General features: G+C 39.9%; 28 protein-coding genes, 2 long non-coding RNA genes and 1 pseudogene across 55 annotated transcripts; 16 read left to right on the top strand and 15 right to left on the bottom strand.

Annotated features, from left to right (window-relative positions):
- The first annotated feature begins 15769 nt into the window (after nt 1-15769).
- On the top strand, nt 15770-29898 carry HPS1 (HPS1 biogenesis of lysosomal organelles complex 3 subunit 1). Of its 4 annotated transcripts, none has more exons than XM_032225771.1 (19): nt 15774-16778; nt 17225-17341; nt 17973-18110; nt 19662-19804; nt 20848-20956; nt 21161-21321; nt 21521-21632; nt 22928-23020; nt 23266-23335; nt 24152-24216; nt 25134-25301; nt 25394-25573; nt 25814-25881; nt 26492-26617; nt 26768-26833; nt 27418-27562; nt 27685-27798; nt 28348-28430; nt 28870-29898. In XM_032225771.1, the coding sequence occupies exons 2-19, from the start codon at nt 17225-17227 to the stop codon at nt 29030-29032; spliced, it is 2121 nt and encodes a 706-aa protein (XP_032081662.1). In that variant the 5' UTR covers nt 15774-16778; the 3' UTR covers nt 29033-29898. The 4 variants fall into 4 exon arrangements, with proteins under 4 accessions (XP_032081664.1, XP_032081662.1, XP_032081663.1 ...); XM_032225772.1 differs by lacking the exon at nt 15774-16778 and adding an exon at nt 16809-16872; XM_032225773.1 differs by lacking the exons at nt 27418-27562; nt 27685-27798; nt 28348-28430; nt 28870-29898 and having other exon boundaries at nt 15770-16778; nt 26492-26662; nt 26768-26856.
- Nucleotides 29899-31973: 2075 nt separating this feature from the next.
- On the top strand, nt 31974-44320 carry PYROXD2 (pyridine nucleotide-disulphide oxidoreductase domain 2). Its single transcript, XM_032225115.1, has 16 exons — nt 31974-32154; nt 33160-33179; nt 33387-33480; nt 33567-33640; nt 35131-35286; nt 35467-35620; nt 36559-36620; nt 36840-36937; nt 37375-37516; nt 37818-37952; nt 39540-39612; nt 40278-40434; nt 42307-42461; nt 43085-43191; nt 43458-43578; nt 43846-44320. The coding sequence occupies exons 1-16, from the start codon at nt 32025-32027 to the stop codon at nt 43914-43916; spliced, it is 1749 nt and encodes a 582-aa protein (XP_032081006.1). The 5' UTR covers nt 31974-32024; the 3' UTR covers nt 43917-44320.
- Nucleotides 44321-59458: 15138 nt separating this feature from the next.
- Nucleotides 59459-68884, top strand: LOXL4 (lysyl oxidase like 4). Its single transcript, XM_032225638.1, has 14 exons — nt 59459-59726; nt 60758-60924; nt 61173-61378; nt 62672-62710; nt 63269-63485; nt 64458-64641; nt 65020-65174; nt 66160-66327; nt 66542-66704; nt 67201-67444; nt 67970-68085; nt 68220-68356; nt 68567-68678; nt 68814-68884. Exons 1-14 carry the CDS (start codon nt 59459-59461, stop codon nt 68882-68884), a joined length of 2247 nt encoding a protein of 748 aa, XP_032081529.1.
- A 14349-nt stretch (nt 68885-83233) lies between these two features.
- On the bottom strand, nt 83234-129952 carry R3HCC1L (R3H domain and coiled-coil containing 1 like). The gene is made up of 7 exons (XM_032225392.1): nt 129645-129952; nt 96593-98373; nt 88763-88938; nt 88098-88168; nt 87861-87956; nt 86776-86916; nt 83234-83775 (listed from the first exon to the last, which is right to left on the bottom strand). Exons 2-7 carry the CDS (start codon nt 98357-98359, stop codon nt 83720-83722), a joined length of 2307 nt encoding a protein of 768 aa, XP_032081283.1. The 5' UTR covers nt 98360-98373; nt 129645-129952; the 3' UTR covers nt 83234-83719.
- Nucleotides 129953-147376: 17424 nt separating this feature from the next.
- LOC116514472 lies at nt 147377-147514 on the top strand (annotated as a pseudogene).
- Nucleotides 147515-178784: 31270 nt separating this feature from the next.
- CRTAC1 (cartilage acidic protein 1) lies at nt 178785-212773 on the top strand. The gene is made up of 15 exons (XM_032225499.1): nt 178785-178958; nt 185262-185464; nt 196581-196777; nt 198982-199112; nt 199945-200101; nt 200916-201050; nt 201566-201711; nt 202167-202303; nt 202976-203058; nt 203865-203965; nt 204094-204262; nt 206150-206298; nt 207545-207587; nt 207787-207930; nt 212038-212773. The coding sequence occupies exons 1-15, from the start codon at nt 178905-178907 to the stop codon at nt 212043-212045; spliced, it is 1857 nt and encodes a 618-aa protein (XP_032081390.1). The 5' UTR covers nt 178785-178904; the 3' UTR covers nt 212046-212773.
- A 27511-nt stretch (nt 212774-240284) lies between these two features.
- GOLGA7B (golgin A7 family member B) lies at nt 240285-247453 on the bottom strand. The gene is made up of 5 exons (XM_032224769.1): nt 247442-247453; nt 243821-243946; nt 242635-242787; nt 241650-241751; nt 240285-240386 (listed from the first exon to the last, which is right to left on the bottom strand). Exons 1-5 carry the CDS (start codon nt 247451-247453, stop codon nt 240285-240287), a joined length of 495 nt encoding a protein of 164 aa, XP_032080660.1.
- Nucleotides 247454-274292: 26839 nt separating this feature from the next.
- On the top strand, nt 274293-285057 carry SFRP5 (secreted frizzled related protein 5). The gene is made up of 3 exons (XM_032225955.1): nt 274293-274815; nt 279975-280052; nt 282001-285057. Exons 1-3 carry the CDS (start codon nt 274293-274295, stop codon nt 282342-282344), a joined length of 945 nt encoding a protein of 314 aa, XP_032081846.1. The 3' UTR covers nt 282345-285057.
- Nucleotides 285058-285548: 491 nt separating this feature from the next.
- On the bottom strand, nt 285549-304314 carry ZFYVE27 (zinc finger FYVE-type containing 27). Of its 4 annotated transcripts, none has more exons than XM_032225394.1 (12): nt 304157-304314; nt 302806-303009; nt 302026-302096; nt 301551-301737; nt 297877-297972; nt 295914-296026; nt 293455-293597; nt 292475-292546; nt 291056-291200; nt 289142-289188; nt 288924-289005; nt 285549-288052 (listed from the first exon to the last, which is right to left on the bottom strand). In XM_032225394.1, the coding sequence occupies exons 2-12, from the start codon at nt 303006-303008 to the stop codon at nt 287988-287990; spliced, it is 1224 nt and encodes a 407-aa protein (XP_032081285.1). In that variant the 5' UTR covers nt 303009; nt 304157-304314; the 3' UTR covers nt 285549-287987. The 4 variants fall into 4 exon arrangements, with proteins under 4 accessions (XP_032081285.1, XP_032081284.1, XP_032081286.1 ...); XM_032225393.1 differs by having other exon boundaries at nt 304175-304314; XM_032225395.1 differs by having other exon boundaries at nt 304202-304314.
- A 14267-nt stretch (nt 304315-318581) lies between these two features.
- On the bottom strand, nt 318582-320143 carry MARVELD1 (MARVEL domain containing 1). The gene has a single exon (XM_032226064.1). It carries the CDS (start codon nt 319990-319992, stop codon nt 319465-319467), a length of 528 nt encoding a protein of 175 aa, XP_032081955.1. The 5' UTR covers nt 319993-320143; the 3' UTR covers nt 318582-319464.
- Nucleotides 320144-322927: 2784 nt separating this feature from the next.
- On the top strand, nt 322928-328893 carry AVPI1 (arginine vasopressin induced 1). 2 transcript variants are annotated; one of them, XM_032224953.1, is made up of 3 exons: nt 322928-323143; nt 325290-325650; nt 326766-328893. In XM_032224953.1, exons 2-3 carry the CDS (start codon nt 325328-325330, stop codon nt 326989-326991), a joined length of 549 nt encoding a protein of 182 aa, XP_032080844.1. In that variant the 5' UTR covers nt 322928-323143; nt 325290-325327; the 3' UTR covers nt 326992-328893. The 2 variants fall into 2 exon arrangements, with proteins under 2 accessions (XP_032080844.1, XP_032080843.1); XM_032224952.1 differs by having other exon boundaries at nt 322928-323237.
- Nucleotides 328894-329187: 294 nt separating this feature from the next.
- On the bottom strand, nt 329188-341946 carry PI4K2A (phosphatidylinositol 4-kinase type 2 alpha). The gene is made up of 9 exons (XM_032224950.1): nt 341371-341946; nt 335678-335878; nt 334170-334301; nt 333930-334083; nt 333477-333538; nt 331474-331573; nt 331123-331256; nt 330953-331012; nt 329188-330844 (listed from the first exon to the last, which is right to left on the bottom strand). Exons 1-9 carry the CDS (start codon nt 341869-341871, stop codon nt 330683-330685), a joined length of 1506 nt encoding a protein of 501 aa, XP_032080841.1. The 5' UTR covers nt 341872-341946; the 3' UTR covers nt 329188-330682.
- A 10408-nt stretch (nt 341947-352354) lies between these two features.
- On the top strand, nt 352355-356943 carry MORN4 (MORN repeat containing 4). The gene is made up of 4 exons (XM_032224954.1): nt 352355-352421; nt 355943-356057; nt 356461-356570; nt 356795-356943. Exons 1-4 carry the CDS (start codon nt 352355-352357, stop codon nt 356941-356943), a joined length of 441 nt encoding a protein of 146 aa, XP_032080845.1.
- A 3523-nt stretch (nt 356944-360466) lies between these two features.
- Nucleotides 360467-368336, bottom strand: HOGA1 (4-hydroxy-2-oxoglutarate aldolase 1). The gene is made up of 7 exons (XM_032224951.1): nt 367893-368336; nt 366365-366493; nt 366084-366211; nt 364637-364771; nt 363401-363497; nt 363014-363147; nt 360467-362048 (listed from the first exon to the last, which is right to left on the bottom strand). Exons 1-7 carry the CDS (start codon nt 368137-368139, stop codon nt 361899-361901), a joined length of 1020 nt encoding a protein of 339 aa, XP_032080842.1. The 5' UTR covers nt 368140-368336; the 3' UTR covers nt 360467-361898.
- A 2526-nt stretch (nt 368337-370862) lies between these two features.
- ANKRD2 (ankyrin repeat domain 2) lies at nt 370863-381888 on the bottom strand. The gene is made up of 9 exons (XM_032225870.1): nt 381811-381888; nt 381059-381166; nt 377479-377619; nt 375872-375979; nt 374157-374255; nt 373793-373891; nt 372212-372310; nt 371275-371373; nt 370863-371074 (listed from the first exon to the last, which is right to left on the bottom strand). Exons 1-9 carry the CDS (start codon nt 381886-381888, stop codon nt 370976-370978), a joined length of 930 nt encoding a protein of 309 aa, XP_032081761.1. The 3' UTR covers nt 370863-370975.
- A 2746-nt stretch (nt 381889-384634) lies between these two features.
- Nucleotides 384635-409115, bottom strand: UBTD1 (ubiquitin domain containing 1). 2 transcript variants are annotated; one of them, XM_032224804.1, is made up of 3 exons: nt 408714-409115; nt 387630-387857; nt 384635-385538 (listed from the first exon to the last, which is right to left on the bottom strand). In XM_032224804.1, the coding sequence occupies exons 1-3, from the start codon at nt 408781-408783 to the stop codon at nt 385153-385155; spliced, it is 684 nt and encodes a 227-aa protein (XP_032080695.1). In that variant the 5' UTR covers nt 408784-409115; the 3' UTR covers nt 384635-385152. The 2 variants fall into 2 exon arrangements, with proteins under 2 accessions (XP_032080695.1, XP_032080696.1); XM_032224805.1 differs by lacking the exon at nt 408714-409115 and adding an exon at nt 408535-408604.
- Nucleotides 409116-411793: 2678 nt separating this feature from the next.
- On the top strand, nt 411794-438661 carry MMS19 (MMS19 homolog, cytosolic iron-sulfur assembly component). Its single transcript, XM_032225840.1, has 31 exons — nt 411794-411905; nt 414784-414832; nt 418005-418105; nt 419951-420036; nt 420407-420481; nt 422657-422726; nt 422811-422939; nt 423628-423689; nt 423843-423929; nt 426137-426211; nt 426359-426436; nt 426725-426863; nt 427164-427318; nt 427535-427613; nt 429131-429256; nt 429505-429586; nt 430434-430531; nt 430731-430856; nt 433728-433883; nt 434218-434317; nt 434491-434593; nt 434889-434966; nt 435230-435356; nt 435505-435605; nt 435688-435744; nt 435834-436020; nt 436360-436442; nt 436556-436720; nt 436816-436875; nt 436990-437090; nt 437313-438661. The coding sequence occupies exons 1-31, from the start codon at nt 411812-411814 to the stop codon at nt 437338-437340; spliced, it is 3057 nt and encodes a 1018-aa protein (XP_032081731.1). The 5' UTR covers nt 411794-411811; the 3' UTR covers nt 437341-438661.
- A 680-nt stretch (nt 438662-439341) lies between these two features.
- On the bottom strand, nt 439342-449880 carry ZDHHC16 (zinc finger DHHC-type palmitoyltransferase 16). 2 transcript variants are annotated; one of them, XM_032225841.1, is made up of 11 exons: nt 449778-449880; nt 446927-447179; nt 445138-445332; nt 444514-444605; nt 442720-442748; nt 442277-442410; nt 442094-442141; nt 441531-441616; nt 441237-441360; nt 440492-440562; nt 439342-439892 (listed from the first exon to the last, which is right to left on the bottom strand). In XM_032225841.1, exons 2-11 carry the CDS (start codon nt 447161-447163, stop codon nt 439778-439780), a joined length of 1131 nt encoding a protein of 376 aa, XP_032081732.1. In that variant the 5' UTR covers nt 447164-447179; nt 449778-449880; the 3' UTR covers nt 439342-439777. The 2 variants fall into 2 exon arrangements, with proteins under 2 accessions (XP_032081732.1, XP_032081733.1); XM_032225842.1 differs by lacking the exon at nt 442094-442141.
- A 143-nt stretch (nt 449881-450023) lies between these two features.
- EXOSC1 (exosome component 1) lies at nt 450024-456920 on the top strand. Of its 2 annotated transcripts, XM_032225846.1 has the most exons (8): nt 450024-450146; nt 451644-451759; nt 452368-452442; nt 453477-453565; nt 454044-454077; nt 454850-454900; nt 454981-455065; nt 456069-456920. In XM_032225846.1, the coding sequence occupies exons 1-8, from the start codon at nt 450119-450121 to the stop codon at nt 456173-456175; spliced, it is 585 nt and encodes a 194-aa protein (XP_032081737.1). In that variant the 5' UTR covers nt 450024-450118; the 3' UTR covers nt 456176-456920. The 2 variants fall into 2 exon arrangements, with proteins under 2 accessions (XP_032081737.1, XP_032081738.1); XM_032225847.1 differs by lacking the exon at nt 454850-454900.
- Nucleotides 456921-457278: 358 nt separating this feature from the next.
- Nucleotides 457279-462420, bottom strand: PGAM1 (phosphoglycerate mutase 1). 2 transcript variants are annotated; one of them, XM_032225844.1, is made up of 4 exons: nt 462184-462420; nt 459393-459667; nt 458282-458462; nt 457279-458117 (listed from the first exon to the last, which is right to left on the bottom strand). In XM_032225844.1, the coding sequence occupies exons 1-4, from the start codon at nt 462323-462325 to the stop codon at nt 457948-457950; spliced, it is 768 nt and encodes a 255-aa protein (XP_032081735.1). In that variant the 5' UTR covers nt 462326-462420; the 3' UTR covers nt 457279-457947. The 2 variants fall into 2 exon arrangements, with proteins under 2 accessions (XP_032081735.1, XP_032081736.1); XM_032225845.1 differs by lacking the exon at nt 462184-462420 and adding an exon at nt 460180-460546 and having other exon boundaries at nt 459393-459685.
- A 2824-nt stretch (nt 462421-465244) lies between these two features.
- Nucleotides 465245-492106, top strand: RRP12 (ribosomal RNA processing 12 homolog). The gene is made up of 34 exons (XM_032225257.1): nt 465245-465456; nt 467054-467280; nt 471886-471969; nt 472434-472510; nt 473119-473224; nt 473587-473703; nt 473855-473993; nt 474597-474724; nt 475040-475135; nt 475219-475310; nt 475398-475509; nt 475711-475811; nt 475927-476041; nt 476648-476790; nt 479221-479342; nt 479944-480008; nt 480148-480310; nt 480535-480689; nt 480860-480927; nt 481382-481478; nt 482348-482506; nt 482624-482704; nt 483829-483934; nt 485297-485404; nt 485800-485957; nt 486290-486381; nt 487555-487713; nt 487866-488038; nt 488176-488277; nt 489019-489068; nt 489537-489615; nt 490117-490184; nt 490911-490993; nt 491220-492106. Exons 1-34 carry the CDS (start codon nt 465318-465320, stop codon nt 491320-491322), a joined length of 3867 nt encoding a protein of 1288 aa, XP_032081148.1. The 5' UTR covers nt 465245-465317; the 3' UTR covers nt 491323-492106.
- A 7750-nt stretch (nt 492107-499856) lies between these two features.
- On the top strand, nt 499857-524378 carry ARHGAP19 (Rho GTPase activating protein 19). Of its 2 annotated transcripts, none has more exons than XM_032224844.1 (12): nt 499857-499936; nt 505109-505374; nt 510736-510816; nt 511616-511825; nt 512589-512815; nt 512977-513063; nt 514748-514813; nt 517117-517308; nt 517841-517936; nt 518565-518675; nt 519815-519883; nt 520776-524378. In XM_032224844.1, the coding sequence occupies exons 1-12, from the start codon at nt 499860-499862 to the stop codon at nt 520779-520781; spliced, it is 1488 nt and encodes a 495-aa protein (XP_032080735.1). In that variant the 5' UTR covers nt 499857-499859; the 3' UTR covers nt 520782-524378. The 2 variants fall into 2 exon arrangements, with proteins under 2 accessions (XP_032080735.1, XP_032080733.1); XM_032224842.1 differs by having other exon boundaries at nt 520159-524378.
- A 37616-nt stretch (nt 524379-561994) lies between these two features.
- SLIT1 (slit guidance ligand 1) lies at nt 561995-679762 on the top strand. The gene is made up of 35 exons (XM_032225849.1): nt 561995-562066; nt 567584-567655; nt 629875-629946; nt 631447-631518; nt 633683-633754; nt 634995-635158; nt 636832-636979; nt 638461-638532; nt 639042-639113; nt 639826-639897; nt 640834-640977; nt 641720-641883; nt 642430-642453; nt 645111-645255; nt 645649-645723; nt 646282-646425; nt 646554-646697; nt 648484-648650; nt 649571-649703; nt 650644-650712; nt 652216-652287; nt 654543-654614; nt 664454-664525; nt 665467-665630; nt 667961-668085; nt 669417-669514; nt 670976-671112; nt 671954-672047; nt 672262-672399; nt 673548-673785; nt 673905-674035; nt 674322-674476; nt 675026-675314; nt 676552-676763; nt 677382-679762. The coding sequence occupies exons 1-35, from the start codon at nt 562002-562004 to the stop codon at nt 677618-677620; spliced, it is 4326 nt and encodes a 1441-aa protein (XP_032081740.1). The 5' UTR covers nt 561995-562001; the 3' UTR covers nt 677621-679762.
- Nucleotides 650918-672338, bottom strand: LOC116514316. The gene is made up of 3 exons (XR_004256090.1): nt 671550-672338; nt 668889-668973; nt 650918-651423 (listed from the first exon to the last, which is right to left on the bottom strand). It is a non-coding gene; the product is annotated as an uncharacterized LOC116514316 (long non-coding RNA).
- A 4372-nt stretch (nt 679763-684134) lies between the features above and the next one.
- On the bottom strand, nt 684135-779516 carry LCOR (ligand dependent nuclear receptor corepressor). Of its 5 annotated transcripts, none has more exons than XM_032225479.1 (7): nt 779090-779510; nt 746325-746390; nt 745840-745919; nt 736715-736847; nt 730411-730698; nt 723152-723245; nt 684135-695474 (listed from the first exon to the last, which is right to left on the bottom strand). In XM_032225479.1, exons 1-7 carry the CDS (start codon nt 779184-779186, stop codon nt 690803-690805), a joined length of 5430 nt encoding a protein of 1809 aa, XP_032081370.1. In that variant the 5' UTR covers nt 779187-779510; the 3' UTR covers nt 684135-690802. The 5 variants fall into 5 exon arrangements, with proteins under 5 accessions (XP_032081370.1, XP_032081371.1, XP_032081372.1 ...); XM_032225483.1 differs by lacking the exon at nt 684135-695474 and adding an exon at nt 713011-719748 and having other exon boundaries at nt 779090-779516; XM_032225480.1 differs by lacking the exon at nt 746325-746390.
- An 8286-nt stretch (nt 779517-787802) lies between these two features.
- On the bottom strand, nt 787803-807769 carry PPRC1 (PPARG related coactivator 1). 2 transcript variants are annotated; one of them, XM_032225738.1, is made up of 14 exons: nt 807656-807769; nt 802535-802675; nt 801455-801607; nt 799956-800057; nt 796676-799541; nt 796243-796296; nt 795650-795704; nt 794006-794073; nt 792665-793520; nt 790808-790951; nt 789811-789877; nt 789291-789412; nt 788951-789102; nt 787803-788575 (listed from the first exon to the last, which is right to left on the bottom strand). In XM_032225738.1, exons 1-14 carry the CDS (start codon nt 807734-807736, stop codon nt 788472-788474), a joined length of 4965 nt encoding a protein of 1654 aa, XP_032081629.1. In that variant the 5' UTR covers nt 807737-807769; the 3' UTR covers nt 787803-788471. The 2 variants fall into 2 exon arrangements, with proteins under 2 accessions (XP_032081629.1, XP_032081628.1); XM_032225737.1 differs by having other exon boundaries at nt 787804-788575; nt 807629-807769.
- Nucleotides 807770-825888: 18119 nt separating this feature from the next.
- On the top strand, nt 825889-898627 carry LDB1 (LIM domain binding 1). Of its 5 annotated transcripts, none has more exons than XM_032225051.1 (11): nt 825889-826384; nt 879331-879433; nt 881220-881264; nt 886464-886539; nt 887591-887693; nt 888556-888728; nt 890361-890495; nt 890771-890854; nt 893543-893666; nt 894073-894221; nt 895193-895300. In XM_032225051.1, exons 1-11 carry the CDS (start codon nt 826360-826362, stop codon nt 895229-895231), a joined length of 1056 nt encoding a protein of 351 aa, XP_032080942.1. In that variant the 5' UTR covers nt 825889-826359; the 3' UTR covers nt 895232-895300. The 5 variants fall into 5 exon arrangements, with proteins under 5 accessions (XP_032080942.1, XP_032080938.1, XP_032080937.1 ...); XM_032225047.1 differs by lacking the exon at nt 895193-895300 and adding an exon at nt 895307-898627 and having other exon boundaries at nt 825891-826384; nt 894073-894215; XM_032225046.1 differs by lacking the exon at nt 895193-895300 and adding an exon at nt 895307-898627 and having other exon boundaries at nt 825892-826384.
- A 10838-nt stretch (nt 898628-909465) lies between these two features.
- LOC116514070 lies at nt 909466-911334 on the bottom strand. Its single transcript, XR_004256071.1, has 2 exons — nt 911250-911334; nt 909466-909661 (listed from the first exon to the last, which is right to left on the bottom strand). It is a non-coding gene; the product is annotated as an uncharacterized LOC116514070 (long non-coding RNA).
- A 491-nt stretch (nt 911335-911825) lies between these two features.
- Nucleotides 911826-955551, top strand: LOC116514069 (prominin-1-A-like). The gene is made up of 25 exons (XM_032225501.1): nt 911826-911905; nt 914418-914718; nt 931494-931555; nt 931874-932079; nt 934136-934256; nt 936454-936517; nt 937036-937125; nt 937631-937821; nt 939340-939414; nt 939772-939835; nt 944330-944489; nt 945093-945251; nt 945668-945791; nt 946156-946247; nt 948024-948108; nt 948308-948457; nt 950366-950431; nt 950793-950891; nt 950977-951030; nt 951658-951738; nt 952592-952660; nt 953151-953240; nt 953657-953769; nt 954110-954136; nt 954636-955551. The coding sequence occupies exons 2-25, from the start codon at nt 914589-914591 to the stop codon at nt 954682-954684; spliced, it is 2421 nt and encodes an 806-aa protein (XP_032081392.1). The 5' UTR covers nt 911826-911905; nt 914418-914588; the 3' UTR covers nt 954685-955551.
- A 902-nt stretch (nt 955552-956453) lies between these two features.
- HPS6 (HPS6 biogenesis of lysosomal organelles complex 2 subunit 3) lies at nt 956454-963935 on the bottom strand. The gene has a single exon (XM_032225507.1). The coding sequence runs from the start codon at nt 963011-963013 to the stop codon at nt 960566-960568; it is 2448 nt and encodes an 815-aa protein (XP_032081398.1). The 5' UTR covers nt 963014-963935; the 3' UTR covers nt 956454-960565.
- Nucleotides 963936-965964: 2029 nt separating this feature from the next.
- Nucleotides 965965-1120164, top strand: ARMH3 (armadillo like helical domain containing 3). Of its 5 annotated transcripts, XM_032225546.1 has the most exons (28): nt 965965-966066; nt 967715-967794; nt 970037-970140; nt 972927-973038; nt 973262-973318; nt 973432-973578; nt 974267-974374; nt 975187-975279; nt 976231-976305; nt 976991-977077; nt 980074-980130; nt 980810-980853; nt 981894-981954; nt 982183-982229; nt 984967-985042; nt 989039-989132; nt 991105-991206; nt 994434-994492; nt 995712-995777; nt 997259-997328; nt 998978-999038; nt 1006337-1006425; nt 1021391-1021473; nt 1024149-1024275; nt 1027861-1027936; nt 1076606-1076684; nt 1115569-1115685; nt 1118758-1120164. In XM_032225546.1, the coding sequence occupies exons 4-28, from the start codon at nt 972937-972939 to the stop codon at nt 1118848-1118850; spliced, it is 2070 nt and encodes a 689-aa protein (XP_032081437.1). In that variant the 5' UTR covers nt 965965-966066; nt 967715-967794; nt 970037-970140; nt 972927-972936; the 3' UTR covers nt 1118851-1120164. The 5 variants fall into 5 exon arrangements, with proteins under 5 accessions (XP_032081437.1, XP_032081434.1, XP_032081438.1 ...); XM_032225543.1 differs by lacking the exon at nt 970037-970140; XM_032225544.1 differs by lacking the exons at nt 965965-966066; nt 970037-970140 and adding an exon at nt 966092-966120.
- The last annotated feature ends 14582 nt before the right edge of the window (nt 1120165-1134746 follow it).

Here is a 1134746-nt window from a genome sequence, read left to right as displayed (position 1 = left end):
AGCTGAAAAAAATACTTGTAAGAACTGAGAAATTGAGGCTTTTAAAAAGTTTGCTACTTCTTGGGGCACCAATAAAGTGTATCAGGTGGTGCGTGAAAGAATGACAGAAAGGCTTGTAAATATTTAAAAGCATTTATTATATTTCTGTTTCAATATTCTGAAGCCTCTGCATCATACTAAGCCTGGACTGCAAAACTCTGTATGGCAGCAAAGAGCTATAATCTTCTGTGTCTCTTTGCTTTCATTTAGTGGTCATTCAGATTTTTGCAAATTAAATCCAGTAGCTCTTATCCCTGCACTTTCTAAAAGTGATGTTTATATTAAGTTAGATGTTACAACTAATTATGAGCAACTAGACATCTGTTATGTTATTAATAACCCTGCATACTTTTCCAGCCTGAGGATCCAACCTATTGTTTACACTCACATGCACAATAGCCTTTTAGATACAATCCACCCCACATTATTTATCTCTATTCATTACACCTAACTGAAATGTTACTATAAGGAGCAAAGATGTATACAGTATTCTCCAAGATTAAATTAAGTTAGCCCGTGGGGGGGAGATAATTAAGATATAAAGTCTTGGATTTTTTGGTTGACAATTAAATGTAAATGATCAGGAGATTTAAAATAAAAAATGAAACTTCCACTATATTAATATATGCTTCTTGTCAAAAGAAAAAGAAGAAGAGAGATGAACTAGAAGGAATGCAAAAGAACTTTTCACAAGTGCCATCTAATAATAATAGTTGACTCTTTTATTGTTTTGTTATCAGTGTTTAAAGTACAGACCTCACCAAATAACTTGCCTAATTATTTAATGGCCTCTCAAGTTCAAAAATTGTTTTGATATAGACTTAAAGGTCCCTTATTTTATTACAGAATGAAAATTTCTAAACTGATTTTCTTGACCTTTTTAGCTCATAATTATTTGCTATGTGCATGATTGATTTAATTTCCCCTAGGACAGCAACCAATTACAGAAAGAAAGTGTGCCAATGTTGTCTTTAGGCATGCAAGACCAGGAATAAAGCAAACTAAGTCCGCATCATATTAGTTATGTAATGCTATAGAGTTTTCAATTACTTTAGGTATGCTATAATTATTGTTACTGTTATTATTAATCATTACAATAACTGCAGAAGATGGATCAGCATTTTTAGTTTTATATTGCAAATGAAGAATGGGTATAAAAGTTCTGAAGCAGTAACTTGCCTTGGAAAAACTGAGTAAATACACAGCAAAGGCAAGAACAAAGAATGTTTTGATTAACGGATTAGCTTATAAATGCTGTAGTAATGATTTACATATTAACAGGGTGAACGCAATGATCTTTGGAACATATTCCAAGTGTGATGCTATGATTCCAGCTCTTATGTTATACCAAAATCAGCACACGGTTCATCCCAGCATAAAACGAATAGCATGTATTGCAAAAACCTGACGACTGATTTGCCAAGAATTCCAGGACATTTTACTGGGATTGCCTGAGATACCATGGCTGCCTGTAGCTTGTGAAACAGTCTCTTGAGTTTCTGAAAATAACTACAGAAGCTGTATTCCCCTATTTGGAAATAGAAAGTCCATTACATTTCATTCTTCGGATTTCTGTCAGTTAAGAAGTGTTAACTAAAGTGATATTAGGTTGGTCAGTGATACGAAATAACAGCATCAGAATTCTTGTACATACAAGAGGTAGCAACAGGTAGCATGTACAACACGTATATGCAACAGCTAGCATATAGTGGTAGCGCAGTTGCAGTAGAATTTGAGCATATTTTCTTGGATTCAGCAGAAGGGGAATCAACTTCTATTTTAATAAGTCAATTGAAACCCATAGACCTCTTGCTCTCCAGGTTAACTTGAGTGAATTTCCACATCAGTATTTTAAGCCTGAGCTGCAAAACTTTATTTTAAAGCTTATACTTGTCTTAAATTGGTTCCTTGGGCAAATATGACAATCTCTTGAATAATTATTTTTTCAATCTCTATAAGAAAATTCCAGAGTTGGAATTGGTTAACCTCATAATATGCACATCTTTTGACACTACACAATATCCCTACTCTAATTAAACTGTACAAAAAGAGTTTGTGGAGAATTTAGGTTTTTTTTTAAAAAAAATAGAATTGTTGAACAGCAAAATGAAACAGCACTGTGTTGTGGCCTGTTCCTGGTCACATAAAGTCATAGCAATTTGGGAATGTTGGGCCAATATTTTCTATGGGATTCCTCCTGTGGCTCAGATCCTTTTCTGTACTGGCAGTAGTGCATCAAGGTAATTCTATCACTTGCTGCTCCATTTCTCAAGAGATTGTTTTTCTACAGGCATTTCCAGGTGGCTCTGTGGGAATCACCAGCAGCATCTGCTTGTTAATCCACAGTCCCCTGAAGATAAACAAGACTACTTTCTCCATGTAGGTTTTGTATCCAAAGTAGTGTCTCCTTGGTTATCACATCACTTTTGGATATTCAATTATTGTAAAAAAAAATATCCACTTCGTTTATCTCAATTTAAGATTGAATATGTTATAATTGGATTGAGCAATCTAAATGTTTAGGTGTGAGTTAAATATCACAACTGTGTCCTTAAATTGTTCAATGACAGAAACTTAAAATATGGAAAAACCCTTGTTTCTTTCTCTAAAGACAAAGTGTTCTTACCATTTCAGATCACTTAATATTGATATGCATTTTATAAAATGAAGAATGAGTTTAAACACTGTACTAATTTATAATGTGGTTTGTTGGTTCTTGGTTTAAAATATTATATGAATTTAGCCATTTTGCTGTATACAGTGAATTATAGTTAAACCATGTATGTGAACCAATCTAGAAGAGTCTAAAAAGTTTAGAAGTATCCAAGTAAAAGATGAAAATTCTTATTTTGATTATTTGACCATCGTGCATGGGCCCCAATTCAGTATGTATGAACACAAATATTTTCACTATTTTCCAGATTGTAACTGGGAGGATGCATTCTTTTTCAGAGGCTTCCATTATCTTGTACCAAAAAGCACAACTGCTTACAGTCCTAGCAATCCTAAGATTTTCCTAGGAAATCTTAGAAATGTGTATGTTATCCAGAATTGCTAGATGACATGGCGTAAAATGTAATTAAATACATTTCATATCTGAGGAATATGTCATGTGTGTCATCACAAAGTAGTTGTATGGAGATATAAATGCCATTCCCTGATAGTTAATGTGATGAGCATGGTCACATCCTTATGTCTGAAAAATGATGCTGGTAATATATATATATATATATATATATATATATATATATATGTGTGTGTGTGTGTGTGTGTGTGTGTGTGTGTGTGTGTGTGTGTTGGCAGTGAAGAGACAGAATCACAAACACACAATTCCTTGAACTACATTTCTTTCAAGAACATCTCTCAGATCTTCTCAGTCTAAGTACTCATAATACACAATCTATTACTCCCATAAATAATCCACTCACCCCTACAATAACGAAACCCATTCAGGTTCTGCTCAATCATTGCTCATTTTTTTTCTCACTTTTGTCCCTCTGCACTGTTTCCTCTTGCTGCTGATCGAATGACACTTCTATGTTCTTCTCCCTTTAACAAGACCAATGATGCTGGAGAGTGACTGTGACTGGAGAGTTATATTAGAACAAAAACGTGGCTTTCAGCTGCCACAGTATTTAGTTCATAAGGATATTTTGGGGTCCCAAAGGTGCTTTTTTGAGAGGCAACTGGACTTCCTGGTTTTTCTTTGAAGACATTTTGATTCTCATCCAAGAAGCTTCTTCAACTCTGACTGCCCGGTGGGGAATGGAAAGATTTATATAAACCAGAAAGTCCAGTTGCCTCTCAAAAAAGCACCTTTGGGATAAACATGACCTGGATGACTGAGAATCTCCATAGACAATATTTTGGGGTCTTTTGAAGCCTGGAGATATTCTCCAGTGTAAAAATAGCAGGTGGCTATAGGCTGACTCTTCAGGCTGAAGTACTTCTAACTACTGTAAAAAAGAAAGGGGATGGTCTGTTAGGAGCAGTGGGAGTTATCTGTTGATACAGCAGTGCCCGTGGGCATCATTTATATGTTCCTGTCTCAAGGAAGGGTACACAAATTATATTATTGCAGTCAAGAGGTCCTATTGGAACAATGGTGAACTAGAAGTAATTAATACCTTGTACATAGACATTACCTAAATACAGATGGAGAACCTCTGCACATCTAACTCTTCTTGATAATCAACTCCCATTATTTCTAATCTGTGATTGTGGTAGCTAGTCTGCTGAGAGCTGAAATTTAATAGACTCTGGATCAATGATTTCCAATCTTTAGTGTACAGCAGCTCCAATCTGCTGGAGATTTGGGCGGGGGGGCGGGGGGGATAGGTAGATTATAACATGGGTATATGTCTTAATATGGGTGCATTTTTAACTAGCAACAGAGAAAATACAATATAATGAGACAGTAATAATAGAAATAAAGAAAAAGCAGCAACAGTTTGAAAATAATGTAATAAATAAACAGTTCGAAAGTCGTGTTCATCTGCAAATGTTGACAAGTAGAATATACTACATATACAGGCATAGATTTCCTCTTTCTATGTTTAAAGTCTACATTTCTTATGTCTTGACAAATTCCAAATACCCTGGGAATATAGCCAAGAAGGAGAAAAGCATGCATACACAGTGATTGATGTGTCTCAACGATTTTGTGACTTTCATCCCAAAATGTGACAACAGAAGGTATATATTTATATAGATGACAATATTATGTGCATTAACATTTTAGTCCTTGAACTGCAAATCCAACAACTATGTGTGTGTGTGTGTGTGTATGTATATATATATATATATATATATATATATATATATATATATATATATATTTATATTTATATTTATATTTATATATTTATTTATTTAGAGCCACAACCCCTGGTAAGCCCCAATTATGGGAGGAAGCTAATTGCTTCCATCATCTGTCAATCGGCTCGTCACAAGAGTCCATCACGACAGAAACCCAATTTTTTTTTTTTACTGTTGCCTTTGTTATATTTGTGTTTTATTTGTGCTGGTTTTTATTTATTTATTTATCAACACAAATAAAACACACACACACACACACACACACACACACATATATATAGTCAGTCCTTAAACTTATAAACTTCAAATCAATAAATCAAATCAATCTGTTTTAAACTCTATAGAACTTTAAAACACCTTCCAAGAAACTTCATTTACACAAAAATGGATTTATCAACTGTTTGTTAACAGTTATTCCAGCATGCCATAATAATAGCAGCTTTATTTCATACTGATAATAATGTACATTTCAAGTTATACAAATAATAACCCATGCAAAATAAAATGCAATATACAATTAAAATTACATTATTTTAATTTAAAATTTGGGAAACTGAACTAAGGTCTTCCCTTTTAAAAAATATTTTATTGAAAAATGTAAAAAAACCAGCAAAAATAGTAAAAAAGAAATAGTGAAAAAAAGAAAACAAAGAAAGAAAAATACAGAATAGAAAGTGCAAAAAGGGAGAAAAAGCATTTAAAGAAATGATTTCTGAACTTCATCACAAGTACAAACTTAGTAATTCTTCACCTCTTATAAGAATGCATGGAAGTATCTTTTCTTCCCATAACCCATTTTTATTGATATGCAAATCAATAAGAAACTATTATTTCCAATATTTAATATTGCCATAAAACTTTTCATCATTAAAAGGGGTAACAATTATATCCGCAACACAATGTTTTTGATAGATAGACCCAGCCAGCTAAACTGATCCTGCATGATGAAACTCTATCATTATATCTGCCAGAATTTTAATTACGTAAAAAATCAACTACGGTATCAACTTAAATCCAAAGAGAAGATGAAAATGTATATTCTGTCTAGACAATAATGAAAACTAAAGTAAAGGTCAAATTATAAGCCTGAAATGTTGGCATAATAAAGCCACTTTTTTATTCAGTATCATTTATTCAGTATTAATATCTGGTTTAAAACATACTATCCCATTTGTACATTTGCCCCCTCATCTTCGTATGTATTTTTTTAAATATTACCAGAAATTCTATTATCAGAGACAAAAACTCATATTAAAAAGAACATAAATTAGAAGGCATCCTGGATATGTGCCATTTCATAAAGTTTGTTAATTTACAGGTCTAGTAAATCATATGAATCCAAACTATATAGCTGTGGAGAAGCCCCAGATTAATCAAAATCTGTCTCAAAAAATTCCCTCCTTCCCCCCTCTCCTTTTCTCAGTAACCAAAATCTGCCCATTTTGAGTTAGAGGAAAAACACCAGAACTGACAAAGGCTTGACAGTCTGGTATAAATCCAATCAAACCTGCATGCATAACAATTGGAAAAACAATGTACAAGACAAATTGCATTTAAAAACCTAGTATTCACATTCATCAAGAAAATATGTCTATAATTAGAGCACATGATATATACTTCCCTACTTGGAAATATCTGTATTATTTTACTCATTAAACCTATAGGAATTTATTTCAAAAAGTGTTACTATATACCTCCAAGAAAATAAAAGATATAAACTCGTATATTTTATATCGGTCAATGGGAAAACAATCAAGGCCAGTGGCCAGGAGCCTTTCCTGGTTTCAGATTTAACTGCAGTGACAATTTCTTGAAGTAAAAGAGATAAAGTAAAATTAATGACCTGGCCCTATAATAACTGCAGTAATCTCACATTGTATGCACTTTTAAAAAGAAATCTATTTCATCATTTGTTGATGAATGGGACCTAAACAATTTATAATTTTTAGAAGTGTTGATTGATCTAGAATATTTATTCCCATGTGAATAAATGTTACAATACTACATTGCTTAATTTCTGTCTAAAGGCCATTAACTTATAGATTTTTCTCCTTTCCCAATATTGTTGCCTGGTGCAATGTAATAAAAAATCTGTTTCAGAAGCATAAAGCTTGTGGGACTCCCATTTAGCAGACACCAAAGATTTACATTACGCAGGGTTGAATGAAATCCATAAAAAAAAAATCTTTCATTTTTTTCTGAGGGGATTTAACTTTAACTAATTGTTGCTCAATTTGTTAAGAACAATATGCAGTAATTCAGTTCAAATAAACGTTTTGGCAATGTCCCATATCAGAGACAGTGATGCAATCTAGTGCCTACCTATATTACTGGGGGGGGGGATCTTCTGTTCTACCTGCTCAATTAAACCTTAATGCTTTAACAAAGTTACACTTAAGGACCACCTAAAAGATATATCTTTTGTCAAATAAGGTTATAAATTTCACAAAAAACATAATCTGAAATTGTACATAGATTTTATCTGATGTGTATCTGAAATTGTACATCTTGGATTAACTTTAAATGCCAAGGAATGTCAAATAGGAAAAGGGCTAAGAACATCATCTGCTTATCATGTTGCAAAGAGGCCTCACATGCCATTTGTTGAAGATAGAGCCTCAGAAGGGAGTGTCTATCCTGTGGACAACCTGCTAGTGAAGGTTCAAGATGTACCAGCATGAAATCAATGCTTTCCCAACTCCTTCAGCAGAAGGCCTGCCAAGCGGATATTACAATGGTGTGGATCAGGGGAATAGTACCCTTGTGGGAAAGGAATGTAGGTCCTCCACAAAGTTAATATTCCCAGCAGAGCCTCATCAGATAATTTATGTCTCCAATTGGGTGGGGAGGTGGGGTGGGGGGAAAGCTGCAGAGTACAAATGCACCACCAAGCATTGTGCCCAGGAGCGGCTGTTCAATTTTTTTTTTTTTTTTTTTTTTTTTTTAGTTTTATTAAACATTTATAGGCCGCCCTTTTCCCTGAGGGGACTCAGGGCGGCTTACAATAATAGGGGAGGGGAGTGCAGGACAAAACACAAAAAGAAAATGTGAGTAAAAATAATTAGCGGTAAAAACACAACATTCATTCAACATTCGGGAGGGGCGAGAGTAAAGTCTTATCCCCAGGCCTGACGGGATAGCCAGATCTTGAGGGCTGTGCGGAAGGCCTGGACGGTGGTGAGGGTGCGGATCTCCACGGGGAGATTGTTCCATAGCGTCGGAGCTGCAACTGAGAAGGCTCTCCTCCGCGTAGTCGCCAGTCGGCACTGACTGGCGGATGGAATTCGGAGGAGGCCTACCCTATGCGATCTGATGGGACGGAGGGAGGTAATTGGCAGAAGGCGGTCTCTCAAATAGCCAGATCCACTACCATGGAGCGCTTTGTGAATGGTAAGTAGGACCTTGAAGTGCACCCGGAGATCAACAGGTAGCCAGCGCAGCTCACGGAGGATCGGTGTTATGTGGGCGAACCGTGGTGCGCCCACAATCACTCGCGCGGCTGCGTTCTGGACTAGCTGAAGTCGCCGGATGCTCTTCAAGGGCAGCCCCATGTAGAGCACATTGCAGTATTCCAGCCTAGAGATCACAAGGGCTCGAGTGACTGTTGTGAGGGCCTCCCGGTTCAGGTAGGGCCGCAACTGGCGCACCAGGCGAACCTGGGCAAATGCCCCCCTGGTCACAGCTGACAAGTGATGGTCGAAACTCAGCTGTGGGTCCAGGAGGACTCCCAAGTTGCGGACCCTGTCTGAGGGGTATAAATTGTACTCTGTGTGTATAGGTTTATGTGTGAGCCATGCAGGAGTTCTTGTGATCCTTCTTTTCCTTGTCAAGGGATCATGGGCCTGCCCTGTGGTATTTGATGTTGGGCTTTGCCTTTGTCATCTTCTGTTTCTAGCTCTTCCTGCCAATAAATATTTCATAAGGCACACAGAAATGCCCAGAGGAAAGCAGAATTGAAGCTTCACTACACTTAGGTAGATCTTGAGTAAACAGGCCATCTCTAGCGCACAAAAAACAGTTGAAGCACATGCAATTTTTCTTTGGCACAGACTTCTAGTCTTGGAAAAGGGAAATTTAAAGATACTTATTTCTATTTATCACATCACACATCTTGGCTCTTGTAGGTGTGATTTTTAGCAGAGTTTTTAATAGTATTTTAATTCATTTTAGTTCATTTTACTCTTTTAACTATTCATTTTACTCTTCATTTTACTCTTTTAACTATTTTTCACTTGTTTTTATAATTTGTAAGCCACTCACCTTGTAGGAAATGTAATCAACAGAAATTTAATAAACAAACAAACAATGTGCTGCTACTGTTCTAGGCTAAAAGATTCTAATGGCAGTCAAGCACGTTAACTGTATGTAAATGAATGTGCTTAGATGCAATTGTAGACTCAACTGTGCATCTATTGAGTACCTGGAAATGTGATCTGACTGCTGCTGCTGCTCCAACTTCCTTATGTAGTGTCATTGTAGAACAACCCTAGATGTAGCTTCCAGCACGGAGTAGGATGAAAAGGTCTTGCCAATTGGTGCCTTAAAATTACCAACACTGAGTTGTGTGACGACTGCAACGTTACTGGTCCCATTGCTCAGATATGCATAGTAAAATATAAGCTGAAGAAGAGCAGCAGTCTTTATATAAGTATATTTTCCTTTTTTTTCACAATAGCAACAATGCACTTTAAGGATTAAGGTTACACTCAACACAAAAAGTTCTAGGTACAGAGAAAACAGAAGCATATTCATGTTGAGAAGTATTAACAAAACTACAAATATCCACTAAAATTCTTACATAAATGCTGAAAAACATCTTACAAAACTAATGATATAATTGGGGATATATGCTTTTAAAAGGGTTAAGAAATTTTAATGTAATCAAAATTACAATTGGAAAACAGTATTATACAATACAATAGCAGAGTTGGAAACCTTGGAGGTCTTCTAGTCCAACCCCCGGCCTAGGCAGGAAACCCTATACCATTTCAGACAAATGGCTATCCAACATCTTCTTAAAGACTTCCAGTGTTGGGGCATTCACAACTTCTGGAGGCAAGCCGTTCCAATGATTAATTGTTCTGTCAGGAAATTTCTCCTCAGTTCTAAGTTGCTTCTCTCCTTGATTAGTTTCCACCCATTGCTTCTTGTTCTACCCTCAGGTGTCTTGGAAAATAGTTTGACTCCCTCTTCTTTGTGGCAACCCCTGATATATTGGAATACTGCTATCATGTCTCCCCTAGTCCTTCTTTTCATTAAACTAGACATATCCAGTTCCTGCAACTGTTCCTCATATGTTTTAGTCTCCAGTCCCCACATCTTTACATCTTTTTTACATCATGGCGACCAAAACTGAATGCAGTATTCCAAGTGTGGCCTTACCAAGGCATTATAAAGTGGTATTAACACTTCACGTGATCTTGATTCTATCCCTATGTTTATGCAGCCTAGAACTGTGTTGGCTTTTTTGGCAGCTGCTGCACGCTGCTGGCTCATATTTAAATGGTTGTCCACTAGGATTCCAAGATCCCTCTACCTTACTATTGAGCAAGGTACTACCTATACTGTACCTGTGCATTTTGTTTTTCTTGCCTAAACGTAATAATATACAATTTTCACCATTGAATTTCATTTTGTTAGAGAGTGCCCAATGTTCACGTTTGTCAAGATCCTTCTGTATCTTAAGCCTATCTTCTTGAGTGTTGGCTATTCCTGCCATCTTGGTGTCATCTGCAAATTTGATTTATCCGATGTTGAAGAGTACTGGGCCTAAAACAGAGCCTTGGGGTATTCCACTGCATACTTCCTCCATGTAGATGCAGTTCCATTGAGGACTACACGTTGAGTGCAGTTGGTCAGCCAGTTACAAATCCATCTGGTGGGGATGCTGTCCAACCCACATTTTTCTACTTAGATTATCTAATAGTAGGTTATGGTCTATTTTATCAAATGCCTTGCTGAAGTCCAAGTAAACTATATCGATGGCATTCCTCTGGTCCACTAATTTTGTCACTTTGTCAAAGAATGCTAAGCTGAATCTGGCTAATTAGGCGCGAAAGCAAAGAATATCATGTATAGTTCAATCCCCTCCCCTTGGCATCCCAGTCCATAGTCCAATTATAATTCACCCAACTGTCAGGTGGGAGATATCTTCAAAAAACATCACCAGGGTGGAATGTTGGACAGTTAACCTTGGCGGGAAACTCCCTTCCTCCACATGCGCAATGAGGTGGTCAAGCCAGCGTCTAGAATCTTCCTCCAGCACATAATGATTCTCCTCCCAAATACCATGCCCCCCTCCCCGTTTCAATGGCAGCCGAAGCAGCAGCAAAGCAGAGGCTGACATCATGTTTGCATAATGTTGAATTCCAATATTGCATGGTCACTTGTAGCTTGTAGGTTGTAGGTTCCTGTAGCTTCAACACCTTCTATCATTTCCTCTCAGTTAGTGAGAATCAAGTGCAATATGGCTGATCCCCTTGCTCCCTTTACCTTTTGGGAAACAAAGTTGTCTGCTAGGTTTGTTAGGAACTTGTTGGATCTTCCACTTGGTGCAGAGTTTGTTTCCCAGTTGATGTCAGGATAGGTAAAATCCCCCATTACTATTATGGTGTGCTTCCTACATTCCTTAGTTAGCTGACTAGCAAAAAGATCATCTACTTCCTCTGCTTGATTGGGTGGTCTGTAATATAGACATATGGCAACGTCATTTCCCCCCCTTTAATATTGTCCCAAATGCATTCAAGATAGTTCTCATCATTGTTGTGCTCTATTTCTGTAGAGATGTAATTATTTCTTATATATAGTGCAACTCCACCTCCTCTTTTATTTGGTCTATTTCTTTTAAATAATTTAAATCCTTCTAGCTGTATGTTCCAATTGTGGGTTTCATCCCACTAAGTTTCTGTAATGGCAACAATATCGTATCTGCCCTCATTTACTTGAATTTCTAATTCACCCTGTTTATTCCTCATACTCTGTGCATTGGTGTATAGACATTTGAGCCCATTTTGATTGACCCTGTGTTTACTGTCTACATAACCTGTGTTATGCCTGACTGCATCTATTTTCTTGCCACTTGTATGATTCGTGCACATGGTATGGCACTCACTATTAAATGCTTGGTTTTGCTTAACAGCAGGAGTGATAATCTTACCTGCACAAACATCTATGTTACATGCACTGATAATCCTACAAATTTTAGATTGCTGGGGACAGGAATGTTCTGTATCAATTAATTCTCTGTCCCCGCTGTTCAGTTTAAATGTTTATCCAGAAAATCTGTGAACATAATGCCAAGTAACTCAGTCCCTTTCTCGGATGGGTGCAAACCATCTCTTTTGTACAGTTTTTCATTGGACCAGTTGCAGGCATCATGACTAATAAAACCAAAGCCTTCCCTTTTACACCACTCCTTTAGCCACACATTAAACTCTGCTACACGCTGGCCGTTCCATTTTTGTTCCTTATATACTGGTAAAGCCTCTGAAAAGATAAGCCTACAACCTATACTTCTAAGTTCATACCCCAAGCTCTATCATTTACCTAGACCAGGGCTATCAAACTTGTGGCCTGGATGCATCACACGCTGCCCGCATCTGGTTTAACAAAAGGGGAAAAGTCCTGATACATCATGTGACGCCACCATAACGATGCCAGTTTGACACCGCTGACCTAGACTTTTCTTCTCAAGCCTTCTATTAGGAGTCTCCTGCAGAAAAGCATGTTCAGTCCACATCTGTTTTAACCTGGCAAACACTATTCTACTGTGTGCTTAATTGGGGGATCCAGCCCTTCAATGATCCTTGTTACAATAGTGAATTACTTAATATTATAGATATAACAAACTAGAGACACTTAAAATGATGAAATTAAAAATGAAATCTATATTAACTGAATACAGTTGTCAAGTTATTGTACAAAGTATCTCTGGTATTGCTTACAAGATATAACATAATTGTGGTAAATTATTGTTAATATTATATGAACCAATAAGTAGGAAAGAAGAGAAGTTTTATTTATTAGATGAAATACATACCGTATTTTTCAGAGTATAAGACGCACCGGAATACAAGACGCAGCAAGCCTCTGCACGTGCATTTTTGTGAAGGGGGAGGGGTTTGGTGAGGCCAAAAATGTATATGACAAACCCAGATCTTCTCCCTCTTTTTTGGGGGAAAAAGGTGCTTCTTATACTCTGAAAAATATGGTAGTTGTTAAAGAATTGGAAAAGAGTGAAAGTAGAAGACAGAAGAGAGCTGCAAATAAAACTTCGAGTTTAACTTTTCCTTGTAGGCAGACATGATTAAACAATTCTTTAAGTAGGATGAGATTGAAAAACAATCCTATAGATACAAGAATATTAGCAGAACCTGGAAAACATTTAAGATCTCCCTTCCCTCCACAAGAACGGGGCAGAAATTGACACTGATTCAGTCTGAAAGACAGTAAGTGACCCAAGTTCAACCAGCTGGTTTCTGTGCCAAAAGGATTATTAGAACCTAAGTCTCCGGGCTCCAACTCCAATAGCCCAACCACTGTACCATGCAGTAGTTTGGCCCCTGCATCATGCAACAGGTAAAACAAAATCATTTATAAAATAAACCAGTATCACAATAAAATAAGATAATAAAAAATAAGATAGCTCCTGGTCCAGTATAATAATCTACTTTTGCAATTTCAGTCACATATAAATTGGCCCAGTGAGAGTGGAATTCCAGCAATACTGTTTCACCCTGAAGGGTTTTATCAGCTTTCAATAAATCAGCTGCAGACACATCTAGACTTCCCACAGTCTTCTCATTTAGAGATTCTATTTTCAGCTGGAGATAATCTAGCACTTAAGTGTTTATAGTGTCTTCAATCTCTTTTATGTCATCTCCATAAGAGTGGCCATCACATTTTTTTCACTAGCTGCTGCAGTCTTGCCTTGAAGCTTAGCCATTGGGGAGAAGGATACTCAGCCTGGGGAAGGCAAGTTTATCTTATGTCCAACAGCTCTGTAGTCAAGCGTCAAACATGTAGCCAAGTATCACAAGGCTTCCCAGGACAAGGGAGGGAAGGACCCCCAAAAGAAAAGGGGAATTATTTTCGATTCGTGTTCTTGAAGCCTACCACTGGAGTTCTTCACTGAAAGTAATTGTCTGCACATCCTTCACTCTGTGTCATGGCATGCTGCTTACAGAGCAATTAGCAAATTTGCTGACTGCAGCAAGCTGGCTGGCAAGGCTTAAAATTAACATTATTTATATAGCACAATCAGTGGACATGACACTTGGTGGAACAATAACAAGTATAAAACAATATTCAGTTACACCCTTGAGTAGTCAGGCTGATGGGAAGTGATGGGAATTGTAAAATGAGATATCTAAAAGATGGGCATGAAAGAACTCAAATGGGAGGATTGATACAGAAGGTGGGAAAGAAGCCCAAAGAACACATGAGATGTAGGTTTAAGGGAGCAATTAGGGGCAGGGAAGGCAGAGAGAATAACATCAGTTTTGATATAAATAGAACAACGTGGTGCCCAAACTGGTCCCACATTTTTTCACCACCTGTATTCCTGCCCAACCCGAAATTTGGAGTAAAACACTTTCAAACAACATTAAAAAAGAAAAGTTGCCAGCATCTTTTTTTCTTTCTCTCTCTTTGGGGCATGGGGTGGGATGGGGGCTTCAAGTCAGCGTTGATTCCTGCCAACTGCCTAGATAAGTCCCTGCACTTTTCTTGGCAATGTTTATGGAAGCGATTCGCTACTGCTTCCTTCCTACAGCTGAGAGGCAGTGACTGACCCAAATTCACCCAACTGGCTTTGTTTCCAAGGTCGCCCAATTTCTAGCCTATTGCCTTAGCCACTACACCATTCTCCCTTACACAACACTCTTATCATCAGACAAAATTGTTATTCAAAATATGTCCACTTGTCTAGAAAAAAAGTAAACAAGATAGCAGAGAATACGCCTTAGGTTAGAAGCAGTGAGAAAGAGCATTTTTTCGGAAAATAGTTTACTACCTCATCCTGGCTACCATAGTAGAATTTCTAACAAGGCCCTGTCAATGGAAACTATTACAAATGAGCATGCACACAAAAATTTCAACATTTCAGTTGTGCCACTATCTAGGATCGGCAAAAAATGGTAATGGGAGATGTGTACCTGGAGAGCCAGGATATGTGCACACACAGTCACAGGTGGGACATTTTTCAGTGGAGGGTTGCTCAGAGTTGAAATGGGAGGGCCATTGGTGCTTTCTTGCTTATTTTCTTGCAGACATTTCATTATCTAAGCTAGGTAATGGCTGCAAGAAAAAAAAAGCTCAGAGAGCACCAAAGACATTTCCATTTCAACCCTGAATTATAAATATTCTCCTTTATTGGTACATTTTTCAATGAAAGGAATAATCACAGCCAAGTTAAATACTACACACCAGTATTTGAGCCAACAGAAAACTATACCAGGATAAACTTTACTTTTCCTACTCGTGATTTTTATGGTGCTCTCCTTGTTGCGCTGTACAGGGCACACTAAGGATAGAGATTAGATTCCCCTGACTTTTTATCCCTCCCTTCCCACTAAACTTTACCTGCCAGTGAGAAAACATGCATCAATATTCTTCCTACAGTGGACTGGGGCTGGAGTTTGGGAGGAGAAGAGGTTGACAAATGACTAAACCAGCAATTTTAGCTATGTGTCAAAATTCACTGGTTTTTGTGTGCAGGCATGGAAGCATGACTATCAGCTGATATTATCTTTTCGGATAGCATTAAACTCATGTCCAAACGGAGCTTTTTCAAATTTAGTGCTATTCCAGAAAAGTGCCAAACTTACTTTTGGAAGCATCCTGAACACCAGCTGATGTTAATTAAGGCTTAGTTGCCGCATAAAGCAGCAGAGACAGTTTGCTCTAGTTTCAATAAGCAGCCCACTCCCTAGCCCCATCTCTACTTCTGGTCAGATGCTGATCATTCCTGATGGATTTTCACTATTAAAAGCAGATACTTTGGGAGGCACTGGCTAGGACGCAGAGAGGAGAAAGTGGCTCCATGAGCCCAAAGTCATCACATCTCCTAGAATCCCCTTGACAGCATTTTGACCAGCGAAGTTTTGCTTTTCACTTCGGCCAGTAAAGCTTATCAGAGTGCGCATCCATGGCGAAATTTGGTGGGAGAAGAAGGGTAGGGGAAACACTGCTTTGACATCAGTACAGATTTAAGCGTGCCACGGATACTGGTTGGGGAGGAGAGGAAGTCCGCGACATCAGCTCACAACCGAAAAAGGACTTGCTGGGGGAGATCGGGAAGCAGCTGCCTGCAAGTGGAGAAAGAGTTCTGCCCCCCCTTCCCCAAGAAAAAGCAGCAGCTGGGCAAACGCCTTTGCGGCCCTGCTGGACCGAGGAGTCGCTCGGGGTGCCTGGCCCTCTTCACCGCGGATAACTAACTTCCATCTCGCCGGCACCTTGCCGAACAGCCCCGCCCTTTCGCCTCTCAAAGGCGGAGCGGTGCGATTCATTGAACCGGCCATGCAGCCAACGGAGTGGTGAGGAAACAGGCCAGGCAATGGCGCTTTCCTTCCGCTCCGCCATCTGCCTAACAGACTCGCCGCCGGTTTGATCCAAACAAAACCCCGAGCCCCTAAACAGCGACGCCCAAAGGGCGGCAACGGCAGGCGAGCGAGAGCGCCGAGCCTTCTCGGCCTTCAGGCGGAGCTGATTCCGCGCCTTCTACGTTTTCAGAAGGCAAAGTCACGCGCCCAGCGGCGCGCCGGGCTTGTCTTGTCTTCTACAAGTTGGCTTGGAGCGGATGAGACCCGCTTTGGGGAAGGGCCCTTCCTTCTGCCGAGCTTACGCACTTGAAAAGACCCCGCGGTTCCACCTCCGCAGCAGATCCCTGCCTCGCTTGGAGGCGTGTCCCCAGGACGGGAAAGGTAGGACAGTTCGGCGCAAACGGGCCCGTCTTGGCCTGAAAAAAGTTCTCCTCCTTCCGGGGAAATCGCCGTGACATCCTGGCGCTTATTCCCGGTGGGCTTCCAGCGGGGTGTTTGGGCGTCGCTTCTTCCCTTCCCTTCTTCCTCTGCCAACTGTAGAAACAAGTTTCGTTTCCGTATACGAAGCAGTGGAGAAGAGGCTCTTGGCTCTTCCTTCTTTCTACAGTTCCCTTTGGAGCACCGTCAGCCCATAGCCACATTATAGATGCTACTAAGTTTGTGCTCAGTTCTTCGGTGGTTACCATTGTAACTGCCCTTTTTGTTGATTGATATTTCTTGTTAGATCCAAAACTGGACGTTTTTCTTCTTCTTTGTTTTTCACCCGCTAAACGGGAACTAAATTTAGGTAACCACCTTGAAAGCTGAGTGCTTGTATTTCTTCACAGATGAAGTGTGTCCTCATTTCCAGTGAGGGTGCTGAAGTCCTTTTCTACTGGGCAGATCCAGACTTTTTGGCCATGCTACAGCAGCGATTTGGAATCCAGGATCAGAATGGTGATGAAGTAAGATCTGAAGAGAGAATTAGTACAAATGCCGGAGCAGGAGATTGATGCTCTTGGGTTCAGCTCCATTTAGAAATTGTAACTCTTGAAGCATTAGAGCAGTGTTTCTCAACCTTGGCAACTTGAAGATGTCTGGACTTCAACTCCCAGAATTCCCCAGCCAGCGAATGCTGGCTGGGGAATTCTGGGAGTTGAAGTCCAGACATCTTCAAGTTGCCAAAGTTGAGAAACACTGCATTAGAACAAGTGTACCTAAGGTTTCTTTGGAGGCCAAAATGGCAGTCTGCCAGCTTTTGCAGGCCCCAGAGGCCCATGCAAGTACATGGAGTCAAATGTTTTCAGGCCTGTTTTTACAGTGTATGTTTTGTCGTTCAGGGGATTAAAGAGCACAATGGGTCCTTTAAGCCTTGCCAAATCACTCAAGAAAGGAGTAGTGGCCCTGTAAACTTTTGATAGATTGCTTCTTGGTCGTCTGTGCAAGGCCTAATGTGGTTAGGTACATTAATAGTTACATGTTCCTGTTTAAGAGATCATGTTTAACTTTTTGGAAGGATATTGGGTTTCTGCTAGTCTAAGATACGTGTGCTAATTGGAAGACAGGAATATTTGCTGGTTTTCCTTCTTTTCACAGATACCTTCTGTGGAAGACAGCATCAACACATTGTTTGCCCCCATGATCATCTCCTGTGGAACTATGCTAGAAAAATTAGGAGACACATACACTTGCTTCTCTGCTGAAAATGGCAAGCATCTATATGTGCTGCATATGGTAATTATTCACTGCTTTGTAGTACAAGTAGTTGGTGAACTTCTAACAAAAAGAGGATAAATATCTTCTGGATGTGCGACTTGTTTTAGGACAGAAATGAACCGTCTAGTTTCGAAGTAATATTTTCTCTCTTCTCCCAAAAGAGTTTTGTTTCTATACAAAATAGAATCTTCTCTACAACTTTTACTTTAAAAAAAACCCCACAAATCAATTAACAAATAACAATAAAATGGTATTAAACAATATAACTTAAAACAGCAATAAGTAAAGATCACAATATGTTTCCCTGACATGGAGCCTTCTTACGTGAATTGCATTTTAGTTTTTATAACATTAGTTCACATATCATTTGGCCACAATTAGGGGAGTATTTCAGTCAAAAAAGAGAGCCAACCAGATTTTTTTCTGCAGTTTAGCTGGGGAGTCTCTCAATCTTCTCAGTTCTGAGTCTTTCAGTTGGAGGCAGATTTGTATCTGAGGATGTCCTAGCCTAATGACTGTGGCCTCAAGCCAAATTTGACTTTTTAATTGATAACTTAGGTGCCATGGAGATCTAAAGCACATGTATCCATTTATGTGCATATGAAGTCCCAAGAGAATCATCCTTCAGCTGGATTTGTATATAGTTCAACTCCTCTTAGATCCAAACTTGAAGGGAGGAGAGGGCTTTCCAAGAGGGATTTCTTGCCTGCAATGCCAGATAGGTAGATAATTGTTTGCAGAGCAAGGGAAAGGTCTGTGTGGAGGCACTTTAAATAACTTCATTCTAACATCCTCCTTGAAGATCTAATTGGTGTGGGAGGATGTTGAATACATGCTTTCTTAAAGTTGGCTGTCCAGGGCTATTTGCTATATTTGCTGTTGTTAGGCAAATCCTACATGATCACATGTAGTCAGATAATCACCATTTGCAACCTCCTGCTGGCTTTGCCAGAAGCCAGCAGTAAAGATAGGAAATGGCAATCACATGATCATGGGATGCAACTATCATAATGTGAGCTGGTTGCCAAGTGCTGGCATCAGTGCTGGCAACAAGTGCTGGCATCATGGTCTTGTGGTCTTCATATGACCATGGGACATTGCAATGGCTACACCTATGAGAAACAGTCCTCTCAATCCATGATGTAATAACTTTGAACAGTTGCTAAATGTGTGATCACTGAACTATCTGCATTCTTTTCCTTATCTTTGGGTTTCAATGTTTGAAACTAAACTTGGTTTTTATAAAAATAATGTATAAATGTCATTTTTTTGTCAACCACGAGCCAAATGCACCCTGGAAACAATATATTGTAGACTGGACACTTTTTGATGAGTGTCAAACAATGTTCTCTAAAGTGAGCTCAGTGACTTTAACCATCAATGAACTGCCTTTGATTTCAAACATGGTTCATTTAAAAATAAAAATGTGCTTGGAGTTTTAGAGCAGTAAAGGGGACTTTTAAGTAATATTAGTTTTATGGTAAATGTTACCAGTAGTATGTTGTTTATTTCATTTTCTTGTCCTTGTCGCTGTTGCAGTTCTGTAGGTGTGTCTTGTTTGTTTTTCAGTTTGGCGAGTGCCTGTACATTGCCATGAATGGAGATGGCCGTGAGAGTGAGGATGATTTGCGCCGTCAGCTCTATGTGCTCAGAAGATTAACCGAGGCTCACTTTGGCCTAGTCACACTGGACAGTCACCTCTTCCATCGGGAGTGAGTGACTGGGTGAAGATGGGATTTTTGTTTTGCTGGATTTTTCATTGTGGCCTTTTCTTGGCTGGAACATCCATTTCTTGGATGGAATATCAACATGCTTTTTATATGTTGTTCTTCAGCTCTACTAATATTAAGCTCCTCTTTTGTAATTGTGCTAAGTGACATGAGGGCAAGATCTTTTTCATTTTTCTCACTCTTGGAATTTAGACTTGTATAAATGTTGTACATTAGTAATCCTGGCCATACTGCTGTAATAAAATGTGTATCAATTTTAGCAACTTTAAGATGTTTGGACTTCAGCTCTGAAAATTCCCCACCAGGAGGCTGGCTAGAGAATTCTAGGAATTGAAGTCCATATGTCTTGATGTTGCCACAGTTGAGAATCATTGCTGTAATACCACTGTCTAGCCAATGGCAGGTCTAGGCATTGTAATTTTCAGGTACTTCGTGTTGGGAATAGCATCTTCTTGAAAGTCAATCTAATACATTCTCTAATGCGTATCACCTATGTGTTAGAAGTTGGTCATAAGGTTCTGAGACAGAAAAGTTGGCATTATTTATAATTGATAGGCAAAGACAGCAACATAAAGATTTGTATACTTATACCATGTTTCCCCAAAAATAAGACAGGGTCTTATTTTCTTTTGACCCCTGAAATAAGCACTTGGCCTTATTTTTGGGGAGGTCTTATTATATTTGAGGTACAGTTGATGATGAGCGTGGTCCCCTCATGTCTGCTGCTGCGCTGCAATATTTACAGGGAGGGCTTATTTTCAGGGGAGGGCTTATTTTAGCGCATGTACTTAAAGCCTGATTGGGCTTATTATCCAGGGTGGTCTTATTTTCAGGGAAACAGGGTAGTACTTATCAAGAACTGTGTTGTATTGCTTGATATATTAAGGAAGACTGAATAGTTGGGTTAAGGATGACTAGATGTAGATAGAAAGGGGGACCAATGGCAAAGTATTGAGGGAAAGGTGGTGAAAGGGAAAATTAGCGGTGGCTATACTCAGCTGATTGGCTGGGGTTTTTTTTTTTAGACTTCGCCCAGTAGAAACTGAACAACGAGCTCACATCTGGGGGCTTTTTCAGAGCTTGCTGCAGACTTATAACCAGCTGCATGAGGAAGACCAGAGTTTTGCTGTAGAGGTAATGTAGAGTGGGGTTGTTGAAATGCTTGTAAGATGCATCATTTTAAGAATGGGGATGGGATGAAGGCATTTATCCTACATTTGTTTAGAGGAATAGAAATGTACTTTATGTACTATAGGGGAATTCAAAGGCCCACAAGCTCCAGAGGTAGGATTGGAGAGGCTCTTGAAATATAAATGTCCCTCTGCTCATCTTTATCAGGCTGTAGAGCGGCTGATCCACCCACAACTGTGTGAACAGTGTATTGAATTCTTGGAGCGGCAAGTTGTACAGTACATCAATAGCAACACGGAACGTGCTGGACATGAAGTAGTGCATGCTTTCCTGCTCATACACACTAAACTACTTGCCTTTTACTCCAGGTAAAATCCTAGTTCTTGTCAGTCATCTTCTGTCTAATGCAGGTGCCACTTTTCCCAACAAAAGCCCACTACCTGGGCTTCCTCCTCTGATACTTCCCATTGTTTGGGCCTCCAATTTGCTTTCTCTGTCCCTTTGGGAAGTTAGTATATGGCTTCCCTAACAATTACATTCTTTTTCTCCGGGGTGCTTTGCTTCCAGCCGGAATGCCAGCTCTCTGCGACCAGCTGACTTGCTCACTCTGCTCCTGATTGTGCAGGATCTATATCCCAGCTCTTTTAAGGACCAGCCTGTTCCTGAAGTGTTTGCACAGGTAAAGAAATAACCATTCCATATAAAAGGAATAAGAATCTCTTGGTTTATCACCTTCTTCTTCCCTCCCGGTCTGAGAATCCCTTTGACAACTATTTTGGGATGGAATGCCAGAATAGAAATAGGTAGAAACAGAAATCTATGATAGGGATCTTGAATTAAGAACTTTTATTCATATAAATATTTATGTGCCAGATATAGAAATATATGCCACTTTTCCTTTGGAGGCTTAAGACAACATGCATAAGCACTCCTTTCTCCATTTTTTCTCTTAACAATAAAATGAATTAGGCTGCAAAATAGTGACTGATCAAAAGTCTTCTGGAGAGCTCTTTTGGTTGAGAATGAACTTAAATCAGCTTCTCTTCAGTTCTAGTATCTTAATTACTAAACAGCATTGGCTTTATGGGATTTGCACAAATGCCCGAATGTTTGAGTCTTTCTTGAATGACATTGTTAATTAATGATTAGACTGTCGCACTAGAATCCAGAAGATTAGTTCAAATCCTCATCAGCTGTAAATGTCATTGATATTCACTCCACCTATCTAAAAGGAAGTTGAAAGAGGTAGCGTATTTTTCGGACTATAAGACGCACCGGAGTATAAGAGCACCATGATTTTAAAGAGGTAAATTGTTTAAAAAAAATTTGCACTCTGCAGGCCTCCCAAACCCTCTGCATGCCTTGTTTTTTGCAAAAAAAAAAAGAAAAGAGGGGGGCATGCAGAACTTTGGGAGGCTCTTAGAGTGCTTCTGGGGCTGGGGGCAAAAACAAGCAAAAACAGCCCATTTTTTGCAAAGATGGCCCATTGGGGGGGGTATGCAGAGGCTTTGGGAGGCTTGTAGAGTACTCCTGGGGGCTGGGGGGGGGGCAAAAATGGCCCATTCTTTGCCCTCCCCAGCCCTCAGGAGCACTTTGCAAGCCTCCCAAACCCTCTGCACGTCCATTTTTGCCACAGGGATGGGGTTTCGGTAGGCCAAAAATGCTGTATTCATTGTATAAGATGCACCCAGATTTTCACTCTTTTGGGGGGGGAAGGTGCGTCTTGTACTCTGAAAAATACGGTAATCAATATATGTTATCTTAAGCTCTTTAAAAGAAGACTGGGATGAGTGTGACAATTTCTATTTCTAGTCTTAGCTCCTGTAAATGCTTCTTTTCCCATGTTTTTCTACTATTTTAATTTCCCACAGGGCTACAAAATTAAGTTATGATTAGGCATTGTGAGAAATTAAACACTGGAAAAATAGCTTTTTATAGTGGCACTGGATGCTGATGCCAAACCTGTCTGTTCAGCCTATAGAAGGAGAAATAAGTCTTCAGAGACCTCAAAGCAGTGAGAGTATTCCAGTGAACAGTCCCCTTTACCACAGCACTTCTGAAGAGCAGGTGAGCACTTGCTAGTCTTTTTAATGTGGCTTGGGATTTGGATGCTGGATGTGGACTGGGTTTCAAAAATTAGAATAGCTAGAACACAAGAAAGCTTCTCTAAGGTTTGGAACAAGCTGTGTGAGATCCATTCTTTGCCCAGATTGGTTAATCTCTGTTGCACACGATAAGGATTTCTTCAGGGGCATAGGGGAGGAAGCCATGTTGAGCTCTGGCTGAGTCAGTTCCCTTCCGCCTTCCCTCAGATAGCAGATGATCTCTCTATGCCTGAAGAGTTCTTCACCCCCAAGGCTTCCCCTAGCCAACAGAGCACGGGTGAGTTTGGGATCAATTGTGGAGAACATTGAGATGAGATTATGGAGAATGAGGGGCATTCTGTTATGAGTCTGAGTAGAACTCTTTCAGAAGAAATTGGTTGCATATTAACTGGCTGTAGTAAAATGGCAACTGCTATTATCTTGGCTTGCTTGCTTGCTTGCTTGCTAGGGACAGAGCTCTATTACTATTATGGCATTAGAAAAATAATGTCTTAAAGTTGAGAAAACCTTGGAAAAAGGGATAAGAATTGCTCCAGATGCTTGGATTAGATAGTGATGGTCAAAATCTCTTGTGCTACTGTGTTTTCCCAAAAATAAGACAGGGTCTTATTTTCTTTTGACCCCCGAAATAAGCACTTTGCTTTATTTTTGGGGAGATCTTATTATTTTTGAGGTGGAGGAGGCTGTGAACGTGGTCACCTCATGGCTGCTGCTGTGCTGCAATATTTTCAGGGAGGGCTTATTTTAGTGCATCTGCTCAAAAGCCCAATTAGGCTTATTATTCGGAGAGGTCTTATTTTTGGGGAAACAGGGTAGTTGCTGTCTTTTTTACTTCTTTCCCATTCTTGGAGGTAAGGGTATCTTGGGTGCTTATAAGGACCATCAATCAGTAGTTATTATGCAGCTATTCCACATTTATTTTTAATGGACTTTTGTGGAAAAAAGAAAACGTGTGAAAACACAGAGGCTCCAAGTGGAAGATGTTTGTGACTGAACATGTCAGTAAAAATTTGTATTTGAGGCAGGGACAAGAATATAAGAAGGCTCTGTTTGGAAGCACTCTTAGACACTCTCTTTTTTCTGCTATCTGAAGGAAGTGCCTGGACTGAGGGTGTGGATTCACAGAGCGATGGAGAGGTAAATTCTGCTGATTTCTTGGTAAGTACTTGGATCAGGGTTGGTAGTGTCATAATCCATTTTTGTACTTTCATCTTTTGGGGATTTACTCTTTCCTACACTTTTCTCTAACCTTCACTTATTTTATCAGCAAAGCAGAAATTATTTAGGGTACCATCCACCCACTGTCCTTTCTGTAAGCCAAGCCTTTAGCATAGGCTTACATTCCCCTTTTTGTCCCCATATGAAGAAAAGAATAAAATGAAATCTCTCAAACTCTATAAAACTCCACGAAAGATAAAATGTAGCCATAGAGAAACTCATCAGTAGAAGATGGAGAGAGGCTAGGGACTGTTCTATAATGAATCAAAGAGTTCGAGGCAAAAGAGATAACAAGGGGTTTTCTTTATAGTAGTTTTCCCAGGCTTTGTATCCCCCAGATAAATTAGGCTACAATCTCCATAATCTTCAACCAATATAGAAAATCCTCCTGCCTAGAGAATCTTAGGAGGCTTGTTCTGTGATACAATACACAACTTCCATTTTGCGTAATATAGATTGATAGTCTACCTACCCAGATAAGCATCCTCCAACCCAATTCTTTTTTGGTCCTGGAAGAATCATTTAAGCTTTGAACAATTTGCCTCATCCTAATTAAAAAACAAACAAACTCTGGGCAAGTGTTCAGGTGTGAGGGAGAAGTTCCCTAGAACTCAGTTCTGAAGAATATGTGCCTCCTTGTGATTTGCTCTCCACATATTCCCTGCCTGCTTCTTCAAATTGTCAGTAGTTGGAGCTATTGCTTTACATTGCCATCACAAATTCAAAGTAATAGCGGATTATCTTGGCACATCCTTAAATCATAATGAAACAAGAAGTTTTGGGACATTAATCTCAATATACGTATACTGCAGTTAATTTTATTTTAATTCCATGACACCTGTACATTTTCTTCCTAGCTGGCTGAGGATATGCTGCACATTGTAGAATCCCCAGCCTCAGAAGCTACAAACCCACGGAGAATATTTCTGGATGTCAACTTGAAAGAAGGCTATTGCCCCATGATGCCACACACAATGCACTGCCTCTCACTCTGGCCTGGCATCTTGCTGGTACTCCTCACAAAGGTGAACAGAGTCCACAGACATTCATATGATACCCTCCGAGTGGTGGTTCCTGAATGTCCACCCTTTAAATGTCCACCCTCTTTGCCTTCTAGAACCCCAGTTCCCAAGTGGCCCTTTCTCTCTACCAATTGCTGGATGGAATCCTGATGATAGAGAAGAAATTGAAAGAGGGACAGGAGAGCCGGCAACCTCTGCGTTCTCAGCCTTTATTTTTGGAGCTCCGACATAGAATGGACAAATTTGTCAAGAAGCTGGGTGGGCAAGAGTCACAGGTAAAAATTAAGTTCATCTACACAGAAAACAAGTAGTGTTAGTGGATGTTTTTGCTCAATATGAGGAGGGTGGGGCTAATTACTGATAAACCCTTCAGCATGGGATAGAATTGAGTAGACCTTTACCGTGGTTGAGATCCCACTTTGCTTTGGGACTGATAATGAGACCTATGTAAGAAAGGAGCTGAACTCTGTTGTGCAATGGATTCTGAATGCAACTTGTTTCTCAATGTCCCTCAGTTACAGAATACATGGCAAGAGTTAAAGAACAAAATTTCCTCTCGAAATGAGCCTGGGACTTCCTTGGAGTGAGTATAAATTATAATTATATAATTATCACACCTGCTGACTGATATGCACAAGTAAATTCATCCATTCAAGCATTATACATCTATGGGATCGTTTAAATTTTGCACCTGTGAGTATTGAGAATAGATAGCTTGTTTAAAAGAATTAACAAAGAAGAAACAAAGAGGTTTAAAATTATGTAAAGCATATAGCAAGAACTAAAATGTAAAAGATAGAATAAGCAGGAGTGGGCAATTTGTTGCTTTCAGAGCTCCAACTGATTAAGATTGTTAAAAACTGGAGGGACAGGAGACCATTTCCTGAGGTGAGAAGCAGATGAAAACTAGTTTAAAGCTTAAAATTGGAATGCTAAAATTTAAACAAAACAAGATATTTTTTGTCCAATTAAAGAGTGCAGTACCTCAACTAATACTTTTGTGTAGCAGAGAAAATATACAGAAAACATACTCAAATATTAGGAAAGGAAAGAAAAAGAATTCCATATGGCTAATTAGTTCTCCTGGGTTGCTGATATACAGCTCCTTATAAAAAGTAGTTGTAGAAAAAAAATGGCCTGACGTTTAGAGTGAGAGCTGTTCTAAGAACATACTGATATTTATTTTGTTTCAGGCTTTTGCAGGCATTTTGCAACGTCCGGCGACAGCTCTGTGCTGTGTACCGGCTTCTCTTCCTTGGATCTCCAGGGGCCCAAGGCCTGCCTCAGAACTTGCTGGAGCGGGTGCAGCAATTCACACAGTGAGTGAGAAGGAGCAGAAAGATGAAATTGCAGCTGAGAGTCTGGTGGGTTGCAGGATTTGTAGGTGCCAAACACTGTTGTTCATGACTTGTATGCATAAGCAACATTAATATTTTGTTTATTTATTTTTCTCCACCTTGTATTGTCAGGGACAAGCTCAAAGACTGGAAAGACTTCTTACTGGTGAAGAGCAAGCGTAATGTCACCATGGTGTCATATCCTTTGATGTTTACCCACCCGCCCACCCCCATCTTTTCTGTTTGGTGGGAGATGTTGGAAGACCTATAGAAAAATAGAGAGGCTCTAGAGAAGAGAGAGGGAAGCACTGGGCAAAATACTGTTTTGAAACAAATATGGAAGCAACATTGGCAGACAAGGAATTTCTTGGGAAAACAGCCTTGAGAACAAGAATTTCACATGCACAAAACCCATTTAGTGTTTCCCCTGCTATAGGCATGTGGCAGTACAGGAATAGAAGAGCACAGTTCTTAAGTTTCTCAGGTTTTGGAACAGAGCAAAAAAAAAATTGGTGTTTTTGAAGGATAACAGAAATACAGCAAGAAAATACCCATACTCCTATACAAACATTAAAGTCTAAAGAAATTAAATGATAGCTCTATTATTCATTCAATTCTGTGTTTTTAAAAAATAGGGATTGGGCTCTTGACTCCAAAAATTCTATGAAGTGCCTAAATATTGTTGTAGAGAGTGAACGTTTAAGTCTACTGTTTGAGCTGGTCACGGCCAAAATGGAAAAGATGCCTATCTTTAACCAAGTTCTTAACTTGCTTTCATCCACATATTTGGAAAATTTCCCAGGGCTTGTGCATTTCATCTATGTGGATCGTACAGTAGGACAAATGGTGGCTCCATCACTTGGCATATCAGAGGAATCTTCTTCAGAATTAGGCAAAGGACCTTTACTTCAATTTATAAAGAAGAAGGTAATGTTAGGTGATTGACAAGTGTCTGTATTGACATAATTTCAATGGGAGATTTTGAATTTGAGGTTTGGGCTGACTCTTAAGGAAACTTATACTTTCCTTTTTCTGCCTTTGGTTCACAGGTATGGTCACTGGTGGCTTTAGCGCGAAGCTTCTTGCAGAAGGGATACACTACACTGATGGTCCGGGATGGAGATTACTATTGTACCTACTTCCTCTGGTTTGAGAACGAGCTGGTAATTGTGGAGGAGCCTGGAGCTCAGAGGAGAAGGGAGGGGACTTACTATATAAAAAAAGTTGATACAGAAGCTGAAGACACTTTCTTCAGAGTGTGGTGCAAATGATATACTGAGATTTGCTTTGGTATACCCAAATCAAATTCATAATCCTTCCTCATTAAATCCACAACTGGCTACTCCTAGTTTCTTTATTTAATTGGTATAATTTATGGCCTGGGAGAGTTTGTTTTTCTCCTGCTGCTGCTTAAACAATTTGGAATCAGAAACCCTTCCTGATTTATTGCGGGTGTTTCAGATGCCTACCTATAAAGCCAAATTTACTCATCTTTGATGAGGTATTGGCCTTTCCCAGCTTTGGGGATGAACAACTAATATGGCAATTAAGTACTGACGACAGGAAGATAGTACAGACTGATGACTTTAGTCCAGGCTTTCTGGGGAGCACTAAGATAAGGATGCCTTCTTTAGCCATGAGCTAAAAATACATAACATCTGCTTTGGTTCAAAACATCTTTTCCCTGACAATTTCTTTCTGTTTCCATGTAGGGATATAAGCTGGAGGTTATGGAAGTGCCAGTGCTTTCTGATGATTCAGTTCCCATTGGGACACTGGCAGGTGATTATTACAGGTAAGCAAGGGTTTTGATTCCATAGATACTGATGGGTGCAGAAGGGATTTGATTCAAGCTCTGAAAAGGACAGTGTTTACAGCTTAATTAACTATCTCTTCCTCCTAGCAATGGTATAATTCACAACTTTGAAATGTGCGGCCCCCAACATCAGATCTAAACCTATACTGTGGTTATCTTTGTGTGATATGAAGTTGAAAGATGGTGTAACCATCAATATTCTTGCAACTTTATCTTTTACTTTGCATAACATTGGGAGAGATCTTTAAGTTGCCTAAAATTGTATGGCTATATTTTAATTTTTTCTAAGCCTCTTGATGGTTGAAGTGCAAGGCTTTTGTCTTTTGCTGGAAGGACCATTGAGGCTTTGTAGAACTTACTTGATTTCACTTTTTTCACCACCACCCACATTTACCCATTTTCTGACTCTCTCATACAGGAAACTGCTCCGTTATTTTGGCAGGAAACATGCCAATGAAGTGGTGAAGTGCTATGAGCTGCTGACCATCCATCTGGGCATCATGCCGAATGAAGTTATGATCCAGCAGGCACGCAGCTTGGCCCAGCAACTCTGGGAGCCAACACGTATCCCCTTGCTTTAGAGGGCTTAACTGATACTCAGTGCAATTTGGCTGTTTTCTTCTTTCTGGACTACGTTGCATCTCAGGTCTCTGCTGATTTTACTTCAGTGGGACAGGTCTAACTTGGGCAATGTTTTTACTTGACCTCCATTGGATTTTCAGAGCTAGGAGATCAACGTGTTCATTTGCTTTCCTTCACAACATCAAAGAGCTCTGTTTTGGATACCAAAAGTGATTCATGTCAGAGCACAGCTGCTGACATAGCATTGGCCGTTGGTGTGAACCTGTATTGGAGAACTTGCGGTACAGGACTTCCTTTCTTGTAACTGCACCTCAGAATTTCGACACAGAAGCCCATGGGGCACAGCTTGTAAACTTATATGTTTAGTATAGTGCCTCATTTTGTTAGGCACTTCATTATCATTAAATATTTATCCTATACTTGAGAAATGTAATATAGGATGTCTTAGAGCAGAAAAGATAACATTTTAGGCCTCTTATGAAATACAGAGAGTGCTGTCCGCCACCCTGGTTATATCCTAGCTCTCAGTCTCTTATCATTCCAATTCAGTTTTTAAAATCTTTTTTGTAAGTATCTACGTATCCAATGAGAGTCCTAAATTGCAACCATTCTGGTTTTTTAAGCATTTTAAAAGAATGCCTGTGGGGCCCAGACAGCCCTTGATTAATGCTTAAGCAAATTAAGTATATGCTCAGGGTCCCAATGGAAGGGGGCTGGGATACCACAGAGCCCCCTCCCCCAGCTATCACGCCCTTAATTCTTTCACTGCCACATTCATTTCAGTCTTTTTTGTTTTTGCAATTATCTTTACTTACCATGTTCAACTTTAATTGTATTATTAAAAATATTTCCTTTTGCATGGTGACTGACTAATGTTAAAAGTGTCAATCTTAAAGTAAGTTAAGCAATGGAAGGACTGTAATGCATGTTGGGCATCAGTTGGCCTTTATCCCTGAAGGCATAGATCCAGAGGGTTTTTATGGGTTTTTTGGTCTATATCTTGCTTTGCAGCATGCTAGCTTCCCATGTATTCATTTTATTCCTTTAAATACAATTTCAAAAAGGTGAGCAGGGAATCTTTCAGGTGTCACAAGAACACGTACACAAGCACCATATTCTCCCGCTTTGATTTACAAATGTTTGTAAAACTTTTATCCAAAAAGAGACATGAACATAATGATAAAGCAGGAGGAGCCGCTAGGAAGAAGTTGCACCCCACAACTGCCACCAATCAGCTGTCCTTGAGCAGGGCTGTAAGTATGTCCAGTACTTTCTGCCAGGAAATGGAACAAAGGAATGGTGGCAGAGGAGAAGACTGGAACCTGAAGGGTTACGCGGTGACCACTACACAAGCGTGGTGTTGCTAATGCGTGTTTGCTGCTTCATCCCTTACAATCACCTGACCTGCTGGCAGGATAGTCAGCAGAGCAAGTCAGATTTCATAAGTCTGGAAACTGCCATAAATTGAGCACCACTTAACACTGTCCCATACATAGGCTGACAATGAGATGAAGGCCATTTGATGGGGGCAGTGCAGAATAAATTGGTGTATGTTGGTACATGGTTAAGATGCAAATGAAGACAGCTGGGCTGTGTAACCAAATGAGTCCTGAGCGAAGTCTAGCAGTAGAGCAAAGGAAATCTGAGGAGGTGAATGCAATCTTTAGCCACAAGAAAGATCTCAAAAGAAACTGCCCTTCCCACCTAAAGAACCCAGGAAGGACTGAGCATGCTCAGCAGCCTCAACCTAGAACACTCTTGAAAGGCGATGGAAGGAAGAGAAAAAGGGATCTTATGTGGAGGGAGACATAACTGATTCTGAATGTGATGCAACATTTTGGTTTGGGTTTTCCTCTTGAAATAATGTCAATGTGCTGCAGTTAAAGGTTTGCAAGAATAAAGCAATGGGATATATTCTGCATTGGCATTCGCCGGTAAACAATCTGTTTTAAACACTGGGGAAAAAAGCCCTTTGTGGGCAGATTTTCATTAACGCTGGAAAGCTGAAATATTCTTCCAACCACTTAGAAGGAAGGGTGGGGACTGATAACACAGAAGCATGTGAATGATGGCCAGAGGCGAGTGGAGTGGAAGATGTAATTATACCAATAGATATCAGAAGTTAATTATTTCTTTAAACGCTTGACTGGAAGCCCTCTTAATCTCAGCTGCCTGCAATTGTTGGCAATGGCTGTGATTATCCAGCTTTATTTGAGGGGGAGGGCAGCGATCTGCATTGCTGAGAAACGTAAGAGAGTTGATACTTCAGTTCTGCCTGGATCAGGTCGTCCCCTGCTTGGTTGCAGGCAAAGGCTCTGAAGATTTTGATTTCATGTTAGTATGTGCATCATTGTACACCACCTTTTCTGCCACTTAATTAAGTTCACCCTTAGGGCTTTCTCTGTCCCTTGAAAACAGCCTTCCCTCAGGTTGTGTATGGTAGATGGAAAATCTGGAGCTGAATGGGGCCGAAAGAGAAGGGTCCCGCCCGGGTCAAGGAAAAACCCCTTTGTGTGGGTACCTAAAGCGCTTTTGAGAATAGAGTTTCCTGGTTAGTTCACATTTCCGAAGCGCGAAAGGTGATATGAGGTCTTGGAAAGAGACTCGTTAATTATCCATCCATGACCATTACTATGTAACGCTGGGAGGGGCGAAAGGTGTTTCTGAACTGCTCTGTATCGGGTACCAAGCTGATTTGGTGGACTTGATGTGAGTCTCGAGCTGGAAAGCAGCCTCTGCTTTGGATTATGTCACAAATAGCTTTCTCCCTGCTTTGCTGGAACACCGCGTTGTCACTGGTGAAGCATAACAACACGGAAAGGTTTAAGCAACATCTCTCCCCGCTCTCTGTACTACTGACTTGTGCCTTTGGGACGGTTTCCGGGTACTCCCCCCTCCCTCCTCTTCCCCGCCTCCCTGAAACGTCGTAGGACCTCCCCGGTTTCTTCCCCCGAAAGTGCGCTCCGAAATGCAAAGTTCAGTACGTGTAAAATGGCAAGCAGGCACTGTCGCCGCCTGGGCCCGACTGGCATTCGCCGGATTTTGGCAGGCTGCAGGGCAAACTATTCGCGGCCTGCAGCCTCATTGAAGCGGGAGTACGATGCTGTCGTGATCGGGGCAGGTGAGCGTCAGAGGAATGAAGCCCATTTAACACATAGGGGGGGGGAGGAGGCTCCCCACGGCCAGATATGAAGCTGGCCCTCTGCCCAGGTAGAATTGCCTTGGTTTGGAGGCGGTGACGATCTTGGCTTCAAAAGTCTTCCTTGACATGCAAAGATCAAGCATTGAAGTTTTAAACTAGAAAGTATTGGCCATGCAGTCCTGTAGCCCTTTAAAAAGTAAAGCTTCCTGGGAGCACCTTAGACTCCTGCAATTATCTTGACAACAGTATGAACTTAGTTTGCCAGTGTTGCCTTCTAGGATGTTTTTCTACTTCCCAGGTATTTTCTAATAGTATCCCAACCAAGTGTTGCTGCTTCCCAATATTGCATATTTATCTGGAGTTCTGTATTGTCCTTTAGGTATAGCATCTAAGCAACCTTGGCTGATCTCAATTAAGCAGAGTCACTTTTGGTCATTCAAAAGGTCAGGACTAGACTGGAATGTTAAAAAGCCACCTCATTACAGTTGCTAAGAAAACACTCTGAATGTAATCTTAAAAATCAAGCAAGGTTTGGAGACTTACTCTAATTCTGTGCCAAACATATTCAGGGATCGGTGACCTCTGGTCATTTAGATCAGTTTTTCTCCAGCATGCTGGCTGGAGATTTCTAGGAGTAAAATCCACTTGTGTTAAAATCGCCAAGATTGAGAAACGCTGGTTTAGATATTGCGAAATTATAATCTACAGCATTTTCATTCCTGACCTTGCTGGCTGCGGGTGGCTCAGGTGTGGCAATTCACTTGCACCTGTAGTCCTCAGTGCTGATTTTAAATGTTTTCATATAATCTGTTCTTAATTGTACTATAAATAATAACTTTTCAAATGAATCTTTTTTTCCCTTGAGGACCCTTTCAGGGTTGAGAAAGGTGACAAAATGCTTGTATAAATAAAATAAAAGAGCACCTATATAAGAAGAAGCATGTAATGATAAGTAGCTTTTCATTCTGGGATATCTCTTCACAGGACACAATGGACTGGTTGCTGTAAGTACTGAGGGTGATGAGAAGAGGTGACACTTTACATCTGGCATCAGCTAGAACGGCCCCCAGGTGCTTAATCTGTACTTGGGGAGAATCTGTTCTTCCGCTGGGGATATTTGGTCTTATAATTATGAGGTTCTGCAGCAGGGATTCTTGGAAGGCAGCAGGTGGGACTATTCAGGACCAAGTTAATACTCACTGCATCCTCAGGCTGCTTATCTACAAAAGGGAGGGTTGAAAACAGTAGTGCTGGAGAGAAGATACATTGTGGGAGGTGCTGCAGTCACTGAAGAAATTGTCCCAGGTAAGAGTTAAACCTATCCAATATTTCCCTTTCCCAAGCATATAAACTTCTGCTCCTTGGTATACCTGATCTCCACTATTCTGCAGGCTTTCACTTCTCCAGAGCCTCTTACCTACTCAGTCTGCTGAGGCCCCAGATTTACACTGAGCTGGAGCTAAAGGTATGGATTGTGCTTTGGATAGCTTGGTATTGTTTGGTATCTTTTTTCCAAATTGTCATCCCCCCCCCCCCCTGAAATCTGTTATATCCTGATCCCAGATCTGGCATGTTGTGGGTCCCATTAACTGGGGACCTTCATTTGGTGGATCCCAGGAAGTGTGCCTTTTCTGCTGTAGCACCTGCCTTCTGGCACATTCTTCTTCCCCCTGAATTTAGATTAGCTCCATCCTTTTTTTTTTTGTTTTTGACATTCATTGGTTTTATTTTCTATTTGTAAAATTTATTGGCTGCCCGTCCTACCTCAAGGTAACTGGGAGGTTTACAATCATAAAATAAAACTATATAAACTAAAAACATAAAAAGTTAATACAAAAAGCCAAACATTTTGGCCCAATTAAAAGATGGGGCGAGCAGGAGCAGTATTTTTTTTTGGGGGGGGGGGGTAGCATTTGCTGTTAATCTTATCAACCATCTCCATTGTGATACTGCCCCATTGGAGCCCCAAGCTAAGATCTTTAGGCTCTTATGGAAGGTCAGGAGGGTTGGAGTTAACCTCAGTGTTTGTGTGTGTGTGTGTGTGTGTCAGTGTTCCAGAGCAGTGGTCTCCAACCTTGGCAACTTTAAGACTTGTGGACTTCAACTCCCAGAGTTCAACTCTGGGAGTTGAAGTCCACAAGTCTTAAAGTTGCCAAGGTTGGAGACCATTGTTCCAGAGGGCAGGTGCAATGGCAGAGAAGGCCCTTTTTCTGGACCCCCTCCAGCCTGAATGCTCAGTCTGGCAGGGTCTGCAGCATGCCTCCTCAGTTGGCACGGGTGGGCAGGCCAATCCCAGTAGATGAGATGGTCATTCTAGAAGTCCCTCAAGTTTTGACTATGTTATCAGGCCTGGGACTCCTAGGCAACTGGAACTTGCTCAGATGACTCCATTATTGAAGTGGCCATTTTTTCTCTTCCTGCTCTTATTATTTGTGGTATTTGTTAATATTTGTTAATTTGTTTTTATATTGGACATTTTTGTTTTTATTTATTGTATTATCTGATTGTTGTTTGCTGCCCAGAGTTATACATATGCCCATTTCACTTCTGTGAAATGGGCATATGTATAATATATAATATATAATATATATAAAATAAATACGTTTGATTAACATTTCAATAATCAAGGAAGCAAATTGTTGAAATCCGAAACCAACAGATAATAGGTTTAAAAAAGGAACCTCTTCATGTTGAGGAGTTTAACAGGAATTAAGTCCCAATATGTTTGATGAGGTTTACTCCACATATAAATGTATTTAAAAGACTGCAGCCTAAATTAGCTGATGGCCATTTGTACAATTGTTAGTGGTGTAAAGCGATCATTCCTCCATTGTATGCCAGGAAAGGGTCATTCTGGGACCATTGTATAACATATGCTTTGGCATAGTCACCTATATGTCTGAGCGCTGTACACAAATCTCCCTACTGCATGTGTGTGATAATTCTATCTTGCAGAAACATGGCTTAAAAGTGCTTCTACGTGACCCATATGCCTTCACTCCAATCCTGGAGGACAGCCAGGGTGGGCAAGTTCCTCGCTCGCTGTTGCTGGGGAACAGCATGGCTGAGACACAGAAACAGATTGCCCAGTTCTCCCTAAAGGATGCCCAGGTATTTGAGGAGAACTGTTCTTGGAGGCAGAGGGGAAAGGAGCATAGAACATATCACAGCCACATGATATAAGAAATGCAAGAAGATACCTAAATATTTGTGGTGCTTGGGGTGTTGATCTGTAGGAAAAGGCTTGCTCTAGAAATCAGCTGAATAGTTTCTCTTCCTTCATTTTTGCAGGCTTTTCCCAAGTATGAGGCGTTCATGAACCGCTTGGTGACAGCCATTGACCCTCTACTTGATATCTGTCCAATGGATGTAGCTGCGCTCACCCGGGGCTCCTTGCGTCAGCGATTCAGGGCCTTGGTGGGGTTGAGAGCCCTGTTCCGTGCGGGTGAGAGACAGGTGGCCCAGGCCCCGACATTTGTGACACATACCCAGATTTCTCTTCAATGGCTGTTGTGTTGAATTACGTAGATGATTAGAATCTCACTCAACCACATAGACTTTGTACTTGAATTAACACTCTCTCCTCTTACCTTGCTGTAAGGTAAGAAGGAATAAATGGACTCTCAAGGCCAAATATATACCCTAGATTCCTTTTTTGCAGCCCTTAAAGAAATTCTGATCACATTTACTAAAATTTGGCACCCAGTTTCCAACAATTTCAAGAAGGAAATATGTGGACACTAGCATTGGCCTTCAAATAAAACCTAGCCTCGCCCACATGTGTAACCTTATCTAGCCCAAAAGCATTTTAACCAAAGATTCTATCTTGTTTCTATCTTGGAACAAAAAAACTACCATCTAGCCCTTGGAAACTACATTGGCTGATAAATTGAGGGCTGCACTCATTTGCACACTTAGTTGTACTAATACATGGGTGCACTAATGCCCAAAGAATGCACATACAAGAAGAAGACTATGCTGTATTAGTTAAGATTACTTTGCATATTCCCTAAATTTGATTGTTGAAAACAACATTTTCATAAATTGAAAATTGGCACTAACATAATAACCTCTGGAGGAGTTTGTGAAGATTTTAAGCAGCAGGCATGGCATATCACCTGTATATGAACAGCAGTGGAAGATGAGAGAGAGACAGAGGGAGGAGAGGAGTTTTCCTGGTATGATCTTTTACTGGAGATCTTCTGCAGCTATAAGTCTGTCTTTGTGTGGGATGCTAAATAAAGTAGTTTCCCTTTTTGTTCTATATTTGAAAGGCATGAATCACCTTATTTATTTGTTTATTTTCTATAGCTGTCCATCTCAAACAAGTGACTCTGGGGGAGGGGGACGATGACGAACAATAACCTTTTTTCTTCTTGCCAGGATTTGCTTTGGGAAAACAACTTCCACAGTATTATGAGGTTCTCACAGCTCCCATTTCCAAGGTGAGTGGCACTGGTCAACCTGAAATAGGAGAACTGTTTGCACCGCTTTTTAATTTTATAACTGTATTATCTCCTTCGTTCAGGTTTTAATTTCAACTGTGAAAGTGGCCTAAGATTAGCCTAGCACCTGTGGGTCAGAGGAAGGCAATGAGTAAATAGAATTTATACAGATTCCTTCAGGGGTTCCATACAAGCTTGTTTCTCATTCTCTTCTTGCAGATTTTGGATTTCTGGTTTGAATCAGAGCCCTTAAAAGCAACATTGGCCACAGATGCGGTGATCGGTGCCATGGCTGGTCCACACACACCAGGCAGTGGGTAATAATATTGTTCTTAATTCTTATTGCTGTTTTCCAACTTAACTTCTCCTTCCTATCTCTGCACATAACATTTCTTATATCCTTTCGTATTCATCCCCAGCCTTTATACCTTGTTGACAGTCAGCAGCACTCTATATACCAGCATTGCTGGACACACGGACAATAGCTAGTAAGTTATACCAAGCATCATTACATTTTATTTCTATAATACTCTACATTTTGGTAAGCCCTTGGGAAGTGAAGTGCTATTATTGTAATGCACACAATTACTTCAATGCATACAGTTATAAAGACTAAGCTGTATTTGAGGCAGAAGACTACAGAAGGCATACAGGAAAGACAAACCAAAGCTGCTGGCCAGCATCTACATTAAAAATAAAACTGCAGCCATCATAATATTACTTGGCAGTCCCTAATTTTTGTCCTTTCTCATAGGTATGTTTTGCTGCACCATGTCATGGGAGGATTAGAGGGGCGCAAGGGTGCCTGGGGTTATGTGTCTGGTGGCATGGGGGCACTTTCTGGATCCTTGGCTCGTGCTGCAACTGCACTTGGGGCTGAGATCTTTACTGATAAGGTGAGTAGATTGATCAAATCTTGTTCCGAGGAGTGCCGAAAAGGCCTCCAGGAAAGAGGACACTGACAAAGAACAATGAAACAAAAAAAAAGGCAGCAGAGGCAATTGTTGACTCTTACGTGGGGAACTGGGTTCTGTTTGATCCACAGGGCAAGACACAGTTATTCAGACTTGGGTTTCTTTATGGAGGGGGCAACCTGAAGTCAGGAATCCCTTCTACTACCAGATTAAGTGGACAGTTTTTACTAACCATTGTGAGAACCCATACTTACTTGCTGGTTATTTTCTTTTTCCTCCTCAGGCAGTTTCCCAGATTCTCCTGAGTGCTGATAAGAAGGTTCAAGGAGTTTGTCTCCAGGATGGAACTGAAGTGAAGAGCCACTTGGTGCTGTCCAATGCATCTCCACATCATACCTTTTTGGAGATGACTCCACAAGTATGTTTAATTTTCTGACAAAACATGGAAGACCTTGGGAGGACTTGTTAGAAAACCATCACCATCACCTTTATTTTTTCCCCCTTTCTCTTAAAAACCAAGGTGCCTAGAACTTGACCCAAATATTTGATGGATTTATTTGCATTCTAGTTCTGGATAAGCAATATGCATCTCTTGCAACAAGACCCAGAAGAAGGCAGTGACTACAATTTGCCTAGAAGGGAACTAGACTATGGATTCTCAGCCAAATAAGCTTGTTGAGAGTTCCTTCAATTGATATAAGAGAAAGGCTGATAATGTTTGGAAAGAGGAAGGCATTCCAAAAGGAAAGGGAGAGACGTCTGAGCCATGTGCTCCCAATATAATTTTCTCCATCTTCTTCCATTAGAATTCCAACTAATGCCTGGCAAATGTAAAGAGTGCCACAAGAATCTTAAGGAAGATTCTTGTAGTTCTATTAGTGTGTATTGATTAATACTTTTTTTCAGAGCAGTGGATTGCTTTCATATTAAACCCTGAACCTCTAATTGTATTGTATTCCAAAAATGGATACTGACTAGAGGCACCATTTTCTCTGCCATAAAGTCAATGAACTGCCCTATCTGAGGTGTCGGTATTAACTGAGATCCTCTTTAGTGTTTTTAATTCACTTACCATATTTTTCGGAGTATAAGATGCATCTTTTTCCCTCAAAAAAGATGCTGAAAATCTGGGTGCATCTTATACACTGAATACAGCATTTTTTGCCTCCCGAAACCCTACCCCCTTCACCAAAATGGCTGTGGATAGTCTTTAGGAGGCTTTCAGAGAGCTCCTGGGGGTTGGGGAGGGCAGAAATGAGTGAAAAACAGGCTGGTTTTTGCTCAATTTTGCCCCCCCCAGCCCCCAGGATCACTCTATAAGCCTCCTAAAGGCTATGCATGCCCCCCCCTTTTTTTACAGAAAGGGGCCAGTTTTTGCAAAAAAACGGTGTTTTTTGCTCATTTTGGGATGGGCACCCCTCCCAGGAGCACTTTACAAGCCTCCTAAAAGGCTATTCATGCCCTTTTTAAAAGGGGGGGAGTGTTTTCGTGAAAAACGGGCTGTTTTGGGGAGGTCTGCAGAGTGCAAAAACTTTTTTTTTAAATTTGCCTCTTCAAAACTTTGGTGCGTCTTATACTCTGGTGTGTCTTATACTCCAAAAAATACAGTATATCTGAAATAATGTTCCTGTACATAGAAAGTACAGGAACTTTTTTTTATGTTGTATGCCGCCCTGAATCTTTTGGGAGAAGGGCAGCATATAAATCCAATAAACGAAATGAAACAAAACGAAATGAAACGAAAGTATGTGATATGGCACTTTATCATGCTACTTGATCAACTGCTACCATTAGGACAATTGTCATACTGTATCTATCTAAATCTGAATTCTTGGCAACTGCATGCACAAAGGGGGTGAGTGGCTGTGAGTGCCAATCATATATGCATTCTTCATATAATAGAAATATACTGTATGAAAAATGAGAAAAGTGAGTTTGGGCAGTTAAACTCCAAACTATTTTCCAATTTGCTTCAAAACCAAGCATCTGTGTTTCTTCTTTCTAGGAGCATCTGCCCTTGGAGTTTGTACAAAGAATCTCACAGTTTGACACACGTTCTCCAGTCACCAAGATCAATGGTGAGGACTGTAAGGCAGTGAATAGGTGAGAAGCTTCCATGTAAAAGTTTTAGTGGTACAATAATTTCCATGGTCAACAGGCTGATTTCTCCCTATCTCCTGGGTACATTTAATAGGGCCAACTGAAACCTTACAGAACGGATAACAAATTTCTGTTCTTCAGGCTGGCTAGTACAAAAAACACATGAAGAATAGAAAAAGCAAAAAAAGGATAATCTTTTGTTCTTCCAACTCAATTTCTCAGATAATTGGAAGTCTATTTTTAACCCAACCCCACAACTTTAGGGGCTGGTGATTTAAAGAACAATGTTGACAAAGTGGGAACCAATGGCTTTCAAGCTAGACAGAACAGTTCGTAAACACTGATCAAATGTCCCAATCTCAAAGGAGAGAAGAAAGCAGCAAAAGTTTTGTAGAATTGAAAAGGTAGGACCAAAAGGCCTAGAATTTAAATTCTAAAAGGGAAATTACGTAGGACTTGATTTCTGTTGCAGTAGGTAGGTGTTCTATTTTATCTGCAATAAATGACTTATCTATCTATGTTCTGTTGTGAATTTCTGTTGTGAGTAAATTCCTGAATGTTGTGTTAAATATCTGGAGAACTGAAATTTATTGCATTGCCTAGTGTTGTTTATAACATCAACTTTTACTGCCCGTATCCTCAGTGGCTGTGGATCGGTTGCCCAATTTTTTAGCAGTCTCAAACACTACCAGCAATGAGCCCTTGCCTCACCATCAATGCTCCATCCATCTCAATTGTGAAAACACTCATGCCTTGCAACAGGCCTTTGAAGATGCTTGCAATGGGAGGCCCTCGAGAAGGTATGATCAGCAATTCTGAGTGGCTTCAATAGAGTTAGGGATGGAGAAACACCACCACCACCACCCCAAAAAACCCTGGATATTTCCAGTTATGTTAGATTTTAGTTCCTATAATTCCCAGCCAACACGGCAAAGAATGGTGATTGAGAATCATGTAAACTGAGGTCCTCTTAGCTTTGAGGGAGACAACTTTATAATCTACCTTTTCCTATCCTGTCGAGTAACGATAATAGCTACAGAAGAGAATGAAGTCAACTCAATTCAAATATATGAAATTATATATGCTAATATATGCTACTATTACTTAATACATATTTAAAACTTATGGTTGGACCTGCTCCCAGCTGTCCTTTTAGGTAGCCTTTCTAATAATCAGCCTGGAAGTGCCCTGCAGTTAAACTTACTATTTTCCTACACTTGAGAGCACAGATTTAAACTGTTAACACAGATTTCACCTCTCCAGAGTGTCTAATCTAAAACCCCTTATCATGCTCTAATCCAGGTCTAATGAGAGGAAGCTCATTTTGTAGAAAAACAAATATTGTCAGATTCTTTTCTGGTAAGTTATATGACTGTGAATTTCATATGCATCTACACAGTTTCATTAGCTATTTTAGGCACTGCAACATCTGTCAGGCTTTTGTTCCTGTTATGAATGTAGTGCAGAAATTGTAATTTAGATGCACATTCTGCATTGCTGGTTTGATCTTCCAGTGCCATCTCTTTGCAACAACAAAGAGTTTGCTGGTGTTTCCTGTTTTTCCCATCTCTCGGTATTATCATTTATTCAACAGTTTTAAGTGCACAATACCATTTAAAATCCAGAATAATAATTCACCTTGGCACTCAATCTGTGCTTTGTGTAGAAAGGAAATTAACAGCCCAATTATATGCTTGTTTACGCACTAGAATTAAGTTCATGAAATTACTGAGGCCAACTCCCAAATAAATTGTATGTAGAATTGCATTGTTCGGTTATCGTATACTATTTCAATCCCATAATAAATAAAATTGGAATATTAGGCCTTATGCTGGAAATCATATACTCCAGATAAGATGGTATCTATTACCGATAATGAAAACTGCCTTTTTCAAATTTGTATTTTCTTGGTTTTGTGAGAAGAGCAAATGGGACCCAGAACCAAAAAAAAGGTGGGTGGAGCTCTTGACCAGCTCTTGACTGTTTTATCTGCCATCTGTCCAATTTCCTTCTGGTTTCCTCTTCTATTGGTCAGAAGAGCTGAATTTGCTACTAGTATTTGCTAGGAATGGGTGATTTTTTTTCTCTCTATGTTGCTGAATTTCAATTCCCAGCACCCCCAACCGGTTTGATTAAAGATGATGCTGGAAGTTGACATTCTGCAAGAACTGGTGAACTACTTGTTCACCTCTGGATTTATGTGTATTGTTTTCCGTGAGTTTTTGCGAAGTCAGTATATATTATGAAACAAGTAGGACTTTGTCCTGTCACATTATCCTTCAGTAGACTTTAGGTCTTCTCAAAAGATTTGTCTCAAGGCTTGGGCTATCTCCTTGGCTTGGTGCCAAGTACCTCATTTAGTTCCCTCCTGTTAGAAGCTGCTGGCAGGACTGTATTAAGGCAAGTCCAGCGTGTTAGTATAAAACCAAGGCATAATCCGAGCAGCCACAGAAAGAGAACTATCAGCCAGTGACTCTGGGGATAATTTGATTTGATTTGATTTATTGCATTTCTATGCCGCCCTATTCCCAGAGGGACTCAGGGCGGCTCACAAACCAAAGTAAGGGGGGGGGGGGATACACACAGGAGGAAAAACAATGGACAAACAACTACAACAATTTAAAAAAAACACTCAATAAGAGTCACAGGTTGCCTTCTTCCTTCTTGTTTAGGCCCATGATTGAGATGTGCATTCCATCGGTCTTGGATCCTACCCTGGCTCCCCCAGGCTGCCATGTGATTTCACTTTTTACCCAATACACCCCCTATTTGCTTGCCGAAGAAAAACAGTGGGACCCCCATGACCGTGAGGACTATGCCAATCGAGGTACAGCCAATGGCTAAACACTGGCATGGGAGTAATCTTGGTATAAAGGGCAAGTCTTGCATTTACCTAAGGAGCATCTTCCATTTGGAAGAGTATCTCTCCTTTTCTACTCATGCATGCCTTCTCACTATATCCTTGACAAAATGTTAATTCCCTTACTCTTTTAGAAGGATTTATTGCTCTCAGTTGCTGTTTCAGTACACAGAGATAACCTCTGAGAACAGCCATGTGCATTTCCTGATGATGAACAGGGAAGTTCTTGGGATGAACAGGAGCCTAGCAGCAACTGAAGGGTGATTTAATCATCAGAGCATCCCTAGCTTTATGTTCTTGAAGGTTTGCATTCCAACCCGTCTAAAAGGTAGCTGTTGGGGGGCCACCTTGATAAATAATGATTGATTTGCCTTGAACCAAGAAACAAGGATTTTATGCTAGTCGGCCAATGAGAAGACTGCCTCATACTATATCAGACCATGGACCCAACTGTTTAAGTTTCTTCAACAGTAACCGGGAGGAGATTCCAAGATTAAAGATTAGAGGTTCTTCAGTACAACCTGGACATTCCAGAGATTATTGTTGGGAAGTGCTGTTTTACTCGTACCAGATGTCTTCTCTCTCTGTAGTATTTGACAGTGTTGAAGCCTATGCACCTGGGTTCAAGGCATCCATCATTGGCATAGACGTTTTAACACCTCCAGACCTTGAGCAGATCTTTGGTCTACCTGGTGGGGTATGTATTTCTTGAAAATCACTCCCATCAATTTAGGAGACTATATAGCTTGATTCTTACACAGTAACTTTGTTCAACCCACCCACCCACCCTCTTACAAATTACCATAAGGATTTTTTTATATATATCCTTTCTGCCTTTGACTATAAAATGGTTTTGGAAATCTATGTGCTATTCTTAGAATCTGAATGTGTAGAATCTCTACGCTGGGAAATGAACAAGGACAAGACTCTTCAGCAATGTCTGATACTGCCTCTGACTTTCAGAATATATTCCATGGAGCCATGTCTTTGGATCAGTTATATTTTGCCCGTCCAGTGCCAGCTTACTCCAGTTACCAGTCTCCAATCCAAGGCCTATACCTCTGTGGAAGCGGTGCTCATCCTGGTATGTCTGGGAGGGGCAGGGTGAGTGGTATATGCAAGGCTGCAATTAAAAAAAAAGATATAAAAGATGTTTGTCCATAGTGTCATTATCAGAAGCTTGATTTCTGCAATATAGTCCTGGAAAGGGCTGCTAATTGGGCTGAAAGAGTTGGGGGGTCATTTATTCAGGCCTGCCTGCCAATCACAAATATTTCTAAGAGTGCTGGCATTTTACTTTCTGTTGTAGTCAAGCCGCTTTCTACCTTCAATGCCTCACTTTTCTTCCTAGGAGGAGGTGTGATGGGAGCAGTGGGACGCAATGCTGCTAGAGTAGCCTTGGAGGATTTCAAGCATCTGTGAGCCAATAGGATGATTTACTGCATTGGCTCAAAAAGAGAGAAATCTGGGCATTCTCCAATCCAAGCCTTTGAAACGAACTCTCTTATCTTTAGCGTTTGGGGGCTGCTTTACTAGCGTCCTCTCATATTTTTTTCATCACAAATTACTCAATCTGCCACTATGACACATTTCTCCTGCAGTTACATGGTCACTAAGTAAGTAAGAGCCACTGCTGTTTCATGTGGGACACAAAAACGTGCTGTAAAAAGCACAACGGCTGAGCTTTCCTGGCAAACCTGTTTCGACTTTCTAATCAACTAACATGCTTTCTATGTTGTATTATTTAACCAGGAGTTTCTCCCTCTATCTCAGTGTTTCTCAATGTTGGCAACTTGAAGATGTCCGGACTTCAACTCCTAGAATTCCCCAGCCAGCATTCGCTGGCTGGGGAATTCTGGGAGTTGAAGTCCGGACATCTTCAAGTTGCCAACGTTGAGAAACACTGCTCTATCTTCTTCCACAACCTATTCATCTTCTTTGGATGATTGAAGGGATGCACACTGCTATAGTTCTCCTATACTTAGAGAGACGCCTAGAGCCATGCGGGAAGGAGAGCCCACGGGATAGCTTTCTCTCCGGCTGAATGAGCCAATTATACTGAGGTTCGTTTAGTTCAGATTGTCTTGGACTGCTCTTTAGCAATTTCTTTTCTTCCAAAACTCCCAGCTGTGCTATTTATCTTGCTTTTTGCTTCTTGACCTGTGAAAATGCAGCCATTCTGAAATGCTGCTCCTGAGAACCAGTTTATAGCGTAGATGATGCTTTCCAGAAGATCAAAACCAAGGCCAGGTTGTTACAAAATCGCCTCAGCAGAGGGTTAAGGAGAGTCTGCTGCCATTCATGTCGTCTAACCTTGTGCTCCCCATCCAAAGCCGGATATGCCTGACCGAGCCAGCGTCCCAGAGCGCCATATTTCTCACTAGCAAAGAGCAGCTGCTTGCAAACACCTCTCTGCAATCTGACTGCAAATCCAGTCAGGAAGTGGCCAGAAGCCAGCTGCCCTTGCTGATTCGGCCTCGCTTGGATTTTCTGCACCAGCTAATCTCAGTCACAAAGCATGGGAGCCAGGATACTTTCCATTCCATTGAAATCGGTGGGAATAAATCAGTTTAAATTTAATACCCAACCTCAGTTTTACACATGGATTGCAAGCAAAATGTGTTGACCCAATGAGGAGTGTCAGTCGCTCCCCTCCCTGTATGTGATGAATGAATATCGTATGAAGAACTGAGGATAAAATCACTGCCTACTAGAAAATATCCAGATATTAATAAAGAGTTTGAAAAACACCTTCCTTTCCCCAATCGTCTTTTGTAATACTGTAAAGTTTCTCTTGTTTTATGGGAGCACATCAGCCACTGGCTGCTGGATTCAAAGCAAGCACAGACAATGCTGGTTGTGGGGTTGCCCATTGGTTTCACGCTACTCTTTCTCAACTTATAAGAGCCGAGGTGGCGCAGTGGTTAGGGTGCAGTACTGCAGGCCACTTTAGCTGACTGTGATCTGCAGTTCAGCGGTTCAAATCTCACCGGCTCAAGGTCGACTCAGCCTTCCATCCTTCCGAGGTGGATGAAATGAGGACCCGGACTGTGGGGGCAAGTTGCTGACTCAATTTGCTAAAAAATTTGTAAACCGCTTAGAGAGGGCTGAAAGCCCTATGAAGCGGTATATAAGTCTAATAAATAAATAAATAAACTGCAATTTATGAGCAACAGCCATTCATCTCGATGTGGCTTCCTTAGGAAGTGGCACAAACATCGACTGACATAAATTGAAATTGTATGCGACAATAGCTGGTAGGTTTTCCCAAGGAAAAGAAAATTGTCAAAGGCTGACAAGATTGTTTGTTATGTAAAGTCACATAATTCCTGAGACATCATACGAAATGATGAAACACCAGCTTTATTCTTAGGAAACAGGAAGCATGTTACATAAAATAATAGAGCCTTCTACTTCCACAACACTGTCAACCCCAAATATCCGGTCTTGATTGTAATGCAACCCAGGGCAACTACTCCCTATGTTATCACCACTGCTGGTTCGCATTGGGAATATTGCCTTGTTAAATCTAAGTTTCCCCCACCGTCCTGTACCTCAGTGGTTTCCAAACTTGGCAACTTTAAGACTTGTGGACTTCAACTCCCAGAATTCTCCAGCCAGCTCTGCTGGCTGGAGAATTCTGGGAGTTGAAGTCCACAAGTCTTAAAGTTGCTAAGTTTGGAAACCACTGCTGTACATCGCAGTAGCTGCAGTTACAGGAATCTGCCTACAGGAACAATTAGCTTTTCTTGATGGCTCATAGTAATGTGACTTTGTAAATATTCATTTATATGAAGATTGCAAAGGGCCCCATTTTATATTGCATCCCATGGGAATCATCTTGTGTGGTATCTTGTCAAGAGTGGGTGCTTTAGCAGAGGAAATTTTCAGAACTGAATTGAACCCAGAACAAACAGCACAATGGAAAAAAATCAAAAGCTGGGCTTCATTTTTCTGCTAAGTCATGATTAATTTAACCACAGTTAACTGAATAAACTGAAAGTGGATGGATTCACACAATTTATATGGCACATCTTTTAAGGTCATTCAGCCTGAAAGCTCGTCACTGCTTCACACAACTTACTGTATTTCATCATAACCCAATAGACCACAGTCTGTGCAACTCCTTTCTTGGCTAGACCAAAGATGGCCACAAGAGGGAAGCATTGCTGCTTAAATTTAGGGGGTTTTAAAGAGCAAGGGCAAAGTAGCCCTATTCTAATGCAGTTCCATAGCCTTACTAAGGCAGCGGTGTTTTTCATTTGTTGGCGTCATGTTAATATTTTGCACAGCTATTTTGGTACTACTGGTAGTATCTGACAGTGCTATGTCCATAGCATTTAGCTTGCAACACGGTAATGATGGACATGTGGGATTTGGCCTAGCCTGAAGCTAAAGTTTAGTTTAGTTTAGTTTAGTTTTCCTTTATTTGTATGCCGCCCTTTTCCCTGGGGGGACTCAGGGCGGCTCACAATTCAGAAGGGTGGGGGGGCTAAAACATCTCTCATCACCCCCTTTCCACAAACAGAAAATGCTAATAATGGAAACATTTATAATAATAATAGTCGGTGCAAAATCCAGTTTTCAGTATATATTTTTTATTTATTTAGTTTGTCAAACATGTAAAAGATAACCAGTATAAGTATAAACAAATATGAACATGAATAAATGGAGACAGTGGGACAGGGACGGTAGGCACACTGGTGCGCTTATGCACGCCCCTTACAGACCTCTTAGGAATGGGGTGAGGTTGACAGTAGACAGTCTAAGGTTAAAATTATGGGGAAATAATTTCCCATGTTTCCCAGAAAATATGTGTTTACATAGACTGCTAAGCCATGAGTTAACTAATGATGGCTTAGTAATTACATAACTGGTTAGTGCAGAGTATGATAAATCCTGAGTCAGGATTTATAAAGCACAGCAATCTCTGAGTTCATTCTCTAAATATATTTTCCTTTTGCCTTCAGTGTCAGCCCATGAAGATGAAAATCTTAATATACCAAGGAAATATACACCAGGTTTAAGTGTCATCTTCCACATCTGGAAATAATTCTCTAGGGTTTCTGGCACAGAACATCTTTTTCATTATCTTTGACTTGATCCTTTTATCTTAGAGATATCAAGAGCTGAATCAACTTTGTTTTTGAGCTATGATCCCTCTCGCTGCCCTTGCTATAAATAGCGCTGGCATAAGAGAGGACTAGAACAGGCCTGTGCAAGTCAGTTTCATCCAGACATGGAGACAGACCTAAGTGCCTTATTAAGGTGTTTCATTTTGCCCTACCAGCCATTGGCATCCCAGGAGAGGGAGAGATGCTGTAATCACATAAACCAGTGGTTCCCAAACTTGGCAACTTTAAGACTTGTGGACTTCAACTCCCAGAATTCTCCAGCCAGCTCTGCACAAGTCCACAAGTCTTAAAGTTGCCAAGTTTGGGGCCACTGACATAAACCATGGAACTTTCTATTTGCATCAAGCATCCTGAGGCAAATATATGTCATATTTCTCTCACTGTGTTGCTATTTTGATGTCATATGGTTTGTTGCATATCCTTTTGTTAAACTGCATTTGCAGACGCTTCTTAGCTGACTGCTGGAAAGGCTGAGAAAGGCAGCAATGCGAAGAGCACACTGCAGGAGTTTTCCCTCCCTTTAGAAACAAAAAGGCCATGCTGTTTTCTGAAAAAGCTGCTTAAGAGGGTAGCTGACAGCAGCAATTATGTCCCTGCGCCTTCCCTTCCAAATCAGACTGGGTGATGGAACTCGCTGCTGTGTTTGTTCAACGTGCTTAACCAGGTCTGTTAAAGCTTTAAATAACTGCATTTGCACATCATGTAAAAGCTGGCAAATTTTTAACACTGGTTAGGCTTCCTTGCGGCTTAACATCCTGTGTAAATCCAGCCACTTTGGGTAGTTTATATATTGTGCCAACGTATAAAACGAATTCACCAATTTAAGTGAGTTTCATGAGTGCAGCCAGAATTCCAGCTGGTTGAAAACAGCAGGCTTTCCCTGGTTTTTCATCCCTTTGTGTATTTCTTGAGAGTTATTTGCAGGTGCTATTTGGGGGAGGGGGGGGCTGTCTCTTTCGTCAGTGGCAATGAATAAAAATAAAAAGCAGCACCAGTTTGTTTACTATACACACCAGAGATTATCCATATTGTTATCTGCCAGGTTTCTTCCATTCTCAAGAGCCTGTCCTGGCATTCTGCTTCAGGTTTAAGGTTTCCTCATGTGTTTGACCTCCTCTGATTGCAGTGATGGCAGCAGAGGAGAGTCACAGGGTTAGCACATAAACGTTTTAACATTATCCAGAAATGCTTCATGGGTAGATGGTTATGAATACAGATGGACTCTTATGCAGCATTTCCGGTTGAGAAATATGAAACAGGGGCTCAAAGGGTTAAAAGTTTTCTTACTCGCAGCTTCTGTTAGGAAGAAAATGATTATTCTGGAGGGAGGAACTGGAGCCATAATCTCTGACAAAAAGGAGGGTGAAACTGCAGCCTTTACACTAATGAAAAGTGCTGGAAAATTACGATATTACTTTGAGATAGGGTGTGGTTTCTAATGGAAGAGAACACTTTCCAAGCTACCTCTCACACTGCCAATCAAACAGCAGCCCAACCGGCTGCAAGAAAGGATGCAAAAGAAAAGTCAGATTAGCAATAACACTTAGATTTATATACTGCTTCACAGTGCTTTACAGCCGCCTCTAAGTGGTTTACAGATTTAGCAGATTAGAGGAATATATGCAGGAATTAATGTATAATAAGGGTTTTTTTATGCTCAATCATAATTTAGAAAGCAGGATCATGCCTTAAAAATAAATGCAGGAAGTCCATAACCAATAAATGAAAGGCCTCCTTTATGTAGAACAGAGGTCTTCAAATTTGGCAACTTTAATACTTGCGGACTTCAATTCCCAGAATTCTTCAGCCAGACGGCTGGAGAATTCTGGGAGTTGAAGCCCACAAGTATTAAAGTTGCCAAGTTTGGGGACCCCTGATGTAGCACAATATAACTGTGGAACTATATATATATATATATATATATATATATATATTAGATTTTTACAACCCCTGGTAAGCCCCAATTATGGGAGGAAGCTAACTGCTTCCATCATCTGTCCTTCGGCTTGTCACAAGAGACCATCCAGACAGAAACCCAATATTTTTACTGTTGCCTTTTTGTTACATTTGTTGTATTTGTGCTGATAAATAATTCTTCCTCCCATATTTGGGCATACGGGGGTTGTAACTCTAATAGATAACCTTTCACCCTGGCTTGGCTGATAAGGAGTCGAACTCTGTGGCTTAATGGCTAAGACGTCTGCCTAAGATGCAATACAGCACAGGTTTGATTCACAGTAAGGGTATGGCTAGCTGCTGAAAGCTTGAAATAGATCTATACTAGTCTCCCTTCATTTATTTATCAGCACAAATACAACATAGTATTGTGTTCAATGGGAACTGGACACATTCCCAGAGGACTGGGCTACTAATCCGAAAGGCCATCCCCCTCCCAGGCAGCACATTTTAACACATCCTTTCTGAAACGGGTGGTTGGGGAATTATGGGAGTTGAAGTCCACACTTCTTAAAAGTTGGCACGTCTGAGAAACGCTGCGTTAAAAAGGCCGCTTTAGAGAGCGGGCTGAGAAAGAGCGGTTGGCTATGAGCCCCTTCTTGGCTTCTGGCCCTGGGGCTCTCTCGGCCCCCATCGCGCCTCTCAGCCTCTGCCGATTTCCCCTTCGTCGCCTGCGCAAGCGGCCCACTTTCGCCCCCTCACTTTCCCTCGCTGCTGCGGCGGCCAAACAAGGGGCTCCCACGCTTGGGCTCGGCCTCGAAGCCACTTCCGCCGGGTGACGCTTGGGCCCGTCGCCCCCGCCGCTGGAACTCCCACCAGCCCTTAAATAAAAGCTTCCCTGGAGCGAGGTGCTGCACCTGAGACAGCTATATAAATATTGACGGGCTGAGAATAGCTCCCGCCTGAGCTGTTTTTAGCGCCGCCTGAGCTGCTCCCCAGGCTTAACCACAGGATGCATCCCGAGCCGAGGGGCTGACACGTGCTCGCCCTGGGCCTGGCGCTGCTCGGAAGGCGGAGGAGCGCCTGCTCCTCTCCGCGCTGCCACGTCGGCCGGGCGAATGGCCCTGGGTCCAGGCGATCGCTTCTGGGCAGCCTCCCGCCCCTGCGGGCACAAAGGGCCGCGGGGCTGCCGGGGACCGCGCAGAAGAACGGAGAGAAGCTACAAACTGGTGCCCGGGAGAAGGAAGAGCAGCTTCGCCCCTGTCGGCGTCTCCCGCCTGCCTGGAAGGACAAAAAAAACCCTTTGGCTCGACGTTTCCGATCGGAGGACCGTCCAGGGGCCGTCCTTTCTCCCCTGAAATGCTCGAGGGATGTCGCTATGCGAGGCATAATTGAGCCAGGGAAAGGCAGACGGCAAAATTTCGTTAAGCAGAAGGATCTCTTGAGCCTCCCAATAAGTCCTCCATGCAAGCGCCTGAGCTTGTTTGGAGGTTCTAGCTGGGGAGCGCAGCCGAATCCACCCTGGCGATCCGTGGGGGGAGGGATATTGCAGCCAGGTCGCCCATTTGACCAAAAGCCATGTGTGGAGGAAAGAGTCTCGTTTATATCCCTGCCTGAAAAATTAAGTGGACCAAGTCAGTGGGGTGGCAGAACTCCTCCATAGGTTACTTGGGCCCCCAAGGCATTTCTTTTTCATGGGCATTGGTACAGGCATGCCCACTCTTGATGAATGGAATCAGAGCCGCAAACCTGGCTTGTTGGGGAGGAAGCAAGATTTATTTTTCTTCGTAATGCTTTGATATTCCTCTTGACCAAATTAGAGACATTTTTCCCATTCTGTCCTACCTGTTAATGTTAGATTAATGCTGATGCGCTTCTTCTAAGAAACAAGAGAGACTGTTGATAGGAATTTATTATTTATTTATGTGATTAATACCTTTATCCCTAGGAGACTTCAAGACAGTTAACAACAAAAAGGAAAACAAAGGAAAAGAGTTAAAAATCATGACTCAGAGTATCTTAGAGCAGTGGTTCCCAAACTTGGCAACTTTAAGACTTGTGGACGTCAACTCCCAGAATTCTCCAGCCAGCTCCCAGAGAATTCTGGGAGTTGAAGTCCACAAGTCTTAAAGTTACCAAGTTTGGGAACCACTGTCTTAGAGGGAAGGGAACTGGTTGAAAAGGAGGGGGTTGATTATGGAAGATCTGGAGGCCTTTCTTGAAAGCAGAAGTGGGAAGGGTCTCAACATAACTCCCAGGGAAGGCTTGGGCATAGCAATGTATTGCACGATGAGTTTGCAAGTGGCTCCCTCATATTCTCAACTAGGACACCTGAGAGAAAGCAGAATGTCATCTTTTTTGTAGGGCAGTGGTTCCCAAACTTGGCAACTTTAAGACTTGTGGACTTCAACTCCCAGAATTCTCCAGCCAGCTCCCAGAAAATTCTGGGAGTTGAAGTCCACAAGTCTTAAAGTTGCCAAGTTTGGGAACCACTGTTGTAGGGGAAGATGAGGGATTCAGTTCTGATACTGAAACCAAGTTGCTGATCTGAGCCATATACTTGAAGCCACCCTGTTTCTTTATGATACTTGGTGCAGGTCTGTTCTTGGCGACCATTTAATCACAACCAATATTGTTTTAGAGTACACGACTAAAATGTACAGTATGTTGATACCAGCTCTTAACAAAGTCCAAAAAGTCATGATGTGAGTACCTTGATATCAAACTCCCATCCCATCTCTGGGTGAAAGTGATCTGGGGACAGGCTACAGATGATTCCCACTCCCACCCACAATTCCCATCCAGGCCTTATCTCTGGGCTCTTGGCTCTAAGAAGGGACAAAAGTAGGGCATGGTGAAAGTATCACAGGGATTGATGTTCCCCCAAACAAATAGCACGGGGGAGAGGAATTTGGAATAAGGCATCCACATGGGGAAAAAGATTAACCTCAGCCCCCTCCCCAGTTTCCTGCTGCTGCACCATAATTCTTATTTCTAATCGCCTCCCCCCACCCAATCAAATAGGTTTAGTTAAAAAACAAGGTACTATGAGATATGCATGGAACTCCAGGACATGAAAAAGAACCTTCCACTTTTTCAGAAAAGGTTGTCTTTTTATGTACAGCAAATACTCCTGAACCGAGAAATTATTTCTGTCCCTACTTGTACTTGATAGTCATTCCTTGACAATCACCATTCTCACTCATCCATACCATGTTGCCTTCATTTTGTTCCCCAGTCCACCAGTGAGACAGGTTTAAGTCCTCCTCAAGATGTGTTTTTTACAATTCTCCAGTTGCGACATGGACACAAAGGAAGGTGAATAGTAGGAAATCCACCACTATACCGTCGGAAGATGCTATAATTAAAAAGATCTACGAATGTGCAGAAATGGACAGAATGACGGGTTGGCTGAGGGACAAAGGAGAAAGAGAACATTATCTTAGCTGGAACCTATGGTATATGTGGGCGACTAGGAGAACAGCAGGGACTTAAAATGGGGAAAGTTAACATAGGTACCGTAATAGATCCCTGAATCTTGCAATGAGAAGATGTGGCTTAGAGACCTAATAATGAGGAAAGAAAGAAAAAACTGGGCTGTGAATGACTGTCACCGTGGGGGGGGGGGGAGGGGTGGTGGTATGTTTAAAACGGCATTTGTATCTGTATGTTTTACTTTATATTGTTATGTATGATTTGTCTTGCTTATGTCGTTGTATTTATGTCGTTGTATTTTTCTTCTTGTTTTTTAAAGGTAATAATGTTTAATAAAAATTATTTTTTTTAAAAAAAAAAAAGGAAGGTGAATAGTAGAATAACATCCACAGAAACAGTTTATTATCCGGATTGATGCAGGTGCATCTCTTTTCTGCTGGCTCATGGCCAATGTCTTCTGCCAATCGCTCCCTGGACACAAAACATGAAGCCTACTTGATATGTTGCTGATGCCCAAATAATATAACATGAAATAGTGCAACAGACTGAAATAGGAAGAGTGAAACGTGGCCCTCCATCTTTCTCCTTTCTGCATTTGCTTCCAGAACACAAAGGAACTATTACTATGTAAAAAAAAAAAAAAAGGAAAAAAGTGGGAGATAAATTTCAAATAAATGTGATATTCCCTTATAACCACTGCCAACAACGTGACTCCATTTGTGATACATGGTTTGGGGTTTTTTCGATTTTATGATGACAGAATGGAGCTTGGGAGGGAGCAACAGATGATGCCGTCTGGCAAAATCCTGGTGCTGGACCCAGCCAATTTCTGCTGCAAGGCCCTGGGTAGCAGATGTTTTTCCTGTGTGATGGCATATTGAAAAGGAGGACGGCAAAGCTGGAGGAGTCAGCCATCACTATTGCCCAGCCAGCATTACATTATATATATGGATTTATGCTGGATTTATGCTAGAAACTCAAGGATTGATGGAGAGCAATTTAACTCAGCAGTGGCCAAATTCCCCTCAATCATTCTAAGGGAAAAAATGCTATATAAACATGTCTTCTTGTAACATTGAATATAACCTTCTTTTGGCATTTTTTCCCTGTCTCTGAAATTAATTGTATGCACAAGTAAACTAAAGTATTTATAATTTTAGATTTTTTTTAAATATTCCCAAATAAACATCTTCCTTTATTTATATTATTCCCCTTATTTATTCAAAAAAATCTAACTTTTTGTACATAAGATCAGGAAAAATATGGCCAAGACTTGAAAGACTATGGATCAAATCTAAAATTACTGTCAAAGCTCTCAATGTAACATTGGACCAGTTAGTTTCACTTAGTGTAACTTGTCTCATAGGTTTTTGGGGACAGAGAGAGAATTGAGCTTTGAATTCCTTGAATTACAAAGCAATGGATACTGTTTGCATTCCTCAGTTTTTTTCCAGATTTAACTATAACTAAGTTACTAACTTAATTGCGTTAACTCAGCACAGGCATTCTGGGGACTGCAGTCCCATTTGAAAGATGCCAATTTGGATAAGGTTGTGTTAAACAAATTTTATTTGGATAAATAAGTGATGAAGTGAAAGCAGTTACAGTACATTAAAGTGTCATTTCGAACTTGATTAATCTGCTCTATTTTTTCCATGCTTCAAATCACACCTAGAGGTTGGGCCTTTGATTATAAGAAATGTGCTGGCTCAGTTCGATCAGGACAGGGAGCCATAATATTTACAAATCTCCATGCGCTGGTTTGCCCCGGCAAATCTCTCCAGAGTTGACTTTGTGGCCTGAAAACAAGTCGCCCTTCCAGGGTTCTTGGGAAGGTAACAGCTCTTCTCATGATTCAGTCTGCCCCTTCGTTCATAATTTGCCTGCTCTGGGTCCTAGCAATATATTTGGAAAAATCTGGTACTTTGGCAATTGCTAAGTCTCCTGACATCATTTATTCATGAGCCATGTGCTGGGGAGAGAAGCAGAGAGAGAGAGCGCTGTGTGGCCGGGCTCTGGCTTGGCAAGAGAAGCCCCCCCTCCCCGAGACTTCACCAGGAAAGAAGTCCAGACATTCCCTGGGTTCATCCTGTAAGGCATCTTCCCTCAGCTGGGCCCTGCAGATAGGTGGGGCTAACTCTGTTTGTGGGAGCTCGAATTGGAAGGCACAGTTTGGGACTGGTCAAAAATTATTCGTCCCAGATGGGTCTTTCCCTGAAAAAAGAGAGAAAAGGACTTGCCAGAATGATGAGCTCAGGGCTATTTTGAGGCTTCCCTCCCACCGTCCGGCTCTTCATGTCAGCAACCTACTCTTTAATTTCTAAGCAAACAGGCAGTTGCCACTAGCACATTTTTGCCTGGGATGCGGGCTACAGCCAAGGCAACAAGCTTCCTGTTTACTGCTCGTTGCTCCACTGGGCAGTGGGGAGGGAGCAGCTACTGCCAGGATGAGGCCACAGAATGTGAGCCAGTAGCAGGTGTCCAGGAGGTGCTGTGAATGTGTTGCTACTTGGAGGAGTCAGCAGTCCAACAAATCACAGCAAAGGTGGAACTGGATTACAGGCAGCTGTGGGATAAACTCCAGGTCAAGGAATGTGGAGCAAGACTGACTCATCTGGCAGGTTGCAGGTTGAGGGCTGCAGAGTGGCTACAGGCTGATCATTTCCCTGATCCTAAAAAGAGAGAGAGCCTTGAGAGAATAGGCAGCAATGCCATTAAAACAAAACTTCTGACCTGACATTTAGGGCTTCACTCAGCAGGATAACTAGAAAATCCCTCAATGCAAAAAGAACTTAAATGTATCCATGTTTACAGGACACGTTTGCCCAGGCTTAACATTAACTGAGAATAGCTCTCTGAGAATTTGAGAAGAGACTTGAATATGCCTACAAATTATTATAGAAACCAAACTTGGAATATTCTGCATCCAAAGTTTCCATGTTGCTACTGAACCACACATATTCTTAGCACATTAAAAATATTTGTTGCACCCAATAATACTACCATCCCCAAGAAACTGAAGATTGGGGAAATTAACCATGTTTTCCAGAGGCATATTTGCTGTGGGTGGGATAGATATTTTTTAATATACCAATTAAGGATAATTCCAGTCATCATAGGCAAATCAGTTTATCTTAGCAAAGCATTAAAAAAGCTCTGCTTAACGCTAGGATGCATTTGTGACATCTCAGTAACAACATGGAAATATCCAATTATTGGCCATGATACTAACCCAAACACAACCAAAATATCCTGATGGTTGCTGATGACTTTATCTCAGTAAGCCTGCCAAAAAAAATTGTTGGGTTGCTTGTTTTGCCTTGACATCTATTTCAGAGCTCTTTCCTGTTGGTACCATTGGAAATGATGGTACCATCAGTACACACACTAAAGCAGGATTGTCAAACCCGCAGCCCGCAGGCTGGATGCATCATGCACTGGCCATGTGCACTCCCGGTTTAATGAAGGGGCAAAAAGTCCCGATACATCACGAGATACCACCATCACAATGCGAGTTTGACACCCCTGCACTAAAGGAATGGTAGGCAATCTAAAAGCCTCCAGATGTTTTGGACCCTAACCCTAACCCTAACCCTAACCCATGTAATTCCTTGAACTGGCCTTTCTGGGTAAGGCTGAATGAATATGGGGGCTAAAATATTTGAATGATGGCCTCTTCTTATCCTAATAGGTTTTATTTAAGGCAAAACAGGCTCTGCCTGGATTGGAGATGACAGAGCTGTCTACATTTTTCTTTCTTCAAGTTTTTCTCAATGCATTTAAAAGGAAACAAGCTTCAACCTGAACAAATACAGAAGAGACGCCATGGATTATCTTGGCTGGTTTTGGTTGAGAAGTGCAAACCATGGTTTAAATGATAGCCACTCCTTTCTGTGGAATAATCATTCTTTTCAAGAATTATTCATATTATATATTATTTTCAGTGTAGTACAGATTGTGATTAATTTTTATTATTGTTGAAGATCAGTTGTTCATATTGAGCAACAACATAAAGAAGAAAGTTGCAAGCAAGAACTAAACGAAGAGTCACAGTGTTCTCAGATCCTTTTATTTAGTGGCTCTTAGCTACCTAGTGACCAATCTCCAGTTTCCCCAGAAATACAACTATCATTGCTATGCTACAGAGTCTGCACATGCGATGTTCAGGATCAACCAAAAACAAATCGATAAGATTTCACGCCTATTTCAAATGTATCTATTGTGTGTTAGTTGCGAGACTTCCTCAGTTACGGAGTAAGATATAATTTGAAAAGAAAAATCAGTAACAGATGACAGAACTCTTTCTTTGTTGAGGAGAAAAAGTATAGCTGTGTTTACATGAATTTGATGACAATGAATTTATCCAGAGAGCAATAATGTAACAAACAGGCTGAATATTGCACAACCTTGTAAGACACCAGAAAAGCAGGTGGTGGTGATGGTGATGGTGGGAACGGACAACTACAGGTAACGACTGCAAACTAAGGACTATAGCCATAGAGAAGACCATAGAGGAACAAGACATTCCCACAGGTTTTTCAAAAACAACTTTCACCCTCCATTATGGAGTTGCAGTTGGAGATGAAAGTGAAGCTTTTTTCAAACCATAATGTGAAGTGCTAGACATTCTTTGGGTGCAGGAGAGTCACTGAAAAGAACCACTTCACTGGGTCCACCAAATCACAGATGTAAGGATCCAGATTACCCCTAGGTGGCAGCAAAGAGGTACCAAATCAGAGATGTAAGGATCCAGATGACCCCTAGGTGGCAGCAAAGAGGTACAGAAACCTCTTCCCTAGTGCTTCATGTCCTCTGGTGATGATCTAGATTTCGGCAGTTCAGATCTGGTAGCTGCCTCTTGGAGAGCCATCTCTTCATCTTCTAACCTTGCAAATAGTCTTTCACAAAAATCCATTTTGTATTTCTGATGGCCTGATCAGTCCATGAGGTCCTAGATTTGAGGGGCACCCATCGGGGGGGCACCTGCATCCTGCAAATCTCCCATCCTTGAAACGTGACTCGTCCCTCCTTACCCACGTTGCTCCTACCCTTTTCCTCTTGCAAAATGCCACTTTGCCCTTCCTGCTGCTAACGTTTTTAAGTACTGCAGAAACCCAACAGGTGAAGACGCCTGAAAAATATACACACACACACACACACACACACACACACACACACACACACACACACGATATAATAGGATAGCTTTATTGTTGAGATTCTGCGGCTCCTTTGGGACATGATTGGGGGGGGGGGAAGCCTGTCCGGGAAGACCCAAAAGCACCTTTTTTCACCTCTCTGGGGGAGGCGTCCTTTTGGGTACTGTGAGGCGCTCGCCCGCCCTGCCCAGATCCGTGCAGGAGCCAGAGCCGAAGGGCGGATGCCGCGGATAAAAAGGGTGGGACGGGACGGGACGCTGGCAAAACTTGCGCCAGCCGCTTTCTTCGCCAGGGTCTCTTGTCAGCCAGAGGTTTTTGTAGCGGGCGACCAGCCTCCCCCTCCCCCGGAGGTCCAGCTTCTGACAAGAAGTTGTCGGGCTCCTGAGAGCATCTCTTCCCCACGTTCAGAGACTGCACGTGAGTAACTGGCTGACGAGCCTACAAGACCGACTCGGGATGCTGCTGTCTGGGGTGCAGGGAGGTGGAGTTGGGGAGTGGGGGCGTCTGCTTTCACACAATTTCACTTGGAAGGACTGAATCAAAAGTTGAAGATGGGCTAGAATCGTGAAATAGATACCCCCCCCCCCCAAAAAAAAACCCGTTAAAAAAGGCTGCTAATTGCTGATAAAATACTCTATACCTCTGACTTGCCCTGGTTAAGTGCCCCTGGAGCTCCTCTGGAACTGAATATAGGGGAAGAAGCCCAATTTGTCCTTTAGCCCAGTCCAAAGCAGCGTGGAATGGATAATTCAAAGCCCTCAGTGAAGTGTGTTAGATTGAGATCAATGGGCACAGTGAGATGGGGATGGACTTGTGTCTGCTGTGCTTTGCATGGAAAGGCATCCGTGTGTTCAGATAGGAATCGGACGTCCCCTGCAGCCTCTCAAAATCCTGGTCACAAATATAGAAAAGCAACCAATCATTTCACTCTACTGATGTGGCAGGATATTGGAGGAGATGGCGAGGCCCCATCCTGCTCTTGTGGGTGGTTGGGCTGCTGTGCTCTCCCTTTGGCAGGCTCATCAATGCCTGCTTCCCCCATTGTCATTCTCCTTCTGGTGAGGGAGCCGGGGGGGGGGGGGCATCTTAAAATGAGTCCACATTGCTAAGTGCTTAATGAATAATTTACAATGCATGATTATTTGCTACTCCTGATTTTTTTTAAAAAAAACAAAACACATTTCCTCCTGGTTATTTTTATATTGCTGCTATAAATTGTCTTGTCCATTTTAAAAAAGAGGAATCCTCTGATAAGAAGTGCCACTAACTCTTTCTTTTTCCATGCTCCTTTATCAATTTTCCTTGCCTCCCAGGGGTCTCAACCAGCACTGGACCAGAGATGCTCCCTCTGCAGGGGTATCTTCTTACCTTCCTCCTCCTATGTCTTCAAGTACCTAGCTGGGCAAACCATCCCAAAATTAAGCTGCGCTTGGTGGGGCCCAGGAGTCAAGCAGGTGAAGGGCGGCTGGAGGTGCTGTACAAAGGACAGTGGGGCACAGTGTGTGATGATGACTTCAACATCCATGTGGCAAATGTGGCCTGCAGAGAGCTGGGCTATGATCAGGCCATAAACTGGGCTCACAGCGCCAAATATGGCTCAGGAGATGGTAAGGACGGGAAAGGATGGAGAGTGTGGTTGATCTCAACTACTTTTTAATGCTTGGACCTGAATTGCGATACCCATTTTCAGTGCAAGTGCTGGAAACTCACTAATAAAGTTGGTATTTTGGTATGGAAGAATTCAAATTATTGGTCTAAATTTTTAAGCTCTATAGTAGTTTTCAAGTAAGTGGGCTACGTATTTTCCTGTTCTAAGTCCTGGGATTATGTTAACCAGCAAGATTTTACTTTTCCTTGGCTCAAATCCACCATTAATTGAAAGACAGGGGAGATTGCATCCCACACATTACACAATAATTCTTCTCTTTCAGCAAGAAATAGCAAAACAGTTCTGTATAACAAGTTGGCTCTTACAATACTGTGGGTACTTTGGGCTATGCTCACTTCAACTTCAGGTGAAAATCTGTAAGTGGCAAACATTGCCAAAAGAAGGCAGGGACAAAGTCTAATAAAAAAGTAACATGTTGGCAATAGTGTGCTCATCTTAAATTAATATAAATTAAATTAAATACATTTGTATTTAGGATGAGAATTTATGAAACCAGATTTCCCACATTCTCTGGGCTTTTTTGTCCACCAATCTAGCCTTCCTCAATGTATGCTCTTCAGATATACTGGAATGCGAATGTTATTAGCTGTTCTGATGGGGAATGACGGGGATTGTATTCCACCTGGAGGGTATTTACCATAGTTGGGGAAGACTGCTCTAGTCTGATCTCTATCCAGATGTTTCCCATTTTCCTACACTTCTCCTATGCCTCACCAAATATGTATTTAGCAAGAAGTTCTGTTGGATGATATAGAAATAAAATGATTGGTTCTGATGTAACAATATTTGCTTGATTTCTCGAAATGATCCATTACAAGTGATGTTTGAATTGAAAGACGGGCAAAGCTGTTAACTATAAACAGGGAATAGTACGGCTTTTCCAAGGAAAGGCACTGAGATCAGGCTGGGGAAAATGAAACATTGAGAAGAGTGACCAGGGCTTCTACTTCTGATGTTATGTATCTACAGGTCCCATCTGGCTGGACAACATGCGCTGCTCAGGTACTGAAAGCTCCCTGGTTGAATGTGCCTCCAATGGTTGGGGAGTAACTGATTGTAACCACAATGAAGATAGTGGTGTGGTGTGCACAGGGCCCCGTCGACTCAATTCTGCTGCTTCACATATCCAGCTGCAGGTGAGGACCTGATGAGAGACTGGGGTTGTTTCCTTTCTATAATGATAATTTGGAGCAAATCCCACGTGCGCACATTTGACAGTCCTGCTGAGATCAATGGCCATAGAAATGTAATCATGCGGTGAAATGAAGATCAGCTAGTTTTGTCCCCTGCCCCATGGCTGAGCATGTGCATTCGATGATTTATTTCACTTTTCATTAACAGCAAATCCCAAAGCAGAGTAATGTCCATTCTTTCTCTTGGGTAGGGATCAAAGGTAGAAGAGGTACGGATCAAGCCGATACTGGCCCGGGCCAAATTAAGTTCCCCGGTCACAGAAGGTGCGGTAGAAGTGAAGCTCCAGGGGCGCTGGCGTCAGGTGTGCGATGCTGGCTGGACTCGAAACAATACTCGTGTCCTGTGTGGGATGCTGGGATTCCCCTATGATGGACAGGTGGCCACAGGATTCTACAGGTACGAGTGAGAAGCACAAAGGGCGACATGTACAATGTTATATTTGCGATGAAGAAAGAGATAGGCATAAAACGGAGGGTCCTCCTTTTAATGGCAACATAAGGCGCAGCATAAGCATCAGGCGATTCTTTAGTACAGAAAACGGGGGTGTTTCTGTTTGTCTCGTCTAAAAAATTTCCTTTTGTTTCTCAAGAAGAGGCCTGTCCAATCCCTGTGATTTTGTGGCTTCTTTTTCTCCCCACACACTGGTTGTTCCAGGCGCTTGTTTCCTTCTGTCCATCTTCTACACTCCACCCACTATTCTCTTTCTAAATACAGTCCTGCAATAAGCAGTTGTGGATGCCAGGGCCGTTTCACCATGGGGTTCAGCCAAACCGCAGTGGGGTAATTATACAGTGAAGGCTGCGCTTCTCAGGGATTGAGCAGAACCTGCCCTTTCTGGCTCTGGCTTGTGCATCAATTCCGTGGGGACTAGCACCCCAGGGTCAACGTCTAGAACAGCATTTCTCAACCTTGGCGACTTTTAAGTCCTGTGGAATTCAACTTCCAGAATTCCCCAGCCAGCTGTGCTGGCTGTGGAATTTTGGGAGTTGAAGTCCACAGGATTTAAAGTCACCAAGGTTGAGAAACACTGGTCTAGACCAGGGGTCTTCAAACTTGGCAACTTTAAGACTTGTGGACTTCAACTCCCAGAATTTCTGGGAGTTGAAGTCCACAAGTCTTAAAGTTGCCAAGTTTGGGGACCCTGGTCTAGACCATCCTAACTTGGTGTGTCCTCCCAAAGTTAGATCCCATACACAGCCATGTTTGATGGGGCAGTGGCAGAGGAAGATGAGCGCGTTCTCTGAATGCCAACAGGATCTGTGGACACATTTTTTTTTCTTGACCACATAAGTAAAGATGTACTTAAAGCTCTGGTCTCCATCATCTTCAAGTACTCTCTTTTTTCTAGGATGATATCCATAGCTCTGCAGTTTATTTATGGGAATATTGGTGCAGATACTGGCTCAGGAGTGGCAGGGGCTTTAGGTAATTTAGTTGCTGCGGATAGTGCTGTCACCTTTCCTAAAAGAACAAATGAGAATACGAAGGACTATAACTTCAGCCTACTTGGTAATTCATGGAAATGAGAGTTCAGGGCGAGTTCTTTTAAAAAAACAACAGCCTAAAAACAGTCAACAAAAAATTGTCAACACACAGTGAAGAATCTGAGTTATGTATCCACTGCTTCTGCAATGGAATTTTTAATGCTCCTGCCAAAGCGCATTTATATTCGATCATCTAATCTTTCAGGAAACTCTGGAATCAGAAACTAAAGGATCCAAGGTCCAGGTAAGGAGTTGGCTCATTTTTTTTTATTACCTTGCATTAGTCAATATTTGGGAAAAGGAGATTCTGGAGCCTCTAGTATTTTTTTTTTTTTTTGGCATGATTGCTTCCTGGGCCTTTAAGCAGTTAATTCACCAAATTTCAATGCCTTTCCTCATTTGTGCCTAACGATGGCGCTTACTTGGCCCTTTTCTGCTGTGTTCCAATAATGCTGCCATCCTTTCTTTACCAGCCATGAATGGGACAGGTTGAAGTCATGTGTCAGTTACATTAGTTTCTTCCTTATGCTGACACCGATGAAGGACTGACTCAAGCCATATAAATTTTGTTAGACTTTGTCACCTTGGAGCAAAGTCAGGTGACTCCAGTGACTTGAAACAAAGGCAATAGAAACAGGATAGTAAGTGGGGACAGCAAATTTCATGCTGGTACAGTTTTCTGCGAACTCAAGGATGGGTGGATAACACTTCAATTCAGCCATGGAAAAAGCCTTCTGGAGGATGGCCAGAGGGATTATTATCTGACAAAAGGCAGTAATCTTTTCTTTCCCTTATTTTGCAGCCTAAAAAGCCTGAGCAAGAAGAATACCTTTTGGATCCATCAAATTAAATGCCTGGGCACTGAGGTTCACTTGGGTGAATGCAAACTACACGAGCTTCCAAAAGCTCAGAATCAAAGTGCCTGCCCACGTGGTATGCATGCCTTGGTCAGCTGTATAGCCGGTCCTGAATTCCAGCCCAAGAAAGCCAAGCTAACCAGCCATAGCAAGCCTAAGCAGGTAAAAAGAAGACCATTTCCCAAAGAATATTAATAAGAGTCTCATATATATCTTGACAGGTAGGCTCAAAATATTCACAGTGAAGAGCACTGATCATAGTGAAACCGTAGGTTCTACTAGGGCAAGGCCCAGTCTAATTCTAGGGGACGGGAGACTAAAACATATGAAGAACAGTTGCAGGAACTGGGTATGTCTAGTTTAAGAGAAAGAAGGACTAGGGGAGACATGATAGCAGTGTTCTAGTATCTCAGGGGTTGCCACAAAGAAGAGGGACTCAAACTATTTTCCAAGGAACCTGAGGGTAGAACAAGAAGCAATGGGTGGAAACTAATCAAGGAGAGAAGCAACTTAGAACTGAGGAGAAATTTCCTGACAATTAGAACAATTAATCAGTGGAACAGCTTGCCTCCAGAAGTTGTGAATGCCCCAACACTGGAAGTCTTTAAGAAGATGTTGGATAGCCATTTGTCTGAAACGGTATAGGGTTTCCTGCCTAGGCAGGGGGTTGGACTAGAAGACCTCCAAGGTCCCTTCCAACTCTGCTATTGTATTGTATAGGATGATTTCACTCAAAGGGTTTATAGTGCTTCATTTAATCGATCCAATATAGTTGCTCCATCCTAGAATGGCAGTTGAAAGACCAATGAGTTTCAGGAAGACATCTGGGTAGCCTTAGAACTTTCATAAAATGTGAAGAATGAAAGAGGAAAACTGCAAGTTAAAAACCTTAAAATGTGAAGAATGAAAGAGGAGAACTGCAAGTTAAAAACCTTAAAATGTGAAGAATGAAAGAGGAAAACTGCAAGTTAAAAACCTTAAAATGTGAAGAATGAAAGAGAACTGCAAGTTAAAAACCTTAGATGGAAGCCCACTGGTTTCACTCTTTGCTGTTGACCGAGAACAAAAGTCCATCTTTCATAAATACCACTCCTTCTATTTGTTAGTCCCTAATCTCTGTCTCCATTCCGGCAGGAACCCCAGGTGCGTCTCCGTGCAGGTGCACACATAGGTGAAGGGCGTGTGGAAGTGCTAATTGGTAACCAGTGGGGCACTGTGTGTGATGAAGGCTGGAATCTACCTGCTGCCAGTGTGGTGTGTCGGCAGTTAGGTTACGGCACTGCACGAGAAGCTCTTTCAGGAGCACAGTTGGGCCAAGGTGAGTGGAAGGGGAATCATAAAGTGAGGGGGTGGGTGGGTGTCCTAAGGCTCAAAGTAGGAAACTTGAATCCTTGACAAATATGGAAGAAGGAAAATTCTGGATAAGTTACTCCTAAGAAACATTTCATGGAGTTTCTCAGAAGCAAGTAAAATCCAGAAAGGGTTCTGCAATACTAGAGATAAATTTCAGGAATGGGAAGAAGAGGATGAATTTGGAGAAGACTGAGTTGTGGGGCGAAAGAAAAAGAATGGGGACTAGGAAGATCCATGTCTCTCTAGTGAGAATGAATCAGACTGATAATTGTGGAGGTGGGGAAGAATTTGGGGCATAGTGTGTATGACGCACAACTCCTATCAAGAATAATTCATGTTACAGGACTAGGTCCCATCCATTTAACAAGAGTGCGGTGCAGGGGACATGAACGATCCCTGATGGACTGCAGGTCCCAAAAAGCAGCTCAGACAGGATGCCAGCATGACAATGATGTTGCCGTCCGCTGTAATGTGCCCCAAACTGATGTCCGACGTCAAGTAAGATCCTGTTCTTTGGCTAAAAAAAAAACCGGGAGAGAAATGAATAATACAAGGAGAAGGGCTACTTTTGCTAAACACCTCAAAAGAGAAAGTATAGCTGACCTAAGAAAGAGTAAACTATGTTTGGAATGGATAAAGAGCTCTTGAGACCATGTCTTACTTGGATATGGGGTATATATAGGCTACCACACAGGGGTGGGTTCCTGCCAGTTCTAACCTCTTCTATAGAAGAAGTTCCACAAATCTACAGTGCCATTTAGAACTGGTTCCAGCTCCCTCCCCCCGCCCGTCCACACATCATCAAGATGAAGAGCGAGGGGAAGAATTCTGGGAGTTGAAGTCCACAAGTCTTAAAGCTGTCAAGTTTGAACACCCCTGGGTTTTTTTTTTCTAAAGGGTTAGGGGTGCAATGGTCTTGTAACTTGACAGCTTTAAGACTTGCGTGCTTCAAATGCCAGAGATCCTGAGCCAACATGACTGGAGGAGGAATTCTGGGAGTTGAAGTCCACAAGTCTTAAAGCTGTCAAGTTTGAACATCCCTGGGGTTTTTTTTTTCTAAAGGATTAGGGGTGCAACTTGACAGCTTTTAAGACTTGCGTGCTTCAAATGCCATCTGAGCCAACATTTTGGTTGCTAAGCAAGAGCTTTGTTACGTGAGTTTCACCACATTTCACAAGTTGGCCATGCCCACCCAGTCATATGGCTGGCAGGCTACTCCCACAAAGCAGGCCTCACCTACAGAAAAGGTTCTAAAAAAAATTGAAACCCACCACTGGTACCACAACTTGGCAGGCTGAAAAACAAGAGCCACTGCCACTTGACAAATATGAATGGCCTTCATACAATCCATTATGCATTATGCATAAGGAAACATGTATCCAAATTTTCAAAAACTCTTAAGGATGCTTTGGATTCACCTGTAACATGCATCTCGTTACATCACAATTATTCCATTCTATTAAGCCAGTTTTCATCCATTCAGATCCGTCTGGCTGGTGGGCGCACTTCAGAAGAAGGCATTGTAGAAATACTGGTGCCCAAAGGAAGTGCCTTCCGCTGGGGTGCTGTGTGTGGGGAACACTGGGGACTCAAGGAGGCCATGGTTGTTTGTCGACAGATGGGGCTGGGCTTTGCAAGCCATGCTCTCCAGGTAAGTGATTGCCTGCATTATTGACTCACAATGTTAAGTACTGAGTGCACCAGCACAATGCTGGCTTGCTTACTCAGGTGCAAATATGGTAACCGATGTTTCAAGCTTTCAAGTTAATCACACTTGGGCAAGGGCTTAAAGGAAGCCCCAAGACAAGGATTTCAAATCCAGAGCCTGTATTTACTTGGTTCCTACTCCTTTGTTCCTATTCCAGGAAACATGGTACTGGCAGGGGAATACAGATGCGTCTGAGGTGGTGTTGAGTGGTGTGCGCTGTAAAGGTACAGAACTGTCTATCCTTCAATGTGAGCACCATGGACCCGTGCATTGCCCAAATGGAGGAGGCCGTTTTGTTGCAGGAGTCACCTGCGCCCAGAGTAAGTGGGAAAAGGAATGGTCTGACCAGGCCTGGGGTGTTTAAAGCTAAGGCAGTAAGATCAGTGTAGTAGAGCAGCTCTCTTACGCATCAGAGCAGTTATGAGAGGCACCTTTTTGCCTAGGGCAAAGGCTGATCGATCGATTGATTGTTATATTGAGGTTGAAGAAAGAAATGTTGAGAGAGTGCAAAATATATAGTATGGTGTTTATGGAGATTGTCCATCATCCAGGTTGCCCCAAAGGTTCTTCTTGGATGAGAAATGAAACATCTTGACTGGATGGTAGGGAAGAAGCTTCTTGGATGAGAAATGAAACGTCTTTAAAGAAAAACCAGAAAGTCCAGTTACCTTTTGAAAAAGCACCTTTGGGATATAGTATGATGGACAAAGCTGGAGAATGTGGTGTAGTTGGACTGAGATATCAACTGCCTAACATTATGGGCCTAGAATTCTCACTGTATGGATTTAAGGCTTCATGCCCGACTTGTCTTCTTAGATGCTCCAGATCTCGTAATGAATGCCCAGCTGGTAGAGGAGACAGCTTATCTTGAGGACCGCCCATTGAACATGCTGTATTGTGCCCATGAGGAAGGCTGCCTTTCTGCCTCTGCTGACCGTATGAACTGGCCAGAGGGGTATCGACGTCTGCTGCGCTTCTCCTCTCAGATCCACAACCTGGGCCGGGCTGACTTCCTTCCCAAAATTGGCCGTCATGCATGGATATGGCATGAATGCCACAGGTAATGGACAGTTCTTGACACACCACGGCCAGTAATATGTGCTTCTTTGTCATAGGAAAGTGCTATTGCTATCCAATGCATGTGTGCAACCTGAGACTGAAATTGTTAATCCCTGTTTGGTATTTTTGTTTATTCATTTAAAAATAAACACGTCCAGACTTTTCCTTTTCTAAACCTAGCCTTTTCATCTTCCTGTAAGTTAAAGCTCCTGTGTCCCACTGAAAGATATCCACCCTAGCCAGCTCTTTTATGGTGAGAGCTCAGTTTGTTGCATCTGGGAAAATAGCAATGTTTATGCTCAAGCTATCATTATGGTTGAGCACGGATGAAGAGCTATAATAGCAACTGAGCCAAAAGCCCCACTTAATTCGTCTACTTTGCTTTGTTTCATGGCTCAGCAGATCTTTGCTTTTCGTGGCCACAAGTAGCAGGAAGGACTGTTTGGCTATTGCCTAGACAAGCCTGTTTCTTCCAAGCTATAGTTTTGTCCTGACCTTCTGATTCCTCATTTTCATCATCCCACAGACATTTCCACAGCATTGAAGTTTTCACACACTATGACTTACTGACACTCAATGGATCCAAAGTGGCTGAGGGACACAAGGCCAGTTTCTGTCTGGAGGACACCAACTGCCCAGAAGGTAAGAGAAAGTTCATGAGACACAAAAGTGAACAGTAACAAAGTTAGAACCAAATGCTACATGTGTACACCAGACGTCTATTGTGAGTGAGGAAAGGCTACACTCTCCCACTTAGTCTATTCTCTTCCATATAGGAATGCAGCGGCGTTTTGCCTGTGCTAATTTTGGAGAGCAGGGTGTCAGTGTAGGCTGCTGGGACACATACAGACATGATATTGACTGCCAGTGGATAGATATCACTGATGTGCCCCCTGGAAGTTACATATTCCAGGTAAGTCTGGGAAGGAATCTTGACTTGGTCTGAGCACAGAGGCATATTAGCATAAAGGCATAAATTTGGCCCTTGTCGTCAGTTGCTTTGTCGTGGATTAAAAAAAAAAAAAACTAAAACTGGGAAGGGGCACAGAGAAGATGAGAAGAGAGCAAGCAACCTGAACTACTAGCTATCTTTTCCCCTCCCCCACCCACTTTTTTTTGCCAGGTTATAGTGAACCCTAAGCACGAGGTAGCAGAGTCCGACTTTTCCAACAATGCCCTTCGCTGTCAGTGCCAGTATGAGGGACATCGCATTTGGCTGCATGGATGCCACACAGGTATAAACACCACAGAAAGCCTTAGCTATGGTCGGAAGCTAAACTGTGTCCCACAGCCTAGAGATAGTATATGCTGCCCTTGGGCATTGCCAGCTGGGCTAATAGCTTTCCTTTCTTCTTCTGCCTTGTTTGTAGGTGATGAGTATGGGGCCAGGATAGAGTGGGATGAGGAAGCACAACGGAGACTGAGCAGCAACTTTGTCTAAGGCAAATATTCCAGAATACTCCAGCTGGAATTCCCAAGGAACCTGGATCTAGATCTTCTCATGGCTCAAAGCAACCCAACGTGAGCTATGGAAGAATCCAAGCAGCCAGACTCTGCAGACAAGATTCTTTCAAGACCCTCTTCCCTCCCGGCCATTTGTCCAGGATTTTCACACGCAGCGGCACCACATACGGACTGGTTGGCCATACTGTGACTATCACTACTTTGCCTTCCATTACACAGTCCAGCTTGACTGGTCTGCTTTCTCTATTTATTCAGCTTGGCAACTATGGTCAAATGTGGGACTGAAATGACCTGATGGGAGACACTGCAGTCTTTCTCGTGTCCAGCTAAGAGAATAGTTCAAAGGCAAAGAGGGCCATGCTCTTGCCTTGCTGGCAAAAGGGGTGTGAGTAACACAGCCCAGAAAAAACTACCTCAGCCAGCACGATCTGCTGACAAGCTTTTATCTCAGGAGCTGGTTCATCTCAAGACATTCCCAGCCATCTCAAGACGTATCATTCTTTTCAGCCCCACATGCCCCCTTCGCCCCAAAGGCATATGGCATGCAGCATGCCAGTAGGCCCAAGCATGCATACCCACCTTACCTCTGATGCAGAAGAGCTTCATCCTGCCATGGATGCAAGTACCTCCAGATCCAAGAATTCAAGTCAGACCAAAGGATGCAGAAAAAGCACCTATGAGTCCTCCTGTAAGAAGGCACCAGTTGGGCCATGCTATTAGTTTAAATATTAAGAGATTAGGGAAGTGCAACAATATTATTAACTATGGAGTTAGTAATGTGTAATGAACCATGATGGCTAATAGGGAGCGTAAAATATTATTTGCGGATCACTTGCTCAGGGAAGAATCACAAGCCTCTCCCAAGAGAAACAAAAGGTGCCATTTTGTACCACATTTTATAGTTTTTTTGACCCTGCCAATGAAAGAGCCGAGGTGGCGCAGTGGTTAGGGTGCAGTACTGCAGGCCACTTCAGCTGACTGTTATCTGCAGTTCAGCGGTTCTAATCTCACCGGCTCAAGGTTGACTCAGCCTTCCATCCTTCCGAGGTGGGTGAAATGAGGACCCAGACTGTGGGGGCAATATGCTGACTCTGTAAACCGCTTAGAGAGGGCTGAAAGCCCTATGAAGCGGTATATAAGTCTAACTGCTATTGCTATAAAGGCTTTTTGAACCACATAATGATATTCATGGTTGAATGAGAGAAATCATAGGCAGAGATTCTTGTGCCATCCACTTTTTTGATGCGAGTTCGAAATGACAAAGACCAGCTGAGAAAGCATGGAAGCAGCCCACAGCCGGTCTGTTTGTCTGCCCACCTGTGTGGAGCAGGGAAGTATATTGCTTCAGAAGCAGCAACATTAGACTGGCTCAGGGTAGCAGAGGATAGTGCTAAGCAGAGAATGGTAGAGATGGGTGGAAGGAGTAATACCTCAAATCCAAAGGGAATACCTACAGATCTCCCAGTAGGAGTGAGGCAAGCCAATGTGCCTATGAGGGAGAAGTCGGGCAGAAAGAGTTGATCATAGCAAAGTGGCACCTGCCTCCCTCAGCAGCCCCACTGCAGTGTTCATCCAGGAAACAAATGAAGCCTAGCTATAGGCAGGAGCTTGCAATACATCAGGCACGTTGGAAGCGGGAGGGCACCTCTCAGGCTCATGTCAAGGAAAGAAGAGGAATGGATGGGAGTGATTTATGCCTGCCCCCAGGAAAGCCAAGACTCAACGGCCCCATTGATCTCCAGCACCACAGTGGAGTTGTACTATAACTGGAATCTCCCCCTCCCGAAAGCAAGCTTGCCTTTTCTCTTACAACGGAGCTCAGTTGGAGTGCTCACTTCATTGGTAATCCTGCAGTGGATTAACAAGCAACCAGAAATATGCTAATCTGTCTGGCCTTCTTGGTGATGGAGCTCATCTTATTTCATAATGAATCCAAGGAAACAGAGGCGCGCGCGGGGGGGGGGGGAGGCAGAGAAACATGCTCTCCTTCAGAAGTGGATGTGGGGTGCAGTGGGAGATGGGAACAGCTTAGCAGAGGCCAATCCCTTTTTACTCTAATGCCCCATCAGAGGTTCCACTCCTTGGGAAAAGAACCTGGTCCCCAAAATGCTGATACACAATTCTTCCAAATTCACAACTAGGAGAAGTGTATGTTAACTGAAACAGAGTTTTCACAATGGTGTGGCTCCTCCTCTGGAACAATTCCTTTAAAAATGTTACTGGGCTGGTGGTAATCTATTTTGGGTGAAGTAGGGAGGGTCAGGAGATTTTTAATTTCTCTGAGAACTGGGCAATTCAGGCAATGATTCTCATCATCTGAACTCTCAACCGGAGAGAGAACTGATTGGCTCGTGGGGCTTTCTGGGGTTCAAGGCCAATAGAAGTGGGGGGGAAAATTAAGATTGGCTTCAATTTAGGTGTGAAAATGGAGGGGAAAATTGTAATAAATTTATTAAATGTTACAATTAAAAAGATAAAAGCTAATACAAACTAAAAAAATAAAGATGTAAAAAATAGAAATGATTTTTAACCTTGACCAAATAAACCAACTTTATATTTATTCTCCTTATGTTTCACAATGTTGTTCTTTAATCTCTTCAAATATGTCCCAGAATTTATTTTCCTTTGTCTCATCTCATAAAATCCTTCAAAACTTCAAAGTCTCTTTTGTAAATCTAATATAGGAAAGTTATCCAAGCCCCTCTTCTGTTTTTTATTTATATGTCCCTTCTCATTATTAAGACATCAGCTGGTTTCATTTGTATACCAAAAATATCATATTTTTTCCAGATTATTCTTGTTATTTGTCATTTTTAAATCCATGTTGAAATCAATATTAGACTTATCTAGTAGAACCTGTTCGTCTTCCAAAAAATCATTTTACACGCAGTTTATCTAGACATTTTAGGCAGACATCCTGTTCACAAATATCCTTCAGTATGTCCAATGTTAAAAGTGTTTTGCTCCATTCTGTACTAGTAAGCCAAGTTTAAGTGGACATTTCCTTTAATTGTAACCTTTAGTTCCCCCAAGTTCCATTAAGTGTCCAACATTCAAGGTCCCATCCTATCATTTTTTTTCAGAATTCAAAACACCAGCGATTTTGTATAGGAAAGCTTCTTATAATTAATTCCAAAATCTTATTTCAATTTCATACAGACTTTCAGTCCATTTACAACATTAAAAAAGACAATACTCTAATCAACCTTTTGCCATTTATTCCCTCCAAAAAGAATTTTTCTAAATTCTTAATCTCCTCCTTAAACTTCTTTCATAAAGGGTTGAAGGAAAGTCACCAAGTGAATGCCATAAATCTTGCTGTTCTGAAGTTTCTTAATATTTGAAAAGCAATAAACATGTACAGAGTTTCCTTGAAAATAAGACAGGGTCTTATTTTCTTTTGACCCCTGAAATAAGCGCTTGGCCTTATTTTCAGGGAGGTCTTATTATTTTTGAGGTGCAGGAGGCAGTGAGTGTGGTCACCTCATGGCTGCTGCTGTGTTGTAATATTTTCGGGGAAGGCTTATTTTCAGGGGAGGGCTTATTTTAGCACATGCGCTCAAAAGCCTGATTGGGCTTATTATATGGGGAAGTCTTATTTTCAGGAAAACAGGGTAGGTACTTTTTAAAAAGGCAATTTAACTTTGTTTTTCCTTGAAGATGTTTCACTTCTCATCCAAGAAGTTTCTTCAGAGTTCTTCATAGACAGTAAAAAGGTAATCTCAAAAAAAATATGAAATTAATCTTGGCCAAGCTTTATGTTCATATAGGTTACATTATAACTGTGACATTATTTGGAATCCCTCAACTCCAACTTCAAAAACATGCAGTTCACTTGCAAGAAACAGCTGCCCAGAATACACAATCACAATCCCTCCTTTCTCCGGAGAGATTTCAGCATGATTCACTCTTTGCCCACCAATCTCTACCATCCTCACTCTAGGAAAGTTTAGCTCACCGTGTTCTCACCGGAAGTCCAAAATGGAGTGGAAATTGAACTATTTTGAAGTGCTATCCAAAATGGTTCAAGTACTGACATTCTGGATGTGAAATTCCATTTCATGAATAGGAGACAAGTGAAATTTGAAAAACACTGCCTCTTTTTCTCTCTCTCAGCTGATATAAGGTTTCAGGTTTAAGGTTTAATGGATTTGTATGCCGCCCAATCCTGAAGGACTCTGGGCGGCTTACATAAAAACAATTTAAAAATATTAAAAGAATTTAAAATACTAGACAAAGCGAATTAAGAACACAACATGCACTCAATCTTAGTGGGGCTGGAGCTCAATCAAAGATCAGCAGCCCCAGGCCTGCCAGAACAGCTAAGTCTTAATAGACTTTCGGAAGGCCGAGAGAATGGGGAGGGTCCGGATCTCAGGGGGTAGATTGTTCCATAGGGCCGGGGCAGCTACAGAGAAGGCTCTCCCCCGAGGAGCCGCCAGATGACATTGTGTCGTTGACGGCACCCGGAGAAGGCCCATCCTGTGAGATCTTATTGGGCGCTGGGAGGTATGTGGCAGGAGGCGGTCACGGAGATATCCAGGTCCTAGGCCATGTAGGGCTTTAAAAGTGATAACCAGCACCTTGAAGCGCGTTCGGAGATCAATAGGGAGCCAGTGCAGCTCACGGAGGATAGGTGTAACATGGGTGTATCTAGGTACACCCAGTATCGCTCGCGCGGCTGCATTTTGGACCAATTGTAGTCTCTGAACACTTTTCAAGGGCAGCCCCATGTAGAGCACAATTTTGACACTCAATAACAGATCGCTCAACTTGGACTTTAAAAATACCATTAGAGTGGGAAGGTGGTCTCAACAAAGTTACATATTTTTTAGAGATTTTTTTAGAGATTTTATTAACATTTGTAGGCCGCCCTTTTCCCTGAGGGGACTCAGGGCGGCTCACATAAAATCAGGGAGGGGAAGTACAAACAGTGACATAGACACATATAATAAAAGTAATAAGCAACATACATTCATCATTCGGGAGGGGCAACTATCCATGTCCCCAGGCCTGACGGGCTAGCCAGTTCTTGAGGGCTGTGCGGAAGGCCTGGACGGTGGTGAGGGTACGAATCTCCACGGGGAGTTCGTTCCAAAGGGTCGGGGCTACTACTGAGAAGGCCTTCCTCCTTGTGGTTGCCAGCCGGCACTGGCTGGCCGATGGAATACGGAGGAGGCCCAATCTGTGAGATCTAATTGGTCACAGGGAGGTGATTGGCAGGAGGCGGTCTCTCAAGTATCCAGATCCATTACCATGCAGGGCTTTATGAGTGACTAATAGCACCTTGAAGCGCATCCGGAGATCGACAGGTAGCCAGCGCAGCTCGCGGAGGATAGGTGTTATGTGGGTGAACCGCGGTGCACCCACAATCACTCGCGCGGCCGCGTTCTGTACCAGCTGAAGTCGCCGGATGCTCTTCAAGGGCAGCCCCATATGGTGAAGAAATTGCCTTGTCCCAGATTGAATACATGTAGTTCTTGATTTACGACCATACCTGAACCCCCAAGGAGGTTACTGTTTGATCAGACATCATAACTTCAAATACAGGTTAAGTGGTTTATGGAGTTTCTCTCATAACTTCGAATGATTGCTAAATGACTGAATTAAGAACTACCTGTAATTGGTTATCAAGATCAGGATTATCTGAATGGACAGGGGAACTGATTCTATTCCAGTAGTGTATCTGTAGAAACTGAATCTCATAATCCTCACAATTAACTAATAAATGATATTACACACATAAGGAGCCAAAATGTTCAGCCTCAAGCAGTATGAAGGCCAATCTTCTGTTGGGTAGAGGGAGAAATCCATTTCATGTACTTTGATAGGAAGCAGTGGTAAGATGCTATAGAACAGAAGTTATAGAAGTTGCTGTCACACTGAAGAAATACTTTGTGTATGGAATGGAGAAAAGGGTCATCACACTGTTCATCTCAAATAGACTCTAAAAAATGAGACCTCTTCCTGGAAAACACATATATCTTTCCTAGGTTTTTCATGGAGAAACTCCAGGAGTTTCTGGAAAGCAACTTCAACACTTTTGTACACATTATTTTAGCTGTGAATATAAGTTCAATATTTATTTGTGTGACCAACAGTGATTACATTCTTAGTAAGCTTCTTCAGCAAATTTTCTCACCAGCTCGCAATTCATGGGGAGAGTCATTTTTCATGAAATATCTTGTATGTACAACTACAGACCTCCATCTTGCAGCTCAGCGCTATGCTAACTCTGCAATATGAGACTGATTCTATTTTCTTAGTCTCCTCATCTCCTTTGATTTTTTTTCTCCTTGTCATCATTTGTATCAAGTAATTTATGTGATCTTCGCTCTGAAGATTAAATATCTCTGCTAGATGGACCAGACAGGCATAAGGGAAGCAGAAATAACTGAAACATGGGGAACAGGAAAAGCAAAAGAGAAATTGATTGCAATCTGCAGGATAATTTAACAGAGTGGAAGCTGAAAAGAACCTTCATGGTTTAATGGAGTGAAGAGGCAAGAAGGCAACCATATTTGAGGCTTACATGGAACAGAAAGGGCATGGAAGAACATAAGAGTTCATATTCATTATATGACATAAAGTCCTCATCTATTAATTTAATGCCATTTTTCATGTTGCTGTGTAAAAAATAAAGGCACCTCAAATCTTCACTTGCTCAATATGCTCCTTCCCTACATTTTCATATGCACCATAATCTCAATAAATTCTCTCTCTTCTACAGACATTTCTCCTTCACTTCCAAACTTCTTGCACAGCTTTTTCTTGGTAATATGCAGACTCACATTTACCTTACTCCTTTGATTCACCATTTTAAGGCATTAGAGTATGTAAACGGTTTCTAGTCTGAATTTGAGTTGAAACACCTCATTTCAGACTCAAAATGGCTGTCTCAATGGCTTCCCAAAAGTGTTTGATGCTGCTCTGATTCTTATTGAGGTGTTCAAAGATCGAAATTCTTGTTATAGAAGTACGCATTTGTGAGGCTTTTAGTGTCATTAACTTTACACTATGTCACACCTGTGCCTGTTTCCAGATAGGTCCCAACCTTACTAATCAAGAGATATCATACAGTTGTTCCGCCTTTATATATTTTCTGAGGACAAAAGCCCACAAGTAGTGGAAGACAAGATGTTATTATCCCATAAAATTTGGAATGTGTGGCAGGCTGATCAGGCAGAAAAGTCTCTTCAAGAGTTCCTATGTGCCTGGTACTTCTGCAAAGAACACTTAGACCAGTGTTTTCAACTTTGTCAGATAGAAAATATGTGGATTTCAGCTCCCAGAATTCTGGAAGTTAAAGTCCACACATCTTCAAGTTGCCAAGGTTGAGAAACACTGACCTAGACTGTTCTTGGGATGGTGAGGCAACTTCCATCCAACTTTCATGCCTCAAAAAGCAATTCCTACGACACTATATGTATATTTGGACAGGGAAGAATACTTAATTTTTCTAGGAAAGAAAGCACCACATTTTAAATTGTTGGAAAATGTACATGTTTTCCCAAGAGAAATGCAACCATGAAAAGACAAGTGAGGATTATATATACAACAGATGAGCAAGAAATGGAAATTTATCACGCAACAAACAGGGAGAAATGAAATACACTGGAACGGATTACAATGATTCCTTTAATAGAGGGCAAACATCCAAACTCTCATTCCAACTAAACTGAATTAAACTGAGGATTTAAGAAATGAAGAATGAATGAAACATATCGCTCCGGAGGATACTTATTTCATAGCCATTTGTGATACGGCTTCAATACTACTTTTCAGTATTAAATGTTTTCAAAATCCCAAAAGGGCTGAATTTAGCTAAAACATTATTTCCTGGTAAAGAGGTGCATGAGTCACGATAAGATCACTGCAGAGGAGAATGGGCATGATGCCCAAGCCAGAATTGGCCGGATCAGATTTTTCAAGTTTCTATCTTGAAATGTGCAGCAAATAAACTCAATAACTGTATTATGAAATCAACAATGACCAGGTTATTCCTTAGATTACTGCAGTTCTGATATGAAAACACCTAGAAACATTCTGCCATTTTAAAAATGATTCTTGCTTTGAACCAAATGACTAACTCTGTGTTAACCCATTTCTGCTCTCCCCCTCTCTACTTCAGGAGGGCTGCAGTGAGGGAATATTCAGAATGTGAAATCTAAATATGGTTACCAATGTTCAATGCCCAGAAAAAATAAATCAGCTGCTGGCACAGATTTAGGTCTGTGCCACTGAATCTTGCAAAGGATCCAGCAATGCTCAAGAATCAACATGGGCTTAAATTTGTGAGAATGAGCATGCAGTCAGAGGAAGGCCTTTGAGGGAGGTCGTATTAAACCGTCAGGAGAGATGGAGAGTCACAGCCCAGCAAGCTCCTCTGCTGCTTCAGAATGTCCAACTGACCAGCCCATAATTGATATCAGGGATCTCCAACCTATTTGAGTCAGAGCCAGGCTTGAGTTTTGTGAGGGCATCACAGGAACTCACACCACAGGTTGCCGTGAGTGGGAGAAGAGTGGGTGGACTTGACTTTTCCCCAAGTGGCTATTATAGCAAGCACAAACAGCCCATTACCAGAAGGCAATTCTATAAAATTGCTGATTGTTAATTCCTCCAGCTCCCATGATACTCCTACAATTCCCAGAGTGTCGGAGATTAGAGTGATTTACAAATATTGCAAAATAAATAAGTAGCTTTTAGCTAGCCTTTTCTCTGGCCAGATAGCAGCCTTTTAACAAAACACTGGGCTGCAGTAACCCACCCCTTGTATTTTCTAAGAAGGCCTATGAGGCCCAGAGGAATCATTGTAAATAAAGATGATGCTGGAGGCTGGTACTTTAGAGGGTTAAATGTCTCATATTTCTTTGTAGGCTGCCAATTACCCCCTCCTCCCCCATAAGTTTGGATTGTTGCTGTATTCATACATACTGTTACTCTAATAAGTGAGACCTTTGAATGACTTCTACATAATACTGTATATCTGTGCCATACTTATGTAACAGAGTTGCTGATTAATAAAAAGGGGCAGAACCTGTCTTAATTTATCTACCATTGGTCAGTATAATGGTCACTGACATGTGTTTGAATGTGCTGATCAATTTTTCTGGTTGGCAAAAGTTTTTGGGACACAGGATTGTATCAGTAGCAAAGGCAAAAAAAAGGACAAGAAACAACTCCATTTTCTTTTTACTATTTCCAATCCAATGGGAACATTAGAAAGAAATTATGCAGAGGGACCCAGGACTTTACTGCGTCTCCTCAGCACAATAATTATATGAAAACTAAACAGATGAGGGCCAAATCTGGTATGGGAAATAAAGCAAGCAAAATAATTTGGTGCTGGAAATAAAACATGCAAAGAAAAACTGCGTTCAAGAATGGCCCAGATCAAGCCAGGGAATATAAAAGAAAAAGTAATCGAGAGAAACCCACCCACCCCCCACCCCCAAACCCACTGTGGCGAGGCAATTGAGCTTGGAGTGTGTTGTGATCTTCATTTAAAGTCTCACTTTCTGGTCAAATGTCCCAGAGCAGAACTATTTTAATGAGATTAAAGGATCCAGGCATGTTCTGCATGCTTTCTCTGTCTTCTTCTAAAATTAAGAGAAACTAGAAAAAATTGAAAGCCAGACAAGGCAGGGAATCTGATAAGCCCTGATACAAGGGCACATATCCAGGAGCACATGAGCATTCACAGATGCTTTTAATGCCTTCTGAACTCAACTTACGCATGTATTTTCTTGAGTACAGAGTCAGGGATGAAATCAACTTATCTTCACTACTGGTTTGCAAATCTGAGCACACACATGCGCAGAGTGTCAAAAATGGGACGTGATGACATAGGTTGGGTGGGCGGAGCCTCCCGCTGCTGCCGCTACCGGTTCACCCACACCGGATAGAACAAGTCGAATTTCACTCCTGGATAGAGCTTATTATGAAAGGCTAGGAAATGGCCTTTCTTTTTAAGGAACTGCTGATGGGGAAGGTGGGGTGTCTATGCTAGATATGAAGCCTCTTTGCATAATTCAGATCTGAAACACTACACGCTTTTGGTGTTTAGGTTTTAAAGCAACATTGAGGAGACAAATCTTAAATCTGTTTCTGGAGATAATTAAAATACTTCTCAAATTCGATGGCATGTTTTGCAACAGTGCAATCCTAAGAGAAATGACAAGAGTACAGGAAATACCGTATATACTCGAGTATAGGCCGAGTTTTTCAGCCCACTTTTTGGGCTGAAAAAAGCTGCCTCGGCTTATACTCGAGTCAGTGAAAAATTTGCCCAAATGGAGGAGAAAAAGGGGCGCCCCTTTTTCTCCTCCATTTCGGGACCCAGTGGAAGTTCTCTGCGCGAGGTGAAATGGCTGGCAGCAGCCTCACTCTCCTGCCGTGGCTTCCGTTTCAGTCGCGCAGAGAACTTCCACTCGCTTCCCGGGCTTGTGTTCTGATGAGGGGGAAAGAGAGGACTTTCCTTACGCCCGCATGAGAGCTGGACGTAAAGACTTTACCCCATTGATGAGGCGGGCGGCGCGGATTGTAGCAAGGACGGCCGCCAATCGCAGCCCGATTGCGCCAGGGGGTTCCGCTGGTTGAAAGAAACTCCTTCTTTGCACCAAGCGCTTTTCCCTCCCAACTAATTATAACTAATTATATTAATTAGATAGATCAGTGTTTCTCCACCTTGAAGACTTGAAAATATGTGGACTTCAACTCCCAGAATTCTGGGAGTTGAAGTCCACACACTTTCAAGTCTCCAAGGTGGAGAAACACTGAGATAGATGATCCACTGTGTTTATTTTGGGAAAAAAGCGCCTCCTGCTCTGGACTGCCGGGAACGCGATCGCGTCTCTCTCTCTCTCTCTTCCCCCCACCCCCGGCTGTTCCCACCCGGGAATGTTCTGGCGGGCTAGGCGGAGGGTGCGTGTGCGTGCATGTGTGTCAAGGGTGGGGAGGCTAAGAGGGCGAGGTGAGATCCTGGCGGGGACCGCATTTCACCCGCCGAGCTTCCTTTTCCCCCGTCTTTTCCTCCGCTCGCCGACTTCCTTTCTCCCGTGGCTGACAGGTGGGTGGGTTTCCCTCCTCCTCCTCCCTGCTGGACGTGGATCTGCGGCGTGGGTGGCCGTCCTTGTTGCCCGCCGGCGGCAGGTCGCGGCAAAGAGAGGGAGAGGGAGAGAAATGCCGCCGCTCCCCGGCTCGCCTCTTTTTCCCGGGATCGCCGTGATGCTTTGAGTTTTCCTTCTGCGGAGGTGGGGTGGAAAGAAGAAGAAGTGGGGCCCTTCCCCGCTTCTTCTCGGACTACCTAAGCGTTGGGTGCGCTGTCCCCATCTGGGCAAGTAGTGCTGACTCATCAGGTGTCTGGGAACGGGTGGGGCTGAGGAGCGGCTGGGGGTGGGGGGTGTTTCACAGAGCGGCTGGGGGTGGGGGGTGTTTTACAAAGGGATGAGGTGGACTGAATTACCCCCTTGTATCTGCTGGCTGCAGCCTTCTGTGTGCAGAGTCCAGACACTGCTGACTCATCAACATGAGGTCACCCATAAGTATGCTCTGCACACACACAGACACACACACAAAAAAAGGAATGGGGGCTAACTAGGGTTAAGGGGAGGAAAGGAAAAAGGGGGACCCAAACAGATAATCTGCTGATTCATCATTTTGGGGGTAGTCAGACTTGACCTCGGATCCCCTTTCTTTCAGCTGTTTTGTCTATAAGCCCTTGTGACAGTTGCTGACCCTTAGCATTACTGTAGCACTGTGTGTATTTATAGGTAGGGAAGAGTGTGAACATGGTAAAAATGGTTTATGGGGTCATTGGGAATCCTTTGGGGAATGAATGGGAGAGCTGCTGGGATGTCCTTATACTCTGTGCACACCGATGCTGACACTCTTGTTTTGGATGGTAAAATTGTAGGTCCTGAAAACCTTAGCTTTATGGGAACACTCCTTCTGTTGCAGTGCATGTTGTCTCTTAGACCAGTGTTTTTCAACCACTGTGCCATGGCACACTAGTGTGCCGTGACATAGTGAATAGAGAGAGAGAGGATGTGTATAATTAAGGTGACCAGACGTCCCTAGCAAGGCCGTGGGCTGGCAGTAACCGCCGCGGCCAGCTCCCTCCCCCCCCCCCCGGTCAAAGGTGTCCCTCTTTACCAATCTGAAAATCTGGTCACCTTAATCATGAGGTGAGTGAAGTATTTCATTGAATACACCGGTATTGTGTGATAATAATTTGTTATCCAGAGCAAATTTTTACAATGGCTACTGTAGATTTAATGGGCACAGGCAGGCTGTATATGTTATTCAATGGGCAATGGCAGGCTGTAATTAATGGACACAGGGCAGGTTGTATATTCAATGGGCACAGGCAGGACACTGGTAGAATGTATATTATGAGCCTATGAGTTTTGAAGGATTTTAACTCTTGTGTTTTAGCTTGGTTGCTGAATGAGCTAAGGTTTTTGTACTTTTAAAGTTATTGTTGATACCATATTGTTTTTATTGACCCTCTTTTCCACTTACAGAGCTAGTTTACTGTTTTTCTTTGAAATAAATATTCAAAAACATTATTGGTATCTATTTTTATTTTTGAAATTTACCGGTAGCTGCTGCATTTCCCACCCTAGGCTTATACTCGAGTCAATAACTTTTCCAGTTTTTTGTGGTAAAATTAGGTGCCTCGGCTTATATTCGGATCGACCTATACTCGAGTATATACGGTAGGCCAATAACGGATTGAAAAGACAAATCCTGTCTGGAATAAGGCATGGGACCAGCTAAGCATAGGACCCGGGGTATGCCAACTTAAAGAATGATCTGCATATTTGCCTTAAAGAATCAAATACAATTCCTCAATACGCTTCAATGCAATTGTTCCTAAGTAGAAATGAAATTACTTGGATGGCTAGTCTACTCTGGTGCAAATGCTGCTGGCCTTTTGTGCAGGGAGGCTCTGCAAACAGCCAGAAACTATAAATGGGAATGAAACCCAATTTAGCCACTCTGGTGTATCAGATTGGAGAGTATTTACCTGGATCAAATAGACAGGGCTTGGTTCAGGTATCACTTGCTTGGCAGAGTAGGAAATTAGACTATTAGAACTGCCAGGAAAAGCAGTCACTACCCATCCGCTCCTATTCCAGAATACTGCCCACATCACAGGCAAGCACTCCACCCTGCTCAAATGGAGACACAACCGGTTGCTGTTCCAGATACGGAGATGGCTGTTAAGTCTGGCTGGCCAGCAACAGGCAGCTTGCCAGAGCATTCCAGCTCTAAGAGCTGCCTTGGCTTACTGTGTGCGATTTGACCCCGAGCAGTCTCAAGCGGAATGTCCCCCAGAGAGTATCTCCAGTCTCCCTCTGACTAGGTCAATGTGGCACGCCAGGCACACACACCTTAGTGAACTCTGCTCCCCCCTCTTCCAAAATGCCACCTCCAACATGACCTCTGATGGGCTGTCTTGACCCACAACTTGGACTGGGTCAGATGGTGTTGGTCTAGAGTTTGAGCAGCAATTGCTATCTACTGCTGTTGCGGTAGCAAGATCAGACTGATGTGTCTGGATCTTGATCTCTGCACCAAGCGGAGACAACCAAAATTCTTGGTCCAAGAATTAGAGGGCTTGACCCCAAGCACAGCTGGGAGTGTCTGACCACAGGAATCTCCGGCCCAGCCTGGCAAAGGTGTGTTGTTGATGTACATTTACAGGAAGCAGCCAATCCGCCTGCTTTTTGGGTGGTGGTAACGCAGCTGCTCAGAACAGAAAGGACCTTGTTTGCTGGTCTTTTGAGATGCATTCCTGGGGAGTGGGCGGCAGTGGGGGGGGGGGAGGGAATGCCTGTAAAGTGAAATCCAACAGGCCAGAGCTGGCTTGCTTTTTACTTGTGCCTGTTTTTACAGGGTGGGCGTGACATGCTGCAAGGACTGCTGCCAACATGTTCCTGCCACAAGGAGGGGAATCCCACACAAGTGCATAAAGGCTCTTAGGAATGGTTCTGCTAGGAGGTCCAGAGTCTGTTTGGGTAGCAGGGTCTCCCAGCTGGAGCCTGATGTCCCCATAGGGGAAGAGTTGCTTTCATTTCAGCTCTTCTGGTGAACCTACGAGGGTCCCATCAGGAATGGGTTTGTGAGAGAGAAGCCCCTTCCTTCTGGGCATCTTCTGTTGACCTCCATTCTAAAGGATCTGGAAGAGGAGGGTCTGAGTCAAGTCCAGCCATAGTAACTCATTGAGTTGCTGTCATACCTCTGCTTACTTTCCAGTGCTGAAGATTCATAGAGTTACTTGGAGGCAGTAAAGCTGCCTGCATCACACGACACCGTATAAAATCAAATCAACTTTAATAGCAAGCTCAGCATTGGGCACCTGGCCATCCTGGTGGGTCTGATCTAAAAGCTATCACAGTTCAGTCCCATCCCACTGAGCACAGTGACCCAGAGCACAGATAGGCCCTGCATCCAGGCTGCCTTAAACTAATGTGATGAGTGCATTTTGATTACATTCTATGGCGTTCGGAACAGCACTGGCAGGACTGTTAACAATACAGCAGCTCTTCCTGAGATACTGCCAGACTCCAGTCCCACTCTGTCACAGCCTTCCAGTCAGCCCAGTAGCTTGAGTTCACATGACTCACCCTGGCATGTCTGGATACTCCAATGCACTCCCAACTCCCCGTATCTTATTGCTTCCCCCAAAGGGGATGGTAGAGTCCCTCAATGCTGTAAGCACAAGCTGCCATTTGTCAGTTCCACTCTGTGAGGTTTTCAAGCAGGCCTGTTCAACTTCCTTCTTCTTGCACTGGGTGCTGACTCACTCACGACCTTCCCAGGCATCTTCCTTTTGCTTGGCCTCCAAGAGCTTCCGCTCTGCAAGAGAAAATGGGATCAGGGAAGTAGCGGCCACGTGAAATAGAGCTGATCAGAGCGGCAACTTCAAGGGCCTTGGTGACCCCTTAAGTGCAGCCTTGGTGTGCATGCATTCTCTCTTGATATCCTTCGTGACTTAGAAGGCTGTTGTCTCTGCTTAGGTGGTGCAGAGATCAAGAGCTGCCTAAGCAAACTGTGGACATGCTCACATCCTTGCACACTGGAAGTCTTCACTCAATTACCCTGCACAGCATGCCTGAATCTTATCCCTTCCTACAGATCCATGCAACGTATTATGGAGCTGCATTTCACCTGAGATCAGCCTAGAGAATTTGCTTGTAATCTACTTGAAAGCCTACTCAGCAGAGGAGAGTAGCAAATTACTGACTTGGTAGCTAGAATTAAAATAAATTAGCTATTCTTATGCAAGCCTTACTTTCACTACTTTGAAGCTCAGCCTGGCTCGGGGTTCTGTATTCCGGAGTAGTACTATTGTTCAGTACAGTAAACAGAACTGGAGCACCACCTAGCGTCTTTAGCTGAATATTGAAGACCTGACACAATCGCATTTCCCATATATCTTTTTTCCTAGAGGGACTGGATATACCACAGCTTTCTTCCCTCAAGGCACTTAATGAGAGCTATAAACTGATCTCGCTGCTGCTGGGGGGAATCCTTGTTCTCTTCCAATGCCCTTAAAAAAAAAGGACGAGAAAATAAGAATTCCTACTCCTTGCCTGGATTCAAAGAGGCACATCTTAGTAAGTACAATGAAGGCATTCGATTAACAAGGCTACATAAACCAATATTTAATGTTGATGCTTTCCCCTCTCTAAAATGTCTGTGATTATTGGATGCATATCCTAGTCAAAAAGCCAAACCAGTAGAAAAAAGCAATCTTTAACAGTTCGTTACAATAATAATGTCTAAAAACTTGAATAATCAATACTCATACTCCAATTTCAAAAGAACAATTGAAGAAGGTCAACAAATACTCTACAAAATAGCTGCTTCAGAATCTGCCATAGAAAAATGGGGGAGTGGAGGGACTGTAGGGAAAGGGAAAGATAGAGGGGTTGACTTTACCAGAATTATTAGAGAGAAGAGGCAAAACTAGAAAATGGAACCACCTGGAAATTTATCATTTGAACTGACAAAAAGTTGTCAGCTATTCCGGAAGTGTAAAGCGTGTTGTTAAAGAAAAATGCTACAAATAAAATACTTGCATTGTTAATGACCTCTATTTCTTATCTGATTTTCAATGCTGCCTGAATGATAAGGGAGCTGGAAATATAGCACTTTCATAAAAGATCATGGTGCCAGTAAAACTAACTTCTACCCTTTCTTTTCCAAGAGGGAATTCATAGCTTATATATTCAATTTTTTTTCATCCTCATTTTTTATCATTTCTGGCCCATCTGGACAAGATTCAGCTCTGCCTTCCATATCCACCAGCTCTGGCCAAAAAACAAAAACAATAAAAAAACCCATCTTTCTCAGTGGTTCTGTCTAGGACTGCAAAGATCTGGATTCAGCTCACCCAATCAAATTTAATTCTCAGCCCAATCTATCTTGCAGGATTTCTTTTAAAAAATATGGAAAAGATTTATCCACGAAAGCTACTTTGAGCCACAATGGAAAAGCTGGGCAGAAATCTAACAGATAAATAAAATAAATAATACATTTCTTCCAAAATCTCAGAAATTCTGGTTAAATTGAAAACAAGTGTACAGGTTGAATTTCTGGTTATGTGATTTTCTAGCCCACGTTTATGAGATGGGAACAGAGGCTGTTCAGAAGATTTATGGTTTCACAAGAGGAAATAGACTTCTAATAGCTTTTATAACTAATACATTTATTATGCTATATTTTCTAGTCGTTCAACATGACTTGTCCTTTACATCCCTAGGGGCAAAAAACTGCATTGTTGAACATGTGGGTTCAGTTTCAGTTTTAGGCCATCCAGGAGGGTGAGGAGTTGGAGATAAACTAGGTAGAATCCTTTGAAGACCACATGCATCCAGATGCCCACCATAAACAGAAGACTGGCAGTACCATAGACACGGGCATAAACTAAAGACTAAACTAACCTTTTACTCAAGAGATTACATTACTGCAGGACGGGGAGTTCATATCCACAAGCTATTCTGCAGCAAATGGCTGGTTCTCTTTCTTCTTTCTACTTCTACCACAGTAGGAATCTACAAATACTTTGTTGATTTCATTACAATTTGCCAGATAGGATGGAAAACTCTCCTTCCCCTGGCCAGGCCAATAGCTTTATCACCGCTCTCTGGTTGGTGCACATGAAGGCTAGGCAGAAAGTGACCTTAGTAACGTTAAAGAAAGGGGACTGAAGTCCAGTTGATTCTTCCTTGCTTATCCCTGCATATTTCAGGAGAGCAGAGTTAAGTTTCTCTGCTGAACCCAAGACAGGGAAATCACTGGCCATTCAGAAGTTCCCTACGGTACTCAGGCAGAGTGATAACAAAAATGTTTTGGCTCACTTACCATTCTGCACTGAAGCAGATACTTGGGCCAGATAGACTTCCTGAATGTGGATAGTAAATGAGAGCAGGGTAGCTTGAAACCGAGACACAGAGAAATGATGTAATTTCTCTCATTGCTACTGCAGATTGCATCTTTTTCATTTTAGACACTTGGTACTCCTAGAAGTACAATAGCCATTCCTGTCTCTCCCAACTTCTTCCATACATACAATGGTGGGCTGCTGCCAGTTTGGGCAAACCAGTAGTTGTGACCTGCCTCCTCTCCCATCCCCCGGTGCTATGCTGTCCTATTTCACCTTATGTCGCACACATATGTCCAAGGTGCATGCACTAAGCAAACGCATGGAAGGCTGGGTGCATGGGTGGATGGAATGTGCGTTCGCTCACATTTTCGGTGCTGGGCGAACTGGTTGTTAATTCATGTGCCACCCACCTCTGCATACAAACACACATCTCCAATACAGCAGTGTCTCTGCTCCTTCAAGCTTACCTCGAGCTGCTTGCAACTGCTTGCGTTCAGCTTCGCGTTCGGCCTTGCTCTGCTTGCTTCGCACACCAAGGGCACCTGTCACCAGTCTCCTGGCCAGAGCAGCTGAGGTTTCAGGACGCTCTTTGGCAGGTTGCAGGAATTCTAAGAGGAGGGAAAAGCAGATGTCTCAATATCTGGAGTTGTTGTTTCCACTGTTGGGGTGGGAAGACGAGCATTTTTAAATATTAACAGATGGCTCTCTTCCCCAGAACATAGGCATTCCTTTCTACTTCGAATATAACAAAACAGAGTGAAGGATTGGTAGCAATAGATCTTCCCATGAAACTAGGGGGGGGGGGGGAAGAATAATAAAGAGGACATGAACTTAAAGGCAATGAACTTAAAAAACCACTGGCCAAATATACAAATGCTAGCAGAACTGTAGGGTTGCTGTTTCTTCAGTTCCATTAATTCTATCGCCATTATACTGTGTTGAAAACAGACCACAATACACGGCAGTGTTAACATTGTGCTGCTCACTTTTCAGGCTCACAGATGTTTGACAACACAGGATTGGAAAACTAAAAAAAAAATATTTGCTGTGTTTACTACTTAAAACATGCAGCAGCACATCATATTTGCCTGAAAGGAGTCTTGGGAATTAGTTTAGCCAACCGCAACTCAAGAGGGGATGACCCAGCATTTCATAGGATTGATCCTTGTTAATGTTGCAATAGCTCCGTTCAATGCTAAGAGGACACCATCAACAGATGTTAGTGTAGCTCTTTCACCGAAGAAGCGTGCACAGGATTCTAAATTTAAGAGGAAATGATGGATATTTCCAATGGAACAGTTTTCTTGATCAGGAGGCATTTTTATCAGCACTGAGAACCAGAACTAATCAATCTATGACATGCTCTGAGCAAAGGTGGATCGGACATTTGAAGCCTGGTTTAAAATCAGATGGCCTCAGTTAATACCTACAGGGAGACAATATATATAACCCAGATCAAATACTTGGCCAACCCTATGTATATGTTACAGGTATGACTCAGCAGCTAGAAAAAGGTTAACCCGGGAGCTTCTCTGAATCTTTCTGGACTTACCCGCATAAGCTCTGGCTTTGGTCCTTGCAGCTGGTGTAGCCTGTGACAGGGGACGGGTTTTCACCATCAGATGTTTGGTACTGAGAGCATCCCGCGCTATGGTGGATAAAGGCAATGTCAGATGAGAAATGAGAGCGAGTGGACAGGAGCCCCGAGTCCCTCTACTCAACCAATGCTGTCATCTTTCATCCAAAGACACACCCAGCAGCTCTGGTTCTCAGAAGCAGCAGGTCATACCTGTGATGGGACTGGAGAAGATACCCAAAGCATGTGTGTCATCTATCCATTTAATGTCAAAGCCTTTTTTCCTGATGAAAGAAAAAAAAGAAAGAAAGAAAGCTGGAAAATTGGCAGTGATTAAAAAAAACCCAACAAAAAGCATCAAATTAGGTGCAGCTTCAAAGAAAATATACAGGTAGGAAACGGATGTGTGTTCACTTAAATTTCTCACTGCAGGACAGGAAGAATCCTCTAAGGCAGTGTTTCTCAACCTTGGCAACTTGAAGATGTCTGGACTTCAACTCCCAGAATTCCCCAGCCAGCGTTCGCTGGCTGGGGAATTCTGGGAGTTGAGGTCCAGACATCTTCAAGTTGCCATGGTTGAGAAACACTGCCTTAGAGGATGGGAGGAATATAATATTCCCCCAATGGGTGGCAATAACATACCAAACCTGAGCCTCATTAGAAAAAGCTGATAATGATGGCCCTGAGGCAGGGGGTGGCTGCAATAAAAGCAAGCGAGCAAGCAGCCTTTCAGTGACTCTTAAACAAGTCACTGAAAGGGTGCAGTTCCAACATGCTACATCCCAGCCACTGGGTGCAGTTCCAACATGCTACATCCCAGCTCAGAGGACAAGGCTACACTAGAAAACACAGGTGAGAAACAGAACCAAACTGCTTACTGGTAATGGCAGAAGACACACAGCAGATCCTCAGTGCGGAATTCTGGTGGGAAGTCATAGATTTCAATGACATGTGGCAGCTCAGAGTCACTCATGTCCTGATCAGCTGGAGAATAGTTGTAATAATCAAAATGCGGCTCCTGTAGCTTTGTGCCACGGAGAGTGCAGGCAGACAGCTGGAGGGACGGCAGAGACTAATTATAAGCATGAAGCGCAGGACACACAGCAAAACTGTCTTTTGTTTCGATCCTTTTTTTGTTTTTTAAAAGCAGCATTGGCCACAGGTAGATTCCAGGTGTTATTTCAGGGATCTATTCCATTGTCTAATTTCGTATCCCAACCCTGAAATGACAGCCTCGGTCTGGTCTCATCACAAACCTTTATGTCAGCCTGGGAATGGGTGCACTAGCTGATTGATGGGCCACAGACTCAGCCCTGGAAAAGGATTGATCATCCATGGGAGACTGGGAGTTATTGATTAGGTGCCTCCTGCTGCTTGCATGCTCTTTCCCCAGACCTAGGCGGATTTCTCCCTCACTGTTTCCAGAGGAGGAAGCTGGAATGAACATCTGCCTCAGTAAGCATCCATCCAGCAAGGCATTAGTTGCATCCAAAACAATACCTGAGATAGTTGCAAAACGCAGTTAGTAGAGCAACTATGGCAAGCCGCATGGTGACTGGATGTGGCTAGAATAGATAGGAGATAAAATGCTAAATGAAGATCGTGGCACAAGGAGATCTGAGCCCACGTATTCCTTGGAATGTGTCCTAGTAAACATCTTTAAATAGATGTGCCCAAATAAATTAACACATTAATGCAGAACAGTTAATGGCAATTACAGCCAGTAGTAATTAAATGTAACACGAGAAGGTATAGCTATTTCCCTTCCCCCCCCCCCCCCCCCAATTCTTGGACCTGCTTTTTTGAAAACATTGCCCTGTTCTTGTTTAAACTCCACTGACTTCTGATGGTTTCTGGTCTAATACAAACTGCTGATTATTATCTTCCAAGTCTAAAATGATTTGAGACCAGAACACTTTGTTATCCTTGCACTTGCTTGTCAAGTCCAGTTATTCTGCTGCCAAGAGAGGGCAAATGGTAGAGATGCATTACAAGGTTTTATCAGTGGCAGCACCTGGCTATGGAGCCCACGCCTCATGCAGGCTCTTTTTCAAAAAGAGAGTTAAGTTGTCTTTAGTGTTTTTAAAATCTTGCCTGCTGCTGTATTTGATCAGCTTTGCTTTAATTTTTTTATAGGCGCTCTAGTTTTGATTATAGCTCATTTTTGGCCTGGTGATCTTCTCAGGAATTCAACACAATGCAAAACAATGTTTTGTAAATACATTCATAAAATGGTTATATTTCACAAAGAAACTACGTGTTTGACGTGGTTTTCAACCCTAAATCAGGAAGGTCACCCAAGCCTGACTTTTACTTCTGCAGGGAAGGAAGCAGAGCCTCTACAAGCACCTCTGAATTGGCAGGGCTCTTCTTAGGAAATATTTGATATGGCCACCAAATCTGCCTCACGGTAACAGGACGGACATTGATCCTTGCACCAAATTGCCTTGTTCTGGCCATTCCATTCTGTTCCAAAGACGTGTCTCTTCCAATAAGGATGCCAAGCCATTTTGGCTGTGTTGTGATTGACAGATGGATGCTGATTACTATTGCTGCTGCTGCTGATCTGTTGGCAGAACTCTTGTCCTGGGTTTTTAATGGCATACATCAGCACATACCCTGTTGGCAAGGAAGTCTATAACTCAGGCAGATTTTTCTTTTTTCAAGCATCCGCACCAGGGCAAGCTATGGTTCCACCGGGAGACTACAAATTCACCTCTTGAGTCAATAAAAGACAATAATTCAGATCATTCTTCCTGGAAAGTGGATTTGCGGTAGGAGCAATCCAGAGAGGAAGAGGTGGAACGGTGGCAATAGGAACATAAAGAAGGATGCATCTTGCTGGGTTTAATAAAACTAAGGCATGAACCTCAGCAGCCAGAGTTCAAATGAACAACACTACGGCCCAGCAGGATCGGGCCTCAGACATGCTTGATGGAGCAGAGTGCTCATAATATCAAGTGGCATAGAAGATTATCTGAGATTGTGGAATGCATACTGCATGAGCACCCCTGCCCTTCACAAACCACTGGGTGCAAGGAGGATGACAAGTCAAAACAGGACAGTCCACAAAATGCAAAGATTAGAATTTGCCTCTAGGGACCACTGGAAATAGAGGACAAAGTTTCTTAAAACTTTCCACGTGTATAAATTGCAATTTTAATTGTGAACTATGAGCCAGACAGACAGCTGCTCATGCATATGTGCATCAGGTAATGTGGTGTGTATATAGCTTTGTATTGTTACAAGTATGTTTAAAAAGCTTCATACATAATGAGAGTGTGAGCCCATTAGTGTTGGCACTTCCCATCATGAATTGCATAAGGAGCTATGAACTTAACTGTGCATAAAGTCAGCCTCAGCTTTTGGTTGAAAGTCTCCTTTCCAAAGAATACTCATGCCTGTGGTGAGAAAGGTGGATGTTCAGGCAATGAAGGGGAGGGAGGGAGGGAGGAACAAAGGAAGGAAGGAAGAGTAGGGTAAAGAACCGAGTAGCAGAGGCTACAAAAACCTCACTCCCAATGGGAAATTAAAGATTTTGGTATCACTTAATATAAATGATCTTTCTTGAAGGAAAAAATGATTTTCTGGCAGCCAAAAAAAACAAGGTTAGATAAATTTTCAAATTCAGATTGTAGAATGATAATTTAAAAAATTCACCCAAAACTTTAGAGTTAAGAATCAAGTGGTCTAATATCAGAGCAAAATCCTAATTTTCCTTGCTAAATGAAAACATTTACCCAAATGCTAAATTAAGTGAATAAATCTTGTTGCTTTCACCAGACAGATGAGATCACAGCAGCGTTTAAACTCATATATGAGTCGTCCCCATTTTCAGCCCTTTCAATACAGCCACTAGGCATGCTGGCTTGAAATGATGAGAACTGTGATCCAAAACTATAGGAACGGCTAAGCTTTGGGAAGTACAGGGCACAAATCCTAATTTCACATATATCACCTACGTTTAGCTCCTCCCTCACTCCAAAGAAAAAACACACATATTTGTGTTCCTTCCTTTCACTTCAATACTCATACACAATACTCACACTTCAATACTCACAAAGATGAAGACTAAGCACGATGCTCCTATTTTCTTCATGTGTAAACATTAGAGCCCTAACATACAACCTTTAAGCACATTAGAAGCATTTTTTTTCTGGAAGATGCCGAAATTTCCTCACTTTTCTTTTTTTCCCATGTATAACCCTCTCTCCCTAACCTTGCTCTTATATAACAGAATGAGTTAGACTGACCTTAGAAAACTCACTGGGGCAAATAATAGCACAGATCCTGCTTTATTTAGATATGAGTTGTTTGTGAAGGATTGTTTTTTTTTCATCCTCTTTTTTATCTCACCTTATTCTTTCTTCAGCACAAACAGAGAGAGATGGATAAATGCACCTCTGCATTAACAAGGCTACAGCTGCTGCAGGAAAGCCAAATTCTACCTTTTATCCTTTTACATGAAATTTCCATGGGCGATTAAATGAATTGCATTTTAATGTGTGCAAAGATCGCATACAGTAACATATGCAAGCTTATTTGCATAGGGGTACGTCAGGGTGCATCTCACAGTGAACATAACACTAAGATAGTGCTTGCTTGCTAGTGTGAACTCTCCCTTTGTTCAATTAGGTTGCCCACTAAGAATTTTTGGAATGCTTGAATACTGATTTTTCCCAAGTGAACAAGGGCTACAGCTCACACACACAGCCCAAGATCTGTCACCGTGTGCATCTCAAGTCCTGTTTTATCCACATAAAATCTTGTACCTCATTAAAGTGATACTAGGGTAATTGGTCTCAACAGAAGTCTTACACGAATTCATTTTCCTGGCTATTGTCCCATATTCAATCTTTTTATTAACACAATATTTTTCTTCTTTAAGATAAATTTGTGGCATTGCACCCTTTTGTGAGACCCTCTTAAAAGAATCTTTGTAAATCCACCTGCTTCATGATCCTGGAGCTCTGTTATTTCATAAGCCTGATGAAAGGTCCTTTCTGGTAAGCAGAGGGGAGAGAAATCAAATCTAATAACGTGGATTGGGAAAGTGTCTTATTGATGCAATCACACACAGAGCTCCATGTTCATTAAAGAAAATATGAGAATCCCAAACTGCACACACACATACACACACCTATACCCTATTTGGTAAGCAAGCAATGGTGGTAGAGACTCTCAAAGGAGCAGTTCAGGCAAAGTGGAGCTTACTGCCATATGTAATCTGACAAAAATCTTGGTTTGGATGTGCTGCAAACTTGCAGCAACCAGATGTTTTGGGCTCTACTTCTTCCTCTGCCATTTTTGATGATTGGTCCTAGGAAGCTGCAATTCACAGTTTTGGGGGAAGCTGCCCTAAATCAGTGACTTCAAAGATTCGCCCATGAGATCTTCCTAACAAAGATCACTGGATTGTTTTCATTTGGATCCCACCTTCAAGGTTTAAAGATTATGTCCTTGTTTTGCTTTTCCTTCAAGTGTCTGTGGCACATGGAACTGCTGGCCCTTTTCTTTTCTGAGTGCAATGGCACAATTGCTAGAATTGAAGAAATCTGTGAGCCTATTGAAAAAGAGTCAAGAGCTTGCTTCCTTGACAAGCCATATCACCCAGTTTTTATGAAAGAATCAAAGAATTAAAATATTAAAGAATATTTTACCTCCACTTTCCCAGCTAGGGAAGATACACTTTCTGACAAGCAAAAAGAAAGATGTAGGGAAAAAAAGAAACTATCCCTAAGTTTAGGATTTAATGCAAAATGTGCATTGATATAAATTCTCTTATAAAAGCACAGACTTAGTTCAACCAAGCATAAATATTCTACAATGCTGAATTCATAGTAATGCAGAGCGATCACTGACTTTATGGTTGGAGCAAGAGATACCCTTACTGTTTCTGGTTAAGTGTAGACAACAATTTCCTCTGACAATACCAACAGAGTAGACCAAACCTTATAGAAAGCAAAGGACATAATCCGAGGAGAGATAATCTAAACTGTTTTCCTTTCCCGATGCCTACCAGCATGCAATATACTTTTTTAATTGTAAACTGTCCAGTCATTGATTGAGATGGGGTGGTGGTGGCTGTAGTAATTGAATGAATGAATGAATGAATGCAAATAATTCTTTTGCTCATTCTTCAGCCCAAAGGACCAAGCAAGCTATCATAGCTGCAGAAAAAATGTAAATGCGGTAAGATGCTCCCTTGCACAAGGATTCATTTGCATTTGCTGGGCATGGGTGAAGGATGCCCGGTGCCTCTGAGGCCTGCCTATATTGTGAAACAGACATCCAGTGCCCCCGATCCATACACAGCAATTGCATTCCTGCTGATCTTCCTGTTCTGAGAAAGAAAGACTATCCTGGGAGCTGTTGTGTCTGCGGAAAACACAGGAACGTAGAGAGCTCTTTTCGGCCCTAAATGCCACCTATGTGATCTGGTAGATTACCTGCTTAAGTAAGAGCGATTTAATTTCTAGACCGTAAAAAAAGTGGAATAAGCAGTAGTGAATCCACAGGCGTTTCCCGTCAAAGCGGGCCCTGTAGAGTTCCAGCAGATTCCATTACAGGGAATTTAGGACAGCGTATGAGCTAAGCCTTGGTAATGAGCCCGCTTAGTTAATTTCAGTGGTTTGCAGGGGCTATTAGCGAGCTGAATCAACTGAGATCAACCCTGACTCCTGAGCAGGCTATATGCCGTTTGCAGCGATATTAGGATACTTTGTTACTTTAGGTACCTTTGCGTCACTCTGTAAGAACAAGGCTGCAATATTGATTTAAGCTTTAATAAGGGTCCTCAGCCATCCAGCCAACATGGAGATTTCCTCGTAAACTGACGGCAAGGCAGCCCATTCCCTGGGCTGTGCTTCTCATCTCCACACGCTCAGCGCTACCCTTACAGGGCAATGTGCTAACAAGCCAAAGCCAATTAAAAAACTGCCATTTTCATGAAGCTTCACAGTCCATCTTTCCATGCCTGGTGTTCATCATGCTGAAGCTGCTCGATGGCAGCGCAGGCTCCGCGCACAGCACTTCCGCCTGCTTGATTACATGCATTTTATATACTGTCAATGGAGGATGTTTCTTTATTGCGTCCCAGGGCCTGGCCTTGTTGAGCTTTAGCCCACTGCAGGTGTTGGGATTTATAAATAATCATTCACGGGGCTTCTCTTTGTTTTATGATTTCATCGCCGATGTTTGTGCTACAAGCTAGCCATGCAGGAGGCAGAATTCTCTTCCAATTCCCACAGCAGACCATACATGATCTTCCCTGCAATTTATCAAAGAGAACAGGAAGCACGTAGCCCAAAAATATTATTTAATGCACATCCCTGATAAGAGGTTTTTTTTGGGTGAACTACTACCATATTTTTCAAAGTATAAGACGCCCCAGAGTATAAGACACAGCAAGATTTTGAAGAATTTTTTTAAAAACGTTTTTGCACTCTGCAAACCTCCCCAAAATGGTCCATTTTTCACAAAAACAGGCCTGTTTTTTTTAAAGGGGCATGAATAGCCCTTAGGAGGCATGTAGAGTGCTCCTGGGGGGTGGGGTGGGGGCCACAAATGAGCAAAAAGTGGTCCGTTTTTTGCAAAAACGAGCCCGTTCCCCCCCCCCAAAAGAAGGGGCATGGATAGCTTTTAGGAAGCTTATAGAGTGCTGCTGGGGGCTGGAACGGGCCGTTTTTTGCTCATTTCTGCACTCTGCAGCCCCCAGGAGCTCTCTGAAAGCCTTCTAAAAGCTATGCACGACCATTTTGGTGAAAGGGACAAGTTTTCAGGAGGCAAAAAATGCTGTATTCAATGTATAAGACACACCCAGATTTTCAGCCTCTTTTTTGAGGGAAAAGATTGCGTCTTATACTGCGAAAAATACAGTAACCCTCATGGGCAGCGGATGTGGGAAATAATACAAACCTCGACTAAACGTTCAAGCAATAGGGTACATTTTCACCAATAAGAGTTGGAGCTTTGCAGTTTTTATTACTTCTGGAATTTCCTTTTGCTTCTTGTAGGTACTGCAGCAGGAGAGTCATGTTAATATACGACAGCAAACAATCAGGAGTCACCTTTTCCAATTAACATATTTTATTACGAGGCATGAGTCTGTGCCTTTTAATAAAGTCTATCAGAAAAGAGGTTATTGGGCTCTGGTTGTTTTGGTTTTTTCCCCCTTCCTATGAAGGCAATTGCCAATTTTCCTACCCCTGTATAATCATTTTCCAATGGTATTGACTCTTCTTCACCTCCCAATAACATTCAGATAATGCAAGAATTTAAAAAAATGTTTTAGAAACAATACAAAACTACAAAACCATGTATATCTATTTGGAATGGTTCTCCAGTTTACTCTCAGCATCACTGTCTGAATTTTTCTGCAGAGAATTCTATGTGTGATGATTATTGGTTTGATCTTCCACTGAAAAGCTGGAAGTGACCAGACTGAGCTAGCTTTGATATAAGCCAGTGGTTCCCAAACTTGGCAACTTTAAGACTTGTGGACTTCAACTCCCAGAATTCTCCAGCCAGCTCTGCTGGCTGGAGAATTCTGGGAATTGAAGTCCACAAGTCTTAAAGTTGCCAAGTTTGGGAACCACTGATATAAACAAAGATTCTAGATTCGAGGTCGCCATGTCACATGCCTCTGACATGCGTGCAGTTCTTACCATTTTGCTTCAACTCTGGGGACAAAACCCCAGAATACTCACCTGCTCCAGTAATTGTGGATCCAAGCAATCCCCATCATCATTAAACAGGGCATCCCAGCTCTCATCTGCCATGTTGTCAGCCTCGCTGTGACTTACAGGATCAGTGCTGGTGTTAGTGGCCTCTTCCGAACTGGATAGCACACGATTTGCGGGTGGTTCTTCTCCTTTGCCTTCAGAGGGATACTGGAAGCTTGTATCAAGTTCCCCCAAAGCTGGCTTTTCCCCTTCTAAGGGTGCTCCTGTTCTCTCCAGGATGCTTACTGGACAACATGCCATCTTCTCAGAGGCAGATTGCAAAGGCCAGCATGCAGCCTCCTTCGAAGGACAAATTGGCTCCACATGACTTCTGCTCTCAGGGCTCTGGTCAACCAAGTCCAAAATGCTTTCCTCTGTTGTCAGTGCAGCTTTTGCCTCAAATGTATTAAATTCATACTGGCCTGCCTCACGACACAGGCTTTTCTCCTTATCATGTTCTCTCTCCCCTGCCTGTAACTTTTCATCACCTGCTACCCTAACGACACAATTGGGTAGATCATCTATCTTCTCAGAGGTCCTGTCTGAACAACTAAAACCTACAGACACATTTGAATTATCTGGAGGCTGCTCTGCATTCTCCATGAGGTTATGTGTCTCCGCCTGAATTGAAATGTTCTCATGACTATCAGCAGCCACTCCAACCTGATCAGAGATAAATCTAACTGGACTCTTGTTCTTGTTGCCATGCTCCCTTGCTTGAGCTGAAGCGGGAACACCTTCTTCTGCATCTTCAACTCTATTACATTCCTTTGGCTCTACCACAGCACATTCTAAGACGCTAGTGTCACTCATTGCCGTTCGACTGGAGTTGCTTTGCTCTGTACATTTGCATCTATTATACTTGGTTATCTCCGTAGGAAAGAGGTTGCTTTTATCAATGTGCTCCAGCAAATCACAGTTACTTATGTGTGCTGAATCAGAGTTTCCTTCCTCTGTGCAGATGGATGAACTATGTGTGTCTATGTTCTCCGGAATCCTCTGGCCTGCAGTTCCAGATATACTGTTCTCACTTATTCCAGTCAATTCTGAACCACCTTTACTTAAAGGCTTTGTTCTGTTGTTCTTGAAAAGCAACTTGCTATCTTTGCTTAGCATTTTCTGTTCCAAGGAATCCTGCATACCACTTTCACCCGTTCCTACTGCTTCTGAGACAACTACTGCACTCTTGGTACTGTCGGTGACCTGCCTTTCTGATGGGCAGATAGGCTCATTTTTCCATGAGATGTTAACACCACTAATCTCTGGCTGGAAATCTGCCATTCTTTCCCCCGAGGCAGCTGATTGTGCAGTACAGCACTCGTGTGTCTCTGTTTCATTCACTCCAGTAAGAGTTGAGTCCGGGAAGTTGGAAGAAGGGAACAAGTGATGTGATGTAGCCTTCTGACGGAACTTTGGACTCTTCTCTCCCTGAGCCTTTGTGTCTTGGTTCCTTTGGCAGAAAGCATCATTATGGCTTGAGTCCTGGGGAAAAGTTCTTCTCTCTTTCTGAGGAGACCTGGCATTTCCCTGGTCATTCTGAAGCAGCCCTTTCCTAGTTTTAGGGTTTGGTCCTGCCTCACAGGCTTTAACACTCTCCTTTTCTGTGGTGGAGCAGTGACTCTCCCTCCCACATTTGGTGGCCGCCGAAGGGCCACTTTTTGAGACTGCCATCTCACGTCTTGCTCTTGGGACATACAGAACCATGTCCGGTTTCCTAATTCGTACCCTGGTTTTGTCTGCATCTGGCTGCATGGTGTTATCAATATCTGTAAGAAAGAGAGAGAGACAATCAGTTCAACGCAGCAGCAGTTAAGTCCGTTAGCACAATGCACCAATTAAAATAGAATTCATCAGAGCAGGTTTGAGGTGATAGCACTTTAAAAAAAATTGTTCTGGAGTAAGGAAAACATAGAGGCAGAACCAGAGAGTAAAGCAGAGCTGGCTGTGCACAATACTGTACACAAAACAGCACCAGTAGCTGACATTCCTCTACCAAAAGCTCTGCTGCTTAAATACTTTGGCATTTTGATTATTCTTTTGATCAATGAACTACTTGAGCATTTCTTATAGGTCTTGCATCAGATTTTGAGGCCATCAGATCTGCTTTGTGGTTTCTTTCTCTACTGCTAAACATTTTCTGATATTGCTCTCAAGAAAGGAGGATAATCAAGCCTGAATAAACCACAGTAATTTTGCACTAGGCACAAAAAGAAAAAGAAAGATATAAATCATGTTCATCCGATGGAACCTAGTATAGCTTGTTATTTTTAAAAACTGGTATAAGTAAGCTTCAACCTGCTGTCTCCTGCATGTTGGTACCCTGATCCCAGCTGCTTCATACTCTAATCAAACTCCTCTCAGGGTTTTTATCAGCTTTGCCACGATCCTATAGAAAATCACAGTGGCGTTTGTCATAAGCTCAGCTATCCTTACCATGCCCCAAACTCTATCTAAAACCAAAAGTTTCTATGAATACTTTTGTTCAAAAAGATTTTGAGAATAAGACAGTTACAGAATAAGTATGTTTTAGGATGGGGAAACAGCAAGCACAATAGGTATGCAATTTTATTCTATATTATAATTCTAGTCTCTAGTCTCAAGGCTCAAGCAGCTGCAAATATCATTCATTGTCTCTGCTCTAGTGTGGGAGAAACAAAAATCTTTTCAAACATACCCAGATTTATTAACCTAAACTCTTCACAACTGGCAATTTGCTTTTCTCTTTATTTAAAGAATATGTGCAAATCTCCAGGATAAAAAATCAGTCGGGATTCTCTTCTATTAATTAACAAACCAATTATTTTTTAAAAATATATTTTTATTGTTTTTACATTTAAAACAAAGCAGTACCGCAAAGTCGAAGTGACCATACAATCACATTATATGCAATTAGTCTCATCCATTGACTATTAGCCTACTCAATACATTATCTATCCTTCTGTCCAAACACAGTATTACCAGTTTGTTCCAGTCTTGTCACCTTGTCTTATGCCAGTAATGGCGAACCTTTTTGGCACCAAGAGCCGAAACCAGAATGTGCGTGCATGCACATGCGCCAGAGCACCGGAAACCGAAAAACCAGCTGGCCAGTGCATGCATGCCTGTATTTTGGCCGTTTTTAGGCCATTTTCTGGTGCTCCGGCATACACAAAGACCAGTTGGCCAGCCAGCATGTGTACACGAGAAACCAGAAGAGCAGCTGGCAAAGGCACACGTGCCCACAGAGAGGGCTCTGTGTGACACCTCTGGCATGCATGCCATAGGTTTGCCATCACAGTCCTACACCAATCATAAAATCTGTTCCAGACTTCAATATATTCTGATTCCCCTTTGTTTTTAAGTTCAAGAGTGAGCCTATCTGCTTCTGCACAGGCCAACACTTTTCTGATTAGCTCTGATGGCGTATTTTCTTCTTTTTTCCAATACTGCACAAAAGTTATGCGCACCACAGGTAGTACATGTATAAGATAAAGTACATCTTTCTTAAACCCCTCAGGTATTATGCCTAGGAGAAAAATTTCTGGAACAAACCAATTCTTGATCACGTTTCTGTAAGGCACCCAATTTCTATTTACCCTATCACATTTTAAATGTGTTGTATATTAACTGACTGGCCAAACTAGCAGATTTGAAGAAATTTGCTTTTATAGATGTATAGAAAATTGTATACATTTTGGAGCAATTAATGAAAGGAAGCAGAACTATCTCTAGAGCAGTGTTTCTCAACCTTGGCAACTTGAAGATGTCCGGACTTCAACTCCCAGAATTCCCCAGCCAGCATTCGCTGCCTGGGGAATTCTGGGAGTTGAAGTCCGGACATCTTCAAGTTGCCAAGGTTGAGAAACACTGCTCTAGAGGGTGGTAAGATAATGGTTCTGCTCGGTCATTTACCAATTTCTGCATGACACACAGCACCCACAAAGTTCAGGAACAATAGAGAACCTGCCTTATTATAATTTTTGCTTATGTCCCTGCCCAAGAGACCAGGGAGCAGACCACAATTCAAGGATAAGACCAGGGGTGGGTTGCTACCGACGTTACTGCCGGTTTGCAACCTGTTCAATGTAAATTGTTCTTCGCGTATGCACACAACAATTTACAGTGAACTGTGCATGCGTAGTCACTAAAATTAATAATGGCAGCGCCCAAGTGGCAGTGAGGGAACCGGAACCAGCAGGCCTGGGTTGCTGCCGGTTCTATGACCCAGGTCTGAATTCCACTACTGGTTCGGCTGAACTGGGCCAAAATGGCAGTAACCCACCTCTGGGTAAGACTACATGTTTTGCATGCAGAAAGTGATAGGAAAGAGTTCTGCTATTCCGGTCAAAAGAATTACTTCAGTTTCAGTGGACAATACTGTCTGGATACAGCATAAAATGGCCAGGTACAGATTAAACTTCCTGTTTTCCTACTTCTGAAAAGGAAGCAATGGAGATTCCTTGCCCAAAGGTGTGTTGTTTTTTTAAATTGAATTCAGCATTCTTTGGGGAAAATAGGAAACAAGCTATGGAAGCAGGATAGTATTGTATAAAGAATGAAAAAGACATTTTGAGATGACATACGTATTTTGACATACGTTTTTGAGAAGAAGAAGGAGTTTTCCATGGCTCACTTACCTGTATCATCTGAAAAACCAAGTCTAGATGCTTTCAGATGCTGTGTGGGTCTAAAAAGAGCACATCTCTAACACATTCTGCCTCTACATAGAGATGAAATGGATACTTACTTAAATCTACTAAGCTTTACAAAGGAAAAAGGAATCAGAGTATTCCTCCTCCTCTCCCTCCTTCCCCTTCCTCCCCCTCCTCTCCAAATACCATGGAGGGGATTTTGCTGTGCCCTTTTCTCTTTTGCAATTGCATTCGCCTGGATATTTAAGAAGTACAGTATATATATTCTAAACTGACAGGTTCCTAAGGGAGAGATCTAAGCCCCTTAAGCAAAAGATCGACAGACTATAAAACGTCACATGTTCCAAAAATACATAGCATATATGGTATTAAATGATGGTTTACACATTAATAAGGCAAGAGCAAAGATACTGTATTGAACATACCACAGGTATATAAAGAGCTTGGTTTTATGCATTTATCTGTATCTCCTAACAACAGTTATTGAGCGAGACAGGATTTATGGCAGGATGGCGGTATTTACACAATGTGCTTTTCTGGTTCAACAATGGGGTAAGTGTACTGTGAGAATATTACAGCTCAGAAAGGAGTAGGGCAGGAGAAGATTCATTTTAATCTCCCAAACCCTGAGCTTGTTCAGGTTTAAGCAATTTAAGATGTTGGATAATCACCTATAAATCCCTATTTGCCATAGGGCCAAATATGTCAACACCATAAACCCAGTCAAAATGGGTAAGTTTTCTAACCCAACCCAGTCAGTCCTCCAAGAAAGAATTGGAGCTCTTTAGAGAATAGTGAAGAACTAATAAAATAAACGAAATCTTGCTTGATTAACTGCTGGAAAGATTAATGGATATCAATACAGCTATATTTGCTTCCTCTTTTCAATTCCCCTCTACCTGAAACCTAACCACTACCCCATGGCCCCAGGTACTTGCAACCCCCTTCTGCCAGGGGGATATTTGTTCTTTATAAAGCTTTGGCACAAACAGCCAAGGCCGCTCTCTGCCAGGTCCCAGGCCCCTATAAATATGCATCAGGTCACATTTATAGAGACAGATGGTTTCAGGGTCTGTCCTCTGGTAAAGGCAAAGAAAGAGTTGGAGAAGGGCGTGGCCACATGATTAATCACTGCCCACTTGGTTTAGGGGTATTCATCATGGCCCGCTGTCAGGTAAATCACTGGAAAAAACACCTCTCCAGTAATTAATGGGAAGTGACGGATGGACAGCCCCTGGGTCCATTAATCTGGACTATCAGCAGCACACCAAGATTATGAATGTCAGGATGTATAAACTGTTTACCAATCAATAGCACCAGAAATTCATCCAAGGTTCTCATTTCCGCAGCTCCTCCGGTACGTGAGGCTGCTTTTACTTTTTCCACCCAGCTCCTCTCTTTTCATTTCTCCCCATTCTTGATTTGCAATAAAATCACCACTCAATTCACCCAGGATAACCTGAAGGGTAACACGGGATCTGGAAGAAAAGGCCAGCAGCAAAGCAACTAAGAAAAGCCTTTCAGTGTCATCTAGGCACATAGATGCCCTCAAAGAGTATAGAACAGGAGTGTCAAACTCAAGACCTGTAGGCCGCAACTGGCCCGTTGCGGGGTGCTTAAATCTGGCCTGCAGGGCCGCCCTGGAAATGGCAAAGGACGGCCAGTGGGCTCTCTGCCAGCGAAAACCGGCTCCCAATCTCCATTTTTGGCTGGGACAGCCTCTTGCAACCCTTTGCCACGAGGCCCTCCCAAGCTCTGTTTTCACTGGCAGAGGGTTGCAGCTGAAAACGGAGATTGGGAGCCCGTTTTCACTGGCAGAGCACTTGGGCCACCACAAGCGCCCCTGACAAGACTGACGTCAAGCTGGCCACGCCCATCCTGGCTCCCTGAGATCAAACACAACCCTGATATGCCCCTCAATGAAATCGAGTTTGACACCCCTGGAATAGAAGGAAGGCTACTAGATCAACCATTATGCCTATTGAAACCTCATTGCAATCTACCACAGACAGGTAAGTGGTTAAATATCTAAGTAGTTAAAACATGAACCTGGATTGTGTTGTTGGAGAGGAGCCATGGTTAGAAAGAGCAGAAATATAGGGAAAAGAGTTCTACTCATGCTCTTCTTTATAGAGTCCAGCCAATCTTTTGAACTAGAAAAGCATCCTCATAATAAAATGTTTTATTTGAAGCTCTAAGAAACCATGGTACGCATGACAAATTCTATAAAGAGTCCATAGACTATTTCATGACCATGATACAGATAGAACCACTGGATTTTTTAAAATTCTCCAATAAGCTACTTTAACCAACAGAATGGTCCCCTTCATCATTATTGACTCAGTGAGAAGAAAAGGTATCATCGAGACAGCTTCGGCCCAAAGGAGTCATTTTTCAGCTCAAAGTATAATCCATTTCTTTCAGAATAGACACACCCACTGTGAAGGAAGAATTGTGTTCCACAAACTGGGTGCTCTCAAGGTATCTCATGGCAACAACACTAATGACAGCAAGCCAAAGCTCTGCTCATAATTACTTTTCAAATATCATATGTGTAACAAGTATAAAGTAGAGCAACACACCACAAATGCTACAATTAAAAAGAGGCTGTAAACTCAGAATTATGGTAAACAGCAATTTCCCAAGAAGGAAAGAGAATAACACAGACGTTAAATAGGGACTCCAAGGAGTACCACAAGAACAAGTAGGTTCTCCCATAGCATCTTTGATGACTCCACAAAAGAGCTTCCCATAACCTGGCAGCCTACACTTTGATAAGTCAGGTTACCACTTCCATCATTCACAGTCAGCACAGCTATGACAGGTAAGGAAGGAGGAGTTATAGTCCAATGCATCTGGGAGGTGCAAGGTTGGAGAAGACTGCAATAAGCAATTTACGAGAAAATTAGGAGGACTGTGAAGATAATTGGACTGATGTTAGGAAAGAGGAAAATATGCCCTTGCCAATGTGCCTGCAAAATGAATACATACAGTATGTTAGTCTTGCTGAATATCACATTATTAATTAACTGAAAGTCTTAACGCCAGAGAGTTCTAATTCTTCCACTCCAAACTTTTATCAGCTCTAGATCCCTGTTATTTCCTTCATATATTTTCTTGGCTTATCAGCCCACTGTGCTTTTCTTCATCCTATTTTCCATAAATAGTAGTCAGAGAATCAGAATAACCTAATTCTTCAGGTATCAATCTCTTGCAATTAGCAATCCTTTGAGAAGCTTACTATGCATGGAATATATATGTATGTATGTATGTATGTATGTATGTATGTATGTATGTATGTATATACACATACATACATACATACATACATACATACATATACACACACATACATACACACACACACACACACACACACAAACATGTTTTTGTAGATTTTCATGGGTGTAGGTATGCTGGTCTTGTTGTATTCTGGTCTTTTACCATGTAAGATTGAGATTGTCTTGGCAACATTTCGGTGAGGTCTCACTTGCCATCTTCAGGCTGGTGTTTTCAGCTTAAAGCGTGGTCGGAGCTGCCATCTTTCTATAAATCTTAGTGGGGTGTGTGTGGACTGCTGGCTTTGTTTCAGTAAGTGGATTGATTGGTTGTGTGGTTGTATCATGATTGGTAGATTGGTGCTGATTGGTGCTGGCTGTGTGTCCGTTGTCGTTTTGAGTTGTAATGGCCTGGGTGGTGGGTGTGGCTTGTTTGTTGACTTGGGCTGGTTTCCAGATGTTTAGTAGGTGGGAGGTATCGTCGTGTTTATTCATGTTGTGGAGGTGTTTCTCTATTTTGATAGCTTCCATAATTATTCTCTTGTTGAAATGTTCAGTTTTGGAGATTAATTTGGTTCCTTCAAAATTAATTTCCTTTCTTGTAGCTTTAAGGTGCTGGAAAAGGGAGGACGTTTTTTCTCTTTTTCTTACTGTGTTCTTGTGTTCTGTGATGCATGCATTTAGTCTCCTGTTCGTTTGTCCTATGTATGTTGCAGGGCCGATTTTGCATGGTATTTCGTAGACTCCTTGGTTTTCTAGCTGGATTTTATCTTTGGAGTTTCTTAAGATGTTGGCTATTTTTTGGTCAGTGTTGAAGGCTGTCTTGATATTGTGTTTGTGGAGAATTTTGCTGATTTTATCTGTGGTGCCTTTGATGTAAGGGAGGAGGGAGATGCCGTTGTCCTGTTCTGTGTCTCAGTTCTTGGGGGAGTCTCCCTTTGGATTAGGTTGGTAATTGTTTTTCTTTGGACTCCTTTGGAGATTAATACATTTGTGAGAGAGTGTAATTCAGTTTTCAGGTGGTCTTTGTCGACTAGGCATTTGGTTCTGGAGATGAAGGTCTTGGCTACAGAGTTGATCTGTGCAGGGTGGTGATGGGATTGTGCATTTAAGTAGCGGTTGGTGTGTGTTTTTTTTCCGGTAGATGGTGTTTCCTAGGGAGCCATTGGGTTTTTTGTAGATTAAGACGTCCAGAAAGGGAAGTTGTTTGTTTGCTTCTATTTCCATAGTGAATTGTATTTTGGGATGTAGGCTGTTGAGATGTGTGAGGAAGTTGTCCAGTTTTTCTTTCCCGTGTGGCCAAATCACGAAAGTGTCATCAACATATCTAAGTCATCTAAGGCGTTAGTTTCAAAATGTTCCATGTATAAGTTTGAGATGACGGGTGAGAGGGGTGATCCCATGGGTGCTCCTTCTATCTATCTATCTATCTATCTATCTATCTATCTATCTATCATTCATTCATTCATTCATTCATTCATTCATTCATTCATTCATTATTTTTTATTTGTTAAATTTCTAGGCTGCCCAATCCCGGAGGACTCCGGGCGGTTTACAAAAAAAGAAACAAAAAGGAAAAAAAGAGAAGCAAAATAAAAGAATAATTTAAAAATTCCCAACACGCATACATTTCTGATCGGGGCTGGACGTTAACAATAAGGTAAATAGCCCCAGGCCTGCCGGAACAGCCAGGTTTTAACAGCTTTTCTGAAGGCCATGAGAGTGGGTAAGGTCCGGATCTCTGGGGGTAGCTGGTTCCACAGGGTCGGAGCAGCCACAGAGAAGGCTCTCCTCCGGGGGCCCACCAGCTGACATTGTCCGGCTGACGACGTCCGAAGGAGGCCCACCCTGTGGGATCTTATTGGCTGTTGGGAGGTGTGTGGCAGTAGGCGGTCCCGCAGATACGCTGGTCATGAGCCATGTAGGGCTTTAAAGGTAATAACCAATACCTTGAATTGCATCCGGAGACCAATTGGCAGCCAGTGCAGCTCACGGAGGACAGGTGTAATATGGGTGTATCTTGGTACACTCAAAATCGCTCACGCGGCTGCATTCTGGACTAGCTGTAGTCTCCGAACGCTTTTCAAGGGTAGCCCCATGTAGAGCGCATTGCAATAATCCAGCCTTGAGGTGACAAGGGCGTGAGTGACCGTTTGAAGTGCCCCCGGTCCAAGTAGGGCTGCAATTGGTATACCAGGCGAACCTCACCAAAGGTCCCCCTGGGCACAGCCGACAGATGGTGTTCCAGTGTCAGCTGTGAATCCAGGAGGACCCCCAAATTGCGGGCCCTCTCTGAGGGGTGTAAGTCTTCACCCCCCAGGATCAAGGACGGACTGTCTGAACTGTCCTTCGGGGGTAACATCCAAAGCCACTCGGTCTTATCGGGATTGAGCATCTATTTGTTCATCCCCATCCAGATCCTGACAGCTTCCAGGCATCGGCACATCACGTCCGCCGCTACACTGAGCTGGCACGGAGCAGATAGATACAATTGTGTATCATCTGCATATTGATGGTATTTTATCCCATGCCGTTGTATGATCTCACCCAGCGGTTTCATGTAGATGTTAAATAGGAGGGGGGACAGGACCAAACCCTGCGGCACCCCACACTTGAGGGGCCTAGGGGTCGACCTCTGTCCCCCAACCAACACCAACTGCGACCTACCATAGAGGTAAGAGGAGAACCACTGTAAAACGGTGCCTCCCACTCCCACCTCCTCCAGACGTCGCAGAAGGATACCATGGTCAATGGTATCGAAAGTCGCTGAGAGGTCGAGAAGCACCAGGATAGAGGAATGACCTCTATCCCTGGCCCGCCAGAGATCATCGATCAGTGCGACCAAAGCGGTTTCTGTGCTGTACCCAGGCCTGAAACAAGACTGAAAGGAATCCAGATAATCCGCTTCATTCAAGGTCTGTCGGAGTTGAAGCGCCACCACCTTCTAAACAACCTTCCCCAAAAAAGGAAGGTTGGAGACAGGACGGTAGTTTTTCAAGACGGCTGGATCCAGGGAAGGCTTCTTGAGGAGGGGCCTGACCACCGCTTCCTTTAGTGGTTGCGGGAAAGACCCCTCCTGCAAAGAAGCGTTGGTAATCGCCTGGAGCCAGCCGCGTGTCACCTCCCTGCTGGTCGAAACCAGCCAGGAGGGGCACGGGTCCAGTAAACAGGTGGAGACGCTCATCACTCCCATGGCCTTGTCCACTTCCTCAGGGGTGACAAATTCGAACTCATCCCAGGAAATCCGACTGAGACTTACCCTCGGCATCTCGGCTGGTATTGCCCAAGCGGAATCAAGGTCTGTCCGAAGCTGAGTGATTTTATCCGACAGAAACTGAACAAATTCCTCAGCTCTTCCCTGCAGGGGTTCCCCCACCCCCTCACCTTTCAGGAGGGAGCGGGTCACCCTGAACAGGGCGGCTTGGCGGGATTCCGCGGACGCAATAAGAGCGGAAAAATGCCTGTATTTTGCCGCCCGTATCGCCACTAGATAAGTCCTAATGAAGGCTCTTAGTAGTGTTCGATCAGATTCAGAGTTACTAGTCCTCCAACGTCGCTCTAGCCGTCTCTTTTGGCACTTCAGCTCCCGGAGTTCCTCGGTGAACCAAGGTGCCCTCCTGGATCCACTGCCGCGGAGAGGCCTCAAAGGCGCAATCCGATCCTGTGCCTCAGTTGCCACAACATTCCAGGCAGTGACTAAGGATTCGGTCAGATTGCGGGCAAGGGAGTCATGTATCTCTCCAAGCTCCCTCTGAAATCCCATCGGCTCCATCAGGCGCCTGGGGCAGAACCACTTAATCGGTTCCACCTCCCTGCAGTGGGGGAGTAGTGTCCTGAAGTCAAGCCTCAGCAAGGAGTGATCTGACCATGACAAGGGCGAGGTCTCTATTCCCCTTAGTTCCAGATCATGTCTCCACTGCCCCGAGAGAAATACGAGGTCGAGTGTGTGTCCCGCTCTATGAGTTGGGCCCTGAACTACTTGGGTCAAGTCCATGGTTGTCATGGAGGCCATGAACTCCTGTGCCCCTTCAGAGTGTTCCCCAAGAGACGGTAGATTAAAGTCCCCCAGCACCATTAGCCTGGGGAACTCTACCGCCAACCCGGCTACTGCCTCTAGCAGCACAGGCAGGGCTGTTGTGACGCAGCTGGGAGGTAGGTACGTCAAGAACAAGCCCACTTGAAGCCCTAGGTCCAAATTCAAGAGAAGAGACTCACACCCCACAATCTCCGGGGCAGGGCTCCTGCGGGGAACTAACGACTCCCGGACAACCATTGCTACTCCCCCACCCCTTCTCTGGTGTCATGGTTGGTGGAGCACCTGGAACCCATCTGGGCACATTTCTGAGAGGGGGATTCCTCCCTCTTGGCCCAGACAGGTTTCAGTTATACATGCCAGGTCTGCCCCCTCGTCTAATATTTTGGTGAGTGTAGCTTCAACTCCGCATATAATGTCTTCAGTGGGGATGTGTTTAGGGGCGACTGCAAAATTGAATCCTCTGGAAAGGACATTGGTTTCAGCTGTGGTGAGGGTTCTGTCTAATATGTTATGTACTGTTTGTTTCATGAGTTGCTGTGGAGGGGGTTGGGCTTCTGTTATTTTTCTAGTCTGTGGAGTTTGTTGGTGTGTGTGTCTGTCTTGTAGGAGGTTTCTATTTCGGCTCTCCAGAGGGCTAGTTATATATATATAACTGAATATATATATATTCAGCCATCTCTTACAATCTCCAGAGAAGATTCTACAACTTCCTTTTTCTACAAGAAGCCTCCTTAAAGCACTACCCAATATGCAACTTACTTGTATTTTTCGGAGTATAAGACGCACTGGAGTATAAGATGCACCAAGGTTTTGAAGAGGCAAATTAAAAAAAAGTAGGTAGGTAGATAGAGGGAGAGAGAGGGAGAAAAAGAGAGAGAAATACAGTAGGTAGGTAGGTAAAGAGAGAGAGTAGTTTAGCCCTTAAAACCTGGCTGTTCCGACAGGCCTGGGGCTAAAGACTCGCTGCCCCACTTCGAATGGTATGATTGTTGTGCTTTTAACTATGTATGGTTTCTATGTTTTTGTAACTCTGTTTGTATTTCCCCTCCCTTTTTGAGTTGTGAGCCGCCCTGAGTCCCTTCAGGGAAAAGGGCGGCATACAAATAAATTAAACCTAACCTAACCTAGTTAGGTAGGTAGGTAGATAAAGGGAGAGAGAGAGAGAAAGAGAGAGGAGAGAGAGAAATACAGTAGGTAGCTAGGTTGGGAGAGAGAGAGAGAGAGAGAGGGTAGGTAGGTAGAAGGATAGAGAGAAAAAAATAGAAAGAGAGAGAGAAATACAGTAGACACAGTAGGTAGGGAGGGAGAGAGTAGGTAGGTAGGTAGGTAGGTAGGTAGGTAGAGTGTGTGTGTGAGAGAGAAATATAGTAGGTGGGTAAGTAGGGAGAGAGAGAGTAGGTAGGTTGGTAGATAGATGTTTCCAGGTGTATTTATCCATGTGCTAGAGAAGGAAATCACTGACAATCTGCAGCACCTAAGACTGTGTTTCTGCTCGCACAGCACTTGATCAATGTAATTCTCATCAATCAGTTAAAGAGCTTTCCAAAAGTAAAAAAAAAAAGTTTTTACACTCTGCAAACCTCCCAAAAAACGGCCCATTTTTTTCTAAAACGGGCCTGCTTGTTTTTTTAAAAAAAACATGAATAGCCTTAGGAGGCTTGCAGAATGCTCCTGGGGGGGACGGGGACAAAAATGGGTCTGTTTTTTGTCAAAAAAAATTGCATGCACGCTTATAGAGTGCTGCTGGGGACTGGGGAAGGGGTATAACGGTCTGTTTTTTGTTCATTTCCGCCCTCTCCAGCCCCCAGGAGCTCTCTGAAAGCCTCCATAATTGTAATTGTAATTGTAAGGTTTATTTATATGCCGCCCTTTTCCCTGGGGGGACTCAGGGCGGCTCACAATCCAAGGAAGGGGGAAAAAACAGACTTTTACATATAAGACAATACGTGATTAAAACACAACATTCATACCATTCGGGCGGGTTACAATCTTTAGCCCCAGGCCTGACGGGATAGCCAGATTCTAAGGGCTGTGCGGAAGGTCTGGAGGGTGGTGAGGGTACGAATCTCCACGGGGAGATCGTTCCATTGGGTCGGAGCTACCATCGAGAAGGCTCTCCTCTGCGTGGTTGCCAGTCGGCATTGGCCAGCGGATGGTATTCGGAGGAGGCCTAATCGATGAGATCTAATAGGTCGTGTGGAGGTGATCGGCAGTAGGCGGTCTCTCAAGTACCCAGATCCACTACCATGGAGGGCTTTATGGGTGGCAAGTAGCACCTTGAAGTGTATCCGGAGATCGACAGGTAGCCAGTGCAGCTCGCGGAGGATAGGTGTTACGTGGGTGAAGCGAGGTGCACCCACAATCGCTCGCACGGCCACATTCTGGACTAACTGAAGTCGCCGAATACTCCTCAAGGGCAGCCCCATGTAGAACACATTGCAATACTCCAGCCTAGAGGGTATGCATGGCCATTTTGGTGAAGGGAGCGGGGCTTCAGGAGACCAAAAATGCTGTATTCTATGTATAAGATGCACCCAGATTTTCAACCCCTTTTTTGAGGAAAAAGGTGCATCTTATACTCCAAAAATACGGTACATCTCTTCTTAAACCTATGATTTGTGTCTCTTCTGCAGTTCCAATGAAATCACTTCTTCTCTTTAGACAGAACAGGAATAGGCGACCTCCTGTCATTTCAGACTATAATGCAGCTCAATTCCAGCTAGTCAGGTTAATAGTAAGAAATTATGGGTGTTGTAATCTAAAAACACCTTGAGAAAACCAAGTTGCCTATCACTGCACACTTTGAATATTACAATTCAGATTTAGGCTTGCTGAATTAATGGTTGCCTTCCAGATAAAATTGTCCTTGTCCCACAATTGCCTTGATCCCTAAAAATGTATATTTGTCCTTAGAAATTAATAGCAGTTATACATTTAAATGATAATAAACTATAAACATGCCCTATTCACCCAGTTGTACTTGCTCATCAGATAATAAGGAATTTGCTGTTTGGTTAACCAAGCTTAGTATATATGGATATGCTCTAAAGAAACAGAACACAACCAGAATAACTAACAAGTTATATCTGTATGTTGTATCTGCTCACAAGATTTTGTCATCACATTCACTGCTCAGCCACCCTGCACTTAGTTTGATGTATAACTGGTTTTATGCAATTTGGCTTCTAAAAATATAATTGCAATTTTTAGAATTGGAAGTTTACTGAGCTTGATTTCAAGCCAATCAGAGTCCAAAAGCATGATGACAACAATAAATTTAGGGATATTTATTATTGTAAACCTGCTGACATTTGCAGGTTTCAGTACTTCCTTTCAACCACAGTTGCTGAAACAAAGAGGTTCTCAGATTCTGTTCAGTGCTTTTTAGCTCATGATCATATATATATATATATATATATATATATATATATATATATATATATATTCATTCATATATATATATATATATTCATTCATATATATATTCATATATATATATATATTCATATATATATATTCATATATATATATTCATATATATATTCATATATATATTCATATATATATATATATATATATATATATATATATATATATATATATATATATATATATATATATATATATATATATAATAGACAGACAGACAGAGAGAGAGAGCTTAAATGAATCTGAATGCTCAAAAATGAATACCAGGGAACCCTGGGAAAAAACCTCAAGTGAACATAAACAAAATATATATTCTACATCTCTGGTTCTGTGTCAGGATTTTAATTAATTTAGAGACAGTTTCTCTTGCCTAAATTGGAGTTAACCCACTGGCAGCCTGAACTGACCAAAAACAAACATTTATTTATTTGTTAGATTTATATAGCCACCAATCTCACAAAATGTTACTCTAGGTGGCATATAAACATATTAACATTTAAAACTAAAAAATGAACATACACACACACACACACATATATCACTAAGAATGCAGAAATACAAAAATCATTTGACATCATATAACCATCTTGAAGGGTCACAAAGGGATCCCAAGGTTGATGGAAAAAAATCAAGTTTTAAGGACCTTCTGGAAGCAGAGATGGAACCAGAATTTTTAAGACCCCAGGAACATTGTCAAAATGGTCTGATTTTTTTTTTAAATGAAAATGCAAAAACTTTCAGATGTACTGGTTTCACTGCCAATCTGTCACTCTTAAAATTATTGCATCGTCTGATGATGTGTGTGCCATGTTTGTGAAGCCCTCTCTGCCAGATGATGTTGATTTAATTGACCAGACATGAAGAGGCCAAGAAGCCAAATGAGTTAATCATTTGGAGTGGACTTCCCAGACTTACAGCCTTCCATTTGTGCAGAACTACAGTCTCCAAAGTTCCCAGCTAACATGACCAATCTTTACAGAAGATTATGAAAGCTGTATTCCAACTTGATTTGTACACATTATGTGAAGACTTAACTCCCTAGAGAAGGGCCGTAAGGCTGGAAAGATGGAAGGAAAGATAACAAGATGACCAGCAGGAGGTCATAACTGGAGGACTCAGTTATGCAGCAATGGGTGCACTGATGGAAGATCTGGAAGACCAATTTAGGGACAGATTGCCATAGAGAAAATCTATACATGTCACTAAGAGTCCTCATAGTGACTTGATGGTACATAATCAATCATAATCAATTCCGACCTGAATGAAGGGCGCTGGCTTGGAAAGGTGAGTCCAGAGAATATAGCCTTAAGGAAAAGAAGTTTCTAGACTCTTGAAGCAACAGGTCCTGTGCTGAGCAAGACTGGATTTGAAAATTATAAGTCTTCCTGAGAACAATTTGTGTGTCCACTCCACCACCTCCCCTGACAGCCATTCAGCCATCCTTCATCTATGCCGAGACAATCTTTCCACAATTTGTCATCATGAAGCAGCACAACTTGCACTGTGCCACGGTCTGAAAAGCCACAGCCAGTCACACTTTCTATTAAACCTCTCTTGCTGTCAGAATTTGCAGCCATTTCAACAACCTCTGATTCTCCTTGCCACCCTGAGAAGATTCATACTTTCTACAGCAAATGCAGTTGTGGCTAGGATGCTGGTGTTCCATGTAATGTGTGGTGGGGAAGGAATGGGGATTTTGCAGTATCCTTCCCCTGCCATGCTCACCAAGCCCCACCCACAGTTGGTAGTAAAAAAAAATGAATTTCATCACTGGTTAAGACTATACAGTATTTACAACACAATACAATACAAACAATACAATAGCAGAATTAGAAGGGACCTTGGAGGTCTTCTAGTCCTGTGTTTTTCAACCACTGTGCCGCGGCACACTAGTGTGCCGTGACATAGTGTAAGGTGTGCCGTGGGAAAAACACTTTATATATGGTCAATATAGGCACAGAGTTAAATTTTTTTAACATTTTCTAATGGTGGTGTGCCTCGTGATTTTTTTCATGAAAAAAGTGTGCCTTTGCACAAAAAAGGTTGAAAAACACTGTTCTAGTCCAACCCCCTGCCTAGGTAGGAAACCCTATACTGTTTCAGACAAATGGCTATCCAACATCTTCTTAAAGACTTCCAGTGTTGGGGCATTCACAACTTCTGGAGGCAAGCTGTTCCACTGATTAATTGTTCTAACTGTCAGGAAATTTCTCCTCAGTTCTAAGTTGCTTCCACCCATTACTTCTTGTTCTACCCTCAGGTGCCTTGGAGAATAGTTTGACTCCCTCTTCTTTGTGGCAACCCCTGAGATATTGGAACATTGCTATCATGTCTCCCCTAGTCCTTCTTTTCATTAAACTAAACATACCCAGTTCCTGCAACTGTTCTTCATATGTGTTAGTCTCCAGTTCCCTAATCATCCTTGTTGCTCTTCTCTGCACTCTTTCCAGAGTCTCCACATCTTTTCTACATCGTGGCGACCAAAACTGAATGCAGTATTCCAAGTGTGGCCTTACCAAGGCATTATAAAGTGGTATTAACACTTTATATAGTATTAACAATATAAAGTGTTAATTAAGTTAGTTAAGTGGTATTAACAATTTAAACAATATGAACCTAACTGTAAAACCTGCAGTATCTCTTATACAAGGATTCAAAGGCAACCCAGTTCACAGATGTTTAGCTGAGTTACATATAAAAAATGGTATTGCAGGAGTAAACAATTGCAGAACAGTAAAAAAAAAAACACACCCAAACAATAGCAACCCACTGATGAGACTTTTAATTTTGAAACAAAATGCTCAAGCAAGAAGCAATTAATGCTCAAATACTCAATTAAACAGTTTGAAAGTTGCAGAGATGAGGAAAGAATAGACAGACATATTTGATCATAATTAATTTAATTAGCTACAGGCTCAGAACAGGCTAAAGTTATTTATATCATGCCATTTTATTCATAGAATTCACTGTCACAAAATGCAGCATTAGTTGCTGGCTTTGAAAGACTAGAGCAGCCTTTCCCATATGGCTTCTAGATGTCTATGACTACAATTCCCATAATTCCCAAACAGCATAACTGGACCAATGGCTGTGGTGGCTAGAGATAATTTAACATAGCTCAGATCAAAGATACTAAAAGAGTTAAAAATATTGAAAAAGGCAATTTAGAAGATTCTGGTCAGTTGTAAGTTATAAATAGTGGAAACCTAATGTATCTTGGAGATTATGTCTGGGAACTGCAAACTACAGACAAGACTAGATGTGCCTTTAGTCTGATCCACTTCTGATATCCTTCAAAAGCTTTATTCTGTGATATTTTAAGTCTAACTAGACTCTAACTACTGCATCGACCTCTGCAGAGATTTTGGATTTTTCCCCCCAGAACAAGATGCAAAACAAAGAGAACAGGAGGAAGTACAGCTCACAAATTTTATTTCTCAAGATCTTGTATCTCCCTTGTATCCGCAGTCTATTACACACTCCATCAGATGCTCCCCCCCCCCGCCACGCCTCGGCACCAATCCATTTCATGCTTAGAGAATTGAATCAGTGTCCCTTGGCGTATCTCCTTTTCACACTATGCTGAACAACACAACTTCTAACTTGTTCTCTAACTTCTGTAGCAGGTCCTTTAATCTATACCACAAGACAAGAAAATTGAAAAACAACACAAGGAATTATTTAACTTCAAAACTAGGCAGGATGTCCAGCTAAAAACAAAAGTCTGGGATTAGAGTTCAGCAAACAGCTTCTAGAGTAGGGACCTGATATTCAGCTTATTCTGAAGAACACTTTCAATGATTTAATAATTCCAAAGTGCAACACAAAGATTTGATTTGAAGTTTAGCTATGTTTTGTGTACACTTGTCTATTGGCCCTTCTTCCTCTCTGCATTGGACAGCAGGATTTCTTCTTTCTTGGCATGTTTATATTTCTTAAACATCTGTTAGCTTTTCTTCTTCTTTTTCTGTTTCACAGCATGTTGCTCTTTTTGCAGTTTCCCCTCATAGCCTTGCTTTCTTTCCATCTCTTTCTCCATTTTTTTCTGCACCTGAAATAAAGTTCTAGTGCTCCATATTAATTTTCCCCAAGTCCACAGAATATTCTCTGTCCCCTCGTTATTCTTTTTTCTTCTCATTCCTTATCTGAAAGATGCTTCAGTGGATCCTTCTCTCCCCACCACTATCAAAAGTATGTCTGTTCCCCTCGCTCTATGTATCTTGATTTCATTGCTTTATTTTATTACAGTACCACTTTTCTAGCAACTGATACAATTGAAAAGCTGGGTTTGTACAAGATGGTTAAACCGTAAACCTGGCTCATTTGACAGCTGTATTTACATAATATGCTATGCCACCTCCCAAATTAAACTGTAGCATGGCTTAATGTGATATCGTTCAATGATATGTTAAGATAATACCTAGATTTGCACAAGACAAAGAACTGTAAGAAACTCAGCTCCAGTTTAGTCTAGTGTAGCATTTTCTGCAAACCTAGAGATGGTAACAACTCTTCCATATGTTGTTGAATCTACAAAGAAAAGCACAACTTAGATATTCTGCATGTTCAGCTCCCTCTTAAAGCCTTATTGTAGAGGTATCTACAAAAGGATGGGAAAGGACCTTAAGCAAATGAAATCCGAAATCCCTCAGTTAGTCACAAAGGGTCAAAGAGAAGATTGCAGTCAGTGCTCAGATCCAGATGTTGCTCTGCCTAATTCAAGAAAAAGTGCAAACAAGACCCAGAACAGTGGCATGATGGTAAAAGATGGGAGGGGAAAATATTCACAAATTGTGCTAAAAGAATCAACCCATCAAAATGTAACTTGCCTCTTTTTAAAAAAAACTATAATTGCAATTGGGCTCTTCCTACAGACAACTTTAGAATATATTCCTGTTGGAGCTCTAGTCTTGACAGCCCATGTCAAATGAAGTGTGTTCACAGGGAAAAGCTTCAGCAATTAATTTTGGGTAAAGTGTCCATTCCTTTAAGGAAAACAGAGTCAAGTGAGATGTCAGAGCATGAGCTCTAAAAGTTTGTGCCCTAAGAGCACAAAATCCTTCTCCAATAACTGCACAAACACAGCTGCTAGTAGTAAAGGCTGTAGTGGTACCCAGGAGCTTCTAGCGGCTGGTATTGCTTCCTGGCAGCAAACTGTATTTTTAGCTTTTTGAGGTTTCCGATTCCACTCAATCCATCAATAGCATATTTACCTTAGAACCTCGATCTTAGGAGAGAAATAACAGCCCGTTTGGCTTGACAAAAGCACTAGATCTTTGCCCCACAGTACTGCGTAGGTGGGACATATGTCAACTTTATTCCTGACCCCGGGGACTCAGCTTCCACCCTCCCTGGGGTTGGCAGTGACCAAAACCCATCTCTCCTTCCACCTGCTTTCACTCATTTTGCACAAAGGGAACAGCTCTCAATTGGTGCTCAGGGAGCAGCAAAGTGCCCTTGCATGACAGCACCATGTGTCATTTAGCACTCATACATACGCAATGTCACTCTTTATGGCCTACTGTAGAACTGGAACTTCTTATAAAATAACGGTATTAGTAACGAGAGAGAGGTGCAAGGAGACTCCTAACAACTTGAATTAGAAACCCCTTTGGAATGGTCTACTCATTTAGTCTCCAGGCACATGAAAACAGTGCCTCTCCCCACTCTGCAGAGCATCAATAGAAGACTTTGCCAACAGAGATCCAGAGTCCATCTGCACTCCCCCCACCCCCCACCCCAAGATACTAAACTGGTACAATATGACTGGGACTGCATCTCTCCCAAATGTCTCTGTTGTTATGTAGCTCAAAGTAGTAAGTCCTATAGCCCCCCACCCCTCCCCAGAGACAGATACATAATCCCTCACCTCCTGCAAATTAAGGACTTTTCTCCAAAGAGCTACACATCTGAAGTTGGGACAGTGAGCCAAGAGTAAGCAACTTATTATAATTAGGGTCTGAGGTTAAATCTTTTTGACCTCCCAGGGGCATTAGGCATGGGGTCTAGATGTTTAAGGAGTGGGCAGCACTATGTTCAATTATTTGAGATGGGATCTGTGAGTTGTTACGAGGGGAAAAAAGGTATCTTTTCACTCCTAAATCATCCCAAATAGTAAAATATGTCCCAGTTTAGGAGGTAGGGATATGGTTTTAACCCTGAGATGTAGAAACAAGGACAATTATATGCCGTTGTACCAGGACTTTGGTATCTACATGCATGGACAAAACTCCTGATGCTAAGAAAAATGAAAAAGAGATATACAGTATAAAGAAATGACTTTCCTTTTCATGACAAACATAAGCAATTTTAGTAACTTATCACTTTCTCTGATATTGCCATAAAAATTATCTTCTTCCCATATCTCTTATTGTCTATAAACAAATTTTTACAGCCTCATCATCCAGTCCTGGTCAATGAAAATCCAATAAAAGCTACCAGAAACAACAACATATATATTTTAATCTTGATCTAATAAATCAACTTTATATTCCTTCCCTTTGCTTTTAACAATCTTGATCTTTAATCTCTTTAAACACTACTCCAGAATTTGATTTCTTTTCATTTTCCGTCTCTTTTCAGAAGCTATTTCAAAACTTTAACACATCTCTTTATAAAACCAAAAGAAGAAATTGCACCTTAGGCATGCTTGTAACACTTGTCATAAGCCAGTAAATAGCTTTGAATCCAGCCAGGTGGATAGCAAGAAATCCATATCCCACCCTTGCCCTAATCCTCCTTCATCTTTTAGAACCATAGAAATTCACATCTATTTGACCAATGACCCCTTCTCCAGTTCAATATCTACCAGCTACCTAATTCTACAGCCCCTTCTGGAAAATAAAAAGAAACCCTCTCATTTTTCTCTCTAATAGAATACAAAGACCTACACAAAGAGCAAGGAATCAACTGCAGTTCACAAGGAAATTCTAAACATGCAAAGACAACACTTAAAAAATAAAAGAACACACAACAGAGGAAACAGTTCATTTTTCCCCATTTCAGTTTCCTTAGAATAAGCACAGCTACTAACACCAGTTCAATACCAGGAGGAAGCTTGGAGTCAATGATATTCATTTAAACTTGCCTAAAAAAAGACATGACAACAAAGAAAAAAAGTGAATTAATGTCTGACCAAAGGACTAAGGGAATTAGGTAGGATTGTATAGATATATCAAGGGCAGAAGCCCTGCTACAAAGCACATCAATAAATAACAAAAGAGATGAAATTAACAAGGAGTCCAATAGGAATAAGATTATTTAAAACTGTCTTGAAAACCAGGGGACAAAGAGGAGAGGAATGGCCTTGAGAAAATACATACATACATACATACATACATACATACATACATACATACATACATACATACATGTGTGTTTGTGTATGTGTATGTATATATATGCTACTAAAACTAGACACTTACAACTATAAGTATTACAGGCAAGTTTAACCAAACTAGGCAAGTTTAACTAATTAATATATAGATTCTGAATAATTAATGAATGTTTAAAAGACATTAGTGAGGAAAGCTTAGCAAAGGGTAGATTTGGTTGCTTTTGTGGCAGCTTATCCACAAATCTGGTCTGATTTCCAGCATTTGTAGCTTTGCAAGTTAGAAAGTTGCTCCTGCCAAACGTAGGATTGCTATAAAGAAAATGTATATCAGGGATATACTTTTATTCTGCCAACCTAGCAGTTCGAAAGCATGTAAAAATGCAAGTAGAAATATAGGAACCATCTTTGGTGGGAAGGTAACAGTATTTCATGCACCTTCGGCGTTTAGTGATGCCGGCCACATGATCACGGAGATGTCTTCGGACAGCGCTGGCTCTTCGGCTTTGAAATGGAATGAACATTGCCCCCTAGAGTCGGATAACGACTAGCACATATGTGCGAGGGGAACCTTTACCTTTACTTTTATATCGGGGAAAGTGAATATAAGACTGTAAGGCTGCATTCATTCTAGACAGCGAAGGAATCATCTATGATCAGGATTTTAAAATCATAAGCCTTTATCAAAAACTGCCATCAAATGATGCTGGGGAGAAAAGCACCATTATAATTCAATGCAATTGGTCTTTCAGGTTAGTTTCTCAAATTTTAATTTCCAAATGCCTGGCAATTATATTTGCAGATAATACTAAATTTGCATGAAGAACAAGAAAATGGAAACAAGAAAGAAAGTGAGTGAAGTTATATAAATAAAATACAATTCAGGCAAGCAAGACATAGCTTTTGGAGACAGGAAATGCAGACACTGAACAGGGACAGAAACCTGGAAAGGATGAGAGCAAAGTAGAGATGAGCTGACAATGATGAAAGAGCTGCTACTATTTCAGTCTGCAGAAATATCACGCCCCAAAGGAAGGGGGAATGGCAGACCGGACGCATCCATGATCAGGAAGATCAGTTGCCCAAAGCACCCTGGCTGGAGCTGAGAAAGAATGACATGACACTGGAGTAAAATTAAGTAGAAGCAAAAAGGAGCAGCATGATCTCTCCCAAAAAACTCTTCCTCTAGTCTAGGAAATAATAAACAACACTCTCTGATCGCCATTCCTTCCATTCAATCCAAAGTGGAATTCCACGATCTAAAAAAGAGAAATTTCCTACCAGTGAGAACAAACCAACCTTGCGTTGAGACATGATGGATGCTCCATCACTGGAGACTTTCAAAAAGAGACCGAACAATCATTTATCAGAAATAGTATAGAGTCTCCTGCTCAAGCAGGGGGTTGGATTAGACGACCTCCAAGGTCCCTTCCAACTCTATTATTCTATATTCAATCAAGGTGGTTCCTTGAGTGCACCCAGAAGAAACCTCCTTGTAAATAGGTCTGTATAAATTTCTCAAAACCACAAGCCAAAACTGCATCATATTAGGCCTCAAACTGGGCAAACAATACAATCAGCAGAAGAGCTTGTGGGGAAAAGAGCAGGCTTTAGAATAAGAGGTAGAATGACTGTATAGCTGTCCTCTCCTCAGTATTAACACTCATACAAATAATTTATATCCATAAAATGAAAAGTACCCTTTGCTTTCAATATGCCAAATCCTGATAGCACATCCTCTAAACTTTTCTCATTTACTGGCATTCAAAGATGTCTCTTTATATAAATGTAGCAGAAAACTGAAAATACAGATTTCTTAACTTCTGCCACTTCATTCTCCAAAATCTTCCTATGCTCCTATCTTTCTCTAATCATGTGATTTTCTCTACTGAAGACAGAATGGCTCTGTTTGCATGAACAATGCATATGGATGCATAGGATGGGACCTATGATTACACAGCTCAGTCAAGTGGCAAGGACAGGATTCATTTTAATCCCAAACCAACTGTCCCTTAGGTAACCTTGCTACCAATATGATGACAAAATGGTCCCACAAAAAAGCCTTCTCTAGAAAATCTGACTGTATACTTTTTACATTTCAAATCTTCCCTCCATAATTCTGTGCAGGATAGAAAAGTGGAGGAAAGGAGTGGAACTAGATAAGCCTCCTTCCCAAGAGGTGCCTGCTGTGGTATTGTCACCAATCTGGATTTTGCAGATTATTTTTTTTCCTTTTTCAGAGAAGAAATGTTTATACCCAGAAAATATTGTTCTCCATCTTCATCTGCAACAGCTAGAATGGCTTTAAAAAATGGTTACTACTTGGTTGACTGGATCAGCTGGATCATATGCGGCAAGATGGATAGTAAATTTAATAAAATAATAATAATAAACAATAAAAAATATGCTGTTGGTGCAAAAGGAGCAGAACATTTTTTCAAGTATAGCTATTATTTTGCTCCTAATCCTAACCCAAATCCCCTACCCTTCTAAATCCTAGGACAAATGTGACTCTTGTTCCAAAGCAAACGTCACACTACTGCTCACTAGCAGCAATATGCGCATAGGCAAGGAAACTGAAGCAACCATGATAAAGAATAGCAGTTATGGCATTTTTTGGCAGGAGATAGTGAAAAACATTGCCGGGAGGCTGGAAATGAAAGGATATATGTTTAATGAGGCGTCAAATGCCTGGGACTGCAAGTTTGCCAAGAGAGGAAGGAGATGCTGCACAGCACTAGCAAGGGACACCATATAACTTCCCCCCTTGCACGGATTCCGATAAATAGAATTTCTTTATAATTCAATAAAGTCCCAGCAGTTACTATGGTTCATCCATCGTACCCAGAAGACGACAACTGCTTCTCACATCAATTTTTCCAGACCAATATGCACAAGTAAAGGACTTATTGGATAGTAGGCACTAGTGATCCTCCCCAAAGGCAGCATCAGCTCCCAGATTCTGAAGGCAGCAATAAAGCATTACCAGAATTCAAAGAAAGCCCTCTACATTCTGCCAAACAGTCACAATTTGTTTTGTCCTACAAAAAATGTTCTATTAGATAGGTTTTGCTTGTCAGTTTTACAAAAAAAAAATTGTCATCTTTACCAAGTGTTGTATTCCATCATTTTGTTTTAATTGCTCTAGGCCACACCACATGATGGTCAAAGATGGGAATATAAATTATTTTTACATAACCGGTGGTAATAGTTTGATACTGTCCCAGACAAATTAAACTTGGGACCATGTCACCCCCTCTGAAATTTTTTGGTAACAAACCATTTGCTCCAAGTTATGCAAAAGGCATGTTACAGTGGCTAATTTGTTGGTATTAAGAACTATCAATTTGGCTTCAAGATATTCTTAAGCACAGACTTCACTTGTATATTATTTTTGCCTGTAATCAGTAATCAGTTCTGTCCACAAGCAGAGCCAGGACAATTTCACTGTCAGTGCCCATTGCGCAATCCCTTTCCGTTAAGGACTTTTAGCAGAGGACTAAGAGAACATTCAGTGCTTTACTTTTTATTGCTCTCTTTCTTAGGATGGCTGTATATGCCAAAGTAATTTCTTAACACAATTCCTTCTAAATATACCACTATTTTATTCATTCTGTGCGTATCACTTTGGAAGGATTCAATTTGGAATTTAAAAATTCCAAAGTACTTTATAAATAGAATAATTAATTCATGTAATCTTATACTAAACATTTTGTGTCCTTTTCCTCTAACAGTCACATAGGTATGGCTTGGAACCAATGAGAAAGTTTTCCTCTCTGTAATGGAATAACAATTCATATTGAGAACTGATTTATAAATGTTATGAAGAAAGAAAGAAAAAGAAACTTTCCAAATTACTATATTTCTAGGTTGTCTTAACCCTTTTCTCATTAAAACATGGGAGAATAATAATTTGTAAAATAGCACAAAGATTTTCAACACTAGTTCATTACATCTAATATATTACAAGAGCTGGTCATAGATATTTCTCTTTTCACATCCCACACAAAATGGAACATGAGGATGTGGAAATAGCACACTAAGCGAAGACTACTAAATGTGAAGAGAGAATCTTATTTATCTTTCTCATAGAAAATGCATTTATTCAGTGAATCCAAAGTGTGTATGCGTACTTAAATAGAATGAAGAAGTGATTGTTTCAACAAATATAATCAAATATCACTTGGCCAAAAGTAATGAAAACTAAGCTTGGCTCATATAGTGCATTATATTTTATTCCTGAAAACTGTTTAGAAGATTCAAGTAAAACTGAATTAAGTGATATTACATGTCTACCAGGTACAAATATTTTCCAGACTGATTTATGCTTATAAGGCCTTTAAAAATTGAGCCCAGATCTGCACCTATCTATGCATTGTTGCAAATTACCTGAATTTTTTAGTTATCTGTTATTGGAAGAAATGTCCATCTGGGTTCAGTTCCAAGTGGGAAGAAAGACACTGAAAACATGGAGGCTGCTTGGAAGGATGATTTAATGGTGAACAGGACCACATGGGTGTGAAGTCTGGTAGCTGACCACATGGAGAGTGAGTGTTATTTATAGCTTCTCTTGGGCTTTGAAATTGAGCTTCCTGTTCCTGTGGCAAGGGCATGTATCTTATTGATTGCAGACTCCCTTGTGGAGTCATGTTTGTCTGAATCAAGTTTGGTTGAATCCTGCTGGGTGATGTAATTAAGGGGTTTGGTTTTGCCATGTGGTAGGCTAGATAATCCTATTATGTCTTAATCCCATCACCTTGGCGCTGAGGTCTTTTGTTTTGTAGGTTGGCCCAGTTCACCAAATATCTGCTGGCAACAGGGAGATGCTCTGTCTTTAAAAAACTGTTTCTCCTTTTCTCATCCAGGGAAATACAATATTCTGCCTTCTTAATATTTCCCAGAATATTTCATTTTTCTAAGAGGGGTGGGTGCTAACTTTCTTCACTATCCATTAAGCAACACAACTAAAGGATGAGAAGACAATTTTGATCCTTTCATCATAACTACAGAATGCCTTTTCACTGGGGACATTTCAATGGTATCAAACTAGTGGTCTGCTAAATGCAAGAGAGAGAGGGGTAATTTTACCTGTTAACAGGGTATAATTATATTAAGACTATGTGCTGTTTATATAATAGGAAATGAACAAGAAGGGGATAATATTTAATACTAACAATAAACGCAGGCTGGTAGCAGTTTTTGAAGGAAATTCAAAGAATAGGGGCAGCAAATTAAGGATTTATCAATTCATAGGCTGTAAAAGAAATTGACAGTGGAAACAAATCACCATGAAGAAACAGCCAAACAGACGAATAACTTCAATGGATTAGAGCAATAGCAAGAGATGTAAAAGATGTACTATTTGCTGGAACTCAGTAACCATTTTCTAACTCTTACAGCTGAAAGAAACGCTGAAGAATGGAAGACAGGATGGAGGAAGTTAAAAGGTGGAGAGGATGCAACTGTATTCTATAAAAAGCCAAACAGAAGACTCAAGCACAATAAGTAACTGAAACATATATATGCCAACTGGACCCATCAATTGCCTTGAGTGAGAATCAGGAACTTCCAAGATCTATCAGGTCCAACCTGCCCTCCACCCCCCCAATTTTTTTCCTGCTAATATGCGAGGGGAGAAATAATACTGCAAAGAATGGCTTTGAAAACTTTGGAACAAAACTCAAAAGATTCTGGGAGATGAGATGGTATTATCTATTTTTGTAGTTCATGGAAAAAAGATTAAAAAGAGAAAGAAAGATACTTCAATTCAATAACTGGCTACACAAATTGGCTCAGTGGGAGAGATTTGGTCTCCAGGATGATGGTCTCAGTAATCTAGGTCAGTGTTTCTCAACCTTGGCGACTTTAAGTCCTGTGGACTTCAACTCCCAGAATCCCCCAGCCAGCACAGCTGGCTGGGGGATTCTGGGAGTTGAAGTCCACAGGACTTAAAGTCACCAAGGTTGAGAAACACTGAACTAGGTGATGAACCACTGTCACAAGACAAGTTTTATATCTCCAAAGAGTGTTTGACCAAAGCATGTGAAACTTGATTAGAAGGGTTTTAACTGCATCCTATGATGGGCAGAAGCAAAAGAATTGGAAAACTGCACTATAGAAAGTGGGAGTGTTTCTGTAATGGAGCCTCTTAAACCATTCAAATAAAAGTCAGCAAGATCACTGGTTCATGAAGCTCATGACCTTCACTGACTATACACTAATACTCAAAATATAAAATATAAGCAAGATGAATATGAACTATCGATACAGAAAAGCTAATATGCTTTATTAATTTTAATGGAGACATAGTGACTCCCAACTGAAGAAGAGCAGTAAAGGAAACAATTCAAAGGAATAGAAACCATAGAAAGGGGAGGAGTTCCACTATCTGTTAAAATATCAACTCCTGCTTAGAAATCTAAAGAAATCAATTTAACAATGCTGCAGAGAGCATCTAAATTAAAATAAGTAGTGGAAGAAATAAAAGCAATATTGTTGATGTCTGCCATGGGATCGGTCATCTAACCAATTAGGTGTGGATCCCTTTCAAAAGTTTTTAAAAACCTGCTTTTTTGAAGCAGCAAAGAATTCACAAAAAAACAGCAAACTACAGACTAGCTACTCTGACATTGATACTAGGAATGTTCTAAAAGATTATAAAGAGATTGCTTCCAAAGTTCTTATTAATCAATGTGATACTACACAGCTTTCCAGACTAATTTTATCTCATTTTTGAGTGGGTAAGTTTCTTAACAGATTGTGGGACATAATATATCTTGACATCTGAAATATATTTGATAAATACTGATTAACAACGTACTTAAGTGTGGGCTGGATAGCATCACAATTAAATGGGAATGTAGCTGTTTCAAAAATCATACTCAATAGCAGTGACATGCGGTGAGGTTTATGGCTGGTGAGGCACTGACACAGGGGTTTCAAATTTTTTTAGACTTGTGGACTTCAACTCCCAGAATTCCACAGCCAGGCATGCTCAGTTCCGATTTAAAGCAACAGCATTTGTTTTTCTCCTTTGCAAAAAAGTTTTCCATCATTTTCTTCTCCCTCTCCCTCCTTCCTCCCTCTCCCTCCCTCCCCCCTTTCTCAAACAGACATACGCACACAGAGAAGTTGGATCCCTCTCTCACTCACTCAATCTCAAACAAACACAAACACAGACATACGCACACAGAGAAGTTGGATCCCTCTCTCACTCACTCAATCTCAAACAAACACAAACACAGAAGTTGGATTGGATATATTTTCCAATGGCTTGAAAGCAGCTCCTCTGCCATACCCCCCTCCATTCCCCTACTGCCTTCCCATCCTAGCCTTTGATTGCAGATGGAGCCACGTTGCCTTTTCAAACTTGTAATCAGTGAAGCTGGGCTTATATACTTTTATCCAGGGGTCTGTGTGTGTGTGTGAAAAGGCACCGTAGCTCTGCATGCAATCACATACCCTTTCCAGCTGTTTCAGAGAGGATTTCAACTCTGCTCTTGCCTGCCATCATGAAAAGAAAAAAAATGTAAAAGGAAAAAGACAAGAGCTGAAGGCTGAGCTAGTTGCTGCCAGAGTCACTATGTGGATGACTCTGCTTAACTATTTAAAAAAGCCTCTAAAAAATGCCCTCTACAGGAGGCAGGAGAACCACGTGCCTCATTATGTCAGGAATTTTTCAGCTTTTAACCCTTGCTTAGCTCTGCTCGAGTGATCACAAAGTCAGACTAGATGAGGCACCTCGTTCTCCCACCTCCTCCTGTAGTTTTTTAGAGGCTTTTTTAAAAGTTAAGCACTAAGCAGAGTCATCCACTGTGACTCTGGCAGCAACTAGCTCAGCCTTTTTCCTTTTTCTTTTTTTTTTCTTTTCATGATGACCGTGGTGAGGCTCTGCCTCCCCTACCTCCCCTGACTGCACGTCCCTGCTCAATAGGATATTCAACAAACTGAAGAGAGGTATCAAATGGGATGTCATACTTATCTTGGGCTTTATACTCTTTCATATTTTTATTAACGACATGGAGATACAATATTTATTGAATTTAAAAAATGGGTGAGGTTGCTAATTCTTCAGAATGCAAATAAAATTGAAATTGAGATTAGGTTGGAGAAATTAGCTGAAATTAACTGAAAAAAGTTGAAGAAATGAGCAAAGTTTTTATTTAGAAAATAAAAAATGATATGGGGAACTTAATTTCATATTTATAAAAAAAATGAAATAGTAACTGATTGCAAAGAACATTTAAGTAAACAGTGTGATAAGAGTACAAAATGTTAAGTGCAATTTTAGGCTGTATTATGAATAATATATTATCCAAGTTATTGAAAGTAACAGTACTTAACTGGTCAGACCCCACCATGAAGCACTGTGTCTAGTTCTGAACAGTAATCTTTGACACAGAGAAAATCAGAAAAACTGGATTAGGTTCACAGAATGTCAGTGAAGATGGTCAGGGTAATAGAAATTAACCTATATAAAAGGTATTGAATGAATAGTTTACATTTAGTCCTTGGAAAAAGTTATGGAAATCTGATAGTACTTTCGAAATACCTGAATGGGTATCATATTAAATTTAAGGTGAAGGACCTAGAGTAATACATTTAAGTTGCAGGACCCTTACTAATGCATTAAGAAAGGACGTTTTTGACAATGTTAGATAATACATCCTCAAAATTTGATGCGGGAATCAGTTATCTGGGGAGGTTAAAGTTTTCCTGTCACTGAATATATTCAAACGGAGAGTGGATAACCATCTGTCTGAAAGTTTTTACCTTGAATATCTGCACTGAGTAAAGTTCTTTAATACTATTTTCTATTGAGAACACTGCAAAAAAACCCTATTTTTTAAAAAATGTACACTATTAGTTATTTGATCTATATCAAATAAAAAGTGTAATATAATTTTCTTAAATCTTTAACATTACATTTTCTTTCACTGCTTTTGAACTTATTAATTAAAAACTCAATAGCACTTGAATACCTGTAATCAATAAAAAGAATTGAAAGTTTTAAGCATTTTAGGCTTCTCATATTATTAGTGTTTTACTTGAATTTGAATTGCATATCTTTATTTTTATGTATACATTAAAATATGTCACCAAGCCTTCAAACCATGGAAAGTTCAACAAATTTTAAAAGTTGAAGTTTTATCCTTGAACCATAAGAAAAAGTACCCAGTTTCTCTCTAGCTCTTGTATAGATTGTATTTGTAAGGCTCTTTTAGCAACCAAAAGCACGGATTATGTAAAATAGCGCATTAATACTCTGAAAGCTTGCAAGTGGTATTAAATAATGGAATTAACAATATTTATAATTGTAAGTAAAGAGTTAATTTAGGCCAGATAATAGGCTTGAAATGAAATCAGAATGTCAGGATTCATTCCTTAAAAACTGAAAGCCTAAAAAAGATATTTAAGAGCCCTTTGTCTTTCAACATTTTCTCTCAAACATACATTTTTTTACTGCTCCATGCAGACTGAGAAGCAATGCAACATTTCATAAGTGGAAAGCAGATTTCCTCACAGGATCAAACCGTATTTGTTTTAGTTTACTCACATATAATCATAGTTTTAGTTTTACTTAAAGAGGGAAGAAAGGTAGTAATTTTTGATTGATGAATCAAAGCAATGTACATTTTATACATAATGTGGTTCAGCCAGGAATCCTTAAACAAGCATTTCTCAATCCTATGTCATCCTTCTTGAAGCTTGTCATAAAAATATGTATCAAAAATATTTAAGACTACCCTGTAAAGCAGCGTTAGTATTAGAGAAATGCACCCTATAGGAAAAGGATGAATGTTCACAAAGTCACAGAAAATGGAATATCCTCTCAACGACACAGTGTTAAGGATTCCAATTTTTTTTTAATTGTACCTTTATGGCACAGTATGCTGCATGTTTTCCCAAATACAACACATCCGCACCACGAATGTACTTTAGACTGAATTATAGACCAGGGTCGCGCGGAGTTCGAGAAAACTGAGGCTGATTTATGACATGATTATATAGCGTAATCTGATCATGAACTTTAATTTTCTATAATAGAAAATTATATAGCGTCTTTCTTTTCGAAGATCAATTGTTGCCCAACTGTTGCTTGAATGTGAACTACTGTAGCGGTAGTATCGGCAGTCCAAGAAGAGCAACCAGAATTGGTGGGGACCATCAACTATCACTTTGTGGTTATGGGGAACAAGCGAAAAGGAAGAGAACGGCATTAAGGACCCCGTACATCACCCAGAAAATGAGGGGACGAGGATGGAAAGCAAAGGAAGGGAGACACCTGCAAAGCCCAACACGGGAAGGGGAGAAAAGAAACAGTTATTACCGAGGACAAACAGGACCACTCCAACGCAGCTGCTTCCGCCTTCACTAGTTCCGTCCGGCCCTATCCTGTGTTTAATGCGTTCTCGTCGCAAGGGCCGCTGGGAAATGTAGTACCGAGAGTCACCTCTTAATTTAGCGTTCCTTCAAATATCTTTTTTCGATCTAGCCGTTCTAAGAAAAGTCATAATTAAGCGCCTTAAGAAATTCTTCTTTTGGATTTGCATAGTCTGTTACGTTCATCCGGTGAATATGGGACATTCTCTAACCTTGTTGAAGAATCGCGCCATGCGACGGCTTAAAGTTTACGGGCTGCTTCTCTCCTTGCATTTTACCAACGTTATGTACTTAGTGGTAGGAATAGAAGCTCTCTGCTCTGCACATGCGCAACAATGTTTCTCCCCCTGTACTTACTGAATTGGCAGGAAAAGATTCATTTCTTACTTGGCGCCGATAAAGTGCCACATTCTAAAATCGGCAGATACACTATATTGCCAAAAGTATTCGCTCACAACTGATTCTGATTATGTGGATGGGTGAGCGAATACTTTTGGCAATATAGCGTATATTTAATTTTTGAAAATCTGATAGCATGAATGCCACCATCAAACTCCGAAATAGCTCATCATATCTCCCCATCCATTGTATGACCCGTGTGAAATAGAAAATGCATGGAAAATACCTAGGAATTTTTTTTTTTTGCCTTCCATTCTGAAATGAGCATTACATGTTCTGTGCATTTTTCTCTTACTCCTAATAGCTGAACCCAAGCCAAAGTGTAGAATTCAGAATCACAAGTTGAGGAACTCAAGAAATGTATTAAAAATTATAAATTGAAAGTTATCAATTGCTCCTACCCCCTCTTATTCCCCTGCATTTTCTTTCTGTAAGAAACTCACATTATCTTCAGGATCAGTAAACCCTAGAACACGGATTCTTTGGGAAGGCAGTGGGAGATTGTTGATCTATCCAAACTTCAGTGACCTAACCAAGAAAGGCCAAATTACCAATGGATGAGAAACACTGGACCCATCCTCCACACTTCTATAGATGTCCCAAAACACACAAGCTTGATACATATCTCTCCATACAATTGTATCATTACCAAGGACCCCCTACCTACAATACAGGGGTGGGTTTCAAAAATTGTTTGAACCTACTCTGTGGGCGTGGCCTCCTTTGTGGGAGTAGCTTGCTGCCCATGTGACCGGATGGGAGTGGCCTGCCACCCATGTGACCCGGTGGGAGTGGCCAAGACGATGTTATTACTAGATATTACTAATTACTAGATATTATTAATATTACTAGATCATTATTAATGCATAGATAACTGTGGGACATTACACACCCACCCACACCCACAAACTATGACAGTGCTAGGAAAACACCAAAAAAATAAAAATCCCCCCCCCCCCCAAAAAAAAGACTGCCAATGAAACCAGTTTTTTTTTCCTAAGCCTAAGAACAGGAAAGACAAAATCACTGGAATAAAAACCATCAAGGCAATGTGGAAAATTATAAAGGACAGGCACTCACAGAACCATCAACCACCTCAGAATTACTTAATCAAGTAAGGTGACCAGATTTTCAGATTGGTAAAGAGGGACACCATTGACCGGGAGGGGGGGGGGGAGCTAGGCTGCGGCGGTTACTGCCAGCCCGCGACCTCGCTAGGGACGTCTGGTCACCTTAATTATAAACATCCTCTCTCTCTCTATCCATCCATCCATCTGTCTGTCTATCTGCCTGCCTATCTAGTTATGGTATCCCTCTCCCTCTTTCCCCTTCTCTTTCTCCATCCATCTATCTGCTTGCCTACCTATCTCTCTCTCTTTCTTTCTATCCATCCGTCTATCTGCCTGCCTATCTGTCTATCTAGTTATGGTCTCTCTCTCTCTCTCCCTCTCCCTCCCTCATCTCATTATCATCTATCTCAGTGTTTCTCCACATTTTTATAAAAATAATTTTTTTTATTTTTTTTGTTACATAGACGACACATACCCACAACAATCAAAACAAAACAAAACAAAAAGAAAAAAACCCACCATCACATATAGCATGTCGTTTGGTTACAAGTGTTTTAACATTTATCATTCTTATACATTTATTATTTCATTTAATAGGTTATAATATACAGTTTGGGTTGCTTTGTTTACCATCCCTCCTGTTATAACACCACCTTATTTTCCCTTTCTTTTCTCCCTTCCTCCCTTCTCTACTTTCTTCCTTCCTGCTCTCCTTTCCCTTCCTTCTTCCTGTACCTTTCTCCTACTCCTGCTCTTCCTCATCCCCTTCCTACCCTCTCTCCTCCTCTTTCTCTCCTTTCCATCCTCCTCTCCTTACCTCTTTCTTTTCACCCTCTCTCCCTTCTCTACTTTCTTCCTTCCTCCTCTCCTTCCTCTTCCTTCTTCCCTTACCTCTCCTTTGCTCCTGCTCTTCCTCTTTCCCTTCCTACCCTCTCTCCTTCCTTTTCTCTCCCTTCCATCCTCCTTTCCTTTCCCTTTCCTTTCTCCCTCCCTCCCTTCTCTACTTTCCTCCTTCCTCCTCTCCTTCCCCTTCCTTCTTCCCTTACCTTTCTCCTACTCCTGCTCTTCCTCTTCCCCTTTCTACCCTCTCTCCCCCTCTTTCTCTCCTTTCCATCCTCCTCTCCTTACCTCTTTCTTCTTTCCCCCATCTTCCTTTCATTCTCTCCTCCTTTCTCCCTTTCTCCCAACTCCCTTTCTGGGAGTTGAAGTCCACACACTTTCAAGTCTCCAAGGTGGAGAAAGACTGATCTATCTAATTAATATAATTATTTCTCCCTCTCTTTTTCACTCTCTCTCCAGCGCACACACGCAAATGCATAGGGCAGCCCACCTCACACACAGGTAACTCCGGGCGGCTTACGGGAAGAGGACAGCCGACCACTCACCCACGCAGGGGGGGGGGCAGGATTTTGCCAAGAAAAGTTAACTTTCCTGCGAAAGGGGCCGGCAGCCTCTCAGCTCTTCCTGGCCGGGGAGACCTCCCCCCACTTCCACTCCTGCGACCCTCCTCCCGCCTCCTCGGAGCTTCAAGCAAGCTAACTGGGAAGACCGGGGAAGAAGAAGAAGCAGCGGCGCGAGGTCAGCGGTCCTTGGGGGCGCGGCGGAAGCCCTGCCAAAGCGCACCTTTCCCGGCCCGGCTGCTGCTGCTGCTGCTCAGGGCAGAAGGGGAAGAGAAGGAGGAGGAAGATAAAGTGGCAGCGCGGTCCCTGCAGCAGCCGAGGCGGGAAAGGTGCGCTTTGACAGGGCTTCCACAGCGCGGTGGAAGCCCTGCCAAAGCGCACCTTTCCCGGCCCGGCTGCTGCTGCTGCTGCTCAGGGCGGAAGGGGAGGAGGAGGACGAGGAAGATAAAGTGGCGGCGTGGTCCCTGCAGCAGCCGAGGCGGGAAAGGTGCACTTTGACAGGGCTTCCACAGCGCTGTGGAAGCCCTGCCAAAGCGCACCTTTCCCGGCTCGGCTGCCGTTGCTGCTGCTGAGGGCGGAAGGGGAGGAGGAGGAGGAGGAAGATGAAGCGGCGGGGTGGTCCCTGCAGCCGCCAAGGCGGGAAAGGTGCGCTTTGACAGGGCTTCCACAGCCCTGCCAAAGCGCCCCTTTCCCGGCTCGGCTGCCACTGCTGCTGCTCAGGGCAGAAGGGGAGGAGGAGGAGAAGGAGGAAGATAAAGTGGTGGGGTGGTCCCTGCAGCCGCCGAGGCGGGAAAGGTCTTCTTGGGAGGGGGAATGGGCTGCGCTCCTGGTTCTGGGGATTCCCCCCCAAAAAAGACCAGCTGACCATCTCTCCAAATCCTTTTCAGGGGCTAGGAGCTAGGAACCCGGAAGTTAATTACTTCCGGGTTCACTGACGAACCGGATCGCAAGAACCGGTGCGAACCGAGAGGAACCCACCCCTGCTACAATATCACAAAAGAATTAACAAAAAAGCTCACAAGAGGAAGCAAACAGTCCATCGACTCCCCAGTACAGTGCCTTAAAACAATCAGAGAGATGATTATAGATGAGGACAAAATCATATTCTCATTTGATGTCCTAACCCAGTGGTGTCAAACTCATGTCCTCATGGTAGCATCACGTGATGTATTGGACTCCCCCCCCCATTTGTTAAACCAGGCGTGGCCATGACCAGCGTGTGATGCATCTGGCCCACAGGCCGGGAGTTTGACAACCCTGTCCTAACCCTTTCCCTAGATCCAAAACTAGCCCAGAGTTTATGACCACACTGTTTTACAGCACACCTGACTTAACCAAATACATGAACATTGAAACATCCAGGATTATGGATTTCATAAACCTTTGTCTAACCAGAGTTCCAATTTGACAGGCAAACCTATAGACAAAGGTACATCTATGAGATCACTACTTTTAAATCTTATTTATTTATTTATTTATTTATTTATTTATTTATTAATTAATTAAAGTTATATGCCGCCCATCTTACCTCAAGATAACTTATAGCGAGGTCATTATGCAACATTTAAAAGCGATAGTACTTCTACAAGTGCAGCCCAAAATACAGATCAGATATGTGGACAACACATTCACCATAATAAAAAGGACCAATTAGAGAACATCTTCAAAAACATCAACAACATCTTCAAAGGAATCCAGTTTATCAGAGAAGAAGAAAACAACAACTCACACCCTTCCTGGACATCCTGATCAGCAGAGACCACAAACTAGAAACACACGCATACTAAGAGGCACTGTGTAAGAACTTTATTTAAAGAGTATAAACTCACTGTAGCAACCCTGTACAGCAAGAAAAAGAACAGAGCATCTATACAACATCTTCCAACAAAATGGATATCCACACAATTTTATCAAAAGTGCCTGAGCACTCAACCCAACACAGCACAACCAATACAAGCTCTAAAAAGAATAACACTGCAATACATCAAGAATAGCTCAGAAACCAACAGACTATTGCAAACACATGGAATCAGCATATATAGCCACTGTAGGCAGAAGACTGGCATAACACCTCCATGAACACCGGTTAGAATGAGAGGACATGATGAAAAATCTAATTTCACAATATATGGACAGAGGTAACCATAGTTTCAACTGGGAAACTGTGACCAAGTCCAAAAATGCTAGGGAATTTCTAGAAGCCTGGCACTATGACAAATTAGCTATCCATAGACACACATATAATATCCAAATACTATTCAAAAATGACAATCAACAAACCAAAAAGGGAACAAAGCACCTCCCCACCAGCAATCAGCACCCTGATGAGCATACCTTAACTCCAAGATTAACATCAGACCAACAATCAGATAAAAAGTACCTCTATCAACAGGCAACAGAAAACAGCCCAACAAAACAACCTCTAAGACTACCCCCACCCACACTGACAGGCCAAGCCACTACAGTAGACTCTATAGATTGAGACAATCTGTGCTAATAAGTTCTCAATATATTCTTTTTTTTTGCCTCAATACTTTCAAATGAACGAAATGAATATGCTTTTCTGTGATATTTTTGCAATGACTCAAGTTACTGAAGGACATTTGGTTAATCCTCTCTACACTGAGATTGATGAATTCACATATGGCTCAACTTGATGATTTAGAGACATACCTTTGAATCCTCTTAATTTCAACAGGCATCTAGAACTATTTTTAGTGATATTGATAATTTTATATTCCACTCACAATATAAACCTTTAGTCCTTATTTTGTTTCCTCCTTATTGAAAAAATAAAATAAAATTCTAAATAATATTTTAAAATGTTAGAAAAACTTCACACTACATAGCAAGTCAACAGTGGAACAAATTTTCCACAGAAGGTATGAGCTTTTCTTGACTGGAAGTTCTGAAGCACAAATTAGACAGCCATCTGCTGATTTTTTTAAAAAATTATAAATATATGTACCCGCATATTCATACTCTGTCACTAAACCGAATTGGACTCAGTGACCAAAATAAACCATTTTGATTGTGTGATTCTAAGTGATGCATATCTGGCTGGAAAAAAAATTACATTCAGATATTAATCAATGAATCTTCAAACATAGTTCGGTCCTGCATCTTGTACTCTTCATCATTTTTAATGATGTGTTATTGAAGTTGTACAGTAGACAGATTGCTTATTACATTAGTGTTTGACCCAAATTGAGCAAGATGGCTAGTACCCTGTAAAGTAGAAATAAAATTCAAATTATCTTGATAGGTTAGGTTAGACTTTCAAACTTTCTGCAAGCCTTTACATTTTGTTGGCAAGCAAGATAATAATTATGGTTATATTTATGTATGGTTTCTCATTCACTGCATTTTAATGGCTTTTTAAAACTACATTTTATATCATTTTAAAAAATCAAGGATTAAGAATGTATTTCTCAGCTGAATAATTTTATGTACACAATTGTGTATTAACAATTCTTGGAAAAAAAACTTGCTGATCAAGAATATTCTTTAGTGGAATCTTTCAAAAGTGAAGAGCTGGAAATTAAAAGGAATGATATCCTACTGAAACTCCACTTTTGTTTATTATATTTTTATTATCACTTCTTGTTTGGATATTTGTTTGAGATATAAATATATATATATATTTATACACACACATATATATATATATATATGAGAAACATCATTTGTTGTAAATTTGCTGATGAACATGAATTGTAGAACATTTGCATAAAATATGTAGCTTAAAGTTGGTTGCTGAACATGATAAAGTTAATATAACATGGAAGTAAAGCATGCATCACATTACCTGGAATGATTAGTGAATGGTTGAACACTGAGTAAATGATAAGACAAGGTTGTTTCCCTTTGGTTGTTTAATGTATTTAGCAATAAATGTATAAGGAAAGTTTGTATAGTGTAAAGATATATTATTGGGGACATGAACATGTACATATTCTTGTATACAGATTATGCCATTCAAATGATGCCCTACAACAATCTGAATTATTTGTGGCAAAAATTGAATAGATTGTATAATGCAACAAAGAGTATGGATCTGAAAAATGCAATTGCAAGTTAATATGGATGGCAAAAAAACCCAATAAATAGATTAATTAATTACTAAGAATTAAAAAGTGAAAATGCTGATAGATAGATAGAGAGATAGACAGATAGATAGATGTGATAAAGATAGTTAGAGATAGTATTACATAGACAGATAGAGTACTACACAGTCTGTTGCAAGGAAATATATTGTTGAAAGAAAAATGGCTGGTATTAGAGTGTGCTTCCTCCCACTTCATTATATGAAGATAACAGTTGGTATATCAGAAAAAATATAAATATGAGATGGGTACACTAGGAATTGGATGATGAAGAAGTGTGTGTGATAGAATAAGAAAACATAGAATCAGAAATGGGTGTTGAATGCATGTGGATTAAATACAAAGGTACCTAACCAGGCCAAAAGTATGTTGAGGTAATTTGATCAAGCAATAGCAAATGAATTTCAGAAGAAATATAGGAAAAAGGGAAATGGGTTGAGAAAAAGGAAAAGACCAAAAAAGTCATTGTTGGAATCAGTTGATTAGATCCTCAAGAAATGTCAAGGTATGAGATAATGGACATGGTGGAAGGAACATAATACGCAAGTACAGGAATGGAGAGGGATAGCAAATATGAACACCATTATATTGGTGTAGTATGATAGCAATCCTCAGATAACTGAATGGATGGAATATAGAAGACAGAAATCTGTTCCACATTATTCCAGAATTCAGGATATGGAATAATGGAACAGTTAAAGGAAAGATAGAATAATAAGGGGAAAAAACCTCCTAATAATAAGAGCAATTTGACAATGAAACTATTTACACAAGGAAATGCTGCTTCTCCTTCACAGAAGTGTTCTCTTTTAATCAAGGCAGCCATATGTCAGAGATACTTTAATTTGGATGCTGGAATTGAGTAGTGACTTTGACTTTATATGTCAAAGACTGGTGGTTCTGTCTTTTGCAGGCAATCAGTCTAGATAGTTTCATGATAGTGCATGGGTGATAGAAACTAGGATATAAAAGATTGACCCAGCTAGGTTATTAAATCCCCAGGTATTCATGTTCAGAAGAGGAGCTCTGTCTGGACTCCTATTCTATCTGAATGTGTCTGTTTGATGCTGCTTATCTGATTGTGATGAGAGTATTCATGTGGTACTGAAGAATGGCAGTACCACATTGCAATGTCAGAAATACCAACCAGCAGGATCTCTTGAGAAATGCCAACGCTAGAAGGCTGGTGCTGATAACAAGACACTGACCGAATTGAAAATGCACATATTTTGAGTAAAGCTAGAGCTAATGGGGAGGACAGATAGAGAAATAACATCCAGTGAAAATTTGCTGTCACGCTCTTAGTGTAGTTAGGATTCTGGGTAGAAGATTTTTGTCATTAAGTCGGTAGAAAGTTGCCATATAATTTGCCCAGAAATTCTGGGAGTTATAAATAACAATGTTAAAACTGTTAATCTCACACTGTAATTTGTTTATATAGATGATTGGCTATTCTGAAAACTATGTAAATACATCTGATCAAATGTCCATAGACAGTTAATTGGTGAACACTTAATTTGGGAACACAAGTAGCAAAATCTTTTCCTGTAGAATTTGGGATAGTCCACATGAGCTTTTTCCTTCATTGCTATAACATGGCATGTATTTTGAATCTGAAGGATCAGATGATAGAATGTATGTCCAGGTGAGGCCCTGGGGATCAGAGGAAGGGTCATATGTGGCAATAAGACCCAGCTGTGGATGGAATGGACATAAGAGTGAGGAATATGAATTCTGATAAAACATTTTCTCTGTCTTCATTTCTTTGCCTTGACAATTAAGAACTTTGCTCCATTCCTGTCTCTCACTAAAGAGGGAGGGGGGTCGCAGGGTAGCTGCCTCAGAAAAAACTGTTTGTTCTTTTATTCTGCTCTCCAATAGGAAGGAAGGGGGCAACACATTAACATTGAAACAAAAGTTAGTACCTTAAAACCACTAGCCAGGATATTAGGAACAAGAATAGCTGCTTATAAGAAAAACCGTAAAACCCACATAGAGGTGGCACACTTTGCAAGATACCTGTGACCTGGGGTGAAAAACAAATGACGTGAAATCCAAATAACCAATCAATATTATCTGTTATGCATGCATTATTAGGGGAAGGGCAAAGGGTTGAACGCGACCATCCCTTGACTATAAAAACTGCTATAAGATTCTAGTCTTGGCCTTTGTTAGCTTTTCAAACCGGGGTCCTTATATCTTGGTACCAAAATAAAAGTACAATTCTATATCACATCTAATGTCCGGTGACTTATCGGCTTTGACACCAAGCAAGAGCCCAGTTTTGGGGACAACATATTCACACAGAGATAACTGTTGTGTTTCTGCAATATCCAAATACCGCACCATTCCTGGGTGTATCAATATACTACATGTTCCTCCCAGTTGATGAGATGTTCACAATACAGTATAACATAGTGTTTAGATTAAAGATATTAGTTTGAGTGGAATAATGTGAAGTTACTTAGCGTAAAACTGGACCTTAGTTGCATTTCTGCCCTATTAGCAAAACATTCCAGGATCTGATTGGGTATTATGGTCTAGACATGACAAAGCTGTAATTTTATTAACTTTTTACATAGCTTAATAAAAAGAATTATGTTAACATTTTAATTTACAAAAGGTAAATTATGATTGGTGGAAGTAGCCAAGATCTATGGGCTTATCTAGTGACAAGCATGATGTTTGGAAGATTATGACTTAAAATAGCAAATGATAAAAAGGAAAGGGAAGGGAATAGCTGTCTATGAAACTAAGAGGTCATTTTATAGAGGATTGTGTTGTGTTGAAGCATTGAAACAATTGTCTGTATGTATCTCCTTTCTGTACATTTGATATCCCTCATTATCATCTTCATTTTAAAAATCCCAGAATAAAATCCCATTATTTTCAAGTTCTGTATGAATGTTATTGACTTGGTTCATTCATTTAGGTCAGGGATAGTCAACCTTTTTATACGTACCGCCCACTTTTGTATCTCTGTTAGTAGTAAAATTTTCTAACCGCCCACCGGTTCCACAGTAATGGTGATTTTATGAAAACCTAATGAAATTTTTTAAATAATGCTATGACATTTTTTTAAAAAGTCAATTAAATTTAAAAAAAGGAAAGTGCTTCAGTATTGGACAAAACCCCTACCGCTCACCATGAAAGCTGGAACGCAGTAGGGACCAGGTTGACTACCACTGATTTAGGTAGTCTAGAAATTTCATTACCTCCCTTTTCTCATGTTGCCACATAATGAAAGTATCATCAATGTATCACAGTAAGCCAATAAAAGGGCTGTATATGGTTACATTCCAAAGCCAACTGCTCAAAATCTTCATAATGGCATTGGTACCCTGGTGAAAACAGCATTCCCACACCTTTTTCAGATTTTTGTTCATAACATTTTTCACATCCATGGCAAATGTGTTATTTTACTAGTGTGTGATATCTTTATTATGGGTATATCTGGTGGATGAGGGATACTAAATCTACTGATAAATAAGAATGTAAACCGCACCAGAATGTCATTCTCAGTTTTATAAAGACATCACTGAAATGCTTTGATGTTGGTTAGTTATTTTTTTTAACAAACAGTGCTATTTTCCAAATAAATATTAGAGATGTTTCTCAATATACAGTGATATCTATAGATGGGTGATTTGATGTTGCTGACAATGGGCACAATTGAGAAGGTAGATTTATGAATCTTAGGATTCATGTTGTCTTGGGTGGTGTAGAGGAGCTTATTGTTCATTTCTTGGAAATATGTGAGTGGTTGAAAATATCACCTGTTTGTTCCTCAGTTTTTGAAGTGGGTTGTAGGAATCCTTTGGGGAGGAGGGGTGATTATGTCATGCTTTAGAAGTAAGAGCCCTGGTGGCGCAGTGGTTAGAATACAGTATCGCAGGGTAAGTCTGCCCACAGTCAGAAATTTGATCCTGACCAGCTCAAGGTTGACTCAGCTTTCCATTCTTCTGAAGTTGGTAAAATGAGGACACAGATTGTTGGGGACAATATGCTGACTCTTTAAACCGCTTAGAGAGGGCTGTAAAGCACTGTGAAGTGGTATTGAAATCTAAGTGCTATTGCTATTGTTACTATGAATATTTTCATTGTAGTTGGCTCTATATATTATGAGTTGCATTTGAGAATAAGTGATGTAGCCATTAAACCAAAAGAAATTCAACACCTGTAATATGCCCTTATAAATAATGAATACACTTAAAAACATTATTAAAGCAAGAAAAATATCAGAACAGCCAAATAGGATTTGGGTTGATGGACAAGATATAACAACAGTTATCTCTAATAAGAATAAATTGTCATATAAGAACTGAGAGAGTATATAAAATAAATTGGTCAGTGTAGGAACACTTAAATTGGACAAATGAGACTCAAAGAGTTAAAGAACATGAAAGGACATTTGACTTAATGAGCAAGAGCCAAATCCAAAATAGATTTTGTGAATGTCAGCATCTTGGCATACTGTAACAAATCTGCATAATTATTAGAAAGGCAATAGAAACGCATAAAGAGCCAATAATTTAAATATGGAAAATAATTAGCAGCTATTATTTATATGGTGGTTAGCAGATGATTATTGATTGTGGACCATATATAACACTGCTAAGTTCAGTTTCAGATCTGCTTTTAAAATAGTAGCAGCATGGCTAGTAAGATTTCAGCACAATTTCATTATCTCACATGGTTTTACCTGAAAGTAATTTCACCAATATGGTGGAAGGCAGGAATTGATTTAAATATGCCTGAGAATGGCATGAGCCGCATCATTGAGCAAAGTTTGGGAAGTTCATTGTAGCTAAATGTGAGTATGGTTTACGGAGTCAGCCTATTGCCCCCAACAACCTGGATCCTTGTTTTACTGACCTTGGAAGGATGGAAGGCTGAGTCATCTTTGAGTCGGTGAGGACTGAACCCCTGGCAGTCACCAGAATTAGCCTTCAATGCAGCATTCTAATGACTGCACCACCATCACTCTTGCAAGCAGAAGGATGAATCTGAAAATTAACCTATCAAAGACCAAGGTAGCTTTGTTTTACTAGAAAATGCAAATAAAATTAAAGTTATAATAGTGCCAAAAAGAACAAGAGCAAATTGCTGAAATTGTGCACCAGGGTACAATATGAAATAAATATGGAAAAACTGACAAAGAAATTTTAAGATGTACAAATAGTGGTGGAATGGCAATTATAGAAGGTCATCTGTTGCAAGGATTTAGTTGAAGGAAGTAAAAAATCAGTGTCATTAAGAAACTCAGCTAATTGTACTGTATACCAGTGGAATGACAGCAAATCAAGGAATTTGATTAATTTAGCCCAGTACAAAGCAGAAACTATGTTGCACTTACTGCAAAAGAAGTGACTGCAACTGGTTGGTCTTGCCTGGGCTCAGAAGTTGGGGCCTGCCTGGTAGCAATTGAAGAAGAAAGTCCAAAATAATTCTAGGCCTGCAGCTAGATTTGAGAATTTTAAAAAATCCAGATGAAGGAAATGGAAATGCATTTTTGTATTGTTTGCAAGAAAACTGTCTGCTTGTTCCTAGCACCATTGGGTTGCTAGGAGTTAAGTTCTAAGAACAACTCCCTTTTGTCTGTGAAAAGATTTAACAGCATAACAAGCACTGGTCTTGAATTTTGCTTATTCACATGTATACATAACAATAATCCTGATTCTCATCATAGTATAAGAATCTCTATAAATTGTGGCAAAAAATGGTAATATGAAATCCTAAATCTCAAACTAATTGACATTTCCACTTAATAGTTAAGGTGAAAAGCTGAACAAAAATCTCTATGTTAGGATGTAGGTGAGCATAAATCAATTTATGGGCAATATTGCTTTGCCATTATTCTGAACCAGATCTATTTGATTGTGTTTTGTGTTGCCTCCTCCCATTTCTGTCTTATTGTCAGGGACCAGCCCTGTCTTAGGCATCTATTCTTGAATCACTGTCAGGCTGTTTGTTTCTGAAGAGATTGACTCTCTGGCATGTTCATCAAAAATATCACAAAGAAAAGGCAATAAAACTGTCATTATATCATAATTCATTAACTTTCTGGCAGGCAGCATCCTGGTCTAATGCCTACCTTAGCTGATGCCCTGATGGGATGTTTTCTTTTCCAGAGACTCAGATGCTTCTAGAAAGAAGCCAATATGCATTGGGATATCTTTTGAAACCTAAGCTTTTCTTGCCCTGACCTTTCTCCATCACAACCACTTCTAAAAGTTTATAAATATATTAATTGTCCTATTGCCAGTCTCCTGAGGCATCATGCAATAGCGACAGATTTTTATAATGTGCGGTTCCCTTTATCATAATGAGCATCACAAAAGCATATGCCTTTTAATAAATTGTGTTAATCGGAAAAGATGTTAACAAGCTTGTCCTAAATTCTTGCTTCAAAAAATAAAAGAGAGAGAGAGAGAGAGAGAGAGAGAGAGAGAGAGAGAGAGAGAGAGAGATTTTGCTTGTGCTGTATTCGTCTTGCCATTAGACAAAGCAAAACTATTGCTTCAGGCGGCCGATATTGGACGACAACAATGAAATCCACCGCGATGATTCTTCTGTGGCCTCTCTGTGGTCTTAGGCCATTTTCATCGCTTGGATCACCAAGCAGTATATGCCCCATGGTCTAGTCTTCATCCCCTAAAATCGCCTGCTGTCATTGTCAGATGTGGGGAATGATCCGTTTCCTTTGTTAGAGTTGAACTCTGATTGAGCTGCCAGCATCCTCGTCTTCTGGAAATGGATGGGAAGGACAGAATATCATCTTGTCCTTTCCTCTGGCAGCTGTGTCTTGGGTCAACCTTTGTTTGTGTCTCACAGAGTCTGGAGTCAGGCTAATGAATACTAAAGGAAGGTCAATAGTGACTTATTTGTGCTAGTCGAGGGAGCAATGAGACTCACCTGAAGCTAAGAAACGGAAGGCTGTATGATGGGTAACATTTACAAATCCAGGGATGATATTTCAATTGAAAACAAAAGCCTGGTTAAAAGCCCTGTATGCTTTCCAATGATGGAACAGAAGTGCAGTGAAGTAGGCATCTACAGCATGAGAAATCCTAGCTTTCACTGTTTTCTCTGTCAGCAGACCAGAAGATTTGCATACTTGTCCCATTCTGGATTTTTATTTCATTCTACATTGCAACTTAATGTTGGTTTTCTCCTATCCTATCCAATTACATTTTCTATCATCAGTAAACTAATTTTAAATTACCATAATTGGAAACAAGTGGTACATCATTCGAGGGTGAGGTGTAGATTTGGAATACAAATTATGCAGGGAAAGAAAAACTTGGCTCTCCAACCACCCCGCCACAACCCACCAACCCTTGCAGCTCAGATTGAAACAGGGCTGGGAAACTTGTGCCCTCCAACTATTGTTGCTCCATGATTCCCACAAACCTCAGCCTTTAGGGCCAATAATTAGGGCTTTAGAGGATTCATAGGTAGCCCACCTCTCAGCTAGAGCAATTAATAGAAACATAATAATATTAGGAACAGTGAGGGTAAATATGATGTGGAGCAATGAAGACTGTTAAGGCAATACAATGAGTGGCAGTAGCTATCATTCTACCCACCCTTTCTCCCCCTCTTGCATCTGCTTCTTTTTCTCTTTCTTTTCTACCCAAAATATGTTAATATTTCAGTCAGAAGGATTAAAAGCCAATAAACAGGGATTTAGTTCAGCTTTTCTTTATAATAAAATATCTAATTGTCATGATCTCCATCAGGGTTGACTCAGCCTTCCATCCTTCCGAGGTGGGTAAAATGAGGACCCAGATTGTTGGGGGCAATATGCTGACTCTCTGTAAACCGCTTAGAGAGGCCTGAAAGGCCTATGAAGCGGTATATAAGTCTACTGCTATTGCTATATCTGAACTGGAGATCAGGACACATTACAGTGCAACACAAATAACTTTATGGACAGCCCTAGAGGCAAATACAGGCTTAAAAAAAAGCGGACGGACAGTCCTTCTTTACAATTGTATGTAAATTAGAATATACATGTGATTGAGCAATAGAGCAATCTGGAATTTCATTGGGTAGCACGTATCATTTGAGGCATTTGGGGTATAACTGTGAGGTAATGGGACAAACTACAAAGACATTGCAGCTTTGAAAAAGCACAGAGCCAGTACGTATATATCATGAACAGAGTTTACTTCTGGGAAGTTTCTTCTGCTTTCCCAGAACTCTGCTCCCCTTCTAGGATCTTTTCCAAGTTTATCAGCATATTTTGGTCTTGCAGATATTCTATGACTGAATTAAGTTTCAGTTTCCTCTGAGAAATGTGTGTAGAGGTGGTAGTTGCAGAGGTGGGTTGCTTCTGATTTAGCCCTGTTCAGCTGAACTGGAAGTGGCAGTGGCGGGAGGCTCTGCCCACCTGCCCAGACGCTTCTGTGCATGCGCAGAAGTGTTGCACGCACATGTGAATGTGCACATGAGCATGAGCGAACCGATAGTAAACCAGTTGGGAATCCACCACTGGGTAGTTGCCTAACTTGACACTGCATAGCTGAAGTTATGCTTTCTTTTCCATGCCAAGGTGTATTTGAGCAAGAGGCTTTTAACTTGGCTCTATAAGATCTCATACACCTTTACAAGAAGAGCTTTGTGGAAAAGGTTTCAGATAAATTCTCAGTATTCAGCATCGTAATCTAGCCAACCCCAGTGTATGCCACTTTCATTAATTTGAAGGCAATCTTTAGCTCAATAGCTACGGAGAACCTATGGTTGAAATTGGCAGAAAGAACTGTAATGTTATATACTGTAAAGTACCGTAGTTTACATGCATGTTAGAAGCACCACCTTTGGCAGGTTTGGCAATACCGATTGGGAAAGTTATTAAGGATGTGCTTGGTCTCCTTTTTCAACTTTCTATGAATTCTATCCTTCAAGCTCTGTCTAAAACCAAGTTTCCCAATCTCTGACTCCTTTATCTGGAACTTCATTTCTCTACTCTATTGGTTTCTCAAAAAGTCACTAAGACCTTTTGGGGCTCTAGGAATCATTTTAGTCGTTCTTGTTACTTGGCATGGAAGTTGTTATTTATTATCCTGTTATATTATTAAATTGTTATGCTTATATTGCTAATTTTAATTGTAACTTTATCATTTTGGAAGACTGTAAGCTATCCAGAATCAGTCATGGCACACTACAGGCAATTAATGTTGTAAGCCACCTGGAGTCACCTATGTGTGAGTTGGGCAGCTTTATGAATTTGTTAAATAAATAAATGATAAATTTCACCCGAAGTCAGAAAATAAACCACTAACTCTCCTTCTCTAGGCTGATGATGTAGACATCTTATCTCTGACACACAAGAGTCTCAGCCAGAGCTTGCAACCTTGGCAACAATTTGCAATGAAGAAAAATTGGCCACCCACTTTCAGAAGAAGTTTTATTTACTAAGAGGCAAGCTAGCTGCTTTTACAAGTGCACATAATAGTATCTGTAACTGAACAAGTTAAACGATTTGTGGGATATCTAGATACCGTCATCTAAACATACTTAACTTTGAAGAGACCAAAATTGTATAGGTACACAATAGTTCAAGCCCCAAGATCTGGAATGCCATAATTCAGTTTGTTAGCTGTAGTGGGTATCATTCTGAAATAAAAATGCTCAGATGTAAGATGTTGAGGCTTATGCTTTGTGTAGTATAGTCCTGCTTTTATAATGATAATGACATGAGAGCCTTAGAGGTAATTCAATCCACAAGAACTGTGTCTCCCCATATGTGTTAAGTGCTCTTTTGCACTTGCAATTTGGCTTTTCCTCTGTGAACACTTATAAAACATCTTTCCCAGTTGGAGTAAACCTTTATAGAGGAATCTTTAGCCCAACTAGTTCTATCTGATAGATGTGTTTCTTCTTAGAAGCAAAGCATGACTATGGTATATAGCCTAATACTTGATGATGCTGAAGTTTGAGGGAGCTTGTTTAGATAAGAAGCAAGTCCTTGGCCTAGATTTACAGTGAAATAGGAGGAAAGTTCTTGCAATTGTAATGGCAGCTTATGGGGTAGATCTATCACATTGCCTGTTTACACTGATTACACATCAATGCTTGGGGAGATACTTAGCTGACAAGGGAAATACCATGAACAAGAAGGGGTTTTTTTTTTCTCCAGTTGGGACTCATTCATTACAATGTGGGTGTGCTGAACTGATGAAAGAAATGTCCTTCTGGGTTCGGCTCCAAGTGGGGAAAAAGACACTGGAGACATGGTTGCTGCTTGGAAAGATGTTTTATTGTTGGACAGGACCACATGGCTTGAGTCCTGAACAGAAAAGGTGATCACATGCTTCAATGTTGGTGGAGAAGAAGAGAAGGGCTGAGGAAGGGGCTTGCTAGGCTTTTTATAACCTGTTCAGTCCCACCTCTCTGTTTCTTGTTCCTGTGTAAGAAATGTATTCTGATTGGTTGTCAGACTCCCATGGGGCCATGCAGGGGCAACTCTCTGGGCTGTGTTTTGAATCCAGGTTTGGTTGAGTTCTCAGATGCCATATGGTCAGTTGGGGCCAATATTATCATGCTTTCCTATAGCTGAAGTGGAGAAGTCTTTATTATGTAAAGTGGACTAGCTTGGGCTTCTTAATGGCCCATTAACAAGGAAGCTACAGGCAGCTATTCTGTCTTTTAAAACATGTTTCTTTCTTTTCACATCCAGAGAAATATTCTGCCTTTTCAATATTTCCTAGGATATTCCATTTTTCTGGAAGAGGGCTGGGTGATAACTTCCTACAGAACCATGCAATTTCCCCAAATGTGGAAAAACTTGAGTACATAATTTGTGGTAATGGAGGACTGTGTTCTTGCCTTCTCCTGAAAAAAGAAAATAAAAATGGTTCGTGGAGGGAGTTATATAACATGCTATCTCAAGTTTGCCTATCTCCCTTTGCATTAAAGCAATTGATGCCATATATATGTTGTTCTCTGTATCAAGCCTAGTACTCTGAATTAATGACCTCTGTGCTAGTCAATCATTTAGTTGGTCAGAAAAAGCAAAATTTCTTCTTGTTAGTGGAGCCATCTTCAGAAACATGCAAGAGGGCTGCCAAGGTTTGTGGGATTGTAATAGCCACAAGAAAGTTCCAGGTTTAATACTGGAAATCATTAATTTATTCATTTTCTAAGTCTATTCATTTTACACATTGTTTGGCTCTTATTCTATTAACTTCTTGTTTGGTATTATACAATTGTGATTTTATTGATTTTAACTGTAAATTAATCACAACTATAGGACAGTAGTTAGCCTCAGTGAAATGGTGCCAACAAGATCACACTAGAACTAATAAGAAAAGGATGGTGGAGAAAGACATATTGTCTTGTCCTAAGCAAAATGTAAGGCTGCTACTATATAGTTATGTCTGACAGCCTCTAGTGCCCAGGACCCTACGAAGTCCTAATGCTCCTTGAAACCAGCATGAATCGGCTCCACTTATGCTTAATTACTGGACCTATTCCTGTGTTACAAGAATAATCTTGTATCATGTTGTTGATTCATCGACCAGAGGCAATTGCAAGACAGTAGCTAAGGTCAAAAATCATTAAATTGTAAAATGTTTCTCCCTGTGCCCCTTCCTCATCAGAGAGAAGAGACAAGTACAACTCCACACCTTTGTTATTACAAGTGCTTTAGTATTCTAATGTCAGGTCCCAAAACTGTTCAATCCAGTAACACAAAAATGTAAAAAAAAATGACCTGGATCGCTGAAATCTGAGGATCTATTGCTAAGACGATGTGTGCATATTAGTTTTCCTAGAGGCAGTAAAGTTAATTAATCTGTCTCTCAGGTAATGAAAGAGTAATTATCATAGTCCTGAGCATGCCACGTGTATCCAACCCTGTTCAATACTTTTCTGCAACTGTACTTCACCTCACTTTTCTATCAGGAACATTGCCAGTTATTTATTCTGGATTTGCAGATGGTGCAGCCTATATTATACAATATTTTTGGTTTGGTTTGGTTTGGTTTGGTTTGGTTTGGTTTGGTTTGGTTTTATTGGATTTATATGCCGCCCTTCTCCCAAAGGACTCAGGCCAGCGTACAACATAAAAACACACATGACAAAAGTTTTAAAAAGATTAAATAGGAAATCCAATAACTTTCAATTGACAATTTACATCAAATTTAGGATTAAATTAAAATTGACCATTTAATTCTATTCTATTTTATTCTATTCTATTCAGGCCAGGCCAGCTTGCTGAAAAAGCCAAATTTTTAATTTTATATGCTAGCAAAATAGTGCTTAGAATCATCCAACATAGGTTAGAGGAGGAAATGGGAATAGAGATGCCAGATGTTCAAGTTGGCTTTAGAAAAGCCTAAGGAACACTTTATGCATGGGGGATAATTGAAAAAGCCAAAGGATGCCAAAAAGAAGTCACCATGGGTTCCATTAATCATAGAAAGGCCCTTGATTGTGCCCGTCACAGAAAAATGGGAATCCCAGAACATCTCATTGTTTTCATGAGAAATGTATATATAGGTCAAGAAATTAGAATTCGGGGAAAACATGGTGAAATAGACTGGCTCCAGATTGGCAAAGAGGTGTGATAAGGCTGCAGACCTGCCATTATTTATTCAATCTCTATAATGATTATATATTAAGGAAAGCTGGATTGGAGGAGATGAGAAGAAAATTGGAGGAAGAAACATCAATAATCTGTGCTGTGCTGATGGTCCTGCCTTGATAGCCAAAAATTCAAAGGAACTGCAAGCTCTAGTAATAAAAATCAAGAAGCAAAGTGAAATAAATGGGATTTAAATTCAATATAAAGAAGACCAAGCTAATGGCAACAGGTAGAAGAACTAGTATTAGTATTGATAATGAAGATGCCAATGTGGTGTGTAGCCCAAAAGTGCTCTTCCAGGAGGCAACTGGACTTTCTTGTTTTTTGTTTGAAGATCTTTCACTTCTCATCCAAGAAGCTTCTTCAGTTCTGACTGGATGGTAGGGAAGAAGCTTCTTGGATGAGAAATGAAACGTCTTTAAAGAAAAAACAAGCAAGTCCAGTTGCCTCCTGGAAAAGCACTTTTGGGATAACCATGACCAGGATGACTGAGAATTGCTAGAGGCATGTGGTGCATAGCTTCTGCCTTTTAAAACCAACCACCAATAGGAAAAGAACAAACAGCCAAGAAATACACCACAGATTAGCACTTTGGTAAAGCAGTCATGAAGGCTTGGAAAAGACATTCAAATGTTGTGATATGTCTATACTTACAAAGATCAGAATTGGGCAAACTGTGGTGTTCCCTGAGATGCTCTATAGAAATGAATAAAGAAATAGGATAGGAACAATATTGACATTTTGAACTTTGGGATTGGAGAAGACTCCTGAGAATACAGTTGGACAGTCAAGAAAACAAACAAATGGATCATCAAACAAATCAACTCAGAGTTCTTAGACACATTATACAAGCACTTAACTCTCTGGGGAAGGCTCTAACGCTGGGAATGGGGAAAGGAAAGAGAAGAGAACGACCAGCAGCAAGCTGGACAGAGGTATTAGGTACACTGTTAGGAAGACCTAAAATCAGGGGTGAAATCCAGCAGATTCCAACGGGTTCTGGAGAACCAGTAGCGGACATTTTGAGTAGTTTAGAGAACAGGCAAATAACACCTCTGGCTAGCCCCAGGAGTGGGAAGGGAATGCGGATTTTACAGTATCCTTCCCCCAGGAGTGGGGAGGAAATGGGGATTTTGAAGTATCCTTCCCCCAGGAGTGGGGAGGGAATGGGGATTTTGCAATATCCTTCCCCCAGGAGTGGGGAGGAAATGGGGATTTTGAAGTATCCTTCCCCCAGGAGTACGGAGGGAATGGGGATTTTGCAGTATCCTTCCCCCAGGAGTAGGGAGGGAATGGGGATTTTGCAGTATCCTTCCCCCAGGAGTAGGGAGGGAATGGGGATTTTGAAGTATCCTTCCCCCAGGAGTGGGGAGGAAATGGGGATTTTGCAGTATCCTTCCCCCAGGAGTGGGGAGGGAATGGAGATTTTGCAATATCCTTCCCCCAGGAGTGGGGAGGGAATGGGGATTTTGCAATATCCTTCCCCCAGGAGTGGGGAGGGAATGGGGATTTTGCAGTATCCTTCCCCCAGGAGTAGGGAGGGAATGGGGATTTTGAAGTATCCTTCCCCCAGGAGTGGGGAGGAAATGGGGATTTTGCAGTATCCTTCCCCCAGGAGTGGGGAGGAAATAGGGATTTTGCAATATCCTTCCCCCAGGAGTGGGGAGGGAATGGGGATTTTGCAATATCCTTCCCCCAGGAGTTTGTTTGTTTGTTTGTTTATTAACATTTGTAGGCCGCCCTTTTCCCTGAGGGGACTCAGGGCGGCTCACATAAAATCAGGGAGGGGGAATACAAACAATGACGTAGACACATATAATAAAAGTAATAAGCAACATACATTCATCATTCGGGAGGGGCGGCTATCCTTGTCCCCAGGCCTGACGGGCTAGCCAGTTCTTAAGGGCTGTGCGGAAGGCCTGGACGGTGGTGAGGGTACGAATCTCCACGGGGAGTTCGTTCCAAAGGGTCGGGGCTACTACTGAGAAGGCCCTCCTCCTTGTAGTTGCCAGCCGGCACTGGCTGGCCGATGGAATGCGGAGGAGGCCCAATCTGTGAGATCTAATTGGTCGCAGGGAGGTAATTGGCAGATTGGTAATTCAGGAGTGGGGAGGGAATGGGGATTTTGCAGTATCCTTCCCCCAGGAGTGGGGAGGAAATGGGGATTTTGCAATATCCTTCCCCCAGGAGTACAGAGGGAATGGGGATTTTGCAGTATCCTTCCCCCAGGAGTGGGGAGGGAATGGGGATTTTGCAATATCCTTCCCCCAGGAGTGGGGATTTTGCAGTATCCTTTCCCCAGGAGTGGGGAAGGAATGGGGATTTTGCAGTATCCTTCCCCTGCCTTGCCCACCAAACCACACCCACAGAACCGGTAGTAAAAAAAATTGAATTTCACCATTGTCTAAAAGACCAGATTATGGACAGGTCATTATGAAGAGAATCTATCTAAATGGATGCTAAGAATTAACAATGACTTGATGGCACATAATCAATTTATCAAAGCTGGAGATATTCACCTGCCCCATTTTTTTTAATAGGGATAGGCAGAATGCCTCCAAGAAAATTTCGCTTTGGTGGGACAAACAAGTCTTAAGTAGGCGACTAGCTGAGACAACAAAGACAGTATTATTATGATATATTCACTTATTTCTTTTGAATTGCCAATCTAACGCTCCTTTATATTATTGGAGGATGTACAGAATATGCACAATAGGAGAAAAAAGCTTCACTCTGGGCACACAGCAGTAGGTACCAGGTGCTGTGCCTTGTATTTTGGCAGGAGCCAGCACAGGCGATACTAGCTGGTGCGTTGCTCTCTGCTGTGTTTAATTTACTAAGCAGGGAAGTTTTACTGATGCAGATGATAAGTGCCCACCTATTCTTCTAGGCCAGGGAAGATGTAATAACAGTAACAATTCCTGCTCTTCACCCCTGGAAATATGAATATACTTCCTACTCTTAGTAACTTTGCATTTTCAAATGCTTGTCAGGACGCAAGGATACATGGGTGCATTCCTACAAGGGGAAGAGGCGGACTGATGGAGGGAAAGAAAATATTCTAGTCACCCATGTTAATTTCAAAGTCATTTTTTTCATCCTGGCTTTCATTGTGGATAAATTCTGAACGAATTTGAATGAGTCTGAAACTGAACTGCTGAATATCTGATTTGCAGTTTCTGGTTCTCTGGGAAGAAATTGGCAAAAATTAATGGCCCACCTTCAGTCCATATCATTCTGCTAGTTGTTAAACAATAAACACTCTTAAGCACAGCTCCCAAACAACAGCAGTCAGACAGGCACCTTCTGTGCTCCAAAACCAGGCTAAGTTTATAAAGTGGGAGGCGGGCTGAGTAAAGAGAGCCCAGCTCCCTCCTTTGGCCAGGATTTGCAGAATTACCATCTAACCCTGCAATTGAAGCTTTGTGCCTCCAAAAAGGCAGAAACACCTGCTAGTGCTACCCCCTCAAATATACATCCCTGGGTGTAATTTAGGATGGCACCCACCATTTAACAGATGATGGTAAACAGGGAAAAAGTTGTATCTAAAATAATGATAAATGGGTACATGTTTTTCTGCTATGTACCTCATTGTTCACACTTTTGAAGGGGTGGCACTTTATGAACATCCAGCTAGTCATGGGATACGAAACTTGGCACAACTTGAAACACACAGCACCTGGCCCCTCTAGCTCCCTTGGCAGGGCCCAACGCACACTACCTGTGTCTTTGTTGCACTTGCAACGTAGGGAGCCTTGCTGTTGCTGGGATTGATTTTCCCATTACCTTTTAATGTTGCATATTAAAGGTGTAGAGATTCACTCGGTTACTCTCCTGCTTTATTAGTTTCCGGCAGGGCTGATGTGACATTGCTGCAACTTTCTAGGGCTCTGGACCTGGGCTGGAAGGGCAGGGGGGAGAGCCCTCTGCTAAGTAATGAAAGCATCTATGCATGGCTGCACTCAGAGGCACACAGACCAGGATGCTGGGACAAATAGGTTGAACACTGGGGCCACCACAAGAAAAATGTTGCAGCAGATGCTGCTGAATTTTCACAAAGCAGGAAGTGGAGGATTCAAAGCACAACATGAGCAGGTGTGTATGCCTGTAACCTCTCCACCCCCATAATCACATCTTTCTTTCTTTTCAATCTCCTTTTGAAATTATTTTAGCCATTAATGACTGAAAATAACTAGCTTCAGGAGAGAAAAAGCAATTTAAGGAAAAAGGCCCAGCTAGAACGCATACCTGCCCACCCATTCTCTGCTTTAAATCTCTCCCTTCCCACTTGTCCTTTTGCATAACCCTGTAGAGGACCAAATTAAATGGGATAAGGGTACTCATCTGCTTTAAAATTTATATAACTACTCCATTTGTGTTTATTTCTATGTTTTTCTATCTGCAACAACTTTTGCTTCAATACAATATTAGGTGTGTGTACGGGTGGGGATGGGGAATGAAGATTGCCTGCAACAACTAAGGAAACAGTGGTCGTATATATGCCTGACACTTTTATCCAATTAAGCCAAGAAATAAAAGAGGGACATCTCTAAATCCAAACTTTAGTCAATGTGAATGGATCCATTAAGACAGGCTAAAGTGGAATAAACAACGATAACCACAACAACAAAAGTGGGGGGCAGAATAGTTAAAAGCAGCATTACAGTACTACACATTTACACCAGTACTGTACCCTCTTCCTAAGAGTAATGACAGGGTGCATACAGCATTCTGTTAGCCTTCGGCATTTATGTCGGCCACATGACTACAGAGATGTCTTCGGACAGCGCTGGCTCTTCGGCTTTGAAGCACCACCCCCTAGAGTCGGGAAAGATTAGCACATATGTGCAAGGGAAAACTTTATGCGTAATGTGGATTGTTTCCTTCAAGACCACCAGAACACGTTTAGGGGCACTCGCAGAATAGGTTGGGATATTGTAGCTCCATAGGGAATATTTATTTGTTAATCTAAAGGATATGGAACAGAGAAGATTACCTGATCATCTCCTATGAAAATTCTAAAATTATGGTTAGTATATAATTGCCTGCTGAACCTGCAACTGTTGGATGCTGCAAAGGAAATAAGAAAATGTATTTTTTTAAAAAAAGGCAGAAACAGTCAATGAAGTAACTGTCCATGGCTGCTATCTTCTAAGCACACTTTGTGTGGGAGTACATTATAATGAGATCAATAGAATATGCCACTTGGTGTGCATTTTTCAAACAATTCTCACTTTCTCAAGGATCTTAATCCAAGCTTCTTGAAGCATGCATCTCTTGTATTTTGCTTTGTGCTTGTCTGGTGCTCATGCATGTGTGTGCACAAAGGATGAATTCTGCTGAGGAACCAACTTTAGACCGTATCTTTGCAGAAACTGTAAGCAAGTGGTTGCCCTGTTGATTTATTATAAAGATTCTGACACTTTAAGGTTAGCAAAGACTTTGGAATAAGACAGGGGCTGGAAATTCCTCTGCCATGCACTATCCTACCAGCCAGTAGTTTTTAATGAACAACCAATTCTCAACTTACTATTAAAGGAGAATAGGATCAGAGAGGTTTAAAATATGTGAGGTGAGATTGGGTTCTGTCCCGTTGTCCATTCTTACCACCAGGTCATATCATGTGAGGAACCGAAGTACAATAATAACCAATGATGCTATTGATTATGAACAGAATTATCTTTCTATCATGAATAAGAAGACAGACAGCCCTCAAGCACGTGGAATTAAAGGGCAAAGCAGGTGCTTATTTCCAAACAAAAGGAGGGCCTGATAGCACCCATTTCATAAGCCTCAAATTCAAGCTAAAGAAAAATCTGCAAAACAGCTTAATTTGAAAAGATTTCTGCAATAATTGTAGACTTCCAGCAAAGGATAGAAAGAAAAAGGGTGGTCACACGTATTTCAATCACAGCCTCTCCTACTCCTTATTATGGCCCCACAACATCCCATCCCAGCTCCCCATGGAAGGTTAAATATAAATTTAGGGCAAAGGCATCTCCTGGGACAAATATTTACCAAAATAAAGTGTTGGGAAAACCAAAAATGCAAGATCTTTTCTTGCCCAGTTCCCTTGGACACCCACTTTTTTTTCCTTACTGGAGAATCTTGTGACCTTAAACAGCACATGCCTAGAGAGTTGTAAGTGTGTTCCTGGTCTAGCAAGATCTGTCTCCTCTCTCTTCCCCACACATCAGCCAGAAGTACTGCAAGATGAGTAGTGGAACATGAATCGTGGGTAAGAACCCCTCTGCACAGGTAATCAATAGAGGGAGCCCCAATCACTCCAAGAGGGATTATTATTTTCTTATGCATGTGTGCATGGGAGATTTATCGCTGAGGCTGCTACGGCAAAATCAATTATTCATGTTATAAATTAGAAAATGATTTATGGAGGTTAAGGGAGTGGTTGGAAGCCTGGTCTTGTGCAAGATGCATGAAGTTTAGACACATTTGTGCTTCCATGCTCCTTCTGCTAGGAATTGTCCCCTGTCCTTTGCTTCATGCATGGCCTCTAACCTCTGGCCATTATGCCAGGAATAAACCCTTCCTGTCATTAAAAAGCAATAGCAATAGCAATAGCAATAGCAGTAGACTTATATACCGCTTCATAGGGCTTTCAGCCCTCTCTAAGCGGTTTACAGAGAGTCAGCATATTGCCCCCAATAATCTGGGTCCTCATTTTACCCACCTCGGAAGGATGGAAGGCTGAGTCAACCCTGAGCCGGTGGGATTTGAACCCCTGAACTGCTGATCTAGCAGTAGCCTGCAGTGCTGCATTTAACCACTGCGCCACCTCGGCTCTAGATGAAGTTGCCATTCCTTTTCTCTGTGAGACCTCATAATGGATGTCAGAGTTAGAAGAAATCTTATCTTAGTGGGACAGCATTCAAACAATATTTGTTTAAATCAGGTTGTATCACCTCTTCGTGTGATGTTAGCATAGTTTGGATGGTATGTATGCAGGTTATCAGAGAAGTGAAAGGGCTGGTCTTAAATGGATAATTAGTTTAATGGGCCTTCACATTTAAATCTGACTTGCCGTGTTTGAAGGTAGAAACATCAAAGAACGTATCCAGTGAGTTGAGGCAAAAGAGGCTTTCTTCTAACATCAGCATTGTCTCACATGTGAACAGAAATTTCAGCAGCGACTTCTGGTGGATTCCTTCATTTGGTCCTGTAGGGAAACACCACTTTTTCAATCATACTACCTTATCAAGATTGCCTGACTTCCTCTTCTATAATCACTTCTGTCCAGAATTGTTACTGTAGTTCTTACATTAGGAATATTGTGGAAGACTGCTGGGAAAAAAGTTAAAATTTTTGGTATTGATAGAGCCACACATCAACATTTTTGAAAGCAAATACCTGAGCAGGGCAGCGATGCGACAAAAGTGGATGTAAGTAGACAATGATTGAAGTTTTTTTCCCCCCTCTCTCCTTATAGTTGTGGGAGGGGGAATTTGGGAATTTTAACAATGTTATTTCTAAAACATTTCTACAGTATTTTATTTATTAATTTGTATCCCACCTTTATTATTTTTTTACAAACAGCCCAAGGTAGCTAATGTATCAAACACATCTTTCTCCTCCTATTTTCCCCATCCCCACAGCAACCTTGTGATGTGGATTGACCCAAAGTCACCCAGCTGGCTTTCGTGACTACGGCGGGACTTGAACACATGTCTCCTGCTTTCTAATCTGCTGCCTTAACCACTAGACCAAACTGCTTCCTTTAAGTCTTCTTTTAGGATTTGCTTTATGGCAGGAAACCGTGTTCTTGATTTTTAGCAATTGCCATTGCAAGTGGCTACAAAAGTGCAAGGGAAAAAAAGGATTTTGCAGCTGTAGGCCATCATTAGGCCTGCTCTAACACCAATATTGTATGTAGGGAGAGAACTTGATAAGTTGAAAAGAGGGAATATTAGGGTTTACTCTTAGCATCACCCTATTGCTATGCAGGACAACCTGGCGTGTTGGAGAAAAGCTTGAATTAATATTTACCAGAGCTCTCAAAGCCCTCAAAAGACCCGGGCAATTCAGCCTACACTGTGGGGTCTCCTGTCAGTCCAACTATGGACATTATTCTGATTTTAGCTGCTGTTTCCATAGCAGCAGTAGCAGAATAACTGTTTACTACCAAGTTTCTAATGCAGATTCTCCCCTCCCCTCCCTCACATTTCTGAATACCACTGTAGCATCCTGAGTGCTGAACAGCTAGAGAGGGGGGCAATTATACTGCTATTCAATCCTTCTTCAATCTACACAGGCCATTGTCCTCCTTCCATGATCCATGCACACTCACTGGAAACCTTTTGCTTCTAAAGAATTTCAAGGAAACTTAAAAATTCATTGGCATCCAGGCACAAAGGAGGGTGAGGAGCCTGAAGCATGAGAATTTTTTAAATAAAATGACCGCTTGGGTAAAGGATGATGCCGTAAATCTGACCACTTTTGGTACTTGATAGGAAAGGCCTATTAAGCAGAAGACACTGCAGAAGGGAAGGTTGATGCCAGTTTCAACTCTTTTTCTATCCTCATGGATCCTGGAGAAAACTCTGCTTGGATTTATGTAGCTATTTCAGCCCAGCAACAGAATCTCCTGCGGCAAGTAAGGTCTTGAATGAGGAAGGGGGAATGATATTCCCCATTCTATCAGCAGAGTTGCCAAATCCATCCACTAAGAAGACACCTATCCTTTTAGGAGTTGCACAGAAGTGAGAATTCGGTCTAATATAGCTTCCCTATCAGTGGACTGTCATCATGTTTCCGAGACAAGGACTTTCCTTTTTTTAAAGGCAAAAACTGATCCTAATATGCTTCCTCGGATTCAATGATTTCAAATATATTTCTATAAAACAGCCATCCAATTGTTCCAACTGCTTCTCCCAGAATCCCCAGCTGGATGCAGTCAAGAACATTTGGAGAGCATTAGACTGGAAAAGTATGCAACAAAGCATATTTAAAATAATAGTTTAGGAGACCTCTTGGCTTCTGCTCTTAGCAATCTAGTTTTCTGCCCCTGGAAATCTAGAGCTTATGCACTGGAGACAAATTCTTTGTGTGTCCAATTACACATCCAATAACAAAATCCTATTCTATTCTGTTCTGTTCTGTTCTATTCTATTCTATTCTTTCCTATTCCTATTCCTATTCCTATTCCTATTCCTATTCCTATTCCTATTCCTATTCCTATTCCTATTCCTATTCTATTAATAATTATCCATATCCATTGGCCACAGTACCTAATTTATAGAGTCCCATCTGTGGTGGTAGGAATGTTCCACGTCAGCCACTGCATGCCATCCTTTTTGAGTGTCTCTTACAGGGCTTGTGCGTTCTTCTCTAGAGTACCCTTGATTCAGTTTTGATGACTTTTCTGGGTCTGCTGGCTGTTATCTCTCTCATTATCTGCTGATCTGTAACTGCAGTTAGAAAGGCCTCAGGGACCTGGTGACTGAAAGGATGAGCACTCAGGAGGAAGGAGCTACACTATATTGCCAAAAGTATTCGCTCACCTGCCTTTACTCGCATATGAACTTATATTGGCTCCCAATAGATGTTCAAGTGCAATTCAAGTTTCCTGGTTATCGCCTTTAAAGCTTTAGATACCATAGAACTGAGCTACTTGCAGGACTACCTGCTCCCCTCAACCTCTCCTGCCCCATGCATTCCCATATGGACATGCCGCATGCATGCTCCAAATCTCTGCTGACTGATGTCTAATGGATGTTGTTACAAATTCTCTACCCAATACTCATATTAATACAGAACAGATAAATGAAAATCAGTCTGATAAAATCCAGACTAACTATAATTAGCACAAAGAATAATGAAAAAAGTCATCAATTTGGAGAAGTCACGTTATACGTAACTGATATGCATCTGTAGGATAATAAAAATGAATGAAGCATGGAGTAGACTAAGGAAATATCTAGCCACATTGGTTCCACCACAAAACCGCGTTCGACTAAAGCGTGCTCGTCAAAACCGCGTAGCTGACGTCATCACAGCGCGACAACAGCGCGGAGAAAAAAGCACGCTGTGAACGGTAAAGCTAAAATTAACCCCTAAACCTAAACCTAACCCCCCTAAACCTAATCCTAAACCTAACCCTAAACCTAACCCTTAATCTAACCCTAAACCTAACCCTAAACCTAACCCTTAACCTAACGCTAAACCTAATCCTAACCCTTAACCTAACCCTAAACCTAACCCTAACCCTTAACCTAACCCTAAACCTAACCTAAACCTAACCCTAAACCTAACCCTTACCTTAACTTGAATCGGCTTGCTTTTAAAGCGTTATTTAAAGCGCCCTTTTTTCTCCGCGGTCGCTGTTGTCGCCCTGCTGATGACGTCAGCGATGCAGTTTAATCGGGCGCGCTTTAGTGGAGCGCGGTTTTGTTGTGCCACGGCCACATTATGGGCACTAATGCAGTCAGTGACTCAACAATGAATCCAAAGCGGGGAAAAATACTAACAGCAATTCAGTCGGGAAGACATAATCACAGGTTAAATACTGTAAGTTCATATGCGAGTAAAGGGAGGTGAGCGAATACTTTTGGCAATATAGTGTTTCAGTCTTGCTACGCTGTTTGAGAAGGCCTTTTAGGGCCATCAACCATTGCCCCACAATACAACAGGAACCCCTGGTTTTTTTGGGAAAAGGGGCAGCCATCAGATAGCCAAATCAGAAGTGCTCTAAGTTGAGAACATTGTTCTCTAGCATTGTACAGGGCAGTTTCAATGAGGAGGAGGTGCCCTAAAATAAAATAAAAACTGTTTAAATAAAATGTAACAATAATTTTGTATGGCAAGAAAAGTGTCTTTTTTTTTTAAGGTACTATGGATAGTCCTCAATTTACAACCGTTTGTTTAGTGACTGTTCATGATCATAATTTGGCAACTGGTTCATATTTATGGGGGTTCCAATATCCCAATGTCATGTGATCACCTTTTGTGTCCTTCTGATGAACAAAGTCAATGGGGAAGCCAGAATGGCTTAACAACCATATTACTAACTTAACAACTGCAGTGATTCACTTAACAACTGTGGCCAGAAAGTTTGTAAAATGGGGCAAAACTCACTTAACCACTGTCTCACAGCCACAGAAATTTTGGGCTCAATTGTGGTCATACATTGAGGACTATCTGTATCTGGTGAAATTAAAGTCATTCCTTAAAATAGAAAACATCTCACAATTTCCATGTTTAGACTTAGGACATGTTTGACCTTCCACTGGTCTGATTGCTCGAAGCCTTTCTTCTCATCAGCTTGGAGAGTAAAAGAAGGAGAGAGAGAGACTAGTTTAAGTTATATTTTAGAAGCAGTATACAAAGATGCCTAGGACAGGCTGTGTAAAATTTACTTTTTTCATCTCTTGAAATAGATCTGGATTTTCTTATTTCAAAGCATCTCAGATTAGGCAGCTAAATTCCACCCCTTGATTCTGTAACATGATTGCACTCTTTTATTTTGTTTAAGCAAATGTTAATTTAAAAATATTACATTTCATCTGGAGCTAGCAAATTTAGACCACTTTCAACAAGGATAAAATAAAAGAACAACCAATTACGAGCAAGGTCTACAGGGATTAATCTGCCAAGATTTGTTGTAACACAAAGGCCTCCAATTAATGTTCATTGTTACATTGATGTTCTGATCATGGCTCTTGATAAAGCAATGTAAAGAAAGACAGATCCTTGTCTCGGGATGATTCCAACCTAACTTCCAAAGATAAAAGCAAAAGCGGAAGAGTAATTTCCCTAAGTAAATTGATAATACATCTAGAATGAAAAGCTGAACTTCCAGTTGCTAGGAATGATCCTAGTCATTTTGTTGTTGGTGACAAAAATAGTGCCGATTTCCCATCTCATATGAAGATATCGTCGAATCTGGTACCAGCAAAGGAGTGAAATTCACAATTGTGCTTGAAACAATGGTCTGGTTTAGAGGGCTCAGAGCAAGATGTATGGTTCAACAAAGGAAATATCATAGAAACAGCTAGGAGCCTGTCCTCTCTAGCATTCACTGGTCATCTCGTTTTGTTTAATAATTGTTTCTGGGTATATGGGAGGTGTCATGCCTTTAAACAGCACTATCACTTTATAATAAGGGATGCAGTGGCTCAGTAGCTAAGATGCTGAGCTTGTCGATCAGAAAGGTCGGCAGTTTGTCAGTCCCTAGTGCCATGTAAGGGAGTAAGCTTCCCTTACTTGTCCCAGCTTCTGCCAACCTAGCAATTTGAAAGCATGTAAAAATGCAAGTAAAAAAAAAAAGGAACCACCTTGGTGGGAAGGTGTGCATTCCTTCGGCATTTAGTCATGCTGGCCCCATGATCACAGAGACATCTTCGGACAGCGCTGGCTCTTCAGCTTTGAAACGGAGATGAGCACCTCCCCCCTAGAGTCGGGAACAACTAACACATATGTGCAAGGGGAACCTTTACCTTTATCACTTTATATTGCTTATAAAATACTTTTAAAAAAAAATGTCATAGAATGTTCTCAGACATAGTTGTTGCTGTTATTCACCGTGACTGTAAAGAGCCATTCATCCTTCTGTTAGTACAAACCATGACACTTAGTTCTTAGTTCTTCTTTAGCAAAGAGTTTCCCTTTTTGGACTCCTGGGGTAGGTACCAACTGGTGGAGCTTGAGCAGATTCTATGAGCAAGGCTAATTATCACTGTCTCCAAGTAACATCACGGCCAGTACATCCCTAGAGCATCTTGGTGGATACAGACATGATGCTGTCAAGCAAATTCAAATTGTGTTTGTGACCTTGCTGCAAAAAGGGTTAACTCCCAAGCTCCTAGCACATGAGGAGATGAGAGCAGCAGCTGTGTAGAATAACACAAAAGGATGTATTTAGCCTCTGAATTCAGGTTTCAAGTCTCAAAGCTGTTCTCATATGTGGATGGGCTGGGCCGTGATGGAGAAATAACAACAAGATCTTAAAATACACTAATAGTGACAAAGCAACTCTATTCGAAGGACTACACAGACCACAAGCATGAGAAATGCAGAACTTGTGGGCTTTCATCTAGGCAAGATCTAGAGCTAGGACCAGTAAATATATTTGCACTTGGAAACTGGGCTTTTGGAAATGTCTTCTCTACCTGTAAAAAATGATGTAGTCACACAAATTCAGATTGTGCTTGTGACCTTGCTGCAGAAAGGGTTAACAAGTGTGATTCGACTGGCATTACTGATGTAGCCCAGATCTATGGACTTTACTTTTGGGAGGGGATAGGTTAGATTGTTACAATGCATTATGTCTAGTATTTGGCTGCACTCATTTCAGTCCAGATAGTGGTAAAAAGATGCTCCTTATCAGTGTGCACCGGCCCTGACTGGGAGGGACGGTTATGTCAGGTAGCATCCATTTGAAACCCAAAAATTATTGGTAGACAAAAATTGGAAATGATTAATCAACATGATGTATTGTGTGGTAATCCATCTTTCAAGAGGATCAGTAAAGGGAAGCTCAGTGAGTAGGTCTTTTCTGTCCTGCTTTCATGGTAACTCATGTGTCTTCTAGCTATGCCATTTTCTAAAGGTTTTTGTAAGCACATGCAATTCAACTCAACTCCTGGATTTCTGTTTCATGCCACAAGCGATTCTGGCTTCTCCGTGGATAAAGAAATTATTGCTATTAGAAGTGGATCTCAGAAGCAACTGAAAACACAACTTTAGCCTGCTTTTTTTTAATAGTTTCTTCCTAGAAGTTATAATGAAAAGCAGATTTCAAAATACCAAGCTTAATTTGCAAAAGTCTATAATATGTTGATAAACATGACAAACACTGATGTTCTTCTTACTCCCAAAATCACATTTCTTTAGCCGTAGAGTACTAAGATACTGTATTGAATTTCATTTATTGAATGAAATGCCAAACATGAGAAGTGCTAGCCATCTTGCAGCATCACAGCACACATAACATGTATTTTGACGAAAATGTCCTTGTCAGCCCTCAGGCTGCCATCCAGGGGGAACCTGTCCATCACCATGCCCGCTCGGCCATGCTTATACGCCACTAATGCTGCCACGTTGAGGGCCGAGGTGGCTCAGTGGTTAGGGTGCAGTACTGCAGGCCACTTCAGCTGACTGCTATCTGCAGTTCAGCGGTTCAAATCTCACCGGCTCAAGGTTGACTCAGCCTTCCATCCTTCCGAGGTGGGTGAAATGAGGACCCAGACTGTGGGGGCGATATGCTGACTCTGTAAACCACTTAGAGAGGGCTGAAAGCCCTATGAAGCGGTATATAAGTCTACTGCTATTGCCTCTCATGATGTCGATTGAGCCTGTAGCTGCATGTGGCTCTTCTACTCGGGTGCAACTGCCTACTCTGATGTAACTCTTTTGCTCCGATGCGGTTAACCAGGAAAGAGGCTATGATGACACTGAGTGGGGGTGTGGCTGAGGGTGTGGGTGATGGTGGGTGGGTGTCATCTGGGTGGAGTTGTGGGTGGAGCTGGGTAGGGTAATTGTATATATATATATATGGGTGCTGGTGTTAACTTGGTTAGAACTGACTTGGATTTGATTACCTTTGTATCATTATCATTTAGTGCTGGTTATCATGTAGTTTCTTAGATAGAGATAAAAGTTTTTCACCAAACAAACTGAATCTCTGTTTGTATGCACCGTGAATGCTGGAACGTGAGAGTCCTGCAGTGGGCTCCAAATTCTCTGAAGCTTGATGGGATTATGAACACTGATCCAATGCTGATTCTCAAGCAACAGCTTGCCACTAGCTGCCCCTTATTCCTAGTGCCCTGGAATGAATTTGCTATCTCTGGCACCAACTCACCAACACACTCCCATAATTTCCTGATAAAAAGACTCTTGATGAAACAGTAAGTCTTCATCAGTTCATTTTCATTGCCTTTTGGGAGAATCCCATTTTAATCCCTTTAACCATTTAATACAGGTAAAGGTAAAGGTTCCCCTCACACATATGTGCTAATCGTTCCCGACTCTAGGGGGCAGTGCTCATCTCGGTTTCAAAGCCGAAGAACCAGCATTGTCCAAAGATGTCTCTGTGGTCATGTGGCTGGCATGACTAAATGCTGAAGGTGCACAGAACGCTGTTACCTTCCCACCAAAGGTGATCCCTATTTTTCTACTTGCATTTTTACATGCTTTCGAACTGCTAGATTGGCAGAAGCTGGGACAAGTAACGGGGCACTAGGGATTCGAACAGCTGAACTGCCGACCTTTGTGATCGACAAGCTCAGCATCTTAGCCATTGAGCCACCACATCCCCTTATTTAATATAGTAGAGCTCTAATATTTTTTTGGCATAGGAATCGGGCCATCACGTAGTATAGAGAGGTCAGTGGGCATTGAACTTTGTGACAAGATATGCATATCTGAAAAAGAAGTAAATGTACCACCTCTTCTAATATCTCCAATGGCAGTCCTTGCCCTTGTTCTGTTCACATGGAGAAAGGAGGGAATTCTTAAGGAGAAAATACACCCCTATTCTCAGAATATAAAAAATTAGAGTGAAAGGAGGGCAAAAAAAAAAAAAAAGAGAATATTTATCTAACTACAATATTACTTGTCCTGAATATGACATATAAAGGAATCATTATGTGTTTAGATATTACATTAATGTGTACATAACCCACATCTATTTGCTTGCTGCTTATTCATGCCAGGTGATTCTCATTCCTCATTACCTGTACATTCATTTATCATGCATTCAGTCCACATAACTGTACATGTTAACACTGCAGCAGAGATCGGGCTAAAGGAACCATTGAAGAAATGCTACAAAGTGCTAATCGCCAAACAATGCACAGCAAATAGACAAACGGCACTTCTTAAACAGCAACTTCATATAAAAATACCTCATTTTTAGCAGTTTCTATCACAGTGTGTATCACAGATGGGACAATCTATGGCCCCAAATGGACTCCAAACTTCTTTTGTGCACCTCTCTGGGCATAATTACTGAAACTAAGGGCATGGTTTCTGATATTCTGAGGAAGGAAACCGAAGAAAACTTCGATGTTTTTAATATGGTTTATAAAACAAAGACCCTGTCCCAAACACTATCCCAATATATGAGAAGGAAACAAAAGCCTGACCTCATTGCCTCAGCCAGGGTGGCCTTTAGTTCCTTTCCTCCTGCATATACTAACCCTCTAGCACAGTGGTTCCCAAACTTGGCAACTTTAAGACTTGTGGACTTCAACTCCCAGAATTCTGGCTGGAGAATTCTGGGAGTTGAAATCCACAAGTCTTAAAGTTGCCAAGTTTGGGAACCACTGCTCTAGTATGAATGGCAATGGAATGAGAAAGTGAACAGGTCCCCATATTTATTTGGACACTTCTTAAAAATTTGAGGCTTGGGCTTCAGCATAGCTGATTCTTAAGACCCTTTCCATGTACTTATGGATAGAATCTGCACAACGCTTGGCTCTGCCCGCTTTGGAAATACTGTATAGACCAGGAGTGTCAAACTGGCAGCCCATGGGCCGGATACACGCCCACCCCAGCTCCACAAAGGCAAAAAACGTTGTGCTATGTCACGATGTGTAACATGACACCCGTGATATAGGCCACAATATATTTAAAAGGCAGCTGCACAATGTTCCTTGGTTCTTCCCAATTTGCCTTATATTGCTTGCAACCACCTTTTTTTCAGTTAATATTATAATTGGCCTTTAGCAATACCCACTCCAGTGTGCTGCAGGAGAGAGGAAGAGCAGGGCTGTTTCATGCCATCTTCCCTCCTCAGTGCTACCAAGCAGCAATCTTTCCTTCTCTTGGTTAACTGACTCTATAACTTTTAAGCATATTGTGCATATTTCAGCTTGTTTTTGGTGATGAGAAAATAAGGTTTTACACTTAAGCAAGCTTGTTTTCTCGCTACTTACTCTGCATCCCTTTTTCATTGTGTGCCATGGCTTTTAGAGTAAAAGAGTAAAGGAAGAACTGACTATTGATCTGGGTAAGCGGTTCTAAAAATCTTTTTTGCACAAGTGTAGTAGGCACACACAAACAAATATAAGGTCCTTGGTGCTCTAAGCAAACTTTCTTAGTTTCGTAGGTGAAAATTTAGCATGTGCAGAAGATAACTTCTCATGTAGATAGAAGGAGATAACTTTGCATTTAGTGGCCCAAAACAACAACAACCTGGGAGTCCAGGAGCACCTTTTCCAAGTAGCATGATCTTTTGTGCATTTAAACCTTTTAATAAAGTTCATTAATTGGAAAAGGTGCTATCAAACTGCTGATCATATGCAGAAGTTTGACTATCTTAAGGTCATAATCCAGGCTGATTTTATCATGGTATGATAAGGTGATAGGAGCTGTTCAGAAGCAATAAAACAGAGTTGGAAAGGACATTGGAGGACTTCTAGTCTAACCCCTCCTGCTTAAGCATGAGACTTTATACCATTCCAGACAAATGGTTGTCCAATTTCTTCATAAAACCTCTAGGAATGGAGCACCCACAATTTTTGGAGGTAAGTCATTTCACTGGTTAATTGATCTCACGATCAGGAAATTTCCCCTTGGTTCTAGGTTGGATCTCGCTTTGATATGTTTCCAACTGTTATGTCTTATCCAGCCCTCAGGTGCTTTGGAGAATATGTCAACCTTCTCCTCTCTGTGGCAGCCCTTCAAATATTGGAAGACTGCTATCAAGTCACCCCTAGCCCTTCTCTTCATTAGACTAAGCATACCCAGGTCATGTAACCATTCTTCATGTTTCCATTCTTCAACCAGTCCCCTAATCATCTTTGTTGCACTTCTCTGTACTCTTTCTAGAGCCCCAACTTCTTTTTTGTATTGTGGTGATCAAAACTGGATGCAGTATACCAAGTATAGTTTTACAAATGCAGTATAATGTGGTACTAGCACTTCATGTAATCCTGCTCCTATCCCTCTGCAGACCAAGGACTGCATTGGTCTTTTTGGCATCTGTAGAACACTGCTGGCTCATACTTACATGGTTATCCACTAGGATTGTTAGAACCCTCTCAGTTACTCCTGTTGAACTAGGTACCACCTATTCTATACCTGTGCATTTGTTTTATCCTTGCCTAAGTGTAAAGCCTTATTTTCTCACCACTAAATTGCATTTTTATAGGGTCCAGTGCTCAAGTCTGTCAAGATCCTTCTGGATCTTGAGCCTATCTTCCAAAGTGTTGACTATTCCCCCCAGCTTGGTGTCATCTGCAAATCTGATGACTTCTCTTTCTCTCCCCTCGTATAAATTGTTTATGAAAATGTTGAAGAATACTGGGCCTAAGACAGAATCTTGGGACACCCCACTGCATGCTTCCCTCTATGTAAATGTAATTCTACTGAATAGAGCTGGTTAGCCAATTATGAATCCATCTATTGGTGAAGCAGTCTATCCCACTTTTTTCTATCTTGCCAGGAAGTACACTGTGGTCCATTTGTCAAATGCCTTATTAAGTATACAGATGTCTATAGCATTTCAGTGGTCCACTAATTTAGTCACTTTGTCAAAGAGTGCAATAATGTTTGTCTGGCATGATCTGTTTTTGACAAACCCATGTCAGCAGTTCTTTAGTAGTACTATTCTTCATTAGATCAACAAAAAGAAACACTTTGGAACTTTTGAGGAAAATCCAACATGATGGTGTCCATCATGGAAAAGGCATTCCATTTAATGACCCATGCCTTCCTGAGAGATAGGGTTTTTTATTGCTGTCTCTAAAATTCCTGGGAACTCCCAGCCCCCTCCTCATGACTGTTAGCTGGTGGGGAGGTGACCACAGAAAAAGGGACTGTATGGCAGTAGCTCCGGTTACACAGCAATAGCAAATACTCGAGAAAAGCAAGACAGCAAAAAGGGCTTTTAGTGAGAATGAATAATTCACATTTTGAGCAATGTCCTGGTGAGTGGCGACAGGAAGATTTCAAATAGCTCCCCAAGGCATAGCCCACCAAGGGAACAATGGGGAGACAAGTCATGAGGAATGGGCAGCATGGCGGGGAAAGCAGAAGAATAAGATGGAAGAGAAGCAAGCTAGGGTAGCATTAGTGGAGAGAGCAAGCCTATAATAGTTGCTAAAAAGAGATACATTTAGTGAACATGATTTCTCATTGTGCTGCAGACCTATCTAAGAAGCACCTATCCTGGATGATACCCTTTTAGCTGATTGGGGGGGAAATCCTGTACTGTGATAGAGCTGGTTACCTAAACCTTGGTCAAGGTGTGCCATGTCAACAGAACAAAAGCAGGAGAAATCGAAGAGTACTAGCAAAGTACCCAGCCTCCTATACACACAGCAAGGTTCTGGATTCGTTGAGAGGAAAGTCTCTTTGATAGCGATTTTGGGAAACTTCAGTTAGGTCTCTTTCTCCTCTTGATCATGAATGCTACTGGTATTAATGCAAACTATATGCATAACCTCCTTCCATGGGTTATATGTCTTTCTGAGTTGCTTTTCTTGTTCAAGAACATCTGTGCAATACAGTAACTGGAAAACATTAAAAATAAGACATTCTGGGAAGAGAGAAGAAAACATGTTATGCAGTTTAATATTAATGTGCATTATGGGGGAAATAGCAATAGGAAATAGGAAGTTATCACCCAGCCCTCTCCCAGAAAAATGAAATATCCTAGGAAATATTGAAAAGGCAGAATATTTCTCTGGATATGAAAAGGAAGAAACATGTTTTAAAAGACAGAATAGCTCCCTGTAGCTTCCTGCCCATCCCCACTTTGTCAATGGGCCATTAAGAAGGCCAAGCTAGTCCCTTTACATAATAAAGAGTTCTCCACTTCAGCTCCAGGGGGATGGGATTAAGGCATGATAATATTGGCACTTTACCCAACTCACCACATGGCATCTGAGAACTCAACCAAACCTGGATTCAAAACGCAGCCTAGAGAGTTGCCCCTGCATTGCCCCATGGGAGTCTGACAACCAATCAGAATACAAGCTCAAGATCAAAGGTCAGAGAGGGCATAAAACCAGGGATTCAGCATCTCAATCCTTCCTTCCCTTCTCTTCTTCTCCACCAACATTGAAGCATGTGATCACCTTTTCTTATCAGGATTCAAGCCATGTGGTCCTGCCCACCATTAAAACCATCTTTCCAAGTAGCCTCCATGTCTCCAGTGTCTTTTTCACCACTTGGAGCCGAACCCAGAAGGACATTTCTTTCAACAGTCCAATGCCTCTTTTGAATCTCTCACTATGAAGAACATCTGGACTATAGTGATACAATGCAGAAGTATATCATCTTGTTTAAAAAAAGGGGGAGGCAGGCAATGTAGCACCCTCCAGATGTTTTGGACTACAGCTCTTCTAGTCCCTTGCCATGGCCAATCAGCTGGGACTGATGGGAGTTGGTTCAGCACATTTGGAGTAGCCTGAAGCTTGGATTTCTAATATGTCTTTTGCATCTTGGGATAGAGAGATAAAATAACAAGCTAATCCAAAAGGGAACGTTTGTTTGCTCCTTTTCTGTTCAAGCTGAGATTTCTCTTGACTTGTGTCATTCTCTAGTACCCAAACCTTCAGTTTATTCAAAGTATGAAATGCAATATTTAGAACAGTGTTTCTCAACCTTGGCAACTTGAAGATGTCCGGACTTGCCTGGGGAATTCTGGGAGTTGAAGTCCGGACATCTTCAAGTTGCCAAAGTTGAGAAACACTGATTTTTAGAACAAGTGACTTTTTGGTTTGTTTTTTTTAAAAACCCAGCACAGAAATGATTATTAGGTCACTTTATTTTAAAATCATAAGATAAATTGGTAAGGTGAAGTCATTTTCAATTTTGGACAAATGGTCCTGTTTTGAGCAAAATAATGTCTGAAATATCACAAGCTTGGAATATTCATTGCACTAATTTGCACTTACAGAAAGAAAATAGCGGAGCAATTTAAATTGACAAACTATCGCCAACTTAATATTTATACTTTGAAGAATCTTTCCCACTGCCATAATGTGATGAAGTGAGAACGCGTTTAAGAGGAAACTGCAAGTCCCAGCTGCCATTCCACGGTGTTTTCATTTTTGAGTCACAATTAAATCATACAAAGCTCCTAACATCTCTACAGTTTTTACAATTTGTCAGTGTTGATGTACGCAGCCTTTCAATATACTTGCCATATTTGGTCTGACAGCACAACACAAAATACAAACCCTCACCCTCCCCACCACTCACACTACCTTTCCATCAGGCTCTACCAGGCCTTTCATGGCCATATCTGCCTGCCAGCTCAATTCTAATATCCTGTTCATTGTTCCCAGCTCCCTGGTCCGCACCTCCATTGTCTCAATGCCTTCACAAAAGTCACGCATTTCCATTTACTGCCCTCCGACATTTGCTACACTTTCTATCGTCACTCCTCTCTCTCTCTCTCTCCTTGCTGTACTCTCTGCTATTCTGACACCTCCCAATTTAGTATAAACTGCCAATATCATTAGCACTGTTTATTCTTCTACATTTTTAATGTGAATTTAGAACCCAAGCAAGATGCTTTTCAGGGCATCCTTCACCAGATCCCAGACCCTGTATCATTTGCTCAGCAATGCTCCTAATTCAGTAAAAATGTGTTTATAAGTCACTGGGCCCTACCTGAGAGCCAAGAACAATTTCTGTGGCCTCTTTTTGGTCCAAGTAGCTTTAAAATAAATACCTGCATGAGAGCAGTTTGCCAATTTCTGTATAGGGATACTGTAGCATTGGACATATTCCTTGACCAGTTTACAAGAGGATTCGGAATGTTATATTATACCTGAATTGGAGAAGAAATAGGAAATTATATTAGAACAATTTATAAAAGAAGCCATTTGTAAACATCCTGAAGACAATGCTTGATTCCCAAGAGTCAGCATGGATCTGTCATCCATCTCCTTCTTTTAAAAAAAGTACTTTAGTGAACTAGAGAAATGCTTTGCATGGGATGTTCCTCAATTTCAGCAAAACCTTTGACAGAATTCCACATGACATCCTCATTTACAAGTTGTTAAAGTGTGGTTGCGATGACTCTACAGTTGGTTGACTAACCACACTCAAATGGATTACATCAGGTTGGACAGCAATATCCAGTATGATCCTGCAAGGTTATGTCTTAGGTCCAGTATTAATCAATTTTTTTATTGACAACTTAGATAACAAAATTCATGGGCTGCTTATCCAATTTGTGGATGACACACAATTGGGAAATCTGGCCAATATCCAGGATGACAGATCAAGATGGCAATCTCATTTGGATAGGCTGGAAGTCTGAGATAAGAGGAATAAGATGTCCTTCAACAGGGAGACGTCTAAGCTATTACAATTAGCGAGGGCAAACTCTAACACACACATATAAAATGAAGATTCACGGCTTGGAAGCACTATTCTGAGAAGGATTTGGATATGGTTAAGGACAACAAAGTGAGCATGAATTGGAAGTGTGAGACAGCTGCTAGAAAGGCTAATACAATTCTAGGTTGAATTAGAAGATGATTTGTATCAAAGAAAGAGAAGCCCTCATTCTCCTCTATTCTGCATGGATGAGACCATGCCAAAATATTGTTTATGATTCTGGATACTACAATTCCAGAAGGATATTGATAAATAAAAGCAAGTTCAGAGGAAGGCAATGAAGATGATACAGGGACTTGATGACATACCCCATGACAGGGTGAAAGAACTTTCAGGCTATCCAGAACTTCAGATAGTCAATTACTAGAAAAGAAGATTTAGCGGACACATGGTATCACTGTCCAAGTATCTTTTAAAGTGCCATAGAGAACAAGGACAGGAAATCAGAGTAAGTCTGATGGATTAGGGGCTATACTGGACTTTATGTGTGAAATTAAGGGCCGCATTCCAGTGATGCAAATTTTGAATTTAACTTTAGTTTTTACTTATTTTACTTATTTGGAAGTGTTTTAAGAAATATGCCCCCTCCAATGCAGTTTTGTATTTCATTTATAGACAGCAAAATAACATGACTCCTTTTTTTTTTTCAAGGTCACAGATCTCACTGCTGATAAATTTAAAAAATAGCTTTTTTTAACAGAAGACCGAAGAAATTAGCAGAAGAAACTATGTATATAACACTGGAATCAATAGGGCTAAAATGCTCCTCCCACATTTGGGGCATATTTTGAAGATTTAAATATTTACTCTTGTTAGAATAATGACCTGAAGTTGAGGGATTCACCTAACTCCATGTCTACTAACCAAAGTTAGTGAAAGAAAATACACAATCTTTGATTTATTCTTTCTGTGATTTGACTGTGAGAAGAGTCATTCACGCCACAAAAGCTTGTGCACTTCCAGATTTGTGCTTGTGTCACATTTTTCTTTCTGCCCCATTCCATTATATTCAAGCCCTTTCTAAGTCTCCTTAAGTGTCCCCAAAATATCCATATATTGTAAGCCTCTCATCCACTGACCACATCCTTTGACTGAAAAGTAATAAGAGTCAATTGTAACATATAAGAAATACCCCTGTTCAATATACTCAAATGAAGTAGAGATGAAAATAGCAGAATATGAAAATGAGATTGATGAAAATCACAGTCTGTAGGGCTCTTCCGCACCACCAACTGCTTCTATTCCTCCACCCTCAGAAGATTTTCTATGAGTACCTTAAGCCAACCACAAAATGCTTGGAACAACTACAATAGCAACAAATGCTCTATCTTCTCTTGCCATCAGTTTGATAGCATCATAAATGCTTCTCCTATCCAACTCCACATAAAAGGAGAATGAAAATAATCATTTGTATATTATCTCAATAATACCCTTTCTTCATTTTTCAAACATTTATCTAGTAGTATACAACCTTCCCCAACCAAACAGCTATCTTTTAGCAATAGCCATAGCACTTAGACTTATATACCACTTCACAGTGCTTTACAGCTCTCTCTAAGCAGTTTACAGAGTCAGCATATTGCCCCCAACAATCTGGGTTCTCATTGTACCAACCTCAGAAGGATGGAAGGCTGAGTCAACCATGTGTCAGTGAGAATTGAACTGCTGAACTGCTGGCAACCAGCAGTCAGCAGAAGTAGCCTGCAGTGGTGCAGTGAATTGAATTGATTAAATTTCTATGCCACCCAATCCCGAAGGACTCCGGGCGGCTTACAGAAATAAAAAAGAAATTAAAGGAACTAAAAACAATAGGACACACGAAGTTAAAAAAGAACGCAACAAACACCCAATCAGAAGGCCTGCCGGAAAAGCCAGGTTTTAATGGCTTTGCGAAAGGCCATGAGAGTGGGGAGGGCCTGAATCTCAGGGGGCAGCTCATTTCATGTGGCCGGAGCAGCAACAGAGAAGGCCCTACTCCTAGGCGCCGCCAGCCGGCATTGTCCCGCCGAAGGCACCCGGAGAAAGTCCATCCTGTGCAATCTTATTGGTCTAAGGGAGGTATGTGGCAGAAGACGGTCTCGTAGGTACCCAGGTCCTAGGCCACATAGGGCTTTAAAGGTGATAACCAGCACCTTGAATCGTGTTCGGAGACCAATGGGCAGCCAGTGCAGCTCGCGGAGGATAGGTGTGATGTGGGTGTACCTTGGCACACCCAGTTTCGCTCGTGCGGCTGCATTCTGGACTAATTGCAGTCTCCGAACACTTTTCAGCGGCAGCCCCAAGTAGAGCGCATTACAGTAATCCAGTCTTGAAATGACAAGGGCATGAGTGACTGTCTGAAGTGCCTCCCGGTCCAAATAGGGCCGCAATTCGTGCACCAGGTGAACCTGGGCAAAGGCCCCCCTGGTCACAGCCGACAGTGGTTAGAGTGCAGAACTGTAGGCTACTTCTGCTGATCACCAGCTGCCAACATTTTCACACCAGGCTCAAGGTTGACTCAACCATCTATCCTTATGAGGTTGGTAAAATGAGGACCCAGATTGTTGGGGGCAATATGCTGACTCTGTAAACTGCTTAGAGTGGGCTTAAAGCACTGTGACACACTATATAAGTCTAAGTGCTATTGATAAGTGTTGTGACCCAGCAGGAGCCATTGGAGCTGCCGATGGACTCCGATAGTGAGGACCCCTATGAGTTTGCTATGGAAGATGTGGAGGACCCTGGGCAGGGTTCCGACTCAGAGCAGGGACCAGAGAGGCTGGTTAGCCACCAGGAGGCGCCTGTGGCATGGAGCAGTGGGGAAGATCAAAGGGAGTTTGTCCCTGATGCCAGGCAATGGAGGGTGGAGAAACGGAGGCAGCAATTACAGAGACTGACTCATAAGAGATAATCAAGCCCAGGTAGTTGTGGCTTGGCCCCTCCCAAGACAGTATATAAGAAGAGACTTTGGGAGGAGTCCTTTTGCAGGACACAACTGTAATAATCTGGAGAACTCCTTGTCTGGTCTGCCTTGTATTCCCATGTCTGTTGGAGTCTGGGTTGCTGCCAACGTCTTGCCAGTGAGTCATGTCTGGGCTTTCAGCCAACATGATTATAATTGCTGTGAATAAAGAGTGGCAAACAGCTAAGCCTGTGTCTGCGTTCATTAGGGGGGGGCAGAACAGATAAGTAATGCATTCTAACCACTGTACCACCATGGCTCCTCATGAGAAGACTTGGGAGGGTTCTAAGCCATTTTATTCTTGAAAGACCTGATCTGGGAGGTGTCTTGAGTCAGGGAAATGGGCTATACAGATATAGAGATGATGGTGATAATGGTGGCAGTGGTGGTGATGATAGTTTCAAATATACCATAACTGAGAGAGAAATAATTCAGCTCAGCTCTTGAACACAGTTGGCATTGATTAACAGAGATCTGGAGTTGCCTTTGAACTGATGTGTTATCCTTTGGGGAAAAAATAACCTAGGGCAAAACATTTATTGCTAATGCACTAGTTTTATTGTTCCTTTTTTAATTCCATTCAATCATGCCTGAGCAAGTCCCTGCAATTTTCTTGGCAAGGTTTTTCATAAGTGGTTTGCCATGGCCTTCTTCCTAGGGCTGAGAGAAAGACTAGCTCAAGGTCACCAAATTGGCTCTACTTAATGTGGGTTTAGAACTCATTGCTGCTTTTCAGCCTGTTGTCTTAACCACTACACCAAACTGACTTCCTACTTGCATTCAAATGTGGAGAATTGGGTGGAAATGATGTTCTGAACTTGTATAGTCAAGTCTTTCCCATCATAGATGAGTTCAATTATTCCTACAAGTTGTATATGGTGCCAGCTGTGTTCCATAAGGGTATTCTCTCAAGGCTTTAAACCAATCACCTTTTCTGCTTTCAAAGCAAATAAGGTGCTATGCGAACCACAACTTTTAACAAATGCATTTTTCTATTTGGAAATAATTATTAGGCAAGAGATGATAAAAATGCATCGGGCAGTTCAGCAGATATGCCTATTTGGCCAGTGTAAGTATGGCCTGTTCCCTTACAGGGGCATCTGTTTTCATATGTGCATGTATCCCATCTCTGTTTATTATCTTATTTATCTCAAACCCCTCTACATTTTTGTAAGAAATTCTACTTGGTATAAAACAGCCCAAAATTTCTGAAGAATCATCCCTGTGTTTGTATTCCAGTTAGCTGAGAGGAAGGAGTTCATAAATTTGCCCCGCAAAATCAGCTGTTTGACATACTAGAGAAAAATTCCATTCTCTAGTAGCTCTGCTCAAAGAGAGTAGTCCATTATGCTTGCAATTCAGCTTATAAGGACAGAAAACATGAGAAGCAAACATTTCCATTCCCATATCAACCATAGCTGAGTTTACGCAATTTTCAGGCTTTAATTTCCACAAACAGTTGTATTAATGGTTATTCTAATCCAGAGGTCTTCAAACTTGGCAACTTTAACACTTCTGGACTTCAACTCCCAGAACTGGGAGTTGAAGTCCAGAAGTCTTAAATTTGCTAAGTTTGGGGATCCCTGTTCTAATTCAACGAGATCATTAAAATCTTCCTGATTTTAGGAAAATTTGAAGGAGAAAACATTCCAGACAGATTTCATGCATATTGATAACAAGAAACCTTCTAACATTTTCAGGACTACCATACTACAACATAAGGTTTCTCATAATGTCTACTTTGTTAGACACATGTTATCAGAAATCTATTCTTAATTATTATGTCTCTGCATGTAACAGCATGACATACAGTTTTATTTCTCTAGAGTCGTGCATCTGATGAAGTGGACTATAGTCAATTAAATAAAGCTAACACTACAATACTATTGTTTTTGCTACAGCAGATTAATGAGCTAACCCCTTGGTAATCACATGTTTTTATCATAATATATAAGAGTGAAATGTCTGATGGCTAGATTAGAAGTGGGGGAAGATCAGTGACTCTGCATATGGTTAAAACTGCAGGGATATCTTTGAAAGGGCATATTATTATCTGGTGTTTATGATTGTAAATTTACATAGCATACTTGTAAGAGAAGCAAATTTGGGTAAATTAGCATTGGCAGCTGACTACTTGCAAATGGAACTGTATTACAAAAGAGATACTAGTTATATTTCACTCAAAGCTTCCAATATGATTGCTTCAGAAATGAATGATCTGTTACTATTTCCATTGCATATATTCAGCCACTGACATTTTACACATCTGGTCAATGTATTTCTAATGTAAAAAAGAAAAAGAATTCTTATGCTGTACTTGAATCATCCAAACATAAAAATGCTTTTTGTATGTTTATGTGGGAAATTATAATACATGAGGCATATAATAAGGTGTCTGATGGTTTATGTGATGGAAAAAAGCAGTAGTTAATTTTGCTATGCTATTGATATTAGAGATGTGGGGTGTTGTCCCTCATTAAACTCCATATTTGATTAAGAAGAAGCTGCAGTGTAATTAATGAGTTAGGTACCAAACCAAGCTCCTAAGGATCAGGGATCTGTTCTCCTGTTTTTATATCATGGCCATTTTCTTAATTGATTTGTTTCTGCTGTGAAGTCCACTGGTCTTCAAAAGAGACTTCACACCACACTGGTTGGACACATAATTCTGGAGAGGCATTCATTCTTCTCCCCAAAGTTCCTCTAGCAGCAGCAGTTGTAGTACAGCCAGCCAATGCCCACATCAACTGGAACTAAAGGCAGCCATAATTCAACACATCTAGTGATGCCAGGTTAGGAAGGTTTTTCAATAGTAGCCGCATATGTGGCCTCAAAGAATCCCTTCAAACACTCTTTTAATCCAATGTGGCCTCTGGGAATGCATGCTGTTTTTTGGCATCAGGAGACAATTTCAAAAACTCAAGATGAAAATGTTCCTATTCACTAGTTGCTTATCGGGAAGAGGAAAGTGTGTTTCCAGTAGTGACCATTTCTACTTTGTGAACAGCAAACTATGGAAATCATAGAAGAAGTGTGCTTCTAGCATCCTTCACCTAACCATGTCACAGTAGGATGCAGAGACATTGAATAATATACCCTCCAACACAGAGAATCAAAACTAATGTGCTTAGGCTGCCCAAACAGCAATGCCAAAAATAAAGGAACTGAATATTGCTTGGTTACTGGGCATGGTGGGCACAGTGCTGAGAACCTGGATATCAGGGTCTGCCAAAGGAAGCAAGGACTCGGGAAGAAGACAGGCATCTCCCCTTCTGGCCCTCGAGATGAAAATGTATACATTGCCTGTTGCTTAAGGGAACCTCGGAGTAGCTGGGACAGGAAGAATGGAAACTTCAGCGAACTCCAAGGTCCTGCCTTCCACCTTTTCCCCTTGTCTCTCCCTAACAGAGAAGAAGCCAGGTTTTCTCATCTTCCACCAAACTTGTGAGGCAGTGGAGACACACGGCAACAGGTCATGGGTGGTGAAGATAATCGGGGGGGGGCATCTAATAGGGGTGTTAGGATCAATGGGAAACAGGGGATGAGAGCGAATGTCCGGGGACTTTGGACAGAGCGGAGGGTCCTGCCTGGGAGTTGGGGAAGGGGAGGAGGGGGTTGTAACTGGACGAGGCGCCAGCATTGCTCCCTCCAAGGCCATAGCCCTCTTGTCTTGTCAAGCCCATCTCCCCTTCCATCCTTGGGATGCGAGGGTCCCCGGCTTTACTTCGTTCATCCTCGCACGCAGCCTCTCCACTTTCCAGCCAGGGCATTTTTCCTCTGATCATTTTCTTGACGTAAAAGAAACGGGATAGAAGATAGTCCGGTCAAAATTGGCTTCCAGAAGACGCAGGACAGATGGCCCCTGCGATACCCACGCCCACTCAATAGGCTGCTCTCCTTTGTGGCCAAGGGTGGTGTCGTCGGAGCAGTATTGCTCCCTTGTAAAGGTTACACGCCTGCTCTTGAAAGCTGCTCCCCCCCCCCCCATACCATGCATGCACGGCCGGACGGACGGATGGGGACACACACACACACATACACACAGACCCCAGCTTCACCGCCCGTCACAGTTTGGCTCCGTATTGATCGGCGCTGCCTGGCCGCGCTTCCCCTGCAATTCCAGGTAGTAAATCAGTGCCAGGCGACTCCACCTCCCGGCGTTGCCATTGGGTGCCTGCTGTGCTCGGGTCGCAGCGATTGGTCGCCTCGCGGGCACAAGCCTTTACTTAAGAAGGCGCTCGCTCCGCTGACTTGATAGAGCCGGAGAGATACACATTCGCGCACGCCGAAACCGAACGAGCGGTGTGGCCGGAGAGCGGACACTAACGCGACAAGCATCCGCACGTGAACAGGGCAGTTCGCCCGCCTGCCCGCTCCGGATGCTTTGCGGCCAGCTGGTAGGCATGGAGCTGCCCCAGCGATCCATTTGCCCGGTGAGTACAACTGTTTCCTGCCCTGCTGTGCCCAAGCCGACCGGAGCAAAGTTTTTCCAAATTCCCAAAGAGATGGAGACTTTGGGTGGGAAGAAAAGTTGCAGTTGGCGAATGATGCGGGACGGGAGGAGGCTATGTAAAGCATAGTCGAGAGCCACGTGAGACTGGCGGGCGGAATTTTGGGTTGAGGGGTGGGTTTCTGGGAGCGGGTAGTGGGGAGGGGCCGTGTCAAGAAGCTTCGGAAACCAGGAAGGAAGAAGTGGAAATGAAGGTTTGATAGATGTGATGGGGACCGGGAAGCACTTTTGTGCGTTGGAGATGCACCGAAGAGCCGCCGTGGAGACCGCTATCGGCTGTCCAATGGCACGCTGGATCTTCCTGAGCAGGGAGCCGTTTCTTGGAGTGCTCGCCTCCGGCAGCGAGCAAAAACTGAGTGCCAAGGTGACTGCTGCTCTCCAGATTGCACTAGTGCTGCTGGTGGCGGCAGCTGCTAGTAGTGGCAATGCCAGTGTTGAGGTTGGCTTGATACCCTGCAGTTTGACATGGCCGAGGAAAGGCATGGTTCCAACTCTGAAGTGTAACTCTATGGGCCCCGGAGTTCTGGCTGCTTCCTGAATATCTGATAGGTCTGGTTCCAAATTCTTTGATTTTGTGGGGGGAAAAGAATATCACTTGGCTGCAGTATTAATGCAGGATCTGGTCTGGGAATAGCAAACTCTGGAAAAACAGCAATGCAGACAAAGCCAGTAGCTTTTTCTTGTTAGTGGCTTCAGAAAGAAAACAACAACAACAACAACAACAACATTTGGAACCAGAAGCAATACTTGGTCATTACTGAAGCTCAAACCTGAATTTTATTATGTCAATGCTTTTGATTGGTTGAACCCTCCTGCACTTTGAACAAGAATCTGGTGGGTTGGCATCTTGTGACATTTCTTAACTAGGTTGATATCAGCACACGTCATTGGCTGAACAGACATGATGTCACTGAGAAAGATACAGGAATTGGATTTGGACAACAACTCTGTGAAGGAGTGATGTCACTAGTCTACAATGAGACAGAAAACCCTGTATCACTGTGTGGCTTTTGGAAAAGCATCTATATTATATTGGTGATGTGGTTCTGTAGGAGCTCAACTATCATTTAGGAAAACAGCAGACAGTATGGAGTAGAAACTGCTTGCTAACCCAGAACAGTGGTCCACTTAAATGTTTGGTTCTGCTATGGCCACTCATTTGAAAGTACAGGATTTGCCTGGCGAACGTGTCAACTGAGAAAATCACATGCAATTTCTTATCCCTTCCTCTGACCAATGGCAAGAAATCAAAGCATGCATTTATTAGCGGATTATTGCATAGTGTTAGAATGTTATGCAAATCCCAATTTCTTTCCGACAGAAGAAATCCGCTGTCACCAACCCTACTGCAAATATGGCTACAAATAGCAGTGTGATCAGCCACACCCTAGGAAATCATGAAAGTCATGGAAATATGCAATTGCAGACATGCCCTCTTGAAGCGCCTTCTCTCTAGTTTGAGAATACACATCCCTGCTCTAAACACTATTCTTTTAGAAGCTTTTCATCCAGTCAGCATTTGGAATCACATGACTAGAAAACTAGAAGACAACTACAAAAAGCGGATTATTATCACAGTCTTGTGTTTTGGGGCAAATTTGCTGCAGCACGGGGGGGGGGGGGGAGGGTGTTCAGAATGGGCATTTTGTCCACACGGCATTCTCTGTGTAAGAGCAGACCCCTGGTATAATAAAAGATCATAAGGTATAGGGCATGAAGTCATGCAGATGATTTCCATCAATGTCCAGAGCAAGAACAAAATGGCGCCCGCTATTTTTTTTTCAGCTGCCAAGGACATTGAAAACCATATCTGTCCCTTGTAATTCTAACAGACACCTAAGAGTGTTTCTGATCTTGGTTTGGTTCAAGAAGTAAGTGAATTCAATCTTGAATCCTCTTAACCTATCCATATCTTCCACTATCAGAGCCAACTTGAAGAGGCAAGGGAAGCGATCAAAAACAACGTAGGAGGCAGCACATGAACGCCTCGCTTTAGTCCATTGCTTTTCTATACAATCCTGTCTGAACATGGGGATGGAGAGTTTCTCCTTGATTTTCCTTTCTTGTGTCATGCTGCTCTCTTGATACTTGCAGCCTTTCCATGGGCATCCAATAGTGACTTTTGCAGGCATATCGGCGGTGTCTGCTGAATTGCCGCCCCCAACCCAGGAAGTAAACTCTTGAAACCTGAGAACAAAACAGGGATAGGCAACCTTTGGAGTCCAGTAGACACGTTGGGAATTTTGAGTCATGTCATGAACAATATTACAAAATGGCTGCCATAGTCACCAAATTGTCAATTTTAAAAAAGACAAATGTGAGATTGATCCCCACCACTTCCTTTGGCCTCCACTTCCAATCCAAAATACTCTGTTCTACGCCCAGCTTTACTTTTGCTTTGAGATTATTTTGGAGGTCCAGGAGGTCCTTCTCTAAACAAAGCCCTCAGCTGCTACCACCTAGCATTTTTGTTTACTAAGTAAGTTTGAAAATCGTAGGTGACAGAGGCGCTCATGGGAATGATGCTGGAGACTGTTCTCTTGCTTTGCTATATGCCAACTTTTTGGTTCAATATTTCACTTGAAAAAGAAATAGCAGTATCCACTGAGTCAGGGAACTCAGTAGCACTGAAGGAAGCATTCATTAGTTTGTTTGTGTACAGGTAGTCCTTGACTTACAACAGTTCATTTAGCAATCGTTCAAAGTTACTATGTCATTTTTAAAAAGTGTCTTATGACTGTTTTCACAACCGTTGCAGCATCCCCATGGTCATGGGGTCATGATCAAAATTCAGATGCTTGACAACTGACTCATACTTATGACGGTTGTAGAGTCTCAGGATCATGTGATCACCTTTTACAACCTTCTGACAAGAAAGTCAATGGGGACGTCAGATTCAGTTAACAGTCAGGTTACCAGCACAGCAGTGATTCACTTAACAACTGTGTCAAAAAGATCATAAAATGTCTCACTTAGCAACAGAAATTTTGGGTTCAATTGAGGTCGTAAATCAAGGACTACCTGTTCTTGGATGTCATTTTGTTCACCCAGAACTAGAAACATCACCAGCTGACTTGGGACTAGATCTTGGATTTAAATTGAGATAATAACAATTATGCTGATTTTTCCCTATCTGACATTCTTCTGATATATTGGCGTCCAAACTCCCGTCATCCCAATCTAGAGAGATATGGTGGCTAAGGTTAATGAGAATTATGCTCCAATATTTGGGAGGGGCTAAGCTATGCAAATATCATGCACAAAATTGAATAGGTTTGTATTAGAAAAGTAGACCAATGCAAAAATGAAATTTGGGGCTGGGGTTAAGATTAATTTTTAATCTGTATGTCTTTTCTTGTGAAATGCTTTATAGTAGCTATAGCATATGATGACATATAGGATCGTGGTTCCTAATCAGTTTTCTTCAATGGCTATGGGAAACTGTTCAAAATAAGCCTAAACGGAACTATTTTCCATATAAGGATTTTGCAATGTGTTCAGCAACTTTATCTGAAGCGCTAGGAGCATAAAAACCAGGTCTTCCAAGGTCCAAGGGGAAGGCTGAAATCCCAGAAGAGGAACAGCAGGGGTTACAAGGATCAAGTACATTTTCTTCACTGCCCGCGCACAGGTGCAAGCTCTGAGTGCATGTTTGTGCGTGTTTAGGAAGGCAACTTAATTAATGGCCATTTCCCTAATGATCTATCTAGAAATGCACACTGATGTATGAGTTTAATTAGCTCAAGCCAAATGCTGGGAGCGCGACAGAAGAACACGTTGTCTTTGTCACCAGGCGCCTGTTACCATCCTATGTTTATGGAAACTTATTTAATGAAGAGTTAATCTGTGCCTAAACTGGAGGCCAGGACCAGCTACCGGCCTCGTATGATGGATTGTTTTGCTGTGGAAGAACACAAGAAAGATGCATTTGCTCTTGAACTTCCTACCTGGTCATTTGACTTATAGATACCTATGAATGGCTCCTTAGTTGTTTCTGAAGTGAATAGGTAGAGTTTTTCCTGATGAGAGGACCAAACCTGATAGCTCCTGATATTATTACATCATAACTATTCATAGTAATCATTATTAATTGTAATTATATGCACCCAGGGCCTCCTCTCTTATATAAACAGGAATAACCAAGTTTATGGAGGCTTTTCTGTTTTTGTTTTGGGTAGGTTTCTTATATTTCAGGCCACATCCTGAATTCTGCAACCCTAAATTCTATTGCAAAGCATAATGAAATAGATAAATTTCATCCACTGCCTCTTCAGAGAATAATTTTGAGCATATGGTGATTTCAATGAAGTCATGGAAAGTCTTGGAGGCTTGCTGATCTTCCAGCAGGAGGAGGAAAAGCTTAGGACATGCCTATTTGTAGTACCTTCTGCCTATCAGTGTAGGTAGAGTGGATACTCACAATTGTTCAAGACCACCTCTGGGTTTGGAGCCAGCAAGAAGATTTGCAAGAGCTTACCTTGAGATCTGTTTTGTAGAAGTGTTAATACCACAGGGTACTGCGAAGAGAGGTTAAGATAGTCCCAAAAGGCCAATAATAGAGCTAATGAGTTATTATCTGTAGAAATGTTCACAAGACAGATTACCTATTCCATAATGCCTTTTGACAGCCTTCTTATTCACACAATCAGGATGGATAAAACATGATGAAACGGTGGGCTTCTCCCCCTTCACACTTTCATTCCAAGGGACTTTAAAAGGACTATTGATTCTAACCTACAATACTGATTATAAGAATACTCCAAACTGACAGCCCTGGCTGGGGGAGGAAAGATAGTTATTAACATAAACTATAAGAGTTTTCATATGTGGATACTGACAAAATGAAAAAGTGCCTGTTTTCTTGCTAAGCTTTAACTACCCTTGTTGTGTTTACAAATGAGGGGAAGAGATATTCATCTATTTTAAGGATTAACGAATCTCATTGCAAAATTGCCTTCTCATGAAGCAAAAGAGGCTATCATATCTCGGAGTCTATCTTGAACTGAAAGCTGATTTCTGGCACAAGATGCTTTATTTGCTGCCATCTTTTTTTTGCATGGACTGGTCCATAGGAGAGATCAACAGGCATTCTGTCCAAGTGCTTTAATGTTGAGAAGATCCTACCTCAGGAAAGAGACTGGATGGCCCTCAGGATTGTCTGATCTTCTGGAAAGTTATGAGCAGAGTGTGATCAACTTAAAACAGAAATGTGACGTTATTGAAATACTTGCTCACATCACTGCATTTGGGTTTAAATCACAATGTTGCCTGGTTCTTTTTGATAGATCCTTTCTCTCCCATCTTCTAGCTCAGGGTAACCACAAAATCAACTCCTACTCTTTGATGGAATCAAAGGAGAGAGATGGGACATTCTTCTTGAAGGAATGAACTAAGGTCCTTTCTCTTCCTTTTAATTCTGATGAATGAATGTGAGATCTAATGGTCTAACCTAGTATATTTTTGTTTCTCTTCAGCAGGGATGTGTAACTTTGAAGCTAATATGGTTTCACATCCCAGAGTGAATTCTGAGACAACTGAATTGACTGTCAGTCCTGAAACTAGATGTTTGGTACGAACAATAGTGTCAGCACATCCTGCTATTCATAACAGTTGAAATTTTCCATAGATCTAGCATTCCAATGCTTCCTCCCTAAAGCTCAGAAGATTAAGAAACAGAAGTTTCCTGCCCACAATAAAGCACAACATCTCTATTGGTACTTGAGCATTAGGCAACTGCTGACCAATTCAGAACCATACCAAAGTCTCCAAAACTGCTTGCCCGATTCTGTAAGGGTTGGTGGCAATGCTACCTCTAAGAATTTATCAAGATGGTTATATCAGATCCCTGCCAATGCTTATTTGCATGGGTAAGTAGCAGTGAAATGAAAGCTAGATTTGGAGCCCTGCTGGAACAGTGGTTAGAATGCTGTACTGCAGGCAAATTCTGCCCACAGCCTGGAGTTTGATACTGACCGGCTCAAGATTGATACATTCCATCCTTCTGAGGTTGGTAACATGAGAACCCAGATTGTTGGGAGCAATACGCCAACATTTGTAAACCGATCAGAGAGTGCTGTAAAGCAGTATGTATGGAGCAGTAAATTAAGTCTAAGTGCTATGGCTATTTTCCCTAGTTTTATAATCTGTTACAGAATTCCTGCATTAAGAAAAAAAAATCCCAGCTAGTAAGTGAATGGGTGATGTAGCCACATGCTTCTCTTTATAGGTGCCAAGGTTGCTGCTACTGCTGTTGTGGAGCCTGGTTCTTCCTTGGCCTGGTGAAGGATCCCAGCGCAGTAAACCCATGTTCACAGCAGTCACGGATCAAATCCTTCCCCCTGACTATGACAGCAACCCGACTCAGCTCAACTATGGTGTGGCTGTGACCGATGTAGACCAGGATGGAGACTTCGAGATTGTCGTGGCTGGGTGGGTACCAAGAAAAATGCTAAGTATTGCTAGATGTATGGGAAGTTGGGGGGAGGGGGGGCTGCTACCCCACAAGGAGCCATATTTAAGGAGAAAGAATAGCCTAGCGTTCACAGGATGCAAGGAAGATGGTTACATCCCAAAGGCTGGTCTCATACAAAAGGTAAAAAACACAGTGTAATTATTATTATTATTATTATTATTATTATTAGTAGTAGTAGTAGTAGTAGTAGTAGTAGTAGTAGTAGTAATTGCACTGTCAGCCAGATGTTCAGACTGGGTTTGGCATTTTTGTCTACCTATCAAGTCCTTACCAAGGACCTGGGATAGGCAAATCTGGATGTTTGACAGTGTTACAGATATTGACGCAGGATGGAAGCAGTTCCAAGTAAAGCCGCCTTCTGCAATTACTGATGGCAAATTTGTCAATGCCCATGGTGTTCAAATGGTGCTCCAATTGTTTGGGACTGCACCCAAGGCGCCTATTACTATTGGGACTGCCCTTGCCATATTTATATTTATATTTATATTTATATTTACACTTACACTTACACTTATACTTACACTTACACTTACACTTACACTTACACTTACATTTATATTATTTATATTTACATTTATATTATAATTTTGCCTTCCTCACAATCTCAAGCAACTCCGGGCAGGTTTGGCTAACTGCCAATATATGAATTAGTACGTGTACTGCCATACAGTAAGAATCAAATATATAGATTTGTTTGTAAGCCATGCCGAACTATTATTTATTTTCATCATGGTATATTGAACAAGCCATAATGGTCCAATTCACATGTAAGAAAAGGCCTAAATCACCTTATAATCACAATGGCTGGCTGCCTATATTGTATAAATTCAAAACTAAACAAATCACATTAAAGTTGAATACATTGGGTGAATTCAGACCCTGTTTCTCAGAAGAACTTGGACACGGCTATATTTGTGGGATTTTACAAATGTTCCAGATTAAAACTAACATTCCCAGTTAGTGCGATCTGGTTTTGCTGGTTGAGACCTATGGGAAATGTCTTTGAAAACCCCTGAAGGGCATTAAATTGGCGAAGGCTGTAAAAGGAAGGAAAAGTATACTCTACTTTGTTCTTAGGACATGTAAAGATTGATATGGATCCTCTGGAATAAGCCAAAAATAGCATCTGTGAAGTGATTCAATTCCAGATGTGTATGTGGGTTTTCAGTGGAACTACTGTACAGTTGCATCCCCAAAGCTTACAGCTTAACTGTGTCCACATGGTCACTTCCCTGATTAACTGCCTCTGCCAGTAGCCTTCTCAGCTCCCACCCCAGCTTCCCCAACCTGTCCAGGCTGCAATCATGACCTAGGAAGTAGGGGCCAGAGAGGATGGTCTCTTTATAGCTGGCCACTGCTTGTATAACTTGGACTGACATAAAACATGTCTCAGTTGCACTGAGCTGGAAAGAACATCTATCCACTGAAAAGCTCTTCTGTCTAGGATTCCCTAGAAAACAGGGAAATTGTTTCCATAACCACATTCATTTCACTGAGCCTTCTCATTTTTTCCTAACTCTTCCTAAGTTATTTTCCATGTATTCATACCATCCCTATAGCAGAAAGACAGGATAGCAAGCCTGCTTTAAACACATGGACTACTAGGATCGTTTTAGAGATCCACATTTTTCTCCTTCATCTCCACTGAGCTGCTAGGGACCTCAGTTGCCCTGAAGTTGCATTCAACCTCAGCGGTCTCCCAGGATCTTTCACTAACAGATTCACATCTCCATGGCTAGCAGTTTTCCATTTGGATTCATCTGTATGCCACCTCTTCAAAGGTTGCTCATATCCGTAAAACATTAAACTGCTCCACAAACTGTAGTCCACATGCTGCTACACAGGCTCTATGGAAGAACGGTCTTCAGCCTTACTGAATGATCACAGAGAAGAAGCCACCCAGACTAGATAGGCAAGCTTTTCCAGACCAGGGCACAGCATGCAAAAAAATTCATTTTTTCATGTCCTGGGGGAGGACACGCAGCATATAATTTAACAATTGCAGTGATTCACCTCACAATGGCAGCAAGAAAGATAATAAAATGGGGCAAAATTCACTTAACAAATGTTTCACTTAGCAGCAGAAATTTTTGGCTCCATTGAGGTTGTAATTCAAGGACTACCTGTAATTGGAACCTAGTTCTAGCCTCTAAGCACCAGGTCAAAGCTGTTCCTATATCTCCTTCTTGGCTGAAGTGGAGCCATACAACCATATTCGTACTGATAATACCCCACCCCAAACTAAAGAATGGTCTCTCTCTTGAGAGTTTCATATATATGTTAAAAGGAATGCAAGACAAGACTTGACCTCTCCTCCCCCATCAACACTTATTTTGGAGTGTTCAATCTCTGTAGATGTATGTACCCATATTTTTCAGAGTATAAGACGCACCTTCCCCCCCAAAAAAAGAAGGTGAAAATCTGGGTGCGTCTTATACACTGAATACAGCATTGTTGGCCTCCCGAAACCCCGCCCCTGTGCATCCTATTTCTCATAAAAATGGATGCACAGAGGGTTTGGGAGGCCTGCAAAGTGCTCTTGGGGGCTGGGGAGAACAATGGCCATTTTTTGCTCATTTTTGCTTCCCCAGCCTTCAGGAGCATTTTGCAGGCCTCTCAAACTCTCTGCATGTCCTGTTTTTCATGAAAAACAGGGCATGCAGAGGGTTTGGGAGGCCTGCAGAGTGCAAACACTTTTTTTTAATTTACTGCTTCAAAATCTTGGTGTGTCTTATACTCTGGTGCACACACACATATACATATGCACAATTTATTTACCACCAACCTTACACACACACACACACACACAAACCTTAATTAGCTAAGCTTTCAGTTTGGGAAGCTTTTTCCTCTCAATTCTTTATGCTCACCTTCCCCAACCTGATGGCCTTCAATTGTGTTGTAATGACAGCTTCTAGGATTTTCCTGCCTGGAAATCCTGGGAATTGTAATGCCAACGTAACTGGAAAACTTGGTTGGGGAATGCTGCTTTATACAAAGGCTGTGATCTTTGGAACTCAGATTATCTTATTAAGCCTAGAAAACTGTGGATAGACAGGTCTTTCTCATAGGTGAGGAAAAGTTTAGGCAAGTCAAGACATGTGGAAGAGCGCCCTGGTTTGACCTGAAGAAAAACAAACTTTCTCTCATTCTGAGGAGAGGCAACCTTCTCTCTCCCTCTTCTGACGGCCTCAGCGTGCACCTTGACATTGTGTTAATTGGCTGCAGTAGAGTGAGAGAGTGCTTCATCGCGTTATTGACAGTGTGCTTGGCTTGAGTTGGTGCACAGGAGTGAGCAGGCATTCAGCTGTGTGCTCCTTGCATCCCTAATCTGACAGTCCCTTGAAGAGGAAGGATAGAAGGAAATGGAAACCAGCCTGGCCAGCTGCTCAAAGAGAAACAGCATGTTTTGCCTTTAGGGTGATCATGCTGGGCATGCCTTGACAAATGTGGATATGGAGAAGTGGAAGTTTCCCATGAATGAACAATCAGGAATGTGTTCATAATTGCCAGGGCTACTTTAATGTATCATTAAGAAGAGGCAAGTTATCACATAGGAAACAATACCTTATGTATTTATCACTTGTTTAAACCTCACATCTCCCTCACAAAGGAACTCTATGTTAGAACGGTATGAGTCCAGCTCCTTCCTCATAACCTCTATCTAGGAATTCTATAATCCTGTCAAGAACATATTAAGTATCAGATAATGAACTGACTATTCTGACTAAGCTGTTGTCACAGGTAGACCAGCTCACTGGCTTCCTCAACTTGCTGCCCTTCCAATTGTTGGGCTGTAGTGCCTCACCCCTAACTCCACCTAGTAGTTAGGAATGATAAGGGCTCCAAATTTGGAGAAATCAATTCTAATTCTCAAACATTACAAAAAGAAATTAATGGTCCCTTTTGAATGATTGTAAGTGATGCATTAACACAAGGAGACTAAAAACTGGGCTGCACATTTCATATTTAATAATATTGCAATTACTTAAAATAATGATGATGGATAATCCTTGTAAATGATATGAAATTCTAAGTGTGGGAATAGGCATTTCTCCCAATCTTAATTACCACCAAGTCACGTTTCCTTAGATTTGCAGACTTCTTTACAGGATAGCTACCCTGCAGTTTTCCTTAATTTAGTCCCCTCTAGATATTTCAAATAACAAATCCATAAGACCCATTCAACGTATGATAGGAAAATATGGGGAAGATAATTCAAAACATCTTGAGAGTGCTCAAATGGGAAAGGTTGTAGCTTTCCCCCAAAAGATGGGGTTTAGGTGCAATGAGCTACAATCCTAGAATTGCTAACCAGAATGCTAATTCAACCAAATTTACTGGGAATGCTGGAAGTGATCATCCACTTGAAAGCGAGTGGGGGTGGGGTGGGGCTTTTACAGTAAGATATTCCTCTGGGTAAGAATAATATTCAACCTGTTCCTGATTAATCCCTGATTGCTTCAATTTCTTAGAAGGGAACTTTACCCAGCAAACTTAACTCATTAATCTATATGTTCACCTGAATCCATCCATCCTTTTTATTCCCCTCGTTCCTCTGACCTTCCTTCATGGATGTGCATTCCAGACGCGACATCTCCATCACTCTGTCCTAAAGTGTCACCACATTGTTAGTATTCTTACTAAAGTAGAAACATTGTACTAGTTCTTTAGTTGTGGTCTTAACAGGAGCAAGCAAAGCAATTGGAGCCTCCCTCTGAGATATGATTTATTTGCAGCCTTACTTCTGCTTTTACTACACTTCCTCACATTTGGTCTGAGATGCACTGTAATTGCCACCCCCCCCCCCAAAAAAAACATGCACACATACATCTTTAGAGCACAATGACTTCTTTGGTATTTAGGCTTAAAGCCCCTTGACAGAATTGGAACAGAATACAATAAAAGCAAAAGAGAACATCATAACATATTTAAAAGGCAATACATTAAAAAATAATAATAACAGTAATAAACAAGTCACCTAAATTTCTGAGATGGCAAAAAATGTAATCTGGTAGTGAAAAGATACAACAATGTCACTTTTGTGGAAGGGGCATTTGATCATAGAGGGGGAGATCTTACTACTGAATACTACCTGGGCAGGCCTGGCACACAGGAGGCCCTACAAGCTGTAGCAGCATATTCCCATGCCAGGGCACTCAAAACCCATACCTTGGATTTCCTAGTTTAAGAATGAGAAATATATTAGAACTGCTGCCACCAGAAGATGGTCTATGCAAAGTTTGCAAGTATCATTTGCAGATCTAATATACCTGGTATTTCTAATTTCCTTTTGATATTGCTCTTAATAAAGGATAGCAAAGCATCTCATTCAGCTGTGGGCTGCAGCTGCCCATATTTAGACAGCTTTGCATTGCAAAGTGCAATCTTTTGCAGGAAGATTCCCACCCTAGGATTGCCAGTGCTATGTTTTCTAATATCGCGCATTTCAAATCTTGCAATGATTAAATAAATTAAAGAATATTCTGAAAGAGATGCTGGAACAACCCAAAACAATTTTAATCCAGACATGTGGCTTTTATTACATGTAAGTTGTTTTTCCCACTGATCTTTCTAGAAGAAGAATATGGGAGATCTTGAAGTTAGTCAAGTAGTTGGAAGATTCCAAGAGGCAGATTATTTGTCATATTTCTATAGATATCGATCAGTTCCTGTAACCTTCTGACTTAATAATGACTGAAGTGCTCATCTATCTTCATCTTCCAATGTTAGAGATTCTTGTAAACAGGAATATCTTCTAAGGAATCTTAGATATTGACAGTTATATTGTGCAGAATTTCTGTAGTTTTTTTCTTCAATCTTTTCCCCACAGTCATTCTGCCAGGTAGTGGAGGGCAAACCAGTAATGGGAATTTGGTTCCCCAGTCACCCATGCCTGTTTTTTAGTCATTTTTAAATGTGTTGCGTATGCGCAGAACAGTTTACAGGCAACTGCGCATGCACAAGCAATGCACGGTATGTGCGAAGCGCACCAGCAGTAACACCAGCAGCAACCCACCCCTGGGCAGAGAGTATGGATTTATCTTCATCCAAGGATAAGATAAGAATCAGTGCATCGAAACTTAGCAGAGATAGATCCAGTACTGTAAGTAAGTAAGAATGCCCTGAATGTGAGAACTATTCCGCAGGAAAACAGACTGCCTTCTGACGGGGTGGGTGCTCCATCACTGGAGGTTTTAAAGAAAAGAGCGGAGAGATGTTTATCACAGAGGGTCTAAAGATTCCTGCATTGAGCAGTTGGTTGGACTAGATGATCTCCAAAATCCCTTCCAGCCCTATGATTCTGTGAAGCAGTATAGCAAAGGGGTCTTTGCAATACCCACACATAAATTAAATGTTTTTTACTTTAACTTCCGAAACAAAGAACAATTTGTTTCCTGTTCTTTTCCACACTTTTGCTATATGTATCATGTGGCTTATAACACACAACACATGCCACATTATTTCTCACAAAACTGGAGAAAATGGAAGCATGTGATCGCCTGTGGCTTTGTTGCTGTTCTTTTGGAATTGTAGCAGGTCCTTAGATTTTCCCAGATGTCTGGCACGCAAGAAACGAAATAACTGTTTTGTTATTTTCCTTTCTTGATTGGCAGTTAAAATGTTGAATGTAATGGGGCATGATCTCCAAGATTAATTAGATCTGCCTGAGCTGTGTGAAGTTTCACATATTTGAACACATTGCCAAAGTCTGTATTTTGGCTGATTATCAACACTAAATGAAATACGTATTTCTGGTTGTGCCCTGTTCTTTTAAGTTCATGGTGGATGGCCAACTTGGACTTGGACTCAGGCACAATAAAATAGGTCACTAGCTATGAATGTTAGATGGATCAGTTATTTTCACTGTTCTTTTATTTTTTATTCTTAAATCCAATTTAATTTGTAAGTATACCTTTAAGTCTGTGTTGACTCCTGATGACTTCCTGGACATGTCCTTGCAATCTTCTTGGCAAGATTTTGAGAGCAGTTTGCCTTTGCGTGCTTCCTAAGGCTAAGAAAGAATGACTGGCTCAAGATCGCCCAGCCATCTTCATGCCTAAGGGAGGACTAGAACACACAATCGCTTAGTACAGTAGTTCCCAAACTTGGCAACTTTAAGACTTGTGGACTTCTGCTGGCTGGAGAATTCTGGGAGTTGAAGTCCACAAGTCTTAAAGTTGCCAAGTTTGGGAACCACTGGCTTAGTATCTAGTCTGATGTTTTAAATCTCTATACCAAACTGGCTCTTTAAAAAAATGGTATCTGTACAATACTACAGCAACATAAATACAGATATTTATGTTGGGAATGTATTCCTCAAAAAAAATAAGAGCAGATTTTAATCATGGGAGAGCTAAATTCAGTTAAAACAGGTATGAAGAACCCTATATAGCACTGCCTGTATTAAAGTCTTATAGGTGAGAAGCCTTACAAATGTGTAACAGCACACCTATAACTGATAACAGAATTACAGAGTTGGACGGTACTCTGGAGGTCTTCTAGTCCAACCTCTGTAGGCCTTATACCATTCCAGACAAGTGGCCATCTAGTCTTCTTAAAACCTCCATTGATGGAGCACCACAACTTCTGAAAGGTGTCTCAAAGGTGTTTTTTCAAAAGGAAACTGGACTGCTTGTGAAACAAAACATTTCACTTCTCATCCAAGAAACTTCATCAGGCGGGGGGATGGAAGGATAGGTTCTGACTGAATGGGGGTAGTGGTGGTAGAAATGGAAGGATTATATTTCTTTGCATCATCTGGTTGTTAGCACTCTCCCTGAGAACTCTTGAGGCCACTTTCCCTCAGGGTCACTTGAATCAACTGGTTTGGGATCTTCTTGGAACTGTTGCAAAGGTTGCGTTGTTGACTGGAGATAGGTGGTGTCTTATCCCTCCCCCTCTGATGAGAGAAGGCATCAACTGTCAGTATTTATCCTTCCATCCTTCCATCCCCCATGCCATCACAAGTGATCAAGTTTCTTGGATGAGAAACAAAACATTTTTCTTCCTCTTCCTCAAAGAAAAACAAACAAACAGTCCAACTGCTTTTTGAAAAAGCACATTTGAGGAGACAACTATGACCTGGATGACTGAAAATTTCCACCGACATTGTTCTCATTGTACTTAGTTCTAGGCTGCTTCTCTCCTTGAATAGTTTCCATCCATAATTATTATATCAATATTTCAGCCATAATATAAATGACAGTGTTTTCTGAATCTACTTTTATTAAAGGGTGAAGAATATATATATATATATATACACATACACACACACATACACACACACACATACACACACACACATACACACACACACACATACACACACACATACATATACACATATACTGGTCTTGTTGTATTCGGGTCTTCTCCCATGTAAGATTGAGATTGTCTTAACAATGTTTCAGCGAGGTCTCACTCGCCATCTTCAGGCTGGGTTTTGGGATTAAAACGTGGTTGGAGCTGCTGTCTTTCTATAAATCTTGGTGGTGGTGTGTGGAGTGCTGGCTTTGTTTCAGTAAGTGGATTGATTGGTTGTGTGGTTGTATCATGATTGGTAGATTGGTGCTGATTGGTGCTGGCTGTATGTCCATTGTTGTTTCATGTTGTAACAGCCTGGGTGGTGGGTGGGGCTCGTTTGTTGATTAGGGCTGGTTTCCAGATGTCTGGTAGGCAGGAGGTATCGTCACGTTTATTCATGCTGTGGAGGTGTTTCTCTATTTCGATAGGTTCCATAATTATTCTTTTGTTGAAGTGTTCAGTTTTGGAGATTAACCTGGTTCCTTCAAAATTAATTTCCTTTCTTGTAGCTTTAAGGTGCTGGAAAAGGGAGGAAGTTTTTTCTTTTTTTTTTACTGTGTTCTTGTGTTCTGCGATGCGTGCATTTAGTCTCCTGTTCGTTTGTCCTATGTATGTTGCAGGGCAGATTTTGCATGGTATTTTGTAGACTCCTTAGTTTTCTAGCTGGATTTTATCTTTGGAGTTTCTTAAGATGTTGGCTATTTTTTGGTCAATGTTGAAGGCTGTCTTGATATTGTGTTTGTGGAGAATTTTGCTGATTTTATCTGTGGTGCCTTTGATGTAAGGGAGGAGGGTGATGCCGTTGTCCTGTTCTGTGTCTCCGTTTTTGGGGGAGTCTCCCTTTGGATTAGGTTGGTAATTGTTTTTCTTTGGAGTCCGTTGTAGATTAATATGTTTGTATTAATACGTTTAATAAACAAACGGTATGCTGGTCTGACCTCACTGAAATGTTGCCAAGACAATCTCAATCTTACACGGGAAAAGACCCGAAGACAACAAGACCGCACCAAATGGGAACAAGACACACAGCTTAAAATATCAGCATGTTTTCTGAAGGCAGTTTTCCTACTTCAGATTACAAAATCCTCACTTCAAAATACATTTGGAAGAGTAGCCAAAATGTGTTACTAAGGGCATTTCATAGACCCACTGACACATAAAATTCAGCTCTGATTGCAGGCTTGGCCCTTTGCATGAATTGGTTTCTTGAAAGGCTCCCCTCTTGATCTCCTTTGAGGACAAGATATTTTCCCCTGGGTTTTCAAATATTGCCCTCAAGGTTTTACCAAATTCTACATTTATTACTAGCTACTAGGGCTCCCCTCCCTGCCCTCCTCCTCTGTTGTATTTTCTCTCTGTGCTGTACATTTTCAGCCTTAGCAAACTCTATGCTAACCACATTAGAGTCACACATCATTAGCTGCCAGATGAAACCACTCAGGCGTTTCTGCAACTTTGCATTGTGTGATGTTAACATGGATGGATGTCTCAAAGAATTCAGAACTCTCCCTTAATCAAACAAGCAGAATTCTACACAACTAGAGGAAGGGTATACGTTGGCCAAATCCATTAATAAGACAGATAAGTACTCTATAAAAGCAGTCTTCTTGATCTGATACTGCAGTAATTTAGGGTTTTTTCAGTGCTGTATCAGAGATCTTCCCAGTGTCTCTTCCCGACAAGGGCTTTAGGTCAAAGTCCATGTAATATGCCTTTTATCAATACAGCCCCAGATAAATCCTGATTCCTGAATAGGAGGGGAAACCTCTATTTGCATCTTGCATACATTAGTTGTCTGAAATAAGAGAAGAAAGAAATTTCTTTTGGGCCTTTACCATTTGGTTTCCATTTTCCTGAGGAGCCCCAGTGGTGCCTGACTTAATCCCTAAATCCTTCAGCATGTCAGAAAAGATTTAGAAAAGGAACTCTGTCTCTATAAATATAGGAAACACAAAATCCAGCCCTCCTTCTTTAACCTATTTTTCCCAATGAATCTCACTGATCTGAAGAAGGGAACAGTATAAGCTATGTGGTAAAACAAAATGATTTAAACATGCATAACTATAAGTGGCATAACATTTTTGTGTGCCTTTGTCTTACATTGGATGAAAAAACAGGTTTTCCTGATATTTTTTAAAAACATAATCCCAAACTCCATAAGCATCACTCCTCCTGAACTTTGTCCTTTGTCCTATGAAGCGTTTTAATCAACTTTGGTGAATTATGTGTCTCGAAATCTTACCAGATTAATGTAATAAATCTCTACTTCAAAGCATTTTCATAAATGTGTGATGTGTTCAGCAGACATGAGGAAAACAATGACTCTGTTCCTTTTTCTCTGTTGACTTTTTCTCACAAAATAGGACAGTTTTTTGGAAAGGTAGCTGTGGCAGTTGCTGAGAGCCTTGTGACTCATTAAAATCTAACAAATCCATTATGGCAGAAAAGAGGCAGGGAGGTGATTAATCCAGTGTGCTAGAACTCAGGCTGAGTTACTGGCTTCTTAATAAGGCGGAGCGGTGCAAACGATGAGAAAATATGGAAAGCATATTGGTTCCCACCACTGTTCTCTTCATTAAAGTCCACTCCTTTTTCTTCTCCAAGAAGATATTGGGAATGCTTGGTTGCCTAATTGAGGAACTACATTAGTAACAATAGAAAACTTCACTTTGATGGGGGGGGGGAGAAAAAACTATTGAGAAGGTGCTAATATCTGAAACCACTCTTGCTCACTCTTGCTTCATTTCTTACTCTCTGCTCCTTTAGGTACAACGGACCCAACCTGGTGCTGAAGTATGACAAGGCACGGGGCCGGCTGTTAAATCTTGCAGTGGATGAACACAGCTCCCCCTACTATGGACTGAGGGATCGCCAGGGCAATGCAATTGGTGTGACAGCCTGTGACATTGATGGAGATGGATGGGAGGAAATTTACTTCCTAAACACCAATAATGCCTTTTCTGGTGTGTGTCAAAGTCATCCGTCCTTGACATTCACCTTACCATTGACAACCATATTAACGCATCAAACCTTTTTAATGTTGTTTGCCTTTCCCTTCATCTTCTGATATCCATCCAACTATGATATACAACATACTATATGTCTGGAAATCACCCCATTGTAGATCATGACCAGTGCTGACTAGTTTTGCTGACCCAAAAGAGGTGGCAGAAATGTAGAAGTGATTCTCAGAGGGGATACATAGTGATGTGGCTGGATGAAAACCAGGAGTCTGTTCAGCCATCTTTCTTTCTTGTTTCTGGTGTCCTGTAGGCTGCCCTCTGCATAGTTTACTCTGGGACCTCACCTGCTAGCCTTGTCCCACTGGCGTTCATTTCCTGACCTTCACTGGCCACCAGGGTGGGATGTTTCAAGCCTGGAGTTAATTTCCCAGCTGAGTGATTTTGTCGATTCCCTGGCAGCAGTGGGGCTGGCAGACGGGGTGGGTGGGGGAGGGGAGAGACTTGACTGCTGACTCAGGGTTCTGCCAGATCTCTAGTTGCCAGCAGTGACTGCAGCTCCGAGGGCTTAGAATTGCAGGGGATGAAGGGAGCGCCTCTGGGACAATGTTCCTTGAGGTGAATAGGACAGAGGGAAAATGGCAAACCTCTGACGCATCTAGGCCTCTGTGGCTCCACTGTCAATATATTGTTTTCCTTTGGGAGGATGAGTATCTGCCTGCTAGGCTGGCACTAGATTCCTTTACGATACGCTCTTGCCAAAGTCACATATGTAGCATTAGTCCGCGTCTGTACCCTGCCCGCGAAATCTTTATGGCCTAGCCCTTGCTTAATAGGAATTGCAGTGAGAATAACAGGACCCTTTTCTTTTCTGAGCTTCAGATGGGCTTGTGGGATTTTCTGGGAAATGCTGCTTGACCATTGGCTTTTCTGCTAAGATTCCATGCTGGATTTTGGCTGCTTCTAGATTCTTTCTGAATAGCTTGTGGGAGCCCTGGACAAATGATTGCTCCATAACCCCCACCCCCACTTGCTCAAAGCCCCTCTTTAGATTTCTGGGGCCCTTTCCCTAGAAAAAAACAACAACACCGTCAAGGCCCTGCTCCTTCCAGAGTTGGGCTGGGCCCTTTACCTGCCTCATTGATCTACTTTTGGTTCTGCTTATCTGTCTTCCTGACACACCTAATTATAGCTTTGCTGCTACCAAAAACTCCCACTCTTTAAATCAGCCAATCATATTACTCCCGGCGTCAGGGTCTGGCCATCGATTTTTTCTTTTCCCTTTTCCCTTTATGATGTACATGGCTCCGTGCTGCTTTGGCACATTTTTCCTTAATGAATGTATTCTTCTGGACCTCCCTTACCAACACTTAAGCTTTGTTGGAGTTGCTGCATTCACGACAGTGCAGTCCCAGTCACAGCCCTGCATACTAGCTAGCAGTTAGAGACTCACCAAGGGTGGGTGTTGAGGTGGCGAACCTGTGAAGGCTGACAGTCAGGAATTAGATGCTCAAAGCGGACAAGAAAAAAAAGTATTCAGTTTGTAGTGACAAGGTTGGACAGGGATTGTTTGACAGTCACATGCACAATCTGCACCTACATACAAATTTCACACCTGCATAGTGCAATTGTGTTGTTTCAGGAGGGGCTTATGCCAAATCTTTCCACCTCTGATCCCTGGAATCTTGGAGCCCTTTTCCCTAAGGACTCAGCTGAGGTTCTAGGTGATGGTGTACCTATGGCATGCATGCCTAAAGTGGCACATGGAGCCATGGGGCCTGGTATGCGCAGCGTCGCCTGTTCCTCTTCAGGGTTTCTGGCACGCATGCATGTGTGACAATCAGCTGGCCTTCGTGTGTGTGCGGCAGTACCAAAAACTGGAAGAGCTGGTCTTCCATTTTCTGGTGTGAGCATGGGGCCAGCTGATCATCATGCATGCATGCGCATTAGTAACCAAAAGACTAGCTGGCCAGAGCACATGCATGTGCCAGAAACCAGAAGTTTATTTTCTAGCACACACATGCCTCTTCCCAGTTGCAGCCCAGACAAGCGCGTGCCCACCTGCGCTTCCTTTTCAGCCCTTGGTGTCGAAAGGACCGCCGTCTCTGTTCTAGAGAAACACCCATGTTTGACAAGAGAAAGAATGTACTGAGATGGAGTACAGCCTGAAGCCATAAGATGCTTGATGTCTTCTCTCTCTTTCCCAGGCGTAGCCACCTATACAGATAAACTATTCAAGTTCCGCAACGGGCGCTGGGAGGACATCTTGAGTGATGAGGTGAACCGGGGTGTGGCAAGCCGGTTTGCTGGGCGTTCCGTGGCATGCGTAGACAGGCTGGTGAGTGCATGAGGTTGGCTCGCTGGGAGTATCATCTCAGAATCACTGGTCTCTGGCATATACGCAGGAGAAAGGAATTGGAACCAAAGAAGCGTAATCTAAGCTGTGTAAAGAGAAAAAAAATGTTTTTGGAGAGGCCTTGTTCTCCACCCAGCCTCCCTATGACCAGGCTCTGCCCCCTCCCCCACAGCTGTCAGGACTCCCATCAGGGGCTGCAGTGCCAGGCGAGTGCCGTGCTGCTGATAAACACAGCCTGTCTGGGTGATTTATGCCCCTGTCACCTGCATTTTCTTCTCTCTCTAACTTGCGTGGTTTGTTTTCCAATGATTATTGCTAAATCAGGGTGCCGCCATGGGAGAACAAAAGGGGGCAGATGGTGGCTGACAAAGAAGCCTGGGGCAAACATGGACATGTGAAGACCTGGCATGTTCCTTTTGGAAGCCCCCTAGCAAGGATAAGAAAACAACCATGTCTGAGTGGACTGTTTTTGCTTGTATGTTCAAGGGTCTGGCATGGTGTTTTCTTTGCCAGACTTATCCTTATCATGGCTGTGGAACTGCTATCCACTGGAGGCATCCAATATGCCAGACCGTGGCTGGAATATTTCGTGGCCTAATCTTGTTTTGGAAACTCAGCCGTTTCATGAATCAAATTATTGTGTTATACCATCACAGTTTACATTTGGGCATAATATTGGATTGTGTTTTGTTCCTCTGGTTTGGTGGGTTCCTATGTTATGTGAATCTAGCTATTGTATCCAATGTGGGGAATGGATGGGAATGCTTCATTGGAACGCCGGTTCTCAGTGATACTACTCCCTTCCTTCCTGCAGGGGTCTGGCCGCTATTCCATTTACATAGCTAACTATGCCAATGGAAGAGTTGGTCCTCATGCCCTCATTGAAATGGATACAGCTGCCAGTGACCTAGAACATGGCATTGTGGCACTGAATGATGTGGCTGCAGAAGCTGGAGTCAATAAATTCACAGGTATGAGGGAAGCAGAAAGTTGCTATATTGCTGAAGAAGACCTGAGGATATAAACTGGGGAGACCTTTTATCAGAATGAACTCAGGTTTGAAGGAACTCTTACAAAATGTCCTCCATGGGGTTTTCCTTTGTTGTGTTGCCCTAAGGTTTAGAATAAATTTATCTTTTAGTGCCATAGAATGTAATTTATGTTTTTTTCCATGTTAGCATTTCCTCTGAACAGCAGCCCATTTTTGTTTTTCCTGAAATTCTCCATTCCATAATGCATTGTTGAGAAAAAATAAAATGGCTTCCAGCAGGAAAGAAAGGAGAATTCTCCATGATGGAAACCATTTTGCTTCAGAATCTTCCATTGTTCCGTTCTTAAAATCCTACACTACCCAGGCATAACAGCATATCTGCTGCTTTAGGGAAACACAGTTGTAGCCACCAGCTGAGTTGTGGCTCCCAGAAACAAGCCTCTGAGATGGAGGGAAAACTTGCCTCACAGGATGCTGGGCTAGTCTCTGACTGGAATCCCATTTATCTTCAGAGGTCTTGGCTCAGCATTCAGTCTGAAAGGCCCTGAATTCTTACCATTTTTTGTGTGGGGGAATTATAGAGCTTCAGGGTAAAATAGGGAACCTCACAATGAATTTCAGTGTTTTATCAATTTGTAGGATTCACTGTAGACAGAGATGGGAAATAGGAGAATGAATCCATTGTTGGGGTTTTGGTCTTATAGTCAGGCTAGGATTTATTTCCAGTGCGGTTACTGCTTCACGGGGAACAGGTGATTGGAGTGCTCTGGAGCTTTCACTCCTCTTGTTCCCAGGGGGTCGGGGCATAGCGGTGGGTCCAATTCTCAGTGAAGCTGCGCCTGACATATTTTGTGATAATGAGAATGGAGCCAACTTCCTCTTTCAGAACCAGGGCGACGGTACCTTCATAGATGTAGCACCCAGCACTGGTGAGTATGCAGCCTGGCTGAGGGTGTTGGGGGCGGCATGTCTTATAAGATTAAAATGATTTATGTAGTTGCTGGACACTTGAAATCCTACTAGAGTTGAGATGTTTTTCCCCTATCCCAGCCTCCCTACTTCTGGGGAAGGAGGGGGTTATAAGTGCATCCAGGCTCAACCACCAGTTATTTAGCGTCTGGCTGATGATCACTGGAGTTTAACGAAATGTCAGCCTGGCATCCATCACCGCCGTGCTGCTGATGACAACTATTCTCTTTAGAAACATTCTTTCCATGTCATCAAGAGAATAGGAACACATTGGTGGGAAGGAGCTTGGGTGGGGGAGAAGGTGAAAAGCAGATTGCCAGCCCTTCACATGCTTACTCAACTAAACTAGCTGCCAAAAAACCCTCTTCTGTCCTCCGCCACCATGGAGCCTAAATTGTCCAAAACAGCATAAGATTCAGTTCAGTATAGCACATGGGAATGTTCATCCAGCTGACTTCCCTGTCATCCTCTGTAGGGTTGGATGATCCCTACCAACATGGTCGTGGAGTGGCCCTAGCTGACTTCAATCGTGATGGCAAAGTTGACCTAATCTATGGTAACTGGAATGGACCACACCGGCTCTATCTGCAGGTTAATGCAGGTGGGCGTATCCGCTTCCGAGTAAGTGTCGTCTGGAAAAGGGAAGTCCAACACCGGCATATGCCTGGAATGTCCTGGGCTCTGAGCAGGGAAAGGGGATGTGGGGACTCTGATAATAAAATAATGTAAGAAATAATGGAGTACGTAGATTAGGTCCAATCACCAAAGAGACTGATGTCTATATCCCAACTGGATGACCAGAAATTCCTTTTTTAAGGATTATCTCCCAGCTCAAGAATGTTCCTTATTCTTGCAATGTAGATTTGGCAGCATTTTCCTCATCTTGGTTTCTATCCATCAGCAGAACACTCCTTCATGAAACTATATAGACTTTTAATATTGCCTGCTACAATTAGCTTCCTACTTTTAGCCCAGCAACAAAGTCTCCAACCCCCTAAATCTATTCCTAATCATTACTTCCTCTTGGTCCTGCTCAAGCCCAAGCCCTGCCCCACTAATCCCCGTCCTTCCCCCAGGACATTGCCACGCCCAAACTGTCCATGCCATCACCTGTCCGCACCGTCATCGCTGCTGATTTTGACAATGACCAGGAATTGGAGGTCTTCTTCAACAACATCGCGTATCGTGGCTCGTCTGCCAACCGCCTTTTCCGGTGGGTGTGCGCCACATGACCACCAGAGGCTAGGGCAGTGGGCTCCCTATCTTGCTTGGCCCTGGATACTGCAAGAAAGGTTTCCCCGTAGAGTCTGGTGGAAATCACCCTGTCTTTAAAAAGCTGTGCATGCAAACTGAGAACATGAGAGGAGGCAGCTGGGAGGGGTAATTCTTGATCCATTGTACAATGGCATTTACTCTCCTGTGTCATAATCCACAGGAGTGAGATGGTTCCACCAGAACGGAAAAGATCCCATTTAGTTCCAGCCACTCTTTATACAGTTGACAATGTTGTGACTATCTCACTACTGATACAGCAGTCTGTTCTCCTAGACCAATCCCTGGAGATTCTAGCTTTCACTAATTAGCACTTATGCACAGTTCCCATTAATTGTAGGCAATCAATGGCTTGTTAAACAGAGTTGCTTACATTTCTCTGACTAATAAAGTGATAGCAGCAGCATATGGCAAGTCTAGGGAGTCCGTGCCAAATTTATCATTTTGCAAATGTGCAAGGTCTCTTCCAGAGAAAAGAACAGTGGCGAAAGCAGATACAGCCTAGAGATCGAGCCTGTAGATACAGGGTGGTGATCACCAGAAATAGACTTTCAAAATTAAGGTCCTGTTCAGGGAGGACAACATTCATTACTGCAGTCCTTTTCTGCTGCAGGGTTATCCGCCGAGAACATGCCGACCCAGCTATTGAAGAACTAAACCCTGGCGATGCTGTGGAACCAGAGGGGCGTGGCACAGGTGAATCATTGTCATGTCTTTTTGTGCAGCATGATTATCATGCATCACTTAGCAAGAATAAAGCAGATATAAAAGAGGTTGCTGTAACCTATTGGCAATGGTTGGGACAGACCTTCTGCCAGTGATGAATTGTGTACCAATGACCCCTCTCTGTGCCAGGAAAATCTAGATATCTGGGTTGTTGGCAGTGGGCACAGTTAGGAAATGTCAAATTGTGAGTGTAATGGTTTCAAAATAACAGTGTATTTATATGATCAGTTTGCATTAAATCTGTGTTTTGTAAACACTCAATGAACATATGCAAATAGTGCAGGTGTTTGAGGGAAAAAGGGAGAGACTGGCAAGTCTTCACCTGGGTTCCTGTGATGCATCGTAACAAGAGCATAATTATTTGTATTAGGCTCAGAGACAAAACATCCATGTGGCCTGACCCCATGGCCTATGGGTTGTTCCCATGATTGGCTGCCCTTAAAGCATATGAAGGAAGAGGAGAATGACCTTTGTGTGTGATTCCTATCAACAGTCAGGAGACTTAATTCTTAATTAATTCCTGAATATCAGGAGTGGAAAGGGCTCTTATTAATAGAGGAGTTGGCACTAGGGAAAATAGTATCTCCAGAGTAAAGAGTCACAGCAAATACCACTGCAGAGAAACTGAATGGAATCAAGCTCAGAGAAGAAGAAACTGTCTTCTGGTTTTCTCACGTCGGGCATTATATCATTCAATATTGCTGTTAAGTAATGTGGCACTTTCACAAAAGTGATGACCAAAGATACATTTCCTTACTGAGATTATATCATTTTAGGAGGAGTGGTGGTAGATTTTGATGGTGATGGGAAGTTGGATTTAATTCTTTCACATGGGGAATCCATGGCACAACCACTCTCAGTCTTCAAAGTCAATGAGGTAGGTTTAGAAAGTTTCCTCTCTTAACGTGTCTGAAGTCAAATCTATATGTCAACAAGCATGAAAGTCCTTCCTCAGTTCCATGACCACTTCATCCTTTGGCTGAGTCTGTCTGTCCATCTCCACAGGGCGCTGGCAACAACTGGCTGCGGGTGATTCCACGTACACGCTTTGGGGCATTTGCTCGTGGTGCTAAAGTTGTGCTGTTCACACGGCACAGTGGTGCCCATCTGCGCATCATTGATGGAGGGTCTGGGTACTTGTGTGAGATGGAGCCTGTTGCCCATTTCGGCTTGGGTGAGTGAGGAGGAGGAGGAGAGGCAGGGCTTGCAGAGTGGTGTGTGGCCCCAGGTCTCTTCTGCTCCAGCCATCTGCCTACTAGACCAATGCAGGTAGTCCTTGACTTACATCTCTTTGTTTAGTGACCATTCAAAATTGCAATGGCACTGGAAAAAATGATTTATGACTGTTTGCCACACTTAACGACCTGATCAAAATTTGGACGCTTGGCAAATGGTGTGTATTTATGATGGTTGCAGTGTCCCGGGGTCATGTGATCATCAGCAGAGTCACTGGGGAAAACCAGGTTCACTTAACGACCGTGTTCTTAACTGCAGTGATTCACTTAACAACTGTGGCAAGAAAGGTAGTAAAATGGGACTTAACAACGGTCTTGTTTTGCAACATAAATTGTGGACTCAGATGTGGTCGTAAGCTGAGGGTTACCTGTAATATATAGTACTAGTTATTACTTATTTCTTCTTCTAAATCAAATTTGAGAGAGAGAAACCTGGTGCAACCTAACACCACCTCTGAATTTGATAGGGTCATATGCAGACTGATAGTGCCATATGACCTGAAATTGTTGCAAACATGGGTCAATTATGAACAAACTTCAATTAATATTCCCCCACTCTGTTTCACCCTGCTTTTTTTATTCTTGGAAACTCAAAAGCTTGCATGCTATTTTCTAAACCCCAACTTAAGAAAAGTATTGCCTTAATATGGACTTCTATTTTATTTTCTTGTGACCAGATTAGGTTCTTTGGGGTTTTTTATGGATCTTCCTTGTCTCTCATCCTTCCTAATACTCACCAAACATCACCAGAAACACTGCAAACCAGAAGTCTGTAGAGATTCTTGGTCATCCAGGTCATGGTTGCTCCAAAGGTGGTTTGTCAGGAGGCAACTGGACTTTCTTGTTTTTTCTGTTGAAGACGTTTCGCTTCTCATCCAAGAAGCTTCTTCTTCGCCACTATCCTGCCAGAACTGAAAAAGCTTCTTGGATGAGGAAGTGAAACATCTTCAAAAGAAAAAAACAAGAAAGTCCAGTTTCCTTCTGAAAAAGCACCTTTGGGATTGCAAATTAGATAAAACATTAGGTCTGTCCTTTCACTAATTTATATTGTTATCTTTCTATTCCTTCAAAACCTTTCAGTTCAGAGCCTTGTCCCTACATTCCTTCAATACTACTAAGGTCGAGCAAACATACTGAAGAATCTTCATTACAATACATTTCATATTTTTAAATGTTTTCCCAAGTCTGCCAATTCAGCAGCAAGTTTTTTAAGAGCTCTAGCAGCTTCCTACTTTATGGGGGATCCACGGATACTAAATTACTGCTGCAATAAAGCCTATTACCCAATCATAATCCTTTTCTTTGAAAATATTTAGCAAGTTAATGTTATTATCTTATCTATTAATGATAGCTAATTCATCCTCAGGAGAATAAAGGGTGTTCACAGTAATTTGCATTCCCAGAGAGTAGACTATTTGTATTACAGCGAAGCCCTGGTTTGCTCCTTCAGCTGTTTTTTTGCCGAAGGCACTGCATTTCTTCACACCTCATTACTCTTCTGCATCCTTGAGGTGGCTTGGTTTAGTGGGGCATTGCCAGGTTAGATTGTGCTGTAAATGAAGCCAAGTGGCCCAGAAATTCAAGGAGACTATAATGCCCAAATATTCCACATCCCTGCTGATCTTGCATAGAGTAGTTGATGGAACAACACAACCCCATCTCATCTCAAGTTCTTTCATCTCTGTGGGGAACAGCTATTAAAATTTGGGAGGAGGAAAACTAAGCATGAATCTGAAGGAAGGAAAGTTTCTAACAACCATTCCTCTTTCTATGGGGGCTGCAGTTTTCTCCATTATTCAACAATTCCCTGTGCTTTTTCCTTGTAGGACAGGATGAACCCAAGAGCCTGGAAGTGACTTGGCCAGATGGCAAGTTTATCAGCAGAGCTGTAGTGAGCACTGAGATCAATTCTGTACTGCAGATTCTCTACCCCAAAGACACGCCAGGGTCACCCACCATTTTAGTTCCTCTTGAGGTAAGCTTCACAATTAAGCCAATTTAAGTTGGGTTTCAGTGTAACAAATGGAAGTAAGTTTCTCCATAATGAAAGCAATGAAACTAAAATGGGTTCCAAGAAACAAAATACCAATATCATGCTTGTTTACTGGAAGTATTACAATAATTTAAAAAAAAGATAAAAGGGGTGATTTTCCGTCCAATTTTACCTTCCAAAAATATTTCAATAAGATATCTAGCGATCCAGGATAGTGAAATATGGGCTTCTGGTGGGAAAAGAAAAAGACCCAGGAACATGGGGGCAGAAAAAGTGGGGGTGTTGTTTGGAGCAATTTATAGCCTGTGACAATACCTTTAATATTGTTGAAGAACATCATCTGCTATCGGAGGCATTTGGGAAGGCCTTGATAGGTAGACAAAAAGCCCAAACTGAGTCTACACATCTGGCTGAATGTACAACCAACCATAACAACACAACCTTCCCATTTGCAAATACTGGTTTGTGAGTTATCAACTACATTCACAATAAATAGTGAAGAGATTCAAATTTGCACTGACAGTGCAATGCATATTTGCCCAGTGCAGATTTTTTTTTCTCTTGCTACTCCTTTTTATCCAGAAAAACTGCTGTGTGCCCTGATTTCCATACAAAGTCTTTGCTGCTACATAGGAAGCACTGGCTTTTACATTTATTGTGCAAGTGGATCAGAAGGGATAACAAAAATACCCCTCAAGATTGGGTGCTGTATGCAAGTAGTCCTCAACTTATGACCGCAGTTGAACCCAACATTCCCATTGTTAAGCAAAACAGTCAAGTGTGTTTTGCCTCATTTACAACCTTTTGCTACAGTTGTTAAGAGAATCACTGCAGTTGTTAAGTGAATTGTGTGGTCATTAACTGAATCTAGCTTCCTGCTTTGATTTTGCTTGTTAAAAGCTGGCTGGGAAGGTTACAAATGGTGATCATCCTGGGTGATTGACAAATACATGCCAGTTACCAAGTGCCCAAATTTTGAGCATATGACCATGGGGATGCTGCAATGGTTGTAAGTATGAGTCACTTTTTTCTGTGCTGTTGTAACTTTGAACAGTCACTAAACGAATGGTTGTAAGTCGAGGACTTCCTGTATTAGATACTGTATGGTCTGAGGCAGAAACTGCAGCTACACAAATTCAGGAATAAATCCCTTAAAAAACCTATGACAAAAATGAGATTAAAGACCAATGGTCTCCTGATGATCTGTTTTTCCTTTTCCCCCTCTTAGTGTGGCCAAGGATTCTCTCAGCACAAGAATGGGCGCTGTGTTGGTGAGTCACCCACCAAGAGAAAAATCAGCAAATGCTCCTGGGATGACATTTCCTGGTTTCCCTGAAGTAGAATGATGCTCTTTGGTATCCAAGCCCACCAGTGTGGCTGATTTCTGAGACTGCTGGCTCTGAGTCTGTCTTTTATTATTTCCCATGCTTTCTCTCTCTCCCCCCCCCCTCTCACTTCCTTTCTTCACAGACATGGATGAGTGTGCAGAATTTCCTTTTGTGTGTCCAAGAGGCAGACCCATCTGCATCAACACATATGGTGGGTACCGTTGCCGTAGCAACAAGCGCTGTAACCGGGGCTTTGAACCCAATGAGGACGGCACTGCTTGTGTTGGTGAGTGATGACATGGGCAGAAGCGAATACCCTTTGGAGCTACTTCCCAAAGTCATCTAGAGAATTCATAAGAAGCTATCAGGCAATGAATTCTGAAATTCTTTGTTAGATGGGAAGGAATGCTTGGAGCAGGAAGCAAATTAACCAACAAGCTTTTAAATTCACCTTAACTGATAACAAATTATTGCAGAGGGTAATACTTCCTGCTCTGTACCCTTGTTAAGCTGAAGAGAAGAATGATAGATACTTTTCCCAGGCTAGGAAAATTTGGTATCAAACATTCTGGAAACTACTAATCATTGCTGAGCTGCTACTCACCAATTGTGGTTTGCCAGAGGGAAACGGCAGGTGGAGACAAGGGTGCTTGCTTTCCTTCTACCTATTGCTTCCCAGCTATCACCGGCAGTTCCATGGCTAGAAGATGGTGGCTGGGATTTTTGGACTTCTATGTGTGGCTCTGCATCCTTTCCCCTAAAGGCCGTCTCCTTGCTAAGTGCCACTAACAAGTGTTCTGTCCTTTCTGCTTCTTTTTCTCTTTTTCTCTCTTTGTAGCTCAAGTGGCCTTTTTCGGTGGATATCCTTCTTCAGGGAGCTGGCTGGGCTCGACCTTGCCATCAGCCCCTCTCCTTTCACTTTGCCTTGGACTCTGCTTTTACTCCTATGCACTTTAAGCCTTGCCAATAAAGGACAGAAGCAGCCTTTATGGATGACAGCCTTCCCTCTCCTCCTTCCCTCCATATCCTCTCATCCAGTTTTCTCATGGGGGGTCACTGGAAACATAAACTGAGGTGGGAGCATCAATTATCTAGCCCAGCTGATGACACTGGCACTACCAATATACCCTTTGCATGTTTTCTGGGAAAACAGAGAGGGCAGAGGCTCCACTAATGCTTGTCACCTCTGTATGGTGGCCATTTTCCTAGGAGCTTGCCTATAACCAAGAAGGTAGCTCTTGCTGGTAGTTGCTTGCTTGGTTAAATCAATAGAGTTACTCTGTGCCTGCTGGTTTGGCCTATAACACAACTGCTTCCCGTCCTTCCTTGTGCTCCTTCTTTCCCTCCTCTCTAGCCCAATACAAACCTGGATCTTGGTTTGTCTGCAATTGAAATAAACAATCTTTCAGCTGGAGAATTGCTCTCCCTTAACAGCCCCCCACCCCATCCCACCAATAAACTATACACTGTCGACAAGCATCTACTTGAAACTGTGCTTGGGATGTGGGTGAAATTGGGGGCAATAGCTGATATTCAGAAGAAAATAGGCCAGAAAATGAGATTAGTGTTAAGCTATGTGCCTGTTTCCTTTATGCCAGACAGAGCAGTTGCATAAGTTGCTTGGTTTTACTTCATTTTAAAACATGTAGCAGCAACCAGTCCTGCTGAATTCTGCTCTCCGGTGCCTGGCACATCTGACCAGAAGTCCTCTCCTGGTAGCATCTCTGACTGATGTTGCTTCCATTTTGTAGCAGCACATTCCCCACTTGACCTTTCAACATTCCTACTACTTCTTTACCACATTCTTCCCAACCAAAGTCCCTTCCAGATGTATAAATGACAAATCCTAAGATTCTTAGCAAAGGTAAACCTGGCTTAGAAATCTGGAATTTAAATCCATGCATTTGGAAGATTCCCAAGGTAGAAACTCTGCTTTACCGTAGGCTAGTGGATATGACCCAATCCTGTGTCAGTGTAATGGTGAAGGTATTGGACTAGGACCAGAGAGACCCCAGGAATCCACCCATTTTCGAACATGAAAGTTCACTGGGTGACTTTAGTCCAGACTTAATTTCTCAGCCCAGCCTGCTTCAGGAGGTTGAGAGTAGGGGGTAGAACTGGAGGAGGGATGCGATGCATGCGGCTTTGAGCTCCTGGAGGAAAGGCAGGATATAAATCTAATAAACAGATACAGGTAAACTATGGATCAGATGCAGCCTTTCATCCTTCTTCTGCAGCCAATAGAATTCCACTCACTTTGCTAGGCCACATATGGGAATAATCATTAGCTGAATGGCAAAGGGTGTGTGTGTGTGTGTGTGTGTGTGTGTGTGTCTGTGTCTGTGTCTGTGTCTGTGTCTGTGTGTGTATGTACGAATTGAAGGCTTGCCTCTGAGCAAGCTTGTTCCAGGTAGCTTTTTTTCCCATCTGCCGATGGCAGAAAATTATAACAGGTTGATGTTGGGAAAAGGGCTAAAACTTCTTTGGGGAATGAAGTTCACCAGTTGGAAAGTATATAACTGTTGTGTAAACATAAATGGAAAGGAGACAGCAGGAGTGACTATGCTCTCTACACGTGTGATATATCTCTATGTATTGTGATTCTACCTTCAAATTTTGTCCATTTGTGCAACTTAGATATGTGGGGGCCAAATCATTCTTCCTATCCATGATTTTATAAGTTTATTATATTGTTGAAAGCACAAACTAGATGTCAGCAGGACACTTTTTTTTTACTAAATATTGTGATTATGAGTAAAATGAGTCATGGTGGTGCAGTGGTTAGAATGCATTATTGCAGGCTAACTCTGCTCACTAACAGGAGTTCAATTGTGACCTGCTCAAGATTGACTCAGCCTTCCATCCTTCCAAGGTTGGTAAAATAAGGACCCAGATTGTTGGGGGCAATAGGCTGACATTGTAAACCACTCAGAGTACATAGAGTAAAGCACTATAGGGTGGTATATAACTCTAACTACTAATGGTAGCGCTAAAGAAGGAGATGTTCTGAGCATATCTTCTATTTATTGCACAGTAAACACTATCACTTTGTATGGGACCAGTGTTGAAACACACAAAGCACACATGCCAAGGGAGTTGCAACAGACCACAGATTGTGCTCTTTGTCTACAAGCGTGTATTCCATTTAGTAATTTTGCTCCTGACTTAGATCCACTGAAACCATGACTGCTAAGTAAAAGGTGAGGTGGAAAAAGGCCAGAAAGCAGACAATGCAGGTCAGAAGAAGAAGAGCAGAGAGGTAACCATTCTACAGATGTCAACCAATGTGAACAGATGTCTGGGAATTCCTTCCCAAATTCTGAAATAATCAGTTAGTCCAGAGGTCTCCAAACTTGGCAACTTTAAGACTTGTGGACATCAGCTCCCAGAATTCTCCATGCTGGCTGGAGAATTCTGGGAATTGAAGTCCACAAGTCTTAAAGTTGCCAAATTTGGGGACCCTGAGTTAGTGTCTACTGAAAGAAAAGACTGTAATTTATTTTTATAGGATAAAATTATTATTATTATTTAATTAATGAAATTAATAGTGAATCCAAACATTATATAACTTCAAGTTGAAACACAAATCCAGATGGATTCTTGTGCCTCATATTGTAATGACACAAATATCATATTCCGCCAGTTTTTCTCTGGCTTCAAATAAATAAGAAGCCAGAGAGAATATGAATTCTCTCCCCCGCACCCATCTCTCTTACAAGCCTTTATATCAGTATTTCTCAACCTTAGCAACTTTAAGCCAGAGGAGAATTCTAGGTCCAAACATCTTAAAGTTGCCGAAGTTGAGAAACACTCATCTGTATCCTCCAACCTCCCATCTGACATGCAGCCACAACAGCAGGGTAGGCAGTGGACAAGTCCTGTGAAGGAGACCTTTCTTTTCTAGGTACCTGCTGTTGATAAAGGACTAGTGATGCATTCAGATCGTGTTATGTTCCAAACCTCAGTTGCAACTGGGAGAAAGTTTTAATAGTGGATTGGGAATAATTGAGAGCGGGAGGGTTTGCTTCAGAATCTAACAGGAACAAGTTTCTCTATCCTTAGATAAAAGGATCTGTAAAAAGAGGAAGAGCTCAAAACTTCAAAGAAAGATGCCATTCTTTTCTGAGCAAATGTTGTGCCATTCTGGAAAACCCATTATTTAAATTTTATATACATGTATTTGGCGTTCTCTTTTTACCAGCTTTTAATACATCTGGAAAGTGTCATTTTGACTAATGTTACTTTTAACTCGCTTACCTATAGTGGGTGTTTTCATTTATATTTTCATTTCTTGAATTCACATAAATCTTCATTTTTCCTGTAGACTAAATAGGCTAGTGGGCAGTACAGATTAATTTGCTTTTTTATTCTTTTTGGAATTTTCTCTTCATAGCAATGTAAAAATGGATCAAAATATTTGAATATCCTTGGTGCAACTCTAGAAGATTTTATGTTAACCCATCTCCGCTTGCTGCCTTGAATAGGTGACACATTATTTGCACACCTCACATCACCTTGTTGGAAAAATCGAGTTAGTCTCACCCCTGCAGTGCAAGCTACATCCTAAGAATGAGAGGTGCTTCCTTTCTGTATATGTTTCTGTTGCACAAAATGTAAAGGATGGTTGTTAAAGGATCATGAAACAATGTTGAAGAAGCACATATTGCTACTACCAACTACACCAGTCACACGGTTGGAGGGCACCAGGTTGTGGAAGACTGGCTGGACCATTTCACTCTAATTTCTTATTCCTAAACATTCACATGACTGAATATGTACAATGAAGTCTGCATGACTGAAAAACTCTCACCTGAGGTCTGAAGAACCACTGCCATTCTGGGTAGACAATCTTGACGAAATGAGGTCCATGGCATACTGAAGAATCAGAAGTGACTAAATGACAGAATAAAAATGCGGAACTGAAGGAACCTCTGCTCAACTTTTATGTTAGGTAGCTTTCTAAGTTTCCTGGTCTGTGGGATGAACTTGCATGAACAATAACCAAACAGCCATTTGAAGTGTTAAGGTATCCCATTTCCTAGAATGCTAGCACTTTCTCAGGTTCCAAGGCGAAAGTACAGGGAACTGTGATACAAAAGTGCTTTTACAGCTGTTCTGTCACTTATAGTTGAATGACTTCATTCCTGCTATATGATTAAAAAGATCTGTTATTGCATAAATGATGAATCTGTCTTATCACACAGCTGACTCTTAATAACAGAAAAGACCTGAAACAGAGAGACACCATTGAAGAACCCAAGCTACACATCATTAAAAGGAAAATTTTAAAAGTTCTTCAGAGAAGTGTAAAGTATAGTAGTTAGAAAACCCCAAATATATTTTGAGCATGTAGAAGTGGTAGCCTGGAAAGAATCTTTGAGCAATGCTCTACAGGTAGGATGTTGTATGTTGAACTTAAAAGTTAGCTGAGAAGAGGCATGGGCATCCAATTTGTTCAAGATATTTTTGGCAGCTGAGTCAAGAGCCACAGAATCTTGACAGTGACATAATAATACGACTGAAGGCTACTGAGATGGGCTTTTCAGCCCTCTCATTCTGGTCTGTTGAGATAGGAAGTTAAAAAAATGGGTGCTTTAAATCTACCAGAGGCTAGTATTTACATTTTATTTGGCAAGTAAATTTATAAAAAATATGTTGCCATTATAAGGAGGTTTGTTGTTGATTTTAGAGGTTACAAGGGCCTGGCAGCTACATACTACCCCAAAAATCCAGGTTGTCCATCTCTGATTTAGAACCAGATGGTCATCTAGCAGCCAGTCTCTTCCTTTACTAAATAGAAAGGGGACTCATTCTAAATTCATAATTATCTCCCTTGGCATCTTAGTGATAACCCACCATTCTCTCATTTTAAAGAAAAAGGGTCTCTGGTAGAGTAGAAACAATGCAACCCACTCCCCTAGTTTTTTTAAAAGAGGTACTGTAGAATACAAAGGGTTAAGTTGCTGTTTCAAACCTGGCTAATGAAACTCCGAGCACAAAATGCTGCTTTTCAGGTAAACTCTCAGGGAGACGTTAGCAAAGCCATTCAAAGCCACAATGAAATAATCAAAGACGCTGGGCTCTGTGCAAAAGCTTCAGTAGAGAATATTGTTTCTTCTGAGGTTGAAACAATTGGCCTTTAGATGATCCATTGGCTGTCTATGATTCTGTGCTTCTGCTCAAAATTTAGTACATGGTAGGAGGACTGTGCTTTTATGTTTCATGAACGGAAAATAGCTGTGATATTTTATGGCAAAGAATTGGAAATTCACCAAATCACGCTAGCTAAAACAAAAGCAAACACACACCTGTCAAACACATTCATGGTAGTACACATAGTCCTCCACTTACAACAGTTCATTTCATGACTTTGAAGTTACAACAGCACTGAAAAAGTGACTTATGACCATTTTTCACAGTTACGACCATTACAGCGCCCCCATACTTATGTGATCAAAACCCAGAGGCTTGGCAACTGACCTTCTGACAAGCAAAAACAATGGGGAAGCCAGATTTAATTTAACAACTTCAGTGATTCACTTAACAACTGTGGCAAGAAAGGTCATAGAATGGGCAAAACTCACTTTTAAAATGTCTCACTTAGCTTAATTGTGATCGTACGTAGAGGACTACCTGTACTAAAGGGAAAGAATTAGGTACAAATAATTACAAATTTTAAGGAATGCTGGGTGAAAGAGGGAAGTGTCAAGTAAATCATAAACAACAAATCAGTTGTTACGGACAGCTTCCGTTTCCTCCTAGCCTGGTTTAGCCGTGGCTCTGTCTGCTGCTTCAGCTAATAGTGGCTGGATTCCTTGCCAGCCACATCATGTTGCTCAGCTGTGTAAGATGCCAGGCATGTGATTTCATCCAACTTCCATGAAAGGAAAATAAAGAGACAGGTTACATGGCCCACTAAGTCCAGAAGCTTAGAAATAATTACTGAGTATTTCCCCCTCCCAATGCATAACATCATTAGTGAGTTGTAACAACAGTTATGGAGCTCGTGCCCTCTAGAGGACAGAACCAAAATCAGAACAAGAAATGGTTTGAAGCTTCAGGCTGAAGAATGAGCAAAAAGCTTTCAGAAGGAGTGGCAGACTTGTCTTCCAAGTGTTAATTCATACCAGCCTGGCTAACAGAAGTGATAAAATGTAGGAGACAACAAATTCCCCATCCTTTCGCCACTAGTCTAGATTTTTGAAAACCAGAGAAAAATAGATGAAGTTCATTACAATGTGTTCCATTAGCCATCTTGAGCTGCTATGTAGTTATATAGCACTATAAGCCCATGCTAAGGCTGCCCTGAGGGAATGGCTGGGATTCAGTACTCCTTGCTCAAAGAATTGGGGTGTATGCTCATCCTGCTGCTAAACATTTTCCACTTAATTTATTTGTATATACTGTAATTACAGTCCTGTCCGAGTTTCCACTTCAGAAAGAGATTGTAGGTCTTTGCAACACATGCTTGTAAATACTGTAAAATACCTCTTGGTCCCCCTCCAAGTATTAATGATTTGGGATGAATAACCATGGGCACATCTGTGTCAAGACATAGTATGGGTACTCCTTTACTACTACTGTACCGGGTTGATGGCAATGATGTTCGTCAGGTATGTAAACAGCATTGGCTTAGCAAGAAATAACATTCACTGCTTTTAAACAAAAATGAGAGCTGTGGCCAGATGTGAAATTCAACAGGTTCTGACAGGTTCTGGAGAACCAGTAGCAGAAATTTTGAGTAGTTTGGAGAACTGGCAAATATTACCTCTGGCTGGCCCCAGAGTGGGATGGGAATGGAGATTTTCCAATATCCTTCCCCTGACACGCCGAGAAGCCATGCCTACAGAACCGATAGTAAAAAAAAATTGAATTTCACAACTGGTTGTGGCCCAGAATTTCCTTTCAATCATCCTGAGATGTCTCTTAACACAAATGTAAATAAAGGAGTGGTTTGAAAACAGTCCTTTACAGACTGGATTAGAATACTATTTTGCCCGAAAGGTGTGGAGAATCATTAAGAAGCTCATGATCTCTTCCACCATTAGACTGAGGACGTTGCCTCAAGCAATAAAGCAGATGATGCTTAATGAAGAACCTGTGCTACACGTCTCTGTTGAGTTTGTACAATGGAAGAGACGACCTCCTCGTCAGAGAAAATCAATTATGAATCTAGTTGGCATATGAATCAGAGGGGGTATGATCTTGTACTAATCTCAGATAGCAAAACTCTTGAAGCAGCCCTAATTAGATGTAACTTTTAATGTTTCATTTGTGTATGGTTATGACCAAGGAGATTATTTTCTTTGCCAAGGCACAGAAATCTTACTGCTCACAGTAGGTGACATTCCCATTGTTGTTATCCAAATGTGGGTGAGAGAGATCAGCCTATGTGGTTCTTGAACTGAACTGATACCTTTCCTTGTTGCTGCCTGCAAGGTCTCTCCTTGGAAACAGACTTCAGTGTCTGCAGAACTGATCAGTGCAATAAGCTTCCTTACTGAACACTGCCTTGTACTCTGCCCAAACTACATAGCATGCATTACCTCGTGTAACTGTAACCCCTTCATATGGCAGGTAAACTGTCCTCATTGTTAAGTGGTACAGGCAATCATTTCTCTCTCCCAATTCAAGATAGTCTTTCCTCTTCCATCAGTCGTACAGTTTAAATGAATGAGATATTCTCTTTTTACTTGAATCCAAAATAAATACTTGGTTACTCACTCCATGACCTTCATTGGGAATGTGGTAGTTTGCACCCCTCGGGTGTTGCCTGCTTCTTCTCTTTTTTCCTGGTAATGCAACAAGTTGAAGAAAGTCCTGTTACCCCAAAGAGGTATTTTTCTAGGCATGAACACCAAGCAAGATGATATCAACTTACCACTTTTCGGCTTATAATTTTTTAGTCGACAAATGCCACAGGACATGGGGTAGTATTGCAATATAAAATGTAAACAGGAAATCTAAGATCAATTATTAACAATATTTACAGTAGGTGGAAAATCCAGATCTATAGAAGAGCTGGGCAAGATCCTATCCTCAGCTGCATTGCTAACCTTGTGGTGTTTAATATATCACAACATCACTTTCAGGAAGATGATTTTCAAGCAGAAAGAGTGGTCCACATTTTACTTACGTTTTTATTTTGATTGCTTCTGTAATTTCATTCTGAATTACACAAAAGCTAATGGCTTTATTCCAAATCAACTTAAAATTAATGTTTATTTTATAATAAAATAGAAAATTATTTTAGCAGAACACATAACCTACTAGAATTTATAGGGTAAGAAATGTCTTCTTACATTTGAGCTAAGCCCCACTTTCTAATACAGTCGACTAGTACATTTAAGTTCATTTGGTTATATGGTAGGACAAAGTAAAAGTCAATGAAGTAAGAAATTGATTATTTAAGAATAAGCTAAAGGGGGGAAAATATTCCTTTACAAGGAGATCTATTTATAGGAATATTTTATAGGCCAGGGAAGGAAAGAAGAATCTACTTCTTAATTCTAAATTCTACCGGCAGCAGAATATTATCAAAACATTATTGTAGCACTCTCTGATGTAATCCTCACAAAGATTATCTCAGTAATCCTTCCTGTGTAATCATACATGGGAACCTGCAGGGTATATTTTCCTCTTCCCTAAAATGAGTCTCTTCAGAACTCCCATCAACATGAACAGGAGCCTAGCAGAATAGGCTGAATGGATGTTAGAGGTTTATCTAAGAGCAATGGATGAGGTTATTATCAAGGAGAGATTGGAACAGGGAGATTCCTAGGTTACCCTCACACTAAGAAGATTTAATTACCCCTAAAATTTAATTATCCATCTTTAAATTTCTCAGCCTAGCTTCTGGTACTTATCATTACAGTACCAATTCCCCCACCTACTGCTTGTTTTTTATTGGAGTGAGAAGAAAATCTCTAAGGAGTCTCTATTGAGCAAAAGCTATTTGGGAGGAAAAAGCAACCTGGCACTCTGTTGTTGCAAGGTTGTGTTTTAGGAGAAATTCAAAATATCAGCATAAGAGTCAGCAGAGATATGTATTCTGCTGTGAGGCTGACCCCATCTTTGCCTTACCCATAGTCTGCCTTGATTAATTATTGGCCTCTGATCTCTGCAAATTTGTTGACATTTTGCTCAACAGACTTCATTTCATCCAGCCAGGCATTTCCAAGTTCATCTGACCACTAGTTGCTAATTAGAAAACCTTTATATAATCTTTTCCATTCTCTTCCTTTATAATGACATTAGTGCTAAAAGCAGAGGAAGGAAGCAGTTGAAAAGACTGGTCATGGAACCTACCCTTCCCAATTCCACATGACCAGCAAATGGATTTGGGTAGCCAAGGAAGGAAGAAAACTGTATGTGTGTGTGTGTGTGTGTGTGTGTGTGTGTGTGTATATATATATATATATATATATATATATATATATATATATATATATATATATATATATATTTGTTATATTTATGCTGATAAATAAATAAAGGGAGACTAGTATAGATCTATTTCAAGCTATTTAGCTCTCATCAGCTAGCCACACCCTTATTGGGAATCGAACCTGTGCTCTATTGCCTCTTAGGCAGATGTGTTAACCATTGAGCTACACAGCTCGACTCCTTATCAGCCAGCCAGGGTGAGAGGTATATATTTAAAGTCACAACCCCTGGTATGCCCAAATATGGGAGGAAGGTCACACTTCCACTCTCTGTCTTCGGCTCGTCACAAGAGACCATCCAGACAGAAACCCAATATTTTTTACTGTTGCCTTTTTGTTATATTTGTTATATTTATGCTGATAAATAAATAAAGGGAGACTAGTATAGATCTATTTCAAGCTATATAAGATATATATATATATATATATATATATATATATATATATATATATATATATATATATATATATCAGTGCTAGAATAGGCAAGGGAGAATATCCATGTGCACTAACTTTCATTAGCACAGGTTTAAACTATAAAATACACAACATGTTTTTGAAAAAGTATGACTGGCTTTGAAAAAGTCTTTCATGTATTGTATCAGATTGCAGAAACATGATGACAAAAATGTAATGGTTATCACACATATCGAAGGCAAAAAGCTTGGATTTAATCTTGTGTCAATCATCACATAAAATCAGTTTGAAGCTGGTTTTGATCTAATTGGAATAAGTGATTTAATTCTCAACTCAGATCAGATCAATGCAAGCTTATAGTGCTTATATTTTTTTTTCAGGGATGCCACATAATCTTATAGCTTTAATTTAGTATCTTAGAGTTGGGAGCATTAAATATTGTACTGTGTTTACAAAATGACAGGGTCATTTGTTATCTTATGCTTGTCCAAGGTACCCATCTCATGTATTATATTTCATTTCATCAGTGTGAAATGTTGAAGGATGTATTGTATCACCAGAAAGGTTTTGATTATATATCAATTGCCTAAAACTTACATGTTGATGTTAGATGTGCTTCCTATCCTTACAGTTTCAAAAACACACTACTCCCACGATTCCCTGTGATCTTATCTGAAGGGCTTACTGAGGCCTGCTAGGTTATAGCTTTCTCTTATCCAACCAGCAGCAACCAAGGAATAGAGCAAACCCAAAGTATCTTCCAAACCAAAGGATATTACAATTCATATCAGTTAAGTCTAAAACATTGTCGTAAGCAGGGCCGGATTTAGATGAAAAGAGGCCCTAGGCTATTCCACTTATGAGGCCCTTTCACCTCCCATTTTTAAGTTTGTAAATTACATGAGAGACAATAAAATACATCATTACTGTGATATATATCAATATATATCAATATATATAGCTGGCCTCCCGACGCAGCAAAGGCAGCGAAGCCAGCCGCCTCCCCTGCTGTGCTCAGCTGCCCGGCTTGGCCCCCTCGCCCTCATTTGCCTGGCCGCTGGTGGGCTCCGCGTTGACGGGGCGGCTACTGGGAGCGGCCACACCTCTCGCCCAACCGCTGGTGCCGGGAACGTGGGCGGGCTCCCCAACTGCCGCGGCGCTGGAACGATCTTAACCAATACATTTTTATGTTTGTTTATTAGTCATATGCGTAGAATTTCTCCTTATTTTCAGTTCAGTGTTTTAGTGTTCACTGTTTTTAGAATAGTGTAATTTTAATTTTGCTAACAATTTGAATGTAGGCCACTCTTGATCTTGAGGCCCTAGGCTGAAGCCTAGTTAGCCTATAGGAAAATCCGGCCCTGGTCGTAAGATAATAAAAAAGCAGAATGCCAGCAAGCCCAACTTACAACTTGTAGATATTATTTCCAACACTAGCTTCTTTTGAAATCCCAGAAACTATAATCATCCACCCATCTGATCAGCATCTATTCCTTCCAACATGAAAGTCCACTCAATTATAGCTCCTTTTGATTCTCTACCTAGTGATGCTTTCACTCTTGTGGCCCAGTGGTTCTTCAGAGACTTTCTGTTCAAAATCTGGAGCAACAGATCCTGTACTCATGGGGACAACTCCTATCTGCCTTATGTGCTGGGCCCAGATTTCATTTAAAAGTTTGAAATTTTCTCATGTAGTGGCAGACGGAAGTTATTAGTAGACTGCCTGAATAAACATGCAAACGGAATTCAGTGAGTTTAAGAATTTGGCTAATTGCTTAATTCAAATAGGAGTCATGGATTCAAAACAAAAGGTCGGTTTAACAGGTCTCTGGGGGTACAGCAAAACAGACCCAAAGCAAAAATGCCCTCTATATGTACACTTTATGCACCAAGAAAAGCCCAGGTCAAAAAGATGCTTCTTTAGCTTCACCTGGTTGCTATGCAACTTGTAATGAGGACAGTTCAATTAGGTCTTCACTCTGCATCATTCTTGCCATGATGCAGAATCTAAATGCCTTTAAAAATAAAACCCAACACCACCTTTTTTCAGTTGTGCAGGTCTAATTTAAGAGGCAATCACATCATATTCAGCTCTATTGAGCTCCATTGAGCCTCTAAGGCATGAATGTCAAAGTGTGGCGTCACATTGCCATCACATGACGTTTTTCCCCTTTGCGGAGCTGGGATGGGTATGACCTGCTCATGATGCATCCAGTCTGTGGGCCACCAGTTTGACACCTCTGCTCAGTCTAAGGCTAAGCAAAGTTGCTGATGAAGTGGGCTATGGAAAGAAATGAAACAATAATAAAGAGAGTATTGCACAGATGCCTGCCTCTGTTACTCCAAACCTGGGAAAACACCTCCTCTTTGCATTGATTTTAAGTGGACCAGTCTCCCCTTTAGCTGATGCAGCTCCATGTTAGGCAAGAGCTCAATCAGGCTAATTGGAATTGATGGTAGCATGGAGATAAAAATGAAAGAGGAGAAAATAAAGAGGTCTTCAGGAAGGAAGGATTTTCTTACAGAAAATCTAACTTTTACAACACCAGCTTCCTATATTAACAAGAGAGGTACAAATAAAATGAACTTCACAAAAGAGAAGAATTTTGAGTTAGCAAATAATTAGCATGTATGGTTAGCATGTAAATTGAGAAAAGAAAGTGAGAAGAAAGAAATATTAAATTTATAAAATGAGAATGCTATGGTAAAAGATAATGCAAATATTCCACCAGTATTATACAAAGCTTTGTAAAGAAGAAGACATTTCCCCAGCAAAAATGGATATTTAAAAAAAATTACCAAAGGTAATGGATAAACAAAAGCAAATGATGAATGGAACTACAACAAGAAGAAGAGTCTGTGATGCTATAACAAAAGGAGTGAGATACAGTAGGAAAAGCTCTTGGGCAAGCCCGACTGCCAGTCCCCTAATGTGAATATTTTGAAGAAAAACTGTTACAACCTCTTCAAAAATGATTAATTTCATTCTGGATAATGAAGGATACCAGAAAGTTGGACAGATACAAATAAGGCATTAATTCCTAGTCAAGATTTAGGTCAAGATTTAACTTTGTCAAAAAAATTACTGACCAATGCCAATGATGGAATTAAACAATGTTATAAAATATTTAGAATGGTTTTAGATAAAAGAATGAAAAGTATTTTGCAAGAGTTTATACAATGTGACTTTTTCTCAAGACAATGAAGAAACAATAAAGGTAGTCCTAGATTTTGATCTGTAAAGGAGCCTACCCATTATGGTTGCAAATAATGATGGTTGTTAAGCAAGGTACCCATGTGATTATCTTGCTTAATGACCCCGATCCTTGCTCTCCTGTTGCAGTTGTTAAGTGATCATGCAGGTTGTTAAGCGGAGCATGAGGTGCCTCAAGAATGAGAGAGGCCTTCAGAGGCTTAGCATAGGCCCTGGCCTACAAGGCACCATCTATCCAATTCATATGTGGCACAGGGGCTCCCCCACACCCTGAAACATCTATTTTCTGCTTCCTCTTTTCCAGGGACGTGCAGTCACTAGAGGCAAGGGAGGTGGGGCCTCACCAGTCTCCTGAGGGAAAGGAAAGAATTTTAAAGAATTTTTTAAAAATAATTAAAGCCAGGGTAGTTGCTACCAGATTCAAAGTCACAGTGGCTTGGTGTCTGCTCTCAGTGTTAACTATAGGAGGAGGCCAGAGAACTCGGGGCCTCCTTTGCATAAGGAATTTTTCACCTTTTAAAAGTTAAGAAAGAGTTAAAAAGCAAAAAATTTCATATGCAAAGGAGGCACTGATTCTCCCGCCTCCTGACTTGGGAGCAGCGAATCATGTCTTGCACTTGAGCGACTGCGCAATCGAGGGTGATTCTGGAGAGGTTGCTCTGGGCCACCAGCCGCCATTTCTTCAGCAGCAATTTCTTCTCTGCTCGGCATTTTCTACTGGGCGGCTTGCCCCGGCCTGCAGCCAGCCCAGCCAAGCAGGCAGGAGGAGGAGGAGGAGGAGGAGGAGGAGGAGGAGGTGGTGAAGAGCGGTGAGTTCTTGTGCCGGCCAGCTGGCCAGGTGGGGAGCAGGTCGGGTGGGTGGTGGGTGGGCTGGCTGGCTGGCTGGCTGGGGAGGGGGTGATCATTGCCGTTCAGGTGGCCCCCACTGCCAGCAGCTTGGATGTCCTGGCTCCGTCCAAGCTGCTTGCCGTCACCCTCCACCGCCTTGCCCCCCCAGCGGCCATGATCCCCCCTCCCCAGCCAGCCAGCCCACCCACCCCCGCCCGACCTGCTCCCTGTCAGGCCGGCCGGCTGGCTGCACAAGGACTCACCGCTCTCCTCCTCCTCCTCCTCCTCCTCCTCCTCCTCTTCCTCCCCACTCGGTGCTGGGCTGGCTGCAGGCCGGGCAGCAGGATTGTTCGTCAGAGGAGGCAGAGGGGCAAGGCGGTGGAGCACGACAGCAAGCAGCTTGGACTGAGCCGGGACACCCAAGCTGCTGGCGGTGGGGGCCACCTGAGTAGCATTGATCCCGGCTCTGCTGCTCCTCGGCGGCATACTTTTGGAATGTCAGCGGGGACAGAGGAGGCAGGGGGCGAGGCGGCAGAGTGCGGCAGCGGCGAGAAGCAACGTCCCCGCCGCTGCTGCGCTCTTACCTCACCAACGGTAACCCTCACCGCACATCACTGCTCTTTTCCCAGTTTACCAGAGCTTTATAAAAACATGTCTTATTTTAGCCTTCATCAAACAAACCAAATTTTCCTTTATTTTACATCTAACATTCTTGATTTTTAATCCATTTACTGTAAATGTTGCCTTTCTTTTCCCCATCTTCTTCACGTCTTTAAAAAACCTCTTGTTAAATCCAGTGGAAAGTCATCATCCAGGTCATTGACTTGGTTTGTCTTTTGTCTTTTCCCTTTGATTTTCAAAACCTTAACCCACTTCTTTTTTTGTATCAGTAAAATGTCTGTATCAGGGTGGTTCTCCCGGCTTTTCTCTATCTTGTAGCCCACAGTTTTCCTTAAAACTGTATCTTCAATGTCTCTTCTACTTTGTAATCCACACTTTTTTATTCACTATTTCTGATTCCACTATTTCAGCATTAAATTTATTTCACATCTGTCATGCCTTCATTAACATACAGCCTATCCATAGAACCAGATTTTGTTAATGATATTGTTGATATAATTGCTACTAATTTCTGGCCCCATTCTTTGATATTTCACAAGTATTTTGTGTCATTTTGTAAATCAATAGCCTAAAGAATTTTTGCCTGGACTTTAGTTCCCTCTAGTGTCCAATTTTGACATCTTGACATCGTATGATAAATTTAATGTGGATTTCAAAATCATTATGTAAGAATATGGAACAAATATAATCCCAGGTTGTGTCCCAAAATACCTTTACTGGTTTTAGCACAAAAACTATTTTATAGAAAAGAAACATCAAGCAAAGAGAAATAATTAACATATTAAGACATTAATATAGGGATAGATTAAGATGAAGTCAAGAGAACAATTAACTGCAGAAATTTAATTTTCAATCTTTTTAATAGGCACAATTATGAGAAAGATTTAATAAATACAAAAAGATAATGGGAACTGAATAGCATAAGATGTAATTTGAAAATGAATTGTGTACAAATGATGAAGATGTGGTTGCAACAAAATGTATAAATATTTGTGGTTTTTTTTTTACAAGTTTTATTGCAATTTTTTCTTTTTTCCAACATACATACTTTACGGACAGAGTATTTACCAGGTCACATCTTATACATCACATTTATAATCATAGGTTCATTGTATTCTAATTTTCCCATTTTTATCCATCTCTTTTATATAATCCTTTGTCTTTTCCTATCAATTCATTTAGTCTTACATATCATTGCTAAACACCTTTTTTTGTCTTTAACTAATTTGTTAATTCATCTTAACAAATTAATTATTTATCACAATATCTTTGTTATTCCCACTTCAACAATAGAATTCAGAATTCTTTACATAATTCTTTATCTCTTCTTATTCAATTTTTACATAGTTAACATCACTATATGCCCTGTATTTCTTCTTTTTTCCCAGTTTTTCCAGTTGTTCAACCTATTTCTTCTTCCCAAAAAATATCTCACAATTTCCCCTTCCCCAATCATTAACCTTTTAAATTCCCAACATTAAATTACCTTCAAAATTAATAATATTGTTGAATTGTCTGTTTTCACATTCCCATCTACTGATCTACCTTATTAAATATATTTACTAATATTTACCCTATTATTATGCCTCTCTTCTATTGACCTTTTCATGATTATCCATCGTCTCTTACTCTTTTAAGTATCCCATTTTAGGTGATTTTTAAAAATCTGCCTTTTATCCTGCTCTCTTGAAGTCTTATTTCTCTTTTTTTTTTGTACGTGTTGTGCTTTCTCTCCTGTATCCCTTTTATCTTTTTTAGTTGTATTATTTGCACCCCCTCACCAAAATTTCCACTTGTCTCTGCAAAGTATTTTCCTTTTTATTTTTAACTGCTTTTTTTGGGGGGGGGTTCCCCCCTTTTCTCTCTACTCTTTCTACCTTTCTCTAAATTTCCATAATATTGTCCAATTGATTCTTGTTTTTCACTTCTTCCTCTTCTATACTTTAAACTTCTTGCGTTTCATTTAAACCCCCCCACTTCAAATTCTATTTCTATCTTCTTTTCTGTGTGAGTAAACAAACTTTGTATCTCTTTGTTATCTATCAAGGATTCATACACTTTTTTTAGCATCACAAATATTTCTCCATATATCTGAAACTCCATTTTATAACAATTTAAAAGGCTTTTACAATCTCCCCAATTCTCTTTTCACAATTGACCCGAATTTAAAGTCTCTTTAGTGTCCTTGTTTTTCTTCAATTATTCCTCTTCTCTTCAAAGGTAGGGTGTTCTACTGAGTTAGTATCATCCAATAGTAATCCAATTCCAAAAGTAGACAAATCCTGTTATAAATTAGCTTTCTTCAAAGAGAGCAGATGAGACCAAATAAAAACCACACAAGCACTCCTTAAATTTTTTCACAATGTCCAAATTGTCTTCTTCTGTATAGCCACAGTCAGATCTTCCAGCTGCTGCTTCTCTTGTTATGCCTATTAAAGTCTTAGTATATAATGGGCTCACCAAGTCTTCTATGCTTTGAATATTGTAATACTTTTTTCCACCAGTAGATGGCACTCTGAATTTCTGTTCCATATAAGATAGTCTAAGAAATACAGCAGATTTTCAAAATATCCAGGGAATTTAAAATACACATAAATAACACTATTTTCTCCCAAAAATCATTTTTCTAGAATGTTTTAGCTTTTCCCAGCTTTCCAAATGCAAGAATTTTTCTTTGGATTTTTATTTTACAGTCTCAGATTCTCCTTTTCTTTCCAAGTGCCAAATAGCCACTGTTCTAAGCTCCATAATTTCTTTTAAAACTCCAAATTTACAAAGAGTATCATTAAGTGAGAGTAGCAATTATCTCACCCAGTTCCAGCACTCCCTCCAAACACCACTCCAGTTCAGTTGTTAGGTTTGGTTGCCCCAGCTTCGAGACAACCATAGGAAAATGGCCACTGCCCCTGCTGTGGGGGATTGGGAGAATTGTTTCTGATCTAGTGAGGAAATTGCCCATTCCTTGTGGTCCATGAAATGCCTCTTTCTTCAGCATCCCCACAGGACAGCTGTGGCCCAAAGGCCTCCAGGCAGGGGGTACCGGCTGAATTTCATGGGGCTCATCAGAGCTCTGCTAATTTACAGTCCGCTTTCGCCGAAATGTCAACTGGAAATCAAAATGTATAAATATTTGTTGAGAGTTGAAACAGAAGAGGAATAAGTTAAAGATTGCATGAAAAAATGGACTTAGAATTTTGATTACAATATACAGAAGTCAATGGGAACAATGTGGATAAAAATGTGGACTGAAAGTCACAGTGTTACAATTTAAAGAACTTTTTTTACAGAATGAGCTACCATTGTCATATGAGATGACATCAGAGTAATTATCTAAGATGTATAAAGGTGTTTCTAATCAATATTGGAAAATATATCCACAAAGACAAATATTGAAATGCCCACAATGGAGGAAAATTGGAATCATCTAATGGACTTTTTGCTGAAAATGGAAAAATGTTAAATGATAATTTGTGGATTTGATGATTGAAAAAAGATTGATGGAGGGGCAGAAGGAGTTATTGTTATGTTAAAGAGGTAAGAGGGATGATGAGTTTGTAACTGCTGTACAATAAAGAAGAATAGAAATAGCTTTTCTAGCTATTCTTTTTTCTCTTTGTATTCTTCACTACATCTTTCCATTTCTCCTTTTCTCTTTTTTTCTTATATACTTTTAGCTATAGAATGTATAATTCTTTATTGGCTAAGTATGATTGGACATACTTAGGAATTTATCTCCGATGCATAAGCTCTCAGTATACATACAGGGAGCAAGTGATAAATCATGATTATAATAAGACTATTTAAAAAAATAAATTGGTGGCAGCTAAGATTTAGTCAATTTGAGATCAGCAAGGTCATAAGCAGGATTTTTACAAATCCAGTAGGTTTCTACTGGGTACATCTTTAATTTTAAGTTCAGTGTTCAGTGTATCATTTTAAATGTATCATTTTAACAATCCATTTGCAGGATTAATCTACATTTTGGACATGGAATGCTATAAACCCGGTGTTGCATTGTGTCCCCATCTCCTTAAACCAGAGTTGCTGCTATGTCTGTGTAAACATTGCCATCATTTTATACCCAGTCAATGATGAAAAAGACTTATGATGTAATACCTAGATCAGTGGATCCCAAACTTGGCAACTTTAAGACTTGTGGACTTCAACTCCCAGAATTCTCCAGCCAGCTCTGCAGAACCACTGACCTAGATGTATTGGTGTCAAAACTAAATGACACTACAGGGTCAGATGCAAGAACTACAAAATCTGATGTTCCACTCCAGCCATTAAACTGAAAGTCAAACAGAGGAAACAAAGAGACACAATGACTCTTTTAGGCCGAAGAAGGCACATCTCTTCTCTCCATCCCTGCTCAGTCTTTCCTGCCCCTTTTTCTGAAGCACTGGACCCAGGATAAAACAGGGAAAATATTACCTGTTGAAGCTTGAAATGTGTATCGGTGACAAGCCTGAAATCATGGCATAACAAGTTGAAATAACGTAAAACTGAAATGGTAACACTGAAACCCTTCCCTCCTGAGCAGAAGAATCTGGAATTCAGTGTTACCCACATAAAGAAAGGAAAGAAGGGGAAGGAAATCCTAAAGAAAACTGTCCTTTGTGACCTTGATCCTTTCATGATTCTGATTTGTTTTGGGTTTTAACTTTATTCAGCTTAAGTCATGAAAGTTTAAAAATGAGGTGAAAAAGGAGGAGCACAGGAAAGAGGTTTAGGGGTGACCCACCCTGGAATGTCGTATTGCTATCATCAGTTGACATTTATTTATTTTATTTATTTATTTAAGATACGTACATGGCTGGTGTGTACCAAGGACCTGTGGGTAGCCAGAAGAACTGAGGCGGAGACGGGAATAAAGGCTAACAAATTTTATTCCCTAACAAGTACAGGCTAACTTTTCAGAACTGGCTTCAGACAGGAACGCGCGCTGCTCGTTTGGACAGCTCCCTATTTATACAGGAGCTGTCAAACGATCAGCCAATCAGATATTGAGCGCTTCCCGCTTAAACTCTTTATTTTAGCGCATGCTCAGAACGTGACACTCCTCCCCCCTAAGCTCGCGCAAGCGTAGTCTTTTAAGTACGCTGGACGCCGCCTGATTCGGCCCGGAGGCCCGAGGCCCTTCTGCACTGCCTGGAGGCTCTGGTTGCTCGACCGAGGACTCTGCTTCGGATGATGGTGATCGCCTGGACCGCCACTGAGCGAAGGATGGTGCTGGCCCACCAAGTAAGTCGCCGCTTCGGTTTGGGGCACTGGCTGCTTGCTCTCTTGCGGCCTCCTCGTTTCTGGGCCCCGCGTCGCTCGTCGGAGTTGGAAGGTCGGTCGATGGCTGCTGGCCGGTTGGTGGTTGGCGTCTGCTCTGCAACTGGTCGCAGTGGCGTTTCCAAGTTCTGCCGTCGTGGAGCCTGACCCTGTAGGAGCAGGGCCCGGTCTGGTCAGTCACTATGCCCGGTAGCCACAAGGGATGCCCTCCATAATTCCGGGCATACACTGCCTCCCCCTGGACGAAGGAGCGGGTCCCGCCCTGGGAATCCAAAGGAGTTGGGGTGGAGTAGGCAGGGTGCAACCGGTCAAGGGTTTTCCGTAACCGCCGTCCCATGAGGAGCTCGGCTGGGCTCGTATTTGAGTCTGGCGAGGGAGTGGAGTGGTGGGCCAGCAAGAAGGCATCAATGCGTTCTTGCCAGGGTAGGTGATCCATTTTGGCGAGGGCTTCTTTGACGGACCGCACGGCGCGCTCCGCCAAGCCATTGCTAGAGGGGTGGAAAGGGGAGGTGAGGGCGTGTCAGATGCCTTGGGAAGCCAGAAACGTCTCAAACTTGGTAGCTGTCAGTTGTGGTCCGTTATCGGACACCAACACGTCGGGTAGGCCATGGGTGGCAAAAAGGTGGCGCAGGGTCGCGATGAGTGCGTCTGCTGTGGTGGAGGACATGTGGACGACCTCAACCCATCTCGAGAAGGCATCCACAGCAATGAATAGCATGCGGCCCTGAATAGGGCCCGCAAAGTCAACGTGGACCCGGGAGTGGATGGTGGTTCCCACGTACGGGGCTCAGCTTTGGGAGGCAAGGCCTGGGCGCCCTGGCATTGAGGGCACCCTGCGACATGGTCAGCTATGTCTTGGTCAAGCTTAGGCCACCAGACGTAGCTCCTGCCCAGGGCTTTCATCCAGACAATGCCGGGGTGTGCGTGATGCAGCTGCTGCAGGACGGTAGTCCTCAGTGAGGCAGGCACAACTACTCGGCCCCAAAGCAAACAGCCACGCTGGACGGACAGCTCCGCCAGGCGGGATTTGAAGGGAAGGAAAACTGGATCTACGGGGTCTTTTGGCCACCCTCGCCTAACCCAGTCTAGTACCCGGGATATTACCTGATCCCTTGTGGACAACCGGGCGATGTCGGTGGCAGAAGTTGGAAGATTGAGGTCGTCTATTAGGAAAACAGGGGCCACAGCAGCAGGGTCTTCAGGAGCCTCCGGCAGGGGGCAACAGCTGAGTGCGTCGGCATGAGCGATCTGCTTCCCCGGGCGGTGATGCAGCTGGTAGTCATAGGAGGCGAGGAAAACGAACCAGCGTGTCATTCGCGGAGATAGGACCTGCGGGGCAGGGCGATCGCTGGCCAGCAACCCGAGTAGGGGCTTGTGATCAGTGACAATTTGGAATGGCCGGCTGTACAAATAGTGGTGGAAACGCCGCACCCCGGCCACAATAGCAAGAGCCTCTTTGTCAATTTGGGTGTAGTTGCATTCTGCGGCAGAGAGTGTGCGGGAAAAATATGCGACAGGCACCTCTGCCCCACTGGGTAGCTGGTGGCAGAGAACGGCGCCCACCCCATAGGGGGAAGCGTCGCAAGCGAGCACGATAGGCAAGTATTCGCTGTATTGGACGAGGACGTCGTTGGAGATAAGTAGGTGCTTGACAGCTAGGAATGCGGAGGCCTCCCGGCGGCCCCAAACCCAGGCTGCGCCTGAGTCAAGGAGGCAGTGAAGTGGCTCAGCTACAGATGCCTTATGTGGCAGGAAAACAGCATAGAAATTGAGTAGGCCTAAAAAGGCCTGTAGTTCAGCTCTGTTAGTAGGTGCAGGGGCCTCCACGATGGCTTTGGTCTTGGCAGTCGTGGGGTGGATGCCGCTGCCATCAATGAGGAACCCAAGGAACTCTATCTGGGGAACCGCAATTTGGCACTTGTCTCTTTTGACTTTGAGTCCCACTTGTTGAAACTTCTGGAGAACCACCCGCAGGCGAGCCATGAGTTCTTCTAGGGAGGTTGCTGAGACGAGGACGTCGTCAAAATATGGGACGACGCCTCGGAGTCCTTGGAGCAGGCGCTCCATCAAACTTTGGAAAAGTCCTGGGGCGATGCTAACCCCAAACTGCAATCTGCGGCAGCGGAACACGCCCCGGTGTGTGATGATTGTCTGCGCTTCAGCTGCTTTGTCGTCCACCACCAGCTGTTGATACGCCTGGGCAAGGTCGAGCTTCGCGAAAACAGTCCCTTCGCCCAAGGTGTGTAGTAGGTGCTGAACCACTGGCACCGGGTATGCGTTGGATGGCAGAGCGCGGTTGATAGAGCAACGGTAGTCTGCACAAATCCTCATGCTGCCGTCTGGTTTGATTGGTAACACGATGGGTGTTTCCCATCGTGCATGGTCCACCGGCTCCAGGACGCCTTGAGCCACAAGCTTGTCCAGCTCGGCGTCCACTTTTGGTTTGAGAGCGATGGGGACTCGGCGTGGCTTCATTCGCACCAGCTGCACTGACGGGTCGAGGTTGAAAGACACAGGTGTGCCTGTGTATTTGCCTAAAGCGCCATCAAACACAGTAGGGAATTCGTTGACCAGGCAATCGAGGGCTGACGCGCTTAGATGGTGGATGCCGCTGATCTGCAGGCCCAGGGACTGGAACCAGTCGAGGCCGAGAAGACTGGGCAGCCGCCCCTCGACTATGATGAGGGGGAGCCGGCCGTCAAACCCCTTGAATTGCACTCTGACCTTGCGGGTGCCAATTACTGGAATCAGGTTGCCCTGATAGTCCCGTAATGTAAGGTTACAGTCTTGTAATTGGCGCTTTGACAGCTGCGGCAAAAGGCGCTTAATTGTGCTCCAAGACACTATAGAGGTTGCGGAACTGGTGTCTAGCTCCATCTCGCAGGGCTTCCCCTCCACAGTAACAGTTAGCTGGATCTTTTTCTGGAGATGGTGGCATGAGAGTCCCTGGTTGGAGTTGTGGAGGATGGCATGGCAGTCCATCCTAGCCTTCTTGGGGCCTTCCGTCCGGTTCCGAGGTTGCCGGGACCGATCGGCTTGGAATTCAAAGGAGGACATGGGCTGTGCGGCTCGGCACACCCGAGCGATGTGGCCCTTCCTGCCACACCGCTGGCAGAGGGCTTGCCTAATCTGCACTCAGCTCTCTCGTGGTTGCCTCCGCAACCACTACATGCAGATTTAGGGTCGCCCTTCCGCTGAGAGAAGCTCTTTTTGTTCGCCTCATGAAGGCGGTTAATGTCCTCCTCCGGGTTCTCGAGATCGGAATCATCGCTTTCAGTCTCCAGTAGACCGGTAGCTGTGTTAAACGTATTAGCAGGCTGCGCTGCTGTGGTAGACCGGCTCTTCGTGATGGTGGCTAGGGATGCCGCAGCCATTTCGGAAGCCCGAACCTCGTCAAAAGCGGTTTGGAAGGAGAGGTCTGCCTTGGTTAGCAATCGCTTCTGCAGTTTGAGGTCCCTGAGGCCACACACAAGGCAGTCGAGGAGAGCTTCATCGAGGTCTCGGAACTCACAGTGGAGGGCGGCCGATCGTAGGGCAGCAACGTAGGCGCTGACTGACTCTCCCTTGGCTTGGCTGCGTTGATGAAAAGCGTGCCGGCAGGCTATTTTGGACGGAGACGGGGCATAATGGCTCATCAGCTTCGCCATCAGAACGGGCCAAGGTACGGCCTTGATGGGTTCAGGAGCTGTGAGAGCTCTGGCAGTGTGGAAGACGTCCGTGCCGCAGAGGGACAAGAAAAAGGCGCATTTTCGTTCATCCGTCAGCTCGGTAAGATCGTGTGCGACCAAAAAACATTCAAAGCGAGCCGGGTAGGACTCCCATGTCTCAGAGCCATAGTTGAATGGCGCGAAGTTTAACGTGGCCATTCCTGTCAGGGACACAGCGATGTCTCGTCACGGCAGAATTAAAGTGCGGTTCTAGTGACTCAGCGAGTGACTTCAGCTGCTCGCACCTCAGTTTGGCAATCCCACCTTCGTTGCCAGTGGTGTGTACCAAGGACCTGTGGGTAGCCAGAAGAACTGAGGCGGAGACGGGAATAAAGGCTAACAAATTTTATTCCCTAACAAGTACAGGCTAACTTTTCAGAACCGGCTTCAGATAGGAACACGCGCTGATCGTTTGGACAGCTCCCTATTTATACAGGAGCTGTCAAATGATCAGCCAATCAGATATCGAGCGCTTCCCGCTTAAACTCTTTATTTTAGCGCATGCTCAGAACGTGACAATGGCTATCCAACTAGCAAAGCACTCTGGATAGCAAACAAATAAAAACACAATCCATAACAGTAAAAAAATGGCATAAAAATGAAGTAGCAAGAGCAGTTGAGGCCATTAAAACATTTTACAAAATAAAGCAGAGAGATCAAAGGTACATTAATACCATGACCACAGACCCTGGAGGAATAGCCAGATCTTTACAGCCCTGAGGAAGGACAGCAGGTGTACGACCATCCGTAACTCAAGATGAAGCCTGTTCCACAATACAAGTGCCCTGACCGAGAAGACACAGCTTTCAAGGAGCAACCACAAAGAATTGCTTCACTAACAGGCCTCAGACCATACCTATTTTGCTTGATTTACAGTTATGGGTAGACACATTTAGGGAGGTGGGCCCTGCAAGAAACCAAGCCCCATGCCATGTAGGGTTTTAAAGGTGGCAACCGCCACATTGTGGCTCAAAACCTACTGAGAGATCCATCAGCTCCTGAAGCCACAGAGATACATGAGGATGGTGTGGGAAATTGAGTACTTCCTGTGCTATTGCATTCTGGATCAGTTGAAGTGTCTGAATACTGTTCAAACATACAGCACATTGCAATAATCCACCAGAGGAATGACTAAGGCATTTGTGATCAAAATCAGTGCCTCCCAATCTAGGTATGAGTGCAACTGTTGCATAAGGTAAAATTGTACAAAGGGCCTCCTTGACATGTCCCAGACTTCATCAGTCATCTACAATGAACTGTTCAAATAGGTCTTTTAGCTTTGCAGTGGCATGGGGGGCAGTCCTCAAAAACTTCAAAGCTAACAGGAAGTTATCTATCGTAAGGACTGTTGACAACATCCCAAACTCCCATTCAGGTTGCCACTGTCCTGAGACAAAAAACAGATCTAATACATGACCCCAGTTGAGAATCATACCATCAGTGCAACAAAAGCAGAGTAAAGTCAAAAGAGACAACCAATTGTTTTACTTGTCATTCACATAATCAGAACTGCACCATTCAGCATACAGTAGAGTCAGAACAGAGACTATAAAGATATAATGGAAATTCAAAATGAGGGCAGCAAATTTAAGGTTGATGGAGTTTTCCATGATTCAGGGATGGGTGGATGGCACTTCATTACATCAGTGGGGAAAGGGGTAATACAGGTTAACTCTTAAATTCATGTTGGGTTTCCCGCCAGCATTCCAGCAAGCAAGCAAGCAAGCAAGCAAGCAAGCAAGCAAGCAAGCAAGCAAGCAAGCAAGCAAGCATGTATGTATGTAATTTGATTTGATTTGTTTGCCATCCTTCTTTTGTGACAGGTGTAATAAGTCCCAAACTCCAACTCCCACCCAATCCTTCCCTTTCTCTGCAAGGGATAATCGTGCAGACATCTGTTTTCTTCCATCTTCTAAATGTGCCATGGTATTCTTTAAATATCAAAATAACTTTCCTTAGCAGATGGCACTAAATATTGAATCTGAAGACAGAACCAAAGATTCCTTTAGATGTTCTTCTAGCTAATTAGGAAGGCTCTGCACTAGTCTCTGTTTGAAGTAAAGCCAGACTTCTGTAACACTGCAGGCATCACTGATGAGACTTCAAATCTGCTTGAAAAACAAATTAAGCTTCCAAGGATGTTGCTGGGCAATTTCCACCATGAGAAGTCTGGGGTTCTTCCTGCTACAGTAGCAAGGCTGTGTGAAAACAGAAGTTCTCCTTCATTCCATGCTACTAAAAATATTATTTAGATGTCTTCTTAGTTTCTGAGATTCTGAGAGGTAGATATGTTCCCATTGCAAATATGTGTGATTATGAGGGAACTGTATCCTATGCCCGTTACAGCAGACTTCAGAAATCTTGCATATTCCTACCATAATTCTGGTTATCAGTTATATTGACCATCAGGAAACACCACCTGGCCAGATTTTCTGGGATTCATCAGACATATGAAGCAAGTTGTTATTCTATTGAATTCAAACTGTGTTCAAAAGTGACCTTCACACTTCAGATGACTATACACAGTTTGATGCTGATGGAGCTTTGGGCATCACATAATGTAAATGATATAATATGATGGTCTGAACAATGAAACAATTGGTCCATTGCTGGGAGAAAGTGGCAAGAATGTGACAAGCAACAGGGAGAAAGCAGAACTACATAACTTCTTTTTTGCATCTGTCTTTACAAGAAGGGAAAAAACAGTCCAACCTATCAAAAACAGCACTACAAAAAAACAGATTCGGAACACAAGTTAAAATAGGGAAGAAAATGGTAAGTGAACACCTGTCTACCCTAGACAAGTTCAAATCACCAGGACTGGATAGATTACACCCCAAGGTTCTAAAGGAACTGGCAGATGAGATCTCAGAGCCACTGAATCTTTCAAAGATCCTGGCACACCGGGAAACTTCCAGAGGACTGGAAAAGAACTGATGTAGTTCCCATCTTAAAAAAAGGAAAAGAAATAGATTCAGGAACCTACAGACCTATCAGTCTGACCTCAATACCAGGGAAGATTCTGGAAAAGATAATCAAGAAATGAATCAGTGAACACCGAGAAGTAAACGAAGTAATAACCAAAAGCCAACATGGATTTGTCAAAAACAGATCATGCCAGACTAATATTATTGCATTCTTTGACAAAGTGACAAAATTAGTGGACCAAAAGAATACTGTTGATATAATTTACTTGGACTTCAGTAAGGCATTTGATAAAGTAGACCATAACCTACTACTAGATAAAGTAGAAAAATGTGGGTTAGACAGCATCATCACGATGGATTTGTAACTGGCTAACCAACCACACTCAACGTGTACTCCTCAATGGAACTGCATCTACATGAAGGGAAGTATGCAGTGGAGTTCCCCAAAGCTCTGTTTTAAGCCCAGTATTCTTCAACATCTTCATCATTGACTTGGACAAGGGGATAGATGGGAACTCATCAAATTTGCAGATGACACCAAACTGGCAGGAATAGCCAACACTCCAAAAGATTGGCTCAAGATACAGAAGGATCTTGACAGACTTGAACATTGGACACTATCTAATAAAATGAAATTCAATGGTGAAAAAAATAAGGTTCTACATTTAGGCAAGAAAAACAAAATGCACAGGTACAGTTTATGTGGTACCTTGCTCAATAGTAGTAACTGCGAGGGGGATCTTGGAGTCCTAGCGGACAACCATTTAAATAAGAGCCAGCAGTGTGCAGCAGTTGCCAGAGGAATAGAATCAAGATCACGTGAAGTGTTAATACCACTTTATAATGTCTTGGTAAGGCCACACTTGGAATACTGCATTAAGTTTTGGTCACCACGATGTAAAAAAGATGTGGAGACTCTAGAAAGAGTGCAGAGAAAAGCAACAAAGGCGATTAGAGGACTGGAGGCTAAAACATATGCAGAACGGTTGCAAGAACTAGGTATGTCTAGTTTGATGAAAAGAAGGACTAGGGGTGACATGATAGTAGTGTTCCAATATCTCAGGGGTTGCCACAAAGAAGAGGGAGTCAAACTATTCTCCAAAGGACCTGAGGGTACAACAAGAAGCAATGGGTGGAAACTGATCAAGGAGAGAAGCAACTTAGAACTAAGGAGAAATTTCCTGACAGAACAATTAATCAATGGAACAACTTGCCTCCAGAAGTTGTGAATGCTCCAACACTGAAAGTTTTTACGATGATGTTGGATAACCATTTGTCTGAAGTGGTATAGGGTTTCCTGCCTGAGCAAGGGGTTGGAGTAGAAGACCTCCAAGGTCCCTTCCAATTGTGTTAGTCTATTCTATTCTATTCTATTCTTGAAATATCTGGTTATATATGTTTGATGAATCCCCAAAGGATGAAATTGGTGCGTCCTAGTAGTTAATGTAAATGAAATCACTACACAGGATATATACACTGTGTAAAATTAGAGAAATGTCATACACATACACAGACCCCAAGAGGGAGAGTGGAAGGCCTTGTATGCAGGGGCATGACATAATCTAAAACTAGTTATCTGCTTTGAGAATTTAAGGGAAGGTAGACTACCTATTATTCCATTCTAATTATAGTTCTTTCATCACTTGAACATTTGGGAGTGCTATTTACACAATTATGAATCTTAAAAGATCATAGGGATTTATAATCACAGACATCTATTTTTGTTTGTTTTTACAGCAATGTTTAAACCTACCTTCGGATTGTTTCTACTTTGGTATAATCAATGTCTCATTAGAGAACTGATCCCCGTTTCGCATGTGTGTTATAGAGACTGGAAGGTTGCAACTCCATGAAGACTCTCTCCATAGTCAATGCTACCAGGTTTACTACTATTCATTTCTTTGAGCTTGGGGGGAAACAAAGCAGCTTAAATTCCTTCAGACGTGTCCCCATACAAGTAATCCATAATGCTCATGATATTAAATGCAATCTGCACAATCCTCTCCGTTAATTAAACTTCTCTTTCATAACTTTTGTGGTTCAATAAATTGTCACCAAATGTAAGAGGAGAAGGAGACAGCAGAAGGATCCACTTTCACGTTTTTGTTTTTGTTTTTTGCAGCTTCAAGAAAATTGAAGAAAGAAAATTGAGGGAAGCTGAGAGAATGGGAGGATAAAGCAGGAGTTGCAAATATTGGAGGGCAAAATAGACTAGCAGATTCCCCCCTCTTCCCTGAAGTTCTGATTGCCTCTGAAAAAAATTACCAAGTGTAATCTAAACTAATTTATAATTTTTAGATTAATCTGAAATGAGATTCAGATAAATACAAATGTGTGGTTCCGAGATAGGTTGCATCTTTTGTGTATTCACAAGTCACATTGTTGATAAAATTTCCACGTGGAAGATAATTTTCTTTCCTGGAATGATGACCTGGTTAGCTACATACCATCACAGGCAATTTGGACTGAAAGTTAAGAGAACATTGGATGATTAAGTTTTATGAAGCATTTTGTTCAAATGATTTACATAGCCCTGTATATCAACTAAACTATTTAAGTAGTCAGTCATGCACACATTTGAAATTATGATTCAGAATTATGATGCATGAAACAAGTAGCCATAGAGGTGGGAACTAATATGCTGTTTCTAAAGGTGATGGATAAAAAGAACAAAACACAGATAATTTCTTACTTGCCATTTATTGTTAGAAATCACCATGTAGAGACATATTGGGTTGAGTAATGACCAGATTCATGTGGCAAAAATGATACCCAACATATGGCATGAGGAGCAACTGCTCAAGGCATCTGGGTACATCTGGCCTAATGTCTATGCATCTGCCATAGCATCTGCAGTTCCAGTCCCAGAGAACAAGGTTTGCTCAATTTTCAATTCTTTTCTCACTTTCAGGGAAATCCAATTCTGAAATCAAGGTGATCTCCTGTTGTTAGTGAACCCTTAACATGGTTGCTGCTGAAGAGACCCTGTTTCATCTGGGAATCCAGTAGCCACATCTCCCATAATTTCTATTACCACAATCTCTGCAAGATGCCACACTGCTGGTTACTTATTGACCCTTCCAATCTCTTACGTCTCCTTCACTCTTGTGCCTCATGAGTACTTACAATAAGTATGAAAGTTAATGTGGCATCTTTCTGTCCCATCTGTAACTTGTATTTTTTTTTCTTATTTTTAAAGGTTCACATAAGCTATTATGTCCCTTTTTTTTGTTTTGTTTTCTCCCCCAACTTTTAGGAGAGGCTGTAGGCCTTGCCTTAATCATCATTCTACAGTGTATCCATAAGTGCCATGGATGAATGGCCAACAGCAATGACAGCAAGCAGGCGTAGTTGGCATGGCTCAGACTTTACTAGGAATGTGGGAAGCAGGTTCACCAAGCCAAGGAAGGGTGAGAGTCACAAGGGGAGCAATGGATAGAAACAGTGGGAAAACAGTTACTGATGCCGCAAGAACTATCCTACAGAAGCACCAGACAGGGGACTGATGCCGGCTATGGCATGATTGGCAATGTATCTTTATTAGCACCAGGGCTTTCAGCAGATGCCCCACCATGCCCCTGAGTAATGACAATGAGTTGCAGCAAAGTTTCTTAGGCCAGGCATTCAGTGAATAATAATGCCCTAGTGTGCACTCAACTTAAGACTCTCCCATCCTTAGATATGTGTACAATTTTATTCTTTGAGGCTTTCAGCATGCATATGCCTACCATATACAGAGACAGATGTGTAATAGGTGAAAAATTGGAAGTATTTAAGGATCTATTGTTTTTTGTTGGAGGTAGTGACAAACTTCATCCATGATTTGAATACTGATTCATTGGACAACCTGGCATCCTCTTCTTTTGATCTACCTTGTTTCACAAAGTGGCACCAAGAGACTCAAAGACGTGGCACTGAAGCACCAATACCTAGAGTTTCTTAAATATTTATAGGGCCCAAACAGCTATATACAGGATGAGAAAACATGCCACAAGGAACAACTTGTGCATACAAGTGATAAGGTGATGTTGCAAAACACCGGTGTTGGGGAGTAAGTTAAAAGCTATAGAGAAAAACACTTACTCTATTAGCTTTGGGGAAATAGTCTTTCTTGTGACTTTGTGTACCAACTTGGAGGCAGAGGCAGGATGAAGTCTGAATAGTTAGAGCTATAGTAGATATTTATATACATACTTAAAATATAGTTCTTGGGCTGGACTAAGTTAAGCAATAAATAAATCATTATCCCACCCCCCTCTACCCACAATGCACCTTTAAAGCTTAGAATATCTTTAGTGCTCTCCATAATTCCAGAATTGTACTGAAATCTTTTGGAGTTGGCCAGAATCAATGAGGTGCAGACTTCCAAATTTGGATGAAGTTATAGTCTTCAGTAGTATTCATGCTACTGTCCCAGACTAAGGAGCTGTTCCATTCTGTGGCTCTATATTCTTTTCTAGTGCCCTGAAAGAAATAGAGCATAAGGCAAGTTCTATGGTTTTCAAGAATAGAAGACATCCTAGCATCTGTGAAAAGACATGTTTTGGAAGTACCAGCACTGGAGGTATAGGAGAGAATACAGGCAACTGAAGTGGAAGCACTATGGACAACTGAATATTCAAAGCATATAGCATGCCTGAAGTTCAGGAAAGGAATATACATAGCACCCAAAGACAGGAGCTCAGGTAGCCTGTTAAAGAACTAGGCAGGAACTCTCAGTCATGGGCTTATAACTTGGTTTAAAAAAAATATCCTGTTTCTTCAGCCTACTCCATCCCAGCTCGCTATGCTGGGTTGCTATTTGCTGATCACTTGACTTCAGCTAGCAGTTGTAGCCGGTTCAGATAATAAGCCCATAGATTGAGGACAGAATTGGAGCAATAATCTATCTGGGAAAATCAGGTGCCATCATGTCTGCAGGAATTCCAATACAGGAAGTGCCAATATTTCAAGATATAAAGAATTCGGCCACAGAAATTGAACTCTTTCAGGGGTAACAGCCACTCAAGTCAAGGTCAGGAATCCTCTGGGATCCAGGATTTCACTGACCATTATAAATCCCAGGGGTGTCATGATACTCCTTGCTGGCATCCTGACCCCCCTGGGGGAGCTCAGAAACGGGTGCTCTGATAGCGCAGCCTGCGAATCTCAGAGACTCCATCGTCCCGGCAGTACAAGTCCCTGCCGGGACTTTGTGCCAGTCACCGGCCTCCTGCTCCCCCACCTCCCCCAGCACTGCTGGTGCTGCTGGTGCTGCCTGAGCTGGAACTGCTGCAACGATCTTCATAGATAGAAATCTCAATCTGAAAGCAAGAAGATAAGGACAACAAACAAATCCATGAAAATCCTGCTCCACCACACTCAGCTAAGGAGGCCCTCTCTCAAATATACTTTCTCTACTGCAGTGGTTCCCAAACTTGGCAACTTTAAGACTTGTGGAGCTGGCTGGAGAATTCTGGGAGTTGAAGTTCACAAGTCTTAAAGTTGCCAAGTTTGGGAACCACTGCTCTACTGGAACTCAGCAGGTCAGATTGTTGTTGGCTAAGCAGGTATGGAGACATTATGTCATTCATGCAACTGTACTGTTTTTACACACACACACACAAACATCTTTTTGGTTTTTGAGAGAGATGGGGAAGGTAGGGGGGAGAGAGATATGACCTTACCTCTTTTTTGTTCCCAAATCAAGCTACTGGTTGCTGTCTGTTCACATACATATCATAGCCAAATCCCAAGTTGGCAATCCAGTGCATAGTTAAGTCTTCAGTCAATATGGAGTCCATCTTCTTTTGCCCAGCTCTTCTGTAGGGCAGATAACCAGGAAGAGCTACGGTACTACTGTAGCCTGTCCACTTCCTAAGAACTCAACTTCTGAATTCCTATAACATATTTGGAATCTTAGCAGCTCCATGCACAGAGTATGCTAACCTTAGCTTTAATTTTGTTGCAAGCTCTGAAAACAGCTTAACTTCAACACCCAATTTAAATGCATTTTTCCTGGGAGAGATGAGCCATGTGGGATAACAATAATGAACTCAAAACAATGTAAAATTTACTTAATACTTCATTTCCCTTCATGGTAAAGTTAGGTGATAGCTACTCAGATCAAGTGTGCATTGTGCAAAAATGTACAGTGTATGTTTTATCTGACATCTATTGTTAAAGGTGGACTTGAATCAAGTTCTCCCCATTCCTAGACCATTACAGTACATCAGTGGTTCCCAAACTTGGCAACTTTAAGACTTGTGGACTTCAACTCCCAGAATTCTCCAGCCAGCAGAGCTTAAAGTTGCCAAGTTTGGGAACCACTGCAGTACATCATTGTTGCACTCATGAAGTCATGTATTGTATCCTGTTGTGAATGTGAGACCCTTTGGGAATCACTATCATTATCATTTAAAAAATTGAAAAATAAATAATATCCACATGATTCCAAATCTCAGTAGGGATAGGAAAATAATAGTGCAGGTTATAAGGTGTGTCTATAGCATAAATCAGAACTAGCTACCTAGTTTTGGGCAGTAATGTATTCTATTTTCATCCCTGGCATCAACCAAGAAGGATACAACTCTCATGCCCCGCTCCACCGGGTCAGTCAGCAGAAGTCCTCGTGGAGCATAAATCTTCTCATTCTGCTCCTGGATATACTTGGAAATTTTCTTCAGAACCTGAAGAAATAATTAGTGAACCAATCAGAACCAGATTAGTACCAGTTTCATGTTCCCAGATAACACATAGCACAAAGTTGAGAAGAAAGTTATTAAACAAGTTCCAAGTACTCTTAGAAATTGTGCATTATTATAAAAATGAACAAATAATAATAATCCTGGCTCACTGTTAATTGCACTTATTTATGGAAACATCTACTCCTGGAAACACCAAACCTGAAGTAGTCAGCAGCAGCCTGAAGATGACGAATGTGACTTCGTCGAAACGTCGCCAAGACATCTCCAATTCTACGCGGGAGAAAACCCGAACAACTAGAGACCTACATATATATATATATATATATATATATATATATATATATATATATATATATATATATATATATATATATATATATATATATATAAGCTTTCGGACTCATGCTGGAGCCCATCGTTAGGGAACTTTTTTCTGAGGAGAATATATATACATATTTCAATATTTGAATTGGACAAGTGTATATACAATTGTAATTGTGTATTGTTATAATCATGTATCATTTTAATATGTATTTCTTTCTTTTATTAGAGCACTATTTATCTATGTAACTCCATTAATTTTATCCTTGTTTTTGGCTCTTTTTTCCTCTTAATTAAAAAGCAATAAAAACATCAATTTTAAAAAAGCCTTGAAAAAGAACCCTGAGTTATATAATTAGAGAGAGATTACATGATATGCAGTGCAAATGAGGGCAAATTGCTTGGCCACTGCATGTTATTTCAGTAACTTGTAAAATTAAAATAGTTAGCTTGATATTGTTTTCCCTACTTTGGGAGCCCTTAATACAGTATAATAAACACTTATGATATGGACTATTGTAAATCTTCTCTTATGTCTCCAAACCTTCTCATAGTGGGTCTCCATGCAAAGGAAGATGAAATAGGCTGTTGCACAGGCCAGACATCCCTCCAGATAAGAGCTGCCCCCAATTTTCTCAGCCTCCGCATAGAAATTGTTCAGTGTCTTCACAGTTTCCTCAAAAAATTGCCGCTCAATCTTTGGGAGGGAAAGAGAAAGGAAACCACATAATAGTGATGTGCAGCATGTCATTTTTATGACTATGGCGTTCTCCTTTATGGAAATGCCAAAAGGCGGAACAGAGACATTGCCAAATCAAAATAAGATATGTTGTAAGAAATATCCATTTATGTGCGAACATTTTTTTTTAAAGAAATGACTCTGCTACTGTATAGTTAATGTGTGATTGGTCCAGTTAACAGGTTAGGAAAAATCCTTCAAAGTGTCAGATTTATTCACAACTCCTCAGATGCTCAATCCAACCCCTTCGCACTCTGTTACTAGCTAACAGTAGAACCTAAAGGACTCAATGCGGGTTAGGTAAGAACATTTTTACACACTCCGTCTGTGCAAAAGAACAGCTATGACAGAATGCAGAAATACAACCTTGTATGAATGGGTGGGTGAATATGCCCAGGAATTAAATCCTAAGACTCTTCTGTAGCAACAAACATTTTGTTGTTCTTTTTCTCAGACAGGAATGTGGAGGAGAACTGCATCCTCCTTACATAACAGTCCTGTCTAGTCTGAAATTCTTTGGTTCCTACTTTGCTACTTCAGCCCCTCCACAAAAAAGTACACCTACAGTAAATTCAGTGGGGCCTGGAAGTGTCTCTTTGTTGGAGCTGCTCCATTCCTTTGCAACAGCTTCCCAACTGAAATTGGGGGAGGGGAAGTAGCATCCTAGTAGCCTTCCAGAAGGCCCCAAAGAGATGACTCTTTCCCCAGGTATTGAGGTAGGGTGGAGTTGATTCAAGTGGTTTAATTTTATAGGTGATTATGGTCCCTTGGTGGGAAAAAATTTAATGTGCTTTAATAGGTTGAGTTGCCTAGGTGAAGTAGGCAGCATATAAGTTCTTTAAATAAATAAAATAAGGAAGTCACTGAAACATTCATAGAATGTTAATGGGACATCATAGCTTAATCTGAGCTCTAGTCTACTCATTGGTTTGATATAAAAGTTTGCGATAGTGTGTGAGCCAGGAGAACCATATGAAATAACAGATTGTACCCGACTGTCCAGTTCAGGAGGGAATTTGGTCTGGAATTGACAGATAGTCCCATCACTGTAGTCTCGCTGTATAAAAACTTTGGTAGCCAATGAAGCACTCCTCTGCAGTTCTTGGAGATTGTGGACCTGAAGAAAATTGAAATCAGGAAGTTACAACATGGGGAAATCTTCCTATACACTAGAGCTGATAGGAGCTCACATTGTATCCTGATACTTGCAGATCAAGCGCATGGACTTTTTTCATTCCTGGATTGCTCTATGCTTCACTTTGTACTTTTCTTCATTTTCATTCAGAGACAACACATAATTCTCTCTTAATCGCATTGCATGCTAAAGTTCTCCCCAAGATAAATTAGACACTGGTAGGTTGTTTTGTTTGCCGTCTTAGGGCGTAAATGTTAAAGAGTAAGTGTACAGGTCCAGGGGAAACATGCTGTTCTATAACATAGTAAGGGAGCAAATGCAATGCACTCAGCTTCACAAAAGAGTACAGGTGTTAAAGACATCTTAAAGCATTTAATCTTATACATTTCAATTGTTTAATTAACCATTTAAGAATCACCAGTTGTACTTGTAGCTACTGGAAAGCTATTTAATTATCAGGATTGTTTAAGAAAAAATATAAATGGCCTAAGTAGACTTAATGATTTCTGCTTCCGTGGAGATTCACACCATCAGCCCCACTAAGGATCATTCAACTATGTATGTACGTAGTTACTGATCATTGTATATATTGTAATAGGAACAATTGGAACTATCACCAATATCTGCATTAAAATGCATATTAATGAGATATGGATAGGATGCTGAAATTGTTTTTAGATAATGTTTCATGAGTCATTTTGGCACCATCTTCAAAGTGGAATTTATTTTCATATAAGCTTTCAGATGGTTATCTGCAGGTGCTTCTAAGTATACTGTACATTTCAGTTAAAAATTGAATTTGTGTATTTTAAATGAAAAATATTACCTTATTACCTAATTATTTAGATAAATATCTTCTTAATTAATCAAAGTATAATGAAAATAGTCAAACAGATTAATTATACATTTCCAGGCTACTCCCTCCCAAAACATTAAAGGATCTTTTATGAGGTAGAAATACAGAAAACCAATATTCCACTATTCCTTAATTTTAGTTCTCCAAGCCCACCCCATTCAAATAGAATGGTCCAATTTCAGTTCTGATTCAGTTCTAATCATAGAGCATGTCAAGCTGAAAGAAGATGTTTTCCTCAAGTCACCCAGTAAGCATCACGTTTAAATGGTGATATAACTGGATTTCAATCTCAATTATTTATATTTGAGTCCAATGTAAAAATCATGTTTTCACAACACACTGAAATATGCATTAGCTATCTACACTTAGACTAATATATGGTTATTAAGACGAGAGGGGGTTCTTTTGCTAACTAAGGTCACAAAATAGAAAATAATTTAAATTAGCAAGCTGAATGAAGATGTTCTAGCATGTTACCAAAGATGATATGTTATTGGATATTTCACATTTAAAAAAATATATTTTTGTCTCTGTAGTTGTACATCTAATAGCCTTCAAGTGATTACAACATGTTGAAATACATTCACAATTAAACAGGACAAGCCTAAATCAATAGGATTATTTCCTTTTCCCATCCATAGAGGGAAACCTCTGCATTGTAAGAGCTCACTTAATAAACATCTCCTTATAAGATTCAGTTTCTTAGCCTGTGGTTGCATTAAAAGCATTGAGTTGATTAAGGTTGTGGATGATATCAAACTTGGAGCAGTTGCAATATGATTTGAAAATAGGATGCATTGAATTTTATATGAATTTTATATAAAATGCATTAGCATTACCATGACATGATGGCTATTTAATCAATTCATGGTGGGCAGTTTAAGAAATATTAGTGTTGAAGACTCAGTGCTGCTGCCTTTAAGTTTATTTCTTACATTATATGGTGCTTGACTCTAAGAGTTGAAATGGTTCAAAATGAAATAGCAGGTTATGACATCATAATGTTAGACAAAAAATGGGCCAGGAAAGCTGTTTTTATATTCTTAAAGATCCAACAAGTTTTATTAGTTTAAATATGAGATCATCTAATTTGATAAAACTTCCTAAGTATTTAGAAAACTAATAGATGTACTGAACGTGAAGGTAACCCTTGGACCCAGTATTTATCTTATTCTGTGTTTAAATGGAAATCTTACAAGAACAGAAGTCCCAAAGGTGCTTTTTCAAGAGGCAGCTGGACTTTCTGGTGCCCAGTTGCCTCTTGAAAAAGCACCTTTGGGACAACCATGACCTGGATGACTGAGAATCTCCATAGACACCCAAGAGCAGAAATTGAAGATTGAAATTACTTTAGGAGTGGAAGAAATTTGAAGTTAGATAACTATAAAAACAAGTATCTACAGTATTATTTTGCCAATGTGTATGTGTGCGAGAGAGCGGGGGGAGGAGGAAGGGAGGGAGAATGAATTTATGTACTTATGTACTTTCTTTATTTCATGGTCTAAGGATATCTCACTGAGATATCCTTAGGACTTGTGAGATATCCTGAGATACCTCACAAGTCCTTTGTGCTTCCTGCCACCCGCCCTTCCATGCCCTCAGGAACTGCTACCCTTCCCCTAGCAACAAGCAAGCTTTTAGCTATTTGTGATCTGACTCAGATTAATTCTCCTGTTTAGGGACACATCTTTTATTGACAAACATGATTTTACTAGTTAAAATTGGAACATGGGAAATATGGGACAAGAGCAATAATGATTGTGAAAAAAATCACTGAAGGATGGGATTCTTGATAAGGGCTGACTTTGAAAGAGTTTTGAAACCAGAATATACCACCATTAGAGAAAACACTTCATAATTTATTTCCCTTCTACTCCTACTGCATTTTTAACCTTATCTTAACCCAAAAAATATTTCATATTATGGACTTGCCTCTGAGTCCATAATTGATTAATCTGAATAATGGAACATCCATTTATTCTAGAAAAGCATAGCTCTTGTATCTCTTTCTTCCCTGTTCACAAAAGGTATAACTGAAACTAAATCCAAAGCATCAGTCATAAGACAGGTCCAACCTTGTTCTCTCAAGATTCATAACACCACAATAACTATCATCCTACAAGCATGGCTATTGACTGGGCTGCTAGCACAGTCCAACTGAGGAGTCTCCCACGGGCTTCTGGTTTTCTGTCTATGGGTGTCTCCCATGTGTTCAGGGAAATCCATTGATTCACTGCTGAGCAAAGGACCACCTGCTCCTCTTAACAATTGTCTGCCTTGGGGGTGGTGGGGGTGGAAATCAGACAATTAACTTTGGAGTGAGTGATGGTATTCTTAGCCCTCAAAGACCATCGGGTATTTTTTTACTTCTTTTCTTTCTTTCCTGTACAATTGCTGCAAAAAAACAAACTCGGGAAATGCAAGCAATCTTCAGCACAACAAACCAAGGAACATGAGGCTACAACAACCAATAACAGCTAACATTAGGGTGCCTGGTTTAAAGCTTCCTGCAGCATCAGAGAAAACAAGCACAACCCAGGAAAATCTGACTGCAGCTCCAACGATTCGGCAGAGCCACAGCCTCCAGAAGATGTGTGTTCTACCTTGCCGGCGTTGCTCACCTCAGTTGCCATGTTTCACCAACGTGGCTCAGTGCTGTTCCTCCACAGGGGAGACAAGCTGTGACGATAGCAATTCGGTGAGGAAGAAGACTGCTTTCCCAGAAAAGGCGCTGTCCCTGGTGTTGTAGTCAGAGGAAGCGCTGCCAGCGGGGGCGAAATTCAGTCTGCTGCGCTGTGGTGGCGCCTGCGGTGGGAAATAGACGCAGAGCGGGTGGTTGCTATCCTTGGTCCTGAAACTTGCTATTTGAAAAACAGGAACTGGAGGCCAGCATCTCATCTAGCGTTGACGACCATTTCCCAAGCTGATCCCTCAGTTGGTAGCTCAGCTTCCTTGCACAGGCTGGCTCAGTTAGTGGCATCATAAGGGGAGGGGATCAACAGCTTTAAGTGGGAGCTGCACCCCCCCCTCCTCTGCATCCCCATGTTGGAAGGACAAGATCCAGCTCAAACTCAGGGGAGGGACTGTGAGAGGCGGAGCTGCCAGAGCTAGGAAAAGAACTCAGCTGACGTTCATTTCCTGCTTGTCTTTTGCAGGAGCTTGCAAGCAAACAAGCAAGCTGCTTGGCAGCACTTTTCACCCTTATATTTCTGAGGCTTTGAACTGCAGTGTTTCTCTGGAAAGTGCCGAGACTGCTCCCACTTCCAGAACTCTTTTTTGATCTGGTGAAAGCCCAACAGCAGCTGTCGCATAGCTGTCCTCAGGGCCAAAGAAGAACTGTTTTTTTTTTAAAAAAAAGTCAGATTGATTAATTTGCTGTGCTAATGTAAATCTAAGATATAGTTTCTTAAATTTTACAGAGAAACAGTAAAGAGACCAGCATTCCATAACACAAGGCAATTAATTCCATGGTCTATATTAATTAATCAAATTTAGTTATTTTAATGCCTTTGCTTAGTTTGCATAATTCTGCAGAGAGTGGATTGGAATAACAGTAGTGTGTGATAGTGTAGACTCTTTTCCTTAAACTTCATTATAACCTCCATATGGCTTTGGAATTCTCATCAGTTACGTATCTGATGTTTTCTAGGTCTTATTTTCACATGAAAAGGCTTCCCCCCACTCTTTGAACATGAAAACGGAGGTTCTCAGGAAATGGAAATCTGCATTCAATCTCATACTTATGCCCTGCAATTGTTTAGTATCAGAAGCTTTACATACTTCTTTCTGTCTATTTTCATCTTCTGTCTAGTTAAGCAATTCGTTTTGTTCCCTCACAGTCACTGAACTGTTTAAATTATTGTGACCTCTGTTATAAAAAGATAGGATGCTCTTGAAAGCTCTAAAATCTCATTGCTGTTTGACTAATCAGGGTTGGGCATCATTATTAATATATAAGCTAGACATGCATCTCATTAGGAGTTCTGCTTCCATCTTGTCTAGCAAGTGAATAGTGCCAAAGAAAAGCTTTAGAATTTTCTATGCCTGGAGGCTTCCTTCAACATTTGTGAAGAGGAGGAAGGGAGAACAACTGTAGGCAAGGCAAAGGGAGGCTTTACTGTACATGTCAATAAGGCTTCGGTTTTCTGTTTTTCTCTAGATGAAAAAGAAGCATTGCTTATTTTAAATCTGTTAAACTTAATTTAGAAGTATGCTATGTTTTTTATGCATTTCCTGCCTTAAAACAGCAAAAAATGGAGGCTCTGATTTGTAGCAATTATAGTCAAAGAACTCAAAATAGGGCATACTTCATTGCAGCTGCTATTATAGAATGTAGAGAAGCTGCTTATGACCCTGGGCCCACATGTTGCTTACAGTGACTATTATGTATTGGATTTGTTATTTTTAACTTTCTTTTTATTTGCTGTGCTGTGAACTTTGCTCTAAAACTGCTTTTCTATTTCTTTTGTTCTGTTGATCCTATTTTATAAAAGACTATCAAGTTATGGTAGACCTGCAGGCTAGTCTGGGAAGCAAAGGCAATGATCCTTGCTGTTGCCAAGAAAACAGCAGAAGAAATAAGTCTGGACTTTAAAAACATATTCAGATCACAATCTGGAAAGAAAGAGATAGGATGGTTGGGACTGCCTGAGCTAGGGAAGGTGGATAGTAGACATTACAATGGTGTCATATGCAGCATATGCACATTAGCATGAATAATGTCATTTATGCCAGTCATATCATGGTGCAAAGTGTCAGATGTAATTTCTGCCAATTGTATGGTGACATTATGATGCATGTTGCATCCCTCACACTCCTTATCCCTGTGAATGCTCTAAGAAAAAAGCAGGTCTGGGAACAGCACAGGGAAAGGATGTATGTTTTAATTATGAAGCAATGATTAAACACTTTGTTGCGATGGGCCCTGTGGACAGTGCACACTGAATAGGAATGTAGAATGAGAAAGGAAAATTCTTATATTAATTGTGATTTTTATATCTTAAATCACTGTGTTATAGTTCGGTAAGAAATAAATCTTTCTGCAGCTCAGATTACAAAGCTGAACACAGAGGACTTTTCTTTGGCGCTTACCATTTTCCTAAAGATGTGACTGTTTAAAAACAAGTTTCACTGTACAACGTAAGCTGCCTTTGGTAAGGAAATATGCCTCACAAATCAGTGGCCCCATGTGAAAAAGGAAATCTACCAGCAACAGTTTCTTATAGCACAAAGTTATGCCTACGTCCTGGGCTCAAGCCACACTATTTAGTTTATAGATGCTACTACAAGGCATACTTCATTGCAGCTGCTATTATAGAATGTAGAGAAGGAATCTTACATAGCTACAGAATAACCAATAATGCAGCAGACATTGGAACTCTATTAAAGAATAAGGGCAATGAGGGTTGCTACTTTGTAAAATGTGATTGGCTGGTATGTGCTTCCATGTGTTCCAGAAATTGAAATAATTGGGTTACTTTGGATAACCTGGTTTAATCAGCGTGTTGTGCCAATGCACCACCAAAAGCTACTTGGTCCCTCCTTTTCTCTTTCTGCAACTGTCTCATAGACCAACCCAGTACATCTATTCCTGTGCCACATGTCTGTCATTCCATTCATGTTGTTAACCACAAGTCTTCTCCAGCTGGCAGAAAGGGATATGGTGTGGTTTCTATAGCAACACTTCTGCCTTTGGATCCATGAATAAGATATTCCCATTAACAAATTCACCATGGTCTGCAACTCCTTTCTTGAAGCAGAAATTTTGTTCCATCATTTTATTTCTGAGATATTTTTTTCTACAGGAGGAAAAATAAATGATTTGTACACTATGCCCCAGGTATCTATACTTCCTAGCACCTTACTTGTTATAGTGAAACATCACTACATGGAGAAGAAAAAGGAACCTATTCATGATGGTTAAGGGCTGCACAGTATCTGGGACTGTATTGCTATCTCAGTGCTATCCTCTCCATCCAAACATAGCATTTGGCAAAGTGCCAAATGAAACATCTCATCAGCAAGATGGAATTTCTATAGCGTATGGTACGTCGCCTTTAAACTTTTCATTTTCAGCCTGTTATACTATAAAATAACTCAGAAGACAAATTTGGCAGAGCTGAACCTAACCTTTTCTTTCAAGCAGATATCTGAAATACACACCGGATCAGCACGATCACTCAGGATTAAATGTTGGACAAAGTATGTTTTATCAGCAACTGACCTGTTTTCTAAGTTGGAGAAGCCACAATCATTGCCACCTTGACTTCCTCGATTAGGCTATAACCTGAAAGGAAATGAAGCATAATCATCAATCTACTTCTCTTTTTTTTCATGGCCCAAGATGAATTTTCTTGTTTATTTAGAAACATATCTGTCCATTGTATACATGATTATCCTATTCAGCTCACAATAATAACCAATAAAAGCAGAATAAAACCAACCAGATCATATTTCTCCATCACAGTGCTGCAATATTCCATTAGCTCTACACAGAGTTATATTTGCTAGGTTCACTGCTGCCCTAGTTTCAATCCTGGACCAAAAACCAGGTCTTCACAGCCCTTTGGAAGGCTAATAAGGTGACTTCTCTGAATCTCAAGGACAGGGCTATTCCAAAGGGTAGGGGGAACCATGTAAAAGGACCAAATGGCAACATTTAAGGGAAGGGATCTGTAGTATGCTCAGTCCACCTAACCTGGTGGAATGGGCAGTCACCCTCAGAGAGAGGCTGTTCTACAAACCAGGCGCCAGGTCCTATCTCTCTCTGTCTCTGTCTCAATCTCTCTCTCTCTGTCTCTCTCTCTGTCTCTCTATGTATGTATGTATGTATGTATGTATGTATGTATGTATGTATGTATGTATGTATGTATGTATGTATGACAGTGACATGCGGTGAGCTTTATGGCTGGTGAGGCAGCAATTTTTTTAGACTTGTGGACTTCAACTCCCAGAATTCCACAGCCAGGCATGCTCAATTCCGATTTAAAGCGACAGCACTTTTCCCCTTGCAAAATAAGTTTTCCCATTCTTTTTCTTCTCCCTCCTTCCTCCCTTTCTCCCTCCCTCCCCCTCTCTCAAACAGACACACACACACACAGAAGTTGGATCCCTCTCTCACTCACTCACTCTCAAACAAACACAAACAACACAGAAGTTGGATTGGATATATTTTCCAAAGACTTGAAAGCAGCTCCTCTGCCATACCCCCCCCTTCCCCTGCTGCCTTCCGATCGGAGCCTTTGATTGCAGGTGAATCACGTTGCCTTTTCAAACTTGTAAAGTTGTATGTATGTATGTATGTATGTATGTATGTATGTATGTATGTATGTAATATACACAAACCCACGCCTACAATAATACAAAAAGGGATTCCTCCCCATTATGATTTATATTGTTTCCTGATTGCTTATTTGTATCCTATGACTATCATTACGTGTTGTACCTTATGATTCTTGACGAATGTATCTTGTCTTTTTATGTACTCTGAGAGTTTATGCAGCAAAGACAAATTCCTTGTGTGTCCAATCACACTTGGCCAATAAATGAGCCAAGGTGGCGCAGTGGTTAAATGCAGCACTGCAGGCTACTGCTAGATCAGCAGTTCAGCGGTTCAAATCTCACCGGCTCAGGGTTGACTCAGCCTTCCATCCTTCCGAGGTGGGTAAAATGAGGACCCAGATTGTTGGGGGCAATATGCTGACTCTCTGTAAACCGCTTAGAGAGGGCTGAAAGCCCTATGAAGCGGTATATAAGTCTACTGCTATTGCTAAAATAAAGAATTCTATTCTATTATTATGATTATTGTTGTTGTTTTGTTGTTGTTATTTTATTTTGCTCAGTTCTTTGTGAATGTGTATTCTATCTTTAACATTTAATGAAGGTTTTAACATTGATTTAACAAAGCACAAAAATTCAAAGTGGGATGCACTTAGTCCCAAGACCACCGAGAGGGGCAGTTTTTTTCTGGAGCAAAATTTTGGCAGGCAGCCCACCAGGGATGAGCTCCTGAGCTCAAGCAACTGATTCAATCCTGGGCAATCCTCTGCTGGAGGCCTCAGTGTGTGAGGAAACAGCTAGCAAACAGGGCAGGCAGATGGTAGAGTGCATTTTCACTCTCTCTCTCACCATCTAGTTGGGCCAAGTAATGATCTCAGCATCTACTGGGGAGACAGGCTAGAACTGCATCTGAGCTGATCAAGCTTACTGTGTCAAGTTCAGACTGCTAGGGTATTTAGACTAGTGTTATTTATTCAAAGACAGAGGTCTTCCTAGTTCTTTTGAAGGACAATTCAAGAAACCTTAGGGTGTTCTAAGTACAAGAATATGTGATATATGATATATGATCTTGCCATTATTTGGATTTCTCAGATAAGAAACAACTCACAATTCTTCCAAATAAAAAACTTGAGAATAAGGGTGTATGAGAACAGTAGCAAAACAATCACTGTTGCTTCCTAAAAGCTTCATCAGCATTTCCCCCTGCTCGCCCACCAAAAAAAAAAACCAACCTGGAAGTTGGACTGGTGGGAATCTATTTAGCCACACTGAATAATTAATTCTTCTCTAAAACAGATGCAATCTGTTGAGAGAGGATACTTTCTTGAAGCTATGAATCTAATTATGCATTGTGAAAAATAGAGAATATTTATCCATGAGTTCTAAGCTAAAAGCTCTTCTGGGAACTTTTGTATCCTAATCAGAGTTATTGTTCATTTCCTTATTCCATCCATCACTTATTACACATTAGCAACTACAAAGTAAGCGTAAGTTAAAGAGCTGTATAATTGTTTTGTATATGCGTGTACATATTTCACCATTAATTCCAATACTACTCCGATTATATAATCATTTTTCAAGTAGCAGAATTGGGTAGATTAATGTCACGCAGAGATGAACTATGTAGGCATAGCCAGGCTACCAGTGCATTATAAGAATCATTTATCAGGAACACAAAGAAATTACGGTAAGATCTCAAACAGCAGATGGATTTAAAGCATTTTGAATAATTATTTTGTCCACATCCATCTGCTGTTGTTAGACAAATGTGAACCCCAATACAAATATTGTTTTCATGTAATGTGCCTCTCACATCATGCTAATAATGCCCACCAACCTCCATTCAGTTGAACCTGACACAATATTCAGAAGAAATGAATGAATCAAATCCAAAGTATCACAGACATGCCAGGTAAAGGTAGAAGTCTAGGCCTTTCCTGGCTTGCATTTCACCATGAATGAGCATCTCCTGGCAACCTTTTGTTACTGTTATATCTTCACCTCATCCCGAGCCCATAGTTGAGGCAGCTTAAAACTATCTATTCCAGTGTTAAAGTAACATTTTCTCCTTTTAACAGATAAGCCATGTCAATGTTGCCATATTGTGCCATAATATATTGTATTCACTGATCTTTTAGTCCATTTCACAGTCAGGTGACTCATCATGATAGTGTTGGTCTAATTTAATCATCCAGAGGAAAAAGGTTGTCCAATAAAGCAGGATTACTTCGACTGCTTTCTCAGATCCGGATGGCACCTGCTCTTTGTGAATTTTACCCTAGATTCCAAAAATCCCTCATGTGTAAGGCTAAGTAGGAAATGGCCACTGCACCCAGAAGTCTCCCATGGAGTACCCAAAATAGCATTAAAACAGACAAATGGCACTGCCTTGCTGCATTTATGTGGAATATAGCCCTGTAAATTGAAGGCGGGGCTAAAAGATAAAAGCAACTATCACTTCATCTTCTTACACTCACTAAAATTCATGAGCTATTTGGAAATACACAAATGATCACCAATGATCCCTGGAAGCAGTATATTTATATTCCAAAATTCTGATATATTTATATAGCTAAAGCATCTAAGTAAGATCTAAAATATACCTCATAAACTGAAAGGGGTGGCATTATGGGAGACGTTCCTTTTGAAGGGCAGGCAGCTCACCAGCCCCAGATGAAATGGTCATGGAGGGCAATGATCAGTGATCAGAGGGGAGGAGGTATGTCCTCTACAACATCTATTAAGTAATTAAGGTGGTCTATTAAATAATTCATTGTCCACAATGAAATGAAGTTCCACAAGCATCACATGTACTGGTGGAAGACATTTTTGATGAGAAGCAAGAAAAGGCAAAAGGAAGTTGCCTTTGTGGAACACCAGGGGCAGGTTGAAGATAATGTCATCATGTTCATCTCTCCACAAATGGTTCCTGGGGCATCTTTGATCCTGAAGAAGCAGGATGTTCTGATGATCCTTTAGACACACATCTTGACACAGCTACCTAAAACCCTTTTATTCATATTGTTTTTAAGCCAATTAAAACAAGTGATGATCCTTTCTCAAAATGGGGAGCAGCCCTTTCTAACATCTATTGTGATTCAATTCAAGTGCTTCTTTTCCCTGTACTTTCCATGGTTTGAAAAAGTACAAGGCTATATATATATAGCCTGGGATTTGAATCTGTGCTGTATTACATATTAGGCAGTGGTGTTAGCAACTAAGCCACAGGTTCTCCTCCTTTATCAGCTGAGCCAGGGAAATAGGTATGTAATTTTGTGTCACAATCCCTGGTATGCCCAAATATGGGAGGAAGCATACTGCTTTCCTAACAAAGGCAACAGTAAAAATAATGGCTTTCTGTCTGGATGGTCTCTTGAGATGAGTCGATAGACAAAGAAAGGAAAGCAGTATGCTTCCTCCCATATTTGGGCATACCAGGTTCAAATCCCAGTAAGGATATGGCTAGCTGATGAGCTAAATAGCTTGAAATAGATCTATACTAGTCTCCCTTTATTTATCAGCACAAATGCAACACACACACAGACACACACAGACACAGACACAGACACACACACACACACATACACACACTCCTTGTACTTTTTCACTTCAAAACTAGGAATCTGTTGATTTTTTGGCAAAACTGACATCTTTACCCAGAAAGTCAGGTATCCGACTGAACTGCCAAATAATGATTTATGGTATAGCATGGTATAACTAAATGGGGGCTTACTCAATAAACCAGAGCTCAGTATAATATGTTGTCTCTTTTTGTAAGTGATAGACAATGCAGTGTTTTGTTAGAATTAGGGCAAATTTGGACTGCTTCCACAATCTCAGTAGTCTACTGTCAAGCAAATCATTACTCAAGAACAGATCATCCCAGTAACTGCTGTGCAGCTGTTCCTATCAGTGCCTAAATTGACAATATAAACCCTATAGGTAACCCCTGAAACCTGTGTGACTCCAACATGTTTCTCTCACCCGGTGTCTAAATAAGAGGGAAAAAATGATACGGAACTGCTGTTAGCACTGTAGAAATACTCTTCATCAAAATCAATTTCATTGGCTCCAACCAGAATGCCAATGGTTGAAGATATTGAATGGAAATTTTACTCTTGACATAGATGTTGACTTTTGGCCAATCACTTTATCTCAACCCAACTCACCTCACAGAGATGTTGAGGGGGGAAATAAGAGGAGTAGGGAGTATTGGTATGTTTGCTGCTTGACTTGAATATGAAAAAAGATGGGATAAAATCTATAAAAAAAAACAAAATAGAAAATTGGGAACTCTCAATATATACACCTTGCAAGGTGGGAGCTCCTAATTTCCTGGCTGTAGCACCCAGAGAAAAAAACCAAGTTCTTAATGCCTTCCTAAAAGCTAACAAGGTTGGAATCAATCAGGGAAGTGAGGGCTATCATTCCAGGGGGCAGTCATTGCAGGGGAAATGCTTGCCTTTTGAATCCCATTAAGTGATTTTGGTTTAAGGCAGGGGTTGGCAAACTTAAACACTCAAAGAGCCATTTGGACTCGCTTCTCACAGAAAAGAAAACACCGGGAGCCACAAAGGTCCTAATCGGAAGCCTCCTGTTCAATTCTGGAGCTGACTGGAAGTTCAGTTCCCCCACCATAGAGTCTCCCCCTAGCGCAGTGTACTTTTTTCTCTACCTGTCATAACTGAAAGCCCTATAATTTGTGGAGACAACTAGAAAATCCTCCCCTTTCCATAGAGTCTTCTCCTGGTGCACTGTGCTTCTCCCCCCCCCCCCCCCGAAGCTCCTCTCAAAATTGTGGCGCCGACCGGTGATGAAGCCGCAGCAGAGGGAGGAAAGAGCCATATGCGGCTCCAGAGCCTCAGTTTGTTGACCCGTGGTTTAAGGGACAATGGAAGGGTATGCGTAACCTATTAGAATGTGGAAAAGGCAGAAATGATTGGAAAAAGGTAGTCCTGTATGTGCAGTTTTATAGGAACAGTCTTGAGATGAACCAAGAAGTCTATTGGGAGCTACAGTAGCTCATGAATTCTCATACTAAAATCAGGGGTGGGTTTGTTCCGGCATTACTGCCGGTTCGGTGCGCACGCACACTCGCTTTGCTCACAAGCATGCCTGATGCGCGCTATGCGCATATGCGCAGTTGCCTATAATATAGATAGGTCTACGAATGCACAGAAGATTTAAAAAGGTGAAAAGAGATGTTGTAGTGACCAGGGAACCGGTTCGGGGGCATGACGAGCATGCCGTCCCTACCGGTTCGGAGACCCAGTTGCCATTCCCACCGAACCGGTGCAAACCAGTAGGAATGCACCTCTGACTTAAATCATATACATGTTTATATCTCACATAATTTGAGGGGGAAATACAGTGAGGAAAAAAACTTCAAATTTGTAAATACTGTATTAATTTGGGGCTTACTTCACTGAATACAATGAGACTTCCCTCTGAGAAATCAAGTAGATTTTCACTCTTAAACCTCCACACTAATCACATGCAATGAAGGAATAATACTTATATTTATCACCTTTGTATTTTCAGAGGAGAAAATGGGAGAAATTACAACTTCAGTTGTCCTAGAGGAACTAGGCTATAGGTGCTATATCACAAGTGAGGTGCTAGTTATGAACTCTGTCACATGCAAAAATTAATGACAGAGGTGATATATAAATGTCTGGCATACAGTTGGTATATGATGACTCACAGCTGAAATATGCATAGCTTTAGATGTTAATATCACTTCTCATTCTACACGGCATTTTCTAGATGTTGCTGTCATACAAAGAACTGGGGGGGGGGAGGTATCTGAGAGGGTATGTTTAGTTGTGCAGATTTCGAAGACAGGAGAAAAGGTGCAGCACAGGATAGAAAACATTTTACAGATTGTAGGCACATTTGAAGAAAAATGTGTATTAAGATTAAATCATCCGTCAACATAGATCAGTGTTTCTCAACCTTGGCAACTTGAAGATGTCCGGACTTCAACTCCCAGAATTCCCCAGCCAGCATTCGCTGGCTGGGGAATTCTGGGAGTTGAAGTCCAGACATCTTCAAGTTGCCAAGGTTGAGAAACACTGACATAGATCATGCAGTACCTAAGAGGTTGTCAAGATCTGGATAGCGAGGAATAATCTTAGGCTCACTCCTCAAAAGGCAGAGGCATATTCCAGGGTTATTCCAACTCTGGTGGTTTTGGATAAAGTTGTGTTCTCTCAAACTGAACTAGATTATCACTTGAGGCTCTTCCTAGACTCACAGCTCCTGATCAAAGAACAGGTAGCACCGGTGGCTGAGAAAATCTTTGCCCAGTTTACCTGGTATGCCAATTGTTTTTTCCTGGTGCAGCATGCTTTTTTGAAGGTATCTCCTGCTTCACTCTTCTCTCCTACTTGGAGTGTTACAATGGTCTCTCCATGGGATTGCCCTCAGAGATAATCCAAAAAGCTGCAGCTGCTCATGGGTGTGGTGTGTGTGTGTGTGTGTGTTGCAGTTCATCCATGTAAAACTGCACTGGTAAACAGCTGGTTTAGGGGAACTTACTAGTGCAGTTGTAAAAAAAGAGAACATTTTAGCACCTTCTCGAATACATCAGGGGAAATAGAATCCAACATCTTGTTGGTTCCTCCATAACTGATAATTTTTGTCCCCTTGAAACACCACTGTGGCTTCTCATCATCTCCTTTTAATCATCCTTTTGAAGCATCCAGACCTCAGGAGAGGGGAAGAATCCAGGAGAAATTCCCAACATTCCCATGAGAGTGTGGCAGAGATAATGCTGAAGGGACTTCCAGGCAGCAAACCTTCTGGGATTCCCTTTTGTAGCTTTTCCATTCATATTTCATATCTTCCTGCCAGCCAGCAAGCCCTGCTAGGCAGGGAGCACATTATAAATGTAATGAAGCAGGAAAGATATCAGAACAGTTTATACCCCTGAAGCACAGCAAAGACCTCCTGCTGCTCAAGGCTCTAGGGCTAGGCTAATCCAACATTTTCTAGGGAAAAGAATTCAGGCCATAGAGTGCAAAGGCAGCAAGCATATCCTTAGCCCACCTACCAACCAGGAAGGATGTATTAGTAGCTGAAGCTGCAGCACAACACAAGACTGAGCAATTCCCAGGTGCAGTTTACTGCTTCACAGCTGAGGTGAATTCTAATTAAAAACATAATTTGGAGCTTCAGAGACAAGAGTTTGCATATGCATCATAGAGATAAGACAGGTTAATAAGCCAAAAGTAATGTGAAGCCAGTAGAATTAGAATGTGGGCATCCCTAAAGGGTCCTGTGAAAAGCACCACTTCTCTATTATGTGCTTCACCAACATCTGGTGCTGCCATAGATTGGTTGGAAGAGCTTCAGCCGATGATTCCTTTCTATGTACCACAGAAATTGCCCAAGTCTGAAGGCCACATTCAGAATCTAAAGAAGGCAATTTCTTATCATCACACAGGTTTTTTAGAGTTTATCATCTAGGCTCCCAATACTTCTCTGTATGTATTCTTACCCTGCCTTACCATTATTTCATCATTTCCTTTACAATCATCAACAGACTTTTCCACCATTTCCTGTGATTTAAATAGCCAGTTATAACTAACAACTTCCTCAAGAACATGGAGCTGCTGGAGATACAGAACAAATCAAAAGAGACCTGTAACTGGACCAAGAATTCTTGGAACTAGCACAGTTCATCTAAGTCAGTGTTCTTCCAAGTATGGTCTGAGGAACTTTGAGGTTCCCCAAAATCTTTTTTGTGGGTGCGTGAAGTCAAATAAATAATATTTTAGCATTTCTAATTCAGTACAAACAGATAAGATAGATAGATAGATAGATAGATAGATAGATAGATAGATAGATAGATAGATAGATAGATAGATAGATAGATAGATAGATGAGAGAGAGAGAGAGAGAGAAAGAGAGAGGACCTGGGGCCTGGTTTGTAGAACAGCCTCCCTCTGAGGGTGACTGCCCATTCCACCAGGTTAGGTGGACTGAGCATACTACAGATCCCTTCCCTTAAATGTTGCCATTTGGTCCTTTTACATGGTTCCCCCTACCCTTTGGAATAGCCCTGTCCTTGAGATTGCCCTGTCCTTGAGATTCAGAGAAGTCACCTTATTAGCCTTCCAAAGGGCTGTGAAGACCTGGTTTTTGGTCCAGGATTGAAACTAGGGCAGCAGTAAACCTAGCAAATATAAGTCTGTGTAGAGCTAATGGAATATTGCAGCACTGTGATGGAGAAATATGATCTGGTTGGTTTTATTCTGCTTTTATTGGTTATTATTGTGAGCTGAATAGGATAATCATCTATACAATGGACAGATATGTTTCTAAATAAACAAGAAAATTCATCTTGGGCCATGAAAAAAAAAGAGAAGTAGATTGATGATTATGCTTCATTTCCTTTCAGGTTATAGCCTAATCGAGGAAGTCAAGGTGGCAATGATTGTGGCTTCTCCAACTTAGAAAACAGGTCAGTTGCTGATAAAACATACTTTGTCCAACATTTAATCCTGAGTGATCGTGCTGATCCAGTGTGTATTTCAGATATCTGCTTGAAAGAAAAGGTTAGGTTCAGCTCTGCCAGATTTGTCTTCTGAGTTATTTTATAGTATAACAGGCTGAAAATGAAAAGTTTAAAGGCGACGTACCATACGCTATAGAGAGAGAGAGAGAGAGAGAGACAGAGAGAGAGAGAGAGCAAAATCAAGGGTCATTGGGGCTTTCAATCATTTTTAAGAATGTAAAAGGATCCAGAGATAAAAATATTTGAGAACTACTGATTTAGGTGAACAGCCCACCAGGATTGCCTTGCAGTGAACATAACAATAAGAAGGATAAAGCCTGTTCCACAATAGCCTTAGATATGAAATCTTAGCCTTACAAAAAAAAGGACTTATAGTGTGGCAATTAAGAATTTTGTTGTGAGCAGCCTACTAATCAGAACAAATGTTATTACCATACCTGCAATGGAACTGTCTCCTGGTCCTAGATGAGGGTGTCAATGCATTTTCAGATAAACTTTGAGCCCTGTACAGATCTGCGGTAGACACAGGATTCTTCCTGTCTCCCACACTGCTCTGCTGAAAGGTTGGACTAACCCCAGCATGTCACTGACAGGCACAGGTGCACCACAGGCCCCGTGAATTTGCAAAGCAGTTATTCATGCTCCAAACCACTTCCTCCTCTACAAAGCCAGAGAAGCTATAACTGGAAAGCAGTAATAAAACAAGGAAAAAAAATGGTAGAGGGATTCTAATGCTTTTGGTTCCTCACTTACAATTTGATCAAAGTTTTAGCTCTGAAAATCCATGTCCACGGAAGTTTTTTTTTTGCGAAGTTGAGGAACTGAAAAGTCATAAGACACTGAACACTTATGTTTTCTACATAAAAAACGGGGGGGGGGATTATAGAATAGGGGGGGGGGGGTTAAAGCAGAAATTAAATGTGCAGAGTATAAATTAACTGGGCATAAGAAAGCAGCCCAATCCAGTCAGTCAGAGTCATGCAGCAGGAATTTGCTGCATTAATCTTTCTTCTTTTCCAAAGATCAATAGCAATGAAGTCCTCTAAGCTAGAAGATCAGAGAGGTAGTAATGAGGGTGTCTTGACAGACAGGAGTATCTAACCAGCTGGCTTTAAGCCTATCCTGCACAGGCCTTTCATCAACCCTTGAACAGAAAGGTAATTCTGTGGCCTTTTAAGTTTATTTTTACTAGACTCTGTGCTGACATCTGGGAAAAGGCCATCTCAAGACATTTCTGAAGGAAGAGATGGCACCTGGATTGGCAACTCTAGCACTAAGTTCAAATAGTGGACTACTGCACACTAATTTAGGAAGCCTTAAACAAACTAGAAACATCACTAGAAGTCAAAATCACAAGACTACCTCTGATTTACATTAGTCATGTCATGTGTGCAAATTCATTGGAGAAATCAACGATGCTAGGATTGCGCTCTACATGGGGCAGCCTTTGAAGAGTATTCGGAGACTTCAACTCGTCCAGAATGCAGCCGCGCGAGCGATTGTGGGTGCACTTCAGTACACCCACATTACACCTATCCTCCGCGAGCTGCACTGGCTACCTATCGGTCTCCGGATACGCTTCAAAGTGCTAGTCGTAACTTATAAAGCCCTTCATGGTATTGGACCTGGGTACTTGAGAGACCGCCTGCTGCCAATTACCTCCCAAAGACCCGTTAGATCACACAGGGTCGGCCTCCTCCGGGTTCCATCCACCAGCCAATGCCACCTGGCTACCACCAGGGCCTTCTCTGTAGCAGCTCCGGCCCTTTGGAATGAACTCCCCGCGGAGATTCGGACCCTTACCTCTCTCCAGGCCTTCCGGAAAGCTGTCAAAACCTGGCTGTGCCGGCAGGCCTGGCGTTGATGAGTTCCCCTCCCCTCTCGACTTGTATGACTGTATGATTCTTGTGTATTTTAATTATGTGTATTGTGTTTTATGTCCCCTTTCCCCCTTTTGAGTTGTTCGCCGCCCTGAGTCCCTCCCGGAGAAGGGCGGCATACAAATAAACTAAACCTGAACCTGAACCTGGTTAGTGAATAAAGAAGAAGGGGTAAGCAAAGAACTCACTGGCTTGATACCAGCATAGCTGATAGAAAGAATGAACATCCATCAGCTGACAGCATGGATAGGGTAGTATGGAGAACACTTGCCTATAAAGTCACCAAGGGTTGGGCACAACTGAACCGTTAAAACTAACTAAACAAACTGCATCACAGTCTAAGAGAGGATGAAAATTAGATGCTTGAAGGAAAAACAGGATGCTCTTCTAATTCTAGCATCCTAAGTTGGTCAACCAATCTAATTTGCATAAACGTAGGGCCAACAGAACCATGAAATCATGGGAATTTGTATAAGATGGTGGTAATACTTAGGGGCAGAATACAGGCCTTCCTATGACTAGGATTTAAGGTCTAGAATTCTGAGGTCAGGAATCTAAATACAGTAAGCAAAACCATATATGTCGCTTTGGGACTATGTGTCAAGTCGCTTAGGAAAAGTAGTACCTACCTCCCCCTGCAGACACTAAAATGGAAAAGAGATTTCTGTAGACATTACTCTGAGCTGAGCCTTCTCCTGATCGGTAATCTTTGTAAAAAATTAAGTACAATACCGAAAACCAGGCTGGAAACATAGCAAAGGGTTAATCATCAAGACTTGTTTTGGACTCTGTGGCAGTGTTTACACAACTGACAGCTGACACTGTCTGCTGCTACCTTAAACACTAATATCTATGACAGTGTTTCTCAACCTTGGCAACTTGAAGATGTCTGGACTTCAACTCCCAGAATTCCCCAACCAGCGAATGCTGGCTGGGGAATTCTGGGAGTTGAAGTCCGGACATCTTCAAGTTGCCAAGGTTGAGAAACACTGGTCTAAAAGGAAGTGATTTTCTTGACAGGAAAGCCAGCTACTCACTACAAAGAGAACCAAGTTAGTGTATTTGTATTTTATTTTTGTTTTAGCAACAAAAAGAAAGGGTTAATTCTGTTAGTCTTTTTCTTGTGTTTACATAATGCAGATATTTAGGGGAAATTAGTTTATCCCAAAACAAACCTGGGATTGTAATTAGGAAAACTCAATATCTCCTGTCACACTAGCTGTGTGATCTTTCACCAATACACAATCATTCTTACAAGAGGAAAATGATAGTGGTGGGGGGGATTTAGTTTTAGTAGAATCTTTTTTTTTTATGGGATTTTATTTTTAAACTGTTAAATTGTCATAGTTATTTCTCATCAACTCCATCAACTATTTCTTTACTGGAGCACCAAAGTTTGTAATATGTACCTAAATACTGTACACAGTAAAATTTGACAAGAGGCAAAATACCGTATAGAGTAAAATTTGACCAGAGCCAACTTGAAAATGTGGAACATCTTTGTGCCATCCAGACATCATCTGGATTCTTTTACATAAAAGAAAGTGAAAGCAGGAAATACTGTGTTTAGGATCAGACATTCTCAACTAGGTGCCTTCCACATGCATAGGACTGCAACTTCTGTAATCCTTGGCCAGCACAAAAATGGAATCTAAGGATTATGGGAATTGACGTTCAACATCTGGAGCATGAGGTTGGGGAAGATAAAGGTATTTAACATCTCAAAATGTAGGTAGAATGCTGGGGGGGGGGGGGAAATACGCCTAGTCTTTATGTATGCAGATGGTAACACTGGATCACTTCAACATATAAATTGAGAGAAGGCTAAGATAAAGCAAATCCTGGAGAAAGCAGTTACACTGAGTTATGCTGTTCACAGCCAATAATATTAATATGTTCTGGCTGGCTGTGATAAAGCACAAATGGTGTGTGTTGCTGTAGTTTTCCGAGGAGACAGCTTTTGCAGACACTCCAGGCATGGCTCAATTTTGATGGATAAGGGACAGATTGTAACAGGAGGCAGCAGGCAGGCTATGCTATAAAGGAGAAGAGAGAAAGCAATAAAGATACACTTAATGCCTGGACAAGCCTGCTCACATCATCAACATGGCAGACCAGGCAGCAAGGAGAGCTGTGATATTTTTATAGATGAACCATAATGTGTTTTTCTGCAAACCGCATTCAACAGATGGTCCATTTTCCCCAACAGAAGTATAGATGATCATCAGTACAGCTGAAAAAGGCAACAAAAGTCTGCTAAGAAAACAAAGAGCAATCTTGGAAGCAAAACAGGCTAAAAGATCTCCAAACCAGATGATTTTCCCAAAGTGAAACTGCTACAGCTTTTCAGAAAAGACTTTCAAATGCTTTTCCTAAAATGTATTGTGCCACAAATTACTTTTAAAAGTCCAGAGGAGCAGTTAGCCCTTTGCTCTAATGCTAATTGGATCCCTTTCTGTGTGTCTATATTCCATTATCCTGGTCCAATCAACCTCTGCGGTATCAGAAAATGGTATCATGCTATCAGTATTTTCTTATTTGTTTAGGTTGTCTAGCTCTTTTATATTTTTATGTCTAACACTCAAAACCAATCATCATCCCCACTCATTTTCCATTGAACTGTTCCCAACCATCAATGTCCTTATGAAAGGGAAAGACCACAGACCCACACTGGGAGCTTGAAGAATATATTTTCAGGATACAGTATGCATATTTTGTTAATATGCTCTTGGTTCTCAAGGTTCAGTAAAATTTGCAGGAGATCCTGAAATCTGCTACTCAACAGAAATTTAGAAATATTTGTAATTTTGTAATCCTGGAATAATTAGTCTCTGGGCTGATTTTCCCAGCTAAATTATTCTAAGCAGCTCTTGGTGAAATATAACTCCACCATTTGACCTGATTAGGTCCATGTTTACAAAAATATAGTATCCAAAGGCATCACTAATGTGCCTATACGTCAAAATGTAAAATGAAAAAAGACATTTACACTCTTGAGGTGCTGAGAGAAAATAGATTGCATCTGTCACAGATTGCAAAAGGAACTTCTTTCATTCCTTTTACTTAAGACAAAGGACACCAAAGAGACAGAGAAAATTCTGATCTTGGCAGCATTATAACCATATTAACAGAACTGCTTAAGATGTGCGTTATATGGTTATCTGTGCCCTACAGACACGCACATTAATGATTATAGTCTTGTGTCTTGTGTCTAAGTTCTCCAAATTTAGGGGAGTAGCTGGAACGTACCATTTAGCAAGAGAAAAAGATCTCAAGCCAGTTTCCCATGTGATTATAATTACTCTGCAAACAGCCATATTAGCTGGACAATGATGAAAGACCCAGGTCAAAGAAGGTGAAATCACACAGAAAATGCACATGGGGATTTCTTTATCACATATTTCAGTAACTATGCAAAATGTCCATCTGGACATTCCCTAGGTAATAACTTGTAGGAAGTTGTCAATCTACATGGTAAGCAAATCTACCTACTAATCTACAATCAGTAGAGGCTGCCACACCCTCCACCCTTATTATCAATACCTGGTATTCCCTCTGTTTTCCTTTCTACAGCAATACTTCAGCTCTCTCTACTCATTTTCAGGGTGGCGTCATGCTGTCTCACCATAATGTCTCTCAGTGAACAGAACAAACAAAAAGACCCCACAGGGAAATCGATTTGCCCCTCCCAACTGGCCTTTGAGGATAGCTGCCTATCCCCCAGTTAAAGGGTGGATTTAACCCCTCCTTTCCCACTATCCAACACTTTGATCATAATTAACTCCTTCCTTCCCTGATCTAACCATTTCTCTGGACACCAGCTGCCTGTATATCTCAATCACTAGGTTACAATAGTCAACCAATCTTCATTTTCAGATTTAGGACAAGTATCCCCATACATCTGGAGGCAAGCAGAACAAGAAATTATAAGTAGGTTGTACAGACTATAAAGAAGCAGTTAAAAAGTCTAAAAAGCCAATAATACCTCCTACACTTCCTTCATAAGATGAAAAATCCTCTTAGCACCATAGATGACACATGCTTAAATAATATTAGACATACTGATTGGGTTCATACAACCCACTTAACACAGATTAACAAAGCACTATTGCTATGTTTATATAAAATAATGCAGCAATAGAAATAAAACATTTTATGGCTCAATGAAATTACATTGTTTGCCCTACTTGCCAGAACAATGGCTGAATTTCTACAATAGGCAGAACCACAAGCTAACCTCATTTTAGGCTGAACTAGACTCTTGTATAAACATAGCCATAAACTCTTACCTGAATCTTCAAGGTTGTTGCCTCCAAGAGGAATAAAGTTGCAGGGGATAATAATCCAGAATTAAGTAAATCACCTTTTGGTTTGATTGGAGTTATTAAACCCTATATTTCCAAAGTGATCAGTCCAAAATAGTCATTTGTTATTAGGCTTTATATATTGATCTTAATATGTTTATATGTAATGTATACTGCCAAGCCTTATACAGTATTTTATCTCCTGCCTTTTTGTTTTACAACTTGAAAGAGTCTGGAAACCCAGCTACCTTAAGTAAAGAACCCACAAGCTATATTCCTAATCAAGTCACTCTCCCACAATATCCATCCCACCTGCTCTAGGCATTTATACAACACATCCATTTAGTGGTGGGATCCAGAAAATATGCTAGTTTGATTTGAATTGTGAGAACTCAATATGTTAAAATGTGATTGGCTAATTAATGGATGAATGTACTATGTGAATTCAGGCAATCAGTTTTACGATTCAATTAAGATTAACATGGCTCAATAAATCCCAAGTTACCTTGGTGTAACACAATAATACTTATACTTTTTTCTCTCTAGACCTCATAGTGATGGTGAATCCTCTAGTTTCAGTGATTGCATCTTGAATGTTCTATACATATTTAGGGCATTAGGAGAAGGAAATGTAAGACATGGCACATCTGAAGAACATGAGATCGAGGGGCTGGACAGCCAGAAATCATTTGCTTATTATTCTGTTTATAACCAAAAGCTGTGGAAACATTTGTCTTCAACTGAGTTGAATAACAATTCTCTCTTTCTCTATTGGTTGTGTAATCAGGGTAGTCAAGGGATTCCACCAGGGTTAATGCAACTGCATGTACAAGTGGGAAGGAGGCCTTAGATTGAGCATCTCCATGGCATACTTTAGCTGGAGTTTATTAAGCTGTGTTCCAAGAACCTGACCGGACAGCTAGTTTCTGGATCCTTTATCCTCCCCATTCTTGGCCCAGGCTTACTAGAACTTCTTTCCATTCCACCATTTGGGAATGATTATATCTAGAAAAAGAAATGGACCATATGAAGGAAGATGCCTGAAGAAGTGCATCTGTATATTTGGGGCACTTTCTGAACAAAAATGATATTGAGAATTTGGCAGGCAGTTGCCATTGCCATTCACAAAAAAAACATAAGTGGCCCTTCCATATTTTCTAAGTGGGTGTACAATCATTTCAGGCTAACAGTTCCTTCAAGCAAAAAAGAAATAAAATTCACTCATTTCTTAAAAATAACATAATGAATAGAAACAACCAGCAGTTGGCCCCAAATCACCCCAAACGGCTGATTCATACAGTTTTGTTTTCACACTGCTATAAATTCCCACATACAATCTCACCTTGTGATACTCACACTCCAAAGCCTGTCATTCTCTCCCTCCACATACTGTTCATTACCAACATCAAAACAGCACATTCATCAGAAGCCAGCGATTTTCTGTCAGTGCCAGAGAGCTTATCTTGTTCTTAGCTGGGATAACTGGGGCCCTGAAGCCATCCCCTTCACTCAAGTCAGTGGGTTTGATAAAGCCATGTCTTTATCTTATCTGAACTCCAGCGGCAGCCACCAATTAATATGCTTGAGAGAGGGTGTCTCTCCACTTCAACTTAAAAAAAAACAAAGCTGGATCCCACCTGAAATCTATGTCCCCCAAAAGTTATCGTTGCGCTAAATAGTATATGTGAAACCGGATGACAGCACCTGATGATGATCATATAATACTTACAAACTACCAGAAATAACAAGATTAGCAAAAAGATTTTATTTGAAATGCATTTTACAAATATTTCTGTCATGTTAAGCAGTTTCCAACTATAAAAATGCTAGTCTTCCAGCCATAAGCCTAGATCTATTTGCCTGGGAGGAAAGTTTACTGAACCTTGTTTTGGGGTGGATATATATTTCAGTTGTTATATCAAGTGTTGTGAAGGATACTAGGATGTTACTCACTGTCAGTCCTTTGAGGCATGCAAGGTCAAGAAACAGGAGCAAGGGGGGGGTATTGTTGTAGGATATAGTAAAGCTTGAAAGTTTCTAAGAGTTTCTCCTACTACTTCTTATACCAAACAATGTCACGGTGAGATTCTGTTGAATGTCCTTCTCATGCTTTCTTCTTTCCCAGAACTGAGTAATCTTTTTGAAACTCTTTCCCCTTGGGAATAGGGCGGCATACAAGTCTAATAAACTAACTAAACTAACTAACTTACTTTGTTCATACCTGCCCCATTTCCAGGGCCTAGTGGGTTCAAAAGTCCATTTGTGTTGTGTGTGACTCGATGCAGTGACTTAGTGGCCATATTTCATAGCTAGGCTCTCTTCATTGAGAATGGTTTCTGAGAATATCAAAGAAGGGTTTTTGACATATTGTCATATAATCAGGTAATTATTTAAACATTTTTTATTGTGCACTTTACCAAATTGCTCATTTACAACATTTTGCCACAATCAGGCAGGGATGCTTTTAATAGCTATTGATCAGAGATAATTTAATTAGATGTTCTACTGACTGATTAGATTCAGTGTTAGAGAAAGGTGTCTTGGTTGATTTGGTCTATTTAAAGCATATTTTTTTCACCTAAAATGAAAAGGTGATAAACCTAATAAATTGCTCATTTTAAACACTTCTAAATTTGCTAAAAGCAAAGGTAGATTCCCCTCGCGCATATGCCGTTCCTGACTCTAGGGGGTGGTACTTATCTCCGTTTCAAAGCCGAAGAGCCAGCGCTGTCCGAAGATGTCTCTGTGGTCATGTGGCCGGAATGACTAAACACCGAAGGTACACAGAACACTGTTACCTTCCCACCAAAGGTGGTCCCTATTTTTCTACTTGTATTTTTATATGCTTTCAAACTGCTAGGTTGGCAGAAGCTGGGACAAGTAATGGGAGCTCACTCCGTTATGCGGCACTAGGGATTCGAACCACCAAACTGCCCACCTTCTGACCGACAAGCTCAGCGTCTTAGCCACTGAGCCACCGCATCCCTTGCTAAAAGTACATCCATTCAATATTTGGAAGAAAATCTACATTAACTCTACACACATGTCACTGCAGAGTGGTAGCATATCTATTCTCCCAAATAATGTTATTTGGTGGTTTTCTGGCTTCATTCTGTTTTTATTCTGATCTTTGAAGTAATTCTCTAGTGCTGTTAGTTGCAACATAAATTCTTACAAGATTTATAAAACATTGTTATATTTAATAAGTAGCTAGGTTTTCCTCATTGTAATGGGCTCCAGTATCTATCCCAACTCCAACGTATTCAGGGCAGACTGTTTCTCATTAAAAATAAAGAGAATCTTTCTTTAACTTAGGGCTACGGTATGAGATTTGGACCACAAAAAAGTTAAATAACCACGAGACAGAAGCAAAGAGATGTTTGTGCATTAGCTAACATTTAGCTGTCATTCAGAACTTTGCAGTTCTTTTTCACAACCTTATTAATCACAAACATGGCTGACACTACTGTATCCACTTATCCACTTATTTAATGGAAATGGTCCTGTGAATTTAAAGTATTCAACAACAATCAAAGCATTCAACAGCAATGAAGAAAACTACACCGGCTGAATTTCTGCTGATCTCAAAATTCTTAGAACACAATGGCAATTTCAACATAATATAAAGCAGGTTTGCTTCCTCTTTTATTCTATTCACTGTATGTATATTTCTATCAAGGGCTACCAGATCTGGCTGGAAAAAATACAGATAGCCAGTAGATATAAGAAAACAACTACACCCCCCCCCTCAAAAAAAAAAACCCTACCTCCATCTGACTCTATGCTATCATTTCACAATTGGCCCAAGTAATGGAGACCAGGTGTGCTGGATATATTAGGAGACTCCAGGTAATAGCCAAATCTAGTTTTTTTCAGATGTTGGACTGCAACTCCCCTCATCCTCTATCTTACCTAAGGATGATGCTGGCTACAGATGTTGTGCATTGTAATCCTACATATCCAAAGACAGTGCAAGCAAATCTATGTTGCAGAAATCCAAACTACCACTAAATGGCAATATAGGGACACATAAATGTTGTGTCTTTGCTGCCATCTAGATTCAATGACACTTCCTAAAAAACAGGAGTGCTTTAACACATCCCATCAGAATGAATACATGCCACATTCAATAAGATTCAATTCTGCCTTCCAGCTGCATTAACAGTCAGCAGGGGCACATCCTTCTGCCCCTTAGCTCAAGTAGACGTTTGGTTTCAGTCTCAATTACAGAAGTGGCTCTGCATCAGTGGTGGGTTTCAAAAAATTTTCGAACCTACTCTGTGGGTGTGGCCTCCTTTGTGGGAGTGGCTTGCCGGCCATGTGACCTGGTGGGAGTGGCTTGCCGGCCATGTGTTTTCTTTCTTTCTCTCTCCCTCTCTCTCTCCTTCCTTTTGTCTCTCTGTCCCTTTTTCCTTTTTTTCTTTCATCTCTCTCTCACACTTTTTCCTTCTTTTTTCTTTTTTTCTTTATTTCTTTCTTCCTTTCTTTCTCTTTTTCTTTCTCTCTCTGTGTGAGTCTGTGTGTATGTGTGTGTGTGTCAGTGGTGGGTTTCAAAAAATTTTGGAACCTCTTCTGTAGGTGTGGCCTACTTTCTGGTGGAACCTCTTCTAACCGGTTCGGTAGATTTGACGAACCGGTTCTACCGAACTGGTGCGAACTGGTAGGAACCCACCTCTGCTCTGCATCATCACTTACATCACTTACAGCTAGAGACTTCTGGGAGTTGAAGTCTACACATCTTAAAGTGGCCAGGTTTAAGAAACACTGACCTACATGGAACTTACAAGAAGAGCAGACAGACATTCAAACCCATCTGTTGTTGTTTTTCCCCCCAACATGACCTAGCTGGAACACAGACTAGGTAAGGAACATATCAGGGTTTATCACAAGCCCTGTAGCGCTAACTTTATACATCACAGCTGTGAAATATTAGGTTAGAAACTATTAGAAATCTTAACAGACTTTATTCTAGTTATCTTGCCACAAAAGAATGATGATGGGTTTTAGCTATGACATGTTTTAAGCACAGTTTTCTGAATCAGAACTGACTGAGTTATTCATTAAGCCAAGGGGGGAGGGAATGGGGGTTATCAAAGCCTTTTCTCCCGAATTCTCCCTTCTCTGCTACAAAGCCATTAGTGTCAACTGCCCTGGGGAAGGGGTTTAGAAAATGTTTCTGTGTTTGTTTGTTTAAAAATGTTTTATTTTTAATTCAGAATTATCTATGTTACTTGAAAACTACTTGGATAGAATTAGAATTGGAAAAGGAGGATATAAATAGTAGTAATAAATGAATGCACAAATATTTGTGCTTTCATTTTTTTAAAGTTTTTATATTCTTTATAGTTGCCCTGACTCACTCCAAATAAAAAAATTAAATGGTTGTAAAAAGAAAAAAACATTATTTATTCCATATTTTACTGTCCATTAAATACTACACTGTAGTTATTGTTTTAACTGTAACACTAAATGTTTTTGCTAAGCGGAAAGGTGGCCTAGAGATTATCATCAATTATACTGGATAAATCTAGTCAGTGTGGTTAATTTAGAGTTTAATGTATTGTGCAAACTACAGCAATCAGGGTAATTCAGTTAATCATGGGTTTTCATGGTATAAAAGCACAACTAATATGTAATGCTGGTGATTTATTTTAGTGCCGGCTCTTTATATGGGAGCAGCTATATATCCCACTGACTCATTTGCTTGCCACCCAGAATTCTTTGGTGAATGGACAGTCATGTAAGTATATTACATAAAATATATGAGCATATACCTTTTGCAAAGAGTTTCCCAAAGAATAAGGTGCTTGCATCTGTAAGCAACTACTGTCTGTCTGTTCACATTCTGTCTAAGTCAGAGGTCCCCAAACTTGGCAACTTTAAGACTTGTAGACTTCAACCTGAGAGACTGCCTCCTGCCAATTACCTCCTAAAGACCGATTAGATCACACAGACTAGGCCTCCTCCGGATTCCATCTGCCGGCCAATGTCGGCTGGCGACTCCCCGGGGGAGGGCCTTCTCTGTTGCAGCTCTGGCCCTCTGAAATGATCTCCCCGTTGAGATCCGGACCCTCACTACCCTTCCGGCCTTCCGTAAAGCAACTAACAGCTGGCTGTTCCAGCAGGCCTGGGGCTGTTGAACTATCCAGCCCCACTTTAAGTTATGAATGTTGCTGTAATTTTAAATTGTTGTATTGTTTTATATATTCCCCCTCCCTTTTTTATTGTAAGCCGCCCAGAGTCTTCCGAGAGCGGGTGACATACAAAACTAATAAATAATAATAATAATAATAACTCCCAGAATTCTCCAGCCAGCTGGAGAGAATCTTGGGAGATGAAGTCCACAAGTCTTAAAGTTGCCAAGTTTGAAGACCTCTGGTCTAAGTGAATAACACTTTAGACATTTATTCATCTGATACAACAACAATGGTTCTTTCAAAAGTCTCCTATATGCCCCCCCATGTTAATTTCTGGTGGCCTACATGGTCCAAGTTCTTGTTCTCCAGGAAGCATACGTATCTATTTCCTTGTGTGATGTAGGGAGGAGGTGGAAGAAGATGCTATTCTACATTCTTAGTGATTGTCCTTCCATCCTGACAAGACATCCCACCTCCCCAATTGTTAACCTTGCTAAAACCAACACAAACTTGCTCTCCTTTGCCTCTCTCAAAAAATATTGTAAAAGGGATGACTGTATTTCTTTCCCCCATAACTAAAACCTTTATCTATAACCTCTACAGGAAAAAGTCAGAATGTGATTGTTTAACTAGTAGGCTAAATATTTGTCCCAATACATTAAAGACACTGCTAATCAAAACAGACAGGTTTTTCATGGGCTTATCAGGACTAACATATTTTGCACCTGAAATAGGAGGGGGAGAATGAAAGCCGCTTTATACTAATCTGCTCGTGTTTAATGCACTCCAGAAATGAAGCCTGGGGACAGAAAATCTGCTGCCTAACGATAGCTGCTTTGTAGCATTTCGGGGCCATGGCACCTGGAGCCTGATGCCATGTAAAAGAACAAGGCTGTTGTGCAAGGCATATGAACAACCCAGATGGTCCAGAGCAGGGGAGAAGGAGGGAGGGGGAGATGGAGGGTGGAGGAGCAGCCCAGAGTTAGAGGTAGAAACATCTTCATGGCTGGCACCCAAGTCAGACTTGGGAGGAGGGAAGCTTGCTAGTGAAGATTGGCTGCTACCTACCCCCAAGAGGCTCCTTTGCAAACTTAGAAGGGGTGGTGCTAAATAGCCTGGAGCAGAGGCTTTACGTGAATCCAGCTCCTTCCATCCCACTGATAGTGACAAATATAAAGAGCCACTTGGAGAGAAGAGGTTTGATTTCCTGGGCATACATACCTGGGTTCCATAGCAGGTACTGGCAGTTCAATTTGGCAAGGATTAGAACAGAGCAGTAAAGTTAGTTGCCAGTGGCACCTGCGGCAACTCACTTGCCTCTTTTCCAGCAGAAACAGCGTAATCTCTGGACCATGATCTTTTTCTGTCGGTGGAATGTCCTGGATGCACTACTACTAGTTCTGGTGCAAGGCTGGGTGCAGTCCATGAGTCAGGAGTATGATTACTACAGCTGGCCTTCAGATAACTTTCAGCATGGACACTTCTATACCAAGCAATCACAGTGTGTGGACATCCCAGCAGATCTGCAGCTCTGCCACAATGTGGGTTACAAACGAATGCGCTTACCTAATCTGCTGGAACATGAATCTATGCCTGAGGTCAAGCAACAAGCCAGCAGCTGGGTACCTCTCCTGGCCAAGAGATGCCACTCAGACACACAGGTTTTCCTCTGCTCTCTGTTTACGCCCGTCTGCCTGGATCAGCCCATCTATCCATGCCGTTCCTTATGTGAAGTTGTGCGTGATTCATGTGCGCCTGTCATGGAATCCTATGGCTTCCCCTGGCCTGATATGCTCAACTGCAACAAATTTCCTTTTGACAACGACCTCTGCATCACAGTGCAGTTTGGAAACAACCAAGTTACACAGCCACCAGGTAACAGTGTGGAGGGCAGGGGAGGTGGGATGAAAAATTAATACAGCTATTTCTTATACCATTCCTATAGAAGCCCCCTTTACAATTCTCCTTGGACTTTGGTTCCTAGTAACAAATCTCCTGCATGCTTCTGTCTATATTCTGTCTATGTTTCCTGGTGTCAGTGCTTCCAGATGTTTGGACTTCTATTATAGGTAGTCCTTGACTTATGAATTTTGATCACATGACCATCGGGATGCTGGCACAATTGTAAATGCAAGGACTGGTTATGACTTTTTTCAGTACTGTTGTAACTACAAATGGTTGTTAAATGAGTTGTTGTCATTCAAGGATTACCTGTACTAGAATTCCCAGCAGTCACCATGCTGGCTGGGAAGCTCTAGGCTTGAAGTCAACACACTTAGAAATTGTCTTACATTGGAAAACACTAGTCTGGACTTCCACTCTCTATCCTTTACAATTTCTACATATTAGGCAACTTGTGCAGACATTTGCCACACAACACTGTACCCGCATCAATGTTTTCTCTCTCTCTGTATTATAAGAGCAGGACATTACCTTCTGCTTCATTATCCTCCTACCTGCCTTAGGGACACTGGGGCTTTCATTCTCTCTTATTGTCTATATATCCCAGTACCTTGTAATTAACGCGTGTTACTATCAGTGCAAAATACAGTCTGTGAGTAGCCTCATATATAATTTGTTCCTTCTAATGATTTCAGGATTTTCTTTTATTCTGGAATATAACTTCCAAGCCCAATTACAAAAGCAGTAGCATTCATATAGGATGAAACATCCAACATAATGTAACTTTTTCTCTAGTATACATCTTTTAGGAGTGCAAGCTTCTCCACATAATGACCCTTGAAGGAACTCATCCTCTCAGGCATGCAATCTGGGAGAAGTGAATACAGAGAGAGTTTAGAAGTAAAACCAAAAAATGTTTGCCCACACATAGGCATGCATATCTGCTATCTACAAGCAATTGTTTGCAAATTCTTTGGCCCAGCAGCCAGCTGGAGGCACTGTCTGATCAAAAGAGAACCCAGGCTAATTTCAGAGGTATTCCGATTATAGAGCAAGCTGGAAAAAGAACACAGAAACTCTTTTTTTTTTACACCTAGACTTGGTGAGCACCAAATCTGGACCTGGTAAGAACCAGTCTATATCTGGGATCTAGGAAGCACCATTTTTCACAGAGGCTTCTGAATGTAATCAACAGTATTTATGGAGCTGAGAGCTGAAGAAGCTTCTTGGATGATATGTGAAACGTCTCTTTAAAAAAAATCCAGAAAGTCCAGTTCCCTCTTGAAAAATCATATTTGGGACAACCATGGCCTGGATAACTGAGAATCTCCATAGATAGATATGGAGGCGAAGCATATTATTTTCACCCCAAACACCATAGCATTCAGAGCAATTTTTATGAGAATGTTTTCCTCACACAAGAAGGAGATATAGCCAAGCTACTTCCATAACCCAGGCCTTAGAAGCCAAATCCCAGCAACCTCCAGCACATAATGTTTCTCAATCTTGACTATTCTGGGAGTTGAAGTCCACATCTCTTCAAGTTGCCACGGCTGAGAAATACTGCCAGCACAGCTTTTAGCTCCAGGTTCTTTCATTTCAGAATAGCTCTGCTGTACAACCCAGAGCAAGATAAAAAGAACAGCAGGAAAACAGAGGAATATTAAAATGGATGGTTTGGAAACATCAGCACTAATCTGTCTCTCATGCACATACATCAGTCATATTCACTCAACTTGCAAGACTGAATCAAGACATTAGCAAATACCTAAACCTTGTCATTGATACAAAACTATTTTTTCTCTCAGACAACCCTGAAGTAACTTCTACCTGAGCTCACCTCCCCCACTTACCCCAGTCCCCATCAGCTGTGTCCTCTAAAAAAAAGATTACAAAAATTATTTATCTGGCTTGAATAGGAAGAGACTCAAAATCATTGTCTCCAAATATTAAGTTTCCCTAGGTATACTGTTTGTTTTTTCATTTTCTGTCTCATACACCCACAAGATACCACAGCCATTCAGGAATGTTTGATTAAGCTCCTCCTCCCCAACTCGCTCTAAGGACACTAGTCACAATCAGTCATGTAGAATTTTAATAATCATCCACAAGAAGTAACTTCCCCCATGCCTATTTTGTGGTGGCTGAAAGATGTCTCTATAAAAGAAAATATTTGTAGCTCAGGGTTGAACTGTGGAATCCGTGGTGCTCTCTGAGCTTGGTTGTTTTCTTGTAGATACATTACACAATTACCGGTACATAACAAAGTCAGTATCACTATGTTGCCTAGTTGTGTGAAACATCTGCAAGAAAACAACCAAGCTTGGAGCTCCACTGGGGAAGTATCACACTGGAGGTGATTGATGGACCAATAGCTGATCTCACCTCTCCCCTCCTATGTACATTTTTGCTCCCTCCCCATCTTAGGTAAAGGTAAAGGTTTCCCTCACACATATGGGCTAGTCGTTCCCAATTCTATGGGGCAGTGCTTATCTCTGTTTTAAAGCTGAAGAGCCAGTGCTGTCAAAGATTTCTCCATAGTCATGTGGCCGGCATGACTAAATGCCAAAAGTGCACGGAACGCTGTTACCTTCCCACCAAAGGTGGTTCCTGTTTTTTCTACATGTATTTTACATGCTTTCAAACTGCTAGGTTGGCAGAAGCTGGGACAAGTAACAGGAACTCACTCCGTTACGCAGCACTAGGGATTCAGACAGCCAAACTCCTGACCTTTCTGATAGACAAGCTCAGCGTCTTAGCCACTGAGCCACTGCATCCTTTCCCCATCTTAATTACCATAATTTTAAGTATACATATTTTTATTGCTACCAGTTTTATTGCTTTTAACCTTGTAAGCCACCCAGAGTTACCTTGTGGATGGATGGATGGAATGGATGGATGGGTGAATGAACAGGCAGGCACTCACAGAGTAGCAAGGATTCCACAAAGTCACTATTCCCAGTTGGAATGGGGTAGAAGTGCTGTTAATGTAGGAGGGATTTGGCCAAAATCCAAAATTTCTCATGGGAACATAATCACTATGAAATGTATTTGGAGATAATCTCTACTGACTCCCATCCCATTGGATATTTAGGAACAGTTAATAATGTATTCTAATGGGGTTTCTCTCTGTATGCTTCAGAAGGGCAATGCAGATTTTATTCTGTCCTTACTACCATTTTTGGTCAATGACTTGATTAAGTATAATGTTTGGCAAACTGAAGAGGTTCTTGCTAGCAAAGTTCTTTATATGCCTCTGTATTAAGCAAGTCATGTGTAGTGCTTGATGGAGAGTCCAGGAAATAACAAAAAGGCTAAAGAAATAATCATGCAATGAATTTTATAGTACTTATCCAGGATCTATCTTTAATTCAAACTCACAGTATTGGTCCAAGTTTATGTCTTTCTTTATCTGAGTTAAAAAGAAAGATGTCACACTTCTTGTATTTTAATACTCATAGAACAGTAAGAGCCTTAGCCTATCCAGTTTAATAAGTTGGAAGAAAACTAGACCCACTGGTGGGGGGTTTTTTGTGGGTAAAAAAAACCCCTTTGTCCTTTATTGCCTTTTTTCATTTTCCTCTCCCTTTCTTCAAATGTATACTAATATAGTAATTATGCAAATCTTTCTAGATGTTGAGAGTGTGCAACCACCATGTAGGATCCAGAGTAACAACTAAAGAGCAATGCTCTAATAACGCATCCCATTAAGGCAACATACATTCATGAACAATATTCCCTTTCCTGCTGTCTTAGTCTCATTTGCCCACTGAGTAGAATGCTGGGGGCTGCAGTAGAAAGGAATGGGAGAGGCAGGTAAAAACTAAATTTGATTATGGTATATTAAACTTACATTTCATATAAACGTGATTATTCCTCATCTATTTAAGCATCCCCATTAACATGTTAAAAATAGAATTCAGTAGCTATACTGAGATGGTTCTTCAAAGGGGTGCATTCAAAGAGTTGAATATTGCATAATACTCTTTAGTAAAGATCTAAAGCTCTCATTATCCAGTGGCCAACATTTGGCAAGAATGTTTGCAGTTTATTCCTTGTATACCTAAGTAGCACCAAATTGAGAAAAATGTCGATCAATATTCTATATTCTAACAGCTAACACTTCATATATTTAGAGTTACATAGTTACATAGTTACATAACTCTAAATAGATACCTATCACCCTGGCTTAACTGATAAGGAGTTGAACTCTGTGGCTTAATGGTTAACACATCTGCCTAAGATGCAATACAGCACAGGTTCGAATCCCAGTAAGGGTATGGCTAGCTGATGAGAGCTAAATAACTTGAAATAGATCTATACTAGTCTCCCTTTATTTATTTATCAGCACAAATACAACACAAATGTAACAAAAAGGCAACAGTAAAAATATTGGGTTTCTGTCTGGATGGTCTCTTATGACGAGCCGATGGACAGAGAATGGAAGCAGTGAACTTCCTCCCATATTTGGGCATACCAGGGGTTGTGACTTTAAATATATACCTTTCTCTCTGGCTCAGCTGATAAGGAGAGGAACTCTGTGGCTTAATGGTTAACACATCTGCCTAAGATGCAATACAGCCCAGGTTCCAATCCCAGTAAGGGTATGGCTAGCTGATGAGAGCTAAATAGCTTGAAATAGATCTATACTAGTCTCCCTTTATTTATTTATCAGCACAAACACACACACACACACATATATATATATATATATATATATGAAGTTCCTTCAGAGACAATATATTTTGATTTTCCTAATATCTTTTGCAGGCTTCTAATTCAAAAAGTAGGAAAAATAAATGGAAAGCAACTTGGACAAAGTTGTTGCATAATAAAAGAAATGGGAAAAACACACAGGAATAGCTATATGGAAAAAAAGTTTCCCTGAAATATGTTCCTAACCCCACTTTTTTCAGTATGAAGTTCCTATTTGGATAGGGTGAATTCTGTATTTTTTTAATTTATTCGGGATATTTCAGGACAATTACAAAGTTCATAAGGCAAGGTAATTAGGAAATCACCATCATCACTTGAAGTCAATTGCTTATAAAAACAGAGACAGGAATATACAAGGCAGAACGCTAAATATGCCTAATTTTTCTCAGCTCACATTCATTTTTTGCATCTTACAGTGTCGAAGATTTGCACCCAGTGCGAGATGGAACACAAAGCAGATGGCATCATGGAGCAGATGTGTTCCAGTGACTTTGGTAAATCATACACACAAAGTATCAGCAGGAATCTGAGACCAGGAGCTGTTGGGAATATGTCAAATATTTGTTATTCTTACTTCCTTTTCCCTGCTTGAACTCCACTTATTTTCAACCAGATCCTTCAGCAGCTTCCAGATTATTTCTGGGATCAAATCAATATGATTTTTTTTGACTCACCGTAGTCCTAAATTCTGACTCCAGGAAAAAACCTTTGTCTGAACCCATCTCATCTCTTAATAGATTGAATTAGGATATTTTCTCACATTTCCAAGCAGCCTTGTCACTTAGGTCTGCCTGATTTGTTATCTTCCAACATCCTTGAATATTCTGATTTTTAAAAAACAAAGTTTTAATAACAGCCTGATCATATAATTCATATAATGGTGTTATATTCCCTTATAATTATTAGAATTTCCAGTACTTTTTATTTTTTCTTTTGTTGATGTTGTAGTGCTGCATTTAAAAGGGTATATCATTTATTTGTTGCCTTGAATAGTCCTTGTTGAAGAACCAGGGTCTACATTTTAAAAATAATCATAATAAAATATTTATGTAGTTATAGTTCAGTCCTTCAAAAGATGAGATCAGCTAGATACTTAGAATAATCAATCTAGGCCAGTGTTTCTCAACCTTGGCAACTTGAAGATGTCTGGACTTCAACTCCCAGAATTCCCTAGCCAGCAATGCTGGCTGGGGAATTCTGGGAGTTGAAGTCCGGACATCTTCAAGTTGCCAAGGTTGAGAAACACTGATCTAGGCGAACCGAAGATTGAAAATAACCGTGGTTAAAGATGGCCGATTTTTCCTTATTAAGGAACTAATGTATAGGAGACAAGATGATACCAGCAGCAGAACATGATACATTTTTCATGTACATTTTCACACCCTCAAGAGAAGCTAGGTCTACCCAGACTAAGGCAGCTGCTTCATGAAGGCAATTGTGTGCCATGAAAGGAAAGCAGTTTATTACCACAGGCGAAGGTGGAGATTAAGAGATGGGCTTGCAGGATATTCTACTTCTGGTGTCACATTAAGGTTGTCAGTCTTGACTTCCATTTAATTCAGGGATGAGCACCAGTTTCTTCCCCCCACCCCCAAATGAAATAGCTTTTTTTTTAATAGTTCAATTCAAAAACACAACTTGTAGCATTTCCTTAATTTTTTTCCCAGGGTTTCCCCCCAAAAGTTGTTATAAATCAATACCTGACCTTCCTTTATTTCCAGGCTGTACGTGGTAATATAATGCTCCTCCCAAAGTTGCACATTTCCACCCACATAACCAAATATAAATTTGTTCCTGCATTTTGGATGATCCAGTTCTTGTGCCTTTTGGAAGATCTGTTCATATGCGATATTCTATTCGAAACAATCTGTGCTAAGAGTCACCCAAAGCATTCCCTCACGTGGGAAAATCAAAAGATGAAATCAGTAGTATATCACTATACAAGTACAATAATTCCCCCAAATCCTATACCTGCATTCAATGCTGTTGTGCTCTATAAACTTTTTAACAATCCAAAAAAGCTCTGAATTCAGACTGTAAAAAAAATTGGATAAGCTATATCTTCTCCAGATACTCTCACTACTGAAACGGTGGTGGACTTCAGGGATGACCAATGGGACATAGCTAAAAATCTGGTAGCTGGGCCTTGAAACAAATAGACATCTGTCATATGCAAAAAAGTCGCCAGTAGGAAAATGTGGCAAGGGATGATTAAATCACTCCCATTGCAGCATTAACCACCATCTATCTATTGTCTTTGGTCTTCTGCTAGCATTTTAAAGGTCAAGTCTTAAAAAAATTCATAAAATCAAAGGAACTATAGTAAACTCCATAATTTGCATGCTTACAATTTTATCTACTTCTCTAATTCTACCTTCACTGACTTCCCTCCTTAAGTTGTAATGTCTTAAGGCAATTTATGATCTATCCTCTCTTCCACAGTGGTGAAGATGCGCATCAAGGAGATCAAAAAGGAAAATGGGGAGAGGCGATTAGTGGCCACTCAAAAGAAAAAAAAACTGCTCAAAGTGGGGCCACTGAAACGCAAGGACACCAAAAAGCTGGTACTGTATATGAAGAATGCAGGCACCTGTCCATGCCCTCAGCTTGATGACCTCAGTGGCAGCTTTCTGGTTATGGGCCGAAAAGTGGGTGGCAGATTGCTAGTCTTGGCCATTTACCGCTGGGAGAAGAAGAACAAGGAAATGAAATTTGCAGTTAAGTTCATGTTCTCTTATCCATGTTCCTTGCACTATCCATTCTTTTATGGATCAGACCCCCACTGAAAGCCCCACACACAAATATCCTTTTTCTGTGGGCGGGCTGACATCAAGATACAAGCTGTTAGAGCCCATTTTTCTGAGGATTCTGTTTTCCATAGGATAATTGGGTTTGATTTTAAAAATATTCTGAAGAATCCTGCACGTTGTTGATACTCATATGACTTCAGAGATCTTACAGAAATTCTTCCTTAGCCTTGAAATACCATCAGCTGCCAAATAAGAAAAGTCTATGTGGCTTTGAATAATAACATCATCACATCTCAGTGTATCTTCTTTTAATCTGAATTGCTCAGTGTTTTAATGGAAACATATAATTAAATGAACATTTGAAATAAATTCCTCCATTTTCATTTCATTCTAATAAAAAGTCTTAAATACATAAAGAGCAGGAAATCCATGTTTAATGAACCATTCATTTATACATTCTTTTAAACCTCTCTAAAGCGATTTATTACATTATTTTTTTAACAATAGTCCAGGAATCAGATTCCAAGTATGGCAGATCACCACATGTACTTGAAGAAATATATATTGCTCAAACTAGGATTCTACTAACCTGACCAGATTTTGGGCTTTCTTATCTTCAATTCAAACAAATAGAATTTCAAGCAAAGATTGAGCAATTTTTTGAGATGGTGCTAAAAGGCAGTCAATAGTTTTGAGCAAGGGATTCTTTACCCATAATTTCACTTACATACATCCCTGCCATTAGCATCTCTACCCTGAATCATGTGGGCATATTTTAAGGCCAAGTTACTGGATATGTTTTGAAACTATTTCTAATATTGTTCTGGAGGCTGGCAATGTGAGTATCAGTATTGCTGTGTTTGCCTTCAAGGAAGGATGCCAAACCAACCAGGCCTTCCAGGTGGCTATCCACCATACAGGATGCCAGACCACCAAGAGAATAGATGCCAGCCAGATGGCAAACAGGGTGAAGTTGCTTTCCTTGTCTCCTACAGCTGGGCACACAAATGCATGTATAGCATTTGCATGGCTGGGAGATAGGAGAACTGCCTAAAACAAAGAAAATGGAAAGGAATAATCCTTCTCGCACAAAGATACATTTTTCAGAGGGACTTATTCCGAGCCAAAACTTTCAGAGAAAAAAAGTGGATGAGAAGAAATATCTTTTCCAAATGGGATAAAAGCTTTTTTAGACACTCTTAACAGTGTATCTCAACCTGGCAAGTCTAAGATATGTGGAGTTTGCAAAATTCACATATTTAATTTTTTTATTTTTAATCCCACCTTTATTATTTTGTAAATAACTCAAGGTGGCAAATATATGTAATACTCCTTTGTCCTATTTTCCCACAATAATCATATGAGGCAGGTTGAGCCAGAGTGATTGGCCAAAGTCACATACCTAAGGTAGGACTAGAATTCTCACTCTCCTGGTTTCTAGCATTGTGCCTTAACTACTAGAGCAAACAGTCTTACGTGACACACACACACTGTGGATATCGAGATTGCTTCTGCCATCATTGTTGCCCCAACTCTTTTAAATATTTGTCTACAACAGGTAAGTTTTCATAGATGAAAAAATGGACATTTCTGAAGTTTTAGGACAAAAATGGGTGGCAGGGGGAAGTTGGGAGAAAAAAACCTGATAGGTAGGTGATTTGCACCAGATAGAATCTGAAAAAGGAACACTTTGAAAGTTGTGTCTTAAGAATCAGTTATGTAGGGAAAAAGCATTATATCGCACAGGCCCTAAATATTTTCTCATAGACTCTCTGAGTTTATATTTTAATTTGCTATCCATCTATGTCTTTTATTTTACCCCTAAAAGGTATCCTTCTTTGGGTTATATGATGACATTACAAGCAACAGAATAAATAGTACTGGTGGCTTAGTTTCAATTCTCTATCCTCCACTGTATTCCAGACCTTATGTTGTGCCAAAATATGTGGGATTGCCACCAAAGATACAATATTTTGGAGTAATGAGAACTTTTAGTTCCTAAATCTCCAGGTTTAATTACTTCTAGTGTAATCTATACTTTTCCTTGCAAGAAGATTGCCTATTTGCTAATTAAATAAAATGAAAATTGATTGTTAAAAACTGACAAAATACATTTCTCCAATTAAGCTTCACAACTATTGCATTGAGTGCCCCCTACAGACATAGATCAAGTCTTTTCCTCATAAAATCATCTCAAACACAAACACAAATACAGTTTTGAAAGTTGGAAGGATAGATGCGTTGCTGACACAAGGAAAATGACCAGTTCTGGGATTCCACTTATTCAACTTTCCCTATCAATTGCTAAAACATCCTCTTAAATTACTTTCATGACAGAACTTTTGTCTATTCTTATAAACAAAACCTCTTCATTCTGCTCTCAGACTAATGCAACTCAAACTCATTTGAAAGGTTAGGGTTCTCACTCCAAAGATAAGTTATAGAAAAAACATCCTACATGGGGGTTTTTTTCCACACAAACACCACCAACATTATCCTGAAGAACAACTTTAAAGCTGACCACCAGGAAACAGAACTTACAGTCAAGTGAAATCTGAGCATACCCATAAATTGTATGTTTTGATTTATAGTTCCTTTACATCATTTTATATCTATTAAATCTGCCAATGCGAGACCCACCTTTGCTTAAATACTTCCGGGGGGGGGGGGGGGGGAATCATTTGCAGTTACTCTATTTTCTTCTCAACTCTACCAATAATGAATATTTTTTTAATTCAAGCGAGAATAGCAATAGCAGTTAGACTTATATACCGCTTCATAGGGCTTTCAGCCCTCTCTAAGTGATTTACAGAGTCAGCATATTGCCCCCAACAATCCGGGTCCTCATTTTACCCACCTCGGAAGGATGGAAGGCTGAGTCAACCCTGAGTCGGTGAGATTTGAACAGCCGAACTGCAGTCAGCTGAAGTAGCCTGCAGTGCTGCATTTAACCACTGCGCCACCTCGGGCTTCATCAAGCTAATTTACTTTCCAAATGATCCTTCAGGTTTTTAACTAGAAAGCCATAAACAAAATGACACACATTTTTAATATAGAAAAGCAATTAAGCATAAACATAAAATGACCTGGGGCTGGCTGAGACCTCAGGGTCTCATTTTGTAACAGTCCTGACCTGACCCCGGCCCCATTCAGCCCCCAGCGTGACTAATTTTTTTGCAAGTCCTCTGACTCTGGGGAGGCCAACAGCAGCAGTGGCACTGTTTTCTGATATTTCCAATAAAATGGCAATTAATAAATACCGTAATAAAAGCTTTACATTATCTTAGCAAGAGAATTTAGCGACAACTATCAGGATAAATTGATCTATTCCAGTGCAATTGCCTATGTGCAGTTTGGGGATGGGGGACAGGAATTCCTCATTTGCTCAAGTTTTTAACAAAACATACTGGACCAGTCATAAGGGAAATTATTAGAAATATTGTATGAGTGGTGTACAAAATCTGAAGTAATATATTATTACTGCTGAATTGTTACTTACGTAGACCTCCTTTCCCCAGCAGCTGACTAGTTTTTAAATGCTTATGTGGGTGGGATGAATAGCTCTATTTACCTCTTCTGTGAATTAACAACTTTCAAGCCTAATTGAAGGTGTTGTTGGTGAGAGTATTATACAGTATGTGTTTCACAGACATAGAGGAGCCATTGATCGGACATGACTGAATGGTTGCTAATGACGTTTTATAGACACCAAAGTCTCCACTGTTTTTGACACTTAAAAAAACAGGAGGAAGTAAACAAGAAGTTTTATCTTTTTTTCTAATTTGTAAGTCATGTTTCTCATGGGACCTCCCATCTTTCCACAGAGACTCCTCTCATAGAAACTACTAGATTCCTGGTTTCACCACACATTACATATTAAAAAAATAATGCATTTCAACAATTGGGAAGCTGGCATAAAGAGAAATGCCAACCTTCAGCATCATCTTTATGATACTGTACTTCAAAACTTCACCTGGAAATAGCCACCTATCCAGAAAAAGGACAAAGCTTAGTAGAAGAAGCAGTGAACTAGGGGTGCTTGGAGAAATGGATGGTAGTTGTTGTTGGTAGTATTCTAATAGTCTGGAGCAAAGAATAGCAGTAGAAAATCCTTTCTCTGCCCCGACAATCATTTTATGAGCATCCACAACACATTCTCAAATGAAACAAGTAACTCAAAAATGTTATGGATGCCTGACATACTGTGAACATTTTATAAAAATGTCACTTCATATCTTTAAAGACTCCACCTAGTCCTGCAATATATTTTCAGCACTGGAAAACCAAATGCCTTTGATGACTTGTACAACTACAGTGAAAAATGCGGAGATTTAGTTCATCTATTAAGTCAAAAGCATAGTGTTCTGGTTCTATTTCCAGCCAGGCTTTGCATTTATGTTTCTAATGTCCCCAAAGCAAAAGACATTCACAGTTACATTCCCATCAGGCATAGCCAATATTTCATCATGGTTGAGTCTCAAAGGGACTGTCTGAGATGCTGCCAGCTCCACACACACAAAACATTTTCTTTTGACATTTAGGATTACATATATTATGCTCCATCTCATATCCCACATGTGTCAGCATGTTAAAGACGCAATATGTCTGTTCTGCAGAAACCCACCATATCCTGTATTGTCCCAAAGAACTGCTGCCATTCCCTTACTCCCTACCATGCATCCTATGTTCCATTGCTCTATCTGCCTAATGATGCTCTTCTTCCAGAAATATTTATCCATAGCAGGGACTCTCTGGTCCGCACAGCAATAAAAATTACCTCAGACTCTTGAAAATGTTGCCTTCACACCCAAGGATATTGTTTATTGGTAGGATATATATTATTCTGCAGTAGTCCAACAATGTCCCACTTCTGTAGACAGAAAGGAAGCTCCCTGACTTTCAGCTGGGCTTTGCTATTAGCAAAAAACCCAGTTAACTACAGCATCCTCTGCCTTCTAACAATGCAGGAATGAAAAACACACATTTTCCAGACCCTAGTCTGACCATGATAAAAGGGGCTTTAGATTAAAAAATAAAAAATAAAAGTCGGTGGCATGGAAGAGGAAAAGGAAGAGAAATACTATCCTCACCTGAAATAGGCAGAAAAAGTAGATCCAGCTACCCCACCGGTTGGACACAGTTGATCCTCTTGGCCCTGCAAAGCCTGCTCTCAGAGCCAACTATAACCATCATCTGAATGAAGGTCCACCCTTCATTTCAGAACACACAAACACAGAGAAAGAGTGGGGTGGCACCTCAGCAACAGTAAAACACTTTGAGAGGTTTGAGGAGTCCAAGTGCCAAGAGTGACCTTTCAAAAATGAGGACAGCCAACCTCCTGTCAGCCAAACTCCAGGAAAAAAAATGGGGCCACAGACTAGAAATGAAATAATATTTGCTCTTGGAACTGGAAGAAGGGAAGGAAGCCTACAGTAGTTTAGTGCATGAAGAATCCTCCACACAACTAGGATTGCAGGAATCTTCTCAGTTGCTTTCAAGAAAGAGAGCAGTAACACACAGAGCAGTCAGCAGGTTAGATGTGCTAGCCCTCCTTTTTTTTTACAAGTATAGGGAGGAAGCAAAGAAGCAGTGCTGTTGCTTGTCTCCCTTCAAGTAGCAGCTAGTGTAGTGTAAGATCCTCAGCAGAATCATCCGAAGATTGGATTCCATATGGGCTCCTCATTTGGTGAGCACTTGGTTACACTGCCCACATACAAAGACCGTCTCCCGCTGGGCATCTGGGGCTGCAATTAGAAACACCAATCAGGACTTCAGGACTAACCAAAGCTTATGCAGTATCCCACTCATGACAGGTAGTCCTCGATTTACAACAGTTCATTTAGTGACCGTTCAAAGTCCCAGGAGCCGAGGTGGCACAGTGGTTAGGGCGCAGTACTGCAGGCCACTTCAGCTGGCTGTTATCTGTAGCTCAGCGGTTCTAATCTCACCGGCTCAAGGTTGACTCAGCCTTCCATCCTTCTGAGGTGGGTGAAATGAGGACCCAGACTGTGGGGGCAATATGCTGACTCTAAACTGCTTAGAGAGGGCTGAAAGCCCTATGAAGCGGTATATAAGGCTAACTGCTATTGCTATTGCTATTGCTACAATGGCACGGAAAAAAAGTGACTTATGTGAACCGCTTCACACAACGGTTGCAGCATCTCTATGGTCACACAATCAAAATTCAAATGCTTGGCAACTGACCCATACTTATGACAGCTGCAGTGTCCCGGGGTCATGTAATCACCTTTTGGAAACCTCTTGCAAGCAAAGTCGATGGGAAAGCCAGGTTCACCTAACAACTGCAGTGATTCACTTAACAACTGTGGCAAGAAAGATTGTAAAATGGGGAAAAATTCACTTAACAACGTCTCAATTAGCAACAGAAGTTTTAGGCTCCATTGTGGTTGTACGTCGAGGACTACCGGTACCCCTTTCCAGGTATGTCACATCTTCAGAACACATCTTCCCACTATAGCAGTTCACTCTTTCCCCTGACCTCCAATGGGAAAGGAAAATACCCACCCACAGGACTTTTACCTAAACGATTCTCCCCCCTGTCCCATCTCCTTTTTGTTGTTGTTGTTGTTGTTGTTGTTGTTGTTATTCACTCACCTGTAGCCCCCATGTAGCTCTTGGGAATTTTGAAAGAACAGCACCTGGAGCAAAAACTGTTCCCACAGTTACTGCAGCTTCGCTAGAGAAGGAAAAGATGCAAGGAGGTAAGTGAGTGAGCAGGCTGCAGTGTTCAGTCTGAGATCCATAAGAAGATGATGGAGCAGGGAAAGAAGAAAATGGAACAAGCCAGGCAGGGAGTTGGAGAAAAGACTCACCCTCTTCTTCAAGACAGAGAAAGTGGCAGAACAACTTGCACAGTTTCCTGTAACAGAGCAGAAGGATACAAGTAACTATCACACCTAATCACGGCTTTTCTTATTTTAGTAAGCAAAACCAAAATCCTGGCCTTCCTTTCTTTTTCCAACCACTGAGCAAAGTCTTTGTTCATCTACAATTCCATCATGCCATTGATGGCTGGATTCAGACATAACTCACAAAAATCAAGTCTGGTTCACATTCAACCAGACTAGTCTGGAGTCAGTTGTACCAAGACGTTCGGAATGAGAATCCTAAGCAAGAATCTGAATATGATAAAATTTGGATTCAGCAAAAACAAAACACTGAACAAATATGTGCCTTCTTTGGAGAGAAACCAATTCTAAAACCTGAAATCTTGAATCAGCTGCAGAAATGTAAAAATCCTATATACACATGGAAATTACAATTGGGTGAAATACAACACACACACCCTCGTGCCTTAAAACAGTCAGGAGGAACCAAAGATGTAGTGGACATCAGATCTTAACAAATGAAATAAAGGAAAACTGGTAGAAAGCATCTCACCTTACTGAGTGATTCTTGTCAAATTGCTTTCACATAACACGATTACTGTATTTTTCAGAGTATAAGACACACTTTTTCCCCCCAAAAAAGAGGGTGAAAATCTAGGTGCGTCGTATGCACTAAACACAGCATTTTTAGCCTCCCGAAACCCCACCCCCTTTGCAAAAATGGCCGTGCATAGCCTTTAGGGGGTTTCCAGAGTGCTCCTGGGGGCTGGGGAAGGCACAAATGAGCGGAAAATGGTCCATTTTTTGCTCATTTTTGACCCCCCCTCCCCAGGAGCAGTCTATAAGCCTCCTAAAGGCTATGCATGCCATTTTTTTGACAAAAATGGGACCCGTTTTTGCAAAAAACAGGCTATTTTGGGGAGGGCTGCAGAGTGCAAAAAAAAATTTTTTTAATTTGCCTCTTCAAAATCTTGGTGTGTCTTATACTCCAAAAAATACTGTAAGTATAAATGAATTAAATATAATTAATTACTACTGATCTTGAATTAATTTAAAATTGATTAATTTAAAATCAAATTATGTTTGGATTTTAAAAATCAATTTTTAAGCCCTGATTCCCTTCATTAGTTTACATCACACATTTTTGGACCCAGGCTCTTTTTGTAGCCGAGGTGGCGCAGTGGTTAAATGCAGCACTGCAGGCTACTTCAGCTGACTGCAGTTCTGCAGTTCAGCTGTTAAAATCTCACCGGCTCAGGGTTGACTCAGCCTTCCATCCTTCCAAGGAGGGAAAAATGAGTACCTGGATTGTTGTTGGGGGCAATATGCTGACTCTGTAAACCGCTTAAAGAGGGCTGAAAGCCGTATGAAGCGGTATATAAGTCTAACTGCTATTGCTATTGCTATTGTACCCCAAGTTTCTAATATAGTGTTGGTGAAATTTAGTGGTACAACTTTTTTTAAAGAAATAACTAGTAAAACAGGTTAACTTAGAAGAGATTAAGTTAGATGCAGTGGAAACTGATAAATTAAAGTAGCTTTTGTGTTTTAAACATAACCGCACACATACTTTAAAGTAGGTAAAAACTAAACATATTTTCTTGTGGCAATTGGGAACTAATAAAACCAGGAAGAGGCAATAAAAGGTTGCCATCCCTACACCAAATAACATTGGAGATTATTTTTTTCTTGGCCCTGATATTTTTGTATACATCGCTGTGGTCAGGATAGCATTTTTCTATCATGACCCATGTAAAATTACTCCGTGCTAATTTCCTCTGCAGTAGTTTTTCGATCAAGCCTCCTCTTCTTCCAATATTCCTGAATAATCCTGCTTCATTCCCAACAATATGCACCTCTACAAATAACCCTCTACCACTTCCCCTTTCAGTCCAGTACCAAGGTTGTTGGTTGGGTAGCGTTTGCGCAGTCGTTCCGTCAACCGTGACACCTTGCTACGAATCACTTCATTCTTGCTCATAAAAGGACTGTCAGGAAGGCCAAGGTCAAACTCTCCTGAACCCTGAGAGATGTCATCTTCCTCCTAGACAGAAAGAGAAGTTATGAGGAATGTGGTATACATATTGTTTGGGAAAAACTTAAGGCATAAATATAAGGACATCCTGGAAAGTACAATCCAGAAGAATAGTTCGAAACACTAGGAAAAGCTGGGTCACGCCTGGAGAAGGGATGGGATGGCAGAAAAACTTTATAAAGGTAACCCTCAAATGAATGACAGCAAATATGTGTGTCCCAGGGTAATATTGCAGGATCCAATCTGGGTCGGTCACCAGGACAAGAGGTTTAGTCTTCTGAGCTTTTGGACTCATGTTGGAGCCCATTCTCAGGGAATTTCTCTCTCACCAGAACTTTCTCACACATTTGTGAAAGAGAAGTATTCTGAGGATGGGATTCAGAATAAGTCTGAAAGCTCAGAAGACTAAACTTCTGTCCTGGTAACCAACCCAGTTTGGATCCTGTATCCTTCAACTTGGAAGAGTGGATAAGGAGATGGGATATGATCCAGACAAAAAGTATAGGCATAGACTGATTCTTAAGATGTTAAGATTCACAAACAATAAAACAAAAAGGGAATTCAAGCTCAAGACAGAGCAGCCCAGTTCTTGCACTCACCATTACAAGCAGCTGCGTCTCCTGTTCTTGCAGCAAAGACAAAAAACAAGAGAAGATGGCCAAAAGACAGAAAACGGTATAGCCCAATCCCAGTATCATGTATTTAAAAATATTCCTTTCTATTTATAGGACAGTATATTATTTAAAGGTCCCTTTTATTTCTTGCACACATGTAGAAGTATTTACATCATAGGCAAAGACCTTGACCTAACTTTAACATCTCACTAACCTTAGAACAAAAATGTGAATTTATTTATTTTAGCACTTTTTATAGTGATTCATTTCTGTACCTCAGTTCTGGGCAACTAATGAGAAATTAAAACCAAAGCAACAAAGAACTCCAAATTAATTTGAAAAAGAAATTTCAACAATCAATTAATATGTGCCAAGGGTTCAAATGGATAATATCTTAATGAAGAAGCATCAACAAACGAACCAATAAGGTTCACCTAATACCCTGGTCCCAATGCCACTTTTAATCCACTGGCTTATCAATATTTCCTTATTCCAGTCTTCCCCAATCTGTTATTCTCCAGAGACATTAGACTATAATATCCACAATTTACATACAGCACAGCCAAGAACTTGGAGTTATAAAGTCCAACATCTCTGGAGAGCATTGGGCAGGGATAAACTGATTTATTTGTCTCAAGACAGACCAATCTAGATTCTCAAACTACAGACCTCAATTGCATCCTTGAATTCATCATCAGGTTCTGCTTCCTCTGCTTCCTCCACACTGCCAGGGGTTAGGTCCTATGAAAAACATTTGAAGTTATTGTTAAAGGAGCAGGAGTTCAGGAATAAACTTAGAAAATTAGTAAAGTAATAGGACTGAGATGAAAAAGTAGAGAAATTAACAACTCATTTAGATGTAAACCAGCTGTCAAGGCTGCTTCACTCAGTAACCAAGAAAGAAACCACTCAACTTCATTTTGCAGAATTAAGAATACTTTTACTGGTCACTAGTAGATAGTAGCTAAGCAAAGCGAGGTCGGAGGCAAAAGCGTGCGTAATCATACATATCAATATGTGACCCAACCCCCTCCCTCTGGTAACCTTAGTCCATAGTCCAATCAGTACACCCCACAGGTGTCATGTGGGAGACATCTTCAAAATGCATCATCAGGCTGGTATGCCGGACAGTTGGTCTGGGCGGCAAATCCTTTATCTGCAGCATGCACAGTAGATGGTGAGAACACCTCCCTTTATTCAGTCTCTCCAGTGCTGACACTTCCCCACCCACAAACAATGCCCCCCTCCCCGTTTCAATGGCAGCCGAAAGCAAGCAGCAAAACAGAGGCTGACACCAGCATTGCTTCTGCCTAATAACCAGCTGGGACTTAAAAAGTGCAGAAAGGAGAAGGAAAGAAAATGAGGGCAACTCTCCTAGAAGAATAATCCTACAGCAGGGGTGTCAAACTGGAAGTCCATGGGCCAGATGCGTCATGCGCAGGCCACACTCACCCCGGCTCCATTAAGTCAAAAAAGTCACGATACACCCCAATATGTCATGTGACATGATAAAGTTTGACACCCATGTCCTACAGGCAATCCTTAGGTCACCAGATTTTTATGCCAGGATAGATAAAATCTTACGAAGGGGATTTCAGAATGTACAGATTTAATTATTTCTCTGCTTTGCTCCTTCCACCAAGTCTTACCTCAGTCCCAGTCAGGGTAGGTGTCCAATCTGACAAGACAGTACCTTCCCCTTCTCCAAGATCCAGCTCTTCAGGCTCTGGAGCCACAGGGATGGATCTGAAACCCAAGCGCTGCTCTACAGCTGACTTTAGGTCCAGCATCACTGGAAAGAGAAAAAGAAATGGCTAGACATCCTCCAGAAGATCAAGAGAACTTCTCAACAGACCAGTTCCAGCTTCTGACACTGGCAGAGCAGCAGGTCATTCACTCCCATCACCAGTCCAAATGCCAAGAAATCAAGTACAGGCAGAAGAGCAACCACTGTCTCAGTTAATCACAAAAGATGAACTCACATGCTACAATAGGCCAGGACAGGGAGTCACTGTCCCCAACCACTGTGTTATTTAGAAATATTATTTTTGTTATATGTAACCCAAGTTATTATGATTTATTGAAGAAACCATGGGTAAAACAAAGCAAGACTGAAAGTGATGTGCGGATCCAGTCTATGTTTAGAACAAAGTAACACCATAGTCTAATGATCTGGGTCCTTGCTGATCATTACACTGCCTGCCACTACATAGAAAAAAATAATAAACCAGAAGAGCCAAATATGGCTATGAATGCATTTTCCAAAATGCACTTCCAGCACAAAACCTGAACACTGTAATGCCATCCAGTCAAGGTTTATTTTCCGCCACACTAATTTCCCGCTACCCACTAGTAAGAGGTCTAAATTAATTTCCCCCAGATTTTTGGTGCACAATTCACCTCAAGAAATTGCCCTAAGAACTCTGTTTGCTTTGTGAAGTGAAGAAACAAATATTTCTGGGAGGAGAGGGTTCCCTAAATTTTATATTGGACAAAGTACACAACAGAGCTTTCAGTCGATTACACACCAAAAATGGATCTCTGCAGTATATTTTCTCCTGAAAATCTATTCTATCAAGTTATAAAAGGAAATGCAATTGGAATGCTGAGACAGCATTACTTTCTCAATACAACCCACACCACAGGGCTTTCTTTCTGAAGATGGATATCCCCTTTGTGGCCTCATCACTAAAAAGGTGTATTCCACAAGAAAGAAACTGAAAACTGAGCTTCTTCAAATAGAAGGTCTTGCAATAGCAAGACTTCCAGTGTTATCAGAGGTACATTGCAGGAAATGGCATTGTCACCTGGCTGATATGAGCACCAAAGGATGTAACGTGGGACTGAGGAAGCAAAAAAGGAAAATGATTCTTGCTCTCTCTCTCTCTCTCTCTCTCTATCAGTTCCCTAACCTAAAATGTTTTATTAGTCCCACTTACATTGTCAGCAACAGAATATGATAAAATTGATTCCTTGCCTCGCACAGGTATCTAGCAAAAAAGGCCTCCACCTTTAAAATCATTTTCAGCAAGCTTCTTCAATTTTCTCTACCAAAGTCCCAATGCAATAGAGAAGTTCACAGGTGAAATGATTTGTTTACATTTTAATTATACAATCATTTACAGTTAACTCATTTCCCAAAGGAGTCGGTGCTATGTAATGAAATTACAATTTAAAAAATCCTCAACAATCTGACCAGAGAAGCCCAGGACCATCATTAGCACCCAAATGCTACACTTAATAAAAATGTTTTTAAGATCTTCCTAAAATCCAGGAGGTTGGTTTTTAGGAATAGTTTTGAGGGACTGGAGAAAGAACCACCATCAAGGCAACAATCAAATAATATTACGAGTCCGGAGCCAAAAAAGTAACATGAATAAATATCTCAGATAGCTCCTCCCCCCACCAGTTCTCACAAAGAAAAGAAAAAAAAGTGGGGGGGGGGGAGAGCAGATCCGGACCTGCAAAATTCTGTTGCTATAGCAGCTTTATAATAAAGTAGCATTGACCTACATGACACTGGTCACTTAATTTGGTCTACCATGAAGGGCTGACAGGGTCATTTCTTAGGGGACAAAATATTCTAAAAGGCATGGGATGAGAATTCTTAGTATTCTCCTCTTAAAAGAACCTGGGGGCTAAACCATGTGGAGTTTCAAAGTACCAGCCTCTACTTTCAACTGGATATAGACACCAACTGGCAGCCAGTTCACGATCTAATACAGGTGCTGTGCTGTTAAATCAACTGTGTCCGGTTCAGTGGTGAAATTCAAATTCTTTTCTTACTGGTTCTGTGGGCGTGTCTTGGTGGGCGTGGCAGGGGAACGATACTGCAGAATCCCCATTCCCTTCCCACTCCTGGGGAAAGGATATTGCAAAATCTCCATTCCCACCCCACTCTGGGGCCAGCCAGAGGTGGTATTTGCCAGTTCTCCGAACTTCTCAAAATTTCCGCTACCGGTTCTTCAGAACCTGTCAGAACCGGCTGAATTTTACCCCTGGTCCAGTTAATTGACAAATTAACACTTAATTGATACTTCGGTCTAGATGAAGCTTCCAAGTCAAAGGCTACCTTATAGAGAGTGTGTTATAATCTTAGATAACTTACCTTGATAAAATGCCACATTGCCCAAGAAAAGAGCACTATTAAGAAGAACAAGGATCCAGCAGATGGGCAGCAGGTAAAGGACACCAACTGAACCCATCAGCATCCCATAAAACCTAGGGAGGAGAAAAATGGAGCAGAAGACACATAACATACCTGAACACCAGGATGACCCTTACATACAAGTGACTGAGAAGTGGGGGAGGGTGTTTAGGAAGCAAGTTAAAAGCTCCCTAACTCAAATACAACTTCCCAGAGAAAACGAAAACACTGGCTCCACTGTGTGGTGTTAAACTGGACCACTTCCTCCTTACAAATATTTCTCTTTGCATTGTTTTCATCTGTTTTCCCTGATCTTGCTCATCCAGGGGATATACTAGCTCCACATTCCTAACTTTCCCTCTCTTTTGAATTAGCACACTAATAAAAAATTTTAAACTCCAATTTCTTTTAACAATATTGTTCAAGTGTAAACTACTGCTGCTTTTTTTTAGTCACTTTCCCCCCTCTTTTGTTGTTTTTTCTCACTCTTGATTTCAGAAGTTTTGCTAAAATGCATATATTTGCATATATTTCATGTTTAATGAAATAAACATAGGCAAAGGACATTTGTATGTGGGTGAGTTGAGTGTAACGGATAGATTTTTAACTATGGCTATAAAAACAAGGTTAGATATATTTTTTGTGTGTTTTAATTTTTTTATCATGTACTGACTTACAACCATAATTGAGATCATAATTCTGGTCATAAACAATCAAATAGAAGCAGCTACATGAACAAATATGATTCTACAACCATTTTTATGATAGTTGTTAAAGCAAATTACATGGTCGTTAAGCAAAATACAGTCGTAAGTACAAATTCATTCCTCCCAATAGGTATTCTTTGCAGAAAATTAGTAGAAAATGGTGGTAACTGGCAAAAAAACATTATAAATTATAAAAACATTATCAATTATAAAAACATAAATCACAGCCATGTGACCGCAGGATCTGGAGTTGTAAATGTGAGTTAGTTGCCAAGCACATGAAATGCGGTCAGATGACCTTGGAGGGGAGGGGGAGACAGTGTGACATCTTATCATGACTGGAAGTACTTTATGAGTTATAAAGCAGAGTTTGTGAGGCTCCAAATGGTCATTCCAAATGGTCATTAAATAATCAGTCGTAACTCAACAATTACCTTCGTTAAGTAATATTTATTAAATATTTTATTTATTACATTGTTTTATATAATGCTGAATTTAGATTTGTAACTTGCTTTTGAGCCTTTTTGCATAAATGAACTTGATTTTTAAATTATTATAATCAACGGTCAATATACAGGTTGCCAGTTAATTAGGAAGAGGTAATGCTTTTTAAAGACTGACTATGTTTATTTGTGTATACAAAGAACTTTAAAAGAAAACTAGTTTATGAGATGGAAGGGAATAGTTGAGTTATATATTTGAGAACATTTTGAATGCCAAAGAGTGCCAAATAGCTAGGAAAAGATCCTGGGAAGTGAACAGAGCTCCAGAAAAGCAGAAGTAATTTTCTGGAAGTAAGCTATGTTCATGAAAGACTGCCTCTTTGTCTTTAGAGTCCCGGCCCATTACTTCCTAATTACACCTAATGGCCTTGCAGACCTCAATAGGCAAATGATGTGTTATATCCAATGCAATGAAATGTTCTATCCAATTCTATCCAATCATATTCATATTCTAATTTGCCTGAGTCTATATCCAACTTCTAAGAAAGGCAAGACCAGCAGTGATGTATCAATTTTCAAGAAGAGCTCCCAACCTTTTCTTTCCCAATGCTTCAATCGCTAAACCGCAATTTGGTGAACTGCAAGATGTTGTGTTTAGACTGATGAAAAAAAGACTCAAGAAAAAACAAATTATCTAGAGAAGAAAAGTAAACAAAAGGACAGCTTGTTCTGAGCTGAAAGGGTCACCCACCATTGTTCTAAGTCAACACTTACTGGGAGGAGACAGTAGGGTTCTCCCAGAACAAGACACGGTAAGCTGCTTCACAGCCACCACAGAGCCTGTTCAGGAACACTTCTAATCGGATCAGGCTGAAAAGAAAGGACAACAATTTTAAATATAACTGTGCTTTCTAGCCAAATAGTGATTACAGTCACTGAAGTCAGTAACTGTAACATAGAGACTTCAACAACCTAACCTCACAGATGAAGTTTTCCCCAGCCCTTTATTTATTCCTGGGTAATCATAGAAAGCAACAACATTCAGAAAGAAGACCCCTTGTCCACACATAGAATAAGCTAGGCTTAATTTTGCCACCACTATTTAAATTTAGTCAGCTCTAATAAGTTTTTTTTAAAGCACAAGTTCCAAGCATTCCAGAAAAAGTTAATACTTTTGTAACTCAAACCAAGATGGGGTAAGTTAATACATACTTTTTCCACATGTGCATTTAGCATGCTTAGGTATCATATTTCTCCTACTTTTGCACATGCTTCAATGCCAGATGCTGTGAAAACAAGGCATGTGTTGTAACAGGATAGAAAAATGTTCTGTCACAAGACTTTATCTTGTGACCTGCTGGATGGGGATTGCACATGCCAGTGAAAAATAGATGCAGAAAGTTGCAGATTATTTATGTGTTGAGAACTTTTGTTCAAATCTGTAACACTGGATTAGTAATTGGGTGAGTAAAATATCAATTACAACATGCTAAGCTCACCCATCATGAGTTGGGAGAGACCTGCAGGAGCTTCTTATGCCAGCTAGCCCTAGATTGGCAGGCAGAGATGGAGGCAAAAAGCAACTGTATCAGTTTCCCAGACTAGATGAGAATCAGCATGATCCATTACAACATGTGATGTATTCCAAATATGGGAGATCTGGATTGCTGAATCCCTGCTGAACCATGAAACTTTATTGGTCAATGCTGAACAAGCATCTGCCATAAGCAGAAATTCCTTAGAGGTAACAATGGAAGCAACTTCGCAGAACCTCTTTGAAGCTAACAATTCCATTCTACACATGCCTACCCAAACATAAATCATTCAGACACTTGTAAATAAGTGTATGCGGTATTTCAGCATGATTAAACCATGCACTTAAAAGTTGCTTTATTCAAAGTAAGACACAAAATGATCAAACATAGGTTTTATCATTATAGAAGGTAAAAGGGGAATTGGTATTTAGAAAAGAAATGTGTATAAATAAAATATTCCATGCAAAGTACTTAAAAATACATTTTTATTGATTGCACAGCACAAATTATATATTTGGCAAAGTGATAATGGTGACACTTGGCCAAATTAGTTCTTTACTTAAGAAATGTCCTGACCAACTGCACCGGCAAAAGCATATTCCTTGCCAACCTCTACTATCCATCATGGCTACTAATTACTGCTCTCCTATCCTAATTATGAATTTCTCCCCAGTCATTGTGAGAACACAATATTGAGCATGGTCTTATTCTGATCCAGCACATGTCTTATACTATATTCTGAAGTGGGGGAGGGGTGAAAATAAGGATCATTAAAAGATAGTATAAACAAGCTCAAGAAAGACCAGATAAAAGCTAAAATCTCTAATGCAACTATACAATCATATGAAAGTCAATTGATGTGCTAAATCTATAGTAATTGCTGTATAGAGTTGTAAACATATCAAAAAGTTTATTAAAATCAATTATTTAAAAATGTATCTTCCTCTTTAGTAAATGAAATCAATCCACTATTCTAGACTATCATTGCATACTTTTGTGAAATGGACAATGAAATCATTTATATTCCCAATAACTCTCCATCCAATATAGAGTTACAGAGTCAAAGTAATGATATATGATATCCCCAGTGGGTGAAATGATGTAATGCATCTTACAAACAGCTAATCTATGGGGGGGAATCCTTAGAGCGGCAGTGCAAGTAACTATGTAATGATAGTCCAATGTTTCTTAAGAGAGAAATTCTCCACACATGCATCATTACTGGGTTATATTCAGTATTGCACAATTCTTGTTTACATCATATCACAAATAGTAAAGTGTGGGACCTACAGCAAGTTATGTGGTATTTGTGATGTCATATTAGTTTTCTTCAAACACAAGCAGTCCCTTCCCAAAAGCTTGGAAGACTGGAATAGCATATAAACCAGTCAACCAATCAATCAGTAACCTCTCAAATTTGATGCAAATGCAACTGTTGGCCTCTAAATTATGTCACTAAAAGAGTGAATTTATTGGAATAAAGGAGAGATTGGTGAGTGGAATACCAATGTGTCTTCTGCACTGCCTCCCTTAATAAATACAAACATACACATATAGGGCAGTTTATACTGTGGTTATTTTTTCTTTGAGAAGGCAGTTCCTCCACCTCTTCATGAAGTGCTGGTTCACCCTCTCCTCAAAAAACTGGATCCCACTATACTGGACAATGTTTATTGAATATCTAATCTCCCCTTTTGGAGAAAAGTGGCAGAGAAGGCAGTCATGCAGTCACTTTAGAAGAGCCTGGATGAAGTGGATTAACCAGATCTCTTTCAGGGAGGATGCAGACCTCAACATGGGATGGAGATGGCATTGGTCGCACTTTTAGATAATCTCTAGCGAAAGCAGAATGGGATTGTGCGTCTGTCCTAGCTGTATTTGACCCCTCAGTGGCTTTCAATATATGATATTCTCCTAGATACCTTCTGGGGATTGGGAATGGGCAACACTGTATTTTGGTGGTTCTCCTCCTTTCTTCAGGGTTGCTTCCAATCATGTTGATTGGAAGTGAGTGATCTCAACCTTTTCCTTGTGTGATGCTGTGTGTTTCAGCGCCTTATTTAACTTCTACATGAGGCTGTTGAGTGAGATCCACTGTCACCAAATGGTGAAGCATCATCAGTATGTTGACGATGCCCAATTTTACATCTCTGTCCATGATGAATTAAGAGATGTTACTGATGTCTTATCCCAGCTCTTGGGGGCTGGGGGAGGATGGGGGGGGGGGGAAGCACTAACTAAACCCTGGCAAGACTGAATGGTTTTGGAGCCTTCTGAGTCTACCACATTTGGTACTAGATGAGGTTGCACTACCACAAACAGACCCAATAAACAATCTCCTAGATTCGCAACTCCTCAAAAAACATTTTAAAAATTTAAAAGTTACTATAGTGGACTCAGCCTATAGCTGTGATGGCAAACCTATGGCAGGCGTGCCGGAAGTGGCATGCAGAACCATCTCTTGGGGCATGTGAGCTGTCACTCGTTGCTCTTTTGGGGTCCGGCATGCCGGGCAGCTGGTCTTCACATGTGCGGGAGTGCCAGAAATTGGAGGAGCCACCCAGCGCGGATGTACGTATTGGAAAGATGATCTTCTGGTTTACGGCACGCGCATGCACACTGGCCAGCTGGTCTGGTTTCTGGCGCACACGCATGCCGGGGGACTGCTCCTCCAGTTTCCGGCGTGCATGCGCTCCCATTTTGGCACTCAGTGACAAAAAGGTTCGCCAACACTGGCCTACAGCGTTTCCTAATTTTTCTGCCTTTCTACTACTAGGAGCTCAAGCCAATACAAAACATTCCCCTCTCCAGCCTTATTAGCTCAACAAGCAACTTATATCAAGCAACAGCCCTTCAATTCCATGCTCAAACAATGCCCAAGAACCCAACCCCGTCTCTCCCAAGCAGACTTACAAGCCCTTAACTTCAGCCACAGCCTCATTTCGAGAAAGTTGAACTTTTCTCACATCTTCTCGCCGCACACTGTGATACCTACGGCGTGCCAGCTGCTCTTCAGTAAGACGGATGCGGCATGTTTCCTGTAGATAGCCGAGCATGGCAGGCACTGAGATTAGCAGGGCACACAGCCCATACCAAGCAGCTACAATGCAAGATGGAATAGATGCAGAGTTTATTAAGCCACCCACAGCTTATCTAATCAGCATTGGTTTTATTGTCCCCCTAACATAGTGTCTCATCAAAGGAAATTTCAATACCAGCTGTCAGTGCAATTTTCCCACCATACATGATGATAAGCTCCTGCCAGCCTTCCTAAATGTTTCCTGAACAAAATCAGGTTCTACTCTCCTCCCATTAACTTAATCCATCTCATGATTTCTGAGAAAACAGGTCCTAGAATTGCCCAGCATATCCATCCAACACTTCTCACCTTCACTCAGAGTAAGCAGCAGAAAGTTGAGGCCCAAACAAGTAAGGAGAGAGCAGAAGGGCATCTGCCAGCTGTGGAGTAGAAGCAATCAAAAATTTACAATCTCAAAAGGATGCTATTTATTAGTTATTAATTAGGAAGAGCACTGGGGAAAAGTGAATAAAGAAGGCTGCATAAAGAATTAGAAAGGATCTAGTATCATATATTTTTTTCCTGGGATTTGAACCAATCCAAAATTCTTTTTTAAAGTATATGAGACCTATATAACACGTGACGTTAGAAATCCCTTCTGTTTCCAACATCAATAGGGCAGGAGTTGATTACCAACAACTGTTTCATCATAGTTTTAAAGCAATGTGAAAAGGACTCTAAGAACTAAGAAAAGGAGGTTCAGGAGCTCCATGCAATCTCAGAATCACAGCAACTATGATCCTTAACTATTGTATTTGCATAGAAGACTGGTATGGGAAAGAATGCCTCTTTATCGTCTAACAGCACTTCTTTCTATGGTCTTAAAATGAAATGAACTAACACCAGAACAATAAGACAAAGGAAAGGTAATGATCATAAGGTATTGTGCATCCTCTGATTTAAACATTTAGGCCAGAAAGGCTTCCCCTTTTCCCACTAGAAAAAGCAAATCTTACAAAAAGAATTTATTCCTCTATTCTCAAAAATGACAATAGGCATAGATTTTGCTGAACTATGATCTATGAACTATGATAGATCGATGATAGTTCTACGAACTATGAAAAAATAGCTATATAGAAAAGCACCAACCTGAGGAGGAACCACACAACTTCAGCAACATCCTGCAGTGGTTCTAGGTACAGCTCTAGTTGCTTATAGGATATCACCAGATTAAAGAGGTCCAAGGAAGGAGGCTTAGGGTGAGAGGGCGAAACTTGCTGGGCATCAGATGCTGTGGCATTGTCTAATCCATTCCCTGTGGACACTCCACCATCACGTTCTGATACCTGCATACTGTAAATATCCATTTGTGATTTAACTTAATTTTTATTTATTTCTCTGAAGGGAAAATTAAGGTGAACAAAGATAAACATTTCTGAAATAACACTGTTTTGAAACATAAAATTATCTATTAAAACCTATGATTCAAAGCCTGTTAAATAGTGGAAATTGTAAACACAAACATTAATGAGCAAACAGCAAAATAAACTAGCAATGCATTTCATTTCTGGGCCATTGAAGTGAAACATAAATTACCATTTATCCATGGGCTGCATACTTCTAAGCCTATAGAAAATTATATTTCCCATTCAGACAATAATGAACAAATTGAGATTGCATGAAGAAATTGCATGAAAATCCAGCGGAAAGTGCATTGCAAACAAAATAAATGCAGAAAATCATTATATTTACATTTACCCCAATTATCGTTTCTTTATGAACAAAATCTCTCTTCATAAATATTGATTACACAGAGGAGAAAGCTAGAAAGAAAATAACCCCCGTATATCATTATTAAACCAATATGCTGACAAGCGCTAACAAGTCCTTAACCTATGCTCTTTAATTTATCAAAAGTTGAGAGGTGCATCTATGGTAGAAAAAAAAAGACCAGATCATATTCTGCATTGTAGTCTAACTGGGCAATCCTATTACCTCAAACAGATGCTCGCACGCAGATGCTCTTTTTCATTATCTCAATACACATAACAAAAAGGACCCTAACTCCTTTTCCAGAAATGAAGGAAGTTTTCAATTTATTCACAGATGAAGAGAGCTGTGATTAATAATTATCAGATACAAAGAGATCCAGCACCTGCATTCTCTCCATCCCAGAGTCTGCAAGCCTCATCAACCGCATTTCCCCTTCCCGGCATTCAGGAAGGAAACCACAAAACCCCACTTAACTTAAGTCTTGGAGCTCTGAAAACAAGCATGCCGATAGGATGAAGTAAACGTTCCCTACATGGCGTATCTCTTCCCACCTGGGGCCGTCCAGATGCACTGAATTACAACTGCCAGCACCGCATCCAAACACCTCCTTGCCGCCCTTGGCTAGAACTATAGGAATTCATGGCATCCAGAGGGTTCAAGGTTGGAGAAGTTTGCTCCATGGGGGAAGGAAGGCACCAATTCCCTGGACCAGATCATGGAGACCTACCGGATACCAAAGCCTCACCTCGATCCTGATCCGCTCCACACTCACCCCAATCTCAAATCAGGAGAAGGGGCGGAGCCTCCGTTCAACTCGACCCTCCCGCAGCCGCCCGCACTTCCTAGCAAGAGAGACCCGGCTGTGCTTAAGGTTCGCTACTCAGCATAAGCATCGGGAAAGGGGCGGCCGTGCCCGCCTATCAGAGGCAGCAAGCCAATCAGAGACAGCGACACAATCCGAAGGGCGTGAAGGGTCACACCGGCGGATGCCCCCCCCTCCCGGAAAATCTCAACTCCTATTGGTTAAAAACCTCTAGTCCTCAGCCTGTAAGAGTTGGATTTCTTGCTCGCGGTACTGGCAAGCTGAGGCTAGAGTTCCTGGAAGCGGCTGCGGTGGTTTTGGCCTGAGCTTGCTCTGGCTGTTTCTCCCTGTGCCAAAGTTAGCCGTTGGTCATCAAGGTTTCTTGGGGAGCGTCTTTGCCCCAAAGCTGAAAAGCTCCAGTCATACAAGAGTAACATAAATGAAAGGTTGCGTTCTGGAAACTACCAGAGCATTTTTCAGTCAAGGTTCCTAAAATCGCCAAGATTGATTTCATGATAAGGTCGTTGACTATTAAAGATTTATTCAGCGTTAAGCAGAATTTTTTTAAATATTTTTTTTTCAAATTGTCTCATACTAAGCTTCTTCGGCTCCCCACTTGGAGCCGAACCCAGAAGGATATTTCTTCCAACAAAGGCAAAAGGGCAGTTGGCATTTTGAGAAAGACATTCAGGCTCCTCCTGACAACTGAAACCAGAAAGTGATCCTGGTTTCCAAGAACTTCTCCAAAAAGAATAACAAGAACAGAAGGAGTAGGTAGGAAGTGGCGGTGGCTTTAGTTGCAGGAGAGGAACCGCCTCCCACATTTTGTTGTTTGTTGAACTTACGCAAGTATTTTGGGTCGAGTGGGCAGCGCAGGAAGAGAAGTAACCCACAAAAACAGTTTTAAGTAACCAGGCTGTCATCAGAGTGCCTGGGTTTTCTGTCACTTATGGTGTGGACCGGACCTCCAGATGGAATGAAAGATAAGATTAAAAGAAAATATTTAGATTACTCCATTTATGCTCCCTGCGCCTTATGTAAAGCTGTTTCTTTGAAAGTAGGTATTTGCTATTAAAAACCGTTTTAAATATAATTCAAAATAAATGTGAGCTACAGTCATCTGGGCAAAACTTCTTTTTTTAAATTTAAGTCCTTCAGTGAATGTTATTAGAAATCAATTAGAATTGAAATTAAAGTTGACAGTGAAGATATCCAAGTAGTGGTTGATTTCTGGCTTTTCGGATCAACTATCAACAGTAAAAAAAAAGCAGTCAAGAAATATGCTGCAGTCTAGGACTCAGCAGCTACCATGAAGGCCTTGGAAAAGACTTTAAAGTGCTGTGATGTGGACTGTTTTTTCCTTGAGGAAGATGTTTCACTTATCATCCAAGAAGCTTCATCAGTTGTGGCAGGATGGTGGGAATGATAGAAGGATTAGTTCTGACAGGATGGGGGGTAAGGTTGGAAGGATCATATTTCTTTGGAGTCATCCGGTGGTTAGCACACTCTCTGAGAGCTCTTGAGGTCACTTGGGGGTTTATTGGAAAAGTATTGATCCATTTGAACATCAGTGGTTGGAGAAGATTCCTAAAAATACCATTGGCAGCCAAGGGGACAAACCAGATCAACCCAAAGTTCCCTCTCAAGACATAAATGACCAGACTCAATTTATCTTACTTCAGACACATTATGCAAAGACCCAGCTCTCTGGAAAAGACTCTAGTTCTGGGAAAGGTGGAGAAAGGACAACCAGCAGCAAGGGAGATGGACTTAGTGTGGCAATGAGTGTACCAGTGAGAGACTTGAAAAAACAGAGATAGATCATCATGGAGAAAATCTATGTGGTCGCTAGGAGCTAAAAACAACTTTTGGCACATAAATACTCTGAACAGTATATTGATACAACTTTTTTAAAAAAATGTTTTTCTTTGTACAAAAAAGCACTGCAATTCTGTTCATGAAAACAACTTGGTATAATAAAAATGCCTCCTAAATGTAATATCTATTTAATGAAGAACTGCAAAAAAATAAAGAGCTGCACCTGTAGACACATTTTCTTATATTATAATGCACAACTAGAATTTTGGTCAAGTGGACTACACTTCTTTAATTAGAAAATATATAATGAATTCTAATGTGGTCATACAAAGATTAAAGTTCCAGTTATAAATATATTTGCATCATTTGCCACATTTAAAAGCCACCATGGAAAAATGGTTATGTACTGATTACATATTGGTGTATTCTATTTGAGCTTCAGTTGAAGTTAAGATAATGCCCATAGTAGTCTTTAAATATAAGAACTGTAGTAACATTGTTGGCATATTGTGAAATTTCTACCATGTTATATGGAAAGGCTGTTGCTAAATTCAGTTCACAAATAATTGAAATGATTGGATTTTTGGCTAACAGCAGAAATAGTAACTTGTGGCATAAGAGCAGGAAATCAAAATATTTTCTACAGATTGAAAGAAGCAGGCTCTGAAAATGTTAATTTGAACATAATGTGCAAGGTTTGCATTTGCATTATTAATATTGATATGTTATCCCTTAAATTAGTCTTTTGTTATCAAGATTTACAATTGCTTCCATATTTATGCTGTTACAACCATAACTTTGAAATGTTATTTTATTTTATTAATTTGGAATGTCAGTTATATCTCAACAAAAGCAATGCTCATTGACTTTTTTTAATGTCTATTGTCTAGCATGTTATATGAATTCAGCTATTGTGTTTGTAAACCATAAGATAGGGCTTTGGCTATTTTACTCTCTTTTGCTCGCAGGTTTTGTGGACCTGAACACTCGTGTGTGTTAACCACATGTCACATTTTGGTTGTGTGTGCTGGCAGATAGTAAGTATCCAACATGCTGCTAATACTGTAGTCAACAGTCAAACTTAGCATTCACAAAGCCACCAGGTGGTGGTAGAAAACAGGCTTTAAATCTTGGAGGCTTTGGAAAGATAGGAAGATCAGCAGTTTCATCTCTCAGTAATTGTCTGGTTTTTTAAAAAAAACATTCAAAATCCATAATGAAAAGTTTACTGCAAGAACCAAAATGTCAAAAAATGTAGACAAACTTTTGCAAATATAAAAAAAAAACTCTCTACAGCTCTGAGATGAGACCTACAGAAACCTCTTATACAGATGCTTCAGACCCTTTCTTTACTTATCCCAGATTGTCACATGTACAATTTGAGCCAATTCATATGTATAAATGACACAAATAGAATTTGATTTTATAGATTTCAAGATTTTTAATATTTTAGTACTTGGGCCAGGCACTATTAATACCAATCATTATTAAAATTTATATCCTCCCAGCTCCAGAAAAACTGGGTGGCTGACATTCAGATAAAAACTCATTATATTTACCATTGTAAACAATAATATAAAACTAAACTAAACATATAATGGTTACAAACCAATCCATGCAGATGCTTTTAATCCCCAAGTGCTCATTCCAACAATAAGGATGTGAGTTACTTTTAATAAGACTTATCTGCTGTAGCTCGAGATATAATTTACAGTCAAAGCTGGGCAAAGCTCCCACCCTCTAGCAAGCTCTGGCCTCTTGAACATATATTTCAGGGAAGTGCAACTACACCCAGAGTTGGCACAAGTCGGAAAATTACTTGATGTCCAAATAAATAACCATTCTGTCTTCATATATTCCATTTCAGTCTGTTCTGTTCCATCCAGATGCATACAGCTTCCAGGTTTAGAATGTACACAGTATTTTCTGCCCAGCTACAGTAGAGATATGTAGTTGGCTAACAACAGCATATATTCGTATTCATTCCAAATCAGTAAATTGCCTTTCCCTGAGTTTCATATAAATGTTAAATAAACTGTAACAGAATACAAACCATGTGGCATCCATAAGGGAGCAGTGGCATGCTTAAATACTCTTCCTTTAATATAATTGTTTTAGCCTGCTTTGGAAGGAACAAAATCCCTGTAAAACAGTGCCTCTAGTCCCCACCTTGCAGGTTACCAGAAACTATGGCAATGGCATTGCATATTGAGATACTAGAATTAGGAGGGCTGCACTACTTCTAGATCCCATGGAAGTCATCTAAGTAAAAGATTGTGAGGAACAGGTGTGAGTTCATTTGGTATAAGGACAGGCAGCCCACCGCAGGTGAGGCACTAGGGGAAGGAAACATTTCAAAAAGTCTGGGTCTGAATTTATTTGCTGTAAGGCTGCCTGGAGATTATTACAGTGGTCAGGAATGTATTTCACTCCTGACTAGAATTAAATGTACCTTTCTGAATTCTATGAGTTCTTGCTTCTTGGGCTTGCCAGTTATATGGACCTGAGCTATTGCAAGAGTTAACAAGCAGTTTCTGTTTCATATTTAAACTTGAATACTAATTCTAGAAGATTCATTTTCTGTCCAAACTATCTCAGACATCACGCATTAGAGGCATGACTTGAATAGGCTATTCAGTAAAGAGGATCTTAGATTTTACAGAAAGTTATAGTAAGATTATTAAGCAGTTGGTATATGAGCCTTTAGGGGAAAAAACACAGCATGACAGCATGGATTTATCAAGAGTAAATTATGTCAAAACAACCTACATTTCTCTTTGATTCAGTGATCAATTACGAGTATGTATAATCTCCTATTTAGCAAAACATTTGATAAAGTATCAAATAGTATGAGATTTCTGTAGAAAATATGACAAAATATGAGTTGAACTATGCTATCATTAGATGGATAAATAGTTGGTTCAATTCATAATTCAAAAGCATGTTAATGCTCAGCATCAAGCTGGAACAAAGTGTTGAATGACAAACTTCTGTTTTAGGTCCTGAGCTATTCAACATGCAAAAAAATGACTTGCGGAAAGGAATTAGATAATACAATTATCAAATTTACAAAGATACAAAGATAAGTGAGAAAGCAAATAGCTCAAAAGACTAATTCAGAATAATTTTTGAAAACTGAAACGATGGATAGAAAGCAGCAAATTGCCTCTAGATCAGTGATGGCGAACCTATGACACGCGTGTCAGTGCTGACACGCGTAGCCATTTGGGGTGACACGCACAGGATTTCATGCGATTCATCCTCAGCTCCTGCACGGCCGCCGAGGATGAAAGAATCTGTGCTGGAGGAACGGGGGGGGGGGGACGTGTGATCTCCCCCGCCCACACTCACTTACTGTATCACCGCCGCCCCTTTCTGAGCGCAGGGGCTGCTGGTAAGGTGTGCGTGCCATGCGCACACACGTCATCAGCGCGGCGAGGGAGGACCCGCAGGAGAGGAGCGCGGGAACAGTGCGCTGTTTATTTATGAAAGGCTCTACAAATTTAAACTCTGCAAGTTTGAGCATTGCTCACTCCATAGCTCAGCATGCAAAAGCGCTTAATGAGGGAGAATTTATTAAAGAAACTCTCCTAAGATGTGCGCCAGTTCTATTTCACGATATGCAGAATAAATATGCAATTATTAAGAGAATATCTGAGTTCTCTTGGGGCGGGCTGGAGCGGCATGTTGATGAGGACGTGAAGCTGGAAGCAGCCAACTCCACAGCCCTGGTTCACGGCACCCCAAACAAGTTCAATAATATCAAGGACAACATACGAAATCGACTGATGAACAAAGAAGTTACTAAGCAGGTATGTTAAATAATTTGTTTTTGGTTTATTAAATACAATTATATATTGCAATTATACATTTTTGTAGTTTAAACTATAAATTGCGCAAAATTATGTTTTTGTCGAAGTGACACACAACGCGAGTTATGCTCGATTTTTTGCCGATTTTTGACACACCACGCCAAAAAGGTTGCCCATCACTGCTCTAGATGATGGATGACTCATAAATCTAATAAATAAATTTCAAGGGACAAATGCAAAGTCCTACATATGGGATGAAAAATCTAACACACAAGTATAGAATAAAGGAAGCATATTAGGCAGCACTACATCAAAAAGGATTGGGATATTTTGGTAGATCACAAGATGAATATGAACCAGTAGTGTAATAGAGCTGCAAAACAAACACCAAATTTAATATTAGCCTACATCAATATACTATAAAGAAACCAGATGAAAAATTGCCATTGTTCCTTTGTTTTGAATTAATCAGACTGCACCTAGAATATAACATAGAGTTCTGAGTATTGTGTTTTTGGAAGAACACTGGTGAACTATAGGAAGTCAATAATCTATCAAATGTAAGGGACCTGAAAGGAAAAAAAGAGGAATAGTAGGATGCAATGTTTATGTTTTGCTTTGAAAAACAGAGTAGCTCTCTTCAAGTTCTTGAAAGCTATCATGGAGAGACCGGGACACAGCTTAATTCCAAAAGACTGGACAAACAAAGTGTGTTAACATTACAAGGAAGGAGAGAGTTAACAGTATGAGTTTTTTTAACCAGACTGCTTTGGATGGTGACCTGTCCCTTGCTGGATGGCCATCTATCAAAAATGCTGTTGAAGTCAATGTCTGCATTGTATTAACTTTATAGAAGATTGGCCTAGATGATCTTTATAGCCCCTTCCAACCCATAATTACATAATGCATCCTCTCTTGCTATTTTTTTTACCAGTTACCAGTTATTTATCTGCAATAAATTAGGCCACCTGAATTAGAAACAAGCTAGGTGATTAAATTTATATCCCAGACTGGAAAGTTGATAAACATTTATCTATCAACTCAGAGGGGATCGGCATGATAAATTTTGATCAGTAACTTTCAATGTAGAGACCTTTACCCTATATAATGGATTAATTCAGAATGCTTTTCTTTTTCTGGCTGTAGGATCTTAACATATTATGCCCTGATCATTTACATTTAGCAAGGCATTCTGTTATTTATATGAGAACTAGCGATGAATTTGCTGTCCCCTACTTTATTGTGTGGTGTTATTGTTGCTGACAGAACCCTGAAAAGTAACTTATATGCCCTGCAATGAGTTTCAGCATTTCCTAATAATGGCTCAAGTACATTCTTCCCGTGGTGGTCTCTTCCACTGAGTTATTCCATGGTTCCTTTTCCCTTGCATAAAAGCTCTTCTTGTGCAAAAAAACAACTCTTTCAGCTTTGCCAGGATGCCTTGATGCTCTTTCATGCATGGTTTTCCTGCTTGAACCCTTCACTCTGCCCATAGAATCTCACTTCCCACTGACTGTCAGGAAGCGTTGCAGTCTGAGTCTCATTCCTTCCTTCGCTGTCTGGGCTTGTCTACTGATAAAAAACAATGGTTTGGACAGGCTGTTTCAGGTTTAAAATAATACTCTGAGGGAAGATCTGAAGCTTGAATAATTATGGCTGCCTTCACAATAACATAGTGTTATAATTTGGAGTGCTCTTATTATAGAATACTTCCATGAGTATGTACATAAAGCATAAATCTATGGAGATTCTTAATCATCCTGGTCATGGTTGTCCCAAATGTGCTTTTCAAAAGGCAGCTGGACTTCTTTAGTTTTTTCTTCTTCTTGAAAACGTTTTGCTTCTCATCCAAGAAGCTTTCTTTAGTTTTCAAAAAAAAACCTAAGAAAGTCCAGTTGCCTTTTGAAAAGCACTGATGGGACACAGAGCAATAGTACACTCACTCTGATCAATAAGACTGTAATTGCCTGATTCTCTCTGCATAAATTCATGTGGTAAAACATGAAGATTTAACAGCTAAAATGTGTTATTTTAATTAAAAACGTAAAAAATCTTACAAGTAGTGGTACATACAAAAACATTCTTCAGAAGGAAGAATGCACTCTGCTTGAATTTTTCCCTCATTCTCTGACTGCCCGTGTTATCTACTCACAATGATCACAATTGATCTTGCTATTACAACATAATCACTTCCTTGAGTAAAATGTAACCTTACCCTAGTGCTCCTAAAAATGATCTCACTTTAATTGCTCTGAAAAAGGCTTGAACTGTAAATTCCACTTTCTGTGACCATCTAACCATGATCTACAGTTTTATGAAAGTGGGGTTACCGTCATTTTATTCTTGCATTATTACATGTTAACTGGTTCCTGTCATAAATGAGGAGTGTAAATGTTCATCAGTATGCAGTGCTGTACTGGTGATGCTTACATACTGTGCAAGTATTAACGGATTTGCTTCAAATTTTTATGCTTTTGCTGCTCAAGTATTCATCCAAATTATTCATCCAATTTAAAGCAGATGCTATCCAGTATCATAGTCCAACATATTTATAATAATAGAAAATAACTTTCCATCTCTGCTATTCCTCATTACTGATGTCTACAATCTTTATAACTTAATTAATTTCTACAATTAGAACTGTTTTCAGCACCAAAACCTTTCCTTGAAAAAAAATCACGAATACCCTGAATGTTTAAAGTAATATTTATTGAGATTCATCTCTATCTAGCAGTCAACAATTTCATTTATATCCCACCTTTATTATTTTTATAATCAATGTGCCAAAAACATCTAATATTCCTCTCTCCTATTTCTCCACAACAACAACAACCCAGTTATCTGGCTGCAGACAGTTACATCTGTGACATGCGATGTTCTATTAAGTCAGTTTCTTGCTGACTTAATAGCAAAGTGAAGTAAATGGCAGGAAAAACCAATGTCTCTGAGTAAATAAGTAACGTGAAGGTTGTGAAATCTGTTGTGGCATTTGTCCAGTTTTGTCTGTGATGTTTCGAACAGCTTTGAGGCCAAAATCAATAAAAACTATAAATGTCAAGGATCTTTCTTTCCTAGTTATGAACAAGTGAAAATCAAAAGCAATTAAATTCCATCCACATCAATTATTTACACATTTTTCTTTCTAAAAAAATAAATGTTATGCATTGGCAGATGATCCGTTTATTAGTAACATCCAATCATCTTTTATTTCAAAAATAAAGTACTATCTGGAAGATAGTACTATAAGTGTTAATACTTAGTTGCAGGACATACTTGTGCAAGTAGGACTTAAGAGGTTAAGATAACAATTGATGACAATCATGCATACACAGAAGAAATTATCACATAACCATTAAGCTCATGAAAGAAAGATGTACAGTTCATGCTGTCTCCAAATCAGATTTCTTCCTTACCAGTATCTGGAACCACCCACCTTGCAGCAGGAGTGGGTTCCAGCAGGCACTACTGCCGGTTTGCTCATGTGCGCACTGCGTGTGCTTGATGGGTGCTGCATGTGCATGTGCAGTGCAATTAAAATTGTTCTGTGCATGCAGAGAACTGAAAAACAAGATGGTGGCGCTTATGGTGCCGCTTGGAGAACCAGTTCAGGGGCGTGGTAGGCCTGGGTCGCTGCCGGTTCCAGCAACCCAGGCTGCCAAACCACTACTTGTTCAGCTTAACTGGTCCGAACTGATAGGAACCCACCACTGCCTTGCAGGGATATGGCACAGGGCCAGTCCTAGCATTAAGTAAGTAAGGCAGAAATCTCAGGCAGTATATGTGGAGTTTAGCAAATTGTAAGTTATTTAATCTGTAATTACTATTTTTTACAGCCAAAGATGAATAAGTTGCTTCTTACCTATTATTACCCGTATTGCCCTCATCTCTCTGCAAGTTATATTTTCCTTGTTGTTTCTCCCCTTTTCTCTTTTCTGGCTGCATTTCAAGGAGAAAATGCTTATACGTTTAAAATATAGCGATTTAATAGATTATGCTTAGTATACCCCATTTTATTCAGAATCTGATATAATTACAGAATTAAAGATCTGGAATATAATCTTTGTCAAGACAGAACATATCTAGAATTTGATGCAGAAACAGAAATCTGTCTAATGACCAAAGTGGAATTTTTGGAAAGTAAGGGAAAATGATCCAAATGCCCCTAAATATTTAATCTATTTTATACTGCTTACTTTGCAACTCCTCCTACTGAGAAAGCCTTTTTCCAGATGTTATGTTCAAGAATATTCTAGAGTGGCCAATATGCTCCAAAGTTAATGGATGTTATAGCCATTCCCAGATATGTTACACATTAGAACATGTGAACAGTAGCTAAAAGTAGCAACAACACTTCGCCTTGCTCTTCCCATCTCTAGTAGGTAGGATGGCACAGCAATCCTCCCACTGATGGGCTGCCTTTAAAATAGAGCCAAATTGCCCTTGGATTCAGCATGCATGAAGATTTTTAATCTCCTTATATTTATCTCCTCCTCCTAGAAGACTTTCAGGCTGCCATGCCCTACTGAAACTCTTGGCTAAATTGTCTTGGCATGGGCATTTGGTTCTTTCCCAGTAGCTAATCAATTTCACCTTGTGTGAAGACAGGTAGTGTCCATTCTCCCTTTCTTCCCCCTCCATTGCTGCATAACAGCAAGATTATTATATGAAACTAATAGCCTATCCAAGGTCAAGGATGCCCTAAACAAATAGCTTTGGACAGAATTTTTCTTCTACAAAAACAATATAGGATAATGTTTAAGGTATTGAACTTAGATTGAGGAGACCCAGGTTCAAATTGAGACATAACCATATTAATTAATTAGATTACAGATAGTCCTTGACCTAACAGCTATTTGTTTAGTGACTGTTCAAAGTTACACAGCATTGAAAATAGTGACTTATGACCAGTTTTCACACCTACAGCCATTGCAGCATCCCCATGGTCATGTGATCAAAGTTTCGGAGCTTGGCAACTGGCATGTATTTATGATAGTTGAACTATCCTGGGGTCATGTGATCACTATTTGTAACTTTCCCAGCCAGTGTCTGACAAGTAAAGCCAATGTGGGAAGTCAGATTTGCTTAACGACCACATGATTCACTTAACAACTATGGCAAAAAAGTCACAAAATGAAACACAATTCACTTACAAATTGCCTTGCTTAGCAATGAAATTTTGGGCTTAATTGTGTTTGCACATAGAAGACTACCTGTATTGTCCAGTCAGATCACTCTACTTCATGGGCTAGTTAGTTGCTGTGTGGATAATGAAGCCATCTTGAGCTCTTGAAGGAATGATGGAAGATAAACCTAACAAATGTTTTATCCTCATATCAGCTGGGAGACAAACTCTGCAGCAAGTGGGAGATCAAATAGATTCCCAACCAAAGCTGACAACTTTGTCTTCTAAAAGATAGAGGAGAGACCGCCTGCTGCCAATTACCTCCCACAGACCCATTAGATCTCACAGGGTTGGCCTCCTCCGGGTTCCATCTACTAGCCAATGCCATCTGGCTACTACCCGGGGGAGGGCCTTCTCTGTGGCAGCTCTGGCCCTCTGGAATGAACTCCCCGCAGGGATTCGGACCCTCACCTCTCTCCAGGCCTTCCAAAAAGCCGTCAAAACCTGGCTTTGCCGGCAGGCCTGGGGGTGATGAGTTCCCTCCCCTCTCGACTTGTATGGTTGTGTGACTCTTGCTTATTTTAATTATCTGTATTTGTTTTATGTTCCCCTTTTTCCCCTTTTGAATTGTTCGCTGCCCTGAGTCCTCCCGGAGAAGGGTGGCATATAAATAATAAAATTCAATTCAATTCAATTCAATTCAACTAGAAGAAACTAGAGGAAAAATATACTGAACCTAATTCTTATTAATACATAAGTGATAGAGGAAGTTGAAGTTCTTACTAATTAAGTACTTACTAATTTTTACTAATAGAGAAGTGATAAAGGGAGTTTTGAAGTTACTGGAACTTTGGGCAAGAATGACATCATACTGGAATTCAATAGCTGATTTTAACAAACTAAGAGAGAGCCTAAGCAAAATTTCATGGATAAAAATGTTAAAGGGGAAAACAACTCAAGAAGCGTGGGAAACACTGAAAAATATGATCCAACACAATACCACTGGAAAAAAAAAAAACAAATCCAAGAGGAAACCAGCATGGTTGCACAAAGACCTCTCTGATAAACTGAAAGACAAAAGGGATAAGTATAAAAAATGGAAAAAGAGACACATAACTAAGGCAGAATATCAGCAGATATCCCGATTCTGCAAAGATGAAGTCAGGAAAGCAAAGGCTCAGAAGGAATAAAGACTTGCAACAAAAATCAAAGATATATTTAAAAAGTTTATTTCAACATATAAATAACAAGAAAAAAGTCAAGAAAACAGTTGGTCCACTAAAGAGAGAAGATGGCAAGGAAGTAACAGGCAGTAGAGAGAAAGCAGAGCTACTTAATTCATTCTTTGCATCAGTCTTCACACAAAAAGAAACCAAAGCCCAATCTAACAAAAACTTAACTCTAAAAGACAGACAAGAAATAAAAATTAAAATAAGCAAGGAAATGGTAAAAGAACACCTGTCTGACCTTGATAAATATAAATTACCAGATTTATATTTATGATGGATTACATCCCAGAGTTCTAAAGGAGCTGGCAGATGTTATCTCAGAACCATTGTATCACATCTTTAAAAAATCTTGGCACACCAGGGAAATTCCAGAGGATTGGAAAAGAGCTGATGTGGTACCCATCTTAAAAAAAGGGGTGGGGTAACAGACCCAGGAAACTACAGACAAATCAACCAACATCAATACCTAGGAAGATACTGGAAAAAATAATTTAAAAACAGATGTGAACATCTAGAAACAAATAAGCTGTACCTGTAATAGAAGACCTCCAAGGTCCCTTCCAGCTCTTTTCTGATTCTTTCATGTTCCAATATGGATGCACTCGGGTATGTTTCATTGAGCATGATAAAAGAGATGAAAATGGCTGGAAAAGCGTTTCAGTAAGTAGATGAGGTTGGTGTGCTGAGGTTCAAGTAGATCGGTTATTCTGAAACCCCTAAAGCCAGTCCTAGGACATCATTGAGTAAAGGGGCTATTAAGTTGGCTTCTCATTTGCTACTGCTAGAACAAAGTTCCTTTCTAATGAAGATTTTGTCAAGGGAGGGTCAGCTCCACCATTTGCACTATTGGTATAGAAGCACAATAGTTGTAGAGATTTGCCAGAGGCAACATTGTAGCTGCTCAGGAAGTTTGACAAAAAAACATAATATTCTGTGTCCAAGAAATCTGTATTTCAGAGGTATTTTCCTGAACTAGGACAGGCAGTGATCTTCCATGAGTATAGTGAAATATTATATGATGTAACTGTTGTTGGATCTGGTTACAAGATTTGAATGATTACAGGTATCGCTATAATACTGTCAGGTTTAATCACTTGATACGATGTAGCTACCCAACACCACCATTTCCCCATGAAATTCTGATTTAATCCATGCTGGATCTCAATACTTTCTGAATTATGTAAGTAGCTGTTTAAGAGTTCTTGTTGCTATGAAAATGATTTCTCACCCTCTTCCTTTTGACCAAATATTATATTCAGACTTTTAAAGCACTAAAATTCTACTTTCACTTGTCTCAAGTTGAACTGAGTATGTTTTATACAAAATAAATTGCAAATGCTTCCAGATTATAACAGAAGTCATAGTGCTCTATCATCAAAGGAGCTACACCACACTTATAACCTGGAAAATACCTCTATCCCTTGCTACATAGTTAGATACCTTCTTTATTGAGATCCAAATTCTCAGTATTTTTAGAAAGTCTGTATAAAACAGAGGCTTCAGGGGATAAACTTAGAAAGCTTTATTTCCAGATATCTGTCTTGAAAAAAAATGTCCTGCATAAACGTAAGGCCTACTGTAGAAATTGTTAACTAGAGAAAATTTATAATTCACCCTAATTCCAAATGTATCTTTAGCTAATTATCAGTAAATCCTTTCCATTTCTAGGTGAAGCTTCTAGGTGAAGCGTCTGCTCACTATCTTTTGTCCCATCACTGTGAACATTACCTCCTATTTATAATGATTGATTGCTGTAAAAGACCTACCAAATCTGGTACTCTCAAGAACATTGGACAAAAATATTTCTATAATTCTCTTCAGATCAGGGGTGGGTTCCTGCCAGTTCTAGCCTCTTCTATAGAAGAGGTTTCACAAATCTACAGTGCTGTTTAGAACCGGTTCCAGCTCCCTCCCCCCGCCCATCCGCACATCATCAAGATGAAGAGCGAGAGGAGGAATTCTGGGAGTTGAAGTCCACAAGTCTTAAAGCTATCAAGTTTGAACACCCCTGGGTTTTTTTTTTCTAAAGGGTTAGGGCTGCAAGGGTCTTGTAACTTGACAGCTTTAATACTTGCGTGCTTCAAATACCAGAGTTTCTGAGCCAACATTTTGGTTGCTAAGCAAGAGCGTTGTTAACTGAGTTTCACCACATTTTACAAGTTGGCCATGCCCACCCTGTCACATGGCTGGCAAGCCACTCCCACAAAGCAGGCCACACAAACAGAAGAGATTCTAAAAAAAATTGAAACCCACCACTGCTTCAGATGGTAAATAGAATCCCAAGCGTCTGACAGAAACAATTTTAGAGAGGGCTACAGGATATGGACTAAGATTTCATCGAAGTGAAATAATACAGCAACATTTATGGGCAAGATGATAGAAGGTTTTATTTGAGCAATTCTTTTGTGAATTGAAACTCATAAGATTGGAATTCATTCATGGAGGCAGAGCTTAGTTCTGGGATATATTAAACAATACTGTACCCATACAGAAAAATAATTTCTGAGCATATTCAACATGTACTATTTTTCTTAATTTAATTAGCATACATCTGGAATTAAAATCAGCTCTTTCAATTAGAGAGTGCAGTTTCAGATGGCAGGAACCTTTATCCCTCTGTTTTCTGAAAAACACATTACCATAATAATGCTACAAATACTATTGGGTGCATTCAAAAGTTTTAAAATTTACAGTAAATAATTATGTATAAATATGTTCAAAACAGAATATTCCTGGATTAAAAAAAAAACTCTCCAGAAGCCAATATGGTATAAAATCTGAACATTTCATTACTAAGATCCAAAACAGGATAGCATGAATAATAAAACCAATATTGTATACCAGAAGGTGATAATACCAAATCCTTCCTATAGCAATCAGATATATTGGAAGTACAGATCAGGCGAAAACTTCCCAGACCCATAGAAATCCTACTTCCAAAATGAAAGAAGACAAGAGAGAGATGGGGGTGGGGGGAAGAGAAATGAATCCACAATCTGGTTTCCAGGTGTTCCTCCTAAGATGCATCATTTTTAGCTTCTGGGTCATGACCGTATGGATCCATCTGTGGATGAAAAGATCTCATCTGGAGATAAGAGCATTCAAAACTGTCAGAAAAAATAGGGAATGCATCAGGTTTTCCTCAGGAAGGTGACGCCATCTGGAGCAAGGTATCTACAGGTAAATTGCATGCTAGATTTATCCATATATTTGAATAAGATCTGTTTGTACTTCTTGAACTTCTTGCATCTCTCAGATGATATCAAAATGCCCCTGGAAACGTCGTACCAAGCAGTAGAGTCCGGAGAGCAAGTACAGGAAGGCAGATTTACCAGCAAAGATAGCAGCCACTAAGTAGGCAGTGTAACTGCAGGGCTGGCTGTAACCTGGCAGGGTGCAATAGCTGATGCTCCGCGCCTTGTAGCCTATGATGGCCGCAGCAGCTGTGAAGAAAATAAGTCCAAGCAACAGGTCATGCAGAATGTTTGTTAGAAGCCAGCGGGTCCCCAGTACAGGAATCAGAGTCCATCGGCCCAATACACTGAGCCCAAAAAGAACCAAGGTAAGGAGCCACACCAGGACTGCTGCAAAGACTGCAAAGTAGGTTGCTCCTTCATACTTGTGTGCCGCTAAAGTTATCCAGCAGACAGCACCAAACAGCAGCTGTGCTATACGCAGCCCTCCTAACAGGCTTCGTAGGAAGGGCCTATTCAGGCTCAGAGATTCTCTAGATGCTGGACACGGGGGTGGCGGTGAGGAAGGGGGTGGTGGAAGAGGCATGTTATACCACTAGGTCCTCCGCAGCTCTTGTCTCCTCTAGTGCCTTCTTCAGCCCAGCAAATCTCACTCCCCTCTTAGGCACTTCCTCTGTCTGCAGTTGCCAAACATCTGCAGCTTAGCAGTTGTTCCTGCACTAGGGCCTCTCAATTTCCTGTTCTAGCCCTCCCTTTCCCACCCTTGCCCCTCCTTTTTTGGGAGTTTATTTCATTTCTCCTTCATCTTACTAACAACTCTCTCCCTCTCTCCATTGCCCCTGTAGCTCTAGCCAAGAACTTAAAATGCTGCCTTCTTTAGAATCATAGTTTCCTTAGTTCTGTTACTACTTGGGCCAACAAGGCTCTGCCAAACCCAAAAGATTGACTAAAGAAAATATGGACTCTGCAGACATCAAGTTCAGTCCCTCCCTTCTGCATGGAAAAGGGCCAAGTGATAGTCAGATAGTCACTCACTAAACTCCTTAAAAGGAAGAACTTGAAGATGTAAACATAAATGTACAAATAGTTTCTTCATTTGTTTCTCTAGCATTTAAATTCTGTTACATTCTTTAGATTGCAGAGAGGCAACCTTTGATTTTGGAGAAGCATAGTCTCTTTTAAACTTTCCCTTTTTGCTGCAAGTAAAACTTTTTATCAACCTCAAACTGAAGCTGATCTAATCACATCCGTAAATAATTTGAAAACCACACCCTCTGTATTAAATTAAGAAGCTGGAACATGAGGAACTTGGAGCTGTCCATCAAGGCCTAATGTAACTGCAATGAGTGGAGTAAATTTTGGAAGTTATTTTTGAGTGTGGAAAATAAATGTTCTGTATAGCAACTTTGAATTTTGGTCAATGAATTTCAGCTGGCAGGATTTAATTGATATATAGTATTTTTATTGAATAACTTTAAGCCACCTAGATACACTTTGGTGGGATGGATAGTAGAAGTTTAATAAATAAAATGAATCCCAGATGCATTCCAGTCCAATGGAACTCCTTTTTTCCTGTAAATTTCATAAGCTGTCTACTATGATGCATTTTAAGTTCTACTTCACTCTTTTAGTTCATCTCCACAACTGACTCTTTCAGAATTGTTGTTGTTCATTCTGTTGGAAGAAATGTCTTTCTGGGTTCAGCTCAAGTGGGAGAAAAGACACTGGAGACATGGGGGCTGCTTGGAAAGATGGTTTAAAGGTGGACAGGACCACATGGCTTGAGTCCTGAACAGAAAAGGGGATCACATGCTTCAATTTTGGGTGAAGAAGAAGAAAGAGGAAGGGGCTTGCTGGGTTTTTTATACTCTGTTCGGCCCCACCTCTCTGTTTCTTGTTCTTTCTGTAAGAAGTGTATTCTGATTGGTTGTCAGACTCCCATGGGGCCAAGTTTGAATTTCCAGATGCCATGTGGTGAGTTTCTGTGGAAGGCTAATACTATCATGCCTTAATCCCATCACCTTGGAGCTAAAGGGGAAAACACATTGTTATGTAGAATAGACTGGTTGGGGCATTTTAGTGGCTCATTAAGAAAGTGGGGGCTATTAAGAGTGAGTCTGTTTCCTGCCTAAAAACATGTTTCTCCATTTCTGATCCAGGGAAATGTAATATTCTGCTTTTTCAATATCTCCTAGGATATTTCATTTTTCTAGCAGAGGGGTGGGTTTTAACTTTCTACAATTCTTTGTGTCATTATAACTTAATTTTGGTTTTTATATGCTCTTGCAAACCAAAAAAAAATTATGTGCTGCATGTGTATTATAGGTCATGACTGAATATGTACCATCAAATCTGTTTTGACTCTTTTTTTTTTTTTTTTTTTTTTTTTTTTTTCGTAGGAAATATATTTTATTCAATTTTCACATTCCATTTGCAATCATTTATATACAAGATAAACAATGTGCATAGTTCTCAAAAGAGACAATCAAAAAGCCAAAAAGGAAAGAAAAACCCACCAAAACACTTTTCCAACCAGCAAACCACACCCATAAGAGCAGAGATTAACTTCAAAATTAACACCAGACCAACAGTCAAGGAGTAAACAATACCCCAATGAAGGAATTACAAATGCAGACAAGCAAGCTAATAGTAAACAGCCTAATCAAGGAACCAAAAGATTACTAACACTAACAGGACAAGCCACTAGCCTAGTATATAAAAATAAGAGCAAACCACACTCCCTATTAGCACTGACAATGTTACCTCATTTGGGTAATGAAACGTCTGTAAGGAAATCACCAAACTAGGAGAGCACAAAGTTGAACCCTGAGCTACAAATATTCTCTTCTGCCGGTATGGGGAAGAATCAAGCTATCATGGTGCTGGGTTAGCCAGACTTCGGCATACAAATTATTGCTTCTCTGACAGAGAGGCTGATGGCTTTCTACCAAGTAACCCTTTTGTGTGAAAAGGGCAGAAGGGCTTTAACGCAAAGCCAATGGACAGAAACCGCAAGGAAGTCGAGAAGCGGTGTGGAAGAAAAATGGTAAACTGTCCAAAGTTGCTTTCGATAGCGAGATGGGCGGCATATAAATTCAATAAATGAATGAATGAATAAAAATCGCCCATGACTATGACACTATACAGCAGAGGTCTTCAAACTTGGCAACTTTAAGACGTGCGGACTTCAACTCCCAGAATTCTCCGGCTGGAGAATTCTGGGAGTTGAAGTCCGCACGTCTTAAAGTTGCCAAGTTTGAAGATCTCTGCTATACAGCTACAGGGCAGCCGTCTGTTTATATTGGATGGCGGCCCGAGGTAAGTGTGTCTGTGCAGGAGCTGAGCACAAAAACACACGCCCTACCAAAACCGAACTTCTAGTCAACGACGTCCTCGCACCCTGCAGGCTAAAAAACTTCCTTCCTCCTGACGTCAATAATCCTGCCTGCCACGTGGTTGCAAAAGAGGCCTCGCCGTCCCTCCCTCGTCCACAATTGATTGGCTAGATCACGGCAGCCTCTTCGGCCTTTGGAGAAGAGGGCCGCGGAAGGGATTGGCTGAGACGCAAACGGTCGTTTCTCTTCATTGGCCAAACGTATTGCCGCAGGAGCCGAGTATGAATGGCCGGAGGTCGGTTTGAGAAGGGAGGTTAAAGCTTCCCTGAGCTCGGGCAACTCTGGCGGATCTTCGAGAGCCTTTGAGGGGCCGGCGACCCCCAGCAGAACGGCAGACGCCAGGTCCGTGAGTGCCTGCAGAGCTTGAAGGCCTCGCCCTTCAGCCTCGCCCGCCGTTCTAAAATTCTGGACGGGATGGAGAAGGGAGGGGAGAAAGGTGATTCCTTATGGCCGCCCAAAAGACGTCCGAAGGTTTTCTAGCAATAATTCAGACAAACCTGCTGAAATTTATTTTAGTTAGGCGGATTCCGGCTGCTGCGTATCTCCAAAGAATCCAGAGCGCTCGTGAGGGGTGGGGTTCTCTGAAGCGAGGGACTTGCCCTGTATTACTCAGTGGATTTAATGACTCGCAGAGAGTCCTACTTATATATTAATGGTTTGCTGACACTTGCGAATATCGGAGAGAATTCAGTGAAGGCCCATTCGACTGAGAGGCTACAGAATTGTATATTTCAAACTGAAGGAGAATAGTAATAAGGATACAAACTTGTTGGTTTTAGTAGAAACATTTGTTTTCTGTAACACACATATATTATGCCTTGTATTTGTAAGGTGTCTGGCAAATGTCAGATCCTTGCCATTTGAACTCTTACCAATCTGCAATCTATGGGCATAGAATTTATCCCGGAATGGAGCTGTAAAGAGCTGTAAAACTGACACCTTTGTTATGTCCCCCCTTCCACCTAAGAAGGTATCTCACCTTTGATCTGTGCCCTTCACAACAGGGGGCCAAATGGGAACAGAGGAAAGAGATAATGCTGATAAGGCTAATGAGGAGTATTGTAAAGCCAGGATGTTATTCTAGGATGTCTCTAACTGAATGAAAAGGAGCTTACACCTTCTCTGAAGGGTAATTCTTCCCTGCATATCCTTGGGGTACCTTGAGAACAACTGACCATCATGGCTTTAAACTTTGATCAAAGAGTAAACACTGATTGTTATTCAACCCCAAGTTTAAGTCTTATATATGGCTCATTGTGACTTGGATGTGTTCTCAAACTTCTCTGGGTCTCAATGTATTCTCAAACCTTAAAAAACCTATCTCCCTCTGGAATTCAGGACCCTTCTAAATACGAGTGTCCTCAAACTCTGATATTATAGAATAAATAACAGTGTTCGGCATTGTAAAAGGATGTGCTTTTACCCTCGTGAGAACGGAGACATTAGTAGTACCAATAAAGGAGAATATTTTTAGCTCAGGGATGAAATGTGGGGTCCCTGGTGCTTTCTGACTTTGCTTGTTTTCTTGCAGACCTTTCATCATCAGTGCTAGTAAGGAGACTTAGCAGCACTGATGATATTACCTAGTTAGGGTAATGAAATGTCTGCAAGAAAAGAAGCAAACTCAGAAAGCACCAAGGACCCCCCTGAGACATTAGTGTTAGCACACACACATACCCTTTCAGTCAGATTGGTGGATTAATTGAAGTGCCTCATTGATCTAATCTGCCAGTTTGGCAAATACTCCAGTTCAAATTGCTGTTGGTCCGTCATGTGTTGCTCACTTTTCTTACGTACTTTTTGGGCATCTGGATAGGTAAGGGTTTTCATAGGAAATTGTAGCTGTTGTTACTAGGCTTTGTCAAACACAAGGCATGTCAGAACCTGAAAGGCTGATGGAGAAAAAAAATGTCCTGTTGTTGACTAAGAAAACTTCCTACCCCAAATGGATCCACCCTGGTACTCATACCAGTTTAAGTGGAATAACCTGGAGCTCATGTTTCCTGCTAATTGAGTAAATGTGCAAGTCCTGACTTGACAATACATATTCTATCTACTACTATACATGAATTACCATACAGTTTTCACATTAAGCTGCAATATCTGAATGTCAGTGCCTTTAGTCTTAAACAATGAAAAGCTCTGAATTAACATTCTTGAAATATTGCATAACTGAATAACCACAATGGTAGAGAAAGGAGTCTGCCATGGATATTTTAATTTGGATTCTTGCATAGAGCAGAGAGTTAAGACTTAATGACTAAAATGATTCCTCTGTTCTGAGGAATCATCATCTGGGAGCAATTAGGATGAACTGTGTTATAAGGAAATTTAGTTCTGACCTGTGATCCCAAAATGTAGGTACCTCAGATTAAGGCTCTTAAACATCTATGCGTGCTTCCACAGACCCAGGTTATGATAGGAAAGAGGAACTGCTGTCAGGACCAGTTAACCAATCTGCTTCTTCCTGGTTTTGTCCTTTCTACAGAACCACCATTAGCTACAATATGGAGAGATCCTAGCACCATGGGAACTCCAGCCTCTATTACCCGTGATTTGCCACAGAATCAAATCGCTAAATCATGTGCTAGAAAGAGAGCATCTGCCAATATTTTCCAGGGGGTGGGCTTACTGCAGTTACGTCGTCTCTTCCGTAGCAGTGGGGATATGCAAGCAGAAGAACGAGCCCAGCTAATTTGGGAGCGTGCAGAAAGCCAATGCATTACTCGGGCCTTACAACAGCTCCACAGAAGACAGAGAAAACTGAAGCTGCAAGCCAATGGGAAGCCTCTATCTGGAAAGGGCAGTAGTACCAGATTGCTAGAGCTACAGCACTTCAATCACTTAAGGTATGATTTTGAAATTTGCTCTTATACCGCTTTTTAATTTTACTTAGATTGCTGGTACTGGAAACAGAATTTGTAGGCTCTATTCCCTTTCCCAGAAACTTCTTCAGTTGCTTTCAGCTAAGAGTGTGAACATATTTTTATTCCGTTCACAGTTGATTAATGTACTGTACATCTTTTTTTAGGAAGGAAGGTAAGAATTTATTTAGCTTGGGTTTTTTAAATTGAAACTGTTGTTCTGGCATGTATTTAGAGGTACCCTTAGTTAGCTGCTGAACTATTTAATTGTGAACTGTGAACCATTCAATTGTAATATATTTCTAATACAATTGGTATTGTATAATTATTAAACAGTAATAAAAGCATGTATTGGGAAGTTTCTTTAAAAGGTTTCCAGTCTTGAAGTACCTTTTGTTAAATGATATTCATGGATATTACAATATAACCAAATTTATGTAGAATTGATTTTTCTCGGGTTTTCAGAAATGGAAAACAGATTTTAGCTCATATAGCGAAATAGGTAGGTGAATAATTTATAATATTGCAGATCAGAAGAAACAAAGTTATAGGAAACTGCAGTGGGAGAGAAGATGAAATGATCAAATGTGTCATGATATTTCAAGATAACCTCTACCTTTTGGACGTGATGTGCAATTAATTATGTAAGGGACAGTGCTTGCATCATAATATTACAAACATTTCATTTTCTCATTTTGTTGCCATCTGGGCTCGCTATAGGCAACCCTGGGCAAATTCTTTATTCTCCCTTCCTATTGTTAAGGGTTGTTAAAGCACAGAATATATCCATCATGGCTAAATAACATACTGTAAATCAATAGTAGACTGACATTGAGAGATTATTTGGATTTTATTTTCCATCAGTTCTAAGCAGCATGATCCATGACAAATTATGGCTGTAGTCTAAAACATCTGGAGAATATATTCTTCTGCTAACATAGCAAGAGGATATTGAGTTGAAGAGCAGCTGTATAATTTTTTTGTTACATTAGCAAACTAGCATCACAATGCTTTGCTCCCTATTCCTTATTTCTTGATTGTCTGCTTCTAAGAAAAAGGAATATAATGCAATCCTTAATGAGACTTTTGTTGACCCACAGGATTGAAGATTGTGATACATCTACTGCTCTTGATGGTGACAGTAAGAAGAGACAGAAAGAGATAGCAGATGGAAGTGGCCACTACATTGCTTCCCAATCTAGGAAGAAGGAAAAAGAGATGGATGTGGCTACGTACACAATGAAAAATGATTGTGATCTTATGCCAATGGTTGTAGCCGAGTGTAATCAGACTAGCCTGGAGAAGCCTCAAAGGGAGAATGTCTGACAAATGATTGCAGGTAACAGCAGAAAAAAAATTGAAAAATTATTTTGCTCTAAAGCACTTTGGTTTGCTAATTTAGACTTGATCAGTTTATGTCAAAGCACAAACACTACGTATTTTGACTATTTATGGTTTATATTTAATAAAGCTTCCTGTCTAAAGATGTCTCTGAATAAAAGAGTCCAAATGTCTCTGTAGTACATAACTGTTTTCTCCCAAGAGATCTTTTGAAAAATTTACAATCAGAATGCCGAAGAAATTACTTTTCATTATTCCACATATGCAAACTTACCACTATTCAGAGGTGGTGTAGGTAAACACTGTTAATAACTGCTTCTGTATTTATCTTCCATCACCTGATCTACTTTTACAAATTGTTTCAGAGAAACCAATTTGGTGATTATGCATTGTGTGCATTTGTCCAGCCTATGAAAACATATTGGCCTTAGCGTAATAGCTTTATGATATCACGATGTAGGAGGCCACATTCCCTCACATCACCAGCTTCAACAGTTTTTGCTCAGCAGTGTGTCAGAGAAAAGAGTCTGCCCTACCAAAGGCCTGGAATCATTTGTTGGCAGTATGCCGTATATGAAAAGGACTACATCAATTTTAGAACTGCAAGCTGCTTACCTTTGCTTTGAACATTGAACTGGCAAGGTTTATTTAAATAAAAGGTTTTAGTAAGTACAGCAAGTTTCTGAACATGTTTGCTAACTCATTGCAGATAGAACTAAATGCTTTCCCACTGCCACAAATGCACACAAATATTCTAAAGGCAGGTACCTTTTCCCTACAATTGCAGAAAAAGCACCACAGAAATTCTATTAAATCCACATCTATATTCATAGGTTCATAATATGTATAAGATATATAAAAATGAGGTCTTTAGCATGAGAGAACCCATTGTTTCATTCAATCTTGTCTGTCAAGCTTGCCATCTTTTATCAATTTTACTGTAAGTTGTTTAATTGTGAGCCATCTGGCGTCATTGGGAGTCAGGCAACACTCACGTTTGATAAATTATTACCTTCTCCAACTAAGCCTTAGGGAATCATTTGACTTTGTATATAATTAGATTCAGTCAATATATTAACCCAGATTATCATACCCTTGATGCTATCTTCATATAGCCTACTATGCCTTTGCAAATAAACCATGATAACCTGGCACATAAAAAGATAATTCAGTTTCTGTAGCCTGCTTGAACTACCAAGGATCCAACTATATTCTAGCCTAGAGCAGTGCCCTCCTAATTTTTTTTCTTTCGTTACACAAAACTGTTTATCAGAGAATCTTTTTTATCCAACATAGGTAAATACTTTAATTTAAATGTCCCTGTTGTGATTAGGTAATAGGTTCGTGTGTCATTACCAAAGAAAAACCACATTTACCCAATTTGAGATAATTTGCTGTAGTCTGAAAAGCGCTGACCTGGCCCTAGAGTAATATGTGAACCAGTTATAAGCAGCTGCAGGACAGCATGATACACTTAGCTGCTTTTTCACTTCATGGACACGATTGACAGCTGCCAAGGAACAATTATGTCATATTGCCATTCAAGCACTGACAGGAAGGTCTGACTTCCAATGGGCAAAAAGTTACACTACTACTTACTTCACCTCTGCAATTGTTTCTGAACATTACTAAATCAACATTTGGAAGTGTGTCAAGGCCAAATTAAACAGCAGCATAGGAAAAAATAAGGCACAACAGTTCCCAGGAGACAATATACAATTTTGTATCACCCTAAGCCTAAATGTAATGGTTTCCCTACAACTCTGGAATATAATCCTGTAATCCCACTCCATATTTTAATATTGAATTTGAAAAATTGATTTTCAGTCATTGCACACATGCAATGCTTTCAGCATAGAACATGTAATAATTAAGTCAGTTCTAATCGGGCAACAATGATAAATGATTAAAATACGGGAAAGGAGGAAATTTATCCATGTTGTAGCAGCTCCAACATAAACCAGGTCCTGCAATCATACTTTACAAATAAAACAAGAACAATAAGGAGGGACTTTCTGACAATGCAGGCATTGTAGACGACAATAATCTGTATGGTAAATAAAAGTCCGTCATTATGTCAAGGCACAGTTGCAGCTCTACTGCATGGTTTGAGGTTAGTGAAGGGGGAAGAAGATCTAGTTCTTATTAACTCCAGAAGACAAACACACACAAGAGACTGACTCTGTAACAGCAGATCTGTTATGAAGAGAGTTGCATTGATTTAAATATATTACATACATTTCTGTAGTGCATAAGAACAATACATTTCAGTTCGGACTGGCAAAAATGTAAAGTATTTCCAAGTGCCAGCTTCTGCCTGCCACTTCTAGCAAAATGCAGGAAGCTGTCTCTTGAGCCAGCAACACCAGAGAAAAAGAGGTCCTACATTCAGCATATCAGGATTTTATTTAGAAGAGGCAGGAAGCTGGAATTAGTAAAAGGTCTCTTCTTGTCGGTCTGGGAAGCAGCCAAATAGCCAACTGGGAAACTTATATGGAAAATTTCAAATAAGTTCTTGTTGCCAGAAGTTCAGTACAGTAGCCTGTGAGAAGCAGCAATCACTCTATCGTTCCACTGTACATAGAACATCATCTTGATATGGTAGAAATTCTACCTTCCTCTTACAATTCTCTACAGCCCTGTAGAGGACATCTCCCCATGTCAGCATCCATAGAGAATTTCCCTCCCCACTTCCCTCCCCCTACAGATTGTCAATGCTCAAACCAGCCCAATGGAACTTCCACACCATTGCCTCTGGAATAGCCTCTCTTCTCTCCTAAATCAGCCAGCATTTCTAGAAATGAGAGACAGCTATTGCTTACTCTTGGGAATACTATAAATGTGTCCAAAATGCTAACCCAAGATAATAGTGGTAGGTATATAACCTCTTATTCGCTTGCTCTAGGACTATGTGGAGCATGAATGTACGAGCTTGGGATGGATAATTTAAAACCAAATTAAAAACTAGTATCTGAGGCCCTTGGTCCTAGCCACATATGAAGAATGGGAAGCACACTGCTTAATTTTTGCTCTATGGTTGTCTTGCAGAATCTGTCTGCTTACTATTTATCCTAAGTGGAATTGAAGCTGTTACGTTTGGCTTTGTTCCAATCCTCAATAAATTACTTTATATCAGATTAAATTCTGATTATAGCCACATTTCCTATTGAACAGCCCCAAGGCATACACCCTAGGAGCTTCTCCATAGGATAAGAGAAACAGCAAATCCAGTGGGGTAGGAAAACCTGCTTTCAACAGGAATAATAAATGTGCAACAAGGAAGGAAGGAACAAGGCTGGCAGTGATACACAGTGAAGTGCTTCCATCCAATTTGGATTATCCCCTCACCACCAGCCCTTCCTTGTAGGAGACCTTATGAGACGTCCATCCAAATAAACATTAGAAGGATATCTTGAGACAAAAGGGCATGGCATGCAGGCTCCTGCTAGGAAATGCTGTCATGCTTGGGCTGATGATAAGACATGTCCAGCCCAAAGAGGGCAGCAGCAATCAGACCAATGAACACCCCTTGTTTCTCACAGGGAACGTGCAAAGTTGAGATTGACCCTGCTTACATTCCCGACCATCTACAGCAGGTAACCTCAGTCTGGAGGGTTGGTTGCCTGCTCTCAAATGGTGCCCCCTGTAAGTTCTTCACTGAGAATAGAGGCAACTGCTACCACCAGGTAAAGAAGGGCCTGCGGCTCTGGAAGCTTTGTGTATATGATTCACTGGCAGAGCGTTGATGGGAGCGAGCAGTCTCTACAATAACAGGAGGCATCTGGACCAAGTTAAGAGGGCTCTTCCCATCTTTCAGGGCTTGCATCAAGTTCAGGATCTAGGAATAAAAGGAAAAAAAAACTGAATACCAAAGTAATGTATAAATGGTAAAAATTGCCCAATGCCCAACACAGTTTCCATCTCTCCAATGGGACTAAGTACATACCTGACCACGCATTACTGCAATCTGCTTATGAAATTGGCCTCGGTCGAAACCTGGATCTTTCTATAAAAGAAATAGTATATCTAATTAGGATAGGTGTGACATCTACTTCACTGCTCCTTAGAGAAAAATGGGTGCCTAACATTCCAATATTAAGTTGCTCTTGTGGTTACCTTGAAGAGTTCATAGAGATCTTCTTCTAGATCTTTGACAAAATTAGGGTCTGAAATCTTTGGCAGAATAAGATCCTTGATCTCTTGAGAGAATGGCACTTTGGCCTGTGGCAGCCATGCCCAATAGAAAGGATCTTGTGAAGGAAGAACAAACAGAAGGCAAAAATTAGGCTCATAAAGCCAGACTAGCAATAAGGGTAGCATAGATTCAAGTACAAAGGAAATACTTCAGGACTTAACACCTCGGACTTATTAAAGAAACATCAAGAAATTAGCCCTTCACAAACATCTATACTGAGAAAAAAAACATAGAAATAAACTTGTATGGCTTCTCTTATTTGGAGTACTTACATGCTCTCCAAGAGTCTGGATGCTTAAGAGGGAAAGCCAAACCATTGTCAATGGCTGCCAGTTTAATTATAGGCTCCTTGACTACAACCCATTCTGAGTCCTACAAGAAAACAGAAAATGTTGCATCAGGAAATGATACAAATCCCAGCAATCACTGCCCATTAGTTGAAGAGATAATGCATAATTCCAGAAGATTCATTGCCCCACAACCATCACAATGGAATACTAACCATAGCAATAGCACTTAGACCAGTGTTCCTCAACCTTGGCAACTTGAAGATGTCTGGACTTCAACTCCCAGAATTCCCCAGCCAGCGAATGCCTGGTCTGGATGGGAGTTAACAAGCTTGTACTCAATCCAGACAAGACCGAGCGGCTGTTGTGTTTCCCTCCCAAGAATTTGGCCAGTATTCCATCACTCAGGCTGGGGGGTGAAAATTTACGCCCCTCAGACAGGGCGCGCAACTTGGGAGTCCTCCTGGACCCACAGCTGACCTTAGAACATCACCTGTCGGCTGTGACCAGGGGGGCATTTGCCCAGGTTCGCCTGGTGCACCAGTTGCGCCCCTACCTGAACCGGGAGGCACTCGCGACAGTCACTCATGCCCTCGTGACCTCAAGACTGGACTACTGCAATGCGCTCTACATGGGGCAGCCTTTGAAGAGTATTCGGAGACTACAACTCGTCCAGAATGCAGCCGTACGAGCGATTGTGGGTGCACCTCGGTACACCCATGTTACACCTATCCTCCGCGAGCTGCACTGGTTACCGATCGGTCTCCGGATACGCTTCAAAGTGCTAGTCGTAACTTATAAAGCCCTTCATGGTATTGGACCTGGGTACTTGAGAGACCGCCTGCTGCCAATTACCTCCCACAGACCCGTTAGATCGCACAGGGTCGGCCTCCTCCGGGTTCCGTCTACCAGCCAATGCCATCTGGCTACCACCCGGGGGAGGGCCTTCTCTGTTGCAGCTCCGGCCCTTTGGAATGAACTCCCCGCGGAGATTCGGACCCTTACCCCTCTCCAGGCCTTCCGGAAAGCCGTCAAAACCTGGCTGTGCCGGCAGGCCTGGGGTTGATGAGTTCCCCTCCCCTCTCGACTTGTATGGCTGTATGACTCTTGTGTATTTTAATTACGTGTATTGTGTTTGTATCCCCTTTCCCCTTTTGAGTTGTTCGCCGCCCTGAGTCCCTCCCGGAGAAGGGCGGCATACAAATAAATTAAATCTTAAATCTTAAGTCCGGACATCTTCAAGTTGCCAAGGTTGAGAAACACTGACTTAGACTTATATATTGTTTCACAATGCTTTACAGAACTCTCTAAGCAGTTTACAGAGTCAGCATATTGCCCCCAACAATCTGGGTCCACATTTTACTGACCTAACAAGTATATGGATATAGAGATCTAGGATTTGCTAGACCTTTCTTTGGCAATTCAGCAATAGCACTTTGTGGCATCTTGGTTTTATAGGGGGCAACATAGGAAAGTGCATTAATAATGTCTGTAACACCATGGAGTCCATGCATAGCAGTGCCTGGCTCCCCTTTGCACCTTTGCAGTGGGGATATAAACTGATGAAAATTGAACTGCCAAACTGCTGGCAGTCAGCAGAAGTAGCCTGCAGTACTGCATTCTAACCACTGCACCATCATGGCTCTTAAACCATGTCAACATAATTTAACCTACCTCTGTTTTATATCCCCTCTGCAAGTATACTAGAGATGTATATATGATAAAAAATACTTAGATATGTCATGTGAACTGTATAGAAATATTAGAGTTAGCTTTAAGTATATTTCTATACAGTTCACATGACATATCTAAGTATTTTTTATCATATGTATATCTCTAGTATACTTGATTAATCTGGATCTCTGGTGTTTGAGCCACTTCCCTAGATCTGTTCCATACAACGTTATATGCAAGTCTCTGAGAGCCCCTTATTCTCTAAATGATTGATTCATATGGAGTTGTCAGAGCCCCAACTGGGCCCTACTCACCTGCATACTTGTACTGTCCAGGGGGCAATCACACTTGATCAGCCAGTTGTCATTACCCCTATCTGCAAAGAAATAGAAATGCACAGATGGAAAATAGAGAAGTATCTCACCACACATAACAAACCTCACATCCCAATATTATGGGATGAAAAAATTACTGGAATATGGCATGACTTGAATATGAAGTAGGAAGAAGGTCCTATGTTTTCCAGCCCAAAGAACCCAGTTCCAGACCTTAAGATCTTCAGAAATGGCTGGAAAAGAGTCCGGTTTGAAATTCTGGAAAGCTGTAGCTAGTTCATTTCAGCAATACTGAGATATATGGAACAATGCCTTGATTGGACAAAAAATTAAGTAGGCATACTGGAGAGTGTATACACTGAACAAGCATTTTCAATATGAATAACCTTAATCAGCATTCCATGTCAAGAGCAAGGAAAAGGCAGAACCTACCAGTATTGCGTATAATATAGTCCAGCACCACCAATCTCTCAAACTGTAGCAACAATTGATGGTTACTCTTTTCTGGAAGAGGCTCAGACTCAAAGCGCCGCAACCAGTAATCTGCATCCTTATAGCCTTCCACAAAAAGCTGGAAGGAACCCACCTGAGAATAAGAAGCAAATACCTTAAGAAGAGCAACATACCAAAGAACAATATCCAATGCTTTACTCCTTTATCAATATCCCCTACCTTTGGTGGCAGACCAATTCGATGAAATCTCTGCCCAACCTTTGGCACTTTTTCCAAGGCCAGACGCTTGCCCCGGGACTTCACTCTGTCAATGGCACTGTAGTTAAATGTTTCACTGGCCAAGTGCACCACCTTGAAGAAATTGTAAATTCATAATCAGTTTCTCATCTATACTAGCCATCCCCATTTAAAGAACAAAGTCATAATTGCATAAACCTAAGCATATCCAGGCCTGTCTGTCTAGAACCAGTTCTAATCATCTGGTTGAACCGTAGATGTTAAATGGTTTGAAAACAAATAATAACAACAATGGAGAATGAGAAATTAGAGATTGGTGTCAAGTGTACATACTATAACACATATGTCAGCTCTGTAAGGTAGACCAAATCAAGAAACCAATGCCATATGGGCCTAAATCTTAAAAGTCTGAATGCGCTTCTCCCCTCCCTCATTTGATTTTATGTGAACTAAGGAGTGGCCTGTTTGAGACATTTTCTCAAGCTGATTTCAGGAAAGGACTCAGGCCCCACTTTCCCAATTGTTACATGTGCTTAACTGTCAAAGTAAAACTATTTTTCTTTAAAAAAAACTTACCGTATTTTTCAGAGTATAAAACACACCTTTTTCCCTAAAAAAAAAAAGACTGAAAATCTGGGTGCGTCTTATACACTGAATACAGCATTTTTTGCCTCCCAAAACCCGGTCCCCTTCACCAAAATGGCCATGCATAGCCTTTAGGAGGCTTCCAGAGTGCTCCTGGGGACCGGGGAGGGCAGAAATGAGCGACAGATGGGCTGTTTTTTGCCCCAGGAGCACTCTGAGCATCCTAAAGGCTACGCATGCCCTTTTTAAAACAAAAAACAGGGCACTTTTTTGCAAAAAACTGGCTGCTTTTTGCTCGTTTTGGGAGGGAACCCACCTCCCAGGAGCACTCTACAAGCCTCCTAAAGGCTATTTATGCTCTTTTTTTGAAGAAAAATGGGCCGTTTTGGGGAGGTCAGCATTCAAAAAAAAATTTTTTAATTTGCCTCTTCAAAATCTTAATGCATCTTATACACCAGTGCATCTTATATTCCAAAAATATAGTAAGTATTGCATTACTACCAATTTTTTCCCATCTGCAATGTCTTTTTTCAAAAGAACAGATACTTTTTCAGATGTACCCTTTGTTTCTAGCCAAATATAATTGAGATTCATAAATATTCACTGGAGGAATAAGTGACATGAAATTTAAAAGGAGAGTGGGGGAAAGAATATCACTGTCTGAAGATGTGACACTGTCTGGTGATGTCGAATACAGTAATGGGAAATCAAACTTTCAGGTATTTTCAAATTGCAACTTCCATAAGTCTGAGTCACAGGTCCAATAGGAAAGCAAGGTAGGAGTTGGAAGTTGAATGCAATCCAAAAGCCACTGGGGTTTTCTGTACCTGGCATGGTCCTAATCCAAGCCTCATGAACCACAGTTTAATCCCATTTGATTATCTCTCTCCTATGAATGGGCTCACCATTGTGCGAGGTACAATGTTCAGTTCCAGCTTTTGGTCAACAAGACTTGCACCAGCTTCAGACAGATATCCTTGATTGAGAACTAAACAATCTCTTCCAAAACAGCAGGGACAGCAAAGTTTTTGGAGCCATTTTGTCCACTTTGGGTTCAGATGCCCATAGGGTTCTTCATTCTTCGGTTTGAACACACCGATGATTTTCTGAAAAGAAGAGAAGAGTGGATATTGCTAATATAGGCTGGATAAAGCAAAGGCAACACAGAAAATTAATTATCCCAGCTTGGCGATAACCCTGTAGCTCCAAAATGTGTGACTAGGGAATTTAATTCCTCTCTCCCTCTTCCTTTGTATGAGATAAGGTTTTTTTTAAAAAAGAGGCAAAGGCTTTATGTAGAATATGGAGGTTAAATAACATGGGATGTTGGGTATGGTTTAACCATAAATAAAATCACAATATTAAAGCACTGTTGAAAACCATGACTCCAATAAAAGACACAGTCACCATAATAAAGGGGGGGGATCTGAAAAGCACCTCCCATAGAAAAATACATAGGATATTAATATAAGGCTCTGAGCATATCACAAGACAGTTGATCTCAACTAATAAAGAAACAACTGTGGCATAAAGAATTGTCTAAAACATTGAGAGGCTGTATAGAGAAAATAGTCACTACAGGAAAAAACAAAAATCAAACAAACACACATAACCAGATTTAAAATAATCTTGTGCAATACATAGTTCTAACTAATGATTTTTAAATCTATCTTTCAAAGATAGCTCTTTTTACAGAAACAATATATTCTTCCTAGACTCTTGCCTGATATTTCAGAATTCTGCTCAATATATTCTGCTCCAGAATTGGAGAATCCCTTGTTTCCATTCCCTCCTGCTCTTTAACTCTGTGAAGTAGTAGACCAGTAACTCCAGTAGATAAACATAGATCAGGATAAAACCAATTTAGTCATCTCTCATCTCATGTCTCTTCCCAAATCTATGAAGTTTTCCAGAATGCTAATATAAAAAGAAGCAGTCTTGAGTGTGCTTGCCAGGGACAGGGGGAACCTAGACTTAAATAGTAAGTGATTTTATTTTCACAAAAGACTTCTGTTTTATACAAAGTTCACTGAGTCTCATGATTTGTTGAACCCCTGAAAAATGCAGATAATTTTGCTAAACCTTGGATATATAGAGCATAGTCATTAAGGCTTCAAGCCAGCAGCTCTACCTTCAGCCTTTTTATGCCCATTTCTATGAAACATTAGAAACAATTTACAAATAAAATGCAGGGGAGAAAATACAGGATAAGCTGTCTGATATACCAGACTTATATATACTAGTAAATGTTAGCACAACACATTTTGTCCATCAGATATAATCAATGCTTTTATTAAAACGAGAGCAAAAAATTGAAGATGGGAACATTACTATCACAAAACCTCTTTTGCCAAGAACCATATATTGAAGACTTCAGCATATTCAGATGGAATATTCTGAAAATATTTACCAAAATTAGTCCTTTCCTTGCGCTATCTGATCTGACTGCCTCTGAAATACAACTGACCCCCCCCCCCGGCCTGTGAATACACCAGAACACAGGCTTGGCTGTTTGCCACTGGTCAATTACTGAGGTAACGAATCCTTTGGCTGAGGGCCCAGGCAACTCACGTTCAATAGAGTAGCTCTGCAGCAACCCAGATAATTCAAACGAAGGAACGCAGATAGTCCAAATGAACACACACGACTAGAATACACAGATAGATTTTCTTAACTACTAATACGAACGGTTGTTTCCTGCAAATGTCCCCTCCCAACGCCTCATCTATAATCTCTCTTGGGAGGGGCCAATCAACAACCACCTGTGCTTAATCATCTTCTGTGAGTCTGCCTATGAAGTTGCTGCTTCCGTTTCTCAGCCCTTCTCAATCTAGCATCAAGGACAAACTGCCTTTGATCCTCCCCACCGCTCCATGCCTCAGGCGCCTCCTGGTGGCCAACCAGCTTCTCTGGTCCCTGCTCTGAGTCTGAACCCTGCCCAGGGTCCTCCACATCTTCCATGGCAGACTCATATGGTTCCTCGCTATCCGAGTCCATCAGCAGCTCAACCGGATCCTGCTGGGCCACAACAGATACCATACTAGCTAAGTCACTTCTAATCAAGTAGAAAAGCATATTCCTAAATCAATCTTTCCCAATCTAGCAAAGACCAGATATACTTAACTACTGTACAAGTAGTTTCTTCCAGCCAGCATAATTTACTGATCATTCTGTGGAGATTATGGTTGACTATAGTCCAGAATATTTGAGGACACTAGATTTGGAAGTCTGCCCTGAGCCAGATGGGAGAACCAGTTTGGTGTAGTGGTTAAAGTTGTGGCCTAGAAACCAGGAGACCTGAGTTCTAGATCTCCCTTAGGCATGAAAGCCAGCTGGATCACTTTAGGCCAGTCTCACTTTCTCAGCACAACCCACCGCACAGATTTTTTGTTATGAGGAAATAGGAGGCACTACTATTAGGCATGTTCACTGCCTTGAGTAATATATATATAAAAGGTGGGACAAAATATAATAATAATAGTTTAGGATAAAAATATTCACACAGATAAATCCATAGGGTATTACCCCTTTGGGGCAATAATTAGGTCAATCCAACTGAACCCACAGACTTTTCATTGTGAAGATAAAAGAGGAAAAGAAAATAATGTGTATGACATTCTAAGATTTGAGGGAATGAATAGAACACACAACTAATAAATAAGTAAATAAGTACAATAACATAGCTGTAGCCCCACACATGCAGCAAACATAAACGAATTCCACAGCATAATCTTACAGTTTTCACTGACCCAACTCTAATCTTGCAAGGCTAACTGGGAACAGATAACCGAGATACCAAGTCCTAAATTCAAAGACTTAATTCCTTTATAGTGATATAAAGTGAATCAACACAAAAGTTTCATTCATCTCGGCTGTATCTCACAAATCCAACAAGAAAGGACATTAATTTAAGCAGAACAGAAGAGCCTGGATTCCGAGCAATGAAAAAATTTGTAATGCTATATGATTTCATGCAGTTGGGTATGCAGAATAAAAGAGCCAAATTAATTTAGTTAGATATAATAGGTCACAAGGGGAACCATCAGGCTACAAACACAGTCAGTTCTATATAAGCATGAGGAATGTACTGCAGCTGATTGGAAACTTGTCATCCCATTCTCCATGTGATCAATTGTTCCTCTTATTTCAATACATTATGATACAGCATGTAAAACTGAACCATAGACTGAAATGCCCAGTTTCCTAAAAGTGGAGAAACAGAAACGCAAACAGCAGCAGCAACCACAACCAAAGCCTCAAAGATGTTCTAAACTAAAAAAACACTATGTGAGCTTCAATCTGAGAATTGGAGAACAAGAGTATTTAAAACCTCTTTCAGTTGCAAATACAGAAACACAAATAGAGACAAATCTTCTCTTTGTGTAATCTTTACCCAAATAGATTTTAAACTTTGAGTGATGCCAATTCCAGTGACGCCTTGGGGAATTATTCTCCTGCCAAGGACTCTCATAGCAGTAAAAATAACCAAAAATATGCTTATTGTCTTCTCCAATGCTTTTGATAGAATGTATGTATCATTGTCCATGTACCCAAAGTTTTATAGAACAGTAAGATGAGAAGCTGCCTGCCTCCAAAACAAGCTTACACTCTAAAATAGCTACAAAAGGATTGATGTATCATTTTCATAGAATTTTAACCCCTTTTCTAAAAAGCTGGGTTTCAAAAGGTGGGAAAAGATTGTAGTTTAATTGCCATCAATGACCAATGGGTGAAAAAACAAGAATAAATTGTGTTGGTTTTTGAAAGCTGGTTGAGTAAACAATGGCAAAAGTTGTTTGGAAAGCAAAGGGCAAATGGTAACCTGCTTCAGTTTAAAGCTGAAAAGGAGAACAATGAGCAATTCATACAACTGTTTCTACAAATCAAACTTGTCTGATTCTTTCAGCTTTCTTTTCCAAACGTACTCTGTATTGCCCAAAATATGAATGGCAGAGATTATTTTCAATACTGTATGCAGAATTAATCCAAATCAAATTTTGAAGATTTGATTTGCTTTGTTCAAAAGATTAGAAAACTTAGGAAAGAAGGGGTTGTTCTTACAGCTAGCAGTTATTTTCCTCCAGAGCAATGTTTTGCTATAAGGCAGCCATTAAATTTTTAAGAATCTAAAATAATTCAAAGGAATGTACCTGGACTGTATTCCTACTGACTAACATTAACATTGATCATCTTCATGTGTGACTTGTAAAATAGAACCAAAGGCTAGCAACAGTATTACTTGAATAAGACAGCATATAGTGCATTACAGGACTATTAGAAAGCTTCCACTTCCGATCCAACTTAAACACTTAATTATAAGAAATTAAATAATGCCACTTTATAATGCCTTGGTAAGACCACACTTGGAATATTGCATCCAATTTTGATCGCCACAATGTAAAAACATTTGTTGAGACTCTAGAAAGAATGCAGAGAAGAGCAACAAAGATGATTAGAGGACTGGAGGCTAAAACATAAAGAACGGTTGCTGGAATTGAGTATGTCTAGTTTAATGAAAAGGATGACATGATAGCAGTGTTCTAATATCTAGGGGGCTGCCACAAAAAGGAGGAAGTCAAGCTATTTTCCAAAGCACCTGAAGGCAGGATAAGAAGCAATGGGTGGAAACTAATCAAGGAGAGAAGCAACCTAGAACTAAGGAGAAATTTCCTGAGAGTTAGAACAATTAATCAGTGAACAACTTGCCTCCAGAAGTTGTGAATGCTCCAGCACTGGAAGTTTTTAAGAAGAGATTGACCAACCATTTGAAATGGTATTTATCTGAAATAGTTTTCCTGCCTGTGCAGGAGGTTGGACTAAAAGACCTCCTAAGTTCTTTCCAACTCTGTTGTTCTGTTAATTGATCATGTCAACCAAAAAATATGCATTAGCATCAAAATATCCTTTCTCCTAAATTAATTGTTTTATTAATTATACAATGTATATAATATATGTTGAATAAAGATGATAGTGAACTACAGTGGTGTTTATGCAATAAAAACTAGAAATTGTCAATAAAGTAAACTAACCCTTTAAAGATGAGGGGGAAAGTATATATCAATGTTAAATATAATTTCTAAATTGTTAATCAGCATAGGGCTCAAGACTGTTCAAAATACATTTCATCCTGATAACAAAAGAATTACAAACCAAACATTTAATATTATTGATTGCAAATTCATTGATACCTCAGCATAGTTCCCAAAGTTTCTGGGCCAAACAGAAAGGATGTCACTATGCAACAAAGTTGTTTCACTAAATATCATTATCTATGTTCCTAAATATGGTCTTATTAATTCAATAAAATCTTCCATAATGACAAAGGCATATGGGTGTGCCATTTTTTTAAGCATCAGAAGAAGCAATTCCAGTACTACAGCTCATTCTGAAGACCTAGCTTAGAAGGAAAAAAAGTGAGCAAAAGTCAATACGGAATTGGGGAGCAAGAGACTGACAAGGGTAGCAACTACAAATATCCCACAACCCTTGCACCCTCTCTCCAGCCCTTCGGTTATTTTAAAAATTCAACCAACCACGTCCTGTTCTTTTTCCCCTTGTCCCGTGATCTGAATATATTTCCCGAGCCCCGATCTCTCACCCCCTGCGGATCCTTGACGAAATAGCTGCCGCTAGAACCTTGGTAGATGCGCTCAGGGTAGATTCCGCGTTCGCTCGCCAGCTCTGCCAGTCGCACCACCTCGGCGAATTCTGGGTCATCGGGAAATTCATTCCGGTGCTCCCGTTCACCTCGACCCGCGGCGATCCCTACTCCGACCCCCACTTGAGCTTGAGTCTGGGTCGCCCCGGCTGTTGCTACAGTCCCCCGGGAGCCTCCACGCTCCGAACCACCAGCCCGATCCAACAGTGGCTGGCGCTCCCGGTCGCGGCCACCTGCGGGGGATCCCGGTGGGGAGGGACAGGGACACGGTCCAGCGGGAATAGTAGGGGCAGCGGAGCAGGGCGGGGAGCGCACGGCACCCCCAGGCAGCCCATATCCCGGGGCCGGACCGCGCTCTGGAGATACCAGCGGGCTCGTTTCATCCATAGGCCGAGCCGGTCCGAGGCGCTGATCTAACCCCGGATGGGCGCTTGCACGCATAAACCACGGCCCCGCGGTCTCAGACTCAACGCCGCTCAGTTCGGATCACCTGACGCCGGCCCGCGACCACTGCCGTTTCCGCCAGAGTAGCATCAGCGAATCACACTGCAGCCACGCCCCCTGTTTACAGAGTACCCGGAAGCCACGCCTATTGGAGAACCCATCGTCCATTCGCAAAGCTTGTCCCGCCTAGTACACGCCTCTTCGTTAGGTAGAGTTCCGCCTCCCACTTCTTAAGCTAAGTCATGCCTTTGAATGGAGCATAAATATAGATCCATTCCTTTCTTTTCAATCTGTGCCGTTTCCCCCCACTAGGCCCCTATTGCCACAATTCCGTTTCTTGATCAGAGCGCCGCCCGCATTCTGCATTACATGTACAGTTTACTGTATACTGTATCGCCTCCTGATTATGCTGAAGACATTTTATGTCATCTAGCGCTCCGTTGCTAAATCACACACCTACGTATTGTGCGCTGATTGCAATGACCATTTGTCAGTATGCTACACACAATTCTTTTCCCTAGGTAATGTACAGTGGTATACATCATGCACGTATAACACCGCTTTGGAATGTTCATACGATCTTATTGTAAATCTTTTCGAAAAAAATTATATATCCTACTGCCCGGGCTGCAGAAAGGCTGGCATTGCAAATGTGCTGGACGGACTTCGTGGATCTTAAGGGACTTAAAACTTGTAGCGGGAAATAAATTACCCCATAGCCTTTAATCGCAATAATCCTAAAGACTCCCTTTTCCTAGGAAATGGCTGCCTGTATCCTCTGGATATTTATGATCTTATTGGATTCCAATAATTTTCTACACTCCCGCCCCCACCTCATTCACTTTCATCATGGGAGCCAGGCAACACTGTCACTGAATGGTGGAGTCACTGGACAGTTTTCTTGATTTGTCTTCTTTCTACCCAAGAGGTGTAGTGCTGAAGAAACCAGGCCACTGTGAATTCTAGTTCCACTCTGTAAGGCATGAAAGTCTTACTGGGTGACTTTGGGACAGTCACACTCTCTCAACTTCTTGGGTTGTTGTTGTTGTTGGGATAATAGGGGGAAGTAGGAGTATTATGTATGCTTACTACCCTGAATTACTTATAAAGTATAAAAGTAGGATAAAAATCTAGTAAATAAATCCTGTTAGAACTCATCTGTTCTAATTATCTGCTTCCCTGGTTGTTTTATTTCAATTATTCTAATGTTGGGAAATTGACAGAATTGGTATTTCTGGCTGTTCTGAAATAAAAATGTTGGAGAACAATCGCAACTCCTACATCGCAATTCCACTTCAACTACTTTCAGCGTGGCATGCACACTTGGCAATCCCTGCCCTTCTCACTCCACCGCCAACGCTGTGTTGCAAATTCTGTACTTTTCCTCTCCAAAGTGACAGTTCCTATTTAAAGAGGGGGGAGGGGAGAATATTTTGCTTAAGCTATTAAAAACTTGAAAATTTAACCCCCTTCTTACTTCTTTAACAGCTTTAGTGTGCTTCTCAAAAATCATCAGCTAGTGGACATTATTATATGTTTTATTTCATTCTTTTCATTCAGAATTGCTTAGCATAAGGGTTGCATAATATATTGAATATAAGGAAACCTTTCTCTGGGAAAACAATTGTGTTTCTCAAGTGCTTGCATGTCACCAAAACTATTAATACTAATGTAATTCACAATCATATTTATTCCAATGCATGTTGGCTGTGTCATGTCTGAAATCTTTCAAGAAGAATCATAGGGATATTAGATATGTCTATTATTTAATGAAAAAAAATATTGAACGACTATTGTTGTACTCAAGTTTCCATTTTTAAAACTAGATTCTTCCATTTATCTGTTCATTAGGATGTCTTGATTCAAGCAATACATAGAGAATCATTTCATTTGTTTGCTTCTGCATTAGCATTAGCATACTCTAGTTTTTAAACTATAATTTATGGTTTAATGCATTGTATAAACCCAGTCAAATATGATTTATTTACTAAAGCATAGTTAAACAAATTATTATCCAATTAAATTTCACTTAAACTATCATAGAATAAGAATTTGAGTGATCTCATATAAAAAAAAAATTCACAGTGGAGAAAAATTAAACTGCCAGATCAGTTTATATTATAAACTGTTTTAATGAACCCTTACTAAAATATCAGTTAAGATACCTTATGTAGGACTCATGAGTAAGAAAGAGAAAAAGAAATATTGCAGTTATTGGTGTTTTTAATGAAAGTGTAGTTTGACCTGCGGGAATCTTATAGTGATTCAGTACTTTTTTTAATACTGTATATTCATAACATTTAGAATTAAGAATGAGAATTGATATGTTTATGTTTTCAGATGATTTTACATGATTTATATTAATCAAGAGTAATTTATTCCAAAAGTTTTTAGGTAACAGGAATATAATGCCTTTGAGGCTAGATTATTATTTATTATTACAGACAATGTTACTTCTCTTATTTAAATTTCTGTTACACGATCAATCACGCTTTCTAGCTCCCATCAGATGGCAATATTTTAGAGGAGGAATTAGGAGCATGCCACACTATCTGACCTAACAGGATGAGCCACGGTAGCGCAGTGATTAGAGTGCAGTACTACAGGCTACTTCTGCTGACTGCTGGCTGACTGCAATTTGGCAGTTTGAATCTCACCAGGCTCAAGGTTGACTCAGCCTTCCATCCTTCCGAGGTCAGTAAAATGAGGACCCAGATTGTTGGGGGCAATATGCTGACTCTGTAAACTGCTTAGAGAGGGCAGTGAAAGCACAGTGAAACAGTATATAAGTCTAAGTGCTATTGCTATGAGTAAATGTCGTTAGGGAAAAGCAGACTCACAGATAACCTGGGCATGGGCTAATTGTGATGACCACCAGCTCGAGTTGCACCTGCAAGGAAACTGGAAGCAGTTCACACAACAGGGGTGTTATATGAGAAAACCTAAGGACCCCATTACTGTGCATGCTCTGCATTCTGAACTAGTTGAAGTTTCCTGGTGGACTTTGAGAGCAGATTCATTTAAAGTGCATTGTAATAATCCAAACAGGCAGTGACCAAAGCATGAGTGATCATGAGCAAGGTCAGGAAAGAGAACAATTGGCATCTAGACAAATCTGTGCAAAGGTCCCCTAGCCATAACTGCCACCTGCTCCTTGAGAAGAAGTTGTGAGTTCAGGATGAGCACCCAATCCCACACCCCCAAATTGTGTACCAGCTCATTTTTGGTGGAGTTCCACCAGAGTCAAAGATGAAGTATCATTTAGGCCCGGAGAGGCGGGGGCAGAGATAGCAATAGCAGTTAAACTTATATACCGCTTCATAGGGCTTTCAGCCCTCTCTAAGCGGTTTACAGAGTCAGCATATTGCCCCCACAGTCTGGGTCCTCATTTCACCCACCTCGGAAGGATGGAAGGCTGAGTCAACCTTGAGCCGGTGAGATTAGAACCGCTGAACTGCAGATAACAGTCAGCTGAAGTGGCCTGCAGTAGTGCACACTAACCACTGCGCCACCTTGGCTCTAAAACCCATAGCCATGCATCTTGCCAGGATTGAGTTGAAGCCAATTCCTCCCCATCCAGAGATATATAATTAGATATTGTTAGCATACTGGTGATACTAAATTCCATACCAACAAATTCCAGAAGAAGACCTAGCAGCTTCATGCAGCTGTTAAAAGGGAGTGGCGAAAGGCTCCAGCATTGGGTCCCCACATTGCAGGGGCTAGGGCTTAACTTTTCAACTTCTACCAACCCTGATTGGAACAAGCCATGGAAGATGAAGAAGAACCACTAGAACACAGTGCCTCTCATTCATAAGCTTCAAAGCCAGTCCAGAAGGAGACTGTGGTTGATGGTATTGAATAGCCAGAGAGGCTCAGGGACACCAGAATGGTCACATCATCTCTATCCCATGTTGCAATAGCAATAGCAATAGCAGTAGACTTATATACCGCTTCATAGGCCTTTCAGGCCTCTCTAAGCGGTTTACAGAGAGTCAGCATATTGCCCCCAACAATCTGGGTCCTCATTTTACCCACCTCGGAAGGATGGAAGGCTGAGTCAACCCTGAGCCAGTGAGATTTGAACCGCTGACCTGCTGATCTAGCAGTAGCCTGCAGTGCTGCATTTAACCACTGCGCCACCTTGGCTCTTCAGAGGTAAGATCAAAACATAAATCTAAGTCAGTAAAGCAGAAGTCGTCTGATATTTGCCTAGTCTCTATGCTAAAATACCTTAGATTTTCCAGTCGTAATCTATATATTCTCATCTTTGGGTATAACCTTTAACCGAGTGAAACAATGCATCATTTTTTAAACCAAAATACCTCAAATGTGCTAACTTGCAGAACATGTCCAAAATCCAAAATCCAAAATCTGTGACACCCACAAAATTGAAATTTGACAAGTTTTATAAATATTTTGTAATATAAAAATTATCATAAAACATTTTATGATATAATACAAAATGTCATAAAACATTTCCTGCGGCCAACTCTTCATGTGTGATTATGCTATATAGAGTTCACCATGGCAGTTACATCTCTGAATATCTCGGTCCCTCCCTTTTCCAATGAAGGCATATATTGGAAGCTTGTTCATTGTTAAAGACATTGAGGGTAAGGAAATATCTCTGAAAATATGACCAAAGGAGTCACAGTTGTTTGGTATAACTCCTCTAATTTCATTTTATTTTGATCAAGTGGCTGTTGTGACCAGCTGTCAAGTCGTAAGTTAAAATAAGTCAGAACATCTTTTTGTTTTGTTATATCCAGATTCTGGGTAGATTGGTGGGCTTTTTTAAAAATTGGCTTTGTCTAAATCCCTTAACACGTAAAGGGATTTTGAAACTGCCCTAAGACTCAGGGCATTATACAAGCTTAATAAATTGTAGCTATTAGTATTAATGGAATTGCTTCAAACATATGTGTAGTTGAAATGAAATACTCATTTGCTATTTGTGAATTACTATCACTTTTGGGAGGAGGAGGTAAGATTTTAACAAACAGTTTAAAGAAAACTTCAATGCATAAATATCATTCAACAAAATTCAGCCACCCAGTAGCCATAAGGAAACATTCACTGCATTTCTTACTGAACAAAACAAAAGCAAGAGCCAGGCACTTAAAAACAGTTTTATTGTTTCATAAAAGCCCCCTTTTGATCATCTTCTTTAGAGGCACTGCCTATTTGATTCGGCATCCTTTCCCAAATTTTGTCTCTTGGGAGCCGCAGCAGGCATCTCTCCCCGCAATGAAAGGAGCTCTGGAAAGCCTCAGCATGGCAGCCTCTTACTTCTGTGGAGAGGAAAGCCTTGTCTTTTTGCCCCTCAGAAATATGGCCGGTCCGTGAAAATTTCCGTGCCCTTCACAAAGAAGGCCACGGAGGGAAGGGAAAATTAGCCGGAAGGCTGGGCAATAGAGGGGCGCGTTACTACCGGTTGTCTAGGAAACCACCAACAGCGTGAGCGGATAATACCTAGTGGGCGAGTGCCCTAAGAGATTGATGGGGGGAAGCCTGGCATAGCGGAGGGCGGGGGGAAGCGGTAGCCCATGGGGGAGAGCAAAGGGGCGTGCGGCTGGTGGCAGTTGCTACAAAGCTTGCATCCAGGTGAGGGGCGCGGTCATTGTTGGTGCAATGGATAGATAAAAGCCTAGGGATGACGTGGCCGGGAATGCTGCGTGGAATCCGGGCGGGTAGGAAGGCTTTTGGGGGCAGGAAATTGCAACGCGAAGAAAGGCTGAGTGGAAGGCAGCACCAGCAGCAGCGACCGGTAAAGCGGGGTGCAGAGCCGTTGTAGTCTACTAGATGGGCGTGGTTCCGGGCTGCAGGGCATGACTTAAGGATGCTGGGCTCAATCGCGGAGCTGTCAAAAGAGACTTTGCAGTGAGCAGTTTTGATTCCACTACTGAGGGATGCTGCCTGGGGGTAAGTGATGACTCAGGACCGTTAGCATTGCCTGAAAGGTTGTCGCTTAGGAAAAACTAAAACATGGGAGTATAGTAGGTCCTCTTTGATTGTTGGCTTTTTGTTCGTTGAATCAGATTCTGCTGATGTGTATGGAGATGTCCTCAGAAATTGGGAAACTGCTACCCGCATGGTTTGCTGCTGAGCAACTGCAGTTGCTCTGCTCCGTAAAACAGCTGTAATTATTTCCAGGGAAGCAGCAGTCATTGTACTATAAGATCCCTGAAAGGACAAGCAGGTCTCTGATTCTTTCTGTGTAGTCCTTTAGCAAGCTTTAATCATTCATTACAAATTTTTCTCTTCAGAAGAAAGCAAATGTGTTTTTTCACAGCAGCAAGTTTTTAACAACGTGGTTCTGATTGGCATTTGGGAAAAGACAGGCACAATGTATTTTGCTCCTTTGTACTAGCCTTATCCAACCTAGCATATTCTAGATATATTGAATGTTCAGTCTTACTTTCTTCAGCCTGCATAGACACACTGACTGAATGAATATGGAAGTTGTCATCCAACACATCTGGAGAAAATCACGTTAAGGAATATTCCTTTATACTTTCTCCTATGAGATGTATTGGTTTGTGTACAATGTTGTGTTGCTTGAATCTGAGATTAGTTTTGAAGTCTTGGTTCACTTCCCAGTTATTATGCTGCTAGTTTTCCCATTTAATATAACATAGTAAGTGAGCACTCCTCTTTTTATAATCTTGGCTTTATTACCTATGGATGAAAAAAGCTATTTTCCCCCTAAATTAACTTCTATAAATCAAAAAGCAATCTAAAATGAATTGGAGATGTTATAAAGAAAATAGAACATAACATCTTTTGTCGTTGCTTCATTGTACATGTGATTATTGCTCTGGAACCTCTTGGTTTTTACACTTGGAATTACTGTCTTTGTGTAATATATACCAGTATGAAAAATGATGCCCATGCTTAGCTTATCCAATGGTGTATGAGAATGACTCTAACAGAGGATTCGGGATAAGTGTATAACACAAGTATGCTGAATAGATAATCCACTAATAGGAGACGTTTGAGGAATATGGCCACCGCCGAGACTGAGAAGTGAGCATTTTTCCCATATACTATTACTGCTTACCAATCATTTGTGACTCATTCTTCCTCAAAGGATTACAGCCAGAACATATAGAGCAAAGCAACAGAAATGCAGGCAGAATATTAATGTGTTTCCTTATACTGGATGGATAAATATCTGAAAAATATTATTTTTATAGTTGATGTATCTCCAAATGTTGCCCCTGAAGAATTAACAATAAAGACAAGTTGGGCATGTAGGATGAAAGAAAGCTTAAGTAGTAATAGCTTTTTAAAAAAATGTAAATATGACTATTGTCGCTTCAAAAAACATTATTATTTTTGTAATCTTTAATGTTCCAGCAGTCTTTGGTTTCTCCACAAGCAATCATATAGCCATTCATTTCTTACAGAGGAAAGGATGGTTCTCACCATGTCAACCATAAGTAATTCCTATAGCAGCAACAATTATCAGTAAGGAATCAGTTTCCTTATGTAGTGTTGCCCACTTTTTCTTTCCTAGCCTTTAGTGACTTTCAGCATTTAATACATAGGAATCTAACAAATACAACAATACCCAACTCAGGCTATTGAAGCTGTGATGGACAAAGCAATTCAGAACTACAGAAGCCTTGTGAAGTCAGAGAAACTGATAGAATCTCAGAGACATGAGACTGTTAGAATCTATTCCACAGTTGATCCAATTCAATAAACCATGTAAATGTTTCAACTATTTGAAAGAAAGACAGTAACTCTACTACACTTCACTGCTATTAGTATTCAATTCAAATTATTTCCTTCTGATTACCTGCTATGGAAGGGTGGTCTGCATCTTTGAATTGATCCAACTGCACTCTTTTTTGATGGAGATCACCCAGGTTGTGCCCACAGTTATTACAGATAAATTGCAGTCATGAATGTTTCATAAGTGGAGCCCTTTTGCTCAGGCTACATTTAAATCTAGTCCAGTGAAATAAAACTAATAAATTGTAGCAACCTAAGATGTAAGACTTAAATTTATTGTGTAAGGATTGGATATGCTTTCTAGTGAAAGTATGAAGTTGCTATATATACAACTGGCATTGGGAAATACCTGTAGAATGAAAGTCAGTCTGGTGTGTGAGAACTCTTATTACTATATCAATATTATTTGAGGGAGGATTCCATAAGAGTAGCATATCACAATCTATGTTTAAGAAGGTTATTGTTATATGTTTAGGATATAAGAATGGTTGAACTGGAAGTGATTTAGTTCAATATTGCACTGAAGTTCATCTGAATAAAATTGCAGAATATTAATGGAAACAGTAGTTTCCATTTATTATGACTCAACTCTGAAATACAATGGATAGCATTGTCCATTCATATTCTTTTAATTTAAGGTATCATGGTATACTATACCATATCATGGTACAGCACATATTATAAGTGATGCTTGAGCAGAATCTGCAGCATTGTCTGGGACACTACACACCCTCTTCATTACCTGTTTTCCTTGTTACCTTCTGGGAGGAGACTTCATGGTGTACAAAGCAAAACTTCTACATTCAATAACAGTTTGTTCCATATAGCATCAACCTCCTGAACTCTCAGGTTTTCCCCTACATATTCAAAACGGACAGTGATTAATATATATGTATGGTGTAATGTCTGTCTATGGTGCCAGTATATATTTATGTATGTATATAGTATGCCTATATTTGTGTTATATATGTGGGTAGATATACACTTTCTCTTAAGAGCAGGCAACAGAATTTCATTTTTAATGTGGACCGATATGCTCGCAGTAAAAAAAATGACAATAAAGTTATCTTATGTGTGCAGAAGAGGGGAGGTAAGGAAAGATGGGATTAAAATTTACTTTTATCACTCTGAGGGGAACTGTCTGATTTGAGGCCACTATCGGCAGTATGCTACTATTAGTATTTTAGAAGTAATTCTCACATCAAAAATCACTACATTGTTTTAGAACAGGGCTGTCAAGCTCCCAGCCCATGGGCCAGATGCGTCACATGCTGGCCATGCCCAATTTAGCGAAGGGGTGGGAACTCCCAATATGTCACATGACGACACCGTGACGACATGAGTTTGACAGCCCTGTTTTAAAAAGATCTTAAGTGGCATCAATATGAAAGTACAAAGATTGGCATTTTGTTAATGTTTCAAAGTAAATTTTCACATGCCATTTTAAGCAATATACATTAGAATAACCTGAACCATAGGGTGATATCTGGCTAGCTGGAATCTGGACAGCAGCACTCTCCAGTGCTATATTTTGTTTCAGCCTTAAATACATTATTGTAGTATTTCACTAACCCATTCTTATTTTGTCAGAAGAACATTTGGAAGTAATGAGCCAGTCATCAAAATAATGTGCCTGTATCCATATAACATATACCCGTGATGGTGAACCTATGACATGCATGCTGGAGATGGCACACAGAGCTCTCTCTGTGGGCACGCGCCGTTGCCAGCTGCTCTTCTGGTTTCTGGCCAGCTGGTTTTTGCGGGCACCGGAGTGCCGGAAAATGGCCTGAAAAATGTCCAAAAATAGCCATTTTCTGGGCCATTTTCAGGCCATTTGTGGCCTGAAAAACGGTCCAAAATGGTCTGGTTGTTGGCCATTTTTCGGGCTGTTTTCCGGTGCTCTGGCACCAATGAAGACCAGCTGGCAAGCGTGCATGCAGACGTGTTTTGGTTTGGGCACTTGGTGCCAAAAAGTTTTGCCATCACTGACATATGCTGTCAATTTGGTCATTAAAATTCTTAGTCTTCAATACCATAAAATATTAATAGTATTAATGCACAGTTATTTCATAATTTAATGAGAAAATACATAGCCCTTTCTTGGTTTGGGATTAAATTACTTCCTATATAAGCTAATTAGGCACTTCAAGCTATGAATGTATGTACTAACTACGTAACTGCAATACTTTCTAAAATATATTGTGATGTTTGCTAATATCATCCATGAAATGTATACTATGATTTTGTGATGTTTGTGCAGCACCAGAAACGTTGTTTGGCTTACTATCAAGCTCAGACATGGCTATTTCTTATGTGTGGAACCAAACCTAATAATGCTCTAATGCTCTGATTTTAGTGATAGTTAGATGACTTTGGACAAAGGACTTATAGGAGGCCCTTTTAGATGGTAATTACTTGCTTATTTCAAAATGGGGCAAGCTAAGTCTGCTGTAGGAAGAAACAGTGTGCCCCACCCTTTTTCTTGACAGTACTCACCTTTCTCATTCGTAGTGCCACAGTTTTGTAAACATAAACTCCATTCCCTCCTAGCAGTGATGAAGTTACCTAGTTTGGTAATAAAACATCTACAAGAAAACCATGAAGCTCAGAGAGCACCAAGGATCCCACAGTTTTGCCAGTGTTTCTTCTCCCCTTTCATTCTTGTCTTATGCTGTTTTCATTTTCCTGAACCTTCTGTTGCAGCTGCTATCCTGTCTTCCTGAAAGTTAGTATCATGACCTTGACTAAAGGCTCATTCACTTACTCCAGTGGAGAGGAATACTGTGGAGAATGGAAGGAAGGTAAGTGAATTTTTCATCAGTTTTACTTGTAGGACCCTACTTGGGAATGATACATACTATTTTTATTACTATGAAGAATTAAGCCAGATAATTTTTTCTATTGTCATTATGAAATAGAATAAATTGTTTTGAAATTGGTTAGATCAGGAACTCTATTAAGATGAAGTTATGAAAATGACCATAGAACAAGTAAAGAGTGTCAAAGTGTAAAAGAAGGGGAACATTCTCAATATTTGTCTCAACAGAGCAAAATGAAAGAGCTTATTTATTTTAAACATATATTAGATGCGCAAGTATAAAGGAAAGATACTTCAAATCTGTACGCATCTGTAAACAGAAATTTGGACTGAAAACAAAGCAATTGGAACCTACAATTGCAATACTATTAGTCATTAACAATAAATAGTATTTATACTACTTTTTTCAGAAACAAGAAATACAATATGTACCCTGTGTTCATACTGTATTTCTAAAATTGGAGAATTACGCTGTGCTTAAAAACAATTGCTATCATAGTTATAGCTGGTGAAAGGAATCCATGCTCTTGCCAGAATACCTCTGATATCTTTCATAAAAGGAGCTTGCAATAATAAGGAACTACAGGTGACTAGAAGTGATTCAACACATTTAACAAAGAAGATGCTTGCATAGCTTTTAGAAAAGGATGGCTATAAACTCTTTATTTCAACTTTGCAGTAGCTTCCGCAAGAAACTATCTTGACTATTGCAAAGAATGGCTCTATTAGGATAGGCAACAAAGAACATACTGTAAGCTTCATCCTGGTGAGAGAAGAGCTTCTAAATCTAGTTTTGCAAATAGGTTTTCTTTGAAAAGATGTCTAAGAATAATATGTTCCTCACCCAGATATATTTATTAGGAGATGGAGATGACCCCCTTCATGATCCCTATACAGTTTACTATTGGTTACTAATGATGGACCGGAGTACATCAATATACTTAATAGTATCATGTGAGATTTGCACGTCATACAATATATAAATCTAGGCAGCAATGTGATTATTGCTTGGAGTTAAACTGATGTTCTCCAGTCACTTGTGTTATCTGACAAGATATAGGACAGTTAACAAAGGTAAGCCTTTCCCTAATGCCAGCAATGAACAAAATCCTAAAGTGGAGCAACTTTAGGAATTTTGATTCAATGTAACTTTTACTCTTACCTTATGACTATATGAAGAGCAAAGCCTTGAAGTAAAGGATTGAGGTATATAAACCTCAGTGACGTGCGGTGAGGTTTATGGCTGGTGAGGCCCTGCACAGTGGAGGGTTTCAATTTTTTTTAGACTTGTGGACTTCAACTCCCAGAATTCCACAGCCAGGCATGCTCAGTTCCGATTTAAAGCGACAGCATTTGTTTTTCTCCTTTGCAAAAGAAGTTTCCTTCTTTCTTTTTCTTTTTCTTCTCCCTTCCCCTCCTTCCTCCCTCTCTCCCTCCCTCCCCCCTCTCTCAAACACACACACACACACACAGAAGTTAGATTGGACTATCTCTCCTACCCCCTTCCCTCTCTCACTCAAACAAACTCTCTCTCAAACACACACACACACACACACACACACACAAAGTTGGATTGGAGGGAAGAGCACCAGCGAGGAGACCACAGGAGGAGGCAGGAAGCCAATCAAAGAGCCATACTGGAGCACACACACTTTCCCCCAGCCCCGAAGGATCCAGCCCAGCTTTACTGATTACAGGTTTGAAAAGGCAATGTGGCTCTGCCTGCAATCAAACTACACTTGGGGAGGGAAAGCACTTCCCTCCAGCCTTTGCCCAAAGCCCTGCACCAGGAGGATGAAGTTTGAATTCCTCCCCTTCCCTCCGACCCACATGTACCTTTTCCAGCTGTTTCAGAGAGGATTTCAACTCTGCTCCTGCCTCGGGTCCTCTGAAGAAGCCCCACCCAAATGAGCACCCTCTACTATGAGGCAGGAGAACTGCATGCCTCACCTACATCAGGAATTTTTAGGCATTTATCCTTGCTTAACTCTGCTCGAGTGATCATAAAATGTCTAAAGTCAGACTAGATGAGGTATGCAGTTCTCCTGCCTCATAGTAGAAGGTGCTTTTTTAGAGGCTTTTTTAAACAGTTAAGCAGAATCATCCACGGTGAGGCAGCAACTAGCTCAGCATGACCTCAGCTCTCGCCTTTTTCCTTTTACATTTTTTTTTCTTTTCATGATGACAGTGGTGAGCTTGTGCCTCCCCTGCCTCACCTGACTGCACGTCACTGATAAACCTATTCAGTGTTGTCAACAGTGGTAATGACCAGCTATATAGTTCTCTGTTGCACTTTTATTTTATGTATACAATATCTATTCTTCGGTATTTCCAATGTATAGAGCTACTGACATATTTTCTCTCATCTAGCACTGATCACTGCTCTCCACACTTATTTTGGGGGTGGGTGGGTGAGGAACTAAATACTGACACTTCTAGTACTTTGAGAAGTACAATAGTTTATGGACATTGCTCTCTTTGATAAGTGGTGATCTGAAGCACCCCTTCACTCATTCCTACATATATACATCTACAATTGACATACCAAAAATATGAAGGACAAACAACAGCTGGTCACTAAACTTTTTCACCTCTTTTTCCATCAGTACATTGGTAATATGCTGGGCTATTTTTTATTTTTTTTATCTTTGCTTTTAAGTTTCCTGCAGAAGTGATGAATTGGGGAAACCGTTTCTTTCATTTTTAAAAACTTAATTGTAATTCACAAGAGTTCTGCTGGTTTCTCTTTCTAGTTCAAATGACAGAGGGAAGGGTGTTTTCTTCCCACCATTTGCCCAGAAAAAGTGCATCAGATAGATTTTGTTATTTATCAAATTTCATCTTATTTTTAGCTTACCAAATTATAAGCAAGAGTCAACTGAGTGTTTTATGTGAAATTCCAAAGATCTATCAATGAAAATCACATGCCCTCAAAGACTTACCTCAAGAAAATTAAGCAATTAATGCTTGTTTTTAGTAACCAGAACACTTGGCCAACATCATTATCAAAGCTGAAAAATGGATTGAAAACTGGAAAGCAATTTCTTAAGCCCACTTCATTTCTAGCCAGGTTCAACGTAGGGTCCAGCTGGGAAAAAAAGTTGTTCTTTAGATATACATTTGAATCAGTGTGTTATATGAGAATCTTTATGGTAGTATCTGTACAGTCAAATCTAGAAAACTACCGTAGTCCTGTTCCTTGAGACCCACATATCTTTTTTAAAAGAGTGCTGTGAACCTATGCATGATATAATATAATGCATGGAATAATGCAGCCCACATGCTTTATAAATAATGATTGGTAAAAGGAACAAACAAGAGGTTCCTTCTTGATTTGCCTACCAGATTATCTGGCATGGACTCTGTTATTGTTTCCTTTTCATTTTGAAATGAATATAAAGTAAGATGTCCATACAGTGATTGATAAAATATGGCCTACAAGCAACAGTGTCTACCTTTTTGGCCACCGATAGAAAAGTAATGCTGCTCATTTTCTTCCATTAGGACGTCGACATGGTATTGGACAATTGACTTTTGCTGATGGCAGCATTTACATAGGACATTTTGAAAATGGTCTCTTCAATGGATATGGAGTACTCAATTTTGCAGATGGTTCCAGGTGAGTGCTGGATTGTGAGTTCAGTAGCACTGTGCTAGCTAGTTCAGAGAGAGGATCCACATGTATGATCTGAGTCATTTTCAGAAAATAAGAAATATGTAGTACATATTGCCCATGGTATAATAAAGAATTTTATAGAATGACTGTGTTGCTTCTTTTTGCCTTCATGGGTTTTCTTTTAATACAAGTCTGCAACAAAAATATCCCATATTTCTTGTCATATACTTTTTCAGTGTAGATCTTTGGTAGGCTGTAGAATGGCCACTGAACGTTTTAAGATATTCCATTAATACTTCTATGGCCCCCTTCCTTTCATTTAGTATTGATGTTTTAAGAACTTTATTAAAGTGATTGCAAATGAGATAGCAGTGTCCAATCAGACACACTCTTGTTATTGTTGCAGATATGAAGGGGAATTTGTGCAAGGAAAATTCAACGGTGTTGGAGTCTTCACACGCTATGACAACATGATCTTCGAGGGAGAATTCAAGGGTGGAAGGGTTGATGGTTTTGGTGAGTGATAAGGATACATCCTGTGGGTGTAACTAAGCAGCAAAGCTAATAATCTTGGATTAAATCTATTTTGGGAACTCTGCTGCAGCATGGAACAGGGCATAAGTGAGAGTTTGCTTAAAAATACCCTCCTCTGAGATACATGCAGATATACTGTATTTCACAGCACTGCATGCACAAATCAACTTTCCTACTGAACAATGATGTTCTATTTTCTCCCACAGGACTTTTGACTTTTCCTGATGGCTCTCATGGGATACCCCGTAATGAAGGCTTTTTTGAAAACAACAAACTCTTGCGACGGGAAAAGTGCCAGACAGTGGTCCAACGTGCACAGAGTGCCTCCAAGATGGCACACAGCTTGACAGCATAAGGGGTATATATTCTACCATAACACAGGGCTTTCTTATGACTGGCAGCCTAACCCAGAGGTTGGTAAGAGTGTGGAGTGCAAGATTCACAGAGGCAAATACCATCTCTAGGATGCAAACTATTATAATTGAACCCTGCTTGCCTTTATCATTTCCTTAAGCAGCTTGGCCCCTATAATGTGAACTGGTGCCAAAACTCAGCTATGAAGCCTATGTCTCCTGCCAGTATCACATCCAAGATCATAGCAATTCCTTTGTCAGAAGCATTTTCCATTAGACAGATTGCTAATCCTATAACCCCACAATTGAGTTGGGCACAATGGGTATCCCAATTACTGGGGCTCGTTAATATACAATCTATCTTTCTTGCCACATACCTAACACAGCTGGAATGTTATCATTATATGATCAGTTGAGTTGGTTTTCAGTGGTCAAAGGAGGATTAAAGAATTTGCATTTAGTTTAATTTTCTATCTTCTTATATGTCCCTAAAGCTCTAGTTGATTCCTCACTGCTCAGTCTTCCTTTCTTTATAAAAATTAAATGAATAAATATAAATGAATAAGTAGAAAAAGCAAAAAGAATTAACATATTGAGTGGCATTAAGAATTCTAGACTTTCTGAATGTGACTTTTAACAATTTTGCAGATCAGCCTAAGAAGAATGTCTGAGTTCTGCTACACTTTTTGCTTTAGGCTCCAGAATAGATCCAGGATCTCTTTCCACTCTTTATTCTAGCCTTGTGTTTTACACAATTTGTTAAGGCCGTTTTCACTGTGAGCTTCTTGTGTGAGACAGCATTTCACAATTATTCCTTCCTTACATGAGATGCAGGTCACTTAACTAAGGGCCCTAGTAGGAAGAGATTCACTAAGCTCCAGAGATGTTACATGGTTTTCATCTACCATAGTGCCATATATATATATACAGCTGTATCATTTTACAAATGTTAAAAAGGGAGTATCATTACTTTTTAAAGCCTTGCCTCTGCTAGTCATAGGACAAAGCAAAGGTTTGCAAATTTCTTCCTACTTCAAAACTGGAAGTTCTTTGCACACAAATACTCCTAGTCTCCACCCACACTTCCCTCTTTTGGCTTCTGAAATTTTACCACACATTCCATTAATATTTCAAGCCTGACTTTGCTGCCTTAATGGCTAGACATTTGCTTTAAACTAAAAATGAATCTCAGGATGCTGATCACTAGTCCAATATATTATAATATCATAGAATAATGGCATGTATAGCCCTATATGTATCCAAAATAAGCAACAGCATCTTTTATACAGTGCTGTAAAGCTAAAAGAGACAGCTGTTCCCAGATAATGCCATACTGTATATCTTTATAGAACAGTGTTTCTCTACCTTGGCAACTTTACAATGTGTGGACTTCAACTCCCAAAAGTCGTCAGAAAGGTGCCAAGGTTGAGAAACACCATTGTAGAAAATGCATTAAGTAACATTGGAACCTAGCACAACAGCTTATAACTTATAAATGTGGAGATTGCAGGGCATTCTTAATATATAGTACAAATAGTGGGCAATGATATGGAAGGGATAACTGGTTCCTTGCTAGAGATGCAGGCTGAATGAAAATACCAGGCTGGCGGAATAGAAGCTAAATTTTCTAGAGATGATAGCAAATCCCTCAGTGGGGTAACAATTTAGTTAAAATGGGTCAATAAAGAGTAACTCTATATCTGTTAACTCTTTTTATGTTTCTGTGCACTAAAATTAAACATGGGATTGTTTAAAATTGGGGGGTGTTCTTAGTCAAGCATTGACCCACGTAATGTGTGTTCCTAAGTGCCATGCTGGAGCCCTTGTAACCAGCCTATCTCCACACTGAATGTCTGTGTGTCAATGCTACCCTTGTGCCTTTGTGTCTTTGCCCATCTAAGGGCCTTGGCCAAATAAAGAGTTGCTGAAGCTCGACTTTGGTGTATTATTTTCCTCTGGTATCGAGGCAGGTGGATTAGCCTTATTCAATTATGCAGATTCAGAATGGATCTTCTGTTTATTCTAGTCTAATATGCAGTAGTGCCAAGCATCTGAATTTTGATCACATGACTATGGGGATGCTGCAATGGTAGTAAGTGTGAAAAATGTTCATAAATCACTTTTTTCAGTGCTGTTGTAACTTTGAACAGTCTGTTGTAAATTGAGAATTACCTGTATGTAGGTTTTGAATTTTTTCTTTAAATCAATGTATTTTGTTACATACAGTAAACTATATTTTATTCATTTGTTTAATTGGGTTCTCTTTATCTAGTTTTAGAACGTTTAGAAAACTAGTCACATTTTAGATCATATGGAAAATGTAAAAGGGTTCACAAATTTTTCAGCACTACTGTATAGACCCCACTCACTCGTTCCATCATTCACTCATTCAGTCCTTGAGAGATTCAATGGGAACTAATCTGAAAAGCTTCCCCATCACTGCAATGCGAATGGTGCATTATAGGGCAACAACCTTTGAATCAAGATACCTCAGATCAGCTAACTTATGGAATGTGTACAAAATCTGGGATCCATGACTCTCATAGGATTGAAATTTGGGGGTGTTGTGGCAACTGATGCAGTCATGTGATCATTAATACTCCCTGCCAGCTTCCTACAAAAAAACCCAATAAAGTTGCTCCTGCTCCCAGTGCTTTTTTCCTCCTGCGGTCATTCAGTTCAGTTTAATAAGAAATATATCTGAAATGTTGACCCAATGGGTTATGGATTGTCTAGTTATCTTAAAAGGTGTTCTTCCAACACTTTTAATAGACTCTGAATATATGAATTTGCTTTAAATGGTAGATTCAAACAATACTTAGCTGTTCTGACCCCCCCTCCCTGTGAATAAACCAGAACACAGGCTTGGCTGTTTGCCACTGGTCAATTACTGAGATAACGAATCCTTTGGCTGAGGGCCCAGGCAACTCACGTTCAATAGAGTAGCTCTGCAGCAACCCAGATAGTTCAAACGAAGCAACACAGATAGGCCAAACGAACAGACACGGCTAGAATAGATAGATTTTCTTAACTACTAATTCGAATGGTTGTTTCCTGCAAATGTTCCCTCCCAACACCTCACCTATAATCTCTCTTGGGAGGGGCCAATCAACAACCACCTTCTGCTTAGTCTGCCTACGGAGTTGCTGCTTCTGTTTCTCAGCCTTTCTCAATCTAGCATCAGGGACAAACTGCCTTTGATCCTCCCCACTGCTCCATGCTTCAGGTGCCTCCTGGTGGTCAACTAGCCTCTCTGGTCCCTGCTCTGAGTCTGAACCCTGCCTAGGGTCCTCCACATCGTCCAGGGCAGACTCATATAGTTCCTCGCTATCCAAGTCCATCAGCCCCTCAACCGGATCCTGCTGGGCCACAACACTTAGCCAAGACGCCATTTTGTTTGCTTGTGACTGAGCAATTGTATGAATTCCGCTGCTGTAATTTATCCAACAATTAAGATTAAATCATAGCTTAGCAGAATGCGTTGAATGCAGACAATGAGTTTTAGATAATTATAAGCTACTCCAATATTTTCTGATGTTATTTTATTATATTCCTTTCCATTTTTCCTTTGCTCCTTTGACTTACAACTGTCAAAATTGCCCCCTTGAGCAATCTTCATCTGATGCCGGTCTTTGTATTTGCAACTGCCTACCATGCTGGCAAAATGTTAAGTCCTTTACTTTTTCATATCTATGTTTTTTTAAAGAAAATTTTGACACAATTAGTTAGCTTCCATTAATGGTTCAACTAAACTTAAGTACTTGTAAAGAAACAATGCATTTTCTAATTTACAACTTCAATTTCCCCCCAACTTTTTCCACTTAAAGAAGAGATTTTCCATAACAATTTTGTTTCCATGCCTACTGCTGGAATTGTATAAAATACTATATGAAATAGCTTGATTAAATCTGATGCTCCAGTCTCACTGACCTCCAGCCATACAGTTATTGGGGTTGGGGCTGTGACTATATAGGTACAATTATCCACTTCTAGTCATTTTGGATCTGGGTGTACCGCAAGAAGTTGTACCATCAATTAGCCTTAGTGCGTTTATGCTTTAGCTAAAAATATAGTCATCAGCAAAACTATTGAATGGTTCTCCATTTCTTTTTCCAAATATAACATACCATTATTAGACAGCAGAAAAAGGACAATAACAGAAGCATAATTATCTTGAAGAATGTATTTTTATGCCACTTCTGCCCTTGAGGACTGTGAGCAAGACTCAAGACCTAAGTAGCAGTGTTTTATGAAATAATTTTTTTAAAAAAACTTAAATTGTGCTGATCTAGCGTCAGTGAATACCATAAATATATACTGTAGATAACAGGTTAGTGATAGATTGTAATGGAGAAAATCTGTGTAGTCAATAAAAGTCAAAAATGACTTCATGGCACATAATCATTCACTAATTACATATTCTTATACCATCTCAATAATGTTCAATTTTTCAGTGGATCATACAACTCAATTTACTGTGCATAAGGTAGCAGTGCAAATGGTATTTTGACCTAGCAAATCATAAAAATGAATGAAATATCTTTTACATAGGACATTAAGATTACACACACCTGATTTCTGAACCCAGAGAATTAGCCTTTCACCATTCTATGATTCCAGAACTAATCAGGGTATAGAAGAATGCTGAAAAGATTAGAACATAGATATGACCATATCCTAGACATAGGTGTGTTATGTAGAATTGAGAAATTTTAAGTGGCAAAGGAATGTTGGGCTTCTAATCAACCATGAGATGCAGATACAGCATTTTCTCATCTAAAGCTCCATTCTGAAGATTTTACTCCATTGTTTTGTTGCCATAGCAATGCTCCAATAAGTACACTATGAGTTGAGTGAGCTGCATGCATTTAAGTAAATTGCAAGACATGTGAGCCTTTCCCAATTACAGTAATTGGCTGCAGCAAGATTCTAGGCATTGCTAGAACTCCTTTGTCCTTCAGAGCCAGCCATTGGAGGTGAAATCATGGCGTAATTCCATTAATTGTATCTCAGTTAATGGGAGCAAAGGGGCACGGCAAAAGCCTCCTTTGTAGCCAAACCACTCCATCGCCTGCTTGAGACCCGGGACCCCGAATTTCCGGGTGACCTGTTGGAACACAAACGATATAAAATTCTAAAAGCTACTATCAGACTAATATTACAGAATAACTGTTTACAAATTTCTTTTCATGCAAACATGCAAGCACTCTGATAACATAAAGTGGCACAGATTGAAGACTTGTACTATCTAAGGATTGGTATCGTAATGATAGACAATTATTTCTCTGCAATTTTTCCGAAACCTAAGTAAGGAATTCAGGTCTGCATCATTTCAGCATTTTGAGACTCCTTGAAACAATGTACATTATTATTTTGGGGGGAAATTATTATTTTTTACTTAGATAACATAAGATCTGGAGTTAGTATAAATCTACTACTAATTCAGGTCAATGGTTTACATTTACACTTTATTCTACTTTAACTGACAGATGCAAGGTTTATTCCCAATATTTCTGTCAAATATCTTTTAACAAGAGATGCCACAAAGAGATGCCACAACAGAAAGACTTGGACAATTAATAAAGGTTAATTAAAATTAAAATAGCCAGGTTATTTTTTTTTAAAAAAATGTGCCTAAAATTAATCTGAAAGTAGTATTTCAAAATTCATAACTGTAAAAAAAATTTTTTGGGGGAGAGACACATCTTGGAAACACACCATGTGAATGAACCACAGGTTTTTCAAATGTTGTGATCTCTCTCTCGAAATATATGGGGTTTTTTTTTTAAGCAAATAGAAATTTTAAATGTGGTAAGTTCAAACTATTGGAATGAAAGGAGAAGATCAGTAGCAGAACTGTTGTATTTATCAGTATGGGGCACACAGCCTCCAGGTCAAAGAAGTTTGTTTTGACAAGTGGATAGGATTGGACATCAGGCTGATTCCTGGCTGTGGGAATGCCACACAAATATTGGATTCTAAAAATTATTCTAACCTTCTTTCCCAAAACTTGCCAAAAAGGATAGTCCCACTTCAGAATGTTTAAGTTCCCCCAGATTTAAGGGTTCTTACTGCAATGTTTGGCTCAATCAATCGGTGCTGCAGTTCACGGGCTTCATCCCAGTTTCCACCCCGGCAAAGATCATCAAGCTGACAGACAGGACTACCTAATACATTGGCAAGGGCACAGACTCCTCCTGTAGCACCTACAGTAGAGCTCAGAGTCAACAGAAATAACTTATAAACTATTCACCTTCCCATCGATACTTCATCCACCCCCAACAGCTTTTCCCCCCCATTATTCTAGACTAGAGCATGCTAGCTTAATAATGCTTCTTGGCAATCATGTACATTATAATACAACCATATTTTAATAGGTATTTTTAAAAATATTACAATAGCTGCTTTCCTATTCTGCATTGCTTCCCCATATCCTGAAACATTTATCCTACAACCTACCTACAATATAGCTGGCTAGCAAAAAACCAGCTGATCCTGCCAGTACCTGGAAGTCTTCATTCTGTGTTTTGTGGACAAGCAGCCCCAGGCGTGTAATCTGGTAAAAGATAAGGTTGGTTTCATAGCAGGAGATAGCACTCATCACTGAAATGCCAAAAGGTGTCATTAGCAAAAACACAGGATGCTCATGGTGATACTGCACTCATAAGTACACATGCCAAGGAAGTCATAAATACAAGGAACCTTAATAAACATTTTAAAATTGTCAGTTCATGTTGCTTGTTTTTGCTAAAGCAACCTTTTCCAATATGGATCTCTCCAGATGGTTTATCCTAAAAATCCCAGCAGCACCAGTCTGCATATCCAAAATGGTAATGGGAATTAGAATCAAAACACCTGGAGAAGGCCAGTCTAAAGTTTGTTATCTTTTTAAAGTTTCGTATTTTTCCACTTTGTTTTACAAAGGTCTTGATATTTAAAAGACAGCTAAGGACTACACAGTCTCAAGCATCATGCATCTAGACAGGTCTGTTGAAAAAAGGTAATACAATTTTAGATTGCAGAAGCTTGTTAGCAAAATTTCCCCTATGTTTAGAATGATGTTTGGAAAATGAAAATTTAAATGCTTCTATACAGCTGTGCTTGAAAACAAATAGATGTTTTCCTAGGGTAGACCAGAACATACATAGTTGGGATTTCATCCTATACTGGTTCTTCAGAAATAATTATAATTACCACAGAAATATTAGCTTTTTTTGTCTTTCACATTTATATTACATCCTATTCTTCAATATACTCAGCCTAGGAATTACCATGTTTATTCTTACCCATAAGTAAAATAAACTTTGTTATCACCCAGTGAGCTTTTGGGTGAAAACAGAGATCTGAACTTGAATTGTCAATCTAGATATGGGATAGTGCCCTCTATAAAACAGTAATGTGAACTTTAATAAAGTACCTGTTAGTTTAATGTTCAAGTGATAATGAAATATATGGGAAACTGCCATCTGGCTGTGCTAAAATGTTTTTAAAGTATTTTCTTCAACAGCTTAAACATTAATTTTTCATAGGAAGAAAGAACAATTCACAGATCTCCAGGTCTCTTAAGAGAAAATGTGTGCAACAGCTTAACATCCAAAGATACCCAACATATAGAATCTCATATCACCAAGAAGGAATAAGAATCCCCTGAGGGGATCACATTAGTGCAGCACCTGGTTGTCATATTTCACTCACGTTGCCATCACTGTCCTTGATCCCCACTATGTTAGGATGTTGTGCGAGGCTGACCACTGCCTCATTGGGCAGTTCCAAACCTGTGTTGGCTGGAACACTGTACAGTATCACAGGGATTGGAGATGCATCAGCCACCTGGGAATATAAAGTAGTAAAGCATGTGGGCCCACAGGGAAACAATCTACCAGTGAACTACAAACTGCTTTTTCAATATCAATCTTCAGCAAGGTCCTCTCACCTACGTCCAGGCAATACAAGGCAATCTCCAATTATTGCAGAGCCAGGATAATGGATGGGTGCCATATTCTTTCTTTTCAAAGAGAAGGTTACACTTAGTGTTTGGTTGCTATGCTAAGGGCTGTATTTAAATAGTTGGCATGGCCAAAATAAAAGCTACATTGAATTTAATTGACTAAATATAATTAAATTAACTAATTAATAGTATTTATCTCAACTGTCAAAATAAACACTACACTTTGATGCCAACTTCTGGAGGATATCTGAGGCTTTCAGAGGAACATTCATTCTGGGGGTCACAAATTATGTACCTCTGCTGCATGGATATTGCAATTTTATCTGTCTTGAATTTTACTCAGCTTGTTATTGCACTTTAGTATTTAGAATCTGGACAACTGAACTGTTACATGCATTTCCTGCTCAGTAGAATGTGGATCATCCGAATATAATATTTTAGTGAATTGTGATACATCCATTCTTTCATCACAGCACATTTCAGAATTGTGGTCCTTCTATGGCAATTAGCATGACTTCAAGAATGGCTTGTGATTCACCAATTGTTTAACTCAGCCTGTTCTAAACTGGCATCTTTCAAATATGTTGGAATTATAATTCCCAGGATTCCCAGCCAACATGGCCAAATCTTATATACAGCAATTCCAACAAATGTGGAGGACACAGATATAGAAAAGCTTTTTCAACTGCTTGTGAAATTCTCAATGTCTTGAGAATGAGTAATGAGAAATTAATCTCAATTCTATAATGAAAATGCAAATTGCAAAAATTGCAAATTCCCATTATTCACTTTCTGTTCAACTCTCAGTTTTCAAATAAAAGAATTCAAGACAAAATACTTCTATCTGTAATCAGCCACTAAATAATGTAAGAAATTTCACCTGAATCAAGGACACTTTATTTAAAAAAAAAAAGCTGAATTTCTATTATGTTTGAATTCTAACAGCACTTTGAAGTTCAAACAACATGTAATAGATAAGGGCTACATAACCTTTCCATCACTGTTCCTAGCATCATCTTACCACATCTTCAAAAACTTTCTTTACTACCAATCATCTGATCTGGTTTATACATAATACTAAGCCATAATGTCAGCTTTACTTTTTTGGCTTATGGTGTAATGTGATACCTTTGAGACCACTTTAGTCATCTCTAATAAAGATAAATCAGAGATTATCCTGACCCTTTTCTTTACCTGGGTGTAATGGTGGATCAAGGCAGCACTGGTCATACTTCCACGGAAGTAGCAAGGAGTCACCACAAGAGCAGCATCAGCACCCTTGTCAGCCATTTGTTTTGTTTTCTCAATGGTGCAGTGAGTTGCTAAGAGAAGAAATATAAGTGACTTAAAGGACAGCTCTTGGGACCCTACGTAGGAGCTTCTTGAGGGTCAAATAAGATACCAGACATAGAATCCTTATATAAGGTATGGTCAGCTAGAGGCCCATTCCTCTAGTCTACCTTTTTATTGCTCACATTCACATCCTGACCCAACCAGAAAAAGCTTTTCCTTAGGCACAGCTTGGTGCACCCGCATCACTACTTCCAGGCATTCCTCCTGTGTCAAGTAGGGAGCTTCCCCATTGGAACCATGTACTACAAAACCTAGAAAAACAAGAAGATAACATTGAGTAGCTATTTATTTTTCCCATCAAGCAAAATATCCTACAGATACAAAGGTTTTACTTTAAGTATACTAGATTGTGCAGAAATTGATAGATTGACATTGAAAATTAAACAGAAAGAGGATGTAGAATATTATCAAACATGGAATTTATTTTACCAATGGTTGGGAAAAAGGGATGGAGATTAAAAATGTAATTTGTATTGTTAAGCAAATTAAATGCCCAGACAACACGATGTTTATTAAGCACTAAGAAATGTATTTAATAGAAAAGCAATTAAAATAAAAAAAGAAGTACATAAGCTGTTATTGATATAATCTGCTAGTTAATGTTAGTAGAGCATTACTCAGGGATAGGAAAAATCTGCTATCCATTGCATGTCCCTCCATTTTCCATTTACAGCAGACTAGGTCCAAAGTCTGGGTGGGCAACTATGCGTGTCCTTGAAAAGAAAATAATTTAGCTGTGCTTCGCCTTCCTATACTTTTGAAAGTACTAATAAAGACAGAAGGGTTGGTTTCTTTTTTCCCTAATCTTTCTTAAACTAACACCACTAGAAAAAATGGGGCAAAAGGAGAAGGGTAAGGAAGAGATGGTTAGATAATGTCATCAATAAAATGAACATGAATTTGGATAAACTCCTGGAAGCAGTGGGAGGCAGTAGAACCCTGGTGTGCATGCTGTTGCAAAGAGTTAGACACAACTTAGCAACTGAACAACAACAACAAATTCTGGATAATATTCATTCATATGCCTTCCTGCTACAATTTACCGGTGGCACTTTCTTCACAGTGAAACATGTTGGTTTCTTGCCCAAAACTGAACATTTTGCATGCCAGAAAGGTGCTTTTAACAGAAGTCTGTCCAGATGGCCCAAGTTCACCATTTATGAACAAGTTAATATACCATGCTTTTACTTAACTATAATTTATTGAATAAACTGTAACTAGTTGGGCTCATAACCACAATGTCTGGGATCACACAACCTGTTATATACAGTGACCCAGAGGCTTAATGTGCTAATAACTCTGTTCATAGACACACCATTAGCTGTAAAAAAGAAAAGAAAAGAAAAGAAAAGAAAAGAAAAGAAAAGAAAAGAAAAGAAGCAAGGTGTTTGGTGGCTTTTAGAGGGGGAAAAGCAAGCATACTGGAAACACTACGATTTTCCTCCTCTTTCCGCAGGGTTCATAGGACGCATTGCCACAAAAGCTAGATAAGTAACAAATTCAACAGAATTTGGCCAAGTAAAGTAAGGCAGAGTGGCACCCAAGCCAGGATCGCCCCAGGTGGCTCTCGCCTCCCTCCCGACAGACGCCTTACCCAAAAAGGACCCCACGTGTCCTTCTCCCCTCAAGACTCAAGAGTCTCAACCCTACCTCGGAAGGGGATTTCGGCGTAGAGGCGCAGATTCTCCTGCAACCGGGCGTAATCTACACGGCCTTGAGACGTGAAAGGGGTGACGAGGGGCGGATAGATACCCCGCAGGTCTAGGCGGCGGGCAGGTGCCGCTGCAGCCAAGAACCTTCGGAGCACACCTCCTGCAGCCACCAGCGCGGGGCTCGCGCAAGGGGTCCGCGGCCAGAAGGGGCACAGAAAGCGCGGGGTTAGGGTCGCCCTGGCCATCCCGCTGTTGACCGATTTGAATGCTGTGCCGCCCCGGGTCACCGGATCCCTTGAAGAAGGCGGGGGGAAAGTCCCCCGAGACCGCCCGCGGGGCGGGAAGTCAGACCACACCAGCTCCGACACGGTTGGCTGAACTCCCTTTAGGAGACCTGAAAGCAAAAAAGCAAGCGCTGCTTTCCCTTCCCTTCGTTTCTTTTACAACTTTCAGGCTGGGACTATACGGAAGTAGGCCAAACTCCCTCCGAGTCTTAGGTTTTCCTTATCTATTTATGAGTTTGTAAACCGCTTCACTCGGTGCTATTCTAAGCAGTGTACAAAAGGCTTGACTTTGCTACAATCCATGAACAAGCAGGAGGAAGAGGGGAAAGCCAGAGGTTAGGGTGAAAAAACAAGAAAGAGCCTTTCATGACACACCGCCAGCATAAAAGACCTTGGCAGGCAAAAAGACATTGCGCTATATAAGTCATAATATGGTTTATTTGATTCTTAGACAAATGTGGCTTATTCAATAATCCACAGGTAAGCAAAGAGGTTGCTGAGCAAATGGGTCTATTTGCTTTGATATAAATTAGGCTTTTATGGCCTTTTTTCACCACAAAGTAGAAACATCTGCCTATCCCTTGAGCTTGTTTATAGCTGTTCCAATCTACACTGGCATCTGTTGGCTGTTTCAGATCAATTTAGTCATTCAAATTCCCCACTAGCCACCCACCCTACTCTACAGTGACAAACCCTAACATTTTATAAATTTTGAGGTTGCTCTTGGGGATTACAGGTTTTTCCCCATTTTTCACTTAAACCATGACACAAATATGTCCTGCCAACATTTTTGGCGGGCATTTAATGATACTGTCTTCAGCATGCCCTTAGCTCTTAAGAGACACGCTTAAGTGTCTTAGCTGTACCAGTACTTTCCCTCCTTATCATGACACCATCCAAGTTCAGGCAATGCAATTATCCATAGAAAAACTGCATCAGAGTGCTGCTGACTAGAAAGGGAGAGTGGCAACATGTCAGTGTTTTCATTCTCTTTGTTCAGTTTAATGTATCTTGTTCACATCCTTTTCTGCTGAAGGGTGTTAGTGCTTTTAATGGGCACAAAATAGTGACAGTGTTGTTTTGCATGCTGAAAAACAGATCTGATCTCCATTTGTTAAGCCAATTTGGCCTTGGCTGCCCTGCAATATTGGAAAGGACATTTCTGCCAAAGAAGTAAAGGTTGGCCTATGTCCTCAAGTGAATTGTTCTTAAGTGAATATGCAATTTGCAAAGTAAGGCCAGCAGACAAGCGCATGGCAACCATCCAACTACTGCTTAGGTTCACACTCTAGAAAGAATGTAATAGGTTCTCCAGGTTGCCAGACTTTGCAGGACTGTGTGGATGTATGCATAGACACCCTCTGCTGCAGTGTTTCTCAACCTTGGCAACTTGAAGATGTCTGGACTTCAACTCCCAGAATTCCCCAGCCAGCATTTGCTGGCTGGGGAATTCTGGGAGTTGAAGTCCAGACATCTTCAAGTTGCCAAGGTTAAGAAACACTGCTCTGCTGCACATGAATTAAACAAATTAATATTTAGGGTGTGCATTGCTGTGATTGGCAGATAATTTTAACAGATGGCTAGATCCATATTACATTTTTCTGGCACTCGGTTTTAAATGTTATGTGGTCTTTTTGTTCACCTTTTAGCCTATGTTTATGTCTTTTCAACTTTAGTGTTCTGTGTCTAAATTGATTGTAGGATGGAGTATTGTGTTTTTACATGACATTTTACATTTCCTGTATGGAATGGCTTTTGAATAGCTGGTCTTATATTTTTTCTGGAAGCTTGAAAGCAGATTGCTCTGCACTCAGAAAGGCTGTTGTTTCTCAAGATGTGAGTCCCTTCTGCCATTCACTACTTGGTCAGTTATAGAAGATTGGAGTTTGGAGTTTATTCAATTTGTAGGCCGCCCTATTCCCCGAAGGGACTCAGGGTGGCTGAACAAAAGCCAAGGGAGGGGAAATTACAAAAAGTAAGACAAAAACAATCAGGCAATACGAACAATTTAAAAGCACAACAGACACAGCAAATTCGAGTAGGGGCGGGGAACTCAACCCCAGGCTTGCTGGGACAGCCAGGTCTTCACGGCCATCCAGAAGGCCTGAAGGGTAGAGAGGGTCCGAATCTCCACGGGGAGCTCGTTCCAAAGGGCTGGAGCAGCCACAGAGAAGGCCCTCCTCCGAGTAGTCGCCAGCCGACATTGGCCGGCAGATGGAATACGGAGGAAGCCTAATCTGTGGGATCGAATGGGTCTGTGGGAGGTAATCGGCAGAAGGCGGTCTCTCAAGTACCCAGGTCCAATACCATGTAGGGCTTTATAAGTAATAACTAGCACCCTGAAGATGTTCATGTCCTTAGTTATCTGCACCTGCAAGCAGTCCCACAGCTATCACATTTGAAACTGTGTCATATCTGATTACTTATCATGCAGCTGTTTGAAACTTGTGGGGATTATCAATAATAGCTTAGTGCAATTTGACTCAGTGGATATCAGAATTGCGGTTGTTTATCAGACCTTTAACAACTGTATGACAAGCAGAAATTTCACAATGCCTGTTTGAGAAAAATGGAAAGTTCTCAGCTATTAAATTTAATCTCATCATGCAACTGCCAACAATAAAATAGCATTATGGTTGACTAAACAAAACATTCGAAATAGCTGTTTTTTCACTGTTTTTTGGCTTTGTTTTGCTTTGATAGCATCTTTATTGGGGTTTTGTGACAATTTTTGTTTAAATCTCAAACCATTCTTGCTTCAAATTGCAGGTATCCGATTTGTTCATCCAACTACAGCTCATGTTGGCATTTCTGTTGTGTTTGGCTTTTTCTTTTCCAGCACTTCCCGTGTATCTGCCTGCCATAACTGCACCAGATCTGCAGGAGTTTTGCCAGCCTGTGTAGGAGAAACAAAGATAAGGAGGTTTGGTAAACCCCAAACTGACATGAAAGCATGGATATGCGTTTACTGATTTATTAAATACTAGTGGACAGCATCTGAAAAAGAAAGCACATTTCTTTTGCTGTTATTTTTGTTACTATTGAATTTTTTGCAGATGTTACCCACCATATAGGCCACAGTGAGTAAAAACTTACCAAATTTTTGGCCAACATATCTCCCCCATGCAAAATCAACATCTTAATTATCTTGTAGCGATTGAGGCGAACAGCATCGTGCAGGGCACTGTCTCCCTCCTGCAGTAGAGAGATGATAATACCACACTGCCTAAGTTCACATATAATGCTAATATTTTTAACCAGTTTGTTGAATAACTCTAATGACTTGTTCATAGATAAGGCTAGTCAACTGTAGTAAAATCCATAAATTACATTGCCAAAAATAAACAAACTACACAATAATAATGTGGGAATTAGATGTATATGTAAGATTGGTAGTCAAAATAAGTTTGCTTATAATACCAAAACAGGAGAAATAACAGCAAATAAACAGCTAGATTTTTTAAAAATGCATTAAAAATTAGCCTGGATCAACTGAAAATAGCTTTCTGAGTCAACTATAACAAGAAATAGGCAAATACTGTCAGCTAAATAATGTCTGCCATAGATAAGATTGCAGGTTTGCCATTATTATAGGTGAAAAATATTAGCACTAGAAATCAGAAAGTAGAATTAGAGTATTTCATTTTGTGCTTTATAGGCTGAAAATAACTAAGGTGATATGAAACAGTTACAATAGAGAATTGCTTGACTACCTTGAAAAAAAGAAGCATATTAAGATTGAGAATTTGAAATTAAACTTCAAAAGGAAGATGTTTAAATCCTAAAACCGTAGCACATCTTTCTCAAGCTTAGTTTTCTGTTCATTTTGTTTCATTTTTGAGTTTGAATGCAAATATTTGCATGAACTTCATATTATGTTTATACGTATTTCACCAGTACAAAAAAATCTGGCTAGTATGATTCTTACAAAATCCTCTGCACATATATAATTGTGGTCCTTTACCTTAAAAAGTGGATTAAGATGCTAGTTACATGTTAAGTAGACAAGCAGTCAGAAAAAGGTATTTCTTACACGGTCACGGGAATTGACATCCACACCATTGTTTATCAGATGCTCCACAACTTCTGCTACACCAGTGCGAGTGGCCACATGTAAAGGCGTACTGAGAAGCTGAGTTCAAACAGACAGTGAAGAAATGTAAAAAACAAAAGCAGAAAAGGATAAATATGATTCCTTGTTGACTATTCTTTTTCTGGAAAGGGATGAAGGTAGTTAATTTAAGTGAGTATATTTGGTGTCATAGTGAATGTTGAGACTAAAAACAAGGTGACTCAGGTCTTTTTTTCCCAGCCATGGATAAATCAGGTGGGCCAGTCATTCTCTCAGCCCAACCTATTGCAATGAGGGTAAGAGAAGGCAGGCTTTATATTTCAGGTGCTGGCTTAGAAACCAGGAGTTTGTGAGTTCTGGGCCTCTCTTAGACATGAAAAGCAGCTGAGTGACTTTGGGTCAGTTGCTCTCTTAGCCCAATTCATCTCAAAAGGTTGCTGTGGGGGGGGGGGGTAAGGAAAGAGTATTAGCTAGGTTCACCACTTTGAATTATTTCTATATTTTAAAAAGACAGTGTAGAGAGCTAATAATAATAAAGTGCTCTGGGACTTTAGAATTCAAAAAGCCAAGCACCTGCCACATAACACCCCAGACTTAACCATTGTCAATAAGAAAGACAAAAAAAATCTGTATAGTGGAAATGGCAGAACCTGCAGACAGCAGAATTAGAAGAGAAAGATCTGGAGAAAATCACAAAATACAAGGACCTGCAAATAAAAGTAGACTAACTGCCACAAAAGAAAGCAAAAATAGTAGTATCAATAGCAATAGGCACCTTCGGTGCAATCCCAAAACATCTGGATACCACTTGAACATCATTGGTATTAACAACAGTTCTTTTCAGGCCATCAGATAATATCTATCAGTGATGGGTTTCTATTTTTTTTTTACTACTGGTTTGCTTGCATGCACGCATGTGCACACACGATGCTTCTGTGTGTGTGCAGAAGCATCCTGGCAGGTGGGCAGAGCCTCCCGCTGCCGCCCCTATCAGTTCGCCTGATCTGGGCCAAACTGAGAGCAACCCACCTCTGCTGTCTATCCCAGGTCCTTGTGAAGGACTCAATAGGTGGATAAAAATGGCAAATCCAGTGTTAACATCTAGCTGACTGTATAACCAACAATAATACTAGAGGTTTAGATGTTAAGTGCAGTCCAAATAAAATACTAACAGAAAACCTTGTTTTTCAGTTCTTCTAGAAAGCCCAGTTATATTCCCAAATGTTGAAAGTAGGAAGATGAAGGTTTGTATCTTCACTTGTGACTAATGTACTTGGATTGGATTAATGTACTTGGAAAGTGGGCATTCTAGACATAACTAATTTAATTTCATTAATTGCAGTCATGTATTTGATAAATTTCTTCTTTTGTCACATGAAATATAGTTGGGTTTTGGAGACAATCTACTGTATCACCTAAGATTTGAGATAAGTGCAAGTTGTGTACTCTGCCTTAACATTAGAATCTTCCTATTTCCATAAAGCTTTTTTCAAATTTCCTGTGCGACACTGATCTCTTTCCTTGAATCAGCTCTCAACTCACCTTGTCCTTCAACTTTAGATTAGCCCCTTTTTCCTGCAAGAGCTTCACAACAGCCAGGTGTCCACCACGACAGGCCCAGTGCATAGCTGTGCAATCCAACTGTGAACAAAAACCATGACTTGTCAGGAGACAACTGTTCCAGTCTCCTTCCAAGGCTATTCTTTGGGGTTCCCTTTTCGATTCCAAATAATTATAACTCTCAGCCCAAGACAAACAAATAAATAGATCTGAGCACAATATTGTACCCAGAATGTTCCATATACTGAATATTTCCACTGTGCTTTAGAGGAATTTGGTGGCAATAATGCATAAGTAGCCCATGCAGAAAAAAGGTGGCAATCTCAGCAGACACGAAGTATCTTACGCGATCTCTGAAGTCAATAGTGGCACCTTGGTCCAAAAGCTTCTCTACAATTTCTGTGTATCCTTCCAGGGAGGCACGGTGCAAAGCCGTCCTGTGGAACTAAGTGAGGAACAGAATTAGTCTTCTGTAAATGGTAGACTAAAAAGAGAAAAGGCCATGTCCAAAGGTTATTTTCTAACATTCATGGGTCCTTTCCTTTTTAAAAATCCTTGCCAACACCAGATTTCCCATAGTTGCTCATAACAAATCAATATGCGTGACTCCTCCATATGCTGTTTAGAACCACATTTCACCACCACCACTCCCATTTTTGTAGGAAAATATTGAAAAGAGCAGATGTGCTATTGGAATGATGTAATTAAAGGAGAATGTTTGTAGCTCAAGGTTGAAATGAGGAGTCCTTGGTGCTCTTTGAGCTTGCTTGTTTTCTTGTGGACATTTCCTTACCCAAACTAGGTAACATCACCAGTGGTCTATTTCTATTTTCCACTTCAATTTTCAAAACATTTTTATTCTTGAGGTGGACATGAGCAAGCATACAGATAGTCCTCACCTTATAATAGTTCATTTAGTGACCATTTGAAATTACAATGGTTGAGAAAAGTGACATGATTATTTTTCACACTTATGATGACCATTGCAGAATCCCCATGGCCGGATAATCAAAATTTAGACACTTGGCAACTGATTCATACATATGATAGTTGCAGGGTTCTATAGTCATATGATCCCCTTTGGCAACTTTCTGACAAGCAAAGTCAATGGGGGAGCTAGATTCACTTAATGGAGAAGCTAGATTCACTATGTTACAAACTTGACAAAATGGGATAACAATCACTTAACAACTGTCTTGTTTAGGAGCATATATTTTGGTTCAATTGTGGTTGTATGTCAAGAACTACCTGTACTTGAAATCAAAGATTTTAAATCCAGGAGCAATCTATAAGCTGGTACTCATCTGCTCCGCTCCTCTCCTTTATGGATATTTTTGGATATGCTTTTTTCAAAAGAAAGAAAATAACAAATTTGGGGCAGCTTATTCCAATAACATTACTTTTATTGGTGAACAAGAGCCTTTTCTCCCATTTGTATCAATTTATTGTAGCAATTGTGTTCAAAAAATATCCCCTTGATGAGAAGTTTACATATTGGATTCTACTTGCAGTAACAGAAGCAGCAAAGAACACCTCATGATGCCCATGATGGCGAACCTCTGGGCATCTGCCCAAAGTGGCACGCCGAGCCATGTCGCCTGGCACGTGCGGCATTGCCCGTTCCTCTTCCGGGTTTTTGTCACGCATGCACGTGTGACAATCAGCTGTCCTTCGGGCATGCGGCAGTGCCGGAAACTGGAAGAGCTTGTCTTCCATTTTCCAGTGTGAGCATACGTGCTGGGCAGCTGATCGTCGTGCGCGCATGTGTTCCAGTAACCGGAAGACTAGCTGGCCGGCGTGCATGCAGGCCCCAGAAACCAGAAGTACATTTTCCAGCACAAGCATGCCCCCTAGGCAGCTCCTTTTCCGGGTTGTGTCCCAGACGAGGGTCTGTGTGCGCACACTCCCTTTTTGGCACTCGGTGCTGAAAATGTTCGCCATCACTGCCCTATGCCAAGCATTGGGCTTAACATTATCCTGCTCAATCAACAAATATTTGAATATATATCTTTATGGAAAGTGAAAAATAGTCCTGAGGAAAATACACTTCGGTGATCTTACTTCATCGCAGACGTTTGGGGAGCCTCCATCTGCCAGGAACTTCTCCACTACTTGTATCCTGCCCTGTACAGCAGCTTTCAAAAAATCCTCCACCAACACAGGTCCCGTCTGTAAGCATTTTTTTAAAAGAAGGGTGACAATATTTTAACTTTTATATGAAAAATTATATGAAAAGTATTTTACAGGAAAAAGTAAATATGAATCCCACCAAGACATGGTGCATTGGATAAAAAAACCTCACTCATTCTCCTAGATTCTAGCATGAATCTTTAATCACTACCCCAAACAGGCTCTTGGAAGATACTATTGGACTTTTTTTAAAATCCTCAATAATAGTTGTGTTGGCTTTGGAATTCGGGGAGCTGAAATTCATATCCATGTATTGTCTTGAACCCTGGCAAACAAATTTGTTAATTTTCTCTCTTTCTCAACAGCCAATCTGTAGAAGATTGTGCTCTGCCATTTTGCTCTGCTTCTCAAGATCTATTGGGGATAAAATACCACCAATATGCGGACGATACACAGTTGTATCTGTCCGCCCCGTGCCAACTCAATGAAGCGGTGGACGTGATGAACCGGGGTCTTGAGGCCGTTAAAGACTGGATGAGAGCAAACAAGCTGATACTCAACCCAGACAAGACCGAGTGGCTGTTGTGTTTTCCTCCCAAAAATTTGACCAACATACCATCACTCAGACTGGGGGGACAAAACTTACACCTCTCAGAAAGGGCCCGCAACTTGGGAGTCCTCCTGGACCCACAGCTGACTTTTGACCACCATCTTTCAGCTGTGACCAGGGGGGCATTTGCCCAGGTTTGCCTGGTGCGCCAGTTGCGGCCCTACCTGAATCGGGAGGCCCTCACAACAGTCACTCGAGCCCTTGTGATCTCCAGGCTGGAATACTGCAATGTGCTCTACATGGGGCTGCCCTTGAAGAGCATCCGGAGACTTCAGCTAGTCCAGAATGCGGCCGCGCGAGTGATCGTGGGCGCACCACGGTTCGCCCACATAACACCGATCCTCCGTGAGCTGCACTGGCTACCTGTTGATCTCCAGGTGCACTTCAAGGTCCTACTTACCACCTATAAAGCGCTCCATGGTAGAGGATCTGGCTATTTGAGAGACCGCCTTCTGCCAATTACCTCCCTGCGTTCCATCAGATCGCATAGAGTGGGCCTCCTCCGTATTCCATCCGCCAGTCAGTGCCGACTGGCGACTACTCGGAGGAGAGCCTTCTCTGTTGCGGCTCCGACACTATGGAACAATCTCCCCGTGGAGATTCGTACCCTCACCACCGTCCAGGCCTTCCGCACAGCCCTCAAGAACTGGCTAGCCCGTCAGGCCTGGGGATAAGTTTACTTTCGCCCCTCCCGAATGCCGAGTGAATGTTGAGTTTTACTGTTTAATTTACCTTTGTTCACATCTTTTTTTTGTATTGTCCTACACTCCCCTTCCCTTTTGATTGTAAGCTGCCCTGAGTCCCCTCAGGGAAAAGGGCGGCCTATAAATGTGCAATAAATACAAAATACAAAAAATACAAATCTGCTCAGAATAAATATTGATCTTTTCCCCTTTTTCTCCAATATTTTATTTTTCTCTTCTCTTACAATTTCCTCTGATTCAGGCTCTGGTTTCTCCTCTTCCTTCTTTTTTGCTTTTTTGTGTAGTTTGAAGAGGTATTCGGTGCCACCAACTTCAAGGATCTCCTTTCTTAAGTCTAGCGAACTCTTCCGCACCTTTTCTTGTCCCTGTAGGAAGAGAAACATATACAAAAACCCTTATGATTTTCAGAAATTGTTTAGGATATATTAGTTGTCTGATTTTCTAAGTAATATCACAGAACAGTCTTTGGCCTGTTACATCAGCCTTTCCTTCCCGGTCAGACAGGGAAGGTAGACCATAACCTACTACTAGATAAAGTAGAAGAATGTGGGTTAGACAGCATCACCACCAGATGGATTAGTAACTGGCTGACCAACCACACTCAACATGTAGTTCTCAATGGAACTGCATCTACATGGAGGGACGTATGCAGTAGAGTACCCCAAGGCTCTGTTTTAGGCCCAGTACTCTTCAACATCGGATAAATCAAATTTGCAGATGACACCAAGCTGGCAGGAATAGCCAACACTCAAGAAGATAGCCTTAAGATACAGAAGGATCTTGACAAACTTGAACATTGGGCACTATCTAATAAAATTAAGTTCAGTGGTGAAAAGAGTAAGGTTCTACATTTAGGCAAGAAAAATTAAATGCACAGGTACAGTATAGGTGGTACCTTGCTCAATAGTAGTAACTGTGAGAAGGATCTTGGAGTCCTAGTGGACAACCATTTAAATATGAGCCAGCAATGTGCAGCAGCTGCCAAAAAAGCCAACACAGTTCTAAGCTACATAAACAGAGGGATAGAATCAAGATCACATGAAGTGTTAATACCACTTTATAATGCCTTGGTAAGGCCACACTTGGAATACTGCATTCAGTTCTGGTCACCACGATGTAGAAAAGATGTGGAGACTCTAGAAAGAATGCAGAGAAGAGCAACAAAGATGATTAGGGGACTGGAGACTAAAACATATGAAGAACAGTTGCAGGGTATGTCTGCAGGAGGTGGGTATGTCTAGTTTAATAGAAAGAAGGACATGGGGAGACATGATAACAGTGTTCCAATATCTCAGGGGTTGCCACAAAGAAGAGGGAGTCAAACTATTCTCTAAGGCACCTGAGTGTAGAACAACAAGAAGCAATGGGTGGAAACTAATCAAGGAGAGAAGCAACTTAGAACTGAGGAGAAATTTCCTGACAGTTAGAACAATTAATCAGTGGAACAGAAATTGCCTCCAGAAGTTGTGAATGCCCCAACACTGGAAGTCTTTAAGAAGATGTTGGATATCCATTTGTCTGAAACAGTATAGGGTTTCCTGCCTAGGCAGGGGGTTGGACTAGAAGACCTCCAAGGTCCCTTCCAACTCTGCTATTGTATTGTATTTGTGGATCCTGTCAACCAAAGAATTCCAACAGATATGGTCCAGGAAGAGAGTCTTAACAGATTAACAGAGTTGGAAGGGACCTTGTAGTTCATCTAGTCCAATCCCCATCCAAGCAGGAGACCTCACACCATTTTTGACAGATGGAAGTCCAATCTCTTCTTGAAAGCTTCCAGTGATGAAGCTGCCACAACTTCCAAAGGCAATCTCTTCCATTGGTTGATTGCTCTCACTGTCAAAAAAATTCTCCTTATTTCCAGATTGAATCTCTCCATGTTCAGTTTCCGTTCATTACTCCTTGTCTAATCTGGTTCTTTGGAAAATAGTTTGATCCCCTCCTCTCTGTGGCAGCCCCTCAAATATTGAAACACTGCTATCATGTCCCCCCTGGTCCTTCTCTTCACTAGACTAGCCATGCCCAGTTCTTGCAACTGTTCATCCAGAGGTGGGTTTCTACCAGTTCGCACCGGTTTGGGCGAACCGGTAGTGGTAATTTGGCCTGGCTCGCAGAACCGGCAGCGACCCAGGCTGGCCATGCCCCTGAACTGGGTCCCCTGTCTCCGTTGCTGGCATGTTTTTTTGTTAGCTTTTCATGGTCTTCACGCATGTGCAGACCAATTTACAGTGAACTGCGCATGTGTTTCACATGAGTGAAGCGAACCGGTGCCGGTAGAAACCACCCTTGCATTCATCATATGTTTTAGCCTACTCTTATCCTATGAAACATTCTGCTCCAGAATGAGGTGGACCATCTTTCTCCTGGCCTTCAGGAAAGGCATAAAGCATGGCTCTGTCCCCTTGCTTGGGACACACCAAAAAGCCTGAAGGCATGAGGCTGATTAGTGCTCTGAAACCCTTCCTCTGCCTTTTAATTAATTTTAACAATTCTTACCTCTTTTAAATATTATATACTGTTTTTATGCTTTTAATATTTTATTATTTTATTTTATGAGACTGCCCAGAGTCTCTTAGTGAGAGAGATGGGTGGTTCTTAAATATAACAAATGAAAATAAATATATAAATATAGCAACCTTTCATTCTTTATTCCTCCAATTTCTTAGCATCTTATTTTATAACAAATATCTATAGAAACTAACAATAAACGTTTAATTCCAAAGGATTTAACAAGTTATACCAGGGGTATAGAGGTTTCAGAAGGTGAAACTGCTGCTGATCCAACTTTGTTAACTAGTGTTGTAACTATAAATATAGTGATTGAGTTACACCGCTATAGGATATTTGTCTTTTAGCACAAAGTATGTTAAGTTGATCCAAAGTCAATGATCACTATTTCCATTCAATTTTTCTGTATCATCATCCTTTTCCTAATTTTTAAAGTTGAGTTTCCCAATATAGCATGGGGGAAAGGATCAAATAGGTTTTTTTTAAACATTCCATTCCATTTTTAATTGACTTAATTGTTTCCAGGTTTACTGGAGTTTTAGTATATTTAGCATATAAGTTGTCCAGATGAAAAATTAATACCATCTTTTGGCTTTCAGCACTTAATATCTGACAATAGGCATGATGATATAACTCCAGATTCAGAAAGCCAATTCCTCTCTTATTAATTGGTAATTGCATTTTCTGTGGGCAAGCGTGCCATTGCCAGCTCCTCTTCTAGGTTCCGGCGTGCACATGCATGCCGTCCAGCTGGTCTTTGCGCAAAGATCAGCTGGCTGGCGCACATGTGGGTGCTGGAACCTGGAACAGCAGCTGGCTGCCATCTGCATGCGCACTGGCCAGCTGCTCTCTTCCAGGTTGCGGCGCTCTGGAGCGCATGCCATGCACGCTCCAGTTTCGGCCAAAAGGTTAACCATCACTGCTCTATTGTATTTACATTACATATTACATACAAGTTATATCCTTTGATACAGACATACCTGGATATTTAATGGATTCAGCACAAATATAGAATTGGTATTCCTTAAATAAATGGGTGACCGAATGAAGTATTCTGCTATTTTACTAAAGACATCCATTGGTGCATCCTTTCTGAGATAGCTGGTAGTTTAGAAATAAACAAAATAATTTCATTTGCAAATGAAATCAATTTGTATTCAACTGAGATGTTACCACTCCTGGAATCATGAAAAACTAGTGACCAATAAACAGAGAACGTTTTACGCAATGAAATATGTTCTGGGTGTGGGTTTTGTTGGTAGAATAGGTAAAATAGGATCTAAGAGTCCCACTCACCTTAAGACTTGCAATGTCCTTGTTAACAGGTCCATGTTTTTTCTCCTCCTCCAGATGTGGGATATCCAACTGGACCACTTCTGGTGGCATTGCAGAGGAGTGTTTTTTCTGGGTTAAAAAAATGGAGAAAGTGTCCAATCCTGAGGCTTCTGCTCTCTGCTTTCCCCCCCCTTTTTCTAATTTATGGTCCATTCTACTTTTGAGGGTTTTGTTAGATTCATCGAAATTCTTTTCCTTCTAAATAATTTTATTAAAGTTTACAAATACAAGGCTAAAAAATAGTATCAATTAAGAAAAATATAAAAAGTAAAAAAATGATAATCTCTTGCTGCTCCCAGGGTAACCTATAGTTATCTTGAAACCTGATTTTTACCACCAAGCTATCCAGATCCAATACAAGAATGAGGCTTTCTCTCTTAATAATTAGAGTTTGGGATTATTTTGGGTTTTTGGGGGGTGGGTGGGGTGACCTTGGTATACTATACTCTAATAAAAGTAGCAACATACTTCATTCCCACTTTTTAAATCATAAAATTAAAACTCAAGGTCAAAACATGACTTCCTCTTTAAATCTGCTTTCTGAACCAATTAACAAAACTCTGATAAAACTAGCAAGAATATTTTGCCTGACTTATGCCAACATCTTCAATCTCCAGTTTAGTATTCCAGTAAGCTTCCAGGTCCCATCTTTTGTATCTTCATTTACTGCCTGAGTCCCAAGTAACCAGCCTTATTTGGCTTTCGATACTCACTTTCTGCTTTTCATCTTCCAGTTTCAGCTTCTCTTCAATCAGCTCCGTTGCCCATTTTATCTTGTTGTCCATATCCATATCTATCTTTGTTTGTCCTGGAAATGTGAATATTCTCACCTACTCCTCAGATCCTGACTCAATTTCCCAGTCTTTTATACTGTGTACTCTCTTCTCTGATATCTCCTCTTGCAGTCACTGATATTAAGAGGTATGTCCTGCCCCCGGGGTGCCTTTGTCATGAGCTCAGTCTGCCAAACTCTCTTCCTTTTAGCAAATCATATATCTAGTGATCCTTTAATAGTCACATATCTCTGGCCAATCAGGAAGTGAACACAGAATTCCCTGAACTACAGAGGGATATGAGATTTTGGCAGAATTCCTTCAGTCCCATATAAGTGATTGGGCTTCCCTGGTTAGATTGTGGGTGGAGTTTGTAGCTCCATGTCTGGATAGAATTGACCGTAACTACTTATGGATTATTATGATGCTTCTTAGTATAATCTAATATATAATTATAGAAGTGATCCCAAATTGGTGCCCTCCAGATGTGTTGGGTTACATAGCCTGATCACACTAGTTGACAACAGTAGATTTATAATACAACACTTCTGAAGAGTACCAAATTAGGAAGCTCTCTATTTATTTTAAAATGCTACCTGCTAAGGGAAAGTGCTACATACCAGCCTACGGGATTTGCCAGAAAGGTTTGCCAACCTGCCAGGCATCTAACTTAGTCACAAAGCCTGGAATAGTGAGCATGGAGTACTATGAATAATGGGTGAACCAGGGGCAGATGAGATGACATTAGGAAGAATTGAGATGAGAACTATTTATAGCGGACACAGTCTCTGTGCCCCTCCCTACCTTTAAATTATGACAGCAATGTTGCTCAATTAATGGGACGTTCCTGCATGCACAAAATGTAAATCCTTTCCCTAATAATCATCCAGAATTTTTTGGCCAACTTTCTTTCCAACAATCCTTAGATAGGGATGCAGGACAGAATGGAACTACTAGGAACAGGCTGATTGACAAAACATATCTTGGCCCATTTTACAACAAGGCTTGAATTTGCTTAGCATCCTTTTTCCTACTATTCTTGTTTCCGGAGACAAAAGGATGGTTCTAACCACAGCCAGCCTATATTTTTCCAATTCCTACATGCCTGCTAAAAACAAGACCATATACTCTGTATGTTTTGTGTGTGTGTGTGTGTGTGTGTGTGTGTGTGTGTGTGTGTGTATAAGGGATTATAAGTTCATTCTCTGGAACTGAAAGAGTTATCACATGTTTAATTATATATATATATACACACACACATACACACATACATATAGATACATATACATACATGTTGTATTTGTGCTGCTAAATAAATAAAGGGAGACTAGTATAGATCTATTTCAAGCTATTTAGCTCTCATCAGCTAGCCATACCGTTACTGGGATTCAAACCTGGGCTGTGTTACATATTAGGCAGATGTGTTAACCACTAAGCCACAGGCTCTCCTCCTTTATCAGCTGAGCCAGGGAAATAGGTATGTAATTAGTGTCACAACCCCTGGTATGCATACCAGGGGTTGTGACACTAATTACATACTATTTCCCTGGCTCAGCTGATAAAGGAGGAGAGCCTGTGGCTTAGTGGTTAACACATCTGCCTAATATGTAACACAGCCCAGGTTGTGTTACATATTAGTAAGGGTATGGCTAGTTGATGAGAGCTAAATAGCTTGAAATAGATCTATACTAGTCTCCCTTTATTTATTTAGCAGCACAAATACAACACAAATGTAACAAAGGCAACAGTAAAAATATTGGGTTTCTGTCTGGATAGTCTCTTGTGACGAGCCGATAGACAGAGAATGGAAGCAGTGAGCTTCCTCCCATATTTGGGCATACCGGGGGTTGTGACACTAATTACATATACATACATATATATACATATATATACACATATATATATACATATATATACACATATATATATATACATATATATACATACATACATACACATATACATATATATGATTAAACATGTATGTATGTATGTATGTATGTATGTATGTATGATTAAACATGTGGTAACTCTTTCAGTTCCAGAGAATGAACTTATCATCCCTTAAATTCTTTATAACTTGTAATCTTGCATTCCAAGTATTTTTTTTAAAAAGTTGAAAATGTTGAAAATGTAACTTTTAAAGTCAATATGAACCGTAGGTAAAGCAACCCTGCTACTAATTATGTTGACAATTCATGGCCACAAGTTTTGCAAAAGTACAAAATGTCTGTACAAGTTTTGACACACCCAAATATTAACAACTGAGGTGAGTTTCTAGGGTCCAGCAGGTATAGTCTATATAAAATTGCCATATTAAGAATGCTGGGTAGCATCAGGTAAGTTGGTACATGTTTGATTGCTCATCCATCAGCTAATTTGATCTATGAAAAATGAACAAGTTGATTGTAATTCAGAGTTCATTCTTTGTTATCCCTCCTTATTTGTACTTAGCAGATGAGCAATGTAAATATGTGTACTGTACAAAATGAGTCATTAACTTACATTATTAATTCTGACATAAAAAAAATGTAATTAAATCTTCACTGAAACAGGCACATGGATAGTTGGAAAAAGATTTTATTGATAAATTACACAGGGACCCATATACACAATCCAGTCTCCACATACCACACCTTATCTGGATGAGGGGCTGTCCATAGAACTGACTTGTAGTACAGTCATCCTTGATGCCAACCTCAGAATAAGCAACAGTCTAGATATGGAAGAATTAGCCCTGGCCATTGATTTATTTATTTTGGGCCTAAGGCAGTAGTCTCTTATGTGAGGGACACTTTGGTCTCATGCTTTGTCTAAAAGCTTTTCAGTTCTCAAATGATAGCTACACTGAGTCCCTGAAAAGGACTAGACCCACAATCCATCATTTCAGGCTTACAGTCCCAATGTGGGCAATTCCAACTGGACTAGAATTGAAGGGAAAGGAAGGAGGCATTGTTTCGGTGCCAGCCGAGCCTAGAAATGGGTGAGGTAACTAATTCTTTGGAGTTTGGGGAAGGTAAAAATCTAGCCCAGATAGTCATGAGAAGCAAACCATTGGGAGAAACAGAAACCACTTTGAACATTGCACATCCATACTACTGCCCAGCTTGCTAACTGTGCCCTGCAGGGAGACACGATGTGCAACTCTTCAAAGGCTTTGGCTTTGATTCTGCCAGTCTTTTAAGTGCACTGTTTCTCTAGATGCATAGAACAGGCACCTGTTCACACAGGCTTCTGTTCAGTCTCTGGGTTAAACTGGGAGTCACACCAACTATCTCTAGCTCAGTTCCTTGGTGCAGAGGGCTGATTGACAATTACTTGAATTACAAAGTCTTTCTGGATTTTAGTCTCTTGCAGGCGGGTCCTATCTGTCAACAACTTGCCAGAAAAAAACCAACGTTGCCATGCAGGCTCCAGTTCTTCCTGGGCATAGAGTTGCTTCTTAAGTTGTCCAATTGTATCTGTCATGCTGGCATTCAGACGTAGATCCTTGCCAGATGAGAGGCGCACTTTCAGTGGGAATTCACGGCGGGTATTGGGTGCTGGCTCTGGAGGTTCTGCACCCTCCTCTTCACTCCACTCCATAATCAAGTTAATAGGTGGTGCCAGGCAGTATACAGGAAGTTGGTATCGGTTACCCAATTCATCATAGCACTCAGTAAGTGAGCCTGTAGAGGAATAAATAGACCATTAGAGGGCGTGAGAAGCTTAAGGAAAAAGAAATCACAAAATTATTTTGAGATCATCTTAATTCTAAAAGAAAAACTTTCAAGTGTAAGCTTCCAGTTTTCCTCGCGATAACTTGGCTTCTTTCTGGATATTATTCAAACCTAACCATGGACTCCTGTGCCAGTCTTCCAGTTCTATAGTATGTTCCAGTTTTATCACAAAGTTCTAATATCTCCTAAGTCTTGAAACTAGATGTGCAGCCATCTGTGGACACAAAGTCCACTTTCATTTAAAGTTACTATCCTATGGTATATATGAGGTTGACTAATCTCTAGTTTGAAAGATCACCTCTTGTTTTAGAAGCAAGTACAAAAACACCAGCCTCATGGACCATTGATGAAACGTCTCCATTACAAATGAAAGATCTGCATCATCACCCAAGATATAAACATTCTTAGGAATCCTATACGACATGTGAAAGGAAATGGGGGGGGGGGGGAGGAAAAAAGCAACTCCAACATTCTGCAGAAGTCAGTCTAACAATGACTGTCCAATGAAGATAGACTGAGACGTAACAGTTGTCTTTGCTGTTAAAGCTAATGTGACAAATAAAAATGTACCTATGTATTCAGGTTCTAGTACCAGTGAACTATTATCCTTGTATCAGAAGTAATTGTAATGCAGAGCATTATAAAAGAATAAAATATCGCTAAACTCTCAAAAATAACAATTTTGTATCAGCTAGCCAGTATGTATGTATGTATTTTTCACACCTTTGAATTGCCCATTTCCTTCAGAGAGGAACTCTGGGCAGTGTACATCAAAGTATTAAAATATAAGAACAATATATATATGTTTAAACATATATATATATGTTTAAAAATTTAAAAATATGATAAAATACTGTTAAAATTAATTAAAAGGCATAGGGAAGACTTTCAGGGTATTGCCAGCCCCGTGGCTGCATGCTTCTCTGGGCTTCCCATTTAAGGCTACAGAATCATGTTTTGATTCTTTTTTTGGAAGGCTGGGAGGAGGGTTGGGGCCTGCCACACCTCTGGGTGGTAAATATTCCACAGGGAGTGGGTAATGGCATAGAAGGCTCTTTTACTGGACCCCACCAAAGTTCTTTAACTTCCTTGCCTGACTGGGTGGGATGGATTGATGTAAGGGAAGAAAGACAGTTCCATAAGTAGTCTTGCCCCATGCTGTGCACGGCTTTATCAGTCATAACCAACAATGTGAAGCAAACTGGCACACACAGTGCAGTTTTCAGAGCAAAGCCCTTCACTGGACACCCAAAATTGCTCATGTGGCCACATTCTGAACCAGCTTCCAGATACTTTTCAAGGGTTGTCCCAGGCACAGTGCATGGCAACAATCCAAATGAGATAGCCAGGGCATGAGACCCTCCCTATTCAGGAAAGGGGGTAACGGGTATACAACACAAAATTGAGCAAATTGAGCAGTCATGGCTGTCACCTGCTTTTGTAACAGGAGCTGTGAATCCTGGAGAATGTCCAGACTATGCACCCGCTTCACCTGGGGTAGTGCAATCCTCTCTAGGACCAAAGATGATAAGGATCCTGGATACAGAGAGGCCATTCACAGCCATTTCTGCTTACCAGGTTCAGTTGGAGTCTGTTGTTCCCCATTCAGGCCCACACAGCCTCCAGGCACCACAAAAGAACATCTATTGCATCACTCTCTTTACCCAGGATGGAGATATTTAACTGGCTATCATCAGCATATTGGCAGTACTTCACCTTATGAGGGCAGATGATCTCACCCAGTGGTTTCAGGAAGATGTGGAGACAGTACTGAACTCTATGGCACTGTGCAAATCAGGGGCTGTGAGCTGGACCTTCCACTCCCTATATGCAACTTATAGCAAAGAGAAAGCCAATCCTGCTTACTCCTATAAGCCCAGTTAAGAGCATGGATTTGCTCCAAAGACACGTTATGGTTGTAAATGCAAGTTTTTATTTTATTTTATTTTAGTAGAATGAAAGAGAGTTGGTCTGAGGAGCAGCATCCTTCAAGTTCTAACAAGTTAGCACACCATTTCTATTCTGCACTGAGGGACATACCATGAGGCAAGGTAACTCCAGCACCATCAATAATGGCTTGTGCTAGCCCATGATCATTTGCCTCCACAGCATACGCAGCAGCCTTGAGTGCATCCCAAATCTCCTTGCGTCCCTCAAAGGCAGGGGCTGTATCCCAAAATTCATCCCGCTTGCTTCTTAGTTGTCCATCTGTCATTGGGTAGTCACTCTTCCATTTGGGGCGATCCTTTTTTAGAGGTTCATTACGACCTGCAAAGAGATAGGGACATTTTAAAGTAGGAAACTTCAAAACCTCTAACTACATCTTCTTAGAACCACTGCTTCATCTTTTTTGATTTGATTTTTGATTTTTTGATTTAAAGTTTATTTATATGCCGCCCTTTTCCCTGGGGGGACTCAGGGTGGCTTACAACTTAAAAAGGGGGAGGGGGAGACAAACTTTTAACATATAAGACAAATACATAATTAAGAACACAACATTCATACTATTCGGGCGGGTTGTAGTCTTAACCCCAGGCCTGACGGGATAGCCAAGTTCTGAGGGCTGTGCGGAAGGTCTGGAGGGTGGTGAGGGTACGAATTTCCACGGGGAGATCGTTCCACAGGGTCGGAGCTGCCACCGAGAAGGCTCTCCTTTTTACATCAAATACTGGCAAGTTGCACTACTCCTTGAGCTTGTGACAGCTTTTCCTAGTTAATTTATCACTACTTTATCAGAGATAGGATTAATTAAACCCTGACTGAGATTTTTTATATATATGTAATCACAAGCTCCTTTTATGAACAAAGAGAGCCTTAATATTTTTTTAAGACTTTCCATGTTTTGATCTGAACATACCAATACTCCACTCGCATCTCTATATAAATCCTACAAACTTCATCTGACATTTTTAAAATTCTGCTTAAAAACTGTTTCTGCTTTTTTCCCCTTTAGTTGCGTCAACGAAAAACTGCTGAACGGTTTAATAGAGGAACAACTAATAGAAAACAGAATGCTACACATTCTGAGGAAGATGAGATCATCACTGAACTGAGAAGCATTATGAGTGACAATATTTGCCTTTGTTGCTTAAAGCAATGAATGCAGCATACATCAATTTTGTAGCGATTATAGCATCTGACATTACTAAAAACACTGTAAAGGAAAAATTAAATCAGCCTTCTCCTATCCTGTACTTTCCACGTCTCCTGGATATTTTTCTCCCATAATTCTCATCAAATATTATGGGGCTTACAGTAGTTAAAATCCAACACATGTGAAAGACGTCAAGTTGAAGAAAACAGGACTAAATTTTCTGTAAAATTCTGTTAAAAAGGAGAGCTGTGATAAGAACAAAGTCAATGACATTTAAATAGGACATGAAAGCCTCCAATCTAGATCATCCAAACAGATTTGAGGGGGGGAGGCAATCTGGATATTGTAATCCAACTCATCTAAAAGACTAATTTAAGTAAGACTACATAAAATGTTTATCTCAGGAAAGACTGAATAATGTGAACATGGATATGAACAAAATAATTAAGACAGATGCGGACACACTTCAGAATTACAACATCATTTTTTTAAAGAAAACAAAACAAAACACCAGAACACTGAAATCTACTAGCTACAGGCATACAAAAAAACTCCAGGAGCTCCTAAATAGAATCAGTTATTTATTACAGTGCAACCATGTAATGGTGTGTGTGTGAGGGGGGGGGGGGAATTAATATTTTCAGGAATGAGAATTATTTTAATATTACACAAAATCCTGGTCAAAAGCAATAAATAAAATATCCTATTTCAGAGATCGAGATTGCTTAGACTGAAGTAAAAAATAAATGCCAGGGTCAACAGGATTTAAAAAAAGAATGCTGTGTGTTAAAAAAAGAAGGTGCTACTCACATTCCTTGCTTTGCAAGAGAGAAATAGATGCTGAAAACTAACAGTTCAGGTATGAAAAGCACAATTACTGAGAAAGGGATAAAAAATTCACTGCTATGTACAGAATACTGAAAGACGGAGCTTTAAAAAGCCAAATCATGTGACAGTATCACTCAGGACAAGTCACAAAAACACTCCTTAAGTCAACCCAAGCCTGGAATTTTTAAAAAAATTATTTTAAAGTTAAAATTAGATTAAAATTAATTTAAAATTAAATCTTTTAATTTTTTTTATCAAAATAATTCCAAGTTGGCTCTTTCGGAACAATTCTACTTTAGCAGCAATTTCCTTGTCGATGGTAATTGCCCGAACGTTTAAGATTTTAGCTGACAGAATTTCTAGCCAGTGGATGTTTCAAGGGTGTTATTTTTTTTCCCCCCTGTTCAATCGTGCAATTTTCCCAGACTACCCAGACACGTCCCTGAAGTTTTCTCGGCAAGGTTTTTCACAAGTGATTTGCCATTGCCTCTGCTCACCAAGGCTGAGGGAATGTAACTGCCCCACGGCTGGTTTTGTGCCTAAGGCAGAATTAGAACTCCTGGTTCTAGCTTGATGACACACACACAAAAAAAATCTAATTTAGCCAAACATATATGGAGGGCATTAGACTGGAGAAGTCCAGTTTATAAGGGTAAAAGGGTTTATAAGCAAAAATGGGTACAGAAGGGATTGCTCCAGCAACTCGGCTGTAATTTATAATTGGCAAACTTAATTAAAGGAGCACCATGGGTACAGCAGGATTGCTACAGGGGGAGCGAGTTTCTGCCACTGTCTTTGCTTGCCATCCCCTCTCTCCCCTGCCATCCCATTTCCTTACTGGCTGCCCCAGGCTGCTGTCCCTGTGATAAGAGAGAGGTTAAGTGAATGGATTCAAGAACAGGACATGTGATGCATATCTTCCTTGACCTCGGTCTCCTCCTCCTCCTCTCACACAGGGCTCTTGTTCTTCCATGGCTGCTGCCGTGGAGGAAGGGCCCCTGGTACAGTAATTGCTCTGAAGATTGCTAGCTAAAGAGACCAGGGCAGAGGTCCTCAAACTTGGCAACTTTAAGACTTGTGGACTTCAACTCCCAGAATTCTGGGAGTTGGAGTCCACAAGTCTTAAGTTGCCAAGTTTGAAGACCTCTGGACCAGGAGATGCAATGACAGCCTGCTGCAAACAGAGGGGAAACCCAAAGGTTGCCTATTGCCTGCATTTTAAAATGCCTTTTGAAACAAACATGCCTATTATCTACAGAGGGTGTGTGTGTGTGTGTGTGTGTGTGTGTGTGCGCGCGCGCGCGCATGTGTGTGGAAAAAAAAGAGGCACTAGGATCAAATATCTGTCAGTCTATGGAGCCCATCTGAGCGGAGATGCCTGGCATATTCTTCACAATTTTTCATTCTCAACTGGAACAGCCTGAGAACAGTCCTCAAGAAGCTAGTCTTTTCCCACTTGTTCTTTTATATAATTTCTTATTACATATTTTTTTTTAAAGAAAGGGAGAGCCAAAGTAATGTAAAGCATAAAAAGATAAAGAAAAATATAAAGTAAGATAAAGATAAAGAAAAGAAAAATCAAGGTGAAAGCTGAAAAGGTTAAATATGACCTCTTAGTTCGGACAATCAATCTCCTTTGCCAGCCAAGGGAGGCATGAAACCTGAAAGGCCTCGGAATCCAATGGGAACCTTTTCTTTTAAGGCTAGGAAGAACAAGAGAGGGACTATTTTTTATAGGATTTATGCTGGAGCAGAAACAGTTAAGGTTCCTTGAAGTGCAGCTCCAATGAAAATTGGGCCTTGGCATGTTTGCTAATAGATTCACAAAAAACAAAGAAACAAACCTGATGAGTTTCCAAGTCATGTGCTTATGATCCATGTCATTTGGCGGGTAAGCTGGGAAGGGGGAGGCATGTAGAAAATACTAAATTATGGGGGCAATGGCTTGGTTCACTCTAAGGCATCACCACCAATATCCCCAGCTGTCATCATCAACATATTCCTACTTGCCAAGTACCTTACTGTACTTTTTATCATCTTGCAATGCTCACTCTCTAAGATAGGATCAAATGTTAAAGAGATAGTGCAGGAAGACACTGATCTGATCTGATTAATCCTGATCTGATCAACCCCCACTAACTGCAGTCAGTGGAAATTCTGCAAGGATATAAATAATTAGTAATGGCTTCTGTTTCATGGAAGCCATGAGAGAACTATGTTCTCCCTCCTTTACAATATCCACAAATCCCAAACAGTCTACAGTTAAAAGCTTTGCTTACAAACATCAGGCCAGTAAAATCACATGATGTTGGATGAATAATTGCACTTCATCGCCACAAAACAGAGAGTCATCACCCTGACTCAGGGAATTAGGGTGTAGTGCTGACCACTAAGCTCCTGGGACCACTTAGCTTTTCTGACCTGGATGTACACATACAAAAAAGAGCCTGAGGCAAGAATACCGGAGAGCAAAATTCAAAGGCATCAACTGTTGCATAGAGCTCATCAGAACAGACACTAACCTGCACTTCCAATAAGAGTACCTGCCCACTCACTTCCATGAAGGACACTACATAGCAGAATCGATCACCTTGTGCTCTATTTATCAGGCACTGCATTTCACAGGGGAGATCCACAAGGGCTATGAAGGCACCATCTCCTTCAAAAGAGATTACACCCACTCAATTGTATCAGAGAATCAACACTATTTGATAGCAACAACCTCTTTGGCACTCACAGATCAAAAACATGAACGTGCATATCCCTGCAGCAAGGTGATCCAAAGTTAGCGGCACAAATAAATTAAGGAAATCATTCGAATTTCCCATTCTTTGTTTTGAAAAAGACTATAGTATTAACAATAGTTGTGAGGAACAGATGGACAGAACCTAAGACATAGTGTATATAAAGGATGGCCAGAAGGCTCTTCTTGCCCCATTAGATGGATTTCATGCGATCATCTAGGACATAATTGGCCTTGCATTTCAGCTTTTGTTCTAGCTATGGCAGCTAGAAAAACATTATTTTAAAATAAAAACAGAAGAATTGTGGATGCCAAATTCCATGATTATTAAACTCCAGACAAAAAATAAACATATTCCTGCTCCATCGTCATTCAGTCTTTTGCCCAGCAAGACTATCTCCTTCAAGGCAGGGTGGGGTTTTCCCAGTGGTCCTCCCTACCGGCATATTCCCTCTGGAAAGGAGGCAAGAAAGAATCAGATTCCTCAACTGATCCTATCTGGACTGCCTATGCAAGGAGACTGAATTCCAAGCCAGCTGTATAAGAAGTCTGTGTTGCAGATTAAGTCTAAACAGGATGGTAAATTGAGGTAAAGCTAAAAGTAAAGCATATTCTCAAGACAGGACAAAGCTGTAATGGCAAAATAAATAATCTCAGGCTCAAGCTCAGTCTGCTTTTACCTAAGCCTCCAAAGTGATAATTTCATTATGGATGATGACTGCAGCTCTTGTGGGTTTTATGCCTGTCCTGGCAGGGAGAGAAGAAATACTGTCCTGAATAGGGTATTATTTACTGCCTACTATTAAAGCTGACCTATAAATAAAAAATAAATCCTGAACTAATGGTAAAAAGCGCCCAGGCCAGTTTAAATCAGATAAGGAACAATTTTAGGTGAAACTTCTGAATCGAGAGATGGGAATGTCAGCAAGCAACTAAAATTAATTAAATTCCAAATTCTAACTCCCTATTGGCTAAGCTTCAATGCCAAAGTGTGCCTGCCTGACAAACAGGGAGAACTCGGATTATTCTCTCTACTACTTCAAGACCCTGGAGAAAGAAATTATATGGACATGTTTTCTTACCATAGCTGGATACTCTAGCGAGCTCCCCAGCCCAGTGACTGCAGAATTACAACTTCCAACATGTGCAACCATTGTCAGCTAAGTCACTAGGCAGAATCGAGTACTATTTATTGGAATGCTACCTCCACCTTTCATGACCAGATTCTCAGATCTGGGCCAGAAGCAACTACAGGTAATCCTCAACTTACAACAGTTCATTTAGTGACCATTCAAAGTTACAATGGCAGAGTGGTGGGTTCTGGATCCCGTTGCAACCGGTACGATGCAACAGGGCCCGGCGTCCACCACATGGACAAGTGCAGCCCGCACACGCGCTGTGTGCACATGTGTACTTACCATCTGCGACGCTCCATAATGCCTTCGTAACATTCCAGCTGCTCGGCGGAGCATCACGCAGGTGCCGTATGCTCCATGTGCAGAATCCCAAAGAGCTTAAATACAGGTAAGGACCAGTGGTGGGTTTCAAATTTTTTTAGAACGTCTTCTGTAGGTGTGGCCTGCTCATGTGACCAGGTGGGAATGGCTTGCCAGCCATGTGACTGAATGGGAGTGGCTTGGCAGTCATGTGACTGGATGGGCATGGCCAACTTGTAAAATGTGGTGAAACTCACTTAACAACACTGTTGCTTAGCAACCAAAATGTTGGCTCAGGAACTCTGGCATTTGAAGCATGCAAGTCTTAAAGCTGTCAAGTTGCAAGACCCTTGCACCCCTAACCCTTTAGAAAAAAACCCCAGGGGTGTTCAAACTTGACAGCTTTAAGACTTGTGGACTTCAACTCCCAGAATTCCTCCTCTCGCTCTTCATCTTGATGATGTGTGGACAGGTGGGGGGGGGAGCTGGAACTGGTTCTAAACGGCACTGTAGATTTGTGGAACCTCTTCTATAGAAGAGGTTAGAACTGGCAGGAATCCACCCCTGGTAAGGACGGCGGGCGGGCCCTCCAGAGCATCGGAACGGAACGGTACCCAGTGCTCTCAGCAGGCACCGGTACACTCGTACCGGGGTGTACCAATCAGAACCTACCATTGCACTGGCACCAAAAAAGTGACTTATGACCATTGAGGCATTCCATGGTCACATAATCAAAATTCAGATGCTTGGCAACAGACTCATATTTATGATGGCCGAATGGCCTAGGATCATGAGATCCCCTTTTGTGACCTTCTGACAAGCAAAATCAATGGGGAAGCCAGTCTCACTTAACAACACTGTTGCTAACTTAACCACTGTAGTGATTCACTTAACAACTGTGGCAAGAAAAAAGTTCATAAAATTGGGCACAACTCCATTAACAATCGCTTTATTTAGAACTGTAAATTCTGGTCCCAATTGTGATTGTTAAATCAAGAACTACCAGTATCTCACCTGAAGTGGATCATCTGCAAAGAGAAAGAAATACAAGCAGCTCCCTCAGGCCAAAAGTAAGTAAATATTATGTATTTTAAGTATTATGAGATTTCTCGAGCTTTGAGACAGATAACCTTCCTACAATGGCCCAGGTCACATAAGGCAGAAGTTATATCAACAAAGTGCTAATGAATCAACAATAGCTGAATATTTCACTGTAATTACAGTGTCACTATCAATGCCAGAGTCACTCTCACGTCATTAGATGTTTAATAACACCCTGGAGATGCATTATCCCAACCATCCTTCTTCAAAGCTAAATAACCTTTATAATTTTATTTAAAGAGTATGTATGTCCAGTATCAACTTAATCATGTGAAAATCCCAGCAAAAGGTTAGTTTATTTATATTGTAACTAAGTACTCTCTATAAAGTGACCTTTTATTTAATGGATGGAAATCTTCATCCTAAGGTTCAAAGGTGAGCTGCTAGCCTTCTCCATCTAGTCCTTTGAGGTCTCTGAAAGCCTAAAATCCCTGACTTCTGAAAAGTAAGGAGGATAAAGAAAAATGGCTAATAACCAAAGCAAATTATCCTTCTATACTGAAGTAGAAAATATATATTGTGTCATGTTCACCCTATGTAGACAAGCCTGCTGCTTCAGTCCAAACTTCAGGAAGGCCTAAATATCATTCCTATATCATGTTATACAGTTCCGCTGCCCTTCCAGAAAACAGTCATGCTTCCACTTTTCTATTAACTTTAATGTTAATGTTAGCGTTTTTGCCTTTACTCCTCAGAAGCATAAGTCTGGATTGTGTCCAATAGCTAAGGCTATAGCTGCGTTACAGTATATGTAGCATCATCATTTACAAATCACAATGACTGGATTCATACAACATGATAGAGATAGATAGATAGATAGATAGATAGATAGATAGATAGATAGATAGATAGATAGATAGAAAGATAATAGATAGATAGATAGATAGATAGATAGATAGATAGATAGATAGATAGATAGATAGATTAATGCAAGTGTGATATAAGGGTCTATAGCCATAGCATAATTGTTTGGATGCCACATATAAAATATTTAGAGCATTCTAAAAAAGAATAGGCCAATACCCCAAGGCTGATATTTTTCAAAATGTGAAACATAGCAACAGCACCCCATAATGCTTTACAGCAATTTACTTAATAACTAAAATATTTTATTTCCATCTAGCTCAATCATCTCTGTGGCAAGCAAGATCTAAATAATAATTGCGTATATATGATAAAGGAAAAGGTTGAGTATATGGTACATGTGATTATAGTGGTATATGTATTGTAGTGCAAAAACAAATAATGGCATCTCTTACAGCAGGGGTCTCCAACCTTGGCAGCTTTAAGCCTGCCGGACTTGACAAAGCTGGCTGGGGAAATCTGGGAGTTGAAGTCCGCCAGGTTTAAAGTTGCCAAGGTTGTCTTACAGCACTCGAAGTTTGAGAAATGTAAAAAACAAAAGCTGCAGCAAGGAAATAAAAGCTAACATTTATATAGATTAAATACCAAGTATGTCATAGAATTTAACAGAATAAATGTAAAACATATAAAATCATAGAATTTAAAGAATAAAATATTTTAAAAATAGGATAAATATCTACTGGTAATATTAAATATCTAATTTCCAATGAATAAGGAAACACAACATAACACAGGTAAACTACATAAGCAAAATTTTAACCTGTGTGTGAGAAGAAGACGGGTTTCATTTCAAGTTGCTAGACTGGTTTAACCATAACATTACAAAAATACGTCAGATGCTTTTTTGAAACAAGAAGAATTACAGTAGCTCATTATCTGATAAGGTGCACTTTGTGAGGTTTTCAAAGAATTAAACAATTTGATTGTGCATTGTTATAGCAGCCATTGAATTGGATATTTGGAATTGCTTCATAAAGTTAACATGCAAGCAAAAATAAAAGGTGCAATAAAGATTATTGGCATAAGAGATGCTTTTAAAGGTGAAGAAAAGCCAAGACTAAGGAGTGATAAGAGAATTACGAGAGAAGAAATAATTCCCTATGGTGTCTTGAAATGTTATAATTTCAAATAAGAATTATTTAAATAAATTTGTACCTATTGTTGTCAACAATAGAATCTGCAGAAAAGAAAATTACATAAGGGGACTACAGTAATGACATCTGTGGAGCACCTTTCCTGAGTCTATCCAATCTCCATTTCTTCACTTATAAGGATAGAGCAGAGCAGAGCTCCCAACCACTTTGGATCTAGACATATTTGGAAAGTTGAAAGGCTGTTATGGTCTCTCCCATAGGATATTTTGATGTTAGCCAAGGCTAATTACAAATACCCATTTCCCAGAATGCAAACTGATACACTCGTTCCATAACATCTTCTAACTAGGACAGTGTTTCTCAATCTTGGTCACCTGAAGATGCGTGGACTTCAACTCCTAGAATCCCCCAGCCAGCTCTGCTGGCTGGGGAATTCTGGAAGTTGAAGTCCACGCATCTTCAGGTAGGCCAAGATTGAGAAGCACTGAACTAGGATGTACTCTAAATTCTCAACAGGCCTCTACCTTTTGTCTGGGAGGTGGGACTACTTTTTAACCTAAGCACTGGGATCTGTTCCCCTTTTTATCTTATCTTCTAAAATGTTTTCAGTACATACACAACATAAATAACAATCAAGATAAAGGTTCAAGCTCACCCTTTACTCTGCATCATCCTACATCCTAATTTTAAAACATAAAATGAGGTGGGGAATGAATGTAGAAAATAGGTAGAAATGGGGAAATCTTAAGTTCATGGACCTAAATGGAGCATTAGAGATTTTTTTTAAAAAAATATTGAAAACATTTTTATTCTTTGAACTACCGTACACAGACTGAATTTCACAAATGGAGAACCAGTTGATATGAACCTACTACCTTTAAGTCCTGCTTCTAGACTTCCTGTACGCATCATAGACTCCAAAACAAAATACAGGTAGTCCTCAACTGATGACCACAATTGAGTCCAAACTTTCTATTGTTAATGAGATGTCTGTTAAGTGAGTTTTGCCGCATTTTATGATTTTTCTTGCCACTGATGTTAAGTGAATCACTGCAGTTGTTAAGATAGAAACATGGTGGTTTAGTGACTCTGGTTTGCCAATAGTCTTGACTTGTCAGACGTTCACAAAAGGAAATCACATGACCTGGGACACAGCAATTGTCATAAATATGAGTCAGTGGCCAAGTGTCTGAATTTTGATCATGTGACCATGGAGAGGCTGCAATGGTCATAAGTGTGAAAAACATTCATGAATCACTTTTTTCATCGCCATTGTAACTTGAAGAGACACTAAATGAACTTTTGTAAGTTGAGGTCTACTTGTACTGCACCAGAGAGGCTTTTCTTCTCATTAACATAGCTTTTCATTATGTTCTTACAATACTGATTGGGTAAAAATGAATATGAAGTTAAATTTATAAAATGTGCAGATATGCTGGCTTGCATATTTGAAGCTCATGAATATATCAGTCAAAGCCAGTAGAAAGACAAAGACATAAGGAGGAAACAAAGAGCATTTTTTCCACCCAAAAAACAGGGAAAGGGAGAAAACCTAAGGAAGGGTGCGGGGGCATGTAAATTCACAAACTGTCCATTCAACTTCCCTAAGCAGGTTTCCCTGAAAAATATGACCACAAAAGGACAGTTTAGGAACTTGGTGAAGCCACGTCTCATGTGATGTACGTAACCAACAGAAGGGTTATGTGTTCAAGAGTTCCAAATCCTAAAGATATTTTTGTTTTAAGATCGGCAAACCATAACAATTGCCCTTCTTCCGGAAACTGATTACATAAGTATAGCAACAAATATTCTTAAATATTAAAAAGGTAATTGTGATACTATATACAGGTAGTCAGCTTACAACAGTTCATTCCATGACCATTTGAAGTTACAATAGCACTGGGGAAAAGTGGCTTATGACAGTTTTTCACACTTATGGCCATGGCAGTATCCCCAAGGTCATGTGATCAAAACTCAGGTGCTTGGCAACTCGTTCATAATGTTCCAGCATCATGTGATCCCTTTTTGCAACCATCTGACAAACAAAATCAATGGAGGAGCCAGTCATTTCATAATTGTCTTACTAATTTAACAACTGCGGTGATTCACTTAACAACTGTGGCAAGAAAGGATGTAAAATGGAGCAAAACTCACTCAACAAATGTCTCACTTAGCAACAGAAATTTTCAGCTCAATTTTGGTCATAAATTAAGACCTGCCTGTACAGAACTAAAGAAGAGTCATTGTGCTATCCCATCCACTCACACACACATGTAACAGTGGGCTAGTGGGTTTATTAAAATTCCCCAGCAATTCTCTTTACTAAAAACCCAGAACTGTCCCAATCAAGTTCAGCCAAAAGCAGGCCAAGGCTAGTCCACTTGAAAGTTACCAAACCAGACAAATCCACTAGGCAAAATTAAATCCATAATACAAGAGGGTGCATAAGGCAAGAAAAGTCCAGAGTTCACAAGGCACTATCCAAGGCAAGTTTGGAATCACAACGATCAGCTAGGAAATGTACATATTATTCACAGCATCATCTCCACCTGTCTGCTGTGCTAAATAGCTTCTGGTGCAGCTCATCAAGAAGGACAAAGCTGCCCCCTCGTGAGTAATCAGACTGACCTTCACCTACTCCTGCTTTTTCTCTGCCCTGCGAGTTCTCAGATCAGGAGCAGAAGGCAGTTCCTCATCATCATCACTAACTGGCTGCAGCTTAATGCTTTCTCCAACTGAAGCCTCAGGGCTGTCCTGCTGCAGCTATGCTTCAGCCAAATCACTCTCAGGTGGCTACTCAGAGCCACTGACCAACTACTCTCCTGAAGTGCCCGCAACTAGTTTATCTTCCTCTGAACTAACATCTAGAGAGGCATCTGGGGTGGCGTCACAAGGAATCATCACAGTCATACTATAGTATAAATGCAACCTCTTTGGTATGGAAAGGGAGAATGCATACTACATTCTACTTGTCTTGCTTGAAACAAGATGCTGTGTGTGCTATATAAATTCTATTCCACAGCTTCTTGCCCAGGCATGTTCTTTGCAGACAGCTGTGCCCACTTTCTCCTTCCTCCTGCCCTGTATGAGTCCTTGGAAGACAAATTACTTTGCATAAAAGAGACATTCTGCAAGAAAATAGACAGATCAGCTTTTTTTTTTTTGAAAGAGCACTTCTAAGAGCCGTAAATGATTGATGATTTAGCTAAGAACTACCCTGTCCATTAAATGATTGTAGCTATACAGTGTTGGGAACTGTCAGGTCTACCTGCGTGACAATCTACGCTGTGCTGTACTACGTCCTACAGAATATTCCTTCTCTTCAGCTCCAATTAACTTTTGGCTTAACTGAGTAAAACTGGAGCAGACCAGGCACAACACTGCCAAACAGATTTAGCATTAAGCAGCATGAGAATAAAAATACTCTGATGAAAAAGGTTCATCAACCTAGGCCTTGCCACCATTGCTTCTCCTATGATGCTTGGCTCTGACTTTGAAGAAAACCACATGGGTTCATTCAGCACAGAAGAGATAGGCGCAAATGCCATCATATTTTGCCATCCAGGATGGAATTCCTATTCTACCATTTCATACAGTAGGACAGAAAATGTTCATCAGTGCTATTTCTCGACTTGGCTGAATGATGACATGACCAGCTGCAATTGAAAAAAAAATGACTTATCGAAGATGCACAACATTCATCTAAATTTGCTCCTGACAGTTCAGAGTGACAGTTATAGGTAATTCTATTCCACAAAAAGATCAAGAATATGGCAAAATAACAACACTGGATTAAAGAGTTCTTCACTGGACACTGGAATAAGATACACTTAACCTGATCCTTGTGGTTGCTAAACTAAGAACATAAATTCTCCTCTACTGAATTTGTGAGCCATGTCTTCAAGTAGCACAATCTAAATTTAGGGTCCCAGGTGAGACTGCTACCTTGGATCCCATATGGGAAGACAGCTGGGTAAGTCCATCTGAGCAAAACAAACAATAGGCCTGGGACCTGGGGATTAATTGATGACTGTTATAGATGAGCTAACACCCTGCCAACAAAAGTGCGTATAGTCAAGGCTATGGTTTTCCCAGTTGCAATGCATGGCTGTGAAAGTTAGACCATAAGAAAGGCTGAGCATCAAAGAATTGAGGCCTTTGAACTATGGTACTGGAGAAGACTCCTGTGAGTCCCTTGGACTGCAAGGTGATCAAATCTGTCAGTCATAGAGAATTAACCCTCTGCTCTTTAGAAGGCCAGCTCCCGAAGATGAAACTCAAATACTTTGGCCACCAAATGAGAATGAAGGATTCACTGGAGAAGAGCCTAATCCTGGGAAAGATTGAGGGCAAAAGAAGAAGGGGGACGACTGAAAATGAGGTGGCTAGATGGAGTCACTGAAGCAGTAGGCATGAGTTTAAATGGACTCCAGAGGATGGTAGAGGACAGGAAAGCTTGGAGGAATGTTGTCCATGGGGTCGCAATGGGTGGGACACGACTTTGCAACTAACAATAACAACATAGGTGAGAAGAAGTAGATTCTCATCATTACTTCTAAGTTGGCTTATGAAGAAGTAGATCCAGCCTAATGAAGTTTATATGGCATTCAAAAAGGAGACAGACCAGTCTTACTATGCCATGAAAGCTATTTCCACTCTAACTTCATAGTAAAATCAGGATTAGCCAAAGCATACATATAAAAGAATATACATGTGCAGAAAAAGAAACTAGGAGAGGAAACTTGAGCAACATTAATGCAAGTGTCAAATGAGATATTTTAGAAACTGAATACAAACTACTTTCAAAAATTGACATTAATTTCTAATTTATATGCATATCCATATAATTTTGTTACCAGTATTAATAGAGTCTCTCTAGTGCCTAGATTGAAATAATAAAAAATAAAGGTGCTAAGACAAACTGAAAAATTCTACTTTTCCTGTCATTTTTATGAATTTAACCCAGGCCCACTATTCCTATGTCTTCCTGATTTATTTCATTCAGAGTTCTTTGACTATTCATGATGCGTGCTTTTCAATTTTCAAAATCAATTATGTATTTTTCCAGTTTAATGCGCTTTACATCAAAGGTTGCACATTTTAAAATATATTAACAGCCTTGTGAATGTTTCGTCACAAGATGGGGATCTGAATGTGAAAAGGTTCTTACCGCCTAACTCACTGGACCTGTATAGTTGAGACAGAAGCAGTACACCAGGAGAGGGAATATTGGAGTTAGGAGAGAGAATGTAGGAGCCAGAAAACAGGGTAAATGAAAGGATCTGAGAAGCTGGAGAAGAAACATCACCGGTACACAAGGAAATTTGTTGCACATGTTGCAATTTAAATGTCTTTATATTAAGGCCAATGAAAACTCCATGTGGGCAAGACAGCATGAGTTTACACTTATGATATGGCTAATAAAACCAGTAAAGTTAATTTAAGCAATAGTAAGCTATAGGCATACAAGACCACTTATCCCAACTGGCACTACTCATATTGCCTGTATGCCTGCAAAAATAAATCTGATGCTGAAACCACAATTCTTGGACAGGAAGCCTGGATCAATTATGCATGGGTTTCCTGCCCCTAGAGATTAGAGCATCTTCTACCAGGAACTAAAGACACTTACTTTCAAATAAGCATTTGATTCTATTGTTATGTTAGTTATTGATTCTGGCTCAGCTGTTTTTATCTTTATTGTTATTTTTGGCTTTTTGCAACTGTGTTTTAATGATTTGCCATTGCTGTTATGTTTTTATATTTGTAAATTGCTGCAGTGACTATTTTTTGAAAAGATAAAAGATCCATCTAAATTGAGCTTAACTCTATTAATGGTAACTACCCAGTCTAGCCAGCCTCTCTGATATTCCCAGATAATCACCAGTCAAGTACCAACATAGACAAATGTTTCCTTAGCTTCCAAATTGGCTAATGTTGTTACATACTGCTTACTTTATGTTGCTGTCTGTGACTACTTTCTGGAAATCAAATGCAGGGCATACATTTCTTAAATATTCATTAAACATTACCAACATTGGAAGGATCTACTTAAGTTGATTTTGCTGCTTTTAGTTCTACCAGACAAGAACAATATTCTAATATGGAAGAATAATATGGGAGAATGAGAAATCTTAGTTAAGAAATGCCTCCCTCCCCACATACATTATATACAAGTATCTGATGAGAGGTAGTCAGCCTCCGTTTTGGAAAAAATATAGCTTACAAGGGTTTCTCTTAACCCATTTACTCACCCCTCCTACTTCCTGTTTCTCATTTTTGTCTCCTACAAAATAGTAATTATTACTGGAAGCAAGAGACATGCAATTGCTATCAGTGGCTATATGAGCAAAGCAAAGGCATGAGTCAGTTCCACAGTCCTTTGGTGGGGCCAGTTTCTTGTTTTAACAGGGTGTACTCCAGAATCACACTGTTCAAAGAGAATAAACATATCAATCATATCATATAGCACCCAAATTAGATAACAAACTACTTTTAGAGGGGGTATGTATTCTTTGCTTGTAGCATTCTAGAACTTTATAGGAGTTTATGGATCATGATATGTAAATTAGTAACAGATGCAGCTGACTCATCAACAGATGCAGCTGAATTCTGGATCTATGAAATCCAGAATTCCCAGTCAGGGAATTTCACAATCCTATCAGTACATCAAATCCATATGTTAACCATTTGCACATTAGGTTTACCCATCTATGTAGACACAAGAATGGTTTGTTTGTTTATTCCAAATTATTATAGCCAATGGATTCTGAATTTGTAGGAATGTTGTCAAAATAGTTTGGGTCCAAACAATTCTATTGGATAGAAAATGAATTATCATTCCACCCATAACACTAATGCAGTCATCTCTGGGGTGGAGCACATGATAATAACAATGGACCCATAATTTAGGACCGGAAAGCAGAATAATAGCCTTTGACACTTGGATAATTAGAGGGTTAAAATGTTTTAGCTCTAAATTCCACAGAACTTCAGTGTTCTTAAATAATTAGAATATTTTATTTCATACTTACTGGAAAAAAAAGATAAGAATTATCCTGCCACTCTCTGAAATTTCACTATAAACCATACTCCACAGTATTTTAAATATCTTTTTCTTAGTCCAAAAATGTCATTTTACTGAGTAGTTTCTACCTAACATTTTTTAAACGTTACTAGGGATGTACTTGTGCTGTGTGTTTGATATTCATCCGATCTCATATTTGCAAAATGCCAGCAATACATACTTGAAGTGCCATCCTGTAAGAAGCCAAAGCTATTCAGCTTTCTATGACAGCCAGTGTATTATTTAGCATCACAATCTTAACTTTTTACTTCACAATAAGACTCATCTCATTAGGATCAATGATACTAATACTGCAGCCTAAAGCAAATAAATTGAAATGCTGATGAAATTAATGCATAAAAGGATTAATTCTTCAAGCCAATAATACCGTATATACTCGAGTATAGGCCGACCCGAATATAAGCCGAGGCACCTAATTTTACCACAAAAAAACTGGAAAAGTTATTGACTCGAGTATAAGCCTAGGGTGGGAAATGCAGCAGCTACCGGTAAATTTCAAAAATAAAAATAGATACCAATAATGTTTTTGAATATTTATTTCAAAGAAAAACAGTAAACTAGCGGTGTATTCAATGAAATACTTCACTCACCTCATGATGCTGATGTCCCGCTGTGATGATGATGTCCCGTGCAGCCGCGGGAGCGATGTCCCGCCTCCTATGACACACGGCACAGTGATTCCTATCATTGGATCACTGTACCAGAGGAGGTGGGACATCGCTATGTGGCTGCTTGCCATAACAAGGAGGAGGTGGGACATCGTTGCAGAGCGGCAGGAGGGGGAGGAAGGGGAATCGTAAGACAGCCCTGCATTACATTAGAACGTGAGGAGGGGGGATGGTGCGGTGCGCGCTGCGCGGCAAACTGACACAGAGGGAGGGGAAACTCACAGGGGCACTGGGCCATTCACGAGTGTCACCCAGCGGCATGGCCCCGCCCCTTTTTCTCCTCCATTTTGGGCAAATTTTTCACTGACTCGAGTATAAGCCGAGGCGGCTTTTTTCAGCCCAAAAAGTGGGCTGAAAAACTAGGCTTATACTCGAGTATATACAGTAATACATTTTTCTTCTGGAAAAGTGTAACTTCTCACAATACTTCCTTCTTGTATCAGAAAATAATTAGATACTCTCTAATTAACAGTAAAAAATTCTTACACTGGAAGGAAATATATTAAGGAATACAAAAAAACCCACCACAGATTATTGGAACCATCTAAGTTCAATATAAACTATACAACTGCAACTTGTCAGACTTTGAATCTTGAAAAATTGCATTAAAAATACTTGGGACCTTGTACACTGAAAGCCTACATCTATGACCAAGCTACAGACTTTCCTATTTCTCACAACCTAGTTGTTAGTGATAGATATTTCAGTGATCCCCATTAAGAAAATTAGATGTTCTTGCCCAAGATTTGCAAACTATGACAAGAAGTTTACTTTTCATTTTAAAGTGCACACTCAGATCTTCCAAAAAATAAAATTAAGAAGGAATATAATTAAATTTAGTTTTTTGCTATCATCATTCACTACATTTCTCCACATCTTCCTACCCTTATATTTTTGCTTCTGACATGACTTTAAATTGCTTCATACATTGTTGTGCCATCTGCTTTTTAAACATCTCACTTCTCTTTTTTGAGGATCACATCAACTCGAGCCAACTATGAATTGCCCAGTTTCCCTTTCCTCTTGGCCCATTCATTTTTTTCTGATATATCAATGTTGCAATTTGATGTTCATTATCTCCAATATAATTGCTTTGTACTGATCACCATTTTTGTATTCCTACTCCCGTTCAGCACTCATTCATTCTTGATCCTATCTCTTATGTGACCACACACATTTCTTAAGTACCCCATTCCCAGGGCATTCAATTTATTTTTATGTTTCTTATAATGAAGCTAAGTCTCACAAGCATATAACTAACTAGATAGAAGCATGCTTTTATACGTAACAATTTTCACTTCATTCAACATCCATTCTTTGTAAGAGTTCACATAGTATCTAGTACTATTCTACCAGCATTTGCATCATTATAACATTTCTTCATCTATGTTTGCTTGCTTAATATTCTAGCAAGGTACAATTGATTTGCTCTAGTTCACTATTTGGGTATAGAATATGTCAAGAAAAGCTACTTTGGTCTTTGGTACATCACTTCTCACTTCAATACTCCCTTTTACATCATACAGTGTGAATCAGTCAGATTCTCATAACACTGTCTGCCTAAAAGTATACACCATTTCACACCCAATCCAGATATGTCTTAATGTTACCACAAGCATGCCTTAAACATTTACATTACACCTTTACATTAAACAACCAAGGAAATATCACACACATTTGTAATGTTTCCTGCTCAATGTTGAACACTACGCATTCCATTTATCATATCATTTATTACTCCCATCATATACCATTCATATCATTTTCAGCAATCCAACTCCCTATTCACCAAGTTCATAATTTAGACCTTTTTATTGAAAATTTTCTACACAAAATTCTATATTGCATGTCAACGAACATGCAATATAGTTTATTTTTCACATTCATATATATCTCAATGACTTGTGGAACTACAAATTCTGGTCTACATAGCTCTTGTCCAGCATAAAGCAATTCTAGATTTTTGGCCATACCCTTTCAGTCAAAATAATGTTAAGTATTTTCCCACAAAACTGTAGTTTTTGCATTTACTCATGCTATCTTTCCCTATGTATATTGGAACAACACATTCTTCTAATTGTCTGGCAGAGAAGCAGTTTTCATACACAATTTACACAAGTCATGTAATCACTCAATATTTAAATCACATCTATAAATTAGTATTTCTCCGGTTACACTATCTACAGTTACAGACTTATTTTTCAATGTTCCAATATGATTTTTTTTCTTAGATATTACTGTTTATAGCATTTGTTTCAATTCTACTGTTTGATAAGTCGCAATCTTTCATACTTCTCTAAGCTTTTGGTCACTTTAGTTTCATCCCAAATCACAATATCAGATCTATTTTTAGTTCTATTCATTCTGCTTGAGGCTGTTTGTTCATTTCCTTTCTCCATCAAAAATGCTCTGCATTTTCTCTGTCTTTTTAAAGAATAACTGTTCCCTGTTCTCTTTGACTACATCCTCTGCAATTACGGTATCTTTTTTTCTCTTTAATTATACAATATTTTTACATTCTCATTTTTTAAACAATCATTCTCTTATATGTATTTTTCTTATCCACAATCTTTCACTTCATCATTTTTTATACTCCCTGTTAGCATAATTCCACATTTGTTTGTGACAGTCTGTATCATTATTCTTTTCACTCTGTTCCAAGTAGCTACAAACAAGCCTTAGCCCTCCAGAGATTGGTTCTTCTGTTTTACAAGATCGGTCTTGTAAAAAAAAAAAAGAGAGGCAGAAATAGCAGGAATCAGAGTAGAGTACTGTATGTGACCAATGGTATCAGTCTCCCCACAACTCTCAACCAAGTCTGAGGTCTTACTCTATCTTGGAGAGGCATCTTAGGACAAGCTGTAATGAAAGCAGGATAGCAGCTGTAAATCTCCTGGTCTGAAACCCAAAAATAATCCTTCTCACAATAGAGTTCCCTGAAGCAGAAAATAGCAAGGGTTCATTGGTCATTCCCCCCCTTTTTATCTGCTGTTTAAAAGCATACGGAGAGATTAATCTGTAGGTTTAAAAACAAAATTTAATCTTGAACAGTGAAGCATGGAAACTAAATTTTCCATCCTCCTCTGATTATTTAATTACCGAGGCTTCTCTTTTGCTGAAGTCAGGACTGTTCCATCCTCAAAAATACTTTATCAGTATTTATGTGCCATAATGTTTGGAGTATCAAATACTGCTGATGAGATTGTTAGGTTAGAATTGTTTCTGCTATTGATCCAACTAATGCAACTATAGCAGAGTGAGGCAGATCTTAGCAGTCTAGAAAGGGAATAATAATGCTATTGACTGACATGGACTAAAGAATCAGGGCAGGACTTATGTACATGGCTTTACATCACAAAGGATCACATGCATGCATTCAAACAGGACAGATTCTGTGTCCCAACTTGCAAGATTTACACAGGAACTTTGAACATGGAAACAGACAAGAATATCTGATCCAAATATTGGTGAAGGCCATACTCCTTTAGTGTACTGTAGTTACTGTAGCAAATACTGTAGTTCTCTAGGATGTCTTTTATGGGTTCCCATATTCTGGGGTGCATAAAAATCAGACAGCAAAGCCAAATCTGTATTTCTGGCAGGATGAAACCACAAATCATTCTGATTTGTCTCTTAGGAGTACATTTTGATCGAGCATGTCTGCTGAAACCCTGCTAGCCATAAAACAGTCCTTAACCCAGCTAGTAGGTCTGCATTAGTGAGAAGAAAAGGCACAGCAGTTTCCACTTCAACCTGGTGAGACGGGCTGGACTGGCTCTTACATAAAGTGAGTAGGCAAGTTTCCAGATCATCCCAAATTCCTAGACAAGGAATTCAAGGGACCTGTTAAAACTGGGATTGCTCCAAAAGCTTTGCACTGGTGGGAAATAACAGCCCCCACCCCAACACAGACACCTTTCTGTAGAATCTACAGAACTGTATAACCCCTGAGGATAACTTCTCTATTTCCAGCAAGAGAGTATAGAGAGAGATATGCCCGCTTCACTGCACGCTCATCAGAGCCACACACCTGGGCAGGAAGAGGGCGCGGAGGCACCCTTTCTCAGGCTTGGGACGGGTGGCGCTCGGTGCCCGCTTAGAGCCAGGATCGTTGTTCCCCCTTTAGGCCTTAAGGAGAGGCGCTCAGCGTTTGCAGAGTCTGAGCTACCTTCCCCGCGGTCGCCTGGTCGGTTTAGTTCGGGAGCTCACCTGCTCGCTTGCGCGGGTTTCCCGGGGTGATCGGCCCCTCTCTGCGCTGTCTTCCCACGCAGCTGCCCATGGCAGAAGTCCCAGGGTGCAACTTCAAAAGACCGACGTGCCTGAGCCCGGCTCAGGGCTCTCTCGCTCCGCATGAGGCAAGATCCCAGTTCGCCCTCCGGACGCACAAACTTTGTGAGACGCGGTGCGGGTTTTTTCCTCCTCCTCCGCACTTCAGATCCTCGGGTTTTCCTTGCAAAAAAAAAGAGGAAGCCCGCAAGCAGGCTCCGTCCCTCACGAAGCGAGATCCGCACCAGGCAGGCCCAGGGATCGGTCGTTACAGCACTACAACCGCCACCCTGCTAGAGACCCGGAGCTCTGAGCCGGGATGAGTCCCGCGGCCCTGGGAGACACTTCTGGGCTCCTCCCACTCCAGGTGAGCATGTGACTCGGCGGCCGGAGCTCAAGCCCCGCCCCGCCGCCTCCTCTCCGCCAGGAAGCGGATAGTCCGTGACCCTGGCCTTAATTCCAGCGGGCGAGACGGGGCCGCGGAGAGAGGATGGCAACGGAGGAGGCTTACGGTAGTTCCAAAGCAGGGTGACTAGTTATCAACTGCATCCTTCCAAACTCCTCCTAAGAGGACTTTTTAACCCCCGAACGAGAATACAGGCGAGTTAAGGTGAAATCGGCATTTCCCTCCCAAATGCCAAAATACTGAAACGGGATTTCCCGGAGCTACGAGACGCACCGAATCACCAGCCTCATTTTAGCTTATACAATGATGTTACAGTCGGCCTATATGGTTATTCAATGTGTCGTGTAAATCAATAGCATCGCTTTGAATAAACAATTCTCAGCAGGGGGCAGCAGCTGACTGATTTGTTTGAATTGGGGAAGCTAAACCAAACCCAATCTGGTTAGTGCTTGGCTAGGAGATTACCGGAGAATTCCAGGTTGGTAGGTCAGCGTCCTGAGAGAAAACAACAACAAACCACTTCCATACACTTGCTAAGAAAATCACATAACTGTGTGAGTTCACTTATGGTTCAGCTAATAATGTATAAATACATACATGATAGTGAAAGGGCTCCAACTACCTCCTTGGTACCTGTCCCTTTTGTGCATGGAATTTCATTTGGTAACTGTTTCTCAACCTTTACAACTTTAAAATATGTGGATATTCCATTGACTGGGGAATTCTAGAAGCTGAAGTCCACACATCTTAGTTGTGAAAGTTGACAAAGGGTGATCTAATTGATGCCACAGTTCTTTCATCTTTCAAATCTTTTTTTAAAAAGAAAAATGTTTTATGAGATATTTAACTGTTTAGTTGATTCCCTTCCTATGTTTACAATGAACAGCAAACACTGTCCGTGGAAGCCTAGGCACACCTAATTCAATACTATTGGTGCTACCAATTTCCATTGTGTCTCCTGAATTTCAGAATTTTTGCCCATTGTTTTATGTTTCCAAAACAAAACACATGCATGCATAGTTCTATTTAAGCAATTAACTGAGAATAAATTTAAAAACAATATTCTGGTAGAAGACACTCATCGGAGCCACTCTTTCGTATTGCATCCAAGACAACTGCATGAATATATTCATGAAATCACCAGGAATTAAGCACAATTCAAAGGCAGTGCTTTCTTTTTCTTGCCTTTTTAAAAATGTTCAGCTATCTCCATCTCAATTTACTCTATAGTTAAGAGTTTTCTTTCCTACCTATGATAATTCACTGATCTCATTTCTATCTTATACACCCATTCAGAATTGATACACAGAAACGCTGAATTAAAACAGTTGCTTGCATTTGCACAGCTCATTGCTCAGACAAAAGTTGGCCCTAAATTGTGGCTCAACATATCATGGGAACTAGCTCATATAGTTAGCTTATAGTTCTGTGGGTTTTGCAAGCTCAGTTAGATTTGATAAAATATTATTCAAGAACCATATCTTAGAATAATGTAGAAACAGCGTCACTGAACCATAAAGAAACAAATTCAGCTACTTTCTTAAAATACACTTAGCTAGATTGTGACTTGCTACTTTGCTTTCAACATGTCCTGTGAACACAGAGAAAAAAATAAGTTCCTTGGCTTCTGTGCAAAATTTATGGCTGCAATGCTTAACTCTGTTCCTGGTAGAAATGAGAGACCTGGTTCCTTAAAAAAAGATTCAAGTCAAACTCCATTCCAGATCACTGCATAAAAATGACCAAGCACTTTTTTGGGGGTGTAAGTCTTAATAGTATGGAAGTAATTTGATCTTTGGGGATATTTTTTCAGCTTCTCTAATTAGCTTACAGCCCCCAGATTTCCTGGTGAATTCCCAAGAACAAGGCTATTCCTACCGAGCTTCAGAGGCTAAAGTTGATCCAATGTTACCAGATGCTGAGGAATCATGGCTTCCTCACTTTCATTGGTTTGCATGATACGCTGAAGCCAAAGGGTACGGTACCTGATGCTAAAATGTGGTTGGCAAGTTCTTCAAGAATAGCCAAATGTTGTTTGAGCTGGATCAGTGATCCAAGTTTTGGGGGACTATCAAAAGCAATTTAGTCTGTTTCCCAGCTTTGATTAAAACACAGGCTTGCCTGACATTTTGAGCTATTCAACATGAAAAACATAAAAAATATAGTCACTATTTCTTAGGCCTGTACAACCACTTCTAATAACAAAATCATATAAAGCATATTTCTTGTTTATATTTTAGATTGGCAAGCGAATAAAGAGACGCGGGTCGTCTGGGTATTCTGAAATGACTTCTGATTTTTCTTACACAGCTTCCCATCTTGTTCCAAAATTAGTATCGTAGGAAATAAAATATCTATGATTTGCACATTATTTGCATTCTCTTTAAGCAAGAGGATGAGCTTCTTACCCTCCATAACCTTAACCTTAACGCCTATTCTGCCCTTCGGCTTCGTTGGCACAACCTCGGCCGGCAGACCCGCCTAGAAACTCGCGCCGCTATTTTTGCCAATCGCTGGAGGGAGTTCTTTTAACGTGATAGAAGTTTACCTCGGTACACGTGACAGGGAGACGCGCACGCGCGGTTGCTGCTTCTTGCCTCCCCCCCCCTTATTTTTTTCTTCTTCTCAGGTTATCATGGCGGACGGAGGGGCTCACGTTGCCATAGGAAAACCTGCCTCCCTGTTACAGGAGTGGGAATGGGAAAACGCGGCCAGGCAGGCGGCGGAAGGTATGGTCAGGGAATGGGTGTGAATAGAAATGGCATGGAAATGAGCACGCGTGTTTCTGCAGTGCATGCAGAAAACGAGATTTGTAGGGCAAGAAGCTTTGAAATAAATGGTGAATAACGTGGAAAGGAAGGCAAGATGATCGGGGTTAGATCCGGAGAAAAGGGAGAAATGCTGAAGTTAGGTCTGTGGGTGAAGAGCCGCCTTGGGGAATTATGGTCAGTAGTGTAGTTCAATGGTACCCTTAGGAATAAATTAATCCTGGGGTTTATAAAGTGGCTTTCTGCCATCTCTAGTAATTGCGTTTTATTCGCCTCTATATGGGACCCCAGCAGTTATAATCGGTTGAAGTTAGGCACAAGCAAGGTGTTCGTTTATAAGGTGGAGCAATTAGTCTTGCAGGGTATGGCACGTGTTGTTTTTGGTAAAGGAAAAAAAAAACAACCGAATAAAGAGTTTTTCGTTTATTCCCCGACTTGATTTTCTTTGGAACTATACATGAACGGGGGAGATGAGGTTTGAAAAAAAGGATAAAGAAGACTCACGTAAATATTATTGACATATTATCATAAAGCTGTTCGTTAGGAAAAATGGTTTCATTTTCATGTGGTGTAGCATTCTCTGAAATACATAATGGAAAGGAGATTGCATGAAGGATTCCTTTTAGCGTTTGGCCAAGTGGACAGATGCATTCTACTGTGTATTTTATTGTTTAGATAAGGCTGGAAGAATAGTTTTCGTAGCTGCCCAGCCATTTATAGTAACCAGTCATTTTAGGGTAAACCCTATGATGTTCTAACATTAACTTGGTTATTCTTTAAATTTACAAGCAGTTATTTGATCTCACTTTTTATTTACTAAAGTGACTGTATCGGTGGATAATTAGCTTTCCAATTCATGAAGAGTAAGATAGTAAGATAGTAAGATAACGCAGTAAAGATTGTGGATACTCTGACTTTTTGGGTATCAATATATATATTTTCTGATTTTAATTTGAAGCCCTAGGGCTCAAATATACTATAAACAAGTCACGGCACAAAGATAACAAGCATATATTGATTGTAAAAATAATTATACTGCAGGCCTAAGTTCCAATCTTCCTTTTGCCTGAAATGTAAATCTGTATAACCATTACAAAATAGGCTTCATAGTGAATTTTCAAGTCTAATTCTAAAGTACTGGTGCTGTGACTTAACTCCGTATTTCATGAGGAGCTGAAAGCCAAGCCCTTCTATTATTACTAACATTATAGAAGCACAATAATACATTCGGATATATGATCTTCTGGGAATGAAAGAGTTAAGGATATTTATTAGAGGAACTGTTTTGAACTTGGCTAATTAGAAAATGTAATTTTTTTTCTTTCTGCCCTTTTTGTATCTACTGTATACAACAAAATATATTGTCATGAAAATGTCACATTTAATTAAGAAAAGTGCTAGGCAATGCTTTCCTTAAAATATTCAATTTTATAAATATATAATACTTTTAGTATTATAATACTTTTTCATCCTAGATGAAAAGCTGAAGAAATTTAGTGAACTTTGTCCATTATAAGAATTGCTGATGTTTTGGTTTACTATCATCATGGCTTCTGTAAATCTTGTTTAATATGTTTTTAAAGAGGCAATATAAGTACCTAATTGGTTTGTTAACGTCTTAATGGTGTGCATGGTTTCTCAGACTATGCATGATTTCTCAGATCATACATATAGACTGAAAATGCCAAACTGTGTAGTTTATTCTTACAATCTGGCCACATAAAGATAGGGGGGAATATATACAGTACTATATACCAATATATTCATCTATTTGGTTCTTGTTACTGTTAAATGATTTCTGCAAAGACAGTTTTGTTTTGTGCTGCTGAACTGACAGTATTTTTAGCAATATACAATAGTTAATCTTGGTGGCTTGAAAGCATTTTGGAGATATCCCTGGATTCTTTCTAGTGTCAAATGATATAAAATACATTATAGTGATTGCTTTTACCTGAGGTAATGCATTATTGCAAAAAATAAGAATTAGTTTTGTGTTAAGCATTAGTGTAATCCTCGATAGCGTAGCATTTAGATTTATATACTGCTTCATAGTGTTTTACAGCCCTCTCTAGGCGGTTTACAGAGTCAGCATATTGCCCCTAACAATCTGGGTCCTGGTCAGGAATTGTACAGAGAAGGTGATAGACCTGGTACAGAGATGTGAGATTTTTTTCTCTCTTCTATATGCTCAGCACAGAAAAGAAGCTAAAAGCATAGAAAAGTGCATCTCTTAGGAAAAACCTACATGCTTAGCATATAAGCTTGGGTATAAGGGTATAATCCCACAACCAGAATGATCCATTTTTTGTCTCCTATAGTCACCTGACTCATCTTTGAATGTCAATGACATATAACCCCAGCAAGTCATTGATTCCCTAGTACAAGAGTGTCTTGCATTGTCACGTTTTCACGTGACACATCGCAACTCCCCCCCTCCTTGCTAAAATGAGATGGGCATGGCCAGTGTGTGACACATCCAGTCTGCGGGCTGCAAGTTTGGCCTAGTAGTTAGTTTACAGATATAAGACAAGTTAGGTTAACTCAAAGCAAGATTGAGTTAGTTGGGTGCAAAATCTAAGCCCATCTTGATTAATTAAGTGGAATATTTATGCAGGAGAGAGATAGTATAACCTGCCTGTCTTTTTGCATGTCCCAGTTAAACATATGGGAATTGGACCAGTAAGACAGACTATGCTTCATGAGACGTAGTGTCTTAATTGTTAATTGAACAAGCACTGAGTGACAAGTTAACATTGGGATTTAAAGTACATATATTCCCATTTTTCCCTGTGTAAAAATTGAACTAGAAATTAACAATTTCAATAACTTTTTCTTTTAGGAGTGAAGACTGGAACATGCTCCATTTTAGATGTTGTAGAAATCTTGGGGTAAGTAGATCATTGCAACAATCTTTGTTCTACATAGTACATCTTCTGATGTCCAGCATGTCTGTGTACTATTGGAGCAATGAAGAAACATAAAGAAGGATATTAATATTTTACTAAAATTTTAAGGCATCTAAGGCATTTTAAGGTGTCTGATTGAATGAAGTTACTGAATGTTGACCAGTAACAGGTGTGTTTGAATCAGAAGTAGCTCTAAGGATAACCATAACAAAAAAGTCAACATTGCCCATTTCCTTTTGTATTTAAATCGTTAACTTGTTTTTAATTTCATATTGTAATTTTTCCTTTCAATTTCTTCTGCAGTCTTTTTACCACTAGTGTATGCTATGCTAACCAAACTAAGGGAGTATGAAGGATGCATAAATCTTCACCAGATTTAATTCATGTAATATGTGCAACGAGATTAGATATAATAATCTCTTTGTATATATACATTCTGTAGTAAAGAACTAGTTGTAGTAGAACTAAAAGGATTGTGATTTTAAGGTTGAATAAAGGACAAGTGGGGGTGGGGAGGAAGATGGAGGGAAGATTAGATGGGTATTCTGCAGTTGAATTCAAGTGTAAAAATTATTGGAAGATTTGGCTGATGGACTGACACACATCTCATACTGAGTGTGCCTCTTAAGACCGCTCTACATTTGTTGTCAAAAGCCAGCTCACTCTAAATGACTTGATCATGACCTGCTGGAATGTATTTGGCCAAATCTCACAGATACAGTGTGTTTAGTCTATTTAAAATGCATTTTCTTTATGAGAACTGTTAATGATAAATATATTTCATAAGGTTATTCTTATTGAATGGCTAGTTTCTGGTTTTTAAATATGTCAGGGCCTTGAGCCTCTCAGAACCGGGCCATGGAAGTGGCGAGCGTGGATGCGTGTGCAATCCCTATCATGCGAGTGGCAGGGGTGTCTGCCTGCTGCTCGACCTTCCCCATGTGCGTGGGAAGCCATCCCCTCTTCCCCTGCCCCTGGTCCGCAAAGCCAAAAAGATTGGGGAACTCTGCTTTATGTGATACCCTTGTCTTTTCATTAATAGAAATGATTTTTGTCTTTTCTGCATTATTTGGAAAAGGTAGGCTCATATAGATATTTCTTCATTTCTGAATGAGACACAGAGGTGTATTTAGTGGCATATCCTTTACTTTTTTTCATATTATCACCTGTGAGTGCTATTATGTGGCACATGGATTTTTTTGGAAATTCTACAAAGTGTACTCATTGTATATCAGTCTGAAAACTGTCTTCTATTCTGCTCCAGGTGCCTAAAAATAATTACTCTAACTTCATAGGATTACTTTTATAACAAATATGCATAAAATTACTGTTCTTGTCTAAACTTAGCACACACGAAAACTGTAGAGAGTATATATAAAGAAAACAATGTAATGGCATAGAATTTGATCATGCTAACTAATGTAATTTCTTAGGGGGAAGAAGAATATATAATTATGAAACGTCTAAAACTCCGAGATTGAGGTTGGACTGGATTCTGACTATACAAAAATATTTTAAAATCCTGTTTAACACAGTTATTTGTCATACATTTTGTCACACAGAAATCTCTCTATTCTGGGAGCAGAAAATGTCAATTCTTTAAATCTGAGACAAAACATGACAAGGGAATTGACATAATTGTTTCTGAGCCAATGTTAAAGAGAGGGAGGATTATTATAGCATTATTCTCTCAGACCGTAAGATTAAAGTTAGAATTTTCAGATAAAAGAAGCAGGGAATAAATGCTTTAAGAAAAAAATGGTTATTTTGTTCTTTTTTTAATGGATACACATCTGAGCCAGCATTTTCTTTAAGTGTTCCTTTATTTTTATTCTGGGTAGTGTTCACAGCTAATTGTGGTTTTTTAAATTTATCATTTTTCTGTGTAAGTTATGAATTCTGCATAATTTCAGCCTTCAGGCTGAGCATGAAGATATTTGTATGTATAATATTATGAGTTGCAATAAATTGAACTCCCTGCAGCATTTATTTTTGAGATTCTGCCAAGAAATTCCTATTTTGTAGCAGATCAGCACCATCTTGTGATCTCCCTGAAAGTTTCATTTTGCATTGTCTTGTAGCTTTTTAGTTCAGTTACTGAACCTGAACAAGACAATTGTGTAAATCCTTTTCTACAACAATGAATGTATGCATTTTAAGGTGCAATGTAAAAATGCAATTTTATATTTGTCTTCTTCTTTTTAAAAAATTTGAGAGAGAAAGACATGACTCTGCTCTTCATATACTTCTATACTACACTGCTGGGAGGGATTGAAGTTATTTTCATTTAGGGTAAAGGGATAACAGCAGCTGAGATGCCCCAAAAAGATGAATGGTGTCAACAGAAATTACCAAACTGCTACCTCAAAGCAGAAAGTCCAGAGGGCTTCTGGTAGGAGGAGTTTGAGAGTTCCAACTTTCCAGCCTATGGGCTCAATTACTCTAGTGCACCTTAGTAGAAAGAAACAGTAGCTGACTATTAAACCAGCATAATATTTGTCAGCAGCCAAATAAAAGGGAAGGAATTGGAAACTTAATTAGTTAACCACTTTGGGGTAAAGGTAAAGAGTCCCTGCAGATTTTACTCCCCTAGTTGTTGCCAATTATAGGGGCAATGTTTATCTCGGTTTCAAGGCCATTGAGCCAGCGCTGTCTGAAGGCATTTCGGTGATCATGTGATCAGCATGACATCACGGAGCACTGTTACGTTCCCACCAAAGTGGGAACTCGCACTCGTTTATCTACTCGCATTTGCATGCTTTCGAACTGCTAGGTTGGCAGGAGTTGGGACGAGGATGGGAGCATCCCCTGTTTTTTGGTGCTGGCTTTCCAGCTGACAAGCCCAGCGCCCCACCCTACCTTTGGGTGGGCCCCAGAAATACTCTGAATTAGTCAAAGAATGTAATAAGGATATCTCAAAGAACATTTCATACCTCAAAAGAATAAAAAAAAGAATGGGAATTTGGAGGTTCCAAAAAATATATGCATATGTTAACGATAATTTTTCAGAGCAATTTCTGATGCAATATAATTTAAATTGTGATTGAGCAAGTAAGAGAAATCTCACTCCAACTCCTTCCTGGTAATACAATATTTTTCTCTTTACTTGCATGATTCTTAAACATTTCCTCTGTTTTTTTTCTTTCTAATATAGAACTCCTCTAAAGAATGAAGATTCTCAAGTGCGGGCACAGGGCATTCAAGTGCTCTCTGAGGTCCTCTTACAGTGTTATTCCCTCCTCCAAGAGCAGGAAGGTGGGACAAAATATAATTCTCACAGTGAGCTAAATTTCCTCACCAGGCACAAAACTGCCCTCAGTTTTTATTCAGTGTTATTCAGTGATCAGGAGCATATGTGTAGGCAAATATAATTCAATGACTTGGTAGCCTTTGATATTCGCATCCGTGTATGACAAAACTAAACTGTAGGATCACAAATACAACTATTTTATATTTTGCAATACAGATAGTCCTCAACAGGGAATCCCAGCCTAGCCACCCCTCATTGCCTTGCATTCTGCCACACCAGCTGACTTTCAGTGTCTTCATCCTGGGTTTGCACAAAACTGCTTGCCATACCAGACCATCTTTGCAAGGGCCCTCATGCCATTTTCCAAATAGTGCGCAGACCTGTCCAAATAGCATCTGTCCTCACAAGGACTTGGAAGGCTTCAAAATCTCACAAGAAAGCCACACACAATTTGGACAAGGCTGCATGCATCCTCTGGCCAGCCGCTGCCTTGTAAAAGTCCAACCCTGTCCTGCTTGGTCAGCAGCAGGCATAAGAAAATAGCAAAGGGTAGCAAGGGCTGCAAAGCACAGAGGCCCAGAAGAACAAGGAATAGAGATAGGCAGGTGGAGGGAGCTGAAACATCCCTCCAATCATAAATGCAGGCTGGCTGCTACATGGCCATATTTTGATCAACTGGCCATGTATGCACTGCAGTGGCTATAACTTTGGTCATGGATTATATCGTAATTTTGAATGGTCACAAAACAAATGGTCATAAATTGAGCACTACCAGACTCTGTGTGAGTGTGTGTGTGTGTAAAATTTAGAATTTTAGAATTTAGTTTTGTGTGTTTCTTCCTCTTCTTTACAAATATTTAAACTACAGTGTGATTTATGTTTTAATTTATCTTACCTTTGGCAGTTTTGAGTGCCTGAAGGCATTTAATTGTACCGTGCCACTATTAACTAGTGCATATGTGACAATTATGTTTATTTGGAGAAGATGGAAGCATCTTAATATTAAACAATGTCTCATATGTTCAGCCAAAGAGTAGACTATGCAACTTTTTGGATTTGAAGGCAAAAAGATACTTTGGAGTGAGAGCAGAGCACTATTGTGTGATAGTTACTATAGGCTGCTGCACAATTCCTGAAAAAAATTGTATAGTAGTTTGTACACTTGCCTACATCTTTTTGCCTGGAAATTTGAAGCATTGCATGCTCCTAGTAAAAGAGTGAGGTGAATAATTTGTAAATTTAACAGGGAAGCGACCTGTACCAATAGTGACACAAAAAGAAGAGGGAATGATTGAATTGTTTGGCTGTTCCTGGATTGAGAATCCATTTTGAATTTTGGGATATTTGATTTTATTTGCAAAGATATAATACTATCCATAACTTCACATCATCCCTGATAGTGCTCATCCCTGAGTATTTTCTCAAGGCCCGCACTTCTTAATGTGGCTTACAGCTGTCTCAAGAAAACATTCCTTCCAGTGTTTGCCATGCTAAGAACAAATGATTGGAACATGGTTCTGTACTGAGAGGTGTGCTTTGTGATAAGTGGCTGGTTATGTGCAGTTTGCCTTCTGGAGTTTTTTCTTGTTATAGGAACTCTAGATTTATCATCAACAAATGTTTCGGTGAATTGGGGACTACCTAAGGGAAGACAAGTCTTAACTCATAAAGAAATCTGTGATTCTTCTTTATTACCCATTTTTGTCCTGTAATTCCAAGCCTAACCAAGATATCACTTTGTTACATTTAATTTCTAATGTGTGATTTGAAAACTTGCTGACTAATATAGGGTAGTGACTAATAATGCTTTTTATTGTTAATTATAGTAATATTAATGTTTTTTATTCCAGTGACCCACCTTGTCTTATTCTACGAGAACCGTCTAAAAGACAATCACCTTGTCATTCCTTCTGTGCTGCAGGGACTGAATGCTCTGGTGAGAATTTACTATCAGTGATACATATGTAATTCGTTTTGTAAACTTTCCAGGATCTAAATGACAGTGGCAATATTTTGGTGTGTTTCTGTATTCCCCCCCTCCCCCCTATTTTCCTTTTCTCTGGACTTTGATTTTTTTTTCTGTTTTCCTTAGTTGATATTAGTTTTTTATCTTTGTAAAATTATTAGTAAAAATATGTACACCTTTTCTATAAAAATAAATAGTAGAATCTTCCTAACAGAGATGAATGACATAACCATGATTTGAATTAAATCTACTGTGCTGAGATTCTGATTCTATTCATGGAAGCTACTGCAGATAGCCATCTCTTAATGCAGATGGACATTTATCATATTTTTTTTTCTAGAGCAAATGTATAGTGTTAGCTCCAGGATTGGCAGTGTCTGTTCTCAAAGCTATCTTCCAGGAAGTTCACGTTCAGGTGAGCATGGAAGTCCTTTACATTCTGAACATATGATTCAACATTCTTTCCAACAGTCATTATTATTGTACTGGTTATACTGTGTAGCATCTTAGGCCTGCAGTGACTCAACATTAATACATAGCTAGAGCCTTTCCTTTGGTGTCATAGACTAAATATGTCACATTCTGCTAAAGAATCTTTATAATCCTATACTTTTCAAGTTGAAATCATGTTCTGATTCACTGATACTGTTATTATAGAAAGAATGGTCTCTGTGGTCTTGTCAATGTGGTATATATATAACTAATTAGATACTACATTAAATGTCTTGACTTATTATGGTAGATACTACATTAAATGTTAATTCCAATCAGTTTTTTCTATAAACATTCTTAGTTGCTTCTTTCTTTACATTCTATTTTTTTAAATGATGTCCTTATGTGATACTTGGTAATGCCACATTTGGAATACTGCATTCAGTTTTGGTCACCATGATGTAGAAAAGATGTGGAGACTCTAGAAAGAGTGCAGAGAAGAGCAACAAAGATGATTAGGGGACTGGAGACTAAAACATATGAAGAACGGTTGCAGGAACTGGGTGTGTCTAGTTTAATAGAAAGAAGGACTAGGGAAGTCATGATAGCAGTGTTCCAATTTCTCAGGGGCTGCCACAAAGAAGAGGGAGTCCAACTATTCTCCAAAGCACCTGAGGGTAGAACAAGAAGCAATGGGTAGAAACTAATCAAGGAGAGAAGCAACATAGAACTGAGGAGAAATTTCCTGACAGTTAGAACAATTAATCAGTGGAACAGCTTGCCTCCAGAAGTTGTGAATGCCCCATCACTGGAAGTCTTTAAGAAGATGTTGGATAGCCATTTGTCTGAAACGGTATAGGTATTCCTGCCTAGGCAGGGGGTTGGATTAGAAGACCCCCAAGGTCCCTTCCAACACTGCTATTGTATTGTATTGTATTGTATTGTATTGATACTATAATTAAAGCAGGGACAAAGTGAGGCTGAATAACTGACCCTTGAGATTAAATCTAAAATTATTAGTATTATAGGTCTTACTCTTGTATATACAGATATGGCCACAATTGAGCCCAAAAATTCTGTTGCTAGGAGAGACAGTTGTTAAGTGAATGTTGCCCCATTTTATGATCTTTCTTGCCACAATTATTAAGGTGAATCACTGTGATTGTTAAGTTAGAAACATAGTTGTGAAGTGTCTTTGGTTTCCCCATTGGCTTTGCTTGTCAGAAGGTCGCAAAAGGTGATCCCATGAACCTGGGACACTGCAGCCATCATAAATATGCACTGCAACCAGTTGCCGAGCATCCCAATTTTAATTAGGTACAATATGGGATGCTGCAATGGTTGTAAGTGTGAAAACCGTCACACATACCGTATTTTTTGGAGTATAAAACGCACCATAGTATAAGATGCACCAAGATTGCATTGAAAACGGCCCTGTTCTTTGTAAAAAAAAAAAAAAAAAAGTGGGGGGCATGAATAGCTTTTAGGAGGCTTGTAGAGTGCTCTTGGAGGCGGAGGGGGGGGGGCAAACACAAGCAAAAAATGATCTGTTTTTCGCTCATTTTTGCCCTTCCCAGCCCCCAGGAACACCCTACAAGCCTCCTAAAGGCTATGCACAACCATTTTTGCAAAGGGGGCGGGGTTTTGGGATGCCAAAAATGCTGTATTTGGTGTATAAGATGCACCCAGATTTTCACCCTCTTTTGAGGGAAAAAGGTGTGTCTTATACTCCAAAAAATACGGCAAGTTACTTCTTTCAGTGACATTGTAACTTTTCATGGTCGCTAAATGAATTGTTGTAAGTTGAAAACTATCTGTAATGTATGAATGGAAGTTCTTATGTGCATTACACTTATATTAGAACTAAAATATATTGGGGTTCACAATAAGCAGCAAAGTATATGTAGCTTCCTTGGGACTAAAAATGAGACAAAAAATGCAATAAAGAAAAGTTTGACCATTTCCGCACTAATACAGATCGTAGGCATAAGCTTTGATTTATTTGCATTTAATTAATCTGAGTTGTCCTCTGTAACAATAGATAAAGTACAAATAAATTTATCTTAGAAGAAATGGAAATAATAAGAGTAATAAAATATGATTTTAAGAATATGTGAACAATAATTATTTTAACAGCCATGCTTTTCTTTTCTTTTAGTCTATGCTACAATTAAATCGTCATACTGTCTATAGTATCATCACTAATTTTATGAGCAACCGAGAGGCAGGTGAGAAGAGTATTTTTGGAAGTAATTGAGTCACATGTCCAACTTGAAAACCGTGGAATCTTATTTGCTGCTTTTTTTCCACAGAGCTAAAAAGTTTAGGTGCTGATTTCACCTTGGGCTTTATTCAGGTGATGGATGGAGAGAAAGACCCACGCAACCTGTTAATAGCTTTCCAGATTGTTCGAGACATCATTGTAAAGGGCTATACACTAGGTAATTTTGATTCAAAGTGAAGTTAATCATCCAAGGAAAAGCTTGTGTTACCATTATAGCAAGTGCAAAATTTATCGATCCAAGGAATGAACTGATTGGAGAACTCCATATTCAGTTTCTTTCCAGATCATCCCACTGGAGATGAACAAGAGGATCTGTTTACTGGTTTCTAGAAGCATGTCCTTCAAACCAGAAGCAGTTTTGAGGTGTTCAAAATGAAATGAGGGTATTTCAACCAGTTTACCCCTCAAAACATCTCAAGCAACTTCCAGTTTGGATTATTTGTTTGTAAAAACTGTCAATCAACCCTCTGGAATGGCCTAGCGCAAATGGAAACAGAACATTCTGGAACTATCTGACAAAAGCTATGTCCAGATTGGAAGATTTTAGAAGCCTGTAGTACTACCCTCATAGTTATAGAATTTATTTTAGTAAGGAGAGATATTGAACATGGAAAATAGCTAAAATATACTTAAAGTAAAAACCATTGAATTAAAAGTTGTAGATTGTCTTGTGTCAAGCTCTAAGACAAATCTCCTGAGTTGTGGATGATCACAGTTATGTCACCAGGTGAACTTCAAGTATATGTCGTGTCTAGAATTTGAGTTTCTGTAATTGCAATGGCTTAATATGACATTGTGACTATGTATATACTCAGATGCCATACTGTTATGTTTATAATTTTCAGGGCCATTTGCAGAAGAGCTGTTTGAGGTGACTTCCTGCTACTTCCCTATTGACTTTACTCCTGTGAGTGAATTGTTCAGTGACAAGTTTGTCTTATAACTAGTTCCCAAACTGAAATATGGGTGCTGAAACGGAACACTTTATGTTATGAAGGATATTTTTTATGAAGTTTATTCAGCATAACCAGGGTGTTTTCAATCTTTGATTTTGTTCCAGCCCTCCAATGATCCTCACGGAATCCAGAGAGAAGACCTGATTTTCAGTCTGCGGGCAGTGCTGACCTCTACCCCCATTTTTGCTGAAGTATGACAGTTTTATTCAGCAATTGGTGCAGTATTGGATAACATGAAAAGGGACATGAATTTTCATGACACTGTTTTTCACTCACAGTTAAAATTATTCTTACAGTGCTTTTCAAGTAAATTGTAATTGTTGTCTCTCCCTGATTCATACAGGTGTTCCTTATTACAGTTTTGATACACTCATACTAGTAGACAGCTTTTTGTTTATTGGACTTGTTTTTACATTAGAAAGGAAGAAAGAGACAAAATTACTCTTTAGGAATTCCAGCACATTAGTGAGGCTGTTTCTTTCCTAATACAGCAGCCTTTTTCACCAATTAGTTTTGTCCTGCAGATCTTTCTGAACTTGCTTACTCCTGCTGGGGGTTCAGCTTCAGATTCTTCCTTCAACTTCTATATGCTTGGATTCATAGAATATAAATACAGCACCTTCCAAGAGTCTCTACTATTGCCTAATAGCTCTGCCCTTCTCCTGAGCGCTGCTTGGAGAGTCCAAGCATGGGTTAACACAGTCTATCTGCCCTAGGACTGAGACAAGGGCTTGGCCCCCAACACCCTATGCCGCCAGGTAGCGGTTCTGTCCACCATCCTCTCCAGGGGTTCCTCCCGTACCTTGAGCCAACACCCTCAAGTTAAAAGCTTTCTGAAAGGCGCATCGAACATCAGGCCTCCAACGGTGCACTGATATCCATCATGGAACCTGCCGTTCGTCCTTCGAGCATTAACGGGGACTCCATTCGAGCCGCTCTGGACTGCGTCTCTCCGACATCTAACCATTAAGACAGCCTTCCTGGTCACTATCATTTTGGCTAGGAGGATATCCGAGTTAGCAGCTCTCTCGGTCAGGGAGGACTTTTGTATTATTCATCTGGATAGGGTCATATTACAGCTTGACCCTACCTTTATTCCTAAAGTCAACACGCTCTTTCATCGCAGGAAGTGATCCTTCCCAACTTCTGTCACAAACCATCGCATCCCAAGGAAAGGGATTGGCATAAGTTGGACGTAAGACGTGCAGTACGCATCTATGTGAGAAGAAGCAAAGAATTCAGACGTTCTGAGGCGTTCTTTGTCTCTCCATCCTGGGTCGCAAGGGCGAAAAGCAGCGTCGCATACCATCGGACGTTGGCTGCGGGCTGGCATCAAGCTGGCGTACAAACATCAGGGCAAGTCCATGCCGGGTCGTGTGACTGCTCACTCGACAAGAAGTGTGGCCACGTCCGCTGCATGGGTGACCCCAGCGTCAATCATTGACATTTGTAGGGCAGCCACGTGGGCTTTCCCCACAGCCTTCATTCATAACTACAAGATAGACACCTTTGCCTTGGCCAAAACCTCCTTGGGGAGAAGAATCTTGCAAAAGGTTGCAGAGGCTCCGGACTCTGCTAACTCTTCCCGCCCTGGACATCATCGCTTGGGTATGTCCCATGCTTGGACTCTCCAAGCAGCGCTCAGGAGAAAGACCGTTGGCTTACCTGAACGGTCATTCTCTGGGCACTGCAGGAGAGTCCAAACCCGCCCAGGGTTTTGATTGCCTCCAGTGAGGTCTTCGAGGAACTGTGGAGGCGATCCTGAACGGAGTGTTCTTCGTTTTTAAACTGAGATTGTAAAGGCAAAGGGAGGCGTGGTCAAAGAAAAAAGATACTCAGTCCTAGGGCAGATAGACTGTGTTAACCCATGCTTGGACTCTCCCGCAGCACGCAGAGAACGACTGTTCAGGTAAGCCAATGGTCTTTTTATATATTGTTCACAAGTGCCCAAATTAGGCAAGAAGCTTCTCAGTGTTTACCTATTACTTTACACACAGAAAAAGGCCCTCAGCCTTGGGACCAATCTATAATATATAGATTATAACATTCAGATCATATCATCCTGCCATAAGAGGTTGAAAATAAATCCATCAACACTGATATTTGGGAAAGATTTCTGAATTGTTAATAGTAAGGGAAATTATTCCCAGTACATTCACCTTCAAGCCTAATTTCTGGTGACTTCCCTGGATGCATCCATGCATGATGCATTCCCTGGATGCATCCTGGCATGATACAAAAGTGGTTTAACATTGTGTTCTAGAAGGTGAGTGAGTGAGGAGTGTGTGTGTGTGTGTGTGTGTGTGTGTGTGTGAGAGAGAGAGATATTTTTCCTGAAAGCGTGCTTTTTAATATTTTTTCTCCAAATTGTGCTCTTTATTACTTTTTCTTTCTACAGTTCCTACTTCCATTGCTCATTGAGAAAATAGACTCAGATGTACAAAGTGCTAAACTGGATTCCTTGCAAACCCTGGTGAGAACACTCAATAATGATAATTAAATTTGCCTGAGCCACAGGAATTAGTTTTACTTTATGTCCAAATGGTACAATGTATTGGCTATGGGGCTACTTGTAGCAATTAAGACACACAGCTAATTATTTCTGTGTATCTCCTTACAGGTTGCTGCATGCAAAATCTATGGGCATAAAGAACTGAAAGAATTCCTCCCTAGCCTTTGGTCATCCTTGCGCACAGAAGTAAGAGGAAGTAGTGTATTTGTGTGTGGCGGGGGGGGGGGGGGAGATAGATTGAGCTTCTGGGGATCCATGCATTCTGAACTTCCCACTCTGCCTTTCTGAGGTTCTACTGTCCCTGAGACTTTATACAATTTCACAGTGAATAGTTATGAATGGTATAATGTTTAAAGAAGTTACAGAGAGAAATGGAAGAAATAGATTAAGCTTGCTTTTTAAAGACGTCTGTAATACTAGCTAAATATACTCACTGTAGTAAAAACAAGAAGATCTGACTCCATCTTTTTATAGGTATTCCAAACAGCAAGTGAGAAGATAGAAGCAGAATGCTTGTCTGCTTTGCGAGCTCTGTCAGCATGTCTGTCCCGTTTGGTGCTTGGAGCTGATGATGAGGATCTTCTGGATTCCTTTCTTAGAGGAGTCCTGCAAGGTAGGCCCTGAAGAGCTCTTATGTTGGGTTTTTTGGTCCTATGATAGGTATTCTGTTGTTCTTCCTTGATGTGCTATTGAAAGAAGTAAACACCTTGAAGAGAAGATAGTTCATTTTAATGTTACAGTCATGATTTGGCTCTCAGCACTCAAGGAGAAGGTCTCAGGAAATAAGATGCAGAGAATATTTTTTAATTAAACTTTAATGCTGTTGGCAATCATCACCCTAGTGGAATAAATACAATATTGCTGCTGCTTTGTAAGGCATGCTATTACTCTTAAGCAATCTTGTTTATTTTAGATTGCAGACACCATCTATGTGAGCCTGACATGAAACTGGTGTGGCCAAGCGCTAAGCTCTTGCAGGCAGCTGCAGGAGCTTCTTTGCGGGCTTATTACCAGATCACAAGTAGTGTACTTCCTTTGCTGTTGGAGCAGTATGCCAAGCATGAGCAGGTGAGAAAAAAATGGGGCAGAAAACATTCTATTGAAGAGCAGGTTTAAAAGGTCATGTAACCCCCATCTCAATATATTTTGTGGCAGTTCTGCCACATGCCCTAGGCTTATAGTTGGGTTGGACTCTAATTTAGAGCAAAAGTCTGCATTTCTTGTCTTTTCCTCTGTCTAGGGAAGTTTCTCCAATCCATCCTGTGTCCTCTTGATCTCTTGTAGAGTAGTCAGCACAGGACAGTCTTGGAGGTGTTGCTTGGTTTCTTGGAGTTGCGGCAAATTTGGGGTCCCGAGGAGGAAGGTGAGTTGTTGCTTAATTACGTTCCAGGGCAGAATTTTCTTTTGCTAGCAAGGCTGTTGTTAACTATTTCTTTATATTTATTGTGTTTCTGTGTTATCCAAAGGTATGTTCTGCAGAGATAAATGATTTTCATCCATAGGGACAGAGCAGTAGTCTGAGAGGGAAAGAGGAGAGACATAAGGAAATTTTCATTCTTTGTAATGATTGAGGTCAATTCTGGAAAACTTTTTCTTAAAAACCGAATTCTAAATTTCCAAGTCTGCCTTGCTGTGTGATTTATCATGCATAAAGGAACCATTCCTGCTTGAATTTAGCTAAACTTTTCTTATAAATATATGTAATCATTTTTGCCAAAGCTGCATATTCCCTAATTTGGGTTTTTCATTGTTACGTTGTTGACAGGAGTTCATTTTTCCAGTACTGTATCAAACTGGTTTTTGCCAATGTCAGCATTTGTCTTAATAGATTGGAGTATTTTTATTTATGCTCTCTGAAATTATTCTTAATAAAATATATATGGACTCAGTTCAAATTTTATTTTAAATATTTTTAAAAATGTTTCGTATATTTTTTCCAATACTTTTTTTAGGGGTGGGGGGGGGTGTTACATTACCATTCCATAAGCAGAAGGTCGCTTTTTATTGCAGCATTGCTAGCATTAGTTACAGATAGTTACAACCACAATTGGGATCAGAGTGTCTGTTGCTAAGCAAGGCAGTTGTGAAGTGAATCATGTGGTTGTTAAGTGAATCCAGCTTCTTTCATTGACTTTGCTTGTCTGAAGCCATCAGGGAAGGTTGCAAATGGTGATTATATGACCCCAGGACTCTGCAACTATTATAAATTCATGCTGGTTGCCAAGTGCCCAAATTTTGATCATTTGACCCTGGGGACACCGCAATGGTTGTAAGTGTGAGGACTGCTCATAAATCACTTTTTCAGTGCTGTTGTAACTTTGAATGGTCCCTAAACAAATGGTTATAGGCTGAGGACCATCTATATTGTATGGTTTATCCATCTTGTTAATCACTGACAAGGATATACTATAAAATTCTTCTAACAATTTCCCCTCAAATTGCAGCTTGGAATTAATGTTATAGCTATAGCTCATTCCATTGTTGCACTATAATTATTTCTTTGAATTTTGCATCCATTTTATCCTGCATTTTTAAAATTTGTCACTATATTTCATTGATCTATAAATGTGTCTCAGGTGTTCTTGATCCTGCATAAGTTTCATATTCTGTTATCTTTCTCAAGATGCCTCCTCCTTTCTGGAGATCATTTTTTTTATTCTTCCAGGAATTTGTAGGTAAGGTGGTATTGTTGTATCACCTAGAGCTTTAGATGATTTTTACTTCTTTAAAATTTAATTTTTTTCTACAACCCTCACAGACCTCTAGTTTGACACTGAAAGTTACCATTATAGTAACAATGCTAGAAAAAACTTGTTTCTAGGTTTGAATATACTCAAGATTATTTCATTACACGTAACTCTCTTTCTGCCTCCTTTACAGACAAAAGTCCACTGCTTTCTTGCAAAGACTCTTTGTGCTCTGTAGTATTCTCTGCCTTAGCTGAGCCCAATATTCAACTTCAATTGGTTGGGATCCAGATTCTGACATTTCTAGGATCTCATAAAGGTGTGTGTTATTATTTGGTTTGAAATGGCATTCCTTGAAGGTAGAGGAAAGATCATATATTCCCCCCCCCCCTCAAGTGCATTTTTAGATGCTAGTGAGTATACATGGGTCTGGTTTGCTGGTTAGCATGATTCCTAGTCTTAACAGCTGAGCATCCAAAAAAAATGATCATTTGAATGGAATTTGTATATGTTGTGATTACTTCACAAGAATTAGAATATAATATAGGATTATTTTTTCTGTTTTAGAGCTTCTGGATCTTGCAGATGTGGAAAAGCTTGCAGATCACTTTGCACAGTCCATCCTGAATGAAAAGGATTCCCAGATCAGGTCAGAACAATCCTCCTGATCAAACAAACAAACCATTGAGAATTTCTAAAAAAGCATTTTTCCTTTTTGTGATATTGGGTATTATTACAAATTTGTTTGCAAATAGTAAAAAGAATTCTACCAGTTAATACCTAATGGTAAATTCTTCAATTTCAGATTTCCATATCTTGATCTAAGATTTTTACACAAGTTAATTAACAGAAAGAGGCATTTCTAATAGTGTTGTTGTAATCCCATTTGATTCCTCATATTTGAGTTTGTACGGTCATTATTTGATATTAATTTGTGTCCAAATACTCACATAACAAGATAATGTTATGAATAGGTTCACATAACAAGATAATGCCCAAAGAAATAAGCTATGTTATGGCTTAGTATGAAGTCCTGGATCTCATATCATGCTAAAATAAAGTTAAAAGAAAAAGTAAAAAGAAAAAGTCTAATCACAGACCTACTTTCACCTAGATTAGCATTTCCAGGTTAATATTTTATGGGACTTGGCCAGTAGTGTTGATAATTTTTCCATAGAAGTACCAGTTAATTCAGTTAAGTTTTTAATTGCTCAAGCCACCATCTAACCACAGTTCAAAGCCTGTCAGATTATTTGATAATATGTCTAGTGAGAATCCCTGTCCTCTACTACCAGTTTTTAGCCTAACACTTCGGGATGGAATTTAGCAAAATCTAGGCATTTGGCATCACTCTGGTTCAGTGTGTTTATAAAGTAACATTTATTAAACCTCACACATAGAGTATATGGTATTGCAATTTCAAAAATTGATTCCCACAAAAAGATCTGTTTGATTCATTACAGCAGTTCATTCTTACTTTTTCTATATCTTCTTAGTTTGGCAGCTATGGATGCTGCTGGCACCCTTGCGCCTGTCTACCCAGAAATCTTCAGCAAGTATTTGGTTCAGAAGTTTTCAAAAGGACTGGAGTCAGGTAGAATCATTCCAGAGGATACCTTTCTTAATAGTTGCACAGAAGTACTAATTCCCTGTCTGAATTTCTCAATAGTCGTGAATGCGTTGTAAATATATTTATTGTAAATAAACTTAACCTACATATGGAAGATTGCTATGCTATCTTCAGAAAGTCAAATACTTGTGACCAAACTAATTATGTGATTGATATATTTCAGAACTTCAGGACAGTATTTCTTCCCATCAGAAACATCTACAAGCTCTGGCAGCAGTGTCCACCCATCCTAGTATTATAAGGCAAACTGTTCCTATCCTCTTGCAACATCTTCAGCAGATTCAGAAAGGTAATGTTTTAAATGACAGTACTGGAATTTTGAGAAAGGGAACACTATCTGATGTTTGATATTGTATTAGAAAGACCAAGATTTATGCAACAATGATGCTGTAAAAGATGGAAAGACTTAGTAGAATCTGTTTGCTTGAATAGCCTCTTTCCATGGGAAAAACACTGAACTCTAAATTTTTAGTATCTTCTACATACAGTAAATCATTGTTCTATAATTACATATAGCAGGACTTTAAAATTTGGACTAATTCCAGACTTCCTATGATTTTATTATTATTTATTTGATTTGTATGGCCACCTATCTCATCTAACCCGTCTGGGCGGCTCAAAACAGACAAAAATGTTAAATATTTGTTAAATAAATAAGAAAAACAGTAAATATTCTGATTTTCCACAATATGCAAACATGTTCTTTGTTCATCAACAAAGTATAACTGCAGCCTGGGAAAATAAGAGATAACAAACTTTTCGCACCAAAAGAATATTTTTTATGGGAAATGGAGAAACGAAACCACGTAGTGAGGGAGATGTGCTGTCTGGATATTTGTTACAGCCTATTGTAACTCATTTATTAAATCTCACATCTTGATATATTTAAGCTGAGAAATCATTTTTAAGATTGTGTGCACCATAGGCTTGACTTTGAAATATTCCAGCTTCCTATTTAAAACTAAAGTCAATGCAAGACAGCAAGGAGAGGGGAGGCTTAGCATTACCAAATTGGGATTTATATGCATCAGCAGTAACAATAAGATTGGTGAAGGATTGGCTAGAGCTAAAGAATAAAAGAATTTTGACCTTAGAAGGCCATGATCTGCAAGCAGGCTGGCATACATTCCTGTTCTGACCCCCCTTCTCCATCCAGAAATGAAAGCCACAAGCAAACGTAAATAAGAATACTTTTAATTAGTCCAGACTCTTGTTGGCTGTAAGCCCAAAATAAACAAAGAGATAAGCACTCTGGCAGTAAGTCTCACAAACCTAGGCAATGCAAACAAACTCTCACAGCAAACCACTTCTCCAAGTTTGTTTCTCTGAATCGTGAACGTTGACTCCTGCAAACAGGGTGTGGCACAAACAGTATCTTTTATAATCAGGAGAGGATCTTAATCAGCATCAGCTAAGCGCAATCATCTACAATTATGCAGTTGTTCCTTCGACGACATGCATCCTGAAACAACTCACAAGTGTTTTCCTGAACACTCCCTCTGATCCAAGCCTCCGCCGCCACCTGATGGCCAACCAGTCTCTCCTCGCCCTGCTTGGAGTCGGCACCCTGTTCAGGGTCCTCCACCTCCTCCAGGGCCGACTCATAAGACCCCTCGCTGTCAGAGTCTGGTGGCAGCTCCAACAGCTCCTGCTGGGCCACAACACATTCCTATGGGATGATAAAAATAAAACACACAAATACTTTCAAAATCATTTAATTAGAAGAGCATTATTGCAAAAATGGCTCAAAATCAAAAAAATCCACTATGTGAAAATCCCGAATTGGCTATCACTGACAGAAAGGACAACTCACCCAAATTTTATAGATTTGAACAAAATGCTAAGATACAAAGACTTAATTGATGGACAGGGAAATTTAAAAACAAATGAAGAATTGGCAGATCAGAACATGAAAGTTGATTGGCTAACTTACCTCCAAATCAAAACTAAATACAATAAAGATACTAAATTATATGACATCGAAACAGAACCACACGAATTGGATAAAATTATTCAAAACTCAGAAAGATGATAGGGAGAATATATAAATTCCTCCTGAAGTATAAAATGGAAGAGGAAATTGTGAAAGAACAAATGATAAAATGGGTGCAGAACTTTGACTATAATATTGAATTAGACAAATGGGAAAAAATTTTGGGAATAAACTTAAAAATGACACTACCAGTCACATACAAGGAAAAGCAGTACAAAATGTTTTACAGATGGCACCTGGCACCAAAAAGGTTAGCTAAAATCTTAACAAACACCTCCCCAAAATGTTGGAAATGCGAATCAATATACGGAACATATTACCATTTATGGTGGACCTGTGAGGAGGCTAAAATTTTTTTGGAAAAGGATCAAAAACTGGCTGGAGGCAATAACAGGGGTTAAAATAGAATGGAAACCTGTTTTATTATGAATAATGTCTGTGAAATACAAAAAAGAAATCCAGTATTTAATACTACATATAATTACAGCGGCAAGGATTGCCTTTGCCCGGAAATGGAAAAACAAATTAATCCCAAGCGAAGATGAAATAATAAGAAAGGTTATGGACTGTGCCGAAATGGACAAACTAACAAAAGAAATCCAGAGAAAAGAAGAATCAGAATTCTACCAGATATGGGATAAATGGTATAGGTGGATGGAGGAAAGAAACAAAAATCAATGAAGGAAGATAAAACTCAAAAAATAATAGTCATGAGTAAAATAAGAGGATTAAGAATGATGAAATCCAAATGAAATACAATAGAGGGGAAATAAAATATGAAAAAGAAAAAGAAAAAAAGAAAAGAAAATGAAATATTCCAGCCTCCAAATGGTAGTATAACAATGGAAGTATGAAATAAAACAAATCTGTTTTGAAAGTTTGGTTTTGAGGTCAGTACAAATTTAGAATCTACTGTTTTGAGCAGATTCATTTTATAGAAATTATAGGCTTTCTGGTTTGGTTGCTCACTTGCAATGGACAGGAGCAAAATGATTGCATGTGGAATCACTTTGCAAATAATGTACTTTTAATAATTATGCCACAGTGTGATAATTCAACCACAGACAATGTAGTGATCATTTTTCAAATACATGAATTATCAATAAGTACTAGTTCTTTTAATAATACTATGAGTTGTGGGTTTTAAAATTGCTCTTGTTTTTGCAGGTAAAAGGCCAGCAAATAATAATTCAGTGGTATCTGTGTGCCACAGCTTGCAACAGGTCGCCCTTCAGTGCCAACAAAATGCTCAGACATACTGGTATTTCCATCAGGCGGTGGTGCCCTGTTTGCTAGGCTTAGCAGTACAAGCTGCTTTGGAAGGTAGGATGGCAGAAATACTCACTCTTTTACACCCTCTCAACTAAATTTTAGCAGTACCTGTAGTTAAGGTTGGACTGTTCTTTTTTCCAGTCCTAGATTGACTAATGATATTATATGTCTTCGTACTTCTGAGTTCTGAGCAAGAAGAGAGATAAAGTTTTGTGTGTTTAAATTTATATGTTGGCTGGCTTTTATTCCTCCTTCATCTGTTTAGAGCTGCTTCTTGTGTTACAATTTCTTCTCTGTGAAAGAGCCATTAATAGGCAATACATTGGAAGGACCCCTGAAAAGAACTAATAAGAACTAACATCTCAATTTCTATTACCACTTTCAGAAAATTCTCAAACAACACTTGACAAAGTTCTGCTAACAGAAGAAGCTTTATCATCCATAGTGTTAGTCATCAGTGCAGCCTGCATGCACTTAAGCCCAGAGTGAGTAACAGGTTCCTTCCTGCGGTTTCTAGTGCTGTACAATTTAATATTTGAATAAGACTGGGTTTCTGCTTGACGTAAATCCAAGATTAGGAGAGGTGTTGGTAATCTCTTTCACTATTCTCTTGACATTTCTCTGTATTAATATAATGTCAATTGTTATATCATGGCAGGTTGGCTGCCCAGAGTGTGTCCAAAGTGGTACCTCTCTTCCTGGATGGAGAACTTTCCTTCTTGCCTGGAAACAACTATCCTAGCCCTTTTCATCCCTTTCAGGTATTTGAGCAATCTCTGCCAGCTATTTATTTGATGCAATTCAAGGTGGTGTACTTAGGACTTCCTCCTTCTATTTTCCCCATATCACCAATTCCTTGAAGTGAGTTGAGCTGAGAGCAAGTGACAGTCTCAGAATCACCCAACCAACTTCTGTGCCTAAGGGAGGACTAGAACTCATGATCTCCTGGTTTCTAGTCACCTTAAGCACTGCACCAAAATGGCTCGCTGTGTATGGAAAAGCATTCTTAGAAAGTTCTGGATAGCCTGCATAGTAAAAATGTTGTCTTTTCTATAGGATGGACCATGTCCGGTGGCAGCCCCAAGAAGACTGGTTGCTCTCCTTATGGCCTTTGTATGTTCACTGCCAAGAACAGTGAGTCCTGGGGAGAATTTTCAGTGGAGTTTTAGAGAATGGGATGGGATGATTTATGGTCTTTCAAAAACATCCACACATCAACTTCCATCATTCTAATTAACATTGCTGGTGGTGAGGATTGTGGATATCGTAGGTCAGAAATATTTGGAAATTTACTTGAGAGTAGATCTGCACTATGTGATGCCAAGGTGAGAAGCCAGTGTGCCAGTGGGAAGTTTTCTGTTACCTTCCTTCTTCTTCAGTGTCTGCTTTCCTTGCAGGTGGCAATTCCTCAGCAGGATCGGTTGCTGCGTGAGCTACTAGCTCTTAGCTGTTCCTGTGACTGCCCATTCACTGCTACTGCCGCTGCCAAATGCTTTGCAGGACTGATTAACAAATACCCAGAAGGTAATAAATGAAAGCCATAGAATTAGAGTAATATTCTCATGCTACTGAAACCGTAAGACTGGATTGTGCTACATATTACTCAGTTTAACTGTTAGAAAAAATGTAATACAGGTGTAACAGTTGCTCATTATGTTTCTACTCTTTACAGGGCCATACTTAGATCAGCTCTTGGAAATGGCCATGAAAATGTTGGAACAAGGCTTGAATGAAGGTCCCTATCAACGCCAGGCCCTTACTCTGCTGTTGTGGGTAAGTTTGCATAATGTTGTATGCACACTCATCCTTCCTCCATGCTAATTTCAGAGTTTATTGTATTTTTTTGTCCTTGCAGGTGAGTAAAGCGTTGTTGCTACGCTACCACCCATTAATCACACAACTGACTGACAAGGTGAGCTCTAGAGAAAAGCTGGGATTCTCATAAAGGCCTAATACTTTGACTTCTTCCTTAAACATGTCCTGCCGTTATTTGCTCTACAGCTACTCCAGCTTTTGGGGGACACTGTTCTTGGCCCTGCAGTGGGCGATGGCTTTGCTTTGCTCATGGCTGATTCTACTGATGTATTGGGCAAGAGCTGTCATGCTGAGGTGCGTCTCATGTTCCGCCAGCATTTCTTCACAGATTGTGTGCCCCAGTTGGTGCAACGTTTCCACACATCTACTCCTGGTAAGAAATCTTACGTTTCATTAAAGAGCCTTTCCTGGGCAGTATATTCTCTCCATAGGAGAAAAAGAACGTTATGCTCTTTATTTATTTCTTGCAAGGTTTGGACTTTCTATTATTGCTTGAGGGCCAGACAGGAGAATTTTCAGCCTTAATTGTCCAGCTCCATGATTAAAGAAAGTATTGAGAAATAGAAGAATGACTTGGCTTTCTCTTCACTGCCCACAAGTGTTTTCACTATGGGCCTCGGTCTGTGGCTGTTGGACTCTATTGCAAATGGATGTTGCGATGATATTTTTCTAGAAAAAAAAAACCTTAACTGGGCTGCCTTTTTTCTCCCAGATGTGAAACCAAATTACCTGAAGGGCCTGTCTCACATATTAAATCACTTGCCCAAGCCAGTGCTAGTAACAGAGCTGCCTACAGTGAGTATGAAACGTGGGCCACGGTTCTCTACCTGTTGGGGGTTCCTTAAATCCACTTGTATAATAATAAAGGAAATGTGGCCCTTTTTTTTCTTCTTTGCCCATTTCCACAGTTGCTGCCTCTGTTACTAGAGTCTCTGTCATGTTCTGACCATGTGGTGCAGCTTTCAACTTTACGCTGCGTACAGCCATTGCTACTTGATGCACCTCATGTTATGCATCTCCACATCGACACCCTTGTGGGCAAGTTTCTTAACCTAACAGACAATTCTGCCATGGTGAGGAGAGTGGTATTTCCTTTCTCAGATTATTTTCTCCTTTTCTATCTGGAAGAAGCTTAGGTGGTTAATTTCCTGCCTTTTATGTGTTGCAGGCAATCCGTATTGCTGCACTTCAGTGCCTCCATGCACTTGCCTCCTTACCTACCCCAGTGGTAAGTAGTGAAAGCACTTGTGGCTGGTAATTTGGCAGTTCATTTCCCTCATTGGTTTATAAGCGGGGCTTTAGTTGAGTCCTCATTAAAGGGGTGCTTTCCAATTCTTGACAGGTGATCCCATTCAAGCCACGAGTCATTCGAGCATTGGCCAAGCCTTTGGATGACAAGAAGCGCCTTGTACGTAAAGAAGCTGTCATAGCACGAGGAGAATGGTAAGAAGGTTTACATAGTACTGTTTCTTTAATTTTTAATAGCAGCCCTGATCAACTAGATCTCCTTGATATCAGCTGTTTAAAAAGCTTCTGTAAGAAACTAGTCATACAATCCTTAAATGGCCCTGAATAATTTGACTTTGATAATAAGCTTTGGAAAGCATGGTTTGCAGTGTGTATCCTTTCCTTTTCTCATCTAAATCTGTCATCTATTTATTACAGGTTTCTGCTTGGGACACCTGGCAGGTGAAATGTCTCACTGTGAATCCTGACTGACAATCTTTTGTCCGTTTGCCTTGGACCACTTTTATTAGAAGTTCAGCAAAGCTTTGGACAAAAACGGAGGAGTTTCCTTCCTTTTTAGGGGTGGACTGCATTTTCTATAGGCTGCTGGAATCCTAACCACAGTGGATGCAACCCTCAAGCCTCACTTTTTACTGCAGTGCAGTATGGCAGTGGTAGCAGAATCTCCTGCGTGCAATAGATGGGGTTAGATAAATAACCCATTTGTTGAAAGCTTCTGGAGAAGATGCTTCTTAAGAGAAAAACATTGAACTGAGCATAGCAAGTTCAGTTCTGCTAGTCTTCATCATGTTGTTGGAGTACTACATTCTTATATTCCTCATTTAGCGGTATAAAAATTAACCACTATAAACCATAGCTAATGTCTGCTAGAGGAATTCAAACAATTTCCATTTATAATAATTTTGCACACATGAAACGTGTAGTCATCAGCAAAATAAATTATTACAATTTGGGATAATTATAAAATTCAGAATCACTCTAAATACAAATGACACGAACTATGGAGAGGGTTATTTAGACAGTTGTTTAGCTATCTTGGGTATACATATATATGTTTGAGAAAATATAAACTGGTGAAAACAGAAGCAAGGCTCATTTAGAGTGCTGTGAGTATGTTATAATATGGTTGACAACAGGAATGTGATATTCTATAAAACACCAATTTACCAGCTATAGGTTGCCACTTGCTGTCTCTGCTTATCTTTGAAGGGGGCGGGGAAGAAGTTGGATACTTCGGGAAACAAAAGTGCTGGGCTGAAACTACTCATTGTTTTTATTCTCTAAGAATACTTTTGGAGCTGAAAAATGATATTGGAAATAAAAATAGTGAAGGCTGGTTCTTTGCTGTAAACTAGTCTCGCATTTATTTTAATAAAACTTTCCTAAAATAATTGAAATGAAGCAGAGATGATGGTAAGAGAGATGTGAGCATAATATCATCCACCACGCTGATTAGAACAGTTTGAAGCTAGTTAAGTGTTTAGAATGTCAGGATGAAACTGTTGTTTAGATGTAAATTTGGCAACATCTAATCCCTTATATTCTTTATTAGTGCTGCTTTTAGAATAGTACTAAAATACTATTTTAGAATAGTATTCCACCTAGATTTTTATGAAGCATTTCCTATTCAATCTAATTTTGAAAAGCTTTAACAGTGGGATGCTCCTCTGATGTAAAAGACACTGTAAAAAAACAAGGTTTCCTTGATTTAGTAATGTCAAAGGAAATATCATTAATGAATATAGCAGAATTGCAACAGAAAGTGGGTAAGAATAGATCACTGCACAGTAATCATGGTAGTTTATACTACTGTGAATATTAGGAAAAAGCTACACTTTACAAGAATAAAAGTTGTTGGAATATAAGGCAGGGAAGGACTGCTGAAAAGTTCTGTTTAAAGGCCACACCATTTCACCTTTTTGTTTACATAAAATAAATTTCGGATGTTCTGTTCATTGAACATAGAACATTTAATAAACTGTGGGGTTCCAGGCTTAAATGCTTGACTATTTGGTTTCAATACTCTGCATAACAGCTTATCTGGTGCTTTATTGATAAATAGATGGCGAAAGGCAAGGCCACTCTGGCTAACCGAGGGGGGGGGATTTTTGCTATAAAAAGAGTTACTAGCCAATCATGCCATGTTCTCATTATTAGTGTATTATATCGGTGAAGGTTTAACTAGGTCAAACCCAGTACAGATTTCTGCCTGTTGGGGAAGGGATAACTCTAGACTTCTGTCTCTTTAAATAACCTTGTTAAGTGTGTTATAGAAATAAACCATATATGTTCTAGAGCTGCAGCTGAATTGTAGCTGTTGAAACATTAATTTGTCCCATCGACTGGAAAAATAACTTGTTGAATATAGCCTGGATAGAGATTGGTAATGGACATGTTGCTTAGTTTCAATACTGCTTGTTGCTTGAAATAACCATTGAATCAGAAATCAGTATTAAAAGTAAATAATTACTATATTTTTTTAAAAAAAACAGTCTACTGCTGTTTGTTATGAATCAACAGTTTGTATTCAATCTTTTCACTGCTCCTTTTCCCACTAAAGAGGAGATGGTTGTTTTTTATATTTATTTTTATGGTAAAAAATCTGTCCTTACAGGAAAGAACTACTTGCTCCCTCCTCAAAACTGACAATACTTTGCTCCAGCCCCATTGGACTGTGTGCAAAACAAAACAGACACAGGCAATAAATCCCCGACTGCAGCTGGATGTTCTCCAGTCTCCTGTGGGATGAGCAGTTCATTGCAGATGCCACTGTGATGTTAGCCTGCCAGTTTAGGGACCATGTATTCTGTTATGCTTTCCAATGAAAGAAGCCTGTGGTTTCAGGTCTTCCACCGGCTGGGACACTTTGTTCTTCATCCAACTCAAATCGCCAAAAGTGGCATCTTCTGTTGAGCAACATAAGGAGGAGTTTCCCAACTCAAGCCAGATCCATAAGGGGGATGTGGGGAAGGTAGTAGAACTCGAGTGAGCCAGTGTCTGGGAAAAAGAACAAGGCTTCAGTAAGAAATGTGTACAAGTAGTCCTCAATGTATGACTGGTTAATGACCATTTGAAGTTATAATACATTCAAAAGGTACTGTACTCATGACCCATTCTTGAAGTTATGGTTGCCATCCCACCCCTGTAGTCACATGATCACATTTTGATTGCTTGGCAACCAGCTCACATTTATACTGGGTTGTGGCATCCCCTATCATGTGATCATTAGCAACTTTTTTTCCATTTTCCAGCAAAAAGCACCCAGTAAATAAAATGGGTTCACACTTAATGACCACATGGTTTGCTTAAGGAATGTGGCGACTTGCTTGACCATCATAAAAATAATCATAAAATAAACTGGAAACATGACATCTTGACTTTTGACCAAAATTTTGGTGCCAATTGTGGTTGTAAATCAAGAACTTCCTGTAGTGCAGGAAGACATGGAAGTCTGTTTTAATAGTGCTTCTGTTAGCATTTTCTAATTGCCAGGTACTTAGAATAGTCATATATTATGAGTCTAAATAATTCCAGTTATGATAATTTGTTTCCTCATCTGGAGCATCCATGCTATGTAGTACATGCATATCTGTTACCTCTGTCTTTCGACACCCAGGAAAACCTTCCAGTTGCCCAGTGGACCAAAGCTGTATGGATTTCGAAATACCTAGAGCCAAGAGAAAAGGGGAATGAAATGCAATTCACTTATTTTAATTCTAACTCAAGCATTCTTCCTCTATAGAGGAGAAAAGGTTTGCATGTATTTCAGTATGATTGGCAAGGACTTCAGATATTTAACAACAAAACTGCATACAAGGCATCTTTAAAATATACAATAAAGCAAGCTCATGGTAATTGGCATTGAATTTTTCTGTTAGAAGTGTCAACCATAGTAAAAGAAAATGCTCTTGAAAAGTTTGTCCTCAAAATTCCCTCTATCTGAGTTACTTGATAAATTCTAAATTGCTAGTAAAGAAAGGCCTATAGTTTATCTGTGATACACAGACCTTATAGGGGAGACCATCAAAAATCACAGAAACAATCAACTGAGGGAAAAAACAGTTAAACCCTTTACTAGATGATGATGATGCGTATATAGACTTCTAAATGTGTTAAAATAACCCAAATAAAGTAGCATAAAATTTAAAGCTATGATGAACTGCAGTGTAAAAAATGCCTTGTGTTTCTAAAAGACAGAAAAGTTAAAAACAGGCAAATTTAAAAGATTTGTAGGTTTTAAGAGACATGCTAGGCATGCTAAAAATAACTTTTGGTCTACAGCTGAGTGGGTCTGTCCCCCTTTTTCTTTCTCCCTTTTGGAAATTCAGCCTCTTCCTTTACCTTGCTCTTTTTCTGTAGCCTCTTTTTTTCTTTGCGATTGATGTGTCGTTCGATGCTGGTCTCGCCACGGGTGATGAGGGCTGAATGCCAGAGCATGAGGGCACCCAATGCCAAGGCTACTGAACTGAGAGAAACAGTTTAAAAAACAAGGATGTTGAACTGTGCTGAGAGGAATACCTCTGGAGCACCATGCAAACTGGGATACTCCAAGATTGACTTGGAAGCACTCTGAAAGTTTCTTGAAGTAGCTTTTTTCCCTCCCACCTCTTTCCACCAAAGAACTAGATCAGTTACCTGCAGAGGACCCAGGCGTACACTATGCTCTTGTGGAAAGCTCGCTGGCGGAAGGAAAAGGTGGGTGGTGGTGTCTGGGAGTAAGTCTGCAAGTAAGAGCAGATGTTGCCACAATTGGAAGTAAGAACGCAGGGAAGAGAAAGCAGTGGCCCAAGCCAGAAGCTGCCAAGGGCTTTCTAGGATGAACAAATGAAATGGAAAGCACAACAAGCAAGCCTGGTATATTTTTAAGACACAAAGACTATGGTCATGAGAGAGATGGGCAGAGCACTGGGACCCTGGACACAGTTTCCTTATTCCCCATTATCATTTGTCTTTCAAAAGCAGACAAAACATCTGGTTTGGGAAATATTCCCTCCATGTGTAGGGACAAAATGCCAGTTGAATGGTGTTCCATAGCTCCCTTGTGAGGAAGAATGGAAGGTGTGTCTGCCCAGGAAATTAAAAGTGAATTGTTGTGTCAATCACTTTTGTAAAATCGGAATGGAACTAAAATGAAACTAAACTCCCATTATATGCCCTGTCCTGCTTTGACTTCAGCAGCTGATGAGCAGATACCCCACCTGATTGGCTGTCACGTGCAGTTTCTCCTTGTCAAGTAGTTTCATTTTCTATCGGATGGAAAAAAGGCCACCAGTTACCCTCGTTTAATTCTTGGCCTATACGCACCCCTGCTGCATAGGGCAGCACCTCTGCAGGTTTCAAGGCCTTTCCCCTAAAGAAAACAGTCTGCCTCCTGTGCTCACCTCAATGGCAGCATAAGCTTCCCAGAACATGTCCCAGCCACTGATACTGCTGTAGATGCAGCCCATGGTCATGAAAAGCATGAAGGAGAAGAAATAGCGATGATTGTAGTGTCCCACACAGTTGTTAAGCCATGCTGTCTCTTTAGGTTAAAGATCTTTAACTCCAGGGAGAAAGCCAACCTTTTCCCATTTACAACAGCCCAGCCTACAAACGCTGCTCACACCTAATTCCCACAGCATTCTTTTGTACCTTCAATGTGAACCACTTGTGTTAAACAGAGAAGCCGTCAAACGTTTTCCTGATGCATGCCATAAATCACTTGCTTTGGACAATTATTTTCTTTCTGTTTATGGGAACAGAATCACTTAGATTTCTTCAACAAACAATCCATCTGAACCTGATCTTTTACCCTTAGTCCTATTATAGACCTGCAAAAGGATACGGCAGTGATGGTCCATCTTCAACACACACCTGTGAGAGGGAAATGGCATTAATTTTAATCATAGAAGGGTTATTGATATGCAGCATAACTATTAACAAAGGAACAGTTCAACCATAGAGGTCAAAAACAAAATAAACCAGCGGCTGAGTTGCATATTACCTTTAATATGAGACCTAATGGACTATGAACATTATTTCCCAGTCTTGGGAATAATAATGTATTAAGCTTGTGTGCTATCCTACTCTCAATACCCTTGATTAGCTTGTAACAATCACAGAAATTATAATAAAATCAAGAAAATGAAGAAAAAAAAGATTTTAAAAAATGGCAAGTGTGGTGGTCAGAACTCTCACTCTGCCTGGGTAAAGAACCAGATCTTCATGGCTCTTCTAAACAGCAGAATTGGGGTCATCCAAATCTTGGGGGGAACCTCTTCCAGAGTGCAGTTGCTGCTATTGAAAAGTCTTCCTTCTCAGGCCCTGAGAAACAATCTCAAGGAAACTAGGAACACGCCAACTTCAGGATTGAACTAACCAGGCAGCAGTGGTAGAACACAGCCAGTCCTTCAAGTAACCCTGCCCTGTGCCATACAGGCTTTATAGATAACAGCCAGCACCTTAAATTGCACCCAGAAGCAAATTGGAAATCAGTGCAGCTGGCATATTATGATTAAAAACAAAGTATGTATTTTTATTGATTACTTCATAATTATTAATATTAAAGAAGCTAATGTTGTGTGCCCAAAGATAAGACTGTGTACTCTACAGATGCATAATCACAATAAAATGTACAGTGTTAGCTATTTGAAAAGGCTAACTTTCATTTCTAAAAACTGAAAGCAAATGTTTGGTCTTTATTGCTTTAGGTGATGAAATTAAATATTTTTTAATTACTGAAGAGTGCAAAAAATTCAAATTCACCAAGAGGAAGAGAAGTAGATTTAGATTTATAGCTAGAATCTATTTGTAATCCCAGCAGTAACAGACCTTATACAAGATCAATACATAGGAACCTATCAGGTTTGTGCAATTTTTTCCCTTCTTACAAACAACCCTGCTTTATGTGTCAGTCCAAATTTCCCTTTGGAAAAAAATTATCTGAAACTTTTATAATGCAGCTGAAACACAATACAGGGAACATTAGACTGTGCTTATGATGTGACTTAGCTGGATAATGAAACGTCTGCAAGAAAACACTCAAGCTCAGTGAACAGTCAGGACTCCACAATTCAACCCTGAGCTACAAATACTATCTTCTAAAATTAGACTTGTACAACAGAACAAAAGCCCACAGCTTAAGCCAGTCAGTCCTACTGCTGAGGCAATTATGAGATTAAAAAATGCCACCATTAACACTTCGCGTCTACCTCAGAGAAACTTTGCACCATATAAATGCATGCATTGGTGCTCACGTATTATTCTAAGTCAACTATCTGAGCAGTTTATTAAAATATAACAAGCAGGAATATACTGAAGGAAAATTAGCAATCAGAATGAAGACTAACAGATTCCTAAGAACTGCTAGACGAGAGTTGTATGCCTCATATTTCATGTTCACAGATTTGCAGAAATAAATCTAATTAATAATTTCCATACGTTGAGAGGAAACAGCAAGAAATGAAACTTGCAGAACCTCATATGGGGTCGCTGTGTGCCTTGCAACAAAAGAGGCCAAGAGTAGAGTTTTTTCCAAGGTTCTCAAAAAACAAGGATGGCACCCCCCCACAAAAAAAAGGACAGATGGCAGGGAAGAATGAAAGAAATGAAATGCAGATTTGACACAATGATGGCTCACCTGTTGCAGATGCTACAGTGGTGGGTCCGGGCAGGTTTGGGGGCAATACATTTTCTGCATATTGACACAGCAGCAAGATCATTCTTTGGGTGCTGTAGGAAGGGAAAAGCAGCATTTCTGAGCATGGTGGAGCATAGCTTCTTAGACTTTTGGCTAAAAATACTTGGGTAAGTATTGTTGAGTAGAAAAGGTATTGCCTTTTCATTCTTACCAAAGCTAACGATCAGAAGCTCTGGGGCAGTGCTTCTGAACTTTGGCATACTCTTTTTTTTTGGGGGGGGGGGGGTTGTTGTTCACAGCATGTAAACAACTCCAGCTGATTTTGGTCCATGATATTTCATAGTAAAATGACTAGTGGTCAGATTTTCACAATATATTTACCCATAGTTAACTGAGCCCAATGTTCTGGATTTACACAACACACTGAATCATAAATTAACCATATGGTTTGCAGAGCACCTAAGGCTGAAATGTGGTTGGCTGGAGGATAGTTCAGTAAGTTGTGTGAACCCAGGTAGGCAGAAAAAAGGCTGGAAACCGTGCTGAGCAGTCCTGCTTATGAATCTAAAGAAAGATTAAATAATAAAATAAGTCCAAATATAAATATTAAAGCCTCAGTCCTACCTGTGGTGGATAACCAGGCTGAGTAGTTATAGCCATGTAGTAATGGAAAACAATCATGACAAGGTTCCAATGGCCATAGACAATATGCCAGAAGATCCAGGGAATGGGATAGGTCTGGAGAATCATTGGAAGGAGGCAAATGTACACTATGCCCACCACAGAAGTGGTCAGTGTTATCACCAGAGCCACAAACACCTGTTGAAGGTATAAAGGAATTTGCGCTAGCAAGACACTATATTCCAAGTCAGCCCTTCTGAAGAGAAAGGGTGTATGGCAGATACATCCCCTTATTAAGCCCTTTTTGTTTTCTGGGAAGCCAAAAGAGATAATAGTTAGCAGATTCTATGAAGTCCTAATGCCACTTCCTCCTGCAATTTCAGTCCTTTTTTTAATCTCCTGGCTTTACTTACCATGTTTCCCCAAAAATAAGACACGGTCTTATTTTCTTTTTACCCACAAAATATGGCTTGGGCCTTATTATCAGGGGAGGGTTTGTTGTTTTGGGGTTGCCGGGCAGCTGCTCTCTTGCGAATGGGCTCCCAAAGAGCCGGGCACAGCCTCAGGGGCGAACGGCTGTGTTGTGCTGTCGCAGCAGCGCAGCACAACAGCCATGAGGTGACCACACTCACAAGCAGCCGCTCAGCAAATCCCCTTTCCAGCCAGGCACAGCACCATTCACTGGCCTAGGGGTATCTCCAAGCTGCGTGAGCGCCTGTTCGTTGCCGCCCGGCTCCCGCAGCTTGGCGCCTTCGAAATGCCAGTGAATGGCACTCTGCATGGCTGTAGGGGGGTTGCGCAAGCAGCTGTTCCGCTTTCGCTCAAGCACCTCCCAGCCTCACGATGCCCTCGCCCAGCTCTCCCCACAGAGCCAGATCACCTCTGCTGCTGCCATCCCAGCATGGCTTTTTCAGCAGCTTCCAAACTGAGGCTTCTGGCAATGGCCGCTCTGGGCGTACGCTCTATGGTTGTGAGTCAGCTGCCGGTAGAGCATACTCCCAGAGCGTACAACCATAGAGCGTACGCCCAGAGCGGCCACTGCGGGACACTCAGTTTGGAAGCCACCAAAAAAGCCACGCTGGAATGGTGGCGGCAGCGGAGATGCTCTGGCTCTGCAGGGAAAGCTGGGCCAGGGCATCATGAGGCTGGGAGGCGCGCGAGCTAAAGCGGAACAGCCGCTTGTGCAACTCCCCTCTCCAGCTGTGCAGAGCACCATTCACTGACCTAGAGGCATTTCGAAGGTGCCAAGCCACAGGAGCCAGGCGGCGGTGAACTCACGCGGCTTGGCGATACCCCTAGGTCAGTGAATGGTGCTGTGCCTGGCTGGAAAGGCGGTTTGCCGGGTGGCTGCTGTGCCCAGCTCTTTGGGAGCCCGCTCATAAGAGAGCAGCCGCCTGGCAACCCCCCTCTTCAGCTGGGCATAGCACTGCTCACCAACCTAGTGGTAAACCGAAGGTGCCAAGCAACGCAATCACCTTTGCCTTCCCCCCAGTTCCCGCGGCTTGGCAACTTCGGGATACCCCTAGGTTGATGAGTGGCACTCTGCCTGGCCGGAGGTGGGGGGTTGTCCAGGGGGATTATTTGTGGGGGAGGGCTTATATTTTTGCCCACCAGAAAAATGTGGCATGGCCTTATTATCAGGACATGTCATATTTTCGGGGAAACACGGAATGAGGTTGAAATATCTATGCATGTAGCTTGAAAACTAGAGCGGCAACTTTATTAATACAGAAAATATCTCTCCTTAACCCCACCCCCACCCCAATTTTTGTTTGTCTTTGTAAGTACTCACCACTCCAAACCAACGAGTGACATGATCTACCAGCCAATATATAGGCTCAAAGAGGGCATCAAGAGCTGTGTCGCCATCAGCAAAAGAGTTGTAAAACAGAGAGCGCAAACAGAGATGTCCATATAGCCACAGTTGTTCCACTTGCTGGGTCAGCCAGAACCGACGCCGCTGACCTATCCGCAAACACTTCAGGAAGAGACGCATGACAGCGGAGTACATCCGCCGGCGACTCCTCATCCCTGCAGCTCAGAACCTGGGAAGAAAGGAGGAAGTGTCAGAAAGTATATGACAGGGCTTGGTGAGAAAAATGTTTGCACCAAACATTCAGAGCAGTGCTCTGGGTACTGCTCCATTGTCATCTTGTTAGGTAATGCCCAACTGCGCGTAGGTGAAGAATCTTTGCAACAAAATCTTTCCCCATTGTGGCTGGGGAATCACTCATGTCTCCAATGCAGCATTAATGGAAGAGTTATGCCCTCTTCCATAATACCAATGGGGATAATAACACAGCAATAAAGGTTTTGACTTTACTGATGCTTCTGTTTACTTTCCTAGGCTGAACAGCAAGATACCTGTGTGCCTGTATGCATATAGTATTCAGAATGCAGGCTGTGCTCAGAACTTGGTCTACAATTGCCTGAAGAGCATATCTTTTATGATTACCGGTATGTTTGGGTTTCTTTTTCCCCTGCATAACTGCAGAAAATCATAATAAAGGGAGAAAAAGGACTAAATCAGAGGAAGCCAAAAATATATCAAATGGTAAGGATATTAGAACTGATGAAACTGGCATGGTCTGGAATTGTAATCCAGGATTAGGCACCTCTCTGAGATATTGGACATCGGTTCTCCATAATCTCTAGTCAACACGAACATCATTTAAACAGCGAAGGAATAACTAGAATTTAGCCCAATACTCTTGAATAGGATACACTTTATACAACACTCTTAGATTTAAGAATAAGTAATGTAGCTAGAAATTATTCTAAAAAAATCATTGCTTTCATTTCTCATTCATGCTTTTTTCTCTATCTTTTCTAAATACCAACGTATTCCATAATCACTAATCCCTCTCAAAACTAATCTCTTCCTTGGCATCTCTGCCTCACTTGAGCCAATCATCCCACTTGGACTAGTCTATGGCCAGCAAGGAAGGCCAAATGTTTAAAATATGACTTTTACCTGTTTGTAGAACTCCAGCGTCAAGCAGCTGCTAATCAAAAAACAAGAAGGAACTTGAGCTGGATGAGCTCTGGAGAAAACTGATCTTGGCCAATTAATATTAAGTGAGAATGACTCTGAGAAGTCCTCTGTGGGAGCCAAAAGCACCCTGGTAAGGTGATGCTGTGGCAGATCAAATTAAATTTTAGTCAATGTAAAATTAGACCTACATGGTTCTGTCTAAAACTGCAACAACTGTTACTGGTTTTATGCCAACAAAATATTAATATCTCTCTCCTCCCAGTTCTTATTTCAAATAAGAGTTCTGCTATAGTCAATAGAAAACATATTATTTATTCTTAATGTTATCTCGGCATACAAAGTGGAATTCTTTCTTTGATATTGAGGAACTTCATTCTGAAGTTTGATGATAATTCACCAAGTGCAGGAGTGTGGTTTCCTGTTAAGTTCCAGAAGAAACCAACAAATCATGTGGAAAGCTTTGTAAAATCAACCTGAAAATTATAAACAATAATACTACTATCCTGAAAAATCTAAATCAGTCTTGCTTGCATCCCATCATTGCCTCAAATTCTCTGGCCTTCCACTACCTATTTTAAATACAATAATGCCCTCCTCCATGTATTAAGAGTCCCCACCATTTGTAAAGAGACAATATGACTATACAGATTATGACCACATAGGTTAAGCAGGGTGATCAGTTTCTCATACGCAAATATTTCATGGTGAGTCAAGAATTACCTGAATCCACTTCATTTGGCAGCTGTGGGAAGTGCAATACTTTAGCACAGGTCTTGTTGTCCAAAGAATTATGCACTAAAAACCAATGTTGTCAAATCATTGTATAATCGCTGTATAATATTCACAAAGAACAGATCTCAATTACCAGTAATTTTCATGGGGTAGGATATTTAGAGGGAAGATCAGAAGATCCTGGTTATTCTTGCAGGACAAAATGCTTACATTAATTCATTAAGCACGAGTAGGCTACAGAAAAAAATAATGTAAGCATGTACTGAATATTTAGTAACACACAAGTATTTTGTCTTCCTGTCATTGCCTTTTGCCAACCAAATTTACACCGACACCCACGACATAACGGAACCCGGGAAGCAGAGCCAATGAACCGCTTTCTAAAGGTTGTAATACTTTCTGACTCTCGAAGTTGAAAAAGGTGTGCCCGGGTTGTAACTCCGCCTTTGTGCAAAGCTCAGCTACTTAGGCACACATATGGCTTTGGCAATAAAAAATCAATCGCAGACGGGGAAGGAGAAAGAAAGCAATTGTCGCATCTATTCATCGGAATCTTTGGAGAAGGCCAAGGCTTAAAGAAGGAGAAGCACGTCTGCTTCGGCCAATCGTCCTTTTAAGACGCGAGAAACCAAAGCATCCTAAAAGAGGTCTTGCCCGCACGCATTTCAAGCAGGAGGCTAGGCAATTCTTCGGCCAGCGAAGGAAGCTTCATCCCAGATTCGTTTCACAGCAACAAGCAACATCAACGCCCAGAGCACGGGGACCATCAGAGTCTTCAGCAAGAAGGCTAAGCCCTAAACAGCAATGCAGGAACTTCTGGAGGCGCAAGCCGGGGAAACCCAAAGACGCGGAAAAAGGCCGTTCACCAATAGACATCACTGTCAAATCGGTTTCCTTCCAACTCTTCCCCGCTTACCTGGAGCTGCCATTTGGGGGGCTCAATCAACCCCGTTCTACAGACCTCTCCTCGACAATTGCAGCCTTCCCGGCATCATTTTTTTCCCTCCCCCCCCCCTTATCCTTATTCGCACATGCGCGACTACACGTTGGCTAAGCTACATGAAACTACACTTCCCGTCATGCAATGCGCTTCAAAGCCCATTCTTTTCCGCCGGCCTCCTAGTTACAGTTGCTCTGCTGCTGTTCGGAAGAACGCGTGCGTGGAGGAAGTCACGTGAGCCTGGAATCGGCCAATGGAAATTCCAGCCACCCGCGGGGAAGAGGCGGCCTAGCGCGAAGTCCTTTCCGTAGCCCGGCATGGCTCCTGTGCGCTACTGTGTTCCTGGTGGGTGACTGGGAGAGGGAAGGATGGGAGCCGTTGTAAGAGGGACCATTCCCGGGTTGAGTGCTAATTTCCTGGGCTCAGCTCCAGAGAGCTTTGTGGGGCTGAATTGGGGACTCTGTGAATTGGTTTGTAGGAACCGGATTGGATTTGTTAGGCGTCGGTTTTAGTTCATATATATCTACGAATGTAACTGGAAGGGATCTGGTAGATCATCCAGATCAACCCTCTGTTCACTTGAGGAATCCTCTACTTTCCACAACAAATGGTCATTCGACCCTGTCTAGCAAAGGAACATTTCACGGTTCTAGGTGGAATATTATACATTTTATAAGTCTTCACCATCTATTCTAGCAGCCTCTCCAGTGGTTTAGATAGATGCTTTGGAGAAGCTTTCAACCAGAGCACTTTGTGTACTTGGATTGTGTACTTGGATTTTCAGAAAACCTTTACAGTTCTTCTTCAAGGGCTGTTGAGTAAAATTAGCAGCCATGGAACATTCCTACAGGGTTGCAAATTAATTAAAAAATCAAAAGCAGAAATTAAAAATAAATTGGATTTTTTCTGTGAAGTAAGAAGTGAATTCTACAAGATCCCATGCGAGGACCAATGCTTTTAAGCTTAATCGTTAATCATCTTAAACATAAGTATGGAGCTGCCCAAGTTTACAGATGATACTAAAATACTTAGGATAGTCAAAACCAAAAGTGATTATAAAAACCTCCAGAAGAATATGTTTTAAATGGATGAATATCTAATTAAGTGTGATTCAATTTAAATCACTTTTAGGCAAAATACCATAACTGTACAGATACACAAAAGAAATTCCAGTTGACACTAATCTTGGAATCTTAGTGGATACCTCTATGAAGATGTTAACTCTTTAGAATTGATAAAATACAGCATTTTTCTATATAGTGCAAAATTATTTTGTGGAATTTATTTCAGGATGTGACAAAAATAATTTATTTGGATGTTTTAATGGCGGGATTAGATAAATTCATGGATGACATCAGTCAAAGGCTTCCAGTCTTGAGATGTATTGTCATCTCCCAATTAGGGACTACATGCCTATAGGTATAATACCATCTGTTTGAAAACACTTCAGAGATTTTTCCTTGGTCATGGTGAGAAACAAACTGTTGGATTAACCTTTGGCCTGATCCAGTTGGTTTATTCTTGTGTTCTTATGTTTTTCTTTACTCATTTATTCTATCTATGGTATCTATTTTTTGTTGCACACAAACTTATGCACGTGTCACAGAGGAAGTAATTTCTAGTGAGAGCAATCAGACATGAGTGTTTAGAACAGGGGTGTCAAAGTCGCATCATGGTGTCACGTGACATATTGTGACTTTTCCCTTTGCTAAAATGGGGGGGGCATGACCAGCACATGATGCATCTGGCTTGCAGGCCGCAAATTTGACACCCTTGATTTAGAACATGAGAAGATGTGGCAGTCGGAAAATAAAATGTTTGGGCTTGTGTTCTGTTTCACAGGAGAGCGACTCTGCAGTTTAGAGGAAGGAACCCCTGGGAATGGTACCTACACACGCCATGGTTCCATCTTTGCCTCTTTGGCTGGTTGTTTCATAAAGAAAAGTGAGAATGGCATGGTGAGAATTAAGTATTTCTGCATAGAAATAACTTCTTAACCTCAGTTGCGTCTGGGATTTCAGTTGTAAGTTGTGCACCCATGTCAGTGGACCTGATTTTATTACCATTTTTACAACTGTCATTAAGCTAAACATGTAATCATTGTAACTCTAAATCATATGTTCATTAAATGAATCATATAATTATAAGTTTGATTACAGAAACAGCAAAAGATGCTGGAAACCAGTAAAAATAACATAGCAAATTGTGGCCACATGATTGCAGGACACTGCAACCAGTTGTAAATTTGAGCCTGTTGCCAAGTGCGCAAAATCCAGTCATATAACGGAGAAGGGGGAGAATGCAATATTTTACAATAGCCAGAAGTCTTTTATTGCCTGTAAAGCACCCTTTCCAAGAACATTATAATTTGTGAAACATCATTAAACAAGGACTGCATGTAGTGGTGTGCTGTGGATGATAGTGGGGTGGGGGATAATGATAATGATTTCATGCTTTGAATGACTTGACATACTGGTAATCCAGAAGGGGTTGGACTTCAACTTATCTTTTGGTGGTAGCTCAATACTCAATGCTGAATCATGCTGGTTTTTCACACTCCCTACAGCTCCCGGTAATCTCTGTGATGAGAGATGTGGAATCTCAGCTACTGCCTGATGTGGGAGCCACAGTGACTTGCAAGGTAGCATATTTATCTAAAAATTTCCTTGTTATTTTTAATCCAGGTATTAGTGTCAAGAATATAAAAGGTAATATAAATAGATAGAATGCCATATTTACCCATAAGTGAAGAGTAGGGTTTTTTCCCCCTACAGATCATTCATCTTTGGAAGCTCACCTTAAATTTGCTAACAGTGTGATGAATGAAACAAATTGCCATATTTTTCAGCGTATAAGACACACCTTTTTTCCTCAAAAAAGAGGCTGGAAATCTGGGGGCGTCTTAGACACTGAATACAGCATATTTTGCCTCCCACCCCCCCTTCACCAAAGTCACCGTGCATAGCCCTTAGGAGCCTTGCAGAGTGCTCCTGGGGGCTGGGGAGAGCAGAAATGAGTGAAAAACAGGACGTTTTTTGCTCAAATTTGCCCCTCCCCCAAAAGCACTCTATAAGCCTCCTAAAGGCTATGCATGCCCTTTTTTTTTTGACAAGAACAAGCCTGTTTTTGTGAAAAACGGGCCATTTTTTTGCTCATTTTTGGTCCCACCCCACCTCCCAGGAGCACTCTACAAGCCTTCTAAAAGCTATTCGTGCCCTTTTTTTTTTTTTTTTTGTAAAAAAAGCAGGGAGGTCTGCAGTGCAAAAACCTTTTTTTTAAATTTGCCTCTTCAAAATCTTGGTGCGTCTTATACTCTGAAAAATACGGTAGGTTTTTGTCTAATCTTTCTGTGGTATTGGTTAAATGTGAGATCATTTTCCCTACAATAAAATGAGTATGTAAAACCTAGATCCCAATTATAATCATAATATATTGCCAGTGTTGCTGTCTGCATTTATTTTTACATGTTTTTTAGTTGGTTAGTCCCCGCATTCAATATTTAGTAGGCCCACTGTGATGTTGCAGAAAGAAAAGGCTTATATATCCTAGTTTGGAGGTTAGCTTGGTTATTTTCACTATGTGGAACTGAAGCATTATTGATTACAGTCCTTAAGTTATAAGAGAGAACAGATAGTTGCTAAAAGTTGCTTTCTCTCTTCCTCTTTTCCTCTTCAGGTTTGCAGTATTAATTCTCGTTTTGCCAAGGTGCATATTTTGTATGTTGGTTCTACACCATTAAAATCCCCATTCCGTGGAACAATACGGTATGAAGAAAACTTGTTTGTGGACATCTTTTGAAGGTGGCATTAGAATAAGCCAACTACATTATGTTAATAGTCCATATGGTTCTCGTTATTGATATTTGATAATGAAAAATGGAAATATTGTTGACTCTAAAGCTCTGCTGATTATAATCTGTTCATATAATTAGCTAATTCCTCTTTCTAAATTACATTATTACACAATATACATGTTTTATTTTACTTATTTATTAAATTTATTGATGGTTTTATTGATGCTCACTTTACCAGAAGGGTAACTCTGGGTGGTTTACAATATTAGAAAATAAAATATAATAAGCCCATATGCAGTAAAAATATAAACAATCCACTGTAACTGAAAGATGGGATGGGAGGGAGTAGGATGGGGAGGGAAGATAAAGTCACTTGTTTTGTAAGATTAGTTGAAGAGGTAAGAGAGGAAAATGGCAAAATTATGGTTTCATCTTCTCTTCCATTATAGGAGAGAAGATATCCGAGCTACAGAGAAGGACAAGGTCAGGTGGCTTTATATTTGGTTATATCAAATGAAGAAAATATGGCAGAAAAATATTTTACATTAATGTGTATGAACATACAGAAATGTTCAATCATTTTATTTCACATGTATTGGTATAGTTTTCAGGTGATGGCTAAAACTTGCTAGGAACAAAAATGAATGCAGTTGCCTATTTGGGGTAGTGATTTGATTCCTGGTGTAAGAATACAAATGGTTAACAGCCACTCATTCAGCAACCACCTGACCTTATAGTGGCACTGAACAAGCGATACTTTATGACCAGTCCTCAAAGTTCCATCTATTGCAGCTCCCCCTCCCCCCTGCTTATATAATCATGATCACTTGGCAAATTGCCTGGGTTTTGGACCATTGGTTGTGATTTGCAAACATCCCTGCTGGTTTCCTCTAAGCAAAGTCAATGAGGAAGCTGGCAGGAAGTCTGGATCACATGAGGTCCTGCCTTAACTACCCACAATAATTCGTATAATGGCAATAACTGGAGACTGCTGCGAATGCCATAGACCATGCTCAAGAATATGGTCATATGACATTACGTTTACATCAGTGATAGAAATTCCAGTCTCAATTATTGTGGTTAAGCGAGGGCCACCTGTATCTTACTTCAGAATTTTTTTTAAATGTCATAATTATTTCAAACCTTTCTTAATCCAAGCTTTATTGCTCTATTTGCCAGAGACATTTGTCCCTTGAAATTGTCCTCACATTTTGACATTTGCTTTCTTCTTTCCTCCTACTTTATATGCTGATAGATAGAGGTTTACAAGAGTTTCCGTCCAGGAGATATTGTTTTGGCCAAAGTTGTATCCTTTTTCTGTTGTTATCTTTATGCCTACATTTCTATGGAAATTTTCAAACATTTTTCCATAACGTGTGGGATTAGATCTCTTTAGGGGATGCACAATCAAATTATTTGCTGACCACAGCAGAAAATGAGCTCGGGGTAGTGGTGGCTCATAGTGAAGCAGGTAAGAACAATTATCTTCTGAATAAATTGAAAAAGCATAGCTTAAATGTACACTCTGGTACCTTTTTAAGTTTCAACACTCTGCAGATGTGATTTTGTAGGAAATATCATTTATGCTGTGTCACTATATATAAATGGGAAAATCTAGAATAATACCGTGTTTCCCCAAAAATAAGACATGGTCTTATTTTCTTTTGATCCCCGAAATAAGTGTGTGGCCTTATTTTCGGTGAGGTCTTATTATTTTTGAGGTGCAGGAGGCGGCAAGCGTGGTCACCTCATGGCCGCTGCTGTGTTCCAATATTTTTGGGAAGGGTTTATTTTCAGGGGCGAGGGTCATTTTAGCAGATGCGCTCAAAAGCCCAATTTGGCTTATTATCCAGGGAGGTCTTATTTTCGGGAAAACGGTATTGTCCACATAAATAGCTGCTTTTCAGTGTTCAGATGAAAGCTATTCATGAGAGTCTCGTTTTGAACTGGAATTACAGGTAGTCTTCAACTTACGACCACAATTGAACCCAAGTTATGTGAAGTGAGAAATTTCTTAAGTGAGTTTTCTCCATTTTACGTCTTATTTTCATCACATTTGTTAAGTAAATCACTGCAGTTCTTAAATTAATAACAAAATTGTTTAAATGAATCTGGTTTCCTCATTGACTTTGCTCGTCAGAAGGGTGCAAAAGGGATTACATGGCTGCGATGCTGCAACCATCATAAATCTGAGTCAGTTGTCAAGCATCCGAATGTAAATCACGTGATCATATGGATGCTGCAATGATGATGTGTGGAACATGGTCATAAGTCATTTTTTTCAGTGCCGTTGTAACTGAAGAGTCACTAAATGAACGGTTGTAAGTCAAGGACTATCTTTCCTGAATTTAAAGATAGGCAGGTTGTGACAATATCAGAAATTAATTGCAGGGTAATTTTCAAAGGGAAGTGACTTTTTTTCCCCCCAAGAGGGTGGTATGTCTATATAAATATTGACTTTCTTTAAATTTCAGGTTTACAGATGGTGCCAATCAGCTGGTGTGAAATGCAGTGTCCCAGTACGCATGGCAAGGAACTGCGCAAAGTAGCCCGTGTTCAGCCTCAATTTCTGCAGACATAGTGAAAAATGCATACACCAAAACATACGACTAGTAGCAGAAAACATTAATCCTAGAAGAACCAGAGGAAGTTGAAAGAAAAAGAAAGCAACTTCAAAAATGCAGCAGAGCTTTTTAGTGAAGGACATTGTGATTAGAACTTTTATTTTGTAACCTAATTTTATTGTTTTATAATTCAGAAAACTTTCTACTCTGATTTCTGCCTTCAATTGAAGCAGCTAAACTCTGATTTAGAAAAGCAAAAGGACAAGAAAACAATCCATAAAGGCTGACTTTTTCTCTTGTATATTACAAGTCACTGGCCTGCCCAGGAAGTAAGCCTAAATCAATATCCATTTCTCTTCAAATATACTTTAATTGAAAGGCCTTTTGAGTCTCAAGTTGTCTCAGTGTCGCAAGGAAAGATGGGATAAAAACTAGGAACTTGATGAAAAAAATGTTAAAATTATATTTTGGCTTATGGAAAAATTAGATTTACATAAAACGTAATATTTTGGGAAGAAGTAGGCTTTCATGCCAAACTACTGAGGCAGTCTATAAAGTGGCAGTCAGTCAGTCTCTGGCACATAAAATTTTGCAACTCTGCATCTTTTGACAATATTTGATAGCAAGATATGCAGTCCCAAATAATGCACATTTCAATATCCTTCCAGTGCTCAAACTTTGGAATTGTTTCCAGGAGTGAATACAAAACGTATTTTTGACCAGAATTTCCCCTCCCCCCAATAAAATCCCACATCAAAAATGTTTTCTTCCACCTGTCCATGTCCGTGTATTTCCTGTACACATTTTATCTTATTTTTGACATCACCTGTGATGCACAATGTTTTTCAGTCAAAGTATTGTTCACAGCATTGGAGTGGCATTTGAGGAAGCACACAAATGAGTCACCCCCCCCCCCAATATATTTATTCTGATCCAGCGTTTTGGGAGTGTGGCCCCAGACAGGTCATGTATCTGTACTCCTGGTTTGAATATCTCCCTCTCATACAAACATTTGTTTCACCTACAATTGGCAACTCGGGTGATGTTCTTCATTGGAATAGTTCAATTTCTTAATGGTATATTATTAAGCCACTTTTACAAGTAATACAGACACAGCAGCTATTGCACATAATTCCTTTATTTTACCGAGACTAGGGCAAATTCAGCCATTGTACAGTGAAATTAGCTCTAGTGTAAATCTGCCATCCAAAAGGCAGAGACAACACACAGACTATGGGGTAGAAAAGCAACATGATACACAGTATCAGGGTTTACTGGCACTACACAAAGTTATTGGATCACAGGTGGAAATTCCAGAGTGGGAGCTAGTCCTAGTCTCACCCTTCCTACATTCAGAAGGCAATGAAATAAGAATTGGCTTTTCATCTAGCTTAAGTGAAATGGCATGCTGCTTATGCAAAATAAAAAAAAAACTAAAAAATGGTCCTTGCAACCATCCTGAATGGCAAAACGAAGTGAAGCAATACTTGACTAACTGGAGTTCTCACATAAAAGACAGCAAAGGTTCCCTTGAGAAAACCTTGGTCTCCCCTTCATTTCAGCAGCACTGAATTTCATTGCTTTGGGATTTGTTTCTGTCAGTAACCCTGCTGATCTATGGTCCGCATCTCTCAAATATCTAGCCAGATCCTGCTGGAGAAATGTAAATGTTGAAGGATAAGCCATGGCTCTCATAAGCTTCACCATCTCTGGCTCTTCAGCCCTGTCCCTTGAGGCATGTGCTAGGAAAGGGAAAGAGGGGTTATACTACTGATTATTTTGCCTGCCCTCATTTCTTAACTTTGCCCTGAGCTGCCACAGCTTCCATAGCTTTACGGACAGTCTCCTCATCTCCCAGGAACTGCATTGGCTTGATAGGCTTCAAATTTTTGTCCAGCTCATAGACTATTGGTATTCCAGTGGGCAGATTGAGTTCCATGATTGCTGCCTCAGACATTCCTGCAAAGAATAACATATATACATGAAAATATATGACAAGGTAAAAAGCTTTATTGTATTATCCCATTCAGGACCAGTTACCAGAGAACTTTGGTTCAACTAACTTTCTAGACTGAGTCAGGCTTAATTAGTTTTTGTTCCCAAGTTACAAACAGAATACTCACCTTCTAGATGTTTCACAATGCCTCGGAGACTGTTACCATGGGCTGCAATGAGTACTCGCTTGCCTTCCTTGATCTGAGGAACAATTTCTTCATTCCAGAAAGGCAGTGCCCGGGCAATAGTATCTTTCAAACTCTCACATGTAGGTAGCTGATCTTCAGTAAGATCAGCATAGCGGCGATCCTGGAGAAGGAAAGAAAGGCAGCGGCAACTTAATCACAGTGATTGATTCGTGTTTTCTCAAGACTTGTTATAAACTGCTGTACTTCAAAAAAATGCTTTAGAAAAATTGTGCCTGAAGCTACCTGCTCACTTGACACGTTAGGCACTTAAGAACTTGCATAGGCTATTGTAATTTTTTTGTAATTCCTGCTCAATGATATTTTTAGATCTGTGCTACTGTGACTTAATATTTCCAGCCATGTTAGGCAATAAATAATTTTAAGGTGTCTAATGAAGTTGTATAACATTAAGTAACGCCTTAACTTTTTACCATCTTCAATCACTGAAAAATTGTTTTCAATATCACTCATTATTGGATTCATACCTTATCTGGATTGGTTGCCTCTTTAGTAGCCCTATTCACAGTTTAATTGTACTATGTAGCTTCCTGGTGAACTAGTCTTTAAATATTTAAATTAGTATCCTACATTTAATTATATTACCAAAGTACATGAAAATGTATTACAGTTTACAACAGCATGTGAGGTCAATGCTCTAGCTATTTCTTAATTCATTAACAAATATTGCATAGGTGGAAAATTTTGCCAGTTTAAGAATACCCTTGACTGTTCCCATCCATTAAAAACAAACATTCATGAAAGGCCAATGTCAATGATTAATTGCATGAGAGCAATCTATTCTAAAATTCTGCTAAAAAAAACAGTATATAATCATATCCCACATGGGCCAGTAAGAATATTGTATGAATAGAGGTATTAAATGAGATAAAAGTGAACTACAATGGAACTATTGTTTGAGTCAGAAATAATAAAACAAAAAGCAATTGAAATTACAGTAATTATATCCTAATCCCAGCATGACAATTACTTTAAAATAACCTCAAAGAAACAACTATCTTCATCAGATTACTGGATTAGAACTTCATTTTACCTTGCTAATGGTGCTATAGAAAGGGTGATCAGGCTCCATTGGAGGTGGAGGGATGTCAAAGGAACGCCTCCATATCTTGACTTGGGCTTCACCGTGTTTAGCAGCTGTCTCAGCCTTGTTAAGGCCTGTTAGACCACCATAATGCCTTTCATTAAGACGCCAGGTCCTCACTACAGGTAACCACATTTGGTCAAGAATATCCAGCACAGTCCAGAGGGTCCGGATGGCCCTCTTCTGCACAGATGTGAAGCAGATGTCAAACTCATATTTAGCATCTAGAAGAGCCCAGAAAGTCATTTTTTAGTCATTTAGTCATTTATTAAGATTTATAGGCCGCCCTTTTCCCTGAGGGGACTCAGGGCGGCTTACAATCACGGGGAAGGGGGTGCAATATCAAAAAACAAACAAAATGTGAACAAAAGAAAAATAATAAAACACAACTTTCATTCAACAGTCAACACTCGGGCGGGTAAATTGGGAACCTATCCCCAGGCCTGATGGGAGAGCCAGGTCTTGAGGGCTGCGCGAAAGGTCTGGATGGTGGTGAGGGTGCGGATCTCGACGGGGAGATCGTTCCACAGGGTCGGAGCTGCAACAGAAAAGGCTCTCCTCCGTATAGTCGCCAGTCGACATTGACTGGCGGATGGGATTCGGAGGAGGCCCAGTCTGTGCGATCTAATCGGTCGGAGGGAGGTAATCGGCAGAAGGCGGTCTCTCAAGTACCCAGATCCACTACCATGGAGTGCTTTAAAGGTGGTCATCAGTACCCTGAAGCGCACCCGGAGAGAATACTGTAACTCATTTATCTTTACCACAATTATTACTGACATACAATTAATCATCCTGACTCATTTAATCTTTAGTTCTGAAGTGCTCCAAACATTGTAAAATAGCATATTAGTATGGAATCCTGATATATTTACATTTGTTCGTTAATCATTTGCCATTATATCTAAAATGAGCACTGATAAATTATTTCAGTGCAGGAGATGAATGGGCACAGGGATAGAGGATTAAAATTTCCTCTTTTAGAAGTACTCTGGAGCCTCATGCCCTTCCTCATTCCTGCCACCAGCTCTTTGAAAGGACATCCATCTGGTGTTCTCCCAGTCCTAGTCTGTGATGAAAGGGTTTTCACAATCTGAACTGCCCTTCCAGCAAAGAAAAAAAAGTGTGTATGTTTGTATGTGTGCTTCGCTACTTGCCAGAATCTGCTAAAATGAAAGGTGTAATTTTTAAAAAATAACTTATTTATACAGTGCAACATGCACACATCAATATTAGAACTGTTGACCTTTTTATTCCTTGGATACTATAACACTGAATTGAAATAATCTTGCTTTAAATAGTATTCCCAGGAAAGGCCAAATTTACAATTTACATTCTATTCAGATTGGCTTTCAAGTGCATCAACAAATTAAAAATATAATTTTAATATTCATATTTTAATGCATTAACAAAAACTTTCCACAGATTTTATAATTTGCTGGAGAAATCCGATGAAACTTTGGGGAGATTCCACAGCTTCATCCTGAGAGGACTGGGGTTCTCTTTCAGGCTTTGAGATTAGTAAACTAAAGAGCGGGATTAGGCTGTTTCTTAAACCTGCAAGGGTGCAGGTCTTAAATATTTCCTGGCCCTCCCCCACTTCCTGCATTGGGCACAAAGTCGCCTTTCTCTGTTGCAGCACCGAATGACTCAGCTTCTACTACATTTCCTTAACAAATTATCACCCAATTGCCAATGCATCTAGATTCTAGATAGTCTCACTGCTGGATGCTTTCCTTGGAAATCAGTAAGATACTATTGTGCCCTCAGGGGCAGATGGAAAAATAACGCAACTCAAGGAGACTGCCAAACATGGACAGTTGGGAAGTAGGGAGGCTCTTAAAAAAATAGCAGCCACCATCTACTTAAATTAAAACGACCCTTTAAAAAAAAATACCGAATAGGGCTTTTTTTTTAACAATCAGAACGTTTTCTTCTGTTATCCTGGAGTTGAATGTCAGGTAGCCCTAGCAAAACCACCAAAGGGTTCGTCGAGGCTTGGCAAAGGGCTTGCCGGAATCACTGAACTCCGAAAGGGAACAGGACCGGGATCCGGCTATTGGGAGACTCCTCCTTTTCGCCTCCGGCAGGAAGGCCCCCTTCTCGCCTTTCTCCGCCGACAGAGACGAGGCTGATCGCACGTGCCCAGGCAAAAATCTCTCTTGTCTTTTGTTCTCTAAGCAAGTTCCGGCGGTCGCGACAGAACCTGCGGGCGCCCCGGGACCATTTTCTCTAAAACGCCCAGCTCTCTCTCCCTCCCCCCCCCCCCAAAGCTACTTCGGTCCCCCATTGCCCACGCTTAGCGTGGGGAAATGGAGCATTTTTGCATCCGCGAGCCAATTTTCCCCAAATCCCCCCCCCATCTGCATCTAATTCAATGACACCGGGGACACACGGATGTGAGTATGAATTACTTTTCAAGGCAAAAGCTTGGCCCGAAACACTAAGCCCCCTGGAGAGGGATTTTTTTTTTAAAGCCCACATCAGGTGGTTAAAGTCAACAGAATTCTCCCTCCCCCGTTATTACAGGCTGCATTTATGACCTTTATATACAATCCAAAATTATCCACCCCCCACCCCACCCCCCCCAATTTCAGAATAATCCAGTCCCCCCGTTACACCCCCCCCTGCCCTCCCGCCCCAATTTTCTCGGGGTGAAAAATGAGCAGAGGCGGCCCTGGCAGTCGAGCATCAACGTCCCCGTCGCTCCCTCCATCCTGCCCGCTCCCTCCCGCATCTTCACCTCTCAGTGCTTCGCCGCCGCGCCGCGCTTCTTCCTGCCCGGCTGGGCTCAAATCCGCATCGTACCAGCCACTGAACCGATTCTCTAGGTTCCAGGCGCTCTCGCCGTGCCGAACCAAGACGAGCCTGTAGGCAGCCGCCATGCTCTCAATCGAAGAGACTGAACCGGAGCGCGACGCAAGAGAATCAAGGTTCCTCTCACTCTCCCAAGTAAGGAGACTCTTTAGCGGCTAGGGCGCATGTGCCGAAAGGGGAGCCTCCTATGACTGTAGGAGGCAGGCGTTCCCGTAATCTTCCAATCTGTAGACTCGCAGTGAGATTGCGGGTTAATTTGGGTGACTCCCACTCAATAAGGGAGGGGAAGAAGGTTCTTCGTTAAATTTACTCTCGATGCAGTGTTTGTGGGCCACGCACGGAAAGAGCTGTTTGCATTATTGCCATTAAGACTACAAAAATGCGCTTAGAAGGTATAGCGTCATGAAGCGCATGTAAAAAATGGCGTGGCGTCAGCTGATGAGTCGCGATTCTCATTTTGCTCTGAAAATTTCCTAAGGGATCGGAATGTAGCACACAGGCAGAAATAATAAAAGATAGAAGCAACAGAGCATCCTATAGCGTGGTGAGTGTCAGCTACATAAAATCCATAAATTGCACACAAAAATAGCCACTAGCCATTAAAGGTTATCAGAGACAACAGATCTGCTTTAACTTCGATCAAATAAACCAAGTTTATATTCCTTTTATGTCTAACAATTTTGGTCTGTAGTATCCTCAAATAATATGCTAGAACTTGATTTCTTTTTATTTTTAATTCGTCCCTCCTCACAAGATTCTTTAAAGCCTTATCAAGAAGCCTCTTTTGTAAATTCAAATGGGAAAATTATCCAAATCACTTTCTGGATAATCAAATATAATCAGCGATTGGACTTCTGTAACACACTCTATATGGGACTGCCCTGAAGACCATTCTGAAGGTCCAACTGGTGCAGAATGCAGTTGGCAAATAGTACAGATACCCTTGACTGCGTTTGTTTAATGACCATTTAAACTAGGCATTGAAAATGTGACTTATGACCATTTTTCACACTTTCATCTGTTGCAGCATACCATAGTCGTGATTAAAACTCAGACACTTGTCAACTGGCTCATATTTATGACATTTGCAGTGTTCCAGGTCATGATCCCCTTTTGTGACCTTCTGACTAGCAAAGTCAATGGGAAAGCCAGGTTCACTTAACAATCATATTACTAACTTAACTGCAGTAATTCACTTACTAATTGTACCAAGTAGAACTCACTTAACAACTGTCTCACGCAAACATATTTTGGGCCCAATTGTGGTCATAAGTTGAGGACTACTACTTCCAGATATATAGCACGCATAACTACTCCTGCATGAGCTGCACAGTTTAGCATTGTGTTGTTAGGTGCAAGTCAAGGTGCTGGTTGTTACTTATAAATTTCTACATAGCTTGGAACTGGGGTACCTCAGGGTTACCCTTTTTTCAAGAGTCTGTACCTGTCCAACTAGGTCAAGCAGAAAGGGCATGCTGCAGATCTTATCAGCCAAAGAATGTCAACTGGGGGACTTAGGTGAGCTTTTTCTAAGTGGCCCCTGCTCTATGGAACATCCCCAGGAGATCAGAATGGGCCCAACCCTGCTAATCTTTCATAAGGCCCTAAAACCCTGGCTATGCTCCCAAGGCTGGACTGCTGAATGTGCCAAGAGCACTATATCCTGGCTAAATTGCTAACTTGCCAAATATCTTGGTCTTGTGTATGCTAAATTGGATGTTTTTAATGTTTTTTTGTTGGCTATACTATTTTTATTGTTTAAAATGTTGTTTAACATTTTAATTATAAGCAGCCCAGTCACTGACTGAAGTAGGTGGCCGTAGAAATTGAACAAATTAATAAATAATTCAGATCACTGCACTGATGACATCTGCATATATATTTCAATGTAGTCACTAGGAATCAAGGTTCATGTGACAGCATCATTAACTTTTTAGTATTATCACTGTCTGCAGGGAATGGCAAGCATTCAAATTTAATGGAATAGAAATAGGACTTTTTGTAATAATTGTCTGGAAAGGTGGTTGTTTTTTTAAAAAAAATGATTATATCAGATTATATTTGGACTAACCCAGAAAAACAGGGTTAGTCCAAATAAGAGTGAAGATGATCGTCTTATATATTCATACTGGGTAATAGAACTCAGTTATTGCTGTTATTATTATGCTTAGTCAGCCAGATGTTTAGACTGGATTTGACGTTTTTATCCACTTATCTACTCCTTCCCAAGGACCTGGGATAAGCAGATGTTGTTTGATTAAAGTGTTAAAGGTTATTATTAATATTACCATCAGGGAGAAGTGTTTTGGGGATTCTCTTGAATGTCAAAATAAATTATCTGCCTGACTTTAAGTACAGTACTGTGTCCCTTTATGTTTTCTCCCCAAAACCCTTTGGGAGAAAAATCTTAGTTCCCCCCCCCCCCACTTTCAACCACCTTTCCAGACAATTATTATAAGCTTGCATATCCTTCAGAACTTCACATTTGCATAATAGCAATGCTGCATTGGTTGTGCTCTTAAGACAAATTCTATTCGGAACAGCCAAGTAGATGTAGAATCAATCAGAAAACTTCAGAATTCTGCTGCGTTAAGATTTCAAAAAAATGAGGGGGAAAAATAAGCTGCTTTCCCTGCCTGTTTTATTTACACCAGTGTGGACTTCATCTCCCAGAATCACTTAAATTACTTTAAGATGTGTGGACTTCAACTTCCAGAATTCCCTAGCAACAATGCTGGCTAGAGAATTCTGGGAGTTGAAGTCCACAATCTTAAAATTGCTAAAAACATTGATCTACATGAACGTGCAGGCCACAGTTAGAAGGATGTGCAGGGCCAAGAAGGAATTGTAATCCAAGTCGCAAAAGAATAAGGAGGTCGGAGCTCCCGTCTTTGCCTTCTGCTTTTTTTTTTTTAACTAGCTCGCAAAATGGAAGAATCGGAAGTTGGTGTTCGGTACGGAAGTGGATAACCGGAATTACTTAAAATAGAGTAAAAGTAGACGCGGCACGTGGTTTGGGTCTTTTGCTTTGGCGAGCCGTGGCGAGAACCGAGCGATATTATGGGTCGCTCGGGCAAGTTGCGGTCCGGTACAGCCGGTAAACTTAAGCGTTGGCGCAAAGGGCACAGCAGCGATAGCAATCCGGAGGGACGGCGTTACCGCCTGGCCGCCCGTGGTCGTCTACTCGCCCCCCGGTCAGGTACGTAAAGGAAAGAGCAGCAGCCGCCAGAGCCACGGAAGCGATGGCTTTAATTCAGTTGTGGTAGCCGATTCTTTTCAGATGAAATGCTGATCAGCGACAACTGCAACTCCTTCAGCGTTAATGAGAAATTACTATTCCGCGCAGGAATGTTCTATGAATGTTGAGTAAAAATAGATCAGCCATGTCTATTTGCGAATGAAACACATACATCTTGAAGCTATAATAACTTCATCATCATAGAATCATAGAGTTAGAAAGTACCTAGGAGAGCATGTAACCTCAGTGGCCTGTTAACTCAAGGATCCGCTAAAAGCCGGGGTCACCATCCTTTCGGACCTCAGGGACCACTAAATTGATAATTTTAAATCCCGCGGACTACTAATATGATTTTTTTTAAAAAAAGATAAATAGTATTTAGTACAATATAAAACATGCAAATAATGTTTCTGTGGACCACCGAAATTTTCTCATGGATCACCACTTGGTGACCACTGTGCTAAAGTATTTGGACAAATGGCTGTCCCATCTGTGTGAAGGTCTCCCATGAAGGGGAACATACCACTTTTTGAGGAAATCTGTTCCACTATAGTTGAGAATTATTGCTGTTTAATATCTCTTTTCCCTTAAGATCTATGGTGAACTTTCTTTTCAGTCCTATTTAGACTACAGGGCTCACTCAGAATTCTGGATTCTAAGTCTGACCAAACCAAGCAAAATAGATGGGACTGTACAGCCTTTGACCTGGACTTTCTATTCTTACAAATAGGTCCCCCAAAAGTGCCTGCCTGTTTAGTAGTTTTACTGCCATATCAAACCATGTTCAGCTTGGAATCTGCTTGGGCTTGTAAATACCAAATTCTTCCATGGATACTTAAGCCCCTATCCTATACTTTTGCCCTTTATCTCCCCCCCCCCCCAATAAGTGTGACTTTATATTTCTTCCTGTAAAGGTTTGTCCTGTTTCAGCCCAAGCTAGATCTTTTTTAATCTTATCTTTATGTCCAAATCTGATAAAAATGTATCCTCAAACCATTCATGTCATTAATAAAATTATGTAATCATTTAGCCAGTTTTGAATCCATTTAATAGTTTTTTTCATCTATCACATATTTTAATCATTTTTAAATGTATCATGAAAGATTTTATCAACTGCTAAGATCAAGAGTGTTATCTGTCAAAATCTTCAATAGATCACACATCCTTCTCAATGTCATTCCCCCAATCTATTCAGTTCTGTTAATAAAAGTGAAAATTATTTTGTGGTATTTATTTTATTTCACCTTTATAAATAACTTAAGGCAGTGCACATTCAAGTACTCCTTTCTCCTATTTTCCCCACAATTATGTTAGGTGAGTTGGACTGGGCTGAGAGAGTGACTGGCCCAAAATGCTGGTTTTTGTTAATTGCATTCCTATTCAAATGCTTACAAATATACTATTTAATCTTATATTAGGGTATGGTTTTGAAAAGCCATGTGTAACTTTCTATTTTGTATGTCTTTAGGCAGCTTGGCTTATTATTCATGAATTTCTTTGCATGGATTATCTGATAGTGATGCTTCAAGAGTTAGCTCAATGTTTACCTTTCTCACAGAAAACAGTAACCTGACTGTAGATGCCCTGAAACTACATAATGAACTGCAATCATCAGGACCTGTGCCTAGAGAGAATGCAGGGCCTTTCGTTGGGGAAGATAACAGTGAATCTGCTAAGACTCACAAATCATCTGCAACATTCCTGAGTGGCTTGACTGACTGTACTAATCTCACCTTCAGCGGAGTGCAGCGTCTTTGGGAATCCAATTCTGCTGCCCATAAGGAGGTATGCGGCTGCCAATTTTTATGAAAACCAACAAATGTTGTAATTAACAAGATTTTCATTATGATTTTTCCGCAAAGGGCTAACTTGATTACATCTCTGAAAAGAGTATAGAATGTATAGAAGGGGGATAGAATATTAGGAAAGATCAAGAGGAAGTCTTAATGCTTGATAAAAGCTTATATTCTTAATACTTCCAAAGGCCTAATTTTGTGACATTCTGACTATGTAAGTAAGAAAGTAAGTATTCTGAACAAAATATACAAATGTGTGAGTTTCAAAATTCAAATTCTTGATTAGATAATAAAAATTATCAGGAGGACCGCAATCTATATTTTTATATAGATTATGCCAATGACTTCAGCTCTCCAGTCATTTCCCTCAGATTTCAAGACCTATTATCATGTTTGCTGAAGAGATAATGTACTGATCAGCTTGGAAGGTGGAGAAACATGCCACTATTCACGTTGCAGAGCATATCAGGCAGCAATATATATGATGGTTTTGAACCTCTGTTTCCTGACAAGTGTTAAAATGCATCTTAAAAACTAGAAATCTGGAGGGATAATCCTAACTGATCTTGTTACTCTTTATCAGTAAGTAATGCAATGATGTGAGAAGTCTGTTGTGGTGCACTGAAATCTGAGAAATTGAGTTCAAGAACATTCTTGGAAAAGAGACAAATACTATTAATAGAAAAAAAGGGGTATATAACTTACAATGTCACAGAAAGATGCATGTGGTGGGAGGGGTATGAAATGATGGAAAGGGCAAGGAAAAATATAGTTGGTTACAGGAGCAGGTGCAAAGGTTATGAGAAAAAACCTAAAGAAAGATAAGATCATAACCAAAAGTTTTTAAGGGTGTCATATTGCCATCACGTGATGTATCACGATGTTTTTTCCCTTTGCGAAGCTAGGGTGGGTGTGGCCTACATGTGATGCATCCAGCCCACAGGCTGCCAGTTGGACACCCCTGGAATAGACTATTGGGATAGTGAAGTGCAATAGTCCTAATAGGCGGGAGTTGTTGAACCAGAAAGGCTTAGCTGATAAGGTTGTATTTCTAATGGATTGGACCATTTGTTTTTTGCTGTTTCTTCATTGGTTATAATAACTGCCAAAGGTACTGTATATAGTTAATATTTCTTTCATAGATCTCCAGAGATAGTATCCATCTACCATTCATTAAGTAAATAGATTAGATTAATAAGACTGCCTCTTCGATTCAGTCTTCGATTTGCCTTCGCTCGGTGAACACTCTGATGGAGCGCAGGAGTTCATGGCCTCCATGACAGCCATGGGCTTGACCCAGGTAATTCGAGGCCCAACCCACTCAGCGGGTCACACACTCGACCTCGTATTCCTCTCGGAGCAGTGGATTTGTGATCTTGGTCTGAGGGGTAATGAGATCATACCCCTGTCGTGGTCAGACCACTGCCTACTGAGGCTAGACTTCCGGAGGCCAAACCCCCACCGTAGGGAGGAGGAACCGACCAGGTGGTTCCGCCCCAGGCGACTTATGGACCCCCTAAGGTTCCAGACGGAGCTTGGGGATATTCCTGATACTCTCGCCCACAGTTCGGCGGAGACTCTTGTTGCTGCCTGGCACTCGGCAGCATCGGAGTCTCTTGACCGGATTGCGCCACTACGGCCCCTCCGGGTCGGCGGATCCCGGAGGCCTCCTTGGTTCACCGAGGAGCTCCGGGAGATGAAGCGCTGGAGGAGACGCCTAGAGCACGTGTGGAGGTCCGATAGGTCCGAATCGAACCGAGCACTTTTGACAGCATGCACCAAGGAATACATCCGGGCACTAAGGACAACTAAAAGAACACACATTGCCACCTTGGTTGCGTCCGCCGAGTCCCGCCCAGCCGCCCTGTTTAGGATAACCCGCTCCCTTGCGCTCCCTAGGAGGGAGGCAGGGGACCCCTTGCAGGGTAAGGCTGAGGATTATGTCCAGTTCTTGGCGGACAAAGTTGCTTGGTTTCGGTCGGACTTGGACTCCACCCCTGCAGATCCAGCCGAGACACAGGGGAATAACTTGGCAGACCATCTCTGGGTTGAGTTTCAGGATGTTGCCTCCGGGGATGTGGACAAGGCTATGCGAGCTGTGAGCGCCTCCACCTGTATACTGGACCCGTGTCCCTCCTGGCTGGTTGCCAACAGCAGTGAGGTGACACGAGGCTGGATCCAGGCGGTTGTTACCGCCTCCCTTCGGGAGGGGCACTTCCCCGCCGCACTTAAAACGGCGGTGGTGAGACCCCTCCTGAAGAAACCATCCTTGGATCCAGCCGTTCTTAATAACTATCGTCCAGTCTCCAACCTTCCCTTTGTTGGGAAGGTTGTTGAGAAGGTGGTGGCCTTCCAGCTTCAGCGTACCTTGGAGGAAGCTAGCTATCTTGACCCCTTCCAGTCCGGCTTCAGGCCCGGTTACAGCACAGAAACCGCTTTGGTCGCATTGACCGATGATCTCTGGAGAGCCAGAGATGGAGACCATGCGTCCATCCTAGTTCTCCTCGACCTCTCAGCGGCTTTCGATACCATCGACCATGGTATCCTTCTGCGACGACTGCGGGAGGTGGGAGTGGGAGGCACTGTCTTGCAGTGGTTCTCCTCCTATCTCTCGGACAGGTCGCAGTCGGTGTTGGTGGGGGGGCAGAGATCGTCCCCGAGGCCCCTAACTTATGGGGTGCTGCAGGGTTCGGTCTTATCCCCCCTACTATTCAACATATACATGAAACAGCTGGGTGAGATCATTCGGAGGCACGGGATAAAATACCATCAATATGCGGACGATACACAGTTGTATCTGTCCGCCCCGTGCCAACTCAATGAAGCGGTGGACGTGATGAACCGGGGTCTTGAGGCCGTTAAGGACTGGATGAGAGCTAACAAACTGGTACTCAACCCAGACAAGACCGAGTGGCTGTTGTGCTTCCCTCCCAACAATTTGGCCAATATTCCATCACTCAGGCTGGGGCGTCAAAATTTATACCCCTCAGACAGGGTCCGCAACTTGGGAGTCCTCCTGGACCCACAGCTGACTTTTGACCACCATTTGTCAGCTGTGACCAGGGGGGCATTTGCCCAGGTTCGCCTGGTACGCCAGTTGCGGCCCTACCTGAATCGGGAGGCCCTCACAACAGTCACTCGAGCCCTTGTGATCTCTAGGCTGGAATACTGCAATGTGCTCTACATGGGGCTGCCCTTGAAGAGCATCCGGCGACTTCAGCTAGTCCAGAATGCGGCCGCGCGAGTGATCGTGGGCGCACCACGGTTCGCCCACATAACACCGATCCTCCGTGAGCTGCGCTGGCTACCTGTTGATCTCCGGGTGCGCTTCAAGGTGCTACTTACCATTCACAAAGCCCTCCATGGTAGTGGATCTGACTATCTGAGAGACTGCCTTCTGCCAATTGCCTCCCTCCGTCCCATCAGATCGCATAGAGTAGGCCTCCTCCGAATTCCATCCGCCAGTCAGTGCCGACTGGCGACTACGCGGAGGAGAGCCTTCTCAGTTGCAGCTCCGACGCTTTGGAACGATCTCCCCGTGGAGATTCGTACCCTCACCACCGTCCAGACCTTCCGCACAGCCCTCAAGATCTGGCTATCCCGTCAGGCCTGGGGATAAGATCCGAACCTCGCCCCACCCGAATGCTGAATGAATGTTGTGTTTTATCGGTTTATTTTTTTTATTCACATTTTTTTTCTTTCTTGTGTTTTGTCTTACACTCCCTTCCCATTGATTGTAAGCCGCCCTGAGTCCCCACAGGGAAAAGGGCGGCCTATAAATGTCAATAAAACTACAAACTACAGTCAGCCTGGTAAGGGAGGGGAGGAAGCAGGTGTTCTTGGTAGCATCTCTGCTTCTCCTGAACAGTTTATCCCTTGAGTCCTAATAGTTCTATTATTTGGGGAATGATTAAAAACTTGCTTTACCATCAACCATTTGGGGTTTGAGATTTCTGTTATTTTTTAACTGTGTTTGAACAAAGTTTCATAGGCTGGGTTAATTTATTTTGAACCTAATGTTTTTATATATATTTTAATTAGTGCTACCCAGAATCAATATTGATATGGGTGGAGTACAAATTACAGAAATAAATGTTTATTAAGTAATAGCTGTACATTTTCCACTATTCTTCTATTACCATGGAAGAAAGGAATAAGATGGAGGATACCCAAGGTTTGAATTTTCTTTGGTGTCTCATCTTTGATACACTGTCTGGGTAATAAATGCTGCTTTGTTCACAGCAGCTGTACCTTGTTTCCCTGAAAATAAGACCACCCCGGATAATAAGCCCAATCAGGCTTTTGAGCACATGCGCTAAAATAAGCCCTCCCCAAAATATTGCAACACAGCAGCAGCCATGAGGTGACCACGCTCACCGCCTCCTGCACTTCAAAAATAACAAGACCTCCCCAAAAATAAGGCCAAGCACTTATTTTGGGAGTCAAAATAAGACCCTGTCTTATTTTGGGGAAAACATGGTAAGAGCTTGATGAAAGGATCAGCAAGTTTTGTGTATAACTTGAGGAGTATTTTACAAGCAGTTTTAAATTGGATGAATAGAGTTTTTGACTCTTTAATTTGGATTTCTTATAGATATGTGCAGTATTGGCTGCAGTCACAGAGGTAATTCGAACACAGGGTGGCACAGAAAGTGAGACAGAGTATTTTGGTGTATTGGTAAGTATCAAAGGAAATACATCCAAATAATAGCCTGGCAATTCCAGAACATAGAAGTATAAAAAGTAATATGTTTACTAAAAACAGAATAATGAGAATCTAAAAATATCTGAAAAGCTACGAATTCCCTCTTTATGCTGCAGGTTTTCATTTTGCTCCCTTGAATATTCTGTAATCAGCTTGTTTTTTTAAAAAAGTACCCTTCCCTCTCCACATTTTGATCTCAGAGATTTTCATTGGGCATTATAAATGTCCGTGATCTGATCACTGATTTGAAGCTGGAGAGAAAATATCTCCATGTTTTTGACTGCAAGGGGCAGTGGGGCAAGGTGAGGCATGGAGAACCAGCAAGTATCAGAAAAACAGTGTATAGATAGGCTAATGTAGAGATCAGTTTCTTTCCGGATAAAGACACATGCAGCCACCATTTCTCTGCTTTCCTGAGTTGTGTTATGTCTCCTTAGATGACTACTCTGGAAGCTGTGGAATCTCCTGAATCCTTGGCTGCTGTTGCTTATCTCTTAAGTTTAGTGTTGAAGCGGTGAGTTCTAGGAACACAACAAGCATTTTTGATGAATTTGGGGATGCACTTTAGGATAATTCAGAGAAGAAATTAAAAGGAATCAAGGAGAACACTATAAAATTCTGTGCAACAAAGTTGGTTTCTTGGGCAAAGATACTACTATAAATTAGACTCTAGATCTTGCAAGGAGTCAGTGATAGATAATCCTTTTAAAATTTACTTAAAGGAAATGTTTTAGACTTATATATTCTTTTTTGTGTAAAACATATTGAAACTATTAGTCATTTCTTCTACTATGTTCCGTTACCACTGTAACGGTGTCCAGTTTGCTTCCCCCTTGAATTTGTTCTTGCAGTAGGTAGATGAGGGATGATTAAAAGAGCACTATATGCTGTCTCTGTACGTGTCCTTATTTTATATTTAACAACGGGCATACTAATGATGCCTTACAAGAAGGTAGTCTGTGTCATCATTGCCTGTGCATCTTATAAGTGGGATTGCAGGTGTAGAAATGCAGAGTGCCAAAAGCGAGTTTAGTTGCATGAAATCACTGAATGCAAAAAACAGTGGAATGCTTCTTACTAATTCCTCTTATTGATTCCTCTCATATTCTGAATTTTCCCCAGGGTACCCAGCCCTGTGCTGGTCAAAAAGTTTTCTGATACTTCCAAGGTTTTTATGGGAATTCTGGGCTCACAAGCTTGTGGAGACTCTAATTTGGCTCTACGATGGGTAAGTACATCAAAGAGGCCATCTGTGTGTTATCTAAATATTATATATAGGATGCTCTTGTTAATAATAGAATGTTTCCTGCAATGTTCCCTATATTTTAAGACAGAACAAATCTGTTAGAAGCCCCTTTCCTCAGCATTTTGAACTGTACTGTAACAAGTATGTGAAGAAATGCTGGATTGAATTAAGCCTACTATTGCACTTAAAAGAACTTGCTGTTGCTTAATACCTGTTGTCAGGTACATTGAATTTAAAACTGAACTCAAGGCTTAAGTGTTTTACAGACATGTCAGGAAACATGCTTCTTGTGTTCTAGTGTTCTTAGGACAATGCCTCATTTCTATCCTTTATCTCTTTATCAGATCCTCTCTTGCCTAGCTATATTGCTACGAAGACAAAATTTGATAACATGGAATTACCCTGTGACAATGCAAGTTTTCCATGGTCTTCTCAGCTTCACTGTCCATGTCAAGCCCAAGGTGAGTTCATATATTTCATATATATTTTATACGGTTCATGGTTCACAATTTTTAAAATCTGATTGTTAAATGGCCAGTATAATATGGCTTGAAGCTGGGCAAACATTCTAGCCTAGTTTGCAGCCTCTCCCATTTTTCTTGTCTCCTTCAGGTCCGCAAAGCCGCTCAGCATGGTGTTTGCTCTATCCTCAGGGGTAGTGATTTCCTATTTGGAGATGGAGCTCCTTTACACCACCCAGCTGCAATTTCCACTGCTAAGTTTTGCGTTCAAGAAATTGAGAAATCTGGAGGTATTTAATTCATGTGATAAGCTTTTCCATTTATCTTTGTTTGTCCCTAATTGTGATCCCTACATTGTTCCTCTGAATTCCCCCTGAAACTATATATTCTGGTTTCAAAAACAGAAACAGAAACTTTTTAGCAGGAGAGTTGTGGCTATGATTCAGAAACTGGATGAAAGGGCAAGAAGCAGGAGAATTGCAGGTATTCTGCAGTAGGACAACTCTGCAACCCCATGCAGAACTCCTGGATAAGTGATTTGAAACTAGAGAATTCCTCTTTTTTATCTTCTAAAGCAAATTTGCTGAAAGGTCAACTGTTTTTCCTAGAAATATGTTTCCATTTTTATTTATGTCTAATCATCCTTTTCCAAGGAAGGATCATTTTAATTTAATCTTTTCAAGTAAATGTAATACTTGTTCCTAAAAAACATTCTTATGTTGATTTTGTTTATTACAGGATTTTAATATTATATATTTATTCCACAACTTTGCACAATCCCAAGATGTTTGTAAAATTAGCTTGAAGACTGGAATGCAAACTTTGCAAGGAGCAATAGAAAATACGTTATGTGTTGAGAGAAAAGTAGGACTAATATTTGTTTGACTCCTCAGGTGCTAAGGAGGCCACAACAACTTTGCATATGCTGACTTTGCTGCGTGATTTATTGCCCTGTTTTCCTGCTCCAGCTGTCAAATCTTGCTGTGAAACCTTGCTTCGAGTTATGACCCTCAGCCATGTAGTAAGTGTTCCTCCTCTTTTTGGTCAACTTTGTGCTGCCTTTTGAATGCAGTATAGTCACAAATGTGTAAGCCAGTTGGAGGACCAGCGAGCTTCAGTGGGAGTGAACAACAAAGATGTATTATCTCTATCTACTCCCCTTAATACCTTGGCTTAGCCTAGTTGCAAACCCAAATGCCTCTCTTGTCGGAAATGGATGGGTTGCATCATACTTGATTTCCTAGTTAGCGGGATGGGAAAAGAGAAAAAGGAAGAGCAATGATTTTCCTATTAAGCTTAATTGTTATTCATTTTTCTTCTCCCCATCACTGCCCAGCTAGTGACAGCATGTGCTATGAAAGCTTTTCATAGCCTCTTTGCTGCCCAGTCTCCAGTGGGTCTGCCAGCTGAACTTAATGCCCAGATTATTATGGTAAGTAGTGCATTAATTGGGTGAAAGCGGCACAGCCAGCCATGAATGTTCGATTAACCCTTTCTGTTGTTCTGCACCACCAGGCTCTTTATGACTATGTACCCAATGAGAATGACTTGCAGCCTCTGTTGGCCTGGCTGGCTGTCATGGAACGTGCACATGTTAATCTAGCAAAGTAAGGATGAGATAGTAATGGCACAGATTTATGTGGGAATTAAGAAATGCTGTTCAGATAGTCAGAAATAACTTCTTTTGATCTTAGGTTGCAGTGGGATCTGTGCTGGGCTCATCTTCCTCGTCTCTTCAGCGCAGCTATGAACTGTTTCCTGTCTCCTCACAGCCAGGTGGTGGATGCTGCTGCCCAGACTCTAATGGTATTACATTGCCCTTACTTCTAGATGTAGAGTGCAAGGAGCTATATTTTAGTAACTTTGTTTAATGTAAGAATGGTGGGGCATTTCCACATGCAGTTTTGTGATGAAGCATTTCCTGCATTGTCATTGTTGGCTTGTGTGCTCTTGATCTGTAGAGAACGTGGGTTGATGCAAATACAAATGTGAATTTGCACGATTCAGGTTTTGCTCAATGAATGTGTGGCCCCTCATGTGACAGAACAAGGACTTGTTTCATCTGCAACTCCCTCTGGATCCGCTGCTCACATTTGCAAGATGTTCAGGTACGTGAAATAGCTTGGTTGGTTGCAGCAGTTTAACAACCTCCTATTTATGGTTTATTACAAACCTAGAATGTTGAAGCCTCTTTTTTGATTTGCCAATGGATGTTCTTTTCAGAGCAGTGGAAGAAGGTCTGACATACCAGTACCACGCAGCTTGGGCCTCGGTGTTGCAAGTGCTGAGGGTTTTCTTTGAAGCATGTGGGCAGCAGTATCATCCTATAATGCAAAAGGTAAAGGAATGCTGTAGGTCATTAACATTTATGACACATGAAACAAGCAAGACTTTCCCAAGTATCCAGATTAAGAATCTGTAGAGAGTAAAGCCTTTGGATTATTGGCTGCTGTTATCTGGATTTAAGAGCCTAAATAGGGAGATAAAATGTGAGTTTATACTATTAGTATTGGAAGGCTAAGGATTTGAACCAGTACAGGGAGAGATTTTTTAGAATGATTTTCCCCCACTGGATATGAAGGTGCTGCAGCTGGAATTTCTGCAGGCACCCAGCTGAAAGAATTGAGTGCCTCCAGAGCCAGGTACAATTCATGTTTTCCAGGGGAGAAGACTCCAACAAACAAGACAATGTATGAATAAACAGGCTTTGGACTTCTCTTGTTAATCTTTTGTTCTTAATTTTGTTAAGCATCTTCCAAATTTACATTATTTTAGTGTGCTGCTTTTTTTCAAAAGAAAAAAAAAGATTTATCTTTGGGAATTGTACTGCTGAAATTCAGCTAAGAGACTCTAAAACCCATTGGTTGCCAGCTATGCTTAGAGGATATGAAAAATTGTGATGCTTTTTCCTGTGTGATCCTTTCTTATTTCCCTTTTGCTGCAGTGCCTACAGTCGTTAGCTGATCTGCGCAGCTCCTCACATTTTCCCCACACTGTGTTGCTTGATCAGACTCTGGGAGCCGCAGTAGCCACAATGGGCCCTCAAGTGGTGCTGGAGGCTGTTCCCCTAGATATTGATGGCACAGAGTGAGTACAGTTTCCATCTTCGTGTTTGCAAGGCCAGTGCATGTGATGTTTCTGTATTATTGTTCTGCCTTCTGGACTAATTTCAGAATTGCCCCAAGCTTTTAAATTATAGAGGAAGGAGCAATATGACTTGTAATTCCATTGATTTTGCAAAGATTCTGAATGCCACTCGGTTCTTCAAAGCAATACCCCCATTTACCCTTATTTATAGAGGGTTTTCTTTGCAGTTGCACAAGGCATTAAGACAGCATCTGCTGATTAATGTAGGCATAGAGCAAAGCCTGCCGATTACTTAATCAAAAATCAAAAATCAAAATTAATGAATTTAACAAAGCAAAAAGAAAAATCCCTTTCATATTATTTTAGTGATCATTCTTATCTGGTTCGTAAGTTTTGATTGTGCTTTTAAGTTGCTTTTAAAGACTGTAGCACTGAAAAAGAGAAATATGCATTGAAATGAGTACATAGATTGAAGGGACAAATAAGAAACACACATAAATGTATTTATTTAGAAATTATTTATTAAATTAATAAATAATATACAAATACATTTATTTGTAAAGTGGTTTTGTTTTGTATGGTTGTTTTGGTTTTCTTAACAACTGAGCTTTTCTTTCAATTGTATATTCTATGATGACTATTTTTTTATAAGGAATATCAGATGTTATCCTTTCTAGACTCAGATTTCTGATCCAGCTATAATAGTTTAATATTATTGGCATGGACTGGCAGCAATTTTAGGGAGAGGTTTTATTAGACATATACAGTAGAACTTTTACATGGTAAGCATGTCTTTTACATTGAGCTATGGCTATAAATTGTAGCTTATTCCTTTATCAGTTGATTTTTATACAGTTACTTTGGTATTACTGGCATATAACGGGGACAAAAATGTGGCACTCAGAATAAACATCTCATGCTTTATGTAGAATTTTTGAAATCCTACCATCAAATAAAGCAAAGATAGGTGGAATGGTTTTGTTAAGCAACCCTTGACACTTGCCATGTTTTATGCTGCACAACTTAATTTTTGTATTCTTAATTTAAGTTTAATAGAACAGGCTGCCAATCACTAGAGGTATTTGAGGGGTCATTGGATTGAGAAGGAGTCTTCTTGTGGTTTGAGTATATGAGTGCAGATTTGAAAGAGCTTACTACTGACCCTTGCCTGTTTTGGATCTCAGCAGCTGAAATCTGCATTGGTGGAAGGAGAAGAAGCACACGTTTTTTGTACGCGTGAACTTCACTTGCCAAAATTCAAGCAGCCTCAGAGGTCTAAATCCCCCTCTCCCCTCCTTTGAGGAGTTCTCTGCAGAGGTGGGAAGAGAAGGATTCAAAGCTATGTCTGTGCTTAAATTTCTTATTTATTTATAAATTCATAGCCTCCTCCCCGCCCCCCAATCTTACCTCAAGGTAACTCTGGACAGTTTACAATCATAAATCTGAAATCTCAGATCAGGGGTGGGTTCCTGCCAGTTCTAACCTTTTCTATAGAAGAGGTTCCACAAGTCTACAGTGCCGTTTAGAACCGGTTCCAGCTCCCTCCCCCCACCCGTCCGCACATCATCAAGATGAAGATTGAGAGGAGGGATTCTGGGAGTTAACATCCACAAGTCTTAAGGCTTTCAAGTTTGAACATCCCTGGGGTTTTTTTCTAAAGGGTTAGGGGTGCAAGGGTCTTGTAACTTGACAGCTTTAAGACTTGCGTGCTTCAAATGCCAGAGTTTCTGAGCCAACATTTTGGTTACTAAGCAAGAGCATTGTTAAGTGAGTTTCACCACATTTTACAAGTTGGCCACACCCACCCAGTCACATGGCTGGCAAGCCACTCCTACAAAGCAGGCCACACCTACAAAGCAGGCCACACCTACAGGAGAGGTTCTAAAAAAAGTTGAAACCCACCACTGTCTCAGATCCATTTTGGACTTCTGAAATTCAAGCATGCATGGAGCCCAAAATGCATCTCTCCCTATCTCCTTGCCCTTTCCTTGCTTTGCCTCCCTGCCTGAGAGGGTATGTGTAGGGAGGATCTGAGGTTCACACTGAGCTGAGATTTCCTCTGGTCAGATAGTCTTTTCACTTCATTGACTTAACAACCCAGGAGATTGCTTAATGCCACAACCAGGAGTGCCAAGATTGCAGTCATTGAATGAAGTGGCCATGTGGGCATTTTGCTTAACAGGCTCTTCGTCAATGACTACTATTCTCCTCCCAATTTTGGTCATAATTTGAGGATTATCTGTATGTTCAAGAGAAACTAGGGAACCGTCTGACCATGCTAAATTGTCCCTTTGGATTTTATAGTTCTGTGACATTGTTGTGGCTAGAAACAGAAAGCATTGAGAAAAGCATATTAGGACTCAAATCAAACATATTCACTGGTGGTATTTCCCATGTCCTCTTAATTGTGTACCATTATATTATCTACAGGGAGACACTGGATTTTCCTCACAGTTGGCTCCTTCCTGTGTTCCGAGACCACATCCAAAGTGCACCACTTGCCTTTTTCTCCAGTCATTTCCTGCCACTTGCTGCTGCTTTAAAAAACAGAGGTAATTAGACATCCAAGTAGGACAAGCCATATTACTTCCAAGTTTTGGACATCAAAAATCATGTGACAAAATAAACCTGGAGAATCCCATCATCTTTAAAATGGAGCTTCCCAAAAATAAAACTTAGCTTCTCAAAGGTGATTTTTTCTTCCCTAGGAGATTACAATTTGGACTACTTGGTATATATAATTTTATAAAAATCGAGATTTAAAATAGTAGGTTAATTGGATTTTTTCTCTTCTCTCTACATTGTGAAAAGTTTTGGAAGGTATTCAATATACAATTGATTACCAACCATATTTAAACAAATATGTGTTAAGTATCTCGTGATAATTTCCTGATCCTCTGTGATATTGCAGTGGCATGTAAATTTAGGATATTTTGCAGAACCAACGTTGTCAGTTATTTTTCTAGATTAACTGTCATGCAAGGATGGAGGTGTGTTGCGGAATTAGCTTCCAGCAATACAGCTATTATAGTCATGAACAATGAAGAAATTGGGAGATAATAGTTCAGTTGCATCTGGAGAGCCTTTTGTTCCTCATTCCTACCCCTGTGCGTATTAAAACACAATTACAAATAGATCTCTCTCTTTTTGCAGCTACCGAACTTGGCCAGGCGGGTCAGGAGTTAGAAGCTAAGATCTACAATACGCTCCAGTGGCAAGTGAGGACTTTTGTTTTGGGGTGGGTGGGTTTCTTTTCTTTTCTTTTGTTTGATAGCTGGCATAAATCATATTATGATTTTGGCATAGGAAATATCAATGAAGGTAAAAGGTGTTGACTTTGTCTTTTTTGTCTTTCAGATCTGGACCATGCTGCCCAGTTTCTGCAACCATGCTACAGATGTGGTACTCTCATTTAAAGGGCTGGCTCGCACTCTAGGCACAGCCATTAATGATTCTTCTGAACTGCGGCAGATAGTGTGCCAAGCTTTGCGCAGACTAATTAATAAGGGCTGCCAAACAGGTAAAGATGACTTGTTAATTGCCGTATTGGCAACATCTTCATCTCATTTCCATTTGTTCCTAGATGGGGGAAATAAAGGATTATGATGTAATCTTCCCAAGATTTGTCTGGGGTTGAAGCTTCTGTGGTGGAAAGGCCTGGCAAGAGTCCTTGTTAAACTGCCTGAAGATCTTTGCACTCACAATAACACTTTCTTCGTTCCATTTCTCTGCTTCCATTTGCAGAGGCTGAGCGTGCTGAGGTTGGACGCTTTGCAAAGAACTTTCTGCCCATCATGTTCAATGTATACAGCCAAGAGGATAATGATAGTGCGAGCTCAGTGCACCGGCGCTCTTTGCTGGACACCATCCGATCTTACTTGACAGTTACTGACGCAGGGGTGAGCAGCAATCTTTGGGGGAAAAATATGGGTCTCAGAATTCACCGTTTGCTAGAATACTAAAACAGGAAGATTGCCTGAAGCTAAACTGATTTATGGTGGTATGTGCTGCTGGTACTGGAAAAACAACCCTCTATATAGATTTTTCCCCCTTTTATCTTTCACTGCAGCTGGTGAATTCCTTCCTGGAGAAATCTTGTGAGAAACTGACCAGTTCTGATAGTTCAGAATTCACTAGGTAAAGTTTATTTATTTATTAGATTTGTGTGCCTCCCATCCTGCCTAGGTGTAAAGTTACTAGAGAGATAGACCTTTCCTTGTGGTGTTTTCTTCTACACTTCAAGTGGATATGCTCAGCATCTACCTTATATATGCTCCAGAAGATAGGACATAAACCAGAGTTACCTATATCAATCTCTGAAACATTTCCAAGCATCTTTTATTTTTAATCCTGTTGTCTTCTGTAAAACATGGGGAGATTTTCTCCCATTCCATTAGATAAGGTGAGAAGGAAATGAGGGATAAAATAAATGTCAGGGTGAGCTACATAGCTTTTCCATTGCTAATTCTAGTCTACACCTGGTAGCTTTATGCCATTAGGAGAAGAGTTAGTCATCTTCTATTCTGAAAGAGTTCAAATTCATAAAGATTATTGGGATTGTGTTTTTTTAACTGTATCCTCCTTGCCATAGGCTTTCCATTTTGGATTTAGTGGTGGCTATGGCTCCCTATGCTGACGAATCATCTCTGCATGCTCTGTATGGCAGTATACTCCACTCCTCCCTGCAAGTGAGTTACTGTTCAGTTGTTGGGTTCTATGTTGTGACGCTTCACACAGCGACCCTGCTGCTTTTGATCAGTGAGGCCATCAAACTGAAGGAAGACCTCTAGATAACATACATGTAATCCATTTTCATGGGGCTAGTGAGAATATGTTTTATTAACTGAGGCAGCCATTTATTTTTAATTTGTTGTACTGATAGGAAAGACATTTATTAGATTATTATTAAATGTATTAATACATTTTTATTTAAACATCCTCTCAGCCACTTGAAATTGCTCATTTGTAAGCTTTTTCCACATAGCTTAGGCCAGGCCAAAACAGCATGGCAATGGCATTTATTTGATTGTTGGGTTGTCTTGAATTTATTTGTCTTGTGTGCTGCTAAATCCTTCAAGACTCCAGAGACCTTGTAAGAATAGATATTGAACAATTTATATATCCAAAATAATAGCTTGAGAACACTTCACTCACCCCAAACAATAATATACAAGATAAATAAATTAAAAGCATTTCCCAAATTCAAAGGCCCACTAAGATTGCATTATTTTTGTCCATTTGGCATCCCCTGGGCAACACTGTTATCACCAGCAAATCCTTTCAACCCAGAAGCCCCCTACAATTAGCTCTGTTAAACCTAGTTGCTACTCCACAGCCTTACAAAATATTCTCAAAGTAGCAAGCACCAGCCAAATAGCAGATCACTGATTATGAACCAACTGCACTTTCCAGATGGTCTTTAGAAGAAGTGCCCAAAATACATCTGGGGTGAGGGTCGTCAGGATATGGTGTCTCCCTTTCAAGGTTATGAGGATTGAGTCCCTGTGCTTTTTATATATGCACATTATATATTTTCAATTTGATCTGATTATCCTAGAACAAAGATCATAGAATACAGAAAAAGATTTATCGGGTGCTAGAGGAAGTGTGTGCCTCTGACCAACCTGCGTGTCATAATTTTGTGAAAAGTCATTTGGAGGAACTGAAGAGTGCTCTGTTGGACTCCTTAACCAGTGCAACTTCACCTGCCAAGAGAGTAAGGAAAAAACTTTATACCATCCAAAGTAGATAAGATGCAAACTATGAAGGGTATCAATAGTGATGGCTGGGAATGTTGTGTACATTTCCATATCACTTTTTTTTTTGTTCTTAGCCCCGGCTGAAGTGCCTCTTCCATATTATCAAACAGCTGACAGTGGAACATGAAGATTTTGTCACAGCTCTGGTGCCAGAGGTGAGAGAGCACACAGTAAAAGAAGGGCTAGCACAGCCCCGAAGAAACTGGAAATTTGAGTGTAGAATTATGTTGGCAGAAGATGGAGAAAAATTAAGGGCGTGGAATGAAGTATTTATTATTTTATTCATTTATAAAATCTCAAATCTGCTTTTCATTATAAAACCATCCCTGATCTTTGACCATGCTATTTAAGTACGCTTAAAACAACTTCAATTTTGAAATGCAACAATTTCACAGTAAAAGATCTCTGAAAATATTGTAAAATTATTAAACTATTTACATCAAATAGAATAGAATACTTTATTGGCCAGGTGTCATTAGACACATAAGGAATTTGTTTTTAGTTCAAAAGGGGTAGTAAAGAAGATGGAAAGGATAATAAAAAACATTTTGCAATGTGAGTAATATGCTTAGACATAAGACATAAAACATCAGTAACAAATATAAGATGCAATATAAATTTGTATGAATCCAGTTGACTCTGAAAGCTTGTAAGGTTCTTAGCAAACTTGTAAAAGAGGCTTCTACATTGCTTTCTGTTTATTGCAAACTTTAGGTCTTTCTCTAAGCAGGGTCGTATTTCTGTTCTCTTGTAATGGAGTTAGCATCAGAGTATCCTGGAATGTGTCACTACTACCTTTTGCAGGGGTTATGCAAATCAAAGATAACAACTTTGTCCTTGATTGAAGAGTAACTCCATTCAGTGTTCAGTCTGCTTATTTTGCAATAAATGTTGCTGAGGAGTTAAGGGATCTGTGTTTAGGTTTAAATAACACTTCAGCAATAATTAAAATATTTTCTCATTAATTAGTCATATTAGTAAGGAATTATACATTCCTCAAAGTTAAGGAAATCACCTACACTACTGAAAACACTTTATAGCCATCCAGTTCAGTCTTTCTTGAACAATAATTACTGCGGTAGGAACTTTCTAAATTAGTTTTGTTTTGTTATTGTTATTGTAATTGTAATTGTAAGCTTTAGAATAATGGTTGGAATTCTAGCCTCTTAGTTTTTCTCCCCTCTCTTTTTAAACGAATGATAACTAATGCAGATATTAAACTTAGGATGGAGGCAATGGGTAAGTGATAGACTGTTGACCATCTCTTTGCTCTCTCCAGGTGATCCTCTGCACCAAAGAAGTTTCTGTGGGTGCCCGCAAAAATGCTTACAATCTGCTGGTAGAAATTGGCCACACCTTTATACGCTTTGGTCTCACTCCAAATGGTGAGTCCCCAGTTTGCTTATGTGGGGTTTTGCATTAAAAGGTTGGTTTTCTTTGTCCTTCGTTTCCAAGCTTGGTCTTCTCTGTCTCCTTTCTCATTTAGATAATGCATCCTTTTTCATCTTGAGTACTTCATTTTTTCCATGTTTACCACTGAACTTCGTCTTATTGCTAGTCTGTACAGGTAGTCCTCGACTTCCAGCCATTTGTTTAGTGACCATTCGAAGTTACAACAGACTGAAAACTGTGACTTTTCACTGTTTTTCACACTTATGACAGTTGCCACATCCCCAGAGTCACGTGATCAAAATCCGATGCTTGGCAACTGGCATGTATTTAGGATGGTTGCAGTGTCCCAGGATCATGTGATCACCTTTGGTGACCTTCTAGACAAGCAAAGTCAATGGGAAAGCCAGATTCACTTCACAACTGTGTTACTAGCTTAACAATTGTAGTGATTCACTTAAAAACAGTGGCAAGAAAGATCATAAAATAGGGTAACTGTCTTGCTTAACAGCAGAAATTTTGGGCTCAATTGTGGTTGTAAGTCAAGGACTACCCATATAACAAAGTGTTCCTCATTAAACCACAATGCAGTGTTTCTTTTAATTTCAGTGTCTGTGAATCATGCTAATTATAATTCCTTCAAAAGCCCTGCTTAAAACAAGTCTGCTCCAGTATAATCTTTGTATACATTTAATGTTCCTATTTAAAGAATTAAATTAAGCAGAATTAAGCACTGGATTGCAGAATTCTAAAATGTTGATTAATTTTTGCAAATGAATAAATCCAGATTTGTCTGGTTATTGTGCACAATGTTGTAAGGCCTGAATTCCAGCCTAAAAGTATGTCATCCCTTTTCTGCAACTCTGGTCTTCATTGGCATTATCTCTTCATTTCCTAGATTTTCCCCACTTCCTTAAGGGCATCAAATTCTGTGTCTGAGATTTATAACCATGACTAAAACTCTGCACTTATCATCTCAGTCTCCGATATGCATTGCTTCCCATCATTTTCCCTTTGTTGCCTGTCTGTTGTTCTCATCTTAGAATGCTGTCTTTCATTAGGTCAGATCATGATCCATCCATCTTAGTGGCTCCTCAGGGTTTCATTTTGTATTTTTAAAATATGACAAAGTTCAGTTGAGCTCTGACCATTATCATTTAGAGGTGGGTGAACGCTGATATCCCGAGTTAACCTGCTTTAAGGTTTTAACATGGTCTCCGCAAGTTTTTTTTTTCTTGTACAAATTTATGTTCAATTATTGGTGTTCTTGTGAGGCTTTTCATTAGTCTTGTTATAAGTTGTTTTCTTGAGTACCTGATGTATAATTACAATACAAATTCTCGTATGTGTCCTTTCAGAGGGAATGCAGCGTTATCTCCTCCTGATCTATGCTGGTTTAACTGGCTCTGTCACTATGATCAGCTGCACTGTGCTTGCTCTTACCCGTCTACTCTATGAGTTCAAAGGTGAGAAAATAAAGGCTGTCAATTGGTTTAAGTAAGAGTTTATACCACCAACAGTTCAAAGCAGAATCTCTTCCTTATACTGGTAATTGCTTCAAGATAAAAAAGGCTAATTATATTTTGGGGGCTGCTTTTAAACTGAGCTGGGTTGAACATTTGTACTGATATATCTAAGATGGTGTTTCTGGTATACTGACTGTCTTGAACAAAGAACTGTAAACCTGAAGTTTCCCAGCACAGTATCTGTTGTTGGCACTACGGGTCCTGGCAGTTTACTACTTAGCTGCAGAATTACTTGTGTCTGGTAGCAACTCAAATGATGCTATTGTTTCCCTATGGCTTGAAAAAAATCTGATCAATTGAAGTTTATACGTCTAATATAACCCATTTGATTGCAGAATATATTGGGTCAGATGCTCTGGAGCAGCTGGTGAAACATGTCTGCCTCATGGTAGGCTCACGGACTCGGGATGTTGTCAAATCAGCTCTGGGGTTCCTTAAGGTGACAGTGCTGCTCTTGGACACAACATTGCTGGGTCGGCACTTGGAGACTATGGTGAGAATGGGGAAGTACACTGAGGGTCAGTACCTTAGGAATGAAGAGGGGCCTAGTTTACATAATAAAAAAAGAGAAATATGGAAATGTATTTAAATCCTTAGAACTTGTCTTGTCATAAGGCATTCTGAGTTTCTTGTTGTCTGTTGAAATCCATTAATTCATCTTTTGTCCAGCTCTGCGTGGTATTCTTTCCTTCCTATTGCAGTTGGGAAGTAGCAAGATACTAGTCCAAGGTGTCAGTGTATGTCAGGGCAGATTGACAGGAATGGCTTATGGGGAGGGGAGGTGTAGAGAGTGCCCAAATTTTAAAAGTTTGTGTTTTTCTACAGTTAGAAGCCATTGGAGGATTGACAGATGACATGAGGCGCCACTTCCGTATGAAGCTACGAAATCTTCTTTCCAAATTGATCCGGAAATTTGGGTTAGTGCTGACTTTAAAAGGGGATAATATTGTGGTGATCAGAGAGATAAAAAATCCACCTCATTACATTCTAGAAATATAGCTCAAACAGAGCCTTGTTATCTTGGTTGGCTGGACTTGACACAGCCCATTTTAGATACAAGGGTATGTGCATGTGTATAAATAAATGAACATACACAAATAGAAGTTTGCAGTGGAAAATGAGGCACCGAGGTCTGCATGTATTTCATGGGGATCTGCTCATTTTTGTCTAGCATTCCTCCTCCTTCCCCTGAAAGTACTTTTAGTCTAATCCCAGATAAGATAATAACTCTTTTTTGGCCCTTTCCATGCAGAGAAATAGCAGGGAGGTTGGTGTGGTGCCGATCAGGGGTGAGGATTGCCGCTGTGCAATCCTCTAGGTGGTGAGGTTTGCCGCCGTGCCTATCACTGCCGCCCATTCGCCACCATTCGTACCGATTGGTGGCGAACGAGCCACATTGATTCCCGCCGCCTACAACAGCAGATCAGCAGTATTCTGGGAGCTAATCCAACCGCCAATCAGCTACCCAGCAGCGAAGACTCCAGCATTCCCTGTTGGAGGCAGCATAGACGGAGGAGGCAGGCTGTTTGCTACAAGGACACTAGCCAGATGAATACTGGATGGATGCTGGGAGGCAGAGGCAGATTTTTCCCCCCTTATTTTCCTCCTCTGAAGCTATGTGTGTCTTATAGTCCGGAGCATCTCATAGTGCGAAAAATATGGTAGATTATCCACATTCTTAGAATGTATGCTAAACGTGTTTACAAAGATTCAGTGCATGTGATTAATTAATTTATTGTTTGTTTTATAACTCAATTATGATATTCAGACAAATAGAACCACAAGTGTTTTTCATCTCAGTCACTTCATCTCCATTCATGTTCAGAGAGTTAAGGGGAAGAGTAGCAAACTTGTTTGTGGAAACCTGCATTTAATTGGCATTTTAAACCTGGTTTTGTAGAAATCAGTTTACGTTCAGTCTCTTTTTGACCAGTATTTGCACAGTTGAAAGATTATTGAATTTGGCTGAAAATTTACAAGCTAAATGAAATTATGTGAGTTTGGATATTTGACTAAATTCTATGATTGGGGGTGATGTTTATGAAAGAAATTGATTTCCATGATTTTGGATTATTATTTTGACTTCCTAGGTTCGAGCCCTTGCAGGCTCTGCTTCCTGAATCATATCGCAAAGTATTGCTTAATATCCGTAAGGCAGAATCAAGGAACCGCAAGCGACAAGCTGTGAAAAGGGCTGCAGCCACTTCTGCAGAAGAAGAAGGAACATTAGCACCACCTAAGGGAGGCAGGTACGAATGAGGTGCATGCTCAGAATCTTAATGTCACACTAGAAGGGAGATTAAGAATATTTTTAAGGCTGATTCCAAGTGCTTTGGAACATGAAATGATCTATGGACTCTCCATTAATGAGCCTGTGTTGTTTCTATGCTCTTGTTTGTAGCATTGAGGATATCTTGGCAGACTCAGATTCTGATCTAGAAGGTGAGACAGACAAACAAAAAGGAAGAGCAACTAGGAAAGTGTTACGGCAACAAAGCCAAGCTTGGCTTAAGGAGGGAGAAAGTGATGAGCCTCTCAACTTCTTGGATCCAAATGTGGCACACAGGGTTTTAGGTAAGATGAATTTTGAAGATGGCCCATTCTAAGTTCATAGTATTTAATTCTTCAGTTTGATGAGGAAGATGATCGATCAGTATCTCCAGAATCAGACGTATTTTTTCATAAGTCTCTTGTGCTGTTCTATTATGTAGCTACCAGGCCAGGCACTGCCCAAACTGGAAAAGTTAAACATGATTTCAACTTATCAGCTGATGGTCGCTTAATCATATGCGAAGAGGAAGAAGAACCTACAGGTACAAAAATTCAGCAGTTGATTAAATGCACATCAAATAACTATCCAGTGATCATTGATTACAGAAATAACTAAAGCTATTTAAACAGAAGGAGCTATACAAGGAAGCATTTTAGATGTATATATCCAGAATGTCTTTAATGTAATATCTTGGTGCTTATGGGATATAGAACCTCGGAACTTCTCAGTACAGAATTTAGATGATTTCTAACACTGGCATTAAAAAAATACTGAAAAGTGCAGAGAAAAGCAACAAAAATGATAAAGGGCCTAAAGGCTAAATTGTATGATGAATGGTTGAGGGAGCCTATCTAGCCAATCGAAGAGAAAGATTAGGGGACACAAGATAGCTGTTTTCCAGTACGTGAAGGGCTGTCACAAAGAAGAGGGGATTCAGTTATTTTCTAGGACACCAGAAGGCAGGACAAGAAGCAATTTGTGAAAGATTGTTAAAAGAGAGATCCAACTTAGAAATAAGGAAAAATTTTCTGACAGTGAAAACAATTAATCAATGAGTGCTCCTGGGGTCACTGGACATTTTCAAAAATAGACCAGACAATCATTTGACTAGGATAAATCTCCTGACTTGAGCAGGAGGTTGGACTAGAAGACATCCAAGTTGCTTCCAGCCCTTCTACTCTTTCGCTTATCCCTAAGTTTTATGAGAAGGATTTGGCTTTAAAAACTATGTTTTAAACATATTTTGTGTTGTCTCTGATCTCTGTTATGCTGTCTACCACAGGGCTGAATGAGGAGTCAGCAGATATAATGCAGGAAGTTGGAATCAAGAATGTAAGTAAAGAAGGGGAGGAACAAGAATTATTGGCATTCCCTTTAAATATTAAGAAGTGTTTATACCAATACTATGTAATTTGTTTAAGAGTTGAGTGGCATGTTGGGGACCATCTGAACCAACTCAAAAGAACTAAATTTGATTTCATTAAAATTAAATGACATTGAAATGATCGTTGCAGTCACATATTTTTCCCCCTTATGTTACATTCCTGGTAGGTTTGGCAACATCTTTGGTAGATGTCAGGACTGAATACAACTGTGGGTTCGCAAGTTGTGTGTCTCTACTTTGCCCATTAGGGTTGTGATGGCTGGATCTCAGATATTTGGAGACAATTATATTTGACTTATCATGATAGATTCCCTGTTGCCATTAAATAATGCAGGAAAGAAGAAGGCACAGAAATCTATAAAGAAGATGGTGGATCCTATCAAGGGCTGCTTTGATGCATGATCTCTCTCTTGCAGAAGAAAGCTCGGAAACGTCGATTTCGGGAAGAGGCAGATGATGAAGGGCTTCCTGCTGATACACAACCACAATACAAAGGTTAGGATGTTCCATGAGGTCTGTTATGGAGTGAGCCACCATTGCATGGATTCTGATATACTTTGGCATGGGGAGGTCGGGTAAAATAATTATCTAGAAATAAGGCCTTGATTAAAATCAGTTGTGTAGGTACATATATATGATGAAAGAACCTCAGTGTGGCATCCCTCTGCTTCCTTTCTAATCTTGATGCTTTGAGCCAAAGCTTAAGTAAAAGGTACTGGTTATTTTGTCAGGATATTGATTTTTAATTGATTTTTAAATGTATAGTTTTTATTTATTGTTCTAAGGTTTTATATTGTATTTTAATTATATGACTATGATCCACATAGAGTCACCACAGTGAGAAGGTGGCATAGAAGTTTAATAATAAATAAATAATTTCCAAGGAGTGAACAAGGTGGTTCTCTTTTTTCAAGCCTGAAATTCTTTGTAAGAATTATAATCCAATTTGTACTTGAGCGTTTAGTTATCCTGGTCCTGTTCATTTATTCTTCATAGCGGGGGGCAAAGGAATTCATCGGCCTGTTAGCAAGAAGGCAGCACCTGGGGCAGAATACAAAGCAAAGGTAAGATCATAAGGTGATTGATTGGGGCCCAAACCTGATGTAGGTATAGGAAGTTACTTGCTTTCCTATTATAGAATTATCTGTTATAATCTTGTCAATTGAACCATTAATTATGATAACCTCATATGATTTGTAACAGAAATGGAAACAAAATTTATCTCTATTTGGAGCATATTCTTTAGGCATAATTTAAAATAGGAGTAGGGAATTCCACCTTAAGAATTGAGGTCTGAGATGACTTTTCCTTCATACTATTTCTCGCCTACTCCTCTACATTGTTAAAGCAACTTCCAACGTTTCTTCTTCAACAATTCCTCAAAGTATTCATATCTTTTTAGCAATCTAAAAAGATACTGGGGGGGGGGGGAAATAGGCCCAAGCCCTAAGAAGTGACAGACCATACCTCTTGCACTCTTTCTAGGGAAGTTGAGTGGAGTAGATTAAACAGGAAAGACCATATCCTATATCTAGAATCAATTCATTTTCATATTGGTAAAAACAGGATTATATTGGTAATCCAATATAACAACATTATATTGATAACAACAGGACTGGCTTTTAAAAAAAGTTCTCATGTTCAGATGAGATTTGGTATCAAGATAGTTCTGAATAACTGACGTATTAATAAATGTCAAATCTTTTGGAAAGTTAGTGGAGAAATGGGCTGCTACCATGCACTTTACTAGATTGCCTATCACTGAGCACAGATTCTATTGTTTCTTATAGAAAGGCAAAGGTGACATCAAGAAAAAGGGCGGGCTGGATCCTTATGCATACATCCCACTGAACAGAGCAAAACTAAACAGGAGGTAAGAATGGTGAAGAAGAGTGGAAAAGGTTGCTAGAAACCCAGCAACCAGTGATAACGTCCAAGTACAGGAAAATCCCAACTCAAAAGAGTATTGTTTGCTATAATCCATGTATTTTATCTCCAAATATATAAATTCCTTTTTTACTCCCTTAAACATTTACCTGATCAAATGTAGGCAATACTGATTAGCCTCAGTAGTGATTATCATCTATTCTCTCTGGTAGGAAAAAAGCCAAACTTCAAGGACAGTACACGAATCTGATGAAGGGGGCTCAGCGTGGTGCCCAAGCAGGCAAGAGACTCTTCAAAAAGCAGACACATACCTGAAGGAGAAAAGGCGACGCAGAAATGGACTGTGGGTCTTGTTGCTGCTATTCCACTCACTGAGTTATTTCTAAAAAATGGAATGTGCTCATTATTCCTGCGTATTGGCAATACCTATTGTTTTCAGCAGAAAGAATAGTAAAAAATGTATACATCCTCCCTTTTGTTATTTATCGATCCTCGTAATAGGGGTTTTCTTGCCAGTTGTTACTTTAGTTTCTTCCACAGCTATGAGCAGTATGAGCAGAACTAGAACTTTGGGGAAAGAGACTGATTATTGCTTCCTAGTGAACACTTGAGCAATACATAATATAATAAATTCTGTTTTTTCAGTATAATATAGGCACTGGTCCCGTGAAACCGTTTTTTCTGTCTATTTCCTTTCTCTATTTGAAACAACTTGCTATTTTCATTTTGTAACTACTACATTTTCATTCTCCAAGAAGTCTAGATTTATTTGGTAGTAGGTAAGAACAGAGGTAAAGGTAATAAAAACAAAAGAATTATTATTTCTAAGGAGAACTTGTGATCTTAGCTTCTGAATAAAATGGTACTTTTATTGCTACTATCAGACTAGACTAGATTAGATTAGAGTAATTGGAACACTCTGATCATAACTCCAGATCTGAGAATAAGTACTGTTATGTGGAAAAGCTAATTTCTGCAACCAAATGTGTGGTTTAGGTTTTGCACACATTTTCTGATTTGCTCTAGGCAAGAATTTTAAAAAAGCCTGCCTCCCAAATGTGAAAACAGTGATCAGTGGCAATAATTTTGTTCTATTCTATTGAAGAAAAAAAGGAAATGTAAAATTCCATGATTGATTTTCCATTTTCATTTAAAGGCATCTAGGATGACTCTGAAGTTCTTCACTGGCAGATTTAAACACTTCTCCAGCTATTTCACTGATCTAAGATGCCTTCTTGTAGACACAAGACCTAGGAAAAATATGGACCACAGCATATCTTAGTTGCATTATTGCAAGAGACAAGAATCGGAGCCTAGAAATTCTCCCACTAGAGGCTGTTACATTGCTACATTGAATGTAGAACTGTATTTCTTCTGAGAAAAGCATACCTGGATATAGGATGGTGCTTTCAATGTTTTGGATACTATTAAAGAAGATGGATGAGCTAATTTTCTGGTTACTTCCTCTATGCTTCACAGCTGAGGTATCAAGGAGGAATTTAACCCCTTTACCCATACTTTTTACCAAATCTCTGGTTAGTTTCAGATACATATATGTCCACAGGTAGCTTATTAGTTACAGAGAAAGGTATAGGCATCTGTGTTGAGCCTATATATTTTTCCTCTGTGTTGAACTATAGAAGAACGATGGTTCAGGATCAAAACCATTATGCTGTATAAAAGGGGCAGATTTACAATAGTCCTCTAATTTGTGGGAACAATAAAGAGGTTAAAAGATACCTCCACACATAGGAAGGATTTCAACTGTTGTTTGGAGGTGCTTGGAATTATTTGAACAGCTGCTTCTGTTTTACTCTCTGCTTGCTATGGAAATCTTACCTTCTCTGAGAGGATATTTTTCGTTGGTTAAAAGGCTTAATATAAAACTGAATAACAGCTTGCGTGGCAGCTGTGCATTTGTTATTTTCAGATTGAGTTAGTTGGCACTGATTTCACAGGGAGAAGGCCATTGAAAGGTGGAATAGCAAAGAAATTGCCTGTTATCAGAGAACATAAAGTAACAAGAACATAATGACTGGAAATTATGTTTTCTGTTCCTCTAATTCCTTGATACTAAGATATATATATATATAAGAAATGTCTTTCTACTGAGATCACAAACATTGAAAAGATTTTTTAAGAGGCAGAACTAATTTAAAAAATGATAAAGTTACAACATTTTGACATTCAGGATTTTTGGAGTGATACAGAATGAGTAATGGATTGGAGATGAGTACCACTGCTGGTATTGATGCCACCAGCCAAACAAGAATAGGAATGGAACTCTGCAAACCATTCATATCTTCTAAAATTGACACTTGCCTCTTTAGACTTTTGACAAAATAATTATCCCCATTTATGGAACAAAGAAACTTGGCAAAAGTCGATGAAACATTAAGGGCTCAATGAAATGTAGTATGTCTTGCTGTTCTGAGCAGTTACCATAATAAAATGTTCAGTTCATGAAAATGCTATGTAGATTATGTTCTTTAAATCTTCTGCAACTGTTTTCAAAGAAACAAAAGTTAGAATGCAAGGGTACATATTTTGCAATTTTGAATTATCTGAAGTTTTGGGCGGCAGCACTTTGCTTCCCCCATAAGAGTAAAATCTGCACGTTTATCCATCTGCTTGTGTTTTTCTTAATTAAGGTTGGAAGCAATCAAGCTTTTTATTTTCTTAATTGAGTCTGACTATACTCCAAACAGAAGCTGCTTCCAATTTTGTTTAAAGCAAAAACTTGCTGGAATAGAGCCTAGAAGTTTCCATTCCCCTATAGAGGAAATTATTTGATAATTGTGAATCCTGCATATGAATAAAACTGCAATTTAAACTTGTAAGCATTCTTTATTCCCCTGATGGCGAACCTATGGCACCTGTGCCATAGGTGGCACACGGAGCCATATTTGCCGGCACAGCAGCCCTCAGCTCCGGCGCACATCTGTGCACCGGCCAGCTTATTTTTGGCCTTCCGGAGGGCCGGGATAGACCATTTTCCCCCTCCCCAGGCTTCAGGAAAACCTCAAGTCTGGGGAGGGCAAAAAACAGGCCCAATGGGACAACCAGAAGCTCGTTCTCAAACTTCTGGTTGGGCTGTTTTTCACCCGCCCCAGGCTCCGGAGACTTTCCTGAAGCCTGGGGAGGGCAAAAAAAGGCCCACATGTGTGTGTGTGTCACACACACATATTCACAATTTTGGCACATCTTTAGAAAAAGGTTAGCCATCACTATTCTGTTCCATCCCTCATATAAGGTATTTACTAGATCTGTTTATGTGCTTATAAAAACTAGACACTCCAAGCTCGTGCCATTCCTCTTCCTATCTGGACTTCTAAGTCATCTCTTTCCACTATGATTAATTTTAGGGAAGTTTACAAGAAAGTTCAGAAGTAAGGGTGACTAAGGAAGGGCCAATCCTTTTCAGCTGATTTTTAGATTTTATGTTCTGCAAGGCTTTGCAAACTTTCAGTTCAAACTTTTAGCTCAGTCAGATTTTGGTGAATATATTGTACATCTTTCTTTCTCACTTTCCAAAGAAATCCCTCTGCAGGTATCTAGTTTAATAAGTGGCACTTTAATATACATCCCTTTTTGATGTATTTCAGTTGTTTGGGACAAAAATGTTAATTAGTAGCATCTATTACTACAACTCTTATGATCCCTCACTATTAGCCATGCTTCTTAAGCTTGTTAGGTTTTGTAATGCCACAATTGAATAAATGAGCACATAGAAGACCACAGGTTCTCCATTCTGTCTTAGAAATACATTTAGTGTAGAAAGAGTGCTACAGATAGCAGCCAAATACTCAGGTTCAATTTTATAGCAATAGCAGTTAGCCTTATATACCGCTTCATAGGGCTTTCAGCCCTCTCTAAGCGGTTTACAGAGTCAGCATATTGCCCCCACAGTCTGGGTCCTCATTTCACCAACCTCGGAAAGATGGAAGGCTGAGTCAACCTTGAGCCGGTGAGATTTGAACCGCCGAACTGTAGATAGCAGTCAGCTGAAGTGGCCTGCAGTACTGCACTCTAACCACTGCGCCACCTTGGCTCCTAATTTTATTATACAGTAGTTACTGAACAATTCTCCAGTTCATGCTTGCAATAGGCAACACAACTCTGGATAGCCCCCTCCCACCTTAAATTTTCCAATGTAATTACAGTCACACCGTTCCAACATGTGTTTAGCTCAAATTGTTGTGGATACTCCTCATACACAGTAATGTAATGTTTTGATTTTGGTGCTATTCATATTTTGCTTTGTAATTCACAATCCAGAGTGGCCAGGGTGGCCTGTAATCATTGCATAAATAAATACAATTAAAACATTCAAATAAAGTAACATAACCCTTAGTAAGTGCACATTCTGTTAACAATCCAGTGCACTGTTTGGGGGCAATTTAAAAGCTCTATAATATTACAATATATTATAAGGAAGCAGCCCCAGGGACCAGTTCCATGGAGAGGGGCTTTTCTATGGACCAGAGGGGGCGTGGTTTCATCTACTGCCTGCATCCCACAGATGGGATGTTTCCCTGGCCCAGTTTCTGTCATGCCACAAACCGCTGCTGGTACACTGATTGGGGGTTGGGGATCCCTGCTATAAGGGATACTCTATGTCAGGTTTGTACATCCAGTTTTCAATAGTTACATTTGCAGAGTCTTATCAGTATTATTTTCTGTTTTAGCATTGCCTACACTTTCTCATTTCAATGCATAAGGACATTTAATAAACCAGCCAGAATCCATACCCCTGAATCTTGAAAGTGATCTAAAAGGGGACTAGGTCTTATGGCCAGAAGCTTAAATTAAGCCAGTAATTAATTCTTAATCATATTTTGGAGTCCAGCTTTATCACTCGTTTCTGAAAATTAAAGTGCTACATTCAAGAAGCAATTTGACACCTGAAAATTTTCTTTTACGGACTAGGATTGTGTAGTCTTTATTGCTTCTTAAAGCAATATATCTATATCTATCTACCTACCTACCTATATCTCTTAAAGCAATATAGCTTAAAATATATATTAGGAAAATTAATTGAGGTATCAGTATAGTTAGAGGGAGAGAGATTTATTTATGTTGGTCACTTAACTCCAGTGTTAATTTTTGCAGCAGAAAAAAGTTATCTGAAACATTGGAGTATAGGAATTTAACAAATCTATTCTGGCAAATTGAAGATACCCCTTCCCCCAAAAGCCAGAAAGAAATGCTAGTCATTAATTAACATACCAAAACCTCAAAAACAATTATCAGTATAAAATTACCATCTGCTAAGCAGGCAAACGTGCCCATGGAAGTTTGATTTCTCAAATTGACTTCTTGTACTGTCAGTTAAAAATGATTTTCAAATGGAATGTTCAATGGTTTTCTTAAGCAGTTTTTTAAAAAGATGCAAAATGAAATAATGTGAACATGCTCCTAAATTGCTGCCTAGTTTAAAATTTACTTCTCACTGAGATTTACTTCTGGCCTCACTAAAGGCTTGGAAACAATCTATATTTTTCCTTGAAATATTTTCATTTTTTTCTCTGAAAAATTAAAGGTTATGAGAATTTCCCAATATATTATTTTTAAATAATGTGAAATGTTTAAGATGTGAAAAAAGGTCTAGAAATAATGTTGTAAAAGGCAAATTGGTACTGAAACAAAACTCCAGTTTACAGAGTCCCTGAAAACTACCAGAAGTGAAGCTGCTGATGGCAAGCTGGGCAAATCAATGCAAAATATATTCAGCTTTATTCTGAAAAGTAGTGCTTTCTATAGGTATGTTTGATGTATTGGTGGAAAAATCTAGAATACATAGTTTTCTTTGTTTTACTACAGAGTTGATGATTTTATATTGTTTTTTGCCCACATTCCTACAAAGCAGGTAAACCTGAGATGTTACGTTCTTGGGGTTCAACAGTTCCATCTCTCAGGCTGGGGGGCGAAATTATACACCCCTCAGAGAGGGTTCGCAATTTGGGTGTCCTCCTGGACCCACAGCTGACTCTAGAACACAATCTGTCAGTTGTGACCAGGGGGACCTTTGCCCAGGTTCGCCTGGTGCACCAATTGCGACCCTACCTGGATCGGGAGGCCCTTCAGACACTCATGCCCTCATGACCTCAAGACTGGATTATTGTAATGCGCTCTACATGGGGCTGCCCTTGAAGAGTGTTCGAAGACTCCAATTAGTCCAGAATGCAGCCGCGCGAGCGATTGTGGGTGCACCAAGGTACACCCACGTTACACCTATCCTCCGCGAGCTGCACTGGCTACCTATTAGTCTCCGAATCCGCTTCAAGGTGCTGGTTGCTACCTATAAAGCCCTACATGGCATCGGACCTGGGTACCTAAGAGACCGCCTCCTGCCGATTACCTCTCTCAGACCAATTAGATCGCACAGGTTGGGTCTCCTCCGGATTCCATCTGCCAGCCAATGTCGGCTGGCGACTCCCCGGGGGAGAGCCTTCTCTGTTGCAGCTCCGGCCCTCTGGAATGAGCTCCCTGTTGAGATCCGGATCCTTACTACCCTCCCGGCCTTCCGCAAAGCCACCAAGTCCTGGCTGTTCCAGCAGGCTGGGGGAGCTGAGAAGCATCTACCTCCATAGAAATTGTGAATGTTGGTTTTGTTTTTAATATGTTGTCTTTGTCTTGTTCCCCCCTTTCCCTTGTCTTTTGTGAGCCGCCCGGAGTCCTCCGGGAGTGGGCGGCATACAAGACAAATAAATAAATAAATAAATAAATAATAATAATAATAATAATAATAATAATAATAGTTTGTAATTCCATTTTTAAAAAATCAAACATTTTATTAAATACATTATTAGTTTATAATTGCCTGAACAAAGTATGCTTTTCAGTTTCATATACTTATCCTTTTATAAAGCAACCAAATAATAAATAATACATTTTATAAATTAATGCATTTGATAAAGAGTGTTAAACTGCACATATTTAATTTTTCTACATTTACATTTTCACTTTTCAATTTTTCTTGTTCCTTTAAAATTGCTAAAAAGGTTACATTTCTAATTAGTCAAGTTACACCATACCATAAAACTCATATGCTAAGCCACACCTAGTTTTCAGTTTATTTACCCAGAATGTCATAATTTTTGCCATACTGTACTCTTATCAAAATAATGTTCATTATGGTACATTAAAAAGTTCTGTAATCTGCATAATTCTTCTGCCACATTGTTTACTTTGTTTTAAACTTGCAGCTGGATCTGTAGGCCTTTCATTCTTTATGGAGTATGTTCTGCAGATTGAACTATGATCTGTGCTATTTTAAATTTAAAGCACTGACTTAACCAACCAGGTAGTTGATTTTTTGAAATTATACGCCCCTCAGAGAGGGTCCGCAATTTGGGAGTCGTCCTGGATCCTCAGCTGACTTTAGAACATCACTTGTCGGCTGTGACTAGGGGGACCTTTGCCCAAGTTTGCCTGGTGCACCAATTGCGACCCTACCTGGATCGGGAGGCTCTTCAGACAGTCACTCACGCCCTTGTGACCTCAAGACTGGATTATTGTAACGCGCTCTACATGGGGCTGCCCTTAAAGAGTGTTCAGAGACTTCAGTTAGTCCAGAATGCAGCCGCGCGAGTGATTGTGGGTGCACCTAGGTACACCCACGTCACACCTATCCTCCGCGAGCTGCACTGGCTCCCCATTAGTCTCTGGATCCGCTTCAAGGTACTGGTCGTAACCTATAAAGCCCTACATGGCATCGGACCTGGGTACCTGAGAGACCGCCTCCTGCCGATTACCTCCCTCAGACCGATTAGATCTCACAGGTTAGGTCTCCTCCGGATTCCATCTGCCAGCCAATGTCGGCTGGCGACTCCCCGGGGGAGAGCCTTCTCTGTTGCAGCTCCAGCTCTCTGGAATGATCTCCCCGTGGAGATCCGGACCCTTACTACCCTCCCGGCCTTCCGCAAAGCCACCAAGTCCTGGCTGCTCCAGCAGGCCGGGGGGGCTTATGAAACATCCAGCCCCACGGAAATTGTGAATGTCGTGTTTTTTAAAGTGTTGTCTTTGTCTTTGTCTATTTATCCCCTTTCCCTGTCTATTGTGAGCCGCCCGGAGTCCTTCGGGAGTGGGCGGCATACAAGACAAATCAAATCAAATCAAATCAAATTCAATCAATTTATGTTCTTGTTACTTCATTTCCATTCCATATAAAATTGCCAATTGTTTTGCATGAATTATTTCTTCTTTCTGTTTCCATTGCCAAATCAATAAAGGCTCATTGCAGGTGAATAGTAAAATTCATGGTTTATGGTAAAAGTTAAGAAATTAATAATTGCGTAAAGTAAAATATATACTAATCAACAGGCACAATTACACAAGTAGAATAACAAAAACCCAACAAATCAATTAAGTTAATTTATTCAGTCTTAAGTAATTTCTGAAATATTAAAAGAGATGGGCAATCCTTAATTTCAACTAGACATTGCTCCATAACTTTTGTAATGGTTTGTGGGCAATACAAATCCTATATCCTAACTTTAGGGATAGGGTGCTCCTATGTCCTAAATATTTCTAGTGACCTAAATTCAGCATATAAAACTTTCACGTGAGTCCTGTCATCGCAGATGTCCACCTCATTAAAAAACGCAACCGCCACCTCTATCGATTCCAAGCTCGGGGTTTTTTTTCTGATCACATAAACGTCGCCTCAAAACTACAAATCCCAGAAACCTTAGCGCAATACCTCTCCTTTCTTATCAGTCTTCCTATTAGCCGCAACAAATCGTAAAGCGGTTGCCACGTTCGAACAGACCAATGGGTGCATGAAGAAAAGGTGGGGGCGAACAAGCTGCTCTGGAAATAGCCAATTGTCTCTTGCGATTGAACGGCCTATGGGAAAGCAAAGCGGCAGATATGAAATGGCGACGGAATCGTCTGGGAGGAAAAGTGCAGCTCGGCAAACCTATAGGTACAAGTCAGCGGCCATCGCAGATAAGGCGGCGTCCGGGAAAGTGCTGGGGGCGCTGAAGGTTGACGAGAAAGCTGTTTGGTAGGGTTTGATGTGGGAGCACGGTAGGGCAGCTGAAAAGGATGTTGAGAGTCGGGTTCCGAATGGACGAATAGACGTGGCCTGCGCGGTTGTTTTAGCGGTGTAGTAAAGCAGAAGTACATTTTCTTCTTCGTCCCTGCCAGTAATCCCAAAGGTGCTTTTTCAAGAGGCAACTGGACTTTCTGATTTTTCTTTTCGTCCAAGAAGCTTCTTCTGCAGCTCTGAAGAAGCTTCTTGGATGAGAAGTGAAACATCTTCAAGTCCAGTTGCCTCTTGAAAAAGCACCTTTGGGGCAACCATGACCTGGATGACTGAGAATCTCCATAGACACATATTTCAGAAATAAACTAAATGAGTTGTGTGCAAAAAGTGCTAGGTGATCCCTGGGGTCCTCAGATAAGGTTAAAATATTCTTTAATCAGAGAACTGCTAGTCAATGTCTGTGGTAGTACCAGTACAATTCTAGACTAAAATGCATGTGAGTAGGTTATGGCTCAGTGCATTGCATGAGCCCACCCAGTGTGGTTACTTTATGATTCAGTATGTTCAACAATTATACCACACTTTCATTAGAGTCCTGTATGATTTTATTCTCCCCAATAAGATGGACTGTAGCAGTGGCTGCACAATCCACTACAGTGCAAGCTTCCCTATTATCCAGTAGGAACCCAGGTGATGTGTTAGTTTGTCTTTACTTGTGTCATAGAAATCCAGAACACAGAGATAAATGGGTAAATCATAATTTGATGGATTGATAAGATGTGCATTGTTAGCTAGTTTTTTTTCAAGGAAATGAGATTAGCTGATTTGCCAATGCAATTTTTTTAAATAAAACAACTTCCCGTGTGGCAGTTGAATTATTACTTATAAAATTCTGTTTTATAACTATGCTCCCTGAGTGTAGATCCATTTTTCTGAGACACAAACTTGCTGTATCAAAGGGGACGGGGAAGAAGGTGGAAGTATTTTCTTCTATTGTTTTGATCACCCTTTCCTAGCCAGTTACCCTCAAAATATGCTACATGATCTTTAAACTCAGCCAATGTGATGCTTGAGTATAATAAGAATCATATATGAATAGGACAGAAAAGGAGAAAACTATTTTGGTACCTGAAGAGAAAAATAGCTAGGGTTTGAGATAATTTTGGGTGACCAGTAGATTTGGGAGTTAGAGAGAAAGATTCTGAGTGGTTCAAGATAGCAATATCACTAGCACTTAGATTCATATGCCACTTCATAGTGTTTTACAGCTCTTTTTAAGCAGTTTACAGAGTCAGCATATTGCCCCCAACAATCTGAACCCTCATTTTACCAACCTTGGTAGGATGGAAGGCTGAATCAGCCTTGAGCTGGTGAAAATCAAACTCTGGCAGTTGGCAGAATTAGCTTGCAATATTACATTCTAAACGTTGTGCCACCATGGATTATAGTTCTTCTAGCAGAGCAAATACAAAATGCAAGTATAAAGATGTTAATTGTACTTAAAAAGTCAACATAGTCAAATTATATTGCTATTATAAGAAACTTATTTAGATAAGTTTTATTTGTGTAGCTTTGAGAACCCCTCAAAATGATAAAACAAAAAAATAAAAAGGTATGAGTTAGCTTATATTTAGTTGTCTCATTAACCATGGCACAAAAACTTGCTAGTGCCATAGCCATTTTTAAAAGACATATTCTTATGACTGTCTTGTTTTTATTATCACATTGTTTATTGTTTGTTTATTAGTATCAGAAGCATCACAATTAAAATAAGGATACTATATGACATAAAATTTAAAATATAAAATACAAGATTAAAATATATACAAATTCAACAGATCTTGCCCAGAAACTAGCAATATTAATTCCCGGATGGATTACTGTAGCGTAGGATTGCCTTTAAAGAGCATTTAGAAGCTCCACCTGGTCCAAAATACAGCAGTTATAGGCATTTTTGTATATTTTTTATAAATACATAATAATGTCTGTTTGTGAGCTGCACTGGCTCCCAGTGCAATTTTTGGTGCATTTCAAGGTGCTGGCTGTCATCTATAAAGCCTTACATGGCATTGGGTCACCATATTTGCAGGACCATCTGTCACCTATCATTTCTGCTCAGCTTATCAGAACTGGTAGGTTTGGCATGTTCCAGGTCTCTTCTATTAGGAAATGTCATCTTCTGGGATTTGGGAATTGTGCCTTCTCTGTCAAAGTTTGCTCTTTGGAACAGCATCCAACCAGAGATCAGGAAGGCCCCAACCCTTCATAAGGCATTAAAAACCTAGATATTCTCTTAGGTTCTGGGACCAGGCAGTTAAACCAGCCCTATATAGAACATTTCAGGTGTTTGTGGGCTACTTTTTAAAACACATTTTGCATTCTTTCAGAAGAATGCTAGCTACATTTTAAACAGTTCTACAAAATAAAATTATATTTAATTTCTATAAAATTATAAATTGTAAGATAGTGGGAATGAGCTGATGTCATCTGATACCTTGGCTCCCTTTGAATGCACCAATGGAAAATGCTCCATAAAACCAGAACAAAGTTTGCCGCCTCCTCAACATTGCTCTGTGTTAAAGAGAATGATTGGTTATAGCTTGCTGCATAAATTATTAAAAGACATCTAGTTATGAAGCCAATCTAATCTGGTTTTTGTTCATTTGTCCTTGAACTTGGCTTCCTTTCTCTATCGGATAGGATCCTATATCCTCGAGGATTTTACTCAAGGGCCATCCTCTTCTTGATAACTTGAGCAAATCCTTAGCTTGCTAACTCTTTAGTCAAACATGTCTATGAAAGCAAATATACAGTTGTTTATCTTTCTTCCGCTTCTCATTTCTTTCTTTTTAGTATGCAAATGGAAATGGACAGCTCACATTCTTCCTTACCTTTAGATAGTGTATGACTGAATTGTTGGAAAAGAGTTCTGACTTTCATTAGTGTTAGTAATAATAACTAAGCATATTTTTGTGCGAGGGAGTGTTGCTGATAAAGTGACCTTTCAAAATTACAAAGTCTAGTAATGTTTAGCATGGAATTTAGTAGAGAGTTAGGGGCTGCTCATATTATGAAATTGTTCACCATAAAACAGGAATGAGATTATAAAAGCAGACGGCAATGCACCACAATCCAGTTTATTATACGTGATTGACATTTTCAAACAAAACATACCGCACTCTGAAGATTAATTAGGCTGAAGACATATAAGAGGTAAAAAAGAGGTGAAAACTTACAACTCACTTTCATACATCAAGAAAAATTAGAAATAATAAGGAAATATTTTTATAGAAAAGCCTTATAAGAGTTGGCTTCATAATCTAGATATCAAATGAGGAAGTCATGAAATAATTTTTTAAAAAGAGAAGATAAAATCAAGGGAATATATAGAAATCTTGTGTTAAGCTTAATACTAGATTCTCCCCCCAAAAATGGACAATTGAAATGGTAAGCTCTTCAAGGATGCGGTCTACTCTCTAGTATTCTGTAAAGTTGGTTGATCTGAGTTCTGTTCTGATGCTAACGAAAGTTTATTTGTTAGAAGGGGGCCAACAAATGAGTCTTTGTCTTGTTTATTGTGTGTGGAATTTGCATAGGCTGCGTTGGAGCAGGCAGTTCTATTTCTGAAAACAAGGAATGAGTTCTTCTCATTACATCTCTGCTTCCCAATGCCGCGCCAGAAACTTTCAGCACTTGTGTAAGAGATTTGTCTTTTCTATTGTTTCAGAAATAGTGGCTTTAAGATTTTCTGGAAATTAAGAATTGAAAGTCCTCAAATAGGCAGGCATAAGCTAGCTATTAACTATGCCTTGAAAATTGGTTAGGGTTTCTTTAAATTCTAGAACATGAGGAATGAGAGTTTGAATAGGTGACACAGATGTTATGCAGACTTAGCAGTTTTATTGGGGCAAGACATTAACATCACATTGGTCTTCCTTAAAGGACATGTTGGGTCTATGATTAGCTTATAAGTCATATTTATGTTGTCCTGCCTGGCTAGCACATGTTAAAACAGTGCAATGGAGAAAAGTATGAGGTCAATTAACATTCATTCCCCAGCTGCTTAAACTGAAGGGCTCCATCTTGTTTTCAGCTTGTTAAACATATCAAACGGCAGGGTTTCTTATGAAGCAGTGCTAGAATTACATTATTCTTGGCAGCTTACTTGTTCAGGGATGAAGAGAACTGTTCTTTTCTGTGGCTTACTGTTTTTGGAGTGATTTTGACAACGTCACTGCTTGGATGATTTCAGATTTAATTAGCCCCTTAAATCCCAGGCTGGGACTGCAAAAGGATATCTATTGCGATTTTTCACAGTGGCAAATATTGTCTCTCTAGGATAGTTCTGAATAATTTTGATAAAAAATATTCTACTATGTTTGACTATTGGAATTCTCAAAAAAGGGGTAAATTCAATTGACAGTTTTTACTTTATGCATTGTATATTTCAGAAACTCTTTGATTTTTATACAGCATATAACCTAACAAATGATACTTAATTTTCCTCTAAGAAAAGAACTGAATTATATTTCTATTACATGCTTCCCTAATATTACACCCATTAAGAGCAGGAAGTACCATTTGATATCCACCGGATGATATTGTACTTTGGATGTTACTCTGTTCCACGCTAACTCTGTTCTGAATAATTTCCAAATGTTTGTACTGTTTTAGAACATTATTTTTGTTAAAAATGTTTCTATGCTTGCATCATTTTTTATTAAAAGCTGAATGAAAGCCTTTTTAAAGAATAAATCATAAATTTAATTGTCTCTATATCAGTTAACATATGACCTATAATTGCCCAAGATGATCAATTGCACAGTTTGTTGTTTATCTTGAACAGAGATTGTGTATTTCTTTGGAGTAGTATAACATGCAAATCACTGTAGTTTCTCTCTCATGCAGCCAGCATGATTAGTATTCTGATTTGTTGCATACTGCAGAAATGGGCAGAATGGTGTCCTTAAAAGATGTGCAGATTATTTTGAAACATCTCTACAGTTTAAACTGTAAACCATTTTAATTTGAATGCCTGCATGGCTAAAGATTATTGCTATATTGTATACAGGTGTCTCTCATAAAGTAATGCTTAACTGTCTTCCACAGTGATGCCATTTGCAGTTTTGTTATCTGCAATGAGTCTTCCCTTCAGCGGCATCAAATCATCTTTAATCCAGACTTCTTTGTGGAGAAGCTGAGACATGAGAAGCCTGAAGCATTCACAGAACTTGTGGTCAGCAACATTACCCGATTGATTGACTTGCCTGGAGCAGAGCTTGCTCAATTGATGGGTGAGGAAGAGCCCACGTTGCCTGGTGGGCCTAGCATTTCCTCAGGTTTTTTCCGTTCCTTGATGTCTCTGAAACGCAAAGGTAAATATGATGTGTTTGCTAGTGCTTTCTATTGGCCTTCAATGATAATATGATATCATGGACTCACTTCTTTATAATTGGCAGTGTTTCCAAAGTAATGAATACTATTACTAGAGTTGTATCAGGAGTGCTGAAGTGCTTCCAGATTGAAAGGATTGAACGGTGACATCACAGTTGCCTAAGGGATGCCCAGTTGGGGACTCCTTTCACATCCTTGTTAAATTGCCCACCAATGTGGTATCTATTTATAGCAATAGCAGTTAGACTTATATACCGCTTCATAGGGCTTTCAGCCCTCTCTAAGCGGTTTACAAAGTCAGCATATCGCCCCCACAGTCTGGGTCCTCATTTCACCCACCTCGGAAGGATGGAAGGCTGAGTCAACCTTGAGCCGGTGAGATTAGAACTGCTGAACTGCAGATAACAGTCAGCTGAAGTGGCCTGCAGTACTGCACCCTAACCACTGCGCCACCTCGGCTCCTATCTACTCGTGATTACCTGTTTTCAAACAGGTTTTGTTTTCAAACAGTTTTTCAAACTCCTGAGTTGGCAGGAACTGAAATGTGTGACGGGAGCTCACCCCATCCTGCGACAGCAACTGGGTCTCAAACAACAATCATCAGCCCAGTATCCTAACCTCGTGAGCCACTACAGTCAAAGAAATTGATGAAATAATACCTTCCCAGATATTCATACAGCTACTACTCTGATTTAAGACTGGCTCTTCTGTTACAGCAAAACCTACTTTATTAATAAACTTCCAAATTAAAAATTAGGGAAGTAGTGTTACAAAGATATCTATTACAGTCAATCCTTAGTTTTCGTTATGGAAATTAAAGAATGGTAATATTTCTTTTTAATATCAAATGATACAATTAAGAAAAAATAGTCAATATTGAAGGCGCTTCTAGGAGAAAAACCATCCTGTTCCTTATGTTCTTAGAACAGGAGATCTCTAGTTCAGTGATACAACAGCTATTTTAAATACCGTATTTTTCGGAGTATAAGATGCACCTTTCCCCCCTTAAAAAGCATGGAAATGTTGGTGTATCTTATACACAGCATACAGCCATTTTTGGTCTTGTGAAGCCCTTTGCAAAAAATGGGCCGTTTTTTACAAAAATGGAGGCACTTTCCCCTTCCTTCAGCCCCCAGGAACACTCTGCAGGCTTCAGTAGGGCTGGGGGAAGGGGAAATGCCCCTGTTTTCTGCTCATTTTTCACAAAAACGGGGGCATTTTCCCCTTACCCCAGCCCTACTGAAGCCTGCAGAGTGCTCCTGGGGGCTGGGGACAACAAAAACTTTTTTCTTACTTACCTCTTCGAAATCTTGGTGTGCATCTTATAGTCTGAAAAATACGGTATATAAAAGTTCAAAGAAGATAATCGGCTAGATGGAGAAAATTACAACCCAACAGCTATCTAATATTTTCTAATACTAATCTAATAGGTACACATGTTCATTCTACCTGCTATCCCATCAGTCTGCTTAAGAATCTCAGATGTTTACTGAGTTACTAAGTTTGGAAAAATGTCCAGATCTCAGATAGAGTTGTAAAACATTTTTGCATCTTGGACAAAGTAGCATTCTATATCTTTGGAGCTGAGCACTAATTGCTAACTTCTTGTACCGTTTCTTATAGATTCTTTTTAGTTTAGTATCTTAGAGAAATGTTTCTGTGACTTTAGAAAATGGGTTCTGCATTTTTATCCTCCATTCTTATCCTGTCTTATGGTTTGCTATGTTTATGGAATCATTGTCATCTAATTAGACTTCTTTCCAAACTGAATTCAAATATGCATCAATCTCTACTTGCAGTGTAATTAGAAGTTCCATTCTGTTCTCTCATAATATAATGACAGTCACATTTAAGAAATGACATTTTAGATTGCTTAAGTGATTTTTGAGTAGTCACAATATGCCTACAAATACTAACTAGAAAAAAAATAATTTAGTTTTATATTGTAACAGTCGTTTCTTAGACTAAACTACTTTACATGGGAATATTATTAAAGACCATCCAATAAGTGGTAGAAAATGCAGTGCCCTAGTTACTGATAATATTACCAGTATAATATTATGCATGTGTTTCTTACCCACCTCTGGTTATTGACAGGTTTTCGGTCTAATTCAGAGTACTGACTTTGACAGACACCAAGTCATAAAGTACTTTATTAGTACCTACAGGACTAGTTTCTGCTATTTTTTATCAGCCTGTCTGTATGTTCTGTCTTGGATAAGCTTTGCTCATCACTCACTTTCTTGAAGAAATGGGGAATGGAGGTCTGGAACTGCAGTTTGTTCATTGTTGTTCTGGGCTTGTAGAATAGACTTCCCTGAGAATTAAGATTTGTTCCTTCCATTCTAATGTTCCAAAAGTGATTGAAAGAGGAAGTTTTCTGATTAAAGAGCTTGTAATTACTATGTTTTATTTTTTTAAAAACATTTTTATCAGGAATTGAACTCAACTGGAGTACATGTGTATGTAGTTTCAGCAGCAGGTGGCAGCACCTGCTCAACCTTCTCCAGAATCCAAGCTAAATAGCTCAGGCAGAGTTAGACAATCAGAAGGTGAAAACTGGCTGTGAAGTTGAAAAACATCCCAGAAAAGGGCAGTGACAACCATTCCATACTGATGCTAAGGAAATTGCATATGTCTATGAAGTCATCAGAAGTTACTGTTGATTGGAAGATGGTAGTACAAATTTATTTTCATGCGACAAAATGGTAGGCTGGAATATATCTCAGTAACAGGAACTGATATTACTACTGGAACTAGCATGGATACAAACTGTGAAGTATTTGGGGATAATGAAATGACTTAGAGGGAGAAGTAAATGGAATATTCAGGAAAAGAGCGCTGAAAAGAAGAGAATATACGTAGCGGAGGGTTGAAATGTATAAACTGCACAGATGGATGGAAAACCCCAACTCGTCCACCAACAGGGCAAGTTATTGTAAATAAACAGAGGACAAATCCATAGCCTTCTAACACTGAAGTTGTTGGTTAGTCTGGTAATGAAATGACTGCAAGCAAATAATCAAGCTGAAAGACCATCCAGAGCTCACCTAAAATACATTTGTAACTATAAGTTATTGTGAATAGTAACATATAATTGAATCATGGCTAATATGTACCAAAGATAAAATATGTGAGATCAGAGGTGAAAGTAAATAATATGGCAAAGAAGAATTGAATGAGAAATCATTTGTCTAGTTAGCTCAAGTATTTATTGTACTTAGCAGCTTGGCATATATTTATATTTCAACAATGTGATTCTCCCAGGATCTTTGAAGTATATAATAATGATTATACTTACTTTTATTAGATAATTCAGTGTGCTAACATTTGAAATAGTTTTTTTTAATCAAGGTAGATTCTATCATATTTACACACACACACACACACACACACACACAAACATATCTTGAAGGCTCAAAATGACTTCAAAATTCTCCTAACATCTGTAGGAGAGCCATATCATCTGCATGTGCATGCTTGTTTAGGTTTATTTACATAATCATTGTACATACATACAAGAGCCATGGTGGCGCAGAGGTTAGAGTGCAGTCCCAAAGGTGCTTTTTCAAGAGGCAACTGGACTTTCTGGTTTTTGTTTGAAGACGTTTCGCTTCTCATCCAAGATGCTGAAGCATCTTTGGGACAACCATGACCTGGATGACTGAGAATCTCCATAGACAGTTAGAATGCAGTATTGCAGGCTAGTTCTGCTGACTGCCATGAGTTTGATTCTGACCAGCTCAAGGGTGACTCAGCTTTCCATTCTTCCGAAGTCGGTATCCAGGACCCAGGTTGTTGGAGGCAATATACTTTTCTCTGTAAACAGCTTAGGGCTGTAAAACACAATGAAGTGGCATATAAGTGCTAGTGCTATACTTGTTTGGTACCGGTAGCAATCTCTGCCAAAAAAAAAACATTTTTTATGTTTTATAGAAAAAATAAAATAAAAACTAAAATAAAAAGCTTAAACCTCACCATCTTTTTAATTGCTTTGCTTCCTATAATTTCAGTACTTCACAATACAGCCAAAAATTGATTAGATTTAGTTTTGTTTAATAGCAGCAAAGTATTCCTATAATATTTATTGGTTGAAGTAAGAAGAATATAAGTTTTATAATCAGAGCTATAAAGCACTGTTGTGGTACATTAAATATAGTAGCAAAATATTATGACAAGTTGTTTTGCTTTTCTGTGGTATCAGCACATACCCTTATGTAGTGAATGTTGGTTTCTACTGATATTATTTTAAGATGGTTCTTGTTCAAACTAATAAGTTGTTTGGATGCAGGGAACTTATGGTATATGAGATTGCCAGAGCATTTTCTATTTTCTATATATATATCAGGATACTCTCTTCTTCTTCATCAGTTTCAAAATATTCCATGTGATCTAATCGTTAAGATTTTGGCCTAATGGATAGGCCTAATCTTGACTCTGTCTCTGAACATGCAGAAGCTGTTGGGGTAATAAATCTTGTGGACCATTTCAAATAATCTAGACTAGAGTAAGTTAATTTACTTTATTGTCATTGCACCTCGTACAATGAAATTAAATGCCATCTTCAGTGTACATTATACATAAAAATAAAACAAAAACACACATCCTTCACATTCTGTACAATTGAATTGAAAACCCCTGTTATTGCATTATGACTATACAGTAGAATTCAGTATAGTTACTGCTCTGGGATAGAAGCTGGGGTGGTGAAAATGATATAGATTAAAATTCACATGTGGGTAACCAAAGTATTATTCCTAGCTATGATGCCTTTAGCAGATGACTAAGAATCAAGACCTGACCAAAGGTAAACAAGATAGCATTTTTTCAAGTATACAGCAATTTCAATTAGTTAAAATACTGAAAGTTGACCTAGAATGGCAAAGCATCTCTTATACACAGATGCAGCGTTTCTATGAATCCCAGATGCTGTGAACTAATATTCTATATATCAGTACACAGAAATACCAAATATTAGAAGTTGAATGTTAGATAGATGTTTATCTTGATTAGAAAAAAATATCTTGCTGATATTCTTTCATAAACTACACAGTGTGAACAAGACCCAGGCATAAATACAGACAAAAAGTATCTATTTTGTGACATAGCTTCCTTTATAGAAAACTAACAATATCTCTTTTCCAAACTGATGCCTTTTGCACAAATAATAAGAGTAAGGTTTTATTTATTTATTTATTTTGAAAATGGATACTGAATGAACATATATTCTGCCCCAAGTTTTACTTCTGACATTTTGAGATAGTGAATAAACTGATCTGCGTTTCAATAAAACAGTTAATATTCCCTTTAATCATTTCCTCGTTGCTTTTTTGAATTTATAGAGAAAGGGGTGGTATTTGGAGCACCACTGACTGAAGAAGGCATTGCTCAAATATCTCAACTCATTGAGTATTTGCATAAGAGTAAGTAATTTTGAAAGTCCTTCTATATTTCTTAAGTTAGCAGTTATTAATCTTGATTTATAAAAATTTCCTACATATGCTTCTAAATCTGAACATTTTCTTCTCTCCTTGTGCAAATAGTTTCTATTTTATGTTTCTTTTGTTCTGGTAAACTAATAGTCCTAACTAGAAAATAAGAAAATCAATTTAAATGACCATTCTGTGATATAACATGAGAACACATCAGCTCAGCCACAAAAATGTATATACCGTAAATGAGATATGACAAAAGTATATAAAAGATAAATTAATAAAACTATGATTCTGTATTGGCTAATAAAAGTTGGAGGGAGTAAATATTTAAAAACAGCTTTTCATAATTTTCAGGACTGCTGCTTTCAAGTGCCATTGGAATAATAGGATTCAAGTGGACTCTCTCCAAATATTTGCACTCAAGAAAGACAATCTTGCTTTGTGAATCAAGTCTTGAACTTGAATTTAAAAATTTCCCTTCACTGCATTCAATAGTTCCTGTTGCTCTCTGTCCTTGGTAATCTTGAAGGCCCAAATATAACCAGATTATTTCTATTTGATTTTGTACAGTTCATTGACTCTTCTATTAGGACTCTGAAGAGATTTAAACAGAAGGAGAAAGATGTGAAAAGGGACATCATATCTTAGACTGCAAAAAGCCAGACAATCACTTGACCTAGAATCTAGATCAAGATCTAGATTCAAAATTAGATCTAGATTCAAAAATAAGAATGGTAGCAATTACTGTATCTGGCATATGTTTAATACCTCTCCTATCTTGGTGCAGATTTACGGACAGAAGGCTTGTTCCGAGTGCCCGGAAACAGTACTAGGCAACAGAACCTGAAAGAAGCATTGAATAGTGGAACAGAAATTGACCTGGATTCAGGCGAATTTCATTCCAATGATGTGGCTACTTTGTTGAAGATGTTCCTAGGAGAATTACCAGAGCCTTTGCTGACTCACAAACATTTCCATGCACACCTTAAAATTTCAGGTAATCAACATTAACTAGGCAATTTTATCAGTTATATATTCTTTCCTGCAGGCACTTTTGAAAGAGCTCCATCTTTCAAAATATCCATCTTTCTAATTCATCTGGTTGTTGGAGGCACAATATCTCAGTGGCTTAATGACACTGGAAATGGTCTCAGCTCCAAGCAATATGTGGCGGGACAGCTCCTACCACTCACCTCAGCTTCTGTCCATCTCGCAGTTCGAAAGCATGTTCTATGCAACTAGATAGATAGGTATAACTTCGGTAGTGAGATGGCCTGGTGCTCTATTCAGGCAGTCAGATTCCTGATGGCTCTGAACCTTCCCGTTTGCAGTACCTGTTTGCGGGGCAGTTCCAGGAAGGGAGAGGGCCTTGGGTAACACTGCAGGAAGAGCCTCTCGCCTTTCTCTCTGGCGCAAAGCCTCCTGTGGCGCACCTTAGGAAATGTGCAAGCATCTCCTATAACAGGGTTGGTACTTTTGAGAGCCAAACTACCACTCTGCAATATAATTGTGATTTCCTGGCCACTGTAACAATGCCATATACTACTAATAATAAGCTGGTGCTTTAAAAAGTTTGGAGACCTTGATATTTCCCTGTTCAAACCAATGACAAGGATATTTAAATATGAAGTTTTGGGGATTCTTAATAATCAGATTTTGAACATAAATAGTTTTAAGAATTGGATAGAATTATTGATGCCGCTGAAATTTCTTTTAGTCAGCCACACTTAACAGACATTTCCCTGATTCCTGGATTACAGACTTGATGCAGTTTGATGACAAGGGCAACAAGACCAACAATCCAGATAAAGTGCGTCAGATTGAAGCACTGCAATTGCTCTTCTTGATCTTACCACCTGCCAATCGTAATCTGCTGAAATTGCTGTTGGATCTGCTCTATCAAACAGCCAAGAAACAGGACAAGAATAAGATGTCAGCACATAACCTTGCTCTTATGTTTTCACCTCATATTTTGTGGCCCCGAAATGTAAGTATTCTGTTTCATATAACAGCAAAAAGGGAATTGTGGGGCAGGCTAGGAAGGATGGAATTGCTCAATAGTTTGACTGATGTAATTCAACATTAAAATAAACTTGCCTGTGATTTTACAACTCGCTTAACCTGTCCTCATTCTGCATCTGTTACTAGGTGACTACCAGCGATCTGCAAGAAAACATTAACAAACTAAATAATGGAATGGCTTTCATGATCAAGCACTCACAAAAACTCTTCAAAGTAAGGTTACATAGAGAGAGGAACTAATCTCCAACTCTGTTGTCCTATTGCCATGATGGCGAACCTATGGCATACATGCCAGAGGTAGCACGCGGTGCCCTCTCTGTGGGCACACGAGCCATCGCCCCAGCTCAGCAGCACCGCGCATGCGCACCTCCCACTCGCCAGCTGGTCTTTGGGTCTCTGCCGTGCAAGTGTGGGGTTGAACATGCACGGGACACATGTGGGCATGGGCAGGGTGCATGCAGTGGCATGGCATGTGCGCATGCACAGGAGCCACGTACAGATTGTATTTTGGGGCTTTGGGTGTGCACGCATGCATGTGCGCTTTGGGCACTCGGTCCTGAAAAGGTTTGCCATTGCTGCCCTATTGTCTGAGGATATTACTCATTGGGAGAAAGTGTGTGCTATGAACAAACTATGAGATGATCTGCTTTTTTAGAGGTGCTGCTTTAGAGGAGTTACTTATTTCTGTTGCTGGGCTCTCTGGCGTTTACCTATTTTTACAACATTATCTTTCACATGTGGAATTTTAAAAAAATATTTACTACATGTGGATGCAGAATATACAGTAGGTGATATTCATTGTTATGGGTTTTTGATGAACCTCAACTCTGTATTTACTAAGCAGTTCTAAACCTAATGGTAGCAAGCAGTTATGGCAGTGTGAAGGGTGAAGAAAATATTAATTGTAACTGCCAACCATTTGGCAGTTTAAGTTCTGATTTGCAATTAGGAAGACAGGCCACTTTTTCTATGCCCAATTGCTATACTAGCAGAAATAAAGTGAAGGAGAGAAGGTTGCAGATGAGCTGCAAAGGCATTGTGTGTGACCTATGGGTCAAAGAATTCCTTTCTTGACCATACTGGAATTATGTGAAAACTGATCTTCTCTTTGTGAAGAACTACCGTATTTTTTGGAGTATAAGACGCACCTTTCCCTCCCGAAAAGAGCATGGAAATGTTGGTGCATCTTATACACCAAATACAATCATTTTTGGCCTCCTGAAGCCCCGCCCGCCGCATCCTATTTTTCCAAAAACCGACATGTTTTTGCCTTGCCCCTGCTCCCGGAGCGCTCTGCAGGCTTCAGCAGGGCTGAGGAAAGGCAAAAAAGCCTCCATTTTTTGAAAAAAATGGCCCTTTTCCACCCATTTTTTCAGAAAAACAGGAGCATTTTTTGCCTTCTCCCAGCCCTGCTGAAGCCCGCAGAGTGCTCCTGGGGGCAAGGAAGGACAAAAATGTTTTTCCTTTTCAAAATCTTGGTGCGTCTTATACACCGGTGAGTCTTACACACTGAAAAATACAGTAATTGGAACCACTTCTGATATCTTTTACAAGGAAGGATCCTTGGCAATCCCTGATCAGTTCCTGTAAACCAGTGGTAGTCAACCTGGTCCCTACTGCCCACTAGTGGGCATTCCAGCTTTCATGGTGGGCGGTAGGGGTTTGCTGTAACTCTGCTTTATAAATTTTATAAAGAAAAGTTACTTCCCTACTTTATAAATCACCATTACTGTGGAACTGGTGGGCGGTTAGAAAATTTTACTACTAACAGAGATACAAAAGTGGGCAGTAGGTATAAAAAGGTTGACTACCCCTGTTGTAAACCTATGTGTCTCTCTTGAGTATCAAGTGCATTTTGATTCATCTTTCTACTTTTTATCCCCATTTTCACTGTAAGGCTCCAGTATATATCCGGGAATATGCCAGGATACATTATTTGGACTCCAGAACTCATGCTTCAAAGGTAAGAAGTTGTGCCATCTTCCACAGAAGGAAGGAAAGAACTTAGACATAGTCTGGACAGAAAACTGCAATCTGAAACAGGCTTCTTAATGATAATGGGAAATAGTGAGATTGGAGTGTTCTGGAGATCTATGTTTGGGGAAAAAAGGAACGGCAGAATTAAATTTTAGATTAAGCCTTTAGTTTATTATATAGTCTTACAAATTATGATATGATGGGTGACCTTTTTTTTAATGGGTGACCTATCTGCATTTGGTGCTAGATTAAATATGAGAGACCTAATATACACATGACTGCCATCAATCATGTATGTATGGCGGCTTAGACAGTCTTTATAGGTTTGAGCCAATTTGGTGTAATGATTAAGGAGCTTCACTAAAAACCAGGATAGCATATTTTGTATAATCTAGTCACAGAGGCAGGCTGTGTGATTTTAGGCTAGTCATAAATCCTGCGCCCAACCATCTCACAGAGCAGTGATGGCGAACCTATGGCACGCATGCCACAGGTGGCACACGAGGCACTGCCCTGTCAGCTGGCCAGCACGCTGGTCAGCTGAGTTCACCCTTTTTTAAAGCCATTTTTCGCCCTCCCCAGGCTCCAGAGGTCTTTATAGGAGCCTGGGGAGGGCGAAAAGAGCCTCCCCCCCCCCCGAGGCCCTCCGGAGGCTTCATGAGCTTCCCTAAAGCCTCCGGAGCGCAAAATACCGGCCCTATGGGCAAACCAGAAGTTCGGGAACGGACTTCTGGTTTGCTCGGAGTGTCGTTTTGACTGCTCCGGAGGCTTCAGGGAATGCTCCTGAAGGTCCCTGAAGCCTCCGGAGGGCTTCCGGGGGGCGGGGGAGTCTGTTTTCGCCCTCCCCAGGTTCCTATAAAGCATGTGCACTGCGGGGGTATCACACATTGCACGCCCGCACACAACCCCCCCCCTGCGTTCCCCCCACTTATGGCATGCGAGGCAAAAAAGGTTCGCCATCACTGTCATAGAGCCATTGTGAGAAAAGAGGAGGAGGGAGTATTATGTACAGTGCCTAGAGTTGTATAAAATAAAGGCAAGATAAATCTAATAAATATAAACATTTGGATTCCTCATTGGGAAGTAATTAGACCTTGATGGCCTAAATAACCAATGGCAGCTCTATGATAGGCATGCTGGAGTTATGGAGTGGGTGAGGGATTGCATCTGCTGAAAACCATTCTGGAGATTTTGGAGCGTTCACTATCCATGGACTGGAGAATAATGCACATCTTTTTATTCAACTGTCAATCAAATAAGCCCATTTTAGAGAGTTTGGTTAAAATGCACAATATTTGAACAGAGGAGAAGGGAAGATCAGGACCCAGACAGGACAGGCAGATATTGTTCTATTACTGGATCTAAGGTTCAAATTGGAAATATTCTCATGGAAGACTTTCACTGGAATAATAACCAGCTTTATAGAATCAAGCTACTGTATTATTCGGAGTATAAGACTCACTGGAGTATAAGAAGCACCAAGGTTTTGAAGAGGATTTTTTTTAAAAAAAGTAGGTAGGTAGGTAGGTAGGGGGGAGGGTAGAGAGAGAGAGAGAGAAATACAGTCGGTAGGTAGGGAGAGAGAGGGGGGGTGTAGGTAAGTAGGTAGACGGATAGAGAGAGAGAAATAGAGAGAGAGAGAAATAAGTAGATAGGGAGGGAGAGGGAGAGTAGGTAGGTTGGTAGGTAGAGGGATAGAGAAAGAAATAGAGAGAGAGAAATACAGTAGATAGGTAGGTAGAGAGAAAAAGGATAGGTAGGTAGGTAGGTAGTTAAAGGGATAGAGAGAGGGGGGGGAGGGAGAGAAATACAGTAGGTAGGTTGGGAGAGAGAGAGAGTAGGTAGTAGGTAGATGTTTCCAGGTGTATTTATCCATGTGCTGGAGAAGGAAATCACTGACAATATGCAGCACCTAGGACTTTGTCAAAGGGGGGGGGGGGGTGCACTCTGCAAACCTCCCAAAACGGACTATTTTTTGTCAAAAAATGCATGCATAGCCTTAGGGAGGCTTATAGAGTGCTGCTGGGGGCTGGGGAGGGGGAAAAGTGCCCTTTGTTTGCTCATTTTTGCCCTCCCCAGCCCCCAGAAACTCTGAAAGCCTCCATAAGGCTATGCACTGCCATTTTGGTGAAGGGGGCGGGGCTTTGGGAGGCAAAAAAATGCTGTATTCGGTGTATAAGACGCACCCAGATTTTCAGCCTGTTTTTGGAGGAAAAAAGGTGCGTCTTATACTCCGAAAAATATGGTAGTTTGAACCAACAGCTTAATGGTCTGTTTGAATTTCTAAAGGATGACCTGGATTTGCCAATGGTCCAGAATTTCAAAGACATTCAGCTTCTGAAATTCAAGAAACGAGGCCTCTTAGATCCTTCTGCCCATTTGGAAGACACACAGCACCATACAGAAGAAGCATTGAAAGAGCTTTTCTGCCATGTTCATAATATGCCAGACTCCGCCAAGAAAAAGAAGCTTATTCAGCAGGTATGATTATGGCTCACCTGACAAAATAAGGATGATGGTAAAGCACCATATCATGAAAGAGCAAATGCAATGGAAAAGCTCCCAGGAAAGAAAGAGAGCCATCAAAGCAGTTTTGAAATAGCAATAGGCCATATTGTATGGTGGTTCCAAATAACAAAATTCACAACTTTATTAAAAGACCTGAAGGCATCACCTAAAATCAAATTGATCATATAGGATGAGCCTCCCAAGAAAGGCATTTCACAGCAACTTTTACATCCATCCAGTAAGCCATTTGGAAGTTATTTATCTTGGTCTTCTTGACAGCAGATTTCAAAAGGAATAGTTTAGGCTCAAGTCAGGTAGATAACCATGTGTGGGAGAAAGCAATCTTTAGATATCCTTGTCTCAGTGAGATAGATTAAAGCATGGGGATCTCTGTAAAATTAGGTGTTGGGGCAAAAGGGCATGAGTGGAAAGTAGAACTGGACTTTGGCATGGACACTGTACAACATCATGGAATTAACTCTGCTATTAAGTTTTGTTCTCCTAGTTTCAGAAGCACCCTGAAGCCCTTACTCCTCAGACAGCTATGTCCACACAGATTCAGAAACGTGCCAGAACTCGTTCCTTCAGTGGCCTAATCAAGGTAAAATCCATTCTACTGTCACCAAAATTTTCTGATGTAAAGGAAGGCATTGCATGAGATGTGTCTAAGATACCTTAGGGTGTCCAACATTTTGGGGCTTGCTTGGCCCATATTGAGTGAAAGAGGAACTGCATTGGGCCATATATAATATATAATAAATGTATATAAAGAACAAACTTCCTTTAAAATTTTACGATCTTGTAGGGTCGTATTACAAGCTCTCCAAGGTTGCATGCACAGCTTGTGGGGCACAACTTGGACACACCTGCCTTAGATGCTGCTCCATTAAAGCCACTTATGAAAGTTGAAAATATTTTCTTCCATCTCATTTTATTATGTATTTTCCTACGTCTTCTACGTCTTCATCAGAAATTATAGGATGTAATTTTAATAAGCTTTTCGTGGTGTAAGAGAGGCAGAATAAGATTGTTCATGCTTGGTCAAATGTGGGATCCATAGTCAAAACATCTCTGCAGAAAATATAGAGAAAGTATAGGGGAAAACTCACTGGCTTTTCACCCAGAGAAACATACCTCTTATTATACTGGAAATTTCCAGGAATAAATATTATTCCATTACTTTCCTGCTCTCTATCACAGCTCAAAATAATTTTCTTTTCCAAATGCAGCGTAAAGTGTTGGGAAATCAGGTGATTTTAGACAAAAAGAAAAATGATACTGTTACAGAACCTGCAGGCACTAAGGATTCAAAGCATGGCAGCAAGGAGAATATCAGCATGGTAAGGTTTGCTGGAAGAAGGGTTTCTTCTATATTAACCAATGGAATTTATTTGGCAAGGGGAAATTTGTTTAAAAGAACTACAGGAGGTCCTCATTTAGTGACCACAATTGAGATTGGCAACTCCGTCATTAAGCAAAACAGTCACTAAGCAAAACAGCAGTTGTGCTCATGATTGTACCTCAGCTTTTCTTCTTGTTTTACAAACCTATGAAAGTCATAAATGTGACAATTAGTTACAAAGTTACCTTTTCATCACAGTTGCAATATAAGGGAAAAAACAGACCCAATCCACTAAATTCCATTGAACAAAAACAAAAAGTGTTGTAGTTGTAGTTTTAAAGGGAACTTGCATTATGATACAAGAGTTGCCAAGTTCTTTAACTAGTTGACCACAGAGCAATTTTAAGTGAAATTTTGTGCATCAGATATGGTGGTACCTATGAATTGAATGGGGAGAATAATAATGCCTCAACTACAGTGTCTTCAATGGAAATTGTCCAATTGCTTTGTATTTGTGGTGTTCAGCCCCATATCAGTCATCATATTAATATATCTGGTGTTTTACCAACCTTATAGGGCTGTTCCTTAATTATGTACCTCATCATTTAATGAAGGAACATTAGATTCATTTGTTCTGTCCTCTTCTGCTCTGCCCTCCTGGATTCTGTTTTTCTCTCTCGTAGTTAAGACCTGTTTTCACTATTCCTAAATTATTAGATTTTAAATTTCTATATTATTTTATTAATATATTTAGAATTAGATATTTTTTTTCACAATAAAACAATTCCTAGAGTTATCCGCCAACACAGAAGTTTCTGGTTATGGTTTAATGTACTTCAAGATGCAAGTTTGGGGGATGTTACCATAGAATAAACTTCATGGTGCTTCCTCAGATGTTTTAATATCCCAGATGCTTGTTGGATTGATATAACCATAATTTGTTATGTTAAGCAATGCAATAACTAAATTAATGTCAAAAGCTTAGAACTGCTTTGACAACTGAGGGAACTAATAAATTGATTAAATAAGTTAATTTACATTAAGGTCAGGATAATTGAGGAGACTCTAAAACTCTTTTAGTTTTAAAGGTCATAGTGAAGTTCAAAGAGTTTCAGTTTGCATCTTGTTTAATTGCAGACACCAGCTTCCTCTCCAGCAATTAATTTGATAAGAGCTAAGCTGAAATCTCTTGAACACAGGAAAGAGGTGAGAATTTTAATATATGTAAAGGAGCTGTATATTTATAACAATATTGATCTTTTATAATGGCATGTTTTCTTCTTTGTCCTGAAGTCTGTGAACTTGTACCATACAACTAAAAGTTAAATGTTTATTATTACATTGGTGCTGCTGCCCCCCCCCCCCACCCCGGTGTATTTACAATAGGAAGTAAAAGCTAACTCATCAGTGTATTTTTATTATGTGTGTCTGTGGTCTCTTGAACCATGGGACAGATGATTAATTTTTTTCTTCTGATTTAGGATGCCTCTAAAAATACTTGATTTCATGGAACTTCAAGAATATTTCCCTTGAGCTGATGGTGTACAGTATATGTCTAACTTCACTTACTGCAGCTTACAGCTATGTGCCTTCCAGAATAACAAGATTTCCTCTTTCATAAGGACATTTCTGTCTGTTCCTTTGTTGATGCACTGGATGATATTATTTAGTTTTATTTTTGTTCCCAAATGTTCACTATTTTGACCACCGTTGAGGTTTGCTTTGCATCCTCTGTCTATGCTCATGTATACAAGGTTGTGTCTTTTTTTTTAACCTGGCAGTTGCCATTAACATCCACCACAGTTAATTCTTGTTTGCAGCTACGCTCCTCTTGTTATCTTTGGAAATGGCAGTTATGTGATGACCAGGATGGGAGGAGGAGTATTACATTTAACTATCTCCCACAGGTTGCTGGGGCCACTCTCACACCAATTTTTCAATCCCTGAACTATCTTGACACATATTTAGATCAAGAGTGTAGAGAAATTGTGCTGTGCACACAATCTCCAGAAAATGTCTCACTAACAAAATGTAACAGGGCTCTTTATTTAAATTCTACTCAGTGTTCTGAATCAATTACATCTTTCTCCTTTCACAGGACTAGTGATTCCATTGTTAAATGTAATTGTCCTGGGAATGCCATTCTTATTTTCTCCTCAGTGCTGTGAAAACATTTTGGATGAAGCTCTCCAGCACCACCGTTACATTTCCATTGTTTGCAATCCAGGCTCTGACTCACATTTTTCAGGCAGGGCCAAGGAGCTGACAGTTTAATGACTAACAATCTACTGGAAGAATACTAAAAGGCAGAAGAGCTCGTTAATGTGGAAGGCGGCTGACTTGCTCATTGGGAAGGCGGGAAGGTTGTCAAATTACTAAAAGAAATGTTTCCTTTTTCTTTTGTCAATAACAGACAAACACATGTGGGAGGAGGGTGCACTGATACAGCAGTATTGCTGTTTGAGGGGAAAAAAGACTACAGCAATATTGCAACTGCTTGAAACTGCTAAGTTTCTCCCTGCTCTTGAAGACTCAGAAATCAACACTGAGTTAGGTGAACATTTCTGCCATCTTTCCAGAAAACATTGCTGTCTGAAAGATTTGTAACATGAGTTTCATTCCCCGCCTCCAAAGAGAAGTCTATATGTTGTCTTTTGTTTCATGCTGAGGTTTTATTTTGTTTTTAAATTTCAGGCATTTTGTTTAAAAAAAACTGAAGTAATATGGAACAAAACCTGGTTTGATTTTTTTTAAGGATTGGGAGGCTATTTGGGGTCCTTAAATATAAGGACTGATCTTCCTCTTTTAAAGGAGTAGACTTCTAAATGAGATATATACAATATTATATAATATGTTCTCTAGCAGGATGCATATACCCACAAATCTACTTGTCAATAACTTGTCACGATGGTTGCTAACATTGTGAAGTCATAGGTTAGGCTGAGAGTATGCCAAGAGAACTGAGATAGGGAAAACAGTAGAGAGAAACACTCTTTAAGTTCTCATTCTTACCTTGATTTGGTCAGGTTTAACTACACTGAGAAGAATCTGACAGGAATATGTCCAAACTCCCATTCAAATCTTGAAAGTAAAGCTTTCTTCTGCACCATAGACAAATCACTCTCATATTTTATGTAATACCAAGCCATTATTTGGTATTGTGTTCTTGTACTTAACTATAATCCTTCTTATGAATTCTTTCCAAATGAGTGATTTACATTGTGGCAAACCATTTTTTTTAACTGCCATTCAAACTGACAAAGTCTAGTTGGTAGCTTCCCCTCCATTTCAGAATTGCAAACTTTTGGAGGGAAAAATGCAAACTGTTATCTCATTCGTTCAGATATAATTGTAAAGTGTAGTCCTGTACAAGCCATGAAATAAGTAAGCATGCTGTGCAGGAGGAATAAACGTGCAGTTTATTAGTTAGTGTGATATGTGAACTGCTCTACCACACGCAAGGAACTCACTATTTGAGATTGCCCCAAAAAGCATTGCCTAAATGCTTAAAATATTAAGCTCATTAGTAATTCAGATCTTTGATTTTAAAGTTGGCAATTCTAGACCAAATCTAGAATAATTGCCTGCAAGAACTGTTACGTTTTATTCTAAACTTCATCTGTGCTGTGGAGAGCTTCCATTTACCAATGCAATGTAATATTGTAAATATTTTTGTAATGTTGCCCTATCTGTTAATGTGAAATTTCTACATTAAATAATTCTTGGTGTTGGATCCTTGTTAACAAATTTCTCCATTTTTGTTTCTTCAATTCTGGTTTGTAGCACCAAATGGGTGTCTGGGAGGTTTATAACATATTTACATTGAGTTTTAAAAGACTGTGTCTCTGGCACTGAATTCCAAACAGAAGATTTCTAAGTATAAAAAAGCCATTGTTTTTCCAGTGTAAAGTATGTTCAAGTTTCAGGAAAGATATATTCCAATGGAAGATAATATCTGTAACTGAGGCTTGAACTATGGAATTCTTAGTGCTCTGTGAGCTTGATTGTTTGTCTGGAGATATTTAATTACCTAACTAGGTAACATCAGTGCCACTCAAAGAGCAACTGAGAGTAACTTTGGGATTGTATATTACCTTATTTATGGATAGTTGTTTGTCAAATTGTACTATAGATTGCATTCATGTTCTTGAGAGTGCCCTGTCTCAATTGAGTTTCAGAACTATGTTTAAAAAAATCTAATCAATTTTAGGTTAAAAAATTGGGTTGACTTTTTCTATTTGTTAATTGGCTCAAGAAAAAAAGGTGCAGTGTGTATGCCTCAGAAATGTGTTCGCTTCTTAAATATTTCATTGTGTTATCCTGATCTAATAAAATAATAATTTTTTTTTTACAAATGGTGAAATGAGAGGAAGAGAATAACATAGACTCCATCGATATCTAATTTTTAATTAGAATGATCAGGATACCATTCCAGAAGAAAAAGACATTTTAAGAAGGAATTCATGAAGGATTTATGGCTAGTTTGACCAGCAAGAAACTATTCAAAGTGTCATGAAATACCTGAAATGCTTTCCCCCCCCAATGTTTGTAAAAAAGAAAGAACTTTTGAGTAAATAAAGCATGAAAGAGAAGGCAAGAGCCCTTTGGGGGTCATAAAATTCAAAGCAGTAGAGAAAGGTATGCCAAAAATCATTCACCTTTTCCAAGCAGAATGTTACTTGCAGTGCTTCAGATATGTTTTTGTTCACATGCATGTTTCTGATGTGGATCTGGAACAGAGGGGTAATAATTTCCTTTCTTCATTATTCGTGTAAATCCCAGCCTGAAATTTAACCGTGGCAATGAGAGTACGGGGTAGACATAAAGAAATGAAGTTGGCCAGCAACTCTGAAATAACTCCTTTAATTTTAAGAGTTAAAACATTTCCAAAAGTTTAAACAAAATTGCTCATCTAATTAATTAACATGTTCACTGCTCTTGGTTTTTTAAAATAAGTTTATGGGTTCTGTGGAGAAATACTTTTGCTGATGTTTTGGAGAGAAATGATATATTCACAACTTTACTCTTAAAGAATATTTTATTACTAAATGAAGGGCCCATGATTATCATTATTTGATGATTTATTGAAGTGAAATAGTATTTTATGATTGTATCTTAATGTACCTTTTGCAAAAGGTGAATGGAAGCAAAGCTTCCTTTAACGATTTGTAAAATATAGGAATGCTGTCAGCTGAAAAAATGAAAAGTGAACAAAGGCAAAGAAAGTGAAAGAAAATTAAAAAGCAAAACATTCAAAAGCTGGTATAACAACATTAAATCCAAAGAACTGGATGATTTATAGAATGAGATCAGTGATAGGGAAGAGGAGATGATATAAATTTTAAGGACTGAAAATAAATAGTTATTAGTTAAATAACCATTTATATAAATGGCTGTTAGTTAAGCAAATAGATATTGTTGAAAAGTTTGACTCCTTAGCTTAATCATGACTATAGGGTTTTGAGGTAAGGAAATATTAGGTTTCTTTTGCAGAGTTGACTTGTTTTTCTTGGGAAGATATATTCTTTTGGTCATAGGAAATGATTGTAGATCAAATGTCTTCCTTTTCCTAGAAAAAAAAGATGACTTCTCCATAACTACCTTTTGCAGTCTGAATTCTGATTACTTTACCATGCAAGCCACCATTCTGTATACTGTTTTACTTGATGTTTAGACTGTCTATAAAGCAGTTTGAATTACCCAAAATGGGCCATTTGCTGATTTCATATATAAAACTACAATAAAATTATCTTTGGAACCACAAGGGGGAGTTAGTTGTACATCCTTGTTTTAAACCATGTGCTTATATGCCCCAGACTCCTGTTTTCATGCACTTGGCAAGCAAAGAGGAATTGTGAGAGTGACTACTGTCTCTTGAAAAATTATTGCAAGAAATATTAACCTATTCTGGTTTTGATAAGAGCCAATCTGTCCCTGTACAGGGTGAGTCCTGAGATTTAAAAACTTTACTGTCTTCAGTTATTCATTTTTATAAACTGAATAGGCCCAAATTCTTTACCTAAATAAAAACTATTCCACAAATCAACATTGTCACAGGCTATATACAGAAACTAGTAAGTGGCAAATCAGGATCAGAACTCACTTCATTCTAAATATAAAAAGACAACTTCTTGGCACTTCCTTGAATTAAGAAAGATGGAGCTATTGTATCTCCACCACTTCTTTAGCTAAAAGAAGAATTTGATGGTCTATGCAAAAGAAAGTTAAATAGAATGAAGAATCGTAGTGAATAGTTCTTCCTGGTGCACATCTTTAGAAATCTTTTTAGCTATTCTAGAAGCTAAAGCAGTCAGGAGAAGCCCTTGGGAATCTAAATACTCTTTAACTAGGATGTGTTCATTGTAGTAAAACTGCAGTGCTTGACACTGGAGAATTATGTGAGGAATACTTGGCAATAGCAATGGAAAGTTAGCCTAGTAAGCAGTAAATTATCCTCGCTTCTTAGCAAAGGTTAATGATTTTCACAAAATGAGAATGAAAGAAAGAATTGTTAATATGATCAATGCTATCGAGAAGAATAACCAAATGTTCACAAATTTGTCAAATGTCTAGATGTAACCTGACCTATTTTTGTACATACCACGCCTTGAGGGTGGGCTCATCTTGCAGTCTGTGTAGGAACCGTAGAACTTTAAACAATAATCTCAAGTTGGTACACCTGCCAACAAATATTTGTGTGGTAAAAATCATTTTTCTGATTCTAAAGAACAAACAGTAAGAAGAACTGTTTCTCTGATACATTCTGAAAGCTGGCCTCAATTAATTATCAAAATAACCCATGAAAATCTCTGGTCAGATGACATAAAATATGGAAGAAGGCAAGCTATGATAAAAGTGGCCCTACATTGTAGTAGATATGTTTGGTATTGTGTATTTTAAAATCTGAAACTTATAGTTAGAGGGAAGAAGTGTATGCATTATCATTAAATACACTACCAAGCTAAAAATGGTGGGCATGTAAATAAGTAGCAAATTGAGCAAGTCAAACCGTTCTTGACTAATATTCTCAGGCAATTCATTTCTGGTTCAATTATCACAATTCTCTTCCTCTTTACAAGGAATGTCTGAAACAATCTCGACAGCATTCAGGACAGCTCTTACAGTTTTACAAACAAGTAAACATAGCCCCTACTATACACAGAATTAGCCATCTTTTTCTTCTTATAGAAGACAAAGAAACAATTAATTGCTCACAAATTGCTCTGCAGTTTCCAAGCTTGTTCAATAAACATTGTTCTGATTCCTTCAGCTTTAAAAATAAAAAACGTTGGCTATAATTATCACCTGTTTCAATATAAAAAAAAAATTGAGAACTAAATCCGAATATAATTTGGATAAGAAAATTTGATCTGAGCATATGAAGAGTTTAGGAATAATAATAATATGGGAAATAAAGGATAAATAAAATAATATAAGTGTAAATGTAAATATCTGTCTAAAATCTGGAGATGGGAAGGGATAATTGCTGTTATTGAAATATGAGGTAAGGTACAACAGAAGCTGTGATACATATACATCCATCACAAGCTGGGCATATACAAAAAAAGATGGGAGAATCTCTACTCAGGCTATGTGCTCTGCCATAGAATTCCAGGTGAAGACTAAGCCACATAAACATGGTGCACTGTTGCATACCTGGAAATGCTCAGCTTTTCCCTTCTCCAATCACCACCTTTCTTCAAGAAGAGGGTCCTGTAGTACCAAAGCATATTATAGAAACATCCCCATGGTCAGGAAGGCATTACTACAGTATTGCTTCAAGCAAGACTTTGTTGAGATACTCTTCATTGAACACAGTAATTCATCATTTAGTAAAACTGTTAAGAACATGGATAAGTACCTTGTCTACCATCCCACAGGTTGGAGAAGGAAGGCATGTTAGGTGCCTTCACCACGGATGTGATAACGTTTAGAAATCCTTTTGCTCTAGTTGCATGCCGGAAACAAAATACATCAATATTATTATTGTAAATGGGGTTCAAAGGGGGATGTACATGTTGAAGGGTATGCAGCAGGGAAGATGGAAATTACATTCCCCAGTTTGCAGGACTTGAGATGATTTCCTTGGAAAGTAGAATTTTGACAGTCCAAACAGCATAAATCAGAAATGTATGTTCAGAAAGTGATATAATTTAAAGACTTTGATTCTAGAATTTTGGTAGGTGGTCCTAGGGGCCAAAGTAAAGACTTCCAGATGTAGCTTTGTTGTGATAATTATATTACTTAGTATCCAAATATTTTTTTCTCCTGGAGACTCACTGCAGTATCAGTCATGAAAAGCCTAGGACATCCATTTTTCACACACTTTTTCTTCCAAAGTCTGCTCCTTGTTTGTCCCTTAGGAATTGAGGAAAATTCATGCTAGTTGAGCAAATGTGTGTGGAGATAGACTGCCTTGTTTTTTACTGGTTGCTCAGTGGAAATTACTATTACTATACATCTCCATCCACTGATACATTTGAAATATTTCAATGAAAATAACAGCTTATCTTAATAACTTCTACAGTAAAATTTCATTTCTTTGGCGTAGCTTGTTCAATATTATGAGAACTATATGATATCTATATTTTGAACTTGTACTAATTAATTCCAATTAATTGACCGTTGCATTAATAACTGAAGCTATATGTAAGAACAAAAGACACCCGGCTCATCACAAGAAGCCTGTTGGTCTTAGCTCTGGCAGAGAATGATATGTATGCAAACACATTTTTCTAATATGCAAAAAATGTAGCTTTTTAAAAAAAGAATTAAGTCTTAAAAAGTAGAACAAACATTCGTTCTTTGACAATTTCATATCATTACATCAGTGAACGGATTATCCTGGGTAGCAATCATTGAGCCTTTTTTACAGGTGAGAAAGTGAAGAAATCTTTTAATTTCCCCATCTCCTGTTTCTGAAATGTTCTTACAATGTTGTCAGGCCATACTTACGTCTTCTGAAGTCTGGCAATCAGTACCACATTTTTTCCAAAGGCGACTGGAAGTATCGTAGCTGAAGTTAAGACTTTATGAACAAAACACAAATTGTTAACTAAAAACTGATTTTCTCTATGTGCTATTTTTGTACAATTGCCATATATTTTTCTCTTTTATCCTTTCAATTCTGATTAAACTGCTAACTCATGTTTATATCTATACACCAGATGATAATTGTTTTGTTCCTCTCATGTGACTTTCCCCTTTTTAATGCCTGTAGCAGGGGTGAAATTCAGCAGGTTCCGACAGGTTCTGGAGAACTGGTAGCAATACCACTTCTGGCTGGCCCCAGGATGGGGAAAGAATGGTGATTTTGCAGTATCCTTCCTCTGCCACACCCATCAAGCCGCGCCCACAAAACCGGTAGTAAAAAAAAATTGAATTTCACCATCGGCCTATAAGCCCCTATTGTATCAAATCACCTTGACTGAATAATGATGGGAATTGTAGCTTAATGTGTCTGGAGTAGAATGCCATAGAACTTCATTGTGGACCATGGAATTAATATCTCCTTGAAAATTCCAGAAATCAATAAAGTCATATTCTGTGCCACAGTATACTTCTGAAACTTCAGAAAGGATCATAACAGTGCGCACCCCTGCCACGCACACTTTCTTTCTCATATTTGGCAAATTGAACTGATTTAAGACTCTTTGACCCAGTTTATTGTCTTGTCTTCAAGGTGAAATGATTTTGTGATCCTAAGAAAGCTTCTCATCAACTTCCCAACAAGTCTGCAGGCTTCCAAGATCTATTCCATAAAAGCATCCAATCTTATTCCAATATGATTTAGTGTGGGAAGCTTTCAAAACTCATGAGTTATATTTAGCAACCAAGATTAAGACAGATTGGTGTTTACTGTTTCACGTCAAATGCTGAATGGATAAGCAGCTCTATCAGTATTAGTTCAATACTAGTTACAGGATAGCATCCCCATATATATAGGTTCTCTGGTACCCACAGTTCTCTGTTTCACTACCTTATTGCCACTGCATATCATCCAACATCTGCTACCTAAGGTAGCTGCTTGATTCCCTTAGTTATACAGCTAGTTATACAGCAATTGTGAAAATGTGCTTTTAATTCTTGAATATATATACAACTTTTCAGCATACAACACTGCAGAGTACTGTACAGTTTAAGCAATTGTTTTAATTGGATGTATGTTTATTTGTAGAAATCCATAATTAGAACATTGCAAATATACAGATGGAGCAACAGTGGTTTGAAGCCCACACAAGACTGATGGTGGCCTTCTGCCTGATCTGCAGTGTTTTGTCTATTTGCTGACTATTACTGCTGATTCACATATCACATTTTTGTTTTCCCCCACCCTCCCCTTAGCAGATCCTAAAAATATTGTCTCCATTTTGATGGATTCCTAAAATACAGAAGCTTGCAATTGATTACCATTTTTAAAATTCAGACTACCTTGTTCCCCCCCTGCCCAAATAAGACCTCCTTTGAAAATAAGACCTCCCCGAAAATACTGGAACACAGCAGCAGCCATGAGGTGACCATGCTCACCGCCTCCTCAAAAATAAGACCTCCCTGAAAATAAGGCCAACCCTTTCTTATTTTTGGGGAAATATGGGAGTACCACCAAATTTGACCTCAATTCTTTCTTTTCACTTTTCTGTGTGTGCCCAGAAACTTGGCATTACTGAAGAAAACAATAGAAAATGGGTGTTGGTATCTTGCTTGTGTCTGAGATATAGCTGATTAATTTATGTTGGATTATGAGAACTTGGCTTTTTGTCTATCCTTGGGAACATGGTAAGTACTGGTGATATATTTCTGCAATGATAACTACCCAGCAAACCATGATATCTCTACAAGAGATTACAGCATGGATTATGATTCTCAGGCTATAGACAGATTAAATAAAACAACCCAAACGTGTAGATGTCAAATGTTTATTTAACAGTAGAATAACTATTGTTGAATAGAAATTCATCTAAGTAATCATTAGAAGATAGCTTTGACCCTAAACAAATGATTACATGATGTCTTAAATACAGCATAGAACCCCTTCTTATGCAATTGTCACCCACCTACAGTTATTAATATATTTAGTACCAATACATGAAGCTTGGGCAAATACGGTATCTTTTTTTAAAGATGTGATTTCTGGCAGGAAATCTATCAATATTTAATTATGGAATTTTTTTGCTTTAAATTCATTATTTCAGAATACATATCCATACATTACATCAGTATATTTTGCCCAAAGTCTGGTATCTTACAAGACCAGCAAAATGAACAGACTTGATGAAAGAATCTGGAAATAATAAATAAATGATGAGGCTTAGCAAAACCTATATTACATCTCCTTTTTCAGACTGTACAGTCTTGAGATTAAAAATACATGTGGTTTTATCCTAAAGAATTTTTATCATGGTAATCAGTAATCAGTTTATTCTAAAAAAGATGCAGAGGTTCACCACTAAATTTAACAGAGACTTTTTAATTTGACCTGACTGATAATATAATCAAAATAAATTAAGATAATGGTTAAAATGAACTAAAATTGAAGAGAAAAAGTAGCCATATGATATTAATAAAGTACTAAATAAATTCTTTAACATATTGCATCTAAACCATATGTATTTTGTAAACATTGTGTACGTATGTATGTGTGTATGTATGTATGACTATATACATACATATATATATATATGGGTTCAGAAAGATTATTAGATGTTACCTGCAATGTAGCCACCTCAACTAAATCCCTTTTTCTGTGACAATTCCAAGCCAGGTGATAGGGGACTTTCGGAAGGACTTTAAAGGTGGGGTGGTGTCAATCTCATCTCAGGAGGGATGATATTCCACATGGCAGGTGTCACAGAAGAAAAGCCTTCTCTTGGATCCCACAGAATGTAGTTCCTTAGCAGATGGAACATAGAGCATATTTCTTCTGTCAGACCTGATGGGACTGGGAGATGTATTAAGGTAGTTCCTCAAATATCCCATACCATACCATGAAAGACTTTAAAGATCAAAACTGGCCCCTTGAATTGGCACCAAAAGCAAACTAGCAACCAACACAAGTTGCAGAGGAGACATGTAAAGTGTGCCATTCTAAGAGGACACCTAATTAACCATGAGTAACCATGACCAGAGCCTTCTCATCCAGGAATGGGTGCAATTGTTGTACAACACGAAGTTATGCAAAAGCCCTCCTAGTCATTACTGCCACATACTTTTTGATCAGGAGTCACAAGTCTAGGAGGACCTCCAAGTTGCTTACAGGGTTGCTTGGAGCAGTGCAACCTATTCAGTACCAGAGATAGTGCAGTTCTAGAATTAGAAGCCCTCCAAACCCAGAGCCCCCCCCCCTGGTATTATAAGTTTCAACTGAAGCCTGTTGTTTGCAAACCAGATCCCGATAGCCTCCAAGCACCTGGATAGAACATCAACAGTGGGTTTAATTTGCTAGGAGCAGAGATTGTATAATTGGGTATCATCCACATATTGATCATATCTCACTTGTAGTGACAAATAAAGTTACCCAGTGGCTTCATGTTGATGTTAAAAAGGAATGGAAAAAGCACTGAACCCTGAGGCACTCTCCCCCTCAATTGCCACTGACTGGAAATGACTCTGAAGACAGGAGCAAATCTGCCCAATTCCTGGAGCTGGTCCAGTATGGTCATGGTCAATGTTATCAAAGGCCATTGAGAAGTCAAACAGAGCGAGGATGGATGCCCAACACCCAAAACCAGCACCCCAAAAGTAGCCACCCAAGGTTACTTTATTCCTCCTTATTTTTCACAATAAAAAAATCATCGTGCTCTTTATTCTCCACAATAAAATAATGTTTTGAAGTTGGATCCACTTTGAAGTTCATCATTTAGATTTGAGGTTTTTAAAATGTTATTGTCTTCTTGTTTCTTTCTCTACATGTTGCTGCTTCTTCTGCTAGAATGTCTCCCACAAGGAAGCCTTGCACACAGTTATTTCACTGATTAATAGCCTGAATTTCGACTAGTGGCTGCCAAAATTGCCTGCTGCATTTCTTCATACTGTCACTTTCTATGTTGCCTTCAGAATAAAAATGATTGCAGCCTGCACCTACTGAACTTATGCAGTGTGAGTGACAACTGTGATTAACGTCTGAATCACAAGATTAGGGTGAAAAGCTGTGTACATCTTCATCAATTTTATGGAAGAAAGATGGTGTGGCAATTTGGCCCCCTTGTTTCCTGAATCTGACATAGTAGCTCTAAAATGGTCCAGAGTGCTCCTTTGTGTCATGGAAATCCTGCCAGAAATAAATCCATTGGGATTGCAGGGTGGGATAGGGTATATGTCCATATAAATTGTTCTTTGTAAGTTCACAACTTCCAGACTTGTGTAATTCACAGCAAGGGCATAATACTTGTGTAATTTTCACATAATAAAAACATAGGATTCATCTCTGTACAAAAACATCTGTTCATTTTTATAAGGGGCTCAGTTTATAGCCCTGATTCAAAGGAACTCATCCTAATTGTTTTCACTGAAACTGCATGGACAATATTCAAGGCCAAACTTTTATCCTCTGTAATCATGTAATGTCTTTAAGAGTTTTATCTTTCTTGACTTCTGGTTGCAACTGGACAGTTCTACTTCTCTCATCCAATCCATCTCATAATTGGGGAAAGAACTGATTCCCCCAGGACTGTATGACCTACAGTGAGATGAGTAATGAGGAAAGAAAGATGCCTGTACTTTTCAGTTTTTATCTTTTTGAACTTTTTCTTTTAAAAAATAGTGTTTGCTCCCAATGCAGCAATGATTCTGCATTGGGAGTCACTAGGTGAAATCGGGGCCATAATAAAGGAATGAATGAATGAATGAATGAATGAATCTAACTAACTAAATAAATAAATAAAATAAGATCATGTATTGCACTTACTTATTTAATTTACTTTTAGGCTGTAGAGAAGGAAACGTATGGGGTTTTGAATCTTTCGGATCCTGAACCCCTCTCTTTCAGCACATCCTGTGGGAATTTTTGAGGTTGATATTTCTGAACACTAGAAAGAAAGTAACAATTGTAGGGGGTAATTGAAGGTATTTTTCTTCTAAGTATACCTTTTCCTATATTATAGCAAAAATCTAATAGTTTTATGTTCTTGGATCTAATCTTAAGAAGCACAGAATGTATCTTTCATCTGTTACCCAGATCTACTTATTTAATCATCATTAGCAGTCTCCAATTAAAACAATACTACACCACTCTGTGTTACAAGAAAATGCATTAATTTTAACTTCAGCTTGAAGACCCAGATATTAAGGTATTTTCTAAAATAGCATATAACTTAATGTTGCATGAACCTATAGTGCAAATGTAATACTTTTAAAGAAAGTTTTTGTTAAAATGAATTACTTTGAAATGAAACAAGCATGAATGTATTGCAGTGCAAAGAATTACTTAGGCTGATCCGTTTTTTTCTGCTTGAACCATGTTCAAATTTTACAGATACTGTTGCCCATAATTTAAGAAATAAAAATCCAAACAGGATTTGCTATTTAATTTTATTTATTAAATAATATTATTTAATACCAAATAATTGGAATTTTTACAGTCAAACAATATGTCCGATATAAAGGCATCAAGATAAAATCAAATTATATGTCAGATACAAAGGCACAAAAATTAAATAAGACAATCATATAGTACTTCCAAATGACTACTTGTCCTTAATGGGACTATCCACATATTTATTGGTACTTGTTCATATAAGCATAGCCATGTTTAATTTGAGTAATAGGTTCATTATGAAATCACATTTGATTGACTGATACTGACATCAAGTTAATGTTAATTCTTAGTGGCCACGTTGATAGGATGATCTCTAGGATGATCTGTCCACTTCAGGCCTACCAATGGTGCAGCTATTGCTTCTGAAATCAAGTACAGATAGTTCTCAACTGACTTAAACTGAGCCCCAAATCTATGTTGCTAAGTGAGAAATTTGTTAAGCAGGTTTTGTCTCATTTTATGACTTTTCTTGCCACATTTGTTAAGTGAATCATTGCAGTTGTTAAATTAGTAACATGGTTGTAAAGTGAATCTGGTTTTCCCATTGACTTTGCTTGTCAGAAGGTTGCAAAAGGTGATCACATGACCCCGGGACACTGCAACCGTCATAAATGTGAGTCAGTTGTCAAGGATCTGAATGTAAATCATATAACCATGGGGATACTGCAATGGTCATAAGTCTGAAAAAATGGTCATAAATAACTTTTCAGTACCGTTGTAAAGTCACATGGTCACTAAGTGAACTGTTGTAAGTTGAGGACTGCCTGTACATTCACCTTGATGCTGGTTGTCTGTGCACCATTTCTACATCTTCTCTTACCTTCTACCTCTCCCAGCATTGTGGATTTCACAAGGGAGGCAAATTTAAATCTGGTCATTTGTGCCTGAGAACTCAGATCAATTCAACTGATTTGATTTACAATTTATTTGGTTGTTTTGGGTCTAACCCTGGTATTTTTAGGAGTCTTCTCCAATACCAAAGTTTAGAACTGCCAATTCTCTTTTTATTTTGCTTCTTCAACTTTCACTTCCATGAAGCATCATAGGGGGAAAATTGTCTCCACAGTTCTGATCATTTATAGGTTTAACCCATCATAGCATCTGAATATCTTTCCCAAGACGTTCACTGCTACACTGCCAAATGCTGCTCTCCCGTGTATCAAAACAGGGAAAATACACAAGGGGGGGGGGAATGTTGATGCAGAGAAAATAAAGGTAAACAAAAGAAGTTACCAAAATTATAACTATTAGTGCTCAGGATATTATTTCTCCTCTGGAAGGAAACTGGTACTGTGGTTATTCTGTCTGGATGCCTACACCAGCGCTCACTCCTTTACAGGTCTGCCTCGTGTTTGCAGTCTGCAAGAGTTTTAAGCCTCTGCTTCCCTGCGCATCCCTTTTCCTGGTCCCGTTCTCCTCACTGTTTGTTGGGGGGGGAGTGTTGCATCTCTGCGCCCGAGGCGAGTGCAGAGAGTGAGCTAAGGGGGGGGGGGGAGAGGTGGAGCCAAGGCTGCTCCTGCCATCTGGGATTGATGGATGAGTGCTCCTTCTCTCTGTGTGTGCGCGTGTGTGTATTTGAGCGAAAGAGGGGAAGGGAGAGCCCGTTCGCCCGTGCCCCGAGTTCCGCGTTCCGGACGCGCAAAGGCGCGACAGAACCTGGCATCCTTCGCTTGCGTCAGACACAACGAGCTGCTTCCACGCCGCGCCAGCCAAACGCGCCGCTGCGAGATAATGTGCGGGGCAGCTCCTCGCTAGCGGGTTAGCCCAGGCAGGCGGCATGGCTCCGAAGCGGCGAGCGGGGTCAGGCGGCGTGTGGCTGCGGGCGGGAGCCTGCCTCTTGGCCTGGGCGGCCGTTTGTCGCGTCCGGGCGAGCGCTTGCCCCACACCGTGCGCCTGCAGCGGCACCACGGTAGACTGTCACGGGCTGGGGCTCCGCGCTATTCCCAAGAACATCCCGAGGAGCGCAGAGAGGCTGTAAGTGTCGCCGGACCGAGGGGACGCGCCGCCGCACCGGGAAGGCTCTCGGCTCTCGGGGCCCCCCAAAGGGCCACTTGGGAGGCGTTTGATTGCCGCGTTTTGCCGGCGCCTGCGGGGTCTCCGCAAATGCTGCCCGTCGCGCTTCCCCTGCCGCCCCTGACAAAGGAGCCCAGCCGCCCTCGACGCTTAGAATGCCTCGCTCCGGGACGCGCTCGCACGGTCCCGGAGGCGGCCGAGACAAAGGTCCCCCTGGGGAAGTCGGAATGCGGGGAGGAAGTTGGGCTAGACTCGGGCAGCGTCCGATTCCGAGCGTTCCTGTGGGGCTTCGGGAACAATCCCTCCGTTGCCTTTGTTAGGCAGCCGTGGCGCGCTCCCGTGCGGCTCTGCCCCCATCTCAAACCCCCGGGTCTGCACGAAGCAGGAGCCTCCCACCCTCCCCTTCTGCATACGCGGGGCAGCGGGTCGGGTCGGATGAAGAGCAGCGGCTCCCGCTGGGCGCAGACTCAGGATCGCGTTTCCCTCCGCGGCGAATAGCGCAGAGATTCCCCCCCCTCCCCCGCTAGGCAACTTTCTTGTCCCTCCAGCTTCGTTGTTCGGGGATATGTTGTGTGTGTTTGTGTGTCGGAGGGGGCGTGTGCGTGCGTGTGTTTGGTTGTGCGTTGGCAAGGCGGGTGTGAATCTTCTGGGGGCTGGCTGGGGCTGGTTATTTCCCACAGCTTCCCACGAAAACTGTTGTCTGGCGCTACCTCAGATGCGTGGAGCTCCAATGGGGATAACGGGAGTTTTCACCCAAGGCATCCAAAGGGGGCACCAGGATTGGGGTGGGGACGGAGCTACATAGATACCTGCTTTGGGAGGGGGAGTGATAGGGAGGAGATTTGATGGAAATGGGAGAGGAAGAGGAGGAGGAGGAATTGAGACCGGCGTTTACATCGCTGGAACTGGCTGGCGTCATCATATCGCTCTCTAAATTTCCTTTCTGAGTTGGTCGAAAAAGCCTCTTCGCCTGGCAAACGTATCGCTAGAATGTATCTGGGTTGTGTGGAGGCTGCAGCAAATACTCCAGGGCTCAAAACTAAATGGTGCTTGTGGGACGACTCTTTTTCTCCCTAAGGAGCCTACAAGGCTAAGGGCGCTACCCTCTACACAGTCCCAGTGAGCTCCCTTCCCCCTCCATTCAGCAGTTTAACTAGGGCTGTAGGAAAGCAAGAGGAAACTACTTGGGGAGATAACTAATCCTGTGGCTCAGTTAAACCCATTTGGGCTTCCTAACTAGTTGCCTGAAGCATTTGCAACTAAAGGAGAATCAAGCATCTTTGATCTCTCTTGTTTGTGAAATTCTTCAGAATAAGTTAGTGATGGTAGAACTATTGAGGCTCATTCATAGCAGCCTCCTTTGCTCTGCTGATTAGAATGACCCCAATGTTTCTTCAGCTTGAAGGGGGTGGCTACTTTGGAGGGGGTGCAAAGGAAAGTAAAGGTGGAAGGCATACTAAACAATTCATTAGAAAGTGCAACGCTGGATAGTGCAATTTAAGCAGGGGAGGAGAACAAGTGGGCAAGGTGGTGTAGCTGCTACTGAGCAGAATGTTGCCTCTCATACTTGGGTTTCTTTTGGTTTCTCTTTGAGAACTAGTTGAAACTCTATGGACAGTTAATGGTTAAAGTCTGGTAGAAAGAACTGATACCCTGGTCAGCCACCCAAGCCCCATGTTGTCCGTTCTTCACTTCCTGCCAGTTCTGCATCCACCCTTGGATCTCAAAGCTTTCAATCCACCACTCTTCCAAAGTCTCCTTCTTCCCCTCTCACCCCCATGGATTGCATGTCCTGAAGCCAGATAGAGGGTATGCCACTTGGTGCAGTGCATGCATAGCTTGTATAGATTTAAGCACAAGGTAACCTGGCAGAGAATGAAAATGGGCAAGGTTTGTATGAGCAAAAGGCGAAGCAGAAGCAAAGGGGAGATACTCCCCTTGTTGGGCAGGGCGATGCTACACCTGACTTGAATGATACAAACAGCAGCGCAATGAACATTTCATTTGATATGGTAGCATTGTGGCATTCTGGTGAGATTTATACTTTGGAAAGTGACTAAGGGTGACTTTCCTCCCTTTGGCTGCCCCCTTCCTAGCTTGAGTTTTGTTCCCTCTGTGCTCATCAAAGCCAGATGTGGGGGTATAATCCATCCTTCTGGAGACTGCAATGAGACAGTCCAGTGACAGTTACAGCCTCCCCTGCCAGGACTTACAGCTGCTTTGGACTGGAAGTAGCCATATTCTAGGATGCCTGGCCTGTTGTGCATCTGGAGGATCATGCACAGAGCAACCCACCCCTCCTATTGTTGTTCCTCCTACAAACCAATTAATGCTCTCAGATTAAGCCTAATTAGGTCATCCGCCTGTGGACACCTCTGTGCACAACAAAGCAGCCTTGGTGAACTCTCCTAGCAGCCCTGCATGATGTCTTCTTTAATGGCATTTCCTTCTTTGGCACCTTAATTGCCCTCACTGAAGTCATTATTATGCCTCAGCCATAAGGAGCTGCTTGGGGAGCATAGATGAATGGAGTCTGCCCATCACTTGGTATGTGCGGGATCCACACATACAAGATTCTGCTCTTAAATGGCATAATACCAAGAATGGGTACCATGCTGTGCTGACAAGAGGCATCTAGTTTGTTATTTATAGTTGCAATGCTGTCATTTCTTGTAACTCTTTTTTTGTTCACGTCAAAAAAAGAGGAAGCAGAGGGGAAATCAATGGTTTCAGGAATACCTAGTGAATTTATGGATAATATGAACACATAACTCCCCCTCCTCCGTATCCTGAGACATACAGGGATTGCTAGCACATGCTATATAGATCTCCTTCTTTAAAGGGGAATTGTGTTAGGGAAAAATTACTCCTCCTCCTATATCTACTCCTACTATTATAGAAAGTACTGTACAGGTTTTAAAAAGCTCCCATCATCGGACCAATTAAAGTCCAAGCACTTGCTTGGCTAACCAGGGTACTATTCATTCTGTTGGTCCAACAACTGAAATATGTAAGAGAGAGGAAAATAATCTATTTTAGCTGTTTATTATGCTGCATTCTTTATTTTAGATTTCCAAAGAACCTTTAGTACAGTGCAGTTCATGGAGTGGTACACAGCTATCTGTACAGATATGTTTTACTTTATTATTTTAAGCAAAAGCAAATGTAAGAAGGAGTCAGGTTACTAGACTGCTAATTCAGTTTGGACTGTTTCACATTTTATATATGGAAATGGGATGGCTGATGTAAATTATGAATTTGGTGATCATACATATAGCCAGAAGCAATTCCTGGGATGATAGTGACACTTTCCTGGCTGCAGTAATTGATGCTGGTTGTATCTGCAAATGCTTGCTTGGAAAGTTATAACTTCTACATAAATTCATACGGTACTTGGGAAGAATACAGATGTTCATGCATAGCAGAAAATGCGCTATGAAAATTGCCTTTGCTCTGATGCTTAATGCCTTGCTAAGAATAAAATAATGCTTCAATTCAGAGTTTATGCTTAATGAAAACCAAGGCTTAGACTGACACCCAAACTATGGAATCCTTGATGCTCTCTGAGCTTGGTTGTGTGCTTGGAGACATTTCATTACTGAAGTAGGTAACATCATCAGTGTGAGTGAGTGTGGTGTTTACTCTCTGTTTATATAGAGGTACTTGTCCTGCCTGTTTTAGAGGGATGTGGTTTTCTCCTTGGTAATTTGTTGATTAATTTAATTTAATTTATTTTAATTTATTAGATTTATCGGCCGCCCAATCCTGGAGAACTCCGGGCGGCTTACACAGAACAAGAAAAGAAAAACAAACAAAAAATAAAAATAAAAAATTTCTCCAACACGCATACGTTCAAATTGGGGCTGGACCCTACATAATAGGTCAACAGCCCCAGGCCTGCCGGAACAGCCAAGTTTTAACAGCTTTTCTGAAGGCCATGAGGGTGGGCGAGGTCCGGACCTCTGGGGGTAGCTGATTCCACAGGGTCGGAGCGGCCACAGAGAAGGCCCTCCTCCGAGGCCCTGCCAGCCGACACTGTCCGGCTGACGGAGTCCTAAGGAGGCCCACCCTGTGGGATCTTATCTGCCGTTGGGAGTTATGTGGCAGTAGGTGGTCTCGCAAATATGCTGGTCCTGAGCCATATAGGGCTTTAAAGGTAATGACCAACACCTTGAATTGCGTTCGGAGACCAATTGGCAGCCAGTGCAGCTCACGGAGGGTTTTATTTGCTGCCTGATTGTTTGCTTGATGTTAATCCTTGCTTATCTGGGTATTGGCTACTGGAGGGGATGTATTCTAGTCTTTTTGGGTTTTTTTCTGAGCATTTATATTGTCTGTTTTGAATTGTATACAAATACAGTTTATTTCTGTATGTCCGTTGTTGGCTGATTTGTTTGAATACCAAACTTCCAGGAATTCCCCAGCATTTAAATTTATTTAGCTTGGTCTAGGATGCTCACCATTTTCCAGTTGAAATTAAGGTTGAGTCTGTTTATCTATTATGAGACTAAAGAGTTTTCATTGTGTCTTCTGATTGTTAGCTGGTGTTCATGGATGCATTCTACTAGTCTTCTGCCTGTTATTGGATGTCTTCTTTTCTAGTCTTTTCTTCTATTAGAGGTTCAAACTGAAAACCATTTATTTTTAATTGTCTACCAAGGCACAAGAAGAAATAATGTACTAATAGAATTTGATAGGATATCCAAATAAGCAAATCATACTTAAATGATATTTGTATGCTACTCTATGTAGACAAGAGTGAGTCGGGAATTTATGAAGCAATCATTGTTAAAACAGAAAAAAAAAACATATTTACTCTTCCTGCATGTTTGATATCCTAAACAGTGATTTGATTTCTAAATGATAGCACGAGCTATGGTTTGTGTAATACCTGAATTGATCCAACAAATATGTCTCTAACTCTGCGATAAGGTTAGGGTTAGGGTAAGCTGCAAGTAGGACCAACTTGAGATATTTTACGTGAAGCAAACAGCAAATGATAAGCATTTTGAAGCCAAGTACAGAGTATCTAGCTCAGGTTAAATTAGTATGAAACCTTTAGCAGTAAATTCTACAAATATCTCTTTACCTCTCTAGCATTTCTTCTTCTTTTAGTGTTTTTCCTGAGAGTGCAGGGTTCACATTTTTTTGTAGAAAGGTATGAAATCAACCATGTGTTCATCCATTGGTTGCCCCAGGAATTGACTGATTGGCTTGTCACCAAGCCTGACATTGTGTGCTGAGACAGAGTGATTAGCCCAAAGACATCCAGCTGGCTTTTATGCTTAAGGCAGGACTAGTGCTAACAGTCTTCCAGTTTCTAGTTTGATGCCTTAACTACTAGACCATACTGGCTCACATTCCCTCTCTAATAATAGAAAGCAATAATACAGTAACTAAAAAAACAGTTTTCATTATCTCCAAAAATCAGCTTTTCATGCCTAAAGGTAGACCAGCACTGTATTCTCATAAGCTGAGAAGATCTAATAAAAGGAGTATATAATATCCTTAAGGTAACTGCATCTTGCTCTAAAATGTGCACTGAACCTTTTGCAAAGACTTTCCAAAGTTTAATAGCTCCCCTCCCTGCCCCTGCTTCACACTTCTCCTGTATTTGCATGGTTCAGGGTACCACAATTCTATGGTTCTTTGAGCAGATGCTGTTCTTGTTTCCTTTAGTATCACTAAGGAAGTTAGCTAGCCAAGTAAACTTTGTTTATAGATTTGAGCTTTGTTTTTCTTTGGCAAATCTGGGGGAGGCAGTATGTTAGGAGATAGAGCAAGAGCTGTTCTGATGCTTTTTTGACTGCCTTTCACCAAATATATGGGCCTCTTTCTTTAACAAATAGGTCCCCTGGTGTCCTAGCTTCAGAAATAAATACCAAGCTGAAACAGTTGATGGATAGTTCTTTCTAAAGAAAGGCACCGAGAGAGCATTTGGTGAGCAACTAACATTGCAGACAGATTGCTAGATACCACTCGCTATTCTTAATGGCATTCTGCAAGATACTAAAATAAAAATGTAACTGTTAAAACAAAATCATGTGAATGCATCTGAAATAAATGCTAACTTGGTCTCAGCGATTGCTAATCAGCATAAAGTCAAGGCAGCAATTACTACTATAAGAACACAGGGAAGTGGGGGAATCAATCTATAAATTCTAGGTAGAAATACAGCTAACATCATGTGGCTGGTCTTCAACAGATGACATATGGTCAGCTGACAATCAACCCAAAGACAGGCATTTGTTGCAAAGACAACAACATCTCTTGTATGAAAGAGTTGGGTGACCTCATAGGTCTTACTATGAATGGGTAGGAGCTCTTGCATTGTGGCTGTTTCCCATGCTGCTTTGGTAAGACTGAAAAAGAAGCAATCAGGCCAACCGGCATGGTGATTTTTCATTGCAATGTCACCAGCAAAGCAGTGCTGGGATAGGAAGCGGCCATTTCAGTCATATTCAGTCTGCGCATTTCCTTTTCTTTATACAGTGCTAGATAGATATGGGGAGAAGCCATGTTACAGTGGGTCCCTACCTTATTGTTAAGATAGCATATCAATTGAGTCATAGCTTCTTCCAGAATGACCAGTTACATCTCTTTTTTTTTTAATAAAGTTTCTGAGTTACAGAAACTATATCAGCTGTATTACCATGGTATTCATCTGGCAGGTAGCCCTGCGTTCTAATGATGTATTTTTTTTTTCAAAAAAAGAAACTTTTCACACTCGCTTATTTTTATGACATGGAAGAACCTGATTCAGATTACTTAAGTGGTGTCTTTTCTTGATTCTTCTTAAGACTATTCTATTCTGTAGATTAGGGATGTGCAAAATGTTTTGAATCTAAAATGTTTTCAGTTGCAAATGAGTTGCTCCTTTTGGTTTTAAAATACAGTACCTTGAACTTAAAGTAATCCTGGGCTGCACTTAAACTTTGGAACAACCATTTTAAACTTGAAACAAATCTCCCAAGTGCCAATATTTCAAATTCAAAAAGGTTTTCCATAACCCTGCTGTACTTCTTTGTGGGGGATTTGTGTGTTCCAGTATGTGAAGATCCAAATATTTTTTTTATAATGGTAAATTACACGTTTATCTTTAAGAAATTAAGTTAGTTTTCAACATATAGAACAAAGAACAAAATATATCATTATAAACCAAGTAGGTATCAAATGCGTACAAAAACATTTGCGGGGGTGGGGGGGAGAATACCAAAATAGGTATATTCAAGGTGAACGGAACAAATCTTCTATTGCCTTTATGTCACAATCCATTAAAGAAAGAGAAGATCCTACTGAAATCCAGTTTTGTCAGGTCCAGATAATTGTTCACTGTGATAGAGGTTGAAAAACCCCCAGGATGAGAGCCACAAGCATGCAATCATCAGGAAAAAGGGTGGGGCTTTGATCCCATGCTTATAGCTGTCATCTTGACTTTTTTGACTTCTTCCCTGTGGATGCATCGGTTCTGTTACATTTTACCAAATGCCATTGTGAACCAATCCTTCTAGGAAAGAAAAAGATAGCTCCAGTTAATCATCTTCCAATTATTTATTTATTTGTAAAATTTATTGGCTGCTCATCTTAACTCAATGTAACTCTGGACGGTTTACAATTGTAAAAGATAAAAAAACCTATATAAATTAAAAACATAAATAAGTTAACACAAAAAGGCAAACACTGTGGCTCAATTAAAAGATGTGGAGGGCAGGAGCAGGATGGTGCGGAGGTGGGATCTGTTGTTAATCCAGTGCTCAATTTGTGGCTGGGTTGAACCATAGCACCTCTAGACTCCATTGCTCTATCTTCACATGAGTCTGCTTTGCAATTTCATTGTCCTTTATGCCTTTTCTTTTTAAAACCCAAGTTCGTAGATAGTATATTGTTTCCATGGTTTAGTCAACACAGTAGAATTATTGAGCTGTATAGCAATTACAACAGAAATACAGATGAGACTAATGTGTATTCTAGCCATGCAGAAGTCATATGCTTTCTCCAAAGGAACATCTAAACCTCAGGTGTCAAACTCAATCACGTCACATGACATATCGTGATGTATTGCAATGTTTTTTGCCTTTGCAGAGCCAGGGTGGGCGTGGCCTGTGTGTGACGCATCTGGCCTGCAGCCTGCCAGTTTGACAGGCCTGACCTAGACTGCGCTGAGGTTCCTGATTGCTCTTAAAATAATAGAAGCTCTTTCTGTTGATTCTCCTAAAACTGCTCTTTGACCCTGATTTTCTTTTAATGGGTCTCAACACACCCATAAGTTGGAATATGTCTCCACCTAGGCTACATTATGTTGAGTTGGTTTATGATTTTGCTCCTCCTGTTATAATAATCCTTTCCTTTTCTGCTTTATTGTATTGCAGTTTTGTTTGGGTGTTACTACAACCACTGCTGAACTGGATGATTTTATAAATTTAAATGGCAACTAAATAAATTATATGTAATTTTGAATCCCAGAATGAATCACATAATTCATTCATCACAGAACAATTCTGAGAGAAACTTTAGTGTTTCTTTTTAGTCAGTAGACAGAAGTGCATCCTTTCAATTTCAAGAGCTAGATATGTGGTTCCTGAAAGGCTTGGGTACAGCACACTCCCATCCCCCGGAGATTTTCACCATTATTATCCAGTTGGGAAATCGTTAAATAGATGAATGTAATCACTCACTACTTTTTGAAATGTAGTACTAGGCAAATCACTCAAAACCTTTTGCCTAGAAAAGTTGTCATACTGTATGTGCTTTGTGAAAATATGGATATACGTCAGATCTTATTTTGAAATAAATAGGAACTGGTAAAGTCAATTTATTCACTTTTAATAGCCAGATGTTGTAAGGGACAAACGAGTTAATAATTCTAGATGGAATATGCATATATCTATTTTGGAAGTTTTAGATACATTTAGCTAATATGAAAGTTAAGTTGCTACTGGAGACGAGATGTTCACTGTTCTGGCACAAGACACAATTCCTTATGGAAGTAGCATTATAGGCTTGTGATAGATCACAATGGCAGTCATGTTTCATTTCATTTCCTTCAGATCCTTGCCTGGGTGGTGGGGAATTTGCAATTCTATTCCAATTTCTCCCTTCAGCTACTTCCCAAGCAGATGCTGTCAGTGTATTGCCATGGAAACAATGAGTTCGTCTCTCCATGGAATTGTGTGCTGAAAAAATATTAGTTTAAAAACTCTGCAGTGTTTGTATTGATGGAGCTGAGGTTGTTAACCAGGATGGATTGCCCGAGGGATGAAAAAAAGCCCACTAATAGGCAGTAAGGCTGCAGAATTTGCCTTCAGAGAGCATTTTTCAATAAAATACAACAGATTTCCTACAAATTCCCATTGCCTTGTGTTTATTATGCCTTATATACACTTGCTTTTAATCTATTACAGGGGCCTCTGTAATGTGCAGATAGTTTGAGGAAAGCTATAAGTTTATATCTCTGGGAAACCAGAACAAAATTTTAGCTTCACAGCAGACCTTTAAGGTAGACAAGTTTGATAGAAATTTGACAATAGACTATGACCCATTTGGCTGCCTGTTAGTCTTAGAAGGTTGGCAGAGCAACATTTAAGTAGTCTGGTAATGGTGACTAGACATGGTGACTAGGTCTAAGTGGACCATATCTATGGAAGAAGAACTGTCCACATTTGGATGGAATATAAATAAGTCAACAACAACATATGATAACCAAAGAACTCAAAGGACAATAGGAAGAAAACGCAAATGCCGCAGACAGGGCCTGGTCCTGGTACAGTGGCCTTTTTCTTACTTCTTTTGTGCTTAGAATTTTTAGACCTAGTGTTAACAGTAATCACTATTTTGCACTTTGCTTATGATGCTTCAGTGCTTTTGAAAAGCCTTTGCCCTTTTAAAATATGCTTTTTATACTTCAGTTCATCATAAATAAAAGGCTTTTGATCCAAGAGTGGAAAGTGGATAGGATTCTTCCTCTAGTTTGAATTATGTCTTCTTTTTAGAGTGAGAATGGCCTCTATATTATGAAGGATTATTAAAGTAGTGTCAATCAAAACAGTTGATGGTAGATTGGATGCAGATGATACTAACTTTGAATGGAGTGTCATAATCTATATAATTATTATATATTATATAATTAATAATAATATGGTATAGGGTTTCCTGCCTAGTCGGGGTTGGACTAGAAGACCTCCAAGGTCCCTTCCAACTCTGCTATTGTATTGTATTGTATTGTAATCTGTATTTGTGTTGTGCATTTGTATGTACAATTCATATAATGATTGGAGTGATTGAAGGTAAAAAAGCAGTAGGGTTGATATCAGTTCCGATGATTATAGGCATTTAATTTTCTTGGCAGCGCAACAAAACGAATTTGCCATCATCTTCTTTCAGGATGCCTTTTTCATTAATAATAAACCTTGCATTTATAATACAATCTATGTTATTATACCTGTGGCTCAATTGAACCTTTCCTTTATTCAAATAAGCTCTTGCTTATAATCTGCTGCTCTCCCCACAAAGATCCGGGTCCTGTGATCTTCAGGCACAGCAGTCATGATTCTGCTGCAGGGAAGGAAAGCAACATATCTTAAGAAGAGATGCTCTATTTCTCTAATGATTTTGAGCTTTAAGAGGAATAGATTCCAGCTGATGCTTGCAATGTAAATGCTAAATTGCAGAACAGTCACAACAGTTTCTTCACTATGCCTCCAGGTATTGTATACTTCCTTGAAAAACACCAACTGTGCATCGACTGAGTTTACTTCAAAAGTTGGAAGAGAGACTTGGTTGGAGCCCATTGAATTATAGCATCACTGCATCTTCCTTCAACTTGATATATATCCTCTCAAAGTGATGTGTTTCTTATTGGCCACTAAAGGCAATTCAATGCATGTGTTAAACTGAGAGGGCGCATAAATCCCATATTAAAAGTAATAACCAGAATGGCCTTACATTCCTTATTCTCCCAAATTGGGATCAGATCCATTTCCCTTCTTTCTCATCTGCTGATTACTCCTGCTGCTATCTAGCTTGTCTTTCCTATTGTGTTACACTTTGGTTTTTCCTTTTCTACTATGAACTTTGATGAAACTTCTCTTGATAAAGATTTCATTGTTGGTTTTAATAGCTGTAGGTTACTGCGGTCTTGCAGACAAAGTTAGGAAACTTGGTAATGTTGACTCAGACGAAACATAAAAAGTCAGTGGCAGATTAATAGGAATCTGATTCTAGTAGGGTGACAAACAGCACTGTAACATCTTAAGGTTCTTTGTTGTTGAATTGAAAAGCTGAACAGAACCCTGTTTCCCTGGGCAACACATATGAAGGGACCTTACCCAATTTATGTTTCAGTATTTGAAAGACTCTGATAGAAAAATATGTTAAACCAGTGCAATGACAGAAATATATTAAACGAAAACAAGTTATACCCATATTTACTTTAAAAGACAATTTGCATTACCATACCAAGAGAGACAGGCAGACAGACAGAGAAGAAAAATTCATTAACGTGGGATGCAGTGGAATGAAAATCCTCTCCATTTGTGCTGGGGCAAGAGAGTACAAGGGACATTGTCCCCCTGGTCTCTTCAAGTCTTCAAAAGACCTGACCTTGATCTGATATACCCCGTAGCCTAGAGAACGGTATTTGGTTTAAATAAAAGCATCCTGCCTGCGTCCTCACTTGTGATTTATTCAAATAACCTGTGTGTCACAGTGTAAAAATATTCCCTCTCCATAAGCTCTCACTACTCCACCACAGCTTTAGGGTACATAAAATCCGACAGTGTATATTGTGAGCATGACCAGTGGTGTGTTTGGGGAGTATTAGAAGACATGGGTCACCCTCACCTCTTGTCTCTAACTTGCTTCCACCTCTGCTTGCTCTCCCAGCATAGTCCTCTTTGTTACTACTATTTCCTGAGTTGCTTGCATGCCCAGTCATCTCCACCAGCTTTTCTCCAGCTGTCAACATGAATGAAGACAGGACTCCGTGGGGAAGGGACATATTTGGAAACTGTTTTAACAATACTCTGAATGGCCAGTGTCTCCCCAAAAATTTTTTTGAGAAGGAGAGGGGAAATATTTGTGTCATTCTGCTTAATGTGGCATGGTTTTTAAGGTGTTGGACTGAAAAAGGGAGACCCAGTTGTAATCCATTCTTAGCCACAGCAGCCATTGAGTGACTTCTTCCCAGTCATTCTATCCTCACATGGAGGTTGTTGTGGGGGAAAAAATAGGGCAAAGAAAACATCTCCTTAAGTCCCTGAATGAAACACAGTGTATTTAATTAGTTATTTGCATCCTCCCATCTCATCTTCAAGTAATTGAAAACTATTCAACCAGGAATGTGAGCTTTTGTTGCTTATTTCATAATTTCCCTATATTTGTCAGTTTCAGTCACTTCCTCCACCTCCTAAGAGAACAGTTGGCTAGCATCAGTTGCTTGTATGTTGTCCTGCAGGATCTGACTAATTGCTACAGTCATGGCAGTATCGGCCTCCTTCCTCCCTGGGAAATTCAATTATTTAGTATCTATACATTTCTTTTTTTCATATTATTTTCACTTGGGAGGCTCAAATGGTATGTGCAGAAGTGGTAGGCAAACCAGTCTAGAGTACCTGAGGCAGACCTAAGGCAGATCCACCCCATTCCTTCTGCAGTGCTTTCCCCTAGTAGTATTTGAGGGGCTGAAGTAGGGAGGGGGGGGTGTAAAGCCAGAGGAAGAAACCAGCCTCTGCCTATAACAAGGGGCAGATCCCCAATTCATTTAGCAATGGCAGAGAACAATATAGGGGCTGCCAATGTGGATAATGAACAAATGTTATGCTGGCATTTGCTGATCAAAGAGGAATCGGTAGCAGGGAAAGGAAAAAGGCTCACAATTATGTGTCAAAAAAAGAGAACAATTACATTAGTTTTGTAAGAGGCAGTAAATAGAAGTAGTGCACATAAGCAAGAAGGCAAATATATTTTCAGATGCCTTCGCACAATCTTTTTCTGGACATAGCAAAATGATCTCCATATTATAATTTTTAGCTCTTCAGAAGATTAGCTTCTGTAGCCATTTGTATCAGAAGCCTGGATAAATCTGAATCATATAAATTTGAAGTTGAAAAGGACCTTTTTTCAGGCAATCAGAAAGAAGTCAAGTTTCATTTAACAGATGAGGAAGTGAAAAATGTTTCTAAGCTTTGTGAGTGGAGAACTGGGGAGAGCAACAGAAGTCGAATTTACTGAATTCTAATCACCACAAAATTTCCAGAGGGGAACAGTATATATTTTAAAGAGAAGATACAATTGAGGGTCCTTTGGACCTTATAGCAAGAATTGATGACATTCTGATGCTGGAAAAGTAGCAATTCTATTTTGAAGGAAGAGCTACTGGAGCTTTTCTTGTGTCTCTGAGACAGAAGAGGGAGGAAGTCAGATTCCAGATCAGATCTCTTACATACAGTAAATCTGCAAGGACTAAGGATTAAGAAATGGGATAATGAGAATGGGATAATCTGTGATTGCTATATTGGAGAAAACATACAAGTATCATACAAAGCTTTTCTCCACAGGACTTCATATTCTATGAATAGAATAAAACCACTTTCAAGAGACAGAGTAGAACTGCTATTAATTTCCCAAACTAAAATCTAATTCCAAATGATGCATCATGTTCATTGGCATCATTATATATGTAAAGGTTAAGGTATTAGACATTCCTTCTTGATTCAAATGGCTTCATAGGGTTGTTGCTATGGTAAAATGAGGGGAGAGCTTCATATCCATCCTGAATTAACCATTAAGCAAAAATAAGTATGTACTTAGGCCATCAAGAGAAGGAGGATAGCACAGAGGGTTCCGTCCCCACCGCAGCTATCATGCCCTTTAATCTTTCACTGATACACTCAGTTCTAGTTTTCAACACTTATTAAGTCTTAATATATATTCAGTTAAGCAATGGGAAGGCCAAGGGGCACCATTCTGATCTGTGTTTATCGTATGAGTTGGCTCTAATCCAATCCTGACACTGCCTTTAACCACTTGGAAAAAATGTGGGATATAAATAAATAAACAAGATGGATGCACTTTATAATGCTTCACAGATTCTGCTCCTGGAAAAAAAAACCTTTTATCTTATGCTTAATATTTGTTCAGGCATTTTCAGTTACTCCCTAATGATGAGATCGAGAAGACAACACATTAGGATATACTCTTGTTTAATCTACTTGACTTGATTGAGTTTTCCTGGTGATGGAGGAGGTAACAATAGCTTTTGTTAACACCTTTTGTCTACTCTCTGGACTTGTTAAGGAAAAACACAAAAAGACTTAAGAGAAAGAAAAGGTGTTGCGTTTTAAAACAACACCTAACTCTTTTAGTGTGCATTCCTTGCCTTGTACAGTTGGATGAGTTGTATGTGTGCACATATGTGTGTAAGAGGGGAAGAAGGGTAGGAAGGGTTATACTGATTTTATTGTAGAGAATAAATACCTCTATTAACACCTTGTCCAGAATATTTAGGTACTTGGAATTAGATGTGATTTAGCAGGATTGTTTTTTGGTTTCACGGGCACTGACAGTATGTACCACTTAGTAAGTTTATGGCTCTCCACTTTGCTATTTGTCTAGATCTGTCTCATAGCCTTTTCTCCAACTAGCAGAACTCTCTCTGTTTCATGGCTACAGACAAGTGGTGAAATTCATTTTTTTTACTACCAGTTCTGTGGGCGTGGCTTGGTGGGCGTGGCAGGGGAAGGATACTGCAAAATCCCCATTCCCTCCCCACTCTTGGACGAAGGATATTGCAAAATCTCTATTCCCACCCCACTCTGGGGCCAGACAGAGGTCGTATTTGCTGGTTCTCTGAACTACTCAAAATTTCTGCTACCAATTCTCCAGAACCTGTTGAATTTCACCCCTGCTACAGGCAAAGGCACTATCCTGGTACATTTTTTGAGCCTTTTTTGAGATAAAGTCTGTTGACCACTACAACCTCTTCTGTTGCATTGGATTGAAATTATCTGTTAACATAATCTTAGTTCTTTTTTAAAACATTGAGCAGCATTCAATTTTTACACTTTTTCACCTCAGCAAGAAACTTCTTAAGTCTTCCTCATTTCTACCAAAATGATTTCAGCAACATATCTGAGGCTGTTGATATTTCTTTCAACAAATTTAATTCCAGTATCTATTTTTCCTAGTTTTGCATTTTTCTCTAATATTTTGCTTTTCATTTATCAAATAAATATGGTGATAATATAACATTCCCTATTCTGAACCTTTAGTTGCTCCATATTCTGTTTAAATTCTTGCCTCTTGTCATCACATATATTTTACAATATTTAGAGCGAGTGGTACATTATCCCTATTTTTTCTAATTTTTTATGTCTAGACATTAAAAGAAATGGTATAAATAATGCAGCAAAATATTTTTAAAATTCTCGTTTCTTTTGGATGTTAGCAATGCGATCTTGAGGGTCCCTATTTCTTCGATTCATCTGTTGTATGTAATGTTGATATCTGGATTGAAATATTTTGAGCATTATCTTACCAGTATGTAAAATAATTACAATTATTCAATATTTTGGATATTCTGTAGCACTGCCTTGTTTCGTCCTGGAATATAAAAGTCTCTAGGTCTGTGTTTTGTTTCCATGTCTATTTAAAAACTCCATGTAGTATTGTTACTGCTTCATTGTGTAAGATTTTAAAAAGTTCTGCCTGGCATGTCACATTCTGCATCTTTATTATTAGTAATACTTTTGAGGATATATATAATTTATTTTTAAACAAGCACAGACAAACATAAAATAAAACCATTTTCCAGTTTCGTACAGTGTGTCAATTGGTTACAAAACTTTTGTACATCCTCACCATAGTCTTCACGTACAATTTATATAGAATCTCGTATTATCAATCTAGTATATATGTATACAATTATTATCATTGTTAAACATTTATTTGACTATAACTATTATTGTATTCTAATTGCTTTTTTAGTAAATCTTATATGGACATCTCTTGGCAACATGTATTATCTAACCATTTCATTTTTTTGTCTAACCATTAATAAGATAGGTCCCATATTTTATAAAATTGTTTATCTTTGGTTACAAAACATTTGTGCATCCTCTCCATAGCCCTCACTTACAAATATATATATATATATATAAAATCTCGTATTATCAATCTAGTATATATGTATGCATTATTATCATTGTTAATCATTTATTTGACTATAACTATTATTACTTCATTTTATGCAAAATATTCTAAATTTAAATTCAAATTAATTTTTGTTATAGTATTTCATTACATCATCCTGTATCCATATCCATCCAATAGTAGTACAATCTTTTATCTCTTGCCATTTGTAGTATTTGTATTCTAATTGCTTTTTTAGTAAATCTTATATGGACATCTGCTCTGACCCCCCTTCTCTTGTTTCCTAGACAGGGCATCTGCCCTTTGATTCCACACACCAAGGATGCACATTACCTTGGACAAGTGGGGTACCAGAGCCGCACAAACGTGCCGGTTTCCCGACACGATAGTTCGTTGCTGAGGGAAGGCTGGCGGCCGTGCAACCCTCCTACTCTTCTTGGGGCAACTCCTAGCCAGGTGTCCAGGATCCCCACAGTAAAAACACAACCTCTCAGCACGTCGTCTGTCCATCTCTGTGTATGACACTCGAGGTCTGACAGCACCCAACTCCATGGGCTCCTCCCATTCAACTGCAGTCTCTTGAGGAACTGGCACGCTAGTGGTCTCCTGAGATGCATGGCAAGGCCTCCGCCTCTGCAGCTGGGCATCTATCCGGAGGCACAAGTGAACCAACGCGTCGAACATCGGTGGCCTGTCCACCCTCGCCAGTTCATCCTGTAAGGCATCGGACAGCCCGTCCTGAAAAATGTCCATGAGAGCTGGTTCGTTCCACGCTGAATCTGGCTATGCAGCCGAAATTCACTCACATAGTCTTGTAATGAACCACTCCCCTGCTGCAGTGACTTAAGATGTCTGGTTGCTGTTTCCCCCTTAATGGGATCCTTAAACATCAGCCTGAAATGCTGACAAAAGCCCTGGAAGTCATCCAGCAAAGGGCTAGGCTGAGTTAGCAAGGGTGTAGCTCAACAGGCAGCTGTGCCTGAGAGCAAACTAATAATAAATCCCACCTTCATCTGGTCAGTGGGAAAGTCCTCCGCTCTCAAACTCAGGAACAGCTGGCATTGTCCCAGAAACACTGCAAACATGGCTTGGTTTCCATCAAACTTATCCGGCATAGCCACTGGACACTTCCTCCGTGGCTGGGGGGAGGGGTTTGCAGGTCTATGCAGCTGAGAAACTTGACCAGCCAATACTGCAATCTACTGAGCCAGCTGGGCATTCTCAGCACGGAGTTGCTCCATTGTAAACAGAATGGAGGTTTGTCTTGGCAGAAGTCAATCTGTTCTGACCCCCCCCCCCTTCTCTATCTAGGAATGAAAGCCAAAAGCCACGTAACTAAAAAGGTTTCTTTTAATCAGTCAAAGTTTTTGTTGGCTGCAAGCCCAAATAAACAAAGATAATTAGCTCTGGCAGAAAGTCCTATAACTCACACCAAAATGCAAACCCGGCTTCTCTTATCTCAAACCACTTATCCAAGTTGGCTTCTCTCGGTTTGTGAACACGAACAAGAACAATCACTAGAACGGAAACGGAACGTTGACTTCTGCCACCAGGGCGTGGCATCAGCAGTCTCTTTTATCAGCAGGAGGGGATCTTGATCAGCCTCAGCTGTTTGCAGTCACCTCCTGTAGTTACTCCTTTGTCCTTTACGCTGAGTAGACCTGCACCTGCATGCATCCTGATACAACTCCCAAATGCTTTCATGAACATTCCCTTTGATCCAATGCTTGGCTGCCACCTGGTGGCCAACCAGTCTCTCCTTGCCCTGCTCAGAGTCGACACTCTGTCCAGGGTCCTCCACCTCCTCCAAGGCCGACTCATAAGACCCCTTACTGTCGGAGTCTGGCAACAGCTCTAACGGCTCCTGCCAGACCACAACAGACATCTCTTGGCAACTTATATTTCATTGCATATCTTGTAAAGGCTCAAAACCCCTCATCTGTTCCTTCCATCATCTTCCTCTTGGTTATCACCAATGCTTCTGCCAGAATCTCTATCATTACTTCTGCCAAATTTTTTCCCTTTTCTTCTTCTATATTCTGGAATCTGAGGTAAAATTCTAGTCTGTTGATCTCCCATTCCAATATTCCACTCTTGTCTTTTTCAATCACGCTCAATCTACTGTCAATATCTCCAATTTTCTTATCTCTTTGTCATCTTTTTCTTCAATTTTTTGAAATCTCATATTTCATCCTCGTAATATTCTCTAATTTCTTTTCAATGTTCTCTGTTCTTACTTGTATTTTTTGAATTTCTTGCATAATCATCTGCAATATCACTTCTTTTTCTTTTTCCTGTTGCAATATCATCTGTATTGATCTTTTCCTTCAGATAATAAACACTGCCACTATATAGAATCTAAAGCTCTTTTCCAAACGAAGTTAACAGTTCTCTTTCTAAGTTCACTGCAATCTTTCAACTTCAAGCTTTTCACTCCAGTCCAACTACTGATAGTACCCAGAGGAGCACTTGTATAAACAATCCGTGCTCATCCCACCATCATTTTCAATAAACAAGCTCAAAGACCTTGAAGTGTCTTATTTTTTACAAAATTATCAAATGTTCAAACAAAGAAAAGAAAAAAAACAATATTTCTAAGCCTCCAAACCTCTAAGTGGCAGTGTTACTTCTTTTCATCTACTTTCATTTCCTCTTTATTTTCCAGGAAAGAAAAAAAATTAAAAAGAAAATACTATAGGACGTTGGGAAAAAAAGAAAGTCTTAAAAAAAAGAAAAATAAAATCAATCCAGTTTAAAAAATAAGAAGCGTTTGTAGACATTCCAGCAGTAAAAGGATTAAAGAAAAATAACACACTAAGTTAGAGTCAGGCTTAATCTCGCCACAATCTCTTCTGTCTTCAATTTTAACTTTACTTTTAATCTTTTGGGGTGTTCTCTCATCTAATAATAAAAATTATCTCACCAATCCGACATACTTTTCCTCCAGCTTGCCTTCCATTTCTGGAGCTGTCCCAACTTTCAGCAGCTTCAATGGCTGCTTCTCTGTTGTCGGAAAAAAAGGCTTCTCCTGGATCTACCAGGGACTTTGCGATGTCCCTTGGATCAACAGAATGTGCCCTTCTCTATCACCGTCTCTACAGGACAATTTAGGTCCAAAAAGACCGTCCAGCGGCAGAGATATCGACAGTGATCTTGGAGCTTCAAGATTGCACGTCGTACCATCGCGATATCCTCCCCGCCTCTCAGCCTCCTTTATATTTTCTTACTCCCATAGATTTGTCTCATCTTTAATCATGCTTACTTCTGTGTAAATTGTTTTTGTTAATTTCTTAATGCTTGCTATTTTTCTTTTCTATTTGATTGATATCCTTAATTTCCTTGCACTGCCTATTTAAATATAACTCTTCATATTTTCTTGGTCTTTTCTGAAACTTAGTATTGTCTTGGGTAATTTTTTTTCTCCTGTCTGTTGCTTTCTGCTTTTCTTCAGCTGTTTTCAACATGACAGCAGGCAACCATTTCACTTTGTTTTGTTTCTTGTTAGTCTGATGGTTTTGTTGTCTTCAAGCTGTAATTTTGCAAGGAGTTTATTGTCTCTGCAGCAATCAGTACAAGTTCTATTTGTGTGACCAATTAGGGCTTATAAGTGCCGTTGCTTGTAGAATATAGAGAATCTGATGTACTAACACTGATAACCTTTTAACAACAGAGGCTACTTTTATCTTATCTTGTTCATAATGGAAGATATTCCTCATATTCCCATTCCAGTACATTTCAATTTGTTGATTCCTAGAACAGGAGCATTAGGTCTTGACATTTCATAATCTGACAACATTACATTCTCCTTGAGCAAGATTCCAACATACGGTAACCATGTACCAAGGGCAATACATTTCTGAGCACATCAATATCTAGTTATCCTATTGGTTTTAATCCAGCCACAGGGAAAGCACCGGTGTTATTCAGACCCTCTGCTTTCCTCTAATAGTTCAATGGATATCTTTCTACTCGGGGAGTCATCTTCCATTATTACTGTTTGTGAATATACATTTGTTTCTTGACAAAAAATATTGGAGTGGTTGTCATTTCCTTTTTCACACTTCGTCTGACTCCATATAGTAAACCATCTTTCCAGGAATTGCCACATATTGGAAATATTCAGTTTTACTCAGTGGTTACTGATTAGCATTTGCTGACCTATTGTCACTAACAGAAAAGGTAAATTTTTCACAATGTACAGAAATAGTCAGGTATTATATTTAGGGATTCCTTGCAGTCAAATGGTGACTGCAAGCAAATTCCTGATGTGAAACACCAAAACCTCTTGCATGTGGCAGATTTTTCACAGCCTCATACATGCATGTCTGATTCTCATCAGCATAGTATTAATTACAGCTTGCACTCTTCCAAGTTCCAGTTTTAGGATATATTTTTGTTTTTTATTTAATTAAACATTGCTGGGTGCAGGAACAATTTGGGGATGTGACAGTTTTAACTAGTGAGGCATGATTAATATGATTTTATTCTGAAAGAATATATCCTCTTGTGTCCTGTATAATTTATTTTACTTTTTAAAGACACACCTGCAACCTTCTCATTTATTTAATTAATGTTTTGCTCAGTGTGTAGTTGATTTCTCCGCCTATATTTAAAATACTTGAAGTAATGTTAAACAGCAAATGAGCTCTATTATTATACCTGATTGAAATAAGCCGGAAATGGAACTTGAGCTCCATCAGAAAGAATCAGGCTTTTCTGCAGAATGAGTAGGTGGGAACGATCCTAGCAGCACAGAAAGGATAACTTTCCCAAAATGACTATTGTTACTTTATTTTCTTGAGCAGTACGAAGAATATCACTATTGATTTTTCACACATCATCCTTACAGCCATATCAGCAAGGCTTTGAGCTGAGAATAATACTACATTAAAAAAAAACAGTATGAGATTTGCCTTGGATAGAATTCATAGAACTCATGGGGTAAATTTCTGTTGCACACTGGACCTCCATTACAACTGTCCAGACTGCTGATTTTCATCTGAGCCAAATTAGATAAGGTTCAATAGAATTCAAGAGGGGTTGGACTTTGCCCACTTGTGGCTATGCAGAGATTCCATACTAATTCCCTGCTTGATTCCTCCCCCTGGATCAGTCGTGGGTTCTAAATTTTTTTACTACCGGTTCTGTGGGTGTGGCTAGCAGGGCATGTGACTGAGTGGGCATGGCCAACTTGATGTCACTCAAACCCACGCCCACTCAGTCACATGCCTCCCACCTAGCCATGCCCACCAAACCGGTGAAAATTTCTGTTTTGCCAGCTGGGAGACCTTCCCTCCCCCTCCAAAGAGCCCATGCTCTTTGGAGGGGAGGCGGGATGGTTTGAATGCGGGTGGGCAGTTTGTGGCTGGTGTCTCCTTCATTTGTTGGGGTGGGTACAGCAAGACACATATCATACCAGTGCTTGCACCGCCTGCCTGGGTGAAGACAGTGCGTCGGTGGGTGAGTTTTTCTTCTCTCTCTCTTTCTCTCTCTCTTCGCCCACCTGCCTGCCTCCTCCTGCTTTTCCTCCCATTCCTCCCCTGTGTTGCCTGGTCACAAAGGCTGAAGAAATGATGGGGGGCGGTTAAGCAGAGACAAGAGGACACCCAGAGGGGCGCTCTGCTTCGCCCTTGGTGGCGAGGGCTTCTTTATCACATGCCTCCTTTCTTTCTCTGGTCCCTCTCCTTCCCTCAGTTCCCCTGGCAGTATCTGGCAGTATCCGGCAGTAGCAATCAAGGGAAGGAGAGGACCCAGAAAATGAAGCAGGTGTGGCGCAACTGTTGCGAAGAAGATGCGGCTTTGGGTATGCCACACCTACTTCATTCTCTTTGAAAGCCACTTTACACCTTGCAAACCTGCTGCTTGGAATTCACCACTGCTGTCCCCCCCCCCCGCCGCCACTTGGAGCTCCAGGTGACTGGTGAAAGGTGAGTGAAGATCTTCCTCAGCGTTTTTCCCGCCAGTGGAAAAAGTGCTAAGAGCTCACCCCTGCTACCCCGCCCACTGCTTGGAACTCCAAGGGGGGGCTGCAAAGCTGGCGGTGGGGAGGGGGGCCTAGGCTAGTGCGAATGCTTACCTGTGTGTAGGCAGAAGGAGGCAGTTCTTTTTTTAAAATATTTTTTTTATTATATAAACAACACATACACACAATAATAAAAGAAAAACAAAAACAAAACAAAAAAAAAGCACACACAAAAAAAACCCATCATCACATATAGCATGTCGTTTGGTTACAAGTGTTTTAACATTTATCATTCTTATACATTTATTATTTCATTTAATAGGTTATAATATACTGTTTGGGTTGCTTTGTTTACCATCCCTTCCTCCTGTTGTAACACCACCTTATTTTCCCTTTCTTTTCTCCCTCCCTCCCTTCTCTACTTTCTTCCTTCCTCCTCTCCTTTCCCTTCCGTCTTCCTTTACCTTTCTCCTACTCCTGCTCTTCCTCTTCCCCTTCCTACTCTTTCTCCTCCTCTTTCTCTCCTGTCCATCCTCCTCTCCTTACCTCTTTCTTTTCACCCTCTCTCCTGGAGGAGGCAGTTCTGTGGATGCACGTGGCAAAGGCGAGGCAGGGGGAGTGTTGGAGCGGGCCTGTTCGGGGGCATGGCCAGCCAGCCATCACTACTGGTTTGGTGACCCAGGCCCAATTACCACTACCATTTTGCCTGAACCAGTCCGAACCAGGAGCAACCCACCTCTGCCCTGGGTCTGCTAGTCTCTTTCTGACATATGTTATATAGATGAAGTTTCTGGCTCTATAACTTAACCAGTTAAGTTTTTTACGTGATAACTGCCTTTGTCCTTCATTGTATATAGACAGAATGGATGAATTTTTTTCCCAATCATTGAGATGCTGATGATTTTCAGAGTCCAGATATCTATTTTAAAAATTTCTATTTTTATCCAGAATGTTTTTTGCTATTTAAAATTTACCTCCCATATATGCTAGTATTATTAAGAACAGTGTTATCATCATTCTGTCTTTGTTAACTTTAGGGCAAATTGATTACAAGCCTGAGTCAGTAAGATAATATGTTCTAGTAGCAGAGAGGAAATAATGTGAAATGTACATATCGATCTCTATTTGTTAAGCAATACCTTGATGAAGAAACCATAGTAACTTGGTTCACACATAATGCAAATTCCCAAATGCAAGCCATAATAGCTAGGTTCACAAATCACCTTATGCCACAACGAGACAAGGAATGAAGACACAATTTAAGCCTGGTTTTGGTAGATCAGTTTTGGCGGACAAATATTAATACTTGGAGGATGGATGGAGACTTGGAAGTGGAAGGATTACAATAGAGTCAAGTAGATTCACTGCTAATAATTTTTCACCAGCTGTTGTTTCCATTCTTGCTAATCATTATTCTTCTGAACACAGAGGCAGTAGCTTTCCTATGGCCATGGCACAAATGATGGACTAAAGGGTATGAGCAAAAAAAGGAAAAATGTTGATCATTTGGATTAAATCAAAATATCCATACTCCTACAGATTTATGCAGAGGGATTTTGGCCCCCAAAATCCAGTCTATCAGCAACATTTCCCTTGGTTTCCCCAGTTCATTGCTTTATTTGATTTTTTTTTTTTTAAATTTAATTTTCAAAAATGAAAGGACAGTTACTGTACTGCAGTGCAAAATGCTGGCATTCAGAATGTCACTGGATAACCTACAGATCCCAGAGGTGTAATTAGGAACACCTCAGTGATTCATTTGGAAAGTATCCAAAATTTTGAACTTGTAAAGTGCTAGAAAGTATAGTGGGGTATAGTCTCATCAATTTACTTTTAGGTTACTTGTGATTATGACTGATTACTCATTTCAGGACAATCTATCATATAGTGGTTGGGACAGTAATATATACTATGTACTCTTAATGAATATCTAGTCTGCATATATAGTTGTGGTAATACTGATACCCATTTGATCATTTTCTCCTGGCTAAAGTAATGGAAGTAATGGAACAATCAAAGCCCTACTCTTCTAATATATTTCAGGAAACATGATTTTAAAAGGGTGTGTGTGTCTTGATCACTCTGTCATAGCCAACTTTCCCCACTCCCAGCAGATGCCTTTGGTTGGGAGAGCAATTTTCTTTCATTTGTTCCACGCAACACCCAGGGTGACTCTCTAGATATGATCATAGTTGCTAGCACCAGGAAAATCTTGGCCAATGCCGCCAAGCTGTTCATTTTAAAGTGCACAAAAAAGCAGCAAGCAAAACATTCCCTCTTGGAGTACAGGGTGACTTTTTTCTCCATTGTCATGCTAAAAATCAGGAATGCCACTGTGTTTACTTGGCAGGGTGACTAACTGATAGCCAGGTGCTTTTCAGAGAGATGCACTCTAGTTACTAGAGTGCGTGTGTGTATCCGTCAAGCCTTCACAACATTTCCACTATTTTAGGAATTTATCAGTCTCCTTCTAACAAAAATTGTGTCAGAGTTCCAAGTAACAAACCCAAAGCAATCAAAACTCTGAGGCCTAGAGTTTCCTCAAGGCGTAAAGCCCAGAGCCCAATGATTGTACTTCCGTAATTGAATATGTAAATTCCTGTGGTGCTGGGGCATTTGAGTGACAGTGCTTTTGCTTCACACTGGTACCCAAGACAATAGCCCGATCTCCAAGATGGCCTCTAGATACCATAAGCAATATAAATGGCAATTTGCTGAGGAAGTCATTTTCTTGAAGCTGACAGAGTTATACCCCAAAAAGCCCTTAAACACATCATGAGCCTGAGCTGGCAGTGGCAGCGGCTGCTGCTTCTCCTCCTCTGTGCAGTTTGCCAACACCTGCTGAGGTACATAAATGTTGAAACAGTGTTAGCAGCTGTGACAAACTCTTTCCAGCAGTTGTCTTTACAGAACTCTGATGACATTCTCTCAAAGGTCCTTGTCAATTCTCATTCTCTAGAGGTTCCGAACTTGTTGGCAGGGCTTAAATTTCCCTTCACAACATGCCAGTAAAGAGAGAATCACTATTATAATGATTGTATCCGGCTGAGGATAAAATTACTTTGGCAGTTTTTCCTGCCTTACAATTTTATCCAGGGGCTTTGCTGTTCTTTTTTAAATGTCATTAAATGAGTGGCTGTGTTCCTTTCTTTGCTAACTAATTGCCTCTAACTTGCTATTATCATTCACAGCAAATGTAGCTCAATTTCTCAAAGAGTTAGGAGATATGATCCATTCCTAGTATTGGTGTGAGCATTTAGCAGGTATGGCTTACTATCACTGCTTTGCAAGGTTGAGAAAAGTTGCATGCCTCTTACTAGTTTGCATCTGAACGAGTAGAAAAGCAGTTGCTGCATTATTATCCAATCTATGAGTGGGTTAGTTGATTTTAAAATCAGAAACTATCAGTAGCACAGTTTTTCTTGTGCAAATTTCTGTTCATCTCAGGATACAAAATCATTTTGCACACTTCCTTCAGGAATGCAAATAATTAGCAGTATAGACCAAACTTCAAACCTGTTCCTTTTCTAGTCATTGGACTTCAGCTGTGATTATCAGCAAGTATTGCCAAAAGAGCTGAAATCCAACATGTAGACAGCCCCTGGTTGGGAAAAGCTGATATAGGCATTCTTTCTAGTGGGAAAGAATGTCCCATTCTATCACATTCCTTTTCATTCTCTTGTGAATGTTAATCATCCCAAATTCAAGCATGCACAAAAATATTCATCACTGCTACATTCTGAATAGCACACCTAAATTTGCATATATTCAAATTTTTGTATTAATTTCAATTCCCATCTGCCTCGGATATATGTAGACCTAAATTCTTTGTTTTTCTTGGTGAACTTTACTCACCCTTCGACTTTTTACTAATTTCTTAATTATGATCATTTGAACCTGTACAGTGGTAGCAGTCTTCATAGAAGAGAAATTCTGAAAGGTGCCCTTTTTAAAAATACCTCTTGATTATTAAATCCATTTCATAAGGGACTAATACAGGCCACTGACTGGCAAGAGAATGAGATAAACAATTTCATGAAGAAACGGAGCAGAGTGGGTGGCTTCCAAAAATGTCATAGTCCAAGAAGAACCTTAGGTTTATGAACTAACTCAATAAATAATCTATACAAAAACTGGAATGACTTAATGCTTATTGGATGAACTCCTATATAATAGTTTCCCCCAGCTTGGTGCCTTCAGTTTCTATAGCTAACCTTCAACCTATATGTAGCCAATACATTTGAGAACATCAGGCGGGGAGTTTCTTCTGGGGAGTGTGGTTCTGAGACTTGCATATCTTTTCATTGTTGATGTTTCCTTTTTTTCACAGGGAACTGAATGGAAACAATATCACTCGGATCAGTAAACATGACTTTGCTGGGCTGAAGCAGCTGAGAGTTCTGTGAGTGATTTTTCATAATAAAACATAATCGCCTTGCTCCTTGCTCTGTCTCAATATCACTCAAATTTATGCCAGGTATTCCTTTTAGTTGACAGTGGCCCTAGTCCCATAAAAGGATGGGTCCCTGCTTGAAGGAAGATGCATGCTCCTAGGCAAAGACAAGAAACATGACTTCCACTTACTAGGGTAATAAGTGTGCCCTTTGTCCCCCTGTTTGTCCCTTTAGGTATCCAAGTTCTGATTCTTGTGTCATTCTTATAGGCAGCTGATGGAAAACCAGATCAATGTGGTGGAACGAGGAGCGTTTGACGACATGAAAGAACTAGAGCGACTGTGAGTGTCTCAGGGCTCTGGATGTGCTATGAAAGTTGGTGGTGGGAAAAATACCAGAGAATGAAAAAGAGATGCAATTTCCTAATAGATATCTCCACTTTTTCCTCTCAACCAAACCATGCATTCACAAGCATGAGTTAGGGTTCCCATTGGACTTCCCGTTCCTTGATAAATTAAAAGTGGAATTAAGCAGGGATAGGAAGAACACACCTTATGGTTCAAAGGCAATCGATTCTATTACCTAGATCAAGCATAATTTCTCTCTGCCCCCACCCTCCTGCTCATATGAGCAGATGGTGCAAGATCTATGTGATTTTACACTCATCTTGAACAGCTTGGCTGGCATTTATACCCAGATGCTTTTCAATCTGTTTGCCATTCTTTTCAGGTCCAAAATAATTTTCAGCAAGAAGCATCAAGTCAGGGACAGTGCATAGACCTGTCTCAGCAACATCTGCATGTTTTCTTCTTAGCAACTGTAAAAAAGACCACTTAAACGCTTGCTGCTTCTCTCCTTAAACAGTTACTTAACTGTGCCATGCTCAGAAAGATAGAATAGTCCCAGTGCAATGTTGACTGATGTCCAATATCCTTAGACCCTGTCAACATTTAAGTTGGCATTTCTTGTAATAGAGATATGCCATCTATAAACTGGCACGCACCATGAAAGCTTTCTGTTTACTTTTGGGTGGATTTTCTGTGTCATATTAGCCTTTCTCCTTATTTCTGTACTCTTCCATCATCATCACCATCCGCTAGAACAGAGGTATCAAACTTGCATCGTCACGTTGTCATCATGTGGTGTATCGTGACTCCTCCCCCCTTCGTTAAATCAGGGTAGGCATGGCCAGCTTGTGATGCATCTGGCCCACGGGCTGCAAGTTTAACACCCCTACTTTAGAAAAAAAAATCTGCCTCCATGGTGCTATTCTATGACTCAGTAGAATTGCTGTTGCAGCATTAATATTTTCTGCTCTTCCGCGGTGGCTCTTATCCAGGATGACAATGAAGATGCTTATAGGGAAGAGGTGAAGGCTCTGGTGGACTGTGAATAAAACTAACCAGGTTCTAAATGTTAATAAAACAAAGGAGATTATCATAGATTTTAGAAAGAGCCAGCATGGTCACACTTATTCTGACCGAGGCTTACCAAATCACGAAAGAGATTCCTTGTCCTGAAAAAAACCCTTTTTATTTGGCTAATGTGAATTCCTAGCATTCAAATCCAGCAAAGTCCCAGCAAACAGTCTTTCAAGGGTGAATTGCAAACACAGACCTTATCAGTCCTTGGATAGTTGCCAGGCTGATACTTCCAGACTCAATGCTATACAAGAAAATACTTGGCAAGGAGTCTCTCATTTAAGCAAATCTTCACACTAACGAACTAATTGTCTCCCCTTTTGCTTCTATTTATTTCCTATGGGAGGGACTATTCAGCATCCCCTTGTTCCTTTACTCTCAAGTCAACTCGTGTTCCTTAATTGTTCCCTTCTCCTGACAGCTCTGTGCATGCACATTGGCAACAGGCTCCAGTTATTCTTCAACCCTACTTATCTCCAACACTGAAGGTAGCTGATAACTGCCGGATAGCCCTGGCCCCATCTCTGCCTCTGACACAGAGCACTCCCCAGACTCCAGGATTGGCCCATGTTCCTCCCCAGCCTCCTCACTGTCTGAGTCTGCCACCAGCTCTGCTGGTCGCTGGCGGGCCACAACAATACTTCACTCAGTATCAAGGATGCAGCTGTAGAGGTGGTCAACAATATTAAGTATCTGGGGGTGCAGATAACTAACAATCTGAACTGCTCTCTCCACACGTCATCCTTAGTGAAGCGTGCATTTCCTGCGTCGGATGAGGAGAGCACATCTTTCTCCTTCTGTCCTGACCACTTTTTATAGAGGCACGATTAAGAGTGTTTTAACCAACTGTTTGGTTTGGTGGCTGCAATGCCTCAGAGAGCGAGTCCATACATTGATTGGTGAGGACAGCCAAGAGGATTATAGGAATCTCGCTTCCTGTCATTCAGGATACTTCTATAAGTGCTATGTGCTTAGAGCTCAAAGCATTGTAGAGATCCCACACACCTACTTTACGGTCTGTTTCTTTTTTTTTTTAATAAATGTTTTTTAATTTTAGTTTAAGACAGGTACACATCTTTCTTTACATCTGTACAGAATGTATCAATCAATTACAGATAAGTTTTGGTACATCTCCTCCACAGTCAACCAACATAACTCATAATCTTGAACAATCCCTGCCCACACCGGTGGGAGAGGAAAAAAAAAAAAAAGAAAAAAAGGACAAATAAAAAATAAAAATTAAAATAAAAAATAAAAGATAAAAATAATACAAAAAAAGACAAAAACGACAAGAGACAAGGCAGGAAAACAAAACAAAACACAGGTGTCTATCATGAAAAAAAAAGAAGTATATCAACTGGTTACAACATGCTTTGGTGCTTCTCTTCCATTAACTCATATTAATTCAAATATCTTAACTCTAATATTTACCATATCAACATCATTATACCTCCAGTTTTAATTACCTATGGTTATTTAAACATCCTTCATCCTTAGCTATGCATTACATAATTAATCCATAACACATGCTGACAATTCATTTACTTATTTGTAGAATCCTCTATTATCATCAAATCCTCATATCCTATTTTAGCTGGACATCCATAATATTTAATTATATCATATATCATAACATTTTCCCAGTATTGATTAACATTTGATTGTATGTATTTTATTTAGTTTTTTAATAGTAATAATTATTGTAGTTAATACTCTTTATGTATAATCTTCCAATTGTTAGTTATCATATCAACTCCACATTATATACATTACTATCAATATCAATTATTATTCAACTATATCTGTTACAAGAAAAGGCAGTTAGGTTTAACTAGTTTTCAATTGTATTCTTCACTCTATCAGCCAGTTCCAAATTATATATATTACTATCTATATCAGTCATTATTCAGCTATATCTATTACACATTAAGGTAATCAGATTTAGCTAGATTTTAAATTACGTTCTTCCATCTATCAGCCAGTGTCTCTCCAATAGCAAGATCTTCTCCAGCCAGTTGCCACGCGTTGGATAAATTTACCAAATGTTTTCATAAGCAAATCCAGACAAAGATATTTTGGCACCTTTGGACTCTGAATGTCAGTGATGAAATAATAATGTTGTCCTGGGCTTGTAAAATTTTCCAAATTAACTTTAATTCTCAGGGGTGGATTTTCCATTCCTCCTGCACTCTGTCTTTTTAAATGAGTCTTCTTTATAGCTCCCCCCCTCCTTTCTTCCTCTGAGATAGACCAGACACCATTTCTCACATTTTCCGTTTGTATTTCAGGAGCATTTAAACATTCAACGATCTCAGTTTTTACTTCATATTTTAAAATCAGATGATCCAATTTTCTTTCCAGCCTTTGATAAGAGTCAAAGAGTCCTCTGCATGCGGAAAAAAGAATCTGAAATGAAATCTTAGAGGTATTTTGGGACGCCATGATGTGTCGCAGTTTAAAAATTGCAAGCTCTTTTTTTTTTCCCCACAGACTTCTTAGTCTCTTACAGACTGTGCAATCTTATCTGATCGTAAACAAAGCCAAGTAATAAAGTAATAAAAGTGTCGAATCATGACGGGCTAATTAGTAGAAAATAAATTTTACGATCCACTTAGGGAGATTCAGAGGGGGGAGGATGTCGAGGAGTTTCTTGAAGCATTTAAGAAGTGAAGTAACCACCAGCCATAAATCCATTAAAAAAAGCCAATTCGCCGCTAAATTTCCCTGTTCTTTGGTTTCAGTTATCTTAAGTTTTTAACGCGAACAGTCTCTCTTGGATGATAAAATCAGCTTACCAGATGACATCACTTCTACCATTCTTAGGGGCAACCTGCAGTTTCAGTTAGCACGCAGCTAATCCAAAAAGGAATTGGCACGAGGAGTTAATACCCCCCCCCCAGAGACTTGCGGGTGTCTCTGAGGTCCTGGGTCTCTCCTCACCTTCACTGTCGTCTACGGGACAGCTAGAGTTCAAAGAACCCGTCCAAAAATCCTTCGGTATAGAGGAATTTCAGGAGTAGCCTGAAACTCCATCTTCTCACTGCTAAGCCCCGCCTTCTTCCCTTTACGGTCTGTTTCTGTTGCTCCCCTCTGTGAGGAGGTTTCAAAGTATTTCTAGCAGGACTTCCAGATTCTGTAACCGCTTTGATCCCTATGCCAACCATCTGGTAAACTCACAAGATTCATTTTTCTTGCCATGTACATGTATACATCTGAACCGTTTCTCTGTGTCATATAATATATGTGGTATATGCATAGTTTTGTATTTATTTATTTTGTCATGTTTATGTGGTGTATATTGGAGGTGGTGACCCTTTGAGAGCTGTATACAACGAAATTTCATTTCAACATATGCCGATTAGGGTACATTCAAAGTGACCATAAAGTTTTTCTAATCTAAGTCAGTCTTGATAATAGTCCAAAAGTATATATTTAAAATACACATACTTTGTAATCTGAGTAATAAAACTAAAACTATGCATGTGCATACTGTAGTTATGTTATGGTGTTTATATTCAGAATTTCTATTTACAATATTTGGTGATTAAGTTTTTCATCATTTATTATCTTCTAAATCTGCAAATACATGTCGACGCTAAATAGGAGTAATTTGCTGAACAGTATGTCCAAACCAGAAAGCTATGAGACATTGACATTGTGAAACATGAATAGAAAACCGATACGATGTATTGGAATTTAAATCTGAATCTAGCACTGTTTTACAGCATAAAATATACACAGGACAAATACTAATTATTGTCAAGAAGGCTTTGGAGTCGTCTTTGCAAATATAGTAGGATTTTCTCCCAACAGCACTGATGGGTAAGGATGGGGCTGTCTAAAGAAGCAAGACAGCAGATACAGTTTCATAACCCAAACCTTGCCCCTTTTGTAAAACTTAGATTGTAAGCCTACATTCACCAATTGGGCTATGTAGGTTATGCCACTGGTATCTAATTTAGAGACACTATGGAATCAATGCTTGGAAAAAGAAAATCTTGACTTTCATGATGGCTATTCCCTCAAATAATTGGAGTATTCAGTGGAAACCATTACCAGTAGCTTTGACAACATGAGATACATTGAAGGATATACTGCATCACTGATAAATTAGGATATTTCACTGTAGACATTTTACAGGGTTTGTGTTGGTAATCCTTGCCTAATGTTCATGTTTTATTGCACATATCTCTGTCCATTTGCATAGAGAGATTAATAAATATGGACTAGGAAAATTATTTTTTAAGACCAGGGAAGCATTATTCCATTCTAGCCATAACATTTTGAAGATATCTTGCAGAAAACTGACAAAAATAATTGAATTGCCGCATGTAGTAGTCAGTACTATAATATCTTTGGGTTGAGGAAGTCCCACTGCTTCTAAATGTATCCAAGAATGCTTATGATGATTTCTTTCTCCACCTTCCATTTCTCTAGACGGCTAAATAGGAACCAGCTACACACTATGCCAGAGCTCATTTTCCAGAATAACCAAGCATTGTCACGACTGTAAGTAACGTACTGCATTTTGTTCATTGCTGATTATGTAATATTTTGCAACTTGCTCTCCTGAAAAATGATGGTGAATTGGTGCTGCCGTTCATTCAGGCATTTAAAAGCATTTAAAGTGCTTGGCATGGGTGTCAGTGCCATGATTCAGATGAATTATGCAAACAAGTATACCAGGGGTGTCAGACTGGCGGCCCATGGGCCGTATGCATCACGCGTAGGCCACACCCACCCCAGCTCCGCGAAGGGGGAAACGTCGCGGAACATCACATGACGGCAACATGATGCTGCAAGTTTGACACCCGTGAAGTATACTAATGCAGCATGAATCCTTGGATGTGTTTGTGTTTTGTAGTTGTTGAATAAGAAATAGATAAGGTTTGTCCAGTCTTTACCTATAGATGTTGTACTACCTTAATATCATAGGTACCAGATCAATACGAACCAATGTTTTTGCTTCCCTGGGCTCCTAAGATCCTTCTTCTAAGGAAGTCAAAGGCTATTTTCTATATTGTGTATATAGCACTGTATATGCTGTATATTAGCACTGTATATGCTAAGGTGAACATACCTTAGGGGTATGTATGTTCAGGGGTGTCAAACTTGATTTCATTGAGGACCACATCAGGGTTGTGATTGACCAGGGTGGGGCATGGCCAGGGTGGATTTGGCTAGCTTGACATCACTCGTATCAGAGGTGCCTGTGGTAGCCCGAGTCCTCTGCCAGCAAAAACGGGCTCCTGATCAAGCTCCGTTTTTGACTGGGAAGGTCTCCTGCAACCCTCTGCCAGTGAAAACAGAGCTCAGGATGGGGCTGGCAGACAGGCTCGTTGGCCAGTCCTTTGTTTTTTTCAGGGTGGTCACATGGGCCATATCTAAGCACCTCGCGGGCCGCATTCGGCCCCCAGGCCTTGAGTTTGACACCCCTGCTGCAGTTTATATTTAAATACTAGATGTGCTGAATTCTACCAAATGACATTTTAGGATAATAGCTGAGATATGAAAGCTGATTGGTAATCAGGTACTCATTGTACTGATTGTTCAGTTGGCTGTACTTCTACAGGAATTTTTGAAGCAATCTTGACTTGTGGTTGGTCTGCAAGTTAGGCATAGGGTAAGTATGAAAATTGGGGCAGGCAGAATGGTAGTTACAAAGGAGCTGCATTGCATATCCATATCCGAATACTCAAGTAGTAAAAAGTACAAAGAAAGGAATAACTTCACATGCTGCACAGATGTACCTGGGTTGAAAGGATGTTACAGTTATGCCTCTTGCTAAATTGATATTGATACATTTTAGTAGCATAGTATACATGTATAACTATTTGTGTACATTCATGTGAAGTATTCTCCAAATTGTTTCAGATGAGAAATTCATGAATGAGAACTGGATTTCTAACTTACAGAATTAAATGCTAATTTAAATATTTTATATTTCTCATTAAGCAGATATGTAATTATTTGCTTTCATTTTTTAATTGCCAGGAGCTAAAAAAAAGATAAAAAGTGGATTGTACCTTTAAAAACAAACCAACCTGTAAATAGATTAAAGGCAAAATGTACAAATGTAAAAAAAAAAAAGACCCTGTACATTTCTTTCCCAAATTGCTTGTCATAAAACATTTAAACTTCAATTTGTTGGTAAAGCATCTTTATAATTATTGTTTCTGTACAGCTTTTCTAAATGCAAATGCAGCAATAAGTTATATAATATGTTTCCTTCTATGATTGTTAACTATTAGCAAAACATAACATCATGTGAGGGGGGAGCACCTGCTGAGGCTCATTATCACATATTGGAAGGATGTGAAAAGAGCTTCTGGAAAAGCGTTTGAATCAGAAAATCCACTTATATAATTAGCGAGTGCATGCTTCTCCAGTTAATGAAGGTAAGAGCACAAGTAGAAATTTTACTAAGTCGTATTGAATCCAAAGCGGACTCCAAAAGATGACATCAGCTTTGGATTTTTGAGAATTTGAAGAGTGACTGACTGCAGTGGCTGTGTTGGCTAGACTTATCTGGGGATCCACCAGCAAATCATCAGTGGATCTCAGCTGCATTTTTTAAACATGTTAATGAAAAACTGAAAATCCCACAGTGATCTTCTTGTGGTCTGAATCATCACAGAGAGATAGCAGGGTGATTTAGTTTCCAGGTTCTTTTTGATTCATTTTTTTTTTGGTTGGATTTGCATCAAAGAACTCAAGGAACTTCATACACTCCTCCATTCCTCATAACAATTTAGAGGGGTACATGGTCTGCAATGGGAGAAACTGACAGGTTGAAAATGAATTCCTATGCCTGAGGGAAGGGGATCAAAAATAAACTCACTAGAGATGGTGTCCTCAGGGTTGATTTTGGCTTGCATGTCAGTGAAGACAGGCAGAAGTATCTCAAGTAAACTAGGATTACCATGGTTAGGCTGCAGCAATCTCGATCACCACAGAAAAAAAGTATGGAGAAAGCTCTTTGCTGTTATTTTATGGTTGTCCAGATTTCTACAGGCTACATATGGTAACCCAAATTTAACTCCAAACAATTTTGTGTCCTGCTTGGGTTAAAATCCTGCTACATTGTTGACTGGGTTTTCATGCTTGTATAATACAGTAGCCCTAGTTTGAACTAAATCAACACATCATTTGAATCCTAGAAGTTTTTATAAGTAAAACTGATACTTTAAATGATTTGTAACTTGCCCAATTACATGTTTATAACAGAGGTGGGCTGCTCCCGGTTCGGCCGAACTAGTAGTGGTATTTTGGCCTGGGTCATAGAATTGGCAGCGTCCCAAGATGGCCACCCACCCCCCAAATCGGTTTCCTGGTAACCATTGCCGCTCTTTAGTAGTGCACGCACATGCGCAGTTCACTGTAAATTGTTCTGTGCATGCAAGCACAAAGTGATCCAGTAGTAAAACCGGGAGCAACCCACCCCTGGTTTATAATGTTTCCAAGGCCATATTTAAGAATTATCAGAGAAAGAAATTATTGAAATCAGAAGTGACTATTGATAATTTTTATTTTCAATAGATTTTTATTATCTGAACATGTTTATAAAAATTGAATATCAGAGTTGTTTACACACCATTTATGGTGATACAGTGCTCATAAATACTTACCTGGTTTTTACAAATGTAATTATTAAAAAAGAAAGAATGGGATATGAATATTTTACAAGTGCATAATATTCAGTTCTGATATTACCTCTGAAGCTCACAACATAACAGAGACATTTTTAGGAAATAAAAATCCTGCATCCCAGGACTTGAGTCTAAATGTGGTCATCCTTTCAGCAAAATAGAAAAACTTTGGCTGGGGTAATAGAAATCATATGGGGTAGGAGGAGTAGCGCAGTGGTTCCCAAACTTGGCAACTTTAAGACTTGTGGACTTCAACTCCCAGAATTCTCCAGCCAGCAGCTGGCTGGAGAATTCTGGGAGTTGACATCCACAAGTCTTAAAGTTGCCAAGTTTGGGAACCACTGGAGTAGAGGATCCAACCTGATTAGTTTGCCTTCTAAGAAATGGTTATGACTGGGTTTGTCCATCCTGGTAATATTTTTGTAGCCATGGCAGGATCTCCCAATTCCAAATATACATAAAGCCCACCTTCCCCTCCAGTTTGTTTTTGAAATTATGAGCTAATACAAATTAAGATACATTCGGGACTTGCATTTTGTGTCTTGCCTACCTGAACTGTACAGTTCTGAGCACTGTGAATATGTGACAAATTTTCTATTAGTGTCTAAAACCCATTCAAAGCTAAGAAAGATAAATTGGTAGCCCAACATAATATGGTAATTTTATAGTTTATCTACACAAGCCACATTTTGTAGTCTATAGTGGAAAGAGGCAGGAAGGCCAGTTTTTTTTAATCATGCATTTTTGAGTACCTAATAGTAGTCTAATAATGAAGGAATCCAGCAGCCTCAACCAGTGGGTGGCATTCTCCCAGCAAGGAAGGGCAGAGCTGAAGAAAGCCAAGCTTATCAAGGAGAGATTTGCTCTCCCCTCTCTCTCCCCTACCTTTTAAGAAGCACCAAGTTGATTCCTATGGAATGCCAATTTGGCTTGGTAATAGGGGCTTCAGTCTCAGGGACAACTGGGGGACGGGGTGGGTGGGTGGAGATGTGCAATCGTTTCCCACTGCAGTCCAGGACTTGCTTCTCATCTAGATGGAAGATCTTAGGAATGAGAATGAAAGGAAGTACCAAGGAGATGGTTTCCTCTGTTTTGTAAGGAATAATATAAAAGGACAAGAGCAAGGGTAGGTCTGTGCTAGCTCTCTAACAAGCATGGTTTCTGAGGCAGCCGTTGCCAAGGTAGCTGATTACTTGATCTGGCTCACTGCCATTGGCCAATGACTTTCCTCCTTCAAGTTTTTAGACAGTTGCCCACTGTTGTTGGACAGTATCCCTCTCATAAATAAAACCGTAGCCGTTTTCTAGATTTATGAGGGATCAGTACATGTACATGTTGTGAATGGATTAAGCCCTTCCACGCAAATCTATGTGTTCAATCCCCCTTTCTGTTCTAGCTGGAGCTAGGTGGCCTTCAGCTCCCCCCTCCCTGTTAGAATACATCTTTCAAACTAGATTATATGTTACATTGTACTTTATGTTTCTAAACTTCATTATGTCTTCAAGGATTTCTGGAGAATACAAAATGTAAATCAAAGTTACAAAGGATTATATTGTATTTAAGTGGATTTTTCTGTCTTCTGTTTATTGTAATGGTGCATATGTTTGCTGTGAACCTAAAGTTTAGGGGAATACAAATGGCTATACGAGCTAAGAACATGCATGCATTATTTCTGGTAGTGCAGTGTATTTTTAAATGCCATGGACTTTGCATACCTTAAATTTCTTTTCAATGCATTGAAGTACATTATTTTGTTTGTTTATAGGTTACCCATTTCATTTTGAAAATGAGCAGCATGGAGCCACTGAGGTTTAGCATGATAGGCAATTATACTACTTATTGCTATAGAACAATTGTAAATGTCAATGGTCTTTATGTTCAATTTATTTATAATAAGACACAGAAATTAGATCAGAAACATCAAATTGCTATAGATCCAAGATACCTCTCCTGTCTGGAATTCTGAAAAACAGCTGGATGTTTCAATTATTTGTGGTTATATTTGTGGATATAACTGTGTTAGCAGTTATATCAAAAGTTTTGTGGATTTTCTACTCCCTTTTATTTTAGCTTTAACTTGAATTAAAAATTTATTTTGATGAAGACTGTCAAATAAGAATAATATTGTATAAACTTCTAATTTTAAGGAATTTATAGAACAGCAGACTCACTGAGTTGCTTGGATGAGTTGTCTTAGTTTTGTACTCTAATGAAAATATTGTTATAGTCAATTTATTTCTATTTCATTTCAAAGCAGAGGAAGGGGTAAGGCAGTCTAAACTATCAAGTAATCTATGATGTCAATTAGCACACAAATATTTTTTTTTCTCGGTTTATCCTAAATATTTTTGTGTACTTTTTGGTTATTAAATTTCTCTGCACTAACAAATTAATGAAATAGAAACAAGTTCTGAAGGCAGAAAATTCTATTTTTAGGCACTTTTGTTAAGGACTTAAGTCTATTTGTGAACAAGCACTTTTTAAGCACATTCTCATTTTTCTTTACATTGCTGTCCTATAATAAGTCTATGTGGTCGCTAAGAGTTGACACCAACTTGACAGCATGTAATCAATCAACCTAAAATAAGAAAGACAGGCAAAGCTTTCAGAATGTGGACGAGATATGTGGGCTTAAGACCTTTTACAGTGTGGCCTTTGTCATTTATTTTGCAACAGAAATAGTCATTATTAAAAACTTCCTCTTTCCTCTTTCTTATCTATGGTCAATAGATAATTAAACAACTAATTGATGCTGCGTAGACTCCAACAATTGTTTGTCATTTACATTGTTTGAAACCATGGATATTTTTCACATTTTTACTGAAGAGTTTGAAAGGTTTTGTTTCTAATATGGAAATTATCTATGGGCAAGGTGACCAGATGTCCCGCTTTTGGCGGGACAGTCCTGATTATTAATAATTTGTCCCGCGTCCCGCAGCATTTCAAAAAAGTCCCGCTTTTCACCCGCTCTCCTTTTTTCAAAGCACACATAAAGTAATTAGCAAAGGGTGCAGGACGTTTTTCCCTGTTGCACAACGGAACGATCCTTCCCCTCGCTGGAGAGCCAGATGGATGCTTTTAAAGGGCGGATGCCGTGTTTCTGGAGTGAGGGTGGTGGTGGCTCCAGTGGCAAATTTAGTAAGAAGATTCTCGCCATAGATGACCAAGGTTGCCCCTGGTGCAAGACCACCAAATACAGGAACCCTTCCATCAAGCTGATGGTCAACGTTTGCGGGCATACTCTGTAAGTGTTTCTGGCTTGCAGAGGAGTGGTGGGAGAAAGGCAGGAGGCTCCGCTGTTAGGGCTTGGAGTCTCCGCAGAAACTGAGGATGGGAAAGCCTGTTTCAAAAGTTAACATAGCTCTGGAATAGAGGTCTTCAACCTTGGCAACTTTAAGACTTGTGGACTTCAACTCCCAGAATTCTCCAGCTCATCTGGAGAATTCTGGGAGTTGAAGTCCACAAGTTTTAAAGTTGCCAAGTTTGGGGACCTTTGCTCTAGAAGTTACACACTGAGCATCTCCTTTATTATCTAGAGATGATGGAGATAGACTGCAGTGAGAGAAATGCAATTTTGCAGATGTTTAAAGGTGCCCTTGTTTACATGCTAGGAGACGAGGTCATAAGCCCTAGAGGAGTTTTAAACAATACAGAGGATTTCAGAGGATCTCTGCAATAAAAACATTGAAAGGTGAAGCCGCCAAGCTCCCACCGGCGCCCCCGACCATGGCAGTGGTGCCTCCCCCTTTCTCAGGGGAGCACCTGAGCTGGGCTCAGAGCACCTGAGCTGGGCACTGCATTACCCCTGGCCCCTCCTCCGCCGCCATGCTTTTGAGGAGCCATGAGGCCGCGGGAGCCAGTAGGAAGGCGTCGGAGGGGGTGGGAGCAGGAAAAAAAGGCCCCATGGCTTCTCAAAAGCACGGCGGAGGAGGAGGCGGTGGCGGCAGGGGTAACGAGCTCAGGTGCTCTGAGTGGAGGGGGAGGTGGTGCTGCCGCTGCTGCAGGCAGGGGCCCCAGTGGGAGCTTTGGCGGCTTCACCTCAGCCGCAGCGCTGGGTGGCAGAATTTTTAATCAAGAACATACCGCCCCCCCCCCCCCGCCCCCCCGGTCAATGGTGTCCCGCTTTACCAATTTTAAAATCTGGTCACCTTATTATGGGACATATCTTTATAACCGGGCGGGGAGGAACCAGTTACTTGTGTTGACAGTAGTAAATAGGATGAGGTTAGCCATGATTTTGATGAAGTATTTGCAGTTATATTGCAGCTTCATCAGTAATCTGATATAAAACAATATAATATTTCTGCACTTCAGGATTATTATAATATTTGCCAAGGATAGGGAAACTACTAAAACAGGCAAATTATTACTGTTTCTACTAATAATAGTAATAACAACAACACAAAAATTATAATACACAATTGATGGAAAATATGTTGCATTAATAGACTCATACAGTATATATGAGGGGCATTGTTGAGCTCAAAACCTAGAACTGACTTTTTAAAACTTTCCAGATTTGGGAATAGCACAGTCCTCTGCTTCTACTTCTGCCTTTTTTTTTTAATGGAGCACATAAGCCTTAATATCCAATTCTGACCAAAATCACCTCGAACTCTGAGATGGGAGACAAACAAATGAACAAACAAACAAGCAAGGAAAGGAAGAATACTCAACATAATGAAATATTGACGTTCTGTCATTGTGTTCTGCCATTTTCATGATGGAATGGAGTACGGCAAAGTCCAGTCTAAGCACAAAGAGGAACTGCAGCCAAATCACTGCCACCCTTAACTTGGCTGTGTGTAAAACACTGTGAGGGCAGTTAAACCCTGTGTCATTCTAACAACTAGCTGTCACTGTGCCCTTTATTAGACTCATTTTAACCCTCTGCAAAGCTGACTTGGAAACTTCTCAAGTCAGTTCAAAGAACAAGCAGATACTGGTTTAACTGTTAGCCGTTTCTGCCAAGAAACCTCTCAGATGGGTGGGAAGGGATTCCTAGCATCTCTGTGCCATTACTTTTCATAGATGTAACCATGACAACCTGGTTTGCAACTTGTTTCATTATGTAGCCCCAGTAATTCTTTTGCGTATCAATGTGCAACACATACAGAGAGAATTCCCATTAACCGATGTCTATTTCATTCTGCTGTATGACTTTTTGTTGCAGACAGGTGAAGGAGAAAAGTAAGGAATTTATTTCCCCTCTGTCATGAAGGCTATTTAATAAAATGACTAAAGGAAAAGTGGACTAGTTGTCAAGACAAAAATATATAGATTATGAAAACCACCTACATTTCAGAGCATCTATTTTGTGAGAGAGTTTGTGGATAAACAGACCTTTCCTTTACAAAATATATTGCTTTGCTAAATAAAGTTGTGTTTCAAAGCACTGTGGCCATTTTTGTTTCTCTTCATGTAAGCAATTTAAAAAACACAGCTGTGTGCTTCTAACTGCTGCAGCATTCCTGAGTTACAGTATTTTCATGGTGTATATGTGGTATGGGTATTCTTAGGTATATACATTTTTTATGGAATGCAAATTAGTAAAGAACTCTATTCGCTTTTAGCTTCTTAGTTGATCTGCATGGAATGTGGGAAGCTCTGATTTGCTGAACGTCACCCGGTCAGCTCCTCTAAACAGACCTCTCTGTTGTCCCATACTACAATTTGTCTCTACAATGGGTGCACACTCAAGAGGTCTTATGGTGTATGCAGTTTCCAGAGTCCCTCCAAAAATTGCCATAAGCATGTTATTTTTAATGTGGCAATGGCAGATTATTAAATAAGCTGGAAGTAATCATATTCTGTTTAATGTAATTTAATTTGAGAATGTTCAATCAAATTAAATCCATTTTTGAAGTGTGCTCCTGGCGTGCCATTGAAAAGCCAAATGTGGCATTCAGCTTCCCCAGAGGTTGCACATCTCTGCACTATATAGAGGATCAAATGCAGTGTTGTGTATGTTCCCTGGATGGGAATAATTGAGAGACAATTATATTGGGATGGAGAAATACATGTCCTTAAATCTTTCTTCTCATTAATGAGCGTTCAGAGCCAGGAAATGGTGCTTGTCTGATAGTTTGCTGGGGAAGACCCAACCTGCTGACCTTATTTCAAATGGGGTTCAATTAAATTGTCAGCCTTGGACAGATGAACAAAAGGCCAGGCCTTTCCTGCTCCTTTCCTGCATCTCGCATTTGCAAGAGGACCAGTCTCACTGTGAAAATGAAGAACTGTTCAGTTGTCAAGGTCACCTTTTTACTTTGGTATATCATGACTAAATACATTTCCATCATTCTTCCCTTGCTAGAAGTATAGCTTCATGACCCACATGGACAGTGACCTTTGTTATTATCTAAGAAAACATATGGCAGGGGACTGCAGTGAGGGAGAGAGCAAATGTTCCCTTTTTTCAGAGCAACTAGCATTAAATTAAAGCATAAATAATTGCTCTCTTTCTTTCTACGTGTTTGTGATTGCATCCATGTTTGGCTATGATGCAGATTCTATATTATTTCTGTTTTTTTTTTTGTAAATGCGAATATATTTTACTTGAGATTGATTTCATCCCCACCCCACCCCAAGGAAAAATGACAGCAGTGGGAAACTAAGGACTTTTTCTCATTGCTGAGTAAAATCACTCTACTCTGTGCTCAATATACACATTTTAACTATTTCAGATTCTTTGAGTTAGTGAAATATATACTGGCCTAATATCTGTTGCCCCATTGTCAAAGTTTGTGCTGCTTCTATTGTGACTCACTACAGAATGACACTGCCTTAAGTACACCAAAACAGTCCTCAGAGCAAAGGTGGGTGCATACGCTGTCCCAATCGTCCCTTAATTTAAAAAAGTTGCAACTTTTTCTTGGTTGCATAATAGCCTCTTATAATCACAGGAAAATATTATTTTAATACGTAGTGCATGAAAGCAAAAGCATGTGATTGGGGCCTATAGGTTTCCAGCAATCTTCCATGGGGCCATTTTCATCCTACATCCATTTAGTCATAAATCAAGTTGAAGATAACCTATGACAAGACTGAGATGGGATGCTGTGTTCATTCTGGCCTACCTTGATCTCTTAGTGCCCTTTAATATCATCAGTCTTGATCTCTGTCTGCCTGTCTGTCTGTCTCTCTCTGTCTGTCTCTGTCTCTCTGCCTGCCTCTCTCTCTCTCATTATATAAATAAAAAAATTAAAAGGACATAAAAAACTAATAACATAAGAAACTACATAATATAAAATAAAGAGAACAAAGAGAGAAAGAGATAAGGAAAAACAGACATGCAGAAAGAAAGAAGCTTCTATTTTCCTTTATAGCACATTCAAGTACAAAATTATCCTTATGATAACAATTTGTAATTATTCTTATGAATACAAAAAAGCTCACTTTTTTCAGTTATCCATGACATCAAAACTACATAAGTGGTCTTTTTCTGTTTCATACAAAAAGTTTATAAGGAGTTTCCAGTCATACATATACATATACATATACATATATATATACATATACATATACATATACATATACATATACATATACATATACATACATGTACACACACACACACATACATACATACATACATACATATATAATTTAACCAACCAACCGTTACTTTATTACACCAACCATTCCTTTATTGTGGGTACTGTTGAACCTTTCCATTTTTGAGCATATAATAATTTTGCTGGGGTAGACAGACACACACACACACACACACACACACACACACACACACACACACAGAGCTCTTTTTTTTGTTACTTGTCCATTAGTGCTAAAAAAAAGAGAAGCCATGGGATTTGAGAGTATTTGCTCACTTCAGCCTGTAATACAACACTCTGATCCCCTTGATGTGTCCTTGACTTTGTCATGGGTTGAAAAGTGCAACAGATTTTGCACTTTTATTCTCCTTGTAGCTGTTATTGCATGCTTTTCCTTAGGACAAAAACATTATTTAATGTTGGTACAACTAAGGACAACTTAAGTCTATTTCACTCAGGACAAAGTTAAAATATTAACATAACATAGCAAATATCTCAAGGTGGGTAAAATATCTAACACTTTTTTCTCCTCCTATTTTCCCACAACACCTTATGAGGTGGGTTGGGCTGAGAAAGAGTGACTGACCCAAAATCATCCAGCCAGCTTTCATGCCTAAATTGGGACCACCATCTCCTGGTTTCTAGCCGGGGATGTCTGTGCTGTGATTAGATGCAAAGCACAATTTTCATTCTCTATTACAGGTAGTCCTCAGCTTACAGCCATTTGTTTAGTGACCATTCAAAGTTACAATGGCATTGAAAAAGGGATGTCATGACTGTTTTTCACACTTACAAACATTGCAATATCCCCATGGTCATGTGATCAAAATTTCAGGTGCTTGGCAACTGGCATGTATTTATGACAGTTGCACTGTCCCAGGTTGCTCTTCTTGCTCTTTGAGACACAGTGTGCACTCACGGTAGTGTTGCGCATACTCGAAGCCTTTCTGCAGCCACTTCGGATTAACTCTCTTCCTACATTCTCTATTTCTTATTCTTATCACTGTGACATTATTTAATTCCAGGCAAATTGGGAAAATAATCATTTACTTCATCACCTGAATGCAAATGTAATGCTTTGTTTTTAAGTAACTAGATTGCTTATAAATGTTCCATGCATTTATACCATTACAACCAGAACAATATTAGAGGTTCCAGTATCACAAGTTTAGTACAAAATCTCTTTTGCAGTCAACATTCAGATTAGGGAAGTGCTTCCTTGGAAAAGGATCAAAAAGTGGCTAGAGGTAATAACAGGTGTTAAAATAGAATGGTTTTTTATTAGAAATAATGACTGTGAAATATGAAAAAGAAATTCAGTATTTAATATTACATATAATTACGGTGGCGATTGCCTTTGCCCAGAAATGGAAAATTAATTAATTCCAAGCAAAGGTGAAATAATAAGAAAGGTTATGGACTGCGCTGAAATGGACAAATTAACAAAAGAAATCCAGGGAAAAGAAGAAACAGAATACTACCAGATATGGGTGGATGGAGGAAAGAAACAAGGATTAATGAAGGAAGACAACAAAGCCCCAAAATAGTAGTTAAGGAGAATTAACACACATATATGTATCCAAGTGGTTTAAATTTACTCGAGGTAATCAGCGAATATAGCAGACAGAGGAATAAGATAAGAGGGTTAAGAATGATGAAATGCAAATGAAATATAATAGTAGGGGAAACAATATAAGGTGAGCGATATTGATTGGCAATTGCTATTAGAAAGAATAGGAAGCTCCTGTCCGTATTGTATTTTGTAAATGTGGTGTAAGTCTAAGTTTTGTGTATATGTATTTTATATAATTGTAAATAAATTTAAAAAAAAAAAATTAGAGGTTCCAGTATCACAAGTTTAGTACAAAATATCTTTTTCAGGCAACATTCAGATTAGGGAAGTGCTTCCTTAGAAGTTTCCTAGCATAAATACAAAGTTGAGATAATGTCAGATGACATGAAATAAATAACCCCACTTCTCTATAATCACTTACATTGACCACTAGGAGGCACTGCATCACCAGTTTCAGCTTTAGGAGGACTCCTTAGATATGAGTAGTTCTGTAGTCAGGTGTTATTGTATGAAGTTTAAACCTTATGCCAGGAATTGATCTCACAGATTTTCATATTTTAGATGACTACATAGAGTGCATTAGCTTTAGAAACTATCCAGCTTCTGTTACTCAGTGATTGCATTTCAGGGATATCTAGGGATGTCTAGAAGCTATCAGAAAGATAAATACACACCACCTTCCCTGAAGTTCTGAGAGCAGAGAGATACCAATGTTATCAATTATATCATGTCCCCATGTATGAAATTGCTTCTACAGCCACTTAGTTCTCCTGTTAAGATGTTGAAGAACGTTTTTCTGTTTTAGCCAGTTCCCTCTATGAATTAGAAATACTACCTTCTTCTCATGCTCATCAACCCTTTTAATGACCAAATATAATGGGTAACATCTGAAAAGTAAAACTATTAATATAGAGTGGTGAATTAAAATGAACTGTACATTAAAATTGGATGCCAGTAAGACATGCAATATTTGATTCATGTAGTGCCCACCTTTTCCAGGGTACCAGTTTTATTATTATTCATTTCCATATTTTGTGTTTGAAATTCGCTTCTTATTCTGCATTCAGAATTTGCCAAAATATTCATTTTGAATAGACTTTCTAACTATTGAAAATTTGTCATTTGTTTCACCTTTTAAAGTTACACCCTTTCATGTTGATCCAAAATACAAGCCCAGACTAAGATGTCATCTGCAACATGTTATGTGTACTTAGATGAGATAGTGCCACAGACAAAGCACCTAATTATGTCATACACAACAAATAATGTTACAAATAGCCATTGTTCAATGCAATGTTCAAATCAAGAAATATGTTTTAGAAGGTCAATCTAGTAAGTAAAAGGAGAACTATGCGGTGTGTTAAGTATCCCAATCACTAACTGAGGTGTTCAATTATTAATAAAGAATGTAACAACTTATTCATTCATACTAAGGCAGTGTTTCTCAACCTTGGCAACTTGAAGATGTCTGGACTTCAACTCCCAGAATTCCCCAGCCAGCGTTCGCTGGTTGGGGAATTCTGGGAGTTGAAGTCCGGACATCTTCAAGTTGCCAAGGTTGAGAAACACTGTACTAAGGGTTTTTTTTTAAATGAGAACCACTGTGTTCTCAAATTGGGCCAAAGTCTGAATTAAAACATGATGCAGATTTCCAGCTGTCTAGTTGTGTGTGGAAGGAAGTCATGTATCAACAGTGGGCTGAAAAAGAGACCCTAAAGGCAGAACAGGAATCCTTTTAATAGGGCATGCAAATTTCATGGTGATACCAGTGGTGGGTTCCTACTGGTTCAGACCAGTTTGGCGGAAGTAGTAGTGGTTTGGCTACCTGGGTCGCTGGAACTGGCATAGACCCAGGCCTGCCATGCCCCCAAATTGGTTCTGCAGGTGGCGCCATAGGCGCCACCATCTTGTTTTTGGCTTCTGTGCATGTGCAAAACAATTTTAATTGTACTGGGCATCAAGCGCGCAAAGCACATGTGCGGCATGCCCATGAGCAAACTGGCAGTAGTGCCTGCCAGAACCCACCCCTGGGTGATACCATTTTCTACTGGCATAAATCAGCAGACCAGGAAAAACCCTTACTTTGGTTTGCATTGAAACCTGCACTGTTTGTTAGGAAGCACGCTATGGTCAATGTTTTACACGGCAACTGGAAGAATAAAATAGAATAATATTTATGTGTCAGATTAAATTTCTTGAAGAAAAGCAGGATATTTACTTCATAACAACATTGTGATGCTAGTGCCTCCTTGGTGCTTCTCAGAGGCTCTGAAACTGCCAGAAAAGGGATCTCTTGATTTAGTCTCTAGACAGACACCGTCTAGAGAAGATTCAAATCATTTCTGATTTAAACAGGATGTTGCTAGAGCTCAGGGCCTTAAAGTAATAAGAAGTTTTTGTATCACAATCCATCTCTGCAAATAAGAAACATTTGTCTATATTCCAGCACCAATTGATGAATTAAAAAGGCAAGCTTCATACAATTCCTGTCTAGCATGCACAGTAAGGCACCTTTCTATTCTAGCAATATAGCACAAACAGAATTTTTCCCCTTGATGTTTGGCCTATAGTCGTGGCTTAAATTATTTCAGTGCACCTGGCCATTGATTCATGTTGCAACTCTTCAAGTGTCAACTTACTGAATTATTTAAATGCTGCTTCTGTTGGGTAAACTGGCAGGAAACTTATGCACATTTAGAATTGTAACATTTCTCTTAAATGAACACTGTATTTAAAACAATGAAAAGTTAATAAAATAATATCGTTTTGTGTGGGAACAAAAGGAGAACAGACTACCTCTCTCTCCTTAAGAATAGTTTGTATTCCAAAATTAATGTTCTCTATATAAACAAGAAACTAGTCAAATGATAAACTTAATTTTATAGAAGGATGCGCAGAGAATTGCCCTTTTTAGGACTTAGATGCTATTAGCAGAAAGAAAACACCATCTTCCTAATGCAGTTTAGTTCAATCAATATCATAAGAATAACTCAAAGTAGTTATCAAAAGTAAAGAACCTTATCATCTGTTTACCAAGCAGGTCGGTCTAGGATAATTTGATTTGTGGAAAAGAAAAAGGTTAAAAAATATTACCCAATGCCTTAAATTGGGATTATTGAAAGTGACTAGAGATATGAACATACTGGAGTTGACAGACTGCCCTATTATAGAGTAATGTAATTGCATTTACTGGGGACATTTGCCTTATTTTGGTTTTCCTTCCAGTCCATTGGTTTCTTTTTTCTGCATTTCTCTGCTGAACAAAACATATGACTCCTTTTGTTCTGTAATTGCCTGAATAACAATTCCTATTTAAATTCCCTTTTGCTTGCATTTTGTCTTTTTCTGTATTTCTTGTTGCTGACATGTTTCCATACTGTTTGGAAATGGAAAGACAAATTTACTGGCAAAATGGATTTGTTTAGACATGAGCTCATCGCAAATGGTTATGTAGCTAATTTGAGCCCCAGAAAGTGAGAGCTGGACAGAATTGAATATAAGATCTTTTAAAAGATATATAAAACAATATATTTAGTTTATGCTGACACTGTCCTTCTTGTGAAATATGTTAATAAGCTGAATGTCAGAAAATATTAGAGATAGTTGTTTGGATTTGGTTATATATCCAGGATACTCACATAATATCCTAAATCTGTGGTAATAAAACGCTTCCAAGAAATATGATGACATCTGAATTAGTTCACACAGTGTGCTAAGACAATGGCTAAATTGCCAAGCCATATTAAATCTTCATCTTGTGAGTGTGAAGCTGGATGTTGCTCTTTCTAGAATTTGGATTCTAATTCTGCTGCCTCTCCATATATAGCTGTAAATATTGTTGCCATCAAAGTTCCCCAAAAGTTATTTTTATTTTGTGGATGATACTTTTCTTCTCTTTAGATGGGAATCATAACATGTCTGCCTTTTCTATTGTCATTGCACCTTGTCACCAAGCTGGCAGGTTGCCCACTGTAGTACCTTAGATGGACTTGGTTCCAACTTGCCTTGTCTTTCTTCCTTTCCCAAAAGATTTTCTTTCATATATAGGCAATACACAAAGACATGACATGAAGTTTTAGTGATTTACACTTGTTGAAGTCAATGGCAGTTATATCTGTCTGTCTGTCCGTCCATCCGTCTGTCTGTCCGTCCATCCATCCATCCATCCATCCATCTATCTATCTATCTAATCTATCGTCTATCTTGCTATGGGGCTATTCCAGATGGCTTGAAACAGTAAAAGCAGAGAAATTAAAACAAATGTAAACATAACAGTAGCAAAATAATGAAACAATAAAATAAACAATGAAAATGCAGTAATATGAGATTAAAAGATGGGCGAAGGAAAACAGGGAATGCGGGAGGGGGAGGGGGAGTTTGCTATCAATCTGCCAATAGTAGCCACCAGCAGTGTGGGACTCCTCCAATGGACCCCCAGGCCAATTGGCAGAGCCAGCTCTTCAGGCTCTCATGGGAGGATAGGAGGGTGGGGGCAGATCTTATTTGGGGAGATGCAGGACGTTCCAAAGGGTGGGTGCTACAGCAGAGAGGGATCATGACAGCTGGAGTCCTTTAACTGATGGGATCTGAGGAAGGCCCTCTCTGCCAGCACGAGTGACCTAGGCGGTCACAAGATGCTTTATCAGGTAGCCTGGACCCATGCCATTAAGAGTGCCATAACCAACATCTTGAACTGCACTCAGAAGCAGACCAGCAGCCAGTGCAATTCGCAGAGCAGAGGTGTAACATAGGCCATTCTAGGGGCCCCAAAAACTGCTCACGCTGCTGTATTTTATACCAGCTGATACATCCTAATGGATTTTAGGAGTAGCCCCATGTAGAGTGCATCGCAGGAGCCCAGACGAGAGATGACTAGGGCTTGAATGACTGAGGGCAGGGAGTCCAGATCCAGGAAAGTTCACAGCTGTTGCATGTACCAAAGCTGTGCAAAGCTCTCCTAGTCACACCTATCACCTGCTCTTTGAGCAGGAGTCATGCGACTAGGAGAACCTCTAAGTTGCAAACTGGATCTGAATGGGAAAGTGAAACCCCAATCAGAACTAAAGATGACAAAAATTCAGATCTTGAGATTCCATGCATCCAAAACCACTTGGTCTTGCTAGGGTTCAGTCAAAGCCTGTTGCTCCCTATCCAGACCCTTATAGCTTCTAAACACCATGAAGGGTATTGACTGCATCTTATGTACACAGGCATAAACTCATCCTATCTTTCCTAACATCCTAAATTCATCTGATTTGGAAAAATAGGATTCATATATCTTGTCTGTTAAACTAATTACAATTCCAGACTAACCTGCTGTTAGGTACCTAACCTGACATGACCCTTTCTAAACTGGCCTAAAGCACTTGAGCAATTAAACAGGCTTCGCATTAACATCCCTCAATGTTTGCCTTCTTCTCCAACCCAAATCCCTTGGAGGCTCCAATCTCATTTTACACACATGTTTTTCCTAAAGACAAGGAAAGCTGGATTAATTTTTACTGTCCCCAGGGGATCTATTTGCAATTAAAGATGTCTCACTGACTGTGACCGGGTGGTAGGGAATAACACTAAAGAAAGTTTGTAGGATATTTCTCATCTACTTCAACATCTGGTCCAGAAAAAATTGAGAAACAAAATCAATATTTCACTTATGAAATAAGGAGTAAACCCCAATTCTGCTATGGCATGTTTCATCCTAATTCCAGGAGTATTTATCAGTTTTGAAATTTCTTCCCTTGTGCTGTAAAATAGGCTTTTCCAACATAGTACACCCAGGTGTGTTAAAAGTCCACCATAGAAAATCAAGTTGCATTGGAATAGGTTTTATAAATCTCTTGTATGGGATACTTGTCAAATTATATTATATGGAGTGAGATGTATATTGCATTCAATTCATTTAGAAAAAAACCTACCTGTCTAGCAGCTGTTTCTGGCTCCACAAACCAGCAGCAGTGGCGGTAGCAGTGGTGGTGGGGAGAGGGGATGGTTTTGTGCATGCGCCCACTGCTTGCACAAATGGAGCTTTCTGCAGAGGTGGGTTTCTGCTGGATCGGCCCAGATCGGGCGAACTGGTAGTGGCAGTGGTGGGAGGCTCCACCCACCTCTCCAGTGGGTTTCTGCCGGTTTGGCTCAGATCGGGCAACCCAATAGTGGCGGCGGCAGGAGGCTCCACCCACCTGCCCAGTGGGTTTCTGCCAGTGGGTTTCTGCTGGTTTGGCTTGGATTGGGCTAACCAGTAGTGGTGGCGATGGGAGGCTCCACCCATCTGCCCGGGCACTTCTGTGCATGCACAGAAGTGTTACGCATGCGAGAGCAAATCAGTAGTAAAAAATATTGAAACCCACCACTGGCTTCATGCACTCGTGCACTCACCCGCTGCTTGCACAGACTGGTTCCCAGCAAGCCACAGCCCGGTACTGGGTTGCAGACTCGAGATTGGGGACCCCTGCTGTATGGCATTAAATGTATTTCAGTTTATGGTTTCATTTAGGAATGTGTCATTTTGCATGAACATCCTAGATTCACTTTAGTTGATTATGCCTTGTTCAAACCTGACATCATTTATATAAATTATGTCTATTTTTAATATTTCATTCTCGAGTCTTTTCCATAAACTTAAAATAGAAGTCACAGATGATGAACAGAAAGTTGGAAAGGGAGTTTAATGTTTCTCTTACCCTGCTGTGCCAAAAAACTGAGCTGTTATTTTATATGAGAGAGTGGCTGTCACTAGTGACAACTATTTTCTTCGCGAAATCCTGAAGAATATACCATTCTAAATTTTATGTTACTGTATCAATACAATTCAGCCAAATGCTAATGGGAAAATAAATAATGTTAAGAGGGACTGGAAGCTTCTGCACATCTTGACAAATAACTAAATAATGATTATGGTGGCAAAATCTATTACTTAAAACAAGAATATGCAGAGTCCATGATGCACTCTGAGGTTGGTTGTTGCTTGCAGCATCTCTCAGGTCACATGTTCGTAATCTGAGTGCTTGGGAAATTGCTCAGCTTGCAATTATGGTCACAGCATCCTGCAGGCACATTTTAACCATTTGCTATATTCACTGCCAGCTTCCAACAGGCAGTCAATGGAGAGACAGGTAGAAGGTCACGAATTGTGATCACATGACCACAGGACACTGCAACTGTCTAACAATGGCCACTGGAGCTGTTGAAATTGCTGTTGTAATTTGGTCCAGTCGCATGATGTCATGCTTTATGACAGCTTTGTTGAGGGACAGAGTTGTTGGTCCTAATTACTATAGTTAAGTAAGACAAACCTTTAGGGTATAAAAAAAAACAGGATGCTGAATGAATTATTAATGAATGTAGATTGAATACAAAAGTCAAGTCATACCAATCAACCAATAGGAAGGTACCACATAAATACAACTTACAGAGTAACTCAAAGCACCAATTCCAGAGACAGACGGTCCCTGAAGATGGGCTCCAGCACAAATCTGAAAGCTCGGAAGAGTTAAACCTCTTCTCCCGGTGACCAACCCTGATTCAATTTTGCAACAAAAGTCAGTGACTGGTATAAAAGAAGAATGTTGAGTATTTGAAAATGAATAAGAAAAAAAAATGATTAAGGATAAAATTGCAAAAACCAATATATGAAAAAGGAACAAATGGACCAAGAGGAAGCCTGAGGAAACCATAGTTGGATGGAGTTGTTGAAATCTTCCAAAAAAGGAAAGGTGATAAGTTTAAAGAACAAAAGGCAAATAAATTATAGTGGAAGCAAAAATTAATTTTGAAAGGATAGAGTGATGGGGATTACACATTCCATTTCCAATTAATACAACCTTTAGTTGTGTTTCCTTTCCTTTTTTATCGTTCCTTTCCTTAATTTTGTTTATTATTTTATATCTTCTTGGTGCTTTCTATATTATTTAAAAGGGGATAGTATGGTGTTTTGTTACGGCTGAAATGTCCAAGTGATGTTTGCAAAAGGCTTCAGTATAGTAATTTGGCAGACAAGAGTCTATCCTTCCCTCACTAACCTCCAGGATATTTCTATAGCCCTCTTGCTTAAATAGACTTCCCCTTCACTATAATTCTGTTGTAAGTGCTTTTGCTTCTTGGACTGTAAGAAGATAGAGAATGGTGACAGAGTCCAGGTTGGTAACAATGCCATTTCCACTCTACCCTCCCCCCTTTTCTACTTATGTTACAGCTGGGATTTTATGAAAAGAAAAATTCTTACAAAGTGGCTGAGCGTGTGCAGTGGTTTGCTCTGCTAGCTTTTTTAAAGGTGCAAGAAATAGAGGATCTGATGCCTCCACCTGACTCCTTCTCCAACCCCTTAATCAGAAATAGTATTAACTCATTGTTTTCCCTTTCCAAATTTAGGGAAAGTAGAAAACTTGGCGCTCTGCCTGCAATTGCTAAGAGACAGCGCTGCAGATGCATTGTACGGTTTACCCAGCAATACGTTCATTCAGCCCGCAGAGACCTGGCATTTGGCTGCTAGATAAATGAAAGAACACATTTGACTCTCTAGGCCCCTCAAGAGGGGATTAGCTTTTCCAACTGGAGCTGAATTGGGAAGGGAGGAGGAACGGAAGACTTATGGAATAACATTCCTAGGAACAGCCTAAAGATCGGTTAGGGAACTGCTCCTGGTTTATTCAGCACAGGACAGTGCCAGGCCCTCAGGATCCCATTATTTGCCAGCAGGGATTCTGAGCCAGTTCAGGACCCAGCTGCATGTGTTTTTCCCAGGGGCTATTGTTCCAGGTTGCTAGGAAACATGGCCCTTCAGGTGTCGCTAGGGAGACAAGGGCCTGGGTATTTGGTTTTAGGTCAGCCACAATAAAAGCTGCAGAACTGCCTGGGCGTCCTGGGCCCTCCTCTGTCATTTGTCAGCTGCTTCTCCTTCCCTTTGGTGTGTGTGTGTGTGTGTGTGTAGAAAGAGTGGGAGTGTAAGCTACTGAGCAACATGGAGATCCACCTGACATCTTTGTAACAATGTAGTACTTTGGGGAGATACTCCAGGCCCATGGCTGATGCCTTCTTGGGAATCCATTCCCTTGGTCTTCTGCATGTTGAAAAACATTTAAATCATCAATTCTGGCAGTTGTCAATTCCTTTCTCCACTACCATGGCTTTCCTGGTTTGGAAGGACAAATCCTTTCCTCTGCCTCTAAGTCCTTTCTTTGGAACAGATGGTGGCAGGAGTGGGGTAGGGGTTGGGAGTTCATCCTCCATCAAAGGACTGGTGCTTTCTGCCTCCTGTAGAGGTGTCAGTCCATTGCTATTGTGTGGCTCCCTGTATGAGGGGAATCAGTCATTCAAGACAAATGGAAGCAATCCCTCCCCCCCCTCACTTCACTGTCTTTGAAATACAAGTTCAAGAGCTATGAAATTGGTTCCAGTGGCTGTATGAGAAGGAAGCATATACTTCAACCTTGCTGGTTTTTCTAACTGTAATCATCCACATGCCATTTTTCTCTGTCCTCCAAATCTTCCTCCAGATGGCACAGATCAAATGCATATACAATATGCTTGAAATTAGATTTGTCCGTGGATGAATAAGGGATGCGAGTATATTTAGATGTTTATTCCATTGCAATACATATTATACAGTGCATTGTGTGATTTAAGGATTTGGTACTAATAAGATAAATGCACTCATTTTAGATTTATAGACCAAACTACCTTCTCTCTCAGTGAGGATTATGTGGATATGGTCTCCCTAAATTCTTACCCTTGAATGTGGAGCCCTGAGACATTCCAGCTCCCACACAGTCTAGTGGAATTTGGTGCTTTCGTTTCCCATTACTATGCATGTGATTTTCTGCTGCATGTTTGTTTAGCCATTTGCTTAATGGCTGCATGTTAATGTAAGTGGAGCAGGTGTAAGTGCAGACACTGGCCATTTAAAATGGAGATTTAAAAGAGTTAATCAGTTCCAGTTTTGCCTCTCTACTAAAGTCAATAACTGATTTTGGTACAAAGAAGGGTCGTGTCTACAGGAAATTAACTTTTGCTTCATATACATCTGAGATAAAAAAATATTCTACCCTGCAGAGTATCAGTTTTAGAATATTGTTTATTGATAAGCTGTTCGCATGAATCTGTACTTTCATGAGACTTCTCTTTGCTTTGCCCTTCTGTCCTTTGTTTCCTTGCTACATATAGTTGTCTTTCTGCTCACCAAGTTACAAATTCCTTTCATGTTCCAGTGGCTGTTCTATATTGATTTATTTTTTAAGTGCTCAGTGAAACAGTCATCTTCCTCCAGATGGCACAGATCAAATGAATATACAATATTAGCTATGAGTATGCTTTTGACAAGGGAAATGGTGGCTCAGTGGCTAAGACGCTGAGCTTGTTGATCAGAAAGGTCAGCAGTTTGATGGTTCGAATCCCTAGTGCCGTGAAATGGAGTGAGCTCCTATTACTTGTCCCAGCTTCTGCCAACCTAGCAGTTCGAAAGCATGTAAAAATGCAAGTAGAAAAATAGGAACCACTTTTGGTGGGAAGGTATCACCGTTCTGTGCCCCTTCGGCATTTAGCCATGCCTGCCACATGACCACAGAGATGTCTTCGGATAGTGCTGGCTCTTCAGCTTTGAAACGAAGATGAGTACCGCCCCCTAGAGTTGGGAATGACTAGCACATATGTGCAACGGGAACTTTGACCTTTACGTTTAGGCTCTTGACTGCTCTGGTACCTTCTGGTAAGATAAGGTTCAACTCTCAGAAAAGCCATGATGTTATATACCTACCATACTAAGAGCACCCACTTGGGTAAAAAGACTCTTGTTAACCAGCTACCATAATGAGAAAGAAGTCTTTCTTTTTCCTATTCCTGAAATCAATCAGTTTTTTATAAGATCAGACTAGTAGTGGCCATTGTCATTGTAAATATTCTTTTAGAGTTGGACTTTCATAACTCAAGACACATCATAACCTACATAGAAAAAGTAAAATCTCGCATAAATGTTTTTCATTATTCTCATTTTTAAGAAAAATGTTGGTGCCTAAGATACAATTTAGGGTAGTGTATGGGACAAAATTTAATGTGAATGTGACAAAATTAAATTTAAAATTTTAATTTAATTTAAAATTTTGATCAGACAGGCCAATAATTAAGGGGATTCCCAAGTTTAGCTTAACATTTTGAGCACTGGGTTTCTTTCTAGGGACCTGGATTGTTATTTGAATTTGGTTGGGCACTGCATATTATGAGTGCCTTCCTATTTGATTTTGACCCATCGGGAGTTGCTGCCTTCCTCCTCATTCTTGGAGATTGGAAGGCCAGATGCATACTTCTTTCCTTTAAAATCAAGATGCACAATCTTTTTTCAGGTCAAGAGTTGGAAGTTATGTTGCTCTGTTCCTATCCCAGCAGGATTGGGTCACAGATTCTACAAATTCTTTTGGATTTGGGAGCAATGACCCCATCAATATGAACTTTTATCCCAAGCCAATATTAAAAAATTGAATGAAAGAATCAGAGACAGAAATCAAAGAATATACAGGAATACTGAAACTGTAATGTTATCCAATATATTAAGAAATATCAATTCAAGACAGCAAGTAAAAGCATTCAAGATTACAACATGACAAGAAAGAAAAACTCTACACCCTTTCTGCTAGCTAGGAATGCCAGAAAGTTGGTGATAGTTACACTCTTTCAAAGTCAGCAAATATGCAGCAGCACTCAGGTAGGTCAGCATTGAAGTTCCATTCTATGAGATTTTTTAAAATTAACTTATATAAGCCCTGAACCCTAATTAAGCACACCTGCTTTTCAATTGGCTCATCTCACTGGATTTTAACAAGGACAAAGAGTAAAAGGTGACTTTATCTTGGAACGTTTTGTCCCTTTGCCAAGAGTGGAACCATCACAATTTAAAACTAAGCAGTCCTGCCAAGAATAAGACCATCGAAGAGGCTAAGGAGACTTTGTTTATAACAGGTGGTGATGAGAACATCTCAAAATTAAAAAGTATCTGTTTCTCAGGGTTTATTGGAATGAAGATGAGAAACATCATAGGTTTACATAGATTTCTCACCAAGGACAGGGCAGAACAAAACAAGACCCAAGTATGACCCATTACTGAATAGGCTTAATTCTGCATTATATGGAAATACAAAATCACATCAACGTCTATTGGTGAGCGGTTAGGAATAATGAGTAGTGGCATGTGTCATGCACATAAAGAAAAGAGGTATATACCAGTATTCAATTCCTCCCAACCAGGGGTGGGTTCCGGCAGAGACTACTGCCAGTTCGCTTAGGGATGCCCTGTGCATGCATGCACAATGCAACTAAAATTGCTCTGCGCATGCGCAAACACAGAAAACAAGATCCCGGGAGAACCGGTTAAGGGGCGTGGCAGGCCTGGGTTGCTGCCTGTTCCAGCAACCCAGGCCACCAAGCTACTGCTGTTTTGGTTGAACCGGTAGGAACCCAGCACTGCTCCCAACCAATTATCCTGTGGAACTACCAGCACTACAAATGTAGGTTCCTACTTTAAATAAAATTGCCTTTAGAATGTTTCGTATTGAATAAGGTGGAGTATGGAGATCCTATGTTCACAGATGAGTAAGGGGAAGAAAACCTAGTTTGAGAAAAGTACATTAAAATGGATCATTTTGATGAGATATTCTTTCTCAGTTTTAGTGTCACCGAGACTGAGGGAGGCCCACCTGTTGGCCTTTTCCAGACATTCTGTCTCTGAGCTGCCTCCTTATTGCTTGGATTCATGTTTCTTCCTTCTCTCATTTCCTTCCACAAATAATGAAAAAAGTAAATAGGGCAGAATTCAAGAGCAGGGATTCAGGGGACTGGGGAGAAGACTGATGTTCAGGATAGATTGCCAGTCTCCTGTAGAGCATTTTTCTCTCCTTTTCCACAGGTGCTGACCCTTGACATTCCACAGCAGCCTGGGTCACTAATTTGAGATAAAGCAAACATTAGCCTTCCCCCCGAGTCTTAGTTGTGGGGTCTAGACTTCTTGCCTGCATTTACATTGCACTTGTGGCTGCAGAATGTGTGGTCTCCATAAAAATTAGTCATCCTATTCTTAACTATAGGCAAGCTTCTCTAATCAGCCCTGTCCTTGTAATGGCAAATAGTAATCTGTTCTGAGGATGTAGTCAAATGCTGGATTCAATAGAGAGTTGAAATTTTAGATAGGACATCATAGAAATGCACTTAAACTTTGATTTAAAGCTCTTTAAAGCTGTTCTATATGTGCTTTCCCTAGCCTTTTAATAGATTTGCAAGTTCTCTATTTTGTTCTATTGATTGATAGCTTTATTGATACAGGAAATATTGTAGAAGTAGCTATGAATTCCTCTTATAAGAAACTGGACAATGACAGCTTGATTGATGGTTAAGTTGTTTTTTCTGTATCATTGTGTTCCTGTATGTAAATCTTTTTTTCAATGAAAAGTATAGGTTTTCACTAGGTGGATAAATGGGTCTTTTTACATGCTAAGAAAGTAACCAGATAAGTTATTTCACTCCTACTCAGTTTTAGAGTATATTTTTAACTATCTATTAGCTTTCAAATTATATTGTATAACAGATATAGAATTTACTTAGCAGCTACTGGTGCAAGTCTGATGGATGAAGATCTCACCTATTTTGTAGCAAAGCTCCATAAATCGTAACATCTGTAACTAATACAAGATTTAGACATGAAACAAATCTCCAGTTCAATAAATTCTTTCTTTCCCCCTACTGCAGTCCTTCATAAAGACATTTATGAAAGCTAGATTTATTACAATAAAATACAGTAATAATATGCCCATCTTCAAATTCCTATAATCTTCCTTTGAGTCCACAACTTACATTAACTATCTTTGCTTATACAACTTATATTAGCTGCTTTTGTTTTTGTGTGTGTTTTTCCTAGCACACCACTCAACAAATCAGCATGTAAGGGTTAAGTTCATAATACTTAATCAACAGCACATTCGGAATAAGAAGAAATGAAAAAAAATGTTCACATAAATTAGGGGGTTAAATGAGTACGTGGACAGTTAAAGAGAACTGTAATCTCTGCTTATTAAACTTGTTAAGTTAGTAACATGGTTGTTAAGTGAATTTAGTTTCCCCACTGACTGGGCTTGTCAGAAGGTTGCAAAAGGTGATCACATGACCCCTGCAACCATCATAAGTAGGAGTCAGTGGCCAAGGGGCTGAATTTTGATCACGTGATCGTGGGGATGCTGCAAAGGTCGTAAGCATGAAAAATGGTCATGTCCATTTTTTCAGGCCTTCAAATGGTCCCCAAACAAACTCTAGTAAGTTGAGGACTATTGTTAATGTGTTACGTCCTTTCCCTACCTAATGATAGAGTTGGCCTTGCCTAGTGCCTACATATTTGCATCACTGCATATTTTTGTGTGAGTGTACACACACGTCTTCATAGTCTCTCTCTCCACTGGTAGCTTTCGGATTTGATGACAGGCATTTTCTTTAGGTTTCCATTAACAAATACCCCTGTTTTCTTACCCGGAATAAGAAATGTATACGGAAAGCCTCGTCTTTTCACTCTAAGAAGAATTAGCCCTTACTCTGTGTGCAAGAAGGTCACAGGAACTGGAGCATGCAACTTTATTATGTGCCTTTTGTACTGTAAATCTTTGTTGGAATAAACTGTCCCTGGCCGCCTACCCCAGTTAAAGGGCATAGGCTTTGGTGACAGGAGTAGTCTGTCATTATCAGCATTCTCTTTCTGAAAGCTCTTTTGCTACCCAGGTCGCTTACAACTCTCTCTCTCTCATCCTGCAGATGATTACAGATATTGGGAGAGAATGCCAACTATTAGTCTTGCTTTCTTTCAAAGTCGACATTAGCTTGTGGCAATCTTTGCCTTAGAACCTATTTCTATGACCTCTGGACATCAAGTAGGCTGTGATGAATTGTTATCAGCCTTGGATGCCCATGTGTGCACTCACCAATAAGGACTCGACAAAGTACAAATTTAAGCTATGGAAATTGCAACCATTCCCCCCCACCCCCAGATTATGAATGCCTAGGATATTTATGGAAGTTCTTATAACATGGTTACAGCATGAACACGGATCCAGTCTGTCAGTTTAACTGTATATAAGTATAAACACAGCAATGTTAAGAAGATATGAAAAATGTAAGGGTTCATGATTTGAATGAGATCTATTATAGCCTTTGTTTTGAATAATAGTATTCTCTTCTCATAGAATAATAGCCTTCTATGTTGTCATGGAATTTCTCACAGATATTTAGGTGATTTCGTGTTTTTGTGGCATCATATAATTTTGTGAAGTTGGAAAAAAGTTGCAAATTGTTTTGTGTATTTTCCTTCCTGCAAATTTAACGCAATGACTAAAATGTGGCACATTGATGGTAAACTCTTCATTGGGAAAGAATTCAAGCTACACAAGGAAACTTTCTCTTTATCCAGTGATAGTTTTTTTTTCCAATCTGAGATGGCTGCAAATCATTTTACAGTGTGATCTCTTATGGCATATTTAAAATGGTTAGGCAGAGGGCTTTTTGCCACACCTGACTGTTAGCATCTATTGTTGTATATCAAGAAATTGGCTATGCTAGTACCCAAAACAGAATGGCTTTCATTATAGTAGCACACAAGAGCATTATTTCAAGTAAAATCAATCTGCTTATATTTGGTATTTTCTCAAAAGCATGCCAGGTGTCCTTTCATATAATATATAGCAATTTGCTTTCATGCCCCAGATGGATTTCAACAATAAACTAATTCAATCCTGTTTTTCTCTCCTGAGAATCTCCCTATTGTAGTAATAGTGGATGACTGATTAATGAAATGTAAAAGAGAAATTAAGGTTTGTATCATATTAAGAAAGGACAGCTGTCTAAATGGAAGCATAGTAATAGAGTATTCTACTTAATGCAGCCAAAATCCATGCAATTATTTGAAGGTAAGGGGATGAATTAAATGCCTTTATTTCCTAGTTTTATGCTATCATGTGAATTTTAAAAAGCATTGGTTGGTTAATGAATGACATAACATATATAATTATAAATGTATTGTTTTGATGTTATTTCTTTTATTGCATTATCCCTATAAAAAGACCATTGAAATTAATAAAGGATGCCTATTTTTTTAAAAAAAATGGATGACCATATACAGTATCTTAACATTAAACTTCATGCAACTATTTGCAACTAAATAAAATATGCTAATAAGACACATAGACCAAAGAACTCTTTTGTCTCTCTGGTGCTACTACAAATCTGACTATCTGAAAAACTGTTCCCATTATTGCTCACACTGATGACTCTTCAGAAGCTATATTGCCTCAATGTCGTGTTCATGTTCAAAATGAAATTATGGACATTTACTAGGTGGCATGTTGTTGAATGTTTCCCCCTAGGGTTGAACTTGCTCACCTTCCCAAATTCATTCCACAGATAATTTTTTAAAGAATCTCCTCTGGGCAGCAGTCCCGAGACAGTAGTTAAAGTTTTTATTTCTACCTGTAAATTATTGATAAGTTACCAGGCAATAGTTTGTCATGTGTGATGAAACCACCAGCTGCCCCTCGGCTGACAGGTGAAGAGCAATGGTGAAGGGCAGAGGTGAAGGGCCCAAATAGCCTTCTCTCTTCACCTTTACAATTAGATCATACCAAACCATTGAGTGCCATATTTTAGCATTCAAAAATGAAGACAATTGGAAAAGAAGAATTAGTTGTTTGTATCGCATGCCACACATATCACATAATGTTAAAGATATTTATATATGTAATTTTATTTTATAGAATGTTTTCTTCATTTTTGCTTCATTGTGAAATTGCAAATGACTCATAAAATCAGTTAAAATCCCTTTGGTTGCTCCCACCTAAACTAATTACACCATGGACATTTCTTTTGAAAAGTTGACTTTTAACCCACTATCTGTTAGTGACAATAAGAAATCTCTGTCATTTATATATTGTGGTTTGTGGTATGAAATGAAATGAAATTTCTGACATTTGAGGTGATGCTTGCATAACCTCCCTGAAACAACCATCCTAATTATCCAAACCTCAGACGGAACCTTCTGGGACCTGCAGTAATACTTCTGTTAACATGCTTACAGCCTCTCTTTTACATATCAGGAGGCAGCAAGAGCAAAGCATCTGTCCAAGAGACTATAAACGAGAAGTACCACCCCTGAGTGACTATTGTGAGTGATGCTACCATCTGCCTTAATTGCTCCAGTTGTAGACATTTTGGGACAGGTTCTTTTCCCCAGTCAGATGGAGGAGAACAGTTGTGGAAACTAGATGGGTCCAATGAGATCTGAATGTAGGGAAATCTCAACTGAAATCTCCCTTTGTTAGAATCAAATATGATAATTGGCTGGATTCAAATTCTCATTAAATCAAGAAGTTCTCTGGAAAGCCTTTTGAGGATTATCAATTGTATGATGAATTTATTTCAGAAGGATATTGTAAAGATAAACAAGATGTGGAGGAGGATAAAGCTCTATGAATTTAAATAAAAAAGCAGGCCTCTATAGATAGATACGGAGGTTCATAAAAATCAGATATAAGTATCTGTAGGATGATTAAGTCTTATGGATAAGTTGTGGTGGAGGTGGAGGGCAGAATGAATCTGACACAAGAACAAGGATAAATTCTGCCCAGCCTCCTCAGACAGTGTGTGGGCATAAACAATTCAAGTAGATAAGGAAGGACATTTTAGATGCTACTCACTGAAAGATCTTGATAATATTCTTTTGGGTCATTTCTCATAAGGTAACCAAAGTAGAGTTATTGGTTGCAAGTGCTGATGAGTAGAAGAGGCTTACTTGAAGCCTTATAAGTGGTGTTAGTTGATGGATGAGCCACATTAGATTAATGGATGTTGGGTTACTCATCATGGTTTTAACAGTCTGATTTGAACGTATATACCCCAAACTCAGGTCTCAGATGAGATAAAAGGATTTTTATGCAAAGATTCTAAACTAGTAAAAAGTAGCTCCAAATTTTTGCATTCCCATGGCACCAAAAGTATTGTAGAATTGAGCTGACTTATTTCTGAGAAAGCTACAAAGAAGATTAAAGGATGTGAAATCAAAGATTTTTTCAGTGGGTTTAAAAACTACAGTTGTGCTTCCATGTTAGAGACAACTTCTTGCCTTATACCTTCAGCTCCTGAATTTCAAGGTTTTTGTCATGGCATGTTCATTACTCTTAACAATCAGCTCATGAAAAAAGATAAGCAGACATTAACAGACATCTAAACATTTCTCAAGTTGTCTGGAAAACGGACAGCCAGCCACTCTTTTAGAAATGGAATGTCAAAAAGAAATGGAAGATATTCCATCCTAATGATGATCAACTGTGTCCTAGAATGAAAGCAACACAGTTGTTATAAATTCTGTACTGTAACCTATTTTCCAGTTAGTAAATCTTGAAGCAGTCTCAGTGGGAAACTTGTTTTCAATGAAGCAGATTGCCAAAAGTCTTACAGCTTCAAAATCTCAGCAGTTTCCAAAGCCAGGAGTGAAAGTGACAAGAATGTGATCATTCTGCCACTTCTTCAATATACCCAGCTGGACTTTAAAGCCTTTGGCTGCATATCTTTTCTTCTTCCCTTTGCGTGGAGGAGCTATGAGAGATCTTCATTGCTACAGGTCCTGTATCAACGTGGGGCCTGGCAATGATTTTTGTTCTCAGCATTTCAAGTCATCCAATTTTTTAAAAAATTATCTGTTCTCCTGTAGTGCTCACAATGCAGTAGGCATTTCACTTATCTGATCGTGGGTCAGTCCATATGTGCTTACTTTAATTGATTAGGAGTCAATGGAAAGGTAGTGCGTCTTACCTCTCTGCTTTAAGGCCTCAAGCTTCATACGGGTTGTTTTTGCCCAGATTTTTACCAAATAATTCAACTTCTATAAAAGTTAAATATTGCTAGTTCCATGAAGTAACTGGCTATTGCATAACTCAAGCAAGCAACTGAGAATTCAAGACTGTAATTGAAACTATTTGAACATTATCATATATATCATGCTACACCGGATACCGTTCCGGTACAGTGCTCTGGAGGACCCACCTGCCTTACTGGTCTTTTAAGTCTTCTGCGCTTCTGCGCATGTGCACACTGCATACAGTGCCTGCTGAGGGTCACTGTGGCTTGTGGAGGCGCTAAGATGCATGCGCGTGCTGTGCGTGTGTGCACGCGTGCTGTGCGCATCCATGTGGATGCTGCCATGCCCGTTCCAACTGTAATGGTTGGAACAGGATCCGGAACCCACCACTGATGTATATATATGTATATATATATATATATATATATATATATATATATATATATATATATATATATATATATGTGCGTATGTGTATGTATGCATGTATGCATATGTGTATATATATATGTGTGTGTGTGTGTGTGCGTGTTTGTGTGTATGTATGTATGTGTGTGTGTATATATATATGTGTGTGTGTGTGTGTGTGTGTATCACAACCCCTGGTATGCCCAAATATGGGAGGAAGCATACTGCTTCCTTCCTCTGTCTATCGGCTCATCACAAGAGATTTATTATTTATTTCCCAGCACAAATGCAACAGAAATATGTGTGTGTGTGTGTGTGTGTGTATATGTATATATGTGTATGTATGTGTGTGTATCCCTTTATTTATTTATCAGCACAAATGCAACACAAATTTAACAAGGCAACATTAAAAAATGGCTTTCTGCCTGGATGGCTCCCAGAGTGAGCTGATAGACAGAAAAGGGAAGCAGTATGCTCCCTCCCATATTTGGGATGTATATATATTACATTACATTATTATATATATATTATTGATACTCAAACTGTAGCTACTAGCTCTAACTACAGTATGAAAACAGAAAGGTCAAGTATAGATTCATGCTCATAAAAACACCTATCTTTTCATCTTTCTAGAAAATATTCCTGAAATATTCCAAAATCCATCTGAAATTGCCAGCTTATAGATAGATCAGATACTACATTTTCTATGAATGGTGTAGCAGCCCTGTTTTGTGGTGACATTTTCTAAAGGATGGACTTGGAAAAGTTAGTCGAATGCGTAAGAGAAAAGAGCTAGACCTGTTTTAGTGCTTGTTTATGCTGAGCCTGTTTCCGCAGAAGAACCAATTTCATGTGCTGAAAGTCCCGTTCTGTAGAGACGAATCTCAGAATCTAAACCATTTTATGTAGTTTTTGAAAATCTAAAATTATGTGCAAATGTTATAACTCTTAAATAATGCAAGAGATCCTAAATATTTAAATATATAACATCTCTTGTGCACTGAAGTATATAAAAACTCAACACTAACAGCATCTCTACCACCCTAGACTCAGTGAGCTACAAAAAGACATTACATGAAGAAGAATATACATTTTGAAGGCAGCACGGAGCTCTGAATGTTTGTTAAAATGCTAATTCTAAAGGGTTATATGCAGACCCATTTGAAGTAGGGTATGTGCGTTCCTCAAAAAAAAAAAAATGCTAGTCACTAACACTGTTGCAGACAGCCATAGCTCAGTGATAATAGCACAAACTGCACACACAGTAGTGGTCTAGTTTGCCCTCGCCCTCCCCCAGCATGGAAAAGCTGCCTGAACCCATAGATAGACACTGCTAATATGTGTTGACAATATTGGATTCTGCTAATCAATACAAAACAGTAGCCCTTATTTATATGGTTTCCTTTTAGTGAACATTATAACACTAAAACTCCAATCATTCCTGATCACTGGCAACGTGGACTGTGGCTGATATGATATATGGAGAGTCACACATTCCCCACTTCTGCTTTAATTATATGATGCTTACTGACTGAGATGGTATGGATGAGCTTTATGTGCATTACTTGGAGTAAAGTTATGAAAACAAAAGAATGAATTCATTTTTTCCCCATGCCTTCAAGTTGGTGTTGATTCCTAGTGGCTGGACAAGTTCTTACATTTTCTTGCCAGGATTTTAGAAGTGGTTTGCCATTGCCTACTTCTTAGGGCTGAGAAAGGGTGACTTGCCTAATATCATGCAGTTGGCCTTGTGCTTAAGGCAGGACTAGAACTCATTATCTCCTAGTTTCTAGTCTGGTGCCACTAATCACTGTATCAAACTGGTGCTCTCAACTCAAATTTCAGCATTGTGAAATCTTAGATAACTCAGTGTTTGTTGAAATCAGTGAAACTTAAATGTATGTCTACACATTATAAGCAGCAAGTCAATTAACAGATAGGCTATCTTTTCCTAGTGACCAACATAGATTGTACTATTGAATAATTTTTTGCCATCAGCTAACAAAAATGGTACCAGCTTGGTTAGCAGAGACTCTTACATGTATTTTGTTCTCCTACATACATCAACATATAAATGCATTACTATTTTGAACTGGATATCGAGATTCCAACCCAGGCAGTGAACAGAATATATTTACTAACACACTTAGGGTTTCTGAACAGGGTACTAGCCAGCATACAGAATAAATGAACCACAGATGGACCCCTTGTACCCTGTGTGAAAAATGAATGAAGATTGCTCATCAAGTAAAAAGAAAATTCCTTGCTACTTTATGGCCAGAAACATTCATTGGACAGCTTGCCTTAGCTAATGAAGTATGAAAAATAATTTAAAAATTACAATAATAACATTAAATAACACAGTAGAATAAACCCTGTAATGAGCCTCAGACGCCCTTGAGGAATCAACAATGTACAGTATCTGAAGGCAACAGGTTCCATGGATATGCAATGCTATACTAGGTCCCAAATTAGAGATTTTAATAGCTCATCACCTATGGAATAATTCTATAGTCTTACAACTTGGAAAATCAGGCACCTAATGACACAAAGGGGTTCTCTAGTAGAGTAGCCCTATTGCAACCACTTTTTATATAGAAAGGGCAAAACATTGGAGATTAATATTATGTTTTTGCCATTCTTCCTGCTTTTTTCTGGTTTTCCTGGTTTTCTGTGGAATGTTGAGTTTGAAAGTCACAGAATTTTTCCATAATGGATGGAAATACTGGAAGTTGCAGTTTCAAACACCTGGGGAGGGGCAGCTTGTAGAAGGCAGCTCAAAGAAGGCTATTGTGCATTTGAGATTATTTTGTATTTCTTTTATTGCTCTGTCCGGGGCCACTTGAAAAACAAAATAGGAGGAAGAAAGCTTTATGGGCTACTTTTTGTAATAAAGGCAAATGGGTTTTGTGATTATTTTAGTGCAGCAAAATGATGTATGTCTCACAGTGGGGGAGGAATTATCCAGAAATGTTTCAATCATTATGTGACTAAAGGTTTGAGGAGGCAGCTGCCTGGCTGCGACTGGGAACTAATAGGACATGCTAATACCAAGATCTGAACTATTGCCAGCTAGTCAATGTCAGGAGACTGTGGTGTCAGACTCAAAGAAAAGATGCTGGTCTTGCCAATTGCTGTATGCTTGGCAAAAAGGCAGTGCCAACTCTTGTTCAATTGCCAAGTGCTGCCAAGTTCAGCAGGGAGACAAAGTCGGGGTCCTGGTCTTTATCTGGGAAGCTAGTCATGTTCCACTAAGATGTCTTTGGAAGAGTGCGGTTTTGTGGCAGAAACACTAAGGCAGGCCTTCGTAACCTTTCTTGTGCCATGGAGACCTTTGAAAGTCTACTGAAACCAAGGGGGGGCCCTTTCAGAAAAAGAATGCAAATGCATAAAATAAATAAAATAAAATATAGATTGTATTATGAAAGCAACTACAGACGTCACTTCAAAAGCACCTTTCAGAGTTCCAAAAAATGGGGGGGGGGGAATAAAATGGAAGGTTGTTTCCATAGGACAATATCTTCTTTTGTCCCCTATCTTCATTCAAATTTTAGATGTCTTCCAAGCTGGTTCTTTGGAAATGTCAAACAAACACAGAGCAACTTCGTAGTATATTTGCTTGTCAGGTAAGCATCTGAAAGCATGTTGGCTTGACCCGTTTAATATTACATTTTGCAAGCCAAACCTAGAAATCCTATCATTTATGATAAGCTTGGTGGAGGTAGATTAATGGGAAAGGAATATAAATGTCAAGGAAAGAAAAGTGAGAGGGAGGGGGGAGGCGGGGAAAGCTCATTTGCTTTTCCTTTCTCAGGGTATTCAGACTGAACACGTGTCTCTTCTTTGTCCCCACTGACAATCCCAGTGACATTTCTGCTGGGGTGTGTTTTTGCAAACGGTGAATTGTGAGAATCTCCACCCTATTGCTTCCCAAAGCTGTCCCTATTTGCAGGGCGGCAGGGGCTTCCCATTTTGACACCCCACCCAACTCACTTCCCATCCGGTGTGGACCCGTCCATCACCACCTTCGTCTGACAGCCCGCCCGCCGGCCCAGCTCTCCACCCAGCGCCCGCAGCGAGTTACCCCCGCAGAGAATTTACGGTGTTAAGATGTCCTGCAAAGAGATGGTGGCAACGAGTTGGCATTAAGGAGTCAGCGGTGGCGTGAAGGCCGCCCCCTGCTGGCTGCGTCGAGTTAGCGGTGTCGACTCGTCATACATAGACACTTCTTTATATGCTGCCTTTCCTTAAGCACTATGAGATGGCTGAAATGTATACCAATCATCACAGGGTCATTTATGCAATAATTATAGTGGCTTAATCAGAGGAAAATATGAGAAAAGCATTATGGAAGGCTGCAACTTTCTGTATTGATAAAAACAATATTTTGGTAATATTTTGGCATTGTCATGTTGTAGCTGAAGTGCGCTACTTGGGCTTTGGGGTAACTCAGATATCCTCCAGTTTAAAACTGTAGAGTTTATTTGATTGACTGATTGAGAGGTTGATTTTTATCTTACCTGTACAAGTAACTCAAGGTAGCAAACATACATAATATGCCTTTCTCCTCCTATTTTCCCAACAATGCTGTGAGATGGATTATCTGAGTTATCTGACTTTATAATGATTAACACTGACCTTTAATCTAAAAGAAGTAATTATACTGTATATTTAACGATGATACGCAACACATAGTGCTGTTGAATATCTACTTATTTGACAAATATTTCCCAGTCTTACCACACAGCACTTTCTGTGTAGTGATTATGGTGGATTACTTATGAGAAAATGTAAATTGCAAGGGACCAAATACATAAATTGTCAATAATCTAACTGCACCATCATATTATTAGAAATTTCAGTATAGTTTTCTTCTATGTGATCTATCAATTAGCAAGAGGAATGCCTAGTCCAATGAGGTAGTACTATTTATCCTTCCATTTCCCAATCCAAAGATGAGAATCAAAACCAGTCCTAGCAACTATTTTTCTTTTCACAAATCTCTGTTGTGTCCAATTTATTCATGATATCTTTTTATAATTGTATGAGGGTTCTTACAACCATTGCCTTCTAACAATCCTATCTAGTCTATCACATTCCCAGTGTTTATATTTAAACTAATAAATCTGTATACGTTTTTGTTGAAATCTCATTAGTTCTTTTTATTTGACTTTTCATCACCTTCAAAACACAGAATAAATTAGTATTTTAATACAAATATATCTTAACACACTGACTAGACTATTTCAAAGTCAGTGATTGAGGTTTGTGGTCTGAATTGTAACTTTATACAATTGGAACTTGCTTTTGAGTTTTCTCTGCTTCATCTTTTCCCTTCTCAGATCTGGGTAGGTGAGAATATCTAGTTCACACTTATTAGTGAAGTAAAATCACAGCAGGAAATAATAGGAACTCTAAGCACATCATCATGCAGTGTCCTTGGCAGCACAGCCCTCGGTAGAAATAAGTAACAATTTGAAAGAGAGAGAGTGTGTGTGTGTCCCCCCTCATTTTCACTTTGGATAAATGTCTAGAAGGAAGAGGGCATCTTATGCTGATAGGGCATGGATAGAGGGATCAGCTAGTGATAGATATCCCATTAGCTGAATAGAGAAGTGTAATTATTATATGACTTATAACAGGCACAGAATGATTTTTGGATTTTCTTGTGACCGAATGCCTCCTAGAGTCTATCCTTGCAGCAGAACAGCTTATTATCTCCTCATCACTCTTGGGGGATGGCCAGCCGCTTCAAAGATATCTTATATGATCCATAGCCCAGAGTCTTACTTTATATTTGAATAAGGGCAAGAATTTATTAAGCCAAATTAAAAGAAAGAGAGAGAAGAGGCAGCTTTGAAATGTCCTACAGTTTATATTCAACCAGTGAGATGGCGTACTATTAATAATCACTCATGACTTAGAGGCAGGGGTGGGTTGCTAATATTTTTACTACTGGTTTCAGGCGCATTCCTGCGTGCATGCGCAGAAGCATCTGGACAGATGGCGGAGCCTCCTGCCACCACTACTACCGGTTCGGCCGAACCAGCAGCAACCCACCTCTGCTTAGAGGGTTTAAATGTACCCATTAAACTTTGGGGAAATCCAAAGTAAATTAAAAACATTTATAAGGAATCATCATAAGAAAATTATGTCATATAAATTCTATCTCTTTTGAATTAAAACAGGAACACTGTGCGTGAAAGAGAAAAGGTCTGAGCAGGCATGAGGTCTTATCTCTCTTCTGCAAGGCCTCTGATACCCTCCAACATTTTGATCCCTGCTTTCCTGCCATGGCACAACTGCATGGTACTACTTCCACTGCCACCACCTATCTTGGAGGGAGGCAATTATTTGAAAAGATTCCTCAGCTGTAACAGGCGTGGATTTTAAAATAATAAATAATAACTTTTTAACTCTTGAGAGAGGGTTGGTTAAATTGCAGGCACAAACGTTTTCAGAAACTTTATGGTTCCACATAAATCGAACTTGAGCTGGGTCTACAGTAGTGAGAAGACCAAGCTATAACCGTCTGTCGAAGGAAGCTAAATTGAAATCTTAGTAAACAGTTAGCAAGGGGGAAAATTACAATAATACCACAAAACAAAAATGTAATCTACTTCATTACATTTATTTGAAAAGGGTATTTATCAAATAATTTCTTTAAAAAAAACTATTTAAATTTTTGTTAAATATGATTTTATATTTTTCCTTTAACATGTAAACAAATGTGTGTGTTAAGTAATTTATAATACAGACTTCAATATGAAGCAATCAGCTCAAGGCTGACACCTACGTTCTTTAACAAACATTTTGAGATAATCTGCAGCAGTTTCTTCAATTGTTTTTTTATTTTTTATTTTAAAAAGATTTGAACCCAGGTTCAAATCCCAGGAGGGTATGTCTAGCTGACGAAAGCTAAATAGCTTGAAATAGATCTATACTAGTCTCACTTTATTTCTTTGTCAGTAAATAAAGATTTAACATTTTTTTAATGTTAGTTTTGTATGAAAAAGTCTAATTTATGCTTGTAATATCAATATTCTAAATTGTTACTAATATTGATAGGCTATTTTGTACAACATATTGAGGGAAGTTGAAAAAAACACATTATGGCTTAATGCAATGTGTAAACGTAATTTAACTGGACAAAGAATAAATCATAAATATCAAACCTTCCTATTTTTATTTGAGTAATGTGGTCTGTTCTTTGGCCATATGCTCCATTTCTCCTGGTTTTGCCAATATTAACAGTGTGCAAATATTATTTAATTCTGAGCAGTGAGAGAAGGATGTAGTCAGATCTACATATGCAGAAATATGTGGTAGAAATAAGGAGAAAGTTGTAAAGCAATAAAGAAATTATGCTAAGTGGGTGATACCTTTTAAAAACCTATATATGTGTATGTATATACTCTTTATAAGGGATGTGGTGGCTCAGTGGCTAAGATGCTGAGCTTGTCAATCAGAAAGGTTGGCAGTTTGGCGATTCGAATCCCTAGCACCGCATAACACTTCCGTTACTTGTCCCAGCTTCTGCCAGCCTAGCAGTTAGAAACCATGTAAAAATGCAAGTAGAAAAATATGGACCACCTTTGGTGGGAAGATAACAGCATTCCATGTGCCTTCGGCAGTTAGTGATGCCTGCTATATGACCATGGAGACATCTTTGGACAGTGCTGGCTCTTCAGCTTTGAAACTGAGATGAGCACTTCTCCCTAGAGTCGGGAACGACTAGCACATATGTGCAAGGGGAACCTTTATCTTTTTATACATGGTAATCTTTGCTTACGAAAACCTCTCATAGCAAAAATAATAAAGTGAAAATCTTTTATCAGTATACCCTTTTTTTGTTCCTCAAATGCACTGCGGGGATTTTTTCCCCTACCTTGGAGAGCAAAATGATATCCCTACTTGTAACTTTGAATGACAGGATTCTTACATTTATACAGTACTGCCTTCTTATATTAAGCTCTTCTGAATGTGGTTTTTACACCTAAGAACAAAGAGGCTGAAAGATATGTAGGAAGTTAGCCATTTTCAAATAGTGCAAGAGAGACCATGTTATCTAAGCTGATTCAGAACAGTTAAATAGCAGTTCCTAAGATATTTAGAGGAAGGGATAATTAGTTAATTAGCAGCAACACCAATCAGAGGCAGAAAGCACAACAGCTTTGGGAATTACCCAACCACTTTTTCTGTAACAAGCACAGCTCAGAGTGAAAATCTTCTCTAGCCATTCCATAATGATGATGTTATCCTTTCTAAAACCTCATCCCAAGTATATCTTCATCATTGGCATAATGTGTGGCATGAAGTCTACGAATCCTGGATGGCCCTCGCTGCTTTCATCTGATTTTTCTCCCCCAATTTGTATCTCTAATGGGGAAAAAGCTCAGATGAGTCAGCAGCTGTCAATGCTTGGTGCTGGGAGCCAAATTGTCACAGCCCAATGCAAGCTGCCAGGGCTGCAGAGTCAGGGGTGTAATGAGACCTTAATAGTGCAATTACCACCCATTGATTTACCCAGCACATAATTGGCAGTGGCAGGAGCTGCCTTGTAATAGATGGCTGTGATTATTGGCAACGCGGAGCCTGGTATAGGCAGCCCTGAATTTTTGTGGGCGCAAAGCTCAAATGCATGTCTTGCATACGGAAAGTCATACACTCACTCTTTTGGCACTTCGGTAAAAATATTGGAGGTTAGACATTTTGGTGTAGGGATTAAGGAGTCAGGCTAGAAAGTAGAAGACCAGGAGTTCTAGTCTTGCCCTGGGCACGAAGCCAGTTGACTGACTTTGGGCCAGTCACTTGATCTCAACCCTAGGAAGGAGACAATGGCAAACCACTGCTAAAAATCCTTGCCAATAAAATTGCAAGAACTTGTCCAGACAGTCTCTGGGAATTGAACACAATTGACTGGAAGAAAACAAAAGGATTTCAGAAAGTGGTTGTTTCAACTGGTACTCTACAAAAAAGTAAGGCAGGTGAAGGTGCATTTGTAGAGGCAGAACCTGTCTTAAGAAATACAGTGAGGGGAGCAAGAGATGGAAAGGAAGAAAGAGGAATAATTACTTTGTTGCAGCCTGCATTGCTCAACATTTAAAATGTTATTCTACCATTGAGTGGCCAACTAAGAATATTTCTAGCCACAAAACCATGGAGTTGGAAGGGATCACAAAGATAATCTAGACCAAACCCTCTGCAATGTATAGGAAAAGCAATGAAACATCCTTGAAAGTTGACTGTCTTCTCAAAAAACTTCACAGATGGGGACTCACAATCTGTCACTTTCTCTTCATATTTCACGGATCAGCCAGATTACTGAAAATATCACTGAGGACAATATGAAAAATGTCCTTCACACATTTAAGGGATTTATCTGGTTCCCTTAGATATCAGGAACAGATCATTTTCACTGACTCATGGTTTCAAAAGTCAGCTTTCTGTCAAAAGTGATCTGTCCATGATAATAGAGTGAAGTTCTTCCACCTTCTAATTTCCATGTTTTGAAAATCAGCTAAAATCACCTCAGGTAGCTAAGAAAGTTTATTAGAAATTGATGTGAGCAAAACTTCAGTACCATCCTACACACTTTAACAACATCTACTGTATTCGGAGGGACGTGGTGGCTCAGTGGCTAAGGCACTGAGCTTGTCGATCAGAAAGGTTGGCAGTTTGACGGTTTGAATCCCTAGTGCCACGTAACAGAGTGAGCTCCCATTACTTGTCCCAGCTTCTGCCAACCTAGCAGTTCGAAAGCATGTAAAAATGCAAGTAGAAAAAATAGGAACCACCTTTGGTGAGAAGGTAACAGCATTCTGTGTGCCTTTGGTGTTTAGTCATGCCAACCACATGACCACGGAGAAGTTCTTTGGACAGTGCTGGCTCTTCGGCTTTGAAACGGAGATGAGCACTGCCCCTTAGAGTTGGGAAGGACTAGCACATATGTGCGAGGGGAACCTTTATCTTACTGTATTCAGATCTGTCAGACAGAGTACTTAATCAGCAGGATGGAATTTTTAAAGTTACTCTGATCTTAGTCAGCTGCATCATGAAAACCCAGCAGAGGGAGGTGGAAGGTTTTTTTATTATCCTATTTTTCATGACAGTATGTTACTTCAGCTCTATAAAATAAGATTCACATTGGGATAATATATGTTTTATCAGCAATTGATCTGGCATTCAAGAACAGGATGTTTAAATTGGAAGAACCACCATACTGCTATTGATTTCCTTGGCTGCATCCTTGAAGGGTAGCCAAAAGATGCACCTTCCCACCATATCTCCTCTAGACATTTATTACTTAATGTTTCTGGCCAGACTAATATTTATTTCTCACTCATCTATATTCTCCAACTGCCTGACTTAATTCCAGGCCACCACTAATCATCAGCCCACATTCATTCCCTGACCTTGGTGTTCACATAAGCATTCAGAAATAAAAACAGAGCAACTTTGGCCTCCCTAATGGGCTCTTGCTAGAATACAGAAGCTGATCTCAATCCAGTTTCTCAGGGATATATTCACTTAGGGAGTTTGTAAATGAAAAATACATAGGCTTTTCATGTTGTTTCTTGAATTATTTATGATATAGCATTGGTAATAACCCCTTTAGCTTTAACAAAATGATGTTGCTTGACTTGAACAATTCCATGACTAAATCAGTCATTTCATTAGAAGCAATGTTCCACATCCTTCTCTCAGTTGCCACATTTTACTACTGTCTTATTAAATCTACATTTAGAGCCCCTGTATATGGACCTTTTATTTTCACACTAGCAAGCCACCTTACATTAAGTCTGTTGTGTATCTTTATTACACAGAGTCAAGAATAGAAGTTTTGGAAAGGACCATTAATAGCATTGAGTCCAATTCTCTGCATAGTCTTGAGATCCAAATGAAACCAGAACCAGACAGAGGGCTATTTATCATCCATATCCAATGAAAAAAACCATATCACCTCTCTTAGCAATTGGTTCTAAGCAGCTCCTACTGCGAGGAAGGTGTTCTTTTTTTATAACATTGAATTGGAATCTGTGATTTAATTCATGATTGTATGTCTTGCCCTTTGGAATAAGATATAGTTTCTAGTATTTGAAAAGCACTATTATATCCTCCCCACTTGGTTGTCTTTTCTCAAAGTTAAAAATATCCATCTCCTCCAATCTGTTTAGAAGTGCTAACAGCCCAACTTTCTAATACTATATGTTTGCTTTCCTGTTTATTTAGCAAATTTATTTAGCAAAGAACTGTTCCTGTTCTTCTAGATCATTGGACATAATACTTGAACAAGGTCTGGTCAAAACAAAATGGAATGAAATAGTGCCTGTCATTTGTTAGTTACCATTCTGATGATACAACCTAAAATTGCATTTACCTTCTTTGCAGTCATGTCAGACTGCTCATTCATCCTCAAATTATAATTACCTAGTTTTCCAAGATCTGTTGCTCAAGTACTATTGCCTTGTCAGTCCCATCCTATGTCTATGTATGTAATTTCTACAATGTTTATGGATTAATGTTAATCTCATAACTAAACAACTTAACATTTGTGAGCAAATCATAAATGTCATTCAATGTTAAAGATATGCTTGTTTCTGATATTAATATGAAATCAATCCCATTTCAAAAGTTCACTCACTCAAACGTTACAATATTTCAAATTTCTTTCAAGCAGACAAGATAAGTGGTTCATTTTGAACTACCAAGAAAATCAATGGCCAGTGATATTTTTTTGAAAGTCTCGTAAAATCAGTCAATCAGTCTCAGTATAACCAGTGAAATTCCTGGTAATTTGTTTCCCGTATATGCATTTTCCCAATAAACTGCCTGAGTAAAATATTTGTGTGGAATTAGCAGTCTGGAAAGGAACCTTTTGGGAAAAGTAGTGCAGCATCTTTGTTGCATACATCATCATGAATAAGAATGTTTGAAACAGGAGTAAATCACTGTTCTTTGACAACACCTTTCATTTGCACAATTCATATATTAGCAAAAAACCCACACAAAATATATTGCACTTTTGTTGTTTTTTGAAGTTCTGTGCCAAGATTGTAGGCTTTCTTCTCCTTTTCTCTCTTTTTAAAGAAACAGTTCAGTTCTGACTGTTTGGCATGAAGCCATGCTACTATTAGGACTTTTAGTCTATTGGCTCTGCTCAGTGAGAATTGAAATCTCTCACTGGGTTCAGCAACTTGTAGTGCAGCTTCCTCCAATTTTGCCATCATTCATGTATGTTGGAATTCATGTATCCCAGAATTCCTAGACACAATATTGCGATATGTGGCAAAATGTCCCCAAGAAACAGTCAAAATTGTCCAGGAGAAAAAGATCAGTGATTTATACTTTTATCTGAACATAAATAGAATCAAAATATTTTCTTAAGAGAAAACATATTCTCTCCTCTTTTGCAAGCTACTCATAAAGTAAATGGAAAAATCGAAGTTTGCATTGAAAGTATTGTGGGCGCAAGAATGTCCACTCAAAAAAAGCAGCAATTTCTGCTGTTTCCAGTTTAAGTTTTTATCTGTCAAACATTTATTTTCTAAATTATTATTTTAATTTTCAACTTTGAAGACAAATCAAATTTATAAAAAAAAATCCAGTGTATTTCATTGTCCCTATGTTGCATGTTAAGAATTACAAAGAACAAGAATAATATTATATAAGATTTTAGCCTCCTATTTATAGTGGATAAAAGGTTCAAACATCATTCTTCATAATCAGCAGTTGTCATAATTATTGCATGTACACAGCCCAGAAAAATCTTATGATAGTCACATCCACAATTTTAGCTTCATGGATTTGGTGGCAACATATCCTATGTCACATATACTTTGCAAACTGTGAACATCTGAAAATCCCTGTTGAAATTTTACAAATGCACAGGAAAAAAAGCAACCCACTGGAAGATATCCTTAGTGTATAGAGCTTTCTTGAAGCTCTTCATCTATAATGCAAGCCTGGATGCACTATTGATTTCCTTCACCAAAGGCACTCTTTTTTATCCTTAGATTTTATTTTTTTAAATAATTTCATGTCCTGGGTAATATAACTGAATGTTGATGAATGGAATTCATGCATTAAAGATAAAGGAGATAAGTAAAATTCCTGTAAAATATTTTTATGCATTTTTAGGTTGCATTTATAAGAGATATAAAACATTTTGCTGCCTTAGGCAAAAGTAAGATGGCTGCCAGTTATTATTACATATAACAAAGGCAGTTGGACTGGCAGTTGGATAATGTCGTCTGTGCAGCACCTGAGTCAGTAGACAACTAGGTTCAAGACAATATTGTCCTCTAATACACTGTCTGGAACAGCTCCCATCACATGCAATGGGCACTACTTAGACCTGGTTGAGTAGTATGGATTGCATATTATTGTGGTACCTGTGCATATGATTCAAGGGCTTAAAGTGGCCTTCTTGGGGTTACTGACATTGGTTCTTTCTTGCATTCATAGAAGCAGTTACCACTTGATCAGCTTCTCAGAGTTGCAAGATGAAGCTGCTGTGTATCATCTGGCATGATGCTATCCAGTAACCAGCTAGCTGCAGGGGTTTTTATTTTGTTAATGAATTAATACTTTGAATAGACCTTTTTAAAGAAAGACTATAGCTTGAAGACAAAGCCATTTAGGAATCCTAGTCCTTTTGCTCTGGCAACTAAAATGATCAAATCAGAAATGCAGTTTGAGAGTGCTGGGTGTCAATTGCAGCCCTATGTGGAGGGGATATACTTTGTGATTGACAGTTAAGGTGGATTACTATAATATGCCCTACATCAGGGGTGTCAAATTCAATTTCATTGAGGGCAGCATCAGGGTTGTGTTTGACCTCTGGGGGCCGTGGTGGGTGTGGCAAGCTCAATGTCACTCGTTTGGGGGTTCCTGTGGTGGCCTCCCAAGCTCCGTTTTCACTGGCAGAGAGTTGCAGGAGGCCGTGGCAGCCAAAAACAGAGCTCAGGAGCCTGTTTTTGCTGGCAGAAGCACCACAGGCTGATCCTTCGCTGTTTCCAGGGCAGCCCCCCCACCCGGTCAGATCTAAGGTACCCCGGCCATTGAGCCTTGAGCTTGACACCCATGCCCTAAATGAAGCTCCTCTTGAAGACAAAAACTTCAATGGATGCAGAATTCAACTGTCTGAACATTAGTGGAAATAAGGAAGTTTTGTCTCACCTCTCAATATTCAGTGAGAGTTAATTATCCTGTGATTTTGTCGACCAATAATAAAGTGGTGCTCATTCATTTCAAATGATAAAAAATATAAAATAGATGTAATTTGATATGTAGATTTGATCAAAGCTATTTATAACATTAAAATTCTTTGCAGTATCCTGGCTGCCCAGAGATTCTGAACTGATTAGGATCATGGCCAAAGGCAAATAGTGAATCTCCTGCTGTAGGCATTCCAGAGGAATTCTTCGTTATTCTTAGTTTGTGCATGGCAAAACCTTTCCAGTACTTCAAGATGTGATTATCCTATTATCAAAAATAATTTCAGATTAAGATATAAAACATTCATTTTTACACAATTTATTTGCAGAATCTGCTGTCCTAAATTACAAAATTCAAAGGGTTTCCCCCATCATCCTTCTAACAAAGACAATTTCCTCTTGTTAACAGTGTCTCTTCCCTTCAGTCTCTGTCTATATGTGGCTTCTGCTAAGAAAGCCCCCTGACTTTGTTTGCAGATTAGAAGTAATGGCAAATGCAGTTCTTTGCAGCTTATTCCAGTGCTTAAATTAATTCATTCATACTCATTGTTGTTCCATAGTGGAATGTGTCATGCTTCACCTCCCAGCTGTCAGTTCATGTTGTGTCTCTTTTGCTCTTTAGTGCTCAATTTCTTCTCCCTGGGAAGGTATCTGTCACTGCACCAATTCCATTGTACCTTTCTTTTTAAAAGATGAAACAGATGCGAGGCAGATACCTCCCATCGACTTTCTTGGATTTGAACATATGCTTGTATATGTGCAGGGACATATAAGATATATATGGATGGAGGACTAAGGAGCTTTTTATAATATGCCCCTCTCCAAGCACTGAATTGGCCCAAGCATCTCATTTACATGCAGGGGTCTAAATACTCTTCAGCTTTGTGGTCACAGCAGGAGAGGCAGGAAGCCACTGCTCCTGCAGTAAATTACATTTGAATTTGCAAGTGCCTAACTGCTAATTGGACAGTTTTAAATTTGTTTTGGGAGCCGGAGAGAAATGGATTTTTGGAGAGCTGATCAGAATACTATAAACCCTGGAGGCTTTTGATCAGAGATGGCTTTAAATGTTGCCATGACAATTCCAGAGCCTTGTCTGTTGCCTCCTGCCCAGCACAGTGGATGGTGCCATCCTTTTCCTTCTCTCCAGAAGTGGTAGCATTTTATAATCTGCTACCATAAATGTATTAACGTTGATTCTGTTACTTCTTATATTTTAATACTAACCAAACAAGAGCTGTAATTATAACTTTAGGATGTGGCCCTTTGCTGCGGGAACAGAAAGCTTTTGTTAAACAAAGCTGCAAAATATGCTTCCTTTGGAGACAGTACAAATATCGCTTGAGGAAACATCTTTTACCCTGGCTAATTCTACCTGTCTGCTGTCTGTTGTCTGCGTGCTTCCAGCAGACAAGAGCCAAACCAGCAGCTGTGAAAGCATCAGTCCCAGGGGCTGAATCAGAGGCGACTTTTGTGCTAATTACTATGTCCATCATGCGGGGAGAGATGAGATGGAAGGTTTCAAGGCTGCCTGCTGTTTTGGTGGTGCTAGTGACCAGCTGGATGGGAGGGGTTGTGAAACCTCTTAAAATTTGGACTCCATGGGGATTTCTTCATTCCTGTCCCCGACAGTGACAGTAGAATGCATTGCATTATAGGGTGTTATGAGTTTTCCAGAGCAGGAGGTGGGATACTGGCAGATCTTGGGGGGGGGGGGGGGACTTGAGCGGAATGGTAGCAGGTGCTTTAGCAGCTTTCAAGCAGGCCTAATGTCCCATAGGAATGGAAGTCATGTGCTTAGTACCAGGAAACATCTATTTTCTAAGATTAGCATTACACTAGCAATATATACAGTACTTTAACCAGCCAATATACCAAGGCTTTTCTGGCAAGACAGAACACAAACAAAGATACTGTGAGATGAAAGCCTTTAATAGTCTTAGTCCCACTTGCATTACTCATTCATGCCTTGACATGATTTCCTTCCTTGCCTCCATGATTTAGCCTTTATCTCATCCCTTCTCATGAAAGAGATAGGCTTAAGCAGGGGTGGGTTCCGGCAGGCACTACTTCCGGTTTCCTCGTGTGTGCACTCACCCAGAGAAATGGTTTGGGGGTGAGGCAGGCCGGGGTTGCTGGCAGTTTCAGCAACTCAGGCCGCCAAACTACTTACCGGTTCACCCAAATCGATCTGAACCGGTAGGAACCCACCACTGGGCTTAAGTCATCCTCAGCCCTATTAGTCTTAGATCTCATTCATGTACTCTAGTATCATCCAAAGGTGAGCATGAAGATGTGGAAAATCAGTTGCATTTTACCATCCATTATTGCGGAGGCAAAGTCAGATCAACAGTAGGAAGCATGATTAGAAGCATGTTTTGGGAGTGTTGAGAGGCACAAACTGTTGAATACTAGCGCGGGAAATACAAGCGCGCGAACAAGGACTCTTCCTGATTGGCTCCCGGGCAGAGCCGGCTCAATCCTCGCCCTGATTGGTCGAGCTACAAAGGACTCTTCCTGATTGGTTCCCGGGCAGAGCCGGTCCAATCCTCGCCCTGATTGGTCGAGCTACTCGACGCCCCATTGGTCCCTCACTCAAACCTGGGGGTATAAATGTAGGGCGCGAAATACGCCTCGTTGAATCGTTTCCACTATGAGCTGAATAAAAGTCACTTTCCTCATACTTCTTGTCGCGTCCTTTCCCTTCGCCCCAAGATCTAAAACTGGCGACGAAGGTGGGATTCCGATTCCCGCGACCACGAAGAAGAACAGCCAGCTGCCACCGCGTCTGAACCAGCCAGAACGCTATCGTCAGACCGAGAACTCCGGCAGCGAACGCGAATTTTTCTTCGTCCTTCCTCTCCCCTCTCCGGCCCCACACCACGATGGCGTCATCGCTTCCTCCTTTCGCGCCATTCGGCGGAGCCACCGGAGAATCATGGGACGGATTCATGGAGCGGTTCGAGTGTTACCTGATCGCTTCGAAAAACCAGGCTCAGACCGATGAGGAGAAATGCAGCTTCTTCCTGTCCTGCTGTGAGCCGTCCATGTTCGCCTCTGCGAGAGCCCTGGCCGCCCCGAGGCCAGCATACAAACTTGGGTGGGCCGAGCTGATGTCCAGGCTGAGGAACCACTACGCTCCCTCACCCTCTTTATTTGCACGCCGTTTCGCTTTCCGCCGCCGAGTACAAAGGGCTAATGAATCCATTAGCCAATTCCTGGAGGCCTTGCGCACTGTGGCCGCCCAGTGCGATTTTGCAGACCTGGAGGAAAACCTTGCGGAGCAATTTGTGTGCGGGGTCCGCGACGCACACTTACGCGGCCGATTGCTCCGGAATCACAAGATTACCCTGATGCAAGCCGTGGAAATAGCGCGAGCCGCCGAACTCTCCGAGCAATCCACGGCCGACATGGAACGCCTCCAGCTAAACCCCCCCGCACAAACCGTCGCGGGGCCGCTCGCCCAGACGAACCTCGTCGACGACCTCTCCCCTGCCGAAAACGAGGAGGAGGAGGAGGAGGAAATCGTCGGCCAGATGAGGCTGCAGCCCAAACGGAGGCCACCCCAGCAACCACCGGCACCCGTTCAGCCGGCCTCAAACGCACCTTGCCGCGGATGCGGCGGCCGCCACAGCCGCACAGCCTGCCCGTACCGTTCTGCCGTCTGCCGCCGTTGCCAAGGAGAAGGACACCTCGCCAGAGTATGCCGGGCTCCCCTGCCAGCCCCGTCGTTTATGCAGCCCAGCGACCAGCGCCCGGCACCACCACGCCGCCAGCAGCCACGTCCCGCGAGGCGCACGGAGGACTGCCACTCAACCTACCAGCCCCCCAGCGCCGACTGCGTGGTCTACCAGGCATCCCCCGTTCCCGCCGGCCACCGGAAAATAAGCACCGCCGTCCGTCTCGAAGGTCAGCTTTGCCAAATGGAGGTGGACTCCGGTTCATCCCGTTCTCTCCTATCTTGGGCTTTGTTCTCCCGCCTTTGCCCCGGGGTCCCCCAGAGAAAGCTGCGCCCCGCCAGGGTCTCCCTCCTAGATTACCAGGGAAATGGGATTCCCACAGCTGGGTTATACCACATCCGGGTGGAATATGGAAATTTTAAAGGGAAACTCCCAGTTTTAGTCGTAAGGAACAACCTGCCCGCTCTCCTGGGGTTAGAATGGTTCTCCGCTTTGGGCCTCACCATAGAAGGGGTGCACAGGGTAGTTTCCCTCCCCGTAGATAGCGTCCTAGACGAGTTCTCAGATGTGTTCGACGGGAAATTGGGTTGTTACAAGGGTACCCCCATTTCTCTCTGCCTCGATCCTCAGGTCGCCCCGGTTAGGCTAAAAGCACGCAGGGTCCCTTTCGCATTGAGAGCAAAGGTAGATGCGGAACTCGATAAGTTAATTGAACAAGGGGTACTCGAGCCCGTAGATCACGCCCGCTGGGAAACCCCCATAGTCCTCCCGGTCAAACCCGACGGATCGGTGAGAATATGTGCCGACTACAAGTCGACCATCAATTTGGCCCTACAGGCAAACCCGTATCCGGTTCCCGTAGTACAGCACCTACTCCACTCCTTAGGACAGGGCCGCATTTTCGCTAAGCTAGACATGGCACAGGCCTACCAGCAGCTCCCCGTAGACGACGATGCGGCTACAGCCCAGACTATCGTCACCCACCGCGGAGCTTTCCGTTGCCGCCGTCTGCAATTCGGCGTCTCGGTCGCCCCTGGGATTTTCCAGAGCCTCATGGAGCGGTTGCTCCACGGGCTCCCAGGCGTCGTTCCCTACTTCGACGACGTCCTGGTCGCAGCCCCCAGCCACTCGGAGCTCCTGAAAACGCTGCGGGAGGTCCTCACACGTTTCAGGGAGGCGGGACTGAAATTAAAGCGCAGCAAATGCGAAATTGCAGTTCCCAAAGTTGAATTCCTGGGGTTCCTCATTGATGCCCAAGGCATCCACCCCACTCCTTCCAAAGTTGCCGCCATCAAAAATGCACCCGCACCCACCTCTAGGGCGGAGTTACAAGCATTCCTGGGGCTCTTAAATTTCTACGCCCCTTTTATCCCCCACAAGGCGTCACTAGCTGAGCCGCTACACCGTCTACTTGACCGGTCAGCAGCCTGGAAATGGGGTAGCCGTGAAGCGCACGCGTTCGCGGCTATAAAGGATATTTTAACTTCATCGGCAGTCCTAATCCAGTACAGCGATAGGATGCCTCTAATTCTGACTTGCGATGCCTCCCCCTATGGCGTAGGGGCGGTGCTGAGCCACGTCCTCCCAAACGGCTCAGAAGCCCCCATAGCCTTCTATTCCCGGACACTCTCCTCCACGGAGCGGAACTACAGCCAAATCGATAAAGAAGCCCTGGCTGCAGTGTCCGGCATTAAGCGGTTCCATGACTACCTTTATGGTAGAAAGTTCACCCTAGTCACGGATCACAAGCCCCTCCTGGGGCTACTGGCGGGTGACAAGCCGACTCCCCCCATCTTGTCCCCCCGCATGACACGCTGGACAGAGTTCCTAACGGCGTACTCGTATACGCTGTTATACCGTCCGGGCAAACAGCTAGGACACGCAGACGCCCTGAGCCGCTGCCCCCTGCCAGAGACGGACACAGCCCACGTGCCCGCGCTCTCTGTTCTGTCCATTGCCGAATCTGACCTCCCCGTTTCTGCCACGGACGTGGCAGCCTGCACAAAGGCTGACCCCGTCCTATCTCAGGTCGCTTCATGGGTTTTGAGGGGGTGGCCCACGGAAAGGGTAGCGGAACACTTCCGCCCATTCAAAGTGCGACAGGCTGAACTCGCCCTTCACGGGGGTTGCCTTGTCTGGGGGGATAGGGTAGTGATCCCTACAGCCCTACGAGCACGAATCCTGCCCGCACTCCACAAAAACCACCCAGGCATAGCACGAATGAAAGCCTTAGCCCGTAGCTACGTATGGTGGCCCTTGTTAGACACAGAAATCGCAGACTACGTAGGCCGATGCAGGATCTGCCAAAACTCTAGGCCGAATCCCCCCATAGCCGCCCCTCGAGAGTGGGAGATCCCTAGAGGCCCATGGTCCCGTTTACACATCGACTTTGCCGGCCCCTTCCACGGCCGGAACTTCATGATAGTAGTCGATGCTTACTCCAAGTGGGTGGAGCTAGTAATCATGACCTCCACCACAGCAGAGAGTACAGTAAGGGCCCTCCGTAAGATGTTCGCTACCCATGGGTTACCGGATGTGATAGTCTCCGATAACGGGCCCCAGTTTACCTCCACCACGTTCCAAGAATTCCTGGCCGAACAGGGGATCAGACACGCGGCCACAGCCCCCTATCACCCAGCTAGCAACGGCCGGGCGGAGCGCGCAGTTCGCTCAGCAAAAGAAGCCTTGGGCCGCATGGACCAGGGCGACTGGCAAGAAAGAGTAGCGGCCTATCTCTTGAGCCAGCACTCCATACCCTGCCCAACGACCAACAAAAGTCCCGCGGAGCTCTTGATGGGTAGGAGATTGCGAACCCCCCTAGACAGGCTCCATCCACTTTACGCAGGAGATCCGCCAAGCAACCTGGGGGCCCTTCCGTCCCACGCGTTTAAGTTAGGGAATCCTGTATGGGCCCGTTCCTTTTCCGGGGATCCACGGTGGGTTCCCGCAACCATCATAGCTCTGACCGGCCCCTGTTCCTTCAGGGTCGGCCTGGCCGACGGGACACAATGGAGGCGACACGTGGACCAGTTAAGGCGTCGCCTTCCTGCGGAAAGAGACGGCCCCAGCTTCCCAGAAATCTGCTCTCAACAGGAGCCACCCCCATTGACTCCTTTCCCCACGGACCGTTTCCACCCGGCGAACGGGGGTCAAGCCGTCGCGAACCTTCCGGGCAGGCGCACCCCAGCTGGTTACTCCTTTCCGCGGAGCCCTTCTCGAGACTCTGAACCTACACCCCTACCAGACACCCCGTTGGCCACAGAGACGCCACCCCAGGCGGACGGACATCGGGCACGGGACCCGGAGCCAGTGCCCTCTCGCGGGGCCGCGCCGTCGGCTCAAGCCCCCACCACGGACACGCCTCCGCCAGCGGCCCCCCCCCCCCGTCGACGACCGCCGGGGAACCACGGAGATCGGGACGAGAACGCCACCGTCCCGCCTACCTACAAGACTATGTTTGCCCCTCCTAAAGGAACTCTATGACTGGGGGGGGAGGGGTGTTGAATACTAGCGCGGGAAATACAAGCGCGCGAACAAGGACTCTTCCTGATTGGCTCCCGGGCAGAGCCGGCTCAATCCTCGCCCTGATTGGTCGAGCTACAAAGGACTCTTCCTGATTGGTTCCCGGGCAGAGCCGGTCCAATCCTCGCCCTGATTGGTCGAGCTACTCGACGCCCCATTGGTCCCTCACTCAAACCTGGGGGTATAAATGTAGGGCGCGAAATACGCCTCGTTGAATCGTTTCCACTATGAGCTGAATAAAAGTCACTTTCCTCATACTTCTTGTCGCGTCCTTTCCCTTCGCCCCAAGATCTAAAACAAACATGTCCCTTTTCTCATTGCTAGCAATTCTTCACTTATTTGTTCTCTCCATCACAATATTTTCTGAGTTCCTTCAGATCTGTCAACTCCCTCGTTGGCCTCATCTTCTCTCAACAGGCTTCCAATAAGGTTGGAACAAACCTCCATTATTTCATCTGAGGAAGCAGAGGAATACGTTTTTGCTTATTTGTTATTTTCCCATACTGCATCTGTCTGGATTTCTTTTATTTCTTATTATTTTAAACTTGAAAGATGTTTAACTGAGGGTTGACGAACCATTTACTTAAAAAAGCATTGGCAGGCCTCTAGATCTATCCTTCCCCCTTCCTGCTACAGTGCCCTGCTTAGGAGGATGTTTTCTCCACTGGCTAATAACAAGCTGCAGAAGAACAGCAAAGCTGGTAGAAAAAAACATTGCCTTTGGCATATTCACCACACAAGACACTGTTTTGCAATGGCTTGGAGTAGATCAGTGGTTCCCAAATTTGGCAACTTTAAGACTTGTGGACTTCAACTCTCAGAATTCTCCAGCCAGCTCTGCCGGGAGAATTCTGGGAGTTGAAGTCCACAAGTCTTAAAGTTGCCAAGTTTGGGAACCACTGGAGTAGATGAATCAAAAGTGGAGATTGGCTATTTAATTTTATAATAGGTAAAAAGGGTCTCGGTTGCACCATCTAGTTAGGTGGAAAGATAGCTCGGCATAAGCTAAGTCATGCCCAGTATGGAAAAGAGAAATAAGAAGCTAATAGATTAGAAGACCCCTTCAGTGCAGGAATCCAACGAATGTGGTGAGTCCTCTGAGTATTTGACTGTACTCTTGAACTGCTTTTATTGTTAGGAAGCTTTTCCTAACCATTTGAATCCCCTTCCTGTAACTGAAATCCATTACTCAATTTCTCTAACTCTGGAATGATAGCAAGCATCACTGGAGCTACTTCTGTGTGACAGCTTTTCAAGTATTTGAAGGTAATTCTCCTCAGTGTTCTCAAGGTTAACATGCCAGCTCTTACAGATTCTCTTCAGTACTTACCGTAGTTTCCAGTCCCTTAATCATCCTCATTGCTTTAGTCGAATCATTTAGTTTCCCTGAATTCTTGGAGTCTGATGGCCAGAACAGGAGACAGTGTTGAAGACTGGTTCTGACAAAAATAAGCTGAAGCATTTCCTCCCATGATTTTGAAACAGTTTAAAATTGCATTCCTTGTTTTGAAGTCAGTTATACTTCTGATCCATATTTAGTTTGCAGTGAAGAATTATTCCATTGAGAAAAAGATAATGTTACTTCTTTTGACACCCACCATGCTATACCTATACATCTGATGTTTGTTTTCAGAATAAAGAACTTATTTTTGGTTTCTATTACATTTTATTCTATCACTTTTAGCCTTTCTCTGTAACCCAGAAACATTGCTTTGAAATCTATTTCTTTCTAAGGCATTAACTCAGCTTCATGTAAGGTGCAGATTTGGTAAGTATTCGTTTTGCATCTTCATTCAAATCATGAATAGAAGGCCCAAATATGTTTTTCTGACTGAATGAGAAAGCATTTATAAACAGTTTGAAATGCAGTTTTGAAGAAAACTATGTGTCAATTTAATTGTCATGCCATCCAGCTGATTCTTCAGCATTTTCACCAAAATGTTAAACTGTAGTTTGTCAGATACTTAACTGATGTCCAGGTTTATTTTGTCTATATCATTTTCATAATCTGTGGAGGAAGTTACCCAGTCAAAACATAAAGTAATTTTAATTTGTCTAGATTTGTTCTTTACAAGTCCATTCAGATTGCTGGTAAGCACTGCATTGTTTTCAAATTGCATACAGATCTTTTTGTATAGAAGATTTTTTTTAATGATCTTCTCAAGAATCTTCCCAGGTTTCAGGTTCAGACAAACTGAACTGAGTTTGCACTATTTTCCTTTTTCTCCATTTGAAGATAGGGGCATACCAGTGAGTTAGTACTTCATCAGTGCTCCAAGATTTCTTGGATGTGATATATAAGGATTTATTTTCTTAGGATGAAATTCATCTGGTCTTGGAGATTCAAAATAAATAGGTCTTCCATTACCACATTTCTATCAATGCTCCAGCCTTGCCTTTTTCATCTTGCTTTTCATAATTAATTCATGGAGCACAACTTAGTTTTTTTGTGGGGGGGGGATTAAATCAAAATAATAGGTGAATTGTTGTTGTTGTTGTTGTTGTTACCTGATAGCCTTTTATCAGGCTAACCATTGAGCAATTGTGCAACTGTCGTAATGATTATTTTATTTTTGCTAACTTTTTGTTATTTTACATCCTTTGGCAAATTTGAGAAGGGAACACCACAACTGCAAGTTGATTGTTTCACTGATAGCGACTGTGAATTGGAAATAGAATGGTTGATCTGAGGCCGTAAGAAGCAATTATCATCCTGCTGTGTCCAGCCCTAATCCTCTCAGCACGAGGAACTGGCAAGCCAAACATGCTTCAATCAGGTTAAAGTGTGAAGTTGGGATTAGCCAAGAGAATGAAAGGCACATAATACCATTGCATCCCCTTATTGCATCAGGCCCAGCCAGGCCTGTAGGGCAGGAGATTAAATGCTTGGCTTGCTTGTCTGAGTGAGCACCCCACTGAGAAAGCTGTGCCCTACGGATGTCAGATAGTTTGGCTTCAGTTCCTTGCTGAATGCTGGACAGCACATTGGGAGGCCTTGCTTTCAGTCAAAACACCCATCCCAGATAGGGTTTATAGATGACATATCCAGAACATATACGGCATGATGTAGAAGATAAAGACAACAGGCATTGGCTGCTGAGGCAGACACATGTTCCTATGCAATTCTCTGTGTGCCATGAATTTGTGGTAGGATGGGATAACAACTAAATTAGAAATTTTGTTAGATTGGTCTTAAAGTCATGGTCATTCCATCAGAGTGGAGTTTTAGTTTCCAGGCATTAAACCATATGGTCACGTGCTAAGTATAATATACGGCATTTCTTGATACAGTCACTATTACATGTTTGACAGAATCCTGATGGTTTGTGAAGATTGATTGGAATCTGCAAATGTCAGTTCTGGAAAATTTGATACTATGTTGGATGAAAGCTGCTGAGGTCAAGTCACCCAAGAAGTGATTGGAGATTTGCATTATTTTCAATTCATAGACACCTGTCCCTTGATTATCGATGCTTTTCATCAGAGCAAGGAAATCATGGAGCCCCTCCTGCCTTTCTCCTCTCTTGAATAGTTGTCAGGAGATGCAAGAGGAGGAAAAGAGGATGGAAAAGCTGAGTCATGAATTGTATGTATGAGGACAAGGAACCTGTGCCTAATAGTTGTATTAAATTGTAGTGTAATTTCATGCTTTTATTTATTGTAAATCTCTTATCTTATTAAACACATTTTGCCCCATTTTTGCATCAGTTTGTGATTTTTTTAAAAGTCTGCATAAACATTTATATGTATTTTCATAATTCTAATGTGCATTTTATTTATTTATTTATTTATTTATTTATTCAATCAATCAATCAATCAATCAATCAATTGTTATAGTCACCCAACTCAGCTAAGTGACTCTGGGCTTTATTTCTTTCTCTAAAGTTACAATACGAGTCTCTTCTTTCTACGCACTCTTTTTATTTATCCTGTCTAATCTTTTCAAACCATAAATCTTTTTTTTTTGTTTACAATAAAAAAGTGTATACAAGTGGTGTTTGACTTACAGCCATAATTGGGCTTTCAATTTCAGACATAAGTTGTGAAAGTCATAAAGCAATTTACCCAGCGATGGGATTCACTTACCTTCCCTACCAGTTTGCAAATATGAGGGTACGTGCCACCTTCTGCACATGCGCACTGCTTCTGTGTATGCGCAGAAAGTCACACATTATGTGGGGAGTGTGGGCGAAGCCTCCGGAAGCTGCCACTACCAGTTCGCCCAAACTGGAGACAACTGGCTGAATACCACCTTTGAATTCACCACATGACTGTGCCTGATTTTATGATGTTTTTGCAATGGTTGTTAAGCAAACACTGTTGGGAGGGCAAGTGCATTCAGAGAAGCGTTGTGAGAGTTGTGTTGGAGAACACACAAGCCAGCATACAGAGACACTGTAGTTTAAATAGGCTTTTACTTTCGTGGAAATAGAGGCATCAGAGTCCATCAAACCGTCCAAATCATACACGGATAAGACAGTCAGTCATCAATTTCTTTCAGTTAAGGAATAATCCAAATAACACAGTCCAGTATCATATTATCAGTTCAGTACTCAAAGTTTGCTAGCAGTTGCAAAACTTACAATAGCTCACGGCACTTTCTAACAGCCAGCTTCCAAAAACACTCAGATCAGATCAGCCCAGCATCTAAGAAACCAAGAGCTAACAATCATTCTGGCTCCCTCTTATGGCCGATTGAGGAAAACAGCAACCAATCATATTTTACACTATGATTTAAAGAAACAGGTACAACATTGTTACATGATTTATATATTGCCAACCCAACCGTTAGATTATATTCCTAACAATTGAGTGATTTCCACAATTGTCAAGCAAACATCATGGTTGTTAAGCAAACCCAATGTAAGCTATGTGGTGGATTTTTTGGGAAAACTGAAGTAAATGCCAGCTTTTAACAAAAATGCCATAAATCATGGCCACATGGCCATAGGATGCTTCAAATGGCCATAAATGCAGTCCAGTTGCCAAGCGCCTGAAATGTGGTTACAAGACTGCCAAGGAGGGCAGAGACTTCAGAACATGGAATACTGGGTTGTATGTAGCTTTTTTGGGATCTGTTGGAAGGGTGGGTTCCAGCCTCTGTTACTGCCGGTTCGCTGAGGGACATGCGCATGCACAGGAGCAAAAAAATAAGATGTTCAGGGGCGTGGCAGGCTGTTCAGGGGCATGGCAGGCTGAGTTATTACCTACTCGGCCGAACCAGTCTAAAGCGGTAGGAATCCACCTCTGGTCTGCTAGTGATTGACCGTGAATCAAAAACTACCTCTAAGGGATTTCCAGTCAGCAATAATTGCAGATATTATCTTTTCACTAATGAAAGAAGTCAATTTGAAAATCTCAGTGAGTTTCATCATCTTCAACAAACATTCCTCCCTTGTATGTTGTGCTGAATTGTTCCATCTTTTGTGCATAAATAATTTTGCTGCAGTTGTCATATAAATCACATGAATCATTTTATATATTTTAATCCATAATTTTCTAGCTTTTTTACATGTCCACCAAACATGATCAAATATACCTTCTTGTTTGCATTTCCTACATTAATTTGAGGCACCATTTATACATCCTTGGCAATGTCTCTGACGACAATTTTATAAAAATTATCTTTATTATACCATAGTATAACTTTTGACCCTTCAATCACATGTTTTCCAACTGCTCTAACTGTATATTATAACTAGAAAATTTAGCCCGCTTTATCATAGATTCTTTCATTTGTTCTGTTTCAAATTTCGAACAACAAATTTTGAAATTCATCAATTTTTGCAATTACATACTCATCATTTACACACAATTCTGTTTTCAAATCCAGTTTTACAGTGTTCAAAATCATAAATCTTTTTGTCTAAATTTTTATACTGTGATATTCTCTGATTAAATATATAGAGAAGGGGAGAGAAGGAGTACTAGAAATTGAAACTTTAAATTAATGATACATAATCATATAGAATTAAAGAGAATATATGATTTTGTGTAATCTCTTTAGAGTTTTATTAATCCACTCTTCTGCCCCCCATTTACATGGAGTCATTTTTTAATCAGAATTTTATCACAAGACTTAAAGAATTGTGAAAAAATTAAAAAGAAGTAATTCCCGGCTACAGCATTAAAGAATTCAAATTAGATCAGTTCATATTAAAATCCAAACCAAAAAACCCTTGGTTAAATAACAAATAGTAAAGGAGCATAAAATTGGAGATGAATAGAATAGGGCCTCAAAATGATTCAGCTGGGTAGAACAGTATTTTCATTGCTAGGAATATGCTTGGTGATACAGATGGTTCTAACCACATGCTCAGCTAGTTTCCCACTCATTGCTTTGTAGTGATCTCTTATTCTGTAATAAAGCTGCTTGTCTTTGGATATCCATTTATCTGACCCAGCATGAATGGATAGCTGGATGGGGGAAATAGTGGCCAGGTTATTCTTCTAAAGTCAGACAGAGTTCTTGCTCCAAACTGTTATTCATCAACATCGGAGCAGTACATGTCTGGGAAAGTGGCAGCTTAATGTTCCTCGGAAAAGCCATGAAACTGAAATCAGAGTTGTACAAAGGAAGCCCTTCCTTTCCTTCAGGGAAAAGATCCTGAAGGAAGCTGTCTCTGGAAGAGAAGATCTCTAAAGGTCAGACGCTTCATCTTTATTCCAAGCCCTGCAATCCCACAGTTCTGTGGCAGTTTTACAGAGGTCTTGACTAATGACAGAAGAGAGGCAACAATCCAAAAGTGAATAAAAATGCTCCATAGGAAGGAGTGGATGAGCTGAGCTGATACGTCTTCAGAGATCTATTAAATCTATCAACGTTGTCCCATTTTTATAATAAAGCAATTTATATAGTTCAAGAAATTGGAATAAAATACTTAAATGGTGGGGAAAACAGTACTCCTGAAGATTGTCCCGACAGAGAATTTTATTCTTTCATGCTTTCATGTTTGTGTTCCTACTGAAAAGCACAGGTTGATGGAACAGAACTGACAGAAACTCCTTGGTTTTTTGACAGAACAATGATCCCTATGAAAAACCTTTGTTTTGGTCACCAGGGTATTCAATAGTAATACTCAGTGGATTCGTATATACTGCTATAATAGTGGACTAGATGTGTGCACTACTAATCATTGCCTGGAGCAACATTCTAAACTGGAAGAAGAAAGAGGCAAAATAATTTCTGCCTCTTGTAAAGCAGTCCTGATGAAATGAAGGCAGCTGTTTTCAAGGCAATACTTTCTCTCCATGAGCAGAAAATGCACAATGTAATTTGTGCAGCAAGATGTGAAACTAGTACTGTCTTTCCTAAGGTGAACAGATCTGTTTTGCAAAAATCCAGACACCCACTAGATGTCAGAGTTGCTTGGATTTTTACAAACCAGATCTGATAGCTTAGCTTTCATCAGCACACATGTTCTAGTTAACAAAGCATTGCATATCTATTATAAAAGAAATGTTTCTATTATGGCACGAATCACTTATGATTGGTTACTTGGCACAAAATGTGCAGTAATCAGGACTTCCCCAACTTACATGTCAAATCCAGATGTTCTATTTCAAAGGTCTTAGAAACAAGACACTAAACAGAATGGATATGTCCAATGTCAATTAAAAGCCTATTCTGCCCCCTGCTGGAATCTAGTTCAACATATTGTCTTTCAATTATTTGCAAACTGTTGAACAATGTAGTGTGTGTGTGTGTGTGTGTGTGAGAGAGAGGGGGGGGGGTTATAAATTGGAACCCACTAATATATAATGAATTACCCATTCTTATTTTGGTAGCTTTTATTTATGCTGTGAAATACACGGTGCATCAACTTCAAACAAACTAGCCATATAGCAACAAAAGAACTACTGTACAAAAGAAAGAACTCTGAGAGATATAACTGAATTCAACATCTATTGAACATCCTTAGGCACAGTTTTAAATTATTAGTAAAGTATGATTCAGAATGTGAAAAAGTTAAAAGTTGTATATCAAATGGATGAAGAATTTGAATATTTAGGATAGAGGTACAAAGTGGGAATTTGAATAGAAGAGTATCAAATATTTTGAAAATTATACTTAGAATTGTTTTATCTTTGGTATGATGTTCCAGTTTTGATTTCTAAAATTAATATTTAACATTTTTCTCAAAAATGTTGGGGGGAAAAGGTTTTAGAGGTTGGATCATTTTTCTTTTTTAAAGTGTGATAGCAATGTTGCAAAATACAACAATACTGGAAATGTTTAAAAGTAGAATGGAAAAAAATTGGAAAGTTGTAATTCCTTTACAGCCTGAATAGTGTTATTAAATTGTGCAAAACCATATAGCCCTTCAACACATCCTATGTGATTTTTACTGGAAATGTTCTTTGATTTATTCTTAGGAAGAGTGTTCTTAAATAATATTCTAATTGAAAAATAAATCTGATTTAAAATTTAATTGGAAAATTTAATTGTTCTTGAACTATAATGTTCTATAAGAGCCATCTAAATAGCTTGATTTGAGGATGTTTCAAATTATACTTATACTGTCAGTATAACTTATAGTATTGATTTTATACTATTATTTATGGACTTACTGATTTCTGCTGTGTTAACCATTTAGATTTAAGCCCCACGGGAATATTTGGATGCTGTTGAAACATCATCAATTTTATAAGTCTTTAGTGACATATTGGAAGATGTTACTTTATTATCTTAGATTTTTTTTGTTTGCTCCGCTGTTATTAGTGTCTTATTGCTTGTTCATACATATTTTTCTATATTTATCTATAGTGAAATTATTCATTTAGTATTTCAAAAATATGAACTAAATGAAGAAAAAAGTGCACAAGGCAAGCTGAAAGAAAAGGACAGAGCACATGTTTTATATCTGTGAATCAGGATTTCAATGTGGCTTTTTCTTTTTTTTAAAAAAAAGTTAAAATACAAACACATAAGATTTTTCAAAAAATGCAAGAAGACTTCCTTGAACTTTGTAAAACCAAATCATTAGTTATGGAAATAGGCCACAAAACATCTTGCTTTTGCAAAGTTATTCAACGTAACAATTATTGAAAAGAGCAGACAATGTGAAGTCTGTATTTCCAGAGCTCATTCTTGATTAGGTGCCATCAAATCAATGTTGCCTTATAATTCTGGTGTGTGTAACAATAGTGAAGGTGACCATGCCTCTGGGCTACACCAGTCCTTGTTTTCTATTGCCTTATCAGCCCCCTTCCTCTTAATTGATAAATTCTTTTTCCTCCCCAAATTTCTCTTTTGCAGAGACCTGAGTGAGAACCTTCTTCAGGCTGTGCCCAGAAAGGCATTCCGTGGAGCCACTGATCTCAAGAATTTGTGAGTGACCATGGTAGATAGGATAGTGTGCCACTGCATTATACTGTTGATTTTATCATTGATTATGTGCCATCAAATCACTTTTGCCTCTTAGTGCCCACCCAGGGAGATCTTTTTTGTTTTAAATAACAGTATAACAGAGTTTGAAAAGACCTTGGAGGTCTTCTAGTCCAATCCCCTACTCAAGCGGGAAACCCTATAACATTTCAGACAAATGGTTGTCCAATCTCTTCTTAAAAACCTCCAGTGTTGGAGCATCCACAACTTCTAGACGCAAGTAGTTCCATTGATTAGTTGTTCTAACTGCAAGAAATTTCTCCTTAGTTTCAGGTTGCTTCTCTCTTTGATAAGTTTTCACCCCTTGCTTCTTATCCTGTCTTCAGGTGTTTTGGAGAATATGGATTGACCTCCTAAAAATTATAAAATATTTTTTTTAATGTTTAATTAAAGATTACACATAGAAAGAATAAAAACTATATAATCTAAAAAATATAAGAATGAAAAGAAAAAGAGAAAAAAAGGGGTAACTTCCCCATTCATCCCAATAAGTACAATGTAAATAATTTACCACTATACAGTATATACTCTACTCTACTCTCCTCATATCTCAACTCTTAACTAAAATCAAAACCCAAATTATTGTCATTTGTTCTTTATCAGAAAAAAATCAATAAGGGGTGCCAAATATAACTAATTATCTATGTTAAAGTTGATCAAATAAGCCAATCTTATATTTCTTGTGTTTGCAGCTTCGGATTTTTTTTCCTGCATGGAAACAGCAACAACTAGACATCCCAAAGAGTTTAATCTAGCCACTTCATCAACACATAATTAGTACTCTGAAAGATCCCCAGTTCTTCTTTAATAACATGTCAAGTGCTATCAAACCTGAAGGATTCATCATCTGATACTATATTCTCAATCCGTTTTCATTACCTATTCATGTGGTTTTCTTGGTAAAATAGAGAAGTGGCTTATTGCCTTTCTCATATAGTATGAAAGGTTGGCTTTGCCATCCTTAGTAACCTTTCCAACTCTTCTTATATTACTGCTGCTCAACATAAATACTTAACTTGCTTTAAATGGGCAGCAAAGTGACCTTCATGACGTGGGTACCCTTGTGGGAGTATGTACTCTTGGTATACGTATTGTTTACTTGCTCCTCCTAGAAATCTACCACTGAAATGAGGCAGCATAACAAGATGAGGCAGATGATGATTTCAGAAGCCTATGCAAAGGAAGATAAATAGGTTAAAAACAATGTCCGCCACTTATTATGCAATATTTGTGGATATTATGCAATATTTCTGTTCCACCCCAAATCATAATCTCTCCAATCAAACTTGGTTCTTGCAGTTCTCTAATGCTCCTTATTTCTGATCACAGTTTTCTTGTGTTGCTTCACTTCTCATATACTATAGCTATGCTGATGTATAGAACATTTTATTGTACAATATATCTCGAATAGATAGCACTTTTATCCTATCTTTCTTCAAACAGGCAGCTGGACAAGAACCATATAAGTTGCATTGAAGAAGGGGCCTTTCGTGCTCTCCGTGGGCTGGAAGTATTGTAAGTATCTCTCTTAAGGAAGTATACCAGAGTTTTCTTTGTAATCTTCCCCAATCTCAGGATCTTCTAAATCTGTGGATTCCAAATCCCCGAATTATTAGTAGTAGTTATGCTGTTTGCAGAATTTTGGAGTTGAATTCCACATGTGGGCACTAAGATGAAAAAAGTGTTCTTATCTTTTGCATCGCAGATTGAGCTTCAGACTTAGAAGCCACGGGCAATGTCCTCTCAGATCACACACCCATCCTTTGAAAGTGGATTTTGTAAGAGAATTCATAGAACCCATGACTTCCCCTCCATTTGTGGAGAGTCGTTTGGTAGATAAATAAATGGTTATCAAACAAAGAAGGGGTCCACATATGTGACTAATAGGAATTTGTGTTTCTATTGAACACTTAATGTGATAGTCTAAAGGGTGCCCAGCTTCCCCTTCCAGGTGTGGCTGTTAAGGACAGCAGTTGCTTCCTAGTGTTCTGACCTAGACTTCCTGAGACAGTAAAAATCACATGCTTAGTTCCCCAAATCCCCCCAAATTTTAATGACTGTGAATTATGTTCGTTCTCAGCCCGTAATGAGTCACAAACAGTTTGTGAATAGTCCGACAGAAGTCTGCCACAGTATTTCGGGATAAGACTGATAAGCACCTACCTTTATCTTCCTTGAAATGCTGCCAAAGACCTAGTTGCCAATTAGTTTTGCAAGGCCACATGGAGCACAGTCAAAACGGAGCTTCAGAGTTTAAACCAATCAGAACGAACAAAGTTGCTTCCTGCAAAAGCTCACATCTATTTGCTCCTCTTTTATGTCTGATTGGGGCCAATCATCTCCAAGTCTTACTCCCAAGTCGCCCCTTTTGTCTTAACTGCTCTTGCCTTTTGGCATCTCTGTGTATGTGCACACTGGGAACAGGCTCCCCCTGTTCCTCTGCCTCGCTGATGTCAGACTTCGTAGGCTTTGGAGGCAGCACATAACTCCCAGATGGCCCTGGCCCTCTCTCTGCCTCAGATGCAGACTCCAGGACTGGCCCAGGTTCCTCCCCAACCTCTTCACTCTGCTGCCAGCTACGCAGGCTGCTGGCGGACCACAACACTTAGTTTGGGGAACTGACAGGCTTAGATACAGGATGGGGCTGCTGTTGGGGGAATGAGAAAGTAATCTGGTGGTGATGGGCATGGGGGAATATGGTGAGAGTCAGAGAGTGGGTTATTTCCAGGGATCAGGAGACTGATGTTTGCTACTGGTCTCGTGGTCAGCTCCTCAATCTAAGCCCTGGTATCCTGTCAGCAAATTTCCAGAGGCTTTTAGTTGCTTCTTCTGAATGCAAATTTGGTTTGTAAGAAAGCCTCCCTTATGAGTAATTTAGTACTGATGAAAGGGCTGACTGGGCATGTATCACTTCCGGAGCTATATCCAGTTAGATTTTGAGTCTGGCATTAGCTGAGATCCTGGGGCAGGGTGGAGCAAAGGTGGTATTTTGCCAGTTCACCCTGGTTCAGGTGAACTAGTAATGGTGGAGGCAGGAGGCTCCGCCCACCCACCCAGACGTCATCACGGATGCTCTGTGCATGTACAGAAGCACCACACACGCTCCCAGTTCCAAACCGGTAGCAAAAATAAAAGGATTTCATGCCTAGGGTGGAGGTGTGGTAATTGTCATGTGGGATGTCATATGGCTTTCAGAGCACTGCACCACATGCCACTGGATATGAGGCCTTGCTTATTAAGATGAGCTGTAGGGATCAGTTGAGTTTGCTGCTCTTGTACCATTCTCCCTGCTGCACAGCAGTCTCTTTGCCTGAACTCCTTCACACCATTTCTGGATTGAGAAGACGTGCTGTAGGTTCTGTCTGCCAGGGAATTGCATTTAGTGGGTCCCAGGATATGGACCTTCTCTGCCATGGTGCCCACCTTGTGGAATCTTCTTCCCCAATATATTTTTTATTTTTTTAAAATTGTGACTGTTTTAATGTATTTATTTTTACCTAAGTTTAAATTGAGAAACTGCTCCGAGTCACCTTTTTGTCAGATAGACTACGATACAAACATAGTAAATAATAGATGATAATTAGAAATAGATTGATGATAGACAGACAGACAGACAGAATAAGACAGTGCATGTATTTCAAGTATTAAGTGATGCGTTTCCTTTTTCTCATTCTTGCAGGACTTTGAACAACAACAATATCAGCTCCATCCCCATCTCCAGCTTCAACCATATGCCCAAACTGCGTACTTTGTGAGCACATAAGGAAATGGCTCCTGGGTGTGATAGGGTGGGGGAGGCAGAAGATAATTAACTGGGTATCATACAGTGGCAGGATTCAAATAATTTAACAACCAGTTCTCTGCCCTAATGATTTCTTCTAACAACCAGTTCACCAAACTGCTCAGAAAGTTAAGAACCAGTTCTCCCGAAGTGGTGCGAACTGGCTGAATCCCACTACTGGTATCATATGTATCACGATGAACCAGAAATTAATAAATATTACCTTTAGGATTAATGTTTTCACAGCATGAAATGCTCCCAACATGCTGGGACTTGTATAATAATAGGAGACTCATAACAGATGTTAACATGTAGCCGAACTAGGGTACTTAAGAAAACCTAAACAGGGACAATACTGTAGTTCTTGGATCAAAGAACACCAGAAAATCTCAGTGCTATAGGCTGGACTGGAAAAGCTAAAAACAAATCCAGGTAGACACTAAAGTTTGATTTGTGAGACACCATAATAACATGGGAAGATCTTCAAAAGTTTAGTTGTGTGCTCAAGGACATCTAATTCAGTTAATCACAAAGTCAGTGAAATCTCTTCATTTGGATGTTCAGGCAACATACAGTAAAAAAAAATTACCATTTCGGAAACATAGAATCCCACCCAATTTCAAAAAGTATATGGTATTTCACAAGATCTAGCAAGACATCTATCATCAATAGCCTCTCCCCCGTTGGCTTGGCCACTGTTGCCAATCAATGCTTGAGAGATGTGTTCTGTGATGCTCAGCTATTGTGGTAACATATCTAATGAAGATATTTGGTTCTTTGGCTACTTTTTCTCCAGTTCTTTTTCTTTAGAGACTTGATATACAACATTGGACAATTGATTGGGGTTATTATTCTTACCATACAACAGACTAAATGAAATTAATTAACCTGGACATGATCAGTCTGAGGTTGGTAAGTGGATTAGTCGACTGTCTCAAATGGCCCTGTTTTGAGTTCCTTCCAGGAACAGTGTGGCTGGGTGAATGCCAGAATTGAAGAGGCAAACAGGAATCTGGTTGACCATCTCAATCCTTAATGCAGGATTCATTCCTAACCCTAATCAGAATCTCCTTTCCAGAAAATGTCCCCAAGTTATCAGTCAAATTCGTTAGCTTTGTCCTATTCTTTAGAACTGCTTTGTAAATTAGAAGTATCAAGCAAAAGGTGCTTTTCCCCCCTTTCTTCCCACAACTTTACTTTGTCTCTGCAGCCGCTTGCACTCCAATCAGCTGATCTGTGATTGTCATTTGGGTTGGCTTTCCCAGTGGCTCCGCCAGCGACCTACTATTGGGCTCTTCACACAATGTGCTGGTCCTCCATCCCTCCGTGGTCTAAATGTTGCAGAAATCCAAAAGAATGAATTCAGCTGCTCAGGTCAGTGGCATCAGCAAAGTGCTAGGAGCTTTCTCTGTGGGGGCAAAAAGAATGAGTTTTCCTCCAAGCTTTGGAAGAAAATCTTCTTAGGATTCCCCCCCCCCTCCCCAAACAAACAGAGGGAGGGTCTTGCCTGCTTTCAAGTTTAAGGCAGACTAGCTAGCAGTTGAACCGAAGAGTCAGTGGTTAAGCCTGTCAATTTCCCTTCTACATAACTACTCTTTCTTTTACGATAATAGGATCTCAGCATTCCTATTTCTATTTTTAGTTAATGCACAGCAGAAATTGTTTCATGCTGCAACAATTACCTGTGATTTTGAAGAGAATTCTGTTTGTCATGGGTTCTCTGGATTGATCAAATAACATATAGCATACAAGGATCTTCATGTGAACCTAGTCCATTTAAAAATATTATTATTGTTTGAGGCATACCAAGGATAGAAATACATTTATTTCTCTGTAATTTTTACTCCTTCAGCCAGATAATTATCCAAGTGGCATTCAACTAAAGCATGCATCAGAGCTTCATAACTACTTGTCCCTCCCCCTACCTTCTGGCATCTGCCTTCAAAGAAGGAGAGAATGTAGCAAATTGTTTTATGACCTAATTACTCTACCATTCTAATATGAAATATCTTCCTGCCTTCAATAATAATGCTTCTGTTAATATGGTAGCATGCCGGTCCTAAACTGCAGCAGGGCGTAGCGCTATTACTAAATTCTCCAAAGAGTTAAGCAAAAGATTCAGGTAAAATCTTAACTGGCAACCTCTTGCAGGTAACACAGTGTTAATGTTTTTGAATGGTTTCCTCCCTTTGGGTGTTTGCACCAGACAGACAGATCTCATGTCATGCTGTCTTTCGTCTTCCAGCGAAATTTTTATTCTACTTCCTCTTCAGTGATTTTCGATCACACTGTAACTTGCATCTCTTCAGGAGACAGCATAATATCTTCACTCGCTAGCTATTCATTTTTCTTTAAAACATCTCCAATATTACTACTAGCTTCCTGCCAGCTCCAATTTCAACTTCTTCTTTCTGTAAAAGATGTTTGTGTGTGTGTGTGTGTGTGTGAGAGAGAGAGAGAGAGAGAGAGAGATCTTTTCTCATTTCCCCCTTCTTTTTTTCCAGTCTATCCCTACCAATACAGCTTTTTTGTCTGTGAGATCCTAAAAGTATTTAAGGTGTTTTACATTCTCTGTTCTGTCACATTGCTAACCTGCTTTTTCCATTCTCTCTGGTTTCTTTACTCGTTGGACACTCAGCCTTCTTAAAGTCATATTTGCCCCTTTCTTTTTATAGTTGCTATACTTGCTGCCCTCAACATTTGAACTCAGTATTAGTTCTGGTTGACCAAAATGAATAGGAGAGGCAGCAGTTCCAGGAGGCAATGTTTTCTTGCAGTCTCAAATCAAACATGGACTTACTATACTTAGAAATTTACCTATTTCTAGTCCATACTCTCTCCAGCTTGCAGAGGGAAAAGCTTAAAAGTGGTACAACAATTATATTTTTATTTTGCATTTGAAGAGTTTACACACATTTAACTATTATCTATATACTGCGACCCTGTGATGAAAGATGTCGCTCAAAAGCTTCAATCAGTTAATTGAGCATTCATCTTTGCTCCTCTAGTGTAGAGACTCCAATAACTTTCTCCTTTTCTTTCTCCAGGCCAAGATGATGCCACCAGAACTCATATCTGCAGTTTTTCATCTGGGTCCTGTCCTGCCATGTGTACTTGTAGCAATGGCATTGTAGATTGTCGTGGCAAAGGTCTAACAGCCATCCCTGCCAACTTACCAGAAACCATGACAGAGATGTGAGTAGGAACATGTTGGGTAGGGAATAATTATGTGACCTAGTAGCAGTTGGAGTTGGAGGCAATTTTATCTAGGAGGGTTTTTAAAAAAAAGTTTTGGCTCTAAAGGAGGCTGCATTGCCCAGATCAGACTTGAACGCAATCTGATGGTCCTTGTGCACTTACAGCTTTCGCTTGAGAAGCAGTTAAGGACTGTTGATTGGAAGGGACCTATTTCTGAACCCCTATCTGGATTGGACCCTATTCATGGTCACTAATGACTAGGTAACCTCTAAAATGGATTACTGGCACATGCTCTACATGGGTTTGCCTTTGAAGAGCACTTAAAAGCTACAGCTGATCCAGAATAGAGTGTTGTGAGGAGCTATGGGTGCACCTCAAGTAACACTGCTACTTCATGAGCTGCACTGGCTGCCAGTGGGCTTCTAAATGCAATTCAAGGTGCTAGTTGTCCCCTATGGAGCCATTCACAGCATAGAGCTGATAGGACCCACCTATCTTTGACTATGTCTCCCCATTGCAAGCATTGATGGGACACGAGATAACGCCTTCTCCGTCACCACATCTACCCTATAAATAGCATTGTCGCTGAAGATCCAGATGTTCTCTAGCCTGTCTGCCTTGCAAAATTTTCAAAAATTTGGTTCTCCCCAAGGGAGTGTTAGGCCAGGCAGCTTTAGAAACTTCTTTTAATAGTTCTGGTTATTTGAATCACTTATTGTTTTTAGTTCATTTTATTTTGTCAAATGTTACTTCTTGCTTTTAATTTGGTATATAGCACATTAAGTTTTGTATGGTATGGACAGCCATATAAATTGCACAAATGAATCAATGAATGGTTGTCTGATCCAACTTTTGTTTAAGTGAAGAAAGTGGAATATTAATGTATTCAAATATATGAACTTTTTAAAGTGCTTCCTTCATTTATCAAATCAGCCTTGTAGTTCTATTAAGGAGACAAAATATGAGAACTACCCTAAGTAATACGTTTTAAATAGTCATTTCATGGATATTTTATCTAGGCTTAAATATAATTTGTAACTAATTCATGCATTATGTCCAAGTAAATATACTAGGAAAATGAATTATGTAGATTTGCAGTTTGAGATAATTGAGAAATTGTTTACTGTGTGATTATGTGATTATATCCACATAAGTAGCTTTCAAATGAATGCATACTGTACTGAATAGCAAAGTGTGTATATAATTATACCACTTCACTAAATGTAAAACTCTGCATGGATTTCCAAAACATACACTACATCAATTTAATTGTATAAAAATATTATTAATTAATCTGCAAGCTCAGCTGAAAGTTATGCTAGTTTGATTCATGTACAGCTAGGGCAGAACTTTACTTTCTCTTACACATATGATTCTGTTTGCTCTCTAAAGTGCCCCTACTGAATAATATAGCATTTCATCTATTTTTATTGATATACCCCAGTTGTTTTCTTTCTAATGCTTGGCTTATAACACAGACGTCTGGAACTCAATGGCATCAAGTCCATCCCCCCTGGAGCCTTCTCATCATACAAGAAACTACGTAGGATGTGAGTGTCTTGATACAGATCATTTCCATCCAATCATTCAGCTTCTATCGCCTTTGGTTTAGTCTAGGCTTCTTTGTTCTTCATTATTGATGTCTGTCTATAATCCAGCGAGGAAAGGATAAATGGAATGGAAAATTAGGTTGATGAGACCTAGATCAGAGACAAGGCATTTGAAATCCACAGGTGTGGCTGGCTATCCTTAAAAAGAAAGAATGACTCCAACTCTGAATCTCAAGAGGGTAGTGCAAGAATATATTCTGCTATGTGGGTAAGGAATGGAAGAAACGAATAGGCCAAGGGTTATATATTTCTTTAGCTTTCCAAGGTTGTCAAGTGATTCCTTGGCTGTTCATCACTGTCACAGAAAATATCTACTTATGATTATCTATAATTCAAGATTTTGAAGCTTGAAAGGGCAAATAGACTCTTTGGGAGAAGCGTTTACAGGGAAGAAAAGTAGCAAGAGATTTGAGTGTTTGGGAATGTTGATTTTGTCCTATATGTTCTAGAGACCTCAGCAACAATCAGATATCAGAAATTGCACCTGATGCCTTCCAAGGTCTTCGTTCACTCAACTCTCTGTGAGTAGTCAGGGGGGGAAATCATATGAAATATATTATTATAGTTATGGATGCAAAATCCTGCTTGCATGCTAAGAAAGAATATTCTTCTTTCACGACTCCACTTGCACAACTTAACTGATGCCAGCCAGAGTAATGTTTACAATATCCTGCAAATACCTAGCTGGAACTCCCTGAAGATGCCAGTCTCTGTTCCCTGTTTCTTTGATCAATATTTTCTATAACTATTTCACTTTCTATATACTGCCAAATCTCCATCCTTAGAAATTCATTTGGCTCATCTCCGAAGTACAATGCGTAGAATAGTCACCTCATAATTCATTTTCAAAGTTAGTTAGTTAGTTAGTTTCGGAGAGAAAATATGTCTGTGAATCAGGTTTTCATGCCATTATGCTGATTAATTACAATACAGTATTGCAATTCTTCCCTTCAGGGGTTTTGCAGTGGAATGTTTGAAAACTGCTGCTTTATAGAGTTTTAGCTATTCATCTGATTTAAGCAGCTTCATATTTTGGGTGTATTGGATACAGTACGTATGGGAACTCAGATTTTAATTTTTTAAAATGCTAAAACATTGCTGTTGTGTGTGACATTAGGAAACTGTGTATTAAAAAGTGAGTCTAAGATTGAATAATACATGATAATAGCCTCTTCTCTCAATACACTTTATAGGGCATCACTAATCCAAGGACTGATTTTATTTCTTTTCCAGAGTCTTGTATGGGAACAAGATCACAGAGTTGCCCAAAGGAGTATTTGGGGGTCTCTATGCACTACAACTACTGTAAGCACCAATAAGAAAGATAGCTAAATTGCTTTCTGGATATCAGCATAGTAGGAGACCCCTAGATACCTCTGTTACCATCATCTAGAACTTCATTTCCAGCGACATAGTTATTATTTATTTTCAGAAACTAACAGCCTCCCCAGTTGCTTAAAAACTGAGGATACCGTACTCTATTTTCCTCATTGCCTGCCTTACTCATTTATAGTTTTTCCACGTTTTCACCCCTAGTTGCTATCATTTCATTTCCAGCATCAGCTTCTGCATCTCTTCCTAGCCTACCTTTAGTCCCCTTCCATCTGCATTATTCCAGATGGAAACATTGATAGTTTTTAGCCCTATAAATCTTCTCTGTGTTCTCTCTATCCCTTTACTTGGTTTGAATTAGGGCTGGATCAATAGCGGTATAACTTTTTATCATTTTTTTCCAAACCTTAAATGAATGGTATCTCATTTTTGCATCAGTTCACCATACAAGTAACTACATGGCAAGTCATACAGATTATCCTGTGCATTTCATTACTCTTACTTCTAATCTACAGTTTTGCAAGCAGTTTCCATGACTCAATTAAATGTGGTACATTATTCCTACTGAGATGTGCATTTTTATGTGAATATAGCTAATCATACCATTTGAAAGATGCAAATATTCATTCATTTATTTATTTACTTATTTACAAAATTTATTGGATGCTTGAAAGATGTAAATACTAAAGATTAACTTTGCTTAATTTTTATATTGACTTGGAAGTATGCATTAGATGACTTTAGATTAAAAGGCAGGTTTAATTTATTTCTTCGCCTGAGCTTTGCTAGTAACTTGGTGGGGTGGGTAGGTCCTTTGCATAATGAGCAAATAATTTTGTCTAGTATCCAGTATACTGTTATCACAGCATGTGCACACATTACTATAGTATGATTGCTCCATCACTCCAGGCTACTGAATGCCAACAAGATTAACTGCATTCGAGCAGATGCCTTTGCTGACCTGCAGAACCTCTCACTGCTCTCTCTTTATGACAACAAGATCCAGACCCTGGCCAAAGGCACTTTTGCCACCCTGCGTGCCATCCAGACACTGTGAGTCTCGGCTTCTGTACATATTTGTCCAGTGATGATAGGGGGTGGTAGGAGGATGGTAGAAGATTTGAATTCTGGAGTGCTGAGGGGAAAGCAGGCCAGAGTCTGAGGGGAAAGAACCAGGAGATTACAACAGAAATGTCATCTAAAAAGAAGTCCTGCTCTCATTGGAAGATACTGACTCAATACTCATTGAGCCAATGTAGTGTTTTGATTAATGTATTGGGCTATAATTGGGCAGACTCAGATTCATGCCCATCTTCAGTCTCAGAAGCTCATTAGGCAACTTTGCATCATCTCTCAGCAAAACCCACCCCACGGGGTTGGTGAGAGGAAAAAGAAATGGAGGACAATGTGCTCCATATACTGCCTTGAGCTCCTGTAAGAAAGGCAGGTTTTAAACCTAATGAATAGATAAATTATGAATAAGTAAAATAAAATAAATTCCTAGAGCAGCTCTGCTGGCTGGGGGGTTCTGGGAGTTGAAGTCCACAGGACTTAAAGTCGCCAAGGTTGAGAAACACTGTCCTAGAGGATGTGTTCCAGAGCCATTGGCATGCCTCCATGATCTTTGATAGAAAGATTTCTGCCATAGAAAGGGACTACTGAAAAGGTATTCAGCTTTGCACTGGTTAGAAGCATCATCTTAGCAGCCACACATGGCTCTCAGATCAACCACCTGAGCTGCCCACAGATTCTTGAATGGTTATGCTCAGTTGTTCCTTTTTCTTTCCCACTGCAGCCATCTGGCCCAGAACCCCTTTATTTGCGACTGCAACCTGAAGTGGCTGGCAGACTTCTTGCGTGCCAATCCTATTGAGACAAGTGGTGCTCGTTGTGCCAGTCCCCGGCGTTTGGCCAACAAGCGCATTGGACAGATCAAGAGCAAGAAATTCCGCTGTTCCCGTATGAGCTGCTTTCCTGCTATAGGGTTGCTTTGGAATTTGGGTCCAGGAGAGGATTGATGTGCTAGCACACCTTTTAAGAGATTTTTTCTCAACACAGAATAGACTATAAAGAACATGTAGAAATGTTCTCCCATCCTTCCCTCCCTCCCTCCCTCCCTCCCTCCCTTTCTTTCTTTCTTTCTTTCTTTCTTTCTTCACATAATGCCTCCTTTGCATTTTAGTACCCTCCCATTTTTAAATTTTCTTGTGCCCAGAGGTCTAAGGAATCAGGTTACATATAAACCATAAGCCATCTTACATTCTGAAAGTGAGTAACAGGAATGGCTTGGTTGAAATGATCAACTAGTCCACAATTCATCTCTTATTTAATGTCTAGAACACAGAAATAGATCTGTTTGCTATAAATTAGTCAACTAAGTTTTCTAACCTCTTAATTTGAAAAAAAAATATTGTTACAGAACATATGTACAGGCTTGCTCTAATGTGCCTGAAAGAGATGTGTTTGCTGCATTTACATTAATACTTTGCCCATCTTTCTTTACAGCTAAGGAACAATACTTCATTCCAGGTAAAGGAAAAATATTATAATGGGATATAATGGGATTAAGGTATTGATTGAATGCATATACCTTTGTTTGCTGGGTAGAAATTTCAGTATTTTCCTTTAACATGAATGGTTTCCAAGTGCCATTGAATGGCTTATGATTAAATAACTTACCGTATTTTTCGGAGTATAAGACACACCTTTTTCCCCCCAAAAAGAGGGTGAAAATCTGGGTGCATCTTATACACTGAATAAAGCATTTTTTGCCTCCTGAAACCCCACCCCCTTCACAAAAATGAAGGTACAGAGGGTTTGGGATAGCTGCAAAGTGCTCCTGGGGGCTGGGGGAGGGCAAAAACGAGCGAAAAATGGGCCGTTTATTACTCATTTTTGCCTCCCTCCAGCCCCCAGGAGCTCTGTACAAGCCTCTTAATGGCTATGCATGCCCTTTTTTGGGCAAAAAATGGGCTGGTTTTTTGCTCGTTTTGTTTATTAGTTTTTGTTGTTTATTAGTTTTGTATGACGCCCACTCCCAAAGGACTCCGGGCGGCTCACAATAAACAGGGAAAGGGAAATAAATAAGACAATACAAAGAATTTAAAAATGCACAACATTCACAATTGAGCGGGACTGGATATTTCAACAGCAGTTTCCCCCCCTCAGCCCCTAGGAGCACTTTGCAGGCCTCTCAAACTCTCTGTATGCCCCATTTTTCACAAAAAATGAGGTGTGCAGAGGGTTACGGAGGTCTGCAAACTGCAAAAACTTTTTTTAAAAAAATTACCTCTTCAAAATCTTGATGCGTCTTATACTCCGGTGCATCTTATACTCCGAAAAATATGGTATGTTAAAACTTCCAGCTCAAACTACTGGTTGCTACCTATAGAACCTTTCCTGACATAAGTTTGTTATCTAAGGGAGCATCAGCCTTCTGTAGTTTTTGCCTGTCATGTGTGATTGTCCAAAGTTGGTTTGCTCTAGGATCCATCTATTAAGCAGTATCATCTGATGAGATCCAGAAAATGTGCCTTCACTGTTCAGGTGCCCCCTGGGACAACATTCCCCAACCATGTTTAAAACAATCCTTAAAATGTAGCCTTTCCTTGGTTTAGAATGGATCATATGTGGGACAATACAGGTAGTCCTTGACTTACAACAGTTTGTTTAATGACCATTTAAAGTTACAACAGTACTGAAAAAAGTGGCTTATAACCATTTTTTCAGCGACAACCATTGCAGCATTCCATGCTCACATGATCAAAATTCAGACGTTTGGCAACTGACTCATATTTATGACCATTGCAGTGTCCCACGGTCATGTGGTCAGCTTTTGGGACCTTCTGACAAGCAAAGCCAATGGGAAAGCCAGATTCCCTTAACAACAGTGTTACTAATTTAACAACTGCAGTGATTCAGTTGACAAGTGTGACAAGAAAGGTCCTAAAATGGAGCAAAAGTCACTTAACAAATGTCGAACCTAGCAACATAAGTTTTGGCCGCAGTTGTGGTTGTAAGTTAAGGACTACCTGTAATTGTGCAACCATGTACTTTCTCCCAACAACAGTGTCCATGGTTGTATGTTGCTACAGTACAGTGGTAAGTTTCAAAAATTGTTCGAACCTACTCTGTGGGTGTGGCCTCCTTTGTGGGAGTGGCTTGCTGCCCATGTGACTGGATGGGAGTGGCTTGCCACCCATGTGACCAGATATGAAGATGCCGACGACACTTGTCAGAACCACCTTAAATTACCTCTCACACAGCACTGGTATGGATGTTTTTTAAAAGGCATCTTTGGTTTGCGTTAAAACAACACACGCAATGTTCTGATTGCACCACAAACGCAGTAGTCATCCTTACCTTTCACAGAGGCACTGAGTTTTATAAATATGAGCATGATAGTGTAGAATAATCATATCCAAGGACCAGTGGTGAGTTTCAAAAAAATTTGGAACCTCTTCTGTAGGTGTGGCCTGCTTTCCGGGTCCACTGGTGGAACCTCTTCTAACCAGTTCGGTAGATTTGACGAACCGGTTCTACCGAATAAGTGCGAACTGGTAGGAACCCACCTCTGCTACAGTAGCCTCAAAAACAGAACCCCCACTTCTGAGGCAGATGGAGAGAGCAATGGGTAGTCTGAGTTAGTTAGAAGATGAACTGGAAATCCCTATGGGAAAATTGATTTTCAGATCAGAATTATAACTAGAGCAGTGTTTCTCAACCTTGGCAACTTGAAGATGTCTGGACTTCAACTCCTAGAATTCTGGGAGTTGAAGTCCGGACATCTTCAAGTTGCCAAGGTTGAGAAACACTGAACTAGAGTTAATGTTTAAGCATCATGAGATCAATCCAGATTCCAATCTGATGAAGTGACATAAAACACATATGTGGAAGGGCCTTTATTCCTGAATATCAAATGCAAGAGTAGAGTTGGAAGGCTAATCAATGGAAAATTTAGCTTGATAATCTTGCAGGCTGATCTATCAAGCTCTTTTTATAGAGAGCACAGGGGTAGAGAAAGGGTTTTTTTGTTTTTTTGTTTTTGTAGATGATCCCTGCTCTCCTGTGCAGTGACAATGATTATACCCAAGTGTAGAGAGTAGTAAGGGGCATTTTCTTGTCTTCTATGAGAAGGTTCCCTAGCAGTACAGCTATCTTTAACTCACACTTTGTTTTTCTGGCAGGTACGGAGAATTATCATTTGAACAGTGAATGCCATAGTGATGTGGTTTGCCCGGCCAAGTGTCGTTGTGAAGCCAATGTGGTGGAGTGTTCCAATCTGAGGCTGACAAAGATCCCAGAGCGCCTCCCACAGGCTACTGCTGAATTGTAAGATCTGAACTTGCCCTGCCCATTATTGAGCATCCATTCATATCTTTTCACAATCCAAACAGAATGCTCTTTCCTTCTTTGTCTTCCCTATGGCTCCTTCACATAATGAATTGCAAAGTCTCATTATTTTTAGGATGTGTTCTGCCACCATTCCTTAATAAGGTAAAGTGAGATGCAATACCTATTCCACGTGCAGCCTCTTCAGAGAACTCTGTATCAATGCGCATGCCCTTCTCAGGAAATCCCCACGCTTTCCACTGCGCCATTCCCTTCATTTTTTCCTTATTCTGGATGATTTTTGTATAAGAAATCATGGGTATTATATTGTTCATGCAGCATAAGCCTTTGCTCTCAGTCTTGCATGTTTATTTTACTTTCTTCCCTGTGCAGACGCCTGAATAACAATGAAATCACGGTGGTGGAGGCGACAGGTATCTTCAAGAAACTTCCACACTTAAAGAAAATGTGAGTTATATGGATGAGAGCTTCTAAGAATACATTCCTCCTTATATAGGACTTTACAGCATAGCAATATTTTAAAAAGATGTGGCAGAGAAAGAGCTGTCAAAGTTCCTACAGGCATTAGTATAAATGGATATAAAGAATTATGCTGGATCCATCAGCTATCTACTTGAAGTCCACAAGAAGGGCGATGTATAACAGCATCCTCCTGCTCACATTGCCTACCAATTTTTGGAGCCATATTCTTTCTGATAGTGGAAGTAATACACAGCTATTTTAACTATTGTTATTCTTCAGGAAACAGATGCAAAGATGCCTAGACTCCAATCAATCTCTCACCAATCTGCTTGAGGTTACAAAATTAGGCCTAAAATTATGACAGATGTTCAAGTAGGTGCAGAAGTAATCTAGGGGGAGAATTGAAATGAATGAAACACACTTCCAGCATTGGATCTATCGGATCTAGTCTTCTTTTGTTAGTGTTGAAGTGACAGAGCCTGGCAGACTGTGAACTAAGATGCAGCCCTTCCTATATTGACTTCCTGCTCTGTGCTTTCCTAGAAATTTGAGCAACAACAAAGTCTCAGAGATTGAAGATGGGGCCTTTGAGGGGGCATCTTCAGTGAGCGAGTTACATTTTACTGCTAACCAGCTAGAGTCAGTGCGCAGCTCCATGTTCCGGGGCTTGGATGGGCTGCGGACACTGTAAGTCACCCCTAACTGGGAATGTAGGGGGGAGGAGCACCATTTTGCAGAATATTGATGCTTCTTGCTGACAACGAAATAATTGTTACTGCAAAATGGCTTCTTCCCATCTTCTCTTTTCTCCCCAGGATGCTGAGGAACAATCGCATCAACTGTATTCACAATGACAGCTTCACTGGGCTGCGCAATGTGCGCCTTCTCTCCTTATATGACAATCAGATCAGCATTATTTCACCAGGGGCTTTTGATACATTGCAGTCACTCTCTACTCTGTGAGTTGTGAGGAAGGGAAATTTTAGTTTAATATAACGCATACCGTATCTTTCGGAGTATAAGACTCACGGGAGTATAAAATGCAGCAAGATTTTGAAGAAGTAAATTAAAGAAAAAAGTTTTTGCACTCTGCAGACCTCCCAAAAATGGCCCATTTTTCATGAAAATGGGCCCATTTTTTTCAAAAAAGGGCATGAATAGTCTTTAAAAGACTTGTAGAGTGCTCCTGGGGGGTGCCCCCCCAAAATGAGCAAAAAATGGCCCAATTTTGTCAAAAAAGGGCATGCAGAGCCTTTAGGAGGCTTATATAGTGCTCCTGGCAGCTGGGGGAGGCAAAAACAAGCAAAAAAATGACCTGTTGTTCACTCATTTCTGCCCTCCCCAGCCCCCAGGAACACTCTATAAGTCTCCTAAAGGCTCTGCACGGCCATTTTGGTGAAGGGGAGGGGTTTCAGTAGGCAAAAAATGCTGTATTCAGTATATAACACGCTCCCAGATTTTCAGAATTTTTTTGAGGGAAAAAAGTGTATCTTATACTCTGAAAAATACGGTAGGACTTTTTCCCTGTATTGTTATTTTATTTTTCCTTTCCAAATTATTCTCTGATCTCAGAAATGTGCTTCCATCATGAACTGATCCAGCTTCTGGGGTGTTCCCATTTAAAACTTAGTAGAGTTATCAGAGAACTGTTTGCAAAGAGCCACATCTCTGGAGTCAAGGCTAGACAAGAGGAAATTTTCGTTCGCGGGAATGGCCCTCTTCACTTTCAGCTAGAGTCCATGGTTGAAATGCTGCAGTTGCTGACATAGGCATTTGTCACTGTTTCAAAACATGGGACGTTGCTAAGAAACTATTTTGCACATTGCTAATATTTGATTTTATCTCACAATTTTGTAAGTCTATTTATGGGGGAGTAAAGCTATTAAAATACACACATGGTAACAAGTGAATATTTATATCCTTTGCTTGGGTCAAACAGAGTTTCATCTTACCTTCTAACCTTGCTCTTGCTGTTTACAATTACAGAGGGAGCATTGAGGGACAAGGGTAACAATTTTCCTAGGGCAATTTAATGAGTTTATATTTCAGAGGAAAGACTTGTGCAAGGTTTCTTAACTCAGAACTCCTTGATTCAGTTCCTGATCTCCGCAAATGAAAGATGCTCCTCTGAGTAGGGTTGGGAAAGACATGAGAGAACAGAACAGTTCTGCTGAATTGGGCCAAAGCTCTTCTGTTTACCAGCATTCTGTTCTCACAATGGCTAACCAGAAGCTAACAAGAAGTTCACAGGCAGAACACCAGTATGGCTACTTGTGTTCTCAATGTAGGAGGAGAACTATGCTAGAAGCCTTTTAGGATTTTATTTTTAAAGCCAGATAGGTTGGTAGCCCATCTGAATGGTCTGCAGTTGGTTTGTTCTTGAAACTTTGAAGAATTCATGGCAATCAATGAAAACCAATCTTAATTACCAGCAGCTCTCCAATCCTCTTGGAGGGCTGCTGGTAATTCCTACAGACTGTAATTATAAAATGATGGTGTAACATTGTCTTAAGATCCATGTTTGGGAAATGGCAACATAAACAATGCTAGACTAGGTGGCTAATAGCTCAACTCAACAACATGTAAAGTAGGTTTATATTATCAAAATATAATTAGGTGTTTACCAGATATGAGAAAGGTGATTGGATTTAAAAGAGGTCAGGAATCTTCATTCCAACTGCGGGAAGTTAAAACTTCCATCAACAGTGGTATTATTTATCTTCTTTACATAACCTTTGAACCCAGGAACCTACTGGCTAACCCCTTCAATTGCAATTGCCATCTGGCCTGGCTGGGTGATTGGCTTCGCAAGAGGAAGATTGTGACTGGGAATCCACGCTGCCACAATCCAGATTTTCTGCGCCAAATCCCACTGCAGGATGTTGCCTTCCCCGACTTCAGGTGTGAGGAAGGTAACTTATGGGCTCTCAGAGTTTGGGTAATAGCAAGGACAACAAAGCAAATATGGAAGCTTTACACAGTGAGGTTTCTTATATATGTGTGCCAAATCATTTCGTGTCTTCTAAAAGAGCAGCGTAATCCAGATTAATAAAGAAATGCTTAAACATGATGTAAAGCTCTAATTGACTTTTTCATACCATTTCTCTGACTGAATTGAAAACAATTCAACATTGTTTTGTTGTAAATCTAAAATAGCATAGGGCACTCACATAAACAGACACTGCAAAATAATGTACAGTCTTATTCTATATTTCAATTTATTTGGCTTAGATTTTTAGTTGTGAATCATAGTTCAGTTCCATATATATATATATTGATTTTAAGCATTCTTTTTTAAGCTTGAAAAAGTTGGTTAAAGGCAATGCAATTTAATTTTAATTTTAACCATCCAGATTAAATAAGTGAAATATCTTGATGCAAAAAATAGTTTACGACAACACTGATTCACTAAAAGAATAAATCATGTGAATTTGGCAAGCACGTGTATGTCATTGGCTTTGATCCAATGCAGTAGCTGCTTTCAACATAGCCTTTGTGTGGAGAATAGGTAGGGATGGCTATGACCCAGAAAAAAATTAATCACAGTAACTTTTTAAGTGTACTTCTCTGCCTTGCAACCTTCTTGTAAATCAATACAAAGGCACCATTTCAAAAGGGACCTTTCCATCACTTCCCATAAAAACCTATATTGTTATTTCTAATGAATTAATCACATCAGTTGATTAACATCCCACATTCAAATTGTTCCTGATATTTCTGACTCTTGAAGACCTATGTACTAATAGAAAACCCAGAATTTCTTGCAAAGATATGAGACAATATTTATATCTGGAGCATCATATTGCATTCTTCTTGGCTTGTTCCTTGGTAGGTCAGGAGGAGACCATCTGTTTCCCACGTTCTCAGTGCCCCCAGGAGTGCACCTGCCTAGACACAGTAGTTCGCTGCAGCAATAAGCACCTGAAAAGCCTTCCAAAAGGAATACCCAAGAATGTTACTGAGCTGTGAGTATAGACACATAGCGCCAGTGGTTCTGTGAGCATGGCTTGGTGAGCGTGGCAGGGGAAGGATACTGCAAAATCTCCATTCCCACCCCACTCCAAGAGAAAGATATTGCAAAATCTCCATTCCCACCCCACTCTGGGACAGTTCTTGCCGGTTCTCCGAACTACTCAAAATTTCCGCTACTGGTTCTTCAGAACCTGTTAGAACCTGCTGAATTTCATCCCTGGTATCGGCTGGAAGGAGCATTATGAGAACTTTGTATCCATGGATGAAATGGTTAGCACAGCTTTTTGGGGCTAACAACCACACTTGGTTTTGAGGTGGTGTTAGGGACTGGAGTCCCCAAAAGTAGAACAAAAATATAGGTGGAATCAATACAGAAACTAATTTCTTTTAGAAGACATTATATTAATTAAATTCAGTTACTGGTAATATGATTGTTTTCCATGTATTTAATAGTGTTTCTTCAATCACATTAACAATGACACACGTGACTAGCAAATTTTGGAAGAGCTACCCACATTTTTAGGGGCTGGCTGGGTCTCAGGCTGTACTCTCTGGATTTGGAGCAGCAAACTGACTAAGGCATCCAGTCTCTTGAGTTGCATAATATTTGCAATTTTGCTGCCATTTATATGAAGAAAGATTTTAAAAATATATTTTTAGATATTTTGAACTATTATTTTTGTGTGGCAAATGTATTTATTAGGGTTTTAAGTTTGTCATTCTGCTTATCATCCACAAATAGTGAATCTGTGACATGCAGAAGGGGCCACAGTTATCAATTTGTTGCTTTGTAATGTTAATGAACCATCTGCATAGCAATAAGAAGACAAGGTGATATACCCATATTATACATTTTGCACACAGAGATCTTGAACTTTGCTCTTTTAACAGTTCAGTTGTAATATCTGACACATATTTTTACTATTCTTGCAGCTACTTGGATGGCAACCAATTCATCCTTATTCCAGGACAACTCTCCACCTTCCGTTACTTGCAGCTGGTGTAAGTGTCCGAGAAGCTCTAAGAAGTTACTCATTTGATGAAACCTACAGTGGTCTTTCCTGGAGATGGTAGATTAAATATAAGGATCATAACAACCTCTAGGATGTTCTGAAAACTGCTAAGATCTTCACCATAATCTAGATCAGTGTTTCTCAACCTTGTCAACTTGAAGATGTCTGGACTTCAACTCCCAGAATTCCCCAGCCAGCAATTCTGGTAGTTGAGGTCCAGACATCTTCAAGTTGACAAGGTTGAGAAACACTGATCTAGATCCATTTTCTCCAACTTGCTGACTCGAGATGAGTATGTGTGACCTGGATTCCTTTGCTACATATCTAATTGGACAAGGAGTAAATAGGAAGAGATATCAATGAGTTCTTAATTGATGTAGTGCTACAAATTAAAGCTGGTGCAGAAGATAAGGGGGTCTATAGCATCTCTTAATAGAAGCAGGTGGCCATGATGTTACTAATATGCAGTGAAGCTTCACATAGTTATAAACAAAAGTAGAACATAAGGCCAGAATGCCCTGTATAACCCAGTGTATCTTTCATATTCTTTTTTCAGTAACTAGCAAAAAGCAACATTTCATTAAAAGAATAGAATGTCATAGAATTATGTATATTGAAACAGAAGGGGATCAGAGAAGACCAAGAAATAGTCAAGAGAGGTAGCGTCCTCTTATCTTCTGTGCTCTCCATAAGAAAACATCTGAGGAGAGAAATAGAAACATTTGCATTATACAAAATGATGCTTAAAGCAGAAAATGGAAAAATCTTAAGAAAAAAAATACTATTATTAGGAAACATTTTTAGATAGTCGTCTTATTAGTCTTCTTAATTTAGTCTTCTTAATTGTGACACCCATTTAAAGCAAATAAAGTTGCAGGGTTCTTACAAGAAAAATTCAGCCATTTTGAATAGGATACAGCTAATTCAAGGTTAGGGATGTAAGGGACGTGGTGGCTCAGTGGCTAAGATTCTGAGTCTGTCGATCGAAAGGTTGGCAGTTCAGTGGTTCGAATCCCTAGTGCCGTGTAACAGAATGAGCTCCCGTTACTTGTCCCAGCTTCTGCCAATCTAGCATTTCGAAAGCATGTAAAAATGCAAGTAAAAAAATAGGAACAACCTTTGGTAGGAAGGTAACAGCGTACCATGCACCTTTGGCGTTTAGTCATGCCAGCCACATGACCACAGAGACATCTTCGGACAGCGCTGGCTCTTCAGCTTTGAAACAGAGATGAGCACTGCCTCATGACTAGCACATATATGCGAGGGGAACCTTTACCTTTACTAATTCAAGGTATAATAATGGATTGCATCATGCAATTGTCATGCAGATAGTTACATAAAAGTGCTGATAAACCATAAAGCGGATTTATCAGTATATATACTGGCACTGCAATTGCAAAGGATTATAGATTTTTCCTTGAGAAATGAGAGGAAGGAAGGAAGATTGAGTTAAAAGTGATATTAGAACCTGACCTGTGCTTCTGTTTTGCAGAGACCTGAGCAACAATAAGATCAGCTTCCTCAGCAACAATTCCTTCACCAATATGAGCCAACTGACTACTTTGTGAGTGTTTTCTAACAGAGTTGAATCTAAAAGAGTTGTGCTGCTTCAGATTTCAGGGACAGATATCATTGGGTTCCTGTGGTGAAAACCTGGGCAAAGGCCACACTCACTCAGCTCTTTTTCTATGTCCTCCCTTCTACCCTAAAGCTAACAGTAAATCCAAATTTTTGCTGCCTCTGTAGCACTTTCTTACCGGGTACCTGGAACAGGCCCAAGTTGAGCTGCTTTTTATCCAGCTTTAGCACAAAACACCCCAAAGCCTGTGATTTGACTATAATTCCAGCCCTGCCCATCATCATCTAGCACATTGATGGCTAACCTTTTTCTAAAGGTATGGCAAGCTTGTGCACCCACAATGGAATGCGCTCCACCCACCTGCGCATGCGTTCGCAACCCACTCATCCCCACTTGGGGGCGAGTTTTTGCCTTCCCCAGGCTCTTAAGACTTTCCTGAAGCCTGGGAGGGTGAAAACAGCCCCTCCCAGCCCTCCTGGAGGCCCTCCGGAAGGTGGAAATGGAGAGGCTGTTTTCACCCTCTTCAGGCTTCCGGTTGGGCCGTTGGGCCTGTTTTTCACCCACCTCTAGGCTCCAGAGGCTTTCCTAAAGCCTGGGGAGGGTGAAAATGGCCTCCTCCTCTGGCTCTCCAGAAAGCCGAAAGTGCACCAGAGCTGAGGGCTGCCGTGCTGGCAAATATGGCTCCGCATGCCACCTGTGGTGAGACTGTCACAGGTTCGCCATCACGGATCTAGCATTTGAAAAGTCTGTTACATTTAATGCTCTAATTACTCCATGCACATTTTTCTTTTCCCAGTAACCTATTTTTTTAAAAAAAAATGTGGTTGTGTTAGGTAAGTTCCCCGTTGGGAGAGCGAGTACGTTCAGAGAAGCGTTGTGAGAGTTGTGTTGGAGAACACACAAGTCAGCATATAGAGACACTTCAGTTTAAGTAGGCTTTTACCTTCGTGGAAATAGAGGTATCAGAGTCCATCAAATAGTCCAAGTCATACACGGATAAGACAGTCAGTCATCAATGTCTTACAGTTAAGGGATAATCCAAATAACATAGTCCAGTATCATATAATCAGTTCAGTACACAAAGTTTGCTAACAGTTGCAAAACTTATAATAGCTCAAGGCACTTTCTAACAGCCAGCTTCCAAAAACACTCAGATCAGATCAGCCCAGCATCTAACGAACAGAGAGCTAACAGTCATTCTGGCTCCCTCTTATGGCCGATTGAGGAAAACAGCAACCAATCACATTTTACAGTATGATTTAAAGAAACAGGTATAGCATTGTTACATGATTTATATATTGCCAACCCAACCGTTAGATTACATTCCTAACAGGTTGGCTGACCAGTATATGGCAGAAAAGAGTATCAAGTGAGGCATGTCAGTTTCAAGGCTTCTTCCTATCTAGCTGGGCCAGTCCAGCCACCAATTTTCCAAAAAATAAAAACAAAAAAGTGGCAAAAACTGGAATTCCAGTTTCCCTTACAACCGAAAGAGTGGTCAAAGAGATCAGGGACAGAACAGATTGGTCCCACAGGAAACCAGCAGCGGTAATTGAAGTCACAAAGCATGTCAGGCCACCTCCTGAATGCCCATTAATGCACTCTACATTGCCAGCATACAGTGTCCTAAGTGGGATATTAGGGTAAGCACAGCATCTTAAAGAATCCTTAAGCCCGCTGTGGGAGTCACTGAGATGCAGGCAAACACATAAGGTTATGTTGTCAAGAAAGTGTTAGTGTGCCTTCCTTGTGCCAGAGCAAAAAGGTTGTGTGGATTTACTTAAGAGATTTTACAATTAGAGATTTTATTTACTTAGCGATTTTATAATTAGAGTTTTAATTACTTAGAGCAGTGTTTCTCAACCTTGGCAACTTGAAGATGTCCGGATTTCAACTCCCAGAATTCCCCAGCCAGCATTCGCTGGCTGGGGAATTCTGGGAGTTGAAGTCCAGACATCTTCAAGTTGCTAAGGTTGAGAAACACTGACTTAGAGATTTTATCTGCTATATGGCTTTATACTGTTCAAAGCAGGTTTCCTTTACAGTGGCAATTTATATCCTGTGCAAAATGGGGTTGATTGAGAGAGAGATTCTGATTCAAATATTTAAGATTTTTGTGTGAGTTACCTATTAGTGCATCTTACAAAATACTGGGGACAGGAATACAGTTAATGTATGGGATGTAATTACACAACATGTGATTGTTTAAATTGTTTCTGCCTCTCTCTAATTTCACCTAGGATCCTCAGCTACAATGCACTGCAGTGTATTCCCTCACTAGCCTTTGAAGGTCTGCATTCACTACGGCTGCTGTATGTATCTTGTGTTTTGCCCCCAATTCACATCACCTCCTTATTCATTTCTCTGTGGAATCGCCTGTTAATTTTTAGTTTACTGGAGAATGAATTTTGCCTGATCATTATTTTGTTTTAATGGATAGCAGCTGGGCAAAGAATATTGCAAAATGAGACAATATTCTGGGGCTGATAGGCACATTTGGAATTTGAGGGGCAGGTTGGGGAAAGTTTGAGAAAATGACTTCCATTTTAAATGACCAATTATAAACCACACATTTACTATAAGGCACATTTATGATACATCTCTCCATCATTACCCTAGCCTAGCCTCCCGAATACTTTCTACTACCTCAAAATTAACTTAAAATGAGGCAAAACTCACTTAACAAATGTTTCACTTGGCAACAGAAATTTTGGGCTCAATTGTGGTCATAATAAGTTGAGGACTATCTGTAATTTAATTATTCTGTAGTGTAAATACGAGTAGTCCTCGAGTTATGACCATAATTAAACTCTGCAATTATAATAAGTTTTGATGGTTGCAAAGCAGCCATCACATAATCAGACCCGCTTTTATTACCCTATTCAGAGCAGTCATTAAGTGAATACAACGGTCATAAAGCAAGTGCAGCTGATTGTTCATTATGGGGTATTATTTTTCTCACAGGACACTGCAAATAGGACATGCAGTTGTCAAGTGCCCAAAATGTGGTCATGTGACCATGTAGGAGGGGCTCAGATATTGTTTTGGTTTGGTTTGATTTTATTGGACTTATATGCCGCCCTTCTCCCAAAAGACTCAGGGCGGCGTACAACATAAAAACACATATAACAAAAGATTAAGATTAAATAGGCAATCCAATAACCTTCCATTGACAATTTAAATCAAATTAAAATTAACAATTTAAAATTAATAATTTAATTTATTCTATTCAGGCCAGGCCAGTTTGCTGAAAAAGCCAACTTTTTAGGGCGCCCCTGAAGGACCAGAGGTCGGGGATTATGCGAAGCTCCGGGGGCAGCTCATTCCAAAGGGAAAGCGCTCCCACAGAGAAGGGTCTCCCCCTGGGGGTTGCCAATCAACACTGCCTGGCTAATGGCACCCTGAGGAGGCCAACTCTGTGGGATCGTACTGGACAGTGGGAAGCTACCGGTGACAGTAGGCGGTCTCGCAAGTATCCTGGGCCTAAGCCATGGAGCGCTTTAAAGATCATAATTAACACTTTGAATCACACCCGGAAAACAATCAGCAACCAGTGCAGGCTGCCTAAAAGGGCTGTAACATGGGAGCACCTAGGTACCCCCATGACAACCCACGCGGCCGCATTCTGGACCAGCTGGAGCCTCTGGGTGCTCTTCAAGGGCAGCTCCATGTAGAGAGCATTACAGTAGTCCAGGAGGGAAAGGACGAGGGCGTTAGTGACTGTGCACAGGGCATCCTGATCCAGGAAGGGGTGCAACTGGTGTACCAGACAAACCTGGTAGAAGACACACACACCCCCGGTCACGGCTGTAAGATGTTCTTCTAAACTATGCTGCGTATCAAGGAGGACTCCCAGATTGCAGGCCCTCTCTGAGGGAGCTAAAATTTCTCCCCTTATCATCAAAGATGGTACATGATGCACAAATTGGGCTGATGGGAACCACAGCCACTCAGTCTTGAAGGGATTAAGCTTGAGCCTGTTCGTCCCCACCCAGGTCCACACAGCCTCCAGGCACCAGAACATCACGTCGAGGCCATCGTTGGGGTGGTTTGGGGTAGAGATGAAAAGTTGGGTATCATCAGCGTATTGATGATACCGTACCCCGAAACCATGGATGATCTCGCCCAGTGGTTTCATATATATGTTGAACAGGAGGGCTGAGAGAACCAACCCCTGGGGCACCCCACAAGTGAGGCGCCTTGGGGTCTATCTCTGCCCTCCAGTCAACATGAACTGTAATCGATCCAAGAGGTAGAAGGAGAACCACTGCAAAACGGTGCCCCCCACTCCCAACCCTACAAGTCGTCACAATCAGATACCATGGTCAATGGTATCGAAAGCCACCGAGAGGTCTAATAAGACCAGGACAGAGGAGCAACTCCTGTCCCGGGCCCACCAGAGATCATCCACCAACGCGACCAATATCGTCTCCATGCTGTACCCAGGCCTGAAACCCGACTGAAATGGATCCAGGTAGGCAGCTTCATCCAGGTACTGGGGAAGTTGACGTGCTAGTACACTCTCAACAACCTTCGTTACAAATGGGAGGTTGGAGACCAGACGATAGTTGGTTAAAATAGCTGGGTCCAGGGAAGGATTCTTAAGGAGGGGTCTCACCATTGCCTCCTTCAAGGTGGTGGGACAGAACCCATCTCTCAATGAAGCATTGGTAATCGCCTGGAGCCAGCCTTGTGTCACCTCCCAGGAAGCCGAAACTAACCAGGAGGGACATGGGTCCAGCACACAAGTGGCAGCACTAAGTCTCCCCATAATCCTGTCCACACCCTCGGGAGTCACAGGATCAAACCCATCCCAGATAGTCTCCACAAGATTAATCCCCGTCAACTCGCCCAAATCTACCCAGTCAGAGTCCAAGCCTGTCCGAATCTGAGCGATTTTAGCAATAGCAATAGCAATAGCAGTTAGACTTATATACCGATTCATAGGGCTTTCAGCCCTCTCTAAGCGGTTTACAGAGTCAGCATATTGCCCCCAACAACAATCCGGGTCCTGATTTTACCACCTCGGAAGGATGGAAGGCTGAGTGAACCCTGAGCCAGTGAGATTTGAACAGCCGAACTGCAGAACTGCAGTCAGCTGAAGTAGTCTGCAGTGCTGCATTTAACCACTGCGCCACCTCGGCTCTTTTGTCCTGCAGATACTCGACTAATTCCTCAGCCCTGCCCTGAAAGGGGTCTTCCCCAGTTCCTTGATTAAGTAAGGAACGGGTCACCCTAAACAAGGCGACTGGGTAGTTATCTGCAGATGCGATAAGAGCGGAAAAATGTTCCCATTTTGCCGCTTTTATTGCCACTAAGTAGGACTTAATATGAGTTCTTACTAGTGTCCGGTCAGATTCAGACCGGCTGGCCCTCCAACCACTCTCTAGGCATCTTCTCCGGCGCTTCATCTCCCAGAGCTCCTTGGTAAAGCAAGGAGCTACCCGGGACCAGCACCGCGTCAGAGGCCGCAAAGGCACAACGTGGTCCAAGGCCCCAGGGGCCGCCCTATCCCAGGCTTCCACTAGGGCCTCGGTTGAGCTGTGAGCAAGGGATTCAGGAAAAGTCCCAAGCTCCATCAGGAACCTTTCAGGGTCCCTCAGGCACCTGGGGCACAACCATCTAATCGGTTCTGCCTCCCTGCGGTGGGGGGTAGCAGTATGGAAGTCACGCCTGAGGAGGAAATGATCAGACCATGACAAGGGTTGAATAACAATATCCCCTAAAACTAGATCATTCATCCACTGTCCAGAGACAAAAATCAGGTCGAGCATGTGTCCCTTCTTATTAGTGGGGTCTCGAATTAACTGAGTTAGGTCCATAGCCGTCATGGAAGCCATGAACTCCCAAGCTGAATCGGATGTCTCGCCAATGGAAGGCAGATTGAAATCCCCCAGGACCATAAGCCTGAAGAAATCAATCATCAGTCCGGCTAACACATCCAGCAGCTCAGGCAGGGCTGATGAAACGCAGCAGGGAGACAGGTACGTGACAAAAAGGCCCACCTGAGCTCCAAGGCCCCACTTCACAAAAAGGGACTCACACCCACCTATCTGAGGCGCAGTGACCTCCCGAGGTCCAAGACTTTCCCTAATAACCACCGCCACCCCCCTCCGCCCCTGCCCTGGGCTCTCGGCTGGTGGAACGCCCGGAATACTGGTGGGCATAATTCCATGAGGGAAACACCCCCCCCCACTTGGCCAAACCAGGTCTCTGTAATACATGCCAGGTCCGCTCTCCCCTCTTGTATGAGATCGTAAATGAGGGGAGCCTTATGTACCACGGACCTGGCATTAAGTGACACCAGCCGGAGACCGGGGTCCTGTAGTCCCGCGCACCCAGGTGTGCGAGAGGAGCAATGAGGGTCGGAACGTGCAATCGCTCTTAAACAGCGAACCCGTGTCCCCCGGGCATAATTTGGCCCTTGGCCTCCACCTTATCTGCCCCTCCCACCTATAGTAGAGATGGTAAACCGCCCAATGGAAAGGCTTAATGTCCCCCCCAGAATTCCAACCTTTCCCAGCACTCCCGACCCGCATCCACTGATTAGCCCTGGCCTGTGCCCTGGTAGACTCCCCCCCCCAAGCCTGTCTGAGCCATCCGAATCGACCCCCCCGCCCACCCCTTAAGATTTGATTTTTAAAACCCTGTAAAAAAACTCCTAAGAAGCCTCTTCTTCGCATGCCATTGGAACTTTGGAACCAGGGCAAAAGTAGTTTTTTGGGGGAGAGAGGTCCATCGTAACTTCAAACTGTTGCTAAGCAACTGATTGTAAATTGAGGACTATTAGTATTGTCTATATTTTCCAGTTGTCCATTAGATTGTGAATGATGAGAGGATGCCAAATGAATATGAATCCCCACTAAGTAGAAAAGGGACATTGGTGTAAACTGAGTATTATAACCTGAGGTTACACGATTATGTTCTGCACTAAAAAAAACATACTCTGAAAAGAGTTATACTATCTCCTAAATTCAGTGACTTAACTTATCTTAATAAACAGATTCATTAGCACCAAAAAGGTCATGTCACTTTTTTTACAGTACAAAAATCAATAATAAAATCTAGGGAAACTATATCCCAATGTGTAGGATGGAAGAGGAGCGGTTGGAACAAACTAGCTGACTTATTCAGCCCAGTCTTAGCCCAGCCGTAGGCATGGCAGGATGAAGCATTGACTTCGACATCAGGCGTCACTCTTTCGTTCACATTCTGAGCATTGCTTTGAATACACACTACACGTCCCACAGCTTTATTATCATGGCAAAGTTGCAATATTTATTCGCTGAGAGGAAGAGGAAGATACAAAAGAGCATTATGAAAGAGTGTCCGTCAGTCATGAGAAGAAGAATTGGTTGGTGGGGCTCCCTGGCATCTTGGTCTCCTACATATGGGTCTTGTTGTTGCAAACCAATCCAATCCAACACATCTATTGCCTGTTTCTCTGTGTGACTCTTTTGTGGGGAGCTGTTGGGAGGAGGGAGCTTCAAGATCATGGTGGAGGAGATGGCCAGGGAATATAATGTTTAATCTTGCATGAGAGTGCATGCAACAGCTTTTTATATAGTTATAAAACATAGTTGACACAAAAAACGTGGAGAACATGTATGTGCCTGATCTGACATGGGGGGGGGGAGTGTCTGAGCCGTCTGCAGGTGCTCCACATTCTTGGTGGGTTGCTCCCTCCAAGAAATACCTCGACTGTTAGAATATGGCTTTTACAGCCCACAGATCTTTACTTGAAAATATCATAGTTTCTTTCAGTCAGGAAGAATAAGGTGAAAGGCCAAAAAATCCTCCCCTCCCTTTGTCAAAACCTGCAAGAGAACAGCTCTCAAAGCCAATTCTAGGGCATCAGTTTCCACAGCAAAGATACAGGTGGGTTCTGGATCCCTGAATAGCACTCAAATAGGTACTAATACCACTCTATAAAGTCTTAGTAAGACCATACCTAGAGTACTGCATCCAGTTCTGGTCACCCACTATAAAAAAGATGTTGAGACACTAGAAAAAGTGGAGAAGAGCAACCAGGATAATTAGGGGACTGGAGACTAAAATATATGAAGACCAATTACAGGAACTGGGCATGGCTAGTCTAGTGAAGAGAAGGACCATGAGATACATGATAGCAGTGTTTCAATATTTGAGGGGCTGCCACAGAGAGGAGGGGGTCAAGCTATTCTCCAAAGCACCCGAAGGCCAGACAAGGAATAATGGATGGAAACTGAACAAGGAGAGATTCAACCTGAAAATAAGGAGGAATTTTCTGACAGTGAGAACAATCAACCAATGGAACAGAAGTTGCCTTTGGAAGTTGTGGAGCTTCATCACTTGAGACTTTCAAGAAGAGATTGGACTGCCATTTGTCAGAAATGGTGTAGGGTCTCCTGCTTGAGTGGGGGGGGTTGGACTAGATGACCGATAAGGTCCTTTCCAACTCTCTTAATCTGTTCATTTTTCAGGGCGGTTTCCTCTTGAGTACAGCATTTAAATCTCTTTCTTCAAAAGTTGTTAGTGTCAGGGTGGGTCTTCTGAAAAAGATCAGGATGTCATCTGAATTTTAACAGGAAAGCGGCTGTTAAATTTCCATGGCCCTCTTCCATTCAGATCAAATCGTAATCTCCTCTTAAATCCAATTTAGTGAAAATGCCTGCCTTCCGAGAGTGATTCGGCAGATCTGAAATAAGAGGCATTGCATAGTGGTTGCTAATGGTTACAGAATTCAGAAGTCTGTAATTGAGTATAATTCTCAAGGAATTATCTTGCTTTTTTTACAAGAAACATTGGCAGATGCTGGATATGTCGAAGGGTAAACAAATCCTTTCTTCAGATTTTCATCCAGAGACTGTTCTGAAGAGATTAACTCTTTCATAGACAGAGACTACATCTTTTGTGGGGCATCTGGCTTTAGGTTTTAAATTGACACTACAGTCACACACCCAATGAGGAGGTAAGGCAGCTACTGCCTCTTTCCCAAAAACAACAAGAAAAGCAGGTACTTTCCTGGCAAGGGAGGCAATTCAGGCTGGCATAGGAGGAAGAGAAGGAAAAAGAGTAGCATGTTTGTAAATGGGACTGTTGATGCTTGTGAGAGAGGGGAGAAATTGCTTCCTGCATCTAATGGAGAGTTAGATTTTGAATTATAGCCGGTCTATTCTGAGTATAGGAACGTGTAAGGAAAATATGATATAGAGTTGCAAAAATTCTGTATTATAACTTATTTTCAATTTGAGAATGCTACACCTAAAAGAAATTGTCCTTCGATTGTCTCAACTAAAAGGGCTTTAGTACAACTCAGCAGAGCCAGCTCGGTGCAGCCAGCTCACCGCTGTCAGCTCAGAATCACCAAGTCACCTCTGCCAATTCACCACTGCCAAGTCACCATAGGACAACAACAGAGGTGAACCATTTTCACACACACACCCCGGCCTGTCTTGGCCACAGTCACTGTTATTCCTGGTCTCATTGGCCAGGAATTCAGCATTGTTGCAGCAGCAGGAAAGAGGGGTGTATGTGAAAATTGGACCCACCCAGTTGCCATGACATTCCTGTCACCCCTGTCCCCGTCCTCTTTGGGACAGACCGTTGGGTTTGGTGGCAGTGGTGGTGACGGTGAGGGGTGTGTGTGTGTGTGTGTGTGAAATTGGAAGCCTCCAGCCACCACTGCCATTCTGCACTCTGACCACCAACTTGTTCTCATTCTGGCCAGCCATGGTGAATTGTCCCCACAGCAAGTTGGCCGTGTGGAGTTGTCCTGCAGTGAATTGCTGGTGGCAAACTGATGCTGGTGAGTTGGCCACATCAAGCTGACCATTCAGAGTTGTCCTATTCTGTCTAACAAAGGTTCTGTAATGACTACATGGGAAACACAAACTAACACACTGCAGTTTCATCTATGAAGTTAGTTGTTATGCCAAAGTCTTTGTGCAGGAAATTGTATTTCTGCATCAGCAAAAAAACAACAGGACTAATATCTGCTGTTATTTGCCATGTGAACTCAATTTTTTTTTCAGGGGTCTTGTTAAGCATCTGTCTTTCTGATGAGAGAGAAAGACTTTCAAGATATTTTTCAGACCTTTAAGAGGACAAGATCAATTAATTGAGCACAGAAGATATTCCAGCAATTTGTATAATACTGTAATAGGGTAAAATAGCAGACTCTTGAAAGCCTCTCGGTTTCTCTGTGCCCCATCTTACACAAACAAGATCAAGTGCAGCTATTTTGAGAGTGGGGTTATTTATGCTCTCCTATTTTCTCAGGACTTTTCTGAAAGTTCCTTAGTGGTTTAGTCATTATTTCTCCATTCTCAAGGCCAAGTTTACATTTCTTCTTAATAGAAACTCAATATTATGAGTTTTCAGAGCAGGTATCATTTAAAGAAATTTCCCACATTGAGGATATATCCAGAAATTAGCTCTCAGCTAGGGTCATACAGGAATAAGTAACACAAACTCACAATTCTCCTTCCATCTTGGGGTAATGCTTCGTATATGTGCTTTCTGCAAATAAGGAGTCTAGGTGTGCATATGTGTAAAGTCAGTACTAACATCCTAGTGGTATAAACAGACATAGCTCCATTACCGATTGCAGTAAAACAAAGCAATACATGAATTCTCCAAGGATCAAGAGGGCAGAATGGTATCCCAACAACACCCTAGCTAGGAGGCAAGTCCATCAATTAAGCTAGTAATCTAATACACCTGTTTGTACTGTGCAAAATGAGACAGAATTCTTGAGAAAAAATCTTGGCAGCCTTGGGACGTGTCAGAGGCTCTGAATTCAATGCAGAAAGTGTCATTCAGAGGAGAGGAATGAAGGATATACATCTTATTTTCACCTACATTGGCTTGATCATTTTCCCAGTGAGGGTTGTGTACACCCTTCACATTTCATACTTTATGATCCTAAGAGTTGTTATAGGGAGGGGGGAGGGGCTGTTAGTACCTGGAAAGAACTAGCTCTGGGTAGTTATTTTCTCTGAGATTCATGGATGGTGGATGTGATCTCCAGGTTTCAGTAAATGGGCAAGCGACTCCAATGTTGCCTTAGCCTAGGTAAAAGTGGCCTAACATTCTTGGATTAAAGATAATGTGGGCCCATCTTCCAGATACAACTAGAGGCCATTCCATGCCAGAGACACAAACCTCTCTTGGAATATGACTGACTGAGGGTCATGGGAAAATAATCAGGGTGATATCAAAGCTCAGAGGTATCTAAAAATTATGAAAGAACATGGCAAGCTTTAACTATAAATTAAATACAATTAACAGAAAGAAAGAAGGATAGGCTCCTCTTTCCTTTGAACAGTCCCTAAAAGGACATTGAGCATAGGAGAAATGGGTCATACACCTTGATTAAAATCCCAAGCAGCGTGTTAAAAGAAGCTGGGGAAGTAGTTAGCAATTTGGGGCTATTGCAGGAAGTGAGAGTAGCAGCAAGAAGCAAATGCCCAAGGAGAAATGGCAAGCAATGGCATTGGGAGACTTGTGTGAGACATGGTGAGGTTGCAATTGGAATGAGGGAGGGCTTTGGACTGAGCAACTGCCAGCTGGAGTGGCAGAGCTGGTCACAGCTGGGATATCTGAGGCCAGTGAGCAGGACACTGTGGGAACTGAATGAATGGGGATCCCATGTGGGGATAATTCGACCCAAGAGACCCATTGCTGTAGCAGGGTTGGTCTTCCTCTGATAAGGGAGCTGGTGGAGGATGGACCTGGTTGTAGAAGAAGAAGAGGAGAGGAGAAGATAATCCTATTCTCCTCCTCCCTCCCTCCCTCTCTTCTTTCTTTCTTTCCTTGAGGTTTACAGAGTTAGCACATTGCCCACAACTATGTGTGTCCTTATTTTACTGACCTCAAAAGCATGGAAGGCTGAATCAACTTGAGCCGGTCAGGATCGAACTCCTGGCAATGAACAGAACCAGCCTGCAGTATTGCATTCTAATCACTGCACCACCACGGCTCATGTGGTTAGGAATCCTGAATTCCTAACATCTCATTACTTTTACAAAGATTACTAATTGCTCCAAATGTAATCGTCTAAAGATAGTAGACAATGGGAAATCACATGAAAAATTAGGATTCTGTTTCTTCCTCTCCGTAATTGGACTCTTGTTTGAGCATAAGAACAATTGTCTGTATTTGCATTCAGGTCTCTTCATGGAAATGATATCTCCACGCTCCCTGAAGGTATCTTTGCTGATGTTACCTCCCTATCTCATCTGTGAGTATCTGTATCATTAATGTAAGCATTTGTTCCTTTTATTCCAAATAGGGTTTTTTAGCATTTTTTGTAGGATGGTGCTTGGTGATACAAAGAAGAAAACACCATTTGTTTACTTTTGTTTGTTCAGCTGTGCAAAGATGCTTAGCACATGTCTTAGGTAATAACTGCCCTGGACAAAGTGCTTCCAGAAATTTTGTAGGTAGCAGTGTTCTTGCTAGTTCTGTAGTGATAAGAATAGATGCATTGCGGCTTGCGGAAATGTGTTGGAAGTTCCTTCTGGCATCTGATATAATCCGTTAGCAGCTTAACTTAATACTCCATTGTGTGCTTACAAGGAAAATTAGCTCTTGAACCCTCTGACTTTCCTCCCAAGAAATTGGAACGTGTGTGAAGTCTTCTGCTGCAATGCAGAAGAATAAAAGACAAAGACTTCTAGACTGAGGCTGGGTTAACACATGACTTAGCAAACTGCAATTTATAAATTAGAACTTAGTGTGTGGAGTTCATGAGTTTTTTTCTGGGTTTTTTCCTGGTAATTGGCTAGGATACTTTTCCTGGCTCAGCTCTAAGAATGTATATATCTTTTTAGACATGCTTATAAACACTATCTTTGGAAAATTCTACACACACACACTCAATTTACATTCATTGCATAGTATCTGTAACCTCAGAGTAGGAATGATATGAGCACGCTGCATTTCATTTGAGTCATTTAGCAGATTTAGCATCAAGTATTAAGACATCAAATAAAAAGCTGAAAATAGAGGCTCTTCAAAATGCAACAACGTTGCATTTAAAAACAAATGGAAGTAAAAAAAAACATGTTATTAATTAGTTCTAGGACCTCTAGAGGCATTTCTGTAGAGTGACCAGGTAAAAGGAAGAGATCTTGTACTTTGAATAATTATTTAGATGTTATTATTCTTTCCGCTGTGCAGAGCAATTGGTGCCAATCCCCTGCATTGTGATTGCCACATACGCTGGCTCTCAAGCTGGGTCAAAACTGGCTACAAAGAACCTGGCATTGCCCGTTGTGCTGGTCCTGCGGATATGGAAGGCAAACTTCTGCTCACAACTCCAGCTAAGAAATTTGAATGCCAGGGTAAGCTACAGAAGCAACAAGGGAAATAAAAGGGCTCCCTAAGTATTTTCAGAAAAATTAGTAGGAAGAACTACTTCTGAAAATTCTGAAGAACAGCACTGCCTATCACTAAAGAGATTTTGGCTATGTGAACTACAGTTTGTTCTGGCCAGCTGAGTTGCCTGTGGCATGAATGTTACAAATCTAAGACTGTTGAAGTTAATATTGGGCATATGGGGGAAAAGTGAGTCATGGAATTTATTAATATGCACACAGATGTGATGAAGATGCAATGCAGGAAGTAGATTCTTGTCAGAGAAGCCAATAAAACGAACCCAATAGCCTTCAAGGAATCCCCCACATATGCCCATTTATTTGGCAATGGTTCAAAATTATGACGACACTGAAAAAATGACTTCTGACCTTTCTTTGCACTTAAAACTGGCACAGCAGCCACACAGTCACATGATTGCCATTTGCAAGCGTCTCAGATGGCTTCTGACAAACTATGTCATTGCCGAAGCTGGCAGGTTGCATGTCGTAATTACATCGTGTCTCACTTAAGAACCATGCAAAAGATGTAATATAATCAGGTACGGTCATGTGATGCTTCACTTAATGACTGCACACTTAACAACAAATTTTCCGGTCCCTATTGTGGTTGTAAATCGAGAATTCCACGGTTCTGAAGATTATGAAAGACAGATTCTGATGAAAGACCTAAAGCACGGGTGTCAAACTTGTGGCCTCATGCTGCCGTCACGTGATATTTTACAATGTTTTCCCCCTTCACAGAGCTGGGGTGGGCGTGGCCTGCACGTGACACAACTGGCCCAGGGACCACTAGTTTGACACTCCTGATCTAAAGGATGGGCACAGGCATAATAACATTAGCTACATCAAACCTGGTGCCTTATTGATATAATGAGATTCTAATTTCCAGAATCCCTAATTAGCCTCATAACAGGCCTTGAGTCTGAGCCCTTTCCTCTGTGTATGTCACACCACTGTAGAATTCTTTGAAAAGTTTTTTCTTTTACTTTTTCCTGTGAAAGAAATTGGGAGGGGGGGGGGACCCTGCTTGCTTTTGCAGAAAATTAAGACTATTAATTTTAACTTTGGCTATGAGATTGAAATGGGCAAATGGTGGGATCTATGTAGTAAGACTATTAAACTTACAATATCTACAGCATTTAAAGAAAACATATACAATATGGTTTATAGATGGCACTTCCCCCCAACGAGGTTAGCCAAAATGTTTCCTGGGTTATCTCCACTGTGTTGGAAATGTGGAAGAAGGGATGGCACATTCTACCATATTTGGTGGTCTTGTACTGAGGCCATGAAATACTGGAGAAGGATTCAAAAATGGAGGTTACTGGGGCAAGCATGGAATGGAAACCCGAGAATTTTTTATTAAGCATAAAACCAGAAAACATGAGTAAATCAATATGGCGTTTGAGCCTACATATAATTGTGGCCGCAAGAATAACTTATGCACAATTTTGGAAATCTACTACCATACCGTCAGAAGATGCCATAATTAAAAAGATCTATGAATGTGCAGAAATGGACAGAATGACGGGTTGGCTGAGGGACAAAGGAGAAACGGAACATTATCTTAGCCGGAACTTATGGTATATGTGAGCGACAAGGAGAACAGCAGGGGCTTAAAACGGGGAAAGTCAAATAGCAGTTGTTAACAATGGGAACTAAAAGTGAACATGGGTATTGTAATAGATCCCTGAATTTTGTAATGAGAAGATGCGGCTTAGAGACTAAACAATGAGGAAGGAAAAAAAAGTTGGGCTGTGAATGACTGTCACCGTGGGGGGGGTGAGGGGGGGGGGTTATATGTTTAAAATTGTATTTCTATTTGTATGTTTTGCTCTTTAAAAAAATTGTATAACCAATAAAGATTACTTTAAAAAAAAAGGCTATTTTAACATTAGGGCTCAGTATTATGCCTAGGAATAGGTGAATGGGTGTTCTTTTCAGCTATTATCCATTTTTTAATGTATATATCAGAGATAGGTTGCTCCTGGTTTGGCCCGGTTCGGCCGAACCAGTAGTGGCGATGCCGGGAGGCTCCACCCACCCACCCGGACCACAAGCGAACTGGTAGTAAACCGGTTAGCAACCCACCACTGGTATATATATATATATGCACAAATCACAAATTTGTCAGAGAGCCCCATGGTTTCAGCTGATGGGAAAAGGGCAATTCCTTGGAAGAGATTCCAATCAGGAAGCACCCAATCTTTACAATCAGATATAAGAAATGTGTCTTTAGTTATTTCAGGTATATTTCCTTAATCTTATTCATGCAATGTATTTTTCTGTCTATGTAGGGCCTCCCCTACCCACCATCCAGGCCAAGTGTAACCCCTGTATCTCCAATCCCTGCCAAAACAGGGGCAGTTGTCAAAGAGATCCTCTGGGCTCCTATCACTGTGTCTGTCCCAGTGGTTATAAGGTAAGTAGAGTGAAAGGCAGGGTGGTAAACGTCTACATGGGAAATGCTATGTTGTCACAAGTTAATGAAAGATATAAATCCATTCATACAAAATGCTGAGGTTTGCCTTTTTGTGGCTTTGAATGTTGTGCAATACTCTGGATTGTTTTATGTTTCAGTGTAGATAGTCCTTGACTTACAGCAGTTTGTTTGGGGACTGTTCGAAGTTACAACAGCACTGAAAGGGGTGACTTATGATCATTTTTCAGACCTACAGCTCAGGGGTGGGTTGCTGCTGGTTTTAGTACCGGTTCTCAACACACGCACACACTGACTTAAAAATAATTCAATGTCTTTGCGCATGCTCAGAACAATTTACAGTGAACCGTTCAGGTGTAGTCACTAAAATCCAAAATAGCGGCGGCCGAGCAGCGGTGAGGGAACCGGTTCGGGGATGTGGCAGGCCAGGGTTGCTGCCAGTTTCACGACCCAGGCCTGAATTCCACTACCAGTTTGGCCGAACTGGGCCGAACCGGCAGCAACCCACCTCTGCTACAGCTGTTGCAGCATGCCCCATATTCATGTGATCAGAATTCAGATCTTGGCAACTGACTCATATTTATGACGGTTAGGGTATTCCGGGGTATGTATAATCTTTTATGACCCAACAAGAAAAGGCAATAAGGAAACCAGATTCACTCAAAAGCCATGCTACCAACAATGGCAGTGACTCACTTAACAACTGGGGCAATAAAGATTGCAAAATGGGGCAAATTTCACTTAACAATTTGGGGGTCAATTGTGGTCGTAGGTCGAGGCCTTACCTGTATTGTACAAACCCAGAAAGTGAGTCAGTTCGGTAGTGAAGTTAAATACGTTCTGTGAACACAACCAATTGCTCCTTTGACACTGAGGAGGAGAAAAAAAAGAAATGGGGAGAGCTATTTCTGGTAACAAAAGTCAGGAAAATTTATATGTAACAAGTTAGTCTTGTTTCACTATACATCAGTGTTTCTCAACCTTGGCGACTTTAAGTCCTGTGGACTTCAACTCCCAGAATCCCCCAGCCTGGGGGGATTCTGGGAGTTGAAGTCCACAGGACTTAAAGTCGCCAAGGTTGAGAAACACTGCTATACATAGATGGCTGGTGAGCAAGTAATTGGTTTTCAAAACTTGTATTGGCCAGAAATTTTCTATTTAAAGCAAGGGCCTCCAACCTTGGCAACGTTAAGACTTGTGGACTTCAACTCCCAGAGATCCTCTGAGGGTTGAAGCCCACAAGTCTTAATGTTGCCAAAGTTGGAGGCCCCTGATTTAAAGTGGGATGGTTTCATTTTATTTCCTTATCCCAGGGCAAACACTGTCACCTATCTGTTGATGGCTGCTCTGAGAGACCCTGTGAGAATGGTGGGACCTGCTTGTCTCAAGAAGGAGATGGAGCCAGCTTTAAGTGAGTGGCAGTTCAAGATTTCGGAGTCTCCGCCCTAAAATGGGCGGTGGGGGGGGGAATCTTGGTTAGTTGCAATATCTGCCAAGAACCCGGGCAGAAACCTATTACAAAATTGCCAGATGTCAAACTAAAATAAATCCAGCTGCATTTTCTCCCTTAAGCCAGAAATAGACCCTGAAAAGTATGGCAAGTGTTTATTCAGTGTTTAATCGTATATACCTGCATGACTTAGAGGACAGGAGAGGTTTTTGGTACATGGTCTGATTCTGCAGGCAATTTATTTTTGTAACTATGGTTTGGGATTTGGGGGACAAGCCACTGGAATACATGCATCCCAATGGATTGCCAACTGTTTTATTCTTTTGATACACTGAACCTCGGATGTGTGCCCTCCTACTCTCCCTCCTCAGAATACAGTGTGGGCGGCTTTCTGGGAAACATACCATAATTAGTAGCTTGAAATAAACTGCAGGTAGCAGAGAAAAAATGGGGCCCTACCTGATCTGTACATCCAATTTGCTAAACCGCTAAATGGCTTTTCATCATATCACCATATCAACATAGCGTCTTTAAAAGCCAGCACATAATGTCCCTTGGGAATAACAAAGATATTTCCTACACATGCCGTTCGGTATTATCTCTTTGTAGAAAGATAGCAAGAAGGGACATGGATGTTTTGATCAAGGGCATCAGAGCTGACAACTCCCTGCCTTTGTTAGACAAGGTCACCATTTTTTTCCTGTCTTTGCTTCTTCCTCTAAAGTCCATGCAAAAGAAATGCAAATGCCACCATATTATGCAACTCGCAATATACACTCCTTTATCTACAATATTCTCCTCTGTTTTACGTGAATGTGCATCTGTTTTCAGGTGTGTCATATATAAATTAGTATATTCTATGAATCTCTATTATTACACGTGTGGTTCAAATGGGATTGCCTCAAAAAGTACCACATATAGTCCTGAAACACAGCTATGGAGGTTGCTTTGAAAACTTAAGAAATAGTTAAAATAATTATCTACAACTTCCCCTTCATTGAAATAGATTTAAGAAAGTTAACTGAAAAAATAACTCGGGATCAGGATTCTCCCATTTTTGCTTTTCTCTAGTCCTTCCGAAAGGCCCTGCTTTTTCTTTTGGGGGTTAACATCAAAGACCACACTAGGATGCCATTCCATCTGTCCCAGTACTTAAAGCAGCTTTAGCTCCTTCTCAGTTCAGGGCCTTCTAGAGTGATCCAACTAGCTCCTGCAGTTGGAGGCCAAAATGCTTGGTCTATAAGATGGATAATAAGATGAAACACTTGAGAGTTATGGAGATACTGAACCCAGTTTCAAAAAAGAAGTAACATCCCTATTTTTCACCTTTCTTGAAATTTAGATAAGGGTATAAATTCCAGAAAAGCCTAAAAAAGAAAATGTTTCAAAGTATCAAATAGCTCTTGTTTTCTTTGTTAATAGATGTACTTGTGCGGATGGATTTGAAGGTCCAAGATGTAATCTGAAGACAAATAGTTGCAACAACAGTTGCAAGAATGGGGGTACATGTGTTAATGGGTCCACTAACCACACATGCTTGTGCCTACCCTTCTATACAGGTATGGCTTCAATTGTAAATTACTGCTTATAATGGGGGGGGGGGTTGCAGAGCTTCTGCTTTTATTTCTGAAGAGAGCAAAATTGTCACAGTATCTAAAGTGATCTTATATGGTGTTAGGAATGGGGAAGTCCATGTCCAGACTACTAATATGATTTTATTATCCATCCCATCTTATAAATTGTCTGTATTATGTTGGATAATTATAATGTTAAATGTATCCTTTTTTTTGGCAAATGTTTGTTTTTAGCTTTTCTTAAGTGCAGAAAACAGTTAGTGAAAAGATAAGCTACTTCATCCTCTTCATGATTAATTCTTCAGAATTGCTATAGACATTGGAGATATTTTCTGTTGGCTAGTATCTTGCTAAATTTGACATTTGGAAGAGGAAGGGAAAGGAGTGAGGAGACTTTCTGGCCTAATAGTCAAAATACTTACGTATGATGTGTAGCTCCTTGTCCTTCTGTATGAGTTCAAGAAGTTGAACGGTTTCTGCATAATAGAAAAAAAAACCCATCTGTTTATTTTAATGTCACAGAATTTACTTATTCTGCATAGCTATTCTGGAACAAAACAGTGAAAAAAAATGCAAGTCAACCACTTGAATTGGCCAACCTAAAAAGGGATCAGGGATATTTCGAATGACTGAATGTTTCCTTCTTATAGGTCCAAAAGGTGAACAATTCAGGAATATGTATTTTTGTTCGCTAATGCTATAATGCAAACAGGAATTCTTGGGGTAAAATATGGGCTTTCCTCCTTTCTTTGGGGCAAAATGAGGCAAATTCAAGGAGAGACGCTATTTGTTATGCTTCTGCCTTATCACTGTATTTTTCCCACAGGGACATATTGTGAACAGTCGGTGGATGTATGTTCCCCTGAGCTCAGCCCCTGCCAGCATAATGCCATATGTAGAGTCTCTCTTGATGGACCCAAGTGAGTGAAGGAAAGAGTGGAGTTTGGGGAGAAGAAAAAGATTTAAAACCAAGTGGAGGACATGAATGTGTACCAAATAATGTGTAGTGGAGTTAGAAAAAAGACAGTTATATTCATTGCTTCAGCCATTTCCTGGTTGGTGCAGCTTGCTGCTCTTTTGAGCACTAGCCAGGCCACCTCAGTGACTGGATCTCATTCCTGTTCCTGCCTCCAGGTGTGAATGTATGCCTGGCTATGTGGGAGATAATTGCAGTGTGGACTACAATGACTGCCTAGACCACCAATGCCAGAACAATGCCAAGTGTTTTGATGAACTGAATGGTTATTCCTGCCTTTGTACTGGTGGTTTCAGGTAAGGATGTTAGATGGAGATATTGTCAGAATTCACATAATGTCTAGAAAAATACCAAGTGTTCTGCAAAGCTCAAGGCCAAGGTTTGCCCTTTTCCCGATTGGCCGAAATATAGTCAGGAGAAAGAAATGTAACAAAAGGAGTAGTGTTTGCAAAAACATATAAAAGTAGTGACTACTAGATTTATTATTAATTAGCTGTTTCCAGGGTGGCTTCACTACCCTTGCAAGACAGAGATCCTGCCGCATCTTTCAGGTGCTTTCAACAACGGGTTGATCACAATGCCACTGTCACGTTCTGGCGTTCACGTTGCATAAAAACAGAGATTCAGTTTGTTTGGTGAAAAACGTTTATCTCTATCTAAGAAACTACGTGATAACCAGCATTAAATGACAATGATACAAAGGTAATCAAATCCAACTCAGTTCTAACCAAGTTAACACCATCACCCATATATATATATATACCATTACCCTACCCAGCTCCACCCACAACTCCACCCAGATGACACCCACCCACCATCACCAATCACCATGACCCCCACCCTCAGTCACACCCCCACTCAGTGTCATCATAGCCTCTTTCCTGGTTAGCAGCATCCCAGCAAAAGAGTTGCATCAGAGTAGGCAGTTGCACCCGAGTAGAAGAGCCACATGCAGCTACAGGCTCAATTGACATCAGAGAGGCAACATCAATGTGGCAGCGTTAGTGGCTGGCATGGTGATGGACAGGTTCCCCCTGGATGGAAGCTTGAGAGCTGACAGCCACCTGTGTAGATGTTTGTTTGAAATCTTATCCAACTTGTTTCAAGTAGCAATGTGCAAAAATAGATGCATGTCATAGCATTCTCCTTCCACTATTGGTTGGACCATATTTTTATTTACTAAGGAAATAGCAGACAGCAAGTTGAACAACAAATCTGAGTTCCTGGGATGCAAAGTATATGATTACTTGAATTATGAGAAAATATTAATTGCATTTATACACCTGGGTGATGTCAACAGTGGTTTATGAGATGCCAAAAATGAGGGACCCATTTAGAACATTGGAATGATAAGGGAACACAGCCTCCTTCCAAGAATATATCAATTTCAATAGCTCATTCTGGCAATAAACTTATGTCCTATTGTATGCTTGCTTCATTCTAGTGGTCAGCTCTGTGAGATCCCACCTCATGGCTCCTTTCAGTCCAGTCCCTGTGAGAGAGTGGAGTGCCAGAATGATGCCAACTGTGTGGAGTTAGGCAATCGTGCCTTATGCCAGTGCCTTCCCGGCTTTGGAGGGCTCAAATGCGAGAAGCTACTGAGTGTCAATTTTGTGGATAGGGATACATACCTACAATTCACGGACTTACAGAATTGGCCCACTGCCAATATTACTCTGCAGGTAAAAGAGTTTTAAGTCTATGCCCCAACCCTCCAAGAAGAGGCATTATCTACTTTCCTGTACAATGTTGGTTTTCCTATCTGTCCTCCCCCCCCACCCCACTCTCTTGTTCTCTGCAGGTCTCCACAGCTGAAGATAATGGGATTCTCTTGTATAATGGGGACACTGATCACATGGCGGTGGAGCTTTATCATGGCCATGTGCGTGTCAGCTATGATCCAGGCAGTTACCCTAGCTCAGCTCTTTATAGGTAGCTCTATCTTTGTTTTCTCATTCAAACTATGGGAAGTTTGATAGAATGTGAGCAAATTTGTCTGTATGACCCTACAATCTGCACACTGATTTTTGGGGGTGAAGGGGAGATGCTAAGGTTTAGATCAGGGTCCAACAACGAATGTCAAGCATTGATGTAGAAAGCAGAGTGATCTTAAGAGAGTGTTGAATGAATGTTGGTGATCAAGATTGTAGATGTTAAGATGTTGTGAATAGGATATGTACAAGAGCCTTTCTCATCCCATCTCTCTCTTTTCTCCCAGTGCAGAGACCATCAATGATGGACAGTTCCATACAGTGGAACTGGTAACATTTGAGCGGATGGTAAACCTATCTATCGATGGAGGTGATCCCATGACCATGGATAGCTTTGGCAAGGCCCACACTCTGAATTCTGAGGCTCCACTCTATGTGGGGGGTAGGACAGCAATCTCTGTTGGGGAACAGGGAAGCAATATCCTGCTGAAACCAGAGAGAGCATCAGTTCTTTCCAACACTTCCACACTTTTACAAGGAGGCTACCATATGGACTAGGAGGTTCTAATAATTCTTAGTTTGGACCATTTATACACTATCAATTGGGAGAAGGAGGAAGAGAAGGAATTCTTTCTTTCTCCTTTTCACAACAGAGGCCAATATGTAGAGAGTCAAAGAGATAAGAGGCCCACTGGCAGGTGGAACGAAATAGTATAATTGTCTGGGCTCAGTATTCCCTAAGTATCCCTGGCTTTAACATTTTTCTACAATATACTAGGCCAGCCTTCTCCAACTTGTTGTGCTCCAAATAATTTATGAAGTTTATGAAATTGCAGTCCCAGCATATTTAAAGTATATCAGTTTGGGAAAAGCGGAGGCTGAGACTTTCAAAGTTTATTTCCTTCCATCAGTCATGTTCTTACTCACCAGCACTCTAATCTTCTTTTCTTCTTCCCTGCCTGATGTTGTTCCTATGGCCCTCTCTCATCAGGCATGCCAGTGGATGTGAATTCTGCTGCCTTCCGAGTTTGGCAAATCTTGAATGGTTCCAGCTTCCATGGATGTATCCGCAATTTATATATCAACAATGAATTACAAGACTTTACTAAGACTCAGATGAAACCAGGAGTTGTTCCTGGTTGTGAACCTTGCCGCAAGCTCTATTGCATGCATGGCATTTGCCAACCCAACACTGCTCATGGACCAATTTGTTACTGTGAGTCAGGCTGGACTGGGCCCCATTGTGACCAGCCCATTACCAATCCTTGCCAGGGACACAAGTAAGTACAAGTGTTACAATTCTTTTCTGCTACATCTGGGGAATTCCAACTTTTTTTGGGGGGCACATGTGGAAGAGCAAATGTGGAACAATGAGAACACTCATAGGACATCTGCCATAGGAACCGTGCCTATTCGTAGCTGCTATGACATACGTGGCCAGTCACAAAATGTCCAGGACAGAAAAGAATCCTGGATATGCTTTATCTTCCCAGTGGGGCCTTTAATAATAGACTTTATGTGTGTGAAAAGAAAATGTGCTTGTTTCAGCCATCACATACCAGTTCAGCCAACAAAACCTGGAACATTTTGGTTCTGAGTTTTAAAAGAATAGATGCTACAGGTAGCTCCATTATCTTGTGGTATTTTAACTTCTAATTTCATTTGGTTTTAATTAGAAGAATTTATAAAGAAAATCAGGTGATCAAAAAATGTAGTTAGCACTAAGTGAAGTGTACAAGGGCATATTAGAGCCAGTTTGCTCTAATGGTTATAGGACCAGGCTAGAAAGCAGGAGACCATGAGTTCTAGTCCCACCTTAGCCATGAAAGCCAGCTGGATGATCTTGGGCCAGTCACTCTGTCTCAGTCCAACTCACCTCACAGGGCTGTGCTGTGAGAAAAAATTAGGAGGAAGGTGTGGTTTTTTTTGTGTGTGTAAATATGTTTTATTTTCATTTCATTTCGTAGAATCACATATATACTGTGCATAACTGGGGCATATAACATTGAACAATAAACACAGCCCGCCCTCTTGTCAACAATACCCCCCAAAATACAGACCCAATACACCACTTCGACCCACCATACACCCTTTCTTTCGCCCCCCTCCAACTTTCGTTCTTCCCTCCAACGTTCCCCTCTATCCTACTTCCCTTCCCCCTCTATCACTCCTCTCTCCCAATACACTCCCTCCCTGAGGAAGGTGTGTTTAATAGGTTTGCTGCCTTGAGTTATTTGTAAAAATAATAAAGGTGGGATACAAATATATACGGTAGATAAATATTACTGTTCATTGCTTACCTTGGCTTGAAACCATCCATGCAAATCAGGTATCTCATTACAATGCTGTGAGCAAAAACCATGTATTTAGAGTGTGTTTTCTCAAAGATTTATGTCATACATGGATCCCTAAGCTAATTGTCTCAGATTCAAGATAGTAGGGAAGAGTTGAAAAGAGATACTGGCTTATGTGCAATTACATGTATCTACCTAGCTTTATATCTCACTTTATCTTCAGGTGTGAACATGGAATCTGTATGCCTCTTGATGCACTTTCCTATAGTTGCCAGTGCCAAGATGGTTACAAAGGAGCCTTGTGCAACCAAGAAGTTGAACTACGTAACCCATGCAAGAGCTTGGAGTGTGTTCATGGTCAGTGCCAGATCTCAGATGCAGGAGAGGCCTATTGTGAATGCAACTCGGGATTTGATGGGGATCTCTGTGATCAAGGTCAGAAACATTTCTGTTTCCATATGTGTTGACCATTAATTACTAATGACACTAAGGGAATTTTCCTTCTATGCAAAAAGTTAGGTTCATAATGTTTGCTGGCAAGTCATATTATCCCAGTATTCTGTGAATGATAGAAACCTTATTCAGGAATCAACTTCCTCCTGGGAGTGAACATTCTAGCAAGTAAAATATTGCTTCTCTGAGACTATAGGAAAGCTTCTTGGCACATCAGCTGCAGCATAGGAGGTCCCTGTAAGCAGCTTCTTCCAACGATGGTGGTTATAAGTGTCTTGAATAATGAAGGAACATGAGCAATGCAGCCACAATTGAAAGGTTTAAAATCGAAAATAATTCTTTACTGTCAACAAAATTATATTTTCTATTTCCATTAGAGAACACAGAGGCATTTCCACACATCAACATTTTTTAATAGTAAACAATGCTTTTCTCTAAACTACTGGAAGGCATAACAAAACAAGTATGACAACAGATAGTAGAACATTATTTTAGCTGCCTTTCACTAGAACTCCCCATTTCATGATGACAATAAAAATGTCTGTTATATGATGACATTCTTAAAGTCATCCTTTTGTCTGACCTTTCTGTTTTCCCCAGAATCAGAGTGTCGGGGAGAGGCTGTGCGAGATTTCCATCAAGTCCAGCGAGGTTATGCCATTTGCCAGACGACACGCCCAGTCTCCTGGATGGATTGCCAGGGATCATGCCCAGGACTAGGCTGCTGTGGAGGACTGCGTCTTAAGCGCAAGAAATATACCTTTGAGTGCAGCGATGGCTCATCCTTCGTGGAGGAAGTGGAAAAACCTAGCAAATGTGGCTGTTCCCATTGCATGTAGTCTCCGGTGAGGGGCAGGCCATAGCCAGAGACCTAGGGGTGAGACCTGCCCTAGCAGAAGCCTTGGGAACAGTCTGGAATCTGAGCAGTTCCCTTATTATGGTCATGGTGGTTATTCAGGAAAGAAGAGACAAAGTTGTAGATAAAAGCGGTTTGTTTGTTGTTTTTTTTGCTGGCAAATCCAGCTGAACAGATGTATTTATATCCAGCACGGATTCTACCTGGGGCCACTGATTGGGCACACCATGGATTCTTATTGAAGATCTCTACAATTGTTTTTGCTGCCCAATGTAATGTCCTAAGTACCATGCCCATCCATGGGTCATGCCTGGCCTCAGGAACCAGTCATTTTGTATCTTTTGTATCTTAACTGGAATCTCCTAGCTGCCCCATGCCTTTTTTTCCTTCTGTTGGCCTGTTCTACTTTTTCTCTTATCAAGTAGCTTCTCTTATTCTCACTCTTAGTACCTGCTCATGGTAACTTCATCTTCTGTTTATGGGGCTAAATTGCAAGCAGTACAGTGACCAGGAGCAAAGGGAATATTATTACAAGACTAGAAAAGAAAAGAAAAATACTTAAGAAATTGAGGAAGGAATTGTTGCTGCCTACATCTTAATGGTTATAAGACACCGAGGAATAAAAACAGCTTAGACATGCAATTGCATTGTAGTCATTACTTGAAAGCTGCCTTCATTTATTAATAATTAAAAAAAACAGAATGACTGAATCACTGGCATTACTCTTGCTGTACTGTACTGTTGCAATTTGATGCTAACTTATTCAGAAGTAAAACCTACTAAATTTCATAGAATTTAATTTCTAAATAAGATTGTGATTACAAGAAGGCTAAAGAACCTGGGCTACAATCTGCAGGTCTGCTGACAGGAAGGAAAAGGACTACATCCAATTCTTGTTGCAAATTCTCCCAATTGCCACAATCATTTCTTTGAGTTTTTACTCTTATCAGTCTTCTATACCATAACATTATTTTTACTACATATCACTTGATTATTGTAACTAATAAGTTTGCACTGATGGAAGATGTCAGTTCTACTGCTGTCACCTATAGAATAACCTTGTTCACACCAATCATTATTCATGGAAGAAAGATGAACGGCATGTATCTCTTGCACTCAGATTATTGTATTATTTTTCAGCCCTGTAATAGGATGCAGCAGGCCTTCTCATAAAATAGAACACTTGTCCTTCTGTAAATGAGAGAGGAATGAGATTGGGACTTTGCTACATTCACTGGGAATAAGATAAGAGCGAGGATTTAAAATAAAATAAGATCCCTGCTTGAGAGAAGGCTTTTGTGGAGTACCTTAACTGCAGGAACAATTTGCTCAAGGTTTCCTATCAGTAAATGAATTCTGTTTGTACTACTTACAATTAGTTGACACATACAAGTAATACTAGTAGCTTTAAATTACGAAAACAAAGCAGATTTTCTGCATTACTAAAGACCCAAATTTTACAAAAATTGCCCCCCTCTCTCTTGCTCCTACACATACACCGATTAAACAATACACTTGCAGTTTATTTGCATAATTTATTTTGCTGCTGGTTGGGAAAAGCAAGGATATCTATTAGACATCATGGCTGCTAGTTCCAGATTATGTTGTGATTATTTTCTTTCATGTTGTAGCTAACTTTAGGGGATTCTAGAGCCAACAGCTTTCTAAGCTGATTTGTTTCTTGGCACATCGGTGGGCAAAATGACAGTTGAACTTTTCTCCGTTCATATTGTTGATGTATCTAGAGGCGTAGTTTGCCATTGCTTTTATTCTCAGGATGCCAGAATCAAGAGAGTTGCTGCAACCTTGCTGGTGGTTACCTGGTCATAAGACAGATGGCTTGGACTTTTAAAGCAGTCCCTATTCACCTTATCACAGTGCCAATTTTCTGTTGCATTAGCATTTTGTACAACTGTGTTCACCCCCAGTTCCCCATATCATCCTGACCTTGCCATTCATGATTGTTGACTCCTTTTTTATCATACTATAGCCCACTTATATTGGAGCTAACCAGTATATCTGCAGGCTATCTCACTGTTCGCCCTTGTAGGTGCATCCTTGTCTTTCCATGTAGGAATTCTACTGATAGAAAATATTTACCCTTTTCCAGCTTTTGAAACCTCATCAGATAGCAGACATAAAAAATAACCCTGCTGAATTGAGAAATGGCCCCCTTTAATGCAGCATTTGTTTCTCATGGGGGCCACCCAAAGGCAACTAGATGCTTGGAAGTAGGAAATGGAGATACTGGATGCACCCTTCAGGCCATTGTTCCCTTGCAACATATATCTTAAAGGCCTGCTCCTGGTGCCCTGGAAGTAACCTTGGGATCTGACACTAATTCCCCGATACCTTTATAGCAGTGATGTTAAATTCTTTTAAGTCACCTTGAAGGCTTATTCAAATATTAAATAAGCTCATGGTAGGTATTATCCTGCAGCAGCCTCGCAAGAATGCAGTTATTAAGCAATCACAGTCTGATGCAAGTTTTGAGGCCTTAAACTCTACCAATGTTCTTGTTTCCAAGACAACCTCAGCCAGGTGTCTGTTGTTTGAAACTTACCACTTTTTTTTTTTTTTACAAAAGGTTCTGCTGGAAAGGTAACTCCTTGGCACTAGCTTGAGAGCATGTGACACGTGCGATCTCAAGGTAACCGTTTCTAAAACATCAGATTTTATTGTACAGCAATTTCAGTAAGATACTCCCGGAGGTGAAATAGATTACTAGAAGTGTATGCATGGTGTTCCATTAAACTGGCAGTAATAAAGAAATAGCAGTAATAAAGCCATCTTCTACTTCCTGTGGGGATATGCAGGAAGCTAGGGAGTAATTACTCAGAGAGTTCTTGCAGAAGCTCCTTTTCAGGGTATATAAAGAGTTATCTCTCTGTATGAGCTTGTGCCTACATTCCCTGGCTTGCTTTGGGACCTGTGCTATTGCTTGGGTAACTGGAATAAAACTGAGGTTTATTCTGTTATGGCTGTAGAGACTTGCTAAAATTTAAATGACAACCAATTTCAGATTTGAATACATGATTTACAGAGGCATTTTAATTACTACCCTGCTTCCTAATATTTTTCATTTTTATTCTAGAAACCCTGCAAAAAGTTAATTGTATTTTTTTCTTACTGAGAAAGTGAAACTTTTGAACTTTTAGGATGACACAAAATATATATCTAGGGCTCTTGACTTTTTTAACGACTTCCTATTTCTAATGGTAACCATTAGAATCTACAGAATATCATGTCTGAATTTGTACACCCTGTCTGCCAATGCAATACATAAGACATATGTTTGAATAAACAAAGTGAAATTTGATCATGCTTACATGCTTAAATTTAGCTGATTATGGCCAATTCACCCTCCACCCTGTATATAGACTTAGCAATGTAGGCTTCAACTCTCAAAATTTTCATCTAAAATATCTTTTGGTCATAATATGAGTCAAAGCCTAGAATGGATTTATTTGAAATCAACAAAAAATATTCTTTTGTCTTCTTCCCTAAGGATTCCCATGACATTTGGCACTTATAAGACTGTCAAAAGGACAATTCCTTAATTCAGATTTAGTACTGACTTTTTAAACTCGTGAAGCAATGGTGTCTCACTAACCTCTGCACTTGAAAATTGTACTAAGCTTTGTATTAACATTATTGAAAACCATACTTTTGGTGTCCCAACAGTCTAATCAATGCCACACCCAAATGATCATGTGAACTACCTTGCATATGTAAGCTAACACTGCTTCATACAGAGTATACCTTCTTTAGAGCAGCAATCTTGTTATAGATTTTGAAAAAGTAGTTTGTGATTTTTCACATGGGAAGATAACATTAATTCAACCAGAGACATGAAACTAACCATCTGTCGGTAACAAAATACATGTCATCTTCCAACTCCTATAATGGTTGTCCAAGTAAAAAATGCTGTGTTCTGTTTTCTAAGAAAAATATCAAAATTATATGATGAATACTTTTTTGTCACCCAATCCCTGCTGCTTTTTAATAGGAAATAAAGAGAAATGGATTCGGTGGATTAAACATATTTACTTCAATAAGACTCTCTCTCTCCTTTCTACCCAAAATAGGAAACAATAGACTGAAAATTCCAGTCAATAAAATCAAATTTGTTTTTCCTCTGCCTTCTAGTTATACAGCTTCTATTATATGTGTGTAGGCATGCATGTACGCATACCAAGTTGATGTAGCAGTTAAGGTACCAGGCTGGAAGTCATCTGTACCAATCTTTCTCCACCCTTCGAAGATGACAGTGGCAAACAACTTCTAAAGATGTAGCCAAAAAAACCAATGTGTGGACTCATCCGAGCAGTTTCACGAGTCAGGAATGACTTGAAGCCACTATATACACAGGTGTATCATTGCAGCACCTTTCACAAATCATCTTTGCAATAGGTTTTCATACATTCCTGCTTTTGTTGTTTGATCTATGCATGCAATAGATTTGCTCTTTTTAAAAAAAGTTTTTAAATATAATTTAGGCAACATTTATTTTTCTACTTGGCTTTGGTCTCATAAGCTGAAAAGATCTTGGAAAACTGTTACAAATATATTTGGGGAAACAACTACTTCTACATTATTCTTACAAAAGGAAAAAAAGGAAAAATAATGTGCCCTTTTTGAAACGTGAAAACAATAGGAAAATATTTGCATCATTTGGACATAAATTGCAAAAATTAGCATACTGAATATTCAATATGGGAGGATTTTATTACATTCTGCTCTCATTTTAGACCAAAGTGAAACATCAGCATGAGAATTATGAGAGAGGCCATTTCTGGCTTAGTTTTTCTACTACCACTTAGCCTTCTGACTTAACTATTGACATATATTATATTGCCAAAAGTATTCGCTCCCCTGCCTTTACTCGCATATGAACTTACTATGACATCCCATTCCTAATCCATAGGGTTCAATATGATGTTGGTCCACCCTTCGCAGCTATAACAGCTTCAACTCTTCTGGGAAGGCTGTCCACAAGGTTTAGGAGTGTGTTTATGGGAATTATTGACCATTCTTCCAGAAAGCATTTGTGAGGTCACACACTGATGTTGGATGAGTTTACGTGGCCTACCACTTCGTGGCTGAGTTGCTGTCATTCCCAAACACTTCCACGTTCTTATAATACAGCTGACAGTTGACTGTGGAATATTTAGGAGCGAGGAAATGTCACGACTGGATTTGTTGCACAGGTGGCATCCTATCACAGTTCCACGCTGGAATTCACTGAGCTCCTGAGAGCGACCCATTCTTTCACAAATGTTTGTAAACACAGTCTGCATGCCTAGGTACTTGATTTTATACACCTGTGGCCATGGAAGTGATTGGAACACCTGATTCTGATTATATGGATGGGTGAGCAAATACTTTTGGCAATATAGTGTAACTCTGAAGGGAGAGGGAGAGGTGGTTTACTCAGGAGCAATGAGCTGTAAGAAGTTAGCAATTCTCTCTTAACTCTTGACCAATGTTCAGTATGGAGATAGGAGTAGTGACATATAAGACGCTTCATATAGGCAGCAGTGCCAAGGCGTGGGGGGGGGAGAGATATCATCTACATAGAGGTAGTCTTCAACTTACAATTCATTTAATGACTGTTTGAAGTTACAACAGCACTGAAAAAGTATGTTATGACCCTTTTTTACATTTACAAGTGTTGTAGCATCCTTGTAATCACGTGATCAAAAATCAGATGCTTGGCAACTAATGTTTATGATGGTTGCAGTGTCCCGCAGGGGTCATGTGATCACTTTTTGCGACCTTCTGACAAGCAGAGTCAGGTTCACTAACAACTATGTTACTAACTCAACTGCTAAACACTCAGTACTAGATCATACAATGGGGCAGAGCTCACTTAACAACTGCCTCACTTAGCAACAGAAATTGTGAGCTCAATTGTGGTCGTAAGTCAAGGACTACCTGTAGTTGCACCTTCTAGAATTAACCTAATGAAGTGGTGGATCAAATAGGAAAGCACACTCAAGTTTAAAAAAAAAGCAGAGGAAAAAAGGTGACATTGAGACAGGTCTTGAGTAAGCATACTTTGAGCCAGTCTTCCTTGATCTAGTATAGTCAAAACATTTTGACTATAACTTCCAGAATGTCCAAGCAGCAGAGTCAAAAGCTCTGCTTATATTCAGCTTTCCTCAGGATTTTGATAGCTATTTCTTCACTACTACAATTGTCTCGATAATCTCCACCAATAAAATGAAGCCAGGTGAGAGATGGGGCTGTTTTAATTTCATATATTAAATTGGGGACTACAATTAACAAAAAATATTATCAAGCACTTCTGATTTTTCAAAGATTCAATATCTGGTGTATTCACTGCAACTGGTATCTCAAAATAGCCACTGAAATTGATAAATCAGCTCAGTCTTTCATCAATCGGCTGGAAAAAAAAACTTGTGAAACCCTAGTGAATTGTGGACCAGGGCTTAAAAATCTTTATATTAAATTTCATCACACCACACCAATGCTGACATTTTAAAAAGTTTAATAAGCTGCAATAAAATAAGGACCTATAGAGTACATAGAGTCCGTCACAATGCATAAAAGAAAGCAAGCACAGAAAAAGGATAAAAGGATTAAATCACTTTCCATTGGTTAGTCAAGGAAATAACAGACACACACAAGTATGAAGCTGTCACAATTGATACAATTTCAATGGTAAAATAGCCCTAGCCATTACAGGTTTATGAATTACTGGAAAGCAACTGAGTATTACCTTTTATATACATTTAAAATGTTCTTCAGATGAGGTATATAACCATTATCTAATGACACATTTTAACCAACAATACACAACACACACATTCTTCTCCTAACATCACAGCATTTTCCAGTGCCCTGAAGAGAAGAAAAGGATATACAACCAAACCCTTCCAAAAATGCTACTTATCGTATGTAGGGTCTGGATGACAATATCAGGCTGGTCAAACATGGGGAGGAGAAATCCCCATACATGATTCTTGACATGGGATAGAAAGGACTGCTTTGGATAAAGAAATGAAAGGAATATAAATTAATGCATAGAATATAAAATTGCCAAATACAATTGTTCACTTGTTGAGTGCAAGACATTGATGAGGGCTCATTGAACTTTCCCCCCAAGTTTTCAGGTATGCTATTGGAAACTAAAATGATTGCAGAAGGTTAGAAGCCTGCTCCCTATACTAAACCTCCTGTAGCAACTTTGTAAGAGAAGTGAAGACATTAACAACAAATACAGACAGGAGTTAAATTTTTGGACAGCAGAAAGTAGATGCAAGAATTAGCAAAAAGGAGCTACCTATAGGATTATGCCTTAAGGCAGGCAACATATAGGATTATGCTTTAAGACAGACAACTAATAAATTTCCAGAAAGAAGAATGGAGCAAGCATTTTCAACAGCCAAAAGCACATGAAAACCACACATTTAGGAATATCCACACAATCCCATCAAAATAATTATCAAATAAAAGAGAATGCTATCCTAATAGCATAGTTTGACCTAAGGAGTGTTAAGAGAGAGGAACTAGGGAAGATAAAAGTATGATCCAAAGAAATAAAATAAAAACAATTTCTAGAGACCCCAGAAAAATGGGACCTAGCTCAAAGCAGCAGCTGAAGATTTGGAGTAAGAATAAGAATTGACAAGAATCAGCTGCAAAATAATAGAAAGCACCCAACATTCCCCTTATGTGCCACTGCCACCCTGTTGCCCCCCCCCCCCCAACGCCCCGGCTTCTAGTAAAAATCTCCTTTTATTCACTATCCCTGAGTCCATATCCCCAATCAATACATTTCTTCTGGATTGCCAGTTATTCCCTGTGATGATGCCCAAACATGGAGTAAGAATGAAACATAAGATGTTTCTTTCTTTAGGTGGCAAGACCACTGAAGAGAATCAGGCTTTACTGAGACATGCATACACAGGCACACGGCCACCCATATGCCCTTTTTTTCCCACAAGAAACTTTATTACTAGAATTCTTATTGCTTTCAAGTGCTGTGCCTAAAAGTGCACGTGACCAAACAGTTTTCAAAGAACTGTGCTCAACAGTTGAATTTTCAAGTCACTTCCACAGAAGCAAAAAAAGAGGAAAAAAGCAACCATGTCTTGCTTTGAATGCATTTGATGTAGCTTTTACAGAGATGGCCAGTCTGTGTCTGTGCTATTCTCACTTCAGCCTGAAGGTTTTAAGAATTTTAATTCCTGTCTACTATAACACAGCACTTGTTCTAATGCAGAATGTAGTCTATAATGGTTTTATAATGCTTGATATCAAGATTTCTGTATTAAAGGTGTTGGTTTTAACATAAAGGAATATTTAATGATGAGTGTGAAATATTTAGCCCATGCACAGGCTTACATCTCAGTAAGATCTAGGATTTTGATTTTGTAGCATAAATTCCAGACCAGATGACAGTTCTTCTGTTTAATGCTATTTGCAGTAGGAAATATGCTTTAAAAAAAAACCACTACCACCTTTCTATAATATTGCAAACCAACAGAACTCCTGAGACTTGCCAGCACAAAATACAGGAAATAAATATTTTAAAACTATTTATATTTACATTATTATTCTTCCATTTTGTGACTACCTAGGGAGAAAAGGCAGAATTTATCCTGCACCTAGGAAAGCATTTTAATCTCTAGCCAAGATGCTATGAAAACACAGCATCATGTCCATGTGTCTGTACTACACATACATACGTATATATTCACATTGCATTGGAATGTAATGCATACACACATTATGAAACTTTTGATAGCAATGTAAAGACTTATTTATGCAAATTATTACATACGTTAGAAAAATCATTCAGACTCCATCCATTTTAATTATTTAGGAAGCCTGCTTAAAAAACAAGCTTTACTTTCAATGGAAATGTGAAACTCCTGAGATTATACTAAGATAAATATTCTGCAGTCCCTTGGGTAAATGCAAAAAACAACCACCACCACCCTTTTGTTCACCTATTCAGTTCTTCCCAAAGACTGAGATGGGCAAATATTGTTTAATATTATTAAGAGGAACTGTTACAGGATGTAAGCTGTCCCTTAACTTATGAGTGGTCACTTAACAGTTTGAAGTTATGACAATTTTTTAAAAAAGGGCTACTTATGTGTCCCAATAATTACAATTGATGCAAAACCCCTTGCAGTCATGTGATCACATTTCAGGGACTTGGCATATGCCTTGACATTTATAACCAGTTGCCGTTTCCCATGTTCACATGATCATGTTTTGCAATTCTTTTGCCATCTTCAGGCAAAAAACACTTATCAGATAAAATGAGTTCACACTTATGGCTATGTAGTTTGCTGAATAGCCACATAACAACCTTTGTGACTCACTTAATGACCTGGCAGAAATGGTTGTAAAATCAATTCTGGTCACACAGTGCCTCACTTTATGACAATGGCTTACAGCCAAAGATCCAGCCCACTGTGGTTGTAAGTCAAGGACTACCTGTACAACTAACTTTTGCAATTCATACTTGGTGATTTTATGAATATCAACGGTCCTCAAATGGCTCTCTGATTGTTTTGGATTTGTACCCAAGGAGCTTATTACTATTAGTACTATCAATGATTTCTTTTGCTAGAATTGTTCTACTTCTTTTTGCAGGTCTTTATATTTTATTATTTTCTCCAGTTCATCAACATCATTATTATTATTTCAAAGTAAAAGCATATTCATGTTGAGAATATGTGTTTGACAGGATGAAAAAAAAGCCATTAACAGAGAAAAGTGAGTGCTCCAATCGTTATAGAGGTTACTGTTATGCAGAGAGGTGTGAAGGTGCAATTCTTCACTTTATAAACGACATGAGTTTAAGGTGTTCCATATAGCCATTGCTAGGAACTACTGAATGCAACAGCAAGCCCAACCGCAAAGCATCAAGCATTTGGCTAAGAGTAGGATTACTAAGAGAGAATGAAAGCATGCCATTTGGAAGAATTAGGGACAGTAAGAGGGATAAGATACAAATATGATAAAAGCCAAACAACAGGACAGGTTTAGGGGATTTTTCTTAGGGTAATCAGAACATGAAACTGCACCTTACATACCAAATATCTATTAGATGAGGGAAAGGTAAAATGCTCACAATAAAATGCAAGGCACATAATTAAGTCCTGTAGTTTCTAAAAGAAAAGCCTAACCCAGCAATAGTACAAACCAAGTTTCAAAGTTCATTTTAATGAAGAGACTTGAGTGTCAAAAAAGAAGTGTTTTGAAAGACATCCCAAGGTACTCTTTAAAAAAGGTATTTGAATATTAGAGGCTCAACATCTCTGCCATGTATGAACCGAGTGTCACTGGGATTAAAGCACAGAGCAGTCTTTCAATTAGATAATACTTTGTTTTCTTTTATCTCAAGACTTGTTAGCTCTCTACACCAAATTGCATATATATATTTAAACTACCTAAACTGTTTTGAACTGCTTGGTTAATCTCTTGCTTCCTAATATTTTGATTGTATACATAGAAAAGGTATGTCCAGCTGGCAGCCAAGAGTGCTTAAGTGTAGGATGGCGTGGCCTTCTCCAAAAAATAGTAAGAAACTGGACTAAAACTATCAGCAACTCTGGGCCTGGCAACCGATTGATTTCTCAGAATTATGCAACTTTGCATGGACATATTAGAGCAAAACAGGGTGGAATTGAAGCTGAAGCATGTTGCATAATGCTTACACAAGGAACATTTAGACTCTAGATCACACAAGAAATTGGAACGCACGAGTTGTAGAAAGATTTTATTAGCAGAGATCTAAATCAGAATCACTTAGCTTAGTGATGTACCACAAGAAGCCCCAACTACCCAGCAGTTTGTTAGGAAGCAGCCCTGGGCAGAAGGAGCAGGAAGTTGTATGCATATCTGAATGTAATCATGTAAAGTTGGAGAAAAAAATATTTTTGCAACCCCTTGCCATCACCACACACATGCATGTGCTCACACATTTCCTTAAATATTTTTAATACTCCTGATGGAATGTCTAGCACATTTGATATTTACAATTAAAATAGCAACCGACAAATTCATATGAATCTTTACAGAGAACATTAAGCCTAACCTGATGCTTACAACAATTTTATACATCGTGATTTAAATGAAAACAGAAGTTAAAAATCAAATGATTTTAAAATATTATATAAAAATGGGTCCACCCTGGTATGTCTTGTAGCTTTAGGGCACCCTCTCAAGTCACAGACTTGAGTAAGCGGGTGAGCAACAGGGCTTTACATTTTTAGATGTCAAATTCCAATTTCCTTGATCAATGAGAAACTTCACAATAGGTATGGTAGTTATGAATTTTCTGCCTGCAGTATAATGAGCTTTGGTATAAGAATAGAAATGCTCTCTATCCTTTAAAAAAATCAATTTCCTCACACTTTCATTCTCCCCCAACTTTATCTTATATTCAATAACCCCCTCACCACCTGGAAAGACTGGTTCAGGCTAGTTAATACAATAATGCATAAAGATGTTTGAGTTTGTTGATCTCATCTGGTATCCATGGCAAGCTATTCTGAAAGGTCAAACTATATGAAGGCCTTCACAGGAAGCTCTCAGGAGTCAAACATGGCAAACATGAGGAGGTCTGCACAAGTTTCTAAGCAATTATCTAGGCCTTTGTTGTGGCTTAGCGAGAGCTAGAAAAATAAAATAAAACTCTGGTCCTTACCTTTCTTCTCCAGCCTCAGAGCAAAAGGAGCCACTGTTACTCCCCCAAAATGAGCAGCACAAGACAGGATGTTTTCTTTTGAGAAAACATTGCTTCCCTTCTTATTCGATCCAAAACAAATGTCTGAACTGGAAAAGTGACTATTGCAATTGAAGTACATTGTATTCTCGTAGGAATGACTTCTTTAAAGAAAGATGACACCTTTATTTTTCTTAATACACAAACTAAACTTTGAAGGTAAAGCCAGGTAACTTGCATATAAAATTAATGAATAATCGGTGAACTTATACGCTTCTTGGGGGAAGGCAGAAAGAAATTTACTTCATGTTAAGTTGCAACCCATACATTTGTGAAAGTACCAGAAAGTTCCAGCTGCTACTTCATTCACAACCAGCATTGTCATGATTTTACTTTTTAAAAAGCCTTCAGATACCTGAAGATGTCTATGGAAAAGAAACTTGCAGCAACTTCATTGTAAAGAAATTTAAAAATTCTTCAACAATGAAAGATCTCTCACAAGGAGCACCTTCCAATACTTTCTCTTTACAGATATTTTTCTCTGAGATCCATACTTAATTTTAGCATCATAATGTGCCTACAAATTCAGGAGTATTTTAAACAGGGATCCCCAAGAATTTGGGGGTAAATACAGTTCAGAACTTCTCCAACAGAAATTGAGGCAGCATTTTAAACAATAGCCTTTAAGGTGTTTAAGGTTTACAGCAATGTTAAACGAGGCAAGGAATCTCTATTTAGGGTAACATTTTCCATTCATCCAACAGGACTAGTTTCTTGGGTAGGCCAAGCATGGCTGAACTGTCACTGAAAACATAAAAGTTTTTTTTTTACACAAAACCTGGCTAGCTTATAGCCAAACCCTAAAGCCCAAAGTTACATCACATCGGTAATTATTAATAACTTAATAATAAAATCCATCATTATAACCTGCTAGTAAAGATTATAATTAGAGGAGGAAACAACTTTGGGTTTTGGCTTCATAATGCCCTGCACAAATTAAACAGTGTCAGTATGCTACAATGCACAAAAGGAAGGAAACGCTCTGTGTGATCCTTAGCAGACATGCCACCAAACTCTTGTGGGATGGCAATGACAGGTGGTTCTTTTTCCATTACAGTACAAGTGCATGTGCATTAACCCATAAACTGCTCACTTCAAATCAAGCAGACTAATTCATGTGTTTCCTAACATGATAAATAAGGCACTGTACTTTGAACTGAAACCGCCACGCTTCCAGTTCAACTCCAGGAACTTTCAACTTTTCTTTCTCCGTGATATAGAAAAATGGTGTTCCTCTCCGGATGCAACACAAATTGAAAGCTCCTTAAAAAGCAAGAGGGAGATGGCCTTTAGCCAGACCCAAGCGCCTCTCCCTTCTTCCCTGTTCAGCAGTGGAACTACTTGAAAGAAAGAGGAAGAGTTTCTATGACACACTTCCTACCCAAGATGTTGCTACTTTGCGTCCAGCCGCCTGCGCTTGCTGGGAGAAGATTCTTTCTTTGCCCTCAGCTTCCTCTTGCTCCGGGTTTTGTTCTCCTGAATTCGTTTCACCGATCTGGTGAGAGCTTTCTCACTGCTTGCCTTTTTAAGAGGCTGACTGGGGGGATCTCGCACCATTTTCTCCTTCAGAGCCTTTATAAGCCCTTGCTGCTTAGAAAGCAGGCTAGCCTTTTGACTGGTACTGGCTTTCCCTATATGGGCGGGAGCCTTTTTTTTCCCAGGTCGCGAGTCAATAAGTTTCTTTGACTTCTCATTCTGAGAGGTGTGCTTATTATTTCTTCCCGCTGATGTCTGCTTTCTAGTAGCTGGAGCTCCCGCTTGCTTCACTTTACTGGCTTTCTTGAGAGAGATTCTTTCCTTGCTTGAAGGACTCAACTGCCGCATGGCCAGTGTCCTGACATTCTCATTCGGTGTCTTTTTTTTGCTTTGCTGAGGGTTGCCTTTGCCGGAGGTGTCCTCCTGTAACTTTCCTTTCCCTTTCCTCCCCTTTCCTCCTTTTTCAATCGGAGTAGATTTAGTAGGAAGTTGGATGTCTTTCACTTGCTGGGCCAACTTGGGGGACATCAAGGGTTTAATGCACATGCTCTTGTTGCTTGAAGTGTTTTCGGCCAAGTGCTGCTTGGACACACAGTCATGCCTCTCCTGTTTCACCACCCTATGGAATCCATGAAGTTTGCCTCTCAAGTTGGAATATTTCCTCAGGATCCGTGAGGTTGTCTGCACTGGCATGCTAGGGGAAGGCGGGATACTCTTGGGTCCAATACATTGAGCCAAGCTGACTTCAGAGGGAGATGTCTGCTTTGGACCAACAGTCTGCTCTGACTCAGTCTGGTCACCATTCTCTCGAGGTCTGTTCCACAGCTTTGGGATCTTTATAGTATTTTTTGCTGGGGTCATAGCAGCAAACTTCTTCAAGTGTTTCTTTAGACGCTCTGCTTGGACAGAACTGGGATAGATGCCAGAAGAACAACCTTTCTGGAGTGGAAGCTTCATGAGAGGAATGTCTCCTGGGATACGTGTGTTCAGCTTCTTCACAATGACCAGAGATTTGGTTTCAGTTGTCTCCATAAACCATTTGCAGATATTGGAAATATCAAAACCCTTCATGAAAAGCATCTGAACAGGGGACAGTTTCTGGACTTCAGTGGATCCTTTAAATTTTCGAGTCCTCTTCTTGCTTTTCCAAATCTCTTTCAACTTGTCAGATTTATTCTTGACCTTTGGAGCAGGCTGAGTCTCCTTCTCCAGCTGAATCCAGCCTTTCTGGATCTTCATATACTGAGTGCTAAAGTTAGTGATGAGTTCTTGGTTGTCTTCCTCAGCACACCATTCCACAAATCTGGGCTTGTCAGAAAGTACTTTCATGCTGTTAAAACCAAGAGAGTTTTCATTTCTTGCATTTGGTTCATCTGTGACAACAGGATCTGCTGATGTGGTCATGATGTCAGAGTTTGCTTGTCCAATTGCTTTTTCTGATGTATTTTTCGTGGCAGTGGCCACATGAGCTGTAGTAGGGGTATGCCTCAAATTATAGAACTGTAGGGCTGGTTTCTTGCATTTCATTGTCTTCTCTGGCTGTGCATGCTTGCTACCAGGACATATAAAACTACTTGTTTCATGCTGGTTGGACAATACTTCAATAATATTTATAGGACCGTCAGAATTCTCTAAACTTTTTGGCTTTAAATCTACTTGTTTTTCAGTTTTATCAGACATCTCTGTTGGAACATGAACACTTCTCTTGTCAGAATTGGCTTCTAAGCAAATTTCAAGCATTGCCGCTGGCTTATCTTTGTTATCTTCTCCATTCTGGCTTTCCTCTATTCCTCTATTAACTGATTCCTTTGCCATCAGTTTCTTATAGGTCTGGCTTATTGTGATGTCATTTCCCTCATCTGGCTGCTGTTCAGTAGATTTGCTACTCTCATTTATCAGTGTTTGATTGTGTCTGTCGTTAGGAAGGCACACAGATGTTGCCCCATCAAGTTGTACCTCTCTCTTAAAACGCTTAGCACCAGGACTTTTAGAAAGCTTTATCTGTAGCTGAGGACGCTGAAGAGAATTGGAAGAACAGGGTTGTTCAGAACTGTCTTCTGTAGGCACCAGGGACTGCTGGCTTCGAAGACAGCGATCCGAAACAATGTGGGTTTTTTTCTCTCGCCTTCGTTTTTTGTCTATGTTTGTTTTGGAAGAAGTCTCTTTCTTGTCCTTTTCTGATGTTTTGGGCTCTACTGGAGTTTTACTATTAACCTCCATTTCCTCATCAGATTTGGTGGTCTCACTGATGTTTATTGTGTCATTTATATTTTTCTCTCCCTTATCTTCATTGTCAGCCACAATGGGCAGCACATTTTTACATTCAACAAGCAGTCCTTCCAAATTCTGGGAATTTTCAGTAGTGGTTTTGTCTGTGTTAGTACAATCCAAACTGAGAGGCAGCTTTGCTGCTTCTAAATTGGGAAGCAGCTGGGGAAGCTCCACATCCATTTTGATAGTTGCTACTACTGAAGATTCTGCAGAAAGAGTCTCTGGAGGTTCTCGGTCAATATCAGTAGGAAGTTCAGGAACCCCACTGGTAGGATCAATTACAGGAGACATGCTCCTTGGGCTGGCAACAAGCTGCACAGGTGAGACACTGTTGGGAATATAGGGAATCTCTGAAGGAAAGGTCATACAAGGGTCCAGAACATCAAGAGTGGATGGTACTACTGAGGGTTCGGCCAAGTCTATAGGGGAAAGTAGTGGGGGTTCTATAGATGGTGATACATCTATTACAGAAGCAGGCTCATCTAGTGGAGGCAACAAGTCCACACTATTGGCTGATACTTCAGGCATCAGCAGATCCATGCTAGCATGGGGTTCTGGCGCTACCAAGATAGGAGGTTCTGGGATAGCCATTTTATCATTAGCAGCTTCTGAGACAGAATGTACAACAGAGTCTGCTATACTGTCACTATTTTCTTTAGATCTATTACAGTTATAAGAATCAGAGCCAGAGCTATTTGCCTCCAGTACATCAGTACTGTCTTGCAAGACCCCTTCATTCTCTCGAGGAAAAGAGACAGTCATGGTCTGGAGTGAAGACACAAACAAGCTGTCTTTATCTGAATGAAAAACAGGGCAAGGAAATAGAGAAACAGGCACGGTAGCTTCTTCAGCAAGACTAGCTTCCCTCTGCTTCGGGACACTGACCTTAGAAGAGATGCTTTCATAAGAGCATTGCTCAGCTCTTATTTCATTGAAGGAATCTTCTTGAGTAGGGGCCACTGTGGAAGATCTTTGATCATCATTGCTACCCACAGGGTCAGTTGCAGCCAAATAGCTGTCACTTGGAAGAGAAATGCCCTGGATTGGACTTGTTAGCACCTCAGGCCTTGTTGCCAGGATGTTCCCATTCTCCTGTGAATGCGGAGTCTTGGCCAAGGTGCGAATAGTAGGAAGCTCACAACATTCACCGTTGTAGTAATATCCACGAGTGCTCTTCCTTGCTGTCTTTCTTGCTGATACTGTCTTTTTGCTCTCATAGTGACATTCTGTAATTGGTTGGCTAATATAGACAACATCATATTGATTATCATAGTCATTTATTCTTAATCCTGAAGACTTCTTGCTTTTACGTGTACTTTTAGTAGAAGCTGAAATGTTCTTAACCCGGGAGTGCCCATTGGTGGTTTTGTTGTGCACTGCTGGCATGGAATTAATAGGCAGCCAAATGTCTTTGGCATTCTCTACGTGAGTCTTGTCACCAGGATGCATGTGGCAGACTCCCTTGCTTTTCCCTGAAGCCAGATAGTGATTCTCTACCTTTGATCTTGTTTCTTGGTCATTGATTTCCGTATCCTGGTGCATAGAGGCTTTGGAGCTGCACTGCAAGGCATTCTCTTTGTCTGCTCTCCGTGGAGAGCTAGTGGTGAAAGCCGTCTCTCGAGTTTCCTCTGGGAAAGCTTTGAAAGGGTTCTTCAAAGAACCTACCCTATTCTCTAAATTCTCCTCATTAATGTTCACATTTGTTGCTTTCGCAGCTACATAGCCTCCCAGTAAACCTCTACTTTGCACCTGATCTTTGTCATCTTCACCTTTTCTAGCCCCCGTCTCTTGCTCAGTAGCAGAGGTCTGACCTTCCAGATTCTTAATAGAGTGATGAGTATTGGAGGCAGTGAGGTACCCTTGAGTGGGACTGTCTCTGGGACTTATAGAAGTTGTTCTAATAGTTGGAAGCTCAGGGAAATCTCTTCTGACAATAGAACTGCAATTGTCTCTTCTGTCTGCAGATTTCAGTTCTACAGCATGTTTCAGCTTATGGCATAGTATTCGCAAAGAGCCACGGGCCTCTGATTGTTCTGTACCCAGCAATATAGGGGTTTTTGACTCAGAGCAAGAAGTTCCATGCTCCTGGTTCTCAATATGATATTGGCTGCATCCTAAACTACAAGTAGACACATCCATGTTTTCAGGTCCAGATAACTGCTGGCCTTCATAGCCTGTTTGTACTTCAGAGCAGATGTCATTCAGGACACGGACAAAGTGTTTCTGGTGGTATGTGCAGAGTCTGACCATAATTTTTTCCAGTGGAGATTTCGGCTGGCCAAGAGAATCTATTGCTACTGCCTCCGCTGTCTCCTCACTAAAGAGAGAGAAAGAGAAAGAGAGAGAAATAGTCAGTATAGCACAAAATTCACAGCGTAAATTGTCACAATTCTCTTCACAACTGAATTCTTTGGAAAGACCATATCCTTATATTCTACTGTAAGCAAGTAGATAACACAAAATTCCAAACAATATTAACATTATCCCTGGATTTCTTTTCTGGTTTCTGTCTATTTATGTATAACTCAAGCACTACAACCTGAATATCACCCTTTTTACAACATAATCCTTAACTGGAGGGAATCTAATGAGGTGGGAGAAACAACCTGAACAAATTAGTATGCAATGACAAGTTATACAAACAGACCCAGTGTGGTATAAAAGGTTGGATTGGGAAAATCCAGGATCAAATATACCCACAGATGTTTACTAGAAAGCTTCTGATCAGCAATTGCTTTTTAGTCTCTCTCAGGCCAACCTATTTCAGGGTGATTTCTATGAGTAAAAATTGAAGGAAGGGGTGTGACTTGGTAGAGGAAACCTTTACTTTTTTAATGTCATGCATAATACCTTGAACTCCTGAGAGAAAGGTGTGGTAGAAATCTAATGAGCAAAATGTAATAATCTAAAAACAGGCTTGGATAATATTTACTAAGTATATAACACCAGCTAAGCTATTTTCATTACTGTTGATGCTGAACAAACAGGCAGTACAATATATCATTCTAAACATGTGGTTAACAATCTCTTCAAAACATGCTGCAAGATTTAACTAAAACCTTAAGAAATTATAAGTTCCTTCATGTGTTCAAAGTCTCCAGAAGACTTCAACTAAAATCTTACCATTTTTTAAAAAATAGTATGGAGGCATATTTCTAGGTTTATGGTTGAGAGAATGGCTTATGGGTGTTACAACTTAATGAATTCAGAAGAGCACAAATTTCTGGCCAGAATATTGGACCAAGTCTCTTCTGCCTAAAGAAGGCAGCAGCCATAACTACAGTACTTACAACAACTGAATAATAAAATAGCTTTTCATCTTTGGAAGATCCATTGAAAATATGATTTCACCTTTCATTTATTTTTTAAAGATACATTTAATTTTCTAAAGAAAGGAAAGGAGTCCCTGTGGATTTTATTCCACTAGTCATTGCCAACTATAAGGGACGACGCTCATCTACATTACAAGGCCCTCCCGAATGATGAATGTATGTTGTTTATTATTTTATTATATGTCTTATCTTAATGTCTGTATCTCCCCTTCCCCGATTTTATGTGAGCCGCCCTGAGTCCCCTCAGGGAAAAGGGCGGCCTACAAATATTAATAAATCTCTAAATCTCTAAGGCCATTGAGCCAGTGCTGTCTGAAGATGTTTACATGGTATGTGGCCAGAATGACATCATGGAGTGCTGTTTCCTCCCCACTGAGGTGGTCCTTATTTATCTACTTGCATTTGCATCCTTTCGAACTGCTGGGCGGGGAGGGTGCAGGAGCAAGGAAAGATGGGCATTCACCCTGTTGTGTATGGTCGGGTCTTGAACCTGGGCTGTCAGCTTTCCAGCCGATAAGCCCAGCATCTTAACTACTGAGATATTGTGCTTCTCATTTTCTAAGAGAGAGTATTTATTGATCTCATATAAAAAGCATTTCATATTCAGATTATTCAGGTTTCATTCTTACAAATAGTAGAATAAGTGATATAGGAAGAATGTTTCTGGGCTACACCACTTCTCATTGAAAGTAAGGGAACAAAGTAATGTGTTCAACATTACAAAACTATAAACTGCTTATACATAATTAAATACCACAGAGTTTTTTCTAAATTACAAATTCCCTATGTTGCTTTTGCATGACGGTCAATCACACTGAATGAGCCCCCAGCTGCATTCAGAAGGGGCATAGTTCAGAGACAGGATTACCATTTGAGAGAACTAGATCTCATGATTACCTGGAAACAGAACATGGTAGTTTTATACTGTAAATTTCCCCTTACTGAAACAATGTGTTTTTAAATTTATTTTTCAGTCCATAGAACTTTCTTTCTGTTTGTCACTGTAGAGAGACATAGAAATTATATTGGAGAAACTATATGGTCTGTTTCCCTATATGCACATCACGAAGTGACATTATTTATAAAATTATTTATAAATAATTTGGATTCAGCGTAGTATTTGGAATTTCAGGTAAGCATAATTATTTAGTCTAATGTCTATTCAAATGTACATAAACCCTGAAATAGCCCTCCCCTGAAAATAAGCCCTCCCTGAAAATATTGCAACACAGCAGCAGCCATGAGGGGACCATGCTCCTGCACCTAAAAAAGAATAAGACCTCCCTGAAAATAAGGCCACGTGCTTACTTCGGCAGTCAAAAGAAAATAAGACCCTGTCTTATTTTTGGGAAAATACAGTAGCATATTGCTTTAGAAAGCAAAAAGACAAATGAAATGTAGCACTTTTAATGTTAAACAATATTTAGAAACTGAAGAAAGGGATAATGTATAATTGAATGAGTATTGCTTTATCAGTAGAAGGCAGAATAATAAATAGGTCTGTGTAGTGTTTTGGACTTCAAGGTAAATGAGTGTTCCAGCATGGAGGGAAATGTTTGTATAATATTTGAGATGGACTGTTTTGCTTTAGAAAGTTGCAGGTAGGGGCTATAACAGCTTCCCTACATACCCTAAAAAAATCTAATTGGATGTACAAGCCTTAGATTTGTTTACCTGTAATAAGTAACATTAGTAACATTTACTAAGCTTTCCATTTGGGGATTTAACCTAATCTGTCCAGGTCAAAGGTAATATAATAAGTAACAAATTTAATACAGTAAATTGATGAGATAAATAATGTGATAGTTATGCTTACTAAACTAAAAGAAAGGGAGGAAGGAGAAAAAAAGAAAAAGAGCAGCCTAATTAGAACCTTGTAGTGCCCTAAAATAATTTAGTGTTCTTAAACATAGACTAATTAAGGAAAATTAAGATAAGATTAACCATAAAACTTGCTGGTGTACAATCTGATGAAGTAGATGAGTGTAGTTAAAAATGGAATGTGTGCCCTATATATACACAGATACAAAGAAGCTATTATTGTGAAACCTTAGTTTGCTCAAAGAATCAAAGGTCAAAGAATACGATCAGCACACAATTCCATCATCATTTTAACTTGTGTGTGTGTGTGCAATCTTGATAATTAATTTTCATTAGCACACACCATTCCCCACAACTTGTAGCTTTCTTGTTTTACAAACTCTTATGTACAATTCTTAAAAATAAAGAAATTATGACTAGCTAGAAGTTTATCTACCTTGTTTATTTGTTCTTTATTTTGTTATTTTCATTTGCAACCTTTTTTTGTATAAATCTTACAAAACAATTATGACTACAGGCCTTAAAATCACATGTATGGTATAGCTTTATATTTCTATTGAGTGACTGCAATCAACAATACCTCATGAATACAAAAACCATGGGGGGGGGGAAGAATCCTAAGGCAGAATTTAAATACCGTACTGTAAATATAATTTCATTTATTTGAAGGGTTCAATCACAAGCACACTGGGAAATGCTAGACTCTTTAGCTTGAACTTTAATTTTAAGTAAGTTTATTCTAAGGCTAGTTCATGGACCAATTACCAGTAGCGTCATGTTTTTGGCAGCTGATAGTGCTTCTTTAGATAACAAAAAGCTTGAAAGCTCCATGACAGAACGGAAGTGGTTCTGGACTCCAAGCTACACTTTTTATTGTTTCATAAATGTAATATAATTTGCCATACAATTTGTAGCCCTAATTTCCACCAACCCCTTTAAGAAAAAAAAAAACCTATGTTACTATAACAAAGGTACTGTCTCAGTGTTTTCACAAACAAGTGGATGCCTTTTTTCAGATTGAAGCTGCAAAGGTTATGCCAAGAATTCAGTAAAATATAATCTTGATTTAACATGCTCCAGCCCATTTGGAGGTAAAGATTTGCATTATGTTAATTTTAAAGAAGAAAAAAATAATAAGGAATAGACATCAAGAACAAGGAGGCTATGCACCAAGTACTCCGAATGGAATTAAAGTATATGAATGAGATATGGCTTCTTGTGAGGAGTCATTTGGATTTGTTCAAAACATTCTTTTATTTTCACATCACTTTTGTGAAGTAAAGGGAATGGAAATCAAGTCAGAAGCAGCTACTTTTTGGGTGGTGCCCTATGCCTCTAGAGTAAAATTAAATTAAAATTAAACTTCACTCTCTCCCTTTTAATATTCTGGAAACTCTTCCAAAAAGTGTTCCATGAATAGTTTGTTATGATTATCTTTACTTTACCTTTAATTTATTTATTATGTTTATGTTACTTTAATATTTGAGGCAGCTTGTTGTAGCAATAGCAATAGCAATAACAGTAGTTTAGTTTAGTTTAGTTTTATTAGAATTTGTAGGCCGCCCTTTTCCCTGAGGGGACTCAGGGCGGCTCACATAAAACTAGGAAGGGGGGATAGAGACAACAAAATAGAGACATATACTAAAAATAGTAGGCAACATCCATACAACATTCGGGAGGGGCAATTATCCTTATCCCCAGGCCTGACGGGCGAGCCAGTTCTTCAGGGCTGTGCGGAAGGCTTGGACGGTGGAGAGGGTACGAATCTCCACAGGGAGCTCGTTCCAAAGGGCCGGGGCTACTGCTGAGAAGGCCCTCCTCCTTGTGGTTGCCAGCCGACACTGGCTGGCCGATGGAATACGGAGGAGGCCTAATCTATGTGATCTTATTGGTCGTAGGGAGGTAATTGGCAGAAGGCGGTCTCTCAAGTATCCAGATCCACTGCCATGTAGGGCTTTATGGGTGATTAATAGCACCTTGAAGCGCATCCGGAGATCGACAGGTAGCCAGCGCAGCTCGCGGAGGATAGGTGTTATGCGGGTGAATCGAGGTACACCCGCAATCACTCGCGCGGCTGCGTTCTGCACTAGCTGAAGTCGCCGGATGCTCTTCAAGGGCAGCCCCATGTAGAGCACATTGCAGTATTCCAGCCTGGAGATCACTAGGGCCCGAGTGACTGTTGTGAGCGCCTCCCGATTCAGGTAGGGTCGCAACTGGCGCACCAGGCGAACCTGGGCGAATGCCCCCCTGGTCACAGCCGTTAGGTGGTGGTCAAATGACAGCTGCGGATCCAGGAGGACTCCCAAGTTGCGAACCCTCTCTGAGGGGTATACAATTTGACCCCCCAGCCTGAGTGATGGTATACTAGTCAGATCTTTGGGAGGGAAACACAACAGCCACTCGGTCTTTTCTGGGTTGAGCACAAGCTTGTTAGCCCTCATCCAGCCCATAACGGCCTCAAGACCCCGGCTCATCACATCTACCGCTTCATTGAGTTGGCACGGGGCGGACAGATACAATTGAGTATCGTCCGCATATTGATGGTATCTAATCCCGTGCCTGCGGATGATCTCTCCCAGCGGTTTCATGTAGATGTTGAATAGTAGGGGGGATAAGACCGAACCCTGAGGCACCCCATAATTTAGGGGCCTAGGGGACGATCTCTGCCCCCCCACTAACACCGACTGCGACCTGTCCGAGAGGTAGGAGGAGAACCACCGTAGCACGGTGCCTCCCACTCCCACCTCCCGCAGTCGTCGCAGAAGGATACCAGTAGACTTATATACCGCTTCATAGGGCTTTCAGCCCTCTCTAAGCGGTTTACAGAGTCAGCATATTGCCCCCAACAACAATCCGGGTCCTTGTTGTAGTGAGTAAGGTACCACCAGGCTAGTAACTACAAGACCAGGGATTCTAGTTCTGCTTTAGGCCCAAAGGCCCAAACTCAGTGACCTTGGGACAATCACTCTCTATCAGTGCTAGGAAGCAAAAAAAGGCAAACCACTTCAGAAAACTTGACAAGGGACTTGTTTAGGTAGTTGCCAGGAGCCAACTCTAACTCAAAGGCATCCCAGTTGCTCCCCCCCTTCCCCAATAGCATTTAGTTTTGTAAGATTTTGTTTCATTAGTATTAGAATCAATTTAATATTCATGTAATTTTAATTAATAATTGATTGTTTTTAATTTATTTATAGTTAATGTGTATGTTTTACTGTTATAGATGCTTTTTTTTACTGTTTTGAAAAACCACCATGAATCTGTATTGATTTGACGGTCTACAAGGTGAACAAATAAATAAAGAAATAATCTATTTTTGTCAACGAGCATACGAAAGAATATCAAGAGCGAAGCTATGATTTCTACAAACAGAACTGTTGCCATGCAACAGTCATAGTGCTACAATTAATGCGCTTCAGAATTTGCTGTTCTGTGAAACTGTCTACATAGTAAGATGTTGAAACATGGGTGGAAAAACAGAGCTGCTACAGATTGATTTTATGTTTTCAATTAGAATGGGAGTACAAATACCTACATCTACACTTCATTTTTTTTTCTGATTCCGATCTGAAAGATGCACACAGATTATAATAAGGAGCACTGCAAAAAATCCATACTCTGACAAAATGTTTTAGGATGGAAACCAAAGATATAGCTGAAGTTAGAAAGAATAGCAAGTTTCACTTCAGATGTTTTGGAGGGTTTATTTATTGGAATAGAATTTTTAAGGTTAAATATAGTAAATTTAGCTCATGGTTACAGAATCACCAAAAACATTTTCATTTGGTACACACTTATTTTTTTGTCTTGCTTAATAAAACATAGCAGTAAGATTATATACCAGTTACAGGTAGAGAAAGGAGATAAGTAAAGGTTCCTTACCAGAATAGCAGAACTGCTGTATATCTACATACACAAAAGCCCACTTTATTACCCACTCCAACCAAAGTTTTTCACTTTTCAATTTATCTAACCTTTCCCTTTGTTTATTTCACTGGAAAATCAGTTTCAGATTATAAGTTTACAGGTATGTAAGAAGCAGCAGTAGAACAAAAGTTCAAGGCTAAGTGTTTCTGTTCCTTTCAAATCATTTTAAGCATCACAATTATAGATCTATTTAAAAAATGAGATAGAGCTATAAGCTTGCATCTCCCACCCCTAGATTTGTATATATCATCACAGTTTTCTTTCTTTACCTTCTGTCTTATGCTTTTCAGAATTCTGACTGATTAGCAGAAGCAGCTCCAGCACCCTGCTAGAGTTACAGCTTCCTCCTATTCAAACTTATGGGGCAACAAAAATCAAGTTTTAGGTCATTATTTGAGGAGGTTACAGTTCAAGATTATTACAAATAAAGGGAAGAAATAAAAAGTTGCTTTATTTGATCAAAATTAAAATCGATATGTGGTTATTTCTGCTAACCCTTAATGGACTTTTGCTGGTTAGGACTGTACCATGAAGGATTTGTTTATAGGTAAGAGATGAGATGTGGGAAAAAATAACTTGCTATATTTTAAGAGAAGATGATTAGTTATAATTGTGTATACTTATTGTGATGAAGGGAAAGTAATTTCTTTATATATCTATTTTCTTTTTCTTTACTATATTCTTTTTTCACATTCTATTTTTAATTTTTATTCTTTTATATTTTTAATTTATATTAGCTTTTCTCTTTCAAATTGTAATGTTTAATAAAACTATTAAAAAAGAACTGCATATATTAATTCTGTAAGTTATTTTTATTTTACTTTTTAAGAAGGCTGATCAATGTATCAAAACTATATTCCTTGGCTGTAGCTCGATATATGGCTCATCTTCCTTAATGGATTGATTGCCAAACAGTGGAACTGAAAAAGACTTCTAAGTAAAGCAACAGCACTTAGACTTCTATACCACTTCACAGAGCTTTACAGCCCTCTCTAAGCAGTTTACAGAGTCAGATATTGCCCACAACAATCTGGGTCCTCATTTTACTGATCTCAGAAGGATGAAAGACTGCCAGCAGTCAGCAGAAGTAGCTTGCAGTACTGCATTCTAACCACTGCGTCACCACGGCTCATTATGTATGCTATGGAAACAAGGGAACACATAAGAAAAAGGGATAAGTCATCTATCCATTGCCAAATGTAAGCAGGGATGGTTTTCCAGGATTGGAAGGGAAGAGATCAAACATATTTTTGTTTACTGTAAAGCAGGGGTAGTCAACCTTTTTATACCTACGGCCCACTTTTATATCTCTGTTAGTAGTAACATTTTCTAACCGCCCACCGGTTCCACAGTAATGGTGATTTATAAAGTAGGGAAGTAACTTTACTTTATAAAATTTATAAAGCAGAGTTACAGCAACCCCTACTGCCCACCATGAAAGCTGGAATGCCCACTAGTGGGCGGTAGGGACCAGGTTGACTACCACTGCTGTAAAGATTCAGATATTTCTTTAAGAAGTTGCTGACTTTATTTTTATAGTCACAGCTAATTATTATTTTACCATGCCTGCAAGTTAGAGGTTTTAAGATTTTTTATTTTTTATTTTTTTTAAAATAGTCTTCTTATATTCTGCCTGCATCTAACCCAAGTCAAATGGGTAATTCTCTCTCACCTAAATCCACATACACCTGAGTAAACATTCATTCTAGAGTGTTCTGTTCTCCCACTTTTCCCATACAACATTTGAATCACCAGCTGTGACGCATCTAACAGCCTTCTTGTGGCTAATTGAAAAACATTATCATTCAGTCCATCCCTTTAAAACTAGAGGAGTTTTATCATGCTGAAACATTAACCCACGTACTGCTTCCTTTTCAAGGGCTTTGAACAATGGTCCAACTAATTTTCATGTTCATCAAGGACACTAGGAGCTTTCCTATTTTCTCCCCTTAGGATAGTACAAACACCACTCACTGCCTTACAAGCTGGCTCCATGGATAAAACCATAACAGCATATAGCTTCTACATAAACAAATCATAAATAAGAGTCTACAAGTGGATAAATTCATAAAAAGCTTTTAAGTAACAAAAAAAAATCCTGCTTGTAAAATCTTCAACATTACTGCAGGATAACAATTTAAGCCTAGAGAGACTAAACATCTTGTGCTGCAAAAGTGCATATATTAAAGCAATTATGGTTAATATTTTGATTGATTACATTCCATAAAGTTGGTGTTGGCTCTTAGCAGCCGTAGGTAGATTTTCGCCAGGATGATCTGCCTCCTCCAAGTCTTTCAATAAGGCAACCTTCATTGTTGTAATTGAGCCCATCCACCCTGTTGCTGGTTGTCCTTTTTTTCTCATTCCTTCTACCTTTCCCAGACTTAAGTCCAGAAATAATAATTGCAAAAGGTAGTTTTACTTGGAATAGCTTCCATCCTGCAATGATACATTTAACACCATCATATACATATACCTATCCCAGGTCAATAGGTGGATAAAAATACCAAATCCAGTCTGAATATCTGGGTGACGTAACCCATAATTAACAACACATGTTCAGAGCATGATTAATTTGATCCTGATCAATTGTTCTTCAGATGAGAACTCTGGATCAATTTGTTCTATGATCCAGGTGTTTGTTTTCTTGGCAACCTATGGTATTTTCAGGAGTCTTCTTTAAACAGCTAGTTCAAATAATAAATGTTCTTTCTATCTTTTTTTCGAAGTCCAACTTTCAGAGTAATAGTAAAAACTATTGCCTGCATAATTCTTTTTGGTTTTTAAATTTTTTAATAAAGTTGTCAATTGAATCTCTTTGAACATTATGAGACACATAATACATTATATTATTTTGATATAGTGACATTCGTGGGTTGGTTTCCAAATATTTTGTTACCAGGCTAGATAACATCTTCAGCGAAGTTTAGGGGATGTCAGTATCAGTGTTCTTTTGTTTATAAAGGCTTCAGGTGTGGGTGTGTCAAGTGAGGGTCTTATGCTGGGTCAGCTGTGAGTCATCAGTGAGTTTTGTGATGGGTCTTGAGATGGGTCATGATAAGGAGATTACATCAGGTCAGGGTCATTGGGAGGTGAACTGGTATGGGGGTTACAGGGGTTGTTTGAGGGTCGGTGCTGTTTCTGGTTGGCTGTGCAGCTGATTTGGATTCTGAGGGGTTCATAAGCTGGTTGTAGGCCAATGAGTCTATTGATGGAATTGCTGGAGTCCGTTGGTGGAGTGCCAGGCTTCAATGAACTCACGAGCGTGGTGGGTAGTACCGTAGCCTATTATTTTTGTGTTGCTCCAATTGAACTGTGGTTTGGTGTCAATGTGGGATTTAAGGATTTAGGATTGTGGTGTTAATTCACATGATGTTTGTCCCATGTAGAATTAGTTGCAATGGTTATAGTTGATTTTGTAGATTACATTGTTTCTTTCATCCTTCTGTATTTTGTCTTTGGTTCTGGATAATTCCTGGCGGAGTATGGCTATGGGTTTGTGGCAAGGTGGGTTGCTGCTGGTTTGGCCCGGATCGGCCAAACTAGTAGTAGTGGCTCCATCCACCCGCCCAGATGCTTCTGCGCATGCACATAAGTGTTGCACACATGCGTGCGCGTGCAAGTACACCTGCACTGGCAGTAAAAAAATTGGCAATCCACCTCTGGTTTGTGGGCTATTGTTATTCTCATATTGTTATTGTAAATTCGCATGGAACATCCCCTCTCTCCCCCATCTGCCAGACCGCAAAGCCAGAAATGTTGGGGAACTCTGTTCTATAATTTCAACCTGACTTGTAGGGTCAGGCAGAGATGACATGGTTCAGATCCCATTTATAAGCAATGCCACTGAAGGGATGTAGGAAAACTTTTGATCACAGGACCTGTCCTCTGGAACACTATCCCACTTTGATCCCAGACCTGACTGTATTCAAAAGCGTTCTGAAAACCTAGTTCTTTCCTTAGGCAACAGGGGTGTGTGACAGGTCTGGCAGGTTTGTTTGTCTTTTAAAATGGCTCTTTTTCTTGGTATTTTGGGGGGTGTGTGTTATTTCTGCTTTAATTGTTTTTACCATATGCCATCCAGAGTTATAAATTTCTAAAGCAAATAAAAATATATAACTGCAACTAGAGTGTAAAGATTACATTTTCAAAATTCACAGCCAAAATTCTGAAAATCATAGCTTTAACATATTGAGGACACCAGATTGAGAAGAGTTGATGTATGAACACTTAATCTAGACTGATGTATTCATTTAAAATACCCCTGTATCAACTACAACAGCTAACAGTGCAACTGATCCACTTATGAAGTTAAAACAGCAACAAAATAGGAGTCAATGCCATCTTTGCGCCAATTCTTGGTTTTTCTAAATTATTTCAGAAAATGCACAATGTAAGTATTGTTTTGAGAAGCAGTGTCATTTGGTACTAATTAAATTCAATGATAATATTTATTTGCAGTAATTAAACTTAACACTTGTTAAAAAATAACATCTTAGTATATAATTGAAATAAAGCTCCAGGAGGCACCACAAGTACAACGCTCCTTATTCAACTGATAGCGCATAACTGAAGAGTTATTCCTTCAGAAGAAGCCTTGACTTAACACCTATATTATGTTGGGAGAAATATGCAGAGATCCCACTGCAATGCAGTTCATAAAAGCAAGTGATTCTATAAGTAGCACATTAGAGTTTGGAGGAGGGAAAATGAAGTTGTATCTTTAATAACTGCATCTTCTATTACCTATCTTTTTTCCTCTTTCTCTCACTCTCTCTCTCATGAAGACTAAGGAGATATATCAGTGAAATATACATCAACTATTGTTAAATTGCAGTGCATTTAGTAGAAAAATATCTGGAATAGTTAGACGTAACAGTTGGAGTTTGTCAATACATCAAACTGTCTCAAAGGTATGAGCTATTGTGCAAAAAGTAAGAGGTGTAAAAACTTCCAATAATTACATTATTTCGCTTTACTCTTCAGGGAAACTACATTTGCTAACAAGTTAGCTAATACCAATATTAATATTGCATTCAATAGCATATAAATCATAAAAGAAAATGGCTACTATCCCTATTATGCTTCTAATAGTACTACTACTCTTACTCAGAATTTATTTCTCATATGGAGCAGGAAATTAAATCCTTTTAAAATTCAGTGGGAGTATGTATCTAAGTAAAAAGTGTTCAGAATTAAAAACATGAAGAGTTTTAACAGCACCTGAAAAAAACATGAAAAATGATGTGCTGAAAGGAACTAAAAATAAAAGAAAATCCTTTGGGGAAAGAAACTAATCCAAAACTCTATTTCATTTGGGGGGGGGAGTAGTTCCAATATTTAGTGATCCACAGAGTGGTCAAAAATATGTTTCTACACAGACTGATAAATATAATAGAAAGGGTGAGGGTTATGAAAATTATGAAGAGGGGAGGTGGCGCAGTGGTTAGGGTGTAGTACTGCAGGCCACTTCAGCTTACTGTTATCTGCAGTTCAGCGGTTCTAATCTCACCGGCTCAAGGTTGACTCAGCCTTCCATCCTTCCAAGGTGGGTGAAATGAGGACCCAGACTGTGGGGGCGATTTGCTGACTCTGTAAACCGCTTAGAGAGGGCTGAAAGCCCTATGAAGCGGTATATAAGTCTAACTGCTATTGCTATTGTTATTCATCCTTTTAATTTAGTCCTTGCTGCATATGTGTTCTTTTGATTCTATGTTTGAACACAAGCAGCATAACAAACACACCCTAATTATTATTTCAACAAGTAATCTCTACCAGGGATTGGGGGACTGTATCTGGTTCATTAAGGTTTTGAGTAGTTTGCCGCAGCACAGGATTACACTTTTAATCTTTATTCTATGAACAGGCATCTAGGAAATCCTGGCTTTTCTCTAATGGATGTACACATTTATTCCAAGATGTAAGCATATTGTTCTGCTAAGATTTATATTTCTTCTGAAGTAGAATTTGATATGTCAAAAACTCCATACATTGTCACGATATAATAGGCCTCAAAACTTTAGTTAAGATTAATTATCCAGAGTGTTCCAGAAGCAAGAGATTGAGCAGAAAAGTGGTACATGATGTTTCCATAAAATACTAAGCAGAAACATTCTTGGTTATGTAAGACAGTTCCTAATTCGAACTGAACTTTCTATGTATCATCCCCTAATGTAATTTTGTGATGTTCCTGGTTCCTAAAAGTTTCTAAATCATTCCCAAAGAGTTCTATTAATATGGTTTCACCTTCTGGACTGCTTACAAACCATACAAGCTTTATATATAGCCACTTCCAAGCATAGAAAATGAACTGTGAAATCTTTATATCTAGATTAGAATATGTACAATCAAGATGCCCTTAGTAAAGTATGTGGGATAAAATAAAAGATTATTGAAGAAATACCATATACACATTTATCTATGGATAATTTTAGCTCAATGTTAGTTTTTTTTTTAAAAAAAACTACCTAACAGAAAATCATTCTTGATTAATGCTCACTAGAGCTCACTTTTAAACAAGAATTCAAATTTAAGGAAATATGTCTACGTTCCACTTTATTTTATCACTTGAACAGTAAGTTCTATTAAATATTGTAATGGTCTGTTTAAAGAAATAAGGCAGAACACAGTCTGAAAAAGCTATTATTTTCAGCAAAGGATGGGTACTATGAAGAGAATTGATGTTGTAGTAAATATATTAAACATAAATATGGAAGAGACCAGTGATGTATACCTCAGTTTATCTGCTATTGCATTAAATATTTGATTTCAAAATCTCTTAAAAAGCATCTACCTGAAGTTGCAAAGCTCTGTGGCATCCTAATGATGCTAAGGTCTGGATATTTTACTAGAATAAATTGTAGTTTAATTCTCTAAAAATCCTATTGAATTCCTTATTTGGCAGGGATGTTATTTAGCTGGTTCAGCCCGATTCCTGTGAACCAGTTATAGGGCATTTGGAAGGTAGCAATTCTGGTAGTAATCCTGCATCCAAGGAAATGGCATGGAAAGAAAAACTGGTTGCATTTAAATAGAGTGCAGATCATGTACCTTTGTAAATGGCATGTGCTTAATTAGAATAAAAAGAAAGCAAGACAATCCTGCCAAAGGCACCTGGCAACACGCGTCCTAAAATGCAAGGTCCAGGCCAGCTTTCTGCTGTAGTTTGACCCATTCCTTTCTTGAACAGGAACTGCTTGTTGACTAATGTAGACTATATCTCTGTTTTATGGGATACACCCCCCTAAAGTGGGGGAGGGGTTTCATTTTACCAATGTTCTTGATCATACTCTTTTACCATTAAAAATATAGGAAAATATAATCATTTTTGTGATTTTCTGTTGCTATATTATAATATTATATTATTCATAAAATAAATGAAAATTAAACATTGTGTTAAAAACTCTATACCAGAGATAAATAAAGCTAGAATAAAAAAGTGATATATACGTAACTTGAGAACTGTGCAAGCTGCCAAAATGAGACAGGTATGATTATAGAAATAATATGACATTTTTGGGAAAATACAGTGAATCACCCCATGAGAACAGAGTAAAAAAGTTATTTTAGAAAGAGCAGGAATTTCAATTTTTAAATGTACTTTATATACTGTACTGTATGTACTGTATATACTATACAAAAATATACTTTATTCTTGTCTTGCATATAAACACAAGATTGTTGCAAATATAATTCTAATACTGAGCACAATGATTAGCAAATATTCAATTTGATTTCAGGGGCATATTTCTGATACAATGAGACTGATATAAATTCATCCATTATTTTCATGTAGTGATAATTCCTTCTGAACATAGCTGGATATCATAAGGTCTGAGATTTATGACATCTAGAGATCCTGGAAAAGCTCACAGTATTGCAGTATATTCTAATATTTTACTGCCCTAAAGGAATATTCAGAAGAAATACTATAAATGAATATGATAGGCAATCTTGTTGTGACATTCCTCATCAAATATAATTTATAATCCAAATTCTTCACTGAGGGAAGAATTATATTCAGTCAATTCATGTAAGACCCCTTTTCTAAAACTGATATAAACGTTTTGTTGCAAGAGCAGATATTTGCATTCATAGGCATCTGTTTGATTTTTCAAATACATTTGTGGCTTCAGCTCATTGAAGCACATCAATCTACTTCAATATTCCATTAGACAAATACATCATGAAAAGCATTACCATTATTATTTTAAAAGACACTTTAGAAAGCAGAGCTTTAAAACATTTAGGTTTTCACAACAAAATTTATTAGAAGAATAGTGGTTCTGAAAAGTCTAGCATCCAGTGAAAACTACCATACATATTACAGCTGGGAATGTGTTTCCAAAATGACATGGCCAAATACAAGAGGGTTGTTTAACCCTTATACATGCACAATAGAATCAGCATTTTGACATACAATGAAAAGAGAGAGAGAGAGAGAGAGAGAGAGAGAACCACATGAATTAAAATTTTATAAGTACTTATCACATATATTAAGACACAGCTTATTAAGTCCAGTCAAAAAATCAGAACTGCATTAAAAATTAAATGTAGTGCAATCAAACCAAAAACCTTAATTTGTGATCATAAGTGCTCTACTACATAAAATGTTGATCATAGCAAGGAACAAAAAAAGTTCAAATCACACAGTACAAAAAATCTGTAAATAAATACAAGCTACAGTACAAGAGAAATATTAACTTATACAATTCCGTCAAACTGTAAACAGTATATTGAAATGAGGTCCATAGATTAAAAAGGGGGTTCCTGCTTTATTTTTCCATGACACTTATACTTTTAGAGGTCTGTAAAAATGCCATTTTCCCATATTTTACATGCAGAGAACTTTCTAAAGTGTAAAAGCATCAAATAATAATACAGAAGCATCATTAGTGTTTAGTTACAGTGAAACTGATGCCAGTACAAGCAGTTGTAGTTATTCTAATATGTTACTCACACCAACTTTAATGTTCACCAACAGACCCATTATTAGAGCTGTGAAATCCCAATTCAGTCATTATCAATGTACGGCAACTAGAGGTGAAACACCTGAAAAGGGCTACAATTTGGAAATGATCATACTGTTTCCACAATATATGTGCTCCTGCTGATTATTTGAAAAATTTACACACTTGCCATATTACATCAACTTTGGCAGAAGGGTTACTAATAAACTCGAGCCCATCTGACCCATTGGCTTCCATCACAGTGGCCAGTGCACAGAATTCCTAGAGACATTGCATAACTAGAATGTAGAGGTCAGACATCCAAGGGCCAGTGCTCAAGCTTAGAAGTACCTAGGATGAAGGAGAAACCACAGCTAGACTGAGAAGCTGCCCCTGCTCTATTTACAGAGGCAAGTAGGAATGTATTTGACATTAGCTGTGCTGGCTTGGTAGTGGCATTTTTAAATATTTAAGATTACATATATAATATATATGTATATATCATAATACACATACTATATATAGAAATTTCTTACAATACATAATTATCAGGAACCCCCCCTGCGATCTTGCTCAGTAGTAATAACTGAATATACAGAATGCCACTACGTGTCTGAGGCACTGCGTGCTGGAGAGTAATATGCAGCTTTAAAATCCGTTTGGCTGAGTTATACCTGGATACCTGAACTGAGTTTAAATTGACATTCATCAAGGATGCGCTATTAGCACATTAAAAAAAGCAAAAACAAAAAAAACCCCACGAGTCACTGCTAGGTTTAAGAATAGTGTACAAGTACCTGAATTGAATGAGGGTAGTGTGTAAACTGTCCCTGAGGGTTTTCAAACAGTGTGTGTACAAGCTGGAATCCTAAGCACATTAGTTTAAAACTTACACTGTGGACTGATAAAATACCAACATTTGACGATTGAGTGGAGGTTAGAAAGTTATGAGCAAACACTCAAAACATATTTATACATGTTTAAGCAGTAGTTAGCTACTGTAAACAAAGGTCCCATAGATCGCTACCCCAAATAGGACTCAAGAGAAGTTGCCATCTGTCAGGTTTTTTTCTTTGAGGCTAGGGCACACGACAGCCGCCACGGACCCTCTTTCCAACAACTTAAATATAGGATGCACCTAATTACAGACTAGCAATTCAAGGTTAGATTTTAATGTATTTTCTCTATAACATATTATAAAATCCCTTAAGATCACTAATGCTGGTATGCTACTCTAGTTTGTTTTTTAAAATTCTCCCTTCATTTAAGAAATATACCATTCAACAAGTTAATGGCATAACAAATATATCATCCAACTACTTAAACATTAAGATCCATTTTCAGTCCTCTGATGGAAAAGCTTGTCAGTAAATTTATATTAAAATTTACACGGTAAAAAGGCTTGAATTTCAATCAAAGATTCTAAATACTGCTCATTCCCTGAAGATAAAAAGGAGAAAAATCCCTACCCATTTCCCTAGTGATATATTCTCAAACCAAATTCCACACAATGTTCTACAATTATTCTTCATTTAGGAAACTTAACTTAGCCTCCCACATTTATACCCCAAAATTTAAAGCCCTAAACTTTAAAATAGTCTATTGAAATGTAAAGTATCAGACATGTATGCCTACAAGTTTCCTGAACATTATATAACTGAGTTATTTATTATCAATAGAAATCATCTGACCTAAAAGCAATAAATCTTTTGTGGACTGAAACTTTTAACAGTACCTTAGACTTGAAGACCAGATAAATTAAGACTAGAGTTGCAATAATAAAAGTGCTGAAGGTCCTTCTCCTGCTTTTCTTTTTGTTGTTTTTAAAAATCTGATTAGACAGGTATATTAATGGACTGTAAAGATTAATAGGTGTTTTTACAAAAACTGTGACGTTCTGGTAAATGTAGCACCAAATGTGAGGTACATTAAAGACTGAGGCGGCACACCCATAACTGCAGAATGGGAGAAGAAATAACTCCATCAATTTTTTATAAACCTGTTACCCTTGGTTAGTTTTTTCTTATTAAGGATTCTTAGTATATGTTGTACTAATATAAGAGAAAGATCTTGGAATTTTAGAAAAATAATTAATGGGAGTGTTATAAGTAGGATGGTAATTTTTTGAAGAAAATATAATGAGTACTTTCAGGACATTATCCAATTAGAATACTTCTGTCCTATCAAGAATGCTACTGATATACAAAAGGTACAAAATCCAGTTATCCATCAGAGAAAGCATGCAATGGCTAATATTTTCTTACTATAGTATCTTGAGTATGGATCTTCTGCCTACATAATATCATCTGCAAATGAAAGGAAGTAAAAGTTTGTCTATTACTTCTGTTTAAATTATAATTGCATAATTCTACATTTAGCAGAAAACCTATTCATTTGTTAAATTTTAACTCATGGCTAGATATTCTATGATGTATTATCTAAAAAATAACCAAAAGATCTATATTCAAGAGCTGCATAATCAACTCTTTTAATTCCATTCCTTTTAGCTCCATAGATCACTTCTGATTTAGTGATGATTCCTGATCAACTTGTTCCACATTCTTTCCTATGAAGAATTATCAAAATTCATAGGATAATTATGATAATATCCAATTATCAAGTAGTCAAATGTAAGGTGTTATAATAATTGATACTGCTACTGCATTGTCCTCTTTTGTGATGGAAAGAAGCTAAAATTTGTTGGTAGGGTGAATGATGGAAAATAATTATCATGTCTCAAGTGAACCAGAATCTCAGCTACTAAACTAATTTCTTTTCATTTCTTAAACTGCTTAGAAACTACCTGTATTTCACAAGTTAATTTGGGAAACCAATGACAAAATAATTTACCAATTATTCACCTATCATAGTCAGCAATTTTGTCCTATTAAGCAAATACTTCTGTAAAGAGATCCTTACTGTTAAAATACATGTAAATTATTAACCTGTTGCTTATTTACTGAGAAGTAAAACAGTAAGTGTGGATCGAAACTATATGACTATCTCTACCAAATATAAAATATGAAGAAGCATAGTAGTGTTTCTAAACAAAGTCTGACAATAAGTAGACAAATGATTAAAAACACCAAATGCAAGTATCAAAATATGCAGTCAGCAAATTCAAGTTATCAAAAGGAGAGGGAGGGAGAGGGAGAGAACATAATTTTTTTGAAACTACAAGGAAGAAAGCAAAAGAGGTCTTATCTCAATTGTTTACATTACAAACTGTTCTTTTGAAGGCTGCCTAAATCTTTCAGGCAATCTCGTTTCGCACATTAATCTTTCCACCTTTGGACTGAAGGAGATGACTTAAATTTCTAGAGCTCTAGCAAAGTGCTTTGAATAGGAGAAGAGAATGGTAAATGTGCTTCCCCATCTGCCCAAGTGCCATAACTCTTTTCACCTCTAAAAAAACTCACAATATTTATAAGCATTTAATCCAAAATGTATATTGAATTAGAATTGACTAAATATTGTATCTACGTAAAATCAAGTTCCCTCAACTGCCTATACTTGACAATATTCAAAATCAACTATTACAAAGAAAACAGTTCCAAACTGGTCTCCTCTTTAAAAGACAAATTGTATTCTTAAAACAATATTTAGTTATTTAGATTTATTTCAAAACATAGTTAAGAATACATACAACCTAGGCTTTTCTTTAGGCAGATGGGTGCAGCCTTGGAATTCGCAAGAAATATTGATTTATTCTTGGTGCATTTGGAGGGATGCAAGTGTAGGATCTTTAAATGCTTCTAATTAATCAATCTGGGGATTATTTCATTTGGATAATTAAAAGTAAGACTATAGCCCAAATCCTATAACCTGAATTCTTTATAACTACAGTATGGTGAAGAGGCCTGGGGCACTGGAAATGAGGTCCTAAAATAGCTGATAGAGAGGTAATTGTTCATCAGATCTCCAGATTGTTCAGGAAATAACTTTTATATTTTACAGATCCAAGTAAAAAACTGGTACATTTTCTACACACGGGGCTTGTTCCACAGAACTGTACAATAATTAACTCCACACTTGTACCCCTACAACACTAAGCCTTAGTCATCTGTATAACCTGCTGCAGCAAAAGTTCACCAACCAACATCTAAATTCCAATACAATAGAAAACTTGATTTTAAACATTTTTTTACACACACACACATACTCACATTCTCTCTCTCTCTCAAATCCACACACACACAGTCATTAGTCTTCTGGGCTGGGAGTAAAGGGAGAACTCACCCTTCATATACTGTCTCTAAAAGCAAAGGCTGCCATAAATGATGTTCACAGTTTATTTCTGTTGTGCAGGTGCAAACAACACCATCAACAGATATGCCATATCTCTACAAAAATTCTGGTTCTAGGTTTAACATACATGATAAAAATGCCCCAACTTTCCTCCTACAGACTTAACTTCTGAAACATTGCACTTGGTTATTCCTTAACCTGCCATGGAAATCAGCAAGGAAAACAAGGCAAACATTTCTAGCAAAATTTTGCAAGAATGTCCAGAAATGGGAGGAAACAAAGATTTTCTTAAAAAGACAGTAGCAAACCACATTTTCCCACTTCAACCTATGATCAGTTGGGATTTTGGTCATGCAAATGTCTGTTCAGCAGAATATTGAACATGCTAATGGGTAAACACTGAATCCATTTTTTCTACAGGCGAAATGCTCCCAAATACTACTCAAAGCTACACCAAAGGCGCCTATTAGAGCAGTCTGACTTTAATGGACCACTTAGGGATCTAAAGCAAGATACAGCCACAGGATGAGCCACATTGGAAAAAACAAGTAAGATGAAATCTTATAACAAAAGTTTAACATTAAAAAGGTGCACCTGAATATTACGACTAAGTTTACAAAACCTACAATAAGATAAAATATAGATATATTTATATCTTTTGAATATTCAGCAGCGTTTTGTTTATTTTTGAGAGGCTTCTGAAATTTTAAAAAGGGACAACTAATTTTAAACATGCTTCACAAAACAATAATGGCTATTTTATATTGCAATTACCAAAGTAATGCAATTAGTGCTTTAAAAATAACCTACTTTTTCTTTTCTTTTTAAAAACAGAGACCTTTTGAGGAAATATGGTTGTTCCAAAGCTTCTGGGTTTTTTTTTTACCTGAATAGAAAGTGATCACAGATAATAAGTGTTACATTTCAAAGCTTTGTAGATAAGAATCTTACAATCTTCAGGTCCCAGGACTTAAATCTGAGAAAATTGTTTGGTTGTTTAATTCATTTTCTAACCAAAGCAATAAGAATACACAACTATCACTATCTATTTACAGTTCTCAACCTATGGTCTGAAATGACATACAATTAGTTCTCTTCTAAACTGCAGCATTAAAGGGTAGGCACACCATTTTTCTGCTGCACGATTGTCATCCACTTAATGATACAAATTGAAAATATTAAGTAAGCACAATGAGCACACCAAATATAATAACAGATTTTTACGGAACTCAATTCATACATCACTTAAATAAAAACAGTCACAAAAGGTTAAACCTCAGACAGCTAAAGTCTATGCAAGTGTTACACTTCTAGCTTGCAGCAAACCCTCTCCCCACACTTTCAATAGCAGATGAAACCACAAATTCAAAACAGTGCATTTTTATTGCAATCTCCAGTGAAACTGGATTATATTGCAGAGTTTCTATACTACTACAGGGCTTTAAACAGATGTCTGTACTGAGATGGCATATAGGACAGGCTAAGGAACTCTGCTTTTTGAGTATGGAAATACATTAAGCAATTTAAAAAAAGTACATTAACAGTAGTACAAAGCATATATGGGCTAGAAGCCCAATCTCTCTCAAGAATGAGAAGTGCATATTTAACATGACAGCAATGGTGTGCCTAACCTCTGCTTCCCAGCAATCCACTGTATTCAGTCAAGAAATCAAGAAGACCCACAATTAATTGCCCCAAATTCAAGCAGCAGTCTTGGGGTTACTTAGGCCATCTTCCTATGAATCATAGCATCCACTTTCAGTCATCAGGACAAAAACTAACCATGAACAGTGCTTAACGTCGTCTTACATACAAATCCCATTGCCTCTTTTGGTTGTGCAAATTAGAATGGAGTCCTATCAATCTTTTGCACAGCTATGATCAAATTGTCTCTCTACCTGAAGAACCATTAAGTCTAATTCAGTGAAAATGCAGATCCAGAAAGCTTTACTTAAAGCTTAAAATATAAGAATGAAAAGATGTTAACTAAAAAGGCTGAATTGTGGATTAGGAGTGCTTCAGATGATCTACTTATGTGTGTGCTACTCCACTATTAAATCAATAGTGGATAAAACAAAAACAAAATGTCAGGAGATGCAAGAACATTTCCTGTTACTGGCAACTTTAGTATTTAAAAAGGAAACACCCATTGGGTGTTCAACCCTGACAGCTATAGCTCGATAAGATGCTCAGCCTAAACCAGACCAGAATGATCTGATTATAGGTTTTATTAAAATTTGTAAAAATTTCTTCCCTGAACATTATAACATAGATCCTTCATTTATACAACTATTTAGTCAGACTACTGAGGTTGTAATATTTAGAAATTAGTGAATTTACGAAGGTTTTTGTTTGTTTGCCCAAGAATATAGTAAAATGTTATATGTATTTCTGACCCCCAGAAAGGTATGTTTTAACTAATTGTTGGAAACACACAGTCTAGTGAACTCAGGATCAAATCTACAAAAAGCATATTGGTCACAAAAAACCATATTCTTGTTAAAATGAGGAATACCCTAGTGTATCATTCAGTGTACCCTGATTCTCCTAGAATACAAGGAGTTTCTTGAGATAAGGCTACATCCTCAAACAGGCAAGTCTAACCCTCACCTTTATAAAAGAATGAAGAAAATTACAATGAAAATAGTGTTCCAAAGAAATTAACCAAAGCATTTTGCAGGTAGTGTACGTATGTAAAGATTCCCCCCCATCCCATTCCCACCCGCCTCACCAGGTGAGCATTAAGCAGATTGCAAACCATTTAAAAAAACCCTCCCGAATTGAAAACAAAATGGCTCCTATTAGATCCAATGACAAACCAGCCCCAAATCTCTGAATTCCAACAGACCAATTATTATTTTAAAAAATTCTTTCCAACCAACTGGAAATCTAAGTATAATCCAATCATCCACTTTTGTTTTCAAAGTCTGGTATTAAGAGCTCAAGAAAGGGATTATTATTATTATTAAAAGGCCATATGAAAAAAGCAAACCCAGTAAAATAACTGAAAGTCCATGCAGGCTCAAGAGGCAAGCAGTCCACTTCCATGTCTGCATTTTTTGTGAGGTAACTCAATTCTCTATAAAATATTAGAGAAACATGCAAAAGGCCAAAAAACAAAACAAAACAAAACACAAAAAGGCTCTAAGCCATACTGAGCCAGAAAATTTACAAATATGCAACATTCAGAGCACCCTTTTCCCCTGTGCCCTCACAAGTCTCTGCTGAATTGCAATGGAACATGTTCTGCACCCGGTGATTGAAGAGGAGTTAGGTACACACAGCTGGAGTTGAACAATGCCATAGTGTTCACTCAGTTTATTATGTAATTGGCACTCTACAACATCCCTAATCATCTTTTGACTCATTTGCACTGTGTGCTGCCTCTCTCTGGGGATCTATCTCAAGCTTTACAGAGACATCCTGTCCCTCCGAACGCATTAATTTCATTTTTTTCTTTGGAGGGTTTTTCAAAGTGCCCAGCCTCTCTTTCACTTTATACTCCAGGGTGCTGTGGGGAATCCCATAAATACTCTGAGCTTTGGAAACGCTCATTTTCCCATTCATCACCACAGAAATCGCTTCCTCCAATATCTCACTGTTGTATTGTCTGTATCTGCCTCTTTTCTTCCGAGGTTGCTTAGAGCCGGGATCACCCTCCTGATCAGAGGTGGAATATGGCTGTCCAGAGGTAGATTGCTCAGCATCTGAGCCCCAGGAATCTGGTCCAGGATCCAGCAAGCTCCTCCTATTTTGTTTCGGAAGGATAGCCCTTAACTTTTTACTAAGCGCGCTCTCCGTTTGTGAACCCATCACCAAAGAGCTATAGCTATACTGGTCACCAGAACGGGATTCCCATGAAAGGTCCATGCCTCGAACTTGTGGTATCTTTAAATCCACAGGAGTTGAATGGCTCATGTCCTTTTTCCCATCCTGTTTAGTTTGAAGTGCCATTTTTTGAAAAGCAGAGTTTTCTGTAAGAAAAGGAAGGTCACTGATGTTGTGGAGTGCACCATTTCCCCTGAATTTCATTCGGGTAAAGTTGAATTCGTAGTGTGGTTTTGCCCAAGAAGCCTCCCTGGATAATATCATGTGCTGTCCGTGATTCTGCAACCCAGATGGCCCATGGCTGGCAGCGGTAGCATGCTGGTTTCTGCTCAGCAGTTCTTCACTTATCTGCAGTGATCGAGCCAATGGAACTTTGAGAGATGTGGAGTGGCCAGACCCTTCCCTCGTTCCATCCTGCCAGCTTCTTGGGGGTACCCCATCACCACTCCGAAGTCCCTCTGCATGGTGCTGGCTGGGTCTCCCAGGTCGCCTAATTGGATGGAAGGAAACTGATGTGAGCAGGACTTGCACAGGTAGGGAGGAATGGGTGAGGGGCCACTCCTTTATTAGAAGGCCTTGCTTGGGTAACATCACTTTTGTGGTTTTATAATTTTTTTAAAAGTCTCAGCAGTCAGTTTTTTAAAATGTTCAAAAAACAAAGAGAAGCTTTTTGGGCAAAGAAAAATGAAACCTGTCAGCTGGTCTTCGGTTGGGTTCACAAAATCTTGGAGCAGAAAAGACTTCGCGCAAGTGTCTGAAAATAGCATCTTAATTATAGATTAGAAAGGAATAATCATCAGAGTCTATTCACGACTGTATTACTAGTGTGACGTTACCACTAAACAAGTACAGTAATAAAAGAGTAAGCCAAGTGACAAATTGCAGAAAATTCAACACACACTCATACACACCAGCCATCTGCACTTTTTATAAAAAGTGAAAACGATATGGATTCACACTATAAATGCTTGTTGCTGCTGCAGCATCAAAATTGTTCAGCAGAACTCAAATCATTTTTCTCTCCATTAAACACAAAAACAAAAATAATGAAGAGTTCACAAATTTAGTACTAATATCCAGACTTCATTTATTTTTAAAAAATGACATCATGAGTTACAAAACCTTAACCTCATTTTTTCTTTATGTCAAGTCATGAAGAAACAGTTTCTATTTCAAAACTACAGTACTCAGCAGTCTGTGCACCTTCCAACTTTACTAATTCAACAGATTAGGAATTAATCTATTTTAATTTTATCCAGTTTAATCAGACTATTAAAAACCCATAAATTATTTACAGTGTATCCTAATAAATAATACCCCAAAACACATGTAACACATTTCTCTTTGTTGTTTCCATTAGGACAATCATAATGCAAGTTTTCCAATTTTACAACTAGAAATATCTGAGAGCACGGAATGGACAAAGAACATATTTTAAAAGTTTTTAGGGATTCTAATCCTTCAGGAATCTCTTTTCAATATTACAATCCAAATTTAACATTTTGTTTTGATAACAGGTGTTATTAATTGTTTCTGAACAAAACAGCCCTATGGTTTATATTTCTGATAAGACATTTAAGGCATGCTGAATATTTCTATTAGTCTGATAACAGTGAACCATTGTCCAGGGAACGTTAATTAAGAAGACAAATGTTCAGTGGCATTAAATTTAACAGTACAAACATAAACATAGACAAACAGTACTGTTTGACACTTAATGCCAACTTCTTTACATGACACAGCAAAATATGCTGATCTTTTGAAGATGATCTTCAACTTTTCATATGGTATGCAATGTTTAAAACAAATTTCAGAAATTTATGCTAATTTGTTCAGAAAATGAACAGATATAGTCAGATATTCCTCTTTAAGAAACTTCAGGATTTTAGGAGCCTAGAGACCACGGGGCTAAATAAAGAATCCATGTAATGAGCGGTTTAAATAAATACTTCATTTTACAATTAAAATCAGTGGCTGCAAACAATGCTATTTTATATAGAAGTCCAACTAATTATAACATATTTACATGGCTAAATTAAGCCTGAAGAAAATATTTTTACGTAGTCTATCCTTACTCTTATATCTACTGTAGCCCTTACAATGCCATTCTGTATCTCTTTACATCTAAATGATTTATATCAACAGAGCAGACATACCTAAGAATTCAGAACCGACAGGATTCTACAAGCTTTTTCGAGAGAAGCCTTTCCCGGTATAGAGTTAGAAGAGTATAGTAAGTGCTTTTATTCAGTATCTTATTTTGAAAACATCCCCAATACAAGTAATTACAAATCTGCCTTTGACCTAATGAATCGTAAGAAACTAGTGCGATGACAATACTATGTTATAATAAAGGTTTATTTCTCCTCTTTGCCTATATCTTTAACAAATTTTGTACAATTCTTCACCCACTAGTTTGCTTTGGCACCCTTGTCAAAACACTGTGTTCATTAATACTAAGCATTCTTGATTGGTTTGTGTTAAATTACTAAAACTATCAGCTATTAATATTTCAATCTATTAAAAAATGAGACCTGGCTCAGCTATTCAGCCAACCTCATGTGGTCTGTTACAGGAGTCTGCAGAGATTTTAGAAGCCTAATAACCCAAACTGACAGAACCATCAACAACATGGTTGTAGATAGCTGCTGAAGATCAAAAGTCTAACCTTCATTTCAGACTCAAAAGAATTGTAGAATTGAAAGGGACTACAAGAATCACTTCTCTGCAGTGTGCAGTAAAACCAATTAAACCTCCTATGACAGGCAATTTAAGCTCACTGACATGTTTCCTCTCAACAAGTTTTTCGATGACAGATAAACTAAGTTATGTATTGTCCTTGTACCCGGGATAATGTATTATGATAATGGTTGCTACATTCTGTCTTCAATCTATATCACTGTTTTCCACATGAAAACTTTGTAGTAGCCATATTAATTGTGAAAAGCAGAATCCGCTACTCCAAAGATGATAGCAGGAAACTTATCTGAAGATCCTCTAAAAATTGCAACAGGCCCTCTACAAAGTTCATATGTAGGAATAATAGTATCTCTATAAATGATCTATACAGGAAGTTCTTGCCTTAAAACCACAATTAGGACCAGAATTTCTGTTGCTAAGCAAAGCAATTGTTAAATGAGTCATGTCAGATTTTACAACCTAAAAAAGCCATGATTATTAACTGAAATTGCAGTTGTTAAGTAAATCAGATTATTCTTAAGTGAATCATGCAGTTGTTATATTAATCTGGCTTCTGCTATTGATGTTGCTTGTTAGAAGCTATCTGGGAAGGTCGCAAATGGTGATCATGTGACCTTATGACAACAATCATTGCCAAGCATCTGAATTTTGGTCACACGACTGGGGGATGCTGCAACAGTCATAAGTCTGAGGAGCAGCCATAAGTCTCTTTATTCAGTGCCATTGTAATTTCAAACAGTCATTTGGTAGTAAGTTGACTACTTGTATTTAGGAATGCTGTTACTGCAATAATAACATAAACTTTATAGAATTGCTATGATAATATAAATGTACATAGTTTTTAAATGGAACCTAAGTAATTTATACAGCTTCAAGTCAAAGTTCACACAACTAGTGCCTCACACAATTCTTGGTAGGTTTTTAAGCATAATAATGGCATAAGTGCTTTTGCATCAAGTCTATGGGTGTTAATCATTGGATATAAATTTAGACTTTAAAAGCTAAAAAAACCAATGTCTATATTCAACAGAAAGACTGATTATTTCCCTTGGATTTATAGTTGAACATTGGAAATAAGAAATTAAATTAATTAATAATCAAAAAAAATAAAAACTCAACCTATCACAAGCAGTTGACTTCAATTATACCCCCAAACATTAGGTGTGAGCAAAAATATTAAGAATTTCTCTTACCCATTCCCAGGAGTAGCAGAGCAGCCAGGTGAATGGCTCAAGGAGGCGTTGCCTGCACATGGACTTTTCTTAGTGGACAGATCAAGTACTCCGTCTGTAACATCATGAGTGTAATTTGAGAATGGGAAAGAATGGGAAAACCAAACACATATTTGAAAACCTATTAAGGTCGTAACTTGTTAATCTAGGTTCAATTCAATGACTCTTCCTGACCTTCGCACTAAAGTATCGTAGCACATCAATAAGTATTTTTATTTATATTGTTTGTAACATATGCTAAAGTTTAGCCAAAAAAATCCAAAAGCTAAGTCTTCCAATATTTTTGCTAGCAAAGATGAAAAGCTTTTCAATTAGTATAAATATTTCTAGCCAAAAATGTTAATTGTGCAAGGTCTACATGAGCAGGCTACATCCTAGAAAGATATGGAAAATATTTTGAGATTTTAGACATGGAGATTGGCTAATCATTCTTCCCCATATGATTTTCAATTAAAATTACTTAGAAGCATAGAATCATAGGTTTAAAAGAACCTTGGAGAAGTTCTAGTCCGACTTGCCAAGTGCAGGAATCCTTGGACCATCTTAGACAAATGGCTGTCAAACCAGCAATGGAGCACCCATTTTAAAAAAATGTTTTTGCCCTCCCCGGCTCCCAGAAACACTCTGCAGGCATCCCAAACCCTCTGCAGGCCCCGTTTTTCGTGAAAAATGGGGCATGCAGAGGGTTTGGGAGGCCTGCAAAGTGCTTCTGGGGGCCGGGGAGGGCACAAATGTGACGCGTGGGGCTTGATCTTCTTAAGAGTAAGGCTTTTATTGATCTCAAATCCACTTTTCTCTACCCCTCCATGGCAGGGCAGGACTAAACATCTCTCTCCGCGCTTTATTTTTCCCTCCCTGCCCTCAGACTGGCAATGACAGTGAGCCACTTGGCCCAAGGAGCGGCAGTCGGTTCACTTCTTCTCTTCAGTGAGGAGAGAAAGACATGTGGGGGTTGCTGAATGGCTGCTGCTGTGCTTGACTGGGAATGGCCCATTGGATGAGGAGGGGTGGTGATCCCTTCAATTTGGATTAATGGTTCCTCGCAGCGGCGCCTGAGCAGCAAAAGGGAAGCATAAAGGAAATGACCCTGCAAGGCTGCCTCCTTGAACAACCAGGCTTTTTCACAACCCTCTTCGTAACCCCGCTTCCTTAGTCTTGGGGCAAAGCAGGTGCCAGGCTCCAGGGAGACTCCCGAACCAGGGCACCTGCATTTCAAAGTTTCCTTTCCATCCCACACTTCTTCCACTAGCCAAATCTGCACGGATCTGTCATGCAGCAAAGAGATATGGTAGGGGGCACAATAGCAGTGGTAGCATAAGCACTGCATGACAGATTTGGGGGGATTGGGGTGGGAGGTGCAGTGAGGGAAGAGGACCAATCTCCTTTGCATGAAGACTTTTCTCAGGATGCTAGATCTCCACTTTCTCTCCGGAAAAAGCTATTGGCATTGTTGGGATTTTGGCTAATGGAAGAAGTGCAGGATGGAAAGGAAACTTCGGAATGCAGAAGCACCGGGTCGGGAGTCTCCCTGGAGCCTGGCACTTGCCGCATTCCAAAAGTTTCCTTTCCATCCTGCGCTTCTTTCAGTAGCCAAGATTCCGACGATGTCAATAGCTTTTTCCAGAGACAAAGTGGAGATCTAGCATCCCGAGAAAAGCCTTCATGCAGAGGAAATTGGTCCTCTTCCCTTGCTCCATCCCCCACCCCAATCCCTCCGGAACTGTCATGCAGTGCTTATTGCTACTGCTGCTATTGAGCCCAGCTACCGTATCTCTTTTCTGCGTAACAGATCCAGGGGGATTGGGGTGGGGAGTGCAGCAAAGGAAGGGGACCAATCTCCTCTGCACGAAAACTTTTCTCAGGACGCTGGATCTCCACTTTCTCTCCAGAAAAAGCTATTAGCATCGTTGGGATTTTGGCTAGTGAAAGAAATGTGGAATGAAAAGGAAACTTCAGAATGTGGGAGCGCCAGGTTGGGAGTCTCCCTGGAGCCTGGCACCTATCGGATTCCAGTTTCCTTTCCATCCTGTGCTTCTTTCAGTAGCCCAAATCCCAACGATGCCAATAGCTTTTTCCACAGAGAAAGTGGAGATCTAGCGTCCTGAGAAAAGCCTTCATGGAGAGGAGATTGGTCCTCTTCCATCCACCCCTTCCCCCAAATCTGCCCGGATTTGTCATGCAGCAGAGATACAGTAGCTGGGCGCAATAGCAACAATAGTAATAGCACTGCATGACAAATAACGCAATAACAGCGTTTTCAGGTGGCAGCGTGATCTCGGCTTCCTGGAACCATCTGAGAAGGGACAGGTGAAGCGGGCGCTGTGTAAGAGGTGTAAGGCAAGGTGGCTTGCTGCTCAGCCTCCTCCTTCTCCAGACAACCAGTCAGAGGGCAGTCAGCTTCTACTCCTGGCCCGGGAGATGGATCTGGCCAGGAGCAATGCAAGTCCCATTTTTGCAATTGGGGAGGAAAAAGAGCGTTTCAGGTGGCGGGTGGTTCCAGGCTGCAGGGATGGCCCGGTGCCTGAAATTCTTTATTTCCTCCCTGATTGTAAAAATGGGGCTTGTATTCCTCCTGGCCAGATCCATCTCCTGGGCCAGGAGCAGAAGCCGACTGCCCTCCGACTGGGTTGCCTGGAGAAGCGGGAGTCCAAGTGGCGAGCCACCTTGTCTTATGCCTCACCTCCTGTGCAGTGCCCGCTTCACCTCCCCCTTCTCCAGACAACCCAGGCGGCTACATTCGGACGCACCCAGATTTTCACCCTCTCTTGGGGGGGGGGTGCATCTTATACTACGAAAAATAGGGAATGTTGATACAGCCTAAAATTGAATTCACTCTTGGTAGCTGTAGCAGTTCATATTTAATGCAGTCCTTCTCACAGGTACAACTACTGAGCCAGGTACCATTTATCTTGTATCTCTATATTTTGCATTTTCTATATAATTTCAGAACAGTACATTTCTTACCACTGAACTGCATTTTGTTGGTTCAATGTTCAAGTCTATCAAGATCCTTTTGAATTCTGAGTTTGTCTTTTGAGGCATTGGCAATCCTTTGCTGACCCCAAATTTGTAATATCTGTAAATTTACTCAGCATCACTACTTCTAAGTAATTTATAAATATCTTAAAGAGCACTTGATCCATTATAAATCCTGAATTATCTTATTGCATTCCTTACTCCACTTAGATGTATATCAATTAAGGGCCACACATCAGGTACAGTTGTTCAATCAATTGCAAATTCATTTAGTAGTGGGACCACCCATCCCACATTGTTCTATTTTATTCAGAAGGTGGCTCTGATCAACTTCACTGAATGTCCTACTGACGTCTAGATACATTACATCCATAGCATTCTCTTGATCTATGGATTTAATCACTTTGTCAAAAGGGAAAAACCCATTATGATTTGTTTACTATAACCTTTATTTAAATGAAATGATGGTTATAGAAATCATATAGCTCCTTCCTAAGTGCTTGCAAATCCACTGCTTGATTCTTTTTTCTAGGATTTTCACAAGTAGTGAAACACACTTCTCTAAACTAAGTCCATGGAAAATCTCCTGGGAATGCTAAGTTAGGAATAATAACTTTTAAGAAATGCATAACTTTGTTTAAAAAAAACCTATTACAAACTAAAGAAGCAATAAGAGGGAATAATAATTATCTGAGTAATGAATCTCTACATCCACTCAAAATGCACCCTTCTATTACTGTAGTTATAAATGTCCACATCTAAGATTATGTTTGCAAGTTTTGCTTTGTGAAATAGAGTAAAAATTCAAGCTTTTCATTTTCTAACCAATTCAGATCAAAATTGTTGCTATGCTAAGTGACATCCACTCAAACCAACCACTATCTTTAGCACACTAATGAAGAAGCTTATTGCAGATTTTTTCTTACATAGCTAAGTAACACTCACAAACTTTTATACTGTCAATGTGTTCTGATCTAATAATTACTCAAACAATTGGTAGTTAAAAGAAACTCACATCATCTTAGCAATACATACTTTGCCTCTGACATCTGCAAATGGTGGGGGTGATTACTAAGTAGGCAATGACTTTTCAAGGGGTTTCATTCCAGCCTATCCATAGATAGCAAAACAATGGATAACAAAACCTTGAAAAACAATCTCTGTGCATGCACAAAAGCCCATCCTCAATTTTGTACATGTGAAAAGCACACAAAAATACTCAAAAACAGGTACATAAAGGTACATGAAATGTTTTTAGTGAATGTTTTTTTAATCAGTCACGTAACTGCAAGAAGTGAAAGAATGGATAATGATTTATTTATATAAATATATAATTTGTTAATATCACCAGATGGTCAATTAAAATCTTCAGTTTCTCTCTCAAGGAAGAGCAACAGTACATTGCTCTTAACATTCTTTCCTATCACTTTTCCTGGATCAGGTGGCCCTACTTATAGTCACTCATGTCCTTCTCGTCACTCAGCTGTATTCTTCTAATGTGCTCTACATTGAGCTGCCATTTCAAGTCTACCTGGAAGATTCAGCATGAAAGCTGAGGGCGGAGCAGGCGCTTGCGCAACCCCTCTCCAGCCAGGCAGAGCTCCATGCACTGACCTAGGGGGTATCCTGTATGTGCCAAATTGCAGGAGCTGGGGGGTGGGCAGAGTGCCACATGACTTGGTGCCTTAGGGATACTCCCTAGGTCAGTGAATGGTGCTCTGCCTGGCTGGAGAGGGGTTTGCTGGGTGGCTGCTCATGAGCATGGTCACCTCATGGCTGTTTCGCCCCTGAGGTTGTGCCCGGCTCTTTGGGAGCCCGGTCGCAAGGGAGGAGCCGCCCGGCAACCCCAAAACAATAAGCCCTCTCCCTCTAATAAGCCCAAAGCCATATTTTGTGGGTCAAAAAATAGAAGACCCTGTTGTGTTTTCAGGGAAAAACAGTAGGAAAAGTATTTGTGGAGGATCCCATCATTGCAGGAGAGCCAACTTCAGGGACTGGAGATTCACCCCCTTCTCAGTAATGGCTTTGGAACACTGTATCACCAGATATGCAACCATCCACACCGTCCAGCATTTTCAGAGAGCTTTAAAAATGCAGGTCTTCAGGAAAGCATTTGGGAATGTGTATGACCAAGCTATTTCCAAACTGTTTCACATCGGATTAAGTAAAAAAGTAAATTGATACAATTTATAAGTTTACTATGGTATATTTCTACTGTAAGCTACTCAGATTTTCTGAGAATTGGGTGAATATACTGTAAATTGTAACACAAACACAAAGTCTGCTTCTCTGACTCTCTCCCTCAGCCTAAACTCAGCCTAAAAACTGAAGATTTTCATTATGTCCTTTCTCAAGTTCAATGTACATTCACTTGCATTTTGCTCTCAATCTAACCCAATACTCAGGAAATAAAACTTGTCTTTATCTTTATCAGTCTCCACAATATGGCATTATAACACTTGTTCTTCACATGTCTCTACCCTTGCTGCTTCTGCTTCTTCCTTGTGTTTTATTCAGCCATTTCTGGAATGTTAAAAATAGTATTCCTTAACTAGACTAGGAGTAGGAAACCATAAGTAAGGAAACATCTTACTTATGAAATCTCAAGCAAGGGTTTTCTCAATCTAAATATTCTGAAAGAAAAACATTGCTTCAACTACCTTGCACCTTTTGCCCAAAGTAAAAATAGAGAACAAAGTGATTGTCGGCTTTCTTGTTTTCATTAGCATACTTGCTGGCAAGACTATGCCTTGAAGGAATGATATTGAACCATCGTCTCTGACATTCAGACTGTCACAGGACTTAATCTCTGACCCTTCTTTAATATCAGTGTGAGACCAGTGGAAGAGATCAAGGTGCCTAGAGGCTGGAGGTATGGACGGGGAGAAACAGATTCAGGCGGAGTCCTAGAAAGACCAAGCAACTGTGGGTATTTGAATCAATGGAACAGGAGACTTTCCATCTTTAGTTCTGAATGGCATTGCACTTTGCTAGTCAAGCAATTCAAACATCTTTCTAGACTCAGAGCTCCTACTTGGAAAAGCAATTGATAACTGTGATCAGGAAAGTGTTTACACAGATTCATCTTGTACATCAATTGCACCAGTTTCTGGATCAAGAGGGCCTTGTAACAATTATTCAAACTCTGATCACTTGACATGTGGACTATTTTAATGCACTCTATGGGGAGCTGCCACTAAAGACCAAATTGGAAGTTGCAGATGGTTCAGAATGTGATAGCATGGGGAACTATGGGCATGCCACTGTATGTCCATGTAACCGCTTTGCTTTCTGAGCTATCCTGGTTACAAGTAAGCCTCAGAATACAATTCAAGGTGCTGGTTATTATCTATAAAGCTATTCAGTGGCATAGTGTCTATCATCTGTCTTCTGTTGATGTCTGCCAATTGTATTCAATTTGATAATGTTGGCATGCATTGGATTCCATTGATTAAACAATGTCATTATAGGATCTAGGAAGTGAGCCTTTTCTGTTGCAGTGCATACCATCTGGAATAGCATCTCTCCAGAGATCTATGGCCTCTAAGATATGTACTCTTTCAAACTGTTTCACAGCGAAGAGGTGTTATGAATTTGGGCACCATACAAAATTCATCAATAAACAAATACATTTTAAAAAATTGTTTACATGCCCACATTTGTCATAAAAATGAAGTTTTACTTCATTCACAATTTTAAAAAACTGTTTACAAGCCCAATTTGTCATAAAAATGAAGTTTTACTTCATTCACAATTTAAAAAAATTGTTTACATGCGCAATTTGTCATAAAAATGAAGTTTTACTTTTAAAAGGAGTATAGGCAAAGCTACAGAAAAATATTAATCGGGGCCAGCTACTGCATAAATACAACTATTACCATCAACATGAAAAGAAAACTATTGGATTGCAGAAGCATATGGAATGGAAAAAAAACCATTATTTCTAAAGTTCAGCAGAGGTTCTGGTATTTTGAAATGTGGTTTCATCTCTGACATTACATAGATCTTCAATGCTTTCAACATTGAATGACAAGGCAGAAACAGCTTTCCCAATATAGCCATCTCACTCAAAGATTTGGGGGAAGAGAGCAGAATTTGAGATCTCATGTACCATGGGCCAATCTGCTGGGGCAACCATTTCCCAAATCTCACAATCATAACTTATTCTTCCATTCATTTAACAATTCATGATTAACATATTGTAACTACCTGCAAAAAACAAGGCAGAAATGTGGCATGCATACCTTGTTCACTAGGGTCCAACTGTGACTTTCTGACAGTGAGGTCCAAGGGTGAGTCCTGGTCAGCCATGAGAAGTTTGCTGAGCACGGGATTTTGAGCTCTTGCACCTGCAGTGGATGAGGCAACCGGAGATGCTTTCAGCAGGCTTTGGTTCTTTGTGCTATTGGGCGAACTGGAGTCCTGAGTAGAGCTAGTTTTTGAGGTATATTCAGCAGCAAATTGCCGGATCATCCGCTGCATGATCTCGCGGGCCACTAAGGGAATGTTAGGGTCTGAGACCCTGGGACTACCTAAAACACATAAAATTTGAAATAGTAATACTGAGGAAAAAAAATTAAAATCTGGATTCTACATTTATAATCTACCTCCAAATATTTTTAGATTCATGTTTAATGATTTTAAAATGCCAGCTTAAGACTGACATATTTTTTATTGTTCACTTGATCTGGACACTCCCTGATATCCGTTGATTGTAGGTGGCTCACAGAGTAAAAACAAACAATAATATGCAATCCAGATAAAAACAATGAACAACATGGCAAATCTGGCCAACCCTGCAAAGGGTTGCAACTACCCTAGCTTAAAGTCTGAATGAAGAGCCAGGTCTTCAAAACACCCTGAAATGACAACAGAGGGGGGGGGGCACCTGGATTGGAGGAGGAATCTCATTCCACAAGGTCAGGCACATTTCTGGGATCCCAATAGATGATACTGTTTAATCAAAAGGACTGAAAACTTCTATAACTCATGAGGCAATTTTACAAATATCTGACAATGTAAAGGATTTAACTGTAACTTTGGAATTTAACTAACTTTGGAATCTTTGTTATGATGATGGTTTAAATACTACCCTCTTAGCACAACTGAAACAAGATAAAGGTTTCCCTGTCCAGTCATGTCCAACTCTAGGGGGCACAGTGCTCATCTTCGTTTCTTGGCCAAGAGAAACAGCATTGTCCAAAGAAATTTTCTGTGGTCATGTGGTCATATCGCTATATGCCAAAGGCTCATGGGATAATGTCTCAAGCAAATCCAAAACTCTCAAGAGGGCAAATTTGGAGCGTTTTCTTCATGGATATTAACAAAGTTGAGAACTCCTTGAGAAAAAGAGACTTGATAAGACACTTCAGAGAAGAAAGATTTATAAGGATAAGCTGGAGGGAGTGACTTACATTTAATGAGTTAATTGGACTTAAGATGAATTTTTACAAGTCTGATATATGTAATTGAAAAAAAGTTCTGATGCAGTTTTGTGCTCATAAAGAGGGTCTGAAAATGTTTTTTATATATAAAATGCTTCAGTAATTCCTAAAGTTTGTAAAATATTATTGAATTTGAAAGTATGAATGTTAGGAAGAAATAAAAAAATATGCATTAGAAATTATTGATTTTAGAAATATTTTTAAATAAAAGTTTAACACTTGAAAATTGATGTTAAAAAGGTGTTTCCCCTTTACGTTTAAACAAGCTGAGACAGTATAGAAAATTTTAATATAATTGATGATAGTTTATAAAAACTAATAAGTGTAAACAGAAATATATATCATCTCCCATAGGAAAAAAAGTAGAGATGGTTAAATTGATTGCTTTATTCAAAGAAAAGAACATATCTAATTTTGTTTCCATTTGAAAATTGCTTCTGGATTTTGTGCTTGTGATGAAAAAAAATGAGACTTTGATTTTGGTTTTGCTGATTAGATATATTTGTTGTTATAGAAATGGCTAATATACAGTACTGTGCAAAAGTTTTAGGCTGTAAACAAAGAATGCTTTCAGACATATAAATAATGATTGTTTATTTTTGTCAATTTTCAAAATGCAAAGTGAGCGAACAAAAGAAAAATCTAAATCAAATCAATACTTGGTGTAATCTCCCTTTGCCTTCAAACCAGCATCAATTCTCATAGGTACACTTGCACAAAGTCAGGGATTTTGCAGGATTATAGTCAGGTGTATGATCAACCAATTATACCAAACAGGTGCTAATGATCATCAATGTCACACGTAGGTTGAAACCCAGTCATGAACTGAAACAGAAACAGCTGTGTAAGAGGCGTAAAACAGGGTGAGGAACAGCCAAACTCTGCTACCAAGGTGAGGTTGTGAAAGACCGTTTCATGTCATGGCAAGATTGAACACAGCAACAAGACACAAGGTAGTTATACTGCATCAACAAGGTCTCTCCCAGACGGATTTCAAAGCAGACTTGGGTTTCAAGATGTGTTGTTCAAGCTCTTTTGAAGAAGCACAAAGAAACTGGCAACGTTGAGGATCGTAGACGCAGTGGTCGGCCAAGGAAACTTAGTGCAGCAGATGAAAGACACATCAAGCTTATTACCCTTCGAAATCGGAAGATGTCCAGCAGTGCCATCAGCTCAGAATTGGCAGAAACCGGTGGGACCCAGGTACACCCATCTACTTGTCCGGAGAAGTCTGGCCAGAAGTGGTCTTCATGGAAGAGTTGCAGCCAAAAAGCCATACCTCCAACATGGGAACAAGGCCAAGCGACTAAAGTATGCACGAAAACATAGGAACTGGAGTGCAGAAAAATGGCAGCAGGTGTTCTGGACTGATGAGTCCAAATTTGAAATATTTGGCTGTAGCAGAAGGCAGTTTGTTTGTTGAAGGGCTGGAGAGCGGTACAATAATGAGTGTCTGCAGGCAACAGTGAAGCATGGTGGAGGTACCTTGAACGTTTGGGGCTGCATTTCTGCAAATGGAGTTGGAGATTTGGCCAGGATTAATGGTGTTCTCAATGCTGAGAAATACAGGCAGATACTTATCCATCATGCAATACCATCAGGGAGGTGTATGATTGGCCCCAAATTTATTCTGCAGCAGGACGACCCCAAACATACGGCCAAAGTCATTAAGAACTATCTTCAGCGTAAAGAAGAACAAGAAGTACTGGAAGTGATGGCATGGCCCTCACAGAACCCTGATCTCAACATCATCTGGGATTACATGAAGAGACAGAAGGATGTGAGAAAGCCTACATCCACAGAAGATCTGTGGTAGTTCTCCAAGATGTTTGGAACAACCTACCAGCCGAGTTCCTTCAAAAACTGTGTGCAAGTGTACCTAGCAGAATTGCTGCTGTTTTGAAAGCAAAGGGTGGTCACACCAAATATTGATTTTAGATTTTTCTTTTGTTTGCTCACTTTGCATTTTGAAAATTGACAAAAATAAACAATTATTATTTATGTTTCTGAAAGCATTCTTTGTTTATAGCATTTTTTCACACCTGCCTACAACATTTGCACAGTACTGTATATTGTGTAAAAGTAAAAGGTTGAAGCTGAAAAGTTATTTTCTTCTACTGTGCTAAAAAGAGTCGGAAATCAACGCCTTTTTTCTTCTTCTCCTTCTTCCTTCTCCCTCCCTTAGTCTCCCAATATTTTCACTTTCTTTGTATTTTATATTCTGATAAATTAATAAAATTTTAAATAAAAAAAAGAATCTGGAAATGATTGGTGGATTGAACCCTGCTGGATTGAATTAGCCAGACTTGCCCACTTAATGAGCTGTCATAAGGATAACTGACATAATATATAAGCTGTGAATACTTGAAATGTGCTAAGTAAAAGCTATTGTTATTAGTACTGGTAGTCCTCGACTTACAACCAGTCGCTTCGCAGCCATTCAAACATAAGGTACTTATGTTTGAATGGCTGCGAAAGGTACTCCAAAAGGTACTTATAATCCGCATTCGAAGTTCCAACAGGCACATGGCTGCATTTTGGGTTCTCGGCAAATGGGTTGCATTTATAGCCATTTGCAATTCCCATGGTCAAGTGACCAAAATTTACAATGCTGTTTGATAGAAATGGGCATTTACTTGCAGTTTACAGCATAAAATACCCATTGCAAACTATGGGTTTTCTTTACAAATTTCACATTCACTTAATGACTTCTGTAAAAAATGTCAGAAAATTGGGTGATTTACAAAGTGCCTCGACTTATGACTTTCATGATATATGACAGAAATGTTGGGCTCTATTATACTCATAAGTCAAGGACTACTTGTAATCCTACATATTATTTTTATTTCTTATTAACATTTAAGAGGGACATTCATTAGTGCTGCTACCTCGTAGTCAAGTTAACGTCACAATTTTGCCAAATCAATCATTTAACAATCCCATTATTTTCAGTATTTTATTTTTTACTGTTTTTTAATATACATTTATAAATTTCAACTCTGTACAACAAAATTACAGTTAAATAAACAAACATATATGTGATAAAAACATAGCAGCAATACCAGCAACAAAAACAAGTTTCATTGTATCTTGTTAAAGGCTTGAAAATACTACTAGGAATTTATCAGAAAACAAGTAAGGTGGGTCTTAAATAAGTATATATTTCAACCTCTCACATTATTATAAGCAGAACTTGGAAATACAAGTAATCCTTGCTAACTAATGGCAATTGTGACCAGAAACTGTCTCACTAAGCAACACAGTCATAAGATGCAATGTCATATGACTGTGCCAACTTATGATGGTAGCTGCAGCAGTTCTAGTTGCTGTCCTTAGGCAATCCTAACGAGGATCCCGCAGTCACAACATTGCCATTTGGAACCTCCTGACAATTTCCCCATTGACTATGCTTGTTGGAAGACAGCAGTAGAGGTTGCAAATGGAAATCATGTGAAAGTGGGATGCTGTAATGTTGTACTTACAAGCCGTTTACTGAACACCTGAATCACAATCATGTGACCATGGGAATGCTGCAACAGCTGTAACTATGAGGACCCATAACTCCTCTTTGTTGAGTGCTGTTATAACTCTGATTGGTCACTGCATGAGTGGACATTAACCAAGAATTACTTTACTTCTTTTTCAGAAAACAAAGCAGATTAAGCATTTTGGTATGCAAAATAGGAAATGCCATTTTTCCCCCCTAGTATTTTTTCCCGAAGTGTAGGAAAAATGCATGCACTTTTTTCAGAATTGAATCTTGATCCGTTGGTTGAGATGGAATTGCCTGATTCTGATGCCATAAGTTGAGAAAGAGACTGGCCCAAAGTTATCCAGCTAGTTTTTAGGAATAAGAACTTGCAGTTTCATACTTTCTAGTCTGGTGCCTTAACTATTAAACCAAACTGGCTCTATGTAATACCACAAATAGACCCAAACAAATATTCAGTTTATAGTGTATTTCTATTTTGTTAAAAAAAATTGCACCAGGAATTCTATGGAGTGTTTGGATGAGTAAGACCAAATCAGTTTGTGCAATATTTATTAATTTGTGAATCTGCATGCTAAAACCTCACATAATGCTATCAACTAAAACAAGGCACTTGTGGACGGATGAGGGAGGAAAGCAGGCTGTGATAAATAAGGGTCATAAATAAGAAAAGAATTTCAGTGATGGAATAACATAGGTCAGTGATAATGGAAGACAGACATAAACAATACTCAACTTTCTCTTCATCCTAGACAGGATAGATTGGGAAATTTCGGCAACTCACACATGTTCAACAGTCCATAAAAATATATGCACATTTTCATACTCCTCCACACACTAATTCAACATTCAATCAGAAAACCTTTATCCATTTCTTTATTCCTGCTCCCAAATGGCTGCTTATGCCTTGCTTTTAATTAACGAACTGGGCAATGTGCAAAAATGAACAGAAATGCAGTAACTATATTCAAGTGTTGCAAATATCCTGTGGGTTATCTATATATGCTTTATCATAAGTGAAACACAAAGGAAGTAATTTGAAGAACAAAGAAAAAGCAAAACTACTGTAGTACTTTGGTTCAGTCAAAAAATTATGTGTTCCCCGAAGACATTGTGAAGGATAAGATGAAGGGCAGCGTTGAAGGTTGAGACAGACAGAAACATGGTCAGGAACTACCAATTTATTCAGACATTAAATCTCTGTGATCAAATAACTTTATCCAAAAGAATTGGTGAAATACGCCATACTAGGACATTGCAGAAGCTGAGAGGACAGATAAATGGGAAGAAAATGGGAAGATGAGGGACAAAGATATGTCACCACATTAACACTAAGTAGTAGATGAGAGAGCAGAGGAAAGGAAGGCACTTGGAAGATCGGGGAATGTGCAGGCCAATAAAATATGCTACATTGGGTCAGAGAAAGCAGAGGAAAGAAAGAGGGGAAGGGAAGCATAGAGATTGAAAAAGTTGGAGACCAGGAAGACTATTGGGATAGCACTGGCAATTGATAAGCAGAGGGGAGGCACCAAATATTTTACTATTGCAAAATAAATATTAAAAATTAATGAATTGAACCAATACATTAAATATTTCTTTTTTATTAAGTCCAACCTTTTCGATAAAAGACTTCATGGAGGAATTCTTCTGCTTGCCTCTCAAACCAAGTGATCTTTGTTTGCTCTTGTTTAAGCAGAGCGTGATGCCCAACTTCCAATGCTGGATCATCCAGACTGACGAAATGTTCCTGTGAAAACATTTAACAAAAGAATAAAAACAAAATACTGCTTCTCATTGTTAAATTTAATAAGACAACCACAATACTATTCCCATAGTCAAGCATTTATTATGCAAGTATACATATCAGTTTCACTGTTTGAGTTGCTATGTTACTACACAACTTCTATCAACTTACTAAAATCATTTCTAGATGAAGGTGTTCTATCTCTAATATCTAGGATGGACAACCTGTGCCACTAAGGCAGAATGCAAACCAGATCATAACATCATTAATTCAATTCCCATTCCCTATGCTAGGCTAGGCTATATACTATACTATACTATTGGTAGTCCTAGACAAATGACTACAATTTCTGTTGTTAAGCAAGACAGATTTTAAGGGAATTTTGCCCCATTTTATGATCCTTCTTGCCACAGTTAAGTCATGCCACAGTTAAGTCAAGAGTAAGGTTCTACATTTAGGCAACAAAAACGAAATGCACAGGTACAGTATAGGTGGTACCTTGCTCAACAGTAGTAACTGTGAAAGGGATCTTGGAGTCCTAGTGGACAACCATTTAAATATGGGCCAGCAGTGTGCAGCAGCTGCCAAAAAAGCCAACACAGTTCTAGGCTGCATAAACAGAGGGATAGAATCAAGATCGTGTGAAGTGTTAATGCCACTTTATAATGCCTTGGTAAGGCCATGCTTGGAATACTGCATTCAGTTTTGGTCACCACGATGTAGCAAAGATGTGGAGACTCTAGAAAGAGTGCAGAAAACGGCAACAAAGATGATTAGGGGACTGGAGACTAAAACATATGAAGAACGGTTGCAGGAATTGGGTATGTCTAGTTTAATAGAAAGAAGGACTACGGGAGACATGATAGCAATCTTCCAATATCAGGGGTTGCCACAAAGAAGAGGGAGTCAAGCTATTCTCCAAGGCACCTAAGGGTAGAACAAGAAGAAATGGGTGGAAACTAATCAAGGAGAGAAGCAACTTAGAACTGAAGAGAAATTTCCTGACAGAACAATAAATCAGTGCAACAGCTTGCCTCCAGAAGTTGTGAATGCCTCAACACTGGAAGTCTTTAAGAAGATGTTGGATAGCCATTTGTCTGAAACGGTATAGGGTTTCCTGCCTAGGCAGGGGGTTGGACTAGAAGACCTCCAAGGTCTCTTCCAACTCTGCTATTGTATTTATGTGATCAACATTTGGGACGTTCTGAAAACCAAAGCCATTGGTTGCTAAGTAAATCTGGCTTCCCCATTGACTTTGCTTTTCAGAAGGTCCCAAAAGGTGATCATATGACACTGCAATAACAGTTCTTATTGTCAGGAAATTTCTTATTTCCAGGTAATTTCCCACTAATTGCTTCTTGTCCTAAAGAGAAGCACCTCCTCCTATTTCTAAACTACTGAATTAAAACATTACTTTGATTTTAAAAAGTTGTTTGATCATCACAAGATAGTACCAAAAAAAAAAAAAAAAAAAGCCAGGGAGGGGAATTTGGCAGAGAGCAAAAAGGCATTGCAGACTGCACCGGACATCCTCTCAGGCTGCATTTCTTGTAATCATGATCTAGAGAAAACAAATAATCTAGGCACATTTCAAGATGTGTTCACATTACATGTTTGTTATGCATGTAAATGTTCTGATACCTTCAGTCAAGGGTGAAATTACCCAATAGTCCAGATTTTATGGCAACTGTGGCAAAATTATCATCTGAAAATCCAACCTTAAGTGCACAACGAGATTCAGTGTATTACTATTCTTGTTCTTAATTTACATTTGGATTTAATAAAATCTTTTTGTTAAATTTACTGCAGCTTTCTATCTACCAAATCTCTAGTGATGGACAGAACATTTGAAAGGGCCAATTTGTGCAGATAACATAAACCTTTAGCCATAGTTAATGCCTGATTTTCAAGGAAGAATAAAAAGAATGAAGAGAGCCAATCTAATGCAGTGGTTCAGGGGCTGCCCTAAAAACCAGGAGACTGTGAGTTTTAGTCCTATTTTAGGCATGAAAGCCAGCTGGATTTCTTTGGGTCAGATGTGCTCTTTCAGCCCAACCTACTTCAAAGAGTTGTTGTGGGGAAAATAGGAGGAGGAAATAGTATTATGAATGTTTGCTCCCCTGAGTTATTTTTTAAATAAAGGTGGGATAAAAATCAAATGATTAAATAAATTAATTTAGATTTGAGATATTGCAAATGACAAATCTGCTCCTTTAAAGAAATGACCGTATCCGACATACCCTTTCTCTCCATTAATCAGCAGTGAATTAATCTATTAAAATGAAAAAAAAATGTAAATATTTACTGGACCAAAACAAAACAATTGAAATATAATGTAATGATTCAACTTAATTCAAATATATCATTCCTCACATTATATTTCTGAAGTTTACAAGAGAACTATTAAAGGTACAAGAACTACTGTAAATATCATGTAAAGTATAGAGAATATTAAACGCCTGGAAGATTAATAATGGAATAGTGCTGGGAATCAAATTTAAAGAAAATGAACAATGCTAAAACAGGCAGGGATTTATAAATGTATTAAATACTAGGGCTAGATATAAAAAAAAAAGTGCGCTATAGAGGGAGGACACATAAATAAAGATTTTTTTGGACAAGTAGTCCAAGGAAGCTTGCATAGATCATTAAAAATGGGTAATTATAGTAGCCTGTCAACTGCAGACAGTCTGGAAGAAGCATATCATTCTGACCCATTTCAAAGTAGAATACAGAATTGAAATTCCTTTGTCAGTTTGACAGATCATTGTCTGGAAAACAAAGAGAAAACATGGTTCCTCTGCTGGTTCTTTTTAATTTCTAAATGTGTTTTCATACCAACAACTCTGGTATCCTTCAGACTTGCTGTGAGATTTGGGAATATAGAATAGAATAACAGAGTTGGAAGGGACCTTGGAGGTCTTCTAGTCTAACCACCTGTCTAGGCAGGAAACCCTACACCACTTCAGACAAATGGTTATCCAATATCTTCTTAAAAACTTCCAGTGTTGGAGCATTCACAACTTCTGGAGGCAAGTTGCTCCACTTATTAATTGTTCTAAGTGTCAGGAAATTTCTCCTTAGTTCTAGGTTGCTTCTCCTCTTGATTAGTTTCTACCCATTGCTTCTTGTCCTACCCTCAGGTGCTTTGGAGAATAGCTTGACTCCCTCTTCTTTGTGGCAGCCCCTGAGATATTGGAACACTTCTATCATGTCTCTCCCAGTCCTTCTTTTCATTAAATTAGACATACACAGTTGGTGCATCCGTTCTTCATGTTTTAGCCTCCAGTTCCCTAACCATCTTTGTTGCTCTTCTCTGCACTCCTTCTAAAGTCTCAACATCTTTTTTACATCGTGGAGACTAAAACTGGATGCAGTATTCCAAGCGTGGCCTTACCAAGACATTATAAAGTGGTATTAACACTTCACGTGATCTTGATTCTATCCCTCTGTTTATGCAGCCTAGAACTGTGTTGGCTTTTTTGGCAGCTGCTGCACACTGCTGACTCATATTTAAATGGTTGTCCACTAGCACTCCAAAATCCCTCACACAGTTACTACTATTGAGCAAGGTACCACCTATACTGTACCTATGCATTTTGTTTTTCTTACCTAAATGTAGAACCTTACTTTTTTCACCATTGAATTTCATTTTGTTAGATAGCACCCAAGGTCAAGTCTGTCAAGTCTTGACAGTCGCGCTGACTGATGATTTCTGGAGAGCCAGGGATGGGGGTCATGCCTCCGTCCTAGTGCTCCTTGACCTCTCAGCGGCCTTCGATACCATCGACCATGGTATCCTTCTGCGACGACTGCAGGAGGTGGGGGTGGGAGGCACTGTCCTACGGTGGTTCTCCTCTTACCTCTCGGACAGGTCGCAGTCGGTGTTGGTCGGAGGGCAGAGATCGACCCCTAGGCCCCTGAATTATGGGGTGCCGCAGGATTCGGTCCTGTCCCCCCTCCTGTTTAATATCTACATGAAGCCGCTGGGTGAGATCATTCGACGGCACGGGATAAAATACCATCAGTATGCGGACGATACACAGTTGTATCTGTCCGCCCCGTGCCAACTCAGTGAAGCGGTTGACGTGATGTGTCAGTGCCTCGAGGCTGTTAGGGTCTGGATGGGGAGTAACAAGCTTGCTCTCAATCCGGATAAGACCGAGTGGCTGGTGTGTTTCCCTCCCACTAATTGGCCAAGTTTTCCATCTCTCAGGCTGGGGGGGTCAAACAGTACGCCCCTCAGACAGGGTTCGCAATTTGGGAGTCCTCCTGGACTCACAGTTGACTTTTGAACACCACTTGTCGGCTGTGACCAGGGGGGCATTTGCCCAGGTTCACCTGGTGCACCAGTTGTGTCCCTACCTGAACCAGGAGGCTCTCACAACAGTCACTCGTGCCCTTGTGACCTCAAGACTGGATTACTGCAACGTGCTCTACATGGGGCAGCCCTTGAAGAGCATTCGGAGACTTCAGCTTGTCCAGAATGCAGCCGCGCGAGCGATTGTGGGTGTACCTCGGTACACCCACGTTACACCTATCCTCTGCGAGCTGCACTGGCTGCCTATTGGTCTTCGGATACGCTTCAAGGCGCTAGTCGTCACTTATAAAGCCCTTTATGGTATTGGACCTGGGTACTTGAGAGACCACCTGCTCCCAATTACCTCCAATAGACCGATTAGATCCCACAGATTAGGCCTCCTCCGAATTCCATCCGCTGGCCAATGTCGGCTGGCGACCACCCGGAGGAGGGTCTTCTCTGTGGCTGCTCCGGCCCTTTGGAACAAGCTCCCCATGGAGATTCGAACCCTCACCACCCTCCAGGCCTTCCGCAAAGCCCTTAAAACCTGGCTGTTCCAACAGGCCTGGGGCTAATTGAGCTTTTGTCCCCCTCTCGAATGGTATGGTTGCTGTGTGCTTTTTAAATTATGGTATTGTCTTGTTCGTCTTTTTATTCCTTATTTGTATCCACCCCCCTTGACTTGAGTTGTGAGCCGCCCTGAGTCCCCTTCGGGGAAAAGGGCGGCATAGAAATCTAATAAATCCAATCCAATCCAATCCTTCTGTATCATAAGCCTATCTTCCGGAGTGTTGGCTATTCCTGCTAGTTTTGTGTCATCTGCAAATTTGATGAGTGCTTTTTATCTTTTCCAGAATCTTCCCTGGTATTGAGGGCAGGCTGATAGGTCTGTAGTTTCTTGGATCTATTTTTTTCCCTTTTTGAAGATGGGAACTATATCAGCTCTTTTCCAGTCCTCTGGCAGTTCCCCGGTGTTCCAGGATCTTTGAAAGATATAGTTCAGTGGTTCTGAGTTCTCGTCTGCCACTTCAGAATTTTGGGATGTAATCTATCTGGTCCTGGTGATTTGAACTCATCTAGGGTAGACAGATGCTCACTTCCCATTTCCCCCCCTAGTTTAACTTTCATTCCTAATCTGTTTTTTCTGGTGCTGTTTTTGATAGGTTGGGCTGTTTTTTCCTTTTGTGTAAAGAGAGTTGCAAAAAAATGAGTTAATTGGTTCTACTTTCTTCCTGTTGCTTGTCACCTTCTATAAGAAGTATGGCTTTGCAGCGGTTCCTTTCCCATCTCTCAAACTGATTTCAGGTGTCTTCAATTGAAGATAGTTGCTCCTCAATATAAAAGCTAATACTCCTTAATTTCACAGCATATGGACAGACTTAACCATTGTTTCAACTGGGAAATTGGGAGACCTAGACCAAATCAAGTCCAAAAATGCTAGAGAATTCCTGAAAGCCTAGCATTCAGCTAAACTGGCCATCAACAGGCAAAGATAAACAACATCTACACAATATTCAAAAAGCCAAAAAGGAAACAAAATGACCCATCAGCATCAATACCAAGATGAGCAGAGATTAACACATCAACAATCAAGAAGTAAACAATATTCCAATCATGGTATCACCAATTTAGGCGAAGAAGCTAACAGTGAACAATAGCCTAATCAAGCAATCACCAAAACCACTTCCACCAACATTGACAGGACAAGCCACTAACATCTAAAATGAGAGCAAACCCCATCCCGTCTAGCACTGATAATGTTACCTAATTTGGTAATGAAACACCTACATGATAACAGCCAAACTCGCAGAGCACCAAGGACCACACAAATCTATGTCTATGACCTCTCCAAGAAATGATGCGGCTACAACTACAACTGCAACTACTCCTGCAATCAGTAATCGTCTGGGTTAGGGAAAATAAATTGAAACTGAAACCAGAAAGACAAAGGTGCTTTTTATGATGTATTATTTTACTGTGGTGTGAAATGTATGTGGGATGACAGGAAAAAATTCTGCCCAAGGAATGATCAGACAAGAGGAAGAGAAGCCAAGAGTTGTTTAACAATCAGAGAAAGAAACTTAGGAAGGACCCATATAATTGGCTCGGCTGGTAAAAAGACACAGTGGAAGATTTGTACTTTCAGACTTGCAAGGTTCCTTTGATGTTGCCTTACAATAAAGTAGAATTATCTCATCTGATCATGTGTCCCATCTGGTTTAACTGGAAGGGTTGATAGGTGGTTTATCTGCCTGTCCAGAATAGAATTATATTCTGCCAAAAGCAGTAGATCTCTTTTTGATCCAAATCTCTTTCTGATTTCACAGCAATGTGTTTTATCTGCTTTGGTTGATATGCCAGCTACATTGCTATCTAAAAGATAATTAAACTGTGGTACACAAGTTGGTAAAATCAAGGCTTGACTACAATAATATCCTCTACATGTAGATGCCTTTGAGTTGGAAACTTAGTTGGTATAAAACTCAGCAATTATGTTGGTATAGAGAAAAATGTGAATATTTGTGCTTAAAGCACCATACCAGGCACCAACTTGTTTTAAACAAAATGCAAAGTTCTCATTATCTTTCAAGCCCTATATAGTGTAGATGATGAAGTAATGAAGCAGTGAATAAGACTGATACCAAAATTTGGAAAACCTTTCAGTCAGTATTTTGCTTTGGCAGATCTTTAGGATTTCTGTAGCCAACTAATCTATTCTTCCTCTTACAATTTTTTCCTTATTTCTTTATAGAACTCATCTAGCTCAACAATAATTACATCTTCCTGAATGTATTGCTCATCTCACATCTCTGCACACATTTTTAATAATATTCAAGTCTAGGGATCCTAACCCTAATCCACTTTTGCTATATTCTTATTCTGAATCTGTAAACCAGTGGTTCTCAATCTTCCCAATGTCGCGACACTTTAATACAGTTCCACATGTTGTGGTGACCCCCAACCATAAAATTGGTGTCAGTTCCTAAGACCATCGAAAATATGTATTTTCCAATGGTCTTAGGCGACCCCTGTGAAAGGGTCATTCGACCCACAAAGAGGTCCCAACTCACAGGTTGAGAACCACTACAAACAGATGGACATGAATAGCACATGTGCATTCAGATTTACAAAAAGATGTGAGGTTTCAGTTTGTAACCGAGATTATATCAGCTTCTGTTTACTCAGAATTCATTGAAACATTCATTTGCTCTGGGATGCCCAAAACTTTTGCATAGAATTATATTCCCTATTTGGGTTTTTTTTGTTTCACCTACATTCAAACAAAAGTAGCTGCTTTTCTATTAATACAGCCCCTATTCCTCCTAAATATTGTATTTTTAAAAAGTCTAATTAGCTCTTATCCCAGTGCAACATGTTATGGCTGTAAACAAAGTTTTAAAAATTACCCAAAAAGTCTGAGGAATTATGTATTGAGGTGGGTCATTTACATTATGCTATTTAGCATAAATTTAAAAATACAAAACATATCCTTATTTTGGAATTAAGGTAATATATAGATCTAGTGATCAAATAAAACAAAACTCAGTGATTTCAGTAAGAACAAAACTCAGTGATTTCAGTAAGATCAAAACTAATAGTCCTTGACATATTATTGAAATATGTCCTAGCAATCTTAGTCAATGGAAAGGGATAGTAGGAATTGTATTTCAGCAACATCAAAAATAAGAAGACAATGCTGGTTCAAATCTGCAGATGTGCTAAACATCTCCCATATTCAGTATCAACTACTCTGAAGTGACAAATTTAAAACACATAAAAAATACAAACAACAGAATAATAATATGTCAAAATCTAACCGATTCCTACATTTAAAATCAGTTTTACTGATATTTCTTGCATCATTTACCATGAAATTCTTGTTGACCTTTATAGCTCTACTCCCTACTGTAATTATGATTTAAAAAAACAAGTAGAGGCATTTACATTGTATGAATGAAATACATCAGAAATGCAACAATCATTCCAATAAATGTAGTATCTCATAGCTTACTTACAAGAGCATAATATATAAAGATAATGAGAATAAAATAAAAACGTAGTACACCAGTCAATACATTAAGAAAACACAGAGCAGAACTATAAATAATTTTATATGTATTAGGCAGTCTGGCTTTAAGTAGCTATAGCTACTATTTTCTTATCTAAGGAAATACTAGAACAGAGAATTATAATACTGCAGGACAGGGAAAAAAAGGCTGCATCTATTGGGGGAGACCAATACATGCAGCCTTCTCTTTAAGCCATGAAATAACTGCATGGCATATATGGTTAAAAGGTACCACCATGGAAAAAGAATCTCCACAAAGTGCGAGCACAGGTAGAATTATTTGTATAATAATTGCCGTGAGAGCTGCATGCTTCATCTGTACTTTACATATTGCACCTCACAGCTAGTAGCCACAAAACATTTAGTGTCATCTGCAGTCTCAGGTACAATAAGAATACAATTGTCTTGTATTACTACAGATAATTTTTAAAATGAAAGCAAATGGGGAAAAACCCACTTTGAGAAAACACTTCACCTAGTCAATATTGCTTACTTTGTTCAATATTCTCCTGCTTTGAAGAGGTGAATAAGGAGCAGCAGAACCACCTTCCGATTATGTTTTGCCAAAAACAAAGCTAAATGTAATCCCAAATCTTTGCCAAAGTTTATCTTTATTGCATTGTTACCTTCACTTTTTCTCTTCTCAAACAGCAGAAAAGACAATTTTCATCAAAAGACCAATCAGAGACACCTTCAGGTTCAAAGTCTGTGAATAAGAAGAAAAAGTTATTTCACATCTATAAAGATGCAACTTTTGAATGGTTAAAATTCATTCCTAATTCCCTACCCGTTTTATAAGACGCTTGATGCTATATGAGCAATGCTAGTTTGAATGCTACCATGCTTTTCTTTTCCACAACGTTACAAAAGTATAATTTTCGCCTACACACAAAGCTAATTTTCCTAAGCAACACCAAAACCACTGCCAGTTATGCTCATTAGTAATTTTAGCCAATATGAAACTAACTGTGAGCACTGCCTGGGGGAGGGGAAAAAAGCACAAATCACCAAGGTAACATACATTTTCTAGAGACAGAGCAGAGGTTGAGTTTGTCATTAAAGATGCAGATCAAGGCAATATATATATATAAATATACTTTATATATAATACCTTTAAGCAAATTCAGATCTTTTAATAATTCAGCTCCAAACAGCCCTTCTAGAATACTTTCAAATCCTAAAATTAAAGAAAGAATGTTTAATTTCCTCAAATTATATATATATATATATATATATATATATATATATATATATATATATATATATATATATATATATATATATATATATATATATATCAGTGCCAGAATATTGACAATTCTACATGTATCTGTTATTAGAATAAATCTGAATGTGCTTTTATTATGTATTCTATATTTTTTGGTCAATCTTATCAAAATCAGTTAAAACATGTACAAAGAGACACATAATTATATAAATGCCGCATAGTGAAAATGAAGCAAAACAGTTTAAAAATGGGAAAAAGTTCTATTTAAATATAATTCAATTAAATGATTCCAACATTAAAAATAAGTACCGTATTTATCGGCGTATAACACGCAGTTTTAAAACTAAAATTGCAAGCTTAAACCCTGCCTGCGTGTTATACGCCGATACTCCGGGTGGCAGAAGCCCGGGACCCAGTCAAATTCGCTGCGCAAGGTGAAACGGCCGGCAGCAGCCCTGCTCTCCTGCTGCGGCTTCTGTTTCAATAGGGAAGAAAACTTCCTTTCGCTTCCCGGGCTTCTGCCGCCCGGCAGAAGCCCCGGGACCCAGTCAAATTCGGGAAGCGAAAGGAAGTTTTCTTCCCTACTGAAACAGAAGCCGCAGCAGGAGAGCGAGGCCAGCGTCCGTTTCAGTCGCTTCCCTTCTCCGTCTTGATTGCTGGAAGCAGTAACAAACGGCGCGTCCGCTCCGCATCGCCCTGACAACCACCCCAGCCGGCGGCTGCCAGGCCTCGCTGGAGTCAATTGCAAAGCTGCGTTCAGCGCTTTGAGGACCTGAGGCATCTTGGGAAATGTAGTTCCCTATCAGAAAGAATGGAGTAGCTGCGAATTTGTAACAACATAATATAACTTGGTGCTTCGCAGGTTACGAAAATCTCGTTTGATTTGCACACTGTTTTTTAAAAGTTAGATAAAGAAATTATGCTGTGAAAGCGACTAGATAGCCCCCCTCCCCTTCCTGTGTGTGAGAAAGGGAAGGAGAGGAAGGAAGGAGGGAGGGGGGAGGAAAAGAAGAAGGGAGGGGGGGAGAAGATGGAAGGAGAAAAGATGGATGGAAGGAGAAAGAATGGAAGGAGAAGGAGGAAGATGGAAGAAGAAAGGAAGAAAAAGAAGAAGGGAGGGAGAAGGAAGGAGGTAGGAAGAAAAGGGGAAGAGAGGGAAAGAGCAGAAAGACAAAGAGGATGAAGTTGATAGGCAAGAGGAAGGGGGAAGGAAGGGAAAAAAGAGGGAGAGAGTGAAGATGAGGAAGAGGTTTTTGGTTTTCCAAAAAGCAGTGATTCTGATTAAGTTTTTTTGCTCAAAGAGGTGTTTTTTCATTTCATATTTGCCTTTTAAGAGGAGTTAATGTTATAATTCATGTTCTAATGTTATAAATTTTAATCCAACATTAAGTTCCGAGCTTCCAAGTCATTTATTTTTAATGAAAAAAATTTTTACTCAAATTTTTGTGTTAAAATGGGGGGTGCGTGTTATACGCCGGTGCGTGTTATACGCCGATAAATACGGTACTCACTTAAGATTATGAATTCAAAAATGTATTTATCTTCCAGAGTCTACTTTTAAGCTTTGTAACTAATTTGACAAGGAAAGCCACTAAGGTTAATCTGAAGCCAAATATGGAATGTGTTTACTCTGTAGATGCTTAATTATTACTTAGGTATTTACAGTTTTTTCACAATTCCTATTTCAAATATTACACCTCTCCCTCCCCCCAAATTAGTGCCATATTTGTGAATATAATTAGTGTACTTTTGGCTTGCAGCTAAAGAAACAGCATACCTATTTATCAGCTTCTCAGAATATAAGGGATATAGAAAATATACTGCATTGTAACAAGCACAAATTCCACTGAAGTAATCTATTTACCATTTATATGTAAAGATATTTCACATAAACACTTCTGCTGTACAATATCTGTACTGAACAGTAGAGATATCACATTTTATTTCAAAATAATTCAAGGAATAAATTATTTCTTTACCCATACTATCGTATTTTTTGGAGTTTAGGAAGCACCTTTCCCCTCCCGCCCCAAAAAAGACGGTGAAAATCTGGGTGCGTCTTATATATGGAATACAGTATTTTTGACCTCCTGAAACCTCGCCCCGCGCATCCAGTTTTTCACAAAAATGGACGCAGAGGGTTTGGAGACCTGCAAAGTGCTCCTGGGGGCTGGGTAGGGCAAAAAGAAGCAAAAAATGGGGCCGTTTTTCACAAAACAGGGCCGTTTTTGTCCTCCCCAGCCTCCAGGAGCACTCTACAGGCCTCCCACACTCTCTGCATGCCCCGTTTTTGCGAAAAATTGGTCTGTTTTTTGCCTCCCAAACCCCCATGTCGTGATTTTGCCTTCCCGGGCCTCCAGGAGCACTTTGCAGGCCTCTCAAACTCTCCGCATTTCCCTTTTTAACAAAAAGGGGCCAGGGAGGGAAAAAATGTTTTTTTTTAATTTACCTCTTCAAAATCTTGGTGCATCTTATAGTCCATAAAATACGGTACATAATGAGTGATGGACTATTTAACTCTGGAAGAGAAAATTACTTCTGGTATGCAGAAGTAGTCCAATGCTCATTTAATAATAAATATTTAATAAATATTATCAAGAGTCATAGTGGAAATTTTGAGGCGTAATAATTAAGTAGATCCAGAAAGTGCAAGAGCACATAAAACCACATGTATAGTTGGAAGGCAAAACCACAAAATTCCACCTTACTTATTTTAACTATATCAAGCAATCAAACCCACTGGAAAAGGCTTATGCTTGGAATTGTCAACACTAAAAGGAGGCCACTCAAAAAACATGGTGCCTAGATATTAAAGCCAACACCAGTCAGAGCATAAAATATAAATTATAACTGAAATATTGGAAACAGCTAATCCATAAAACCTTCAAGACTCAAGCATGATTGAATGGACAGCATCATCATCATAATATCTTAAAGTATTTACTAAGATAGTCAAAAAACTATGCTGGAATAAAGTTGACATTTTAATCTATAGTGTAATGACAAAATTACGAAGAAATGGCAAAAGTATAGGAGAGATAAAATACAAATTAAACAATAGAAAAATAAGGAATTGAAAAGAACACTTATACACACAGTTAATAAACCCAAATTTTGGAATGCAGATGGTGTCTTAGCCTTGTTTTATTTAATCTTAAAAGAGCTCTATCTTTTAAATGAAACTGACACATCTCTAATTCACAATAGAAATGTCCAGAAACATGGATGCTTTGTATATTACTTATTAGTATAAATTACATTTTAAAAAATGTTTTTAGAAAAGTAAAAGCTGACAGAATTTAGACTACCGAAAAAGAAATAAAATTTAAGAAATCACAACACTTTAATTATTTCCTATTAAAAATGCAGGTAAATGCAGCTAAAATGTGATATGTTAAAAACTTGTTCATTTTAACTTATACAGGATGGTCTCTAAAAAGAAATCTTTTAAATAATGGTCATTAATTGCTATCACACAGAATCTTTATGCAAGTAAATAAGCATTCACAGTGCTTCTGAAATGGATTATATAAAGTATACAATCTGGCTTGCTTTGTTCACTGTTCTAGCAATGGTAATGACGCTTGGTGTATATTAATATTAAATATTAGATTTAACAGTTGCATAGCAACAGCAGAAAAGCTTATATGCAATACTTGTCACAGAAAATGCCAAACAAGCAAGGATGAACTTATTCAAAAAATATTTTAAAGACCTAGCAGTATTATAATTTATTAGATTTAGTTATACAGCCCAACCCAATACACCAGAAATAGCAACAAATTAATCAAATAATCTGATTTGCTATGTTTAATACAGAAAGAATCAAAGTAAAAAACAAGGGTACATGGAACAATTAAATAGATCCATTTTAGAGTTGAGATAATGAGAAATTGCTAATATTTACTAAGATTTATCTATCACCATTTTAGGAATTAAAAGAAATATGATTTTATCCACTGATAATATTTTACGCATTTGCATTGAGATGTAATATATTCCTATTAATTTCAAGAGGAAACAATATGGCTGCCTTTGTTTGACTCTTTTATTCATTCCTATGAATGTTCGATCATTTCCATTTCTGAATAGAACAGTATTAAAAGTCTCAAGAATTTTTCATTTTATTATTTCCACTTCACATTGAATTTGGATTTTCTGTACTTGGTGGTGATGGTGTTTTCAAGGAAATACAGTTATATAATCCTTCTGTTAAAAAAAAACCTACCACAATTAACAATACTTGACTTTTTCAGTAAAATAGTTCCACTGCAAGAGGTAGTTAATTCACTGAAGACTCATTAAGACATAAAAAAAATCAAGGATTAATGCCAATCAAATCAAATATTTATTATAATTATAAACCAGCATAACAGATGAATGCAAAACAGAACTGGATTCTTAAGACACATGTATTTAGAATCCTACTTTAAAAAGTTAGCATGTATTATTTTGGTTATTATTTCTGCAAGCACTTCCAGCAAACATTTTTTTAACTGGGGTATCTTAAATTAAATACGAAAATCTTATTGTAATATGTATATATTTACATGTTTATTTTTACTTCTCTTAATACTTATTACCTATTCTCATCCTACTCTATTCCTTGTTTCTTTTAGCTTTTTCAACTACAAAGTCATATATAGAAGCCAAGGAAGTTTTTTTCATTCTCTTTGGAATTTCATACGGTGGAGCACAAATGGCCCAGTTCAGGCAAAGCCTGTATGAAGACTCTTTCTATAGCAATAGCATAATGGCTGGCTATTATGGTTTATGGTTTTATGGTTTTATTATTTATAGGCCGCCCTTTTCCCTGAGGGGACTCAGGGCGGCTTACAATATATAGGGAGGGGAGTACAAGACAGTAAGACATAAAACAATACATAAGTAAAAATAGTACACAACATTCATCATTCGGGTGGGGACGGATTACGATCTTTATCCCCAGGCCTGACGGGATAGCCAGGTCTTGAGGGCTGTGCGGAAGGTCTGGACGGTGGTGAGGGTACGAATCTCCACGGGGAGATCGTTCCAAAGGGTCGGAGCTACTACTGAAAAGGCTCTCCTCCATGTAGTTGCCAGTCGACACTGACTGGCGGATGGAACTCGGAGGAGGCCTAATCTGTGCGATCTAATAGGTCGCAAGGAGGTAATTGGCAGGAGGCGGTCTCTCAAGTACGCAGATCCACTACCATGAAGGGCTTTATGGGTGGTAAGTAGCACCTTGAAGCGCACCCGGAGATCAACAGGTAGCCAGCGCAGCTCGCGGAGGATAGGTGTTATGTGGGCGAACCGAGGTGCACCCACGATCACTCGCGCGGCCGCATTCTGGACTAGCTGAAGTCGCCGGGTGCTCTTCAAGGGCAGCCCCATGTAGAGCACGTTGCAGTATTCCAGCCTAGAGGTCACAAGGGCCCAAGTGACTGTTGTGAGGGCCTCCCGGTTCAGGTAGGGTCGCAACTGGCGCACCAGGCGAACCTGGGCAAATGCCCCCCTGGTCACAGCCGTCAGATGGTGATCGAAGGTCAGCAGTGGGTCCAGGAGGACTCCCAAGTTGCGAACCCTGTCTGAGGGGTATAAAGTTTGGCCCCCCAGCCTGAGTGATGGAACACTAGCCAAATTATTGGGAGGGAAACACAACAGCCACTCGGTCTTCTCCGGGTTGAGTACAAGCTTGTTAGCCCTCATCCAGTCCCTAACGGCTTCAAGACCCCGGTTCATCACGTCCACCGCTTCATTGAGTTGGCACGGGGCGGACAGATACAACTGGGTATCGTCCGCCTATTGGTGGTATCTTATCCCGTGCCTCCGAATGATCTCGCCCAGCGGTTTCATGTAGATGTTAAATAGTAGGGGGGATAAGACCGAACCCTGTGGCACCCCATATGTTAGGGGCCTAGGGGTCGATCTCTGCCCTCCAACTAACACCGACTGCGACCTGTCCGAGAGGTAGGAGGAGAACCACTGCAAAACAGTGCCTCCCACCCCCACCTCCCGCAGTCTTCGCAGAAGGATACCATGGTCGATGGTATCGAAAGCCGCCGAGAGGTCAAGGAGAACCAGGATGGAGGCATGGCCTCCATCCCTGGCTCTCCAGAGATCATCGGTCAATGCGACCAAAGCGGTTTCTGTGCTGCAACCAGGTCTGAAGCCGGACTGGAAGGGGTCTAGGTAACTGGCTTCCTCCAAGGACCGTTGAAGCTGGAAGGCCACCACCTTCTCAACAACCTTCCCTACAAAGGGGAGGTTGGAGACTGGACGATAGTTGTTGAGAACAGCTGGATCCAAAGATGGTTTCTTCAGGAGGGGTCTCACCACCGCCGCTTTAAGTGCGGAGGGGAAGTGCCCCTCCCGAAGGGAGGCGGTAACAACCGCCTGGATCCAGCCTCGTGTCACCTCACTGCTGTTGGCGACCAACCAGGAGGGACACGGGTCCAGTACACAGGTGGAGGCACTCACAGCTCTCATGGCCTTGTCCACATCCCCAGGGGCAACATCCTAAAACTCAACCCAGGGATGGTCTACCAATTTATCCTCTTGTGCCTCGGCTGGATCTGCAGAGGTGGAGTCCAAATCCGACCGAAACCAAGCAACTTTGTCCGCTAAGAACTGGACATAATCCTCAGCCCTACCCTGCAAGGGGTCCCCCGTATCCCTCCTATGTAGGAGGGAGCGGGTTATCCTAAACAGGGCGGCTGGGCGGGACTCAGCGGACGCAACCAAGGTGGAAATATACGATCTTTTTGCTGTCCTAAGTGCCCTGATGTACTCCTTGGTGCAAGTTGTTAAGAGTGCTCGGTTCGATTCGGACTTATCGGACCTCCATAGGTGCTCTAGGCGTCTCCTCCGGCGCTTCCTCTCCCGGAGCTCCTCGGTGAACCAAGGAGGCCTCCGGGATCCGCCGCCTCGGAGGGGCCGTAGTGGCGCAATCCGGTCAAGGGTCTCCGATGCTGCCGAATGCCAGGCAGCAACCAGAGTCTCCACCGGACTGTGGGCTATTCCCTGAACTAAGGGAAAGTCAGTGAATTTAAGGTTAGAGTTGCTTTCTGAGATGAGCCTATCCTATGCTTTCAGGAAGATTTGGTAGCATCAGTTGCTGACTGGGCAAAATATCTTGCCACTATCAAGTTAACTTAAATTACAGAGAAGATTCAGCTGTTCAGACCAACCAGGGATACATACAGTATCACAGCCTTTGTGTAACACAGTCTCTAATTATTCTTTCTTCCTGTTTGCCCCAGTTTCCTCACCTTTTGTATGGAAAACTATTTTTTTGTTTAAAAATACAAACTACTGAAGCTAGAAAAGCTTAGAACACATTCAAAACTGGATATCAGTCAGGAAAAGAAATTTGGATTAATCTCAGTATTTTCAGTGAATCTATCATCCATTGCCCTTCTCAATAACCTGATATGCCTGATAAAAACAGGAGGATGAATAATTGGGGTGGAGGAAAAAAACAATGCATTAAGAAAACTTAATTTTGGGAAGACAAGCTTCAAATGATTGCTCACTGATCTCTCAAGACAGGAAGCAAAAGCAAAGTGAAGTAAGACTTTTAAGACTTTTTCATACTGCAGAACAATGAAGGAGAGAGCTCATTCAAACTGAATTAGGTAACAATAAAGAATTATTTTATAATACTTCCTAGAGCAATGGTCCCCAACTGCTGGTCTGTGGACCTGCACTGGTCCGTAGCATGCCAGAAACCGGGGCATGTAAACAATCCCCCATCTGCAGGATGCAGGCAGCATATGAAACCACGCCCCTTCCAGTCCACAGAAAAATTCTCTCCACGGAACCGTTTCCTGGTGCCCAGAAGGTTGCAGACGACGGTCCTAGAGAAATTCTTGTAATCATATATGTGGTGCCAAGTTCATTGAAACAAGGACATAACAACAATGGTGATTTCTCAGAGTATCGGCAATCCCTATGTATCTCTAATGGATTTAATTTAAGATCAGATTAATTTACAGTTGAAATATATGAAAAACTTTACAACAGATTATCTAGATCAGGGGTGTCAAACTCAAGGCCTGTGGGGTGCTTAGATCTGGCCCACAGGGCCGCCCTGGAAACAGTGAAGGAGCGGCCCACAGTGCCTCTGCCAGCGAAAACAGAGCTCAGGAGAGCTGCACACAGGTCCTCCTGAGCTCTGTTTTCACTGGCAGAGGGTTGCAGGAGGCTGTCGCAGCTGAAAATGGAGCTCAGGAGCCTGTTTTCTCTGGCAGAGCACTTGGGCTACCATAGGCGCTTTCGACATGAATGACATTAAGCTGGCCATGGCCACGCCCACTCTACCCCCCTCAAGGTCAAACACAACCTTGATGCGGCCCCCAATGAAATCAAGTTTGACACCCGTGATCTAGATATATTGCCATTTTTAGTTAAAACAATCTTGCAAGTTCCAGTTATATTCCATAAGGATATTTTGAGTATTTTGATTAACAGCTGCTCTTTTCTTTAACTTGAAAATATAAAGGGTTTTTTTACTCCAGTTTTTACTTGCCATGGTTAATCAAGAAAGGTTTGCATTCTTAGATTATCTCAGCATACAGTACAATTAGAGTTGGAAGCATCATAGACAGAAACCTTGAAGATTATGGGGCAACATCCTGTAAAGTACATCTGGTTCAAAATTCAGCTAGCAGTCATAGCCAGATTAGCAGAATAACTTACTATGCAGAATTTCAATTAGTTGCCAATAGGTAGGATCAAAATTATGGCAATTACCTACAGTATATAAAGGCCTTTATGGTTCAGATCTTCATTAATCACAGTACCCTTTTCTCCAATCAGTCTCTCCATCTAATATGTCCTTTCTGGAGACACTGCTTGTAACTCTGTCAATTCCCAAGGGAAATACTCTGAAATAGGCTTTCCTGTAGGTACTACAAGCCTACATAATATGTTGTTGTTTTTAACCATTTAGTCATGTCTGACTCTTCGTAACTTATACAGAATATATAGGTGTATACGAAATATATACTTCCCTAGAATCAAAATAGTTCTCTGTCTGATATTGTTTTGGAAAGAGATAAACACTATCCTTTTCATCAAATGTATGGAACTAAGTTGATTGAGGATGCTGTTACACATTATGACCAATAGATCTATCTATACCTGTCCTCTCCATTCATTTTAGCAATGCTTGCCGTATTTTTCAGAGTATAAGATGCTCCAAAATATAAGACGCACATAGCTTTTTGGGAGGAAAACAAGGGAAAAAAATCTGCCTCCCAGCAATTTGACTCCTTGCAGCAAACAGCAAACAGTACAGACGATATATACTGTTTGTCGTGTATTTCTGTGAATGTGTGCCTGACCCATAGAAATAGAAAAGAATTGGAAAAATGTACATTATGGCAGTATATTAATGCCAGAAAGCTTTCTTAAATGTAATCACACTAACTCCTCCCAATTATTTAAATAAATCTACTCTAAACATGACTAAGTAAGGGTCTAGCTCAGCTGCCTTAATACTACAACAGGACATTGTTACATTTCAGACTATACTTGTACAGATGCTGTTAAAATTGATGTGGCTTTCTGGAAGTATATGTTATTCTCTGCTATTTAAAAGAAGATACAATAGCACTGGGCCTCTTCAGATCAAGCATTTATTTTAAAAAGCTTCTGTTATGGTCTGCTGGCAACCTGTGGAGTTGGCAGCAGAGTTGGACAATGAGTCTGGGAAAAGTTCGGACAAGGGCTCTGCGTCAGAGGCAGAGACGGGGCCAGGGCCATAATTCTGGGAATTATGTGCTGCCTCCGGAGCCTTCAGAGTTGGACATCAACGAGGCAGAGGAACAGGGGGAGTCTGTTCCCAGTGCGCACATGCACAGAGCTGCCGAGAGGCAAGAACAGTTAAGACAAAGGGGGCAACTCGGGAGTAGGGCTTGGAGATTACTGCCCCCTCCCATAAGACATAAAGGAGGAGCAAACAGACGTGAGCCTTTGCAGGAAGCAACTTTGTTCGTTCTGGTCGGTTTACATTCTGAAGCTCCGTTTTGACTCTGTGCTCCGTGAAGCCTGGCAAAGTTAATCAGCAATTAGGTCTTTGGCATCGTTCCAAGAGAGATAAAGGTGGGTGCTTATCAGCCTTATCCTGAAAGACTTTGACAGACTTCTGTCGGACTCTTTACAAACTATTTGTGACTCATTATGGGCTGTGAATGAACATAATTCACAACCATTGAAATAAAAAGAGTTTTTGGCACTGTCTCAGGAAGCCTAGATCAGAACAGCTTCTTCATTTTGTTAAGTTGTCTAGAACAATAATAAAGCAGTCTTAAAAAAATAAGTTTAATAATTTGAACATTGTATAGGCATTTATAGTTATTGACTTACCTCCTTGAAGCAAACAGCAAACAGCCTGTTTCAGTTTCAATTTCAGCACAGGCCTCCCAATGATCAACTGTTTTATGCTGCAGGGATTGCCATAGACTATTACCGGCTCTGCAAGCCCCATTCTCAGCCTCCACAAGCCCCATTTTCTGCCTGTTCTGTGCGGTGGGGATAGGAATAGGCGGAAAATGGGGCGTGCAGGACAAAAATGGAATGCAGATGCCAAAAATGGGGTGTGCGGAGGCGGCAGTAGACAATGACAATCCCTGCAGCCTGAAACAGCTGGTGGTTGGGATCCAACCGACAATCAGCTGCTTGTGCTAATTAGGCTGTGCTGAAGCTGAAACTGGCTGTTGGCTGTTTGCTGCAAGGAGGCAAATTGCTAGGAGGCAGAGGCCAAAGGGTGGGGGCCAGAGGGTGGACGGGGGCTACATTTGATGTATAAGACACACCCACATTTCTACCTTCTTTTAGAGGGGAAAAGTCGACCTGAGTGCTTCGGGATTGGGCGGCATATAAATTTTAATAATAAATAAATAAATAAATAAAGTACATCTTATATTCCGAAAAATACAATAAGTTCTTTCTGTTTAAATGGATGAAGAGGAAGACAACATTCTTTTGTTCATTTCCCTTAAAATATCCTCCAGATGTTGTTAGCATCTGCATTACACACAGACACACAATAAGTTTAAAAACATTACATTGGACTATTATAATTTTGAAGAATTGTATGTTGATTTTCTGGTTAATTTTCTACCACCACAATCATGGACAGTTCTTTTATATTGACCTTTGTGAACTATCAATACTCTGTGATTTGGATGGCATAATTTTTTGAAGTTTTATAAAACTAGATGAATTACATAGATACACAAAGCAGAATGGTAATAGATTGAAAGCACTATGGTCAGAATGAAATCTGAAACATCAGTTAATTGATTAATGATGACTATTCACAAGTAGCACTGGCATAAGCATCACGATTAGGAAAACAAACAAATCTTAATTGATTGAAAAAAGTCTCCCTCCTATGTTTGTTATTTGTCACAAGTGACTATTTTATAAACTTGCTTAAAATAATAACATTTTGTACTCTAGAAATACAATACAAATGTAAGAAAAGAGAGTGAGTTGGGAGGGAAACCTGTCTCAAGGCAAGGAAGCTTTCTACAAGTAGAATCTTCAATTCTTATATTCTATCTAATAATGCTTTGAAACACCAAAAATTTGTTATTCATCAGTAGGCGAAGTACTATAATCAAAATGTGGTTTTTGCGGGCTGATATATGGTTGTACTATAATGTACTTAAGCATTACTTCTTGTAGAGTTTTATTCTTTTATTCAGTTGTGTCCCATTCCATTCCAAGATATTTCCTGGACGAGTCCCTGCAGTTTTCTAGGCAAGGTTTTTCAGAGGTGGTTTGCCGCAGCCTCCTTCCTAAGGCTGAGAGAAACCGAGCCTAGCTGGCTTCATGCCTAGACAGAACTAGAATGCACGGTCTCTTAGTTTCTAGTCTGATGCCTTAACCACTACACCAAACTGGCTTTCACTTCTTGTACAGTATTTGTAAATACAGTGTAATATGATAAATGCTATATGTAATGCTAGATAAATTATAGTATGTAAAATGCTATAAAATCTCAAATCAAAGCTCCTGCAAAGAGTTACAATCAAAACTTTTAATATCTAAGTATCTGCAGTCAGCATCAGGACCATATATTATGAACATGCTTCGTATGTATTTCATCTAGACAGGAAAGTTCATGCCCACATGTGCCAAGTGGTCACAGTTCAATTACATGATTAACTTATATTAAACAAGTACAATTACAATTACAAATTGTAGAAACAAAATTACAAAATAAAATTAAAAAATACTTCCAACATTTATTGTTGCTAAAATAGATTTGGAAATTTGAAGATTTCTAATAAATTAGAGAAGCAGTAAAGCAGAAAACTTGAGAAGGAAATAGGACACACAACTTTTAACTTTTTTATTGTTAAAAAATAAATAAAAAGGATGCAAAAAAAACCCTTAAAGAATCGTGTTTATAAAGAAAATAATGAAAAGTTTGGTCAATTTTCTGTAGTTACAAATTTTTTTGTAACTACAATTTTTACTGTTGCCTCATTTTGATACTCCGTTTGAGTATTATTTGGGTACACAGTATATATAGTCAAATCTATTTATCCCTATGGTTGAAGAGACCCCAGAGGAAATTAAATGGGGTGGAAAGAGTATGCTTGATTTTACTTTTCTCTGAGGTATCTTCCTGGAGGATTTAAAAACATATTAATCTCTGAAACTTCTAATACTCCATAGAGAAGTGCTCAAAAAGAGTGCAAGCATATTTTTTGGTAAAACCTAGGAACAGCACTGAGAATACAATTTTGTAGACAGAAAAAAATGCAGCTTTCTAAAACCATTCTTTCTATTCACAGAATTTAATTGATATGGATGAAATAAATCTGTATCCCAGATAAACAATGCCATCACCTTCAAGTGAAGTGTTAATTGCCCTGACAGACTATGTCTTCATCTTCTAGATGATTTGGACAGGAAAAGCAACACACCTTTTCACTTTAATTGATTAGCCAAGTAATTGAAAATGCTTTTCTCTCACAGAATATGCTTTAAATAGTACATGCTTCTGGTCAGCAAACTGTTTCATTCAACATGCAAAACAACTTCAGACCCTGATCCTAGAAATAGATTTACCAATTTTCCATAGGAATATTATATACATAAAATAAAGTTAAACTCAATTTCTTTAATTTTTTGACAATACTACAGCAATTTGTTTTTCTTTTTTCCATACTTCCATAGTGTCTACTCCCAATTTGTCATTTGGAACTATTTTGCTGACATTCACATGGATAGTAAAAATATGTGCAAATTAAAAACTGAGAACATAGAATAACTTTAGCAGGTACAAAGAAATCATACAAACACAATATTGTTTGTTAATCCACTGAAGCTGCTCATGCACTAAAAACAGCAGTCACCAACCTTTTTGGCACTAAGGACCAGTTTCAAGGAAGACAATTTTTCCACGTATTGGGGTGGGTGGGTTGGTTTTGGTTCCACTCACTCGCCTGCCACTCACCTTCACCTGTCTGGCCTTGTTTCTAACAAGCTACAGACCAATACCAATCTGTGGCCTGAGGGTTGGGAATCCCTGGGCTGAAATAACACAAAAGAAACTCTGACCTGAACAAGGTTCAAAAAAATCAAAACTATTGCGACCCATCCTGCAGGCAAAAAAACGACATCTGAGAAAAATGTCACACATTATAGTCCCCACTGTCTCCTTGGTCATTTCCCCCATCATTCCCAAAAGTATGTAATAAACTCTCCTCTGTCTATTCACCAGAAAGAAATAGGAAAACAAGCAGAAATAAATTCATTTAATGCAACCTTTGCTCTGAAAGTTAGTAATAAACAGTGTGACAACAGGATAAATGGAATCCATTACTCAAAATGGTTTAAACTGAGGACCTCCTCTCACCTTGATTCCTGAAGGAAAGATGTAAAGAAAGAAAGGGCTGAGAACTCTGTACTCAGTCACTCAAGCCCTAGTCATCTCATGCTATGAGATGATTACTGCTATGTGCTCCACATGGGACTACTCTTGAAGAGAATCTAAAGCTTCAGCTGATGTAGAACACAGCTGTTCAGACAGTCTTAGGACCTCTAGGGCGGCCCATATTATACACTACCGTACTGTGGGTTGCATGGCTACTACAATCATTTCCTTCCAAGTCCAATTCAAGGTGTTGGTTATTATCACATTTAAAGCCCTTCATGGCTTGTTTCCAGGCTATCTGAGGAACCTGCTTACCTTAATGGGACTAGCCATCCCATTTACGCCAGGATAAGGGGCCTTTGGCTAAGAATTTTTGGCTGGCAGGGTACAAAAGAGAAGTGTTTTCTGCCATGGTTCCCGATGTCTAGAACATTATGCTCCCCCAAGGTGACATCCACATGCATCCTTTTGGATTCCTTAAAGACTTTGAAAACATGGCTGTGCCAATTAGTCTAGGCCCCAATGTGGGATGTAACATTTTGGAGGGGGATTTTGGATGGAATAGATAACATCCCATGTTCCCCCTGTGCACATTTGGGTCCCTCCCTCTCCATTTTTATTTTAACCATATTTTAAATTTAAGAACTTTATTGTTTCAATATTTTACAGCGCATTTTAATTGTATATTTGTAATCTACCTAGAGTCAACACTGGGGGAGATGGGCGGTATGCAAGTTTAATAAATAAATAAATCCAATGATCCCTAGCTGACAACTGGAAGAAAGGAAATTTGGAATTTTGCCTGGAAGAATGTGACAAAGTGAAGCTCAGACTCTTTACTCAAATATATTTTCCAGCAAACAGAATTATTGATTTAAATAACAATATCTTCAGTAAAAGATGGTTAGCTATTTCAGCTAAAGAGAAAAAGCAGAATAATCCAAAACGGTTAAAATACTGGGAGCCAAACAGTTCAGCTAGGAGAAGAAATAACTTTTAAGTAAATCTGATCTTAACAAATGTTCTTTTGAATAATTTTTGTTAAAGTATTTTACAAGACAATTTGATACTTCTGAGTCAAAATCTATATCCAAGCCAAAACATTATTTTATTGATAGTTTGTTACTTATTCCACATATAGAAATGCTACTTTCAGTTGACCTTTTAAATATGAAGTCTGGTTTCTGTACTGTAAGCTACATAATTAACTAAACTTCAGATTTTCCTAACATTCCTCTAAGTCATGCTTAGAGAAAAGTGGTAGTATGATTTAATCTAATATGATTCCCTGGAGGTACATATTTCCTATTACATCTTGAGAAATATATTACCGGTTCCCAAAAATCGAATGTAGAACATGATGCAAAATAGTTCCTCTAACAGTATTTGCAAAATAGTTTAACTAGCCAGTCACACCCTCTGGATATAATTGCATGCATCAGCCACACTGCTCATTTCCAGGAGCAGAAATAAAAATATTGAGATATAGATCTATCCATGGTCAAGAATTCAGGTCAATTTATGTTTCTGATCTTCAAATACAAAAAATTACCATCATATCCTCCACTTTCTAACTTACATTCTACAATTCCTCAAAATCTTAAAAAAAATTCTTTCAGAGGATTTTCTCAGGAAATTAGAAGTGGCTTCAGAAAACGTACATCAAGCTACCTTTGTAATTACTTTTTGTAAAGATGTATAAATGAAAGTCACCTGTTTAATTCTTCTCCCTAAATTGTTGCTTCATTTGGGTTAGTGATCTGCTGTATTGCCAATATTTTCTGATAATATATTATACACAGCGTTCAGCTTCTACTAATTTTAGAATTATTTGCAGTTCTGGAAGTTTCTCCACAGGGATAAAGGAACTTTACAGAATGCTCTTTGTCAGGGGTGTCAAACTGGCAGCCCGCAGGCCGGATGCGTCATGTACAGGCCATGCCTACCCTACCACTGCAAAGGAAAAAAACACCATGAAACGTCACGTCATGGCAACGTGACACCACAAGATTCACATCTCTGCCCTATGTGATCATATACAGTGGGGCAAAAAAGTATTTAGTCAGCCACCAATTGTGCCAGTTCTCCCACTTAAAAAGATGAGAGAGGCCTATAATTAACATCATAGGTAGACCTCAACTATGAGAGACAAAATGAGAAAACAAATCCAGACAATCACATTGTCTGATTTGGAAAGAATTTTTTTGTAAATTATGGTGGAAAATAAGTATTTGGTCACCTACAAACAAGCAAGATTTTGGCTCTCACAGACCTGTAACTTCTTCAAGAGGCTCTTCTGTACTCCACTCATTACCTGTATTAATGGCACCTGTTTGAACTTGTTAGCAGTATAAAAGACACCTGTCCACAACCTCAAACAGTCACACTCCAAACTCCACTATGGTGAAGACCAAAGAGCTGTCGAAGGACACCAGAAACAAAATTGTAGACCTGCACCAGACTGGGAAGACTGAATCTGCAATAGGCAAGCAGCTTGGTGTGAAGAAATCAACTGTGGGAGCAATCATTAGAAAATGGAAGACATACAAGACCACTGATAATCTCCCTCGATCTGGGGCTCCACGCAAGATCTCACCCCGTGGGGTCAAAATGATCACAAGAACAGTGAGCAAAAATCCCAGAACCACACGGGGGGACCTACTGAATGACCTGCAGAGAGCTGGGACCAACGTAACAAAGGCTACCATCAGTAACACACTACGCCGCCAGGGACTCAGATCCTGCAGTGCCAGACGTGTCCCCCTGCTTAAGCCAGTACCTGTCCGGGCCCGTCTGAAGTTTGCTAGAGAGCATTTGGATGATCCAGAAGAGGATTGGAAGAATGTCATATGGTCAGATGAAACCAAAGTAGAACTGTTTGGTAGAAACACAACTCGTCGTGTTTGGAGGAGAGAGAATGCTGAGTTGCATCCAAAGAACACCATACCTACTGTGAAGCACTGGGGTGGCAACATCATGCTTTGGGGCTGTTTCTCTGCAAAGGGACCAGGACGACTGATCTGAGTACAGGAAAGAATGAATGGGGCCATGTATCGTGAGATTTTGAGTGCAAACCTCCTTCCATCAGCAAGGGCATTGAAGATAAAACTTGGGTGGGTCTTTCAGCATGACAATGATCCCAAACATACTGCCCGGGCAACGAAGGAGTGGCTTCGTAAGAAGCATTTCAAGGTCCTGGAGTGGCCTAGCCAGTCTCCAGATCTCAACCCCATAGAAAAACTTTGGAGGGAGTTGAAAGTCCGTGTTGCCCAACGACAGCCCCAAAACATCACTGCTCTAGAGGAGATCTGCATGGAGGAATGGGCGAACATATCAGCAACAGTGTGTGCCAACCTTGTGAAGACTTACAGAAAATGTTTGACCTCTGTCATTGCCAACAAAGGATATATAACAAAGTATTGAGATGAACTTTTGATATTGACCAAATACTTATTTTCCATCCATAATTTGCAAAAAAATTCTTTCCAAATCAGACAATGTGATTGTCTGGATTTGTTTTATCATTTTGTCTTGCATAGTTGAGGTCTACCTATGATGTCAACTACAGGCCTCTCTCATCTTTTTAAGTGGGAGAACTTGCACAATTGGTGGCTGACTAAATACTTTTTTGCCCCACTGTATATGATCACATAGGGCAGAGATGTCAATCTTGTGGCGTCATGTTGCCATGACGTGACGTTTCATGGTGTTTTTTTCCTTTGCGGTGGTAGGGTAGATTTTGAGGAATTATAGAATATAAGTTAGAAAGTGGAGGATATGATGGTAATTTTTTGTATTTGAAGGGACTCTGAGGGGGTGGGGGGTGTAGGCTGTTTTCATCCTCTCCAGGCTCCTATAAAGCATCTGGAGCCTGGGGAGGATGAAAAATGGCTTTTAAAAAGGCTGAACTCAGCTGACAGGGCAACGCCTCACTTGCCCTGACAAATGGCTCCACGTGCCACCTGTGGCACGTGTGTGATAGGTTTGTCATCCCAGTTCAATACCATACCACAAATAGTGGTCAATCTCTTATTAAAAACCTCTAGTGATGAAGCAGCTACAATTTCTGAAAGCAAGCGTTCATTCCAGTAATTGTTTTCATTCTCAGGAAAGTTCTCCTTAATTCTAGATTGAATTTCTCCTTAATTCTAGATTGAATCTCTCCTTAATAAGTTTCCATCCATTATTTCTTGTCCTGCCTTCAGGTGCTTTGGAGAAAAGCTTGAGCCCCTTTTTTGTGACATCTTTTTGATCATTTGAGACATCTTAATATTACAGGTGGTTTAATTTTTCAAAAGTCTTATCTCCAAACACTGCTACTAGAGAGGGCATAAATGTCCTTGAAGGACAATGGAAAGATCAGTTACCAAGACAACTGTCACAGAAGCATCACTTAAATCTATTCCAAAAACTAACTTGAGAAAATTTCACAATTTTCACAAAGATAAAGTGAAGAAGGAGGAAAGATATTACTACCTGCAATATTCTGCAACAATATCCATTTCAATAAAAAAATTAGACTTATATGACATTAGTTTGTTAGTCTGATCTGCTCTTTAGGGATGACAACTACAGATGTTACCTTGCTTCATGCCTCAACCAAATTTTATAAAGTAATTGGCCCTTCTTTTATGATCCTACTTAGGCAGGTTAGCTCTTCTTTGATAAAACACATTTGCAGAGTACCAGGGACAGAATACACTAGTTCAGCAAATATAATACCTAAAAAAAAACTCCTATTCATTACAAGTTACACACTGGATTTTATCTCAAAGAAAGAGGTTTTTAAAGTTTAAAAACTGTATTTGGTACTCAGAAATCAGAAGGCATGATTATCACAGTGCATTTATTATCATAATTTATTACCACAATTCAGAATTCTAGAAATGTTGGGTTTCTAGCAATAAATATTGCACTAATTCATAGTACTTAATTGCTCGTGCTTGGCATTAAATGCCAGCAGAAGCATCTAAGCCTCAAAAACTCTTCAAAGGTATGACACGCAAACCAGGATCTTGGGTTGATGCACTGCCAATAAGAACGAGTTGGAACCCATCATTTGTTCTTGGCTTTTGATTCCTGACTTCTTAAGAAAAAAAAGTCAAGAAAGTAAGTTTACACATCATGATAAACAAATTATGAAAGAAATTTTAACTCTTTCTACTGAGAAGCTCACCATTACATACTAATAGAGCAATACATGGAAGAGTCTATTTTCAAGTCTTCTAGAACAGTGGCCCCCAACGTTTTGGGCAGCAGGAACTGTTCCATGGGGAAAAAAATTCCACAAGCTACGGGGGGGGGGGCATATTTTTTGTGTGCTACCTAGATCCCGCACATGTGCAGATGGTTCCTAACAGACTGCGGACCAGTACTAGTCCGCGAACTGAGGATTGGGAACCCATTCTAGAAGGCATCTTACTAAATAGACTGCATATAATATTCTGTAACAGAAATCTCATTCTGAATATTTCTCTCTTTTGTTTAAATATCCCTTATTTCTACCTCCTCCTATTATTGTCATCATCTACTGCTTCAATACTATGCATCAGTCACACTTTAGGTACCACTTTTTCCTTCACTCATTCATTTTGTTTCTTTCAACTACTGTACAAATGTGTTTTGTTCTCTATTTTCCCCCATCATATTTTCATTTTTATCTTGAACTTATCTCTTTATTCATTTGCCATTTTTACAGTATAATTATATACTTGCTCTAATCTACAGGACACTTGCAAAATACACAAGATCTCTAATGCTGAATATTTGAAAACACTTTTAAAAAGCTTCAGCCTGTATATTTGAATAACCACATCAAGGAACAGAAACAAAAAGTAGTCCACACCTGCCATCAAAAACAAATTCAACAAAGTCCCATAGTAATCTGTAACATCTTCAGAAAAAAAAGTACAAATGCTGGCTAACACAGAAATACCTGTCAAAGTTGTGAAAACTGCATCAGTCGCCTTTCAAAGTTTAAGCCAGTTCATAAGGGGCAAAAGGCAATAGAGAAAATTTTTTGCCCTCACTATAATTCCTACCTTCTTCTGTTTCTATTTAGTGTCATACAAATTACCACAGCTTTTCTATATAGTAATTTTCACTTTACACCTTCTTCGACTTTCAACTACCATTGAGCCCAAAATGTATGTTGCTAAGTGATAATTTTGTTAAATGAGTTTTGCCCTATTTTACAACTTTCCTTGCTACATTTGTTAAATGAATCGGGCTTCCCTATTGACTTTGCTTGTCAGAAGGTTGCAAAAGGTGATCACATGAACCTAGGACACTACAACTGTCATAAATGTGAATTAGTTGCCAAGCATCCATATTTTGATCATGTGACCATGCAGGTTTTGCAATGGACATAAGTCACATTTTCAGTGCTGCTGTAACTTTGAATAGACACTAAATGAACTGTTGTACGTCAAGGATTATCTGTAGTTAAGATGAAATTATCTATGAAAGCATTAAAGAACCTATTTTTTTCCAAATTGCTTAGCAATTAAGTAGATGCCAAATATTTAAAATATGGGAAAAGATACACTACCAAACATTGGACTGATTTAAAATGCCTATCCAATTGTTAGGTTTCTCAATCAATCCTTATTACAGAATATACAGATAATTGTCTACATCCAACAGTTCATTTAGTGACCAAAGTTATAACCACTCTATTGTTAAATATCTATACCGTGTACGGGTTCTGGGAAGTCGGGTGGGGGTAGGTTGTGGGGGCTCGGGGGCTCGGGTGGGGGGGGGGGAGTATACTAAGCTTGATTTTAAAGCAATATGATTGCACATGTATATTGTCTTCTCTTACAACATGATATTGTCTATGTAATAATATACATGTGATTATATGTTATAAAAATGGAAAATAAAATTTTTTGGCAGAAAAAACAAAAGTTATAACGACTCTGAAAAAAGTGACTTACGACCAAAAGTTGATGGACGTAGCAGAGATGGCTAAATTGACTGCTTTGATTAAAGAAAAAATACAATTACTTTTGTTTCTACTTGGAAACTGCTGCTTCTGGACTTTTTGCTTGAGATGCAAAAAAATAAAAGAAACTTTAATTTGGGGTTTTGATTAAATAGGTTTGTTATTATAGAAATGAGCAATATATATTACCATGTAAAAGTAAAACGTTGAGGCTTAATACTATTATCTTATTCTACTGCACCAAAAGGAGTCAAAGTTTAACAGCTTTTGTTTCTTTTTTCCTTCTGCCCTACACTTTTCCTTTCCCTTCTCCCTCCCTTACTTTCCCACTATTTTCTTTTGTATTTAGTATTATCAACTAGTAAAAATTTGACTTATGACTGTTTTTCACACATATGACCATTGCAACATCCCCGTGGTCACATGATCAAAATTCTGATGCTTGGCAACCGGTTTGTGTTTATGATAGTTGCGGTGTTTTCGGGTCATGTGATCCCCCTTTTGCAACCTTCTAACAAGCAAAGTCAATAGGGAAGCCAGATTCACTTAACAACCTGGTTACTAAGTTAATAGCTACAATGATTCTCGTAACAACTATGGCAAGAAAAGTCATTAAATGAGGCAAAACTCACTTAACAAATGTCTCACATAGCAAGATAAAGTTTGGGCTCAATTGTGGTCGTAAGTGGAGGACTATCTGTATATGGATATATAACAATATAAACCAGCTAAGAAATCACATTTTTCAAGCAATCTACCTACTCAACATGGAATCTCAGTTAAAATTATGAATACTCAACTATCGGACATAGTTGCAGATTTTAAAATAAAATCGAAGTGGAACAAACAATCTCATTATTTTGATAACTATTTGATCAGTATCTAAAGTACAGTACTAGTCCAATTTACCAACTTATCTAAAACTAGTTAAAGATAATATAATGCAAGCCACATTACATATTATTAGTAACCATTTTTTAAACCTGTTTAAAATGAGATTTCCAGGTCCATTTAAAATTATTTAAAACAATTTTCTTAGTTTTCCTGACAAAGAGAACAGACCTTAATTTATGCTTCCCCAAAACTATCATATATAGATTAATTAGGAGCCCAGCTTTTGCCAGACAATTTGGACATGTTGGCCAAGTTTACAGAGGCTAACTTTCTTTTGCATTCACAACACTATTCTAGCCAAACAACCAATGTGCATACATTGGCAAGACAATATAGTAACGAAAATAGTTTAAACATACTAACATCCTAGTCTTGGGGCATCCAGTCAAGCTACGCAAAGAGGTGTTTTTGTCCCTTGCATACTCCCAAATGTGGAAGTAGGATCAGAAACTGGATCTGGAAAAAAAGGGTAAACAGCATGTTAGTTAAATTCACAGGTGGCACTTCTTGGGTACGGCTACAAACATTAGCAAGAACAAAAATACAAATGGATTTTGGAAGACATGAAGAAAATGCATATTTCACAAACATGACAATGATATGCAATCAGAGTTCAACAGACAGTGAAAACACTACCAAAAAATCCCAATACGCGAAGAGCAATGAGAGATAAGAAAACTGTAGGAGTAGAAATGTTTTATTTCTGAGCCACAATAAAATAACTGTTGCCTCACTACACTGAGTAAAATTAACTATGGACACTTTCTATAGAAACCTTCATTCACTTTCATACACATGGTCCTTGTACTATAGTTACAGAGTCTTTAGAAGGGGGAAACTACATTTCCTCTCAGAAAGATGCAGTAAGCATGGTTAGGAAGCAAAAGGTGCACATTCCTATTAAGGTACTGTATTTTTCAGAGTATAAGACGCACATTTTTCCCTAAAAAAAAGAGGCTGAAAATGTGGGTGTGTCTTATACACTGAATACAGCATTTTTTGCCTCCCGAAGCCCCGCTCCCTTCACCAAAATGGCCATGCGTACCCTTATGGAGGCTTCCAGAGAGCTCTTGGGGGCTGGGGAGGGCAGAAATGAGCAGAAACCGGGCCATTTTTGCCCCCCCCCCCCCCAGCAGCACTCTATAAGCCACCCTAAGGCTATGCGTGCAATTTTTTTCATTTTCATTTTCACAAAAACGGGCCATTTTTTGCTTTTTGGGGGGGGCACCCCCAGGAGCACTCTGCAAGCCCCCCCCCAAGGATATTCATGCCTTTTTTTAAAAAAATGGGCCATTTTTGGGAGGTTTGCAGAGTGCAAAAACTTTTGTTTTTCCTTTTGGAAAGCTCTTTAACATTGACGAGAATTACATTGATCAAGTGCTGTGCCAGCAAAAACAAAGTCTTAGATGCTGCAGATTGTCAGCGATTTCCTTCTCCAGCACATGGATAAATACACCTGGAAACATCTACCTACCTACCTACCTAGTCTCTCTCTCCATACCTATCTACTGTATTTCTCTCTATTCCTCTACCTACCACCTACCTACTCTCTCTCTCTCTCCATACCTATCTACTCTATTTCTCTCTCTTTCTCTCCCTCTCTATCCCTCTATCTACCTACCTACTTTTAAATACCTATTTTTAAATTTGCCTCTTCAAAACCTTGGTGTGTCTTATACTCCGGTGCTTCTTATACTCCGAAAAATACAGTATTTAGTTTTCTATCTAGCTTTAGCTATTTCCAGCTATATGGTAAAGACAATTTTTTTTCTACACTGTTTTTATTTCTATCAAGTGTAAAAAAATAGGCTCAGAGTTTACAAAAGAAAAACACATTTTAGCCTTTTTTGTCAGAAACTATTGTTTGAATGGGAATAGTTTAACAATAAATATTTCCGAAAAAAAGACTGGAGGTTCACTTGACTTTCCAATAAAAACCTAACTGAAAAATTATGAAAAATACTCTCACAATTCCTTTTTGCCTGTTTTGGCAGAAAATACCCTCTGGCTACCTTGGTTTCAAACAAATAGTACAATGCAATTATATGGATTTGAATCAATGGCAGCGGTTTACATATTATTCTGGTTAACACATATGGTTCATTTCATCACAAAATACAATACAGCACTATAGCATAAATGGCTTTATTTATTTATCTTCATACTGTTTTCAGCACACTATTAAAAAACAACCTGGGAAAATAATGTGCAACAGATAGCAAGCTTCAACAACTGTACTCAGTCTCAAAAATAAATGTTTCTTGATCAACAGACCAATTACTTCTGATAGATCTATTCTCTTATTTTGTAAATCCATTTCTATTCAGAATTTATTGAGAATTATTAGTTTGGAATTTTGTCTGAGATTTTTACAGTTTGCTTATACCACATAACCCCTCCCCCTCACAAATAACCTTATATCATACAATTCAGAAGGACTGGAATTCAAACCTTCAGCACTAAAATTTCTTATCTGTGTTCGGGGCTTTCCTGATTTATCTTAATGATATGTTAAGAATGTTATGATCATACACACACACACACACACACACACACACAAACACAATTCCTCAAAAAAACTGGTAAAATCCATGTAACGTAACAATATACTGCAAAGTAAAATTTTAGAATATAAATACTGAGATCTGACAACATATTGATTATATGCCATCAAGGAATTGATTCATACTGACCACATACATAGAAATGCTGCAACTACTTGATATAGCATGGGCCAACTTCAAGGCTTAAAAGATATTGTATTACTGCATATCATCTGACAGAATATTTGTTTAAACAAAGAAACATCTAACCATACAAAGGGGAAAAAGAGAAAAGGCAATATTGTCTATTTTTAGTAGAGGGATTTGTAAGATGGGATTTTCTTTCATTATCTATAGAAAATCCTGCACGACATTAAAATATTCAAGCAAGCTATTTATTCAAAACCATCTTTAATCTAAGGGTAACTTTATGAGATACTTTATTATGTTTAGCAGAATGTCCGCGTGTCACTTATAAAAGGCACATTCATGTACACACTATAGTTTTTCCCTTTGAAACACATGCATGGTGGAACCCAACCCTTTTTCCAATTACCATCTTTGTGTCTGCTAGAGACAAAGACACTTTTAAATACATTTGATGAAATGACAATGTATTTTTACATATATGTTGTTTCCTTAACTACAGTCTGTCCCTGAGTGCTTAAAAAATATAACTGCATATTTTATAAAATTTAAATTGCTTTAACATTATTCACTGCTTTACAAAAACCATGAATATACTTGCAAGTTTGATGTTAAGAAAATAAGGGAACTCTGCAAATAGGAGTTCATGAAAATAACCGTTACTGAAGATAACAATTAAGTAAACACAATTGTTTTACATTTGAAAAAGAATAGGTTATCACCGGTCACATACTTTACATACTGAGGAGTTCTTGGTTAATAAATATGCATCAACAGCAATACCACTTTCACTTTTTAGCTTCCTCTAAGCCAGCGGTTTTCAACCTGTGGGTTGCGACCTCTTTGGGGGTTGAACGACCTTTTCACAGGGGTCGCTGAGGAGCCTCCCACGGAGAGGCTGGTGAGAAGCTGGCCCAAAGGGAAGGAGCAGCTTGGGTTCCCTGCACGGTGGAAGGAGAAGTGCCAGAAGACTCACAGGCTTCCCAACAGGCAGTCCAGCCAGCCTCCCATGCGGCGACTGTTCCTGTCCGGGAGCTCCTACAGGGCGCACACCTTCGCCGGGGTTGAGCTGCATCAAAGGGGGAGGCTTGGGCAGTGAGAAGGGCAATGTCTGAGGAGGCTGCGGCAGCCGCCAAGTCTCCACCTGACATCGCTTTCTCCCCTCCCCCCAGGCACAGGCCTGGCTCCACTGAGCCAGCTCTCCTTAGTTCCGCCGGGATCCGAGGGGGAGACTGTTAGCTGGAAACTGAACAGAGAAGAAGGGAAGGGAGACCAGACTGTGGACGCGGAAGGGGGAGGTTACTGGTGAACAGAGGACGCTGGGAAAGCAGCTCGCTCCAAGTGATGGAGGTTGATGGGCAGAGCTATGGAAGCCAAGAGGTACCATTTCTGAGGCGTAAAACAAGGCGGGGAAAATAAAGGAACGTGGGATGCACGTACACTGATTCCCTATTAACACTGTTACCCATGCTATAGTGTACACATGCAGCTCTTTGACCCCTCTCCTGTAGCGCCCTGCTGACCAAATTGCACAATCTGCTCTCCGCTCCAAGAAAGCGCGAGCCTCTAGCCTGCTTTTGCGATTCCGCGTCCTTCGCAGGCAACTCAGTGTTGGGAAGAGCTCCAGCCCTTTTCTTGTGCTTATTTCTTGCATGCACACAAGCAAAATACCGTCCTGGGCCAGGATCACGGCAGAGGGGTCAACGACTCTCCTCCCACTGTCGCTACTGTACAATGAGGTGAGTAACTGAGTATGCAGCACCGGGGAGCCACACTGCGGAGACTCCTCAGCGCCAGACTTAGGTCAGCGCAAACCGCGGTCCCCTTCGTGTTGGCTCAGGAAGGAGGGGAATGGGGAGCAGCAGCAGTAGCTGGTTGGGTGCAGGGAGGGAAGAGCTCCAGTTCTCCTGCACTGCACAGGGCTCTCCTTGCGCAGGGCTCTGGAGCTCTTCCCTCTCTGCATCCGGAGACAGCTGCTGCGGCTTCTTCCTGAGCCAACACCAAGGGGACCACGGCTGGTGCTGACCTGAGTCTGGAGCTGAGGAGTCTCCGGTGCAGTGTGGCTCTCCTGTGCAGCACAGCCATCTACTCACTTCTCAGTGGTGGCAGCGGAAGGAGTCGCTGTCCCCCCGCCATGATCCCGGCCTAGGAGGGTATTTTGCTTGCATGTGCAAGAAAGAGATGAAAGAGAAAGGGGAGAAAGAGTGAGAGAGAGAAATGAAAGAGAGCAGAAGGAGAGAATGGGAGAGAGAGAAAATAGAGAGAAACAAATTAGAGGGAGAAGGGGTAGAGGGAGAAAGAAATGAAAGAGAGCTAAAGGGAGAGAATGAGAGAGAGGGAAAAGAGAGGGAAACAAATCAAGGGGTAAGAAAGGAAAAGAAAGAAATTTTCTCAGACCTATGACGAAAACAATGGCAAGCTAGATGTCTTGCCAAGAAAACTGCAGTTTGCCAGAAGGCACAAATTGGAAGCAAGTCTGATTTTTTAAAAAGAAGATAACAGAGATGGCCAAAAAAATGCATCTGAAAATAAGATTATTTATAATTTGGGATAACGTATTATATTGTCAAACTCAAAAGAAATCAAAATATATATCCTATTGCTGTCAGTACAATCTTACCAGCTTCTATCAACTTAGAGTTCACTATGAAAAGATTACAGAGAAGCAATTTCCTACAATTAATAACTTTATTTTGGATTTGCTATCGTATTCAATGAGAAAGAAAGAAAAAGAAAGAGGGAAAGGGAAGGAAAGGAAGGAAGAAGAGAAAGGGAGAGGAAAAATAGAAAAAAACAGAAATGAGAGGGAGGGGGAGGGAAGAGAGACCCTATTCCCACAGAAAACACTGAGCACTGAAACCTGGGTAGGCATGTTTGGGGGGGTGTCATGTGACTGGGTGGGAATGATGTTGGGTTGGTCACACCCACCCAGGTTTTGTGGCTCCTGGTGTTTTATTTTCTGTGGGAAATGGATCCAAATGGCTCTTTGAGTGTTTAACATTGCCGACCCCTGTGCTACACCAAGCTTCAAGAAAAAATTTCATTCATTTGTAACTAAAAATAAATATTTCACAATATATACATATTTTTGTGATTAATCACTATGCTTTATGTTCAATTTATAACAATAAAAATACATCCTGTATATCAGATATTTACATTACGATTCATAACAGTAGCAAAATTACAGTTACATAGTAGCAACAAAAATAATTTTATGGTTGGGGGTCACCACAAAATGAGGAACTGTATTAAAGGGTCGCGGCATTGGGAAGGTTGAGAACCACTGCTCTAAGCTATTTATTATTTAAAAAAACTCAGAATATAGCTTTTGTAAGTCATTTCCTTCTCAGTTATAAGACATATTTAATGTTTCTAAAGTCCACAGTCAACTCTCTGAAATATCTCTCTTGAGGTCTTAGAGTCACCATATAGTGTTTTTCTGTAAATTATTCCAGGTGAAAAAGACTTTTTTTTTTTTACTAAGACATGTCTCCCATTAGAACAGGCTACAATAAAAATTTAAAAATTACAAAGTAGATCAGCACAACAGTCTTTTATAATCAAATCTTAATACAGTTCTACCACAAGGTTTATAAAATTGCTTACCAGATGTAAAAGAGGAAATGACTTTCATTCTTAAATAGCTGAAACAGTTTCTGCAAAAATTACATTTTTTCCTAATCTAATTATTTGCCTAATGTCTCATTTTTAATAAATAATCATGGAGATACAACCATGGATAATTGCAATAAAATACTCTTTTGTCAAATACGTTTATCAGTGTATGCAATCTTGAGGGAGTCTAATGTAAACATACATTTATGCTCAATTTCTGAGATTTTGCTGCACTTCCTTTATTCTATTTTTACGACTTTCAGAGATTTGCTAGCTAAACAATGCACAACAAATTAATAACTTTGACATTTTTATGTACCTTCCTAGTTGTGTGTTTACCAACACAGTACTACCAGATGCCTGGCAAAGGAACATAGGGCGCTTAACATTAACCTCATTGTCACTCTTTTGCCAGAGGCCTTTCCTGAACTTCATCTGTCCTGTATAATACTGAATACTTTTCTCTGAAGACAGGATTTGTTTCATCAGTATTCTTTTCCAAATCAGAAAGTGCCAGCTCTTTCAACTTCTGCTACATTACCTATAAATATGATAAAATTATACTTATAAGCAAAAGACTAAAATATTCAGTTACAAATTCAATTATGTTTCTGAGATTATACATTTAATCTATATAACAAGATACATTATCACAATTATGGATTTTCAACTTGTGGTTTCAAAGTCTGAAACTCAAATCTGGTAAACTGCTTTATGTACATTAAAAAACATATACACAATATCAGGCATTTTTCTTCACTTGACAAAAATGACTACATGTTTGAACAGTAGAGCTGCAAGAGATGAAAAAAAGCTCAAGATGAGCTCCAATATCTGAAAACAGGATAATCAGAAAAATTAAGTATTAAATGTACAATAATGGGTATTTATTAAGGATTCAGAAAGAGATGGCCACTAAGTGCCAAATGACTGAATGAAAATATTCATTAGAAATATTTAGAAAATATTTCTAAATATAATATTTACCCTAGAAAGTTATCTCAAATAAATTCTAAAATTCTCCTGGTAGAATAGCTATTATAAGTTAGCATACTAACTATAATGGGTTTTTTTCCATGAAAAAGAACTTATGAAAGTTCATGAAAAAGTTTATGAAAATTTATTCCCTGCATTCCAATGTGTATAAATGGCATATTTTATCTGAAACTAAATAATTATTTTCTCATTTGTTATAATATTCATGCCAACATTTTAAAATTAACAAAAATCTGAGTTATTCCATTGCAATAGTTCTTATTTCACCTGATCAGGTGAAGTCAGTATGCAACATGCAAATCAAAAACAATAACATACAATCTTATTGGTACCAATCATATTCCTTTCATTATATTATAAAAGATAGATTTTGATAACTTGTTTTTTATTTGCAAATCCTCATTTCTATTTGAAGTCCTGACATACAGACAAATATTAAGGAAATGATAATACTTATTTCTAGTTTCTAAACAGCAAACAGTTTTTACTCCAAATGTATCTTGATAAAAGTAGAATAACTCATTTCTAAACAAGTAATATCTTATTTAAGAGCTATATCTGTATCTCAAATCAAAGCATACAAGTAATGTTTAAAATGTGTAGGTATACCTTTATATATTTCAGAGCACACAAGATTAATCATCTTATTTTAATGATTTTATATCACTTCAATTTAAACATGCCATCTTCCTTCTATTTCCCCTACTTGTTACCTTAAAAAGGCTAAATTACCTGCCTTGTACAATATGTAAACTAATTGTGTGGTACCTAGCCTCTGAAGTAACAAGATTTCTTTTTCAGTTCTGCTACCTAAGATCAACTATGCAAACAGAACAGATAGTATTCTATACTATCAAGCTTTCCTTTCTCAGAAATGAAAATGAAATGATATATACTACTGTTTCACTTTTATGAAATAAGGATCAGAAAATACCCTAATATATTCAAGTAATTTTATGAGAGCAGATACATGAAGTAAACACCACCTCATAAAATGGATCAATGTGAAGTTCAAACTATTAGGTACAATACTATCAAGATAAAATATCACTAACATAATTATACTTTGGACTGTCTAAAATGTTTTTGTACTTTACCTCCAAAAATAATCTGGATGACTAGGTGATTAACCTTCACAGTTTAGTCATTTCCTTCATATCTTTTGTTTACACAAGAGGGGGAAAGTACACCCAAATGGAAACTGGGGCTGCAAAGAAGGCAAGAGGAAAAGGAGTGAAGCATTTAGCATAGATAATATTTTTCCCCAGAGTACATTAGGTTCCTAAAAGAAAAATAATAATAATCTCCAAGTCAAGTTCAGCTTCTGGAGACTTCATGGATACCATCCATGTAATTTTCGTGGCAGCAATATGGAGCTGCCAATCTGGGGTAGTGTTTTGATTTCCAAGTCTAGCCTACAGTCTGGAAATCCCTGGTGGTCAGCTTCTGAGCCTAAATAAGGTCAGCTAGATGTTACCATCTGCTCAGAAATTGACTGGTAAAATTACCCAAACTGCTTTATAGCTGTCCTTCCTTTGATCCTACAACTGACTTTAATAATTCTATTTGAATAAGAGACTATTATCAATACATCCAGAAAGTCAGTTTAAACCTTTCAACTATTTGCCCTACAAATGTGCTGGATTACAAAACAAGGGCAATACAGGCTGAAGATAAGATCTATATTCAGTACATCTGGAGAAAATCACAATGAGGAACCCCAAAGAATTTGCGAAAATAGATGAAATAAGAGAATAAAGTGAGTGTTAAATCAAGTGATATAGATAGCAGCAAAATGATTAATCTCCTAGTAAGATCCTAGTAATCAGAGACTAACCTGTATAAAATCTGAGTTTCCTTAAAAGAAATGTGTTAAATACATTACATTCTTCAGTTTTTTTTAAAAGCAGCACTAAAATATATACATAAAATATTTTTACATTAAAAAATAACTCTAAATTACTTTTATGACATAATCTTAGTCAGATACGCTCACAGCTGACAATATATTCTTACAAACCATGGACTATTTTTGGTAAATTAACCAAAATAGTTTACTGAGCAATATGCTAGTGGAACAAAAAGCAATTATTTCATGTTTTGAATTCAGATAATCAATATTTTGTTTTTTAAAAGTACATGGTTAAGGATTAATAAATATATCACAACTGAAGATAAAGATCATGATTATTAAACTGAATTATGCTTGTGCTAAAATTTGGGGGTTTCAAAGTAAAACAGCAGTAAAAAATTTTATGATCACAGTAAACATATTCCAGCATGCTTCCTTTGCTATTTAAGAAACAAGATCTTAGTTTTACTACTCCTGCTCATTAAACAATATACCAGTATGCTTGAATTCTAAGATACACTTACTTGGCAATAATGTCTCTAAAACAGTGAATGTACTTCCAATAAGCATGCAAAAGATTACATTGTAAACTTAGAACTCAGAAGTTAAGTACTGAGTTAATAACAGTATTGTCTTAACCTGAAGAAAAACACATTCCTCTTCAAGAAAATGAAGAGAATATATGCAGCATGAATTAAAAAAAGATGTTTAGGATATAATCCTGTACTAATTTACCTTGGAAAAAGACACACTGAACTCAGCCTGGCTTAGTGCTGAACGGACTTGTACAGGATTGGAGGCATTGTTAATTACTGAAAGGCGCCTATATTGTTGATACATTTTGAAATTCAATCAGATAGTAAGCCTTGTTTCCTAAATTAGCGCATCCTTCACCTTCATCTTTGTTTTATCTCTAACAGCTAATTATGATTGCAATAACAGCCACCTTTGGGGGGGGGGAGGAAAGCCATGTACAGTACCAACTTTCAAATCAGTATTTCCTTTAAAAATAGCTTAAGCCGCAGTATCTATTTTTTGACCAAAATCTAATTTAGATATTCGAAATGTGAGTTAAGGACCATTATCTTTCGACCCTACCACCCCCCAAAATAAGTTAGCGCGCGTGTCTAAACTAGTGCTAAAACCAGGCTACTCCTCAATAACGGATTACAATTCGACTGTCAAAAGGGTAGGAGCAAGCGGGATGGGGGGGGGGAGAAGGGGGTGGCCATGGCGACCCGCTCGTTAAAATCTGGGGAATAGGAGAGGGGCGTGGTCACCCGGAACGATTCGTCTCCACGATCATCCCCCACCAAGGGCAACTTTCTCTAAGTCGCTCAGCTTCTCATCGCGGATGTGCCTCGCTCGGCGAGGGCTAATCTAAACACTTCCTTCCTTCACCCGTTCCGGCGGATACAGACCGGCCTAACCCCTTCCCCCAAACAAAGGGCCCTCTTCCTCTCCCCCAAAGGGGCGGGAGGCCAGGCCGGAGTGGGCGGGGCGGAGCCTAGGCCGCGGTTGCTCCGTGAGGCGCAAATGGGGGGAGGGGTGGAGAGAGAGCGCGAGAAGCGACCGATCCGCGCGGGCGGATGGGCGCGTGCAGGGCCATCCGGAGAGCGGCTGAGCAGGTGGGAGGGAGTGGGGGGGGGGAAAGGGTGCGGCGCGCTGTCCCCTCGCTGCAAGGGAAGGGAAAGGGGGAGGGGGAGGGTCAAACAGCGGTCAGCCTCCCCTCCTCCCAGAGAGTCTCCTCGCCTCCCCCCCTCGGTCCCTCACCCACACAGCGCAGCAGCCGGTGTCGCCACGAGTCGAGCTGGTGGCGGAAGCCGCGCCTCTCGATGGAGCACTTCTGCCGCCTGCACGGACTCGCCATCTTCTGGGGGAGGGGCCCCAAGTCACCGCCGGCACGCCTGCCATCTGCGTCACGCGCGCGTCAACGCGCACGAGCCGCGCGGGGGCGGGGCGCAACTCTGCCTGCGACCGCCCGAACCAAAGTGGGCGGGCTTTGGTTTACATGGCAATCATAGCTGGGATAAAAGCCTCCGTTGTTGGCAGGTGGGGACTCTCTTCCCTCCTTCCACCACCTCCCGCCCCCTTCTCCCCGAGTCTCGCGCTTGAGAGGTCCGCCGAATTCGGGCAGTGATGCGTTCCGGCCAGGCTCGGGCCGCTAGTGGGAGAGTTTAAACTAGGAGCGAACTCGTGCGATAAAATTGATGTCTAATCTACACGAATGTGACCTCCAACTAGCCTGCAGGCCATTGGACGCGGAAGCCCTTTCAAATAAACCAAATAAAGTTATACTGCAAGAGAAAAGAGTTAAATTTGACATGAAAATAAGAGTCATTCTTTTCCAATCTTTTAAATAACAACACGTATTTCTAATAGAATAGCATGCATTAAAAATATTAGAACCGCATGTGATCTTTAGGTATGGTTGGTATAGTACAATTTCATGAGGCTCAACAACATTGCCTTTCATTTCTTCACATTTCTTCACATTTCTTACCACAAGAATGTTAAAAATGTAAAGTATTAAGGATATAAAGAATGACTTTCTGAACCTGAATGTTCTGTATTCAAATTTGATACAATTATATTATGAAGAATGCTGCTTCAGGAAAAACTATATGAAACTACATTTTGAATATTCCACCACAACTTTTATATATTTGTAGGATATCCCAAAATCTGTTCTTCCCCTATCCAGAAGAGTGAGATATTTCACTGTATTGCCATATTACATGGCATTTTGGATGAGAAACAATTGGAAATGTACATTACTTCCATAATAGTACAATATTTATATACTAAAAAAACTGGTGAAAGAAGAAAAATGATTATGCATAACAGAAACAATCTGCCAGAAGGCAACTAAGGCAGCAACTCCATTCCAACTCAAAGCTACATTTTTTGCTGCATCTTTCTCCCATGAAATGTTCTCTGCCTCAGATACTAAAAGATAATTCATTCAAAATAATATAGTTCACAGCTATTAAGAAACTCCCTGGATTAATTGTAAAAGAAAACTGAGCCACCAAGTATATAATTACAATGAAAATACTAGAAATATTCTAAAATCTTTCAGCTTTTGTAAAAAAAAATACAACATCCTTTTACTGTAGGTTATATTAGGCAAGGGTTTATCCACTTTTTCATTGATGAATAACCATAATCCTTCATGGATTTTGCTTTAGTTCATTTCTTATCATTTATTTTCTAGATAATCTAAACTTCTCTGTCACATTGAACATTTATAGACTGCTACCTTTATCATGGCCAAAGACAACAGATGTATTACTTCACCCACTTATAATATGAAGGAACAAACTGTGATGAGCAACATCGTCTGCCATATACTTTCAGCACAATTAATATTTTGTCTCCTAACAGATCTCACAGATATTGGTCAGATTTGGCACAGTGTCATGAAAAGAGCCAGTCTCATTTGTCACTGCATAATTCTGAAACCATGTGGTGTGATGCAGCAATTTCTGTATAAGCTTCTTCAATGAATCTTGACAGATTTATTATGGGACAGAGGACCTGGCTACAGTGCTTCATGCCTTTATTGTAAACAGTTAGATTATTGCAACTCCTATATGAGGCTGCCTTTAAAGACTACCAGGAAACTTCAGTTGGTGCACAAAGCAGTGGAACAGGGTATTCTTGGCTAAGGACTGTTGGGCACATATTATACCCATTATCTAGCCCTGCAATGGCTGCTTATTAGCTCCTGAGTGCAATTTTAAAAGCTGGTCTAAAACTATAAAACTCTTTATGGTTTAGATTAGAACCTGGTTTTCTGCATCTCCCCATTAGAATTAGCAATAGCAATAGCAATAGCAGTTAGACTTATATACCGCTTCATAGGACTTTCAGCCCTCTCTAAGCGGTTTACAGAGTCAGCATATTGCCCCCAACAACAATCCGGGTCCTCATTTTATCCACCTCGGAAGGATGGAAGGCTGAGTCAACCCTGAGCCGGTGAGATTTGAACAGCCGAACCGCAGAACTGCAGTCAGCTGAAGTAGCCTGCAGTGCTGCATTTAACCACTGCGCCACCTCGGCCTTTATTGGCCTGATTATTTTTGATCCTGCTGGAATTGTGCCCCAATTCCAGATCATGAGGGGCACTATTTTTTGTTAAGGCACCTGGCCTCTGGAATGACTTCCTGTTGGAGGTTCATTTGTTTGTTTTCCAGAAAAAGACTACACTGTTTCCAGAAGATTGCCAGGGCTCATTCTGTATTGTGCTGGGCTTTGTTTGCCTTATTTATAAGTTGCTTTATTATTTTTAAATATTTTCCCCATTTTTAGGATTTGTATAAATTACTAAAAGTAGCAAAGATACTAATGCTCCTTCCTCCTCCTCCTATTTTCCCTATGACAATCCTGTGGGGTGAGTTGGGCTAAGAGAGAATGACTGGTCCAGTCACCCAGCTGACTTTCTTACCTAAAATGGGACTAGAATTCATAGCCTGGTTTCTGGTGCCTTAATCACTAATTCAAATGGGCTATTTTGTATTTTTATTATATTTCTTTTGTCTCATGAGCCACCAAGTCTTGTGATGTTGGCAGTATACAGATTTAATAAATACATACATTTCTGAAAAGAAACATTGTTTCCATTTAAGATCCTACCTAAGGCTAGGAAAATTATATTGGATAATTGTGAAGATGCTAAGCTGGTCAATTAGTTTGCCAAAATTATATTTTATCATTGCCCAAAAATTGATAACCATTGTTTAATAGGTAGTCAACTTAAAATCAGAATTGGGACCAGAATTTATTTGTGCTTTCAGGCCATTCACTGGTACTTTGTGTGTGTTGTGTGTGTGTTTCTAAAGGACCCAGGATTGAAGATACAGACCACCCATAAGGGTAAAACGAGAAAATTTTAATGTATCAATGCTTGATTATAAGTTGAGTGAAATCATTAGTTTCACTCATGAATTTACAGAAATTTATGATTTGGTAGGGAACACGGCACTGCATATTAGTGGAGTTTGGCTGAAAATACTGAATTTTGAGCAGAACTCAGACTGGTACATAATCCGTATGAAGTACAAAGACTATGAAGAACTTGCATATTATCTTCAGAAACATAGCAGAAAACCTGGAGATTTTCTTTCAAAGCTTTCATTTGGTGTATGCCACCTTTAATTTTCTCTTTGGTATTCATTATGAACTTTATTGAAGGAATAAGAAACAAATATAATGAAGGAGAAATTCATTATAAGGAGAAAATATGAATGAGCTGCTGAATAATACACAAGGGAATTCCTGGTTTTTTTAAATAGTTAAATTAGCAATCAAATCACATCATTCCAATTAGCATCAAAACTAAGAACAAGCTACAGGTAGTCCTTGACTTAAGACCATAATTAAGCCCAAAATTTATGTTTTTAAGTGAGAAATTTGTTAAGTGAGTTTGCCTCAATTTACAACTTTTCTTGCCACAGTTAAGTGAATTACTGCAGGTGTTCAGTTAGTAACACGGTTGTTAAGTGAATGTGACTTCCCCATTGACTTGGCAGTTCACAAAAGGTGATCATGTGACCCAGGACACTGCATGGTTAACTTTTTAAAAATTGGATCTAGTTTCCTAGAAATGTGGATAATTGTAAAATTAACTATGGGTCTGAAGGGGTGCCATGTTATATTGATGATTAGATATCACTTATATCTATTTGAAATCTCTGGAATATCTTCTAAGTATGAAGTCACCTGCACATAATTTCAGTAGATTTCATAATACTTCTATCTTGTGACAAAGCATACATCCAACCCAGCCATTTTATAGTAGTACTCAAATGTAACTTACTAGCCCAAACAGGTCAACATTTGCATCTAATGATTTTCCATCTCATGAAAAAAATGAAATTTCAAATCAGATTATTTCAGTTGACAGTGGTTGAACAAAGTCTTTGCCTGTTTTAGATACCTGCATGCTAGTAGTGAAAGATAACCCCTTACAATATATCTTTACTGGTTTCAAATTAAAACCTCTATCATATGCCTCAACATGTAGAAAAGTAACTGAAGTTTTGTTACTCAAAGAATCCATCCAAGCCATAACTTTTTGGCAGCGAAGAACTGAACCTAGCAGTTCATGTTACTTCAACATTGAAGAACTCCCCCCTCCCCCAAATAACTTCTTAACTCTTAAGAATTCTGTACACACGTGAAATGTAGACCAGAAATACTATTTGGATCTTTTCCCTCAATATATAAACAAGCACCACATTTTTACTTGTATCTAATTTTTACAGACTTCTGTGGAAAACAGATTGTTTTAAGTTATATTTATACAAAAATGTTGACAATTCAAGTGTGTTCCAACTTCCAAGAGTCACTGTATATTTGAAATGATTTTATTCATGTCTATCCAATAGCTTTGAACTGAAGTGAAAACCTCAACACAATCCATTTGTTTTCTATCTCCATTTGCAAATTCTGTACCGGGTTACTTGAGCCTTTTCCAGCCACAGCTATATTACTCATTAACTGCTCCTTGTCACTCCCTTCATACATACTAGAATTTTTAAGCAACTCCTTGGACCTTTGGAAGTGACAAAGTTCACACTATTATCCTGAAAAGAGAACGAAAGTTGGCATAAACTCATTAGCAATTCTAAATCCCTTTGTGAAAATCCCACAATTGGTAACCAAGAAATTTGAATTCTGTGTCAAGACTTTATCTTTTATTTTTAAACAGGAAATACTATTCCTCACCTATCTGTGCCTTCTATACAAAGACAGTTTACTGTGAAAAATATATAAGAAGAAACAGCAAAAAGGAATTCAAAGCTAAATGGGTTAGATTGAGGAAGATTACAGAACTTTAAGCACTTAATACAGCCTTATTTTCTTAGGATTGTTATGGCTGTACATCAAGAAAGTGAAACAAAACTCAAAGATTGCTATGGACTTGAATTCAAATTGACATATCTATTTCATCTCATTCTGTGAATAGTACACTAATAAGAATCACTTAATTTAGTCCAAATTAAAATTTTAAAAATATGTAAACCTTTTTTCTCTCAAAGTCTCCACCCATCTTTGCTCAACTTTGTTACTCAGCTTTCCCTACCAATTGGAAAAGAAATGTGAAGCTCTGCTGCTTAGCTTCCAGACTCAGATTTGGTAAGAACCCAACCCAAACATAATGAGAAGTTAGTGGATGAAGAGAAAAACCTGTTTTTCTGTTATCGGCCTGTTAGGGAAGAGCAGACAAGCAGCTTTAAGAGAAGTTATGCATAGAAATGCTCAATGGGCTAATTTGGTTTCTACACCTGGTATAATTAAAAAAAAATTGGGAATTCCAGTTTCAATTCAACAGTGCACACAATAAATGTCAAGGAATCTTTCCAAATCTTACACCCCTCAAATATATTGGTTATAAGACAATTATTGACTACACTACTTGGGAATTGAAGAAAATATTAGGCTAGAGGAAAGGAAAACTAAAAAGTATGCTGCATATTGTAGTACTGCAGATTTTAATTTTACTTGTGGCTTCTTGTGTGTTCAAAAGAAACTGTTACTGTGGAGATTCTCAGACCTCAGGATTGAAGTACCACAATAATATAGCCAAAAAGAACCAGTGTTTTATAAAACTACCCTGCAATAGGTAAAAATGTACAAATAAAAAGAATGTCATATTATTAGAAAGTCTCAGAAATGGCCTCTTCTATAGGGCCAAGTTGCAATTTCTATCCCAGGCCTATCAAACTGGCAGCCCTGTGGGCCAGATGTGCAGGCCACACCCACCCCGGTTTCCCAAAAGCAAAAAACATGTCACATGACATGATTGAGTTTGACACCCTTGATTCTAGATTATTTGAAGGCAATGTTGATCTGGTGGGTTGTATAAGATAGTCATATTCCTATTTATTCCCTTTGTTTGTATATCTGAAGCCTGTCCAAATCTGGGTCTCAACAGTAACACATTATCTAGTACAAAAGTTCCAGTTATCCAGCAACTGAAGGAGATGGATTATGCAAAGAACTTCATTAGCTGTTAAATTCATTTATGGAGCTGGCTAAAACAACTGCTTCACATACATTAAAGTGTCCAATTCTTTTCTATTATTCACACATATAGTATTTATTGTTTCTGCTGTTAAATGTAATTTAATTATATAGAAACAGCATGCATCATAGTGAAATCCTGTCATCAACCCACACATGCAGAGAGCTGCATTCTCGAAGGACAGTGAAATGTAGTAAAAAAAACAGCAGCCACATGCTATCAGAGCAGTTTGACAAGTGCCGGGTGGTGGGCATGGAAAACTTGGCAAAGAGTGGAGGGGAGAGGAAGCATCCTGGCAAGGAGTAGATTTATAGGCCCCCAAACCCTGGCACTTGGTCAAAAGAAGGAGAGCAAAGAAAATGGTGTGAAGAATAATGAAATATTGAATAATGACTAAATTGGGAGTAAATGTACCGAACAAGAATGCATTTACAAAAGACTGAGGATTTTTTATTTCTACATTCAGGCACTAGATGGCACCATGAATTTCTAGACATTTATATATTTTCTGGGTAACCAAGGTGATTATCACAAGGAACTTTCTCAAAGCAATCCAGGATCCGAATTGCTCTGAAATGACATGCCATGATTGAACTTTTGGCTTATCATCTGTTTCAATCAATTAAATAGTACTTCTATAAACATCTGCTGTTGGGAGTCACTAGCGATATAGTTGCATACCATAGCTTTATGTCTTTATGTTTGCGATAGGTGGATGGGACTGCTGAATTTAATCCACCATAATCCTGAAATTATGCTAGGTATAACATGCTTCAATTCTGTATTTCTCTTACTGGAAAAATGCAATAAAATATTGTGGAATGAATATTGTAATATGAAACCATATTCTATTCATACTATAAAATCCAAGCCTTGCAAGCAGTCACTTCAAAACAAAGTGGTGTGCAATTCCATATACATAGCCAAAAAAAGAGGTAGGTAGAGACCTTCATTAGTTGAGAATATTGTCTTTCCGTGGTGGTGGTGGTGGTGATAGTAGTAGTAGTAGTAGTAGTAGTAGTAGTAATAGTAAATAATAAATTGATTTTTTTCTTGCTTCAGTTTTTATTTATTTATTCCTAATGCCATCAAGTGGCAAACAGCAACACTGCTATTTGTTCTCATGCATCAAGGTAAAATATCTCCCATAGAAACAACATCTCTGAAAACCTGCTGAGTATCCAAGTAGAACTGTCATCACTTTGCCTGAGCTTTTACAAACAGCTAAGGCAAAACAGGTTCTGAGTAAATTATCAAGTTGTGTGTTGCTGTTCTGTCCTTTGCTGTTATCTCCCTTCCCCCACCCTGCACAAATCCTAATGTTGAACTATTGTTTCTAGCAGACAACACATTTTCTTTAACATTTTCAAATCTGTTTTATAGATGATTTTAGGATGGAATACATAGGATAGTACAAGCCCGTTAATGGAAATCTGTGCACAGACATGTTGAGCCCTGGTCTGAGGTCTAGTGGATGGAATAAGGGTCATGGGCAAGCACTGCTTCATGTAAGTATTCCTCAATTTTTGGACCATGAGATTAGAATTTCTGTTGCAAGTAGAGTCATCACATGAATGGACCCAATTTTGCAATCATTTCAGAATGATAATTGACTCATAGGTTCACCAAGTGAATTTAACTCATCCAGTTGATGTCCTCCCCCCTCTCGAAACCAGCTGAGAAGCTATCAAATTGGGATCATGTGACCACAGGATGCTGCAACCAATTGTAAAGGTGAGCTAGTTGCCAAGCACCAAAATTGCAATCGCATGACTGTGTAGGTGGTGAAATGGCTGTAATTGTGAAAACAGGTTGTAAATAACTTTTTCCAGCCATCTTAACTTTGAACCATTGTTAAAGTTAAATTGAGGACTACCTGTAAAATTAATTCATGTTTCAGTTCAGAAGTATGTGGAACAATGTTTTACTGGATAGAATCTAGTTTATGTGTCAGAATTTAGCAAATTAGCAAACCTTTATTTGTCATTGCATAGTTTCACTGGAACTTTCAGCCAGCTAAACCAAGTGAGGTTTCAGACAGCACAGTCAACCAGGTTAAGATGCTCAGGATAAGGGCTCAGTGGCATGAATAATTTTTTGTTTTTGCAAATAACTATGAAAACCAGAATATGCAATTATCTTTTTGCATAAAATGGGAATAACATTGAGTTCACATCTTTATCCACATCTTTAACCATAACCTTTTTGTAGAATTTGTTAATCAAGGTAAAAGGAGAATTTTCATTGTTTGCTATAAAGTGTCAAACTCAAATTTAATTGAGGGCCGCATCAGGATTGTTTTTGACCTTGGGGGGCTGGGTGGGCATAGCCAGCTTCACATCACTCATATCGGGGGCGCCTGTGGTGGCCTGAGTCTCTGCCAGAGAAAACAGAGCAGCTCTCCCGAGCTCCATTTTCACTGGCAGAGCACCTTTGCTGTTTCCAGGGCAGCCCAGATCTAAGCACCCCGTGGGCCGGATCCGGCCCCTGGGCCTTGAGTTTGATTCCCCTGCTACAGAAATTCATAGAGATGAAAGACAGAATAAACTGAAAGATAAGAATAGGCAGGGATTCATAGTAAGAGAACAAAGCAGCTAGGCTATCCAAGAAACACAAAATGTTCTCTGCAGCGTTTTACTCCCATGTAAAACCTACGATCCTTTAAATAATGAAGGCAGCTTATAATTGCTTCATTGGTGCCCACCATTTCCCTCTACCCCACCTCCTGAGTATTGGCACCCATTGTCTGCTTTTTGGGGGGGAGGGGAGGTTGTGATAAACTGAAAAACAATTATTAAAATTAACCCTTGTAGTGATAGAGTGAGAAATAGCCATAGATCTGTTAAGTCTATAATTGGAATTTTATTGTCTGCATAGCAATTAAGTGGACTAGAAATTGTCAATGTATTTCCATTCCTATCCCACTTGTAAAGAAAGGTCCTTCCCTTAAATAGCTGTTAGGAAAAACCAAGAATAATTTTTTTTAATGTTTTATATTTCATTACAAAATCATGCCGGACATGGAGTTGGGCCAGAAGGGGGCTGTTTGCCCCTGCAACCAATCTGAGGTAAGGCTGACGTAGGCAAATGCCTACTGGGCAACTGAGCCCAAGAAAACTAGCGCTACCTCCGCAGACTTCGCTGAGCCTGCTTCAATAAGGTGTCAAAGTCAAGAGAATCATATTTATTCTTCAGATGGGCAGGTTGAAAGTCATCTTGGCTGGAATCTGAAACCACAAGAACAATAATTCATCAAAATTAACAATCAGTTATGCATATTATGACATATTGTGGTCTGGTTTTTATTTAATGAGCTACATGAAGCCATAAAAAGTATTATTTGTAACTCATGATTTATGGGTCAAAGCAATGTGACTTACCACAATATCTAAACCAGTGCACAGGCAGGCCTTACAAGACAAAATGCAATGCAAATCAAACACTACTTAGCCTATAACTCCAATACTTAAGGCTAAACTTTTTTATGTTTTCAAATAGGAGCACTTTCCTGGCGTATTTCAGATTTTTGTTCCAACCTTCTGCACAAAAATGTATCATTTGGATGCCCAACATTTCAACTCATCAGTCTCCACCAGACTCACCTAAGTCAGAATAGCTTCTTTTACAGAACTGTCGACGTCCTCCAAAGCCCAGATCAAAGGGCTGTTCATCAGGACGAAGCAATGCATGTCCACCTTCTATAGCAGCAAAGGCATCTTCAGCGTATCGATAAGTCACAAAGCCAAAGTTATCCCTACCAAACAGGAGTTATGTATTAAAGGACTCTGCAGTCATAATATACATAATGCAGGATAAGCAGGGAAGAAAAGAGAATTGCTGCTTTTTCTGAATACCCCATTCCTTTCTCTCCCTTTTTCCATTACCTCAATATTACCCAGTAGGTAATCCTTTGCCCGAAGGAAAGTCAGAGCTACCCCTTACCCATGCTCTCGGAAGTGCAGTGTGCAGTCTTCAATGTCCCCAAAAACAGAGAAACGATGTCGCAACTCTGCTCGTGTCATCCTGTTGTGGATCTTACCAATGAAGACAACGCGGCGTTCCTCCTATGCACACAATTCAGGGCCAGTAGTCAGTCACAGCTCTATTATTTGGACACTTTTCTCTTGCCAGCAAATTCAACCCACTTTCTTAGTAAACCATGATCTGAACTAAACCTTCCTAGGGTGTGGATCACAATGGAACAGAAGTTATGATTGAATCTGAATTATTAAAAGTGAATTGTAGTTAGATAATATTATTGGATTTAGCAAGCAATATGGATTCTTCTCAATCCATGTCTGGTTTATTTGAAATGTTTCTGTAAAGCTTTATATCCTGCAATTCTTTTCAATAGAAGAAAATTCTATATACAATGGACTTTTTTAAAAAAGTAACTAAAAAAAAAGGCCTACATGGAGGTTGTATTCTTCCCACAATATTATTGTACAATACATATACTCACGATTGCACGTTCTTTATATTTGTTTTTCTGCCTTTGGTAACGTTCATAGGAACTGCTGGAATTGTAGCTTTAAGAAAAACCAGAGCATCAGAAATACAAAATTACTGTTTTATTCAGTGTTCATTAATAATCTTTCCTATCCTATGGGGAAAAAAATGTCAGGAAACAGAAAAGAATATCTTGATTCTTTGATTAGGAAATGCAATCAAGGTAGAATATCTCCATTTGGTCTTTGAACACAAATAAGACAAATACAGGCCCCAAATAACTTGCAAGAAAAACTCTGAGCAATGATTCTAAGTATCTAGATGAAAAAATTGATACTACAAGAATTGCTCATAGAGAAAAGAAATCAGAGATTTTCCTATTGTATGTATTTGAGCTTAAACACAGTATTCTGGGTTCTTTGAGGGGAAAAAACCAATTTAATATGAAAAAAAGTACTTCTAGGAAGAAATATCACTGCGAAAAACCTCACTGTTTAAAAACAACTTATTACTTTGCATTAGATGGAATCTTTATATAATGTTCACGGGGTTATATTTTGCCAAATATTTCAAGCAGAAGTGAGAAATTTATGTTTCCAGACATTGCTGGACTACCAGCATTAATTAGCATGGCAAATGCTAACAAATGCTAAGAACTGCAGTTCAATATCATATGAAAAGGCAAATTTTCTCTAGGCATGCTTAGAAACCTTATAAACCAATGGGGGAAAAGACCCCCCCAAAAAATCCCAAGAGAGAAAATGTGTGTAATGTGACCTGATTTTTTACACATTACTTCAGCTTGTAATTATAATGTACTGTAGATTCTAGACCAATCTGTTTGACTCACTATATGTCATCTCATCCCCAAATAATAATTTGGGTTTGGATTTGGAGGTGAAAAGCTATAAAATAACAAGGGTGTTCCAAAAACAGAAACTTTGGTAAGACGTTTCAATGCCTCAAAAAACTAGGGATCAGGGAGAGAAAGAACAATTCCATTTCCTCACCTTTTCTTGCAACTATTCCTTCTGTGCTGAGAAGGGGACCTGGAAGATGATCTTGATCTATAAGAGGAATTGGAGGGAGAGCGGGACCTGCCCCTTGAATGGCTCCATTTAGCAGAAGAAGAGCTGGAATTGCGTGAGCGACATCTAGGAAAAGAAGGAAACCCGAATATGTTCACAAGTGAGATCAGAATCTAGTATCTAGCCACCATTGGGTTTGGGGGGGGGGGAGGTTTTGATTGTGGCTTGCATGTTTGTGTGAGAATTCAATATTTTTCAAAAATATTTTCAAAAAAGAACAAAAAAAATTAGGTTAGGAGGAATATTTGTTATAGGACAGATAAAGATGTATGCCAGCATTTGCTGAGAATGACTGTCTGTCCAAATGTTTTCAAAAATATTTAAATCTTTTAATCAAGTTCTAAAAAGTAATCGTAGCTCAGGAGTTAGGCCTCTGCTTTGTACTTAGAAGATCCCGAGTTCCATTCCAGGAATCTCCAGTTAAAAAGATTAGTAGCAGATCAGGGGTGTCAAACTCACTTTGTCATAGCGCAGTCACATGACGTATCATGACTTCCCCCCCACTTTGCTTAACTGGGCATGGGTGTGGCTAGCATGTGACGCATCTGGCCCAGGGGGTGGGAGTTTGACAGCCCTGTAGTAGATGATGCAAAAATACCTCAATCTCTAGTTAGTTTAAGCACTACAGAGCTAAATAAACCAATAGTGTGACTCTGTACAAAAACAGATTATGTTGCAAGAAATAAACACATTGCTGACTGCACTTCCAACATATGTGCACCAGCTTTAAGCTATTCTATACTTAAAGTAGATGAAATACTGTTAAGTGCCACATATGGTCAGGCACTATATTCTATTGCAAACTGGGAAATCAAGCTTTTTAAGTAGAAAGTATGAATTTATTTGCTTGATATATATTGAGTAAGTCAAGTCTTTTGCATTTATTTATATATTTATAAATATATATATTTATTTATATAGGGGAAAAAAAGGTGATAATTCAGAAGGATTAGCAAGTCTGATAAGACTGATCTAGAAGCTGCCAATACTGGAACAGTTTCCCACTATTTTCTCATGCTATAATAGCGGGATCACATATTAATTCATCACAATATGAGTCACTTAGTTTGTAACTTACCATATTGTGATGAACCAGTTGTTGATGGTTGCAAATAACAGTATATGGTTCAGCATATTATTTACTAAACTAAAGTAGGAAAACCTTCAAACAAACAAACAAATCCAATGAAAGGGAATATCAAACCTAATTGTGGTTTTCAGGAGAAAACAAAATTTAGACAATTAAAATAAGAACAAAAAAACTAGAGACAAATTGAACAGTTTACACATTATCTCCAGGAGGAACTAAGTTAAACTGCTGAGATAAAAATCAGCATGAGGATATTTATTCAATAGAACATATACACACATACAGTCATTCCTAAAATATACATAGTCATCCATTCCTGAAACATACAGCCATTCCTAAAACAGCAACCAGTTAACAAAAGCTGTAAAGAATTTATGACATCCTTTAAATGTAATAAGTGGAGTCTATCAGAGATTCTCCCAAAGGTGCTTTTCAAACGGCAACAAGACTTTTGAAAAGCACCATTGGGACAACTATGACCTGGATGATTGAGAATCTTCTAGACATCTGTCAGAGATCATATTTGTGCCAACCATTCACAACCAAAATTTTGTTACATTAATTTTGTTCAAACAGAATCCCTTCCTGAGCATGGCACTTCATGATATAAAGCAATTGCTTCAGCAAAAATTACATCTAATTCTTGAAATACTGAATCTATGTAATGGGGAAGAGAAAGTATTGCTCACCTTCGCCAGTGTTTGGATGGTGGAGACCGAGAACGTGATTGTGACGAAGAAGAGGATGACGACAACGAAGACGACGATGAAGATGATGAAGTATCACTGTCACCATCAGAGCTTGAACTGAAGGACCGGCTAGTATGGTTTCGTCGGCTTCTCCCCCTTTGGCTTTTTGGACTAACTGACCTCTGTCTGCTCCGGTAGCATCTTAATGAGCGTTTCGAAGCGAGTGGTTTCTGCTGAATCTCCTGAAGTTGCTGTAATGTTGATTCTCCTGAATCTTGGCAAGGGGATGCAGCTGGTGACAGCAGTACAGAGCATGGCTCATCACTGCTCCTAGTCATAGACCTTGGAATAGTAGTCCGGTGGTCCAATGCCTCTTTGCATGGATGTATAAGACTGGTCTCCAACAATGTTGAATTTAGGGTAGTAGGTTTCAAGTCAGCTGTAACTGTCCTGGAATCTTTGGTTTGGCCCTTGTTGGAATTAACATGGTTGGTAATTTCTCTAGGATTCTGGCAAGTAGGAACTACAGGCTTCAGTCTAACAGTAGCAGGGGGCCTCTTTATATCAGCAGAGGTGTGACCTAGCACTTGTCTTGTTAAAGTCTTAATTGGTTTTATGGTGATATCCAAGTTCTGTTTGACATTCCATCTGGCACCTCCCTTTGGCTGTGCAGCAGTTAATTGACAATAGTCATGCTCACCAGCGCCTACGTGGACAGGAGTTACAGATTTCCAGTGAGATTTACTTAGGGATTTCAAAAGCTTGGTATCTTTTGTGGACCCATTCTGTCCCAGCAATGAGACAGGTACCAAAGGTTTCCACAGCTGATGGGGTGGAGTGGCTGGTGGAGTCAAACCTGCATAAAAATGGAAAGAAGAAAATGGAGCATCAATTAAAACACAAAACTATGAGCTGAGCAAATTGATTATTTTCATTAGACCTACTTAGTAAAGACTCATGCCATCCCCAGCAAACCACCTACTATGGAAAGCAGTATAAAAGTATTTAAACCAATTTCTATACCTGTGTAGTATTCTCAAAACCTATACGAATACCCACATTTTATACCTTCATCTCATCTCATCTCCCTCCAGTCACAACAGAACAGGCCTTCTGTGGATAAACTCTTCAAGTAAGTCCCATCGGGTACTTCAGCAACTGCTCAGTAGGATATTTTACAACTATACACAGGTGCTTAAGGAAGTCTGTTATGCCAAAGAAAATGTCAAACATCACAAATCCTTTGTCATTCTCTCACCGACAAAAAGACTGAATCCTGGAAAAGTGATTTCTTGGTTTTTCCATTTCAGAACTATTCTGAATTCCACAAAGGAATTTTACCTGCAACATTGATGAGCTCAGGTGCATGAAGTCGGTCCACCATTTTCTTTTCCCATTGTATCTCAGACCTAAAAGAAGGAAAAAAAATTCCATTACAGACATCTCAACAATATTATTCGTAGTTTCCTACCTAGCATATAAAGCACCAAAACAAAGAGCACTAGCACAACACAATAACACAATGAATTACAACCATTCTTTTAGGGACTATTTGAAGTTACAAAAAGCTTAAAAAGTGACTTACCACAGGTCCTTTCACTTACAACCACCATAGCCTCTCCATAGTCATGTGATCAAAATTTGGGTGCTTGGCAAGTAGCACATATAGACAATCAATAAAGGACAATAGTTCAGGGTTAAAATGAGAGGTCCTTGGTGCTCTTTTACCTTGATTGTATTCTTACAGACATTTCATTACCCAAACTAGGTAACATCAGTGCTAGTAAGGAGTGGGGTTTCTTTTAAATTTATATTCTAGTGCAGTGTTGGCGAACCTTTTTGGCACCATGCCAAAACAGGAGCGCACGCACAGGGTGGGGGCAGTTCCTCGGAGCATGTGTGCGCTGGGAAGCTGAGCTTCCAGTTTCCAGCGTGCACATGCACAATGGTCACCTGGTCTTCCGGTTTCTGGCGTGCATGCATGTGTGAAGACCAGTCTGCCAGTGTGCTGGAATCCAGAAGAGTGATGGGTGACCGTTAGGGCGCCCACGCTCTGTGTACCACTTCCGGCAAGCGTGCCATAGTTCACCATCACGGTTCTAGTGGCTTGCCCTTCCATATTGGTGGGCGTGGTCTTAGAGGTTCTTTGATTGGTCTGTCTATTGTTGGCAGGTTCTTGATTGAGGTATTGTTTACTTGATTGTTGCTCTGATGTTAATCTATGCTCATCTGGGTGCCGATTCCTGGTGGGGAGGTATTTTGCTTTTTTGTTCCCGTTTTGGCTTGTTGATCAACTCTTTTTGCATAGTATGTAGATATTGTTTATGTATTATTGATGGTTAGTTTGCCTGAGTGCCAGATTTCTAGAAATTCCCTGGCATTTTTGGACTTGGCTTGTCCAGGATGGTCCCAGTTGAAACTATGGTGAAGTCTGATGAAAACTCTTTAATTTCAACTGTGGCAAAAGCAGAGGTAGTTCTTGATTTACAATCATCATTGAGTCCAAACTTTATGCTGCTAAGTGTAAATTCATTAAGTAAGTTTTGCCCTTTTCATTTTATGACTTTTCTTGCCACATTTGTTGAGTGAATCACTGCAGTTGTTAAATGAATCTGGTTTTCCCACTGACTCTGCTTGTCAGAAGGTTGCAAAAGGGGGTCACATGATCACAGGACACTGTGATCTGTCATAAATATGAGTCGGTGTCAAGCATTCATATATAAATCACATGACCATGGGGGATGCTGCAATGGTCATAACTGCGAAAAATGGTCATGTCACTTTTTTCAGTGCCGTTGTAACTTTGAACGGTCACTAAATGAACTGTTAAGTCGAGGACTACCTGTATCGTAATACTGGCTATGACTCATTTAACAGCCACCTTGCTTAACAACAGAATTCTGATCCCAATTGTGGTTTATGTTGAGGACTACCTGTACTAAGAAACAGGATAAAGACTAGGCTTAGGATCGGGTCTATGCTTACCCATTATTCCCTGTAGATTTATTTTTCTTTAATGCAGCAGATACTTCTGTTTTGGCTGAAAAACAGTGAAAACAAACGTCAAATATATTATAGCAATAGCCATTAAGGCAACATCAGATTCTAAAACAGTGTTTAGTCAAGACGATGGTAGTCTAATACTGTAGGAATAGATCTGTTATATATCTAAGCTTTAATTCTTTAAAAATGCTTCAAATTCATCATGAGCACAAAACACTTTGAAAATATAAAACAAAAGTATTGCTGGAACAAGAAAAGCAGGGAGGTGTCTGAAGAGGAAAGCAGAAAAAAGTATAATTCTGCATCCTGAACAATGTGTAAGCATGTTGTGGTTTGTAAATCAGTTTATGGCTTGCTTAGCATATGGTACAAATCCAAGCAACTCTCTCTAGGGTTAAATAAATCAGACCTCAGTATTATTCTGAAACTTAGCCATAAATTAATGAAAATTCCTTTGAAGTTGGAAGGTATTCCTTGATCCTTTGGATAACTTTAGGCAAAAAAGTTAAAAAAAAATTAATGGTACCAAACATAAAGTCAATATCTTGGTCAACTTGTCCTATTTAATTCCTCACCTTCAGTCTTTTCAAATTGCTCCAGCAGGCTAGATAGGTCAGAGGCCTCAATTCCTAAGGGAGGGGAAGAGACATTAATTTTACACACTCATTGGTACTCTGTAATTTCACATACAGAAGTTTCATTGGCTCAAGTCATACACAGATTCTGCTCACTGCTCCTCTTTTCCCAATCAGGTCAGCAACGAGTCAGTATGTGTATTGAAACACAAAACACTGAACAGCAGCAGTTTTAAAAAAAATTAGCAAATCCCGGACAAAGAGGGAATAGAAGAATATTGCTTTCACATTTGAAAGAAAGCATAACCCACCAGGGCTTGACCCAGAGTGTTCAAATGGAATGATTTGTGACTTAAATTTTAACCCCATGGATTGTTGCCAACTATCCTAAGCCATGTTCAGTAAAGTCACTTTCCATAACACAAATACTCACCAATCTCATTGATAAATGAGTGAACAAGATCTTTATCGTGCTTATGCTGTGCAGAGCTGATGAAAGGCTGGTTTTTCCACATAGGGGATGATGTTTTCTTGGAAAGATGGCAATTTTTCTGACCTTTCTGGAGCCCTGATAATGGTGAAGGACTGGGAGCCACTAGGGCTTGTTCTATGTCATCTGACTGGGTTTCAGCTGGCTCCTTTTGTTTTCCAGGTGCCAAGGAAGCTGAAAGGGAAGAATGTTCCTCTGCTGGTGGCTTCGTGTTGTTCTGAGCCACAGCAACAGCCGTAGTTTCTCCAGAGTCAGAGAGTTCAGGATTCTTTTCTACAAGCTGAGAGTCTTCTTTTGAGAACGTCAATTTACCAGCAGGTTCTCCCACTATTTGATGGGAAGGAGGCACAGGGAGGGGCACCCCTGAGGACTGCAGGGCAGAACTTTTGCTCCCATGCTGAGTCAATGCTGTTTCTTTTGAAGACTTCTCAGCTGATGCCAACAAAGGCAGTTTCTCCAATGACTGAGAACTGCTTGAAGTTACTTCAGTTTGGGATTGAACTGTGGAGAGCTGTGTTTGTCTCCTTGGGTCAGATATTTTTCTGGGAGCTACCTTTACTGCTGAGGGAGCTTCTACTTGGCATATCTGGACAGGCGGGCTCCGACTTTCACTGACCACATTTTGAAATCCAATGCAGGAGGACTCCGGTGTTAAAGCTGTACTTTGCTGGCCGGGAAATCCATCAAAAAGAGATGAGACAGGTAAAGTGCCAACCTGAGGACTTTGCCTGAGACCTCCTTGATCTCCGTAGGGGACGGGCAACACTGGAGGTGGCACCGGTATTCCAGACCAGTAGGAAGACTGTGGCAGTGGAGCCCACTCAACAGAGCCATAAGGCAGGGCTGGAACAAAAGGCAAAGGAACAGGTGGGGGAGGCCACGTTGGAGGGGGTAAGGGGGGAACTGTATGGAAGACAGGAGGACAAGCTTCAGTAGCAGGTGGTGGCAGTGGTGGTGGTAGTGGTGGTGGTGGTAAGCTTTGGTAATTAGCTGGTAGAAGAGCAAAGTGAGGCCATGAAGATCCTACTGGTTGGGATGAGCCCAAATTGTAGTGATTAGGAGGAGCTGGTAGGAAAGTCTCTGGAGCTGGTGGTACATGAGGTATGGACAATGGTGGAGACACTTGTGGCCCAATGTGAGAAAAAGCACATACTTTACTAGTAGGCACAACAGGAATAAGTGTAGGTGAAGGAGAAGGAAGCTGTGAAGATGGAGGATCTCTTGGTTTCAGAGTTGCAATGGAAGATGGCACGGAAAGGGTCGTGGCACTTGCTTTGTCCTCAGGGACAAGAGTAATGGAGTCGGCAGGTTTTTCAGGCTCCTTTGCAAGTTTAGGTTCTGTGGCTTTGGTGGATGGCAGAGGAGCTTTCAGGCAAGGAAGGTCAGCCAACTCTGTTGGGAGCTTGGGAACACTGGGCCACTTGCTGGCACTCTGATTCTCTCTGGTGTTCTGGATACTGTCATTATTAGATTGGTGCTGCCGCCGGCGCTGCCTGTATTCACTCAAGCTGAGAGGTCGAGGTTTAGCTTCCCTTGGATGACAGGTGACGTCTTTATTTTCAGAGCAAGGTGTATCCTTGGTCAGCTGCTCTGTAAGATCTGTAGTGCAACCAGGGAGCATTTGGGAAGTTTCTGAGCTAGACAACTCAATCATTGGTAGGAGGAACTGGTTTTTTTCATGGGGTTCTCCTGGGACCTCCCTCTGGACTATAGGCACAAGGTCAGATTTCCCTAGATTTTGTGTGGGCTCCTCTGCATATGGCAAATCCCTTGCACTTACTAAGCTTGACAGATTTTTGGACCCTTTCTCTCTCACACATTTTGACCATTCTATTTGAGTTTCGGGTGTTTCCTTTGTCTGAGATACTTGATTTAGGGTCAATTCTTTCCCACCGGTTTTCTCTGGTTCTTTTTTTGGAAAACTAGAATCTGACACAGATTTCCTTGCCTCAATCCTGGTCTGCATTCGAGGACAGGCAGACACTTGTTGGCAGTTTTTGGTCTTGTGATACTTTGTTTCCTCTCTGGATTTCTTCCTCTTCTTCTTCTTAATATTTGTAGATACACAACCCTTCTTTGAAGCAAAGAACTTGACATTTTTTGGAGCCACTGAGGCAGGCTCAGGTGTATTATTTTGATTTCCTGTTGATTTCTGAGTGTCGTCCTCTATCTGTGGATGACCATCTTTTGTGTTTGGAAGGGCAGCATTAACTACCTTCCCATCTTGTTTGTGTGAGTCAAGCTCTCGGTCAGGACCTACGTATCTCATCATGTGTTCAGGCAATTCTTTTCCCAGGGCAGGGGACAAAAGTTCTGCTTCAGTATTCATAAGGCCAGTTGTGTAATTGCTTTCCATTATAGGTGAGAGCTTGATCTCCAGGAGCTCTCCACCATCAGGCATTATTTCTAAGACAAGTGGGCCTGTGAGATTCTTCTCTGCAGGGGACTGATTATCAGAATTCAGGCACAGAGTGAGGGTGGGCTGGCAGTAAGAGTGCACTGATCTCACTAGCTCATCAAGGGAAATATTTTCCGCGGCAATAATATAGGGGTCATCGCATTCATCAAGGTCTCTCTCAGGTTCCAACTCTTTCACAGCTGCTGTAAGATTCTCCTTGCACCCTTGTGCAACCTCCTTTTCCTCTTCCTCTCCATCGCTGCCCTGTAGCACAGGAGATTCTTGTTCTCTAGTCTTGAAGAGCTTCTGTTCCCCCCAGAATGCTTTGCTACTTGCATTGTTTGAAAAAGCCGAAAGTTTGGCACAACTTGAAGATAATGAGAAGGGAATGCCAGCAGTATTGGCTTCAACCTAGGGAAAGATGAATCAAATCAGAAATTATGCAACAAAGTAAAAACAACTGAAAGTAACCAAAATACTATTGGGAAGAAAGTATTTCTGGCAACCCTGCACTTTTATTAAAGGGTGCTTAAGCTATATCTATGAAACAGCCCACAAAGACTGAAACAGAGAGTATAATCACTACTATCATTCTACTGGTTTGCATGCCAGTTAAAACATGGGGATATGTAGCATAAAGATTACATTTGGGCAACCCTTTTCTACCCAAACTAGAAGTATTAGTATAGCTTTTAATCCAGCAGGACACATACAAAACAGAGCATACAACAAATCATGATCAGGGTTGGTTTTTTCTGGGCAGAAATTGAAGGTGGCAGAATCAATTAGAGTGACCTATGACTTAGTTTTCACAAAATATATCACCTTCTTTGACATAATGGTGCACAGTCCTGGCTCCTGGAAATCCTCAATATTGTGTAAGTCTTGTTCATTGGGTGTCACAGAAAAACTAAGAAATCTCTGAAACTGATGGGGAAAAAAAAGTTTAGAAATAACACAAATTACAGTAATGACCCACCTTCATTACATCAAAATACAAGAAATGTCATGCTTGTCTGTGATACTGAGACTAGGAAATACCAAAAATAATAACTCAAAGACACATGAAACATCTTTCCTTATCTTTAATCATCTGCAAGGTAGTCCTTTAACATCCCCTGTGTATCTTGTAAACACCATAACAATGTTAAATAGATACATTTGAGCAATAGAGGGCACTCTTGCTCTGCAGAGCTCTCAATACAGTATGTTAAATTTGACGAATCTGGATGCCAATTCAATGGAAAATTAAACTGCAGATACCTCTGACAAGTGGAGATGCCTCTGTGATTTTAAACAATGTTGGTAAATTTTACCCTGCAGTTGAGATTTTGCCGAAAGCTGCTGAGAATAAAACACATTAACTCAGTGCTTTCATCCTGTTAGTAAAGTTGAATACAAGCAAAAAATACATAAATGGTGCAGTACATATTTCAGGCTAAAGAAAGAACATATGAGGATCATTTATATTCCACTCAAGAGAAAAACATGCAAATTAATTAAATATGAATCAGTTATTATCAAATTTATTTACTGCCCAACTCGCGATTCAAGGAGACTTTGAGCAGCCTATATCAAGAGGTGCGTAGACCAGATAAAGCAACAATTCCAAATATTTACAAGGGCAAAGTTAATGCTATATTAGATTACATCAAATTGATTTTTGTTTGGTTTGAATTACTTTTAAATATTATAGGCTTATAACATCTAATTGAAGAACTATAGGAGATATTAAGAAAAATAACTACCATATTTTTTGGAGTATAAGATGCACTGGAGTATAAGATGCAGCAAGGTTTTGAAGAGGAAAATTAAAAAAAAGTTTTTTCATTCTGCAAACCTTCCAAAACCAGCCCGTTTTTCACACAAACGGGCCCATCCCCCCCCAAAAAGGCATGAATAGCCTTTAGGGAGCTTGCAGAGTGCTCGGGGGGGGGGGGGAAACGAGCAAAAAACAGACCATTTTTGGTAAAAAAAAGTATGGATAGCCTTTAAAAAGCTTATAGTGTGCTCCTGGAGGCTGGGGTACAATTGAGCAAAAAAGGGCCATTTTTTGCTCATTTCTGCCCTTCCAGCCCACAGGAGGTCTCTAAAAGCTTCCTAGAGGCTCTGCACGGCCATTTTGGTGGAGGGGGGGGGCAGGGTTTCGGGAAGCAAAAAATGCTGCATTCAGTATAGAAGACGCACCCAGATTTTCAGCCTGTTTTTTGAGTGAAAAAGTTGTGTCTTATAGTCCGAAAAATATGGTATTTTTAATTAACTTTCCAGAGATGAAATACAATAACTGTTAGGATGACTTTACATTTATTTAAATAGCATCATACCGAAGAATTTTCTATCTCTCTGGGTGATGTGAGCAATTCAGATTCAGGGATAGGATCAAAGGGAGACAGTGTCTCATCATCCGTGCTATCAAGAATATCTGTTATTGCCGTCAACAGGGAAAGTTCATTCTCTGCATCCATGTGGTTTTTTACCTGTTATTAGAAGAACAAACCACAGTAGAAATGTTATTTATTGTTCAACTCCAATAATATGAGCTCTTCCAATAAATCACCCTGCCCTGCCCTAGTCCTCTTCATATGTGTTGACTGTAGCCATCTGATTGAACCAGGGGGATGGAAGATTGACCATCCTGGCTGTCCATCACATCTGATAGGTAAAACTGATTTAAATTTACATAGTAAAGAAATCAGATACATGGACTCTGAAGTCAAATTCCAAGACTTTTTCACACCAAACAATCAATGACTGGAACATAAAAGCCTGAAATGTATAGATATAAAAACCTTTAATACCTACATCTATTCTAACCTGTTCCACAAATACAGAAATTGAAGTGTGATATCAAAAACTAATACTTTTAAAACTATTATTCTGCTTCTCCAGGCCCCCAGTTTTATACTAATAATTTACCAAAAGCAAATTGAGAGCATCAGAAAAATAGCAACTCTTGACTTTCATTCCAGGAAAATGTGAGCCGAATTCTGAACATTTAGCAGCTCAATTTCAGGATTCTGGCACAAGAAGAGTGTTAAGAGACCAACTTCTGAGCTTCTTTCATTTTTAAAACCATGTCCTCTCATATTTTGCTGAGAAACTACACAGGTGAATATGAGGAATTCAATATAAAACTATTATCTGTTTAAGATAAAACCACTTCTTAGGCTGAAGTAGTCCTATTTCATCACAGAACTCCCCCCACTCCATTTATTGTCCACAAAAGCATACAATGTAATGAAAGCAGAGAATTGCAGTTTCACTATATTTAAGGCAAGAAGAAAGGCTACGACATTTGTTTTCTTCATTTAGGGCTTTACAGCAGTCTACCCTAGTTCATGATACCATGCAAAAAGCAATGCAAAAGTCAGTCATCTCTTCTAAGCACACATAATATACTGCACCTCAGTCAAACTGCTGAAATCTTCAATGATGGAAATGACAGAAGAGTCTAAGTAGTCCTGCATTGTTTCCAGGAATTCCCCAGCTTCAAGGATGGTTTCTGCTTCCAAAGATGCCAAGTGCAAATCCTCTGCCAGTAAACACTGGATGGAGAAGATACAGGAGAAGGGCGGGGCAGTAAAAATAAATCACAGAAGAAAGTAAGTAGCTGAATGTGAATTAAGTATTACCTTCTAGGGCCCAGAATAATTCCCTCTAGTACCCAGGTTAAATGGGGAACTGAATGTTAATAATGCTTAACAGAAGTAGAGAAAAGCAAAGGACTTCTTGCAACTACCAAATATGATCTTGTAGTATGCATATCTCAGTTTCTAGAATTTGGGAACTTTACAAGTTTCATCCATCAAAAATCAAAGCATTAGTTAAGAAAACTGCCATGTTTTCTTAACAAATGCTTTGATTTTCATTATTATCAAAATACCTGATGTTTTGGAGTACAGTATTATGTTTTGTTTCCAAGCTGCCCAAAAGCTTAGATTTAGAGGCTGGGCATTTAAAATAAAACCTTACATTTCTGAGACCCAAATTTACTATTCTGCAAAAATGGTTTTCTCCTAGTTCAGTGATGGCTAACCTTTTTGTCCTTGTGCGCTGAAAACGTGTGCATGCGCATAACAGCATGCCCACACCCATAATGAAATGCACATGCAACACCCCCATGCCCTGCCCCCTGCGCATGCATGCACAACCCCCTCTCCCCATGGCCCGTTCTGGGCCTAGCAGGCCTCCCTGAAGCCTCCTGGGACAAAAAACAGACTGTGGGGGGCACACCCCCTACCATCCTCCACACCCCCACATATGTGACCCCCCCGCCCCATCGCGTATGTGTGTGCGTCTCCTGCATGCACAGCCGTGACCCAAAAATGATCTGGCTGGTGGGAGGCGTGCACGTATGCAGTTAAGCTGTACTGAGCAATGGCTCGTGTGCCCACATTTCCAATTACTGCAAATCTTTTCAACCAAGACTATCTACAATCCTGCATCTATGTAACCAAGCACAATGTGAAACAAACTACTCACTGAAGAAGCTCACTTAAGTTTTTAATCAGATAAGCAGGATGCTTTAATTGCAGAAAGTTGGGAGGACCAAGACATGATTGCGTCTCTTCCCATACTCTTCTGCTGATTAACCTGTAATAGTCTCTCTCATCCTGCTGCATTTTAGATGAGATAGAACAGCTCCCAGTTATCCCAATTAACAAGAAGGTTTCCAAAAAAGAACCAAGCTTTGAAAAATATGCATACAAATGTTTAAACAGCATCAATTTTAATGCAGTTTTCAACATCTACTTCTGTAATTCTGAAGATTAATTTACGGTTAAATATTGGCATGCTGACAGTAGGAAATTAGGTGCAGAAGGCAAATGTAATAATAAATCACTTTTTTTTAAACCATAACAGAGAAAACATGTTCACATTGTCACCAGACCTTTTGTACCTATGGCATACCGAATTTTGACTGGCTTCAGAGGGCTAGAATTGTGAGACGAAACATCAAGGTGTTGCACAGAAACAGACCCTGCAAGGAGTTTGCTTTAAATCAAAAATCAACAGCTACTGGAAATGTTTTATTGCAGTCATTGCTACCTATGGGGTGGGGTGGGGGTTACCAGTTACTGAAAGCAAAGGTTTACATATTTGCCACAAATACATGTGACCTTAGATCATTCTTTTCCATAAATAAACAATGTTTTGGCAGTTTGTTTAATTGGGTTCCCTTGTTGTGGGTTATATTTATGCAGAAATGTTGAAAATTCAAAGGGATTCAAAAACTTTTAAACATCACTGTACATCCTCCAATGTTTCTTGAGTATGCTCAGCCATATTTGTAGAGTTGCACTTTGAGGGGTCCTTGGTGCTCTCTGAGCTTGGTTGTTTTCTGGCAGATATTACACTAACATTACTAGTTTATGTAATGAAACTTCTGCAAGAAAACAACCAAGGACCCCTCATTTCAACTCTAAACTACAAATATTCTCCTTTATTGGAGCTGCATATTGAACATCCATGCTGATAGAACTAAAAATAGTTTCCCACTATTCCTTCATACCTCAAAGACAGTGGTCATCTCTAGAATAAGAGATGTGTTCTTAAAGAATACTATCTGAACATTACTATTTTGTTGTGAAATAAATAAGTACCACAGTTATACTTCTGGCATAAAAATAATGCAGTGTAGAAAATGGAAAAACCGAAGAAGCCTTGATACTGGTTATCAATGAATTTACCTAAAGTTGAAATTAATATGGTCACTACATATCTTTCTCTGAAAATACCGACTACCCTGCTTCCCTGAAAATAAGCCCTCCCCAGATAATAAACCTTATCTGGCTTTTGAGTGCATGCGCTAAAATACCCCTTCCCTGAAAATAAGCCCTTCCCCCAAAATATTGCAACACAGCAGCAACTATGAGGTGGCCACACTCGCCGCCTCCTGCAACTCACAAATATAATAATAAGACCTCCCCGAAGATAAGGCCAAGTGCTTATTTCAGGGGTCAAAAGAAAATAAGACCCTGTCTTATTTTCGGGAAAACATGGTAGTACAAAAGTTTAATATTCCTTTTAATTCTGTCAACTGAATGTGAAATTAATCAAAAGAATTTCTTTCAACTCTTACAATGTGATGCTTCAGTTTCTTTGCCACAAGCTAATGAGATTAGTTAAAGCACTCTCTAATGATGACTGAAGTAAAATTATAAATAAAATTACCAGGAGACTCAAGTCCATCATTTGGTTTGCTTTCTTGGCTGATTGCCAATGTAATATTAGACACAAAATTAAAGGGTTATCATTTCACATCTTTGGCATCCACATTTGTGAGTGTACCCAAAGTTTCCAGTTCTCTAATTTCCAATGCTAGTTGTTAGTCTGTGACCCATTAAAGGAAGGCCAATATCTCTGAAAGGCACCATGCTAGGGGCAGTGTTTCTCAACCTTGGCAACTTGAAGATGTCCGGACTTCAACTCGAATGCTGGCTGGGGAATTCTGGGAGTTGAAGTCCGGACATCTTCAAGTTGCCAAAGTTGAGAAACACTGCTAGGGGGAAGGCAGTCCCAAGCAAACAAATAGGAGAAGCAATACTTGTTTAGTTTTATAAACTTTGGAGGCACTTCACTATGTTACTCATCATGCCATATTCAACAAGCCCCAAAAAGGTACAAATAGACATATCAAACAAATTTATATAGTGATGGTATGGTTTACAATGTGTTTAGACATAAACATAAAGAATTATGTTTAAGTTGTGTGATCAGGGAAAATTCAGTTTTAAATCTATTCAAACAAAACTTATGAAGAGTTTAAAGCTTTAAATCACCCATCTTCCTGCTGCATAACACAATATGTATGCTTTGTTTTAAAGCCCATATTTTTTGGGTTTCTTTTCCCACTTCCAAGTCTTTTTTATTGCAATTAATTCTCTGTCCTCCTCTCCCTCTTCTCCACTTTCTCTTGTCTCCTGATTAGGTCCTACAGAATTGGGAAGGTGTCAGTCAGAAAACCCGATGATTGTGCTTGGGTAGAATTTTTTAAAAAGTGTCCTTACCATTGTGCAAAACATATTAAGACTTACAAAGAAAATTTTAACTTCCAAAGATAAAGTCTTAAGCTAAAAAAAAAGTTGATTCAAAGCAAAACTAAAATATTGCTCCAATCTTATTAAGAATGTGAATCAAACAGCCTCAGTATTTTGTATAGTAAGGGAATGAATTACATCTTATTTTAACTACAAAAGACTAGTAACTTAGCATTTAAATGTAACTATTATTTAACACAGCAACATAAAATGTTATCTTTTTTTCTTATGGCTATGGCACAATCTCTCATCACATTCATAATGTGTAGCAGGAAAAAGCATAGAGTAGGCGTTTCAGCAGAGTTTTCAAATGAACAGCTCATTATTTCTATTTGTCATTTAGTACAATTGTATAGTAAGTTCCCATAAATGGCTTCTCTTAAAACTGCTTTCTAAAGTGAAATGATTTGCTGCAAATTACTTTTTTTTTATTTAAAGGGGACAAGGCATTCAGGATTCTGCTAACATCAAAACTCAGAGAACAGGAGAAGCAAGAATACTTAAAAGTAGACGCACAAAAAATGATTTTTACATACAAGAATTTAAAAAGAACTGCTGAGAGAGAGCATCAAATGGGGCTGAACAGGATCAGCAAGTGGGAGGATATGAACACACCCAGGAACGAAGAGGGGAGAACAGAGCAAGGAAAAGCACTGGAATTCATTTTTACATAAGGGAATACTTTCTAGTTGGTGCTCCCCCATCAGCCTACTAGGTATACCCTGGTCTCCACTTCCTTAAATTCTTTTAAGGGATTTTTTTTTTTTTTTGGCACATTGGGGGAAAGGGACAAAGCAAACGAAAGTTTTAGAGTCGATTGAAAAATTAAAGCCACAAAGAGCAACATTTCGATAAGTAATTCAAAACAACGACGGAAACGCAGGAAAGAAGTACTCTAATATTACAGACGAGTTTTCTTTTTGCATATTTTCCCAAGGCCGAAATGCTCCACAAACTCAAATAAAGTGTGACTCTACGCCAAAAATTCACTGGGTCAGGACGCCTTGCCACACCTAGCGAGTCCAGGATTTGCCTTTGCCTTAAAAGCTCTCGACTTTCATTGTTCCTGCATCACGAGGGGCAGATGGTCTTCAGAAATACCCCAAATTCCTGAACTGTTCGTCCTGGACATTTGCTCCACTAGGCTAATTTTGCCGCACACCGTCCGCCCATTCCACCATTACCAACTGCATGGAAGCTCAAGCGAAATGGCCACCGACTAGGACCGTGCAACCCAAACATCGCTTTGAGATTCTCACAAGCTCCTCTCCCTGGGCGGCTTTTCTACCGCCCATGCTTCCCGGTGCCTCCATTCCAAAGCCCCCACTGCCCGCGTTCCCGCTGCCGCTGCCACCTCCCTATGCCAGACACACCGCTTCCACGTGTCCATCTAGCGTTAGCCGACGCGGCTCAATGAAACTCTCAAGCTCAGTTCCGAGGAACCAGACCGGCCGGTACCTGAGTAGAAGAAAAGGTATTGCCCACCAAAGGCTCCGAGGCAGCCCGCATGGGGAGGGTTCCGCCAGCCCCAGCGTGTCCCGCACCGCCGCCCCACAGGGCCGCCATCTTGGCACCTCCTCACAAATAGCTTCAGAAGCCCGGCCGGCACCGTAGAACTATATTTCCCAGGAAGCAACGCAACTGAAAGCAGAGCGGGCGAGGGGGTTTTTTGTGAAGCAAAGCATGCTGGGAAATATTCTCCTAAGCGTCGTGGGCATTTTTTTTTCTTTTAGACACTAATGAATTGTGTTGAGGTTTACAGTAAGAGGCAATACAAAAAACATTTTTAAAATATTGGTAGTTGGTGTAGTGATGCAAAAAAAAAGGAGGGGAGAAGAAGCGTAAACGGTAGCTTATAATTTAGATTTGATGTTTAGTATTCCTCTAGTTCGCACACTATTTCTCCGGAAAATAATTGCGGGTTATAATTTATTAAATATACTCAATTTGTTAAGTTAAAATTATCCTTTGATTAGGAGAGATGAGGATCTTTGAATGCCAGCAGAACGGAAGCACATTTTTCTGCAATTCTCTTAACCTAAGTTATCAGTAAGGGATACAAATGTAAAACTGAAGGATGCGGGAGTCAGCAGCGTTCCTATAATAGACAATTCCGAGTGAAGTAAGCGTGCCCCGAGTTACGTGCGGAGCATATTACTTAACACGTTAAATTACCCACTTGTTCATTTAGATTTGATGGGGCACAGCTCATTGGTTTGTTCCTGATTTTGACACAGATGTAGCTGTTAAGAGGTTCCTAGCTACATTCTCTAACGTATCTGCTGTGCCTTAAAATCTTCTCGCCTTTTCGCGCAAAACGCTGCAGGCGACCTCTAAATAATAAAACCAGGACCGCAAAGCGATTGCGGTTCAGCTTTGCTTAAGACGGAAGCCATTTTGCACCGCCTGATGTTTCAGCTTCGTCTCAGCCGTGGACATCCCACCGTCCAATTCAAAGGGCGGCTGACAACATCGTCGCCACCCCTTCGTAGCCTGATTTTCCCGCGGTTAGCAGCCGGAAGTTAACACCCTCCCGTTTGGCTTCCACGAGGGCAGCTGCTGTGCGACGGCAGCGTGGTGTTGATTGCAACTTCCTTGTAACTTTGCCAGGAAGGATGCGGCGGTAGGTCGGCAGAACACCAGACATCAAGGTGCTTTGTTTAGCATTGCGCATTTGGAGTTCACCCTGTCAGCGGCCGCTTGCTTGTTTCAGTGCCAGGATTACCCCGGGCAGCAGTTTGCGCTATTCTGGCTTGTTATGCCTCGGGATTTCAAACAGCAACAAGTGCTACAAGATCCATGCTAAATCATGTTCTGCTTAATCGCAGTTTACTGACAAAACCATAGTGAACGTCATTTGTACAACATACTAAACCACCTGTCTCCTGATCATGATGAAAAAGTACGATATGCTTTTAAGTTTCTCCACTGGCATGTATCAAGTTCTGTGCCTCTGTTATATATTTTTTTTGTTTCTTTTAATAGCAATAAAAAAATAAAATAAGCATGCTGCAAGGCAAAGAGTGCAATTATAAGTGAAGTCTCTTATTTCCAAAAATCCCACACAGATATCAGAGACATATAAATATTAGCAGTGCTGAGAAAATATAGTCTGGAGTCATATTGCAAATACTCTTCTTCACCCAAAGACCATGATAAACTGAGATGGTAGAACTGCAGTGGCCAAATGGAGGACTATGGATAAGCTTCCAAGTTTGCCCTCTGTGATGAAGCTTTTGTAACAGCATATATTTTTTGTGGTAGAGAGCCAGGTCAGGGCAGCAGTTAAGGCATCAGATTACAAACCTGGAGACCTTAAATTCTAATCCTGCTTTAGGCACAAAGCCAGCTGGGTGGCCTTGAGCCATTCATGCTCTCTCAGGTCTGGAAAGGAGACAATGGCAAGCAATTTCTGAAATCTTGCCAAGAAAGGTGCAGGAACTTGTCCAGTCAGTCTCCCAAGAATTAGACACAACTGAACAAAAACAACAAAAAAGCTCTTTGTAGCAACCATGAATAAGTAAGGAGTGTTCTTAAAATTCCACATTTTCCCAATGATTCAGAAGTATTGGGGATCCCTGTGCAGAGAAACTATAGTTTGGTTTACTATGTGTGAATGCAATTTCTTTGAAGTTTGTGTAGCAACAGATTAGCAGCACTTCCCAAGGTGAGCAAAGGGACAACCTGCACTTGGCCCTCAGCGAGAAGCCTCCCTCTCGCCCTTCAGAACTCATTTCCAGAGTTTCTAAGTTTGTATGTCCCAGACTCCTAGAGCAGTGGTTCCCAAACTTGGCAACTTTAAGATTGTGGACTTCAACTCCCAGAATTCTCCAGCCAGCTCTGGAGATTGAATTCTGGGAGTTGAAGTCCACAAGTCTTAAAGTTGCCAAGTTTGGGAACCACTGTCCTAGAGAATATTGGAGGCTTGGTAACTGGGAATGTTGCCAGACTGAGTTGTGATAAGAAGGAAGAGGAGACTTGGGGGAGTGGACAAGTCATTTTCAAGTTATTGACAATAGAAAGATCTTGCAAATGTCCTTGAATATATAAACCACTTCTTCAAAAGCACCTGCAATCAGAGAAGGAGAAATGTTGCAGGGCTTTGATTCTGTCAGGCAACAAAATTTCTCTTTCTAGGAATCACATTCCAAGGATGAAATTAGTAGACCGGCATGATGATTATGGGCTGTTCATTTCCATCATAAAATTGATTAGTTTTACCTTGAATCTGTTATGAAGTTTCAAATTGAAATTTTGAAATTTAAAAATTTGAAGAGACAGTGAATGGAAAGCTTATTGCAGATAGTGCTTGACTTACAACCATTTATTTAGTGACAAGTCTGTTACAATGGCTCTGGAAAAGGTCATGACCATTTTTCACTTACAACCATTGCAGCATGTCCATAGTCACGTGATCAAAATTTGAGCATTTGGCAACTGGCTTGTATTTATGACAGTTGCATTGCCCTGCAGTCATGTGATCACCATTTGTAACCTTCCCAGATGGCTTTCAACAAGCAAAGTCAATGGGAGAAGCCAGATTCTCTTAAGAACTGCATGATTCACTTAACCTTTTATAGGTTGGATTGCAAAGAATGGATTACCGTATTTTTCAGAGTATAAGACGCACCGGAGTATAAGATGCACCAAGGTTTTGAAGAGGAAAATAAAAAAAAGTTTTTGGACTCTGCAAATCTCTCAGAAATGGCCCGTTTTTCGCGAAAACAGGCCCGTTCCCCCCCCCCCAAAAAGGCATGAATAGCCTTTAGGGAGCTTGCACAGTGCTCCTACGAGCAGTTGGGGGGCCAAAAATGAGCAAAAAAAGGCCCATTTTTCATGTAAACAGGCCCATTTTTTGTTTTTTAAAAAGGGCATCGATAGCCTTTAGGAAGCTTATAGAGTGCTCCTGGGGGCGGGGCAAAATTGAACAAAAAATTGGGACTGTTTTGCCCATTTCTGTCCTCCCTGTTGTGTTCCATCGGATGTGGCCAGAAGATGGCGCTGTGTGAAATGCCTCTGATTAGCCAAGACGTGCCTGCTTGCCGGCGGGAGAAATACAGAGCTCCCATTGTTTCCCCGTCTGACAGCTATAAGTATAACGTGGCCCGACAAAACCGTGCTCGTCAAAATAGCGGCGATAAAACCACGTCGCTAAAGTCGCGACATCACCGCGACGTCATCACCTCGGCGACAACAGCGCGGCGACAGAAGGGCTCTTTAAAACAGCACGGCGGCAGAAAGCCAATTTGAATTAAGGTAAGGGTTAAGATTAGGTTTAGGGGTTTGGTTTAAGGGCTCTTTAAAACAGCGCGGTGGCAGAAAGCCGATTTAAATTAAGGTAAGGGTTAGGATTAGGTTTAGGGGTTTGGTTTAGGGTTAGGGTGCTGAGTGCTTCGGAAGCCGCAGATTTGCCCTCTGAGGTTATGTCGTCGCGCTAGGGTCGCCTTTTTCCTTAGCGCTTTGGATGGCGCGGATTTGCCGTTAGCGCTTATGTCAGCGCGGATAAGGGCTTCGCGGTTTTGTCAGTGAACCAAGTATAAATAGCTGTCAGACAGGTTCTGCTGTTGTTGTTGCCTGTCAGTTCTTGTTGTTAATAAACCGGTTAATGTTCCTGGCGCCTCCTCAGTTATTGCCGCCTCAAACTTAAAACTGGCGACGAGGACGGGTGACACGGATCCACACCAAGTGCCTCCTATGGCTACTGCTTCTGTTTTTTCGCCCTTCCGGCCTGAGGCTGAATCATGGGACGTGTTCCTTGAACGCTTTGAATGTTTTCTCTTAGCCCATGATCTTACCAGCCTTTCTATCGACCGGAAGCAAGGCATCTTTTTGAATTACTGTGGATCAGAGATGTTCGCTACTGCTAGGGCACTATCTCTACCTACTCTGGTCCATGATATCCCTTGGGAGTTACTACTAACTAAGCTCAAAACTCACTACGAGCCTGCTCCCTCCTGATCCGCATGGCGTCAATTTTTCCGCTGTTGTGTACAGACTGAAGGACAATCTATCAGTCACTATGTGGCTGCACTGCGGGCAGCTGCCATTAACTGTGAATTTGTTGATCTCGATGAGGCACTGCTCGAACAGTTTATCTATGGCCTCAGGGATATCAACCTTTGCCGCTGCATTCTATCTAGGTCTAAACTAATCCTCAAGATCGTAGTGGACGAAGCCCGTGCATCTGAGATGGCTGACCAGTCCACGCCAGATCTCCGCCGTTTCTCTCCGCCTTTGGCTCCTATGTTTCCTACCTCAACTGTTCACCGCCAGCAGGTCTCTAACACTTTCCAGTCAGAGCAGGACCTGGCCATCGACCGCTTGCAGTCCCTGTCACACAAGGACAGTCGCCCCTGCCTGAGCTGCGGAGGCCGGCACCAACGTTCTTCCTGCCGCTTCCGCTCCACTGTATGCCGCAAATGCGGCAAGAAGGATCACTTGGGGTCCATCTGCCGTTCGGCCACCACCGACCTGCGCCCGGCCAACCTGCCTGCTGCCGTCTACCACCCACCTGCACCTCCTATGGCTCGCTGCCAGAACAACCTCTCCATTGGGGATGCTGACGAGGCGTGCCCCGAATGGGTCATCGACTTGGCCTCTTCTTCTATAGGGGGTCGGGGTAAGCTCCACATCCTAATCCTCCTGGAAGACTGCCCCTGCTCCATGGAACTGGACACAGGATCCACACAATCCATCATGTCCTGGGACACCTTACAGTCGCTGCTGCCCCGTCTCCGCATGCGCTCGCGGCTGTCAAACGCTCCTTGACGCCCCCCCCCATTTTGGTACAATACAACAAGCGCCTGCCCCTGCTTCTTGCCTGTGACGCTTCTCCCTTTGGCATCAGGGCCGTCCTGAGCCATGCCTTCTCTGACGGTCGGAGGCTCCGACTGCATTTTATACCTGCACCTTATCCAAGGCTGATGTCAGCCTCCGCTTTGCTACTGCTTCATTTATAATTAGTAAAAGTACACTTGATTTCAACAAATGGAATCCAGTGGTTTTCTTTCCTGATTACTGAATGAAGAAATGCTGACAGCTGAGCAGCTAGTTGGATAAGGAAGCGCTGGCCACCGTTGCAGGGGTAAAACGCTTTCATCACTATACGGCTGCCCTTTTACTATTCTGACTGATCACAAACCCCTCCTAGGGATCCTTGCCGGGGATCGACCTACCCCGACTATTATTTCCCCAAGGATGTCCAGGTGGGCAGAGTTCCTGGCTGCTTACACTTACTCCCTCATTTACCAGCCTGGCCACCATATGGGCCATGCTGATGCCTTAAGCTGCTGCCCCCTGCCCACCATACTCTCCGATCCTGCCCCAACTGACTCTATTTGCCTCATTGAGGACTTATGCCTGCCTATGTCCGCATCGGACATTGCTCAGTCCTCTATCACTGACCCCGTCATCTCCAATGTCATGGACGCTGTCCGCAGGGGCTGGCCCTTCTGTTCCCGGGAGCCTCAATTCCTCCCCTTCTTCCGTTGCCGCACTGAACTGTCAGTCCTACAGGACTGCCTTCTATGGAGTGCCCGCGTTGTCATTCCCACGTTTCTTTGCTATGCGGTACTGACACGCCTCCACGAAGGACACCCAGGCATTGTCTGGATGAAAAGTCTGAGCCGTGGCTATGTCTGGTGGCCCTCCATGGATGCTGACATCGCTGCCTGGGTGCAGCACTGCATGTCTTGCCAAAGTGTGCGGCCGGCGCCTCCCACTGTTCCGCACAGGGACTGGGAACAGCCCATGGCCCCATGGAGTCGACTACATGTCGACCTCATGGGTCCCATGGCTGGCTTCACCTTCCTAATTGTTGTCGACGCCTAGTCCAAATAGGTCGAACTTTTCCTATGAAAAGCACTACTTCTGCGGCCACTATCCGCATACTAGACTTCCTGTTCACCACCCATGGCCTCCCTGATGTGCTAGTCGGACATTGGCCCCCAGTTTACTTCTGAGGAGTTCCAGCTCTACTTAATGGGCTTAGGCATTCACCATGCGCCAGTGGCTCCGTTCCACCTTGCTGGGAACGGTTTGACGGAACGCGCTGTCTGCTCCACCAAAGAGGCTCAAACTTAAAACTCCCCAGCCCCCAGGAGCTCTCTAAAAGCTTCCTAGAGCAGTGTTTTTCAACCACTGTGCCGCAGCACACTAGTGTGCCGTGACATAGTGTAAGGTGTGCCGTGGGAGAATTACTTTATATATAGTCAATATAGGCACAGAGTTAAATTTTTTTAACATTTTCTAATGGTGGTGTGCCTCGTGATTTTTTTCATGAAAAAAGTGTGCCTTTGCACAAAAAAGGTTGAAAAACACTGTCCTAGAGGCTATGCATGGCCATTTTGGTGAAAGGGGCGGGGTTTCGTGAGGCAAAAAAGGATGTATTCAGTGTATAAGACGCACCCAGATTTTCAGCCTCTTTTTTGAGGGAAAAGTGTGCATCTTATACTCTGAAAAATACGGTAAACAGTTCCACTTTATCCATGCTATCTGTCACCTCCTTGCCATCTTTTCCCATTAGTGGACCAATAGTTTTCTTTCACATGTTGACATTTAAAAAACAAACAAACTATTTTTGGCATTTATTGCAAGTCTTAGTTCATTCTGAGCCCCTTTCCGAGATGGCGCAGTGGCTAAATGCAGCACTGCAGGCTACTTCAGCTGACTTCAGTTCTGCAGTTCGGCTGTTCAAATCTCACCGGCTCAGGGTTGACTCAGCCTTCCATCCTTCCGAGGTGGGTAAAATGAGGACCCGGATTGTTGTTGAGGGCAATATGCTGACTCTGTAAACCACTAAGAGAGGGCTGAAAGCCCTATGAAGCGGTATATAAGTCTAACTGCTATTGCTATTGCTATTCTTTTCTTTCTTTTCTCTCTCTCTGTCTCCCTCCTTTCCTTCATATTTCTGAACCATCCGTCTCCCTCAGAAAGGCACCTTTCATGTAAGTTCAATAGGCTGTGGTCTAGGAATCCAAAGTTCACTTGATAGCACCATTCTTTAATGGTTTACTTCTAAAATCTGTTCCCTCATTGAGTATTGACCTTTTGTTGAAAACACCAAATAAAAATGTAACATGTTCCCAACATTTTGGGCTTTCATGCCTAGCTGTTTATAGTTTCTTGGTATTGTTTTCAGGTCCTTTGATTATCACTCATCCACACATGAAAGAGGAGAAAGGGATGAGAATTTGTGGGCTTCTTTATTTTAGTAAGCCTCTCATTCACCAACAGACACCTTTTTTTCCTTGGGAAATTCTGGTCTACTTTTCTTTCTGTTTTAATTTTATTGTTTTTATTGTGACATTCTAAGCATCAAGAGTCACCAGATTGTGTCAGGATAACAAACTAGTAAGCAAAGAAACAAATAAAACATAGTTGCATATGTATGTTTTGAGAATTTTCTTAAGATATATGTAGATAAATGTTTAAATATTTTTCTAAATAAAGATTATTTTCTCTAGTTCAGTAGATTTATGATAAGTATTTTTATTATCTTTATGCCTTTGATTCTTTGTATCTTTTATTGTTTTATATACCAATATTTTTATATGCCTAATAAGATGTATCTGACTGTTTTGAAATCCTTATTTTCCATAACCCACTTGAGTGAAATAAAATTATAGTAAGAATAAACTCCTTTCTGATGACAGAAATGGGTGTAGCTTTTTACACATTCTGTCTTTTTATTCCTGCTGTCTATGTGTAGGGTATAGATTGTCATCTACTTTTGCCAAGTCTAAGAAAAGTGCATGCTAGATCAATCTAAAGACCTTTTAAAGCCAATATTCTATTTCCACAAAAACCAGTCAGATACCAGTGGAAAATCTGTTAAGAAGACATGAGTATTATAACATTTTCCTACTAAATTTCCTAGCAATAGACATTAATATACATTGGTTGCAAAAGCGGAGATAATATGTAGCCCTTGATACCTTTATCATCCATTTATTTGCTTATTATCCTTTTCAATTTGTCAATTTCTAATAAATATATTGCCAATGTATGATACAATATAGTGATCAAAACAATAGTAAATTGTAGTATACAGGTTTGATATACTCATAGTGATTTGCCATTGTTAGCTAAGAAAAATGGGGACTTCCAGAAAGAAGTGCAGGTCTAGCAAAGAACCAATTTGGTGTAGTGGTTAAGGTGCCAAACTAGAAGCCAGAAGACTGTGAGTTTTAGTCCCACCTTAAGCCTGAAAGCCAGCTATGTGATTTTGGGCCAGTTACACTTTCTCAGCCCAACAGCAACATGGGGAACATGCTGTTATGGGGACAATAGGAAGAGAAAGAAACATTAGGTATGTTAGCCACCTTGAGTTATTAACTACAAAATAACAAAGGTGAGGAATAAATAAAACAAATAAATTATGACCTTTAATTAGAGCACATCATGCCCATAACAGGAGACTTAAGAAAGTGAGAAACATCATGCTGTGCATATTTTCCTGGTTCGTTCTCTAGGTGGCACTTCTGTGCTTCCTGCCCTGTTTATAGAGAGCTGCGGACAGTAGCAGGACACTTTGAATATGCCAAAGCCTCTGTAAGGATTGGAGTACCCTGTAGCAAAAAGGTATGACTGAAACACCGTGTTTCCACGAAAATAAGACAGGGCCTTATTTTCTCTTGACCCCCAAAATAAGCACTTGGCTTTATTTTCAGGGAGGTCTTATTATTTTTGAGGTGCAGGAGGCTGTGAGGGTGGTCACCTCATGACTGCTCCTCTGTTGCAATATTTTCGGGGAGAGCTTATTTTGAGGGGAGGGCTTATTTTAGCCCATGCGTTCAAAAGCTCAATTGTGCTTATTAGCCGGGAAGGTCTTATTTTCAGGGAAACAGAGTATTAAGAAAAGTGCCAAAGTGAACCAGAAATGAAAATCTCACTATGGTAGTCCAGCAGTGTTTGGTGGTCTATTCCAGGGTTGTTATTATTGATGACACATCCAAAGCTTTTGTGGATTTTTGATAAGTTTAGAAATTCATTCTGGAGCACATAATGTGGATTATTTAACCACATGAATTTTTCCTGTTTAAAAAAGTTGTACTACAGCAATTAGTGCATGCTTCATAAATGCATGCCAGTTGCCAAACCTATGAATTTTGACGATGTTGCTATGGAGGTGCTGCAACAGTTGTAAGTGTGAAAAATTGTAATGAGTCACTTTTTTCAGGGCTGTTGTAACCTTGAAAGGTCACTAAACAAATGGTTGCAATTTCCTGTACTGGAAATTCACCTTGAATAATTAAGTTATCCATTGGGAATTAATGTGTGCATATATGGGGGTGGAGTGGCAATGGAACTGAGTACCTCCCACCTAAATTTTCTTCTTCCTGAGTCATTAATAAAAATTAATTTAGGCATTTGAGTCATTAATAAAAGGATGTTATTGAACACCAAGTTTGGCCTGCACAACCTGTACAGTTACTTGGTAGTTAGACTAAAATTTTTGAACCCAGATCATGGATTATATTGTGGTTAGGGAATAGCATATTTAACCTTAATTTATAATCAACAGTGGTCATAGATTTTTGCTCACCAAACCCAAGGTCTGGTCTGGTCTTCTGGCTTTTTTACTTGTGAGCCAAGCGGTTAAACTCAGTTATAATGCAACCTATTTGGACACAAAATTTGTCCAAGTCTCATTTCTTAAATCACTTTTTGAATTACTTTTTTACTGCTTTCAAATATTAAGAACCTTTGAAATTGCAAGTTTTATGGCATTCATTAAGAGAGTTTCCTTCAGTTCTTAATGAAGTGTCAGGTAATGAGGACTTAATAGCTGCCAGCTGATATAAGGTTGTAAACTGTAAGCTGATGCAATGAGGATGATTCAGCAATACATGCCTATATATAGGTGGCCATTAGAGGGCGTTTTTCTCTCCCTTGACTTACAACAGTTAGTGACCAGTCAAGGTTGCAACAGCACTGAAAAACTGACTTATGACCAGTTTTCATATGACTGTTGTAGCATCCACATGGTCACGATCAAAGTTCACATTCTTGGCAACCGACTCATATTTATGACAGTTGCAGTGTCCCAGGGTCATGGGATCATCTTTTGCAACCTGACAAGCAAAGTCAATGGGCAAGTAGGATTCACTTAACAAGTGTGTTATAAACTTAAGAACTGCAGCAATTCACTTAACAATTGTGGCAAAAAGAGTGGTAAAACAGGGAAAAATGCACTTAACAACTATTGTATTTTTCGGAGTATAAGATGCAACCTTTTCCCTCAAAAATGAGGCTGAAAATCTGGGTGCGTCTTATACACTGAATACAGTATTTTTTTGCCTCCTGAAACCTCATCACTTCACCAAAATGGCCATGCATAGCTTTTAGAAGCCTTGCAGAGTGCTCCTGGGAGCTGGGGAGGGTAGAAATGAGCGAAAAACGGGCTGTTTTTTGCTCAATTTTGCTCTCCCCCCCAGGAGCACTCTATAAGCTTCCTAAAGGCTATGCATGCTCTTTTTTTTTTACAAGAATGGGCCCATTTTTTGCTCATTTGGGGGGGCACCCCCCAGGAGCACTGTACAAGCCTCCTAAAGGCTATTCATGCCCTTTTGGGGGGGGGGACCAGGCCAATTTTTGTGAAAAACCAGCTGTTTTGGGGAGGTCTACAGAGTGCAAAAACTTTTTTTTAATTTTCCTCTTCAAAACCTTTGTGTGTCTTATACTCCAGTGCGTCTTATACTCCGAAAAATACGGTATCTCACTTAACAACAGATAGCTCAAATATGGTCATAAGTCAAGAACTAATTATAGTTCACAATATATTGTAGATACAGTTAATAGAGTATTCAGTCTGGAAAGATTTTGTTACAGGTATGAAACAATAAAGAAAACAGAGAGTCAACATGTCTTATTCGTGGTTTTGGGCCTGACAACCTTTCTACCATAAAGCCTATTATTGGAAATTTCTGGATTCTTGTCCACTATTTAATTGGTTCCAGGTTAACCTGATGAAAAAAGTCGAACAATAGCTTCAGAAGTGAGGAATCAGTCACCATTGTTTCCATTACCTACTCCTCTTCATACAATTTTAATTTAGACATTACTGTGTGGAAGAAGAAAACTGAAGTCTGCATAACTTAACCCTAATATAAATAACTGAGGGAGAATTACAGTGGCCATCATTGTGTTTAAATTACTAGTCTTTCTACTACTGTACATGAAAAATAAAAGAGCATAATTTTATAGAGAAATATGGTTATCTCTTCTCCAGCATATTAACTAACCTGAAAATACAAAATCTGTTTACAAGAGAAAATCACAGTTGTCTCTCTTTTGGGATACACCAATTTCTTTTATTCTTTTATTGGAATCCTCTAGTCGCCTGGATGATTACAAAACTGGAGCCAGTTTATGGTCCTCTCAGTGGGGTTTTTGATACCTTCCCCAATCTTACATGTTTAACATCCCTCCAAAGCATGAAAGTACAACTCTCAGAGTTCAAACAATTCCTTTTATTTTGCCTTCTTAATCTGTATGAGGTATAGACAAGCATCCACATTACCCAAATCTAGTTATCAGAAAGACCAACCAACTAATGTTTATGTGGATACATCATTTTCTATTTATTAATTAAACAAATCAATAAATTATTTTTACTTCAAAGTCAGATGGCATGCATTCAGTGGGATGTCTGCAAACTTTTTAACACTCAGCTCCCCTCCTCTTGATATTACAGTTATTATCAAAACTCCTGTGGAACTCCATGCCACAGAAGTCAAAAGTCCAGGCAGCTCTCAACACAGAAGAGTTAGCTGCTTATCTCAGCATCTGTAGAGCTCCCTGTAACAACAGTCAGATCTGAGTAAGTGTGGTCACTCAGGGAATAGTTACAAATTAGAGCTGTCTTTTTGCTGCCATCTAGTGGTTATCCGGATTTCTTCAGCCCAGACTGGAGCCTACACCTTCCAAGATTGGGCAAGTACCAGTACCTGAATTTCAGCATGCTTAAGGTAAGGACAGCAGCTTTTTAAAAAACAACTGTAAAGAAACTGACAAGCCTTCAAAAGGAACAGAAATCTCTGTAATCTCTGGATGAATAAATACTGCACATGTCTTTGGATAAATAAATCCTCTACCTAAGACTATATTGGAAAAAGTCAATGCAAACTCTAATATAACAATTGAAAAAATAAGAATTATTCTTAGATCTCTGCTGAAATAGAAGGCTAAGCAGATACTGATTCACAATATTTTAATGAAATGATTTTAACTACATACTATTTTACTGTGTTTTATATTATGCATTTTAAATTGTTGTAAGCTGTTGAGTGTTTATACAACAGAAAGATGGAAGATACATTTAATATTAAATAAACATAAGGGAAATGAAGAATGTCTCTGGATTAAATTCTAAGCTGACTGCCACTATAACCTATCTTCAAACTATGTATAGCTCTTTACTGCCATCAATACTGAACAAAGCGTCACTTTGGAAAGGCTGAAACTAACACAACATTTCAGATATGAGTTGTTTTTAAAGTATATTAGAATTGAGAACTCAGCAACTGCAGATTTATCCTATCCTTTCTTCCCAGATGCCAGTTTCTCAAGTTCTTTTTCCTGGTTTAAAGAAGCCTTTGAAAACTGTATCTGAAAAGGGAAAAATAATTTAGCATAAAGCTTTCAAGAGCTAAATAACTGTGTTGTGCAATGCATCAGAGGCTAAGCTATGAGTGCATGTTGATAGACTTGTGCTGACCTCCTGATTACTTCAGATCTAATCAAGGCTGCCAAAATCTATGACACACCCAGACCTTTTTGATGTAGATCAGCAATGTTGCTTTCCATTTATTCCTCTTTGTAGGAATGCAAAGAGAACAAAGACATGTGTTATTCTATAGCTTGCTATAGTATCACCTATGAGCTGGAGATACCCAGGAAATTCATCTAAATAGTTTATCAGTAGACCATGTTCTTTTTAGACTTTAAAGAAAAATCAAAATCATTACATTTTCACAGGAAATCCATGTTCAAAAATCCCACACTGTAAATTCTACTCTGTGATTTGAATTCAGAATGGAGCTAAAATGACTATATGCAAGCAGCTTGATGATAACCACATTTTTTCCTGTTGACCCAGCCATGCTGTTTGCATTTCCAAAATTATGGACAGATTGTCCTGGAGAATATCTTTGTGTTCAGTCAGAGTTGACAACAACTTGATGGCACATAATCAGTCAATCAGTTGGATCAGATTAGCCAGTGAAATGTAACTCACTTAAAGGTAGCTTCTTCTCCTATAGCTTAAATAAGTTGTATCTTTGGAAACACTGTTTTACTTTCTCCAGTGTGTCTTTTGTAAACTATTTTATCTTGTGTCATTTTTCTTTATAGCTGTGTTGACTTAATTCTGCTAAGAAGTTGGTTTTTCTAATCTTGAATTTCTATAAAACATGTGACTTTGTCCTCAGTGTGAGGCTTCTTAACATCTAATCAAAAAGCAAGTGTCATTCTTCTTTCATCTTTATAGATATTGTGTATACTCTGAAGCAGGAGTATACACAAGCAGATAATTTGGACATTATTTCATTGGGAACTGTGTATGAAAGATAATTAATTTCCATTGTTTTCCTATTTTTCCTCTCCTTTTATATCTGAGCAGCCCCATTTTTAATAATACAATCCTTATAAGGAATACATTTTGTTTTACAGTATCCTTGAAGTGGCATTTTTTCTTGTATTTCCAATTCAACTTACATATTCTCTAAGTACTTCCTGCTGGGTAAATTCATTATAGAAATGCACCATATAATGAGAGTAATTTTTTCCACTATTAATGAATATAAATAGCATCCTATCTTGTAAAGGAGAATTACTTCAATGTTTATTACTTGGCCAAACGATAATATAGTAAAACAATTTTGAAGTTATGTGCAATTTCTTCTGAAAAGTTAAGAATATTTTCTAGCTTTCCTTTTCCCATTCTGTAAACATAAAGCTGGATTTTAACAGTAAAGTACTACTTTCTATCTGGTTTGCCAAAATGAGCTCATGCTTGGAAATCTCTTTCATACCACCAATTCCTGCTGAAGGATCTGGCTCCAGTCAGCAGGAACCTTGTGTTCCCTATAGGGCCTCCTTTTTATGTTTTTATTACAGCAACTCCTCCCATGACATCTCCTCTGTGATTTCTTTGTCCTTTGCTAAAACTGCTGGAAAATTCCCAACCGGTTTCTTCACCAGACATAGGCACTATGAGACCTTAGCTAATGACATCATCTTTGCCTCTGTGCATTTTCTATAGGATTACAACCATCTAGAATGGTTTTTCTAATTGAGTTGAAGAAGACAGTTTCCTGGTTCCAGAGAAGGTGTAAGACTATGAAAAAAATTCCAGGTTATCTTAAGTATGCTTTACTTGTGTTTAGCCATTATTCCCATAATATATTAGCCTATTATGTCATTCATTCATAGAGAGGGTGCTTGCCTAGCTCTGGAATTATTATATCCATGTAAGAATCTGCTCTGGTCAGCCATTTAAAAATACATTTGATAACGAATAGCATATCCAAGGCAAAAGAGGCATACAATTGACAAAATACTCTAAAAGAAAGAATAAATAAATAAAAATATCCTATGCTGCAGTCTAATTCTTAAAAGAATGGTATAATTCTAACTTTAACTCTAGTTTATCAAGTCTCTGGATTTTTTTTTAAGTAAAGGTAAAAGATTGGTCAAATAGGCATATTATATCAAAGCACTCATTCCCCCCCCCTCTTATACAGAAGCCTAAAGAGTTGGGTATATTTTTTTAAACAAATGAAATTTTTATATTGACCAATCCTTTTCTTGAAATATGATACATATTCCTTCTCATGATTTATGTAGTCCAGGGAGGTATTAATCTGAAAAGAGGTGTATTGGCAAAATTGTGGTGAATAATAATAGAAAACATTACTCTTTAATAACAGTATAAAATGTATGTCCCTCCATTATTTGTTTAGGGAAACATAAACCAAACCCATTAATACTCAACCCCTTTGGTTCAACAATTACATTGGCTGCAGGACATGCTGCTAAGTAAGAAATCTGCCCTGAAGGAATCTACCATCACACAGGTTTACCCTCAGTTGGACTAAATAATTAATCAAAGCCTATCTATTCATTTTTATGTAAAGTTAAAGATATGAACCAGAACATCTATAAAAAGGCTTTCTACAAGGCCTCTACTGAAATTATGAAGAAATAGAATATTTGGTGATTACTGTTAAGGAAGTATCAATCATTTTTCTGATGACAATATCAAAATAATAATTCCTTACATGTAGTTTATGATTTATTATGAATACAGGGGAAAAGTTCTTACATGTACAATATAAGTGTATACGTATGATAATTAACAAGTGTTCGTTTAATTTTGCCACTTTTAATACCAGCATTATATTAACAGTTTTTAATCATTTCATGTTTTGTTTTTGTTTCAAATCAGAGTTGAAATATCTTAAATAGGTTTCTTAGATATATTATGAATATATTCAGTTATTTGTTGATTTTCTGCTTTCTATTTAACAAGTAATTGTAGGATGTTTCTCTTAGGAAAGATTTAATCTCAGCAAAAGGAAATCTGGAAGATGTACTAAATTTTGAAAGCAAAAAAGAAAACAGATTAAAAAAGGTGAATCAGAACCCAGAAAGATAGATGGAAAAAATGTGAAAGAGTAGCATACAATGATCCTATAGAGCAGGGGTCACCAACCTTTTGGTTTTAAATTTTAAATCTCGTGGACTACTAATATGAATTCGTGACGGGATGGGGTCCTTCAAGCACTTAGCTTGGCCACCTGTTAGAAGAGAGAAGAGTCCAGGGGTCAACCCTAGGTTTGCTGTCCATTGCAGCTAGGAATCTCAAATACGGCCAAGTATGAATGTTTCTCTTGTAGCCAGCCCTGGCGCTAAATTGGCCTCCTGCAAACTCTGTCATTTGAGAAGCCCAGTTGAAGTTTCGCGCACTGCTCACAGAAGCACCTGGACTCCTAGGGAGGAAAGTGCTGGAGCTATTCAACAGGCAGCCAAGTTAAGTGCCTGAAGGACACCATTCTGTCAGCGAGTGGAAGTAATTGCTTTAGCGGACCATATCTGGCCAAGGGACCATAGTTTGAGAGTTCCTGATTTAGTGCAATATAAAAAAAATGCAAAAATGCAAAGATTTTTCTGTGGACCACCAAAATTTTCTTGCAGACCAGTGGTCCACAGACCACCAGTTGGTGACCGATGTTATAGAGCACAGATTTAAGGACTCATCAGTCACAATTAAAGTGATGGTGAACCTATGCCACGTGTGCCATAATGGTGTTGGAAGAAATGTCCTTCTGGGTTCGGCTCCAAGTGGGGAAAAAGACACTGGAGACATGGAGGCTGCTTGGAAAAATGGTTTTAATGGTGGACAGGAACACATGGCTTGAGCCCTGAACAGAAAAGGTGATCACATACTTCAATGTTGGTGGAGAAAAGAGAAGGGAGGACTGAGTTGCTGAGTCCCTGGTTTTATGCCCTCTCTGGCCTTTGATCTTGATCTTGTATTCTGATTGGTTGTCAGACTCCCATGGGCCCATGCAGGGGCAACTCTCTAGGCTGCGTTTTGAATCCAGGTTTGGTTGAGTTCTCAGATGCCATGTGGCGAGTTGGGTAAAGGGCCAATATTATCATGCCTTAATCCCATCACTCTGGAGCTGAAAGGAAAAACTCTTTATTATGTAAAGTGGACTAGCTCAGGCTTTAATGGCTCATTGACAAAGGGGGATGGGCAGGAAGCTGCAGGCAGCTATTCTGTCTTTTAATAATGTTTCTTTCTTTTCACATCCAGAGAAATATTCTGCCTTTTCAATATTTCCTAGGATATTTCATTTTTCTGGGAGAGGGCTGGATGATAACTTCCTACACAAGGATACAGCTTTTTCCTAGAAAAAAAAGTTGATTAAATGAGAGACAGATTTAAGGGACATTTGGATTTACAGATCTCAGAATGATTTGCAATAGATTGAATATTTCCTAATCACTGCACACTTTTCACCTACAAACCAATAACCCCATTCCCACTGTGAATGAAGTATCAGTTTTTTTGTGGAAGAGCACTGTGAGCCTTAATCACTTCTGGAGTGCCTATTTGCCCACCTATGTATGTCTTATCTTTTTGTACCTGGCTTCACCTAGTAAATCTATGGATTCTAGTTCCTAACAAAGCAGAGCCTACTAACCAAAAATCCGCTCATCCTTGGAAAGCAGGCTTTGCAGGCAATCTGGAAGAACCTTCACTTTGTCCTTTCCAGAAATATTCCCGCGAAGCCCAGTGCATAGGGAGAGCCTGAACTCGTCGGAATATGGGACAGAAAATTTCTAATTAAAGCGGAAATTCGGATTTTTAAAAAGTACTGCCTCGGTGAAAGGGAAATGAGAGGATTTTTTTGCTCTTTTTCTTTTTACTTAATCTAAATCACAATTCGCGCCCCCCCCCCCAAACCCCAACCTGCGCACAAGTGAAGCCTATATGGTGCCTCTGACTGCAAACATGCCTGCACGCCTGCAAACGTGTCAGCACATGTCTTTTTCTGAGCGCGCCGCTCGCTCGCGCGCGCGCGCACTCTCACACACACACACACACACACACACACGGAAGCGCGCATCTTGCCTTGCGTTCCCTCCCTTCCCTTCCGTCCCCTCCCCTTTCCTCTCCTTGCGCGAGCCCGCCTAGGGTGGCTACTGTGGCAGAGATTGGTGTGTTTTTCTCCATCTGCGTCACATGGCTGCCCCTCCCCCCTTCTCTCTCCTCGCCCTTCCCTTCCCTATCGCGGCTCGCCACTCTACTCAGGTCACTTTGACAAGCTCGCGCTCTCCTCCTCCTCTTCTTCTTCCTCCTCCTCCTCCTTCGCCGCGCAATTAGCATATTAATCAGCCCAGCGGTCGGATTCCGAGTCGGTCGGAGCGCAGGGTCGTCTCGCGCACAGCCAGGCCAACGCAAGCTCAGCCCTGCCCAGCCCTGGACTCGCCGACGAGCGGAGGGAGAGAGGCATCGGGCTGCCCCACTTACTGCGGTTGCTGTGCTTCCCGGCGGGGAGGCCCCACAATCGGGGGCGGCCTTGCCTAGCGGTTGGGGTCTCTCTCAGAGCGGCGGATGCCAGGACCCGCCGAGCGGGCACGTCGCACCTTTGCTGCGCCAGGCCGGGCATGTGAAGATGTCAGTAGGCTGTGCATGCCCAGGTGAGTCTCGGCGCGCGGAGAAAGAGAAGGGCTGGGGCGTACATCCTTTTTGCGAGTCCAGGGACTCTCCTTCCTCCTGCCCCTGCCCGGGCCCCTCTGCAGTTGGGAACAGTCGGTGGGAAAACAACCTCGGAGCAATCTTCCTTCTTCCATGAAAAGACAAGGGAGAAAGAAAAATGGCATTTGGGAATTTAGGTTTCCCCAACAAGCACGGGCGCAGGAATTCGGTTTTTTGGCAGTGGGGGGGAACCTGGTATCGGTTTGGGATTGGGGCGCGCAGTGTCTATGCTATGCACCGTTTTGCTTGCCGCTAACTGTTGGTATCAGTTGGGAAAGAAGTCTGGGGTTCCTGAGGGGTGGTAAATATCCGTGGAAGTTACTATGGAAGGGGAATATCCCTGGAAGGGGCGGCAATCTCCGGGGGAAGGAAAGGAGGACTGGGGGACTAGAAGTATGTTGCAGGTAATCTGAAGAGATGCTAAATTATAGATACCTATACCCAAATTACAGAAATAGTTAAGAGGGGGACCTGTCCTCAGTTGGTCCTATTCTCTAGGGCTTCTCTGCATGGGCAGAGCATTGGCCAGGAGTGTTTGTGTTGATAGCAGAAGGATGCAGCTGTGCTGAGTTGCTGAGTTTTATGTGATCTGGCCTCTCCTTCAAGGTGGACTTTAACATCTGAAACATCTCTTCAGTTGAGGATCATGAATGCCCATTATGGAAGGCATGCCAATTCTCAAGGATGTGGTTATTGAGTTTGCTCTGTTTGTGTCAGGGCAAAGCTTTGCTCCCCAATGGAGGAGGAGCTGCCTGAAGGGATAGCTCTTTGCATTGCTAAGTTGGCCTTTGTGGCCTGGGGGGAAGATGATGATAACATCTGTTTATGTGGAGGATGGACAAGCATCTTCCACCTTTAAGAAATGGAATCTGCATAGCTTTTAAACATGGTTGGCATAGATACAAATTCATCATTGCTGAATAGATTATAATGTACTCTATAATGGCTCTTTCACATGAAACTTAAGGAAATGCTACACTGTTAGCTTAAAAAAAGCTAGCATTTATCTTGAGTCAAGCTTGACTCCTAGTGACTTTATGGACAGGTCTTGATTGTTTGCTTGGCAACAGCATGGAAGCATTCTGTTGTTGTCTTCTCAATTGATGCAACCTTGCAATTTCATGGTCATTTCCCATCCAAGTGTCAACCAAGGCTAGCCTTGCTTACTTTCCGACATCATCCATGACAGTTGGATACAGACATTATGTGTTTCTTCCACTGCCCCACAACTTTGCTCCTGGAGCTTTTGGATTATTTTAAGCTTCCTGGAGTACCTTAAGCCTCCCACAGTGAAATAGGTGGGAAATAAATTTAATGAATAATAAATAGTACTAGAGTTTACTAGAGGACATATAAATATAGAGAAGATTGAATTTAGGATGAGATATTTTCCAAAATTGGGAAATGCAATTCAGGTATTAGTCTTCTTTAGAAACAGGATTATTTCAGCTTCTCTGCTTGAAATAAATGAACTATGCATTGTACAAGGATAGATTAGGCCCTTTTCAACAGGCAAGTCTGACATATTTAGACGCCTTTCACTCCAGGTATGAGGGATGATCTCCTCTACTGTAGGTTGACAGAGATATGGTTTCTTTCTGTAAGAATTCCTGCAGTTCTTGAAGAGCATTCGGCTCCATGCTGAGATTCTGCCAGCTGTGTAACATCCAGGTAGTACTTCCCAAGTTGTCTGTCTCAGTGCATCATGTTCCTTGCTCCAGATATAGGTAAATTCCTATAGAGCAGCACAACCATTCCTCCCTACCAGAAAGCCAGAACCGCATGCCTGCTCTGATGCTGGATATTTGAGTGGCTCACCTCTCTGATTCCGCCATTGCCCCCTACCTGTTGTCTGGCTGAATCTATTTCCTTAGCTTGCAGCAATCCCTGCTTTAAACAAGTCCTTTCCTTTCCTGTTTCCCTTCCCCCACCACCACTGCCACTACTACCTCCTTGTCCTCCTCCTCCATCTCCCACTGGAAGCTGCCAGAGCTGCTGCTGCTTCCTCAAGCAGAAAGTCACGTGTTCTCCCTCCAAAGCCAGGCCAAACATTTAAAGCACCAGACACAGCATGGGCTTCTCCCCCTTCCCCCACCCAACTTCCTTTCACACTTTTCCAGGATTTCACCTCTCTCTCTCCCCCTCCCTCCTTGCCCATTGACTGAAATGGGGGATAGCAGGATAGCTCATGGAACCAGCATCCTGCTCCCAGGCTGCAGCTTGGACATACTTGATTTCGCTGAGGGAATTTCACATTTATACTTGCTCTGTGAGCTTGAGGTTAATTCTTGCTGCATCTGTAGCTAAATGCTCACAAATGTCTGTACAGGAAAATGCCATTATTGCTATGTTGCTTTTTAGCTGAGCCTTGGGGAGGGTGAAGGGGCTGCGATGCAGCAAGGATTTGATTAAATCTCACCTTCCTACATCATTGCATTTGAAACAAACGCTGTGTTGTTACTATGCCATGCCCCACATTATGATGTAATCATGTTTATAGATAAGGTATTATAATTGTCCTGGGATTCAGAGGGCCTCCTATCAAATCAGCCTGCCAGTTGAATGTGGCCTTTTTTTAAAAAAAATGCAAATAAGAACCAAACTTCTGGGTTTATATTTTTGTGTATGATTTTCCTTCTCAAATTGAAGCTTTCCTTGTGATTTTGCTCTGGAGTTCATGACAGACTGTTTATTGGAACGAAGAACAAACAAGCTCCGGTTCTGGCTTTCTGCCAGCTAGAAACATTTAATGAACCTCTCATGTGGCTGCTCTTCTGGGGAGGGGGTGCATTAACTTGGAGGAGTTTCCAGCTGTGGGTGTCTGCCTTTAAAGAGGAAGCAGTGGCATTTGTAAGTTATAACAAAAGGGCTGCCTCCATTGGTCATTTCTACATATAGTGTAGCTCTTCTCCAAAGGATAAGGCAAAGCAAGTTCCTCATCGTCATTCTTTAGAGTGGAGGAAAATGTTTGATTCCAGAATTTGACCTGTTCATTTGCTTTTTGCTTTACAATTCTCCAGTTTCCTAAATTCAGATTAAAAAAAAAAACTTTTCCATTTTTAAAGGGAAAAGAATGGCAAAAGTCTAAAATGCAGAAGGAGGGTATAACTGATTGAAGCTGGTACTGGACAAGCTATCCCTTTGTCACTGTTCACTCAGGGAAGCTGCTCTGTAGAGTGCATGATGATTTCCATGCAGTGAGGGAGGACTGTAAGAATTTCTACAATTGAACACAATTGAGCAGGAGTAACTTCAGTTCAAAGGGATTGCCATGGCTAGTTTTCTCTAAAACCATTTTGATGGATTGCAGTGAGTCAGGCAAAAAAAGTCTGCTTGGAAAATAATCAAAATGTTTAGATTTGTGAATGGTTTTTTTCATGTTTCTAATATGAAAAATTGACTGACAATTTTGAATTCATTGTATATCACATGGTTATGTGCTGAATCTATTTTCTAAATGCATTCATTGATCTACAAGTATCTGTACTATAATATTGGTAGCTTGATTATCTGCTTCTCTAAACATTAATCTACAAGATATAAGCTTGTCCTCTGGGAATAGTAAAATATAGGAATGTCTACCTTGATGGAAAAGTATAAAGATAATGCTTCCAAACTCAGTACCGTATATACTCGAGTATAGGCCGACCCGAATATAAGCCGAGGCACCTAATTTTACCACAAAAAAACTGGAAAAGTTATTGACTCGAGTATAAGCCTAGGGTGGGAAATGCAGCAGCTACCGGTAAATTTCAAAAATAAAAATAGATACCAATAATGTTTTTGAATATTTATTTCAAAGAAAAACAGTAAACTAGCGGTGTATTCAATGAAATACTTCACTCACCTCATGATGCTGACGTCCCGCTGTGATGATGATGTCCCGTGCAGCCGCGGGAGCGATGTCCCGCCTCCTATGACACACGGCACAGTGATTCCTATCATTGGATCACTGTACCAGAGGAGGTGGGACATCGCTATGTGGCTGCTTGCCATAACAAGGAGGAGGTGGGACATCGTTGCAGAGCGGCAGGAGGGGGAGGAAGGGGAATCGTAAGACAGCCCTGCATTACATTAGAACGTGAGGAGGGGGGATGGTGCGGTGCGCGCTGCGCGGCAAACTGACACAGAGGGAGGGGAAACTCACAGGGGCACTGGGCCATTCACGAGTGTCACCCAGCGGCATGGCCCCGCCCCTTTTCTCCTCCATTTCGGGCAAATTTTTCACTGACTCGAGTATAAGCCGAGGCGGCTTTTTTCAGCCCAAAAAGTGGGCTGAAAAACTAGGCTTATACTCGAGTATATACAGTAAATCTGCATACCTCTAAAGATTTTGATAGGCATGTTTTTCAAAGTGCCTTTGAATTTCTTCCTCAAAATTTCCCTCTTAGGCATAATCAAGGGTTGGTTAGATCCTGTAACTCTGGCCATTGTTGACAGGATACTTTTTTTTTAACCTTGAGGTAAAACTTACTCTAGCTTTTTGTTTGTGTGCTGCTGAGGATTTCCAAGTTAGGATTGGGCTACAAGAACTTTTCTCTTTTAATGTAAAAGTGTCATATATTCCTGAGAATTCAGATAACCTTCCTCACAAAACTTTTCTTATATTTTCATATTCCTCTATGTTTTTATGAATTAGCATGAATTAATTAACATTCTCTATGAAGTGGAGTGGGTGGATTATAATGCATTTCGAAATAAAAATCTTTAAAGGGTGAAATGGTAAAGAAATATCATATTACCTTATTTCACATCACACACAAAAAAACCTTTATGGTATTATGAAACCATTCCTTCTTGCTTGCATTTTCTTCATTGGCAGAGTATGTAATGCTGTTTACTTGTGCTATTCTACATTACTATTAACTATGTGGTTGTTTACTTGTGATATTTTTATTTCTCTTCATGCATTTACTCAAATTTGCTGTTAATAATGCATTTAAAATATATTTTAGAGCTCACATTTGCCTGGCTTTGTTAAAATTGATGGGTACAAATAACTGAAGCTGCTTACCTGTCATGTATCTCTCATTTCCACTATTCATCTGATATGGATTGTAAGATTGCAGGATTAGTGCTCAATGTTAAGTTCAGTGTGAAATCACAATGATAAATACATTTTCAATTTACGAAGGAAGAGTAGTGCCTGCATTGCAGTATTGTGTCCTAATGTGGAGGCATTCTAGATTATTTTAGTCTTTTATCCTGACTTTATAATCTCAGACAGAAAATATGACTTGGAGGCATTACATTTTAAAACTGAATTGCCAGCAGCCATACTGGAAATTATAGCTGAAACTCCTTTCTTTGCAAGTCCCACCATCACTTTCATAAGCAGAAAATAAAGACCTGCTCCAGTGGTTGTACTGTATTCTTTGAAAGGAATACCAATTCTAAATTATTTTAATATCTCTGAATTGCTTTTTGTTCTGAGTTGTCAAGATGGGTTAGGAGAGAGATCATGGAAATAAAAGTGATCCATCCTTTGTTCCTTTTCTTATAGTATTTTTAAAATATATTTGAGCAAGCGAGAGAGCTTGAGTAAGTTTCTGCGTAAGTAGAAATTCTTACTGAGCAGTGATAGGCAAATAGCAGCTCTCTAGTTTTGGGGGACTACAATTTAGCGCTTACAATTGTTTACCATCATTCATGCTAACTAGAGAAGCTGTAGCTCAAGTCCAGAATACTTGGAGGCCCACCACATTGCTCACTCCTCTCCAGAAATGTATTTAAGATATTCTTTGGTTTCCAAATTTTCAGCAAATTCCCCTCCCTTTTTTTAAGGACCAGAAGCTAAAGTTTGTTTTAAAAGAAAATGAGATTCCCAATCTGAATACAATGCACAATAAATAAGAACTTTCTCCTCCAGTAAGGAACATACTGAGATATAATTTTATTTCCTTTTGAATCAGAAACTAGTCTTAAAAAGAAATACTAGCTTTGTTTATTAAGCTCTTTAAAGGTTGAAATACCGGAGTGACTTACATAAGTCTATATCCCAATGTTCTGAGTGTTACTTCTTGAAACTAGTATAAACTACATGATAATTTCTGCTGATAGCACTAGGCATGTTCAAAATAAGAACGAGGCAATGTTAACCTACTTTTGACTTTGGCAGGCATTCTAGCAAATAAAAGATACTGTGCAGTTTAACATAGTCTCCATTATTGCAATAAATGGGTTAGGAAATCACTTTTCCATTTGGAGCTACTAATCACTGTTACAGAAATGCCAAATAGAAATGAGGGAAGCACACAGACAGCTCCCGACTTGTAAATGACAAAAAATTTAAAATAGAAAGTATGAGGAGAGAATTTAAGTAGATTAATGTTGTTCAATGGATAGCTGTACAAACACAAACTTGACTTAGGTTGTTTGACAAGAAAAGATCAGACAATATATTTCCCAATGAAGTAAGCCATGACCTAGCTAACTTTTCATGTTGCGCAGCTAAAATTGTCCACTAATTCTAATAAATTCCTAAAATTGCATATTTTATACAGCACATTGAATAATAAACTTATCTCATTGGCTTAATTTACACAGCATTCTGAAACACAACTAGCCTATCATGTTTTAGCTTACTATGTTGCATAAACTTCATCAACATCAGTGTGCTTATATGATTTGTAAGAGAAGCACATGAATTAAATTCAAACTTTGTGGAAAACACATATAGAAACCGCGGAAATCTGCACTGCTTATGGATTTGAAAGAATTCAGAGTATGTGGGAAAGAGGTACCTGAAAAAACTCTGTAAATGAAATATTGACTGAGCAGTGTTGGGCTGTAGGGTTTAAATACTGCCTGTAATTTCACTAAGAGAGACAAATAATACAGCAAATGCTGATGTCCAATTTCTCCTAGCAGCGGACATTTAAAAGAGTGCTTGGCAAACCAAAAGGAAGGAGGTTTTTTTTATTATTATCCAAGCCACAGGATGGCAGTAGTTGCTGACAGGAATTTTCCCCCCCTTCCTACTGTCTCCCTCCCCCCTCTGCGAGTGCAGGGTCTGTCAACTGAATGTTGATCTGTTGGTTGTGACAGGAATTGACTGATCAACTTCTTGCCTGAGCCTGATATCCGGACTGAGAGAATGAGTAGCCCAAAGTCACCCAGCCAACAACTTGCATGCCTAAGGCAATATTAGAACTCAGAGTTTGCTGGTTTCTAGCCTGGTGCCTTTACCACTAGACCAAACTAGCTCTCAGATGCTGATAGGAATTGTTGCCCAGGAAAAGAGAATTGGAGATAGGACTTTGCTGCCTGCGATGGCCAGATTAGAAAAACAGTAGAATGAGGATGGAGACAGTAGGTGGTAAATGGAGGCAGGAGCAGTAAATATCCATCGGTGATGGTTGGTGGGAGATGAGAGAGCTAGATTGTCCATGTGTGTGGCTTTTCCTGCGTATGTTCAGAATTGGAGCAGTAGTTAATTGGGAACTGTCACATGCTGGGTGCATGTGAGACCCTGCCAGCCAGACTGCAGCAACTCGTTATACTCTGCTGCTTGGCTGCCTAGGGGATTCACCAGCCAATCACCTCCAAGAGAAATACAAAAGAGCCTCCTTGCTGCCAGCCTGGGGCTCACTCAACACCGCCTGGGTATGCACTAGTCTTGGGAATAGAGAGGGGATGGGCAAGGCTGGGGGAGGGGGGACTGCAGGAGGCAGGAAGTGCTTCCTATTGGGACAGGCTAAAGCTGCAGCAAACTGGAATTCCCCTTTACCATCCAGCTACTTCTCTTGCAATCACTCAGATTGTTTTCTGCTGAAAGAAGCTGATTCTAAACAAACTCCCAGGTCCCTTCGCGACTTGACCATCTGTCTTTCATAATTGAGAAGAACTTTCCTAAGCTGGCCTCCCTTCTCAAGAGTCATATCTGCAAAGATAAACTGACCTCTGAAAACCTATGCTGGAGCAGCTGGAAGAAGCAATTGCAATAGAAAAAATGGCAAGGGATGAAAGAGACTAAAACCCTCTTCTTTCTCACTACTCTCTTCTTTCTCACTACTCTCAATTTCCTACCCTCCAATGGAGCTTTGCTAGCTCAGGATTTAAGTTTACTTCTTAGTGGAGGTTGGAGGGCTAAGGAAGACATGCAAGCAATAATGGGAAGCTAAATCAGTTTTGGGTTTAAAAATCTGGCATAACACTAGATACAATGAAAAGACAACTGCATGAAAACAAAATAAACTATTTTTTATCATTATTTTATTTGTGATACAACAGTTGGTTCACATATGGCGTAAAGCCATACAATTAAGCTAAGTGGGCAGCTTTCCCAGGATTGGAAGCTGCAATTTGCATCTCCAATCAGCATGAAGGTCAAAGTTGATGTCACTGGTGAGAAAGGTGCCCCATTTTTAGCCTTGGAGGAATTAAGGGTAGGAATAGAGGCAGGAATCACTGGGAGACAAATTGTTCTCACTCCTACATTTAAAAAAAAACTTTCTTAGATGTTAGGGTATGGTCCAAATCACTGCTAGATTTCTGCGATTCCATTTTGGATTCTTTGGGAGGATATATGAGTGGAAATTGAAACAGTTTGCCTCCTGGTGGCTTTTTGTTCCCAATATCTTTTTAAGAAATAAAAAATGTGCTGCTGAAATCAGCCATTTTGCCACCTCTATTCTGACCCCTTTCTAAGCTTGTGAACCTCTCTCTTGAATGTGATTCCCAGGACAATTTCCTTCATCTGAATTCTTTTCCCTCTGGTATCCACACTTTTCTTGTGTTTTTTAGATTTCCTGACCAGGAATTTTTAATTTCCTCTAACTGCCGATCTACAACAATGAAAGACATTTTTAAATTTTGTTTTCATGTATCCTGCACTTTTCTCTATATTTTGTGTTCTTTGTCACCTAATCCTTTCTGATTGTACAGTGTTTACATACTTTCTAAAACTGCCACAAAGTCCCCTGTGTAATTATATTTTAGGGAAGCACATGAAATACCATAATACAAGGTAAATCAGGTTTCCACTGCAATATCACCAAGCAATACAAGGTGTTGATTAAGATATTGCTACCCCCAAAAATAAGACCTCCCTGGATAATAAGCCCAATTGGGTTTTTGGGCACATGCCCTAAAATAAGCCCTCCCCGAAAATATTACAACACAGTAGCAGCCATGAGGTAACCATATTCGCCGCCACCTGCACCTAAAAAATAACAAGACCTCCCCGAAAATAAGGCCTCTTAGTTCAGGGGTCAAAAGAAAATAAGACTCTTATTTTCGGGAAAACACAATAGTTATTTAGCTGATTAGAACAATGCAATGATAAGGTTGAAAGCAGAATAAATTTAGGATGTTTGACCCTTTCTGATCTAGGACCTTCCTAATGAACTTTAACATAGAGGTGAGAGAAAATCTCGTCTTGCAGAATTGATTACAATAATATTCTAAATGTTGTTCCTTACCTACTATAATATTTTCAAATATCCCAGATATGAATCCCAGATAGGTATTGCAGAACTTCGTTCACTACTGTATACAACTTTTTCATTGACTGAAATTTTTCATCATGCATGGTTAAGAGAAAATAAGATTCTTGTTTTATGTCATTCTTTAGCTATTAGCAGTCTTAAGGATGTTGTTACAACAGTAGTGTAGGTTTCTGTTTCTTTGCAAAATATGCTTTGAAGTTATAGTTCTATTAAGCTTTTGTCATGCAGTAATTATGACTAAAGTGTTATCACAAACTATTGGTCCTGATTTTTAGGTAGGATATGCCAGACAACAGAATTTCAAAAATCAGTTACAGTTGGTATGTTGCAAATGTATGGGGACAATGTGGACTGAGTTTCATTTTAACAAAATAAATAAGCTGACCGAAAAATTAAGGACATTTAGTTATGTATGACTAAAGAAAAGGGGGGAATCTGCACTTGGTATAAAATCTAGAATTTAGTGCTAATCTGATACCCTGCTGCATCCATATTTACACTGTGAAACTGGAAGGTTATTTAACTCATCCTCTGTGGTTTTTTTTTTTACAAATAATTTATGTAAAAAATCATGTTTAAGCCATGATCATTATCTCTGCACTGCATAGATATTCTTTCATTCTAATAACTGACTATAACTTGCAAATAAAATGATCTACTTATCAGAAATGTATTGTCCTACACCAAAATATTACATAGAAATAAGAATAGTGAGAGTTGTTCTGCCTCTTTTTGTAGCAGTTAAGCACTCCCAAAAAGCAACAATATTTTGCCTTTTTCTAGCTGAACAATGAACAAGAAATTTCTTTTCAGATGTTTATTCTGTGAGGAAGAGAATGCTATTTTAATATTGCCAGCCTACAAAGAAGTCTCTAACAGATTTTTAAAACGTTCTCATTTTTCCATGAATGGATCTCAAATAGTGGAAGTTACATTTCAATGATGTTGGTGTCCCATGAAGGTATTTCTATGGACCTTTTCCATTTTGTGAGAATCACATACACATATAAAGGACACAACAGTCACACATTCACCTCCTGCTATGGGAAAATGTGTATAGTGTTTCGATACATATGGTAATATTGAGCATAGAAACTGTATTGGTTTGAACTACAACTATTACATTAAGCAGTCCAGAACAGTCCAGAAGATTCTCAGCAACTATAAAAGTATAATTCCATCTTTAGAATATTTCTTTGCTGGATTTTTCCACTTCACCTTAAAATATTTGGTATAGTAGTTGGTGGGAAAATGATCAGAATAGAGCTGGAAGGGATCTTGGAGGTCTTCTAATTCAAACTTCTGCTCAAGCAGGAGACCCCATACAATTTGAGACAAGTGACTGTCCAGTCTCTTCTTAAAAACCTCCTGTGATGAAGCACCCAAAAAGTTTGAAGGCAAGCTGTTCCACTGGTTAATTATTCCATCAGGAAATTTATCTTTAGTTCTAGGTTGGTTCTTTCCTTGATTAGTTTCCCTCTATTGCTGCTTGTCTTGCTTTCAGGTGCTTTGAAGAATAGGTTGATTCCCTCTTCTTTATGGCAACCCCTTAGATATTGGAATATTATGCCACCCCTAGTCTATCTTTCCATTCAACTAGACTTTACCAATTCCTGCAACTGTTCTTCATATGTTCTCCATAGTGAGGGGGGAGGAGTATCCAGAATGGGTTGACCTTGTCCTCTCCTGATTGGATGAGTCAGATAAACTCTTTGGGCAACGCCCCCTGGCCACCAGGTATTCCCCATTATTTGACTCATCCACTCACTGGAAAGGTGCACCATTCTTCCAGTAATTTACAAAGGATTAAGGAAAATAAGCTTGGACTTGGTGAATCCTGCCTTCCTATATCGCGCACAGCCTCCTCCTGCAAGGACTGGACTGCCACAAGCCCCCTGGGGTGGCATGCTGTCCTGGCCACTGTGTGAGACGGAGTCACTCAGTGGGGACCTTTGCCGGGCAAGCAGGAGGAGAGGGCACAAGCCTCCTGAAGGCAAGCCCTTGCCACAGAGGTTCACAGGCACAGGAGCGCTCCCCCGCTCCCCTCAGGGGTTGAGCCACGAACCGCGGCTTGTTAAAACGCCCAGGAGGGCCTGCGCTGGCAGCAATCACCAGAGAACAAGGTGAGAGCCGGAGAGGTTCAGAAAGAGCTGTGGGAGGCAGGGGGAGACGAGAGAGAGAGCCTCCAGCGGCAGCGGCAGCTGCATGGCAGCCTGCAAAGGCACAAGCCATTTCCATGTGCTCCAGCAAAGAGGAGCTTTTTGAATTTGGAGCCGGGGGCCATCTTGAAACTACATAGTCCAAGATGGCGGCCCCCAGCAGCTCAGAGGAGGCCGGCAGGAGCCGAGCTCTCAGCCCTGCAGCAACAACATCGGAGGCTCTGAGGAGCCCTTAAAAAGGTTAGAGACCATTGCAGAGGCATTAGCCAAGGGCGGGGGGAAGCAGGCAAAGGCCAAAAGGAGGCATATCACCATCAAGGGGGTTAAAGAGGCAGGCGGTGGATCAACCCCTCCCCTCCAAGCCTACCTCCAAGATGAATCACAGAGGCAGCTGCCACAAGCCCGCAGCAGGAAGAACCCCCCTCCCCCCAAACCTGAGGAAAGATTGCCACTAGGGCAGGGTGGAAGAAAGGAACCCCTCCCCCCAGGTGAGGATTCCCTTCGGCTTTGTCATCTGGTGTTCCAGCAACCTTGCTGTCACGATTTATGCAAGCCCTATTCTGTCCTTTTCTGATTGCTTGAGTAGCCTCTTCCCTTTAAGGAAAAACTTCCCCTTTAAGGAACAGAAAGGGGGGGGGCGAGAAGCCTCTCAGCAGAAGGCCGGCAGCTCTTAGTAGCACAAGCTGTGTTTTTTTGTTGCTAATTCTTGAGGGCGGGGCTATGGTATTTGCCCCCCAGAGCCATTTGGGAAGAAGGGGGAGGAGAGGCCCCACGTGGCCCAAGATGGCAGCCCCCTGCAGCTGGGAGGACAAGCAGGAATCAAGTCCTTGCTGCTAAAGGCTGCAGCTCCATTGGAGGGACAAAAGAGCCTCCAATCAGATAGAGATTACCCCTGAAGGCCCATCCAAGGGTGGGGGCGACTAGGCAAAGAGCAAAATACAATGCAGTGCAATACTATACAATACAATAGCAGAGTTGGAAGGGACCTTGGAGGTCTTCTAGCCCAACCTTCTGCCTAGGCAGGAAACCCTATACCGTTTCAGACAAATGGCTATCCAACATCTTCTTAAAGATTTCCAGGGTTGAGGCATTCACAAGTTCTGGAGGCAAGTTGTTCCACTGATTAATTGTTCTAACTGTCAGGAAATTTCTCCTCAGTTCTAAGTTGCTTCTCTCCTTGATTAGTTTCCACCCATTGCTTCTTGTTCTGCACTCAGGTGCCTTGGAGGATAGTGGGACTGCCTCTTCTTTGTGGCAACCCCTGAGATATTGGAACACTGCTATCACGTCTCCCCTAGTCCTTCCTTCCATTAAACTAGACATATCCAGTTCCTGCAACCGTTCTTCATAGGCTTTAGCCTCCAGTCCCCTAATCCCCTTTTTTGCTCTTCTCTGCACTCTTTCTAGTCTCCACATTCTTTCTACATCATGGTGACCAAAACGAATGCAGAATTCCAAGTGTGGTCTTACCAAGGCCTTATAAAGTGGTATTAACACTTCACGTGAGCTTGATTCCATTCCTCTGTTTATGCAGCCTAAAACTGTGTTGGCCTTTTTGGCAGCTGCTGCACGCTGCTGGCTCATATTTAAATAGTTGTCCACTAGCACTCCAATATCCCTCTCACAGTTACTATTGTGGAGCAAGGTATACTGTACCTGTGCATTTTGTTTCTGTTGCCTAAATGTAGAACCTTACTTCATCGAATTTCATTTTATTAGATTGTGCTCAATGTTCAGTGTATCAAGATCCTTCTGTATCTTTAGCCTGCATTCTGGAGTGTTGGCTATTCCTGCCAGCTTGGGGTCATCTGCAAATTTGATGAGTCCCCCCACCGATCAGCATTTAACAAACAGAGAGCTAACAGTCATTCTGGCTCCTTCTTATGACCGCTCGAGGTAACAGCATCCAACCACATTTGCAGCAGTACTTAAAGAAACAGTACTACGATCATGGCATATACATTGCTAACCCAGCTTACATACCTAACACCCTCATCCAAATCACTGATAAAGATGTTGAAGAGTACTGGGCCCAACACAGAGCCTTGGGGTACTCCACTGCATACTTCCCTCCATGAAGAATGTCCGACTATGAGAAATCGCAGAAGCACCTCAGATAGCCTATGATCTTAGACAGCATTCACTGAGGGCAGAACATATATCGGGTGGAGAACATCAGAGCCGACTGGCTCAGCCAGACTGAGATGGACAATTTGGAGCAGAAGCTGCAGCCAGCAATCTTCGAGGAGCTGGCGGAGTGCTTCGAACGCCCGGAGGTCAACTTATTTGCCACGTCCCTCAACGCTTAGCTCCCGAGGTTCTTCTCCAGGTACCAGACACGGGGGGCAGAAGGGGTGGATGCTCTGCAAAGCCCCTAGCCCAGTGGTCATATGCCTTTCCGCCCTTACCCCTGATCCCCAGGGTCATATGGAAAATCCTTTGGGAGGGGGAGGAAGTGGTTCTGTTGGCTCCTCACTGGCCCCAGAGGCCGTGGTTTGCAGATCTCCAGTCACTTTCAGGGGAGAAGCCCTGGAGAATCCCCCAGGAGAGGATATCCCTCAACCAGGGGTCGCTGGAGCACCCAGACCCTCAATGGCTCCAGCTGACCACTTGGCACTTGAGCGGAACATCCTGGGGAAAGACCTCTTCTCCCCCAGGGTGATACAGACTATCCAGACTGCCTGCACACCCTCCGCGGAGCGTATCTATGGCTCCATGTGGCAGGCCTTTGCCTCATGGCATAACTCCCTGGAGTACTATCCTATCCAGGCCACAGTGCCACAGGTTCTGGACTTCCTCCAGGCAGCCCTGGACAGAGGGTTAGCTCCTAACATGATTAGGAGACAGGTTTCAGCCATCTCGTCAGTTCTCCTGCCTGGCAGGAACCAGAGTTTGACTCACCATCCTATGGTCAGGCAATTCCTCAAGGAGGCTTCCAATCCCAAACCACCCACGGTGTTCAGGTACCCTTCCTGGGACTTACACAGGATAGGGGACGCTCTAACAGGCGCTCCATTTGACCCTTTATGAACAGTTTCCCTTGTGCCTGTCTCTTAAGGTGGCTTTCCTGGTGGCCATCACCTCCGTCAGGCGGATATCCGAGCTGCAAGCTCTGTCCACCAGGGAGGATCTCTGCGTCTTCCATCAAGATAGGGTGGGGTTACAACTGGATCCGTCCTTCATCCCCAAGGTGTGCTCCTGCTTCCATCGAGCCCAGGAACTGATTTGCCCAACTTCTGTCCAGACCCTTCTCACCATTGGAGAAGAAGTGGCACACTCTGGACGTAAGGAGAACTCTGAGGATTTACCTCAGGAGAACCAGGCCAAACAGGAAATCCGAAGCTCTGTTTGTCTTCTTCCAACCAGGGTCCTGGGTAACAAAGTAACTTCCACCACAATAGGCAGGTGGTTGCGAACCTGCATTGCCACTGTATACCAATTGCAGGGCTTATAGACACCAATCATATCACAGCTCTCTCCACGCAGAGCACAGCCACATCCACGGCCTGGGCCACGCAGGCATCCCTGGCCGAAATCTGCAGGGCAGCCACGTGGGCTTCCCCCTCTCCCTTTGTTAGGAAATATAAACTGTGTTCTTTTGCCTCGGCAGAAGCCTCTTTGGCCACAGGATGTTGCAGACGGTTCACAGAACGGGGCCCACGCCTCAACTGGCATGAGTGGGGGACATGGGGCCTCAGGGGTCTCCCTCCCTAGGGACATGCAGGCTTTGGTACGTCCCATTCTGGATACTCCTCCCCCCTCACTATGGAGAAAGGGCGTTGGTACTTACCTGATATGGCTCTTCTCATAGTGGGGGGAGGAGTATCCAGTCCCACCCTGACTATGTTTGTACGACTAAGTTTTATGTTCATTGTTTTATGAAGTTATATAAATATTGATGTTGAAGACGATAAAAGCTAAGAACTGAATTAAGAGTCTGGAGTGAATGATGCAACGAGTCGGATGGAGCTCTTCATCAAATATGGGAAGTCCTGCTGGCCAGGGGGGTTGCCCAAAGAGCTTATCTGACTCATCCAATCATGAGAGGACAAGGTCAACCCATTCTGGATACTCCTCCCCCCACTATGAGAAGAGGCGTATCAGGTAAGTACCAACACCCTTTTTAGTCTCCAGTACCCTAATTATCTTCTTTGTTCTTTTCTGCACGCTTTCTCAACATCCTTTTTATATCCTGGTGACCAAAACTGGATGCAATGTTCCAAGTGTGGTCTTACCAAGGCATTATAAGGTAGTATTATATTTGATGTGATCTTGATTCCATCCCTCTGTTAATGCAGCCTAAAACTGCATTGATTTTTTTTGGGCAGCTGCAACACATTTCTGGCTCATATTGATTGTCCACTAGGACTCCAAGGTCCCTCTCACAGTTATTACTATTGAACCAGGTGCCACCTATTCTATCCATGTACATTTGTTTTTTCTTGTCTAAATGTAGAATCTTACTTTTCTCACCATTGAATTTCATTTTGTTAGACAGAGCACATTGTTTAAGTCTGTCAAAATTCTTCTCTATCTTGAGCCTATTTTCTGGAGTGTTGGCTATTCCGGCCAGCTTGATGTCATTTGAAATGTGATGAGTTCCTTTCTATCCCCTCATCTAAATGATTTATGAAGATATTGAAGAGCACTGGGGAAGAGGATGCTGTTATAAATTTGCTTCAATTCTTATGATTTGAGAGACTGACTTGAGATTTTTTTTTTAAAGTCCTATAATACTGATACAATATAGATCAGGACTCTAACCCCTACCCTCATCCTAACCCTCACCCTAACCGTAACCGTAACCCTAATCCTCACCCTAACCCTCATCCTAACCCTCACCCTAACCCTAACACTAACCTGGCAATTTTAAGACTTGTGGACTTCAACTCCCTGAATTCCAAAACCAAACATGTTGCCAAGTTTGAAGATTCCTAATGTAGATATTAATAGTACTGTATATTGTATTGTCAATATAATGTTAGAAAAGTGACTCCTGATTTTAACAATAACACTTTAGTAGTGACCGGATGAGAGATGTAAAGAGTTTAGCAATTCTTTTTTGTTGTTGTTGTTGTTTCCTTCTTAAAACAAGAACAAGTATTGGTCTCCTGTTTATACAGTATTGTACTGTTTGGATATTAACATCATCTTATTATCTGATGGGAATTTGGGAAATGGGCTAGTAAGGTCATTTTCACAGACCTGACAGTAGTGCAAACTGAGGATTTTATATGTATGCATGTAATCTTGGGCAAAGACAGAAATTGGAGAAATAATGGCAAGAAGAAAATCAAGCCTGCTCCTCAAATTTTTTGCATAAAGAAAATGGGACTTACAGGAAAGGTTCTTATCAGGCAGCAGCAGGAGAATTTGTGGTTTCCTTCAGTTGATGGGACACTGGGAGAGCTTGAATAGCCCCTTATTTATCTTCTTGGGAGAAAAAAACTTACTCGTTTATGGCTCATGTGACATAGATATTTTATTGATGTAATTGATTTATATCCTGCTTATCATTTAGGAAGTAAAGATGGACTACATAGTATTCTCTCCTCCTATTTCCCCCCACAACATTAACTCCATGAAGTAGGTTGGACTGAAAATGTGACTGGCACTCAGTGAGCCTCTGTGGCTGAAGATGGACTAGAATCAGGGTCTCCTTGCTCCAACATCAATACATTATCCTGGTTTTCTAAAAGTCAGAAGATGGGTGGGGGCAAAGTTAGATCATTAAGGTGTCCTCAGTGAAACAAACCTACTTCAAGTGAATTTGTTAATGAAAAGTGTCTTACATTTGGTGTGCCATGGTAGTGTTATTAGGGAAAAAAGCAGTCTTCCCTGGTCAGATGTTTTCTAAATAGGTTGAATGGCAACTCCTATAATGTTAGGCCAACATGACTAGTGGCTATGAGTGCTAATAATAATGAAGGTTCTTTAGCTATTACAATTGTGTCGGAGACACCCAATATAGGAAAAAAATTAGGAGAACTGTCTACCTCCTGCTGCCCAAAGGATGTATTGAGGGACTAATTTTATGCATCAGTATGCATTCTTTGGGAAATGACTACTGAACCTGGATAATATCTTGAAATCTAGATTCAAATATATATGCTTAGGAAACCGGTTACCTTTACAAATATAAAAAATAAAAATATGAAAAAGTAACTGCAGATCCTGTAGATGAAAAATATCTCAGACCCCAGATGCTCAAACATGTAGATTGAAGCACAGATCACAAACGTTCATACTCAGGAGATACAAATTGCTCTATTATTTGCAGAATGCCTAGTGTTTATGAATGCCTACATTTAGTATATAACACCTATATATTTGCACAAATACCCAAATGCAAATGTTTATTAACACATACACAATAGCTCAAACACATTCATTGCCTCATATCCTCCATTAGCTCTAGCATCTGGGTTCCTAAGGGAATGTTGAATGCACTAGGAAGACAGTTTCTCCTGCCAGCTCTGTCCCAGGAGGACAGTATAGTCCAATCCAGATCGGTTTACAGTCCCTTTTGGGATCCTGCCTAGTTAAATAGAGAGTTCCCTACTGAGTAGGTATTCTTCCTTTTTTCTCTTGTTTAATCCCCCAGCCCTGTGTCCAAGCAAGAAGGAACACTTTGCAAGTTCTAATCTTAGTGCTGCAGATGCTGCTACTCCCTGTTGAGTTTTGTGTTGTTGTCTGATAACATTTTCTGACTAACTTGGAATTTACAAACTGCCTGCCCTGTAGGACTCTACAGCAGATACAAGGTTCTTATCCATTGTGTCATAGGGATCTAGTTAAGGTTTCCTATTGCAAACATACTACTATGTTTTCACTTTCTGTTTTCAAGGTAGAGTTAATTAGAAATGCATCAAAATTGATTAGTTGAAATGTTTATTCTCAGCAGAGAAACTGTATCAGCTGAAAGCCTGAAAACCATTGTGATGTATCTTTAGAAAGTGACCTTAGAAAGCAGTATAACAAGCAGCAAAGATTGGAAGATTTTGGAATAGACATCACACAGTACACCGAGGCAAATTGCTGATGTCACCAGTTCTGCATATATGCACACTATGCAACTTCTGTCATCCCATCAAGCAACGATGGTACTTAGATATACAGTACAAAAAGAATTCTCATAGCTTCCTGTCCAGCATCAACAAGTATACAGACCAGTGGTTTTCCTTCACATTGTGGGCGGATTAAGCTGAGCTACTACCATTACCATATATACCTCCTCGTAACTAGCTAACTACTGTGGTCTTTTGGTTCTCAGATCATTACTCTATCTGTGATATATAGCAAGAGTAGCTACAGTTTTCTATGATTATAAAACTAGCAATCTTGGTCATAGTTTTGCAGTTATCTGTGACTTTGTTGCCCTTCCCATGTAATCTCCTGATCCTTCTAGTGGCCCTTTTGTGATTCGGCTCTAACTTAATCTGAAACTTTTTAAAATGCATACAGATCTGGGTACAGTATTCAAATGAAGTATGATGAATAGAGAGTAACATTATAGTCTTCCTGCCCATGATTTGGAAGTTATACTTCTACTAATGTAGCAGAAATATTGTTTTTTCATAATGTTTATTTATTTAAAATATTTATATGACCAATCATCTTAAGCAACTTTGGAAAACCTACAAACATCAAATAAATAAATAAATACATAAAGCATATAATAAACAATAAAATAATAAACAAAAACCCTCTACCATATCAATTCCCCTTGGGATACCTCGCAAAAAGGCTCAGTTCCCTCCTTCCATGTCTTCTACCTACATTACCCAGAACCTCCCTCGAAAGCCAGTCCTTAATGGCCTTCTAAAAGGCTAGAAGGGCAGGGACCTGTCAAATTGCTTCCACAAGATAGGGCAGCTACGGAAAAGGTACACTTCTAAGGTCCTGCTAGATGGCAAGATTTGAGGGAGGAGACCTGGAGCATGTCCATCGTATCTGATTTGGTGGGAAGGGAGAATATTCTTAGGGCAAGGCAGTCCTGCAAATAACCAAGTCCTGTCTCAGGTATGCCATTAAAAGTGATAACCAGCACCTTGAATTGCCCCCAGAAGAAAACTGGAAGCCAGTGTAGCTCATGCAACAAAGGTGTAGCATGGATAGATAACCAATACTGTATCTGCTGCTGTGTTCTGCACCAGTTGTAACTTCTTCAAGGGCAGCACCCTGTCAAGTGCATTGCAGTAATCCAGCCTGAAGGTGACTAAATTGTAATTGATGGTGAGCAAGGCTTCCTGGCTCAAGAAAGAGCGCAAATTGGTGCACAAGATGAATCCCTAGCTATGGCTGCCATTTGCTCATCAAGTAGGAGCCCTGAGTCCAGAAGGACCAAGCCTTTCACACGTGCAAGTTTTGTTAACATAGACTTACAGTAAAATAGAATTAGTCCATCATCTTGTTGTGTTTCCTGACTAATTTACCTGGGACGGCTGACAACAGTTTTGCAAATCTGAAAGTACAAACTTCCCGACACCACTTTTAACTGAGTGATCTATTAGGGTGGATTCTTAAGTTTCTTTTCCAGATAATTAAACCTCTGGGGGCTCCTGCCTCTCTTTCTGATTGTTTCCCAGGCAGCATCTTTATGCGTTTTACAACTCTCTGTACTGATGTGCTGTTATAATTAATATGTTGAAGTTGGACTTGGGAGACCCAGCTTCAAGTCCAAACTTGATCAGATCTCACAGGGTGATTTTGGGGTGAGTCATTTTCTTGGCTCAATCTATTTCACAGGAATGCTATGAAGATAAAATTAGAGAGGAACCCTTTTCCCTTCCAAAGCTACTTTGAGTTTTCAGAGAAAAGGTGGGATATAAATATAATAAGAAATGTTAAATTCAGCAAAGCACAGAAATTGCAAAGACGTATTTTGATAATATTTCTAAAATTAGCTGATAGCTATTAATAACTATCAATTTAAATGTGACAGGAAATCTCAGAATTCAGAGTAGATTTTAATTAGTGGGTTTAGGGAGCAAAGAAATAAAAATTAAGACTTCCACGTCTTTAGGTGGGACATGGTTTGGCACTTGATGCTTGGCCATTCTTGTGGTTGAAAAAAATAGAGAGAGTAAAATAATCAAAATCACATAATATTATTGAGGCTGGATACTTGTCATTCAATTTTGAGAAAATATAGTTCTGACATTTTGCTTTAGGAAAGAAACAAAAGAGATCAGAACTACTTCAGTTCTTTTAGTTAAGCATGCCCTCCATAACAATACAAATGTTTGGATAAATCCACCTGGAGATAAAGCTGTTTGTGAATATGATCCTTCACTGAGTCCCTGCTTAAAAACAGAAAAGAAAAAATAAACCATACATTCTCTTATGGCAATGGTAATCAAATTTGCAGCATCTGCAGCACATGTTCTTGGAATCTGAGAGTTGCAGAACAGACAAGGCCTGATACAAAAGTCTCCCAGAAGCTTCATTGAGCAGAGCACACTATGAGCAAATCAGAATATTTGGCTCCAGAACTTGCTCTGAAGGAGGAAAATCAAGGGTTCAGAAGGTCTGAAGAAAGCACTTAACTTTCTGAAAACAACTGACAGGAAGCAGCTGCTCATCAGTGGCCTCTACACCTGCAGAGTTTACCCGGCTTCCAGTTTATTATTCTAGTAAGTCACAGAGCAGACCTGCGTGTTTCACAGACAATAACGTTCTCCCTCATGCACAACAGAATGATAAGAAATCCTTGATAGAAAGGGTAAGGATTTGCTATCAGACTAATACTCTGTTTTGTTGTTTTCTGTAGAAATTAGGTTCCAGAAAAGATTTACCTTGCATTCCCGATGCCTTCAAGCCTGAATTCTGTGCATGTGGTTTGCAAATTTATTTTTTTCTGCATTCTTCATATTTCCCAATGTATTGTAACCATTGCTGTTCCAATCTTAGCAAGTGGAGGCACCTGAGTTTCTGAACAGCTGTGTCTCTTATAATAAGAGGAAATGCTGCTTGTCTGAGAGTGGCATCCACTGCTACGTGGTTGGATCAATGGCCATAAAGCTGTGTCCATGTGATTTATGCCTCCCAGAGCAGCAGTGCTAGCTGCACAGTGTGCAGTAAAAAGCCTGATGAACCAGGGCATACAATAGAACTGAAAAAAAAGCTGCAGGTATAAAAAGGGGTGGGCTGGGGAAGATGGTACTGTAGGACTTCTAAATACAGAGTTTGGGGGAAGAATACCTCAATGCTTCCTGCTGGGGACTAAATGGGACTTTTGCCAACTGCATCCCAATCCATCTCAACATTCATCCAGTGCATCTTAAATTATTAACTTGACCATGGCCAGAATCAGCTGGAGTTGCTGCATCTCAGTGGGTCTGCATCTAAGTCACATAGCTTCAAGACTGCTAGGATGCCTTAACAAAGCTTTCCTCAGTTTGCTAACTGGTTGCTTTAGGCTCAACTTTCAGAATTCTCATCCAGAATGGCTTTATTTTTGTAGGCTTAAAATACTAGGAGTTGAAAACGGCCATCTAGAGGGCACCATATTGAAGAAAGGGTAGATAGTAAGATCTATCCTGGTGCTTATACAGTACATATTTTCCAGTTCCCGTGTTGCTTCTAGGATTAAAAAGAAAAGGAATAACTGATTAAGTTTATTTAAATAAACTACAACTACAATAGTTGACCAAATTCTGCCAGGTCTGGCCCATCCAGAGGTTTTTGTTTTTTTTTCATTTTCCCAAACACCTCCAGAAGAATTTCTGGACATTTTTAGTTTTAGTTATGCTGAAAAGGTGAAAGCAATTCTCTTTTACACAATGCCAAATTAATGTGAATCACTTTATTTCTAGTTTTGTGTTCTGCCAGAGAAGCTATTTGTTTCATTTATTTTCTAGAGACATGGATACACAAACAAATATGCACATATACAAAAACATTTTGTATGTATTAGAGGTGGGTTCCTACTGGTTTGCAGCGGTTCGGGTGAACTGGTAGTGGAAATTGGGCCTGGATCACTGAATGAGTACGGAGGGCAGGCTGGCCACGCCCCCGAATTGGCTCAGACGCTCACCCTGCCTCGCCTTCACCACGTGCATCCACAGAACTGCCTCCTCCTGCCTACACATAGGTAAGCATTCGTGCTAGCTTACCCGCCCTTCCTCACCAGCCAGCATCTTCCGAAGCTGCCAACATTGCAGCTACGGTGGGGACGGGACAGCCTGGCAAGCTTCACAGCCATGTGGCTATGAAGCTTGCCAGGCCAGGTGGCTCTCTCCCCGCTGGGACGAAGCTGCTGCTGTTGCAGCTCCTGGAGAGCCACGCTCATGTTGGCAATCCAGAGGGCAATAGCAACTCGCCACTGCTTCCTAGCTTATGAGCCAGCCAGGGGTGAGCCGGGCAGGGGCGATGGCAATGGCGAAGTCCAGCACTTGGGGAGGACAAGGTTACCACACTCCCAGCCACGACCTGTGGCCGGTTTAGGGCAGTAGGCTCAGCTGCAGCCTAGATGAGCTGAGGCTGCAGGGAGCCCCCTGCGTGTTGCACCCCCTCCCAGCCTTCGCCCGTGCCTGCATGGCATTTTTGGGCTCCCAGCTTGCCTGGCTGCCCTTGTCCCATCCCCACCATGGCTGCAACGGTGGCAGCTTTGGGAGACACTAGTCTGGTGGGGAGGGGGTCACCTGGCCCGGCAAACGTCGTAGCCACGTAGCTGCAAAACTTGCCGGCTGCCCCCTCCCCATTGGGCTAGTATCTCCCGAAGCAGCCGGTGTTGGGTTAGGGTTATGGGACAGGGGCAGCCTGGAAAGCTGCATGCCCCAAAATGGCATGGAGGCACAGGCAAAGATTCGGAGAGGGGTGCAACACACGGGGGGCTCCCTGAAGCCTCGGCTCATCTGGCTGCAGGCAATTAACAACTTCTCGCACTAGCAAGAAGTTTTTCTTCACTGTGCAAGTTGCTCCAAGGCTGCAAGCTCTGAGGCTCTGAGGCTGCAGGTGCCCAGTGAAGGGGGCAAAATGCTGGCCGACTTCCCCCTCCTGAAGAAACCTCGGAAGTTTTCAAGCTCATCTGGAGAGGCTTTAAAAAAAAAAAAACTACAAAGCTACAAGATCCGGAGCTGCCAGTCTCTGGTAAGATGTGCATCTTGTGGCCTGCCCCACCCCATTTCCTGCCCCACCTTCCACCCACAAATTGCACCCCACTGCAAGTGTCTCTCAGCCGTTGTGTGCAGGGAAAAATCTTGCACAGTATAGAAAAACTTCAAAAATTTTCCTACCTTTTCCTTTGGGTGTGGCTTGGTGGGGGATGGTCATGTGACTGAGTGGGCATGAGTGATGTCCGGTTGGTCACACCCCACTCAGTCACATGCCCCCCTAACCATGCCTACTGAACTGGTAGTGAAAATTTTTGAAACCCACTACTGGTATGTATATATGTTGTTCCAACACTACTTCATGTGGCATCTAGAATAGAACCAAATGTTGATTCATCCCATCTCTGCCACAAAATCATTTATCAGAAATACTCAAGTTTAGTTCTATTGGGGTAAAATTAATATGTTTCATAGGGTTATTTTCTTAGCAAATTCAATAAAGCCTATAACATAGTTTGAAAATTAGAAATGCCATCGTAACTATAACTTGTTTCTACCATTGAGGTGGGTGTTGTAATTTGTTTTAATATTTCATTTTCTAGTAAATCAGTTCTAGAAAATCAACTTTGGTGTTTAGGTTAACTTGAATATCCTTCTCAGTATGATAGTAACATAAATGTGGAAAGGGGAGAGAGAAAGGGTTTGTAACAGGATAGTTTTTGTAGTAATCTGCAATATATACAGTATCAAATTTCTAATATCTTTACAACAAAGAACTGTTAATGTTCACTTTAATTAGGAAGCATGAATTTTGAAAAGATACTAGATTAGAAATACTCATCATCAATACCTCTATGCTGACAGGTATTTTGTTTCCCTTAATTATCTCATTGGCACCTATCACTATGTAAAATTAGGACGACATCAGCTAATTCATGAGGGAGGGAGGATTTCCTTCAGAAAAATTATTGTAAAGATTTGTGTTGTCATTGTCATCAGGGAACTTTAGGTATATCTGAAAACCTGGATTGTAACTAGTCCTTTTGAGTTTTCCATGGCTATTTAGCATTCTGTCACAATGTGCCTCTCAGCATTTGGGGAATAATGACTCATGTATCTGCTATAATAGTGAACCATAATTGGACCAAAACACTTCCCAGTCATCATCACTGCAGCTATAGCAGCTAGTTATGCCAAATGACAGACCCACAATCTCTTTGTTGCTGCCAGAAGGAACCGTTTATACATCCACTTGTAACAAGTATTTTCTGCAAATCTAAATTGGTAGAAAGACTGTTCCTAGCCTTTTAAATTTGGGTCAGCTTAATTTACTGTTTTGCATTTCATTTAATAGCATAGGAGCAATTGGAGGAATGTCTAATACTGCTTTTGTTTACTATGCTAAAATTCTATGTTGCACTTGATCTGAGAATATGGTAGTAGCTAAGGCTTTTCATCCCAGCTACTGTATATGACCTCAATTATTTCCCTAGTCTTCTCTCTTGAGTTTAACTAGCTCTATAGTTAGTTATCTGCAATATCTGGGTGTTATGCACAAATATTTAGTTTAGTTTTATATTCCACCATATTAGATGATCAGCTAGTAGAATTAAGATAAACATATTTGAAAACATTTTTTTCATAAGATTATAAACCAATGTTATTTTTGTTAAGCAATAGGCTTGATGTTTTGGACTCAAATTCCATGGTGACCATTGGTCATCCAGGAAAGAACTGTAATCCATATCACTTGGCATCAGGTTGCCTATTTCTGGTGTAATTAATTTCAAATAAGGTGTAGAATGTTGGGTTTGGGGGAGGGATTGGAAAAAAAGGATTCAACAGTCATTAAGCAAGATCATTTCAATAGTTTGTTTAGAATGATGGGTTCTCACAACATGCTAAACTAAAATGTGGTTACATAGTTTGTGGCTCAATCTACTTTGCAAACCCAGGGAAATAACAAACAATGATTAACTATGAATTAGCATAGTTGATGTCTGAGGTTGAGAGGACCAGATTTTTAAAATGAATATAGACGGGATAGATATTTGAATGCAATGTTTTAGATTTTCCTTAAGGTTGATGTGCTTTTGGGAGGTGCAGTGCAGAGACTGTAGAAACTCAATTGCATCACATGACATATTATCATGACTTTTTTGCTTTTGCGGAGCCAGGAGAGGGCGTGGCCTGTGTGTGATGCACCCAGCCCGTGACCCACCAGTTTGACACCCCTGCTGTAGAGTGTGCAGGATAATGACACAAAGTAGGCGGTCTATAGTATGTTTTGATATTTTCTCTCCTTTTTTCACCTATGCAGATGTTCTGAATGATATGCTTTGTTTTTAAAGCCGTTCTAGGGATTTATACAATTGTTTCATTATCTCTCCAAAATAAACGACACTGACTTTTGGCACTATACCAGAAAAATCTGATTCATACTTGGAGAGGACTCCAGAGGGAGGCAGAAAAATGGAATTTGCCTCTTCTTAACATGATGCTTCTGAGACTGGTACTTGTCACGGAATATTAAGCTAAACATCTGACCACATAAGACTATTTTTATATATTACAGACCCAAATTTGGTGATTACTCACAAACCAACTGAGTCTTGGAAAAAAATGTGATCTGAGTTCTGAAGCTTAGATCTGATAATTAGAACCATGCTTGTTGTTCTATTCTTCCAAAGTGTGGTCCTATTTGTCCCAGTGGTAGTTTGACATGTGGTACTCTCGCCAAATTGTGTTTTTGTGCATGTGTGTATGATACAGTATTTCAGAACATAAACTCCAAGCTCCAAATCCTTTCATAAAAAAGAAAACAAACATGCAGACATTTAGTTTTAATCAAATGTGATTGCTCAGAATACATGGAGTAAATTTTCCTGCAGCATTATGTTTTTGTCATTTGTTTTGTTGCTTTTTGTGCTAGCATTTAAAATTGCATGTTTGCTAACTTCTAAACAGAGCACTGGATGAGAATATGATAGCTGTTTGGTCTCCATTACATTTAAGCTAATCAAGGACTTGTTGCTGTCCATAGTTTAAAGATTTGTCTCATAGGTGTACTTTGGGGGGGGGGGGGGCGGGCAGCGAGGACAAACAACAAAATTCTCCATAGTGAGGGGAGGAGTATCCAGGATGGGTTGACCTTATCCTCTCGTTGATTGGACTGAGTCAGATAAGCTCTTGGGATACGCCCCTGGTCCACCAGGCACCACCCAGTTATCGACTCAGTCTCTCAACTGGACAGTTTGCCATTGTGGATCTCCGATAATTTTGATGAATTTTAAAATAAGAAAAGGATAATCATCTCCCTATAGCAGCAGCCTCAAGCGAGATGGACAGCTCCCTGAGTGGAATAAGAGTCTGCCAAAAGCCCCCTTGGGGGAGGCACGCTGCCCAGGCATCTGAGTGAGACAAGTATCACTCAGAAAAGGAAATCTGCCGGGCAAGCAGGAAACAAAGGGCACAAGCCTTCCAAAGGCAAGCCCTCCCACAGGGTCGAGCAGCGAGCCGCGGCTTCCTCAAGCGCTGCAGGGTGCGAATCGGGCCACCGGCAAGCGAGGGCAGCATTGGACCCCCACCCAGAAAGTGAGCCTCGCTGCGGGAACTCTGCCAGGTGCTGGAGCGCTCCGCTGCTCCCTGCTGGGTTGAGCAGCGAACTGCGGCTTCCCAAATGCTGTGGAGCACTCATGCCATTATCCATGTGGCCCACCTCATTGGAGGGGGTCCACAGGCAGAGCCAAGCCTCTAGTGGTGCCAGGAAGAGGCAGAAGAAGGAAAAACTGGTGGCACAAGCCACTAGAACAGAAGATTTAAAAGAGGCGCCCTTTGTCTCCTGGCACGGGTGCCAACTTGAAGCCGGGAGGAGCCACGTGTTCCAAAATGACGGCGCCCAACGGCAATGAGGAGACCGGCAGGACTGAAGTACCTGTAGCAACAGCCAGCAGCCCCACCAGAGGGGCAGAGGATCAACCAAGTTTAGTGACCACCACAGAGGCGGCCCAGAAGGAAAGAAACAAAGGCTAGAGACAAGAAAAAGCACCTTTCCCCCAGGGCAGAGCTGGAGGCAGAGGGTGGCCACAAGCCTTCCAAACCCTCTAAGTATGAAAGGCGCAGGCACAGGAAGCTGGAGCAGCTCTACAAAAAGGCAAGTGGCCTTAAGTCCATCCCAGGCCTGGGACAGAAGGGGAAGGCCCTGGAGTTCCTGCAACAGGCGGGGCTACAGGGGAGGCACCACATTGCAAGCAAGGATCCCTATTGACGCATCAGGTCTTTGGAGTCTTCCTCAGGGGTGGCAATCCCCCCCACGTACGGCTTCCCTGGGTTCAACCCTGCCCATGGGGCTGCCACCTCTGGGTTTCCCCCACCAACGGAAACCACGAATGCCAGCCTGTTCGTATGGGGTGCCCACCTGCAGGATCAGATAGCACAGGGACAATGGAGCCAGGCGGAACTAACTCACAGCATCAACTGGTTGGAACTCAGGGAGGTCTGCCTAGTCCTGGTACAATTCCACCGCTCTGTCAAGGACAGGCACATTCTAGTTCTCACAGACAACATCGCAACCAAGGCTCACTTAAACTGGCAGGGGGGGACCAAATCGAGGGCCCTTATGCAGGAGGCCAAAAGGCTGGGACAGTGGGCCGAAAGGAATGTTATCTCCTTAAAGGCAGAACATATAGTGGGGGTTGACAACATCAGAGCCGATTGGCTCAGCCGGGCAGAAGTGGACAACTCAGAGTGGAGACTGTATCCAGACATCTTCAGAGAGGTGAGGGACTGCTTTGGTCGCCCAGAAATCGACTTATTCGCCACCCCCCGCAACACCCAACTCCCGAAGTTCTACTCCAGGTACCAAACACAGGAGGCGGACATTCTCCGATGCCCGTGGTCCCGGGGACTTCTCTATGCATATCCACCCTTGCCCCTGATTCCCAGGGTCATTCAAAAAGTGTGTTCTTATCTTGCCTTGATGTCTTCAGGATATTTAACGGGAAAAAGTAATCTGTCTATGCTCACATACAGACATATATAAACAGGTTGACATATGTCCACAATTGAGACTAAAGTTGAAGTTATTAAGTCAGTTGTGCCTTATTTTACAACCTCGTTTTGCCACAGTTAAGTGAATCACTGTAGTTATTAAGTGAATCACACTGTTTTTAAGCAAATCTTTCCCCATTGACTTTGCTTGTCTCAGCTGTAGACTAAGTTTGTAATTTGCTTATTGAATGGCCTTACCTTATTGGCATCTATATTAAAGATTCAAAAGCAGAAGCTTTAACCATTGTAGTAATCCCATATTTCACCTGTTGTATTTCTGTATCATTATAGGTTGAATAGGAAGCCTACAAATTGTAGCCTAAAAATAATCTGAGGACACCATCTTGGGAAAGGCAGTTGTTGGAGTGTCCTATTAGTGATATGTATGAAAATTGGCACCTCAGCTTCTAGCTCTAAAAGTCAACTGCAAAGTTGAGTATAGTGGAGGGCAAACCCTACCACTAAATAACGTACAACAATAATCTCAGGATACATACCAGATTTGGGGGAAATAGCAAATATCTTATCCTTTGAGATAGTTTCTTCATATTCCTTGCCCTTTATTGGAAGACAGAGCTATATAAGACCTCACATATAAGAACTCATAAGATCCTATATATGAGACTCCTGCTATGGAACCAAATGATCCTAAAATGCCTTAGCATATTAATATCCAATCTGTATAACTGGTTAAAATTATGGCTTTCTGTTGCTGTTATGCAAGTTTCTGGCCCATTCTAAACCTCAAACATCTACACATACAGGATCTGAGGAGATCAAATACGAGATTGCCACTATTCTCTCCAACCCCCCCCCCCCCCGTTTTTACAGAATTAGCTTTTTATTTTTATATTAGTAATGACCATACCAATTTCAGATAGGCTTTCCTTATATTTACTTAGAAGCAATTCCCATTAAATTCAGAGGGATTTGCTTGCTTAGTACATATTCTTCTGATTGCGGTGGGTTTTTTTCCTAATACAAATGTGATCTTGAACAAATACATCTCACTCCTCCACACCCTTGAAACTGAGTCAATACTGGCTTTACTTCGTGCAGATATGTAGGACCAGAGAGCATCCAGATATGGCAAAGTTCTGTTTCCTTCCTCACATTTTCAGATTCCCAAAATATAACAAGCGCTCGGAAGCCTTCCTATCCTTCTTGGATCGTGGTTTTTTGGGGGTGGGGGTTGGGAAGAGAGGAAACAGCCCGAAAGTTTCTTGCAAGGTGGAGGGCTCCTGTAGTTGCCAGATCTCTTTTGCAAGGCGGCTGTGCCTACTTTTACAACAGGAAGCTTTTCCCCTTTCAAGGGCTACTGGCATCACCTCCTGCCTTCTTTCCTCTGGTCTTTCCGCTGCGTTGTCTCCCTTCCGCCTTGGGGATTTACCTCTTTCTGCCGGACTCTGTCTCTCTCTTTTGTTTTTCTCTCAGCCTTGGCATAGCAGATCCCTCCCTCGTTCTTGCGATCAGAGCAGCCCCTGGAGCGAGGGAGAGAAATGGGAGGAGGGAGGGAGATCCCCCTCCTTGGATAGCTTCTGGGCCTCTTTCTGAGAAGCACTGGGAGGTGTGTGTGTGTGTGTGCGTGCGTGCGCGCGTGTACGCGAGATCGAGCGAGCGAGTGTGCAATAGCAGAGCCTCCTCCATACCCCAACAGAGGGCCTGAGACAGCAGCAGCAGCAGCAGCAGCAGCCATTGTTCAGGGAAAACCTGGCAAACAAAGGACGGGCTTCCTCCTTTCCACCGAAGCCTTCCTGTTTCCTCCGGCTGCCATTCGCACAGCTAGGCCTCTCGGCAGTCCCCTCGCTCCGCTCCTGCCTCGTCCGGTTGCAACTCGGCTTTTCTCTTTATTATTTTCATTTTGAACTTTTCTCTCCCCCCCTCCCCCCGGTCCCCATGGCTGGGTTGGAGTAAGGCGCCCGCGGAACAGAGATGTTCTGAGTTTCTGTCCTGCGTTCTCCCACCTTTTCCCTGCCCCGCCACATCTGTCCCGCTCCTTCAGTTCTCTTCAGGTAAGCCTCTGGGTTGGGATGGATGCGGAGTCCAGGGGTGCTTGGAATTGGACGGTGGTGGTGGTGGCACTTTCCAATGGCTTCTCTCCAGCAATGGATCTTTTGCTGCTGTAGTAGTTGGTCCCAGATCCATGTGAGGATTTGTAACTAGCTATGCAAGAGAGAAAGACAAGAGCCAATGCTGAAAGATTTCAGATTAATGTGTTTGGATTGGATATAGATATATGTGGGTGTTCTGTACTGTGCTGTCCGTGTGTTTGTGTGTGTGTGTGTGTGTGTGTGAGAGAGAGAGAGAGAGAGACAGACAGACAGACAGACAGAGAGAGAGAGAGATCTTTTAGTGAAGAACTTGCTGTTTCCCACCTTCTGCATTTTAGATTTTCATCCTCTTGAATTGATGGGTAGAGATGTAAGTTCTGCTCTCAGAAGATAGTTGTAAGTTGGATTGTGGAGAGGGAAGTGAAATACAGGAAGTGCAGAGAATATAACTTCGTATGGGAGGCTTTTGGATGTGGGTACTCTGTTTTGGAGGAATGGGACTGGAAAAATTTTAAAAGTTCCAAGTCGAGGTGTGCAGTTCATCAGTGGGCTGAATGAAATGGCTGTCCAATAGACAATAAGGTAGGGTTTGACCCTGCAACTTCTAGAGATTTTGATGACTTCCAAATAGGACAGGCAGGTTCCTGGTATCCTAAAAAGAAAACCACCTCAGAAGTGTGCAGTATAGAAATCACAAAGTGTAGTGAGGTAGCACGGTTCGTCTGGAAAGAGCTCTATTTCATGTTGTCAATCTATTGCAACCATTTCTGTAAGTCTCAGGCCCTTTCCCCTCACTTCCCTCTTGTTTTTTCCCTTGTAAATAAGAGTAACATCCCTGTACTTGGCTGAGGTTGCAGGTTTTTCCAGTTCCCAGACTATTTCACTCAAGTAGAAGAACAGGATTGGTTGGTGATAAAATGGAGTTTGTATCTTAAATAAGTCTGTGTTGGCATTGCTGTCAGATTATACAGAGGGGCCTTCTTAACCAAGCCTCATGCTTTGCTGAATTTGCTACACCATTTCTAGATTTGAAATAAATGGCCCCATATTTTTATGGTTTTAATAGATGCAGCTCTTGGGGAAAATAAGAGCATTGTCAGCAATTCTGTTTAATATCCTTGAATCTGAACATAGTTTTTAACACTGAAGAAATTACTTAATTGGTGAAATGTATATTGAGTATGGTTGGAAGGCAGCTCCTTGTATCTTGATTTATTCATTTAGAGAAACCTTGTCATATTAGAAATATGCTTTCCTAGAGATTATTATATATTAACTAATTTTGAGCATTAGAGACTACTGGTTACTCAGGCCATGGTATTGAGTATTGATATAGTATTAAAATGAGATTACAATGATAGTATTATCAAGGGTTAAATAAAAGTTGCATATTGAATTGATAGTATCAAAATTCTAACATAGATGGTCTTGGGGCTGACATAATATTGCTATCCTTTATTGTAGTGTGTATGGTGCTTGCACTAAACTTTGAAATAATATGGAATCTGCATATTCACGTTTTACCTGAAAGAAGCTTAGATGCTGATGTTTACTTGTTGAGCATAGGCAGGCAAAAACAGAAATGTTCCTACTCTAGCACTATTATATATTCCTTGCAAATCTTCTGGCAGTTAGGAGAAAAGATAATTTAAACAAATAGGATTTAAGACATGGCAGAGTGGAATGAAATTTCTGCATGACTTTCAGCTTGATGTTAAGGAAACAGCAAGAAGGCTGATAAAATCCTTAGACTTTACATGCAATACATACCCATTATGAAAAATTGCGGAATATATATTTTTAGAGGATTTGGTGACTTGTTGCAATTATCTAAGGAGTCCTTTTCTCATACGAACTGTTAGACTCACTATATGGTGAGAGATGCAGTATTGAAAAGCAATAATATCTCAGAGGCAGGGTGTCAATATTCATTCTAATGCAGAGTCAACATTGGGCCCAACAGAGTTTTCTAATAGGTTAATTAAAGTCAATTTGGCATTTAGCAAAGTAGGGTGTCCACTATATAATAGTAGAACTTTGGGATCATCCAGTGAAACTGAATTGGGAGAAAATCTAGTCAAATGAAGGACGTAGTGCTTCAAACAGCACATGATAGAAGTAGAATTTGCTATTACAAATGTAAGGTATAGCTTCTCATAAAAAGTTTGAAAAACTTAAGGTAAACTTCCAACCTAGTATGAGGAATAGATATTTTATTTTCAGTACTAGAGAGATTGAAATGGGAATAATGTTGTTGGTAGCATGTTCTATTTGTGGGCTCTTCCAGAGCATTTTGTGAATATAGAATGCTGGGCAACATAAATCTTTGAATTTTCAGTGTAATTTATTTTTTGGTAGGGCAACAATATTTAGCTCCTTTATTGGAAGAATCATTTCTAGTTGTTGTCCTACTTATGACTGCTTAATTCTTTTATATTATTAGGCAAATATGTTTAGGAAAAGCAACAGAGAGACATGCATTATTGTATATAATTTCTTTTCTAGGGGTAACAGTGCAGGAGCTGACACTGGCTTTATTAATAAATCTAGCCCTTTGGGTAGTTATAATGTTAAAGAGTCAAGATTGTAAAGATAAGAGGGAGGGAAGGAAGAAGAAATGTAATATATTTTAAGGTTGGAAATATTGTTCATTTTTTAAAGGTAAGAATCACAGGTTAGGCTGCTTATTTCTAAGATAATTACAAGTTGCTTCAGCATCTCCCTACAATGGAAACGTCCTTTATTTGAGTGTTGGTGGAGAATGAAGAGTAGTTGAGTTTATTAACATCATTACAGTGGTCCTGTGGATATTTACTAGAAATAAACCTTGTGGTATTCAGTCCAACATTGGCTGCAACTTTAAATGTAGTTATAAGGCATTACATTTTCCCAGAGAAACTTAGAATGAAAGCTTTAGGACATCACAACAGGTAATGAGTATTTAAAATGGAACATATTATTTAGAGGAAGGTTAGTCTTGTAGTTTGATTTGATCTTGATTCGGATGTGAATTCAGATTTTGTCTCTGTATACCCATATACAGAGTGTATATGGTATATATTTTGTCTCTGTATACCCATATAATCAAGGAGAGAAGCAACCTGGAATTAAGGAGAAATTTCCTAATAATGAGAACAACCAGTGGAACAACTTGCACTCAGAAATTGTGGGTGCTTCATCATTGGAGGTTTTTAAGAAGGGATCCTATCTGAAATGGTACAGAGTAGGGGATTGGACTAGAAGACCTCTAAGGTCCCTTCCAGCTCTATTCTGATTAATATCTATCTGAATAAAGCTTAGTGAAAAGGAGGCAAAAACAGAATAATTTATTAGGTTTGAGGCAATAGGTTTTCAAGAAAAGTCTTTTTCAGGAAATCTTTTGCCCTGCTTAAAGCAGATTTGTTTGGTAGCTTTTGGAAACTATTCTAACGGATATATAGTTTTCCATTGGGTTTATTTAGATTTAGAGTTCCAAAGTAGCAAGTCTTATTCCAGTCTCTTCAGGCCTTTGACATTAAATTTAAGTATCTCACTTTCTTTTTTAAAAAAACACAGTGGTAGTACCAACCTGTGGGGCTGGTGATTACACAACAATCTGGTGGTCAAACCAACCAGTATCACTCAAAGAATACACAGTGAAAGAATTATCTAATGAAAAACCTGAGTTTTCAACTATATAGAAAAAAGTGCTCCATTAATTAAATCTCACATTTCCTTCAGTGATACTTAAAGGCAGATTGCTTAAGGGTTAATTTATTTGGAAGACTTTTGGAAAGAATGAAAAAAAACATGATGGCAGATGAATAATTGAATTTGGAAATTAGATAGTAGCTATGCACTGTCTAAATGGAGCTGCTCTATCCCTCTGTGGCTGAATATGTAACCTTTCGTGTTTTACTGTGCTGGCAGGAAAGAAGCCTCCTTCAGGTTTCATATTGGAAGGCTAAAAACCACCAGCATTTTTCTTTTGTGGTTATTCTTTTTTATGCCTAATTTTAAAATGATAAGGACATACAGAACTAGAACTTTGAGAGATTAGGCTAGAGTACCTTGACAACAACCCAAATTCTGAGCATGAATTCAAGAACAGATCATAAGTCAATTTTTCAGTGCTGTAGTAACTTCAAATAATCATTAAACAAATGATCGTAACACTAGCTGTAGAAATTTATAGCCTTAGACTATAATAGTATGAATCTTTACATGAGTGAACGTTCAATTGAATTTAATGGTTTTACTGTGGTGGGATATATAAACCAACAGACAACTTTCCCCCATCACAATCTTGCCTTATTGCATAATGCAGTGTTGTAATTAGAATGTAGTATCAAATCTAAAATAACACAAATTATTTTAAGAATTGTGTAATAGAAACTTTGGGATACACACACACACACATACACACACACTACCATGCATTTTATAGAACTCATAGTTCAATATAAGACACCAATACTTGCTGATTATTATTCTTGAATACCTAAATTCCATTTATGGGTAGCAGAAGGCATAAATATCCTAATGCTAGACAAAGGGTTGGGATTCCAAAATGTAGTCAGTCAAACACATGACAAGAAGACTCTGCCTAATTACATCTTTGCAAACGGAGAATTCTGAAAGACCTCAGTGGCAGTTTAGTGATCATAGAAATGTTGATTACATTCTGGTTTCCATCTGTTTCTTTTACAATTACTTAAATAAATATTACCATATCCTAGACTCTTAAATTCAGAACTGTTACTTTATTAAACAAAAAAAGGTTGATAAGAAATAGTGACATAACAGAAGGATTGTTAGGTAGGTAATGTTTGTCTTTTTGCTGGTGCCACAAAGGTGTGTAATAAACTTGATGTTCCTGGGGATATTTGTAACATGGAAAATGATTTGGCATTGATGGAAAATTGGTTAAAAATGTGGAGTGCATTTAATTGTTTCTAAATGTAAGATTATGCATGTGGGGAAAAATAATCGTCTGGCAGGCTACAGTATTAGGGCTCCAGTGTTAGAACAACAGACGAAAAGGATTTAGGTGTGCTCACAACAGATGACTGCAAAATAAGTAAACAGTGTGGCCAGGCAGCTGTGAAGGGAAACAAAATTCTGGGATGCATCACTAGAAGGATCAGCAAGAAAAAAGAGGTCTTAATCCTGCTATATAGTCAGATCCCACTTGGAATACTGTTTCCATTTCTGGAGACCTCACATAAAAAAGATATTGATAAGATTGACCAAGTCCAAAGACAGGTAACAAAAATGGTGCAAGTTCAGAGGACGGAATATATCAGGAGAGACTGGAGATATGTACAGCCTGGCAGACAGAAGGGAAGGAGGAGGGACATGATTGAAACCTTTGAACCTGTAAATAAAGTTCTAGAAGGCAGTATTCTCAATATTAAGCAAAAATAAAAAACATGGAAGTCATAACCTCAAACTGACAGGAGGGAAGTTCAAAAGTAATGTTAGAAAGTTTTCCAAAGGTGCTTTTTTCAAGAGGCAACTGGACTTTTTGGTTTTTCTTTGAAGATGTTTCGCTTCTCATCCAAGAAGCTCCTTCAGCTCTGACTGAACCGCATTTTTTAATAATACAAATATTTGAATTGTCTCAATAGCCTGTAATAAAGCAAAAATAGTAACATCCTGTTTTTGTGGTTCTATCCACTTTCATTCTGAGTTGAGTTGTATAAAAATATAGTTGTGGGAAGTTACTACCGGTAGTTAGTAAATTAGAAAATTGAGGGAGGGAGAAGGGAAGAATAAATGGATTAAGGGATTGTTGTAGTCAATGATATACATTCCAAAAAAATTATATTATACCTTATATAATAATATTATATAAAGTATAATATTAAGTGATTTGACATTGGAATCTCCTAGCAATACAGTTTAAAGTAACTGCCAAAGTATTGGATTTATTATTGCAGTTGCTTACTAATAATGAAAACATCACTGCATGTTGTGCATTGATGCTAAAGACTCATTGTAATGAAAATTAATCATATTTCAACATCTTTTAAAAACTCACACTAGATGTTAACTAATACTAACTTTTATCTTTTCATATATCTTTCATTATGCGGCGTGTCTCTGATTTAAAGTTGGTACATTTTTCTTTCGGTACCTCAATAATCTCTCTGGATCTTGTATCGTATGTCAGACCTTGTACCTCTAAATATGAGAAGACTGCCAGGATATGAAAGGCTTAATATTGGTTCAAATTTGTATTTATTTCATTTCATTTTACCATTTTTATTTTTTATTCATTTGTACCATCTTATACCAAACTTTGGGTAATCAAGAATTAATAATAATAGAACAACATAAAACTATATTAAAAGTATTAGAACCATAAACATTAAAAAGAAAAAAAATAGCACCTTTAAGCTTCCAGTAGGTAGTCGTGTCATCCTATCCCAGTGCTTGGGAGGAAAGTCAAGTCTCAAGACTTTTCAAAAGGCTGTCAAGATAGATGTCTGCAGAATTCAAAGGGAAAGTGTCCCATAGAGCAGGAGCTGCCGTAGAAAAAACACACTTCCTAGTTCTCCTAAGGTGGCATAATGGTCCCATAACATTTAAGGGAAGGGACTACTGGTAGGTGTATACTCATACTAATATGGTAGGACAGGTAGATTTCTTTAGGGAAAGTGGCTTTCATTGATAACTTGGCCCTATGCCATATAGAGCTTTAAAGATAATAATTGGCACCTTGAATTGCAGCCAGAAGTAGACCAGAAGCCTATGCAGCTACTTGCTTATAATTCTTATTCTTAAATGGACTTTCCCTAAAATACCACAAGTTAAATGCTACAGATAAGGACACACGATCTTATAATTGCCTTTCAGAGCAAGCAGGAATGGTAAGTGAAGTGCACCAAAGTGAATAGGTGAATAACTACAGTTCTGTTGATTATTTCCAGTATATGGTTCAATCTCAACATGGAATTCAGATTATGCATAAATTTTTAATCTGAATGTTTTCATTAGGACTGTAGCTTCCCCGTTTCTTTTTTCAGATATTGCAAAGATTTATCTGATTTCTTTGTGTACCTTAATAACACTTTTCTTTATTTCTTGGTGCAGTATCTGCTGAGTAATAATAGATAGCTATAAAAATTGGTTAATTAACTAACTAAAAAAAATGGTTCTGTTTGTCCTGGGGCTGCGCTACTATAGGAAAGCCTTCGGGGACTAGTGTCATTTCTAGTTGTTAAGGTACCGTATTTATCGGCGTATAACACGCACCGGCGTATAACACGCACCCCCCATTTTAACACAAAAATTTGAGTAAAAATTTTTTTCATTAAAAATAAATGACTTGGAAGCTCGGAACTTAATGTTGGATTAAAATTTATAACATTAGAACATGAATTATAACATTAACTCCTCTTAAAAGGCAAATATGAAATGAAAAAACACCTCTTTGAGCAAAAAAACTTAATCAGAATCACTGCTTTTTGGAAAACCAAAAACCTCTTCCTCATCTTCACTCTCTCCCTCTTTTTTCCCTTCCTTCCCCCTTCCTCTTGCCTATCAACTTCATCCTCTTTGTCTTTCTGCTCTTTCCCTCTCTTCCCCTTTTCTTCCTACCTCCTTCCTTCTCCCTCCCTTCTTCTTTTTCTTCCTTTCTTCTTCCATCTTCCTCCTTCTCCTTCCATTCTTTCTCCTTCCATCTTCTCCCCCCCTCCCTTCTTCTTTTCCTCCCCCCTCCCTCCTTCCTTCCTCTCCTTCCCTTTCTCACACACAGGAAGGAGAGGGGGGCTATCTAGTCGCTTTCACAGCATAATTTCTTTATCTAACTTTTAAAAAACAGTGTGCAAATCAAACGAGATTTTCGTAACCTGCGAAGCACCAAGTTATATTATGTTGTTACAAATTCGCAGCTACTCCATTCTTTCTGATAGGGAACTACATTTCCCAAGATGCCTCAGGTCCTCAAAGCGCTGAACGCAGCTTTGCAATTGACTCCAGCGAGGCCTGGCAGCCGCCGGCTGGGGTGGTTGTCAGGGCGATGCGGAGCGGACGCGCCGTTTGTTACTGCTTCCAGCAATCAAGACGGAGAAGGGAAGCGACTGAAACGGACGCTGGCCTCGCTCTCCTGCTGCGGCTTCTGTTTCAGTAGGGAAGAAAACTTCCTTTCGCTTCCCGAATTTGACTGGGTCCCGGGGCTTCTGCCGGGCGGCAGAAGCCCGGGAAGCGAAAGGAAGTTTTCTTCCCTATTGAAACAGAAGCCGCAGCAGGAGAGCAGGGCTGCTGCCGGCCGTTTCACCTTGCGCAGCGAATTTGACTGGGTCCCGGGCTTCTGCCACCCGGAGTATCGGCGTATAACACGCAGGCAGGGTTTAAGCTTGCAATTTTAGTTTTAAAACTGCGTGTTATACGCCGATAAATACGGTAATTCTTTTTTCATCTGATCTATGTAGACACTGCCCCATGTTTCTGCCTTTCTCCAAGTGGATCACAACCATCTAGCTTTTATCTAGCTAAACCTTGTTTCACATTAACAGTTAATAATATCTGGTCACATAACTGATAATATAGATTTATCCTATTCTATATTTCTTTTTAGACTATCTGTCTGCGTTCTAGTTCTAGACTGTCTTTTTAGAGGATCTCCATATGTTCTGGTCTTGCGGGCACTGTTATGTCATACTGTTAATCAAAGAAGATATATCTGCCTCGTAATGATTGCAAATTATGACAATCATAAAATATTATTGATTAACTGCTGTGCAGACCCAAATTCATCCTTTGACCATAACTGATTTAATGAATTTGTAATGGCTGGGGTGTTGAACTTGATTAGTGAAGAATGTGAGATTGAATTTCACTTAAAATCCCTTTTGCAATTGGGAAAAGATGGATAATGCACAGATAACATCTTTGGATAGAAAATATCTTTCCTTATAAAAAATAGATCAGTTTTTCTGACATTATAGCTATCCATATGAATGGAATTTTAAGCAGGAAACATTCAGAATCGGAATCACCGTAATATACCGTATTTTTCAGAATACAAGACACACCAAGATTTTGAAGAGATAATTTTTAAAAAAAGTTTTTGCCCTCCCCGGCTCCCAGGAGCATTCTGCAGGTCTCCCAAACCTGTTTTTTGTGAAAAACAGGGCATGCAGAGAGTTTGGAAGGCCTGCAAAGTGCTCCTGTGGGCTTGAGAGGGCAAAAACACCTCTGTTTTGGTAAAAATCAGGCCCATTTTCACTCATTTTTGCCCTCCCCCGCTCCCAGGAGCACTCTACAGGCCTCTCAAACCCTCTGCACCTTTCATTATTTTGCAAAAACAGGCCCATTTTCGCAAAAATTGGGCCCGTTTTTCGCTCTTTTTTGCCCTCCTCAGCCCCCAGAAGCTCTTTGCAGACCCCCCAAACCCTGTGCGCATCCATTTTTACAAAAAACGAGATGCGCAGGGTGGGGTTTTGGGAGGCCAAAAAATGCTGTATTCAGTGTATAAAATGCACCCAGATTTTCACCCTCTTTTTTGGGTGGGAAAGGTGCATCTTATACTCCGAAAAATACAGTAGTCTAACGTATTGTCCATTTGTAACTTTTCTCTCTTATTTTCTGTTGAACCTCCACATTTGTATCTAATCCACTAATATTGAGATGATGGAGTTCAGTTACTGTATTAATAATCTGTCCATACATAATTCACTTCATCTTTAATAATTTTAATAATTTCAGCATGACCTGAAGTAATAGTTTGGAACAATAGTATAGAATTCTATATGCTGTGCTGTGGAATTGAAGTTTTTTTTAAAGGGGGGGGGTGTTCTGGGTTTGTATGTTAGTGTTACTGTTCTATTTGTTTTCAGTTGTATGCAGAATCATGTACAGAAATGCATGTTTTCTGAATATCTTATCTGTAATTTCAGCTCTTTTCTTGCAATGATGAACAAGGTATTTTCCTTTATAGTTCGTTGCAGTAGGTGCTTTAGATAAAAGATATGCAAGGAGTAGAACTTCACAGTAGCTCAGTGAAATAATTTGAATACCAGCTGCTACCCATCCAACACTTACATAACAAAAGATTTTGATTGGAGTTGCAAACTGCATATGTTATCTACATGGTCAAAAATATTTTCAGTACATCCAGACACTGTATTTCTCATTGATTTTCTATGCATCTGGTAATCCAATTTTTTTAAAAAAAAAAAAAAATTAAAATCAGTATTCAGCAGAGTAAAGAGGCAAAATAGGTCAAGACAGGTAGTCCTCGATTTACAACAGTTCATTCAGTGACTGTTTGGAGTTTTACAAAGACCCTGAAAAAAGTGACTTATGATTGCTTTTCACACTTGTGACCGTTGCAGTGTCCCCATGGTCACGTGATTTACATTCTGATGCTTGACAGCTGACTCACATTTATGACAGTTTCCGTGTCCCGGAGACATGGGATCCCCTTTTGTGACCTTCTGACAAGCAAAGTCAATGGGAAAACCAGATTCACTAACAACCAGGTTACTAATTTAAGAACTGCAGTGATTCATTTGACAAATATGGCAAGAAAAGCCGTACAGTGGGCGAAAACTCACAAATTTCTCCCTTAGCAACATAAATTTTGTTGTGGTCATAAGTTGAGGGCTACCTGTACTATCCAGGTTTTATGGTAGGAGATACTTAAAGTGCTGTCACATGTTAATACAGTTTTTACACATTATTTGTAGAGAGAATGATACTTTCTCCTTGCTATACTACTTTTCTAAATAAAGGGAGCCTTTTCTACACAAGGAAATTTTACCTGATTTGATCTTTTATTAGTACTTCTGAATCAGTTTCATCTATTTCATCAGTATCATTTTTCTTTCAGTCTGTTCCCCATGTAATGAAGCATGTACTGTGTAGTAACATACAAAAATATAAATCAACAGTCCTTTTTTGAACTGCTGGGGGAAAAAAAGAACAAAATAAATGAAGAGGTTGGCTGATATTTTGGTGGCAATGGAGTATATTTTGATTCTCTTGATACAAAAGCCATATTTTTGTCTGTCAAACCAACATTTTGTATCTGTAATGTAATTAGCAGCCTATGACAACCAGACCAGTTTTACTTTACCTAGTTCAGGTGGCGATGAAGCAAAGAGATTACAGTTGCTGTGGGTAAGATAGGGTCATGCAGCCTTTCCCAAATTAATACCTCCCAATGTGTAGGTTCAGTAATGCCTCCCCAGATTTGGGGAGCTGAAATTCCCACATCTATAAAGCACCACCTAGTTATAGTACTTAAGGGATTTAGCAAGCAAGAGGCTAAATGGGGAGGGGGAGACTCAAAAATTTGAGTTTGCAAAAAAGAATGGGAAGCAAGTTCATTGCATTCCAATTTTGGTATGAACTGATACACTTTATACTTCACAAACTGATTGCAATTAAGGATCGTAAACAAAAATTGCAATTATTTTTAGTGTCCTTTTGCTTTTTCAATACAGTTACTTGATCAAATATTATACAGTGACATAGGGTACAGATACATACTATGAAAAATACTTTTTTAAGCATTGATAAATATAAATGAAAATGAGGGTGAAGGTTCATTCTCTGAGCTTGTGGGGTGGTTTCCAAATGTTTCATTACTAGGCTAGATAACATACATGAAAATGTGGACTTGCAAAATATTTGACTTCAAAAAATAGATGGGGTGGACCTTTGGCAGATGGAATATAAATGCAACATGAAACAGAACTATTGTCTATGAGATCACAGTTGAGATTGTAGATTTTTCAGCCTTTGCCTTTTATATGCCCTATACATATGTGTTTGAGAGTTGGTCTTACCTGAATTGTTATTTTGGGAGGTTTGCAGGATTAGCTAGGATTGGGTATTATGATGTCCAATTGGCCTTGAGACAGAGTTAAAACTGAAGCCACTGTGCTCCTTGCTTCTGGTTCCCAGTTTCAATGAGTCAAGTCCACTGAAAAACACCTGAAAACAAGTCATAAGGGGACACACTCTACCCTCTCAACTCCCCAATCCCATGGACCAATGCTAGGGTGGAAACCTGGCTAATCCTGCAAACCTCCCAAAATAACAGTTCAGGTAAGACCAATTGTCATTTTCTGGAGGAATTTGCAGGATTAGCCAGGATTGGGACATACCCAAGTTAACATCCCTCGGGGGGGGGCAATATTGGTCCTGAGCTCCCCATGCACTACCACCTGTTGTAACACCCTACAACCAAACACTACAACAGCCAATGCAAAAGCATCTAACCTGTAGTGCCTGATAAAGGGGGACGGGGATGCCCATGTAGCGGCCCCACAAATCTCTGCAATAGGCGCTTGTGTAGTCCACGCCGCTGAGGTAGCCACGCTCCTGGTGGAATGTGCTGTGATGCCCTGTAGAACCGGTAGGTGCTGAACTTCATAGGCCAGTGCAATGGCCAATTTGATCCACCTCCTTATAGCAGAGGAGGACGCCCTCTTCCCCAAGGAAGACAGGTAAAAGGAAGCGAAAAGTTCCTCAGATTTCCTGAGGCTCTCCGTGTGCCTCAAGTAATTGCGCAAGGCATGCCTGACATCCAGCCTGTGCCAAAGACGTTCCCTATCATGTGTCGGGTCTGGGCAAAAATCCAGAAAGACCACCTCCTGCGATCTGTGAAAAAGGGAGTTTACCTTGGGGAGAAAAGTTGGATCCAGTTGCAGGACAACCCGATTATTGTGGAATGTGCAAAGATCCGACCTGAAGGTCAATGCCCCCAGTTCGGAGATGTGATGGGCCAAGGTGACCGCCCCGAGGAACACTACCTTAAGGATCACAAACTTCAGGTCAACCATCCTGAGAGGTTTGAACGGTGCCCCGTAGTGAGGCTCCATGTTGGAAATCTCTGGATTGCCGAGGGGTGGAGGTTGCCCGCACCCCTCAGGAACCTCTTAACTAATGGAAGTGGAAGGAGCCCTTCTCCCTGAATGATCGTGGATAGGGCTGCCACCTGCCTCCTAAGGGTGCCATGTGGGAGCCCCTTATCCAACTCATCTTGGAGGAACTCCAAGATGTGCAGTACAGAAGCCTTGCGGGGATTCGCTCCTGAGACCCGGCACCACTCTACAAAGACCCGCCAGGTGGAATCATGGATCCTGGTGGTGGAACCCCTGTGTGAGACCTCAATGGTGGAGATTACCCTCTGGGAAAGCTGGGTGTCCCTCAGGCACTCTAACTCAATCTCCACACAGCTAGTTGCAGCCACTGTGGCTCGGGATGCACCAGGCTCCCCTGCCTGAGGTCTACATCTCTCCCCGGGATCCTCCATGGATGTGAAGGCTCATGAGGTCCGCAAACCACGCCTGGCACGGCCAGTAAGGTGCCACTAAGATGAGCTCCGCCTTCTCTGAGATCACCTTCCGAACTACCCCAGGGAGAAGGGGAAGGGGAGGGAAAGCGTAGAGCAGGCCCTCTGGCCACGGAGTCCGAAGAGCGTCGACCCTTTCTGCCCTGCTCATCCGGGACTCCAAGAGAGCTCCCCACCCATACAAACTGGCATCCGTTGTCAGGATGAGGTGCTCCAGCTCCCTGAACTTGCAGCCCTTGTGTAGCGCCGGGGAGAACCACCCCCTCAGCGACAGCTGCATCACTGGAACCTTTGCCACAGAATTGCTCGAGTTGGACCTCTGATGCGGCAGGAGATGCCATTGAAGCGGCCTCGCATGCAGATGACCCCAAGGCACCAAGAAATGAATTTCCTCAGCAAGCTGGAGAGCACCACTACAGGAACAAAACGCTGACGTCTAACTTGTCTAACTAAAACTAACAAAATAACTTTACAGTAATAGGACAGGAACACCTTCCCCCACCCGGAATCTATGACAGTCCCTAGGTGAAGAATCCTGGTATTGGGGACCAGGAAACTCTTATCCAAGTTCACTGAAAACCCTAACTGTTGGAGCGTAGACACTATTAACGAAATGTCCTCCCTCGCACGCTTAAATGGTGCAGCCTGGACCAAGATGTCATCGAGATAACATTGGATCCTGACAAAGCACTCTCGGAGGGAAGCTGCCACCACAGCTAGGACCTTAGTGAAGGTCCAAGATGCGGATGCCAATCCAAATGGTAGGGCCTTATACTGATGATGCCTAACTAAATAGGAGAACCTGAGGTATTTACGATGGCCAGGGAAGATGAGGATATGGAGATAAACCTCCGTCAGATCGATGGAGGCCATGAGGTCATTATGCCTGATCCCCACCAAGATGGATTTAAGGGATGCCATCTTGAATCTCCAAGGTAGACCAAGTGAAAATTTAGAAATTTTAGCTCTAATATCGCCCTCCATGCCCCCGAACTTTTCGGAATGACAAAGAGGTTAGAATAGAATCCTGACCCTACTTGGTCCAGTGAAACCAGTTCCAGCGCCCTAATATCTAAGAGATGTTGGATCGCCTGTCTCATGAGAGAGCGTTTATCCCTACTCTTGGCGACTGAAAACGTCCGAAAGTAGTTCAAGGGAATGGAGAGGCGCAGGCCAAATCTCATGGTGTTCAGAACCCAGGCATCTGTGGTAAGCTCAGGCGTCGGCAAACAAGATCAGTCTGCCGCCTATGGGTGGGGGTCGTATTGACCTATCTGCCCCGGCGAAGGGACGGCCACCTCCCCTTCGAAAGGGCCTCTTCCCCTGGGGTTGGAACCTAGGCCTATCCCTCGGGTAGTGTCTATCCGACTGCCTACCTGATCTTGAAAAATACATGCTTTGTTGAATTTCCTGATCTGATGATAGGGCTACTTCTGAAAATAAGGTACAGACTTCTGTTCTGACTTCTTCGCGGGGATGGGCATGACCTTCTTCTTATTCTTGTCCTCAACGAGGATCGGGTCCAACGGGGTACCGAAAAAAGACACACACACCCCCAGCATAAGGTGATGAGGCCAGATGCCATTTTGCCTTGTTCTCAGCTTGCCACCCCCGCAGCCACAGGAGACATCGGGAGGACAACGAGGAGGACAACGCCCGGAAGGCATACTTCATGGCATGCAGAGTGGCATAAGGAGAGAACTGTGCAACTGCAACCAGCTTGTTGAGATCCTGATGAGTACGCATCTCCTCCGGCGGAATCCGTTCCTGCATCTGCTGGAGCCAAAGGATAACTATGTGGCTGAAGAACAACTCTGAGGCAGTTGCCTTGATTGCTCACGCGGAAGACTGGAACATTTTGCGAAGAGTCAGCTCTGCTTTGTCATCGGTTTTCAAGTAATCAGCCACATCGCCGGACACTACCGTAGACGTAGGAGCCAAGATCACCACTGGAGGGTCACCACTGGAGGGTCACCTGCAAAGCCTCAGAAAAACTAGGCTCCATGTTAAAGAATTTCCTAGCACTGCTACTAGAGTTAGGAAAAGTCCCTGGCTTTTTCCACTGTTTCTTAACAACTTCCAAGAATAGCTTAGGGGCAGGGATTTCCTCCTTCGCTGGAGGAGGTTCTGAGTAAACCTGGCCCTCTGGTTTCTTTTCCGGGCCACCTACCTTGACACCTTCCTTGGTGTTCTCCGCCTCACCCAGTTGCGCTGTGGCCCTCGCCTTGCGTAGCAGAGATTTAAACAAATCTGGGGGAAACAATCCTGAGAATGCTTTTGTTTCAGGCTTTGAGGGATCCTCATCATTGGACATATCTACTCTCTGGATCTGATCCCCAGCCATGGAACCTTCACTATCCAGAGAAGGTGAAATTGACTGGTGCACTTTTGTGGGAGAGGATCTAGACCTGGCCTGAGCAGTGCTCCCCCCCCATGACCTTTGCCCCAGTTGCAGGGCTTGCAGTCCCCTTCTTTAAACCAGTAGCAATTCCATGTGAGATTGCAGAGGAAATAAACCTGAATGCTTGCAGGAAGCTGTTCCATGTCTCTAATGAAGGAATAATCCTCCTCCCCAATCTGTTCACAGTCATCGGGCTGGGGAGCCAAGGATGGCCTAATGGGACTATCCCCCCTTGGCCCCCCTGCATTGAAAAGGATCCCTCAGATAGGGGCCCTGTTCTACCATGGAAAGGGGGGAGGAAGGAGAAATATCCCCTGCATAATGGGGAATCCCCCCTGGAAGGCGACCTAGACCTCGATCTGATAGGTATTCTAGACCTCAGGGGAGAACTAGGCATACCCCTCTGTTCAGCCCTGGACACCTGCTTTTCCAGGGCCCTGTGCCTCCTTTCTTCATCTCTCTGTAAGGCCTTGGAAGGTTTCCCAGCAGCCATGGTCTTTCGCAGCCTTGCAGATGCTGTGGGCCTTTCTCGGGCCCCACTGGAAGGTCCCTCCCCAGGAGACAATGGGGGGGGAAATCAGGCCTCTCCTCTCCATCCGCCATGGTATCAGGTCAGGGCTCCTCCAGGCTCAGCCCACCCGACCAGTAGCAAAAAACAGCTTCCCCCAGTCACAGCCTCTGCGCGATGATTTCAGCCGCCGGTAGACCTTTCCGGCCCCCTTTCAAGCTGCGCGGCTGCCGGCAGCACCACGTGCCGCACTGCGTGATTCTTGTCCTTGCCGCTCCAGGCCTCCTGGCCTTGCTCCAGGCCCACAGGGCATTGCCGCAGCCACTGCTGTAGAAGGGATGGCTCCCCAGGATGGCAGGGATGAGATCGAGGCTCTCCGTAGCAGCCTCTGCCTCAGCCCATGCAGCCCACAGGAACACGAGGCCCAAAATGGCCACGGAATGCATCCTGCCTCTAATAGCCCCAACAAACAACTTGTAAAGCCCTTACCGGCGGCCGGGAGCAAGCCACACCAAGGGGAGGCTTCCGGGAAGCAGATGGAGGCAAAGGGGGAAGGCAGGAGAAGGAATTTGCAGGATGGCATTGGATTGTGTTTGGGAATCACTTGAACCAAAAGCAACTCGTCCTTCTTCGGCCAGACAGATTTGAAACTGGGAACCAGAAGCAAGGAGCACAGAGGCGTGGCTTCAGTTTCAACTCTGTCCCCGAGGCCAATTGGACATCATAATACCCAATCCTGGCTAATCCTGCAAATTCCACCAGAAAACAGAGATCTTCTAGTGTAAACATAGTCTTATTCTAATATAAGAAGTAATAACTATATGTATTACAGAGTATGGCAAGTGTAGATGCCTTCTATGACAAAGATGAATGATTCTTTTTGAATAGAATCCCAGAATGTATTCATTCATTCATTCTCTATGGCTGCCCCTTTTAGTCAATGACTGAGTAGGTATTCTAGTTCAAAAGGTAGGCATTTAATATTGAAGTATTCTGAACTCATGAATTAGTTTTGACTGTCAAGCAGCAGAGTATACAGTCCTTCCAAATAGAAATTTACCTTTGGAAACTCCATTTTCTTTTCATTGCAACAGTAGAAATTGGATAGGAGAAATGAAAATGTTGTCAGCAGACAATTAAAAATCATAATTGACAGTTTATTGCATAACATCTGGAAATCTATCACTAGATCCAGTTGTATTTTTTTTTAAATTTGCATATGTGAGCACAAAATATATGTGTAATATATGCTGCTCAATAGTACATATTCAATCTAAATATTGAGCATAAACTTTGCCTCAGAGTAGAAGCAAACAAGACTATGAGTTTCCAAATGAAAGTATTCTGAATGTTTTAAAGCAACTTGTTGTTTTATTATTAAGCTGTGCTATTTAAGGAGTTTTGGTCTTTGGTCCTTTAGTCCCTGGATTTTTTACATACCGGTAATTACAAAGAGATGCTACCCATGGGCTGACTTGCTCTATCAGGTTTTGATATTATGAGGTTAAATGTTCTCCAAGGTTGGACGCAAGGATTTGGAAGCTTTTGTTTCCATTTTGGATTATTTTATCTATTAATTGGGGGAGGGGTTGCCTGCCTCATTCAAAAGTATCTGGGTGGGTGAATGAAACCAGGGAATAAGTGATAAAATAAAACAGATGGTAATAACTATAAATCAAAGGATCCCTTAAATGTCTTTTTAATAATTTCCTGCAGTTTAATAAGGTATTTTTTTATGATAGACAAGTCTTAACAAAGTAGTTTCTTAAAATAAGTCCACTTCAAGCCATGATTAAAAGAATTAGCTTAGTCTGGCAAATCATATACCTTTTAGATGTATATCTAAAATAAGTTTCAAGTCTTTATGGCTGACCATAAAGAGGGAAACTACATGAGTTTTTGGTTGTTAATCTTCATATAAATTAGAACACAGCATGGGCTTTCGCTACCTTCCTTGCCTCTCTCTCTTTCTCTCTTGCTACAGATATTTTGGAATGCCAAGTCTAGAGATGCTGTAAGTTGGCCAGAATCCTTTTTTGGTCAACCTGGGGTTGCAGTCAGCCTGGCAAGCTCCATTACTCACCCAGCAGCAGATGGTGACTGTCAAGGGATGCTGGGAGGGGAGGAGCAGGGTGGTTGCCTCGGTGATTTCTCTATCTCCACAGCAACGGAAAGGTCACCCAGAAGGTCCCTCATGCTCTCCTTTTCTGTATGAAGCTCAGAGATCTGTTGAAACATGAGTTAGGGATATGGCCGTAATTAAGGCTCTGCTGGGGCTGAGGCAGGATACAGTGGGTGAATGGGGTTTATAGGTGAGTTTTCAAGCTAAGTGGAATTTATATTGGGGCCGCCACTCCAAAACCTCTGGGCTCTTCCAAATGTTATAAATTGGAGTTATGCTTCATGCAAGTAAAATGAAAACTGAATTCACACTGCTTTATTCCCATACTCAGAATAATCTATTATTATTCCTATGACTGTGTCAAAATGCAGGTAGTCCTCAACTTACGACCACAGTTGACCCCAAAATTTATGTTGCTAAGAAGGATGGTTAAGAGAGTTTTGCCCCATTTCATGACATTTCTTGCCACAATTGTTAAGTAAATCACTGCAGTCGTTAAGTTAGTAACATAGTTGTTAACTGAATCCAGTTTTCTGATTGATTTTGCTTGTCAGAAAGTTGCAAAAGGTGATTGCATGATCCCGGGACACTGCAGGCATTGTAACTATGAGTCAGTTGCAGCTGAATTTTGATCACGTGACCATGGGGATGATGCATTGCCTGTCAGTCACTTTTTTTTAGTGCCATTGTAACTTTGAATGGTTACTAAATGAACTAAGTTGAGGATTAAATGTACGTGCAAAACTAATTTACTTCTCTTGGATTTTGTAAGTTTCTGAATCTGTATCGTTCAAAGCTAATGTTCTGTCCAATACATAGCAGCCTCCATTTTATCACAAGAGCGTCCCTATATACTACATGTTGAATGGGTTGTGTAAAATTGAGTGAATATAGATTACAGTTTTGCTCAGTTTTCCCACTCCAAAATTTGTTTCAACCTATAATCCATGCCATTTTTCTTATTTAAAAAATACGCAAACATTGTGTTAATGTTTATGTACATTTCTCATAATGCGTTTAGTATACTGTACTTGTATGTGAATTATGCACAAGTGATTTTTTACATAATGGGTTTGTCTGCATTTTGTCTTTAAATTCATGCTTCTTTATACACATTTTGTTCTGTCACATTTTTTTTTTTTTAAAGTGAATTTTGGCATTAGACTGTATATTTGTTTGGGTTAAATAACACTGAAATGCAATCCAAATTTCTTGGTTTCCAGAGCAACTGCTATAGAGCAACTATATCTTAATTGTAAAGAAGTATATATCTCAGGAATGAGTAGTATGGGCCACTCTTCAGCTGTTTTCTTTATATCATTGCTGGGAGAGTGACCAAAAAGAGTCTTTGAAATGCCAGGAATAAATATGCAATTATAGCATGATTGATCAATTGATCATATGCCATCAAGTTGGTGATAATTCTTAGTGGCCTTATAGATTTTCTCCATGAAGATTAGACCCAACCTGGTTCTTCAAGTCTTCCAATGGTGCATCCATTGCAGCTGAATTAAATTCATCCACCTTGCTATTGATCATCTTTTTTCCTTTCCTTCTACCTTTCCCAGCATTGTAGATTTAACAAGAGAGCTAGATATTCACAGAATTTATCCAGAATACAACAATTCAAGCTTATCATGCATACCTTTGCAACAGGTTGACAACAACCCCAAGTTTATTTATATAAAGATGCATTTCTTTATTTTCTTGATTATACATGGAATTCTCAGAAGTCTTCTCAAAAACCAGTTTAAAAGCATATATATTATTTCTGTCTTGCTTTTTCAAATTCAACTGTCACTTTCATAGAGCATCACAAAGAAAAAAAATGCCTGCATGATTCACTCCCCCCCACCCCCACGGTATAGACACATCATGCTATTTGAGTATCATTTCTAAGTCCCTCATTGCTACTATACTGAGTGCTAGTCTGCAATTTTTTTATTGCGGATAATTGATCTTAAAAGGCAGAAGCTACCCATCACTTTGGTATCTTCATTGCCAGGTGAAGGGATTTTCTGTACCTGTTGTTATTAGTTTGGTCTTTATCTTTAATCTGAATCCCATATTTTTCACTTTGCTCCTTGATTTTTATATAAAATCATAATGTGTAAAATTCCATATCTCGGCCTAATTTTTGATCTGGTGGTTTTTAGTTGTTTCTTAGTCACTTTTATTGTGGTGATGTTTCTGCAGTTGTCAGCTAAGCATTCCCAACATTAATTAAATAATCATTACCAACGGCTATACCTGCAGAAAATGAGGCGCTGTAACATGTGTGATATAGACATGACGGCACCTGCCATGGATAAAACTGGTCTTTCTTGCTTACTTACCAAGAGCTGTTAATGTTTTGGCATGTTGCTTCTTCCAGAAGAACAAAGGCAAGCTCTGGCTTTGTTCTGTTGATTTAAATGAGGAAAAAGGGAATGGGTGGAAAATTCATAACATCCATAAAAATGGAATGGGAGGAAGTGAGAGAAAGCGGAATCTTTGACAGTGAAATGCATTGATTATAGACGTAATTGATGAGCAGTACACGGAGCCCTCTAGTGACATTTGTTGGCTGGCTAAGAGAATATCTCTAGAATCTCACTGCTGTTTTAAAGGATAATCCACCACTTGTTTTTGTTATATTTAAATGACATCTACCTCAATCCCCATGAGCTTTTCTGAAATTGACATGGTTTAGGAAAAAGCCATAACAGTTTCAAAACCCAACGACAAAACTTCTCTTCCTTGGAAGAACATGGTGGTTATAGGGAATAGAAATGAATGAATGTGACGATGAAATAATCAAATCTGCAGTGGATTACTGTTTCTTATTTTGGGGGAGTTTTGTGAAGTTGCCAACCCTTTGGTCTGTAATTGTAGAATATTCTATTCTGTAACGATCTTGAAGCTTATCTCTGTTAAATACTTTGATGGCACCAAGTCATGTGCCCATAAACAACTTCAGAAAGGTTAGAATATGAAAATAGACTCTACCCTGAGGATTTTTATCATTGTGCTTAAGCTGCAATTGTCAATAAGCAGGTCTTGTAATCTTGTGGAGAATGAAAGACCATCGATAAAAGCTCGGAACAATCCAAGTAGTTGGAGTACAGTAAATCATATGTACAAATTGGATTATACATATGAGAGAGTTTTCCAACATTGAGTACTAAAAGCTGCAATTTTATGTCCCATTAAAATCACCAAAGGGATCTAAGCAACCTTCCTTGTATATGTATCAATGTGGTATCTAAAAAAGATAAACTTATAATTCTGAAACACTCATTTGTCTCAGATAGTATGGATAACTCCTTTTGTCAACATTTATTTTTAGTTCTTCTGTTTATTTTTTTGAAGAAACTAATCTCTTAATGATCTTCCAGAAGACATTTGAAGTCCAACATGTCTGCGATATATTATTACTTTTGAGTTGTACCGTCTTAATAAAAATCAAAATCCTTTATTTACAGTAGGTTTGCCTGAGTAGAAAAAAATAATTCTGGTTATTAATTGTAAATATTAGTTAAAATTCCTACAAGAATTATCAAGGCTGTAGAGGAAAATGCTTCCTTTAAACATTAGATTTTTCTCTAGTACTGATCTTCTTACACGTAGCCGTTTTAAATGACAGCAGTGGGCTACTTGAATGAGTTAACCACTTCTATTAGGAACTTGAAGACATGAAACAGACCTTGTGTACTGCAGGGTGAGTCTTAGAGTGTCTATAACATCATAATAATATTCCATAAATGTTATGTGTTTTTTCTAAGTAGCATTCATTAATCTATGGCCTTTTTCCCTTCCTCAGGCTGTTCCTCTAAGTCATTCAAGCTGTACTCTCCAAAGGAGCCCCCAAACGGCAACGCCTTCACCCCCTTTCACTCAGGCACTATGCTGGATCGAGATGTGGGGTAAGTGAAAAGCTCTATAGTCCAAAATTGGGGTGTTCTTGATCAAAACCAATAAAATCTCAAATCTGCTTCCTCTACTCAGCTGTTTATAGCCATTGAAGGGTCTTAAAATTCCCAATTAGAAGAGATGAAAGAAATGGGTTCTGACATCTGACAAAGATCATTTGTGAACTATATGTACCTTTTAGCCAACCTGGTTATGGCCTGCAAGCTCTCTGCCCAGCTAACCAGTCACTGTCAACCTAATTAGTGTAAATTGTGGGAAGCATCCCAACATTGATTACTTTGGATGTGAAGTGGACATTAGGGCTGCTAAGATGCAGGAAATAAAATTGTAAGGAAAATTGTTTTCTTCCCATGTTGAATCAAAATCAAATACAAAATTTTACCTCCTTTATTCATATTTAATTTATATTTTTATGTTTTTTCAACTGGCAAATTGTTTTATTTGTTTTTGAAATTAAAATTAGAGAAACACTTTGTATGCCGGATACAAAGTAGCTTTTTTTCTTTAAGGTCCATTCTTGATTGGAAAGAGGATAGGCCAACACTATTTATCATGCAGAGACACTGATGATACTATTTTGTGCTGATAATAAACGTGATTATTTATATTCTCCTGGCATGCTAGTGATCTTAGGAGCACAGTTTAAGTATCACTCTGGAGTAACAAGTTTCAAGTGGTAGGAAGTTCCAGGGCAGTTAATGTGTGGTTGTTGGAAATGAGTCTACTTACTCAATGATCCACTGACCTATAACATACTATTCTTCAATGATGAGGAACCGAGGATAAATGTGAGTCTTAAAGTAGAGAAAACTTTCTTGCAGGAATGTTGGACAGAGATCCATAGTTCTTATAGCAGAGTTAACAACCTGAATATGATGTAGGGCATGAGAACTGCCTGCATGTAATAAAGAAAAGGAAGTATAAGAATCAAAACTGCCAAGCAGCTTCTTGCCAGACAAAACTTGCTATCAAACTCCTTGACAGAGCAGGGGGATCTCCATGGAATAGGAATGGTCAGATTCGTAAGGCTTGGATAACCAGTTTCTCTTGGCTCAGTCTTCTGAGGAAGAGTTGCAATTTCCCTTTGGTATGGTCTCATTACATTCACAGCAAGTATTGATGAATGAAATGAAAAAATGTCCTCCCTTCTGAAGAAGTTATCAAGCTGTGGTATATTTTTAAACAAAACAGGAACTGTTTATCTGATTGTTTCCTTTTTTTCACTGATTTTTAAGGGTTTTTATTTCTTTTTAAAAGATGCCAAAATACAAGAAAAAGCACAAAGAAGTATTCTCCATAGATGTTCACTAAGATACAGCACTGTTAAATGACTTCAAATATTCCAAGACAAACTTTCTTTAATTATACTTTTTACTGTACATCAATGATTCTCCATTCGTGTGAACTTTGTTGCAATACTTTTGGTTGTGAACTTTGCCAGTAACAAATAGTCAAACTGACCTCTAATTGGGGTTGTAGCTTAAACAGTCTTCATCCAGCCTGATGTACACGTGTTTGAGTACTGTGAGAACTAGCTACAGCACTCAGTGTGTTACAAGTTATGATGATCATAATAATACCCCATAATAATGCTTCAATAACTTTGAAGTCACTGGAGGAGTCTAAGCTAAGAAATTTAATCTGAAGTGGGAGGTGGACATTGGTAAAGTGTTTTCCCTCCCCCTTTTCCAAAGTTATTTGTCTGGGATATACTCTGCTTTGTAATGAAATGATTTGATAAGGTTTTGATTAATCTTGTATGGGCTTATTTCTTTGCAGACCAACTCCTATGTATCCACCAACATACCTGGAACCAGGGATTGGGTAAGATACTATATAAAGTCTGTGTGTATCCTTGTTTAACTTAAAGCCCTCCAAATGTGTTGGTCCTGCTGGAAGGGGGAGATAAAATTGAAAACACTTATTATAATACTAACCTGAGTACAGCTAAATCATAATATTTCAAGTGTGGTTAAAATGATTTCTTGATTATTATTTTCTTATTTATAAGAAGTTAATACAACTATATTTATGTATTGCTTTTTAATTAATAATTTTTTAAAAAAGCAAAACACAAGAGAATAATGGTGGAAAAACATATTGTCAAAAAAAGTGCTTATGTTTCCTATGATAAAGGAAACATAATGTGATATGGTGTTGCAACAATAAACAGTACACTAGTCTAATGCAAATATTCAAATATGTATACATTTCATTTGAACAATTATGTTATTCTGCACTGTATTCTGTATGAATGACATTGGGCTATCCCTGATAGATAACACCTCTTAACACAAAATATGTTAAAAATTCATCTTCATTTATTAGATGAAGTTAATATACCCACTTCCATCCAATTTTTTATATCACCGTCTTTCTCCAATTTTTAAAGTTGGGTTATTCCAAAAACTCAATTTGCCAGGCTATTAAAATTCCATAACTTTCTAACTCATGTAATTTCTTCCAGTTGTAAATGTAAGTCAATTGCCAAGTGCCTGAAATGAAGTCATATAACTGTGGGATAGTGCAGCACTCATAACTTCTAGAACAGATCATAAGTAACTTTTTTCAAGCTCGTGGTAACCTCAAATGGTCATTAAGCAAACTGTCCTAAGTCAAAGACTACCTGTAATTTTCTGCATTTTCTATAAAGATGTTCTCAGAATTATAGAACCCCAGAAAAATTGTTTACAAATTTTCTAAAACAATTTATTTTCTGAAAGATAGATAGATAGATAGATAGATAGATAGATAGATAGATAGATAGATAGATAGATAGATAGATAGATAGATAGATTCTTAATCAGTATAGAAGAATTTAGAATTTCCCATTCTTGAGACAATGAAGTAATCGGGTCTTATTAATATTTTAAAACGTCAGCCTTTTCTATGTTGTAGTAGCGATTTGCACTCGTGAGATAATGCACTTGTGTACAGAGCCCTGTTTAGAAGTTCCTAGAGCCTATAAACATGTTTAGTGAGAGCCCTGTATAGCTTCTGCTGTACTGCCTTAGTTCATTTAAAAATCTTAGATAATTCTCTCTTAGCAGCCCTGTTTAGCATTGTTCAAAGTTATGATGCTGTTGAAAAAGTAACTTTACAACTTGTCCTTGCAGTATGACTGTTGCTGTAGCAACTTTATGATCATGTGATTGAGATCCGGGCACTTCACAACCAGTAAACATTTGTGACACTCATGGTGTCCTGTAGTCATATGAGTCAATGAAGAGTCATTGACTCATATGACTTGCAGAGTCAATGAAATCCATGAAGAAGCCAGCAATAAAATTGCAAATTACAATCAAATGATGTCTCGCTTAACTACTATGGGTGATTCGCTTAATAACCACAGCAGTAATGTGGGTTATAAGTCCATTCTGGTCACATGATGTCCTGCTTAATGATTGTTGCTTAGCATCAGAATTGCCAGTCCCAGTTGTAGTTGTTCAATGAGAACTGCCTGTAGTCATCCTTTTTAACTCTACTGGAACAATATAAAGTTATTTTTGACCTGTGTCATGGATTTCTAGCCTGCAGCCATATGGTGTCATTTTATAAGGGGCAATTCTGTGAGAATAAACTTCCTCTTCTGGGTGGACATAAGTTATGCTATTTTTCCTCAGTAGACTATAGGAGATGTATACAGTAAGTTCATTGCAATTATTTCTCATGTTGGGTGAATCTCTCATTCAGAGCAAGCTCTAAGGGTACCAAACTTTAAAGTTACTGAAGTTTCATCAGTGTTTCATTATGTCCCACGGTTGGGTGATTCCTTTGCCTCTTCCAAGAGACAGGCAAAACCTCACTACCCACATTTTTGTTGGGGACCAAGGAAACTTCCCATTAAGGGCTCAAAGGTTTCTAAAAGTGCTGCTCCAAGCATTGAGGGGGAAAAGTGGGATAAAGGCTTGCTCTCTAATTCTGGGTTTGGTGGCATCAAATTCTGCGAAATGAACTTCTCTCAATCTGCTGATCTTTTTTAATCAGACCATTATGCTTCCAGAGCATCCTCTGATCTCTCTTTCTACTTTGTTACTCAATGCAGAAGTTGACCTCCTTTGGTTAGAAGACTTCTGTTTCTATAGTAGTACAATTACACATCTCTTGGCCTTGAGATTTAGTGGTTTTCTCAGACAGTAGAGGACCTGATGTACAAATTGGTCCAAAATACTACTGTTTCATCAGTCCTTATTCTGATGCTTCTTGACAGGACTCCTGGTCTAAGCTAGCCAGTACTCGCTTTCTTATCTAGTTCCAATTTTTTCAAACAGAAGCAATTTGTTTTGCCAAGCAGAAACCGAACACTCTTACTACAGTTGTTTCTCTAGTCAAGATCATGGTTATCTCTTCTTACTTTGCATTATCATGCCAGCTTCTGTTCCATTAGTCACTCATTGGAGACTAAGATTAAAACTAAAGACCATCCATTTGATGGAAAATTGTCTATTCAGCAATAATCCTGGATAGGGTCCAAAATGTTCCATGTAGCAACCTGCAAGCTGTCTATACTCTATAGCAACCATTTTTCATTTCTGTTCATTATATTGTATGGTTCTACTCTTGTTTTGTCCAAACATAATTTGGTTAAGTAGTAATAAGTACTAGGTAATAGGTAGTCTATGATCAGGTAGTCTTGTCAGCTACTGGAACTGTCAATTTCACTATTTTTCAAATAATATGAGTTCTGTAACTGTTAATAAGTGTTTTTCAATACTGAGCTTTCGTCCAATTCAACACCAAACTGCCCTCCTGATTCCAGAACAACTGGAATGGATGTAGAAATAGAGTAACAGAGTTAGAAGGGACCTTGGAGGTCTTCTAGTCCAGCCCCCTGCTTAGGCAGGAAACCCTACACCACTTCAGACAAATAGTGTCAGAAGTTTCCTGCAAAAATAAGCAGTTGGAAATACTTCTCCAAAGGAAAATATTTCCACACTCATGTCAAAATATTTTACATTGCTAAGAAGGATAGTGGAATTAGACTTCTTGTTTGAGGTATTCTGTTTTAGAAAATTTACACAAAGTGAAACGTGACCTGTTTTTATAGACTCCGCGATGCTTATTTTCATGTTTTTGTAGTGTACTTACTATTTTTTTAATTTACTACCATTTTGTAGTAAATGAAATCTGTGTGTAAAATAATATTCTATCGTTTATGGCCTTGAAAACATTTTCTAAGTTGATGGAATGCTTTTTTTTTAATCTGCAAGTCATTAGTCCATTCTCTTAAGTAGATGGCTGTTACATACTCATGTGCAAAGTTATCCTGCCGAGTGTTTCTCCTTTTCATCCTCTTGGTCTTCAGATCAGTTATGAAAAAGGTTTCCTTCTTCCCTCATAGCTTATTCCATTTACAGAGACAATGATTATGTTGTCAGAGAAATTGCCTTGATAACATTACCCTGGCTCTGAATGTTTCAAGCATATATGCATAAGATCCTTTCTTTAGCAAAAAGAGCCCACATTATTCCTCATCTCTTCACATGGCAGCTTGCATTCTTCACATGACAACCAACTTCCGATGTTTTGTTCTGCAACCTACATAAGTGCTCCCTGGAGCTGTGGTAACTCCATTAAATTTCCCTGATTATGAATGTAGGAAAACTCTTGCTCCCTATTCCACCCTGGAATGTGGCTGTTTTCTTTTGACTGTAGCTATGGCATCAGCTTATCAGGCTAAAAAATTGCACCCTACAAAGAAACTCCCTTCTTCTTTTTCATAGGGTTGAATATTGCCTAGATCAGTGATGGCGAAACTTTTTGGCATTGAGTGTCTAAACCAGAACGTGTGCATGTGAATGCGTGTGCCCACCAGAGCGCCGGAAACCTGCGCTGGTCAGCTGGTCTTTGGGTTTCCAGTATTCTGGCGCATGTGAAGACCAACTGGGCGGTGCAAATGCACGTACTGGAAACCAGAAGAGCAGCTGGCAATGGTACACATGCCCACAGAGGGGACTCTGCATGCCATCTCTGGCACGGGTGCCATAGGTTCGCCATCACAGGCCTAGATATTTCCTGCTGCCAAAACAGTTTCTGTTTTTCACTTTGACATAATTGTGTCTCCTTTCCCCCCTCTAACATCACTGGAAACATTACTCCATTCATTGGATGTCTGTTACACTTTTGTCTTTTACCTGGACTTTATGGCACCCTTCTGCCAGCTCAATACTTATTTTTGGCCTTCTAAGGGCTTTCTAAAAGTTTGTAGGCTTTCTGCTCAAATGAGTGGTCATAACCATCAAGGGTTACTTTGAGCTGCAATGCTTTTCCTCAGCAGCAAGACCAGAAGCCTTCCTCTGAGACAGGAAAGCTGGGTATGATTTGCCATTAATATATGTCTCAGAGCTTTGCTGGGCAGTCTCAATCTTCACCCCCTTATTACAGAGTGGACTTTTGCTTCTAAAAGGATGCAGTCTTTATAGAGCTCTCCTCTGCTCATCTTAGTGGGCCAAACCATACTCCTAGTAAGAAGCTTGCTAATCAGCAATCTTTCTGAATCCCAAGAATCATGATGAAGAAGAATGTGCACATTTGTGATTGCATTTCTTTGATTGGCCAACTATTTATTCATCCAGTGTGTCCTTTTACCTCGTTAACTCTGAGGTGATTTGGCTGTTTCTTTATCCCACTGTATTACTGTTAGGAACTGAAGGGGTTCAGGGTAGTCCCTCTAAATGTTTCTATAAGCTCTTGAAGGTTCTTTGAAGGTGCACAACCTAAGTGAGTGAATTTATAGATGACCACTGAAATAACTGCTTTTATAGTTAAGTAACTAGTTTACTTGCTGTTCCATCTACCTAATAATATTTTTTTAATATTTTTCAGCAGAGCTACACATAAGAACCACTTAAAAGTTGTATTTAATTTTTTAAATTCAAATAAGATTAAAACAATTATTTCATAAAAATATGGTTTGAGATTACAATAGCATCTATGTCTCCCCAAATAATAAAACATTTTGCACACTCAGGTTTCTTGGATAAATGGCTTTTTTGTTAGGTAATTGCTATGGTTGTTTGACAGGAGACACACACCATATGGAAACCAGACTGACTACAGAATATTTGAACTCAATAAGCGGCTGCAAAACTGGACAGAGGTATGTTACTGTGGCTTCTGGATGACTGAATTAGAAGAAAGGGAGAAGCTTTGGAAGGATATAGTACATGTAGCTGTCACGATTACACAAGAGAGGAAAGGACTGTGGCTATTAATCAGTCCTTGGTTTTTATTTAACTTTTGAGAACTGATTCTACTTATTTTATTTTTTTTCTGTATCATTTGCCACTAATAGATTTCTCAAAAAAGTTTTTAATTTAAAATTACATTAATAATTAAAACAATAAGTAAAAATAATGAGCATGTATGTTAAATGTTTTATAAAAACACATTAGAAAAATATAAAATAAACTCGGCAAGATAATTGAGAAAACAATAGTAGAAACAATGTGAAGCAATAAATACATTTAAAATGACAGCGAAACTAAGAATGAGTAAGAGTCCTGGGAGAATAAAAATATTTTTGCCTATCACTGAAGAGGCAAATGAGGATGGCATCATGCATATCTCACTAGAGGAAGACATTTCAAAGTTTAAGGATCACCATTGGAAAGAACCCCTCCCAATTAATTACTTGATGTACCTCAGTGAGAAAGCATTTGGAGCAGACCCCCCCAGATATCATTTTAAGGTATTGGTAAGAAAATATGGAAAGAAGCCTCTTTCACATGGTGTTATTCCAAACAGCAAAACCCTTCATAAGATCAAACCTACACTTCAACTTGAAATTGGAAGCAGATTGGAAACCAGCTTTGGGAGTTTATATTACCAAATTCCAGTCAATACTCATGTCTCAACATTTTGTATTAATTGAAATGTCTAAATAGCCTCCAAGGGTATTGCAATAATCTAACTGAATCCAATAGCATAAGTAGAGGATCAAACTAAGTTGATAAAAAATAATTTTTGCCACAGTGGTCACTTGCTCCTGAAGCAACAAGGATAGATCCAGAAGTACCCTAAACTCTGAATTTAATAATTTATGTGGAATGCTCCCCTATTTGGAACAGGTTGAATTCCACCCACTTGAACAGATATGCCATTCATTAATAGCACCTCTGTCTTGCATTCGCTCTTCTCTGTGCTTACAGGAATGTGACAATCTGTGGTGGGATGCCTTCACCACTGAGTTTTTTGAGGATGATGCTATGTTAACAATCACCTTCTGTCTGGAAGATGGACCAAAGAGATACAGTGAGTCACTCTTACATAAAAATTATGTATCATTAATCACAATACTGCTGGAAATCTACTTTATATAAGGCTTTACATTTTTTTCCTTTGCTCTCCACTTCTAAAAATCAATATCTGATAAGATTTTCCTTTGGCATTTCTTCCAAAATGTTAGAAGTGGCATTAAAATGATGCTTAGGGTGTTTGGAAAAACCATTAAATATATAAGCAAATGGATATTGTTTTTATTTCAGAATATTAAACTTTGAATAAAATATTACTAAGACATTGACAGATTTCTGGACTTAGGAGTCATGCATGTGTTGACTTCTTCCACTTGTCATGTTCTAGAAAGTAGATGGATAATTTTAAAATGGAAAAATAAGTTATATCTGTTTAGAACAACTTAAAGCTGTTGTGTTACTGTGAAAGGAGCATAGTTGAATAGTAGATTACATGTGTTGTGTGCGGATGTCTCAAGTTTAGTCCTGACATCAATACTGTAGTTAGGGCTAAGAAAAACCCTATCTGAAATCCTTGAAAGATGCTACAAGATGATGACACTATATAGATCCAGAAGCACTGTTGAAAATAAAGTTCTTTTCAGGATAGTTCTGTGCTATTGCCCATACTTTTAAAATTAGAGGTATCTAAAAGAAATATAATTGAGATGGGTAGTGACCTTGGCAGCATCAAGGAATGATCAACAAAAACATTATTGCTTCTGAGCTGTACATTCAGGACTTGGGTCTTGGCCTGTTGTCAGTTCCATTCATTGTTTATAATCTCCAAAAAATGCTTTTGCCAATGCTAGTTATGAATGTACACTACAAAGAATGACAAGTAATTTGATTTTTATCAACCTTTTCTTCCTGATGTCTAGCAATCGGCCGTACCCTAATTCCTCGCTACTTCCGCAGTATCTTTGAGGGGGGCGCTACTGAGCTGTATTACGTTCTGAAGCACCCAAAGGAATCCTTCCATAACAACTTTGTTTCACTTGATTGTGATCAATGTACTATGGTCACTCAGCATGGCAAGCCCATGTTCACCCAGGTGAGAGTGCAGTGGTGTTTCCCCAGCCCCAGGGCTTACCAAGAGGCAGTTATGTATAATTACAGTCTTCAGCATTCTTCACATATTCTTGCAAAGAGATCCTCTGCTTGGAAAGAGTTGGTAGCTACAAATAGAATTAGAAAAAAACATGTCATAGTGTATTTTTAAATATATTTTTATTCTAAAACAATTAATAAAAATGCAATTGCATATAGCACATGTTTAAATTTAATTTAAATTCATAACTATTTAGAAATGGGATAGGCAGGTATAGCAATTTTTTTAAAGAAGTAGAAAAATAGGGACTGGAAATTACATTTTAAAACCAAGTGCTGCAAAACAAGGAATGGATGGATTTATATTCTTTGCAGAGAGCTAACAACCAGATGACTCCAAATAATATAACTCCTTCTGTTCTCCACCATTCAGTTAGAACTAAAGAAGCTCTTGCATGAGAAGCGAAATGTTTTCAAGGAAAAAAACACAAAAAACCTAGTTGCCTTTTGGAAAAGCACCTTTGGGACAACCAACCTCTGCCTAATATTCGCTGAGGCAAAGCAAATTTTGTTTGCTTTGCAAACCATTGTTACGTTAACCTCATTTTAAGAGAACAGGAAATTAATTTCATATCAATTAGTGAAATTGTCTATTGATTAATGAGAAAAGGACATTCAAGCTCATTATAATATAATGATGGGCTCATTATATCTTCCCATCCCACCACATTCAGCAAAGTGGGCTTGGTGAGGTTATTTCATATGGCAGCAGGCCTTTTCTATTATCAGTTTTTATTGACAGACCAGGAATTTCTTATTTGTAAAATCTCTAAAAGGGCAAAATTAAATTTTGTTATTCATTTATTTGGCCCAGATTCAATTGCTCTTTAATGGTTAAAGATTTTGGAGGATTTTTAAGGCTTCTAAACCAATAATCCTCCTTTATAGAAAGCTGAAGAAAGTTAAATTAATGTTAGTTATTTATATAACCTTTGAAATGATTTATTCATTCATTAAATGTATTTATATATCTGCCTATCTCACAATCAAGTGATCCTGGAGCATACAACAAAATTAAAAACAAAATCAACAATATTAATAGTCCTAATAATATGTCTGCAAATATAAAAAGCCACAGAGCTAAAACAGAATAAAAAAGAGATGCAGTTGTCATCTCAATATTTCACCGGTCCCTAGTGCTTCCCAGGCTTGTTGACCCAACTTAAACCTGAGGAACCTCAAGCTAAAAAGCAGGAGGCCAGATTTACTTTGGAAAGGATTCTTTCTGCCAGATAATAATTCTTTTAGGAACATAGTCTGAAATTATAATGGCTTCTATATCTCATGTTTTAATCTTAGATACCAAAGAATGAGAAATCAGGAAATAATCTAACAAGGCTGCCTGCTGGGAAAGACTAATAGAATGTCAGATATTCACTAAATGAATTTCAGATGTGGTCTAATAAAATAGTATGACTCAGGGGATATAATTTGAGTAGTGGGATGTTATAATCTAAAAAGCGATCCAGAATTTGATTCTATTATATGGATCATAGACTTTATATACAAGCGTTCAAATAATTACTTAGAGAATACTCACTTGATTCTCATAGCCCTTTGCATTCTGCTTGTCCAGGTATCTGTGGAGGGCCGCCTCTACTTGGAATTCATGTTTGATGACATGATGAGAATAAAGACATGGCACTTCAGTGTCCGGCAGCATCGGGAACTTATTCCCCGTAGCATCCTTGCTATGCATGTAAGTTCAGAGGTTAGTAATAGCCTCTGTTTAGACTGCGTTTAAATATTTCTGAGAGTGAGTCTTGACAAGTTGTTTCGCTTGCTTTGTGCCTGTTCATAGTGTTGAGAGTTTTTCTGCTCCACCATTATTTTTTGAAAATTTCAAGCTTCAATTTCTATGTTGGTGTCCAAATGTATCGTTTTAAAATATTAACCTTCCAGTGCTCCAATGTATGTTTTATGTGTTGAGGCAACATTTTTTTGTTTAGCTATTTTATTTCTGCTTCTAACATTCTCTCTCTCCAGGCTCAAGATCCCCAGATGTTGGACCAGTTGTCCAAAAATATTACTCGATGTGGACTTTCAAACTCCACACTCAACTACCTCCGAGTAAGTACTTTTCTTCAGCACCTATGAAATTAAGAAAGGCATTCCTTGGTATTTCCTCGTTCAGACAGTAACAGAATTAAAAATGCCATTTGGACAATAATGTTTTTCTATACTTTACACTGTTTTAAAAGCTATTATAAGGGTTTTGTTTTGGTTGACTGTTTTGTTTGTGAGAATATACATGCTTCTATGCTTTAGATGATTATTGGCAGATTATATTTATGTATGTATGTATAAAACACAATCATATTCTCACAAGTTACATTTAAGAGTAGTGGCAATATTGAAAGCTATTAGGCACTTTTTCTATATTACTATGATAGAATAAAGGGGTGCATAAATTCACTAGCGATGTATAGAAAACAGAAAATATGCTTTGCTTCAAATCTGAAAAAACAAATTATGTTCTGGAAGTTCTACCAAACCATTTTGGATGAACCATGACCGGTGAAAACAAAGTCTGCAGGAATCTCAGAGTGGTTGTACGGGGCAAGTAGAGTAAAGCTGGCATACACAAAATCAGAGAATCAGAGGGTCTGAAATGACTTTGGAGGCCTTGCAGTTCAGCTACCTACCCAGAGCAGGAATCCTCAAATCATCCCAGTCCAACTTTCTTTGAAAATCTCAGTAATGGAGCACCAGTGATTCTCGGACACTAGTTGTGATGGGATGTGGGAAAGACCCTGGGAACTCAAGCAAAGAGACTGTTGCCAAGAGAATGGTCAGATAAGAGACAGTCTAACCTGCAGCTGGATAGTGGGCAGGGAAAGAGGCTCAAAAGAGACCCACCCTAGTTTCTTGAGGAAGGACATGAGGGGAAGAAAAGATTCATCTGTCCCATATGTGGGAAAGCCTGTCCCTGAACTGTTTTCCACAATCCTACCCACACTAGGAGGAAGAAAGCATACAGGGAAAGTACATCTCATATGTTTTGCAAATCCAGATTTGACTAAACATATGTAGCATGAAAGTCAGTTTGCTGCATTATTTCTAGTAAAAGCTTCACAGGTGTTCCAGTCAAAACATTTTTTTAATATTTGATTTTGTTAGCAACCAAGAAAAGCCTGTGAATTCTAAGGGTAATTGAAGCTCATGTATAGAAACTGTTATCCAGCTTGATCCCAACTAATAAGAAATAGCCAAGATTGAAGTTAGAGAGCAACCATAAGTCTCTCCTTAGCCTTGAAAGCCAGTTGGGTGACTTTAGGGCCAGTCACTCTCAGCCCAACCCACTTACAGGGTTATTGCTGTGGGGCAAAAAGGAGGAGGAAATCGTACTGGATATGTTCACCACCTTGTAAAAATAATAAAGACAGGTTAGAAATAAATACATGTAAGTCTGCCTATCTAATCTAATTTAATCTAATTTATGTACTGCCCATCTCACATAAATGATTCTGGGTACTATATCCTTTTAAAACATACAGCCATAAAAGAGAAACATAGGCAAAAGCAAAGTTAAAAACAGAAGCAGAACAAAAAAACATATTAAAAGATAGAGGAACACTCTCAAGCAACCAACTATATCCAGGGTTGTGTGCCACTTTTAGATTCTCATGCCAATTGATGCTCTTAATGCTCTTCTGGAGCATATAAGAGTAGGCACCCTCTTGAGGCAAGATACTCCATATGGCAAGGTCAATGACAGGGAAGGCTTTCTTCCTGGATCCTGCCAATCAAACGTTTTAATCAGTGGTGTCTGTAACTAAACCTCCTGTCTAACTGGGTGCTGTCCCATGCCATGAACGGCTTTAGAGGGAATAATCAGCATCTTGAATTATACCCAGAAGCAAACAGGCATTCTATGCAGCTCAAATAATAGACGCATCACATGCACAACCCTAGGGATGCCCAAAACTGCCCACACCACCGCATTCTGTGCCAGCTGCAGCTCACAGATACTCTTCAAGGGCAGCCTCATGTAGAGCACATTGTGGTAGTCTATATGGAAGATGAGTACAGCATAAGGAACTTAAAGAAGAGCTGCTCAATTCAGGAAGGGGCATAACTAGTTTACAACACAAAGTCTACTAAAGGTCCTCCTAGCCATGGTTGCCCACCTACTCCTCAGGCAGATTCATTAGTCCAGCAGAACCTTCAAATCACACAGGTGTTTGGTCTGGGGCAATGCAACCCCATCCAGGAACAAGGATGTCAAGTAGTAAAATGTAGATGAACCCCCCCCCCCAGTCTTACCAGGGTTTAATTGAAGCCAGTTGTTCCCATCCAGACCTCCAAAATCTCCAGGCACTGCGAAAGGGCATCCACAGCATCATACTGTACAATTGGGCACCATCTGCATACTGATGATAGTACGGTCCACGGTGACAATCACCCATGGCTTTGAATAGATATTAAAAAGGAGCAGAGAGAGCACCGAGTCCCGCAACACCCCAGGTGTTGTGAGCTGAACCTCTCGCTCTTGACCAACCCTGATTGGCATTGGCCTCAGAGAAAGGTGAATGTTCTTTATTTTTAAACAATATTTTTATTGTTCTTTATTGATGTACTTCTTTATTGTATGTCCCAGGTATCAGGCAGGAAGAAATTGTTTGTTTTGTCAGAATTTCTGTGTCCATATCTGGCCAGGTTCAGATCAATCTCTAGAAATCTATCTATGGCTCCAGGAGGATTCCATCTGGGATTGTCCTCTACTACAGAATTTCTCTCTCCTCTTCTTCCTATCAGCTGTGCGTGATCTTAGAACCAATGCAGGAGTTGATGTCTCGACACAAGACCTACAGTCTCAGTCCTCGGGATTGCCTCAAGACGTGCTTATTCCAGAAGTGGCAACGTATGGTGGCGCCACCTGGTGAGACTTTTGAGCGGTAGGAAAGAATATCCTGTGAACTGACCAATGAATCAGATGTATTTCCTACCAAGCCCAGCTGAGGGCAGCAGGGCATTGGCTTCCTGCAGCTGGAATGCCTCAGCGCTTTGATGAGTGCTATCCTGTGCTAAAACCCTATCTCTGAAACTATAGGAAAATGCATAAAAATGAAGATGGAAATTAGTGTGGAAGTACAGATATGCTATAATATTTGAATCAGACGGTGTATAAATTTATGAATAAATAGTGGGAAATATTCATTTATTCAGGTGTTGCTTGGAACATGCAAATTTACAATTTGACTATGTTGAAACAATTGGAAATATTAGAATATTTTTTCTGAAGGCAAGATATCTCACCAAATTTTATTTCACAAACACCTTCACAGCTGAACCTGCACGTCAGCAGCCTAGTAAGCGCCGGAAAAGGAAGATGTCTGGAGGTAGCACCATGAGTTCCGGCGGAGGCAATACCAACAATAGCAACAGCAAAAAGAAGAGCCCAGCCAGCACCTTTGCCCTCTCCAGTCAGGTACCTGTAAGCATCCCCTTTTCATTTTTTCTTTTCCTTTTAACCTGAGAATTCCTTGGCCTGGGGCCATGCTTCATGCAGCCGAAGCACTTCCCCAAAGGATGGGTGATGCTTCCTACAACAAACCTGGTTAGAATTCAGGCTTCTGGGACTCCTCCAAGCCAGATTCAGGAAAACAGCCTAAGAGTTAAGGCAGAGGCATTCAAACTTGGCAACTTTAAGACTTGTGGACTTCAACTCCCAGAATTCACCAGCCAGCATAGCTGGCTAGAGAATTCTGGGAGTTGAAGTCCACAAGTCTTAAAGTTGCCAAGTTTGGGGACTCTTGAGTTAAAGAATAAGATCACGTCTGAGCATGTAAGCCAGCCAGAATTGATCTCTCAAAGTCCTTTTATCCAGAAATCCATTCCCAATTTTCCCTTAGATGTTCTTTTTCAGCAACCTGGTTTAAGAAAGGGAAAGCAGCTTAGTTGTTGCTGTTAAATGAATGTCAGGAATCCTTGCTAATCTACTGTAGATGTCCCAGAGACATTTATCTTGACTATGCCCATCCTGTCTTACAACGTAAAAAGGATTAATGTAATCCCTTAATGTAGCTGTTCATTTGAAGGCTGTGTGTAGACCCTGTTAGGGCCAGAGTCTCATTTTTGTGTGTGTGAGTAGGAAGATATTCAGATGCTATAGGTTACAATAGGTCTTGAACCATTCAGGTGAGAATTGAGAGGAGACCTTGATTCTCCAATATCCCAGAGCATCCATTGATTTATCAGATGCTGACTATGCCCAGATACAATAGAAACAACTTTGTTTAGAGTCCAGAAAGGGACGTTGTTCAAAGGGAAAATTGAAACCTTCCCAAATAAAGTGCCTTCTAGATGTTCTGTGCCACTCCTAGTTGTGGAGTCTCCACATCTGGAAGGTGCCAGATTAGGGAAGGGTGAGTAAAGGCTGAGGCTAATTTTGATTCCTCATTCTAGGAGGGTAAGGGGAGAGATCCTTGCTGTTGTGACAGCTGACTCCCTTGAACATTGTGGTATGGGTCAGGGCAGTCTCCACCTCGATTATGTTTCGGGACCCTCTTCCCTCCTCAGGATGTGATGGTGGTGGGCGAGCCAACCCTGATGGGTGGGGAGTTTGGCGACGAAGATGAGCGCCTTATCACTCGACTGGAGAACACACAGTTTGACGCTGCCAATGGCATTGATGATGAGGACAGCTTCAACAACTCTCCCGCATTGGGCGCCAACAGTCCCTGGAACAGCAAGCCCCCTTCCAGTCAGGAGAGCAAGTCTGAGAATCCAACGTCGCAAGCATCACAATAAAGCCCCCAAAACAGTGCCCAGCCGGGCCTATACTTGACTTGGCTGGTACCCCACGGACTGAGTCGAAACCATTCTACCTGGACACTTATGAAGAAGAGTGGCTGGCCAACAAGTTATCAAGGCCTATGAGCACTGCAGCGCCTGCCTGCCTACAGTTAACCTGGCCACGATTCCCTGCTGTCTGCACTCTTGGCTGTCCCCTTTAGGGCAGAATTGGAACAGTGGGCTTTTAGTCCCAACAGAATTTTAATTCCTTCTCCTTCCCTGTCCATGCATCCAGCGCCCTGGATACCACAAGCAACACTATTAGGGGGTGGTATTCATAGCAGTCCCTTAGAGCCTCAAAGCTTTGGTGGATCAGCATGAAGTACCTTGGGAGGCCACAGGACTGAGTACTTAAGGTGGGCAGGAAAAATCTGGTCTGAGGCCCCTTTTATCATTCAGTTTTCTATAAGGGGCATCAAGAAGGTTCCATTTTAGCCGGAGAGTCTTGTGGACAATGTCATGACTCACATTGGGGCAGCTATGATTTTTGTGGGTTGAATTTTAAGCAGTTCATCTTGACTGTCTTAGAGATGGCAGAGCAGTAATTCTCTTTTGCCTGAAGATCCCAGAAAGCCAATATGGCAGGAGATTATGTGGGCTTTTAAATTTTCTGGAATGCATTAGAAAAATATTCTGCAGTTACCCGGAAGGGCACTTGCCCTTTTGGTTACATCTTTAGGCATGGGCTGTTTTGCCCCGACCTGCTCTTAAAGGAAATTGCAGTCCTCATACATACCCTGCCCTCAGTATTTTGGGCTTTTTTAAAGAAATAAAATAAAATTGTAAGTTTAAAAAAAATCTGCCCTCCCTCCCTATTTCCCCCAATCCTGATTTTTGTACAGGCTTGTCTACTAATTGGGAGTCTTAGTTTTTGTATACAGTTCTGAGAGCTTCAAACCAAGGAGAGACTTTGCAAACTTCCTTTATACACTCCTTTGAGGACAGCATGGCTGCCCCCACTCCCTCCCCTCGTGTAATTTGTGTGTGCTGCTGTTCCTGCTCCACCCTCTTCTACCATATCCCTCCCCTTTTCAAATTTGTGTACCTCGTGCTTGTATATTTCTGCGCTGTATGCTGTGTGTATGATGCTGTTCTTTCACTGTGTTCTCACTAAGGCTGCCGCTCCCATTACCGTTGGTAGTGGGGGAGGAGTTGATTGTGATGGGTGTCCTTCTTGGGAGGCAGGAGAGTTCAGAGGGTACTGTCACCAATTTACAGCAGTGCAGAACCACAGGAATGGGGCTGTGGCATCTGGGGAAGCAATATACCCATGTTTTGCAAAGAGAATATACAGTTGTTTCTTCTCTTTATGGAACGGCCTCTAGGAAACCATTGCCCAGCCAGACACATCCATTTTTATTTGAAATACTGGTACTAAACCCTGAAGGAAACAAACACACCTACTTTCCTTTCTACCTTCCAATGTTCTTCCTTAAAGCCTAGGTTAATCCTGTACGTCTTGCTTTATTATGTCACAGAGGCCTCAAAGTTGCGAGTGAGGCAAGGTTTTCCACTTTTGAGAAGAGTGCAAAATACCTTTAAGATATTTCGGCCACCTCATGGCCTAGACCACGGGTGTCAAACTTGATGTGACGTATCAGGACGTTTTTTGCCTTTGTGAAGCTGTGGTGGGCATGGCCTGCGCGCGACGCATCCTGCCCACGGGCCGCCAGTCGGACACCCCTGGCCTAGACTGATTGTGAGGGTGATTGCAAAGGCTGCACTGTCATGGCACAATACTCTCCTACCTTACTTAGGATATTTCTTCAAGAGGATTTCTATGTGCAAAAATTGTTTTTCCTCTTTGCAACATTATCGTCATCAGTTTGCCTAGAGCTGCTAGTTTTGACCATGATTTGTCTAGTGCTGTGAGAAGAATTTCCTTTCAAGTCATGCTCTGGAATCCTAGATATTCTCTATTCTGATAGAGCCCAGTTGGATGAACCTGAGATATATTCATGGCAGTTTGGTCACTTTTGTATTACTGGGCCCAACTCCTCCGGGCAGGTAATTATAGCAGCTAGTAGTGTAATTTACAAGGGATTGGGATTTTTTTTTTCTGTATCAGTTTCCTATTTCAAATAAGAGTATCATGTTTTCTACTGCTGTGGCTCAGCATGTGATGGCGTGTTCTCTGTCAGCTCTCTCCACTTGTCCCTTTCCACTTCCCTGGGGCACTGTAAAGCTTTTTTTTTTTTTTTGCATAGTTTGTGCCATTTATGGTCATGTATGGTACCAATAAAACAACTTTTCGGTTTGGTGCTCTCCTTCCAGTGTCATTTCTAATGTGGATCTTGAGAAAGGAGATCTGTTTGAACATGCAGGTTCCAGCCATCAGAATTCTATGATTTAGACTGAGGTAAACAGCTGTTAAGACGGGATTCAAAGGCTGACACTTGTTCTCTGCTGCCAGCATCTCCCAGTTTTAAATTGTGGTCCTTGTTTTCCGGTTCCCTTTCATTTCTAAATAACTCTGTGTGCTGAGCACACCTAAAGGTAACGTAAAAGTTTCTGGAGCTGAAGAACAAGTGTTCTTGTGTGGAAAGGGGAAAGAAATATCACAGAGAAGCCTGAGCCATGCCCTTCCTACATTTGCAGGCAGCCAGGCAGTTTGCAGTCCAAATACAGTTGCATTGTCAACTGTTTGATTAACAGAAAACAGGGCAAACAAATTTGATAGAAATCATGAATGTCTTGGAAAATGAGCTGGTTTTTGGTAGTTGGAACATTTTATCTCCAACAATGGAGTCCCTTTATTACTAATTCAATCTACAATCGCCCATGTCACATTGGGTAAGGGGTGGGGAGAAAAGATAGCCATGTACCTAGTATTGGCAATGCATGAAAAGAGATAGAATGATGCCTGAAATATTTCTGCCTCACTAGCCAAGGGAACTTTAGCATTATATTAGCCTGCATCTTCCCTTCCTCCATTTTGTAAGATGTTAATACCTGTGTCTTTCAGAACTATTGTAATCTTATGCCATATTTCATTCTTGGAATCAAACTTTGCAACATTAAAGAGACACAAGGCTTTGGCTACTCTTTTGCTTCTCTCCATGTAAATTTTTTAAATGCGGGAAATATATTTTAGGAAGCAATTAACAGCTTCTGTGTATAGACTTTTTACTACCTAAGCCCAATTCCTGAACCCATCATAAACTGTTAGACAGCAAAGGAACAAATCTGCTTCCGGGAACTTGACACATTTCATTTTAAACATTTAACTGATATCTAAGTCACATCCCAATAATTTTCCTACCAGAATGATTCTTGTGGAAAGAGAAAAATGTATCTCTACTATCCTGGTATGAGTTGGACTCTTGGCTTTCTATTGTCTAGCTTCTGGTCCCATTAGTAGAAATGGTAGGTTTAGCTGAGGAGGCAAGGAGACTCAAAAATACTTTTATTTTTGTTATTAATTAAACTTGAATAATATAACAATAAGATTGATAACATGAAATGGGGTTAAAAAGGAATGCAAAGTAAGTTTTAAAATGCCAGTTCAATTGTTCCTAGTAAGGTCTTGATGGACAACATTTGATAATATTATAAGACAGTGCATCACTCTGATAATAGGTTTATGATGTAGTTTGCACTAAGATTGGCAATAAAGAAGGACATGGGTTACTGTATAGAGGATATCACAATATTTCTAATAAAAGCATTTTATTTTTCTCAAAAGACAGAGGAACAGGATCAATCATTAAACCAACAGAGCTAAAAGATTTTGGTTAAGAAGGTTTAGGCAGAATCAAGCCTTATAGAATCAAGTCTTGCTCATGTTTTAAAGCAATATCAAAAATAGAGATTAGTCTGGGAAGTTACAACCAAAACAAAAAACAAACCTCAGAAGAAAAGAAGACCAACTCACTTCCATATTGAAGTAAATTTGCCTCTGAAGTTATCAGCAGCTAAGTTTGACTAGGAGACTTAACTCTTCAAAGGATGTCTTTTGAAGCCAATGCATTGCTCAAGGCTCCCATTCCATCCTACAAAGCCCACAAATCCCCACAGGGATGTGTGTTTGTGAGTCTAAAAAAATTCAGTCCCTCCTATATATATATATATTGGTCTGTACCATGTATGAATCCACTCAACTAGTCTTAAGTACAGAGACATGGAAGACAGCCTTACATTGTGAAGTAAATCGGGTACTGTATATGATTTTTTTTTTAAATTTTCATTATGGTATGTTGGTGACACATAAACTTGATATCATGGGTTTTAAGGAGAAACATTTTAATTGTGGATCATTTACATCACTAATAAACTATATGCTTATAATCTGTTTTATTACTGTGTGGACAGAAACACACATCCTTTACTTATGCATTATATCAAACAAAAAATTACTTCGCTGTAATTAACTCATTGGTTTTTGTCCTAACTGCTGAAACAATTTTGAACGTTTTTGCCCAATCTTTTCTAGTAACTCTCGATACTACTGTAAGAAAGCAATTATGTCTCTTTGCAATGTACTGCAAGCCAAACATACCAGAATCTCCAACTGTTAATCTTTTTATTTCCAGGCTTTATCTTGGTGTCTTTCTTCTGAATATCTCTAGTTTGTTGGTATCATCCTGAAATATGCCCCAAACTGGATTTCTATTAATCTTGAAATTATATTCTGCTGATAAAGGGTAGGATTGTAATCGCTCTCCAAATGTATCATCCTGTTGGTTCCTGTTCAGCTTTTGACCCACCATTTATTGGTATGTATTTTCTTCCCTTATGTCAGCCAAAGGTTGCTGCCAAAATGGCTTCCTGTCCTGGGATAGCTTAATGAACACTGACAAATTAAATAAATAACAATCGGGATGTATTTTGAGTCATATATGTGTGGAAGGAATGACTTAGAAACGAGCATTTATTGATCGTCTGCATAATACAGAAGTGACAAATTTGTCACTTTCCTATGACTATTACCAAGAAAAAAAATGTATCAACACTCCTATTCTGTTAGTGCAGACAGCTGGAGAATTATTTTAACAAGTTGATAAACTTAAATTATGTTATAAAATCTCTTTTTCTGCATTTAAGAGTTCCAGAATATATGTATAATGAGGAGGAATAGAATGTGTTTTGTGTATTATGAACCCAACATCTTAATGTTTATGTAATATATTTCAATGCAATACTAGAAAAAGTCACAGCATCAAGGAATGGCTCCCAAAGACAGAATAAATTCCACATCAAAGCCAGAACACTGTGGCGCTACCCACCTCCCATTTGCTGATTATAAATTTGCTTCCTACTTCTGTTCTCATGCATGGCTAATCTCTACAAAGGTGTTCCTGTCAGCTGCACCCATTGTAAAAATAATCAGTTTCCTGTAGAATAAGAACTTGCCCAAGAATTCCAAATCTAAAAATAGAAAAATGGCACTTGCTTTTTCTTTTTTAAAAGCATTGTACTCATATGCAGGGTTACAGTTTGTTTTACAAGTTGTGAATAACTCTTGAGTTTTGGTTGAGATAAGATAGTGAAGGTTGCATAGCTACAATTAGGCATATCTACTTAAGAGGCTTTTAAAGATTTTGGCAAAGATTAAAAACAGATCTCCACACCCATACAATAAATGAGTTCACACATGTGCAAAGTGGGAAATCCAAGTGCTTCACTTTACCTCTTGAGGGGGAGGGGGTGAAACAAAATTGGCAGAGCCAGAGATGTCTAGTTTTTAAATTACAGCATCAAAGAACTTAACACTGTACGTGTGTGTATCCCTGTCTATCTCACCTTACACTGGTAGGATATCATACTGATTTTTAGCTACTGTAGTTAGAAGTAACGTCCATGGCAAAAATGGGAATGGGGAGCCACAAGTGGCTCTGGGACCTCAGGTTACCCACCCCTATTCTAAGATGTAATTTAGCTTAATATGAACCAGTCGTTGTGATTTATTCCACAGAACACAGGATTCTTTCAAGGAACAGCATTAACATGCAGTCATCCAGCAATTGAGTCATCAGGAAAGTATGACTGGCATAAATTATTCTGCCCAGACTGCCAATCCCTGTTTATGTCTTCCTAGTAAAATTTCTGAGTGGTGCTGTCCTTTTGGCTTGTAAGGTCATTTATGGATTCTCCAGCTTTGTTCCATTTCATGATGAGCATCACTTAGTCGGAATAACAACAATCCATGTGGTGGGATGGGGTTGGATGACCAGGCAGGGTTCCTAGGATGGATGTTTAGCCCACCTTGTAAGCTACCCAAGTCACTGGTCACAGGTCAGGTGGTGCTGCGTACCTAAGATCTGTAACTCAACCTATTTCTGAGAAATGACCTACCAGTCTTCTAAATCTGCTAAATTTAGGTTCAAAATTATGGCTGGAGGAGGAATGTGCAGGAGGAAGCAATAAATAAGTGCTGGCAGTCAGTGATTGTAGACAGCAGCACTTTCAAACCCAGTTAGAGAGGGAACAGAGAAACAGTCTTTAGACACAATCATTTCTATGGAACCTAGATAGCAGAAGGTATTAATGGAAATAATAAGCAAGAGCTGGTCTTTCCCACCTCCTTTGACCTCCCATCCGTAGGGATAGCTCTGGTCTGTCCCACTTTTCTATGACTCTGATCCCAGTAGAAGAATGTGATAGATCTGATCTTAGGAGCCAGGCATATGGTACAGCTGGACTTTAAATTAAAGGGATAGTACTTTAGACTGCATCAGGAAAGCTACTTCTGAAAACTCACCAAGAAAACTGCAGGGACTTGTCCAGGCAGTCACCAGGAATCAACATTGATTCAAAGACACAAAAAGAAAAACAAATCACAGCCAATACAGAACCCAACATATGTCTATTTTCTTACTTCTTCATTTTTTATTTCTTTGAGCTAGTCTCTCTCTTGTAATTTTTGGATCTGATGTTAGAAGATCTTTACTCTGTCTTTAGTGCAAGTAGGAGGTGACACCCATTTTGTGATTCTTTCAAAACCAATCAAATATTGGAAAGAAATTTTGCAAAGTGTTCACCATGTTCTTTGTTCATCTGCAAGATAACACTCTGAATCTTGCACAGAATACAAGATATATATTCAGTTTAAAACTGACAAACTGGCAAAAGAAAGATAGATTGTGTTAGAACTTGAGCCAAATTGGCCCAGGGATTCTGGAAGTAAAAAAAAAAAAAAAGCAGCTGGGCAATGCCTCAACACCTATTCTTCCATTTGATGCCTTCTCCCTTCTCCTTTCTAATAAAGTGAAAACAGAGTTGAGCATATAACACCTACATTGTATGATAATGATATGCACATATATGGAGTTGCAACATTTTATTAAAAATAAAAATGTTTACTGGTGAAGAGATTTGGAAGGAACTCCAGAAGCCACGAGCTAAGGTGCTTTTCCTAGTTTGTGTGTGTGTGTGTGTGTTTTAATTGCCTTGAGATCTTTGGATGGGCAGCAGCATTTTTAGTGGGAGGGTGAGCAGTGTAAATCATAATAGTTTACATTTGGTAAATCCTATCACAATATCTGATGATATTTCTTAACTGCCAATTTACTAGCAAGATTACAGTATTTTCCTCTGCTAAAATACCATGGAGTCCAAATGAAACAGAATCCTCAGCAGAATTTGAGGTGAGTCTGGCCAACAGTATGGTCTCAAGTGGACAGTGAATCTCATCATCTGAAACCTCCCAACCACTGATGCTATGCTTGGCATCATACATCCTGTTATATTTATGCTTGTAAACAGTACAATAGGTGAAGAGAAAGGTAAACCAATGGGTATCAGGCAGATTTAGCAGCAAGCCTTTTAATATGCTACTCTAATCATTAAGAAAACAACAGGTGTTCTCTCTCACACACACACTGAATTAGCTCCTGCTAAATTCACAAGATTCTTGGGGAGTGGCAGTGAAACTGAAAGCTTTGGGCACATACATATCATTTCCTATACACCTAGGTTCCAGTAGCTTTTCTGAAATTAGCCTTTTTTATGTTGCTATAAAGGACACACCCATTATTTTTAACATGGTTTCCATAACAGGCCTTTCTTTGTGTTGTGTTTTCTATTATAAACCTGGGTATCTTTTGTCCTTGTTTCTGATGTTCCACAAAACTAGAGGAAGGAATAATACCTGGTGGAAGAGAGGCAATTTGCTGATCTGTGTGACCCTTTTCAATTGCAGGAACTGTTTGCTTTGTAAATTTGCATTTACTGGCTCTGACCACTAAGTCAACAAATGTTTCTTCACGTGAGACATTGCCACCTCTTTTGTCAACAAAGAAAACTGGTCTTTACATGTCCCATGTTGCCAAAGTACCTATGTTGATCATCAAATAACATTTTAAAACAATTTTTCCTGAAATAAAATATTTCGGATTTATCAGAAGTGCTCGGTACATTATTAGAATAGCTTGAAAACTATGGATTTTTAAAATTACTTCTCCTTGAGGACAAATTAAAACTAATCTCTATATTTGTACAAGCTTCAAGAGATTTCAGAGATTCTCGTTGCCACTACTATCCCCACTATCTACTACCTGATAGGCTGTCTTCCTTTCCACACAATTGCCTCAGCTTGCCTCATTTCCACAATATACTTCAGAAAGGACCAAAATCACTTTATCATTGGTGTTGTTAAAGAAATTCTTGCTGATCTCATGAAAGTAGAACCGACATTAAAAAAAAAAAAACAATCTATCTATCTAAAAGTTTCTGTTGCTATATTACCATTTTAAATTTAAATATTAATTATTTCAGAAATTACCATTTTTTTTCTCATTAAGAAAGGGTGTATAGAATATAGTAGGTTACTGTTGTTTCAGTAAAGCATGTGTTTCGAGGGCAGAGAGCAAACTACTGTATGAAAGCAAAGCTGCAATCTTTCTTCAGTAATCTGTTAAATTTCATTATTTGAATTTTGTTTTGTTTTGCAAAGTGATTTTTTTTTCAGAAGCATGAGCTGATTTCAAAGAGAATGCCCCTCTCAAAGGACAAAAGGAGTCGCGCAACTGCTTCACTCTACCCCAAGGCACTCTTAGCAGAGCGAACAAGGACATTTCTGTCAGAAGTGCTTATTCTCCAGACTCTACCAGGACAATTTAGCATCTGGAAATAGGTTATACAGGACCCCCTCGATGCTGTGGAACAGGATGGTCTAGTGGTCTAGTTCCTCTCACAGGAAGAGAGACTAAATAAAGCAATTTGTCCTGGGTTAGATAACGTAAGAAAGGAGGGGTGTAGTTATAATCTCACCAATTCTTGTTCATATTAAAAATAAATGCATTAACACATTTCCTCAAATTATAATTTTTTCATATTTAATAAAATTGCCACACCCATGCTTTTTATTTCAAATTTCTGACTTGTATATCTGTGAATCAGTGGTGGGATTCAAATAATTTAACAACCGGTTCTGTGCCCTAATGATTTCTTCACCAGACTGCTCAGAACGTTAACAACCGGTTCTCCTGAAGTGGTGCGAACTGGCTGAATCCCATCACTGCTGTGAATTATGAAAACTTACTAAATTCTTTTGACAAAAAGAAAAATCACCGGTCCTTTAGTAAAGCTCAGAGGAAACCTGACTTTAGCACCGCATATTCATCCTGTGTCACCTTCAGAGTTAACAAATATAACAGAGTCAGAGCTCAATTGAACAAAAGCTTCAAGCGCTGCTTCCACTATATCCATTCACTGCTTTATGACCAAATATTTTGTTCCTTAAACACACTTCTCTTTTAGGGTCTCATTAGTCCATCCAACCATGACTTCCTTAGTCTTTCCCTGCTTCTCAAACCAGTCACTCTTCATGTCCTTGACTTACAATAGTTTGAAGTTACAATGGCACATGAAAAAAGTGACTTATGACTATTTTTCACACAGCTGTTGCAGCATTCCCATTGTCACATGATCAGAATTCAGATACTTGCCAACTGTCTCATGACTGACATGACGGTAGCAGTATCCAAGGGTCATGTGATCACCTTTTGCAACCTTCTGATAAGGTCAATGGGGAAACCAGATTCACTTAACCAAACCATGTTACTAACTTAACGAATGCAGTGATTCACTTAAGAATCTGGCAAGAAAAGTCGTAAAATGGGGCAAAATATACTTAACAACTGCCCTGCTTAGCAAAGGAAATTTTGGGTTATATTGTGGTCGTAAATTGAGGACTACCTGTATATGATTTATGATTTGATCTTCATTCATTCTCTCTGTTTGTACAAACCAGCTCAATATAAGCCTTTTGTATTCATGCTTTATAGTATTTAGTCCATATTCACATAGCAACCATTTGCTTTTCATCTATATTTTATCACACCCTTCTTATGTAACCTTTTGCATTTCAACTTTCAGCCTGATGCGTAAAACAAATTTACCATATGTATATTAAAACAAAATATTGTTTCGAGTGTGAAAAGATATAACATCTTTTCAGTTAAACACAATTTAAACTACTGACTTGGTAAAATACTCAGAGATAGAAGCAGCTATATTCTATTAGGGAGAAAATACTGTGGGACAGGAGGAGATTTTCTCTTTGGTGCCCACATACAATTCTACTTAGTGTTTTGGTAGACCAATAAATCCTTTGAAGATAATCTTAAAGAACAGAAAAGTACATGCAGGGTTAAACCACCTAAATTAAAACTTTTAAGGCTTTGAAAGAGGATATCAGAACTGAATGGAAACAAGAAAAGCTCTGGCAATTCATATACAGGTGAAACTCAAAAAATTAGAATATTGTGCAAAAGTTCATTTATTTCAGTAATTCAATTTAAAAGGTGAAACTAATATATGAGATAGACTCATTACATGCAAAGCAAGATAGTTCAAGCTGTGATTTGTCATAATTGTGATGATTTTGGCTTACAGCTCATGAAAACCACAAATCCACAATCTCAGAAAATTAGAATATTACATGCAATCAATAAAACAAGGATTGTACATAGAACAATATCGGACCTCTGGAAAGTATAAGCATACATATGTACACAGTACTTGGTTTGGGCCCCTTTTGCAGCAATTACTGCCTCAATGCGGCGTGGCATGGAATCTGTGGCACTGCTGAGGTGTTATGGAAGACCAGAATGTTTCAATAGTGGCCTTCATCTCTTCTATATTGTTCGGTCTCATGTCTCTCATCTTTCTCTTGGCAATGCCAAGAGAAAGGTCAGACAAGTTTGCTGGCCAATCAAGCACAGTAATCCCATGGTCATTGAACCAGGTTTTGGTGCTTTTGGCAGTGTGGGCAGGTGCCAGGTCCTGCTGGAAAATGAAGTCAGCATCCCCATAAAGCTCGTCTGCGGAAGGAAGCAGGAAGTACTCCAAAATCTCCTGGTAGACTGCTGCATTGACTCTGGACGTAATGAAGCACAGCGGACCAACACCAGCAGATGACATGGCTCCCCAAATCAACACAGACTATGGAAACTTCACACTGGACTTCAAGCATCTTGCAGTGTGTGCCTTTCCATTCTTCCTCCATACTCTGGGTCGTTGGTTTCCAAATGAGATGCAAAAGTTGCTCTCATCAGAAAAGAGGACTTTGAACCACTGAGCAACAGACCAGGTCTGTTTTTCTTTAGCCCAGGTAAGATGCTTCTGATGTTTGTTGTTCAGGAGCGGCTTGACAAGAGGAATACGACATTTGAAGCCCATGTCCAGGATCTGTCTGTGTGTGGTGGCTCTTGATGCACTGACTCCAGCCTCAGTCCACTCCTTGTGAAAGTCCTCAACACTTTTGATTGGCCTTTTCCTGACAATCCTCTCCAGGCTGAGGTCATCCCTGCTGCTTGTGCACCTTTTTCTTCCACACTTTTCCCTTCCACATATCTTTCTATTAATGTGCTTTGATACAGCACTTTGGGAACATCCAACTTCTTTTGCAATTACCTTTGGGGCTTTCCCTCCTTATGGAGGTGTCAATGATGGTTCTCTGCACAACTGTCAGGTCAGCAGCCTTTCCCATGATTGTGATTCCTACTGAACCAGACTGAGAGACCATTTAAAGGCTCAGGAACCCTTTGCAGGTGTTATGGCTTAATTAGCTGATTAGAGTGGGACACTTTGAACCTAAAATATTGCACTTTTTCACAATATTCTAATTTTCTGAGATTGTGGATTTGGGATTTTCATGAGCTGTAAACCATAATCATCACAATTATGACAAATCACGGCTTGAACTATCTTGCTTTGCATGTAAAGAGTCTATCTCATATATTAGTTTCACCTTTTAAGTTGCATTACTGAAATAAATGAACTTTTGCACGATATTCTAATTTTTCGAGTTTCACCTGTAGTCACAGAGGTAAGTGTCTTAATTTATAGAAAGTAATGGCAGAGTTTAAACTTGCAGTACTTTCCTTTTTGTCAGAGCTCAAAGATCCAAAAGTCATAATCATTTGGGACAAAACTGTGATGTACTTAAATGAGATCAGAAATAAAAGGGCAGATGGATGATTAAATGATTTAGTGTATCCCATGAAAATGGTATAATTATGTAATGCAATGGATCCCATTACAAGATATTAGGCTATCTTGGAACCTTAATTGTGCAGGACAAATGCAATTTTGTCACAGTTATATTATTTTAAATCAGAAACCATCAACTATCTGCTAGAAAAAAATCTAAAATATGTGTTCACACCAGTTTAAAACGTTTATTTTGTCTATTGTTACTTGGTGATACTTAGTAATAAATGCTATTTATAATAAATTAATGTTTAATAAAACAACCAAAGAGACAAATATAGTTTATCATGGAAAATCTAAATATTTCCAGAAAACATTAAAAGAATCACAAGAGGGTTGCCTGCTCTATGCACCATTCTGTGTTCTTTGTCCTTCGCAGACCAGAAATGAGCAGTGTTTGCCCCTTGAATTCTGTTTTGTGGCCCTATAACCTCCAAAGATTCACCCCAATTCCTCCAAAACACACCACGAAATATGTGATGCCATTCCATGCACTTAGCTTCTCTCTGGCCTGAAAAATGTGGCCCTGGCTTCTTGTTCTGATGGCACTTTTTTTTTCCTTGCTGGGCCAACCAGCAACAGAGCTTTCTTCTTAAGCCCCGCCCCCCTCTGCTCTCTTGGCTCTCCTTGTCCTTATTCTTCCAATTGCATCAGCTATCTTTTTTTTACAAGTTTTTTAATCTGAAAAACAAACCAGTTCATTTGGACATTAACATTTAGTACCATTCACAAGTACATCCAATATGGTTGTTTAAGATTGTTGCATTATGGACATTCTAGATTCCCTGCGACATGATATGCTTGCATTTTATGTACAGAGTTTCTAAACAGGTAAGTCACTGAAATTCTACAGCTTATAAAAATTCGACACCTTATAAAAATTATAGTTTAGTTAATTTCTAAATAAAGTCCATATAGGTTTAAATGGACCTCAACAAAAATGATTTCAATTTTAAATAACATCATAAGCAGTTGTAAAAAAAATGTGTAAAAAACCTTCTAAGTACAGTTGTGTTATAATTATTGTCACTAGCTGAAGAAATATTTCTCTGTCTATTCTGCCAAAAAGCAACATATTAAATCACAGGTTACAAGGCTTTAAATTATTTGTTATTGTTCTATGAACAAGCAACAATCAACACTGACAACAAGAGGCCTGTATAGTGAATGACTGCAGGTGTGCAGAGAAAGCCTCTGTTCCTTGAAACCACATGGAGATCAGAGGCAGGAGAACTTCAGTTTTGTGACTGCACCATTCTTTCATCATTTACTTTCATTCAATGTTACAGCATTCCTCCCTTTAAAACTCGATACTTTTACTTGCTACATTCTTCACTACAGCAGGAAACAATTCAGATGCATTTTTTTCCTGTGGCAATCATTCCAACAATCCTTTTTATAGCCTCCAATTTAGTAGAATATTTGTTGTTTTCCAACATCTGCTTAAGATCTTCATTTTTCTTGCCATCGCTACTGAAGGCCGCTGAAGGAGCGGTGGAGGCTGTAGTGGGTGCCGCCTCTTGGCCCACCTGCGGCAGAACATCCCCGGCCTGCTCATTGTAACCAACATTGTTGGTCAACATCGTCCGCCGCACCGTTACTGGTTGAAGAGCCCCGCACCAGCTATCTTGAGTCTTCTCCCTACTATCATATAAAAGAGGAGAGGGCATTCTATTAGCCTCTTATCACTGTTTAGATACCTGCCCTATTAGGGCTTAGGAGATAACACAGATATTCCTGACTTGTAATGGTTTGTTTAGTAACCATTTGAAGTTACAATATGCACTGAAAAAAAGTGATTTATGATTGTTTTTCACACTTATGGCTGTTGCAGCATCCTGATGGTTGTGTGATCAAAATACAGATGTTTGGCAACTGACTCATAGTTATGACAGTGGCAGTGTCTGAGAGTCATGTGAACTTCAACCTTCTAGGGAAACCAGATTCACTTAACCGTAATACCAACTTAACAATTTCAGTGATTCACTTAATAACTGTATTACTAACTTAATAATTTCAGTGATTCACTTAACAACTGGGGCAAGGAAGGTAGTTAAAATGGGGCAAAACACACTGAACAACAACAAAATTGAGTTTAATTGTAGTTGTAAGTCAAGGACGACCTGTATTGATTTCTCACATTTTCGGGGATTGTCCCTCTGGATTCATGGACAAAATTCTCTCCCTGGACTTTCTTTGGCAGGTAGCATTGACATCCTTTCCCAGGTTGGCCTTATCACCTTATCACCATATTCAGCATCTGATCCCCATCCTAAATCTACCTTCATTGGTAAATCAAAATCTGTGAATGTCTATGGCAGAACAATGGAGCCAGGCATAGGCAAGATAAGTGTTCTTGACTCCTACATCAATATAGTCACCTATTTTTTTTTTTAGAAAACATCATTAAATCTACTCCATGAGAGCAGCATACTGTATATGCAGAGCCCTCACCTCCAAAACCACATATTAGGAAGTGTTAAGTCCTGGGGGTCGCAATTAGCAAAGTTGCTAAAGAATCAAAGTGTTTGGATATGGCTGATAGATTTACGTATCTTTAAAAGAATTAAGAGTTTCTCTAACCACTTTTCTACATTTGTTTGACATGATAAGCTAAAACATGGTTAGCCAGTTTGCAATTCGGTGTTTTCTGCAGATCCAGTCCTTCACTTTTGAATTGATGTCACATGTAGAAGAACCTTCTTGGACAATCCTAGATGGAAATTAGTCATTATCAGACAGCTACAAAAAGCTCTCTAAATCATCAAAGAAGCCGAATAAAATATGCTGCTATAAGAAAAATGTAAAGTTCATTTTAGGAAAATATCTCAGCGCAACATCTCTGAGGGAGATGGGCAGTTAATAAATAAGAAGTATAAATAAATAAATAACAAGGATGAGGCTACCAATAATATATATTTTTTTCATTACAGCTGCTCTAGTTTAAACCCAGGATGCGACTTCAAATATATCTCTTTATCTGGGTGTGCAGTTTCAATGTTATTTCTCTGTTCCCAATCCATACAAATTGTAACTAGGTAGATTTCATATTTTCAGCAACATCTCATTTTTGATTTCTTTCTGCAGGTCCTCAATTCCATGCTTTACAACATCGTGTTTTCTTTTTCCGAGGAATTTTAGACGTATTGCTTAAAAAAATGGGTTGAATTGACAGGGTTAAAAAAAAAAAGAACAACCACCAAAAGGGAGTATTTAAACAACTACAGGATACCTTTGCAATTTCAGGGCCCTATTTCAACAGAGGAAGTGCGAAGCGAACTTTTCTTGAGAAACCTTTGAAGTCCCGTTTGCCCAAGGAGGATGTTGCATTAGACGAGCCCTGGGCGACCTTACGCCGCTGGCCAAGGAAACGTTCAAAAGTTTTCTAACTTTTGTTTCCTTGGAATCCGAGGGGCCCCGGTTGGAAACTGAAGGCGCCACTCCTGAAAAACAAGGCAACGAGAACTCTTCCGTGCGGGGCTGCGGAGAAAATGGGGGCGAAGGGTTCTCGGGAGCTTCCAAACTCCCAGCTCTGCTCTAACTGGTGTCGTCGTTGCTTCGAATTCCACGCTCACGTCGTTAAGGAGACCAGCCATTGAAGCGTCTCTGCCTCCAGTTGCTCCGGGTTGAGGTGGAGTCGAACCACTCGCACTTTGGAGGTCAGAGAATAGCTAAACCGCCCAAAGAGAATTCGAGGGCGCCGAAGGAAGGAAAGTCCGGGCGGGGATTGGAGCAAATCCCAAGGGTAGCGGAACCAATCTCGCGTGTCCAGCCCCTCCTTTATGCAGGGCAAATCCGCTGTGGGAATTCGCCTCGACCCTCCTTAAAGATCTGCTTCTCCTTTCGCAGGCGCGGCGCCCCCCAGTGTTCGCGGAGCTGCAGCATTAAGTGAGCCTCTTCCAGTCCGACGGCGGGAGGGGCGGGTGGGTGTCCATCACCCCCACTTACTCCGGCTCGTGGATTTTCCTCAGAAAGAAGTGAGGTCGAGGAACAGATGGAGGGACGGGAAGTTGAGACTTCGCGGACGGCTGGCGCCCGCGATCGCTCGCTCTCCAGGGACAGGCAAAGCTGGGGGGGGTGTCGCGCGGCGGGGAACTCTCGGACCCTGCTTGAATCGGAGTTGAGCAGCATCGCGCCTTGTTCCGGATTGAACCCACGCGATTCACCGCTACTTCTCTCTCATCTATCTATCTATCTATCTATCTATCTATCTATCTATCTATCTATCTATCTATCTATCTATCTATTATCTTTCTATCTATCTATCTATCTATCTATCTATCTATCTATCTATCTATCTATCTATCTATCTATCTATTATCTTTCTATCTATCTATCTATCTATCTATCTATCTATCTATCTATCTATCTATCTATCTATTATCTTTCTATCTATCTATCTATCTATCTATCTATCTATTATCTTTCTATCTATCTATCTATCTATCTATCTATCTATCTATCTATCTATCTATCTATCTATCTATCTATCTATCTATCATCTATGTACCATGTACTATGTATCTATCATCTCTGTGTGGAAAGGTTGGGAGTTTAAAGCCGGGTTTGCTTAACCCAGGGAGGACTTGTGGCTGTGGTGCAGTTCAGGAAGGGTTGAGTACAATAGTTTTATGGCGCTGCCAGAGCGGAGAAATCCTGGGAAAGACGCACTTCTAGGGCTCGCCAAGCCCCGTTTTTTTTCTGCCTTGCTCCTCCGGCTCCCGCGGCCCCCTTCCGGTCCTTCTCATTCCCCCAACCGCCTCCCAGGTGGCGTGTCGTTTTCTTTTTCCTCCGCAACTTTTGGAAGAATGTTGGCAGCAAAGTTGGACCCACCTCCCATCCGGGGCATCTTAATTTCTTCTCCGGGAAGGGAAAGGTAGGAAAAATAGAGTAGAATAGAATAGAATAGAATAGAATAGAATTCTTTATTGGCCAAATGTGTTTGGACACACAAGGCGTCAGGATGAAGCTGGGAGTTATTTTTAAAAGGTGCGTGGACAAGGTGCATGGGAAGTTGAGGTAACCAGGGCTAAACTTTCCTCTGGGTGTTACTTTGGAAGGGAAGGCAGACAAGTATTGAATAGGATGTATTCCCCCCCCCCCCAACAGCCTGCCCTGTTAGCATGAACTAAGGATGGCTGGCTGGGTAGGGAATGTGCGGTGGAGCAACGTGGGTCATGCCCATCTCCCATTAATCTGTGAAACTGGCACTGGAATGCATGGGGTTCCCTCCCTCCAAATATGAAAGTAGAAAAATACTCTCTCTGAGTACTTGTGTTAAGCAGGTATTAAAGGATAGGGTTTCTAAGATTATGTCTCATAAATCTGATAATCTTTTAGTTAAAGCAGGTGACACAGGTGTTTCAAGGACCCAATATCTGTTGAATTATGGCATAATCATGGCATTCTAACAGGAACATGGCAATTAAATAATAAGTCTGCCATCTGCTAATATGGACCTGCTAAATACGGGCCCTTCTCCGCCATAATTTACACTGACATTTTTCTTCTATGTCCACAGCTCCTCCACTAACTACCGTACTTTATGTCTGTGTCAGAAGGGAAAATGATAGGAAGTATTCAAATGAAGGGGAGTGCAAAGGAACTCCTGCTCCCTAATGTTTTGTGGAAGCTGCTGTATTTAGGCAAATAGAGAGAGCTTCAACATTTTCCTTCTGAGAAAAAGCTAAAATTGTTTAGGTTTGAAAAAAAGAAGGTACTGATTGGGAATACGACTGAGACATAAAAATATATATACAACAGAGAGAAGGGTTTTTTGTGTCAATCTTCTCTTCAAACACTAGGACCAAGGATTGTCCAGTGGAACTAATTCAAAGGAGATTTAGAACAGTACCTCCACCTAACACCAGCACTTCTTCATGTAATGTATAGCTATAACATGGAGTTCATGGTAATGGCCACTGACTTGGATTGTCTTAAAAAGGGACTTGATACATTTAATGAGGACAGATCTGTCAAAACCTGTCAAGTGTTACTCAGAGTGATCCCTGATTTCTCCTGCTCCCTAGGATAACTTCCCCCTCCCCAAGGAGCAGGAGAAAAGCATACCTCCGACTTTTCCTTCCAGCACCCAATAGATGTGAGAAGCAATATGCTAGGTTGAGATGGGCTTTGTTTGATTTTTCCAGACTGTTCTTATATATTTATGGCTTGATTTGGGAAGAATTGGGTGAGGGGCTTTGAAGCTTCCAACCCTCCCTTCCATTATTTGAGCACTGAAAGTTCAATGTTACCTGTCCAAAAAATCCACATTAATCACTTCCTTATTCTATTTTTTTTCCCCTAAGGAAGATAATGTTTGATGTTTGATCTGACTTTATCCTGGTGGTTGCTGGGTTATACATACTTTATGGTACACTCCTGATTTATCATCACCTAGGTTTCCAGGGCTGGTCAGAGGAAGCTTCAAAGAGTATTATATCTAAGTGAAAGGTGCTTGCAGAGCAGCATTGGACAGAGATTCCTGTAAAGAAAACTCCTGCAAAGATCCACAAAGGCTTTCCAACTTGTTCTAGGACTTGGGATTGTGCGGCCTATTCACCCTCTGAAGATGCCTCTTCAAAACCTCACACAACCCGTCTATCACCAACCACCCAGTAACTCACATGGTGACTTACAAGGCTTGTTCAATATGGTGAATGGTTACTTGAGGGTCGTGCAACCCAACAGTTTCCCCAAAGGTAAGAATTATAATGCTGCAGGAACCATTTCCATATCATCAGTAACCATTTTTAGTACAGAATGTCATTGGGTCCTTCATAAAACTTGGTCAGCTGTTTTTTTTCTCATTGTATGAACTTCTCAGATTAAATGTTGTAAAGGACACACATTTGAGAATTCTTAGGAAACTCTTAACTATTTGAATACCAAGTTTGATGCCAGCTAGGCAAATGGCAGTGAGTTTGCTATGGCACTGTGGGGGAAAGCCAGTTTAACTGTCTTAATGAAACAGTACTGGAAAGAAAATATTTAATGCTATCATACTGAAGTGAGAAAGGAGTTGATTTATTGTACCAGGTTTAACTGGCATTGAAATTCTGAACAGTATGATAATATAAGGGTGTTAGGATGTTAGTCCATTTGTATACTTGAGCCTGATAGGTAAATATTATCTACTATTTGTTTATGATACATTTATTTATTTCATAATATTTATTTCTTCACATACTGAAAAAGATGAACTAACCTTTGGAGAACGCCCATATTAATTGAAAAATCAATGACTGCTATAATTTTGTTCAGAAAAAATAGCATTAAATACAAATACGTTTAATTAATCCCCTTGCCATCGGTAAGATTTATTTCTCCAGTAATTTGCTATACATTTTAAAAAAAAATTTTTGAAGAGAAGAGTTTAAGGAACATTACTAATGAAAAGCAGTTCTGGGCCAAACTTGTTTTTCATTAGAAATAGAATGTAGCCACAGTCTTCAGTGGGTTTGAATGGATGGGATTGGGCGTCCCAAAAGACATTCATTTTTACCACATTTTATAATATATCTATTTTTAAATGTGAAAGACATACATTCCATTTCTCTTTTTCTCAATTAAAAATACCTGAAAAATATTTCACTGTTGTCTTCTGGTGGTTTCCTGCCACAGAAGTTTATGATACCTATGAAACCTGAGTTTAAGGGTCAAATAATTCCGATGCTTATTAAAGTGTTGAAACTGTAAAATGACTCCACACATAAATTTTGCTTTCCAATCCCTCTGAGAAATAGACTACTATATAGTAGACCTTACATGTCTTCCTCCCTGATCTGAACTCGGGATAACCTGTTTTTCCAGCTTACAGTAAAAATAGGCCATTTACAAATAAAATTTTCTTTATGCCAGTTAGAAAATATTTTCTCTTTCTGGTCTAACTCCAGTGTCAAGCAGCTCTTCTCAGATTTTTTTAAAGTGCAAAGAATCTTGTGTAAAAGAACCCAACAAGCATTTGATGTGACAGTCACTTGAAAAAAAGAACAGGAGCAAAAGGTCGGCTTGAATTATAGGCAGATGCTAGGCACCGAATTCATAGTCTGAAAGTGAAGGACAAAAGGCATAGGGAATCGGCTCACCACGGAGGAGAACGAAATTAAAAAAAGAACCCACAATTTTCCCCCCTGTTTCAAGAATCTTTTTTTACTCGTAGGCAGTCCAGGAAGAACAACCACAAAACCTTCCACTTGTTTTCATGCAATTTTGGTTATATGATTAATGATGTTTTCTAATAAATTATGTCAAAGATTCAAATGAAACTTCTGTGGAAGACTTCAAAAGTGTTGAATAGTATAGTTATCCTAAAATCTACCCAATTTGTAATTTAATTGCACAAAATTTTTAATTTGAAATAAGTCCTGCCTTAGGCATGAAAGCCGGCTGAGTGAATTTGGCCCAGTCAGTTTCTCTCTTTCTTTCTCTCTCTCAGCTCAACTCACTTCATAGGATTGCTATTGTGCAGAAAATAAGAGGAGGAAGGAGTATTAGTGCATTTGCTGCCTTGAGATATTTATACAAATAATAAAGGCAGGATTTAAAAATATATAAAATCTAGAATCAGAAAATGCTCCTTTTCATCAATTAAAAGAGCAATAAATATATGAACCAATTTGAAACAGTCATCTGAAATCTCCATTATTATGGCTGAATGTAAACCTACATGCAATGGCAAAGCTCCACTCTTTTAATTTTGCCCCTGCTGACATGCAACAGGACTATGTTTTAACAGGAAAAATGGGGTGGGGGGTGAAGGAGCTATCGCCTCTCCTGGGCTATTCATCAAGGTTTACTTCCCAGCCCTTTTTTCTTCCTCCTGGCTTTGATTCCAGAAGTGAACAACGTGAAATTGATCACTACTGAATAAGCTGGAGGCAGTGGTGCCTTGTTTCTTTTCTTAAAAGATATTTCTGTGATACTCTTAACATTTTAATAGGATGTTTTAATAGAAAGCAGAATGAAAAATATATTTTTTACTAAAAATATTCCAGGGTTAGAGAGAAATAAAAGTCTATATTGGATAGAGAAATAGAAAATACCTGTAGCTGAGTCTCTACAGCCCTCTCCCTTGGAGCAGATATATTAAGCCCCTGAAAAGATTAACATAGGATAAGATTGTTTTTACATATCGTGTCTGCACAAGATTTAAATACAAACACCACTCTTTGAACAGTGTTTCAAAATCATTTAGAAACCTAGTATAGATCTCTTCAAATTTTAGAGAGATGGCTCTGCAGTGTCTCCTTCTGCTTACTAGCCCAAAATCTGTGCTTTGAACTAGCCCCAGTTATAAGGCAGCCAACATGCTGTTCATTCAAATGTTTAACCTGAAATGTACTAATAACAACAGCATGCTTAATTATAGTCAAGTTGTTTTCTATCCAGACTGAATTTCACTGCACAGTTTTACCTTTAACACACATACACCCCCTCCATTGTATACAAAGGCAGGACAGAAAGAGGATTAAATGGTAGGCTAATGGATATATCAGTTTGACCCTAAGGAGGCTGCTTCATTCTTTAAAATAATGAGGCAGGCCCTGAGACTATGATTTCTTATCTTGAATATAATGCTTCTTGTGATGCAACTCAAAATGGTAAAATCTTTTTGACAATAGTGTTGCATGTTGAATTGTATTCAGATTGTAGACAACTTGATAATCTAACCGTTGTGTCCTTCTTGAAAGCTATTGCTTCTTTCTCTTTTAAGGTTAGAGAAAATTCTTTAAGCTCTTGTGTTTAGTTTCGTAAAGGGGTTGAGAATAATAGCTCGTGAAAGTTGAGAGTCTTCTTCTAATTATTGTTCTTCTGGACCTTCAATCATTGAGTATGAAACTACAGATTAGTTAGATATAAGTAACTTTAAAAGTCCACGGTGCAATATTTTGCTTTGAAGAACAGCCATCTATTCCCTTCTTAGCTGATATTCTCTGAATTTTATTACTTCTCTTTAACTATTAAATTGTTGTTGTTAGTTGCAAAGTCGTGTCCAACCCATCGCGACCCCATGGACAACGTTTCTCCAGGCCTTCCTGTCCTCCATCATCCTCTGGAGTCCATTTACGCTGACACCCACTGCTTCGGTGACTCCATCCAGCCACCTCATTCTCTGTCATCCCGTTCTTCTTTTGCTCTCAATCTTTCTCAGCATTAGGCTCTTCTGCAGTGAGTCCTTCCTTCTCATTAGGTGGCCAAAGTATTTGAGTTTCATCTTCAGGATCTGGCCTTTAAAGAGCAGTCAGGGTTGATGTCCTCTAGGACTGACCAGTTTGATCACCTTGCAGTCCAAGGGACTCAGAGGGGTCTTCTCTAGCACCATAGTTCAAAGGTCTCAGTTCTTTGGTGCTCAGTCTTTTTTATGGTCCAACTTTCACAGCCATACATTGCAACTGGGAAAACCATGGCCTTGATTATACACACTTTTGTTGGCAGGGTGATGTCTCTGCTTTTTAGTATGCTGTCTAGATTTGCCATAGCTTTCCTCCCCAGGAGCAAGTATCTTTTAATTTCATGGCTGCAGTCCCCATCTGCGGTGATCTTGGAGCACAGGAAAGTAAAATCTGTCACTACCTCTATTTCTTCCCCATCTATTTGCCAGGAATTGAGAAGGCTAGATGCCATGATCTTAGTTTTCTTAATGTTGAGTTTCAAACCAACGTTTGCACTCTCCTTCACCCACATCTAGAGACTCTTTAGTTCCTCTTCACTTTCTGCCTTTAGAGTGGTATATCTACATATCTGAGGTTGTTGATATTTCTCCCAGCAATTAAATAGCAAGCAGCTATTTAAGCAGTAGATATTGTTAGTTTATCTTACCCTTTAAAATGAATCGAAGGTCATCAAATGCATTGAGTAACATTTATTTGTTGTATTTAACAGTTATCTTTCCATGAAGGCACCAGTTCTTTTATTCTTAAGAATGCTAAGTTTGCTTGGATATCAGGTGTCAGGTAAAATATATGTATGGTGGCTTTTCCTTGCCAGGATGTTTCTATTGACAATTTCACATAATCATAAAACGATTCCTTGGGCAGAGTTTGCCTTTGAAGCACTAGACCAGTGGTTCCCAAACTTGGCAACTTTAAGACTTGTGTTCAACTCCCAGAATTCTCCAGCCAGCAGAGCCACTGCACTAGACCTAGGCAGTAGCCATTTTAATCAACAAGGCCACATAATTGCCAGAATCCAGCTCTTTCTTAGATGTTTTGCCATTCTGCTATTCTGTCAGGCCTTTGTTATTGTGGCTATTTTTTACTTTATATTTGACTGACACCAGATTCAGTGTCTGGAGAATGTGTGTGTGTGTTTGTGTTTGTGTTTGTGTGTGTGTATCTATTCAAATAAATGTAAAAATTATCTATTCAAATAAATGTAAAAATTGGAAAGGGAGGAAGTTTGTGGAGAGCTGAGGGTGATGTGAAGATTGTTTTGAAGTCCATTTTACACATTGGCAGCTGCTGTGTTTTCCATTAAAGGCTTGCGTACCAACATTTCTATTTATTGTAAAGGAGCTGTTCCAGTTCAGTCAATCATTAATTTTTTTGGTTTAATCTCCAGGCAGTCTGTTTCCAAATGCAAAATAAAAAAATTAGTTAGAGTAGGTGGAGGGAAACCGGCATATTAAGATGGGAAAAGAGATACAAAAGTGACATGGCAAAGGAAAGGTGGCGTTTTTTCAGATGACTCTTAACAGGGTCTCCAATTATCAACATTCTATGTTATAAAACTTTCCAATTTGTTTTAGAAGCATGTGCCCTGACCTATCAGTGTTCACTGTATGTTTGGATAATTTGTATACACCCTGTACATGGCTTTTCATTATCTTTTATAATGTGAGTTTTTAAAGCGTTCAGTTGTTTTTCTAGTTGCCATTGTTTAGACCTATGAATTAAATAGGACCCAGCAGTTGCCCCCCCCCCCCTTTGTCTTAAATGTAATTCTTTGGAGTATTTCTTTTTCTTTGAAAAGTGCAATACTATACATTTAGCCTTATGAATCTGTGAATTATAGCTCAATATTTTGATTTACTATTTCCTTCTACATCTCATTTTTTATAAAATCACTCAGCTGACTCATGTTCCAGTACGACACAAGTTTGATAATACTAAGGTTAAACCAGTTTTTCTAGTTTGCACATTTGGATTTTTTGTTTTCCTTTCTCCCTCCATTAAAATATATCACATTTGTCAATGCTAAATATAATTCTGTAGATTATAGACAAACGTATCAGTGCATTTAGTTTTAAATCACACCATTGTGCCATATCTACTTAAATTTGCTTAATTTGTTCTAAATTTTCTACAGCTAGGATGATGTTTATAATAAAATTTTCTTGAAGATTTGAAAGTTTAATGAAGAGCAATTTAGAGGTCCGTTTTTTTTTACTAAGATAAGTAACTCATCCTGTTTCCACTTAAGGAAATACTGATTTTTAATGGTAATTACTGATAAGAAATGTTCAAATCAACCTTGCTATTATAACTGATCAGCATAATAATATAAAAATATGAGATAAACCATAGTTATATTGTGATACCCATATACAAAAACAAAATTTGGCAGCTATATATTATGTATTTATGTAGTATCACATAGTATAATATTAGTTAGTTAATATTTAAAATGTCTATGTTGGTAATAATTGATCAGTGTTTCTCAATCTTGGCCACTTGAAGATGTCTGGACTTCAACTTCAAGCATTCGCTGGCTGGGGAATTCTGGGAGCTGAAGTCCAGACATCTTCAAGTGGCCAAGGTTGAGAAACACTGTAATATATGCTACAATGTTGTCCTATATTTAAAGTTTATGTTAAATATAAAAATAAAAAAGCTAAACAATTGGAGATAATAAACAATGATATAAATGCATGGATATGACATTTATTTGATTGAATTAACAAAGAAATCAAAATTCATTTGCATTCCCAGATAAAAAATGACATATGAAATAGCAGTAGAACAACAGCAGTAGAGAGAATCAGTTTGGTCTGGTGGTTAAGGCACCAGAGTAGAAAAGAAGGAGATTATGTGATTAAGTCCCATCTTAGCCATGAAAGCCAGCTTGGGTGACTTTGGGCCAGTCATTCTCTTTCATCCCAACCCCACCTCATAGAATTGTTGTGGGAAAAATAGGAGGAGAAAGGTGTGTTGGATATGTTTGCTGCCTTGAGTTATTTGTAAAAATAATAAAGGCAGCATGCAAAATAAATAATAAATAAGGAATAGAAATAAATTATTACTGTGTCTGTCAAATTTGTCCATCTATCTAATCTGCAGCTTGATTAATTGTTTGCAAGTTTTGCATTGCAAATATGCAAATTTAACCACAAATATGTTATTTTAGAATATTTAATAAGATATATTAAACATAAAATGCACCCAGATAATCAAGTAATGTCTTATAATAATCATAATAATAATGATTTTATCTGACAATTGCTACAATCTCTATAAAAATCACAGAATAGCATGACATGGACCAATGAGAAAATTTCAATTTATGTGAATTCATTTGCTTAAATATAAATGAAACAGTGAAGACATTGAAGAGTTTTCTTCAGTTAAGCCAAGTTTAATTATCCTGCTAATTTACCCCTGTTATCCTGCTGAACTATCTCTGCTAAATTATCCCTGCTATCCTCCTCCACCAAAAACAATATGAATAAGCATAAAGACAGTTTCTTGTCTGCATTCATTCCCTGGATGACCTATAAAATCATTTTAATTGATGAGAAGTTGAACCTCCAAATGTGTTTTGTTCATATTCTACTACCAAGAATGATCAGACTAATCCTATTAAGTGAACCAAAGCCTGCATCAGTTCAGTATTCTATGTATCAGAAACAGAAATTCAGTTAGCATAGAAGCTTTCCCAATGCAGAGCACAATAGGGAGAAGCTACTTTACCAGGAGCTACATTCTGAATAAAGAGAAGTAAGATTTCTTCCCTGCCTCTTTATAGTTTTTATTGTCATGATTCCATCCCTTTTTTGGTACATCACCAGAGGATTGGGAAAATCTCCCCTACCGCCAACAAATCAGGTTCCGATTCATGCCTGGGAAGAGTATTTTAGGGAGCTTTATACAGGTCCTGACTATGTAACCAAGGAGAGCTAAGCTAGTTTGGACCAAAATCCTTACTGGCCCCCAGTTACATCAGAAGAGATATCTTGGTTGCTCGGAGCCCTAAAGGCTAATAAGGTACCTGGGGCTGATAATGTCCTGCCAGAAATAATAAAAAAGAACGCCAGTTGTTGGGCTCCACTTTTAGCATCACTTTTTACATTTATAGATAAAACAGGCCATATGCCTAGAGATTGGGGAGTAGCAATTATCATTCCAATTTATAAAAAAGGTAATAGAAATGACCCAGGCAATTATAGGCCCATTAGTCTTCTAAGCGTTATTAGTAAACTGTATGCCAAACACCTAAATTATAAACTTCAAGATTGGCTAATCAGGGGGGATAATCAAAGACGAACAAGCCGGTTTTAGAGAAGGAAGATCTACAGTGGATCATATCTTGGTACTCCATCATTTAGTACAAAAATACACATATAAAAAAATAATCCTCTCTTTTTGTGGCCTTCCTTGATTTTAAGCACGCCTTTGATTCAATATCCAGGATCACCCTCTGTGAGAAATTAAAATGCACCACAATCGATAAACGCCTCCTCTTCCTCATACAAAAATTGTATGCCAATTCCACCTTGAAAGTGCGGTGCAATCCCCAAGGGAGTTTAACTGGCTCAGTAAGGGTTCAAAAAGGTGTATGGCAGGGTTGCATCCTATCCCCCTCCCTCTTTAACTTCTATATTAATCCCCTGATTGATCTCCTACAGAACCCGGATTTCCATCCTCCTAACCTAGCACAATGCAAAGTGCCAATTCTCTTATATGCTGATGATGCCGTTATCATTTCACAAACCCCTGTAGGACTGAAGAGAGCAATTAGGGCAACACTCGACTATTGCAGGCAGAACAAGCTGGTCCTTAACTTTGATAAATCAAGCATTTTGGTTTTTGCTAAAAGACCAAGCCAATACTCCTGGAAAATAGAAGGACACAGTTTGGAACAGGTTAGAACATTTAGATACCTTGGGGTAGTTTTCCACTCGCAAGGAACATGGAAGGCACACTTGGATCACACATTGCAAGTAGCCAATAGGTCCTCAAATGCAATTAAACATTTCTTTTATACAGGTGGAGGTCAGTTAGTACCTTCTGCCTTAAAACTCTTTGAGGCCAAAACATTGGCACAAATTCTATATGGGGCACAAACAGGAATCCTTGCAAAGAGAGACTTACTAGAAACCATACAAACCAAATTCCTGTGAGCCATCTTAGCTGCACCCAATGGAACTCCAAGTAGTAATTAATAGAATGAAGGACATGGAGTTCCAAGAACTAAATAGGTTGCCTCTCCACAGTAGGGACAGAATCAAACAGGGTGTATGGGAATAAGCAAGATATCTAAATGACCTGATCTTCCCAAAACAAAGAATAGCTTTCTTCAGAGCCAGATTTAATATTCTTCCTTCAGCATTCCTCCAGGGCAGGTATAAGAGAACACCTATTGCAGAATGGGTTTGTCTATGTGGTAAAGGAGAAGCGGAAGATAATTGACATGTTCTATTACACTGCAAGCTATACAGAGCTTGTAGGTCTGCACATATTCTTCCCTTATTAGAGAGATTGCCAGGGAGGGCAGACAATTTTTATCTAGGCTTTCTCCTTCAGGACACTAACCCGGTTACCACGTATGCAGTGGCAAAGTTCTGTGCTGCTGCAATGTCCATAAGAAAAAAAAATTGGCTACAGAAGTATAGTTGTCATCTGGTACCAATTATCTGGACATATCTCTAACAATCTTTGGACCATTGTATTTACTCCTATACTTAACAGCGTTGCACCCAGGTAAACCAGGGAGTGACCCAAACAATTTGAGAACATGTATGTTATTTTCCACTTTTAACGACAATACTTTTAAATTATATCTTAATGTCAGTACCTTTTAACATATTGTAAAAACTAATGTGTATTGCTGGTCTTTGACCGTAATAAAGATTTACTTACTGTCATGATTCACGCATCATATTTCTTCCATCAGACTATAGTATTCTATTATTACCACTGTTCCTAGATTTTAAGAGGGGATTTTTTTGGCATTTCCAATCTTATGATCCAATGTTGAGTAGACTGTCCCCTGACTGAATGATAGTCTGGTCAGAGCTATCAGCCTCCTATAGCTTTCCTTGACATTGTACATACGTACTGTACTAGGACTAACAATAAAGCCTTTATTGTTTTGATAAATAACCCAAAGCATCTCTTTGGTAATGTCCCTTCCCTTTTTGCCTCAAAGCCACCCTCTTTACTCTCTACATCTAACTCTAGTGGCTATATATCTCATTGCAAAAATTGCAGAGTAACTTTCCATTTTGAAAGTGATCAGCTACCATTATTAAGACTTTTCATTTCCATAAGAAGTGAGTAGAGCCACCAGAAATCTCTTAAGAATAAGAAGATACCATTGGAGGGTATCTTAGATCAGTGTGGATATATAGGTTTGGCCACAAATCAATTTTTTGAAGTCCCACAAGTTACCCAACTGAATCTATCACTGTTGGTGTCAAATGAGCATCTTGAAATAATCTCAATTTTTCAAAATCTCATTAGCTTTGCTCAAAAATATATTTAACCTTCTCCTACCTGATCTTAATACCAATCCACTAAGAGATCAAAACCCTATTATGATAAGGAATGTACAGCCCGGAAAGTGCTTGCATATAGGAATGGCCAGAACAACTAATAATTTTAATACCTGTTTTTTTTTTTAAAAAAACCCATAAAAATAGAGCTATTATAACTAAATGAAGGAAAGAACAAGTTAGTACTAAAAATCTGAGCCAGGAGGTTGTAATAGGTTGTAATGAATAAAGATCATTGTCTGTTTTGGCAGCTTTTCTAAATCTATAGCTAACATAAATACCAATACTCATAATTATCATATACTTGGTGCTAGACTTCATACCGTATATACTCGAGTATAGGCCGAGTTTTTCAGCCCACTTTTTGGGCTGAAAAAAGCTGCCTCGGCTTATACTCGAGTCAGTGAAAAATTTGCCCAAATGGAGGAGAAAAAGGGGCGCCCCTTTTTCTCCTCCATTTCGGGACCCAGTGGAAGTTCTCTGCGCGAGGTGAAATGGCCGGCAGCAGCCTCACTCTCCTGCCGTGGCTTCCGTTTCAGTCGCGCAGAGAACTTCCACTCGCTTCCCGGGCTTGTGTTCTGATGAGGGGGAAAGAGAGGACTTTCCTTACGCCCGCATCAGAGCTGGACGTAAGGACTTTACCCCATTGATGAGGCGGGCGGCGCGGATTGTAGCAAGGACGGCCGCCGATCGCAGCCTGGCTGCGCTGGCGGGGACGGGCGGGGCGGGGTGGGATGAGACTCCCCACTCGCCAAGATGGTAGGACTCCAAGTCCCATCCCCTCCACCCGTCCCCACCAGCGCAGCCCCTGCCGCATCAGCCGGAATCTAATTTCCCCCTCATCAGAGCTCGGCGCGGATTGTAGCAAGGACGGCCGCCAATCGCAGCCCGATTGCGCCAGGGGGTTCTGCTGGTTGAAAGAAAGTCCTTCTTTGCACCAAGCGCTTTTCCCTCCCAACTAATTATAACTAATTATATTAATTAGATAGATCAGTGTTTCTCCACCTTGAAGACTTGAAAATATGTGGACTTCAACTCCCAGAATTCTGGGAGTTGAAGTCCACACACTTTCAAGTCTCCAAGGTGGAGAAACACTGAGATAGATGATCCACGGTGTTTATTTTTGGAAAAAAGCGCCTCCTGCTCTGGACTGCCGGGAACACGATCGCGTCTCTCTCTCTCTCTCTTCCCCCCACCCCCGGCTGTTCCCACCCGGGAATGTTCTGGCGGGCTAGGCGGAGGGTGCGTGTGCGTGCATGTGTGTCAAGGGTGGGGAGGCTAAGAGGGCGAGGTGAGATCCTGGCGGGGACCGCATTTCACCCGCCGAGCTTCCTTTTCCCCCGCCTTTTCCTCCGCTCGCCGACTTCCTTTCTCCCGTGGCTGACAGGTGGGTGGGTTTCCCTCCTCCTCCTCCCTGCTGGACGTGGATCTGCGGCGTGGGTGGCCGTCCTTGTTGCCCGCCGGCAGCAGGTCGCGGCAAAGAGAGGGAGAGGGAGAGAGAGAGAAATGCCGCCGCTCCCCGGCTCGCCTCTTTTTCCCGGGATCGCCGTGATGCTTTGAGTTTTCCTTCTGCGGAGGTGGGGTGGAAAGAAGAAGAAGTGGGGCCCTTCCCCGCTTCTTCTCGGACTACCTAAGTGTTGGGTGCGCTGTCCCCATCTGGGAAAGTAGTGCTGACTCATCAGGTGTCTGGGAACGGGTGGGGCTGAGGAGCGGCTGGGGGTGGGGGGTGTTTCACAGAGCGGCTGGGGGTGGGGGGTGTTTTACAAAGGGATGAGGTGGACTGAATTACCCCCTTGTATCTGCTGCCTTGTTTAGTGATTGTTTTGTTTGCAGCTATAATGATGGTGAAAAAGACCTGTAAAGCAAAGGAAAACTGAATAGGATCCTCAGCCCAGTCACAGTTTCATTTAACAACCATTTAATGACCAAGATACTAGTCCCAGTTATGTTCACTAAATAAGGATTATCTGTAAACTGTTCTTTTGGTATCCACGTATGCAAAAGACTGATAGCTGTAGGAGATGACCAAGCTGAGCCCAAGGGAAGGGTCAAACACATCAATGGCCAACGTAATTGTTTCAGGGTTCATTTTATTTACACCAAATATAATTCATTTAAGAAATTGGACAGCACATCCTTTATTAGTTTCAAATTCTTTCTTTAAAGATATCCATGGTGGAATGTAACATGCTGAAAGCAACAGTGGCAATGGGATGCTTTTGTGGCCCTTTGGGATAACCAAGAAATAAGTGTGTGTGTGTGTGTGTGTGTGTGTGTGTCAGAGAAGAATTTTTAACACAGGTATGTTGTACATGCATACATTTGGACAAACTTTGCAGAAATCTCCTCTTTTTTAAGTTTTATTTGGCATCATTCAATAGAGCAAAGTCTGAAAATGAAGCTGCATGCTACTGTAGGAGTCCAACAGTTTAGCAAATAAAAAGAGAACTTAGTGTTCCAGGGAGATGAATTTAAACTGCATGGAGATGAGGTGAGTGAAGTATTTCATTGAATACACCGGTATTGTGTGATAATAATTTGTTATCCAGAGCAAATTTTTACAATGGCTACTGTATATTTAATGGGCACAGGCAGGCTGTATATGTTATTCAATGGGCAATGGCAGGCTGTAATTAATGGACACAGGACAGGCTGTATATTCAATGGGCACAGGCAGGACACTGGTAGAATGTATATTATGAGCCTATGAGTTTTGAAGGATTTTAACTCGTGTTTTAGCTTGGTTGCTGAATGAGCTAAGGTTTTTGTACTTTTAAAGTTATTGTTGATACCATATTGTTTTTATTGACCCTCTTTTCCACTTACAGAGCTAGTTTACTGTTTTTTTTTGAAATAAATATTCAAAAACATTATTGGTATCTATTTTTATTTTTGAAATTTACCGGTAGCTGCTGCATTTCCCACCCTAGGCTTATACTCGAGTCAATAACTTTTCCAGTTTTTTGTGGTAAAATTAGGTGCCTCGGCTTATATTCGGATCGACCTATACTCGAGTATATACGGTACTTGGTACACACACTTCTGAGGTCATTTTACTATCCAAGACAGTATCCTTAATATTCAGTGAATAAGTATCCTCTGAATCTTCCGCTGAAATTTTATTTTAAAAAACCATAAAAAGTAATAAAACTCCTGTCAAATATTTAATCCCATCTGAATTTTTAAAGCTAAATCCAATATGTTGGGAATTGGTGTTAGCTTCTCATTTGAATGTCATATATTGTATGTATACCTAAGGAGTGGCTTAATTCGATTACTCTCCCAATATAATGTTAGTGATCATCCAGTCCTCTTTCAGGAATTAGCAAACTGTGTGCCCATTCTTATGTCATAAATGTTCAGATTGGCTACATTCTAAGAATATTTTTGTACTTGAGCAATTTCAGATCTGGATTCTTTGCAATGAGCCAGCATATAATTCTGTATCATTTAGCAGAAAAATAACAGGAATCTCCCAAATGGAACCCTCTACATTGCCTTTTATAGATCTAAAGGCGGCTTCTAATTTCATATCTTGAGAGAAAGTATGGAGAAAATTAGTAGTCTCCAAGATACCCTCTAGGGGAGAAACTACAAAGTGCCTAATGGCATTTTAATTTTCAAAAATTATTGCAAAAGACTGGCGGAGCTATCCCTATAGGAATTATTTGTAGGAGCTAAAGGTAAGCAAGCTCACAGCAGCCTTCTGTAAGAAATCAGGTTGGCTCCCTTCACATTGCCTTGATGTGTTCCCTTAGGAGGCAAGGAGAGCTATTTCCAATGCTCTGCTGGTATGATGCCAGAATATGCTGCCCTTTAGTTATCTGGATTTAAGAAGTTTTTGAAGAAAAGTTTCTTGAACAAAAAAAAAAATGTGTTTCCCTTTTCCTATTCTGTCCTATGTTATGGTAAAGCCACAAGTAATTTGATGTTAGGCTCCAAACCCCAAGAAAGATATCTACTTCTACTACATTGTAAGCAGTTTCCTTTATTGTTTCTTACCTACAGATAGAAATCTTGCTAAACTGAAGCAATTACTTGCATCATTAAAGACATACTCTGAGAACTTATAGGGAGCAGCTATTTAGACTCTTTTTCTCCCAACCGAACTATTTAAGCTTCATGGTTTCTTGGTCCTCTGGAATGCAGCCACTCACCCCTGTGAATCCAGACTACATTCCATCATTTGATTTCCTCGGTGGGATATAGTCTGCATTCAAATAGAGATATCTTTTAAACCAGGGGTCTCCAACCTTGACAACTCTGAGGAATTCTGGGAGTTGAAGTCCACAAGTCATAAAGTTGCCAAGGTTGGAGACCCCTGGTTTAAATATTATTTTACTGATTTATCTTCGATGCTTAGGACGCAATGCTCAAACTCTCTTGTGCAAATAAGTCTACAGAAGCTTCAATCCCAGCGAAAATGTTGTTTGCCAAATGCAAACTGAACTCCTGTAAATCAGAAACTTGCTTTTTCTTGTTATAAAAGAACTGCTTCTCATTCTTTGTAAAACACCTTATGTGCTTTCCTCAATGCTTTCTTTACTTGTCACAAGAGATCTTAGTAAAGCTAACTCATTTAAACTTATGTTGAGTCTAAGTCATTTAAATTAAATCTAATTCAGTTAAATTTATTTGTTTAAAGTTTAAAGTTTAATAACATTTATATGCCGCCCAATCCCGTAGGACTCCGGGCGGCTAACAATACAAACAAATCAAAAGGAAGAGAAGGAAAGAAAAGATAGATTTAAAAACACACCATTTGTGTTACATAAAGTGCTTTTCAGAGGGAATTAGTTCCCAAGGTAGCATTAAGAAAACCAAGATCATAAGGGGAAGTTGGGACAATGCATTAAAAGGAAACAAAATCAAAAATGTTTGCTATGGGTAAACAAAGGAGGTATTTATGCAAATAAAGTGAGTTTTACTGGAAGTGCAAACAGCTAACGCAGGGCTGGTAAACTGCAAAAAGAGGCTACATTTCAAGATGGGAGGTTTTTTGATGGAGGATGGCAGCATCAATTCTCACGCAATATACTGCGTGCTGAGGCATCAATCTGCCCGATAGGTATGCTTCAAAACCTGAAAAGCATTTAATCCTATTGCTACACTTTTTTCTTTCTTTTTACGATTTTGTAATCAATTGCTTTGGGGGTAGAGTCAGGGTAACTAATGGAGCTGAGCATTTACTGGCCAGATGCCCTTCCTGATGCCTACAAAGAGTTCACAGTAGATACTTTCTCTTTGCACCCTGATAAAGAAACATCTATCACTGCATAGGATTGAAATCAAAACTTTCTGAGTGAGAGGCAAGCATTTTCAGCTCTAGGCCACCATGCTGCTCCCTATTGCTATATGTTTTTTTTTTAAAGCCCCATATTCTCTTGGATATTCTTCCTGAAATCCTGGGGATTTTTGAGTCAAATGTTTACTTCAGACTAATTCATATATTTTAACAAGCAAAACCCACACTTACGCTAAGCATTTTTTTAATATCTGAAAATTAGTACATACTGTCATTTTAGTCATGAAACACGAAATCTACAGTGTAGGTCATAAAACTGCCTTATCATAGCTTTTTTTTTTTTAAAGAAAAGGTCTTCTGCAAAACTCTTAGAGCCATCCCCAAGCTAAACATCTCAACAGTGCTGATTTACATTGTTAACATCTATTCATCTACCCCAAGTATTAAATTTTTGGCCATCAAAAACTTGTTCATCATTGTTCTAATTTAAAAAGCTAGTTTAAAAAGCTAACGTTGATATGTTGACCATTAAGAAAAACCAGTGGTGGGCTGCTGCCAGTTTGGGCGAACCAATAGTTCCTGTGAGTAGTTTCCCCCCCCCCCCGCCCTATCCTGTCCTATATTTCTGGGTTTTTCAGCTCAGCTGGTTTGTGCGCCACAGCATATTGCCGCACCTCAGCTGTTTTACTCACTGGCGCTGCAGTAGAAGGTAAGTTTTAGAGCAGTGTTTCTCAACCTTGGCAACTTGAAGATGTCCGGACTTCAACTCCCAGAATTCCCCAGCCAGCATTCGCTGGCTGGGGAATTCTAGGAGTTGAAGTCCAGACATCTTCAAGTTGCTAAGGTTGAGAAACACTGTTTTAGAGCTTAAAATGGTTTTTTTTTAATGCAGTGCATGAGCGTGTGAAGTGCCAGTTGTTAAACCAATGACAGCCCACCACTGAGAAAACCTATATGAAAATTCATAATTGATTGAAGTTATCTATGGAGATTCCCCAGAAAGTCCTCTTGTACAAAATTGTTACAAGATGATTAAATATCAATCATGTGAGTAGAAAAGAAAAAAGGGTGAAAAAAAGAATGTTTGGTCATGGAGCCATGTTTTTACCAGCTTCTCATGATTACATAGAACGGTGGTTCCCAAACTTGGCAACTTTAAGACTTGTGGACTTCAACTCCCAGAATTCTCCAGCCAGCAGAGCAAGTCCACAAGTCTTAAAGTTGCCAAGTTTGGGAACCACTGACATAGAATAATGGGGACTTTCAGATGTGCAGATTGGTTCGTCTTCAGACTGGTGCAGAATAGCAGTCCATTGATTGCTATATGGATATATATATAATCTTATAATTTTCAGCTTGTAGATGCACCCATTCCCCATGTAGTGTTCATCTGCACCAGGGGTGGGTTTCTCGCCTCGTTCCAACCGCATGCGTACTAGCGTCAGGTTTTGGATTTTCTATAAATGTTAATAAATAATGATAGCTTTTTCTATCAACCTCTCTGTGCTTCTCCCTAGATCTCCTGACATACGTGATCAACCATCAAAATTTCTTTAACAACCAGACAGTCTATAAAGAGGTAAATAGAGTGTAATTCTTGTGATTAATGAAAATGTGGAGATGCTTAACACTTCATATGCTGAGGCCTCCTGGTCCTTTGCTAGATCTGGTTAATTGATTGAGGCTTGAAAATAACACTCTTGCTGCTTAATGGTTTTTTTTGAGGCAGTAAAAGTAGTAAAACAAGATGGTATCTGAGGTAAATCCAACTGAATATGCCCATTCCTGGAGGCAGTCTTCTGTTTAGTCTCCTATCCTTCTCTCTGCATTATGAAGCGGACAAGCATTTACAGTTTGCTAAGCCTGTTAACTCTCTCTTGCTTCCCTCCATGTCTAGATACTCAAGTATGAGACGGGCTTCCTGGTTTGTGCTGTCATTGGTCTTCTGTTCATTGTCCTTGTGCCTCTAGTGGGCTTGTTTTTCTGTTGCTGCCGCTGCTGTGGACACTGTGGCGGTAAGATGTACCAGAAGCAGAATAAGCACAGTGCCTGCAAGAGACGGACTCTTTTTTGCTTTCTGCTGGGCATCACTGTTGTTCTTCTGTAAGTTTCATCCTATGGAGAATAAATGCACATGTGGGAATGTGACTACTGTATGGGCTTTTCCTTATCTATATAGTCTCTGAATTAAAGTAGCTACTCCTGCACCACTACGTTGGTTTACATTGACAGAGAATTGTGTAGCACCTTAAAGTTTATAATTGTATCTCATGAAGTGGGCAGTTATCCATGAAAGATGAAGTTATAGTAAATAGATTACCCTTTAAGATGCTTCTTGTTGATTTTGCGACGTGATCAATCTTCTGGAAGTACACTGAAATCAGATTCCTTGATTTGTATGGGTAGTATTTAACACAGCAGATGTTCCTAAGATAATATGCAGAGTGGTTGAAGGACAGAGTTAACTAAGATGTGATTCAGTTCTTTTGTCTCCTTGGCAAATCTGTCAGGACTGTTTGTACTTGGGGAATGGTTTCCTGAAAGTTGGGCCTAGGATGGGCTGGGCCAAGCAGGAAAGCACTAAAGGAAATGTCCATGGAGAGGGAGCAGATTCCACTATGGGGGACTAAACCATGTGATAGCAGCCTGGAACATTCCTGATAATGCCTGATTTTGCCAAAGCTCCCTTCAGCACTTTTTTTTTTCAGAAACAAGCATATTTTAAAACATAGATATGCCCTTGAACATGTGTGGACTGAACACACACCCTTATATTTTCCTACAAAAATTCCCACACATTGGAGAACCCTTAGTATATAATCTGTTTCTATACTATTCCCAGAAGGACACAAAGATCAAAGTTAGCCATAAGAGAGACAAGGTGCTACAGAATAAAATATATATATATATTGACAAATCACTTAACTAGGGGATTCCAAGCTGAAATCATACTATGATTCTGTAATATTAGAGAGAACACAAGGCATTAAGTGCTGGCTCTGAACCACACTTATTTTTTCCTGATATTATGCTTAGCTTCACACATAACAACACTAAGGTATTTTTTAAAAAACATGTATTGTTGAACATAATAAATTAGTTCATAGGTAATGTTAAGGCAGAATTGGCTTCATACCAGTGACGTGCAGTCAGGGGAGACAGGTGAGGCACAGCCTCACCACTGTCAATCATGAAAAGGAAAAAAAATGTAAATGGGAAAAGGCGAGTGCTGAGGTTAGGCTAGCTAGCTGCTACCACACCGTAAATGACTGCTTGTTTAAAAAAGCCTCTAAAAAAAGCACCCTCTACTATGAGGCAGGAGAACTGCGTGCCTCAACTAGTCTTATTTTTAGGTGCTCGAACAGAGTTAAGCGAGGGTTAAAAGCCCCAAAAAATCCTGAGGTAGTTGAGGCACGCAGTTCTCCTGCCTCATAGTAGAGGGCGCATTTTTTAGAGGCTTCAACTCTGCCATTCTGTTTAAAGCTGCAGCGTCAAGCTCACTCTTCCTCCTCTCTTTCTCCATTTCTGATGCCCCCCACACCCACTCCACGCTCCCTCTTTTCCTTCAAATTTCCTTTTTTTCTTTTTTCTTTAATAAATGCAATGCTCAGGCATTCTCTCTTCTCCCGCGACACCCCACTGACTAAAGCACTTTCTTTCGCCCGCCTGTGCTTGCAGCAGCCCGCCTGCGGCAGAGCTCAGGTGGGCTGCCATGAGCACAGGCGGGCGAAAGAAAGTCACTTTCTTTTGCCCGCCTGTGCTCGCAGCAGCCCGCCTGAGCTTGCGGCAGCCCGCCTGAGCTCTGCCACGAGCACAGGCGGGCGAAAGAAAGTGCTAGTCAGTGGGGTGTCGGGGGAGAGGACTGCCTCACCAGCCATAAACCTCACCGCACGTCACTGCTTCATACATCATGCAAAGCCAGAAAAAACTCAACTCATTTATATCTAAACATTTTACAAAATGTGTATTCCGATAACTTTTCAAATTCTTAACACATCAATGTTTAAGTAATTTATTTATTGATTGATTGACTGAATGATTGATTGCATTTATATCCATTGGACAAGACCTCAACATGTTGCTTTGTTTGAAGTCTGTTGAATGATGTTACTGTTTGTCCTTCACAACTTTGTTCTCTTTTTTACTTCTTCTGCTAAAGGGCTGGAGATATATGTGCGTATGTCAGCAACCAACGTATATCCCAAGGTCTAGAGAAAGGTTTTGTCATTTTCAACAATACAGTGAGCAACCTGGATGTTTATCTGAATTCTTTACCCCAGGTAAATGTGACACACTCTGTCTATATTATATGTTTACCGCTCTATCTTATCCTATGTTTTTCATACCCTATTCTGTATCAGTCCCAGTTGCCATGTTAGTTTTCAGTATCAAAAAAGTGGTTGTCAAGTTTTATCTCCAATGAGACTATGCCAAAATTGGAGAGCTGTCACTCATATGGTTGTGCACCATTCTCCATGATAGAAGGGCATTTAGAGGAGGACTTCTAAAGATGACTGTAATGAACAAGTAGCAGTTCACAGAAAGGTACATCCTTTCAGAAGATGTGGTCCCAAGGTGTGAAGGACTTCATTGGTTGGTATCAATCCTTTTTTACTTGAAATTAGCCAGCGCAGGAAACATATGGCCATAATGTCCATTCTAGTTATTCATCTAGCTGCTGTATTCAGTACTAATGGATATTTCTAGACTATCTTCAAAATTAGCCCCATCTCTTTCCCTCTTCCTTCCTCCCTCTCCCTCCCTCCCTCCCTCATTTACCCCCAGAAACCAAATATTGCATTTATTTTGTGTATCATATTTTTTGTCTGACAAAAAGCTCATAGGACAGTTCCTTAGAAGTAGTCTACTAAGATTGTCAACAAATACTGTTGCAGGGCAATATAGGACCTATTTTCTATGTACACTATAATTCAGTCTTTGATGTTTATATAATGACTGTTTTCTTCAAAAAATTCTGATGGTTACAGTTACCGTATTTATCGGCGTATAACACGCAGTTTTAAAACTAAAATTGCAAGCTTAAACCCTGCCTGCGTGTTATACGCCGATACTGCGTGTTATACGCCGGGTCCACTGTTCCCTCTAAGGTGCGCGGCCGCGCGGCCGTGCACATGGCAAGAAACCCCCGCGCAGAGGTTTCTAACTCCCGCGCAGAGGTTTCTTTCAAAGCAAACGTGGGGAAGTCCTTTGCAGGCAGCTAGAACTGGCTGCCTGCAAAGGACCTCCCCAAACTTGTTTCAGCGGCAGCTCTCAGCCTGGCGGCAGCGTCACACAGACTGTGGAAGGAGGGGGAGGAGGAGGGAACCAAAGAGAGCTTTTACCGAGTCTGCGCCCCACAGCCAGGACCGTCCTGGCGCCTCCAGCCGCGTTTCTTCCTGCAAAGCCCTTCGGGCAACCCGAGAGTTCCGCTTGACACCAGAAGGGCTTTGCAGGAAGAAACGCCGCGTTTCTTCCTGCAAAGCCCTTCTGGCGCCAAAAGGAACTCTCGGGTTGCCCGAAGGGCTTTGCGGGGAAGAAACGCGGCTTGAGGCGCAAGGACGGTCCTGGCTGTGGGGCGCAGACTCGGTAAAAGCCTCTCTTTGGTTCCCTCCTCCTCCCCCTCCTCCTCCTCCTCCTCCTCCTCCTCCTTCTTTCTGGAGCCCCTTCCTCAAAGATTTGGTACCAAAGCAATGGCGGTGAGGAAGTTGTGTCTTTTGGATTTTGCACTGTTGTCTTTTCAATGGTTCTCAGACTGGTTGAACCTTTAGCAGCTGGGGTGATATTCTTTACTGTTAAGGTTACAATTGGATGTGTTGGACAAATCTTAAAAGATGAAACTTTTATTAAAACGTTTGACTTAACTAAAAACGTCTTCCTTTTTCTTCTTCTTCTTAAATATGATTTATTTATTTATTTTTACTTCAGAAGTTTGATGACCGTTGTACAAACTAATCCAACCTAAATGTAGAGGAGGAGAAGAAGGGGGGGGGATTTAAAAAGAGCAGAGGAAAAAGAAAAGAAAGCATGAAGAAAACATAAAGAAAGGGATGGGAGGGAGGGAAGGAAGGAAGGCACTTTATGTTGAGGAGTTAATGTTATAATTCATGTTCTAATGTTATAAATTTTAATCCAACATTAAGTTCCGAGCTTCCAAGTCATTTATTTTTAATGAAAAAAATTTTTACTCAAATTTTTGTGTTAAAATGGGGGATGCGTGTTATACGCCGGTGCGTGTTATACGCCGATAAATACGGTACTTTGCCAACTGAATCTATATACGAATAGTCTAGACTTTATAACTGGCAAACATATAGGAGGGCCTTTTGGTACAATAAAAATATTTTAATAATGTTGTGTTCAAATTGTATATGACATCCTACATTTTTCTTCATAATCTCCATGAATCCCGAGTTCAGGATTTTAGTTTTGTGTGCTATCTTCTCTGCTAAAATGGGATTTTATTTTAATCTCCCACAGGAAATTAATCAAATTGTCAAGTCTAGTAATGTGCCATTCGAGGAGGTCAATAATAGCTTGTCAAGTAAGTTTATATCTTGGGTAAAAAAAATGTGGGCAAAGTCATACGCAGTCTCTAGTGAAAGAAAGTAAAAGATGGGATTCACAATGACAAATTAGAAATGTCTCAAATTGTGAAATGTCATTGTTGCACTGCAGCCTATAATTACAGATTAGGAAAATACCTCTGAATGTTTCCATTCTAGAGAAATAGGAGGCAAGAGCATTATGTACACTACCTTGAGTTGTACAAAATAAAGGTGGGCTATAAATTTTTATTGTTATTTTTGAGTGCATGAGTGCACAAGCTTTTTTAGGTCAACTGATGTGAATCATATCATTTCTTACGGAGCTTGTGTGTGTAAAGTGAAGGAAAAATGGGTATGGTCAAATCAGAAAGTATATGCACAAACATATTTCGATTTGCACATTTCAAACCATCTATCCTAAAAAATTTAAATGGCTGTGGGGCTTTAGAGAGAAAGGGCAGTGGAAAAAATATTTCTATTAGTAACTTTGTGTTGATGCTTTCCTTCTTTGCAGAGATTGGTGATACCTTGGGGAGCAAGATTAAAGAAAAACTAGGTGAACGAGCAAACAAAGTATTAAACATAACTGAGGAGCTTCTTCAAGGTATTGCAAGAGACACTGGATTGGGAAATGATATTGGGGTATAATAGTAGAGTGGAAGCAAAGATACATTGGTAATAGAGAGCACCCAGAAGTTGAAGGAACTTTTACAGAAGTTCTCATGAAAAAAACCCTAAACTTTGTTATAGTTGCAGAGATAAGTTATTTGCCAACTTCATCATAAGAGATGCCATGACAAGAAAAAAAAAGTTCTTGTTTTTCTCTCCAGAGCAAAACCATGGGAACCCAAAGACTATGAAATTGCTGGAGATCTATTGATTGACTTCATCATGTTTTATGTTTGAGGGGTAATTCCCTGTGCTTCTTTCTCATGCTTTCTTCTATTTCTGGACTATGTAATATCATGTCCAACTCCTACCTTAATGGTTTCTTTTATCTTGCATAAAATAAGCTCTGAGTTCTTTTACAATCAAGAACTAAGTGATCACTTCAGTTTGGGGAATTCTTCCTGTCTTTACTCTGTCCTTTCTACTTTTTTTAAAAATAGACATTCAGAGCATAGACCGGGAACTCCAGAAAGTCAACCAGACTGGTGCTCGCTTGCAGAAAATGCAAGAGGAACTGAACAAAAATCTGACTGACCTGAGAAATGATATCAATGAGACACTGAAAAGATGTGGCAGCCGATGTGAGAAAGTGTCCGTAGAGAACCTGACACCTGAGGCCAATTTCTCAATGGTAGAATGGGGTTTGGAAGAGAGAGACATATTTGGATGGGCAGGGTGGTTATTTGACAGTATAGGGAAAGACATGATTGGGTCAGGGTGTCAGCCTCTGCTTCGCTTCGCTGCTGCTTCAGCTGCCATTGAAACGGGGAGGGGGGCATGGTATTTGGGAGGGGAATCATTATGTGCTGGAGGAGTGTTATTAGAAGCTGTCCTGACCACCTCTCTGTGCATGTGGAGGAAGGGAGTTTCCCGCCAAGGCTAACTGTCCAGCATTCCAGCCTGATGATGTTTTTTGAAGATATCTCCCACCTGACAGTTGGGTGAATTATTATTGGACTATAGAATGGGGTGCCAAGGGGAGGGGATTGAATTATACATGATATCTATGCTTTCGCGCCAATTTACCCAGACTCAGCTTTGCATTGCTACTATTCGTTTGTAATTAGTAAAAGTACACTTAATTCTAAGAATGGTGTTGAATGGTTTCTTTCCTGATTATTAAATGGCACCTGACAATGGGGTATGGTGAAACTGTTCAGTGTGTTTGGTGGGGGCATAGAAATGCAATTCATGATACATCTTAAAAGTCAGGCTAAGGAAGCATAATGTAATTGGGATAAGACTGCTGAGATAATTGACCTATGGGAGGCTGAAATCAGAAGCCATAAGATCAAATGTGCCCCAATTATAACACAATATACCATATTTTTCTGAATATAAGACACACTGAAATATAAGACGCACCAAGATTTTGAAGAGGTAAATAAAAAATTTTTTTTGCACTCTGCAGACCTCCCAAACCCTCTGCATGCCTCATTTCTTGGGAAAAACGGGGCATGCAGAGTTTGAGAGGCCTGCAAAGTGCTCCTGGGGGCTGGAGGGGGCAAAAACAAGCAAAAAACGGCCCATTTTTCATGAAAAGGGGCCTGTTTCTTGCCAAAAAGGACATGCATAGCCTTCAGGTGGGTTATAGAGTGCTCCTGGGGACTTGGGTGGAGCATAAATGAGCAAAAACTGGCCCGTTTTTTGCCAAAAAAGGCCATGCATAGCCTTTAGGAGGCTTATAGAGTGCTCCTGGGGGCTGGGGTGGCAAAAACAAGTAAAGAAACAGCCCATTTTTTTTGCTCATTTTTGCCCTCCTCAGCCCCCAAGAGCACTTTGCAGGCCTCCTAAAGGCTATGCACGTCCATTTTTGTGAAGGGGGCGGGGTTTCGGGAGGCCAAAAATGCTGTATTCAGTGTATAAGATGCACCCAGATTTTCACCTTCTTTTTGGGGGGGAAAAGGTGCATCTTATACTCCAAAAAATACAGTAGGATAGATTACAATGTAGGAGTATGTTTTCAAGATGTCTAGATCTGTGTTCATTAACTCCTAGTCATCCATCTGTATACACACATTTCTATGCGGCAGCTGTTGCTTTATATGTTTTCACTTCATCCCACTTGAAGCACAGTGCATTTCCCATTGCTTAATTGGGGTCGCTCAAACAATAAAAATATATGTTTCTGCGTTATTTCTTTCTGCAGATTCCTGATGTCAATGATAAACTTAATTTGATATCTGAGCTGAACCCTTCAGAGCTCAACAATACTATAATAAAGGTAACACCCTCCTTTTCTTCTACAATTATCCTTTCAAGTATTTACTTCAAGTGCCGGTGCAATACGTTGGGTTGCCCGTGAGAGGAACAGGACAAAATGTTCACTTCAATAATCATTGGTCATTATTTGGAGCCATTTTGTTCATGGACTGATAAACCCTATTTATATAAGACCTGCCCTATGTCCTCTAAAGGGATTAAATGTCTTAATTTGGGGACATGGCAAATGTATCTTCTTGGGGTTTTATCTTCTGTTTAACAGTTTGGGGTCATGTTTTACTTGACTTACATTCTGAGATCTGAGCTTTGTTTGTATGTGTCTTCATTTGTGTCTGACTGTATCTTTTTTTGCTTGTAGGCAAGAAATGTCATAAACGAAATACCAGAGAAAGTCTCTAATCAAACCAAAAATGAGGCGTCTGGTAAGTACCGTAACCAGAGGTGGGTTTCAGCCGGTTCTGTCTGGTATGTGCATACAGTTGAAAGAAATTAGCGAGTCTTCCCGTACCAGGGCTTCCGGGGGCTCGAAACCGGAACGGTACCTCCCCTGGCCTACTCCGCCCCACTCGCCTGCCAGCAGAAGCCTTCCAAGAGGTTTTGGCTGGCGGGCGGGTGGAGGGAGGGCGGGGAATCCATGCAGAGGTAGGAAATCACATGGATTCCCCACCCCCTTCATTGGAAACGAGGCGGCTATCAGAGGAGAGAGCAGTGTGCACCCATTGGCTTGTCTGTTGGCTTGTCCAACGAATCCTCCCTTCCTGTTAATTCTTTTTCTGTTTCAACAAGCCACGTGGGGCACGCTCCCTTGCTTTGACAGCCGCCTTGTTTCCAATTGGGGGGGGGGAGGAAGAAATCCATCTTTTCTGTCCCTCTCCATGGATCCATGGAATCCCCCCCCCCCACAATAGGAAACGAGGGAGCTGTGAAAGACAAGGCAGCGTGCCCCGCATGGCTGTTCAACCAGCAAAAGAAAGAACAGGAGAGGAGTTCCACATGGGGCTTTTTAAACAGCCGAACTCCCCTCCTGTTCCTCAGGCAGGCCGGCTCGGGAGTGCACACCAGGCTGTTCCTCCTCCTGCCACCGTTGCTGTCGGCACAACTCTCGTGAGGGGAAGAGAAAAAATAATAAAAGGCTCCCGCCATGGAGCAACCCACCCCACTCCCCCACCCGGCAGAGCTTTTTTTCCACCCTCAGCTTGGCTCTTCTTTGCCCACCAAAGCGCTGCCCCCGCTCGGCTGCCCTCGCTGTCACCACACTCCCTCTGCGTGCCTGGACAACGGCCTGAGGGGGAGCGAGTGATGGCAGCGCAGGGCGGCGGCGGCTACTGCTCCTGGGCTCGCTATGGGTAATGAGCAGTGCCCCAACTCCCCCGCCGCCACCGTGCCACCTCAGCAGCAGCACCTCCTACCCGCAGAACTGAGGCGGGGAAGAAGATTGAAAGATGTGGGGCCACAGACTCCCCCGACCCACAGCTCACCTCCTTGGGTGGGACCAGGGCGCGTGCAGGGTGAGTGGAGTTTGCGACCAACTTTAAAGTGAATGGGGCTGTTTGTGACTAAATGGGAGGAATGCAAGAGAACATAGAGGAATGCAAGGGAACATGGAAGTAATCTAGTCCAACCCCTTCCCAAGGCAGGAGTCCTTCCTTCTCTTTGAGAGTGGCAGACATGAGGGAAATGGTGCGTGTGTGAATGAGAGAGAGAGAGAAAGAAAGAATGAGACAGAGAAAGAAAGTTAGAGAGAGAGAGAGACAAGAAAGAAGGAAGGAAAGAAGGAAGGAAGGAAAAGAAAGAAAATAAGTGGGGGAGAGAGACACAAGAAAGAAGGAAGGGAGGGAGGGAGGGAGAGAGAGAGGGAGAGAGAGAGAGTGGGAGAGAGGGAGAGAACTTATGATCACAATTGAGCCCAAAATTTTGGTTGCTAAGCAAGAGCATTGTTAAGTGAGTTTCACCACATTTTCCAACTTGGCCACTCCCACCTGGTCACATGACTGCCAAGCCACTCCCACCCAGTCATATGACCGCCCAGCCACTCCCACAAAACAGGCCACACCTACAGAATAGGTTCTAAAAAAAATTGAAACCCACCACTGACCGTAATCCAATAATAAAATTTCTTCATTTCACACATTATTCTGTGCCTTCCAAAGGCCTGTAGGTGTAAGAAATTATTCACATGACTAACATTATATATGGGGAGGAGATGCATTTACAAGAAAAGGTCTGACATGCTCCTCCCTTTTTTACAAGCATCCCCACTTCAGCTAAATATAGCTTTCCAATATGCCCATCTTTCCAAAAGAAAGGTTTCTAACTTCCTCCTCACAAATGTAATTAATTAATTTATAATGTATGTATTATATTTACACCTCACATTTCCACTAGAGTCATAGAATTAGAAGGGAACTTTTAGGTACATCAATTGAGTCCCTTCCTTAATGCAGAAGTTCAAAATAATGCCAGATTACATCCCTTAAAAGACAGCTCACCATGTTTCACATACTTGGTTCCACTATTAGATGGTAACCTTTGGAAGTATTTTCTAACATTCAGCTGGAAACTCTCTTCCTGTTTCTTATGACCATCATTCCATCTCAGGAATAGACAACAGGTCTTGACTTCTGTATGACACCTCTTCATTTCCTTGAAAAGTGCTCTTATATTCCCCTTCCAAAATATTTGCTCAGGTCCAAGCATATCAATGTGCTTCAACTTTGTTTTAAAAATAAGAGTTACCTTTTAATCCCCTTGTTGCTCTTTTCTACAAGTTTTTAACTGAAGCTCTATTAAAGCATGGTGCCCAGAACTGGACACAGTACTCAGAATAGAATGTAATTATAACTTCTCCTGACCAGGTAAATGAAGTTCTGTTCACATAGTTTAAAATCACATTTGATATCTGAGTAGCTTGTAGTATACTCAGTAGCTATTTTGAGTTGCCAATTACTATTCAGTTGTAAGATTTTTTTTTTCAGATTTAGCATTATCAGGCCAGATATCCATCCATGCTCTCTACCTGTGCATTTATTTTTTCCTAAGTGAAGATCTTCCTTTGTTTCATTAGTACATTTGCCTCTGCCAGTGAAAACGGAGCTCAAGAGGGCTATGTGCGCCAGAGGGTTGCAGGAGGCGGTCACAGCCAAAAATGGAACTTGTAAGGGCTAAGGGTGCCCTCCCGAGCACCATTTATGCTGGCAGAGGGTCACAGCCAAGAACAGAACTCAGGAGCGCGTTTTTGCTGACAGGGCACTCGGGCCACTGCAGGTGCACCTGACAGTGATGTTGAGCTGGCCATGCCCCCTGGCCACGCCTCCCTGAGCCACCCAAGGTCAAACACAACCCTAATGCATCCTTCAATGAAATCGAGTTTAACACCACTGGCATAGATTTTAAGTAATTAGTACCCATACATCAAATCTGTACTTTTTGCATGCAAAAAATCCCAGGTCCAGCCTCTGGCTTCTTCAGGTAGGACTCAAGAGATGCATAGCAGAAAGTCTGAAGAACTGCTACCACATTTAGTAGCCTGCTTGCTTACTGTATTAACCTAGAGGTGGTTTATTGTCTTATGTAATTATTTGTCACTCTAAAGACATTCACATTGTGGATGCAATATGTTCACACTGAATCAAGAGTGCAACAAAATTAGCCTCAACCGATGTCATCTCCAAGTTTCCTATTTCTAACATCTGTGCAAATTAAGAAAGGCTTCAGTGAAGCACTATATTTGTGTAGAAGCCTTTTCCAACTTTGGTTAGTGGTAGGGGAGAGTCCACCAATCACATAGTAGAAGAAGGCTGCAAGGAAACTCCCAGGCACTGAGAAGGAGCGATAGACTTCTATTTTTTACAAAAATCTTTTGATTTTTGTAAAAACTCCCAGATGTTGAGAAGTGTTTGAGAAGAAGTGTCCCTCTGAGGATTTGCACAGTCCAATCAGTTTCCTCCCCCCCTGTAAAGGCACACATTCATCTTATCTATGTATGAATCAGCCCATTATGCCTTGCATAAATAACCATTAAAATGGTTAAAAATCCTAGGAGTTTGTATGAACATTAGACAGTGTTGGTCATGGGTGTCAAACTGAAGGCTCACAGGCTAGATCTGACCCACCGGGTGCATAGATCTAGTCCCTGGGGCCACCTTGGAAACAGCACTGGCCTGCAGTGCCTCTACCAGTGAAAATGGAGCTGGGGTGTGTGTGTGCGGTCCTTCCAAGCTCTGTTTTCGGCTGCGATGGCCTCCTGCAGCCCTCTGCCAGCCAAAAAGGATTTCACAAGGTCTGTTTTTGCTGGTAGAAGGATGCAGGAGGTCATTGCAACACGGATGATGTTGAGCTGGCCACGCCCACCCTGGCCACCCTCCCACATATCCCCAAGCTCAAACACAATCCTGTTGTGGCTCTGAATGAAATCGAGTTTGACATCCCTGGTGTAGCTAATATGTGTAAGATGAAGATCTGAAGCAGTATTATGCAGATATCCTATGTTTTGATATGATATATTGTTTTTCAGTTTCTTTGCTCAAACATATTTAGTTTCCTGAATTATTCTACCTATTCTTCCCATGTGCAGTTATTTTCCTGCTCCTGCTACACCCTAACTTTAGTTTATTTTACTTAATGGAAACTGATCCCTCAAAAAAAAAAAAAAAACCCTTCACTCCCTGAATTCATAGTCAGCTTTGTCTGTTGTTTATTTCTTTGTTAAAGATGCTTTAATAGAAGTATTTGATTTGCATCAATAAAATATTTTAATTGCATCACTTAAATTAAGACGCAGTGTGAATTGTATGTGTACAAGAGTATGAGTTGGAGAGCTTAACATATCCATTGCCCTTGGAGAATTGTTGTTTAGGTGGTCCATGATAATATACATAGTATAATGGGTTTATCTGTGTTGGCTCCTATTATTAAAGATATACAGGATCTACTTAACGAAGTCAGGAAAGGAATTAATACAATCAGTGATAAATTTCACAAGATGATCTCACTGAAGGAAATCTCTGCATTTATGGAAAATATTGTAAAGAAGGCAAATTACTACAAGCCACATGTGATCAAATATGATGGCTACAGGTAGGAATAAAACTTTTCTCAATTTTTCATATATTGCAGAATTACTTGGGCTGAATTCAGAGCTCAGATGGAATGATATGTACATTCCATTTTAGCAGGCAGAAAGTCAGTTATAGAAAAATATGGTGTAGCTCAGATGAAAAATGAGGTCTCTAGAATTGTTTCAAGCATTGCTGTTTGAATGACCAGCTATATTTAATTATTAAATCAGCATTTAATATCAGTTCTTATGCTCTGGGTTTGAATTGGATCTTATTATTTTCATTACTTCCTTTAATTTCTAGTGCCTGTGTTCATAATGCACTGAGCTACAAATGATCCAAGCACATTTTCGCCTAGGATGCAAACCCATTTCATGCAGTTACTTTGTGGTTCAATGTATTATGCACCTGAGAAAATTTGGTTAATTGAGAAAATTATAACCCTGGTTGGTAACCATCCAAACTAGTCTGTTGTAGATGTTAGCACAGTGTAGTAGTCCTATCTTATTCTGATTTCAACTGAATTGAATTGATTGGACCCCATTGAGCATGTTTTCACCTCTTCCTTCCTTCATTGTTGTTTAAAGTCTGAGTGTTGACTAGCTGATTTCTTTCACAACAGGTGGGGTGTTGGCGTCTGCCTTTGCTGCCTGCTGCTTGTAATAATTGCCTTCAATGTGTTGGGCCTTTTGCTTGGTGGTCTTGGACTAGATTCAAAGGGAATGCAATGCCCTACCAATCGGGGCTGCCTGTCCAACACTGGTGGAAACTTCTTTATGGCGTAAGAAATATTGTGTTATCTCCCTGCTCAGTATAGGGAAATAACTGACAATAACCTCTTTGTATCCTTCCAGATCATAGCCACAAATGCTGCTTGTATTTTTATGGAATGTTAGTTGCTTAGGAGAAAGCACTTTATGGGAAGTTTTCTAATTTTACACTTAGCATAGATTCCTACCAGGAAAATATAGAGTGGTACTGTACACAAGGGCCACTGTTGATGGCAAGGTGCACTACTAAGTTGAAAATGTCCTCTACTTGCCTCAGCACATTGTTTTCCTGCTTTGCTCTATGGATCTTCACAGAAGTGGCACCATGGGAATATAAGACCCAACTGTGGAAAGTTCTGGGGGTTGTTCACATCCAAAGCAATAGTTGCATTGTAGACCTCTGATTGTTTCTCATCTTTCATGACAGGAGTGTTGGATTCAGCTTTATATTTTCATGGTTGCTGATGTTGCTGGTTCTAGTACTATTTTTAGTTGGGGGCAATTCATACACATTGGTGTGCCAGCCTTGGGCCAATGGAATTATCCTTCAGGTAAGCCACCCAGGTTGCTATTGTATTTATAACTGTTGTGTCCCCTCATGATTAGGAATGAGGAGGCAAGGGACTGCTCAGAGTTGGTTGATAATTGAAGTTGCACATAAGCCTAATAAAATAAATGCATAAATATTATGACACTGGGAAGAATAGATCATGGTTATAGAGTTAATAATGGTATATTAATTTGCAATCTTTGTTTGGAGTTACATCTTCAAAATTTCATAAGTCATTTTTATTTTAGTCTCTGGCTGCACAGTTTCAGTTTCAGGAGAGGAGAAAATACAGCTGGAGGAATCAGTAAAGCATTTAAGAAAATTTAGAAAAGATTTCATCAGCTGCTACTTATCTTTTTTTCTAGTATCTGGACACATCTGGGTTGATACCTCAATTAAATGTGAAAAAGCTCATGAATTTGAATGGTTCTGATGTAAACCTGACCAGCATATACAAGTAAGTGCCAGGCTGCTTGGCTGAACTGCCATTATGTTTCTCTTCAGTTTCCTTAAGGAGAAGGAGAATCTGGAGAGAACATACAAGTTGCAGGCCTAGTGAAATAGGTTTTGGGGGGAAACTTCGTACAGAAGAGGGACCTAGCTGCTTATCAACCTGTAATGAAATACACGGAAGCACTACACAGATTAAAGTATTTATAAATGAATAAAAACTTGCTAGAATATAGCATGAACCATATTCCCATAATGTGGTCTCTGCACAAATCATGTGCTTTAGGCCTCCAACCTTTGGGGCACCAGTGACCCAAACCTTCCATGGAGAAAGATTTTTCCATGGACCAGAGGGGGCATGGCTTTATGTGCTGTCTGCACCCCGCATGGAGCTTCGCTTGTTTGCATGGACTGGTTGCTGGCATGCCTCGGACAAGTGTCGGTCCAAGGACCTGGGGTTGGGGACCACTGCTTAAGGTCCTACCTTGACAGAATTCTCCTAAGCAAGTCCCTTCAATTTCCCCTTCCTGGTAGATGAGCACCACTTACCCCAGCCCATCCTTCCACTCCATTGGTTCCAGATAATCTGTATATCACCTAAGTCAGTGGTCTCCAACCTTGGCAACTTTAAGACCTGTGGACTTCAACTCCCAGAGTTCCTCAGCCAGCTTTGCTGAGGAACTCTGGGAGTTGAAGTCCACAAGTCTTAAAGTTGTCAAGGTTGGAGACCACTGGCCTAAGTGACTGGAAACAAGTTGCTGTAATTGCAGTGAAGCAGTTGAAAATAATGTACATATTTTTGATATCAATGGCAGAAAAAGCTGAACTTTTCTCACCTGCTCCTTGCAAGGAAGAAGACTTGTTGTTTATGTGTGTGACTGATAGGAATGAATACAGGTAGTTCTCAACTTATGATCACAATTGAGCCCAAAACCTCTGTTGTTAAGTGAAATTTTTGTTAAGTGAGTTTTGCCCCCTTTTACATCCTTGTCATAGTTGTTCACTGCATTTAAGTTGTTAAGTAAATCTGGCTTTGACATTGACTGTGCTTGTCAGAAGGTTGCAAAAGGAAATCACATGACCCTGGCACACTGCAACCGTCATAAAAATGAATCAGTTACCAAGCATCTGAATTTTGATCACGTGACCATGGGGATTCAGTGATGGTTATAAGTGTGAAAAACAGCCATAAGTCACTTTTTTCTGTACTATTATAACTTTGAATGGTCATTAAATGAACTGTTGTAAGTCAAGGACTACCTGTAATATTCCTGCTTCTACAGTAAGGCCATTCTGGTTTGTGGAGATTCTCAATCATCATAGGAAGCTGCTGTGGCCAAGAGGTGGACCTCTTGCCTCACAATCAGGAGGTTGTGACTTTGATCCTAGGTAGAGGCAAATGTAGGGTCTCCTGCTTGGGTAGAGGGTTGGACTAGATGACCTGCAAGATCCCTTTCATCTCTGTTATCTGTTAAAATCTAGGTCATGGTTGTCCCAAATTTGGTTTTCTAAAAAGCAACTGAACTTTGTTAATGCTTTCTCTGAAAACATTTAGCTTCTCATTCAAGAAGCTTCTTCAGCTCAAAAAAATATCAAGTAAGTCCAGTTGTCTTTTGGGGAAAACAAACAAACACATTTGAGCCATTCTGAAGAGCTTTCTAGCTGTGGACCAGGGGAGTGGGGAGATTTAATGTGCAGGACTGGAGAGCCTGGTCTATGGGGTAATGCAATTTATGCTTGATGTAATATGCATCCTGGTCACTTAAGTTTTCCTCTTTTAAAGGAATTGCGAAGGAAATGCATCCTTGTGGAATACCTTTCACCTAGATGAGGTCATCTCTTTGAATGACACCTTCAACATCAGCAAGGTAAATGATGGCTGCCTATACTAAATTAATCCTAGAGAAATGCCATCATCAGTTAACATTTTGTTCCCAGATATCAGTTTAGGGTTGTCACCAGGAATAGTCTAAGCATTTGGGTATAGGGCACAGCTAGAATGTATTACAGAACAAATGAAGTTGTGCTCTGCATATACCCATCTGGCATTTCTTTTTTTCCCTCTAGTACACTCAAGACATTAATTCAACCTTGAATAAAATAAAAATCAATATTGAACCTATTGAACTCCTGAACGATGATCAAAAAAGCAGGTTGCTGAAACTGAGTTCAAAAGATGGGCCTCTGAATGTGGATTTTAAGAGTACTCTTGAACAGGTAAGATGGAAAATAAAGAAAAGGCTTGTGAAAGAAAGGAAAAATGTTGTTATAATTTCTTTCCCAGAACAGAAGCTTTATAAGAACCAGATATTCTTCTGTATCTTCTCCAATTGCTCTGCTGGAGAATGGGCAATGTTCACATTTGCTGGGGAATACACTGCTGTTTCCTGGCACAGATATTAAAGAGTTGGCTACTGGAAGGATTCTGAGTTTATGTTCTCAAAGTAGCTTATGGGCAATTGTTCTAGTTGTGATAGTGTTTGGCGAAGCCCTGAGGTTACCATCTATAGCAGTGATGGTTATCTTTTTTGTCTTCACGTGCCGAAAGTGTGCGCATGCGTGCGTGCCCAAACACATAACGCAATGCGCATGTGATATCCCTCACATGCCACACCCCTGCACATGTGCACACGAGCCCCCATGCTCCCCCACCCCCTGCACATGCACGCGTGACCCCCCCGCATCCCATTTTGGATCTAGCAGGCCAGGGGTGGGTTTCAACCGGTTCGCGGCGGTCCCCGGTTGGTCGGCGAACCCGGAAGTAAGTAACTTCTGGGAACGGTGAAGGGCCCACCCGCCCGCTCGCGCTCCTTACCGGTCTTTGAAGGCTTCTGCGCTTCCACGCAGGTGCATGGCACATACAGCGCCTGCGCAAGTCTCCACGAGCAGCTGGAGCATCACGCAGGCGCTAAGACGCATGCGTGAACTGCACGCTTGCACGAGGACGCCGCCGGCCCCGTTCCAACCGAACCGGTTGGAACGGGATTAGCAACCCACCCCTGTAGCAGGCCTACCTGATGCCTCCTGGGACAAAAACAGGCTGTGGGGAGGGTGCCTCAGCCACGCTTAGCCCATTTTGGGCCTAGCAGGCCTCCCTGAAGCCTCCTAAAATCAAAAATTGTCATGCAGGGACACACCACACACCCTGCACTCTCCCCGCCCCCTGCATATGTGACGCCACCCCCACGCATGCGCATACTACTCTGCATGTGCAACAGAGACTCGAAAATCAGCCGGCTGGCAAGAGGCGTGCGCATGTGCAGTGGAGCTGAGCTGGGTGATGGCTTGTGTGCCCATAGAGAGGGCTCTGAGTGCCACCTGTGGCACGTGTGCCATAGGTTCGCCATCACAGATCTATAGCCACACAGTTGACAAGAGTATTTACAAAATGTACTTTTAAAGTTTTGTGTGGGTTTTTAAAATTGTTCATTTCTTTAACATATGTGTTTCTTTTTAGCATTCTGTATAGATTAACATCTCAATATAGTATAATGAAAAAATAAAAATGCAACAAAATGTCATTCTTTATGAATGATAGCAACTACGAGTAATTAAGCAGTGATCAGATAGGCTGCCATGATTGATCAATTTGTCTGCTAATGCTGTTGTGAAGAGGACACACTTTACCTAGTCCTTAAAGCAGTGTTTCTCAACCTTGGCAACTTGAAGATGTCTGGACTTCAACTCCCAGAATTCCCCAGCCAGCATTCGCTTACCGCTGGCTGGGGTATTCTGGGAGTTGAAGTCCGGACATCTTCAAGTTGCCAAAGTTGAGAAACACTGCCTTAAAGGATAATCAAAAAACTTGTTGGATTGCTCTGCTGTCAGAAAACAGTCATAAAAATGCCTATGTATCAAAAAGCAAATAATCTTAACAGCTGCTAGTGGACATTCAAAAAATCTCTGATAGTAGATGAGCAGAAAAGAGGGATGAGGTGAACTCACTCCTCCTAGTGATGAGATGAGGAAAAACAATAACATATATTACATTAAAACATATGAGCATTGACTGGAAAATAAGCAGAAATGCTCAAAAGTAAATCTGCCTTGAATTCCATATTTAATTCATTCAAGTATATTTTGCTTGCTTGACTTCTGTGTTCTCCTTTTCTCCTTTTTCTATAGCTTAACCAGAATCTGACCAAACAAGACTTGAATACCCTGATTAATAACTTGGAAGAATTGGCAAATGTAAGTAGTCCTTGGGAAAGGATACCCACATGATCCTATCTAACTGTCTTCCTCAACTTCTAAGATATACAGCAGATAATATGGGAAATCCTTTTGAGTAGACATGGAATTTGGCAGATGTAGCTATTCTCCCAGCTGCCGCTGGAAGATGTAAACTAATTCTGTTCTAAATTGTGTCTTGGAATGTGGCCTCCAAATAGCTTTGACAGTGAACTGCACAAAAATAACAAAAGATCAGAATAATATTAATAATAACAATAACAATACCTGTATTCTACTTGATTCTCTACAACCCTGGATAGCTCACAATAATCAATCAAAAACATTACAATAAAAATCAATATATTTCATTCATTTTCAGAAAACTGATGTTGATGGAATACGTAATGATTTGCGACGTCAAGCGAATGAGCTGAAGAATATCCAAAATTGGACAAACCTCACATTTATTCCAGAAATTGTGAGTGTGGTTTCCCTTGTCTCCCTTTATCTTTTTTGACCAAACCTGGTATCATTGATTGAGGAATTTATTTGTTATCCTTTAGGAAGCCTTGAAGGGAAGCATCCAGAGGTTGCAGAAATCTACCCCTCAAATTCCAGTAAGCAGGCTGGGTGGAAGTGAAAACCTGGGGAAGAGGCCTTTGATTCTAGGGTTTCTAAAGATTTGTGTAAACGACCTTCATTGAGATATTTCAGAAGTTCTGCTAGAGCCAATCTGTTCGGGCCTTGAGATAAGAGATAGAAAATTGTGACTTCATATCACTAAGTGCCCAGTTGGGAAGTTGAGAAATTTATCTTGGCATAACATTATTAAATTTATAACAAGACTGTTGGTAGACATCGCACAAAGGAGAGGAGTATGGAAAGTCCATCTATAGCACGGGTGTCAAACTCACCACGTCACACGACATATGATGTCCCCCCCCCTTTGCAGAGTGAGATGCGTGTGGTTGCGATGTGTTACATCTGGCCCATGTGCCGCCAGTTTGACACCCCTGATTTATAACATTAGCAGAGCTATTTGTGTGAAGTTGAATGTCACCGATTTAAAATACTTATCGACATCTTTCTCTTCATGTTTAATTTAATAAAAATGTATCAAAGAGCATGTCCCAGCTTTCAATATGCTGTGGGATTTGTGATACTAGGTGTGTAAGCTATTTTTCAGCTCAGATGTACTTGAATAGAAGCTTTTGAAAGAACCTAACACCGATATGTCCCACCAGAATCTGATAAACCGCACGCTGTTGGAAATAGATGACACCAATGTATTTATAAAGGACCAGACAGAGAAAATTATAAACTATGTAAGTTTTCATCAGTACCTTAGTATGTTTGTTTGTTTACAATGTTTACAATGTTTGTTTACAAAAACAGAGGAGGGGATGAGCGGAAGCTCCAGGATACAGCATATTACTTCCTAGGGCTCTGCATGCTTAAAAATGATTTAGAAAAAGTGCTTCAGACATTGTGGGAGCAATGTTGATCATTAAGTGGCCTGAAGGAAAATGCTGCTACTTTAAGGAATGAATGGATATTCATTAAGCCATGGCTAGTTTTAAACCCTGAAAAACGTTGTGCTACTTTTATCAATATAGGTAGTTTTTGACTAACGATATAGTTGGGGCCAAAAGGTTGGTTGATAAACAATATTGTCATTAAGGAAGCCATCACGTGATTAGATCACAATTTTATGACTGCAGTCATTAAGCAAATCATATCATTAAGTGAATCACATAATGTTTAAGTGAATCTGGCTTTCCCAATTGACTTTGCTTGTAGGAAGATAGCTGGGCAGGTTGCAAGTCTCAATCACATGACCACAAGATACTGCAACCAGTTGTAAATGGGAGCCACTTGCATTCCTGCATCTATAGGAGTGGTAAGATGGTCTTAGCTTTGAGAACTGGTTATAAGGCACTTTTTCTACAATCATTAAATAAATAGTCATAAAATCCAGATTGACTCTGGATAGGCTGACTCTGTAAACCTCTTAGAGAGATCTGTAAAACACTATGAAGCGGTATATAAGTCTAAGTATATTGCTATATTTATGCTCCAAACCTCATGGATCTGCAGTGCAGTTTTTGTAGAATATTTACACCCAAAACCAAACCATTTCCTGGGTTTGAACCCATCCTCTTCTCTACTTCCATGCAGGAGACCAATACTTTTATATTGAACATAGTGGATTATTTTTCCTCTTATCTGACATGGATTGCGCGTTCTGTAAGTATTATCAATCATTTCTAATGGAATAAGGATGGACTTGGTGGGCTTACACTTTTATCTTGCCAACACTATGCACTGGTAGTTATCTGTCCTTGGTCAACCCTTACTGAATAACATGTAGACTCAAGAAGCATGACTATTTTTAAAGCCAAGAACCTTTCCATTCCCTTGGTATGTTGTATGAAGATCAGTAGAATTGTTTGGTGACCCAGGCAAAACTTACCTATTTGTTTCAATATACCAACTGTGCTTTATTAATCTGAGTTTAAGCATAGTATTTTGTATAAGGGCAGCCATAAAAATGCAGAATATAATTATTGAGGGATTGAACTTTTCCTTCTGGGTTGGAAAATAAATTATTGCAGAAGATTTCAAAACATATGGTGGTCAAATAATGAAAATTATTGTCTAGAAGACCAGGACTTGGTTTTCTCTTATGAAACATCTAATGAAATGTTTTGCTTTGCTTTTAAATCTTTGTTGGCAGATCATAGGAGAATTTGGTCGCTGTGGTCCTGTAGCCTGGGCACTGGATAGCGTGAATACCGTTGTCTGCAATTACCTTGTTGATTCTTTGGTGAGAAAATCAGCAGGACTAATCAGAATATTAATTGAGATGTAGGATTACTAATCCTGTCAACATGGAATTAGGGCAAGAGATGGTAGTTACAACAGAGTAACACTAAATTGTAAATAAGAGGAGGTTATCATTATAATTGTCTTGTCAGTTTGCCGTAACAACCCATGTCTTGATTTTGAGGGAAAAAGTAGAGAGAAATTAGAGGTGCACATACTTCGGAAGCGAAACGGGAGTGGGAGGTACATAAAGAAGGTTCTAGTGCATATTAAGACCAGAAGGTGCAAATACCTACTGTATGAGGATATGTCCATCATTAGAGACCTTTCTCTTGGCAGTCTCAAACAACTAAAGCTGTGCTGAAATACGTAAAGCATTGCCTCCAACAATTTATCCCTTCTCTTTCCCCCTTCTAGAATGCCTTCTGGTTCAGTCTGGCCTGGTGCACAGTCTTTCTGTTGCCAAGTATCATCTTCGCTGTGCGGCTTGCCAAGTTTTATCGTCGAATGAGCGTCGAGGACATATATGAGTAAGGATGTTTTATAAGTGGTAGGGCATGCTGCTCCCCCCTCCCAATATTGTCTATGAATTAGTTTGAAAAATTTTTCAGAATGGTCTGTGCAAGTACCTTCCAACCTCCTGGGGCTACATTTCTTGGAACTGCTTCAGAAATGTGATCTTGCCATAGCATAACTGGAAGAGCTTCCTTTCCCTGCTTCTGTTCAATCACAGATTATGTTTGTGGTTCCCAGTCTAGTTTTTGTGAGAACTATCATGTGGAAGTAGCAATATACTGTGTGTGTGTGTATGTGTGTGTATATATATATATATATGCATATGTCATTGACACTATCCCTTTCTTCTATTAGGGATGAGATTATGGAAAACTTTGAACTGTGAGTATCTTTCCATATCTGTGAGCAATCTTTGCTAGGCAGCATTGAAGTTCAAGCAAATGTCAGTATTAGGCTAAAGAAGGGCTATTTAATTACCACTAAAGGAGCGTGAAAGCCATTTGGGATGTAGAGAATACCAAATACAGTGTAGGCACCTCCCTGTTCTGGTGCTAATACTTAACAAGGAAATGGACATAATGGTCTGCAGAGTGGGAAACTCATTGCAATACTGTAACTTTTTGCAATATTGTTTTTGTCACATGCTGACAAATAAATAATGCTTGGGATGATGTGAAAAAGTGGTGTGTGGTATATTTATCAGGGTAGAGTATTTTTAAAGCCCCATCTTATCGCATGAACCAACAGTGAGGGACTGAGAGTTGCCAAACAACAACAAAATCTCTAAAGCTTCCTGTTTCCAAATCATCCGTACCCTTATTGCGGCTCTCCAACCATCAAGGTTCAATTTTCTTAATTTCTTCTTCTTTTCCCATTACAGGTCAAGGCAAAGCATGTTCAAAATGCCCCGGCCTCAGCTGAAGAAATAACATTTCCTTTTTCAACATTCCATCTCTGAGCAGCTATGAATGCAACAAACAATGGTCAAGAGAATTCTTGGGTTTCTCTTGACATTGTGCAGTGTGTGGATCTTTGCCACATTTTTTCCTGAACAAATTTGTAAGATGGCAACCACTTTTTCCCTACAAGAGAGACTACTGTGCCATAAGCCCTGTGACAGAGAAGTGTAGTTTGGCTGTACACTCAGTCTATGAAGAGGGTTGCGCTCTACTCGAGAGATTAGGCTTGCCGTCTTTATGCTGTCCATTTTACAGGAAAAACCCCTGATACTCAAGGGGCTCCATAGTGATGTCAATGCATTCTACTGAATTACTGTACAGACCCCAATTACTATACAGACCCCAATCATCTTCACAGTAATTCTTCTGACCCTTAACAGATTTAGAACTCTTTGTTAGATTAAACTGAATTGCAAATAGTGCCTTCTGGATCTACTCCATACCTACTTTAAAGGTTGATACTCTGGAAGAGAAAGCAAATATGAGCCATAATGAAATACTACTGAGCATTTCTGAATAAGGAAGAATGAATTGCCTTACATTTTATCTACAGCACTTTGCAGATTTTGTCTTGTACGTCAGTTCTATCATTGCAATCTAGTCACGTATGTTTTTCTCTTTCCCTCTTCCTCACAATCTCCAATAATTGATTTGCATATTTTGGGCATTTATCCTCTCCCCAATATTATACCAAATAATATTGAACCATGAATTTATTTTGTCAGAAACGTGACACACTCATGAGAATGGGGAAATTCTCATGAGATGAATAGTAATATTTATTAAGAAATCAGTGATAGAAATGAATGCATTTAGATTAATGCAAAATGAAGATGACTCCAATAATGAAAGATGATAGTATAAATCATTTGGAAGAGGAACATCATGAGGATTCTATTCCTTTCAGATTAGTCTTGCCTGACACTCCAGATGTATGACATAATTCCTAGTCAGCATTGGAAATTTGAACTTTAGGGAGGGACTGGATTAGTAGCAGACAATACAGGTAGTCCTTAACTTTTAACAATTCACTTAGTGACCGTTGAAAGTTACAATGGCACTGAAAACGTGACTTATGACTTTTCACTTATGACCAATTCAGCATTCCCATGGTTACGTGATCAAGAGCCAAGGTGGCGCAGTGGTTAAATGCAGCACTGCAGGCTACTGCTAGATCAGCAGGTCAGCGGTTCAAATCTCACCGGCTCAGGGTTGACTCAGCCTTCCATCCTTCCGAGGTGGGTAAAATGAGGACCCAGATTGTTGGGGGCAATATGCTGACTCTCTGTAAACCGCTTAGAGAGGCCTGAAAGGCCTATGAAGCGGTATATAAGTCTACTGCTATTGCTATTGCTATCAAAATTCAGACACTTGGCAACTGACTCATATTTATGACAATTGCAGTTTCCTGGGGTCATGTGATCACCAATTGTGACCTTCTGACAAGCAAAGTTAATTGGGCAATCAGATCCACTTAACAATTGTGTTACCAATTTAACAACTGCAGTGTTTCACTTAACAATTGTGGCAAGAAAAGTCGTAAAATGGGGCAAATTTCACTTAACACCTGTCTCCCTTAGCAACAGAAATTTTGGACTCAATTGTGGCTGTAAGTCGAGGACTACCTGTAATGTTTTTAATGATTTACAGACCTATTAATTCAAAGTATAGCTCATAAATTAATTGCTGGTCTGAATGTAACATTACAAATATTTTACTTCAAAGTATTAAATATTAGGTATCTTTTGTTACTTGACTTTTTATTGTTCAATTTGCATATAAAACTTTTAAAGAATTTAATTTGTATTTATAATAAAATTTAAATCAGATTCCCAGCACAGTAACAGAAACCTTTTTATGTGCTTTCCACCTTTTGCATTACATTTTTCTTGCTCCAGAAACAGCAATAGGAACATTGTTTTTCCTTCTGCTTCTAAATTAGCTTTTAGAATGTGTAAAGAATGACTTTAAAGCAACAGTAATCAAGGAAAAATGAAAACTTTACATAAAATATAACATTTTCTTATTTCACCCAGATATTGGGGGTGGGGGAGTGGCTCATATTTGCACATTTTCAGAGCAACGAACATGCAGTCATAGTTTAATGTACAGTACACATTCTCACTTTTACTCACTCACTGCTAGGATATCAACACTGACTTTCTCCTAGCAAATTATCCATAACTCCATTTCTTTCTTTTCTAAGGGCTTTATGAAAGCCTACAATATACGGGGAGAAATTCAAGATGATTGTTATGCTATCACTGACAGTAATTGTTCCTAGCAGCCTCTTATTTAAATTATCTTATTTTCATTGATCCTCACTTTACCAAGAAAGATACTTGAATCTGGTTTTGCTTCTCATTTGAATGAATATAATTATTTTTATTGCGTGTTGCTTGTCTTTCATTTGTAAATTCAAGGAAATTACATTTTTCATGGCTTTTATAGGATTTGAGGTAGGCCTTGGATACTTAGCATTTATAAATTTCTGTTCCCCAAGAATGAGGCCCACAAAACATGCCATCTTGCTGTTAATGGAACTGCAACGTTAAATATTATCATAAATCAAGAACAAATCACCATGAAACCAGTTTTGGACCTTGCTTGAAAACCAGCTGGCTGCCCCTGGCTACTACAGTATAAGAAAGAAATCTGAGATGGTCAGGAAGCTATGTTTTGTTGGACTCAAAACATTTTTAATTAATAAAATGAAACTATAATTTCAAATGCTGCTATTAAATATAATTTTGATGTATTTTTGCAATGGTGTGACAAATGCTTATTCAACAGGAATACCTGCCTCAAAATTCAATGGCTGACCAAGCCAGAACATTCACCAAGAGAGCTATTCCATCAAATTAATAACTATAGGCTTACCCAACTAAGATACAATTACTTGTCCTCTTGATGTTTTGCACTCACATCCAACTCCCCTCCCATCATATTATGAAAGACAACTTAGGTGAATTCATTATCTCTTAATAATATTTGAATTCAGTCTTAATCTATTCTTCTCTGAACATTCCAGTTGAATAATCTAAAGGCAGGCATATTCCCAGTTTTATAAAAGCTGGGAAGTTAAGATCACAGCTCTTCCGCTATGACTCAATAGACAAAGAGAAACTGGTAGCAGTTTGCTTGCTGTAATTTTTCTTCCCAGACGTGATTTGTTTTCTTAGCTGACGTGCTTCCAGGTCAGACTATGAATTATCTACTAGTGTTAGTCCCCATTCACAAGAGATTCAGATTGAATGAACCAAAATACTATAGAACCATGATGGCGAATCTATGGCATATATGCCAGAGGTGGCAGGCAGAGGCCTCCCTGTGGGCACGCGTGGCTTTGCCAGCTGCTCTTCTGGTTTTTGGTGTGCAAATGCATGCAGGCCAGCTGGTATTTGTGAGTGCTGGAGATACTCAAGACAGGCATGGCAGAAAGCATCCAGGCAAATCTTAATGTTGCTTACTCTTTCATCCCTACTTCACGAGAACAAACATCCAACCTCTGTTTGAAGTCCAGCACTAGCAAAGAATCCATTTGTTTGCTGAGTAGAAAGAACCTTGCCTCTTTATAATCAAGAGGGGCATTTACAGTAATTTTCAACTCTTAAAAAATAACTTTAAAATGCCTCTGGAATGAGGAAGCTTGGAAGTTTTTGAAGAATGTCACCTATAGAAAGCAAAAGTATGTTTTGTGTTCTTTCATCATCTACACCTCCCTTGTTTGCTTCTAAAGGGAGACTTAAGAGTAGCTCTTGAGTTTCCCTACATGTCTATCTTTTACTCCAGAAAGTGGAAGCTCAGAGCTGGAAAGAAAAATATTTGCTCTACACGAAAACCCCCAGATCGCCAAGGCAATGAAGAACACTCAAGCCTAGTTAATAGATACATTAGCTTTCGTTCATGTTTCTCAGATATCAGGGCAGGGTCCTGTGTAACCAGAGAGCCTTTTCCTGCTAAACAATCACTAAGAAAACTTTCCAAACTGTAGGACGGGCAACAGAATTACAGCATAAACAAACAGTAGACAAAGTACCTGCTCACAGCCATATTTTCAAAATGGATGGAGAACCTATGACCCTTCTTAATTTCTAACATTTCTGAGCCTTAATCAAACTGCTTGGGATTCCAAAGATTTCAGCAATTTTGTGAGGGCTTCAGATTCTCCACCTCTTAACAGTTTTCACATGTATCCCATTGGCTTTTAAATCAAAAGTTGGCAGCAAAGCAGCTGTTAAAACCATTATAAAACAGAGAACTGAAGTAGGATAGCCCTTGCTTTTATTCAACAAGCGACCTCCTTTTTGGATCACATCAGGGAAAATATTCATTTTTAAAATGATCCTGTCAGTTTCGTGAGAATTAAAACAATGCTGTATCACCACCTACACATTGTAAAAATATTCATGGTTAGATCACTTAAGGCAGGGGTGTCCAAACTTGGGAACTTTAAGACTTGTGGACTTCAACTCCCAGAATTCCCCAGCCAGCCTGGCTGAGGAATTCTGGGAGTTGAAGTCCACAAGTCTTAAAGTTCCCAAGTTTGGATACTCCTGACCTAAGGATTCCTCTATTTTTCTTAAATCTATATAGAAAAAGACCCTATCATTATACATGTAGGACATGAAGGATGCCAGAAATTGCAGCATAGCAATGTTTGGAAGACAAAAGGTCTCTATCCCTGATAGAGAGGGCTATTTTTACTTAAATAGAAAAAAGAATGGACTAATAAAACATTGTCAGGAGTTATATTATAATAGCACTTTGTTTCAAGTCATTGAAACATTTTAAAGCAAAGAAGAATTTGCTTAAATATGAAATGCAGCATTAGAAGAATTATACTTTCTTACAAAGAAATATAGCATAAATTATTATAATGAATCTTTTCCACTTCTCTAAAAAGCAAAAAATAAAGGCCCTACAGAGGACAAAGGTGTGCATAGATAAAGACAGTCAAAACAGCGGGACTTCCCCTGCTTAAGATAAATATTGCTTAAATCTGTGATACACCTGGAGTAATTATTTTCAGAGAAACAGCAGCTGATGATTACATTTAGGGAGTTTCAAAAGGATGAAGTAAGGCTGGTAAATGAAACTTTTAGACTTAATATCAAGAATGTTTTCTCTCCTCACAAAATAAGTGTTTAGAGAAATCTTCTCCAACCTGATTTCTTCAGATGCTTTAGACCAGGGCTGTCAAACCGGCAGCCTGGATGTGTCAGGCACTGGCCAAGCCCACATCCGATTTACCGAAGGGGGAAAAAGTCTCACTATGACGCCACTGTGATGACCCGAGTTTGGCACCCCTGCCTTAGACTATAATAATCAACCTCTTATCCACATAACAGCCTTGGAGGAAGACTACTTCTGAGTACAAAAGAACATTGCTACTTCTCAGTGAAAATCATATACAAATAGAGTTGATGAATGCAGACTGGCATGTTATCAATGTCAAACAGTCCCATTCATGAAGGGACAGGAGTACATCAGTAGTAACATTTCAAATTTTACTGAAACAATTATTTTGATATGCAGCTATCCCCAACTGATGTCCTCCAGATTGCCAAAATACTCTACAATCCAGAATTCTCATTTTGAGAATTATGATCCCAATATATCTGAAAGGTTAGGGAAGAGATGCCTTTATTTACCCTAGTTTAAAGATATAAAATGTTTCCAATCCTTCCTAGAAGCTCTACACTGTTCCAAACAAAGTCATTGACAATACATGATTCTGTGATTTAACTTCCCACTTTAGCTAGATGGAATATAAAGACTGCAGGTCCTGGTTTTGCAGAACCATTTTTAAATACCATGTTGCTTTTTCTAATCCTGAGACAATAAAAAACTATGTTTGGTTTTGAAAGAAGGTTAGATTTTCCTGGGAATCTGCTTTCGGAAGAGACTGATGGTTCCTGGGTGGTGTTGGTGGGGGAAAGGACGAGACCTGTAAGACATGTCCAAAAATTTCATTCTGGGATGTTTCACTTTGTGCCAGTCTGTACAACAGTGGTTTGAGCAGGGCAATAGTAAGTTGGGATGATCCATCTTGTGCAAAAGGAAATGGGTTGTGCTCTACTGATGCTAGGTGTCGTTGAATAATGCTCAGGACATCAGCAGCACTCATATCTGCCGGGCAGAGCTCCCACAACTTGTCCAAATACGGATCCAGTGCCCGGTGCCGGGAAAACTCCCCCAGGAGATTAATAAAAATCTCTTTGTTTAGCAAAGGGCTCAACAAGGAGAATTTCTCTGCTGTCTCCATCACATGCTGCCATCTCCCACATTGGATAAGAAGTTCCATGGCTTGGAGGATGGCTTTGGGCCTCTGGCTACAGAGCAAGAGCTCAATTTCCATTTCTCCATCTGCTACTGGACATCTAGCACACCTTGGTAGTACAGCCAGTGCTCTCTTATACAGAGGCACACTGCCCTCAGGCCCTTCTTTGCTTTTATAAGTCCACGATACACCCAAATATTGTTGGGAGAGCTCCACAAAGTGAGGCAACCATTTAGGCTTGAACTCGAGAAGTGAAAGACAGACAAGTTCAAAGAAGGGGAATAGTCCATTTGGAGGGCTTTCTTCTTGCTTAGTTGGACTAGGAGCAGCTCCCCCCAGGATTTTTTTCCATACATCTGGAGTGGCTCTAGCTACCAAAATGCCATCCCCATTCTCTTGTAGCTGGAGATGGTTCTGGATAGCTTTCCAGAAAGCCCCAGGGAAGGCAGTGAATATGACATTCAGGTAGGCCAAGTTCTCTCTGTTCAAGTCCAAGTGTAGAAGGCGGCTAAGTTCTTGCTCCACCAGGGCTTCACCATAGCTCTTGACCTCACTTTCTGAAGCTTGAACCACATGCAACTTGAGGAACTCCAGATCTTGATAGTTCTGCAGTTCTAATTGCATTGTGCCCAAGAGCTTGGTATAAGATTCTGGGAGGGCCCTGAGCTTTTTTCCTTTGGGATCAAGACTATGGCCCAGGATGGAAGACAGTGCAACAGGAGCCTGAAACATGCCCCCCTTCTTCAGTTTCTCCACAGTCAGTTGGGAACTACTGAGACTCCGTCTTTGATAGTATTTGCAGGCTTCTTCAAACACCAACTGAACCAGGTTGGATTCAGACTGGCGGCCTTGATCTGAGTCTGAGAAGTCAAGTGTGTAAATACCATCCTGAGCAAGGAGCTGGATTTCTTCGTCTATGGTAGGAGAGTCCAAAAAGTGTACTCTTTCAGTGCTCAGGGCTTTGTTTTCTATCAGCTCTCTGCTGTTCAAATCCACAAGATAAAGAGTATCCTTCAGCAAGCAAGCCAGGAGGTCCCCAAATACCTTTAGTTGGACCTGTTCTCCTGAAGACAACATTTCTCCTGCCAAGTCAAAGACAGGTCGCCACACACCATTAGGTTGGACTCCCTGGATGGTGCCTGTTCGCATGATCAAGAGCAGTTCCCCACAACTGGATAGGGCACAGCTGTGAACAGCCAAATTTTTCATGGATTCCAAGAATCCCACGTAACTCAGCACTAGCTTTTTGAAGTCCATATCGCTGCCTGCAGGCGAGGCCTTTATGGATACACAGAGACCGTGCGGCGCAGCAATAACAATATCAGCCATTTCAGGTCGCCAGATGAGGACAAACTTGGCTATCCTTGGGAAGGTGGCTGGGGTGGGGACAAGGAAGACTCCAGAGGGTTTGGCCAAGACTTGGTAAACAGGGCTATTGTGCAAGATAACCCTGAGAGGGCTCAGCTGGACTCCCTGCTCTCCAACCTGAAAGCCTCGGACACAAATACAATACTGGAAAGCTCTTCTCTCAGGAGTCGGCTGAGCATCCAAAGGAGGCCTCTCTTCACACCACACAAGCTGGTCCCCCAAGCTGCAAATGGAGACAATCCGAGCACGGGCTCCATGGCACAGTTCCAGGCTCTGCAGCAAGTGCCATCCGGCGTTGGGCACAAAGCGCCAGACTTCAGTCCTGCCTTGCTCCCAAATGACAGCCAACACCCAGGGGACAGTGGCAGTAGGGCTCTCCAGAAAAAGCAGCTCCACCACTGGGGGCTGAGGCGGCTTCCAGATCTTCTCCAGGTCTCCTCCATCCAGCCCCAGGCGCTGAAAAGCCACCAGTCGAGGCTGGGAGGCCGGCTGGTTCCACAGGAGAAGCAGATGATGCTTGTCGGGGCTGGTTAGGACGCGGCTGGGAGGTTCCCCGGAACGACGCTGATCCAGCAGCTCCCGCAGCCAGCGGCCTCGAGCATAGTCATTCCAGTCCGAGACCAGCCGAAGTTCCACCGCTCCCTTCATTTCGGGACGTCCCGAGCGGCCGCCAATCACATAGGGCCGGCCGGGCAAAAGTCTGACGAGCTGTACTAGGCCAAACTTCACCGACCCACCGAGGTTATTTTATTCCGGCTTCTTGCAGCGGAGAGGGAAACTTGGCCCTCGCAAGTCTCCCGACAGATTCTTAGCGCTCCTGGATCTGCGTTGTTGCGCGCTTCTTTTTCCCTCCCCAGAAAGGCGTATAAGCAATTCCACGCCTTTCCCTCCAGCCTTTAACCCCCATTCGCTTTTCAGTAGCCTCAGCCGCAGCTTTCAAACCCCGCTCTTTCCACGATGCCGCGCCCAGCTCACTATTCCCATGGCCCCTTACGGTTCCGGGCTCCAACTCTCATACGCCGGAAAGTCTGCGTTGCCCTCTTTTCTCTCTCTCTCTCGTTCACACGAGCGCGGAATTCCGCTTGAGCTACTCGGGCTCAGAGGGTGCGTCGCTGTTCCTAGGCGCCTTCGCTCTCCCGGAACAGGCCAAACGCCAGGCTCCTCCGGCTCGCTCTAGTCGTTTCTTCCGCAATGAAACACCCAAGGGAATCCGCCAGCCCCTCCGCAGCTCAGAAGTAACCCAGCGCCGAATTCCTTATTGCAATCACGAGGCCTTTGGTTTCCGGCACCAAATCCGAACTCCCTGCAGTTCTTCCACTTCCGTCCCTGCCCGATGTGGTTAAAACCTGGCCGCCCCAATTAAGCTGCCTTTTCGTAGCGGAAAGGGGCCGGAGGAAAACGAGAACTCTTTTTGAGTTAAAGGGACGATGCGTCGGTGGGCGGGGAAGCACCGACTGGGCACGTATAGGTTGAGGGGCGCTTTATTGTTAAATCAACAAAAGTATTTAGATCAAAAGGGAAAAAAATAAACCTTCCCCTCAACTAAATCTCCCGAATTAATGAAATCTAGACTCGGAAAATTAGCAATACCATCCCAGATGCAGAAACAAATTACCAGGAAGAAGGAAGATTTGGATTATGTGCAAATTTTGGGATCTGCTGGGGAAAAAATCTTGTTTTCTACTGGCATCTTAAAATGCTGGCTAATGACATTTTATTTCAAAAGTATGCATAGCACTGCTGCTTTAGTTGCACTCAAGGTTAACAAGTTTTCCTCTTTGTAACAATTGCAGTATATGTGCTTCACTGTAGTGTCTCTTCAAGACAATTAGATGAACAGGAGACCTGCTTTGGCATACAGGTACTCCTCGATTTACAGCAGTTTGTTTATTGACTGTTTGAAGTTAACAACGGCACTGAAAAAAGTGACTTATGACGGTTTTTCACTTACGACCATTGCAGCATCCCCTCGATCATGTGATCAAAATTCAAACGCTTGACAACTGACCCACATTTATGATGATTGCTGGGTCCCAGGCATGTGATCTCCTTTTGCGACCTTCTGACAAGCAAAGTCAATGGAGATTCACTTAACAACTGTGTTCTTAACTTAACAACTGCAGTGATTCACTTAACGATTGTGACAAGAAGAGTCATAAAAACTGAACAAATTTCTCACTCAGCAACATAAATTCTTGGGTCAATTGTGGTCGTATGTTGAGGACTGCCTATATGTGCATTTTCAAAAGTAGTACAGGTAGTCAACTTACAACAGTTCATTTATTGATTGCTCAAAGTTGCAACAACACTGAAAAATGTGACATTACTGTTTTTCACAGTAATGGTCATAAGCGTGAAAAATGGTCGTCACTTTTTTCAGCGTCATTGTAACTTTACACTGTGGCTAAACGAACTGTTGTAAGTTGAGGACTACCTATATAGGATTCATCTGCATTCTTCAACTCATTTATTCACTTATTAAGAGCGCTCTGCTGAAATTACCATGTTTTGAGAGACAATGGATGTGCAGACAATTGCTTTGCCATTGTATGCTGGCTTTATGTTTTGTCCCATGAAAAGGTTTGCTTTTCCCCTCCAATGAAGCACGAGAAATAGAAGGACAAAGCCAATGGGAGGTCAAACAGAAGCACTGGGATTTACTGACTTGTTTTGCTAACCAGCACATAAGTGTCAATGTGCCTGCAAGCAACAAAGCGGGATAAAGATAGCTGGGTATAAAATATCCATACCCAACAATGAAGAATGCATTCAGGCCACAATCTATTTTGGGGTGACTGACCAAATAGATCATAACTGAAACAGGTGGCTCAACTTTTGGATTCTCCGATTTCTCTCCATTTGATGCATTTGTAATCACTGGCCTGAAGAAGAGTTCTGAGAAAAACGAAAACTTCTCTCTTCTGTAAGTAACATTTTGATTTGTCATAATAAAGCCTTTGTCTTATTTGGAGTTTTCCCCCTCCTCCAGATTTACCAATAATTCTGGGGAATTCAGAGCAGAACATTGAGATATGAATTGGGCCATTCCTTCAGTTTACAACAAACAGGAAACCCCATGCTATCAATTTGCCACTCCAAAATTACATGTTGGGTACACCACTAATTGACTACACACTGCTTGGTAGCTCCTAATGAATTTGACCATGTTAAGAATTACTCATTTTGTAAATCTACCACTCAAAAACAGCCCTTTACCACTACTGTACAGTAATGAGATCCGTGAAATAAGGCCAGTTCGTTTCCCACAGGATAAAGGATCAGCTAATTAAAATCCAGATCATAGAATGGCTTAAAATTCCTACAGTGAAGCGCTGCTGAATCGATCTTTTTTGCTTTATCTGGAAGAAATCCCATTGCATTGAGACTACCGGTACATCAATGCCAGGGAAAAAGTGTGTACCGCAATTGCAATTGTTATTCTGCCTTTCCATCTATGCAACCCAAAAGGTACTACCGACTAATTACTCATTTGCACTTATAAGCCCATAATGTATCTTCCAACAGTTCGTCTCTTCTCCGCAGTCCGCTCCCATTAGAAACTCTCCGGAAAGGGAATTCGCGAGGCGATCATAGGCTAAACCGAGCCGATCGAGGATTATGCGCCTGCGTGATCTGAAGAAGGTGGAGCCAAGGCTCTCTCTCGTCGACGCATGCGCTTTGGCAGGCATCGCCCCGCGCAGGTAACAGATATGATCCTTCCCCACCCCTCAAAATCCGGCCTTCCTTGTGCCTCGGTCGGTGCTCCAGCCACCCTTGCCGAGGAGAGCCAGGCGGGAGGGAAAAGCTGGGGCCAGTTTAGAGGCGGCGATGGGATCGAGAAGGATCAGGGCGGAAAGTGTAATGAGGGTGGAGGAGAGGTGGGGGGAAGCGTTGGGGTGCACCTCGGCATTATTTCAGCAAAATGTGGGTGCTTGTGCCATGTTCGCGAGGAAGACAGCCTGTTTTCCTTTCTCAATTTCTGTATATTTAATTGTTAAGAAACTTTTCTGGGACGGAAAGAGGAAAACCTGGATTGTTTTATAGGTGCCATTGATGACACCAGTTTTAATCTGTGCTCCAAACACTGTCATAATGTTTCTTCCCAGCAGTCTTGAACCCCATAAGCTCTAGCCAGGATGATCACTGATCAGAAATTATGGGAGTTGAAGTCCAGGCATATTCATGGATGTCAGGATACTTAATATACCTTCCTCTTTGGGGGGGGGGGGTTATTGTAGGACCCCCTGGGTAACTGGCAGTCAGGTTAATCACATCCCTAATTATTTGAGAGTAACAGCAGCAAAATAATTCTTCCCCCTCTGAATTTTGCTTGAAATGAAAGTTTACTGGATATAACTGAGAATCTAAAAGGACTCTGCTAAGTTCGGATACAGGAATAAAATAAATGCTTGGACCTGAACTCTGTTCGTTCTAAGCCCATGCCTTGCCTAGAGTGCTGCCGTTGATAGAGAATGAGGTTCTCATAAAAATAAAATATACATAAGTATAAATACTGCCCATTCCGTTATAAAAGATGAAATATGTTTTGGGGGAATGCAAATCTGGAAGAATGCAAACTGTTGCCCAGATACTTTTCTATTCACATTTGCAGAACTGAATAATGTTACTTCTTTCTGTTCCTACATCTTTAAACATAATGTAGACTTTTCTCTCCTAATATAATTTGGAGTGGAGTGTACATATAGTACAAGTCACTTAATGAGGAATCAAAAGCTTTTTATTTATTCTTCAGAAGAAGAAACCAGATATTCTTATCAAAATATAGAATTTATTGTTTGTGATTCCTAATCACTCCATTCCCCCATTATTTATTTTTTTAAGAGGGTGTAGAGTAGACCATATTTCTGCCTAGCAAATCCAGCCACACTTGCAGATTTATGTTTCATACAAATCCATGAAATATGGTTCACTAAAACTTGGTTCAACTAAGGAGAAGTGTGTTATATGAACACAAACATTGAAAGTTGCAAATATGAGGGGAAAATAAGCCAGTGTTCATAATAAATAGAGATTTGAATGCAGTTATATTGCATTTGAAAAACAATGCTACTGAATCACCTTACATTGATTGCAAACTTGCCTGAAATTTGGTTTTATATTTTGATGGGGGTTTGGTTTATATACTATGTTTTAAACTATGGCTTTGATTTTGTATGTTGCATGAAACCAGCCACACGTCTTATACATAGTAACTGTATTTTTAATTAATTTTATTAAAAAAATGTGGCTAAGCAAACCAGGACTTAGTGTGATATAAAATCCTACATTTTAATATAATGGAAATCGGTCAATATAATATTCTAAAGACACAAAACAATTTTACTGCAGGATTGGTAATGTAAAATGCGAAAATTTTATATAAGCCATTCTGAAGAACTGAGGAACAGCAGCCATTACAAGTAACACTTGTAAGTATCATAAATAAGATTTGTTTGCATGTATGTGACTGATATGCTGGATGTGAGTCACTATTGGGTTGCTATCAATGTCTACCATTCTTCAAACATAGTTTTGCTTAATCATGCTAGTTTTTTCCATTAACTCTTCACTAGTGTTCTGTACACACAAACACACACACACACACACACAAACATTTATCTCTATTTTGAAGACGTAATAAAGATAGGCTGTTGGAATTCCAGATGGAGAAATCTGAGAATTTGAGCTACTGAAGGTTTAGAATGGTTAAGTTTTAAATATTGGTAATTTAAGAGTTGAGTTTTTTAAATCAAACTTTAAGGCAAATTGAATTACAAGAAAGCAACAGCTTTATATGTAATTGTTCCTTTTATTTCCTGTTGATGTAATAGATGCTTCAAAGAGAGTCATGGTGTCATAAACTTTTATTGTGACCTAAGATAATCAAAGACTCAAAAATGGATTTTACTAAAGATAGCTGTGTTACAGTTGGAATTTGTATTGTTGAAAAGTACACCAGTCAGGATTTTTTTAGAGTGGGATGGTGGAAGGTTTTTTTTTGTTTTACTTAATACTTAATTCAGCAATAACTTCCCTCAAAAGAAAATAATTTGATACTCTGTTTCTGTAGATACACTCATTGTTGTAGATTTTAGGATGAGACATAAATGCTCTTTGCTCCCTTTTATTACTGGGGAGTGGCTTTATGACTTATTTTGAGATACTTCTTTGACATAGTGCTCATGTGAATTGCTTTTTAGTTTCTTCCAGTTAGTTATAAAGGTAGTCCTTGACTTAATGACCAGTTGCTTAGTGACTGCTCAAAGTTATGACAGACCCTCCCTCCACCCCCCCCCCTTACGTATGTCCAGGTTTTGACATTATGGCTGCTACAGTGTCCCTACAGTTGTATGAACAAAATTCAAATGCTTATAACCAACTGAAGATATGCTGCAGTGCTTCCCATGACTCCCTCTCCCCCCAATCCTGCTCTGCTGGGTCTCTAGAGATTGTATAGAGAAAGATATCCTCTGACCTTCCTACAGGCCATATAACTCCATCCTGGAAGTGGGTGCCATTTTGGAGTAGCTGGAATTTATTGAGGCTGTTTGCAACTTGGTGCCTCCTTCTGGGCAGAATTGTTGGGCCTCCGCTGTGTATGAAAGCTGCACAGTGCAGCAGGCGCTTCCAGAAGGAGATCTAGAATAAAAGGCAAATGGCCAATCAAGGATGGGGCTGTGTGAGGAGGAGGGAATGGGACCCAGTGGGATGGAAAGCAGACCCAAGGCCTGTAAAACCAGCAAGTTTAATAACTAGAAAGTAATGATAGTATGTGAAATGACTAACCTGCCTGAAGTCATCCAATATATAATATAACAGTATGCTCTTTATTGCATATTCCATTTCTGAGTTTTGCAGAAAATAAATCTCTGGGTGATGGTCTGAAATGGATTTTAGCCCCGCTGAGAATTCTACCAAATAGGATTGTTGTACTATTTATTCTTTTTTAAAAGTAACTTTGCATCTTTAGTTGCAGAATTAATTGTTAAAGTTTATAGGCACTTTAGCATACTTTGTAATATCTAGGTTGTTCAATATATTATATATAGTAACTGGAGATAATCGCTTGCCCTTCTGCTTTATTGCTACATTAACACAGGTGATTGGATGGGAGTTATGATAGAAAATCCAAGGAAGGGGGATCAGTTTTAGCATTGGGTGAATTGGGGTATTCTGAGCCACTTGCTTTATTATCTTTTATGCACTGAAGTACATCTTGTTTTTTCACTGGAAACACTGAGTAGTTCCCAAATAAGCTTTACATGTTAACTGTAGTTTATCACAATATGCATATCTGAAAAAGTGGACAAAATTGGCTCTGTGCATGTGTAGGATCTTTACATTGTCCAAGATATACCTATGTGCTGGCTTATGGGCAATGGAGTCGAAGATACAATGCAAAGTTTTATTTATATTGAACAACTTTTCAAATGCATGTGCATTACTAAGAACCCTACAGAATATTTACAGCCATAAATTCATAATGTTAAAACAATATATGAAATTTGTTTATGGTGAAAAACATTTATCAAGTAAATAAAATGCTTAAAAATTATTCATTGGTTAGTACAAGATGGCAAAAGAGAGACTACCTGAATTACATTGGATGGACAATTCTACAGTTTGGTTATTCCAGTTAGAATAGACCTTCTTCTTATTCTACCCTATCAGGTCACTACCACGGAGAAGTCAAAGCGTTCTATTAAATCCTAGAAATTGGATAGCTGATATGGAAAGAAGAGTTCTATCCAAATGTGGATTAAATTAATTTTCCTGTAGGTTGGACATATATCTAACCTAGAATGTAGGCTAGTCATCCAAATGACCTCTACCGGCTGTGATTTGGGAAAGGCATTAAGCTTGGCTTTTTCTTAGGGACAGATGTGGCTGTTTGGAGGCTCTTCCCTTTTCCAATGAGGTGTCTGTTTGATAGCATTTTATTGCTCCTTGGTGTGTCACAAAGTTATTGTTACTCTTGTTTTAACCTTCTTTAAGCATGATGGCTCGTTACCGATGGTATTGATTTGAGTAGCTTATAAACCCAGTTAAATAAAACAAGATAAAATTAAAATATCTGTTTTTTATAGATATAGATAAGATATAGATAAATTTATTTATAGGCCGCCCTTTTCCCTGAGGGGACTCAGGGCGGCTTACAACGTATAGGGAAGGGAGTACACACAATGACATATAAAAACAATACGTAATTAAAAATAAAAGCAACATTCATTCATCATTCGGGAGGGGACGGATTATAATCTTTAACCCCAGGCCTGACGGGATAGCCAGATCTTGAGGGCTGTGCGGAAGGTCTGGAGGGTGGTGAGGGTACGAATCTCCACGGGGAGATCGTTCCAAAGGGTCGGAGCTACTACTGAAAAGGCTCTCCTCCGCGTAGTTGCGAGTCGACACTGACTGGCGGATGGAACTCGGAGGAGGCCTAATCTGTGTGATCTAATAGGTCGCAAGGAGGTAATTGGCAGGAGGCGGTCTCTCAAGTACCCAGACCCACTACCATGGAGGGCTTTATGGGTGGTAAGTAGCACCTTGAAGCGCACCCGGAGATCAACAGGTAGCCAGCGCAGCTCGCGGAGGATAGGTGTTATGTGGGCGAACCGAGGTGCACCCACAATCACTCGCGCGGCCGCATTCTGTACTAGCTGAAGTCGCCGGATGCTCTTCAAGGGCAGCCCCATGTAGAGCACGTTGCAGTATTCCAGCCTAGAGGTCACAAGGGCACGAGTGACTGTTGTGAGAGCCTCCCGGTTCAGGTAGGGTCGCAACTGGCGCACCAGGCGAACCTGGGCAAATGCCCCCCTGGTCACAGCCGACAGATGATGATCAAAGGTCAGCTGTGGGTCCAGGAGGACTCCCAAGTTGCGAACCCTGTCTGAGGGGTATAATATTTGGCCCCCCAGCCTGAGTGATGGAACACTAGCCAAATTATTGGGAGGGAAACACAACAGCCACTCGGTCTTTTCCGGGTTGAGTACAAGCTTGTTAGCCCTCATCCAGTCCCTAACGGCTTCAAGACCCCGGTTCATCACGTCCACCGCTTCATTGAGTTGGCACGAGGCGGACAGATACAGCTGGGTATCGTCCGCGTATTGGTGGTATCTTATCCCGTGCCTCCGAATGATCTCGCCCAGCGGTTTCATGTAGATGTTAAATAGTAGGGGGGACAAGACCGACCCCTGCGGCACCCCATATGTTAGGGGCCTAGGGGTCGATCTCTGCCCCCCAATCATTTTTACCTAGCATGATGAGTGATTATTAACCCATTAGGACTCAGCCTTATTTGGAGACCACTACAATGTGATGATTCTTATGTACATTTCACGATTTCATTTGTGAAATGAAAAATAAAATGAGCTACAGTTGTTCTCTGAAGTACATTGGTGGGTAGTTGAGCTTTCATGCGATTTTCTTTTAAGCCATGCAAATGCTTCACACAAACTTGTTTGCTGCGGAAAAAATGCACACACTTCCCTCGTGATTCTTCATTACAAGTGAAATAACTCCTACACTGTATAACAAGTGTCAACATTAAGTACTCTATGTCTACCTTTTTGGATCTGTAAAACATATGTACTGTATTTTAGTGAGTTTTTGTTCTATGTACCTTGCACTCCAGGTAGGAAACATACAGTACGTCTGAAGTAGGCTAAGATCTATCATACTTTCTTTTTTCCTTCTGTTTAATCATGTCCAAATCTTGGAGACTGCCTGGAAAAGTCTCTGCAGGTTTCTTGGAAAGGTTTTGCAGAAGTAGTTTGTGGTTGTCTCCTTCTTGAGAAAAAGTGACTGGCTCAAGGCCACCCAGCTGGCTTTGTGTTTATGGTGGAACTAGAACTCCTGACTTCCCAGTTTCTAGCCTGATGCACTAGCCACTGCACCAAACTGATTGTCATGATAGTTCTTACTGTATTATATAGTAAGTATAGTATGGATTTTGATAAAGGAGAATATTTGTAACTCAGGGTTGAAATAAGAGCCGATGTGGCGCAGTGGTTAGAGTGCAGTACTGCAGGCCACTTCAGCTGACTGCTATCTGCAGTTCGGCGGTTCAAATCTCATTGGCTCAAGGTTGACTCAGCCTTCCATCCTTCCGAGGTGGGTGAAATGAGGACCCAGACTGTGGGGGCAATATGCTGACTCTGTAAATCGCTTAGAGAGGGCTGAAAGCCCTATGAAGCGGTATATAAGTCTAACTGCTATTGCTATTGCTAAATGAGGGTTGTTGGAGCTTTTTGAGCTTGGTTGTTTTCTTGCAGACATTTCATTACCTACACTGGGTAGCATCATCAGTGCTAGTGATGCTAGCTAGTTTCAGTAGTTTCAGTAACTATCTAGCTAACATTAGCACTGCTGATGTTACCTAGTTTGGGTAATGAAACATCTGCAAGAAAACAACCAAGCTCAGAGACCACCAAAGACCCCTCACAGTAGGGGTTGCTTCTGAGAAATTTTAAAAATTAGAAGAAATAAGAAAGAAGTAACTGTTGTGGAAATTTTCTTAGGATCGATTTCTCTGATGTCTACCATTTCTTTCAATCCACAGGTTGTAAACCATGGCACAATCTGAGAAAAAAGGTGGATTACTTCGGAAATCTTCATCTAGTAAGAAACCCCTGAAAGAGAAGGTTGTGTTAATGTATGATGAGATCTTCACAGTAAGCACTGGATTTATTTTTCTTTTATCATAACAGAGTTTGGTATTCTAGTATTATAATGTCTTGTAGTATGATTGAGAAGGAAGACTAATGTTCCTTAATCAAACAATATCTTGGCATGTTTTTACTTTAATGGGCAGACTGTTAACAATATCACGTAAAACTAAACTTGTTATCTTCAGGTTATAGCCATCACTGTAATAGTGATCCCATTTCCTTTCAGACAGAAGATCCCAGTAAATACAACCCTCGGTTTTGGGAGGAGCTCTTCCTCATGAAGGTAATATAGATTGAAAAAAATTCTTTATGTTTATTCTTACAATTATCAATTTCCAGTTTTTCTTGCCCTTAGTAATTCCACCATCAGCTTAAGCTCTACTTCTTGCCTCTCAGGTGAATTTGGAATATCTGGAAGGAAAGCTAGAATCTCTGGATGGTGAAGAGTTAATGAAGATAAAAGATAACATTAATTGCTTATTCCAACGTTGCATCTGGGCGTTAGGAGAAGAGCATCCAATCAGAGTGGTCAACGCGTTACAGGTGCCATGAATTTCCCTTGGCTTTCATTAAACAAAACTTATGAACTAATAATCAGTTATGCTAGTGCTAATGAAGGAATTAGTCTGCATTATTGTGGTCAATAAAATATCTTTTGGTTCAGTATGCTGAATCAGGCATCCCTTCTTAATTACTTTAACATCTTTGGCAATGATAACATATTTTCCTTTTTTATTGTTAAATGATTCAGGAGAGCTTGATATGTTATACATTTTGATAAAATATCAGAAAGAAAGAGGTGAAGCCAGTGAAATTATTCTGCAAACGTCACAGTTTCCCTTAGTGAGATATTTCTTGTCTGCCTTTGGAGGTCTGTTTTTTTTGTTTGCTTGTTGGTGGAAAAGAGAAAGTACAGATGAACCTCTGGTCACATGCTATTGGATTTATGATATTGAAATTCACTCTAAGCGATCTAGGGCAGGGCTGTCAAACTTGTGGCCCATGGGCCGAATGTGTCACGCGCTGATCATGCCCATGCTCGGTTTAGCAGGGGGGGGGGAAGTCACGATAAGTCACGTGACATGAGTGACACCTCTGATGTAGGGTATCATACTTTTAAAAACCCAAATGCCATAAATTTAAATTTCTACATTGGTGATGGCAGTTTTCGCTGCCCAGGAGGCTTTGTCTCACAATGCCTGCATGCGTGAGTTTGTGTTTTCTGCTGCAGACACTATGTGCTCTGATCCGTGGGGTTCATCAGAAGAACAAATCCACATCTGGCTTTGACATCATCAATATGCTAATGGGCTTTGACAAAGCTGAATTGTGCATGAAGGTGAGAGCTTGCTATATTGAAATAACGGGTTTTATTTTCATTCTAATAACATGTATGTTACGTGGACTTGTGAATTAGTCACATGATGATAGGAAGGCATGGATTTTGGGGAAGGAAAATCCCACTGTGGCCTGAGGCTATTCTTCCTTCACTGTTCAATACTGCATTTCTCCTACTACCGCAGAAGCAGGAGTGGGATGGAAGGAGGCATTGTTTCTGGTATGTTCCTGCACACACAGAAAAAGGTTCCTTTTCCTGTCACCCAGAACTCAAAAGTTTTTTTTCTAGCCCCCAGTCCTCAGAGACTAAATTTTCTTAGCAGAGAAAAGCAGTCTCACTTGGAGAAGAAAGTTGGCTTTATTTGATTTTCAGGCTAGATTTTCCTCATCCTTAACTTAAGTTGTGTTGTGCTGTTCAAAAATAGACATACATTCAGTTGGCAGAGTAGCTTGCGCATAGAATAACATGCTTCTTTCTCTTCCTAGGTTCCTGATAGTTCCTAGTCTAGATACTGACAAAATGTATTTGGGCTGTATCAAGGAAATAACAGAAAATTACAGCATGATAATAAGTAGCTTCTTTAATGATATATCAATACCACAGTGTAGCATATAGTTAGGTTCTTTAAATACAAAATAAATAATGAAATAAGTATATCAGCTTGATTTAATTATTTATCATCTATTGCATAAAATATTGTACATAAAATAACCACAAAAAGAGATTCAGTACATCATAGAAGCACAGCAGTAGTGAAGGTTAAAAGCAACTTGAGTTTGAAACAAATTACCAGTATAATAACTTTTTTCTAGAATCTGATGGAGAGTTTGGATGCATTACTTTGCGCAGAAGGCTCTGAAAGTCTCAAAAGTTTGTGCCTGAAACTTTTACTTTGTTTGGTAACTGTAAGTAATATATAATGATTGGTTAACTCTAGAAAAGTATTTATTATGAAAATATGGAAAGTGTACTTTTAAACTATTATAAGCTATTGAGATATTGTGGTAATCAGGACAATATAGCAAGTTTTAAAAATAAATATAATAATATATTTAACTTGCATCCTGCCAAATTCTTAGTGACTTTGGGCACTTAATATTACAGCCTTCTAAATTAACATTTTTTTTAATCTAACTATGGAATTAGATATATTAATTAATATATTAGAGGGTCCCTTTTTTGCTTCAGTTATAAAGGTGATTCCTTATATAGACCCTACTTTAATGTGTTTAAATGAATGCATACAATATGAACTGAACACCCAACTTTGGTCATCCAAACCAAAAAGAAAATGGAAACAATTATGAAGAAAAAGAAGTGGGGGATAACTAAAGTGAACTAAAGCTAATGGAAATATAGGAAGTACAGCTTCATTGTTATTAGACAGCATTAATGTGGTTTCAGCTCAATTGAATAAACTTTAGCATTTCCTTTGCTCATTGTTCAATAGTAGAAGAACTCTGCTGGCTTTATTTCCAGTGTTAAGAATTGATCTCACTATTATCAAAGAAATGTTTCAGAGTTTGCTATTTAGAAAACATTAATAAGACTTAAGCCTGCAACAAATCATCAAGGAAAATTGTACCATGAAGGCAAAGTAAGCTTTCTACTAAACGACATATTTATCTGTATGGTGTTTAATGTGCCCCAAATCCATAATCTTGGGATAGCAATATATATGTATGAAACACTTAATTTAAAGAACTCTTTACAGGAGAGTTTAATAAAATATACAATTGAGAGACTCCCCCCCCCCCCGTTAATCTTAATATGCACAGATTTATTGCTAGCAAATGATAAGAGCGTGTTTGAATTATTTTGGAACTAAAAATCCCAATTTCTTTGATTTTACTTAGGTGACAGATAATATCAGTCAGAACACAATTCTGGAGTACGTGATGATTAATAGTATTTTTGAAGCTATCTTACAGGTAAATCAGCATTTTCCCCTCTACCTCTGGGTGCTAATCTGGGATAAAACATTTCTGTACATTGTGAGTAACCCATGGACGACATGCGTTTTTGGCTGCTTTGTTCTGCCTTCATTTGGGTAGGCATAGTAGGAAACTAGAATAGAAGTCTTAGGAGTAAGGACAAGGCTTCTCTTCTGCAGTACCCCTGTAATATATATGACTTTGTGGCTATGTTTCTATGAAGACCTTAGGACTGAAGTGGTTGCCAACATACTTGCTGTAACCATACATAGACTTTACCTTCATGTTGCTTAAATGCAAATGTGGGATAATTGAAAGCAATGAGGTAAAAGCAATTTTCATATTGATAGGTTTTAAGAGCTCTTCATCTGATTTATTTAATAACTTGGTGCAAGAGGAATCACACAGGATATTGAATCTAATTTCCATTGGATGGGGCATCTAGGACTATACCCATTTGTTTATTTCCTCAAAACTGCTAATTTTTCATGCAAGAATTTAGTTTCAGTTTGTGATTTCTACAGGAAAGAAGAAAATTTAGTTTTACTCCAAGCTTACAAAATTCATTTTGGGCATAGGAAATTTTCAGCTCATCACGCTACCTGTTTTTTGAAATCTCCCATCCATAGCTCCTTGAAATACATTGTTTTGATTAATCAAAGCTTTGCTTGCTTATTTTTAGATCCTTTCCAATCTTCCCAGTCGCAGGGAACATGGTTATGAGGTCGTGGTCCTGCTGGCATTATTAGTGAACTACAGAAAGTATGAGGTGAGTGCTTGACATAGGATTGATCTGGTAAAGTTGTAAAATAAAATAAAAACTCTGGACAAATATTCTCTCTTTCCCTCAATGGAAAGGACTCTTGTTCTTGGTAACACACTGTTCCTTCATGTTCACATGAGGACTATTTCCAGCAATAGTTTTACCTATTAGAAGCATACTAAATGTCTTTGAAGCTCAGTGTGAAAAATAGCCTAAGCTCTTTCTTCCATATTGGAGGTGATACTGGATTGGAGGTCGTTACATTTCCTTGTTTCTTGAAAATATGTTATTACTGCAGAGTGGTCTCTTTCCTTTCTGGGATTGCCATTTCCTTGTTTTGGGTATGTTTCAGAACAACACTAACAACATTGTATAGCAAAACATAACTGGAGGGAAGAATCATTCCCATCATTGTGTTGTGTTTCACAAATATGAGCAATCATGCAAGTTATAATGGGAAATGAATCTACTCCTTTCCATAGATTAAAAGTTGGCAAACAAGATTGCTTCATTCAATTGATGGTGATAAAATATAGTCCCAAGGAGAACTGAGGACCTGTATCCTGGTTTTAAGCAAAGTGGTTGTGCTATCATGTTAAAAAAATAGGAGATATGCTGCCAACTATATTTTCTACATGTTTAAAAATATTTTATAATAGACATTGTGTGGGCCAGCCTTTGAAAATAATGTTCAAACTGTAGTTGGTTCAGAATGCAATGGTCAGTTGCCAATGAAACAAACAGGTGTAGCAATATAATTCCAGTGCTTTGGTTACCCTATTTGTTTCCAAGCCCAGTGTAAAGTGATGGTATTAATCTAGAAAGTTCTACATGACTGTATCTCTGTGGATTTATAAAGTAATCTTTCAGAGAAGTAGATATGGTTTTCTCTGTGTTTTGACTGAGAGCAGATGGGGAAATTAAAAGATAGGGTCCTGTGGGAAGCCCTGCCACTCTGTGGAACAACAAACTCCAACAACAAAAACAAGTTTAAAGCCCCCAACCTCTTAGCGGCAAAGATTCCTTTTTCAGCTGGCATTTGATAGATGACAGGGGATACTACCTGGCTTACATTGATTTTGATCTATGTGACTTGGTTTGGCTGTTGTTTGTTCATCTGAAGTTATTGTACTACATACATTTTTAGCAAATTTTGAAAGTGAGCAGCAGAGGATTAAATAAAACATACAAAACTTTTTTATAAAATAAGTATTTTATTAAGTAGATAGAAGTTTCTTTTCTCCTTTAGAAACAAATTTTAATCTGGAAATAAGTTTTTTGGTCTTTCTAAAGGAAAGGTTTATTTGAGATTCTGTTATTCTTAAACTATTCCCCGCCCTTCTGATTAGTTTTCAGGTGGCATATAATATTTTGATAATGTTCAGCTTTTGATGAATTTCTAGGGCATGAGTTTCATTGTTTTCTAAAAGTTGCTGAAATCTATAATTTTCTGATTGAAGAAGCAAAGTCTATCAAACTTCTTTAATTTCTGTGGTTCCTTTGGGATAGTAATGCTATCTCTAGTCAGCACAAAATGCATAAAAGGGAAATAAGCATAAAATATGAATGAACTTTTGGCAAATTTGGCATCCTTAATAACTCTTATTTTTTGCTTTGCTTTGAAGCTGAAATAATTTTCAGATGGTATATATAATGCTAGATAGAGACATATTTTTTAAAAAATAGATATTTCTTTTAATCAGGCATGGGAAACATTCTTATCATATCTAGAATTCTGTAATTGTTGTGTGCATCTTGTTTGCAACAATGAAAAACTTTTCTTGCTATCATATGTGTAAATAAGTGTGTATGCATTTTTATTTCCTTTCTTGGATCCTCTTAATTTGATTGCTACTGTTGCTAATCATACTGTTTTCTCCAGAATCTTGAAAGTGGTTAAGTTGTTCCATTAGGTTAAAAAAGTAATTTCATTGAATATAATTTATACTTTATGTTGTTAGTGTTTTATTTTCTATAACCTTTTAGACATATTTCATATTTAATGAAACAGCTGCTCTGGGGTTTATTATTGATCCAGCTGGTCTTTTCAGTTTTTACTACCAGATCATTTTGATTTATAGAAATTGTCCAAACTAGTACACAATTTCAGTTTATTGTCAGCCTGAGAGCTTTGCTGCTACCACCAAAGGCCATCTTTATAACTATTTGACTTTGTTGACCATAAAGAGGCAACTTCATAGATGACGGGCATTCCTTATTATTGATTTCACATTTTTTTTTGGCTCAGAAGTCTTTGTTACTCAGTTGTGAACATCAGGCTTCTGAAATACTAGTTCAGTACAATAATTAGTCATAAACTAAGAAATGGCTTTTATTACTTTAAACTTCTAATGTGCTGGTAAGTTTACATGAACTGGTTTGTTTTTTAAAGACCCACAGCATTAATTATCTTAAATAGTAAGACTAAAAATCAAGCTAAGGAATATGAACTTATGCTTTCAGACATTGCTAGCCCATGGTTTGGTGCATCATTTAGATCTAAGAAAATTGTATAGGAAAATTTGTTTAGATAGCTCCCCTACTATAATCAAAGGAAGCAGGCTGCTATGAGGTTTAAAGTAGTGCAGTTTTAGATATATGCACTCAGAAATCAACCCTACAGAATTCAGTTTAAGTTGTGTGTGTGTGTGTGTGCATGTGCATATATATATATATATATATATATATATATATATATATATATATATATATATATATATACATACATACATACATACATACATACATACATACATACATACATATATATATACATACACTACAAAACATACATGTCCTAGAAATGTTGCAACAGTTCTTCTTTCAGAAAATACTTTCTTGCCAAGGGTGAAATCTTGAGTTACATGCAGAAAAGTAGAAAACTACTATTTTAATAGAAATTGTAGGAATTTACTGTGATGAAAAAATGAGCAACGTTTGAATGAGGTTGTTAACTTTGCTGATAATTAAATTAGCCCATAACTTTCTTTTCCCTCTTGCAGTCTGTGAATCCTTATATAGGAAAACTGTCTATCATAGATGATGAAGCTACACTCAATGTGAGTATGAGCTTGTAAATTTTGTGTGATAGAATGTTAGGAATAAAGTGAGAAATGAAAAGTGAATTAAAAAGGATGCTCAAAGGTGCTTTAGGTTCCATATCACATCTGAATAATATTGCAGTACATATGTATGCAGCGTAGTACATTGTGCTTATTTCTATTATTCCTAACTCTGGCTTTTGAGGATCCCATGATTTAAAAAAAAACACAGATTCAACCTTGTTGTTAAATTATTTTGACTCTTCCAGGAGAATTGCTAATATGATTTAAAATGTTTGTCTCGTTTTTATGGCATTTTATATCCTGCATTCCTCTCACCCCAATTCAAGGCAGAATATTGTACATTGAATCCTCATAACAAACTTCTAAGTGAGGTTAAAGTGCCAAGATCACTTAGGGAACTTAATCAAAAATGTTGATTAATGATTATTTTCATATATTACTCTTATAATCTAGTCAATATACCAGACTGAGTCCAGTTGGAATGAGTCTTCTTGGAAAGCATTACTGTATACAACTTACTTGGAGAATAGTCAGAATCTTGCATAAAATGAGGTCTTTAGTTCACTAACAAGTGTTTAAAGTGTTACTGTGAATGATCCAAAAATTTTTGTGAGCAGAGAGTTGCACCTCTGCCCTAATTTATATGGACTTTTCTCTTTTTCTCTTCTTGCAGGGAATGGGTCTTGTAATTGCCCAGGCATTATCAGAATACAACCGGTAAGTTAAAGAATGTTTGTAAATTAAATGAATATTTTGCTGAGAAAATGTATTCATATTCCTACTGGCAAAGTTGTGAAATAAAAAGATTTTTGAAATGCTTATTTATGGCATTCTTTTTTTTTACACACAGGCTAGATTTATTTGCAGTTTTTGATTCCCAGTATATCATTTAGCTCTCTCAAAAATCAGTTTTGGTGAAAGCAGTTTAAATTAGAAACTGGTACTATAGATTAGCTAAATCTTGGTTCTCTTCATTTAATGTTCAGATATCTTGATATCAACTAGTGTGATTGCTTGAAGGAAAGAACCGTATATCATTTCTATCAGGAAAGATCATGTTGTAACAACTAGTTGGTTTCCAGTCTTACCTTTTTGAAGGTTACAGGACTTCCTTTAGTTGATGTACAATGATATCCTCTGCCTTTTCATCATTATGCTAGCAATAATTCACTGTTGTAAGAGAATGCCCAGAAATTTAAATGCACTTTTTGCAAATTGGTTTTGTGTCTCAGTAGTGAGAAAAAAAAAGTGCACAAGAAAGAAGAGTAAAGAAAACTAACTTAGACTTTTTAAAATACCTGAGATGGGGCTATAAGGCAACTAGTTTACATGGAAAGTTCCCAGTTGTATCCTTGAGATTTGTTCTGTTGAAGCATGCTGCTGAGAAATAGAAAAAGGTTATGTTTCTGCATGAGAAAATGAAGGCAAATCAATATAGAAATAAACAAAGAACTCAAAGCATATTTTGTATAATAGGCAGCATAGGAATGGATGAAACATTAAATTCAAAAGGCTTTTTATAAATCATGTTCTTAGATATCTTTCATTATCAAGTTTGTTAGAAAGATAAGTTTTTGTATTTCCCTTTGGCATCTGATGCTATTTCTTTCCTTTAAAATAAATCCAGACATCATTTGGAGGACCTGTATTTTTAAAAAAATGTTTATATCATAATTAAAAGAACACATTTTTCTTGCTCTGTAATGATGCTCATGGCAACTTCTGTTGTTTTATCTCCCACTGCTGTTCTTGTTCAGACAGTTTCGAGACAAAGAAGAAGAACATCAGAGCGGGTTTTTCTCAGCCTTGACTAACATGGTAAGAAATCAGTGACTCTGTTGTCAGTCAATGCTTGTCATGCAAGGAGTCTGGTCTAAGAGATTTGCAGGAGGAGATGTAGAATCTTTCTGTACATGTTATAATGGGTTTAAATCCTGACTATAAAATACAAAGGCCTCTCTACTACTTTTAGCCCTGTGGACCAGATAGATTAGTGGAAGACCTCAGTATATCCTAAAGCTATGCAATACTGCTTTTTTCCCATAGGTGGGCAGTATGTTCATTGCTGATGCTGATGAAAAAATCTCCGTCCAGTAAGTACATCCATCAGATGACAAACATAATTCTTTGGTTTAGAAGTCTAAAATACAATCTATTGCTTAGTGGAACTGGCACCTAATCTTCTAGCTCAGCAATCAGTACTGCAGATAATAGCATAAATGCTATCTAGAATATGGGCAAACTAGCAGATGCTGCATTTGCATTTTAAATGTGTTTCAGCGAAGGTTTTTTTTTGCTCTTATTCATTGTAAATACAAAGAATTGCAATACACAGGAGACCAAGCTAGCATTATTTTGGAGCAGGAGCATCATTTGTCCCATAATATTCCATATGTAAAAGCTAATTCCAGGACACTACAGATAGTCCTCGACTTACAGCAGTTTGAAGTTTTAACAGCACTGAAAACAGTATGACCATTTTTCAAACTTGTCACTGTTGCAGCATCTCCATGGTCATGTGATTTACATTTGGATGCTTGACAGTTCACATTTATGACAGTTGCAATGTCCTGGGGTCATGTGATCTCCTTTTGCGACTGTCTGACAAGCAAAGTGGATGAGGAAGCCAGATTCACTTAACAACAGTGTCATTAATTTAACAACTGCAGTGGCTGACTTAACAAACGTGGCAAGAAAAGTTGCAAAATGGGAAAAAACTCACTTAACAAATTACTTATTTAGCAATATAAATGTTGGGCTCAATTGTGGTTGTAAGTTGAGGACAACTATACAAAAATAAGTAATTTTCATGATATTTTGAGCTCAAGACCATGAAAAATGAGGATTAATGGCTAAATGCAGTTAATGAAAGCTCACAGTGAGGATAATAAAACCAGATAAGACCTGATTTACTGACATATTCTGTGACAATGGCAAAGAAGGCTTGCTTGGCTGCCCCTTGCTATATCCCTGCATCTACGCAATATAGACTGGTGGAGCTATTTAAAACAATTAAATGTTAAAGGTCTTTTAAAGGCCTAGAACATCTTGTTGTGGTAGTCTTAAATGTACCGTAGATAAAAACCAATGAATTTGAAATGTCAGACGTTATGGTTTAGAAAAGTCAGTGAGAGCACCATCCTGTGCTTTAATATGTATACTTCCCAGCTTATGCAGTCGGAGTATATTTAAATTGTTTGGATGATGCAAGCTTACCACCCTTCCCAGCTTCTCCTTACCACCAAGGATATGAAGAGTGAGTCAATTCTTGAATCAGATCTTCCTCATTCTATTTTAGTCACAGGTACACATAAATGTCAGATTAGAGTTCTTTTGAATTCAGTATGTTAACATCACATGTCTTTTCCATTCCTGTCGTGAAGAAATGTATGAATTTTGGTAAGTCAAAAGAAGCAGAACAGAATCCTTTTTTTTTTCTAGGCTAGTTAAATTCATTGCATGCACTTATTTCTAGCTTAATCCTAAAACTGCATCTCACCTATTTTGGCCATGTCATGCAGAGGAATTCACTGGAAAAAGCAATTTTGGAAGAGATAGCGGTAAAAGAAAACCAGGTCACTCAAGATCATGGTGGTTGGACACCATCAAAGCTGACACCAGCCAGAGCATAGAACACCTCAGAGAAATAGTGCAAGATAGGAAGATGGGGAGAGACCTGGCCCATTGAATCGCCAAGAGTTGGACACGACTAAATGGATAACATCTTCATCATTATCATTTCCAGCTTGGAGAGATGCATCTATGTGCTGTATAGTTGTTGCTGAAAGTGCATGAAAAAAGAGAAAGCCACCCTAATCCAGCACCCCAAATATAACTAAGCATATTGGAATTTGAACTTGATCCGCTAAGACCTGATCAGCCTCTTGGATGAAAAATATTTCAGTTTCATTTTAATGTCTAAATACATACAATTCTTGATTTATGACCACAATTGAGCTCAAAATTTCCATTGCTAAGTAAGAAGACAGTTGTTAAGTGAATTTTGCCCCATTTTATTACCTTTCTTGCCACAATTGTTAAGTGAATCACTTCAGTTGTTAAGTTAGTAACATGGTTGTTAAGTGAATCTGACTTCTCCGTTGACTTTGCTTTTCAGAAGGTCACAAAAAGTGATCACATGATCCTAGGACCATGATGGGGTGAAAAACAACCCAACGCGCAAATCAGAAGTTGGGGAACGGACTTCTTTCTGGTTTGTGTGGGCTGTTTTTCTCCCTCTGGAGGCTTCAGGAGGTTTCCCTGAATGGAACATACCTTACCAATTCTGTATAAATGCACTAGTTGCAAGTGTGTTTCTGATTTCAGTTGAAAGTGGTGATTGGTTTATAAAACCAAAAATGTTAGAACTGTTGGTAAGCATGAAAGACAGAAATTTCACACTGATTTCTTCCATATTGTTACAGCTTTCTGCAGTCATTTCCACTGACAGTTCTGCCCACTGTATATAAAATGCATTATTTGCTTCTTTCTAATCACAAATTAACCTGTTCCTGTTTAAGTACAGGGTTATTTTAATTGATCTTGGTAGGTATAATAATGCTATTTTGTTTTATTTTATTGTGTCTTTTAAATGTTTTGAGTCACCATGTAAAGACTATTTTTACACAATACAGTTTATTATGTTGTATGACAAAATGGCTTATTATAATAAATATGAGAAAACACACTGAAATGTTTCATGTTTCTGATTTGTGGGTTTTTCTGTTTTATCTGAGTGTCCAAAATAACCTCTTTCCCTTACTGTAACTTGGCAAAGTGTTCCAAGAAATTTGATTACTGCAATAAATGTGTTTCTCTTCTGCTTTGTAGAACTAATGAAGCTATCCTTTTGGCTCTTTATGAAGCTGTCCACTTGAATCGAAACTTTATCACTGTATTGGCACAGGTGAATTATAATTCACTTTTGTACATCTGAGGAGTCTGTAGAATCCAAATTGAAAAATAGCTTAGACCTTTGAAGGTAGCTGTTCTAACAGAGATTTAAATTCATTCTGTTTGTGTGTTTGTTAAGTTTATTTGCTCTGTTTGATCATAGTAATTTGCTAATGTTTTGGTTTGGAAGTTGGAAAATACATTCCTTTAACTGGAATATCTAAAGCATTTCTGTTTGCCCCCCCTCCCCCACAAAAGACAGGAGGCTAGTCAAGTATCTATACAGCTCTCAGCCCAAAATGGGATGGGTCCTGTGGTGGGATTCAATTTTTTTACTACTGGTTCTGTGGGCATGGCTTGGTGGGCGTAGCATGGCTTGGTGGCATAGCTTGGTGGGTGTGGCAGGGGAAGCATACCATTCCCACCCCACTCCAGTGGAAGGTTACTGCAAAATCCCCATTTCCTCCCAATCAGCTGGGACTCGGGAGGCAGAGAATAGATGGGGCAGGGCCAGTCAGAGGTGGTATTTATCGGTTCTCCAAACTACTCAAAATTTCCACTACCGGTTCTCCAGAACTAGTCAGAATCCCCTGAATACCACCTCTAGGTGGGTCAACCACTAGAGATTATAGTGTTAGAGTGGCTCCATGAGACTTAGGTTCTAGTTCAGCTATGGAAAGTCAGGGAGTGATTTTGGCCAGTCACTTTGTCTGAGGTCAAACTATCTCACGGGGTTCTGTTGTGAGGATAGATAAATAGGAAAAAGATGCATTCAGTACACAGTATTGATTTGCATTCCTGTACAAAAGATGAGATTTAAATCTAACAAATAAATATAATCAATTACTGAATCAAGAAAGAAGTTAGTTTTGAATTTATTTACCCATTTGGCCAGCATGTATGCTATAATATCCTATACCAGTGTTTTTCAACCACTGTGCCGTGGCACACTAGTGTGCCGTGACATAGTGTAAGGTGTGCCGTGGGAAAAACACCCGCCTATAGTCAATATAGGCACAGAGTTAAAAAATTTTAACATTTTCTAATGGTGGTGTGCCTCGTGATTTTTTTCATGAAAAAAGTGTGCCTTTGCACAAAAAAGGTTGAAAAACACTGTCCTATACAACAAGCCAGAGTTGTAAAGAATGGTACTTCACTCCCTTTTGAATTCTTCAGGTCATGTTTATGAAGGTAAGGGAAGATAAGTAGACCTGGAACATATAAAATTGTCCCTAAGTTGAGTCAAGAATATCATACATAGTCATGAACATTTTGATTCAAGCTGTCTGTCAGCTGATTAGAATCCAAAACTATACAATATCTTTCCCTTCTTTTAAAGTGTTTTGAAAATTCTGGTAGGAAAAAACATGACTTTTGGGTATACTGTCAGAAAGCAACCATATATTTAGTATTACACATATTGATGGCAGCAGAAATCATATATGCTAAATATTGGAAAAATGCAAACACCCCACTGGACAATGATATAATTAAGAAAATTTGGGATTGTGCTGAAATGGATAGATTAACCTTAAAAATTAAAGATAAATATTATAGGACATGAAATAAATTTTATGAATGGATAGAGTTAAGAGGTAGAAATGAGAGGGAAGTTGACAAATGTTAATAACTGTTAGTATGGAAAATAAAGATGCTATAGAATCGGGATGGCGAACCTATAGCACGCGTGCCACAGGTGGCAAACGGAGCCATTTGTCAGGGCACGTGAGGCGTTGCCCTGTCAGCTGGCCAGTGCACATACGTGCGCTGGCCATCTGAGTTCAGCCTTTTTTAAAGCCATTTTTTGCCCTCCCCAGGCTCCAGAGGCTTTATAGGAGCCTGGAGAGGGCGAAAAGAGCCTCCCCTGCCCCCCGGAGGCCCTCTGGAGCTTCAGGAGCTTCCCTGAAGCCTTCGGAGCTCAAAAAACCTGCCCTATGGGCAAACAGGAAGTTCAGGAATGGACTTCTGGTTTGCTCAGAGGGTCGGTTTAAGCCCTCCAGAGGCTTCAGGGACCTTCAGGAGGACTAAAAAGGACCCTGTGAGCAAACCAGAATTGACTTCTGGTTTGCTTGTAGGGTCGTTTTTTTGCCCTTCGGAGGCTTCAGGGAAGACTCCTGAAGGTCCCTGAAGCCTCTGGAGAGCCTCCGGGGGGGGGGCAGGGGAGGCTGTTTTCACCCTCCCCAGGCTTCTATAAAGCCTCTGAAGCCTGGGAAGGGTGAAAAAAGCGTGGAAAAATGGGGGGAGCGCCTCTCATGCACGCATGCGCACAGGGCAGGGGTGTCGCACATTGCATTATGAGTGTGGCACACCCACGCATGATCCCCCTGTGCTTCCCCCCATGGCATGCAAGCCAAAAAAGGTTCGCCATCGCTGCTATAGAATTATGGATATAATATGGAAAAATTGTAAATAGGTTAAACTCATATTTTTTCTTTGGTTGTATTATTATAATTACTGTAAATATATTATTGTTATAGTTATTAGCTTGTTAAGTATGTTAAGGTTTGCTATTGATTTTTCTTTGGCTTTGCTTTGTTTGTAATTGTTACCCTGACATGGCACTGTCTTTTCAATAAAGTATAAAAAAAAATTCTGGTAAAAAGCTTGCAAAAATGGTTTTTTTCTAATTTATCTCTGCCATTCTGAATTTTGTTCCTGGGTGCTCTTAGCTGATGTTTATATGTAATGAATACTGGTTCAAATCTGGTTTAAATGAGTCTGAATAAAATCAAAATTTAATCATGCTGCTAGTGTACTTATGTTGCACCAAATAAATATTTCAAGGTGTCCTGTGTCATTTTAAAAAGAAACTCTGTATCATAAATAATAAACCTAGCATAACGATGTGAGTAGTTTACATACATGTTTTGTTTGATGTTGGGATCGTAGCTATGATGAAGATAATAATTTATGTATGAGAGTTGCTTTGTTCACTTTATTCATTTTTGTGTGATCTGGATGTTTTAGAGCAATGCTGTGCAGGATACATGTCAGCTAAAGCTTTTTCAGTTGAACAGTATAGAAATTACTGCAGTTACTGCAAGCTTAAATTTCAGAATTGCCACACCAGCATCTTGCTGCTAGGCGGTGCTGTTACACTTAGCTGGAAGAAGAGTTATAAAACCTGATTATAAGAGAACCCAAGTCATTAAACTATGGAAATAGAGTCATTTGTGTGCATTATTTTCAATGGACAGTTTATTTCAAAGTTGGTCTTGGAGGTTAATTTCAAAAATTGAGAAAATATTAGTTAATCCTTATAAGATTAAGTGCAGAATCCATTAATAACCCAGCTTTTAAAATTTCTGCAGTAGCAGGCCCCTGTGTGAAGTTACATGAAATATTGTACAATTAAAAACAGATTGGTACCATAATTCCAAAATGCATTTCAAATCTGCTTGCTGCTGAGAGAACATTTGGAAATACGTTGATATGAAAGGTACTCTGTGAAACAGACTTCATTATTTCACAGTTGAGCATAAAATAGAATAGTATGCTGATGTAAAGTCTTGCCTGTTTTTATGGATGACAGTATTACAAATGGAACCCTATAGTTAAATCAGCAATTAGATGGGGAGCTTCTGGCTGAGATGAAATGTAGAAAGGACTAGTAGAAGCAGGCAGGCGGAACAGGTAACAGTAATAATATTTGTATAGCCTTGTGTTCTCCTGAAACACCTGGGTTAAGCAGCAGGGTAGCAACATGATGCATTGACTTGCTGTATAATCAGGAATATATTAAGAGAGGGGATGGAAGAAGAAAGAAGGAAATATTGCTTTCATAGCAACTTTTGTAAGAAGATTAATTTTAACTTTTAAAAAGCTGTTCAGTAATTTCTTATATGCATGAAAATAATGACAGATTCTAGCAAGGATTGTAGGTGTGATAAGATAGCAGAAGCAAAATAGCTGCAATATCAGGAATCGGGTAAAATTGCACTAAAGGATACTTAAGGTAGTACAGGCATCACTGAGTGTAAATTTATTTGGATATATGTTTAATTCCTAGAGTCATCCTGAAATTGGTTTAGTGACAATGCCAGAAAGCCCAGTTCCAACTACACCTGTTACTCCACTTGGAACCACACCACCTTCTTCTGATGGTGAGCCGTTCTATTTTCTATACATGTTTGTTGCATTTCTGTATTCTAAGGAAGAGAACAAGTGGCCCTTTTACGCAGAAAAGCATAAGGGCTTATAGATCCTGGAATCTTAGCAGAAATCCTCATCAGGAATAGCTTATAGAACCATGATATTACTTGGCTTAATCACGAATTGTTCCCAAATGAGAATCTCTCTCTGAATGTTATTTTTATGTGATAAGACATTGCCCTTAGGCTGGTGGCACATACATGGTTGTCCACGTGAAGATGTGGATGGCCATCCTAGATAACAGGATCAGTTGTCTGTATCCGATTGCCTAGTTGCCCTGTGCGTGTTGACTGCTTTATGTGTTACAGATATCTTAATGGGAAAATAAGATATATTTCATAAAACTTTATAAGCATTTGAGTGAGAACGGAATCTTATCCTGTAATAGCTGCTATTAAGGTCACTCTGGCATCCTGGTAGAAGAGTATTCTTCTCTGAGAAGATAAATTCTTCGTTGCCATGGATATCAAAAGCCTGTGGGGTTTTTTTTTAAAAAGAATTCTGTCTTCTACCTCTCTGTGTACTGTATTCTATATGATGTTAAGGGTTGAGAGTTGCTAAGCTTCTTTCATATTATTCATTGCAAATATAGCTACCCACACACTTTTTTTTAATGCAGCAGGCAAAATTTGCGTGCATACCTTCAACTCTCTTTTCCTCTCATTTTCTAATTTACATAGACAAATCCAGATTGTTGTAAATATGCACAGAGAGTGCTACTTTCCTATTTCCTGGAGATTAATTAATGTAATAAAAGGAATTCTTATTTGGCCAGTTTCAATATAGACCTGACTTTATTTATGGTTTTCATCCTTTTTCTGTACTTTCAGGGATTCAATGAATGTGTCCACATTATCTTACTCCCTAATATTTCTTACTTCCCTTTAAAAAAAAGCATGCCAGGATGATTCCCACTCATACTGTGCCATAAAAAAATGCAGATGAATAAAGCAATATTTTGCTTTACATTTTATATTAGATATGGCCGTTTCAAAGTCAAAGAGCAGCCTATATCTTGAAGAATATACCCCAGAGTACTTATGATCCTGAGTACTTTAACTGCTGCTGGATTTTGCCAAATAGGTCTTGAGTCTTGGATTAGTTCCAGTTTTTTTGACTTGTACCATAGATTAAAAACTGTTCTAATGTTTCAAATTAATATTTATTTAGAAGATTTATTATGCCCTCCAAATCTATGTAATTACAATTTTAGGTGGCACACATCAAATAAAAAACAAACTCAAATAATAATTAGAATTTAAAAACATACAAAAAAGAAACAAAAGCCATAACAAATATATTAGACCACCCCAGTCTGGGTTATCTAACATGCATACCATCTCCCAGAAAATGGGTTCATACATAATCCTGTCTCATTGTCTGGGGCAGAAACTAGGTGGAATTATTCAAAGAGCAGGTGCAGTCACAGGAAAACCACATCTCCTAGGTCCCATCAGATGATTTTGCCTCAGAGACAGGCAGTCCCACAAAGAGTTTCTACCTGTGACCCATTTGTGCTGGGCTTGTATGTTGCTCTAATCATGTCTGATTTTTGAGCAGCCTCCAGAGCAGTAATCACTGTAAAATTAAATATAACCATATAAGCATTACAAAATAATAAATAATTTCACAAATGCCAAGAAGCAACCATAACAAAATCCCTGTCCAAGAGAAATACTATGTGCTTTATTTGGGAGTGACCCCACTTCATTGTTTGTGGGTTCCAGTGGCAATGTTGCTTGATTTTTCTTATCTCCAAATTAATAATCTACAATGATTCTGCCTGATGTCATAAACAATTGTTAAAGTAAAGACAAGGTTTGTAGTATTTAATAATAGAAACATGTTGCTTTACCTCCACTCGGAAGGGTTTCAGAATGGTTAAGTTCTACTGATGAGCAAACCTTCTCTGATTTTTCCCAGTCATTAGCACTGTAGAGCTGCCCTTGGATGCTGATGTGCAGACAAGCAACCTGCTGATAACCTTCTTAAAGTACAGTTCTATTGTCATGCAAGATACCAAAGGTAGGCAGCTGTATCAATATAGCTTTGCATTTCTGAAATCCGTTGGGGGGGGGGGGTTGTTACTAATTTAACTGCATAAAACAATCTAGCTAATTCATCTTGGATAATAAATTTCAGTATGACAGTATGAACTGATTTCTTATTGCCAGATGACAATTCTAAGAGATCAAGGAGCTTTGATGCTGAAGGAGAGAAAACCCAAATATAGAAGAAAATGTATAAAAGAGATTTGTCATGCTCTCCCAAGGAAATAAAGCAGACAATTATATATAAGAAAGCAAAGGATAGAGTGGTCTATAACGCCTTGTTTCTGAGAATACCCCAAAGGGAAAAACTGCATAAGACAGAAGTCAGTTCAGAATAAACATTATGAACTCTTCAAAACACATGTGATGCGTCATAGCTACTGTAACAAAGCTGACTTCTTGTGAGTTGGTACAAGAAAGCTGTATCAAAGGTGATAAGGTTTGGCTTGAATTTAAACGTTTTGGCTTTCTATAAAAGCCGTATTGGCCTATTGGAGGATGGTGGTTCACGTCTTATATGCTGTGGATGGATAACTATGTATTGATTTTAACTGGCTAAGCCACAAAAAGTGCACAGGCAAACTTACAGTTTTATGTTATGTTGGCTCTATTCATTCGTTATTTTGATTGTTGAATAAGATGGGACGCCCTTCAAATATGTAACATGCTCAATTATTCAGTTTTTACTTCAACACTTGAACCCAATATCTGTGTGTGTGCATGTGCATTACACACACACACAGTCTGTAAAAATATATGTGTTTATCTATGCCCGTATATGCATACAGTAATAAAATTTATTTTGCCTTTTATGTCTTAAATATCTGTTCAAGTGTGTTTTTCCTTTCTTGGACAGTTTCTGTGGATTTTGTGTCAGCATTTTTAGTGGGACACGTGTCTGTTTCCTTACTGGATCTACATTTTCATAGAAAGATTCTACATAATTTTTATGTAGAATTCAGCCAGTACTTATTTAGTGACTACAACCTATGCCAGCATCTTTATTGTTAAGCAAAATGGTCACTAAATGAACCATATGACAGAGAGAAAGGGAGACTTCTGGTTGCTCTTATTTCAGTTAGACAAAATTCTCTCATGCAGCAACATTGGCATTTTTCTCACTCTGGCATGCATTGCTCAGATGCAAAAGTTTGGTTGTTAAGTGTGCATGTTGGTCAAAATAATTTTTCACTACTGTTCAGCAATGTTGGATTTGTGAACAATCACTGTGATAGTTGCTAAACAATGTTCTTGGGGATTTTCTTTTAGAGAATCACATTTGCTTTTCTATTAAATTACTCTCAAAGTGTCATGCTTACTTTTTTGCATAAGAGGTCAAATCGTCCCCTTTGACTTGCACTTTGAGTTGAAATAGACATTAGGGGTCATGGAAAAAATATTGTCAAGAAGGATGAGATGGAAGGAGAAAGCAAATGTGGGAGGATAAACTTGAAGCATGTTTCTTTAATTGTTTGCTTTTTTGTTGTTTTTGCTTTTCAGCATCAAGTATTGCTGATCTAATTATAAAACTACACCAGGATTTTGAGATATGTGATATTGTTTCATTAAAATGGGAATTATAAACCATCTGAAATCATAAATTCAAGCTGGTTTATTTCTAGAAAGTTAACTGAATGCTTGTAGTGTTTTTGAGCATTCTGATTTACCCCATTTTGGTTAAACCAATCCAGATTTGTAATGTCCAGGCTACGACATTGAATTAAATGATAGAAGTAGATGTGATGTGTCCCCAAATTTACCAAGGTAGCATTATGCAGTTCCTTTTAGATTTGCATTGCAGTTTGAATAAACTACATGTATAGACATTAAACATTTTTCTCTATATTGTGTATTAACAGTAATTTCTGCAAGTCATGGGTTGGTTTAAATTTCATTGTCAATATGAAAGCTTTATTTGCTCCCTGTTTAAATGCAGAATGCTTATAAATTATATTTGTGCTTTTTTCTGTGAATTGGGAGAATGGTAATAGTTCAGGATTGGATGCTGTACAATATTGAATAGTGGGAGTGACTGTTTATCTGCCACAATGGTTGGAGTTTTCACAATTGATGCTTAGTTCAATTCTTGAAATATTTAGTATGGCAATACTTTATAATGAATCCCCTAATTACTATTATCATGTTGGTGTTTTTTATTTGTTAATAGTCTCTACCTTGTTCGACAATGAGAAAAAGGAAATTCTAGTCAAATACAGTATGCAACTACATAGAATAGTCTTCACTGTGTTTCTTCACCCATAACAAAGGGTCAAAATTGGCATTGTTCTTAGGGGACTTGTGCTAAGGGTGCTATTGTATAATGCATTTAAGACTTGGGAAGTTGCTTCAGTGCTAAAGCACAAAGCATTGCACTGGTTAAAGCAGTTAGGTAGCTAAGAAAATGCTGGTAAATAAACATATCACTAGTATATAACCGCAGGAATCTAAAGTTAAATGCTTGGCATGAAGGAATAATGCATGCAGCGTAATCTCCAAGGATGAGACCTAACTGTGACACCTGAGCATGAGCAGTAAATCTCTGGATTTTGCTGTGAAAAGATAACAAGACTCTAAAGTATTATGGGTCTCTAGAGCTGCTGTTCCTGAAAAAAGAGCATTTTAGCTTGTTTTTCAATTGTCATCAGTGGAGGTCAGGTGTGTTACTGATATTTAAAGGTACCTCTATACAGCTTTACAGTCACAGGTACTCGTAGAAAGTGAGCCAGATGTTGCAACAAATTAAGATTGACTAAGGAAGTTATGATTAATATAGATTGGTAGTCTGCTTTCTCAGCCGGAAGACTAGAGCAAAACAGCAGTGTGAAAGTGCATGAAAGTCATGCAATTCCTGGTTTATTGAACCAGGATTCATTTGGTGGGTTATTGAGAACTGCTACTACGGTACTATAGGGCCAACAGTAATGCTGGATATTGTCTGATAGTCAAGAGACTCATCATCTTTTTAACAGTGGAAAATACTAGTGCTGAAGACTATAAAAAGAAGATAGTTCCAGGGTTAAAACCAAAAATAACAAAATCCTTGTTATTATTGTGGGATCCTAGGTAAAAGCTTTGAAGTACTATGTTGTATCACCTCTTGCTCTGTTGTGCTTATGGATTTCTATGATTTCTGATTTGCATATTGATCTTTTCACATGCTAAGGAATGATGGCTTATATGTGTCCTCATATTCGTTTGTAGATGCACACAGACTCCATAGTGGAAAGCTCTGCCTGATTATCTTAACCTGCATAGCAGAGGTAAGTTTTTCCTGTCCATATCCTCCATCTTAGTAGCACAAGTAAAAATCAGCCTCTTAGGATCTTTGCATTCCTTTATCTTCCTCCATCTCTGAAACTGAACAATAATCACTGCAGTTTTGAGAAATAGTCACTTGGTGAGATTTGCTAACTGGAAACATACTTCCCATCTGGCTACAATTTTTATTAGGATAAAAAAAAATCAAGACTGCAATATTGGACTCCATTGTTTGTTTTTCACATATAAAAGGAGGTCCTCTTTTCCCCTTAGAAGACAAGGAGGCTTGGGAAAGGGAACTTACAGTCATAAATGGGAAACTTTTGAAGTGTAATGGTGCTTTCTTCTTTCCATTTTTATGAGAGAAAGAGTATTTGTTCATATCCAAATACTCTTTCTTTCATAAAATACTGGAAGAAGGTTACGGTTTTAAAATTGGAGAAAGAAATATCGATAACCTGCATTATGCTGATGACATTAATTTAGTAGCACAAGATGCAAATAACCTGGAAACACTAGTAAAAAAATTGCGACTAAGAATATATATTAAAGAAGACCAAGCTAATGACAAGTACTGCAACCTATCTTAGAACTGACAATGAAGATACACTGAAGTAGTGGATGTATGATATATCTATTTCTACAAATATCAAAATTATGAAGGCAAAATTATGATTTTCCCCATTTATGAAAGCAAAATTTGGAATTTGAAGAAGTAGAAAAGGGTATCAACATTTTTTAAACTTTGATATTGGAGAGGACTTCTGAGAATTCCACGGATTATTAAGAAAACAAACATAATTCATACAAAAACCAATTCAGTGTTTTTACTTCAGCTACAGATGACCAGGCTCAATTTATACTTTAATATATTATGCAAACATCTAGCTCTCTTGAGAAGTCTATAATACTGGGAAAGGTGGAAGGAAAGAGAAGAAGAGGATAACCAGCAGCAAGGTGGGTACATCCAGTTGCAGTAGAGATGGATGCGTTCCAGGAAAGCCTGAAGGACAAGGTTGGGATGGAAATTCTGGAGAAGATCTGTGTGGTCGTTAATCAATTTGAATAATCATAATTAGTCAACTAGATGAAAAATACATTTGAATCATCTGCCAGGAGTAATATTTCAGATTGTTGCATTCATAAATGTTGTCTTTCAATACTACTTTGATATTAAAATGTGTGATTTTGCTTACTTTGGTTATTTTTCTTTTTCCATAGGACCAGTATGCTAATGCTTTTCTGCATGATGACAATATGAATTTTCGTGTAAACCTCCACAGAATGGTAAGTTGTCTTGAGCAGGAACTCTGTTAGGTCAAAGTCAGCCTTGGATTTTTTCCTCTCTTTTACTTCTTGTTTGTATTAGTGATTTGGGTTTGATGTTTTTCAACTGTTTTGTATTTTAACCTTTGTTAGTTTGGGTTTTTTATTTTAATTTAATTTAATCCTGTTTGCCACACAGAGTCACTTGTTGATGTTTAGCCACATAAATTGGATACATAAATAAAACTGATGCTTTGGTATTAAGCTTTTGCATGGTGATGTTGGTAAATATCTGAAAGTTTCTGGTGAACATTTGGTGTACTCGGTGTTCTGGTCTTATTTTTCTTAATTTTCCCACCCTTATTCCAGTAGTTTATTGCAGAATGCAAGACTGGCTCATGGTTGTGGTCAAACAGCCTCATCAAGATTTCTTGAGTGGGGTGAGCTTGTAGAACACAGTGGAGAGCAATTTGCATTGTTGCAATGAGAGATAACTAGATCTACAGAAATATTAGAGAATAATATATATGTATGTATATTTTTATATGAGGACAAGGCTGAGTTAAATTGATATGGCTGACGCAATCAACTACTTTCCCATGGGATTTTCCCCCTGGCTATTTCAGGTGTCACTTTCTGCTCTTCTTAACATTTTTGGAAGCAGTTGGAACACTTATTAACCCCATTAACTTCTTTCCCTGTTTCATCCTATACTATGTGACTGCAGGAGGAAAAAGTTAAAAATAGAATGGAGAAAGAGTGGAAATTCCTAAAGCATTCATTTTTAGAGCAACTGTAGGATTTAATTTTGTTCCAGCAGTAGATAAAGAAAGTTAAACCTTTGTTAATACTCTCTTTGGTATTCTTACAACACAAATGACAAAGGAAAGTGAGTTAACTACAAACAACCCTGGGCTGTTTTGAACTAAATCTAATGTATTCTAACTCATTGACTGGGTTATGTTAGAGCCTCCCTGAGTCAGCTAATCAAAGTGTATTGGGGAAAAGCAGCCTGTATGTATCTAGTCTGAATAGCTGCTTTTTCTGTTTTTCCAGCTGCTAGATAATGATATAATGAATACATGAAAATCTGTCTAACTATCTCAGTATTTTCTCTCTACTCTGGTTGGTATTGCAGTTGCCTAAGCTACCTTTTTGCTTTAAAGCTTAATGAACAAAATAAATGCTGTGGGGTAGAAGAGGATATCAGAGTCTGCAGGGAGAGGAAGTGAAGTAATATGCAGTATGATGTTATCAAAGAAATTCCCAAAATTACATACTTGTATCTGACATCAGGATGCTAGCAGATAAAAACTGGATTTGCATGATGATGTCATCATGTGAACATCATGATTTTTTCCCTGTTGTGACCAGCTATGGATTCCTATATGAGAGGATGAAATCATCCTTTTCTGAGCAGTTTGATTTATATGGAAAATACTAGTAGTTTCGGTAATCACTGCTTTATACCTTCTGACTAATTCATTTTCTTGTGTTTGAAGCCTATGAGACACAGGAAGAAAGCCGCTGATAAGAATCTTCCCTGTCGACCTCTAGTTTGTGCAGTGTTGGGTAAGTCTACATGCCAGATTTTGTCAACAGTTTCTTCATAGATTGGGGGGAGGGGGGAAGGAGATAAAGGATTGGGGCAGGAGGAAAATATTTATAAGCCAATTCTGAAATGCATTTCATTTACCAATATAATGCAGTTCTGTGTTTCCCACCTACTGCTTCCTTCTTTTGGCAAGAAGTAAAAGCTTTTCTAGACAAATCCATTCCAAACTAATTGAAGGGTGAGGGAATATATTTATTTTAAAAGACTGTTAGATCACAATGGAATAACTGGTTAATTTTTTTTATATGGGACGAGTGCTATATAGAAATACAATAAAGTATAGAAGGTTTTATGGAGGACTGAATGCAAGGATCCTTAGGACCTTCTCTATTTTACAGTTGTTTTCAATACCGATAAGAGGAAAACTAGCAAAGCTGTTTGTGTTATTTTGTCAACTTAGAATAAATATATTGTGTTTATATATTGACATAAAATGTTTCTGAGTGTAGGTGATGTAGTAAGAGTTCCTCGCTTCCAAATTACAGTTATATTTTCTGTCCTTTAGTTCCTTAATGCACAAACTATAGGATTTCTCTCTCCCCAACAAGTATAACTTGGAATCATTGTACATAATAATGTTATGTTGAGGCCCATGATGGTGAACCTATGGCACGTGTGCCACAGGTGGCACACAGAGCCATTTGTCAGGGCACGCAGGTCAATGCCCTGTCAGCTGGCCAGTTGACTTCGGCCTTCTTTTGAGCCCATTTTTTGCCCTCCAGAGGCTTCCCCGAAGCTTCCAAAGTGCGAAAACCCGGTCCTACGGGCAAACCGGAAGTTCGGGAACAGACTTCCGGTTTGCTCGGAGGACCATTTTTTGCCCTCCAGAGCCTTCAGGGAAGCTTCCTGAAGGCCCGTGAAAGCTCAGGAGGTCAAAAATCGGCCCTATGGGGAACCCGGAAGTCACTTCTGGTTTGCTCATAGGACTGGATTTTGCCCTCTGGGGCCTTCAGAGAAGCCTCCTAAAGGCTCCTGAAGTGTTCGGAGGGCAAAAAACAGACCTACAGTTTGGGAATGGTGACTTCCGGTTTGTCCATAGGTCTGTTTTTTGCCCTCCGGAGCCTGCAGGAGCCGAGGTGGCACAGTGGTTAAATGCAGCACTGCAGGCTACTTCAGCTGACTGCAGTTCGGCTGTTCAAATCTCACCGGCTCAGGGTTGACTCAGCCTTCCATCCTTCTGAGGTGGGTAAAATGAGGACCCGGATTGTTGGGGGCAATATGCTGACTCTGTAAACCGCTTAGAGAGGGCTGAAGCGGTATATAAGTCTAACTGCTATTGCTATTGCAGGGAAGCTCCTGAGGCCTCTGGAGGGCATCCGTGTGGGGGACGGGGAGGCTGTTTCGCCCTCCCAGGCTCCTAGAAAGCCTCTGGAGCCTGGGGAAGGTGAAAAAACTGTGGCAAAAGCGGGGGGAGGGGGCACATAGCATTATGGGTATGGCACACCGACGCTTTTGGCACGGCAGCCAAAAAAGGTTTGCCATCACTGGTCTAGGCCATTGTTAACAGTGGATAACACTAGCCAAGAATGATATCTTAAATTTTCAGTTAGAATGGCAACTAATTATAAATCCTGTATCTTTAAATATTTGTATCACATTTTTGCAGATCTTGTGGTGGAATTTATAATAACGCACATGATGAAAGAATTTCCCATGGATCTCTATGTGTAAGTAACAACTACATGAAATTCTAGTTAATTTTAAGAGCGCTTCAAAATTCCAAACAGTGATATTTCTTTTCAATCCATCAAATAATTTAAGAAAAAATGATTCGAATCCCCATTTTTCTTTCCTAAGTTATTTAACATAGTATGGTAGTTGTTATCTCCAAAGGGAATGTCGTGGTGGGTTACATACACTTGCATGTAAAATGTTAGGGCTCTCTGGTCAAATTGTATGTTTCAATGCATCCCTAAGTGAACAGGAGCTGATATATCCTCTCCATGGTACAAAATTAAACCTGACACTTTTACTATTTATGTGTGGATTATTCAAAATAAGGAAAAGTGAATATGGCATGTGTAGAAGTTTTGACAGCCTTTCATTCAGTATTTTTTAATGCCACCCTTGGCAGAAATAATAGTTTCCAAGCGTTTCATGTACTGCAGCTAGCTGAAACCCTTTTTATTTTTGCTTTTGGAACTTTTTTCACTCTATCCTTCAAAAACCTCTAGTTCAAAAATATCTTTGCATGTATTGTATCTTTGAGATTCCCTACAGATATTCAGTCATTTTCATATAACATAATTTTAAGCCATAATGAGTGGATCCTATATCACATTAAGCCTAAATAAACAAGCAATGCTATAATTTAGGATTATGTGTGAACCAAGGTGAGTTTCTTGTAACTCTGAGTATATGATATTGTGATGTGTGTAGAGTGTTGTAGCTTTTAAACTTCTATAAGTGGCCATAGATTTTGTTAAATCTAAATGATCTGGTTAGTATAATGTACTAAGCCTCAGTTTGTTAATTATGATTTATTGAACAAGCAATTTTTGATTGTTCAGGGAACATATTAAGCCATAAATCATGATTTGCAAATATTTATGGTTGGCTTCATGCAATATATGCAGCCAAAATAATAAAAATCATATTTTGCATTTGGTGCGAACCCAATTAATATTATATTCAGTCTAGTTGGAAGCACTATTCTTGATTTGATTGATTTGAATTCCAAATTTCAATAAAAGCTGTTAAACTTGTTTCATTTTCCTTTTTCTTGGAACCTAGATTATTTGTGTGGAATATTAGTCAAGTCATGCCCACCAAGCCATGCCCACAGAACCAATAGTAAACAAATTTGAATTTCACCACTGGTGCACTGATATCCTGAATATTCCATACTGATAATTTGAGGTACTGTTTTACAAGTAGTTGGGATATTACTGTGTTTCAACATTTTCAGCCTTGATCTCAGTAGCTGCAGTTCTATATGACACATTCTTTTTAGAGCTACTTATTGAAAGTATACATCACTCCCAATTTTCTCCTGTGTGCTGCTCAGGGAATCCAATCATGGGTTAACTTGGCCCTTTAGCCTTGAGACTGAGTATGTAAATTTCTAGACCACGCCTCCTCTGGCTGGACTGTTTCAGTTTCTTTACTCAGTCCAAGCCTACGAGACGTCTTTCAATTCTCTCTTTGACTAATTGACAAACTTCTCAGGATTATTGGATTTGGTAGTAGTAATTCTTCTGTGGATTTCTCTCCATTTTTGGGGTGGAGGCGGCAATTTCTGCCAGCCCGATTCCTCATCATTGCTGCTTCCCCTGTAAGGGATGTCGGTTTCTGCAGCTGGAGCGCGAGACGAGCTTGCCGGCTTTGGAAGCGGCTTTGCTGTCTGCCCTCCCTTTATTTCGGCGCGTTGGGACAGTGAGCCTCCCAGCGCCGTTTCTCTCGTGCCGGATAGCACCCGCCTCCGGGCGCGGTCGGATCCTGGGCTGTTGCCTGACGGGGCTACCCCCCTCCCTCCGCCTACCTCCCTCGTCGGAGCGGCTGCCGGGAGGGCTGCATGGATCGGCTGTTGGGTTTTTTCCCTGCCATTCGCGTTTGAATTCCGCGCCTTTACTGCCAGTCGCCATATTTTGGAGCGATTTTACGCATGCGTGGTAATGCCAAGGGATGAGAAGGCAGATTTATTTCGCGCGCTGGAGCCTGCGCACTTCTACCGACCCTCCCTTTTCCCTCACTCGAGGCTGCTGACTCAGGGAGGAGGTCGCTTTGTCTCTGCCTCTGCTTTCACGTGGCGTTTTGGCGGTGGTGCGCAATTTGGATTCCTTTGTTTCAGTGATTGAGCTCTTTCAAATCTCTCATACCATGGCTGATCAATCAGTAGTTAAAGGTACTGTAGAGCCAGTTTCAGAGCCCCGTTCCCCTGGCGAAGGGGGGGCTAGCCCTAGGCCCGGCAGGGCCGCAACCAGGGCCTCCAGTAGTAGGCCTCGAGCCTCATCCGCTGCCCGGGACAAGTCGCATAAGCGCAAAGACAAGGCCAAAGTTCCCCCAAAGGCTTCTGGGGCCCCCATTTGTCCACCTCCGGTTCTGATTCCGCAATGTGTCTCTCCGGTGCGTGTTACTGAGCAGGGTTGGTCTCCTGATATTCAGCTTCCCCAGGCTCCTCTTCCTGAGGCGGGGGTGTTTGGGCCTCGCTCCCCCCCCAATTATTCCTGAAGCTAGTGGGGCTTCTCTTCGCTCGCCCCCACGTGCTGGGCCTTCTGCCACATTCACGCCCACAGCTGCAGGCCTCAGGCCTCTGGAGGGCCAGGATTTGGGCCTTCCTACTGATTTATACCTCATGATCTCTGAGGCTATTTCTAAAGGGGTGGATGCAGAGTTAATGCGTAGGTCCCAGGTTCCTAGGCCCGCTGCGGCCCACTCAGGCCTAGCTCCCCAGGCGTTGCAAGGGGATTCTTCTATTCTGCAAACGGATCCTCCTTCGCCTTTACCCTCGGTGTTCAGTGCGGAATCTGCCTTAGTGGAGGAAGGTGAACTCCTGGATAGGGAATTTTCCAATGACGAAGGCCTCCCTGGAGATCAGCCTACTGCCCCTGGGCTATTCAGGCATGCTCTTTTCAAATCCTTACTGTATAAGGCCAAGACCACCACCCACATGGGGGAGGCGGCTTCTAAAGAGAGTACAGCTGTAGGTGTAGGTCTGGATGCCACCGACCGTCTCTTTGCTGAGCAGGTGGCCTTGCAGGATGTTATTCCATCTCCCAAGCTTTTTCTTGATCTGATCCAGAAGCAGTGGGATCAACCGACTGCAGTTAATCCTCCCGGGACAGGGGATAGGAAGCTATACATGTCTACTCCAGAATTGGAAAGTCTCCTTCAGTTTCCCACTGTGGATGCCCCTATTGCTGCTCTTGCTTCGCCGGCGTTAATTCCTTCTGAGATTTCAGAAGGGTTAAAGGCCGAGGATCGCAAGGCCGAGACGGTCATTCGCAAAACTCACCAGGCTGCGGCTTGGGCCTTACGCTCAGCTACTGCAGCTTCCTTTTTTAATAGAACTTCCTTAGTTTGGCTTAAGCAATTGCAGAATAGGCTGGACCCGGAGGAAATGCGCCTTCACCAGGATATCACCAAACTGATGGCGGCATTGGAATTTTCTGCGGATGCTACCCTTAGTGCAGCAAAGTTTGCATCCCGGGCCGTAGTTTCTAATGTGGCTTCTCGACGTTTGCTCTGGCTTCGTCATTGGCAGGCTGATGTCAAGTCCAAGTGGCGCCTAGCGTCTACGCCCTTCAAGGGCGGAGCCTTGTTCGGTTTAGTACTGGATCCCATCCTCATTGAGACACGGGATAAACGCAAGGTCCTTCCCTCTACTAGTGCCCGTATCAACAGAAGGCAGTAGCCTTACAATAGGCGGCAGCCGTTTCGGACTGGGGACTCGGGTTTCGCCCCCGCTCCCTATGTCCCCAACTACACCAGGGGTTTTTCCCAGGCACAGGATCGTGGCCAGGACCGCACCGGAACCAGAGATAGGGGTCGCCAGCAGAGTCAGGCGCAGTCCCAGAATAGGAGGTCTTTCCGAGGAGCAGGCAACCGGTCCTTTCGAAAGTACCGGTGACTCACAGGAGATAGGACCTATAGGGGGGCGTCTCCTGGCCTTCGCTCATCAGTGGGCGGAGTTCACGTCAGACGCCTGGGCCCTTCAGGTCGTGAGCCTGGGACTCACTCTAGAATTTCTATCCATCCCCCTGAGAAGGTTCATCAGGTGCCCCGTGCCCAGATGCCCATCGAAGCGGCGCCTCATGGACGCCGAGATATGCCATCTTCTCACCATCAGGGCCATAGAACAAGTACCCAAGGGGCAGGAAGGCCTAGGGTTCTATTCCATCTTGTTCCTAGTACCAAAAAACTCCGGGGGATGGAGGGCAATCCTAGATTTGAAACGGCTCAATCATTATATCAAATACCAAAAATTCAAAATGCAGTCTCTCAAGAGCATATTGGCTTCCATCTGCCAAGGCGACATGATGACTTCAATAGACATCAAAGAAGCGTACCTCCATGTGCCCATTCATCCGGCGCATCGGAAGTTCCTGCGGTTTCACTTCAACGGCCGCCATTTTCAATATCGGGCCTTACCCTTTGGCCTCTCTTCGGCTCCGCGCACGTTCACCAAACTCTTGGCCGTGGTAGCAGCCTCCCTTCGCTCGATTCCAATACGCGTCAACTGTTATTTAGACGACATATTGGTGCTGTCGCCTTCTCAGGACCAGGCCCTGCAAGACCTGCAAGTCACGATGGACTCATTGCGCAATCATGGTTTTGTCCTCAACTTGCCCAAAAGCCACTTGCGCCCGACCACGTCCCTACTTCATCTGGGGACCACCATCAACTCTGTGACGTGCGAAGTTTTCCTGTCTCCGGAGAGGCGACAGAGCATACAACACCTGGCGCATCATGTGCTGTCTCAGAGGCGATTACCGCTGGTGACATTGTCCAAGCTGCTGGGGAAGATGATCTCCTGCATCAGCGTAGTCCCCTGGGCCAGGTTCCATGCGCGTCCGCTCCAGTGGTTTCTTCTACCCTTCCAGAGAGCGCATACCAGTCATTCCCAGATCAAAGTGCGGCTTCCGAGCAAAGCCCGACGGTCCCTGCGTTGGTGGATGTCCTCCAGACTTCTCCGGGGATGCCCATTCAAGGAACCGGACCGCATCCAGGTCACGATGGACGCCAGCCTGTTTGGATGAGGAGCCCACGCCCTGGACAGGGTGGCTCAGGGACGCTGGTCGGATCAAGAGTTGACGAACAGCATAAATTTGTTAGAGCTATGGGCCATCCGTCTAGCCCTTCTGGAGTTTCGGGACATTGTATCACACAATCATGTGTTGGTCTTGACCGACAATGTGGCCTCCAAAGCCCACATCAACCGCCAAGGGGGCACCCATTCCAGGGCTCTGATGCTGGAGGCGGAGAAGTTGCTCCATTGGGCGGAGTCCAGACTCTCATCGATTCGGGCGGAGCACATCTTGGGCGTTGCCAACACACAGGCGGATTGGCTGAGCAGGGCCACTGTGGATCAAGGGGAGTGGCAACTCCACCCCATTCTTTTCCAGGAGCTCTCTCGCCGGTTCGGCCAACCCGAGGTGGATTTATTTGCACACCCGCACAACGCGCAACTCCCCCGCTTTTACACCAGATACCAGACCCCGGGAGCGGAGAGGGTAGATACTCTGCGCAGTCCATGGCCGGCCAGCCTTCTCTATGCCTTTCCTCCTCTCCCGATCCTTCTGTCGGTCATTCAGAAGATTTTGACAGAGCAGGCGGAAGTGCTGCTGGTCGCTCCGATGTGGTCCAGACGACCCTGGTACGCAGACCTCGTCCATCTGTCCGTTTCGTGCCCTTGGAGGATTCCGGACGATCGGATTCAGCTCAACCAGGGAGCTCTCATACACCCGAACCCCCAACTGTTACAGTTAGCCGTGTGGCACGTGAGCGGGCTATTCTAGCGGCCCTTCACTATTCAGACGAAGTCATCGCCACTATTCAAGCGGCCCGTCGCCCATCGACTACCCATATTTACGAGGCCACTTGGCAGGCCTTCTGTCGGTAGTGCCGTCGCACTGGGGTCGATCCCGTCAAGGCTTCGGTGCCTCAAGTTTTGGACTTCTTACAATCCGGTCTCAACAAAGGTCTGGCACCGAACACGCTTCGTCGGCAGGTCACAGCCTTGTCTATGGTGATTGGGGGAGGTCAAGGCCGCTCCTTATCTCAGCACTCGCGGGTCCGAACCTTCTTGAAGGGTGCTTCCAACTTACGACCGCCGACCGTGCACCGTTACCCCACGTGGGACTTGACCTTAGTTCTCAGAGCTCTCACAGCTGCTCCCTTTGAACCCATCCACTCCATCAGTCTCTGGTTGTTGACGCTCAAGACTGTGTTTCTAGTTGCCATCACATTGGCCAGGAGAGTGTCAGAGCTGGCAGCGCTCTCTGTTCGCGTGGATCTTTGCATCTTCCATCCAAACAGAGTGGTGCTTCGTTTGGACCCGACCTTCCTTCCTAAGATCAACTCGTTATTTCACAGGACAAAGGAACTCGTCCTGCCGGACTTTTGCCCACATCCCTCCCATCCTCAGGAATGCCAGTGGCACCATCTGGATGTTCGCCGGGCTGTCTGCCGCTATGTGAAGCGCACGGCTTCGTTCAGGAGGTCGGAAGCACTGTTCGTTTCCTTCCAGCCTTCGTCAATGGGACAAAAGGTGTCTTCCCATACCATCGGCCGATGGTTGAAGGCGTGTATTGCGTTGGCGTACGACAGTCATTCACGACCGGTTTCCAGGCGTATCACCCCTCATTCTACCAGGAGTGCGGCCACCACAGCGGCCTGGGCTACGCAAGCGTCTGTGGAGGAAATATGTAGGGCGGCCAGTTGGGCGTCGCCCTCACCCTTTATTCGACACTACAAGATTGATGTCTATGCCTCGGCTGAGGTGTCCTTCGGGCGGAGAGTGTTGCAAAGGGTCCTTCCTTCTGCGGAGGAGCTTGACCAGCCTAGCTCCCGCCCCGGGAATTAATTGCTTTGGCATATCCCATGATTGGATTCCCTGAGCAGCACACAGGAGAATGACCGTTGTCTTACCTGAACGGTCCTTCTATGGGTGCTGCGAAGGGAATCCAAACCCGCCCGCAGTTTCGGCTGGCCAGGGCTCCACCTTGATTGTGACTCTGTGACTAACTTCATCTCTGACTGGACTTTTGACCGTTCCTTAGTACCGGGATTGCCTACTGCTTGATGGACATTGACATACTTATTCTTTGGCGGACTTCGTGCGAAACTGAAACAGTCCAGCCAGAGTAGGCGTGGTCTAGAAATTTACATACTCGGTCTCAAGGCTAAAGGGCTAAGTTAACCCATGATTGGATTCCCTTCGCAGCACCCATAGAAGGACCGTTCAGGTAAGACAACGGTCATTTTGCTGCTAATTATGTTGTGGGCTCCTTTATTTTTTCGCCAGGTGCTGTATTCAAATAGTGCACAAGCTGCTTTGCTACCAGAAAAAGTGCAGAGTGAGACTTCATTATACTTGGAGGGAACTCTGGTCAGGTACGTTTTTAGTCTTATCGTCCTAAGGGCTGATGTATGCCTTCATAGAGTCAGTGCTCATAGTTTTAATATAAGTGTTAAATGCAATGCAAATGTATACTACATTCCAGGACTTGACTGTAGGTGATTTCACCTGAAAACACAAATTGGAGAGTCAAGGAAAATAAATTAATATTTTAAAATTCTAGCTTTGTTTTTTGTTGGGTGCTAAGACTGTTTTCCATGTAGAGGAACCATTTATGGGATCTACTGTGATAAGTTTCATATTTTAGAATTGAGATGCTGTAGTTGTTTCACCTCAACACAGAACTCCCATTTTGATAGCAGTTTTGTTAGTCTTTTTCTGTGTGTGTTTTCAGCATACTGAATTCTGAGTTCTAACATGGCAGGAGGAGAGCCATGTTAACGTATGGTGGCAAAAAAACTTTAGGAGCCTGGTAGCACATTTTCTAACTCATCCGTTTTTTGAAAAAGCATAAGATTTTATGAGCTGCAGTGAGTTGTAGTTCATGAAAGTTTATGCTGTTTCTTTAAATTGAAGAGTTGGAAAAGGTGCGATCAGTTTTTTTCTGATTTCGTATTCTGACGTTTTAATATGACATATTTTCTTTTTTCTTATTGTTGGCAGCATATTCAAAGATATGGAAAATGACAAAGGGATGCAAGCAGACTTTTGGGTAGCAATTCTGTCAAACACTATGCTCTGAATGGATGTTTTGCAAATGAAATGGGGGATATTAAAACTTAATTCTCAGAGATTAGCATGTATTTTGGAAATGAATTAGATTGCAGCAGTACATTTATCTAGTCTCTTGTTTTGTGTCATTGTTCCTTGCTATAAGTACAACTAACCATTCTGTCTTTATAAAAGTTTTCCATGACTTCATTAAGCTTTTCTCAAAAAGCCCAGACATCCTGCCCGTTTAAGGAACTGTGTACGTTGTACTTGTAATTTATGTTTTCAGTGAATTTCTTCCTGAAAGTGCTTTTCAAAAGCTTTGTTCTTAAAAATACTGTGGAAAGCTGGCTAGCAATTTCCTTATGGGAACTCTGTAAAAATAGATGAAACTGCTGCTATTTTCTGATCCTACATAAGTTAATTAATATTTCCTTTTGTGAATATTTCCTTTAGCAGGTTTCTGAAAGTATTCTGTGCATATTATTGGCAAGCCGTAGAACTGATGTGTGAACTGGATTTTCTGGGAACTCTATAATTGTTGCCTCTTACTCCCTGTTGCCCTCTGTTAGTTGCCTTAGGATAATGATATAACTGATAAGATGATGTTGCATCAGAGTTCACATCTCTAAATATTAGAGATAAAAAGTATACGATGTATCAGATAAATATAAGATGTGGAGCTGCTATATTTAATGTTACCTAAAGTAGTTTTTGCAGAATCTAATTCTGCAAAAGTTAAGTTAAAGCTAAGTAAATGTTTACTTTATTTAACAAATATGTAGGCAGTATAGAATAATGAAATAATAGGATTTAATAGCCATAGGACAAAAAATATCTGTATCTAGACAATTGGATGTAGATTTTCCTTTTGTGTCTCATTGTTGAAATTCATAGTAGTTTTCTGTAAAATACTGGATTTAAGTATTGATTATTTCATTTCTCTCTAAAAAGCTGATACCATATCATTGATCAGAAAGAATTGTGCTGGCTTTCTTCATAATTACTTAATTTCCAAAGTTCAAAACATTTCATAGCATTTGTACTGGAGTAATGAATGGATACAATTCTGATATCTTAGTTTCGCTCATTAAACAGTGGCCTAAAACTGAATCATTGAGTTTAGTTTGGCCAAGAAGAATCTAGATCAGAGATGATTAAAGGTTTAGGTAGTGTTTTTTATTTTTTATTTTATTGTATATACTTTTATTCAAAGTGCGTGTGTGAATAAAGAATTTAGAAAATAACTAAGGTTGAAAACAGTTCCATTAATCAACCTGTTTAATTTCTCAGATCTGCTTCAAAGTTTTTTTTAATATTACCTTGTGCTGAGACATAAGTAAGTTAGTTATTGAGAAGAAGGCCTTTTTGGAATCTCATTTGTTTTCTGATCATCAAGGTATGCTTGTTAATGTATGTAGATCTTTTCTATTTATGCAGACTTTTAAAAATTGTATTTCTGGTGATATACCAGATTTATTTCTATTTATAGTATGTAAATATCAACTATTTTAATTTAATATTATACATTTTAGTAAATTATGTTGAATAACTATTGGTAATTCATTCAACATTCTTTGCCAGGATAGCCATAACTTTTTGGATTAATATATGAATGATAATAAAAGCACTTACCAAGGCATTAAAGAAAATAAAAATACAATAATTACAAATCAATGCAATACAGTGAAATTAGCTCAGACTCCTTTTAATAATACTAAAACAACTAACAATCAGTATATTTAAAATAATATCTCAGAACAGGATTGAGCACATATTCACCCATAATTTAAAGCTAATCTTAAACTGCAACCCATAGCAACCAGAACTCATCCTAAAACACTAATCTAATAAAAAAGATTTTTAAATGCCTCTTACAGGCTTGTTCAAGAACTATGAGGCTATATCCATAAAGAATTGGAGCCTGGAGACCCAAGAGGAAGGAACAGGAAGAAGGCTGTGTTTACACCAACTTAAAGAGAAAATTGTAGGGAGAAATAAAGACAGATATTTGTAAGAGATTGTGACTGGTAGAGGCCTTGAAACACAAGGACCTGTAATTTGGAATGGTTTAAATGAGGCTCTGTATAGGCCTTGCTTTGTACCAAGATATGAGAATAGAATTCTGGACTAAAACAGGAGACAAGAGGAATCAGGAATATCTGCCAGGAAACTGACACTTACATATAAAACAATCAAAGTGTTTTACAATCTCCTCCATTAGAAAAATCACATGTTTATCAAGTAGAGGTTTATTCACATAATTGGGGGACTAGTCCATTGTTTTATTGTGAATTGCTTCAGAGCAACATTTAACAAATTGGAATAAATAAGCAATGTGTCATCATAGGAACTGTTTTGGCTAGTCTGACTATTGACTCTGATATTTTGTGCTGGCTTCTGTATCAGCAGAATTTCCAATCTGTTCTAATATTTCTCTGTCAGGAACACATATTTCTATTATTTTATGATGGGTGCTTTGCAAGACTGAGATTTATAGAAACAAGAAAAAGCAAAAAAGGGTGTAGACAGCATACAACTATTATAATGTTCAACTTATGACCACGATGGAGTTCTGAATTCTGGGTGTAAGTTGTTGCATTGATAAATCAAGGTACAACGTGCCTGGATTCAATTTTATGACAATTTTTATGACAGCCATAAAGTGAGTCACTGCAGTCATTAAGCAAATCCAGTATATCAGTAGCTAGTTTTTGCCATTTTTTTTAGCAAAACAGTTTTAAAAATGTTGTCATTGCAGTCACATGACTGCGGCATGCTGCAGCTGGTCTTGTGAGCCAGTTGCCAATCACCCAAATGTGATGATATGACCTTGAGGGTGTAATGTTGTAGTTATAAGGACAGGTTGTTCATTATTTTTGAAGTCCATCATAATTTTGAATGGTTGTTGTGTAACCAGTTGTAGGTTGTGGGCTATCTGTAGTTTGAAGTGTTCTAGAATGTGATATCTAGTATGTTTCATGTAATAAAAGCTACCTGTATATCAGATTATCAGTGGAGTTACTGTTTCAGTTGCCTTTTACACGCAGCTGTCAAGTTTCACATTCATGTATATCCTTCTCTTTCACTTATCTGGTAATCCATAACAAAGGTACCTTTATCCTGCCTCCAAAGCTATATAACCAGATGTGTCTCAGCTTACAACATATATTTAGATGTGTTTTTTTAAACCAGTTCTCAACTTACCTTTGGCAAAATGTCTTTGCTTTCTTGATCAATTGACAATCAGCCTGCCAGTGTAAACTGTATCCTGTCCTAAATGCCTGCCATCTCTGTAGATCTGTGATAAATTGTTCCTTGGGAAGGTTTGATGCCCTTATTCATAAGAAAGAAGCTGATAGTCTGATTTTCTCCCTGTAGGATGTGGCTGATGTTTGGCCCAATTTGTAAATGATCCTCTCTCAAGCCAGTGTTTTTGAACACTTATATAGCAATTTGGAGTTCAGTGTAGCTAGTTCTTGTAAGCCAAGAAATCCCTACTATTCCCCTAGGAACTACCTTTTAGTAGTAGTTGTCTTAACAAATGTAAATGCAAGCATTGAAATATTAACTTTGCAAAACATAGGAAAGCTATGTCATTATTGGGGCTTTAAAGATGTTCACAATTCCCTTATTAGAAAAAAGTTAATATTTATAATTACTCTTACTTGTTTAGAACGTTGAATTGATTTTATTTGTTCAATAGTTTTAGCATGAGAAACCTGCTGGTAGACGATGCTAAAAAGTTGTTCATTATAATAAATTAATTTGATTTAATAATTAACCTTTTTTTAGTTTTCAGAACTATTAGCTTTGATTACTGCTTGTTAATTCAATGAACATTTCTAGGTGATATATGCCCTATGATCTGAGTCATCCACTTTAATGTGATTACCGCATTATCTGTGAGGTCTTGCTCTATTTAGACTAAAGTGGACAAATTTTTAGAAGCATCATTTCATGTTTCGGCAAAGCTTAGGAATTTCAGGAATAGGTCTTAGATTTTTGCATCTCTTTCTTTGGATTTTGGGGAGTTCTATCTTTATTTTTGTTTTCCCCATTTCTCCACAGCTGTTTTAAACCTATATAAGGACTTTCAATTTTCATGTGTTTCTTGCCCTAGAGTTGCTAAAAACAATACCCTGCAATTTTTAAATAATTATTGTCATAAGAGAGAAAATGCAGTATTTAAACTTGATGCTTTCTGATTCTAGGCATATCTCTTTAAATGCTTGAAGATAATAGTTTAAATGGTCTTACTGCTGGCATAATCCAGTTGACATCCACGTCGGCTTGCTTCTTATGCTTTAGCTTCCTTCTCTTGACTTGGCGAGAGCTTAAAACAAATGCTATCACTTCAAGCAATGAATCTTTATGACACATTTCAGGTCTAACCTTTCTTCCATTATAGTTTATGGGCCTTTCGCAGACTTCTACTTTTTCATAGAATCATAGTGCTGCAACAGCCGTTTAGATTTTCAAGTTCTTGTGTTCGGTGCAGGAATCTTCCGTTGGGGATTTGTGATCTGCTTTTGCTGCTTTTCTTAATATTCAGCCAGAACCTGTCTTTTTAATAACTTCTTTATTAGTCAGTGTCTTGTGCCTTTTTGAATAAGATGGCAAATAGCCTTATGCTTGGGTATTTTTTATGATTTTTTAAAAACTGCACAGTCAATTACTGTGGTGTTCCTTCCCTCAACCTCTTCTCAGCTGAAGTGTTTATTAATAAATCATGGGCAGAATACATTTAAGAAGATTTCATTTTTTTCTCTAATAGGTGAGGGTGGCCTAAGGCAACAGCTGACATGATGTAAGTTTTGAGGCATAGATTAGGTAAAAACTTTCCAGAGTCTAGCTTCCTGCTTTTGCCACCTTGTATTTTCATACTTCAAGATGTAGGGCATCTATATGAGTAAGAACTCTGGAGTGTGATTTTCAAGAAGCATGCAGAAAATCTTTCCACAGGATTTTATGAGGAAGTTGCATTAAGGGACACTGCATCCAATACCCTATTACTTAATGTTAGCTTCCTTTATCTCCAAGGTTCATTGCAGTTAAATTTTGTTAGCGTTTTCCTACACAAAATCTTTTCAACAGAGCTTTCTATCTGATCTGCATTTGACTATACCAAAATTTTAATCTTTTTTAAAAAGTTTTTTATTTTTTCATTTTCATAACAAATAACCACATGTATACTGTTACATAATCAACATTATTTTATATTATTAAATATTAACATCAATTTGTTTTACTATCAACCCCCAAAAACGATTACTGGCTCCTCTGCTCTCCAAACAACATATTTGTACCCTGTCCATCACTTTCCTCCCTCTCTCCTCCTCCCTACCTCCTTTCTGCCCTCTGTCATCCTTCTCTTCTCTACTTCCCCTTCCTCTCTTCTTCTTCTCCTCTCTCCCCCTTCCACTCCTTCTTTCTTTCTTCCTCTTCCCCCCTACCCTCTCTCCTTACCCTCTCTTCTTCCCTTACCTCTCTCCTCTCTTCCACACTCTTCATCTCATTTACTTGGTGTATTTCAGCCTCTGAGCAAGCTTCATTTTATGTTGATGGTATTTATAATTTCATATCAATAAACCTCTTTAATTTTAACATCTTTTTTTTTTGAAGAAATGAAGAAAAAAGTATATATATAGCAATTATATTTTTATCCGCCCCAACTTATTTTTGGCCGAAATGTGGACCTGATTACAATTCCCAGATATTCTCATCATAATATTGTATACCCGCCCCAAATTTTTAATTCTGTTTTTATAGTCTCATTATAAGTATATTTCATGTTCCCCCTCCATTTTTCCATATCTTACCTTAGCTTACATTTCATTGTCTTTAAATAACAATCCTTCATTACAATTCAATTGTCTGCTATGTAAAATAACAAGCAATACAGATCTCACTTTGTTCATCTTCTTAAGAATTCTATATGTATCCATATTTCATATAACCTATATTCAATTATCTTTCCATTATCCTGTTCAATCAGTTAGCAACTCAGTTTAATTATCATGTAAAGGAGTAAATCACATTCCTCAACTTTATATGCTCCATGTAACAATTTCTAAATATCTGATTTTTCCCTAACAAGTCTTTTGTCCCAATTCTCTATTCCTGTCGCCTCCCTTTTCTTTGTTGGGACTTGTCCACCATTTTCAATTTTCCCCAAGCCACTGTCAATCCCAGTGAAATCTATTTTTTTCTTTTTATTTCCCTTTGTTAGGACATATCCCCCTTTTTCAATTTTCCCTATTCCACTCTCAAGCCCACTGAAATCTTTTATTTGCTTATTATTTTCCACCATTTCTACCATTTCACCAAAATTTTAATCTGATGGTTGGAAGAAAGAAAGCAGGATATATAAGGTGATCAGACGTCCCGATTTCAGCGGGACAGTCACGATTTGGATTGGATTGGATTTGTTTGACTTGTATGCTGCTCTATTCCCAAAGGGACTCAGGGCGGCTGAACAAAACCAGGGGGGAGGGGAACCAAATACAAAAAGTAAGACAAAAACAAAACAACAATACAAACAATTTAAAAAGTCACAACAAGCACAACCAATTTGAGTAGGGGTGGAACTCAACAGCCCCAGGCCTGCTGGGACAGCCAGGTCTTAACGGCTTTACGGAAAGCCTGAAGGGTGGCGAGGGTCCGAATCTCCATGGGGAGATCGTTCCAGAGGGCCGGAGCAACCACAGAGAAGGCCCTCCTCCGGGTAGTCGACAGCTGGCATTGGCCAGTAGATGGAATTCGGAGGAGGCCTAATCTGTGGGATCTAATGGGTCTATGGGAGGTAATTGGCAGAAGGCGGTTTATAACAATTTGTCCCGTGTCTCAGGGAGTTTTAAAAAAGTCCCGATTTTCTGGCTTCATGTTGAAAGCCCAGTGGATTTGCTTAAGAAATCCTAACCGGGGCAAGACAAAAGATTCTCTGTCTAACTAACCTCTCTCTCTGTCTCAGTACTTTCATTGAAGATCTTAAAATGTTAAAGTAACAAAATGGAACCCCCCGCCCCTTTTACCTCATTTTATAAGAAAAAATGACCAAGTACCATAGAGCTGCAGGAAATACTTGGCTAGAGAAGCCGCAAATGTTACTTCCTGGATTTTCCGGAGAGGAGGGGCACAGAGGTTGGAGGTCGGCTCGTGTGGAAAAAAATGGTGGCAAAGTTTCTTTGAAAAATATTTCCCTGACTAATTTCACCATTTTAATTTGCTCAGTTCTTTGTATTAACATCTATATCATTCTGGATTGACTTGGAATGCTCACTTGTTCCTGCTGGTAAGTGAGCTGGTTTTTTTTCTTTTATTTTTTAATGTATTTTAAAATAATATTTTATTTATTGTGCATAGGATTTTTAAAAAGTTTTATTCTCTGTGGATTCTTTTTTTAAATTGTCTTAGACTATTTAAAAAAGATTCTATCCAAAATAAATTGAAGTGAAACCATTTTAAAAAATTCTATGCACAATACTTTGAAATGTTTTACTTCAATTTATTCTGTGTGGATTCTTTTTTAAAATTGTCTTAGACCAGTGTTTCTCAACCTTGGCAACTTGAAGATGTCCGGACTTCAACTCCCAGAATTCCCCAGCCAGCGAATGCGAAACACTGTCTTAGACTATTTAAAAAAGATTCTATCCAAAATACAAAATACCAGCTGCAGTTATTCACTTAAGAACTGTGGCAAGAAAGGTGGTATAGTGACCAAAGTTACAATGGCATTGAAAAAAGTGACTGATGACAATTTTTCACACTTAGCGACCGTTGCAGCATCCTCATGGTCACGCGATCAAAATTTTGATGTTTGGCAACAGATTCATATTTATGATGGTTTCAGTGTCCTGGGGTCATTTTAATTGCCTTTTGACAAAGGCAATTTGGGAAACCAGATTCACTTATGTTACTAACTTATCAGCTGCAGTTATTCACTTAAGAACTGTGGCAAGAAAGGTGGTATAGTGACCCAAGTTACAATGGCATTGAAAAAAGTGACTGATGACCATTTTCACACTGAACGATCATTTTCACACTTAGCGACCGTTGCAGCATCCTCATGGTCACGTGATCAAAATGTTGATGTTTGGCAAGAGTTACAATTTATATTTGTAAATTGTAGTTATGTTTAAATAAAGAAAAATTACTATTTTTGCGTTATATGAAAATTTTTGTTCCTCCGTATAAAATTTTTAATCAAGCCCCTCCCCCCACTGCCCTGGTCAAAGGTGTCCCTCTTTACCAATCTGAAAATCTGGTCACCTTAAGGATATATCCTCTTCATTCTGCTGTATGAAACCTGTCTTCCATACAGTAGATGTATAACATTTATGTTTCTTTTGTTTTGGATATTTATCCGTGTAATGTAATAAAATAGTAATTTCATGCTACAAAGATTGATTTATTTCAGTTTAGGATAGTATTGCAAAATTAGAAAGAGTAACAGTTGGAAAAAATATTGTTTTCCTAGGTCATTTTATTGAAAGGGAAGTGCCCCTCTATAAATTAGTCTAAGGTTTGTAGCAATCACAATATTTTTAAAATAAAAACCTATGGATAACAATTGAAAAACTAGCTATTTTATATTTTATCCTCTGGTGTTATCACAGCAAAAGGAAATTGGATAAGAGATGTAATTGATTCAATTAAACTAAATGTCACTGCTTCCTATGTTGGGCCCATTACCTTCTATAACTTTTTCTTGCTTTACCATAAGATGTGGTACTGGCTTCTAGCTTAGCTGGCTTCAAAAAAGGTTGGGTGAATTCATGAAAGTCATGAGAATTAATGATCATTAGCCTTGAGAGCAGTATGGTTACCTATGAAGGTCATTTGGGGAGATTAGGAGGAAAAGTACTAGAACAATTACCTTTCACATCCAGTCCCCTGAGCTGCCCCCAAAAGATGACATACTTGATGGTAAATCTTCTGAGAGATTAAGGAGGCCCAGGGTGGATGTAGCGCCTCATCTCAGAAGTTATTGTCAAGGACCCCCAGTGCCGTCTCAGTATTACAAGCAAGTCTGAATTCTGATAGAAAGGAGTCCATATAATTTGTTTCTTCTGGGACCTTCTAAAATTGCAGACCAGCCAGCTTTTCAACAACTTTTCCTATATCTGTAAGATTGGAGGCTAGATGAAAAGTGTCCAGTTCCATTGAGTATAGCAATTGCCTCAAGAGGGTGGACGATTGCTTCCTGTAGACATCACACCTCCCACAAGGAGCATTAAATATTTCATGGCTCCAATTACATGTCACTCCTGGGAAGCCTTAACCACCCAGGAGTGACGTGTATCTGTACCACAGATAGTTGAACTCACAGCTTGAAGGACTCAGTCCATTTCATCGGAACTAATAGAGTCACAGATAACTGTGAAAACTGCACCACAGGTGCCTTTATATGACGTGAACAGCTAGTCTACCACTCAGAATGAATCTGAGTCATTTTATCTGACAGGTGCCAGAATAGTCCACACAGGAGCCTGTAAATCTTTCCCTCAGCCCTATCTACCTAGAGCACAGAGGTCTTCAAACCTGGCAACTTTAAGACTTGTGGACTTCAATTCCCAGAATTCTCCAGCCAGCTCTGCTGGGAGTTGAAGTCCACAAGTCATAAAGTTGCCAAATTTGAAGATCTGTAACCTAGAGTGACCAGATCACCTTAAACAACTTAAAACATACCTTTGACAGAAAAATATTTTTGCTGCCCTTATTGTATAATCCTTATTATGAAAGAATATTGCATCAAAGGATCCAGGGTTCTTGCTTTCTTCTGCAACAAAAAATGCTCCTTCCTTTTGCAATTACGCCTTTCAAAGGGGGCAGTATACAAAGAGTAGGTTTCTCATGCTCAAAGTCTCTTCCATAAATTCAGCCTTGAAGTGAATAGGAGGTAGAGACACTGGGAACAAATAGAATAGAAGTGTATTTCCAAAACCATCAGGATACGTAGTCCGGATGACATTTAACTGTATTTGAAAGATATTTCCTAATTTCTAATGCCATAACATTTTTTCTCTCTTCTTCACTAAGTCCACAAGAACAATGCAGATCTTAATTATGTTGAGACTATTTTTTAATAGATCTTTGAAGATATATACTTTTCCTTTGTGTTCTTTGAATTGATCAGTTTAGCCTAGGTCAGTGATGGCTAACCTTTTTGTCCTCGTATGCCGAAAGTGTGCATGTGGGTGAGACAGCATGCACTTGCCCACACCCATAATACAATGTGCGTGCACCCCCCCCTTTGTTCCCGGCTCCCCTGCACACACGCCCCATATGTAATTCCCCCATTTTGGGCCTACGAGGCCTCCCTGAAGCCCCCTAGGACCAAAAATGGGGCAGGAGGGAGCGTGGGGAAGTGCTCCCCATGCTTCCCCCCACCCCCATGGATATGCACACTGTTACAGGTGTTATGTCTGCCTTGTATGCAGCTTTATTCCTCTCTAGCATTCATCTCCATTGTTCAGTGATTCATTTCCTTCCTCTCTAGGGTTTACCTCTATCTGCTCCTGTGAGGCACTTCCTATTCCTGTTGGATGTATATAGTTATATTCTTGATGTCTTGTATAGTGTTTTAGCTGCATTTTTGATTAAACAGCATGTGTTGCAGAGACCTGAAAAACAGTGGGAGGCATGTGCACGTACGCATGTGCAGTGGAGCTCAGCTGGGGTGAGCATGCCGGCAAAGAGGCCTAGGTCCCTGATGGACCAAGTAGGATTTCAGGGAGAGCTTGGGATTTTCCCTGAGACTCTAATACATAGCTCAACTAAGGCCATAATCGCTACTTAGAATGAAATGGCAACAATGGCCTTGGATTGGATCGTGCATGGATCCCCATCAGATTTGCTTCAGGAGATGAAATGCCTAAAATGTTGCTGGAGGAAAATGAAGAGTGAACCAAACTGAGCACAGATCAGAGTGTTCCCTAGACATTACTTTGCAATCCAGAAGTTTCATGTGACAGAATTTCCCCAATTAGAAGAAATTGTTATCAGCCTGTGATTTTTGTATATTGGATAATTGCTGGAAGCAAATTGTTAAAAAATATGAATGGAAGGAAGAAAAGTTTCTATTGACTGTAGAATATAAAGCATTCCAACTCTTTGGCTGAATCATTTGACAATGAATTTTTTTAAAGCTGAACCATTGAATAAAACATACCTAATGCCTACTACTGGGAGAAGTTCCCAATAAGCTGCTATCACAGAGACTCAGGGCAGCTGTCTTAGTCCCAAGTAGTGATTGCCTTGGATGGCAACGTTTGCTATGGGAGCTTAGTTACCTTGGAAACGTGTTTTAACTGCAACTTTGTTATAGGGAGAGATTGTTTGGCATTGCTGTTTTGCTTTGAAGTCTGATGTCTTTAAGCACAATATGAGCAAGGTCTATTTTGACCTGAATCAATATGGTATTAAGGTCTTATTCACAATCCTAAGCATTTAAATCGAACTGGATATATTGATGAGAAGAGCATAGTGCTCTGTGTGACACAGTATTATCCTGTATCCATTTGTTCAAGTTAATGTTGCTATAAACACACTATGCTCTGTTCTGTACATGTGAGGATGAAATGTGGTGTTTGTTTGCTTGTGATTTTCTATTCACAATCTTGTCTGTTATTTGTGCCTCTCTCCTTGGTTATGCTTACTCAAATGATGTTTTGAATTAAGGTGATTTAACTGTTTTTGGTTTTTTTTCTCTTGTTATAAGTAACCACAGAAAAGAACCCCAAAACAGTTAAATCACCTTATATGATTACTTAATTTATAGCAACATATATATCTAGAATATGGGCTCCTTCTTATCCTCCCTTTTCAGATCTCTTTCGATTCCTCTTAGTATGTTAGATATTTTTAAAAGTTCAAAGAATACCAGCAACTGTCATTACTATGATTATGTTTCTTCTTCTTGACTTCTTTCACATTGCCAGTTATTAATGATCAGAGACTGAAAACAATCTGAATAGCTAAATATGCATATATAATGAATACATTTTTCTGTGGTATGTATATACTTAGTTTTCTGTTTAGCTACTGTGATGATTCTGACCAACAACACAAAATAGGTCACGACATATTAAAATCTTCCAAAGCATTTATTCTTAAACAAACAGTAAAAACAAGCTAAAAACACCAGAACAAACAAAAACAGTGAGCCACAAATGAACTCCTTAATAGAAGTCAAAAGTTAATTTATAGTCTCAAGTTGCTAAATCAAGATCATTTGAAATTCTTTCGAAGAAACGTATGGCAGCCATGCTGTTAAAATAACCAATCCTCGGTCCATGGTTAAAATAATTAACGATGTAATTATATGAGTTGAGCTGGCTAACTTCAGGACAATTTTGGCTTTCTGCTCCCCATAGGCACACCAGCCACAAAAGGGAATAGAATATGTTTTAAAATCAGTTGCATAAGCTTATTGATTCAAATTTCTCCTACAATTTTTCCTTTAATATGCCTCTCAAGCCTGGTACAAACTGTCCAGAGATCATTATAGCTGATACATAACTTTCTCAGAGAAGCAAATGAGGAGACAACCGTGTCCTAATTGGTTGAACTGGTAAAAATGTACTCTATTATATTTCTGTTATATGAAGGGGTCATGCTTAGGTTAGTGTAAATTAATACAAGAAAAGATAAAAGTCAACTCAGAAAGACAAATGGAATATTTACAACTTATCACAATTTATCCATTCATTCCCACCATCTACTAGATATTTCTCCTCCAATAGTACTTGGGCAAATATCATTTGCCATTGGAGGAATGAGCCACAAGAGCACAATTTTAGGTGCAAGTTTAAGAAGGGTCGATAGACAGTCAAACTCCCTCCCGTTGGAACATTGATGGAAGGATGTTAGTAGATAAAGAGAAAGTTGTTGGAGAGAAAGTCAAGTAAGGAGTTGAATTAATGAGACCTTATTTCTCCTTTCTTCTTAGCAGAAGAGCAAGCTGGACTGCAATTGGCAATTACCAATTTAGCCAAATCCAATCATTATTACAATTTTAAATTTTAAATCCCTTCCTGATGTTCCATTCCCCCCCCCCCCCAAAAAAAAAAACTCTCCAGAAAATTATGCCTGAAATGTGTTTTGGGTAGGTCCTATTTTTGCTTTCTGAGATTTGTTGTTTTCTTGCAGATGTTTCATTAACAAACTAGGTAATACCAGTGCTAGTAGGAAGTGGGGTTTGCTCTCATTTCATTTATTAGTGACTTGCCCTATTAGTGTTGGTATGATTGGTCTTGGTGATTCCTTGATTGGACTGTTGTTTACTGTTAGTTTGTTTTGCAGTTCCTTGGTCTCCTTTTTCATGTACTCCTAGCCAGTGTGTGCCTTTCTTTGATACAGAAATGCTGATCTGAAATAGAATTCTTCCTCATCAGCTTGGCATGACTCCTTTCATTAGTCACATCTTCATATAAACTGATCATTCTAGCATGACTTTTTAATCAAGGTGATCAGTAGGTAGTCGACAATCATTGTTTCCTCCTATAGTTTATGATAATTTCAGGTACCCAGCAGTTTATCTCATGTGTTAATATTGTTCTATAACAACGGTGAACTCTGCTCTCAAGTTTCTAAATGGACTTAAACTGGACAGTTTTAACTTTCTAGCTGTGAAATGTGTGCTTTGGACTCCAATTTCCTTATTAAGAACAGAAAATGTTCAGACTAAATTTCACATTCAGAAACTTTAAGTACAATGCCTTTGTTTGGGAATTATTTTCTACTGTTATTTTGTGTTTGTAATAGTGTTGTCAGATAACACATTTTTGCCTCAAACTATTTGTGTTCCCAGCTTTTACTACCTTGGTTACTCTGTTTAGCTGAAAAGAGATTTAAAAGAAGATACATAATCCAGGTTGTTACTATACTTTGGTCTGCAGGCAGTGAATCTAAAATGATCTGTCTTGTCCTAAGTAACTTGACATAACATGTATTGTATCCAAATAAATATAATACACTAAGTTGAACCTAGTCAAGCTATTGCAAATTATACCATACATGGTTCTGCTTTGTGTACCATCAGCAAAATCTAATATTGATTTGTTGATTTTTGTCCTGAAAACAATTCATTTTTCATACTCTTGTTCCCACTTAAAGTGATCAGTAACGGAAAAAATCCCTGTTGTTATTGGTGAACTAAAACAGAAGTTTTCTTCCCTGTGAAGTATAGGTTTTTCATTAATGAAGTTGAGTTTCTTATTTACATTGGTTATAAGTATTGGTTTATAAAAATAAAACTGTATTTCATTTTTTAAATTCTTCCTTTAGCTCTGATTAATCTGTTGAAGTTCCTCATGTCTAATGAAACAGTTTTGCTGGCAAAACATAACATCTTTACTTTGGCTCTGATGGTGAGTATCTATGGAAAGAAATGAACCCTACCAAGGATAGCAGTAGCAATAGCAATAGCACTTAGACTTATATACCACTTCACAGTGCTTTCCAGCCCTTTCTAAGCAGTTTACAGAGTCACCATGTTGTCCCCAACAATCTGGCTCCTCATTTTACCAACCTCGGAAGGATGGAAGGCTGGTGCTCAAAGCAGCCAGTGATCAGCAGAAGTAGCCTGCACTACTGCATTCTAACCACTGTGCCACCGCAGCTCATAAACAACTCTTGATTTTTATTTTATTTTTAAAGGAACCTTTTAACATGGACATGAAACTGCTGGCATCGAATGAGTTATTATCAGTATGTTCATGATACCCTACTATCCTGCCACAGGCTAAATGGAAAATGGGGAGAAAGTATGGAGGCTTCCCTGGCTTAGTTGGGGAGAAATGGGCTCAGACTCAAACCAGTGAATATAGAATGGTTGCTGGTTCAGTAGTCAACTGATCCTGGAATGATATCAACCTTGGCACTTGATGGGTTTCTGCTCCGACCTGAAAGACCAGACTCACAATCCGGGGATCCTTCTGGATATATGGTTTCTGCTAGCCTTTGTCCAGTGCAGTTGATATAATGTCTCAGCCAGAACAAGATAAGGTTATGTACACCCTTATCTCCTTGTACTGAATTATTGTAACTCATTCTAATGGGGCTACCCTTCATAAACTAATGATATATTAATGTACACTCTAATGGGCCCATTACATTCTAATGGGCACATACATTCTAATGGGCCCATCCTTGAAGACTATCTGAAAATTAATGTGCTTACTGGGCAATCCCAATGTACCAGCATGTTATTCCGCTGCTGATACAGCTGCATTGGTTACTGATGTTTTTCCAAGTTTCTCAAAAAGCTTTTGGGATATGAGTATCCTAGAAATCATTTATCCCAAGTAAATTGTCCCTATATGAATAGGGAGGGTCTGTTAAAGATCCCCTCTTATCAGCATGTTTTACAGGAAGGGGTACAGAGATGGGTATTTTTAGTGTTTGATTCCATCCTTTAGAACAGTTTTCCCCAGTGAAAACAATGGCTTATCTCAAAATAGCTAAAACCTGGGTTTCTGGAAGACCTTAGTTGATTAGTTACTAGAGGAAGAACCATGGTACATTTATTTATTATTGCTTACAGTTTTATTTTTATATTTATATGAGTCCCATGTAGATGGTTTAAAGACAATGAGTAATAGTTTATTAAATTTATATGGCCCCGACTCCCAGCAAATCTGGACAGTCTACAGTTGTTAAAACATTTAAGAACAAAGAACAACAGTGCAAAAGATCAATGACAAATCAAACCAAACCACACCACACCAGAACAGAACAGAAAGGAAGGAAAAAAAAATCAGTCATTGCTGCCAAAGGCCTGGAGACTGAATTAAATCCAGGACAGGAATATTCCCTCCAGAAACTTTTTTTAGAAGAAGAAATGTTTTAATATGTACTGAATTGCATTCTATATTATGGAGGGCTGTGTTTTTATGTGTCACAATTGAAACCCATAAAAACAATATTCCAGATCTTCTTCATATTCTAATAGGAATGATCTTAATGGTTCTAGGCCAGGGATGTCAAACTCACGGTCCACGGGCCAGATGCGTCATGTGCTGGCCATGCCCACTCCCGTTTTAGCAAAGGGGGAAAAGTCATAACACATCATGTGATGACAATGTGATGATGCCAGTTTGACACCGCTGCTCTAGGCAGACTGGGAATGAAACTTTGGAATTCTATTTGGGGCTTGTAAATGAGGAAAGAGCTTATTGCAGTGATTTGTCTTTAAAATGTTGATTGCTAACCTGAAAATCCAAATGTTTCATAGCCGGGCAGCCAAGAAGGTACACTTTGAATTGTAGTAAATTGGAGAATGTAATTTTATTTTTTTCCCTTTGAAATATTTCCACTTATTGCTAGCAGTAGAGGGTTTTTTTTAATTTCACAGCAGAGATGCTTAAGCTCCCACTTTTCTCTTCTAAAGTGCTTACTAGGATTAAAATGGTGGAAAATAGCCACTCATGTACAGCAATTCTGCGGTGAGGAAATTTCAGAAGTTTAGGGGCCATGTGTAGTCTCAGAAATCGAGAGAAAATTAAGAGAGTTGAAGAAACGGATTATCTTTCTTTTCATTTGTTTTCCACATAATTGACAATACAGGTACAACTGTTCTTAGATGTTTTTCTTTATATTTTGAAATTTCTTTAATTTTGGCTTTTGATTTATGCTTTTACATAATTGTATGTCCCTTAAACTCTTGAATATATAGAAACAGCTTGCCTGTTTTTAAAAATGATTTTAATTTACTTCTAAGCTGGTACACATTCAACCATGCAAATTTGCCTTTTTGGTGAATGATATTTGCTCTTGTTGTTATCATGGGTGACTGTAGTTTTCACTTGCTTAATAACAGTCAGGTCCTAATGAATTTGTCAGGGAAAGAAAGTAGACTTTTTAGATATGAAGGCTAAGTGATCACTTCAATACTTTTAACGTTAGGATATGTTGGTTTAGATGTGTTAGTATTTTTATTTATTTAATAACCTTTTAATTTGCCTAGAGAATTCCTATTTCTGTTTGATTAAATAATAAAATGAATATATTTTTATTCAGTAATGCCTATAATCTTTTTTTTAAGGTGATAAACCTGTTTAATATGTTCATCACTTATGGAGATACCTTTCTTCCAACTCCTAGCAGCTACGATGAGCTATATTATGAAATAATCAGGATGCACCAGAGTTTTGATAACCTCTATTCCATGGGTAAGTAGCGTTAGGTGACTTGACTTTATGTTAATGTAACATTTGTATAAGTGTGGCTAAGAGCAAATAATAATGTATGATTGCTCTTCAGTACATGTTTGTCATATAGTTTTAATTAACCTTTAATACACAACTGTGAAATAACCCTTCAAAAGATATTCCAGGCTAAAGATATGTTTAAAAATGGCTCCTCCTTAAGCTTATATAAATAATAGTAAATAATACAGTAATATATAAATAATATAGTCAAGGGATCAGAGAATCACCTAGTGCACTGATATGGCTGCTGCATGTGAAGTATGCTTGCTTTTGTCTCCTGGTATATAATAATTAAATAGTAGCAAGAACACACCAAGTTCATTTAGAATGATCCTATATGGTGTGTGTAGAATGATCCCACTTGGGAAACTATGCCTTAATCTCAGATCAGAGAGTAAGCCAAGCTCCCAGAACCATTTAGCTGCAGGGAAGTCTCATTGTAAACATGAAGACAGGAAGTTGTCCTTTCATCTTATTCTGATGAAAGCACAGTAAGAAATTGTCTCCAAAAAACATAGAGCGTATCATGGAACCAGGTCAGTGCTTCAAAGTAATGTAGTCAGAAACAGCTTGTGTAAATTGGAAAGACAAAAAAATAATGCTATCCAGAAATAATATTTTTGGATAAGGAAGTAAAGATGGCAGAGCAGGGCATTTACTATTGCTATGGAGGAGGTGGGGCAGTTTTTCTGTAATTGGAGAACTGGTTTCCTTAATGGAGGGCCAAAACTATAAACATGTGATAAATCCTTTTCTCTTTCTCCTCTTTTTGACCTGTAATTCTCTGATGTACAGCCCTATCCCCCATTTGCACTCATGCATATAAAAGTCATCACCACATTTGTCCATCTTTATGTAGTAAATCTTAAGATCCCGAGAAGTGACAATACCACTTTGTCAATCCATTTTCTATGAGGTCACACTTGGAATACTGTGTCTAATTCTTCTCATGATACAAAAAAGATATTGGGACCCTAAAACCGTGCTGGCAAACCTATGACACGCATGCCAGAGGTGACACGCAGAGCCGTCTCTGCTGGCACGCGTGCTGTCGGCCCAGGTCAGATCTCTGTGACGTTTCTTTCATGAGCTTCTGTTTCCCTGCTGGTTTTGGGCCTCTGCTGCACATGCACACATGTTGGAGCATGTGCATGTTTGTACTCGCACACCCACCTTTCAGTTTGGGCATGTATGAGCATGCAGTTTGGGCACTTAGTGTCTAAAAGGTTTGCTATCACTGCCCTAGAAAGTGTTCAGAGAAGAGCAGCAAAGATGATACAGATCAGGAGGCTAAATCATATGATGAACAGTTGAGAGAGCTAGGAATCTCTAGCCTATCAAAGAAAGATTAGGAGGGATATGATAACTGTACTTGAAGGAATGTCATAGAAAATGGATTGACATAGTCTCCAAAGCACCAGAAGACAGAAATAAACAAGAAATAATGGATAGAAACATGTTAAAGAGAAATCCAGAGAAATCCAATCTAGAAGTAAGGATAAATTTTCTGTTCAATTAGTAAATGGAATAGTTTACCTCCCGGAGTTGTAAAAATTTTCAAAAATAGACTGGACAACCATTTGATTGAGATGATATAAGGCAGTGATGGCGAACCTTTTTTGGCTCATGTGCCAAAAGTGGGGGGAACGCAGGGGGGGTCATGCACGGGTATGCCACACATGCGCATGTTTTCCCCCTCTGTGCGCATGTGTGCACGACAGTGCTCCCCCCTGCTTTTGGCACTCTTTTTTTGCCCTCCCCAGGCTCCAGAAGCTTTCTAGGAGCCTGGGGATGGCAAAAACAGGCTCCCTGCCCCCTCCCGGAGGCCCGCCAGAGGCTTCAGGAGCTTCCCTGAAGCCTCTGGAGCACGAAAAGCCGGCCCAATGGGCAAACCGGAAGTTCAGGAATGGACCTCCGGGTTGCTTGTAGGGCTTATGGAACCCTCAGGGGCATCCAGGAGGCTTCCCTGAAGGCTCTGGAGGGCTAAAACCAGCCCTACAAGCAAACCGGAAGTCCGATTCTGAATTTCCGGTTTGCCCGTAGGGCTGATTTTTCGCGCTCCAGAGACTTCAGGGAAGCTCCTGAAGCCTCAGGGGGGCAAAAAATGGCCTCAAAAGAAGGCTGAAGTGAGCTGCCAGCACGTGCATGCGCGCTGGCCAGCTAACAAGACAAGCCTTGTGTACCCTGACAAATGGTTCTGCGTGCCACCTGTGACACACATGACATAGGTTCACCATCCCGGGTATAAAGTCTCCTGCCTTGAAGAGGAGGTTAGACTGGAAGACCTCCAAGGTCCCTTCCAGCCCTATGATTCTATGTTCTATGTACACTACTATCCTTGTACTTCCATTGCACCTCCTTCAATTCAGCTTAGAAGTATTTGTATTGGGATGTTGAAATAGTAAGGTAGGACAAAGTGGAAGTTAAGAATTCTGTAACTAACTTCCCATTTCCTGGCTGCCAAGGAAACTATGCTAGTTTAAAGAAAAATATGGTTCCTCTAACTTAGAATATTAAGGAGATAGTAGTTTAATGATTAATTTAATAATTTATATATTTTCAGCAACCTTATCTTCTACATGTAGCATAGAAAGCATTCATTGTGTCTTATATATCCAGACATATTTGGAAATATATAAGACCTGTATATTAAGTGTTTTTCTATGAATGTACATATTCATGTTGGGAATTACACAAAATACACATGAATCTGAATGTTACATTTTTTTTACTGTCCCTGAAGTTTCCCAAGTATGTGTTTCTGAAATTTGCCAGCAAAGCTATGACACAGAATATCACAATTTTCTGCTGTTTAACAAGAAAGCGGAGAAAATAGTATATTAAGATTTCAGTAGCCTTAAGACACCTTCTGTATTCTATTAAAACTCTAATCATAACCTTTAACTGGGCAAAACGGTGCATGGTACGGCAACAATTATTGAACCAAGGTACCTCAAATAGACTAACTTAGAGAATGTGTCCAAAATCTGCAACCCATGAGTCCGGAAGGAATGAAATTTGTGAAAGTGGTGGCTGCTTCAGTGCTATTGGCTGCTGAGATGATTGTTTTCAACATTCTGTGACAGTTTCTAAGCCAATCTCTCTGCCATCCAGCATCAACCACTTACCACCCTGGGAGGGAGGAAGGAAGATTTATGATTCTGCTTGCTAGATTTCCACAAGGAAATGGGGAAGCGGGCAGGAAGTTGGAACTCACTTCTTCTACCAATGACTTATCCTCGTGACATTGTTTCTCTGTTTAAGTAAAGAAATATCTCTGAAATGATGACCCAACACACTACAGGTTGTCTTCGTTACTTTTAAATACCAGGTCTCTTCCCATCCAATTGCCCATAAAGTATAAAAGATTGACTATCCTGTCCCCATCTTCTCCAATAATAACATATCATATTGCCCCATCCCTGTGAATGCTGAGACAGCTTTAGAAAAACGGGGTGGGAGGAAATGCAGTCCCAAGCCACAAAAAACTGGAAACTTGAGCGGCAGTCAAATAGGTGTCACAGGGTATGTTTTTCTTTCTTTCAGTTCTGAGGCTTTCTACTAATGCTGGCCAGTGGAAGGAGCCAGCCAGTAAGGTGACTCATGCATTGGTCAACATAAGGTAAGAAAGGAAAAAAAATGTATATTTTTTTCTTTATGCTTGTTCATTTTTACAATTTTTTTAAACAAGGCACATTTTAGATTTCTCAATGCAGGTTGTGATACGTGAAAGGCTGTATGCATGTAACATTAAGTCTATTTTCTGTAATTTTAAAAGTGAATAAATGGGTACATACTTCTCCTTATTAGCAAGTATCTTGGCTAGTAGTTTGAGGGTTGGAGGTTGGGGGTTTTTTTGGTAAAAAAAACCTAGTAACTAGTATTGCCAATTTGCTTGGAGCAAATTGGAACATAATAATTCATGTGACTCTTTCATAATGGTCATATGTTATATTGTAAAAATATCCTCAAATCAAACGCACTCCTGAAGAATACGTGAAACTTTTCAGATGGTGATGCTTAGCAAACTATTTGTAGGTGGCCCTGAGTAATCTAGCTGCTTTTAAAGGAGGTGTTGAGCCATACATTTATGTATCCAAGAAGGAAGGCCACCGTAGAGCAATATCCTTGTTGCTATAGTAACCCGCAAGACAATTGGCTAGAACTTTTTCCTGTGACAGCATTTGCTTATGAATGAAATCAGTTGTCACTCTTTTAGGCCAACAATGGCTAACAGTGTCACTCTGTCACTCTCAGTCCTTTCACTTTGGAGAGATAATCAAATCAAATCAATACTTGTTATGGTCGTAAACATTGAAAAGATAAATTTATGGCTCAACACATCCTTAAAAGAGCTATTAGATTGAGCAAGTACTCTGCCAACCATCACTGTCTGGAACCTCCCCCTTTCCCCAGGGATCACATGTGGCTTTCATCTGTTTACACTATCATTTTTATATTTATTTTGTGTGTTTATACACCATGTGTTCTCAGTCAAACTAGATGCCAAGTGTATTGGATTCCCCACGGTAACACAAGCAGCATTTGATTGCAGCTTTTGGTTATGCTGAACACACACTTGCTTTTACACTGTTTCATTCTCCTTAACACATCTTATCTCTGCCACCATTTCTCATTCTGAGACATGGCAAGGAACAACTTGAGATGAAATGCTTTTTGGATTCAGCATAGAATGGCTGGGTTTAAAAAGCAGATTTATTGGAAAGGACTCTGGATACTAAATATTTCTGGGAGACAGCGAATTATATGCATGTAAGCTTTCCATCTTCACCATTTCCAGTTACAACGCCTTTGCAATCCATCTGGTCACACAATAATATTTTTACAACTGCCAATGATTCTGACCCTGGGAAGATTGGGGATTTATTGGTGTGGGGTGAGTAAAACAGGTAGAATTGGTCAAGAAGAGAGCGACAAAGATAGATTGAAAGTAACTGCATCATCAGGCATATATCTGAAAGGGAGGGGAAGTTGCCAACAATTGTTGCTTTGACTTTGGAAGCAGAGCCAACCTCCACAGAAATGAAGATGAAAAATTTCTCCCTTATCTGCCTCTTTGAAACCAGAGAAAAAGGAGGCGGATCTTTGTTCCTTCCAAACACATTGAGGGGAAATAGGTGGAGAATTGAGAGGAGAAGGATGTAGAACTAGAATTTCTTAGTGCAGGAATACTAATTATGTCAACTACTACAAATTGCTTAGCTTAATCTAGCACCAAAATTTAAAATCACAAGGCTAAGAATCACAGTGAGAGTCAATTTGGTATAATGGTTAAGGTATCAGGCTAGAAATCAGGAGACCACCATTTCTGAGGAAACCATGCCAAGAAAATTGCAGGGACTTGCCTGGACAATTTTTGAGAATTGGACATGATGGAATGTAAGAAAAAAATGTACTATAGTTGTCGAGCTATATAAAAAGCCTAAAAAGCACAATAATTAACGGTTGTAGGTGTAAGAACAATTTCATGTTGGCAGAGGGCAATCGACTGTTTACAATGGATGTGTCCTTGTATACAATAAAATGTGCTGAGTGACTGTAAAGTGTTTTGTTAGCGTATGCCAAGATCAAGCCAAGGAACAGAACCTTTCCATGGAAATGTTCCTAGAATAGGGAGTCAAAGCAAAGTGAAGGATGTTTGCCGGAGGAATGGTCAAAAAACAGTCTAGCTGCTATTTCCTTTCACTGACATTTATTTACACTAATTGATTATCTCTCTGGCAATGGGGAAGCAGATATTAAAGATATACGGCAACTTTTTTCCCCACAACTCAATAGTAAAGGATAGATCTTTTAATAGTGTAAAATGCTAGTATAAAATGCTAATTTGAGCATTTTAAGCATTTTATAATAGTATAAGCATTTTTTTTTAGGATAAATGTTTTATTTTAAACACATAAACACATCAACAAAAACAAACACATAACATTAAAAACAACATAGGAACAATAAGTTCCATCGTATATCATACAGCAGTTTCGAATCGGTTTCTTTGCAGTTAGTGTTTTCCCTACTATACATTTCTATCTGTCATTCATAATCTCCTTATTCGTTATCCATTTGTATGTACATTTCTTTATTTATTTAAACTTAGCTACTTATGACCAGATATTATTTACCTATATTATGCTAAATATTTTTACTATCATTTGTTCTCTTATATACAGATTATAGATATACATTCACATAATTATTCTTTTTCTTTGCCATTCTTATATTATTATTATCCCATTTGGAAGGTTATAAGGTATAGTTTAGAATGCTTTGTTTACCATCCTTTGCACCTGCCAAGACACCACCTTGTTTTCTCTTTCTTTTCCTTTCTCCCTCCCTTCCTTCTCTACTTCCTTCCTTCCTAGTCTCCATCCCCTTCTTCTTTCCCTTATCTCTTCCCTACTCCTACCCTTTTTCTTCTCCTTCCTACCTTCTCTCCTTCTCTTTCTTTCTCTTCCTCCCTCCTCTTCTTCTTTTTCTTTTTCTCTCCCCTCTACCCACCTTCCCTTACCTCATTCTTCTTCCCTTACCTCTCCACCACTTTAATTTTAAGCATTTTAAGCATTTTGATGTAGAATGAAATGAATTATTTTCATTCTACATCAGGAATCTTAATTGCTATCACCAATACAGTAACAATTAACTGCTTAATGTGATTTGAATGAGAACTTGATTTTCATCTATGATTTTTGTGTGAATTAACAGATTCTGATTGTGTGCGTTTTTCATGTTGCAAGACAGAATAAGTATATGCTATATGCATTTTAGATTTGATTCTTAGTTCTTTTGAATAAGGCAGTTGCTAATGCTTTTAAATTCTACAGTTACTATAGTTCGTAATATTTAATGCCTGGCAAAAAAATGTTAAAAAGCACATCACAATTATATTCTCATTGAGTGAACATGAAATTATTTACTCCATTTACAAATTCAAAAGTAGACTATTTGATAGATGATGGAGTTGCATACAGAAAGACTCTGGGATTTCACTAATATGCACTGTTCCACAATATATTTTACTGTCTCCTTTGGAGCACTACAGCTACATTCCGAAAGGGAGAGCTTTCCCCATTTATGGAGGAGACTAAAACACCTGCCCGTGCTGAGTCCCAATCTTAATAAGAATTGACCAGGACTTACGGAGTCAATTGAAACCTTTTGGTTCAACTGAAAGCAGGGAATGTTATGCCACTCTGGAGGAGAAATAGAGAACCATTCTTATATCAAGGCCTGAAGCAGATTGAAGTTGTTATCCAGCAAATTTCTGGCTGTCCTAATGAGTGGATGTCAAGAGCAAAGCCTTTTCCCTATAACAGTGGTTCTCAACCTTTTCTTCCCCACAGACACCCCCCCCCCTTTAAATACCTTCTTTTAATGGACTTTCTTCTAATTGGTAATTTTTTGAAGGTGATTAACTTAACCCTATGATTAATAGATACAATTGCTACATTATTACTATAGGGCAATGTTATCATTTTTGTGCCATTTTATTTTATTTTTATTATAGAACATAAATTTGGCTAATAAAGTCTTTATCATTCAACCTGGGGTAATATATTAATTACTTCAGCAATCATATTCCTCTTTGCATAGCCAGTTCTATTTGGTTTTTCATCTCAAACTCAGTTTCATTCTGTTCTGGTTGGCCTTTTATGCAGACGGGACTGCTGTTGTAAAAGAGATAAGATAGAGACTGTTATTTGAGCCCTTCTCCATGTACGTAATAGATCTTAAGTTGTCCAGTTATGTTGACAGTAGAGTTATGATTCTCTTGACATTTAAGTTAATTTTCAAGTAATTTATTCTGAAGAACTTGTGAGTTCACCAAATTATAATGGGGCAAAAAAGGATCTTATATTAAGATACACATATCTCAAAAGCTGTATCTATTAGACATGTTAAAAATTTAAATTGACATTTGAATTAGTTTCTGTTGGGGAAATTATTTCTGTATGTACAATTGTTAGTGAAATTCTAAAAAGTAAGTATATACAGTAGCACTTTCTTGTTTCATACCTATCCCAGTGTCCTGCTGCATAGACTTACTTTAGAAATGAGCACAAGTCCATCATCAGCACAAGTATGAATAGCCATTTTCTGAGGCCTGGTTTTATGTTTGCTTTTCACTTTGATCAATGTTGATAATTATATCCCTTTAATCAACTTCACTTAGTAGCAATGTAATAACTCATCTTAAATTGTTCACTGAGGTATACTTTAACAGTAATGACCTCTGGCATACTGTCACTGATAATCAACTCAGGCTGAACTCAAACTGTAGAGCAACAAAGAACAGCCAAAAAGCAAAAATGCTGGTTAGTATTGCTTTTAACCTTTTCAAAATTATGGTTGAGATTGTGTCTAGAACAGATTCTTAAATGCTATTAAATATATGAGATGCAGCATAATTTTTTTTCCTGAAATTGAATATGTTTTCTGTTAGAAAAGTTACAGACATAATTTTCTTGTTTTGGCTGTTTGCAAAACAAATCTATAGGGAATATCAACATCCCAGAGTATGTATTATTTTTCAGGAAAAGGTAAGAGGAGGAGAAAATAATCATTTCCTCCTCCTCCTCCTCCTCCTCCTCCTCCTCCTCCTCCTCCTCCTCCTCCTCCTCCTCCTCCCCCCCCTCCTCCCCCTCCTCCTCCTCCTCCTCCTCCTCTTCTTCTTGATGGGAAAAAGGGTAGTAGATAGTTTGCATTTAATGATCACTTAGGCGTAATGAATCAGAAAAAATATTTTTGTTCAGCCATTTCCTTCTACATTCCTTCAGTGTGAAACACAATATTTACATACAACTTTGACTTACAACAGTTCAATTAGTGACTGTTCAAAGTTAAATAGCACTGAAAAAAGTGACTTACGACCATTTTTCACAGTTACAATCTTAGTAGCATCCCCATGATCCTGTAATCAAAATTCAGATAGCGAGCAACTGGTTCATATTTATGAGTGTTGCAGTGTCCCAAGATCATGTTATCACCTTTTGCAACCTTCTGACAAGCAAAGCTAATGGCGAAACTAGATTCATTTAAGAACCAGGGTACTAATTTATCAACTGCAGTGATTCACTTGAGAACTGAGGCAAGAAAGATCATAAAATGGGGCAAAATTAACTTACTAATTGTCTCACTTAGCAACTGAAATTTTGGGCTCAATTGTGGTCGGGAATTGAGGACTACCTGTACTGTCTTTGTGGAATTGTAGGCCTGTGGCATCTTCCCAAATTAAGATACTCCTAGAATAAATATACATTCTTAGTTCTGCTCAGAATCTTAATTCAGGTTAACAATGGACTAGAACTCCTTCCCCCCAAATGTTGATAAGCAGACATCATAATTTACAATCACAGTTATAAGATTTATGATTCCTAAGATAGGCAACAGGAATTCATGCCCCATTTTGAAGTTGATGAAATGAAGAAGTAAGCAGTAATCTTTCAAGGGTATTGTTCACCAAGATAGAATATGCTAGGATCCAAGGAATGTGCCATTTCTCCATTTTTCTAATGCCATATACTTTGAAGAACAGCCTTGCTGATAAACTACTTAAATAAACTTTTGTTACATGTAGGTGTAGGACTCTGCTGGTCAATAGGAGCAAGAAAATATCTAGGATGCTTTTATTATCTAGCTCTTTAAATTGCAGTGGTGTTACTTTGATTATATTTATATCTCTACTCATAAGTTTGGGGCAGCGCAGTGGCTCAGTGGTTAAGATGCTGGGCTTGTCAGCTGGCTATTTGGCAGCCCAGGTTCGAGACCTGAGTGTTGTGCGGCGGGGTGAGCTCCTGCTGACCTAGCACTAGGGAAAGGTTCACCGACAAAACCGCGAAGCCCTTATCCGTGCCGACATAAGCGCGGAGGGCAAATCCGCGCCATCCGAAGCGCTCAGCACCCTAAACCTAACCCTAACCTAAACCTAAACCTAACCCTAACCTAACCCTAACCCTAACCCTAACCTAACCCTAAACCAAACCCCTAAACCTAACCCTAAACCTAACCCTAACCTAACCCTAAACCAAACCCCTAAACCTAATCCTAACCCTTACCTTAATTTAAATCGGCTTTCTGTAGCCACGCTGTTTTAAAGTGCCCTTCTGTCGCTGCGCTGTTGTCGCCGCGGTGATGACGTCGCGGTGATGACGTCACGGCTTTAGCGACGTGGTTTTGTCGCCGCTATTTTGACAAGCGCGGTTTTGTCGGGCCACGCTAGGGAAACACGTAAATGCAAGTACATAAATAGGTACCAATTTGATGGGAAGGTAACAGCACTCTGTGATGTCATACTGGCCACAAGGCCACAGAAACGTCTTCAGACAGCGCTGGCTCAATAGCCTTGAAATAGAGATGGACACTACCCCCTCTAGTGAGCAATAACTTAGTGGAGTAAAATCCGCAGGGGACTCCTTTATTCATATATTTATATCCTTATCGTTGCCAATATAAACTTAAACATAAAAATTCATAACTTGCCTTGAGGGTCTTCCTATTACAGTGTTTGCTAGACAATCAGTCTGTTTTTCCTGTTGAAGCAGTGTGATGTTCTCCCAGGAGTATAAAGTAGATTAAATCTGTTCTCATAGAGTATGTGTGATATCTCTCTCTCCTCACTCTGTTCAATGATATCACATCTGTTTCACTGGATTCTGTAGGCAGCTAGACCATGGTTCTGACAAATGTTTGTACATTAAAAGGAATCCTATGAATTATAAGCTTTAAAGGAAATGACACTGATCTAAATATATTGAGAAAGATTCTCAGAAACAGGATTATAATTAAAGCTACATAGAAATGCAGCATAATTTTCTTTCAATACTAAGAACTCTGGGTAGTGCCAGTCATTTACCATGCTATGCTGATCAGACAGAATACTGTGAAGGGTTCAACCAAACTCACAGCCATAATGTAACCTGCAGAGCTGGCTGGAGAATTCTGGGAGTTGAAGTCCACAAGTCTTAAAGTTGCCAAGTTTGGGAACCATTGATGTAACCTATATGGATATAAAGTTCACAAGAGCCTCATTTCTTAACTATTTTTGGATGTAATTAATTTATAGTTAGATATTTCTAAGCAATAGATTAAGATTCCATTTGTTGAGTTATTATTTTTCATGGATTACAAAGGAATTTTAAAAAGTTTTAAAGACTTAAGAACTTTTGCCAAAAAGCTGAAGAAGTTGAGTAAGAAAGTTTAAAACAGATAAAGGGGACAGTTATTTTGAAAGATTATTATTACTTAATTATTGATGAAAGAGTTTTTGAACAAATTGAAATTAAATTAGATAAATGAATTAGACTTTTGTGGAATAAATTTTATTATTAAAGAGTGTAAAAAATTGATGGATTTTACAAAACAAAAGATCAGGGTAATATGAGCCAGATTGTGATGCTGACTATTGCTTGAGCAATTTGCAGAGAAAGGAATTACACCAGATTGGCTTCTACTTTTGTCCAAAGTTTTCATTTTAACAATTTGTTTTACATCTCTAGATACTTGTTTTACATAGCTTTCCATCTTAACTTCTTCCATCTTGTCTTTCATCTTTACAAATCTTTAGTCCGCTTTTTTTTAGCATCAAGTGAGATTGAAATGAGGCAGACAGTGTATTACTGGGAAACCCATTGGTTGCATTCACCTTCCAGTCTCATTTTTGCATGTCAGAACAACATAGTAACAAGATTGAATAACAAAATGACTCCTTTTTAGTGGATAAACATGGTGAGTTATAGCTCCCCAAAGATATTGAACATTACTATAAGGCTTAGTTGAACTATTTTACAACTTAATCCCTGCCACCAAACCCCAAAAGTAATAAAAAACCAAAAAGCACAATCATTTTCAATTCTGTTCCACCACTTCACCATGTCACTAGCTGCATTCCTTGGGGCCCTCAGCAGCTGAATAAAGTATTAAATGTGAGACCTCTAGCTGTACAAAGTTTATTCATCCCTGGTCTAGAGCATGTAAAGCAAAGCTGTACCATTCAGAGTCCAGGAAGACAGTGACAAGAATATGAGACTAATATTGCAAAGTTTACAATCAAAGGGCAGAGTAACAGTACTGGGGACAGAAGGAAAAGAAATTTGTCAGTTCTAAGAAAACTGTGAGCTGAAGAATTAATCAGTAGACTAACAAATAATTTTAGAATTGGAAGTGATTCAGTGAACAGATGCTATTCTTCCTGACTCCAGCCAACAGAAGGTATCTTCACTTTCAGGAACAAGATTTTGCTACTCAAAGAGCTCCTGTGGTCTTTTGCTTCACAGGTGCTAACTGTTAGTATCTCGCTCAGAGTCTAAAGTAAAAATATTATTTTATGTTTCATAGTATTGAATAGTGATCCCTGTGAGAGTTCCTAATCCTCAGGTTGGAGATTTGAATGGTTTCTTGCAATTTATTTTTCTCAGACTGCAAGGTCTTGCCTTGACTGGTGGGAACTCCAGCCATGACAGTAAACAGTATATCTATTCCTTAATGGAGCAGCTGACAAATTAGGTATTTAATGGAAGCTTCCCAGAGCTACACTAAATGCTGGCCAATTTTGCTTGTCTCTACTGTGGTGTAGCCAAAATTATAGCTCTTCCTGGCATGCTCTTTTCCATGGGGATAAATCGTTGATGAATATGAAGTGAAAGTCTTAGCAGCCACTGCAGGATGGCTCACTGAAGTTATTGCAATCCATCAGATTCACTAATCACTCAGAATACTTTCTTCAGATTTCTGTGAAGAAGAACAAGCCTTGAATTTTGTGCTTGCCATTTGCTTTAGTTGAGTTTTTCGGGGAGCTACCTAAAGCACTCTGCCTGGATGCTGTTACCAAATGCAATAATTCTATTACCATTTCCCTTGTCAAATCTCATAGAATCTCTTGATAGTCAAGTTATTAATGAGGGGGAACTATGATTCAGGAGGATTAGAATAATGAGCCAACAGTTTCCTCTTTCTCTAAACCAGGGCTGTCAAACTCCTGCCCCGCAGGCCTGATGCATCATGCGCTGGCCATACCCATGCCCAGTTTAATGAAGGGGGAAAAAGTTCAAATACATCACGTGATTCTGCCATGACGATGTGAGTTTGACACCCCTGTTCTAAAGGAAGATGTTTGTTCAAGCCCATATTACGAGAACACCTGTTTTTCTTTCATTTGATTTCTTTGAAGACAAAGACATACTTGATTTCTGGTGACTATGTGACTATAACCGTGTAGCTTTCAAAACAACAAAACAGAATGGTTTATCATTGCCACCTTTCAGGATATTTTTCAGTATCCCAGACTACCTTACATCTTATATGTTAGGAATATAATTCTAACGGTTGGGTTGGCAATATATAAATCATGTAACAATGCTATACCTGTTTCTTTAAATCATACTGTAAAATGTGATTGGTTGCTGTTTTCCTCAATTGGCCATAAGAGGGAGCCAGAACACAACTGTTAGTTCTCTGTTTGTTAGATGCTGGGCTGATCTGATCTGAGTGCCGTGAGGTATTGTATGTTTTGCAACTGCTAGCAAACTTTGAGTTCTGAACTAATTATATGATACTGGACTATGTTATTTGGATTATCCCTTAACTGAAATACGTTGATGACTGACTGTCTTATCCGTGTATGACTTGGACTGTTTGACGGACTCTGATACCTCTATTTCCACGAAAGTAAAAGCCTATTTAAACTGCAGTGTCTCTGTATGCTGGTTTGTGTGTTCTCCAACACAACTCTAACAACGCTTCTCTGAACGTACTCGCTCTCCCAACGGGGAGCTCACATAACATTATAGGAGAACTGGAGTGGGGTGGAAGGCTGGAGAAGAAGCTGAGATGGTGATGCCAGGTGCCAGTGATCAGCAGGAAAAAGACAAGAAAACTTTGTTACCCTTTTCAGATTTGTACAAACCATTTCCCCCATATTTCTGTACTGCATGGCCTTGAAACAACCTACTGATTAGCCTGAGAACAGAGCTGTTTCCTCAAGCTGTAATGTCAGGAAGAAGAAAAGTAAAACAGAGACCCTGCAAGCAGAGCACTGCCTACACATGTACAGCTGAAGCTGGAGGGCCTATTGAGACAGTTGGTGAGAGAGCAGAAGAAAAGCCTCAAACTGCTGTTGCCAGAATGGTTTTGTATTTTGATCACTACTTTCAGATCTGGACATCTGAGACTCCAAAGAGTCTATTTCTGTTTCCAAACTGTATCCCCAGTGCTCAAGAAACAGGAGAATAAATTTTATCAAGTTCTTTACATCTTTGGAGACTGCAGCATTTCTTTTCCATTTTTTCTGATCAGCTTCCCACCTCACTCTGTACAAGGATCTCTGTCATAAAGTGAAATCACACAGAATTCACCAGTTTGCATAAAATTATGAGCAGGAGACTTGATTTAACATCATATACAGGATCAAGTGTTAAACCTAACACAATATTCCAGGCTGGACAGCCTACCTGTTTCAACAGAGAATATTTTCCTGAAACAAAATCATACTTTACTATAAGTTTCCTGGATTACTCCAGCTTCTTGGTTCTACATTATCCTAGGCTGTTGGGAAAGGGAAGCTCCTATTCTTCATCCAGCCTCTTTCCCTAACTTCTCTGTAATTCTGCCTTAATTTGAAAATAACCAAAATCACATTTTGTCTTTCATCAAATCACATTCTTTGTTGGTTTATTTAAAACATATGCTTTATAAATATAGCTACAAATATTGTCTTATATTGGTTAAACAATTATACAGCTGCTTAGATTATTTTTTTTCTTTTTCTTTATTTTATCTTCCCTCCCCCTCTATCACTCCTCTCTCCCAATACACTCCCTCCCTTCCATCTCACCCTCCCTCCGATCCTCTCTCCCACCCTCTCTACCCCTCTTTCTTCTTTCCCTCTGCTCCTCCCTTCGGTGTATTTCTACTATCTATCAATATATTCAGCTTCCTATTTTTACACTAGAATTAAAAAAGCAACAGTATATAAGTGCAATCATGTTACTTTAAAATCTAGCACATACTATATTTCCCCCCCTCCCCCCTTACCCCTAGGACCCCACCTCCCTTCCCCCCTCCCGACTTCCCAGAGCCTGTACACGGTATAGCTTTTTATCAACACAGTCTAAAATATATTAAAACCAAGGAAATTAGAAAAAAGAAAAAAGAAAAAAAGTCAATAAAATCTCTGCGTTGAACTCAGCTTCTTGCCGTTACACAAACTTTAAGCAGTTTACATTATTCCTAATCTTAGTTATTTGATTACCTGCAGGATTTCCCTAGAGGTTATTGGTTGGTTCAACTTTTGCCTGTATTCTTCTCTAACTAGGGGTATTATCTCTTTATCTAAGTATCTGTCTATATCTAAACCCTTAATTTTGTCCCCTTTGTACAATTCTGTAAAAAAAAATTCCCGGAATGCCTTTTAAATCTCCTCCTGTTGAAACACCTCCTTCCCTCTATAACACAATTTGGATACATTTCAAATTTTTCTTTTAATTTCCTCTTCCAATTCTTTTTGTTTTTGCCCTTGTTTATGTCTATGTATTTTGTTTATATTCATCAGTACTCCTCACATATACGCTTTACTTGCATCCCCTACAAATTCCATGAATGTACCCTTATTCATATTCAGAACAAAGTATTCAGATAGCAATTTTTTACAATCATTAATATACTTTTCATACCTAAATAAACTCTCATTCGACCTCCAAGGCCTTCTTGCCTGCACTACCCTTCCCAATTCTGTCCAGACTGGGTTATGATCCGAAAGGACCCTTGCCGCAATCTTTGTCTTCTTCACCCTAGAAAATAAATCATTAGTGATTAGTATAAAATCAATCCTTGAAAGGGATTGATGTCCATCAGAAAAAAGGGTGAAGTCATATGCCTCTGCGTTTCTTTCTCGCCAAACATTTCTCAATTCGAAGTCGTCCATCAAGTCTTTTTCCCTTCTAGAATTAGGTCTAATGCGATATATCTTCCAAAGGGATCTGCTTCAATTAGTTCAGCCTTAATGTCTTTTCTTAAGTATACAACTATACCATTTTTCTTTTCCGTAGCAGAGGTCACAAAATATTGACCAAGTTCGGGGTTGAACAAATATTTTTGATCAGTTGATTTGATATGAATTTCTTGCAGACAAATTATATCGTTCTTGAACTGTTTGAGATAGTGAAATATTTTCTTTCTCTTCTGTAGAGAGTTCAGACCACAACTCCTTGATCAATGGCCGGTGATTATTGAGGTTGTTGCATTGTGCCTTGTTTTCCCATTCGTCTGGTAGTCATAGGGCTAGATCTTTGTTCCCTGACCCCTTGCCCTTCTGGAAGGAGGAAATGGTGCTTTTTGTCTGGTAGTTGTGTGATTTGCTGTTTATCTTGTCCTTCTCGTGGTCTTTCTCCAGATCCAGATGATTCAGGGTGTCCCACCTTCAGGATCTTGTGATAGAAATCTCGGGCTTCCCATACAGAGTTGAGACGATATTTTTGCTTACCAAATGTAATTATAATACCAAATGGCACACCCCATCTATACTGTATCTGACGGTTTCTGAGTTCTTCCACTAGAAAAGCATAATCTCTCCTGGCTCTTAGCATTTGAGGTGGTATTTCTTTCAAGACAATCAAGTCCTGTCCACCAATTTGAAGCCTGGTATTATAAGACTCTTGTAGTATCATGTTTCTGAACTCTCTTGTAGCAAAGTATATAATTACATCTCGGGGGAGTTGCTTCTGTTTTGCCACCCAAGAGTTAACGCAATAAATTTTTTCGATCTGCCAGTCAAAGTTGGACCCCGGTCTTTCCACCAGACGGTTAAAAGCCTCTGAAAAAATCTGCTTCAAGTTCTCCTGTTTGTCTTCGCGCAGCCCCCTGACTCTTAATGCAAGCTCCGTCTGTCTGTACTGTATCATAACAATTTGTTTTTCAGCGTTTTCAACTCTTTGTTGCACCACTTCAGTTTTGGAAGTCAAATTAGTGTTGGCTTCATCAAGAACCTCTAGCTTATCTTCCATTCCAGAAACATATTCTGTCAATACAGTCATTTGTTTTGGCAATCCTAGTATCAAGCTTATCATATAAGTCTGCTTTAAGTTTCTTTATCTCCTCTCTGAATTCTCTGAAAGTTTCAAAAAAAAGTTCTTTCGTTAGCAAATCTCCAGTAGGGGGCATAGAGGGTGGAAGCTGCGACTTTGTGCCAAGTGTGTGAGATGTACTCCTAAGAAGAGGTTTCCCCGGATTTAATTTTGATGCCATTATATCTTTTCTTCAAACAATTATTTAACAATTATTCAAACTCTACTGGCCCGCTGTGTAACTTACGAGGAAAGAAAGTATTAAGTCCCCCCTTTATTTGTTCTTAGAGGTTTTTCAAAAGGTTTCAGAAAAGGGCATTGTAACAAAGCAGGTTTCAAAAGATTAGCATTGTAACAAAACAGTTCAGCATATTCATCTCTGTTTGGAATGTCTCTATATTAACAAGGAGTCTTTTAAAACTTTTAAAAGTTGATAGGAAAAAAATCTTGTAAGCTCTTCAGAGAAGTGAAACTAATTGGTAAGAAACTGCTGGCTGGCTGTTCCTTTGATCTTTTTTATCACTGTTCTTTGCCGGATAGTTAGGAATGTGGCACAATCGCCATTTTAGGAGCTTATTTTTTAAGAAAAAAAAACCAGGTGCACGAAGGAAGCTCTTGTAAAAATGAAGCTAGGATTTTTTTTTTTTTAAAAAAGCAGATAAGGTTCTCAGGTACGGACTCTGCTTGTATTAATCTCAAATAAATATATCAAAAATTGTCCTAAGTGGAGGATCCTTACTTTGCGCCGTAATAAATACAGCAGGGGTTTCTGGCACGGAGATGTGATTCAGCCTTCGGTTGGCCCCCCCTTCCATTCGCAGCAAAAAAAAAAGCTGCAAACTTCAAAGAAAAGCTCTTACCAGCTGGATCTCTCTCTCACTCTTCTTTGCCTGAAGAATGAGGTATCTACCAGGTATTTAGGCAGATAACGCGACCAGAAACCCGGGGGCAGCTCGTTAAGCTGCCGCCATCAGCAAGGTCCCGCCCCGGAAGTCCGATTATTGAGTCAACAATTAATCAACAATTAAGACAATGTCAATAAACATTAAAAGCCAAGTACCAAAGTTAAGCTTCCAACTTCTTTGTTAAATTTTCTCATTTGCCTCACCCTGATCTGCCACTTGGCAAAAAACCCAAATATTAAGTCCTTTTTTGCAAGGCTAGGAGGGTAGAGGCAAAAACAAGGGTGTTCCATAGAGCAGGGACTGCCATAGAAGAGGCACACTTCCTGGATCCCATAAAATAACAATGTTTAAGGGAAGGGACTAGGATTGTATGTGTCTAAGTAGCTCCTCTCCCTCTGGAGAATACATGAAATGTATTGAGAATGTCCATCAGGTAGGCAGATTCATAACCTGGATCTAAGATGACTGAAGGAAGGTCTGTGTTCCTGATCCAACAGTTTAAATGCTTTGCATTAAGCTTAAAAAATTATTGTATCCCTCTTGATGTCGGTAAGACAACGAAGTGATTTATTCCTGATGTGGGAAATATAATAATTAAAGTACTTTAAGACTTGAATTTATTGAATAAGAGATACTCCAAAATCCATTAATGTTTTAATTAATAGGTAATAAAATTGAAGTGAGAGTTGTTTTACTGAGGAAACAAATTCTCATTTTTGAATTTTTTCCTTTAGGACTGAATTAATAAAGCATCTGCTCATTAAGTACATCTGCTCATTAAGGTAACAAAGTGCCTACCTTTATTGCCAGCTAAAACAGTGATTATAGAGACTGGCAGAGTTCCAATTCCTGAGAGGTTAAGAATATAACAAGAAAAGAATCCTGAGCTAGAAGTAAAGATTACCATTCATATACTCAGGGACACTACACAGTGCAAAGATATAGTTTATTGGTTAGAACTGGTTAGTGAACGCAATGTCATTCAGAAAATGATACAACAGGGAATATACTGTCACCAAAATGACCACTGATGGACAGAGATTGGAATGCAGATTAAATGAGTCAATGTTTTCTTTTCCATTGTGGAAGATACCACTTAAGTCACATTCCCATCTGTCTGTCTACAAATATTGTTATAGGAAGAAAAGATTCCATCTGAGCCAGTTCTAGGTCAACTGGAGTCAGTGGCCCATTTTTGAGATTTCCCTTTTGTAATAAGAACAAATGTATTTGTATATTTGTTGCAAAAATTCACAGTGCACTGATAGATTGATCCTCTAGTTATGGGTTGATATGCTTCCTTCCCTCCCTTAACATTATTTTGACATTTTACCTCAGAAATCCATTATTTTGGAGGGAAAGCAGCAGAATGAGAGTGTCTATGAGTATTCTTAGTCATCCAGGTCATCGTCCCAAAGGTGCTTTTTCAAAAGTCCAGTTGCCATTTGAAAAAGCACCTTTGGGACCGCAGAATGAGAGTTTGCTTATAAACGGCTGTAAAGGTCTCACAATATATTTCTCTTTGCATTTTTTTTGTAATTAAACTTCACCAAAGTTGTAGATATGTGTACGGTAAATGCTATTAATCCAAGTGCTGCCCAATTGGCATAATAGCAAAATGAACAAAATAAACTGGAGCTCTAGCAGGAAGAATGCCTAAAACATTCTTATTGCCATCAATTACAGTCAGAGTACTCATAAATGTTATTGTGCTTACTTGTGGAAATGTAGCTTTTGTGGCATTTATTATATTGTGCAGTCAATCAATTTGAATTCAATCAAGTAATCTGCAAATTCCCTCTATTTCCCAGGTCCATGTTTTGGGGGGAGTTTATAACTTGCCTTTGAGTGTGATATTTACTCTTGTTTTTTTGGATACCTAACAAGTTACGTTATGAGCTCAGTTACATAAACCCAGAGTTTGCCTGAACCCCATAAGCCAACAAGGTGAACTTTTTCATTTTATTTTATTCTTTTTGTATCATTTGTTTGCATATTAAGTTTTTTATTTTTCTATTTTCATAACATATAATCACATGTATACTATTACATAGCCAACATCATATTGTATTATTAAATGTTTACATCAATTCACCATACCATCAGTTCCCAAAAACAATTATTAGCTCTTCTGCTCTCCATACACCATATTTGTATCTTATCCATCACTTTCTTCTCCCTCTCCCCTCCCCCTCCCTACCTCCTTTTTTCCCTCTGTCATCCTTATTTTCCCTACTTCCCCTTCCTCTCTCCTTCTCCTCTCTCCCCTTTCTACTACTCCTTTCTCTCCTCCTTTCCCCCCTGCCCTCTCTCCTATCACTCTCTTCTTCCCTTACCTCTCTCCTCTACTTCACACTCTTCATCTCATTTACTTGGTGTATTTCAGCTTCTGAGAGAGCTCTATTTTATGTTGATGGTATTTATAATTCGTTTTCAGTATACATATTTAATTTGACATATATCTTTTTATATTTATATTATTTATATTTATATTTATATTTATATTTATATTTATATTTATATTTATATTTATATTTATATTTATATTTATATTTATATTTATATTTATATTTATATTTATATTTATATTTATATTTATATTTATATTTATATTTATATTTATATTTATATTTATATTTATATTTATATTTATTTATATTTATTTATTTCATATATTTTAACCTATGCTTAATTGTCCTTCTATTGTCATATTCAATGAATTAACAACTCACTTTAATTATCATGTAAAAAAGTGAATCATAAACCCCTGCTTTACAATTTCCCCATATCAGTTTCAGATTTATCCATATTCCATGTCTTTTGACCTTTATTTAATTACCTTTCCATTATCATATTCAATCAGTTAGCAACTCCATTTTATTGTCATATTTAGGAATAAACCCATTATCTTAACTTTATATTTTCTCATATAACAATTTCTAGTTTTCTGATTTTTTCCTAGTAAGTCTTTTGTCCCATTTCTCTGTTCCTGCCTTCTCCCTTTTCTTTGTTTTGACACATCCACCCTCTTCAATTTTCCCCACTCCACCGTCTTTTATATTTCTCTTTGTAGGGACATAATCTCCTATTTCAATTTTCCTTAGACCACTGTCAACCTCCGAAACATCTTTTGTCTGCTTTTTATTCCCTTTTGTTTGGAAAAATCCCCCCTTTACCATTTTTCTTATATCACTGCCAAATCCAATGGAGTTTTTTGTCTGCTTTTTATGTTTCTACCCTTTCATTATCTTTCCCCCATTCTTCTTTCCCCTCTTTTTTGAATCCCTGCTTCTCTGGGTTCAGAATTCTATTTAGGCTTAATTTTAATGATTTTAATGGTTTATGCATATTTTTTATAATTTCACATAGTTCTTCCCAGCTTTCCATGATGTCCAGTTCCAAAATTAGTTAGTTATACAGTTCTTCTTTTAGAGTTCTGGTCCACCTTAAATTTAGCTACTTCAGCTGCTATGAGGAAGAGCGACAGGAGCCATCTTAGTCTTTTGTTCTTCCTTAAATGTCCATAATTGCAGTTAATTATGCAGATCTTATTTTGAGGTTCTGGTCCACCTTAAGCTTAGCTAATTCAGTTTATGTAAAAACGGAAGAGAAGCTGAAGCCATCTTGATCTCTTTGCCTCCTGCTTTTCCAAATTCTGATTTATGGCAATTGGTTAATTAAAATTTCCCACACTCAAGATTAGGTTATTAGTGAGAAGGTAGTGTTTTTTTTTCTTGATTTTTCTCCCTAATTGGTGTTGCTTAAGATATATTAGTTGGAAGAAGTTCCGAAATCCCTCGGAATATTTGGTGTCTATTTCAAATCCAAAACCAAATTTAGGGTTTATATTTGAGTGGGTTTGTCACTTCTCTGCTTTCTCCCTTTCTGTCCGAATTATTTCAAACAAATAGCTTTTTGGGGGGAGCTGGTGTTTCAACCCTCCATTTTCCCTTTCTTTCCCTTTGCCAAAATCCAGATCTGTCTATTAATATTATTTGTACTCTCAAGATTCTTTGCCTTTTCCAATTTTTGATTTATGACTGTGGGTTAAATGAATCTTCTTACCGGTCTTTCATCTCGTCTCCTGTATACTCCTGTTCAGTGCTTTGGCAGGAAGCCAGCTTCTGTGCAGCCATGCTGCCGCCCCTACTCCAATCCAGAGGGCAAATCTCTGATCTGCAAGGGACCTGTTACCTCCCTCTGGATCTGGTGAGACGCTGCTCCTTCTTTGCGCCCCCTCCAAGGGGGTTCTGATCCAAAAAGGATCTTGGAACAGCTTTGGCAGACAGGGTTTATGTGAAGCTCTTGAGAGCTCACATCCCCCACACCTGTCCAGCTGGAGAACATCCGGTCAAATCCAAGGCGATATTTTTCTAGTATTGCTTTTACTCTATTCGATGCCTACTGCACATTTCTAAAGCAGAGAACTCTCCCTCTTTTTCTTAAACAGTTGCCTTTAGAGACATGTTTGTCTTATGCATAAAGTCAACATTCTGCCTCCAAATATGATGTAGCTAAACGTCTGAGCTCCCTGCTTTTATTCGTTGATGCTTTATGGGGATAGGCTTCTTGGTTTAATGCAAATGGTGATTGGTGATCTAGCAAGGATTCAGAGCATTTTAAGGGGCCCGCAGCCAAAGCTTAATTCATGCACCATTGTTTAATCAGTTTTTAAAAACTTTTTGGAATAACTATTTAGCAAGTTCTATTTTCTCCCTTGCATCTAGTTTACTTTGTTTCTTGCCATGTTTGTTTTTTAAAAAATTTGCAATGTAATTTGTGTCTATAGAGAAACTCATCTCCCTACTTTAAGTTCTACTTCATTCTGTGTTATATATTTGAAGTATCCAAAATATAAGTGATGTTCTTTACGGTTTTGTTACTTTTCAATAGGGTAATTATATTTACTTACAATCTTACTTTTTTATTTAATTTTACTTAAATCTCTCTTTTTGTTCCTTATGTACTTTCATTTGACTTTTCTTAACGCATAGGTAGCAATTGCTGCCTTGTTGTTTCTATTACACATCCTTTCTTGCCTTTTTTTTGCCAATGCTAAATTCCAAAGGGTTACTAAGGGCATCCAGTAGTGGAGGTGGGGGCTTGTTTAAAAAAATATCAAATTGCAACCATGTGATCAACCATCTCTTATCAATAAATAAATTGTAAAGACTCATTATTCAATCTTAATCAGCAATAAGAACAGCCAAAAATAGTAACTACCATATATATATTAACATTTATCAAGTAAATCCATTTTGTGTTCCAAGTTATCATTTTCTCTGCAACATGAGCAATGAAATCTTCCCCCATTTATACATAAATCTTTAATACCTCATCCAGTTTTGGTAAAAAAAAATCAACTAACACTTCCCAGAAACCACATCATATATATTTTAACTGTGGTTGAATAAATTCACTTATATTCCTTCCATTTACTTTTAAAAGCTTGATCCTTAATCCTTGATATAATGTCTTCCAAGTTAATTTCTAATCATTTTCCCTTTGTCCCCTCTCATGAACAACTTTAGTACTTTAACACATCTCTTTTGTAAATCTCAAGTAAGAAGGCATTCTCCTCCAAGACACTAACCTGGTTACCACGTATGCAGTGGCAAAGTTCTGTGCTGCTGCAATGTCCATAAGAAAAAAATTGGTTATAGAAGTATAGTTGTCATCTTGTACCAATTATCTGAACATATCTCTAACAATCTTTGGACCATTGTATTTACTCCTATACTTAACAGCGTTGCACGCAGGCAAACCAAAGAGTGACCCAAACAATCTGAGAACATGTATGTTATTTTTCATTTTTAACGTCAATACCTTTTAATTATATCTTAATGTCAGTATTTTTTAACATAGTGTAAAAACTAATGTGTATTGCTGGTCTTTGACCATAATAATGATTTACAAGTAAGAAGGCTTTCCAAGTCATTATCTAATATATTATTTGTAATTTCCTTTAATCATTAAGACATCAGCATGCATATAAAAAGGTTGTATAATATATTGATAGAAATAGATTCTGAAACAGAGTTAGTTAAAGACTGTATGATAAAATGGGCACAAAATTTTGAAGAACCAATAATGATGGAAACATGGGAAAAGATTTGGGTAAGAAATGTAAAATTTACGCAAGCCCAAAACTTGAGACGGAATTTTTATAAGATGTTTTATAGATGGCATCTAAATCCCAAAAAGCTAGCTTGTATGTATCCGAATTTACAATCCAAATGTTGGAGATGTGATTGTGTTGATGCTACGTATTATCATGTATGGTGGACTTGTAAAAAAGTTAAAGCATTTTGGATAAAAATATGGTGGATTATTCAAAACATTCTTAAAAAGAGGATAAAGTTCACCCCTCAGTGGTTCTTGTTAGGTATAATCACTGACTGTACAGTTATAGAGACTAATTTGATTCTGAACTTAACAACGGCAGCAAGATTGTTGGTGGTGCAGTACTGGAAGAAGGAAGAATTGCCTACTATTCAAGAATGGACGTTAAAAGTAATAAACTTAGCAGAGATGGCCAAAATCTCAGCATACTTGAAGGACCATTCAGATGAGAAATATAAGTTGGAATGGAGAAAATGGATTGACTATATTCAAAACAAATATCTGACTAAGAAATTTCAGTTAGCTTATTAATGAAGGAACAAGGAATGTTATAATTTACTTAAGGCTAGCTGAATAAAAGGGGAGTTAAAGTACAAGAGAAGGTAGGATGCTAAAGTTAGTTAGACTATGTTAGTGTATGATTGTTAAATGTTTATACCCTGTATTTTGCTCTGGGAAGTTGGGGGGAGGGAGGGTTGGAGGGGGGGTAGGGTTGGGGTGGAGGGAGGGAAGGGGAAGGGGAAGGGGAAATATTTGTAAAATTTATTAAAACTCTTTAAAAAAAAGACATCAGCCAGTTTAACTTGTAAATCTATAAAGGCATATGTTTCCATATCACCTATAAGTTTGTCCCATACTGAGTTGGCTTACTTACAAATCGTTTAATCCTATAAAAATTAAATTAACAGGGGATATAGAAGAACAGATTTTACTAGATAAAACAGGGACTAAGGCTGATTTGAATGTGGATTTGAAAATGGATTGAAAAAAATGCTAGACTGCAAGAGTGATGTGAAAAAAGATACTGTCGATTTGAAAAGGATTTAGAAATGCCAATCTGCAAGAATGATATGAGAAAGAATGCCATAGTGGGTTTACATTTGAAACAGGCTGATATCTTAACAAATAAAGAAGACATACAATAATAAATCAGAAGAATGATGTGGAAAGCCTTCTTATCTTGCATTTAAAAGGGGACATGTTATACTACTAAAATTGTTTCTGAAAGGAGACAAAGAGAAACTGAAACAACTTGTGGGATATTATTAGATGAGATTAAAGATCAAGCTTTTAAAAAGTAAACAGAAGAAGTATAAAGTGAGGTTATTTTACCAGGGTTAAAATACATGTGTTGTGGTTTCTGGTAGTATTAGTGGATTTTTTGTGTTTTTGTGTAAGCAGAACTGAATGATGAGGCTTTAAAGATCTACTTATAAATGAGGAGAGATTTTTTTTTCTCTCCCTTTGTTTCTTAGAGAAAGTGATAAGTTAGAATATAATATGGATTTATTTCACAGCTTAAAATATATTTGTTACTGTTTCTGAGAGATTTTAATAGACTTCTACTATTAGGATTGAATGCTGAGCTTTTATAATTTGATTATTGATAAGGAATGAGGTATGAAAAAAAGATATTTTTAATTGAAATATTAGAGAAGGTGTTAAAATTACTGAAATTGTTTATATTTGTCTGGAGGGGGAGTCATATTTTATATATATTTTATTTCTTCTCTTTTTTCTATCTTCTTACACTTCTTTTTTCTTTACTTTTTATATTTTTCTTAGCATGGATTAGTTTTCTATCTTTGTAATAAATTTAAACATTATTTAATCTTTATTTTATTTGAATACATTTGAGCTTTTTTCACACTTCTAAAGAAACTATTCCATGCTTTATCAATAATATACATATATTTAGAATAAAATACATATGGTAAACATTCTTATAATATGTTCTTACAGAAGATGTATTCTATTCAAAGAACTCACACAGAAGCTACTGTTATGTACAACGATGAAGTTGTTATCTGTAGATTTCTTACATTAATAATCAGAAGAAGGGACATTTATGAATCATACACAGCAGAATGTGTGTGTGTGTGTGTGTGTGTGTGTGTGTGTTCTGACCCCCCTCGTTCCACACCAAAGCACACTCCGAGCCAAAGATAAATTACGGCATTTAATTAACAGACAGACAGGTCCTTGGCAGCAAACCGGCACAGACAAGCTTGGGCAGCAATAAACACAGATAAGGCTTAGCAGCAATCCAGCCTGCCAAGCTCATAACAATGTTCTCCGACATTCAATCCTGTGTTGACTTCTACAAAGAGGAGCGTGTGCACAAGTAGTCTTTTTATAGTCTGGAGAGGAGCCTAATGACCACCAACTGAGTGCAATTACCTCCTGTAACTGCGCAACTGTTCTTGACGCCTATTAGCTCTTCGATGCCGTGCATCCAGGAACAACTCACTACTGGCGTCTGGCTCACTCTCCCTTGTCTCCTCCCCTCTGGTCCAAGGCTCAGGTGCCTCCTGATGGCCAACCAGCCTCTCTGCACCCTGCTCGGAGTCAGAACCCTGTCCAGGGTCCTCCACATCTTCCAGAGCCGACTCATAGGGGCCCTCGCTGTCGGAGTCTGGTGGCAGCTCCAATGGCTCCTGCTGGGCCACAACGTGTGTGTGTGTGTACATATGCATGCATGCATGCATGCATCCACACACACACACACACACACATATACACACACACACACACACACACACACACACATTTGAAGCACCCTCTAGTTGTGGAAATAGGCTTAGTGTAAGTCCTAAATATTCAAATATATGTTGTTTTCTTAACATATTTTGAATGCTCTATGTAGCTTACGATTAGGGACTGTTAGGATTGAAGCTTGGTATGAAAATTATATTTTTATATGATTTTATATTTGGTGGTCTCTCAGAAGAATCTGGTTATTTATTTTCATGAGACCTTGTCAAAGGAATATAGTTTTCTTGCTGTTGATTAATGATTAATTAGTCAACAGCCATCATTTCATGCATTAATTACTGTAATTCTTTCCCCCCTTCGCTTGAATTATGAAGCTTCTAATATTTTTAGAACCTTCCCTGTTTGTCAGAAGAGAATATAATCCAGGTCTTGAACTTGGAGAGAAATAATTGCCTAGGTTAAGTCTGAAATCCTGTTATTATTTATAGGAAAAGGAGTAGGTGGTGCAGACTGCTAGGAACAATAATTTTGACACACAAATACTAGAATAACCGCAGGCCTCTGATTTGGAATAAAGGGGAAATGCTACTAATCTGTACCTTAGAGTTTTTTGTTTTTTAAATCAATATAATTTTTATTTGTGTTAAAACAGGCTGGTGTCATAATTCTCATGATTTATCTCTATGTTATCTGTTTTGCTGAGTTTCTCTAGGGCCACAAATCAACAAAGCAGAGGTATTTTCATTATATACACTTTCTTCCTCTGATTAATTATTTAAGACCTTGCTTTTTTGCTTAGTGCCTCTGATTCTGATTTTTTTGCATTAACTTTTCATCATTGTCTGAGGCAAGCCGCTGTGATGCAACTGTGTTCCATGTTTTTCAGGACATATCTATCATATGCTAGTTGTTATTGTTGTGATTGTTTAGTGTTGAAATAGTCTTGATGCTTTTGAGAACACATCAAGATAATTTTAAGTACAATTGAGCCAGGAGGTCAAAATATTTATATTTATTTTAATTCTTTTGATAAAAGGACTATTTTTTCCATATGAGAATAGTCTGAAACATATTGCCCAGCATAGGGTACCTTGCCACAATGTTCTCTGATACACTCTGCTATTCTTATAGATTGAAAATTATTTCATGCCACTGTGAAGAGATGTAAGGTTGTTATTTCTGATTTTTGGGATTTTTATTTAAATTCATGTACATTATGTCTCTTTGAAAAACAAAGCCATTTGTGGATTTGGGATACTATTGCACCATTTCAACTTAATCACTTATTTATAAAATTGTTGACAACCTTAAGAATGAACCGTATGGATTTTGAGATAGGTGATAAGAGTTAACAATGAACTGGGATATTTCAGAACTCTAATTTAGCCTTACTTATGTCTGTTGTTTGAGAAATACTATTTGTTGTAGCCCGCCAGTGGCCAGCAGAACTGGCAGCAGATTCGGACAGTGAGGAGGCTGGGGAGGCTCTGATGAGGGCTCTGTGTTGGAGGCAGAAAGGGGGCCAGAGCCATATGCCAGTTATCAGCTGCCTTCAGAGTCAAGACATCAGTGTGGCAGATGAACACCTGGAGCCTGTTCCTAGTGTGTGCAGACAAATGGAACAGCTAAAGAACAGGGGTCGACTTGGGGGTAAGGCCACAGATGGATGATGAATGGCCTCTCCCAGAGGAAATAAAAGAGGAGTGAAAGGAGGGTGGAGTTTGCAGGAGACAATTAGTTCGCTTAATTGGTTCGTGACTCTCCAACATTCCTTGTCAAGTTTTGCAGATATCGGCCTGTCAGCTCTCCAAGCCAGATGAGGTCTGTGGCTGTAAATTCTCCCTTGAAAGATTTTGCTGGATGTGAATGGGTAGAATTCACAGTAAATCAATAAAAAGGTTTTTTGTCGGGATAAGGAATTTGCTTCATGATCTTGGGAAGCCTCGGTCAGAACAGTATTATTGTGAAAAGTGTGAAGCTGGAACAGATTTAATAGTGTTAGTTTGAAATTCTGCTAATCTTCCATAAGTCCAGACCTAGTAAACTGAATTTAAATTGGCTGATATAGCATTTTTCAAATAATTTCTGGTTAACAATAATAGAAAAAAAAATATCTAGGAGCCTAAGCTCTGAAGCAGCTGCCCCAGTTATACTTGTTATCAATGAAGTCAGTACACTGTCTCTTGCGAATGAGTTCCATTTTTGAAAATAGACACTTTTCGTGAGAAAATGAGCTTGAGTATGATTAATGCTCTGCCTGACAATCTGGACGGGGAGCTCCCAGTTGACTTGCAAACAGAATATTGCATTTCCACTGTGTACCTATCTGGGAAAGACTCATTGCTGTCTGTCTGAAACTGAATGTGTTAACATTTCCAGTTAATGTTCCATAAAAATGCACTGTGGATTAATGGCCAAATAAATTAACCTCTTCTAGTCATTTAAGGTAAATTCTCCATTAGAAATAGCAATTTGAAAATGTGCTCTTGACTGTGGATTTGCATCTTGTTTGTCCAGAGGGGAACTAGCACTGTGGCAATTGGGTTTAGAAACAAGCCATAGGAGAAGAAATTGAAACAGCTGGATATGTTTAACCTAAAGTTGAGGAGATTAGCGGAGGTGAATCGTAGCCTTGAAATAGTGGTAGAAATGTAGTAAATAACAAGGAGCAGAATTGTTCTCCATTACACCAGAGAGTCTGTATAGAATCAGTGGGTAACAATTGTAAGAAAACAGATTTTTGGGCAACCTTTAGTAGAAATTTCTTAATTGTAAGAGTTGTTCAGTCTGCCATAGAGAGAATAGGCAGGCCTGTGGAAGTACTGGGTGGTTATCTATTGGGGATAATATAACAGAATCCTCTATTGCTGTTCTTGAATTGAATAGGCAATTGAACTAGATGATTTCCAGATTTCCTCTGTCCGTCTATTATGTTGAATTTTTCTTGCACCCTTTTTGGCCTGAGTACCCCACAAATAATATATTTCTGTTTATTATCATTTGGCCAGTGGCGTAACTTGAGATTCCAAGAATTTATCTTTGTAAACAATTTAGAGTAATTGTGGGCCACAGAGAAAGGGATGGAAGTTGTATAAGGTTTTTGCAGTTTTCTTCATATTTGGTGTTTCTCAGATGATTTCATTGAGCCCTGTTCAGATTAATCCATTATAACAAGATGTATTACAATGTTGTAATATGGATGGGAACAGAGGATTAGGTTTGTGCTGTAGATGAATAATTGTCCTATCAGTGTGAGATCACATTTAAGTTGATTTAACTCTAAAACAAAGTAGAGATCAGAGAGATAATGCAGCGTAAGCCGACAATAACACAAATAGTACTGTCATAGCAGAACGGATTATTTTAATGGAAGCATGGTTGATTTGGTCAACAAGAACACCAAGAAATGGAAAATTACAGTTTCTTACAAGAGTTCAGTAAAGGTTCACTAACAAAGGTAGTCCACCACTTGTGAACACAATTGAGACAGAAACCCGGTCTTTGAGCAAAGCTGTTGTTTAGCTGATGCCCATGTGATTGCTTTGGGCAATGATTGCAATCTTGACATTCTGGTTGCAGTTATTAAGCAATATCTTAGGGCTTTAAAAACAATAGTAATAGCACTTAGAGTTATATACCACATCATAGTACTTTACAGCCCTCTCTAAGCAGATTGCCAAGTCAGCATACTGCCCCCCAACAATCGGAGTCCTCATTTTATTGACCTTGGAAGGATGGAAGGCTGAGTCAACCTTAAGCCATGGGGATCTCACTCCTGGCAGTGAACTGAATTAGCCTGCCATACTGCATTATATCCAGTGCACCACCATAGCTCCTAGAGAGTGGAGTGAAAGAGTTGCCTGTTGAGTTCAGCTCCCTTGTGTGCATGGAAGGGAACTCCTCCAAAGGGTTGCAGGAACAGAGCTCAAATCTTTGGGATCTGACCTCAGCCACGGGAAGCTGTGATTCCCTCCTGGCTGCCTTCTTCAAAGAGTTCCTGCCGGGAAGGAATCTCAGCTCTGCAGCAGGTGGTAGCAACTTGCAGCCTTCCTTGTCAGCTTCCCCACTGACTTTCTGGGGAAACTGGCGGAGAAGTTTGCAAATGGAAATACATAATTGCAGGGTGCTTGGCAACAGCCATAAATGCAAACAGGTTGCTAAGCACCCAAATCTCAATCATGGAGGGATGTGGTGAAAAGTTTTGCAATGGATAAAAGAGTTTTACAGATGGCAAAGCACCTCTTCTATGGCCGTTGTCCTTCTGGACTGTTGTTAAACGAATAGTTGTAAGTTGAAGACTACCTGTACTATTGCCCAGTTTTTATGTAAGAGTTGTTTTATGCTATTAAAATGTTTTTTACATCCCAAAACATTCAACAGTCATTCTCTCTAACATGGACTGGTAATGAGGCATATTTTGACAGATGGGTAGACCAATAGATTTGGCTATTTGTTAAAGTTTGTTCTGGTTTTGCACAAATGTTTTTCATTACTGTATTCCATTAGCTGTTTTTGAACATGGCTTTACTGCTATTCCAAAAATAGCACTATTCCATTAAAAAATCATGACCCAAAGTAACCCAGCTATCACTTGATCAACTCCACCACTCTCCTTCTTAGTCTAGATTCTCCTGTTACGATTGGGAGTGAAATTAGCACAAGGAAAGAACAAATAGATGAGGGAAAACAACATTCTCTTGTCCATCAGTTTAGCAGTTCTTTAGTTTCTCTTTTTTGATTCTAGATTTGTTACCATTCACTTGCAAGATACACTCCTTCTTTTTTTAAAAAAGGAAAGTCTATTACTGCTTGTCCAATAGAACTGTAAACCTGGGTTTATAATTTGCCCAGATAAGTGCACCGATTAAGCACTTAGGCTGATCTTATAGCAAAGGTTGTATCAGAAGAAGCTGCGAAACATTACATTTTACACCAAAATAGCATAGATAAATGTAAGTGTAATGGCCTAAGAATCAGTTGAAAGTGATGATGAAATTAGGCCTTTTTAAGAACAGCAGAGCATCTGCTGGATAGCAAAATGTGAGAATGACGCTAAGGGGGGGGGGGAGATTTCTGTAGCTGTTTTGGCAAAATGTATACAGTGCAGAGATAACTTTGGTAAAAGTATGCAGGAGCCATTAAAATGGGAAAAAATAGACAACTGTCCTGGGAAAGAGGAAGATGAGAGAAAGAAACTCAAAATAGACTCTGTTTGGTATAAGAGGTGGCAGAGAGAAAGATCAGGCTTTCCAAATTTTGCTAGTATATTTTACTAGATATAAATGAACAATAAAATTCCCTACTAGAATAAAGTACAATTCTTATGATTCTTGCAATCTGTTCCATCGCATGCTTCTCTAATAGTGATTAGTGGTTAACTCCAGGATGGTGGTATGTGCTCAAAAGGAATAACATGCCTGCATTTTAGAACACTCTGTGATCCATTGCTACTGTAGAGAAGTCAGTACAGGTAATCCTTGCCTTAACAACCATTTGTTGAATAACCATTCAAAGTTACAACAGCACTGAAAAAAAGTTACTTAGGACTGTTTTTCACACTTATGACCATTGCAGCATTCACATGGTTAGGTGATCCAAATTTGGATGCTTGGCAACTGCTTCATATTTAGGATGGTTGCAGTGTCCTGGGGTTGTGTGATCACTTTTTATGACCTTCTGCCAAGCAAAATCAATGGGGAAGCCAGATTGCTGTAACAACCACATTACTAGAAATAGCAATAGCACTTAGACTTATATACTGCTTTACAGCCCTCTCTAAGTAGCCTGCAGAGTCAGCATATTGCCTCCAACAATCTGGGTCCTAATTTTACCAACCTCAGAAGCAGTGACGTGCGGTAAGGTTTATGGCTGGTGAGGCACTGACACAGTGGTGGGTTTCAAATTTTTTTAGACTTGTGGACTTCAACTCCCAGAATTCCACAGCCAGGCATGCTCAGTTCCAATTTAAAGTGACAGCATTTGTTTTTCTCCTTTGCGAAAAAGATTCCTTCATTCTTTTGCTTCTCCCTCCCCCTCCTTCGTCCCTCTCTCCCTCCCTCTCTCCCCCCTCTCTCAAACAGACACACACACAGAGAGAAGTTGGATTGGACTATCTCTCCTACCCCCTTCCCTCTCTCACTCACTCTCTCTCAAACAAACACAAACACAGAAGTTGGATTGAATATATTTTCCAATGGCTTGAAAGCAGCTCCTCTGCCATTCCCCCCCCATTCCCCTGCTGCCTTCCCCAAACACCTCCACGTTGCCTTTTCAAACTTGTAATCAGTGAAGCTGGGCTTATATAGTTTTATCCAGGTGTGTGTGTGTGTGTGTGTGTGTGTGTGTGTGTGTGTGTGTGTGTTTGAAAAGGCAACGTGGCTCTGCCTGCAATCAAATTACACTTGGGGAGGGATCTACACTTGAGGATGAAGTTTGAATTCCTCCCCCTCCCTCTGACCCACACATACCTTTTCCAGCTGTTTCAGAGAGGATTTCCACTCTGCTCTTGCCTGTCATCATGAAAAGAAAAAAAAATGTAAAAGGAAAGACAAGAGCTGAGCTAGTTGCTGCCAGAGTCACCGTTGATGACTCTGCTTAACTGTTTAAAAAAGCCTCTAAAAAAGCGCCCTCTACAGGAGGAGTCCGGAGAACAACGTGCCTCACCTACGTCAGGAATTTTTAGGCTTTTAACCCTTGCTTAACTCTGCTCGAGTGATCATAAAACGCCTGAAGTCAGACTAGATGAGGCACGTCGTTCTCCTGCCTCCTCCTGTAGAGAGCGCTTTTTTGGAGGCTTTTTTAAACAGTTAAGCAGAGTCATCCACGGTGACTCTGGCAGCAACTAGCTCAGACTTCAGCTCTTGCCTTTTTCCTTTTACATTTTTTTTCTTTTCATGATAACAGTGGTGAGGCTCTGCCTCCCCTGACTGCACGTCCCTGCTCAGAAGGTTGGAAAGCTAAATCAACCTTGAGGCAGTCAGGATCAAACTCCTGGAGTAAGCAGTGAGTTAGCCTGCAGTACTGCATTCTAACCATTGCACCACCACGGCTCTTATTAATTTAACAACTGCAGAGATTCACTTAACAAGATGGGGCAAAAATCCACTTAACAACTGTATCACTTAGCAATAGATATTTTGGGATCAATTGTCATAAGTCAAGGACTACATGTACCTTATTTCAACATATAGTACTGAGAGAGAGAGAGGGAGAGGAAAGGAGGGAGGGAGGGATAGTACCGTATACCATGTGGGAATATTTGCAGTGTATGTTTTAAGAAGTCAAAATGGTGGCCATGATGGTGCAGTCAAAGTTCTGGTTTTTTATTGATGTGTTGCACATAAACATTTATTGTTGTCAGGCAGAGCATCAATCATGAGTCTCACCTTGACTTTTTTGACTATACCTTGTGGACACCCCTGGCCGTTGCCTTTGTTGGTGTTTTGAGAAGAAGGTTCCTCTTGTAAAACTCTGTTGCCATCTCATAAATCGCTTAGAATACATTAGTGATGATAAATGTGATCTTCTTAAAGGGAAATCTTTTCATTTGATTTAGTACTTAGAGGATTAATTGCTTGCCCCATTAAATAACTTCATAAAAATGTATACTTTTTTAAAAAAAAATTCAATTTCATCATGGCATGATTAGTTAGACCAGTCCACAATTTTGTATGTTAATTACACTAGTTTATTCTGTACTTTTAATGATTATTAATATTTGCACAGCGTGTTTTGGTTTTATATTTTTTGCCTGCTCTTTTAAAACCTCCTGTCCCTTTCTTTTCTTTTTAAACTCAATAATATGCTTAGCAAAGAGGAGAAATTACTCTACAGAATGCAGCAAAAGTGCAACCAATAATTCCTTGTAACTTTACCATCAATAATATTTCTTTTAGAAGATCCTGGCTGGTAAATAACTGTTTAAAAATACTGATTAGCTATTTCTCCTCAAGGCAGTTAATGAATAAGTATAATAATATTAAAAATATGCAGTAGAAAGGTAGGAGAAAATCAACAGTAGTATTAGCAGTTTCTTTAGAACTAGCAGATAATAAAATGGGATCTAATTAATGCTGACCTTTGTTGCAGTAATATCCCAGTACCGTAAATGTTCAAATCTGGAAGGATCAAGACAAGCTATGAAGGAAGAAGTTTTATACATTAACTATTTTACAATGGAAAGACTTTTCCCCGTTATTCAGAAATGCAAAATGTATGTCTAATTGGTTTTAGTAACACATTATAACAATCATTCTTTTAAATAAGCACCTTGAGAGTTGCTGAAGAACATTCATCCTCCTTACCAGTTATAAATACCCAAAATACATTTTGCAACCATAATTATTATCATGGTGGAATTGGAGCCTCATCAGGATGCAGAACCTGGAGGATCAGATTGCTTAAGTATTTCTGTAATTTAGGACCTGATTTTTATCCTAAAATGTATCTTAAAATATAATTGTACTTTTGTATAAATATAGACTTGTGCCACTTCAATTTGTTATAGTAGAAATATTTATATATTATATTCTAATCATCAGGTATAACATGAGCAAATGTAATTCATGAATACTTGTGCCATAAACATATAATGAGCCATGGTGGCGCAGTGGTTAGAGTGCAGTACTGCAAGCTACTTCTGCTGATTGCTGGCTGGCTGCAGTTTGGCAGTTTAAATCTCACCAGGCTCAAAGTTGTCTCAACCTTCCATCCTTCCGAGGTGGGAAAAACGAGGACTCAAATGGTTGGGGGTAATATGCTGACACTTTAAACCGCTTCGAGAGGGCTGTAAAGCAGTATATAAGTCTAAGTGCTATTGCTATAATAGCTTTTAAGTTACCAGAAAATTTGTTACCACTTTTTCTTACAATTGATTCAGCGTGGAAACTTAACATATTTTTGAGATAACATTTAAGTTTTAACCATTATAGAAAGTATCAAAATGTATCTTCAGATTTACATAGCTTGTAATAATTATTTTCTAAGCGTCTTACTGAAAAATATTGCACTTTGTATATGCAATTACTCAGCTTTTTCCAGTTTGAATAGTAGATGTATATGGAATTTGGGGTATCTGGTCCTGTGCTCTTCATGCTTATGTGTATTTTAACATACTCGTATTAAGCCATCGGTTGTTTGGTTTGACTTTGTGAGAAGTGTGAATCCGGCTATCATTGTTTGTAAACTGTGGCATACAATTTAGTGTTATATCTGAATTATGCTTGTTCAAAATGCCATGAATAAAAATACAAGTGATTTAGTGCAGAGTATGGATTGAGTGTATATGTTAAAATTATGGATTTTAACATCTGCTTCTTTTGTGACTTTGTGGTTTGACTCTATATTCGCTACCCTTCATACTTTAAAAATATGAGTTTGCTATGATTATGTCTCTGTCCTAGATTTTCTGCAAGCATATCGCTGTTTCTTATGATTATTTTAGGAACTGGAAGTATAATTAAAACTGATTTATAGAGGCACATAGAGGAACCTATTTGCAAATAAGTAGTGTTAGTTTGGTAGCAAGTTTATTGTTTAGAAGAAACATGATAGTGACTTTCCAAACACTAAATGGCATATATTGTATGTTTGTATATGTAGCTGGAAAAGAATTCTAGAGTTTAATAGGATAGCAAATTATGGGAAGGTATAATGAATCTGCTTTCTTTGCTAGTAGTTCTTGCATATTTTTATCAAATGTCTCTCTTCCTTCTCTATAGTGATATACAGTATTTCAAAATACCATTTCTCTGTTAAGTCTTTTTGTTTTGAGTAAGATATAGCTAACACAGCTATATTCCAAACATTTGGTCATCCCATCAAATTTCATTGATCCTGATGACATCCTATTTATCCTCCTGCATTAGTTATCCATATTTGTTTTCTATACTCTCTTCCTCAATGTAGATATTTTTGAAGCTGTAAATGGCATACTTACTGGTTTGTTGTAGTTTCCTACTAGACTATAAGTCCTTCCTTTGTTCTGCTTTTCCTTTGTCTTTGATGTTGTTGGTTCAAGTCTGTGAACCAAGTCTGTGAACCAAGTCTGTGAATAGTCAATTCTGGGCTTTTCTCATTGTCTTCCTTTTTTTCTTAATTTAGCACTTTCCTGATGAAATTGGCAAGGTACCCACCAAGCATACATTTCTCCTGTGCACTGCTTGGAGAATCCAAAGCATGGGTTTAACTTCTGCTTGTCTGCCCGATGACTGAGTTAGAATTTTCCTAGCCACGCCTCCCGGGCTCATCCTCTTCAAAGTCTTCATTTAGGTTGCATAGTCCATAGTCAAAGAAACCAGACACTTGGTAACACAATCTATATTGTCACTTGTTCACTTTCATGATCCTGTTCTCTCTTCTTATGCTATGAACCTTTGCTATAAGGACTAGCAAGAATACTTCTTTCCCTTCCAGTTTATATTCCTGTTGAGGGCCTTATTTTCTCTGAAGAGTTTTTCATGGTCTATTTTGGTAATATTCATCTCTTTGTGAATAGTTGTCCGAAATGATCCGGGAAGCCCATCAGAGAGGGGCGTGAGGATGGCTGGGATCTCCATTCATCAGATCTTCTGGCCATCCTCTAGTCGTGTGGAGAATAAGCCTCTCCATTCCCCTCCGTTCCATCCCCCTCAGGCTGCTTCTTGCCAGATGCAATAAATTTTGAACAGAAATTCCTTCACCTTTGAAGATTTGAAGAGAAGCGTCTCATCTCAGCTTCTTATCTCAAAAGGCTTTCTCCTAATTGTTCGCTGATATTTGATGCTGACCCGGTCATTTGATGCACCCCGTTCCGGGGTGCTGGTGATTTATTTTGAAGAGAGAATTGGGATAATGTCAGTGTTCCAAGTATCATGTAGAATTAAATCAGAGTCCAAGGTAAAACGATCCTTAAAGTTTCAATTTAATAAATCAGACATCTTAGCACATCTGTGGAATCCCAATTCTGGAAGTTACATCAGATTTCCACCCAATTGAAAGTTCATGATCTTGTCCCCACACTCACAAATCCATCACATGGTCCAATCTTCTTCTTCCAAGCTGGTATCTCCACCCAGCTGCTTCCGGTCAGGTACAGAGGTGTGGAGACAAAAGATGACCTTGGGCTTCTAGAAAAGAATGACAATAACACATTCCACAATTCTACTCCTTTCTATTCCTCCTTTCCAACTACTACACTAATGAAACAGCATAATGAAATAAGAGAGAGTGTGGCAGGCCAAAGATCTTAAAAGGGAAATAACTGCAGGCCTGCCAGGCGGCCTCTCATCAGAAGAAGAACGTTTCCTGAAAAGAGAATAACATAAAAGTTAACACAACACAATTAACCACCTCTCCCCCCCCCCCCCCCAGGGAACCTTTTGGCTTATCAGGAAACTTCTTGTGGAGTTGTTCTACTAACTTCTCCACTTTTAAGTTCCAGCTTTTCACCCAAGTGGCTTCAGACAAAGGGTAACCCTTCCAATGCACTAAATACGAGCGACCCCTATTCAGCATGGAGTCTACAATCTTTTCCACCTTAGATTGTGGTTTCCCTTCTATCACTACAGGAGGAGGGAAAGCTTGGGTGGATGCTCTTATGCTGGACCCAATTACTCGCTTCATCAAGCTACAATGAAATTCTGGGTCAATTTTCCCTAGACTTCTGGGTAGACTGAGTTGAACTGTAACTGGGTTAACTATCTTCACTATTGGGAATGGACCTAGACATTTTGGACCAAATTCCTTGCTAGGCATTCTTAATCTTATGTATTTGGTAGACAACAAAACTTTGTCCCCCACACAGAAGGGGGTTTGGAGCAAGCGGTATTTATCAGCTTGCTTCTTGTAGGCTTCTTCTGCATCTGCTAGAGCCTTCTTCGTATTCTCCCATCCTTTCTTTAGCGTGTCCATCCATTCATTCAAACACATGGAAGAAGGAGGTTCTCTAGGCAGCTCAGGCATGGCAACAAATTCCATGTCACTGGTAATTTGGAAAAACGTTAATCCCGTGCTGCTGTGGACCGCATCGTTGTACGCCACTTCAGCGAAGGGTAGCAAGTCTGACTAGTTGTCTTGCTGATAGTCCACATAACACTGGATGTATTGTTCCACCACATCATTGGCTCTCTCTGCTGCGCAGTTCATGCTGGGATGAACCTCTGAGCTCAGTTCTTGTGTGGACCCAATGGATCTCAGGACCTCTCTCTAGAACTTGGCTGTGAGCTGGACTCCGCAGTCTGACATGAGCCTCTTGGGCAATTTGTGCAGGTGATAAATGTGTTTCACAAACATTTTTGCTAATTTCTTTGGGATGGCAACCCTGAGCAAGTGATGAAGTGTACCTGCTTGGAAACCAAGTCAATAACTGTCCAGATTACTCTGTTCCCACTGCTGTCTGGGAGTTCCATGATGAAGTCCGTTGCGACCTCTTCCCATGGTCGGTTAGGGCTGGCCACTCATTGTAGTAGTCCAGGGGACTTCTCCGGCAGTGGTTTCATCGTTGCGCAAGTAGCACAGCTTTTTACGTAATCTTCAGGGGTGGGTTTCTCCCGGTTCGCACCGGTTCTTGCGATCCGGTTCGTCAGTGAACCCGGAAGTAATTAACTTCCGGGTTCCTAGCTCCTAGCTCCTGTCGCTGGGTGCCTGCAGGGTTTTTCTTTTTAAAAAACGCCTCTCCGGAGAGGAAGCCCTGTCAAAGCGCACCTTTCCCGCCTCGGCGGCTGCAGGGACCACCCTGCCACTTTATCTTCCTCCTCCTCCTCCTCCCCTTCTGCCCTGAGTAGCAGCAGTGGCAGCCGAGCCGGGAAAGGGGCGCTTTGGCAGGGCTGTGGAAGCTCTGTCAAAGCGCACCTTTCCCGCCTTGGCGGCTGCAGGAACCTCCTCCTCCCCTTCCGCCCTCAGCAGAGCCAGGAAAGGGGCGCTTTGGCAGGGCTTCCGCCGCGCCCCCAAGGACCGCTGACCTCGTGCCGCCGCTTCTTCTTCTTCCCCGGCCTTCCCAGTTAGCTTGCTTGAAGCTCCGAGGAGGCGGGAGGAGGGTCGCAGGAGTGGAAGTGGTGGGAGGTCTCCCCGGCCGGGAAGAGCTGAGAGGCTGCCGGCCCCTTTCGCAGGAAAGTTAACTTTTCTTGGTGAAATCCTGCCCCCCCCCGTGGGTGAGTGGTCGGCTGTCCTCTTCCCGTAAGCCGCCCGGAGTTACCTGTGTGTGAGGTGGGCTGCCCTATGCATTTGCGTGTGTGCGCTGGAAAGAGAGTGAAAAAGAGAGGGAGAAATAATTATATTAATTAGATAGATCAGTCTTTCTCCACCTTGGAGACTTGAAAGTGTGTGGACTTCAACTCCCAGAAAGGGAGTTGGGAGAAAGGGAGAAAGGAGGAGAGAATGAAAGGAAGATGGGGGAAAGAAGAAAGAGGTAAGGAGAGGAGGATGGAAAGGAGAGAAAGAGGGGGAGAGAGGGTAGAAAGGGGAAGAGGAAGAGCAGGAGTAGGAGAAAGGTAAGGGAAGAAGGAAGGGGAAGGAGAGCAGGAAGGAAGAAAGTAGAGAAGGGAGGAAGGGAGAAAAGAAAGGGAAAATAAGGTGGTGTTATAACAGGAGGAAGGGATGGTAAACAAAGCAACCCAAACTGTATATTATAACCTATTAAATGAAATAATAAATGTATAAGAATGATAAATGTTAAAACACTTGTAACCAAACGACATGCTATATGTGATTATGGGTTTTTTCTTTTTCTTTTGTTTTGTTTTTATTGTTGTGGGTATGTGTCGTCTATGTAACAAAAAATAAATAAATAAATTATTTTTATAAAAAGGTGGAGAAACACTGAGATTGATGATAATGAGGGGAGGGAGAGGGAGAGAGAGAGAGAGAGACGATAACTAGATAGACAGATAGGCAGGCAGATAGACGGATGGATAGAGAGAAAGAGAGAGAGATAGGTAGGCAAGCAGATAGATGGATGGAGAAAGAGAGGGGGAAAGAGGGAGAGGGATACCATAACTAGATAGGCAGGCAGATAGACAGACAGATGGATGGATGGATAGAGAGAGAGAGGATGTATATAATTAAGGTGACCAGACGTCGCTAGCGAGGTCGCGGGCTGGCAGTAACTGCTGCGGCCTAGCTCCCCACCCCCGGTCAATGGTATCCCTCTTTACCAATCTGAAAATCTGGTCACCTTACTTGTTTAGGTAATTCTGAGGTGGTTGATGGTTCTGTGAGTGCCTGTCCTTTATAATTTTCCACATTGCTTTGATGGTTTTTATTCTAGTGACTTTGTCTTTCCTGTTCTTAGGCTTAGGAAAAAAAACCTGGTTTCATTGGCAGTCTTTTTTTTGGGGGGGGGGGGGGATTTTTATTTTTTTGGTGTTTTCCTAGCACTGTCATAGCTTGTGGGTGTGGGTGGGTGTGTAATGTCCCACAGTTATCTATGCATTAATAATGATCTAGTAATATTAATAATATCTAGTAATTAGTAATATCTAGTAATAACATCGTCTTGGCCACTCCCACCAGGTCACATGGGTGGCAGGCCACTCCCATCCGGTCACATGGGTGGCAAGCCACTCCCATCCGGTCACATGGGCAGCAAGCCACTCCCACAAAGGAGGCCACGTCCACAGAGTAGGTTCGAACAATTTTTGAAACCCACCCCTGGTAATCTTCCACCTCTGATTCCATCTTTGGCCACCAAAATTGACGCCTGGTGAGGTGGAGCGTTTTTAGGAATCCAAAGTGGCCTCCTAATTCCGCCTCATGGCTTCTCTGTAGAACTTCCAGCCTCAATCCCGCGGGGATGTTCAGTTTGGACCCTTTCCAGGCGAATCCATTTTCCCTCATTAGGATTTCCTGATTATTGTTGAGCCACTGGTCTGTTGGAAGCGCCAATTTAATAGCTGTCATCAGCTTATCCTGGCTTCCATTATTGTCATACTGCGGTTTTCTCGACAAAATATCTCCCAACAAGTTTTTTGGTACTTGTTGGACCCCTGGGTTTTTTGTCTCTGTTGCAGGTTCTGGGCTCTTGGATTCAATCATCCATGGCTTTGAAGAGAAGCGTCTCATCTCAGCTTCTTATCTCAAAAGGCTTTCTCCTAATTGTTCGCTGATATTTGATGCTGACCCGGTCATTTGATGCACCCCGTTCCGGGGTGCTGGTGATTTATTTTGAAGAGAGAATTGGGATAATGTCAGTGTTCCAAGTATCATGTAGAATTAAATCAGAGTCCAAGGCAAAACGACCCTTAAAGTTCCAATTTAATAAATCAGACATCTTAGCACATCTGTGGAATCCCAATTCTGGAAGTTACATCAGATTCCCACCCAGTTGAAAGTTCATGATCTTGTCCCCACACCCACAAATCCATCACATGGTCCAATCTTCTTCTTCCACACTGGCATCTCCACCCAGGTGCAGAGGTGCGGAGACAAAAGATGACCTTGGGCTTCTAGAAAAGATTGACAACAATATATTCCACAATTCTACTCCTTTCTATTCCCCCCTCCCAACTACTACACTAATGAAACAGCATAATGAAATAAGAGAGAGTGTGGCAGGCCAAAGATCCTAAAAGGTATATAACTGCAGGCCTGACATAAAGGTTTTCTTGTCTTGTGTCCGATTCTAAGACATGGTGCTTATCTCCATTACTTGACTGATGGAGCTAGCATTGTCAAAAACATTTTCTGTAGTCATGTGTCTAGCATGACTCTATGCCAGAGGCTCATAGAACACTTGTACCTTCCCACCGAAGTGGTGCCTTTTAAGCATGCTTTTAAACTGCTAGATAAGCAGTAGCTGGGGCAGGAATGGGATCTCACCCGGTTGCGCAGTATTCATGTCTCAAACACGGGCTGTCAGTTTTCAAGGTGACAAGATCAGCATCTTCAACCACTAAGCCATCATGCCCCATCAATTATTAGGAAGGGTTAATTATCGGCAGAATGGGGTGGGTGGGTTAAAGTGCCTCAGCAACCTGTCTATAACAATTTGGATTCATCATAAATGAGTCTGTACTTTGTTTTTTCTTTATTTTTTTATTCTTATTATGTGACAGTAAACAAATAAATCGGTAAATTATAATAGAGAATTCTCATCAGTATGGTGGGATTTGAAAGTTTCATTTAAAATGAGAAATAAACCAGAAGTATGAACCAAATGTAAACCTGTATACAAGATTGATAATTTTATTCCCAACAATAATGCACCTATTTTTTATTTTGAAGAATTGAAAAGATTCCATGCGATTTTATTCACATGAGTAATAAGCTGCTGTTCCTTGAGGAAAAAAAATATGGCGTTAATTTAGTTATCCCTTCCATGGTACTGCAGGGGTAGAGTCAATTACTAAAATAGAGTTCCTATTCAAAAATATGTTGTTCTCCCAAATCTGCCTATCCTGATTTCTAATAACAGTAAAGTGTATCCATTTTTAGACAACTAAGTTATTCTTTACTTTCTGGGTCCTTTTATTCTCCTCTGCTTACTAAGCACAAGTAGTAATGATTGCTTTTCAAAGGTCCACCTCTTCACCAATTTTGGGTACTTCAATAAGAAGTACAATAATGATACACTTCCTAACTATGGAGCCAACGGTTGAAAAAAAAATCAAATAATTAAAAACAATTGGTCAGCATGGTTAATTATACATCTAGCTTGGCTCTTGATAATATAACATTAAACAGAAAAGTAAAGTTTTAGAAAAGTAATTGTAGACCAGGTAATAAAGCAACATTTTCAGTGTGAGTTTAATTGTCCTTTAAAACCAACTGCCTAAGTTCTTATCTGTAATCATATGGTGGATATAGAAGCCATGCATGATATATAGAGGAAAACATCTGATTTACATAATTTTATATTTAATTTTTTTTATTCATTTGAAGATACAATCCTTTAAATTGATTTAGCAAATGTTCTTTTTCATTAGAAAGGGCATCTCTAAAATAAAGAATAAACACATAGTATTCTTTTTATACTTTTGGAAACTAGGTATGATTCACAAAACATGTCTCTAACAGGAACCACAGATGCATCTTGCTTTTTAAATGAGAAAAGCATGTAATGAAATGGCTAATTAGATTACTAAGTATGATTAAAATATTTTCACGTTTTGGCATTGCCAGGCCCTGAAACATGTTTAAATGTTAGAGGGCTAGAATCAAAATCTATTGTCAGCTATTTTGAAGCATTGAGAAAAATTATAGTCTATATATAATCTCAGTTATAGAAGTTAAATCAGTACTTGCTAAAAACATGGCTGGGAAGCTATAATATAGCATCCGATTTTATAAAAAATTCTTTTGTTAAAAAAAACAAGTCATTCCACACAGTTGTGTAACTCTTGATTAATGAACCAGTACTATTTGAAAGTTGAACTAAATGTAGCATTAAAGATATGTCTATATATTAAAGTAGATTTACCTTCACTTATCTATTTCCCTCTCCAAAGTAGATGGATGGTTCAAAATGTGAAAAAAAAATTTTTAATGAGCTAAATAACATTTCAAGAAGGCAGACAAATTCAGCATCATCATAGATTGCTAAAAAAGATACCAAATATCAAATCTAACCTTTGATAAGTGCATTTACATGCATATTTTATATAATCCATGATATGCAATAATCAATGATCATATGAAAATTTCATTATAGGAGAGATACACATTATTCACAATTTTTTGAATTTTGAATATTTGATTATTAAGCTTTAGAAACAGGCTTTAAAAGAAATTTCAAATCCAGTGCTGTACTCCGGATAAGGACCACAGAAAAGTTGATTCAAAAAAAGATGAGAAGGGTTTTTAAGATTCATGTCTGGGTCCTTAAACAGCTACTATGGTTCAGAGTGAACAGAGAATATTTGTCTAATATAAAGGCAACTCCATTTATTCATTTAAAATGCTATTTTGAATTTTATATTTCAGAGAACAATGAATCTGGGAATAGTTGATTGAATGAGACGGCTGTAGTGTTTATTAGATTAATTACTGATTATTAACAGCAACAACAATAATAATTAACAATTGCATTGCAAAAACCTCCAATTACAGTCTTTATGTTTCTGTCTAGATAAGTAATTAGTACTATAATCCATAGATATTTGTCCATCTTTTCATCTTCTTAAGAAAGCTCTTGCTGTTATATGGCAGATGTGCCACTGTAAAACATTTCTAGAGCCAGTAATTATAGGCAGTGTTAGTGATAAATGAAAAATGGTCATACTGATACATTTAATCTCTGCCCCTCTGCTTTTTGCAATAGCCAAGGAGTCAAAGAGCAGTGATTTAGCAGAGTTGGAGTAAGAGTACTCTGACTCCTTACTCATCTTCAATCTACAGCTGTGAGATGTGGCAGAAAATTAGCTCATTCTTCAAATCCAGGAGATAGGCTCATTCGCTTGGTGTGTAGAATGTGATGAGATATAGAAAATTATGTGCCAGGGAAGAAATCAAAAGCATTCAGTGTCTTCCCTCTTGCAAGCAGGCCAGGGGAAAGCTTGAAAAGCTATTGAAGTCTCAGTCTGCCCAAGCAGACTGACATTTCCTCCTCCTCCATCTTCCCACAACAGCTACACAAAGGATACATCCATATTTGATGGAAATGAACAGGTACGAAAGACGCTTTCTGTTATTATCTCACAATGCTTTTGACTCATATATCTTCCTGCAGGCTGAAAAATGAATGCACTTTTGCTCTCAAATTAAACTACCCCTTTGTTTAGCTTTGCCCATTCAGTTTGTTTGTGTGTCTACTAGAAGTTCTATTTTAACCTGTGACCCAACCACTTTATATTTATTACTGAGAGAGGGGGAAAAACTTGTTCAAATGAAGAGGTTGCATGATTAAAGCCTGGCTAGAAGGAGAATGCTGTCTACCTCTTTTTTAATAGTTTGCTTGGCACGTGCAATAGCAGAAACACATGGGGGAGGTGAAGAGGTAGAATTATAAAATTACAGAGTGGGGAAAAGGCCATTTAGGTTGTTGAGTCCAACCCTATGCAAGAGCAGCCAGATAGGTAGTTGCTTAGCCATTGCTTAAAGTACCCAGTGAAGTGGATCTACCATCACTTTAACTAACCACTGTATAGTTGTTCTTATTGCTGGAAAGTTTGTTTTTCCTTAAAATTCAATTAGGTTATCTTTCCTTGTACCCTAAGTCCATTATACCTTGTTTTGTATTCTGAAATGAGAAATAATGGGTCTACATGGGGTTGCCTTAGAAGGCTACTCAGAACTGTGGTGGCTTACATGCTTATTGCTGAGAACCTCTAGTGCAGGGGTCCCCAATGCTCAGGCCAGTACTGATCTGTGGCCTATTAGGAGCTGGGCTGCACAGCTGGAGGTGAGTGGCAGGCAAGTGGGCAAAACCAAACACCGCCCTTCCCCGTGGACTTTCCCGAAACCAGTCCCTGATGCCAAAAAGGTTGGGAGCAGCTGCTCTAGTGGTATATTTTATTGGAACTATGGAAACTCCTTTGGCTTCCAGTAAGCTTCAAATAGTGATGGTTTAAGCTTTAAAGGTATAAAAGCCCCTTTTGACTTGGGATTTGGGTATCTACGGAATTATCACCTACATGTAGATTCATTGCATCTGGTGCATTATTTTCAGGCTGGGATATTTACAGTCCCTTAATGTGAGACTGTTGGGCACGAGTGCATTTTTTTTCCTGTATGTGTTCTGTTCCTGTGGAATATTCTACTACAATATGGATAATACCCTCTCTTATGGTTAGATGAAGATTTTCATCTAACCATCAGATGAAGATTTTCTTGGGAAACCTTACTGAGGCTTTTAGTGTAAATTCTACTTACTGGGCAACCATGGTAGGTTGGATTTTGTGTCTTATTCCCCCTCAGTTAGCTTTTCAAAGCTAAACAGTCCAAGCTTCTTGAATTAGGGTTTACCTCTCCTCTCCTACTACCGAAGATCGCAACTGCCCATTTAGGAATGAGTTGAATCACTGCAAGGCAAAACTCCCAGCCTTCACAGGAAGCCCAAATGAATACCATAGTCACTGGTATCAAAAGCTGCCCAAAGAACAGATAGGCTGCACTTCCTCTACCCAGGTCATAATAAAATCCAGTTCAGTGACTAATATTATTTCTATCCCAAGATAAGCCTTGTACCCTTATTGAAAATGTGATACATAATCATGGATGATGATGCATTTATGGCAAACAGATTTGGCATTAACTCCCAGGACCTTCAGGCCATTGGTGCCAGCAAACGACCCAATCCCCAGGATGAGGTTGACAGGGCTGGAAGGGGTGACTGTCAGCAAATGGAGGTCTTCTTTCCCCTGGAACAACTACCTACATATTTTTTATTCTAGTTTCTGGACCCTTTTATTTTATTAAAAAATGAAACATCCTTTATTTTTTTAATTCTCATATCTCTGAAATACATTTTAAAATAAAACATAACATGGTTAAATATTTTCTAGCCTGTTTTCTAAGGAAGGTGTTGGAAGGCATGTTGCTTTAAACATGTTTTGTCTAAATGGCTGCCTTAATGAATATGAAATCTTAAGGGTCAGAGGACACATTGTGCAGCTCTAAAGTAACTGATTATAAAGGATAGGCAGGAAGATTTAATACCTTAGTTATCAAGTACAAGTTATCTTTCTAAAGCTAACACCCTCCCCCTCCCCCCTAAACACAGCAATTTTCATCCATGCTCAACAGTTTAAAGAAAATACAGTTAGGAATCAAACTGGTACTGTAGTTTACTGAGACTGAAATTAAGAGTAAATGAAAAACAAATTGTCTTCTTATTTTTTCTCAAACAATTTAAAAATGTGTGTGTGTGTGTGTGTGTGTGTGTGTGTGTGTTACACTGGAACACTTCAAGCTATATCAACCAAACTTGGTACACAGATGACTTACTCTGGAGAAAAATAATGTGGGGGTAAAACACCCCCAACGCCCCTCGGTGTGTGTGTTCTATTAAGATGCAGCCTGTTGTGCCTTTCAATGGCTTCTACTGTACTGCAATAAAATGACTTTTACTGTACAGTACAGTGGAGTTGCCATGGTAATGGCTTCACGGTACTCCACAAGGGGGCTCCCTCTCGTAAGGGGGAAAATCCAACCTTAGAAATTATGTTTGGTCGGGACATTTCCCCACTATTAATAAATACCTGGGCAACCCTAGGACATCGGCTAGTTATAAAATAAAATTCAAATAGGAAGGCACTGTGGGGAGGAGAAGGTGAAAGAAAAGTGAGGGGGGAGGGAGAAAAGAAAAAAAACATTGACTTCCGACTCCCTTTGTTGTACTAGAATAAACATCGAACCTCAACTTTTTATTTTTCCATAATAATATAAACTAGCCATTTCTATAACAACAAATCAATCTAATCAGCAAAACCCAAAATCAAAGTTTCATCCCCCCCCCAGCACAAAATCCAGAAGCAGTCTCCGTGCAGTAACCAAAGTACTTAATATTCTTTTCTTTGATCGAAACGGTCAATTTAGCCATATCTGCCAACTCCCTCAGCTTCTATAGTCATTTTCATCCATGGTGGGAATTGAAATGCCCTTCCATTTTTGTGACAAATTGTCTTCTTTAAAAAAACCTAGAGAGAATGCAAAGTGATTACAAAAGAGTTTTCTTTTTGTTGGGACTCTTGGAAGTTAAAAGCAATGGGAGCTGCATATTGTTGTAGGGCCACAGGTTGTCCACCTATAGATTACCTAGAATTTGTATGAGCATGATCAATAAATGATTTATTACATCTGCTAAGAGGCAAATTATGATTCAAAAATTATAAATTAGGTCTCTAATTCTGGACAAGTTTGTACATTTAAAATAGCATAATGGCATGATTGAGGGACTCCCAGTCTCAATATGTTTTTTCCCATCTGGTGAAATTAGCTGAAGTGGGCATGCTCCAGGTCCAAATTACCGACCAGTTCGACTACCTTGGTTGGTAATTTATATTGAGGAATGAACAAGGAACCCTATTCTCTGTGTCTACTCAGAAGATCCCAGTTAAAAAAAAAACCTGTTACAGTATTCCCTGACTTGTCAGGTGTGGTAGGCTTCTAATTCTCTGTCTTGTTTTCTGATCTACTGATCCTGTGTTTTTTGTTGGTAATAGTTAGATTGTTGTACACCATCCAGAGACACTCTCTATGAGATGGGCAGCATATAAATTTGATTGATTAATACATTTTCTGGTTTCTGGTTAGTTGCCTTTTTCACAGTCTGATCTGTAATATCTCCAATATATATGGGATTATAATGGTTTAGTGTGAGATAGACAGACTGATAATGAGATTAGATATAAGTGACAAAATGCTACGTTTTTGCCTTCCTTTCTTGAATGCTTGGTAACCCTTTCCAACTATTCAGACATTGATAGTGCTATTGTTACCGAAGACTGAAATCACTAAATCTTCCCACCCAACTCTCTCATATTTCAAAAATAACATTTTGCAAACTCTTGAATAAACAGGAAGAGTATGGGATACAGCAAATGCTCTGTTCTCCAAGAATAGCTTAGGTGAAATAAGAATGTGTGGCAAGGATGGATTGAAATATTCTCTCAATCACATGTTATTGTTAATGAAGGAGTTCCTTACCAGAAGTTTATGAATAACAAATATTCCTTCTCCAAATGCTAGCACAGTAGGAAGAAAGATCATGCTTGATGTAGCTTATAAGAAATCAGTAACTTTTATAAGTACCAAGCTTCAGAAAAGTTAATTATTTTTCTGCTCCTACACTACATTAGCACTGCATTATGATGCTGGGTTAGGTAAGTGAAATCTTACATCCTCAGTAGATGGAGGAAAGCAGTATATTTTTGGATTCAGTTGTTCTTCCTACTGTTTCAGGAGTAGTTTTAATATATATTTTTAAAAAATTAAGAGGAGAAGTGATTTTCTCTTTCTTTTTTCTTTTTTCTTTCTTTTTTCTTTCTTTCTTTCTTTCTTTCCTTCTTTCTTTCTTTCTTTCTTTTTTCTTTCTTCCCTCCCTCCATTCCTCCCTCCCTCTTTCTCTTTCTTTCTTCCCTTCCTCCCTCCCTCCCTCCCTCCTTTCTTTCTTTCTTTGTTTCTTTCTTTCTTTCTTTCTTTCTTTCTTTCTTTCTTTCTCCAGAATTCTGAACGTTAACAAAATAATTAAACACTTTCTATTTCAAGTAAAATAAAACAGAAACATAACATTGTAATTAAATAATAGAGGCAATCAAGATGTGTCAAGTTTTACAAACAATATAACAAATTTTTGCCACATCAAAGCAAACAGAATCATACTAGTCTGAATGAAATAGCTTTATATAAAATGAATCAAGATAGTCGAAGAAATAAGGAAGACTTGGTCTTGCCTCGTTATAGAAGTTGCATTATGGTACAAAATGGCCAATGAATTCAATGGATCCTTCTTTACAATGACACATAAGAAAAATAAGGAAACCAGAAATTCGTGTTCTCATCCTTTCTGTAGAATTAAGTGGAGTTTTAATCCAAAATGTATTATCACAAATAAGACTTTATAGTCAGACATTTTTCTTGTTCATTTTCTTGATAAAGAATAATTGAGAGTTACTTTTTCCAGATAAGCAGAATTGTCTGTTTAAAATTGGTTTTGCTTATACTTTTTTCTTATTATGGAATATTGAATTGTACTGTGCAACTGTTTGATAAAATGAAATCCTTAAAATTAAAAGTAAATAACTTCTGCAAACGTTCTATAGAAGCTAAAGAATATAATTAATTTTAAAGGTTCAATTTGGAGGAAGCTTACAGAGAAAATAATTTGAAACAATAGAAAATTGCAATACATTCTGGTGAAATGTTTGTCAAGTCACATGACCACTAATTGAGAGGGACGGGGGATGAAGCTGCAAAGATCACTGGTGTACCTTGTTGTAAACAAGTAGTTGTAAACTGATAGTATAAAGAAGATGAAGGAAGTTTTTTTTTTTTTAGTCTTGCAAAATGTAGCTATTAATGTAGCTTTACAATAAAATAGAATTGGCTCATCTTGTGTTTCTTTTCTGGTTTACATCGTAAACTTCAATCTTGCAAGTCTAAAAATGCATATCTTCTTACCTCCACCCAACCCAGTCTCTTTTATAGTCCAATAAAACTAGGGTGGGTCTATTCTGATCCTTTTGCCCCACCCACTATGTTGTGGTATATGCTGTCTCTTCTTTGACTGTTCTCTTGCCGGTGTCTCTTTGCCCACTTTCCCAATACAGTTACAGATAGATAGACCGACAGACAGACAGACAACAAACAAATGGGGTTCTTGTGCGACAAAGGATCTCAAATACGATTTATTTTCTAATCTGCTGGATATATTCATTTAATATATTCATTTATTGATCCCTTAAGCTAATGATAGAGCATAGACAAATTGAGAGAATAAATCAGACCATTATTAGACTTGGAACTTCAATTCCTTCAGTTTCAAATAAAGTAAAAGTAAAATCATTTATCTGCATATAAAGAACTTACCCTATATCTTTGGACTTATATTACATGAAATATATTTGCATATTTTCTGAAATATATTTGTTTAGCTGTTAACCTCTTACAAATCAGAAACCTGTTTATTTTAGAATGTGCTGCTTTTTAATTTTTCCCGGTGGGGAAGTTCTTGTACTATATGAAATTGTGCCCTTATTTTCTCTTTATTTTTTATCTCTATAGAGATAAACATTAACATGTTTACCATAAAAACAAATCTTGAAAAAGATAATGGTTGGATGATTTCTATAGCCATAGATCCTGATTTTCTTTTTAAATACAAGAACTTTATGAAATCTTTTTTGAACAGTATTCCATTAAGCCCATAATCTTAACTTCCTATTATACATTATCTTAACCTCCCAAATTAGAATAGTATTGCATTGTGTCTAATGTTTAATTGGCAGATTAAAAATTATGGGAACATCTGTATTCAGATTATTCCGTCTGCCACGATCCACTCAGTAAGTACATTTCATATAAAACACAAAATGTATATCATAAATTGGCCATGGAGTTCCCTTAGCCTTTAAGTTAAATAACTATGAAGTTGCTGACGTGGCAGTTGGGAAGCTATCTCTAACCATGTACCCGTGTATTTTTTGGCTATGAAAAATAAGGAATGCCTTTTGACTGTTCTTAAATCAAGGATGAAAATGTTTTCTATTGGGTTTTAATTGCTAAGTCGTCATTTTTGGCTGTGAAACAAGAGAAAAATTCTCTGAAATGTAAATATCCCAATAACTGTATATCAGCAAAGAAACAGCATGCACATGCTCATGCTTATGTAGTTTCTAAATGAATTTCATAGTTTCAATTCTAGGCAAGTCCAAAAGTGGACCATTTTAAAATATAAAATGAAAAGAAAGCTTCGTGTTTCAATTTTGTTCCCATTTTTCTATTTAGAGCCATATATTCTTACAACTGTTCACTTTAAGTTTTCTCTACTAATATGCTACTGTGAATTACAATATTTCTATTGGCCCTTGATAACCTTCACGTATAGCATAACATTCTTCTCCTTTTCAGGGCTATCATCAACCACTTCAATCCAAAGATAGAATCCTATGCTGCTGTTAATCACATCTCACAGCTCTCTGAAGAACAGGTGAGTTGCATACTTCTTTTCTAGTGATACCCAGGTCATTCTTGATTATACACTGTAGTCTGGAAATGACTATTCCCCCATCTAGCTGAGACAAAACTAGTTTGGTAGCAAAGCATATACTTACCAAACTGTCACTATAGCGGTTTATAAGCAGGAAATGGAACTTCAGATGCTACACAATTATAATCCTGGAAAGCAGCATGTCAAATAAGACATTCTCAAGAATGATTTAGAATTGCATAAGGGTGGCAGTGGAATCAAAATGTTCTCCTTCGTAAGGTACTGACAGGTACTATTAGAGCAATAGAAGGGATGCTGCTTTATTCTGGTAGACAAAAGTAAGACATAGTAGTAAATGTAGTGTTTTCGTGATTAATGAATTCACTAAACCAGGGGTCAGCAACCCAAGGCTCTGGAGCAGCATGTGGCTCTTTCATCCCTCTGCAGTGGTTCCCTGTCGCCAGTCGGCTCTACAATTATTAGGGCTTTTGGTTAGGACAGGTAGAGGAAAAAGGATGCCGTGCTAGAAGGAGACTATGGTGGGAGAACCGGACTTCCGGTCGGCTCTAGAATTGAATGGGGGGCTTCCGGTTAGGACCTTTGTGGCTCTTTGAGTGTTTAAGGTTGCTGACCCCTGCACTAAATCTTAAATATCTATTAAATATGTATAAGTACATCTTTGACTGGAAATATTTTTTCATAAGAGTAACTGGGATTACTGTTTGGTTGTTTTTTTTTCATAATTTGGCCTAGTTTCTCTCTGCCCAATGCAAGAAACTAAAAGAAGTTGAGAGAAGAAAAAATGGGCAACTGTGTTGAAATACCATCTGCAGAAAAGTAATGGGGTTTTGTGTATTGCAGACTAAGGCAGCTACTTGTCATAGGCTAGCTCCACTTTTTTCTACTGTAATTAATGATTGAGATGTTCTACAACAGGAGTGTCAAACTAGCAGCCCGTGGGCCATGCCCACCCGGCCTCTGCAAAGGCAAAAAAGTCACGATACATCATAGTAAGGCATGTGATGCGATTGAGTTTGACACCCGTGTTCTACAAGAAGTGACTAAAGTAAAAGGCAGCTGATGGCAGATCCTCATTCCTGATGGTTCAGTTTATGGAATTGCAGTTCAGAACAAATAAAAAGGGTTGCTTTTTTTTGGAGCCAAATTTTACTCCTGGTGGCTCTGTGGAAAAGTACACATAGAGGTTTTTCTTAACAATATGAACATGATTTCTCATTGTCACCTTCTGGATCCCCCCCCCTCTTCACCTTTAACGGTTAGCCCAGCATACTTTTTCATGAAAATTTAACATGTTTAATTTGCCAACTCTGGCAAATTGTGCTGGTCCTACTACTGTTTTCAATGATGTTGTGTTTTACAGAACCTCGAAACTGTTAACTCATGCATAGAGAAGCTTTTTTTTAAAAAAAACCTTTAATTATTTATAGTACTTGAAAATGGCTGGGAGGACTGATCGTGGGAGGTTTCCTTACCATTATTTGCTTTAGACACCTAGTTGTAAGAAAGAGCAGCGGCAGCTTCTCTCTGTCACTATACCACAGCATTCATCTGCAGTAGTTCAGGGAGGTCAGGCTGAATTCTTTCTTCGCCATATGCCTGTGCTTTAAATAAAACCATCAGCAGTAGCAGCAGCAGCAGGTGGCAGGTAATGAAATCAGCTTTGATACATAGAACAGTTTGAGGAGAGATTATTAGGAAGCAGAGAAACAGTTTGGCTTCCTATTTCAAAGAGAAGTATTATCCTAAATTGGCAGAAATGCTTATCCATAAAACAATAACCAAGGAAGAGAGGAAATAAGTGAAAGAAATGTTAAGTGGTAGCCAGCTTTGGTTTTGCAAATTAAAGCTTTGGCTTAGGTGCCAAATTTTAACAAAATATAGAAATGTCTACTTTTCTTACGTTACCTTCCATTTCATATACTGTGTAATTTGATTCCTAACTTGGATCATATTTGTTTTAAAATACCTTTTTAAAAACTAGCAAGTAGACAGTTACAGAATAAAGTAGACATCCTGTGACTCATTGGGTCATCCTTTCACAAACCCTTATCTAAACAGAGAAACGGAATGACCACAGACAAGCAAAAAGCAATAGTGGGAGCGGGAACAACTTCCATTTTTGTGCTATAGGTAGACTATGTGAATAGTTTGTAATTTATGTTACTGCACCAATTCTAACAAAATAGTTAATTGTAATGAAGTCAAGCACCACTTATGAGATGTGAATTCTCTTTAACTTGTTTCATACAAGTTTTAGCATAGCTGGCTGGGCAATTTGGAAACAAATTAGTAATAATACTGTAAACCATCAAAGAGAAAGTGTCACTTGGTGCTTGATAGAGCATCTAATTAAGAAGGAGGGACAGGCATAGAGAAATCATATTTCAGAGAAAGAACTTGGCATTGCCATGCAGTTGTTGAAAACCCCTGCTCCTATATTCAGTGTAGAAAAAAAAATAGAAATTCTAATCTGCCTTTGTTGATCAACCTGTTCCAGGATTTTCATATTTTGTGTTATAAAAAACTGAGCTTCAATTAGACATTAAAACTTCTTAGTTGGAGTCAGTGTATCAAGTTTATCAGTTAGAAGACAACCTGTAGAATTTTGTTATAAGATTCTGAAGCTTTGTATCTGAGTTATTCTTTGTTTTATTCTTCCTATTCTCTTTGGCAATCTGTTTGTTAGTTATAAAACCAAAATGTTACAAGGAACTTGCTTGTTTCTAAATGAACTTTGACCTTGAGGTTTAAAGGGAAAGAATCAAAAGTCAACTTCAACACTTCCTCCATGCTGTGAGAACCCTTACATTTTTCCACTGATCTGTCTTACTTCCTGCAAGTGAAATTTACATCAATATTTATTTATTTGTTTACAGTTATTTGCATGCTGTCTATTCAGTTAGTCCTAGGTAATTATAATTGCAGTTCTATTTAATTTTCCACAGATGTGCCATTGCGGGAACAGTTGATAAGAAAACTTATGTAAATAATTGAATTATTAACCATCGAGCCTTTAAGTGATTCCTCCATATTCCACTGAAATAGTCTAATTTTTCTGGCTAGGGAACTTGTTCAAAATTTCATTCAGGTTTCTGAACTTCGTATTAAGAATTGCTTCCAATTATCTCTACTGTGTCCACAGTGCAGACTTTTTCAGTTACATAATATATGGGTCATTGTGTATCTTTGGTTGCCTCTTCTCTCCTTTTGCATTCTGGCAGAGTGCTCATGGCAGGGTAATTGAGTTTGATTCTAAGAATGACTTGGTGAGTTTGTTGATATTTTCTCAGAGGATGGTGAAATCATGTAATTGTATAATAGCAGAATATTAAATGCTGAACAGCCTTTAAATATGCATACAGACCATATTTTGTCCATATCCATTTTTACAGCAGTACAACTAACGTAACTGAAGGTAAAGTAACTTAAAGATGTCCAGGAGTGGTTAATTCTGCATCATAACATTTTTCTTTTCCAGGCTATTTAATAGCAATTTTTAATTTCTTCTGATACGATTATAGATCTGGTGTGTTTCTTTAATAGTCACTGTTTATTGTTATGTTGTGAGAGTTCTATTACTCTCAGTAGTCTGTCTTTTGTATGTAGCACTAGCACTTTTTTTAACCTTTTATCCATTTGCTTTCATCCTTTTATTTCAAACATTCCCCCCCCCAAAAAAAAAACCTTTCCAAAACTCCGTTTGCAAAACTGCTCTTGTACTCAGATTCTCCACTATTCTATACTGAGCTGGGAATGTACAAAAGCCCCTGACAGAAATAGGTAAAAATGAAATAATTGTTCTAAGTACCTCTTGGATGGTTTAAGCAGAAATTAGCATGGCTATATAAACCAAATGTATTTTGATTGAGTCTTCATGCACAATATGTATGTAGGTATGTCGCTTTATAAAATATGTATTGATGCCATTAATAAATTGCATTATTCAGACATATTCAATACACAGAAACAGATGCAGGAAGTAAGTTGGCACTCATCATTAACTACATCCTGTCCTTACACCTATCAAAATTTCATAAGTGTCTGGCGTTTATGATATATGAAGACATTATTAGAATCCTAACCTTTGTCATCAGGGTTTAAATACGAGACTAATTGATTGTGTTGGACTGCTGAAGTAGCAGTTTTGCATATTTATATATTTATTTATAGTATGCCTAGTGCTCATTTACAGTTGTGGTAGCACATCCAAATTCAATAATATATTTTGATTGCTTTGGAGCATTAATTGTATCCAGGAAATATACTTCCTTAACAGGAGAGGGAGAGTTAAGCCTGAGTAATTGCTTTAATGCATTTTAGTGATTTCCATTAAATTTAATGTGCCAAATGCATTAAAACAAATGTCAGTGGAACAGAATGAAATGGCAAAACAACCATTTCTGAGCTAAGATTGTTTATGGTGTACCAGGAGGAATTTCATTTTTATTTGCTAGGAAGAAGTGATCCCAATCATGCCACTCTTCTCCTAATTGTTTCAGCTATGTATTAACTGTACAAAACATTGTAGCTATTTATGGTAACCTATTCTTTAATTTTATCAGGGTGATTTGCATATATCAAAGAGAAAATGATAGGACTTAATTATGCCAGTTAGAAAGCATATACAAGCTTTTTAAATCCCGTCATTATTTTTATAAATTTACTCAATGCAGCCACATTCTTCCTTCTCCTCTTTGCCTCACAACAAGCACCAACCCAAGTGAATTGGGTTGAGAGAGAATAGTTGGCCAGTATCACCCAGCCAGCTTTCACTGCTAAAATGGGATTCAAAGACTCCTGATTCCTGGCTTAATCACTAGGTGAAACTGGCTCTCTTAGTGTAGTAGCAATGTTAGTGTAATAATTGTTTTTTTTAAAGTACTGATAATCAGAGAAGTAGAGCATACTAGCTACTTCTACATTTCCCTTGCTAAATATTCTTACTTTTAATATTTATACCTAAATAAATTATGTTATAACTTCTGTGGGAAGATCCAGCACCAATAAAATTGCTACTGCCAAAATAGAAAGTTAAGAATTCCTTAGCAGTTTTTAAATAAAAGAAGTACCGGATTGTGGGCCAATGATTCCCACACACCAAGTTGAGTTGTTATTGTTTTTTGAGATGTTTAATCAATGCTCATTAAAAAAATAAATCCTAATAATCTCCTAAGGTTCATTTCTTCATAAGAAATTATCTTTCCATATATAATGAGTTAGTGGTGCAGAATTTGTGGTATATATTGAGACTGTTATAACTAAAAAAAAACAGAATATTCTCAAGTTCAAAAGCATGCTATTGGTCAACCTTGCCATTAAGTGTGTTCTGCATTGAGCTATTGTGTCTCTGTGGATTAGTGAAATAAGATCAAAATAGTCTGCATTTAAGAGAGATTAACTTACAATTTATTAGATTTAAGATTAAAACTTTTAATTATCTGCCTTTTCAGTGTATTTTTTTCTCTTTTAAATCTTCCCTGAGTTTAAGGCAACAGTCGATATCAGATGCTTCCAAGCTTCAAGCTTGAAGATATTTTATGCAGACTATTTTCTTCATTACCAAGACTTAAATACATTGTGATTATGATTTTTTTTCAGTACATTTGGGACATTTCGATAGAGACTGGTTCTTATTGCTTTGTCCTAGATTATTCAGCCTGCGTGGGTGACAATCTTTTTCTGAAGTGATAAACTAGGGCAACTGTTATTCCCCCCCCCCCCATTCTCTGTAAAATGGTAGCAAATCCATCAACATGTCATCTACTTGTTTTTCAAAAAGATGCACTGTCTGTAGTAAAATTGCATGACAGCTAAACTATTATAAGTGCTGCCTTTGTGGTTAGTTTCCCTCTGATTTTCCAATGCTGAAATGTAAGGTGTCATCAGCAAAGTCTAACAGGCCTAGGAGAGAGAAGAAGGCAGAGATCTTTTGGATGGGCTCCCTTTTCCATGAAGTTTTCATTTCAAGACCTATAACCAGAGGTGGGTTCCTCCAGGTACAGTACGGTATGCCAGAAGAGGTAGTGAAAATCTGGCGTACCGGATAGGACTGGCAGTAATGGTGGCTTGGCCATGCCCCCAAACCTGATCTCCCGTCAGAAGCTTCATCAAAAGATTTTTTTTAAAGTTTTTTTTCCCCTGCTGATTCAGGAAAGTGGAAAACGGCTTTAAAAAGTAAGAGAGAGAAAGAAGGGGAGGGAGCGAGAAAGGAAGGGAAGGGAGAAAGAAAGAGAAAGAAAAAGAAAGAAACTTAACTTTTCAGCCGGGAGATTCAGCAAAGGAGAAAAACAAATGCTGTCGCTTTAAATTAGAACTGAGCATGCCTGGCTGTGGAATTCTGGTAGTTGAAGTCCACAAGTGTTAAAGCTGCAAACTTGAAATCCTGCTTTAACTTGAAAAGCTGCTCGGAAGGAGGTTTGCAAAGTGACATTCAGCAGTTATTGGGGGGGGGAGTTGCTTCCCACAGAGGGAAGGGAGAAAGAAGGAAGAAGGGAAGGAAGGAAAGAGAGAGAGAGAGCATAGCAATTTAGGGCTAGAAGTCTACTCAGAGATCATCTAGTCCAATGTAAGGTTTCCTGCTGCAGCAGGAAACCTTACATTGTCTGGATTATTTTGGTGCCTCTAACAGAGAGGAAAATTGCCAGAAAGGAGAAGGAGTTTACTAGGACAAAACTGCCATGCAGAGGAAGGCAGAGATAGTCCTTGACTTATGACTACAATTGACCCCAAAATTTTGGTTGCTAAGCAAGAGCGTTATTAAGCGAGTTTTACCACATTTTACCCAATCCATGACATCTCCTGGTGAGTGACATCAAGTTGGCCATGCCCACCCAGTCACATGACACCCAAGCCACTCCCATAAAATAGCCCACACCCACAGAATAGTTAGTAAAAAGTTTTGAAACTAACCTCTGCCTATAACAATTATCACTGGCAAGTTCAGGGGGTTGAATACACTATAAAACTTTTTGCATTTAGCAAACAAGAACTGGTGTAATCATTCTATACTGAAAAGGGAAGATTTAAGTTTCTATTAGAAATAAGAGTCCAGAAATAACATGTTGAAGTGGGCATTTTAGTTCACTTTTTCTTCTATATCTTCAAGTCAGCATTGACTCCTGGTGACATGTACCTGCGGTTTTCTTGGCAAGATTTCAGAAGTGCTTTCTACTCCCTGCTGCCTAGGGTTGAGAAAGAGTGACTAACCCAAGGTCACCAAGTTGGCTTTGTGCCAAAGAACTTCTGGTCTCCTGGTTTCTAGTCTGGAACTTTAAACCACAACTTAAAGTGGCTTGCTACTTTGGTCCATTATTTGATAGAAATAAACTTATTGTAGAGCAGTGTTTCCCAACCTTGGCAACTTGAAGATGTGTGGACTTTAACTCCCAGAATTCAGACATCTTCCAAGTTGCCACGGTTGGGAAACACTGCTGTAGAGGATATGAGCAGACAAAACTTTCTGGCAATTATTCGAAGCTCTTACTTTAGTTCTCAGAAGCATTAGTTATGTGCCCAATAATAATTAAAAGCCCCAGTCTTGAATCTTGTAATACAGTGCTGTTCTCTAAGTGAAATAGCTGGGAATTAAAGAGTTAATGGTAAAGAATCAGTTATATTGTTAAAAATTGGCTTGGTTAATTATTTTTATCCTTGGGCTAATAAAACTGAAGTTCAGAATCCTTTCTTGCTTGTGAACATTAATCATAATCTGTTTTATGTGAATGCCAAATAAATGAATAAGTAAGTATTGTGCTTTGAAGCATCTACTTTTTTAAAAAAAATTGGTGGCTGTTTCCTTTTTCTTTTTAACTACATACTTTAAGAACTATACTCTTGAAAACAGCTTAAATATATATTTTAATATACTTGGATTTGCAAAGTATTATTTTTCAAAGTCATGAAGGATTATTAGATCTAATTATATATGTATTTGTTTTTATTTGTGTTTGAGTATATAAATTAGGATGGGCTATGGTAATTCATTAAAATGAGCAAAAAGTTTTTCTGTTTTCATTAATTCCTTATATCAGTCAGTCAGTCCTTTATTATGGTCAGTCACAAAATTAAAACTTACAAAGTAAAAGATAAAATAACAATTATTAGGTAACCAATATAATTGGTTACAGTGAGTTTGACAGACAATAAAACAAAATGTGGCCGTCTTCAGAATAATAGGAGCATCCTTAAAGCACCTGGATGATGAATATAGCATCTGGAACTAATTTCTTCCCTTCTAGAGTTGTAGTTCCAGCCATGTTGTAGCCTACAGAAAGTTTGCTACACATTTGTTGTCTGAAAGCACCACTCAAGATCATTTTTTATCCCTCTTTCAATTAGTGCAATCTTTAGGCTTAGAATCATTCTATCCCTGGGGTAGAAGGCAGAATAAAGATTCATCAGTTTCTCTACAAAGTACCTTCACTATCAATTTCCTGAATTTCTCAGATCCGTACTTATAGGGCTTAATGGGACAAAATTTGCCATAAACTTAATTTGATGATGTTAAGAAACTGATGTCACTAAACGGGTGGGTTTCTCGCCCCGTTCCAACCGGTTTGGTTGGAACGAGGCCGGTGGCGTCCTCGCGCACGCACGCGGCGCCCGTGTGCGTACTAGCGTCTGTGCGATGCTCCAGCTGCTCCTGGAGGATCGCGCAGGCGCTGTATGTGTCCTGCGCATGCGTGGAAGTGCAGAATTCGTCAAAACTGGGTAAGGAGCGGGCGTGGGCGCGCGGGCGTGCACAGGCCCTTCGCCATTCCCGGAAGTTACTTACTTCCGGGTTCGGCGACCAACCGGTTCGCAGGGACCGCCGCAAACCGGTTGAAACCCACCCCTGTCACTAAAGGACCATAGCAGTTGGAATAAAAAAAAGAACCATATGAACCTGTGTACCAAAACAAGCTTATTAAAAAATTCTGTTTGAGAAATTCCCAATAACTTGCTTTTATTATAATTTAGTTACAGGCAACATAAAATTGCTGGATGCATATATATTCAGCATCTGTAATTCAACATACATTTAATGGTGTTATCGTAAACAGCTGTAATTTCATGCAGAGCACTTCTATGTTGTACATACTGGATCTTATCATTAATTGGTTCATTTAATTATTGAACTACAAATCTTTTGACTGCTTGAACTTTCCATTGTATACTGTGAGTGATAGTTGATTATGACGCTAGTCAGATTGTTTTTCCAAAAAGCAAGATTGCGGAGCTTATGTTCTACAGATGTTGCTAAACTACACTTATCAGTTATCCCTACTAATATAGTTAATGGAAAGGAACCAATATTAGGAGCTATAATTCAACAAGATCTGGAAATCCCACTTCCATCTCTGCCTTTGTCGTCACTTTTTCCAATCCATACATAAAATACTAGTGTAAAGTGGTATAGAGGAGATATAGTCTGATATTTCTTTCCTGAAAATGAAAAAAAATCATTTTTTAAAATGGTCTGTCACAATTGCTATACTTTATATGTATGTTGAGCAAAATCATTTATGAAAATGATAGATGTAGGAGTAATAATTTTATTTATTGTGTCCTTATAACTAAGGATAACCATAGTTAAACCAAACATTATATACAACGTATCTGCAGTAAAACCATAAAATAATGTATGATTTAAAAATTATATAGATCATTCTGCCCTCTTTGGATCCACAAATATCAGATATGGAAATATGCTTTCTGCAGGTGGGATCTTCTGTGAAGTTGATTGTTCTCTCTTTCCCCTCTACCTGCATGCTATACCATTTGCTATGTAGGAGGTGAAGTTAGCTTGTCCCCTCCTTATTTGTGATCATATAAATGAACAACAGAGTATCTTTATTTGATAGTTCTGCGAAGTTTTTACCCGTGATGTTTTTTTCTCCCCCACCCAATCACCATTGCAACAAATTTGGAGAAGGATATTAGGACACCTAAAAAAAAATGTGTTCACTTTTTGCTTTGTCTCTCATGTAGAAACCATCAGTACTGTCTTTATAAGCAGCTCTTCCTTTGGCTTGTTAGAGGTTTTCAGCTGCCTTATGCTACTGCTGCATGCCAATAAAATAAAACAATAAGGACATCCTCAAGTTTGACTCTTGATGATTGGCAGCATCCACGTTGTTTTCTTGGCAGCATTAGGGAAGTAATTCATCACTGCCATCTTTCAGGATTTTCAAAAAACATCATTATTTGACAGTCAATTTACTAAAACACAACAATTTGACCAACTCTTGGTCGTACACCTGGCAAACCAACTACAGAATATCTAAATAATTTGAATCAAATTTGTATTCAGTATAACAGTAAAAGAAAATAATAATAGATATGTGTAGGGCAAGACAGAAAGCCCAAAGCTCACTGAGCTAACATGATCTCAAGGACCTTCCTGAATGCAAGAAAGGTAGAGACCATTTGCACCCTTCAGAAGAAGCAAGTTGCATAATGTGGGATCTGCTACTGAGAAACCCTTGCTGGTATGAACTAGACCCTTGACTTCCTGCAGAGGAATCTGGAGCTATTCTTTCTCAAGAGACTACTAGAGCGCTGTATGCTGATTTGATGCAGTGTACATTGCTCTGTAATCAGTAAAAATTAACAGACAGCTCAGATAACTGTACATGAATAAACAACTCATTAAGACTGAGCATGCTGTACAGTATATCTGATTGTACTTGTCTGACTTCTGTTTGAGGAGTGGGAGCTAAATGCATATATTGAAATATTGCACTGTGTGCTAACCTTATACATACATCACTGTACAAATATATCATCTATTCATTGCTCCAGATACATTTTAACAGAGACTTTTTGCTTCTGAGCTGAATTTATATAGAGGAAATTCATAATGGAAATTGAACAAACGTCACTGTCACATAATGGATCATATCTAATTTCCCAGTGTGTGAAAAGTAGCCTTTTCTCATTGCCTTTCCATTAACTCTGTTCACACACTGCCAGGTCAGTTCCACCTTTCCATTTATTAATCAGTTCTGAATCACTGGCCATCTCTCTAAGATATTGTTTTTAATGAATGGCTTCTCATTTAAATTCTGAAATTCTGTTCAGGCATACCTTGGAGATATTGAAGGCTTGGTTCCAGACCATTGAAATAAAGCAAATATCGCAATAAAGTGAGTCATAAGAATTTTTGGGTTTCCCAGTGCATATAAAAATTACATTTATGCTATCCTATAGCCTAGTAAGTGTGCAATAGTATTATGTCTTAAAAATGTATGTACCTTTATTAAAAATACTTTATTGCTAAAATTGCTAATCATCATCTTAATAATAATGAAAAAAAGTTTGATATATTGCAAGAGTTACCAAAACGTCACCCAGAGATACAAAGTGGCAAATGTGGCTGGATAAATCATTCTCTGTGCAATAGGGGGCAGTTTTTATAGAATAGAATAGAATAGAATAGAATAGAATAGAATAGAATAGAATAGAATAGAACAAGAAGCAATGGTTGGAAACTAATCAAGGAGAGAAGCAACTTAGAACTGAGGAGAAATTTCCTGATAGTTAGAACAATTAATCCATGGAACAACTTGCCTCAAGAAGTTGTGAATGCTCCAACACTGAATGTTTTTAAGAAGATGTTGGATAACCATTTGTCTGAATTGGTATAGGGTTTCATGTCTAGGCAGGGGGTTGGACTAGAAGACCTCCAAGGTCCCTTCCAACTCTGTTATTCTATTCTACTGTCAGGTGCTTTAGAGAATAGTTTGACTCCCTCTTCTTTGTGGCACCCCTGAGATATTGGAACACTGCTATCATGTCTCCCCTAGTCCTTCTTTTCATTAAAGTAGACATACCCAGTTCCTGCAACAGTTCTTCATATGTTTTAGCCTCCAGTGTCCTAATCATCTTTGTTGCTGTTCTCTGCATTCTTTCTAGAGTCTCCACATCTTTTTTACATCTTGGTGACCAAAACTGAATGCAGTATTCCAAGTGTGGCCTTACCAAGGCATTATAAAGTGATATTAACACTTCATGTGATCTTGATTCTATCCCTCTGTTTATGCATCCTAGAACTGTGTTGGCTTTTTTGGCAGCTGCTGCACATTGCTGGCTCATATTTAAATGGTTGTCCACTAGGATTCCAAGATCCTTTTTACAGTTACTACTATTCAGCAAGGTACCACATATACTGTACCTGTGCATTTTGTTTTTCTTGCCTAAATGTAGAACCTTACTTTTTTCACCATTGAATTTCATTTTGTTAGATAGTGCCCAATGTTCAAGTTTGTCAAGATCCTTCTCTATCTTAAGCTTATCTTCTAGAGTGTTGGCTATTCCTGCCAGCTTGGTATCATCTGCAAATTCGATGAGTTCCCCATTTATTCCCTCATCCAAATCATTGATGAAAATGTTGAAGAGTACTGGGCCTAAAACAGCCTTGGGGTACTCCACTGCATACTTCCCTCCATGTAGATGCAGTTCCATTGAGGACTACACGTTGAGTGCGGTTGGTTAGCCAGTTACGAATCCAACTGGTGTTGATGCTGTCTAACCTACATTTTTCTACTTTATCTCATAGTAGGTTATGGTCTACTTTATCAAATGCCTTACTGAAGTCCAAGTAAATTATATCCACAGTATTCCTCTGGTTTATTAATTTTGTTACTTTGTCAAAGAATGCAATAATATTAGTCTGGCATGATCTGTTTTTGACAAACCCATGTTGGCTTTTGGTTATTACTTTGTTTACTTCTAGATGTTTGCTGATTCGTTGCTTGATTATCTTTTCCAGAATCTTTCCTGGTATTGAGGTCAGGCTGATAGGTATGTAGTTTCCACCTTTTTTGAAGATGGGAACCACATCAGCTCTTTTCCAGTCCTCTGGCAGTTCCCCGGTGCTCCAAGATCTCTGAAAGAGTTCAGTGGTTCTGAGATCTTGCTGACCAGCATCTATCAATAGAACATCTCTCCAGTTTTTGACCACAAACATTCTCTGGAGACTGATTGATTGAAAGCTGTTTTGAAATCAGTAAAATTCACATACAAAGTTTCCCTGGATTCCCGGGAATATACTGTGTATATATTTCTCATTCAGATGTTGTAGGACCAAGCACTGCTCCATGGTTGATTTCCCTATCCTGAACCCAGTGTGCTCTTCCACAAGAATGATTTCTTCCAACCACTTCATTTATTTCAATAAAGATATCTAATATAGAGTTTTCTGATAATGCTTAGTAGGCTAATTGAATGATAATTGGATGGACCCAATGTCTTTGACTTTTAAATATAGGGACAATAATAGAGATATTCCATTCAGGGACATTTTTAATGTAGAAGTTACAGCTTTAAACTGAATCCCTAGATTCATGCCTATCAGTCAATGCTTAGTTCAATCAGGTCCGCAGGGATGATGTCTCTCCCAGGGGGTTTGCTATTTTTCAGTTGTGTGGCTAGTTTGAGGATTTTAGTTGGAGTGATAGGAGGAAGCTAATATTTTAGCTTCTCTTGAACCTTTTGGTGATTATAGGGTTACAAATTTAAGAAGCATATAAAATGATCAGTATTAAACCTCCCATGTGGAAACTGTAATTGGATCCCCTAATTTAGGGCTAGTCTCACTCACATGGTCAGAGATGATATGCCAAAATGTGTTGCTATCCTTGATATTGGTGACAATCATTTTTTTCCCCAGAAAGCTTTCTGCACATCTCTTTTTTTCCGTAGAGTTTTATATACCCTTTTTTACTTTTGAAGAGGTTTTGGGAATTGCAAAAAACCTTTAGTCTTATATAATTTAAAATATTCAGCCAAGAAGTTCTTAGCTTTTATATATTCCTTATCAGACCAGGGCTGGGACTTTCTTTCTTGTTTAGTTTTACTGACTAGTAGATAACAGAACAACAAAGTTGGAAGGTCTTCTAGTCCAACACACAAACCTGCTCAATCAGGAAACCCTATACCCATGATGGTGAACCTATGGCACATGTGCCAGAGGTGGCAATCAGAGCCCTCTCTGTGGGCACACATGCCATCGCCAGCTGTTCGCATACATGATCTCTTCTGGGTTCCAGCGCGCATGGAAGAACAGGAAGAACAGTACTAAAAAGGACAAGGTTAAAATTTCAAAACACCCTGCTAACAAAATGTTATTGCAATCATCTCATAGAAAATTTACCACACCATCTTATCCATCCAAATAGGGTCAAATATCCTCAGCAGCCATGTTGGGGAGGAGTCCCTTTTCAATGCATTCTATTAAGGATAACATATAATTGTAGCATGAGTTTTCTTTCACTTGTTTTTGTAATATTTGGAGGAGGGAACTTGGTTGTTTATAAGAGGGTGGAGGTAGCCGACCCAGTCTTATAGCCTGTGCAACTGAATTACAGAGTTGGTATATGTCTGTATGTGTGTGTGCGTGCATGCATGTGCATCATTGTGCATGTTTACCCTCTCCACAAAAGCAGTTTTATAAAGAGGGCAAGCATGTGTAAAGATGTACAGACACACAAACCTGTAGGAAGAAGAGGTTTGCCACCATTGGTTGCATACCTTACCTCCCCCACCATTAACTCTGTTAGTGTAAGATTAGCAGAACTAATGGGGGAGGAGGGAAGTGTAGCATCCAGTGACAAGACGAAAGGAAAACAGAATCGCCAATGTCTGAGGAAAGAAACGGCCACTTTTCTGCCTCATGACCCAACCCATTCTCCTTTCCTGTCCCAAAATCTTGAGATCTAGACAGTTTTGAAAGGTAAATGAGTGATCAGTGATAGAGGGTTGGTGCAGAGAAAACCCCCCCCCCAGCTATGGGGATGCCAAGGGGTGGGAACTGAAGTGTGAGATATCTCAGTGTGTGTGGAAAAGCCTTGGGTATCTAGAGACAGGTCTTGTTCTAGCCCCCCACCCCCCATCCCACCTCAGTTTTCCCCATGCCTGAGTAACCTGTGCACACTTAATAGCCAGCACAATCGATTAACAAATTCATTGCTCAGGGGTCATTCATTTAACCTGATTCCCTTAGCGTTATGACTGTAGTGGGCAGGCTCCATTATGGTTCAAACTTGAGGACTACCGGTACTTTATTCTTGACTGCAAATATGAAACAGTTATTTAAAAAAAAAAATTTAATCCATAATAGCTTGAATTGTGTGCTTTTGCATCAATTAGGATTGCCAGTACTACTACATATCTAGTTCGGAATACAAACATTAAAAAATAGTACCCATTGTAAGTGAATCAGCAGCTGTTGGATCTGTAACAACCAAATACTTGCCTTTTATTGTACTATTTAGAATTAAGGTTTATACTAATTTATTTATTTTTAATGAAGATAAATTTCTTCAATAAAATTTATTAGTGAATGTCCTCTGCATGTATGGCTTTAGCAGCCTCGTGGGTGAAGTATTGCAGATGTTCTATATTGGTATGGCAGTGATATCAAAATACAAATAGTAATGAATTGCTCCGCTGATTGAATCTGCAGGGAACACTTTAGGAACTTGGCATCAATTATTGTGATGGAAATTGACCAGAATTGACTTGAAGAATAGCCTGGATGTGATTAACCCCAAAAAATAATAATCCAATATTTGTAATATTTTGTATTATTTCTGAGTAGTGTCTGCACCTCTAATTTCTAGAGTATATCACACACAAAAAGATTTTATTTTTTGATTTTATGTACAGAATTAGCTTATTTCTTATTATTTAGAAAATTAACATTAGTAGAAGTATATAGCTGAGCACATTTGGAAAGCTGGTGTCCTGGCTAGTGACCAGAAATCCTTTTACTCTTGAACTACTAAAGTCCCATTTGTTTAATCATGAGTTCATACTACTATTTTGTTGAACAGTTCAGTAATATCTGATTGACTGTATTTATGTTTCAGTTCTGTGAAAACTGTAAGTGATATATTTGGAGATTTCCCTAAACTTATCTCTACAACAGTTGTATGAAGTAGCGTCTGCTGACCGAAGACAACTGCCCAAGTCATTTGGTTAGGGGACCTGGACTGGCTATTCATCCACCATTTCAGTATTACTCTATTTGCCGTCTTTCCAAGGGAAAGCTCCTGGAAAGTTCCTATTAATACTGGTCCTGTGCTCCACTTGCAGCTCCTTTCTATTCATTTACTACAAAATCAGTGTTCCAGAACATTCCCCAGACCATGCTCCTCAATTATTTAATTTCTATTATTTTTTTAAATTTTCATTTAATACATAAAATTCCAAGGAAAGGTGGGATGGAGATTTTACAAGAACAAAAGAAGCTAATAAAGACATTAAAAATGTGGATTAAAAAGACAAAAACCAGAAACATATTATTCCCCCCTCCCCAGTTGAACACTGACAAATATATTGCAACAATAATATCTTACAACTCTTGCTGCCAATTTCCTATGGAAAATGGAAATGTTCTATAATTAAATGGTAAATAATGAGACAACAAAGAAAAACGTTATAAGTTGCGGTAAACTAGTATGTTAAAATATTGATAAAAAATAAAGAAAAATTAAAAGTGCAATTAAAACAAAGCATGCTTCAAAAACCAGCAACTGAAGGGAAAAAATAGTAAAAGACCTGACCTTCTGATCCTTTCTTACTGAGAACTGTAAGATCCCTCTCTTCTGAAGGTGCATGATCATCCAAAGATCTTCTTGGGTCCTTCCTAGTTGCTCTGTTCAATTCTAGGGAACAAAGCTGCCAAATAGTCAACTTTTGCGGAAATATCAGTTTTTCATCATCAATGGAAGAGAAAAAAATTGCCTGCCATTCATCACACCATCTTTAATTTCTAGATCACTGAAAAAGGATTGCAGGAATAAAGAAATAAGCAAAATGTCTGTGTCAACATTTAATTATTTTGAGATAATTTTGAAAACGAATCATGTGAAGCATAGTCCTTTCAGGAAATTCATGACTTCTCTTGCTGACAAATTGCCTAGGAATTTGGTATCAGTAGTCTGCTCACGAATTATAAGGGTATGATCTCTAAGAACAATAGGTACATCTTCAAATGACAGTAAACATAAAGATAGTTCATATTTTAATTCATGACTTGCTACTCTAATATGCTTTCATTCAATCAGTATTATCTATTCTTGGACTAGGCTACTTGGCCAAGAGTTGAAACACATTTCTTCTTTCATCAAACACTAGTATATTAGTATTTTATTTTATTTATAATTTTGAAAACTAAAGTTGGTAGATATTAAACGTGAGGTGTAAGAACATCAAGCATTGAGGGAACCTTCAAATCAGGGCCTCAAATCTATCTTCCCTCCCACCACCAACATAGACTGGGATTGACCATGGAGCAAGGAGAAGCACTGTAGTTCTATGCCTCCATCCTAATCTACTAGTCACGCCAGAACGATGGTTTTAAATATTTAACACTACTGAGATATAGGAGCAAAGCCAGGAAAATGTAGTGATGATACTTCACATAGAGATACTATGTGAAGAAGTTGCAGCACATTTTAAGAATCAAAAAATATTTGCAGCTTGAGATTTGAAATGTAGAATGCATTTGTCTTATAGTCTTAACACATTTCATCCGATGAGAGGAGATATGCCAGACACTTTGGTGCTGTGTTTTTTGTACCCATAGAAAGCACTTGAGAGCTATATGTAGACTTTGAAAACTAGAAAGGGGTATGACATGTATTTTCTGCTTAATTACTTTGCTGTTACATTAAAAATACATAATATTCAGTGCTGTTCTGTCTTGATTAATAAAATTGAGCAGAATTTGTTTATAGGTCCTCAACTTACAACCACAATTGAGCCCAAAATTTCTGTTGCTATGCAAGACAGTTATTAAGTGAGTTTTGCCCATTATACAAATTTGTTTGTCAAAATTGTTTTTTTTTAAGAATTTTTATTTTTATTTTTAGACAAACACAAACAAAACATAAAACCATCTTCCAGTTACATACATTGTATCGGTTGGTTACAAAACTTTTGTGCATCCTCTCTTTTTGTCACAATTGTTAGGTAAATCAGTATAGTTAGGTCACTAACATGGTTGTTAAATGAATGTGGCTTCCCCATTTACTTTGCTTCTCACAAGATCACAAAACCCCGGGACATTACAGCCATCATAAATACCTGCAGTTGCCAAGCTTCCAAATGGGGAGACTGCAACAATTATACATGTGAAAAAGGTCATAAAACATTTTTTGTAGTGCCATTCTAACTTCAAACAGTCATTAGGATGGTTGTAAGTCAAGGACTCTCTGTATTTTAAAGTGTTTGTCCTAGTGCAAATTCTTGTTTACTGAGGCATGTTTTTAAAAGGTTATAAAGTTTCTGTTCATATATATTCTCTCTGGCTGAACTGATGCATGTTCAGTAAGTAGTAAGAAGCATAATCAAACAACAAATGGTCAATTTTGTTTGAGAGTTATTCCACAAAATTACACCATAGTCAATTCTTTGTGTGCTGATTTTAAAAGACTCCAATCCTTTTTAAAAATAGAAATATACAATTTTATCTAGATCTTATAACCCACACTCACGTGTGGGAACATACTGCTGACTGTAACCATTATAATGTTTTACTTGGTCAATGTGCCCAATGGAAGAACAAGTACTAAAAATAAAGTGGACAGCAGCATCTCCATCACAAATACCTATGAAGGATGTGGGCTGACTTCCTGAGAGAGGCATGCAACTAAAACTATAGGCAAACTACCAAAAGGGAGTTTTGGTGGTGGTTCCCTTTGATTGAGATCAAGGTGATGACAGAATTCCATCCAGGGACTACAACACTATTTATAGACTGATAGGGGATGTCATCATTGGATGCAAACAGGCCTGGGGACCCCAGAGTGGAATGGAGCCCATCAAATGGCTTATTTGTTGTCAAATAAATAAATTTGTTACTGTTTTTTAAAATTGTTTTTATATTGTAAGCTGCCAGAATCACTGAGAGTGATGTGGGCAGCCATAATAAATTTTGCTAAATATAGGTGAAACTCGGAAAATTAGAATATTGTGCAAAAGTTCATTTATTTCAGTAATAACCCTAACAAAAGGTGAAACTAATATATGAGATAGACTCATTACATGCAAAGCAAGATAGTTCAAGCCATGATTTGTCATAATTGTGAGGATTATGGCGTACAGCTCATGAAAACCCCAAATCCACCATCTCAGAAAATTAGAATATTACATGCATCAACAAATCAAGGATTGTACACAGAACAATATTGGACCTCTGAAAAGTATAAGCATGCATATGTACTCAGTACTTGGTTTGGGCCCCTTTTGCAGCAATTACTGCCTCAATGTGGCGTGGCGTGGAAGCTATCAGCCTGTGGCACTGCTGAGGTGTTATGGAAAACCAGGATGCTTCTATAGCGGCCTTCAACTCTTCTGCATTGTTCGGTCTCATGTCTCTCACCTTTCTCTTGGCAATGCCCCATAGATTCTCTTTTTTTTTTCTTTTCTTTTTTTTAAATCTATTTTATTCATTTTCACATTCCATTTTACAATCACTTATATACAGGGTATTTGCTATAAAAGAAAAAAAAATATAAAAAATATATATAAAAAAAAATAAAAAAGAAAACACAACTCATCATTCACAACCCCACCTGACACTTCCATCCTCCATACACCCCATCTACCCCCTCCAACTTTCCTTTCCTCCCTCTAACGCTCCCCTCCTACTTCCCTTTCCCCTCAAACCTTCCTTCTCCCCTTACTCCCAACACGCCCTCCTTGCATTCCCCTTACTCCTTCCTTACTCCTCCCTCCTCTTTCCCTCTACCTCCCTCCTTGGTGTATTCCTTTATTCAAGTGTTGTTTATTATAATTTGATAAAAAGTAAAATAAACCAAGGGAAAAAAAATATATAAAGAAAGAAAAGAGAAAAAAAGGGGAAAAAAAGAACAACCGTATATAAGTGCATTCTTGTTCTTATTGCGACTATGTTAACACCCACCCACCCACCCCCCATAAATCCCCATCCCTACTCCTCCCGACTTCCCAGGGCCCACACCTGGCACTGCCTTCTATCTAAAGTATCTTATGTTCGTATGGATTAAAAATAAAAGTAATATATTAAAGGAAAAAATTCTCTATGGGATTCAGGTTAGGCGAGTTTGCTGGCCAATCAAGCACAGTAATCCCATGGTCATTGAACCAGGTTTTGGTGCTTTTGGCAGTGTGAGCAGCTGGAAAATGAAGTCAGCATCCCCATAAAGCTTGTCTGTGGAAGGAAGCATGAAGTGCTCCAAAATCTCCTGGTAGACGGCTGCGTTGACCCTGGACTTAATGAAGCACAGTGAATCAACACCAGCAGATGACATGGCTCCCCAAATCAACACAGACTGTGGAAACTTCACACTGGACTTCAAGCATCTTGCAGTGTGTGCCTCTCCGTTCTTCCTCCATACTCTGTGTCCTTGGTTTCCAAATGAGATGCAAAAGTTGCTATCATCAGAAAAGAGGACTTTGGACCACTGAGCCACAGACGAGGTCTGTTTTTCTTTAGCCCAGGTAAGATGCTTCTGACGTTGTTTGTTGTTCAGGAGCGGCTTGACAAGAGGAATACGACATTTGAAGCCCATGTCCAGGATCGGTCTGTGTGTGGTGGCTCTTGATGCACTGACTCCAGCCTCAATCCACTCCTTGTGAAAGTCCCCAATGCTTTTGAATGGCCTTTTCCTGACAATCCTCCAGGCTGCAGTCATCCCTGCTACTTGTGCATCTTTTTCTTCCACACTTTTCCCTTCCACATATCTTTCTATTAATGTGCTTTGATACAGCACTTTGGGAACATCCAACTTCTTTTGCAATTACCTTTTGAGGCTTTCCCTCCTTATGCTTCCATTGAGCAGTCTAGTTTTGGGGAAATCATGGCTTTGACAATATGATACATATTTTTGTTGTCAGTCTGATGTCCCTGCACTTTGATATTTTGTCTAGATATGTAACAGTCTTTTTCCCAGCCAGTAGATATCTACATTAATCATCCATATTAAATTTTGATCTTAGAAAGATAAAGTCTATTACTGCTTCAAGTTCATCCCTGTCTATTTATGTTAGATTAGGATTGCCTGTTGATATATTCTTAGGGTTTCTTTTCTTTATTCCTTTTTTTTAAAATAGAGCAGCAAACTGACTTTAGCACTTGCACCTTTTATCTTCAACAAGGGATTCCTTGTTTTCTGTGCTAGCCTGGCTGCCTGCCAAACAGTAAATGAGGAGGCAATACATTTCTACAAGCCAGATGAACCGGAAAGGAGAAGCAAGAGACAAGGAAGTTGAAATGATGAGCCCAGGATCTTCATTCAATACTTTTACCTGGACTCAAATATCTGAACTTCTGAGTCTGAGGGGCCTGTCAGAATCAGAGTGGAGTCATTGGCTGCAATGCCGGTGGTATTTCTGGCTCCATTTCTTCCTCATCTTCTTCATCTGAAGACATCCCTTAGCAGGGTCATGGTTCTTTAAATCTCCCTCATCTTCAGTCATAAAAATCATCAGCATATTTGAGATGTTCAATGTTTCTCTTAGCAAGTATAAGTCCAATTTGCATTTCTTCCAATCCAGCACTTCTCATGAAATATTCTGTATATAAATTAAATAAATAAGATATTATACAATCTTGGCACACTCCTTTTCCAATTTTGAACTTTTTAATTGTTCCAAATTCCATTCTAATGGTTCCCCCACACTGGGTTCCCCCACACTGAGTGCTTTGCAGAAGTGTTGGGGGGATCTGGGCCTGTTCCAATCTCAGGATGACTGATTCGAATGGCCTTTCGGGAAATGCGGGGCCTGTGGGGGTGGGTGGAGGGACTACGGACACGGGAGTGGGCCGGAGCATTACGGTCTTAACAGGGAGGGGCAGATATGGCGGGGACTTTAGGGCTGGCCATTACTGGGGAAGGAGGGCTCGCTAGGTTACAGAGATCCCTCCTTCCGACCCTATGAGTCCCACTCCAAGGCCAGATGGCGCGAGTAATCAGGACCCTGGTCTCAGGCTGCTGTCGCTAAATGCCAGGTCTGTAGTTCACAAGGCTCCCCTCGTCCGGGACCTAATTTTAGACGAGAGGGCAGACCTGGCATGTATTACTGAAACCTGGCTGGGCCCGGAGGGAGGAGTCCCCCTCACAGAGATGTGCCCAGAGGGTTTTCAGGTGCTTCATCAGCCGCGACCTCAGAGAAGGGGTGGGGGTGTGGCTATTGTTATCCGAGAGTCTCTAGTACCTCGTAGGATCCCTGCTCCGGAGCTTGTCGGGTGTGAGTCCTTGCTGGTGAAGTTGGACCTCAAGGGTCAAGTGGGCTTGCTGTTAACGTACCTGCCTCCCAACAGCGTTGCAGCAGCCCTCCCCTCCCTCCTTGAGTCAGTAGCTGAGCTGGCAATTGAGTTTCCCAGGCTTATGGTTCTGGGGGATTTCAATTTGCCTTCGCTCGGTGAACACTCTGATAGAGCGCAGGAGTTCATGGCTTCCATGACAGCCATGGGCTTGACCCAAGTAATTCGGGGCCCGACTCACTCGGCGGGTAACATGCTCGATCTCGTATTCCTCTCGGAGCAGTGGAGTTGTGATCTTGGTTTGAGGGGTAGCGAGATCTTACCCCTGTCATGGTCGGACCACTACCTACTGAGGCTTGACTTTCGGAGACCAAACCCCCACTGTAGGGAGGAGGAGCCAATTAGGTGGTTTCACCCCAGGCGACTTATGGACCCTTTGGGCTTTCAGACGGAGCTTGGCGTTGTTCCTGATACCCTCGCCCGCAGTCTGGCTGAGACTCTGGTTGCTGCTTGGAATTCAGCAGCGGCAGGGGCTCTTAACCGGATTTCGCCTTTACGGTTGATCCGAGGCAGTGGATCCAGGAGGGCCCCTTGGTTTACTGAGGAACTCCGGGAGATGAAGCGCCGAAAGAGACGCCTAGAGCAACGATGGAGAACCAGTAAGTCTGAGTCAGACCGAGTGCTTTTAACATCTAGCATCAGAGCCTACCTCCGGGCAATTAGGACGACTAAAAGAACACACATTGCCTCTCTGATTGCTTTCGCTGAGTCGCGCCCAGCCGCCTTGTTCAGGATAACCCGTTCCCTCCTAAATAGGAGGGATACGGGCGATCCTTTGCAAGGCAGAGCTGAGGATTACGTCCAATTCCTCGCGGATAAAGTTGCTCGGCTTCGGACGGACCTGGACTCCAATTGCGCAGAGCCAGCTGAGGCACCAGGGGAGAATCTGGCAGGACATCACTGGATTGATTTTCAAGCTGTTACCCCTGAGGACGTGGACAAGGCCATGGGAGCTGTAAGTGCCTCCACATGTGTACTGGACCCATGCCCCTCCTGGCTGGTCGCTAACAGCAGGGAGGTGACACGGGGCTGGATCCAGGCGGTTGTTACCACCTCCCTTCAGGAGGGGTTCTTTCCCCCCGCTCTAAAGGCGGCGGTGGTGAGACCCCTTCTGAAGAAGCCATCTTTGGATCCAGCCGTCTTAAACAACTATCATCCAGTCTCCAACCTCCCCTTTGTGGGGAAGGTTGTTGAGAAGGTGATAGCCTTTCAGCTCCGGCGGTCCTTGGAGGAAACCGATTAGGAGCCAAGGTGGCGCAGTGGTTAAATGCAGCACTGCAGGCTACTGCTAGATCAGCAGGTCAGCGGTTCAAATCTCACCGGCTCAGGGTTGACTCAGCCTTCCATCCTTCCGAGGTGGGTAAAATGAGGACCCAGATTGTTGGGGGCAATATGCTGACTCTCTGTAAACCGCTTAGAGAGGCCTGAAAGGCCTATGAAGCGGTATATAAGTCTACTGCTACTGCTATTGCTATACTGCTATTGCTATCTAGATCCCTTCCAGTCGGGATTTAGGCCTGGCTACAGCACGGAAACCGCTTTGGTCGCATTGCTCGATGATCTCTGGAGAGCCAGGGATGCAGGTTATGCCTCCGTCCTAGTGCTCTTTGACCTCTCAGCGGCTTTCAATACCATCGACCATGGTATCCTTCTGCGATGACTGCGAGAGGTGGGGGTGGGAGGCACTGTCCTACGGTGGTTCTCCTCTTACCTCTCGGACAGGTCGCAGTCAGTGTTGATCGGAGGGCAGAGATCGACCCCTAGGCCCCTGAATTATGGGGTGCCGCAGGGTTCGGTCCTGTCCCCCCTCTTGTTTAATATCTACATGAAGCCGCTGGGTGAGATCATTCGACGGCACGGAATAAAATACCATCAGTATGCGGACGATACGCAGCTGTATCTGTCCACCCCGTGCCAACTCAGTGAAGCGGTTGACGTGATGTCCCAGTGCCTTGAGGCTGTTAGGGACTGGATGGGGGTTAACAAGCTTGTACTCAATCCAGATAAGACCGAGTGGCTGGTGTGTTTCCCTCCTACTAATTGGCCAAGAGTTCCATCTCTCAGGCTGGGGGGGGTCAAACAGTACGCCCCTCAGACAGGGTTCGCAATTTGGGAGTCCTCCTGGACCTACAGCTGACTTTTGAACATCACTTGTCGGCTGTGACCAGGGGGGGGCATTTGCCCAGGTTCGCCTGGTGCACCAGTTGCGTCCCTACCTGAACCGGGAGGCCCTCACAACAGTCACTCGCACCCTTGTGACCTCTAGATTGGACTACTGCAACGTGCTCTACATGGGGCAGCCCTTGAACAGTATTCGGAGACTCCAGCTTGTCCAGAATGCAGCCGCGCGAGCGATTGTGGGTGCACCTCGGTTCACCCACGTAACACCTATCCTCCGCGAGCTGCACTGGCTGCCTATTGGTTTCCGGATACGCTTCAAGGCGCTAGTCGTCACTTATAAAGCCCTTCATGGTATTGGAGCTGGGTACTTGAGAGACCGCCTGCTGCCAATTACCTCCACTAGACCGATTAGATCCCACAGATTAGGCCTCCTCCGAATTCCATCCGCTGGCCAGTGTCGACTGGCGACTACCCGGAGGAGAGCCTTCTCTGTGGCTGCTCCGACCCTCTGGAACGAGCTCCCCTTGGAGATTCGAACCCTCACCACCCTCCAGGCCTTCCGCAAAGCCCTTAAAACCTGGCTGTTCCGACAGACCTGGGGCTAAAGAGCTGTTGCCCCCGTCTCGAATGGTATGACTGTCGTGTGTTTTAAATTATGCATTGTTTTTTGTCGTTTTTTAATTTTTTGTCTGTATCCCCCCTTCCCTGGTTTGAGTTGTGAGCCGCCCTGAGTCCCCTTCAGGGGGAAAGGGCGGCATATAAATAAAATAAACATACAACAAACAACATACAACCTTCCTATCATAAACATTTTCAATACGCATAAGTGACCTAATAACTGACCTAATATGTTTTTAATTTATTGTAGATTAAATGGAAACATATATAACAAAACAAAAATGTTCTGGAGCTTCCTTGCTTTTTCCATTAGCCACTGGAAAGCAGCAATGTGATCTTGGAAGCAATTTCTTCTTCTGAAACTAGTCTGTATATTTGTTAGTTCTCATTCTAGGTGTTGATAAACATAAGCATTATCTTATAGTATGTGAGATAGGTGCATTGTTTGGTTATTTGAGCATTCCATAGCATTGTCTTTTTTAGTATTAAAATATAAAATGACATTTTTCTTTGCTTCGGCTGTTTTAATTTGCATAGCTGCTAAGAAATATTAAACTGTACTTTAATTGCATCATTTGTAAAATTTAAAATAGCAGTGCTGATAGGACCCACTTCACTTCGCTTTCCACAATGAATACCTCATTCTAATTCAACAATCAAATATCTTTCAATTTTTTTAAAATGTGAGCTGCCCAGAATCATGTAATGAGATGAGCAGCTATATAAATTGATTAATCAAACAAATATTTGATGCAGTTTCCCTCTATATTTCTAGTTTATATTCCTTATATCTTCTTTCTTCATTACATTTTTGCCTTCTTTGTCTTTTGTCCCTTTTGATTGCTATAATTCTCTTACAGAATTTCTTGGTTTTTTCCTTCCTATTCAATTGTTATTCTTTGCATTGCTTATTTAGATATATAACTCTTCGTCAGTTCATACTCTGTTCTGAAATTTATTGCTTAGCTAGGGAAATCTTCTGTGTATCTATTGTTTTTTTATTTCTACTTTTCTCTTGCTATTTTTAATATATTAGCAGATAGCCATTCCATATTTTTTGTTTTACTTTTTTCATTTTGGCATATTTTTGTTTGCTTCAGCTTTAAGGATATATCATGAATTCATCAGAGTTCTTCAGATACCCTATATATCAAATCTATTTTATTAGAACTATTTTACCCTTAGTGCATACTCATATGAAATATTGCTGAGGTCATATCTTATTGGTCTGTTTATTGTATTAATTTTCTTTAGTCGTAATTTTGCAAGGAGGAATTTGACCTGAGCTACAATTAGCACCAAGACTGTTTTTTTGTTTTTTTTTTTTTGCTGACTGGCTTAGAGTTTTTGCTTGCAGAGTGTATAGCTGTCAGGTGCTGCTTCATTTAATAATCAGGAAAGAAACCATTCAACTCCATTTGTTTGAAATTAAGTGTACTTTTACTAATTACAGACGATAAGTAGCAAAGCAAAGCTGAGTCTGGTTAAATGGGCGCGAAAGCAATGAATATCATGTATAGTTCAATCCCCTCCCCTTGGCACCTCAGTCCATAGTCCAATAATAATTCACCCAATTGTCAGGTGGGAGATATCTTCAAAAAACATCATCAGGGTGGAATGGTGGACAGTTAACCTTGGCGGGGAAACTCCCTTCCTCCACATGCGCAATGAGATGGTCAGGACAGCTTCTAGAATATTCCTCCAGCACATAATGATTCCCCTCCCAAATACCATGCCCCCCCCTCCCCGTTTCAATGGCAGCCGAAGCAGCAGCAAGGCAGAGGCTGACAATAGCCAAACTGATTTTAGCATTTTCCGTATGTATAATTGTCCTTTATGTTGTTGGAAGGATATACTTCTTATAAACATTGATATTTTTGGTGGAATTGTTCATCTGTGTCCTGCTTCAATTTATATACTGAAGCCAAATATTCTGATTAGTCCAGATGGTATATTATTTCCAACTTTAGCATTCCCTTCCAATGTCCTATAATTACTATAAAATTGTGTGTGTGTGTGTGTGTTGAGTATGTGTGATAAGATACTTCAGGTTGCCGTAGCTGTGTCGCCTGCAGTTAGAGAGCTGTAATTGTATGGCTTGCCCTGGATTCAAATTAAGTCCCACTCTATTGTTCTCTGAGTTGTCTCCAAGGAGTGACTTTGACAGCATTCTGTTAATATTTATGTGTCTATGCTAGAAAATATGATGCTCTTCTAATGTGAAGTGACTCATCGCAAGCCATTTGAGTTTACTGATTTGTAGAATATTAATGTTCGATCTTGATAGTTCTATTCTGACATCATCAAGTTTGTCTTGATTCACGATTTTGACATTCCACATTCCAATGTTTGCATTATAAAACCTTCCTTTTGCCATAGCTGTTCTTCAGTTCCAATATCTTCCAACTTAGAAGATTCTATTTCAGTATTGTATAATGTTTTCATTACCCTATTATTATCTGTTTGGGTTTTTTTAGCAGAATACTGGAGTGGGATGGCATTTTCTTTATCAGTAGCTTTTATTTTGTATGACCAGTAGATTTTATTTTGTACGCTCTGCCCTCATGGGTGACTTTTTTAGAGTGTGCACTCTCTTATAGCACACATTATAGAGTATGTAAGCTGTTTATCATTACAAGTAATGCTCCATGAAGAGGAAGTGGGAATAGTCAATTGGAAAAAAATTAATTGCAATCAACAATTTACATTTGACAAACATTCTATCTCTCCCACTTGCCTGGCTTTATTTAAATTTTATGCATTGAGTTATAACAAATTGCATGTAGCAATATATTTCTAAAAATAGATGTTGACTGCAAAAATGTACAAATTAAAAATGTAAAACATTTCCATTTCACATCATTATTTTTTTAGGTCAATTTTAGGTTTATTTTAATGGATCGAATAGAAACCGAATTATCTGTTATGATCACTGTAGCTTGCATGTCAGGCTGCAAGCAAATTCATATTATTTGTTTGTGTCCCCCTCCCTTTATTATTTTTGCAAATAACTCAAATAATTGCTAGGGAGGTGCCTTTTTAATTGCTTTTCTCCCAACCAAATTAAGCTTTGCTGCCTCTTTTCCCTTTGCAATGTGGCCCCTGTTCTGTACTCTCAAATGCCCCCTCCTCCCTCCCCCATCTGACAGAAGCCACTTAACTTCTGCTGGCTTCCCCAATGACTTTGGCTGTGAGAATCCAGCAAGAAGCTGCCTTGCCTGAGGACTGTGGGATCTAAAGGCTGGGATTTGGTTAACAATGGAAAGCAGGACTATAGAGATAGCCATTGCTAAGTGATAAGGTCGCACTTTAGAACCATCTTGCTTAGTGTCGAAATTCTGATCCCAGTTGCTCTTATAAGTTGACAACTACCTGTGTATGACACTTAGCACACCACCTGGATTCAGCTCTATTATGTTCTTCCTCTTAATTTTATAGAATCAGAACATATCCATTTTCTTTCATTAATTCTATTGGTTAATTTATGTTTTATGTTAATTTTTTAAATTTACTTCTTTATTTAGCATCTTCCATGTGCCATGGTCAACATGAAATTTTAATATAGGTACAGCTCTCATTCCGACTGCAGGGAGCTACATGTAAATGAATTTACATGTACTCAAATGTAATTTGAGTACATGTACTCAAATGAATTTACATGTACTCAAATGTACTCAAATGAATTTACATGTACTCAAGTTACATCATTCTATTGTTATTACTGTTGTTGTTTTGTTCTTACATTTTGTTCTTACATTTTGTTCTTACATTCATGGCTGGTCCCCCAGCTTTTTTGGTGGGGGGGGGGGGTTGTTAACTGGGCCTAGTTTCAGTTCTGCATGTGAATCTATATTTGAAGAGCTTTGAATGTGATGACTCTCCCAAATGATAGCACCATCTCTTTCAATGAACCTGTCTGATTTGATATTGAGGTTTATCCCGAAATTACAACTGATTTTTCAGAAGTGACATTGCTGTACACATAAAATGAGGCTTATTAATGAACCACAGCACATTTAATGATGTCGCATATATTTCTTCGTTGGGTTCCTCTGGGTATGGAGAAGGGATCTCCCAGTTCATATCCTGGTTTTAAATATGTTCTATGATGGAAACTGCAGCTAAGAGTCTCTCTACAGTACATCATGTCTGAGTGATCAGGTTGTAACTAAGCAACTACTGTGCATATTCAGTTTAGTCCAATTGGGATCACTATGGTACTTTGCTTTTTTTAAATGTATATCTTCTCTTTCCATACAATACAAAGCTAAACAATATATTTAAATCATGTAATAATATATATAGTAAAAACAGAGAATAAAGCAGTGATTAATTTAAAAAGAGGTCAATTTACAGCTACGTATTTCAAAGGTAAAAGTAAAGGTTCCCCTCGCACATATGTGCTAGTCGTTCCCGACTCAAAGGTAATGAACAGTAATTGGCCTGTACCATCATTACCTCCTTAAGGAAAGAGGCATAGTACCTTTTTCAAGCCAAAGACAGCACTTGGTCTTTGAATAGTATGTTTGATGGCTGTACACCGTCAACTTTTTAAGAAGAGACTGGAGAGCCACTTGTCTGAAATGGTATAGGGTCTCCTGCTTGAGCAGGGGATTCGACTAGAAGACCTGTAAGGTCCCTTTCAGCTCTATTCTGACTTTAAATGACATGTGTTAAGAGTATTTTAAATGAAATATCCAGGTCTGACCTCAAGGAAGTGTGCAAAGTTCAAGCATGCAGAGCTATTCTTGAAGTGGTATTGTGTAATGAATAGCTCATGGCAGAAGATTGGATTGATGACATTTGATTGACACTTTGGGTAATTAGAGTATAGGAATTTACTAGGCAACTAGTGACCTTCTAGGCCATTGTTTCAGAGATATTTCCTTACCCGATTCGTCAATGCCTATAAAAAGGCAGAACTTCTGATATGCTTCAAAAGTTCTTAAAAATTCAGGGAGATATTCAGAGATATATCATGTTCATGTTGAACTGTGTAGCACAGTCCAACATCAGCAAAATAAATGTTTTCTAACATTTTTTATTCTGTCATAAACTGTTTTATGATAATTATTATGTCATAAAATGTTTAATAACATTGGCCAAATTTCAACTTTATGGGAAACTTGGGTTCAGGTCTTCAGGATTTTGGGTACATTGTGTAAGTTAGCCCATTTGAGATGCCTTGGTTCAAATATTGTTGCCCTATGATGCACTGTTTCACCCAGTTAAAGGTTATAAGAATGAATATTTTTGTAGTATGTGTGCATTTGTTGTCAGGTATAGCTGGCTTCAAAAAATACTTAAGACTGGGTTGTTCTCCCCTTTGTGTGGGTCAGGAAGTTGGTTGACCCCATGAGATATTGATAGTTTATTGTTGATAGATTATTCTTGGTTGCCATTCTTTCTCTGTTTGTACTATTTTTTCATTGTTCCTTATTGATATACTGTTCAACATCATTCACTAAAAAAGCAGTGTGGATGGCAATTTAAATTAAATAAAATAACAATAAAAACTAAATTGACCAAACTGAAGAAAATAAAGACAAATTAATGATCTGGAAATTAAGATAATCTGGACAGAAAGGCTGAATATATAAAGATAAATATTATATATGCTCAGCTCCATTTAACCTCCCCGAACTCCACCCTGATAAAAGGGATTAACAGTTCATAAAAAGAAACACACACATGCACACACACACACACACACACACACACATTCATACACATTCATCCAGCCATCCTGTCCCTGTCCAATATTCAGATTGATTAGAGCTGTGCAAGCCATTAGAGGGGCATGACTTGGAGCATTGAGATTGGTGTGCTTCTTGGCATATCTCTTACAGAAATGCCTTTTATGTATGGAATGTATGCTCTAAAACAGGGGTGTCAAACGTGCGGCCCATGGGTTGATGCGTCACATGCTAGCCACCCCACCCCATTTTAGGGAAGGGGAAAAAAGGGATACATCACGTGATGATATGTTATCGCAAATTTGACACCCCTAGTCTAAAAACTGAAAAAGGGCATCAGGCTGTATAAGTGACAATTCAATTTGAAGTTTTGATCTTTGTCCTCAAAGGTATTTGCAATCTGGTGCCAAAGGCCACACAACACACACACACACCACTGTCATCTGACCACATTCTTTTGGGCTCTTGGCAACTGCAATCACATGACTGTAATTTATAATGATTTGCTGAAAAACAGCTTTTATTTCCAATTTTGACACAAACACCGCTTAGTGAATCTTGTGTTTGCTTAATGACCATGATATTCATTTCACAGTCATGGATTCACTTAATGACCATGGTGGTTTGCTTGACTGCTGCAAGAAAGGCAGTAAAATCGGCTCGGTCACATGATGAACTCCTTTATGACTGTCATGACTTGCAACCTTAACGGGCAGCTCCATTGTGTTCATAAGTCAAGGACTATGTGAATAGTTGGGATGAAGGGGGAGGTCACAATTGATTGGACAAAGATTGGAGAATTTTTTGGGATGGTCTCCTGCTTTGGCCAGGAGTTGAACTAAAAGACCTTGAAGCCCCATGATTCTATGCTATATATTTTCTTTTTCTTTGTAGAATTGTAGACTTCAATAAAATTACTATTTTAAAAATGAATAGTTCAAGTTTTGCTTTCTTCCTTTTGTCAGATTTATTTAAATGGTTTGTATATAAGTGAATAGCAAATACTGCAAGTGGACAAGAAATGCACAAATATATCTTTTGTTTTTGCTTGGAGAAAAAATGGGATTGGAATAGAAATGGAATGGAATGAAATGGAAATATACTGAGGATATCAAGTAAGAAGGAATATTTTGGCCAGAATTCTAATAAAGGTTACTAAAATATGCAGAGTATTTTTTTTATTTAACAACCAATTACCTTGATATCTACTTTGTCCTTGCTGCTACTGGGAATTAATTCTAATAAGTATTCTAGCTACATCAGCAAAAGCTCAAGAAGTGGTTTGCAGACCCTGGTACAATTTTTACCCTTTACCATTTTAATGAAAACATATACTATGATAGTCTCTCAATTAGTTTTTCCTTTATATTAAGATGCAGTTACAGTTAAAAGGAATAAGTATTTCAGATAACATAATTCCATAATCAGCTAATAGCCACAAAGGACATCTTTGTGAACAATAGATTGACATGGTAAATATAGAGCTTCTTGAACTGATTCAAATAAGCTGTTATGAGGTATGCATCCCCCCCCCCCCATTTTGTACTTATACATTGGCCTACAACAGAGACAGCTTTAAAATTGCAGTTACTGCCAGAAGTCTGGCTTCTGGGCAAAATTTGGCTCCTGAGCAAAGTTGAAGTAGTGGTGTCATTTTCCCAATCACCACAAAGAGAAAAAATAAGTAAAGTCATGAAATCCAGAATGGATCAGAAGTGCATTTCCAAATATGGCATATAAATTGATAGGGAAGCTTACGTCTCTTTAGGTTCCCTTCCATCCCTTTCTCCTTGCTTTCTTGAGGAGCAAAGTATTGTGATTACCCTTCACACTTTTCATTCTGGATTTGAGGAAATTATATCCTTTCCAAAAGAAAGGAAAAAAGAATGAACACAGGAGGAAACCTGCTGCACCATTCCAAGCATCTTTCCCCCAGGTTAGGCCCATGGCGTATCTAAGAATAGATCAGAGTGAAGAAACAATACAGATTTACATCCTAAGTGTTTCTGTGGGATTAGGCCAGTCAGATAGACAAATTGTGCCTATAAGGTGAGATCTAGAAAGAGACCATTTTGAGTCACCATTGGAGCTGTTGAGGCAGAAGGCCTGGTTTGCAAAAACTTTGTACCTACAAATATTGGAGCTGTTGAAAAATCCTGTACTTCTTTCTCAGCTGCCTCCATAAAAAAGGTTTAGAAATGGGAGCAAGCGAACTAGAAATAAATGTGACTTCTTTGGAAGGTTTCTGATGAGAGCAACTTTTGCATGTCATTTAGAAACCAATGACCCAGAGTATGGAGGAAGAATGGAGGGCCAATCAAGCACAATAATCCCATGGTCATTGAACCAAGTTTTGGTGCTTTTGGCAAAAGTTGCTCTCATCAGAAAAGAGGACTTTGGACCAATGAGCAACAGGACTTTGGACCACTGTGCTTCATTAACACCAGGATCAACGCAGCCGTCTACCAGGAGATTTTGGAGCACTTCATGCTTCCTTCCGCAGACAAGCTTTATGGGGATGCTGACTTCATTTTCCAGCTGCCCACACTGCCAAAAGCACCAAAACCTGGTTCAATGACTGTGGGATTACTGTGCTTGGTTGGCCAGCAAACTCGCCTGACCTGAATCCCATAGAGAATCTATGGGGCATTGCCAAGAGAAAGGTGAGAGACATGAGACCGAACAATACAGAAGAGCTGAAGGCCGCTATTGAAGCATCTGGTTTTCCATAACACCTCAGCAGTGCCACAGGCTGATAGCTTCCACGCCACGCCGCATTGAGGCAGTAATTGCTGCAAAAGGGGCCCAAACCAAGTACTGAGTACATATGCATGCTTATACTTTTCAGAGGTCCAATATTGTTCTGTGTACAATCCTTGATTTGTTGATGCATGTAATATTCTAATTTTCTGAGATGGTGGATTTGGGGCTTTCATGAGCTGTAAGCCATAATCATCACAATTATGACAAATCACGGCTTGAACTATCTTGCTTTGCATGTAATGAGTCTATCTCATATATTAGTTTCACCTTTTAAGTTGCATTACTGAAATAAATGAACTTTTGCACGATATTCTAATTTTTCAATTTTCCCCTGTATAGTGTCCAGAATCTTGCAATCCTGAGCATAGTGGCCAAGGCAATTCAACAACATTTGAATCTCCACATTTAAAAAGTTAATTCTTAACATTAGGTACCTTTGCACCTGTGTATGAAAAGTCTTCAGTGTTGTGTTCCTTGAGCTAATGAAATAGTCCCTGTGTGGCACTTGAACTGATGAGTTTGAGACCCTGGTTTGGAGAAACAAATGAAAAATAACAGCTGCAGTCTTCCATAAACACCTATCTATACAGGTAGTCCTTGAGTTACAACAGTTTGTTGAATGACTGTTCAAAGTTACAATGGGACAAAAAAATGACTCATGACCATTTTTTCACACTTATCACTGTTGCAACATCCCCATAGTCACATGATCAAAATTTAGATGCTTGGGAACTGATTCATATTTATGACTGTTGCAGTATCCCAGAATCATATGATCAGCTTTTGCGACGTCCTATCAAGCAAAGGTAATAGGGAAGCCAGATTCACTTAACAACCATATTACTAACATAACAGTTGCAATGATTCACTCAACAACTGTGGCAAGAAAAGTTGTAAAATGGGGCAAAACTCATTTAACAAATGTCTCAATTAACAATGTAAATTTTGGGTTCAATTGGGGTTATAAATTGAGAATTACCTGTATGCATTTCTTTGGGCTCCTGTTAAGAGTCTGTAATATGCAGGAACATTTGTTTTCCCTTTCAGATTCCTCTTCATGTCAAAGATGTCTTTATTTATCACCTATTTATTTATCTCCTTCAGTATAACAGTTGGAATTAGCAAATGTGTGAGTGCTGTTCAGAACTGACTCATCCGCCTATTGGAGATCTGAATCAAAAGCTTAGGACTTGGAGTGAACTTTCAGCACTAGTGAGATCAAACATACCCCACCAGAACAGTTGCTTTAATGGAAGATTGTATATATTGCCAGTTTCATAAGAAACTAATTAATTTGTAAGCTGCTCAGATTTGTCTCTGAACAAGATGGGCAAAACTTTGCCCATCTTGTCCAGAGACAACTCTGGGCAGCTACAAATTAATTAATTAATGCTAATTTGCTGTCCTCTTTGCAGGTAGTTGGGGAATAACATCATAATGGTTATGACAAGAGGAAAAACAAGATAATTAATTATCTAGAAGGATAATTGCTAGTTCATATGTCTTTCTGTGCATGCTCAAACTGTGGGAGATACTAGGAAAAGCAAAATTGGAATATAGCAACTGAAGTGTAATAGTTTGTATTTCCATATATGCTGTTTCACAGTCCCCAGAGTTACAATTATTTTCTTGCAGTGGGGTACATTATTTTTTTTCTTCAACTAAATCTATAAAGAGATCAAGGAATGAAGGTCTGTTTAGTGGTATCATGGTGAAAGATAAGGAGTAAATTATTTCTTAGGGCAAGAACTTATCACAAAAGCAATTCAATTATTCTCTTCATATGCCATACTCTTCTAATTAGAGACCCCAATTCACAGGTATTCAAGAATTTCAAGTCTTATTAAATAAGAGAAAATAGGCTATAGGGCATGAAGGCTGTAGAACGTCATTGGGAAAGGGATGGATAATGCTTCAGATGTTGTTGAACTAGAGCTCCCACTATTGTTACTTCTTTTGCTTGTTGGGACTCTTAGGAGTTGGAATTATGTTTTGTTCAAATGTAATTAAAACTATGTGATTAACACATCACAATTGTTGAGTTAAAGTGATGCTCATTTAGGCAGAATGCAGCAACACCATGGAAAATAGCAATTTTTAATAATACTGGTTCAAATGATGATTTTTAGATGAGAATGGGGATTTTAAATCTACAAAGATCATATATGTTATTATATATAACAATAAATCACCAATTGTGATTTATTCACTGTTTTGTCTATAGACCCTAACAAAAAAGCTTCTAGTCTAAATTGTAGATTAATGTTTGACTTTTAAAAAATTACATTACTTATTTCTATCCAATATTGTTTAGCTCTTTCACAAATCTACCAGAGGTAATAAAAGATTCCTATTTGAGTTTTGACATTTCCAGCAACTATTTGGGCATACATTTTAGCCATTGTACCTGGGGATAAATACCATCTATACAGAAATTCTTTTTGAGGTTAAAGCATAAAGTAAATTTCACTTCCTTTATCTACATATTTTCCCATTGATCAATTGGTATTTTAGATTGAATTCCTTTTGTCCAGTTCTTCATACAACTTTTACATAATTCATCTTCTCTTTCTGATTTTAACAAAACCTTATATATTTTAGTGATAAGGTGGCCATAATTTGTACAGTTCCATTGTTCCATAGTTTTATCATGTTTGAAATTGTACACTTTCTTACCAACTTTAAAATCCCTCTGTGAGTTGCAAATATGAAAACCACTGACAGTTGCAACCTTTTAGTGCCAGGTGCTCTCTGGATTTTAATTTAGTATCATATGTGGACTATTCCAATACATCTGCACACCTTAACTTTTTTTGACTGACCCTTTTCTATAATATGTTTTGGGGAGGAAAAGCCATAAAGGTATTTTGGAGCATAGTCTCATATTTATTCCAAATTCTCAAAATGGCTCCCCTAATAAAGTTGATTTCTAAAATCAACATTAATCTTTAACCTTATACCACCCATATGCATGCCAGGCCAAGACAGTTTGTAGTCTTAAAGGATAACTCCAGAAGAATTCTGCCAGAGTTCCCCTGGCCTTTTAGATCTATTTCCCCTCAACTCTGAGGCTTATTGCATATTATCCAAAGCCCTCTGTTTGAGAAAAGGACAGAGAGATGTGATTCATGGAAGTTCTGGTGATCGCCCGCTATTTTGCTGTTTGGTGGAGAGTGTTATTTGTTATGCTTAGTCTCTCATGGGTAGTTGCATTTCACTGTAAGTTACTATTCCTATTCCTATCACAGTCTCAGCAGATATGCAAGAAAATGGTCAATTGAATTTAGGCATAGTGGTTTTTGCTGGGTAATTTTTTCATTGCCAATAAAACTGACAACAGAATTAAATGAGCCTGCTCGCGAAGCCGGCAGCATATTCTCCTGCAGCAGGATTGTTGACAAACTATTCAAAAGTAATCTTGCAGTGAATCAACTTTTATTCATTCCTTTGTGTCTGCATTGTTTGGGAAATGGAGTGCAGTATTAGGCAGCAAATTCTATTTGGCAATATCCTGTTGAAGTCTATGGCAAGAGTAGGGAAGTCTGGATATGTTTGTACATGTATTCCTTGTATCAGTAACTGCTGCTTGGCAGAGAATGGCGTGGTAGGAAACTGGAATATGCCTAAATGGGCAAACTTCTCTGTTTTTCAGGTCAGGCATGTACTTTCTGGACATTCATGTCAGCAAATAAGGACCTATGGGCCTTCATAATGACAGGAGGAACTGTCATTTAGCAACCCTTTCATAATTAAAGTACACTTGTTCCTAAATTATTTAAAAAACAAATTCTTTCTATGTGACCCAGGATTCTGGAATGGAGGCAGATTTGCATTTACTTGAGTAGGTTTTAAGGTTTATCTGACTTAATCTGAGAAGTTCCATTTTCTCTTCTGTTTATCTCTTAGGAAAGCAGAAATAAAATTCTATCATTGTGAGATAAAGTGGTGCTATCTGCTATTACTGTATGTTGCTTTTCATGGAATTGATTGATTGCTTGCATATATGTTGTCAACTTGGTGCCGACTCTTAGTGTCCATATAAATAGATTTTCTCCATGTCAATCTGTCCTTAACCTGGGCCTTCAGCTGTTCCATTGCTATACTCATTGCCGTTGAAAAGGAATTCATCCATCTTGCTGCTTCGACCTCCTTTTTCTTTCCTCCTTTCCCAGGACTGGAACCTTTGCCAGAGGGCTAGGTATTTGCAAGCTATGTTCGAATCAGAGTACTGATAGGTTATTATTTTGCAAAGTAATTACTTCTGCAGTTTTAGAGGTAGGGTTAATTATATATTTATGCATCAGTTTTTTTTTGACATTTCAAAGCAATATGCAATTAATATAAACAAAACAGAAAATAGGTTTAAAACTAAGTAAAGGAATAATTTTAAAAGTGTAATTATAAACAATTCTGTCATCATTGAAAGATTGCGGCATAGCTGCCAAGAAACTGTTGCTAAAATGCTCTTTCTCCTGCAATTGAGCTTTTATTTCATAATGCCTCTGATAAAAGGTTCATCTTTGTGAAATTATGCACTTGGAGAATGTAAATAAGGTAGAATAGTTGTAGGAATATCTCCACATACCTTTGAAAGACAATCTAAAAATACATTTTAGAAAGTTTCCATCTTCTGATCTGTCTTTTCTAAATTTTCTTGTTTTATTATGTTGGATGCTTCATAGGATTTCAGGGTTTTAATTTGCTTAACTGAATTTGAGAGTCCCTAACCCCGTAATGGCAAACCTATGGCACCCGTGCCACAGGTGACACGCAGAGCACCCTCTGTGGTCATGCGAGCCGTCACCCCAGTTCAGCTCTGCTACACATGTGCGTGCCCTCCCACCGGCCAGCTCTTTCAGGTCTCTGCCACGCATGCACATGCAGGAGGTGTGTGCGCATGCATGGGGGGCATACATGGGCATGCACAGAGGCGGGGTGTGGGTTGCACACGGGTTCATACATGCGGGGTGTGGGTCGCACATGGGGGTGTCTCATTGGATTATGGGTGTGCATGCACGCTTTCGGCACTCAGGACTGAAAAGGTTAGCCATCACTGCCCTAACCTCTCAATTTAGTCTCCAGTAGACTTATTGATGAGGATGGGGGCATTTCTAATGCTGTGGACTATAAATCAAATTGGAAATGGAAGCCATAATGCACCTTTGACACGTACTGTATATCTAATTGAATTAATTACTTTAATTAATATAATTTTAATCATTTGCTCTCTTTTTTTCAGCAGATTTGAGACTTTTGTAATCTTGGAATTGAGTTCCCAGTAGAGAACTGTATGAACTTGCGGTTATATATTTCAGATATAATAGTATTCAGCATGTTGATGTTTAATTTCCATTGTGTTTTTGGGATGCAGGTTTTGGAAGTGGTGCGCTCCAACTATGATACACTGACCTTAAAATTACAGGATGGGCTTGACCAATATGAGCGATACTCAGAACAACACAAAGAAGCCTCTTTCTTTAAAGAGCTGGTGAGTTTTAACTCTCTCATAAAAGGATCATATAATTGGCTCATGATCAAGCTTACAGTTGCAGCAATAATGCAACAAAAGCAACCTGTATATTCACAAAATGTATGAATTATATAACTGTAGAAGCCTGATCATTATTTCGGTCAGATGGTGGGCAAGTATACTTAAATACATGTTTTATTTTTGTTTGTTTTGGGATTCCTTGAAACTTTTTTTTTAAATACATACTTTTTTATTTTCCATTTTCATAATATACATACAATCACATGTATACTATTACATACCCAGTATCCTATTGTATTAAGTGGCAATTACATCAATTCCTCTTGTCATCAACACCCAAAAAGATAAAGACCCCTTATTAGCTCTTCCTTGAATTCTTGAAGAAAGTTGGAAATATGTCTTAGAGATCTTTTTTTTACATTTTTTACATGCACATGAAGACTTTTCTCCAAAGGCAGAGATATCCCATGCTTACTAGTTCAGCATTTTACAACAGATCTTTTGATGAAGCAGAAATAAAAATGCTTTCTCCCCAAGCAGACTTTATGCTGTAATTTCAAATGCTCTGTTAGGATATCCTATTCTCACTAGAGAATAGGATATACCAAGAACTGACTGCTTATTGGATCTATGCAAGCAGCCTTGATACATTTTGACAAGATGCTTTGCCCTATGAGGGCCATTTACCTCACTGAGATGAAGCGGCAACAGGAATTTGCAAAAGTCACTTTAGTCAGGAGGAATTGTGCTACTTTGGGAAACAACTTCAAGGGGATACTTCAACAAATCTTCATTGATAGGCACAGCTTAGTTTCTTATTTCCCAGTTTTCCCAGTTGCAATATATGGCTGTGAAAGTTGGACCATAAGAAGGGCTGAGCACCAAAGAATTGAGGCCTTTAAACTATGGTGCTGGAGAAGACTTGTGCGAGTCCCTTTGATTGCAAGGCAATCAAACCGGTCAGTCCTAGAGGAGATCAACCCTGACTGCTTTTTAGAAGGCCAGATCCTGAAGAACTCAAGTACTTTGGCCACCAAATGAGAAGGAAATACTCACTGCAGAAGAGCCTAATGCTGGGAAAGATTGAGGGCAAAAGAAGAAGGGGATGACAGAGAATGAGGTGGCTGGATGGAATCACTGAAGCAGTACGATTGAGCTTACCAGAGGATGGTAGAAGACAGGAAGGCCCGGAGGAACGTTGTTGATGGAGTCACAATGGGTCAGACTCAACTTCACAACTAACAACAACAACAAGTTTCTTATTCCCCTTTTTTCCTGTCCTTTTTTGGCCATTCTTTGTTAAGCTATCCCTATATTCCACATTGCAAATATAGAACTATGGCTGCTAGCTACCATTAAAGCTTTTCATCGGTAAAATATAAGTATCATGATAGTGACCTTTTTCTAAATTACATGGAAACAACCATGCTTGTGCTCATCCGTGTGGCAGGAGCACTGTTCTCCTCAAATGCTGTATTTGAGGACAGGAGGGAGCAAATACGCTGCCTCTGTTCTCTCTCTCTTTTCCCTTGGCCACTGTCACTATTTCTTTTTATATCCTTTTATTCATTAGGTGAAGAGCTTTATCTTTGTTTTGATTAAAATGAGGACATAGTTTTTTCCTAATTCATGGAAATTGTTCTTTGAAGAAACTGTTCTGATAAACGCTAATAGTTCAATTCTTTATCACTTAGAATAATTCATGTCATTGCCAACAAAAGTCTCTCTCTCTCTCTCTCTCTCGTTCTTAATATGTGGCATGCCCAAACGAGGGACTGGAAAGTCTTTTTCATTATTTTTCAGTTGATGATTAAACATCAACCAGTTTAATTTATTTATAGAGGAATATTTATCTCTATTTCCCTAGAGACTAATTTTGCCTCATCCAAGCCAACCCTTTACTGAAAGCTACAACCTCATTTCCTGAGTTCACTTTCAAAGTAGAAGAAAGGAATCAAGCTGATCCGGTGTAACCCTCTGCTGACAAAACACCATCCTTCTCTTTTTACCATCACAACGTTTTTTCTTTTAGGTTCACAAATACCAAGCACTTTCTCTAGAATATATATTTTCATAAGATTTTGTCACATAGGTTACTAACTAACATCAAAGCATGTGGGATCACTCTTCTACGGTTTACCTTTTGTACAAAGTGTACTTTTCTAATTAATTTATTTAAGATTGTTTTTCATTGTTCTCTCGTAAAGCACTCTGGGCTCTCCAGGAGGAAAACCAATGTAGAAACAACATAAATAAAAAATGTGCAGAATGATAACATAATAGACAGATGCAAAAGCTGCCTCCTCACATTTCTTCCAATGTACAGATGTTTGTATCAGTCTTAGTCATCTCCCAGTTTCCATGATTGCAGGACTTTTACAAGCTGTGGGCCAGACTCTTGGTAAATGGTTACTTCCTGAATTTACCTGCATGCAATTCTCCTCATTTCCCCAAAACTCTGCTTGGCCGCACATTTCAGGGAACCCACAGTATGAAGCAAAGTTTTGGGGAAATGAGCAGAATCACATGGAGGTAAATTCAGGGAGGTAACCATATACCAAGAGTCTGGCCCACAGCTTGTAAAAGTCCTGCAATCATGGGCATTGGGAAATGACTAAGATTGATACAAACATCTGTACAAAACTAACTTTTTAAAGTAAGCCAGACCCTGTAACTTACAAAACTTTAATAATTTGACCACTTAAAAAAAACCCTACGTTCTAGTTTAATTCTCTCCTTTGCTTTTCTATTTTCTCTTGAAGAGTCTATTAACTTCTTGAATGAATGGACCACGGCTTAGGGTTAACTGGGCTTGTAGACAAAGCCTTGACACTGGGTTATGTTTCTTTTTTCATATAAGTTTTTTATGTGGCTAACACTACACTATAATCACATAAGTTCATTTTTTGCCTCTAGTGGTAATATAAACTGCAACTAACAAATATGGACTTCCATGCAAAACAGTTTATTGCATTGAACACTGGTCTTTTCAAGGCCTCCTTAATGCTGGAATATTTGGTCAAATGTACGGCGAAAATGATATTATAGTGATTGTTCTATATCCTACAGGTTCGGTCCATCAGCATCAATGTACGGCGAAATCTGGCATTCAACACTCTTAGCCAGGAAGCCCTGCTAAAAGAGTTTTCAACCATCTCCTGAAGCTGTCTTCTTGCTTCATAACTAGTCCTGGTATTACCGTATCACCTCCTGCAGAATAGCTCCCGGATGTGGAACAGTCTAACTCTACTGTGTGGTTTTGTTTGTGTTTTGTTTTGTTTTTAAAGAGAAGATCAAAGGAAGGCCTGGACTTGCCTCATACTCTTGAGCATAGAGAATTAACAATATAGGCTGCATTGGGAGCGGGAAAGAAGGGGCAGGGGTTATTTCTCTTTTTTAATTTCTTTGTGACAACTGTTGTGTAGGGATAAGAATTGTTTACTGAGTGAGCAAGAATAGAGCAGAAGAGTGTTGCTTAGAGAGTTCATACTTAATGGTTCTCTGAAGACTGCTGAAGACTGAAGTGAGAAAGGGGCACAGGAACCAAGATCTTGATAATATGGAACAGTGGCTGAACACTTATTTTATGTAAATTTATACTTGGATGCTTTGAATCTGCGGCTCATGTATATTGTTAGGTCCATTTTAGTTGGTGCTGAAATTAACACTTTGGCTCTGTCTTCATTCTGCACAAGGCCTCCTATTCTAACGGTCTTGCCGGAACTCCACCTCAGGATGGTCTTGGTGCCCAACCTAAAGCTCTTGCTCTCTGGGGTTTCTTAGTTGAGAGATTACCTCTATGAGTTTATTCTTACTATTCCATTGTGCCATGCTTTAAAACCTTGGAATGAAGATATTAAGATGTATCAGTGATTTTTCTCCCCAAAGGAGCAATAAGGGAAAACATCCTATGGTTTTACTTCCACCATTCTCGTGCATCAAAAGAAGCCAGTTCCTCCTGTACTCAGAAGGTTGACTGAGCTCCTGCCCTAGAGTCCGTCACTTTTTCCTGGCCTGTCAGCCTTGGATTCTCTGCATACTAGTAGGGTAATTGAGGGCTCTCATCAGGCTTGTCACTGTCCTTTCTATCAAAAATAACCTCTGTGAATTCCACAGTGATTGCAACTGTTTAAGTCAGTTCACATTTTATGTATTCCAATAAAGTACTTCATTGGAAATTCAGAATTAAAACTATAATTTGTCTACTTTTATCACTTTTGACTTATTTTAAAGAAATATTTATTTGGGAGGTGGAAATGTATTTATAAATTCTATACTCCTGTCCATCAAATGAAATAACTCAAGCAAACTAGAGCTGCATAATTATTCTGTCAATTTTTTCTCATTATTTTGCAGAATTTATTTTTGAGCCGTTTTTAATGAAAATGATAACTGAGGCACTTAATTTTTTGCATTATATATAAAGAATGCACACACAACTTTGGGCTTTGTTGGAAAATTAAAAGTTGGCTATGATTCTGGCATTGTGCATTATCTATAGATCTATTCTTTGATCTGTAACGTGTGGTCAAGTTAATATTTGAGCCTCCATTCCTTTGGGGGATGAGGAGCAGTACAGTATTTCCCCAAATTCATATTATTTTCTTTCTCCCCAAGCCACTGCCATTGGAAACAAATATGATTGGATTAACATATATAAATGCATTTTAATTTGGCCATTCATACCAACAGAATGATAATCAGAGAGATTTCAATTCAGAGATAAGTGTTATTTGGGGTAAATTTTTACTCTTTAGAACAGATTGGAGAAAACCCTGTGCCCTTCTCTCACCCACTGATGAACTCATCTATTCCTAGTATTGAATTATGAGTTCAGAGATGCAAAGGACATCTTCTTCTAGAAGAAAGACTACAGAAGTTGTTTCATTGAACAGCACCTTCAAAAGGCTATTCGGTAAAGGGTTGGAAGGGATTACAATATTCATGGCTTTTGTGCATGCAATGTATTTTTTGTGAATCATTTGGGCAGTAATATTACTTACTGCTACTAGTTATATTTCCTTGGTACATAGCTAGTATATCTGGTATATCATAGCTGATATAAATACACAGACTGCATAATCTTTATTTTAGGACCTTTAACATCTAACAAAAGCCTAGACTTGAACATTTATTTTGGAGAAAAAATAGGAGTTGAAAATGTGTCAATTCCAAACTTAGAATTTTTCATTCTAAACCTCTGCTTCTACCTCTATCTTTAAACCCACCCATCCCCCAAACCTTGAAAAATACCCCACCCTTGCCATTTTTTGACTAAAGTGAGATTGCTTTTAAGGTTTGAAGAAAAAATGGTTTGCTTCTAAAGGTTTCCTGCTTCCTTCCTCCTCCTCACCACAAAGACTAAAATCACCCTGAAAAATGGGAAATTCAGGCCTCCTTTAAACAACTTCCATTCCCATTTTATTTTAATTTGTAAATCAAAATAAAACATGCTGCCAAAACATTGGATTTTTTTGTTGCCGAAATTTTGCTGACGAACAGTAAATAGGGTGATGGCATTTGAATCAGCATTTGTTTCACAAGCTGAGAGTTGCCTATTTCAGCTATACCTTTTCATTGCCTTATCACGTGCATTGACTCCTTCTGATAGAGTTTCAGACTCTTGGAGGGGGAGGTGTTGTATATTGAGTGGTAATGAGAGATTAAGATGGGATGTGGTTTAGAATTTCCACAAATCTATTTGAACATCTGAATAAGTCTTAAAATTATTAATTTATAGCTGTCCTCACAATTGCTTTTAGGTTTCTCTGTGGAGCTACAGTACTAAGTAAATGGAATGATAGTTGCCAGGGCACAAATATATTAATCTATAACGACTAAACCTGCCTTGTGATAGGTTGGTTGAAGAAAAGACTTAGGCTATTTAATTTATCTATCTCCTCCCCACCCAACATGTCTGTATTTTAGTATAAGATTTTTTTATTTATTTCAAGTGAAAAATCCGCATTGACATGCATTCACCCAAATGCACATACGTACACATCAGCTTCTCCACATATAGTTCTGCTACTGCAACCTAATCATCCTGTTTGTTTGTTTAATATAACCACCCATTTAACATACACTATATTGTCAAAAGTATTTACTCACCCATCCAAATAATCAGAATCAGGTGTTCCAATCACTTCCATGGCCACAGGTGTATAAAATCAAGTACCTAGGCATGCAGACTGTGTTTACAAACATTTGTGAAAGAATGGGTCGCTCTCAGGAGCTCAGTGAATTCTAGCGTGGAACCTGGGATAGGATGCCACCTGTGCAACAAATCCAGTCGTGAAATTTCTTCGCTCCTAAATATTCCACAATCAACTGTCAGCTGCATTATAAGAACGTGGAAGTGTTTGGGAACGACAGCAACCACGAAGTGGTAGGCCACATAAACTCATCCAACCTCAGTGTGTAACCTCGCAAATGCGCTTCTGGAAGAATGGTCAAAAATAGCCATAAACACACTCCTGAACCTTGTGGACAGCCTTCCCAGAAGAGTTGAAGCTGTTATAGCTGCAAAGGGCGGACCGACATCATATTGAACCCTGTGATTAGGAATGGGATGTCACTAACAGTAAGTTCATATGCGAGTAAAGGCAGGTGAGCAAATGCTTTTGGCAATATAGTGTATATGACTTTGGGTGAGTTACAAAATTAAAAGCAGTGAAATAATACCAAAAATAACCAGGATCGTAACAAGGACCAAAAAAATAAAAACTATTAAAGCCAAACAACCATAATCTGCAAGAGAGCACAAGCAATTGTTCTAACACTTTGCAGGCTCCACAGCTCCACTACAGATCCTCAGGATGGCAGAAGGCCAAGAAAACTACTCTGATCTCAGGAATGACGTTCCAGAGGGTGGTTGCCATAGCACAGTGTTTCCCAAACTTGGCAACTTTAAGACTTGTGGACTTCAACTCCCAGAATTCTCCAGCTAGCTCTTCTGGCTGGAGAACTCTGGGAGTTGAAGTCCACAAGTCTTAAAGTTGCCAAGTTTGGGAAACACTGCCATAGCAGAATAGATTCTTGCCCTGGGTCCCCTCAGTTGAGATTCTTTCATGAATAGGACCCACAATGGCCTTTCTATTGAACCTAATGGGGTGGGTAGGTGTGATTAGTGGCCCTTTTTTTGCTTGAGAAGCTTCCACTTTTTTTTAATAGACGTATTCAAACTTGCCTTTAATTGAATTATGGGTAAAAGGTTGGGAGTTTGAAACCTTATAGCCTAAAAAAAATTACTCATGGGTTTTCTCTAACTCAGTGCTAAGGAGATCCCTGAAATAGCCTCATATTCTCAACAAAATCTAAATTGCCAGTATGCAGTAATGGAGGTATAATTATCACTGATCATAAAGACAAAGCTTTTAAACTGCTAATGTTTGGTTATTCACCCATAGTTCTAGAAATTTCTAGAGCAAAGTTTGAGGTTTTGGAGTATTCTAGTAAACTACAAAAGTATTAATTCGAGTCCAAACTATAGTGATGACCCAAAGTGGGGGGGGGGGGGGAATCCACACTGCTTGCAAGTTTTCTATAGTTGGCATGATGATGTGCAAATCTGTGTAACTGCTTTTTCTAGATTTTTTAAAACTTTTTTGCTGGCTATAAAATCCATTAGGTAAGGCAGTTTTTGAGGCCAAATAAGTCTTAGCATAGTCATTAATCTACAAGCCAGGTTTCATTCCAGTTTTATGTAGCATTACCAGGATTCATGCCTTCCTAGATATATTTATCAGGAGATTATTTTTTTTCCAGTCAATGGGTGACTTGCAATCCTGTAACCTGTCAGTATATTGAAGGATATTCCAAGCGTAGCTAAAGTTTTAAGGATTTTGGAGCCGGAATCCAATAGGTTTCATCACTCTCCTAGTCTAAAACAGTTGTTTTGATCATCCAGTTGCAGCATCCATGTAACTGCATGGAGTGAGGATGCTTGAGCCAAATTGATTAGCATATTTTCAGGATCTGCATTCTTTTCTCTTTCCTCTTTCTTTCAGTATGATGGGTTCCTTTCACATTGTAAGCCTCCGGGCGAGGAAGTGACAAGGAATGTAAAATGCTGTCTTGTCTTCAACTGTGTAGAATGTGAACGTGGCCAAATTTCCCTGCAAAACTGGGCAGATTTTCCACTGTATAAGTACTGAGGAAATAAGCTCTCTCTATTAACCATAAGACATTAGGCCTATTCTCATTATAAGCTTGGATGTGCTTTTCTTGGCTGCCTTTATGATAGCGATTAGCATTTCGCTCATAGCCTTCTGCATATTTATCTGTTCAATAACTTAACTTTTCCCCAAGGGTAGAATTTAAACACTGTTTGTTCTGATGGAAACTTGCCTACCACAATACCATTCTTGCAATACCCACTACACATCCCAAAACGTATTACAAAACACAAATTTGGAACATGATTCACACTAGAGAGGAGAGCAAGTTTCACAGTGAAAAATAAGAATGAAGAAGGGCCAGCTTGATGTCATGGTAAAATTGCTGGCCTAGATACTCTACTCCCGCATTGAGTTTGAAAGCCAGATGGGTGATTTTGGACCAGTCACTGTCTCTCATCCCAACTCACCACACAGGGTTGTTGTTGCAGGGAAAATAGGAGGGAAGAGAATTTGGTGTGTGTGACAATAATGTAATACATTATTGTATGGTTGGATAAACATCAAATAAGTATTCATCCTCTTTACTGTGCAGTAGCGCTTCTATGAATACTGGATCTGGTAGCAAAATATACCAGCTAGCCCAAAACATTATTTACTATCCACACTGTAAGGCAATGTTTTCCAAAGATTTTCCCCCATTACCCAAAACTGCTTTTTACCCAATGTAGGTCAAACCTTTTAGCCGACTTAAATGTCCCTGTTGTGATTGGGTTTGTATGTTGTTACTCAAAGAAAAACCACTTTTACCCAGGTTTGGATAATTTACCCAGGTTTGGGTAAGAAGAAAGGCATCATCTCTGATTTTGCAGATGTTCTGCTTATTTACTAGATTCATTATAAGATGGATGGTTGTAGCTATGTTTTATTCTATTTGCTTAGGTCCGTTATTTCAAATGGCCCTTTGCCCAAGCATAAAGGTGGCACATATAGGCTTGATACTCATTTTAAGAAAATCTCAACATTTGCAGACGAATGCCACATTAACATTTGGGGTGTGACAAAGGGGTGTGCTATTTTTAATTTATCTCTCAAACTTGGAAATCCCCCCATCTTACTCACAGAGCAACTACGGCATTGTACATCCCAAAGGTGCTTTTTCAAAAAGTAACTGGAGTTCCTTTGTTTTTCCTTGGAAGACATTTCACTTCTCATCCAAGAAGCTTCTTTAGTTCTGAAGATGCTTCTTGGATGGGAACCAAAACATCTTTAAGGGAAAACAAAGTCCAGTTGCCTTTTGAAAAAACACCTTTGGGACAACTATGATCTAGATCAGTGATCTCCAACCTTGGCAACTTTAAGACTTGTGGACTTCAACTCCCAGAATTCCTCAGCCAGCAACACTGGCGGAGGTATTCTGAGAGTTGAAGTCCACAAGTCTTAAAGTTGCCAAGGTTGGAGACCCTTGATCTAGATGACTGAGAATCTCCATAGACATCTGACAGTGTTTGTTTGTTTGTTTGTTTGTTTGTTTATTTATTTATTTATTTATTTATTTATTTATTAGACTTCCATGTTGCCCATCTCTTCTAGGGGTGATTAAAAACATAAAAAAACCCACATAGATATATACCAGAAGAAAGCAGTTAAAACAAGAATGGAATAATTTAAGTTAAAAAGGTGGCTGGAGGGTTTTCAAGGTGCTAATCAACCCTAAGCTTGTATGCTCCTTTGTGAACCTCAAGCAATTCAGCAGAACCAGGTCTTCAGACACTTTCCCAAAGGCCAAGAGAATGGTGCCCACCTCATCTTGGGAGGGTGGGGGGATATTTTTTTTATAAAAAGCTTTTTATTTTTATTCTCTTACATACAGTTACAGGTATGCATTCACATAGTTATTATTCTTATTTATCTTTATCATTTTTACATATTTATTTCTACATATAAAAGATTAAAATATACATTCTGGGTTGTTTTCCCATACACCTATTTTTTGTTATCACTACCCTATTTTTCCTTCTTTTTCCCCTCCCTCCCTTCTCTACTTTCTTCCTCCTCTCTTTTCTCTTTCCCTACTCCTCTCTTCCTCTTCCCCCTCCTACCGTCTCCTTCTCTTTCTATCCCTTCCATCCTTTCCCTTCCTTCCTTCCTTCCTTCCTTCCTTCCTTCCTTCCTTCCCTCCCTCCCCTTTCCTCACTTCTCCTCGCCTCCTCTCTAACTTTCCTTTTCTGTTGTTGTGGTTATCTCTTTTCAACTCTCAACTGGTGTATTTTCGGGATGGTATTTCCGCAAACCGGCTTGTAATTTTATGCTTATCCTTTCCTATTCCCCTTTCTTCGCTATCTTCTAACTTTTGTTTTTTTCTATGTCTTATTCTTGAACACATACTTGTATCTTAATACTTTCTTTTCTATTTTCCTCCTCTTCCTCGAAGGGGAGGGATATTTAAAGGGTGGGGGTGTTAACAGAAAGCTCTCTTCCTGGACCCCCCAATCAAAATTTTGCTATAACGTGGACATGGCATTTCTAGATTACAGCATTTTTGGTGGCTTCCATGTAAAATAATTAGGTGTATCTTTCTCATGTACACATACCTATGGACAGCTGGCTGGACAACAGATGGTCTAGGAAACGCTCTTCTGTATGGTAAGTAACTTGAAGCCTGTCATATATTAGTCTATGTTACTTCTTTGTTTTCATTGGGCACAAATGATGATAGCAACTTAGGATAAGAAATAAGCCCAAGAGCTACTGCAGCTTTGGATCTGAATATGCAAATAGAGGTCACCGATGTACACTCTTATTCTATGGCTCCCATGGCATCATATTACTAAGAAGGAGGCCTCTTGTTTTTCATCCTCCTCTTGAGCCCAAAGAAAGGAAAAGCAGACTATAATGGCCAACCAGATAACAGCTCTTGCTAGTGCCTAGTTTGACCAATGTAAAGGCAAGAGTTGTTCAAGTAACGTGAATAAATTAAATAATTAGCAATTCATTAAACACAACTCTTAAGGTGGTCCTACTCTACAAAATATTTGCACTACAGTACAAGATTGAAGCGAGGATTCCTCCTTCATGGCTTGTGGAGGATGAAAAAAAACATGGAGCAAACTACATGTATAGAAGTCATAAGGGAATCACCATAATTTGCACTGTGCATTGCTTCTTTTATGTTAGTTGGCTGTGGATCTCAACACTTTCTTCTCTGAAGAAGTGCTACTCATATACATACTAGACACATTATGACAGGTTTGTACAAATTTATCATCAATCCATATGACATGCCAAGAAAGAATTCAGTTAAAGGCACATTCGATTTTAGTTATGCAGTGTGACAAATGGTTAATAATTTACCATATTTTTCAGAGTATAAGACACACCTTTTTTTTCTAAAAAAAGAGGCTGAAAATCTGGGTGTGTCTTCTAGATCGAATACAGCATTTTTTGCCTCCTGAAGCCCCACCTGCTTCACCAAAATGGCGTGCATAGCCTTATCAGCTTTCAGAAAGCTCCTGGGGGCTGGGAAGGGCAGAAATGAGCAAAAATAGCCCCCAGGAGCACTCTATAAGCCTCCATAAGGCTATGCATGCACAGCTGGCTGAGGGATTCTGGGAGTTGAAGTCCACAGGACTTAAAGTCACCAAGGTTGAGAAACACTGCACTAAATGAACAGTTGTAAGTCGAGGGCTACCTGTACTAGGTCCTGAATTATACCCAGAAATGCAGTTCCTCATTAAAAAATTGGTAATTCTCAATTTACAACCATAGTTGGGACTGGAACTTCTGCCGCTAAGCCAGGTAGTCATTAAGTGAGTTACACCTGATTTTATGATCTTTTTTTTTGCCATAGTTGTTATGCAAATCACTGCAGTCAATATGTGGTGAGCCATGTGGTTGTTAAGCAAATTAAGCTTCTCTCATGGGCTTTGCTTGTCAGAAACTGGCTGGGAAGATTGACCCAAATTTTCATCACATGACTGCAGGGACACTGCAACAGTTGTAAGTGCAAGGATCAGTTGTAAGACATTTTTTTCAGAGCCATCATAATTTGGAACTGGTTATTAAAACCAGTTGGACGTTGAGGACTGTGGTGAGATCATACATTGATGGAATACTTTGGATTCAATCTTGTATTTGTGACACCCCAAACGATGGGAGTTTACTTTTTGCTCAGTGTGACATCAGAAACTTTTTCCATTTCATAATTTTTTTTAGCTTTTTTAACTAATCAAATAAAAAGGACTAACATATCTTAGATCACTGCTCAATCAGCTTAAATGTACAACTACAGGAATTTACTAAAACATCCAGAAGCTGATATTTCAATCTCTCTGTATTGAATGAAAGTGATGTATTAAACAGTCGTTGCTTGAGGCATTTGCAGCACTTTGGATTTAATGCAGAAACAACTGGTCCTTAATTGTTGAACGGCAGCTTTCTGAATATGCATGGTAGTATTACTGCCTACATATTATATAAGGTATTCAAAAATACCTCTGGAATAAACTGCCCCCAGAGATCCAGACCCTACTCACTCTCATGGCCTTCCGAAAGGCTATTAAGACCTGGCTATTCTGGCAGGCCCCGGGCTGTTGAACTCATGACTGAGGTCCAGCCCCGATTAGATTGGGTGTATGTTGTGGTTTTTTTTTTAAAATCTATGTTTCTGTGTTTTTAACTTTTCTATTTTTAAATGTATTGTTGTAAGCCGCCCGGAGTCCTTTGGGATTGGGCGGCCTATAAATTCATTATAACCTTAAAAACCTTTAAAAAAATAAATACAGGATTAATTTGAAAGAGAATTTGAATACTCTTCAGACATAAATGGCCAGATGCCCAACTGCCTAGAGATATACAGGGAGATAGTGCAACCTATGTGCTCTCCTAGATTGCTATGAGCCAGTCAGTTTCCAAAAATGTGTGTTCCTGAATGTTTGCCGCTTGATTGCTGAGATATACCCAAAAATAAAATAGTACTTAGATGTTTTTTTCAGAGTTTTCTGGGACTTTTGATCAGTTTTTGGCCTGTCTTCCAAATATCTTACTACCCGTTTTTGCTGTTTTCTTCTGTTTGTTCTTGTTTTCTGCTTTATGAACCTCACAAGCTTTGAAGGGGGTGATTAATTAAAGAGTGTGATTCAAACTCTGTTATAAAAAAGCAGTGGATAATATTGTTTCTGCTTTACATAAAAGAACTTAGGGTTCTGTTTGGCTGTAGGACAGTATATATCCCCAACAGAACAATAATTAGGGGATAAACTTACTACTTAGTGATGGACCAGTAATATCTATCTGAGATCAGCTTGGCAAATGTTTATACTCATTCTCTTCTGCTTTAAAATGTAAGCCACCATGTGGCATAACATATTTCATTCTGTTGGCACAGAAACAAAGTTTCTGATCATAGCTCAAAACTGTCTTATCTCCTGTAAATGTTGGACTTTCGGTAATTGGATATCATTTCCTTAACGAGTAGCTTTCCAGTAAGTATTTTTCATACTATGGTCAGAAAGCAACATCATTAGAATGGGAAAATATCAACACTAAAACTACAGTATGCTGTGGCTCGTTAATACATACAATTAAACCATTGTTTGTTGAACTATAGTTTGTGAATTAGTAAGCTTGTCAGTTTGTACAACATACTAGATATTAACCATAATTTATATGGTTGAGTTTGCATAATTCACTAGGTTGAATACAGTTGGCTGAGTGTGTTGTGTGAGTCTAACCATTATAGTTTGCTAGAGTCACTTAGGTGAGATGGGCAGTGCAGAAATTTGATAAATTAAAAAAAAAACATGCAGTTCACATACATTGATGACAAAGTGCAAGTTTTCGAAAGTAAGACAGAAGTTATAGAGAGAGATGGAGAAATATTGTGATAACTTGGCATTATTAGAACTAAGATACAAATTTTGTATCTGTGAAATGTCAGAAGACCATGGGGAAGGTATCAGAGAAAAGATTGTTAAATCTCTAACTTTTTGAATTGGGATGAAGATGATACAGAGGAAGAGATTATAAAGTTATAGGATCTTTACACAATTTGTAAAATTTTCTGAATGAAAATTTAAGAAATAAAATAAATAATAAAATTAAATCAAGACAGCAACTAATGGTAACTAGTTGTCAATGATTTTCTATTTACAGAAAGATTAGAAAGATTTAAAATGTATTTTTAAAAATCTTATGAAATAAACTATGACAGAATATAAAGTGTAATGGTTTACCAGTGATGAACATGTAATTGCTAAAATGCACAAACTTTTGTTGAAATTTGAAACAAGAAGAACAAGGTTAAATTCTATGAAAAAGTCAACTAAGAATTTTGGTTATAATGTGCTCTTGGATCAAAGAGAAAATATGTGGTTAAAAGAGTTTGTTGTATTATGATCTTAAAGAAACTTTATAAAATGTGTATTGTTGGTACATGATACTAGAGTATTTAGAATATATAAAGACATTTCAAATGTATGTTGAAAATTTGAACTGAAGGGATGCTTGGTGGCATGTAAAAAGCTTAAACATTGATTCAAATATACACACTGATAGAGAGGATTTTAAAAATTAATATTCAATTAAAACTCTAATTTTTCCCTTTCAGATGGATAAACAGATAGAAAAGAGCCATGGAAGATTGTTTTAACATGTGCTTACTGTTGTGAGATTTACTATATGCACAAAAATGGAAACATTCAACATTATCCGCCATCTAGGAACGTTTGGTGAAATTGACAGAACTTGCTGAGATGGACAAACTAACTTCTTTGATTAGAAAAAGGTCATTACAGTATTAACATTCATCAATGACTATAAACTTCTTATGGATTTTTTGTGTTAAAATCATGACATGGTTTGGATAATTACAAAGAATGGGGAACAGAAAGAAGAAATGTGTCACAATCTTATAGAGGTTTAATTAGAATTGTATGTGTAACTGCTAAGAGAAAGATTGAAACCCTATGCGTCTGTGTCTTTGTATTCATTCATGCTTTTTGTTCTTTTATTTCAAATTTTCTACTTCCTTTTTCATCTGTCTCTTCCTTTCCTTTTTTCTTCTTTCACACTTACTTTACTGAATGTATTTATTAGGTATATAAAATCTTTTAATAAAAACATTTTTTTAAAAGGTGTATTTTTGTTAAATTGCTTGTGCTGATTTTTGAGGAGCCAGGCAAATCTTGATGCCCCAAACAAATGACTTTTCTACCATATCTTATTAAACATTCTGAACCCAACTGTGTTTGCCAGATGTCCTGCCTGACATACATCTCTGAACTTTGCTTCAGTTCCTGGAAATGGAATGTCCCTGAACAATTGCTCTTCAGACTGCATAGTTGCTGATGATTTGCCTGACTTTTTCCTTCAGCCCTTCTGGGCTAATTGAATTAAGTGGATGGAAAAGTGAATACAGTTGGCTAGATTAAATGAGCTGACATGCATCTGAATAGAATTCACAGCCATGGAAGTAATGAAAAGTTCCCCAAACAAGGAAGCAACTCTTCTGGCCACGCCTTAACTTTCCCCTGAGCTTTAATCCTTGCTTCATCACAGCTAGATTTTTGCTTACTGGTTCATCTCTGATCTTCCAGCAGCCCCTGCTGGGAAAGCATGATGGCTTCCCTCTCCTTAGACTCTAATCTTACCCAAGGCAGAATCTTCTGATTTTCCTAGGCAATTTGTGGATAATTAGCCATGCTCTCTGATTTCAGCATAGCCACCTCTACTCATCTTTCCCTCATACTGTGCTTTAGTTTTCTGAATTTGTAATGAACTGAAAACTTGGGCAGGCCAAGTCACCTCTTATCATTAAATCTCTACAACATCAACTGCAAGCACCATGGCAGCGAGACTCTTACTACACTTGAGACTTTAACATTTCAACCAATGGTGTTTTAAAAAATAATTATTATTTTGCTATCACCATTGGCCTTGGATTCAGTAGCCTGTAACCAATGGTGGGATTCAAAAAAAATTACTACCAGTTCTATGGGCGTGGCTTTGTGAGTCTGGCTTGGCTTGGTGGGCATAGCAGAGGAAGGATACTGCAAAATCCCTATTCCCTCCCCACCCCACTAACCTGCTTTCCACCTCCATTCACCTGTTCAGGGCAACAGAAGAAGATCAGCTGGGAGGCAATGGGTGGGGCCAGCCTATTTGCTGATTCTCCGAACTACTCAACATTTCCTCTACCTGTTCTCCAGAAAACCTGTCAGAACTGGCTGAATACCACCTCTTCCTGTAACCTACTTTTTTCTTCTATGCTGTTATGCCTGGGTTGGTTCCTTCTCCAATACAACACTTTTAGGGAATGCCTAACTCTCTCATGTGCTACAATGAGAAACTAAACAGACCTGAAGTTGAGAAATCTGGATGATCACTAGAAAACAGTGAAGTGTTATAGATCTGGTAATTCTAGTACAAGAGAAACTTAATTTGCTCAAATATAAGGCAAACAGCCTCAATAGTCATGTTTTTTTTTAAAAGGAACAAAACTGTACCGAGTGGTTAAATTGTGATCAATTGTAATGATTAAATAACCCACAACCAATTGCATTCACACATTGTACTTAGTCATAAACAATGAGTTTGATGAACTGCAATAGCAGAATTTTTTTAAAAGGTCCAAACCAAGCAAGCCACTTTCTGGCTTAGTGGAGAGCTTTCCCACCTCATGATCCACATGGGGGCTACACAGAGCCATGGTGCAGTGCTTCTCTCCCCCTGTGTATGGGTGTTCTGGCATCCAGTTGATATTAACTCTTTAAAAAATTGTATTGAACTCTTAAAACTTAAATCTTTCCTCAAAGATTTTCCTCAAAATTATGCAAGAACAGGGCGAAACTATCCAACTAACCTAGTTAACTTATCCATTCCTTGATAGATTACAATATATTCCAAAAGGTGTATATATTTTTTATTCACAAACATACTCAAAGGTGAATTGGTGTTCATGAAAACCAATTCATCCAGTCTGCAGGATTAAAAACACATTGCTCTGGCTGGCTGTTTCATTTTCCAGAGAATTAGAACCGAAACCAGGGTTTTGATTATCCTACAGCTGATTCTTACCATAGGGAATTGCTTGTTAAAAAGAGAAAAGCAGCAATGACTTTGGGAAAAATGAAGGAATCATCAAATTGGTTTTTAAGATACTGCAGAAAGAGAAGAGGAAGAATGGTTGCAGAAATCCTGAGTTTGATGGGATGTTCTTTTTTTTTAAAGATACCTGGAAATACAACTGCACATTTTTTCAATGTGAAGAAAAATGAGGACAGGTTAAAAAATCATTACTGATGCATACAGTGCTTTTGACTGAGCCAAGAGTTAAAAGGACTATATATACAAAACGAAAGATGGATGTAATCAAATCAGAAAGATTGAAGTGCAAAAGGAATTTAAGCTTGCAAGAAAAAGCTAAAATACCAAAATGGGTTTGGAGACTATTTCAGTAGTACAGAAAAAGTGGGCCTGTTGCTTGAAGACAATAGTAGGTAATGGAGAGAGAGTAGAACTTCTCAGTTCCTTAACTCTTACTTTTCTTCAATGTTTTCCCCTAACGGAAATTCAACTGGACCTAAGCAGAATTGAAACAAGAAAATGGTAACACCAGTTAAGTGAAGAGATGCTATAACCAGGGAGGGCCCCACTGCCATGAAGGAGTAAATCACCAGAACCAGATCAATTACTCTTGAGTTTGAAGAAGCTTGCAAGTGTCATCTCAGAGCTCCTTTAGGTGGTATTTGAGAACTTGTTTAGATGTGCCAGATGACTGGATCAAAGCAAATGCTGTTCTTGTCATAAAAAGAGTGTTTGGAGGGGAGGGGGGAAGAGGATCTGTATTGTTACAGATCAGTCATCCTGACATGCAGGCAAAACTCTGGAACCAATTATGAAAATTTAGAAAATACATTGCTTGGCAGTATGCAGCATAGGTTCTTCATGACCCAGTTGCAAGTCCAAGTCAACCTGATCTCTTTATTTGATAGAATGGTACTTCCTGGGAATTGGTGATCATTTCTGCTTGTTGTCCTCAGAAATGTTGTGGGCATATGGTCAGTAAAGCATTTGACAAAGTTTCCCCAAAGGTCCAAAGTTTCCCAAATGCAGGCTCAATTATACAGAGTTTGTGGAGCAGTTATACCCAATAAGCATATATGAGTGAGTCCACGACAGAGGGGAAGTTAGGTATGGAGTGGCATAACATAAGGCTGTTTTCTAGATCCTCTTCCCCATATTCATAAACAATTTAAAATAGGGATTAGAAAATATAATCATCAAATTTGCAGATAGCACAAATCTTGAGGGGATTCAGAATTAAATTTCAGTGCTGACTTCTAGAATGTTTGCTTGACTTGTGCCAAAGAATTCAGTCAAGAATTCAACCATGGGAATATGTAATTAATCCACAATAAGAGAGATCCGTGATCTGTATTTGCCTAATGAGCTGCTAATTTGCATCCCTTCAAGGATACACCAAGCTATATTGTGACTGGAAGAAATACTATGTACTGATGAAGGTAAAGTGAATCTAGAATCGGCACATTTTGCTTTTCTTATGACCGATATTGATAAATGTGATTAATCAAGCAATCAAGCATCCAAATCGTTATTCTTTTGCTTTACAAAGGCATTGCAATTGAACATGATACTTACACAGACGAGACTCAATAGTTGGTGCATCATAATGCCCGCTGCCACCAGGCCTACTTTTTTTTACCCAAATCATAGATTTTGTAACTTGTAATAAAAAATCCCATTAATTTCCATCTTGGTGCTTTAGACCAGTAATTTTCAAATCTATCAACTTTTATGTTTAATTCCCAGAAATCCTAAACTACCATGCTGTCTGAGGAATTCTGGGAGTTGAAGCCCATATATCTTAAAGCTGTCGAATTTGAAAAGCATAGCCTTAGATTTTCAGAAGTAAACTCTGAG

The sequence above is a fragment of the Thamnophis elegans genome, chromosome 10 (assembly GCF_009769535.1).
Source record: "Thamnophis elegans isolate rThaEle1 chromosome 10, rThaEle1.pri, whole genome shotgun sequence".
Classification (NCBI taxonomy): domain Eukaryota; kingdom Metazoa; phylum Chordata; class Lepidosauria; order Squamata; family Colubridae; genus Thamnophis; species Thamnophis elegans.
Note: the sequence above shows the minus strand (reverse complement) of the source record. Positions and strands in the feature narration are given on the sequence as shown.

What these genes read in the sequence shown, in the direction of transcription:
- HPS1 (XM_032225771.1), top strand. Translation starts at nt 17,225, where the DNA reads ATGAAGTGTGTCCTCATTTCCAGTGAGGGTGCTGAAGTCCTTTTCTAC. An exon ending in ACCAGAGTTTTGCTGTAGAG is followed by an intron (nt 20,957 to 21,160) that starts GTAATGTAGAGT and finishes CATCTTTATCAG; the next exon opens with GCTGTAGAGCGGCTGATCCA. An exon ending in TTCAATTTATAAAGAAGAAG is followed by an intron (nt 27,563 to 27,684) that starts GTAATGTTAGGT and finishes TTTGGTTCACAG; the next exon opens with GTATGGTCACTGGTGGCTTT.
- PYROXD2 (XM_032225115.1), top strand. Translation starts at nt 32,025, where the DNA reads ATGGCAAGCAGGCACTGTCGCCGCCTGGGCCCGACTGGCATTCGCCGG. An exon ending in CTGAGATCTTTACTGATAAG is followed by an intron (nt 37,517 to 37,817) that starts GTGAGTAGATTG and finishes TTTCCTCCTCAG; the next exon opens with GCAGTTTCCCAGATTCTCCT. An exon ending in TGAGGACTATGCCAATCGAG is followed by an intron (nt 42,462 to 43,084) that starts GTACAGCCAATG and finishes CTCTCTCTGTAG; the next exon opens with TATTTGACAGTGTTGAAGCC.
- LOXL4 (XM_032225638.1), top strand. Translation starts at nt 59,459, where the DNA reads ATGCTCCCTCTGCAGGGGTATCTTCTTACCTTCCTCCTCCTATGTCTT. An exon ending in GCCATAGCAAGCCTAAGCAG is followed by an intron (nt 63,486 to 64,457) that starts GTAAAAAGAAGA and finishes CCATTCCGGCAG; the next exon opens with GAACCCCAGGTGCGTCTCCG. An exon ending in AAACTGATGTCCGACGTCAA is followed by an intron (nt 65,175 to 66,159) that starts GTAAGATCCTGT and finishes TCATCCATTCAG; the next exon opens with ATCCGTCTGGCTGGTGGGCG.
- R3HCC1L (XM_032225392.1), bottom strand. Translation starts at nt 98,359, where the DNA reads ATGCAGCCAGATGCAGACAAAACCAGGGTACGAATTAGGAAACCGGAC. An exon ending in CTTCTCCAGTCCCATCACAG is followed by an intron (nt 87,957 to 88,097) that starts GTATGACCTGCT and finishes TATCCACCATAG; the next exon opens with CGCGGGATGCTCTCAGTACC. An exon ending in GCAGTTGCAAGCAGCTCGAG is followed by an intron (nt 83,776 to 86,775) that starts GTAAGCTTGAAG and finishes TTTCTCTTGCAG; the next exon opens with AGCGGAAGCTCTTGGAGGCC.
- CRTAC1 (XM_032225499.1), top strand. Translation starts at nt 178,905, where the DNA reads ATGCTTTGCGGCCAGCTGGTAGGCATGGAGCTGCCCCAGCGATCCATT. An exon ending in TTCGAGATTGTCGTGGCTGG is followed by an intron (nt 185,465 to 196,580) that starts GTGGGTACCAAG and finishes CTGCTCCTTTAG; the next exon opens with GTACAACGGACCCAACCTGG. An exon ending in CACCAATAATGCCTTTTCTG is followed by an intron (nt 196,778 to 198,981) that starts GTGTGTGTCAAA and finishes TCTCTTTCCCAG; the next exon opens with GCGTAGCCACCTATACAGAT.
- GOLGA7B (XM_032224769.1), bottom strand. An exon ending in CTCCTGAACTGGACAGTCGG is followed by an intron (nt 242,788 to 243,820) that starts GTACAATCTGTT and finishes TCCCTCCCAAAG; the next exon opens with ATTGAGCGGCAATTTTTTGA. An exon ending in TGGAGCGGGGCATGAGAGTT is followed by an intron (nt 240,387 to 241,649) that starts GTATCCTTCTTG and finishes TCTTGCTTTCAG; the next exon opens with ATTGAGATTTCTATCTATGA.
- SFRP5 (XM_032225955.1), top strand. Translation starts at nt 274,293, where the DNA reads ATGATCTTTTTCTGTCGGTGGAATGTCCTGGATGCACTACTACTAGTT. An exon ending in CCAAGTTACACAGCCACCAG is followed by an intron (nt 274,816 to 279,974) that starts GTAACAGTGTGG and finishes TGCATCTTACAG; the next exon opens with TGTCGAAGATTTGCACCCAG. An exon ending in GATGTGTTCCAGTGACTTTG is followed by an intron (nt 280,053 to 282,000) that starts GTAAATCATACA and finishes TCTCTTCCACAG; the next exon opens with TGGTGAAGATGCGCATCAAG.
- ZFYVE27 (XM_032225394.1), bottom strand. Translation starts at nt 303,008, where the DNA reads ATGCAGGTATCAGAACGTGATGGTGGAGTGTCCACAGGGAATGGATTA. An exon ending in GTTGTGTGGTTCCTCCTCAG is followed by an intron (nt 302,097 to 302,805) that starts GTTGGTGCTTTT and finishes TCTACTCCACAG; the next exon opens with CTGGCAGATGCCCTTCTGCT. An exon ending in CTACCCAACCAACAACCTTG is followed by an intron (nt 289,189 to 291,055) that starts GTACTGGACTGA and finishes GCTCTGTTACAG; the next exon opens with GAAACTGTGCAAGTTGTTCT.
- MARVELD1 (XM_032226064.1), bottom strand. Translation starts at nt 319,992, where the DNA reads ATGCCTCTTCCACCACCCCCTTCCTCACCGCCACCCCCGTGTCCAGCA.
- AVPI1 (XM_032224952.1), top strand. Translation starts at nt 323,216, where the DNA reads ATGGAGAAGGGAGGGGAGAAAG. An exon ending in GGAGAAGGGAGGGGAGAAAG is followed by an intron (nt 323,238 to 325,289) that starts GTGATTCCTTAT and finishes TCCTTTCTACAG; the next exon opens with AACCACCATTAGCTACAATA. An exon ending in CAGCACTTCAATCACTTAAG is followed by an intron (nt 325,651 to 326,765) that starts GTATGATTTTGA and finishes GTTGACCCACAG; the next exon opens with GATTGAAGATTGTGATACAT.
- PI4K2A (XM_032224950.1), bottom strand. Translation starts at nt 341,871, where the DNA reads ATGCGTGCAAGCGCCCATCCGGGGTTAGATCAGCGCCTCGGACCGGCT. An exon ending in TCGTCAAGGATCCGCAGGGG is followed by an intron (nt 335,879 to 341,370) that starts GTGAGAGATCGG and finishes TCTTCTTTTCAG; the next exon opens with AAAATCATCGGTGTGTTCAA. An exon ending in GAATTGGTCTGCCACCAAAG is followed by an intron (nt 334,084 to 334,169) that starts GTAGGGGATATT and finishes TCTTATTCTCAG; the next exon opens with GTGGGTTCCTTCCAGCTTTT.
- MORN4 (XM_032224954.1), top strand. Translation starts at nt 352,355, where the DNA reads ATGACCTTGACTAAAGGCTCATTCACTTACTCCAGTGGAGAGGAATAC. An exon ending in CTGTGGAGAATGGAAGGAAG is followed by an intron (nt 352,422 to 355,942) that starts GTAAGTGAATTT and finishes TTCTTCCATTAG; the next exon opens with GACGTCGACATGGTATTGGA. An exon ending in TGGAAGGGTTGATGGTTTTG is followed by an intron (nt 356,571 to 356,794) that starts GTGAGTGATAAG and finishes TTTCTCCCACAG; the next exon opens with GACTTTTGACTTTTCCTGAT.
- HOGA1 (XM_032224951.1), bottom strand. Translation starts at nt 368,139, where the DNA reads ATGGCCAGGGCGACCCTAACCCCGCGCTTTCTGTGCCCCTTCTGGCCG. An exon ending in GGTTGGGTCAGGATGTGAAT is followed by an intron (nt 366,212 to 366,364) that starts GTGAGCAATAAA and finishes TTCTTCTCTTAG; the next exon opens with CAACTCACTGCACCATTGAG. An exon ending in TGATCCACCATTACACCCAG is followed by an intron (nt 364,772 to 366,083) that starts GTAAAGAAAAGG and finishes TTATATTCCCAG; the next exon opens with GTGGCTGATGCATCTCCAAT.
- ANKRD2 (XM_032225870.1), bottom strand. Translation starts at nt 381,888, where the DNA reads ATGGATATGGACAACAAGATAAAATGGGCAACGGAGCTGATTGAAGAG. An exon ending in AGCCTGAATCAGAGGAAATT is followed by an intron (nt 375,980 to 377,478) that starts GTAAGAGAAGAG and finishes AAATGCTTACAG; the next exon opens with ACGGGACCTGTGTTGGTGGA. An exon ending in ATATGTTGGCCAAAAATTTG is followed by an intron (nt 371,075 to 371,274) that starts GTAAGTTTTTAC and finishes TCTCCTACACAG; the next exon opens with GCTGGCAAAACTCCTGCAGA.
- UBTD1 (XM_032224804.1), bottom strand. Translation starts at nt 408,783, where the DNA reads ATGGGCAGCTGCGTGGGAAGACAGCGCAGAGAGGGGCCGATCACCCCG. An exon ending in AAACCCGCGCAAGCGAGCAG is followed by an intron (nt 387,858 to 408,713) that starts GTGAGCTCCCGA and finishes ATCTCTTTGCAG; the next exon opens with GTCGTAATGAACCTCTAAAA. An exon ending in TGGAGTTACCTTGCCTCATG is followed by an intron (nt 385,539 to 387,629) that starts GTATGTCCCTCA and finishes ATTCCTCTACAG; the next exon opens with GCTCACTTACTGAGTGCTAT.
- MMS19 (XM_032225840.1), top strand. Translation starts at nt 411,812, where the DNA reads ATGGCGGACGGAGGGGCTCACGTTGCCATAGGAAAACCTGCCTCCCTG. An exon ending in GAAAAGGATTCCCAGATCAG is followed by an intron (nt 429,587 to 430,433) that starts GTCAGAACAATC and finishes ATATCTTCTTAG; the next exon opens with TTTGGCAGCTATGGATGCTG. An exon ending in TTTCCACACATCTACTCCTG is followed by an intron (nt 436,021 to 436,359) that starts GTAAGAAATCTT and finishes TTTTTCTCCCAG; the next exon opens with ATGTGAAACCAAATTACCTG.
- ZDHHC16 (XM_032225841.1), bottom strand. Translation starts at nt 447,163, where the DNA reads ATGAGGAGTCGCCGGCGGATGTACTCCGCTGTCATGCGTCTCTTCCTG. An exon ending in AGCCTGGTTATCCACCACAG is followed by an intron (nt 444,606 to 445,137) that starts GTAGGACTGAGG and finishes CCCTTCCTACAG; the next exon opens with CACCCAAAGAATGATCTTGC. An exon ending in GGCTACAGAAAAAGAGCAAG is followed by an intron (nt 440,563 to 441,236) that starts GTAAAGGAAGAG and finishes TCTTGGCTCTAG; the next exon opens with GTATTTCGAAATCCATACAG.
- EXOSC1 (XM_032225846.1), top strand. Translation starts at nt 450,119, where the DNA reads ATGGCTCCTGTGCGCTACTGTGTTCCTG. An exon ending in TGTGCGCTACTGTGTTCCTG is followed by an intron (nt 450,147 to 451,643) that starts GTGGGTGACTGG and finishes TCTGTTTCACAG; the next exon opens with GAGAGCGACTCTGCAGTTTA. An exon ending in AGAAAAGTGAGAATGGCATG is followed by an intron (nt 451,760 to 452,367) that starts GTGAGAATTAAG and finishes CACTCCCTACAG; the next exon opens with CTCCCGGTAATCTCTGTGAT.
- PGAM1 (XM_032225844.1), bottom strand. Translation starts at nt 462,325, where the DNA reads ATGGCGGCTGCCTACAGGCTCGTCTTGGTTCGGCACGGCGAGAGCGCC. An exon ending in TCTATAGCACCATTAGCAAG is followed by an intron (nt 458,463 to 459,392) that starts GTAAAATGAAGT and finishes TTCCTTCTCCAG; the next exon opens with GATCGCCGCTATGCTGATCT. An exon ending in CATTGTGAAACATCTAGAAG is followed by an intron (nt 458,118 to 458,281) that starts GTGAGTATTCTG and finishes TATTCTTTGCAG; the next exon opens with GAATGTCTGAGGCAGCAATC.
- RRP12 (XM_032225257.1), top strand. Translation starts at nt 465,318, where the DNA reads ATGGGTCGCTCGGGCAAGTTGCGGTCCGGTACAGCCGGTAAACTTAAG. An exon ending in CAGAGTATTTTGGTGTATTG is followed by an intron (nt 471,970 to 472,433) that starts GTAAGTATCAAA and finishes ATGTCTCCTTAG; the next exon opens with ATGACTACTCTGGAAGCTGT. An exon ending in ACAATACGCTCCAGTGGCAA is followed by an intron (nt 480,009 to 480,147) that starts GTGAGGACTTTT and finishes TTTGTCTTTCAG; the next exon opens with ATCTGGACCATGCTGCCCAG.
- ARHGAP19 (XM_032224842.1), top strand. Translation starts at nt 499,860, where the DNA reads ATGGGAAAGCAAAGCGGCAGATATGAAATGGCGACGGAATCGTCTGGG. An exon ending in ACTCACAAAAACTCTTCAAA is followed by an intron (nt 513,064 to 514,747) that starts GTAAGGTTACAT and finishes TTTCACTGTAAG; the next exon opens with GCTCCAGTATATATCCGGGA. An exon ending in CTCTTGAACACAGGAAAGAG is followed by an intron (nt 519,884 to 520,158) that starts GTGAGAATTTTA and finishes CTTCTGATTTAG; the next exon opens with GATGCCTCTAAAAATACTTG.
- SLIT1 (XM_032225849.1), top strand. Translation starts at nt 562,002, where the DNA reads ATGGAAAACCAGATCAATGTGGTGGAACGAGGAGCGTTTGACGACATG. An exon ending in TCTGTCCCAGTGGTTATAAG is followed by an intron (nt 668,086 to 669,416) that starts GTAAGTAGAGTG and finishes TCCTTATCCCAG; the next exon opens with GGCAAACACTGTCACCTATC. An exon ending in TGGGGATCTCTGTGATCAAG is followed by an intron (nt 676,764 to 677,381) that starts GTCAGAAACATT and finishes TGTTTTCCCCAG; the next exon opens with AATCAGAGTGTCGGGGAGAG.
- LCOR (XM_032225479.1), bottom strand. Translation starts at nt 779,186, where the DNA reads ATGGCGAGTCCGTGCAGGCGGCAGAAGTGCTCCATCGAGAGGCGCGGC. An exon ending in TGAAGTCTTTTATCGAAAAG is followed by an intron (nt 730,699 to 736,714) that starts GTTGGACTTAAT and finishes TATGTGTTTTAG; the next exon opens with GTAGTCCCAGGGTCTCAGAC. An exon ending in GTTGGACCCTAGTGAACAAG is followed by an intron (nt 723,246 to 730,410) that starts GTATGCATGCCA and finishes ATGATGTTACAG; the next exon opens with ACGGAGTACTTGATCTGTCC.
- PPRC1 (XM_032225737.1), bottom strand. Translation starts at nt 807,736, where the DNA reads ATGGCGGCCCTGTGGGGCGGCGGTGCGGGACACGCTGGGGCTGGCGGA. An exon ending in AATATAAAGAACGTGCAATC is followed by an intron (nt 789,413 to 789,810) that starts GTGAGTATATGT and finishes TTGTGTGCATAG; the next exon opens with GAGGAACGCCGCGTTGTCTT. An exon ending in AAGAAGCTATTCTGACTTAG is followed by an intron (nt 788,576 to 788,950) that starts GTGAGTCTGGTG and finishes TTGTGGTTTCAG; the next exon opens with ATTCCAGCCAAGATGACTTT.
- LDB1 (XM_032225046.1), top strand. Translation starts at nt 826,360, where the DNA reads ATGTCAGTAGGCTGTGCATGCCCAG. An exon ending in AGTAGGCTGTGCATGCCCAG is followed by an intron (nt 826,385 to 879,330) that starts GTGAGTCTCGGC and finishes TCCCTTCCTCAG; the next exon opens with GCTGTTCCTCTAAGTCATTC. An exon ending in CTATGCATGTAAGTTCAGAG is followed by an intron (nt 890,496 to 890,770) that starts GTTAGTAATAGC and finishes CTCTCTCTCCAG; the next exon opens with GCTCAAGATCCCCAGATGTT.
- LOC116514069 (XM_032225501.1), top strand. Translation starts at nt 914,589, where the DNA reads ATGCCTCTTCAAAACCTCACACAACCCGTCTATCACCAACCACCCAGT. An exon ending in TCAACAATACTATAATAAAG is followed by an intron (nt 939,415 to 939,771) that starts GTAACACCCTCC and finishes TTTTGCTTGTAG; the next exon opens with GCAAGAAATGTCATAAACGA. An exon ending in ACACCTTCAACATCAGCAAG is followed by an intron (nt 948,109 to 948,307) that starts GTAAATGATGGC and finishes TTTTCCCTCTAG; the next exon opens with TACACTCAAGACATTAATTC.
- HPS6 (XM_032225507.1), bottom strand. Translation starts at nt 963,013, where the DNA reads ATGAAGGGAGCGGTGGAACTTCGGCTGGTCTCGGACTGGAATGACTAT.
- ARMH3 (XM_032225543.1), top strand. Translation starts at nt 972,937, where the DNA reads ATGGCACAATCTGAGAAAAAAGGTGGATTACTTCGGAAATCTTCATCT. An exon ending in TTTTACTTTGTTTGGTAACT is followed by an intron (nt 975,280 to 976,230) that starts GTAAGTAATATA and finishes GATTTTACTTAG; the next exon opens with GTGACAGATAATATCAGTCA. An exon ending in GATGAAAAAATCTCCGTCCA is followed by an intron (nt 982,230 to 984,966) that starts GTAAGTACATCC and finishes TCTGCTTTGTAG; the next exon opens with AACTAATGAAGCTATCCTTT.